At 38.7% G+C, this 1153433-nt stretch overlaps 1 protein-coding gene and 1 long non-coding RNA gene across 9 annotated transcripts; one reads left to right on the forward strand and one right to left on the reverse strand.

Annotated features, from left to right (window-relative positions):
- Positions 1–156356: 156356 nt before the first annotated feature.
- On the reverse strand, positions 156357–219750 carry CPEB2 (cytoplasmic polyadenylation element binding protein 2). 7 transcript variants are annotated; one of them, XM_059923322.1, is made up of 12 exons: positions 217883–219749; positions 214618–214899; positions 213760–213849; positions 205143–205233; positions 189395–189445; positions 181931–181954; positions 172872–173042; positions 171442–171531; positions 166376–166494; positions 165996–166110; positions 163836–164017; positions 156357–159775 (listed from the first exon to the last, which is right to left on the reverse strand). In XM_059923322.1, the coding sequence occupies exons 1-12, from the start codon at positions 219566–219568 to the stop codon at positions 159548–159550; spliced, it is 3129 nt and encodes a 1042-aa protein (XP_059779305.1). In that variant the 5' UTR covers positions 219569–219749; the 3' UTR covers positions 156357–159547. The 7 variants fall into 7 exon arrangements, with proteins under 7 accessions (XP_059779305.1, XP_059779312.1, XP_059779307.1 ...); XM_059923329.1 differs by having other exon boundaries at positions 214609–214899; positions 217883–218066; XM_059923324.1 differs by lacking the exon at positions 213760–213849 and having other exon boundaries at positions 214609–214899; positions 217883–219750.
- LOC132366040 (uncharacterized) lies at positions 217285–662212 on the forward strand. Of its 2 annotated transcripts, none has more exons than XR_009503341.1 (7): positions 217285–217332; positions 226684–226804; positions 231922–231978; positions 362796–362876; positions 542940–543024; positions 661357–661491; positions 661731–662212. It is a non-coding gene; the product is annotated as an uncharacterized LOC132366040 (long non-coding RNA). The 2 variants fall into 2 exon arrangements; XR_009503340.1 differs by lacking the exon at positions 217285–217332 and adding an exon at positions 217888–218025.
- Positions 662213–1153433: the final 491221 nt, after the last annotated feature.

A 1153433-nucleotide genomic window follows, 5' to 3' on the forward strand; every position in this document is an offset into this window, starting at 1 on the left:
TCTCTGTGTTATCCCCCTGAAAACTCTAGAAAAACAGCTTAGATATGCAAGGGAGGGAGTGGTCATCTGGTAGGAGAACACAGTGGTCAGAGACCCTAGAGAGGGGGATATTTCAATCTCCTCCCTTCACGGAGGAGGAATTCAAGTCTTCAAGAGGGGAAGTGGTGTGTCTGATGCCGCCTACCTAGCAGGCAGTGGAGCAGGGACTCAGGTCTGCTCCTTTGTGCTTTTTACACCTTTTATTGAGCATATACTAAATGCCAGATATTTACAGCAGCCCCATGAGAAGGGCTGTATTATGACTCCCATTTTACAGCTGAGGACACTGAGGGTCAGACAGGTAAAGTTACTTGCCCATATTCATTCACCCAGTGCTTGGTAAAGCACCCCTGGTCCATTGGACTCTGAAGACTTTTTTCAACACATTGTTTTCGCCACCAGAAAGAGGCTCTGTGAGTCACCAGTACATTCCATTTCCAGAGGTCAGAACTCCAGCCAGACATCCAGAGACGAACTAGAGGTATAGAATCAGTAAGCCAAGGCTTTTCTGCTCATTTATTTCACACCAGATGCAAAATTCAATCAGTAAGAACATCTCCAGCCAGCATAGTCTTTTTAGACTATGTTTTCCTGATGAGTTGCAAAGGGGCTTCAAGCCCAGATTAGTTTGACAGAATAACAGAGCTAACCAGCTTCGTTCCCACAACACCATTTCCAAGTCTCTATGAGGTAACTTCAGTTCACTGTCCAGTTGAGACTGGAATGGACAAGCTCTGGGGAGTCCTCCACACCCACGGCACAGCCGGCATCTGGATGCCCAGACGGAAGGGTGGCCAGTTAATGCCATATTTTAAAAAGTTTTCTGTGAGCAGTGTGGCAGCAGGGAAAGATCCTGGCAGACGACAGCAAATTAGCGGAGAATAGACAGGGGAGGAATATTGTTTGCAGCCTGGGCAGCTTTGGCATTAACATTGTCTCTTCTTTTCTGCCCAGTTTCAGACCTGTGACTTTTTAACAAAAGGATTCTGGCCCAAATCTGCGACCTAATATTGTGGAAAAACCATGCACAAAAGGAGGGTCAGATGGCACCAGCCCACTGCACCATTCCCAGCCCTTGTTTTCTGTCGGGAAGCAGAGCACAGTAATAAAACACATGGCGGCTTTGCCTCTTCATAGCAGAGGGGACTTGGACAAGGTTCTTACCTTTCTTGACCTCAGTGTCCACATCTATGATAGCGACAACAACTGTACTTATCTCAAAAGTTCTTAAGGGAATTAGATGAGCTATAAGCATGGACCCCTTAGGACAACCCCAAGTCCATGATAAGCGCCATGTGGATACGATGTACCCCTTCTCATTGGTAAGATGGGGATAAAAGTACGTAGGGTTTTTGTGAGGAACAAATGGCTGGATGTTTCTGAAGGACCTAGTACAAAGCAGGTGCTGGCAGGTAAGTACTGGGTCTCATGCAGAGTCTGATCACAGATGCCTCTGAGAGTGCTGGTTTGGGGAACCTGGAAGCAGATGCCCAAGTCTTTTCTCAGCCAATTACCAAATAAATATTATACAGATCAGGTGATTAATGAATGCAGCTTATTTTTCCAGGAGGTGGTATTTAAGGAAAATGAAAAAGTCAGGAAGGCAGCAAGGTAGGCAGAGGTCAGGAGTCCTGGCTTGGACCGATTCAACCACTCAAGATAGATGTAACCTTGGGCAAATCTCTCCTCCACTTGGGCATCAATTCTCTCTTCTGCAAAAGGAGAGTCTAGGTGATGTCCCAAGTTCCTTCAAATGCTAATATCAAATATCATTCCTTTTGGGCATCTCCCCCATCCAAGGCTGGTGGGAATGAAAAATGGAAACAGTTTAGCACTATCTAGTTCAGATGAAGAGGCTCAGACCCACCTCCAAGGCAGCATGTGTTGGTAACTTTATATTTGTTCATTCCACAAATATTTTTTGAGTCCTTTTTATGTTGTCAGTCACTGTTCTAGGAGCTGGGGAGACACTGATGAACAGAGCTAATAAAACTTCAGCTCTTAAGGAGCAGGGTAGACAAAAAATTAAGATAGAATAAGCAAGTGAGTGCTTAAGGGAAGCTGAAGAAGAGGAAGAGTTGTGATTTTAGACGGGGTTGCTGGGGAAGCCCTTCAGAAGGTGGTGTGGAGGTGAGCAATGCCCGGTGCATAGGCAGTAGGTTCTGAGTACAGGATAGATGAACACATGCCTGAATGAGCGGAGCCTGAATCTTGAAAAGACTGATTTGGATGCATATGTGGATAGTCAGTATATTTTTGTCTGAAATGAATTAGCTCTGACAGTTTCCAGAGCAAGACTGAAATGATTACATTACCATTATTTTAAATCTGAGAAGCACGTGGGGAATGAGAACCACATTTTCCTCCCAAACTAGGCCAAAAGGTGAGACCCAGAGCCGTTATTTGCACATTGCTGCCCCCTCGTGGTTGTATAAAATATAGCCACAACTTCACCTTTGTTTACTTCTAGGGTAAAACAGGTCGATGGGCATGCACCACCATCACTGGAGTAGAGAATTTTGAATAGAAGACCATCATTTGTGGAGTTTTGCCAGGGTAAGTTGATTTTAAGAGTTTTTTAACAGGTAAGAAGTGACAGCTGATTCATGACTGCATAGGTTTAGATGGGAACACAAAACCATCATGGTGATGTAAGTACCTGAAGGGGTACAAATAACCAATTATCAAGCAGCTGACAGCGTAGAAATGAACACTTAATAAACAAGAAACTCATGTTTTATACATACTTTTGGCAAGAAAGTTAACAGTGGAAATGAAGATTGAAAATCTAAGCCCTTCAGCATCTCCTTCAAAGTAATAAGAAAATAGGTGGATTTAAAAATATGAGAAAATCAAATGTCATTTCATAATCTTCTCGGCATATTTATCAGGAGAGAAATGGATTAATTCTTAATTTAAGGCACAAAATGAAATTAATAAAAAAACTATCAGTGTGGGGGCCATAGCTTTCAAATCCCAAAGTCTGAACAGAATGACCTAAAGGGGCAAATGGCTAGAATATATGAAATGAGGACTCTTTTAGATAAGTCAGGAAAATGATAAGGCATCTTATTTTCATTGTGATAGAGCAGGTCACAGGTTTTTTGGGTTTTTTTTCTGTTCACTGAAAAATTGTTTATTAAGGTGTTAATATTTTATATAATTGGTTCAGTATTTGTATAATTTAAAATTCTGAGTTGTCCTTGAATAATCCACATATCTACAATACTCACATGTATATAAACTACATATTTCCTGATATTTAACATAGACTTCTCTAACTTCCATTTATCAGACAAAACATTAATCTTTCAAAGCTACACCTTTCAAAGCTACACCGCTCAAATACCACCCTTCACGAGTTTATAGGGATCGTAATGGATCAGAGTTCTTAGGAGTCTAAGATATTTCCCAGTTCCCAAATTCCAGGAATGTTTCCTGGGGAGCCCATGTGTGGACTTCAGGGACTCTTTAAACTTTTGTTTGGGAGCCCTATTCCCAGAACATTTAAGGAAGTGTCAGATCCAAGTAGTTGGGAAACTCTAGGCCAGTTGTCTGAGGCAAGTTCTCCATGAAATGAGAGACTGGTGTCCGCTTATCACTGTGATTCTTCTAGCTGGAACATTCTTTCCTTTATACACACTTTCCTTATTTTACCTCTTATCAAGGTGACCAGTAATCAGGTTATTTCTGTTACTAACTGGACTTGTGACAAGTTTTCTAGCCACTCTGAACCTCTGTTTTCTCATTTAACAAAAGAAGAAAGGATAATCTACTAGATAAGGTTAATCAGAACATGAATAAGGATAGGCATGAGAAAGAAAGTACTAGCGATAGATTAATAAATACTTTTAAAAGCAAGCTCGTTAAGCATTGATATCTATATAAACTTAGAAAGCATTCAAGATTCAAAAGTGATGTGAAGTCTTATCTGATGAATTATTCCTGACGTTAGGTTCCTGGTAAGCTACGAACAATCTATCAGTTAATGAAAATTCTTACTGATGGGCTTTGTCCATTTTTTCTTTTCCAGGTGTTTTTCTGTCAAAGAGTACTTTGAAAGCCATTACAAAGAAAATTCTGCTGTTTTTTTTGTGTTTGAAGATAACACGGCTGACCCCATTTCTGTTCACATTTAGTTCTAATTAAAAATAATATTCTATTATAAAGGCCAATGTTTCCTGTATCGTATACTCAGGAAAACTGCCCTGGGTCTGCATCTTGGGGTCCTTGTTTGCAGAATGGACTGATTTTCTTCTTTTCCTTTAAATGTTTAAAGTTCTTATTTTTATTACTACAACAGTAAAATGTGATTACTGTAAATAAAGTTGAAACAGTACAGAAACATGTGGCCTATAAAGAAAACATTGTCCATAATCCCAACCTTCTCTCATAGGTTCGGCATATTATCGTGTTCATTTTATTTAATGAATAAACTGTGTGTGTGTGTGTGTGTGTGTGTGTGTGTGAGATTTAACAAAAATGGTATCATACTAACATGTTGTTCTGCAATTGGATTCTTTTTTTAACTTTACACATCTTGGATAAGTTCTACATCAATCTGCCTCTTCTCTGTCTCCCTGTCTCTCTGTAATTTTTGTGTATTCCACAGTGAGGTGTACCTGCTGTAAATGAGGTTTCCCTTCCAGGTTGCCTGCTGCCTTTGATCAAGGGAAGATCAAAGATCTCATTCATGCAAAGGTCTCAAAGCCTGGAGAAAAGGAAACAATAAGTGCCCTCATTTGAGACTGCAGAGCAGTGGGCAGTGATGGGTAGCTGAGCCCGTGGAGGATGGAGGATTTGGAGGCATTGTGGACCATGTTTCTTAGCAGCTGAAAGATGAATGGCACTGTATTAATCTCATCTTACCCATACGAATCATAGACTTTATTTATTTTAAAAATTTACACATTAACCATTTCTTTCTGATTTGTACATAGTTTCCTTCCAAGGAGGAGTTAAGGGAGAGGTATGTCAATTATTGGTATGAGATGTAGGTATATAAACTTTGAAGGTAGTTGGCAATTTATTCTCTTAATATTTAAAATATGCCTACCACTCAATACAATAAGATTATAGTAACATTTTTTAATTGATTTACAAGATTATATTAGCTTCAAGTGTACAGTATAATTATTCAGTATTTTTATAGATTATACTCCATTAAAAGTTATTAATTACAAAACAATGACTATAATTTCCTGTGCTGTACCATATATTATTGCTTATCTATTTTGTATATAATAGTTTATATCTTTGAGACCCCTATCTTGCCCCTCCCCTTGTTCCTTCTTCTCACTGGTAACCACTAGTTTGTTCTCCATATCTGTGAGTCTGTTTCAGTTTTGCTGTATATATTCACTTGCTTCATTTTTCAGATTCCACATATGAGTGATATCATAGAGTATTTGTCTTTTTCTGTCTGACTCATTTCACTAAGCATAATATTCCCTAGGTCCGTGTACATTGCTGCAAATGGCAGAATTTCATTCTTTTTTTATGGCTGAGTAATATTTCATTATATAGATATATATATATCTATAGATACATAGATATTGATATTATATATTATATAATAGTACTATTATATAATATTTATATATCTATAGATATCTACAGATATAATATATATATATATATATATATATCACATCTTCTTTATCCAATCGTTTGTTGAGGGACACTTGGGTTGCCTCCATATATTGATATTAGCTATTGTAAATAGTGCTGCTATGCACTTTGGGGTGCATGTATCTTTTCAAATTAGTGTTTTTGTTTTTTTCTGGATATATACCTAGGAGTGGAATTGTTGGGTCATATGGTAGTTCTATTTTCAGTTTTTTGGGAACCTCATACTGTTTTCTGTAGTGGCTGCACCAATTTATATTCCCACCAACAGTGTATGAGGGTTCCCTTTTCTCCAAATCCTTGCCTACATTTGTTATTTGTAGACTCTTTGATGATGGCCATTCTAATAGGTGTGAGGCGATACCTCAGGGCTTGTTTGACTTGCATTTCTCTAATAATTAATGATATTGAGCAATTTTTCATGTACCTGTTAGCCATCTGTATGTCTTCTTTGGAAAAGAGTCTATTCAAGTCTTCTGCCCATTTTTTGATTTTTGGTATTGAGTGGTAAATAGTTGTTTATATATTTTGTATATTAACCCCTTGTTGATCATATCTGTATCTCTCCTTTGATTCTAAATGATAATCTTGCTGGATAGAGTATCCTAGGTTGTAGATTTTTCCCTTTCAGCACTTTGAATATATCATGCCACTCCCTTCTGGCCTGCAAAGTTTCTGTAGAGAAATCAGCTGATAGCCTTGTAGGAATTCCCTTGTATATGACTCTGTTTTTCTCTTGCTGTCTTTAGAATTCTCTCTTTAACTTTTGCAATTTTAATTATGATATGTCTTGGTGTGGGTCTGTTTGGGTTCATCTTGTTTAGGAACCTCTGTGCTTCCTGTACTTGGATATCTGTTTCCTTCTTCAGGTCTGGGAAGTTTTCAGCCATAATTTTCTCAAATACATTTTTAATCCCCTTCTCTCTCTCTTCTCCCTCTGGGACCCCTATTATGCACATATTGGTACACTTAAAATTATCCAAAGCTCTCTTAAGCTGTTTTCATTATTTTAATTTGTTTTTATTTTTGCTGTTCTGATTGGACGATCTCCATTATTCTATCTCCTGGATCACCTATACGTTCTTCTCTATCACTTAGTCTGCTATTCATTCCTCCTAGTTTGTTTTTTATTTCAGTTATTGAATTCATTAACTTCATTTCCGATTTGGTCTTTTTTTATATTTTCTAGCTCCTTGTAAAATTTTCACTGTGTTTATCATTCTTTTTTTTTTTTTTTTTAAACATCTTTATTGAAGTATAATTGCCTTACAATAGTGTGTTAGCTTCTGCTTTATAACAAAGTGAATCAGTTATACATATACAATATGTTCCCATTTCTCTTCCCTCTTGCATCTCCCTCCCTCCCACCCTCCCCATCCCACCCCTCTAGGTGGTCACAAAGCACCGAGCTGATCTCCCTGTGCTATGCGGCTGCTTCCCACTAGCTATCTATTTTACATTTGGTAGTGTATATATGTCCATGACACTCTCTTACCCTGTCACATCTCCCCCCACCCCCTCCCCATATCCTCAAGTCCATTCTCTAGTAGGTCTGTGTCTTTATTCCCGTCTTGCCACTAGGTTCTTCATGGCCTTTTTTTTTTTTTTTTTTTTTCCTTAGATTCCGTATATATGTGTTAGCATACTGTATTTGTTTTTCTCTTTCTGACTTACTTCACTCTGTATGACAGACTCTAACTCCATCCACCTCATTACAAATACCTCCATTTCATTTCTTTTTACGGCTGAGTAATATTCCATTGTATATATGTGCCACATCTTCTTTATCCATTCATCTGTCGATGGACATTTAGGTTGCTTCCATGTCCTGGCTATTGTAAATAGAGCTGCAATGAACATTGTGGTACATGACACTTTTTGACCTATGGTTTTCTCAGGGTATATGCCCAGTAGTGGGATTGCTGGGTCGTATGGTAGTTCTATTTGTAGTTTTTTAAGGAACCTCCATACTGTTCTCCATAGTGGCTGTATCAATTTACATTCCCACCAACAGTGCAAGAGGGTTCCCTTTCCTCCACACCCTCTCCAGCATTTATTGTTTCTAGATTTTTTGATGATGGCCATTCTGACCGGTGTGAGATGATATCTCATTGTAGTTTTGATTTGCATTTCTCTAATGATTAATGATGTTGAGCATTCTTTCATGTGTCTGTAGGCCATCTGTATATCTTCTTTGGAGAAATGTCTATTTAGGTCTTCTGCCCATTTTTGGATTGGGTTGTTCGTTTTTTTGTTATTGAGCTGCATGAGCTGCTTGTAAATCTTGGAGATTAATCCTTTGTCAGTTGCTTCATTTGCAAATATTTTCTCCCATTCTAAGGGTTGTCTTTTGGTCTTGTTTATGGTTTCCTTTGCTGTGCAAAAGCTTTTAAGTTTCATTAGGTCCCATTTGTTTATTTGTGTTCTTATTTCCATTTCTCTGGGAGCTGGGTCAAAAAGAATCTTGCTGTGATGTATGTCATAGAGTGTTCTGCCTATGTTTTCCTCTAAGAGTTTGATAGTGTCTGGCCTTACACTTAGGTCTTTAATCCATTTTGAGTTTATTTTTGTGCATGGTGTCAGGGAGTGTTCTAATTTCATACTTTTACATGTACCTGTCCAATTTTCCCAGCACCACTTATTGAAGAGGCTGTCTTTTCTCCACTGTATATGCTTGCCTCCTTTATCAAAGATAAGGTGACCATATGTGTGTGGGTTTATCTCTGGGCTTTCTATCCTGTTCCATTGATCTATATTTCTGTTTTTGTGCCAGTACCAAACTGTCTTGATTACTGAAGCTTTGTAATATAGTCTGAAGTCAGGGAGCCTGATTCCCCCAGCTCCATTTTTCGTTCTCAAGATTGCTTTGGCTATTCGGGGTCTTTTGTGTTTCCATACAAATTGTGAAATTTTTTGTTCTAGTTCTGTGAAAAATGCCAGTGGTAGTTTGATAGGGATTGCATTGAATCTGTAGATTGCTTTGGGTAGTAGAGTCATTTTCACAATGTTGATTCTTCCAATCCAGGAACATGGTATATCTCTCCATCTATTTGTATCATCTTTAATTTCTTTCATCAGTGTCTTATAATTTTCTGCATACAGGTCTTTTGTCTCCTTAGGTAGGTTTATTCCTAGATATCTTATTCTTTTTGTTGCAATGGTAAACGGGAGTGTTTTCTTAATTTCACTTTCAGATTTTTCGTCATTAGTGTATAGAAATGCAAGCGATTTCTGTGCATTAATTTTGTATCCTGCTACTTTACCAAATTCATTGATTAGCTCTAGGAGTTTTCTGGTAGCCTCTTTAGGATTCTCTATGTATAGTATCATGTCATCTGCAAATAGTGACAGCTTTACTTCTTCTTTTCCGATTTGGATTCCTTTTATTTCTTTCTCTTCTCTGATTGCTGTGGCTAACACTTCCAAAACTATGTTGAATAATAGTGGTGAGAGTGGGCAACCTTGTCTTGTTCCTGATCTTAGTGGAAATGGTTTCAGTTTTTCACCATTGAGGACAATGTTGGCTGTGGGTTTGTCATATATGGCCTTTATTATGTTGAGGAAAGTTCCCTCTATGCCTACTTTCTGCAGGGCTTTTATCATAAATGGGTGTTGAATTTTGTCAAAAGCTTTCTCTGCATCTATTGAGATGATCATATGGTTTTTCTCCTTCAATTTGTTAATATGGTGTATCACATTGATTGATTTGCGTATATTGAAGAATCCTTGCATTCCTGGGATAAACCCCACTTGATCATGGTGTATGATCCTTTTAATGTGCTGTTGGATTCTGTTTGCGAGTATTTTGTTGAGGATTTTTGCATCTATGTTCATCAGTGATATTGGCCTGTAGTTTTCTTTCTTTGTGACATCTTTGTCTGGTTTTGGCATCAGGGTGATGGTGGCCTCGTAGAATGAGTTTGGGAGTGTTCCTCCCTCTGCAATATTTTGGAAGAGTTTGAGAAGGATAGGTGTTAGCTCTTCTCTAAATGTTTGATAGAATTCACCTGTGAAGCCATCTGGTCCTGGGCTTTTGTGTGTTGGAAGGTTTTTAATCACAGTTTCAATTTCAGTGCTTGTGATTGGTCTGTTCATATTTTCTATTTCTTCCTGGTTCAGTCTCGGCAGTTTGTGCATTTCTAAGAATCTGTCCATTTCTTCCAGGTTGTCCATTTTATTGGCATAGAGTTGCTTGTAGTAATCTCTCATGATCTTTTGTATTTCTGCAGTGTCAGTGGTTATTTCTCCTTTTTCATTTCTAATTCTATTGATCTGAGTCTTCTCCCTTTTTCTCTTGATGAGTCTGGCTAATGGATTATCAATTTTGTTTATCTTCTCAAAGAACCAGCTTTTAGTTTCATTGATTTTTGCTATTGTTTCCTTCATTTCTTTTTCATTTATTTCTGACCTGATCTTTATAATTTCTTTCCTTCTGCTGGCTTTGGGGTTTTTTTGTTCTTCTTTCTCTAATTGCTTTAGGTGCAAGGTTAGGTTGTTTATTCGAGATGTTTCCTGTTTCTTGAGGTAGGCTTGTATTGCTATAAACTTCCCTCTTAGCACTGCTTTTGCTGCGTCCCATAGGTTTTGGGTCGTCGTATCTCCATTGTCATTTATTTCTAGGTATTTTTTGATTTCCCCTTTGATTTCTTCAGTAATCACTTCATTATTAAGTAATGTATTGTGTAGCCTCCATGTGTTTGTATTTTTTACACATCTTTTCCTGTAATTGATATCTAGTCTCATAGCGTTGTGGTCGGAAAAGATACTTGATACGATTTCAATTTTCTTAAATTTACCAAGGTTTGATTTGTGACCCAAGATATGATCTATCCTGGAGAATGTTCCATGAGCACTTGAGAAAAATGTGTATTCTGTTGTTTTTGGGTGGAATGTCCTATAAATATCAATTAAGTCCATCTTGTTTAATGTATCATTTAAAGCTTGTGTTTCCTTATTTATTTTCATTTTGGATGATCTGTCCATTGGTGGAAGTGGGGTGTTAAAGTCCCCTACTATGATTGTGTTGCTGTCGATTTCCCCTTTTATGGCTGTTAGTACTTGCCTTATGTATTGAGGTGCTCCTATGTTGGGTGCATAAATATTTACAATTGTTATACCTTCCTCTTGGATCGATCCCTTGATCATTATATAGTGTCCTTCTTTGTCTCTTGTGATAGTCTTTATTTTAAAGTCTATTTTGTCTGATATGAGAATTGCTACTCCAGCTTTCTTTTGATTTCCATTTGCATGGAATATCTTTTTCCATCCCCTCACTTTCAGTCTGTATGTGTCTCTAGGTCTGAAGTGGGTCTCTTGTAGACAGCATATATATGGGTCTTGTTTTTGTATCCATTCAGCCAGCCTGTGTCTTTTGGTGGGAGCATTTAATCCATTTACATTCAAGGTAATTATCGATATGTATGTTCCTATTCCCATTTTCTTAAATGTTTTGGGTTTGTTATTGTAGGTGTTTTCCTTCTCTTGTGTTTCTTGCCTAGAGAAGTTCCTTTAGCATTTGTTGTAAAGCTGGTTTGGTAGTGCTGAACTCTCTCAGCTTTTGCTTGTCTGTAAAGGTTTTAATTTCTCCATCACATTTGAATGAGATCCTTGCTGGGTAGAGTAATCTTGGTTGTAGGTTCTTCTCCTTCATCACTTTAAGTATATCCTGCCACTCCCTTCTGGCTTGCAGAGTTTCTGCTGAAAGATCAGATGTTAACCTTATGGGGATTCCCTTGTGTGTTATTTGTTTTTTTTCCCTTGCTGCCTTTAATATGTTTTCCTTATATTTAATTTTTGACAGTTTGATTAATATGTGTCTTGGCGTGTTTCTCCTTGGGTTTATCCTGTATGGGACTCTCTGTGCTTCCTGGACTTGATTAACTATTTCCTTTCCCATATTAGGGAAGTTTTCAACTATAATCTCTTCAAATATTTTCTCAGTCCCTTTCTTTTTCTCTTCTTCTTCTGGGACCCCTATAATTCGAATGTTGGTGCGTTTAATGCTGTCCCAGAGGTCTCTGAGACTGTCCTCAGTTCTTTTCATTCTTTTTTCTTTATCCTGCTCTGCAGTAGTTATTTCCACCATTTTATCTTCCAGGTCACTTATCCTTTCTTCTGCCTCAGTTATTCTGCTATTGATCCCATCTAGAGTATTTTTAATTTCATTTATTGTGTTTTTCATCATTGCTTGATTCCTCTTTAGTTCTTCTACGTCCTTGTTAAATGCTTCTTGCATTTTGTCTATTCTATTTCCAAGATTTTGGATCATCCTTACTATCATTATTCTGAATTCTTTTTCAGGTAGACTACCTATTTCCTCTTCATTTGTTAAGTCTAGTGTGTTTTGACCCTGCTCCTTCATCTGCTGTGTGTTTTTCTGTCGTCTCATTTTGCTTATCTTACTGTGTTTGGGGTCTCCTTATCACAGATTGCAGGTTTGTAGTTCCCGTTGTTTTTGGTATCTGTCCCCAGTGGCTAAGGTTGGTTCAGTGGGTTGTGTAGGCTTCCTGGTGGAGGGAACTAGTGCCTGAGCTCTGGTGGATGAGGCTGGATCTTGTCTTTCTGGTGGGCACGTCCACGTCTGGTGGTGTATTTTGGGGTGTCTGTGGCCTTATTATGATTTTAGGCAGCCTCTCTGCTAATGGATGAGGCTGTGTTCCTGTCTTGCTAGTTGTTTGGCATAGGGTGTTCAGCACTGTAGCTTGCTGGTCATTGAGTGATGCTGGGTCTTGATGTTGAGATGGAGATCTCTGAGAGATTTTTGCCGTTTGGTATTACGTGGAGCTGGGAGGTCTCTTGTGGACCAGTGTCCTGAAGTTGGCTCTCCCACCTCCGAGGTACGGCCCTGATGCCTGGCTGAAGCACCAAGAGCCTTTCGTCCACACGGCTCAGAGTAAAAGGGAGAAAAAATAGAAAGAAAGAAAGAAAGAAAGGAAGGAAGGAAGGAAGGAAGGAAGGAGGAAGGAAGGAAGGAAGGAAGGAAAGAAAGAAAGAAAGAAAGAAAGAAAAGAAAGAAAGAAGCTATAATATAGTGAAGTAAAATAAAGCTATTGTAAAGCAAAGCTATACAGACAAAATCTCCCCCAGAAGCATATACATATACACTCACAAAAAAAAAAAAAAAAGGAAAAGGGGAAAAATTAATATATCCTGCTCCCAAAGTCCACCTCCTGAATTTGGGATGATTCGTTGTCTATTCAGGTATTCAACAGATGCAGGCACATCAAGTTGTTTGTGGAGTTTTAATCCGCTTCTTCTGAGGCTACTGGGACAGATTTCCCCTCCTCTTCTCTGTTCGCACAGCTCCTGGGGATCAGCTTTGGATTTGGACCCGCCTCTGCGTGTAGGTCGCCTGAGGGCGTCTGTTCCCCGCCCAGACAGGACGGGGTTAAAGGAGCAGCTGCTTCGGGGGCTCTGGCTCACGCAGGCCGCGGGGAGGGAGGGGTACAGAGGAGGCGGGGCGAGCCTGCGGCGTCAGAGGCTGGCGTGACGTTGCAGCAGCCTGAGGTGCACAGTGCGTTCTCCCGGGGGATGTTGTCCCTGGATCACGGGACTCTGGCAGTGGCGGGCTGCACAGGCTCCCGGGAGGGGCGGTGTGGAGAGTGACCTGTGCTCGCACACAGGCTTCTTGGAGGCGGCAGCAGCAGCCCCAGCGTCTCACGCCCGTCTCTGGGGTCCGCGCTGATCGCCGCGGCTCGCGCCAGTTTCTGGAGTTCGTTTAGGCGGCGCTCTGAATCCCCTCTCCTTGCGCGCCGCGAAACAAAGAGGCAAGAAAAAGTCTCTTGCCTCTTCGGCAGCTGCAGACTTTTTCCCGGTCTCCCTCCCAGCCAGCTGTGGTGCGCTAACCCCTTCAGGCTGTGTTCACGCCGCCAACCCCAGTCCTCTCCCTGCGATCCGACCGAAGCCCGAGCCTCCGCTCCCAGCCCCGCCCGCCCCGGCGGGGGAGCAGACAAGCCTCTCGGGCTGGTGAGCGCTGCTCGGCGCCGAGCCTCTGTGCGGGAGTCTCTCCGTTTTTCCCTCTGCGCCCCTGTTGCTATGGGATCCGCGCTGTTAGCTGCGGCTCGCGCCCGTCTCTGGAGTTCGTTTAGGCGGCGCTCTGAATCCCCTCTCCTCGCGCACCAGGAAACAGGGAAGAAAAAGTCTCTTGCCTCTTCGGCAGCTGCAGACTTTTTCCCGGACTCCCTCCCGGCTAGCTGTGGTGCACTAACCCCTTCAGGCTGTGTTCACGTCGCCAACCCCAGTCCTCTCCCTGCGACCGAAGCCCGAGCCTCAGCTCCCAGCCCCGCCCGCCCCGGCGGCTGAGCAGACAAGCCTCTCGGGCTGGTGAGTGCTGGTCAGCGCCGAGCCTCCGTGCGGGAAGTGCGGGAATCTCTCTGCTGTGCCCTCCTCACCCCTGTGGCTGCGCTCTCCTCCGTGGCTCCGAAGCTTCCCCCCTCTGCCACCCGCAGTCTCTGCCCGCGAAGGGGCTTCCTAGTGCCTGGAAACCTTTCCTCCTTCATGGCTCCCTCCCACTGGTGCAGGTGCCGTCCCTATTCTTTTGTCTCTGTTATTTCTTTTTTCTTTTACCCTACCCAACTACGGGGGGAGTTTCTTGCCTTTTGGGAGGTCTGACGTTTTCTGCCAGCGTTCAGTGGGTGTTCTGTAGGAGCAGTTCCACGTGTAGATGTATTTCTACTGTATCTGTGGGAAGGAAGGTGATCTCCGCGTCTTACTCTTCCGCCATCTTCTCTCCTCCTATCATTCTTTATCTTAATTCAGTTAACATTTTTATTACCAATGCCTTGAATACTTTATCTAGTAAATTGTTTATCTGTTTCATTATTTATTTTTTCAGGGGTTTTCTCTTGCTTTTTCAATTGAGAGCAGTTACTCTGCCTTTTCATTTTGCTTAACTTTCTCTGCCTTTATGAATTTAGGTGAAACAATAACCCATCGTGGTGTTGAAAGGGTGTTGTTATGTGGGAGAGTCCCTATACTGGCTACATGTGTCCAGTGCCTTTGGTGAGAGGACTGGATTTGACATGGGCACAGTCACATCTTTCCTCAGGATGTGCTGACAGCTATCACCTTGGTAGGGGGTGGGGCTGGAGATTTAGGGTCTGGAGCTCAAGCGAGTGAAGTGGGACTTCCCCTCTGCTCAATGCCCATCACCACCCTATTGGGGGTGGGGTCTGATCCCAAGTTGCTGGAGCAGAAGCCCTGCGGGTTGAGCCTGAGCTGGCTCTGTTCCCTTTAAATGTGTGTTTTAACCCCTGTCCCAGGATCAGGACCGTTGCCCCAGAGTAGAGGAGTGCTGAAGAAAATGGACCCATGCAGGGCCCATTCCAGGCTACATCATGTCTGAAGAAGATTCCATGTATTTCCTTCTGGTCCAGCTCTTGTTTTGAACCCAAATGTCAGCTGAGCCAGGCTGTCTTTGGGCATCCAAATGAAATGACTCGAATCCCACTCTGTACACAGAGAATTCTTTTCCAATCTCTGAAGGGATTTTAGGGTGGGGTGGGATGGGCTACTTAAAGGCTTTCCCAATCATTTCTAAATCTTCTACTGCTCCTATGCTAGCTTGGTTTATAAATTGCCACAATGCTGGCCACAGACAGGGTTCTGAACTGTCCTCGACACGCTGTCTGTGCAGCACCTGCAATTACTTCCCTCGCTCCGCTCAGGCACAGCATCGCGTGGGAGTCCCCTTTCCTTCACAGCTGGTCACTGGCCCCAGCCTCCACCCCCCCGCCCCCCGCGATGGGGAGCCACACCACGAGGCAGGTAGTGCTGGCGTGGATTCCCGGGGCCTGCGTGGTGGTGGAGTGGCCGCTCTCAGAATTCTGGGCTGCTTCTGATGAACTGGTTGAATAAGCGCCAACAGTGGCCACAGCACCGCCCCCCCCCAGGCCCTGCCCCAGGACTGGGTCTCCTCTGTGTCCCAGAGCTGAGTCTTCTCCGCAGACCTGCCTGCCCCACATCCAGCGCAGCACTGTGACGTGGAGCGAGCGGAGCTGGAGTGTGTGCACGCAGGCGGCCACGGGAAACCCGGCAGCCTCTAGAGAAGACCTCCAACCACGCTTGCCACCCTGCCTGGGGGTAAGCCAGTGAGCGTGGCCCTCATGAGCGGAGTCCGGGCTTCCCACAGCCCTCCTGCTAGTCTCAGCCAGCGGTCCTCCAACCGGCTAAGGAGGCTTGTCACCCTCCTCGTAGGAGACCAGGACTGGGGCATCCGGTCTGTGGCTCTCACCCCTCACTCCCCAAGGTGGGGCTCTGCACGTATATTCTCCCTTTTCCTCTGAGTCCCCTCCCAGGGGCGCAGGTACTGACCTGATCATTTTTCTTTCCTTCTTACCCAATTAGCTGTGGATCTTTCTTACAGCTTTGGTTGCAGGAAAGTCTTCCAGCCATTTTCCAGTTAATTTTCAGTGAGAATTGTTCCACATGTAGATGTATTTTTGATGTGTTCGTGGGGGGGGGGGGGGGAGGTGAACTCCATGCCTCTTACTCTACCATCTTGATAGATTCCCCCAGTAGAAGACCGAGAATCATAGACTTTAGTTGGCAACCCTATGAAGTAAGTGCTATTATTCCCAGTCTACATATTAAAACATCTAAGCCTTGGGAATGTTTTGTGATTCCACCAAGTTCACACAGCTAGAAAACGAAGGAGACAGATTTCAAACCCAGGGCCGTCTGATTCCAAAGTTCATGTTCTTGTTTTAAAGTCATTTTAAATTTGTCAAAACTATGCATACTCATATTTCTACCTTTATGTCTCTAAATAAACTACTTACATTGTCACTTGTTGATCTGTTTTAATCTTCACCCTCTCACTTCCTGTCACTGGGTATAGGTATTTACCTCTCTTCCCAGCTCCTGCCTCTGCTGTTATCACATTTCTCCTAACTCACCATTACAATTCTATCACAATTTGCTTAGAAACCAATATCAATATTCACTGGATATTTTACAATGACTGTGTAAGCTCTGTTGACAGTTAAGCCATGGAGTATATTCTAATGCTGTTGTAAATAATACCTTCTCTTGGATTTCATTTTCTGTTTGTTATTGGTAATCAGACATACAATTGATTCTTGTGATATTGACCATGTACCAAGCAATCTTGCTATATTAACTTATTAATTTCCACAGCTTATGTGTACTTCTCTACATATCTTTGAATACTGGTAGTTTTTCCCTTGCTTTCTAATAGTTACTACTTTTTTCCTTAAAGTAAACTTTCTTGAGGAATAATTCATATACAATAGAATGAATGACTTTTAAGTGCGCAGTTCAATGAACGTTGACAAATGTGTGTAATCAGGAGGTTATTACACCAGACAAGATATAGAACCTTTCTTGTCCCCCTGGCTGGTCAGTAACATCCTACATCTTTAATCTCAGGAAACCATTGATCTTATTACATTTTTCTTTTCTAGAATTTTCTACTTTTATCACCCTTTTCATTTATGATGTTGGTTTTTAACCTTCTCTCTTTTTGTCCTATCATTCATGCTAGGGGTTTATCAGTTGTATTAGTATTTTCAAATAACAAACTTTGGACAATGTTGAGTCTCGCTGTTGCATGTTTCTTTTCTATTTCTTTGATTTCTGATCTTTGTTATTCTCTTCTTTGGATTTAATATACTTTTTTTTTTTAAACTTCTTGAGATTGATGCTAAATCACTGATTTTTAACTTGTTATCTTTTTCTAATAGACTATAAATTACCCTCTAAACACAACTTATCTACATTCTAGAAATTTTGATATATTGTATTTTTATTATTAATTTCAAGATATTTAAAATATTTCATTGTGATTTCTTCTCTGACTTCAGAGTTAATTCAAAAGAATACTTCCTTATTTTCAAATATAAGATTATTTTATAGTTATCTTTTTAAATTAATTTCCAGCTTAATTCTGCTGTAGTTAGACTACATTCTGTGTGATTTCAACCTTTGAAAATTTTTGAGACTTGCTTTATTTTAATGTATTGGTAAATACCCCACATGTATACTTGACAGCTTGTGCATTATGCAGTTATTGCTAGCAGGATTCTATGTGAGTAAATTAGGTTGATTGTGTTTACCATGTTGTCAAATTTTTTATATTTGTATTGTTTTTGTCTACTTGTTCTACTGATTACTGAGAAAGCTGTATTAATATCCACAATTTGACTGTGGATTTGCATATTTTTCTGTTTGAATCTGTTTATTACTACTGCTTTAGATGTCTTGAGGCCATTTATTTCATGTTTGTTTATAGATACTACATCCTCCTGGTAAAAAAAACTATTATCTCCTAAAATGGCCCTCTTCCAATTTAGTAATATTTCTTGCCTTAAGTTCTACTGGGTCATACCAGGTATTTACTTTTTAAATCCAATTTATTGAGGTATAATTTCATACAATAAACTCACCTTTTATAAGTATAAAGTTTAATTAATTAAAAAAAGTTATATAGCTATGTCAGCACTACTGTGATCAAGATATAGAATATTTCCGTCACTCCATAATGTTCCATCTTGCCCCATTGGAGTCAATCCCATCTAAAAACTTGTCCCACCTTATTCCTTTTTATCTTCTTTACTACTTTCTTTCAAAAAATTATTCTAATCTTCCCTTCTATGAGCATGTTATTAAAATTTACTTACTGTATTGTAACTTACTGCACTATACATATTATAATTGTTATACAAACCATACATAATGATTTTTACTAAAGAATGTAATAAATTACTGACATATACTTTTATTGGTAACTCAAGATTTACAATTTTTATTTTTTGGACTTTTTATTTTATTTTTAAAAATTTATTTATTTAATTATTGTTCTGTAATAACTTTATTTACTTTATTTAACATCTCTAATGGGGTAAAATTGCTTTACAATGGTGTGTTAGTTTCTGCTTTATAACAAAGTGAATCAGCTATACATATACATATATTCCCATATCCCCTCCCTCTTGCATCTCCCTCCCACACTCCTTATCCCACCCCCCTAGGTGGTCACAAAGCACTGAGCTGATCTCCCTGTGCTATGTGGCTACTTCCCACTAGCTATATATTTTACATTTGGTAGTGTTTATATGTCCATGACACTCTCTCACTTCGTCCCAGCTTACCCTTCCCCCGCCCCGTGTCCTCAAGTCCATTCTCTACGTCTGCGTCTTTATTCCTGTCCTGCCCCTAGGTTCTACAGAACCTTGCTTTTTTTTTTTTTTTTCAATACCATATATATGTGTAAGCATATGGTATTTGTTTTTCTCTTTCTGACTTACTTCACTCTGTATGACAGTCTCTAGGTCCATCCACCTCATTACAAATAACTCAATTTCGTTTCTTTTTATGGCTGAGTAATATTCCATTGTATATATGTGCCACATCTTCTTTATCCATTCAACTGTCGATGGACACTTCGGTTGCTTCCATGTCCTGGCTATTATAAATAGAGCTGCAATGAACATTGTGGTACATGACTCTTTTTGAATTATGGTTTTCTGAGGGTATATGCCCAGTAGTGGGATTGCTGGGTCATATGGTAGCTATATTTTTAGGTTTTTAAGGAACTTCTATACTGTTCTCCATAGTGGCTGTATCAATTTACATTCCCACCAACAGTGCAAGAGGGTTCCCTTTACTCCACACTCTCTCCAGCAATTATTGTTTGTACATTTTTTGATGATGGCCATTCTGCCTGGCGTGAGGTGATACCTCATTGTAGTTTTGATTTGCGTTTCTCTAACTATTAGTGATGTTAGGCATTGTTTCATGTTTTTGTTGGCAATCTGTATATCTTCTTTGGAGAAATGTCTATTTAGGTCTTCTGCCCATTTTTGGATTGGGTTGTTTGGTTTTTTGATATTGAGCTGCATGAGCTGCTTGTGAATTTTGGAGATTAATCCTTTGTCAGTTACTTCATTTGCAAATATTTTCTCCCATTCTGAGGGTTGTCTTTTGGTCTTGTTTATGGCTTCCTTTGCTGTGCAAAAGCTTTTAAGTTTCATTAGGTCCCATTTGTTTATTTTTGTTTTTATTTCCATTTCTCTAGGAGGTGGGTCAAAAACAGATCTTGCTGTGTTTTTTGTCATAGAGTGTTCTGCCTGTGTTTTCTTCTAGGAGTTTTAGAGTGTCTGGCCTTACATTTAGGGTCTTTAATCCATTTTGAGTTTATTTTTGTATATGGTGTTAGGAAGTATTCTAATTTCATTTTTTTACATGTAGCTGTCCAGTTTTCCCAGCATCACTTATTGAAGAGGCTGTCTTTTCTCCATTGTATATTCTTGCCTTCTTTATCAAAAATAAGGTGACCATATGTGCGTGGGTTTATCTCTGGGCATTCTATCCTGTTCCATTGATCTATATTTCTGTTTTTGTGCCAGCCTACTGTCTTGATTACTGTAGCTTTGTAGTATGGTCTGAAGTCTGGGACTCTGATTCCTCCCGCTCCATTTTTCTTTCTCAAGGTTGCTTTGGCTATTCGGGGTCTTTTGTGTTCCATACAAACTGTGCAAATTTTTGTTCTAGTTCTTAGAAAAATGCCATTGATACTTTGATAGGGATTGCATTGAATCTGTAGATTGCTTTGGGTAGTGTAGTCATTTTCACAATATTAATTCTTCCAATCCAAGAACACGGTAAATCTCTCAATCTGTTTGTATCATCTTTAATTTCTTTCACCGGTGTCTTATAGTTTTCTGTATACAGGTCTTTTGTCTTCCTAGGTAGGTTTATTCCTAGGTATTTTATTCTTTTTGTTGCAATGGTAAATGGAGTGTTTCCTTAATTTCTCTTTCAGAGTTTTCATCATTAGTGTAGAGGAATGCAAGAGATTTCTGTGCATTAATTTTGTATCCTGCTACTTTACCAAATTCATTGATTAGCCCTAGTTTTCTGGTAGCATTTTTAGGATTCTCTATGTATAATATCATGTCATCTGCAAAGAGTGACAGCTTTACCTCTTCTTTTCCAATTTGAATTCCTTTTATTTCTTTTTCTTCTTTGATTGCTGTGGCTAAAACTTCCAAAACTATGTTGAATAATAGCGGTGACAGTGGACAACCTTGTCTTGTTCCTGATCTTAGAGGAAATGCTTTCAGTTTTTCACCATTGAGAAGGATGTTGGCTGTGGGTTTGTCATATATGGCCTGTATTATGTTGAGGTAGGTTTCCTCTATGGCTACTTTCTGGACGGTTTTTATCATAAATGGGTGTTGAATTTTGTCAAAAGCTTTTTCTGCCTCTATTGAGATGATCATATGGTTTTTGTCCTTCAATTTGTTAATATGGTTTATCACATTGATTGATTTGCATATATTGAAGAATCCTTGCATTCCTGGGATAAACCCCACTTGATTGTGGTGTATGATCCTTTTAATGTGCTGTTGGATTCTGTTTGCTAGTATTTTGTTGAGGATTTTTGCATGTATATTCATCAGTGATATTGGTCTGTAATTTTCTTTCTTTGTGACATCTTTGTCTGGTTTTGGTATCAGGGTGATGGTAGCCTCATAGAATGTGTTTGGAAGTGTTCCTCCCTCTGCTATATTTTGGAAGAGTTTGAGAAGGATAGGTGTTAGCCCTTCTCTAAATGTTTAATAGAATTCACCTGTGAAGCCCTCTGGTCCTGGGCTTTTGTTTGTTGGAAGATTTTTAATCAGAGTTTCAGTTTCAGTGCTTGTGATTGGTCTTCTTGGTTCAGTCTCAGAAGGCTGTGCTTTTCTAAGAATTTGTCCATTTCTTCCAGGTTGTCCATTTTATTGTCATATACTTGTTTGTAGTAATCTCTCATGATCCTTTGTATTTCTGCAGTGTCAGTTGTTACTTCTCCTTTTTCATTTCAAATTCTATTGATTTGAGTCTTCTCTCTTTTTTTCTTGATGAGTCTGGCTAATGGTTTATCAATTCTGTTTATCTTCTCAAAGAACAAGCTTTTAGTTTTACTGATCTTTGCTATTGTTTCCTTGATTTCTTTTTCATTTATTTCTGATTGGACCTTTATGATTTCTTTCTGTCTGCTAACTTTGGGGTAGTTTTGTTCTTCTTTCTCTAATTGCTTTAGGTGTAATGTTAGGTTGTTTTTTTGAGATGTTTCTTGTTTCTTGAGGTAGGATTGTATTGCTATAAACTTCCCTCTTAGAACTGCTTTTGCTGCATCCCACAAATTTTGGGTTGTCGTGTTTTCATTGTCATTTATTTCTAGGTATTTTTTCATTTCCTCTTTGATTTCTTCAGTAATCTCTTGGTTATTTAGTAGTGTATTGTTTAGCCTCCATGTGTTTGTATTTTTTACAATTTTTTTTCCTGTAATTGATATCTAGTCTCATAGCGTTGTGGTCGGAAAAGATACTTGGTATGATTTCAGTTATCCTAAATTTACCAAGGCTTGATTTGTGACCCAAGATGTGATCTATCCTGGAGAATGTTCCATGAGCACTTGAGAAGAAAGTGTATTCTGTTGTTTTTGGATGGAATGTCCTATAAATGTCAATTAAGTCCATCTTGTTTAATGTATCATTTAAAGCTTGTGATTCCTTATTTATTTTCACTTTGGATAATCTGTCCACTGGTGAAAGTGGGGTGTTAAAGTCCCCTGCTATTATTGTGTCAGTGTCGATTTCCCCTTTTATGGCTGTTAGCATTTGCCTTATGTATTGAGGTGCTCCTATGTTGGGTGCATAAATATTTACAATTGTTATATCTTCTTCTTGGATTGATCCCTTGAACATTATGTAGTGTCCTTCTTTGTCTCTTGTAATAGTCTTTATTTTAAAGTCTATTTTGTCTGATATGAGAATTGCTACTCCAGCTTTCTTTTGATCTCCATTTGCATGGAATATCTTTTTCCATCCTTTCACTTTCAGTCTGTATGTGTCCCTCGGTCTGAAGTGGGTCTCTTGTAGACAGCATATATCCAGGTCTTGTTTTTTCATCCATTGAGCTAGTCTATGTCTTTTGGTGGGAGAATTTAATCCATTTACATTTAAGGTAATTATCTATATGTATGTTCTTATTACCATTTTCTTAATTGTTTTGGGTTTGTTTTTGTAGGTCTTTTCCTTCTCTTGTGTTTCCTGTCTAAAGAAGTTCCTTTAGCATTTGTTGTAAAGTTGGTTTGGTGGTGCTGAATTCTCGTAGCTTTTGCTTGTCTGTAAAGCTTTTGATTTCTCTGTCAAATCTGAATGACATCCTTGCTGGGTAGAGTAATCTTGGTTGTACGTTTTTCCCTTTCATCACTTTAAATATGTCCTGCCACTCCCTTCTGGCTTGCAGAGTTTCTGCTGAAAGATCAGCTGTTAACTCTATGAGGAGTCCCTTGTATGCTATTTGTTGTTTTTTCCTTGCTGCTTTTAAAATTTTTCTTTGTATTTAATATTTGATAGTTTGATTAATATGTGTCTTGGATTGTTTCTCTTTGGATTTATCCTGTTAGTGTTTTGAAACAACACAAATTTATTACCTTCCAGTTCTGGTTAGAAGTCCAACACATTGGGGTAAAATGTATCTCATTGCGGTAAAATCAAAGTAGGGCTGTGATACTTTCTGGAAGGTCTGGGGAGAATATGTTTCCTGGCTGTCAACTTTCCTTGGCTTATGATCCCACCTCCTCCATCTTTAAAGCCAAAGATGTCAGGTCAATTCCTTCTTTACTTTTCTTTTGTTTTTGTTTTTTTTTAATGCCTCCAACAATCACTTTAATTACTTGTTTATATAACAGATAATAGCCTTGAATCCTTTAAGGTTAGAAGACATGAGCATTCATTCATTCTCTCACTCATTCTACAAATATTTCTTGTGTGCCTACTGTTTGCCAGGCACTGTGGACACAGCAGTTCACAAAACGTACAAGGTCATCTGTAGCCTACAGTGAACCAAGGGATCCAATACGAAGGGACCATCAATGGAAGAACATTCTGTTTAGCAAGTATTCACAAGAATTTTTATGCAAATGTGACTTTCTTATGGTTATAAGGAAAACAAAGCCAGCAGTCAACATTTCAGCTGATATTCTGACCAAGATATAGAAAAGCTGGATTTAAACCACCTATGGTCCTCAGTCAGACCAGAAGTAAAGAAGAATTCATGCACAGTAGACGAGAGTTTATCCCAAACAGAGAGGACTAGACTTGTTCCAAAATATGGGGATTTTAGACATCTCAATTCCAAAAAAGCATAGTGATCCAAACAGGCATTTTAGACATAAGATGTATGTCTGCACAACTGTAATTCACAGCTTTAAAACACTTGCTGTCCCTTAAATATATAATGGCTGTGATTTGACACAGCTCCAGCATTACTAGTGAGAGGCTCTGACGTGACATGCTAACGCAGAACAGAATCTCACTGCCCTATCGCTGTCACCCAGAGGGGTTTCCTTAAAAGGCTGAGTAGCCATCTTCAGTCCTGAAAACAGGAGACTGCAGTATACTGCCCTGCCCTGGCTGCAGCAAATCATCCTTCAATTACCAACAGTGTGTGTTTTAAAATGAGCAATCTCTGAGCAACTTTTAGAAACAAACATCTACTCTGTACGTTAAACGTTCTTACTTCCTATGGCATTTGGTTTTTCTAACAGATGTACAAATGGGTTTGTGAGCGTATTTTCCCAGCTGAGGTCTTCAAACCAACCACATCTTTCTCAGCCTAAAAGTCATGGAACACTTCTCTTTCCACAAGTTTTTCTTTAGAGAAGTAAAGTTTAGGCATTTATCACAGTCTAAAGTGTACTATTCACAAATGAGACTGAATTTTTACAGCTCCCAGAAAAGAAAGGAGAAGAAAGAGTTTGTGTCTCACTCTCCATGAATCCCAACCCATTCCTCCATCCAAACAGGGAGAAAGAGATCAGGAAGACAGCACCTAGCACCTTCTAGGGGAAATGTGAGCAATCAGGTAGTCTGACCATTTCATTCTACAAATGACTAAACTAAGGTTAGAAAGGTTGAATTGTCTGAGCCCATGATACAGGTTAGTGGCAGAGGCTGAATCAGGACTCTATTCCCGGTTTATCACTTGTTACTAAAGAGCTGGGTTACCCAGGCTCTTTGGTAACAGTTCTTTCAGTACCTTGAAAACGATCTGTGTCTTCATTTAATTCTTTTTGTTTTTTAACATCTTTATTGGAGTATAATTGTTTTACATTGTTGTGTTAGCTGCTGCTGTATAATAAAATGAATCAGCTATACGTATACATATATCCCCATATCCCCTCCCTCTTGCCTCTCTCTCCCACCCTCCCTATCCCACCCCTCTAGGTGGTCACAAAGCACCGAGCTGATTTCCCTGTGCTATGCAGTTGCTTTCCACTAGCTATCTATTTTGCATTTGGTAGTGTATATATGTCACTGCCACTATCTCAATAAAAAAGAGTCATGTACCACAATGTTCATTGCAGCACCATTTACAATAGCCAGGCTATGGAAGCAGCCTAAGTGTCCCATCGACAGATGAATGGTTGAAGAAGATGTGGTACATATATACAATGGAATATTACTCAGCCATAAAAAGAAACGAAATTGAGTTATTTGTAGTGAGGTGGATGGACCTAGAGTCTGTCATACAGAGTGAAGTAAGTCAGAAAGAGAAAAACAAATACTGTATGCTAACACATATATATGGAATCTAAAAAAAAATGGTTCTGAAGAACCTAGGGGCAGGACAGGAATAAAGATGCAGACATAGAGAATGGACCTGAGGACAGGGAGAGGGGGAAGGGTAAGCTGGGATGAAGTGAGAGTGTGGCATTGACATATACACACTACCAATTCCTTCTTATGTTGCTATCTCTCTGGGGCTAATTTCTGACAGCCTCTTCCACTTTTGAGGACGCCTGTGATTACATTGGGTCCACTGGACAAGCCAGGGTAGTCTCCCTATGTTAAAGGCCATTGATTAGCACCTTAATTCCATCTGCAAGCTGCATTATCCTTTGTCATTTAATCTAGCATTTTCATAGGTTGTGGGGATTAGGGTGTGCACATCTTTGGGAAGCTATTATTCTGCCTACTACAGAGCTCATCCTTGTTTTACCTGGATTTACATTCTATTAGGAAAATTATATAATTTCCAGTGTAAATCAGGTTTGGGAGCTGTTATGAAATGAATGTTTGTGTGCAAACCACCCCCTTTCCCAACCATCAAATTTATGTGTTGAAACCCTAACCCCCAGTGTGTCTTTATTTGGAGAGAGAGCCTCTAAGGAAGTAATTAAGGTTAAATGAGATCATAAGGGGGGGGGGGGCTTGATCCTAAAGTATTTGTGTCCTTATAAGAAGAGACATCAGAGATCTCTCTCTCTCTCTCTCCTTCCCAGCCCCTCCCTCTCCACATGGCCACAAAGAAGAGGTCATGTGATCACACAGCAAGATGGTGCCACCTACAAGCCATGAGGAGAGACCTCACCAGAAGCTGAATTGCCTTGATCTTGGAACTTCTAACCTCCAAACTGAGAGAAAATAAATTTCTGTTGTTTAAGCCACTCGGTCTATCGTATTTTGTATGACAGCCAGAGCTAAGACAGGAACAAACACCTTGGACCCTTGGTCAGTGTAACACTGAATGATGGGTGGTTTTGACCCAGAAAGGATTAATCCTTACCATGGCCTGCCCTCTGTTTTTGTTATCTGGGTACAGCCCATTTCCGCTATTAAACTGTATATCCTTGAGACACAGCAGGAATTTATGTCTGATAGATTTTTCAGCCAACCCGTGGCACTTACCACGATGCCTGGTACCTAGTTTGTGTTCAGTAAATAGTAACTTATTTTTAAGTTGAACCATTGCTTTTGGGAGTTGAACTGTTGCAGAGTTAATGGTTTAACCAGATTGTTTTAGTTTTAGTCACTTTACTCCCCCAAAGCTAAATATGTTTATAATAACATACTGCTCACAGAGCTTCTTGCCAAGTGGCGGCACTTCATCCGTTAAGAGGAAAAAACCCTAACTCACTTTTTAAAAACTTGTTTTGGAATTTTTAAGAGGTGTTCCAGTGCTCTGTGGTCAGATTGTATTCATGTCTCCAACTGTAGTGCTGCATTATAGCCCCAGAGTTGGCACTGATGCATTGTTGAAAATATTATCAGTGGTAAGGGACCTACTACTGAGAATTTTATTAACACAAATGAGGGCCCCTAGGAGGATCTCTTGGTAAGAAGTTTACTGATTACAAGCCTCTTCTGTCTAGACATTTAAATAGTCTGGCCATTTAGATTCATTAGATTTGTGACTTAAACCACTGAAATACTTTCCTGTTACAACAATGGAAGAGTTTCTGGATTTTGCTTCTCCTGTGACTTCTTGCTGGAGCTGATGGGCACTGTCATGCAATGTGTTTGCAATTACTACATGGTTGGGGGCTTGCTTCGTATGTGTGTGTTTGAGCACTGAGTGGTGACACACCATTTCCTTAGTCTTGGAAGAGCCTCACATTTTTTCTTCTTCAGTGCTGCGAATTCCAGAATAATCGACCAAGAATTAGATGGAAGCTTAGGGGTTATCTCATCCAGCCTCCCACCCACCCACAGTGTGTTTCAAAGATTCTTAAACTGCAAATCATATAACAGATAAACCAAGGATGTTCATATACACATGCACACACACACACACATTTCTGAAAAAAGTTTTCAGGAAACAATACTTACCCTTACCGTATACGATATATACTGATCAATATTATTCTAGTTTCTTCTATTGTATTCTGCTCATATATATATGTGTGTATATATATATCTATATATATGTATATATATATCTATACATGATATAAAATGTATAAGATATAATATACGTCGATGCTGGTTGGGTACCCACTAAATTACTTCCATATCTCACTAACATGTTGCAATCTGCAGTTTGAAAACACTGGACTACAGAATTACTGGCAGATGTTTGGTCAACCCATCTTCATTTGAACAGTTCTATCATTGAGGGGTTTAATACTTTATGAGCAAAATTCACAGGTGTAATACTCATTGAACAATTGGTCTTTAATAGTGTCTACTTAGGTCACCCCCTGGTCTAGGCAGTCTGTGCTTTCAAGAAATGTTCCCTCCAATTAGGTTTGCACCTGGGCATGGCCTGAATCTCATGATGTGTGGCCAGTAAGACTGGCAGGATTCTGCAATACATTTAGGGCTCTTCCTTGTTCTATGTAACTTCAGGATCCTAAGGTGCTACTACTCTCAGTTGAAACTCTGTTTTTCTAATAGAAAGATCCCTTCAACTATGTGACCAATCTAATTAAATATATGTTAGGCATGTCGATGACATGCTCAAGTGTCTACTTATAACATTATTAATTTAGTTACTATATATATTTAGTTATAAATCACATTAACATACGTACAGTATTGTATCGTATGAACAATAGTACATAAAAAGATACATTAGTTAAACATTTTTTCTCCTATCACATTTCGTGAAACAGCTTTATTCAGTTCTCCACTTGCCTCCTTAATGTAGCTTTTTGGTCATCTCTAGACCCACTTTGTGTGTTCTCTGCGGAGGATGTCCAGAGCACACCAACTCCATTGCCACCTAAGTTATTTGGGATTCAAAGCTTTTTGGATCCATGATGCTGTTACTGTAAACTTTATTCCAAGCAATTAATATCCATTTGCATTGTTTTTCTTTCATTCTTCATGTGTAATATTTACAGGGTAACACTAAGTTGTTTTTATAACAACTGTATGGAGACATAATCACAAACCATACGATTAATCCATTTAAAGTGCACAATTCAATGGTCTGAGTATATTAGAAGGGCTGTGAAACCATGAGCTCAATACATTTTATCATTTTCCTCACCCCAAAAAGATACCCCGTACCCATTAGCAGTCATTTCACAATTCTTCCCACCCCGCCCTGGCCCAAGCAAGCACCAGTCTACATACTGTCTTCATGGACTTGTCTATTCTGGATACTTCATATAAATGTCATTATACAATATGTTTCTTTGTGACTGGCTTCTTTCGCTTAGATTATGTTTTCAAAGTTCATCCATGTTACAGCATGTATCAGTATTCCATTTCTTTTCATTTAAATTTGTTTTAAAGTCACCTTTAAATGGTTTACTTAAAGTAATAACCTGTGCTTCAATCTGGAAAATCATACCCCCTCCCCAGAAATAGTGACTAAGTCTCTGTCAAATTCCTTTTCCATCTTTTAAAAATTTCATGCTCTCAGGTGACCTCCATCACTTTGAAAATCAGTGCTAATTGAGTCCATTTCAGGCTAATGTATCTTGAAAAAGAGTTCTGCTTTGTTCCAAATGAAGTCATGAGAAGAACTCCTGTAATACGAGAGACCTTGTAAGCCCTTGAAAATAGGGCTACTTTTGTTCTGAGGAAAATCCCCATATCTTTAGCTATGTGTCTTATATAGTGGAAATCAAAGGGGTTGTATGATCTTGAAGTCAACTCGGTGATGGAAAGTGATATTTCTTGAATGCTAAACAAAAGCCAGGTACTGTGCTTGGCACTCTTTCTATGTTATCTGACTTAATCTTCACGACATCCTATGAAGCAGAAAATACTTTCTTCATTTGGTAAATAAGGAAACTGAGTGTTCGGTTTGAGAAGTGGGTCGGGTGCCTTTGGTTCCTCTCGCCTGACCTTTTCCTGCACATTAACTCTGATCTTCTTCCCACCTGTCTTGCTTCACACAGTGTGCACTCCATCCACCATGAAGTCCAGTCCAGAGTTTCATGTCTCCCTGGGTCCTCACTGAATGAGCAATTACTCTGGGTTTACACTTGCACTATGAAAAGATGTTTTACCTCCCAGGTATGTTAATTTTTCTTCTAATGGGAGAGTTACCCTGTAGCCGGGTCAGTTTGGTGCCTAATGCCAGCACTAGGACATTTTTAGTTCATCATTATTTTTAGTTAACTGTTTTTTTTTTAATTGAAATAGAATAAAACTTATTTTATTTTTTGGTAATTATCTTGATTATTTTTATTATTTTTATTTTATAGTTTCCAACTTTATTGAGATATGATTGATAAATAAAAGTTATATACATTTAAGTTATACACATTTAAGTTATACATGTGATTTTTCTAGGTGTGCAATGTGATGATTTGACATACATATATATTGTGAAATGATTACCACAATCAAGCTAATAAACATACCATCACCTCAAAAAAAAGAGTTTCATGTCTCCAAACATTGTGCCTTATGATGTTCAAGAGCCCTGTGGCAGAGACAGTAGGGCTTGCTGAGTATCCCATGTGCTCTGCTACATTTCCCAACCTTTCTTAGAGTTAGAACAGATTGATATTACTTGTTTTGTCCAAATTGTTGTGAATGAAAGTGTCGTTTCCAGTTGGAAGCAGTAAAAGATGTTACAAGCTCCCAAATACTCCTTTATTGTTGACAGGACCCTGAAGGCACATGCTAAAATGGTATAATCATAACATGATAGTGATTCCAAAAGATTGGGCTCTTGAGAATTTCTGGAGAACAGAGTGTCCCCCACCAAGCTGTACTGGACATGTGGCATGCAAGAAATAAACTAGTGTGTGTAGTGTGTGTGTGTGTGTGTGTGTGTGTAAGGCCATGAATTTCATGGTTAATTTGTTACTAAAGCATGGCCTACCCTACCTTGACTCATACATGTATTAGACTTCATTTCCTTTGAGTTTAACCAACTTTTATTGAGAACCTATTTTGTGGGCTAATCATATTAAAGACTTCATAAGTGCTGTAGTCTTTGAATGAGTACCCAATGGCCTCCATTTCCCCCAGCTGAACTCTGAACCAATTTAGAAATAATTATAAAAGAGTCATTAGTCAGGGGCTAATATAACACTTTGAAAAACTAAACTGATAAAGTGGATATTGAAAATCAGAAATTGGGATCCATAGAACACACCTCTTCACCTCCTGAACTGGAAAGACTGATTCGTCTACTCACAGGAGCACTTTTAGCATAGAGAAACAAACACTAACTGCAGACAGCTCACTCTTATGAGAAAGAAAAGAAGACAGAGCTGAAGTACATATGGCCAATTTTCCCTTCTAACCTCTCCAGCCAGAAAAATCAATTCATTTTTCCTGGAGAGAAGAGGATAGAAGTACTATACTAATAGTCCCCTCCACATGGAAAGAAGCACCAAGAATGAGGAAGAAACATTCTCCCTAACAGTAGCATTCCTCTGAACACTGGGTACAATGTGTGGTACAGAGTAAGCTGTCTGTAAATGTTAAATGTTGCTGTCACAGCTGCTGTTGTTTGCAAGACATTATGCCAGGTGCTGGGACTCTGTGACCAAAAGATGCAGACCCTAATCTTGGGATGCTTACAACCTGGTGAGGGAAAGAGCTACGATATGGACTCAAGGCTTGTGTCCCCACCCCCCCCCTCCCCCCCCCCCCCCGCCAAATTCATGTGTTGAAGTCTTAATTCCCAATGTGATGGTATTTAGAGATGGGGTCTTTGGGATATAATTAAGTTGTGAGGGTGGAGCTCTCATGATGGGGTTAATGCCTTTATAAGAAGAGATATGAAAGAACTTGCTTCTTTTCTCTTTCAGTCATGTAAAGACACAGCAAGATCATGACTGCAAACCAGCAAGAGCGTTCTCACCAGACACTGGACCTGCCAGCACCTTGATCTTGGACTTCCCAGCCTCGAGAAATAAATGTTTCTCGGACTTCCCAAAGGTGAGAAATAAATATTTAGGGCACCCAGTCTGTGGCACTTTGTTACAGCAGCCTGAACCGACTTAGATACATAAAGAGAAACCACAATACAAGTAAATGATAAGGACATGACAAGTGACCAGGGTACCATGGGAGCAGCTAGGAGGGACCTTTGAGTCTGACTAGATGACTAAATAATGCCTGAGTTGTCTTTCTGAATTAGTAGGAGATTGGTAAAGAAGGAAAGAAACTGTATCCCATAAAAAGGGAAACATAAGAAAAACATGCAGGAGGCTTAAAATAGTTCAATTTATGGGGAACCTGCATTGGTCACAGGGCATAGGGTGAGTATTAGGGTTAGAAATGTCAGAAAATGTTGAAAGATGAGGCTTGGGGAGTAAGGAGGGGCCAGATCTTGAAGACCTTTGATATATTTTAAATAAGGGTGTGACATGGTTAAATTTCTCCTTTGTCATACTAAGAGCAAAATATATCCAAGAAGAGACGGCATTTGATAGAAGCTAATGTAGCTATATCAGGAAGAGAAGTTAAATCTTGAGATAGAATTCGGAATTCAAAGTTGTGTAGATTGGATTTAAAGCCATTGGAATTGGTGAGATCGTTGAGGGAGAGTATAGATTGAGAAGGGAAGGGGGCTTTGGAAATGCCCTGGAGCATTTCAAGCCATTGGGAAGGAATCAACAAAGAAAACTGAAAAGGCACAACTAGTTAGATGGTGGGAAGAGAGAACATGAGGACATGGACCCCAGAAGAAGCTGGTGTTATATGACAAGGGAGGGTCACCTCCACTGAATGCTGCTTCGAAGTCAAGTACAACACGGAGAGAGATGTGACCAGTGAACTTAGCAATATAGACATCAATGCTGGCTTTGACAAGGCAGTCTCAGTGATGGTGGAGAAGGAAGTCTCATCGGAATGCATTGAAAAGAAATGATGGCAAGAAGACTCAGCAACTGAAGATATCTCTTTCAAGGAGTTTTTCTGTGAAGAGGAGCAGATAAATGGGCAGTGGTTGGAAGAAGATATGCAGTCCAGAAAGATTATTTTATCTTTATAAATGGTAATAACTGGGGAGACTTGTGTGCTGACAGGGATACTCCCTAGTAGCTCTCCATAGATATTTGTTGAGCAATTGAATTAAAATGGAGTTTTAAAAATTAAATGAGGAGGGCACACATACATACACATGAACACAGCAGGACTGTTCAGGGTAAAATAACAGAGGAAAAAAATCCATTTTGTTTCCCCATCTCAAACTCCACCCCCACTGCAAAACATGACTGTGGATCCCTAAGGCTCTGATATTGAGTAGGGACATACACTGGGGGAAAAATATGATGTACCTAAAGGTGGTGGAGAATAACAGTAATAATGAAGAAGAAGATGATGGTGATGACGTGATGATGGTGGTGATGATGACGACAATACTAACAGATGTTTATTGAGCATGTGCTGAATGCCAAGTCATAGTGTCAGAACTTAAGGTGCCTAATTTCACCGGTTCCTCAAAACAAGGCTTATGAGGTAGGTTCCACTATCACTCCTGTTTACAGGTGAGATTATCGAGGTTTAGCTATGGGAAACAACCTGCTCCAGACTACATAGCTAACAATAACTGTTGGAGCTAGGGTTCCATCATCTTCTGTTTATCTAATTCCAGATCTTCTCACTCCTACTTCATGGGGGAGATATGGTATTAGAAGGAACTAACCAAAGAGGATCTCCCTAAAAGTAGTCATTTTTTCACAAGAAGCTAAAAAGGAGATCCCACTATGTGAGCAAGCAGATCCTTGAGAAGCAACTTTGGTAAATTAAATTCTATCTTCCCAGACCAGCAACCTCTTTTTCTGTTTTTTTTTTTTTTTTTTTTTTTTTAATAGTAAAACAACATATACCACTCAGCATTACTCTTCTTGACAGTAGGAGATTACATGCTGAACTTGACTGGAGTTTTTGTCGAGGAGAATTTATTGCAATTTCGAAGAAGTTTCTTAAGAGAAATGGCTGTTTTGCATTTATTACACAGGACCTAAAAATATGTCAGGTTTGATCTTCTACGAAATCACCTTGTATAAACTTCATGCTTCTCTTCCTCCCCTCCTGACTCCCAGCTTCTTCCTGCCTTTGCACGCAATGGCTGTGGCCAAAGCTCCCCCCGGACAGCCCAGCTTCCAGCGGCCTTGACGCACATTTTGTAGAGCTTTTTGCCGCAAAGTTGAATCTCTACTGTCCTGAAAGCACAACTTGGAACTCTCCTTCTCTACAAATCCTTGTTAAGAGCCTGTCCAGGGACCCCTATATAGCTTTGATGCTATAGCAACCGATCAGTCAGTCACCCTGGGGAAATGAAAGCCAAGATGCACAGATCATAACAATACAACAGTAAAAATGATAAGAGGTCCTGTTTGTTGAGTAGTTATTGCTTATTATGAGCTGGCAAATGGGCTAAGTGTTTGCATATGTTCCCTGTGATTTCAGAACAATACCTCATTTACCTTAATACCCAAATGATGACAGTTTAAGTCCCACGACTTGATTTCTGGGAAGTAGCCCTTCTCAAAGTGTCCCTGACTGTTTCCAAGAGGTCCAAGTTGACTTACAAATGCTCAGGGACATGACCTTGATTTTTTCCACCACATTATTTCCTGTGGTGTCTCCATGCTGATTTCTTTGCTTCTAGTGTCTGGTGGGATGGCCTCTCTCTGAGAAGAGTGGTTGCTGGTAGTTATTACTCTTTCTCCCATTTTGGCCTCAGAGGAGGTTGGCATTGTTCTTCCTTTTGTTACCCGCTCTGAATCACAGGGCAGGGCCATGTACAATACCTGACAAGCAACTGGGATCAGGCAGTGGAACGGGATTGGACTGAAGTTTCAGGGATAGTGAAAGGGCTGTGCAAGGCTGGTTATAACCTGCAATTCCTCCCAACTGGCTTCTTCTCATTTGAGAGTCTCTTCTTAGAACATTTCCTTGACTGGTAGCCCGTCCTCCACATGCCTCACCCTCTAGTTAACTTCCTACCACTACAAACACTCCAGGAATCTTCACACTTCAGTTTCTGAGCCAAACTCATCCTCCCCTAATCTGAGACTTGTGTCTGGTCCTTGTTGCTCTTCTCCGCATCAGTATCTTCTCAGGATTCCTGACAGTGAGGACCTCAGTTCCCTAAAATGAAAACTACTCTCCATAGATGTAGAGTCTGGCCTGATGGCTCAAAAGAGATGATCCCACAAGAGTCTAACATCAGCGTGTCACTGAAAGTTGTAGTTCTTCAGCGGAAAATAACAACACAGTGTTGGGGATGGCACGGCCCCTGTCCTCTGCCTTCATGCTTCTATGTGGAGAAAGCTCCATTATGGTGATGTTACTGCCTCTTGCCCCATTCCCTGTCCAGGGACAGAGGTGTGACCTATCCGATTAGTGTGCCTGGAGAAGTTCAGTCTGTCTGCCTCTGTGACTGCTTGTTTGCAGAAGTGAACATTCAGGAACAAGACTTCACAGGGAGAACCCTGAGGTGGGTCAGCTCAGCCATTGTTTCTGAGGTGGTATGTTTGCTTAATTCAGGGGTGAAATACTAACAATAAAGATCCTATTTTTATTTCTATTCACTATATTCCTAGGATTTTCTACCAATTGGCTTCCAAACTTAAAAGTGGAAAGGGGTATGTTACATACAGCTCCCTAAACCTAAACCTAAACCCACGTGTTGGAGGACAGTAGCCCAAGGTTGGTGGATTCCACTTCAGTTCAATTCCTGTTCAGTCTCATGGGGTCCAGTTGCATCCCTGGTCATGTACCACTACATCAGTCAATATCCGCAGGTGTGGAGAAGAGCTCAGTGTAGTCCTGGGCTCAGAAAATACGGTGCTCAACTTGAGAAGGCCCTCGATGATGTTTCTGTGGTATATAAGCAAAATACGTTGTCTGCATTCCACAGCATGGACCAAGGCTGTGTCCGGGTGACTTTCCTCTCACACACATTGAGTCCTCTGCTTAGAACCCCTCACTGGATCATCATCTTCTACACTGGGGGTCATCAAGGTCTGGGATGTATGGTCTCTGTAGCAACTGCTTAACTGCCACTGTTGTGCACCAACAGCCATAGATGATGCATAAGTGAGTAGATGAGGCTATGTTCCAGTAAAACTTTATTGACAAACCAAGCAGTGGGTCAGATTTGGCTCCTGGCTATCGTTTGCCAACCCCTGTTCTATGTTACTGGTTCCAAGCTCCTCAGCTTAGCATTCAAGGCCCCTCATTTAGCCCCTACTTATCTCTTTAGCTTCATATACTGCCCACTTTCCACCTTCCCGGTCCCTCTGCTTAGAATCCAGAGATACCCAACTGGTTAGAATAACTCTACCTCCCCCACCCCTTACATGCACATACACACATGCGTAAACACACACACACACATGCACAGGCACAGGCACAGAGGAATGCTCTGCTGTTCTGTGATTCTGTGATTTTACACTTGCTGTTCCCTCTGCTTGAAAAGACTTTCTTCCTTCTTCACCTGGTCAAATTCTACTCACCCTTCAGACTGGATTCTAGGATAACTCTGTCCCTTGAAAGCCTTCTTCGAGCCACCCATGGCTGGGTTGGGTATCTCACCTCTTCGTTTCCATATAGTTAATGAATAGATGAGATGTTTTCCATTTCTGAGTCTGTCCTCCCTGGCTATTCAGGGAGCTCCTGGGGCCAGGGACTCAGTTTCATAATTTCCATATCCCTGGGGCATCAGAGAGTATCCAGCATGGATCAGCTGCTGAATTTGTGCAGAACTGAACTGATGAAGCCAGAGTGATCCAGAGAAAAAGGGGCAGGTTTTCCTGCAGATATTATAAATGGGACATTCAGGGGTAAGGTGAACTGACAGGCTTATAAACAAATGGGATAAGATAGAAAAAGCCAGGGTTGAGGACTGTAGCATGGCATGGGAATATTGACACAATAAATAATGGGATCTGAAGAATAGATTGGCAATTTTGACATTCTTTACTTTCTGCCTGAGTCCAAAGGCAAAAAGCATAGCTTCCACATACTAGAAATTCACAATGCAGTTGACAGTGCAATATTAAAGAAAATGAAATAATCAGAAAACCATGAATAAAAAAGCACATTATCAAATGCTGGGTTATATGGGACAGAGTAAATTTGGAAGAGAGGATGATCAACAGAAGCTAGAATAGTTTAAAAAAAAAAAAAAAAGCCTCTGGTGGTGGAATTAGGGAAAGAATACCAAAAATATCATGAAATTTATAACTTTTAATTTTTTTACTTATAAAACTTTTTAACTGGTGTATCATACCCCCCAAATTACAAATAAGTGCACAGCTCAATAAATTTTCACAAACAGAACACATTTCTGTAATTAATACTCAGATTAAGAAACAGAATATCATCAACATCTCAGAAGCCCCCTTGTGTCCCCTTTCAGTCACCACCTACTTCCAAGGGAAACTACTACCCTGATGCCTAATAGCAGAGGTTAGCTTTGCCTATCAGTTAACTTTACATACATAAAATGATACAATGTGTACTCTTTTGTGTCTCTTTTCGTTTGCTCTTCATTATATTTTGAAATTCATCCAAGTTGTTATGTTTGTTAAGAAGTTGTTATGTTTAGAAGTTATGTTGTTATGCTTAGAAGTATTTTGTTCGTCCTCATTACTGTTTAGGATTCCATTGTATAAATACACCACATTTATTTTTTTATTCTTCAATTGATGGAAATCTGGGTGGTTTCCAGTTTTTAGCTGCTTTCTAACACAAGTCTTCTGAGAGACATATGTATGAATATCTGTTAAGTACATACCTAAAGAATGAAATTATTGGGTCATAAATTATATATATGTTCAGCTTTCATAGATAATGCCAAACTATTTTCCAAAATGGTTGGACCATTTTATACTCCCACCTGCAGTGTATAGAACCCCAAACACTCCACATCTTCTTTAATTATTTGCCTCATCAGTTTCTTTCATGTTAGTCATTCTGGTGGGTGTGTAGGGTACCTCTTTGTGGTTTTAATTTGTATTTCCTTGGTGACTAATGAAATTTAGTACCTTTCCACAAATTTATTGACTATTTCTATATCCTTTTTGGTTAAAATATTTAACCCTTTTTGGGGTTGGGGGTTGTCTGCACATTCTTTTGCACATTGGTATATAGGATATATATATAGGAACATATATATTCTTTTTTTAAAAGTTTTATTATTATTATTTATTTATTTATTTTTATAAATTTATTTTATTTATTTTTGGCTGCATTGGATCTTCATTGCTGCTCACGGGCTTTCTTTAGTTGCAGCGAGCGGGGGCTACTCTTTGTTGCAGTGCGTGGGCTTCTCATTGCTGTGGCTTCTCTTGTTGTAGAGCACGAGCTCTAGGCACGTGTGCTTCAGTAGTTGTAGCATGCAGGCTCAGTAGTTGTGGCTCATGGGCTTAGCTGCTCTGTGGCATGTGGGATCTTCCTGGACCAGGGATTGAACCCATGTCCCCTGCATTGGCAGGCAGATTCTCAACCACTGCGCCACCAGGGAAGCCCTATATTCTTTATATATGTTGGGTATATGTCCTTTGTCAGATAGATGAATTACAACCTGTCTTGCCTTTTTATTCTCTCAAAAGTGTTTTTAATGAACAAAATAAACCCTCATAATTTCTAATTCTCCCTTAGATCTTTTGATTCTTGCTGCTTTCTAGTTCATAGACTCAGTGAATGAGGAGAAAGGATTTCTATTAGGTATAGAAAGCTTGAAAACAATAATAGAAGGAAACTTAGAGATCGCCTGATTCAAATCCCTTGGTTTTTCTCTTGGGAATCTACAGGCCAGAGAAGATGGGTAACTTGCTCTGAGTCACTGACTCAGTTAAGAGAATTAGGGCCCGGGGCTCTTGTCTCCTAGTCCAGTGTTCTTACATGGCCACGTTCACTCTTTCATTCGAGCGGTGGGAACAAAGTGAGTGTCTATGGCAAGTGACAGCACGGTTGTTAAGCTGTATCTACATCGGTGAGAGTTTCATCAGCCCCAGGGCCAGAAGACAAAAGGAGCAGACCCTTCTGGACCCAGCCTCCTCTACACCTTTAACAGGAGCTGCACTACATTTAGGAAACTCTTGATATGTATTGCTAAGCCCTGCTAGGCTGTGTGCAGCCTGATAGCTATGTCTCCATTCTAAAAATTAGTTAAGAGTTTTACTTACGTTGGCAAAATGCTTGGGACAATAAAGAGAGATGGCAGGCTTAACTCCACCACAGTTTTACTCTAGTAAGTAATTGTGCTCTAGCCCAAACCCTGATTACCCAGAGTGGTTAGGAAATTATAAGGTCAAAGCAACAATTCATCTCATCTTAAGGAGCCGATGAAACAGCTTGTCAAGGCCACATCCCTCACTGGCCAAAGCCAAGTGTACCTGTTGAGTCAGCACTCTGCCCTTGGGAAGGGACGGGCGGACAGTCTGGCTACTGCTGCAGGTGGAGTCCTACAGAAACAGTGCGTCTCTCTCAAGTGGAGTGGATGTTAGCAGGGACCTCAATGACCATGTGCTCCACTCGTAATCCTGGTACCCTCTGGGGAAATTTGACCCCTCCTTCACCAGTCAGATTAAGCTTAAAACAACAACAACAACAACCTAGCTTGATTAAGATTTCACTCCTAGTTCTCATCAGCATTATTTATTTACATATATACAAGAAGTCAGAAGGATACACCCACGTGTATCTCTGGATGGTGTTGCTATGGATACTTTCTATTTTTTCAATCTGAAATTTCTAATTCTTCTAGTAGGTTGAACCATAGGAAAATATGCTGGCTTTACAGGTCAAAACTGGCTGAATACTAGCAATTTCAAGTGGTTTGACCTTATGTAACAAGCAAGTACTACTGTGGAATTTTAAAAATGAAAAAGGCTTTTATTATTTATTTATTTCTATGTTAGAATAAAAATAATGCTAATATCTACCACTTTTCTTTTTATTGCTAAACTCTCCACTGCACCCCCAGCTTACTCTTTATTCTGCCTAACAATGCTATAAGGGGGGGGGCTATTATGAACCCTATTTTATAGATGAGAAAACTGAGGCTCAGAGAGGCCCAATGAACCAATTACTCCACTAGCAAGGGCAGGGCTGTGAAACAGAGCTCAAAGCCCTTGCTGTTAATCATTGCCCCATCCAGCATGATTCTGTACCCTCTGATTTCAACTGAAACTCTAAGTCAGAAAGTAAAGGCAAACCTCCTAAGGGAGAGACCCAGCGTTTGTGGGCAGGGCTATATCTTATTCATGTGGGACCGTGCTATGTCCCCAGAGTAGATACCCAGAAAGGATTTGCTCAGCAAATACAATAGTTAGGGCTTGAAAAAGCAAAGGGAGAGAAACAAAGGGAGAGAGAGGCACATGTCCCTGTCTTTAGCTTTTCCAGTATGTTCCCTGGCTCATAAGTAACACACGGGCCTCCTAACTCCCCATCTCCCACCTCTGTCCCCATTGCCTTCCCAAGGACCACTCCAACACTCACCGGAATCAAAACAAAGGGTGCGTGTTAACCATGGGCCAGCAGAGGGAGAACCAACACTAGACTCTTCCAAGGTTGAACATACACCTCTTCCCCCTAGAAAACTGAAATCTCTGTTTAAGCTGCCCAGCCTTTTTCTTGAACATTTCCTGGGACTGTGTAAGTTTCTGGAGACAGTGTGTTACTTTCATGATAAAGGCAGCTGTTATTTATTGAGCACTTACTGTGAGCTGGGATCATTGTTAAGATACTTTACAACCAACCAGTATTTAAAATTTGATCTAGCTGACATCAGAGATCAAATATTTTACCTCAGACCTGCACCCACAGTCCTTGGGTTTCAGAGGGGCTGTGAATCCCCTAAAAATTATACCTAATTTGTGTGTGTGTGTGTGTGTGTATGTGTGTGTATGTGTGCATCTGTCTGTGTGCCTGTGTGTATATGTGTGTATATAGGCTTATGTGATTTTATTTTATTTTATTTTTCTGAGGAGAGAGGCCTTAACCTTCATGAGAATCTCAAAGAGGTGAAAGACCCAATAGGATTTAGGGTCCATCTTAGGAAGAGAGGGTTAAGAAAAAGCTGTCTTGCTGACATGAGAGAGATGTGAAACCATTCCTTGTTCTTAAGCCTCTGGCACTACGACTGAATGGGATAGGGTTCAGACAAGCGTGTAACAGTCAAGAGCATTGATCAATGAAGGATGAATTACAAACTCTTAAATCTGTGTTATCTAAGCCATGTTGGAATAGAATGAAACACCCTGTACTGGTGAGATAGTGAAACCAGTTTTAATCAGAGGAAACTCCTAGAACACAGTGTGGGTGGGCATGGGGGAAGGACAGACAAGGCAATGTATGTGTTTATTTCAGAAACAGAACAGAGTAGGGAAGTGGGGAAAAATTTCAAGGTTATTCCAGGAGCATAATCTATTCCTCTTGGATAGCGCTTTACAGTTCCTTTACAGTTTCTTTACAAAGTTCCTTCAAATACATGCATGCCAGAGGTCCTCAAAACTGTTCTGTGGGGTCAGCAAGATGGACTACCAAGCTGTTTCTAATTTGTGACCAAATAAAAGTAACCTTTGGACACCATGTTGGTTTCAAACTCAAGCTTTCAAATGTTGTAGTGCGTTGGAGGGGCATAGCTTAGTGATGAAGAGCTTGGGCTCTGGAATGGACTGCCTGGCCCCATCCCAGCCACCTGGAGAGGCAATGCAGGCATCAGGAAGTACTACCTGCGAGATGGCTAATGCCCCAGGAGTAACCCTCAGGCAGGGGAAGGAGAAGCAGTTGTGAATAACTACTCCAGGTGTCTTGCCCCTTGGTGATGGAATTCTGAGGTGAAATGCATGGTTTCTCAGAAGGTTCTGGGCAGGGCTGAGCCTCCGGTGGCCCACAGTGGTAGCTGTGTCAACACCCCCCATCAGCTTTCCTTCCTTCCCTGTCTCTCCTCCCCAGTCTGTCTGGGATGGCCTCTGAGCTTAAATCTTCCTAGCGAAACAAATGTCCAGACAGGTTCAAATGTGCAATAAACTTCTGGGGAGAGATGCCTCTATTAGCTAAAGAGGAGGAGCAGGAGTGGGCAGGGAGTCTCTGGGTGGAACTGCAGACCTGCCCCTGGGAAGGAGAGGGGAAGGAAGGAGGGCTGACTAGGAAGATTCTGGGTCTGCAGTGCAGCATAAGACAGCTCTGCCCAGGTGGATGGGGAGTCCATGAGCCAAAGTCACTCGGCTGAGAAGTCCCAGGCCACATAGGCAAGGGCCTTTGTAGGATGACACTGTGTTCAACCTCTAGCTGGTGAGAAGTGTGGCCTCACCACTGACGCGGAGGCCGATCCAGAAGGGCAGGGCCTGGGGCTTCCAATCAGTCAAGTGCCCCAGCAGAGGGGATTGGAGTGGTCCTTTTCATATGTATCTTATTTCTGGGTCTTATCCTGTAGACTCACACAGAGACATAGCTCACTAATTCATTGATGCATGGATGAATGAAAATAGAATTTAGGGTCAACATCCACAGAAAGAAAATGAATAACTCCCGTGCAGGGCCCCTTCCAGTAGCTGTGAACTTAGCCTTCCAAAGAGCCAAGACCCTTACCACATCACATGGGAGCCTTGAGGAAAAGACCAAAACCAAGACAGAACCAAGCGGAAAATGGACAGGTTGACTTGGCTGAGTGACTTGTGTCCCTGGGGGCAGTAGCAAGCAGTGGAGAGAGGTCCTTCACAGGAACCGGGAAGGCGGGCTCTGCTGCCAGCTCAGCCAATGATCAGGCCCTTGACCTCCGTGCCGGTGAAATTAGGATTGATTATTTGGCCAGGTTAGGACCACAGAAAGTGAAAGTCCAGCTCCAGTTGAGGGGTGGGACTCTGGCAACCTGCCAGGGAGTGGCAAAACCATGGATCCAATTTTCATGCATGGCCAGTTACAATAAAGTGCCCAGGGAAGGTGAGGTGTGGGGAACTCGTGGAAGCTGCCATAGAACCTGGAATAAAAATTTCCAAGACTGCGTGAGTGGGTGGTTGCTTCTACTGGAAAGGGATAGCTTAAAGAAAGACAAGACAGTCATCCCTAAGTATACAAGGGCGATTGGTACCAAGACCCCCTGGGATACCAAAATCCTAGGATGCTCAACTCCTTTACATAAAATGGTGTAGTATTTGCCTATGACCTCTGGACAGCCTCCTGTATACTTTAAATCATCTCTAGATTACTTACAATACTTAATACAATGTAAATGCTATGTAAATAGTTGTAAATACAATGCAAATAGTACATAAATAGTTGCCAGTGGGTGTGCAGCAAATACAAGCTTTGCTTTTTCTAACTTTCTGGAATTTTTTCATTTTTCCAATTATTTTTGATCTGTGGTTGGTTGAAGTTGGGGATGAAGAACCCAGGATTCAGAGAATCAACTGTATTAAGCACACGGTTCTAAATTCCTGGCTCAACGTAAAGGATTAAAGTCATCAAGACTCTAAAGACTCTGTTATCTTTTGGAGTTGCAGGCCTGAAATAGCCAGAAACCAAGCCCAGGCCTGGTCTTTCTTAATGGTTAAGGTCAGGCCTGTCTTCTCCAGATCTAAAGGTTTTTGATTACATACTTCAAGCAGCACTTCAGTAGGCTGCCAGTTATGTTGACTCTAGGAATCCCATGAATAATTAGCCAAAGGTCTCCGCAATGAAGACCATTTTGACTGGCATAATGGTGCTAAGGGTTGGCATGGTTAGCTAGCTTAAGCTCACACATTGTAAGAAGAGAAGGAGGGTGTCTGTCCCCCATCTTTGCCTGTACTTTCCCAACACACATCTCTTCCAGCATCCAATCCAGTGCTGAAGAAAGTCACTTGATCATGGATGCCGGAGCTGAATACCTTCTTCTGAGTAACAAAAATCTGCTTCCTACACACATTTTCAAAAAGATAGAGCAAAGAAATATCACATTCCAAGAAATATAGTCCAGAAAACAAAGGCATAAAACTAACCTCAGTCTATACTGCATCTCTCAAAGAATATTAAAGAAAATGTCATTTATATGTGACCACAGTATTTTAAATTATTTCCTTCCATTCCTCTTGCTCCTAAAACTGTCTAGAGAGCTCATTTTCATCTCTTCCACCACAATCCACACGTGTCCTCCAAATGGTCTTCTCCTTCCTTCTTCTCCCTCTTTCTTTTTGCTCCTTCTTTCCCCCACCTACAGTAAATCTTGGCTCTTCCTGGAGTAGATAACTCAGTTCTACCTTTCTGCTTCTCCCCACAACTGAACTATAATGTAACTCAAATATAAGATAAAGCTGGAGGGAGGGGGAAAATTCCCCCTGGGCACTGCCATATTTTCCTGAGTGGAGAATGGGATGGCAAGAAGAGAATGATAATTTTGGAACCTTTTACACGTGGCATAAAAAACATCGGTGTTAAACCAAGGGTGAACTTTGTCATGACGCTTAACTTCACTGAGCCTTGTCTCATCATTAAAATGGGGATCCCTAAATTTTCCTTTCATTTAGTTTGAATATTAGGTGAGATAATATGTCTGTCAAGTATTCGGCATAGTACTTGGTATGTGGTCAACAGATGGGAACTGTGATGGAAAGTTGAAAACCTCCTTCTAGCCATACTTCACACAAGTGTTGATCACATGTGTATTCTTTTTCTTCCCAACATTTTATCTAAAGTTTTTTCAAACATTAAGAAAAGTTTTAAAATTACAGTGAATACCTAATGTATCTACCAACATATATTCTACAATTAATATTTCACTATACTTACTTTATCACCCATCTGTCTATCCTTCTGTTCATTCATCAGTTCAGGCTGTTTTTGATACATTTCAAAGTGAGTTGTAGACATCAGAACTCTTCACACCAAATACCTTACCATGAGTGTTTTTAAAGACCTTCTGAGAAAAATATTGTAAAATAACATTTTGTCTTTTGTAGGAGTGCTGATAGGTCACCTTTTCTGCCAAAATGTAAGTCAGACTCTCTCACACTTTCCCTAGCTTCAAAGCAGCATTTAGCAAAGTGTGTTTCATGGAAACCTAGTGCAGAGCTATATGAAAAAACACTAAATATCTGTGGTAAAAAAGTTTGAAAAACTTTGGAGTAAATAAAATTTGCAAAGTTCTCTACTGCAGGACTTCTTAGAGCCTTTGTCAGGCTAATATGATATATTAGGTGTTATATCCAACTTATTTGACCATAAAAGCTCAATTTTCTTCTGAGAAACCTGTAGCAGAATGAGTTCCACAGAATACACTTGGGGAAAGGATACCTCTACCTAAGTTCTACCCTCTTCCCTCTCTTCCCCATAGTTTACGCACATTGCATGGTTTCTAGTTATTGGTCCTATCCACTGTTTTCTGGAAAGTTCCTCCACGTCTCCTAGATCATTTCTGTCTCTAGTTACTATGTTTCTCTCAAATGAGTATGTCTCTGAAACACATTCTCTTTGTTAATAGTGAAATTGCAATTAACTATGGACTACTGCTTGCAATTATAAAAAGGTAAGTTTAGTACAAATGAAAAGAAAAATTAAAGTATATTGGGGAAAACAGCAAATTTTAAAACAGCTTTCCTAGGGTAGATACAAGATGAAAATTTAATAGTTTTAAATGTTTTTATAAGCAAATATAAATAATAGATTATACAGGAATAATAGGATATTCTTGGAATATACCTAAATATCAAGTTTAGAAATATGGAGGTCAGCTTTGCTCTTCGTGAAACCATCCTTTGTTATCAAACGCAGAGGGATGGATCATAAGTTGTGCAATGTCTCACACCTACCAGTTAAAATGTCATTTAATCATGAGGTCTGGTTGGGAGCACTCTTGATCCTCCAAGTTCACCTTCCCCATCAGCTGCTCAGAGGAGATCATAGGTGAATGAGCTCTGAAAATTGTGTAAGTCACAAAAATGTTGCTGTTTTTATTATCATTATCATCAGAGAAGCAGGATAATAGGATCTGAAATGACCTTGAAAATATGTCCCGCCTTAATTCTTCTCTTCTGACAGGGCTATGCAAGGTGGCAATGACCTGGTTTTCTAATTTGTTTTAGGAAGGATATTGTTTTCAAGGCCCCTTAGCCATCTGCCACCGTATCTCACATATAGCATCTTGCTACCCTCAGAAGAGACAAAGTACTTTCTAAATGCTGGCATTCTTTTAGCATTTGATGAAATGTCTTTGATGTGTAAGCTTTAGGAGAAAGGAAGTATAGCCAACCTTCAGAGTCATGTCTATTCTGCGAGAGGGGCCAGAGACCCTCACTTGCAAAACCACCTGACAGACAACTGAGCAAGTAAAGGTCTGATTCTCTGGTGCTGACCCACGTCAGAAGGAGCCCAAATGGTGGTGAGGGGAGTAGAAAGAAAGTACCGTGAAAGAGAAAGCAAAGCGTGGACTTAAATATGTAATCGCATGGATGCTTTTCTCTAAAACGTAAGAAGTGGAAGGGCAGTTTTAGCATGTCTAGTGGACCCATGACATGCAGAGCTCATCCTCCTGGTCTACCTCCAGTTTACTTGCCCAGCTTCACCTTCTGCCACTCTCCAATAACCTAGTGAAGACCCCACACAATCTCTCACTTCTCTGAGCTTTCAAATACACTTTTTCCTTGACTTGACAAGTGACACCACTTCTACTCCACCAAGCTATCTCCTCCTTACCCTTCAGAGGTTTTCCTGGCATTACCATTTCTATGAAGCCTATCCCTAGTGATATAGGAGGCCCCTGTCCGGATCCTATACCTCATACAGAATTTCTATCTTAGCACTTTCTGTGTTATTTTATGACTGCATATTTATTTTTCTTCTGACTATGACACTAACTTTCTTGAAAACAAAACTAGCATCTTGACCCTAAAACCTGGGAGGTATTTAGTAAGTGTTTGGTGAATTCATATATGAGTGAATCCAAGAGGGATCACTCTGTGCATAAATCTGTCAATATTTAATTAGGATTATTCAGGCCTAAAGGCAATGAGCAATGAGCTCAATTTATTTTTGAAATAAATGCATTAAGAAAAGAGCATAGCAGAGGAACGATATTCGATATCCTGAAATAAACTATAATGGAAAAGAATATAAAAAAGAATGTATACATATGTATAACTGAATCACTTTGCTGTACAGCAGAAATTAACACATTGTAAATCAACTATACTTCAATAAAAAAATAAAAAAAGAAAAGAACATGACAGTAGCTTTCACAGCAAAATATTGTAATATTCTGTATTGCAATACCAATATTGTAATGATGTTTACAAATTAATAGTATCTGTAAATGAGCAGGCTCAAAGCTCCTCAAATCCCACCACTTCCTAGATACATTCTTAAAATAATCTCACTTGATTATTACTTTATGTTAGTTTTATTCAATATTTATGGGTGAATAAAAAGAAACGAATTTGAGTTATTTGTAGTGAGGTGGATGGACCTAGAGACTGTCAAACAGAGTGAAGTAAACAGGAAGAGAAAAACAAATACCGTATGCTAACACATATATATGGAATCTAAAAAAAAAAAAAGTTCTGAAGAACCTAGGGGCAGTACAGGAATAAAGACGCAGACATAGAGAATGAACTTGAGGACACAGTGGAGGGGAAGGGTAAGCTGGGATGAAGTGAGAGAGTGGCATGGACATATATACACTACCATATGAAAAATAGGTAGCTGGTGGGAAGCAGTCTCATAGCACAGGGAGACCAGCTTGGTGCTTTGTGACCACCTAGAGCAGTGGGATAGGGAGGGTGGGAGGGAGACGCAAGAGGGAGGAGATATGGGGATATATGTGTATGTATAGCTGATTCGCTTTTTTGTATAGCGGAAACTAGCACACCATTGTAAAACCATTATACTCCAGTAAAGATGTTAAAAAAAATATTTATGGATGAGAGTGACACTGTGTTATTTAGCCCTTATGTGTATATGGCTTGTTTTATCTTCTTGGTCCATTTCTTGAAAACCCTACAATTGGATCGCATATTTGCTTATAGCAACTTAATGGCATGAATTCTCAAGCCAGGACAAACTTGCTTTTATCTCTGTGCTTTACAGCTACATGACCTTGGATATGTTCCTTAAATTAACTAAACTTTGATTTCCTATTCTGCAGAAGTTGGGAGAAGGGATTCCTATATTATTGGGTTGTTTTGATGATTAAATAATGAATAAAAAGCATGTGGTAGATAGAATATGCTAAATAAATGTTAGCTCTATTCTTTTCCCTTCTCTTCTCTACATAAACAAGATGTGGTGTCAATGACTCTTCCCTAAACCAAGGGGCTTGTTGGATAGAAATCTCTACAGAGAAATTAACATGACTTGCTCTTGATAAGGGGTAATATTTTCTCAACCAAGAAGGATCTGATATCAGATTGGTTAATCTTTTTCAGGGAGGGGGAAGGGTAAGCTGGGATGAAGTGAGAGAGTGGCATGGACTTATATATACACTACCAAATGTAAAATAGATAGCTAGTGGGAAGCAACCGCATAGCACAAGGAGATCAGCTGGGTGCTTTGTGACCACCTAGAGGGGTGGGATAGGGAGGGTAGGAGGGAGACGCAAGAGGGAGGAGATATGGGGATATATGTATACGTATAGCTGATTCACTCTGTTATAAAGCAGAAACTAACACACAATTGTAAAGCAATTATACTCCAATAAAGATGTTAAAAAAAATGAAAAAAAAAGTGCTTTGACAAAAAAACCCAAAACAGTATAGTAGTAATAAATGTTCAGATGAATCAGAAAATTCAAATAAGCAGAGAACAAGTTAAAATTATGAATATTCTGAGAGAGAACTCCTGTTAAGATTTGCTGCATGATCTTCTGGAGTGTGTCTATACATATATACATATATGTAATTCTATGTATTTTTTCACAGCCAAAATAGAACTCATGGTATATATACTGTTTGATAACTTGCTTTTTGCAAACACTCACTCTGTGTTATAAACATCTTCCCACCTCCTGCAAACTGTTTATTGCTTGCATATGGATTAGGGGGGATTTTAATATTTGTATGGTGTTGCTTAATTTGATGTTCCAAATTTTCTGTGATATTAATGATGGTTATGATTCTTAATTAAAAAAGAAAAAGTGAAAATTCAAAGTTGTCACTATCTCTTTCCTGCTTGACCCTTCTGTCCATTTGGGGACTCTTACTGGATGAGAATTGTAATGTTCAGAAGAGACCCAGTTTGGTACAAACAGAACCAACAGCTGGATGGCTTTTTTGCTTCTAGCTACAGTGATAAAAAGGCCACTTAAAGCTTGAGATCTATGTGTGAACTATATTTAAAAATAATGAAAGACATACTCAAACAAGCTTTAAAGAGATATGGACCCAGAAAGTGCCTTTCCTAGATTTCAGTTCGAACAAGAACCAGTAAGTCAGGCTGTGAAAAGTATTTAAATTGCTAGCTTTGTTTCAGCTTTTACTTTGCAGGATTTTTTTTTTCTAAGTGACCTGATTTCAAGGCACACTGTTCCCAGTGTGGCCTTCTCTGCCATGACATCCAACACTAACCTTGTTATTTCCATGTATATGTACTTCTAGGCAACAAAAGCTGTCGACATACTTCCCCTGCACAAGGCCTAAATGCAACAGGATTGAAAAGCTCATCAGATCATTTTATCTTCAACCTTGTTCAGAGTCTGGAACCTTGTCAGGGTGTACGGATTCTGGATGATCTGTCTTCCCTCCTCCCTCTCCAACTCCCCCAATAATCTCTGATCTTCTCTGACTACCTAAGTCCTAGGAGACCAGTTATCAGAAATGAAAACTGTCTGTGGTATGAGCTCCAGGGGGGTGTTATAAAACAGCCTTGTAACCCTCATCAAACTCTGAGGGCACAGCCTGTTGCTTATTTTCAAGATTTTTCAGCCAACAGGTATTGGTGACAACCCTTAGCCAAACTCATAAATGATACTCAAAGTCATTAACTGGGCATTTAGGGTCTTTCATCATGAGGCCCTATCCTTCCATTTCTTTTGTTCATGTATGCCATCTCTGTCCCAGTGAACAACTCACTGTGCCAGGCTCTTTTTTTGTTTTCATTGCTTCATTTCCTGATGATTTCATCTCTGCATGCTGCCCATCCTCCCAGTCCAAAGACCCCATTCTCCTCCTCCTGAAATTCATCCCTTATGACAAAATGACACAACGACACAACTTATTTGTCCACTTAATTCCTATGTCCTTTCATATTTATTTTTCTGTAGACATATTTTTGATTTCTATTTTGCATTACACTATTTCTGTCTATATCTCAGTATCCTGTTAGCCTTAAAGCTTCTCAAGGTCCCAAACTGCTTTAATTCATGTTCATGTTGTTTAACACAAACATAGTGCCTCATCCACAGTAGGTACTTCTGGTTCTGCCATTATCAAGCTAGGTATGGATTAGGGGAATACTAGCTGCTTTAGCAAACAGACCCCAAGATATATAATGTATCAAACATAATAGGAGGTTACTTCTTATAATTCACATTCCAAAGCAAGTATTATTTACCAGTGGGTGGCTGTCCTCCATACAGTGATTCAGGGACCCAGGCTCTTTTAGATTTGTAGTTTCATAACCTTCAGTTCATGGCTTTCAGGTCTAGTCATCTCCATCCTCACCAGCTGAAAGGGGAAACAAGTATGGAGGAGACATGTGGTAGGTTTTCATGAACTGGGCCAAGAGTAACAAAGATCCCATCCATTTGCATTCTATCATCTAGAACTCAGTCATGTTCCCAAACCATCTACAAGGGCAGCTGGCAAATGTAGTCAATGTGCCCAGAAAGAAAAAAACCAAAAATATGGACTAAATGATCCCTAGGTTCCTTTTACTGCTAACTAAATGGACATTTGATTCTGCTCATCAGACTGTCCTAAGTTAAGAAAGAGGAACTCGTGCATTTTAGGGAGAAATATACATATACACATATATGTATATATGTACATATATACAGAACATTTTCTCCATTAACTCACTTAATCTGAAAATTTGATTCCCCATGGCATTTGATTAATGGAGTTTCTATTGAACTTTGTGGGTGAGACTTAAACCATTAAGTTAGTAGAATACCTAAGGCATGGGGGAGACAGGAAAAAACATGCAGATTAACATCTGTGACACACTAACACTTGGGTCTCAGTTTCTACCTCTGTAAATGTAAAATGATAGGTTGGATCTGACACCCTCCAAAGTCCCTGTCAGCTATAATATCTTATAAATCTAAATGACAGCATAAAACACTAGTTTGCATAACAATGTACATGCCAAAAAGAAACAACTGCATTCTTGGCCAGGCCCACTCTTAGGAGGATGCTTTTTTGGATGAAATAAACTGTTGATCCAAGGTAAGAAGATGGAATTAGGTGAGTCCCAAAGTGTGTGCAATCTCTTATAGGGTAAACTTTCAATTCAGATTTTGATTATTCTTAGAGAAAACAAAAACATCAACTGAGGTAGATTCCTCCATGCCACTGTCCAGTAGCAGAGGAAAAAATACTTATGGTTAAGGTAACTACTTAATTTAGTTGTACCTAAACCAGTGAGAAACTAAAGTTCTCTTTATATTTGTAACATCGATAATAGTGACAATAACAATCATTTACCAAGGACCTATTATATCTACTTAACACACATTTTTCATTTAATCTTCATAACAGCCAACAAAGAAAGGTATTATTTGCCCTACTTTAAAGATGGGAAAACTGAGGCCCAGAATCCACAAGGTCATTCAGTTAGTAAAGAGTAAATCTAGAATTGAACCTGGTATCCTTGTCTCCAGAGGTAGAGGCTTACCCCCTACAGAAAACTTTGCCTTGTGTGTGGTCAAGGGCATCGGTCAAGTTCTACCTAGCCTTTGAAACTCACCTGTTCTAGGAATCTGGCAGGCAGCCAGCTCTTCAAGCTCTAATCACCTAGACACTGTCTGTGCCACTCACTTGAAATTTATTATATAATACTCTGAATTGCACTGATAGCATCTTTTCACAGAAGGCATTCCCCAAATATTAGTTGATTGACACAAATCTTGCACCAGCTATGTATTAGTCAGTGTTGGCTAACTGCTATAACAAATAATCCCCAAATCTCAGTGGCATAAAGCAATAAAGTTTTATTGCTTGCTCATGTCACAGTCCAATGCAGGCCAGTGGTGGGTCAGGGAGGGTAAGGATGGGGGTTCTCTGCTCTACACAGTCATTTGGGGATCAATGTCCTCCCTTCACAGATGTCTTTGCCTTCTCCAAGAGCCCTGGAGTCCTCCACTCAATCCAGCCAAGTGATGAAGGAAAAGCAAGAGTATAGAGACGGCCCATGCCCTTTAAAGACCTTTTGGTTGGAGACGAAACATTGCTTTGGAAAGGTCAAGTCATCTAGTAAGGAAGAGGAACAGGTGATCCTAGGCTGGATACTCTCAGGTCCATCGACTGGGCTGGCTGGTTGCCTGCTCAGAAGTTGGTCAAATCTTTGCCATGTGGCATAATTTTCAACTTTGAATCATTTACATGGATAGCCAAATTTGAATAAAACTGAACATCATCCAAACAAACCAAAAAAGAGCAAACACTTCATATTTCTGAAAGTCAGTTTCCTCATCTGAAATGGAAATGAACAGAGCAGTTGTAAAAATTAGCACACAGGAGGTGCTTAATCAAAGTTTGTTGAGTTTGATTCTCAGCTTTTCATAAGCAGTAGGAAACCTTCATTCATTTCAGTCACATTGAAAGGACTAATCAAGAGATTTTCAGGAGGTCCTAAGTATGGTTGGAAGAAAAGATAAAAAAATAGGGGAAGAAGAAGGAGAGACAATGAGACAAAAATGATAGAAGATGTAGCTAACAAAGGTGTTGGTGGCACCGACTGTTTTCAGTGTGTCTCTCCCAAAGCCTGATCTTAGGTAAGGTTTTAGAGTGACAAGGACCTGTTTCTCAGAATACCCATCATGGGTCACAAACAAGGTGGAGGCAGCAATCATGTTGGTACTCGTGTCTTCTGCAGGTAATTAGATGAGAGACAAAATTGGGAACATGCATCAGACCTACAGGAAGACAGTCATACTATTCAATTTTTTTTTACAAGAACAATAACACGTAGATCGTCATTAATCCTCACCTTCATCAGAAACTGCTCTGACCTAGTTTCCCACGTGAATCATTCTCTTTGAAGGCAGACCCAACCCACTGCAGACATTCAGGACTTTCTCCCCATCACTCCCAACCTTTCATCTTTCACCACATTTTATCTTCTCGGCATAACGATTCCCTGTTTTGATTCCTTGCAAAGACAAGGTCCTCAAGCCTCCGTCAATTTGAAGACACTGTTCCCTGTGCCTACGAAGGTAAAACATAACAATTATAAGCCACCACACAGTTACCCCTATTCTGCCTACTTTTGGACTTGTTATGTAGTAAAAACAAAACTCTTGATATGTTTAAACCACTGTTTTTGGTTTTGGATTTCTATTACATGCCACCAAATATAATTGCCATTGATACAAAACACTAAACAAATATATAAATTATACATTTATTTTAAGTGAATGAGAATGAAATTACTCAGTGAGAATGCATAATAGTATATGAATGGTGGTTAGGCAAAATCTTCCTGGGTTAGAGGGGGTGTCTCTTTAAAAAAAATTTTTTTTATACAGCAGGTTCTTATTAGTTACCTGTTTTATACATATTAGTGTAAATATGTCAATCCCAATCTCCCAGTTCAACACACACCAACACCCTTCCCCCACCCCCCACTTTCTGCCCTTGTTGTCCATACATTTGTTCTCTAAATCTGTGTCCCTATTTCTGCCTTGCAAACCGGTTCATCTGTACCATTTTTCTAGATTCCATATACATGTGTTAATATACGATCTAGGTTTTTCTCTTTCTGGCTTACCTCACTCTGTATGACAGTCTCTAGGTCTATCCACGTCTCTACAAATGACCCAATTTTGTTCCATTTTATGGCTGAGAAATATTCCATTGCATGTATGTACCACATCTTCTTTATCCATTCATCTGTCGATGGGAATTTAGGTTGCTTCCATGACCAGGTAATTGCAAATAGTGCTGCAATGAACATTGAGGTGCATGTGTCTTTTTGAATTATGGTTTTCTCTGGGCATATGCCCAGTAGCGGGATTTCTGGATCATATGGTAATTCTATTTTTAGTTTTTTAAGGAACTTCCATACTGTTCTCCATAGTGGCAGTATCAATTTACATTCCCACCAACAGTGCAAGAGGGTTCCCTTTTCTCCACACCCTCTCCAGCATTTGTTGTTTCTAGATTTTCTGATGATGCCTATTCAAACCAGTGTGAGGTGATACCTCATTGTACTTTTGACTTGCATTTCTCTAATAATTAGTGATGTTGAGAAGCTTTTCTTGTGCCTCTTGGCCAACTGTATGTCTTCTTTGGAGAAGTGTCTATTTAGGTCTTCTGTCCATTTTTTGATTGGGTTGTTTTTTTAATATTGAGCTGCATGAGCTGTTTATATATTTTGGAGATGAATCCTTTGTCCACTGATTCGTTTGCAAATATTTTCTCCCATTCTGAGGGTTTTCTTTTCGTCTTGTTTATAGTTTCCTTTGCTGTGCAAAAGCTTTTAAGTTTCATCAGGTCCCATTGTTTATTTTTGTTTTTATTTCCGTTACTCTAGGAGGTGGGTCAAAAAAGATCTTGCTGTGATTTATGTCAAAGAGTGTTCATCCTATGCTTTCCTCTAGGAGTTTTATAGTGTCCAGTCTTACATTTAGGTCTTTAATCCATTTTGAGTTTATTTTTGTGTATGGTGTTAGGGAGTGTTCTAATTTCATTCTTTTACATGTAGCTGCCCAGTTTTCCCAGCACCACTTATTGAAGAGACTGTCTTTTCTCCATTGTATATCCTTGCCTCCTTTGTCGTAGATTAGTTGACCATAGGTATGTGGGCTTATCTCTGGGCTTTCTATCCTGTTCCATTGATCTATATTTCTGTTTTTGTGCCAGTACCATATTTTCTTGATTACTGTAGCTTTGTAGTATACTCTGAGGTTAGGGAGTCTGATTGCTCCAGCTCTGTTTTTTTTCCCTCAAGTTTGCTTTGGCTATTCAGGATCTTTTTTGTCTCCATATAAATTTCAAAATTTTTTGTTCTAATTCTGTAAAAAATGCCATTGATAATTTGATAGGGATTGCATTGAATCTGTAGATTGCTTTGGGTGGTACAGTAATTTTCACGATATTGATTCTTCCAGTCCAAGAACATGGTATATCTCTCCATAGGTTTGTGTCATCTTTGATTTCTTTCAACAGTGTCTTATAGTTTTCTGAGTTCAGGTCTTTTACCTCCTTAGATAGGTTTATTCCTAGGTATTTTATTCTTTTTGTTGCAATGGAGAATGGGATTGTTTCCTTAATTTCTCTTTCTGATCTTTCATTGTTAGTGTATAGGAAAGCAAGAATTTCCGTGCATTAATTTTGCATCCTGCAACTTTACCAAATTCACTGATTAGCTCTAGTAGTTTTCTGGTGGCATCTTTAGGATTCTCTATGTATAGTATCATGTCATCTGCAAACAGTGACAGTTTTACTTCTTCTTTCCCAATTTGGATCCCTCTTATTTCTTTTACTTCTCTGATTGCTGTGTCTAGGACTTCCATAACTATGTTGAATAATAGTGGCGAGAGCGGACATCCTTGTCTTGTTCCTGATCTTAGAGGAAATGTTTTCAGTTTTTCACCTTTGAGAATGATGTTTGCGGTCGGTTTGTCATATATGGCCTTTATTATGTTGAGGTAGGTTCCCTCTATGCCAACTTTCTGGAGAGTTTTTATGATAAACTGGTGTTGAATTTTGTCAGAAGCTTTTTCTGCATCTACTAAGATGATCATATGGTTTTTCTCCTTCAATCTGTTAATATGGTGTATCACATTGATTGATTTGCACATATTGAAGAAAGCTTGCACCCCTGGGATAAATCCCACTTGATCATGGTGTATGATCCTTTTAATGTGTTGTTGGATTCTGTTTGCTAGTATTTTGTTGAGGATTTTTGCATCTATATTCATCAGTGATATTGGTCTGTAATTTTCTTTTTTTGTAGTACCTGTCTGGTTTTGGTATCAGGGTGATGGTGGTCTCACAGAATGAGTTTTGGTGTATTACTTCTTCTGCAATTTTTTGGAAGAGTTTGAGAAGAATGGGTGTTAGCTCTTCCCTAAATGTTTGATAGAGTTCACCTGTGAAGCCATCTGGTCCTGGGCTTTTGTTTGTTGGAAGATTTTAAATCACAGTTTCAATTTCATTACTTGTGATTGGTCTGTTCATATTTTCTATTTCTTCCTGGTTCAGTCTTGGAAGGTTATACCTTTCTAAGAATTTGTCCATTTCTTCCAGGTTGTCCATTTTATTGGCATAGAATCGCTTGTAGTAGTCTCTTATGATGCATTGTATTTCTGTGGTGTCCACTGTAACTTATCTTTTTTCATTTTTAATTTTATTGATTTGAGTCCACTCCCTCTTTTTCTTGATGCGTCTGGCTTAAGGTTTATCAATTTTGTTTATCTTCTCAAAGAACAAGCTTTTAGTTTTATTGCTCTTTGCTATTGTTTTCTTTGTTTCTATTTTATTTATTTCTGCTCTGATCTTTATGATATCTTTCCTTTTACTAACTTTGGGTTTTGCTGGTTCTTCTTTCTCTAGTTCCTTTAGGTGTAAGGTTAGTTTGCTTATTTGAGACTTTTCTTGTTTCTTGAGGTAGGATTGTATTGCTATAAAGTTCTCTCTTCAAACTGCTTTTGCTGCATCCCATAGGTTTCGGGTTATCATGTTTTCATTGTCATTTGTCTCTAGGTATTTTTTGATTTCCTCTTTGACTTCTTCAGTGAGCTCTTGGTTATTTAGTAATGTATTGTTTAGCCTCCATGTGTTTGTGTTTTTTATGTTTTATTTTTTCCCTGTAATTTATTTCTAATCTCATAGCGTTGTGGTTGGAAAAGATGCTTGATGTGATTTCAATTTTTTTAAATTTACCAAGGCTTGATTTGTGACCCAAGATGTGATCTATCCTGGAGAATGTTCCTTGTGCACTTGAAAAGAAAGTGTAATCTGCTATTTTTGGATGGAATGTCCTATAAATATTAATTAAATCTATCTGGTCTATTGTGTCATTTAAAGTTTGTGATTCCTTATTAATTTTCTCTCTGGATGATCTGTCCATTGCTGTATGTGAGGTGTTAAAGTCCCCCACTATCTTTGTGTTACTGTTGATTTCCTCTTTTAAATGTTAGCATTTGCCTTAGTATTGAGGTGCTCCTATGTTGGGTGCATATATATTTAGAATTGTTATATCTTCTTCTTGGATTGATCCCTTGATCATTATGTAGTGTCCTTCCTTGTCTCTTGTAACATTCTTTATTTTAAAGTCTATTTTATCTGATATGAGTATTGCTACTCCAGCTTTCTTTTGATTTCCATTTGCATGGAATCTCTTTTTCCATTCCCTAACTTTCAGTCTGTATGTGTTTCTAGGTCTGAAGTGGGTCTCTTGTAGACAGCATATATATTGTTCTTGTTTTTGTATCCATCCAGCGAGCTTGTGTCTTTTGGTTGGATACCTAACTCATTCACCTTTAAGGTAATTATTGATAAGGTATGTTCCTATTACCATTTTATTAATTGTTTTGCATTTGTTTTTGTAGGTCATTTTCTTCTCTTGTGTTTCCCACTTAGAGAAGTTCCTTCAGCATTTGCTGTAGAGCTGGTTTTGTCGTGCTGAATTATCTAAGCTTTTGCTTGTCTGTAAAGCTTTTGTTTTCTGCATCGAATCTGAATGAAATCCTTGCTGGATAGAGTAATTTTGGTTGTAGTTTCTTCCCTTTCATCACTTTAAGTATATCACACCACTCCCTTCTGGCTTGTAGAGTTTCTGCTGAGAAATCAGCTGTTAAACTTATGGGAGTTCCACTGTATTTTATTTGTCATCTTTCCCTTGTTGCTTTTAATAATTTTCCTTTGTCTCTCATTTTTGTCAGTTTGATTACTATGTGTCTCAGCCTTTTTCTCCTTGGGTTTATCCTGTTGGGACTCTCTGCACTTCCTGGACTTGGGTGGCTATTTCCTTTCCCATGTTAGGGAAGTTTTCGACTATAATCTCTTTAAATATTTTCTCGGGTCCTTTCTCTCTCTTCTCCTTCTGGGACCCCTATAATGTGAATTTTGGTGTATTTAATGTTGTCCCAGAATTCTCTTAGGCTGTCTTCATTTCTTTTCATTCTTTTTTCTTTATTCTGTTCCACGGCAGTGAATTCCATCATTATATCTTCCAGGTCACTTATCCATTCTTCTGCCTCAGTTATTCTGCTATTGATTCCTTCTAGTGTATTTTTCATCTCAGTTACTGTATTGTTCATCTCTGTTTGTTCTTTAATTCTTCTAGGTCTTTGTTAAACATTTCTTTCATCTTCTCGATCTTTGCCTCCATTCTTTTTCTGAGGTCCTGTATCATCTTCACTATCATTATTTAAATTCTTTTTCTGGAAGGTTGCCTATCTCCACTTCATTTAGTTGTATTTCTTGGGTTTTTAGCTTGTTCCTTCATCTGTTACATAGTCCTCTGCATTTTCATTTTGTCTATCTTTCTGTGAATGTCGTTTTCATTCCACAGGCTGCAGGATTGTAGTTCTTGCTTCTGTTGTCTGCCCTCTGGTGGATGAGGCTATCTAAGAGGGTTGTGCAAGTTTCCTAATGGGAGGTACTGGTGGTGAGTAGAGCTGGGTGTGGGTCTGGTAGGCAGAGCTCAGTAAAACTTTAATCCACTTGTCTGTTGATGGGTGGGGCTGAGTTCCCTCCCTCTTGGTTGTTTGGCCTGAGGCAACCCAGCACTGGAGCCTACAGGCTCTTTGGTGGGGCTAATGGTGGGCTCTGGGAGGGCTCACACCAAGGAGTACTTCCCAGAACTTCTGCTGCAAGTGACCTTGTCTCCACGGTGAACAACAGCTGCGCCCTGCCTTTGCAGAAGGCCATCCAACATTAGCAGGTAGGTCTGGTTCAGCCTCTTATGGTGTCACTGCTCCTTCCCCTGCATCCTGATGCACACAATACTTTGTGTGTGCCCTCCAAGAGTGGAGTCTCTGTTTCCCCAGACCTGCTGAAGTCCTGCAATCAAATCCTGGTAGTCTTCAATGTCTGATAATCTGGGAATTCCTCCTCCTTTTACCAGACCCCCAGGTAGGGAAGCCTGATATGGCACTCAGAACCTTCACTCCAGTGGGTGGACTTCTGTGGTATAATTGCTTTCCAGTTTGTGATTCACCCACTCAGCGGTTATGGGATTTGATTTTATTGGAATTGTGCCCCCTCCTACCATCTCATTGTGGCTCCTCCTGTGTTTTTTTATGTGGGGTATCTTTTTTGATGAGTTCCAGTGTCTTCCTGGTGATGGTTGTTCAGCAGTTAGTTGTGATTCCTGAAGGAATCACAAGAGGGAGTGAGTGCATGTCCTTCTACTCTGCCATCTTGAACCAATCTCCTGGAGGGGGTGTCCCTTGATGTTGGAAGGAGTTGAGTGCTTTCTAGAACTAAAATAATTCAGTTGCAATTACTTGGAGCAAAGAGGTATGTTGCATGCGGATGAAGTGTAGAAATAGGCAGATCAGCAGAATTTTGGAGGTTGGATGCTTTCATCTGCCCCTAGAGTCCCTCTCCAGTCTTCTTCACCCTGTTCTCTGCCTTGGGAAGCCAATCTATATGAGCTACATCAATGTGGAGAGTTTGCATGAGATCAGATGGAAGAGGTGAAGGACATTGGGGTATTTATTACCCAGTTTCCTCCTGGTGGAGTTTCCCTGGGCTGGCTATATGGATGTGTGTCCCTCTACCAAAGCTCACTGGTCTTTTCAAAGTGGCCTCTCTGCATGACTTTCTCCTTCTGGGTTCCAATCTGTGGAAAGAGTTCAAAAAGTCTGTAAACTTTAATGGAGAAAATAAAATTACACCTTTATATTCACTTATCTCTGACCAAAATTTACCATTTCCTTCAATTATCAATTTAGGCAACACATCATAATGGCATTGGCAATGCCTGTGGCTACTATCAGGAATATTTCCTATCACTTTACAGAAGGTGCAGATATGCCCAAATATTTTTATGCTCATCACTACTTTGAAATTGTAGTGATTCTTAGACTACCGCCAGATCTTTTAAGGTAATGTGCCAATAAAGAAGCATTTATATTAATACATTACAAACTTATTTTATTTAAATATTTTATTCATCATATTTTAATAGAATTGGCTTCTTTTGGAACCCTAAGTATTTTATTGAATTCACTTGAAAACTTTATGTTGAGTTGGGGGTCTTCAGGGTCCAGCAGACAGATAAAAGTTTAGGAGTCTATGCAGTAATCACTTCCCGTCCTTGTTCCATTGGGCCTGGTGGTGGTGACTGCTCCCCTCTCACTAGCGTGGGGGGCCTGCATTTGTCATTTCTCTACTCCCTGAAACACCATTTAAGTAATCCCTTTATTAAACCCTCCTTAAATTATCCTAAGTTTAGCGTGTCATCTCTGTCCTGCTGGGATGCTGACTGATACACCTTGCAAAGGACTTTGGCTTCATAGTCAAGAGTGTAGCTGTGGGAACTTGGGCAGGTCACTTGACTTCTGTGAGCCTCTGTTTTTCTCATTTGTAAAATGGAGGTAATACCTAACCCACTAACATCAAAACATTCAGGTTACTGTCTGGACAAGTCAACGTAATATGTTTGAATATTAGTTGACACACTAAAAATATTGCATAAGCCCTGTCATTTACATCTCAGCTTTCTTTCTCTTCCTTCTCTCTGTTCTGCTTGGCCAGCAGGTTGGCAGGACCAAAATATGCTGCTTCAGCCTGAAGATAGTGGTCATTGCAGAGGACGCTAGCACTTATGTTGCTTCTATTGTTAAGGCTTTGCAGCTGAGTCAGGGGAAGTATTGTATTTAGTCTTTCCCTCTTCAACCAACTCTAGATGAAGTAAGTTCTCATTTAAGAACCCAGACAATATTTCTCAAACAGGGATAATATATAGACATTACTTCCAAGAATATTTTAATACATAGTGATTTCCCTGTGTTGTTCAATTATTTTAATTGCAATATTACTTAAATGTGTACAAATAAATTGGATATATACCCTTATGCTTATAGTTCTTGTACAGGTATTAATCAAAAACAGATTTGCAAATTAAATACAGAAGATGATTAAGATGATAAAGTGAGCATATGCTATAATGCCCTTTTCCTCCTCTAAATATATAGAATAAAATTGCCCATAACAGTGCTGTGAAACAAGAGGGACTATTTTCCACAGACCAGAAATTATAAAGAATTTCTGAAAGGCTTGAGGCAGATGGGATATGAATAATCGATGAAGCTGTAGCCCTAACCCTGACGTGGGGAGCTTGTTCCCAGTTGGGAGTGGCTTCAGATACTCTGTCTAAATGCTGAGGATTGGATACTGGAGCAGGAGGGAGATCTAGGGAGCTCTTTGTGGTCAAAGTGCTTCTACCAGAGTAGGAGAGTTCAGAGGGCTTGCCCCCTCCCCCTCACCACTACCATGCACACCTCACACGTGAGGGCAGCAACCGAAGGGTCTGTTCCTAGGTGGAAGCAGTAAGTGGAGGCATTGGACCTAAGAGGTAGAATAGCCCCCTGGGTGGCTGGTGATACTCAAGGGAAATAAGGAGTCTCTGTGACTAGAAAACTAGCTACTGACCTCCCAGCTAGTAATACATCCACCTTTGGTTTATCATCACTGGCAATAGGCAGTACAATCCAGCTCTCAAATAGTCAAGCAATCAAAGATACAAGCCCAAAGATACAAGCACAAAACCAAGATTCATGCAACATTTAAGTCAATCTAACAATTGAGTCAACAAACTCAACCAACATTAGTTGTGAGAACTAAGGAAATCAAATTAATGTAGCAAATACAGAGAGATGAGAAAGGACATTGCATTCAAATAAAGAGACTCAGCTAGAGATCTAGGTTATAGAAAGTTGTTGGAATAAAAGGAGAGATTAGCAGATGTCCTAAATAGCATAATGTACAGAACTGAGACGAGAACTCATAAGTGGAAGATCATTGAGAAATTTTCTCAGAAGGCAACGTAAAATGGCAAAAAAACCCATCAAAGAACAATTAAAAAATAAGAAGTTCTAAGAGGGGTTCTGGAAGAAAAGACACAGAGAATAGATAGAAAGAGATAGTCAAAAAATAACAAAAGAAACATATTCAATTTCAGGAAGACATGAGTTAAAAAGGACTACTAGGTATTGGGCAGGAGGAATATAAAATGATCCACATCCAGAAATATTGTAGAAAAAATTTAGACCACCAAAAATAAAGAGGAAATTCAAAAACCTTTCCGACAAGGGGGAAAAAGAGCTTCTCTACAAAAGGATAAGAATCATATTGGCATAGTCTTCTAATTCACAACACTGAATGCAAGAAGAAAACATAACAATATCATCAGCATTCTATACTCAGCCAAACTACTGTTCAGTTCAGATGGGAGGACAAAATAGACACATCTCAGTGACTGGAATGTTTTGCCATCCTTAAACGCTAACTGAAACAATTACTAGAAATTGCAGTTGGTAAAATGAATCAAAATAAATCTAAGAAGAAAATAGGGGGTAAAAAAGGAAAAGAGAAAACAAAAAACAGCAAAATATATTACAAAGAATAAAAATGTTTTGATTATTAAAATATCTGATAAATAAATCTCAGATTTGGTACTGAAAGCAGATCAAGGAAATGTGGGAATTTAAAATTTGGTTAGGTTTTGTCCTATTTGGGAAGAAATTATAGACACCAATTAACTCTAGATATTGATTAAAAAAAAAAAAACAAAAAACCCTAAGCATAGTTGGGAACTAAGAACTCCCACGTAGCACAAAGGACTTACCTGAACACTATGCTAAGAGATTTGAGCAAATGTTAGTCTGGTTTCTACCTGCACTAGGCAGTGTCCTTAAGGGTGACCTCTGGGCTGAGTCTTCATTCAAGAAATCACAATTCTACCAAACTGCAGAATGAACATTATCCCAAGCCACACTGACAAACCATTTTCAGTAATTCTCCACTTTCTCCCCTCCTGTAATTTTCCATTTCCCTGTAACCCCCTTTATGTTCTCCTATAGCCCACTTTCGTTCCTTCTCTGTGTTGAAAACCTCGGTCACCTTTGTCTTAATTGCCATTGAGCTCAGTCTGTACTGGAGTCTCTTTCTCCTATGGCAGCCGTCTGAATAAAATCTGCCTTATTGTCTTTAACAAGAGTCCAGTCCTGTTTTTTGGACAGTATTAAAAGTTTTAGATAGCAATTAGAATGGTAAAAGTAAAATGTATAGTTTCTGAGTCTGAGGAGACCTCAAAGAAGGTCTCTTTAAGGAGGAGACAAATTTAAGCCAAGACCTGAGGGACAAAAATGGGGCAGACTTTCCAAAACCTGGGGGAGGTGTATTTTCATACAGAGGCCACAGCAAATGCAAAGCCCTTGAGTTGGAAAAGTGCTTAGCAATTTGGAGCAAGAATAGGAACTAAATGTGACAAAAGTGAAAAGTGGGAAAGTGTGAGGTGAGATTAGGGAAGGAGGTGGGGTGGCTAGTAAGTTACTGGGCTGCTTGATTTTGGGGGCAACCCCATTCCTGCCTAGATCTCTGCAATAATTCTGAATGCTTTATAGTTCAGCTGTGTCCTTGTCTATCTCTCTCCCCAGACAGGGAGCTTGAAGAAGGCAAGGACTGTATCTCATGGTATTTCCCCAGCACTTCACAGTTCCCCAGCCAGTTCACAGTAAGTGCTCAATGAATCGATGGTTGTCAATTCCTGAGCTTTTCTTGTCTCTCCCCCATGAAGTCTATAACTCTGCCAGATTTGAGATTTAAAAGGAGAGAAGAAACTGTCTTATGTTTCTTCACAGAGTCCTGAGACAGTGTAGAAATAAAGGCTACAGCTACAGGCAAGTCCCTGACAAAAGGTCCAGGCTTCGAGGGGGGGGCACTCCCCAACACGTTACTTGACTCTGACCCTTCTTACTGTCCCCACGCCCCCATCACCTTAACACACAGGCAGCTTAGACATGAGAAGCTGAAAAACAGGCTCCTGAGTTTAAAATCCTAAGCATCTTCCTGGGATATGTGCCTACACATTGCTGGTCATCCCACTGGGGCTGTCCTGCAAAACTGGAAGATTGACACATAAAGCTCTACAGCTTTTCATCAGGATACAATTAGGTGTCACTGGATGGGTAATGGGTGGCCCTTCCACCTAAGAGAGGTTTCTCAGAGGATTCCCTGTTCCCTTTGACAAAGCAAGATGAAATGAACTATTGACCAACTCAGTGGGTTTATATTTTCTTGGAAGAAAGAAACACTAGGAGAAGTGACTTGCTCTTTTTCTGGTAGCACTCATATGGTACTGTTGACTGGACTCACCTTACAGGGGGCTGGGGAAATAGCTCTGCCTCCCCTTCCCCACTACCATGGAGCTCATGAACTTATTCTTTGAGAACTGAAGTCTTCCGTGATTTACCTTAGAAATAAACAAAGTTGTTATGACTGACATGGCTTTACATCCTATAAGAGAACATTTTAATTCCGTAGAGAGAAGTCTTCTGTTCCTTGAGAAAATCTAGAGTTATAGACAGGGGTGGTTTAGTCTAATTCTCTCCATATTAGAGACCAAAGTTGTGTAAACATTGATGTCAGTGATTGCCTCAATCCTATTTCACACTGAAGGTGATGCAAGATTATTAGGAAAAAGGCCTCTTGCTTGGGTGTTTTGAAAATTAAAAAGTTTTTCAGATGATTCTGCTATACTCCCATAGTTAAAACCATCACTTTTTAAAAAAGAACAAAATGTATCCAATTTCTCTTGAGTTTGGTATATAAATTTGTGTGTTTATGTGTTTGAGGAGTGAAGGTGTGAAGGTGGGTTCCAACATGTGTTTCTCACTATTTTGGGGAGGTGGTTTTGAGAGGCACTGATTCCTGGAAAAAGTTGAGTTTATAAACTTCCTTACTCATCCTCTTAGAAACTGGTTTAGACATATCCTTCATGAAATCTTTTCTGATTCACCCAAGGAGACTTGATCCTTTTTCTTCTTTGACCCCACTCCACCAGGAACAAACATTTATTCAGGTGCTTACAACCCTGCATAATAATTTATGCTTATCTGTAACCCCCATCCCCAGCCCCAACCATAAAGAACTTCTCCATGGGCTGGGTAGAATTCTTCCTCTCTATAACCCTAGTTGTCTGTAAATGTTTGCTGAATAAATGAGATTGAACAGACAGGGCAACAATTCCCAAATGAGGGACTGTTGATCCTCCAGACTTTTATAAAGGCAATAACTAATATTCACAAGCTATTTTCAATGTTAAATAGTTTATTTTTTAACATCTTTATTGGAGTATAATTGCTTTACAATGTTGTGTTACTTTCTGCTGTAAAACAAAGTGAATCAGCTGTATGTATACAAATATCCCCATATCCCCCCCTCTTGTGCCTCCCTCCCACCCTCCCTATCCCACCCCTTTAGGTGGTCACAAAGCACTGAGCTGATCTCCCTGAGCTCTGCAGCTGCTTCCGACTAGCTATCTATTTTACATTTGGTAGTGTATATATGTCAATGCCACTCTCTCACTTCATCCCAGCTTACCCTTCCCCCTCCCAGTATCCTCAAGTCCATTCTCTATGACTGCATCTTTATTCCTCTCTTGCCCTTAGGTTCATTAGAACCTTTTTTTTTTTTTTTTTTTTTTTTTTTTAGATTCCATATATATGTGTTAGCATACGGTATTGGTTTTTCTCTTTCTGACTTACTTCACTCTGTATGACAGATGCGAGGTCCATCTACCTCACTACAAATAGTTCAATTTCATATCTTTTGATGGCCGAGTAATATGCCATTGTATATGTGTGCCACATCTTCTTTATCCATTCATCTGTCGATGGACACTTAGGTTGTCTCCATGTCCTGGCTATTGTAAATAGTGCTGCAATGAACATTGTGGTACATGAATCTTTTTGAATTATGGTTTTCTTAGGGTATATGCCCAGTAGTGGGAATGCTGGGTCATATGGTAGCTATATTTTTAGGTTTTTAAGGAACTTCCATACTGTTCTCCATAGTGGCTGTATCAATTTACATTCCCACCAACAGTGCAAGAGGGTTCCCTTTTCTCCACACCTTCTCGAGCATTTATTATCTGTAGATTTTTTCATGACGGCCATACATACTGGTGTGAGGTGATACCTCACTGTGGTTTTGATGTGCATTTCTCTAATGATTAGAGATGTTGAGCATCCTTTCATGTGTTTGTTGGCAATCTGTATGTCTTCTTTGGAGAAATGTCTGTTTAGGTCTTCCACCCATTTTTGGATTGTATTGTTTGTTTTATTGATATTAAGCTGCGTGAGTTGCTTGTATATTTTGGAGATTAATCCTTTACCAGTTGCTTCATTTGCAAATTTTTTCTCCCATTCTGTGGGCTGTCTTTTCACCTTGTTTATGGTTTTCTTTGCTGTGCAAAAGCTTTTAAGTTTCATTAAGACCTATTTGTTTATTTTTGTTTTCATTTCCAGTTCTCTAGGAGGTGGATCAAAAAGGATCTTGCCGTGATTTATGTCATAGAGTGTTCTGCCTATGTTTTCCTCTAAGAGTTTTATAGGGTCTGGTCTTATATTTAGGTCTTTAACCATTTTGAGTTTATTTTTGTGTATGGTGTTAAGGAGTGTTCTAATTTCATTCTTTTACATGTAGCTGTCCAGTTTTCCCAGCACCACTTATTGAAGAGGCTGTCTTTTCTCCACTGTATATTCTTGCCTCCTTTATCAAAGATAAGGTGACCATATGTGTGTGGGTTTATCTCTGGGCTTTCTATCCTGTTCCATTGATCTATATTTCTGTTTTTGTGCCAGTACCATACTGTCTTGATTACTGTAGCTTTGTAGTATAGTCTGAAGTCAGGGACCCTGATTCCTCCAGCTCCATTGTTCTTTCCCAAGATTGCTTTGGCTATTAGGAGTCTTTTGTGTTTCCATACAAATTGTGAAATTTTTTGTTCTAGTTCTGTGAAAAATGCCATTGGTAGTTTGATAGGGATTGCATCAAATCTGTAGATTTCTTTGGTTGTATAGTCATTTTCACAATGTTGATTCTTCTAATCCAAGAACATGGTATATCTCTCCATCTGTTTGTATCATCTTTAATTTCTTTCATCAGTGTCTTATAGTTATCTGCATATAGATCTTTTGTCTTCTTAGGTAGGTTTATTCCTAGGTATTTTATTCTTTTTGTTTCAGTGGTAAATGGGAGTGTTTCCTTAATTTCTCTTTCAGATTTGTTATCACTAGTGTATAGGAATGCAAGAGATTTCTGTGCATTAATTTTGTATCCTGCTACTCTACCAAATTCATTGATTAGCTCTAGTAGTTTTCTGGTAGCATCTTTAGGATTCTCTATGTGTAGTATCATGTCATCTGCAAACAGTGACAGTTGTACTTCTTTTTTTCCATTTTGGATTCTTTTTATTTCTTTTTCTTCTCTGATTGCTGTAGCTAAAACTTCCAAAACTATGTTGAATAATAGTGGTGAGAGTGAGAAAACTTGTCTTGTTCCTGATCCTAGAGGAAATGGTTTCAGTTTTTGACCATTGTGAATGATGTTGGCTGTGGGTTTGTCATATATGGCCTTTATTATGTTGAGGTAGGTTCCCTCTATGCCCACTTAATGGAGAGTTTTTATCATAAACTCTTGTGGAATTTTTGTCAAAAGCTTTTTCTGCATCTATTGAGATGATCATAGGTTTTTTCTCCTTCAATTTGTTAATATGGTGTATCACATTGATTCATTTGCACATATTGAAGAATCCTTGCATTCTTGGGGTAAATCCTACTTGATCATGGTGTATGATTCTTTTAATGTGCTGTTGGATTCTGTTGCTAGTATTTTGTTGAGGATTTTTGCATCTATGTTCATCAGTGATATTGGCCTGTAGTTTTCTTTTCTTGTGTCATTTTTGTCTGGTTTTGGTATCAGGGTGATGGTGGCTTCGTAGAATGAGCTTGGGAGTGTTCCACCTTCTGCTATATTTTGGAAGAGTTTGAGAAGGATAAGTGTTTGATAGAAGTCACCTGTGAAGCCATCTGGTCCTGGGCTTTTGTTTGTTAGAAGATTTTTAATCACAGTATCCATTTCAGTGCTTGTGATTGGTCTGTTCATATTTTCTATTTCTTCCTGGTTCAGTCTTGGTAGATTGTGCTTTTCTAAGAATTTGTCCATTTCTTCCAGGTTGTCCATTTTATTGGCATAGAGTTGCTTGTAGTAGTCTCTCATGATCCTTTGTATTTCTGCAGTGTCAGTTGTTACTTCTCCTTTTTTATTTCTAATTCTGTTGATTTGAGTCTTGAGTGCTATTGTTGTCTTTGTTTCTATTTTATTTATTTCTGCTCTGATCTTTATGATTTCTTTCCTTCTACTAACTATTTTTTTTTCCTTCTTTGCCTAATTGCTTTAGGTGTACGGTTAGGTTGTTTATTTGAGAATTTTCTTGTTTTTTGAGGTAGGATTGTATTGCTATAAACTTCCCTCTTAGAACTGCTTTTGCTGCATCCCATAGGTTTTGGGTATTCGTGTTTTCACTGTCATTTTTCTCTAGGCATTTTCTGATTTCCTCTTTGAGTTGTTTAGTGATCTCTTGGTTTTTTGTAGCGTATTTTTTAGCTTCCATGTGTTTGTATTTTTTACAGTTTTTTTTCCCTGCAATTGATATTTAGTCTTATAGTGTTGTGGTCAGAAGCAATACTTGATACGATATCAATTTTATTCAATTTACTGAGGCTTGATTTGTGACCCAAGATATGATCTATCCTGGAGAATGTTCCATGAGCACTTGAGAAGAAAGTGTATTCTGTTGTTTTTGGATGGAATGTCCTATAAATATCAGTTAAGTCCGTCTGGTCTAATGTGTCATTTAAAGTTTGTGTTTCCTTATTTATTTTCATTTTGGATGACCTGTCCATTGGTGAAAGTGAGGTGTTAAAGTCCCCTACTATTATTGTGTCAGTGTCGATTTCCCCTTTTATGGCTGTTAGCATTTGCCTTATGTATTGAAGTGCCCCTATGTTGGGTGCATAAATATTTACAATTGTTATATCTTCTTGGATTGATCCCTTGAACATTATGTAGTGTCCTTCTTTGGCTCTTGTAATAGTCTTTATTTTAAGGTCTATCTTGTCTGATATGAGAATTGCTACTCCAGCTTTCTTTCAATTTCCGTTTGCATGGAATATCTTTTTCCATACCCTCACAGCATATATATGGGTCTTGTTTTTGTATGCATTCTGTCAGTCTGTGTCTTTTGGTTGGAGCATTTAACCCATTTACATTTAAGGTAATTACCAATATGTATGTTCCTGTTACCTTTTTCTGAATTGTTTTGGGTTTGTTTTTGTAGGTTTTCCTTCTCTTGTGTTTCCTACCTAGAGGAGTTCCTTTAGCATTTGTCGAAAAGCTGGTTTGGTGGTGCTGAATTCTCTTAACTTTTGCTTGTCTGTAAATGTTTCAGTTTCCCTATGGAAACTGAATGAGATCCTTGCTGGTAGAGTAATCTTGGTTGTAGGTTTTTCCCCTTCATTACTTTAGATATGTCCTGTCACTCCCTTCTGACTTGTAGAGTTTCTGCTGAAAGATCAGCTGTTAACCTTATGGGGATTCCCTTGTATGTTATTTGTTGCTTTTCCCTTGCTGCTTTTAATATTTTTTCTTTGTGTTTAATTTTTGATAGTTTGATTAATATATGTCTTCACGTGTTTCTCCTTGGATTTATCCTGTATGGGACTCTCTGCACTTCCTGGAATTGATGACTATTTCCTTTCCCATGTTAGGGAAGTTTTCAACTATAGTCTCTTCAAATATTTTCTCAGTCCCTTTCTTTTTCTCTTCTTCTTCTGGGACCCATATAACTTGAATATTGGTGCAATTAAATTTGTTCCAGAGGTCTCTGAGACTGTCCTCAATTCTTTTCATTCTTTTTTCTTTATTCTGCTCTTTGGCAGTTATTTCCACCATTTTATCTTCCAGGTCACTTATCCATTCTTCTGCCTCAGTTATTATGCTATTGATTCCTTCTAGAGTAATTTTAATATCATTTATTGTGTTGTTCATCATTGTTTGGTCTTTAGTTCTTCCAGGTCCTTGTTAAATGTTTCTTGTATTTTCTCCATTTTATTTATGAGATTTTGGATCATCTTTACTATCATTTCTCTGAATTCCTTTTCAGGTAGACTGCCTATTTCCTCTTCATTTGTTTGGTCTGGTGGTTTTTTACCTTGTTCCTTCATCTGCTGCATATTTCTCTGTCTTCTCACTTTGTTTAACTTACTGTGTTTGGGCTCTCCTTTTTGCAGGCTGGAGGTTCTTAGTTCCCATTATTTTTGGTGTCTGCCTCCATTGAGTAAGGTTGGTTCAGTGGCTTGTGAGGCTTCCTGGTGGAGAGGACTGGTGCATGTTCTGGTGGGTGGGGTTGGATCTTGTCCTCTGGTGGGCAGGATCATGTCCAGTGTTGTGTTTTGCGGTGTCTGTGAATTTAGTATGCCTTTAGGCAGCCTCTCTGATAATGGGAGGGGTTGTGTTCATGTCTTGCTAGTTGTTTGGCATGGGGTGTCCAGCACTGGAGCTTGCTGGTCATTGGGTGGAGCTGGGTTTTTGTGTTGAGATGGAGATCTCTGGGAGAGCTCTCTCCGATTGATATTACATGGAGCTGGGAGGTCTCTGGTGGTCCAATGTCCTGGACTCGTCTCTCCCACCTTGTAGGCTCAGGCCCAACACCCAGCCGGAGCACCAAGACCCTGCCAGCCTCATGGCTCAAAGGAAGAAAAAATATTTACAAAGAAAGAACAGATAGAAACCCAAATCAAATGGTTAAAGCAAAACTAAACAGACCAAAATCACACAAGGAAACATACACATACACACTCTTAAAAAGAAAAATAACAAACAACCACAACAATGCAAAAATAAACTTAAAAAAAAGAAAAAAAAAACCGAACAGACAGAACCCTAGGACAAATGGTAAAAGCAGACCTAAACAGACAAACTCACACAAAGAAACATACACATACACACAACAAAAGGAGAAAAAAGGGAAAAAAATTATAAAAAAGGAAGAGAGCAACCAAACCAATAAATAAATCCACCAATGATAACAAGCACTAAAAACTAAACTGAGATAAACATAAAACCAGAAACAAAACAGACATAGAAAACAAACCCCAAGTCTACAGTTGCTCTTAAGTCCACTGCCTCAATTTTGGGAGCATTTGTTGTCTATTCAGGTATTCCACGGATTCAGGGTTTATTAAGTTGAATGTGGGGATTTAATCTGCTGCTCCTGAGGCCGCACAGAGAAATTTCCCTTCCTCTTCTTTGTTCACACAGCTCCTGGGGTTCAGCTTTGGTTTTGGCCCTGCCTCTTTGTGTAAGCTGCCCTCAGGCATCTGTTCCCTGCCCAGACAGGAGGGGGTTAAAGTAGCAGCTGATTAGGGCTCTCTTGCTCAATGAGGCTGGGGAGAGGGAGGGGTGCAGTAGTCATAATTGGAACGCGGGGCAAGCCAGCAGCGGCAGAGACTGGCATGACATTGCAGCAGCCTGAGGCACGCTGTGTGTTCTCTCGGGGAAGTTGTCCCTGGATCACGGGACCCTGGCAGTGGCATGCTGCACAGGCTCCCTGGGGTGTGTGTGACCTGCACTTGCATACAGGATTGTTGGTGGCAGCGGTGGCAGTGGCAGCAGCGTTAACAGTTCATGCCCATCTCTGGGGTCTGAGCTGATAGCCATGGCTCACACCCACCTCTGGAGTTTGCTTAAATGGTGCTCCGCCTTCTGTGGGCACACGGAGCAGGAATCCCCTCTCCTCGCACACCTCCAAACAATGACCTCTTGCCTCTTTAGCAGGTCCAGACATTTTCCTGCACTCCCTCCTACCTAGCTGTGGTGCATTAACCCCCTTCAGGCTGTCTTCATACAGCCAACCCCAGTCCTCTCCCTGGGATCTGACCTCCAAAGCCCGAGCCTCAGCTCCCAGCCCCCACCCTCCCTGGCAGGTGAGCAGACAAGCATCTCAGGTTGGTGAATGCTGATCAGCACCGATCCTCTGGGTGGGAATCTCTCCGCTTTGCCCTCTGCACCCCTGTTGCTGTGCTCTCCTCCATGGCTCTGAAGCTTCCCCACTGTCCACTCCCTGTCCCCACCCATGAGGGGCTCCCTAGTGTGTGGAAATGTTTCCTCCTTCACAGTTCCCTCCCAGAGGTGCAGGTTCTGTCCCTATTCTTTTGTTTCTGTTTTTTCTATTTTCTTTTGCACTACCCAGGTACGTGGGGAGTTTCTTGCCTTTTGGGAAGTCTGAGATCTTCTGCCAGCATTCAGTAGGTGTTCTGTAGGAGTTGTTCCACGTGTAGATGTATTTTTGATGTATTTGTAGGGAGGAAGTTGATCTCCACATCTTCTCCTCCACCATCTTGAAGGTCAAGCCTAAATAGTTTTTAAAAAAATATATTTTACTTATTTATTTGGTTGCATCAGGTCTTAGTTGTGGCACACAGGATCTTTCATTGCTGTGCGCAGCCTCTCTTGTCATGGTGTGTGGGCTCTAGAGCACGTGGGCTTAGTTGTCCCGCAGCATGTGGAATCTTTGTTCCCCCAACCAGGTATCGAACCCGTGTCCCCTGCATTGCAAGGCAGATTCTTAACCACTGGACCACCAGGGAAGTCCATAAATAGTTTTAATGAACACTGAACATCTGCCATTAAGAGTTTAGCTCTGGCTGCATGAAATGCCTCTTTGCTTGGTGGTTACTTTATCAACTCTGCTAAGACTGCTGTCAGATAGGATAACATTTCCTATAAGTGAATCAAAAATGAAATTATTACTTAGTCAATAGGACTTTCCTTCTTGGTTGACAAAATCATTGAAAACATTATGTCTTTGTGGGGAAATTGAAAATAATAAGAAGAAATGGACAACTGGAACTTTGGAACATATTGGCTACCCAAACCTGTAACTGAGGGAGACTTAGAGCTAGGGAGGAATGGTTCCTTTGCTGACTATCTCTGAAGCCAGGCAGAGGAGACTTCTGGGTTACAGAACAATGGAGGCTTCCCAAAGGGAAACACATAGAAACAACCAGGAGAGCAAATAAAACTATGCAAATGAAACTATGCAAATAAAGTTTTATTTGCATAGTTGAAAATAAATAAAAATTTTAAAATGGAAAGAAAAGAGAGGTAGTGGAAAGCATAATAACTCTTTTAGATGTAAAAGGATACCCTCTAAAACTGAGTAAAAGGTTGCCTCTTAAGTAAAGTGTCAGTCCCAATCTCCCAATTCCTCCTCTCTACGTCTGTGTCTCTATTCCTGCTTTGCAAATGGGATCATCTATACCATTTTTCTAGTTTCCAAAAGGGAGGGTATATATGTATATGTGTGGCTGCTTCATTTTGCTGTACAGTAGAAACTAACTCAACACTGTAAAGCAACTATACTCCAATAAAAATTAATTTTAAAAAAGATACCTCTTAAATCAGACATAGATGATAGTGAAGGTTAAGTAAGAAAATAGAAAATTAGTGGAACTATAAAAAGTATTAATACCAAGAGAACCACTAGACTAAAAATGAAAATTTTTCTGAATACTAAAAGAGGAAAAAAGGTAGCACACCAAGTAGAAAAGGAAACACAGTAAGTATAATGTAATATATACATATATCACAATATAAGATAATAAGACAAAATTGACCAAACATTTTAGTCGTATCAATAAATGTGAATGGGTTTAACTCACCTATTAAAGGGAAATTATAAAATCAAGTTGGTTCATAAAGCATAGCCCAATTCCATACAATATACAAGAGATACTCTTTAAATGAGTGATTCAAAAGAACTGCAAATGAAGGGATGGACAAAAATTTACTGGACAAAAGGAAATGGAATGTAGTCAGGCACCTATACTGTGGAGCATCCTCCTCATTCCCTCTCAGACCCCATCGCCTAGTAAGACCCCCTCCTTTATTCTGCTCTAGTCCCGCCATCCTTGCTGCTCCTCAGAAATTCCAAATACCCTCCCATATCTGAGCTTCCTGCCTGGATCACTCCTTCTCCAGATACCCACTTAGTTTGCTTCTCCACTTTTTTTGTATTTCTTCCCTAAAATCTCCTTATCAGAAAGGATACCTAACCTCTACATAAAATAGAAATCCCTATTACTGAAATGTAAGATGGCAATTTCCATAACACTTACCACCACTTGACTAGGGCATGTATGAGTCTGCTTGGGCTGATGTAACAAAATACCACAGACTGGAATGTGGCTTAAGCACAGAATGTATATCTCATATTTCTGAGGGCTAGAAGTTCCAGATCAAGGTCTGGCAGGATTTGATTTCTAGAGAGAGTTATCTTCCTGGCTTGTCGATGGCTGCCTGATCCCATCATTCCTCACATGGCCTTTCCTCTAAGCACATGTGGGGGGAGGGAAGGAGAGAGAGAGAGAGATGTTCCCTTCCTCTTCTTAAGATTCCACCAGTTCTATGGGATTAGGATCCTACTCTCTGATCTTATTTAACCTTAATTACTCCACAAAAGCCCTATCTCCAAGTATAGTCACATTAGGGCTTAGGCCTTCAACATATGAATTTGGAGGGGGACACAATTCACTCCATGGCATGACCTAGTTATCTTTTTATCATATATCTGATGTGGGTTTCATGAGAGCAAGAACCTGTCTATATTCTGTTCACTGCTGTATTCCTAGTGCCTCGAATATGATCTGACATAATCAGAGCTCAACAGAAAACTGAATTAATGAATACATGAAAAAAAAAATAAGTGGATGATCTTTGATGTGCTAATCCTATCTTGCTCTTGTTGATCTTCCCTTTTTCATCTAAAAAATGGGGTTCATAAGTATACCTGCCTCACAGCTTTGTTTTAAACATTGTGTGACATGAAAAGATGCTCAGCATCACTAATTATTAGAGAAATGCAAATCAAAACTACAATGAGGTACCACCTCACGCTAGTCAGAATGGCCATCATTAAAAAGTCTACAAATAACAAATGCTGGAGAGGGTGTGGAAAAAAGGGAACCCTCCTACAATGTTGGTGGGAATGTAAGTTGGTGCAGCCACTGTGGAAAGCAGTATGGAGGTTCCTCATAAAACTAAAAATAGAATTACCATATGATCCTACAATCCCATTCCTGGGCATATATCCAGACAAAACTATAATTCAAAAAGATACATGCACCCCTATGTTCATAGCAGCACTATTTGCAATAGCCAAGACATGGAAACAACCTAAATGTCCACTGACAGATGAATGGATAAAGAAGATGTGGTACATTATATACAATGGAATACTACTCAGCCATAAAAAAGAATGAAATAATGCCATTTGCAGCAACATTGATGTAACTAGAGATTATCATACTAAGTGAAGTAAGTCAGAAAGAGAAAGATAAATTCCATATGCTATCACTTTTATGTGGAATCCAAATATGACACAATGAACCTATCTATGAAACAGAAACAGAATCATGAACATAGAGAACAGACTGGTGGTTGCCAAGCAAGAGGGTGTTGGGGGAGGGATGGAGTGGGAGGTTGGGGTTAGCAGATGTAAGCTTTTTTTTAAATTTTTTTTTATTTGTTTATTTATGACTGTGTTGAGTCTTCGTTTCTGTGCGAGGGCTTTCTCTAGTTGCGGCAAGTGGGGACCACTCTTCATCGCGGTGCGCGGGCCTCTCACCATCGCGGCCTCTCTTGTTGCGGAGCACAGGCTCCAGACGCGCAGGCTCAGTAATTGTGGCTCACGGGCCCAGTTGCTCCGTGGCATGTGGGATCTTCCCAGACCAGGGCTCGAACCCGTGTCCCCTGCATTGGCAGGCAGATTCTCAACCACTGCGCCACCAGGGAAGCCCATGTAAGCTTTTATATATAGAATGGATAAACAACAAGGTCCTACTGTATAGCTCAGAGAACTATATTAAATATTTTATGATAAACCATAATGGAAAATAATATAAAAAAATGTATATATGTATAACTGAATCACTTTGCTGTACAGCAGTAATTAACACAACATTGTAAATCAACTATACGTCCATAAAAAAAATACACATTAAGTGTAACAGTTCATGCACAGTGCTTCATATTGTACCTGGCATATGATAAGAGCACAGTATAGATTAGTTATTGCAGTTGTTATTACTGTTATCACCAATATTATGACTGTGTTGAGGTTAATCCTCAGCAGCATTCCCCAATCCCCCTTGGAATGGGACTGAACGGTGGAGGCAGGGAAAGCCAGTGCCAGCATGCTCTAGAGAGATGGTGGTCACTGATCCCACAAGATGTCACATATGGGTGCTCTTGGTTTTAGTTTGTACTTTGATAAGAAATTTGAGACATTTCCCTGGTTTCAGAAGAAAGAGACTCCTGTCCTTGGTGTTATAGCCTACGTAGGTACTTAATTTCCTGCACCTCCATCCTGTTTCAGGTTTTAAAGTGTTGTTATGATCTGACCTCTTCACAAATTGCCGTTTCCATGGGATGTTGGGGACCCTCATTTGAGATTGAAAGGGAGAAGGAATGTGCCTTTTGGGTCAGCTCTTCATCCAGACCCACCCCAGCTGGAAGACTCTGGTAGTTCATCCCATGACAAGGTCTATAGCCAGGCGCTCCTGGGGGGCACAGAGGAAGGAAAACCAAGCGTTGTGCTTGTCCAACCCTCAGACTCAGCCAGCTGCTTCTCACACTTCTTTTTGTTTTATCTCAGGAAAAAGAAAGCATTACCACGTCTTCTTGTCACCACTGCTCTGTCTGCCAATCCTCACCACCTCACACAAACACTTCACAGAATTCTTGCTCAGAAATCTGCTCTGGGTGGATCTGGATTCTGTGAGCTTTTGCCTTGGGGAAGAACTAGTCATTGTTGAGAAGCAGGTGAGGCTTGCGTTTGTGCTCCATGACCCATCGTACTTGCAGAACGTGGATGCCATCCTGTTATGCCAGAGCTGCGTGGTGGGGTTGTCACCAGCACCAGCTGACAAAATATCTTTCTAGAACATTCAAGTCCACGGTGTTTCTCTATTTCACTCAGCTATTCCCAAGGGCATTACCTCTTTTTCTGCATGGAAGACAGCTATGACTTCTGGACCGATGCCTGGTATACACACAGACAGACGCGAGATGTGCTTCGGCGTCAGATCCCAAAGCTTCCTTGACAGCCACTCACCTGTCCTATTTTTGCTTTTGGGAATAGAAATATTGATAAGGCAATAGTTATCTCCTGATGACAATTGCCTCCAGGAGAGACAAACCTCGAGGAGTACCTTAAAATAGAAACAAAACAAAACAAAAGACATCACAAAAATCAATGTTTGCTCCAGCTATTACTCCACACTGCCAGAAGATGGGGCCGCATCTATTTTTTCTATATGCTTTTGCAAACTACAGCCATTGTAGGGAAAACCTACGTTGGTAGGTTCATTCCACAGTGAATGATTGTAGTCTTGGCTTTATTTTGCTCTCTGCCATCCTCCCTCCCTCCCTCCCTTCCTTCCTTCCTTTGTTTCATTCTCTTTTTTTAAAAATAAAAACTGCTTTATTCTCAGGAAACTATTAAAGAACTCTCTCCCCCCCATTTCTTTAAGTACACATAAAGGCCACTCCTCAAATTTGAAAATGAATAAAATAGGAGTCATGGCCTTTCCACTAGGGTGTCACTTCCGTCAGTTTTCTACTCAGAAAATAGAAGTTCAGTAACATCTGCTATACTTATATGGTAGGGCCTTATTCTAGGCCATTGAAAGCTTCAGAAGAAAGGTGGAACTCTAGTCAACAAAGAGTTGTTATCTGTCCTCAAGAGCCCCGCCTGGGAGACCTCAATCATGCAACTCCTGAGTCAGGAGGTGATAAAACAAAACGTACTGAAGCTAAGGCGACTGTGAGTGTTTTGGGGGAAGGGGGAGATATCTCCAAGGATGAACAGAAGGAGGTGGAAAATGGGCTAGAATTGCAGAGAAATGCCATGGGTTTGTTTTTTTTTTCAGCTTTATAATTTACTGTATTCATCCTCTGAAATACTCTATTGTGTTTTTTTTCTCTGTTAAAGGCCTAATTTCCCTGTTCATTCAACTCCTCTGCCCTAGTTTTTTAAAAAAATTAAAACCCAATTGATTGGCATCAAGTGCAGCCATAATTTCCATAACAATATCAACAGTTTCAAAATCAGGCTCATGACTTCCGAGCGAAATTATATCATGGCTCCTGGAAAATCAGCTTCAGGGAACAGCTTTTGCTAAATACTAATGTGGTTTCCAATCAGGCCACAGCACACAGAGAGCCGTTGTCATCAGAGGGGAAAATGATTTGTTGGGTTTGACTGAGCGGCAGGGCCAGGCCCTCTCATACATCTTGGCAGCACTGGGTACAAGGAACTTACAGATTTTATTGTGTGATTTAGTTCCTGATGAAGGTTCCTAGGCAAATGGTCTGACTGTGGTTAAATCTTGCTTGTCTTGGAATCGATTTCAGTTGGGAACCAGTTCTCTCTGAATAGAATTGCCAGTTTCCTTTGTTCATATTTTCTATTTAAGATTCTCTGGTGTCTCTTAGGGTCAGTAAAGCCTTGGATTTGCTTAGCTATGTATAAGATAGTCACTGGCTAGAAACACCTGCCTTGTATATCTTGGTTTGTGGGTAAGCTTAGGGAAGGCTCTTGTGGGCTCAATTCAATGCCAAGAGTTCTGAGCCATGTTGTGGTTTCCTGGCGAGGTCAGCAGTGTCGCCAGAAATACTTAACCCTCAGAAGGTCAGATCAAGTTAAATCCCTGCAAGCCCAGTTTTCTTCTAGACTTCAAACAACACAGAGAAATAAGAACATACACCATTCATGGATATTACAGACATTCCTATCCAAGCTTTTCATTCCTAGATGAGATGAAGGTTGACCAGCTGACTGACTCACCTTCACCAAACAGCTCTGCAAAGGTCATAAGCCCTGCTTTGTCATTTGGGCTATCTTCTCATCACAAAGCAGGCAAAGTGTGGGCATGCTCCAGTTCCTCACCTTTCTCCCTGGACAAACCACAAAGCCCGTGTAATGGTTAAGTCACAATGCGTTCAGCTCACATCTCGACTTTATTCACCACATGCGGTCTTAATGTAAGCGCTTAACCTCCCTTATAAAATGGGAATAATCAGAGTATCTGCAGTGAGTACAGTGCCTGGCACATAGTAAGGACTCAATACATGCATTACTCTCCTTTATCTTCAGCAACAGACAAAAAAAGGAAAAGCTGGAAGAAACTTTAGAAATAATCTATTCCAGTAATTTTCAAATATTTTAAAGCCATGGAGAATGCTTTGTAGAAATGAAATTGTGGGCAGACATATAAACCTATGAAATAGATTTAAGACGAGGAACTCTGAAGAAAGTGTGAGGACCTGGAAGATGGGGGGCCTATCTGCTTGGCCCTCCTTCCTCTCCGTCTCCCCCAGAACACACTTAAAAAGGTCTCTAGGGCTTCCCTGGTGGCGCAGTGGTTGAGAATCTGCCTGCTAATGCAGGGGACACGGGTTCGAGCCCTGGTCTGGGAAGATCCCACATGTCGCGGAGCAACTAGGCCCGTGAGCCACAACTACTGAGCCTGCACGTCTGGAGCCTGTGCTCCCCAACAAGAGAGGCCGCGATAGTGAGAGGCCCGCGCACCACGATGAAGAGTGGCCCCCGCTTGCCACAACTAGAGAAAGCCCTCGCACAGAAACGAAGACCTAACACAGCCAAAAATAAATAAATAAATAAATAAATTAAAAAAAAAAAAAAAGGTCTCTAGAACTCTAAGAATTGCAATGTTTATACTCTGGCAATCACTCATTTAACCCAATTCCACATTTTAAATAACAGGACAAGAGAAGGAAGGAGACTAATGTATGGTCATATGGCTAAAAAAAGACCTAGTCAGACTTGAGCAGTTTTTATTACATACTTTTGAGTTAGGCACTGGAGATAAAAATGGGATATATGGGTCTTCATCTACTCTATTTTCTGAAGCAAAATCAGGGTTTATGATCTTACAACAAGCACAATATTTTGATTTCATGTTGTCCTGGAAAATTAGAGATGTTTAGTTACAGTCAAGCAAAGATCCACTCTGAGTGTATAAACTAGTAGCTGAGACCAGATAGCCTTATAAAAGATGACTAAGGCATCTTTGGCTTCGAACCAAATGTGTGGTCCCGACACAATTATAAGATTCAGAAGTGGTAATAATCTGGGAAGGTTGGAGTGCATGGGGAATGCTCCATGGAGGGTAATATTCCTATGGTAGCCCTTGAAGATAGGTCAGAGCATTGGCAAGTGGAGAGAGAGATAAAGGCCATTCACTCCAGAGGAACTCTATGGAAAGTGGTGTGGAAAACACAATATATGTTGAAGAAAATTGAAGAAACAACCAGCTTGGTAGGAGATGAAGATTCTACTAGAGAATTTGAGGTAATCACATCGTTGATCCTGGGGAAGGGGATGGACTTTATTAAATGGGGCACCCCTGCAGAGTGTAAGCATGGAGAAGCCAATGTGTGCAAAGTAACATTCTGGGAAAATTAATCACATCATAATAAGTACAGGATGAAGGGAGGAACCAGGAAAACAAATTGGGGAGCAATTACAGTAGTTCAGACATGACATCATGAAGGACTGGGCTTGGGGGTGGCAGTGAGACGCAAAAGGAAAGGGAGGGTATGAAGAGCTACACAAAGAAGGAAACAACAAACTTTAGTGACTCAGTAGATGCTGTGGGTGAGGAGAGAGAGGAGCTCAGACTGAGGGCAAGATATGAAGCTGGGGTGGGCAGCCTGTGTGCTGAAAATGAGAGTCTATAAATAGAGGCACTTAGGAGGCCCTAGTGAGTTTTTGGCTGGTTGAGTATGTAGGGGTGGTCAGATGTTAGGTAGACCTAGAGAGTATTCATAGTGAGGTGGTTAAGAGGTCAACTCCAGGGGTCTATCGGTTCCACCACTCCCAGTGGTGTCCCTTTGGGCAAGTTATTTAAATTCAACTCTCTTAAGCAACAGTTACCTCATTTGATGGTTGTGAGGATGAACTAAGATAAGGCATATCATGTGCATATGACAATGACTGACCCTTGGTAGATGCACGCTCTCTACCTCTGTGTCTGTAGCTGTAGCTCTAGCTCTTGAATTATCCTGGAAGAAAGATGTGAAACACTCAAATTTAGTGAGGAATAAAGATAAAGATATTTAATTCATTTTAGAAGTGATAGTTGAAGATGTTAGTTATCTCTTGAAAAGAAGAGAGAGGGATACCAGGAGAAGTCTCTGGGCACCCAGGGGGTAGTAGAGAGGGTACTCTGGACCAGTCCACACAGTTTATTATTAAGATGCTTGGACTCTCAGTCCCACTGGGGAGTCCCCGCTCTGATGGACCAGGACAGACAACAAGCATGACAACTTGGGAGTCTGGCCCATCTGACGCCAAGTGCAAGGCAGATGAGCAGTCACATGGGCCCTTTTCTCTTGATCCTATCCTCTGATCCTTGCCTCTCCCTGAGGCCTTACCATCCAAATGGTCATAAAAGTCGAGGGAGGACAAACTCAAGAGCAGAGCTTGCGCCAAACACCTAACCCTACAGTGGAAGCCAATGCCATCATTTTTATGACTGATTTTGGAATTAGAGAGAGAAGGGAATTAGGGGAAGAAGAGAGAGAGAGGGAGGGAGAGAGACAGAAGGTCAGGGAGGGCAAACAGAGTAATTTTATAAAATTAAGACTCTAAAATCGGTCTCTTATTTTCTTACAAATGTTCTCCTGTGCCCCAGTGACATTGCGAAATTTTGTCCTTGGTGTGAGCAATTCAGAACAGCCTTCCTGGCAGGGTGAAGTGGTAAAGGTGGAAGAAGTGAGCTTCTCCCAGTGAATCATGTCACAAATGGAGGCCATAAACCACAGAGGAGAGGAAGCCTGCAGTCTGAAGATAAAGAGGCACAAGTCTAGTAAACGATGCTATCGTTTGGGCAAGAAGAGGAAGTGGAGCCCAGTGGTAAGTCTGGAGAGGAGCTGGCAAGTGAGGACCACAGGGTGCCTGAAGCCGAAGGCGAAAGAGGACAAAGAAGAATTTGATGGAGAAGGACGGTTCTTTCAAAGACCCTCCCATCTCTGACCCTCACCTGAATTAGGTCTCATCTGAGGTTAGTGCTGGACACCTTTCTAAAGCCAGTTGGATCCCAGGGGGAGCTCTCAGGACCACGGCCTTATATAAGAACTAGGGCAACCACAGATAAAAGCTGATGATTTGGGCATGAGCAATCAAGACCAGTGTGGGGCAGACACCAGACTCGAATTCCCAGACATGTTCTGAAGTTACCAGCACCGGTGCTCTGGCTCAGGCCCCCCAGTAGCATGGGCCGGGGCTACTCACCACCCATCACTGTGATTAAACAGCAGTTATTTATCTCATGGTGTTCACCATTTTGACATCTGTCAGCTATTTGCTATAAAAAATGACAATAGTTATAACAAATATAACAACAAAAAATAACTGTTACCGTTTGGGACTGATTTAGAAACAAAAGGCTCTTTACAAATGATTTAGCATCTGAATTTTCCTTAGGTTGCCTCAAATATGGCTTTCCAGGTCATAAGATTTTATTAAAAATAGATTCAGGGTACGTCCCTCAGGATAAGAAAGGTTAGCCGAAGATAATTCAGGCGCCTCCAACAACAAAGATGTGATCTTACATGACATGTTCATCACAGGATTCTGTCTCTCACTGTCACAGGAGCTCAGGCCGATGAAACTGCTGCCATCTCCAATGTGCTGGTCACCACGCTTTGAGGGTCTTGCCCTGTAACTGAATGTTCAGCCCAGAAGCGACATACCTCTCTTCCGTTCACAACTTGTTGGCCAGAACTGGCCACATGTCAGTTTCATCCCCCAGTGTCACGGAGCCAGGAAGTGAGTGCATCCTTCCAGGGACCCGGAAGTAGAGGACTGCAAGTCCTTAGCCAGCCACAGGGACTCTCCATTGACCCCTGCAGGGGTGGTACTTTGACTCTTGCAAGCGATGGAGTCACCCATCATTCATTTTGTGTAACGAGGCTTCGTTGAGTACCTGCTGTGTGTCAGGAATGGTGCCCAAGGTGGGAGATGCAAAGTCATAGACAAGTTCTCTGCCCTCAAGCACAGCATTAGACATACACTCTGGAGGGTACATGAGTGGAGTGCTGACTGGAACAGTCGGTCATAGAGAGGCTGGGGAGGAATGTTGCTCCCAGTAAGGACAGCAAGAGCCGAGACAGGGCAGGGCCAGCACCGCGTGTGCGGGCCCTCTAAGCAGAAGTTCTGCTGGAGCATCAACTGTGAGGCAGGATGGCTGAGGGTAGGGAGTTTGGATGAATGGAGGACCAGTTAGGAGGTAGTGACAGCATCCAGGGAAGAGAGATGAGGCCTTTACAGGGCAGGTGAAGCAGGGATGGAGGGAAGTGCTCAGGTTTAGGGAACTGTGAAATGCTGCCTTCAACTCCAAGCTCCCCCAGGAGCCCCAGAGCACAGAGGGAGGGAATAGCCTGCAGCCAGGTCAGAGCTGGCCGCTGTGTCCCCTCGCTTAGAAGCCAGACTTTTTTGGTTTAATCCCAGTTCCCCCGTTTAATGGCTGTGTTATCCTGAGTTAGTTATTTGCCCTCTCTGTGCTTTAGTTTCCCTGTTTTCAAGATGGGAATAATGAAAAAGACAACTCATAGCTATGAGATTAAACCAGTTAATATGCATAAAGAGCTCAAGTCAGAGGCTGCAGGGTGTGGACCATCGCTCCTAGCACCGCAGGGGGGTTCCTGCCTCTCCCAGCCAGGCCTGGCCTGTTCTGCCAGCTGAAATGTCAACACGGGCGGTTCCCATCTGAAGTCCCCATGGACAAAGGACACTTTGGGCCCTGGGACCTGAGCAGTGTCCTTTTCTGTTTGCTTCACAGAGGCCTTCCTTTTCTGGCCTGCAGGGTGGGCGGGCTCTGAGCAGCAGGTCATTTTCTGCTGAGTCACCCTGCCGGCCCCTCCTGGCTGGCATCTGCCCCCAGATTCCTAGCAGGAGGGGCCCGCCCCCCTGAGCAGTTTCTGTTCTGGGGGCACAGCAAATAGCATTTTACTTGGGGGGATCAAAAAGCCTTCCTAAGAAACAATAGAGGTTTTTTTATGGGGCAAGGTGGGCTGTTTGCCAGGGTAGCCTGCCAAATCATGCCAGTAGAGGAGGCCCTGTTGTCACTGGGCTTTGTGCCATGAATTTGCATCCGTCGAACAGAGCAGGAAGCAAGAGCCCAGACGGGCCTGGGTTCCGATCTTATTTTTACCGCTTAAGACAGATGTGCCCTTGGTGGAGGTTTAGAGACTGTTTCACTTCCACAGCTGCCACGCTGGGTAATAATAGTTGCTGACCTTTTATGAGCACTTGCTAAGTGCCAGGCTCCGTACTATGCTTTCAAAGCATCTTCTCAATCAGTCTTTACCAGCTTGTGAACTAGGTCCTCTTCTTATTCCTGTTTAACCCCTGAGGACCCTGACTCTCAGGGAGATCAAGTCGCTTGTATGAGGTCACACAGCAGCCCATTTGAGGCCAGGGCCCATTCTCTCAAGTACACCTGCCAGCAGGCTGCAGAGACTGATGGATGGGGATGTGTGAGTCTCACACAGTGGGTGTGCAAGCGGGTGTGGCCTCAGTTGGTGTTTTTACTCTTATTTATTCCTTTAACATGGTGTGATTATCCCTTTGAAGCAAATGAACAACAGCAAAAACACAATGCAGCAACATCGTTTTCTAGGCTGGCTTTTGTCCTGAAGGAGGCGAGGACCAGTCTTGCCTCTTGGGCCCCTCATCATTATGACACGGAGGGTCTGTGGGCAGAGACCCCAGGGATGAGGAGACCACACCCAAGCCGCATACTCTACCCTGGTTATATTTGCTTCTGAACTGTATTGGGCTGACCTTGTTTTGAAGCAGAGTGACCTTCAGTCTGCATGTCCTCATTCTGTGGTTTAGGACTGAAGTGTGTAGGTTGTAGAAATTGCATGGATTCCAGACAGGCTGACCACACTTAAAATGCCACCGACAGGTGTGTGACGCCTACTCTTTTAACTCCATGTGGGTCAGATACACGTTACTCCTCAGAGCAAGAACATTCTTAAACCAACTTGGAACTGGGCTATTTTGCTTGCTAGCTCATGGCCCAATAACACCAGGCTTTTTTTTTTTTTCTTTTTAAGAGTTTTCAAGAGACGTTTGCTCCTCTCCCAGTGTCCTTTCTGGCGCCCAGAAAGAGTCCTGGTTGCTGAAGCCGAAAGCGCATTCTTCCCTTGGTCACCATCAAAATCAAATTACCGAGCAAGCAGGTGCTGACGAGGCCTGTCCCCACGCAAACTTAATTAACAAAATAGGTAAGTGACCCAGTTTCCTGCGGAGTGACATTTCCTGAGGAGTGACACCTTGTGACAGGGACATGGCTTGGCAAGATGTGCAGCTTGGAGCCTGGGATCTGCCTGCCATTTGGGCTCCTGTCGGAGTCACTGTCGAGACCATTAATCTTCAATTTACGGCTGCACCTTCTCCTCGGGGGGTTGGGTTTTCTTGTTCTGTTTTGTTCGGCATGGCATTCAAGATTCCTTCACAGAAATCTGTGTTGGGGCAGCAAAATGCTATGTGAATTATGTCCTCGTGAAGTCACCATCTGGCCAATATTCATCTTGCTTTGCAAAATACCAAGGATATCCTTCGGCACAGATGCTGGGCCAGATCATCACACACCAGCGAATGCAGTCGTAAACCAACACGCAATCAAGTGTAATTAATGCACCTGGTACCCGCTTCAGAGTTCCCACCCTGCACAATGCTTGGCTTTTTTTTTTTTTTTCTGTATGTGGGGCTTGGTTTTGTTTCCTTCCCTTTTAGGGTGGGGAGAGAGGTTTGCAGTTTGAATCAGCTCTCGCATCTTCAGCAGTAATTAAGTCACCGTCACGGGGCTGGTAAAAATGGGAGTGTTTGTGTGTGTTCAAGAAGCTGCATCACATGCAAACAATACAGCACTGAGCAACTTTCTGTGGCTTGAAGAGGCCATTGTCCTGTGCGCCTGGCATCCATTCTGCTGTTGGCGCTCACTGGCTTTGGGAGGCCGGCCCCAGCCACTGGTCTCCTAGTGGTTTTGTGCCTGATGGAAGAAGGGAGGGATCTCAAGCTTGGAAAAACAAACAATAAAACACCAAGCAGCCCATCGTCTTCCTGTGAGCAGAATTTCACAGCCTCCTTCCTCTCTTGCCATGCTGGGTGCTTTAAAGTGGTGATGGGAAAGGCGGGGAAGCATCCTGCCTCTGTGCAATTGACATTCTTGGAAGCTGTGAACACTGTCTTTGGACAGAGACCAGCGAGGGTTCGCAAGTGGGACACAGAGGGTGGAGGGGAGCGGAAGCTGCAGAATAGCCAACAGTGATGGTGACTGCGGGTGGTGATGGGGTGCGGGGGTCCGAGGGCCCCTTCCATCGCAATAGCCATGTAGGCTGTGGAGTGTGGGAGTCTGGAGGGCCTTGATCTGGGTTCAGGAACATGCAGGACAGAGACCTGGGCTCCTTGGCAGCTTCCCTGCTCTGCACTTAGGTGCTCTCATGGTGACCTTGCTGTGGGCACCTTATTCTGAAGCACCTTGTCCCATTGCCTGAGCGCCATCTCTGAAGCCTTCTAATTGCCAGCTCTCTTCAAATCAATTCCATTCAATAGATGTGCACTGGATTTCTGCTCCAGAGGCAGGCCCTGACAGAAGGAGAGACAGTTAGGTAAATGAATCAGATGTCATAGGCTTCTGCATATAGAAAGCATTTCTTAGTGTCTGAGAAAGGAGGCAATAGTTTGAGCTTCAATCCAAACTCAGGAGCTGAATCATCTTGGGCAAGTTCCTTAAACTCTCCAACCCTCCATTCTGGAGGCTCAGCAGTAAAATGGCGATAATAGTGCAGAGTTGCTCTAAGAATTGAGTGAGATTTTTATCTGTCTATCTATTGATCTCTATATAGTTCACACACATATATACACGCACGCGCACTAAGCCCTCAAGAACCTGTTGTTATTTTCCCTGCAATTCAGATGGAGCCTGAAGCGGTAGTAGTCATCTCTGCCTACAGAAGTCCACAAAGGCTTCGTTGAAGACGAGAGATTGAGCCAGGTGTTTCTTCTTCCAGTAGACCCGAGAGGAAAAGAGCGTTCCAGGGCGGGGAAATATGTGTACAGAGTCAGGGAGGCAGGAAGGAGCCCAGCGTGTTCCAGGAACAGCAAGTACACCTGGAGCCCTGGTTTCCGGGACGGCCTGGGGTCAGATGGTGGCGGATAACCCTAGAGAGGCAGTGGGTGGCCAGGTCGACACCCCCCGAGGCCCCACCTCTCTCAGCCGGGAGCTGCTCCAAGAACACGCCTCCTCCACCTTCTCTGCGTTGTGTGATTGCCCCTCTCTTTCTCAGTACTACTCAGACTCTCCTTTTCCATTCAGCCTTACCTACTTCCAGGTTCAGTGCAGCCCCTAGCACCACTTGGGACTGGTCAGACGTCATCTGTCACCTGTCTGGGCTCAGCTTGTAAAGTCCTCCAGGATGGAGAACTCATAGGAGGCTCCTCTTGTAACCACATTTCAATAGCACTTTGCAAACAGAGGGAGTTTTGTAAAGGCACTTGCTTCACCAGGCAGATTATTTATTTATTTTTATTTTTATTATTTATTTATTTATTTATTTATTTATTTATGGCTTGTTGGGTCTTCATTTCTGTGTGAGGGCTTTCTCTAGTTGCGGCAAGCGGGGGCCACTCTTCATCGCGGTGCGCGGGCCTCTCACTATCACGGCCTCTCGTTGCGGAGCACAGGCTCCAGACGCGCAGGCTCAGTAGTTGTGGCTCACGGGCCCAGCTGCTCCGCGGCATGTGGGATCTTCCCAGACCAGGGCACGAACCCGTGTCCCCTGCATCGGCAGGCAGATTCTCAACCACTGCGCCACCATGGCAGCCCCCACCAGGTAGATTCTTAATTAGCAGATGAGGAGTAGTGCTGGGAGGAGCAGACTCAGTGATGGGAGAGCAGAACCCAGGTAGAGATCTGACAGCTTTTTTCCAGTGACCTCAAATGAGTCATCAGTCTCTTTGAACCTAATTTTCTGTATCACCAAGACAAGGGCCACCTGTTCCTGAGGACATTCTGAGAAGCAGGGAGGAGGCTCAGGGACTTTGGGAGAAGGGTGCAGCCTAAAGGGAGCCTTTGTTTCCCTAACTGTGGCCGGGAAAGAACCTGTCGGGTTCTTATGGGCTTGTTTGCCCACAGGGCTTGGAGTCTCTGAAGCTGCACCTCTTTCCTCTCCTCTCGGGAACAGAGCCCAAGACAGGGCTCTTTCACCAGCCCTGGTGTGTGGGTGTCACACTTCGGCCCCATTTATCAGGAGGTGGTGTGTGCAGTGCTAACTCCACAGCTTTGGTGGTGACCCTCACAAACCCTGGCAGGAGGGAGCCTGGGGTCAGAGGGATTGACACACACCTACATCTCCCTGGCGGTAAGTGAGAGAGCTGAGACTGAGACGGAAGATTTTCTGACACCAACTCCAGGATCTTTTTACCATCCCACTTGGTAAAAATGCCCACTGGCGCATCTTTGGATGCAAAGTGGCACCAGAAGGGAAAGATATGTAGAATCAAGAGCCCCACGGGAACGGATCATAAACCCTGCAAGTTTCAAACTTGACCGACTGTAAGGAGGAGACAGAACAGAGAACAGGGAGAGGAGTGGGGACCCCTTGGTGTGGGTGGGAGAGAACAGCTGGGCGTCGAGTGCAGAATGGGAGGTCTAGCAACAAAATCTAGAGCAGCAGAGAGAGGAAACAGAGGGGCATGGGAGGAGCATGGGCTGGGATCATGGTTGTGAGTGATCAGTCATGGCTGAGTCAATGCTGAGGGAGCAGCTGCTGAGTAGGGCTTCAAAATTCAAATGGAGCCCTGACTTTGCACAAAGCAAAACAGGGTTCCTGGCTTCACAGAGAAGATGCTCTTGCTCTCTCTTTAGTTATGCTTCCTGTGTCAGGAAGGGCGCCTGGGCATGATCAGTATGATTCCAGAATAAACGTCCCTGCTGGTCACACCCACACGGGAAGTCTAGATGGAGATACAAGACATGTCTTCCCTTCCCCATCGCTTAACCTGTCCTTCTCTGCAGAATCCACCTGGAAGGGCAGCTAGGAGTCTCACCCTCTCTTGGAATCTTCGTTTTCTCCTCCTTCACAGCCCTTTTGTCTTTGCATCCCAGAGGGGCTGCCTCAGAACCTCCCTGCCTGATGCCTTTCTGCTGCCTGAAAGCAGTGATGTTGGATCTTCCAAGCTTTAGATCTTTCACAGGAGCATCCACAACACAAAGAGATAACTCCCTTGTTTTCCTCTCTCATTGTATGACTTCACCATGCTACTATACCTGCAGAATTCTATCTAATACTTGGTTATATTAAAGACCTCTGTTATGAATGAAATGCTTCTGTTCCCCCCAAATTCATATGTTGAAGCCATAACCCACAATATGGTGGTATTTGGAGATAGGGCCTTTGGGAGGTAATTAGGGCTAACTGAGGTCATGAGGGTGGGCACCGTGATGCACTTAGTACCATTATAAGAAGAGGAGCTTCTCCTTAGACCAGAGCTCCGTCTCTCTGACATGTGAGGACACAGTGAGAAGGTGACTGACTGTAAGCCAAGAAAAGGGCTCTCACCAGGAACTGGCCCTGCTGACAACTTGACTTCAGACTTCCAGCCTCCAGAACTGTGAGAAACAAATAACTATTATTTAAGCCACCCAGTCTATGGTATTTTGTTATAACATCCTAAGATTATAAGGCAAACTCCTCCCTCTAAAAGTAAGGGAAGAAGGGAAAAAAAGGAGTTTAAAGGTAAGGGATGATCCAGAAATGCTAATTCTTGAGAAAGGTGCCAGACAGGAAGACATCTGACCACCACTTCCATGAAGCCCTCCTTGACCTCCCCGGACTGACCGTGACTACGCTTGCCCACAAGCTCAGGTGCCATGCCTGCAATGTTGAGTGGCATCGATTTATGTGCCTATGTCCCTCTCAATTGACTCTGAGCTCCTTACGACTGGACCTTGCTTGTTTGTTCTCTCTGCACACAGCTGGCACATACTAGGGCCTCCCTAAGTACCTGCTGAGTGGAACATATAGTACAAGGAACTCTAGGTTACGTCTCCCAGGATGTCACTTGCAGATGTAGACACCTCAGATCCAGCACAGCATCACAGTTGAAGTGCTGGCCCTGCAAGAGAATGCCTGGGTTGGAATCCACCTGCTCCCACTTAGCTGCTTGACCCTAAGCAAATTGCTGACTCTTGCTAAGTCTTAGTTTCTAAGACTCTAACACACAGGTAGGAAGGATGCTTACTTCCTAAGGTTGTGGTGCCATCAGGTGAGATTATCCTTGAAAATAGTACTGGGTCCAGAGTCAATACTCAGTAAACCTCATCTATTATTATTTTTCGAGGAGTCAGAGGTGGGTGAGATTGCTTTGTGTGATGACCAGGGATACGGAGGAGGCTGGTCTTGAATTGACCTTAGAAGATGAGGGTGGATGGTACCCCGTACTTGGTACGTGATAACACCTGACATACATTTGCTTATTTAATTCTTGGCACAAGTCTTCAAGGAAGGAATTATTATCTCCTTGGTAAAGATGAACAGACCAAGGCTCAGGGAAGTTGTGAAAACCTGCCCAAGATCACACAGCTAATACATTTCAGAGTGGGGGCTTGAAGTCAAGTTTACCTGCCCCCAGCGTAAGACACTATAGGCACAGGCAAAGTTTCAGGAGCAGGAAGGCCCAAGGTCATTCAGACTGGCTACAAGAGAAGGTGCCTGTAAAGGGAGGAGGACAGATGAGGGACAGAAAAGGCAGGTGGTGCCAGGGGAGCTCTCCAATGCCAGGCAGGTCTTGTTCCATAAATATTAGAATGCCATTTCAAGGGTGGGAACAGGGAAGAAAGAAGAAAGGGGTGGAAAGAGGCCTAGATTGTTGTATAGTCCTTATCACTTATCATCACAGATCTCAGCAGTGTCATATCCACAGGAGCCGGGGTGATCAAGAGAGGGCTTGGTGCTGGCCACTCCTCAACTGTGTGCTCCAGAAATGCCCGTCCTTTGTCTTGTGTCCACTGCTGCTGTTTGTAGAATTTCCAACTCACATTTCAGCATCTGAATGCTCTGCAAACAGCAGCCAGGTCCAGTTAGGAGGGAGAGGATGCCCACAAGGATACAGTTAAAGAAGCTACCACCTCTTCTGAGGATACCCTGAGCTCTGAGAGGGCCTCTGTCCTAACAGGCTATGTCCCGGGATTCAAAGCAACTCTCCCAGCGTTGCCACTACTCAGGAACAAACCTTGCACAAGTGCCTCACTGCCCCCTCCCCCCACCAGAACTTCAGTTCCCTTTTGTAAAATCCAGAGAATAGAGCGCCATCTGCTTGAACCCACCTGCTGTATCAAGCAAGCACGTGTTTGTGAAAAGTGCAAAATCATCATCCAAGCAATAAATTTGCCCCCCTGATACTTTCTTCCTCCTGTCTCCAACTTAAAGTCGACTCGATTAAATGTAATAATTACGTTCAATCTGAAAAACACATATAGGGCACCAAAATAGGCACTGGACATGCAAAAGTGAATGGGAAAAGTTTGTCCTTAAATATCGCTCTCGTTAATAGAGGAATTCCAGACCTGAGCAAATATGGTGGTGGGCAACCTGGATGTCATCAGTCGTCTGAGATTCTTCCCACGTTGCACCCATTACTTGTGATGCCACCACGTGAGCATTTTCTACATGCAAGGCACTGGCTAATTTCCTTAACTTTGTTATTTTATTTAATCTTTAAAGCAATCTTGTCTCAGAGATTCTAAAACCAAAGCTCATCAAAAGATCACCCAGCTATGAAATGGCACAGTCAGAATTCTAACCATGAACACACACCAGAAACCTTTCCTCTGCCAACCAATTTTACAATGAGCAAGTTCCCCTCCTCGCACACCTACTTCCCACTCCCCATCCACATGGCTGCATTATTTCAGGCCCCCATCATTTTTCACAGAGGTGATTTAAATAACCAGTACCCTGGTTTCCCTTGCTACTTTCCAATCCATCTCCCCATGGCTACTAGAGTGAGCCTTCTCAATAGATATAATCATATCACTAGTGTTCAAAACCTTAAATTGCTTTCTTTGTCCCCAAGGTCTAAATTCCTTGACATGTCATGCAAAGCCCTTTCTGATCTTAGTTTTACAAACCCCTTTCAGTGCCCCCTGAATACTCAAGCCAAGCAAACAGGACCATGGGTAAGACCCCACCCATCAACTCTTCTCTGAGTCTCTATGCTGGAATTCCATTGTCCCCTCATCTATCTAGGAAAACCCTACTCTTGACTAAAAATTGAGGGTTTCCTGTTATAGGAAACCTCTCTGAGCCATCACAGGCCCCATTAACCAACCCACCCCTGTACTGTCTACTGTAATAGTTACTTCTATTATGAGGAAGTTGATCTAATGAACAGTGACAGCAGGATGCCCCTGACATGAGATGGGACAAGGGAAGGAGCGTTTATCTATGGATGGTCCTGGTCTTGAGGAATACATCATGGAAGAGGTGGGATTTCAATGGATTTCAAAGAAAGAATTGGATGCACTGAGGTCACCGTGCTCTGAAATCCCAGCTTTCACCGCGGAGAATATCAATATTGAAGGCTGTCAAGTAGGTAGAAGACAAAGTCCCTTAAACAAACTCTGGGCGGAAGGATGGTGGTGTCTTTTGTTCTCCAGGTTGGGCTGCTGGCTGGTGGCTCATCTGGCAACGAGCCAGGTGTCCCTCAGCACGTTGACATTTTAAAAGATCTGGCAGCAGCGGCAAGTGTGGGTGAATTTGATACTTGCTAAGACTCTTTCCCTCCAGAAAGATCAAGTTCCAGCCATCAGGGAGGGGGCTGTGGACATTATCACTTTACTGACTAAGGGCATCGTTTGTTGCCTAGGAAAACAAACACCGACCTTCTCACTTTGCCTCCAGCAGCCCTGGGACTCTCACTGAACAGCGTTACCTGGGGTGTTTTTCTTTGGCCAATCAGAAACAGGTTCCTTGACCCCTGACTTGGCCAGTCAGAGGCAAAGAGAACAAAGAAGCAACCATCATCATCCCCTAGCTCTGTGTCTTCTAGGAGCCTCTGTAAGATTACAGAACCATCTGCTGTTTGGTCCTCTCTAACTTTAAGCCTACCAAATAATTCCTCATTCCCAAGAAGACAATCCTCTGCTTCCACAATTCTTATTTTAATCTTACTGCAACCTGTCTTTCCCCCCCCCCACGTTTTAACTTTCCACTGTATACCTCTCACTACAATCCCTCAGTCTTAGTCCAAATAAACACTTACTTTGTTGGTTGGTTTCAGGAATTTTGAATATGTATAGACTGTAATTGTATCTTCTGCCCCCAAACACATCTTTTTAAGGCTTAGGTTTTTGTTAAGATCAACTCTTCTAGTCTCTCTTTTACAGTCAGTGCTTCTGCCCCTTTTAGAATATGGGTCTTGCTAGAAGGGTTTTTAATTCCCCGCCCCTGAGGGTGGATTAGGCCATCTGTCATGGATCCTCACCTGATAATGATAATGTTAACAACAGCTACCACTGACCATGGGCTGGTACTGGCCAGACGCTGGATACAGCTCCTGTCCTGAATTCATGATTTCATTCATTGCTACAATGAGTCTGAACTCAGTATCACTATTGTCCCCACTGTACAGGTGTGGGAACGAGGCTCAGAGGGGCTACATGACATGTGGAAGGTCAGACAGTTAGAGAATATCAGAATCTACCAGCCTCCGAAGCCAAAGGTCAGTGTCCCACACGATCTTGTATCTTGAGCTTTTGTTGACGGCTGTTTTTATTTCTCCTTCTTAAGAAAACTACAATAAATAAAGACAGAAGACAAGATCTGAGAGACAAAAATATTGGACACCCTGAAATTGTCCTCTCCCCTTCTTCAGGGCCTCCCAGCAGGAGTGAAATTCAATTTCCTTAGCTAAATCCATTTGAATTCATTTTCAGGAGTTAAAATTGGACGAGCGGCTGTAACAGCGCACTCCGGTGAAGTCCGGGACTGCAGCCGCCTGCGTGCCTGCCATGCTCTTATTTTGTTCCTCTCCCGTTTGCCGGGTGTGATTTGTCCTTTAGAAACCAGCCTCATCTGGGAATAGTGGGCATTTGTTAATTACCTTTACAGAGCCAGCAGACGGTGCAGAAAGCACTGTATTGTCTGTGGACCCAAGGCAAAAAAGAGAGAGGGAGAGACAGAGGCAGCTGTTTATTTGTTTAATTTCTTCGCAAGGAAATGGTGGGTATAAAAATAAAACTGGCCGTCACTAGGCATTTCAACATGAGGAACACTTTTGCTGTCGCATACAATGGTTTAAAATAAAATGTTCGTTTAGTCCCCAAAGCCTTGGCAATTCAAAGAAGCATCTGAAACCAGGAACTGGCCGTGTTGGACTCAGTGAGGATCCATTAGCTAGTCTTAGATGCTGGCCACACTTACCTGTCGAGGGAAACAAAACTGCCCCATCGCAGCCCTGATCTTTAGGAAGAGGACCACCCAGCAAAGTGGATCCCACATGAAGTCTCTCACTATGTGCTCCCACCCACTTCTCGACTAGCCAAAGGCCAGGTCCACCCACTTCTCCACTAGCCAAAGGCCAGGTGAGTTTCATATTAACAGAGGATAACGGCCACTCTTTCTACACGTTTGACGGTAGGAGTTCAGAGTATAAATCTGCACCGCTGTCCCTAGAATCAGAGAATAGTCCAGATGGAAGGGCCCTTAAAACAACCCCAGTTGAACCCCCTCTTTTCAGAGATTAGGACACTGAGACTCAGAGCAGGAAAGGGCTTTATTCCAAGTCACCAAGCTTATTAGTGGCAGAGCCAGAATCAGAAGTGAGGTACCCACGTCTCTCAGCTTGGTGCCCTCCTCCCCCAAACTCCGCCAGGTGAGGAGAAGAGGGGGAAGGATGGTCTGAGAAGACTATGTGGGCTACATGAGCAAAGTCTAAGAAACTGCCTGCTTTATATATAGTAGTGTGTATATAAAATAGATAACTAATAAGGATCTACTGTACAGCTCAATACTGAGAGTACTGTACTGGAACTCTACTCAATACTCTATAATGACCTAGGTAGGAAAAGAATCTAAAAAAGAGTGGACATATGTATATGTATAAGTGATTACTTTGCTGTGCAGCAGAAACTAACACAACATTGTAAATCAACTATACTCCAATTAAAAAAAAAAAAAAGAAAGAAAGAAAGAAAGAAACTGCCGGCTGTAGAAGGGCCCTAATGGTCACACACATGGAGGTAGGCAGGCACGTGACTTTGAGAAACTTGAAATGGTATAGAGTGACAAGGGTACTGAGTGTGGGAAATAGGTCAAGAAAGGTTGTTTGGGGCCCGATTGTGAATGGGCCTTGTCATAAAGATGAGGCACCAACAGATGTAAGCAGGGACAGTCATGGTCGGGCCTGTGGCCAATATGGTGATAATATGAGGACAGCCTGATGGGGGACAAGATTGGGGCAGGGGTGTTACTGGGAGAAAACCAAAAAGGGCCTGACTCAGGGCAGTGGCATTGGAGATCAAGAGGTTTTATCTCCCCTCAGTCCACAGGAACTTCTCTGCTCAAGGTCACCAGTGACCTTGAGCTTGCCAAATCCAGTGGTCATTTCTTTGGCCTGACCTTTCTCAGCACAGTTAACCACTACCTTCTTCTTCAGATGCTTTCTTTTCTTAGGTTCCAGGACACTACACTCTACTGCTTTTCCTCCTTCCTTAGGCGCCAGTCGTGGCCCAGCTTCCTCTGCTGTGTCTCTAAAGGTGGTGACCACAGGGCTCCCTCCTGGGTTTCTTCCTCTTCATCCTGACTCTTCCAGAGGCTTTAAACGTCATCTTTGAGCCAACGGCTTCAAATTTTATTTCTCTAGCACTGATCTTTGCCTTCACATACATGCATATATCCAACAGCTTACCACTTAAAAACCAAATGGATCTCTGGAGCACAGAGTTAGATAAATGAAAGTCCTCCATTCACGACACACTGTCACAGTCAATCCATACAATGAACACCCACGAGCCCACAGGGCAACTCCAGAGCTAGATCTTTTTACACTTATTCATGTGCTTTTTACCTGTTTACTCCCTGGTCCTTCTCACCCTGAAGTAACCATTGTTCTATATTTTACATTTGTCATTTCCTTATTTTTCTTTTTTTAAACACAGTTTTATCACATATATATGTATGCCTAAAAGAGGTATCTTTTGTTTTCAGTGGCTACTGAATTGTATTGAAAAGGTGTCATGCCGTATGTGGTTATGTTTCTAAGATCTATCCATCTGGTTCCATGTAGCCTCAACCAATCATTTCCACTGCTATATAATATTCCATTGTCTAAATATACCACCATGTATGTATCCATTTTCCTGTCAATAGGCATTTGGATTGTCTCTAGATTGCTATTAAAATCAGCATCATGTCACATCTGCTGACACACATATGTAAGAGATTAATTTAAGGGTGCACCTAGGATTGAATGGCTCCTTCTCTTGAGATATGAATGTTCAACATTACATCATGATGCCAAACTGTTTTACACAATGATTATACTAGTTCACATTCCCACTAGCACTGTGCATGCATCCTTACTGCTCCACATCCTGATTAATACTTGGTTTTGTTAGACTTTTAAATTTTTGTCGATTATATGAATATAAAATCACATCTCATTAAGATCTTGATTTGCATTTCCCTGATTACCCATGAGGTTGAGCAGCTTTTCACAAGTTTATTACATATTTTTTTTTTTGTTAGTACTATGTCTTTCCATGTCTTTTACTTATTTTTTCTATTGGTTTGTTCATCATATTATTATTGCATTGTAAGAATTCTTTATATGTTTTGATATTTTGTGTCTTTTTATACTAATCCTTTGTCTGGTGTATCTAGTATATATATTCCAGTTTATAATTTGACTTTTCATTTTCTTTAATGTGTCTTTCTTTGATCAACAAAATTTCTTAATTATAACATTCTTAAATTTGTCAGTCTCTTATACTTAGTGCTTTTTTAGCTTTAATTTTTTTCCTGTCCTAAAGTGAGAAAGATAGTCTTCACTATATTACATAAGAGTTTGAAAGTTTAATTCATCTGAAATTCATTTTTGGTATGGTGTCAGGTAGTGATCCAATTTCACCTTTTTCCTCCCACTATGAGTGAACATTTTACCAGCACCCTTTGATAAGTACCATCTCATCTCCCCACTGATCTGCCATACCATCCCCATCCATATATTATATTCTATATCTATGTGTGCCTTAGTTTCTCGGATCTCTATTCTATTCCAATGGGATGAATAAATTTTATTGTTTTGTCCATCCAACACTCCTTTCCTTTCATTCTTGTAATAGATTCTTTCATTTCTTTTTAGAGACTGCCCCTTCCTTACCTACTGGCCTTCCCACAGATGTGGACATATGACCCAGGCTGGCCAGCTAACAGTCTCCATCTTCTGAACAAGGTGATTAGTTTAAAATTGGTCACCTGATTAATTAAGAAGCCAAGATAACAGAAAGCACAGAAGATGAATGAGAACAGAGGTAACTGCTTGATGATAGCTTTGAGCACCTGGATCCAGCCTTGCCTGAAGCAAGTGACCCTTTGCACTTTCCAATTACATAAGCCAATGGATGCTCCTTGTGGTTAAGTATGATTAAGGAGGGTTTTATCTCTTGCAATTAACACACATAGATGGCCACAGCAGCATCTACTTGCAGATGAATCAAGAGAATACCTATGGGCAGAGTCAATATTTTCCTCAATCTATCTCTCTCTGCTCCCACCCAAAGACAAATAAGAGATAGATCAAGTTCTCAAAACTCCAAGAACAGGTGTTTTTGAGTCCTTTTTAATATATAGAACACATTATTTAGGTAAATTCAGTGCTGAAATCTCATAGAGAGAACACATAAAAGTGGCATTGCTGTGGTTGAAGAAGGGCTGAGGACCCACACAAGCCTCCCGTGCTGGCCCAAGAGCAGTTTCCCCTTCCATAGTATATGGATGCTACGATCTTAGCCTGGAGAATTTCCTTAGCAGATCTTACTAGACCATTAAAAAGCCAAGAAAAGGATTTTGATTTTAGAGTGGGTGACTTTAGGCTGGAAATAACAGATAACAGGGCAGTTATCTTTGGAGGCCATTCTTAATCCATGACAGTAAAAGATGTCATCAGCATGGGGGTAATGCTGAGTTTTCTGTTCTCTTGAGCAAAGGGAGAGGAAGCAGAGAGGCTTTTTGCTAGACTGAGAGTAATAGCAGAGCTGGGAACCTGGGAATAGCTGCATCGGGTTTCATTGTCCCTTCACTCTGCCTCCACATTTATGACTTTCTCTCCTGCTGCCTCCATGGCCTCAGCAGTCTCCTAGCAAGAGTGTGCAAATCAGCCAGTCTTTGCAGTTCTGTTTGAAGTCAGATCTTCCCAGGGGAACCCACTTATCATCTGGGATCCCTCTACCCCTTGAAATCTTGGTAACTTGGTTCAAATCCCATAATTCCATGGTCAGTGGGATTCCAAAATCCTCCCCGACATTTATTTATCTTTGAAACACTTAAACTGTGCCAGGCTCCTCTGCCTTGGGAAAAATATGGAAGGCTTATGGGAAAATCTGAAGGTGAAACAAACCTGAGAGGGAATGACAATAGGATAAATGATAGAATCAAAATTTAACATGACCTTGAGAGATAAAAGCCAAGGTGATATCAGCATTATGAGATTGGACAGGGAGAAAGGCAAGATTCTCCATTTCAAGTTTTTTATTTTTATTTAAAGATAGAATGGATGAATGTATATATATATATATATATATATATATATATATATATATATATATATGTAGCTATGCTTAAAAATAAGAAACAGAAATCTCCTTGGATGGAGGAAGACAGTATTGATTATGATGCAGCCCCTCCCTAGTGGGGAGTTCCCACACGGTCAAACCCACAGGGGGCTCCCCCAACCCAGGGCACAGGCTTGGCAAAAGGAAAGTATTTTGGTTCAAAAAATTCAATTGGAAATAAAGCATTTAGGAGACGCAAGACCTAGTTTAGATTATGCTTTTCCGCCATCCACAGGTAAGAGTCAAAATACCCTAGCACAGCATATGAGCCTCTATGTCTTCTTTCTATTTACTTTCCATTATTAACTCCATGATTGCTTCTCATGTGGATAAACCAAGCTTGCAACAAAACAACAAAACTATTTAGAAAGATAACAAAATAGGCAATGATAGCACTAGGAGTGTAATTTCCAGATCAAAGGAAGTTATAGGCCTGCATTACTATGCATTGATTAAACCTTATCTGGAATTTGTTCTGTGTCCAACTCTAGGCCTTATGTTTTCTAAAAACACAATGACAGATGGGGAAATAATCCAGCATGAGGAGCTCACCAACAGATGCAAAAGTGCACCTTGTGAGACCTGGTTACATTTTGCTCAGAGAAATCTTTAAGCTCCCTTGATTGCTATTTTCAAATGTTTGTAAGGAAAATGTAGGTGATGGAGCAGCAGACTTATTTCAGAAGAAAAACTTATGGCCAATGGGTGAACCTTGCAGGAAGTTGGACTTAGCTCTGTGTAAGCACTAACCTTCAAAGGAATTGACTTTTGGGAGCTATGGCAAGCTTTCTATACCTGGGAGTGTCCGTCTACAGAGACGTACTCGGTGCCAGAGGGGTGACCCTATGCATGGAAGAGTTTAACTTACTTGAAATGTAGCCCTCTCTTAATGACTGTCAGCAGGTTCCAGGATTTCTTAGAGGTCCAGAAGTGTTGAAAAGAACTGGAGTTGTCAAGAATAGAGAAATAAGAGAGAGGAGGATATGAGGAAGATGGGGTTAGCATTAGAGTAACTCTGAAATCTGTTAAATGGTCTCTCTAGAACCTCCATTTCCTCTTTCTTGACCAGTGATATACTCTCCCCATCCTCCCTGCTATTGTCTTGTACCACTTTCAAAATACTACTTAATTAAAGGGTTAGTAATAATTCATACTAACAAGCAAGTGACTTAGAGAAATCCACAGTCTTTTCTGCCTAGAGCCATTGCTTACCAGTAAGTGATAAAAGCTAACTAATAGACTCTAAAGTCAAGTTATTAGCCATTAACAGGGGAGAGATGAAGTGTTACGTTTGGGGGTATGTATACCAAAGCTTGATGACAAATAACAGAAATGGCCTCTATCTAACTTCAGCACAAAATGAATCCATTTGAAGAACCCTGGGGAAACTCACCGAAATGAGGATCAGCAACCATGCCTCAGGAAAGACATGAACCAGGGAAGCCCTGGGGGCCTGGGAAGTAAGAACAGGTGAACCTTCTCTACCACGGCCGCTGCCAGGAAACTCAGCTCTAACTGCTGTCCATCGCCACCATATCTGTGTATGTCAACTTAATATTCAAATCCCAAGAGACAGAAGATGATGGTGGATCTTGGGTCCTGTGACTACCTTGGGGGCTAGGAGAGAAGAGTCTGATGCCAGGTGCAGGTAGAAGCGTGAAGGTAAGAGAACCAGATGTAGGAAAAGTCATAAAAGAGGGGCAGAAATTCTTCCCAGCAACCTGAGATCACATCATCACACAAGTGAAGTTTTGAGAGTTGCCTCATGTCCCCAACAAGTCCAATCCCATCACCATTATGCTCACAACCCTTGAGAGCCTCCCAGGTTCCAACAGATGAAGCCCAAATTCCATAGCAGGTATCCAGGACCTACATGCTCTTGCCCTTGACCACTTCACTGGCCAAATGACCACCAAGTGGCCCTTCTGATTGACAGCCCAGCCACAGTGCACCAGTCAGCATTCCTGGTCCTAGCGCCCCTCTCCATGCAGCATGCTTCTGGCTCTTGACGGCTTTGAGAGTTCCTATTTGCCCTCACAGATGACGGGACAAGGTAACTGGCCGCATCCACAAAGTACCTGCTCTGTTTGGTATTTTCACTGACTCTGGTTTTATTTTTGAGGTTTATAGTATTATGGAATGTATTTCCCATGAGCCACCTCATATCTTTGATGGCATGAGGCAGGATGTAAACAGATAGGGCTCTTTGGAGCATCAGAGCTGGGGCAGAAGTCAGGGCGATCTCCCTCTCCTTCCCCACTTCCAGGTCGGAGTAAATGCAGCTTCAAGTTACCTGCCACATAGTAGGTGCTCGATAAATACTTACTTGATAATCTACTGAGAGCAGAGGGCTTTTACTCCTTATGACCAATGACTGGGGCCAGATCCAGGTCTCAGGGGGTCTGAAGCTTACTCAGTTTGCCTGGCCCTCTAAGGAAAAGAATATGAAGATATATTACTTTTGCAGTTTTCACGAAAACAGACGGCGGGAGAAATACCTTATAATAGCCTTGCGTAAGAGAGAGAACTGAGGCAGAAATTTCTTACCTCCTCTGCTCATACCCACCCACATCATTTAACAGAAAAGAACCAGGTAAGGAGAAGGTTTAGCCTTTATGAAGCCTTTGCTGTGTGCCAGCGTCTCATTTCAGCCTCACAACACTGTGAAGGCGAATGTATAATTTTCCTGTGTCTGCCATAACAAATGATCACAAACTTGGTGGCTTAAAGTAACAGAAATTTATCCTTAAACAGAAATCAAGGTGTTGATGGAGACATGCTTTTCTATAGAGGCTCTAGCGGAGAATCTGTTCCAAGCCTCTTCCAGCTGCTGCTGGCTGCTGGCATTCCTTGGTTTGTGGCAACATCCCTCCAATTTCTGTCTTTACATCCACCTTCTCTTCTGTGTGTTTCTTATAGACACTTGTCACTGCATTTAAGGCCCACCCAGATAATCCCAGATGATTTATTAATCTCCAGATCCTAAATTTAATTTTACCTGCAAAGACCCTTTTTTAAAATAAGGTTACATTCACAGGTTCCAGGAATTAGGATATGGACATAACTTTTGAAGGGCTACCATTCAACCTACTACAGAGAGACTGTTGTTATCTTCATTTTGCTAAAGCTCAGAGAGGTTAAGAACAGTTCCCAAGGTCACACAGAAAATGATGGATCCAGGATTCAAACCCAGGCAGACTGCCTCAGTCTGAGGTCTGAACCACTATTTTATACAGCAACTGCAAGTTGTAAACCAATGGATGGAGAGGATATATCAGTCTTCCCTTGAATAAACAGTTTTATAGAATTATAATAGTTAGCTAGATTTAAACATTTCAGGTTATTTTATATAAAATTCTGGATTTTCTGTTATAAAACAACAACACAGGGATACCTCAACCCAGAGACAGAATTTCTTCATGGCAACAATTGGATGGTACTAAGGGGTGGTTGCCCCTTTTAGATGGGACATTAATGCTTTAGTACTCCACACACACCCCCCACCTGCCCTCATGCCCTCTTATTTACCCTTGGTCTCCATTCATTGACTTGACTTGCCAGAACCTTGAAAGTACTTGAGCTGGGCTCTCTGCATACATGGATGGCTGCAGAATTGATTAAAGGCTCTATACAACTTCAAGGCCTCTTTCAGGAGGTCTTGCCCTATTTGTATCCTCTCCAAGACTCATGGAGTTCTCTCCCTCCTCTGCATTTTTCTACCCCTTTATAAGCCATGCCAACCTCCTCAAACTTGACCTTGAGTTATTGGTAATACTGATTATATTCTTGCCCCCAAACTCTAATGGCTTCTAGATTTAGTGTTTACTTTTTTTTTAACTGCAGGTCAGGTTTCTGTGAGTTGTGCTTGAGCTGCACTGAATTTCTTTTGGTTCCACAAATGTCAAAAGTGCTCTCACCTCAGGCCTTGGCACATTCCCCTCCTGTGCTTTGGTGGCATTTCACTTCCCTCTGTCTTTTCATACCTGGCTCTTTCTTACCTTCGAATCTCTGTTTAAATTCCATATCCTTGGCTACTTCATTCAGCCCAACCAACCATCAAAAGACATTGTTGAGAAAATCAGGGGGAAATTTGACCACAGTCTTGGTGTTGGATAATATTAAGGAATACTTATTTATCTTTAAGGTGTATTAATGCTATTGTGAATTTGTTGTTGTTTCTGAGTCCATTTTTATTAGAAATGCTCAAATGTTTATGGGAGGAATGGTACAATTTCTTGGATTTGCTATAAAATACTCCAACAACAACAACCAAAGTATAGGAAGTATAAGTGAAATCAAAGAAATGGGGTTGTCAAAATGTTGATGACTATTGAAGCTGGGTGAAGGTTATGTGGGGATTCATTATATTATTCCTTGACCTCTGTGTGTGCTTAAAAAAATTCATAATAAAAAAGATATGTGTGTGTGTGTATGTATATGTTTGTAAAAACTTCTCTAAGAGGCCTCTGACTGCCTGACATCCTCATTTCATTCTCCCCAGCAAACATCTCTTCCTGATCTGTTATTATTTTTCTACCAGTTTGAGTGTGTGTGTGGTGGGGGAGAAGGGTGTGTGTGTGTGTGTGTTTTGTTGTATCTCCTTGCACCTGTCCTCCAGAATTTAAGAGCTGGTTCCTGCAACTAGAATTTTCACACTCTGAGCAAAGGGACAACTTTTTCTTCTGTTCACTGGCACATCTCTAAATGCCTCCTAAAGCAATAGCTAGCACATGGTAGGTGCTTAGTAACTGCTTTTGACTAATGAACCCAGACTTTAAGCTCCAAGAGACCTTGTCCCCTCCCCTGTGCATCAATGTGGTCCCTATTGTGATGTAAGGCTCTTGATCTGACTATTTAGGAACTGATTGTGAAATAAATGCTCATGTGCTGTGAGCTGCACTTTACAACATGCTTGCCTGTCTCCTGTTTATTCTTGGCTTGTGTGTGATAGCAGCTTGGAGAGTATGGAGGTATAAAGTAGTTTTTAAAAAAATACTTTAAGAATTCCTGGAGTATTTATAAATTATTTTTCTTACACAATTTAAAACTAGTGTTAAACTGTCTATATAACACAACAGACATTTAAATGCCTTACAGATTACATTTTAACCCATTGAAGGCTAAGGCTATCAATGAGTTACTTTGAGTTGCCAGATTATCTAATTTTGGGGAAGGGCCTTATTATAGTAAAGTTTTCCTGATATCTTAATGTGTGTATTTGCATGTTTTTGGAATGATTTGGAAAACCTCTTGTTTTTTGTTTGTTTGTTTCTTTTCTTCCTTTTTTTTTGTTTTTAAATTCAGGCTCAATCAGGTCCTGTCATGTAAAACTGTATATATAGGGACGCTTCTGCAGTACACCTTTGCATGATTAGGTACTGGGCAAGGGAAGTTGAAATGTAGGACCTGGTGTCATGACGACAATCCCAACATAGGCAATTTCTCAGATGACCGTCCATCTTAAAGCCTACTGATGTGAATTGGACATTTAATTTTAAGTTAAAGAATATGGAGTCATAGTTAAATATTAGTAGCAATGCAGTTTTATAATATGTGGACAAGTTTTACTGAAGAATGAGTATGCTGACACCAAAATGAGCTACTTAGGAAATGGCAGTCCTTTGCAGCTATGAATCTATGTAGAAAAGAAGTTTGTTCAATTCTGTGCAACAGAAACAAAATTCAAAAATACATGAAATTCTGAAGCTTACGGAAAACTGTAACTGTTGTCTGTGTCTTCAGCTTTGGTTTTCTTGTGTTAATTAGCAATGACTCATTGTTTTTAAATGTAGGCTCTGAGTTTAAACAAATAGATGATATTTATACCAGAAAGTCACTTTGAGTTTTCAATATAGTTTGCATATTTGCACTCTATGTAAGATTTTATTTGAAAACGAGACTCCACTGCTCAAAAAAAATAAAACAAAAAATGCTGGGTTGGCAGGGAGAATATGGTGTTTAGAGGTAGGTGGTCTTGGGTTCAAGTTCAAGGGATGCCCAGTACAACGTGTCCCAAAACTTGTATTTCATAACTGCTTGCTAGATGCTGTCCTGTCTTTACGAATCCGCTGCCTGCATGCAAAGCCTTAGATCCTTGAGGTTCTTCTGCTTTTCCTTTTCTTTCACAAAACTTCTCATGTGAGGCAGATGCCGTCCTGCATGTCCATATGGTAGCTATGTTCAAAGCCCAAGAAGAACCTAGAAGATAAGGCACATTCGTAAAAAAGTGCTGGCTAATCAGGCCTGCCAGGCTCTGAGCCCAAGTGGGCAGTTCAGTTTTTGAAGAGTTTTGTTTCTCCAAGAGGCCGCCAGGACAATGCAGGCCTTATGCTAAGTCAACTGACCAGACCTTACCTCCTGCCACTGCCCCACCCCCAGCTTTGAGGACCGCCCATAATCTTCTACGGGGGACAAAGTAACAAAGACCAGTCTATTTCCCTCCACCCTGGAGATGCCATCAGGGGAAACAGAGCATGTTTTCTTCAAAGTCCAAAATACTCAGTTTTGGGCTAGAAGGCCAAACTTGTTGAACCGGGAGGGAGTGGGCTCACATGGGAGGCTGGGAGGCGTTGGCAGGTTTTCTAACTTTGGATGGAGCGTGGGCTCCGGGTGAGAGCCGGGGTGGGAGTGGGGCTCCAGGAGGAAGAAGGGGATGTTGCCAGAACTGGCTGGCTCCAATCATGCACATTCTTGGCAAGGAGAGAAAGTCCTTGGATGGGGAAATCTCCAGAAGCTGCAGAGGGTAGCCTTTTCACTGCCTATGTTTTCAAAATCATAAAGGCAAGCACATGCTTTATTAGACTTTAAGCCAGAGTTGACCCTCTGCAAAAACAAAGCCAACAAACAAAACCCAAATGTCTTAAATGGGTCATCAGAAAGATGTCTCCTTGGTGTTGATGATCAAATTTCCTCTTCGTGTTTCACCTGCAGACATGAAGCCTGCCTTGTTGCAGTGCTGCGATAGTCTGCTACACAGTCTCTCTGACCCCAGGATCATTCTCTTTTGTCTGCTCTGCACAGGGCAGGCAGTGGCCACCTTAGTGCCTACACAAATGAAGGTACATTTCACGGCTTTAACTTTCTGTTTCTCCCCATTGTCTATAAAATAAGCTTAGACTCTCATCCTTGCCACTCAAAGCCTTCCACAATCCGTCCCTAAACTATTTGTTCAATCTTAATTTTACTGTAACTATAAACTACTTATCCCCCTATCAATTTCACGTTCTGTTTCCCATTCATGCATCCTGTTCTTCACTCCACGCCTTTCCTCCTACTGTTCAAATGACTCCCAATGCCCTCTCTCTCCCTTCCACCTGTCCATGTTCAAGTTTTACCTACTCTAAAATACCTACCTCAGACATTGCACCTCTACAAAAGCTTCCCAAGAAACAGTCATTAAGAAAATTAAATTTACTCTAGATTTGCCCTTTCATCTCCTAGTGCTGTGGTTTGGGGCTAGAACTGCAACTTCTCTGAAGGTCAGTTTCCTCAGCTGTAAAATGAGGAAAACTTACAGGGAGTGTGACATTTCACCGAGAATAAGAGTTCTTAGCACAAGGCCCAGCACATAGTGAGTGCTTAAAAAGTCCATTTTTTAATTTATTATTATGCTTACCATGTTCTATCTTATTTTACGGTGGGGAGAAATGTATTCCCATTGTTTCAGTCTGCATTTCAAAGAATTCCTGCCAGATGGGAGAAAGCCTATGAAAAAAATTCACATAATCGATAGACAACTTCAGACTTACATTTTTATCACCACTTGCCACTCTGTGCTAATTCACATATGGAATCGTGGTGGTAAGTCTAATTTACCACAGACATTTTCATTAGCCATTATATACTACCTGCTCCCCAAAGGAGCTGTAAAATCAGCATTTACAATACTGTGGAAGTCTTGTTCCCTGCTCAGATTTCCAGAACATGGAGCTATCATCCCATATTTATAGAGTACTTCAGTTTTCAAACGCTGTCTTGTTTGGTCACTGCAACAATCCTGGAAGTTAAGAATACTTAGCACCGCCTTACAAAGGAAGAAAGAGGAACTCATAGTGACCATGTGGGACCACAGGCTAATGTCACGGTCAGTGCAGAAACAATTAAGTCGTGTGGGCACAGGGTAGCTACTCAATAAGAATTTATAAAGTGAATGAATGAATGAATGGATGGATGGATAAATGAGAGAAGTAAGCTGCCTTCTTCTCTGGCTGAGAGATACAATTCATCAGGAGTAACGGGAGGATAATATTCACCCACAAAGTCCTTTAAAAATTGGGGGTACTCTATCTGTTGGATCCTTTCCAACAGTTTTGACAGAGGTCTTACATAATTTGTTTAAGGAAAAGTGAGAATTATTGGCTTCTATAAGTGGGAAGCACAAGGACGAAGGTGCTTTTTTAAAAGTTAGCTCTGGACTCAAATAATGTTACCAGTTCTCTCTCTCTCTCTCACACAGACACAGACACACACGCGCACACACACACACACACACACACACACAAACACATTCTCTACTCTGCAAGACAAACTTCCCCCACTCAGTAGAGAAGATAGCAGTGCCCCAAGCTCCACATCCTTCCTGTTCTGTGGTCAGGATGATAAAAAAATGGGGGTGTGCCAGACATTCAACAACTAGAACAGGGCCCCAGTAACACTATGTGAAAGTGATTTTAGAATTACTTACGGGGTATCTCAGGGGCGGTGTGTATTTCATAGTGATAGGGGCTTCTAATTGCCAGTTCTAGCCATGCCTACACAAAGAAACTATAATAGTTCATTCCTATGAGCACTTATTTATGGGCAGCCCCTGTTCATTGCATATGTGTGTGATCTCTCATTGTGTCCTTTGAGCAACTCTACAATGTAGTTCCATTATTATTGTCCTTTAGAGGTGAGGAAAGTGAGGCACAGACAATTTAAGTAACTTCTCCAAGGTTTTGCAGCTACTGGATAGTATAAATAGATATTCAGGCCTAAATGGTCTATCTCCAGAGACCACAGCCATAACCACCACACAACTGCCTCTCAGTTACTACTTGTGCGACTTGAACATTTCATATGGTTTAGTAAAAATCTCAGTTCCTCATGAGTAATGTTACATAACTGTTGCAAAGAATAGAGATAATGAATGTATTCACGATGCCTAGTAGGGGCTCAATCAACCATAGTTAATGCTCCATTCCATGAAGATGCTTATTTACGGATCCTAGCATAGCCCAGGAAGCTCACAGGTATAGACTGGGACAACAAGGACCAGAACTATTAATGGTTTTGAGATCTTTGTGTTAACAAGCCCAGGCCTCTGATACAAGCTTTATACCTTAGTCTGTCTTAAAGTCGAGATTGTGAGCAATATTTGGTGTTCAAGGGACAGCGATCTATCAAGTTGGCTTAAACCTAAGAGAGGAATGTTTATTATCATAAACGAAATATGGGACTAGAGTCAGTGTTCAAATAATCTTTGTAGAAATTGGTCTTTCCTTATCTCCCAGTTGTACTTTCCTCTATCTTGGTTTATTTTTCCAGTTTGGCAGAGATGGTCACCATACACCATCTCTCCACACTAATATCAGTTTGGAACTTTGACCTCTCCCGCTCCTTCCCCATGTAAAGAGAGCATCTTTTCCTGAAATTTCCATCAAGAGTCCTGGGGAACCTCTCATTGGTCTGGTTTAGGTCACATGCCTACCCCTGAATCAATGACATGGCCATAGGGATACAGTGTTCTGATTGGCCCAAAGCAGCTCATTCTTCTCACAAAGGGAAATCAGGGTGCAGTTACCAAAAGAAGGGGAAAGAGATCCAGGGCAGGCTAAAAGGATTCTTCTCCTACAGAGCGCTGTAAACAAAGGTGGAAAGTTCCAACCAGTCCAGTGAAGAAAGAGTTCTTGAGTTTTACCTGGAGAGGGCAAGCCTCATTTGAATTGGGGAAATTAAAAATTTGTCCCCAACAAGTTTTTATTGTACCTCCCCCATTCATTCAATATTTATTTATTAAGCACCTACTATGCATCAGGCACTGTGAAAAGAGCTGAGGATACAAAGAGGAATAAATACACCTGCCACCCTCTACAGCTCTCAATCTAGTGATGATTGTTGGGGATGGGGGAGACAAGAACTTTAATAGTTATCTTGCAGTTTTATACTCCAAACACAAAAACAATTTTTGAGTTGCATAAATACTCAAGTATTAAGTATTAAACTATTAATCACTAAAAGAAAATATGGTAAGAGATTTATATAATGAGCTGGAAAAAAAATGTATTCACCAAAATATTTTGGAAGACAGCAACATATTTATTTGGCAGAAATGTTTGATAAGATTTTGGGGTACAGGTCAAGACCCTCAAAGAATGCTTACCTATCAAAAGATGATTCATTTATCTCTTTTAATAAAAAAATATTTGGTGCTCACTAGAGAGAGAAATTAAGAGGAGATTTGGCAAAAGAGATAAAGATGGTGGGATGCTTTGCACCTAATGGTGATGTGTCCTTCATCATGAAACCCTCCCTCCCCTCTCTCCCCCAACCGGTACAAAACAATTGGTGTGAGTGGATTTATTGGGGAAACTGGTGAATGGGCTGAGCTTCCTCCATACAGAGCCTGTGGCTGCAGTTGCCACAGCTGGAGTGACTGCAGTGACATCTGGTTTCCATTGATCTAATCACAGGGTGGGGATGGACTGCCAAAGCATGACCCCAAAGGCAGAAACCATAAAAGAAACAGGGGCTAAATATGGCTGCATCACACAGAACAGATTCTGAATGGTTAAAATGCCATAAACAAAGTTAAAATGTCAAAGACAAACTGGAATGTATTTTGTTTGCAGTGTAAATGAGAAAAGTTTATTTTTATAAAAATATTTTTATATCTTTAAAAAAACAAAAGCAAACACCCCAATAGAAAGATAGGCAGAGAATATGAGCTGGTCATTTTCAAAAGGAAAAAAATATAAATGATCAATAAACATATTAAGAAGTTTAATCTCATCAATAATGTAGAAAACACAATAACAAAAACCCATGGTTTGCCTATTAGATTGGGGGGAAAAAAATGAGAATTCCCAGCGTTTGCTAGATTGTGGGGAAATGGGCATCTTCAGATACTGCACAACAGAGAAAAACTTTGCATAGAAAAATCTGGCAGTATATTCGAAATCCTTAAACATGTATATATTTTTAATGAAAAAAATTCATTTCTGGGGATGTATCCTAAAGAAATATTTAGACAAATGTGAAAAGGTATACATACAGGGGTACTCACTGTAGTTTCTTTATAAAGGTGAAATATTTGAAACAACCTAATATTCAGAGGCCACAGATTGGTTACCAAAACTATGCTGTGAAACACCAGGCAGCCACTAAATATTATGGTACAGATGCATATGGAGGAACATGGGAATATAGCTCCAATATAAACATGATGAAGTGAAAAAATCGGGCTGGAAAAGTATATGTATATTGTGAACCTAGTTTTGGTGATAGACACAACCCATAAATTCACACATAGGAAAAAATGCCCAAAGGGCATCCACCAAGTGGTTTCCAGAGGTTATTTGGTGGTGACTAGATTATAGGTGATTTGGGGTTTTTTTTGTTTGTTTAAATTTAATTGGGGTCTCTGTTCTGAGTATCCTAAAAAGAAAGCTAGATTCTGACATCATGAAACAATAAACGGAGATACGGAGCGATGGTGGTAGGCAGTGCTGTGGAGGGGTAAGCGCAGGTGATGTGGGGAGCAGGGGGGAGGCCTGTAACACCCACAGGAAATCTCAGGAGCGCATGCTGAGCCACCTTCCTTTGTGGCATCTCCCTTCCCTCAAGTACCCACTTGCTCTGTTGCTACAGCATAGCGTCCCCACTCCAAATGAGTGTCTCTCCACTCCAAATCTGATTCCTTCTGAACATCGCCAACGATCTGGACTGTCCTTCATTCCCAAGCTCCAGGCGCCCATCACAACTTACCCAGCCACCTGCCCCAGCCCTGGAGCCCTGCTTTTGTGCCTTCTACACAGGCTCTTCTCTCCACCTGAAAAGTCAGCCCTCTACAAAGAATAGAGGGTTAAAGATCTCTCTAGATCGCTTAAAGATCTCTCTCTTTAAGGAGATCTTTAAGCGATCTCCTTAAAGATTGCTCAAATGTCGAATCCTCCATGAATACTTCTCAGACCTACTGAATTGATCTTTCCTTTGAGCTCTTGCCATGCGTCTACTCTAGTATGTTCTAGACCCTCCTCTTTGTTGTTTGGTATGCCAGGATCCTGTCTGCAGGCCTACTCCCCATCCTGCCCTTCAAGATGGGATTCAGGCCTTGTGGTTCTGCAGTCCCATAGGCCAAACCTCAAAGGTGAACTGCTCACCTCAGCTGGGGAAGATTACACAGGACACCTCTCTGTTTCACTGCTTAGTATAAAATCCAACCCCCTTGCCATGACCTTGAGGACCTCTTAGCTCTGACATTGCTTTGTGGGCCTGCTCCCCACCTCTGCTCTTGTTCCCCCACTTCTGGAATGAGGTCACCATGGCAGGACCTGTAGTGATCACCAAAGTGATGGGGCAGTCCCTGGCTCTGAGTATGCTGACCAGGGCTTAGTGACCTTGCACATGCCTGGTAGTCAGGCACAGCCCTGGTGTCCAGGGTCATGCAACTGGCAGCCCAAGGAGGCTCAGCCATCCCTCCATCATTCAGGGCTGCAATTTACTTTCAGTATTTCCAAGCTATGAAATTGGCGGCCACAAACTTTTTGAAACTAGCCTTTGGTGGCATTTCTTAGCCTATTTTCTAAGACTAACTGGAAAGGCATGTAACCTGATGACAAGACTGGGTATCATTCAGGGATATACCTGATGGGATTTTTGTGTTAAGGAGTTCTCTTGGACTGAGTGGAAGTGAGGAGACCGGTCAGGAGACCATTGTCTCCCAGCTGGTCTGGACAAGAGTGACAAGAGTGGACACAGAGAAATGTAGGTCAGTTAGGAGTGTCTTTGGGAGGTGTAATTAACAAGACTGGCTAGGTGTATGATTCGTGGAGGGAGGGATGGAAAGGAAAAATCATGGGAGAGTCTTTGTTTTTGGATTGAGCAACTGTATGGAGGGATGGTGATGTATTTAAGGAGAGGCAGAGGGCTGGGGTTGGGTAGGTAAGCACTTTGGAAGAGTTTATAGGATGTGAGTGGGGGAAGGAGGATGTTCTGTTACCAACGCATTACATTTGAAGTGTCTGAGACATCCAGGTGAAGATGGCAATTATGCAGTTGTTTATGTGAGTCCAGAGCACACGGTCTGGGCTGGAGATAGACATTCTGGAGTCATTGACATAGAGGTGGAATTTAAAATTATGGGAAGGCGTGAGCACAGGTTGAGAAGGAATATTAGAGAGAATGCAAGACCAAGAGTAAAGCTGAGTCACCTTGCATAATCTTTCTGTGCTTCCTTTTACGCATCTGTAATATGGGGTTTTAAAAGTGCCAGGCATGTAGTAGGACTCCGGAAATACAGTTTTAATTGTTAACATTTTTACAGGTCAGTAGAAGGGGGGCTGGTAATGAAAATACAAACGAGACAGTGAGGTCTGAAGGAAACTTGTGCATGCGGTTCCTTCAACAGAGTGTATGTGGGCCTGTGTGGACATGTATATATACATATATATATATATATATATGTATATATACATGTGCATGTGTGGGCGAGGCTGTAGTGGGAATAGAGGGGACCCAGACACTCAAACAAGATGAAAGCCCACCCTATCCTTATCCTCTTAAGAGACCATATTCATTTCCTTTCTATTTATAACCTGATTACATGCAACGATGACTTTTGAGCTTTTTTAAAATTGAAATATAGTTGACTTATAATATTGTGTCAGTCTCAGGTGTACAAAGTGATTCAGTTGAAATATATGTATTTTTTAGCTTATTTCCCATTATGGCTTATTACAGGATATTGAATATAGTTCCCTGTGCTAGATAGTAAATCCTTGTTGTCTATTTTATATACAGTACTGTGTATCTGTTAATCCCCAAATCCTAATTTATCCCTCCCTCCCTCCCTCCCTCCCTCCCTCCCTTTTCCTTTTAGTAAACATAAATTTGTTTTCTATGCTTGTGAGTCTGTTTCTGTTTTGTATATAAATTTATTTGTAGTATTTTTTAGATTCCACATATAAGTGATATCATATAATATTGGCCTTTCTCTGTCTGACTTATTTTACTTCGTATGATAATCTCTAGCTCCATCCATGTTGCTGGAAATGGCAACATTTCATTATTTTTTATGGCTGAGTAATATTTTATATTATATATATATATATATATATATATACACACACACACACACACATATATCCATATATATACCACATCTTCTTAAACCAATTATCTGTTGATGGAAATTGGATTGTTTCCATGTCTTGGCTATTGTTAATAGTGCTGCTATGAATATTGGGGTGCATGACCCCAATGAATTTTTAAGTCATTGTTGGATGATAAGACAACTGCAGCAAAATCTACCACCAAGTTTATGTTTAATATAATTTTAGCAAGTCCTGGATGCGCATGTCTGTCCCAGTCCATAAGTTTCCCTGTTCATGCTGGTGTGATTTGTTCCAGTTGAGAATGGGCTGGTTAATATTACTCATGGGCTTTCCCACACAGTTCTAGGCATGATCACCAGGGGCATAATTTTGAACAGAGCCAGAGGTGGAGGGAGAACAGAAGGAGGAATTCTGGAAATACCATTTTAAAGAATTGATTTGATAATGGGGAAAATGTTATGTCCCATATCTCATTTTATTTACTAATGAAAATTTACTGAGTTCTTAGATCATTTCGGGAGCAGTCTCTTAAAATAATAATGATAAAAATCCACAACCTTAGAAGGACACCCTGAGATTTGCAAAGCACATTTTCCTCATCTCAGCTCATTCTCTGTCAGCCTTGGGTGAGGGAAGACAGAGCAGCCACAGGAACCTGGACTCTGGAATCAAACAGGGGCCTGGTTCTGGCCTCAGTCTCAGGGTTACTTTGCTAGGGATGCAGTTACAAATCACCACAAGTTGGGTAGCTTAAAACAACAGATACTTACTGCCTCCCAGTTCAGGAGACCAGAAGTCCGAAATCAAAGTGTCAGCAGGGTTGGTTGCTTCTGAGGGCTCTGAGGGACTATCTGTTCCAGGCCTCTCTCCTAGCTTCTGGCATTTGCTGGCAATCTTTGGCCTTCTTAGCTTGCAGATGTATCAGTCCAATCTCTGCCTCCATCATCACATGGCATCTTCCTGTGTATCCCTCTGTGTATTTACCTGGCCTTCTTTTAAGGCCCTCAGATTTAGGGCTCATCTTAATCCAGTATGACCTCATCTTAATCATATCTGCAAAGATCCTATTTCCAAATAAGGTCACATTCTGAGGTTCCAGGTGGACATGAATTTTTAGAAGGTACTCTCCAACTTGGTACAATCTCTTACCAGCTGTGTAAGTTTCTTAGAGAGTAAGTTTTTTCACTTGTAATATGTAAGTCTTACACTATTGGGTTGTGAGGGTAAATGAAGTAAAACAGGAGACACATCTAGCACAGTGCTGAGTGTATAGTAAAGACCATAAGAACTGTGTTACCAAGGTCAGATCCTGGCTATGCTGGGAGATCACAGACTTCTCTGAGCCTGTTTCCTATCTTCATTAAAAGCTCCTTAAAGAAAGAGACAATTTATTTTATTTCCATTGCTACATCTCAAGGGCTTTCTACAATACATGGTCAGTAGTGGGAGCTTACTAAAATATCTTGGCATGAGTGCACTCTAACATGGGAATGATACATACCTCACAGAAGTGTTGGTAGGATGAAATGAGACAAAATTGTGTCTGCTTCTTCGTGCTCAGTAAAACATCTATTCTCTCATCTCTCTCTCTCTCTTTTTTATATACAGACTGGCACAGAGTATAGACATTCTGAGAGATGCCAAAGGGGGGTGTACTCATCAGTGAAAAGCTCAAGAAAAAGTCAGGGAAGGGACATCCTGAGCTCAGTTTAAGGTCTGGGTAGAATTTGGAGAATGGGAAGGAAAAAAGTAAGCCAGCTTCACAAACCACCAGCATGATGTCCACTTAGTCTACAAACAGTCAGCTCTGATCCAGGGACCATATACAAGGCTGGGGATGCCAAGATGATCTTCCTGTTCACTTTGGTTCTTAAGTTCAGTAGAGAAAACAGACCTAGACAGGTTAATATAAGGTTCTAAGGCTTCATGGGGACATTTTCCCAGGATAAAAATTTCTATAAATTACTTTAGATATATGTAAATGTTTAAACAATAACAGTGAATATTGTATACCCAAGTAAAAGAATGAAGCATTGTTAATACAGTGGGAACTCTCTGTGTTCTCCTCCCAACTGGCACCTCTCTCTGACAGGTGGAAATGTTGTTCATGAAATAAAGGATAAAGTGAAGAGAAATGACTGGCCCAGGGTGCCACATGTAACATAAACTCAGCTCAGGGTTCACCATCCTTCCATAATGGAAATAGGCAAGTATAGACTTGTGTTGTCTGACGGTGTTTATTTGTTGCTTTCCAAGCAAAGGAAGCAGGCTATTAATCTAAAGCCCTGAGGTGTATGAATGATCTTTTTCTTGATTCCCTGGACCCCATTTCTAAAGTAGTCTTATCCTATTTAATAACAATATCACAGAAATTGGAGGATAAAGAGGCTTCAGTAGCCCACATTCTAAATGAAACCTCCAACATAGGATTAAGCATCATGCCCAAGGATCCCTAAGAGGTGGCAGAATTAGCCTCTGCTCCATCCTTGCCCAAGCATCATACCATAGTGCTCCTCAAGCTGTGAAAATGCAAGCAGGGGACACAGAAGATGAGGAAGATGTGGAAACTGTCCTCTTTGTTTGGGAGGAGACATTTCCCCTCTTTGGAAGCCTAGTGAAAGGGGTGATCTAAGAGAATCATTTTTGGAGGCTGAGGGCATCTTACTTGCCAACTGGATATCACTGAACTGCAGAACTTTGAGGCCTTAACTGGTGCTAAGGCAAGGAGGAGAGCATGGTGTGGTAGGCAGAATTTTAAGGTGGTCCCTGAGATTCTCAGACCCAGGTGTTCACACACCTCCTCCTAGTCTCCAGCCAACACTAATCGAAGTACTGAGTGAAGGGATTTTTCAGATGTAATAAAGGTCTCAAATCAGTTTACCTTAAGATGGGGAAGTTATCTGGACCCTGGCCTAAACATAGCTGAGTTTAAAGGTCAAAGGCAGAGGAAATCGGAGATTCAAAATGTGAGGGAGACTGGGCATACAAGAAGTTCTCTGTTCATGACTTGAAGATGGAGGGAGCACATGGAAAGGCATTCAGTTAGCCTCCAAAAGGTGTGAGTGAATCTGGTTGATAACCAGTAAGAAAATGGGGACCTCAGTCCTACAACCGCAAAGAACTGAAATTCTGCCAGGAACCTGAATTCACTTGGAATCAGATATTCCCCAGAGCCTCCAATGAGAACTCATGCTGGTTAACACCTTGATTTCAGTCTAAGCAAAGAACTTTAGACCTACATAATTGTGAGATAATAAATGGGTATTGTTTTAAGCTAGAATATTGTGATAATTTTTATGTAGCTGGCTGCTGTAACAAAATATCATAGACTGGGTGGCTAAAACAACAGAAATTTATTTCTCACAGTTCTGGAAACTGGGAAGTCCAAGATCAAGATTCTGGCCTATTTGGTTCCTGGTGAGAGCTTTTTTGCAGAAGGCTGCCTTCTTACTTTATCCTTACATGGTTGAGAGAGAGAAAGAGAGAGAGAGCAAGCTCTCTGATCACTTCTTATAAGGGCACTAATTCCATCACAAAGGCTCCACCCTCATCACCTCATCACCTCATCTGAGCCTAATTACCCCCCAAAGGCCCCACCTCCCAATACCATCACCTTGAGGGTTAATGTTTCATCATAAAAATTTGAGGAGGACACCAACATTCAGTTCATAACAGGAGGATTTTCCAGGGTCAGAGACATGTCACCAAATACCATAATCAAAAGCCTTGTGGCCTCTGAACTGAATGCCCTGGGAATGAAAATAAATTGAAATTCTGAATGGGGGCAAGGAGCAAGCAAGCATTTCTGAGGTTGCCACTTTTCATGCCATCTTGATGCCAGAACTGCCTTGAACATCAGGAGTCCCTGGTCAGTAAGCCCAGACCAGACATTCAGGCCCAAATCAGCCCACTCCAAGCCAAGGACATCTTCATCACCCTGGTAACTATTCAGGCTCTGCTGTGGTGGAGGGGGGGGCACATTCCAGAGCCCAGGGAACAGGAGGAGGTGGAGAGTTGGCATACAAAGAGACACGTCTCAGAAAGCAGCCCAGAAGAAAGTCACAAAAGCCACGTTTGCCTCGGTCTAATATTTGCCATTCCAGAATTTCACATCTGCAAACAGCAGGGTTGAGCCTGTGGTCATGGACACAGCCTGGACTGAGTGCTGCTTCTTGCTCTTTATGGCTTTTACAAGAAAGTTGCTGGGTTCTACAGACATGATATGTTTGTCTTTTGAATCTCTCTCTTTTTCTCTCTCTCTCAATCTCTCTTTCCTTCCTTCCTCCTTCTCCCTCTCTCTTCCCACATAACACAAAAACTTGAAAGAAGGCATTAGCAAATTAATATTTATTGAGTGCTGACTGTGTTCTAGACATCATGTTGTGTATACAATGCTATAGTATCTGGTCTTCATGATAATTCCATGAAAATGGGTATATTACCCCCATTGGTAGGCAAGGATAGTTATGTTCAGAGACGTTGATTAAAATGTCCAAAATCACACAGCCTGTAAGGACTGGCACTGGATTGGAACTCCTGCCCAGCTGCCCTCAGATCCCCTCTCCGGATCAGAACTCAATATGAAACTCCTTTCCTTTTACTGCCCACCTAGGACCCAATCCTGGAAGCACAGTGTCCATCTAAAGAACAACTTGGGGGAAGGTAAGTGGGGACAATGTCTTATCTTTCAACACATCTTTAAACAAACATCCTCTGAGGTCCTAAGGATCATCTGTGAAATGAGTGGGGTCAAAAAGAGGAGAGATTCAACTCAATCATTTTTACAAATGTCAACAAACCTCCTGCCACTGTTTCATTGCTAAACATAAGAAGATGAACAGGACCATCTCTACCCTTAAGCTAATATTGGTTTATGCTGTGACCACGCATTTAAAATAATGTACTCCCTTTTTATTTATTTCTCACAAGAATCCTATCAGGAAGTCGTTAGTACAGTATATCCATTTTATAGAAGAGAGTCAGGTGACTATCCAGGGACTCACAGTCAGGATAGACACAGCTGCTGCCAAAGCTTGTAGAAGTTGTACATTGCCTGTGGGTACCAAGTCCATCCTGGCAATGGAAGGGGCTCATCCTGGATCAGGCAATAAAAGGGTCCATTATCCGAAGACAACCTAAAAACCATAGTAAAACTGCTGAGAAGTGGTCTGTTTTTTATCACCACTCAGCCCTGATAATATCATACAATGTCAGTGATCAAATACTCTGTTCTGAAAAAAATCCTTTGCTGCTCAAGGTTGTAAACAATTCTGCAGTTACTATTGTATTTGAATATATATGCAAGTTTCAGATCAGCTCACTTTTATTCCCTATGCTTTAATAAATGATGTATTCTACTTGGAAATTACCCTCAGAGGACGCCCAGGTGTCCAGTTGGTCCCTGACTCCCATGGACTCAGTAATACTCCCTTGTTTCAAGAATAAATTTGTAATGGTTTGAAATTGTTTGAGCTCATTTGGGGCTTGTGTCTCCAACTCAGTACAACTCAGCTACTAGTGATTACTGAGCACCCCCTAGGAGCCAGGCTCTGTGCTGGGCATGGAATGAGACAGGTGAAGTCTCTTCCCTCCCGGGGTGTCCATCTTTAGGAAGAAAGCAGACAGTGACCCAGAAAACAAACTGAAACACAGAAGAATGCTCTGAGGGAGAAAAGAACAAGGTTTTTGGGAGCATCGTGGCATGAGGGGACCATTTTTGATAGGATGGCCAGGAAGCCCTTTCTGAGGAGGAGACATCTTAGCAGAAATATGAAGAATAAGCAGGGGTTAGTCGAGTTATCCCCTCAGGAGGCAGGGTAGGAGGGAAACAGCATGTGCAATACCCTGTGAGAGAAAGTTCTCATCTGAGGACTGGGTGGGGAGGGGGAAGGCCTGCCAGAGCTTAGTGAGGGATGGGAAAATGACAGGAGGAGAATTTGGAGAAGGAAGCGGGAATCAATTACACACTGAGAACTTGGTGTGTAATTGGGGTGGGCGCGTGGGTTTCATTCGAATTTGATTTCACTTGCCACACAAGGATGTTCAGAGGGGAAGAAACTTATCCTAATGTACATTTTCAAAAGATCTCTCTTGCTGCCATATGGGGAAGACAGTGGGAGTAGTCAGGAAAGATGATGGTGGAGTTCCTGCAAATGAGGAGAAGGTGTGAGCCGCAGACATTTTTGGGGGTATAATCTTGTTGATGAAGTTTGTGAGGTCAAGGGAAAGAGAGGAGCGAGAGCAGCTCTTAGCTGTCTGTTCTGTTTTGAGTAGGTGGTAGAGCATTTGCTGAAATGGAGAACTGGGGAGAAACACAGAGAGAGGGAGAGAGAGAGAAAGTGTGTGTGTGTGTGTGTGTGTGTGTGTGTTCAGACAATATAATATAATTATATTTAAGACAATTTGGAAAATAAGAAGGAAGTAAAAACTGTCTCATCACTTAAAGCCAAATACTTTTGTGCTCAGTGCATATATTTCTAGATATTTTTCTTTATATATATATTTTTATTTGAATATACAGGATACTGTTACATGCAAAATAATGTATCATAGTAATTAGGAGTTACATAAACCAGAAGTTCTGACTTCACTTACCTTGCCGTGTGACTTTGGCAACGTATTTATTCTTTCCAAACTTCACTCTTCATCTGTAAAATGGGGATGACACTAATCTACAATTCAATGCATTGCTGTGAGGATGGAATAAATGATGCAGATACTACACTTAGCACAATCCCTGGCAAATAAATACCAGGCACGAGAATTGTTAATCATCATTATTATTATTGTTAATATTTATATGATGATATCTCTAGGATAAATGTTTAGAAGTGAAATTTCTGCCCTAGAGTACTATACAATAACAGAAAAAAGAAAACCCCCAAACAGAGTAAATTTCCACACTCCACAATAACTCCTTTAATATTTTTCTTACCCAAAGAGATTTTGGGGAAAATAGGTAACTAAAGAGTCACATAGTAAAATCAATCTGACCTGAAGCCATATCCACATATTTTTTTGAATATTGAACTAGCAGGGATTAAGCATCAGAATATTTTTCTCAATTATTTTTAAGATGATCCAATATTTCATTTGGGCCTTTTTGGATGGAATTCTTTCCTTGCCACAAATTAGGGTCACCTTACTGCTCTAGGAGGGAACGTTCTACCTGGGCCAGATGAACAAAAGAATGTCTCAAATGGGCTTTGATGCTTGCTGGTGATAGCAAACACCATGGTGACAAGGTAAGTCTGAGCCACCTCAGAGGCAAATTTCATCTGGAGCCACCATCATTGGTTTGCTTTCACTACTGGCAAGTCTGCCCTTTCCTGGTGATTTTGCTTGGCCAGATTCCTATGCCTCAAAAGTTGCTTCTATTTATGCAAAGTCACTTAAAGGGCTAAAGAGGCTCAGTCCGTAGAAAGACTTGAGGCTGGGCAGGAAGCCAGTGAAACCTTCAGACCAGCATAGGAATAACCCAACTATGAACCCAAGAGAGACTAGTGATCAAGTCTGTCCCATTGGTCTGCAGTGGCTTGAAAAACCCTAGGGTCACCAGTGTGTGTAACAATGAATGCAAGCCAAGGAAACATGCAGGTGCAAGGAATCACTTAGAAACCCAGTGAGCACTGATTCATTTCCTTGTCAAGTTAAATTCATTAGCCCAGAAGCCAATTAAATTGGAACATTTGTTAATAAAAATAGCACTGAACAAGGATCCCCCTCTGAGGACGATGGAGATGATTTAGCTACAGAAATGGTATCATGGAAGGGGCCAGAGCTAAAGGAAGAGAGTGGTTCTGATTGAGGTATATTGTCATCATAAAGTCTAGTTTCGTAACAACTTAGACATACTGTTAGGATCACAAAGTGAAATAAAGTGTGTGAAAATGTGTTGTGGCCCATAGGATGCTCAAAAATGTACAGCAGTCTTATGTAGCTGAAACTCACAATTTAAAGAAGTAGAAGTGGCAATGTAAGGGTAAGGGATTAAGAAGTACAAACTATTATGTATAAAATAGGATATAAGGATATATTGTACAACACAGGTAATATAGCCAATATGTTGTAATAACTATAAATTGAGTATAAACTTTAAGAATTGTGAATTACTATACTATACCCCCCCATAACTTATATAATAATGTACATCAACTGTATTTGAATAAAAATAAATGAAGATGTAGAAATGGAAGCTCAGAGAAATTAGATAACCAGATCATGGACACACAGTACATTAGGACTAGAAGCTGCATCCTTCCACGCACGGTTCACTGTTCTCTTTACTATAGCATGATGCCTCTATGAACAAAATGTTAGTAATGCATATAGTAATTCTCATTTACTAGATATCTAGTATTTTTCATGCTAATCTTGGTAAATTCTCACGAGAATCCTGTACAGTCACATGATTGTCCTCGTTGTCCAGGTGGGAGGAGAGGTTGAGAAACTTATTTGTTTCCCAGAGGTGGGAAAAAGTGGACTTGCGAATTGAACACACGTCTCCAATTCTAATATCCACTTTCTCAACCACTGCAGTGCATTGCCTCCCACGGATTGCTTCAATCTAAAACCATCTCTTAATGATGTCAAAAATTCTGTGCTCTTGGTAAGCATTGGAATGTTGCAGGAAACAGGCTAGCTACACCACAAGCCTTAACTCATGTTATCCTACTAATCCAGTAAAGTATGTATTCTTGTTCTTATAAAAGAGACACAAGTCAGCTAACAGAATTCAGGGAACTTGCTGAAGGTCAAAGTGTGCTGGGACCACAGCTCCTTTGCCTGACTCCAAAGAAACGTCCTCTGTACTGTGGCCTCCCTGACAGCAGCCTTGTGAATATTGCAGGTACAGTAACAATCATCATAATGAAACAAAACTGACTGTAGCAGCAGCCATGGTCACTACAAACCCTTTTTGGGGTAGATGGATCAGAAAGGAACCAGAAGTAAAATTTTAAAAAGAATTTAGAGGACTTTCTAGATGACGGAGGAGTAAGATGTGGAGGTCATTTTCCTCCCCACAAATACATCAAAAATACATCTACATGTGTAACAACTCCTACAGAACACCTACTGAATGCTGGCAGGAGACCTCAGACTTCCCAAAAGGCAAGAAACTCCCCACGTACCTGGGTAGGGCAAAAGCAAAAAGAAAAAACAGAGACAAAAGAATAGGGACGGGACCTGCACCTCGGGGACGGAGCTATGAAGGGGGAAAAGTTTCCACACACTAGGAAGCCCCTTCACTGGCAGAGACAGGGGCTGGGCGGGGGTGGGGGAATGGGGGGGAAGCTTCGGAGCCACAGAGGAGAGTGCAGCAACAGGGGTGCAGAGGGTAAAGTGGAGAGATTCCCACACAGAAGATCAGCCGACAAGCAGTCACCAGCCTGCGAGATTTGTCTGCTCACCTGCTGGGGCCGGTGAGGGCTGGGAGCTGAGGTGAGGGCTTCGGAGGTCAGATCCCAGGGTGAGGACTGGGGTTAGCTGCGTGAACACAGCCTGAAGGGGCCTAGTGCACCACAGCTAGCCGGGAGGGAGTCCAGGAAAAAGTCTGGACCTGCCTAAGAGGCAAGAGACCATTGTTTTGGGGTGCACAAGGAGAGGAGATTCAGAACACGACCTAAACAAGCTTCAGAGACGGACTCAAGCCATGGCTATCAGCACAGACACCAGAGACATGCATGAAACACTAACGCTGCTGCTGCAGCCACCAAGAATCCTGTGCGCAGGTACAGGTGACTATCCACACCTCCCCTCCTGGGAGACTGTGCAGTCCGCCACTGCCAGGGTCCCATGATCCAGGGACAACTTCCCTGGGAGAACACATAGTGCGCCCCAGGCTGTTGCAACATCATGCCAGCCTCTGCTGCTGAAGGTTCACCCTACACTCCATACCCCTCCCTCCCCGAGCCTGAATGAGCCAGAGCCCCCTAATCAGCCCCCTCTTAAACCCCCTCCTATCTGGGGAAAGAAAAAATGCCAGAGGGCGACCTACATGCAGAGGCAGAGGCAAATCCAAAGCTGAAACCCAGGAGCTGTGTGAACAAAGAAGATAAAGGGAAATTTCTCCTACAGCCTCAGGAGCAGCAGATTAAATCCCCACAATCAACTTGATGTACCCTGCATCTGAGGAATACCTGAATAGACAAAGAATCAACCCAAAATTGAGGCGGTGGACTTTGGGAAAAACAATAAACTTGGAGTTTGCTCTATGCAACTGACTAGTTTCTGATTTTTATGTTTATCTTAGTTAAGTTTTTAGTGCTTGTTATCATTGGGGGATTTGTTTATTGGTTTGGTTGCTCTCTTCTCTTTTTTTATTATTTTTTATTTTAATAATATTTTTAAAAAAAATTTTTACTTTAATAACTATTTTATTTTTTCTTTCTTTCTTTTTTTTCTCCCTTTTCTTCTGAGCCATGTGGCTGACAGGGTCTTGGTGCTCTAGCTGGGTGTCAGGCCTGAGCCTCTGAGGTGAGAGAGCCGAGTTCAGGATATTGGACAACCAGAGACCACCCAGCCCCACGTAATATCAATAGGCGAGAGCTCTCCCAGAGATCTTTTATCTCAATGCTAAGACCCAGCTCCACTCAATGACCAGCAAGCTACAGTGCTGGACACCCCATGCCAAATAGAAAGACAGGAACACAACCCCAACCATTAGCAGAGAGGCTGCCTAAAATCATAATAAGTTCACAGACAACCTAAAACACACCACCAGACATGGTCCTGCCCACCCGAAAGGCAAGATCCAGCCTCATCTACCAGAACACAGGCACCATTGCCCTCCACAAAGAGACCTACACAACCCACTGAACCAACTTTACCCACTGGGGACAGACACTAAAAACAACGGGAACTACGAATCTACAGCCTGAGAAAAGGAGACCCCAAACAGAGTAAGTTAAGCAAAATGAGAAGACAGAGAAACACACAGCAGATGAAGGAGCAAGGTGAAAACCCACCAGACCTAACAAATGAAGAGGAAATAGGCAGTCTACCTGAAAAAGAATTCAGAATAATGATAATAAAGATGATCGAAAATCCTGGAAATAGAATGGAGAAAATACGAGAAACGTTTAACAAGGAACTAGAAGAACTAAAGACCAAACAAACAATGATGAACAACACAATAAATAAAATCAAAATTCTCTAGAAGGAATCAATAACAGAATAACTGAGGCAGAAGAATGGATAAGTGACCTGGAAGATAAAATAGTGGGAAAAACTACCGCAGAGCAGAATAAAGAAAAAAGAATGAAAAGAATTGAGGACAATCTCAGAGACCTCTGGGACAACATTAAATGCACTAACATTAGAATTATAGGGGTCCCAGAAGAAGAAGAGGAAAAAAAGGGTCTGAGAAAATATTTGAAGAGACTATAGTTGAAAACTTCTGTAATATGAGAAAGGAAAGAGTCAATCAAGTTCAGGAAGCACAGAGAGTCCCATACAGGATAAATCCAAGGAGAAACAAGCCAAGACACATATTAATCAAACTATCAAAAATTAAATACAAAGAAAAAATACTAAAAGCAGCAAGGGAAAAGCAACAGATAACATACAAGGGAATCCCCATAAGGTTAACAGTTGACCTTTCAGCAGAAATTCTGCAAGCCAGAAGGGAGTGACAGGACATAATTAAAGTGATGAAAGGGAAAAACCTGCAATGAAGATTACTCTACCCAGCAAGGATCTCATTCAGATTCGACAGAGAAATTAAAACATTTACAGACAAGCAAAAGCTAAGAGAATTCAGCATCACCAAACCAGCTTTACAACCAACGCTAAAGGAACTTCTCTGGGCAGGAAACACAAGAGAAGGAAAAGACCTACAGTAACAAACCCAAAACAATTAACAAAATGATAATAGGAACATACATATTGATAATTACCTTAAATGTAAATTGATTAAATGCTCCAACCAAAAGACACAGGCTGGCTGAATGGATACAAAAACAAGACCTGTATATATGCTGTCTACAAGAGACCCACTTCAGACCTAGGGACACGTACAGACTGAAAGTGAAAGGATGGAAAAAGATATCCCATGCAAATGGAGATCAAAAGAAAGTGGGAGTAGCAATTGTCATATGAGATAAAAAAGACTTTAAAATAAAGACTATTACAAGAGACAAAGAAGGATACTACATAATGTTCAGGGATCAATCCAAGAAGAAGATATAACAATTGTAAATATTTATGCACCCAACATACGAGCACCTCAATACATAAGGCAAATGCTAACAGCTATAAAAGGGGATATTGACACTGACACAATCATAGTAGGGGACTTTAACACCCCACTTACACCAATGGACAGATCAACCAAAATGAAAATAAAGAAACACAAGGTTTAAATGATACATTAAACAAGATGGACTTAACTGATATTTATAGGACATTCCATCAAAAAACAACAGAATACACTTTCTCCTCAAGTGCTCATGGAACATTCTCCAGGATAGATCATATCTTGGGTCACAAATCAAGCCTGGGTAAATTTAAGAAAATTGAAATCGTATCAAGTATCTTTTCTGATGACAACACTATGAGACTAGCTATCAATTACAGGAAAAAAAAAACTGTAAAAACTACAAACACATGGAGGCTAAACAATATGCTACCAATAACAAATAAATCACTGAAGAAATCAAAGAAGAAATCAAAAAATACCTGGAAACAAATGACAATGAAACCACTATGATCCAAAACCTATGGGATTCAGCAAAAGCAATTTTAGGAGGGAAGTTCATAGCAATACAATCCTACCTCAAGAAACAAGAAAAATCTCAAATAAATAACCTAACCTTACATATAAAGCAATTAGAGAAAGAAGAACAAAAAAACCCCCTAAAGTTAGCAGAAGGAAAGAAATCATAAAGATCAGATCAGAAATAAGTGAAAAAGAAATGAAGGAAACAATAGCAAAGATCAATAAAACTAAAAGCTGGTTCTTTGAGAAGATAAACAAAATTAATAAATCATAAGCCAGACTCATCAAGCAAAATAGGGAGAAGACTCAAATCAACAGAAATAGAAATGAAAAAGGAGAAGTAACAACTGACACTGCAGAAATAAAAAGGATCATGAGAGATTACTACAAGCAATTATATGCCAATAAAATGGACACCTGGAAGAAATGGACAAATTCTTAGAAAAGCACCACCTACCGAGACTGAACCAGGAAGAAATAGAAAATATAAATAGACTAATCACAAGCGCTGAAATTGAAACTGAGATTAAAAATCTTCCAACACACAAAAGTCCAGGACCAGATGGCTTCACAGGCAAATTCTATCAAACACTTAGAGAAGAGTTAACACCTATCCTTCTCAAAATCTTCCAAAATATAACAGAGGGAGGAACACTTCCAAACTCATTCTCCGACACCACCATCACCCTTATACCAAAAGCAGACAAAGATGTAACAAAAAAAGAAAACTACAGGCTAATATCTCTGATGAACATAGATGCAAAAATCCTCAACAAAATACTAGCAAACAGAATCCAGCTATACATTAAAAGGATCATACACCATGAACAAGTGGGATTTATCCCAGGAATGCAAGGATTCTTCAATATACGCAAATCAATCAATGTTATACACCATATTAACAAACTGAAGGACAAAAACCATATGATCATCTCATTAGATGCAGAAAAAGCTTTTGAAAAAATTCAACACCCATTGATGATAAAAATCCTCCAGAAAGTAGGCATAGAGGGAACTTACCTCAACATAATAAAGACCTTATATGACAAACCCACAGCCAACATCCTCCTCAATGGTGAAAAACTGAAACCATTTCCTCTAAGGTCGGGAAAAAGATAAAGTTGCCCACTTTCACCACTATTATTCAACATAGTTGTGGAAGTTTTAGCCACAGCAATCAGACAAAAACATAAATAAACGGAATCCAAATTGGAAAAGAAGAAGTCAAAGTGTCACTGTTTGCAGATGACATGATACTATACTTAGAGAATCCTAAAGATGCTACCAGAAAACTACTAGAGCTAATCAATGAATTTGGTAGAGTAGCAGGATACAAAATTAATGCACAGATATCTCTTGCATTCCTATACATTAATGATGAAAAATCTGAAAGAGAAATTAAGGAAACACGCCATTTACCATTGCAACAAAAAGAATAAAATACCTAGGAATAAACCTACCTAAGGAGACAAAAGACCTGTATGCAGAAAACAATAAGACACTGATGAAATAAATTAAAGATGATACCAACATATGGAGGTATACATCATGTTCTTAGGCTGGAAGAATCAACATTTTGAAAATGACTATAGTACACAAAGCAATCTACAGATTCAATGCAATCCCTATCAAACTACCAGTGGCATTTTTCACAGAACTAGAACAAAATATTTTACAATTTGTATGGAAACACAAAAGACCTCAAATAGCCAAAGCAATCTTGAGAAAGAAAAACGGAGCTGGAGGAATCAGGCTCCTTGACTTCAGACTATACTACAAAGCTACAGTAATCAAGACAGTATGGTACTGGCACAAAAACAGAAATATAGATCAATGGTACAGGAGAGAAAGCCCAGAAATAAACCCACACACATGTGTTCACCTTATCTTTAGTAAAGGGGGCAAGAATATACAATGGTGAAAAGACAGCCTCTTCAGTAAGTGGTGCTGGGAAAACTTGACAGCTACATGTAAAAGAATGAATTTAGAACACTTCCTAACACCATACAAAAAAAATAAACTCAAAATGGATTAAAGACCTAAATGTAAAGCCAGACACTATAAAACGCTTAGAGGAAAACATAGGCAGAACACCCTATGACATAAATCACAGAAAGATCCTTTATGACCCATCTCCTAGAGAAATGGAAATAAAAACAAAAATAAACAAATGGGACCTAATGAAATTTACAAGATTTTGCACAGCAAAGGAAACCATATATAAGATGAAAAGACAACCCTCATAGTGGGAGAAAATATTTGCAAATGAAACAACTGACAAAGGATTAATCTCCAAAATATACAAGCAGCTCATGCAGCTCAATTTCACAAAAAACAAACAACCCAATCCAAAAATGGGCAGAAGACCTAAATAGACATTTCTCTAAAGAAGATATACAGATAGCCAACAAACACATGAAAGAATGCTCAACATCATTAATCATTAGAGAAATGCAAACCAAAACTACAATAAGGTATCACCTCATACCAGTCAGCATGGCGATTTCATTTTTATAAGCTCAGAAATGAGCAAAATTATATAATGCCCTATTTGGGGACACATACACACATGGATAAATTATCCCCCCATAGACAAGAAAGTTATTAACACTAGTTTCAGGGGAATATTTACATTTAAGTGAGGAAGGGGGATATGGGTGGAGGACCTGGATGATGTTTAATTCACCAGCAGGATTCACTGGTGTTTGTTATATTAACATGACTATGATTTTCATAAATATTACATATTTTCTTTTGTACAAATCAGCACTAAATGGAATAAAAAGTTGTGTGATGAAGCAAAAAAAAAAAAGATTGTATTCCAATAAAACTGTATTTACAAAGCAGGTGGTGAATGGGTGGGATATGGTCAATGGGCCATGGATTCCTGACCCTGATGTAATAGGACATTTATTTCCTGACACACAGCTTAGGTGATGTTGCCTTACATTGTATTCACTGACTGTTTACAAAGTGCTAGAGCAGACCATGTAGTTCATCTGGTTTCACCTGCTGTAAGCATCAGAATCTTGAGTCTAATAGTAAGGTAGAGCTCATGCAATAAAGATATCTGTAAAAACTACTGGGGGGCTTCCTTAACTGAGACTCTATAAAAATGATAGAATTGGCTGTTACAGATGATCCCACATTCTAGAAAGATAACTCCAAGACATACCTTTATACAAAAAATACAAAATAGATTCCATTACTAGTTTCCTAAAAATAAATAATATGCAGAAAAGTAATGATGTTAAATATCCATAAATAAAAGTTAACATCTATTAATAATAAAATGCTAAATATGTAAGAACTTGAAGTCTACATCATTAGCATAGCAAAGTATATTCCAAAGCAGCCAACGTTGTGCTTAATGAAAAAGCACCAGAAGTTTTTGCTTTGAAATCAAGAATAAAACCCAGCTCCTATTTAACTTTATTCTTCAGGTTCTGGACTGCCTAATAAGGCCTTAACCAGAGATAAGGGCTGTAAGAATTAGAAAGATACCATTATGTGAGGATGATACAATTTAGTACTTTGAAAAATCCAAATAAATCAACCAAAATGCTATTAGAATTAATAAGAGTTTATGAGTAAAGAGGCCAGAGAGAAGATAAATATGTAAAAATCAGTGACATTCCTCCAAGGCAACAATCAATGAGTTTGAAACATAAGGAAAACATGAATAAAAAGCAGAATGTCAGTTAATTATAATATATCAAGCAATAACTTTGACCAAAAGAAGTGTGTATATTTATACATCTTTACTAGACTATTCATATGATTTGAATAAAAATCTCCCTGGTCCCCATGCAGGAGCAGAAAAGGGATTGGAGCTAAGTACTAACCCAATGGGGACACCCTAGAAGTCTTTCTTCACAGAAGAATAGAAGTCAGAAACTGGGGCTTCCCTGGTGGCGCAGTGGTTAAGAATCCGCCTGCCAATGCAGGGGACACGGGTTCGAGCCCTGGTCTGGGAAGATCCCACATGCCGCAGAGCAACTGGGCCCGTGCGCCACAATTACTGAGCCTGCGTGTCTGGAGCCTGTGCTCCGCAACAGGAGAGGCCGCGATAGTGAGAGGCCCGCGCACCGCGATGAAGAGTGGCCCCCGCTTGCCGCAACTAGAGAAAGCCCTCGCACAGAAACGAAGACCCAACACAGCCATAAATAAAAACAAATAAATAAATAAATAATTAAAAAAAAATATTAAAAAAAATAAATAAATAAATAAAAAAGAAGTCAGAAACTGGACCATTAATCTTAGATAGTAGTCCCATTTGTGCTAAAGAAAGAACATTCTTTGGATATTAACAGACATGAGATGGTGCTGTATAATAAATAATTTGGTCTTTGTCCAGGATTCCTAGCACAGAGCTTCTAAAACCCTTGTAATTTCCCAAGTGATAAAATTATCTGATTTTCATGAATCCCTTGGGCCACACCTGAAAATAAGATAATGAGATGACTCATGCTTGGCCTCTGGATAGTTTCAGGATGAGGACTGGTCACTGGAATGACCAATCACATGGTTAAAGGACTGAGACTTTGAGCTAGCTTGACCTCTGGAGAAGAGAAGGGAGCTGGAGGTTGAGTTAAATCATGTGGACACGGTTAGTGAATCATGCTTGCATAATAAGACTTTAGTAAAAAGCTGGATACTGAAGCTTGTTGGAGCATCCTGAATGGGGAAGACATCAATGTGCTGGGAGAGTGACGTGTTCTGATTCCATGGGAGAAGGCTCAGGAGCTCTGCATTCAGGACTTTCCCAACCCCTGCCATATTTATCTCTTCATCTGGCTGTTCCTGAACTGTATCCTTTATAATAAAACTGTCGTTGTAAGTATTGCTCCTTCTTGAGTTCTGTGAGTCATTCTAGCAAAAACAAACTGTCGAGCCAGAAGAGGTCATGGGAACACCCCCTCAAATATACCACAGATTGAAGAATGGTTGGGTACGTGATGTCAACCTGGCCAATGAGGTGGCCAAAGGAGAAACTACCCCGTGTAGTGCTGGACAGTGGTAGGATAACGTGATGCCTTGATCTGGGGCTGCAGCAGCGTCATGGCTGACTCATTGAGGATGGACCAAATGGAAAAACGCAGAGCTTTTGGAGAAAATCACCACCTCAGGATTTCCTTTTGGCAAGGGGATGAATCACTGCCCATGGTTTAGGCCACTTTACTGATGTGTGTTCTGCGCCTTGGAGCAGAAAGTCTCAGGATGCAGTGGGGAGGCCAGAAAGGGAAACCCTGAGGCTTCCTGGGACTTCCGGAGACGAGATACTCCTAATATATGTAGTCGTGTGACTTAATCCTGGGAGAGAGTTTACTGGGTGTCAATGGGAATACTTCATATTTAAAACAAGTCCTGTCACAATTCCAGAGGGAATTTTTTAAAAGGAATGTAACAAAATGATGCCCTCAATTCATCTAGAAACATAAACAGAAATGACAATTAGAAAAAAAAAAATTGATGTGACCAGTTCTACAAAATGTTAAAACAATTTTTGTGTCCACATGCAAGTATATATGACTGGATAATAACAATGAAGAGCTCAGAATAGACCCCATGACCCAGTAACAATAGAAAAAATGCAAATTGAAATAATATATGCTGCTTTGTTTAAGTATAAAGTTGAAAAATGATTCTAGACCCATAGTGCTGGTCAATGTGTGTAAGATGGATAGGCTCATATTCTGCTTGGGAGAATATAAGTTGAAAAGACCTTTCTAGAAAACTGTTTGGAAGTTTTTAGCAAGAGCCCTAAGTAAATTAGTACACCTTGATGAGATTATTCCAATTTTGACAATATATCCTAAGGAAATAATTCTAAATATGGAAAATGCTTTATGTAGGCAGATGTTTATTACTGTAATAATGAAAAATGGAAACAAATTAAATTTGCAACAAGCAGGGGGAATTTAAGTCAATGATGGCATATATACTCTCCTCTTGTGCAGATATTAAAAATGATGGTTATGAAAACTAAATTAGCAATGAGAAGTGCCTATAATTTAATATGAAAAAATGATGATATAAAATTATATACAGTATAATTACATCTTGAAAAACAACAATTGTATGGGTAGAGAAATGTTGGGAGGAAATATAACAGAACATGAATAATAGTTGGATTTGAATAGTGGGATTATTAAGATTTTTTTTTACCGTTCTAAATTTCTATAAAATACTACTTTTATAATAAATAATTTTTAAGAATCAGAGTAATTGCCTTAAAAAATATAAAAGGTGTTGTGTTAGGGTTCTCCAGAAAAACAGAATCAATAGGAGGTAGACATTATGGGGAGGGAGAGAGAGAGAGATTTATCATAAAGGTTTGCCTTGTGTGATTATGGAGTATGAGAAGATCCATAACTTGCCATGTGTAAACTAGTGGCCCAGGAGAGCCAGTGGTGTAATTCCAGTCCATGTCTGAAGGCCTGAGAACCAGGAGAGGTCATGGTGTAAGTTCCAGTCTGAGTGCAGTAGAAGCTCAATGTCCCAGCTTGAAAATAGGCAGAGAGTGAATTCTCCCTCACCCAGACATTATTCTATCCAGGCCTTAGACAGATTGGATGAGGCCCACCCACATCATGGAGAGCAATCTGCTGTACTCGGTCTACTGATTCAAATGCCAATCTCATCCAGAAACACCCTCACAGACACACCCAGAATAAAGCTCAAGCAAATATCTGGACACTGAATGACTCAGTCAAGATGACCATAAAATTAACCATCACTTGTGTTAAATCTGTGATCACAGTAGCATTATATTAATTATTTCACTCCATCTTTCAATAGATACACACATCTGTATATATCTTAATATATCTTTATACGTATATATCTCTATAACTACATATGTATCTACATGTGTGCATGTATATTTGTATACATGTAAATGTATCTGATTCATATGTGCCAGGCATAATTCTAGGACTTAGAAAAGCCACACGACAAAGTCCATAGCCTTATAGAGCTTATAGTCTAGAGACTGAAACAGATGAAATTGGAAAACAAATAAAGAAAGAAAGAATAGGATTTTAGGCAATGAAACATACTATGAAGAAAAATAAAAGAGAATAATGGGATAGGTGAGGGAGCTATTTTCAATAACATTGTCAGGGAAAACCTCTTTGAGGAGATATTTGAACACAAAGCTTAATGAAGTCAGGGAGTGATCCCAGTGACAAAGCGTGGGACGTTACTTGGGGGTCTTGAGGAGGACTTCTTGTTGATTTTAATGAGGTCAGGGTGTGTCTTATCCCAGATTCCTCACAAAGCAGAATCGGGTTTATGTGCAGGTAGTTTATTTTGGAAGTGATAGTAGGGAGCTGGAGTGAAAGACTAGGGAGAATAAAATAAGGGAGGAGGCAAAGGCAATATAAGGACCTCAGTGTGGGCTGCTGCACTGAACAACTAATCTTTACTCCTGCTAGCTCAGTGATTCTGAGAAGAAAACAGAGTATGCTTCAGCATTTTCTACCAGAAGGGTGCATGGGAGAAGCGATTAACCATTGTCTCCAGTCTTCATTACCTGAGGGTTGCCCCATGGGCTGTTAATTGCCCCCACATTTCTGTGTTTCTCATGGATGAGTGCTGAACAGGCTGTCATGGGCATCAGAGAAGACCTGGAGCAAAAACAAGGGCAGAGCAGTGTGTACATGAGTGGAGGTGCTATCAGCCTGAAGCAGGTCAAAACCTGCACGGAATTGTTCACCAAAACTGTGGCTGGGATTTGAGGTGAGGGCAAGAGTGTGTGATTTGGTGTACCAGAGGTCTCATATACTCATAAATACTGTGTATTTATTCCCCCTGGCTCCCGCCTTGCTTGTTTGTTTCACTCTTTCTAAGGTTACAGTTCCTATTGGGTGGCCCCCAAAAGTGAGATCTGAGCCAATATCTCTATCTCTGAAAGTACCATAAAGTAAGAGACCCAAGGTGCCAATATAAAACCTGGTTCTGGAATGGGGAATCCAATGCCCAAGGGGGCAGCAACTGTAAAACCACCAGTCTCAGAAGGTATCATAAGTGTGGGGAAAAAACATAAGAAACATCTACTCAAGATGAATCTGAAAAAAAAATTATGAAGTATGTGTTCAAAATAATTATCACAGAAGATTGCCTACAAACTCAATGAACAAGGAATTTATTGTTGAGGAATTGTAGGTATTAGAATCATCTTCTAAGAAGGGGTTAAATGATATGGATTAAATCCTCAAAACAATAAAAGAAGACATCATAACCATAAAGAAAAAAACAAGAAATTATGAAGTAAAAACAGGCAGGTATGAACCAAGAACAGAAGGATTTTGAGGGGGGAGATGTCTTTTTTAAATGAACTTTTTTAGAAAAGCTCTAGATTCTATAGAATGATTACAAAGATAGTTTCGCTTATACCACATACCCAGTTTCCTTTATTATTAACATCTTATGATTATGGTACACTTGTCACAATTAATGAACAAACTTAATACATTATTATTAAGTAAAGTTCATACTTATTCATATTTCCTCAGTTTTTCCCTAATGTCCTTTTTTTTTTTCCAGTTCTAGAATCCCATCCAGGCTATCACACCATTATATGTATTAGTCATGCCTCCTTAGTCTCTCCTCTGTTAGGCAACTCAGTGAGGCTATAGGCTGACTCAGAGGATATTTAAAAGGCAGAGAAACAACAGAGAGGAAATGTTGGCTCTTGGGGCACTGAAACAGTGCAGATGGAAGTGGAGCTCTGAACCAGGTAGGTCCAGAAGAAGGCATTACTTTCCACAAGCCAAGAGCCAAGAACCATGCAAGGGAGTCTCAGTAGTTTTTGCTTGTTTTTAATATGCTTAAAATAGAGCTGACTAGTGTCAACCAAACATATGCTAAGATGGACCAGCTTTTGGGCCATAAAACAAACCTTGTCAAATTGAAAAGAACTAAAATTATACAGAATATGTTCTTGAGGCACCACTGAATCAAACTAGAAATCAATAGCAGAAAAATAACAGGACAATCTTCAAACACTTTGGAACTAATCAGTCAAATAATTCACAGAACAAAGAGAAAGTCTCTAGAGAAATTTTTTAAAAATACATTAAACCAAATGAAAATGAAACTACAAAATATGAAAATTTCCAGGACACAGCTAAAGCAGTGCTGAGAGGAAAATTTATGGCACAAAAAACCTACATTAGAAAGGAGGAAAAGGTTTAAATCAATAACTTAAGCTCTCACATCATGAACCTAGAAAAGCAAAATAAACTCAAAACAAACAAAGAAATAATGAATATTAGAACAGAAATCAATTTAATTGAAAACAAAAAAAAATAGAAAAAATCAATGAAGCAAAGAGATCATTCTTTGAAAAGAAAAATGCAATCAACAATCTCTATCAAGGCTGACAAAGTAAAGAAATGAGACACAAATTACCAAAAGGAATAAAACAGAAGATATTACTACACACCCTGAAGACATCAAAAGGAAATAGGTGAATACTATGAACAATTCTGTGGGCATAAATATGACAATTTACACAAAATGGACCACTTCTTTGAAACACAAACAGCTACAACTCACTAATATGAAAAAAATAATTTGAATATCCTTATAACTACTAAAGAAATTGAATTTGTAATTTAAAAACTCCATGCCCAGAAATTCCTATGGCCTCCAAATGTTTAAAGATAATTAACACAATTCTATACAATCTTTTCCAGAAAATAGAAGAGGAGGGAACACTCAACTCATTTTTTGAAGCTACTCTTACCATCATACCAAAACTGGACAAAGACACACAAAAATTCTGGACAGAGTATTACCAAATAGAATTAAGCAATACGTAAAAGGAACAATACGCCATGGCCAAGTGGCCTTCCTCCTACAGATGAAATGTTGGTTCAGTATTGAAAAATCAGTCAGTATAATTCCCTATAATAACAGTCTAAAGAAAATCACATGATAATATAAATTGTTGCAGAGAAGGCATTTGAGAAAATTCAACAGCCATTAATGATAAAAACTCAGAAAAATAGGAATAGAGATCTTCCTCAACTTGAAAAATAGCATTTAGAAAAAAAAATAACATTTTATTTAATGGTGAAAGACTGAATGGTTTTCTTCTAAGTTTGGGAGCAAGTCAAGGGTGGCCACTCTCATCACTCTTTTACAACTTAATGCTGGAAGTTTTAGCCAAGCTTAATGCAATAAGGCAAGAAAATGAAACAAAAGGCATAGAGATTAGAAAGGAAGAAATAAAACTGTCCCTCTTTGCAGATGACATAATGGTGTGTGTAGAAAATCCCACATAAGCTAAAAAAGACAACAACCAACAAGTGAGTTAAGCAAGGTCACAGGAGACACAATGGATACACACAGATCAACTTCATTTCTACATATTAGCAACTGACACCAAAATAAAAAGTATAATACCATTTACAATCATTCATCAAAAAGAAAAATACTTAACTGTAAATCTAACAAAATGTGTGCAGGACTTGAATTCTGAAAACTACAAAATGCTGATGAAAGGAACCAAAGAAGATCTAAATAAATGGAGAAGCATACTGTGATTATAGAGTACAGATTCAACATCATAAAATGTTAGTTCTCCCAGATTTATATACATATATAACACAATTTCTCTCAGAAATCCCAGTAAGATGCTTTATAGATATAGACAAGATTATTTTAAAATTTACATGGGAAAGACAAAGGAACTAGAATTGCTAAAACAATTTAGAAAAAGAAGAATAGAGTGGGAATAATCTCTCTAATTTCAATACTCATTATACAATTATAGTAAACTAGACAGTGTGGTATTGGCAGAGGGATATACACGTAGATCAATGGAACAGAATAGAGAACCCAGAAATAGACCCACATGAATATGTCCAGTGGATTTTTGGCAGACATAAAAGCAATTCAGTGGAGGAAATATAGCCTCTTAATAAATGGCACTAGAGCATTAGGTGTCTGTAAGTAAAAAAAGAAAGTGAACCTTTACTAAGCCCCATACCTTATAGAAAAATTAACTAAAATTCGATGACAGACTTAAATGTAAAACTATAAAACTTTTAGAATAAAAACATAGGAGAAAAATCTTTAGGATCAAGGGCTTGACAAAGATTTCTTAGACTTGACACCAAAGCACAATCTATAAAAGGAAAAAAATGATAAATTTGACTTCATCAAAATTAAAACATTTGTTCCATGAAAGGTCCTGTTAAGAGGATGAACAGACAAGCTACAGAGTGGGAGCATATATTTGCAAACCATGTATCTTATAAAAAACTAGAATGTAGAATATGTAAGCAACTCTCAAACTCAACAGTAGAAAAATAAACCATCCAATTAGGAAATGGGCAAAAGACACAGAGAGACATTTCATCAAAGAGGATAAATGAAAGGAAATAAGAACATGAAAATAAGTTCAAAGTTACTGGCCATTAGGGAAATGTAAATTAAAACCATGATGATGTATCTTTACATATCTATCAAAATGGCCAAAATAAAAATAGTTATAACACGAAATTCTGGCAAAGAAGTGGAGAAACTGGATCATTCACACCTTGCCGGTGGGAAGATAAAATGATATAACTATTCTGGAAAACAGTTTGGCAGTTAAAAAATAAAACTATACATGCAACTACTGTACAACCCAGTAATTATACTCCTGTGCTTTTATTCCAGAGGAAGACGTGTTTATATAAAACCTGTACACAAATGCTTATAGCATCTTTTTTTGTAATAACCCCAAACTGGAAACAACACAGATATATCCCTCAATGGGATATACAACCTGTAGTACATCCATATTAGGTAATACTACTCAGCAATAAAAAGGAGCATACTTTTGAGACAGGTGACAATTTGGATGTAGCTTTTGAGAATTATGCTGAGTGAAAAAAACAATCCTCAAAGGTTATATATTGCATTTTTCTGTTTACATAACATTCTTGAAATGACAAAAGTATAGAAAAGGAGAACAGGGTAGGGGCAAGATGGCGGAAGAGTAAGACGCGGAGATCACCTTCCTTCCCACAGATACAGTAGAAATACATCTACACGTGGAACTGCTCCTACAGAACACCCACTGAACGCTGGCAGAAGACGTCAGACCTCCCAAAAGGCAAGAAAATCCCCACGTACTTGGGTAGGGTAAAAGAAAAAAGAAATAACAGAGACAAAAGAATAGGGACGGGACCTGCGCCAGTGGGAGGGAGCCGTGAAGGAGGAAAGGTTTCCAGGCACTAGGAAGCCCCTTTGCGGGCAGAGACTGCGGGTGGCAGAGGGGGGAAGCTTCGGAGCCGCGGAGGAGAGTGCAGCCACAGGGGTGCGGAGGGCAAAGCGGAGAGACTCCCTCACAGAGGCTCGGCGCCAACCAGCACTCACCAGCCCGAGAGGCTTGTCTGCTCACCCGCCGGGGCAGGCGGGGGCTGGGAGCTGAGGCTCGGGCTTTGGTGCTAGCCGGGAGGGAGTCCGGGAAGAAGTCTGCAGCTGCTGAAGAGGCAAGAGACTTTTTCTTGCCTCTTTGTTTCGTGGCGCGCAAGGAGAGGGGATTCAGAGCGCTGCCTAAACGAAATCCAGAGACGGGTGCGAGCCGCAGCTAACAGCGCGGATCCCATAGCAACAGGGGCGCAGAGGGAAAAACGGAGAGATTCCCGCACAGAGGCTCAGCGCCGAGCAGCGCTCACCAGCCCGAGAGGCTTATATGCTCACCCGCCGGGGCGGGCAGGGCTGGGAGCTGAGGCGCGGGCTTCAGTCGGATCGCAGGGAGAGGACTGGGGTTAGCGGTGTGAACACAGCCTGAAGGGGTTGGAGTGCCGCGGCGAGCCGGGAGGGAGCCGGAGAGGAGGTCTGCAGCCGCCGAAGAGGCAAGAGACTTTTTCTTGCCTCTTTGATTTGCGGCGCGCAAGGAGAGGGGATTCAGAGCGCCGCCTAAACGAACTCCAGAGGCGGGCGCGAGCTGCGGCCATCAGCGCGGACCCCAGAGACGGGCGCGAGCCGCGGCCATCAGCGCGGACCCCAGAGACTGGTAGGAGACGCTAAGGCTGCTGCTGCCGCCACCAAGAAGCCTGTGTGCGAGCACAGGTCACTCTCCACACCGCCCCTCCCGGGAGCCAGTGCAGCTCGCCACTGCCAGGCTCCCGTGGTCCGGGGAAAACTTCCTCGGGAGAACACACGGCGCGCCTCAGGCTGCTGCAACGTCATGACGCCTCTGACGCCGCAGGCTCGCCCCGCCTCCTCCGTACCGCTCCCTCCCCGCGGCCTGAGTGAGCCAGAGCCCCCGAAGCAGCTGCTCCTTTAACCCCGTTCTGTCTGGGCGGGGAACGGATGCCCTCAGGCGACGTACATGCAGAGGCGGGTCCAAATCCAAAGCTGAACACTGGGAGCTGTACGAACAAAGAAGAGAAAGGGAAATCTCTCCCAGCAGCCTCAGAAGCAGCGGATTAAAGCTCCACAAAAAATTTGATGTGCCTGCATCTGTTGAATACCTGAATAGACAACGAATCATTCCAAATTCAAAAGGTGGACTTTAGGAGCAGGATATATTAATTTCCCCTTTTCCTTTTTTGGTGAGTGTATATGTGTATGCTTCTGGGTGAGATTTTGTCTGTATAGCTTTGCTTTCACCATTAGTCCTAGGGTTAGGTCCGTCCATTTTTTTTTTTACTTAAAAAATTTTTTTTTCCTAATATATGCAAAAATCCTCAACAAAATACTTGCAAACAGAATCCAACAGCACATTAAAAGGATCATACACCATGATCAAGTGGGGTTTATCCCAGGAATGCAAGGATTCTTCAATATACGCAAATCAATCAATGTGATACACCATATTAACAAATTGAAGGAGAAAAACCATATGATCATCTCAATAGATGCAGAGAAAGCTTTTGACAAAATTCAACACCCATTTATGATAAAAGCCCTGCAGAAAGTAGGCATAGAGGGAACTTTCCTCAACATAATAAAGGCCATATATGACAAACCCACAGCCAACATTGTCCTCAATGGTGAAAAACTGAAACCATTTCCACTAAGATCAGGAACAAGACAAGGTTGCCCACTCTCACCACTATTATTCAACATAGTTTTGGAAGTGTTAGCCACAGCAATCAGAGAAGACAAAGAAATAAAAGGAATCCAAATCGGAAAAGAAGAAGTAAAGCTGTCACTGTTTGCAGATGACATGATACTATACTTAGAGAATCCTAAAGATGCTACCAGAAAACTACTAGAGCTAATCAATGAATTTGGTAAAGTAGCAGGATACAAAATTAATGCACAGAAATCTCTTGCATTTCTATACACTAATGACGAAAAATCTGAAAGTGAAATTAAGAAAACACTCCCGTTTACCATTGCAACAAAAAGAATAAAATATCTAGGAATAAACCTACCTAAGGAGACAAAAGACCTGTATGCAGAAAATTATAAGACACTGATGAAAGAAATTAAAGATGATACAAATAGATGGAAAGATATACCATGTTCCTGGATTGGAAGAATCAACATTGTGAAAATGACTCTACTACCCAAAGCAATCTACAGATTCAATGCAATCCCTATCAAACTACCACTGGCATTTTTCACAGAACTAGAACAAAAAATTTCACAATTTGTATGGAAACACAAAAGACCCCGAATAGCCAAAGCAATCTTGAGAACGAAAAATGGAGCTGGGGGAATCAGGCTCCCTGACTTCAGACTATATTACAAAGCTACAGTAATCAAGACAGTTTGGTACTGGCACAAAAACAGAAATATAGATCAATGGAACAGGATAGAAAGCCCAGTGATAAACCCACGCACATATGGTCACCTTATCTTTGATAAAGGAGGCAAGCATATACAGTGGAGAAAAGACAGCCTCTTCAGTAAGTGGTGCTGGGAAAATTGGACAAATACATGTAAAAGTATGAAATTAGAACACTCCCTGACACCATGCACAAAAATAAACTCAAAATGGATTAAAGACCTAAGTGTAAGACCAGACACTATCAAACTCTTAGAGGAAAACATAGACAGAACACTCTATGACATACATCACAGTAAGATTCTTTTTGACCCAGCTCCCAGAGAAATGGAAATAAGAACACAAATAAACAAATGGGACCTAATGAAACTTAAAAGCTTTTGCACAGCAAAGGAAACCATAAACAAGACCAAAAGACAACCATCAGAATGGGAGAAAATATTTGCAAATGAAGCAACTGACAAAGGATTAATCTCCAAGATTTACAAGCAGCTCATGCAGCTCAATAACAAAAAAACGAACAACCCAATCCAAAAATGGGCAGAAGACCTAAATAGACATTTCTCCAAAGAAGATATACAGATGGCCTACAGACACATGAAAAAATGCTCAACATCATTAATCATTAGAGAAATGCAAATCAAAACAACAATGAGATATCATCTCACACCGGTCAGAATGGCCATCATCAAAAAATCTAGAAACAATAAATGCTGGAGAGGGTGTGGAGGAAAGGGAACTCTCTTGCACTGTTGGTGGGAATGTAAATTGATACAGCCACTATGGAGAACAGTATGGAGGTTCCTTAAAAAACTACAAATAGAACTACCATACGATCCAGCAATCCCACTACTGGGCATATACCCTGAGAAAACCATAATTCAAAAAGAGTCATGTACCAAAATGTTCATTGCAGCTCTATTTACAATAGCCAGGACATGGAGGCAACCTAAATGTCCATCGACAGATGAATGGATAAAGAAGATGTGGCACATATATACAATGGAATATTACTCAGCCATAAAAAGAAATGAAATGGAGGTATTTGTAATGAGGTGGATGGAGTTAGAGTCTGTCATACAGAGTGAAGTAAGTCAGAAAGAGAAAAACAAATACAGTATGCTAACACATATATACGGAATCTAAGGAAAAAAAAAAAAAGGCCATGAAGTACCTAGTGGCAAGACGGGAATAAAGACACAGACCTACTAGAGAATGGACTTGAGGATATGGGGAGGGGGTGGGGTGAGATGTGACAGGGTGAGAGAGTGTCATGGACATATATACACTACCAAATGTAAAATAGATAGCTAGTGGGAAGCAGCCGCATGGCACAGGGAGATCAGCTCGGTGCTTTGTGACCACCTAGAGGGGTGGGATGGGGAGGGTGGGAGGGAGGGAGATGCAAGAGGGAAGAGATATGGGAACATATTGTATATGTATAACTGATTCACTTTGTTATAAAGCAGAAGCTAACACACCATTGTAAGGCAATTATACTTCAATAAAGATGTTTAAAAAAAAAAAAAAAGAAAGAAAAGGAGAACAGATTAGTGGTTACCAGAATTTAAGGAGGAGGTGGGAACAGGAGGGAAGAGGTTTTGGTGATAAAATGCAGAGTAAAGAATCCTTGTGGTGATGGAACTGTTCTCTATCTTGACTGCATCAATGTCAATCTCCTCTTTGGGATATTGTACTCTAGTTTTGCAAGATGTTCCCATTGATAAAAACTGGGTGCATGAGCTCTCTCTGTATTATTCTTACCACTGCATGTATATCTACAATTATCTCACAATAAAAAGCTTAGTTTAAAAATAAATAAAAATAGACCTGAAAGGGTGTATGCTTGTGCAGCAGTCTAACTAATGGCTTTTTACATTCCTGTTGAAGTGTTTAATTCTACTCCTGCTCTTATTCTTGTCTCTTTGCCTAAGAGAAATTATATATTGACCAACACAACTTATGTTATATTGATATCATTTTCTTATTTAAAGTTGTGTGTGATCAAACTTGAATCTAACTCAAATGTGAGTTTTCAGTAACAGAATGTATTATGTGAAAGTACCAGTGAATGTTTGGTACACAAAAGAAGTTTCCCTATCATTTGCTGAATTAATGTATTAACAAAGGATTGAAGGAAGCTACTTTCAGCCATTAAAATTCTATAGTGAAAATACCCATGACATATTTTCACAGAACTAGAACAAATAATCCTAAAGTTTATATGCCCATATACATATACATAGCCTTTCACCATAAAAGTTATTGTGCAAAGTAACATTTGCTGAATTGTGGTGAGATGAGCCCATATCTAGCCATCGATGCCCCAAACTCATGAAATGAGATCTCAAGCCCAATTTGAAATAAGAAGCACGTCTCCTTAAACACCCTGATCCCTATTTTCAGATGACAGCGAAAATCCAGCGGATTTTCTAATTCGTTGTAGAAGACAAGGAGAGTGTCTTGAAGGGATTTCATGTGGATTGCATTCTGTTCTGCAATAATGTGACTTTTTTTTCTTTGTCACTGGTAGTGTTTTTTTTTTTTTTAACATTTTATTGGAGTATAATTGCTTTACAGTGTTCTGTTAGTTTCTGCTGTAAAACAAAGTGAATCAGCTATGTGCATATGTATATCCCCATATCCCCTCGCTCTTGCATCTCCCTCCCACCCTCCTTATCCCACCCCTCTAGGTGGTCCCAAAGCACCGAGCTGATCTCCCTGTGCCATGCAGCTGCTTCTCACTAGCTATCTATTTTATATTTGGTAGTGTATATATGTCAATGCTACTTTCTCACTTCGTCCCGGCTTACCCTTCCCCCTCCCCGTGTTCTCAAGTCCATTCTCTATGTCTGTGTCTTTATTCTTGTCCTGCCTCTAGGTTCATCAGAACTATTTTTTTTTTTTTTTTAGATTCCATATATATGTGTTAGCATGCAGTATTTGTTTTTCTCTTTCTGACTTACTTCACTCTGTATGACAGACTCTAGGTCCATCCACCTCACTACAAATAACTCAATTTCGTTCTTTTTATGGCTGAGTAACATTCCATTGTATATGTGTGCCATATCTTCTTTATCCATTCATCTGTCGATGGACACTTAGGTTGCTTCCATGTCCTGGCTATTATAAATAGAGCTGCAATGAACACTGTGGTACATGACTCTTTTTGAATTATGGTTTTCTCAGGGTATATGCTCAGTAGTGAGATTGCTGGGTCGTATGGTAGTTCTATTTTTCGTTTTTTAAGGAACCTCCATACTGTTCTCCATAGTGGCTGTACCAATTTACATTCCCACCAACAGTGCAAGAGGGTTCCCTTTACTCCACACCCTCTCCAACATTTATTGTTTGTACATTTTTTGATGATGGCCATTCTGACTGGTGTGAGGTGATATCTCATTGTGGTTTTGATTTCTGTAATGATTAGTGATGTTGAGCATCGTTTCATGTGTTTGTTGGCAATCTGTATATCTTTGTTGGAGAAATGACTATTTAGGTCTTCTGTGCAATTTTGGATTGGGTTGTTTGTTATTTTGATATTGAGCTGCGTGAGCTGCTTGTATATTGTGGAGATTAATCCTTTGTCAGTTGCTTCATTTGCAAATATTTTCTCCCATTCTGAGGGTTGTCTTTTCATCTTGATTACAGTTTCCTTTGCTGTGCAAAAGCTTTTAAGTTTCATTAGGTCCCACTTGTTTATTTTTGTTTTTATTTCCATTTCTCTAGGAGGTGGGTTCAAAAGGATCTTGTTGTGATTTATGTCCTAGAGTGTTCTGCCTATGTTTTCCTCTAAGTGTTGTATAGTGTCCGGCCTTACATTTAGGTCTTTAATCCATTTTGAGTTTATTTTTGTGTATGGTGTTAGGAAGTGTTCTAATTTCATTCCTTTACATGTAGTTGTCCAGTTTTCCCAGCACCACTTATTGAAGAGGCTGTCTTTTCTCCATTGTATATGCTTGCCTCCTTTAACAAACATAAGGTGACCATATATGTGTGGGTTTACCTCTGTCCTTTCTATCCTGTTCCATTGATCTATATTTCTGTTTTTGTGCCAATATCATACTGTCTTGACTACTGTAGCTTTGTAGTATAGTCTGAAGTCAGGGAGCCTGATTCCTCCAGCTCCATTGTTCTTTCTCAAGATTGCTTTGGCTATTCAGGGTCCTTTGTGTTTCCATACAAATTGTAAAATTTTTTGTTCTAGTTCTGTGAAAAATGCCATTGGTAGTTTGTTAGGGATTGCATTGACTCAGTATATTGCTTTGGGTAATATAGTCATTTTCACAATGTTGATTTTTCCTATACAAGAACACAGTATATCTCTCCATCCGTTTGTATCATTTTTAATTTCTTTCATCAGTGTCTTATAGTTTTTTGCATGCAGGTCTTTTGTCTCCTTAGGTAGGTTTATTCCTAGGTATTTTATTCTTTTTGTTGCAATGGTAAGTGGGAGTGTTTCCTTAATTTCTCTTTCAGATTTTTCATCATTGGTGTATAGGAATGCAAGAGATTTCTGTGCATTAATTTTGTATCCTGCTACTCTACCGAATTCATTGATTAGCTCTAATAGTTTTCTGATAGCCTCTTTAGGATTCTCTAAGTATAGTATCATATCATCTGAAAATACTGACAGTTTTACTTCTTTTCCAATTTGGATTGCTCTTATTGCTTTTCTTGTCTGATTGTTGTGGCTAAAACTTCTGAAACTTTGTTGAATAATAGTGGTGAGAATGGGCAACCTTTTCTTGCTCCTGATCTTAGAGGAAATGGTTTCAATGGTTTTCACCATTGGGCACGATGTTGGCTGTGGGTTTGTCATATATGGCCTTTATTATATTGAGGTAGGTGCCCTCTATGCCTACTTTCTGGAGAGATTTTATCATAAATGGGTGTTGAATTTTGTCAAAAGCTTTTTCTGCATCTATTGAGATGATCATATGGTTTTTACCCTTCAATTTGTTAATATGGTGTATCACGCTGATTGATTTGCATATATTGAAGAATCCTTGCATTCCTGGGATAAATCCCACTTGTTCATGGTGTATGATCCTTTTAATGTGTGGCTGGATTCTGTTTGCTAGTATTTTGTTGAGGATTTTTGCATCTATGTTCATCACAGATATTGGCCTGTAGTTTTCTTTTTTTGTTACATCTTTGTCTGGTTTTGGTATAAGGGTGATGGTGGTGTCGGAGAATGAGTTTGGAAGTGTTCCTCCCTCTGCTATATTTTGGAAGATTTTGAGAAGGATAGGTGTTAACTCTTCTCTAAGTGTTTGATAGAATTTGCCTGTGGAGCCATCTGGTCCTGGGCTTTTGTGTGTTGGAAGATTTTTAATCTCAGTTTCAATTTCAGTGCTTGTGATTAGTCTGTTTATATTTTCTATTTCTTCCTGGTTCAGTCTCGGAAGGTTGTGCTTTTCTTAGAATTTGTCCATTTCTTCCAGGTGTCCATTTTATTGGCAAATAATTGCTTGTAGTAATCTCTCATGATCCTTTGTATTTCTGCATTGTCAGTTGTTCCTTCTCCTTTTTCATTTCTATTTCTGTTGATTTGAGTCTTCTCCCTTTTTTGCTTGATGAGTCTGGCTTATGGTTTATTAATTTTGTTTATCTTCTCAAAGAACTAGCTTTTAGTTATATTTATCTTTGCTATCGTTTCCTTCATTTCTTTTTCATTTATTTCTGATCTGATCTTTATGATTTCTTTCCTTCTGCTAACTTTGGGGGTTTTTTTTTGTTCTTCTTTCTCTAATTGCTTTATATGTAAGGTTAGGTTGTTTATTTGAGATTTTTCTTGTTTCTTGAGGTAATATTTTATTGCTATCAACTTCTTCAAACCGATTTTGCTGCATCCCAAAGGGTTTGGCTCCTCGTGTTTTCATTGTCATTTGTTTCTGGGAATTTTTTGATATCCTCTTTGATTTCTTCAGTGATCTCTTGGTTATTGGTAGTCTATTGTTTAACCTCCATGTGTTTGTATTCTTTACAGTTTTTTTCCTGTAACTGATACCTAGTCTCATAGCATTGTGGTCAGAAAAGATACTTAATATGGTTTCAATTTTCTTAAATTTACCCAGTCTTGATTTGTGACCCAAGATGTGATCTATCCTGGAGAATGTTCCATCTGCACTTGAGAGCAAAGTGTATTCTGTCGTTTTTGGATGGAATGTCCTATAAATTTCAATTAAGTCCATCTTGTTTAATGTGTCATTTAAAGCTTGTGTTTCCTTATTTTCATTTTGGATAATCTGTCCCTTGGTGAAAGTGGGGTGTTAAAGTCCCCTACTATTATTGTGTCAGTGTCGATTTCCCCTTTTATGGCTGTTAGCATTTGCCTTATGTATTGAGGTGCTCCTATGTTGGGTGCATAAGTATTTACAATTGTTATATCTTCTTCTTGGATTGATCCCTTGAACATTATGTAGTGTCCTTCTCTGGCTCTTCTAATAGTCTTTCTTTTAAAGTCTATTTTGTCTGATATGAGAATTGCTACTCCAGCTTTCTTTTAATTTCCATTTGCATGGAATATCTTATTCCAACCCAACACTTTCAGTCTGTATGTGTCCCTAGGTCTGAAGTGGGTCTCCTTTAGACAGCATATGTATGGGTCTTGTTTTTGTAGCCATTCAACCAGTCTATGTCTTTTGGTTGGAGCATTTAATCCATTTACACTTAAGGTCATTATTGATATGTATGTTCCTATTACCATTTTCTTAATTGTTTTGGGTTTGTTATTGTAGGTCTTTTCTTTCTCTTGTGTTTCCTGCCTAGAGAAGTTCCTTTAGCATTTGTTGTAAAGCTGGTTTGGTGATGCTGAATTCTCTTAACTTTTGCTTGTCTGTAAAGGTTTTAATTTCTCTGTTGAATCTGAATGAGATACTTGCTGGGTAGAGTAATGTTGCTTGTAGGTTTTTCCCTTTCATCATTTTAAATATATCATGCCACTCCTTTCTGGCTTGCAGAGTTTCTGCTGAAAAATCAGCTGTTAACCTTATGGGGATTCCCTTTTATATTATTTGTTGCTTTTCCCTTGTTGCTTTCAGTATTTTTTCTTTGTATTTAGCTTTTGATTGTTTGATTAATATGTGTCTCAGCATGTTTCTCTTTGGGTTATCCTGTATGCTACTCTCTGTGTTTCCTGGACTTGATTGACTATTTCCTTTCCCGTATTAGGGAAGTTTTTGACTATAATCTCTTCAAATATTTTCTCAGACCCTTTTTTTTTCTCTTCTTCTTCTGAGACCCCTATAATTCAAATGTTGGTGCATTTAATGTTGTCCCAGAGGTCTCTGAGATTGTCCTCAATTCTTTTCATTCTTTTTTATTTATTCTGCTCTGTGGTAGTTTTTCCCACTATTTTATCTTCCAGGTCACGTATCCATTCTTCTGCCTCAGTTATTCTGTTATTGATTCTTTCTAGATTATTTTTAATTTCTGTAATTGTGTTGTTCATCACTTTTTGTTTGCTCTTTTGTTCTTTTAGATTCTTGTTAAATGTTTCTTGTATTTTCTGCATTCTGTTTCCAAGATTTTGGATCATCTTTACTATCATTATTCTGAATTCTTTTTCAGGTAGGTTGCCTATTTCATCCTCATTTATTTGGTCTTGTAGGTTTTTACCTTGCTCTTTCATCTGTAACAAATTTTTTTGTTGTTTCATTTTTTTTTTTTTGATGGGTGGTGCTGTATTCCTGTTTTACTGATTGTTTTGCCTGAGATGTCCAGCACTGGAGTTTGCAGGCAGATGGATAGGCAATTGGTCTTGGTGCTGAGATGAGGACCTCTGGGGGCTCACTCTGTTTGATATTCCCTGTGGTCTCAGGTTCTCTGGTAGTCCAGGTGTTTGGACTCAGAGCTCCCACCACAGGAGATTGGGCCCTACCTCTGACCTGCAAACCAAGATCCCACAATCCGGTTGCTGGGGGATCCTCCCATCCCCTTAGGTGTCCGTGTTCCCCCACCCATGCCTGGTAGGTGCCCTCTGTCAGTTATTTTTAAAGCAACAAGGAAAATTAATTCTAATGTGACATTCTTGATGAACCTCATGTCATCAAAAAGTGCATGATAGAAATAATTACTTCTATATGGAAGGGAAATAATGTACTAAAGTGTTTCAGATGTGCAATAATAAAGTTTTTATAGGAATTTTAAAATAAAATTATTTTTCTAGGTAAGCTAAATATAGCTATAAAACTTAAACATGACTGAACAAATCTGACATTTGATTCTATGCAACTTTTAATAAAAAAAAGTTTTCTTTTTCTTTCACCACCAGCACTTGTTACACATCCTTATTACCTGTATTTATTCACTTAACAATTGTCTATCAAAATTTCTACTACGTGCCAGGCACTGTTGTAAATGTTGAGGCTCTGAGAGTGACCAAGGTAGACAAGAGTTCTGACTTCAGATGCATGGAAGCAATCAGATTAATACAAGAATTATGGATTTCAACTGGGTTATGAAGGAACTAGATAAGACCCTAAGATGAAGGTGGAGAGGATGGACCCACTTCAGAATGTGTGGGCACAGGATGCCTTATGGAAATTGAGGTTTGCACACTGAGAAGAGGTTAGGGGGAAGAGCATTGCAGGCAGAGGAAAGAAGTGATGTGACGGGCCTCAGGAGGGAAGAGCTTGACATTGTCTTGGGAAGCTCAGGGGCACCCAAACAAGACAACTGGACTGCACATGAAACAGCAGTGCTTTAATCATTATGTTCACGATAAAGCATCCAGCTATGCTTTAACCATGATGCAAGCCTAATCCTCTCATTATACCACGTTGTATCTATTTCAGGTTATGAAATGTCATGCTGGAGGGGAAATGATTGCACAATTTTCAGAAGACATCTGTCTTCTCCTGCCCTCTGGCATTGGAGCTCCTGGTTCAGGTCTTGCGGACTCCAGCTTGCTGACAGTGGATTGTGGCATATTTCAGCCTTCATAATCACATGAGCCAATTCCCATAATAAATCTCCTTTTATATCAATATATCTATACATATCCTATTGGTTCTGCCTCTGGAAAACTGACTACTACAGTTGTATTGTTAACAATACCTAATTCAATTGATGGCATTCCTTAGTTGGTGAGTACTCAGTTTAGAGGTAATTGAATGAGCAGATAGGTGAAAGATTCAACTTCACTGTTCAGTAGAAAATACTTTTCACATGTAACTGGAAGCATTATAAAATGTTCAAGGGTATATTTTCTAAAATCTCAGGTGCTTGATTGCTTCTGATTAAAATTTACTTAAAGTTCAAACCAGACAAACAGTTTTATATATTAATAGAAGTCTAACTTTAAGTTTCAATTATTGTTCAAGTTGTATCCATAGTTGTAAAGAATTATAATCTTTTGAATTGTAATGGAGCTTATTCACAGACACAGTCCCCATAACTTATCATATTACTATATATTGATATTAGTACCATATTCTTGCCATTTGGTGTATGATGCCCAGGTGCTAACATAATGCAGTTTCTTCTTCATCTTATACTAGCAGATGAAAGGGGGCCTGAAATAACCAAATAAGAGGGTAGAGCTAGGGTTAGAGCTCATGACTCTTAACTTCTCACACTAATATTTGCCTCCTTCCTCAAACCTGTTCTGATAATTTTCTGGAACACAGTCATGGACGTATATTTATTAAATGGTTGCTTTTCCAACAAATTGCAGTTGTCACTCTGGTGAGCACATCTCATGGTTCTGCTGGATCTAGTCAGTGTCCTGTATGCTGAGGTTACAGCCATTAGTGCCTCCCATGTGAGTTTCGCAGTAGCGATGTAGACAAGGCCATGATGCAGGTGCTAAGAGAATGCAAAGTAGTGAGGGCAAGAAGAGGAGAAATGGTATATCCCAGCTTGAGTGGGTGTGGGGTGGAGAGGAAGCTAATTGAAAGGAGGCTTCCCGGAGGAGTTGACGATGAAGCTGGGTCTTGAAAATCTTCATAATCTGGCACAGTTTGATCTCTGACCTCATTTTCTGTTCTGCCCAGCTTTGCAGTTTGCACCCTAGACATGCACACAGTAGGCTCCTTTAAGCTCTTTGCTCAGGCTTTTCCCTCTCCCTGAAATCCCCATCTCACCTCTTTTCTCATGGTTAAGTCACACATATTCTTCAAGCCTAATCTCAGTTTTTATATCTTCCAGGAGACATTCTTTAAATTATTAGATTGAGCGGTTTACCTTGCTCTGTGCTTTTGTGGCCCATTGTATATATCTCACCCTTGCTTTAATATGCTATTAAAATTATCCGTCTGGGGGTTTCCCTGGTGGCGCAGTGGTTGAGAATCTGCCTGCCAATGCAGGGGACACGGGTTCGAGCCCTGGTCTGGGAAGATCCCACATGCCGCGGAGCAACTAAGCCCGTGAGCCACAACTACTGAGCCTGCGCGTCTGGAGCCTCTGCTCTGCAACAAGAGAGGCCGCGATGAGGCCCGCGCACCGCGATGAAGAGTGGCCCCCGCTCGCCACAAGTAGAGAAAGCCCTCGCACAGAAACGAAGACCCAACACAGCCATAAATAAATAAATTAATTAATTAAATTAAAAAAAAAAATTATCCGTCTGTTCCTAGAATTGATCATAAACATCTTGTCTTATTTATCTTCATATCGCCCATTCTATCTATCTATCTATCTATCTATCTATCTATCATCTATCTAATCTTTATATTCACTACTAAATGCTTGATAAATATTTTTAAGTTGAACTGCAATATAAATTTATGCTAAAGCTCTCCTGAAAATACTGCAGACTTGATGAATGTTGCCTGGAGTGGACCTTAGCTCTAATCCAGAAGTGGTTGGAAAGACTTGCTTTATTAACCCCTGACTATAGTGTTCTGCACAGCTGTTGCTTACTGGAAACTGACAGCAATATGTAGGCATAACGGCTTTTGCTGACATAGCTATTGCTTCAAAGTGTTGTACGGTGTCACTGACATTCAAAGTGTTGAGTCCTTTCCTTCCATGCCTATGGGTGACACATTCTTTTCAGTTATACTGTTCTCTGTTGGGCTTCTGAAAGACCGATGAGACGGAAGTGTCCAGGTAGATTAAGGACCACTATAGCATCTGAAGCAATTAAATGACAAGCAGCTTCAGCAGCTATTCCTTTGTAAAGACAAGCCAAGCAGTAGTCAAGACTATGTGGTATTGATGTGAGGACAGACATATAGATCAATTGTTGAGGTATTGACGTGAGGACAGACATATAGGTCAATGGTTGAGAATGAGAATCCAGAAATAACCCCCCACTTACATGATCAATTTATTTTTGACAAAGATGCCAAGGTAATTCATTTGGAAAAAATAGTCTTTTCAACAAATAGTACTGGACTAACCAGATATCTGTATGAAATAAAAAAAGAGCCTTGAACTTTGCTTCACACCATAAATAAATATTAAATTAAATTGACCATAGACCTAAATGTAAGAGCTCAAACTATGAAACTCTAGAAGATAGAATAGGGTAAAATCTTTGTGACATTGGGTGACAGAAAGATTTCTTGAACAACACACCAAAACCAGAAACTTTAAGAGAAAAAAATGATAAAATAGATTTCATCAAGATTAAAAATTGTTGCTCTCTGAAAGACATAGTTAAGAACAGAAGAAGGCAAACCATAGACTGGGAGAAAATTTTTGCTAAACATATATTCAACAAAGGGTTTATATTCAGAATATAGGAAGAACACTCATGACTCAATTATAAGGCAATCCAGGTTTAAAAAAATACTAGACACAAGACTTGAACAGCAAATTCACAAAAGAAGATATCTTAATGGTTAATAAGCACATGAAAAGATGCTCAACATCACTAGTCATCAACAAAATTGCAAACTAAAACAATGAAGAAAAAGATACTACTTCACATTCACTAGGATGACTACAAAAAAAAAGATCAACACTAATACCAAAGGTTGGTGAGAATGTAGAGCAATTGGAACTCTCATACATTGCTAATGGAATGCAAAATATGGTATAGCCACTTGGAAAAGAATATGGCAACACCTTACAAAGTTACATATATTTATTATATGACTCAGCATTTCCACTTTTAGGTGTTTATCCAAGAGAAACAAAAACATATATTCACATAAAAATGTGTGACCATTCTAGCCAAAAACTGGAAGAAATCCAAATGTCCATCAACTGACGAGTAGGCAAACAAATTGTGTACCATAGAATACTAATCTGCAATAAAGAGAGGATGACATATTAGTACCTGCAACACAGGGATAAATCTCAGAAACATAACTAAGTGAAAAAGTCAAACACAAAATATTATGCATTGTGTGATTTCAATTATAAGAGAATCTAGCAAAACTATAGTCAGAGAAAGTAGAGCAGTGGTTGCTGGAGGCCAGAGGTATGACAGAGGGAGGAGAACAAGTATAATAGAAACAAGGAAGGAACCGTTCTGTATTTTGGTTGTCATGGTGACTATGATTGTATACAATTACCAAAATTCATCAAGCTGTATATTTAAAACTTGTGAATTTTATAAATAGCATTGTGAAAAAGAGAAAAAGAACAAAACAATACAAGCTAATGCTTGCTGGGAAAATTAACATTAAGTTGAGAAATAGCACATGAAAAGGAGAAAATCTAGGCAATGACATAAGAGAATGCAGCAGGATGATCCTGGTTGCTCTACCTTCCTGGGCTGCTTGCAAACCAGATCTGACAGAAGCATGGTTGTTGCATGATCCTGTGTCTGGAAAAGTTGGGAGAACATGTTTCTGAAAGGCCGTATGTAACGAATGGTTCGTCATCCAGTGGAGAGGGTTAAAAATATTAACATGGTCAAGATGAATACTACCAATTATTTACTTGTTTGGTGCATGCACTTTACCATGATTACTTAACAGGAGATGGCATTTAGCTGAATTACCTTGTACATAAATACATATTCCTTTAAAGAATGAGGTCAAAAAAAGACATACACGAGACCAATTCCTATTTGGTCTTTGGAGATGTGTTGTGTGTGAAATTTCTCAAGTTTACCAAAGCTAAATGAGTTTCTCAATACATTTATTGAATGACACATACTACTGGTTATATCAAATATTTCACATGATTGACAATAACAATAAAAGGCCTAAAGGAGATATTTTAATCCTTGAAAATTATGACTGTAGATAATTCTCTGTGGCAGATACCTTTGAATGGGCCAGATATGCTCCTTGATGCTGGTTACAAAATGATGAACAGACATGTTGCCCATGGTCTAGAATAGGAGTTAATGTACAAATATCTGAGTTCTTTTTTTCAACAATTTTCTATTTCTTTTTGAGAGTTTAAAAATTACTCATAGTGTGAATTGATGCTTAATATTTTCTATATGTACTTCACAGTCCACAAGGAGGTTTTTAAAAAATCCTATAGATCTGGGGTGCAGTTACCATGGAAACTCACTTTCTGATTTGGTTTTTGCATTTCTTCCTATGGTACTGTCACTCTTGTCCTACTAAAGCAAGCAGTGTTTTCTTGCCCATTTAAAAACAAACTTTTTAGTGAGGTATAAAACCTACAGAAAAATGCAAGAGTAATAATCATCAGCGTGATGAATTATTCACAAAACAAACAGCCTGGTTTGGGTGTGTGTGTTAGATACATGCATGGGGTGTGTCTGCAAACAAACCACACACAGTCATTTTAGGAAGTCAACAAGGTCTTAAGTTGAAAAAGAAAGAACAATGTAAGTGTGCTACTTAGCTGGAAGGAGGTAAATAACATGATACTGTAAAAGTGTTAACCTAGATGAATATTTAAAATGATAACAAAGGCCTTGTATGGAGTGGAGGAGGATAGATTATAGATGTTGATTAATTTATTGTAAATAATAAATTATTTTTCAAATTGTAATATGTAAGATGCATTGTTTTTAAAAGTCAAATGCATAAATTATGAAAAGAGTAAAATATTGCCCCACTACCTTTTCATCCCCAATTCTCCCTCCTGAGAGGCAAACACCTTTAACTCCCTTAATCACTCTTATCACTTAGGAAATTCCAAGAGTTTTAGTTCTGTGCCAGAAACCAGATGAAGTCCAGATATATATCTCTTATTATTTTTTTTTTCATGATATCACACATCTTCCTGTTTCCTGGATATTTTATTGTTATTCCCTTTTTGGTGGAATAGATCTTCAAGTAATTCTCTCAGAAACGATTTGTGCTAAATTTTGAGTTCTTTAAATTCTTTGCTCATGCAAAAATTCAAGTCAAATGCTAACTCCTATGTGAAATTCTTAATCAAGTAAAATCATTTTAAAGAAATGAAGTCATTTCAGCAGAAAGTCTTTCCCATCACAATTGATACACGTTTACTATATTTTATATTTTACAGTATATTACATTGAGTTTGAGTTAACCTGACTTTCCACCTACAAGGCTATGAAATGGCCTGGCAACCAAGGATCCTACATGGTTAGTGCCCAACCCTTAGTCGGTGTTCAAAGTTTATTCTTTTCTTAAATAACAGAAGGATAGGGGAGAACAGGAAGATAAATGACCTTTATGTCAGCAGCAGGTGAAAGAGTCAAGAGAATGGGAAATTCCTGCTAAGTCTTAAAGATAGGCCAGAATGCAGAGGAGGCTCTTTGTTTTCGTTATGGAAGGGGACTTGTTGGGCAAAGAGAAAATAAGATTCCAAATAGAAAAATGGCAGCATATGCCAAGATACAGACAAGTGAAGATGCACGATTTGCTTGGAGTGCATGGGTGACAGTGGCAGGATGTGAGGGGCTGTCAACATCAAGATTAGCCCATTTAAGGAGTTCCTGTGATGTCTTGTAGAATATGAGGAAATAGTAAGTTTTACCCTCTCTGGGATACCTATGTCCTCATAGGTAAAAGAAAAAATTGGTTATAATCAGTAATTTTTAAAATGTTCTCTAAAAAAGCAATGGGACCTTTCTTCCCCCGGTCCCATGCTAAACACCAATTTTTATGTGAATCTCCAACTTTGTTCAAGTTAAAGGTAGAGCTGTTCTAGCCATAATTAGGCTGAGGAACCTAGATCCCAGGCTACTTATTCTATACCTTTCCTTCCCTTTCTCCCTCTACAATGTGGCCACTGAAGAACTCACAGACTGCAGAAAATAAGCAGAAAAATTTTATGACAAGTGGTTCCCAACTAGATGGTACCTGAGAAAGCATCATGTTAACTGTGCATTTCGCAACATGGTAAACAGTTTTTAATTTTTTAAGTACAGCATCAATTCAGATATAGTAACACTAATTATCTGTGATGATTGTAACACCAAAATTTCTATGGTATGTATGTGGGGCTAAGGGTGAGATGGGGAGGAACACTGATGCAAAGGGTCTTTGAGGCCCAAATACTGAACTAGATGATCTCCAACGTTCCCTTGCAATCCTCACACTAAAATACATAGTGGCCTGGGCTTCTTTATAAAGCCATGTCACTCAGCTCTGTAAAAAATATTTTACTGGTGTCCATGGATATTTTGACAGATTTGGACTAAAGAATAAGATTCCACAACTATGCCAATAACTTAATAGTTTATTAGTCAGTCAACAATATTACAAATATTTAAAAATTACTTAATATAAATAGTTGGCAGCAAACTATTCCATTACAGAGTTAAATTACCAGTACAACAGACAGACTGGAGATTTAGACACCTGGAAGATAACAATAAAATAAACTAAAGTATTTTAACAAAAAAGTTTAAGCTGAAGGCGTTTATCTAGTGTCCATAAAAGCATGGGTTCTCTTTTTATTTAGAAAAAAATAAAAAACGGCTTTAACATCCCATTAGGAATATAAAATAAAATCAACTGAAAATATTAATTTGCATATCAAAGAACCATTTATAATTACAATCCAAACACTCCATAAACCACTTGTGCGATTCTATACAGAAACTGGGAATTAGAAACTAGTTGCTTTAATATTACAAAGATTTCAGCTCCAAAAATAATTCAACATAAAATAAACTTTAGCAATTAGTGTCATAAAATTATATATTTCCACATAAAAATACAAAATAATATTAATGACAAGAATATGAAAAATTATTCCAAGTATTTTACTACTATTAAAATAAAATAAAACCCAAAAAAACAAAATAGAAATATGCATGAAAAAAGTCTTTCCTTTTGTTAGCAAAACACTATCCAAAATAACTACAATCATTTACATCAGTACAAAGATTTCTGGATTTAAAAAATAGTTGCAATGACAAAAGGGGTATCTTTTCTGACAGTAAAAAATGACACTGTGGATAAAATCTGCAAAATATGCAATGAAAAAAATAAATTTGCATTAAAAAGGTTTACACTGTTATTTTTTTTATACAAACATTAGAAACAGTATTGCACATCACAACACAGAATCGAGGTTAGTCAGCCTTCCAAAATGTGTTATATTCAAGTTTTGTAGCATCTTTGAGGAGAGGCTCTGTGCAGCCAGATGCAACAGGGATAAAATATCAAGTGTTTTCCATACACAAATATATAAATGCTAAATGTTTCCTTCTTAACAAAAAGTGTGGATTTTTAAAGTTTTTTTTTTCCTCCACAGTCATACTTTTGGGCAGCAATAAGAACATTTAGGGAACACAAATGAAGAAGCTTTGAAAATACAAAAATACAATCAAAATTAAGAATTTTCTACAAAAATAGTAAAATAAATATGATCTGTAAATTAAAAAAAAATTCCAATACAGTGTTTAACAGTTAGAAAATAAGAATGTAGTAAATAAAAGGAAAAAAAAAAAAAAAGAAAAAACAGAGGTAGGGGGAAGGTGGGGAAGGAATAAAAATTAGACTAATAAGCTTTAATTGTAACAGAAATGAAGGTAAAACAAACCATACATTTCTGTCATTTTTACCCATGGCGAAAAGGGTGTTCTATTACATTTCCCTTCATTTCCAATATTTATTTCTGTTTAAGAAGGGAAAGTGATTTTCAACATCTCCAATTATTTTCATCATATAATTTATTTTAGTGTTCATTATTTAATACATGAAAAGGCTCTTCAATTTTAAACATTAAGCAGAAATTATGAAAATAAAGTTTAAAAATCTGCGAAATTAAATATCTAAATAATTAACATTGCAAAACTACTGATTTCTTTTCTAAATTCCAAAAATTGAGGTATAGCAAAGGAGATGTCATCAGTCAAAAAAAGTGTGCCATAAAATAGCTGACTGTTGGAAAAATCTCTCACAGAGATATAAAAATAGTGCATAACAAATGTCAAATGGATCAAGGTTGGCAGGGTTAAGGTTAGAAAAGAATACTCCAAAAATCTGGAGGATCATGGTTAAGTAACAAATAGGGAACATTGACAAATAAATTAGTAAAAAGCTCTTCTGAAAACAGCATCAACTTTAAACATTAAAAACTTGAACCACAACCACAATAAAACAGCAGAGTTAGACATGAACCACATATTTTTACAGTACAAAAAAGCACACCATAGACAACCAGTATTAAGATCAACACTTTGCTCACGTGAAGGATTGTCCCAAGGGGCTGCAATACGGCAACACCCTTGTAATTTTCTCTCTTTAGAGTCAAGAATCTTATTTCAGCATTTAAAAAAAACATCTACCATTGCTGGGTGCTTTGCTTAGATTGCAGAGTAACTCTTACATTAAAATATAGGGGCTAGTTGCATTAAAAATGCTCTAAAGAGAAAAAATATCACTAATGATATTCTAATAGTGTTCAGTACCAAAAGAAACTCATTAACTATTGCATGTTTCCATGCCACTTTCTCAAAAAAACTGCAAGCAAAGTCATTACCAAAATTCCTTCATCAAAATTTTTTTTAAAAAAAGCAATTCTTAACCATTAAGAACAACAATTTCCATGCAACAGTGACCCCAGTTTAGACAGAAGACCTCAATATACATAGGTCAAACATGTACGCAAGTTTAAGCCAGATTTCACCATTATCTTTAAGGTAAAACTGAATTTTATGCAACTAGCCGTCTGTATATTTCCCCATCTCCATTTTGACTTTACTTAGGTTTACTAAAGTTTTGCATTCTTTGATAAAGTTCCTTTGTTTAAATATGGGCTTCCTGTGGGTCTTACATTTGGTGACCAGTTAGCAGTGTGCTGGCCATCTTTGGTTTATAAAGGATGTCTTAACCATGAACTATCAAAGGGGCTAAAATCAACTTTCTTTAAAATTCTAGTAATTTTCTTTTACTCAGTCTTTTATCTATACTATATCACTGCACATGAATTAGAACCGCACATCACAAAATTGCACAGGGATTACAAATATTACATCCAGTCTGCATAAAATCAAAGTCCACTACCGACCAGATCACAAAATGGCTGCACTCTCTAATCTAAATCTAATTTGCATATTGTACACATGTAGGACATTTTTAACTTGAAGTCACAATAATGCATGCAAGTTTGCTTTTTTTAAACAAATTTTATAATTTGTTCATGCTACCTAGATTCAAGAGAGCTTTTTTGAACATTTGCAATACCTCACCTCTTGTTAGTTAATAATTCTAGTGCATGCATATGGTGTATACAGGTAAGTAAACATGCATTTTTTTTCACATTCTAAAACTATGGCAGTTTAGGCCATATTGTGCTGCCTGCATTTCATCTGCAATGCAGTGTGTCTCTAACGTTTTCAATCCCGTATTAATAGGTGGCATTTACACATAACACCTATATAGCAGCAAAGCTAATACAGCTTGTGATTAAAAATGTTTAAAAATAGCTAATAAATCAGATTATCTTGAGGTATTATTTCTTGCAAGTCAAAATGGAGAGCAAAAAAATCAACCCTAATTTTTAGTTTATGTATACACTGAAAATAGCAACAATAAAAATAAGCATTTGTAGCAGACATATTCCATCTTCACTATTATTTTGCTACCTTTGGTAAATTACTGGGGCAGATCTTGAAGTTAAAAACCCACGTTTAGAAATAAGTGCACGCTTCACCCACTATATAGCAGCAGACTGTTTGCCCCTACGCAAAACATTCTCATATCTAATTTTAACTTTACATATAAAAATAACTTGGAGAAAATACAAAAAAACATTTTATTTTAACATGAAAATATCACAAAAATTAGTAAGCCTGAGATGTAGGGTTTTGGTGAAAAACAAGAGGCTTTAGTGTTTTGGCTGCTGATAAAGATGCATGTATTGATAGCTGGGGTGAAAGCAGAAGAATGCACTTATTTCTTCTGCATGTCAGTATCTTCAGACACAGTAAGCCACATGCACCCTTTCTTTCCTTGTTAAACAGAGGCAGGTTTGCTATTCTTAGTTCCAGCGGAAGTGGATCTGACGTGGGCGATCAGCACCTTCCTTTACCAATGGCTTATGGAACTCACGTCCTGCACGAGAGTGGATATTTGCCCAACAAAACTCACAGTAATACTGCAGGCAAGTGACATTGGCACAAAAAAAGGGAGCAAATTTTCCACCACAGCGTGCGCCCTGGCATTCATCACACATCTGGTCATCTAGCACATATGGCTTTACCTCCACCTAGAAAAAGAGAGAAAACATATCTCATTAAGTCTGCTTCAAAAGTCACTTTAGCAATGCTTTAAAAGGTTCATACAATGTTCTAGAGAAAAGGACCAACATTCAGTGCTGAGATAGCAGGCATCTTCCCCGGGCAATAGCTTCACCATATAGTAGGTTAAAAAAAATTAAATCATTTTGTTCTTGCACTAATCTTTTTTTATGTTTCTTGTTCATAATTGACCATGTGATTAAATGAGCTCTTAGTTTGGTAATTTTATTGTATTTTGATATGTTTTCTTCTGAGAACTATAAACTGAATAGTATTTAAATAACTCTCTTTTCCAAAGACAAAAAATAATTTAAAAAAACTATAGAATCCTAACTGATTCGCAAAACATTCCACCCTCATCTTTCTTAAAGTAACATCTTTAAAACACCTGTGTGTTAATATTTTCAGAGATGGGGGTGACTGTGAGTGAAAAACAGAAGGGTATGGAAGACAAATAGTATTTACACCTTTGTTTTCTCATTCCAGTGCCACTTGTGAGATGGCATAACCCAGCAGCCACTGATCATGGCAACACGTCTCTACTATAGGTAAGAGCGATACCCTGCTTGTAAATAACTGGTACAGACAAACCAGAACTGTGGATAATCTTGTTAAGGGTATGTCTAGGCTTCTGTGAATTTATAAGATATGAAGTCAAAGTCCCACTGTGAAAGCCTGACTCAGTAGAAGACCTCAGACTTAGGTCAGCTCTGAATACTAAACTTTTTAACCTCAGTTTCTGTATCTGTGAGATGAGAAAGGCAATAGAGCCTGCTTTATAGAGCTGTAAGGATTAGATTATGCAAGTAAAAGCACAGAAGATGGTGTGGCACATGGTAAATACTCTGTATATTAGCGTTAGCTACTATTAGCGGCAACAGCCTTGCTTCCTGGCTTGTAATAACTTTATGAATGAAAGGTTACTGCTTTTGTCTGACTGAATAGCGCCAGGCAGCCTAAGATCTCTGCCTTTCCTCAGGAGAGGAGAGAAAATTGAGCGTTTAAAGGGCTTGGTTTGCCCAAGGTAAAAAATAATGACCCAACAATTTCTATTTTGAATGTATTCTACTGAAATACTTGCATGTGTGCAAAAAATGAATATATAAGGGTATTTTTCTTCAGCATTATTTTGAACAAGAACAATAACAGCAAACTAGAAACAACCTAGTTGATTGATGAAAAGAACTGTAAAACAAACATTTGATAGGAGGGTAATGAAATTACATTTTTGTTTGCATTTGTATTTCATGGTTAGGGTTAGGATAAACATATTTTATATATATTGGACATTTTATTGTTCTAAATTGTATCTTTTGCATATTTTTAAATTCTAGATATTATTTTATGAAGCTAATCTACTTAACTCAAAAGCAAAACTTCAAAGATGAGAAACTGGATTTCAAACTTATGATTTTAGAATACAGTCAAAACCTATTTGCAATTAATAATAATCTCTAACAGCTCTTGAATGTGTGAAAGCGAGTTTCATTGATTCTTCACTATTCTTATTTTCCATTATTTTCCCTTTTTCACTTCAGAGGAGCTATCTGTGATACACAATCACCTGGATTCATAACTAATAAAATGATTAATAATTAATTAGCCAACTTGAAGTATATCACAATTCACTTCAGTAACTACCAGAAGTCACAGTGAATTATACTACTCATGGAATAACATTTAAAATTTAAAATGATTTACACATTTGTGGTGATTGTTCTTCATGGCTATCAGGGAGATGAAAGTAAACTTCAAAGTGTTCATGAGCCTAAAAGGTGAGTTGAATAAACAATTTTAATTCCCTCCAAATAAGTATCCTGTGTATCTTTGGATTATCAGCGATAAATTTAAATTTAATCTGTTTTTATGGTTTAATAACTATATTCTTATTAGAGAGATGAAAGGTATAAAGATTAAGGGTTTGATTTTTTTGTATAAGCAAAACTAACGACTAGTAAAGTATTTAAGGCTCAAATTCTTTCAAATAAAGTTCAAAGCATACCTTAGTAGCACATATCTTAAAAAAATAAACTTTTCTCTCAGGTAGTTCAATGCCTTTTTAAGAAGGCAAGTGTTTCTCAATTCACTTGCTTTGTATCAGGGTTTCTCTTTAAGAATCAATACTTTGCCCCAAATAATTGGTTCTCCACTATCATTTTGGAAATAAAGAGGTATGAAGCATGACACTGCAATAATCTTTTCCCTCTGCTTCTGCATATTAAACAACTATAATTATATAATATGTAAATAACTTCCTCTGTGACCCTATCACCTCTCTGCAAAAGTAGGGGGTTAGACTAGATCAGTGGTCTGAAGCAGAGGTCCCCAAACCCCGGTCCGTGGCCCAGTACCAGTCCATGGCCTGTTAGGAACCAGGCCGCACAGCAGGAGGTGAGCGGCGGGCAGGCGGGCGAGCAAGCAAGCGAGCAAGAGCGAGCGAAGCTTCACCTGCTGCTCTCCAGCTCGCATTACCACCTGAACCATCCCCTCCATCGCTCACACTGCCGCCTAAAGCATGCCCCCCGCCCCCCCCATGCCCGTCCGTGGAAAAACTGTCTTCCACGAAACCGGTTCCTGGTGTCAAAAAGGTTGGGGACCGCGGTCTAAAGCATGGCTGGACATCAGAATCACCCTGGGGGCCTTACGAACTACTGCTGCCCATGCTGCATCCCAGACCAACTACAGCAGAATCTCTGGGGGTGGGACCCAGATGTCAAGGTTTCCCTAAGTTCTCAGGTAACTTTAACGTGCAGTGGAGGTTGAAAACTACTGGATGAGAGGAACTCTAAGGTTCAAATCAGTTAAACAAAATTTCATAGCATGTCTGAGTAAAAGCAGAGCCCCTTTTCTTAGATACTTAAATTTTTTCTTTATTGGGGGGCAACATTTTAAGTAACAATGCAAACAAAAATGCCACTTTGCAAGTGTGAACTGAACTTATGCTGTACTTCTTTTCTAAATGGTGTGATTTGATAATCAAATTTTGGGGACTACTTCTAGAGTCTATGGTCTATGGGTATTAGTTAACCAGCTCCCCTGCCCCCAAAACAGTACAGCCTCAGAGAAGAAGCTTCGAGAAACTGTTACACCGGTAAAATAAGAACTCACTCAAGTTATATCTACTATAATGGGTATAAAAAGGTTAATTTACCTCATATTTTTAGTATATCTCATCTGTACTACAAATGTAAACATGATTATTCAGGAACTAGTCACAGATTTTAGCATGAGATAGATTTGTAAAGAAACAATTGAGTTTTGTTCACTCCCTTCTCTTATTTCAGATGGTAATCAGTATTAGAAATTATTCAATAGGGTAGCTTTCACAGTTATCAGCCATAACACCTCCTAAAAGTTCTTATTGTGATGACCTAAGCAATGCTACTAAAGAGTAAATGTTTTAAAGTTTAGGACAATCATCTTATATATTTAGTTTATTTACATATTTATTTTTGCATATATTTAGGAAAATATACAAAATGTGTTTTTATTTTAGATTTTATAAATCAAAAATAAGTAACACTTAAATAACACTTAGTGTCAAGCTCTGTTCTAAGTGCTTCTACATATGTGAATTCACTTACTCCTCAAAATAACTGTGAAAGAGATACTATTATTGTTTTCCACTTTATAAGTGAGGAATAAGAGGCATAAAGAGGGTTCACTTGCCCAGGGTTACAGAGCAAATGGTGGAAATGGGATCCCAGGTAGTCTGACTCCAGAGTACAAGTTCTTAAAACAAGCTCTAGCCTCTATAGGTAAAAGGATATTAAGACCTTATTGGCTGATAAAAATTTTTGAAATGCCTTTAAAATTATATTTATATTTTGTGTATTATACCTAAAATTTAAAGTCTGCTCAAGAATTTTACGTTTCAGGGATATTTTGATATAATACTCTTTAAGAGCTCAAGGAATATAGAAAAATAAACACTCGGTTTTTGAATTACATTATTAACTCTGTAGGGTAGTAAGCTTTGGATCAGCACCTCATGATAGGACTTAAATGATTTCCCAATATGCAACTTACACGTTTATCAATATCACCGTGCTGAAGCTGAACGAACCGAGCACTAATGGCAGCAATATAGCTCTGCTGATTGGAGAAAGCAACTCGACCAGCACCTTTTGGATATTTTAGCTCAGGATCTGTATCAATTCCTGCATAACAAACGCCACCATACAGCCGGTCCATGATCATAGCAAGCTCCACTTGAAAAGGAAAAGAAGTTCACATCAAATGGGAGAGAACACAGTAAATCAACCATTTTTAAGTACTTCTTTTTTTTTTTTAAGTGAAAGTCAATAGGATAATGCTCTTTTCTAAATCTAATCCTTTCTCTTGTATACGAGAGCCCACCTGCTCTCACCACAGAAGAACTGGACAACTCAACTGTCTACTGGACAAGTCATATTGATATTTAACAGACACTGCATCACTCAGTATGTTCTAAATGGCACTCTTGATCTTCCACCATCCAATTAAACCTGCTCGAGTGAGTTTTTGCTGACTCAATGAGCAACGGAAAAGATGAAGTTGCCAACTCAAGACCCTTGGCTTCATCCTTTCTATTTTCTTTTTTCCCCACTGTATACGCAATCCTGTGAACTTGATTTCCAAGACATATCTAGAATCCAATCTCTTTGCCTCCATCACTAACATCCTGTTCCAAGGTATCATTCTTTTTCATCTAGATCATGGCAATAGCCTTATCTCCTTGTTTCTGCCCCCTGCCTCCTCCCCTGCCCCCAGTTTATATTCAGAACAGCAGCAAGATTGATTCTCTTAAAAATATAGCAGATACCAATGGCTTAACTGAAATTTCTCCTTGGGAACTCTGAATGGTGGCACAAACTAGCTTTCAAAACCAATACCACAATCTTCTTCCAACCTGCTCTTTCTCCAGTGTTCTTTATCTTCTCAGTTAGCGGTACCAGTGTCTACCTAGTAGCTTAAGACTGAAAACTGAGATTCAGCCTTTGCATTTATCTTATAAATATCTGTGACATCTGTTCACTTGGCTCTTCCACCACCACCACTACCACTAACCCAAGCCACCACTATTTGTCTCCTGGACTGCAATAATAGGCTCCTAAATTGGTCTACCTATAATTACTCTCAACTTGACTCCCCTCTCCACAAGTCATTAACTAAACTGGTCTCTTAAAAATGAAAATATGATCATGTCTCTCTTTTACTTAAGAACTCTTCATTGGTTTCCCGTTGCTCTGAGGATAAATAACAAGTTAGCTATTAGACTTGTATGATCTGACTCCTATTTACTTTTTCAATGTCTTCTTGTATCTCTCACCTCATTCCTTATACCCTAGGCAGTGACTCCGGACTTCCCTCAGTCTCTCCGATGCACTCTGCTTCCCTCCACTGAAGATCTTGGAATATGTTGCTCCCTTTGTCTGAAACACTCTTCACAACCTCCTACCACCTAACCCTGCTCCTTCTGTTCAATCTTTATATGTCAGCTCAAATACAAGTATCTTTAAAATATCAGACTACATCACATTTCCTTGCTGTATGCTCTTCTGTTCCCTTTAGTCTTTCTTTGTAGTAGCTATGTCTGTAAGTATTTACATGTGTGAATAGTTCTTTAACATGCACCTCCCATACTGGAAGAGGATGTTTGCAGTGATGGAAGGCGCTAACACACTTCACAAGGGTACACAGTATCATAAAACTTGCTTGTATGGCGGGCATTTACGTCTATAATTATGTTCCTATATGACCTCTTCTGGTAGATCTCTGGTTCCTGATTATTGATGAACAGAAGTTTATCATTTACTTATCTAAAGTGCCTTTAAAAAAAATCCCATATTTCTTCTTCAGATATCAGAATCAACCTCCATAAAAAGACCCCAAATTCTCATTATCTTAGAGAGTTACATTTAAGAAGTCATAAATGCAGTATTTGAGTGGATTCTTCTTACAGAGTCTGTTTGGAGTTAGCTATCAATATTGATAGATGAGTGTCCAATTCTCCAGTTCCTTAATGGTCTTAAGAACAATTCTCAGAATTTGTCTCAAAATTCTGTAGCAAGCAACTATTGGAGCAGGAGAATCTGCCCTTCACCCACCCAGTGGTGACATGTACACAATAGTACCAAATGCGTACCGAATCAACTCATATTTAAATGATTTTTTTAAAAAAACAAAATTTGTTAACATTCTACTTACCAGCCCTTAATGGCCTAGGAACACCTCCAACAAAAATTGTTTTTCGAGGATCCAAAGGTTGAGAACCATCCATCACAAAATCACTATCACTTAAGTTCCAAGGACGGATCTGAACCTATGAAGAAAATGACATTACTGTATTAGGTCTCACTCCTTTAATAGCTGATGAGTTTTGTGCCACTGTACTGTTCAAAATTTTGGATAGATGGGTTTGGAAACAAACTGTTAATATTTTATCCAGATAAAATAAATTATATGAATTTTAGAAAATTGAACTCAACATGGTAGTTTATTTATTTATTTTTTCACTAACAATCATTTCAAAACGGTTTTTGGAAAACTTGCATTTGTAACTTAAAGTTTGAGTAGCATTTACTTACAGGTTTGTCCTTGATAGTAGGGCTGGAAACACACAGATAGAGTTTTCCATCTTCTTCAATACAAGCATCAATTAGTGCCTGAACTGAGCTCTCTTCTTGAAAGAGAAGGAATGCATAGCCTGTAATAACCGTAAGAATGAGGCAATATGTCAAGGTAAGTGATTTCATCCCAAATTTCAGTATGGTTTAGAAAATACATGCCTTTGAAAAAGATGAAAAATAACTATAAAATAGGACTACAATCATTATACTTTCTCTAGGAGAACATAATATCCTATGGAATACACACAAAAAGAGATACTCAGTAAAATAACTAGCTACTTTATATAGAGCACTTACTATCCGATACTGTGATAAGAGCTTTACGTGAATTATTTCATTTGATTCTCACAAGTCTATGAAACATTATTCCCAATTTACAGAAAAAACCCTGAGGTGTCAGGTGGTTAAATTACTTGCCCAAAGTCAGTCACATAAGCAAGTAGTTGGCTGATTAATTTCAAACCTAGATCAGCTCTAAGGTCTCCCATGATACTGTCTTCTTAAAGAATGTGGCAGGATTAACCAGTTGAGCATCGCAGGAGTTGAAGTTTCCTTCAAATGTCCTCAGGGTAAGACAAGTTCTAGAGCATACTTTTGGACAGGTGGAAAGAGCACATGTGGAAAGGCCCAGGAATTTCCATAAGTAGAGGGAAAATTCCACAATCATCCTGACAACTTCCAAATAGTACTAAGAAAACTCCCTTAGGGAGGTTGGAATGAAACAGGTTCCAGACTTCCCTGGTGGCGCAGTGGTTAAGAATCCGCCTGCCAATGCAGGGAACATGGGTTCGAGCCCTGGTCCGGGAAGATCCCACATGCCGCGGAGCAGCTAAGCCCATGTGCCACAACTACTGAGCCTGCGCTCTAGAGCCTGCGAGCCACAACTACTGAGCCCATGTGCTGCAACTACTGAAGCCCGTGAGCCTAGAGCCTGAGCTCCGAAACTAGAGAAGCTACTGCAATGAGAAGCCTGCGCACCACAATGAAGAGAAGCTCTCGCTCACCACAACCAGAGAAAGCCCGCGCGCAGCAATGAAGACCCAACAACAAAGACCCAAAGCAGCCAAAAATAAATAAATAAATAAATTCATTTAAAAAGAAACAGGTTCCTTCAGGATGGGTCAGACTTTTATTTTATTTTTTACATCTTTATTGGATTATAATTGCTTTACAATGTAGTGTTAGTTTCTGCTGTACAACAAAGTGAGTCAGCTATATGTATACATATATCCTCTCCCTCTTGAGCCTCCCTCCCATCCTCCCTATCCCACCCCTCTAGGTGGTCACAAAGCAACGAGCTGATCTCCCTGTGCTATAAAGCAACTTCCCACTAGCCATCTAGTTTACACACAGTAGTGCATGTATGCCAGTGCTACTCTCTCAATTCATCCCAGCCTTCCCTTCCCCTCTGTGTCCACAAGTCCGTCTCAAGGTGGATGAGCAGCAGAACACTTTTTTTCAAACAGCCTGGAAACTATGTTTGCACTTTGGATCCAAGTTCCTGCTTAGATTCCTGTACCTTTTGAAAATATGCCCCTCCTTCTTTCCTTGTGACAAGCAATTGTCTATTTTTAATCAAATATGACGTATCTAGCAGGCAGAATAGAGTTCATTATAAAAAGAAGGCATCGAAATTTACATTACAAGTTTACTGTTATGTGATTATTCCCAGCAGCAGATGACTATAAATGACCTAACAATACCCCTTTTCCTTGACAAGATATCTACGCACAAAACCTAGAGCACTGAAATCTAGTCCCAGTGTGAAGATGTCTTCAATCAGGCCAACCATGTCTGTGCCATTAAACAATGGGAAGTAAGAGGTCATCTTTTACTAGGAATTCAAAAAACACAGCTTATTGCCAACAATGGCTTTTAGTGCCATAAAGGTCTGATGTGACACACAGAAAAAGTACTTCATTTTAATAAAATTACAATATCTGATTGCATAAATAAGTCATAAAGCCAACCTACACAAATAGAAACTTCCAAAGGTATGATTATGCAAGATTAAAACCACATCTTAGAACTTTTTAATTGCTAGAAACAATTTAAATAGACCTGAAAAAAAAAAAAAGACTGGTTTTCTTTATGTGAAGGCTTTAATTTTGATACAAGCTAAGGTTTTTTAATTTTTTTTTAATTTTAAATTTATTTTTTTATTTTTTGGCTACACCACATGGCATGTGGGATCTTAGTTCCCCAACCAGGGATCAAACCCATGCCCGCTGCATTGGAAGCGCCGAGTCTTAACCACTGGACCACTAGGCAAGTTCCCAAGCTAAGGTTTTGAGAGCTGTAATTGTTTTGTAATAATTGAGGGGATATAAGACTGATTTACTAAAATAGTATTTTAAAGTCAATATTTTTAATGTTATGTTTTTATGATGTTAATTTCTGATATTAATATTTTAATACTGCTTAAAAATTTTTGTGATTATTATGGAAGAAATGTATCACAAAAATTAATTAAGCAACATGGCAGGTAAATTATGATCTAGCTAAGGCAAGCCACTAAATATTAAAATACCTGTACCAAAAATACCATCTAATAGTTCTTTAGAATTTATTAGCACAAGCTAATGTTTACATAGGGTGAATCTTATTCACTGCAAAGGACAGGTATGTATAAGTGTGGCTCAGTATCCAATGTCTCAAATCATTACCTTAATTACAAGGTAGCTTTGTCAACTGGATGCTTCTACACCAGTGTTTTCCAAACCATGGAAAATGATGAATTACAGCAATGACAAAAATGCTTGAAAGCACAAGGTTTAGGAACATTGGTCTTTGGCAATGAGTACAATTAACTATAATTGTACCAAAATAGTATGATTTGCCACTGCTAATATTTTTTGTTGTTTTTTTCTTGTTTTCAGTTTGAGAAAATAAACTAACAACTACCACAAAAACCACAATAACAATAACAATGCAACAGCAACAAAGACAGCAACTATTCTGTTTCATGAAATTAGTGCCAACCTACCTTTCTTACATTTCTGCCCATGCAGAAAATGTGTATCTGTCTCGACAAAAACTAATTGTAATACCTTTCTAAAATTATATTTCAACTCCTGCCTGGAACTCTATTGAACAACGTTTTAATCTATCTAAATTGTACAGTATCTTTTAGATTTAGTTCAAAATTTCTCAATGAAGCTTTCCCCCACCTACTTCAGGTCAAAGGATAAACTATCCTACAGTATTTATAGTTGTATATATCGTTTATTAGGCAACTATCAATCCATGAATTACTGAGAATACAAAGATGAGTAAAGACACAGTCTGAGAGATTAATGGAAGAATCTGACATTAATAAAATAAAAACATATTTATAAAATTGTAAAACTGTAATATTGCAACTGTGGGGAGTGCTATGAAAGGGCACAGTTCTAGAAGGGCCTACAATAGGAGGATTTGACCTCATTAGGTGGGTCCTTAACAGTTTCCCACCAGCAACTGATATTTAAGCTGAGAAAAGTAGGAGATACACATATGAAGAGGCAGGGGAAGCCTTCAGGTCAAGAGAACAACAAACATAAAATTCCTGAGGCAGGAGAGAGCAAGGCCAGTTTGCAGAGCCAGAAAGGAACAAGAAGCAATACTGGGAGAAGGAACGGGATGGGGAGGGCGGGCAGGGAGAATGCATTTTTGCCTTTATCCTAACAATAAGAGAAACCACTGATGGGTTTTAAGCTGGAAGCAAGGAGTAGCACCATCAGATTGTTTTCACAGATATTACTCTAGCTATGCTGTGGGAGAAAAACTGGAGATAGCCAGAAATGTGGACAGACTAGTCATACACCTGAAACAGTCCAGACAAGGGATGATGGTAATTTAGGCAGGAACATTAGAAACCAACAGGCATTTTTATTGAACACTCAGTAAAATAAACTGTATAAAAGGACAAGATCATAACACTGAACAACAGATTAAAACTAAGCTAAGAAATGAACATCTACATCAATACGGAGCTAATTTTCTCTCTACACCAAGGATTCAGGACCTCCACGTCCAGTACACTCCAAAATCATGTGAAAATTTAGAGTATATGGAGACAGGTCCATAGCTCTAACTAGACTCTCATGGAAGCCTGGGATCTAGAATCTCTGGTTCAAAGGATTCTGTAAGTATAAGATCTAAAGGTATTAAAAAAAAAATCACCACATTTTTCCATTTCTCTAAGGAACTACATAAACCACTAATGGAAGTTCTATAATTCTCAATGACAAAAAGTAGAGATGGCCCATATAATTTATCACCAGAATCCCTTAGCTAGTTTTTGTATGCCAATAACTCTTAACATGTTTCCTTTCCTGGAGCCAAATTCAGATTATTCAATAGATCTACTGGAGTCTTTTTTCCAGGCTTGAAAATCCACTCAGCCATAAGAATAATAGTGTGTTTTTTCATTTCTAAAATTACATTTCAATAATATTCAAAGTAAAGTCTTAGCCTTTCAACCTCCCCCTTTCTTTTATTCACTTCAGAGAATGTGCCATTAGCAATCTGACTGACTGGATTCATGCTCAGTTCTCTCCCCTTGCCTCCCCTCCTCACTCTGCGCGGGTGAGGTGATCCTTCCTGTCCCCACTGACTGTGGCACTGCTTTGCTCAAATGAATGTGCGCTCAATTTGTGATTCTTGTACTCTGGTGACCACTCACAGTAGTATCCTGGCAATATGTAACTAACACAACTAGGCATCCTCTGCACATTTTATCTCTTTCTGTAGTTGAGTTTTTTTCTGACCATTCATTTTCTTCTCTATCTGAATTCACCAACAGAGTATATACTGCTCTCTTGTTATCTGCTATTATCTGGAACACTTATGTATATCTTGCAATACTTAAAATAGTCATAGGTTTATATTTGATTCTCACTTCACACATTTCTTAATTTCACTGATCAGAGACACTTTATTATATGTCTGTACCTAAGTTACTTAGGATGATACTTTAGGCAGAGAAAATTAGCTCTCATATAACTTATTCCCTAGCAAATATTAACAAAAGAATCTCTTACCTTTTGGTGGAAAATAGGACTTGCTTTCTGCTTTATGAGGCCAATCTACCACCAAAGGCCCAAATCTTCTGAAGCTAGCAGTTATTTCATCTTAAAAAAGTACAATAATATGCATTAGGAATCAGTTTTAATGATTCATTCTAAAAAACTCCTATATTTTATATGTTATTTTAAAGATTTAAAAATTTAAAGTACCAAATAGCCTGAGATAAACTAGAATATAAATACTAGAAACATGTCTAATATCCTCACTAAAATGATACATAAATCTTAATAGCTATTTTAATCAAAATAGTTTTTAAGTAGCACATTGGCTAGAATAATCAATTCAGTGTGACTTCTAAAATTTTATATACTAATGTATGGACACTAATGGATTTATAGTATACCAAATCATAAATATCACTGGCTTGAAAAACATGCCAACATTATATCAAGTTAAAGATCCATAAGAGATCCATTACTGCTTGATAAAGTAAAATATTGTAGGAAAAAAAGGGCTGCTGAAACAAGACATGTAAAGCTATAATATTTCTAAAATATACTAGGGTCTGATACGTGCCAGGTAGTTTCACTGAAAGACATACAGGTCACATTCAATGACATGTTCTAGGTTATTTTATCACATGGAAACTTTATTATACTGATTAATACATAGAATAAGTTTGTCGATATTTGAATCACAATTGAAAAAATTCCCAAAATGTAGCAATATATTCTCTATTAGTAAGTTGTGAATGAGAATGGCAGATTTCCCACAGCTTTGCAAATATTAGTTTCAGTATTTTTAATCTTGAATTATTTTTCTTTTGTTATTATTACATATGATAATTTTTACATATGCTTATTAGTCTTTGCATAACCTAAATTTCCTGTTTATGTACTGTTTCCATTACTCGCTTGGGTTTTATAGCCTCTTTTCTTACGTGTTTCTAAAAGCACATTTATCCTTAAAGAAATTGAATTTTTAACTGTCATGCATTACAGGTAAAGTTTTGTGGTTGGTTACCTTTAATTCATTGTGTGTGTGTGTGTGTGTGTGTGCACGCGTGCGTGCATGCGTGTGCGCGTGCATGCATGTTATAGTCATACAAAAATTTTTAAAAAGTTTTAAATAAATACATAAAACAAAAAGTTTAATGTATTCAAATATGTTCTATATTTAAAAACATAAGTAGGATATGAACTAGATGAAAATCTTATTTACAAAAAATGCTCACAATAACAATATGCATAAGATATAAAGTAAAGAAACAAACTTAAAAAAAGTTATTTGTTCAATTATCTTTATATTTCAACAGGTGACAAAATATTTAAACAGAGATGGATATCCATTTTAACTGAAAATCTCTAGAGGTAAAAAAAACTCCATATCCCCATTCACATTATATTTCAGGTTTGTTTTTTTATATGCCAAATCATCATTTTACCTTCATCAATATCTGGAGGAAGACCACCAACAAAAACTTTTCGAGAGAAACGTTCTATTCGCTCTCCATTTTGATGAGCTGAGTAACATGTGGGTGAATTTAAAACACCAACTTGATCATTATGACCATCATCCAGCAAGCCATCATCTATTGGAAAGAGGGAAGAACGACCTAAAATATAAGAACAAATATAACTTGAATCTCAGATCTAAGAAAATGATAAATTAAAGTCAGGCATAAAAAGAGCAACAACAGATTCAAAGGCTTAAAATTGAAGGTGACATAGGCATAAAAAAATTAAGGAAAATTCAGAGAGTTTAAAGGTTTAATTACCTAGATTCAAGAGAGAAGTTGTCTGAGGAATGACTTAGAAATAAGCATGGTCATATGACAACAATTATATCACAAACAAACACTAAATCACTTCAATTTCTTATGGAAAGCAGCAAGAATCTGATGTATGGAGATGGTTAGACTGGATGTGTAACCTTTTAGAAGAAAGGTTTTAGGAGAAACCTTTTAGAAATTGGTGGCAGAAAGAAATGGCACAGACTAAATAGATAAGAAGACAATAAAAAACCACTTGCAGACTACAGTAAGTAAGGACAAAAGCACCAAGTAATACTTGCATATAAGACCTTTTATTAATTTACGGCATGTGTGTCAATTACATAAAAAGGTAGACAGGGCTTCTGCACATATGCAAAACAGAAAAAGGCACCCCCTCTAGGACTTCAGTCCCCGTCTGAGCCCACCCTCGTACGGGCACAGCCTGTATAATCCTCTGCAGCAATCCTGATGCTAGACTCTGTGGGCTGCACAGAATTGGGATTGAGGTGAGAAGGAAGGGGCTACATGTCTGTGAACTATAGCTAGCTAGATGTTAGAAATAAGAATTTTAATTTTATAAGACCAAAAACAGGGAGAAAGATCATATTTGGTATAGGAAACAGAAATTATTCTGCAGATACCCATGTTCACTGAGTAACTCTGGATATTTAGCTTTCCCAATACCTTTCTCATTGCTCAGGAATAAGGACCAATGAGAAGAAAAGTCAATATTCTTTGTGATCAAAGGAAAGAAAGCTCTTCAAAATGAAACTATTTTCCTTAAAATGAACCTCATCAAGAGCCATCAAAAGTAATATTAATTATACGGGGCTTCCCTGGTGGTGCAGTGGTTGAGAATCTGCCTGCCAATGCAGGGGACACGGGTTCGAGCCCTGGTCTGGGAAGATCCCACATGCCGCGGAGCAGCTGGGCCCGTGAGCCACAATTACTGAGCCTGCGCGTCTGGAGCCTGTGCTCCACAACAAGAGAGGCCACGATAGTGAGAGGCCCGCGCACTGCGATGAAGAGTGGTCCCCACTTGCCACAACTAGAGAAAGCCCTCGCACAGAAACGAAGACCCAACACAGCCATAAATAAATAAATAAATATTTAAAAAAAAAAGTAATATTAATTATGAATAACTGGTTCAACTTTCTATGGTTGGACTTTAAGTAAATAATTGTATATTTTAAAAGGAATAAGATGAGGTAGAGAAACAACATGCACATTAACTAGTTTTTGATTAAAATGGCAAATCCAAATTTTATACTTATTTCAGACATGGCAATACTTAAGTAGAAATACTGAATGCAGTTACAAAGAAAATCACTACATAAGCAATGTCACACAACTGACCTAAAATGACTTAAAATTTTTTCTTAACTATAATATTGTAAGAATATTCATTATATATTAAGGAATTATTCTATATTTCTAATTATAATAAATACTAAAGTTAGTAAAATAACTATCAAAATCTATAATCTATATGTCTAAAATCTATTAACCAAAGTTCAGCTGAACGAAGGATGTAATGGAAAGGCTAGGAATATGTCACATACTGGCCATACTAACAAGAATCTTCATTGCTGGAAAATCATGACCACTTTCTTTCTAGAAGCCATAAAAGTTATAGAGTTAAATACCCGTTTAAAAGAGGAGTTAACTAAATATATATCACCAACAAAAATATTATTTTTTACCTTTCCAATTATCCTTCCCTATAACCCAAATCAACATGACAATAAAAGGAGAACCAGTTAATAATTATGTCTTCCATGTACTTTAAACATACTTTCTAAGAATGATCCATGAAAATGACTGGTAGTAAAGGTAAAATTATATGTGTTGAGAAAAGTAGAGTTTGATCATAAAGTGATTTGGACTAAAATATTTACAACAGTTTTCAACCAAAATTAAATTACCTTTCTCCTTTTTTGCTCTGAAACTAGGATATATTTTCAGGTTTTTATACCTCAAAAGAATGAAATTGACTGATAATGAAATCACAATATAAAATCTGTGGGATGTAGCAAGAGCTACTTACTTAGAGGAAAATTTTCATACTTACAGGGAATTTTATAGTTTTAAATGCATATTAGAAAATAAGAAATGCTTAAAATAAATAATCCTAGTTTCTGCCACAAAGAGGTAGAAAAAGAATAAATTAAATACAAAAAGAGTAGCATCAAGGAAATGGAAAAAGTAAAATCAATGACACAGAAAACAAACTAATGTAAAAAAAAGTCAATAAAGGCAAAAGTTGGCTCTTTGAAAACTTAAAAAATCGAAACACTTCTCAGCAAAGTTCATCAAGTTCATGAATAAAAAAGAAAACTAAAATTACCAGGAGAGGAAAAGAAAACATTTGTACAAAATTAGTCAATTTATAGCTTAAAGCTAAGCATGGTTCTTTGATATCAATGTATATCTGTACTTTTATTTACTGATTGTTGTTTTAAAAATAAAAACAAACACAAAACAAACTATTATTATTAAGGATGAATATTCCTCCCATCCTCAAGATCCTAGCAGCCACTCTACTGGGTTAAATAACCCACCAGTGTGATTTTTATTTCATATGCAAGGATTAAAAAAACTATCAAAACAACAGAAGTAGGTCCAGGACTGATCTCTCTCAGGCACCATCTGTTTAATCAGATAGAATCACTATCACACATGTTTCTCCAAAGAACTGAGACAGGAGCTATAAGGTACATTTATTACTTAAAAGTATTTTGCTCCAATAATAGGTCTGTCCTTTTATCACAGAGAATGAATAAGATATTTAATTTAAACAATCAATTAAAACCTAGTACCCTGTATGTCTTTGTAAATTAATGTCTAGACATAATATATTTACTTTAAAATTAAGTTCACTAAAATTTTGTTTCTTTTAAAAATTGGTACGTCTGGGTATAGGTGTAGGGTAGGTAAGTCAGTCTCTTCGAGGAGGAGGGATTAGCAATTTTTTCTGTAAAGGGCCAGATAGTAAATATTTTAGACTTCGTAGGCCATACATTTCTCTGTTGCAACTACTCAACTGTCATCACTGTAGCTCCAAAGCAACCAGACAAAAAGTAACTGAATGGGCATGACTGTGTTGTAATAAAACTTTGTTTAAAAAACCAGAATCCTTGGCTTGTGGGTTATAGTTTGCTGACCCTGTCTTATAGTATTACCCTGGCTTTTTTTTGGTCATGCTTTGAAGATTTCGTCCATTCTCTGACAGTTATCAAAATAATTAACATACAGAAATCTGTTGCATTTCTACACACTAATAATGAACTATCAGAAAAGGGAAAGCAAGAAAACAATCCCACTTACAATCACATCAAAAAGAATAAAATACCTAAATAAACTTAAGTAAGGAGGTGAAAGACCTATATTCTAAAAACTATTAGGCACTGATGAAAGAAACTGAAATGACACAAATAAGTGGAAAAATATACTGTGCTCATAGGAGAATTAATATTGTTAAAATTTCCATACTATTCAAAGAAATCTACAGATTCAATGCAATCTCTATTAAGATACCAACGGCATTTTTCACACAACTAGAACAAATAATCCTAAAATTTGTATAGAACCATAAAAAAAAACAAACAACAAAACCTTGAATAGCCAAAGCAATCTTGAGAAAGAAGAACAAAGCTGGAGGTATCAGGCTCCCTGATTTTAAGCTATACTAAAAAGCTAGAGTAATCAAAACAGTATGGTACTGACATAGAAACAGACACATAGATCAATGGAACAGAACGGAGCCCAGAAATAAATCCTCGCTTATATGGTCAATTAATCTATATGACAAAGAAGGCAAGGATATACAATGGGAAAACATAGTCCCTTCAATAAATGGTGCTGGGAAAACTGAACAGCTACATGCAAAAGAATGAAACTGAACTACTTTCTCACACCATATACAAAAATAAACTCAAAATGGATTAAAGACTTAAATGTAAGACCTAAAACTCCTAGAAGAAAACATAGGCAGTAAGCTCTTTGACACTGGTCTTAGCAATATTTTTTTTTTGAATATGTCTCCTCAGGCAAGGATAACAAAAGCAAAAATAAACAAATGGGACTACATCAAACTGTAAAAAGCTTTGCACAGTGAAGGAAATCATCAACGAAATGAAAAGGCAATCAACTGAATGGGAGACGTATTTGTAAATGATATATTCAGTAAGGGGTTGATATCCAAAATATATAAAGAACTCATTCAACTCAATTATCAACAACAACAACAACAACAACAACAAAAATAAGCAGAGGACTTGAATAGACATTTTTCCAAAGAAGACATACAGATGGCCAACAGATACACAAAAATATACTCGACATCACTAATCATCAGGGAAATGCAAATCAAAACCACAATGAGATACCAACTCACACCTGTCAGAATGGCTGTTATCAAAAAGACAAGAAACAACAAGTGCTGGCGTGGATGTGGAGAAAAGGCAACGCTCATAAAATGTTGGTGGGAACAAAAACTTATTCAGGCACTATGGAAAACAGTATAGAGATTTCCTCAAAAAATTAAAAATAGAGCTGCCATACAATCTAGCAATAATACTTCTGGGTATTATCTGAAGAAAATGAAAACACTAATTCAAAAAGATATATGTACCCCTATGTTTACTGCAGCATTATTTACAATAGACAAGATATGAAAGCAACCTAAGTGTCCATCAATAGATGAATGGATAAAGAAGAGGTGATATATATATGCCATGGAATATTACTCAGCCGAAAAAAAAATTGCAAATCTTGCAATTTGCAATAACATGGATGACCTAGAAGGTATTATGTTAAATGAAGTAAGTCAAAGATAGATACTGTATGACTTCACTTATATGTGTAATCTAAAAAACGACACAAATGAATAAACAGAACAAAACAGAACCAGGTTCATAGATACAGAGAATAAACCGGAGGTTTCCAGAGGGGAGAAAGGTAGGGGAATAAACGAAATAGAAATAGGTATAAGGGATTAAGAGGTATAAACTTCCAGTTGTAAAACAAGTAAGTCACAGAGATGTAATGTACAGCATAGAGAATAAAGTCAATAATACTGTAATAACTTTGTATGGTGACAGATTGTTACTAGACTTATCATGGTGATCATTTTGTAATGCACACAAATACTGAATTACTATGTTGTACATCTGAAACTAGTATAATATTGTATGCAAATTATAATTCAATAAAAAAATGTCAAAAAAGTATTTATCAAAGATGAAAATTTTCAGCCTTTATGTCATCATAAAAGGGTTTGGTAGTGGTGATATTAGGGGGTATACACTTACTCTGGTTACTTCACAAGACTGTTAGAAGAGTCAAATGAGTTTAAATTAAATCTAATCATAGAAAATCCCAGGTCAACTTTTAAGCAATATTTTAAGTATAATGTATTATTAATAATTACTTATTCATTATAGCACATGAATATGAATAGCTACATACACAGTACGAATAAATCCAACCTCTCTAATTAAACCTCCATATTTTCATTCCCTTTAAAAAGTATTTCTCCTACTAACTAAAGCTTTGCTTGTCTGCTAGAAAAGGTTGCTTTGTGGTGTTTAGTACCACTAACTAAAATACTGTAGGTTCTTTATTTCTATTATTTTAAAAAATATTCTATATATTTTTACTCCTTCTGGAGTAGAGCAGCCCTTTAATCCTTTATTAAAGGGAAGACTGCAATAATAGAAATATTTTAGATTGAGAGATAGAGTTTAAGTTCCATTTCACAACTCCCTTCACAACCTCCCACCCTACTCCAAGCTCAGACGAGCATGTTCACTCTCAGAATGGAATAAACATTGAACAGACAATAAACACAAAAGATAGATGTGAGAGTCTTTCTCCTTTCTAATCCTGGCCCCCAGGCAGCACTGAAGTAGAACTCTTTATGGCTTCCACAGTACAGAAATACATAGGAGTTGGGGCAGGACACAAATGAAAAGTAGGGAAAGAAACCTTTGCTTTTTCTTAATTACTTTCAGTATAATTAAATTTTGATTATTCCTAAGGTATATTTCATATATTAATATCTGTGCCCAGTTTGATTTAAAGTTCTTATGTTGACATTATTAAAGATATTAAAATATATAAATTCATTTTGGTAGTAATTTGGTTTTACTGCAGTCAAGCGGGAAATCTTTTAAATGAAAACAGCTACTCTGTGCCTGAGCTTAAAGGTGAGTCAAAGGTGACAAAAGAAGAAAAAATAGTTCTTCCTAAACTAGATTATAAAGTCAAAATGCCTTGAGAAAATAATACTGTCCACCCACCACTGCACTGGTAAAGAACCATGTCTTATTTTTTGGCAAAAATTATATCAACTCAGTGTGACACATCCCCCATCAACAGATCTGATGTGTATGAGATTTCTTTTTAGAAAAGAAAAATGACTAAATAAACGAATAAATGTACTTCCTTTGATGGATCAAATCTAAAACATGGAACCCATAAAAGGGGTCCTTGGTAGTTAAAAGGTTATTGATGTGATACTGATATAACATCTAGCATAGGAAGAGGAAAAAATGAGTAGAAAATAGGAAGAGAGCCAGGCTACTTCTAGTTCTTTCTGAGTCATTCCTTTGGTATGTGGGGTTTTTTTTTTTTAATGTTTTATTACTTACTGTGTTAAACTACTTTCAAACTCAAATAAAATCTCTCAACAGTTATTTCTAATGGGTAAACTTCTTAAAAAATTTTATTGAAGTATAGTTGATTTACAATGTTAATTTCTGCTGTACAGCAAAGTGACTCAGTTATATAAAATATATATATTATATATATATTCTTTTTCATATTATGATTTATCACGGGATATTTTCATCTGACCATCAAATCCAAAATTGTAAAAGCAGACTCCTACTATTCACAGAGGACCAACTAAAAAAATTACTAATGCCATATAATTTGAGAGGAAAATTCAGGTGTTACCCCCCCCCAAACTAAGCCATATAAATGTGACAACTGTCAGTTCTGTCCTATAGAAGGCTTCTACCAAAAGCCTTAAAACCATGTGAGATCTTTCTTCCAATGCTGGGAGGCAGTTCTGAAGTAGAGGAAATCTTTATGGCTCCCAGAGGACAGAGCTATATATGAGTAGTAGCAAGTTCCTATCTAAAAGCAGAAATTTTTGCTTTTTCTTGATATTATAGTCACAGTCTACAATTATTGAACTGAGATAAAAGAAGATAAACAACATGACTTTCTTATACCTTGTTCCTAAGAAATTCCTAGATCATGATATTTACATTGGAGTATACCAAATCAGATTAAATATAAATCACACTAAGGTTAAAAGATGAAAAGTGTATAAAAAGAAAAGAATCCTAAATTGCTCTATAGTTTCAAAAATACCTAAAAAATCACAGATTGGTAAATGGGTTTTTTTCAAGAGAATTAAAGCTCCATATTAAAATAGCATAGTGAAATAAGATAGTGCATAGAACTGAAAATAGGTACCAAAATTCTCAATTCTTCCCCTCTTCTCAGTGGCTAGTAACAATCCTTAGAAAGTTATTCAGCTTCAGTTTTCTAAGTCTTGAGTTTCTATAACCTCTAATTTCTTAGAAAAATAAAGAACCAAGAGATTCAGTGAAGCATTTGAAGAAACCAAATTCTTAAAATGAAGTTAAATTCAGACAATGTGAAATACAAAACTCAAAATACTACTTACAAATATAAAATACTAGTTTCTGTCATCAATGGTGACAAATGGTTTTGCTTGTTTGTTTTCAAAGTAACATACTCCTGACTAGATAAAAAGAAATTGAAGAACTGGCACACATATATAAAATTTATCAAAAGGCACTATTATCACTGTCTATCCTCCATGGCTCAAGGGAGATTTTAGGGGTCAAGGAAGATCCTTTCATTCAGTTTGGCACTTACAACAACTACATAAATAGTATGATTGTTGGTCACTTAGAGGACAACCTAGTGTAAAGTTACTTTTGCTTCTTCTCATCCCATCATCACATCTACCTTTCTCCCCATCAATTTCTGCACATGAAAAAGAAAAGCAAAGTTTAAGCCACGGAAAATGTCAGCTGCTTTCCTAGGAGCTGAATAGTACAGTATCATATAGTCCTGGCCTTTTCCTTAAGATAACAAGAACCCAGAGGGGAAGACTTTTGTGGGAGAGAGAAAGAATGTGTGTGTGTGTATGGTGTTAGAGACAGGGAGAGAGAAACTATTATATTCTTAGAAGACACAGAGAAATATTAGCAACATGATTTCTATATATCAGTGTTAACAGTAATCTGTTTGGTATTTGTCATTTTCAACTGGGTCAAACATAAAACTAATAAACTAGAGTTGTAAATTACATACCATAGATAAGACAATCAGTTACAGATTGAGAGAGCATGTCACCTTCACTAGTATTTATTAAACAAATCTCTTAAAAAAACTAAAATCAGCAGGTTTATTTTAAAAGATACACAAATAACTTTAAAAACAGTTAAAATCTGGACAGCTTAAAATGGAAAAGTTTATTAAATAACCATATTAGTATGAAAATGTACTTTAAAGGTTAAGATATTTAGGATTCAAAACTTTGACAAGTAAGTGCTCAAATCAAAATACAATTTTTTCTGTGAGTTTCCAGACATTGCATAATAAATCTGGGATAATTAATTACAACATTGATCAGTAAAACCCAATTAGAAAGAGTTATACCATAGCAAACAGAAATGAATTACCTCGTCTTCGCCCATAACTCCTTGCTGCATGTAAACAAAGGACAAATTGTAAAATGTCAGAACTAAAAATAAGCCCACATATACAAAAGCTATGTGGGCATCTGGAAATTAGTGCTACTTTGCCTTAAGAGCTACCACAATGTCATCACATAACATCGGCATGGTGTTTTAATATTTACAAAGCACTCATATGTGTATCATCTGAACTGTATAAAAACTGTGAAATTAACAGGAAAAATATAATTTATTCTCATTCATGTTAAAATTCATGAATAAGTATTTGTTTCATCTAATCAGGATAGGAATATGTAACAGTTTATGGTTAAATAGCATCCCAAATAATTTTCCCAATGAATGGAAATAACTTGAATTAAATCCTTGTTTTTCTACTTATTATAAAAGAGTGATATAGCATATACTGTCCAACTAGTAATTCATATCTAAATCACTTTATACCAAGCCCTGCATGGAAAAAGTAAATGGAAGACACAGAAGAATGAAAATATATAACAACATTAAATTCATTCTCTGAAGCCTGTAGAGTTTAGATAGAATGTAAAGAAATAAATCCATGTTCAAACTTGTTTAACTGAAGAAATAATTAATGATATACCATAGCTAATAATGCTTCCAATCTTTTTGGTACAATTTATAACAGCTAACTAAGCGCTTATGTGTCTACATCTGGAGTAAGAGGGATTTAGATACAAATTATTATTAGTATCATCAAAGAATAGTACATGTGTTAAATATTGTAAAACTATAAAGCAGAAAGCATTTCAACCTATGTTATTAGCAGTTTACATAGTTCCTCATGGATAAAAAAATACAGCATTTTTCATAAGAAAGTACCAGCTTGATAAAATTTGCAACTTGTTTTTAAATAACTCCTCCCCCCAAATCTGAGTATACAATGAGTATTTCCACTTTGGAATTAACAGTAAACCAAAAACGACTGTCAAAATCAAGATCTTAATTTATGTTCATGGATTTTTTTAGGCCTGGGAAAAATTTGATATTGAAAAATTTCAAATCAAAATATATATTAAAAGTTGTCAGAAATGTAGTTTCTCCAAAGGTATAAAACTTAAAGATCAAAGGAAAACATTTCATCTCATTACATACATTCTATTATAGAGATTTTACAAAATTAAAAAAAAAAATTATACTAATAAGGCTTTAATATAAAGAAGTGTGCCTACAAGGTGAGGATACAGCAGTAGTTCCCCTATAATAAAAAGGAGGAAAATCAAACTTGAAAACTCTTAATCGTTTACACTTCAAGAAATAAGTCAATAAATATTAGTCTTTTATATGAAGTAACTTCATTGGCACCCCTGCCATTCTACTGTCTTTAGTTATATAATCTGCTGCAGACTTAAACCTGTCCATGAAGTCCAGTTACCTCAAAGCCTGGCAGATTTACCTGACCTGTATACTAGTTTATACATAGCTTACCTCTGTGTGTGTTTCTGTATATATAATCTGTATATATATCGATTACATATAGCTTACCTGACCTATATATTAGTTTAGGATGAGGGTACGGGTGGAACCAGCATTTAGAATTTTGTTGTGTAGGTCTTCTAAAACTTATATAGGCCTTAAGGAAAACAGGGTTTCAAAGAGATGGAAGTCAACTATGGAAAATCAGACAACAGGAATTATAAAAGGAGCTATCAAGAACAGGCTATAGAAGAATGAATTCCCTGAAGTCTTACTAGTTGTATTAAGCATGGAAATGGTCAATAAGCCCCAAAACACTTCACAGCATGTCTTAGGAGCTGGGCTTCCTGCTTATCCTTAGGCCTGGTCTAATGGCATTAATCCAGTATAAATTTGCTTTGGGGAATTTCATTCATAGCTGTAGAGGGTCAAACATTTATAAAGCAAATGAAACTGTTTTAATCAAATTTAAAGTCAAATTATGAATTATGATGAAATAATGTGTAACATAATTCATGATCTATTGAGAAAATTAATGACATCATAACCAGTTTATGCTTCTTAGCTGAGGGTACTCAATATTAAAATAGTGAAAATATGCACAAACACTCACAACATCTTAGGTTTCATCTCAGTCCTAGGCTTGAACACATTATTTAGAAAATTTCTCCAACTATCTCATACCTGAGGCATTTTAGAATCCTGTAAAGAGCTATTGCACTTATTTTTTGGACAACTCTCAGATTCCAAGTCTTTACATTACCAAAAATAGAACTGACTGCAGATGAAGCTAAACCATGTGAAACGTCTCCTCTTCCCTGTCATGGAAATAACCAATCTGCTACCACCACGCTAAACAGTGGTATGTGTACTCACTTTTTCTACCGATATTTCTATGTGAATTTCAGGGATATGTTCCAATGCAACTGAATCAGAATTATCAGAAATCCTCAGTGAGAAAGAAAAATCATTAAATGTCTAGTATTCATTATGTTTTAATTAAAACAGACTTCTTAAAACAATATGTTCCTCCCAAACTCATTTAGAATATGATTTAGAAAAAAAGCAAATAATTTGTTGTATAAAACACTGTATTTATAATATTAAATATCAGTTACATAAATTTATAAAACCTTAGAAAAAGTGAGGAATTGGCTATTTAACATACATGTGTAAATATATATATATTATGCATGTGTGTTAAAATATATATTATACACACACATATATATATTTCTTTGTTTTAAATGAAGGTAATAAGAAAGATGTGAGAAAAGCCTGAAGACTTTTCTTATACAAGGGACTTTACATTTTGGTCCTGTATTACCAATGATCTTACTTAGATTCTAACCCACAGCTACTAAAAAAGAAACAGGATAATTCTAACATTCTCCTTAGGACCTTTGTGCCCTTATATATTGACTCTTAGCTATAGTTTGTGGTACCTGAATTACTGCAGCTGGAGGAAGGGATAGGTAAACATACCAAATCAGCTGGAAATATTTAAAGGTTAAAGTTCTCTTGGTGTGAAACTAATGACATTCTTATTTTTTGCTCTAAAAAAGCCAAAACCAAGGAGAGAAATATGCCTCCCAAATCATAATCCTTTTCAAGATCCAAAATAAATCTGCTGCTATCTACTTCACTTCCATCAGCATAAAAAAAAAGAACTGATTGCATACTCAAGTTTCCTAATTTCATAACTTAATATACTTAAAACAATTTCATTACTGAGTAAATTTTCTTAATTAAAAGATACACATAACTTCCTCCCAAAGTAGAGCAAGCTCTTGATTACAAACATGGCTGTATGTGGCTAATCACGACAAATTTGAATTTCAAACCAGCTTGCTAACGCCACCCCCTCCCCATCCTTCTGCTCTATCTGTTCTCCTTTTGAAAAATCATATGTACTAATAAAAATGTAAGCTATTTTCCTTGGGAGACATGTGAAGGGAGTACAGTAATTCCTACAGTAATAGAAACAAATACTCAAATACATCATTTTGTATTGCTCCTTACTTCTATGGAAAACAGGGTGTTTTTCAAAATTTTGTATTTTGTTTTTTACTATTGATAATTAAAAGTATAAGATTTATACACTTAGAAATAGAAACATTAAAGCCGTCATTCTAACATCAGACAGTAAAACCTTTGGTTTTTAGACAATCTACCCATTCCTATATAATGTGACTTCCCTAAAGTACTTCTGGATGTTAAATTTGGACTCTTCTACAAAATTTGAATTATTCAATAGTGGCAGTGTCCACTAGTCAATTCAGCTGGATTTCTAATTGAATTGAGGAACATGGTCTGTTCAGAAGTAGGAGCCTATTTGCAATTACATTTCTATGGCATTTTTTACTGTTAAAATTTTAAAAAAAATGTATATAACAACTTCATGAGACATACAGGTGTGGGATTATAACTTTTTCTATATCTGAGTAAACAGAGGCTCAGAGTTAAAGGATGTGCCAGGGGTAGTTCATAGATTTACCTATTTTGACCAACTTCCTGACCTTTGTTCCAGTCCCTGTTTATCCCTTATAGGAATATTTACATGTTTAGCCATAATGCTAATTAATTAGAAAGGCAGAATCACAAAATCTTTACAATGTTTGCCTTATCTTCATAACAACTACACTCATATTTATGTATTATTTTTTTAATGGACTCAATCAAGCCTAGCACCACTGTAACATCACAGATTTCTGCCAGTTCTGGATTTTCTAAGGAATGTTCTTAAACTGTAATAGTCATGTGTTTATTTTAATGTGTATTTGTGCACCATCAGAAATCATCTTAGGTACCACAAGGGGTAAGTGTACCACACTTTAGAAAACACTGCTTGAGAAGTCATTTTACTTTTATTGACTCAAATTTTGTCCCTAAATAGCTTCTTCCAAATGGTTCTAGTTTGGCTTTTTGAAATAACACAAAACAAGCCTTCTTTGTCCACTATACATAACATTCTTCAGTTGAAAATATCAGTTATGTCTTCTCTTAATTTTATATTCTCCAAACAGATCCAACTCCATCTATTCACAGGACATGATTTTTACTCTTTCAAAGCCATTTTTGTCACTGTTCATCACTCATTGCCACAACAAACTTTGACTTTCAGGAACTGTTCTACATACTGTACATGAATGAATTCACTCACTTCTCACACGATCCCCCTGAGGCAGGCAGCATGCTGCCTCTCTTTTACACATGAGGACTCTTGAGTCAAAGGGAAGTTAGGTAAGCTGCCCAAGGTCACACAGCTAGAAATAGCAAACCTGGGTGTAAACCCAGATAGCCTGGCTCTAGAGTCTGTGATGCTAACCACCACGAACTACTGCTAAACCACCACACAAAATACTGATGTGTAATTTACTACCAATATTGACTTTCTAAGTCTATAATATTAGCTATGCTTGTTGCTTAAGTAATACAACTTACTTAATCAATTGCCTAATAGTGAGTGAAATCTGTAACAAACTAAAAAGAGCAACAATTTAAAAAGCAGGTCTATGTGCCGAGATGCTATAATTTCTTTAATCAGTCAATAAGATTTAATAATAATTTAGTATAGGCAGAGGTTTGGTATTAACATCACTTAATTCTCACTTCTTTCTTCAATAACGTTGATGTCTACAAAAATTATCTAAATCCTTAATATTCAAATACTTTCTAACCCTATAAATATACCCAATTTTCTGCTCTTGCTTTCCCTCTTAACCAATGATCCCAAATGAGTGAAGTGGTTTTTTTTTTCTCTTTGGATCAAATTATTTCTACTGGCCTAAACACTTTTGATGTCCTAGTTTCATTATAATTTTTCTCCCCTAGTCCCTTACCAGAAGAAGTTCAGAATTTCCAGGATGGCTTACTGTACTGAGCATGTACTGTAGCCCTAAAATGGCATTCTGTGAAAAATGCTCACATAATGAAAAAACAGATTTGTCCACAGATGCAACTCTTGCCTGCCTTAATTTTATATTCTCCAAACAGATCCAATTCCTTCATCTATTCACAGGACATGATTTTTACTCTTTCAAAGTCATTTTGAAAATATGAATTTGAAAATATGACTGAAAATATATATTTAATAAAATATGCTTTTGTCTACTATGTTATGAAATACTTTCAACCTAACATCTAGATTATTTATAAAGGCTTTAGACAACTGATAAAGTCAATTAGTTTAACAATGTTTAGTGCAACCAAAAAGTATAAGCTGTAAAAATAGTGTGGCTACTAAGCTCTGCTCACAGAACCAACACATTCTACTGTGATTACGATATACTTCTAAATCATCCTAGTTTACTATGTATTCAGCAGTCTAAGAACATCTGTGAATGATCTAACAAATTATCTCATACAGTACTTTCCTTCAGATGGATTTTAACAGAATACGTGAAACATATGCAAATTCAAATTTTTCAACTGAATTGGCTTTTTTTAGAAGTTAAAATAGAAATGTGAATGATCTTTATTTACCACATAGACTGTTCCAAAATAAAAGAATTTAAGGAAGTCAGGATCAATATATTAAAAATTTATCGTTACCTAAAGCTATCATTATTTTATAAATCAAGCCCTGAGAGTAATAAAGATTATGATCTATTTTCTGTTTTGTAAACTCAATTTCAACAGTCTAATTTTTAGTCACAGATTTAGAGTTCAGAGACCAGCTACTTAAATGATATGGTTTTTTAATTCCATGGCAGAAAAAAGAAGTCCTGGAATGTAATTTCTAGTGCCTTTCTGGTCAAAGTCTATGGAAACACCAAAATTCCCTAGCTTCATAAATGTGGACTACTAGACCGTTGTAAGGTCTAGCCTGAACATGGCCTCAGCCTAGAGTGCAGTCTGGCCCCATTGTTAATACCTTGACGATTCTACCTCTAACCATCTTTGATGATCCTTACTAATAGTTAATCCAGTGCTTAGACTAGGCTGGCATGTGGTGGGCGACTCAATACAGAAGGGTCAAATGTTGAATGAATCAATTTAGCACCTCACTTAACGCTTCGCGTCTTCAATTTTTCTCTCATTCCAAAATCCTATCTACCCTGACAATCTCCTAGGTAGCCTAGACTTTATTCCTATCTTTTCATCTTTACTTAATATTAGTTTTTACTTAACACTAGAGTTCACATGGTCTAGCTTTACACTGGCTGTTTTTTCAGCCTTTGTTTTTCAATTTCATTGCCATCTTTTTTCAACAAAGCTTTAGCTGAAAAAGAAGTGCCAAGCCATTCTAGTAATTAATTATGTATTTTAAAGGAAGTCCTATGCTATCTTTACCATTCCTTCTTCATCCTACTTACCTCTCCTCAGACCCGCCCTCTGATTTAAAAATACCTTTGTGAAGGATATTTTAATCCTGCATGTCTACTCCCACAGTCATCGATGTGCTAGGTACCGTGACTCTGAATGCAATGTTTGCCCCACAGAAAGAAAACAACTTTAATGAAAGTTTATTTATTCTTTCCCACTAGAATAAAATTCACTGTGTAAACTTTCTAGCTAGAATAAATTAAGTTGGTGTGACTCCCATAATTATAGAATCACCAGTATATTCCTTAGGTGAACATAAACACAAGTACTATAATAAGTAACAAGCTCTATACACTTTGCAAATATTATCTCATTTAATTTTCATAATGAACCTTGAGACTGTTACTCCCATTTCACAGATGGGAAACTAAGGCTCACGGAAGTTACTTGACCAAGTTAATACAATAAACTGGAAAGCCGATATTCAAACTCAGGACTGTCTCCAAAGTCATGATGATTGAATTAAATCATACTGTCACAAATACACTTTAATGACTGCTTTGCCAGTGAGAATACACTCAAACTCCTAATTCTGCTTTCTGTACAGGAAGAGTTGTAGCTTTATTTTTATATTGAATACTTATAAAATGATTAACTTGTGTATATGGGGAAGGTTTAGAGAAACATGTATTCATTCATCTTTATTTATATAAATCAACTGGAAACATAAAATGTTGTTATAAAACTTACCATTTAACATCAACAGATTGTCAGTTCCTGGATGTGGATAGCTCAATCGACCTTTAAAAAGACAGGAAAGGGAAGTTTGAAGATTATGGAACTGTTTGAAAAGCAAAAAAATGGAAGGGGAGTAAGGAGGAGAAATGTATTGAGCACAGTACAGTTCTTAAGGAATAAAAAATTAATGTTTAGCTCAAATTGTATTAACTAAAACTATCTCTGAAAATTGAAAACAAAAAGAAACAGTTAACTTTAGTTCTTAGAATATAAGAGCACAATGTGATTTGGGAGCAATGCTTATAGAATAAAGCCTATTTGTTTTTTTTTAATGTGAAAACGATGTAGGTATCCTAGTCTTTCAAACTTAATATAGGATGTGAAATTTTAAATTTTCAAATCTGCTTGTAATTTTTGCTAAAGATCTCTTTTCCCAAAAATGATATTTGAAGGAAAGAAACTTACATTCTTAAATAAAAAACCAAAATATCATAATAAAAAATAAGCCCCCAAAACTTATCACAACTTACCATTGAATTCAATACGATTTTATCAGTTTCATTTAAATAAAGAAGTTTAATAAAAACATCTTAAATGTTTTATTATAAATGATATTGGAAATTTAACTTGTTCAAAGTTTATAAATGTCATAAAAATAAAAATATAAAAAATGAAAATATTAAAGCTGAAGAGCATAGTACTTCTTTTGAGTCATCCTTCATTAGAAGTTTTGCATTTACTAAAATGCGGAAGGGACAGTATACTGTACTACATACTGCTGTGGAAGAGAAAAAAGGTATGCATGAACAAACTGTGGTTTATCCAGCAGTTTTACATCATAACACTTATTTGATTAAATGCCAATAGTGAGGATGATCGTTGTTTGTAGTCCATTAAAATACAGGATTTTCCTCTAATGCCTGAATCTCTGATAGTCTATTAGAAAGGTACATTAAAATCCATTTAGAAAACTTCTAAAAATTAAATATCTGTGAGATTGCATTTCAGCAACCTTTAGCACAGCCCTTTAAAAAGACAATATGATAGTGTGTAATGCACTGACACCAGAGGGGGGGAACCAATAAATATCTGAATGGATTTGACATGATTAGTAAGGAGTACAGATTAACTGCATCTACCCTTACCACTTCAGCAAGTACTTTATACGCTAAGGGTCCTTTCCAAAATATCCCATGCAAAACAGATATTTTCTATTGGCTTTTAATTATGAAGTTAAAGAATTTGATTATCTCCAGTGCAAGAGCCAAGTGGCAAAGGTAAGCTAATTCTGACATTAAAATAGATAGCTATGTATGTGTATCTGCATATATATATATATATATATATATATACACACACACTTATACATACACACACACTTCATCTGAGCTCTAATTTAACTACACTTTTTGTTTTCAGACTCAACATAGTTAAAGTAAATGTTTCTGTCCTTCAAAGGACAATTTACCACCTCTCATTTACTCCTAAATTTCATGCAGCAAGACATTAGTTAACTAAATGACCTCAAATAAAGCTGTCATACTCTAAAAACATACAAATAAGTTTATTGTTGTGATACTTTAGTATGGAGTAAGAAATAGAAGAGTATGCACAAAAGGCACAAGACAGAAAGAGTTAGGAAGCAGAGCTTTCTTAAACTGGATTTCAACAGCATGGAACAGTACTTTGTCTGAAGGATCATAGTTTATTTTGGAAATATGCTATTTCTAAACATCTTGTTGCAGCTGACCAAATTTACAGAACAACTTAAAGCCATGAAAAAGATCACTGTTATTTCTTACTTGAGATTGAAAATCAAAATCCCTACAAAAGTGGCAACCTGTATTGCTCCGATCAGTGTAACAAGTTCATTAAGTCTTGTATACTGATAGTGCAGGATGCTGAGGATACACATATGAGTGAGATACAGTCTCTGCTTATGATGTGGTAGGAGAGACAGACACAAACATGCAATTTCAATAAACTCTGCCAAGTGTGAAGAGTTAGGTACAGTATGCTATATAAAAAAACACAAAGGAGTATTTAACCAAGCCCAGCGATTCAAGTAAGACTTCCAAGAAAAGTAAATTAAGCAAAGCCTTAAGACTAGTTCCACTACTTTCAACTGCCACATAATTATCTTCTAATAGGTTCACTGTTCACTTTATTTGTCCCAAGACACAGGTAACAAAGATATTTTCATTACTAATAGTTTTTTGACTTCTGGTCTCTGAATGGACTTAAAAGTAAAAGGCACACCTTACGTGGAAAGTTCAAAAGACAGATATCTATTTGCAAATGGATATACATCTGTAAATATGTTCTAAAATACAATTCTCCACAGAAGAAAATCTCTCAATATAACTAATGAAATATTCCAAAATGAAATAAGCAAATTTAGACTGTTTTAAAATTACCTTTCCTCTGCCACAGTGAAATACTAATACATCTTTACAAGTCAACTTTCACAGCTGTATTTTACATGGGATAGTATTAAAATTACTTTAATTAAGAACCTGCCAATTGATAGTAATAACTAACACTGGAGGGCTTATGATGTGCCAGGAGCTCTTCTAAGTTCTTTACAACCAATTATTTAACCCTTATAATAATCCTGTGAGTTAGGTACTATTATCTTCCCACTTGAAGATAAACTTTGCCACAAAAGGTTAAATAGCTTGCCCAAGGTTACCCTACTGGCAGGTGGCACTGGCAGAATTCGAAACAGGCAGATTAGCTCCATACTTAGTCACTATCTTATAATGACTTCCTAGCTAATAAAATAATCTGGAGAAAAGTATGCACGGTTGGTTGTAGGGTAAATTCATCCATTAAAAAAATTCACAGAATGATTATGTAGCATAATAGCTAACTTATACTTTAATATAGAAAAGAAAAATAGGAAAAAGCCACATTGCTATAAAACCAATTTCTCCCTATTATCTAAGGGCCTGTGGCACAGACTGGTAGTTGTAGACTAACACCTGTTTCCGTCGATACTAGGACACCCAAATGGACAGACACAGGGCTGTCCAGAGTAAAAAAGTAAATTTCCCAGGCTTCCTTGTAGTTAAGTATGCCCATGTGTCTAAGATGTGGCCAACAGGATGTAAAACAAAATTGGTAAAGTGAAGTTTCTGGAAGGTATCCTTAAAAGGGAAGATCTTCCCCCTTTCTTTTACCTTTTCTCCTGCTTGTTGGAATGCAGAAGCAACAGCTCAACTCAATCAGCCATCTTAGATCATGAGGCAGAAGCTGGGTGTGAAGGATAGCAGAACAGCAAGACAGAAGGACCCTAGATGCATGAAAATCACAGTACTGCTTCTAGGAGTGTTATGTTTATGTAAAAGAAAAAAAACTTCTATGTTGTTTAAGCTGCTTATGAGTTTTCTGTCATACCAGAAGAAACTAACCTTACAAATAAAGTCCTCTAGTAATGAGTTTGGGCAAATTGAATTTTAGGTAACTGGGTTATTATTTATTATTGTGAAAATATGATAAAGTATAATAATTTAAGGTGGTTTTAACATATCTATAAGTAATGGGTATATACTACCTCTTGGTACTTTTTCTTTTACATTAAAATACTATAAAATTTAAAATAAACAATTTTGAAAAATATACATTTATTCTTAGGTGTCAGTGAATAACTAGAGGACCTACAGTCTCAAAAATTGTCTTATTAGTCTATTATGATTTTAATATGCATAATACATATATAAAAAGACAATTCATGTTAGCCATTTCAGATGCATATTAGAGCATCAAAAAACACTGAGAAATATGACAACTGCATACAACTTACCAATTGTAAAGACAAATTACCAGTTACTAAAATTTTAACAAAGCAGTATTTAAAGACCTGCAATAAGTTAGGCCAATATTAGACTATTCACATATATACATTTATTGATATATATCAACATATGAGTTCTTTCTCTAAACTACTTACTACCAATAAAAAGAACTTACCAAATAGTGATAAAATTATAACATGTCTTATTTCACTTTTTCCTTGGATTTAAACATTCTTTTAAGTTATAGAAATATGAATTGGAAAGGATAAAATGAAGCAATCACTTCCTCAACATCTCTTAATGTTCGTGTATTCTCAAATTTAAAGTCTCTTGTTAACAAGAAGATATCCATCTGATGAAGTATCATCTTATTTCCTTTCCCAGATACCATACTCTCTTGGTTCTCCTCTATCAGCAGCCACTCCTTAAGTCTGCTTTGCTGTATCCTCTTCCTCTTTTCAACCTTTAAATGCTAAAGCCCCGGTGTTCAATCCTTGGACTTCTCTTTCTACACTGCCTCTCTCTGTGATATTATCTACTACCAAAACTTCATATGTCATCTCCAAGCAGATGACTGCAACTGCAACTCTCTACCTCAACTCCATATTTCCCCAGATCAGTATATAGCACTTTTTTCCATTAGTTTGCTCATCCCAAAACCTTGGGTTACCTTTACTCCTCACTCTGTCTAAGCTGTGTATAAATCTGTCAACTGTCCTATTATCAACATACAGATCAACCTGATTGCTCTTCACCAGCTCCTTCACTGTCTCCCTGGCCCAAGCCATCCCCATCTCTTCAGACTGCCAGAATAACCTCACTGTCTAGTCTCCACTCAGCAGTCTGTGTGATCCTTTTAAAACCTAAGTCAGCTCATGTTGTTTTATTGCTTAAAACCCTCCCGTACTTAGAATAAATATCTGGCCCCTCGTGCTCTACCATTCTAACCACATTGGCTTCTGCTATTACGTAAACATACCAGGCATATTCCCATTTCAGGATCCATATTATTTCCTCTCCTTTCTGTTTGAAATGCACTTGCCTAGATATGACAAAAGCTTGCACCTCTCACTTCACTTAGGTCTTTAAGAGATGCCATCACAGACCATCCTGTCTAAAACAGCAGCTTCTTTCTTTCTCTATTCCCTTGACACTATATTTCTTCCTTCATAGCACTGATTCCTGTTGTCTCTATCCTTCATTCAAACAGATGCATAAGGGCAGGACTTTGTCTTTTTTTGTCTTTTTTATTCCCTACTCTAGCATCTAAAACAGAGCTTAGTACATAACAGACTCAAATATGTATTAAATGGATGAATGAAATGGCTCATTCTGTTATGTGAACCATAAGCTCAATCTAAAGTATAGTACCTAAATATATGTTTGTATGTGGGGCATGGAAAGGACATTGTCTCAGTGAATGGAAAAATCACAGAACAAGCTTTTATCAGTTCATTTCTAAACCCCTTAAATATGGGGAGGGGAGGGAAAAAGACAAGTCTTGCTTTTTGCTCTTTGCCAAGATTAATTTTTCCCTTCTCCACAACTGTTTTCTTTTTCTTAATGAGTACATCCAAAAAATGATCTCCAAAGCCCCAATATTCACAGTTAATGATGCCTCATTACTGATGAGAAAATTGCTGAAGAACAATGCCACACATTCTGCCAACTCCTTTTAATAGGAAAAATAAACATTTAAATCACATATGAGAATCATAAAGAGTTTGAGTTAGAACATTAAACCAACTAGTAAGAGAGGCAGTATGGTGTGGTGGTTAACAGCACAAACTCAAGAGCTATTAAATTCCACCACTTACTAACACTGAAGCTTAGACAATTATTGTTAGTAAGCCACCACAGTCATCCAACTGTAAATTAAGGGTAAATATCTACCCTTAGTTGTGAGAATTAAATAAGTTAATACATACATGTAGAGTCCTCAGAACAGTGCTTGGCATATATCAAGTGCTCAATAAATGATATGTTATATATTGTATACATATATTAAACACACACACATACACACACCCTCAAATGAAAAATTCTAATACTTCCTTTTTATATGCTTTAAATAAAGCATTGCTCCCTCTGGTTTGGTACACTCTTTTCATATTTTTTTCATTATCTACATTTCACCTTTACTTTGAAATCTAATTAGAAAAAAAAAAAAATGGTTCATAGGAAGCCTGGTAAAATCCACTCAGAATGTGGTCATTACCAACCTTGAGTAACTCCAATCTCTGCTCAGATCCATGGGTAGGACAGTCATTCCTGACCTCACTCCCAAATCTCAATGCATGCCTCATAAAAGCCTAAGAATAAGATCATACAAATGTAGAAAATACCCTTAGATCCAGATCCCAAGAAAACAACAGAATCATTCCTTACCTACATCTAATAAAAGCCATCAATCTACTTTAGTTTCCAGGAAAATTAATCAAGTTAACTAACTCTTAATTCAGGATCTCATCATAATTTTTTCACCTAATAATTATTCATAACTTTTAAAACTTTTATCCAATTAATGACTAGAAAATATATTAAGAAACACCAAGAGACATAGACTACCAAAAAGTTTATTTCAAGTAAAGCAGAACCACAAAGAAAGACAAAAAAACACAAAAGGCTAAACCAAAGTCATTAATCATCTGGTAAGATAATGTATTATCGTAAAATTACTTCAATAAAACTGGTACTAACTGATATATGCAATTAATGTTAAAATCAAGTTGCACTAATGGTCACAAAACTTTAAACTGTAAAAGGGTTTACTAACAAAAATAATATTAAGAATAACAAATGGGCAATCAAACATCATCAGTGGCAGTATAAACTGGCATAAAACTTAAAATTAAGTTGCAATATACATCTAGAGCCTCAAAAACAAATGTATTAAGTCTATTCTATGGAAATAAACTCAGAAAGAGCTCACTGAGTTTTATTTAAAAATTGAAATACCTAAATGTCCAACTGTAGGGGAATGGTTATACAAACTATTTTACATGTGTGTAAATAATTTTAAAAGTTCTAAACAAATAATGATAAAAAATTATTGTGGAAAAATGTTTAATCATTCAGCCAATAATTTATTGAGCCCCTTCTATTTGCTTGGCACTAAAACAGATGCTGATTAAAAATAAAGCAAAAACAGAAGTGGTCATTGCTCCCATGACACACTATCATGTGAAAAGTTCTATACACTGAAAAAAAACAAAAAAAACCAAAACTGACTGAATCAAAAATAAATGAGAAAGGTGCTCAAATTAAAAACGAATATGGTTCCTTAACAATCTTTACCAAAGTAACCTACTATTGACTATAGTGTTAGGGAGGCTTCACTGAGGAGGTAAGCGGACTAGGGGTTACAGAGACGTCCAGCTGAACACGGAGGACTGAACACAGTGCTCATCTCTGCTGCTTTCTGAAACCACTAAAATGACAGCACATTAGAACAAAGAGAATGGGAACAGATCACAGAAGAATCATATCAACACTTTCAAAAGCTGTGAACATGAATGGGTGAGTGGTAGCTGACTTTGGAGACCAGAAATCATTGAAAGCACTGAAAGCAAAACTGGTGTGTGCCTGGGGAAGACTATCAACAAACAAGCCATTTACTATAGCAGAAACCTGGAAAGGTTCAGAAATAAGAAGCTCTGGTTATTACTGAGAGTAGATATGAGTAGAACTGAAAACAGGAAGGCTGATGATTGCTTGTCAGTTTCTACATGAACCAGAGAGACACGCAGCCCCTTCTTTGGCTCTTCTAAGAAGGCTAGTAGGCAGGCCTACAGCTCCCAGGCAGAAGAATAAAGACATACAACCAGGTTCATTCCACAGACCAAAAGAAAAGACGTGAGTACAGACACTGTGATAGTTCCATGATTGGCTTACAGTAATGCTCACTAGATTATAAGCCCTAACTACATACACAGTTTCCAATCACCATTTTTGTCTTATCTTTAAAAATGAATGGACAGCAAAGGATCATAAGATATTTGACGACAGCCTCCAGCATGAGAAAACAAACAAATAGAAAAGAGGAACTTAAAAGAAGCATAGACAATACAAGGAAATGGAAAAATAATCTTCAAAACTATAATACAGTGTTTAAAGATAAATACTCCAGAGAAATAAGATCAAAGAATAAAAATAGAAAAGTTTTCAAAATTTTTTTAAAGAGGGTCTTAAAAGTTGTTCAGAGAAAAATTTTAAAATAAAAAAATTATTAGAAGGGTTGAAAATAAGAGATGAGGAAACCTTTCCAAAAGCAAAACAACAGATAAAGCAATGGAAATTAGAAAAGCAAATGATGAGTATAGGAGGCTTAATATTTCAAGAACAGGAGTTTCAGAAAGAGGTAACATAAAAAATAGAAGGGAAGAAATTATCAAAGAAATATGGAAAATTTCCAAGAACTGAAGGAAATTAATCTCTTAAATAGGAGGGCTCAATGAATGTGCGGTGCAAGAAATAAAACAATGAAATGGAAGGAAGGAAGGAAGGAAAGATGGAAGAAAGGAAAGAAGACAGGAGAAGAAGACAGATAGGTAAACCCTTCCCCACCACCATACATTGGAAAGACCCGCATTCATCATTACAAAATTTCAGAACCACAGGCATGAAAATATTCTAAAAGCTTCCAGTAAAAAAAAGCAAAAATTAAAAAATAGAAAACGAGACAATCAATCATACAAATGAACAGGTTTTATAATGGTATTATATTTACAGTAGCCCTGGAAGTAATGAAGCATTGCTTTCAATATTCTAAATTACTAATATATAATTCCACATCAGCCTATCATCTTATGTAGGTAGAATAAACATGTTTTCGTACATACAAGTCTCAAAATTTATATCCCATCTGAAGGAAGGTTCTGTAAGACAGGCCCAATAAAACAAAGGCATAAACCATTAAGAAAGCACATGGAGATCAGGACATGAGTTCCAAAGGAAAAAGGAATTCCTGGGATTAGGAAAGTCCCAAAATGACAGTTACGGTGGGCTACAAGGTTACCTACAACAGCAGGAAAAAAAAAAAAATCAATCTAAATGACTATTTGATGTTTTTACATGTATTGAGAGCAGCTTCAGTGTTCTATAAATATATTTTGGGATGAATTAGTGACTAGTACTTAGAAAACTAACCAAACAAACCAAAAGAGACGATGATTAATTCCAGGAAAAAGAAAGTTATATGAAAAAGAAAATGTTATAGTACAGAACATATGAAGTGCACCTATGAATAATATTTGCATTATCATAGTAAATATACCCTCTAATTTAAACAAAAGTGGTCCTAAAATAATTTTGAGAGGACAGAGCAGGGAAAATGTTGGGGTATGGGTAAGTTAAAGTAGATAGTCAAAAGATAATACCTAAAATGTAGGAAATATAAAGCATACACCACTTAATATTTACAAATAATTACATGAAGAATTGGTAAAATAAAGTTGAAAGTGGCTACATCTAGGAAACAGGAATCAGAAGTAAACAGAGAAGAATGAGGGAAAAGACTTCTATTTTTAGCTCTGTAAGTCTTATGGCACTATTTCACTTTTTAATCTATGTATATATATTTTTCTTAACTAATTTTTTAAAAGCTAACCCAGTTGGAGGGAAGGTAAACATTGGACTATCTCAAATATCTTATGCTTACATATTTAAAAAGAAAAGACTAGAAAAATTTTACATCAAAAATATCAAACGTGGTTATTTTAGCTTGTGGAACTATTGATGATTTCAAAACTTTTTTTTCCCGAGTTTTTCCAAATTTCTTTTAATGAATACATACTACTTTTTGTAATAAGAAAAACATTTTCAAAAGGATAAAGTCCTATACTCTGGAGGGAAAAACCTTCATTAGAGATTCTCAGATCCTTTTCAAATACCATAAGCAGCTAAAATTCATAGGCCTAGTTATCCCATATACTTGCTTTTATCACTGCAAATTCTAAATAAAAAGTATTCTTTTTGTTTTTATTTTCAATTTAAAAATAAGAGTTATAAGCCCATGTTTAAAGTTCTAAGAAAGATGCTTTGTGTGAATAACAAGCTTTTAATGAACACATATATGCCCTGAATAAATAAATGTGATTTTTAAGAAAATTCATTGTCATTTCTGTGTGATGGGTTTTAGTTTTTAAAAAAGAAACTGCAGCCTGATGTAACTCAGATCATTTAGTTGAATATTCAAAGATGCTTGGAAGAAATAACAACTCAACTATACTCTGAATTTAATAATATTTTTGCTAATTAAGACACATTTAAAAAGAAATAAAAATTTAAAATCTCTATCCATGATACCATATTTCAAATAAGTCTTCTAAAACAAGAACTTTTACAGCCACACTTTCAAAATTTCCTTTTCAATCTGCAGGCATTACGACAGAAGGTAAACTCTTGTAAATCGTACTTTACTTAAGATGAACTAAATTCTGAGTAGTTGGGGGTAAAGGTATCAGGTATGTCACAACAGTGATCAACTCTTACAAGTCAGAATACATATAATAAAATGTATATGGCTTCTATATAAATATAATTTATTCCAAAGATAATGATTTTTTCTCTTTATCAAAGGCCAGTGATCTACAGGAAAAAGAAAAAAAAAATCAATGAAGTAAAGGGAAAAGAATATGTAAATTCTACTTGCTCCTTTTTAAAATAAAAGGAAACATTTTATTTAAAAACTGAAAGCATACATAGCAATCCATCCTTAATTATCTTTTTTTGAAGACATTCTAATGAAATGATTTCTGTCTACACTTTTTTTGGCACTTGTGAAAATTTTGACTCAGGAACCACAAGTGGCTAAAGAAAAGCAAAACTGGTTCTGAGAAATGCATGTCTCTCTCTGTCAGAGTGAATAAGCTAGGGCAGTTTAAGAGGAGCCATGTAACTACTTTGGCATGGATATTATTGGTATCAGTTTTATTATTCACTCTGCTGTATTTTAATAAATTCCACTAAAATTTTAAAAATTCTTCACAGATCTCCTTGATCTTGTTCTCCTATATGAGAGTTTCTCAAAGTGTACTCGTTACATAGTCTGCAATGCACAATCTCTAGGAGCAGGGCCCTGAAACCTGCCCGTTAAACATGCTCTCCAAGTTTGAGAACCTCTGTCCAGCTTAGAAGTTAAGTTCAAAACGTAAGTTCTCACACCAGACGTTTAGAAATTTATACAAGTTATTTTGTGACTCTGTATTTCAATTTTATATAAGGCAGGCGAAGAGAATCAGAGGGAAAAGAGAAGTGTCTTCTTCGAAGAAATGCAGCAAGAATTTACTTGGTACTACCAGGACCACTTAGCACTTTATAGAAGTCATTCCTTATTTTCTCAGGGGTTATTTTCCTTAAAATAAGCAGAGATTTTTACTTCAGGAGTCTTAGGAGTTTAGCAGTCAAGTAATAAAAATGATGCTAGATATATAAAAACACATAATAAATAAAAACATTTTAAAGGCATCCACTTCTAAAATATGTTGGTATTGTAAAATCACGCTCTAAATCCTTTTTCCTGAATTCCCCTGAATTGTTCAGGGAACATTAGTAAAGGCATTGTGACTTGCTGAGACAGATTCTCCTAAGATTGTTATATAAGCTACATTTCTTCCTACTGTTCTCAAATGATCTTTTATGCGCTTAAATTAAATTTTTTTGTTTGCCCTTATGCTTTGGAGGAGGGGGTAAGCAATTTTTGGTAAAAAATGCTTACACAGTAAGACCTTTTTTGTAAACTGCTGAGAGCAGAGAGGGAAGAGAGATTAACAATAATCACCGTCTTGTTCTTTTGTTTAAAGGGGAATGAACTGACCCACACATACATAAAAAGATCACAGATTATTTAAAATAGGTATGCAAACACAAAACTGCAAAATCACAGAACTGCGCTTGGCAAAGCATGATTTACTTTAACCATTAAAATAATTTATATTTGTCCTTTCTTTGAAAAGGAAAATATTTGTCAAAAATCAAGACAGTCATCAGAAAATAGGATGTTCATGGTGAGAAACCACTGCAGAATAAATAAAACAGATCAGTCAGTGCCACTCGTACTAAGGAAAGTATAAAACAGTGTGTTACTGTTCACAGTACAGAGGAAAAGGCAGCAGCCTCCCCCCAACTCCCCCCAACCCTTGGACTGGCTGAGCGGTGTTATATCCAACCAGCATCAGGCAGCCCTGAACAATCTATGCCAGGACTAGTCTGCTTTCAGTTCCTCAGTTGTGATGAGCTCTTAAATACAACCTGGTCCCTTTGTCTAGTTGACACTTTCCCCCCAACATATTTTCATCTTTGTGCTGCTCAGGTTTCAGGTCTCAGCTTTCTTTACTCCATAGCTACATTAGGTACCTCCACCTATTACCTCCCTGAACACTTTATAACCTCTCTCCACACTACTTCTAACACTTGTAGCTATATCTATACATAATCTGCATGTACTGCATGTATACATCATGTTATATTAGTATATTCTATGTATCTATGTATATTACACATATAAGGTCTCTCTTTCCCCCTTAGGCTGTACATTCTACATTCCACAAGAACAGAGACCACGTCTGTTTCACATAATGCACAGCAGGGTCTTGGACACTGCCTGGTACAAAAGTAGAATAAAAGGAACAAAAGTGTAATAAAATACATTCAGAGCCCCATCTTTGGTTGCCATCACTTCACATCTTTAGAGCCTTGACAAGACCCTTCCACCTGCTATGCCAGACTATAAAGACCTTAACATTAAACAATGACCTACTGACTTGTAAAAACCATCAGGCTTGCATTCTGGGCTTATGTGGGGGTGGGAGGGTCCTTCTGTTAGTATAATTAGTCAGTTATCAGTCATGCCAGTAACCTGCCATAGACTTTCTTTGGATTCCGGAGAGCTGCTTGATCGCTTTTCTGTCTATCAACTCTCACCTGAAGTACTTTCTCTTTTCCTTTAGAGAAGCAGAACCAAATGCAAATTTAGTTTTTGCCTTTCATCTCTGTGGAAGGCAGCCTCCATGACGGCCTCCGCTGATCCCTGCCTCCTAGTAGCCACAGCTCTTGAGTAGCTGACTCCTCCCCAGCTGAGCAGGGCTGGCCTATGTCGCTAGCAATGATGGTGTGAGACTTCTGAAGCTGAATCATTGAAGACACTGGGGCATTCGCCTTGAGCTTTATCATTTGCTCCAGGGGGAATCCAGCACCATGCTCTGAGGACACTCCAGCAGTCCCGTGGAGAGGTCCACGTGATGAACTGAGTTCTCCTGCCAACAGCCTGCACTAACTTGCCAGCCACATAAGTAAGCCATCTTGAAAAAGGATTCTCCAGCCTTAGTCAAGCCTTCAGATGACTGTAGCCTCACTGATATCCTGACTGCTACCTCCTGAGATCCTCACCAGAACCAACCAGCCAAAGTGCTTCTGAATTCTAACCCACAGAAACTGCATGTGACAATAAATGTTTATTGCTGCTTTAAGCTACTAAATTTGGGGGTAATTTGTTATGCAGCAATAGATAATAGATAATATAATCTTTCATCACTCAAGTTCACACAGAAAATTTTCTAGAAACTTTCACCATTAACACAAAGGGAAATAAGAAATTCATTTTTATTTTTGGTTTTTCAAGTTTACCCCACAACTCCCTTCTCCTTGTTCATTAGATCCCATAAAGAAAGACAAAGCAAATGGTTGGTTTTTTTGAAAATATTTTAGAAGGATAAAATAAGATTCATTCTGTTTTTTAGAAAAAAGAAAAGAATTTCCTTATATTAAATAGAGAATAGAATTTTCTGAAAGGGATGAAAAGATAAGAGAGATGGGATAGAGGCTGAAGTGTGACCTAAAGATCAGGAATGGAAGGGAGGAGAAACAAATTCAGGGATTGGTTTCGCCTATTTGTCATAACCTTGCTTTCGCAGATTTTACTGAGGCCCAGCACAAAGAAGATCTGTAATGATCAGAGTGCGGGGAGGAAGATACACAGTATGATATCCCAGAAGGCAGGGAAATTTGTACTAGTAATAAAAGAAAAAACCAAGTGGAAGCACTTGGTATCAAGATAATTTTTAAAAGGTATATGATGGCAATTTGGCAGAAGTACCAGTCTTATTTCTTAATTCTATGTGGAGAAGCATTCTCAAAATGTTTTTTTCTTTTATTTTTTTTCTCTGTTCCCTGTCATAATAAGTGTGGAACATAAAATACTCCAATTAGAAACAGAGATTTGTCACCATGATTCCTAAAGGTGGTGATAAGCATGTTTTTCCCCTTTCCACATCCAAAGATAATTTTTCTAACAAAAGAATTTTGAATTAACTTGAGTTTTTTAATTATTAAATTCCTCTTAGCCTTATGCTGCTTCCATTTTCTTTTTCAAATTCTTCTTTCTAGGTTTCCCTCCACTTTTATTATAAAACAGGCTAGAAAAAAAGAAAAACTGAGATAATTAATAGTGAGATAATTAATGTTTTCTCTTAACATGTTCAAAGGGCTTTTTTAAGGAAGACTGGGAGAAACAACAATGAAAAAGTTTTAATTATTCACTGGTAACAGTTAATACTGACTTTATCTTGTATTACAATTTCTAAGGGTTTTCTATCTACAGAAGGCAAGGAAATAAACAGAGGGAAATTCTTCATAATCACAAGTTGCTTGCCGGTTTCTATTCTTAAACAGTGGATCCAAGACAAATGCCGCTGGAACTGTTGGGATAACAGTGAAAAAAAAACAAGCCCTCAACTACAGATACTCAAAAAACTAGGCTGAATATCAGTTAGAAGCAACCACTCTCAAAAAAACGAAAAACAAAAATCAAAATATAACTATCATTATTAGTTTGTGAGCAGAATTAACATTATCACACATCATTGACAATCACCAATGATCCCTTGAGCTTCTCTAACAATAAAGGAAATAGAAAGACAAACTCCTTCACAAGCAAAATCCAGAATCAGAACAAAAATGTTTAGATATCTGATCAATATTGCCAACTCAGCCAGAGCCCTCATCTTGCTGCCAACTCTGAAGTTCTAGAGTGTTTAGGCTAACTCTTGTAAGGTATTCTTGGCTTTACAGAATTAAAAACGGAAAGATTACAAAGTAACCCGTGGTTTTGATTCAATGAGAGATGCTGAGCCAGAACCAACCAGTTAAGCTGCTCCTGAATTCCCGACACCCAGAAACTGTGTGAGGTAACAAACGTTTAGTGTTGTTTTAAGCTGCTAAGTTTTGGGATTGTTTATTAGGCAGCAACAGACAACTAATATCTCTCATCACAAGATCACATAGTTTGCTAGATTTTCACCATTAATGTAAAAGGCAAGGAGATACTTTTTATGAAGAAATATAAAATAATTACTAACATGTAATGTGCAGACAAATGAAAACAAGTATGTTAACGGAATTTCTTCAGATACAGTTAACTGTAACTGTGATGAGACTGATAGTGTAAGATTAGTGGGGCTGATTCTTTTTCCTAATTTGCTCCAACTTTTACGAATAGCTTCTCTACCTTGAAACACTTTCAAATCCCTATGATATGACACGTAGAAGAAAAACGACAAGGGAAGTTAACCTAGAACAATTTTAGGATGGAATTACTGCAAACCGCGAATGCAAGTATTCCAAGAAAGTTATTATTATTTTTTAAGATTTCTGTATTTGAAAGAATTCTAGAATAGTGACTATAACACCTTTAGATCCATTCTTCATCCTTTGGTGAACAGACGAGCATCTTTAAACAGTGGCTTTTTCTTAAACAACAAGTCAAGAGACGTAAGGTTTACATTTCTCTCTGTATAAATTGACATAAAGCTAAATAAGGAAAAAGTATGACCTTTCATAAAAACAAGGGTTCTTATTAACGAACAGAATTTTATAGATGAGATAGGTGTTACTTAGTGCTCATTTTCATGTGAAAAATGATAAGCAGACAAAATGGTGGATAATATAAGAAAATAAAAATCACTTACCCTTAAGAGGATCATGCTCTGCTCTCATAATATCAATAAGGGAATTTTCCAGAGAGTGCATATTCAAACTGTCATACATTCTACTTCGATCCTAGAAGAGAAGAAAAACAAGAATATAATATATGCAATTTTTTCAGAAAGTGATGATTAAATACTATCTAAATCTTCTTACATAAAATAGGACATCTGACTAATATAATATTACTAGTCAGTTTGCATCCCAAGACAATACCAATACCTAAGGATCTCATGAGCTACAATATCTCTTGTACTGGAGGACAATATATTTCATACATTTATCTCCAAAATCACATATCAAAAGCAATCTTATTTCATTGGCAGTATTAATGCAATATAGTAAAATAATTTCTGTTGTTATCATTCTCAACTTATAAACATTTCTGAAATGTTATACGCACAGAAAGCATTTTTAGTTGTTATTTAACTTTTAAACTTTTCACATATATCTAGGAATTCAGACGCTGGCACTTGAAAAATAAATATTTGAGGTGAAAGGGCTTAATTCCATAGTGCACCATACTTTAAACATCTATCAAACATCATATGTTATTTGATTTAATAGTCAGAATTTCATAATGAATGCATAAACATCTTAAATAGTAAAAAAATCAAAAACATTAAATACCAGTATTGGAACCAAGACTAACATCTAGAATACTTATATTTAAATCTTGCTCTCTGAAATCCTCACATATTGGCCTCTGCATTTCTAAATCTTCCCTCCCCTCTACCCACCCCTGCAAAAAAGGAAGGTGGGGAGAAAAGGGTGAAAGAATTCTCATTGCAGCAAGTTTCCTATATCATCAAGTCTCAGAACGAAGTCTTGTGTGTAGTTGCAAGTTTTCTTTGCTGAATGTTATATCCCTCAACTTGCTTACTAGAAGGAATTTGATTCTTTAATGCTCATGAATATATACTGTATTTTGCTCAATATACACTCAATATACTTGAACAAATACATACACAGGGAACCATTACAGCAAGCCCTGGCCTGTGCTCCTCAAATCACCAAGCAGTCTACTCCCAAAATATGTCAGTGCCAGCCCCCACTCATTTAGGTATGTGCGTGTATGTGTGCTTGTGCAGCGTATGTAAATGAAGGAGAGGCAGCGCAGGCCATTTTTAACTCTCAAAAAATGATTAACATAGAAAAAGGAAAGGGAAGAACCGGAAAAGTGGAAAAAACGTTTCCACAGAAATGAGAGTGAGGCACTTCTTAACCTGGGTCTCTGAGCTTCAAGAAGGACCACGAAATCTGTGAGAGTATATATAATGTTCTGTACATGCATGTACCCATATTTTTTTTCTGAAAAGGTTTATGGCTTTCATTAGTTTTCCAAAGGAGTCCACAATCTGAAGATGATCCAGAACCGGTCTTTTAGAAAGCTGAGGAAAAACATAAGAAGCTTTCCTGAGAATATGTTAATTTTTTATTCTACTTTGATGTTTAAATCAGGGTTGGGAGCTTTTAAAAGCTAGGGGGACAGAATCACTACTGTAGACTAAACAAGTTGCTGTCAAAGAATTTGAAAGTGTGAAAAAAGTAACAGTGAATGGAAAGACTGCTAGACTTGGAGGATCTTACTGGAGTTTTATCACTAATTACCTACATTAGTACCCCTTACTTATTTTTACTTAAAGACTCCTGAGATATAACACACCCATCAGTAATAGGTGTTCACTAGAACAATGATCTTGACTGGTGAGGGAGGCACAGAGAATCACTGAGCTATAACAGTGGTTCCCAAACTTGAGTATGCTTCAGAAACATCTGGAAGGCTTGTTAAACAAACAGGTTGCTGGGACTCATCAACAGTCTGATTCAATAAGTTTGGAGTAGCCCCTGAGCATTTGTATTTCCAGTAAGTACCCAGGTGATACTGAGACTACTGGTCCAAAGACCATACTTTAAGAAGCACTGAGCTTCTTAACCTGAAGCTACTAAACCTTTTTAGGCTCTGTGCCATCTTCTAGAAAATAAAATAATCATGTCGAACTAGCCGATGCCTAAAGTCCACTTTAAGAATAATAGAAATAATAGAAAAGCAAAAGACTCAAAGTGGTATATAATAAATAAAACCGGAATACAGAAGAGCAAAAATGAGCAAATATGTCCACCTTTGTGTTTCTACTGTACTTGTTCATAGCTAATTTGTTGGTTTTCCTGCCTCTGCCACTACACTTCTAAGCTAATTAGGGGTAGGGACCTTCTAATTATGGAATATAGCTAGCTCTCAAATGTTTGTTGAATGAATAGTACTTTATCTTTACCATAAAAACTTTGCAAAAATGTTTAAGTTTAGCTCAGTGAGGGCAAAGACTGCACTTTTTTTTTTTTTTTTTTTTTTGTTCTTTTACAAATAAAGATAGTGAAATTGTGTGGGCATGTGAGTGCTTGTGTAAGAGAAAGAGAGAGATGGAGGGAGGGAAGGACTGCACTTTTAAATGGTAATTATAAAGGACTATAAAGCCTTCTCAGAATCCTCCATGGAATAGGTACTCAAATGTTAAGTTACTAAACTGAGACAAGTATCAGATATTAATGTGACCTTGCTATCAACTTGAATTTCCAACCACACAATGAAAGATCAAGTACTACTATATTCAAAGCTCCAAAATGTACTTAAAATAGAATTTAGGGGCTTCCCTCGTGGTGCCGTGGTTAAGAATCCACCTGCCAATGCAGGGGACACGGGTTTGAGCCCAGGTCCGGGAAGATCCCACATGCCGTGGGGCAACTGAGCCCGTGCGCCACAACTACTGAGCCTGCGCTCTAGAGCCCGCGAGCCACAACTACTGAGCCGGTGCACCACAATTACTGAAGCCCATGCGCCTAGAGCTGGTGCTCTGCAACAAAAGAAACCACCGCAATGAGAAGCCCGCACACCGCAACAAAGAGTATCCCCTGCTCGCTGCAACTAGAGAAAGCCTGCATGCAGCAACGAAGACCCAACGCAGCCAAAAAAAAATAAAAAATATTTTTGAAAAATAGAATTTAAAAAGTAAACTGTCATGACAAAAACTGTTCATGTAATGGAGCAAAAATAATCTCAAAAGGTATGCTGTATCATATAGGTTCTAAGATGGAGTATATTCTAGATACTTTATATTCTATTTAACTTAAAATTCTTACAAAGAAAATGTGTTATGGTTCAGAGCTATCTTCTCAGGCTGATATTTTCTGAAGAGAATCAGACCATGCCCCGTCTTTAGTCAACCTATGAACTCAATTACTGGTGACTATTAATACCACCCAAATGATATTTCCCACACAACTTCTATTTATTTATTTTTTTTTGGCCAGCCACTACTTCCATTCCAAAGAGTATGCTCTTGCTTTAGAGCACAGCAAAATTAATGTAGAATCCTACACAACTGTCAATGCCATGGACAATATTTAAGGTATGAGGAGAAAATATTTAAGCAAGCTATTCAATAAATATCAGTGACCACTATATGTCAACTCTGATAACTCTTATTCAAAAAAAAGCTGCATGTATTTATAGCTTTAGCTTTAATGCATACATTCAGCTGAAATAGTGAGATGCCCACTTATAAGGTCCCTTATTTTCCTTTGCATATCAAGTCTTTCATCATGAAACAAACTCCTACTTCAGCAAAGAAAACAGCAAAGCTATTTTAAAACTGTTAACTAAGTTATACTTTATTAAGTATCAGCTGCATCCCACATGATTTTTAAATCACTAAACACAAAATAGCCTTGAGCAGGCAAAGAGCTCATGACATCTCAAAAGTCACTTTCTGGATAATGAAACCTAGAGGTTCATGTTAAAAACGTACAGATAATTCCATTAAGTAAAGTGTGGGGATTAAAATATGACTTCTGAAAAAAAAACAAATCTGATAAGACAAACACTCATGCATTCTTCTGAAATAGGGATATTAGAAAAAAATTGTGTTCACATAAACTGCCATTGGCTCAAAAACTAAATGGAAATCCTGAAACCATTTTAAAGTAACCATAAATGCACCAACACTGACTACCATTAAAAAAATATGGAAAATCATGGCAATGTAACTTACATTTATTACTACATGGCTATTTGAAAACAGCCAAGATATTTCACAAAAGTAAGAATCTCTATCAGGAAAAGTTTACCCAAATCTATTTTAAGTATGAAAGCTATGTGGCAAAGAATCAAGTAAATGGGCTTTCAGAAACTGAGATTACAGTATCCCACAACAAAAATGAACAGGCAAATATTAGAACACAATGGTGGAAAAACTGTAATTTCTTATATTCTAATATTTTATTATTTTCTTCAACCCAGACATTTGCAAAGACTTATGGAAGCAACAATGAAGTCCTGGAAAGACTGAAAAACATAGAAAGAACAAAGTCATCCTAATTTTAAAAAGGATGACCTGAGAAAGACTATAAATGCTGAAAAATAACTAATGTGTTCAACAATGATATTAAAATACAACAAAAGGAATTTGAACTTAATTAAAAGGGAACTTTTTTACGGGATGCTGTATTTTGCTTTGACATATCCAAAATCCTGTTTTACTTCAAAAGAAGTGATTAAGTAGAAGCTTTTCCTTTTGACAATGATGTATCCTTCCTAAGAAAAAGGAGGTGGATTATAGAAAAAACCTGCATCATCATATTTAAAGTTATACCAATGCTTGGTCATATATTCTTCTGCCTAGGTAGAAAGATCAACTTTTGTTGTGTTTTTGTATTTAATCATCCAATTTTTCCTTTAAAATAAAAAAGCAAATTTGTACTAATATTGTTCTCAATTTTAACACTGATTATACGTTTCTGATTACATTCTGCTATTGCACTATATTGAATTAGCAGATGATGTGTTGCTCTGCCTCACTGTACAATGTGGCTCTCAATCTCATACTCTCTAGTTGTTCCACACAGATATTTCTTACTCATCCAGCTGGACTTTGATCTTCTCAAAGGCAAAGAACACTATTTCCCCCACATATCCTAAGGGTAATTAAAGTACTACCACATATACAATGAATATACATTTCTCGACCTTCCTTCGTTATTCTGATCCTCAACAAAGTACTATAACAGTGATTTTCAAAAAAAATTAAAAAAAAATTTTTAAAGCCCAAAATGGCCAAAGCTAATCTAGTATCCACAATGGTTAAATAAAATGGAAAGGTAAGTAGAAAATATTTGGGGTACGAATGTATCAAGTACAATTAAAGAACTGAACACAGGATAGGAAACATAAAAAGGATCCATTACTTAAGCAGGTATAAGAGAGCCCATTCTGTCTCATTTTCAGTAGGTGTGACAGTTTGATAACAACTAATGTCCCTATAACTAATCTAGTTTAAGAATCACAACTTAAGGAATGTTTTATTAAATGAAAAATTGGACTTGGTCTTGTTTTTTTTTGTATAAGGTGAATCAAGTCTCCAAATAGTATATTTTTCTGAGAGGTCCCCCATATTATCATTTATCATGTTATCATAATAGCATGGATATTAAAGATTAGCAGAAAATATCTTCAATTAATTCAAGATAGTTTATGTGACATGATCAGGAACTGCAAGCAGAACTTCTGTAAGACCAAAAGTCTAGAGCTAAATATATAGATAATCCCCCAACTAGAGAGCAGGCCAACACTCATAGGCTTCACAGGCTATATTACAATTTTGAAGGCATCATGTTGCTTTGTTTACAGAAAACTGATATGCCATATGTAAACTTCTAAGTAATAACCTCAACTACTAGTATATTTACTCTTGATTTAAAATATTCAAGTATTAATGAATAAATATGCTGTAGCCTTATTATCTACCTGAAAAATTCAATTTTAAGGTAACTTAGAATTTATACTTTTGAGTATGACTTCTTGCAAGGGTAACTAGCTAATAGCATTTTAAAGAAAAGTAATTCTTAGCTAGCCTTAAAGAAATTAATAAGACTATCTAACATTCATTTTAAAGTCAGAAGTGTGTACACCAATTTACATTTGTTTTTAAAAAGTTTTAAATTTAAAGCTTTTCCATAAAAAATATAGGCCATTTTAAATAAGGAAATGCCAATCTGAAAAATTTTACATACAACTGAAATAAAAGCTACAAAACTACAAAATCTTTCCCATTTACTAAGTTCAATTACATGTCCAGCTCTTGGTATATTTAAGGCCAGGTACAAGAATTAAGACTTTAGTTCTAGAATTTAGAACATTTTAGGCTTAAATCAATTCGAGACCAAAAGAAATAAAAGAGTTAAATGTTTTTAAACAATGTATTTGTTAACTAAAATTTATTGGTATCAAAATGTTATATATGATGAAAAAATATCAGGAATGAAAATAACCTACCCAGATATTTAAGCATCTAAGTATTTTCTATAATTTTAACTTTGTCAAATAGTGAGGAACTACCCAACTGTTTAAGATACCAAATGCAGTTTGTAGCTTTTGCTGTATTTCTAAGAACCTCAACTTCAAATACCTCAACCTTTTATGGAAAGATAGAAACACAGAACAAATTTTGTATAATAAGTACCCTTAGGGTACTCAAAGGAGACAACAACATTGCTTTTAAGACCAGGTGGGAGGTCATACAGGATACCTCCACTGCTTGGGACCAATGCCCACTGCTTCCTCCCCAATAAACCAAGACCCTTGTATTCTAAAAATAAAGGAGGGGGGAGCAGGAAGCAGGGAGCAAAAGAAATGGCCACAATAGATGAAAGAAATCATAAGAGCTGGCTAAAAAGGCCTTACATGATCTAGTTCAAGGTCTTCCTTTTATAGATAAGGAAACTATGACCCCAAGAGATGAAAGCCCATAGACTGTGTCATCCAGTGTCACAAAGATTGTGAGGAAGAATAAGAAGATTCAGGTTTCAGACCTCCTTTCCTTCTAGTTCAGTTCACTTTCCACTATCTTTTTCCTCACCATTCTCTCCAACTTCATCATCACATCTCTGGATCAAGAGTCCACAGGGAATGCCAATATCTTAGCGGTTTACCAAAAAAAATTAACCTTTAGCATCAAAATCCTTTTTCCTAAAATGAATTTACCTAAAATCCTAGGTTATAAAATAGGTAAGAGCAGAGAGGCTTTGAAGTCTAAGTGGGAGGGCTCACCCTCGTCCTGTGGCCCTCATCCTGTGGCAGCCCCAGGGGCACCTCTGCAGAGCCCAGTTTGAAAATTTCCCTTTCATTTTCACCTCTATCTACTCTAGCATTATTCTACCAACTGAAGCCATCTTAATAACCTAATTTCTCAACATCTGCCCCCTACCCCCATGGATCCTCATGGCAGCTAATCTTCTTTCTCCATAGATATATATCCCTCACACATATCCTCTTGCTTCTTCCTGCACAACCTTTTCAAATAATTATGTCCTTTCCTGTCTAAAAACATGTCCCTTGCCACCTTCAAAATTATTATCATAATTTTCCTCTTCTAACATACCATCTCCTAGGCAGCATTTATGTATTTAATTTGAACACCATAAAAGTGCTGCCATAAAAATATCACTAATATGGCCTAACTGAGGCAGAGTAGAGAAGAGAATAGAAATATATGGATAACATTACAGCATTAACAAGACAATAAATTACAAATTACATGAGACAATTACTTATTTCTAAGTGGAGACCCTGGCAGGACTACTTTGGTAAGTAGGTAGGACTTGTTTACAGCTAGTGCTAATGGTTGATTATTGAAGTTACTGCCAACCTGCCAGGTTAGAATGCTATTTACAAATGTAATATTAATCTATTTATACAGTCCTTACTTGTAAAATGATTTCATGTTGATAAAGTAACTAAGGATAACAGAGCTCCATTCAGTGGACGCCCACAATGTCAAGTCTATGCTCATTCAAACTTGGGCTCTGTAGGAAAGAATCCTCTTATGTAAGGACTGAGTGTTCTATTTGTCCTGTAATAATTCTCATCAGCTGGTACCCAGTATGCATTCAAATTTCATCTGCAGAAGAGAGATAGCATTTTGTAACCACAAAGGACTTGAAGGTAATTTGATTAAGACTGACTCTCAGCTTTTCGACTCAGAGCTTTTCCATAGGAAACTGATTATTTGGAAGAAGACAGTCTATAATAGCAGTAACAAAATTTAGAATAGAGAAATACTATAAAGTTTTTTATAAAGGTAAAAACCTGAACTAAGGGCTTTCTTAGAAATACATCTCAAGACAAATACAGCAGATTTCATGAAAAAAGTTTGCCAAAAAATTTTATAAATCATTTATGAAATGTAAGATTAGATGTTAAGTAAACATATGATTTTATACCTAATAGCAAATGATTCTGAAAAGAGATAAAATGTGCTCAGTTTGACTGATGTTTAAAGTCAGGTGCTCTTGGGTATATGATTCCTTTCTCCAAAAACAAATTTATTATGTTTAGGACATACAAAATGATTATGAATTACTTTTAAATTTAAAAATGAAGCATTTTATATTAAATAGTTTAAGTGACCCTTTAAAAATAAATTGCTTTAATGCTCTCTGACATATGCTTAAATAGGTATAATTGGAAAATAAATAATAAATCCTACTCATAATACAAATACTAAACTCCTAGCCAAAATCCTGAAAAATATACACTGTGCAGCCTACCTGGTCTATTCTGGATGTTCCGGCTGCAGTGCACCAACTATCTTGGAGTGAATCTGAGCCCCAAGCTGGCAACTGCAAACTAGATCTCACCTTCAATAGCATAGAAGTTTTCATCAGAAATAAGCAGTTCTCTTCCCCATACCCACCCACAAAAAAAGAAAAAAAAAGAAGAATGAAAAGAAAAAAACAATCAAAGTTTTTTCTATCTTGTATCCTTGTTCGATCCTCTAACAGTTTAAAGGGAAAAATATCTCCTTTTAAATAATCATAAGGGGACTTTATTAACCTATAATATCAGCAAAATATTAAAAGCCCTGAAAAAAATGTCTAATCATTATAAGTATGAGGCCACATTTAGAAAAAAAATAGTCACTGAACCAGTGAACAAATTTTAATTCGATGTAAAAAGCCCTAATGTTATTTTTTCATGATCGTAGCTGTACTAACTACATTTGAATATACATACAGCTGACCATAATTATATTTATGCACAATTACGAAACATTTTAGTTCAGCTATATTGGAGGAGAAACTCATTTTGGTGGCCTGTTAAAGATTAATGAATTAAGGCATTCTTAAGGAGCTGTCAAGTAAAAGCTTCAAGATGAATTTAAGAAATACAGCAGGGTTTTCTACACTTTATGAAGCTTATTTTCTATTATGTGTTTAGAGATTTTTTTAGTCTCAATTTTTTTGTATAGGTATTTTATCCTTTGATAATCAAATTATATGCTTAAAAATTAGAGCTTTCTCTTTTTTAATCCGTTAATTTTACCATACTATTACTACTGCCACCACCCAATTTCCTATTTTGAAAGATTAACATTAGAAATAAGACCATTTACATACCATTCTTACCTGTAAGGGTAAGAGTGTATTACTATTGTTGTCTGTTCTGAACACATTATCTTCAATCCAAGATTTTGGAGTCAGTGATGGAGTAGAGCGAGTAAATTTCGGCGGTGCTATGACATTACCAGAAAACGGTTTCTTCAATGGAGAGATCTGATTCATAGTTCCTGGAATTCCCACGTTTCCAGTTCTACGATGATCTCTGCCATGCATTGCTCCCCACGACATACTTCCAGTGCCCCAGCCACTGCTTTGATGGTTGCTCCAAGGAGATTGTTTCAGAAGAGGCTGGGGAAAATACATCTATTGAAATTATAGGCATTTAAAGAGTTTATAATTCAAATTCAAATTTAGGCGTGAGCTAAGAATTTATATGATCTTAAAAAAAATGAAATATATAAAGGCAACAGAATATATCATAACTAGTCTATAAAAAGTAATAGGCTTGACATCTTGCTTATGAAAACATACTCATTTAAGGCTAGCTGAGTTTTCATACTCTTGTCTACTATAAATTATAATGAATCAAGCAGATATTTCATGACACTCATTAAAATAGAACCATGCAGTTACTTTTTCTCCCCTTTAGAGAGAACTGTATAAATGACAGATATGAAGAAAAAAATAAATACTTTAAAATTGAAATTAACTTTGAAGATCCTTAAAGATATAACCTACACTATGATCTTAAAGCAACCATGTTTCGCTAAGCACAGAACTAAAAATATGATCTTTATCAATTAAAATATACCAATCATATGAGTGAAATATCTAGACTTTAGGTTTCTAAAACAAACTGTACCACTGCAAAAGTGGATAATACCATTTGGTGTTATTCTACTGCACAGATTAAAAATGCCTTTTGAGATAGGGAAAATATAGCAAATATGTCTTTTTTTTGCACTGCTTATTCAACTTTTAAGATATTTTATTCCAGTTTTAATGTAGTTTCTTTTAAAGTTTTGTAGTTTTTATTTCACTTAATTATCCATGAACTGTTAAATAATTATCTGATAGGTGGATTACCCATAGGTGGATACACTAAGATAAACAACTATATACTTTGATCATTCTAGTAAAGATCTTAGTAATAAAAGTGTCCATTAACTTCATTCATTTTCAAAAGTAAAGTAATATTCCAAACTCGAACCAATAGCAAGAAAAGTTAAGTCATCAAAGAACGAAAAATTCACCAAGAGGATACAACTGTAGATTTTGAAAAGTATTAATTGCTAGCAATTTTATTGTCAATAAGCTTATAATTTAATAATTTTGTGCCAACATTTAGCCAAAGGGAGTATGGGTCATGCACTTAACTATAAGTCAATAGGTTACTTTAAGTCAAGCACTCTTAATATTAAACCTGCTTCTGTTTTTTTTTTTTTTTTGTAAACCTGGTCTATAGTGCCTATTACTTACTAAAAATGGTTTTTTAATGCTAATATAATCATGAATATATACTACCCTTTCCCCCTCTATGTAGTTCAAAAGGATAGCTAAGGGACCACGGACATATTCCATTCTTCAGGACCTTACTTTCGTCACTGATGCAGTGTTCAAAGTTCTCTTCCAGTGACCTAAAATTCCATGTAACAGCTGTGACCTCTTACACTCCATTGCAAGACCCATCTTTTGACAAAAAGCAGATTATAGTTAAATATGGATCTTGGTATACGGTCTTCTGATGATATACCAAGGCCTTAAGAATACAAAAATACCTACAGATAATTTTCTGTGCCAAGTTTCCAGTTAAAAAACGAAGACACTGACACCCAAAAGACAGTTGTTCAAGATTATGTAAGTCATGGAAAAGGGGAATACTATTTCAAAATTACCTATTTTCAACCCTTACAGGCCACATTCTCCTTCCTCAAGAAGAAACCAGTGATTCAACAAAAACTGTTGTTATTCTGGTTAATTTAAATAAACTGTTAACTGTTAACTTTGGTTAATTTAGATAGTATTCACCTTTTTAAAAGGGTAACCCTTAAAAACTTTAACTGGGCAATGGAAAAAGTTATATGAGTACGTAAGTAGTGGTTAAGGTCCAATCTTGCTTCCCTCTCAATCTTTAATCACGAAATTGGCCTTAGACAGAATGATCACTATAACAAATGCTGACTAGATCAAAAAAGAACAACAAAATACTCCGTCAATGTCAATTAACCAACCCAGCGGCCACTCAAACGTTGTTTTGAGAGGATAACAAAACAGACCTTGAATCAGAAAGGACCCGGATGAATAAAAAAACCTGCCTGCTGTGATTTCATAATTATACTACCCACTTAAAATACACACACCCTATCATTCAAGAGAAGGTTAAGGCCACCAAAAAAAAAGAAAAAAAAAGAAAAAAAGTGAAAGTCTTCTCTTCAAGGTAACACACAAATAGCAGACTCGTTTAGTTTCAAAACCTACAGAATAGTACCCAAACATTAAAAAGCACAGAAACTAAAACCGTCTTGGAGCATCTCAGTCAACCATCTGACAGCTCGGGGGACCGACCCACGTCGGGAGGCAGGTGGGCAGGAGGAGCGCGCCCGGGACGCTCCTCGCCGACCCCGGTCCCGGTAGGTTGTGCGGGCGGCCACTGCCTCGCCCGCGACAGCTCTCGCCGGCCAATTAAGAATGAAACAAACTCAAAAGAAAAAAAGCTTTTCCGCCCGTTCCCTCATTGGACGACGGCGAAGGGTCACGGGCTGCCTACACGCACCGTCTCCGGTAATCATTCTCCTCCTTCCCGGGTTCGCTTCCCACGGGCGCTCCCCGCCCCTCCCCGAGGCCGCCGCCCGAGCCCACTGATCCCGCGTCCCCGACCCCAGGTCCTCCGACCCCCGAACTCCGGCCGTCTCGCCGTGTCTCCCGGACTCGAGGAAGCCGGACGGCCGCTCACTAGGCCAGGGGGCGCCGGCCGGGCCCCGGGGTCGCCCCGTACGAGGGACGAGAGGAACGTCGCGCCCGGCCGCCCCCCGCCCCCTGCCCTAGACCCACCGCCACGCCGGGGCTTTCGAGGGGGCGCCCGGCCGGGGCCACTTCCAGCGGGACCCGACTCTGGAGCCCCACAGCCCACGGTGGCCACAGCCCTCCCGCCCCGCCGGGGTCCGGTGTCCCGAGTCCCGTCGCCCTTTTCCGCCCTCCGGGTCCTACTCAGTCGGGCGAGGAGCCCTCGCCGCTGCCCCTTGGGGCCGCGCCGGGCCGAGCCCAGTCTCCGGCCGCCCCCGCCCGCGGTCTCCCCGGCCCCGCGGCGCAGCCGGGCCGTCGCCCGTCGTACCTGGTGGTGGTTGTAGGAGTTCCTCTGCTGCAGGAAGGCGGCCGCGGCCGCCTGATGCTGCTGCTGGAGCTGCGGGCTGACGGGTGACCTCCGGCTCTGAGGCTGCTGCGGCGCCGCGGGCGGCGGGGGCTGCTGCTGCTGAGGTAAATTCATGGCGGGCGGCGGTGGCGGGGGCACGGCGGCCGCCGAGAAGGGGCCCCCGAAGCCGCCGCCGCCGCCGCCCCCGCCGCCGCCGCCCGCCGGCACGCTGAGCCCAGCGCAGCCGTGCGGGGACACGGGCGAGAAGCTCGGGAAGAAGGCCGGGTTCATGGACGACGGCAGCCCGGGGTAGAAGCCGTTCTCCGAATCGGGGCTGGGCGGCGGCATGGCGCTGAGCGAGCCGCCGCCGCCGCCGCCGCCACCCGGGGTGGCGGCCGACGAGCCCGGCTGCGGCTGCGGCGGCTGCTGGGGCGGAGGCGGCGGCTGCTGCTGGGGCGGCGGCGGCTGGGGCTGGGGCTGGGGCGGCGGCGACGCGGTCTGCACCGACCAGGGGGTGCCGAAGCCGGGCAGCGGCGGCGGCGGCGACGCGGAGCCACCTCCCCCTCCGCCGCCGGGGGGCCCCCCGCCCCCGCTGCCGCCGCCGCCGCCGCCCGGGTGCGGAAGGTCCGGGCTCTGCAGGCTGCTGAAGGCGCCCGCGCCGAGAGCCCCGCCAGGCAGGAGGTTACTGGGACTGTTGAGCAGAGGATGGTTGGGGGACTCCATGGAGCCCGGCGCGGGGTTCACCGGCGGCGTCGAGGGGGCCAAGCCCGCATTGGGGGGTTCGGCGGCGCTGCCCTCGCCCACGGCCGGGGTCTTGCGAGGGCTGCCCGCGCCTCCGTGGCGGCGCCGCGGGGCTGCAGGCGGCGAAGGCTGGAGCTGCGGGAGCGGGGGCAGGTCGGCCGGGCGCTGCTGCGGGGCGAAGTCCTGCGGCGGGAGGTGCTGCGGGTGCGGGAGGCTGAACTGCTGCTGTTGTTGCTGCTGTTGCTGCTGGCGCTGGGCGAGCTGCGCCGGCTGGAGGAGCTGGCCGGGCGGCGGCGGCGAGCCGAACCGGCCGGGGCAGTGGAGCGGCGGCGGCGGCTTCGAGTCCGGAGGGTGGGGAAGGCGGGGAGGGCTGAACTCTTTCCTCTTCTGGCTGCTCAGCTGCTGCTGCTGCCGCTTACTGAAGTCCTGCGGGGAGGAGGTGCGGCAGCAGCAGCAGGAGGAGGCGGAGGAGGAGGGGTGGTGCAGACTCGGTTTGAAGTCCTGGGAGGGGAGGAGGTGGGTCACACCCGCGTTCGTGCCGCCGCTGGGGTGGTGGTTGGGGAGTTTCTCCGTGGCCTCCGCCCCCGAGAGTGGCCGCGCCGGCTGCTGTGTCAGCCTCAGCAGCAGTTCATCCTGCATGGTCTGCTGATGCGCCGGGAACGGGGAGGAAGAGGAAGCGGTGGCGGCCGAGCTGTCCGCGCCGCCGCAGCCGAAGGGGATAGAGAAGGGGGAGGCGGCCTCCGAGAAGCCGGTGACAGGCAACGGCGGCGGCGAGATCGGGCCGAAAGGCGTGGCGGAGGGCAGCGGGGCGGCGGCCGCCGCGGCTCCAGCGGCGTAGGGACGGTACGCCCCGCCGCTGAACAGGGACCCGGGACTGCTGCTTCGGAGCCGGGCGGTTTGCAGCACCCCAAACCCTAAGTCCCTCATTTATCAGGCCGGCGGCAGCGGGAGGAGACGCACCCCGTTCGCTGCCCCGCCTAAGAAGCCGCCGGATCTGGGGCGGTGCGGCCTTGGTGGAAGGAGGGGGAGTCAGTGAGAGAGGGACACCGTGACTGAGCCAGGGGCACCGACTTCGGCCCCGCCACCCCTCGCGGCAATGACCGCCACCTCCCGAGACCTGCTCGGGCGCAGCCGCCGCCGCCGCCGCCCTGGCCGCTTAAGAACCCCGGAACGTGCGTCAGCGCCACCTCACAATCGCACCGCCCCCCGCGGTGCGTCCCGGCACGCGCGAGCTCGAGGCCGCGGCGCCCCCGCTGCCCCGCCCCCGTCCCGCCCCTTGTTAATATGCAGGCTCGGCCGGGACCGCGCGAGCACTCTCGGGAGGGCGGGAGAGCGCGGGCGCGAGCGGCGCGTTCCTCGGGCTTCCCCTGCGCCCGGGGAAAGGAGAGGCCGGTTGAGGCGGCGGGCGGCCGAAGCGGCCTGTGCGCCCGGTACGAGCGCACGAGGGCGAGCAGGCGCGGGGGGCGCGGACGGTTACTGGGCAACCGCCCCTCCCGGCGCTAGGTCCTCGCAGAACCTGCAGCAGGTCGCACGCGCTACTTTCCCCCCGTCCAGTCGCCCTTGGGGCCCTGCCTCCTTGTCACCTCCGCTTCGTCCTCGGTCACAGGAGCCTTGGTCACAGGGACAGGGGCTACCCTAGGCGGCGCTGGCCCGCGGGGGAAACTGAGGCCGGTTAGTGGCTTTCAATGTCGGCAGCGCGAGGGAGCGGGGACCCGGCCCCTGCCGCCCTCCGGGCTCGGCGCAGGAGGCCTCTGGCCGACTCGCCTGTGCGGGGCTCCGCCAGCCTTGCCGACTGCGGAGCGCGTCGCCTACACCTCTGGCCCCACCATGGCCCCGACTCGCAGCCCTCCTCGTCGCCCTAGAAAGCGCCTCCTTTTCGCTCCGGTTTCTGTTTTTAGCCTCTCGTGCCGAGTACTGTTATCCACCTTCCCGCAGCCGCGTGAGATTGTTTTCTGTAGGGTAAACACGAAGGCCCGGCCATATACCATACATTTTCACTTAAGTAATGAGGAACAAAGTCCCTGGAACCCACCGCGGCTCCGTGCGGTTATTTACACACAGACATGCATATAATGGGTTCCGAGGCGAGCTCCCTTGGTAACCCTGGGCCCGCTCCAAATCCTCCTGTTTCAGAAAGCGTTTCGTGTGCTGCCGTCGGGACTGCAGTGTGTGGGACTCCTCCCCACCACATTCATTCTGGCATCCCCGCCCTTTTCCCCTAGGGAGACTCTAATTTAAACATTTCCGAAGCTTTATGAATTTCCAAGGGAGAAAGATTTCTCACATCAGGGGGGAAAAGGAGGTTCTGACTCAGCAACAGACTTGTTGAGGCTTGCAAAATGGAAGGGGAGAGAGAGCTTTCCATGGTAGAGCTCTTGTTGGAAGCAACAGAAGAGGAACTAAACCTGTGTATTTCCTAAAGAAACATTTTACATAGAGAAAACATATATATATATGAGGGTCTAGCTAAAGGAATAGCAGAGGGATCCATAGTAGTAAGATATGGATTTCGTGTTCCTGTTTTGCAATTTTAACTTTTCCTTGGTGTTTAGAGAAGTGAAACTATTGAAAGAATCCTGGAATACAGACTAATAATCTCAAAAGCAATTGAAAATGGGTTCAGATTCTATTTGATTTGGATTTAGAACTGAACTAAGATTAATAGTGTTATAAATTAGCACACTTTTACTGATGTAGGCAAGAGTGTACACTTTTATGAGTCCTCATTCTCTATTAGTTAAATTTCATCCCCTTTTTACTTTGCTTTTGTTACTTCAGTGTTTCAAATTTATATAAATCAGAATAAATACAGAAGAAAGAGGAAAACATTGCAAGGGGAAAATACATTCCATGTGTAATGTTTATGTTTAATATCCTGTCTAATAAACTAAGTTTGACATTGCCTTTAAATAAGGAAAAGGTACTTTTTAAAAACAAGTCATAAATGGTTTAGAAATCAGTGGGTACATAGAAAATTGGTTTGAGTTAATAATCTCAACACCATTTTTAACAATCCAGCAAAATATAAAACTGGAGAATTCCTTTTTTCTTCTAAATTACAATGTCTAGAAAATAACCTGAGCTCTTTAGAATTAAAAATATAAATGGCCATTTTCACAGCACCTATTGACATATTACTATTATTCATTAACATATTTTGCACGGAAAATATTCGGCAACTGAGGCATATAAAGTATTGAAATGAAGAATTTTATTTCTAAGTAAAGTTATATTTGATTGGACTCATCTGCAGATCCAAAGACAAATCTTGAAAATGTAGGCACGAAAATTAGCTCAATCATCCATTAAAATTGCAGTTAGTGCAATGTAAGAAGAGAGAGCATACGTTTAAAAGCTAAATGGTGCCATTCTGGGCTGAAGTTTGAATAAAAACAAGATTTCTTAGTGTGCTGAGACTAGTTTTGTTTTAGAGCATTTAGAGCTCTCCAAAACGGAAAAAGCCATCAAGTTTGGTATTATGTAAGAAGGTCAAACTTCATATTTAGTACACTAAATTCTGAAGTTCTACTGCCAGATCCTCTACTCACTGCTTTAACATCTGAGAGAGTGTTGTGAGGGTCCTGCTTTTTATAGCAAAGAAAGTAATATTCTGAAATCTAGAACTTTTAAGCTGGTGAGTGTCCCATCATTGAAAATATTCCAACATAAAGGTTTCCTATAGTGGAGGTAGAGGTGGGTGGGAGGAGAGGGGTTGTGGCCCTCTAGCAGGTCTAAAGCCAAGTTCTTATGAATCTATATTCTAATCATATTTACATGAAAATATGTTAATTGTATGACCAGTAACTCGTTCCCTGAATTTAATTTGACTGTCCCTTGTTCATTTCCTCCCACTGCCCTGGGCCAGTGTGTTTAAAAATATTTTTCTGCAACCCAGGACACACACATACACCTGAAATAAAGCTTTTATTAAGCAATTCTTACTCTTGATACATGCAACAAGCTCTTTTAAATTTTTATTTTTTAAAAGAATTGATCTCAAATCACTAAGTTGATTTTAAGACTCACATTTAGGTGTCATGAGCTGAAATTGAAGAACACTGTCATAGAAGACTATTTCACACTTTCTCTATCTTAAAGGCTCCTCACACCTTCCTCTGTCCTCACTCTCAGCTGCTGAGCTGGCTTTCTATTTCACTGAGAAACTAGAAGCAGTTACAAAGCTTCCCCAGGCCCTCACGGCTCCCTTTTCTAGTCACTGCCTCTGTCCCTGTACACCTCACCTTCCTTCCTGGTACATGGAAGGCCTATCCATACCCCCACTTTCCCATCTAAGGCCAGCCCCTCCACCGGTACACCAGCTCCTCCTCCCGCTTGCTCAGGACACAGCTTTATAGACATCCCAAATTTAACAGGCCCAAAATTGAACTCCCTACCTTGTTAATTCCCATCTGGGTAAACACCACTCCATTGTTCTAGTTGCTTAGGCCAAAAACCTTGGAGTGGATCTTGACTTCTATTTTTGTTACAGGATATCCAAGCCATCATTACATGCTGCTTGTCCTACCTTTAAGTTATATCCAGAATCCAACTACCTCTTACCACTCCCACCTCAAGCAACCTGGCCCAGGTCACCATTTTTTCTCCCCTGGACTGTTGCTCTCAACTCCTAACTAGTTTCCCAGCTTCTGATCTTGTCTACAATCTATTCTCCATGAAGCAGCTGGAATACTCCTTTCAGACAGATCACATCATCTCCTCTGACGAAATACTTATACTTATCAGAATAAAAGTCAAAACATTTTCAATAACCGAAACGTTCTTCATGATTGCCTCCTGCCCCTACTAATCCCCCTGACAACTTCTACCCCACAATAGAATGCTTATTTCTTTAATGTACAAGGCCAAGTCGGCCCCAGGGACTTTGCTCTTGCAGTTCCCATTGTCTGGAATACTTGTCCTCCTCAATACCAACAGGGCTCACTCTATCCGTGTTCTCATCTCTCTCTCTTTCTCACTTCTTTTAGGTCTCTGCTCAAGCTCATTCTTCTCAGTGATATCTTCCCTGCCCGCCATTGTAAAACAGCAGCACCCTCCCTCCATTCCAGCCTCCTTCTCCCCCCCGTAGGTGGTTTGATTTTTCTCCATCTGGTCCACTATGTACTTAAATTGTTTATCTGTCCTCCCTATTAGTTCGCAAGCTGCATAAGGGAAGATACATTGTTTTGTTCACAGTTGCATCCTCAGCACCTAGAACAATCCTGGCACACAGTAGGCACCCAAGAGTTGTCAAATGCATGCACTGAATGAAGGCATCGTGGAATTAACAAATAGCAGTTTTAAGAACTAATAGCTATAAATATACTGTAGTAATATGAGAGTCCGTTTATCAGTTGCTTGTTTGTTGGCAAGAGCTATCCAAACACCACCCAGATCCTCTTAGGAATTATAAGCAAGGCCAGAAAGTTACAGGCATTGACAGGATATGTGAGTGAGACAGACAGGGCAGCTCAGGATTTTAACACAAGGGAATAGATAAACCTGCACTCTAAGAGGCAAGATTTCTGTCTTAGGAACATGGAGAAGGACGTAGCCTCCAGCACAGGGGTTCATTACAGGAACTTGAGCAAAGACAGGGAATCAAGACTCCAGCTCATAGAAACAGTGAACCAGTTTAGGCAGCATGGTAATGAGGCCAATTTGATGCTGAGCCTCCATGATGCTGGTTTCTTATTGCTGCCCAGCCTGTGAATGTGTCTGACCCCACAGGATGGGAAAGGATTAGTCATTAGGTGGGAGCTCATTAGTCTTGGCTTTGGGTTGGAGGAAAAAATAGAACTTAAGGTCTACATTGACCCTGTCCAACTTCAGGGTGCTTTATTGACAAAGTATCCCAGTGTAACACCATCTTCAATTACTTCTGTTTCTTCCTCCACTTTTCTAAACCTTCCTTCATTCTCTCCTCTACCCACCTCTCTCTTTACATATCCCTTTTATGTTGGAGTTCCTTAGCTTATATTCTTGGTCTTCTTCTCTACTTCTACATACTCTTTCTAAGTGACTTTATCCATTATCATGTTTTCAAATATCATCTGTCTCAGACCCATGAATTCAATGTGTCCATACCTGAACTTACTGTCTTCTCCCAAACCCCCTCCTCCTCCTTACTCCCTATCTGGCCGACGGCATCATCACGCAACCAGTTTCTCAAGCTGGAAACTTGTTATCCTCTTCTTCCCTCTCTCACCCTCCAAAAACAATTGCTTACTATACTCTGTCAATTCTGCTGCAGAAATGTTTCTCAAAGGTAGACCCCTTAGCCCTTTCCCCTACCCAAGTCTTAGCTCTGAATTTTTTCTCTGTCCTGCTCTAGTGCACAGCCTCTTAGCTGGCTTCCCTACCAGTTCCTCTTCTGAATCTATTCCCTTTAATAGTCCCCAAAAAACAACTATGATCCTGTTACACTGTCCTGTCAATAATCACTCTCTAGCGTCCACAGTATCAAGTCCAACTTGCTAGTAGACAGGACCCTTCAGAACTTATTTGCAACTTGCCACTTTGCCTTTTTCACCTGTCACTCTCTCCATACTACCAGATTCTCTGAATTAGCCATGTCGTTTCATAATTCTGGGCCTTTGCACATGATGTTTCTAGTTCCTGGAATGCCTCTTTTCATCAGCTAATGCTTCCTTTCCTTTCAAGACCCAGTTCAAATGCCATAGCCTTTCCTGACTCCCCCTGGACAGTGAGCTGAGGCCTGTTCTACACTCTTAACATGGTCATAATAATTTTTTTTACTGTAATAACGTGTCACATGGACATAACAAGGAAACAATTATGTTTCCTTGGCTATCTGCCCTTTTAGACTGTGAGTTGCTATGGGTCATGGTTTTTCTGTATGTATCTCTGCATCTTTCTTGCCTGCCACAGTACCTGGAACATGGTTCCCAATAAATTTTTATTGATTATTAATTGCCCAATTAACGCTGTAGGAAGGATGGAAGGAACGAGAGAAAGAAGAAAGGAAGGCAAAGAAGAGGGAAGAAGGGAGGGAAGGAGGAAAGTGTTTCCAAAGCACACTTAAAAGGAGATGTACCATTTTCTAGAAAACTGTAGCATTATTGAGTTATGGTTGCTGGAGGAACAAAAAATAAACAGACCATAACAAATAACAAAAAAATCTCACTCCCCTTCCCAGCATTTTCTTTGATAATACTAAACTGAAAGCTCCATTCTTTTTTTTTTTTTTTTTCAAATTTATTTATTTATTTTTGTCTGTGTTGGGTCTTCGTTTCTGTGCAAGGGCTTTCTCTAGTTGCGGCGAGCGGGGGCCACTCTTCATCGCGGTGCGCGGGCCTCTCACTATCGCGGCCTCTCTTGTTGCGGAGCACAGGCTCCAGATGCGCAGGCTCAGTAGTTGTGGCTCATGGGCCCAGTTGCTCCGCGGCATGTGGGATCTTCCCAGACCAGGGCTCGAACCCGTGTCCCCTGCATTGGCAGGCAGATTCTCAACCACTGCGCCACCAGGGAAGCCCAAAGCTTCATTCTTGTTATTACAGTCTTCATTCTGCTTACTCTGCCATTCCATTTTGACAAAGGGAAGTATCTAGAATCTTCCCCTGATGATAAAGTGTAGCCCCCAGACAACAATAAAAGGTTTTCCAGATGGTGTTACCCTTTTTGAAGCCTGGGAGATTTATCATTCAACTCCAGTGTTCCCATATAGGGAAGAAGCCTTCAATCTCTCCAGTAATTCCTGCCATGATGCTATTGGGCACTTATGTAGACTGACTTAATTGTTCCATTCTCACCTTTTATCTTTAGGCCTAGTCAACTTGATTAGATTACAAATCTTTGGAGACAGTGGCCTTATATATTTATTTTCCTAGTTCTTCTTGATTCTTTTATGTATCCGTTAACTATCGAGTACCTACTATGTGCCAGACACTGCCAGGCACTGGGGATACAACCATGAACAAAACAGAAGACACATATATTATTCTGTGCAGAGTCAGAGATACTGTAAATAAATGTTTGCTGTTGATACTAGTTATGATAATTCCCAACCCTAATTATCTTGACAGATTCATGAACAGTGAGATTCGAGGCTGAAACCGACCTACTAAATTGGAGTCCTACGTGCTGCAACATCGCCTTGCTAGTCTGGTCATGGGTGGAGCCCTGGGATGCATGTTGGATATAGAGGTAAGGCAAATTCATCAAGAAGGCAGAAGAAACCACACACTGAAACACATTGTAATGCTGGCTTGCAGTGAGATTTTCATTTGTTTTCTCCCATACTTGTCACAGTATATTTTGTGAGTAGATAAAGCAAAAGTAAATAATATTTCTATTTTACAGTTGGAAAACCAAAACCCAGGAACAAAATAATTTGCCACAGGTAGTTTCCATAGCCTGGGCTTAATGCCTCCATCTCCCCATTTCTCAGTCTCCTGCTTCATTACTTGGACATAAGGCTATCACCCGAAATATGCAACGTATTTGAGCAAAACAGAGCAATGCGACAAGCCCTAAAAACATTGGTGGCTAGTCTACCAAAGGATAAAGGATGGAAAGGATAAGCCTTGAAGCGTTCTCAGTAACACCTAACTAAATGAATAACAATTGGCAGTAGTGACTCAGAGTGAAAGCATCTTATTTTCAAAATTCATATCCCATGAAAATTCAGAAATAGTCCTCAAATGTGCTTACTCATTTTTCTCCTATTAGAAGAATGAGGTCTGACAGTATATATTTGATTTACTGCATTTAATTCTTTTCTTTCACATTCTGGAAAGCTAACTCTTTTTATTGATAAATTATTCTATGCAGAGAAAAGTGAAGATGCATTTTGACTAAATACTAAATATTTATCCTTTATATAGATGAAGGGTATTACATCTATCAAATTTGATCTTAGAAAGAAGATTAAAATTAGTAAATGTTTATTTTGGAGACTATGAATGTTCAATAAAAAAGAAAAACAGGAGGTTTACTTGGTAGGAGGCATTGATACCAGCCTTTGTGCAAGGGCTGATTAAGTGTAACGACAGTGGATGGAAAGCATTCTGAAGAAAGGGGGTTGTTTGATTTTAGACCAGATTTGTACATCAACCTGATTGCTATCAATTTACTTTTACTCACGGTCTACTTTGTGTCTACATAGGAGTCTAGGACGTTATGTCACCTTTCATCCAAGTTTCATTTATAAAGTGTACATCGTTGTATTAAGTTTGCAGACCATATTCCATAACAATACGAAGAAAAATAGATGTCAATTTTCAATAGAAAAATTATAGGTAAACTTTTATGAAAAAACCTTTAGAAGATTTTCATAAAGGCATAAATCATTCATATGAAAATGCTTATGTTTTAGGCTGATCCATATTTAACTCACATTAAGGGACATGGAGGAGGGGTATGTTGGACACAGTGGGGCCTATGGAGTCAGAGACCTGACGTTTAGTCCCAAGTCTTTCTGTTACTGTGTAACTTCAGCAGTTAAGCTTTGGGAACCTCAGTTTTCTCATCTTTGAAGTGAAGGAAGCAATGACCATCATCTGTGAAGTGGGAGTTGTTGTGAAGATGATTAGCAATATTTTAAATGGAGAGTCTTCTATGACGTTTGACACAGAATGTATGTTTAAACAAACAAACAAATCTTGACTATCATCTGCCATGCTGCGTAAGGTAAAGAGTAGACTAGAAGGCCAGCTAGAAGAACACACTGGTAGTCCTGCGGGGGGCGGGGGGGTTGATAACAAAAACAAAAACAAAAAAATTACCAAAAACAGGCAAATGGATGGTGATAATGGTAGTAAAATCCCATTAACAGAAATGGAAGGATAAGTCCAAATGAAAAATGGAAAAAGTGAGGAGGCTAAATTCTTCCTACATTTGAAAGGAAGAAAGAAATTCTAAAAGTTAAATATTAAACATCTTCAATGACTATTTAATCTCTAAGGAAAACCAGTGATGTAAACAGGGCAAACTCAGGCTTTACGGGCAGAACTGAATTCCAGTACTAGTTCTGACACCTACAGGGTGGAGTGTGTTAGCCTGGGCAGGTTAACCATTGTCAGTCTGTTTTCTCCTCTGATAAATAACATGAAAAATACCTAACGCCATGAGACCACTGGTCTTGAAACTAGGATCCATCCAGATCATCTCAGTCCAATAGAAATATATTGTGAGCTACAAATGCAAACTACATATGTAATGTGAAATCTCTTAGAAGCCACACTGAAAAAAGGAAAAAGAAGTGGGGGAAGTTAACTTGAGTAATATATTTTTTAACTCAGTATATGCAAAATATTATTTCATTGTGTAATCGATATAGAAGTTATTACTGCATCTGCAGCATCTATTTAGATCGTTGTGGTTTATTCTATTAATATAATGTATTATACTGATTGAGTTTCAGATGTTAAACCAATCATATATATATATGATTACACACCATGACCAAGAGGAATTTCTCCCAGAAATGCAATATTGGTTTAACATCTGAAACTCATATATATATATATATATATATATATATATATATATATATATATATAGCTGGATTTGGATTGCTAGTATTTTGTTGAGGATATTTACATCTGTATTTGTAGGGACTATTGATCTGTAGTTTTCTTTTCTTGTCATGTCTTTGTCTGGTTTTGGTCTTAAGGTAATACTGGTCCCATAGAATGAGTTGGGAAGTGTTCCTTCCTCTTCTAAATCTTCGTAAGAGTGTCTGAAGGATTGACATTAATTCTTTTTTAAACGTGTGGTAGAATTCACTAGTGAAGCCATCTAGGCCTAGACTTTTCTTTGTGTGAAGATTTAAAATTGCTAATGAAATCTCTTTACTTGTTATAAGTCTATTTGGATTTTTAATTTTTTCTTTTTTCAGTTTCAGTTGTTTGTGTTCTTCTGGGAATTTATCCATTTCATCTAGGTTATCTAATTTGATGTCATACGATTATTCATAGTATTCCCTTACAATCCTTTTTAGTTCTGTGAGGTTAGTACTGAGGTCCCCTCTTTTATTCCTGATTTCAGTAATCAGAGTCCTTACTTTTTTTTCTTGGCCAGGCTAGCTAAAGTTTAATTTTGTTGATCTTTTCCAAATCACTAACTTTTGATTTCATTGATGTTCACTATTATTTTTATTCTCTGTTTTATTTATTTGTGATCTAATCTTTATTATTTTCTTCCTTTTGCTTGCTTGTTTTAGCTTATTCTTCTTTTTTTAGTTTCTTAAGGTGGAAGTTCAGGTTATCGATTTGAGATCTTTATTCATCTTATAATTATAAGCATTATAGCTATAAGTTTCCCTCTGATTGCTGTTTGAGCTGCATCTCATGAGTTTTGGTATGTGTGGTTTTATTTTCATTTATCTCAAATTATTTTGTAATTTGCATTGTGATTTCTTCTTTGACTCAATTGTTATTTAGGAGAGTTTTATTTAATTTTCACTTATCTGTGAATTTCTCAAATTTCCTTCTATTATTATGACTTTTCATTTCCTTCCATTGTAGTCAAAGAACACTGTATAATTTAAGTACTTTTAAATTTATTGAGGTTTGTTTTATGGCCTCCTAACATATACTACTAACATATCCTGGAAAATGTTCCATGTGCACTTGAGAAGAATGTATATTCTGCTTGTTGTTGATTGGAGTGTTCTGTAGAAGTCTGTTATATTTAGTTGGTTTACAGTGTTTACGTTTTCTGTTTCCTTGTTGATCTGCCTGGTTGTTCTACCCATTGTTGAAAGTGCGGTATTGAAGTTTTCAAATATTATTGTTGAATTGTCTATGTCACCTTTTAATGTATGTATTTTACGTCATGTTTTGGGGCACTCTCTTGTTGGATGCATTATGCTTATAATTGTTTTGTCTTCATGATGGACTGACCCTTTTATTATTATGTCCTTTTTTGTCACTAGTAACAAAATTTGTCTCTAAGTCTATTTTGCCTTATACTACTGTAGCCACTCCAGCTCTATTTTGGATACTCTTTGTATGGGATATATTTTTCTATCCCTTTATTTTCAACTTATTGTGTCTTTGAATCAATTATGTCTCTTGTGATGGCATGTAGTTGGACCATGTTTGCTTCATTTGACCATTCTCTGCCTTTTGACTGGACAGAGACACACATTCTTATTAGAGGAATGATATTATCATTATGTCATAAACTGTACACTCATTGCTTTATTACAGATTTGATACTGAGAGCTAACATATTGCTTTACCTTCTTTTTATAATTTATGAAAATGGATTAATCATTCATATTAGATCTATATTATTTTAACCTTGACTACTTTTTATAATCTTACAGGATTCATTTTGCAACTTATTTCTCATTGTTTTTATAATGTTTCTTGCAATGCTTATTAACATATGTATTTGAATTGAAATAATAAAAGCAGAATTCTTCTGAAAGTGTAATTCAGCTTATTGTTTGCCGTGGATATTTTTGTAAATTGACCTAAATATACAGCTCCACAGTTTTGATTTAATATATATGTATAAAATCCAGGAAGAAAGTATAGTGGAAATGTGAGTTGAAATAGACAAAGGAAAGGCCTAAAATTCCCAAATATTACAAAATAGTTTTTCATATATTTTTAAATAGCTGGTCTTGAGTATTAAATTATTATATATGTATTAATTTGATACATTTAAAATGATATAGTAATTATATTTAAAGTGACAATATTAAATATATATTGAAAATTACATCCTTTGTGACAATGTCAACTTATGATAAAAATTTTAGATACCTTAAAATGTACAAGACATTTAAAACTGTTCAAAAATACACGATATTGTTTAAATGTTCAAAATGTCTTCGGGTGATTCTCGAGGAAAAATGTTTGAAGACCAGGTCAAAGAACAAAGGCACTCTAAATTCATCATCTCTGGTTGCCTTATTTACTTCTATATTCCCAGTGCCAATCACATCTCCATGACTGAATGAATGAATGAATGTCCTGAATGGTTAACATTACAAATTCCACACTTGCTGCCTAAAGAAAGGATGACCCTGGAGGTGGATTTTTCCCTCTCTAGGTTAGATAATTATTAGTTGGTAGGTAGAGAGAGTGAGGTCCTGATGGAAATGAGGAAAGGATACCTACACTCCTGACTTGATAAGACAGTCTTGGGTGACTAACTTTACCCTTGTCAGACTCCAGCAAAATGAGAGAAAGATTGAGACCTAGACTTAAGGGAACCCAATGAAGTATTATACTGAGATCCATACATAACAATTATCTTGAATTCTATAAGCATTTTTTGAGAATCTACTTTTCCATCACTGCTAGGCACTGGGCATGCATGCAAGGAAGAAGACAGAGTATAAAGAAGTCTACTGAAGCAGGGTAAGTGGTGTAAGAGAAACATACTAATTTATAGGTTGAATTATTTGAAATTACTGTTATTTGGCCATTTTTGATCTACCAAAAATATGGTAAATCATATGGTTCAATCTACACGGTATGTGTAAATCTAGGATAAAGAGCAAGAAATCCTGAGGGATTCTGGTTAATCAGGGAAAGCAATATGCAGTCGTTGGCATTTGAGCTGGACATTGAAGGATGAAAAAGAAGGATGGTGGATGGATAGCTGGCAGATAGGATATCTGAGATAATAGGATCAACAAGAGCAAGAGTAGAGAGAATTGGAAGGTACATGTGTGTCCTGGAAAGGTACATTGGGTATCCTTTTTGTTGAGGCCTGAGAAGTGTGAATAAATGTAGAAAGGAGCCCGAGATTTGAGTTAAGAGTCCTGTAGACCTAAGAAGATGCTATTGAGTCAGCAATGGGAAGCCACTGAAGGCTTACCACAGGGAGTATTGTGAACAGATATAATCTTTAGAAGAACTCAGGTGGCTGAATGGGGAATGAGTGATGGGTAGGGAGGTTGAGACTGGAGGCCCAGAGATGCATAGGAAGCTCCTGCAACAGTCAAGATGAATGCAGTAGATGTGTATATGGGTTGAGAAATAGGGCATGTTTCTCAGACAAATTTATCGTGGTTTGGTCATTGATTAGGTTGAGGGATTAGTTGTAAGAGGTGTAGGTTCAGGAGTGGAGGAAGGGAGTAAGCTACATGGGGATATCCTGCAGTGAGGGTAGAGTTCTGTGCTCTGGGTCTTAGCTCTGAAAGTAGATGCAGTTATCAAGGGAATTTGCCTAGGAAGAGCAGGGAAACAGAGGAAGGCAAAAGGACAGAGCAGGGGATTAGGAACGGATCTGTGCCCTGTGCTTAACTACATTTTATCTTCATCACAACACTTGTTTACCTCAGTGTCTACCCTTCACAAGTCTGTGAGACCTCCAAAGGTGGGAATTAGATCTTGTCTATTCTTCAGCGTTCTCAAAGCTCATACATAGTCAAGGGGTAGCCACTTAAAAAAATCCTTGCTGTTTAGCACAGGGAGCTCTACTCAATATTCTATAATAACCTATATGGGAAAAGAATCTGAAAAAGAATGGTTATATGTATATATATAACTGAATGATTTCGCTGTACACCTGAAACTAACATAACATTGTAAATCAACTATACTTTAATATAAAATACAAATTAAATTAGAAAAAGTCCTTGCTGAATCAAATCTTAACTTTTTATGGAATGTTTTCTAGGTTCTTGTCATTGTTTTAAGTGCCATACAGGTGCCCTTCCATTTCATATTTTACAGATGGGGAAACAGAAGCATGCACTTGTTCAAGGTCACAGTTAGTGAGTGGCAGTCTGGATTTGAACTCAGGCAGTCTGACACCAGAGGCTGCCGGCACAAAACTCCCATGCATGCTCTGGAATGAATAGTCAGAGTGACATCCGTTTGGCACTTTACAGTTTAGGGTTGCTCTCATAGTCAGTTCTAATATCCTCAAAGTACCTTTGTGAGATGGAGGGAGGGGAAAATCTTATTATTGAGTAAATGAAAGTTAAGTGAATTCATGAGGAAACACAGCTAGTAAGTGGCAAAACCAAGCAAAGCCACCATCTTCTGAGTTACAGCCCCGTGTTCCGTTTCAGTCTTGCTTCCTGTGAGTCCAGTTGTCTGTCTTATTGCTCAAGAAGATAGAATGCATCAGCAGGTGGCTGGAGAGGGGGGCTGTGGAAGAAGCAGAAATACCTCTTGACTAGCTGGACATGTTTCCTTGAGGGATTTAGGAACTTCGTTCTGGTAAGACTATAAGGTGTTTGTGGGTCAGACTTACTTGTGAAAGCTAATGTGAATGTGAATACGAATAGTCTCTTTTATTAGTAATCATGAATGCTCAATATTTAGGCACAAGTCACATGTAAACAAATGATTGGTTTGTTGATTTTAGATGTAAATGAAAAGTAATCTATTGACTTATCTTATTCACCCTTGCTGGGGACATAACCTGGAATCTGTCCTTAGGTGTAATGTCAGGGATCCCTCTACAGTCTAACCACCCCAGCCTCCTTAGAGGCCTCTATGGTTCATTTACTAAGGAGGATAAGATTTGCCCTCTTAATAGGAGACTGGAAAAGAGAATGATGGATATTGAATTTCTATAGGCATTTGTTTAACCTAATCCGCTACCACACATAGACTCTTCTTTGATGGCTGGTCTCCTTAGATAGGAGAGACTCATGAAAGATTTCAAAGGAACTGAAAATGAGATTGATAATAAGCTTCATACTTGTGTTCAGCTCATTTCAGTTTAGAAAAAGAAAAGTGTCGGTGCCTCTGACAGATACTACCTTGTTTGAATTTTATGAGTCCTAGGCAAGGTTGGCCTGTCATTTCTCTGCCATTATACAAGATTGGTTTTCTTGCCAAGTTTCACCATTGCTAATATAGACTCTGAAGCAGCAAATACCACAGAGGATTCGTAGGTGAGACATCTCCTGTTCTGTAAGTAGACGTGTTTATTTATACAGAAGGTGAAAGTATATCCTCAGTGTGACCAATATATTTAGTCCCTTAACTTCTGAAATAAGTGCTGTTTTGATAATTATAACAGAAGCACCTACATTTTTCCTGTTTAAAGAAGGGACTAAATTAGTAGTTCTTGTCTATAGTATTAACTAACATATAATATTAACCATTAATTTATAATAAATATAAACGTGTATTTAGGACTCTCTACATGCAATGTGCTATTCTAAATACTTAATCCACTTTACAACTCTATGATAAATACTATTATTGTTTTCATATTAAAGGCAAGTGAACTGAGGCACAGGACTGTTAAGCAGCTGGCTTAAAACTGCAGAGCTAATGATAGAGCCAGAATCCCAGGGGTCCTGATCTTAACTGTGCTAAAATGTTGTGAGTCTAATGACTTTGTCTCCACAAAACTGGAAAAGACTTCTGAGAAGTGTTGGGACATTATAAAGATCTTCTAAAGATGGGAGTAAATTTAGGAAAACGGAGAGCTAGAGAACTTAACAAAGTTTGTAAATGAACGCTCTCTTGTGTAGCTTTGAGGGATTCTTCTTCCACTTCTCTCTGACCTTAGGGTTTCACTGAAATCTTGAGCAGGGTCTCTCGATGTAGCAGAGGCATGATGATGTCTTAGGTTTATGAGAAGCTGATGGCTTTGTGCTAGCATGGTTTTCCTGTTGGTCTTACTGAAACCAGCAACCATAGATTCCAACTGCTTCATTCATGCTCACTGATGACGCCCCTCTTCTCAGTCAAACACCATACAAATGGATACCATTCCTTCGTTGTTCCCTTTCTCCCTTCCTTCCATTCTCTAGGTCAATGAAATTAGTTAAACGAGCCTGATTCTGTGCCAGGGGTTGATGATTAAATAAATACATATGTAAATAAAATAAGACAAGGGTTCCTGACCTTTAAAAAGACTCAAATGTGGCTTTAAAAATGGCCATCTGGGGAATTCCCTGGTGATCCAGTGGTTAGGACTCAGTGCTTTCACTGCCAGGGCCCAGGTTTGATCCCTGGTCAGGGAGCTAAGATCCTGCATGCCACTCAGTGTGGCCAGATAAAAAAAAAAAAAAATTGAAAATGGCCATCTGTTCGTAGTATAAGTAGGTACAAAAGAGGGAATGCTTACCTCCACCTGGGGTGTTGGGAAAGGCTTCATAGAAGAGGTTAGTACTTGAACTGAGTTTTAAAAGATGTGTAGGTTGGGGGTGGGATGGTCAGAGGAAAATGAGAAGAGCATTCCAGGAAGAGGGATCATCAGTAAGAGTAGCAAAGGATTGGAGGAGGAAACAGTAGGACTTGAAGGAAGTGGAAGGAAGATTTCCTGGATGGGGCAGGGATGTGGGGTGAGGCCATTAGAATAAGGCTGGAGAAGTAGGCAAGGGCCAGACCAGGTATGACAAAGAAAGGAAAATCACTGAAAAATCCACCTCCAGGACCTAAACCCAACACAACACCTGTATATGGTGATCTTGTTTTAAAAATTCCCTGCAGTTCATCAGATAATATTTGAACTTCAGGGCTTCAGGGATAGTGGATACTTTCATTAACATATTTTGTGGTATTTTATACACGTCCTGGCGAGATTAATACATCATCTTCTATGAGGAGAGTAGCTAGTGTGAACTTAAGATCAGTTTGATCTTTGATATAAGGTGTAAAGGATTTTTTTTTAACAATCACCCCAGAGCTTTTGTATAACACCTGTTCTCAGTTCTAATTTAATGCAAGATATGTTACCAAGATTCAGTATTAATGCCAGCATTATTTCATTCCAAATATTTCCATCCAAGTACTCTTTTTAAAACCAATACATAGTGCTTACTATATGCCAGGCGTTGTTCTAAGCATTTTACAAATATTAAATCATTCAATGATCTAACAACACAATAAGAGGTAGGTACTGTCATTATTGCTATTTTACAAATGAGGAAACAGTAGTTGAGTAACTTGCCTGAAGTTACAAAGCTGGTAAGTGGTGGAGCTGGGAGTTGAGTGCAGGCATCTTACTTCAGAGATGCTAGACCATGTCTTTGTTTTTAATTATCATTTATCTACTCTTTCAACTTACTTTTTTTCCAAACTAAATTATTATACAGGTTTTGAAGTTCTTTTGGTCACTTGTTTAACTGGCATCACACTATATTTTATAAACATTTCAATACAAAGATTACATTCTCATATATTATATATGACATTTATTTTTAGGTTATAGTTCTTGACTCTCGCTACACATTAGAATTACCTAGGGAGCTTTTTTTTAAAAAAAACATTGTTGGCCTGAGACGTACCTCCAAGAGATTCTGATTTAATTGGTTTGGGTGAAGCCTGGACATAGTATTTTAAAAACTCCCCAGGTGATTCTAATGTCATCCAGGGTTGAGAACCACTGATATAGATGGATCATTTATTGATTACTTTAGGCACTATGCTACGTATTTTACACATCATTTTTAACATTTTTGTCATTTCACTTGACAACCTGATTAGATAGGTATTATAATTATTGGTGTTTTACAGATGAGGAGATTGAGGAACCAGGAGGTAATGTAATTTGTCCAAGATCACACAGCTAGTAAATAGCAGAGACAGGATGTATGAGGTAAAACCACATTTTCTTAATCATAATGTGGTTGAGCATCCCATAGCATAAAAATAATTAATATACTGTATCATAAATTAGTTGATCAGCATTCTGGAATCTATTTATTTTATATGTAGGTGCTAAGATGCTGAAAATTTGAAAACTTCAACTGCCTTTCCATTCAGTTTCTTAAAAATACTTTTCAAACCAAATTATGTGTAGTTATATACTTTTTCTGTTATATACATTTTTATATTATATAATATATTGTTATATATGCCATGCGTTTGTTATATTAGTAGACTTTTTATTCTTTTGTATTTCTGCATATGAATATATAAAACATTCTAAGTAAGTCTCCAAATATATAAATACCTTATTAAGACTACTGGATGTTTTCTATTACTACTGAGAAGAAAGTGATACAAAAGCAGTTTATTCTTAGTAGAAAAGATTTGGGTTATACTGTGTGAAGAATTTTCTAACCGTAAGCAGCAACCTCTAGCTAATATACTTTGAGCATATTTGCTACATGCCAAGTGAAGTGTCTGCTACTTTCCATGCATTATTTCAGTAATACATTTAATGCATTCACTCATCTCAACCCATCTATATATAGAGTCTGTCATACAGCGTGAAGTAAGTCAGAAAGAGAAAAACAAATACCGTATGCTAACACATATATATGGAATCTAAGGAAAAAAAAAAAAAGGTCATGAAGAACCTAGGGGTAAGACGGGAATAAAGACACAGACCTACTAGAGAATGGACTTGAGGATATGGGGAGGGGGAAGGGTAAGCTGTGACAAAGTGAGAGAATGGCATGGACATATATACACTACCAAACGTAAAATAGATAGCTAGTGGGAAGCAGCCGCATAGCACAGGGAGATCAGCTCTGTGCTTTGTGACCACCTAGAGGGGTGGGTTAGGGAGGGTGGGAGGGAGGGAGACGCAAGAGGGAAGAGATATGGGAACATATGTATATGTATAACTGATTCACTTTGTTATAAAGCAGAAACTAACACACCATTGTGGGGCAATTATACTCCAATAAAGATGTTAAAAAAAAAAAAACCTCCCACGCTTATGTATCTAGCTCAGGACTCCTTTCTGAAATATAAATTTATTTATCCAGCTGCCTACTGATAGCTTCACCCAAATGTTTCAGAGATATCTCAAATATAACATGTCCAAAAAGAAACTCTCAATTTTGCTCCATTTTTTTCTTCCCTCAGTCTCTTTTATCTCAGTAAATGGCTCCATCATCTATCCTGTTGCTTCAGGCCAGAAACCTAGAACTCATCCTTGATTCTTTTTGCTGTCCTCCAAAATGGGCTTGATGGTTTCATCTCCAAAATGTGTCTCAAGTCCATCCACTTGTCTACATAGCCACTGCTACCACTATAGTCCATTCATCAGTGTATCTTGAACAGACCATTACGATAGCCTTATAACTGGTCTCCTTGTTTCTTTCCTGTTCTCTTATGATCCATTCTCCACCTTTCACCCTGAAGCCAGTGTTGCAGTCAGGGTCACTATTCACTTGCTAAAAAAATCTTTCAATTCTTTCCTTGCCTTTGCCTACCAGGTCCTGTATGATTTACTGTCAACTCCCATCACTCTCCCCTTCTCTCACTGTGTGCAACCACATTGGTCGTTCAGTTCTTCAGCCACTCCAAAAGTCTTCTTTGGCCCAGCAGACTCTTCCCCCAACTGCATGGCTGGCTCCTCATCTTTCAAGTCTCATCTGAAATGTAATTTCCTCACAGAGACCTTCATGGACCATTTTCTCCAAAATGCCTCCTTTCCCAGACCATTCTTTATTTCCTTATTAGCACTTATCATCACTTATGAGATTTAATTTATTCACTTATTTTATTGTCTATTTATTTCATTGAATGTAAGATCCACGATGGACTCATATCTGCCTTGTTTTGACTTATCTCCAATTGGTTCCTTAGCATATAGCACAGAATATGCTCACAAAAGAATATATTTTAGTTCTATGTTAAATGAATATAAATGTCATGAATCTTTGATGTGTAATAAAAAACATAGTGATTTCTTCCTGAGATCTTAAAAGAAAATGCTAGTCTAGTGGTTCCCAAACTGTGTTTTATGCAGTGATGAATTAAGAAAAGAAAGCAAGAGCCAAATTTCTGTTGCCAAGATTTTGCTGTTACTGTTAAGTCTATATATAAACAACAACAAAAAAGCCACAGTTTCTATGTCCACTGTCATTTTACCAGACCGAATGATGGAGAGTTAAAGGCATTATATGCCAAAGACACTATAAAGGTGTAGAAATGGAAATAGTGTGATAGTTTTGAGCAAATAGTAAAATTATTAGAAGAGAGTGACCAATAAAGAATTTGAAGAATTTGATAGGTTTATATAATGGAGAATTTTATATACTATACAAAAGCATTCGAATTTTATCCTGTAGGAAGTGAGGCACTCTATAGGATAAAAGAGCTTTAAGCAGGAAAATGACATGCTTCAATTTGCATTTAAAAATTTTCTTTTTGTGTCCAATGTAGCCAATGGCTTGGAGGGAGATGAGACACAAATCAGTGAATCCAGCTAGAAGGTTGTTATAATCTATGAGCAAGACGGCAGATCTGGCTTGAAGTAAGCAATGACACTGAGGACAAAGGGGAAGGAACAGGTCTCTCCTATTAGCTTTTCTTGGAATGATTTCTGTGAAGCTCTAACAAAGTCGTGTTTCCAGTTTCAGCTTATATCATCCACCTATGGACTTTAGAATGAATTTCCATATTATTTATCTGTTGGCTTCATAGCTATCTTTTTTGATGACTATACTAAAAAACCCCCACTAAACTATAGAGCCTTCATTGTGAGGATTAAAAGAAGAAATGGATGTGAAAGCACTTTGCAAAGTACTATACAAATGGAAACTATTTTTATTACTACTAAGTCAATTTAGTGTACAAAGAGAAAAATCACTTTCCCACATGTACGCTCTCGTAAGCCAAGTCCCCAGGCAGGATGAATCACTCTTATAACCATAGCACTTTTTTGTACTTCTATCATAACACCTCCATTAATTATAAATTGTTTATGCATTGGTTTTTCCTTGTAGGGTATAAATCCTTTAGAGACGGAGAGATAGTCCTATGAATCTTTGCAACCTGATTTGTGGTAGACAGTAAGAGCTGAGTAAATGTTAATCACATGCATGAATGAACAATTAGTTCCCAGGAAATGATAAAGGCAGATAGTAGGGAGTTGATGGGGACTTTAAAAGTAAAATAAATAATAGAGTAAATGTGTTAAAATGAAATGATTCAGAGTGATTGATGATCATATATTTTCTTTTAGTCAGAAGATGTATATAGATTTACTATATTGCCAGAATACTGTATTAACCTACTCTTAGTAAAATTAAATATTTTGTAACACTGATAATTAAACATCCTTTTACAGTATTGTATTCATTTATCTATTCATTTAGCAAATCTCTTTCCAATGTCTGGTAAGTACAAAGCACTGTACTATTGGTTTTATTTTTTTTAGTTTTAATTTTTTCTGTATCACCCTAAGTGTCCAGCAGCAGATGAATGGATAAAGAAGATGTGACACATATGTACAATGGAATATTACTCAGCCATAAAAAGAAATGTGCTATTGGTTTTAAATAGGCATGTCCCTCTCCTCATGAAGTTCCCTATCTAGTGAGGGGGGGGCAGTGGTGAGGGGAGGAGGGCCTGCTCCATGCCAAACACTATCCTTGGAATTTTACATATTTTATAATAATAATTACCATTTACTGAGTACTCCTATAGTCATAACCACCCTGTAAAGTAAGCATTATTATGCCCATTTTGCAAAAAAGAAACCTAAGCTAAGAAAAAAGTTATTAATTTATCTGAGATCACAGAGCTGGCAAGGGACTAAGGAAGGCTGATTGATAACAAGGAAGAGCATAAGGATTATTTTTTATTTGAGAATCTAGATTCTCTTGCGTCATTCAAGTTAATTCAACAAATATCAATGGAATGCCAACAAGGACAGATGCATAAAATTATAGTGAATTATAATAATAAAGTCCCCACTCTCATGGGATTTTTGATTTGGTAGAAAGAGTTAGAAAAATAAACATAATCATAAGGTAGGATTTTAACTAAAGGTTGACAGGTCTTTGGGGGAAAATGGCTCTCAGGAACTGAGCCTTATCAAAGTGTGATATGAAGAGCATCCTGGGTTTGGGGGTCAGAAGACCATTATTTAAGGCTAATTCTCCTTGTTGTGGGACTGTGGGAAAAACACTTAGGTTTCTGGGCCTCATTGCCCTTATTTGTTAAATATGGACAATAATAGATTATGTGTCTACTTTATTTTAAGAATTAATGGGTGGAGATAAGGGAAAGCATTTTCTAAAATGCAACACAGATTTATGATAAAGAAAGCCAGTTTCCTAGGAATGTCTTTTTGGTATAAGAGTCTTCAAATAAGAGAAAGCATAGAGAAATGACTTATAAGTCTTTTTCCCTAGTATATAATGTGGTGCCTGTCACATAGTAAGTGCTTAGTAAATACTTATCAAGCTTAGTTCCTGAATGGCAGAAGGAGACCAGAGGAAACCAAATCTCTCCTCCAGCTAGTGGGGAAGATATATTGTACTCAACTTCTTGTGACCTTTTCAACACATCAAGTAGTTGTCAATAAATGTATTAGTTATAATCCAAAGTTCCTTTTAAATTGGGTACTTTTATTTGTTTGTTCATTCAGTTGTTTGTCAGAGATGTATATTTGTGACTGTGTGTGTGTATCTGAAAGAACATATTTGGGGATTGTGATGACCTGTTTTCATATCTATTTGTTTCTGTTAGGTATCTGTTCCTTTCTACTGGTGAGTGCTCACAGCATGCAGCACTCTTGGGGTCAAGAATAGAACCATATATTCTCCATGGATGTTTATATTTCAACAGGTATTATAGACATAGGCTTATGGGATAAAGTTTAAGCCTGATAATGCTATGCACTAGCCAGAGAGAGGATTTACTTGAGGAAGTCTGGCTTACTTAATACCATGAAACCATACACCCATAGGCAGTTATCTATCTGCCTACCAAGACTAGACTAGACTTAGCTTGGATCCTTAGCTAGACATGTACATACCTTTGCTACAGATATGACAAATGAACACCACCTGCAAATCTTAATCTTGTGTTTAATTACAATGTTAATATTAGTAAACATTATAAGAAGTCTTTTTTCTAGCTTTAACATTTCATTTAATATCACTCAAAATTGTCTTTATAATAAAATGTTATTAAAAATGAATGTTCAGTACTTCTGCTTCCATGAAGATAGAATAGATGATCTTTCCTATTCTTCCCACCAAGTACTACTAATAAGCCCGGACATTATATATAAAGTAAACATAGACCATCCAAAAGGCCGAGAGAAGACAAACTATCTGGAACCTTGGAACCATAGGAACAATAAGGTCGTGAGATCCTTGGGTGTCCTTTTTGCCTTATCTATCTGAAAATTGGAGCTGGAGAAGCTAGAATCTGCAGATGCCACAGGTGCAGACCAAAAAAAAAAACCCCAACAAAAACTTGCTCTCTGTAGCCAAAGGACCAAGAAAAGGGCAGGCTCGCATCACAGAAAGCTTTTAGACAATAACCAATCTACTAGAGCCAAACACCACAGAAAAAATTGTGACCCCACCTTCACCAATGTCAGCAAAGACCAAGAGGGTAGCCTAGAGTTCCACCCTCGTTAGGCTGTAACAAGGTACCTCTTCACCTCCAGGTAGTGTCAGAGAGGGCTGAGTAGGGAGATGGGACTTTCATCCCTGCTGAGTAGTCATGAAGTTCCTTATTCCATCTACAGTGTCAGGAGGACCATGTGTGAAACCTGGACTTTCACCCATACCTTGCAGTAATGAGGTTCCCCTTTCCCTCCCCACTGGGCTGATGTCAGAGGAGACCTGGTGATGAGTCAAAACTTTACCAGTGGTTTTCACACTCACTACCAGTATCCAGTGGTCATGGGGCCATACAAGCTCTGTGGTGACATAGGAAGACATGTGTGGAGCAGTAATGAAACACTCTTACTCCTCCCAATCAGAGTGGTGTCGGGGAAGGGAGGCCTCATTCCTCCCATTTCCTCCCAGTGGTACTGTGGAGTCCCCTGACCATCTCAGGTGTCAGAAGAGACCAAGTGAAGAACTTGGGCTTCTACCCCCACCTGGCAGCAACGGGGCAACATCCTCTCTTCCCCTGCCACAGCAATATCATGAAACACAGCTAAAACAGAAAGTTGAAATAAAATCTGTAGTTTTTAAACAAAATACCAAAAATGTTCAGGTTCCAGTTGAAAGTGATTCATCATACCAAGTCCAGGAAAATCTCAACATGGGAGAGTAAATACAATAAATGCTAACACAGAGATGACAGAGATATTAGAATTTGGGAAATCTTCAGTCATTATTTTTTTTTCAGCTTTACCCTCTTTCTCCTCTTCTTTCCATATTCTGGTAACACAAATTTTACAACTTTTATTATAGTCATACAGGTCCCTGAGTGTCTGTCTGTCTCTCTCTTTTTTAGTTTATTCTCTCTGTTGTTCAGATTGGGTAATTTTTATTATTCTTTCTTCTAGTCCACTAATTCTTTTATCTATTCCTTCCATTCAGATGTCAGAAATTTAAAACAGCTATCAATAAAGTATTTCAGTGAGCAATTACAAACATGATTGAAACAAATGAAAAACAACAACAACAAAAAAAAAAACACAAAAGTCTCAGCAAAGAAATAGAGGCTATAAAGAAACCTAAACTTTAGAACTTCAAAATACAGTAACTAAAATAAAAAAACTCAATGGTTGGACTAACAGCTGAAAGGAGGGATCAGAGGAAAGAAGCAGTAAACTGAAAGAAAGAACAATAGAAATTACATTTATAGAACACTTCCCCCAACAGCAGTAGAATACACATACTTTTCAAGCACCCATGAGACATGCACCAAGTTAGACCGTATGCTGGACCATAAAACAAACCCAACAAATTTATAAGAATTAAAATTGTCTAGAGTATATTCTCTGACCACATGGAGTCAAACTAGAAATCATTAACAGAAATATAACAGGAAAATCTCCAAACATTTGAAAACTAGACAACACACTTTTAAATAACCCATGAGTCAAAGAGGAATTCTCAAGGGAAACTAAAAAAAAAACACACACAAGCATTGAGCTGAATGAGAATGAAAGTAAAACATATTAACATTTGTGGGATGCAGCTATACTAGTGCTGAGAGCAAAATTTATAGCACTAAATGCTTACATTAGAACACAGAACAAGTTTCAAATTAATAATCTAAGCTTCCACCTCAAAAGATTAAAAGAAGGAAAGCAAAATAAACCCAAAGCAAATAGAAGGAAGGAAATAATAAAGATAAGAGCAGAAGTTAGTAACATTGAAAACAAACAAAAAAAATAGAGAAAATCAATGAAACAAAGAGCTGGTTTTTAGGAAAGATCAACATAATTGGCAAGCCATTAACAAGACTGACAAAGAAAAATGGAGAGGAGCCACAAATTGCCCAATATAAAGAATGAAGCAGAGAATATCATTACAGATCCTGCAGACATTTAAAAGATAAGTGAACAACTCCACACGCAAAAATTTGACAACTCAAATTTTTCCTCAAAAAGCACAAACTATCACAGTTCACTCAATAAAAGACAGATAATTTGAATAGCCCAACAGCTCTTAAAGAAATTGAATTTGTAATTTTAAGACTCCAGGAAAGAAATCTCCTGTCCCAGATGACTTCACTGGATTATTCTACAAAACGTTTGAAAAAGAATTAACACTAATTCTACATAATATCTTCCATAAAATAAAAAGAAGAAGAAAAAAAAGGAGATAGCACTTCCCAATTCATTTTATGAAGCTATTAATACTATGACATGAAAACCCAAAAGACAATTCAGAAAATGAAAACTATACATGACTATCCCTCATGAATATAGACACAAAAATCTTTAACAAAATAACAGCAAATAAAGTTCAGCAATATATAAAAATAATTATACTTCATAACCAAATGGTATTTATTCCAAAAATGCAAGACCTGTTCAATATTGAAAAATCCATCAGTATAACTCACTATATTAGCAGGTAAAGAAGAAAAATCATATGATCTTTTCAATCAATGCAGAAAAAATCATCAGACAAAATTCAGCACCCATTCATGATAAAAAAACTCTCAGAAAAATAGGAATTCAAGAGAACTCCCTCAACTTGTTAAAAGGCATCCACAAAATATCTTAGCATTATATTTAATGGTGAATGAGTGAATGATTTCCACTTAAAATTGGGACCAAGACATAGATTTTAGGTTTCATCATTTTACTCAATATAATAGTGACGTTCTAGCTTATGCAATTAAGGCAAGAAAAGGAAATAAAAGGTATACCGATTAGGAAGGAAAAAATAAAACTGTCACTATTTGCAGATGATGAGTGTCTGCATAGAAAATCTCAAGGAATCTACAAAAAAAAAAACCCCTCCTAGAACTCAAAAGTAAGTTCAGAAAGATGACAGGATACAAGGTAAAGAACAGAAATCAATTGTATTTTTATATACCAGCAATAAACACACAGACATTAAAAAGTATAATACCATTTACAATTGCTTAAAAAATGAAATTCTTAGGAGTAAAGTGTAAATATAACAAATATGTATAGAACTTGCATGCTTACAAGTACAAAACATTAGTGACAGAAATCAAAGATCTAAATAAATGAAGAGGAATGCCATGTTTATGGATTGGAAGAGTCAACATAGTAAAAATGTCAGTTCTTCCCAAACTGATATAAGATTTAATAAAATTCCTATCAAAATCTCAGTAATATTTTTTGGAGATGTAGGAAAGATTATTCTAAAATTTACATGGAAGGATAAGGGAACTAACATAGTGAATACATTTGTGAAAAAGGAAGAATGAAGTGTGAGAAATCACTCTATGCAATCTCAAGACTTACATAGCTATAGTAATCAAGACTGCATATTACTGGTGGGGAGATGGACCCATAGATCAATGGATAAGAATAGAGTGTGAATCTATAAATTGACCACACAAAATTGCCCAACTGATTTTTGACAAAGGTGAAAACCTAAACTTCACACATTATACAAAAGTTAGCTCAAAATTGATCATATAGTTAAATGTAAAACATAAAACCACTGATCTCTTAGACGAGAACATAGGCAAGAATCTTTGTGACCCAGGGTTGGGTGAAGAGTTCTTAGATATGACACTAAAAGTACAATCCATAAAATTTTTAAAAATGGATAAACTGGACTTCATCAAAATTAGAAACTTTTGCTTTGGGAATGGCATTTTTAAGTGGACAAAAAGACAAAATACAGACTGGGAGAAAATATTTGCAAACCACTTATCTGACAAAGGACTAACATCTAGAATATATAAAGAATTCTCAAAACTCAGCATCAAAGAAATGAACAACCTGATTAGAAAATGGGCAGAGGACATGAACAGACATTTCACCAAAGAGGATAGACAGATGGAAAATAAGCATGTGAAAATTTGTTCAACATCATTAGCCATTGGGGAAATGCAAATTAAATCCACAATGAGATAACACTACACAGCTATCAGAATGGATCAAATAAAAAATAGTGACAATACCAAATGCTAATAAGAATATGAAGAAACTGGATCTGTTCATGTGTTTGTGGCTGGTGGGAATGTAAAATGGTATAGCCACTCTTGAAAACAGTTTGGCAAATTCTTTATAACCTAAAATGCAACTACCATATAATCCAGCAATTACACTCTGGGGCATTAATCTCAGGGAAATGGAAATTTATGTTCACACAAAAGCCTGTACATGAATGTTCAAAAAAACTTTATTTGTTCTGGGAAAAACTGGAAATGACCCAGATGTCCTTCAACAGGTGAATGGGTAAACAAACTGGGGTACATCCGTGTATTTATTCAGCATGTGTTTAGTGTCAGGACTCTACTAGGGTGCTTAAATACATTTGTGACTTAAATCTTGGAAGGTAAATATTATTATCACCCTAGTTTTGTGGATTAGAAACTCGAGGCTTAGAGAGATTAAATGGCTTTCTCAAGGTCATTCAGAGCAAAGGCTGGAATTTGCAACCAGGGTTTTTGACATTCCAAAGCCCATTTGCTTTCCACTACAGAGACTGTCATTAAAATTAAGTGAGGGGGCTTCCCTGGTGGCGCAGTGGTTGAGAGTCTGCCTGCCAATGCAGGGGACACGGGTTCGAGCCCTGGTCTGGGAAGATCCCACATGCCGCGGAGCAACTAGGCCCGTGAGCCACAATTACTGAGCCTGCGCGTCTGGAGCCTGTGCTCCGCAACAAGAGAGGCCGCGATAGTGAGAGGCCCGTGCACCGCGATGAAGAGTGGCCCCCGCTTGCCAGAACTAGAGAAAGCCCTTGCACAGAAACGAAGACCCAACACAGCCAGAAATGAATAAATAAATAAATAAATTTATAAAAAAAAAAAAAAAAAATTAAGTGAGGGACTATATGTGTTTGTAATCTGGAAGGATGTAGCTCATCATGCTGTATCCTGTCTAAGGATTGGTTCTGTCAGCAGACCTTCAGTACAAAGCGATTGCCTAAGAGCAGACTTTCCTTTTCTGTAGTAGATATCCATTGCTTTACTTAAGCATCTGCAAAGTCATGTCATAGCATTTGTATAGTCTTCTCCAAGAAAGAGGGTAGACCTGCACACACTCTCCTCTGTTGACTCATTTCATGATGTGAAAGAACTAAATCTTGTTGACACCTTGATTTTAGCTTCTAATGCTCTGACTAGGTTATAGAATCTAGCCACCCTGTGCCTGGGTGCCTGACATGCAGGGCTTTGAGCTAATAAATGAGTGTTGGTTAAGCCATTAAAATAATGGTAGTTTGTTACACGACAATAAAAATCTAATATACCTTCTATGTGTCGGGCACAGTACTTGGTTCAGGGAATATAACATGACTTCTTCACTCATAGAGTTTGTATTCTGGGAAGAGGATAAGGGATGAAGGAGATGCAAAGAAGAAAGACTAATACATAAACACACAGTAAAAGATCAGACTGTGGTCAGTGCTGTGGAGAGTATTATAATGTGGTGATGATCGAGAGTGTGTGGGGGTTCCTTCTGATCAGTTGGTCAGGGAAAGTCTCTTTGACGTAGCTGTATTTGGAAAGGCTTTCATGACAAGAAGATTCCAGCCAAGTTCAGGTCGGCGGACAAAAGCTATCCAGGCAAAGAAGGGACCAAGGCAAAGGGCTTCATGTGAGAAAGAACTTGTGATTGACAGATAGATGGAAGGGCAGAATGGCTGGGACCTAGACGATTAGGGTGCCAGCAGAGGAGATTGGAGAGGTGGCTAGAGGCCAGGTCAGGTAGGATTTTGTGTGTCATGGTAGGCAATTTGAATTTGACTTTAAATGTGTTGGGAGCCATTGGAGGACTTTAAACAAGTTGTCATGATATGATTTACATTTTCAAGATTTTGTACAGTGTAGAGGCAAATAGAAACACTCCAATTAAAATCAGAAATAGAGCAAGACTTTTTTTCATGAAATTAAAATATTTTTCCCAGCTGTTTATGCATAGAATATATTAAAATTTTTAATGCAATCTTTGGTTCAGGGATATTTTCCCTTTTTACTTATTTTGTGGCTATTTATCCTCCCTCCTCTGTGTTTATTTTCTTTTTATCTTGAGAAAATTAGGAAAAAATTACAGAAAACAATATCCAAATGTCCAACCAAGAATTCACATTTTAATATACTTACATGTTCACTTCAAGTTCTTATATTTTTTAATAAAAGAAAGATATACTATGTATAAAAGTAAAGTCCATTTTGTCCTTTTTTCCTATCCTATTTTCTTTCTAAGCAGTTAAATGTATTATAGATTTTGTGTATGTTATTTTAGGTTTTTGTTGAATTTTGATTTTTTAAATACACATGTATATTTTTATTATTTGGTGGAGATTTAATTAAAAACACTATCCTTTACACATTATTTATATGTCATAAAATTTACATAAAGGCTGTAATAAATGTAAAAAAATAAGATTTTATAGGCCAATAGGTAAACAGGCAACCAGTTGGGAGTTGATTGCAGACATTCAGATGAGCAAAGATAGTGGCTTGGACAAGGAGGTGATGGTGGAGGTGGAAAGAAGTGGACAGATTTGAGGTCTGTTTCAGAGGTAGTGTTGATAGGTCTTGCTGACAAATTAGATGTGAGAGAAGAGGGAAAGAGAATACTCAAGATAATTCCTAGATTTTTTTGACTTGAGCAATTGAGTGGCTGACATTGACTAAAATAGGGAAGATTAGGGTTGGATGATGGATGATGGCCAACCAAGTGGTCTATTTTGGCCATATAAAGTTTGAGATACCTGTTAGATGTCAAGTTTGCAGTTGAGTTTATAAGTTTGGAGATCAGAAGGGAGGTTAAGACTAGAGACATAAATGTGGGAATGATCAGCAAAATGAATTATACTTAAAACTTTGAGATTACCTGCAGAGAGCCTGTAGATAGAGAAGAGAAAAAGAATGAGGACCGAACTCTGGTGTACTTCAAAATGTAGAGATCAAAGAGTAGAACTAGCATAGGAGGCTGACCAAGAATAGCCAATACATTAGAAGGAAATAGGACAGTGTGGGGTCCTGGAAGCCAAGAGAAGAGAAAGAAAGGGTCGGGTTGTGAAATCAAGTCAGTGACTTTATGCAGCTCTTTTCCTTTTGATTTCCACCACGACCTTGTGCAGTAGGCAGTGACAGAATCATTATTTTCATTCTGGAAATAAAGAATGGCTTGAGAGATTAAATGACTATTCCCAAATGACCTGGCTAATCAGAGGCGCTTCAGCATGTGTGGTTCCTGAACCCCTACCATTCGAGGAAACCCTGCAGCTGCCCTGTCTTTTTTTGTTGGGTTGTATTATAGTAATGTCCTGGGGCCTATGGTATAGTTAACACTCTGTGCCTCTACAAAAAAACGAATGCTAGGGTTTTATAGGCTTGCGATTAGTTTTTATGGTTTTCCTGCTTCCTCATTTGTTGTGACGATGTCAACTAGCACTCCTCCCTGCTCTAAATGTCCCTGCCTGGAGCAACCCTGGCTTGCCTTTTCTTATTTTAAATTTGTTGTATTCTTTATGATTTATACCTGAATTCCAAATGTATGGCAAGTACCTGAATTCTCCATAGATGATGCTAAGTATAGAGTCCTTTAATTCTTACATCATGTTTGGTCATGTTTAATAATTGTTAACACTGGGTCATATTAAGTGAAACAGAATATTAACCTGGAGTTTTGGTATTCTTGCAAAAGTGTTAGGGCTTGGAATAAATAATAGTACTGAATTTTCTCTATTCTTTCATAGCAAATAAATCTGAACCAAAACCATCTCTCTATTGCTAGTTCTGGAAAAGCACTCTGTTTTAAATTTGGCTTTAATCTTTGGGAAGTCAAAGATCACTAGGATCAAATGACCTCAAACCCATGATTGAGAATGTTCTGGGTTTTTTTTGGGGGGGGGGTCTTCTCTGCTTGGTTTAAGGGGCACTCAGATACTGAGAAGCAATAAAAAAAAATTTAAACAATGAAAATCACATAGAGCAAGGCACTAGAAAAAAACACATTTGCAAGATATGGAGGCTGAGTTTACATGTACAATGAGTTGATTGACTTGGTAGTATATTGAAATTAAAAATATTTGTTCTAAGTGTAAACCTAAGCCAAAATTTATAAGTAAACTAAATGGACTGAGATTGTTTTTAATGAAAAAATTTAAGGTACTAGTTTGGATGTTTAGTTCACAATAATTAATTCTTTCCAAAATAAAATGTGTCATCTTTTTACTTAAACATGTCCTTGATTTTTTTGCCTAATGTAGAAGGCTGCCAAATTATAATATTAAAGGAAAAAGGTACCTTAAAATTGTTAAGTATTTAGAGGCTACTTAATTCTTTTATGGGGAAATATGTATTCCATTATGAGGAGAGCAAGAGAACAAGGAGGGAGACATTTTTGGAGTCTTATTATGTAGTGGGCACCATATGACACGTTTCTATATGCATTACTCTGTTTTTTTATTTAAGTGTATTATATCATTTTTCCTTCAGATGAAGGAACAGAGAGAGGTTAATCGACTGTCCCCAAATCACACAGCTAGTTAACATTGGAGCTGATATTCAGACAAGACGGTCTGTGTGAGTCTGTCAGACACAAGGCCAGAACTCAGGGAGAAGGAAGGCCTCATTCTTGGTGCCTAAAGCACACTGCATTCTCCCAACACAGGATTGGCCTTTATCACCACAACGATGGCAATGTCATCTTTACTGTCCTTGCAAAGGACAAAAGGCTTGATTTTATCAAATGCCTGTTTAGAAGAAACATATGCTCAGAGGGGGGCAGTCATCTGAAGGATCTGAAGATCATTGTATTAGTTGGCTAGGGCTCTGGTAACAAAGTACTATAAATGGAGTGGCTTAAACAACAGAAATTTATCGTCTCACAGTTCTGGAGGCCAGAAGTCTGAGATCAAGGAATCTGCAGGGCTGGTTCCTTCTGGGGGCTGTGAGGGAAGAATCCATTCCAGGCCTCTCTCCTTGGCTCTGTCTTCATATCGTCTTCTTTCTATACTTGTCTCTATGTTCAAATTGTCCTTTTTATAAGGACACCCAGCATATTGGACTAGGGCCCACTCTAATGACATAATTTTAGTTTGATTAACTCTGTAAAGACTCCAATTACGGTCACAGTCTGAGGTACTGGGGGTTAGGACTTCAACATATGAATGGGGAGCACATAACAACCCATAACAATCAGACATCTTTAGTTCATTAACTTATTAATTTATTGGTCCCTTATACCAGATCAGACACTGTGCCAGGAATTAAAGCGTTGAGGCAGTCAGTTCCTTACTCTCTATCAGAGAAGACAGGTAATAAACAAGTACCTGCAATAAGAAGTGGAGAGTGACGTGCTTAGAGAACTACGAGGAGCTATAAGAGATGACTAGGAGTTGATCAGAGGAAGAAATTCAGGGTAATGTGTTTTCAAACCTCTCAGCTGAACAGACCCCAAGGATAGAAGAGTGTGATATCACCCCTCTGGCGGTTTGGATATAAACCCAAGGCTGTCCACACAAGTGGGGCATTCCTTTCATTGAGGTTTCATGCTCTTTCTTTCAAAGAGTGTATGCATCTTATATTCTATTCTGTATATATTCATGTTGGTTTAAATATGTAATTAATGTTTTAAATCCTTTACCACCAAGATAACTACAAGGCCAAAATGGCTTCCTACCTACCTCCAGGAAGAGGTACCATTTCACCTCCTACTGTGTTCCCCAGGGTACTCATTTTACCCCAGTTTGAGAAACATGGCTTTGATCAGTCTAGATTTTATCCCTGGATTAATCCAAGGCGTTTGACAGTTGGTTTGGTTTGGACTAAGTATCTCAGAGTAGCCTAAATTAAAGTTGTGTTGCTGTTGCTAGATGTTTTAAAACTTGCTGTTATGTATACTGTGGGGATGTTACTGATAGTTCCATTTAGTGATATCATTTAGTGATCCTTTTGTGAAGACCCAGGAGAAAAAAATATTTTCTCTGAGGATTCTGGGCCAGAAATAACTTAGCTCTTCCTAAATATACTGTGACTCTTTTAACTGATCATTCTTCCTTCTATGCTTTGGCTGCTAGGAAGCTCAAAACTAAATTACCATTTCTTCTTTAGTATCTAGGGATTTACTGTAGAAGTCTATTTAGTAAATTTCCCATTTTGCCTTTATTATCTCTTCACCTTTATTTCTTAATTTCAAATCTTATAATAATATTATGTATTGTTATATAGTATATATGATTATATATATTATAAAATAATATTATAATACTATTATATTACATCACAGTGTCTATCATTTTTAGAATGCATTCTAAGTTCAGTGGACATTGCTGTTTATATATCCCATATCCAGTCTCTTCATCCTTTGTAAACCATCCCAGTGTTCATTCACTGATGCCACTCCTTACCATCACAGCCCATGGTTTCAGGGAGTCTGGCTCCATCCTCAGTTCAGGAGGTGGATGTGAGCAGCCTAGGGATAATTCCTCCAATGATGGCACAGTGGTTCAGGAATCCAGGCCTAAGACAGTCAGCACCTGGCAGATCCCTGGACTCAAGGGTTGACTCATAAATGGGCATGTGACCCAGATTAGCCCATAGAGACAAGAGGGGAAGTTTCTTGGGTCTCTGAGTTAGATATTTCCTATCTCCAAATAGGAAACCACTGGAAGTTGGAGGGAAGTAAATATACCAAGAAAATGGTGTTCACAAAACTGCAGAGGAACTGAGCTAGCTTCTCTGTGTTAATAAATCCTGAAGTCTAACTGGTCTCTAGGCTTCTCCTTACTAGAAGCAAATACATCCCCTTATTATTTAAGCCAGTCTGGATTTTTGTTATTTTATTTTTGTTGTTGGTGTTGTTACTGTCCATCAAACCACCTCAAATCCCTTTGGGAGCAAGATAGAACAGAAATAAATAAAACCAGACTAAAAAGTGAAGCCCATGTCAACAACAGGAGTAATTCGTGATTGTCTCTTGGTCCACTTCTCCAGCCTTATCTCTTGCTCTGTGTACTTCTTCTACCAGCTCCTTTCCAGAATGACTGGCTAGTCTCTGGATGCATCAAGCCGTGACTGTGTGCCTGCTATTCCATATCACCACAATGTCTTGTTTCCGTCCATTAGCAAGTGTCAATCCAAACATCACTCCTTAAGGAAGACAGACCTGGGTTTGCTTTTTTTTTTAATTCTTCCTTGGCACCTTTGTACTTCATGTCTCCATTACTGCAGCCATGGCATAGCTTTGTAGCTGCTTATGTGCCTCCTCTAGGCAGTAAATTCCTTGAGGACAGGCACCAGGCCTCTTCACCTTGGCATCATTACTGCCTGGTACAGTGCCTGACAAATAGCATGTGCTCAATCCCTTTGTGTGTAGTTTGTTTTCTTTCAAAGTAAGCAACTGGAAATTGAGAAACAAAGATCCATTGGGTTCATTAGTAACAGAAGAGTTTTAATCCCGGAGAATGATCTGTCTTGTGCTATACTATGGAAAAAGCTTAGAAAATCCAGGTTGGATTCTATAATTCAGAGTAATAGAATTGGGAGTGTTCTTAGTTTAACCTTCTCATTTTTCAAATAAGGAAGCTGAGACCCAAAATGATGAGATGACTTGCCCAAGGTTGCATAGCTTATTAGACTCAGGGCCAGGAAGAGAACTCAGGTCTCCTTCCCAAACTGCTGCTGTCCAGCTACTCTTCTGCCTTGCTGTGTGCTCTCAACCCCTTGTGTCACCGTGACTTGAGTAACCTAAACCTCGCTGAGTCCTTGTTTTTCCATTGCAAGAACGGAACTGTTCTCATGGATATTTGGCTAGAACCAAATGATATAAAGTGTGAAAACACTTTGAGAACTATAAATGGGCCTTCAAAATATGAGGTTTCATTATAGGATGCTTCTCGACCCTGGGTACCATGCAGAAAAAGTCACTCATTCCCTTTGGTGACAGGAAACATTGTATAATCCTTCAATTTGGCAAGCCTACAAAGAATAAAATTCAAGACATTACAGAGAGCATCTTTTTTCCATTTGTTTTAACAAGCATTGTTTCATTTTAATAATCTGTGACAGAATGTCTGGCTAATAAGAAAAGTATGGTAAATTCATGAGGTAAAAAGAAATACAGTCAGCATTGTAGAACTTTCCTGAAACACTTTGCTATCAACCCTTTTGTAAAGTGGGAAGTCAATATTGGTAGGTGGGCTCATGTGGGATTTGCCGGCCTTGGAGATTTGTGAGAAGAGGTGGAGTCAAAGTGGGTTGTTTATTTCAGTGCTGCTCAATGTGCCTGGTTTATGCATAAGAAACAAAAAAAAAAATCTGGATATGAAATATTTGGGGGCTTGTCAGGCCATGAGCATGAAATGAAAGGCATGCCAAACCAGCCATTTTCTGTCCCTCCTATCACCTCATGCTTGCTCTTAACAATGCTTATGTAGATCATTTAAACAGTTTGCAGTTCTTATCAAAAACTACTGTGTGAGAGATACTGTGCTAGGTGCTGGGAATATAGAGGAGAATTAAACCAGGTAATGAGATGTATTAAGTATAAGGCCCTATAAGAGAACATATGGGGCACCTCATTATTCCCAGGGATTGTCTGACATATCAGAATGCTCCTCTAAGCCAGTTTTTAAGCCTGACAGTCAATCTCCTTGGTAGTTTAATACCAGCTTCCCACTTCTGAACTTTCAAGGTATCTTCTTTGTCCCTTTCGTATCACATTTAATAATAATAATAGCTACCGCTTAATGCATGCCAATGTGAGAGATTCCTAAGTAGCATTTTATACAAATACTCATGTACAGTTTAATCCTTCAGAATAACTCTAGTTTTTCTCAGGAAACAGAATCCAGTATAAGGCTTTCATAACACCATCACTGACTCTCCATACAATTTTCTTTTCTGCTTATCTAAATTATTTTTGCCAGTCTCTTCAGTCAGATTTTTTCTATTAATGTGTATTTGTGTAGTTAGATGATGATGATGATGATGTTGATGATGATGATAGTCTATGTTTATTTGGTCCTTACTGTTTTGCTAGATATGGTGCCAAACTCTTCACAAATCATCGTCTCATTTAATTGGCTCAATAAAAGTACGGGGTAGGTCTGATTATTCTCCATATTTGACAGATGAGGAAATGGAAATCCAGAGAGGTTAAATTTTCCTGATAGATACACAGCTACTAAGTAAGGGACCTGGGATGAAGTCTGTATCCTTCCAGATCTTGAGCTTGAAAATAGAGTGCTGTGCTGCTTCAGTGTCTTTTCTGGAGCAGGCAAATCTTATCCATAGTTAGTTTATTTTATATGTCTGCTAGAAGCTCATCATGTAGAATTCTGCCTGGACTGCCCTATCTATTCTCTCCACTTGGCTAACTCCACTGTTCCTTTGAAATTGACATTAGGCTTCCAGTTAATCACAGCGATGGTTCACACAGGCTTTTCTCTTCTCCCTCCCCATACTCTTGATATAGTGGCAGAAGCGTAAATATACTGGTCTTCAAGGACAAAAAGGATAGAAGGAAGGGCAATAATGAATGGAATGGTTCAACCACTTTTCTGAAGATAGGAAACAGATGCAAGCGTGGCAAACAACTTAGCAGAGCGGAGAAAGTTCCACTTAAATGCCTTCAGATGACTTGCCCATGGAGCCTCTGAGAGGCTCTGTGAGAAGAGCACCAGGAGCAGTGGAAGGAAGGGGGGGCACAGGCTAAAAACTGGGGGACTGGCAGACAGCTGGCTCCCTCCTTAACCTTTCATAGCCAGAAGGTGATTTCTTCCTTGCCTTTGGAAAATTAAACTGGTGGGACTCTGTTCTCCGGGACACCAAGGTCTGGGAGGAGCAAGGTGGTATGGAATGGGGCTAGAACAGAGGATTGAGAACACTCTATATAACAAACTGTGAGACCATCAGCACCCTTCCTGATTTCTTAGAAGGCCAGCATCCAAGCATATATCCCTTTCCTGAAGCTCTCTAGAAGCAGATTGGAAGATCATTTTGTGGAGAAATGAAGTAGCTCCAAAGAAAAGCTTTCCAGAGACAGACAAATGGAGCTTTCCATCCACCAGGATGGCGTGCCCTTTCATTACCCCAAGTAAAACCTAGCAATTAAGACTCTGTCCATGCTCACAGTGCTTCAGATAAACATTTGGTGTTTTACCCTTAAAAAAAAAAAGAAAGGGCAATCCAGGATAACTATTTGAGGATGGCCTTCCACATGAAAGTGATGAAAATGCACCCCACCCAAACAACCAAACAAAGAAATAAACCAACAGAAAACAACAATGAAAAGGAACTCAGTGAAACAGACAATGCTGGAAGCAGGGGAAAACTTTAAAAAATCTGCAATTTATATCTTCAGAAAGATAATTTGTTATATCTATAAAATATCAATAGGATGCTTGGGAAAAGGAAACAGAACAACAAAGAGCTCTTGGGGGAAAAAGATGATGTTTTTATTTCACAACCCCCAAAAAACTAAAAAGTTCATAAAAATGTTGAAAAGTAACTTTGTTTCCCAACAAAAGGAAAAATGATGGACAAGAAGGAAGAAAATACAGGAAAATTAAAAGCTCAACCCAGGGACTCCCACATTTATACATTGGAGACTCAGAAAGAGAAGATAGAAAAAATGGAAAGGATTAAATTATCAAAGGACTAATGTAGGGATGTCTCCCCTAACTGAAGTGTGTGAACTTCTATATTGAGAAGCTCCTCATTGCTCAGCACCCTGTATGCAAAAGACCCTACACCAAAGCACATTAGTGTGAAATTTTAGAACACTTGGAATAAAGGCAAGAGAGAAAGACAGAGACAGAGACAGAGATAGATAGAGACAAGATTCAGAATTCAAAATGGCTGCAAACTTAACCATAGTGACACTGGATAATAAAACAGTAGAGCAATATTTTCAAATTTGGAGAGATAATTATAGTCACCTAGTATTCTATACACAGCCAAATTATCAATTGAGGATGTAAGGTATTATGTAAACATTTTCTGACATGAAAGGCTCAAACATTTTATCTACTACACATCTTTTCTTAGGAAGCTACTATAGGATGTGCTTTATAAAATGAGTAATCACTTAATAAAGAAATGGAAGTCAAGAAATAGGAAGACATGGGTTTTAAAAACCAGGGCATTTAGTGCCTGGAATTGAGGAGGGTAGAGAAAATAAGGCCCAGTGTGCAAGACTTATAGCAGGCTTGGAGACGAATAGGTCCAGATAGGAACAGAGGACTGAGGTCAATGAGCAAAAGGATGAAGGTTAGGCGGGTGGAAGAGGAGAAGGCAGGAGACAGAAATAAAGTGTTTGAAACTGTGGTTGAGCATTTGTGAAAATTACTGATAGATTTTGAAAAATTTGTTGGGATAGTTGGGAAAAAAGTAGCAATAAGTACATTAAAAAATGAACAAATGAAAAAGAAACAATTAGCAACCCTAAGAAAAACAGTAAGTTCTATTATAAAGGGTATGAAATGCCAGTACATTACTTGGTTTAGTAATAAACAATATTTATATAGTCATAATGATGCAAATATTGATTATTTACTAACTCAATATCAGATATATAATTAAGAAGCTGAAGATGGTGTAAGAAAGCTGAACGCTTAACTTCTATAACAGGAAGTCAGTATATAAGGTCTTAAATTTATAAAGCAATATATAGCAGTTTGAGCATCTAGTTTAGAGAGAGGGAGATAATTACCAGGGAAAGTAGGTAAAACAGTTGAAAGAGATAGGCTCTAGGGAGTAGGACTGGGGATTTGGTGGTGAGTGGGGCAGTAGATTACCATTTTTCAGTATAAACGATTTTATTTGATTTTTAAAAGTCAGTGTTTATTATTTAGATAAAATAAGACAACCTTAGCAATTATTCTTTCTGTGTAGGTTTCCTTGATGTCTCCCATAGAGTCTAAATTAGTTGTCTTCCCCTCTTCTCCCACCCCAAATCTTGTCCTCATGTAGGTTATATGATTTATTACACCAGTTTCATTGATTTTTAATGGTCCTTTTCCCTTTTACACTCTTTGAATGTAGGGACTATGTAAGAAGTTTCCAAAAATCTCCTGGTTCACTTTGCCCTCATTGTCTCAGTAGTTTCTTTATGGACTCTCTACTCTGAAAGAAACACCTAGCAGGTCTGTTTGTTGAGTGATTAGGTCCAAAGAACTTAAGATCATCCTTTATAAATATAAGTGCTTTGGGAAGGAGCACTAAGAGCTTACAGTGTATAATTTTTCATTTTGAAGAGGCCCCAGCTTGTGTCCCTCAAAGTGGTAGGGGGAGCTACCTTCCCCACAACAGGGATTGCTTAAGCAGTTAACCACAACAATAACGGAAATCAAAAATTAAAAAAGAAAAAGACTAACCTAGAATTCTGCCCCTTGAAGAATCACTTGTTTTCCTTTTCCTTTTCCTATCTAGTACCTGTCCATATGCAGACTTGAGATTTTTACAATCAGTGAAGATGTAATGTCACGTTAAGACTTTAGTACACATAGTTTTCCTCGCTGGTACATCGTTTTCATAATGGTTATCCTAAACAGCTGTATATTTCAACACGTTGTATTTATTGAACCATATCCCAATGAATGGATATATTGATTGAATCTTTCTTACTCTACAATTAACATCTTTCTACACATATCTCCATTTTTCTTTTTGATTATTTACATAAAATAATTTCCTGGTAGGGGCTAAAATGGGCATAAATCTCTAGAATTTTTATATCTTAAAACTGGAAGAGAAGTTGCAATATCAGATCTCAAATTGAAGGCAGGGATGCCTTTTAAAGCAGCATGCCTCTTCCTGACTTCTTCCAATAAACCTTACTTCCTCACATGGAGGTTCATCCAATTTGTTTAGAAAACAGAAACTTAAGTCCTGGCTTTTTTGAGCCAAAAGCAGCATCATTTACTGTACTTGTTGGTCCTCATTCTGCCCTCAGGAGCTGCGCAAAACCAGTGTGTTCTCTCCTTCCACGTGGCAGCCCTTCAAATGTTTGAAGATGATGATTATGGACAAGTGACCTTTGCGCAGTCTTTCAACTGAAATATTCCCCGTCCATAACTGAAAATCCTCCTATTCACTCACCTTTGCCATTTTCTGCCCCAATTACCCAAATCTTCTTCTTTCCCTGCCAATAACCCACAGTTGTCCCAGCATCCTTGATGGGCTGCCTTTCCAGGTCTACGCCACTGCAGTCTGTTAATTCAAAGATGCCATCATTTGTAAGATGGACCATCATTTTTATGTATCACTAAGAAACAAACAAAGACCTCTGCCAATTAAACTCTGACATGACATCAATTATAAGGCGCACTTCATTTTCAGAGCTGTTAAAATGTGAAAATAATGTGTGTCTTAGAATCAGTGAAATACAGCAAGGCAGTTGTTTTTTTCTAGGTCAGCTTCAGACTGTAAATATGTGCCATGCAGTGTGGGCCCCTGGACTTGGAAATAGTATTCCCTGGGTGGTTGACTTTCCCTGGCAACGGCAGCTGTTGCTGCCCAGGCCTGTCCCAGACCTGGGGGAGGTTTTGTAGTCATGTGTGATATGGTTTGGTACTCTTTTGTGTGTGCTTGTGTGTGTGTGTGTGTGTGTGTGTGTGCATTGCAAAGGCATGTTTAATTTAATTTAATGATTAAATATTTGTATAGATTGTGAAATGATCACCACAGTACAGCATGTAGACAAATTCATAAACACAGAATCCACAAATAAGGAGGATTGCCTGTATTTCTAATAAAATCTTATTTCACCCTTCTTCCTCTTCTCCCTCCCTATCTAACTACCTACTTGTCCTTGTATCTTTTTTTTTTTTTTTTTAAATATTTATTTATTTATTTATTTATGGCTGTGTTGGGTCTTTGTTTCTGTGCGAGGGCTTTCTCTAGTTGCGGCAAGCGGGGGCCACTCTTCACCGCAGTGCGCGGGCCTCTCACTATCGTGGCCTCTCTTGATGCGGAGCACAGGCTCCAGACGCGCAGGCTCAGTAGTTGTGGCTCACGGGCCCAGTTGCTCCGCGGCATGTGGGATCTTCCCAGACCAGGGCTCGAGCCCGTGTCCCCTGCATTGGCAGGCAGACTCTCAACCACTGTGCCACCAGGGAAGCCCTGTCCTTGTATCTTTCTATCCATTGAGAGATGTCTGGAATTGTACTCAGCAAGAATTTGACAATCACCGTTATTGGATGGTGGAATTTAAAATTTTTGTTTGAAAACAAAAATATCATAGAACACATTTTTACAAATATAATGATGTCATTATTAAAATTGATATTAAAATATAATATTAAATATAAAAATAATAGTAAGAATTTTTGTTTATTTACCACAATGGTATTCATGCTTTTTTTTCACACTGCAATTCAATATTTCATGAGGATGTGAGGAATTAAGCAATAATATACTGTTGGTTTTAGTGTAAACTAGCACAGTTTTTTTTGAAGAAATTTCTCAAAATGCATCAAAAGCTTCAATGGTTTTATCCCCTTTTATCCAGTCATTTCATTTGGAAATTTCACCCATGGAAATAATCACAAAAATTTATTAACAATATTATTATAGTTGTACACATGTAAGTCAACCCAATAAACCATCAATAAGAGTTCAGAAGAAAGAAATGCTTTAAGAATTTGTATGACATTCTTAACATAAAGATAGAGTAAAATATTTTACCATTATATGGTAAAATACCATACAATGCAGATATGTACATTAAAAAGTCTTGAAAAATATACAACCAAAATGTTAGCAGTGGTTATCTCTGGGAGGCAGAATTCTAGGTAACTTTCATTTAAAAAAAACTTTTATGGACAGTCCACAATTTCTACAGTAAGTATATATTTATAATGAGAAGAAGGATAATAAATATTATTTTAAAATAATACTTGGCCTCTCAAGAAAACATAATGATCAATAGCATAATTTACATAAATGCAGATGCCTGCTTTCTTGGTCATTTTTTTTGAGGACCTTGTACTTGCTTGGCATACTCCTAAACATTGTATCATTTAAAGTGATTTGCATTGTAGCCTTGTGAGGCAGGTTTAATTATCTTCAATTTATTGATGACAGTACCTAGATTCAGAGAGATTATACCCATAACCTAAGAGCCCCCAATTAATTGGGGACAGAGTCAGGATTTAAACACAAACTTTTGACATCTACCTACAAAAGCCAACGTGAGAGTTGTGAGGCCCTTGTCCTGCAGTGACCAGCAGAGCAATCTGCCATTTTATTGCAAAAAAAGACATTTTCTATAGTGTATCTCATTTAAACCTCACAACAACCCAATGATTAAATGATAATACTACTAAAGATGGTCCTTTATGTTATTATCAGTAATTTTTTCAATCAGGAATATATGATGTTCAATATAGCATTCATTCATTGAACCAACATATTCCAGGTGCCTATAACATGCCAAGCACTGTTGTAGGCACTGGTGATAACAGCAATTAACAAAGTCCCTGCCCTCATGGAGCTTTCATTCTTTTTTGGAGAGACAGATAATAAAAATATTAACATATGACATAGAAAGTGGTGATAAGTATTGTGAGTAAAAGAGAAAGTGGGAAAGGGCCTCCCCCATTTTATGATCCTTTGGGATTTTGAGCAGAGTGGGTTTCCTTGTCCTGAGGTGGAGAAACTAGGAGTGGAGTGTGTATGGAAAATCAAGATCTTAAATTTGAGATGCCTGTTAGACACCTAATGGAGTTGTCAAGCTAGCAGTCACATAAGTCTGAAGTTTAGGTGAGAGGTCAGGTACGGAGGTATAAATTTGGGAGGCGTTGGCTTATAGATGGTACTTAAAGTCCTAAAATTATATGCAATTATCTAGGGAGACACGCCCTGGAGCACACCAACATTTAAAGGAAGAGAGGAAGATTGGGAGGCACTAAAGGAGACTGAAAAGAAAAGAAAGGTAGAAAAAAAACAGGGGAACGTAGTGTTACAAATCATTTATTGTAGAACCTGGATTAAAATGCAGTCCTTCTGACTCGTGGTGTTGTGCCATTCCCCAGTTATTGAAGATTTTTATGATACTTTTTTCTCTTTTTATGCTTATCATTTTTTGTCCCTAAAAGTGTTATTTAAATAATAATTGAAGTGGTAGATTTGCCAGATGGTAATTGCTAAAATGACTTCCTTTACTCTTTAAGTCTTTTGGGCACCATTCCAGTTTTCTATAGCCTTCAAACATGTGTGTAAATAGTTCAGTGAGTCTGTTATCTAACTCCCTGAACAGCAAAGCTTGATATTATCCAAAAGCCAATTCTCACTCCCATAAAATGGAGCAGTGAACCATTTAGCTTAAAGGACTTTCATGGGAGGGTCTGTATTCTTACATGGTCGTTCAAAATTCTTGCTTTGTTATTTATTTTTATTTTTACATTTTTACCTATATAAAAGTATAACCTTTATATGATCAATTGAACTAATTTTAAGCTCAATGAATTTCTACACCTGTGTTATGTCTATCTCTCCACCATGCAGATCAAAACTTAGAAACTTTCTAGCAGCCAGAAGCCTGCTTCATGGCCTTTCTCAGTCAATACCCACCCCTCTCTTTCCCCATCACTATTCTGTGTTCCGTTATCATTGGTGAGTTTTGCCTGTCCTTGAACACAATAGAAATGAAATTGTACAGTATTTTCTTTGTGCCCGACTTCTTTTATGTAACATAGTGTCTGTGAAAGGCATCCATGTTTTTGCATGTAGTAATTCATTCTTTTTAAAATTTCTCTGTAGTGTTTCATTTTGTGAATATATTCCAGTTGATGTATCCATTCTACCGATGATGGACATTTGAGTTGTTTCCAGTGTCTGGGTATTATGAACAAAACAACTATGGTAGACACACATTTGTTTCTCCTGACTGTTTCTCTGGAAGTAAATTGGTGGGTTACAGTGTGTGTGTGTGTGTGTGTGTGTGTGTGTATATATATATATATATATATATATATATATATATATATATATTCTAGCCTCTAGGAAATGCAAATTAAAATAATGAGATATCATTTATTGCTTATAAAATTAGTAAATATTTCAGTATATTTAGTACAGAAGATCCACCATATTCTGTTCTCACTTTCATACATGACAGGTGGGAGGATAAATTGGTATGTCCATTTTGGAAAGCATTTAGTCAGTATTAATAATAATGGCCTTTAAAATTTTTATACCACTTGGCCCAGGAGTCTTTTTTTTTCTTTTTCTGTTTTGGAGCCTACCCTAAGGATATTTTATTATTGTAAATATTATTTAAGGTTTATATTTAATATAAATATATTAAACATTGTTAAATATTATCATAAATATTACTAAAAGTTTATGAACCAAGATATTTGCTGGAGAACTATTTGTAGTGAAAAAAAAGAAAAAAACAGTGGAAATGACTTATGCCGAACAATAGGGAATACTTGAAGTAAAGTAGGCAACAACCTCTCAATGCAATATATGACGTTTTGCCTATGAAGAATTTATAATGGCATAGAAATATGATTTTCTAGAATGCTAAATTTAAAAGCAGAAAATGTATTTAGAGTTTGAATATAACTTTAGGAAAAATATATAGCACAAAGTGAAAAAAGCCCCAAGAGGAAATATTAACAAAATGTTAATGCTGACCAACTGAATGCTAGGTTACTGGGTGATTTTTTTCCTTTTCTCTATTTTGCAAATTTTCTAAAATGGTTAGTGTTGGTTTATTTAAATATTTTGAAATTTAAGTCTCCACTTGCATTGTCAGTGGCAGGATGGGATGCTGGTTGAGCGTATGATTCTAGAAGTCATATTTCCTGGGTTCAAATCCTAGAGTCCTGGTTTCATTGCTTGCTAGCTGTGTTTCTTTGGTCAAGTCTCAGGTCCATTTAATTCACCAAGTGTTTACTGAGTGTCTAGTATGTGCCAGGCATGGTTCAGCAAACAAACGGGTAAAATTCCCTGTGCTCATGGAGCTTCCAATCTGGTGTGTGCCACCTGCGAAACGGGAAGCAGCAGAGTGTCCAATGGACAGGGTGACAACGAGCCAACGCGGGGGAAGTGTCTGAAACATGTGAGCCCTCAAGAAGTGCTAATGATATCTAGTACTTTTATATAATAATACCTTGTATTTTTATATAAAAACGTCCACTATAGTTATAGAGTTCGCAATTCCCAATTTCACTATCAGTTAAAAAAAAACTCTCTGAAAGAATGCATTTGACATGGTGTATAATTGACCACTTTTGCTGGTCATTTGAGAGAAATACTGATTACCCACCTAATCAGTACTTTTTAATTCTATACTTACCGCAGATCATGGGACCTGGCTGGGACCAAGAGGAACCCAGTTTTCCAAGTGCTTCCTAAGAATTTCTGCTTCCTCATACTCTTCTCAGTGACAAAATGATTTCTTATTATCTTTTGTAGTAGTCTAATATTTTTACCATTTTCAACCAGTGATGCAATTATTAGTTTGGTGCTTTCAAGACCATTAGTGTTTTAGTTTTCTAAGGATGCCATAATAAAGTACCACAAACTGGGTGGCTTAAAACAACAGAAAGTTTACAGGCTAGAAGTCTGGAGTCAGGATATTAGCAGGACTACACTCCCTCCAAAGGCTCTAGGGGAATGTATTTCGTTGATTCTTCCAGCTTCTGGCGGCTTCTGGGATGTGGCAGCATAACTCCAATCTCTGCCTCCATATTTTCTTATAGCCCTTTCCCTGTGTATCTCTCTGTACCCTCCCTCCTTTCATAAGGATACCAGTTATTGGATTTAAGGCCCACCCTAAATCAGGATGATTTCATCTCAGGATCTTTAACTAATTACATTTTCAAAAACCATATTTCCAAATAAGAACACATCGTGAGATTCTAGGTGAACATGAATTCTGGGGTGGGGGGCACACTATTCAACCCATGACAAATAGCAATAATAATATCAACAATATCACTCTTATGATTTTTAAGTTCTTAATATTGATGATAAATAGAATAATGGTTTCTTTAAATGTATGCTGTTCATTGCCTTCTTATAAAAGGTGGATGAGGCCCAGATTTTTCAATAGTGTGATTTTGAGGAGCATGAGCCAGAAAATGTTAAGAAACAGTGTAACCTAAGATGCTTAAGGCTCTGATTTTGTGAAGCTTTGGGAAGACTCATATATCTCCACGAGAACTGAGATATGCAAATGTTAAGGGTTGTGTCTAAGGCAAATTTACTGGAAAAACAGGAAATGAATGAGGTGCCCAAACATTTGGACAGAGATTTTGTTCTTCTTTGCCATTTCTCTTGATGTTGTAGAAATTCTGATAATCTGTTATTCACACTAAGTCGTTCATATGCCAGTCTAGTTGAATGTTGTTCCTTGTGACTCTTCTATTGGTAATGGGAATTGTTTCCCCAGTAATTGAAACCTTTAAATTCCGATACCTCAGTTGAGGCAAATTCCAAAACGCTTACTGTAAACTGAACATACAGGAATTAGTTTCTGGTGGGTGTGCATTTTGCAGTGTTTTATAGTTGTATGAAATAGATGTAATAAGGGAAGACTTTGGACCACAATTGTCTTTGCTCTGCTGTGACCAAGCAGCAACACCAGGATGTAGGACAATGGCAGAGAAAGAAGACTGACGTTCAGTTACCCATTATTCAAAGAAGTATTTATCGAACACCTACTATGCACCATGCTCTAGGCTGTGTGTTGGGAATACCACAGTGACCAAAACAGTGCACCTTCCCTTAGAGTGATCCCAGTCTTTTAGGGTAGATGAACAAGTAAACAGGCATTCAGAGTGTAGGGGAGGAGGTCGGAATGGGGAAGAGTTCTAAGATACAAACAAGCAGAGTACCATAGCAGTTAAGAGAAGGGGCATCTAATTTAACCTATGTGGTTTGGTGGTGATGGTTGGTGTCGTAAAATGTTTTTTGGTGAAAATTCTCAACTAAGCAGAGGTCTGCGGAGCTAGCAGGCTCGATTATAATTACTCAGTAGATCGTTTTTGGAAGGGGAGTGAAAGAATGTGCTCACAGCCTCCCATGCTTTTGAGCAGAGTGTTATTTCTACTTTTCTCACTACAACTACAGTTGGAATCAATAGCGAAATGCATTAGCCTTTGCACAGGGAATCAGAAATTTAGGGAATTATCCAGAATTCACAAGCCAATACAGTGCAAATGAATTGACACTGGGAATATATCCTATAATGTATTGTCTGGAAGAAAGCCTGATACAGTTATCTCCATGTAGTAGTTGTTCAATTAATGCTAGTTAATAGCAATGACAAGAATTTATTAGGGGTAGTCAAAATTCTAGTCATTTGATGAATCTGAAGTTTTATTCTGAAAGTTAAAATAACTGAAACCTCAGGGAGGAAACAGTTTTGTTGTGAAGCTTATGTCTTCTAAGTATTTTTAAAAATTGTTTGTATGTGTGTGTGTTTATAATGCTTTTTTTTTTAAAAAAAAGAAGACGTGGTGAGAAAATCGACCTTCAAAAAATTAACTTTATTTTTTAAAATTATGTGAAACATTTAAAATACAGAAAATGTGAAAAGGAATGATATGACAGTGTCCAAAAGCTTTGTCAAATCTTAACATTTTTGGCATGTTTGCTTCAAAAAATGTTTTTTAGGAAATAAACCATCACAGATAGGATGAACACCCTGTGTGTTCCTCTCCCATACCATTTCCTTTCCTTATTAATCAGAGATTAACAGCTAAATCCCTCTAGAATGTTATTATGAACTGGGTGTTTGTTGTTACCTAGTTGCCTACCTTTATCCAGTCTCCCTTCCTCCCTTAGAACAGATGACTTTTGATTTTTTAATTTTGAAGAGGTATTTTTTTATTGTTGCTTGTTTTGTGACTAGTCTATTTAAATCGTATTTGCTCCTGTTTCTTTTTTTTTTTTAAATGTCTGAAACATTTATTTTAACATATTTCCATACAAATAACCCAAAGAAAGTTTAGTATTAGTTGTTTCTTTTTGTTTGTTTGTTTTTTTATACAGCAGGTTCTTTTTAGTCATCAATTTTACACACATCAGTGTATACATGTCAATCCCAATCACCCAATTCAGCACACCACCATCCCCACCCCACTGCGGTTTTCCCCCCTTGGTGTCCATACGTTTGTTCTCTACATCTGTGTCTCAACTTCTTCCCTGCAAACCGGTTCACCTGTACCATTTTTCTAGGTTCCACATACATGCGTTAATATACGATATTTGTTTTCTCTTTCTGACTTACTTCACTCTGTATGACAGTCTCTAGATCCATCCATGTGCTCCTGTTTCATGGATGCAATATCTTTTACTTCTCTGGGAATGTTTTTTCCCTTTGATTTCTTTTGCTTCCTGCATTTTATCTATTTCTTTGTTTCTTTTTTAAAAAAATAATTGTGTTGGTCTGTTTTATATTATAAGTGATCTTAAAAAAACTGATGATTCTTTTCTGTCCATTTATATTGAAAGTAAGGCACATAAAATCTTATTGAAAGCCCAACACATGATGTCAAGGCTTATTGAGTGGTGAGCTTCACTCTTAGGCAATTTTCTTGCAAAATTTCTAATTGTCCAGCAATCGTAGTCTTTTTACTTGGGCTTACAGTCTCCTGAGGAGTTTCTGTATGCTCCAGTCTCTTGCCCGTGGGTATAAGCCTGGCTGCTGGGCTTCGGGGAGTTGAGGAAAAGAAAGGTTTTGGACTCTCATTTCAGCATTTTTAGCTTTGCACACTTCCCTCGGCTATACCTGGTACCCCTGAATCCAGTGTTCACTGCCCTCAGTGATAAACTTCCAGTCTTCTGTGGCCATGGGGTGAGTGAAGAGGGAAGAGTAATTATGTCATTTTGGCTACAGGAGGTGCCCTAGGAATCTAACTGCTTCTTTCACACATATACACCTTTAATCAGTCCTTCTAGTCTTTGATCCACTATATCTCCAACTTCAAAGATATCTAGCATTTCTAAGTCCTGGTTTCTATTCCATTAGGGTTTGGCCAGGAAATAGAGCTAGGCTTAGGCTTAGGGTTAAATGAGAGAATTTTATTTATTCTCTCTCTCTCTCTCTCCATCTGTATTAATCTCACCTTACCTAATGATTTGACAATTGCCTTCCTTTTGCTCCCAGACCCGTGTATAGATCCCTAGGTCTCACCCTAGCATTTTAGGAATCCTGTTCCACATACAACATTAATGGGAATGTTGTAGATCCAGTCTCTTTGTCAGCATGTTGCTTGATTCCATTCCTACTTGAGAGGTAGTGCCTGTGTCCTCTGGACTCTCTCAGGCCTGAAGCTTGCTCAAATCCGTAGCTCCAGATGGTAGCGGGCAGCAGGCATTTCCTCCCCTTTTTCATAGGTGGGAAAACCCTATGTATCCATCCTTGTCCTGGCTCCCCATCTTGGGTTGTGACTTGTTTTATTTCAGTCACTCTGCAGAAGCTGAATCTTCAGCCCCACTCCAGACTCAGAGCTCAGGAGCCTTATGGCTACAGCCCCCTCTCACTCATTTGTGTCTTTGTTCCACTCCTCATTCAAGAAAGATAATCTTTTTCTCCCTTTATTCCTGGAAATATCTTTTTATGTATATCTATCTATCTATCTACACACATTTATTCTATATATGTATATATTTATTGTATATATATTTATTTATTTTATTTTTTCCCTATCACTTCTATTTGTTTGGAGCAGAGTAACAGAGTATGAATTCAATACACCATCATCACAGAAAGTCTAAATATTGATTCATCAAAAATTAACCAGATGTCAGCAACAAAAACAAAAGCCAACAACCAAAGGAAAACCCATGCCCTTTCACCTGGTAAAAAGTGGTAAGAGTTGATTGAGTCTGATTTGGATCGATTAACCAGGATACTGTATATGACTGTGCTTTGTAATACCGAAAGGCCCTCACAAATCTTAATTATTTATTTTATGTTTAGGTGTCCATGTCACCTCATTAGGAAATTCTATAAGACCTGCCTCACACCGCCCCTATTTTTACTGATGTCCCAAACATAAAAGATGAACTTCTAAAGACCTGGGATTTCTCTCTGTCTCAGACACATTCCCTGAACTTCCAACACAAACAGAAAAGCATTTTCCTGTCTCTGGAGTCCTTGAGCAATGTTTGGCCAAGAGACACACGAGACGAGGGTTAGAAGTGTGTTCTCAGCAGGCTGGGTGAGTAGAATGGCCTCCTTCCTGCACAAGCTCTCCAGCCTGGGCCCACTGCCAAGAGCACAGAAGTTCACCAGAAAGACAAACAGTGAGAAGTTCACCAAACACTTGGACTTTAATTTGCTTCTTGAAATGTCAGGTTATTTTCTTTCTTTCTGGCAGAAATTGTTGTGCCTTCTCTAACCTCACAGTCCTACTCCTGGTAGCAGTTTTCCCAGAACTTCATTAGTTCAATTCAGTAAATATTTACTGAAGTGTGCCAGGCAGTGTTAGGTACTGGGGGTGTGATGATGAATACAGCACAGTTCCTGTGCTTAAGCCCTCACAGTCTGATGTCGGGAGTGGGGGAGGACAAACTGACTGTGAATCAAGAGAATTAGTACAGGTGGCAAACCTTTGTGCTTGGAGCTCTAGCTGTGGCGTCCAGCTGGCCAGGTTCACATCTGCAGGAGCTGTTATTCACTGTGAGGCTGTGAACAGTTAGTCAGCCTCTCTGTGCTTCAGTTCCCTCATCTGTATAAAGGACATGATAACAGTATAATGTAGGGTATATATGTACAGGCATACATATGTACACACATATACATTCAGGATTTATTATGGTACTTATATACATATTGTACATATGTTTTATATACACTCACACTCACAGATATATGTATATGTATATATGCTATATCTATATCTATATATATATTTTATCTATATCTAGCTATATCTATCTACATTTATATGTATATATGTTGCAGTCTGTATATATGTGTGCTGTATATATGTATGTATATTATATTCTGTATGTTCTGTATGTAAATATACTGGTATTATAATATGTTTATATGGTTATATATTACATCAATATATATTAAATGTATATAATTGAGCCTGCCAAACAGGAAGCACTCCATAAATGTAAAACTGGATTATTATAGACATTTTAACTATGGAAAATGAAGGAGAGAGATTGAACTAATAATGGATAGAACATGGACTTTAGAGTCAGACAAGTCTGGGTTTAAAACCTTGCTCAACATCTTATAACCTAGAGTAACCTTGTATGTGAAGTCCTTAGGCCATTTCAAAATCAATGCTCAAAAAGAGCTGCTGTTATTATTATTATCCCTTAATTGGGCTGAAATAAAGTTTCCCCCGCTCAAAAATAATGATTACTATATTCATATTGATATAGAACAATTGTTCTTCTTATTGTTGAAAATAAGAAATATATCATTTCTAGCACAAAGGGGGCCATTATAGGTAATCAATAAATGGTGATCATTTAAAATATGATTATCATCTCCAACTATGTATTTTTGATGTAAAGTGTCTCTTACGGGGCAGAGAAGACTAAGTTTCCACTCAAATTTTCCACTCTTCTTTCTATAGGATAGAGTTATATCTGGGAAAAAGTTGCCAAACCAGGGACTACATCTTCCCTTTTGGGCCAAGTACCTGGTTCTCATAGTAGAATATGAAAATAAGTTATGCATGTCCAGGTAAATGTGATTAGGAAGTATGGCTTTTCTCCCCTCTTTTTCCGTTCTACTAGCTGGAAGCAGAGGACTCTGAGATATTAAGAAGTGACAGAACTGTAATATGCAAAATTCCTGCGTTCCTGAATCACCATGTGGAGGAAAGTTATCTACTGATCAGGAACACCCACACTGGATTCTTACCTGAGAAAGAAATGAACTTTCATTGTGTTAAGCCAATTTGAGGATCTATTTGTTAAAGCATCTAGTATTATCCTAATAAAATGGAATATGCTAAATGCTGAAGGTACCAGGGATGAACTACAGTTAGGTAAATTTTAGAACACTATCAAAATTAGGCCATTATAAAGGTCCACTTAAAATGTTGAGGGAATTTAAAAAGAGAGAGAGGCTCAGCCGCCACACCAGAGGCGAGTGTTGTGCTCCAGGTGCTGCAATCCCAAGGACACAGCTTCTCTGACACTTCTGGCCAGGGGGAATCGGCAACATCCATGGGGGGAGTGGCCATAAACACCTCGGCTCCTCAGGGGACTCAGGTCCTTCCCATCACCTTGCTGAGAGCCTGTCCCAGCCACGGGGACACCTCTTTGGTCATCCCTCTGAGGCTCGCAGGACCAACGGACGGCTGCAGTGACCGAGGACCAGACTGCAGGCAGCGGCAAGAGACCTTCAAGATAGTGGAGGAGTAAGACATGGAGATCACCTTCCTCCCCACAGGTACATGAGAAATACATCTACATGTGGAACAACTCCCACAGAACACCTACTGAATGCTGGCAGAAGACCTCAGACTTCCCAAAAGATATATATATATTTTTCCTTTTTCTCTTTTGGTGAGTGTGTATGTATATGCTTCATTGTGGGATTTTTGTCTGTATAGCTTTGCTTTTACCATTTGTCCTAGGGTTCTGTCTGTCCTTTTTTTTTTTTTTTTTTTTAGTATAGTTTTTAGTGCTTGTTATCATTGGTGGATTTGGTTTTTGGTTTGGTTGCTCTCTTCTTTCTTTCTTTCTTACTTTTTAAGTTTTAAAATTTTTAATATTTTTAATTTTATTTATTTTATTTTATTTTATTATTTTATTTATTTATTTCTTTTTTTCTTCCTTTTCTTCTAAGCCGTGTGGCTGACAGGGTCTTGGTGCTGCGGCCAGGTGTCAGGCCTGTGCCTCTGAGGTGGGAGAGCCAAGTTCAGGACATTGGTCCACCAGAGATCTCCCAGCTCCACATAATATCAAACGGCAAAGGCTCTCCCAGAGATCTCTGTCTCAATGCTGAGATCCAGCAAGCTACACTGCTGGACACCCTATGACAAACAACTAGCAAGACAGGAACACAACCCCACCCATTAGCAGATAGGCTGCCTAAAATCATAATAAGGTCACAGACACCCCAAAACACACCACTGGATGCGATCCTGCCCACCAGAAAGACAAGGTCCAGCCTCATCCACCAGAACACAGGCACCAGTCCCCACCACCAGGAAGCCTACAAAACCCACTGAACCAACCTTAGCCACTGGGGACAGACACCAAAAACAACGGGAACTACGAACCTGCAGCCTGCGTAAAGGAGACCCCAGATACAGTAAGTTAAGCAAACTGAGAAGACAGAGAAACACACAGCACATGAAGGAGCAAGGTAAAAACCCACCAGATTAAACAAATGAAGAGGAAATAGGCAGTCTACCTGAAAAAGAATTCAGAGTAATGACAGTAAAGATGATCCAAAATCTTGGAAATAGAATGGAGAAAATACAAGAAATGTTTAACAAGGACCTAGAAGATCTAAAGAGCAAACAAACAACGATGAACAGCACAATAAATGAAATTAAAAATTCTCTAGAAGGAATCAATAGCAGAATAACTGAGGCAGAAGAACGGATAAGTGACCTGAAAGATAAAATAGTGGAAATAACTACCACAGAGCAGACTAAAGAAAAAAGAATGCAAAGAATTGAGGACAGTCTCAGAGACCTCTGGGACAACATTAAATGCACCAACATTCGAATTATAGGGGTCCCAGAAGAAGAAGAGAAAAAGAAAGGGTCTGAGAAAATATTTGAAGGGATTACAGTTGAAAACTTCCTTAATATGGGAAAGGAAATAGTCAATCAAGTCCAGGAAGTGCAGAGAGTCCCATAAAGGATAAATCAAAGGAGAAACATGGCAAGACACATATTAATCAAACTATCAAAAATTAAATACAAAGAAAAAATATTAAAAGCAGCAAGGGAAAACAACAAATAACATACAAGGGAATCCCCATAAGGTTAACAGCTGATCTTTTAGCAGAAACTCTGCAAGCCAGAAGGAAGTGGCAGTACATATTTAAAGTGATGAAAGGGAAAAACCTACAACCAAGATTACTCTACCTGGCAAGGATCTCATTCAGATCCGATGGAGAAATTAAAACCTTTACAGACAAGCAAAAACTGAGAGAATTCAACACCACCAAACCAGCTTTACAACAAATGCTAAAGGAACTTCTCTAAGCAGGAAACACAAGAGAAGGAAAAGACCTACAATAACAAACCCCAAACAATTAAGAAAATGGTAATACTAACATATATATCAGTAACTACCTTAAATGTAAATGGATTAAATTCTCCAACCAAAAGACATAGACTGGCTGAATACTAGCAAACAGAATCCAACAGAACATTAAAAGGATCATAAACCATGATCAAGTGGGGTTTATCCCAGGAATGCAAGGATTCTTCAATATACACAAATCAATCAATGTGATAAACCATGTTAACAAATTGAAGGAGAAAAGCCATAGGATCATCTCAATAGTTACAGAAAAACTTTTGACAAAATTCAACACCCATTTATGATAAAAACCCTCCAGAAAGTAGGCATAGAGGGAACTTACCTCAACATAGTAAAGGCCATATATGACAAACCCACAGCCAACATCGTTCTCAATGCTGAAAAACTGAAACCATTTCCTCTAAGATCAGGAATAAGACAAGGTTGTCCACTCTCCCCACTATTATTCAACATAGTTCTGGAAGTTTTAGCCACAGCAATCATAGAAGAAAAAGAAATAAAAGGAATCCAAATCAGAAAAGAAGAAAAAAAGCTGTCACTGTTTGCAGATGACATGATACTATACATAGAGAATCCTAAGATGCTACCAGAAAACTACTAGAGCTAATCAATTAATTTGGTAAAGTTGCAGGATACAAAATTAATGCACAGAAATCTCTTGCATTCCTATACAACAATGATGAAAAATCTGAAAGAGAAATTAAGGAAACACTCCCATTTACCATTGCAACAAAAAGAATAAAATACCTAGGAATAAACCTACCTAAGGAGACAAAAGACCTGTATGCAGAAAACTATAAGACACTGATGAAAGAAACTAAAGATGATACAAACCGATGGAGAGATATACCATGTTCTTGGATTGGAAGAATCAACATTGTGAAAATGGCTATACTATGCATAGCAATCTACAGATTCAATGCAATCCCTATCAAACTACCAATGGCATTTTTCACAGAACTAGAACAAAATATTTCAATTTGTATGGAAACACAAAAGACCCCAAATAGCCAAAGCAATCTTGACAAAGAGAAAAGGAGCTGGAGGAATCAGACTCCCAGACTTCAGACAATACTACAAAGCTACAGTAGTCAAGACAGTATGGTACTGGCACAAAAACAGACATATAGATCAATGGAACAGGATAGAAATCCCAGAGATAAACCCATACACATATGGTCACCTTATTTTTGATAAAGGAGACTAGAATATACAATGGAGAAAAGACAGCCTCTTCAATAACTGGTGTTAGGAAAACTGGACAGCTACATGTAAAAGAATGAAATTAGAACACTCCCTAACACCAAACACAAAAATAAACTCAAAATGGATCCAAGACCTAAATTTAAGGCCGGACACTATAAAACTCTTAGAGGAAAACATAGGCAGAACACACTATGGCATAAATCACAGCAAGATCCTTTTTGACCCACCTCCTAAAGAAATGGAAATAAAAACAAAAGTAAACAAATGAGACCTAATGAAACTTAAAAGCTTTTGCACAGCAAAGGAAACCTTAATCAAGATGAAAAGACAACCCTCAGAATGGGAGAAAATATTTGCAAATGAAGCAGCTGACAAAGTATCAATCTCCAAAGTTTACAAGCAGCTCATGCAGCTCAATATCAAAAAACCAAACAACCCAATCCAACAATGGGCAGAAGACCTAAATAGACATTTCTCTAAAGAAGATATACAGATTGCCAACAAACACATGAAAGGATGCTCAACATCACTAATCATCAGAGAAATGCAAATCAAAACTACAATGAGGTATTACCTCACACCAGTCAGAATGGCCATCATCAAAAAATCTACAAACAATAAATGCTGGAGAGGGTGTGGAGAAAAGGGAACCCTCTTGCACTGTTGGTGGGAATGTAAATTGATACAGCCACTATGGAGAACAGTATGGATGTTCCTTAAAAAACTAAAAATAGAAGTACCATATGACCCAGCAATCCCACTACTGGGCATATACCCTGAGAAAACCATAATTCAAAAAAATTCATGTACCACAATGTTCATTGCAGCTCTATTTACAATAGCCAGGACATGGAAGCAACCTAAGTGTCCATTGACAGATGAGTGGATAAAGAAGATGTGGCACATGTATACAATGGAATATTACTCAGCCATAAATAGAAATGAAATTGAGTTATTTATGGTGAGGTGGATGGACCTAGAGTCTGTCATACAGAGTGAAGTAAGTCAGAAAGAGAAAAACAAATACCGTATGCTAACACATATATATAGAATCTAAAAAAACAGGTTCTGATGAACCTAGGGGCAGGACAGGAATAAAGACACAGATGTAGAGAATGGACTTGAGTACGTGGGGAGGGAGAGGGGTAAGTTGGGACGAAATGAGAGAGTGACGTGGACATATATACACTACCAAATGTAAAGTAGCTAGTGGGAAGCAGCCACATAGCATAGGGAGATCAGATCAGTGCTTTGTGACCACCTAGAGTGGTGGGATAGGGAGGGTGGGAGGGAGACGGAAGAGGGAGGAGATATGGGGATATATGTATGTGTATAGCTAATTCACTTTGTTATAAAGCAGATACTAACACACCATTGTAAAGCAATTATACTCCAATAAAGATGTTAAAAAAATAAATAAGAGAGAGAGAACCAGAAGAGATATCATCAAAGATAAGAGCTTTGCCTGGAACTTGAAGAATTTGGACATTTAGCAAATCTGGGTGAGGTATTTACTGGAGGTAGAAGAAGCCAGAGAAATGTAAGGATAGTGTTTTGTAGAGAGTGATTACCTCCTTTAAACTTGCATGCAGAGGGTACAAAGTGGAATCGAGAAAATTAAAGATAGGAAGGTGGATAGAATCCAAATTTTGAGGAGAAATTGGAATGAAAAACAACTGTCTGACTACTTTATTCTACCAGCAATGGAGAATTATTGATAGGTTTTGAGTAAGGGAAGGGATATGATCAGATTTGCACATAGATCACATTTATCTGGAAGTCCTGCAAAAGATGGTCTTGAAGAGAGAGTAACTGAAAACAGGGAAGTTAATTACGTGAGAAATGTAATCATCTACGGGAGAAGTCACCAGGATTTGAGCTAGAAAATGGTGATGGAAATGGAGTAGATGAGATGAAAGCAAAATATATTATGGAGATAAGATAATAGATACTGTCAATTGATTAGATTTGTGGAGCAAAGAGACAACAAATATAGAGTCAGGTTTGTTAACTTGGGTGACTGGGAGGATGATGGTGACATTAATATAAGTGAGGAAGGGAGGATGAGTATGGAGGAGGAAATGGGAGACAGTTAAATTTATTTTGGATGTTAGTAATAGGATATTTGTGTGGGATAGACTGTTGATGTTGACAAACAGGTGGTTCTTGTTTATGGACTAGTGTTGAGGAAAGAGCATCAGTCACATCAGTAATGTTTCTTGTAAGAGGTGGATTTATAAGGACTATTTGAATGGGGATGTCGGAGACTGATTGGTGAGCTAAAGAAACTAGAGACACAGTGTCTTACCTCAGGCTACTGTAACAAAATATCATAGACTGCATAGTTTAAACAACAGACTTTCTTTTTTTTTTCAGTTTTGGAGGTCAGAGTCCATGATCAAGGTGCCAGCCAATTTGGTGTCTGATGAGAGAGGTTTCCTTGGGTTGCAGGCAGCTGCCTGCTCACTATGTCCTGACAAGAGGAAAGAGAGAGCAAGATCTCTGTTATCTCTTCTTAAAAGGGCACTGATCTCATTCATGCAGGCTCCACTCTCATGACCTAATTACATCCAAAGACCTCATCTCCAAATACCATCACACTGCAGGTTAGGACTTCAACATATGATTTTGGGAGGACATAAACACTCAGTCCTTAATGCACAGATATTCAAGTCAAGGAGAAAGTAGCTAAAGTCAGGGTAGAGAAAATTCTTAAAGAAGTTTAATCAGAAAAGGCAAAAGTGATTGAAGCTGAAAATTTTTAGTCATTCCCATAATATTAAGAGAAAGAGAAACATCTAATCTAATTGATCATTGAGGAGAAGCCAGGAATGTGGAAATGCTACTTGTCTAACTTTTGAAAGTATCTGTCATGACAAGATTTGAAATTTGGCTTTGCATTAATATCCCATGAATGAGAAAAAACAACTCTGAGGCTTTCAATACAAATATTAGTTTAGCCGATTTATAAAGTTTATTTGGTATGGTCTCCTTGCTGAAGATGGTTGTTTCTCTTATTCGGTTCACTTTTGATCTGAGTCTATTTAGACTTTGTTTGAACATTGAATCTGTGGATTATAGGAATTATAGACCTAGATGAGCCCCTAGAGATGATTTTAGAGTCCTGTTTTTCAAACTGTGTTCCTAGGAACCCCAGGGATGAAGAGGAGGTGTATCACAGTTTACTTTAGGTGTGAGAGTGGTGAGTGCCTGAGTGGGAATAGACACCTCCCATATTACCCCCACCCCACTCTTCAACCAGCCAGATCCACATAGATTCTGTGTTATATATTGGGTTGGCCAAAAAGTTTGTTCGGGTTTTTCTGTAAGATGGTACAGAAAAACCTGAACAATCTTTTTGGCCAACCCAATATTAGGCTTCTAAGATGCCATTTGAAGAAAGGATTTCATGCCTCTATGTCTACACTAATGTGAAAAGCAGTGTTCGAGATCAAGATCAAGGGTCTGTAAACTTGGTCTGTAAAGGGCCAGATGATAAATATTTAAAAAGTTGAAGTCCATACTGTCTCTGTTACAGCTATTCAACCACTGTAGCAGAAAAGCTATTATAGACAATACAGAAAGAAATGAGCATGGCTGTGTTCCGATAAAACTTTGTTTACAAAAACATGTGTTGGATTTGCTTATAGACCCTGATCTCTAGCAACCCTCCACTCATTTTACGTGTTAAGAAATAAAGGTAGAGTGAGATTAAAAGACTTACTTAAGGTAATATAACAGTAGTTGTTATGAGAATGAAACCTCAGGCTCCTCATTCATTTCAGCCACTCTCTACTCCACCCCATCCATACGCAGTGTTTCTCAAAATTCCTCAACACGATGTTCTGTTCACATTTTCACATTCTGTAAGATTCAGTTAATTATATATCCTTGTTGTGTACTCTCTTCACAAACGGAATGCTTTGCAGGTATTGTCTCTTTTAATGTTTGCAACAACCCTATAATGCAGATATTATTCTCCATTTTGTAAAGAAGAAAATGGAAGTTTAGAGACTTGCCCAGTGTCACAATTTTAATCGACTTCTGAATAATCCTTTTTGGCTCAGGCCACTCACCTTAGAATTATCACTGACTCCTCCCTTCCTCTTGGGCACCACAGTCAATCAATCAGGAATTTGGCTCTGCCTTCAAAATAGGTTCAGAATACAGCCACCTCTCATCACCTCCACGATTACCATCTTGGCCTCATCTACTGTCATCTCTCCCCGGGATAACTGCAATGATCTCCTGGCAGTTCCCCCTGCCTCTAGCTTTGTACATTCAAGGTTTATTCCCACCATGGCAGCTGGAGTGTTCGTGTTGAAACACGAGACAGATAATGGCAATTCTCTGCTGAAACCCTGCCGTGGCTACCCACGTCACTCAGTAAAGCCAGAAATCCTACTGTGGCCATCATGGCCCTGTATAATCTGCCCAGTCTTAACTCTTTTCCTCCTCTCCCCTGTCTCTTGGTACCTAACCTTGTGGGCTTCCTTACTCTTCCTGGACAGATCTGGCTGGGCCCCGCATTAGGGCCTTGTCTGTATCTGTTCCCCTACCGGCATTGCTTCCCCTCCTCCACCCCATATACACATGGTCGCCCACCTACTCACCCTCTTCTGGTTTCTGCTTACATGCCATCTTCTCAATAGGTCTAGCTTGAAAACATTATTTAATACTACATTCTAAACTTCCTTGCCACATATGTTCCAGGCCGATAACCCAGTTCTATGTTTTCTTTTTCCCATAGCGTTTACCAGCTTCTAATATACTGTATGATTTATTTATTATGCTTCTTGTTCATTGTCTTACTCTCTCTCAGTCCCCAACCAATGTCCTTGACTGTAGAGGGATCTATATTTTGTCAATCTTTGTTTCCTAGTGCTTTGAGCAGTGCTGGGCACTTAGTAGGCACTGAATAAATATTTATTGAATGAATGAATGAATGAAACTTTCTTATTTAAGGCCAGATTCTTAATACCTAAATTATATTCTAAAGGAGTGAGAATTAAATGAGGGAATGAATGAACAAAATGAGTGACTCTTCTACTAGTTTGAGAGTTCACTGAGAGACCTTGGGTTGTCTCTTTATTACGTGAGCATGCCTGGCTCAAAGAAGGTACTTAGTGACTGCTTGCAGAAGTAATGTATATCCTGCAGCACCAATTCCGACATTTGGTAGCCCTGTTACCCTGTAAAATACTTCCCTCCTGTTTTGGCCCATCATGACCACAATTACTTCTCTTAGCCAAAAAAGCCCTTTTTCCCTTGGCTGAGATTCAGACCCTGCTGCTATCAGCAAGAATGGGCAACAAAAAGGAGCTTCAGAGGGAAGGACAACAGTCACTTTCTTTCAGCAGGCTTCCTCCCAGGCTGTTTAAGCCTCTCTCCATGTCCTCTGTTTTAAACCTTTCTGCTTTCTTTGCTTTGCAGGATTCTAACTGACAAGCCAAAGAAGTGACTCTGGCTGGAAAGTATAAGAGTGGGAGAGTTCTGGGGAACCCTTTCCTCAGGAAATACTGAAATTTCTTGTATTTTATATTCCAGAGCCCAGATATTGGGGCAAAATCAAAGAAAATAGCAATTTGGTACTTACAAAACAGCATTCTGTAGCAGCAAAATTGTCTATGGCAATTTCAGCCTGAAAACAAAGCCCTGATAACTCCTTCTAATGCTCTTGCACCCCAACCTCCAACCTTAAGGTTTTTCATGTCAACACATGCTGAGTGTCAGAAAATTACAGGTACCAGCTCCGCCACTTAGGAACTATGTCATCTTAGGCAAGTCACTTAGCTTTTCTGAGCTTCATTATATTACCTGTAAAATGGAAATATTAAATCCAGAACATCATGAGAAAAAAACCAAGATACTGTGTTATTTGTGAAATGCTTTCTGATTTTCTTTAACAGTTAATTTCTATATATATGAGAAAATCTCATAGCTCTACACACACACACACACACACACACACACACACACACACACACAGAATATATCTAAAAATTGGTGAAATCTGAGTAAGATCTGTAGTTGAAACTGACCAATGTCAATTTCTCGGTTTTGATGATGAATATAAGATATACGGAAGATGTTACCATAGGGGAAAGCTGGGGGGGAGGATACACAGAATTCTGCATTATTTGACAATGTCTTGCGAGTCTAAAGTTATTTCAAAGTAAGTTTTTTAAAAAGTTAATTTCTGCTGCTTTTTGTTCTCTTGAAACACCTTCCAAATGCTTTTAATAGAACATGTCATACTTAGAACTGCTGGATCTGATTCTCTCAAGGACTCTGCGCTCCTTGAGGGCGCAGTTGCTTTCTTATCTGTTCTTATTCACTAGACTAGCATACTGCTTTGGCACAGGTTGGTGTTCACAAATTTTTATTGATTCTTTCAGCTCAGAATATCAAAATAAGCAACCTCTCTTCTTAGATACTCTGGTGCTGAAAATCTCTGAAAATATTTAAAGAAAATTAGCTTTTGTTGACGGCCAGTCACTTTATATAAAGTTCTTTTAATTAATCCCCATAGCAATCTTATGAGGTATAAACTATAATTCCCATTTTACAGATGAGGAACCTGAGCCTCAAAAAGCTAAATCTACTCGCCAAAGATGGGCAGGATGGAGGTAGATTCAAGCCCTAAGTCTGTCTGGCTCCAAAGTCCATCTTCTTTCATTCATTCATTCATTTATTCAAAAATGTTTATGGATCAACCAGTATTTGTCAGGGGGTCATTCTCAGACCTTAAAATATAGTCACGAACAAACAGAAAGATTGCTCCTATTGTGCGGCTGATATTCAAGTGACAAAATACTGATGATAAAGAGTAAATTAAATTTTAATAAAAAACATGTGGACACAAAGGAGAAAGAACAAGGAAGGGGAATTAAGACAGTGGGGACTGAGGGCAATTTGTAGTAGGAAACAGAATGTTCAGGGTAGGCTTCATTGAGAATACAAGATTTGAGCAATGTTGATACAAGATTTGAACAATGGAGTTAACTAAGCAGATCTTTGGGGAAAGAGCCTTCTAGGTGGAGGAGCAGCCAGTGCAAAGGCCCCCAGACTGTGGACATGGGCCTGGTGTGTGTGTGTGTGGACAGGCAAAGAGGCTGCTTTGATTGGAGCAGAGTAGGCACATGGGGAAGTAGCAGGAGAGGTCAGGGATGGAATGCAGATCATAGTGGACCACAGAGGTCATTGCAAGGACTTGTGAGGAGTTTGGTTTTGCCCTGAGACAGGAACTACTGCAGGGTTTTGAGCAAAGGAGTGACATAAGCTGACTCACACCTTTATGGGCTCTCTCTGGCTGCCATATGGAGCCTAGGCTAGGCTGAAGGAGTCAAGGTCAGAAGCAGGAGACCAGATGAGAGGCTGTTGCAGTATTCCAGGCTAGAGAAATGGCAGTGGCTTCGAAATGGCAGCTGGAGTTGAGGGCTTACCTTTCTCCTAATACTTCTCTCACCAGATGATGGCCTGTCTTTCACTGGTGTTTACAGAACCTCAGACAGTTGGTTCGTCAAGTGCAAGGTGGCCTTTTCTTTCTCCCCCTGTACCATGTAGCTCAGATCCTTGCTCTTTCTCCTCCCAGCTTCCCACACATGCACCCTGAAACTGGCCCTGCACATCCTAACTCCTTCCTCTGCTCTGGCCCACTGTGTGCCCCGGACCTTGCCACAGTGGCCCCCAGACTCTCTCTTGCCTGCCTGTCCCTGTTGGCTATTGTTATTTTCTCAGACACCTGTTTGCCCTGATCTGTTATATGTTGTGAAACAAAAAGGCTTGCGGTCGCTAATGGATGAACTTGGAAACACAGTGGGGCCTCCACCCATCACCCCAATGCTGGGAGGCTGGCAAACTGACTCTCAGTTTCCACTTCTGCCAGCTGGGGATAATCAACACCTGTCTCATGGGAACGTCGAGTGGCCCAATGGGACAACACGTGGGGAGTTGCGTTGTAAGAAGAACATTCCGTAGATAATAGGGAAGAGGAAAGAGACTTTGTTCAATGCACACTGGAGTCAAGCACTTAGGATCCAGTATCTCATGTGATCTTTACAAGGACTCTGTGGGTTGGTGCTAACCTTCCTGCTTCCCAGATGAGAGAGACTCAAGAAAAAAGTAGCCAGCAATGAGTCTGTTGCCAATTCTATTTGGGGGGTGCGGGCAACCTCCAAAGCAGAAAGAAGGTTCACATCTGTAAGAGACAACGAATTCCTTGCTAAAAAAATAAAAATGAAATGATAAAAAGAAAAGCTTGATTTCTCGGGCCCGGGCATGATTGAGTCAATGAGTCAAACCAGCAAATTCTCCAGTGCCTCTGTCAGTGCCAGCCCTCGTGCGGATGTGGACACCAAGTGAGGGTTTCCCACAGCCTGCTGTGCGTGCTTCTCCTTGGCCTACAGAGGGAAGGGGTGTGTGAATGCTTTCCCATGACACCAAAATGCAGCTAAGCAGAAAGGACACATGGCTTGGGGCTGGAAAGACATTTATGACAACCTGGCAATGGAATCCATTTGGCCCAGTCCAGCTAAGAGTGGCAAGTTGGGGCAAGAGTCGCATCTAATGATAAAGAACTCCTTTTCATTGTGTGTAGTTGTCTTCCCCACTCCCCACAAGGTGCAGGGCTCATGGGCATGTGGATTGTGCCTGGGGTGCAGAAATGTACTGAGAAGGTGGTGCCTAGGTAGCCCTGCCCTGCATGTGTTAATCACCCAGTTAGAAGGCCATTTGGGCTGATTTGTACCTTGTCAGCATTTTAAAAACTGGTAATTTTCTCACCCAGAATGTGTTATTTCCCCTTTGCCAGAATCTGGAAAGGAGGTCAAAGGAGTTGACGTCTCCAAAGCCAAGAGCCTTTTATTTCTTCTGCTGCAGGAGTTTTCTGAATGCTGATAGAAGTATGGCTGTGATGGCTAATTGTATGAGTCAACTTGGCGAGGCTATGGTGACTAGTGGCCTTCCAAGCAAAGATTGTGTTTTCCCAAAGAAGGAATTTGGTCTCCAGATTGTAACATAGAAATCTTATTTGAGTTTCCAGCCTTTGGACTCAAGTGGTATTAGAAGGGTGTCTGCTGTTTTACTGCAGACTTGGAAAGGGAGACTCCACACCGTTGCCTACTGGATGTCAAGCTGGTAGGGCTGGGACTAAGCAGCAAGACTGCAGTGTCTTTAGCCACTCAGCCTTTTGCAACAGGCTTTTCATTTTGTAGGAGAGAACTGATTGATTACAAAAGAATACGAGTGTTGGAGTCAAAGGGCCCAGGGGTATGTCCATGGGCAGATTCCAGACATTCTGAGAGCTTCAGTCCTTTGAGAACTTTGAATTAAGTTGGGGTGCCCATACTTTTCTCTGTAGAGCACCTCCCCTTTTATTTACTGTTGCCACATGGAACCCATATCTTGATTTTATACACCAAACATATTGAGTGTATTTACTTTCTATTGGTTTATATTTATTTTATTAATTTATTTTATTTTCATTAAGTGATAGTGTTACATGTATTAATTTATTGTAGCAGGAGATGACCTCATTGTGATGATAAAATCCCAATCATTAGCAAAGAGGCAATTTTATAGTTAAATTAGGTGATGATATTAATATTGCTATAGCTGCTTCTCTTTTTGTCAACTTTTGCCTATCATATAATTTTCCAATATTTTATTTTTTATTTTATTTGATATATTTATTTTAGGAGTGTGTATTATGATACATGAAGTTGTATTAAAAAACCTCAGACTCTGTCCTTTAATAGAGGAATTTAACTTATTTACATTTTTGTGATTACCAGCATATTTGGCCCATGTGAACATAATTTAATCAATGTAAATTACCCATAAGGATAGCCGAACTATCGAAATAGGTTGGGGACTGCAAAACCTCCCTTTCAGTACTCCTGAAGTCCTTTGGGACTCTAAAATTCCACAGTGTTCCTCATTTGTACATATGGATGCTGGAACCTTTATCTGAGTATTCCCTAAAGTGGTACCCAGTCAAGAAGCTGGGTGCAGCTGAATCATGGCCAGGGAGGCTTCCATTTGTGTATTTGCAAGCTGCTTCCCTCTTTGCTTCTGCATCTGTCCTGCTTTGCCTCTGGATTTGTCCTTTCAGATTCCTGGCTAAGGAGATGACTGCCTGAGTGATACTATTTTTGTATTACTTTCTAAGACACAATTATCTCTGTGAAATCCTGCAGTAGCAATTCACTCACTCATCCACACATCCGTGCATTCATGCATGCATGCATGCATGCAACCATCCTTCCATCCATCTGTCCGTCCATCCATCCATCCAACAAATATTTACCAGCATACTTCATCCACCAGCTCTTGTTCTGGGTGCTATTAGGAGAGATCCCTTAAGTGTACAGATAAACTATTTTGGAGGTCTAGAGAAATTCTACCCTTGGGGACCACAGGGGACAGTTCTAATCTCCTTTTCCATGGACAGCCTCAGCTCTGCAGACCATAGCTTTGTGTTTGTTCTGGCCTCTTTCTCTGAGCACTGGCCTGTGATCTGCAGTGCCATGGCTGACCACTCTTCTCTGCCTTGGTTTCATGTCATTCTGCTCCATCGTGACAGTTCAGGGCCTTGGAGTTCCTCTGAGGTCTCCTGCTGGGGGTTTCAGTCACCTCCTCCTCTCACTCCTCCCTGGAATCGTGTTTCTGACAGTGAGGACTGATGTTGGCCCCTCTCCTCTCTTGAGTCTCAGGCCTTTTGATCATGGTTGCATTTCTCCAAGTGGATGATTCCTTTTCTTCAGGAGTGGCCCTTTTAAAGACTGACCCCAGCCTGGAAGCCCATTTGGAGCTGTGGGGGAAGAGCATCCTGTCCTGATGGATGGACATGCCTGCAGTCTCCAGAGTGGCTTTGCCCCTGGACCTCACTGCTCATGCTTCATGCTCGGGCTGAGGCTTTTGCTGCTCACATATCCCCATGACCCCCTGCACGCTGTGGGTGGTGGCACAAGCCAGGCTTCCTTGTCCTTTACTTCTCTCCTCGATGTGATTTCATGTCTCTCCCTTAGGAAAGAGATTGACATGAAAAACAAACTGAGAGTAGTGTAAAGAGTTCCATGAAGAGACGGCTGCAGTGCTCTGAATCACCACCTCCCGAGTCCTAGGTGGTGGGACAGGTGAGGTTCAGCGAAGGCTTTCTAGCAGAGGGTCCTGTAATAGGAGGCCTGAGTGGTCGAAGGGGTTAGTGGTAAACTGGAGGGTGGGCAGGAGAGTTTCAGGTGGAGTGAACACCTTGAGAGGTGATCAAAAACCTGGAATCAGTCCCCTGAGCCAGGAGCACTGGGTGTGAGGGAGAAAGTGACGTGGGAAGGAAGGAAAGGTAATCTGGGGCTACGACAAAGGAGCTGTTTCTCACTCTCACTCCTGGGATAGTCCCACCCCAATGGGAGGGAAACACCCGATCCATAATCCTCTCCTCAAAGAAATGAATCTCCTCCAAGGGGTGCTTTCTGATTGGACCCTTGGCAGGTGAGTGAAGCAGATGGACACACTTCAAGTCACCTTCCCTTGTCCTACTCCACTTCAAGGGACACCAGCCCAGTTCCTGAAAATTCACGTTGCAAAATCATGTGGATACTCTCACTTCAATTCTGTAAAAACAACCATGTGAGAAAAAAAGGCTGGAAAGAACGTACGTAAAAGGAGGTAATTATGTTAGGGTGATGTGTTTGCTGGTGGATATTCTTGCCTCTATATTATGTGGGTTTTCTTTTTTCTTTTTTTTTTTGGTTTTGTTTTACTAACTTTAAAATTATTGTAAAAAGAATTATACTTGAATTACATTCAAAAAGATCTCTGACAGACATCCTGGGTCTGATTTCTAGGTCACGGCCAGAGAAACTCATCTCCCAGGAGGAATTGGTCTTGGTTTGTAAAATATTAGCAGAGGCTCTATTAGGAAATGATAAGGCCACATACTGAAGTCTCTAGAAATATAGATGATTTCTCTGCCGATGGCAAAGAGTGTTATCCTACATCAGCCTAATGAATTTGCTCTTTTCTCATTTATGGGTCCCGTTAGAGTGTCTCTCTTGTGGTGGTTGCTATTTCAGAAAATGGAAGGAAATTCAGCAACACTGTTTGTGATGTGGCTACAGAATTCCCTGCTGGCTGAGGGTCCCAGAGAGCCCAGCATACAATACCCTTTGTTTAAGCATCTGCATCTTTCCCTCAAGCAGGCTGTCAGCTCCAGGGAAGCAATCACCTTCCCTACTCTCACACAAACCAGAAATCGAAGCACAATTTGGCCTCTTTGTCATTTTCAAAAATCAAATCTGCCTAGGGACCAAGTTTCAGCAGCAGATGTTTTTGCTTTATGTTTTATTTAAAGATGTTTAATTTTGAACCTTGTGTATTTCCAATGTGTGTGTGTGTGTGTTTGTAGAACAGACTGTGTACATGTATTAAAAACCACTGATTTATGTGTAACAGTCATTTCATTAACAGTCAGTGCTTTTTAAAAAATTTAAAAGCTGAATTAAAATTAATTAAAGATTAATTAAAATCAGATAAATTAAAATTATTATAGTTATTATTTTTATTATTTTACTTAAAATAATGACTATACACCAAATATACCAAATATTCCATGGCAAGCTTTGCACCAAATGGTTTACATATAATTTCTCTTTAAGCCTTATCAGAATCTTATGAAGTAGACAGAGAAATTGAATATCCATTTTATGAATGAAGTTTCAGAGGGGTAATGACTTGCCCAAATTCTCATGACCAATGAGTAGGAAGCTAAAACTTTAACCCAGGTGTGTTTGATGCTACAGAATATACATGAAATATAATCTATGTGATATTACATGTACATATGTGTATATGTGTGTGTATACCTTTATATCATGTTATCTGTATATGACATCTGAACTTTCAAATCATTTTCTGGCTGTCTCTCTCTTTCTGTCTTCTCTCTCGCTTTTCCTCTTTGCTCCTTCTGATTGTTGACTAAGCCTGTTATTCAGAGACATGACCTGCAGATTCTCTGAGCTTCAGCTTCCTTGTCTCATGTGCTGGTTGGTGCCAACAAGAGCTGGTGGTCTGTGTAACCACCAAGGCTGTTGTGAGGATTAAGTTTGAGGATGGATGTGAAAGCCCTTTATGAGCCACAAAGCGTCGTAGTCACTCTGTCCTGCTCCTTAGGCTGCAAGTCCTCTGGGATGAGGATTTATCTTTCAGGGGAGACAGGAAAGTAAGGAAAACAGGAATCACTGCCGAGCCAGCCTCACAGACAAGCAGGATTTAGAAAAGGTCACATGGGATCCAGCAAAAGTCCAGGAACCAGGATTAGTCACCATCCCAAGGTGGGGGCATCTGTTTTTCCTACTTCAAGATTATGTCATCATAGCAACTTCACTGCTCTCTGCCTCTCTTATGCTGAACCTGCCGTTATTGATTAACTTATTTCTATTCCTGTCTCTCCATCTTATGGCTTTTGCTACCTCGTAGCTCACAGCCATCTCTTCTAAGTTACTCTGCTTTAGGACCACTGTTAAGGACCACTGACTCTTTCTGTAAGTCTCACTCTCAAACAGCCAAGGAAGAAGATTCAGTTTATTAGCATTAGTGTTGTGCTGGTAAATATTTAATAACTTGCTATCTGTAGGAGATTGGGGTGGGAGGAAGTCCTGATTTGTAGAGTTTGTCAATTTCCATTATGCAAATATTCCCACTATGGTTGATTTCAAGCTACCGACACAATGTCACCTGGTTCCTTGAATCCTGAAAACTGAGCAGTTGGATCCTATGAGCTAGTATGACTTAGCTCCTGCCCATCACTTTCATCCCATCTGCCACTGCACAGTTTCTGGTCAGTTTGGGGATTGTCTGGCCTTGAACTGGGTTCCCATCCTGGTCCACTTAACTGTGGCCATGGTACCAGGAACATGTGTTGAACCTTTCTCAGAAAGTCCTTGGGTAAGAGGGGGTTTCCAGTGTGTAATAATCTCTCTAACACAAACATTATTTAACTCTCATTTTATGGATGTCTCCGAGACCTTAATAAAATAAGAGGAAAACTATAAAAATATAAATTAAGAAATGACTAATGCTGCAAAAGGTGTGTAAAAAATATGAAATGGGAATTCAGAGACAAGAAATGTTACTGCCAGGTGGAAGCAAAAAGGAAGGCTTTTCAGATCCTATAACGTTTGAACTGAGCCTTTCAAGGATGGCAAGACTTGGAGATGTAGGAATAGAGGAGAAGGTGTTCAGGACACAAAGAACAAGAGCTGGAACAACACATGGACTAGAGAAAGCATGGGATAGGTATGGAGTCAGCACTTCAGTTAATGGAATAGAAGGTTCCTGAAGGGGAGAAGAAGGTGATTGTATTATCAAGGAAAGTCATAGAGGGCCTTTGGTGTCAAAATGAGGTGGCTGGAATACACTACACTGCTTTTCTCTGTTGTTATTGCCAAATAAAAGTGTAATATAAATTTATTTGGGTATTATCTATACCGTTGCATGGGTCTATTGGAATAGAATATTGAAAGCTTATAACAATAAGACTCCGCTAAGGTTCTTGACCTTCTCCATCCTTTTAAACACCTGACCTTATTATTTATATTAATTTCTTGCACTAAATAGTGTCAAAACCATGAGGCAGATCATTGGTGAGAATAAGACTGGGATGAATCTGGAGACTTGGGTCTTAGTCTCTGCTTTGTCACCAATTCGATGAATGACCTGGGGAAAGTCGTCTCTGCCAACCTTGGCATCCTCACATCTGACATCTTGTAGGATGGTTATCTGATGGTTGCTTTCCTAGACTTTCTGAGTCTATAATCACATACACATGATCTCTCCAACTTTATTTCAGATAAAGTCATTCATTTTTGGGTGCTGGAAAATAGCAAAGAACTCTGTGCCTTTGGCATGTATAACTCTCTTTGGGAGATAGCTAATACTGGAAGCACTGCCAAGGTTCATGTGTGATGGTGGATGAGAACTCTGGTTAATTGAATTTTTTTTGTTGTTGTTAAAATGAAGATTAGCTATAAAAACCTATATAAACCCTTGCTGTTAGCAATATGTTTCAAGTGTACTAGTTAACTTTTTTTGATCTAAGAAACACAGTTTTTTAAAATAAGAAGCCAGGCACATAAGGACTATGTATGTGCCAGCCTCTGAGATAATTACTATAAAACAACATCATATCATCATCGTCATCGTCACCATCATAGCTATCATTTACTGAACAATTTATTTTCTGCCAGGTACTGTTCTGAGAGCTTTGCATGCATAATTTCATTCAGTATTCCCAAGAAACATAAAAGCTAGACAAACATGTGGTGGGTTGAATGGTGGTCCCCCAAAAGATATGTCTATGTCCTAACCCCTGGAACCTATGAATGTGACCTTATTTAGAAAACGGTCCTCATAGATCTAATTGAGTTAAGGGTCTTGAGATGAGGATATCATCTGGATTATCAAGATGGGCCATAAACCAATGAAAAATATCCTTATAAGAGATATGCAGAGGGGAGACAAATAGAGAAGAAGAAAAGATCACATGACATTGGAGGCAGAGGTTGCAGTTGCGTGGCCATGAGTCAGGGAACACCCTGTGCCTCCTTGAGGAGATGACGAACCGATCATTTCCTATAATCTTCAGAGGGAGCACAGCCCTGTTGACACCTTAATATCAGATATCAGACCTTCAGAACTGTAGGAGTATAAATGTCTGTTGTTTTAAGCCACTGAGTTTGTGGTAATGTGTTACAGCAGCCAAAAGAAACTAATACACACTTTTTAACAAAGATGAAATCAAAGCATAAAAAGGTAGATTAAACTTACCTAAGATCCCATAGTTGGTAAATGATATTACACGAGCTTAACCCAGGCAGCTTTAGAATTTGCTTTCAACCTTACTAGAATATTGCATCTCAAAACTCTGTCTTCACAGAGATATATAAACTACCAGTTACATTACACTCTGAAATGTTCTTTGAAAACAAGGGGCAAACATAAAGGGCTATAGGAGCACATGAAGGGCATATAACCCAGCTTTTGGGGAGTGAGTATCAGGGAAATTATCCCAGAGGAGATGATGGATATTCGGCTGCTTTTTAATGATGAACATACTTTTCCAGATTATAAAGTGGGGTAAATTTTCCAAGCAGAGAGATCAACCACAGAGGGTGAGAAAGAGCAAAGCACCTTTAGGGAATTTCAATAGTTAGACATGGCCCAAGGGGTTCTGAAAGAAAGATGAAAGGTGTGATAGAAGATCAAGGTGGAGAATAGCTTATGGTGGGCCTTATGTGCCAGGCCAGAGACTGTAGACGCCTCAGGCCGTTGGAGAGTTTGGATGACTTGGTGCAGGTGATTCCATGATCAGATCCATCTCTTACAGACTCACAGTGGAAAGCACCCTGGAGGATAGAATAGCGTGGGTTGAGAGCAGAGGCAGACTATCCTATAGCAATAAATGGGATGTGTGTTAGAGTACTGGAGATGGTGATGGAGGAAAGAAAGCACATTTAACAGATTATTCGGAGGTGACGTGAGTAGGATTCAGTGACTAATAGGATGTCAAAGGCAAGAGGAAAGAGGATCATGGGCTGCGTTGCAGGTTTCAGGTTTGGGGAACTGCTCATACAAGAAATAAAGGAGGTACACAACTGGGGGTAGAGGCAGGGGTGGAGTTGGAGATAGTGAGTGTGAATAAATATTTCACTGATGGCTGAGGGCCTCTCCATCAGGGTTTTTATCATGAATGTGTGAACATCTACATATGATCATAGCTTTGGAATTACATTGTAGTACACATGGAATTTACAATGTACTCCAAGAGTAGGAAGAAGAAGGGAACTAACATTGACTACCTACTACAGGTTGGGTGTCTAACTTATATTATCTTACATTATCCCAAAATAAGACTTCCATATAAGTGTTATCCATATTTGATAAATGAGGAATCCAATTAAGATATATGGGGATATATGTATGTGTATAGCTGATTCACTTTGTTATAAAGCAGAAACTAACACACCCTTGTAAAGCAATTATACTCCAGTAAAGATGTTAAAAAAAATAAAATAAAAATAAATGTTAAAATTATAAAGTAACTGGACAAATGTCACAGGGTTAGTAAATGTCTGGGGAGCTCTGATTTTAGATCCCATCTTCTTTTTTGCTGCCTTTTGGACATAGAGGCAGAATGCTCTTTGACTCACACCTTCCCCATTTATTAGTCTGACCTTTGGAAATTTGCTTAACCTCTTTATGCCTCAATTTTAGCAGCTTTCAAAAGGGGATAAAAATAAAGGTGCTTGCTCTCCCTAACTCAAGTTAAAGTCTATGAGTGAAATCTCTGCAAATGGTAAAAGCCTAGCAGAATATGAGTAAGTATTTATGTGAGTAGCCTAGACTTTTCCAAAAAAAATTTTTTTGAGGTAATCCCTGACTTCAGCAAGTTTTCTTGTGAATTTCTAATTCTTCCCTAAAAGTCTACTAGCATAAGTTTTTTAGTTAACAGAGTTTTAAAAATCGGGGCTTATTTAAACATTCATATCCAAATCACTTCAAGCAGTTTCTAAATGTGCTTCTCTAAAAATCCTGTAAAAACTCATTCCATTGATAATGGGTTTTTGCTGGCCATGTGAACACCAGACCTATCGCTTTGTCTCATGAAAGGTGTCCAGAGACAGACACACCTTACGTTATACTTGGAGGTGATATTAGAAGAAACTTCCAGCACCTCAACTGAGCAAGACAGGTTTGGTTCCTTTTGGAACGTAAGTGCCTAGTAAGTATGGATTGATTCCCAGTAATTCTGCAAATTCCAGGATCTAGCACAGCCTTGTGTCTTCAACATAGAAACTAGGTGTTTACTATGCAGTTTCCTCAGCTCTACAGCAATAGGGTGGTATTTGTTCATCCCTAACCTCTATCCAATTCTAAGACTGATATATATATATATATTTTTGGCCTGGGAAAACCCAGCATACAAAAAGGAAGAGAAATGTAAAAAACAGCCAAACAGCCAGAGGTAGAAGCTAGTAGCGCTTTTCAAAGGCATGGGTTTATATGTGTGTGTGATGTAAAGTAACATCATCTTCTGTTATATCTTTAAAAACTGGTGTGAAGAGGTAACAGAGCAGAAATGTCAAGAAGACAGTTATATAATTAGCAGAACAAATCTCTTCTCAGAAGAGAGAAAGTGTCTCAGTTGGACAACTCTGCTGAAGTCTCTATGAGGATGACGAAGATAGGGCACAGTGGAAGGAAAATTAGCCTGGGAAATCAGGATACTTATTTTTGTTCTTAAGCTAGTTGGCATTGGGTTTTTATTACATGCAACTGAAAGATCCCTGTGACTGCACCAGTGGCTGTGTAGAGCAGAGGATTGGGAAAAATAGAGTGTATTCACACTCTACTAGAAAAAGGAATCTTAATCCTAATGCCATGGAATGGGTCATCTCAATCTTTTAAGTAATTCTAATTGGATATTTTTGGGCCAGTTGCCCAAATGAGCCGATCATTGAGGCCAGAGTGGTAGAATCCTCACATTAGTTAGGCCTGTGTTATTTGTTCACTCTGGAAGCCAGGGTAAAGGAGTGGTCAGCTCTTATCTATCAGTCTTAGCGTTAAGGACACTGCAATATCCAAGATATTTCTGTGGTTTCTGCCAGGTGCTCCCTCATTCACTGTCTCTCACCTGAAATCCCATCCTATTCACTTCCATGCCAGTGTAGACTCTTTGTCACTGAGGACTCAGTTCCCCTGTCATCTACTCTAAGGCACCTTCCTGGGCAGCTCTTACCCGTAAAGGCTGTTTTCTCTGATACGGCACATGCTTTACAGATCACCAGTTCACCACAGCTCACTGAGCCTGAATCTCATTCAATCCCTTTTCCAGACCATTTGTCTCCCATAACGTATCTTGCGTTTCTTCCTTCTCTTTCTCATCACTACCTTAGTTCAGACATTCATTTCTTTTCACTTGGACGACTGAATATTTTCTTAACTTTCTGCCACCACTCTAATTTCCCTTTCATCTGCCATTTCCTTCAGGGTAATCTTAGCCAAAGCACACAGCTCTGACCATGTCAATATCACCTTTAAAAAAACAATAGGATGAAGTGGAAAGGCAGAGCTGAGTGAGACTGAAACCTGGCGTGTGCTGGAGGTTCCTTTCTCAACTGCTGGCAGTTCACCTGAGATCCAGTCCAGAAGGTTTGACATGAAATAATGAAGCAAAGTTAGAATCAACTGATGTAGCTCTGCTAATGGGGCACAACTGTGGGAAGGTACCAGAACTGGAGTGGGGAATTGAGGTGGGGAACAAGCAAGGATCAAGATGAATGAAGTAAGAGGAATCCTCAAATGGGGATGTTTCAGAGGAAGGGAACACAGGGTTTCATACAAATAGTCATGGTCTGGCAGGTTTGAGTTGTTTTTAAAGAAAGAGGCATGACCCTCCCCACTGGGACTGTGGTGTGCCTTGATTGTGTTTGGGTATCCAGGTAGATTTATTTATTTATTCACCAAGCAAATATTTATTAAGTAGCTAGCATACGCCAAACACTGTGTATCAGAGAAGGTTGCCCAGAGGAGCCTGGGAGGGTGATTATGGTTGACCGACCCAAGTGGACATGGGCAGAAAGAAGAGATATATTTTTGAGCTTCATATTTCCCAGCACATTCAGCTCTGTGCTTTCACAGAGGTATTCAAAAAACTAGGTTTACTGAATTGAAAACCAATTCATGCCACTACAGAGTGATCTATGGACTCAGAGAAGCTAGGGGAGGAGTAATAAGCATCTTTAGTGAACAAACAATATGTTCATGTCCAAAAGATACAACTTTGCTCTGTCTTGCTTATTAACTAGAACCTAAACTCCCTTGATGTGTCTTTTTTTCTCTTTCTGCTTCTTCCTTCATTTTTCTCTCTGAGAAGTTCTCATTAACACATTTTAATGAGTATAAATGAGGACTCCATGTCCCAAGAAAGAGAAAAGCCAAGCAGTGTGTGCAGAGAGAAAGAGAGAGAGGGAGAAAGTAAACAATTATTGCCGTAGGTTTTGTATTTCAGGGCCATCCTTGTATCTCATGCTGCTTGCCAACTCTTCTTTTTTTTTTTTTTTAACATCTTTATTGGAGTATAATTGCTTTACAATGGTGTGTTAGTTTCTGCTTTATAACAAAGTGAATCAGTTATACATATACATATGTTCCCATATCTCTTCCCTCTTGCGTCTCCCTTGCCAACTCTTAATTGCATGAGAAAGATGAGATTGATGATTAAAAGCACAGACGTAAATATAGATATGGTAGAGATGTGGATATCAATATAGATATAAATACGATCTCCCTGCTGTTATCTTCAAGTCTGTGCCATTCATTTGGTTTCCCTTTGTTCTTCTCTTGTGTTTTATTTTGATATATATCTTTTTTTTTTTTAAGTCAGAAACCATAAGAGATTCCTTCAAGCCATTCTTCTGTCACCCACTGTGAGATCCTGGGCTTAGGAAATGTTGACTTTGTGTGTTTTAACCTCTCCCAACAGATCCAGAACTCTAACACATGGGCAGGTCTGGCCTGTCAAACCCTTGATCAGGGGTATGGGAAGAGATATGGCACAGCCCTCCATCCATCACTGTCATACAGACTGCTCTTGTTCCAGACCCTGCCCCTCAGGTCCTGATGGCCTTGATCTCCATTCAGGGCACGGGTGGGTGTGGCCCCTCTGGACCTGTGGTCCACAGTTCTATTTTATTTTCATTCTCACAACAGCCCTGTGTGGTAGGAATAGATTTCCATAGGCTGGTGGTTTACAATCTTTTTGAATCTGTGACCTGCCCCCACCCTTTTAGTGTCAACATTGTCCACTAACTATATTTCTAGTATCCATTCAATGAAAAAGTCACCATGAGCAAAATCTAACCTGAATCGATTAATTTTTATGTTGATGTACATAATAATAGCAAAACATTAAAAATGTCCAAATGCATTTAACACTTACAACATGCCAGGCATGGAGCCAAACATATTATCACTCATGACAGCCCTATGGGGCATATTCTCTGATGGGCTCCATTTAACAGAAGGGAAAACTGAGCCTGTGAGACAGATGAAGTAGTTTGCTCAAAGTCACACATCTAATAAACAGCAGAAAAAGAATTTAATCATACACAGTGAGGCTCCAGAACCAACATTCTTAACCATAATGTGGTTTAGGTGCTCATTTGAAAACAGTAGGAGACACCTACAATCCCTATTGTCAGATCCTAGTTGGAGACCAGAGGATTGTCATGGGATGAATGAGATAACGTGTACAGAAAAATCACACAGTGCCTGGTATGCTCAGCAAATGTTATTCACAAGGATAGTGAATGTCTTTGACTATCACCCTCACTGATGACATTTTTTAAAAGTGATCTTTCTATGATTACTGTAGAGGTTGAGGACCAAGATGCCAATAGCCTTGAAACAGTGGCCTTGGTCACAGGGGTGAACCGGCTGGGGTGAGTGGGATGGTGCTGTGACCCTTGGCGTTGGCATTTATTGGCCCTAAAGTCAGTATCCTCGTCCTTGGGTGGCAGCAGCAAGGGCAGAGGGTCCTTTCATGGACAAGGGGGAGAGAGTGGCCACTTTTGGTATCTTTGGTGACCAGTAATAGCAGCACCGTGATCCAGAGAGGACACGAGAAACAGGTAAAAGTCCAGTAATTCTCAGAGCCCCTGTGATACACCCTCCTAGCACCTGGCAGAACTCTTCTGGGGGCACTTGACAGGGGGGAAATAAGAGGGCTGAAAGTTCGTGTGTGGTCCTCTTTCTCTCAGGCTGGTTTGGCCCAGAGCACAGTTGTTACAATTGCAGTCATCCATGAGGTTTGTATGAATTTCCTCTTCCAGCCATGTGGTGGGCAAGATGGTCTGGAGAAATTTTCTGCTATGGAATATCTATGTGTTGAATAAATTACAAAACAAACAAACAAACCATACACTTTCCAGTGTGTTACTGAACCCACAAGAAAGTATGGAATTTACTAAAGTACGAAACTGCAAACTAACAAACTGAAACCAGAGAGGTGAGTAATCATGAAGGCAGAGTCATCCTGGGTAAAATGACACAACCAGGTACCTGAAGCTTTGAGGACTACTGATCACACAAACTATGAGAAAATGGATCTGGGGCTCATGCAACAAGGTGGGTACTGGACTTAAGATCCCCTCATAAACCATGACTCTATAAGCGCCTATGTAGTCAGTGAAAAGCTGGACGAAAAAAAAACCATCTGCGTGCAACTGACAAGAAAGTGTGTTTGTCTTTGCTGTGACTCTGGATAGAACTGAATTAACCATAACACTTGTCTCCCCTGGAGTTTGTTAACTCCAGACCGGGTCTGTTCTCATGTAGATCTAAGATTATTTTGTACCATTCATAGCATCAGGAAATATAAAGCCAAAAAATTAAAGTGGCCCCAGCTTGAGAGTATTCCCTGGTATCCAGAAACGCCATATGCGAATTGTCTTAAGGGATGAGCATTTTCAACTTGGAGCCTTCAAGATGCCCACAGGTTAACTTCAGCCAAATATAAACTCCTAAAGAAAGATGACTAAATACCCAAATATGCGTGGGAACAGGCCATCATGAGTGATGGTCAGCAGAAACATTGAGATTATCAGATACAATCGTGTTTGAAGAAGTAAAAGATGGAATAAAAATAGCAAGAAAAAAAGTGACTATCAATCATGACCAAACAGATAAGGTAAAAGAATGAAAGGGAACTTCTGGAGATAAAATATAATTATTGAAATTAAAATCCAATGGGTGGATTAAAGAAGAGATGAATCATAATGATGATCGGACAATCGACAGGTATATATTACTCACTACATGTCTGGCACTTTTCTAAGCTCCTTGCAAACACACCTGAAGAAAGAGGGAGTGAATTAGATGTTAGATTTAGACAAATTTCCTTTATAGAGACAAAAAGATAGGAAATATGAATGTGAGTGCTGTGTCTCAAATTTACTACTGTCAGATCTCAGACATTTTATAGAGCCCTCAGTTTCCTCAGCTATAAAACAGAAAGAGAGGAGGCTATTTATCAAGAATGTCTGGGATTTGGTATATTTCATTGTAGGGCTATTTCTGAAGTTTAGGTTTATTAACACTAAAAGAGTAAAATAATAATTAAGAGAGAGACTGACTTGATACAGCTTCAATATTTATAAGGTACATTCTTTTGGGACATTTTATTGGCTTTTTAGATATTCCCTTATTAGGGATATTTAGAAATTGGATGTCTAGTTACACAATTGTAATTCAATGCTTCAAAATAGTTTTAATCTGTCCCAAATCATATAAATGACCGAGAACCCTCATGGCTTGCATGAGGATGCCATCAAGTCATCACACAGCAAGTATTTTCAGTCCATTGGGTCACATTATTCCCACGCATGGTGAGTCATGGCAAACTCATTCATTATTAGAAGATGATTTAATAGGTGGATGATCATTAATAATCCTATTAGTTACAACAACTCTATTGTTTAGGCGCTTCTAACATTTAGAATCCATGAAAAAAAACCAGTTCCATACTGGAATACTGCCCATTTAATAAGATTGTTCTGACAGTTAAAGAGATAATGGAAATACAGTTAATTCTACATAGTAAGTACTTATCCCTCTCAGTGTTCCTTGTTTGCAAACAACAAAAAGAAACTCTGGCTTATTTAAGCAGAAAATGAATTAAATGGAAGGCTGAGTGGGAAGGCTCACAGAATTAATGGGAAACCTTGGAAAATGGACAGGGACCAAAGGAGGCAAGGCCCAGCCACCAACCCATGACAGACCCAGTTGGCTAGGATGCCCACTCTAGCATCTCTGAACTGGTCACTTACTATCGCACCACTGGATTCCTGAATCAACTTCTTTGACAAATAATTTTCATCACCCTTGTGCCTCTAAGTCACTCGTTCAAGGTTCAAAGTCCTAGGGGTTGAGGGCTGTGAGCATCACCTGTGTGCTGGTACCCTCAGTACATAAAAGTGGAGACAGCATCTGTTCTCCTTTGGCTTCTGTCCCTGGAGACGCTGCCCTGATCCCACTCTTCCTGGTATTCCCAGAAAAGGAAAGATGTCTGCATGCTGGGCAGCTACAGGAGTTCAGACACCACCAAAACTCCCAGAATCTTTACTCCCTCAAATCACTAGTTAGTGGGAGTACTGGAGATTAATAAATGTAAAATTTAAAAAGCCTCTAATCTAAATGAATTAAGATCTTGTTTTCTGGCACCAGTGATCTATTAAATTTTTTCCTAAGAATTAGATATTTTTTTATTTGCAAAAATAAGTCATTCACAATAGGAGGGATCCCTGAAGTGATGGAAATGCTCTGCATGTTGACTGCATCAATGTCAATATTCTAGTTGTGATGCTGTACTGTAGTTTTGCAAGAAGTTATCATTGGGGGAAACTGGGTAAAGTGTACATATAGGATCTCTCTTATTATTTCTTATAACTGCATGTGAATTTATAATTATCCCCCCCAAAAGTTTATTTTTAAAGGGCATGCTTGTTGCTAAAAATATATGTCAAACTCTACAGAAAATTCCTTTTCATCAGAGAGCCCCCAAACCAACTCACCTGAAGTAGAACTAACATTTTGATACACACACACACACACACACACACACACACACACACGCCTATAACGTGATTTCCTATAGAAAAAATACATATAAACAAAAAATATTTACTTCAACAGAGTTTTTTGCAACATACTCTTTTCACCCAACAGTATATACAGACAACTCTATATACAGATGACTCTGTATACAGACAACTATGCACAATGACTTCTAATCTTTTTGTGTGAGGCTTCCTGACTTTTCTGGACCTCTCTCTCTGTCTCCCCCTTTAAGCTATGAGCTCCTTGGCAGACAGGACTTTCACCGCTGCATCTTCAGCATGTAGCTACATGCCCCACACATGGTCGGTCCAAAATATGTGTGTAGGATGTCAGGAAAACCTGACATCCTACACACATATATTGTCCACAAAGAAACAAATGGCCCAATGGGAGCATTACAGTGTGTAGTAATATTTCACTGAGGGCAAGCCCTAAGATGCCCAGGAAACAGGGTGTCAATTTGACCTTGGAGGGGGATCTGAAAATCTCACTGCCTTCTCTAGGTGGTATCCTCTATCCATTTCTACACTGGGTCTACCTGACTCATTACTGCTTTGGCCTTCAGGGACATACTCCTTACTTATCCCTCTGGCTCAGTAAATGGCAAACCCCTGTCTATCTTGCATTGGGTTGCATTGCTGCTGGTCCTTGAAGTTTAATTTCAGAAAGTAAGAGGCCAATGCCAAAGGTACCTCTTTATTTCGGTACAATTCCACAAACATTTGCTCAAAAGCCTAGTATGTCACAGTAGTTGCTGGTGACACAGAAGTTAATTCAACCATCGGTAACAAATTACTAAGCATTTTCTGAATACCTACTGCATGCCTAGAAGAGGGCATTCCAAAGCAAGATGTGGTCCCTGGCCCTTCATAGGTTAACATTTCCTGGAGAAGATACAAATAGATTACTACAAACATTGAAATAAAATAGCTTGAGTGTTATAGCAAAGGTACAAACACTATGTTTAGGGAACGCTGAGGTGGTAACAATTTTGATTACCATGGTCCCTGTGCAGAAAAAAATGACTGAAAGCATTACAGAATAATTATGACTTAAGCATTATGGAATATAAATCATATGTATAATGAAGAAGATCAATATATCATTCTATCTATCTATCTATCTATCTATCTATCATCTATCTGTCTCATTGTAGCACAGGGGAAAAGGAGAATAATTTCTCTTGGTTGTTCTGGGAGCAGGAGGAACAACTGGCTTCAGGGTGAAGGTAGTGTTTGCAAAGAATTGTAATCAGCGAATATAATTCACTAGAGAGACTGGGGATGATGAGAGAACAGCCTGTGCAAAAGCTAGTAGGGGGCACAATACAGATGGTATTTGGGAAAGTCAAATATCTAGTGTTATTGGAGCATGGATATGAACTTCAGATTAAATGGCAAACGCCAAAAACATGCTCCCTTGGAAAAATTAATCATTCCTCCATTCCATTTTTATTGAGAGCCTCCTCTAGTCAGAATGGCGAACACTCATGTAGTGTTTAACATTTACCCGGCACTGTCCTAAGTGTTTTCCATATATTAAATAATATTGTCCTCACAACACCCTATGATATACTATTATACTATACTCTTATCATTTTCATTTTACATATGTAGAGACTAAGACACAAAGAGGTTAAATGGTTTGATCACACAGCTGGTAAGCAGTGGAGACTGATCCAGAAAGTCTAGCAGTGATGTCCACTCTTCACCATGACACTATTCTGCCATATACAGAGGTGTGTGCCATGTGTTGGAGATAGGGGCAGCCATGGGCATAGCTTTAACCTGCCCTTGAGAGCTTACATTCTTGGGATAGATATTAAAAAGGCAATAACATGCACAAAATTAAGTGTAAATCAGGGGATTCTGACATGGTCTGGAGTGCAGATGGGGCTGAGGACAGTTGCACCTGAGCAGGTGACAGTAATGCTGTGACCTGTAGGATGAGTGGGGGTTATCCAGGTGAGGAAGATGGAGGATGTAAGGAGAAGTCTGTTCCTAGACTAGGAATCATCCTATGTATAGGCCTTGTGGCAATAGATAAGCAGAAAGAAGGCTGGTGTGACACAAAGACAGTGTTAGGAAGTGTCGCTTAAGTCAAAGATGTGAGAAGTAGGTAGTGGTTTTGCAGAGCCTCTGAAAAAGCCTTGTGATTCTTATCCTAAGTGCAAGGGAATCCTTTGAACAGTTCTAAGCAGGGAGTTGGCATGAGTTTCACTTGAAAAAGCTTCCTTAGGCTGCTATTTGAAGAATTGTGTGTGTGTGTGTGTGTGTGTGTGTGTGTGTGTGTGTGGTGGTGTAGGCAGGAAAGGAGAGCAAGGGGTGGCTTCTGGGAGCTCTTGCAGGAGATTGATGTAGTCATGATGGTGGCTTGGATGGGGGTGGTGACTGTGAGATGGAGAGACAAGCAAACACTCAAGAGATATTTTGGAGATGGAATCCATGAAATATGGTGATTGATTGGATGTGGGGACTGAAGAAGACAGGTTTGTCTGAGATAACTCCCAAATTTCATGACTCTCTGGAGCAATGGTTGGCAAACTTTTTCAGCAAAAGGCTAGATAATAAATTTTCTAGACTTCATGGACCATATGGTCTCTTGCAACTACCCAACACTGCTGTTTTTGTGCAAAAGCAGCCATAGACAACAGTAAAGAAATGGACATGGCTCTGTCCCAGTGAAACCTGATTTAAACACAGGAAGCAGGCCAGATTGGTCTGTAGCTTGCCAACTCCTGGTCTGGAGAGTGTGAAGGTCACTGAGATATGGTACTCTGGAGGAGGATGGGCTAGGCAAATAATTGTTTATGTCATCATTTCCTTTCCTTTTCATGATAGCACCATGAAGTAGCTGTTAGGATTCTTTTTGTTAGAGAGAGCAATCTGCACTATTAATGACTGTTAATGACTGTTAATGACTTTTTCAAGGTCACACACCAAGTAAGTGGCAAAGTCAGTATTTGAACTCAGATCTTCTTTTTACTTTCAAGCCAATGCAAGACCTTCCCGTCACCCCCATGCTATCTCCTATTCCTTTTCCCCTGCAACTACCCTGTTACGGTGGCAAAGCTTTGTTTTGCAAGTTTTTCTCACTTTCCCCCAAGGGTGCTTTTCTTCCTTGAACGATTTTTTAGAAAGCCAGATAAAAAGGGACAGTGAGTCTCTAAATGTACCATCGTTGCTTTTGTTCAGTACAATAGACTTTATATTGCTTTGTCCAGTCCCTACGAAGTGGGACATAGGAGGTTTGTTTCCAAGAAATTAGCATGGTATTTTTCTCCTTTTTTGCTCCTGACATAATTTTAGCTTGGGGATAAACAGTGTTATTTTCATTCCCTCCATTTGAGCCCACATCGAACATTTTCTATTAAAATTTAAATAAGCCACTTCAGAGACAGATGAAGATGTGAGGCTAAAATGAGCTGATTCACTAGAATTTGTTCCTGAGAATATAACTTATTTTCTCTTACAGCTTATGCAACTGTTTCATAATAGAAATTTTAAGTGGGCCAGCATTGTGGCGTTATAGTCATTTCCTTCAACTTTTCCGCTCAGAATAGCCAACTGCAAAGGGGAAATGAGGGACGTAAACTCTCTCATCCCCCACCCCATAGAGACCCAATTATTATTCTAGGAAGTTGCTGGAAGCTGAAATTTTTTTGAAGATACACTGGATTCTCTTTTTGTGATCCTCAATCTGTACACATAGCAACAAAATCTTTGCTGCTGGCTGATTGCCCAAATTTCTCCCTTTTTTCTTTTATTGAAGTTGGAGACAGAGCTTACCAAGGTGGAGATGTATGTGTGGGGTTGGGTGGGAGGTGCTGAGAGAAGATGGGAGTGGGACCAGAGAGCAGGGTGGGTGCTGAGGTGGAACAAAGGCAAGGTTGAAAAATGATTGGTGGACAAAGACCCAAAGTGCCAAGAGGAGATGCTAGATGGCCTCCAAATCAGAGGTCTCAAGTCAGGGCACAGAGGTCAGAATTCAGGACCAAGCAGGTAAGACAAGTATGAGCAAAGTGCTGGAGGAGTGGAGTAGTGTGGGAGTCATTCTGAGTGATTAAGAGAAGAGCATTAACCAAGCTATGTTTCTTATCAATCAGTGTTCTAAGAGAAAATGGTTCTTTTGTTGAGTAATTTTGAAAATATGTAACTTGATTCTTAGAGAGCCATATTAATAGGAATAATAATAAACATAATAATAATGATAAAAATAATGATAGTGATAAAAATGATATATAGATGATTGCTGACCACCATTCACCAATACCCCTTCTTTCTCCACTGCTGGGCATACTGAATGAATGAATCTCCCCTGCTATTGAAGTTAGGCGTGGACACATGACTTGCTTGGGTCAATGAAATGTGAGTGGAAGTGACATGTGTAACTGCTAGCATTCACCTCTTCAGTTTGCTTTTCTCCCTGCTTCTATGACTGGTGGCATTCCCTAAATGATGATGACCCCCACCCAACTCCAACACCAACATGAGATGGACATATAGGATAAACAAGAAGTAACTTTTTGCTGTTCTATGCCACTGAGATTTTGTGTTTGTTCATTATAGAAGTGTAACCTGGCTCATCCCGACTGATAAAATAGCTAACATTTAATGAGAACTTACTATGTGCTGGATACCATTTACAGTATTTTACATGTATTAACACATTAGTATGTTATTAGTGGCTCTGGTATGTCTAGAGGTAAATAAATACAGAAGTAAAGAAACCTGTATAAGGTTCTCCCAATGTATAGAACAATAGAAGCCCCTCATTTCTACTTTCCTTATTTGGGGTACAGAACACCTATTTGATGCCTTGTGGAACACAACCAAAACCCCAGGAAAAGATAAAATTCCTCACCTATTGAATAGGTAGGGGAGCAAATAGACTAAGAGCAAGAATTAAGTTAGTATGATCTTGGAAAAGTGAGGCTTTTGTGGCTAATGCATCCAGGCCAGTACTGCTATATTAGTCATAGTAATATGACTAAAATGGTCATGTGATGGAGAATGTGTCACAAACATGACAGGCATGATGGCTAATTAATAAAATTAATAAAATGTAAGTACCATGGGAACAGAGAGCTTGTAATGCTCAGTAAGGAACTCCCAGTGTCCAGCACAGTATCTAACACCTGATAGAAACTCAATAACATTTCAGAATGATCAACTGAATGAATGAATTATTGAATGAATAACAGGTACAAAAGAAACTAATGGAGCTTATTGCAGTGAAAAATGCATAAAATGGACAGAAAGAAACCCTAGGGTGTTAGCCTTCTACCAACAGCAGTGGACAGAAGTGGGAAAGCACTCAGTCCAAGTCTATAATGTGGACCAGTGCAGGACCACAAGTCAGGGTTGTTGTGTTGCCTGATTACAGAGGATACCCTTCATACCTAACTCCACTAAGGCTGGGTTTGTGGCACCTATTGGGTGCTTCCAGAGCTTCCATAGGTTAACTCTAGCAAAGCATCTACAATTAAGGATGTGATTATTTAACTTACCTACCTCAATAACTAGCCACATGTTCCTAGAAAGCCTATGTCTTGTACATGACAGTGTCCAGCCTGTAGAGAGAATATTTAACAAAAATTTGTAGAATGGATACATGAATGAATAATTTTATAGACAATCCCTTTATCACCTCAACCCAATTGTTGACTCTCACGTTAATACCTACCACCTGAGCTTGAGCCTACCCCAGGACTTTGGGTTCAGAATGGCAAATAGATTTCATCTTGTGTGCCAATTGACTACTATTAATTGCTACTTAAAGGCTTGTAAAGAGAAAGATCTCAAGATTAGCTCTAGTGTCAAATGGATACCATGATTAATTAATAAGGTCTACACCAAGCAAGGGACAGAGGAGTGGCCTGAATTCCATGTATTTTCTAACCCAAACTTGTGGATTCCTCATTAGTGAAGAGTGACTGCACCTGATTCAATCTTACCCAAACACCACTTTGTAGTCAGTATTTCAACCAAATGCATAAATCACACTTTGTGTTTGAGTTTTAAACTCTCCTCCCTGAATTCTTTTCATTATGAAGGGGTATTGAATATTGTAAACCATGAGGACAGCAGCTCTGCAGAAGAAAGTGGCATAGGGAAGAATGAGAGATGGAAAATGAAGAAAGGAGGGGAGAGTGGATGCAAAGGGGGAAGAAGGTAGGGAGGGGAAGTGGAGAAAGAGAACACTTGAATGTTTATAAATTGGAAAAAGCACAACAGATGAGCGGTAGGGCAGGGAGGATAGGTTAAGAGAATGACTAAAGAAAAAGTAGAATGGAAGATTTTTCTTGGGTGATAACTGCACACATGAAAATTTAAAATAGGCCTCATAATGCCTGACCCCTCTGAAATCTGAGGGCCAAATCAGATGCTCACTTGAGATTTCATCAGGTTCATAGGTTAATAAGTCTTTGTGTTAATTTTTCTTTTTCTCACTTCTTTTCTTATGTGTCCTCTCTTATTCTAATCTTTCCTCTTATTTCTTCTCTCCATTCCTTTCCACATCTTTCTTTCCCTCCCTTCCTTCCTTCTTTCCTTCCTTCCTTCTTTCTTCTTCCCTCTCTCTTTGCCTCTCTACCTCCCTTCCATCCTTTTTTCATTCCTCCCTTCCTTCTTTTTAAATTTTCTTCCTTCTGCATTCATCCATAGTATGAGAATACTGTGCTAGTGCTGAAAATAATATAGACAAATGAGAGACCCATTTCTTAACCTCCACTAGTTCTTGATTCCTTTGGGAGGGCAAGATTAGAAGCATTCTATAGCATAAAGCTTAAGTGTCTTTGGGTCTAACAAGACATGGATTGTAATCGAGCTCTGCCACTGGCTGCCTTGTGACTTTACCTCCAAGAGCCTTATAGTTTCTTCATCTATAGACTAGAGATGATAATAGCACCTTCTCTGTGGGATAGTTGCAAGAAATGTATGAGATACTGTTGTAGATAAAATCTTTTTTTTTTTAACATCTTTATTGGAGTATAATTGCTTTACAATGGTGTGTTAGTTTCTGCTTTATAACAAAGTGAGTCAGCTACACATACACATATATCCCCATATCTCCTCCCTCTTGCATCTGCCTCCCACCCTCCCTATCCCACTCCTCTAGGTGGTCACAAAGCACCGAGCTGATCTCCCTGTGCTATGTGGCTGCTTTGTATATAAAATCTTAATGAGTAAATATCAGTTATATTATTAAATATTAGTGTATAATGAAACCTTCTGGCTCTTCATTAATAGAATGAGATGTTTCATCTTCTGTCTCCCCTGAATGCTGAGCTCATCCTCTTTACCTCTGCTACAATTTCACATTTAACCTTGCCTTCTCTTTTCCTGTATTTGCACATGTGTTTGTTATATTCCCCTTAAATGAGATGGTGTTTCATAATCAGGTGTTAATTAGGATATCCTTAGCTATAAAGTAAGATAGTATCCAAATGAAAGTAGCTTAAACATTGATAAAGTTTTATTATCTAACCTAAAGAGGGGTTGGAAGGTAGGAAGTTTCAGGTTATTTAATCGAATGGAGCAAGGTGTCAACAGGGACGAAGATGTTCCCATCACTCCTCTTTGTCATCTGCAGCCTGTTGGCATTCATCCAAGGTGTGTGCCCTCATGATATCAAGATGGCTGCTGTAATGCCAGCTCTTACATTCTCACACAAGTTGTCAAGAAGAAAACAAGTTTCTACTTACCTATCTCTTTTCATCAGGGAGGAAAATCTTTTACAGTAGCCCCCAATGGACTTCCCCTTTGTGCCTCATTGGCCAAGGTTGTATCACATTGTCATGCCTAAATCAAGCTCTGCCAAGAGGAATAGAATTGCGTTTATTGGCTTGGACTGATCAATATTCATTTCTTGGGTCTAACCTGGAGCCATTTTCCTTGAAAACATGGGAAGATTGACATGACAAAAATCAAGGATTTTCCATTAAGGAGGAAGGAAGCAGAGTTAGGGGGTTTGTTATGCAACCAAGAATGTCTTCTGTAATTCACATTTGTATCTCAAATTCCAGAAGACTGCCAATCACTTAGTAGTCTTTTGAAATGGTTGTGTCAAGAAAATCCCATTCTTTCCTGTACTTCCAACTGCCTACTCAATATCTCCACTTGGATTGCCATCAAACCACCAGAAACTAGGAGAAAGGCATGGCGCAGATTCTTCCTCACAACCCTCGGAAAAATCGACCCTGTGGACACCTGGATCTCATACTTCCAGCCTCCACAACTGTGAGGCAATAAATTTCTGTTGTTTAAGCCACTCAGTTTGTGGTACATTGTTGCAGCAGCCCTAGCACACTTCGAGTACAGTTCTCATTGCCTACTAGGTAAAATCCCTGTCCTTTATCATCCAGGATCTGGTTCTGGCCTGTTTTCTAGCTTCTTAGACCGTTCTGTCCCCTAGAAACAGCCTGTATAGGATCTAGGCCCTTCTCAGGGTTCTTGGAACATGACTTGAGTGTTACACATATTCCTTCATTTTCTTGTCAAATCATATTCTTTCTTCCAATTGTCATCTTTTCAGAGTGACCTCTCCAACCCTATCAACCCAGAGGGAGTTCCCTCTCTTCTGTTCTTCCCCCTGCACCTTGTGCAAGACTCCATTGAAGCACATATTCCCCTGGATTACTTTGTCTTTGTTTTATGACCGTGTCTCTCTGTCTGGACTGAGAGAATATTCAGAGTGGAAATAGCTTCCTACTCACTTCTTTCCTTCCAGTATTAAGGCCAGGGAGGTGGCTTATGCCCCCCAACAATCCTTGCTGGGATGTTGCTAAGGAACTGAGTATGGCCCAGTAGAAAGTGGGCTGGAGAACTTGGTTTCTATGTTTACTCTGCCTCTAACTTGCTGGTTCCTTAACCATTCTGGACCTCTGCATTCCTATCTGCAACCTCTAAGGATATCTTAACAGTGTCCCCATGGGAAGCTTCACCCAAGGATATTCTTTTGTCAGATTCTCATGGAAGCCAAACGGAAGTTGTAAATATTGAGTGAAAGAATTTCAGGCAGATTTAAGTCGAAGGGCAATGTTTCCTAAACAAAGACCTAATCAGCTCTCCCACTTGTACCCATGAAGGTAGCTACTTCTTTTGCTTTCTGGCAAGGCTGACTGCAACCCAAAACTGCCAGGCCACAGTGGCTGGGAGTGTAGCCATAGTTTAAGTTTTAAAAATGAATGGCCAGTAAGCAGGATGACGACTATTTCGGGCCAACCCCTCTTTTGCTGGCAAGGATTTCAGGGGCAGTTAGGAGGAGGCTGCATGAGGAAATGAAGCAACTTCCAACAAGATACCTGCAAAACCTGAATGGGAAGGGGCCCCAGGGTAGAAGGTGGAGCTTCCCACTACACTCACGCCTCCTCCTTTCTCAGCACTTGTGTCTCTTCTCAGAGCAATAACAGTCTCTGAGACAGAGGATCTCTCCATTGTGGATGAGCTCCAGGTTGCCCATGGAGTCAGGTTTGAACTGCTAGTGAGCTTGACTGTATGATAGAAAAAGAGTAAAATCTTCACTTCTGCAATGGTGCCAAGTTGTGTTGGTTACTGATAAGTTTTCACATGGGAAATTCTTGGCTGGTTTTGCCCTTAGTGAAAGCTCCCTTCACTTCAACACTATTCTTTGAGAGATCCATATCTTGACAGCCTGGAGCACTCCCAGAAAATGTTCCTGTGACTTGAGTAACTAAACCCAGCTCTATGTGTGAGTATAATATAGATACATTTTTCTTCCCTCCTGGTATATTTTGTTTAATATTTGATTCATAGCTTATTAACTTGTGCAAATCACTTGGCCTCCATGGTTCATAGTGGTCGTGCTGTAAAATGGGTATAAGGATACTTATTACCTCTTACATTGTACTTCCAACAAAGCCATTCATTTATCTCATCTAAAGTCTTTGACTCAGTGAGGTTAGCTCTAGTTTTAAGATCTACAGTTTGTTGAAGTAAAATGTAACTTTAATGTAGTTTTGCAAAACAATACTTACTTAGTTGATTAGTGGGGAGAAAACTCTGTTAAACTGTGCATTGTCATATGTCTGATAGTGACAACCTTTAGTCCTTTGAAGGCTCTGGTTCAAATAATAACTCTAGTAACATTTCTTTCTAGGTTGTACTACACTTTTTTTCCTTTCTATTTGCAATTTTATTTTCCCCCAAAATAACCAGGAAAGTTGATACTATCACTCCCATCTACCAGAGAAGACTAATGATACTTGGGGGAGAATAAACAATGGTCCCAGGTCACGCAGCAGCAAGAAGCAGAGTTAATACCTACAACTAGGTCTTCTGTCTCCACAGCCAATGCTCTTTCCACTACAGAGATGATTACACTAGCCATGTCTTGGAGTTGTTTAATGCTTTATCCCAACATCAGTCAAAAACATATTAAGTGCCTGCTATGAGCCAGGCTCTTTGATAAAAGCATGATAACTCTCAATCCCTGTGCTAAAGAAGCTCACAGTTGAATAGTCAAGATAAGATTCCTGCAGAAATAGCCCCAATACAAAGCAGAATGTAAATAGTTTAGGAATTAGAAAGTCTCCAGATCATGGGGACCACTGAATGTCTAGCTAAGGAGTTTGAAATTTATTGGTAGGCCATGAGGAGCCACTGAAAGTTCTTTGTTGAGTGTCCTGTGTTCAATAAGATCTTCTTAAACAAAAGAAAGCAAAATGAAACATGGGAAGAGTTTAGAGCAAGGGTTTGCGTCTTCACCACTCTCCACTGGAGGAAAACAAGCAAGATGCAGTGGCTATTCAAGTCACAGTGTGTGAGAGAACAGGGACTTGGACCAGCCATCCTTCTCCATGCCCTTTTCTTAATTTCTATTGTGCAGACATGGTAGAGATTGACTGGACAGGAAGACAGGAGCTGGTGGGCCATAGGGGCTGCCCTAGCTTTCATCTCCTTCTTCTCTGGGACATGGCATACAAGTCTGTCGGCTCTTAGAGGCTATTTTAGTCATGTCACTTTTTTGCCTGGACCTTTGAGAGAGGACTTAACCATGTGACTTACTTTGGCCAATAAGAGGTTAGAAGACCTGACACAGTAGTGTTTTGAAATGACCTTGCATTCTGGGCTTTGCTCTCTTATGCCTCTGTCATCACACATGAGCACGTCCAGGCTAGCTCAGAGTGAGACAACACTGCAAACTGCATGCAGAGAGAATGGGGACAGGGTGGGGGGAGAACTGTGGAGAACGCTGTAATTTAACAGCGTCTGTCTATCACCATACCCATGCTACACGTAACACCATGCTGTTTCTCTGCAGTATCTATGCTGGATCCCATTCATGTCATCTAGGTATACGTGTGTGAGTTGAGCAACCCCCTGATCTCAGGGTTACCCCTCCTTTAAGTGCAGCCCAAGTATCATCTCTTTCAGGAAATACTAAACACTTCTAAATCCTACTAATTGTTCTCTTCTCTGGGCACCTAGAGCAAGTAAAAATGAGGACTCTGAATACACTGAATGAATATACTGTCTTTTGATGTACTGTCTTATTTGAATGTCTCCTTCAAGCAAATACGTAGCAGACAGGATTCTAGGGAAGAGGCAGAGAGAGACTGTGTGGGAGGCCCAATTAACCAGAAGGTTGAGAGATACCACCCCAGACATCTGGAGCCTCTCCAAATGTGCTTCCTTTAGAACTCGAGGAAAAGGTCTTATCCAGGCAGGAAACATGGAGTTCAGGCCCCAGACCCTCATCCACAGGGAAGAGGATGAAAGATGCAATTGTGGGTAGGTATTTGGTGTGATAGGGAACTTAAATTTGTGGGCAACCAGGGCAAGATATCATTGTCAAAAACATTAATAATACATAACAGCTCTCCTTTACTGGGCACCTGCTTTGTGCCTTCCAGGTAGATGCTGTAACTCCTATTTAACATATGAAAAAACTGAGACTTAGAAAAAAGAAGTGATTTACCCAAGATCAAACAGCTGGTAAGCAGAAGAAATACAGTTCAAACCCAAGCCTGCTTAACCCAGAGCTAGCACTTTCTGCTCTGCCACTTCCAAGATGTGTTAGTGCCATTGTGATTTTCAGCTGTAAAACTACCTCATCTAAGTAGGTCAGGCCCTCCCCAGTGGGGCCACACCACCAGGTAGGGTTTGGTGGGAAAGGCAGCTGTGAAGTAGGGTCCTTGGAGACTTGCCTGTAATCCCATGGACAGATGTGTACCTTGTTCCTCATGTCCCACCATCTATGAGTCCCACATGTCCCAGCTGGCCATAGCATTGGCTGGTGGAACACAGTGGTACTTGCTGGGGAGGAAGGAGCCACAATTCTAGCTCTGGCTCTGCTGTGTGACTCTAGGCATGTCACAAACCTGCCTTGGTTAGAGTTACTTTAACTATAAAATGAGGGACTTGAGTAATGTTCAATTCAACATTCAACTTTTTGGGTCCCACTAGTGCTAGTAGATGGATCAGAGTGAAGAGAGACACAAAGAGGGGTCAATCCCTGCCTCCAAAGAGCACATGGTCCACTGGGGGCAAGAACACATGCCCAGGTTCCTCTGACAAAGCTCAAACTGTAGTGAGAGTTGGGCAGAGGTGGCCATACTCTGGGGGCAACAAAGAGGGAGAGACCTGTAGGGAGGGCTGAGGGAAGGTTGCACCGGAAGTTGACAGGCAGGAGAAGCTTCAGGAATGAGTGGAGTTTTTAAGAGGTCTTATTTCATCTAAGTATCTTCAGAGTCTGTCAAAATGCTCAGCAAATTGTAGGTCTCAATGTCTGCTTGTTGACTGTAAATGAAGAAATAAGGGAGAATAAATGAATGGCCATTTTAGCCACAGAAATGCTATATTCCATTGTTTATAGGCTCAACAAGGCAGCAGTAAAAATAATTACATTGTGTTTTATATTTTGTAATCTAGCCAAGAGGTCTGACATACATGGGAACACATTGCATTCTTTTTTCTTTTGGGTTTAAGAGTATTTTTTTTTATAAACATTTTGTAATGTGTGGGAAATTATAAAAGTGAGACTAATCTTATCATCGAAAGATGGTCAGTTTTAACACTTTGTTATATATTCTTCCAATCCTTTTCCTGTGCTTACACACACACCCACACCCACACATACTCTAACACTAGTTTTTTACCTTGCATAGAGTGAAAATGTGTTCAGACAAGAAACAAAATGAAAGAGTGTAGTTCCAATAGTCCATTTGACTTTTTATATGAAAATAAAGCCTATGGTAAAATAAAAGAAAGGCAAAATATGGTATCTTAGGCTATAGATGTTTCAAATATGAAAATTATTTCTTTTTTTCCAAATATAACCTTTCTTTTCTCTGCAAAATGATGATATTAATGGTAATGATAATAATTATCGTTCATTAACCCCCCCACCATATACCAGGCAGTGTACAAAGTACTTCACACATATTAACCTTTTTTATCTCACCACGACTTTGCAAGTTGGAAAATGCTGTCTCCATTTAAAAGAGGAGGTTTAGAAATTTGCCAAGTCTACTCAACTGGGAACCCAGGCTTGTCCAACTCAAAGCCAAGTGCTCACTCCAAGGATGTCAGAAGTGGTGTTCCAGATGTCTCCACACAGGACTGAGAACCAGACTTCCAAATGTCATAGGATCATTCCATGACTTTAAAGCGCTTCTGATGATGTGTCTCTGTGCTGTAGAGGTTATAATGGAGCTGACAGTGGGCTGCTCCAGCCAGCCGTTGGCTGCTGTGTCTGTTAAAATCCCTGGACTTACCTCTCTGACAGCACTGACTATCTGAGTTGCAAAGAGTGTCTTAGCCATCCTCATTGATCCCCCTGCCAACAGCCTGCATCACTTGCCAGCCATGTGAGTGAATCAACTTGGACCTGCAACCCAGGCAAGACTTTAGATCGGCACAGGTCAACTGTCAACAGACTGCAACCACATGAAAAGCCCAGTGAGAGAACCAACCAGCTGAGCCCACTCAACCCACTGGACCATGAAAGATCATAGTATTCTTTTATTTGGGGGATGCTTTGTTACACAGCAATAGATAATCATAACAGTGACATTGAGTTGGGTTGAATTTCAGACTTAAAGGATTTTTTCCAGGAAATTTTTCTCCAGTAAGTGGATTTTTGGCTTTAAAATTTAAATTCATATGTGGGAAACATTGTTTTTGACTATTATGCAACTGGTCACCTGCATTAAATGTTGGCAGTGAGGGTTTCTTCTGCGTCTATATTGGCAAAAGGCTCTGTGTAGATAGACATTTCATTAGATTAAGGTTTGGCAAAACCATTAGTGTATTTTAAAAAGGGAAAAACATGGTGTCCAGAGCCAAAAAACTTAAAAAAATTCTTGGAAAAAAAACCATGAAAAAAACATTTAGAAATATTGAGAATAAATTAGGTTACTTAGTAACATGCAATACAGGGTTTTAACAGGCAGATCATATTGGTCTATTGGAATTTTCTTGTACGATAACATTCTGGGCCAGTAGACTGGGAGGAAGTAGACTTGCAGTCCTGAACAAATTTGCACTTGTTCATGATATATTATTCTTTCATATGGGCATGGATTAAGTAGCCTAATATCTTAATTAAGGTTTGTATGGATATTCTTTGCTGAGATTCTGTGAATTCCTTTTATATTTTTTCAGGTTCTGATAATAATTTGCTGATTTTACATATGAAGACATTTGCAGGTTCAAGTTTTGATGATCTGGAATATTTTCAACAATATTGGGGAATTATTTATCTTCAAAGGCTTGTTAGAATCCTTTCTTGAACCTCTTAGACTAGAGCTCTGTGTGTTTATGTGTGTGTGTGTGTGTGTGTGTGCACTTGTGTGTGTGTGTGTGTGTGAGAGAGAGAGAGATTTGGGGGGTGGAGAGTCAATGGTGACTTCTGGAATTCTGAATTGCACAATTGTTTGGATACTAGTGCCATTGCCTAAGATAGGGAGCTCTGGAAGAAGGCCTGGATTGGGTGAAAATCTCATGGATTTCAATTTTGAGAAATGTTGATTTTTCAGGTTTTAGCTGGGGAGGAGGCTAAGGGTGGCAAGGTACTTGACTAGAAGACTTGTGTAGAAGCTGTGTTTAAATACTGTATGAGTTTACTAGACTGCTGTAACAAAGTACCACAAACTGAGTGGTTTAAACAACAGAAGTTTATTATCTCACATTTCTAGAGGGTAGAAGTTTAAAATCAAGGTATTGGCAGGGTTGGTTCGTTCTAAGAGCTCTGAGAGAAAACTTCAGTCCCTTCTCCTAGCTTCTGGTAGCTCTTTGGCTTGTGGTATCATAACTTCAGTCTTCCCACATCATTTTCCCTGTATGTGTGTCTATTTTCAAATTTCCCCTTCTTATGAGGACACCAGTTATATTGGACTAGAGCCCATTCTAATAACCTCATTTTAATTTTATTACCTCTGTGAAGACCCTATCTCCAAATGAACTCAAGAACTGGGGTTTTGAACTCCAACATATGAGTTTGGGGGGAGGATCACAGTTCAACACGTAATAAATATCAAGCGTGCTGTTCTAACTTAGATTTTGTTTATTTGGGGGTAGCTTATAGGGTGGGGCTAATGAAGATTGAGTGAAAAAATGTACTCTCCCCTCGATCATTCCTTGTTGCTGCCACTAATTTGTTACACATATGAGTTTGAGGTGACTTCAAGATATTCAAAAGCATATGTTATGCTAAGTAAAAAAAAGTCAGTTACATAAGATCACATATTGTATGACTCCATTTACATGAAATGATCCAAATGAGGAAATTCATAGAGACAAATTAGGGATTGCCCAGGACTGGGGCTGGGAGTAGGATGTGGATTCTCTGCTAATGGCATAGGTTTTATTTTTGGAGAGGATGAAAATGTCCTAAAATTTGAATATGGTGATTGTTGCACAACTTTGTGAATATTCTAAAAGCCATTGGATTGTAACTTTAAATGGGTAAGTTGTATGGTTTGTGAATCATATCTCAATGAAGCTATTAAAAATAAAAGCAGATGTTAAGTCAGCAGTTGGATATAAGGGTGTTTGAGTGAATTTTAAAGTCCATTCCACTCATGAGATTCTAAGATCTGCATTTTTTTCATCTCTCTGGATTTCTTTTTTTTTTATTTGTGAAATGTGACTAGAGTCTATGTAGTAGATGATCTCCCCTTCGATTCAACTAAAAGCATCACCTGATATCCTTATTTTACCTTACAGAGCAGACTAGCTTAGAGCCTGGGCTTTGAGAGCAGCAGATCTGAATTCGAATCCAGCTCTTCTACCTACTAGCTCTGCAGCTTTGGGCAAATTATTGTACCGCTCTGAAGCTTAATCTCCAAATCAGGATATGGAATGGGAATAATAATAATTCTTTCCTCATGGGGTTATTGAGAGCATTTAATGTGCTACTATTCTAAAGGGCTTAGCAAGCATCTGGCACATGGTAAATCACTGAAAGGCAGTAGCTATTTTTATTGTCAACATTAATTCCTAGGGTCAAGACTAATGACTCTACTTCACCAAAATGAGCCAGATGATTCTTTTTCCACAGGTGTTGAATTGTCCTCTTGCCTTCGATGCTCTATCAGTTCTACATCCTATGCAGTTTTAAATTCTTGAATAATTTGATACAGCCGCACCTGTGTCAGTTCAGCACATATTTTTCCTCACACTCCTCGTGCAGTCTGGTAAGATCTTTGTGTTATCAAATAATCAGTTTGCCTCTGTTTTTAAGAGGCACCAAATGCCATGTAGAATGAGACAAATTCGTGATCATTAATAGCAATCTGATGGATGCAAATACGTCTCTAATACTTATTGAGCACCTACTTTGTTCAAAACAATATGCCAAGCACAGAGAGGAGAGCAAAAAGAGCAATATAAGGATGCTGTTCTCACAAGTCCCATGGTTTAGTGGGGAAGATACTCCCATGTGTCCATTCTGTCATGCATCAAATATTTTCCAAGCTTACGAGGAGGATGGAAATATATGTAATGCAATGCATGATGTCGAGCCCTATAATAAATTTGTGAACGCAGTGCTGAGGACTCTCAGAGAAGGGAGGGATTAATGCAACGTGGAGATGACATGCCTGCCAGATGGTGTAGTGACAGAGGGGCACTCTCGACTAAAACTGGGAAACACATTACTGTTCCGCAAACAGGTCATGCCTTTTCATGACCTGCATTTCTGATTCGGAGACCAGGGCAGGCTTCACGTCTAGGTAAAGCTGCTTCTGAAATGACAAGTAGAATTTGGATATTTAGTGAAGGGACTAGGGAGGGTCATCACAGGGAGGCAAACTGGGGTTGGGTTATGAAAGGCCTAATGCTAACAGAAGACAATAAAAAAACTCTTAAAGGGGAATGACAAGCCCAGAATTATGCACATGAATCAGTGTGTGTGTGTGCACGTGCGTTTGTGCACATGCATGCACTGAAAATATAACACACTGGATGCTTTTTTCCTACTTCTTACATAGTGTTTTCAACCCCAAATTTTATATGTGTTGATCAAGAAATTTTTTTTGTGGGGGGGTAAGTATTTGAGCAAAAACAGACAGCATGTAGTTTAGAAAGCAAGCTTACCGCTGTCTCTCAGCAACTGAGACTTTTCATTGTCAATAAGGTTAATTACATCTATCACTCATTCTAAAATGACCTTTATGATTTTTCCTCCTAATAACATTCTCTCCATATGGGCTCACATTTGGGTGGCTGAAGATCGGTGATGTCAGCCCTGAATTTCACCATCTGACAATCAGAGCTCTGGAACTACAGGTTAGACTCTCAAGCTTTCCTGTGGCCCTGCCTCCCAACTTATGTGCCTGAACTGAATTGGTGAACCATCCTCTGCTATGAGGATGCAGAAAAGCATATTGCCTATTCACCAAACAATTCTTCACTTCAAAAGGTTGGGACAAGATTTATAGAAAAGAGAGTTGGAAGGAGCAAACATTTATTGACATCAGTGAGAGAGCATGGACCTTGGAGTCCAAAGACCCATATTTAAATCCCAGATCTGCTACTTATTTGCTGGGTAACTTGAGCAAATCACTTCCCTGCTCTGGGTCTCAGCTTCCTCCTCCTCTAGAGAATGAGGTTGGTAATATTTACCTTACAGGGTTGCTGGATGGTTGAATGAGGTTCTGTATATAAAGCAGTCAATCCAGACCCTAGCTCAAGGTTGGTGCCTATTCTAGAAGACCCAGGAGAAATGACAGCTGCAGACTATCATCTTCCACAAGTTTTAGAAAGCCAGTGTGTAAAGGGAGACATAAAATAAAATCCACCCTCGAAAATCCCTTAAATCAAAGGTCAGCCTATATGGTTTTATGTAGACGCACAGATTGCTTCTTGTTAGTGGCAAGTGTAAACACAAAACAGGTAAACAAACATATATTTTTACACCAGAATCATATTCATCATAGAACAACATGCGCACCGTATTGGAAGTACATGGAGACAAAGAAGAACTGAAAGAGTAGGAATGGGAAAATCGTATCCAGGGAGGGCTTCCTGTGTAAGTTATGCGCTTGACTCAAAGCTCTGCTGTTACCATCTTGAAAATCTCAATAATTTTTGAACAAGGGGCCTCTCAATTTTATTTTTCTCTCAGACCCACAAATTATATAGTCAGTCCTGGTCATATCTTTAAATTGTTTCCCTCCACTCCTTTTCACCCCCATTTGGTATAGTTGAATTCATACAAGATAAATGTTTTTAAGATATGTCACTGTAGTGGAATAACTATTATACACAGTACTTTAGTGCATTTTCAAGAGATGGATGTAATTGTCCCCATTGGATAGATGTGTAAGTTGCTCAAGGTCACACACTAGTAAGTGTTCAGATCAGGACTGGTATGTCTGTCTACACTTACTACTACATCATGAAGAATGAGGAAAAAAAAAGCATGAAAAGTAATTACACTTCAAAAATAACACAGCAGCAAATGCCTAATAAGAGGATGTTTGAACTGGACTGATGCGCTGGGCCATGCTGGACCCAGCAACACATCATTTATTTATGCTAAATTTCCCCGGTTATGGCTTGCTTCCTGACATGGAATCTGTGGGGTTTTACTCATCCTTCTATTCACAGCCCCTAGCACAGTGTTTGGCATGTAGAAGATGCTCACTGCATATTTACTGAGTGAATAATATTCCAGCCAAGTTCTTCATTCAGCACTGGCCTTCCTTTTTTGCAAATTCATACCTTTGCTACTTCTCTTCTTTGAAGACCTCTCTGACATGAAAATGTTCTTTAGCAACATAATTTCTGATTATATAAACAAAAAGCCACACGATCATAACAAACAAAAACTTTGATGATGACTCTTTTCATGAAAAAACGTTGCTGGTTGATTATGTATTTAAATGCTGTTGGAACATTCCAGTTACTGTTTTACTCTCCACTAACTGGGAGTGCCTTGAAAAAGGCATTAGGAAAAAGAGCTCGTCCCCCAGGTTGCTATACATTTTTTAAAAACCACTTTATTTGGATATAATTGACATACAAAAAGCTGTACATACTTAAATGTATATAATTGAATGAGTCTGGAGGTAAGTGTATATCCATGAAACCATCACTACTGTAATCCATCCTCTCCAAAGTGTTTCCTACTTCCCTTTTATTTATTACTTTTTGCGAAAAAAGGGCTTAACATAAGATCTATCCTCTCAGCAAAATGTTAAGTACTGCACTGGCCAAAAAGTTTGTTCGGGTTTTTCCATAAGATCATACAGAAAATCCCGAACGAACTTTTTGGCCAACCCACTATATACTACAGCATTGTTAACTACAGATGCTACTTTTAACCCAACTTAGCAGTGTTCCGCCACCACAGCTGGGAATCAACATACTCCCTCAGTATCATTGTTCCCTCATCCCTTACTCTGCCCGTAGTCAACGTGTCACTACTATTGATTTTTCCTCCCACATTTCTCAACACCAGCCTTCCTCATCATGACCCACTACTTCTCCAGCTTGGACCTCACTTTTCTCTTTCCTGAATTGACCCGGGGGCCTCCCACCAAGTCCCTTTGCCTCCTTCCAGCTTGTCACCACGCAGCCGCTGGAGAGGTCTCAGCACGCTCTGGTCTCTCACTGCTTGCAGGAAAAACTGCCACCCTTTGGCACGGCACAGAAGGTCCTCACCATCTAGCTCCAAACTCACTTTCTAGTTGGTTTCCCTGTGTAAACCCACTCTTGTAGCCTCACGCAGGCTGACTCTGATACAGAGTTTAGTGCTCTGGGAAGATCAACATCTGTGGGAGGGAGGCAGAGAGAGTAGTTAAGCTGTGATGATGCAGGGCCAACGACGGCCTCTGCCAGCTCCACTGGGAGCACAGGAGCTAACAAGCTGCCGGATCGGTCCCCTGTTTGTCCAAAATAGCCAGCCTTTGTACCCCCATCTCAGCCACTACTCCTGGATCAGGTCACCTTGGGCCAGGTGGCTCTCTGCAGCAGAGGCCACTGCTAAGGAGCTGACAGCTGCAGGTGTCTGTCCTCAGCACAGTCTGCAGCGGGGCAACGAGTCCTTCCCTCCCAGAAGGAGAATCGGGAGCACGTCTCCACGTCTACCACGCTTACCCTCCTTCACCTCCATAGAAGCTTTACTCCTTTTTTGTGGCTTCATGCCTTTGTACTTGTTTCTTCTGTTGGAAATGCCCTTTGCCTACTGCTTTCTCCCTTTGATCTGATACTTTCAGTTTCCCTCTGTGCCTGATGTCAATTGCTGACTCCCCTGGGAGCCCCTGCCCCCTCTCCCAGGCAGTCAGTCACTATTTCACACGCTCAGTCCATGCACCTTGCTCACATGCACTATGTGATAAGCCCGGACTAGATACCGAAGATCAATGAGACACAGTCCCGACCCCCAACCTACTGTGGCGACTCCGCCTCTTCTGAACCCCAGTAGTACTTAGCGCTTTCTTGTATTACAGCATCTACCACGTTGCTTATTTATTCACTCACTCCATCATTCACTTGTTCATTCACTGGGTATAAATCAAGTCCTCGCCTTCCCTGTGCCTAGCACTCTGCGAAGCACTGGGGATACAATGACCAATTGTCCGGTTTGCTGAGGTACAGAAATTAATCAATGGGTCCTATAAAGCCGGCGTAATTCTAGCTTGGACAAAGGCTATGAAGTTCATGGAACTATGAGATTTTACAATAGGGTGTTTGACCCGGTCAGGGAGGTCAGGGGAAGCAACGAGGAGAAGTGATAATTACCATACAACTTGGAGAAGGGAGAGAGGTTAGAAGACTTTCAGGTAGAGATTACAGAATGCCCACAGACTCAGGGGCAGGAGAGCAAATGGAGAATACGAAGATGTGAAAAAGCTTTGATGAGGCTGGAGTTCACAGAGCGAGAGAATAGTAGAGGGTGATGTGATGGCTAATGACCATGTGAAAGTTTACTGCTTGTCTTTGGTCCTCAGCGGGAAGTCATTAAATGCTGTAAGCAAGGGATTGAAATGATCAGATTAGAGATCTGAAAATATGTGATGGCCGCTGTTTGGAGAACAGATTGGAGAAGGGAAAGGACACCATTGGGAGACCGTGAGGAGACCATTTTCAGTTGCCCATGGAGATAAGGGCAGCTTGGAGTAGGGTAGGGGCATGGAGAGAAGGGGCGAGATCGACACCAATTTAGGAAAAAAAAAAAACAAACTGACAAGCTTGGTGATTGGTTCGTATGTGACTGGGGATTAAGGAAAGGAAGCTGTCAAAGCTGCCTTTAGATTTCCATTGATCCCTAATCTCTTTGGATTCCGAATCCAGTGAAAATTATAGGCAAGCCACTGGAGACTCATATATAGACGTGCACATACACACAGCATTTTGCCTATCACTTCAGAGGGGTGCATAGAATGTCTAAAGCCCATTCCTGAGCCCCAGGTGGGAAAAGAGACTATATCTTATTCCTTGTCATACCTCTAAATTCTAGGCTAGAAATCAGTATAGAATCTGGCACACAGACGTGTTTGTTGACGCAGTTACAAAAGGTGAGAAAAAATGGAGGGTACTGAGAGACTCCTGATGGTAAATTCTCTGCCATTTCTGCTGCAATATGGATGTAGGAATTTTAACAGAAGAGCTACAACTTGTGTGTCTATGAACAACTGCTCATTAGCTTGCAAGGCAGCATGAGGTGGAAAAGTCCACAAATGGACTCAGGAGCCTCCAGGTGGTGGAGAGGAATAAATTTTAAAGTATTAAGGCACCAAAGACCCAAGATTTGTCTGCAGCAGATGTCTCTCCATAATGCTTAGTGCGTTGGACTGAAGAATCGAGCCGTCTGGTTTTATTTTACGTGGGGGAGTACATCATTTGGAGATGAAGCCAGTCTGCCTATGGCTGGGTGGATAAGTTAAGTTCATGTCTTGCATCCAGTGGTTCATTTTTTACCTGTGGATGAAGCAGAACTGGTAATTGTGTTCATAGACAGAGATTTAGAACAGAATCATGCCACTGCAGATAAGGCATTTCAGGAGGCCAATAAAGATAAGAGAGAAAAGAAATGCACAGGAGGAAGTTTTAAGAAAGATTTAGTTTCCACATATTAACCTAGGCTGGGTGGGATTGTCCTCTCTGCTTTGAGCAGCTGCGAGGGGGAGGGGAGAGGGAGAACCACCATCTGAACTGTGGACTCTTCAAGCGGGCCTTAGTGATCCATCACCTGGTTCAATCCCCATCTAAGCAGGAATTCCCTCTGCACTGCCCTTTGCAGATGGTCTGTGGCTCCTCCTGAAGCTGCCCTAATGAGGCTCCATTGTTGAATAACTCTGATATAAAGTCAGGTCCAGAATCTTTAGTCTATACCAGGAATGGCAGATCAGCTTAAATTTGCATAACAGTTCCAATTACTTGACAGTGCTTGCCTAGAGCTGAAGGATTCCAAGGCTGAATCTGGATTAAAAAAAAAAAAAAGCAGTAATTGATTATCAATGTCTGTCACAGAGGAAGGAGGATGAGGAGTTGTACTCTCGAAACCAAAAATGTTCTGTACTTGTCATCCCTGAGCTACATTCTTCAGTTAATTAGTTCAACTTCCATTTATTGAGCATCTACTGTGTGCCAGTTGTGGTCCCAGGGCCTGGGGATGTAAATCTAATGGTTAGTTCTCAGTCCTCATTTTACTTGCCCTCTCCGCAAAATTAGACAGAATTGGACATTTTTTCTTCTTAGCTACATCCCAACCCTCACCCTCATCCCTGCTTTGGCTTCCCTGAAACCACACCTCTCTTTACTCCTAACTCACAGACTGTTACTCCTCGATTTTCTCCTCTTCTTCTCTATCTTATAATGTTGCTCATTCCCAAGGTTTGGTCCCGCATCTCCTTTTCTTCTCTGTCTCACTCTAGTATCTGGATAATCACATCCAATCCCATATCTTCAAATGCCATCTATAGGCTAATAAAACTCAAGTTTATGTCTCTAGCCACAAAGGGAAGCCTATATAACCATCTTCTACCTGGTATCTCCACTTAGATATCTAAAATGCACCTCAAACATCACACATTCAAAAAAGAACTCGATTTCCATATTACCTCCATCCCCCCCTCAAAATACAACCTCATTCATTTGCCAGTCTTCCCATCTCAGTAAATGGCACTGCTATGCATTCAGTTGCCCTTGCCAATGAGACAGGGTTTCTTTCCTTCCCTCACCACCTCTCGTCTAAGACATCAGGTAGTCCTGTCAATTCTACCTCCAAAACTTCTCCCAATCTGCCCAAGTTGCCCTGCCACTTGACCACCAGCCGTATCCCAGGCGTCCTCATTCTTTCCTGGAATATGTCAGTAGTTCCTATCTGCTCTCTCTCTTCCATTCTTGCCCCCCTCAGTCCACTGTCTGCATAAGATGGAGAAGTTTAAAAAAAAATGTTAATGAGATCATGTAAACTGATTGTTTAAAATGTCAAAGAAAATCTAAACTTCTTCTCTGGTTTACTGGGTCAACTTCAGTCTTTGTGTACCTCTTAGACTTCACTGCTCTTGCTTTCTTCTGCCACTCACTAGCCCACTTTCTATTCCGTCAACAAGCCATGCGTATTTCCTCCTTGGGGACTTCAGATGTTTTGTTTCTTTCTAGACTATTCTTCTCTTTGATCTTTCTGTTGTTGGTTCCTTCTTGTCTTTTAGGTCTTGGCTTCAACTCTACCTGGCAGGATATCTTTATCATCTCTCATCTGGATGACTGTAATCACCTCCCTGCTGGTCTCTCTGCCTCCCTGTCTCCCACTGCCATCCCCTCCTCCATACTTCACAGACTTCAGCCTGGTCCATTCAGCTGGACACGGTCCAGCCCCTTCCCAGTCCTTCAGCCTCATCCTCACTGGATTCCTTGCCTCAGATGAGATGCTCCTCTCCTTTGCTGTATTGTGGAAAGCCTCTAAGCCTTTCACATGCTATTCCTCCTGCCTAGTATACTTGCTATACTATACTTGTTTCTGGATAACTTCTACTTCTTCTCCAAGACACAGTTTAGGAGAGTGTCACCTTCCCTGGAAATGCTTTTCTGACCCTCCCCTTACCTGAAGTTCATCCTCTGCCTTCTGTACTGGGCTTCTGAAAGCACTTGGGAGCTGTTTTGTTGTTACCTATTTTCTAGTCTCTCTCCTGATGTCCCTCTTGGAAGCAAAGATTATGTACATGTGGGCTTATCTTTATTCCCAGCACCCAGCACAGCCTTTTACATTATAATAAATATTGCCTAAAGTTTTACTTACAGGATTTCCGGAAGGTGGCAGTGGGCTGGCATTCTGCCGGGGTGGATCATAGCCAGTGTGTTCTACCCAACTCCAGAATTCATGAGCTCTGAGTGAAGGCTGACCTCTGGGGATGGAGTGAATGACAAATCCAGAGGAAGAAGTTGCTCAAGTGTGAATTGTGGAGAATCAAGGATGGCGCACTGAATGCTGTTTGGTGATCATGGCACAGCTATGAGTTTTGTATCCTACAACGGCTCAGCTCTTGGTGTTTGACCTGTGGGCCAGGGAAAGTACAGAGTACCAGTAGAAGTTGGAAATACTTGAAAGGACAAGAAAGGTTCAGATCCCCCAGGAATTCTCACGGCGACTAGCCCTGCTGTGGCTACCTCCTTCCCTGGGCACTGCATCTCACATGCAGTGGAGTATAACTGGCCATGTTTCCATTTAGTGATCCTGCCCACCTGGCTACACCTGATTGAGCCAGGAGTAGACATCCAACCCCACCTGGGCCAATGAGATTCTCCCTCTCCTAGAATTTAAGAATTAAAATAGAAAAACACAGAATTCGGAAGGTAGCTAGACTCAAATCATTAGACTCAAGCTAATGGCAACATCCTAGAAAGAAAAGCTACAAACTCTTTCTGTTGAAATATGTCCATTTCCTTTCCCTTCCTGAGTCAAAACTTCTTGATTCTATGACATAGCCCAGTAACCTTGCAAAGAGGAGGAGTGGGGGGAGGTGGGGTTTGGGATGAGAGAGACTCAGATGCTTTCTGGGGACAGGAGTGGACCAGTCTTCCAGGGATGAAAGATATAATGAGAAAAGAGCCAGGAATGGATCTCAAGCTTGCCATTTCAAGCTGAGCAAGTGCTTTTTCCCATTAACAAAGTTGAAGACTTTCAGATAACCAGAGCTGAAAACCTTTTAGTGATGAGGACACTATGACCTCGAGCGGAGTCATGACTTACTGAGGCTCCTGCAATCAGGTAATGGTTAGGTCTGCAATGCAGGCCTCTCAGCTCTCAGCCCAGGGCTCTTCCCACCACCTCAGTTGCCCTCAGTGTAAGCTGGGTTCAGCACATCTGTCAACATGGGTTCACTGTGCTCCCCTTCTGTGTCCAACTTGGTGGCTGCAGGTGATTACCTTGGGGTCCTTGAGCATAGGGATAGCCCAAGCTGTATGGTTACTAAGAAAGTGTGTTTCTGTGTTTATCCAGGGCATCTGCCTACCTAAGTACCCAAGTGACCCATCCCTTAATACTGTGGGTCTGAAAACCATAAAGCAATAATCACATGGCAGGTCACTGACACGAAGGGACACCAGTCATAATAACATGATGTGATGTGAGTGGCATGGGGCGATACTTGTGAGCTGCCTTACTTCCACACACCCTGCCAGCCCCGCAGCATTATAGCATGGCTGCATTCCTGGCCTTACACGTAATCCTTGTTATATTGCTTCCAAATATGGTTGGATGCAATAACTGCACTCTTCTTTTCAGTTAACTCAGTGTCTCCAAAGTGGGAGCATATCTCCTCTCTCTGTGCCATGCAGGTTTCCAGGGAGGCCTTTCAATAGCCAGTGCCCCTATCTAACTTCTATAGTTGGTCTGAAGTCACTGTCTTCAAAGTGTGATCTGAAGTTTGCTTGAATCAGAATCTCTTAGTGTGATTGTGAACACGCAGATTATTGGGCCTCTCACAGACCTACTGAATCATAATCTCTGAATTATTAACAGATTCCCCAGATGATGAAGGCTGCTATTCTCAAAAGTTCATTGGGGTCGGAAAAAGTGATGAGTTTAGGCTGGGGAGACAGTGGTTTCCTGCCCCTGCTGCAGCACTTCCTAGCTGGGTAATTTTGGCATGTAACTCACCTTCTTTGAGCATCACTTGAAGGGAAGGAATATGTCTTGTTTATATTTCTCGATATTCAGTAACTAGAGCACAGGTGGTCCTTAAATAGTGTAAAATGAATGAATGCACGCACGAGTGAAGATATTTCCCCACATTGCACCTACTGAATGAGATAACTCAGGGAAAATACCTGAGCAATGTCCTACACACAGTAGGTGCTCATCAAGGGCAGTTCTCTTCCATTGCCCTTAGGAAGGTGGCTTGTCATCTGTGGGTAACTTGAGTAGGGACACCACAGAAGTGTGGAGAAGGAGATGTTATGTGCTCAGAGACCTTGCTGAGACCCAGAGGTAATAGATGCTTCTAGAATATAAATCGTTTCTTATTTTGCTCTCTGGTGTCCTCTGTCCATTGTCCTGGAAGTGGCCAAACTCACGATGGTCAGCCAAGACCAATCACAGAGGAGAGGGCTATGGTTGCCGTTGTGCTACCCTGGGGCTTAAAAGGCCACCTGATGGACGCTAGGTCAGTGTCAAGAGGCAGAAGAGCGTCATGGCTGTGACCAGCAGCTAAGGGTAGGGGGTCTGTAGAGGATTACACTGGGGATTTGAGGTCCTTGATATGAATAAGTGAATTGTGGTCTTAACCATTGGTTGATACCTAGTGATACCATTGGGAAAAATAGTGATTTCTCCTAGACTCAATGTTTTTATCTGTGAAAGGGCCATAAAGTATCTCCCTTATCTACTCCCAGCATTCTTATGAGAATCAAATGAGGTGATGAGGATATGGCTATTGTCTTTCTATATAAACCATATTGTGATGCTTTCTGCTGAAAGTGTCGTCCCCAGACCAGCAGTGTTGGCTTCATTGAGTAGCTTGTCAGAAATGCAGAATCTCAGGCTCCACCCCAAACTTACTGAATCAGAATCTCATTTTAACATCATCTCCAGGTGATTTCAAATACACGTTAAAGTTTGAGAAGCAAAGACTATACAATTATAAGAAATTTTTAGTTCTCTACTTTTTTTAGAGAGCTCTTTCAGAGAAAGGGAATATGTCTTATCTCCGTTTAGTACCTAGAATATAATTGACCTTTAACTAGAGTTGACTGAATGAATGACTGACTGACTGACTGAATGAATGAATGAATGAAGATCTTGCTTTCCCCCACTGCTTGGAGCTCTTTACCTAATATTTCTTCTGTTCTAATAGCAGGACATGTACGAGGTGACTGCAGCTGCCTCACAGCCAGCTGATGCCAAACACAGATGCAGACATTTAGTATGTGATTAAGGACAGAGTAATCCATTTAATGTGAGTTGTGGGAGATATTTAGCAAGAACTAAGGGACAGAGGTTAGATTTTAAAGAGTTTCCAAAGATAATGTCTTTCCCAATTATCAAGCCCTCAGTAACTTGGGTCACACCCAGACAGAAATAAGCCTTCTTAAGACAGAATTTTCAAAATAGGGCTCTTGTTCACTTTGGCAGCAGAATCTTGACTCAAGGTCTGTTCAGGTGTTTATGTAACATTCCATGGAGGGGCTGTCCAGCTTTGTTGAGCTGAAACTAGCTGAACTTACCATCTATTGGGGAGAAATGCTTTTGTTTACCAGATTTTACTACCCTCTAAACTAATTAAAGAATTAATCTATCCCATCATTCTACAAATACTGCAATGCTTGGCTTGGGGTTACCATAGTGAACACGCTAGCAATCCCTGTTTCTATCAAGTAACTGCCCTGTGTTAGGACAGACTATGAATCAAGCACTCACAGTGAGGTTTCAGGAAGTTCAGACTGAAATGGGAGAGCATGGCAGGCCAACTTAGCCTAGTAAGGGTAGAGGTGATGGAGAGACACTTCCTGCAGGAAGTGACCTTTAGGCTGACACCTGGAGGATGAGTAGGAGTTAAGCAACTGGGACAGGAAGGAGGAAATGAAGCTGGTACACAGAATAGCATGGGGCGAGGCCTAGACGCGAGAGAGAATATGCTCTAGCAAAGGAGGTGAAGCAGTAAATGCTTGGATAGCTGTGGTGACTTTGTGTGAGCTGCTTGGGGGTGTATGTGCAAGGTGTGGAGTGTGATGAGACCTGAGGTTGAAGAAGTAATCAAGGGTGGGACCTCACAGGGTCTTGAGAAGCCTCCTAAGAAATCTGTAGTTTTTCCTCAGGTCAACGGAGGAAGTCTTTGAAAGGGTTAGTCGGTCTGATATAGTTACCAGTTCTCCTCTCTAATGGACCAGTGAGCCCCTTCATCAGTTTGGCACCAGAGAGATTTGTCTCCGGTCTGCATGTCCCATCCTGGCCTTGAGTCTCTTAGTCTGAGCTGGGTGCCTGCTTCTTGTTTTGCATCCGTTTATGCTAACCACAGGAGGGTTCTAAGTATTGCCTTATGCACTTCTTCAAAGAATAGTCTCTACCAAGACGTCATCAATTGAACTCTCCTGGTCACTCTGCTTCTAGTCTGCGTAATGTGAGAGCCTCCACTCTGTGGTCTCGTTTTCTGGGTTCCCCCTGCCTGGAGGGGCAAGTAAAGCGCTGGCAGCTTTGAGCCTGAGCTGCAAGCAGCTGCCCTCCTGGGCCTCACCAGCAGCATCACCCTGCCCACTCCCTGAGCCCCAGTAGGCCAGGTCATTTTTGTGCAATCATTTTATACCCATTAGTGTACCAGTTACATTTACACATGCCCTCATTGCCTAGGCTCTTAACTATGAGCTGTCACTATTGGAAGGTTTTGAGAGGCCAGGTGGCCAGAACACAGGATTGAAGGTCAGAAGACCTGGCCTGAATTGTGTCCCCTTCCTGCCCTCATTCTGTGACCTTGGGAGAGTCACTTGAATCTTGGTTTCTGCAGCTGTAAACAGGGACAAACAAGAGCACCTGCCCTGTCTCTTCTCAGGGCAGCGGTGAGATCAAACAAGATGGTGCATGGGAAAGTGCTTTGTAAAGTTCTATGAAAGAGTGGGCTTTCATTGGCGCTCTGGGCATTGCTGGCTTAGTTCCTGGCCACGCCACCCCTTTCTGGAACAGCTAAAGGTAGATAGGACCCAGAAGTTGTGCATTTCTCACCTTCCACAACTAATCACTGCCTTCCTGTCTGAGGCTTTCAAATTAGGTTTCATTTTATCATGACTCCTGCACTCAGTCATGTAATGGACAACCCAATTAGAAGTTATTTGTCCAGATGTAAACATTATTTTAGTTCATAATTGTTGAGTCCAAGTAATTTTTGGTGACACCACCCACTTTGAAACACTTTCTTTCTGGTGGACCTCTGGCATGCACACCCAGTTTTCTCCCCTGGTATGTAATTATCTCCTCAAGCTTCTTGCTGGAATTTTCTGAAATGTTAATGGAACAACATTAAATTTCAGCTCATTACAGAGTTCCTGTTTTCCTCTAAATTTTTTCCAGGGAATCTTTAAAAGTAAATAGGCTGATAGATATATGAATAAATAGAATAGAAGAGCAAGTGATTGTCCCTCTTCATATAATTGCCTTCCAAAATCCAAAATACTGACATTGCAGCACAAAGGGGAGATTAAAGATTCAAAGCCTAGTGATAAAAATGGAATTTAGAGATAAAAGAAAAAAAAACCTGGTATCTTATCCTTGAAAGGGATCTTCACCATATTCTCTTCTCAGCCATTATACATGGTGGGAATTCCTTTCCTGGAGACATGGGACCATATTAGAATTCCAAACATCCAGGTCAACCGAAAGACAGCATAAATTATCCTTCTTAAAAGATGGAGCCTTCACAGGTCCTGTCCTCCCTAAAACCTTCCTCAAGCATCCCTCCCCATCAGGTGCAGATGATGCTTCTTCCTCTTTGCTTCCAAGTGGTACACATTTCTTTTCCCATCATTTTCCATTTATTATAGTTTCTTAGTTGTCTTACCTGTCTCCCCACAGTAGACCATGAGCTCCCTGAAGTCAGGGGCTGAGTCTGATTACCTTGGCACATTTAATGACTAACTTCTAAACAGAAGGTGTTGTTTGACTAGTCACGTGGGGCCACCAGCTCCGATGCTCTTCTGCCCTCATCCAGGTGGCCACAACAGCCTCCTAACTCATTTTTCTGACTTTGGTTTACTCAGTCTCTACACCATACTTCCCATCAGAGCCAGGAAAGTCTCTAATCAGACCCGTCCTTCCCCAGCTTAAAACTCTTTGATGAGTTCTCTTGTCCTCTGGGTAAGTCCAAACGTGGCTCAGGGGGGCCTTTCATCACCTGGACCTGGCTGAGCTCTCCAGCCTGGTCTCCACTCATTGTGCCCTCACAACCAAAATCTGGCTGCCGGTGAACCATGCTCATTCTTTAATACACCCCACCCTCTCATAGGATGACAGTAACTGATAATTACTGAGCACTTGCTCTGTGAGGTACTTTCCGATCACTCAATCTGCATTTTAATAAACCTTAGAACTACCCATGTGATCATTACTATATCCCCCTTTTACAGATGAGAAAATTGAGACTTGGAAATGAAAGGAAACTTGCTCCAGGCAAGATAGTTAAAGGCAGTTAAAGGGTTATAACCAGGCCTGTGACTCCAGGACCTGAGACTTTGCCCACCATGTTATGCTGAAGAAGATGTGATTCTCATGCTGAGAGAACTTAAGTCCAGCTGAGATGTGACTTTATCCAGGTAGAGACGGATGGCTGTATCATAGAGATATGCTAAAGGCTCCGCCCAAGGTAGATTCCAAGGCTGCTGTGGGAAACAAGAAACAGAACCAGCACTTTCTTTTTTTTTTTGAATTTTTGAATTTTATTTAATTTATTTTTTTATACAGCAGGTTCTTACTAGTTATCCATTTTATACATATTAGTGTATATATGTCGATCCCAATCTCCCAATTTATCACACTTTCAATTGCAAGAGTCCAAGAAGGCTTCACCAGACAGGAGGAGTGCAAACTAAATTACAGAGGGTAAAAGGATGTGCACAAGTAGAGAGAAAGAAAGGCTGTTCTGAGCAGGGTTCTCACCAGCGTAGCACTGGTAGAGGGGAAGGCCCTGGGTAAGTCAGAGGCCAGGAAAAGGATCCCTTTGGCTGAAGCAGAGAATCCGGGGAGAGGAGAGGGGTATTGGGTAAATGTGCAAGGGGCCAGGAGCTGGGGAGGGGCGTCCAGGAGGCTCTTCAATGCTGGGCTGAAAAGCTGGGTGGGGCTGCATCTGGTGGATGGTCTGAGGGAAGCTGATCACCTTCCAGCAAAGAGGTGGTCTGATTACAGTGTTGTTTGGGGAGTTCAGGGTGGGGTTGAACATGGGGAGGGGACATGTCTGGAACGCCCAGTAAGGATGCTTTTGCAATAGTCCTGACAGGAGACAAGAGTCGTGGCTGTGTAATTGCAAAGCAAAGGACCGATCCTACAGGCATTTCAAGCCACCTTGGGCTATAATTTGCTTTTTAATGACACTGCTGATCCTGCTGTTACTGACGTCTGGGGACCTCAGAGGTGCTTTAGAGTCACCCCCTGGGTGGCCTGTGGCCTGTGTGTGGCACTGAAAGAGCCCTCGTTAAGGTCAGGAGCCCCAGGTTTCAGGCCAGGCCCTGCCCCACTGTTGGCAGCGAGTAGCCTTGGGAGGCTCTTGCAGCTCCCTGGGCTTGTTTTCCACGATTGATTCATCTTATTCACTCAGTCAAACAGGTGTTTTAGCATAGAAACCCTCAGGACATTCGGAATGCTTCCTGCATGCAAAGGGCTGTGGGTAACCCTGGGGGCAGAGCCTGTTCCCCACCACCACCCTCCCAGTGAAACACCCAAGCGCGGCCGCCACTAATCACTGCTTCTGCCCGCGTCAAACAGTGTGCATGTGTATTAAAGACTGTGCTTGGAAGCCAGGGGAAGAGACGAGGCATCTGATGAGCACCCTGGCCAATGTGGAGGTGAGTCAGTTTACATAAAGGCACCTGAAGGAGCCCTCTCTGTGCTGCGTCAGGCTCCACCTGCCTTTCAGGTCCTCAACCTGCACCGGGCCGTTGAACCGGTTCAAAACCAGCCAGAGGCCTCCATGGCCTTTAGCTAGGAAGAAAAGGAATTAGAACCTCCCAGGATTCAATCACAGGGGATCTTAGTAAGAGCACAAAGCAAATACACAGGTGAACTTAACTGAATCTGATCAAAATCTGTCTGAGAAAATTCATCTATTTTTTTAACATTCATTCATTCCTTCGCTTACTCATTTGCTCACCATTTTATAAGCACGACACACTATGTATGTTTACTTGGTCGCTGAACAGATTTTCAGCTCCTTGCGGGGAGGGAGTGTGTCTTGTTCATCCACGTATTGCTGGGGCTGCCGCAGATGGTGGTGCCGTAGATGGTGGCTTGCAGCTGAAGGAATGCAACCTCCGCTCGGCTTTGTCGGGGCTGCTTCAGCCTGGAGGAGCAGCCAGGATGAAGCGGGGACTTCTTTCAATAAGCACAAAGGTATGGTCTGTGTGCTAAGCTGTGGCCTGAGGAAACATGTGCTCCCAGAGGAAGCTCCTTTTCTAATGATTCGGCTCAAAGGAGCTGCTTTCTAAATGACACTTTGTGCCTTCAGAGCCCATGTGTGTCATGGTCTAATGTAGTGCTACTCTAGCACTGCTTTGTTTGTTTTTGGAAACATTTATTGGGCATTAACTGTGTACAGGGTGCAGTGTTCAGTTCTGCCCAGTCATGCAAAGCAATAAAATAGGGCAAACTACCGACTTCCATGTCTGTAAATTATTTAGGTAAGTGTATGATAAAGACACATGCACTGAAAGAAGGGGGGGTCTCCTCTACTCTGGGGAGTTATGGAAGGCTTCCAGGAAGTCACTTCTGGTTAAATTTTGAAAGATGAGTAGGTTTGCCCAGGAGGAGAATTGTGGGAACGTGTTCCAGCCCAAGACCAGAGACCTGCATGGACACGATGAAAGAGGGAAAACGTCAAGTTGTGTAGGTGTGATAGGAACCAGAATTTATAACCTTTCAAATGCAGGTTAGATGAGTTCTTATCCAGGAAGTCTTCCAGAATCCCTACAAGAGAGATTCACTATCCCTCTTCTTACAGCCTCTGGACCTGTTATCAGCTTCCATTATTTTAGTTACCCCTTGGCGCTGCAAACATTTGTAATATGCACATCTCAATGATAGACCAGAAGCTTGCTGAGGCCAGAGAGCTTGTATCTTCTTCATTTTTGTTTCCTTAGTGAATAGCATAGGGAATAGAGTAGTTGCTTCATGCACATTTGGTAAAGTATATTCCCACATGGAGAATATGGAGAAGGTGCCTCCCTCCTAGAGTTGGTCTTGAGGGACTAACTATATCTATTACATTTACAGGACCTCTAAAGTCTTGCTTGAATTTTCTTTCTTTTTTTTTTTTTGGCTGTGTCGGATCTTGGTTGTGGCGCACAGGCTTCTCTCTAGTTGTGGCGCGTGGGCTCTGGGGCGTGTGGGCTCTGTAGTTTGCAGCATGCGGGCTCTCTAGTTGAGGCACGTGGGCTCAGTAGTTGTGGCACGTGGGCTTAGTTGCTCCATGGCACGTGGGATCTTAGTTCTCCGACCAGGGATTGAACCCACCTCCACTGCATTGGAAGGTGGATTATTATTATTATTTTTTTTTAAACATCTTTATTGAAGTATAATTGCCCCACAATGGTGTGCTAGTTTCTGCTTTATAACAAAGTGAATCAGTTATACATATACATATGTTCCCATATCTCTTCCCTCTTGCGTCTCCCTCCCGCCCACCCTCCCTAACCCACCCCTCTAGGTGGTCACAAAGCACAGAGCTGATCTCCCTGTGCTATGCGGCTGCTTCCCACTAGCTATCTATTTTACATTTGGTAGTGTATATATGTCCATGACACTCTCTCACCCTGTCACATCTCACCCCTCCCCCTCCCCATATCCTCAAGTCCATTCTCTAGTAGGTCTGTGTCTTTATTCCCGTCTTGCCACTAGGTTCTTCATGGCCTTTTTTTTTTTTTTTTTCCTTAGATTCCATATATATGTGTTAGCATACTGTATTTGTTTTTCTCTTTCTGACTTACTTCACTCTGTATGACAGACTCTAACTCCATCCTGGAAGGCGGATTCTTAACCACTGGACCACCAGGGAAGTCCCTCAAATTTTCTTATATAGACAATTTTACCTAATCATACGAGCAGTTATTTACATGTATATATAGGTGAAATAATTCATATTAAACTTATCTGTGGCTTCTTCTGGGGAGTGGAGAGAGAAGTGGGGGGTGTACTATTTCAGAACGATTGAGTATGGTTGTCCATGTTGTGCACTGCACAGTTCTAGAGACCATTCATTTAGATGTGGATCTGTACTTTATAAATTTAAACAAAGAATAACAAATACAGAGAAATCATGACACTGTTAATAGTTTTTACTTTCTTTTCAGGGTTTTTTTGCACTTATCCAAAATGTCCAAAATGGATGGGCATGGCTTTCATATTAAAAAATTATTAAGACTAATGAGTTGTGGACAATTTGAGAAACATTGGAAGTACAACAGAGAAAATAAATATGACCCACATTTTACCAAACAGAGAAAACTACAATTAACATTTTACTTCATAAAGTTTGTTTTCTAGTTTTTTATTTTAAAATGATATTTGTTCTTTGAATAATGTAGAAATGTGCAAAGAAGAAAATCAAAATCACTTCTAACTCACCACCCGGTGAGGACCCACTGTTAACATTTTGTACATTTTCTTCCAGCCTTTTTCTATGTTAATTACAATCATAATTCTCATTTGCTGAGTGCTTAATTTGAGCCAGGCAATGTGCTAAGCACTTGCCAGACATTATCTCATTTAATTCCCACATAAGCCTGAGGTGGGAATCATCAGCCCCATCTCACAGAAGATACAAACCGAAGGTTAAGAAACTTGGATCAGTTGCAGTTTGAACTTAACATTGCCTGACTCCAAAGCTAACATTCTTTATGATTCTCTATATGCCTTCAAAATCGTGTGTGCAGTTACATGCACACACCTGCTACATACACAGGCTGCAAACACAGATACATAGACACAGACACACACATAGACACACAAGCTGTGATTACATTGTGTCTTGCATTTTTCTGTCTGTTTTATTTTTTATTTAATATTATATGGTGAGCATTTTATGATGTCATGTAAAAACACTTTTAGAAAGTGGTTTGGTAAACTTTGCTTTTTTAAGTTAAATTTTAAGCAAATCAGTCTTGAAGCATTAATCTCCATAGAGGACTGGCCTTTGTCATCAGGCCTCCAGACCTACTACATATCCAGTCCTCAGGATCCCACCTCCTGGCTGCTTCTCCCTGACTGTTTTCTTGTCCATTCTGCTTCCTTAGGCTGGGGTAGGAGAAGCCGGGCAAGCTGTGGTCACTGGCCTCAGGAGCTGTCAGAGGAAACTAACCTCCATAACATATGCATGAAGTGCATAGCCTGCACTTCATGACAGTATCTCCTATGAGCCCTGCTTCACAGCCTCAAAGCATTTCTTGCTTGTGTGTGTGTGTGTGTGTGTGTGTGTGTTTCATGTGAATAATCCTGTATGGCTGAGAAGACATTTTTCAAATCAAGAAATTTATGGACACGTTAAGCAGTCGGGATAATATAACATCTTCAGCAAGGATGGCAACAAAAAATAGGGCATAGAGTACCAAACTTGTAGTTGAATGCAAACTGTTCACATCCAAAGTGGAACAGATCACTGTGGGCTTCCTCAGCTCCAATATGCTAATGATGGGTACTGAGAGTTCCCAGGGGAACTCAGAGTATACAGTGATTTCCAAACTTAATCCACTGAGTACCTGTTAGGGTGGAGGCATCTTTCTTAGCTGACTCTCGTTCTGTAATACACAGTTTGAGAAACACCGTTTTATAGGTTTTCTATATAATGTCGATTCAGTTGTTTAATTTCATTCAATAACTAACCAGTTTCTTGCTACTCAAAGCATGGTCTGAGGACCAATGGCAATCAGCGATCTTCTAGGGACTCCTTTGAAATACAGAATCTGCACCCCACCTGCCCGCCCCCCGCCCCCAGTCCACTGATTTGATATCTGCCCTGTAATAAGATTCCCAGGTCAAACACAGGAGTATTAAAGTTTGAGATCGATGCACTGCTGTTAAGGACATACAAGTTCTTAATGAAATGGAAGTCGCCTTACAGAGTTTATTTAATGTCACAAAGGGGGTTTCATACACGAGTTTGATTTAACGTACACAAATACAGGAAGTGGAAAATGCACTTGAATACTGCCAGCAGTGGAGCATGGACTCTGAAGGCATGTTCTGGTGTCCACTCAACAAGGATCCCAAGCAACCGTGAGCTCCCATGTTTCTCCTGAGTCCTTATTCTTTTCCTTTTTAGGAGCACACGCAGTCCCCTAGCGTGTCCACATTTGGAGCTGGAGTGATATGCAGCCACATCCCATTAGCTAATAGCGAGGCCCCTGGAGAGGGGTTTCAGCTGGGCACACACAGCTAAAGCCCCTTTAATGGCCCAGTCAGCTGTCAGGGCTGTAAACACATTTCTTTCCATTCAGAGCCATTTGCCCCTCTCTGTGACCTCTCGTGGCTCTCGGACCCTGGCCACGTGGCCCAGATGGCATAATCTGTCAGGCCAAAGCAGGTGACAGTGGGGCTTGCTGTTAGGTAATCAGTGACTATAATTAGCTGGGGTGGAAATGATAATGGGACCAACTGCAGAGCTGGGGCCGGGGGAGCCCTTGATGGGTGGAGTAGCAGCCAGAGAAAGCGGCTTGCTTCCTCCTCCTTCCCCTCTCTCCCTTCCCCCTCCAGCATGATGTTTCTAGCATATGGAGTGTATGTGTGCACGTGGGGTTTCATCCTCAGTGAGGAAGGTCAGGGCTGAGCACTGGCAATTTAGTAAGCGAGTTGTTTGGCCGCTGATCAATTTTATTTTGTAGGGTTTCGTTTGATAATTAGTTGGCTGTCAGGAGCTTTTGGGACCAAGTGTGCGGGAGGGTTGTAGAGGATTAGAACTTGATTCTTGGGGGTCAGACACATAGGCATTCAGACCCTGGTTCTGCCACTTAGCAGCCAGGTGGCCGCAGGCTGGTCAACCAGTCTCTCTATATCTCTAACAGCAGAGATCACATCACTCCCCTCGTGGGCCCATTGTTGGGGTTAATGAAATATCGCGGTCAATACTGCTTGAAACACACGTGACATAGAGTAGTTCCCATAATACCGTTTTCTTCTCTTCTCCTTCTCAGTGAGTATGACTTTGTACATGATGCCAATAAAACAGAATCAACCAACCAAAAAATCGTTCATAAAATACTGAATAAGGTCTCTTTGATAATAGGGGAAAGGAAGTTGTTTACCAAAAAGCAGTTGATAAGTGATGTTGGCTTTGCTTGTGACTTGTATCAGGAGGAGAACAGTCCCCACATTTTCTAAATCAAAATAGAAGAGATGGGGGAGGGCAGTCAACTAATAAACATTGAAGCATTGTTTGTTGTTTGTCATTGTGTAGCTGGCAGTTTATGGCTGTTTTCTAACACAGCACATATTGTCAGTTCACCGGAAACATTGTGGAAGCTTGTGCAGTTTGGGTACTTTGAAGGTCTAAAGTAAAACTTCTGCATCATCTACCTTCCCTCCTCCCACCCAACTGTTTTCTTCTTTTCCCTTCCTTTATTAAAAAAGAATAATATATCCCTAGAAAGGCAAAAAAGAAACCAAAACCTACCTACAATCCCAGAAATAACCACTTAACAATTTGGTATATATTCTTCTAGATCCATCTAGATGCAGATATTATTTTTTCATCAAAGTGGGTCAGATTTGGTCACTTGCAACCTGATTTTTCCCCCCACTTAATATGTTGATTTTATTGTATGTCCGTAACTACATTTATATAACATGATTTTCCCCAGATTTTCAATCATAGTTTATTGACTCAATTTACAAAGAAGTCTACTAATCTTTTTCCACTACCTTTTTTTTAATCAAGATAATTCACATACCATAAAATTCACCCTTTTAAAGTATACAGTTCAGTGGTTTTTAGTGTAGTCACAAGATTGGACAACCATAGCTAACTCAAGAACATTTCCATCACCCCCGAAAGAAAGCACATATCTGCTTGCAGTGTTTGCTCCTTCCTCTAGCCCCTGGCTAATAGTAACTATGGTACCATTGAGATGCCATGAATTACCGACACAGTTCCTCACCATTGGACATGTAAATTGCTTACGACTATGTATGATTTTTAAAAATATTGTAATGATCAGTCTGTGAAATTTCGGTCCAATTAAATCATATTTTTGAGCTATGTCAGAGTTAATATACGCATGCTGTTTTAATTTAAAAAGGAGTGTTACATTTTTGGATGATGTGGTTTGGGGAAAATTTAGAATTAAAACAAATCTCTAAATCTGTAGAATTATAAACATTCTTTGGGGATTTCCCGAGTGTGGTCATTGCAAAATTGCTTTTGCAAACACTGCCTGTGGAGTTTGCCAGACGTTAGAAGTTGTGAAATTCTAATATATTACTCTGCAGTTTCGCTATGGAGGTTGATTCCTGAGTCCTCTTCCTAGAGCGACAGTCAAAATTGTGTTTTGTGTCTCTCTGAGCAGCCTTACGATCTGGTAGAAAGAAGGGCAGGAGGAGGGGTGTGGGGTAGAACCAATTCTGTTCATAGTTTCTAGGAGTGATTTTTAAAATTTGACTTAAAGAAATAGACCTTAATCTGATACAAAAGGAATCTGGTAGTTATATTTTAAAAACATTGCATACATAGACCATATTTGAAAATTCACTTCAATAACAATAAATTTTATTATAATAACTCCCACGAGTTAGGAAGTCACGAGGCTATGAGGACCAGCTGCTGCACTAAGTGTTCCTTGTGCCTTAGTTCATTCAACAACTTTGTGAAATCATCGATAAGATTGTTTAAGAAATGGAGTTTGGAAGTATTACACAACCTGAATGATGGTCAAACGACAAGCTATTCTGCAGTCAGTTTGGCAGGTCCATTGATCCTCAGCAATTTACCCCTTCCCAGCGCTTGACTCACCCCCTGAACCTGCCCCACCCTGTCTCAATGACAAAGCCAAGTTCTTCAGATCTTCCCTGAGGTCCGACACCCAAACAACAAGGGGCGCCTCCCTGTGCCTTAGTGGAAAGAGTGTAGTGGTTAGAGTCTTAGTTCTGCCACTTACCATGCCACCTTGGGCAAGTTACTTAACCACTCTGTGGCTCAGTTTCCCCATCTGTGTAATGGGGGTAACAGTATCACCTGTATGCATTTGTGATGAGAGTTAAATCACTATATTAAATGCAACTGATAAGTGCTCAAGCACAGTGTGATCACCCTGGCAGAGTTGGTCCGGCCTCGAGGTGACAACACTGAGCCTGTCCCCTGAGATTGTTACAGAAGAGGTCTGGCCAGCTACTTCTACCGCATCATTTTACATTTGGGAAAACAAAGGGCTGGAGGGTGGAAATGCTCGTGTAAGGCCCACTGCTTGGCAGCAGTAGAATCTTTATAGTGATTCTATAAAGTGATCTGCTTGGTTTCTGTTTGTCTGTCCGAAGCAAAGACTGTGATGGCTTAGGAAGCAAGCATCAGAGGACAACACTCTATTTCTGTTCTCCACGCTCACAGGGTTCCCTCATTTAGTCCTTGGTCTCATCACAGCCAGGAATTACTGGTCTCCTTCGTGGTGTCCGACCCTGGGATTTACTGTGTGTTTACCCCCGCCAGTGCGAGTCAGGCCTTGTGCTCTCACATATTCTAACAATTGTCCTGCGAGGGAGATCTACTCTTACTCATTTTGCAGATGTGGAGACTGAGGCAGAAAAAATAAGCCATATTCAAAGTTACACAGGTATAAAGGGGTAGAATTTCAGAAAATTGCATCGTGATCAAGAGCTCATTTATGGGGCTTCCCTGGTGGCGCAGTGGTTGGGAGTCTGCCTGCCAATGCAGGGGACGTGGGTTTGAGCCCTGGTCTGGGAAGATCCCACATGCCGCGGAGCGACTAGGCCCGTGAGCCACAATTACTGAGCCTGCGCGTCTGGAGCCTGTGCTCCGCAACAAGAGAGGCAGCGACAGTGAGAGGCCCGTGCACCGCGATGAAGAATGGCCCCCGCTCGCCGCAACTAGAGAAAGCCCTAGCACAGAAACGGAGACCCAACACAGCCATAAATTAATTAATTAATTAATTAAAAAAAAAAAAAGAGCTCATTTATGACTGTGGGCAAGTACCTTGACCTCCTATGTTGCCATGCTTTTATCTGTAAAATGGAATAATAATAGTACCCGCCTTAAAAGGATGCAGTGAGGGTTATTAATTCTTGTAAAGTGCTTGGAAGAACTCCTGGCGCGTAGTATGAGCTCAATAAATGTCAGCCTTACACAAAACAAACAAAACAAAACACGATATGGATCTGTCTGCTTCCAAAGCTTGTGTTCCCTCTGTGACTCCCTGCTTCTTCAAAAGGAAGCAGGGAACTGAATTCATACTAAGAAACCTGAGCAAGATTTAGGATTGCAAAGCATTTGAAAGTGTGGCCTAGTTAGAAAGCACACTCGCTCACATACACACACATAGCTACTTTTAATAGCTGGTAAGAGCCAGAGAAAATCCAATTATAGATGAATCAATCGATTAGAAAGAAAGGGGGCAGAAGAAAAGAAAAAAAATGTTGGAGAGACACAGAGCCAAATTACAGCTGGATAATAGAATTAAGGGTCTGTAGAACAAACTGGGAGAAGTAACAAAGGGATAAGGGCTGGAGACTCATTCACAGCTCTGTAAAGATTTGATTCTTTCTCTGCCCCTTGACTCCAAGAGCAGTCACTGGGCCAGTGCCCCAAACAACTGATCACATTGGAAAGAGCTGGCAAATCATATGTTTGGCAAATCATATTTTTGCAGAGAAATGAACCACCTGTGGCCTCTGGAACAAGAGGATTCTGTTTGGGTTTAAACAGATACTCACATTTAAAGATGAAAGCAGAGGGCCCAAATATCACTCTCACGGGAGGGGGAAGGTGAAAGCTATGTTGCTAGTTGGCAAAGATGTAGCTTTTGTTCATAATGTTCTGTTTCCTAAGAAATCCTGTCTTTGCTCTCAAAGAAACATCTCAATATTAAGTAGAATTTCTCTTTCATACAAATGCTTTAAAAAACCCACATGCACTTTAAATTTTATTTTCTATTTTGGGGGGAGGGGGTGATGAGAGGGAGATGGGGCTCTTAATCCAGCAACAATCTCTACAGCTGTGTCTATTATTGGTGGGTTCTAGAATAACATCCGTTTCTATGTATTTATGGAAAGGCGTCCTTAACTAGGCCACAGAAAGAGCCAGCGCATCTATAAATAAATTAAGGAGGCTACGAGGCGCGGGTGGTGGCCCCTCTGGCTGCGGCCCTGCTGCACAGCTGTCGTCTTTGTGCCCGGCCGGGCCTGCTCCATTGTGGATGCGATTACCCGGCGGGCAGGGTGGTGCGTGCGGGGCGGGGCGCACCTTCACCGGCGGGCCTCGGGGATTGACACCAAAGGTGGGCTTCTCGGCCGCTGTGGACTGGCCTCGTTTGGCTGGGAGCTTCCGGCCTCTGTCTCGGGCAGTACAGGTTACCCAGGCAGCAGTCACTTCCTGAGAGCCAGCTGCACCCAGCCCGGGCTCAGGCTGAGCTGAGTTAACAGATGGTGGTGTTGGGATGGCGGGGCTGGGGGCGGCGGGGACAGGGCAAAAAGACAAGAGCAACAAAATAACCCCGAATATGTAAGTTTAAACAGAGCCAGGAGAAGGGGCACAGGCATGAAGGAAGATTTTCCCAGAGTTTGGGAGCCCGGTTGTTTTCTCCCACCCCCTAGGACTGGTGTGCCTGCTATAGGCTGCTCCCTCCAGAACAGGCATCCGGCAAGAAGGATCCAGAGTTCTACTGGCAGGTTTTTTCCTGTGCACTCACTTAAAGATTGAATTAAAAAAAAAAAAAAAAAAAAAAAAAAGGCAGTTCTTTCCTTTAGAGAAATGGGGTAAAAAATGAGCTTCTATTTGTTTGGTAATCATTTCTAGATTTCCTGGGAATCTTGTCTTGGGAAGGACCTCACTACTCAAAGCAGTGGTCCCTGGACCTGCAACATCAGCATGTCTTATTCAAAAAGCAGGGTCTCAGGCCCTCCAGACCCTATGACTCGAATCTGCAGTTATTAAAGATTCCCTCATTCCATTTGGAAAGCTCTAGTTTACTATACTGGTCTTTTTTTTTTTTTTTTTTTAAACATTTTTTTTTTTTAATTTATTTTATTTTTGGCTGTGTTGGGTCTTCGTTTCTGTGCGAGGGCTTTCTCTAGTTGTGGCAAGCGGGGGCCACTATTCATCGCGGTGCGCGGGCCTCTCACTATCGCGGCCTCTCGTTGCGGAGCACAGGCTCCAGACGCGCAGGCTCAGTAATTGTGGCTCACGGGCCTAGTCGCTCCGCGGCATGTGGGATCTTCCCAGACCAGGGCTCGAACCCGTGTCCCCTGCATTAGCAGGCAGATTCTCAACCACTGCGCCACCAGGGAAGCCTACTATACTGGTCTTTAACCCTGACTGCACAGTTGAATCACCTGGCATCATGGGTTGACTTGCGTCCTCCAAAAAGATGTTGATGTAGAAACCCCCAGTACCTGTGATTGAGAACTTGTCTGGCAATAGGGTTTTTGCAGATGATCAAGATCTTAGGATGGGCCCTAATCCGTTATGACTTATGAAAAGGGGAGATTTGGACACAGAGACAGACGCGCACACAGGGGGGCTGCCATGCAGAGATTGGCATGATGCATCTATAAACAAAGGAATGCCAAGGATTGCCAGTAAACCACAGGAAGCTGGGAGAGAGACACAGACAGATTTTCCCTCATACCTTCAGAAGAATCCAAATCTGCTGGTACCTTGATCTTGGACTCCTGGTCTCTAGAACTATGAGATAAATTTCTGTTGTTTAAGCCACCCAGTTTGTGGTAATTTGTTATGACAACCCTAGCAAACTAATACACCCAAATCCTTCTATGAAAAATCCAGGGTTTTGAGCTCTATCTGACATGTTTGTAGTCAGAATACCCAGGGGTGGGGCCAGTGGACTTGCATTTACTAAATGTCTTTTGGGCGATTCTGAAGTAGCTGGTAGTTTGGGAGCCAGTGGTCCTGTCTACCTATTATCTTGTGCTCACCCATACAACATCCTCCTGAAGAGCAGATGCTTGTATGTACCAATCTGCTTGTAAACTTCCAGTGATGGAGAGCTCATTACCTGATGGGGTGGCCCTATATATCATGGAAGGTTCTAATTGTTCAGAGAAACCTTTAAATAGAGCTAAAATCTCCTAACATTTTCTCTATTGTAAATATGAAGAAACTGAGACCCTGGAAGGTTGAGTGACTTGCCTAGGTCCATACAGTCAGTATGGGGCCAGCTACAGATTTGAATCCAGGCAGTTGCCTGAGCCCATCCTCCTGACCACTTAAACTACCCAGATGACCCCTAGTTTACAAAGGGCCATTATAACTGTGCTCAAATCAAGACTCCTGCCAACCTTGGGAGACAGAGAGCCAGTGTCCCTCCCTGATCCTCACACCTGGATGGTGGGATGAGAGGGTGGAATATGAGATCGGGAGAGGGAATTGTGTAGTCCTCTAGGTGCCTGGGCTATGGGATTTGCCACGTGTCCATCCAGAGCGTGGATGAATTGGCTGGAGAGGCCAGGGTGTGGATTTGGTCCTTGTGTCAGGCCTGCTCCTGACCCTCGTCCCTGAGTGTGTCTCTCCTGCTCTCTTGGCCCTCAGTGTTCACACCTGTGAAACAGGGACAATAGACCCTGCCTTTTCTACCTTGTAGCAGCCTTGAGGGGCTCCACCGAGATCAGGAATATGCCTTGTGAAGTGCAAATATGATGATTATATTATAACTTGATGTGAGAAGAGAACTTAGGTACTTCTATGAAAAAACACTTCTCACTAGGGCAACTTTGGTAATTGCTCTTCCTGACCAACCATTTGATTTCTGCTCAGTTTCTACCAAGCCCTTTCCAGGCGTGAGTGGAAGTGGGTATAGGGAGGATGTCGGGGGTGGGGTCTTTCTGAGAGCTATACTCCCCCCTCCATGGACGTACCCCATTATGGACCCAATCTTCAAAATCAAGGACAGTGTACCCCTGTCTTTCCAGTAGGTTGCATCTGAGCTGGATTTTCCTGGGGCAGGGCTGCCTGTCCCTTTTTCCCTAGAAATCAAGATTCTCTCTACCCACTGGACCCATTCGTTAGGGTTCAGAAGTCTGGAAACTGTTATTATTCCCATCCCTAAATTTTCTCATATACTTCTTTATCAATTCATTCTACAAATATTCCCTTAGTGCTTCCTCTGGCCCGGATACCGTGCTGGGCACTGGGAATATGAAATGGATTAAGATGAGTTCTTATGCTCCAGGAATTTACAAGCAATCCAGTCTCAGAGCTGCACATATTTCCACGTTAGTTCCCAAGGCTGTCTCGTCTCTGCTTACAAGCCTCTCAGCAAGCCTTCCTCCTCTTCTCCCACCCCCTTGCAGTGTGGTAGACTAGGAAGAGATGACAGCTGAGGCAGAAAGTATAAGCTCTGCCCTCATTCCTTACTGTGTAACCTTGGGCAAGTCACAGCCTCTCTGAGCCTATTTACTTGTCCATAAAATGAGGTCAACAAGAGAGATCTGTGATAAGATTCAGTGAGTATTTTCTATGAACCAGACACTCTTCTAAGTGTTTTATGTCTTCATTTTACAGAGGAGGCAACTGAGGCAGAGAGTTCATTAACTTACCAGGTCACGAAACTAGTTGTTTGCAGAACCAAGAGTCAAGCCCAAGCTCTAGGGCTCCAGAGCCCAGGTCCTTAACCACTGTCATATCTGGCCTCCCTAAGCTGTCCATTATCACTTGCCCTTAGGGGTCAAGTGAACAGACAAAGTACTCCATGCTATAGTGCTGCTGAAATGGATGCAGGAAGAAGATGGTGATGATGAAGAACAACTTCCTTTGTCAGTAAAGGAGTGAAATTTCTCAGTCTTATTTGTTGATTGATAGATGGATGGAATGATAAAGGGAAGGAGGGAAGGTGAAAGAGAAAGAGAGAGTGTTAGAGTTATATACAGGTGACACAATCATGCACAGCACAGAAGTATTGCTATCCCAATTTTAAAGTTGAGGAATTGGAGGCTCACAGAGTTGATGTGCCTTGTCCCAGGTCAGACAGTGGCAAAGCTTGGATTTTACTCAAGAACTGTCTGATTCTGAAGCCAGTGCTCTTCTTATGTCTCTCTTAGCTCCTGGGCAGATGGGAATCAGCAATTCTTATGTACAGTTGACATTCTGTCTTCTCTCTTGTTCCCTCCTTCGTTTATCAGCAATTTGTGGGACAATTTCTGTACATTATTTATCATGGAGAACTTAACGAGAACAATCCACAATCCCTGCTTTTAGGCAGATACTATATGTAATAGATATTGATAATAATATATATAATATATAAATTATTATATAATTTTGTCTTCTCTAAGAAACAAGACTTACCTAAGGAATCCCCACTTCAAATGAGGAGGACTCTGGATCCAAAGGAGAGGCTTCCTCCCTCTTCCTCCCTCTCATGCTCTCCTGTGTTAGAATCTGCATTTAAATGCTGCTTCCAGTGTCAATGGACCTGATTTGTACAATCTGAAAGTCAGTTTAGCAAAGACAAATGAACTGTCTCTTTCTACCTTCAAGGTCTCACAGTAATAGGTAAATTTACAACAGTGTTATTCCAATGTCTTTGTTGCTTAAACAGATTGACTTTTCACTATGATGTCCTAGGCAAGTTCTAAGATATCACATGTTACAAATCAGAATCAGGATGACGTATGTGACATTCACATTGGTGAAAAAATGCAAATAAAGCAGTACAGTACAAGAATGATCAAAATAAAAGACAGGTATTTTTTTTCCCAAGGGAAACCTGTACAGATTTAACTAAAGTAAACATGTCCAGAGAAAACCTAGGGCTCAAGATAGTTAATCTTCCTTAGAGATTAAAAGGAAAACAGTATCTATTTAGCCCCTATATTGTGCTAGGCAGTGAGACACTCATTTAATCCTCCCAGCAACCCTAAAATGAATATATGATTATAGAATAGAAATGGGAATTATCTGAGATGATGTAAGTAAGATGCTATGTCCATTGCCTGGCACACAGTAATTGTTCAATAGTGGTGGCCATTAATACTATTGCTTAAACCCATTTAATAGATAAGGAAGGTAAGGCTCAGAGAGATTCGACAACTTGCCTGAAAAGTTACGTAGCTAAGGGGTGGCAGAGCAGGAGTCCAACACAGACCAGTCGGGCTCCAGAGATCACACATACACTTCCTGCAGTGCCATGCAGTTACCAAGTTGCATTTTTTGGAAGAAAGACAAAACTTGACTTTTCAGCTAGTGGGAAGCAGCAGCATAGCACAGGGAGATCAGCTCTGTGCTTTGTGACCACCTAGAGGGGTGGGATAGGGAGGGTGGGAGGGAGATGCAAGAGGGAGGAGATATGGGGATATATGTATATGTATAGCTGATTCACTTTGTTATAAAGCAGAAACTAACACACCATTGTCAAGCATGTATACTCCAATAAAGATGTTAAAAAAAAACACACAAAAAAAATGACCTGGAGTTCTGGTTCCCCTAGGTCAGCCCTGTTCCTGGTGTGTTTTTCTTTTTTCTCTAATTATCTAGTCTCATTAATTAGAGGCCACCATGCAGTTCCTTTTGTAACCCCTGATTAGCTCAAAATCGTAAAGGAAACATGGGAGAAAACAGAAGATGCCACTGCCATCTGCTGCAGGTCTTTCTCGAGCCCCATGCTAACAAGTCCTTCTCTCCACTGTGACTCACACCCCATTGCCTGCCCCTCCCCACCAGGCCAAGCTGGGTTATGACTCATTCTGGCTTCTGGCAGGCTCAAAAGAACCATAAATTTAAACCCAGTCCTTCAAGGTCAAGGAGCACCATAGTTCTTTAAGCCTCACCATTGTTGTTGGTGCACGCCTTCTCCTTCAGCCAATGGGAACTCTGTGCCTCTGTGGGGTTTTTCCTTTCAGCTAATTGCTCCCTCCTTGGTCCCACCTTGAGAAGGCTGTCAGTAAAGGAGGCATTCCTGGGTCAGAGGTCAGGTCACAGATGCTCCAGGGCTGAGACCTCAGGTGAATTCTGGGGTTTTGCAAAAGAGAAATTGGGGAAGCCAAGTCCTCTCTTAAGTGAAGCTCATTAGGAATCCCAGCAAAAGCAGGGACCCCTTAGTGCCGTGTCATCATGGGCTACTGGGCCTGTGGCTTCATGGGCAGGTTATAATTAGCAGACAGCTCATCCTGGAGGAAAGCAGAGAATGAGCCTCAGAACTGGTCCTTCTGCCTCCGGCTTGGCTTCCCTCCAGCCTGCCCCATCATCATGTCATTCTCATGCTTAAGATCTTTAATGACTTCCTTTTAACCTCTACTTAACAACAGGAAGAATTTTTATATAGTTTAAATGGAAAGGAATAAAACCCACTTCTCTCCCACTGCCTCCCTGCTTCACCTGCCCAGCTTCTTCTGATCTCTAAGGTTCAGCTCTGCTGTGGACTCTTCTGATTTGCTAGGCTGAGCCAGGTGCCTACTGTGTGCATTTGTTACACATCTTGGACTTCCTTCTAGCTCAGACCTTACTGCACTTCACTGTACTCTGGTTTTCTATTATATATCTTAATCATGCAATGAGCTCTTCAAGGGACAAGACCCTATTAGCACAAGTTACATAGTAGGTGTTAAAAAATAATGGGTGACATAGCAGGATGGTTGAGAAACTTACCTGTGTCTCTTTTTTGTATGACTGCAGATTCACTGGAAATGAAGGAAAGATACCCCTTTCTGTGTAACTGAGATCTGTATTTCCTTTGCTCTTAATAAAGGCAATCAATAGCCTTTTGGGGCTTCAAGGCTGAAAAAAGTAAGTGAGGAACCCACTGAAGTATAGTCTAAAGTGGAGATGGGGCCTCTTCAAGGTTTGAAGCAAGTGGAGGCACAATCAGTGAGATGATTGGGTCAAGGCATGGTTGTGGGGATGTTTAGAGAACCCCTTCAACTGAAAGGTCATTGTAGCTGTCATGGTAGCCTGTGCCTAAGTGCTAAGTGCAGTGGCCTCCGGAGCCCTAACAGAGTTCCTTGTGGCTGAGCTGGTACAGAGGGAGGGGGATTGCTAGCACAACCACCCATTTTCTGGTGGCCCATGACAATTGAACAAGGACTTCTGTACAGCAACAGCAACACTAGGGACTGGAAATGAAAACTGAGGCTGTTGTCTCCTTACCACCCCACTCTCTCTCCACCATTTTCCTGGATCTAATAAGCCTTAGAATTCTTATATGATCCCAGTGAGAAAGAGGGATTGGTGTGGGTATGGCTAAGATTGAATTTGATAAGTAATGGCTTTATGGAAATACTTCTACATAATGAAGATGCCTTGTGAACAAAAAGAAAATAGACCACTAGCCTTGCAAATGAACAGCTGGAATGAGAAAGACTTCAGTCCAATAAGCATGTATGGAGCTTTAGCTATAGGCTTGGGGCGGAGAATATCATGGTGGATAAGTCATGGACCCTCCCCATGATGTTCCTTTGCAATTTGTGAGGTAGACCAGCTGACCACATAATCAGGAATTTCAATATAATTTGTTGTATGTTGAGGTAGAAGGAAGCACTGAAGGGAGGAGAACATAGCCTGGACTGGGGAGGCAGGGAAGATTTTCTAGGATATATTGTACTTGAACTGGTCCTTGGAGGTAAATGAACTAAATTTCTGATAAAAAAGAGAAAGGGTATTCCAAACATCAAGGAGACAGTGACAGAAATTTGTATGAACTGTCCTGCGTGTGGGGACATTTATATGTACTTGGATGTTACGGGAAAATGAAATGTGTGACCTTAATGGTGGAAGATGAGGTTAAAATGTTAAACAGGTCCAGAGCCAGAGAACCCTGGACTAGATCCCAAGGATGATGGGCAGAAATCGGAGGGTTTTAAGCAGGTCAAATTTCAGCTTTAGAAACATAGAGTAATTAATGCAATGCTAGGTCTTATCATAAATAAATCCTGAAACCTCAGTGGTTTTATGCAGTGTCCATAACAAGAATAATGGTAATATGATGATGATGATGATGATAATGACAGCAGGTAACAGACAGTGCCTGGTATGTGCCAAAATTACTCTAAGTGCTTTACAAATATTTCTCTTAATCCTCGTAACAATGTTACAAAGTAGAATTATTATCTCTTGCCATTTGACAAGCAAGAAAATTGAGTCAGAAGAGGCCCCGGATTTAAGATATAACTGATTCTCGATGTACAACACTAGAACTAACTCTAAACACATCCCTGGGAATGAACAACTCTGGGAGATGGAGGATGTGGTGGGTAGGAAAACAACCCCTGACCACTGGGAAGGGTCCTGGAAACAGAGAAAATGGCCTGGAGTGTTGAAGTGTGTGGAAACTTGGGGGAGAGAAATGGTTGACGAGTGCCATTCCTCAATATTTTGTCAAGGAAGGCACAGATACCAAATGGTTCATGCGTTGTTTCAGCCATTATTGAGCACAACTCTGTGGCAGGCCGTGGGATAGGCTCAAGGATGTGCCCCCTCCCTGGCTTCCAGAAGCTTCTGTGTGATTCCAGGAAGGGCAGAGTGACAGGCAGGTAGAAATCTGTAAAAGCTTTCCTTTACTTTTCATCCATCCTATAATAAGTATAGGTCATTTTTTTGCCTGTCCCACATTCATTTTCTTTCTTTTGATTTTCCTTTTAGGAATTACCCCTCAACCATGTTGTGCAACATGTGCAACTCATAGGGTTGGCCTGAGATCCAAACCAGAGTGGCCAGGCATTCTGTCTCTAGAATTTGACTTTTGAATGGAGTGACATAGTAATGAGAAATAGTTGTAGCTGCTTCATCTAGCACTCTGAAGAGGCTTTCCTTTGGTTCCTGGAGCCTAGGGCCCTGGAGGTACACAGCTTCTTTTCTTCATAGTCATGTGTTTTCCCATATCACATATATATATACACACACACACACACACACACACACACACACACACATAATCATATTGTGTATATATATAATCATATTGTGTATAAATGTGTATGTCTATATACGTGTTTGTGTGTGTGTATGCTTTTTTTTTTTGCTTATATTGGCCAATTGTTTTCTGTTGCTTGCAACCAAAGACATTTAACTAACACATATCCTTTTCTGGTATCTTTCTGCCTTGGTTTTTCTACCCGTAAAATGGGAATAGTAAAACTTACTACTTACCCTCAGGAGGTTGTGTAGATTAAAGGTATATGTCAATAAAATGCTTTCAGATGCTTGGATGAAAGTTGCTATAGAACTACAAAGTCTTCTTCTCAATTTTAGCCGTACTTTCAAAGAGGGACTTCCTTTATATACCATAAAACAGCTTTTATCCTGAGAGAATGTGTTCCTCATTTTACTGTCTCTGTAAACAGTTCAAAGATTGCTCCATACTTGCTGTGTTTCCAAAGCTACCATTCGAGATGAAAGCTCAGCTTTATTTAGCGTGAGAAGTAGCTGTGTGATACAGGGAGGTGATGTGGACATTATTGATATTGTGTGTTAGTGATAAGGAAGTTGGCTCAAATTCTCAGGTTGTTACTTTTTTGGCTTTTTAGGGTTAATACTCACATTCTTACCTCAAGTCAAAATAAAATGTAAAAACCCCACTCATTTTAGAGCAAAAAGAGTTGCATCATATAAGAGCATTTGGCAATTATGAAAGTATGTACCATAATAAAAGCTACAACACCTACAGGTTCTAGAATATTTTATGATTTTCAGAACACCTATACTTTTCCTTAGGCCAGTATAGATTCTATAGTATCTGGCAGTTGCCAACTATACATAAGATTCCTGAGTTATTATTTTAAGTGAACCATTTTTATAATATGCAAACATTATGACAGTAATGCACACTCATCAGGGGAAATTTGGAAATGCAGAAGGGTAGAAAGATAAAGAAAATACATCAGTATTTCAACAGACTTGCTGCCTTAAAACAACAATTTATTACATTTTCATATATACCAATTTTCTTTTTCTATGTAATTATTTTATAATTATTTCCTATTAGTTGATACAATTTTATATCCTGTGGGTTTTTTTTTTTTCTTTTCATATTACATTACAGATCTGGCAGTTATCTATTTTCACCCCAAAACTCAGTGGGTTACAGTAAGAACCATTTTGATTGCTAATGAGTCCAAAGGTTTGCTGGTAGTTTCTTCAATTTCTAGTCTCATCTGGGCTTGCTCATGGGTCTGTCATCAAGTGATCCTGGCTGGGCAATCTCACTTGTTTGGGGGTTCACAGCTCTCCTACACTTGGTCTCTCATCCTCCAGGAGGTCAGCCTGGACTTGTATTTGTGATGGTGGCAAAATTCCAAGAGAGAGAAGAAACAGGAGAGGCTTAGGTGCAGACCAGGCCAATCATTATTGCCACCGTGGTTGTTGCCAGTGCAAGTCACACGGCCAACATGGATTCGAGGACTGGGCAAGTAGCCTCCATGGCTCCATGGGAAGGGGCTAGTCATCTGCAATGGTCAGGGATAGAAGGTGGGGTGAAGAATTGTATCTAGAGTTTGGTTTGCAGTTGCTCTCCCAGAATAACATAAGTATACTCTGTATTAATTCATAGACATATATAATGACTTCACAGTATTACACTGAGTGACACCATCACAGACAATTTAAACATTCCCAAATTTTAAGTCATTTAGGATTTTCTGCTTTGTTTGCTGCAGCACAACAAACAGTTTTGTGAGAAGCGAACCTTTCTATTTGGGGTTATTTTAAAAATCCTAATATAGAATCACAGAAGTGAATGTATTGTTTAAAAGTTTATAAATATTTTTATTGTTCTTCCTTCATTCTTCCAAAGCGCTTTGCAAGAGGCTTATACTAATTTAAATCCACATCAGTAGCATATAAGGAGGGCTCATTTCACTGCACTGCCACCTGTATTGAATACTTAAACAAATCTCTGCTGAAACAAATTAGGAACCTCCCCACCCCCAGCATTTCCTTGATGTAACTGGTGCATTTATTTAATTGCTAATAAAGAAAGAGAAGGAGGGATCCAGAGAGAAAAAGAGGTTTATATTGTCAAACAAGATTAGGAAATGCTGTATGTTGCATTCCTATCTTAGTTAATCACAATGGACACGCTCTGAAGAGTCCCACAATAAAGTAATGTGTTCAACGTTATTGCTGAGTCAGTGTTTCCTTAATTAATTTGATCACAGAACACTCATTTTTTGTATAGCATCAATTAACAACCTTAGCACAACTGTTTTGAGTGGGACATTCTTGAGTAAATGCCGCCTGGATAAAACATGGTAGTTTTTCCTCGCGGTGGGAATTTCAGATGCCCTGCAAAGGCAAGAGGGGTACTAGAGACATCTGGGGCTCCTGATCATTACTAAAATCATACTAAACTTTATGAAAAAGAAATTAAACTTGTCAGTGAAAATGTTCAGCTTCTCTTTCTTCCTAATCATTCTCTTTGCAGTGATCACCCCAAGAGCTTTCAGGTTTTGTTTGAAGTGATGCATTCTTCCCTAGAAATAGCATGCTGGCATTTTTCTCTTCTTTACATTTTCACAATAAAACATATCTGACTAGAGGCTCAGAGCTTAAGGGCTGGCCCTTTTCTAGGACTTTGCAGCTCTAGATATAGTCTGCAGACCAGCAGCACCTGCACCATCTGGGAACTTGGTAACAATGCGGGGTCTCAGGCCCCACCGAGACCTCCTGAATCAGAGTCTGCGTGCCTTTTTTGGGAGATGTCTTGGTGATTCAGTGAGTGCATATTAAAGAAATGGAAGACCCATCCAGGGGACACCCAGCTAACCTAAAGGAACTTCCCCTTCCTCCTGACCATTACTTTGTTATTCAGTCACCACCACCAGGCATGGCAGAGTCAGTAGGCATATATTATTTTCTCCCTTAAACTCTGGCCCGTGTGTGGTCACAAGCCCATTCTCCTAATGCTTTTAAGCATAGTTGAACTTACTAGAATGAAAACAAACAGAACGTACCAAATACAGAGGCAAAGCAAAGATAAATTAAAGAAGAAAAAAAAAAAAAATAGGGTTAAACCAAGTCTGGGTTCCAGGTACACAGCCTTGATCCATTCCTAATCCTACCTGTGGAGACTTGCTCTCTAAGTCCCAAACAGCTGGTGCAGCAGCCCAGGCCCCTTCTGTGTCCTGGCCACCTCTTTCGTCCCACCTGTCTAGTCCTGTTCCTTTCTGGAAGGAAACTTCTCACAGTTCACTGGCATACCCCGACCCCTACCCCCTTTGCCCCAAAATAGGGAGATATCTTGATTATTCTGTGGTCAGGTCACTTTCTGATTTCTTGTCTCTTTCCCAGTGATTATTCTGTGGTCAAATCACTTTCTGATTCATATCAAGTATTCCCTCTCCCAACCGCCCCAATCCCACCACTATTTCTCTTTAAAGAAAGTCTGCTTCAACCCAACTTACAAGGCAGTGACTTTATTGTAGCAGGTCCCTCAGTCTAATCATAGCAAATTACTCAGAATTATAAAGCACTAACTAAAGGCTTTTTATAGAGTTCTCTTACTTAGGCACTATTCAGAAGTAGTTAAAAACATGGGTCTAAAGGAGACTTCCTTATTCTGCTACTTGTTAGCTGTGTGACCTTGGACAAGTAACTGAACCTTTCTGTGCCATGATTTACTCATCTGTAAAAGGAGGAAAAGGGTAATGGTAATTCCTGTTTCTTAGAACCAGGACTGGCTGCAGTATTTGCAGGGCCTAATACTGATTGAAAATGTGGGGCACCTTGTTCAAAAGTTATGACCTTTCTGGGGTAGGAATTCAATACATTTCAGTTGTTAATAAAGCTTAGGGAAGTATGTATTATTTATCTTATTTTACAAAAGAAAGAACTGAGGATCTAGAAAATAAAACAAAACAATTTACCCAACAAGGCCGGACAACTGAGCTGCTGAGAGACATGATCGGACCTGGGTCTGCTCCCAAAGTGAATGAACAGAAATTCCCGAGAGAAGGAGCACAGGCAGGAGGAAATGGGCTTATCCTGGACCCACTGGAGGTGAAGAGAGCCAGGGGCCAGGAACCACCCCCCCATCCCTCACTGTCAAAAGAACAGCAAAGAGAGAGCTATGTATCTTATTTCTGTGACACCTGAGGACATTTACTAGGTCAAAAGCAAGACTGAGAGCCTTTGGGCTGTTGGTGAGATCCTAGCAGAACTTTTGTCTTATTTTGATCGGAAACTTAAGCCTGTGTACCATTTCTCAGGCCTATGGTTTCCTAAGACCTTGAATGACTTCATTCTAAGTGGAGAACAAGGTTCCTTCCCCCACCCCACCCATCTGGTTGGAATCTTTCCTTTCTTTGGGCTGCAATATTTCCTGGTCTCCAAAGAATAAAGATCAATCTGAAAAACTTCCTTCGGCCCAGGGTCCCAGAAATCTGCCTTATTAGTCTGGTCAAGAGTAACTGCACGTCTAACCAGGAGCTTAGAGAAGGCGATGTGTGATGAGCCAGCATATGGGGTTAACTTTCACAGTTCTCTCCCACACGGTGAGGGCACAAACACAGGTGCATTGTTTGCTCTGCTTTAGAAAATGAGTTAGGCACTTACCATGAGCAATTTTAATTCTCATGATAGCCCTGAGGGGCAGGCATGACCATTCCCACCTTACAAATGAGGAAACAAGTCACACAAGCTAGAAAGACATGGACTCAGTTTTGAATCCAGGTTACTCTGGTCATACCGTACCATTCCATAACATACCTAAACTTTTAACCACTGTACAGTGAACTTTTACAATTGAGATGTCTAATTTTATGTGTCAACTTGACTGGGCCATGGGGTACCCAGATGTTTGATTAAAAATTAATCTCAGTGTTTATGTGAGCATGTTTTGGGGTGAGATTAACATTTAAATTAGTAGTCTGAGTAAAGCAGATTGCCCTCCCTAATGTGGTTGGGCCATGTCTAAGGGGTTGAAGGCCTGAATAGAACAAAAAGTCTGACCCTCTTCCAAATAAAAGCCATTTTCCCTGCCTTTGGACTTGAACTGAAACATTGTCTCTTCCTGGATCTTGAGCCTGAGAGCCTTTGGACTGGAGCCATTGACCCTCCTGGGTCTCCAACTTGCCAACTCACCTGGGACTTGCCAGCCTCCATAATTGTATAAGCCAGTTCCTCATAATACATGTATCTCCTACAACCTATTGGTTCTGTTTCTCAAATACAGTGATATTCTAGGAATGGTGCTCAGAACTTTGGGAATCCAGGGACACAGCAAAGATAAGAAGACAGTCCCTGTTTTCAAGATGCTTACAGTGCAGAGAAGAAAATTAATAGCACAGCAGATTTACTGCTATTTGAGTTCTGAGAAGGAATTGATGGGATTGAGGAGCTAAGGGATGGGATTTAAGGCAGAAGCACCAGTGAATTTAAAGGCAGCGAGGCATAAGGGAATAATCTGATTGGGGAAATTTGTAAAAAAATCCTGAAAGGGTGAAATTGGCTGAATATTTATCAGGTTCCAGACAAGAAAACAGAAATCACATTAATTATTTTAACAACAAGCATCCACTGTGGAAGACTTGTTAAAGCAGGTATTGGAGGGCTAAGAAAGCAAAACAGAAACACTGAGGTAACAGAGATGGTCAGTGCAGGAAGCAGCAACCACCCTAAGTGCTGGGGGGCACAGGGTATCCATGGGGAATGGTTCCAGGGCCCCATAAGATATCAAGATCCTGGATGCTCAAGTCCCTAATATAAAATGGCATAGTATTTGTGCATAACCTACACATATTCTCCTGTATACTTTAAATCATCTCCAGATTACTTATAATACCTACTACGATGTAAATGCTATGTAAATAGTTGTAAATACAATGTAAATCCTATGTAAATAGTTGCTGGTGCAGCAAATTCAAGTTTTGCTTTTTGGAACTTTCTGGAAATTTTTTTTTTTTTTTTCTGAATGTTTTCCATCTGCAGTTGATTGAATCCTCTGATGTGGAACACACGGATATGGAAGGCCACTGTAATTAGAAATTAGACGGTTAAAGATGTTCCTGAGGAGCTGGGACTCAGACAGTGAAGAAGGGTTTTGCCTGGGTGCTTCTGGGACATCTGAGAGGTTACAGAAAGTCCGGTTCTGCCAGGGGAGGGCTGGAGTTGGGTAGCAGGGGCTTAGGAGAACCAACTGTTAAATTTCCAGGAATTTTTTGAGCCAATTGTTGAGACTTTTGTAGCTTGAGGTCACCCATGATGGAGTATTTATACAACAGAAATAGGCAAATGCTACTGATTTTTCTGGAGAAAATTTTCTGCACACCACTGGTTCTGGAACCGTGGAACAGGGGTGGAGACTGCAACTATGGCTGTTGCTGCTTTGGTGAAATGCTGCTGTTGGGGTGAAGAGCCAGGTCCCTTCCTTCTGGGGCTTCTAGCTTCTTTCTAGTTCCTGTGTTTGGCAGCATCTATAAGCACAGTCATCTGGCAAAGGACAATTGTAGTTTGCAGAATCCCAACCCTCGCATCCCCAAAGAGGAATAGAGAAGGGTCTGTTTGGACCTGAAAAACAATAGCTGAAACACAAGGGGACCAGCTCTCTGATTTCTAGGAAGCACTGTCGCATAGTGGAGATAAGAGTCTGGCCTTAAAATCACTCAAATTTGCCATGGTTCAAATGTTGGCTTTGTCCACTGCTTCAAGATCAGAGTCATATATTTAACCTCTCTGTTTTACCTTCCTCATGTACAAAATGGGGATAATCATAATACCTAGTCATAGAATGGATTAAATGTGATAATGGCTATAAGAATAATAATGGCATCCTTATCTTCTCTATCAAATCTTTGCCAAATGTCACCTTCTCAGTGAGGACTTTTCTGACCACTATTTGAAATTGCACCTCCCTTCACCCCTGCACCCAGCACTGATTATTCCCCTCCCATAACTTATTCTTTTCTAACCTTTACCATCTTATAATTTACTTACTGTCTGTCTTCCTAACTGGAAGGTGAGCTCCATGAGAGCTGAACATTTGTTCTGTTTTGTTGTCTAGCACATAATTGCTCTTAAATAAATGTTAATTGCATAAATGAAAAATCTTGACTAGCAAATAGTATATACAAAGAAATGTTAGCCATCACTAATAAGATAAAAATTATTTTGTTAGTGTTTTGGTCTTCCATAAACACACTGCCATCACAGAACCAAACTCAGTTCCATAAAATGAGATGTTAACCTACTTTGAAAGTCTCTCAATGTTGATTATAAATTATGCTGTATGTATAATAAGTTTTCAGAGAAATTATATCTTTATAAAATAAATTCTTACTATCTTAAAAAATTGTCTCTCAAGAGAACTAACTGAGCTAGATTTACCGGCCCTCAATGATAGCTTGAAATGTTTAGGGTCTTTTTTGACATCTGTTACACATCTCTCAAAACTGGCCAGTGAATTTCCTCTTTCGATATAACTTTGGTGAAACATCCTTCTTGGTCTACTTTCCTTTCAGTTGTAAAATAAAAGAAGCAGAAACAGAGCTTTCATGCCTGGAGCATGCCAGAAAGACACTTGCAACATGCAAGTACCCCCAGAGGAACTTTTTCATTTGCCCTCTTACAGCTACCAGGTAGCAGATTAGACTCTTAGCATTACAGGGAAAAATTTCAGTACCTTATTTCTATGGTACAGGTAAATTTATTTATTTATTTATTATCATTTGGGTTTTTAAATTTTTTAAAGGTTACGCTCCATTTATAGTTATTACCAAATATTGGCTATATTCCCTGTGTTGTACAATATATCCTTGAGCCTATCTTACACTCAGTACTTTGTACCTCCCAGTCCCCTGCCTCATCTTGCACTTCCCCCACTTACTGGTAATCACTAGTTTGTTCTCCGTATCTGTGAGTCTGCTTCTTTTTTGTTATATTTATTAGTTTGTTGTACTTTTTAGATTCCACATATGAGTGATATCATACAGTATATGTCTTTCTCTGTCTGACTTATTTCACTTAGCATAATGCCCTCCAAGTCCATCCATGTTGCTGCAGATGGCAAAATTTCATTCTTTTTTTACAGCTAACTAGTATTCCATTGTATGTGTGTGTGTGTATATATATATATACACACACACACAAATATATGTATGCATGTATATATAGATCACATCTTCTTTATCCATTCATCTGTTGATGAACACTTAGGTTGCTTCCATATCTTGGCAATTGTAAATAATGCTGATATGAGCATTTGGGTGCATGTATCTTTTTCAATTAGTATGTTTGTCTTTTTCTGATATATACCCAGGAGTGGAATTGCTGGGTCATATGATAATTCTATTTTTAGTTTTTTGAGAAACCTCCATGCTGTTTTCCACAGTGGCTGTACCAACTTACATTCCCATCAACAGTGTACAAGGGTTCCCTTTTCTCCATATCCTTGCCAACATTTGTTGTTTGTGTTCTTTTTGAGGATAGCCATTCTGACAGGTGTGAGGTGATATCTCATTGTAGTTTTGATTTATATTTCCCTGATGATTACGGATGTTGAGCATCTTTCCATATGCCTGTTGGCCATCTGCATTTCCTCTTTGGAAAAAATGTCTATTCAGTTCTTCTGCCAATTTTTTAATCAGGTTTTTAAATTTTTTTGATGTTGAGTTGTAAGAGCTGTTTATATATGTTGGATATTAATCCCTTATTGGTTATATCATTTGCACATATTTTCTACCATTCAGTAGGTTGTCTTTTCATTTTGTCAAAGGTTTCCTTTGCTGTGCAAAAGCTTTTAAGTTGAATTTGCTTCAAGTTGTTTATCTTTGCTTTTATTTCCTTTACTTTAGGAGATGAATCCAAAAAAATATTGCTGCAATTTATATCAGAGAGTGTTCAGCCTATGTTTTCCTCTAGGAGTTTTATAGTATCTGATGTTACATTTAGGTCTTTAATACATTTTGAGTTTATTTTTGCATATGGTGTTAGAGAATATTCTAATTTGATTCTTTGACATGTAACTGTCCAGTTTTCCTACCACCACTTATTGAAGAGACTGTCTTTTCTCCATTGTATATTCTTGCCTCCTTCTTCATAGATTAATTCACCATAAGTGTGCAGGTTTATTTCTGGACTCTCTTTCCTATTCCATTGATCTATGTGTCTGTTTTTGTGCCAGTACCATACAATTTTGATCACAGTAGCTTTGTAGTATAGTCTGAAGTCAGGGACTGTGATTCCTCCAGCTCTGGTCTTCTTTTTCAAGACTGTTTTGGCTATTCAGGGTCTTTTGTGTTTCCATACAAATTTTAAAATTATTTGTTCTAGTTTTGTGAAAAATGCCATTGGTATTTTGATAGGGATTGCTTTGAATCTGTAGATTGCCTTGGATAGTATGGTCATTTTAACAATATTGATTCTTCCAACCCAAGAACAGGATGTATCTTTCTGTCTGTTTGTGTCATCTTCAATTTCTTTCATTAGTGTCTTGTGCTTTTTCCAAGTACAGGTCTTTTACATCCTTAGGTAGGTTTATTCCTAGATATTTTATTCTTTTTGATGTGATGGTAAATGGGATTGTTTCCTTAATTTCTCTGTCTGATACTTTGTTTTTAGTGTACAGAAATGCAACAGATTGCTGTATATTAATTTTATATCCTGCAACTTTACTGAATTCATTAATGAGCTCTAGTAGTTTTCTGGTGGTGTCTTTAGGATTTTCTATGTATAGTATCATGTCATCTGTACTAATTGATAGCTCTTTGAAGACCTACCTTAATGAATAAAACTGATTTTTATTTAAAGAGGAAACCAACCATCTCTTGACCTTTTACCGATGTGTGTATTTCTTCTCTGTGTGTCCAGTATGAAAGCATTTTGATACATGTGGGCTGCATGATCAAGATCAAACACACCCTGGTGGTAGGGAACATTTTGACATTCCCAATGTCAACAACCTGGGCTGGGTGGATCCTTAGTCAGGGTCTAAAAAAGGGGTGTGTGGCTTACGTGGACAACAAGTTTGCTCTTGTCTTCTCTTCTTGACCTGTGCTTGAAGCATCCAGGTACCTATGGGGTCATTTTCAAGTAGTGAGGGTTAAAAACAGGCTTTGTCAGTTGGGGGGGAGCAGATGACTGCTAATAGTGATGATGGCTCATGCTGATTTTTTTAAAAATAAATTTATTTATTTTACTTTATTTATTTTTGGCTTTGCTCAGTCTTCATTGCTGCGCACGAGCTTCTCTAGTTGTGGCAAGCGGGGGCTACTCTTCGTTGCAGTGTGCATGCTTCTCATTGTGGTGGCTTCTCTTGTTGCAGAGCACAGGCCCTAGGTGCGTGGGCTTCAGTAGTTGTGGCACACGGGCTTAGCTGCTCCGCAGCATGTGGGATCTTCCCGGACCAGGGATTGAATCTGCATTGGCAGGCAGATTCTTAACCACTGAACAGCCAGGGAAGTCCTAGCTCATGCTGATTTAACACTTACTACATCCAGGCATTCTGGTCAGTGAGTGATCTCATCAACTTTCATAGCAACTCTGAAAGATCAGTAGGTGCTACCGTTGATTTTATGGACAAGAAAGTTGAGGTTTAGAGGAATTAAATGACTTTCCCAAGGTTACACATCTAGTAAGTGAATGTACTGAGATTTGAATCCTGTGATTCCCACCCTAAAGCCATACTCTCAGCTGTTTAAATAAGCCAGGGTTTTTGGAATCTGTATTTCACTGATGTTAACTTTCCTTTGGTAAAGTCTTTTAGGAGGAACATTTGAATCCTGCCTCACGGTGCACACACAGAGGTGAAAGGGCCCTCTGCCCTTCCTTGGGTCACGACATGAAAGGGGAGCAATACCTCTTGAGACTAGTACAGTGGTGGTTGGGTCATTAGTGAGCTCCTCCTGGGGAAAGGCAACACTTGGGCAAGTTACTTAACCTCTCAGTTCCCGTCTTTTGTCATTGGTGAGAATATAGTACCCAACTCATGGGGATATTGTAAAATTTAAATGAAATAATGTACGTAAATAACTTAGCCCAATGCCTGGAACATGGTAAGTCCTTAACAAACTCTCAGATATTAGTAAGGAAGTGATTGGCATCTTCTTTTGCATAAGTGACTTCCCTTTCAATGAGTCTTCAGTCTTCAGGATGTCACAAACACCTTAGACAACCTCCTACAATAACATTTCCCAGGATGTATTCCCTGTACTTTGGAGCCAAAATGCTCTGTTCAAAACAAGTTCTAGGATCAATTATGTTTTGGAAATACACTTATACTTTCTTCCTCTTTGTAAGTTAAATGCTATCAGAGTATTGTAATAAAAACCTTGTTAAATTTGATTTCACACAGCATTTTCTGAATGCTTTAAAAAAAGTTTAATCAAAAAAAACCTTGAGACTTTTTGGGGAGCAGTTTCAGGTTCACAGCAAAATTGTGAGGAAGATACAGAAATTTCTCACATACTCCCTGCTCCTACACGTGCATAGCCTCCCCCATTATCAACATCCCCCACCAGAGTGGTACGTTTTTTACAACTGATGAACCTACACTGACACATCATACTCATTCAAAGTCCATAATTTCCCTTTGGGTTCACTCTAATGTTATACATTCCATGGGTTTAGACAAATGTATAATGGCATGTATCCACCATTATTATATCATACAAGAATATTTTTATTACCCTAAAAATCCTCTGCTTATTCATCCTTATCCTCCACGTCCCTGCAACCCCTGGAAACCACTGATTATTTTTCCCTCTCTCCATAGTTTTTTGCTTTTTCCAGAATGTCATATAGTTGGAATCATACAGTATGTAGCCTTTATGAATTGGCTTCTTTCCCTTAGTAATATACATTTAAGTTTCCTCCATGCCTCCTCATGGTTTATTAGTTCACTTCTCTTTGGTGCAGAATAACATTCCATTGTCTGGAGGTACCACAGTTACTTATCTATTCACTCACTGATGGAATCTCGGTTGCTTTCACATTTTGGCAGTTATGAATAAAGCTGCTATAAAATCTGTGTGTAAATTTTTGTGTGGACACGTTTTCAGCTCCTTTGGGTAAATAATAAGGAGTGTCATTGCAGGATTGTATGGTAAGGGTATGTTTAGTTTTGTAAGAAACTGCTAAGCTGTCTTACAAAGTAAGCTGTACCATTTTGCATTCCCACCAGCAATGAATAAGAGTTCCTGCTGCTCCACATCCTCACCAGCATTTGGTTTGCCAGCGTTCTGGATTTTGGCCATTCTAACAGGTATGTAGTGATATCATGTTGTTGTTTTACTTTGCATTTCACTGATGACATCTGATGTGAAGTAGCTTTTCATATGCTTATTTGCCATCTGTATATCTTTTTTGGTGAAGTGTCTGTTAAGGTCTTTGGCCCATTTTCAATCTGGTTATTTGTTTTCTTATTGTTGAGTTTTAAGCGTTTTTGTTCTTTGTACTTTTTTGCAAGTATTTTTCTCCCAGTCTGTGGCTTGTCTTATTCTTTTGCCATTGTCATTTTTAAAACAGAACCTTTTAGTTATAACGAGGTCCAGCTAATAAATTATTTCTTTCACGGATTGTTCCTTTGTTGTGGTATCTAAAATGTTATCACCATGCCCAATGCCATCTAGGTTTTCTCCTATGTTCTCTTCTAGGAGTTTTATAGTTCTGTGTTTTACATTTAGGTTTATTCATTTTAGATTCATTTTTTACATGTGGATGTCCAATTGTTCTAGCACCATTTGTTGAAAAGACTATCTTTGCTCCGATGTTTTGAATTTGTTCTTTTGTCAGAGATCAGTTGACTGTATTTATAGGGGTCTAATTCAGGGCTCTCTATTCTGTCCCATTGATCTATTTGTCTATTTTTTCACCAATATCATGCTGTCTGATTACTGTAGCTTTATGGTAAATCTTAGAGTTGCGTAGTCTCAGTCCTCCAACTTGGTTCATCTCTTCCAATATTGTGTTGACTACTGAGTCTTTTCCCTCTCCGTATAAACTTTAGAATCAGTTTGTTGATATCCACAATATAGCTTGTTAGAATTTTAATTTCTGAATGCTTTTGAGGTAGAAATTTCTTTTTTTCACTTAGCAGTTACTCTTTGGAACACAATTTGGAAATGACATCTTATGTAATTTGCTCCTTTTTGGTGCATCTTATATAATTTCCTTATATTTTGTGAATGAACTTTTTCACTGAATCTTCAAGGTTTTTTGTATGTCCCTTTATATGCACCATGTCACTGGGCACATAGTAGGTGCTTAGCAAAACAAGTGTTACTCAACCAATTCATTGGGTTCTTTGTTCTACTTCACAGAGAGAGCACTTTAGCCCAGACTCAGGTGAATTGACCCCACCTTCAGGCAGGCAGTGTAATGTCATGGAGGGAACATTGGATCGAAAACCTCTGTAGTTTACTTTCCTCATTTATAACTTTAGGATTTCAAATAAAAGAGCCCCTACATTATTCACTACCTTTAAATTCTTTGTAATCATGAATTGGGGCATTAAAGTTGGTGAAGTTTTATGATATAAATATGCAAAATAAAGGAAGGGGGTATACCCTTGTGGAAATAAGTGAAGGCTAACCAAATGAGAAAAGCAAAGGCTATTTATTCAGAGCTTGCTAGAATAAGGGAGTTGGCCACCATCACTTGTATTTTGGCAGAGAGTCAAAGTCAAGGAGAGGAGTAGGAGAGCTTTATAGAGGAAAATAGGAAAAGCTACCTGTAATCATCTTTGGAAGCCACTGACATGGGGAAACTGTAGGTAGGATAATGAGAAGCAGGGCATCCTATGTAATTGGCTGGGGTGCAATAATTTGGCTTTTTCTGGTTGGTCCTAGGTTGGAAGCAAGGAGAAACATTAGGGACACTATCAGTTATTAATCAAATCCTGGTCATTTTGGGTTGATTTTTATAGGGGTTATTTTTTGGCTTCCTGGGTTGTTACTAGATACAGCAAGTCTGACCTATAGCAGGCTGCCTTCCTGGGCTGATTACTATAGATAAGCGTTTGGTTTCCTGGGCTGGTTGCTGCAGGTTTTGGGTCAGAGTTCTGTCTTTGTATATGGTCTGGCCATTGCCCATTTGTATATTCAGTCTTTCATCCTCGTTAAATATGTGGGTAAAATTCTCAATTCAACTCAATTCAAAAGTTCTCCAAATCAAGGGAGTGTGTTCAGGATCATGGTTTGTGTTTTTGGTAAAGACGGCAATAGATGAAACTACATATCTTTTCAAAATTTTTTTCTTACAGTTCATCAGCGTTACAAACCATTTGTTGATGGCAATAATTAGCCTTTTCTGATTCTGGGAAAGGCATCCTCTTAAACCTTATAATGGTTGTGAGTTCCCAAAGATATATAGAACATTTGATACCTGTGGTCTCAGAACTCTTGGACACTCTCTCTTGTTCCTGTAGAGGAACTGGAGGTGTATCACAGAATGTTTAACTGCCTGTGCCATCTCTCAGGATATCAATTAAGATTGGACAAGGAATATATATATATATATCTGAATTGCTTTGCTGTACACCAGAAACTAACACAACATTGTAAATCAACTATACTTCGATTAAAAAATTGGACAAGGCTCCATGTCATATTTCTTAGCAATTATGGAACAATTCTCAGGATCTCTGTTTATTTTATTTTATTTTATTTTATTCTATTTTATTTTATTTTATTTTATTTTATTTTATTTTATTTTATTTTATTTTATTTTATATTGTAATAAGAAAGGAAAGAAATCCCTGACCAGGGGTCTACACACTCTGGCCTGTGGCTTGTTTTTATACAGCCCCAGCTAAAACTTTTCTTTTCGTTTTAAAATGGTCTTTAAAAAACAAATAAAAGAAAAAGAAGAATATGTGACAGGGGTTGCAAGTGGCCTACGAAGTCTTAAATATTTACTCTCTGGTCCTTTAGAGAAAACAGTTGCCAAGTCCTGTCTTGGTCAATTAACAGAGAGCCTGGGCCAGGTTTTAGAAGTAGGACCCTTGTCATTTTCAGTGTACGGTGGGGGGCTCTTGAGGGAGGGGGCGCTGCCTGACATGTCCATACAGTAGCTGTGACACCTGTCTTAATTGTCAGCCTGGACAAGGGCGGGGAGCATCTGGAGGTGCTCTCAGAGGATCTGACGTTACCTGGCTCCCAGGAACTGTAGACCTGAGTGTTTCGCTTTGTTTTTTTAAACTATTGTGTCTCCTCCCATGTGACTGCTCCCTGGGCTGGTCCTGCTGCTTTTTCCAGTCTAGCCTGTGCCATGGCTGGAGGACAGTCAGTATTTTTAAGACTTCAAGGTCTTAATGATTTGAAGCAAACAAATAGACAAACAACAAAATTTGCATCAAAGCAAGACACTGGAAACACTCCAATGTGTGGCGTGGCAAAATGTGGCAAACTGTGATTGCCACAAGGAATTATAATTCTGGGGTATGTTTTTCTTCTTTAAGTTTTCCTATACTTTCACATTTTTCTACCAGAAGCATGTATGGTTTTAAAATCAGATTAAAAAAGAATAGTTTGACCTAACAGTACTCTGGTATATTCCAGTCAGAAGAAACACATATACATTTGCACTCAAATGTCTTTCTGGGAGCAGATGGAAAGTGAATCCATCTGTCAAGATGTGATTTGGATCAAATTGTCAGAGTTACCAAAAACTGGCAAAAAATGAACAAAAATGATATTAGGTAGCCTTGAATTATTCTGGTAACTGCTTTCATTCTCACTTTACTTTGTAGGCAAAGATATCTTTTTCTTGTTTTAAATGTTTGGATGATGGAGCCACTAAGAACGATAGTTGTCCTAACCCTTAATATATTTATTTCTCAAAACATGAAACTCAAATAGAAATAAAACCTTGAATGTATGTGAAACTCGCTGATGTCTTCGTTTTTCCATAAGACAAATCCATTGCCTTCCATATTTATTTTTATTGCATTATAAATCGATGCGGAACAATATAATCCCAGAAGCCTAAATATCAGGAAGACAAGGAGACTTGGTCACAACTTGTTGGAAACTCTCTGAAATACATGTTTATTCTGAGCCACAAAAGTACAGTACATCAGCATCTTTTTAATAATGGAGAACAGTGTCTTCTCTAATAGGTGGCCTGGGGGTTGGTGATATGGAGAGGCTGCACCTTCTCAGGGCATTGTCACTACTTTATCTTCACAGTTCTTGCTTTTGTTGGTATTTGTTCCTCTTCCCTCCCTGGGCCATTGTTAGAAGTGTGAGTGATCAGAACAGATCAGTCTGCATTTACCATCTATATTTCTGTTCCCAATCTATTTTCCCTTCATCAGGCCTCCCCCAGCATCATGGGCTTCTCTCTGCCAGAGCCACTAGAACTCATCCCTCACTTGCCCGGTTTACTCATTAGACTGTAAGCTCTTTGCGGGCAGGGACCATGCCTTATTCTTCTTGTTCTGAGCAGCCAACGTGGAGCCTAGAATATAGGCTTAGGTAAATTCTCTTAGATGAGTAGGTAAAGCAAAACCAAATTAATTAATAACATAAAATACTCACTCTGTTTTAAGCACTAAGTGCTTTGCCTATATGCAGTCCTCCTAAAAAATAACCTAATAGCTCCATTATTATCTGCACTTACAAGTACATGAGATGGAGGTGCAGTGGTGATCGTAGACCTTCTGGCTTTAGAGCAGAAGCTGTTGAAAACTGTTTCTCCTTACACTTTCCTCCTAGACACACTGGAGTGATGATGCTGAAAATTCCCCATGAATGCCCCTCACCCCAACCAGGGCAAGAGAGGGCAACGTTTGAGCACAGGTGTGAGTCTAGAGAGATCTTCCCGAAATCACCTTGACTGGACTACTCATTTCTTAGCCTAGTTAGTGCATAAGGGTGCCTGGCATCCGTCCAGGCCCTTGGCCATCAAGCCAGGCTGGTCTACCCGCATACCCTGTGATCAGGCCCATACACACAGGCTGCTGGCATTTCGGCCTTCTTTGGTCATTTGTCTTGAACCCTATTACTTCTGCTTTACCTGTGATCTCTCTCTCTCTGCTTTCTTCCAGTGTCTACTTGGCTGCCCTCTGGCCCTCCTGACTTTGTTTTCAGCTCCAGCTGCTCCAGCTCTTTTGATTTTTGCATTGGTCCTTGGCTTCCCGGGCTGAGCCGGACTGCACAGAGCCAGCACTCACCCTGAGTTCTTCTGTCCCTGGCGGCTTCTGGAAAAAAGTCCTGCTTGACCAAACTCCAACCTGCAGTGCTGACGTGGCCCCTAAGGCAGGGACGGAATTCCCCCAATTCTTGGTTCCCCCCAGACTCCCGTTCACCCTTGTCTGAGGGACTTCTCACACCAGAGTCCCACTGCCCAAGGAGACTTCTCACCCTCACCCTCCACCATTCTGACTCCGGCTCATTCTTTGGGCCTCAGTTTGATGTCACTCCCCTTGGGAAGCCCTCACTACTACATCCCCCCAACCCTGGCCTGAATCACGTAGGAGTCTTTTCTCCTTTCTCCTTTGTCACCCAGTATGTGTCCATCACCAGCATAATAGCTGATGTGCTCACCTGTGCAGGCATGGTTTCAAGAACTTTACAAGAATTAACTCAGCTGATCCTCCGCAACAACCCCGAGATGAATACCATTTAAACATTAAAAAAAAAATTCTTTATACACTTTTAAAGGTTATATTCCATTTATAGTTTTTATAAAATATTGGCTCTATTCCCCGTGTTGTACAATACATCCTTGTAGCCGTTCTTACAGCCAATAATTTGGACCTCCCACTCCCCCTCCCCAAGCCCTGCCACTTGTAATCACTAGTTTGTTTTCCATATCTGTGAGTCTGCTTCATTTTTATCTCTGTTTTACAGGTGAGGGAAGTTAAAGAACATGTGTAAGGCTGCACAGATAATTAGGTGTAGTCAGGTTTTGAACCCAGGCTGTTTGGCTCTGGAGCTCCTTGGTGTACCTAGTTTTACCTTCCTCTTGTGTGTGGCATTTCTCACGCCACATCACACTGTCTGGTCACCCCTCTGTTTTATTCATAGCAGCATCCTAGCATGAAGTGCAAATCCTGACAAAAATTAAGCTCAATTAATACTTTTTGTGCAATGCATGCCTGAATTCTAGTTGTAGATATTTTATGTCTCACAAATTCAAATAATACATTCCTGATTCTTGATCTGGTAAGATCAAGTGTGACAGAAAAACAAGGATGGCCAGCCGACTGGTATGTGGTCTTTGGGTCCTTTAACGATTTCTGTGTTAATCAGTCTTATTCGATATGAACAATTGGAGCCAAAAGGAAAGTGATGTCTGTCTCAGGTCCCGCATTTTACACAGTTGGAGATGGGCGCTGGAGCATTTAAGTGACTTGTCCAAGGTCATGCATGGAGCCGGTGACAAACAGGATGCCAGGTCGGCTGATTTCCAGTCCTGTGTCCTTTCTGTACACCTGGTCAAACAGAAACTAGTGTCACATGAAGGCATGCAAGTAAAACAAACACCAAGTGCACAACTGGTTTGATTCTGACTCCAAACAGCACAAAGGGACGCAAGGCTCCAGTGCTCCCTGGGATTGTGATCAGCCCAGAGTAAACACAGGGCATCTGATAGGGAAGCACATTTGGCCCAGAAAGGGTCCAGACGCCACAAAGCTTTAAGAGTGTTTTGCTTACAGCTTGGTCTTTATTGCTGTGTGACCTTGCATACATTCTTTTGCTTCTCTGGTCTCCAGAGTAGTATGATAAGGTGTTATGAACTGAATGTATGTGTCCCCCTCAGATGCAGTGTTGAAGTCCTAACCCAGAATGTGCTGACATTTGGAGTGGGTCTTGGGAGGTAATTAGGTTTATGAGGTCATGAGCGAAGAGCCCCTGTGATGGGATTAGTGTCCTTGTATAAAAAGGAAAAGAGACAAGAGTCCTCGCTCTTTCTCTCTCTCTCTCCCCACTGTGTGGGAACACACTGAGAAGGCAGCCATCTGTAAGCCAGAAGTCGCCTCTCACCAGGAACAGAATCTGGCACCTTGATTTTGGACTTCTAGCCTCTAGAACTGTGAGAAATAATGTCTGTTGCTCAAGACCCTCAGTCTCTGGAATTTTGTTACAGCAGCCTGAGCTGATTAAGATGAAGGGTTTTATGAGCTTGATCTTGAAGGCTCCTTCTGGCTCTGCAGTTCTAGCATTCTTTCTCAAGGTCGCCTCTGTTGCTGGCTGTGTTCCTTCCTGCCACTCTGCTGTCCCCTAAGCCACTCCTCCTCTCTGGTATGTTTTCTCCAACTCCTCGCCATTAATCAAAATCATCTGCCAACTTAAAGGTTGAGCACAAGTCTTAGCTTACAGGTGTGAAGAAAAAGCAGTGCCTTTGGGTCAAATCCAGATACTTCTCTTCAATTTATGTGAACTTTAGCAGTTACCTTCTCTTTGCCTCCACCTTCAAAGTGTAGTTAATAATACTTACAGGATAAGAGTTGTTGTGATGATTAAGTGGAATTAAACATGTAAAATACCCATATAGACTAGTGGTCAGCAACATTTTTCTGTAAAAGGCCATACAGTAAATAATTTACCCTTACAGAGAATGTGGTCTCTCAGCTTTGCCAATTTATGGCGAAAATGGCCATGGGCAATGTGTAAACAAATGAGTGTAGCTGTGTTTCAATAAAACTTTATTTATAAAAACAGGTAGCAAAAAAGTAAAAAAATAAAAAACAAAAAACAGCAGACTGGATTTGCACCCCCTACCTGCAGCTGCCATGCTTTGCTGTTCTATGTAGTGATTATGATTCTTATCACTTTTTTGTTTAAACAAGCTTTAGGTTGTTTTGTACCATCTCTGTCTTTCTCTGGGGCCCTTCTTTCCCTCCCTGCCTTACCCTTCTTTCCCAGATAATGGGTACCTTGACAGCAAGAATAGATGTTCTCATTGGTGTCTCTTCACCCAGATTTCCAAGCACAAGCACTAATAAATGTGCTGTGTTTGTTGAAATGGAATGAAAAGGAGTCCCCCCTTCATTCCAGGCCTGGAATCCAGTGTCTGAGGGCCCCCAAATGCAGCAGTGTGGGCCCGGCGCCACGGGAGAAGAAAGCCTTTCTCAGGACCTAGGGGGCCTGCAGACTGGGCGGGCTTTGCTTTCTAAAGAGATGCTGTGCTTTGACTTCAGTGAGAGGCCTCAGCCGGTGCACTGGGGAGGTGGCCGCGGCGGAGCTGGTGCGGGAGTGCACTGCAGAGGTTTCCTGTCCTGCCGGCCGCGCCTCGGCCTCTGCTGATAGGGGACCCATTGTTCCTTGTCAGTTGTGTGGAGCACAGGGTGTTGGGGACGATGGGCAGGGTGGGGAGCAGCCACTCATTTCACAGAGCTTAGCTCAATGAAAACAGAAAGATAAAGGGCCAGGAGAGGAGGAAGAAAGTGCCCGCCACACTAACGTGCCAGCTCAGAAATTGAAGTGACCTGCCGGGCAAGCATTCTCAGAGCAAGGGTGACATTTGCTGAGAGTCGCTCTGAGCTTGGAATGGGAACTGGGCTCTTAGATGTTGGTAATTGGAACGCACAGAGATTCAGTAACCCATCTGGCAGTTATTCTACTAATCTCAGTATCCTGGCCAGGGGCCAGGCAGGAACAAAATCGCGTTCTTTTCTCTTAATCCCCAGTGCAGTTCCAGCGCACCCGGCAGGTCTCAGCTCTGCAGGATTTGTCAGTGCTACTCTGCTTGGCTCCACGGCTCAGGGAAGCCCCTTGAAATGCCACTGGCTGCCCCAGGGTCTTGGACATAGCCAGACACCAGGAGGGCCCAGGGATAAGTGTGGGTGATGGAAGACTCTGGCTCTCAGAGTCATTTGGGCTGAGGCCGAATCCTGGCTCTACACAGGCAAGAGAAAGAACTTCAACCTCCTTCAGCTGAGAAATGATTTCTAGGGACTGACTTTTTAGATTCACATTTCAACTCTGTCACCAGCTCTGTGATTTGGACACTTTACTTAATGTTCTGGGCTTCAGTTTCCTCCTGTGTAATATGGGAGCAATATGGTGCCTCCTCAAAGTGTTGTTATGAGCATCAAACGAGCCAAAGAGCACACACACACACACACACGAAGAGGGCCTTGCCCATAGTGGGCATTTGTAGGGGGTCATGACTTTGGTTACTATTTCCTCACCCATAAATGGGGATAACGACAACCACTTCTTAGGGTCCTTGTAAGATGAGGTGAGATCCTGAACTTGAAGTCTCATCCCTGGTGCATGGGAGGTCGTCAGTGAACGTTGGTAACTTTGTGGATCCCATCACTGCAGATTCATTGCATAGCATGAGGCTACTCCTCAAGAGTCCAGGACTGTAGACCCAGCTCTGCCACCAATTAGCTGTGTGACCTCAGTCTGGTTACTGCCCCTCTCTGTCCTTGGATGTCCTTAGTCTAAGATGAGGGTGTCAGACTGGATTCGTTCTTTCTGCTCTAATATTGCAGGCTTCACAGAAGGCTGGGGAAACTTACCATGGATGACCATCTTGTAGAGATTTGCCTTTTGCACTAGCTCGATGTAGATGGTAGAGGTCACAGGCAGGACATTCCCGTGTGTGACAACTGGTGAAACATGACAAGGCAGGGGCTCCCTGTGCAACCCACTAAGCTTTCTTCCAAAGAAGAACGCGGCTTCCTCAACCCTTAGCGGCCCCTGGACTCATCATCATCATCATCCATCATCATCATAATAGTAGTAAACATGTATTAACTTCTTCACACATATTAATTCATTTGACCCTCACAGGTACCTATGAGGCAGATGCCATTATTAACCCTGTGCTGCAGATGAGGAAACAGGACACAGAGAAAGTAACACGGCCACAGTCACATGGCCACTAAGTGGAAATGGGCTTTGATCACAATGGTTAGAGTTCTGAGGCTGCCTCTTAGCCACAGGACTTACCTAGCAAGCCACGTAAACGATCGGGCTGCAGGCTGCAAGACCTCCAGTGAAGCAGGGCAAACACTGGTCCAGAGGGCAGACAGGCTGAGTTCATCTGGAGCCCATCCCACACCTGCTGGAGGCCAAGGGCAGATGGCACCTCTTCTCTGGGTCATGGCTGCCCAGCCTGTTTGGAGCTCGGGAGGTTCAAGTGAGAACACTGCCTTCAGCCAGGCCTGGGAGAGGGGGAAGAGGGGTGCCCTGTTGAAAGGGCACACCTGATTGTCACCAGCCTCTTTTCTGGCATTCTCATGCAGGCAATGATATGCGTTATTATTGGCACAGGATGGTATGTGGGTATGAAGAGGCAGGTCATTTCCAAGAAAAGATGTTGAGGCACCTTAAGTGCACGAAGACATGGAACTGAGAATCAGAGACCCCATAGACCTTCCATATTGTTTGGCTCTGTGTCCTAAGAAAAACTACATTTTAGTATGACATGAGCCTTTGGGTGCTTTGGCCACTCAACCTCCTTGGACATGTCTAAGGTAAACCTCCCTGAGGCTCTCTGGAGAAGAAAAGCAAGAGTGCATTTATATGATGTCCAAAGAATACCCAGAATGTGGCCCCATTGCTTCCATGTCTGCTCCAGACCCCTCAGAAGCCCCTATCATGTCATCAAGACAACTCACTGAGCACTTAACCTTTGGCTTAATAGAGTGTTTCCATTTTACAGATGAGGAAGCTGAGGCTCAGACATAAGTCACCTGATCACGGGCACACAGGCTGTGGCAGTTTGAACTCTGACTGCTCTGATCCCAAACCTCTGCCCTTAACTGCTCCTCTCTACTGGCCTATGGAGGAAAGTCTCTACCTTTTGGCTGAACACACGTGTTTCATGTCTTCCCCTGTCACTCATTCTCACTCATGTCACACTGAGGCCACAAGAAATTCTTGCTGCTCCCAGACACTCTGTGTCCTCTATGATCCCTGCCTTGCCTCGGCCATGGCTGTGCATCTGCCAGGATTTCCCTTCACAATTTTCTACTCATCCACTGACATCATGTGTCACTGTCATAGGGAAGTGTTTTAAATTATTTATTCACAGAGTACTGAACAGCTTCCAGTCTACTCTTCCTGAATCCATCTTCATCTATCCAATCTTTTCTTCACACTTCTGCCCCAAAGACCTTTCTAGATTATAAATCTGATCCCACCTTTAGTAGCTCCCTATTGTTGTTGAGATGCCCGGCATATGGGCCAGTTCTGGTTGTCTCTTGCCTACCCCTCTCTTGAATCCTACCCACCAGCCCCCCTCTCACACTTGGTTCAATTCCTTGGTGACTGCTCCCTTTCTCACCTCCTTCCCTTCTGTCTCAGTCAGCTCAGGCTGCTGTAACAAAATGCCATAGACTGGGTGGCTTAAACAACAGACATTTATTTTCTCTCAGTTCTGGAGGTTGGAAGTCCAAGAGCAGGGTGTTAACATGGTTGGATAGTGGTTACAGCTTTATTTCTGGTTTACAGATGGCCACCTTCTGGCTGTGTCCTGACACAGCAGAGAGGCAGGGGGAGGTGGGAGAGAGAGAAAGAAAGAGCTGTAGTCTCTCTTCCTCTCCTTATAAGGGCACTAATCTCACCATGGGGCCCTCACCCTCATGACTTTATCTAAAAACCTAATTACCTCCCAAAGGCCCCACCTCAAAATACCAACACTTTGCAGGTTAGGGTTTCAACATACTAATCTGGTGGGGGGGGGCAGTAGGGTGGAGTGGGGTGGTGGTGATCTAAACATTCAGTCCATAGCACCTTATCACATGCTTCTCTGTCTTCCTGGAAGCCTCTCTACCACTTCTTCATTCTTGCAATCTTGGTTTAAACCATCTCTTTCCCAGGGAGATTTCCCTGTCTCCTAAACCAGGATAGATCTCTGTACGTGCTCCTATAGCTCCCTTCATAAAACCCTCCACTCTATGCTGCTTGTTATGGTCTCTCGTCTCTGAAAGAGAGCTTCACTAGGGCAGGTAGCCTGGCCACTATGTGCAGAGCTCCTGGTACATAGCAGGTGCTCCATGAATACTAGTTTGATGGATGAATGAATGAGTGCAGTGGTTCACCAAGATCATTTCAAGAGTTAAATCTGGGGCCTTGGGATTCTAAATTCCCCATCCCAAACCATTTCTCTGACTCAGCTTGGTCCTGGACTCTGCTGGCAGGCTCATTTCCTAGCCCAGATTACTTTCTCTAGTTACTCTCACCTTTATACCATATTAAAAACAGTATGAAATGGTGCTCTCTATCTTGTTTGCACCTTTCAAATCATAGGCTTTTATACTTGTCATATTTTGTCTAACCAAGTTGTGCATTTTAGTTCATTTAATTTTTATCTCTTAAATAAATCTCTTTATACTTTGGATCCTCTCCAATTTTCATAGGGTTTTTTTTTTTTTCCTTCTCCCATTTCCTTAATACTTAAAAAAAAAAAAAACCCTTAAATTTAAAAGCAGTGCCTTAAAAATACAATTCATTTGAAGTCCATGGACAATTATTAAGCCTGGTAGCTATGATAGAAGGATGAGCAAGGCATGGTCCCAGTCTTCAGGGAGTGTACAGTCTTGTATCTCTGAATTCTGCCTGACTCCAGGCTGTAAAGAAAACATGCTGGGGTATTTCTTGGCACTGGACATCACACAGGATGCTAGCAGCTTGTCTCTAGCCCAGTGTGCTTGGGTAACATCTCTTAGAATCATCCTGTTCACTCCTATCCCTTATGCAGACCTACAATTGCAGGTCTACACTCCTTAGTGGACATTCAGGAGAGCCTGAGATCCCTGGCCTCCTACTTCTCAGAGAGAAAATCAAACCATAATCTTGAGTCAAAAGGCCTGATTTGGGGGTTAAGTAGAAAGTCACTTACTTTGAGTTAGGCTGTCCAGGGTTTGAATCCTGACCATACTTCTTATTAACTTTGTATCCTTGGGTAGGATTTATCAAGCCCCTTGTTCTTCTCATCTGTAAAATGGGGATAATAATAACTACCTCACGGTGTTCTTGTGAGAATAAAGTGATGGGACAAGTAAAATGTTTCTGGCACATGGCAAGGACTCAGCAAATGTTTTTTCCCATCCCAAACCCATGGAGTGACATTTTAGCTGCGACCTGTCTTTCACAGTTTTGCTGTCACTTTGTTAGTGGCCTTGTAAGTGAGCTGTCTTCTAAAGTCTAGGTTATACCATGGCTTCTATGAGGGTTGGACAGGTTAAGTCATTGACTCTTAGACACACAACTAGTATGGGTATAACCAGAAGTGAGGTATATTGGAAACTGTTTTATACCTGACTAAGTGTGAAAGATATATTCAGGTGTGTTCTAACCACTTTAGAAAATGCCTTGGTTATACTGACCAGGATAAAAGCAAAAAGATTTTCAATCGCCATAGATACATCAGGCCCTCCCTCTATCTGTGCACTCAACCATTCAACTAGGCTTTATTGAGCTCCTACTATGTGCCAAACATGGTGCTAGTGAATAATAGATGTAAATCCTGCCCAGTGTGTGTGTGTGAGTATGTATATGTGCTTAATGTGTAGGTGATACACAGTGGCACAGGCTATGATGGAAATAGTGGAGGAGTTATGGGGTGGACGGCAAAGGGAGGGGCAGCTGACACCATTTAGGGGGTTGGGAAGATTGCCTACTGAAGATGATCTGATCTGATAGACACATTCCTATTTACAGTGGTTCTGGATCAATAAGAGTAGGTTCTGATCAAGGACGTGGACCTGGTTCCTGGAGGTTATGGTTAGGCCGTGCATTAACTCTTTTGTTGCTGGCTCCCAGGAGCCTTGGGGGATGAGACTGGGAGTGAGGGAGTTGAGCACAGTCATTTGGGGTAGTAGCTATTTGCCAACTATATAGAGGCTGTCTGTATTTTTCTATCCTGCATTTCCTTTCTGCTATCATCTTGCCATTTGTGAGATTTAGAATAAAGTCACCAGGTTCACAAAAATCCTAAATCCCTCACCGGAGATGCTGACCTGAATCTAACTGGTTATATTTTCCCTCTCTTGCTTTTTAAAAGTAGTGTTTTAAGGTTTTCTTTTCCATCAATTGCACAGCTAGTTCTTTAAAGTTTCTTATTAAATGGAATGCTCCGCCCCCAACATCTTTGAGCATCTTAGTCACTGTATCATCCTGCGTTAGTGGATGTCTTGGGGCTTTTTCTTCCATCCCTCATGGAATCATGTCCCGAGACACCTGTAAAACCCTCATCTTGTCTTTTTACCCTCATTGTACATGATCTCAAAGCACTGTGTATTTTCTTCTTAGCCTCTACGTTTTTTGTGAGTAATGCAGGAAGTGCTTATGCCTTCTGCTAATCTCCATGAAGATTTCTGTGCAGGAGGGAGACAGTCCATTCCGGAAAGTGACCAATGAAGAGAATATACGTTGTGGAGTCAGAAGAAACTGAGTTTAAGCACTAAGCCTTTCCTGGTTGGCTATTTGACAGTGGGCTAGTGAATTTCTCAGTACTTTATCTAAAAGCTAGAGATAGAAATTGTGAGACCTTGAGTGAACCAACCCACGTTGGTCCAGGTCCTTCAAGACTCAGAAACCAAGACAAGATTAAACATGCAAAGATTTTATTGGAGGAAATGCCCATGTGAAAGGAAATAGGGAGGGAGTTTGGAAAGGCTGGGAGAGCTTCAGAGGCCAATCTAAGTCTGGACCTGTGAAGGGGAGAGGGGAAAAGGTTGGTTGGAAGCATCCCAGACCACTGTTTAGTCTAAGGGAGGGTTGGCAAAGCTGCTGGGAAGTCCTTGAGCCTAAGTTGGCTAATAAAGGAGTCCCTGAGTCCTGAGTGTCCCAGGAAGGAGTCAGGCTTAGAGCCCCTGCAGCAGCCAGTCATTTGAGGGGCAGCCTGTGAAGGGCATGGTTTTGGCATCAATGTGGTGGATTTCAGGTGCTGCAGCTGGGGTCGAAGGTCAGTTGTGCTCCCAGTTGTAGTTGTAGGAGGTCAGTGAGTATGTCCTCATGGTGCCACAATGCCTCACATAGTTCCTGGCACACAGAGGTGATTGTCTACCACACGAATGAAGTGATATACTATCCCCTAAACTTGGGAGGCAGGGTCCCTCTACATCAAACAGAAGCAGACAAAGCCTCCACATTGGCAAAGTATGAGATGGTCCTGAGTGCAATGAGTGGCACATGGAAGATACATTGGAAGGGGCTCAAGTGTGACAGAAGGAGTGTGCCTGGCTTCAGATTCTGGTCCTACTATATACCTCTGGGAAAATGTTTAAAAATATTTTCACCTACTACTGAGAGCTGATAAAAGGATAAAACAAGACATCAAGACATCAGTGCCAGACACTGGGTGTGTGACTCCCTGGTCCTCTTTCTGTACCGGCTCCTCTTTACTCCCAGTCATCTTCATTTGCTTAGATAATGAATTTATCAGAGCACCTGTCCTAAGACCCAGACTTAGGGTTTGTGTACTACATACCTAATCTTGGAAGTAGTATTTATTTACCCTTTCAGAGAATGTGACTGCAAGAGGCAAGTTTATTTATGAGGTAGAGATCTTGGGGTTTCAGAAGCTAGGGGTGGTCAGTAGGCAAGGAAGGGGCACCTGGAATGTATCAAATCTTTGTCTTTTCTTCTAACTTGTCACAGGGTCCCTCTTAGATATAGTGCCCCATTTAATAGGGTTCTTTAACTGGGGACCTAGCAGCTTCTTTCTACTTTCCATCCACTCATTTATACAGCACATTTTTGAGTTGAATGTTGAGATGGGGAAGATACTTTAATAGAGTGTCTTAGTTTGGATTCTTCCAAAAGCCAACCACAGCACTTGGACTTGGGAGATAAGCCCAGTAAGCAATGTAAACAAGTGGGGAAGTGAGTCAGGGAAGGAAAGGAGCTCAGTGAAGTGTACTTCATCTTTAGCAGGGCTCAGCAAACTTCTTCTGTAAGGGACCAGAGAGTATTTTAGGGTTTGTGGGCCATATGGCTCTGTTACAATTAGTCAACTCAGCTCCTGTAGCCTGAAGGCAGTCATAGGCAATGTGTAAATAAAAGGACATGGCTGTACTTCAATAAAATGTTATTTATAAAAACAGGTGTCACGTTGAATTGGGGTCATGAGCCATGGTTTGCTGACCCTTGATCTAGAAGGTCCTGCCAACTGGGGCTCAATCACATTAGGGACCCACTGCAAACATACCTCCTCAGATCTGTTCTACTGAGAAGAAAAGAACTGGCATATTTCTCTGTCAAATCCCTTCCCTCAGTGTTTGGAGGGTTGCTTCCTTGTTCCCCCTGGTTAACCCCAAGTCCATGCAGCCCCAGGAGTGCTGGGGATGTTCTGTGGCCAGAAAACACCCTCAGGTGTCAGAGAGGCCTAGGACCCCCTCAGTGTGCACTGAACTGTCTGTAGGTGACCTCAAGGATGGACCAAGGCAACACGCGTGAGGCACAAATAGCACCTATTACACAGAGCAGCTTTCTGCCTGGTGATGGGATAAAGCATGAACCTCTAGGAAGTGAAATCACATTTCATGTGGTCCAGAAGGCCCTGGCTAACTGTTAGAGAAATGCTGCTAGGCACAGAGAAGAATCACCAGGAGACTGTGTAGGAGTTCTCGGATTACACAAGTACAATATTAGCTAATATTTATTAAACACTTACTATGGAACAAGTACTGTGCTAAGCACTTTAGATGTATTAGCTCTTTGAGGTATGTGCTATTTTAGTCTCGTCTTATAGGTAGATAAATTGAGGCCTAGAGAACTTACATGATTTGCTCAAGGTTGCACAGCTAATAAGGGGGGAAGCAGGCTTGTGAACCCCAACATTTTATCTCGAGGACTCATTGTCAAAGATGGATCCAGGAACGCTGTTGAAACACTGGCTATATTGGCTTATTGGGCTGCCACAATCACAGACTGCGTGGCTTAAGACAACAGAAATTTATTCTCTTACAGTTCTGAAGGTTAGACATCAAGGTGTCAGCAGGGCCGTGCTCCCTCCAAAGGCTCTCGGGAAGATTACTTCCTTGCCTTGTCCTAGCTTCTGGTAGTAGCCATCAATTCTTGGTGTTCTTTGGCTTCTAGACAGATCACTCCAATCTCTGCCTCCACCTTCACAAGGTGTGTCTCTGTTTCTCTTCTCTTAAGGACACCAGTTACATCGGATTAAGGCCCACCTAATCCTGTATGACCTCATCTTAACTTAGTTACATCTGCAAAGACCCAATTTCCAAAGGTCACATCCACATGTACCAGGGCTTAGAACTCAAGCATGTATTTTTGAGGGACACAATGCAACCCATAACACTGAGCCAGGCACTGTGCTAGAAGCAGGGATGCAGAGATGAAGGAGTCATAGTTCTGCTTTGGCGCCAATGCAGTCTAAGGGGTTAATGGGATGATTCGGAAAAATGAACAGGTAAAGAGCATATCATGCAATCAGATTTAGAGTAGTTGCATTTGCAAAATGCATCTCCTTCCAGTAATCTGTTTGCTTCCCTTAATTTTCATATTTAACTTTGTTTTATTTTCTTCCATCATTTATTGATTCCTGAGGTTGGTTACACATTAGTGAACTGAAGTTACAATTCAAACTGGTGACAATTGCCACTTCCAGGCAAATACAACTCCTCAGGGCCTCAGTTTCCTCATCTGTGAAAGAATCAGTTGGACACACTATTGGTTCTTAACTCCAGTAACACACCAGAATCACTTGGGGAGAATTCAAAAAACTACTAGTGACAGCTGGGTCCACCCTTAGGGATTCCAGTTCAGTTGTTCTGTACTGGGACCTGAGCGTCAATATCTTTTAAAATCTCCCTAGATTATTCTAATATGCAGCCAGGCCAAAGACTACAGACCTTCAAGGTCATTGGGACCTACCTGCTCTGCCAGTCTTGGGTTTTCATCAGTTATGTGCTTTCCCTCCCAGGTTAAACGTGTGCCAGTGGCTTCTGCCAGAGCTGAGTTCAAGCAGGACACCAGAGAGATTATCTTCCCATCTGTTAGCCCAATGCTGCTCCTTCCAGAACTTTAACACCCAGACTTCATGAAAGCCTCCAAAGAAGTTGTCCACAATAAAATGCTCTGATGGGCGGGAGTTGGGGAGGGACCACCAGCAGGTCCAGAGAACAGATGCTGAGATATCAGCAATTGTGAATTAGGTGTTAATTGTGAACTGGTATTGCTGGCCCTTTGATGGGAGAAGCTTTAGTGACCATACAGATTACTCAGGCCAGCACTCTTCCTCCTTTCCTGGGTTTAGGAATCCAGGTGGTAGAAGAGCTTGGGAGAAAATGACTTGGTTGGTGGTCAGAAACTGGAGTGCTGATTATAGGTGAAAGGCTAGCAAAGGCATGGGAAGTTTAAAAGTTTTTTTAATCTTTTTTTCTTTCTCATATCTGTAAGCCAGCCTATTTCTAAGTAAGTTAAGAATGCCATCTTCATTGTTTGACCCAGATGGGTTTAAATCCCCCTCCAACTTCCTTTAACTATGACCTTGGATAAATTATTTAACCTCTTTGGGTTTTGGTTTCTTCATCTTTTAAGTGGGTGCAACAGGGGGGCTTACATCATTAGATTGTCATGCTACATGTAAGGTTTACATGTGATGATGCATGTAAAGTTCCTAGGGTGGTGCCCAGCACATAGAAACACCTAATTAATGTTTGCTGCTATTGAGTTGTTTATCTAATTATTATCTCATGAGCCTTCTGATGAGAACAGAAACTAAAGGGCATTGATACCAAATATGCACCAGGTACTGGGTTGAACAATTACATATATAGAATTTCACTTAATATTTTTTATCAACATGTGAAGTAGGTATTATTATTTCCACTTTAAAGTTGAGGAAGCTGAGCCCCAGGGAGGTTAAATGTCAGACAAAGGTCACACAGTGGCCTGTGGGTGGAGCTTGGTTTGGTAAGTCAGCCTGACTCCAATCAGACTTCCTCTCTCCACAGCATGGATACCTGGGGGAAACTGGGTTTATAGGAAAAAGGGAAACCTGTAATGAAAGAAAGATTTCATGAAGAAAGAGCTTTGAATGGTGTGTGTGTGGTGGGGGGGGTGTTGATGGCTACTCCCAATCAGAGAGTTTAATGACAAACATCTTCAGTGAGATTTCAGGATCTACAAATGGGTGTTAAAGAGCTGGAAGGAGAACCATCCTCCTGAGGCATCTGATGGGATGTGAGAGACCCTTTGGATATCCAGCAATAAGTCTATGCCCTTCTCTGTGGCAGGCAGGGATCTTCCTAAATCAAATTCAGAAAACCAACAGGAGTTTCTGGGAAGGAGAACCAAAATTGGCCTGGTAGGGCTGGGGACAGACTCTAAAAGAGCCTGGTTGGTCCCTGGAATCTAGTGACTTCTTATTAAAGTTAGTTCCCTTTTCCCATCTACATCGCCCATCCTATGTGCCTTAGACAGCCTTCTCCCTTCCCTGACATTTATTTATTTTTTTTCTCTAGTAAGTTAATCAGGACCATCTCCATGGTGCCTGTCCCCAAACACAGCCTCTCACCTTGCTGGGACAGAGAACCTGGAAATACTTGGTGTGGTCAGCAAAATAATGGCCCCCAAAGAAGTTCATGTCCAAATCCCTAGAAACTGCGAATATGTTAGGTTACATGGCAAAGCACAATTAAGGTTGAAGATGGATTGTTTGTTAATCAGTTGACTTGAGAGAGAGAGAGAGAAAGAGAGAGAGCATACCCTGGATTATCCAGGTGGGCACAGTGTAATCACAAGGGTCCTTAAAAGTGGAAGAGGATGCTGGGAGTGTGGGAAGGACTTGACCTGATGCCACTGACTTTAAAGATGGAAGCAGGGGCCCATGAGGTGAGGAAAGCTGACAGCAAGGAGACAGATTCTTCCCTAGAGCATCCAGAAAGGAGTGTAACCCTGCTGACATCTTGATTTTAGCCCAGTGAGACCTGTGTTGGATTTCTGACATACAGTACCGTAGGATGATAAATTTGTGCTGTTTAAAGCCACTAACTTTGTATGAACTTGTTACAGCTGCAAGAGGAAACTAATATATTTGGCATTACACAGGGATGGAAGGGTAGGAAACTGATCAGAGAATTTGAATTGGGGGAGTGGAGTGTATACAGGTGACCCTGTATGGAGGCCCCATCCAAGCACAGGAGAACACAATTAAAATAGGAAAAGTGGTAACCAATATTTTCCAAAGTGGAGAGTAAAAATTCTACTAGGAGGATTAATTTGGGAAGGTGGAAAAGCATCGGTTTTGGAACCAAGTGATCTGGTTTTAAAATCTAACTCCATTATTTTAGCTCTGTGATCTGGGCAAGTTACTTAATCTCTCTGGGTCTGAGATTCTTCATCCATAAAATACCATATGCAAGCTGCCTGATTAAGATGCTCATCGTCCATTGATTATCTCTAAATTCAGAGATTAGCTGACTACAGAGTTGTTCTGAGGATTCAAAACCAGAGACGTGTCCAGTGGTAGAAGTACTATAAATGGTGACTAATACCTTCTTGAAAGGCTACATGTCACCAAGCCTACTACAGTTCTATTTCTCTGAACTAAGCCACTGAACACACTTTAGAAAGGAATTATATAATTCGTGTTAATGCAGTATCATTTAGTAAAAACTTTAACTTGAGGAAGTGGAGTTTTGATGAGAAGGGAACACGTTGATTGAACCAAGAATCAGGATCAGCCCTAAGAGACGAGATATTCTTTGCAGAAATACACTTTTAGATAAGCCTCTATCCCTTATGAATTTCAAGTTTACTCAGTTGACTAACCAACCAAATCCCCAGTTATTATTTTTACTTTATAAATCTCCAATTATTATTTTTATTTTGACTTTATACCCAGTTATGATCTTGATGTACAAGAATGGATGCTTCAAAGTCAATCACCTATTCACCACTGCCTCCAAATCTGTTCATCTGTGCTTCTTTTATTTATTTATTTATTTATTTAGTTAGTTAGTTTAGTTAGTTAGTTATGGCCTCGTTGGGTCTTCGTTGCTGCGTGCGTGCTTTCTCTAGTTGCAGGGAGCAGGGGCTACTCTTTGTTGCGGTACATGGGCTTCTCATTGCAGTGGCTTCTCTTGTTGTGGAGCACTGGTTCTAGGTGTGCGGGCTTCAGTAGTTGCGATACATGGGCTCAGTAGCTGTGGCTCCTGGGTTCTAGAGCGCAGGCTCAGTAGTCGTGATGCACAGGCTTAGTTGCTTCGTGACATGTGGGATCTTCCTGGACCAAGACTCGAACCCGTGTCCCCTGCATTGGCAGGTGGATTCTTAACCACTGCGCCACCAGGGAAGTCCTCATATGTGCTTCTAATTTTAGTGAGTGGCATCATCTTCTGTCCAATCACCCATGCTGGAAACCTGGGAGTCACCAGTTCCCACCTCCTCATCAACCTTTCTACTCAGCCTCTCCTCTCTGTCACCACGTCATCATCATTTTTTTTTTTTTTTTTTTTACCTAGAAGAAGAAATGGTGCTGCAGTTTCTCTTCCTTCCCAATCTTGTCTCACTCCTGCTCTAATCTAGTTTCAACCCACCTGTCAGTCTGACCTTTCTAAATTAACAGTCTGATTTTTATTTTCTTAAAATCTTTCAGTGGCTCTTTGCTGACCATGGTTTGTATGGATTGGATTGTGTCTCTCTCAAATTCATATGTTGAAACCCTAACCCTCAATGTGACTGTCTTTCAAGATAGGGATCTTAGGAGTTAGTTAAGATAAAATGAGATCATACGGGTGGTGCTCAGATCTGATAGGACTGATGACCTTATAAGAAGAGACACCAGAGAGCTATTTCTCTCTGCCACGTGAAGACACAGGGAGAAGGTGACCATCTGCAAGCCAGGAACAGGGCTCTCACCAGCAACAGACCCGCAGGACCTTGATCGGGGGCTTCTGGCCTCCAGAACTCTGAGAAAATACACTTCTGTTGTTTAAGCCATCCAGTCTGTGGTATTTTATTATAACAGTCTGAGCAGACTAATACAATGAGATAAAGTCTGAACACATCAGAATAGCATGTAAGGCTCTTTTCCTTTTAATTCCTGTTTACCTGACAGGTAATCCACAGCCCTTTACCGACTCATAATGGGGGTTCCCGACCCACCATGCTCTTTGGGGCACATGTCCTTCCCTCTGCTAGGAATAGCCTCGTTGGTTCTCATTCATCCTTCATTGTTTCCTTTAGTGAATGTGGTTCAAAGTCCATTTTGTGTTTTTGTAGTACTTGAGACAAAGTCTGTCTCATCACAGTAAAATGCATTATAATTATCCCTTACCCTATCTACTCCCCACAGTTGACAAATGGAGAGAGAGATAGAGAGAGGGATTCTGTCTTGTTCATCTTTGTAATGTCCGAGAAACAGCACAGATCCTGGCACCTTGTAGATTTTGCAAAAATGTGTGTCGAATGGATAATTCAGTGAATGAATGACACACAAAACAAAGCCTCCATTGCTCTTAGGATAAATCCCAAGGTCCTTCATATGCTCTATATACATTTCTAGCTTTGTTTAATTCCACCTCTTCTTGGCACCAGCCATGGGATCTGCCTGTCATTCCAGGCTGCCTCCTGTCTCAAAACCTTTATACATTAGCTCCCCTCTGCCTGGAAGGTGACCCCAGCTCTAACCAATTTTAAAACAGTGAGTAACTACTCATCCTTCAACTTATAGCTAAATGACCCCTAGGGAAGGTTGTCTTGCCCCCTAGACACAATCACCTCCCCTAACCTTGGTTCACATACCACGATTCTATATTTTTCCTAATACTTAATCCTGTGTGCTTGTGTGATTATTGAATTAGAGTTGGACCTCTTGACTAGCCAATAAGGTCTTTGAGAGCAGGGAGGTTTTGTTTGCTTGCTTGCGTGTTTTGTTTTCAGCTCTCTCTCCCTAGGACTCAGAATGGTGCCTGGCACAGAGCAGGATCTCATAATAATACCATGAGGTGGTAGATAATTGAGTGCTATGTGAGTTGTAAGATACAAATCAGATTCTACTTTTTGCCCTTTTTTCTCGACATCATTTCATTCATTCATAGTTATCTAATCACTGATCAGAACAAATCAGACCTTATCTCTAGCTTCACCTTTGCATCCCTTTGTTTCTGTCCATGCTTGAACAAAGGCTACAGTGTTCAGGCTGCGGATGAGCAGATTTAAATGTGAAGGCCACTCATGGGGATCCAGAGCCCTGCAGAACTAATAGGTGAGGGGGCCCTCAGGAGCTTGTTATCAAGAAGACCTGGAGGAGCTAGAGCTCGTGCCTTGCCTTGAAGGGTGGACAAAGCTGGACTGTAGAGAAGGGAGGTGTTAGGGGAGAGCAATTGTGCATCACTGGTCAATTTTGAACCTGCCATAGCTTGGTGGTTAGGAATCTTGGTTCTGGAATCTGACTTCTTGGGTTCAAATCCTGGTTCTACCGCTTATTGGCAGAGAGCCCCAGGCAAACTCGTTAACCTCGCTGTGCCTCAGTTTTCTCACCTGTTGAAATGGAGGTTAGGGATAGCCCCTATCTAATAGGGTTGTTAGGAGGATTAAATAGGTTAAAAAATGTAATGGGCTTAGAAAAGTGCCTGGCGCATAGGATGCATCCAGGAATGGTTATTGGATACTAGCATTAGCTGCTCTTGGTGTTTTAAATCCATGTAGAGAAAAATCCATTACTATATCACTCCTGACCTCCTCCTCCAAGAGGAGAGGAGTAACTCAACTCATTGGAGAGTTTAGAGGGATAAAACGGCCATGTGTAGAAGCTTCTCTGTCTCTTAGGGGCTTCCTGGGGGGCACGTGTTTGACCCAGTTCCTCCAGAATCAGATTTGCCCTTGCTCAGAGCTATGTGGCTGGTGGGTAATTCTGACCAATTCTGGGACTCAGGGTTAGGAAGTCCAAATGTCTGTGGATATAAACTAAATTCTCTAATATCAGCTTAAGAGTGGTCAAACTTTGACCACATCTGCCTGCCTTCTTTCTTTTATTTCTCCATTGATTTGGAACTTAAACAATAAAGAGGATAGCCATTTATTGGTTCCTCTTAAAGACCCTAGACAGGATCACATTTAAATTGAGTAGAAAAGCACATGACAATGAATGTCAGGGGTTTTAGTAACCCAAGAGCAGAAGATTCAAGCTTAGAACCTGGGAGAACCCAAACAAAAATCAATGTCCTTTGGAATGGCCAGTGGGAACTGTAAACCAGTATAGCCTACACAGTCATGGGTGTGATTTCCTCAGTTTATGAGCACCCAGACAAAGCTAATCCCCAGCCTAGTAGCTGGGGGTACAAATGTTGAAACTCAAAGTGTCATGGCATCTATTTCTATCTATAGAGGACGTGTTATGAACTCAGGCACCCAGGACTGACTCACTTCAATGTGTATAACGTGTGTGGAACCCAAAGGTGTGGCATGAAGCACAAAGAACTCAGAACACAGAGTGCTCAGATCAGAGAGACAGATACAGTCAGTGGGCTGCAAGACCATGCAAACAGAACAGACATTCTCCGGCCAAGGGACAATTACAGGCAGATATTTGTTGAGCACTGAATGGACCAAGCTACTTAATCCAATTGTTTAAGATGACTTGTAAACTAAACTGGGAGCAAACATACAGACAAAAACTTGGAGTATGGGTCTTTAAACCAGGAAAGGACACCACAGGTCACATGGCCACAGCAGTATGAGGTCACAGAAAGGGACCAGCAGAACTCGGTCAATGCAAAATGGAAAAGCAATTTGGTCTGAGTCAAAACAGATACTCTTCTCTCTGTCACACCTGGCTAAATATTTTTCTGAGTGGTAATCAGAAATAAATGTTAGACCACATTGTAGGTAATCAGTAGTTTGGAGTGAATAATATTGCCTAAGCCACTTGTTTAGTGAAATAGATTTATATGTACCTTACTCCACAGTGTAGATTTAGATGATTCTTAAGTAAACCTGTGCTGTTGTTATAATATCTGTGTCAAAGGATCCACACAGATATGTGTGTCTAGAACTGTGTAGACCCCACTTAACTATTTTGATCAGGTAACTGGCAGGCAGTGTGGGCAAAATCATCTGAGCAGACCATGTTTGTGAATATCTTTTCATAGTGCTGTCTTTTAGTCTATGAATCCTATTTCTAAACAGATCAGTTAAGGTTCTTATCACAGAGGTTGTTTTTGATCAAATGTTCAAATATCACTAGAAATAGTAGCAACAGTGAAGCTGATGGGAGGACTGGAAGGAGAGACAAATCCAGTTGTTTAAAATAAATAATCCTGCTTAATTTCCTTCCTTCCTTTTCTATCTTGCTTGTTTTTCCACTTTCTTCTTCCCTTCCTCTATTCCTGCCCACCACTCAAGGCATTGCATGTCAGGTTCCCTGGGAAACCAATTCTGAAAAACAGTTGAACACTCAGGATGTTTATTGAAGCATTGCCTTGGGATGAACACCTGGGGGAGGGAGAGGAAGGAAGCAGGACTGGGTATGGGGAGGAGCTGAGCTGTGATGCAGGACTGACAGCCTCATCCAACCCCATGAGGGCCTCTGGAGCTAGAATGGCTCTTTGGAGTTGTCCTGATTTAGGATAAGATGGCAGGGAGTTTTTGTATTCACATATTGACCCATCATTGGATGTGGGGCTCCCAGGAAGGAGTGTAACCTTGATTGAGGGAACATCTCTGCACCCAGGACAACCCTGAAGGGGCAGATAGCTACAGGTGTCTGTGCCTATCACTCTCAGTCTGGGACAGCAATTGAAGGGGCATCCTGGCAGGATGTGACAGTGTCCACCACATAGGGCCTCCGTAGGATATTTGAAGAAGACTAACCTAAAATTGGTAACTAAAACTGATGTAAGGGAGATAGAGAAAGTACTGGAATCAAGAAGGTTAACCATACATCACTGCAAGAATTTAGGAATGAGGTGGTAAGAATTAGAACAGGAAGGAAGGGAAAGTTAACAGTTGGATGCAAATCCACTGCAAAATGGCAAATAAGACAATCTTTCAGCACAATGAATATAGACAACAAGGTCACCAAAAACCAGACCTCTGACTTGTATCTTCAGTGCACATTTAAATCTAATTTTCTTGATGGGAAAATTCTCCCAGAACCAGCACAAGCAGTAGGCACGATACGCAGACTATATTTCCTTTTAGTCTTCTTTTCCTCAATCAGCTCTTGACGCAGCTTTGTACAGATGTAGAATGGCAAGAATTGAGTTTAAATTTTCTCTCTGATGAGTCTTTTATATTTGATTCTGGTCAATGTTTTTAATCTTTTTGAACCCTGGCTTCCTCATATGTAAAATGGGGACAATGTTATCTACACTTCTCAAGGTTGTTACAAGATTAGGAAGAAGATAACGGACTATTTCTTTTTTTTTTTTTAACATTGTTATTGGAGTATAATTACAATGTTGTGTTAGTTTCTGCTGTATAGCAAAGTGAATCAACTATACGTATACATATATCCCCATATTCACTCCCTCTTGCATCTCCCTCCCACCCTCCCTATCCCACCCTTCTAAGTGGTCACAAAGCACCCAGCTGATCTCCCTGTGCTATGTGGCTGCTTCCCACTAGTTATCTATTTTATATTTGGTAGTATATATATGTCAATGCTACTCTCTCACTTCGTCCCAGCTTATCCTTCCCCTCCCCATGTCCTCAAGTCCATTCTCTACGTCTGCGTCTTTATTACTGTCCTGCCCATAGGTTCATCAGAAATTTTATTTTTTTGTTTTTTTTAGGTTCCATATATATGTGTTAGCATACAGTATTTATTTTTCTCTTTCTGACTTACTTCATTCTGTATGACAGACTGCAGGTCCAACCACCTCGCTACAAATAACTCAATTTCGTTTCTTTTTATGGCTCAGTAGTATTCCATTGTATATATTTGCCACATCTTCTTTATCCATTTATCTGTCGATGGACACTTAGGTAGCTTCCACGTCCTGGTTATTGTATATAGTGCTGCAATGAACACTGTGGTACATGACTGTTTTTGAATTATGGTTTTCTCAGGGTATATGCCCAGTAGTGGGATTGCTGGGTTGTATGGTAGTTCTATTTTTAGTTTTTTAAGTAACCTCCATACTGTCCAGAGTGGTTGTATCAATTCACATTCCCATCAACAGTGCAAGAGGGTTCCCTTTTCTCCACACCCTGTCCAGGATTTATCATTTGTAGATATTTTGATGATGGCCATTCTGACCTGTGTGAGATGACACCTCACTGTAGTTTTGATTTGCATTTCTCTAATAATTAGTGATGTTGAGCATCCTTTCATGTGTTTGTTGGCAATCTGTATATCTTCTTTGAAGAAATGTCTATTTAGGTCTTCTTCCCATTTTTGGATTAGGTTGTTTGTTTTTTGATATTGAGGTGCATGAGCTGCTTGTATATTTTGGATATTAATCCTTTGTCAGTTGTTTCATTTGCAAAGATTTTCTCCCATTGTGAGGGTTGTCTTTTCATCTTGTTTATGGTTTCCTTTGCTGTGCAAAAGCTTTTGTTTCATTAGGTCCCATTTGTTTATTTTTGTTTTCATTTCCATTTCTCTAGGAGGTGGGTCAAAAAGGATCTTGATATAATTTATGTCATAGAGTGTTCTGCCTATGTTTTCCTCTAAGAGTTTTATAGTGTCTGGCCTTACCTTTAGGTCTTTAATCCATTTTAAGTTTATTTTTGTATATAGTGTTAGGGAGTGTTCTAATTTCATTCTTTTACATGTAGCTGTCCAGATTTCCCAGCACCACTTATTGAAGAGGCTGTCTTTTCTCCATTGTATATTCTTGCTTCCTTTATCAAAGATAAGGTGACCATATGTGCCTGGGTTTATCTCTGGGCTTTCTATCCTGTTCCATGATCTATATTTCTGTTTTTGTGCCAGTACCATACTGTCTTGATTACTGTAGCTTTGTAGTATAGTCTGAAGTCAGGGAGCCTGATTCCTCCAGCTCCGTTTTTCTTTCTCAAGATTGCTTTGGCTGTTCGGGGTCTTTTGTGTTTCCATACAAATTGTGAAATTATTTGTTCTAGTTCTATGAAAAATGCCATTGGTAGTATGATAGGGATTGCCTTGAATCTGTAGATTGCTTTGGGTAGTAGAGTCATTTTCACATTGTTGATTCTTCCAATCCAGGAACATGGTGTATCTCTCCATCTGTATGTATCATCTTTAATTTCTTTCATCAGTGTCTTATATATTTTTGCATACAGGTGTTTTGTCTCCATTGGTAGATTTATTCCTAGGTATTTTATTCTTTTTGTTTCGAGGGTAAATGGGAATGTTTCCTTAATTTCACTTTCAGATTTTTCATCATTAGTGTATAGGAATGTAAGAGATTTCTGTGCATTAATTAATGCAACTTTACCAAATTCTTTGATTAGCTCTAGTAGTTTTCTGGTAGCATCTTTAGAATTCCCATGTATAGTATCATGTCATCTGCAAACAGTGACAGCTTTACTTCTTCTTTTCCGATTTGGATTCCTTTTATTTCTTTTTTTTCTCTGATTGCTGTGGCTAAAACTTCCAAAACTATGTTGAATAATGGTGAGAGTGGGCAACCTTGTCTTGTTCTGGATCTCAGTGGAAATGCTTTCAGTTTTTCACCATTGAGAACAATGTTAGCTGTGGATTTGTCATATATCACCTTTATTATGTTGAGGTAAGTTCCCTGTAGGCCTACTTCTGGAGGGTTTTTATCATAAATGTGTGTTGACCTTTGTCAAAAGCTTTTTCTGCATCTACTGAGATTATCACATGGTTTTTATCCTTCAATTTGTTAATATGGGGTACCACATTGATTGATATGTGTATAATGAAGAATCCTTGCATTCCTGGGATTAACCCCACTTGATCATGGTGTATGATCCTCTTAATGTTCTGTTGGATTCTCTGTTTGTTGGTATTTTGTTGAGAATTTTTGCATCTGTGTTCATCAGTGATATTGGCCTCTAGTTTTCTTTCTTTGTGACATCTTTGTCTGGTTTTGGTATCAGGGTGATGGTGGCCTTGTAGAATGAGTTTGGGAGTGTTCCTCCCTCTGCTATATTTTGGAAGAGTTTGAGAAGGATAGGTGTTAGCTCTTCTCTAAATGTTTGATAGAATTCACCTGTGAAGCCATCTGGTCCTGGGCTTTTGTTTGTTGGAAGATTTTTAATCACAGTTTCAATTTCAGTGCCTGTGATTGGTCTGTTTATATTTTCTATTTTTTCCTGGTTCAGTCTCGGAAGGTTGTGCTTGTCTACGAATTTGTCCATTTCTTCCACTTTGGCCACTTTATTGGCATATAGTTGCTTGTAGTAGTCTCTCATGATCCTTTGTATTTCTGCAGTGTCAGTTGTTCTTTTTCATTTCTAATTCTGCTGATTTGAGTCTTCTCCCTTTTTTTTCTTGATGAGTCTGGCCAGTGGTTTATCAATTTTGTTTATCTTCTCATAGAACCAGCTTTTAGTTTTATTGATCTTTGTTAACGTTTCCTTCTTCTTTTTTTTTTCTTTTTCATTTATTTCTGATCTCATCTTTATTATTTCTTTCCTTCTGCTAACCTTGGTTTTTGTTTTTTTGTTTTTCTTCTTTCTCTAATTGCTTTAGGTGTAAGTTTAGGTTGTTTATTTGAACTTTTTCTTGTTTCTTGAGGTAGAATTGTATTGCCATAAACTTCCCTCTTAGAACTGCTTTTGCTGCATCCCATAGGTTTTGGGTCATCATGTTTTCATTGTCATGTTTTTCTAGGTATATTTTGATTTCCTCTTTGATTTCTTCAGTAATCTCTTGGTTATTTAGTAGTAGGTTATTTAGCCTCCATTGTTTGTATTTTTTACCGTTTTTTTCCTGTAATTGATAACTAGTCTCATAACATTGTGTTCGGAAAAGATACTTGATACAATTTCAATTTTCTTAAATACACCAAGGCTTGATTTATGACCACGATATGCTCTATCCTGGAGAATGTTCCATGAGCACTTGAGAAGAAAGTGTATTCTGCTGTTTTTGGATGGAGTGTCCTATAATTATCAATTAAGTCCATCTTGTTTAATTTGTCATTTAAAGCTTGTGTTTCCTTATTTATTTTCATTTTGGGTGATCTGTCCATTGGTGAAAGTGGGGTGTTAAAGTCCCCTACTATGATTGTATTAATGTCGATTTTCCCTTTTATGGCTTTTAGTATTTGCCTTATGTATTGAGGTGCTCCTATGTTGGGTGCATAAATGTTTACAATTGTTATATCTTTTTCTTGGATTGATCCCTTGATCATTTTGTAGTGTCCTTCTTTGTCTTTTGTAATAGTCTTTATTTTAATGTCTATTTTGTCTGATATGAGAATTACTACTCTAGCCTTCTTTTCTTTTTTGCATGGAATATCTTTTTCCATCCCCTCACTTTCAGTCTGTATGTGTCCCTTGGTCTGAAGTGGGTCTCTTGTAGACAGCATACATACGGGTCTTGTTTTTGTATCCATTCAGCCAGTCTATGTCTTTTGGTTGGAGCATTTAATCCATTTACATTTAAGGTAATTATCAATATGTATGTTTCTATTACCATTTTCTTAATTGTTTTGGGTTTATTATCATAGGTCTTTTCCTTCTCTTGTGTTTCCTGTCTAGAGAAGTTCCTTTAGCATTTGTTGTAAAGCTGGTTTGGCAGTGCTGAATTCTCTTATCTTTTGCTTGTCTGAAAAGCTTTTAATTTCTGTGTCGAATCTGAATGAGATCCTTGCTGGGTAGAGTAATCTTCATTGCAGGTTTTTCCCTTTTATCACTTTAAATATGTCCTGCCCCTCCCTTCTGGTTTGCAGTGTTTCTGCTGAAAGATCAGCTGTTAACCTTATGGGGATTCCCTTGTATGTTATTTGTTGTTTTTTCCTTGCTGCTTTTAATATTTTTTCTTTGTTTTTAATATTTGATAGTTTGATTAATATGTGTCTTGGCATGTTTCTCCTTGGATTTATCCTGTATGGGACTCTCTGCACTTCCTGGACTTGATTGACTATTTCCTTTCTCATATTAGGGAAGTTTTCAACTATAATCCGTTCAAATATTTTCTCAGACCCTTTATTTTTCTCTTCTTCTTCTGGTACCCATATAATTCAAATATTGGTGCATTTCATGTTGTCCCAGAAGTCTCTGAGACTGTCCTCAATTCCCTTCAGTCTTTTTTCTTTATTCTGCTCTGTAGTAGTTATTTCCACTATTTTATCTTCCAGGTCACTTACCTGTTCTTCTGCCTCAGTTATTCTGCTATTGATTCCTTCTAGATAATTTTTAATCTCATTTATTGTGTTGTTCATCATTGTTTGTTTGCTCTTTAGTTCTTCTCGTCCATATTAAATGTTTCTTGTATTTTCTCCATTCTAATTTCAAAATTTTGGATCATCTTTACTATCATTACTCTTAATTCTTTTTCATGTAGACTTCCTATTACCTCTTCATTTGTTTGGTCTGGTGAGTTTTTACTTTGCTCCTTCTTCTGCTGCATATTTCTGTGTCTTCTCATTTTGCTTAACTTATTGTGTTTGGGGTCTCCTTTTTGCATGATGCCGGTTCATAGTTCCTGTTGTTTTGGTGTCTGCCCCCAGTGGGTAAGGTTGGTTCAGTGGGTTGTGTAGGCTTCCTCGTGGAGGGGACTGGTGTGTGTGTTCTGGTGGATGAGGCTGGATCTTGTCTTTCTGGTGGGCAGGACAGCGTCTGGTGGTGTGTTTTGGGGTGTCTGTGAACTTAGTATGATTTTAGGCAGCCTGTCTGCTAATGGGTGGGGTTGTGTTCCTGTCTTGCTGGTTGTTTGTCATTGAGTGACCAGCACTGGAGCTTGTTGGTGTTTGAGTGCAGCTGGGTATTAGCGTTGAGAAGGAGATCTCTGGGAGATCTCTTGCCAATTGATATGACATGGGGCCGGGTTGTGTCTGCTGGTCCAATGTCGTGAACTCAGCTCTCCCACCTCAGAGGCTCAGGCCTGACACCCGGCCAGAGCACCAAACTCTGTCAGCCACACGGTTCAGAAGAAAAGAGAGAAAAGAAAGAAAGAAAGAAAAATAAATAAAAATAGTTAAAAAGTTATTAAAATAAAAAAATTAAAATTAAAAAAGTAATTAAAAAAAAGAGAGCAACCAAAGCAATAAACAAATCCACCAATGATAACAAGTGCTAAAAACTATACTAAGATAAACATAAAAATCAGAAGCCAGCCAGTCGCATACAGCAAACCCCAAGTCTACAGTTGCTCCCAAATCCACCACCTCAATTTTGGGATGATTCGTTGTCTATTCAGGTATTTATGTCCACAGATGCAGGGTACATCAAGTTAATTGTGGAGATTTAGTCTGCTGCTCCTGAGGCTGTACGGAGAAATTTTCCTTTCTCTTCTTTGTTTGTACATCTCCTGGGATTCAGCTTTGGATTTTGTCCTGCCTTTTCATGTAGGTCTCCCTCTGGTGTCTGTTCTTTGCCCAGACAGGAGGGGATTAAAGGAGCGGCTGATTAGGGGGCTCTGGCTTACTCAGGCCAGGGGCAGGGAGGGGTATGGAATGCAGGGTGGGCCTGTGGTGCCGGAGTGAAGTTGCAACAGCCTGCGGCGCACCATGTGTTCTCCTGGGAAAGTTGTCCCTGGATCACAGGACCCTTGCAGTGGCGGGCTGCACAGGCTCCTGGGAGGGGAGGTGTGGAGAGTGACCTGTGCTTGCACACAGGCTTCTTGGTGGCTGCAGCAGCAGGCTTAGCATTTCATGCCCATCTCTGGTGTCTGCCCTGATAGCCATGGCTTGCGCCCCTTTCTGGAGCTCGTTGAGGCGGCACTCAGAATCGCCTCTCCTCGCGCCCCCTGAAACAATGGTCTCTTGACTCTTAGGCAGTTCCAGACTTTTTCCTGGACTCCATCCCAATTAGCTGTGGCACACTAGCCCCCTTCAGGCTATGTTCACGCAGCCAACCCCAGTCCTGTCCCTGGGATCTGAACCCCGAAGCTGGAGCCTCAGCTTCTAGCCCCCACCTGCCCCAGGGGGTGAGCAGACAAGCCTCTCAGGCTGGTGAGTGCTGGTCGGCACTGATCCTCTGTAAGGGAGTCTCTCCACTTTGCCCTCTGCACCCCTGTTGCTGGGCTCTCCTCTGTGGCTCCAAAGCTTCCCCCCCACCCATCCCCCGTTTCCACCAGTGAAGGGACTTCCTAGTGTGTGGAAACTTTTCCTCCTTCACAGCTCCCTCCCAGAGGTTCAGGTCCCATCCCTATTCTTTTGTCTCTGTTTTTTCTTTTTTCTTTTGTCCTAGCCAGGTATGTGGGAAGTTTCTTGCCTTTTGGGAAGTCCAAGGTCTTCTGCCAGCGTTCAGTAGGTGTTCTGTAAGAGTTGTTCCATATGTAGATGTATTTCTGATGTATTTGTGGGGAGGAAAGTGATCTCCACGTCTTACTCCTCTGCCATCTTGAAGGTCCTCTCAGACTATTTCTTCAACAAAGTCAGTTTTCTTCTCATGATAAAGGAGACTAGATTGAACACTCTAGACTGCCCATTGGACCCAATTTTGAAAGAGAATCTTGTGGGAGAATTGCCTTTACCCAGCTTTCATGTGCAGAAAAATAATGTTAAAAAAACCTTCTGGTTTTAAAATGAAATAAATACATGAAACATTCATCTTTCAGTTCAGATCTAACATGTTGAAATCTGCCTGGACCAAAATTTTATGGCTGAGCTACAGCCCCAGAAAATAACATTCTAAGTTTGAAGTTCTTCACCAACCTTCACATTGCAGCCCTATTTAAAGGAACATTTTAAGTCTATCATGAAGTGGCGTTTGAGTTGATGAAGTTTTTGCTAAAGGAGAAAAGAAGAAAGCAGGTATCAGGATTTGTGTTGTTTTGTTTTCATAACTTCCCATCTGGTGAAAACTAGAAGTGATCTCTCATAGAGAATGTAATATGAACATGTTGGGGGGATCTCAATTCTGCAATGTCCGAGGCCCCACCCTGTGGAGGCCCCCTGCTCACACAGATGTTGCACCTTTAGCAGGGGTCCTATCCTGAAAGATTGCGTCAGATGAGGAGACCTCCATGAAAATGTACTTTCCTCCAATACACCAAGTGGAAGAGGCGGGTTCTGACCCAATTTATCCATTAGACACCTGAAATAGAGAGTTTGGGGCCTGTGAGTTTTTCATGAGTTTAAATAAAAATGTCTGATGTCTGATATCTGAAAGAAATAGCACCTCCAAAGGGCAAGAAGAAAACTTCAAAATGAATATATGCTAAGTTGAATGTTTATAAAGCTTTACATTATGTCAGCTGGCCTACTCAACATACAGACACATATACACAATACTATATTTATAATATGTATATATATATATATAATATGTGTATATATATGTGAATATATATATGTACACACACACACACATATATATATATATATATATATATATATATAGCTTAAACCACAAGGAAAAAGTCAATAATTTATAACAAAACAAACTCAGAATTAGCTTTATAATCCTTAGCAGTTTCCTAAATGAAGCAATATAACTAGCATGGGGTATGGATACATTTTATTGTGATAAAGTATGCAAAGGTCCTCTGAAAACAAGACTGCCCAGATCCTCCAAAGGTTTAAAAGCTGCCCCTGCTGTATGAGCCCGAAAGGATAATGCCTCCCTCCCCCCAGGGAAAGAGTCCAAAGAAGGTCAGGCTACAATTGTGCATTGCATACAAAATAAGCATGGTGAAATGTCACAAATTTCACAACCAAGGAGAGTTCTGAAACCACATAGTCAAGTTTATCCATGTATCTGGCAATTGGTCAGGGACTTCAGACTTAACAGAATGCAGCTCAATGCTTCATGCCTGTGGAAACTCATGCCAACTCTTAGAGTAATAAGCAGGCCTGGCAAGTGTAAAGTCATTTAATTGCCTTCCAGTTGTTTTGTGATTCTCTTTGGTGGAGTTAATTCCCTCGGACTCAACACAAAGATCAGAGACCAATGGAACACCTGTTAATTTTTAAAATCTTACAATAAAACAGATAAACCCATTACGTTAGATCTTTTTAAAAGACTGATTTAAACAAGCTTGGGAATAAATGAGTGAGTCTTAAGAAGAGATAATGTTGGGAGAGCAAAGGGATGAAGCATGGCTGCCAGTTGATCTGATCGTCTGTGAACAGACATTAGATGACCTTGCCTGAAAGTGATCAGGTACGTGGTCATGGTTTTCAGCATGGATGTGCCTGAGCACAGGACAAGCTTGGGGTGAGACTCAAAGCACACAGTCTCAGAGAGGAGCAGATCCAAAGAGTACTTTTCTAAGCAAGCTACTTCTGATGTTCTCAGTAATTCTGAGGTGTGGAGATACTTCTACCTTTCCTGGTATGTCCCATTATTTCTACATACAACTTTTAAATACATGAATGTAAAACAGAGACTATTTTCTCAACTACCCCATTTTGCATAATGTTAGGCATCAAAATTTAACATTTAAATTTATGTTAAATAACTAGATGTTTTACTCTCACCCTCAATTCCTGAGTCTTCAAGTTTGTGAAAAAAAATAAGATTTCTTTTTCTTTAGCATGTTTACAGATTCTTTGCATTATAACTGAAGGGAAATGACATTTGCCTTTACACTATAACTGAAGGGAAATGGCATTTGTAGGTATTTTCTTTAACTAGCTTTAGTGTGTAGTGGCTAAACATGCATTCAGTGGGTCCAGGTAGACAAGATTCAAATCCCACATCTGCCACTTACTGATGCTGTGATTTTGGGCAAGTAACATAAACTCTGTTCCTCCATTTACTGCTCTGTACAATGAGAAAGATAAAATGAAAATCAGCCTCAAGGGGTTGTTATGAGGATTAAACAAAAAACAGAATAAAATTTGTGAAGTGATTAGAACAGTGTCTAGCACACAATAAGCAATTAGTAAATGTTAGATAATACTATTCATTCCTGAAGCGAGTGCTTATTATGTATCTAGCATTGTGCTAGAAAATGAGATACAAGGGGTAAGGACAGTTTGGGGAATCTATGATTGGATCCATAACTAGTATCCCTCTTCACAGCCTGAGTTTTGAAACAATTGAGAAATAGTAAATGGAGAGCCAAAATGTTAGATTTATTATTGATAAAGTCTATATAAAAGAACCTATCTTAGAGTGAGACTGAAAATGGGCCACTAACTTCCAAACCCCTGTCTTAGCCTTGGCATAGCACACCCTGGTAAAGTTTGAGTCTACAGCCCAGATCTCCTAATTTAGATTACTCCTTTCACTGGTCCAGGTGGGGAAGGGATGAGAGAGACCAAATCCCCAGGGTTTGTTTTGTTTGTAGCTTAGCTCCACCCAATTGACCCATGACTACTGCTATCAAACAGGTAAATGATTATACCTCAGAGAGAAGTAAAGGTAGAGCAAGAGACCAGAGCATGGAGACGAGGTCTTCCTATCTGCTAAATAAAGTGAAACAGTCTCTGTTAAATCATGTGAAATCAAGTAAAGACTGTTTGGCATGTCCCCAGAAAACAATGAGCAATGTCAAATGATACCTCCACTCTATAAAGAATTTTTATGACCATGGCCTCTAGTTTTCTTCACAATGACCCATAAACCAAATGGAAAGAAAGAAACTATCATTAATTGATACCACAATTTCTCAGGCAATGAGAGAATGCTTTATGTGCCTTCTCTTAGGTTGCCTCACCTGCTCAAGGTCAAGGAAGTAGGAATTAGGAATCCCCATCTGACTTTAGGCACAAGAGGGAGAGTAAGTTGTGCATGGCAAAACCCCACCCCACCCCATATGACTCTGAATTTGTGTACATGTGCTCTACAAGATAATTATCATAATTCACATTTGTTCGGTGCTAAAAAAAAAAGTAAAGGGTTTTATACAACTCCTTTAGATACACTAAATTCTTTGATCTTTAAGAGAACCCTTTGAAAGAGACTCAATAGTTCAACATATATTTTTTGAGTGCCTACTCTGTGTGGAGCACAGGGCTTGAGCTCTGGGCTATAATGACAAACAAAAGCAGACATGATCCCTTACCTCTGGAGAACTCTCAGTCTTGATGTGGGAGAGAGATGACATCAAGAGTTGTTCATCACTGTATTAAATGTAAAAGGGCAACTTGTCTGGGTCTATGAGGGTCTGGAGACATGTCTAGGGAACTGTAGGATGAGGGAATAGCTGGGGAGAGTTCTAGGCTGAAGGAGCAGTGTGTACCAAAGCCAGTGGCTAAAATCGTAGGTCATGGTCGAGGAAAGCCAGCAGGGCTGACGAGCAGAGGAAAGAAAGGCAGCAGGTGTGGTTACCATCCACCCCACTTTACAGATGGAAAAGCAACGTCAGAGTAAGGCGTGGGTCACCAATATCACCACAAGGGCATGGAGAAGCTGTACCCAGAAATTTATAGTTAACTCAAACTCTGTCACACTGATGTCTTCCCTCCCTGCTAAACTTGTCTTAGGGAGAAGAAAGAGATGGCAGGGGTGCTATTAGTTAGCTTGTAATTCCAGTGGGTGGGAAGCTCACAGGTGGATTGACTGCTTCATTATATCAACAAAGGCACCAAAAGTGTGTAGCTGGATCCAAACACTCTACCTACCAGCCACTCACAACTAAGGCACAATGGTGCCTTCTGAAATTCATGGTGCTAGTATTTCCCTTTGCAATTTCTTTTTCCATTCTTTTGTCAGGTAACTTCTTAAAACTTTTCAAAAACTGTGAGGAAACTTCACCTAATAGGAAAAACACAGACTGTGTGTGCTGGAAAAGCCAGGACACACACACGCACGCAGTAATCCCTTCATTTATCGCTACTTTGTCCTGTGACTTGGAGACATGCCCTAATTGCTGCCCCCAACCCTTAATCTCACCAAACCAGTGGTACTTAACAGACCTTAGTAGATGGCTGTGAGAATCTGATAAAGCTAAAGCTTTTGTCCCTTTCCTCCTCTCCAACCATGCACACAGGTACATCTCTTTGCTTGCATTGCTCAGGGGCTGTACATTCCATCAACCAGCCCGAGTCCCTCCTCCCTTCTCAGTGTTCTTTTAGATTTTCCCTGCCTCACTCCTTGATTTCTTTTTCAATGTCAGCCCCTCCTTACCTTAGGGGCTTCAAGAGGCAGAGGAACTGCAAAGAGCAGTTGTCTGAAGATATAGATCTTGCCTGTATAGCTTGTCTATGCCACTTATCAGCTCTGTGACCTTGGGTAAATCACCTGTTCTTTCTGAGCATTTGTTTTGTCTTTGGGATATCACCTATTGCTCAGATATTTTGTAAAGATTAAATGTGTTCAAACATTACAGTACGTGATATATGGATGAAATTTGCAATTATTAATGGATATCTCTGAATCTCACATCCACTATCTATAAACCGAAGATGTTAAACCAGATGATCTTTGGTGCTTTCCAGGTCACAAGGTCGCTGATTTTTGGCCACTCCCCATCCCGTGGGCTCTCCATTGACTTATTCCCCCTGTATCTCCATCCCAGCCCCTTCCAAATGCAACAGACTTAGCTTAGGGCATTGCAAGGACCAACTCAGTTTATAGACTTGATGGGTTCTGGTAGTGCTTTCTTAGCAGCAAGACTCTAATGACGCATGCTGGGGAAAGAATATGAATTCTGAAACTGTAAGTGTTAAGTCCCAAAGGGAGAATGTGTCTTTCTGAGTCATAAAGCTGGAGAAAGAGGTAACCTTTCAGGAGTTGGATCATAGGAGAGTAGGCTGAAGGAGGATTTGAAAGTATTGAACACCCCTTTGGGATTTGCTCCCAAATCCCTTCACTGGCCTGCTGGACGATTTTCAGCCTAGGATTTGGGTTTCATCAGCATCACTGAGGGCTCCTTTGGGCCTCCTTATCATTGTGCAAAGAAAGGAGCATCTCATAGGGAGGCAGGGCATTGCAAAGGAAAGTGAATCAGCTTCAGAGCCAGGGGAACGAGGGCTCCGTCCATCCCAGCTCTGCCACTTACCTGCTGTGTGGACTTTGGCAGATGACTCAACCTTTGTAGTCATCATTTTCCTAATTTTTACATTTGAGAATAATATTAGATATTTCTTAGAGTTGCGTTGAAGTTTATGTGATAGACTGGCACCAATATTTGTTCACAAAAATTGTGCAAGATAGGCTTTGTATAACTTGGTATGGTTTTAGCTGCATCCAAAATTAAACAATTAGCAAACAAGAGAAAGCAGTATGATAGAATGGTTACATGAACGGCCATTGCCTACATTCAAATCCGACTTCTACCATTTACTAGCGGTCACCTTGGGCAGGTTTATTAACCTCTCTGTCTTGTTGTTTTCATCTGTGAAATAGATTTAGCAATAACTATAGTTGTGAGAATTAGATGAGTTAATTTATGTAGAACAGTGCCTGACATATGGAAAGTATGGTATGTGATACCCATTTTTCACAGGTCTCATATAGCAAGAAGATGAAAGTAGGCAGATTCAGCATTTGAATTGTCAGCCCCAGCAATATCAAGAGTATGGGTCGGCCTTGTTGAAATTCCTTGTCTTTCTCTTCATGGTTATAAAATAGCTGCTGCTACAGCTTCAAGCTTCAAGGATTCATATAACACAACTCAAAGTGGGAGAAGAAGGGGTGATGGCCCAGGGGCTTTCTCCTGAGTCAGCTGTTTATCTTTATCCCCAGAAATTCTAGACTTCCCCTTATTTCTCATTGACAAGAATTGGGTCCTTGGCAAACATGAATGAGATCTATGCCGTAAACCAATCATGATTTACCCTCTGGGCTTAGGCAAATTACTTCTGAATCAAATGAAAATACTGTTAGCAAGGAAAAGGCTGAATGTTTGTTTGATAGTCAGCTAACAGTATTGTTGCACCTTTATTTTAGAAATAATGACACAAAACTCAGAGAGGTAAAGTGACTTAGCCAAAGCCACATGGCCTGGAGGTGTCAGATTCTAGATGGGGGCATAGATTTTCTGACCCCAAGTTGCTTTTTATTTCTTTGTTAACTAGAAAGACCTATAAATACATAGTGGGGCTCCCAATCTGTGTGTTCAGTGCCCAAGGCTTAAGTAGCCCTCTTGGTTGGGTAGACAAGGAGTGGTCACTGTGGCTTTGTCCTGAGACCAGCGGGGCTCTGTAGGTTGCTTGGCAAATAAGCCTTGGCCCCAGGGGAGCCCTCAGTTCTAATGTAGCTGCCCTGACATCCAGCAAAATATCTTTGCAATGAGCAAAATCTCTTCCAGTTCTCAGATGTTTTAAGACACCAAATGCATTTTGCAAGTGTTCTCCCTTGAATATTTACCATCATGTTTTATTTAAGGGAAATGACTTTCATAAATTTCTGACCCATTTGAGCTTTATATCTTTGTAATATTCTTTAAGAGCCAATTCGTGTCCAATAAGGCTTTTCACCCTGTTTAATGACTTTTAAAAATTCTCTTTTCTTGTCATCAAAACTGTATAAGCCAATTGGAATGTCAAAGGGTTCAAGTTCAGAGTGCTCAAATCATGAATTCTTAGAGAATTTTAAGTTGGTAAAATGAGTTCTGCTCATCTGTATTCAACTCTGAGTCTTAAGCAAGTAGCCCAGTGTAGGCTCACTGTGGGCACCATCTGAGGTTTAAAGAACTGGACTTTTCAATGAATATTTAAAAACAATGTAGGCACATCCTGCCTTATACATACCTAACTTGTCCTAAGCAGAAAACCTGGGCTTTTGCTTCTAATTCTGAGCAACTAAGAAGGAAGAAAGGAAAACTAACTATACTAATTTTTATTATGCTGGATTTCAACTTGAACTCATTTAATATCTGTAACAGATATTAAATGGTGATAGATATTATCTCCATTTTACTAATGAGGATACTCAGTCTCAGAGAGGTTAAGTAAGTTGACTAAAGTCACACAGCTAGGAAATGGCAGAGAAGGTTGTCAGGTCTTCTGAACCCAAGTTTCACGGCCTCCTGAAGTTCATTTCTTTCTGTGTCCTCCTTGATCTGTAAGCTCCAAGTAAGTTATGGCTGAGGGCTCCCTTCTAGGCAGTATGTCAGGAACTTGACATGAGCACATTACCTCACTTAATCTTTGCTTTAACCACCTTTCACAGCTTAAGAAATGAAGTCTCTGAAATGTAAATAACCTTTCCCAAGTTACAGAGCAGAGCCGGGTAGGCTTGGGTTTGAATCCTGGCTTCACTACTATATTAGTTTCCTGAGGCTGCTATAATGAATGAACATAAGCTGGTGGCTTAAAAGATCAGAACTTATTCTCTCAAACTTCTCTGGAGGCCAGAAGTCTGAAATCAAGGAGTCAGCAGGTCTGTACGCCCTCTGGAGCCTCCAGGGGAGAATCCTGTCCTTGCCTCATCCTGCCTCTGGCTGCTGTTGGCATCCCTTGGCTTGTGGCCACTTCTCTTTCTGCTCCATCTTACATTGCCTTCTCCTCTGTGTGTCTTTTATAAGGACACTTATCACTTGGTTCTAGGACCCACCCAGATCGTCCCGGAGATCCCCTCTTCTCAAGGTCCTGGACGTAATCACACCTGCAAACACCCTTTTCCAAACGAGGGCACATTTGCAGGTTCTGTATGTTAGATCATGGACCTTTTTTTTTTTTTTTTGTGGGAACCACTTAATAGCTGATGACTATATAATCTAAATCCTTCAACTACTTCTGTAGAATGATAATGTCACCAGTCTTTATCCCACAACATTGCTGTGATAGATAAACAGCAAATATTAATCTTTCAAGTTTTTTCAGCACCCAGAGTCCATTCGGTTCACAGAATCTTCATTACATATCACATCCAAGGCCACAATAACAGGCTTTTACAGCTCTACAGACACACAGGCAGGTAAAAGCCATCTTTTATTATGCAAATTAAGTGAATTAATACTTTGCAGGTAAAGATTTACTCCCCAACTTTGACCCTGAGAGCACCCCTGTCTTTTATTCTTCCCCAACCCCTCCACCTCCTAGAAGCTCAGTGGTTGCTATTCAGAAGGTGTTTCCCCCCAGAAGCAGTCTTTTGCCCCATGACTTGAAAGAGGACAAAGGCTTTTCAGAACCACTCTGAGGCTAATCCACAAATAAATGTCCCTGACTTACATCACCACCCTAAACCTGCAGATTAGCCTTGCGTGTGTGGGGTAGTATGTGGGTTCAGCCCAAACTACCAGGACATTTTTGCTTTACAAACTTTGGAAACAAAATATTTTTCTAAGAAGGGTGAATCTTAGTGTTGGTGGGTCATTGTGTGTCACCTCTGTAGCCCAGGAAACCCAGCTCCAGAGCCGCACAAATTGCCCCGACCTCTTCAATCCCCTTCCTTCGTTCTCTTTTCTTCCTTCTTTTGCTCCCTGTTTTCTTTATCTTTCATCAGACCCATAGCAACACTCCATCACATTCCAGGACCTGGATTAGGTCCAGGGGCTACATGATATGGGCTCAGAATCTAGAGGAGAGGAAAGGTCACCTTCTGATATTCCATAACAGAGGATGTAGTGTGTTCTGGGGCAATGCACTCTTTTGGAATATTGGTCACATCTGGGGGCAAAGAAGGAGGATTGGGACTGTCTCACAGAGGGTGTGGTGTTTCAGTTTGATCTTGAAAAATCAAGAGTGCAGGCCAGGCAGAGGGAACGGTACATGCAAAGTTTCAAAGGCAAAATGCCCATTTCAAGGACTGGTGTGTCCTTTGATATGATCAGAGTATAAGATCAAGCAGGGACCAGGACCCGGGGGAAAGACCAAGCATGCCACGCTGAAGTCAGAGGTTGTCACTGGAGGGTCTGAAGCCAGAGACTGTCAGGGTCAGATCCAGGTTCTAGAAGGATTTCTCAAGCTTTAATGGAGTGAGTGGATCTGAACTGGCCTAGAATCAAGGACACCAGTGATGATGCTTTGACTAGTTTATGCTCTGACTATATGCCAGGCATCATTCTAAGCACTGTCAATACGTATTCACTACTCTAACCCCTACAACAATCTTAGGAGGAAGGTATTCCTTCATCTTGCAAAGAGAGAATAAGGAGGTCACCCAGCTAATGAATGGCAGAGCTGGGATTTGAACCTGGAGGGCTGGCTGAAGAAAACTAAGATCCAGAGTAGGTCCATGGCAGTGGGAGTGGAAAAGAGGAGGTGGAAATTCTAGGACTTGGAGCCTGATTGGTGTGAAGGGGTGAGGGAGGCAATGGGGGCCTCGATCCCACCCAGGTTTCAGGCTTGGTTGTATAATCTGCTCTTCCCTCACACCCATCCTCCCCTACATTCTGTCACCTAAGTGCTCATACAACCAATGTCCCCAGGCCTGACCTCTTCCAGCAGGCCCCTTAAATTCGAAGGGGTGTCAATGCTGTAGTTTGTGTAATGGTTTAATATCCAGACTGATCTGGATTACTGGATTTGTGTCTCTACTTTCCCCTTTTTAGTTCCCTGCTATTCAGGATGTGATTGATGGACCAGCAGTATCACCTTGTTAGAAATTCAGAATCTCAGGCCCCACTCCTGATTTTCTTAATCAGAATCTGCATTTTACTGGTTGATTCTGACATACACAAGTTGATTCCGAGGTGTATTAATTAACAGTGAGAGGCACTGTTCATCCCATAAAACTTTGAGCAAATTAGGTAACTTGTCTCAATCTCAGTTTCTTCATCTGTAAAATGGGGGTTTAATACTATCTTCCTCATAGGGTTATTTGGAAGAACACATATTAAGAGTTTAGTTCAGGAGCATAGAGCAAACCTCAAAAAATATTACATATTATTATCGTTACTTAGTTCTGATGAGGAGATTGACTTTTGTATGCCAACTTACAGGTTACAAAACACAAAATCATGATTGGAGTTGGTTATTACAACAATCTTGCGAAGCAGATGAGGAAACCAAGGCTCTGAGAAATGGCATGATGGGCCCAGAGCTAGAATTTAAAGTTAAAGCACTAGTGCTCCATAGTGGGGAAGGGAAAATAAAAAGATAAATCTATCAAACTCATGTTTTAAGTCAGAAAACTTCTGAAGGACTTCTATACAGACAGCCTACCAGTATATCAGATCTGAAGACACCCAGGAACCTTTACTGATGTCTTTGCTCCTACAGACCCATCTCCATCCTATCTCTCCTCCTCTGTGCCTCAAAAGGCTGACCTGTATGGACCACATCAATGGGTTCCCCAGCCCTCTAAGTTCTGGGTGAGTGTCTCCAACAGGGAGCCCTGGTAGAAATTGGTGGATGAGAAGTGAGTGATAATGGGGTATTTATTCCCTGAACTCATTTCTTACACAAATTTTGCTGCAACTATTAAGCCACTGTCAAGGGGTCCTCTCTAAACAGTTACTTACCCTTTCTATGGTCTAGTACCTGTCCTTTCAGACCTAGTGTTGGTGACAGCTGTCTACTGTGCAAGACCTGGGTACTCTACCAGCCCCCCTTATGCTTTACCTTCACCCATCCCTCACCTAATAGATCTTTCTACTATGGCCTATTATGAGTCATCTATTTCCTACCCTAACTGATGGGGTGGCAATGGAGGGCACCTTCATTTTACAGAAGAAAAGCTGAGTCTCAGAGAAGGAAGTGATGTGTCCATTATCACATGGCTGGTTAATAATGGAGCCAAGCCTAGAGTCCATGGTCCCAGTTAATATTTTCTTATTGTCTGGTGTTCTCTTTACCTAATTTCCCCCTTCATCTTATTTGTACAGGCCTCTCCCAGGGCTTCATAGTTCATTTGATAATCCTCGATTTGTATTCTGTTCCTCAAAGAGGGTCCCAAATTGCAAAGTCTCAGACCCCACACAACCAGGAACCTTCCCTCTGCCTCAGGAAAGAAGTGTAGGCATACATTTGACTTGACCATGCATCTTAGCCATAAGTTAAAATAGAAGGCTGGGGATTCATTCAGGAGGGTCCAGCACTAGAAAACGCAGTAACCACTCTTTTTTTTTTTTTTTTAATTAATTATTTATTTATTTTTGGCTGTGTTGGGTCTTCGTTTCTGTGCGAGGGCTTTCTCTAGTTGCGGCGAGCAGGGGCCACTCTTCATCGCGGTGAGCAGGGGCCACTCTTCATCGCGGTGCACGGGCCTCTCACTATCGTGGCCTCTTTTGTTACAGAGCACAGGCTCCAGACGCGCAGCCTCAGTAGTTGTGGCTCACGGGCCTAGTTGCTCCGCGGCATGTGGGATCTTCCCAGACCAGGGCTCGAACCCGTGTCCCCTGCATTGGCAGGCAGATTCTCAACCATTGCGCCACCAGGGAAGCCGAGTAGCCACTCTTACTAACTTCTCCCTTGGCTTCTGGGACCAGCCTGCCTGCTCCTCCCCCTCGCTCGTGTCCCATGTGGTACTTTTTCTCTTCCTGGCCACTGTGGATGGTGACATAGCTCCTCCTTCTACTATCACGATGGGACTGTTTAAAAGCATCTACATACTACATAACACTGATCTTTGCTGATGTGCAAGTGGAGTCAGATCTCCTCTTTCCTGGATCCTTTCTTGTATCCCTCACTGATCCATATCTTACATATTCTTCTGGGAATGAACTCTAGAATTAAGTGCCAGGGTTTCCACAGTCTTAGCCATTTAGCTCCCTCTTCTTGTTCAGAAAGATTCCTGGGGCAGGACAATGATGCCCAGGCTAGAGCAGCCACATTGTACCATGACCATAAGCTGACCTTGACAGGAAGGTCACCCACAGTGTGGCCACATAATTGCAAGGATAACTGCCCTTCACCAAAGATTCATAGGGGTTTAGTCTCCTTTTATTCTTTACTCTTCCTCAAACACCACGTTCTGCCCAACTCTGTGTCCCTATATCTTGGGTGCCCTCTACCTAGAGCACCTTCCTCTGCAGTCCCTGACTGCCAAGTAAATAAAAATGCCACTGCTTCCCTGAAGCCTTTAAAGATCAATCCAAGTAGAAATAAATGTTCTCCACTTCTGAGAACTCACTTACATAAAATAACATACCTGGTGCCTTATATAAAAAAACAAAATGTGCATATTGCTTTCACATATATTAAAGCCTTGGATTTTGACTTTAGTAGATAAATATTATTATACTCATTTTATACTCATCTTATAGATGAGGAGACTCAAGGGCCACAAGTATTAGTGATTTTCTCCAAGATCATTCAGCTAGTAAATGGTGTCACTGACAGTAGAATGATACAATCATCCTTAATCATAGACCTTGCTGTAGAGCAATGGAAGGAGAAAGTGAGAAGTTTGGGATGGGGCATTTCTGGAACTCTGCTACACTATTCCACTCATTAATGATGTGATCTATGGTCTTCCCCTAGAGATAATGGACTTTTGCAATATAATTTAGTAGAAAGAACGAGGTATAAAAACTCACACAGTCCTGGGCTCAAATCTGGGTTTGCCGTTTACCAGCTAAGCAAGTGACAACATCTCTGAGCCTATTTCCTTCTCTGTATATTGGGGTTTTAGTATCAATGGCATAGACTGTGAGTTTTCTCCAGTATATATATACACACTCTATATATATATATATATATATATATATATATATATATATATATATATATATATATATATATAGTTTCTGACACATGGTAGACACCAAATGACACTAATAGTAGTTATTAGTACTGTAACACCTAGTTTTGTACATATTACATATTCAGTAAATTATTTAGAATCATATTAAAAAATTCATCTTCCAGGGTAAATTTGGGCTAAAAAGCTTTCTTAGGTTGTCCTTCACAGACAGACTGAAAGATAATCCAGCCTTGGTCAGTATAAGTTCTACCCTGGGTGACCGAGGCTGGGTCTGTGACAGGCCAGCTTCTAGGACTGGTCTGTATTAGAGGTGGTTTTGATTCCTTTCTCCATCCTGATTAGCTAGATATGGGAACAAAAGGCTGGGGTTCAGAACCCCAGCTCATCATGTTCTTCATGGTCATACAGGTAATTCTGGAGAAGCTGATTACTCAGATCAGCCTAGAAGAGAAAAACTGAGGTCACCTAGCCTCGAATGGGGGTGAATGGATTGGAAGGTGGAGACAGCAATTATATGAGTCTGGTTCATAAAAGCCTTAAAGGTGAATCCCTTTTAGTGCATAGATCCTACCACCTCAGAAAGAAGGCATGCAAAATTCATTATTCAAAGATCTCACTCTGATTTGTTCTACTAATATTCAATTATTGCAGGCTGCTGGAGGGATGGAACGTGGACTAAATATTTATGGACAACCCACCTTGTGTCAAGCCCTTTCTATATGGTATTTCTTTAATCTATTCCTCATAGCATCATTGTAAATTTAGTATTATTGTCTCTATATTAGAGATTGGAAGAATGGAAGCCAGGAGTGGTAAGAAATTTGCCCAAGGTCACAGAATCAGCAAATAGTAGAACTGGGATTCACACCAAGTTCTGATTTTAAATTCTAGGCTCTTTAAAAATAAAGTCTCTATAAAGCCTTGCAAATGAGACCAGATTTTAGAAACTATCTTCTTTCCTCCTTGAGTAAGCTGGAATTTCTACCCTTCCTATGACTGAGATGGAAAAGGTTGGTATTCTGATCTTCTCCCATCCCTGAAGGCGAAAAGGTTAGTATTCTGATCTTCTCCCATCCTTGAAGGCCCTGGCTCTACCCATTCTTTTAGCCCCAATAAATTCTAGATCCTTAGCAAAGCTACCCACCCTGAATTGGACGGTCAAATGGGCCTGTGGCAAGGTTGGTTTTCAGGAAGCACATCCTGCCCATTATCCTATCCTAGCTTTAGTAAGAACATCACAACTGCTGCATAAGGACAATCCATAGCATGGCCTCTCACCACCCTCCTGCTCCAGGCAAGGGAAGGTGCCATTAGGTAGTAAAATGTCTTATTGACGGCTTGTGAATAAAGCCAGGTTAGTTCTCCCAAGGACATATGATGCAAACTACCTGTTGAACAAGTTGTTGTTTTTTTTTTTTCAGAAAGAAAACCTTGTAACTGGTAACTTCTGAAAGGCTGAAAGTCTGTTTCTGAACCTATGCCTGAAAACAGAGCATATGAGTTCTCTTGATGAACTCATCCTGAAGTGTCTACTACAATTTATTTGGGGGCAATGTGGTAGATTGCAAAAATGGGCGCAATTTTCTCCTCTCACCATATCCATGTTCTTTGGCTCTTTAAGAGGTACAATCTTTTCCCCCAGCGTTTGGATCTGGGCTGGCTTGGAATGTGCCTTGGACAATGAATGTGGCAGAAGTTATGAAGAGCCAGATCTAGGCTTTTGCTCACTCTCTTTTGAGACCTTGCCTGGTCCTGTGTAAACAAGCTGGGGCTAGCCTGATGGAGGGTGAGAAACTGTGCAGAGCAGAGACCAACCCCTGCAACCGAGGCCGTCCCAGATCAGGAGAACTGCCAGCCTGCAGCTGAACTGGAGACTCATAAACCATATTTAACTGCTATTATTTTAAGCCTGAGCTTAAACATTGATAAAATATTTACAGTGATACAATCACTGTAAAACTAATTAAAGCAATGATAAAATAATCACTGAGCTTTGGGGTGATTGTTTATGAAGCAATAGCTGATACAATGAAAACAGTTTTCAAGTAGATAATCCTTGCCAAGCACACTGTCCAGTGCCAGGAACTGTACCAGGGCCTTGCATACTTTTTCTCCTTTCATCTCCACATCCATAAAAGCTAACATTTTGTTGAATATTTATGTGGTACCAGATACTGTGCTTTATACGTCATAAAAATTTAAACCTTATATCTATCATATGAGATATATCTTATTATATGATCTTTACAGGTAAAGAAACAGATTCTCAGGGAGGTTAGGTGAATCAGCTAAGCCTAAGGTTACCAGCTGAAAAGTGGCAGAGCTGAGATTTGACCTCAGGTCTGATCTGCAACCTATACCAGCATTTTCCACCCCTGGGGCCTCCACTTCCCTAACCAGCTTTCAAGAAAGATAATTTTATGCCTTATTTTTAGAAAAGAGTTTCAGGGAGGTAAATAACTTGTCTAAGAACACCCAATTAATAAACGGAAGAGTCGGCTTTTGCACCTAGGACACACGGACTCCAAACCTGAATTCACTCAGGTTCATTATTAAGAAATATTTCCTAAATGGAGAAGAAAGCACTTATATCTGTGCTAGGACCATGTTCTTTGTTTTAAAACATGTTCTGTTTTGAATGTGTTTTAAAAGTCATGTTTTGCAAGCCTCAAATTGTAACAGAAAGCAGGTTGTAAAGGAACTGGTGAGAATTATTGTCCAGAAAAACCAGCTGGGAAGCATTTCAGTGTCAATCTTATTATTGCTTTTAAATTAGCAGTGACTTCAAAAGCCTTTGAAGTGGCTGGCAGGGAATGCCTGGATTGGGGAAAACAGTCCCTAGAGGGTATTCTCAGCAGGCATGTGCTTTATAAACGTTCATCCTTGTTAGGCCTTGGCACTGAGAATGGTTGGAAAGGGGGTAGAGGGATCTTAGCAGGAAGATTCTAGCTGACATGGATTGCCAGGAAGACCCAATTAGGCTGTCCTTCTCAGTAGCAAGAACCGAAGCAGAGGGAATAAATTATTTGTGGCAGTGACCAAAGCTGCTGACAACTTCAGAGACCACCCATGAGGTCTTTCCATATCAAGCTGACTAGAAAGCCCTGAGAGGCAGTAACCCCAGAGGCCTGATGCATTCCAATGTGAGAGTAGAACAAAGTTAAATTAAAAGGTGGTTCATAACGCCTGAAGAATATATGTTACGTTATCCCTGCCTCCTACTCTGAATCTCTATCTAAAGACTTCCAATGATCATCCTCCAAGACTGGGTTCAGAGTCACCCCTTTGAAACCTCTGATGTGTCCTGGGACTTCTATCCAAATAGAACTCACCCATCTCTCCATATCTCCATCCATCCATCCATCCATCCATCTATCCATCCATCCATCCAGCATTTGGTGACTTCTTACATTGTGCCTGATGTTACCAGATCTTGGGGATACCACTGATCTTAAAGGAGGCAAGGTTCCCCTCATCCTCATGATACTTAAGTCTTGGGAATGGTGTAGAGACTACCTAATGGGTATGTGCCTGGAGCACCAACAAAGAAAGGACACTAAGAAATTGTTTGGAAATAATTTGATTTTACACATACATAACTATGTTATCAACATAGGAGAAGATCACAACTGGTTTGAACTTCCTTACATGTAGTTTAGGAGTGTTTTTATATTGAATTATATTTCAGAAGAAAAGGAACCACGATCTTTCCAAGTCTCAGTATCTCGAAATGTCCTTCATCCGAGTATAAAGGAGAACATAAGTAGTTATGCTATGTGCTCTGATAAGGAATGTTTGTGAGCTGTGAAAGAAATTAGGAGAAGTGTTTAATCAACCTTGAAGCTGGTGTGTGTGTGTGTGTGTATGCTTGTATACATATTGGAAGATGATCCGAGAAGCCCACTGGAGAAAAAGTTAAACATTCCTTCCTGTCTGCTCTCATAGCTCCTGGGTCATGCCTCTATTCTAGCTCCTGCTTTAATTAATCACCTATATGTCCATTTCTAGCAGATGCTGATGGAACCCACTTGTAGCAGCCACTATCCTAGTGCACGAACATAGTGTCCTACTACAGGCACCTGCAACTTTCCACCTGAGCAGTTTTTCTGCATCCACAGGCAACGAAAACCAGAAGTACAAGAGGGTTAAGGGTCCCTGGGAGCAGCCCTCACCTTAACCAGTGATGGATGAGAGTTAGGTGATAAATAACCCACCTTCATCACCCCTTGGCAAGATCTCTAAGGAGACAAGTTCTTCAATACATCCAAGAGTTCTCAGACAGGGCAGAGCCCCAGCATGATAACACAGACTTTATTACTTTCCTTCTCTGTCCAGCCTCACTCCCCCATTCCTCTACCAGTTGTCCTGGGATTGCCTCCAAATAAACTTCTTGCACATCATCCTGTCCTCAGAGTCTGCTTCTAGGAGAATCAAAGCTAATCAGTGATTCTCCTCTCAGTGAAGGGCTGAGTCTAGCACAAAGACTGGTAGACACTTGGAGTTTGTAAATGTTGAACAAATGAATTAGTGAATAAACAAATGAATACCGAAGTGTGAGTGACTGATCACACTTCCACCCTATTTTTTTTTTTAATGAAACACAAATAATTCTCTAAATAATGGCATTTTGGAGGAGAAAATTACAATCTGTTTGGGAAGTAACTAACAGGTGATTTGGCCTCTAGGGCACAGGAGACACCAAGGCTGGTCTTGGAGGGAAAAATGAAGCTTCTCCTTTCCTGCAGTTGGATATCCTCCTCTGTGGTACCTACAAAGACACCAATAACAGTCTGCCTTCTCTTTGCGGCAGTTTTGATCAGATTCAAAGAGTTCTTGGAGAATGTATTCTCACGATAAAGACCCTAAGGAGACCTGACGAATGCTATGTAATTCTCATAAAATTGGTGGCATTAATTGATTCGTTTATTCAATTCATTTGTTTGTAAATTTATTTATTCAATAATTAACTTATTCATTATTTTGTTCTTTCATTAATTGAATCATTCCCTCCCTCCATTGCTGACTCAAAAAAAACTTTTCTTCAGAGGATCTAGTAATTAAACTCATGGTCTCTAGAGATTAAATGCCTAGATTGGCATCCTGGCTGTGTGACCTTGGGCAAGTTACTTACCCTCTCTGTGCTCCAATCTCTTCATGTGTAAAATGAAGATAAATGGTATCCCTTGCTGAGAAGGTTAAGTGATTAGAAAGTGCTTACAACAATGCCCACACGAAGTCTGCGTCACAGCAGTAATCACCATTATCCTGCTTTGTGGATTGTCAGTCTCTGCTGGGTATTGTTCACTCTTCATACTTTTTCTGTTTCACTTTCTTTCTCCTATTTCTAGTTTTCCTCTCTGCAACACAGAGACCACATCAACCGTGGGAGAACTTAGCCTTCCAACTTCCTAATCAGTTCTGAAATTTTGCCTGACACATCTCCCTCCTGACTAAGAATCAAAAACACTGCAAAATGGGCTGTGTGTCTGTGCAACCTTTTCAACCTCCTTTGGGAGCTGCTCTCCCCTGGCCTTCCAGCTGCACTTTAACTGTTCGAGTCTCCTTCCCCTTCTCTGATTTCCAATGGTTTCTGATTCACTTTTGCTCCTTCTGTAAAACTCAGTCCTTTCTGCTGGGCGTGAGGGGAATCAACCAAGCAAAACAGTTGACACAAAGGTGTGAACGAGGCAGCAGCTTCCAAGGAGGAGTTCATCTTGGAGGCTCTACAGTTCAGACTGTGCTTTTCTCCTTTCTTCTCTTACAACAACCCTACCTTGGCCTCCACCCTGACACCTAATTAGATTAGTACCAGTTTAGCTGCCCCTCCCTTGTCTTTTTCTCACTTTGGTTCCGGAATAGCCAAGGGTCAGGTCGGGCTTAGGGTGGGGAGAAGAGAGGGCAGCTCCCTGCAACCAGCTCTGGGTTGATCAAAAGGAGACAGGACCCAGGTTTGCTGGGAATGGAAAATAGAATGTGTGCAGAAGGGAAGGGTATTTTCCACAATAGCAGGAACCGTGGTCCTGCAGTTCATATTTCTTTAACCCCTTACAGTCCAATCAGCAAGTAGAAAGAGCTCCCAACTACAAAGTAACACACTATGATTCATAGAAATTGTAGGGTGATCTACGGGCATGTAGACTGTGTGGACGGTGGTAGCTCAACTTTATTGACAGGCATTCTGGTCCCCAAATGCCTGGGTGGAATCTCTATTCTGTTATTAACTGGTTGAGTGAAGTTGGATAAGTTAATGTGCCTTGGGATTTACATATGTAAAATGAAGACAGTAACAAAGTACACATGCCCTAGGGTTATTGGCCAAATAGATCCATCCGTATATGGCATTAGAGTAGTAACGATGCCTCATAGCTATTAAGCACTTACTGGGTGCCAGACACTTCTCTGAGAACTTCTGTTCACAGGCCTAGATATTAACTAGGTGCTGGTATCAGTTTGGCAAAACGTGACAGTAGAAACCTAAAATACCAGTAGCTTACATAAGGTAGAAGTTTACTTATCTCTTATATAAAAGAAGTCCAGAGGTAAGAAACCCAGGGTGGGTGTGGCTACTCTGTGGTCATCAGAGGCTTAGGCTCCTTCTACTTCATCATTCAAATGCTAGTTTCTATCCTCAAGGTCACCTCATGTTCCTTGGAACTCTAACCATCGTGTCCATATCTCATGCAGTAGGAAGATGAAGAGGCATTTGGGGGTAAAGATGTACCTTCCAGGTGAGTTAGCTCTCCTTCAGGAGTTTTCCCAGAGATCCCACATGCTACTTAACCTCCCATCTTATTGGACAGAACCTGGTCACTTTGTCCACCCAACTGCAAGGAAGTCTGGGGAGTGTATCCTTTTATATGGGTGGGTCACCACCTTGAATAAACTGGGGTCTTCTACTAAGGCAAAAGGGAACAATAGATATGGGTAGGCATCAAACATTCCCTGTCAGTTTATCTTTTTAGCTCCCGACATCCAAACCTGCCTTTTTCCCTATGTAGATCATAACCCCTAGGTAACTTACTGTGTTGGAAGTCTAGGATCTCGGAAGATATGCAGTTCTCTCCACCAGAACTGATGGAGTCTCCTTGAACCCCAGTGACCCATAAACTGGGACAACCTGTCTGCTTCACACTCTTTGCACACCCAATACTTAGTGCTAAAGCCAACAGCACACCTGCAGAGAAAACTCCCATTCAGTAAACGGGAGGATGGGTCAAACACCACAGCCACCAGTCCGTGGAATATGACAGCTCCTGCAAGGCAGGCCCTGTGTAACAACTTAGAAGGTTTCCATTCTACATACTCCTGGGAAGTTCTATGTACGAGTGACCACAGCCAAAAATCTTGTCCAGCTAGAGGTTTTAAACCTGAGGGCTCTTGGAGTTTACTTAGAGATGTCGGTGTTCTGTCTATTCTTCTCCCCCAACCTGATGGCCATCTGAAACTTTGGTCAGGAAGCAATATACTTATTCCCGCTTTACCAGCAAGTTGATTTAATACTGAGAATAGATTCAAGTTAGGTAATAATCTTTCAAGGTCTCCAATTATAGATTCTTAGTCTAGATGATAGTCTGCAGGCAAAGCAAAACTGTATTTCCTATGATTTCTTCTTGTAAATGGAGAGATGTTGTTTGACTTTATTTCTTGTGGAACTTTGCTAAAAGTGTCAATGTTGTCCCATACCAACTGCGGTAGGCAGCCCCTAAGATGGCCCCCAATGATTGCCACCTCCTGGTATTTACTTATATAGTCTACTTCCCTTACATGCAGGTTGGATTTAGTAACTATTGGTTAATAGAATAGCAGAGGTGATGGATGCACTTGCGACATTAGGATTTGGGTGTTCTCTCTCTCTCTTTCTCTCTCGTTCTATCACTTTCTCTCTCTGAGACCAGCTGCCTTCTAGAGAGGCTCATGGCAAGAAATTGAGGAGGGCTTTGACCAATATCCAGTGAGGAACTGAGGCTCTTATTCTAATAGACTTTGCAGAACTAAATCACGGTCAACAACCGTGTCAGTGAACTTGTAAATGTATCTCAGTGGAACATTCAGATGAGACTGAAACTCCAGGTGATACCTTAATTGCAACCCTAAAAGAAACCTTGATAAAGAAGGACCCAGGGATTTCCCTGGTGGTCCAGTGGTTAAGATGCCCCGCTTCCAATGCAAGGAGAGCGGGTTCAAACCCTGGTCAGGGAACTAAGATCCCACATACCGTGTGCCCAGAAAAAGAAAAAAAAAAAAAAAAAAAAAAAGAAGGACCCAGATAAGCTGTGCTTGGCTTTCTAACCCACACACAAAAATTGTGAGATAATAAATATTTGCTGTTTAAAGCTGCTAAGTTTTGGGGATAATTGTTATGCAGTAGAGACCTAATCCACCAATATTCTGGAATTTTCCTCTCTTTTGTCTTAATGTTACAGCCTCAGTGAGTGTGTGAGCTCTGTTCCAACTTTCAGTAGGAACTAGGTTGGCCAAAATTTTGTCATAATATAGCATGGGGCATCCGATTTCTTGCCTGCAATATCCTAGTCCTTAATAGTTGTCTCTAATGCCTTATCTTATAAAGCAATGCCACATTTTAGGTTCTGTTTCTTTAGCACTTCTCTTGTAAGAACTAAATTCTGCATCAGTTAGATTAGCTCCAGCTGCATCTAACAGAAATGGCAAGTTATAGTGGGATACACAAGAAAGAAGTTTATTTCAGTCATGTTCAAGAAGTCTAGCAGTAGATAGCCTAGGACTGCTTTAGTGGTTCTACATTCATCAGTGTTCCAGGCCCCTTTCATTCTATTCTTAGAATTTGGCATTCATCATGAAGATCACCTCATGGTCCAAAATGGCTGCTTTAGCTCTAGTCATCATATCCTCATTCCAAGCCATGGAAGAATGAAGCAGGTGAATAAGTAATCTTACCTGAGTCAGCTCCCTTTAAGCACTCATCCAAGAAGTGTTTTCCATATGTATTTGTGCAATGGACAAAAGGATATTTAAAAAGCAGGAGACCTTGCAAGTCCCTTCCAGTGTTTCCTCAACTTTAGACATTTTCATCCCACCTTCATGATTTTTGCTATATTTGCATGCTATCCATCCAAGTGATTACTTTGTATTGCATGATGCAGTAAAAAACTTATTTCCTTACATTTACATACCATCTCTACTGTTTTTACATAATATGTTTTTAAATCAACTTACTTTTTAAGACTTAAATAAATGTTTTTTAAAAATAAAATCTTCAGTTAGAAAGTAAAGCTTCCCTAAAGGGCATAGAAAATAAATAAAATAAAATGAAACAAATTTATCAATTATACATGGATACCGAGTCAGCCAGAAAAAGCTCTGAGCCATTGACCTGCCCTCTTCTTGTTAAAAATGAAGATTAGCAAGGCCCAGATTGAAGCTCTCTCCTGGATGAACAAGAAGGTTCATAAAAAGAGTAACTTTCTCACTACATTATTCAACATAACTTAAAGCCCCATCTATGTACCATCTAAATAATCTCAATTTCACTAGACGTCTGTGATCTACACTTTGGGACACACTGGTGCATATTTTGACCAATAGGGAAACCAATTTTCCAGAGGTCCTGTGTGATTCTGTTTGCTCCTTGGTTCTCTGTAATGTTTGTAAAGAATTTATTGCCTGATACCAGTCAGCTGTTTGAGTCTGTATCTGCCTTTTAGACTCTGTGCTTAGAAGGCAGAGCCAGATTGATCTTTGATCCCCAGGGGAAGACTGGGGCCTGCCCAGAGTCAGTGCCTTTGGTGGGCTGTTGCAAATGGAATTATCCAAGGACACACAGCTTGTGTGCAAGGGTGCGACTGAGGCCCATACCTTCTGGGTCCTCATTCATGGTGCTTTCTAAGTCAGGTTTCCAGAAAGAGGGATCAGTTTGATTCCAGGGACAGAGATCAAAGAGATTTAAAATCAAGTGCTGCATTTTTATTTTTACAACTCAAGGTTACTCTTGCTTTTTTCATGATAAACTACTGTATGTATAAAAATAGATTAAAACCCAGCGATGATTAAAGTAGAAATCTCAAGGAAAGTTTGTTCAATTATACTGTTGTTGTCGGTGATGACAGTAATAGTAAGAGTAGCTGCTATTTATTGAGCATTTTCTAGGTATCAGGCACAATCCTAAGCACTTCTCATGAGCTAAGTAACTACTATTCCCATTTTCATCAGAGGGAACTGAGGCATAGAGTAGTCTTTAACCAGCACACAAGATACAACAGATGGGAAGTGATGAGAGATTCTGCATTGAACTTATGTTCCTCTTCAGATCCTCTCAGCCTCACCTGGTTTTTGTTCCAGGGGCTGCTATAACAACAAGCTCAGTGTGAGTTCCTGCAGCGTGCCTGTTGCCTCCTGACCTGGGGCTTCTTTGTGAACTCAAATCCACAGCACCCCTAGTTACCTGTGCATACCCAGCCCAGAATAATCAGGGAATTAATGCCCTATAGGGAAAACCTTTGATCAATGGGAGGTGAAATCAGGTAAATTGATTTTTCCCTATTATTCCCCTGGACAGGCTGTGCAGAGATGCATTTTATATATTTCCTGGAAGACAACTCTGTAGGATCAAGCAACCAGTTGTACCTCCTCGTAGCCAGCTTGAGAAAGCATCTTTTATTGGTCCACCCTCCTGTTACCTCCCTTTTCCCCCTCCCTCCTGCTTTCTGCAATAAATAATTTTTAAAAAATCACATAGGCCCTTATCTTTGGCTCTGCTTTCCAGGGAACCCAGTCTATGACAGCACAGATCTGTCCAATTCAAAAGCCTATGCCTAAGATGCTGAGTTATACTGGTTTTATGTATGAATCTTCAGGGTAGGCTGACTTCCTGGTGAGATGCCCATGACCTTTGACATCTTGATGATGTAGCCCTTCCCCCTCCACACTCCCAGCCTCACATGTTGCTCTTCTTCGAGTTCTGTTTACCAACTATGCACAGTTCTATTATTAGCCCTTTGCCCTTGTTTTCTCTTTTGAGAATGCTATTCTTCTCCCTTCTTCTCTATTCCGTTCTGCTTTCTTTCTTGGCTACCTCCTACTCATTTTTCCAAATTCAGTCCCCATGGCCTTTTCTGATCTCCCCTGTACCCACTGTCCTCAGCCTAGATTAGTTCTCTGCTTCCTGTATCTTACTCTGATGTGCCTACCTACATGGCATCATCTGCTCTCCTTGGAGTCCCCAGCCCTTCGAAGGCTGGGTGGTGTCCCATTGACATCTCTGTCCTAAATGTGAACACATGGCCTGCTGCTAAGTCTCAGCTAAGTGAAGGTGATGGCAGAGTAACCAAGCACACAGGCAGTGTTGTCAGATGGCCCCGGGTTCCAGTCCTGCTCTGACACCTACAGCTGTGGACTTCTGAGCACATCACTTAAAAGTCCTGAGCCTTACTTTCCAAATATGTACAAAGGGGAAAACCATAGTAGCTATGATGTAGTATACTCAGAAGGACTAAATGACTTAAAACATACTTTGAACTTAGTAAGAAATAAATGTAAGCTACTATTACCAAAAATATTGTATTATTTCTTCCAAAAAGGTAGGAAAGTAGTTAGAAGAGAAAAGCAACACTAATTGTCACCTAGGTACAAACACAGGTTTAATGAGTGCCCTCAAGATTTTAGGGGCTCCTGGGGTTCTCCCCAGGCCCCCAAAGATTACAGGCTAAGTCAATCTGCATACTTTTACTGGGTAACTCACCATGTACTAGACATTGCATACAGGGCTAGAGCTTTAAAAATGGTAAGTCTCAGTGCCTGTCCTCAGCAAGTTTAAGGTCTAGCAAGGTTATGACATCAAAGTCTGTGATCTGTTATCATGACCACATTCTCCCCATTTTGAGGATAAATGCATTCATTTGTTCAACAAAGTATTTACTGTGCATATATTATGTTCTCAGATCTGTTTAGGTGGTAGGGACACAACGGTGAATTTATACTTTGATCTTTGAAGTTTATCCACGCTGGGAAAGACATTAAAAAGCATACAATGAAGCAAATAACAAAGAGAAAAAAACAAAACAAAACAAAACCTAAGTGTTCAACCAGGGAACAAGAGAGTTCCAGGAAGGAATATCTGATTGTGCAAAGATATGGAAGTATGGAGAGCATGGCATAATCTGAGACCAGGAATCCACTGGTGATATGGCAATACAGATCACTGGGAAGGGAAACAGGCAAGGCTGGAGGAGCAAGTTAGGGACAAAGAGCCAAGGGCTGTCCTGCTAGTCAGGATTCATTTCCATCACAGAAACCCAACTGGAGAAGTGAAATTTGGATGGGCTTGTGTGACAAATCCTGGGTATGGGCAGAAAAGGACTTGGTACCAGAGAAACTCAACAAAATATTACCAAACCAAATCCAACAATACATTAAAAGGATCATACACCGGGGCTTCCCTGGTGGTGCAGTGGTTGAGAGTCCACCTGCCAATGCAGGGGACACGGGTTGGTGCCCTGGTCCGGGAGGATCCCACATGCCGCGGAGCGGCTAGGCCTGTGAGCCATAATCGCTGAGCCTGTGCGTCTGGAGCCTGTGCTCTGCAACGGGAGAGGCCGCGACAGTGAGAGGCCCGCACACCGCGATGAAGAGTGGCCCCCACTGCCGCAACTGGAGAAAGCCCTCACATGGAAACGAAGACCCAACACAGCCAAAATAAATAAATAAAAAAAATTAAAAAAAGTGTCACACACCATGATCAAATGGGATTTATCCCAGGGATGCAAGGATGATTCAATATCCACAAATCAATCAGTGTGATACACCACATTAACCAACTGAAGAATAAAAATCATATGATCATCTCAGTAAAGGCAGAAAAGACTTTTGACAAAATTCAACATGGATTTATGATAAAAACTCTCCAGAAAGTGGTTATAGAGGAAATATACCTCAACATAATAAAAGCCATATATATCAAGCCTACAGGTGACATACTCAATGATGAAAAGCTGAGAGCATTTCCTCTAGATCAGGAACAAGACAAGGATGCCCACTCTCACCACTTTTCTTCAACATAGTATGGAAGTCCTAGTAACAACTAAGACCAAAAAAAAAAAAAAGAAAGAAAAGGAATCCAAATTGAAAAGGAAGAAGCAAAACTGTCACTGTTTGCAGATAACATGATACTATTCATAGAAAATCCTAAAGACACAACAAAAAGCCTATGAGAGCTCATCAATGAATTTGGTAAAGTTGCAGGATACAAAATTAATATATAGAAATCTGTTGCATTACTACTAACTGCAGTCTATTGCAAAGAGAAATTTAGAAAAAATCCCACTTACAATCACATCAAGAATAAAATATCTAGGAATAAATCTAACTAAGGAGGTAAAAGACCTGTACTTGGAAAACTATAAGAGAATGATGAAGGAAATTGAAGACAACACAAGCAGATGGAAAGATATACTGTGTTCTTGGATTGGAAGAATTAATAATGTGAAAATGACCATACTACTCGAAACAATCTATAGATCCAGTGCAATCCCTATCAAAACGCCAATAGCATATTTTCACAGGACTAGAACAAATAATTCAAATATGTGTATGGAAACACAAAAGACATCAAATAACCAGAACAATCTTAAGAAAGAAGAACAAAACAGGAGGTATCATGCTCCCTAATTTCAAATGATACCACAAAGTTACAATCACCAAAACAGTAGGGTACTGGCACAAAAACAGACACATAGATCAATGGAGCCAAATAGCCCAGAAGTGAAACCACACTTATATAGGCAATTTATATACAACAAAGGAAGGAAGACTATACAATGGGGGAAAGACATTCTGTTCAATAAATGGTGTTGGAAAAACTGTGCAGCTGCATGCAAAAGAATCAAACTCTGTGCTACTCTGTCACACCACATACAAAAATAAATTCAAAATGGATTAAAGACAAATGTAAGACCTGAAACCATAAAACTTCTAGAAGAAAACATAGACGGTAAGCTCTTTGATGTCAGTCTAAATAATATTTATTTTTTGGATATGTCTCCTCATGCAAGGGAAACAAAAGCAAAAATAAACAAAAGGGACTACATTAAACTAAAAAGCTTTTACACAGTGAAGGAAACTATTAACAAAATAAAAAGGCTGCCTACTGAATGGGAGAAGATATTGGCAAATGATAAATCTGATAAGGGGTTACTATCCAAAATACACAAAGAACTCATACAACTCAACATCAAATAAGAAACGACCTGATCAAAAAATGGGCAGAGGATTTGAATAGACATTTTTCCAAAGAAGACATACAGATGGCCAACAGGCATATGAAAAAAAAATGCTCAACAGCACTTAATAATCATGGAAATGCAAATCAAAACCATAATGAGATATCACCACACACCTGTCAGAATAGCTATTATCAAAAAGACAACAAATAACAAGTGTTGGTGAGGATGTGGAAAAAAGGGAAACTTCATGCACTGGTGGGAATGTAAATTGGTGCAGCCACTATGGAAGACAGTACGGAGATTCCTCAAAAAATTAAAAATAGAACTACCATATGATCAAGAAATTCCACTCCTGGGTATTTATCCAAAGAAAGCAAAAACACTAATTAGGAAAGATATATGCACCCCTATGTTCACTGCAGCATTATTTACATAATCAAGATATGGAATCAACCTAAGTGCCCATCAATAGATGAATTCATGTATATATATATATATATATATATATATATATATATATATATATATGCAATGGAATATTACTCCATAAAAAAGAACAAACTCTTGCCATCCGCAACAACATGGATGAACCTAGAGGGTATTATGCTAAGTGGAATAAGTCAGACAGGGAAAGGCAAATACTGTATGATTTCACTAATATGTGGAATCTAAAAAGCCAAAACAAATGAATAAACATAACAAAACAGAAGCAGAGCTATAGATACAGAGAACAAACAGGTGGTGGCCAGAGGGAAGGGGAGTAGAAGAAGGAAACAAATAGGTGAGGGAGATAACAAATTTCAAGTTGCAAAATAAATGAGTCACAGGTATGAAATGAACAGTGTGGGGAATACAGTCAATAACTATGTAATATCTTAATATGGTGGTATCTCCTAACTAGGCTTATCATGATGATCCTTTTGAAATGTATAGAAATATTGAATCACTATGTTGTGTAACAGGAACTAACATAGTGTTGTAGGTCAGTTACACTTCAAAAACAAGCAAATTCATAGAAAAAGAGATTTGTGGTTACCAGAGACAGGGGTTGTGGGAAGGAGGAATTAGACAAAGGCAATAAAAAGATACAAACTTCCAGTTATAAAATAAATAAGTACTAGGGATGTAATACAAATCATGATAATTATAATTAACACTGCTGTATGTTATATATGAAAGCTGTTGAGAGCGTAAATCCTAAGAATTCTCATCACAGAAAAAATTGTTTTTCTATTTCTTTATTTTTGAATCTATATGAGTTGATGGGTGTTCACTAAACTTATTGTGGTAACCATTTCATGATGTATGTAAGTCAAATCACTCTGCTGTATACCTTAAACTTACACACTGCTGTATGTCCATTATATCTCAATAAAACTGGAAGACAAAAAATGAAGTCATTCTGGCTTAGCAATTGGCTAGTATCCTAGACCTACTTATACTGAAACTAAACTGGGGCAAGGTACAGAAAACCTGCTTTTCTGATTGGAATGATAATATTTCAATTTAACAAATATTGAACACCTATCATGTGCCACGCCCAAGTCTTTCTGTATTTTTTAAGATGAATAAAACAAGTCTCTGCCAGAACAAAGCAGCATAATCCCACGTTTATTAAAAACACATTGTATTTCAAACCCTTACCTCCTTCAATTTTCACCGCACGCTGGTGGAGAAGCACGGAAGACTCCTGACCTCCATTGCACACTTTCTACTAGAAGTGAACTGACTTTCTCAATCTCTTCCAGAGAATCTTCCTCAGTACTGCCCACTCTAATCTCCTGAAGCCCACACATTTTGGCTCTTTTCTATCCCACATGAACTAAGGGGCTCCCTTAGGCAGCTGTGGGCTGGTAAGTGTCGAACAGCAGCCTCTCTGAGTAGTGTTTGCTGATTGTCATAGTGTGAATACTCCCACCGTGGCTGATATCAGACTATCACTGTGACATCACTGAATGCAGAATTGGAAAGAGTTTTGCATGAGTTCTCTTGAGTCTGAGGGTTTGATGGTCTCATCAGCCAGATTGTAGCCTGGGCCCTGGAGGGGAGAGTGGAAAACCATCTTCTTAGAATTTGGTTCCCATGGTCTATTAAAAGTTGAATTGTGTCCCCCACCAAAGATATACTGAACTCCTAACTCCAAGTCCTCAGAATGTTACCTTGCTTGGAAATGGGGTCATTGTAGTAGTAATTAGTTAAGATGATATTATACAAGAGTAGGATGGGCCTCTAATGCAATATGACTGGAGTCCTTAAAAGAAGACAGCCATGTCAAGAGACAGAGACACAAGGAGAAGGTTATGTGCAGATGGACGCAGAGATTAGAATGATGTATTTACAAGGTGAGGAACTTCTGAGGCTTCTAGAAGCTGGAATAAACATGAATGGATTATCCTCTAGTGGTTTCAATGAGAACATAGCTTTGCCAATGCCTTGATTTTAGACTTCTGGCCTCCAGAACTGTGACACAATACATTCGGTTGTTTTAACTCACTCATTTTGTGTCACTTTGTTATGGCTGTCCCAGGAAACTAATGGTCTCTGTGTTTTCCTGTACCCTGCACCACCTGGTTTGAAATGTGTCTGCCCTTGGGCAAAATCCCATTGGGTTGGTGTTTATTATTCCAGTGGTCTTTCTTTCTCTCCTTCCACATTTGGATTAGACTACAGAAATCTAGTGCAGTGAGCTAAAATATAGGAGAACCCATTGCTGTACAGAGGTAAGAATGTTATCATATCAACTATAATTATTTAAACCCATACTAGGTATCAGGTGCTATACCAGGTGTTTCTTTGTGTCGCCACATTTAATTTAATCTTTGCAACAACCCTATGACTGGGAATAATTATCCTCATCTTACAGCTATGGAAACAGAAGATCCATGATATTAGGTAACTCACCTGATGTCACAGAGCTAGTTAAGGACCGCAGGCTTGTCAACTCAGGTGTGGTAGACTCAGACTCTGCACAACGTCTTAGCACTCCACTCTGTAGACAATTTGTGGGACTCTTAATGAGCTACAGCTGTGCAAACCCCTCAGGGGTTGCCCCATCTGGACCCAGAGATAAGATGGGATCTGAGGACAGAGGAGGAGGATTCAAGATGGTTAGAGAAATCAGGTCAATTGAGTAAATAACTCTGATCCCCTCTGTGAGCTTATCCACGATGAGTGGTTGCCATTTCCCTGTGGTAATAATAGTGATAGGCCCACATTGATATTATAATGCAATGACCTTAATTCCTTTCATGTGTACAACACTGAACAGCTATGATGGATTTTCCCTTTAGTGACTCTCATTAATTCTCAGGCTCTGGAGCCAGACAGAGCTTGGTTCACATTCCAGCCCTGAGATTTGCCAGTGGTCTCACCTTGAGCAAGTTGCTTAATCATTCATAAGTGTCAGTTCACTTGCCTCACTTGTAACCTCTTAGAAGGAATAAATGAGGTGATGTGGTGTGGGGTGGATTCAGTACATAGTAGATGTTAGGGGGAGAAGATTACTTCTCCTGTTCTTATGAGAAAGGAGTTTTCCTCAACACCTCTGGCCTACTGATCCACTGTTATCTTCCCCATAGAGTGCGTTGGTGGGTGACTCGTTTCCTGGTTGAAAGAAGCAAATCCACCAAAAGTTCAAGAATGCGCCTCAGCTATCTCTTTCCCCTGGACCAGTGCTATCCTACTCTGTGTTTTCAATCTTATTCCCCTTTTATAGGTTGAATTGTATTTCCCCAAAAGATATGTTGAATTCCTAACCTCTGGTACCTGTCAGTGTTATCTATTTTGGAAATAGAGTCTTTGCAGATGTAATCAGGTTAAGATGAGGTTATTAGGGTGGGCCTTAATCCAACATGACTGGAGTCCTTATAAGAAGAGGGAAACACCATGTGAAGACAGAGGCACACAGGAGAGAATGCCATGTGACCATGGAGACAGAGATTGAAATGCTGTGACTACAAGCCAAGGAATGTCTGGGGCTGTTGAAGAATAAGGAGGTGGTTTTCTATTATCATCTCTCCATTCTGAGGGGGAAAAGAGTAGACAGGAGACTATGAAAAAGGAAGAGCTAAGACAGAGGAAGGAACCAACATATATTGAGCACCTACTATGTCTGTATCCGTCCACTGAGTGCATTACAAATGTCTCATTTAATCCTCACGGTCTGTAAGATGAGTGTTCTTAGTCTCATTTTCCAGGTAAGAAAATATTATAATAATCTAATATCTGTCTATGGGGTCACCAGAGATAATAGATACCCAGCTCAAGGTCCCACAGTGAGCAAATGACTGAGAAAATTCCAAACAGAGATCTGTTTCCAACACCTGCCTGTGATTTTTCTACTTTATGCAAAGCAATTGAGGCAATAGAAATGAAGTTGTAATAGGTAAAATTTCAAACACATTAGAGGCCATTATCAATTAGAGGCCATTATCAGTGGTCATTATACTTTCTCTGACATGAGGATGGTGGAGAGGCACCCAGCTAAATTACAGAGAGGTAACGTAGTAGAGTGATTAGGTTGATGGCTCTGAAGTCACCCTGCCTGAGTTCTGCTGCCACCCCACCTCCACACTGACTTTCTGGGTGCCTTTGCCTTTGTCATGTGGCTACATCTCTCCATGCCTCAGCTTTCTGGCTTGACATTTGGCAATAGCAAGGATAAGGCTTACAGAGCTGTTGTGAGGATTAAATGAGTGTCACATAAAAACACTTAGAATAGATTCTGTCACATGGTGAGCATGGTATAAGTGCTTGTTGCTGCTATTATTTTTTATTATTCAAAATGGGACCTCTCCCCTCCAAAAAGGCATAATGATACTACCAGGATGACTGTCTCCTACTCATGGTGCATGGCTCCTGGGCTGTATTACTGTTCTACTCTCTGCCGCTGTGACTTCCAAAATCTTGGCTGAGCTGGGATATTATGTTTCTAATTAGACAACTGTCTTCCGTGTTGGCTAACAGGAAGGCTTTTTGGTGATGTGGGGTGACTGCTGTAATGTTTCATGGCCATTAATAAGAACACAATCTGGAAGAAAAGTGCTAACATGTAATTTGCAGTCATGACCTCCAGCTCTAATTCAAAAAATGTCTCTGTGGTCCCTGGTGTGTGTGTCTCTGTCTGCTGGTTCTCTTTGGCTGGAATGCTGCAGCCAAAGCAGGTGCATGGGCCTCTTGCCCCACTGGTAATCATTTCCAGCAGGACTACCTGTGTCTGAGGAACTCCCTAACTCCTGAAATAAGTGTTCTGGAGTGTCCTGTGCAAAGATTGTGAACTGGGAGACTTTTACTTAAACCTGGGAGGCAAGCTGAAGCAGAGAATGAATAACTCGGAAGTGACGTGCTTCTAGGGCATTTCAGGATGCTTCATCTGTTTCTAAATTCTGGTAACCATTTTTCTAGGACCACAGTGACCTGCTCTCACCTGACTAGCCAACTATATTGCCTTCTCACCTGGGATATGCTTACCAGAAAGACAGACCAGACACAATAGATAGTACCAGTCCAACGTTGGGGATTTTGTTCATTGAGTATCAGGCCTGGGGGTGGTGTGAGTATTAGGGCATAAGGATTAGAATTCTCTTTCTCAAAGGAAGCTGCCTTTCTGTCCCTGGGGAAAGACCCAAGCACACCTTTCTGTTTCTGTCTGGCTTTCTCTTATTTAAATGATAAAAAATTCACAAATTATACAAAACTTCCTGGATATAAGGAGATTAAAAGGATATCTCTATTGGATGTGTCATATGCTTGAGAGCTGGATTAAAATGTGAGGATTTGATAAAAATATGGAATAAGAATAAAAAACAATTAGAGGCTCCAGAGAAAGAAAAATAGTCTACAAGGATGTAGTGCTCCAAAAACAAATTACTATGGTAAAAATCTGTAGGTTGCAAGACATGAATTTCACACATAGAAAAGAGAAAAAAAAAAATGAAATAGAAGTTATCACACATATAACCTATGCAAATAGACTAGAATATAGATACTCACACACACACACCCCTGCCTCCACATCTGATACACTCACACAAATGAAAGGGCTCTATAAACACTGGTATGTACCTTCCATTTTTTTAATCTTAATAATATATATTGTGGAAGTTTTCATATTGGTAGCTACCATTCCTTTTATATCATTCTAGGACATTCTTTTTTAATAGTTTCAAGGTATTTCATTTTATAAATGTACCATGATTTATATCCACAATTAGCTATTAATGAACATGTAGATTCTGTCCAGCTTGGAGAATTTTATTTTTTGTACTTCTTTTCCAGCAATACTACAATGAATATCCTCAGCCATATATCTTTGAGAGCATGTGTGGGTATGTCTATAGAAAAAAAAAAAAATCTTTGTAGTGAAATTTCTGTGTTAAAGGGTATTTTAATAGGTATTGACCCTTTGCCAAATTGACCTTCAAAGAGGTTATGCCAATCTCTACTTCCATTACTACCATGTGAATATCCGTTTTCCCCCAGTCTTGCCCAAACCATATTTGTAACCCCTTTTAATCATTGCCAATCTGATAGGTAGAAGTAAAAACAATATCCTGCTGTTTTAGCTCTCATTTTAAATCACCGAGTAAGGTTAGACTTCTGTTCATATAATTCTAAGCAATTTGTATTTGTTTTTCTAAACTGAGTGAATAATAGGTGTACAATAATATTTGTTGAACAATTAAATACACTGCCTTTACAACTGCTCCTTTTATTGTTGATCTAAAAGAACTCTTAGGGAGTGAAAAATTAAGACCCTTTGATATGGTTGTTGCAAGTCTTTACTTCACTGATTGCTCTTTGTCTTTTAATTTTATTTCTGGATTTTTTGTGGGAAGGCATTTAGAAATTTGGTTTTTACTTTTAAATGTAGTCACATTTATTATTTTACAAATAATTTACAGTTTTAAATCATGCTTAAAGTTTCCTCTTATTCCTCTAAATAAGCACATTGCCCTTAATAGGCCTCCTTTCTGCTGCTGAACTTTCCTTGTGTGATTTCCAGATTGTGCTCTCTTTCCATCCTCTGCCCATATAATGGCCAGTACTTGGAGAAGTAGGGGAATTCCTTTTGCTCAAGGAAGCCTTGCCATTGCTGAGGACTTGGTAGACCTGCCTTTGGGCCAGATGCTGTGAGTCTTCTACACACATAGGCCTCAGTCCACCCATGGGAGCTGCTGCTCTCCGCTCAGCATACTGCTTCCTCTCCCTTCTTCTGAAGCACTCCTTCATTTGAAGAGCGCCTCCCTCCCCGTATTATGCTTCACCCAGGAGGGTAGATGAGTCCAGCTAGGTTAGAAATTGGTATCTTGACTAGAGACCACCAGGCACCGAGGGTTCTAGTATCCATCCATTTTAAGGATGCTGTGAGGAGAGCTCTCTCATTGTTTTGTCCCCAACTGTGTCCCTGTTCCTGCCCTCCTGAGGCCTGAGATTGTTCAATCTTCCAGTATTCCCACCGGGTACCCAGCATCCATCCAATAAGCCCTTTCCTCCCTTTGTTTAAATTAGTAAGATTCTGTTGCTTGTGCTTCAAGAACCCTATCAGAAAGAAGAGCCCATAGGTGCTGGTGGATTATGCAGAGGTGCAGGGCCAAAGCCCTGGCTTGGTTCAGGGCAAGAGCCTCAGGGTTGGGGGGGGGTGGTCTCTTTATTGGCTCCTCAAGGCCATGGCAGGCCTTTTATGGATTCTTAATCACAGGGCTAGGAAGACTGGGCCCCCTGACCATATCAGAAAATCGAGTCCCCCGGAGAGTCAGGGACTCGATAGGACTGAAGAGCCCATGCCAATTTTTGACAGTTCTTGTAAGGTAAACCATGGGGATTATACTCAGGTTGACTGTGAGCTGGTGTTCAGGACCCTCACTAGCTAGAGTCAGAGCCAGGAAGCTCTGTCATCTGTTTGTAATTACAAGGCTCAGCACGCCCCACCAAAGGCCCTCTGGCGCCTTTCCTCTTTGGAAACACATTCAGCACATTTTTAGAAACCGCACTGAGAAGCCCTCCCTGAGAAAGTGACTAAACACTGCTTAATATTCTGAAAACATAAACAGCCTCTGAGAAGCCAGTCATAAGCTGTTTAGGAAAAGCTGACTTGGCGCTGGTGGGAGCCAGCTGTTGCTGGCATTCGATTGGCAGGGGCTGTAAAATTCCTTGCAATGTCTGTATTGTCAATGAATATATATTATGTTCTTTCTCCATCTTACATGCTGGAACATTCTGGTTGGATTTGTGTCCTCCTGGACATTTTGGAGAGATAAAGTATGCTAGGATCGATGTTCTCGCTCCATGCATCTCTCCCTGTACCTGTGTATGGGTTGAACTGTACCTCCTCAAAAGACATGTTTAAGTTCTAATCCTCAGTACCTCAGAATGTGACCTTATTTGGAAATAGGGTTGTTGCAGATGTAATTAGTTAAGATATGGTCATACTGGAATAGGATGGGCCCTTCATCCAATATGATTGGTGTGCTTAAAAGAAGAGGAGGGGGAAACATAGCAGGAGAATGCCATGCCATGAGACGATGCAAGCAGAGATTGGAGTGATCCAGCTGCAAAACATGGAATGACAAGGAATGACAACCACCACAAGAAGCTAGGGAGAGACAAGAAAGGATTATCCCTTCTACAGTTTTCAGAGAAAACATGGCCCTGCTGACACCATGATTTTGGACATCTAGCTTCCAGAACTGTGAGACCACCGATTTCTGCTCTTTTAAGTCACCCAGTTTGTACTGCTTTGTTACAGCCCCTAAGAAACTGACATGCTATAGTTTAACCATCTCCCTATCCTATATCAGACTGTATCTCCCATCTCCGTTCTTTCTTTCATTTGCTCACTGAGCATTCATTAAGCATCAATCATGTTCTAAATCCAGCATTGGGTGCTGGATGCAGTGCTCACAAGGCACAGTTCTTACCCTCAAAGAGATCAGAAACTGGGAGTGGGGTAGACATGCACCTGCCAACAGATAAATCCTGCTCTGCCTTAGGTTCTTAGCGTTTACCCTCCTTTACCGAACTGTGTGTGTGTGTGTGTGTGTGTGTGTGTGTGTGTGTGTGTGTGTGTGTATGTGTGTGTTGGCTCTTTAATCACATTGTTGTAAAGTCCTCAAAAACCGTATTTTTTCCTCAACTGTTTTATAATGAAAATGTTTGAATACGCATAAATGTTGAGAAAAAATAGTGCATCGATCACCCATAAACCCATTTCTTAGATTCAACAACTGTTTACATTTTGCCATATTTGGTTTACAAATTTTTTTTTATTTCTTCATATCTAGAGGTTGATTACTGCATTCTATAAGAGTAAGAGCTCTGAAACTAACTTCCCTGAATTCAAATCCTGGCTTTATCGTCTAGTTTTGTGTCCTTAGGCATGTTGCTGCTCTCCTCTGTGCCTTAGCTTCCTCATCTGTAAAATGGGGATAATAATAGTATTCAGATCATGAGGATGTTGTGAGAAATAAATGCATTTATACGTGAATGTTGTTAAAACAATGCCTTTCAAGATGTGAACATTCCATAAGTATTAGCTATTTTAATAATGATTTTCCACAGTTCTCAGAAAACAGTGGGTATCTTATTCTCACAAGTAAGGCTGGGGTGGTTCTTATGCATATGAATCATGGGGAATCTTGCCCTCCTTTGAGCCATTCTCTGGATTATTCTTCTTTTAGGGAATATGCATTTGCCTCTGTTGGGAATATGCCTGTCTTCCCCATGGAATTTAGGCAATCTTTGCTCTGTTTACCACTGTAAGTGCCAGTGCTGTAAGCAGTACTAGATATATAACTTGGTATACAGTAAGCACTCATTAAATAGCTTGCTGAATGAGTACTATCCAACATGCTATTTGTTCATGCATTCATTCACTTACTCATTTGGCAAATGTGCACTGAATGTACTCTTGGTTCTTGGCAATTTACTATGTGCTGAGGCTTCATTGGTGAATGAGACAAAGTCCCTATTATCAAGAAACTTTAAATTTGGTCTTGTTGATATATGATTTTGTATTCATCTTTGGTTTTTCAAGTGCCTCATCTTACCTGCTAGACTGTAAAAGCATAGAGATCAGAGATGTTTCTTTTCTAGAACATGGAAGTCATGGTAAGGTTATAAACATTAAGCAGGCTTTAGAGTCAGGAAAAAATGGAAATAGATTAAAACTCTTCCATTGCATTGCCAATGAATATTTTACTTTACTTATCTTTATCTCAATGTCTTTATTTGTCAAATAGGAATACTATTCACCAGCTATTGCAAGAATTGAATGAAATGATTCACAGCGCATAGTATATTATCTATATTATCTATAGTATAAGGACTGTGAGAAAGAATTCTATGCCTCTCCCCTAGCTTCTTTTTTTTTTTTTAAGATTTATTTTTATTTAGTTATTTATTTATTTTGGCTGTGCTTGGTCTTAGTTGCAGCATGCGGGATTTTTAGTTGCAGCATACAGACTCTTAGTTGTGACATGTGGGATCTAGTTCCCTGATCAGGGATCAAACCTGGGCCGCCTGCATTGGGAGTGCGGAGTCTTACCCACTGGACCACCAGGGAAGTCCCTCCCCTAGCTTCTGAATATTAGCATTTAGTCTTCTTTACTGAACTGTAAGCTAGTGTTATCTATATTCTACTCTCCCTTTCTTTCTAGTGATGTGGTGAATTGGAGGAAAGATGTACAAGAGACTAAGTTGTTCCTTTTGTAATTTTCTGGCATTCTATGTCTGATCCTCAATTGAATGCATATAGCAAAACAGATATAGACTCACAGACACAGAAAACAAACTAGTGGTTACCAGTGGGAAGAAGGAAGTGAGGGAGAGGCCAGATAGGGGTATGGGATTAAGAAATACAAACTACCATGTATAAAATAAATAAGCAAGGAGGATGTATTGTACAGCACAGGGAATTATAGCCATTATTTTGTAATAACCTTTATTGGAATGTAATCTATAAAAATACTGAACCACTCACTATACCATACACCTGAAACTAATATAATATTGTAAAGTCAACTCTACTTCAATAAAAAAAAAAAAGAATTGTTGTGGATTTAATTGGCCTCCTCCGCTCCAAATTCATATGTTGAAGTCCTAACTCCAGTATCTCAAAATGTAACTATGGTTGAATATAAGGTCTTTAAAGATGTGATTAAGTCAAAATGAGTTTTTTAGGGTAGACCCTAATCCAATGTGACTTATAAAAAGAGGAAATTTGGACACACAGAAAGATATGAGACATGTGCATGCAAAGAGAGATCAATATGCAAAGATGCCACAAGAAGGTAATCATTTGTAAGCCAAGAGGAGAAGCCTCAGAAAGAACCAAATCTGCTGACATCTTGATCTCAAACTTCTGGCCTCTGGAACAGTTAAATTTCTGTTGTTTAAGCCACTCATTCTGTGGTGTTTTGCTACGGCAGCCCTAGCAAACTAAAGAAGCAACTGAATGGGTAATGGTGCCATTTATTAAAGGAAAACTGGGACAAAAGCTGGTCTGAGTTTGTGGGGTGGTGGGGTGGCAGTTGTGGCTAGAAATCAAGAGTTCTGTTATGACCTTGTACAGACCAAGAAGCCCATTAGACATTCAATTAGAGACTCTTAGTAGGAAACTGAACACGTAATTGTGGTGCTTGGGAGCACTCAGCAAACAGGTAGTATTTGCAATCATGGGAGTAGAATGAGATCACCAAGGAAACCCATGGAGAGGGAAGAGGCCTGTGGATTGTGCCTTGAGCTACTTCAAGGTAGACTCTGCAAAGGAGACTGAGATGGTGTCACCAATGAGGTAGGAGGAAAATCTAGGAAAGGGTGATACTCTGAAGACCAAGTGAAGGAAGTATTTAAAGAGAGGAAGAAACGAACTGTGTCAAATGCTGTGAATATTTTGAGTAAGGCAAGTCAGAAAATTGGCCATTGAAGTTGGCAAGATGGAGGTTGTTAATGATTTTGAAAACAGTGGTTTCAGTAGCTTGGTTGGAAAATTTCCAATCAAAATGTGTTAAAGGAAAATAGGGAAATAGCTAAATAGAAATGTAGGGTAAGAGGGAACATTTTTAGGATTTTTTTTTATTATGGTATGTTTGAATGATGTCAGGAAAAGTTTAGTAGATGAGAGGATAAAGATTCAGGTGGGAAAAATACATAATTGTAAGAACAAAAATCTTTAATAGGTGAGAGGATGAAGAATCCAGTTTAGAGACTTGACTTCATGTAGGAACAGAGATGTTCACCCACGTTAATTAGATGCAAGTCAAAATATACAGGTATAAATATAGACAGGGTGATAGATTTGAGGTTAGAGACAAGGATGTCCACAGCTGCTTCTGTTTTCTCAGTTTAATGAGAAGCAAGACCATAAGCTGAAAATAGGGGAAAGGGAGAATTAAGATCTTTGAAGAGATCTGAGAAGATATAAAATGGTCATCTCAAAGAATGAACATGCAAATTTATTAAGGACATAAATTAGGGTTGTTAAACAGGGTTGAGTGGCCATCAGATATTTGTGATCATAAGTTTAAAGTTAGACTACTCAGCACACTTGTGATTTTTCACCAGATATATTCAAGTATAGTGACAGAGTAGTGGGGAAATTGAGATTTAATAGGACCAGAGTTTTGTGATAAGGAGTATGACAGGAGAAGGAGGAGAGAGTGAGCTAAATGAACACACAATGGTGTCAGTACCATAATGGATCATGCATGCATCTAAGGTGTCTAAGGAAGGCTGTGGAAACTTGAAGAGCAGCACAGGACAATAGCAACACTGTTGTGAGGTCAATGGAGCAAATCTCCCAGTGAGGCCAAAAAGAAGGAGAAGTAGAGCATTACAGGGTGAGCTAGTGATTACAAGGTGGTAACCAGAGAGTTGGATGCTTGAAATCATCCTTTGAAGGTGAAACAATAGCTGGTGATGACAAGACCCAGGAAATGACCAGAGGACCACGCCTTAAGGATAAGCACCATAGGCAGAGCAGAGGGTAAGTTTCCTTGGATGAAGGTAACATGAAACTGGGAAGTCAGAGTGTTACACACAGCCAAGAAAAGCCATCTAAAACTGGATTCCCAGTTTTACCCCCCAAATTTGTTCCTCTTGCAGTTTTCTCCATCTCAGTTACTGGTTCTCCATACTTCTACTTAACCCATGCACCAAATCTTGGAGCATAAATGAAGTATTTTTTAACTTCATATCCCATATTTAATTACTCAACAAATCCTGGTCGCTATACCTTAAAAATATACACAGACTCCAATCACTATCACCTCAATTATCTGTCTTCCAAATTATTGCATTAACTTGCCAACTGGTCTGTCATCTTCTATTCTCAACATAGAGGCTAGAGTAAATTTTTACAAATATAAGACTGACCACGTTCGTCCTCTGATCAAAACCCAACAGTGACTTGACATCCAATCTAAACTAACTTCCAAATCCTTACCATGCCCTACTGATTGCCTCCTACCTTCATCTCTCTAACCTCATCTTCTGTATCCCTTTTGCTCACTCTGCTCCAGCCACACTGGCCTTCTCACTGTCTCTAGAATATGTTAGGCATGTTCAGGTTCAAGAATTTTGTATTTGTGATTGATTCTGCCTGGAACTCTCTTTCCCCACACGTTTGCATGACCTTTCCTGTCACTGGTCACCTTGCTCAACTGTCACCATCTTGGAATCTTTCTTTAATATCCTATTAAAAATTAAAACAGTTTTACCTCTCACTCCTCATTGAGCTGCCTACCCGCCTTTTCAGCTTTACTTTTCTGAGAAAAGTATAGCATGTATGTATGTGTGTGTATGTATGTATGTATGTGTGTGTGTATATATATGTATCTCCTCAATAGAATGCATGCTAGGATTGTGATCTTTGTCTATTGCTGTATTCCCAGTAGCCAGGGCTGTGCCTGACACAAAATAATTCCTCTGTAAATATTTGTTGAGTGAAGAATATATGGTGAAAAGAATAATGGTAGAGGAGACAAGAGTGCAGGCATTTACACCTTCCATGACATAGGGGAAGTGATCAGGAAGATGTTAGATGAGAGCAGCACGGATGTGTTGAAGAAAGTGGAGTTTGATGGAGTGCACTTCAGGAGGAGCTGGAGTTTCTGAGGGACAAGAAAAGAGCAATGGGAGCAAACAGAATTTTCTACATCCTCTTTTGGTCCTATAGTATGTGCTAAAGGAGGAAGGTAACTGGAACAGAGAGAAGAAGTTGAAGATATGGGGAAGGATTTGGCTGATGGCTGACAAGTCCACTTGGGGAGTTTCATACATAGTAAAATATACTCTAATTTATGCAACCCAACAATCCCACTCCGAGGTATTTATTCAAGAGAAATAAAAACATATGTCCATACAAATGTTTGTCAGTTCATAGTAGCTTTATTTATAATAACTAAAAACTGGACATAACCCAAATGACCATTAACTGGTGAATGGAGAAACAAATTGTGGTATATTTATTCAATGAGATAACACTCAGCAATGAAAAGGAAGATATTAGTGGTATATGCAACAACATAAAATAAATCTCAGAATATTATGCTAAGCAAAAGAAGCTAGACAAAAAAAGATGACACACTGTGTGGTTCTATTTATATTAAATCACAAAAAAGCAAAGCCTTGGGACTTCCCTGGCAGTCCAGTAGTTAACACTCTGTGCTTCCATGGCAGGGGGCGTGAGTTTGATCCCTGGTTGGGGAACTAAGATCCTGCATGCCATGGGGTGTGGCACCCCCAAAAAAAATAGTATACAAAAAAGCAAAAGTCTTAGTGACAAAGAGCTGGTCACTGGTTGCTAGGAGCCATGGGTAGAGTAGGAGACTGACTGGGAAGAGACATTCAGTTGCTTTCTGGAGCAATGGAAATGTTCTAAATCATGAGGGTAGTGGTAGTTACATGACTATATTTATTTGTCAAAACTCATCTAATCTTAAACTTAATATTGGGGCATTTATTATATTTAAGTTATACCTAAAACTGATTAAAATAATTAACCTATTTATGTTTTGCCTTATTGTGTGTCTCCTCCACTAGAACCCATAATGTAACTTCTTGAGGGTAATGTTTAGAACAAGTAGGCTTGGCACATCATAGATTATAAATATTTATTGGAAGAAGATATGTTCCATGTTTCTGATAGCATCTTTGACCTCAAATATTTCTGTGATTGAATCTCATATTCACTATTTACTAGCCATGCCAACTTAGACAACATATATTTAATATCTCTAGCCTTGGTGTTCTCATCTGTAGTGTTGGGATTCTTTCATAAATGAAAATGAAATAATACACTGGAGTAATATGCTTATAGAGCTATCTGGGATGTAGCAAGTGTACAGTAAGTCAAACAAATTTGTTATTATTTTATATCGCTTTGTTTCATCTCAATTGCCTCTGATCATTTATTATTCTTAATGTACTTTTCTTAAGATTGGAGACTTTGCACTGTGTTCTTCTTATTGTCTGAAAGTCCTAGCACACAACACAGATGTTTGTTGAATATTACCTGATCCTATAAGTGTTTGAGAACCATCTTTCGTCATGCCTGGGGATATGTATACATGCCATTGTCCTTTCCTAAGAATGTTACCTGCCTCCTTCATACACATGCATGAGTACATGTGTAGGAAGGAGGCAGTACCCTCATGAATACACACATGAGCATACACACAAATGATGTTTGTACTTATTGCTGAGATTTAAGCAACCGTTTCACAGTAAAAATGTCCCTGACTTCTGAGAAGAGATTAGATTACCTTGTTACATGCTTTCTTAGTACCCGACACTTTTCCTTCATGGCATCATCAAAATTTGCAGTGATATATTTGTACAATTATTTGGGTAGTGTAAGGTGGGTCCACAGCTGGGCCCATTTTATCTCTAACAGTCCATTAACACTTCTTAACAAGGAGAAGGAAGTGGGGGAAGTGGGTAGAGAGGAAGGCAGGAGCCTGGGGTTGTCAGATAAGGAAAGATTTCTCTTTTTGGAGAGGGGTGTTTATTTTATTATATTTTGTTTTTTTAAAATTCTGATTTATTTTATGTTTAAGTACCAGATCTGAGCTGAATTCCAGGTGATACAACAGTAACCAACAGGCGGGATGAGAATATAGGTCAGATTTCCAATAAAGGAAAGAGAAATCACAGAGACATTCCCCACAGAATCATCTACTTCCAAGTTGTGTAAGCAAGCCATCTTAGGCAATGATTGTACTTGCAAGGGGGTGCCTGGCAAGGGCCTGTGAAGTGTGCTTTCCCAATATTATTCTTTTGCTCAGGAATTCAGAGTTCCTCCTCTTTATGCAGTTTACAGCCGAAATTCCTTAGACTGGTGTTTAGAGCCTTTTCTGAGGTAGCCCAAATGTATTTTTCCTGCTTTCACTCATAATATTTTCTATCCTTCTTTCCAAAGAGGACCTTGTTCCATTCCTTTGCTAGCTAGGCTCAAGGCTGGAACTCTTTTTCATATACCTGATCCTTAAGCTTCAACTCTTTTTTGAAACACATATTCTGATTTTCATATGTTGTAACTATAAGATTCCTTCTCATTGTTTATGGAGCTCACCTCTAAAAACAGTTTAGAATCTACTAAGATGTCTGATACATAGCAGGAATTGAAAAAAAATGGCTGAAATAAGTGTACACTCTTGATAAATGTACATATCTTGATTATCTCTTATGGCCCACACGGAGACATACAACTTTTAGTATATTTCTTTCATTTTATCTTTAGTCACAATATTTATGAACACGTGCTAGACAATGTGGATAGTCCTGAAGGGACAATAATGAAAAATACAGTGATTTTCTTTAAAGAGCTATCAGTCCAGTTGAGGATACAACCCAATAAACAGTAGATTAAAACATAGCATGAGATATCACACCACACATGTCAGAATGGCTGTCATCAAAGAGACTAGAAATAACAAGTGTTAATAGGAATGTGGAGAAAAGGGAACCCTTGTGCACTATTGGCGGGAATGTAAATGGGTGCAGCCACTATGGAAAACACTATGGAGGTTCCTCAAAAAATTAAAAATAGAACTACCGTATGATCCAGCAATTCCACTTCTGGGTTTTTATCCAAAGAAAACTAAATTACTAATTTGAAAAGATACATGCATCTCAATTTGAAAAGATACATGCGTCCCAATGTTCATTGCAGCATAGCCAAGATATGGAGGAAACCTGAGTGTCCACTAATAGATGGATGGAAAGGGAATATATATCTATATACACATATACACATTATAATTTAACTTATATGTGGAATCCAAAAATTAAAACAAATGAACAAACATAAAACAGAAACAGGCTTATACAAAGAACAAGGAACAAACTAGTAGTTTCCAGAGGGGAGGGGAGTGAGGGGATGGGCAAAATAGGTGAAGCAGATTAAGAGGTACAAACTTCCAGTTATAAAATAATTAAGTCATGGGGATATAATATACAACATAAGGAATATAGTCAATCATATTACAATAATTTCTATGGTAACTAGATTTACACAGGTGAACACTTTGTAATGAACAAAAATATTGAATCACTATGTTATACACCTGAAAACTAATATAATATTGTAAGTCAGTTATATATTAATAAAAAAACATGACATGAATAGTCCTGCTCTAAGGGAAGCTCAGTGTCCTGAGGCAACACTTCAAAGGACATTTGGAGGACAAATGGAGGGTTGGGGAATGCTTTCCAGAGAGCTGAAGGCACTGTTTATTTTTCCCAATCCCGTTGGCCTTTCCTGAAGGTAAGTTCTTTGTTCCAGTGGAAAATATCAGCAGTTTTTCTATAGGGTACAGAGAATAAGCATTATCAAAGCATTAGCTAAGCCTTATTCAGGGGTTTCCTTCATCACCATAACAGCTCTTTGTAGTAGAGGATATTATTATGCTCATTAGAAAATAGAGACTATGGAGAGATAAACTTTGCTAAGGACACACAGCTGGTAAATGTGGGCCCCATTCTGTCTTGCTCCCAATCCAGTGTTCTTTCCTACTAAAAGCAAAATGAAACAAACAAACCCCAAATTACTGCATATGACAATAAAAACACTATAAAAATTGGCTTCCAATAATCATTCTTTTTTTTTTTAATCCAATAATGTAGTGGTGGTGATGTTAAGAGTAACAGCACTACCTCCTAAACAGGATACTTGCTTTCTATCTTGATGAGAAACTTCCCAGTAACCCCATTCATGCAGCCCATTTTACAGATGAGGAAGAGTTCAGAAATGCTAAGATGCTTATCCAAGATAACAATACCACACAGAAGCAGAGCTAGGTGCAAATGGAAGCCTCTGACTTCTCCTTCAATGTTCATACCTGGCAGGGCCTCTAAAGTTTAGCAGTTGATATTCTAATTACTCTTTATCACTATTTTTCCCATTTGTACAACAGAGATGTATTTTACCTGTGTAGTGAGTGGAGAGAGGTTAACACAGCTAAACATTCATCTTTTCCTCACTTGGCTTAATGGGAACATTATCCAGAAGGACAATGGTTCGGCACACAAGTGATATTTAGAAGCCTTGAAGAGTAGGTGTGGATAACATGTAAGAGCTATTTTTTTCCACATGAACCTGAATTGGTATACAGCAACTGATTAATAACCTTAGGAATGAAAATGTCAAACCTATCACATAAATATTATCCAGCAGACTTCAATTTGTTTTGGATAAGGATCAACAGTCACATATAAGGCAGAAGAGGCACCTCTGACACCAAAAATCCCCTCTAAATATCACAATCTATTTAAACAAGACATTCAGAAACACAAGCAGTTTAATTAACAATCCATTATGGAAGTAACATTTGCTTATTTTAATTACTGGGAACTTCAGTTAGGTCTCTCCCATAGTGAAGAACACAAACCTGTTTCTCAGGTAATGGCTTGTGGTTGACGTTCTTAGAAATCCTAGTACCTGGTGATGACTCAGTGCTCAGGTGTAGGAAGCCAGTGAGGAGAACAGGGCCTGGCATAATACCCACCAACAGTGGAGGGCTATCATCTTTGCAAGCTCTAGTGTGGAAACGAAATCCTGAGATCCAAACTTCATCCTCCTCTGCTTAAAACCTTTCATTCTTTTGCTTTTGCTTTCAGAGGTATTCAGACATATTATCATGAGTCACTAGGTTATTTATGACAGGAAATTTCCTACTTCTTTAGACACATCTGTTGCTACTCCTCCCTTCTGCTTTGGCTGTGAAATTCCCTGGGTCTCAGGATATTTCATGCTCTCACCTGCCTTCAGGATTTTGCCTATGCTGATTCTGTCTGAAATTTTCTTCTTTTCTTGCCTAGAAATTCTACTCACTGTTTAGGGTTGGCTCCAGTATCACCTGCCTGCGAAACCTTCTCAAACCCCTTACTCTCATTTCTGCCATGCCCAACTGTCACTCCTAGGCTGTGTCAGTGGTCTCTCCTCCAAGAAGTCAAAGAACTCAGTGTTTACCACTGTCACCTGTGCCTTGAAGAACAACTAACTCCTCCTGGGGAAAACAACCGTCCTCCCTAGTTTGGACAGATGGATTCTCATACAGCTTTTTTTATGTCCCAAGAGAATAGGAAGACAATCTACCAAAGAAGTACCCTGGATCAAAGAGTGAAAAAAAAACACATTAAAATAGTTTCAAATCTTTTACTGGCCTATTGGCAGTTAAAGGGTAGTCAATGGAGCAGATGATTCTGTATGGAACCTTGTTTCCCATAAAATACTAAGGACCCAGGACATAGTCTGAAGGCAAGTGGCCATTGCTCTCCACAATATTGGAAGATGTTATAACCAATGGGCAATAACAACTATGCAGATATCATTGCTGTTAGGATATTTATCCCCCTTACTTAAGGTGGATTTAGACAGTGCTGTGTTTGAGAATTGATGCTTATCCCTGGAAAATGTGTGTTTGCTTATTTTCTTGATCTAATATCTTTCATTTGATGCACTGGTAGGGCATAGATTCTATGTCCAGACCAACCTTTGTGTGAAAGGGTTAGGAATCAGCACTGAAGGCTTCAAGAGGTGGTATTCTGAACTGTAGATTGGTGAACAGTCTGAGAAATGTAAACAGTTCAACTTTTCTTTAAGTTTCCTTTGTATTATGAGGATATCCATTCATGTACTGAGCCACTGTTGTTTGGCAGGTACTAGATGCTAGAGATACAGAGCCTATAGAAAGCAAGATGCTTTTCCTAATGGTACTTAGAAACCTCGTGGGGCAAGACATACAATAAACACAAAAGCAAAGAAATGTACAAGATGTGTTAATGTCATGATAATAGCTATGCTAGGTATAAAAGTGGGTATTTTGTTAGAGAGCATCTCAAGGGATGCTGGATAAATTGGACAGTCAGTGAAGAGGCGACACTTGAGCTGAGACATGATATAAAGGCATCAGCCATGTGAAGACTTGGAGGTAGTAGATGCCAGATAGAATAAAACCACCAATTCACAGACCCAAAGGTGAAAACAAACTGAACACCTTCTAGGCATAGAAATGGCTTGATTTGGATCTAGATAGTAAGGGGGAGAAAAGTCAGAGAGAGATTGGAGGAGGTCAGCAAGAACAGATCTTGAAGACTATGGTGAAGGTTTTGTATTTTAGCTGCTATGGAAATATTAGAGTGTTCATGCAATACAGATGAGATCTGATATATATTTTTTAAACTTGTTCTGTTTGTTGAGGGAGAATAGATTTTGGGGGTAGGAGGATAAAGAGTAGAATCTGAGAAATAAGTTATGAGCCTATTTCATTCATCAAATTACAAATAACTGTGAGTTGCTGGGATTAAGGTGATCTCACTGGCAATGAGGAGAAGTGGTTGATTTGGGGATGTTTTGGAGGTGGACACGGCAGGATTTGCTGTTTTAGTGCATGACTTTATATTTTTACTTTCCATGGTTGTCACTCTTCAGCGACATTAGACACATGCATATAGCTTTGTGTAGTGGTACTGTGGGGAATGCAGTGTTGGGGCAGAGCCTCACCTGCCTCTCATTCACCCCCACTGCCCGAGCCCATCAACAGTGCAATAAGAGATCCCAGACTACCAGGGGCCTAGAGTCTTAGATGTGACCAAACAATGTGAGAGTTGTGGCACAGATATCAAGTGCAGAAACAGTTGCCAAACTTCCTTGGTACACCTCCAAGGAAGACATGAGACAAACCACCTCTTTCCCAGTTGTTGTAGAGGAAGATGACACTTTAGCAGTTGGATGGACAGAGGGGTGGGATGGAAGAGACCCTATGCACTGAACACTTACCCCTGAATTGTCATCGTGTGCTTGTCAAGTCTTTCACTAAAATATGATCACCGTAAAGGCTGGAGCTAAGTTGTATTCACTTTTATATTCCAGTAAGTGACACAGGATCTGGCACTTAGTGCCCAGTATATGCCTGTCAAAGGAATGAATGGTGGAATTTTTTATCGAAAAGGTATTGGTTTGAGGATTTAGGCTTCTGACTGTTTAAGCAAGTGTAGCAGGGACACAATTTGGAATCAGGCTTCCTGCCTTTTTCCCACTTTTATGTCTTGATACTCACGACGCTGCTTCATATTTATCACTATGAGATGGCTGAACCTTCTCCCACAGAGGCCTCCTTTTGCCCCTGGCCTTGCACGATACAATTTGTACTGGCCAGAGGAAAGGCAAGCATATCGGCATGAAATGTGAATATGCCTATTAACATTTCTCCCAGAGAATGTGGTGAGCCTTAGGAATTAGCTCAGAGGTTCAGCTGGGGCCCCTGGTCAGCACATTCTTCGAGCTCTTGGAAAAGGGCAAGCATAGAATATTTACAGCCATGGAGAAATGGCCTCATAAAAATGCATAAGGGTGTGTGCACAGAGTGATGACTTGGATGAAAAAAGCAGTGTTTACATACTGTTACACTAAAAATATTCACACCTCATCAAATTGTCAGTCTTGTTTGCTGGCAACAATGGGATTTTTCCCTCTGTAAGGCAGTAATAGCTCTCGGCAGAGCGCTGAGCATTTTGTCTCATTAATCCTTCCCAGATCCCAGCGAGGTGGGTGGTGAAGGTTATGTTTCCTGCTGTATCAGAGAATAGATCAGGGTTCATTTCTTCCCTTTCGCTGCCCTCACATGATAGAGGACATTTGCCATCTCCTGTTTGAGATCTCTATTGTGGCTTTTGGGGGTTGGCCCTTCCTAAAGTCATCTGGTCTACTGACCTTGTGTGGATGGGGAAAAAGAGCCCTAGAGGAGAGGAATCAATTAAACAAGACGTCTCTTCTACTCAGTGGAAAATCCAAGCCCAGCTCACTATTTTCCTACCTAGAGAAATGTGGGATGAGTAAGAGCACAAACCTGTGTAAAAGCTAATTAGATATGGAGAATTTTATATGTACTAGCTTTTGTAATCACTATGGTGATCTTGTAAGGTTGGTTTTGTTACTATAATCATTATTACTATTAATTATTACAATTTCCCAGATGAGAACTATAACGATCAAGGTTCATGTAAATTCTGTATTCAAACCTGAAATGTAATTTAGCTCTATAAGACATGAGATGTTATAGTAACCTCCACTTTGTACGCATTGGACACACTGACATGTAGCAGAGGTACCATAGTGTTTCCTTCTTGATATGCTCTTGCAGAGGAAAGATGGCTTTGGAGAGAGACCTGAATTCAAATACAGATCTCTTCCTTGCTAGATGGGTGCCCTAAGGTGAGGCAGAAAGTATGCCTGTGCCTCAGTTTTCTCATCTATAAAAGCAATAAAACAAAATATGCCCATAGCATGATGGATGTAAAAATAAAATGACAGAGCATAAAGAAAGTGACTATCACCTAGAAGTACTACTCCATACTTGTGGATTCACTCTGCTTTTTCCCCCCAACAGCAGGCTTGGTGGTTTTTGCTTGTTCATTTGTTTTTGTTTTGTTTTAATTTTATTTTAATAATCCTATTAGAAAACAAACACATGCATTTCTGTACTGTTTTGTATTCACCCTAAGTACTGACTTTTTTATAGTGTCCAGGATGGGTAACATAAATCCTGTTGATTTTCACTAGTTATTGGCCTTCTACTTGCAGGGGTCATACTCCTAAGCCTCATCTCAGAAGATCACTGAGTTAGATTCTTCAAGATTCTTGGCCGTAGGAACCATGCTGCTAGTCCACTGACTGCTGAATATGTATTGAGCATCTAGATATCTAGATATTGCATGGAATACTGAAAGTTAAGGCTTGGTGAGCTCAAGGGAGCCAACAGGGGCCATTTCAATACCTATGAGGCCTTAGGAATATATTTAACCTCTTTGTGCTTTAGTCTTCTCATCTATATCATGGCCTAAAGATGGAAAGCTTTGAGAAGATTGAGATAATATATATAAAGTACTCACTCAGTGCCTTGCATGTAGTAAAGGTTTAGTCAGTACTACTTATTAACATCATTAGCTAAAATATTTAGTAAAAGGTGACTCAAGTTAGTGATTTCCAATGAAAGAAGATAGTATATAATTTAGTCCTACACACATTCAATGTCTTAATTTTTTTATATTAAATAGTGAATAAAATATTAAATTAAAGTATGCATGCATTATATAAAATAACAATAAAATTAATCTACATACCATCACCCAATACTTTTGAAACTCACCACATGCACCCACATGCCGTCCTTCTTCTTTCAGAGGCAACAAAAACTCTGAATTTTGTGTTGAACCTTCCCTTGCTTTTCTTTATAGTTACAACATTTACTTTTGCATCTTAACAATAGAAGTTTTTAGTTTTGCATGATTTTGACATTTATATAAATGGAGTCTCATTGCTATCAATCCTCTGTTACTTGCTTTGTTTGTTTAACATTGTATTCTGAGATATATCCAACTTGTTCATGTAGCTATGATCTATTCTTGCCAGTACTGTAGAGTATACTTGTGTATGGATATAGCAGAATTCACTTATCCTTTTTTCTCCTAATGGAGATTTTAGTTGCTTCCTTTAAAATTTTTTTCCTATTGCTATCAGTGTTTCTATCCACATATTATATAAACTAATGGTGTGTATGGACAAGATTCTTTGTAGAATAGATATTTGGGAGTGAAACCAGATTTGAGCATGTTCAACATTACTATATAATGCTATTGTATTGTTTTACACAGAAACTATAACCATTTATAACATTGCCTGCGGTATATAAAGTTTATTTATAATTCTACCTTCCATCCTTGCCAGTACTTGATATTCTCAACCTTTAATTTTTGTTAATATGATGAATGAAAAATGGTACCTGCTTGTGGTTTTAGTTTGTATTTTTTTGATTACTAGTGAATTGAAAAATATTTTAAATGTTTATTGGTCATTAGAGCTTCTGCTTTTGTGAAGTGCTTATTAAAGACTTGCCCATTTGTTTTTCCATTGCATTGTTTGTCTTTAATTTATCGATTAACATAAATTCTATGTCCTGTCTTGATACTAATCTTGTCATTACATATTCCCAAATATCTTCTCTCAATTTGTGGTTTTTCATTTCAGTTTTTATATTATGTCTTTGGATGAACAGATGTTCTTAATACTGCTGAGTACTTCGTCATTTCTTTATGATTTGTACTTTCTATCTATTGTTTAGAAACCCTTCCCTATCCAGAAGTCATAACGATATTCTGATGTTCCCCTGTATTAAGTTCTAAGTCTTATAGTTTTACTTTTTTATATTTAAATATTTAATCTACCTGGAATTTATTTTGTATATGGTAGGAAATAGGAGTCAAATTTCATTTTTGTCCATATGAATATAACCGATTTCTTCAAGATCATTTATTGAATAACTTATCTTTTACCACTGAGATGTAATGCTGGCCCTGTCATACATCAAATTTCCATAAATGTGTGGACCTGTTTATGGGCTCTTTTTTCTTCTCATTTACTTATTTGTCTATGTGCACACCAACACCAGCCTGCTTTAATTACTGTCACCTAATAATAATGCTTGGTATTTTGAAAGCCAAATCCCACTATTTTTCTTCCTCAGGAGTGTTTTGGTTATCCTTGGTCATTTGCTTTTTCACATGAAATAAGTCAACTTGTCAAAGTTCTTTAAAAATAACCTGTTGGAATGTTATTAGAATTACATTGACTTTATAGATGAATTTGCAAAGAAACGACATTAATATTGAGTCTTACCATCCGTGAACATGATGTAATTTTTAACTTCTTTAATTTTGCTCTTTTTTAATGTTTTTCAATAAAGTTTTATAAGATTTTTCATAAAACTCCTTCCAAGCTCTGTTAGATTTATGTCTAAGTACTTGATATTTTATGCCATTACAAATTGTTTCTCTTTTAAAATATATTTTCTGATTATTCAATTTTTTGTATTTGTATCAAGAATCTCATAATATATCTATTGAGTTAAATGATAAATCTGTAGATGTGGGCTTTTCTGTGTAGATAATCATGTCATCTATGAATAAACAGAGTTTTGTTATTTTATATTTATAAACTTGTATCATCTGTTTTTTTTGTTTTTTGTTTTTTTGACTTTCTGTTCTACTAGGACTCCCAACAAACATTGAATGAAAGCTATTTTTTTACTTCTGATCTGAAGAATTATTTGAGACCTGATTTGAAGCTGGATTCCCCAGACAGGTTCTGCCAATCTGGGAATACTTTAAACAAATATTCAGCTAGAGGTTTTCAAGCCACCTAGTTACTGAGATTTGGGACCACACATTTGATTGGGGCCAAATTGTAGTAAAGAATTTTCAAAGAACTTTTTTCCTCTTCCCCTAGTTTAGAGGTTTGAGAGAGGGAAACACTCTTTTACTCCCTTTAGGAGTACTTTTTATGTTCACCCTTATATTGTTTGTAGCTTTTGAGGGGTCCAACTCTATATATGTGGAGAATCTCCTATAAGACTCATTACTTTGGGTGAACCTTGTAATTTGTCTCCTTGCTAACCAGGGCCCAAGTACACTGGGGTTCAACAAACACCCCTGAATGAGAGCTTAGTTCAGTGCTCTGCTTGACTTTCTGGAGTTCTCTTATTGCACTTAGATTTTGACCTTTAAGTCTTCTTACATCCTGGTCAACCCGATGCATTTAAGAATAACTTCTATATTGTACCTAAAATTTTCAATGTTTCCAATGTTAGAATGCCTTGTTTATCATATTTCTGGAATCACAAGTCTTAAGCAGGACTTTTTAATATACCTCCTATGTATGTTGCAACTATGCATGATAAGATACCATCCTTGCTTTCATAAAGTACACAGTAGAGTTGGAAGACAGACATGTAAACAGGGCATTACAGTAGAGGATCATATGTGTTATCATGGCATTAGCCATGTGAGGGGCTAGAGCAGGACACTCAGGAAAGAGGGAGGTACACTTGCAGAGGCCCTGGGGTGAAATGACATATCTGGAGTTTTAGGGGAACCCTGTGATTCCTATACGCACAATTTCTTGACCTTCATCCCTACTCTAGAGGGTAAGAGAAGCAGGTTTACCATTAAGAGATAAGAAAATGAGTGTCCAAAAGATCGACTGATTTGCTCGTGGGGCCATGGTTAGCAAACTGAAAATACTGTCTTTTGACTCTGAGTCTAGTTCCCTTCCCACCACTGATACAGTTGGGCCTTGAAAGATGAGACTCTGAATCCCTTCTGATATGTTCCTAGAGCTCCTGATCCAATGATCTATCTACAGAAGATATGTGATCAGTGCTTGCCTATCACCCCAAAGTAGCTATATTTGGAAAATGTAAAGCAATTTTACTGTATTGTTTTCCTCTGTACAAAAATTGGTCAGAGAGGGAGGGTTCTCTGGGAAGACTTGCTCCATAGTAGCTGACAGTGAGCCTCAAGCAGTGCTGCTAATAATAAGTGAGGAGGAGGAGGAGCTGCTGTACTTGCTTCATAGAATTTCTAATCCTCTGTGGGTGCTGAATTCTCCCTCTGCAGTGGTCCAACAAGGTTCCACCAATGCTTGCTCTTTTTGTTCCTATTGTTCTTTCATTCACTGAGTTTTCTTAAGAACTGATTTGTATAACCTGAATATCAGGTATTTAACCAAAGCTTTGAACATTGGCATCTGCCTCTCTGGACATGGTCAGTTGCTTTCTCTGCTTTATTGATACTTTGCATGTTGACTTTCCACGTTTAATTCCTACCTGGAGATGGCTATACATGGAGGTAGCTCTAGAATTTGTCTACATAAGATGCCTAGGAAGAGAAATCTGGTCCAAAGGCAAAGGTAGGGAATGTTTCTTCAATTGCATTTGCATAACAAGCCCACAGTTTGAACTTGGACTATCTGACCCTTCCTTGCAGCACTTTTCTCACATGAAAATGAGATTAACAGTATTACTTAATTCATTAAGGTCTTGTGAGGATGAAATGAATGAATACATGTAAAGAACTTAGAAGAGTTTTTGATGTATGGATACCAAGGGGGAAGGGGTGTGGGATGAATTGGGAGATGGAGATTGGCATATATATACTATTGATACTATGTATAAAATTGATAACTAATGAGAACCCACTGTATAGCACAGGGAACTCTACTCAATGCTCTGTGGTGACCTAAATGGGAAGGAAATTCAAAAAAGAGGTGATATACGTATACATGTATTTGATTCATTTTGCTGTACAGTAGAAACTAACACAACATTGTAAAGCAACTATATTCCAATAAAAATTAATAAAAAAAGTGTTTGATATGGAGAAATTGCTCAACAAATGAAGGGTATAATATTAGCAATAGTAATGCTTATCTTTAAGCTGTTTATTTGGTGTAGTGTGTTTAGGTGATCATGTCAGCATTACTGGAGAGGAGGACTAGACTTCTTCTTTTGACACTTCCATAGGTATATGAGGTTTTCTACATATCTGGCTGACACTAGAGTATAATTTCAGGTGGAGGAAGCTTTTTACATGCCCTAAACCTCTTCTAAACATTCACAGTTCCTAATACTTATCAATATTTGAGAATATTTCTTTTATACATTTAGAGTTTCCTATTTAAATACAGATGCTTTCTAAGGTGGTTGACAAAGCAACAAAACAGGAATTTGTAACCAAAAGACTTAGGATGTTTCCATACAAATAGTAAAATTATTGTTCTAGTTCTGTGAAAAATGCCATTGGTAGTTTGATAGGGATTGCATTGGATCTGTAGATTGCTTTGGGTAGTATAGTCATTTTCACAATGTTGATTCTTCCAATCCAAGAACGTGGTATATCTCTCCATCTGTAGGTATCATCTTTAATTTCTTTCAACAGTGTCTTATAGTTTTCTGCATATGGGTCTTTCATCTCCTTAGGTAGGTTTATTCCTAGGTATTTTATTCTTTTTGTTGCAATGGTAAATGGGAGTGTTTCCTTAATTTCTCTTTCAGATATTTCATCATTAGTGTAGAGGAATGCAAGAGATTTCTGTGCATTAATTTTGTATCCTGCCACTTTACCAAATTCATTGATTAGCTCTAGTAGTTTTCTGGTAGCATATTTAGTATTCTCTATGTATAATACCATTCCATCTGCAAACAGTGACACAAAAGACCCCAAAGAGCTAAAGCAATCTTGAGAAAGAAAAACGGAGCTGGTAGAATCAGGTTCCCTGACTTCAGACTATACTACAAAGCTACAGTAATCAAGACAGTATGGTACTGGCACCACAAAAACAGAAATATAGATTAATGGAACAGGATAGAAAGCCCAGAGATAAACCCACGTGCATATGACCTTATCTTTGACAAAGGAGTCAAGAATATACAATGGAGAAAAGACAACCTCTTCAATAAGTGGTGCTGGGAAAACTGGACAGCTACATGTAAAAGAATGAAATTAGAACACTCCCTAACACCATACACAAAAATAAACTCAAAATGGATTAAAGACCTAAATGTAAGGCCAGGCACTATAAAACTCTTAGAGGAAAACATAGACAGAACACTCTATGACATAAATCACAGCAAGATCCACTTCCTAGAGAAATGGAAATAAAAACAAAAATAAACAAATGGGACCTAATGCAACCTAAAAGCTTTTGCACAGCAGAGGAAACCATAAACAAGAGGAAAAGACAACACTTAGAATGGGAGAAAATATTTGCAAATGAAGCAACTGACAAAGGATTAATTTCCAAAATATACAAGCAGCTCATGCAGCTCAATATCAAAAAAACAAAAAACGCAATCCAAAAATGGGCAGAAGACCTAAATAGACATTTCTCCAAAGAAGATATAGAGATTTCCAACAAACACATGAAAGGATGCTCAACATCGCTATTCATTAGAGAAATGCAAATTAAAACTACAATGAGATATCACCTCACACCAGTCAGAATGGCCATCGTCAAAAAATCTACAAACAATAAATGCTGGAGAGGGTGTGGAGAAAAGGGAACACTCTTGCACCATTGGTGGGGATGTAAATTGATACAGCCACTGTGGAGAACAGTATGGAGGTTCCTTAAAAAACTAAAAATAGAACTACCATATGACCCAGCAATCCCACTACTAGGCATATACCCTGACAAAACCATAATTATAAAAGAGACATGTACCACAATGTTCATTGCAGCACTATTTACAGTAGCCAGGACATGGAAGCAACCTAAGTATCCATCAACAGTTGAATGGATAAAGAAGATGTGGCACATATATACAATGGAATATTACTCAGCCATAAAAAGAAAAGAAGTTGAGTTATTTGTATTGAGGTGGATAGACCAAGAGTCTGTCATACAGAGTGAATAAGTCAGAAAGAGAAAAACAAATACCATATACTAACACATATATATAGAATCTAAAAAAAATAAAAATGGTTCTGATGAACCTAGGGACAGGACAGGAATAAAGACAAGGATGTAAAGAATGAACTTGACACGGGGAGGGGGAAGGGTAAGCTGGGACAAAGCGAGAGAGTAGCATTGACATATATACACTACCAATGTAAAATAGATAGCCAGTGGGAAGCAGCTGCATAGCACAGGGAGATCAGCTCTGTGCTTTGTGACCACCTAGAGGGGTGGGATAAGGAGGGTGGGAGGGAGGCACAGAGGGAGGGGATCTGGGGATATATGTATACATATAGCTGATTCACTTTGTTATACAGCAGAAACTAACACAACATTATAAAACAATTATACTCCAATAAACATGTTAAAAAAAAAAAGACTTAGGATGGGGTCTTTGCTACTTTGTCTTCTCCTTGTGTGTGCTTAGATAAGTTCATGAGGGCTGATTGGTGTCTAGTTCTTCTTTTCTGGTTGACCTCAGTTAAATGGAGACTTGTTCTTGCTCATGGCCTGTGAGTGGAATTGACACAGGCCACTTCTGGACAGAAGCATTTGTCAGTGGGAGATCTTCCACTTCTTCTCTTCTCTTCTCCTGCTGCAATAGTCATCGATGAGGCCTCACTTTAAGATGACAGAGTCAAAGGATGTGTGATGACCTTGGAGTCTCAGTTCAACACATGGAAGAAAGTCAGTCTTGGCGAGTGCCCTGGCCTCAGATCACAAGGATTTTGTGTGAAAAATAAATCTTTGTTGCTTTGAGAATCTGAGATTTGGAAGTTGCTTGTTAATTCAGCCTATCTTTCATTAATAAAATCTCTTAACCTTTCTGAACCTCTGTTTCCTCATACTAGAAGTGGGACCAAAAGACCTACATAACTGTGGGATTTTTGAAGAATAAAATTAACCAAGGTAATATGTACAAAACTTCAAGGTTAATATCTGAACATAAAGTAATTGCTTCAAAATGATAGATGATGATGATGATGTTGACATCCAAGATCCAGTGCATAGTCTCAGGGATCCTAGATAGAGAAAACCATAAAAAGGTCCCTGGGGAGCATGGGGAATGTTGAGAAATTGAAAAGATTTACAGCCCACGCACCGTAACAAAAGATCCCACATGTTGCAACAAAGATCCTGTGTGCTGCAATTAAGACTTGACACAGCCAAAAATAAATAAACAAATACATAAATATTAAAAAAAATTTTTTGTTCTTCTGACCTCCTCCATGGTCACTTAGCAATCAATGGAAAAAAAGGCAATATGCTTGTTTCCTATCCTCCTCAGATGCTAACTGCAAATAAGCTAGCAAATGGCAAAATTTAGTCTTGGTTACCTACTTGCTCTGTCACTTTTTTTTTCCAACGTCCATATTTCTGCTTCTTCTAAGACCATATCCAATTCCTCCACCTGTGCCTACTCTTTGTTTTTTGTAATCAGAAATAAACAAACAAATGGATTGCCCCTTATTGGTTGTTTTTCCTTAGAGTCAGAGAGTTAAGCTGATTCTAGGTTGTTGCCACTGAACTGTATTTCGCTTTTCTGAGCTCCCTTCTCCTCAACCTATTTTGCAGTGTTGTTATCAGAGTTGAGGGCATGCTAGTTTGGTGGAGATTGATTGAATCTTACACATCTGTTGAACATTTTTAACAAGAATTCTTAAGCTGAAAATAAGACATTTTAGAAATTCTGGACTTATACTGCACTTAAACATGTCCTTACACTTGTGAAACTCCAACAAATTAGAATCTTTGATTCTAGGGACGGAAAAGGACATTCTCCACCATGTAAAGGGAATAAGGATCTAACATTTGTTAAGCACACATTAAACTATATACATGTGCTATTTTATGCCATAACCATTTATAAGGTAGCGGAATATGGTTTGAGAAGGTTAATTAAGTTGAGAAAAGTCACAAACTAAATAATTCTTCTACAGTTTTTTCTTCTATTGTCTCCCTTGTTTTGCTCGCTCAAAAAACTGCACTTTGGGTCATACTAATGACATTGTCATTTTTACTAAGCAGGAGACATAGATAATTTATGAAGATAGTGAAAAGCGATTATAAGTAGCAATTTTAAGCAGCATTAAATCCTTTTGCTTAATGAAATAGTAGATGTGTTAGTCAGAGGAGCACCATGATAGTTGAAATGTATTATCTCCATTATGCTTTTAGTAATATTCAAATTAGCCTAAGGCCTTTCTAATACTGTCATCATGAACTCACAGTGTTCATAGAATCTCAAGAGGGTAACTACTGATATGGTGTAATCAACTTACATAATACATTCAACAACAACTGCCACATATAGGTACTGAATTCTTATGTATTGAATTCCATGCTAAACCAGGGAGATCCAGCTGCATCTGTATGGAGCTTGTGTTTTAGTAAGAAGGGCAATTAACAAAATGAATAAGTCAATTATTTAGTGTATTGGAAATGAAAAGTACTATGGGAAATATAAAACAAGAAAGGAAGATAGGGAGTGCTGGTGTGTGTGGGCATGTATGTGTGTGTATTTGCAATTTTAAACAAGCTGAGTAAACTGAACAAGAAAAGTGAAATAACTTGCTAACAGTCATGCAATTAGGAAGTGGCAGATGGGAACCTGCTCTCGGTGCCCTAATTCATGATCTTACGCTCTCAGCTTGATTGGCTTCAGCCCTCTGAAATTTTTAACAAAGCCAAACCCAGGAAAAATCACCAGCATGAAATTGTTCATTGGTGCAATCTTCAGAATTCTTTTCGTTTCAAGAGACAGGTACTTGTCTCAAAATTTCTTAAGCAAAAATAGTTGAGCTTAGTGCAAGGACACCAAGGTGTTTCATGTAATGTAGAAGGACAGGGAAATGATCTGGCTTCTGGAAATGTGAATGCTGCCAAGATCATCTTTCCATTACTCTTCTCTACTCTCAGATCAACCTCCTCCGTATGGCTAGACATTGGACTGATAACAGTATTGTCCTTAGACCCAGGCAAGAGAGGCTCCTGCTTTGTCCTGAGAATCAGGGATAGCTAAACTTTTGGAGCTCTTGCCTCTAGGTCTGGTAGTGATGTCCCTTAGGGAACTCCCTGACTCTTTGAACCTCATTTATGTGGTCAACCAGATACCATGAGGAGCTCCAGGACCTGTGACTGCAGAGCTGTCCTGGGACACTTAGCCTGACAAGTTTCCAAGAGTGAGCTTAGCAAGCAGACTGCTCCTAGTGGCTGGTTCAGTATTTATTTTGCAGGATTGTGTGAGTTTGGGCCACTAAAAAGGTGCTGACACTCTGATTTTAGGTGATTTTTGCTCAGGTCTGAAAGAGGACAAGTTTAGGTGTCTGGACTCTAATAATCCACTGATAACAATGGGCTTGAGTCAGTTGTACGGTCCCTGCATCAAAGGTGCCGCTTTTAGTTTACAGCATCCAATGCGTAGGGATTAAGCGCAGCAGAACCTGGAACTCTGTTGAATGAATCAGGATCAAGATTTTACTCTCTAGCTGTGTGATCCTGAGCATGTTATTCTATCTTTTTAAGCCTCATTTTCCTTATTTGCAATATGGGAAGATGAGAAGTTTTTATAATTATTAAGTGAGATAATGTTTGAAAAGTACTGAGAACAGTGCTTGACACATGGTAAGCATTCAATGTCCCACAGAGAGCTGGGTTCCAAATCAAATGCTCTCAAGACCCTATATTCTTTTGATTATACTGCATTGCATTCTCAGGTTAGAAAGAAGGAGGAGTCCAAGAGTAAAACCAGTATTGCAATGGATCCACTTGATAATTAAGGCTCTTGATCTAGGAACACTCTGGGTTTACCGATGCTGACAGACACGTGTTTCTAAAGTAAAACTCAAGTCCAAAGTGTTTGATAGAAGCAAAACAAGAGAACAATTACAATTTTGTTGAATGTTGCTTTTATTAGGGGAAAAAAACACATAAAGTTAATTTATACTTGAATTGCAAAGTAAATTTAACTCACAAAAAGGAAATTATATCAAAGTCCAAAATGCTGGGGGGAAAGTTATCAGCCCTTACATTGTGCACAATAGTAAATTAAATCAAATAGTTATTCCTGCAGCACTCAAGCTGTGATTTTAATTATCCTCGAATCTAGGAATTCTAAGTTAAAGTTTTCACAGAGACTGTAATTTTTGTCCCATTAACCATTTAACAGAATCAGTTTTATATTACAGAGTTTTCCAAATTATAAATGGTGTGAGGCTGTTGAGTGGGAATGCTAGTGAAAACTGGAGTTAAAAAAGAAAACTACTCTTAGGCTTTTAAATGTTCAGCTGTGAGTTTTTTTAAGGGATTTAAAAAAATCTTCCTCCCTATTGTAATTTGTCCAGTATATCAATTAGCCAAAAAGTATTTATTGGGTATTTATTATGTGTCAATGTCAGTGGTAAGTGATAAGAAGAAAGGAAAGAGTAGAGGCAGAGATGAAGGAGAAAATAATTCATACAAAATCGATACTTTAAGAATATAAGAATTCACAAAAGAATAGAAGAATCAATAATAGAATATGTGTATGTATGTATATGTGTGTGTATTACACACACATGTCCATAGATGAACATGACCATATAAGAACCTGCTTTGATGAGGAAGTGCTAATAAATGAGAATTGGATTTACTATTCATCAAATACGGCAGTTGTGGATAAAGTATATCATTTACAGGGTCAGTGTCAGTGAATGGCCTTTGATGTTGTAAGCAAATAGGTAAAGCCATGAGGGAGATCCAACCTTCAGTTGGCTATAATTTCAATAAGATATAGGCTGTGCATGAGAAGAATGCAGGAGCTCATCAAATTCAAAGGTCTACAGATTAACAGGAAAAGGCATTTTCTTATCTTTCGAGACCCCCAAATGCAAAATACAATCACGAGATTAGTCCGATGACTTAGGTGAGTAGATCAGAGAGTGGTGTTCTTTTGGGGACAAGGGGCTTGAGACTAACCCTTCTTTAAGTTATGAAGCCCCCGTTGCACACACAAGCTTAAAACTTCATGGGAGAAGTACTTGGTAGGGGGCTGCCTTGGCTTTTCCAAATCCCTCGTGTTTTTATACACATACACTCACATACACACTTTAGAGGAAAAATCAAGCAGAAAACCACCCCAGTTCCCTTTGCCTGGTCAGCTAGACCATCTCTCTTGATGTCCACCCTGGGTCCCCCATTTAGGGATAGGCTCCCAAAGATCCCAAAGAAGTAAGCATTTCCCCTAATCTGAAATTTGGGGAAAGGGTCCAAAAGAAGGTAAAAGAATCTGAAACATGAGGGAAAGTGTGGCACCTCCCCTCAAGAGAGCCATGGAAGCTGGGGGCATTGGTCTGGGGAACCATGGAGGCAGAGAAAAGCAATGTTCTTCTCAGTAGCCAACTTCTACCTTTCTGTAGGGCAGTGAAGAGACAGAAGAAAGAACTTGCTCAAAAATCTTTGCCCCCTTCAGCCCTATTGCCCTGGCCATGAACTTTCCTCTAAGAATTTCATTTCTAACTCAGGACCCCCAGCAACACTGTCAGTACTCGTGCCTGCATGACATGAGATACTCAGCAATTATCATCATGCTTTTCCTCTTTGATTTTAAGCCTGATGATTCCTTGGGCAGAGATAACCTATCCCTCTTTCTCCAGCTGGTTATTCTTACTTCCTTTGGAGGTTCAGCTCAGATGTTTTTCTCCTTCTGATCCTCTCAGAAGAGATGGGTTCTTCCCCTGTGAGCCCTCATACAGGCTTTATCACAGCACATTATTGCAATGGGCTGTGGTCACTGAAGTCTTGGTCCATCTCCTCACTCCGTGAAGCCCCTTCAGGGAAGGAAGGACCTGTATCCCTCTCACCTCAGCATCTCCAGTGTCTGCCATGTCATAGCTGCTCACTAACCTTTCATATTTACATGTTATTTTTTATCACTAGAAAATCACTTTGCCATACAAGAAGTGTGTGACCTGACAAAAACCTGAAGAGGTTGGCAGGTAACTAGTAAATCCCTATTTTATTCATGAAGACAGTGAAACTCTGAAAGGCTAAGTGACTTTCCCAGCATCACCCAGTTTGGGATTGCTGGAACGAAGTGCCCTGTATTTCTTCCAAAGACTGGGGTTTTTGATGTGGCTTTTTCTTTCACTAAACTCACCTCTTGTATTGAATTAAACACAGACACATTGGGCCACCGACAAACAGATTTTGAATTGAAGATCTGATCTTAATTAAAAAGAGTGTTTTGACTCCAGAGAAGCCTGCCAAGAAGAAGCACATGAAAAATAATAAGATTTTTAGCGAAAAAAAAGTCCTCAGAGTTTTAAGGCAGGAGTTTGTGAGTGGGTTACATGAGGTCCTTGAATCCCCTGAGGTTTTTGGCAAAATCTTGTATACCTGAGTATTTTTCTGGGAGGATATGAAGCTTTATCACATTCTCAAAAGGGTGAATGTACCTAAGGCCCCATTCACCTCTGTGCAGAGGGACCATTTTGCACTTCCTTGGGGGTCTGTCACCTTGTGGGCCAATTTCTTCCTGCAGGTCCCCTCCGAGGGCCAGGGGATGCCAAGGCCTGTCAGGAGGGGGTCTATGTGGCCCGCTGGCATCCTGTATACTAACACTTCTGCATTGCAGGCGAGCTAATCCCTCTCTTAAGCTGCTTGACTGAGCTCCTTTGCCAGATCTGATAGAAGGATTTAACCTTTCCTTTTTCCCTCTTGGCACACACTCAATGGAATCCAAATAAAGAATTAAAGAGACTTGAAAGGGACTTTCCATTACCAAACAATTCAGTTTAAATTTCTGACCTTTCCTCTACCTTTTTTTTTTTTTTTTTCCATTCCCTCCTTTCTTCTTCTTCAATATTTGGGATTCAAGGCTGGCACAAAAACCCCTGGGGACATGTGGAGAGCCAGAGACCAGGAACGTGAATGGAATTTTCCAAATTAAGGTGGCTTATTGGCCTTAGTTGCCAAGTGAACTGGAGAGGTCTGGCTTTTGGGTTACGCCTGGGAGCAGGATTGCTCTGACATCTGGGAGAGAGTTTTGGCCTTCGTGGCTGGAGTAACACATGCTCCACATACATGGAACTCTCTATTTCTTACAATCCACCCTGTGATTTCCTAGTTCTGAGTCCTTACTCCTGTTGCTCATAGAATGTAAATTCAACATATCTTAACTGAACAGCTATGATGTCTAAAATTGTCTTATGCTCTCAGTGTAATAAAAGTAGCTAGGACTTAATGGGAGCTTATATGTGCAAAGTATTATGTTGGCCTGATAACACTAGGCCCAACTTTTTTCCCCATTTGACAGATGAGAATACTGAGGCACAGAGAGTTAAGTACATCTCCATGTTCTCATAGACAAGATGTAGAAGAACCAGAATACAAAGCCACATAATGGGGCTCAAGAGTCAGGACTCAGAGTGGAAAGGGAACTTAGCACAGGGCCTGGAACTTAAAAAAGAATCAACAAATTTTAACTGTGAAGATGAGGAGGAGAAGGAGTCAGAATAAGAAAACCTATGCAGGTTTTAAATCTTAGTTTAAAAATAACATATTTTTCTTATTACCCTGATAATAAAATAGTAATCCATGTTTATGATAATGACTTTGGAATTGCTCCTACAAAAAGCACCAAGTATAGAAGGTTTTATAAGCTAGTTCTTTCAAATGTCCTAGGGAGAGTTAATTCACATGCTATACAAAGAGATGGAGAGTTTGGATAGAAATACTTAATATTCTTTATAATAACAATAGCTAACACTTGTTGAGTGCTTACCGAATGTCAGTTACCATGCTAAGCTCTTCATTTATGTTAGCGCTTGTTATTCTTCCAATAGCCCTATGAGATGATTATTACTATTATTATTATTCTCCTTTTAGAGACAAGGTAAGGTGGAGTAGCTTGCCTGGGATCATGCACGCTATTGAGTGGCAGAGCCTGATTTCAAATCCATGTGCTCTGGCGGCAGAGCCAATCTTCTTAGTCACACAACTACATGGCCACCTTTACATGCCATGGATTCAAGAGTCCCTACTTTTTTGGTTATTCTTCTCCATGCCTGTTTAGTTGGTCAGTGTAGCCAGGCATGTTAATCTGTGTACAACATCTGAAAATAACAGAATGCTTTTGCTAGGGCACTGCAACAGAAATAAGAAACAACTTACGGCAAAGACTGAGGGCAAGAGATGGGAGATGCATACAACACAAGGGGAAGTGATTGAGAGTTATTCTTGCCAAGTGGAAATCAATTCCTTCCTGACTGTGCCCCCTAATAGGAGGTGCTCTATCGACATTTGTTGAATAAAAGAATGAAAGGTCAGTACAGCTAGCACAAAGAATAGAATATTGTAAAGACCTTGAAATAAGTCGTGTGGGATTTTTGTGTTGTTGTTGGGTCCCAATAGCCTTCTAAGAAAATATATTCGGAGAGCACACTTCAAAGCAAGCGTCCATAATAGAGTGATACAATTATAAACAAAAATCCCAACATGAGGGATTGGTCAATCTGAAAGTCATTGGACAGTAAATGGTGAGGTGCTTCTCTGTTATACTCTCTGGGGCCATCAGTGTTGAGTATTGGGGTTGGAGCATACCTCTATACATCCCAGATGATGGTTACAGCTCTAGGCAAAACCCTTCAGGATAACAAGTCATCATTTGTCTTTTGGAGCTAATTCTTTCTTACCAAATCTTGCTCCCCTTGAAGTTGCAACTACATCGTTGTGACAGAAACAAGTAAATTCTTTTATGGTCAAAAGACATGTCAGGAGCAGCTTAACAGAGCTGAACCATGGGTTTGCATCCTAACTCTTCTGCTTTCCAAGTGTGTAAGATCAGTTGAATCAACTAAACTTCTTTAGAGTTTTCTGTGCTTATTTTTCCTGACGTATCATAGGTACTCAATAAGTTATTTATTGAAAGAATGGATGAGTTAATTTAAAAAGTTCTCTTCTTCTTTTAGCATTAGTATAATGAAAACATGCAAGAATAGGTATGGAAAGTCAGTGTAAATGGAGTCCTCATTCAGTGTTGTAACCAAGGAGAACTCTGGACAGGGCAAAACAGAGACTTCCTTTTGGCTTGTCATTTGGTGCTTCTGTCAAAGTGTCCATTGTTATGCCAACAGCTTCTCTAAGGATGCCTGGAGTCTTAAGGAGAAGCCCCAAACATCAACAGCCTTAGAGAAGCCTTCATTCTGAAGGCATTGTATTTTCACTCATTGAATAATTGCCAGATAAATCCAGCCTCATTCTTTAATAACCCACTAAGCAGGTTATATAATATGTGTTTATGAATTTGTCTCAGGCTGAATTCCACCTAGCTGTTAGAGAGACTCCTAAAAGTATGTGCATATTGTATCATGTCTGTTAAACTGAATGTTTGCTATTGTTATTCAATCTGCCCAAAATTGACATTTAATTTAATAATATGATGAAAACCTAAAAAGAAATAACATGGCTTATTATGTACAGTTTGTTCCCACCCACGTACTCCACAGAATCCCTCTTTGTTGAAGACCTTAATATTTCAGATATAGTTGAATCTTACACACACACATCCTCTCTGAGACCTTGTTACAATACAGCTGAACAGGGCCTCTAGTAGAATTCTGTAATCCTAGACCTTATTCAGGAGAAGTTAACTATGGAAATTCTAAGACGATCTTCTCATTAAGTATATAGAAGGCATGGATCCAATAACTGCACTCAAGTAGTCATTTGTAAAGATATAATATACATAAGTAAAAATCTTTATAAACATTTGTTTATTGATATATGTAGAAAATACAGCTAATATTTTTTGAAGGCTTAGCACGTGCAGGGCTCTGTGTCAAATGCTTTATATGCAAACATGAGTTGTCTTTTGCTGAATATAAAATTAACATAAGTTACTAGCTTAAAGCAGATTCTGTGGTTCAGGAGTTTGAGCTGAGTGCTCTGCTCAGGGACTCATGAGGTTGCAGCCAAGGTACTGACCAGACTGTGGTCTCAACTGGAGGCTCGACTAGGGAGGTATCTGCTTTCAAGCTCACTCAGTTTATTTCCCTGCAACTTTATGACTGAAGACCCTGGCAGTGCTCAGCTCCTAGAGGCTGCCTGCAGACTTGCCCCTCCAGAGGCAAGTCACAACATGGCTGTTTGTTTCTGCAAGGCCAGCAGGGAAATCTCTCTCCTCTGCTAAAATAAAGTCTTATATAATGGAACTTAATTATGGGAGTGACAGCCTATCATCTTTGACATATTCTATTGGTTAGAAGCAAGTCACAAGTCCCATTCACACTCAGGATATCATACAGGGCATAACACCAGGGGACAGAGATCATGGGTGCCATGGTGGAATTCTACCTACCAAAATGCATAATCAATTTTAATTCTCATAATAGCTCTAGAAGGCATATTTCATTACTATTATTAGCACCTAGAGAAAAGGAACCAGGGGCAATTTACAGAGGCAAGATAATGCATACAGATGAAGATGTCAGAACAAGTGTTTGAACTCTTATATTCGGCTGGTAAAACTGGGACTTTAGCCACCTGCATTCATACCATACCCAATTTTTTGGCTTTAAATAACCAAGTGAAGACCTGTTATTTGTTGTATGCAGGACTCTGTTCCAATACAAACATTTTCTCTTTTCATCCTGACATCAAGCCCAATAGGGAGCTGTGACAGTCTCTGTTATACAGAAGAGAAAGCTGATGCTTAGAAAATTATTGCTTTGTGACTTTGGGCAAGTTACTTACCTCTCTGAGATTCATCCTGCTCACCTATAAAAGGGAGAATAATGATAACTACTACATAGGATTGTTGTGACGATTAAATGAGGCAACACAGGCAGAACATTTAGCTGAGTGTCTGACCCAGATTAATAACTCAATGGATGCTAGTTAGTATTGATTTTAAGACTAACGAATTCCACATAAATATCTTTAAAGATGTAAAAATTGACAGTCTGAGAGTAGAACAAGTTAGTTTTAAGAATGTGTGTCTCCTCTGCCTCTTGTTAGTTCTGCTGATATCCAGAAAATTCTGTACGAGCTATTCTGCTCCTGATGGCTTTTTATTTCAGGACTACTCTTCTTATCCTGGTCCCATAAAGTCCTCTCTGAAATTGACCAAAACTTGAGTGTGTTTTATGGACATCATATGTCACAAGGGTTCCTCTGGGGAACATTGGGACTCTCTGTCCCCATCCTCAGCCTCTATGCCTTCCCACTTCCCTTTCCCCTTTTGCCTTCCCTACTGGGGCCCAGGGACTGGACTATAGGTCCTTATATCTGTTTCCTTCTTCCCCCTCCAATAGGGCTTAATGAGTATAGGTTAAATAGGGAACTCAATCCCTCAGTCAGAGATTTTCTAATGGATGGATGCTCTGTTTCCAGTCCTCTGCTAGGCTCTGTGGCTGTAGAGAGTAACAAGAACTAGCCTCTGTCCTCTAAATCTACAGAGGATGAAACTAGAAAACCTTTTTATGCATGGAAAATTCTCCAGGAGGTTTTCTGAGGTTAACAAAGAGATGGAGATCAGGGACTGGTGACAACAGAGGTTTCAAGAAAAGGCATTAGTTTTGGCACCAGGCCAGCCTGGGCTCCATTCTCAGCTCTGCCTCTTGCTAGCTGTATGACCTTGGTCAAGAAATTACTTAATCTATGGGCTTTGGTTTCCTCACCCACAAAAGAAGAATAATAGTAACTTTTTCCTCATATATTATTGTGATACCCAAATCATGAAATCATACAATAAGAGTGCATTATAACCGAAAGATGCTCTGCAAATGGGAATTAAGATACAGGACTGAGATAAGAAACCAAACAATTGGGAAAATCATGACCTTGGAAAAATCCATGATATTTACATTTTATCCCAAAGCAATTATCTCCGCAGCATCTTTTATTTTATTTTCCAAAACAGATCTTTTAAAAATTAAGATCACACTATGTTCAAATGATTTCCAAGCATGGAAAAACTTGCTTTGAAACCACAAACTATCTTATTAGTATTATTTCTTAGATTAGGAAAACATTGTTGTGTGATGGGAAATACTCCCTGTATCTGGAGACGTAATTTACACTTCTCATTTGTAGATTCAGTTGTGGTTATTCATATCTGAGCCAGTGTTAGAAGAGTCATTGGGATTCCAAGAAGACAGAAAACATTTTAAACATCTCCCATTTAAACAATTGCAATAGCCCATGATAGAATGTTCACCCTTGGAAGAAGGACCCTTGTGAGTAGTTAAAATAAGGGAAAATAGTAATGCTATTTATGAGAAGAATCCAGTGTCGCAAATCCTTACTTAATTTTGGAGACAAAATTAAATTAGTTTTGCCTATTGTGTCAACAAATTGAATTTGGGTAAATTCCATACTATTTTCTATGGATCAATGACAAATGAGCCAAACAGATATTGTGTTTTGTTTTGCTTCAGTCCTGTAAAAAAAAAAAATCTAGTAAAAAAAAAATCTGATCAGATTCTATGGTTGCTTCTGGTTTCATAGAGCTTTTCATCACATACTGTCATTGTTTTTTATCAGCAGACTATAATTTTTCTTCCATCTTTGTCACAAATACAAAGATCATTTTGTTCAAATTGTTCATTTCCCCCACTCTTACACCCTTATGTAGAAAATCAAATAATTCATATTCAAGCAGAGAAAATGAAGATTTATAATGCTTATCAGTGAAAAAAACATGGAAGTGCTCACAGTAGCACCTCTCTAAACTGAAGATCAGCTTGGGTTAATGAAAGAAATAACTCAATTCTGTTTTGTTCTAATCTGTGTTTAACTCATGGGTTGTTTGATCAATTAATGGGGTTTAATATGAACTTGATTTGGGGGCAGGAAGAAGTCACTCAGGGAGAACAGGGCATGACTGAACATTTTGGACCAGCTGGGGGTAGGGATGAGGATTTCTTGGGCCTTGTGTGTAAAAGATGGTTCAGAAAGAACCAGATTTCACTCTACTCTCTTTTATGTAGATTGTTGTTTTATATAGATGCATGACTTATGTCATGTAAACATTTCATTTTTCTAAGGTCTGGTATATTACACTTGGGTCTCTTTCTATTGGTTGCCAAAGTCATTCCAAGAATATGAAATTAATTTTTCTTTCCAGGTCTCCCATTTGCATTTTGCTTATTAACTGTTCTTCTGCAGGATCTCAGTGTTATTGAAGAGTATTTTTTTTCTCCCTTATACAATTGCCAGCATCTAAGTTGTTAGGCAGCAAGATACCTAGATTTACCTTTAATTAAGCTATCATCTCTCAACAACTCAGCACTAAATCCATTCTTCTGTAGTCCTTTTAATGTCAGGGTTAGCAACCTGCAAACTATATTTCTGTTTTGCTAGCTGTTAGGATCTACCATTAAAGGGTGCTAGAGCAAGACTTGGGAGCAGAACAGGACAAGGGATTGGCTCTATATAATTTCTTGTCATTCTTTTCAATGTGGCCCCAGCAATGGATCTCAACTGCCCTAGCAGCTGCAGGCAGTGTCCCCAGCCCTATGATGACAGCTGTTGCCTGAAGTTCCTGCCTGTTCAACCCCTATGTTACCTGTTTGCTTTTTCATCTCTAGCACCTATTTAGCTAACTCCTAATGCTAATTTTTATTTCTGTTGAAATACCTAGTGTGGCTTCTGTTTCCCTGATTAGGCCCTGACTGATTCCTCTCTAAGACTCATTTCTCCCATTGTCCTTTTCAGGGTCTGTAATAAATGACAGTATCTTCAGTTTGGAATAATCTTAGAGGGTGTCAAGTCCAAATTCTGACACAGTAGAGAGGGAATTTATGAGGATTAGATGTTTAACATGGATAAGTCTCACTGGAGAAAGTTTCCAGAGCACTGTGTTTTGAAGTGCGAGGTTATATGGGATTTAATGGGGGAGAAGTTTATGTTTACTCAGTGGTAACTTCTGTTGAAGTTGTCAGGCAGAAGCTGTACATTTCAGCCTGAAACACAGATTCCTTCAGTGAACTTAGGAAAATGAATTTTCTCCCATTGTGACATTTGTTGCTGGATCACTTGCACATGTAATAAAATCTTTGAGATTTAATTTATTAACAAATGAGGTGAGGCCAGACATATGTGCCCTCATCCCTACCACAATTCAGAGAGATTTTGATGGGATAGATCCATTCATTTAATTAATTAATTCATGCATCCATTGTTTCATCCATCCATCTTTCCATACAACCACTTATCCATTCATTCTTTCATTTTATTTACTTTATTTATTCAGTTTTTTTCTAAGATTCTCAGCTGTCCTGAGGACTCTGCTAAATTGGGAAGTATATGATGAGAAAAAAATGGACTTCCATTTCTAGGAGCTCTATAGAGGAATGGGGAAGTTTCAGTTGAATTAAGTCAGGAAGCTAAAAGGAGGAAATGTGATAAAATTAAGTAGTTGGGACGTCTTTTGGAAAGAGAAAAGCTGGTGGGAAGATGCAAAGTCACTGATGGATGAAAGAATATGGAATGATCAGAAAACTAAGTGGTTTGCTCAAAACTGGAGAATGTTGGGAACGAGAATGCTAAAATGAAGTAGATTGTGATGGGCCCTTTTTTTTTTTTTTTTTTTTTTTAAAGAAAGTGGGGTGGTTGCTGGAGGCAGTACTGGACTCTAAGAGGATCTTTTTTTTTTTTTTTAATTTATTTTATTTTTTATTTTTGGCTGTGTTGGGTCTTCGTTTCTGTGCGAGGGCTTTCTCCAGCCGCGGCAAGCGGGGGCCACTCCTCATCGCGGTGCGCGGGCCTCTCACTATCGCGGCCTCTTCTGTTGCGGAGCACAGGCTCCAGACGCGCAGGCTCAGTAGCTGTGACTCACGGGCCCAGTTGCCCCGCGGCATGTGGGATCCTCCCAGACCAGGGCTCGAACCCGTGTCCCCTGCATTGGCAGGCAGATTCTCAACCACTGCGCCACCAGGGAAGCCCTGATGGGCCCTTTTGAAGAAAAGAAATATTGCAATATCTTTATGTGTGTGTGCATGTGCATATATGTGTATATGTGTTATTTTAAAGCTTTTTGTTGGCTCCATGTTGAAAATGGAGTTTATTAATATTCAACAATAGTTACTATCTGACAAAGATATTAGAGAGTACGATCCATGTTTAATACTAAATATAAAATATATATAAAATTGCTACTATCCTAGTCAAGAGCCCCTGATCTCCACTCGTTTCCACTAATCATCTCAAATAGTGGCGGCTTAATCAATTGATGAGTATCCATCATTCATTCATTCCACAAATACTTCTTCTGATTTACAATTTGTGGATCCCTCTAACAGGTTTCAGAGTTATAACAGCAAACAAGACCTTTTTCTCTCTGAGCTTACAGCCCAGCAGCAGAAACAAATTATTATATATGGAATTTGAGGGAAGTGATGAGTATTGCAGTGATGAATATTATTTTAGAGTAAGAAAGATGTGCTTTGGGAGCACATAGGAAACAACACTTGAAATAGCCTGGAGGTTCAGGGAAGTCTCCTAGAAAGGGCGACATTATCTTAGACCTAAAGATTTAGTAAGATTTCGTCAAAGAGCAGTGATGGAAGACAGGGTTTCGGCAAAAGTAACAGCATATGTGAGGTTTGGAGTTTGGTGACAGCTTAGTGTTTTGAGGACTTGAATGAAGTATATTTTGACTGGACTATGGATGCTAAAGAAGGGTTGCAGGGTCATGCAGGGGACAAAACTTATAGGGCCTTTTATGCTGAATGAGGCATTGACTTTATCCAATGAGCAATTGGAAGTCCTTGGGTGGTACAAGTTGCAGAGACATGATCAGATTTGTAAACTGGTTGCATTGTAGACAATTAGTCAGAGGAACCATCATGAAAGCACGTGGACTTGTAAGAGGCTGTTGTGGTGGTGACCTAGAGGCATTGCAGCCTCTTTGCCCAAAGAACACTGTATGAGCAGTTGTTACATATTCAGCATAAAGCATATTGTATTATAATTGGTTATAATGTTTCCCCACTTAGTTTATTTCCCCTACTAGAATGAAAGCCTCACTGTCATCTCTCTTAGTTGGTCTCCTTGCTTCTGGTTTACCTGTTACTGTCTATTCCTCACACATGGACCAGAGGGATACTATTAAACTCGAGGTCAGATTATTCCACTCCTCTGTTCAAATGGCCTTTCATCTCATTCAAAGCAAACACCAAAGTACTCACATGGCATGGTGTGCAGTGCCCCACAATGTCTGCTCTTGACCCCATCCCCTCTCTGAACTCATATATCCTAACACCTTCTCCTCACCTGCTCTATTCCTGCCACACTAGGCTCCTGGGTCTTCCTCTAACGCATGAGGCATTCTCCTGCTTCAGAGCCATTGTGTTTGCCTTAACACATTCCTGGAATGCTCTCTTCCACATGGCTTAGTCCCTCACAACCTTAAGTCTTTGCTCCAATGTCACCTCCACACTGAAGGCTTCCCCTGATGACTCAGTTCAGTTGCAACCTTTTCTACCTCCCTATCCTCTTTCCTGTTTCATTTTACTCTTTAGCACTTATCAACCTCTTTCACATCATACGTTTGTTTGATTGATTGATTTAACCAACTCTCCCCCAAGCAGAATGAATGCTTTAAGAGGACAAGAATTTCTGCTGTTTAGTTCACTGCTATAGTCCCAGTCACACAGAGTAGGTGTCAACACACCTTTGTTGAGTGACTAGCTCCGTTGCTTACCTCCAGCTGTAAAGGCCCCCTTGGCTGTTACAACATGTCTTGTTATCCATGCAGGGCCACTGGAAGTGAGGATGGAGGGAACTGATACAAGTTACCTGCTTTCCCTGGGAAGATCAACATTTTTGCCAACAAGATCCAAAACTTGTCTCAGCAGCCTCGGCCCATCTCTTGTTATGGCTTCATCTGTGTCCTTTTCCCAAAGAGGAAAATTACTGTTACGTGTTCTCAGTGGAATAGTATGCTGCTGTTAAAAATGTTTACAAACAATAAGTAATCCATAGAAACAGGATTATGAAGTAGAAAAAAATAAACAGTAGTTAAGAATTCTTATTCTGCACCAGAACAATAGGGTTAGAATCTTTTTTAAGCTGTTTGAATTTAATCATGTTTTTCAACTTCTTTAGGCCTGCAAATACTGATTATAATAGCACATACCTAACAGAGCTGAGTGATAAAAGAGGGAATGCCTGGAAAATACAGAATACACAATTCTCAATGTACAATAATTATAAACTAGTGTTATTATCACTATAATTATGCTAAGTGAAAGAAAGCAGGGCACAAAGTTCTATGTACAGCATGAAATATCTACATAAAGTCCACATTAGCACAAGGACTTTCAGCCTCTGCTTTGGGGCTGGGGGACTCTCACACTCTCACTGCTTTATACCCCACCTCAACTAGCCAGTTTCATGTTTGAGCATCTGCCCCTTGGACATACCAACCAGATGCCAATTCTTTCTTTCAATTGTAAGTGACAGACACTCAAGCTGACTTAATCAAAAGACAATTTATTGGGTCATAAAAACTAGGAAATCTATTGGACAAAGCTAGTTTCAAGCAAATTTAGGCAAAGGCATCCAAATGAAATGTTGCTTTCAGGATTCTCTCTCTCCTTCCTCCTTCCCTCCCTCCCTCCTTCCTTCCCTCCTCTGTCCGCCCCCTCCCCAAGTTCTGTTTGTTTCAACTTGGATTTACCATCAGGCAGACAACTTTTCCCCACATGAAAGTGAGACTCCATGGCCAACCTGATGCAGAGACCTCATGTTTCAGAGTAAGGACACCCTTCCCAACAGTTCTAACAAAATTTCCAGAGAAGATTTCTGTGGGTGGGCTTGGTTCACGTGGCCATGTTTGAACAAATCACAGTGGCCCAGGCAAAGATCACTTGGGCTCATTACGCTCACTTAAAAGTGGGGGGAGTAGGGTGAGGCCCACTGGGCCACAGTGATGTTTATTACTATTATATAAAGGGAGGGGTTGGTTTCTGCAAAGAATTGTTGAGTAGACATAGAGAAGAAAAATGTTGGAAGGAAATTCTCCATAATATTAATAGTGTATTAATAGTGATTAACATGTGTAATTCATGGTAGATGATTTATTTTTACTTTAACTTTAAAAATGTTCCAAATTATGTTTAGTCAGAATCAATTATTCTTAAAATTAAAAAAAAAAAAAGGAAAAAAAGTGGTTGTTGAGAGCTGAGTGTGTTGGTGAGTTCTTCAGATGGCATGTGAATGGATACATGTGACCCAAAGACTCTCCCCAGCTGTACACAGACTCTGGACTTTTCAGCAATCCATCCCTCACCTGCAGCAAGGGCTGTCATCCGTATGCACTATGTCATTTCATTTCTGGTGTTCCAGCTTACAAGGAAACCACCTCTTCATGTTCAAACTTGTAGAGGTTGATGGTCCTGTGGAAACAATCCTAAACCAGCAGCCGGGAGACCTAGGTGTTTTTTCCAGCTCTGTCCCTAACATCTGTGTCAGGTGTCAGACACTTCTGAGCTACAGGTTCTCCATCTATAATCAGAAAGTTTATTTTCAGCTTTAACAATCTGTGATTATTATTTCCGTCTACTGATGGAGTAACTAATTACTTCATTATAAGCTTTCTCAAGACCAGTTACCTCCTGTTTGGTTCAATTAGCAAAACGCCAACATGATTGTCATTGATTTTGACGGTTGGGCTGCCAGGAGAAGAGCCCAATGGGAGAATATTTCAGCATCTTAAACAGATTTTGTATTTATTATTCCAAGGTCATATATATAGAAGCAGAGCTTGTTCTGCATTTTTCTAAAGTCTTGCTTAGGAAATGCTCACTCCCCATCACTCTCTAAGGTGGAAACCCCAGGATTCTCACTTTCCCCCTTTAGTTTAGAGCCAGAGAAGAGAAACAGTGGTCAAGACAGGCTGGAACTAAGCCTTTACTTTTTCCCCTGAGCAAAGAACCATAGAATATCAGACAGAAGGTGACCCTCAAAGATCATTCAATACAGCCCTTTTGGACTTAGAGGAAACTGAGTCTCTCCAGTAAATTCTACTGAAAGAACAAATGCTGCAGAGTCAGATAGAGTGTGGTTTGAATCCTTGTTCTTGCACTTACAAATGTGTGACCTTTGGAGAATTTCTTAATTTTTTTGAGTCATATTTTTGTTATTATGATAGTGTTAACCTTTAAAAATAAATAGTAATAATACCTACCTTGTAGCCTGCGTGGATGTGGTAGGTAGAATAATAATTCCCTCACCCCCCCAAAAGAATCCACATCCTAATCCCCAGAACCTGTGAACATATTGCCTTACATGGTCAAAAAGACTTTGCAGATGAGATTAAGTTAAGGATTTTGAAATGCAGGATTATTGCTAATTATCCAGGTAGACCCAATGTATTCTCAAGGGCCTTTATAAGTGAAAAGGGAGGTGAGGGAGGCAGAGTCAGAAAAGGAGATGTGGCCAAGGAAAGAAAGTTTAGAGTGAGGCTATGGGGGTGGGCTTGTGCAGGAGGCTGCAAGCCAAAGAATGAGGGTGGCCTCTAAAAACTAGAAAGGTAGGGAAGTGGATTCTCCCCTATAGCCCAAGAAGGAACACTGCCCTGTGGACACATTTTTAGACTTCTGACCTTTAGAACAAAAAGATAATTACTTTTGTGTTCTTTTAAGCCACCACCTTTGTGATCATTTGTTACTGCAGCGATGGTAAACAAGTACAGTGGAGATTGTTAACTATGGATGCAAATGACCTGGAACAACAGCACACTGGGTGGGCACACTGAATGCTATTGTTTTTGCTGTGGTTATGGTTATTCTTCTTTCTCTTCTTGTTCTTCATCCTTTTCTTCTTTCCTCCTTCTCCCTCATCCTTCTTTCCCAGTCTCTTCCTTTTCATCCTGCTTTTTCCCTCTTATGTCATGAAAAGTAACAGGAAAGGAAGAAGAGAACCAGCATTCAACAAGCACCACCTATGTCTTAGGCACTGTCCTTGGTGATATCACATGCACAACCTAACTCAGTCTTCTGACAACGCTTCAAGGAAATTTTTAATATTTCCCTTTTACAAAGGAAGAACCCAAGCTCTACTAAAGTCAAGTGAGTTAGTGACAGTCCTGAGTCTGTTGACTATCCTGTGCCTCCCTCATCATTAACAGCCTCATTTCCATTCAAAACAAAGAACTGTTGACCTGCATCCTGTATGTCCTGGATGACCAAAGCTGGACTAAATACAGAACTCCATCACCATGGCAACCATCAGCATTACCGCATTACCTGCCTGGGTTGTGCAGTGGTACCCTGTCAGGCCGGGGTGTCAGGAAGAGATGCTGTGCCCCAGGAAGGTGCTGCCATCTGTCTAAAGACATCCCTCTGCTCATGACAGCAAATAGCTCATTGCACTCCTACCATTTCAAATGAGCCTCATCTTGCTCGGTTCAAGGGAAGATAATAATGACCACCATTTATCAAACACCTATAGGGTGTTAGACATTGTGTAAGCTTTTTTTTCCCCCTCTGATTCATATTATAATTTTGTGAGGTTGATATTTTTCTTCCCATTTATAGGGAGAACACTGAGACATGGAGAGGGGAATGGCCTTGCCCGCCCACCCACCCATGAAGCAGCAAGCAGGAGTGAAGTCAATTGTGCTCAGAGACCAATGGCAGCTGGCCACACTGCTCCCCAAAGATGGTCATGGTGGGGTCCCAAAGGCCTTTAGTCTAATCTGGCACTGTGTTCATTCAGTCATTTCCTTTACCTTCTTGCCCCTTTCCCTGCCTTTCTCTTCCTGGGTCACTGAACCATTTGACAGTTTTTACCTAAGCACTGCCACCAGGGGCTAGAATGGAGAGCCTGGCACATCTTGGTGGAATGAAGAATTGGTAGAGCTGAGGAGGGAGGCTTGAGCAAGTTAGTGCAGATGTCCAGTCCAGGGGGACCATCCTCCCTCTCGACCACAGACCCAGCATGGAACTTGGGACCCTCAGCTGTCATTTTGTGGACTTTTCTGCTTGAAGCCCTGGTAGTGGCTGGGTGGATGGAAGGCAGTGTGGCCAGGAGGGTAGGACGCTGGCTTCAGAACCGGGCAGACCTGGACTTTAGGTTTAAATGCTGCTCAGGAGCTGTGTGGCTTTGGGCAAGTGGCTTCACGTCCCTGAGCCCGTTTCCTCTTTTGTAGAAAGTGTGTAGAGCTGTAAGGACCCAATAGCCAGAAGGGGCCATGGAGGCCAGCTTACTTCACCAGGCATTTAGACCTAAAGAACTGCAGCTCAGAAACAAGGAATCATTAGCCTGAGACAACGTGACCACTAGGAGGTGGGCATCCCAGTCAATATCTAAAATTCCTTCCTCCAAAATACATTACTTCTTGGGATCAAATATGATACCAATAAATGGCTTTGCTGATGCCAAAGTCAGGGTGTGAGGCTTTGAGAGGTGTTTCCTCAACTGCTTCTCTTCCGCTGCCTTCCAAGAGGGCTTTCTGCAGCTGGTTAGCCCAAGACACTGGCAACCCCAGGACTCCATCCTGGATCTCATTTTCCCTCTAAATTTCTAGTTTAAAGCACCTAAAATGACATAAATGCATTTTATGTCAAACATGAATGAAGCACACTGGATTAATTGATAAGCTCATATAATGAGATTCTGAAATGAAACCAATAGAGACTGTGAAAGTTTCCCTAGACTGTGTTTAATGAGCTTATCTGGGGCTGAGGTAGACAAAAAGTTTAAGGTACGTCCTATTTCACAGAGAAAATGGAGCCAGTCAGGTCTGAAATCCCACCTACACCTCCTTACCTTCGGCAGCACCATGAGAGGTTTCCCTTTCCCTGGGTAACTTCACTTTTTTTCCTGGGTTCTTACTTCAACTTCCTCCTAATTTCTCCCAGGTTGGTCCTCCATAGTGATTCCATCTCTCTCTAGTTCCTCACTAGGGATTCTTTAAATAGGCAACCAGTCTATTCATTTTCATGCCAACCATGTGGTAGGCATGTTCGAAACCCTGGTGATACAACTGCAAATGAGTCCTTGTTCTCAGCGAGGCTATATTTAAGAGGGGAGGGACAGACAGCTCTAAACAAGTCGATGATATGTAATACATCATCAAGTAGTGCAAAGCTGGGGACACCAGCAACAGGGGTCTGGTGGTAGTAGTGGTGATGATGTGTGTGTTGGTGGCAATGATGGCGATGGTGGTGAGCATGGTGGTGGGGGGTAGCATTGAGTGTGATGTTGGTGGCAGTGGGTGCAATGGAGGTGGCAACGATCATGGTGGCCAGGGGAAGAGGTGGTGGCTGTGTGGGTGGGAGTAGAGGTGGTGGTGATGGTGGCTGCAGTGGTAGATGTCTATTTTAGGTTTGGTAGTCAATGAGAAAATGATATTTGAGTAGAAGTCTGAATTGTAAGGAGCTAGCCCTGCAGAAATCTAAGAGGAGAGCATACAAAGTAGGGAAAATGAAAAAGCAAAAGCCCTGGGGTTTCATTGCCCATCCCCCATTTTGTACACTCTGGGTGATTTTGGTGGCTTATACCATCTTTATGGCTCCTTGGGGGGCTGAGCCTAAGTGACCCTCTGTGGGAATCTGCCTGACGAACACTTCCTAATAAGTCGTTTCCACACAAATCCTCCTCCCGTAGTCTCCTTCAGTGAACCCTAACCTAAAACAGTGCATATAAATATCTCTTTCAAGGAGTTTTTCTGTAAAGAAAATAAATTGAGGTTAAGATTATTAAAATCCCAAAGGCAATTCAAACTCAAAATTTCCAAAACTAAACCCACTAATATTTTTTCCCCTCAAATTAGCTTCTTGTCCAATGTTGCCCTTCTCAGAGAATGCCTTCATTATTCATCCTGGCACAAAAGCAAAAACCTGGGGTAATTCTCAACACTTTTCCAGTCAGTGTCCAAATCTTGTTATTTCTGACTCCTTTACATGACTCACATGAGGATCGATCAGCAAGAGCTTGACCAAGAATAATTTAGGTGTCATTGGTGAGGGTGGGAACCAGTGAAGCATGTTCAACCTTGTTTACCCAAAATAGAACTTAAAATAAAACCATATCCATTCCTTTGGGTTTTGTTCTTGGCAGTCCTTTACAAACTGTGTACATGTGCATAATGTCAATTTCATGCATATTTTTAGCAAAAATGAAAAGGGGGAGGGGCTCTCTTCCACGTCCTTGAAGATTGTTGCAAAGGGTGAGAAATTACACTTATTATCCTTCCTCCAGGCTCTGAGGAAACAAATATAATCAGTGGGGAAATTCAATAGAAGCTTAACAAAGAGCAAAGGCAATAGGTGAGACTTTGGAGGGGAAATTAATTAAGCCAAACTAAAATTAGTGGTTTTGGAATTGAGATTGGGAGGGAGTCTGGGCTTTGGAGAACTGGAACAGAGGAAGGAAACATACTGGCGGGGAGCCTATTCAGGGTCCAAGATTAATTATCATTCAACATCTAATTATGTAGTCTGAATTACAATCCTGCCAATTGAGTTCCTTTTCTCTAACACAGGAGTTGAGAAAAATATTTGGTTCTGGAAACTGGTGGTCTTCCTTCTAATTTTCACTTAAGACAGATAATAAAAAAGCTCACCTTTGTCCTTTTCTGATTATTATCATTTTTATCTGTTTAAAAGAGCTGCTCCCTTCCAGATTACTTTCTCCTTTATTGCCAAATAACTATTTTGCATTCTTGTCATCTGAATATAAAAATGCCAGATGTATTCCTTCTGGGTATGATTTATATCAGGTGGAATACTGGATACTAACTCCTATTCAGTTTACTTATTTATACTGCCTACTATGTGCAGGACATCTCTTAAGATACTTCACATTTGCTAATGTATGCAATCAAGGGTAAATGTGGTCTGGCTTATGTTCATCTACTCCTCACACTAGTCCCAGGAACTGGGAACTAATTTTAGCTCCATTTAATAGATGTTGAAACTGGGGTTAGAAAGTTTCAGCAACTTTTCCAAAGTCACATGACTAGTAACTTAATGAAACCCAAGATTCAAAACCAAGCTTATGTGTCTCATCCAACCAACCCATCATCTTACACACTGATAAAGTCTGAATCTGCTGTGAAGTCCAGCCATACATTTAGGTTGGTCTAGTGCAAACATTTCAATACCATTTTCATCAAGAATTACAACAAAACAAACAATGAGAAGTTTATCTTCTGGATCTCCTGGCTGCTACTAAAAATTGTTTGTTATACCTGCCTTGGATAAATCTCAAAATAATTCCAGGTATGGAACTTGAACTCACTCATGCTATAAATCCATCTTACTTGTCCTGACTCGCTTGTCTTCACTCAGCCTCAACCCTGACCCTATATTTTATGGCTGAGACAAACTGGACACATATGGAAATGTTGACAATGATGATGATGACCATAAAGAAGTAAACACACCACCTCTGTCCTCAAACAGCTGGTGACATAAATGAAGATACAAGTTAAGCTCATAAAATATCCAGAGATTGTTGGAATGTTCCTTAGAATTCACTGTGATGCAGACTCTAAGAGCCCTGTCAAGTGGCCATGTGCTTGGAAGCTACTTGTAGTGCACATATTATATATCTTGTACTCTGTTGAGCATTCAAGAGTCTGTTGGGACAACACTGACATGTTTTCTCAATTCTACTGATATTAAATGAGAGCCTAATGTCCCAAGGGTGCTCTGAAAAACAAAACAAAACAAAAACAAAAAACAGATGTTACTTGCTATTAGTAAACTTGTACTATTGTGAAGAGTGGGGTGATAGTAAACAAGACAATTTCTGATAGTGACATGTGTAATGAAGAAAATGAACGACAACAGTGGGATAGAATAACTGGGAATGAGGGTGGGGCACTACCTTAGATTGCATGAACAGAGAAGGCCTTTCTGAGGAGATGACATAGGATCTGAGACCTCATGTTGACAAGGAGCCACCCATTCGAAGAGTTATAAAAAAACACCTTTTACCAGAAGAAGCATCCATAGCAAAGGTCCTAAACATTTATGCAAATAATTCCAAATCCAATAGAATATGGAGAAAATATTATGAAGTGCTAGGAGCAGGTTGCAGATTTTAGAAGCATGTCACAATTAAAGACAGGGGTCAGAAACTTTTTCTGTAAATGGCCAAATAGTAAATATTTTAGGTTTTGTGGCCAGATGGTATTTGTCATAATTACTCAACTCTGTTGCTGTAATACGAAAACTGTGATAGGCAATATGTAAATAAATGAGCTGGACTGTGTTCCAATAAAACTTTATTTATAAAAACAGGCAGAGGGCTGGACTGGCCTGCTGGCTGTAGTTTGCCAATCCATGGTTTACAATATTAGCAAAGGACTTGCACATACTGTGGCAGATTGTATGTTCCAAGGTGGTCACACCACTATATCCCATCTCAAATGCTCCTGTTACAATGTTTTGTTGACATTCCTGCATCCACAAATGGAGTACACTCCCTTCCCTTGAATTTGAGTGTTCCTCAGACTACAGCAGATGTGTGGGGTATGACTTCTGAGGCTAAATCAGAAAAAGATGAGGCAGTTTTCACCTGCCTTTCTTGGGACACACAACTTGAAAGTCCTGAGTTTACACGTAAAAAGTTCATCTGCTCTGAAACTGCCATGCTGGAGGGATTACATGAAGACACTGCATAGAGTCCCAGCTCTCACCCACTGGAGTCATCCCAGCCTTGTGCCAGCTGTGTGAATCAGTGACCTTTCAGATGATTCCCGTTCTCAAATTTCTAGCCACTCTGTCTGAAGCCAAATGGAGCAGAGATGGACTATCCCTGTCAGACTTTTGCAAAATTTCAATTCACGAGCAAAGAAAATGTTTTTGTTGTTTGAAGCCACATTAATACCCTTTTAAAAATTGTTGTTTGATAGTATTTCATTCTTTTACTAAATTATCTCTGAGACATTATGAATTATCCTCATTTTAAACCCAAGCTCAGGGAGAGGAATTCATAAAGCTAGAATTCTACAAGGTTGTTATGTTAACAGAATCACAAGATTATTTAAGTAGCTGCATCAAACTCTGGAAGTTTTTAACTCTATGTCAGTTATTTTATTTTTCAGGACTAAAATTTTATTTGATTCTTCTTCATGTCTTCTCTTTCTTTTCAGAAGTTTGCTGTTGCTGTTTCAAGGAATTGCTCATGGGAGCATTTTAATTATAGCTGTGCGTAAATCCTTGTATGGTAATTCCAACCTCTGTGTCATCTTGGTATTGATTGTCTTTTCTCATTCAAGTTAAAATTTTTCTGTTTCTTGGTATAATGAAGATTTTGGACTGTGTCATGGACATTTTGAGTATTGTAAGACCCCTGTTCCTATCTATATCTTCTATTTTAGTAGTGTCTTAATCATCTTGGGCTTCTATAACAAAATGCCATAAATTGGGTTGCTTAAAATTAACAAGAATTTATTTCTCAGAGTTCTGGAGGCTGGAAGTCTGAAATCAGGATGTCAGCATGGCTGGGTTCTGGTAAGAGTCCTCTTCCAAGTTGCAGACTGTCAACTTCAACATGGTGGAGAGCAAAGAGAGGAAGCAAGCTCTCTTTCAACTTTTCTAAGGGCACTAATCCCATTCATGATGGCTCTAAACTCATGACCTCATTTAAGCCTAATTACCTCCCAATGGCCCCACCTCCTAATACCATCACATTGGGGAATAGGGTTTCAACATATGAACTTTGGGCAGACACAAATATTTAGTCCATAACAAGTAGGTAGCCATCCTGTTTAGGTTTAGATTCATGTCCTGGCTCCCTTTTGTGGTTTAAATATCAAATTTAGTGCTTACAGTCTATGAAGTGATATTCTGGTCTGCTTAACTTGTGTGTTACCCAGATGACAGGACTCCACCCTACAGTTCCTTGGCTTTGACTGGGCAGGGGGAAGGTACCATCTAGTTACTGCAGGAGTGGAGTGGAAATCAGAACTGTGCCCAGAGGCTCTACCCAGGAGTGGTGCTTTGTCCTTACTCAAGTCCCAAGGTCCCTAGCCAGTCATCCTTCTTTTCTCCACCTTCCAGAGTTTTCTACTGATGACTTACACATTTTGTCCAGTTTTTCTTTTTTTTTATTAGCAGACAAAGGAAAATGGAATATGTTTACCACACATTCAGAACCAGCAGTCCTGCTTTGCTCTAACGCCTATGCTTTTCCCACTATTTCAAACTGTCTTTGAGGCTGTGATATTTGAAACAGTATGTGTCCTGCCCATTTTTTAATTGTATTCTGAACATTCAGACACATTTCTTCCACTGTTCTTCTCGTCCCCTCAATTTTCCTATTTTCTTCTGTATAACATTATGTCTCAGTTACATCCAGGATATTTTTTCTCTCTTATGTGGCTCTTTCATTGCCCTCCATATCATGCCCTAAAGAGAGGGACATTAATGTCACCAGTCATCTTCAAGTCACTGATTGGCCTAGTTCCCTAGAGAGTGGAATCACAGTGTATCGTGAGGAGGGCACATGGAGGAGACATTCTTTTCTGTACTGTCAAAGCATGAAGGTCCAGAGTACAATCCAGAGAGAAGGTGGTCTCCCCACCTCTACCTACCTTCCTTCCTCCTCTTCAATACATTTGGTCTCACTGATAATTGGTACAGAGACTATAGTGGGAACAGGTCCAGCCATCCTTTTCTCTGCCTCTTTTCTTTCATCTTTTTAATTGTCTTCCATATAATTGAAGTGACGAGAGCTGGGTTTGTTCCCACATGGAAGGAGGTCTTACTATTGTTCTCTTGTTGTTCTTTGCAATCACCCAGAGTGTTTTTAACATTTGGGATTAGGATTTAAGCACTTACGGAGGTAAAATAGAGCTGGAAAACTAATGAAGTATTAAGTTTCCCTGTGGTCCAGTCCAGGGTTCCCTTTAAATGCATTGGGTATTAGGAGTTTAGTTCTAGGTCCACTCTAACCCTTAGCAATGGTCCAACCCTAGCCAGTCTGTGTGTGTGTGTGTGTGTGTGTGTGTGTATTCTCATATCTCCCTCACAGCCATGGGAAGAATGGGTTCAGTCAGCAAGAAAGGGGTAGACAACTGAAAGTGGCTGTACAAGAACATTTGAAACAACAGCATTTTCTAAAGCCCTGAGGCCCTAACTGATTAGAGGTCTCCTATTACTAAGACCAAGGAAAAGAGTCAAATGATGGTGGAAAGAGTTTGTTGTTGTTTATCTGAGGAGTAATAAGTGTGTGTCCTCAGAATCACAGGACTTAAAACTCAGTAGAGTCTCAGACATCATCTGTAAGGGCGAAGAAGACCTCTCTCTATCTTTTTTCTGGGCATCAGGATGCCCAGCTGCACAGTTTGCCTGGATATTGTTCTTTTCTTCACTCCTGCTCTCCTGCATTTCTCCTGATTGTATGCGGGGTCCTCTTAAAACCATCTGAAGATGCAGATATTCTCAGAGAAAGAAAAAGGCTGTTCTTAGTCAGGAAACTGAGTAGCTTAGTTCTACTAATCATTTAACCATTAGAATCATTTCTGCTTGTTGTAGAAGAGATGGCAGATTCAGGGATTCAAGGGAGGGAGAATCTGTCCCTTGCCCACTATGAAAAACTTCCAGCTTTTTTTTTTTTCCTTTTGCAGCTTTCTGGAAGCAGCAAAGAAATTGCTGCTTCATGGATTTGGGTCACCAGAAAGTTGAACTTCTACTTTTTTTACAAAAGGAAGATGGATGCTTCTGAACTTCCCCCGCAATTGAAGTCCAAACTACTGCAGTGGTCTAGGTGTTGTATTAAGCAGTTTAATTAGCCATTTCAATCAGATCAAGGGTCACAGACCCCAGGCCTTATGGTTAAACAAGCCCTGCCCACTATTCACCTTTCTCAATGCATCTTGGGAAAACATAGTTCATTTACTCAACCAAGTTGAGCTTAGCCGAAAAATTGAAAAAAAGAAAAAGCTACTAAAGTTTTGTTTTCCACTTCCTCTTTCCCCAATTCCTCTGCCAGCTTCTTTCTCCAGCTTCTCTTCAAAAGAGCTTGATTTAACAAGAAAACAGTGGGTTCATTTACCCAGCAAGGGAGCGCTTTTCATGTTTGAGCTTTGAAATGAAAATTATCTTTGGGCAGGCTTCTCTGCAGCTCCATCTGTGAGCAGCAGGGCCTGTCATAGTGACTATGGACTTGGGGGAAGGAAGCCAGACCTCAGAAGGCAGCAGGAATGAGCAAAGTTTTTCTCTGGGTAGGATCCTGAGCTAGTGGAGTGCAGAAACCAAAGGCGATAGTGCTCTAATGAGTTTAGGCTGACACCATTTGATTTTACAGACTGTAAGCATTAAATAAATCACCCCTGTGGCTCCCAGTCATATAGACGTTAGATATAAATATGACCACTGATCCCAGCCTCTATGCCAGGAGGATTTAAATCCACATTTTCATGCAACAAATCTATAGACACTCTTAAAGTAAAAAGTAGATCCAGGGACAGACATGTTCCTTCCAGGACAGATTGAATTGGATCAAAAATTTTAACAACATCTATTTCTGAGCTTCTGCTTTTGAACAGGAGGCATATGCAGGTGAATTTATAATTTGATATTAGAGGTAGTCACAGAAATGAATCCTCATGTACATGGTAATCAGTAATAGTCTACTCAAGATGCCAGCACATACTATACAGGATCAGAACCTATGCATTGCAATTGCCCCCTCTCTGAGGTTAATACTAGGTTCTGCCTCTTATTAACTCTGTGACTTAGGGCCAGTTACTTCATCCCTTAGAGACTCAGTTTCCCCATTTGTGAAATGAAAGTGACTATCTCACTTTGTGAAGATGAAATGAAGTTATGCAAATAAGGCAAATGGCATGTGTCTGACCTGTGCAGGAAAAGCTCAAAAATCGATAATTCTGCACTGATAACTTTGTGATTTGTGGGAAAGAGAAAGAATTCTGATTAAGGAGATCTAACAATGTTTTTTTACAGAAGTGGCTCTGGAAGAAGGGTTATTTCACTGGACTGAGTTCATAGGAAAAGGCGTTTTAGACAGAATTTTGCTTGAAGAAGCAGACATGAAAAGTAGAGTACAAGATTCATGGTCGGCTGATGTGCAGTGGGAGATTATTTTGTAAAAATAATATGGGTCCAATAGACAGAAGGTTTTGGGTGCCCATCTGAAGAAAATGCATTTAATTGAACAGACAATGGGATGTCACTGAAAGCTTTTGAGTAGGAAAATGACAGACTGAGAGCTTTTCCTCCTCAGGAAGATCACTCAGTGACCTGTGAGTGGGGTGGTTGGATTGGGGGGGAGGGGAGCTAGAGAAAAACCTCAGGGTCAGCCCTGCAGTGGGGCAGTAGTGAGAGGGGCGTTCAATATCAGAAACGTTACTGGTGTATTTTGCACATATGAAGCACGATTCTGATTTTGTTTTTAGGGGAAAAAGTTAATTCTTGGCAGCAAGGACCAAAAGTAAAAGCTAATAACAGAGCTGAGGATGGGGACGCGGAGGAACCGAAAGTTCTTTCTTGTCTACTTCACACTTGGAGCGCTGCTCCAGTACATCATTTTGCAGAGGCAATCAGCACACCTGTTAGTGAGCTTTGGCATTTAATTGACATTATAGGCCTCTGCACAGAGCAGACAATGGATGTCACTGGTGTGCTAGTGGAACACATTTGCATTTCATAGAAAATTGAGAGGGAGCTAATCACGATTGTCTGCAGCATCCCCAGGGAGGACACATCTGGCTGGGACAAGGAGCTGCTTGCTTCCTAGCATCAAAGGAAGGCACGGACTCTTAGGTAACCAGACCCTTCACTCGGCCCCTGGAGAGCTGAGCCCCAGTAATAAGGAAGGTGGGTAAATTACTAAGCTGACCCTCTTGGGGCTGACAAGTGGAAAGGCATCAGGCTGGGGTCTGGTGGCTTCAGCTCTTGTTCTGCCTTCCTCACTAACTTACTCTATGCTCTTGAACTTGGCCATTTGCCTTTTGTGTGTGTCAGTTAATTTTTCTGGAAAATGGCTCTGAAAGTAAAGAATCTAAGCTGTAGTCATTGTGGGTGACCTCCTCAGCTCTGGTTTGGTCCAGCTGAATGTCAAACATTCATTCTTATTGATAATTTCAATGTTCTAGGCCCAAGATAACCTCTAGACACTGGGGTACAGTTCAGTGAGATATCACTCTGTTTTCAAGGACCTCACAGCACACTGGGATCAACACTTAAACAACTACATTGATTTAAGTGTAGAAAATACTATGATAGAAATGGGCACAAAGTCCAGTAGAAATCTGGCTGGTGAGGGGGTCTTAGCTGGACCTTGGGGCCTGAGAAGTGTTTTCTAACTGGACAGAAGGGGAAGTGGCATTCTAGGTAGAGATAGCAGCAGAGATAAAACCTCAGAGATATTCAAGTGTTTGTCTTGTCAGAAAACAGTGAGCAGTCCAGTATGTTAAAAGATTTGGGGACTAGAATTGTAAGGGATACAGTTTTAAAATGGATTCTTGGTCTAGGTTATTAGAACTCAGAGCTCTCAGGTTAATACCATCAGAAACATCTGAAATTTCTTCAATCAAGATTACATTTTGATTGGAATCAATCAATAATACAGTATCAAGCACTTGCTCTGGTCAAGGCCCTGTGAAGGACAGACAGAAGAGTAAGATGCATTATCTTTACACGGGACTCTGCTGAGGAGCGAAGAGGCTATAGACACAAAAAACTCAAAGCTACCCATTCATTTGTTTATAATATTCATCCAGTCATTTACAAATCCTAGTAAACCCCTATGATGTGCTAGGATTCTGGATGAAATAAGTGAAATAATATCCTTGCCCATAGAACTCACAAACAATGAAATAGATGATTATGCTGTCAGTGTTTCAGGTTGTGGCAAGAATATGAACAAGTGTCTGGGGAGTCCCAAAATCTAGTGGGAGGTTGATCAAGGAGGACTTCCTAGAGGAAGTGGCAGGCAGCAGAGTGACCCTTTTGGCACCAGGGACAGAGAATGGGGTGGGGAGGAGGGAGGAGGATATGGTTCAAGCGGTAAAGCGAGTGATGGGGAGCGGCAGAGGGAGCTTCGCTAGCTCACTGGCCACTCACCTCCTGCTGTGCGGCCTGGTTCTTAACAGACCTCTGACAGGTACAGGTCCATGGCGACCCCTTTCCTAAAGGGTTCAGAGAAGACTGTTTTGGGAAGAAGAAGCATCCTGTGTAGAGGAGGAGGTGAGGAATCCTGTGACTGGAACAAAATGTGTGTGGGTGGACGAAGGTGTGGCTGGGATAAAACTGAGTAGATGGGCTTCACCGCCTAGTACCAGGCATCAGGTAAGGGGCTGTCCATGGTACTGAGAAGCACAGAAGGGCCAGATTCTCAGTACTGAGACGTTGCAAACTTTCAGAGACAGATTTTTCATGGAAATATGCAACCTTTTGGAATGACTTTTAATTTTACTTGAATGTCTAACTGTATAAGGCCCCCAGCTCAGAGAAAGAGAGGGGAGAAGAAAACTATTTTTCACCAAATGTTTCTCCTGCCCCGGCACCCATTCCAGAAGGATGGTTCCTTTAGTTGCTGGGAAATGCCCAGAGAAAATGTACGGGGGACTGTGAGGGGCTGGTGGAAAGACTGAAGCTCCTCCCTTCTGTGAAGGCAAGGCTCCACCCACCCTTTGGTGAAAGGTGAGACAGAAAGCAGCTCTGGGATTGGGCTTCCATGCTCTGGGGGCTGGTTGGAGGTCTGAGGCTGTGCCAGTGGTATAGCTCCAGACACCACAGACATTATTCACCCAGCCGCTAAGAGACCCTGTCCAAGGCTGTTCCAAGGCACTCTTGGAGACTTGCTATGATGAGTTACCAACTTTATTGAGTTCCTACTGAAATGCTTATCAATCGGTATCCCCAAGATCAGTGGCAGAGTGGTATTACTCTGCAGTAATTATTTTGGAGACCCAACAGGAATTCCAATTCTTATTCTTGTCTTTCTCAAACATTTAAAGGATCCCAGTTACTGCGAGGGACCACAAGCAGTTCAAAGCAACTCAAGTCAGACTGCTTGGGTGTAAGAGGGCTTGACCATTTACTGGGCCAATTACTTAAACTCTCTGATCCTTGGTGTCTGTATTAGTTCCCTATGATTGCTAAAACAAATTCCCACAAACTCAGTCACTTAAAACAACTGAAATCTATTCCCTCACAGTTCTGGAGGACAGAAATCTGAAAACACTACCTCTAGACCAAAATCAAGGCGCCAGCAGGGCCAAGTTCCCTCCAGATGCTCTAGGGGATAGTCTTGTTTTTGCCTCCTCTGGCTTCCGGTGGCTGTTGGCATTCCTTGGCTTGCTGCTACATCACCCTAATCTTCAAGGCCAGCATCTACTAATCTCTCTCTGCTCCATCTTCAAATTGCCTTCTCCTCTATGTGCAGTAATATTTCCCTCTGCTCCCTCATGAATATACATGTGTTTGCTTTTAGGGTCCACCTGGATAGTCCCTTCCCTTACCTGGTAATCTTCCCTTCTCAAGATCCTTAATTTAGTCACATCTGTGAATAGCTGGTTTTACCATATTAAATAACCTTCACAGGTTCCAGGGATTCAAATGTGGATATCTTTAGGGTGACTATTTTTCAGCCAACCAGTGTTCTCAAATGTAACATGGATCTGGTGAAGACACCTACCTCACTGGATAAAGATAGTCCCCTCCCCTCATCTCTCGCTCTCTCTCTCTCTCTCCCTCCCTCCATCCCTCCCTCCCTCACACACGCACACACACCAGTGTCTGCCATATGGTAATTTGTCAGTAAATTTTAACAACAGCAGTTATTTTGTAAAAACAACCGTCTCTTTCCTCTTCACCCATTCCTGTGGGCCCCTCTCTCTACCTCCTCTCCAATTCTTCCTGCTCCTGCTATCCAATTTTCCAAATTGCTTCTCTCCTCAGCACTGTACTAACATGGTTCTTTTTCTATAACCACTTTTCTTTTCCCAAGATGGTCTTTCTGCCAGGAATTGACCATTCGTCACTGAGTTAGAGGTGATAGTGTGAGGTGGAAGAGAGGAGAGGACTACAGCAATGAAGGCAGGAGAAAAGGAAGACCATGAATCCACACACATTAATATTTTCTTTTCCTTTAAGAACTCTTCCTGTCTCCTTCTCATTCATAGCCCATAGGATAGGTTAAACCATCTAAAACCACCTGCTCACACGGGCAAGCTGTAAGGCATCCCAGACTCCTTCCCTCCCCTGTGCTGACTCTGACAGCACTCCACCCTTCTCATCAACCCAGACCCAGGAGAATCCACCTCAGATAGGTCTCTCAGTTGGACTTATAGTAAGGTCCTTACGGCCACCACTGCTCATGCTGATGATTAAAATAGCCTCCTAATTGGTTTCCTGCCTCCTAATTGATCCATCTTTTACACCTGCCAGAAGCTCATTTTTATTTGTTTGCTTGCTCGTTTTCATTTTCAAAGGAAGTAGCATGTGTCAAGATAAGAGAATGGTCTCTGGTCTAAGATAGGTGAGGATTCAAGCTCTGACCCTGCTGTTCACTAGCGCAAGGTATTGAATCTTTCTGAGCCTCGGGGATAGTCTAAAAGAGTTGTTGTAACAAAAATTGTTTAGAAGAGTGAATGGCACATTTGCATGGTACCTAGCATATGGCAGGCGCCAAACAAACTGGTTACCTTCTCCATGTTTAATGAAGCAAACAAAAACTCCTCATATCATGTCCCTGTATACATAGCCCCTATTAGGTACCTTGCTTTAACAATTCTTCCCTGCATATGTTACATCCACAATAAGCATTCCTCTCTAATGAATCATTCCAATCAGCATGACATCATGCTGATTTTTCTGTCTTAAAAATAATCACTTGACTCTACTTCTCCTGTGAGTCTTCACCCCATTTCTATGTTCCCCTTTACTGCAAATCTTGAAAGATTTGCCTGTTCTCAATGTTTTCAATCTCTCCTCCTTTTCTTTAAAACCACCCTAAGCAGGGTTTCTCCTCACTGCTCTATGAAAATTGCTCACTTCAAGGTCACCACTGACCTACAGACTGCTAAATCTAGTGGTCAGTTCTCAATCTTCCTCTTACTTGACTTATCGGCAACATTTGACACAGGCAATTTTCTTCTCTTTGATATGTTTTCTTTAGGTTTTTCAGGGCTCTAAAGCCTACTGATTTTCTTTTCTTTCTTTTTTTTTTTTTTTGAATTTTATTTATTTTTTATATAGCAGGTTCTTATTAGTTATCTATTTTATACATATTAGTGTATATATGTCAATCCCAGTCTCCCAATTCATCCCACCACCACTTGCCTCCCCTGCTTTCTCCCCTTGGTGTCCATACATTTGTTCTCTACATCTGTGTCTCTGTTTCTGCCTTGCAAACCGGTTCATCAGTACCATTTTTCTAGATTCCACATATATGCATTAATATACAATATTTGTTTTTCTCTTTCTGACTTACTTCACTCTGTATGAAAGTCTCTATTTTCTTCCTGCTTTTCTGGTGGTTCTTTCTCAGTTTCCTTTGTTGGTGCCTTGTCTTCATGACCTCTTCATCTGGGGCTGCCCCACACTCAGTTCTTGTCCTTTCTTCTCTTTCCTTATACTTTTATGTCCTTGTTGATTTCACCCAATATCAAGGTTTAAACAAAATCTATATGCTGAAGGGTCAAGACCTCTCTCCCAACTCCCAGACCCAATATTCAGCTCTTTGTTTCACATCTCTATTTGGAAGTCTAATAGACCACTCAAACTCAAAATGACAATTATCTCCCCACCTCGCCCACCATTACAACCTGCTCCACTCTGCCACCTTCCCATCACAGAGGATGATAGATCATTGCTTCCATTTGCTAAGTCTAAAAATCTTACTCAGTCCCACAGGATATCTTATTTGGTTTTGGCAAAGATTTTTGGGCTTTCACAATACACTGTATAGACTGTCAAGGTCTATATTTATCACACTCTTTCTAGTTTACATCTTTTTCTGTCTCCTTTTCTTTCCTGCTCATTTGTACTATCAACTCCTTGAAGCTAGGGACCCATTCATTGTGTGTCCTAGGCATCTGGCACAATGCTCAATATAATAAATGTTTGTGGAGAGATTGACATATATACACTAATATGTATAAAGTAGATAACTAATAAGAGCCTGGTGTATAAAAAAATAAATAAAATAAAATTCAAAAGTTCAAAATAAAATAAAATAAAATAAATGTTTGTTTGTGGAATAAATGAATGAAAAATTTAGGGCAGTGGTACCATGATCCATGATTTAAAGAAATCCTTTAAGGATAACGATTATACACATAAAAATAGAATGAAGTAAGAAATTAGGTGAAAGATATACAGAGATTTGTCAGTTTTCAGTCTTGATCTGGTGTTATGGTTGAAGGTTGACATTTTTACCAATGTCTGGTGAAACAGAACAGAAAAGCTGATAGATCATTTTAAACCTCCTCAGTACAAGAATGTAAGGCAGGGTCAGAATGGGGATTGCAATTGTACACAGTAGGAAGATCTGAGTTCTCAATCAGGGAGACACAAAAATTGAATCTCCTCCTCATCATTCGCCAGCTGAGGACTTTGGGCAAGTTATTTAATCTCCCTGAGCTGAAGCTTCCTCATCTGTGAAATGAGCATAATCAATACTCACCTCAAAGAGTTGTTTTGAACATTAAGTGGGAGAAAAGCCTGGTTCATCATCAGTACTAACTAAATGGTAGCTAACATTGTTAGCCCCAAGGAATTGTCTCAGGAATAATCAATGCCTGCCAACTGAGAATTTTCATCTCCAAAGTGTTCTGTTTTTCTATATTTCTCAAAATTCTTATTTAAATGTGTATGTGTGTGTGTGTGTGTGTGTGTGTGTGTGTGTGTGTGGCTATAGGTTGGGGAGAATGGAGAGAAATAAAAATGTTTGATCAACAAGTCTCACCATCTATCTACAGAAACATCTATGGCCACAAAGACTCAGGTTGGCATCTTCAACCTACCCTCCCAACATCTTGCCCCGCATCATCCACTGTCAAGTCTATTGCCTTCTGCTTTGCTCCTTGCCATCCACTGTTGCTGGTGAAGGTTACCTGGATAAAGCCATAACAAAGCTATACTCTTTAACCTCAATTGTGAGCTCTGCCCACAGCTTAACATCCTTGTGCTTTGTCACGATTCATGCTGCTTTGGTGTGACTCCACCTGAGAAACCAAGTTACAGTCTTGAGCAGCCCCAATAGTCCTCATTTGTTTATCCCCAAAGACAACTTTGTGGGGAGCAATTTCATTAACATGCAAAGTATGTTACAATTATTAAATTTCTTTATGAAAGGAGAGCCCTAGCAAGCAAATCTTAACCCTGTAAATGACTGACTTCCTCATTTACAGATACAGAACTCTCTACCTTAATTTTACTGTGTTCATTGCCTACGAGGTCCTAGTCCTGATATTCTGCCAAAGTCTCCAGCCTGGAAGCAACTCAACTGGGCTCATCAAGTCGAATGAGAACTTTCTTAATCACTCCTCCTCCTACAATTCATGATAGCTGAAGCTATCAAAATGTTAATAAATGTTGTGTTGCATGGCAGCCAAAAAAAATAATCATCTGTGTGCTTTGTACCCTAGATTTCCTACAGTCATCTAATGACAAGGTATAATCAATATTTTGAAGCATATCTATCCAACCCTTAGAAATCTAAGTCCAATTATTGGCTTTTTCCTGGTCAGTGGTCAGATGATTCCCATATGATGATCACTAGTGTTTTACGTATTGTTTTCCTTTTGCAGACAGCAAGCTTCTTGAAGGCAGGAGTTGTGTTTAATTAATATTTGAAGAAAAAATTGGAGAAATGAGCCTAGATTTTAATTCTAGTCAGGTGAACTTGTACACATTATTTGCTAACCTGAACTTTACTTTGTTTATGTTTGATTGGAAACATGAATATTCAAGCCACAGAGCTGTTGGGGAAATTTAGTGATTCTTCATATAATGTGAATGGTAGCAAATGGAAGCCCAGTAAATATTCCTCTTCTTCCCTTTTGGATTCTTATTTATAGCTCGCTCTCTCTGTCTCTTTCTCTGTCTCTCCTACCTTTATTTCTCAGCATACTACTTCATTCATGGTAATCATTGATGAATACAGGAGGTCAAGTTAATGAAGAACCAGTACAGATGACGATAAAGCCAACTCCTGCAGCCTGATGTTATAGTCTATTTACCTTTTGACATTTCTTGCCCTGGAATTGCCTTGTGCACTACTTCATATTCTCTTGGTCCCAGCTTTTATGCAGCCACTGCTATAGCGACCAGTTTCATGCAGGTTCGACTAGGTTCATCAGGTAAAATCTGACAACATCTCACCTAAACCTGCACTGAATACCTCTCACTTCCTGTCCTGGAGATTCTCTGACACTGAAGATTGGGATGCACTGTGCACATACCTGGAAGTGTGGAGAAAATATTGACTGGGGGAGCATTCTTTACCAATAGGGCCAGGAACTGATAAATAAATGTTTTACTCACCTATTCCCTGGGAAGACAGTCTTAAGAAATATTTCATGAAGCTCTTTAGAAAATCTCTCAGGATTGATGACCAGTTGGCTTTCCCTCTCTTGTTTCATGTCCTCCGCCCTCCTTCCTCATCCCTGGGATCACATTCTTAAATAAACTCTCTGCATGCAAGTCTTTGCCTCAGTCTCTACTTTCAGGAAACTCAGGCTAAGCCCCCTGACCCACTAAAGCACATTGTAGTACCTGGTATGTAGTGCAATAAATAGTAGGTATAATTGTTTACTTCACACACCGACTGCTTTTCAGTGAGAACAGGTAAAAGATTCACTAGAATTTTCCCTCTGAGACTGGCCTGTTAAACACATTTTTCTTACTTTTCAGTCTCTGCCCTATTCACATGTCCTTATTTTTTGAATGACATAGCCCTGCAATGCTTGGCTGTAGCTCATTGAATGAAGGGTAGATATCTGACTAGACTGAGTTGATTCCTTGGCAAGGCTGAGAAGATCATGTTTGCTCCTTAACATTTGATATCAGTATATTGTGATACTAATTTATTTTGGTTGTATTCTTAACTGGAGGTGCTAAAGCACCAATGAGAAGATACAAGAGAGTAGAGAAAGCCAAACTGTTGATAAAGAAGACTCAACAATATGAGAGATGACAGGACTCAACAAAAATAGGAAGTGAGAAGGTAGAGCTTTCCTACTGCTTTGCCTTGGAGTGTTCCTATGCCTGCTTCTCATCCTTAGTGAAGAACAATTATACTTCCTGCCCTTTGGTTCTATGAGATATATCCTGTCCTTATAATAAATTCCCTAGTGAGCTTAAGGTCATTTCAGTGGCTTTATTTCCCTTGGAATCGGATGCTCTCGAAAACAGTTGAGGTAATGACTATACTTTTACCCACTGGATGGAGATCCTTAAAGGCCAAGGTTGTATTTTGCTCATAACTGTTTCCCCAATGTCTCATTTATAGCTCTACATCCTAGATGTACATATTTGATGCATAACTGACAGAAAGAATAACCTCTTCCTTTATTCCTTTTCTTTCACAATATTTTCCCAGCCAACCTAAACGCCAGTGTATAGAACAACCCTGCATCTTCTGCCATTCTGAGGTTTTTCCTTCCACTTTTGACCTTCTATGTTCTCATCCTCCCAACATGCTGATCCAGGCCATCCACTGCCCAGTCTATTGCTTTTGCTCTGATTCATGCCAGCCATCATTGCTGAAGAAATCCACTTAAGTGTGATGGTTGAGTCCATTTCAAGTTGATTCCATTTAATCTCAATTTGGGTCTGCCCACAGCTTAGCAGCCCTTGACTTCCTTTAAAGGGATCTGATATAATCCCAAAGCAACAGTTTCAAACCTTTTCCATTGTCATCCAAACTCTTTACCTACTCACTCATCACTGGCTCACCTCCTTCCTCACTGGAAAAATTGGTGAGATATGGTAAGAGTTATCTTTGCTGTACTTCGTAGCTATTCTGTATATTCACATACCCTCTCTTCCATTGGTCCTCCTCTACTGTTTGCTCAAATTAATAATTTTACTTCTACAATAGCTCACCATGCACATCTCCTTTTTAAGGAGATCTCTCTACTTACTTTTGCTATGAGCATCTTCAAAATGTCCTATACATAAACTGCCTTAATGTCATTATATCCCAATGGATCCCCTTGTGATCTGAATTCCACTCACACAGCTCTCCTGAATTGGTGAGTTAGCAGCACCCTTACAGTTACCAAGTTTGTTCTGTCCTCATTCTCCTCCAGCACGTCTGATTTTGATGACTACTTCCACTCTTCAGACTTTTGTGAAACTTCTTTCTCTGTCTGGGTCATCCTGTCAACTTGATGGGTGTTTTCCTTTACATGAAAGTCTTCACTAAGGTTCAGTCATCTTTGCTCTCCCTTGAGGATCTCTTCTTCTATGGTATTTCTACAAGATGGATGACATTCTTAACATCAACAAGAGGATTCACTTCTCTTGTATCTTCTGGTGCTGAATTTCTAACTTTCTGCTGGACAGCTCCCTGGGTTTGCTCCTAAACTTTTATATACAAAACTCATCCATTTCTACCAAAAAAGACTGAATCTGTATGACTTTGGGACTGATTCAGAGAGATAATGTTATAGGAGAGGGAAAGACAGAGAAAATTTAGAAAAAATGAGTCTGAAATTTTTAGCTACAGACTTACTAGTGGTAATTAACAGAGATAGAAAAAACCAGGAGGCCTTGGACCATCCCTCTCTCCACTCTCATTGCCATGACAGTTGGGTAGGAGGAGGATGGCTGTTTATTGAATTCCTACTCCGAGTCTGACACTAACATAGGCATTTAAAGTGCAACTATTCATTTAGTTTTCAAAACAACTCTGTTTTATGTATTTTCTATTATTGACCCCATTTTACAGGTAAGGAAATCAGGGCTACATGATATTAAGTGAGATTTCTCAAGATTATATAATAAGCTATAAATCCAAGATTTGGTCCTAAGTTTATTCAACTTCCCAAACTGTTTTTCTCATCATAGCTCATAATAGGATAAAATAAGAAAGTGCATAAAGCCTTGAAGATTAAAGTAAAACTAATGACTGACTTTGAATTCACATTTATGGCTGGAGTCAGGGTTTTTAAATTTATTCTGGTGCCAGCTTACCCTTCCACGTGGACGGAGTGAGAGAGTGACATTGACATATACACACTACCAAATATAGAATAGATAGTTAGTGGGACGCAGCCCCATAGCACAGGGAGATCAGCTCAGTGCTTTGTGACCGCCTAGAGGGGTGGGATAGGGAAGGTGGGAGGGAGATGCAAGAGGGAGGAGATATGGGGATATATGTATATGTATAGCTGATTCACTTTGTTATACAGCAGAAGCTGACACAATAATGTAAAACAATTATACTCCAATTAGATGTTAATAATTAATTAATTAATTAAATTTATGCTGGTGGTCAGTTGTAAGTCCTGATCCTTCTGTTTGGGAAATTCTTTTCTCAGAAATTTACCAGGACAAAGCTTTTATTTTATTCAGGTTCACCTCTTCAATTAGAACTCTAAAACACTCTATTACTTTCCTGTACTCTTCATAGTTTTTTTTTTTTTTTTTTTAATTTTAACATACACGCACACACACACATAAACACACATCCCTAAATCAAAGTTCCTCAACATGCTATTGGCATTTTGGGCTGAATAATTCTTTGTGGTGGGTGAGGCTATCCTATGCATTGTAGCAATATTACCATCATCCCTATCATCTACCCACTAGATGCTGGTACATCCACCCCTAGTATGGCAATCAAACGTATATCTAGATGTTGTCAACTGTCCTTTTAGGGACAAAATCACCTCTGGTTGAGAATAACTGATCTGTATTTATATGCATATCCATATATATATCCAATAAGAATTCTTATGTGGTTCATGGGCGCTGAGATTTATTAGTCTTGCTCACATCTCAGAGTGCTTGGAACAGTGCCTGACACATACTTGGCCCAAAATGCAATAAATATTTATTGAATGAATACATACATGAGAAGGAAGGGAAACAATGTTTATGAAGAATCTACTTTATGCCAGATCCTTCATTAAGAACTTTTTTTCAAAACAACTCTGTGAGATGTATAGTAATTAACTTATTTCCCAGAAGAGAAAACAGAGGCTCAGAGAGAATGGCTTCTCTGATTCACACAGCTAGACAGTGTGAGAGTTAGCATTTCAACCTTATTCTGTCTACACTGAAGTCTACCCTCCTTTCAGGATGCCAAACTGTGATGTAGAATTATGAGAACCAGAATTTACGACTGAATGAATGGATCACATTTGTTTCAGCTTTTTGTAGGAAAAATGATTTACAAATCATGTGCTGACCAAAATAGAATTTTTGAGTTCTGCTCCCTACACTTTCCCACTCTCCTACTATGGGCAACCTTGTTTCTCAAGTAAAATATTTAATAATCTGCCTTGGTTTCTCTCTTTCCCTCACTCTACATCTAATCCATCAGAAGCACATAAACTGAGAGCTAAATTGTTGCCTAGAGTGCACTGCCTGATCTGGCCCCTGATACCGCTTGGACCTCTTCTCACATTGCTATCCTTCTTGCTCCTTAATCTCTGGTCAGCTGACCTTTCTTTCCCTTGAACATGCCACCCACATTAATGCCTTAAGTTTGTTGCACTTGTTATTTCATATCTTTGAAATGCTGTTTGAAATGCTTGTTTTGTAAATAAAGTTTTGTTGCAACATAAACATGTCCATTCATTTACATATTGCCTTTGACTGCTTTCATGCTACAGTAGCAGAGTTGAGTAGTTGTGACAATGGGTGATGAGTGATAAGAGGGAAACAAAATATTTTTTACAAAATTCTTACAACAAATTATTCATTTAATTGTGTTAAGTGCTTTGCTCCCACCATCTTGACTTGGATTAAGATCTTGAGTCTATAAACGACAACCAGATAGATTTAGGGAAAAAAACAAATCAAATAACATCCACTATATTAACCTGGGGGAAAATGGAGTGGTAAAATGCTAGGGAAATGTCCCCTTATCAGTTTCAATCAGTTAAAATTAGTAGAGAAAAGGTTGGCTTTTAGGAATGTTCTTCAAAATGGTACACAATACGGTGCCTACTCATTTCTCTGTTTTTCTCTTTCCAGAGAACATTGGAAAGTTATAAACTTAGTTATGGTCTGAGAGGAACAAGTTTTTCATCTGCCTAGCTGCTCAGTGATGTAGACATGTTCCCAAATTATTTATGACACCTTGGTTGCCCAGATAAGGGCTAGGTGAGCTTGATCAGCTAGGCATAACTGCCACCCTTGCACAGTGGAGAGTTACAATCTGAAAGCCAGCTATCTTCAACAAAATTGTCATTTCCAAGCACTCCAAGATAAATAAGCTCTTCACTTTGTTGTTTAGAAGGGACCTGGAAATAAAATGAACAAAAACATCAGAAAAGATTTTTCTATTGACCTAAACTTCAGACCTTAGAAACATTGCAGTGAGTTCCCAGGCTGCAAAGTTTCTTTGGTTGGGATGTCTGCAGTATAACAGTGGAGTTTCAAGTGTCCATTCTTTTATCTTAAACATGAAATGTTAGTAATAAGATAATAATTCTAATGATGACATTAATAATGATAAGCATTAAATGCTATAACAAAGAAGCCCAGGGTGGCTTAGCAATGGCATTCCTAGTGGGACAGCCCTCCTGGGTACCCAGGCTCCAAAGAATAGGTCAGGAATGCAGGCTTCTTCCAGCTTGGAAAGCCCTTCTACCCATCACTAGGATTCCAGGCTTGATGCAGAAGATGAAGGGAGAACATGGTGAATGTTTATCATATTTAAATTCCTCAGTCTGGAATTGACACAGGTCACTTCTGCTCATATTGGTCAAAAATGAGTAACAAGGTGCCACACAGAGTAAATGAAAAGAGATTTGGAAATATAATCCTTGGCTTGGTAACTACTTCCCATCAACAACTCTGTACCGTAGTAAGGGAACATGAATAGTTAGTAGTCTGAACCTGTTGTATTATTGGTATGTGTTGAGCACTTTCCAAGGTTCATTTACGTAATACCTTTTTACTACAAGTAAAGAACTATAATATCATCTGTTCTTTATTTCTATTTTTTTATAAATTTATTTATTTAGTTAATTTTATTTTTGGTTGTGTTGGGTCTTTGTTGCTGCGCACGGGCTTTCTCCAGTTGAGTGGGTGAGGGCGACTCTTTGTTGCGGTACGCGGGCTTCTCACTGCAGTGGCTTCTCTTATTGCGGAGCTCGGGCTCTAGGTGTGTGGGCTTCAGTAGTTGTGGCACACGGGCTCGGTAGTTGTGGCACACGGGTTTACTTGCTCCGCAGCATGTGGGATCTTCCCGGACCAAGGATCGAACCAGTCAGTGTCCCCTGCATTGGCAGGCAGATTCCTAACCACTGCGCCACCAGGGAAGTCCCTTTATTTCTATTAAATAGGATTGTAGTGAGTTAATTTGGTTAATAGATGTAAAATGCTTAGAATATTGAATGACACCTAGAAAGTGTAACAGTTGATGTCTATTAGTATTTTGGTTATATATTTTGAGAAAATAGGTGTTTAGTTTTATTTTTTAATGGTCATTCAAGGCTCCAACAAGACCCTGTTCTATGTTGGTATTCAATTCAGTCCACTTGGTTCCATAGACATTTATTTTAATGCTTACTGTGCCTGGAGAGTTTGTTTCCCAGGAAGGACTGTGGCTGTCTGTCTTCTTTGACCAATTAGAAGTCCATAAGCTATCTGAAGTTTTACTGAATAAAAGGAATGAAGGAATATTCCACTTTATGTTCAGTAATCAACATGTCCAAATTCATGAGACTAATAAATCCTCAGACCAAAGTGGTTTTTGTGGTGTTGGGGTAACTGTTAACAAAGCTCACCAATTTCTTTCATATCTTTAACTGTATTAATTTCCTACAGCTGCTGTAACAAAGTACTACAAACTTGGTAGCTTAAATGGCAGAAATTTATTGTCTCACAATTCTGGAAGCTAGAAGTCTGAAATCAAAGTGTTGACATGGTTGATTCCATCTAGAGGCTCTGAAGAATGGTCTGTTCCATGCCTTTCTCCCAGCCTCTGGTGGTTGCTGGCAATCCACCCTAATCCAGTATGAGTTCATCTTAACTTGTATACATCTGCAAAGATTCCATTTCCAAATAAGGTTATATTCACAGATACCAGGCATGAGGACACAAAAATATCTTTTTGCCGAACATGATTCAACCCACAGCATTAATCAAATAGATCTTACTGAAATAATAATGATGATGAAGATGATGATGATGTAATAATGGCAAATATTTATTATTGGCTTGTTATATACCAGGCACTGAGTTAGGTATTTTATAGGTTAGATATTGCCTTATTTAATCTAAACACTCCTAAGCCCTGTTATTATTATTACTATTACTGTCATCATCATTATTAACATCATCATGATCACACCATTTTCAAATGTGGAGACTGAGGGACAGAGAGGTGTGATAACTTGCCCTAGGTGAAATGATGAACTGACAGAGCTGGAACTGGAGTAAAGTCAGGGTGAGTCCAGAGCCAATGGTCTCATCCGATATACCGTCCAGTTGACATCTGTTTCCAAATCAGTAAGTGTTCCGGAAATCAGTAGAAATATAGACTCTTCCTCTAGTTCCAACCCAGCAGGTAGGTTTCTTCTCTTGCTGCTACTTATGATTTCCATTTGAACCTTCCTGTCTAAATGGATATGCTTTTCCCAGTTGTCATCTCAGAACTCTCAGAATGGTTGCAGCTCCTCTCTGGCTCAGTTAACCACAGCCAAAGAAGATTAGCTGAACCTTTTCCTGGAGCTGAGCTCTTGCTCAAGGCAAATCTTCAATGCCAGCTTCCTTCCTCAGAAGCTCTGGCTGATGTGCTGCATAATTACAGAACAGATAGAGGCTTTCTAACCTTCCAATTTGGCCTTAATGTGTGTACAGTGCTTTGCTGAGAATTTGCATTGTTATTCTTCCCACCTAGAGGGAAATCAGAAATTACTGTTTTGGTGAGATGAAAACTTAACTTTTGTTCTTTATTTCAGGTTTTGTACTTCATAAAAATTGTCTGTTCAACAAGTATAATTTTTAAAATAATATGTATAAAGGCATGATCCCCTCCACAATGATACCTCCATTTCCATGTTCCTGACGTAGCCAATATTAATTAACTCATGTGTATCCTTCCATTTTCCCCCTTGTCTTATATACATATTATAATGTAAGCATTTACTAGATTTATTTGTCATCAAACAGAAACATACTGTACGTGTTACTTTGAACCCTGTTTTTTTTTTTTAATTTCATGATATATCATGTATATATCATGAATATATAACATAAATTATAGCTATTATCATCCAAGGTTTAGTCTTTGGACTTCGTCTCTAGTCCATTTATTCCCTTGGTGATATCATTCAGTCCCAAGCCATTAAAAATCTCTAGGTTTCTGACTCTCAAATTTATACCTCTGTATTGGACACTTGTCTGAATTTCAGACTTGTACATCCTACTGCCTACTCATCATCACTCTTTGTCTGTGTCATGGGTACTTAAAACTTGACATGTCCAACATGGAAAACCTAATGTTCTCCCCAGAACTGACTCTACCTGTGCTCTGCCCCATCTTAGTTAATGGAAATTCCATCATTCCATTGGCTCAGCTCCCCAAAATCTTGTAGCTGCCTGTGAGTCCTCTCTTTCTTTCTAATGCTGGACCAAATCCTTCAGCAAATCCTTTTGGCTCTCTTTTAGTGTATATTCATAGTCCAACCACTTCTTACCTCCTGAGTCATCTTCATTCTGGTTTAAGCCACCACTACCTCTCACCTGTATTATTGCCCTAGTATCCTCACTGACCTCCCTCCTTCCACCTTTATTCAACTCCTTCAAGTCTTTATTCAAATATCACCTTCTCAGTGAACAGTTTTCCACCCATCCATTTTAAAACTGCAACACTATCTGCACCCATGACATTTTGTACCTGTCTTCTGAGACTTATTTTTCCCCACAGACTTATTAATTTATAATAGTATGATAGTTATAAGTATACTGTATAATAGAATGCTTTCATTATTTTGTCTCTGTCCATGCCACAATGGCTGGACTTTTTGTACCTTTTTTTGTTTTCACTGTCATATTCTCAGAACAAGGTTTGGCACCTAGTAGGTGCTCAATGAAAATTTGTCGATTGATGAATGGATATTCTTCCAAATCAGTGTGTAGGTGTGTGCACACACACTCATAATCTTTTTGTTCTAATTTTTTTCTAGATAAACTGCTATTTTTTCACAAATGGGATTATACCATATGTTATTTTATTGTGTCCTCTTTTCTACCCTTTCTCCTATTTTTATTTTGTATATTTGCTATTTTTCTTGCCGCACAGTTGCCCCTCTCCTCTCCCTCAACCCATCTTAACAACCAGAAATGCATCTTTTTATGCATAGTTTCTCTATGCTTCCACAACCATTTACAAATACATAGATATCTATTCACTTATAAATACGTAAACAAAGGGATTTGGGAGTTCATCGTTTGCTTTAAAAAAATACATAAATGTATATCTTACATACATTTCTCTACATCTTGTTTTTCTTACTTTTCAGTAGTTAATAGAAATCCCATCAAGTTAACTCTTATTGCTCCAATTCATTTTAATGACTACTCAGTATTCCAGAAAGAATGTAGATGAACTAAAATCTATTCAGTCTTATTCTACTGATGGGTTTGTCTTTTGTTTCTAATTTTTTGCCCCTGTGAAACAATGTTGCAAAGAACACCCTTGCACATTGTTCCATTTATTCTGTAAGATAGATTCCTGAGAGTAAGATTCCTGGGTTGAAAGAGATTCCAGGGACAAATGTGAATTTTTATTTTGAAAAAATGTTGCCATGTTTCTCTACAAAATGGCTGTAATAAGTAACTTTTCTAAAAGTGGTGTATGTGAGTACATTCCTCCCATCCTTGCCAATTATCAGTGTTATTTTACTTTTTAACCTTTGTCAGTGGATGGATATGTAAGATAATACTTTGTTGTTCCCTGTCTACTAGTGAACTTGAGCATCTGTTTATATATTTGTTGTCCATTCAAATTTTATCTCTTACAATTTACATATATACTTTGCTATTTTATTTTTGATATTATGTGATAACTTTCTATATTACAGATCCTAGTCCTTTATCTGCAATTTGCATTGCTATTTCTCCTCCATTCTTCCCATTTTATTGACCTTATGATATCTTTCAGCATGTGCAATTTTTTATTTTTATGATGTTATGTCAATATTCTTTTTATTGCTTCTGAATTTACTGGGCTTGTTTATTTATTTATTTTTTGGTGCTTCCCCAACCCCTAGGTTGTGTATGTATATGGTCTCTTGGTATTTTGTTTTGTACATTTAAATAACTTGTCCATTTACTTTTTTTTTCCTTTGCATTTAATGTGAGGTAAATATCCAAATTAACTTTTTTAGAAGGGTAATCACCTGTGTTAGGACTATTTATTAAATAATCTGTCATGTTTCCACTGTCTCAAAATATCACCTTTGCCATATATTAATTTTTTTTTTATACTGAGATTGATTTCTAGAACATTTGTGCAGTTTCTCTGTTTGTCTGTTACTGCCCAATATTATATTGGTATGAGTACAGAGGACTAAGCATTCAGGATACATTCTATACTAGTTAATTTTGTTGCTTAGTGGCTTATAGCAATAATTTTTTTTAATCACTCTCCTATTTTGTGGGTTGTCTGGGCAGCTCTCCTGTCCTGAATCACCTTGCTGATCTCTGCTGGGCCCTCGCAGGGATCTGTGTTCAGCTGGTGGATTGACCAGAAGCTGGATGAGCTAGGTTGGTCACACTTACATGTCTGACACTTTGTAGCGTGGCTCACAATGGTGCCTCAGCCTCCTCCATGGGACTTGTCATCCTCCAGCAGGCTCTTTCTTTCTTTGGCTTTGTTTTCCTATTTATTTTATTTTATTATTTTTAAAAATTTTTATTGGAGTATAGTTGATTTACAATGTTGTGTTAGTTTCTGCTGTACAGCAAAGTGAATCAGTTTTATATATACATATATATGTATTTATAAAACTATTTTTAGATTCTTTTCCCATATAGGTCATTACAGAGTATTGAATAGAGTTCCCTGTGCTATACAGTAAGTCCTTATTAGTTATCTATTTTATATATAGTAGTGTGTATATGTCAATCCCAATCTCCCAATTTATCTCTCCTCCACCTTCCCCCTTGGCAAACATAAGTTTGTTTTCTACATCTGTGACTCTATTTCTAGCAGGCTATTTCAAGCTCAGTTCCATGGTGGTCTTAGAATTATGAATGTGGCACAAGAAAGAAATCTTTAGTGTGCAAGCACTTTTAACCTTTGTTTGCATCATGTTTGCTAATGTCCATTGGTGGGTTAGATTGACATGGTCTCTGTTATGATGATATTTGTGGATAAAAGTGATTCTCGTAAAGTCTTCCCCCATTTCACTCCCTTACCTCCTATAGCCAAGTGTATATTTTAATTTTTGGTGCTCCTACAAGTTTAGCCCATATGTCATTTCTGGAGGGAAGTACACACACACACACACACACACACACACACACACACACACACAGACTTGCTTCCCTATACCACACCAGAGCTTGGGGAAGGATGATAATACAATAGTAAGTAAAAGTCATCTTTGAATCTGAGCTCACACTCAGAATCTACTATCACCCCGATCCCTTAACTTTTCTTCCTCCCCTTTCAGGGTCCTTGAAGGTTCACGTGTTCTCCTTGGAGATTAGTAAAGTGTTCTATTTTCTGCCAGACCTGCTGATTCTGTCTTGGATTTAACTCTCTGGGACCATAGGCACAGGACCCTGACACTCACTGCAGCTCTGAGCTCTGTTTGGGGAGGAGGTCACTTCACTGGGGTTACAACTGTCTATTTAGCTCCTCCATGTAGGAGTGCTACACTTTCAGATTTCTGATGGGCTTTTCTTTTTCTTTTTTTTAGGGTCTTGGGACAAATTAACTTAGATCTGATTCAGAAAAAAATTTAATGGAACCTTCTTTTTTTGAACACTAAAGTATACTATTATTATTAAATTAATATTTAGTATGACTTGCTACATGCCAAAAATATTTCCTCTTTAATTCTTATAGCAACACTAACAGTTGAATCTACCCATTCTACAGATGAAGGATCAAAGACCCAGAGAAGAGAAGAGCCATTCTCAGGGACAAGCAATCCTTGTCCTGTTCCTCAGTCTTATTCCTAGGCTTGATTTTCAGTCCCAGAATATTCTCTCTTATTCCTCCCAGGAGATCTATCAAATTCTAAAGCAAAGAAGCTTGCTGGTGGCTTGTCCTGCACTGTTTTCATTCATTGACATGCTTTTCCCGAGTTGAACTGTCAGGAAGGGACTCTGTCCTCTTCATCTTTAGAGTCTTGAAGCCCAGCTCAGGGCCTGGCACATTGCAGTGAATTAACCTGTTGCATAATTATGAGGATGAGACATGGACTGGACTTTTGCTCTGATCTAAGATGTAGGTCTGACCCCAGTCCCCAGGGAAGTGTTTTGCATAGACCCATATCATAGGACAAATGATCCCCCTCCCCATTCCAAAGCCTCTGATCTTCTAGTGGAACTGCCTTGCCTGATAATGAGTCAGAAATAAAACAGAAATAATAATGGCTACTGCTTATGGTGTTGTGAATGACATGTCCAATCTAATGGCAAGCTAATTACCTTGCTTATCTAATTTAGCCTTCATAACACCAGATATAAAGGACTGATATTTTCCCTATTTTATAGATAAGGACCCTAAAGCACAGAAAAACTAACTCTCTAATGTGACACTCCAAATGGCAGAGCTAGGTTCCAAACCAAGACAACATGACTCCAGTACCTGAGTCTTTAAACGATAGATGATAAACAGTCCCTTCATAACATTTCAGAAAATGTCTTGAACTCCACGTGGGGCTTTGCTTTGTTTGGGCAAGACAGAGCAGTAGAACTGGAGCTGACCCAGGAGTGAGTCAGGAGCCTCAGATTTCTGTCCTGACTCTGACAACTCACATAGGCTTCCTGAGCTACAATCTTTATTTGTAGAATAATAGATAGAGCTAGCTGGTCATGACAAAGCTTTCGTGGGTTTTTTCAGTCAGACAAATACTAAAGTTAATTTCATCACATGCTGTGTGTGCTAGGGTAGGTGACTTGATTATTCTAAACATCTGTTTTCCCCCCTACATCTGGAGTGGGCATATAAAACCTTATAATTATAAAAGCTGTTGGAGGCAGATAAATGTGTTATATAAGGAGAAAAGCTCAGGTGGGGCATATGGCAGGTGCCCAGATCAGCACTCTATGACATGCCGTGTCCTCCTACAGGTGACTCTGGAAGCATGATGTGATTCTTAGAGTCCTGCCTCTCCTTAACACCTTTTTTTCCATTAGGCATCCCAATCCAAGCGACCTTCGTGATCTGTGGCTCTGGGGTTTGTGGTTTGAATGTTTATGGAGTGTGGCTCCTTGGCAGCCACAATCAATGCCAGGATTCTCCCCACAGCTCCTTGTTTTAACAACTCTCTTTTCTTGGTACAACTTTTGCCTGCCCTGGGTATAGAATTTCTATGATCTCTCAATATCCTCTCCCTGAAGGCCTGGAGGGAGTCTGAGTAATCCTACCACTGTTTCTTCCTTTTCACTTCTTGGACTCTTTACTAAGGGAGTGTTTCACTCAAGGGAAAAATGGAAAAAAAGAATAACAACCCTCAACTGGAAGAAAAATTCTTTGTTCATAGTCAAGAATTTAGTACTCACTAATACACAGATCTTGGATAACTTTGAGTTGAAAGTGGTAAAGTAGGGATAAAGTGGTGTGTCTTTCCCCCCCAGATTTAAAGATTGGGACTCATGGGCTAAAGCATGCCTATAGGGGAAGGAACATTTAGGCACCCATTTAGGCACCAGTTTCACTGAATATATTTACTCAACCAAGCACATGGGGTGAGAAGATGGAAGCTAACAATCAGACCAGCCTCCCTAGAGTTCAGGCCCCGCCCAGGAGAGTTTATTGCACCACAAGACAGAAAGAGAAAGCGATGGGGAAACCTGGCTTTCTGCCCTACAAGGCACAAGGGCCTTGCCCTCGAGTAAATGTGGGCCAATGAATACATGGGCTCTGATCAATTAGCTCAACAACACCTCTTTCTGGAAGAAGGATTTAGGAAGGGGTAGAGACAGATAAACCTGGTAGGAAAAGCAGTCTTAAACATTTGAAGGAAAAGTTCTAGATGTCTACTCTCCTATGACTTATTAATCACAAAAGAGTCTTCAATGCATTCCCTTTTCAAACAGCCAGGTAATTCACTTAAGAAAAGAAAAATTCTTGGTTACATTCCCAGATTATCAAGGTGGGACGGATCATTTAAGACATCTAGTCTACCAAGTCATCTTTTGGATGACTAAACTAAGAAACTAACTTTGAGAAAGAAGAAGTGATTTACCTAAAGTAGAAGAATCTCAGGGTTCCAGATTGCTTACCCAGCACTCTTCCCCTATAATATAGCACATAATCTTGAAATGTTGTTATATTGTTTTCTTTATTCCTTTTTTCTCTCATGTTTCTTCCTTCTTGTCCCTTTTTGTCTTTTCTTCCAATTCTAATGTATACCTACTTATAGTCAGAAAGAATCTACTCATATACATAAAAGACTATTAAAAGGAAAATTCATTCCTAGGTATATACCCAATAGTAATAAGCATACATATTCACTAAAATAATTATATATAAATGTACAAATATATCAGCTTTATTTATAATGCTCTTAAACTAGAAATAACTCATATGCTCATCAACAGAAACATGGGTAAAAAATTATGATATATTTATGAAATGAAATGCTACACAGCAATAACAAGGACAAACACTGGTAAATACAACAACATGCATGGATTTCATAAACTTTACATTAAGTAAGAGAAGCCAGACACAGAGGGTAGTGTATTTGATGATTCAACTTGTATGAAGTTTGAGAATGGCCAAAAGTAGTCTCTGTGATAGAAGTCAGAATAATGAGTTGGAGTTGGTAGCTATTGATTGGGAAGGGGCACAAGGTAAGCTTATAGGGACATGATAATATTCTATATGTTGCTATGGGTGTTGGTTACATGGGAGTATACATATGCAAAAATACATTGGCCTGGGCACTTTACAGTATATAAATTGTACCTAAGTTAAAAAAAAAAAAAAATCTTTGAACGAGCAATAGAAAAGTTGGAAGTATGCTAATGCAAGGAAGAATAACATACCCAAAATCTAGGCTACCAGAATTACTGTAATTGAATATCAAATTTAATTTGAGATAGCAGCCAATGAAAAATATCCTAATCATTTGTCCCTCCCATTTTCTTAAATAAAAATTAAAATCATCAGGAGAGAGTTATTTTAGAAGCAATATTCTTTTAAAATTAACTTATGCACGATTTTAAATAAAAGACATTGAATAATATGATAGGCAAAATCTCTGAGAGAACTCATTAGAAATGTTGAGATGTCTTAATATGCCCATTTTTTTTCTACCAGTCTTTTGTAAAGCTGACATTTATCATGAAATATAATGAAGATATTTTCTTAGAGGAAAAGAAGCAAATGAGATCCAGGTGACGATCAGTTAGCTAACTCCTCAGAGATAGAAATTAGACTAACACATCTTAACTGTGACATACACAGGAATCACCTGGGGATCTTGATAAACTGTGATGTGGATTCAGCAGGTCAGGAATGGGGTCAAGATTCTATGTAGCAAATCCCCAGGCAATGCTTTTGGATCAAGGGCCACACTTTGAGTTACAAGGGCTTAAACCACTCTGGAAGTGTTAACTCATCATTTGTACTATTTGTATTTGTATTATTTATTAAAAATCAGATTTCTGGGCTCCTTCTCCACAGGGGGCAGGATGAAGGATGCTGCTTTTTTTCTTCAATAAATCTCAAGAAGATTATGGCATACACTAAATATTTGGAGCTACCGACTTAGAAAAATGAACCTATGGCATGTCCCCTACAATTCTCCAGTAAGTATAGTTTTTGTAGCTCGTTTCACACATTGGTAGAAAGGAAGGGAAAGAATATACTTTCAATGTCTTATATACATCAGACACTTATTGGATATGCAATTATCCTTAGTCCATTTAATTCTAATGGATATCCTATGAGGTAGAAATAGTTAACAATAGTTAATATTTTAGAGTTAAAAATAACAGATGGTCATTATTGAGCACCTACTCAATAGCACCTATGTCTCAGACATCATACTAAATGCATTAAAAGCACCATCTCAAAGAGCAGCCCAGTGTAATAAGCTCTGTTTTTTTCAGTTCAGTTTTCCAGTTGAAGCAATACAGCATTAGTGAAGTTAAGCCAATCTAGAGTCTATCTCACTCTCTAGAGCTCAAGCCTCATCTACAGCATACAGGGCCTCTTTCAACTGACGTCACAGAGGAAGCAGCAAGGCCAGGGTGCAACCCAAGATATATATATATATACAAATTGGTGTGTCTTATTTTCCTTTAATTTTGCTTTTATTACTCCATTTCTCAATTATTTTGCTTTCAGGAATATCAGTAAAAAGACTTAGGGGCTCAGACTATAATTGTCAACATCTGTATAGAATTACTGTAAGTGAATATCAAATTTAATTTACAGATTGTGTACAAAATACTTTGCCTGATTTGATTTCCCAAACCACATATATCCTCATCTTATGAATGAGGAAACCCGGGGCCAGGAAAATGTAATTCATTTATCTGGAATTCACACTCCAAACTTTTTGCTCCAAGTCTGTGAGTTTCCATTAGGCCATTCTGCCAAGGAAAGAGAGAGTAGGAAAATAAAGTGGGAGAGTGAGAAAGGCAATCACTTGGGAACAAGCAGCATTGAGCCTTAGTCCTGGTCCTGCCACTAGCTGGATGCAACCTCAGATAATCTGGTTTCTCTCTTTGTGCCATACGTTTTTAATCTTAAAGTAAGCGTTTAGAATAAACCATTTTTAAAAAATAGTGTTGGTTCATTCTTACCAAAACCCTTCTTTAAAAGAAATCTTATAGTGGACCACTAACTCAGAAAGCAAATCTTACAGCAGATAATTAACAATTGTGGTGCAGGGAACCCACCCCTTTACATTCGAGGGTGGGTCAGGAATCATATCTGTGTTCACTGAGTCCCATCAGTGTCTGCCACATTATTGAATGAATAAGCCTCCGTTACGGATTCCTTAGAGTTCTGTGGGACACAGTACAGAGACCTTTGGATCAAGCTTTCCTGTGGTTCCAAGAGGCCACATTTTTGAGAAACCAAAACTTCTTGTAAGAGTTCAGATCAAAAGCAGTGATTTCTCCAAATGTCCCTTCATATACAGGACCTCATATATTTCCAGAAGTCATTTCCACAAGGACAGAATTCTGCAGCGTGATGGTTTACATCATGCTGTATAATATGCTTAAAGATTGGATGCTTTGTCTTACGTTCTTTCTCAAGAAAATACAAACTGAATAACAAAACAGACAAAAAACTAGATTTACTACATGATTTCTTTTAATTTTTGTTCTTGCTATGAACTCTGTGCACAAATCCCTCTCCCAACTCTTTTGTGAAGTTCCTGGATTCTCTTAAAAACTAGTTTTATTTATATGTTGTCTACATATCTAACTGTGAAACAGTCAAGACTTTATTATTTTATTTTTGGATAATTAAGAAAAACTTTATTATGAAAAATTTCAAAAATACAAAAACAGTAGAAAAAATTACTAGTATAATGTTTATAATTATTTAGAATAATTTAGAATTATGGGTACAGTAAAGCCTCATATAAATCCTACAGTTGCTGGGAGTTTGTCAAATTTACTTTATTTTATTTTTATTTTTTTCTTTCTCTGTGAAGAATTACAAAGCACCATGTCATTTTACCGCTACTTCAGCATACTGTCAAAATTTCATTTTCCTTTATTTTGAGCAGGAAGGAAAATTTATCTTAAACTTTGGGAAGGAGCATAGACATAGCTCACTTTCACTTATATTTTTAAATGGCTCAGTTATTTAAGAGAGTAAGTTGATAAGAATGCTCACATTTATCAAAAGCCATATATGTATACACACACATGAGCACACGCACACCCCCCGAAGATTATGCAAAAGTCACTGTCTATATTCCCTTATTTTATCCTTGTAACTATTTCCTAATGTAGGGACTACAATTCTCTCTATTTTACAAATGAGAGAACTGAGCCTAGAAACAAGTAAACGTGGACTTCATCTCAGAGTTGCTTATTTTGTTCCCCGCCACATGTGCAGCCCACACCTGGTCCTCTGTCCTGCTTACTATAGTAGATTAGGAACCTCAAGTGCTTTAGAATATTGCCATGTAATGCTGGATCATGTGGGATTCACTGATTTGTGATTATGGATACAGTGTGATGGAACCCTTGGTTTACTTCCTGAATTTATGTTTTAAGAGGTACATGGTGAAGATAGGGTTCATCTGGAACAGTGTTTTTCAAATTGCTTGTTGTTACACATTAGCAGGTCATGACCAGCATCTGAAAACAATAGACTAGACTAGAATAAAACAAAACAAAACAAAACATGAGAGTTAGCATTGCAGGTAATAAGTGCTATGTGTGTTTGGGGGGTGTAGGGGTGTGTGTGTATACTGGATCATTATATGAATACATATTTTTGGTGGGTGATGTTATAAGATTTTGAGAACGCTTGTTCGAGAAGACATGACTGAGGAATATAGGATCTTGAAACCATATTACATAACAAAGTGAGAACATTGGCTCTTTCCTCTCAGAATGTAACTGCTTATTCTCATCTCTGTCTCCCTTGTGTCTTGAGCTCTTTCTCTCATCTTCTTATGCAAAAGTCACACACACACACTAACTTATACATGTACATACAGAGTTATGATTAAATATAAACATTAATGTAAAATATATGAGAGCTGACCTTCAGTATATAGTAATATGACATTGTGTGCAAAAGATTTCTTCTAAGTAACTCCAGAAAGCAGAACTGAAAGAGTTAGGACACTAGGGCAAATGTATGAAAATTATAGGATACTAGATTTTGGTGCTCATGACCATATTTATAACTTTGCTGACAACTGGTCTGCCCTACAAAAGAGTGGGGTCTCTGTGTTTGTATTATATAAAAGTAACTCAAGGTGATAATTTGCTAATGTTGATATGTTAGGTTGAAGATATGGGGCTACAGCTAAGATGCCTTCCATTTCTCTGGGGTCTATGATCAAATGTCATTTGTAAAGAGCCAGAGGTAAGAAGGAGTCTGGCACACCCATAATATGATTAAATGTAAGTAGTTCTAGAACAAAGATTGTGAGGGAAAGGAGCTGTCCTTTACCTTTCTTTTTCTCTTATTCTTCTGGGACCCCTATAATTTGAATGTTGGTGCATTTAATGTTGTCCCAGAGGTCTCTGAGACTGTCCTCAATTCTTTTCATTCTTTTTTCTTTATTCTGCTCTGCGGTAGTTATTTCCACTATTTTATCTTCCAGGTCACTTACCCGTTCTTCTGCCTCAGTTATTTTGCTATTGATTCCTTCTAGAGAATTTTTTATTTCATTTATTGTGTTGTTAATCATTGTTTTGTTTGCTCTTTAGTTCTTCTAGGTCCTTAAGGTTTTCTTTTATTTTCTCCATTCTCTTTCCAAGATTTTGGATCACCTTTACTATCGTTACTCTGAATTCTTTTTCAGGTAGACTGCCTATTTCCTCTTCATTTGTTTGGTCTGGTGGGTTTTTACCTTGCTCCTTCATCTGCTGTGTGTTTCTCTGTCTTCACATTTTGCTTAACTTACTGTGTTTGGGATCTCCTTTTCACAGGCTGCAGGTTCTTAGTTCCTGTTGCTTTTGATGTCTGCCCCCAGTGGCTAAGATTGGTTCAGTGGGCTGTGTAGGCTTCCTGATGGAAAGGACTGGTGCCTGTGTTCTGGTGGATGAGGCTGGATCTTGTCTTTCTGGTGGGCATGACCACGTCCGGTGGTGTGTTTTGGGGTGTCTGTGACCTAATTATGATTTTAGGCAGCCTCTCTGTTAATGGGTGGGGTTGTGTTCCTGTCTTGCTGGTTGTTTGGCATAAGGTGTCCAGCACTGTAGTTTGCTGGTCGTTGAGTGGAGCTGGGTCTTAGCGTTGAGATGGAGATCTCTGGGAGAGCTTTCATAGTTTGATATTACATGGAGCTGGGAGGTCTCTGGTGGACCAATGTCCTGAACTTGAGTCTCCCACCTCAGAAGCTCAGGCCTGACACCTGGCTGGAGCGTCAAGACACTGTCAGCCACACGGCTCAGAAGAAAAGGGAGAAAAAAATAAATAAGTAAATAAATAAAATAAAATAAAGTTATTAAAATAAAAAATAAATTATTAAAAGTAAAAATAAAGTAATTTAAAAAAAAAAGAAAGAAAGAAGAGAGCAATCAAACCAAAAAAAAAAAAAATCCACCAATGATAACAAGCACTAAAAACTATACAAAAAAACACAAAAATCAAAACAAAACAAAACGGGACAGACAGAACCCTAGGACAAAAGGTAAAAGCAAAGCTATACAGACAAAATCACACAAAGCAGCATACACATACACACTCATAAAAAGAGAAAAAGGAAAAAGATATATGTATCTATATATAAAAAAAACAAAAAGGAAGAAAGCAACCAAATCAATAACAAATCTGCCAATGATAATAAACTCTAAATACTAAACTAAGATAAACATAAGACCAGAAATAAATTAGAGGCAGAAAGCAAACCCGAAGTCTACAGTTGCTCCCAAAGTCCACCTCCTCAATTTGGGATGATTCGTTGTCGATTCAGGTATTCCACAGATGCAGGGTACATCACGTTGATTGTGGAGATTTAATCTGCTGCTCCGGAGGCTGCTGGAAGAGATTTCCCTTTCTCTTCTTTGTTCGCACAGCTCCTGGGGTTCAGCTTTGGATCTGGCTCTGCCTCTGAGTGTAAGTCGCCTGAGGGCATCTGTTCTTCGCTCAGAGAGGACGGGGTTAAAATAGTAGCTGCTTCGGGGGGTCTGGCTGACTCAGGCTGGGGGGAGGGAGGGGTATGTATGCGGGGCGAGCCTGTGGTGGCAGAGACTGGCATGATATTGCAACAGCCTGAGGCTCACTGTGTATTCTCCTGGGGAAGTTGTCCCTGGATCACGGGCCCTTGGCAGTGGCGGACTGCACAGGCTCCCGGGAGGGGAGGTGTGGGTAGTGACCTGTGCTTGCACACAGGCTTCTTGGTGGCTGCAGCAGCAACCTTAGCATCTCATGCCTGTCTCTGGGGTCTGCGCTGATAGCTGCGGCTCACGCCCATCTCTGGAGCTCGTTTAGGCGGTGCTCTGAATCCCCTCTCCTGGCGCAACCTGAAACAATGTCTCTTGCCTCTTAGGTGGTCCAGACTTTTTCCCAGATTCCCTCCCAGCTAGCTGTGGTGCACTAGCCCCCTTTAGGCTGTGTTCACGCCGCCAACCCCAGTCCTCTCCTGGGATCCGACTGAAGCCCGAGCCTCAGGTCCCAGCCCCCACCCACCCCGGCGGGTGAGGAGACAAGCATCTTGGGCTGGTGAGTGCTGGTCAGCACTGATCCTCTGTGCGGGAATCTCTCCACTTTGCCCTCTGCACCCCTATTGCTGCCCTCTCCTCCGCGGCTCCAAAGCTTCCACCCTACCACCCTCCATTTTTACCAGTGAAGGGGCTTCCTAGTGTGTGGAAACTTTTCCTCCTTCACAGCTCCCTCCCAGATGTGCAGGTCCTGTCCCTATTCTTTTGTCTCTGTTTTTTCTTTTTTCTTTTGCCCTACCCAGATACATGGGGATTTTCTTGCCTTTTGGGAAGTCTGAGGTGTTTTGCCAGCATTCAGTAGGTGTTCTGTAGGAGTTATTCCACATGTAGATGTATTTCTGATGTATTTGTAGGGAGGAAGGTGATCTCCACGTCTTACTCCTCCACCATTTGAAGGTCTCTCCAGATTGGCTTCTTTCATCTGGTAATATACAGTTAAGTTTCCTCCATATCTCTTCATGGCTTGATAACTCATTTCTTTTTAGCACTGAGTAATATTCCATTGTGTGGGTATACTACAGAGTATCCATTCACCTACTGAAGGACGTCTAAGTTGATATGAGCTATTTTTAATATTACAAAATGGAAACTGTATAGAATTTTCTTTCCAGTTTGTGGGCTCAATCATTCTCAGAAAAACCTCCCATCATTTTTATAATGTTTTAAGTTAAAAGATATGGGCATAAGGAGAGAAGTGACCCATAGTGCCTGAAGAGGACAAAATCACATAAGCAGAGTCCTTTAAGAACACTGTCTAAACAAAGTCTGACTGTCTAGGTTTGCTAAACATTATGCAAAAATCAAATACAGAAATCAATTAGGATCTCAGCCATTTGAATGTACTCCACTCTTCGACTTTATTTCTTTCTGTCACACACAGATTTAAATCTTAAATGTTAAGAAAAACTAATTCTAAACTTTTAAAAATGAGGAAGCAAAGCATTATTTTGCTTGCAGTCACAACAAAAACCGTCTGTTGCAAATCCTTCATTTGGAAACAGGATTTTCTCCCCTGTTGTTCTCTAAACCAAAGACCTTAAGCTGGAGCTCTCTGGCATAAATTAGTGAAACAAAATATAGATTCCTGTGTCACCTGTAAATAGGATCCTCCTGTGTAATGTCCTTATCTCCTTTCATGACTGAGAAAACTTTTACTCATTTTCAAGATGCAGCATCAATGTCTCATTTCCTGGATTAGGTAAGTTGTATTTCCTTGTTGATAGACTACTCTATGAACAAAGGCTACAATGAACTTATCAGTGCCTTTAATGTATTATTACTTTATTAATTATAATAATATGTAATTGTTTATGAAAATTTGCAGCTTATTTATATAGGCAAGGCATCTGTTCATTTTACAGGTAGATTCTAGGTATGCATTTATGCCTGGCTGGATCCCTTATGGTGACTCTACAGATAACCCCAGCTCCATCCATGGCCCTGAGTCAGAGAACTGATGTATGTGCTCACTGGCAAAGGGAGAGGATGGGACCCATTCAATTTGCTGCCTGTCTTCTCTGAGCAGATCTTAGCTCATTGCAGTGATATGCATGAGCTAGACCGCATCTTCTCATGAGGAGGAAGGAGGGCTGACTGTACACATTTATTCCCAATTCCCCTTCAGTGACATCACATTGGTAGCTTAAAGTAAGGCACAGTGGAGGTATTTATACTATGGAAATAGGTAAACACTACACATGCACTTTTCTCCCTAGAGAGCTGGTTGTTAAACTTTTACCAGAATGTCACTGCTCATTTGTCACTTTCTGATGTCTAAAATTGATTAAAGCCTCCTATTATGTGCTCTCAAAACCATGCTCCTCTCCTTTGTAGCACTTACCTTAGTGGCAATTTGATGTTCGTTTGCAGTGGGAAGATTAATTGAGATAGTGTATTTTAAGTACCAATTACAGGTCTTGGAACAAAGTGCTTATCTAAATTATTAAGTTTATTTCTTATTATGTAATTATTGATGCATTATTTTCCCCTCCACAAGACTGTAAGTGCCATGAAGTCAGGACAGTTTTTGTTTTCTCTCCTAAGGATCTAGCATAGTCGCAGGCCCATGGTAGATAAGCAACTACATTGTGATAAAGGAAAAAATCAAATCACCGTTTTCTGCTGCTGATAGTAGCTGTCTGATCCACTACACTCCCCCGCCCCATGTGCTTTCTGCTCAGAGTGAGAAAGTGTGGATTTTGCATACTAGCTGTGGAGGGGTGTGGGTGAAGGTCCTACTTTGGCTACTGATGATTCTGTCACATCAGTTGTCAAGCATTTGTGTCTATCTCTGTCTTTCAGTGAATTATTAATATGAGGATAGGTTTCCTGAGAGACCAAATAACCTTTAAAAAATATTTAGAGAATAGGAACAACAAATGTATCTTGGGGATTCATGTCTAGAAAATAGACTTAATTAGGTACTTAACCATTCACTATCATCCTCTCCCCTCCGTGTAATAATCTGGCTTTGATTTGGTTACTATGGTTGTCCCCAAGATGTTGTTGTTTTAAGAAAATGCATTTTTTCCCCCAGTTGTCAGTTCTGAGGATGTTATTAAAAGGTGGTTATGAAGTATTTTGTCTTCATTTTCTCAGTTGGTTCGTTAGTGGGATGCTGCTCAACTCTGGCTTCATTAAGTCTTTTCATTGACGGGAGTACATTCACATACAAACTCAACCTCCCAACACCGACTTTCATCCGTGACAGGCATCCAGCGCTTCCTGCTCACAAGCCTGATCTTGAATCTTTAATAAGAACATCAGAGTTCTTAGCAGCCAGGGCTGCAGAGTTGAAGCAGCACGCATAGAATTAAAGGTCAATCCGGGAAAATGAAATTGTTTTGTTTTTCAGTATTTTGTTTTGCAAGCAGGTGATTTGAAGCATCTCACATCTTACAATACCAGGAATCCAGTGTGCAAGTTTTCATAATGCTGGCAGATACCCATGACATTGTATTCTTAGCATATATTGCTAACATGGGAGGCCCCCTGGGATTCTGGAAAGGACATTTGGCTAGAAGTCAGGAGACTTGGGCCCTCACTCTGTCCCTGCTATTAAAGATAATAAAAATAGTTCACACTCCTTGTGTTCTTACTTTGTACCAGACAATATTTTAAGTGATTTATAAATATGGGGAGGTTGAAGGATTTGAAACTCTTAGCTCACATTGTAATTCAGATATTCAGACAGAATGTAACTCCTTTATTTGTTCTGTGTTTGTTCTACTTTTCCTGCCTAGTCCATGCACTGGTGTCCAGGGGAGAAATTAGATTTATTCCAATCTAAATTTAGTCAAATAAATACTTTTAACCTGCGCTGTCCAATATGGTGGTCATACCCACATATTCCTATTTGAGTATGTGAAATTTGGCTGGTCCAAACTGATATGGGTTGTAAGTGTAAAGTACACATCAGATTTCGATTACATTGTGTGAAAAATAAAGAATGTACATCTATTTAATAATTTTTATATCGATAACATCTTAAAGTATTTTAGATATTTAAAATACATTGTTCAAATTAACTTCATTGCTTCTTTTTACTTTAATGTAGTTACTACAAAGTTTAAAACTAGGTATGTGTCCACTACTTATGTGTTCCTCCAGGTAGAGGAACAGCATGTGTTAAGGCTCTGAGTCCTGAAAGACTTGGTGCTTTTGAGGAAATGGAAGACAACACAGTATCTGGAAGCACAGTGGCAAGGCAGGGAGTGTATAAAAGGCCAGGAGTAGACTAAAACCAGAGAGGAAGTGAGAGGTCAGATCCTGCAGGAACGTGTAGTCTCTAGTAAGGAGTTTGAGTTTTTTCTAAGAATAATAAAAAACTGCTGGAGGGTTTAGACCACAGAGGTGTGATATTAAGTATGTTTTATGTTACCTCGCTAAATCCCAGTTTCCTACCTTTAAAATAGGTATAATAATATTAATGTCTTCAAAAGATCATTAAAAAAGATGATGCATAAGTAGTCACTATGGAAGTTGTAAAATACTATAGAGGTATAAATTAATCTCATCATTATGGCTACTGCTCAAAAATCTTCAATGAGTCCCTGACAGCAATGGCATAAGGTTTTTCATCAATGTGTTTTAAAGTCTTCCATCTGTTGGCCCCATCTGAACAATAGGAACATTTATCTCATTTTCTGCCTCAACATACTATTTCCAGTCTTCTCTCCATTGTAGATACTGCTCCTGCTCCTACACCTTGATTTTGCTCATGATGGACAGTGGTTCATTTTAATGCCTTCATTGTTTTTCTCCATCTATTCTAATCCAATTTCACATTCATACCTGTATTAGTCTGGATTCTTTCAGTTATAAGGAACACAAAAGCCTCAGTCTGGCTTGAACCATAAGAGGAATTTGTGAATAAGTGAAAAGTCCAGGGGGATGTCTAGTTCCTCCAGACATGAACTGACCTAAGAACTCATTATACCATGTCAGGAATTTGTGTCCTGGGTCTCTGTCTATAAAGTTCTCCTATGAGTTGTCAGTTTCATCATCCGTAGCTCCAGACTTCATCCTAACCAGTTTAGCAACTCCAGTGGAAAGAGAATTGCTCTTTCCCAAATGATCTAGTAAAAGTCTTATGTTTCACTCTATTGGCCTAAATTTATTATACACGCTGAACAAATCTATGTATTGGCCAAGCCCCAGACCAGAGCCCACCCCATGGATTGGGGGACTTGATGGGGTTAGTCCCCATCCAAACCAAATGAATGAAGTGGGACTGTGGCAGTTTCCCAAAAGAAAAACAGAATTGGGAGAATGGCACTGGACAGGCAAAAAGGGGAGAAAACAAAAAACCCACCCAGATATCCACCATAATGATATGGCTCATGTCCCACGTCCTCCATGAGCCCTGCCTCTATGACTTCAGGCAAGAATTATCTTTTTCCTTCCTGACTTTTCTTCATACTTGGTCTCTGGAGCATACATTTTTGGCTCTTGATATTCCATTTTGCACTTTATTATAACCATAAAATTTTTATTGCCTGATTAGACCTTGGTGGTAATCTCGTCCTAGAGATGTGAAAGCCCTGAAGGAAAAAATAATAAATTTTAGATTATTTTGAAAATATTTCTTGAGGACTTCTAGGTTATTTCTGGGGGGAAAAAGGTACACAATTTCTTTTTTTTAAACATCTTTATTGGAGTATAATTGTTTTATAATGGTGTGTTAGTTTCTGCTTTATAACAAAGTGAATCAGTTATACATATACATATATCCCCATATCTCCTCTGTCTTGGGTCTCCCTCCCACCCTCCCTATCCCACTCCTCTAGGTGGTCACAAAACACCGAGCTGATCTCCCTGTGCTATGCAGCTGCTTCCCACTAGCTATCTATTTTACATTTGGTAGTGTATATATGTCCATGCCACTCTCGTACTTCATCCCAGCTTACCCTTCCCTCTCCCCGTGTCCCTGTCCTGCCCCTGTGTTCCTCAGAACCATTTTTTTTTTTTTTTTAGATTCCATATATATGTGTTAGCATACGGTATTTGTTTCTCTGACTTACTTCACTCTGTATGAGAGACTCTAGGTCCCTCCACCTCATTACAAATAACTCAATTTCATTTCTTTTTATGGCTGAGTAATATTCCATTGTATATATGTGCCACATCTTCTTTATCCATTCATCTGTCGTTGGACACTTAGGTTGCTTCCATGTCCTGGCTATTGTAAATAGAGCTGCAGTGAACATTGTGGTACATGACTCTTTTTGAATTATGGTTTTCTCAGGGTGTATGCCCAGTAGTGGGATTGCTGGGTCATATGGTAGTTCTATTTTTAGTTTTTAAGGAACATCCATACTGTTCTCCATAGTGACTGTATCAATTTATATTCCCACCAACAGAGCAAGAGGGTTCCCTTTTCTCCACACCCTCTCCAGCATTTATTGTTTGTAGATTTCTTGATGATGGCCATTCTGACTGGTGTGAGGTGATACCTCATGGTAGTTTTGATTTGCATATCTCTAAAGATTAGTGATGTTGAGCATTCTTTCATGTGTTTGTTGGCAACCTGTATATCTTCTTTGGAGAAATATCTGTTTAGGTGTTCTGCCTATTTTTGAATTGGGTTGTTTGTTTTTTTGATACTGAGCTGCATGAATAGCCAAAGCAAACTTGAGAAAGAAAAACGGAGCTGGAAGAATCAGGCTCCCTGACTTCAGACTATACTACAAAGCTACAGTAATCAAGACAGTATGTACTGGCAAAAAAAAAAAAAACAGAATATAGATCAATGGAACAGGATAGAGAGCCCAGAGATAAACCCACGCACATATGGTCACCTTATTTTTGATAAAGGAGGCAAGAATATACAATGGAGAAAAGACAGCCTCTTCAATAAGTCGTGCTGGGAAAACTGGACAGCTACATGTAAAAGAATGAAATTAGAACACTCCCTAACACCATACACAAAAATAAACTCAAAATGGATCAAAGACCTAAATGTAAGGCCAGACACTATAAGACTCTTAGAGGAAAACATAGGCAGAACACTCTATGACATACATCACAGCAAGATCATTTTTGACCCACCTCTTAGAGAAATAGAAACAAAAATAAACAAATGAGACCTACTGAAACTTAAAAGCTTTTGCACAGTAAAGGAAACCATAAACAAGACAAAAAGACAACCCTCAGAATGGGAGAAAATATTTGCAAACGAAGCAACTGACCAAGGATTAATCTCCAAAATTTACAAGCAGCTCATGCAGCTCAATATCAAAAAAAAAAACAACCCAATCCAAAAATGAGTACAAAAATTCTTTTAAAAAACCCTTAACAGTCTTCCCAGAAATTTTCCATTTTTTTAACCCTTAAAAATTCTAAATATGTCAATTATGACAATTTTATAAAAAAACTAAGTAATGCATGGTGTAATTTTAAAGTTCTAACCCAATAGTGTGTCTTTTGATCTGTAAAGGATGAATATACTTCCTCTGTCCCTGAATATATCTATGTACCTATGTATATTCAGGGACAGAGGAATATATATATATATTTCTTTTGTTTTCTTTTGACTTGACTTTAAACTTTTCCAACCTTCTTCTTTTCTTTTTTAAAAAGCTTTTTGGATCTAAATATGCTCAGGTCTGCCTGTCTGTCACTCTTGGTATTTTTTTTTTTCTGGAAAATATAATTCTATGATTTTATTACATATTATGAGAGCTCATTTTAGTCTTTCAACCTTTTACAGTGAAATGTAACAAATACATAGAAAGGAGTACACAATAAAGATGTACAGTAGGTCCCTTACGTATGAATGAGTTCCATTCCGAGAGCTCACTCGTAAGTTCAGTTTGTTCATAAGTCCAACAAAGCTAGCCTAGGTACCCAACTAACACAATTGGCTACGTAATACAGTACTGTAATAGATTTGTAATACTTTTCACACAAATAATACATAAAAAACAAACAAACGTAAAAATAAAGAAAACATTTTTCATCTTACTGTACAGTACTTTGAAAAGTACAGTAGTACAGTCCAACACCTGGCATACAGGGGTGGCATAGAGTGAACAGGCAAGAAGAGTTACTGACTGGAGGTGGGGAGAGGACGTGGGAAATAGTAGAGCTGAAGGATCATCAACAATAGGAGACGGAGGGCAAGCTGCACGTGACAATGTACACCAGACACCTGAACTAACTTACATGATTGGACATGCAAACGCACATTCACGTCTTTGAGAGTTCCCAGCTTGAAAGTTCATATGTACGGGACTTACTGTAAAATGTAGCTCAATGGATGCAAATCACATAAGGTATGTTCTTTGTATGGAAAGCAATTAAGATAGATATTAATAACAAAGTTTAAATTGAAATGCCACATTTTTGGGGAAATTATGAAGTAAGTTCTAAATACCCTAGCTTAAAAATGGTTAGAAAATATTTTTATATTTAATGAAAAACTACATTATCCAAATTTGTGAGGTAAAGCTAAAGCTTTCCTTAGAGAGGAATTTGTATCTTAAAGGGAAATGTATACCATATATCTGAAAAGAAAAAAGACTGAAAGTCAGCAGGCTAAACTTCTATCTCAAAAAAAATAGAAAAATAAAAATTCATCTGAGCCTATAATTTTACAGCAGTATGGATAGTAAAATTTTTTGCCATTATAATGATTGTATATGAAGCTCAATTTGCCAAGTCCCAAATACAAGTTTTCAAAGTTGATTTGAAGAAAAATAATTCCTTATCACTGAAGGCATATGTTCTTGTTTGCATACTACAGTTATCTCTGAGTTGTGAGAGGTGTACCTAAGGGCAACTGAGTATCTGTATTTCTTATGGGTCTATGTGCTGTTGTGTGCCTATATATGTGTCTGACGTGTCTGTTCTTTTTTCCCAGGTTTATTGAGATATAATTGACATATAACATTGTGTGAGTTTAAGGTATACAATGTGATGATTTGATACACATGTATACTGGGAAATGTTTAGCACAATAATGTTAGTTAACACATTCCTCACCTCACTGAGTAGGTAAAAGCTGGGTAGGTAAAGTCTGACAATTATCCAGAGATGGGGTCAAGTCCTAAGGCTAGGATATTCTCAGTTCCTGGTGGGATGCTTTGGTGGGAAGCTTGGGTCTGCTTAAAGGATCTGGTGTGTGATGGATGATTTAATGGCCTTTATGTTATGAGGGACAAACAAATACTCAAATTGTCAAAACCAAAAAGGGGATCAAGTAACTGAAAAGTGCAGAAGAATGACTTCATCTAGATGGCTCAAGCTAGGTCATCAGTGCTTTTTTTTTTTTTTAAGTCTTTGTTGAATTTGTTACAATATTGCTTCTGCTTTATGTTTTGATTTTTTGGCCCTGAGGCGTGTAGGATCTTAGCTCCCTGACCAGGGATTGAACCTGAACCCCCTGCCCTGGAAGGCAAAGTCTTAACCACTGGCCAGAGAAGTCCCATCAGTGCTTTTTAAAATCATATCTTCCTTCTTTTCTATTGGTTTAGTCACCAGCCTGGCTCACCTGATTACAGCAAAATGGCTCTAAGCCTTGTATCTTTTCGCCACCAGGACCAGAAGAGAGGAGAGAACTGCTGTCTTGCAGAAGTCACAGTGGGTCAGAATCTCTAACCTGGTATGAACCCCAGTCTGAGCCAATCATTGTGACCAGAGACATGGGATGTGCTGACTGGTTCAGGCCAATGGGACCTCGTTTCTGGAAGTAGATCTAATCCACCTTAAATGTATTGGCTAAAATTGGGTGGATATGAATTTCCAAAAGTAAAAGAATGGAAAGGACACAGGGGAGGCAACAAAGAAATACCCACCCTAATTCATCAATCTAAATCTTTCTGGGTTTGCAAGAATGCTACTCATAGGCAGGAGTTACCTTATTTCTTTTTTTCCCCTCACTGAAGATGGAAGCAACATGTGTAGCTTCAGGAGAAGTCAAAGCAAAATGCATAGGTAAAACTCAAGTTTAAGACACCAGGAAAACAATACACAAACATCACCTAAGATTGCTCGTGATTGGAAATGCTAGAGACAGAGTTTATTGTAACTTCTTATTGGCTACCCAAAGGTCTGTAATGGCTTCTGGCCTGTACCCAATATCATATTCTATTGTTCCAGATTTATTTTAGCTTCCAGGAAAGAATCATTGGCCTGAATCTTTCATTTTCAACCAACCCCAATAGCAATGATATTTGGCATAATTTTGCATATTGGCTTTGTTTCAAACCATCAGCCTTCCATCAACACATTTTGTGTATGAAGGCAAAATCAGTTTCTGCCCTCTAAATTTTTATGAAGGTTCTCATCTGTAGGGATGTTATATTTAAAGTTACCAGATATGCAAATGTAGCCTCAGGCTGATTTTGTCACCCCATTATAATCGGACTTCCTGTTTTGACAACTCTGCTTATACAAAGAGGAACAGGTAGCACCTTGAAGTGAATTCACTGCAACCATTTGGAATGAAACCTACCAGGTGCAGCTCTTGACAACTCTAACTCAAGAGAGAAATGACAGCATTTGCAGCTTGGATAGTTATCTCACACATCTGCCATCCCACTTTTGGTATACAGATTTTAATTGGGACTCGATTTACTAGAAATTTTCTGAGCTACTGAGAAATTAAGCATGGACTGCAATGCCTCCCATCAGATAATTAATGTCAGAATCACTGGTGATGTAACATAGTGAAAAAAATTATACCTCAAATATAGTGAAAAAAATACCCTATTTAAAATTAAGAGAATTGAGTTTAGTTCATGGATTGCCCCTGAGCAGCTGCGTGACCTTAAGGAAGGTCCTTGTGGGGCCTCATTTTCTTAACTTATGAAAGACTGAAGTTGGAGAGCCTCCAGTTCTAGTAATCTATTTTGTTTCTGCTTCAGTTACCAACAGCCTAAGGGAAAAAAGAGAGCAAAAGGGATGATTCAAACAAATCAGTCCTGCATCTATCTACTCAACACTTACCACCATAAATAAAGTTACACCAAAAAAAGAGGGAAAAAAATAATTATACTTCATTTTGACTCAGTTGCCTAATTTCACTGAGTAACCTCTAATTACATTTACTTAGACCTAACTAGCTAAATTATATGGAAGTTTAATTGCATTTCAGAGGATCTCAATATTTTTCTTCTGCATCAGCACAGCGGTGGGGTAACATGCGCTAAAACTTCCTGTTTCACTCTGAAAGTTCATCTTCGTTGGCCAGACCACTCCATCAGGTTACATCAGAATCTCACGGAGTACGAACGGCACTGGACATAGAGATGTACCACTCAGGACCAGCTACATAATGTATAAGGTCTAGTGCAAAATGAAAATGCAGGGACTCATTTTACAATTATTAAGAATTTCAGGACAGAAATGCAGAGCTTTGAACCAAACATAGGCTCATCTGAGCACAGGGCCTTGAGTGACGGCAGCGATTATACACCCATAAAGCAGACCCTGGGTGATACCCAGGTCTCCCTTTAAGGAATGACTTGTTACCCCAGCTGCAAAAACACTGATGGTGATCAGTCTTCAGTCATCTCTCCCTACAAGGATGGCCTCAGTGGCAGAGAGCCATCTCGCAAAGGATCACAACACTTCCAGGAGCTGACCATATCCAGCTAATGGGCAGAGATAAAAAGGACTGGTCATTTTAGCCCCATGTGAGACAACTTTGATGGGCTATTTCAGGTCCAGACCTTCTTGTGGGTCTAAGAGGCTCTTTGGTCTGCATCACAGTTTACGTACTCACCCCACTCTGTTTGTTCTGCTTTCCCTGCCAGCTCCACAGGGGCTGTTCCTCAGGGTACTCCATTCACTCTAAACTATCTCAGAGCCTGCTTATGGAAACCCTAGATTATTATTTATTTTAGGAATAAGAACTTTGATAACACTGCATTTTTTGATTGAAAATATTCACACCAAAAGAAAATGTACAAAGGGAAAATAAGAATGAAAACACCCAAATGTTCACACCCAGTAAGGGTCAACATTTGTGTTAATTAAACCTTACTTCAAGTTTCACTCTGTGCTTGTGTACAGATGGGAGGATCTGATGTCTTGATAGAGAGATAGATGCTGATAGAGATAAATAGAAGTGGCTTTAATGCGAGGACTAAATTATGTCACATACTGAATCCACACAAGGATTCAAAACGATGCCAAGCACATAAATGATAATTCCCCCAAATTCCTCCCTGTCTGCTCTTTTCCTGTACCTATATTCAGTTTCAATTCTAGTACATCCCCCTCTCCCCATGGCAAATATCATTGGATGTTCATGTATAAATAAAGCACTGGAGAGAAGTTCACAACAGCAAAAGAGAGAGAGAGGAATAAAGGTGCTAAGCTCTCAGGTTGATGCTGCTTAATGATAGTGCCTATACTGTAAGACATCATAGCTCACGTGTATTAATTGTAAAAACAGTTGATCCTTTAAGGTCAAAATTCTCTAGGAGGAAAGCTTTCAAAATGGCAGTCAGTGTAAGTTAAAATGATCTTCAATGCCACTGGCCATTTTGCAAGCTGAGAAACGTTAATCACCAGCAAAATCATAATAGAAATTGAAATATAATTCAGAATATTCTTCCTGGAAGTTTTCTTCACTGAGCTGAATCATAAGAAAGACTATATCAGGTCAGATATTGTGTTGCAGGGATTGATGCTACCCCAATGTTCTAGGTTTCCTTGACAGCCTTAAAACTATAAAGATTGGGAGTCTTGGTCCCTATTAAAGTGAATCCTCCTGCAAAATTTGAGGACTTGACTGAGATGACTAATGTGGACTCAGAGAGTTTGGCATCCTTGCTAACAATTTGTGATCATCGAAAAGACCCAGTGTATAACCAAATGTTACCAGACATCAAGTCTGAATTAGAAAATATTAAACTAGTCAAAGGGAATATAGATTTATCTGGAAAAAGGACACCACTTTGAAACCAAACAAACAAAACATTTCCTCCTGCTCAGATGATGACTTAAGAGAATACTTTGCCAGATTTATGTTTAAAGATGGAAGGAGTGTTCCTAGAGCCCCAACATAAGAATATCCTTGGTAAAAGGATAGGAGAGTTATGGGAATCATCTGTAAACAAAACTTGACAGCTCCTGAGTGAACCCTAGGAAAGTCCCAGACCACTGGGATTTCAGGTCATAGTTGAATCAAAAGTGGGCAGTGTGTTGGCTGATTGAGGCCATGCATTGTGGAGCCAGGTGGAAATGGGTGTGAATCCTGGTCCCACCACATTCCAAAATCTGTAAGAGTTGGCAAGTCACTTCACCTCTCTACACCTCAAATTCCTTATCTCCTAGTAGTAATGAAGACAGCCACACCAAGTGTTATTGTAAGAGTGTCTAGATAATGTATGTAAAGTGCTGTTGCAGAGCTGGCACACAACAGATGATGGCTATTATCCTTCATGGTACCATCTTTCAGAATTCTGCCACTTATGGGAAAGAAGGAGAAAAATATGGAAACACCAAGCCTAAGAAATATGACAGTTGAAGCTTTATAAGTATTGTAAGATCCAAAGCCTAACATGAGACACAAAGTGATCCTGGGGAAAAAGGAGATAAGTAAACCTGGATGTGTAAAAGGCAGAAGAAGGCTTTCCATGCAAATAAAAATATGTATAGAAAAATTATCTGTGAAAGGCATAACATCATACAAATATTACCAAGGATGTTATTTTGGAGTTCAGTTACAAAGAGAGAATGTCAACCACAGAAACAATAGCAACAACAGCTTGGACATTAACAAGTGCTTATTATGTATCAGGTGATGTGCTGAATGCTCACTATGGATATCTTCTTTTATAATAATAAGAACTCTATAAACACTTTAGTATTATTATTATTTACTTTTTTTTGTCTTTCACACTAGGAGAGTCCCAAGACATTGGATTTTTTAACAATGTGATGTTTTTATATATATTATGAAATACTGCAATCAAGAAAATTAACAAATCCATCATCTCACATAGTTACTATGTTTTTGTGTGTGATAAGAACACTTAAGACCTACTCTTTTAGTAAATGTCAACTACAGTTGACCCTTGAGCAACACAGATTTGAACTGCACAGGTCCACTTACATGCAAATTTTTTCGGTAAATACTTACCACAGTAATACACTCTCTGTGGTTGAATCTGCAGATGTGGAACCGCGGATAGGGAGGGATGACTATAAGGTTACATATGGATTTTTGATGGTGGGGGCTTGGCACCCTTAACCCCGACATTATTCAAGGGTCAACTATATATATACAGTATTATTAACCGTAGGCACCATGCTGTACATTAGATTTCCAGGGCTTATTCGTCCTGCAAAACTGAAACTTTCTACCCTTTGACCAGCACCTTCTTCTTCTTCTTTACTTTATTTTACAGATGTGGAAACCAAGACACAAAAAGTTCAGCAACATGCTCAAAGTCTCACAACTAGAAAATGGTGAGGCCAAGATGCCAGTTCAAACAGTTTGATTCCAAAGTCCTAACTTCCCAACTCTTATCCAACAAGTTCTACCACAGCCTGTGGATCACCATGGGCTTCCCAGTTATCAGGAACCTGCTTTGAACCCTAACACTGCTACGTGTTAGCTGTGTGTTCCTGGCAAAAAATATTCAATCTCTCTGAACTGCTGTCTATTTGTTAAATAGGAAAAATAATTGTTCCTTCCTTGCAGTGCTGCTATAAATTGTAACTGTTATTATTCATTTTTTTATTAACGTAGACTATATTTATTTGTTTTGTTGTTGCTTTTCTTGTCTTTTAAGGAAAAAATCATAACATTTTTCAGACACTGGACTCTTCTGGTTCAGCGTTAACCATTTTCTTCCTCATCTCAAGAATTTTACATTTATATATGCTCCTTGTATTATTATTTGTGTTTTTGTTTTTGTTTTCCTTTAACTTGACTAACTGCAACAATTTAATTACCTTCTCTAGTCTCATCCCAGGCAATAATATCTGTGGAACTTCAGAACAGATATTATGTTTTTCTTTTATTCTAATCCATATTAAAATAACCAAAAACTATCATGATTTAAAATTTCAACTCTACCTTGACTAAGACTGGCTTGGGTGCCATTGCTGGTGTGGGCACCACACTTTGGAAAATGCCATTTAATCAACCCTCAGATGAGAATGCTGAGACCCAGTGGTGCAATATTCTCTTGGTCATACAGATAACTCATGGCCGAGCTTGGAACCCACACCTCCTAGTAACTTAGCTTGTGTGAACTTCACTTTTTTCCTTTGAAAAATAAAGATAATAATTCCTGTTCAAAGATAGTTACACAGATGTTATGAGGGTATAAAAAAAATGTATATAAGAAAGTTATTTATCAAAGACACAGCACATAACAATTATACAAGATGGCAACCCTGTTCCTCAAAGCCAAATTTGCAGGCCCGTGAGCTGAGCCTATTTGGAAAGTAAGTTTGGACTGTCACACCAGTCCATGCAAGAGGAGCAGCTGAGTCTCCTATGTTGTGAAATGTGTCTCTGAAACTTTTCCATACAGGATCCACATTTTCATTCCTATTAAAAATCATGTCAGAGTTTCCTCAACCAGACTTTGAACTGTTGGCAGTTCACAATTTGGTCAAGTTCAAATTACATATGCTTTGACACTATCTAGAAGGAAGTATTCTGGAAAATGTTCCTCTCCTAATTGAAGAAGATTTTCAACAATCTCATTCAAATGTTACTGAATTAGAATCCTTTTCTGTACATTGTGTGCAGCAAGAAAGACTCTGTTTTTCTTCTTGATTAAGAATCATAAATAAATACTACTACCACTACTACTATTGCTATTATACGCATCAGGACTATATTCATTCCTGTGAAATGCCCAAATGTGATCCTACTTTCCAGATGCAGATGAACATTTACAGTACTCTTTCCCTCCCCCACTCTGGATATGCTCTTTTAAAGATTTGACAGACCAGTACCTATTGTGATGAAAGAGGTTAAGGTTTGGAACAGGGAAACCAACTCTAACAATTAGTAACCACAGGATCATGGTGATGTACTTAGCTCATGTGAACATCACTTTCTTTCTTGTGACAATGAAGATAATAATAATAATGCTTATTCAACAAAAGTCACACAGATGTTATGAGGGTGAAAAATATATATGTGTAGGAAAGTTATTTATCAAAGGTATAGCGCCGCACACACAAATACTACCAAGAGTGTTATTTTGAAATTCAACTATAAAATTAGTATGCGTTTTGACACACTTTGAAAGTGTGAAAAATATTGGTTAAAAAAAGAGATATGTGCACTTATACTCTCAGTTGTTTTCCTTCTATAACTACAGTATTGGCACCTCCAATTAAAAAAAAAAAAAAGTATTCTGTATTATTTTAACTTACTGAGTTTATCCTGAAGCAGAGATAGAGGTTCCTGTTGAATTGTTTTGTTACTTAGTTTAGAATAATAACACACTACCAAATTCATTCAATTGCATTTTAGACCAGTGAAATATAATTCTGACTGTACTTGAAAAAAATGGAGAGAAACTACTCTTTTGAAATTAAATTTTATTTTTGTCAAGTAATTCATGAGCATAGGGAAAATAATGAAATATTACCAAAAAGGCTAAAGTGAAATATAGCAGAAGCTTTGTCCATCGCTCCCTATCTGCAAATCCTCTTCCCAGATCTACTTTCAGCTCTTATATTCATTGTTTCTTTTATTTACCTCAAAAACTCTAAGTAATATGTTTATACTTCTCTTTCTTTATTAATTGTAAACGTTATCTATTGACTCTGTAGTTGAGCATTTAACTCTTTTATATACAGATCTCTATTATCACCCTATGTTCTCTTAAATAATTGTAGAGATGACTGTAAATTCTGTGATACCCCTTCCATTGACAGGTGAAATCTGTTTTCCTCCTCCTTTAATGTGAGCTAAATTTGATCCTTGGAGTGCAGCAGATATGATGTTATGCCAGTTCTGGATCTAGCCTTTAGGAGGACTGGAAGATTTGTCTTGATCCTCTTGGATTCCTCATAGACTCTCTTTGTTATGTAAGAGGACCCTCAACAATTTTAAAGATGCTGTCCCATTGAAACTTCATAGCCAAACAAAAATAGAGCTATATGGGTGTGAATATTTTCTAATGTAGTGAACCCAAATAATATGCAAGTGCGTTGTGATCAGAGGTAGACTCTAGATGACTAAAGATGGCTGTAGATTTTGTGACACTCCCCTCTTTGAGATGTGGGGTCTGTTTTCTCCTCTTGAACCAGGGCTGGCCTGTGACGGCTTTGATCAGTGGAACATGGGAGAAGTGCTGCTTTGCCAGTCTATGCCTAGCACTTAAAAGGACAGCAGGCTTCTGACTTAGTCCCTGAATATACCCTCTTAGATAGACCACGTGGAGAGGTCCTAAGACTACAGGCATAGAGAGAAGGTTCCAGCTAAGTTCAGCCTTAAAGCCAACCTGGGAAAGTAAAACCATCTCACATCCTCCATTCTGTTGGTATTTGGAAATTAATGACCAGAGGAATTATATAGACATTTTTCCAAAGAAGACATCCAATGGCCAACACGTACATGAAAAGATGCTCAACATCACCAATAATCAGGGAAGTGCTAATCAAAATCACAATGAGACAGCACCTCACACATGTTTTAATGGTTATCATTATGACAACAAGAGATAACAAGTGTTTGTGAGAATGCAGAGATAAGGGAACCCTTGTACACTTGGCGGAAGTGTAAACTGGTTCAGCCATTATGGAAACCAGTATGGTTACTCTTCAAAAAATTAAAAATAGAATTACCATTAATTCAACAATTCCACTTCTGAGTATATACCCAAAGGAAATGAAAACAGGATATTTAAAAGAGATATATATATATATTTATAAGATATATGCACTCTCATGTTCATTGCAGTATTATTCACAATAGCCAAGATATGGGGGGAAAAAAAAACAAGTGTCTGTCAACAAATCAATGGATAAAGTAGATGTAGTGTAGATATGCTGTGAATATTACTCAGCCATGAGAAAGAAGGAAACTCTGACATTTGCAACTCCGTGGATGAAACCTGAGGGCTTTATGCTAAGTGAGATATGCCAGAAAGAGAAGGAAAAGTATTGTATGATATCACTTATATGTAGAATCTAAGAAAGCCCAACTTGTAAAATCAGAGAGTTCATGGAATGGTGGTTACCAGGGACTGGGGCTGGCGGTGGGGTGGGGAAATTGGAGATGTGTTTTTTAAACGTACAAAATTGCAACTAGAAGAGATCTAAGGCACTGTATATTGATTACAGACAACAATACAATATCATAAACTTCAGAGGTGCTAAGAGACTAGATCTTAATTGTTCCAACCACAAAGTGAAATGATAATTATGTGAGGTGACTGAGGTGTTAGCTTAGGCTATAGTAGTAATCATATTGCAATATAAAAATGTATCAAATCAACACATTGTACACCTTAAACTTACACAATGTTATATATCAATTATATCGCAATAAAAATAAATTTAAAAAAAAGTTTGGCACTTGGGTTCTACCCATTCATTCTGCAGGCTTCCATGAAATCCACATTTTTCAGTATCTCACCTTCAACCCCTAAGATACATAGTGATTCTGCACTCAAAACCTCTCTGATTTTCATTTCTCCAAAGAATAAATTCTGGTCTCTTACAAGAGTAGTGAAAATTTTTCCATGGTACATGGTAACACCAATTTTGAACATTTCTGAGATTCTTTGGGTTTAACTGAATTACTTTTCATAATTATTCCCCTGCCAGGTGTTTAGGTTTACATTTATAGTGCTATTTTGGGAAGTAAACAACATAATGAATGTATGCTGTTTATACAGAGACTAGTGTTAAGAATTCATCAATTTTAACTATGCTTACATTGTTGTCTTCATCTCTAAGGTAAAGGGTTAACTTTACTGAAGAGAACAGTTCTGGAACTATAACTGTCTAGGTTTAAATTCTTGTTCTGCTATTTTATAGTTATGAGACCTTGAGCAAGTTAGTTCTTCTCTTTGCATCAGTGACCCTATCTCTAACAATGGGATCAGTTTAACTATCTCATAGCATTGTTGGGAGAACTGTAGATGGTAGTCCACTTAAGTTTCCAAGCCCCTAGTTAATACTGAATGAATATTAGTTCTTCTTATTAATAACATTTCTAAGGTTCTCTCCAACTGGATGATTCTCAAATGAAGTAACTTTATAATGACATTTATTTGATCAAAATAAAGTATTGAATGTGATGGCAGAGTTAGTGTTTATTCATCTCCTTGACAGCTCATTCATCAACTCTGTGGGCTGTCGGATGGCTAGTTTTTGAGGCATCAGCTTTTAGATCTTTTGTTTTCTCTCTCTGAGAGGCTCCTGTGTGTGAAAGAACCATGGACCAGCTACATTTCTAATGTCTTTGTTATCAAGTTAGGATATAGAGTTTCCTCCCAGAGATATGACAATTTTCATGCTGTAATGGTATCATGGGTTTTATAAATCACATGCTGTTTGTAATGGAACAAAACCTGATCATTGCCTTCTTTAGGTAGGAGTTTATTAACAATCAAACATTATCTGAACCACAGAAAGAGTGTTGCCATCGGCAATACCACTACTGGGCATATACCCTGAGAAAACCATAATTCAAAAAGAGTCATGTACCACAATGTTCATTGCAGCACTATTTACAATAGCCAGGACATGGAAGCAACCTAAGTGTCCATTGACAGATGAATGAATAAAGAAGATGTAGCACATATATACAATGGAATATTACTCAGCCATAAAAATAAACGAAATTGAGTTATTTGTATTAAGGTGGATAGACCTAGAGTCTATCATACAGAGTGAAGTAAGTCAGAAAGAGAAAAACAAATACCATATACTAACACATATATATGGAATCTAAAAAAAATAAAAATGGTTCTGATGAACCTAGGGACAGGACAGGAATAAAGACACAGATGTAGAGAATGGACTTGAGGACACAGGGAGGGGAAAGGGTAAGCTGGGACAAAGTGAGAGAGTAGCATTGACATATATACACTACCAAATGTAAAATAGATAGCTAGTGGGAAGCAGCCGCATAGCACAGGGAGATCAGCTCGGTGCTTTGTGTCCACCTAGAGGGGTGGCACAGCGAGGGCAGGAGGGAGACACAAGAGGGAGGAGATATGAGGATATATGTATAGATATAGCCGATTCACTTTTTTATACAGCAGAAACTAACACACCATTGTAAAGCAATTATACTCCAATAAAGATATTAAAAAAAAAAAAAAAGCAGCTGAAACTTGAAAACAGAAAATGACTCAGTCAACCTTTTACAGAAGCATACAGGTGGATCTCACTTTATGCAATGAATGTCTTTCTAAAAATATCAGTCTGAATCCTCCTTTTGACAATACAGGAATGACATCCAATTGACTCTGTAATTATTTTGGTAATTTTCAGTGGACAGTGGGCACTCACTGACAATTAAGGAAACAAAAATATATTACCATCTCCAGAGTGAAGTATGTTTCTAGTCGTAGTATATGACATGAGTAATATGTCATCTGTCTTGCCTGGGAGCCCACAATGTAGTGGTGAAAATGGACATAATAATTACATAATATATAATGGACATAAATAATACTATATTTGCAAGGCATAGAAAGATTATCAAGCATACCTTCTCCTTTAATCTAATTTCTTTTTCATAGTGACCATCCTCATTTATGGTACCTTCTAAGTTCTTACTCAAAAATGATATTCATTCATTCATTCAAAAATGCACTAACATTTATATTAAGTTTATTATTTCCAGACCCAATGTTAAGTGCTAGGGAAACCAAGTGAATAAGTCCACATATTAAGTAAGTAATTCCAATAAAATATGTTTGCTTTATATTTAGTTGTGGGACTATATAATTTGACATTTGTATAGGGTCTGGGAAAGCCCTTTGGAAAAGATAGTAAAGCTGGGGTATATAAGACAAATGGTATTTACTCAAAGCAGAGGAGAAGGAACAGGAGATTGGGAAAAAGAGAAAAGGTGTAAGAGTTCATAGTATATTAGAAAAATGGGATAGAGTTTATTTTACCGGCAGCGAAAATTCAGGATGGGAAGCTGCTGGAGGTAAAGCCAGAGAGACAGGTAAGGACCAAGTCATGGAGAATCATTTAAGCCATATTAAAGAGTTAGACGTTTATACTGAAATCAATGGGACTCTTGAATGGTAACATGCTCCAGTCTATGTTCTGAAGAAACCACACGACAACCACATGCAGAATGAATTGGTATGGGATTATGTTGGACACAGGGAGACCAGTTAAAGTCTATGACATCCAGGCAGAAAATGACTTGGTTTGAGACTGTGATGTGAATGATGTTGCTTGCTATTAAATAAATTTACACTACAAGCACAGTAGGTCAGAGAGCTCCTTTCCATTAGGCAGGTGGCATTTTTGTACTCTTAAGGACACACCAATTCTAAGAAATATTAGGAAAAAGAAACACTTTGCTGTTAAGCAACTACTTTAAAATTGCTGTTTGACTTTGGGCAATTTCCTTAGTTGCTCTGTGCCTTCATTTCCTCATCTGCAAAATAAGCATAATAATAATACTAACACCTTCCTTATAGAGTTGTTACAAAGGTTAAATTAGGCAGTAATTAAAAAACACATAGCAAGGGATCAATATTTATTATCTATTCTCATTGTCATTGCCATCACCATTACCATGAAAGTTTCTCCTTGGAATCCATGTAAACAAATGGGCAGATACTGAGACTAAGGACAGAGATTTTCTAAAGTCTCAGAGAGTTAGAGGAAGTGCGAGGGTATTCTTGAAAATTTTTCTAGCCAATGGATGATGACAACCTGGGAAAGACTCATCCAACTTCAGTATGAAAAATGGATTTGTGTGGATGAGTGTGAAAAGAAGAGAAAGTCAGAAAGAAAGACAGCACATACATTAAAGATATTGTAGAACTAATAAATAAATTAGAAACAGCAAAGAATAAAATAGAATGGTTAAAAATTGAGTGTCAATCATAGAAAACAAATCTTGGGATACTCTCAATAAACACAAAGAAAAAAGATTAAGAGATTAAGCAAATAGAAGGGAGATGATAGATGTGGAAGGCAGAAAACAAAGATAAATGGTGTCCTTATACAGTGAATTCAACAAATGAAACAAAAGCTACTTAAAGATATATGAAAGCACATTACTTATTTTATTTTATTTTATTTATTTTTTTATACAGCAGGTCCTTATTAGTCATCCATTTTATACCCATCAGTGTATACATGTCAATCCTAATCTCCCAATACATCCCACCCCCACCCCCACCCCCAGCGGCTTTCCCCCCTTGGTGTCCATACGTTTGTTCTCTACAACTGTGTCTCAATTTCTGCCCTGCAAACTGGTTCATCTGTACCATTTTTCTAGGTTCCACATATATGCGTTAATATACGATATTTGTTTTTCTCTTTCTGACTTACTTCACTCTGTATGACAGTCTCTAGATCCATCCACGTCTCTACAAATGACCCAATTTCGTTCCTTTTTATGGCTGAGTAATATTCCATTGTATATATGTACCACATCTTCTTTATCCACTCATCTGTCGATGGGCATTTAGGTTGCTTCCATGACCTGGTTATTGCAAATAGTGTTGCAATGAACATTGGGGTGCACGTGTCTTTTTGAATTATGGTTTTCTCTGGGTATATGCCCAGGAGTGGGATTGTTGGATCATATGGAAATTCTATTTTTAGTTTGTTAAGGAACCTCCATACTGTTCTCAGTAGTGGCTGTATCAGTTTACATTCCCACCAACAGTGCAAGAGGGTTCCCTTTTCTCCACACCCTCTCCAGCATTTGTTGTTTGTAGATTTTCTGATGATGCCCACTCTAACTGGTGTAGGGTGACACCTCACTGTAGTTTTGATTTGCATTTCTCTAATAATTAGTGATGTTGAGCAGCTTTTCATGTGCTTCTTGGCCATCTGTATGTCTTCTTTGGAGAAATGTCTATTTAGGTCTTCTGTCCATTTTTTTATTGGGTTGTTTGTTTTTTTAATATTGAGCTGCATGAGCTGTTTATATATTTTTGAGATTAATCCTTTGTCTGTTGATTCGTTTGCAAATATTTTCTCCCATTCTGAGGGTTGTCTTTTCGTCTTGTTTATGGTTTCCTTTGCTGTGCAAAAGCTTTTAAGTTTCACTAGGTCCCATTTGTTTATTTTTGTTTTTATTTCCATTACTCTAGGAGGTGGATCAAAAAAGTTCTTGCTGTGATTTATGTCAAAGAGTGGTCTTCCTTTGTTTTCCTCTAAGAGTTTTATAGTGTCCGGTCTTACATTGAGGTCTCGAATCCATTTTGAGTTTATTTTTGTGTATGGTGTTAGGGAGTGTTCTAATTTCATTCTTTTACTTGTAGCTGTCCAGTTTTCCCAGCACCACTTATTGAAGAGACTGTCTTTTCTCCATTGTATATCCTGGCCTCCTTTGTCATAGATTAGTTGACCATAGGTGCGTGGGTTTATCTCTGGGCTTTCTATCTTGTTCCATTGATCTATGTGTCTGTTTTTGTGCCAGTACCATATTGTCTTGATTACTGTAGCTTTGTAGTATAGTCTGAAGTCAGGGAGTCTGATTCCTCCAGCTCCGTTTTTTTCCCTCAAGACTGCTTTTGTTATTTGGGGTCTTTTGTGTCTCCATAAAAATTTTAAGATTTTTTTTCTTCTAGTTCTGTAAAAAATGCCATTGGTAATTTGATAGTTATTGCCTTGAATCTGTAGATTGCTTTGTGTAGTATAGTCATTTTCACAATATTGATTCTTCCAATCCAAGAACATGGTATATCTCTCCATCTGTTTGTATCATCTTTAATTTCTTTCATCAGTGTCTTATAGTTTTCTGCATACAGGTCTTTTGTGTCCCTAGGTAGGTTTATTCCTAGGTATTTTATTCTTTTTGTTGCAATGGTAAATGGGAGTGTTTCCTTAATTTCTCTTTCAGATATTTCATCATTAGTGTAGAGGAATGCAAGAGATTTCTGTGCATTAATTTTGTATCCTGCAACTTTACCAAATTCATTGATTAGCTCTAGTAGTTTTCTGGTGGCATCTTTAGCATTCTCTATGCATAGTATCATGTCAGCTGCAAACAGTGACAGCTTTACTTCTTCTTTTCCAATTTGTATTCCTTTTATTTCTTTTTCTTCTCTGATTGCCGTGGCTAGGACTTCCAAAACTATATTGAATAAGAGTGGTGAGTTCCCTCTATGCCCACTTTCCGGAGAGTTTTTATCATAAATGTGAGTTGAATTTTGCCAAAAGCTTTTTCTGCATCTATTGAGATGATCATATGGTTTTTATTCTTCAGTTTGTTAGTATGGTTTATCACATTGATTGATTTACGTATATTGAAGAATCCTTGCCTCCCTGGGATAAATCCTACTTGATCATGGTGTATGATCCTTTTAATGTGTCATTGGATTCTGTTTGCTAGTATTTTGTTGAGGATTTTTGCATCTATATTCATCAGTGATATTGGTCTGTAATTTTCTTTTTTTGTAGTATCTTTATCTGGTTTTGGTATCAGAGTGATGGTGCCCTCATATAATGAGTCTGGGAGTGTTCCTTCCTCTGCAAGTTTTTGGAAGAGTTTGAGAAGGATGGGTGTTAGCTCTTCTCTAAATGTTTGATAGAATTCACCTGTGAAGCCATCTGGTCCTGGACTTTTGTTTGTTGGAAGATTTTTAATCACACTTTCAATATCATTACTTGTGATTTGTCTGTTCGTGTTTTCTATTTCTTCCTGGTTCAGTCTTGGAAGGTTATACCTTTCTAAGAATTTGTCCATTTCTTCCAGGTTGTCCATTTTATTGGCATAGAGATGCTTGTAGTAGTCTCTTAGGATGCTTTGTATTTCTGCGGTGTCTGTTGTAACTCTTTTTCATTTCTAATTTTATTGATTTGAGTTCTCTCCCTCTTTTTCTTGATGAGTCTGGCTAATGGTTTATCAATTTTGTTTATCTTCTCAAAGAACCAGCTTTTAGTTTTATTGATCTTTGCTATTGTTTTCTTTGTTTCTATTTCATTTATTTCTGCTCTGATCTTTATGATTTCTTTCTTTCTGCTAACTTTGGGTTTTGTTTGTTCTTCTTCCTCTAGTTCCTTTAGGTGTAAGGTTAGATTGGTTATTTGAGATTTTTCTTGTTTCTTGAGGTAGGCTTGTATAGCTATAAACTTCCCTCTTAGAACTGCTTTTGCTGCATCCCATAAGTTTTGGATCATCGTGTTTTCATTGTCATTTGTCTCTAGGTATTTTTTGATTTCCTGTTTGATTTCTTCAGTGATTTCTTGGTTATTAAGTAGTGTATTGTTTAGCCTCTGTGTGTTTTTTACAGATTTTTTCCTGTAGTTGATATCTAGTCTCATAGCATTGTGGTCGGAAAAGATGCTGGATATGATTTCAATTTTCTTAAATTTATTGTGGCTTGATTTGTGACCCAAGATGTGATGTATCCTGGAGAATGTTCCATGCACACTTGAGAAGAAAGTGTATTCTGTTGTTTTTAGATGGAATGCCCTATAAATATCAATTAAATCTATCTGGTCTATTGTGTCATTTAAAGCTTCTGTTTCCTTATTTATTTTCATTTTGGATGATCTGTCCATTGGTGTAAGTGAAGTGTTTAAGTCCCCCACTATTATTGTGTTACTGTTGATTTCCTCTTTTATATCTGTTAAGAGTTGCCTTATGTATTGAGGTGCTCCTATGCTGGGAGTATATATATTCATAATTGTTATATCTTCTTCTTGGATTTATCTCTTGATCATTATTTAATGTCCTTCTTTGTCTCTTGTAACATTCTTTATTTTAAAGTCTAGTTTTTCTGATATGAGTATAGCTACTCCAGCTTTCTTTTGATTTCCATTTGCATGGAATATCTTTTTCCATCCCCTCACTTTCAGTCTATATGCGTCCCTAGGTCTGAAGTGGGTCTCTTGTAGACAGCGTATAGATGGGTCTTGTTTTTGTATCCATTCAGCAAGCCTGTGTCTTTCAGTTGGAGCATTTAATTCATTCACATTTAAGGTATTTATCGATATGTATGTTCCTATGATCATTTTCTTAATTGTTTTGGGTTTGCTTTTGTAGGTCCTTTTCTTCTTTTGTGTTTCCCACTTAGAGAATTTCCTTTAGCATTTGTTGTAGAGCTGGTTTGGTGGTGCTGAATTCTCTTAGCTTTTGCTTGTCTGTAAAGCTTTTGATTTCTCCATCGAGTTTGAATGAGATCCTTGCCAGGTAGAGTAATCTTGGTTGCAGTTTCTTCCCTTTCATCACTTTAAGTATATCATGCCACTCCCTTCTGGCTTGTAGAGTTTCTGTTGAGAAATCAGCTGTTAACCTTATGGGAGTTCCCTTGTATATTATTTGTCATTTATCCCTTGCTGCTTTCAATTGTTTTTCTATGTCTTTAATTTTTGCCAGTTTGATTACTATGTGTCTCGGCATGTTTCTCTTTGGGTTTATCCTGTATGGGACTCTCTGTGCTTCCTGGACTTGGGTGGCTATTTCTTTTCCCATGTTGGGGAAGTGTTCGACTATAATCTCTTCAAATATTTTCTCGGGTCCTTTCTCTCTCTCTTCTCCTTCTGGGACCCCTATAATGCGAATGTTGTTGCATTTAATGTTGTCCCAGAGGTCTCTTAGGCTGTCTTCATTTCTTTTCATTCTTTTTTCTTTATTCTGTTCCACAGCAGTGAATTCCACCATTCTGTGTTCCAGGTCACTTATCCGTTCTTCTGCCTCAGTTATTCTGCTATTGATTCTTTATAGAGAATTTTTAATTTCATTTATTGTGTTGTTCATCTCTGTTTGTTTGCTCTTTAGTTCTTCTAGGTCCTTGTTAAATGTTTCTTGTATTTTCTCCATTCTGTTTCCAAGATTTTGGATCATCTTTACTATCATTACTCTGAATTCTTTTTCAGGTAGGTTGCTTATTTCATCTTTTTTTATTTGGTCTTGTAGGTTTTTACCTTGCTCCTTTGTCTGTAACATATTTTTTTGTTGTTTCTTTTCTTTTCATTTCTTTTTTTTTTTTTTATGGGTAGGGCTGTATTCTTGTCTTACTGGTTGTTTGGCCTGAGGTGTCTAGCACTGGAGTTTGCAGGCAGTTGGATAGAGCCAGGTCTTGGTGCCTAGATGAGGACCTCTGGGAGGCCTCACTCTGATCAATATTCCTTGGGGTCTGAGGTTCTCTGTTAGTCCAGCAGTTTGGACTCTGTGCTCCCTCCACAGGAGCTTAGGTCCAACCCCTGGTCTGGGGACCAAGATCCCGCAAGCCATGCGGCATGGCAAAAGAAAAGAAAAACATGGGCAGTATAATAACAAAGAATAAAAAATAAAATAAAACTAGAAAGATAAAAAAATATATTAGGAAAAATAAAAAATATAATTGAAACAAGTGCAACAAAGTAAAACAAAACCACAACATAAAAAAGAAAGAAGAAGAAAAAGGAACAAAAGGAGCAGAACAATAACAATGTATAAAGAATAAAATAAAATTAGAAAAATAAAAGATGTATTAGAAAAAATAAAAGTATAAATGAACCAACAACAACAAAGTAAAACAGAACCCCCCCTCCCCAACCTAAAAGAGGAAAAAAAAAAAAAGAAAAACGGCCGGAAAAGGCCTTGGCTATGGGGAGGCAGAGCCTAGGCAAGCAGGTGGAACTTAGGCAGGGGCCAGGTTTAAGGTGGGGCAGGGCCTAGGCTCAGGACCCATGCAGCTGGAAAAGGCCTTGGGGGTGGGGCCTATGCTGGGCGATGTTCAAGTGTCGGGAGGGGCTTGGGCTTAGGACCTACATGGAAGGAGAAAGGCAGCACGTCCAGAGGCAGGCCTCTGGAATGTGGAGTTCTGGATTTTGGAGGTAAGGCCCTGGGTGAGGTTGTTTGGGTGGGGTTTAGGCCCAGTGTATTTGAAGGGGGTCTCAGAGGGGGTCTCTGAGTGCGGCATGTAGAAGTAGGGCACTGGGAGTGGGTCTAGGGATGGGGCTTGGACTCTGCGGAGCAGGATGGAGGCTCTGAGGGCAGAGGATTAGGCCCAGAATCCCAACAAGCTCCCCAGTGCCCAAGTGGGCAGGGAAAGTGCTGGCTGTGCTCCCTCTGTTCCTCCACTCCCCCCACAGGTTCTCCTCTGTTGCAGCTGGATCCCTAACTGTAGGTGGGTCTTGCCAGGTGTAGGAACTCCTCTCCTCCCTCAGACACCCCTTAAGCATGCCAGTCCCATAGGTCTCGCCTTTACTTTTACTCCCCATTCCCTCCCTCCCACTCCCTCAGACCCCTGCAGCTGGAGGGGGCCTTGTTGGGCAGAAGATCAGGCCCAGGATCTCAGCAGGCTCCCAGGGGCCCAAGTGGGCAGGGGAAATACTGGCCATGCATCCTTTGGATCCTCTTCCCTCCCAATGGTTCCCCCCTTTTCCCCTCCAGTTGTGGGATCACTCCCCCTCCCCCAGCTGCTTCTGAGGAATGCCGGTCCTGTCCCACCTCCACTCCTCCTTCCCCCTCACTACCCACCGCATCCTACCCGGTCGCTGGGGGTTCCTCCTGTCCCCTTAGGTGTCCATGGTCCACCACCAGTGCCTAGTAGGTCCCCTAGTTGTGTGGAGATGTGAATTCCACCTTCTCTTAGTCCACCATCTTTACTCTGCCCCCCAGTTATTCTTCAAGACAGTGTGAAACTATAATTCAGTCACTTGCTAGTTGAAAACTTAGTTTTGAGTCAAATTCCCAGGAGGCATCATAGTTGCCTACTATGTGATTAAAGGTCATGAGTACAGCAGCAGAGGTTACCAATGAGAAATGTCCATCAAAGAGCACAATTTTGTCCCTTGACATCATGATGTTGCATAGTGCATCATAAGGCCTCCTGGAGAATTTGGCCATTTGCTTTTGTTGACTCAGTCCCCACCTCTTATATGGCTGGAGCTGCTGCTGCTGCTGCTCTGAGATTTAGCTGCTACCACCACCTGCTGTGTGGCTTGGACAATCTCTGCCTCTGTTCCCTTTCTGTGGTAAGTTTCTTGCAAATGAGTATAATACTATGAGGCATATTGTATATATTACAAATAATATGAGTATATAATTTTACATTATATTATAACAATTATTATATTATCATTATTAAATGAGTCATACTGGTTCTCATGCTTAGCCATCTTCACCCCTGGAACATGGCCCATGGAAACTATTCAGATCTCCTCCATGCCTCTAGGGAGATCCAGAAAAGGATGGTAGAGTCTGCCTCAAGAAATCCTTGTGCTCAGTCAGGTTATGATCCCATGCCCACCATCTTGTCCTTGATATGTGGAGTGGAACCATCATTGGCTGTACCACTATCAATGGCCCCAGGAAGGAAAAGGGAACACCTATCTTTTCAGTTTTAAAATTTCCAATCTGCAAAGGGGGTTTCCTCTTATCCCCATGTACTCAGCACGTTATACTCCTTTCTTCTTCTCTGTCATGTTATTAGTTGCCCAAAAAGGAAGGTGTAAGTACTTTTATTTGCAGTGCCAAATGTTACTTGCTTGATGATATTATTATTTATTGAGCTCTTATGATAAATAAGACTTATAAAACTATATGAAAGGCCTCTAACTCTTCATGATTTCTGAGTTTGTGCATTTTAAAAGTTCAATGGTCCATACCAAATATCAAAATGGTGGGAAAGCCCATGCAAATGTTAACTTGTAAAGAAATTTAATGTCTATGAGACCACATTAAGAAAAATTAATACTATGTGAATTTAGGGGCTTAATTGTGCCTGGATTAGTTAACTAGGTAATTCACATAAGAATATGCTTTTTATAATAGCTCTCTGTATGTTAACAAAGGATCTGTTCATAAGATGATCAAACCATTCATTGGGAAGTGTTAATTAACTTCAGAAATGGAAACTTGCAATTGCTAAAGTACCTTCTCATTTTCTTCTTTATTTATTTTTTTAATAAATTTTATTTATTTATTTATTTGTTTGTTTGTTTGTTTGTTTATTTTTGGCTGTGTTGGGTCTTCATTGCTGCACACAGGCTTTCCCTAGTTGCAGCGAGCAGGACCTACTCTTCGTTACGGTGTGTGGGTTTCTCATTGCAGCGGCTTCTTTTGTTGCGGAGCATGGACTCTAAGCACATGGGCTTCAATAGTTGTGGCACGTGAGCTCAGTAGTTGTGGCAAGCACGTCCTAGAGCACAGGCTCAATACTTGTGGTTCATGGGCTTTGTTGTTCCGCGGCCTGTGGGAACTTCCCAGACCAGTGCTCGAACCTGTGTCCCCTGCATTGGCTGGTGGATTCTTAACCACTGTGCCACCAGGGAAGTCCCCTCATTTTTTCCTTTAGAGAAGTGGCATAATACATCATTTGCTGAACCTTCTTTCACCTTGAAAATTGAATTGTTTTTCAACATTTGTGTTTTAATTTTCACATTCTTTGAAAAGAAAATATAAATATAATTAAATATTTTTTAACACATCTATCATGAAATAATTACACAATTGCCTCCTTGACTTCCTACAAGGAACTCTGGTAATTCTTTGCACCTCTATCTACTTGTAAATCTCACTGAAAAATAATTTAATTCATGGAGCTCATTTGTTATGACCAAGATGCAGCTTCTGATGTGTAGAGTCCCAAAAGTCTAATAGCTTAAATAAATAGATAATTATTCTTTTTTATGTAACAGTGCATCCAGTTTCACTTCTGCTTTCTTCCCTCCTAGGTGGGTTGTTTGTGGTCAGATGCCTGGTGAACCGGTCGTTTCAAACCCAGCTGAATGCAATTGCCTTTTTAAGACAGAATGACAGGTAAAGTCCTTCCTTTATTGTTCTTACTGCTGGAGCAGTAGTTGAGGATTCAAAAAGACCCAATAAACAACATCTGTCTCCTCTATTCAAGCTCTGAACCTATTAAAAATAAAACAAAAAGGAAGAGAGATAAGCAATCAAAATATCACTTTTATCTAATAAAGGTGATATTGGAGATAGTGGCTTATATCTCCAAGTGGGATCATTACACTGAACTCAAAAATTATAGACTAACCTATTCAATTATGCAAAAATTAGGAAATTTAAGAAGTGGGGGAAAAGAGTTTGCTCCCTAACACAGAAAAGTTAAGGAGTTGAGAAGGATTCATATCCTTGGCCAAGAAAGATTAAAAGGGATTAGATGTTTATAAAATGAATCCTTAAAAATAAAAGAGTAACTTTGAAGCACAGGAAGAAATTTCTTTTTTATCATCTCACAAGGATGTCAAATTCTGCAGACCTAGGATTGTGACAAGAAGAAATGTAAAGCTTTTGATGATGCTGACTAGTCTGTCATTTTTGAGCTGTTACTTCTAAGGATTTTCAGAAATTTCTAATTTTTAGGAACTCTGTACATGTCATCTAGATTTTGAATTAGTTGATATAATATTGCATATAATTTTAGGTGAGTTATTTAAAATAATCTTTTAAAATTTCTATGTGGGTGTGTATATATATATACGACCAAGTGTATGGTGTATTTATTAGAGAATGTGATCTGTACAATCTTTTAGATTTGGATATTAAAATTTACATAATTTTTATAATAAATTTGCTTATTTGTGTTAAGTAATTAAAAAAATTGTGTTGGTAATTAGAAACACTTGCCTATCTCAATATTCCTTATTTGGTGTTTCTCTGTGTCTTATTTGATCAGACCTTCTCTCTCTCTCTCTCTCTCTCTTTGACTTTTCAGAAATTCAACTCATGGTATTATTATGTCCTATTTTCTTTTTCAGCTTTTATATTTTTCTATTTTAATAGTTCATGTGTTTATCTTTAGTTTCCATTTTTGTTATTTACTCTCGTATTCATTTACTACGTTGAATTGAATAGTTTAATCATTTATTCTGTCTTTCCAGTTTTCTAATAAATGCCTCTAAGACCATCTCAACAAGTTAGTATTTAGTGTTGTCTTCTTATTTGATGTCGTGTTCTATAATTTCAGTTTGATTTTCTATTAAAAGTAATTTTAGCTTATTATTTGATACCTTGCTAAACTATCGAATCAAAACAGAATTCACAGGCAAGGATTCTGAAAAAAAATTGGGGGGTATCTTTTCTGAAAAGTAGTTTGAAAATAAACTCTCGGAAAACAAGTAATAAAGCAACAAATAGATGCTATGGAATCTCAGAGACAGAGAGCCCAAATTATAGAAGAGTAATAGAAAATCTCAGAATAGCCACTGCTCAGCCTCTCTGGAGGCCAATGATCCAGGGGGGAACAAGCCTATGATGAGAAATGTAGTGTTTATGGCTTGTGCAGAAGTACTGCATAAATCTTGTTACATATATAGGATTGTTTATGCTCTTTTCATGTTCTTTTAATGTTACCACCACATTCAAAAACAACTTTATACTCCTCAAACTGGTCTTGCATGCTCCATTCCTCCGGCATGCCAAGCTGTTTCCAAGCCTCATAATTTCCCCACCAACATGCTGTTACCTCTTCACTATTCTAGGTATAGGAGAGACTGTGATAAACAAAACTTACAAAGTCATTCCTCTCAAGGAGATTATTATATTCTAGAAGGAGAGAAAGCCAAGTTATTAAACATAAAAATGATCAAGATTGTCTCAATTGTTTCAGAGAGTAATGAAACACATTCAAAAAAATTTAGAGGGTGATATGAAAGTAATCAGAACAGGTCCCTCTGGGGAGGTAAAGTGAGACCAGAAGGAAAGAAGAGTCTGATCTTGCAACTTCCTGAGGGCAGACTGTTCCAAGCAGAGGGTTAAGTAGCATAAGAGCAAGTACAAAGTCCCTAAGGCAGAAAACCTCTCTGCCTGTACAGGGAAATGAAAAGGAGCCAGGGTTGCTGAAGTATAACTGGTAATGGGGTAGAGCAGTAGGGGATGAGATTGAAGAGGCAGGCACAGGCAACTGCTGAATATTTGAAACAATCTCATAATAAGGACAATGCAAAAGTAAACAACAATGAGATACCAATTTTCATCCTCAAACTAGCAACAGATTGAAAAAGCTTGATATGTTGAAAAAGAGGATTGCTTATAACTACTTGTTGTGATACAAATTGGTATAACTACTTAGGAGAGTGCATTTCAAAATGTCCATCTTGTATGATCCAGTACTTCTCCTCCTGAATACATACTCCAGAGAAATGATCTCATGTATGCACCAGATTTTTCATAGCATTGCCATTGTGAATAGCAAAATAATACCAACAACAGAATAGAATGGAAACAACTTAAGAGTACATCACTGGGAGGATAAATGATGGACGGACAACTATACAGCAGTGGAAATGAATAAATAAGAGCTATGGTAGTCTCCTGGATAAAACTCACATACAGTGTTGATGGGACAGAAAAGCTACAGAATAATACATACAGTGCAATTCCATTTATGTACATTTTTAGCTTTTCATTAATAAATAATTATAGACTCCCAAGAAGTTTCAAAAAAGTACTCTGAGATCCAAGGTACCCATTACTTGCCTTTTCTCAATGTTATTAAAACTAGAAAATTGACATTGGCCTAATACAACTAGACTGCAAACCTGACTCAGATTTCGCAAGTTTTTATATGCACTCATTTAAAAAATATGTATATGGTTTTATATGTATAAGTTCTATGAATTTTTATCACTTGTATAGATTTGTATAACCACCACCGCAGGTGAGACATAGGATTATTCTTTCACTACATAAGAAATCCCTTATACTACCTCTTAGTAGTCACACCTTTCCTTTAACACTAACACTAATCTATTCTCTATCTCTATAATTTTTTCTTTTTGGAGGTTGTTATATAAATGGAATCATAGTATATTCAACCTTTTGAGGGTGGATATTTTTTTAATACAGCATGATGCTCTTGAGATCTATTCATGCAATAATGTGTTTCTTTTTATTGTTGAGCAGTATTCCCTTGTGTGATATACCAGAGTTTGCTTAACCATTCACCCATTGAAGGACATTTGGATTGTTTCCAGTCTTGGGCTCTTACAAATAGAGCTGCTATGAATATTTGTGTATATGCTATAGTGTGAACATATGTTTTCAATTCTCTTGGATAAGTACCCCAGAGTGGCATTACTTGGTCATGTGGTAAATGTATGTTTAACTTCAAAGGAAAGTACCAAACTGTTTTTCAGAGTAGCTGTACTATTTTCCATTCCCTCTAGCAGTGTATGAGAGATTCAGTTTCTCCACATGGTCTCCAGCTTTTGATATTGTCGTTATTATTTTAGACATTTAAATAGATTTTTAGTGGTATCTCACCAGAGTTTTATTTTGCATTTCTCCAATGACAAGTGATGTTGAGCATCTTTTCACATGCTTACTTACCATTCATATATCTTCTTTTATAAAGTGTCTGTTCAAGCCTTTTTTCCCCATTTTTAATGGATTGCATTTTTTTACTATCAAGTTTAGAGTATATATATATATATATATATATATATATATATAATATATAATATATATATAATATATATACATAATATATATTATATATATTATATATAGAGAGAGTAGAAGTACTTTGTCAGGTATGTGATTCACAAATAGGTTTTCTCATTCACTGACTTGTATTTTTATTCTGTTAACAAGCTTTTTCACAGAGAAAACATTTTAAATTTTGATTAAGTCTAATTTATCCACTTTTATTTTTTACATCTCTCATACATCATTATGTCTAAGAATTCTTTGCCCAACCCTAGGTCACAGAGACTCTCTTTTACATTCTCTTCTAAAAGATTTATAGCTTCACATTTTACTTTTAGATCTGTGATTCCTTTTGAGTTTTTTTTTTGGTAGAAAGTATCAGGTTTAGTTTGAGGTTTCTTTTTCCTTTGATGTCCAATTGTTCCACCACCATTTGTTGAAAAGACTATCTTTCCTCCATTGAGTTGCCTCTGCACTTTTGTCAAAAATCAATGGAGAAGAGTTTTGTGGATCTATTTCTGGGTTCTTTACACTGTTCCATTGTCTATTGTTCACCCCTCTATCAATATCACAGTGTTTTAATTATGACAGTTACATTCTAAGTCTTAAAATTGGATAATGTGACTCCATCCACTTTGCTCTTCCACTTCAAAATGATTTAAGCTATTCTTTGCCTTTCTGTGTAAAATTTAAAATAAGCTTTGCCTACGGTTATAAAACTTTTGGTAGGATTTTGGTAAGGATTGTGTTAAACCTATAGATCAACTTGGTTAGAATTTATATCTTTATGATGTTAACTCTTTCAATCCATTTAGGTTATATGTCTTTCCATTTAGTTAGATCTTTGCTTTTTCTCATCAGGATTTTATAGTTTTTCTAGATATATATCTCATTTGTGTTTTGTTAGACTTATACCTAAGTATATCAGTTTTTTAGAGTGATTATAAATGGTTTCTTGAATTTTGGTTTTTGATAGATTACTGAAAGTATAAGGAAATAATGATTGAGTTTTGTGTGTTTACCTGTATCCTATGACATATTACTGAATAGGATAATATATAGAATTAGTCAATTCTAAAATTAATCTGGAAATATAACTTAAATCAAGACAAAGAAGCAATTGTTTCATTGGATATTAAGACACAATGTACAAAATGGTAGTACTTAACACAATATGATATTAGCATAAGAACTGACAAATAAACCAATGGGCTTATTATCTTCTCTCTATTCTGGATAGAGACTACACAGACTCATGTATATATTCCACAGACTTCATGTTTATATTTCATGTGGGAACCGTAATTTCAAATTACTGATGAATAAATGGACTTGTCAATAAGTAATTTTAGAAATGTTTTAAAATTATCGTTTAAAAATGATTTTAGAAAAGTTGATTTATATTAAAAATTAACTTAGAATGGATCTTCACACAAATAAAAAATAAATGCCAGATTCTGTATCTTAGAGTGGAAAATAAACATAAGAATTAGAACAAAAGTATTAGAAAAAAAAGAAAAATAGAAGGTAACTTTTAAAAATAATTTTGGAATTGGAAACCTTCACAAAGACATAAAACTCAGAAGACATAAAGGAAAGTATTGGTAAGTGTTACCTATTAAAAATTTAGAAACTTCTGTTTTACAAAAGCCAACAAACAGAAAATTAAGAAATAAGTGACATCCTGAGAAAAAAACTATTTAAAATAACATAAAATTAATATACAAAATATGTAAGTTAATACTTATAAACTAAAAAAGGGGAAAAGATATATGAACAACTTACCAAAAATAAATACACAATGACCTATATGAATTTTTATTAGTAATCAATAAAATTATACATTATTTTACTCTTAGTTTATCAAAAAAATTTAGAGAACTGGCATTCCCTAGTAATTATGTTAGGGGGAGGGTAAGGGTATTCTCCAGAACTACTATGGGAATGTACATTACACAGCTCTCATAGAAGAGGCAATATTAAAAAAGGGGGAGGGGGAGAATATGACTCTCTTAACAGAAATCAAGAAAATTAAAGAAAACAAATACAATTAAAATGGCATAAATAAATTTAAAATGTGAGTATAATAAAATTTAATGGGTTAAATGACCATTTTAAAGGACAAAGACTTTTTAAACTATCTTTTAGCTTAAAGAGGGAACATTATTTTCATTAGAACTTTAAGCCCATTGTTGCTGCTTTTCTTTATATACCTAGTGATTTTGAGTTTATGTTTATATTTAAGAAGAAGGTCTAAGTAGCTACTGCGGGTTTTCGTTTCATTTTTTCCTATAAAGTCTCACATGTGAGTAGAAGCTTTGGGTGGAAAGGAGACATCAAGGCAAAACAAATTTTTAGGATCACTGCATAGAAGAAAGGCTTTGGGGTTACTGGGCTCTTAATAAAGGTTGAGGAAGCAATTATTTTTGGCCAATACCCACATAAGAAAACTTAGCTTTTCCCATATGGTTTATCCAATCTCTTCAGACAACAAACCCCGCTACATAACTATGGGAAACCATCAGTCTATCCCCTGTTTTCATCTTCTCTTCTCATTCTTATCTTCCACTGTCCTTGTTGACCTTGAGCCATGGATTTTCTGGGACCCTATGAGAAGATCAGCTCTCAGCTCCACTGTAACCTCCTAACAGCATATCCTGGATTGTAACTATATCTAAATATCCATCCATTAACTCCATCTTTTTTTTTATTTGGTAATTTGCTGAAATCTCTTCACTGTCATCAGTAGTGACCCCTCATAATCCAGTCCCTTGTTTTCTGATATGAATGTATTCCTTTATGTATTTCTTGAGCTTTATTTCAGTGAAGTCTCAGGAGAGATAGAAGGTAAATGTAGGAATTGAGCCCCCTATCTTGAACCAGACAATCCTTGACTATTGACTGAATGAATGAATGCTCAGTTTCTCAAAAGAATGCATTGAGCAAATGAGTAAAACTTAGACAGAACTGGGAAATAAATAAAATATCCCAATAAAGACTTTATTCAATTTAGACAAAATCAGAACAAGCTTTTTCAGGTTATGATAAATTCAATTCAAGAGATGTTTTTCAAAATGTTTGAAGCACTTCGTTCTTTACTTTGAGCAGGCACTCAATCCATGAGGTGGAATGAAACTGAACACATTCTACTTTTGCCATACAGTGTTCCCAGAGTAATTTTTGTCCCAGTGATCAGTAACTACCCCAGTGGATTCCACCAAGAAAAACATTTTTGCAATAATCTGGCGAAATGCCACCTGTTCCTTTCTGATCGAGTCTCTTGCTCACTCTTTATTCATGGGATCTCAAAGGCATTTGGAATAGATGCAGATTCTAGGCTTACATCTTCTGTTCTCTCTTTCACAAGCCCTACAATCTGGCCATGCTTCACCCAATTCTCTATTCTTGAGCTTTCTCACCCCTCCCTGGAATGCATTCCTTTATTCTGATCCATGATCAACACAAACTGACATGGTTGTCCTGCTTACAAAGGTATTTCTAATGACTATGCCCTCCCCATATTGGACACTTTTGACTAATATACTCTGTGTCAGTTGGATTTTCTCTCCTGAGAATTTGAACAGAGGAGCAGAGATGTCTAGTTCCCAAATGCAGCTGAAAACTAGTTATTTCTAGGTTACATCTTAGAAAGAAACGTTATGTGCTTCTGTTGTTGGCATCTCCACACAGGGCCTGGTTCCTGGCTCTCCTCAAGCTTGATATTCAAATTCCTCCTTTGTGCATCTTTCCAACAAATTATCCCTTTTCCTTAAGAGAATCGAATTGTTATTTTCTTTGCTTTCTGGTACATGCAACCAAGCAGTTTTAACCTACCTTAAACTCCATCTCCTTAGGTGTATCCTTGCCTGCCATTTAAGTCTAAGTTCAAAGTCTTTCTCTGCAGTGAAACTTCATGGCCTCACACATTCAGAAGACTTCTCCATACTTAAATCTCACAGTCCTTTGCCTACACCTTTCTTGGGAATAACACCGCGTATGAGATCAGTAGTTCATTTAAGACATGATTTGAGTTTTATTTTTCCCCATAACACCTCATATGATACCTGCACACAGCAAAAGCTCGATAAACAATAGTTTGGCTTATTAACTCTCATTTTAGAAAAGAGCTTCCCCACCTAGGCAAGAGGTACTGAGAGTGACATTTGTTCAGAAGCCGTTTTATCAATAGCAACTACCTTCTTAAGTGTATTCTTGTACTTAAGAAGAATACTATTCTCTTAACCATGATGAAAAGTAGATAATATTGTGCCCACTTTCCAGATAAAAAAAAGAAGGTTCAGAGAGGTGAAATAATTGGTCCAAGGTTTCACACAGATTCAGAAGTGGACCTGAACTTGATCTCAGTTCTGTCTACAAAACTTGTTTTCTGATTTTGACATGGCTCATGAGTTGCCTTACAAGAAGTTGGTTCTGTCCCAACCACAACTGCAATTCCTGGTCATTCAAACGAGGAAGAGGGCTGGGAGCTAGTGAAGGGGGCAATTCCTTGTATGGTCTGCCAGCACTCATTCCCTGAGCTCTGAAACCAAGCAACAAAGTACTCATGAACAGCAATCTATTTCTGATGAAAGAATAGGTACAATCTGTTTTGTTAGCCCTCATTTTTCCACAATGAAGTAAGCCATTATTGCAAAATAGAAGATGTTTTGAAAGGGGTCACTGACAAAATGTCCCAGAGGGATTAAACAAATAATGAAAGAAAATATTTTAAATTATTCAACACTGAGAAATAAGAAGAAGCAGTGTTTATTTTTTAGGCATGGGCCAGTATCAGAATTAGTATGAGCACCCATAGGCATATGTATGTTTGTGGGTCTGTAGACTTGAGATACTGAGTGAATTACATTTTCAAACCATTCATCAGAGGAAAATATTTTTGTCCCCATTTTAGAGATTAAGATACTGAGATTCAGAAAAAAATGCCTTGCCCCTCTTCCTACAGAGAGTGGCTGAGTCAGAATACACACTTAAGTCCTGTTTCATTCTCGGGTGCTTTTTCACTGTGTTGCATTGTGTTGGTAGAAATCATGTGATTAAAGAGTAATATTGGAAGTCACAGTCAAGATGTAGGTCAATACTACACAGAGTCTGCTCATGAACAATTCTTTGCAATCCCCAAGTCAGCCCTCTGCTGGGGTTCCACAGGGCTTTCCTGATCCCATTATGGACGACACTTTTTAAAGGATGTGCACAGAGATGAAGACAAGTGGCTTATGAAAGTTGCTAATAGGACAAAAAGAGGGAGGGATCTTAGTTCATATGATCAACGAAAGAAATGAGGTGAAAGTAATCTCCAGAGGCATGAATGCTCTGAAAAAAATAGTAAAGGTGAAATTGCTCATGAGAAAAGGTTAAAAATTGCATTTCATAACTGCAAGAAGGAGTGCAGAGGCCTGACCAGGCAACTATTCACTGAGAAATGACTGAGGATTTAGCTGAGTGGCAAGCCTTGTGTACACCAGTAGAAGTGGTGGATTGAAAGTGCAAAGTCTGACTGTTACAACCCCTCATTTCTTCACTGTGGACAATCCCAGGTGGAATATTCCATTCTTGTGCTCCTTTTGGAAAAATATGGACAAACCAGACACTTGAGCGATTCTTTGGTTGCTCATTTGCACATTCTGCTCCCTCTGATTGAAATGTATTTTCCCTGGTGCCACCGAATGAAGTCATCTGGCTCTTCAAGTCTCCCTTCAAATATTTCCTCCCCTGTGGCAGTGTCTTCCTTGTCACCTCCAGGCAGAAGCTGCCTCCATGGTGGGTGAGCAGTGAAGAATTCAGAATGGAGGTGGGTGGTGAGAGGGAAAGGGGGCACTAGGTAGGGGACAAGCTCGGCCTCAGAGTGTGGGCTCTGATTAGTTGCTTGAATTCTGGTCTGCCAAGATCCATTGCCAAGTCAGCTGTATTTGGGAGAGAGTAGAGAAGCAGCAGAGTATGGGTAGCAATGGGCTGTTGGTTCAGGGAGCCCACAGCTTCCTTGGGGCCTGGGTCTCAGTGGGTCCAAGGTTGTCAGGCAGCTGGAGCAGGAGTTCAAATGCCATGAGATGCCTATAGTCCAGCCCTGGCTGCTCCAACCCCAGGTCAAGGCCTAGGACGTAGACCTTGCTGTGCTCTTCCAGGGACCTGGATGAGGAGCTAGGGTGCTGGGAGTTTCCTGGGTCCTCTACCTTAAGACACCAAGCTCTGGTTCTAGAAGGGCACTCTCCTAGAGTGGGGAGTCTGGAAGTGGCCAGGTGGGTATGGGTAAAGGCAGTTTCTCTCTGGAAAGGAATTTTCCATGAGTGGAAGATTTCTAGGCTCAGGGTGGGCTGTATGTTAGTCTCGAGAGAATCCCTCACCATTCCCTCTGCCAAGCCCTCAGAGAACTGAGGCAAAGTCATTCCCGGCCACAGACCCCTTCTTGGACATCTTAGCATCTATCTGATTTTTAGCCTCACCCAGGGAGACTTTCTATCTTGAAGTCCCATCCCAACAACTATTGCTGTTTGTCTGCCAGCTGGGTCTAGCGTCAAGGGGAAGGGGGGGTTTATACTCATTGAAGATTACTGATCCTACCGGAAACCAACCTGTTTACTGTACTGGTGTAAATATCATGTACTTTATATCCTGTATATTGGTTTCTTTTAAATAAAGTGAAATGTCTTAGAATTGAAAAAAAAAAAAAAAAAAGAAGAAGGCACCTCCATGGAAGGAATGACCACAGACGGAATTTGTGTGGGTGTGTCTCCCCACTGGGCTGGGAGTCGTGGCTGATGGATTTCCCAATGCAAGTCTCTTGACACGTGACACTATAAGACGCTCCCCAAGCATTACTGGTCATTATCATTATGTAACTTCAGCTCATGCATGAAGCAAAATATTTTCTGAAGATTTAATTAATACCCAGTATGTCAATGAGCCAGCAATGGAGGCTCAAGATTTTGTTTATGCCTTGGGCTTTTAAACCTCTCTTTATCCATGTCATGTAATAAAAGGGAATGTTCTCTTGGTGGGCTACAATATTCCAGTTCAGATCAATGCAATCTGAGCTGTGTCAAAAAGTATATTGTGAAATATTGGATTTCACAGAAAGACAGAAGTTCAATTTATTTTTTCAGCTGGAGTGCTCATCTAATCAGAAGAATAGACCCACCGCAGATTTTTCTTTAGACATGATACCTAAGGAAGATGAAAGTGCAATTACATTCTGCTGTTGTGTGGCAGTTTGAAAGGAGTTATAGCAGGAGTTTGAGACAGAGAACTTGGAGACAATGATGTCTCACAAACAATGAGTTGTGGAACATGGAGCTAGTGAGAGGGATGTGTATTTTTAAAATGATCACAAGCAACAGTAGGCTTGGGAGTCATTTCAAGTATCCGTCAGGCATCAGTCAAACTGTAATTCTCTGTCTGTCTGTTGGGAGCCAGTGAACTTACTGAGAAAACACTTTCAACTCGACTGAACATAATTGCATCCTGAAAATAGATTCTGATGAGTGAATTGAGACTACTCCCTTCTAGCCTTTTAGAGTTTTTTTCTGTCTTGTTTTGTTCTGTTTTGTTTTTAGGATTTACAAACCATTTTCCCACACACTGTCTCAAGCACTGTTCTGAGCACTGTGCCAGGTGCTGGCGATGCCATGTAGAGCAAAAGCAGATGTGATTGATGCCCTGGAGAAGGCGATAGTACAGTGGGACAAATAGACATTAAGCAAATAATCACACACGCAAGCATGACATTGAAATTATTTTTATTACACCAGTATTTTAAAAATTAAGTCCCCTAGAAGTGCTTCCGAAGCACCTGTAGGATTGAAGGGGCTCAAAGGAAAGGTTCTGGTCCCCATTTCTCTTTCAATCAGCAGCACTCAGATTTTGTTTGATGTACTGCTGCTTGTAATAAGCTTTTGCTTGAATAAAATGTTTTGCTGCATACAAAATGTCAAGGACCCCTGAACTCTACATATAGGAGGGTGAGTAATATGCTACATGCTACAAGAACTGTATTTTTCATGGGACGCTGCTGTTTCTAGGCAGAATGCTTTTGTGTTTACCTTCTTGAATGCCACTGTATTGAGCTGGGAGAAGTTTTTGCATCCCCTCAGGGGGTGGAGTCCCTTCTCTCAGACTCCCAGTGTGATTCCAGCTGGGTGTCAGTGTGGGATGGTCACCTGTCTCACTGACGCCAAACAGACCACCTGTCAGGGTCCCTGCAGCCCTCACTTGGCATCAGATGCCATGTGCCATTTCCACTGTGATGAGGTAGCTGATTTTTTTTTTTTTAATTTTTTATTGGAGTATAGTTGCTTTACAATGTTGTATTAGTTTCATGTGTACAGCAAAGTAAGTCAATTATGCGTGTACATATACCTATTCTTTTTTAGATTCTTTTCCCATATAGACCATTACAGAGTATTGAGTAGAGTTCCCTGTGCTACACGGTAGGTCCTTATTAGTTATCTGTTTTATATATAGTAGTGTGTATATGTCAATCGCAGTGTCCCCCAGCCTTCCCCCACAATGACCATAAGTTTTTTTTTCTACATCTGTGACTCTATTTCTGTTTTGCGAATAAGTTCATTTGTACCATTTTTTTAGATTCCACATATAAGCAATATCATACGATATTTGTCTTTTTCTGTATGACTTACTTCACTTCATATGACAATATCTAGGTCCATCCATGTTGCTGCAAATGGCGTTACTTTGTTCATTTTTATGGCTGAGTAGTATTCCACTGTATATATCTACTGCATCTTCCTTATCCATTCCTCTATTGATGGACATTTAGTTTGCTTCCTTGTCTTGGCTATTGTAAATAGTGCTGCAATGAACATTGGGATGCATGACCTTTGCAAGACAAGCCCTCCCTCTTACAAATCTTCATGCAGTCTGATCGCCCTTGCAAATGCCAGCCTTATTGTCTTTGTCTTTGGCTGATCTGACCTTCGGCCTTTACAGGTCTTTCCTGCAGGGTTGGTTGCAGTGGTTAATTACAGAGAAAGGGGGCTAGTCACACTTACTAGGCCCTTGACTTCAGTGTGCCTCCCAGAATTGGCCTGGTCAGTCTGCAGAGAAGGTGCAGTAACTGAAAACAGCAACGTCCTGCACCTTTATCTACTCTCACCCTGATCAGTCCTTGCTACGAGTCCCGCAAACTTCCAAAGCATTCCAAGCAAGAAAATTGAAGACTTGCTAATATGAATCAGTGGCTCTTTGGCACAGGCTTTAACAATAGTAGTCCTCATATATTCAGTGTAATTCATTGAATATATCTTACCTAGACCCTTTGACTATTAGCCTCTTTACCTACAAGATGAGTTATAATCCAGGTTTCACAGTATTGGGAAAATCAGTTAAGGTGATAGATATGGGTTCCCCCTACTTCTCATCATCAACAGCCCTATCCTGGTTATTCTTGCCTTTGACCTCTTTTTACCTCTCCTTGTTACCCTTCTCCTCCTACATCATCACTACATCCCTTCTCTTTGTTTTCAATTGTCCTGAAATCCTTCCATCTTTTTTAAATCTCTAAAAACGTTGCATTTAGAACCTGCATCACATGATTCAATAGTGACTCACAGGCCATTCATTCCTATTGTCACTTAGTTATCATTTATGTATTGAACATCTTCTAAATACAGGGCTTGGGGCCAAGCCTGGGGATACAGCTGGAAGTAACACTGCCTTCAAAGAGTTTACAGTCTTCCAGAAAGGATGGCTTCAAGAATGTAATTTCAATGAATGAAAAATATTTGCTAGGACATTTAGCCAAGGGAATCTACTGCTGTTTATAGGTTGAGATCTGAATGTTTCATTCCACATTAGTTCAGTGCATATAAACTTAGTTCCAGCCGTGTACCAGGGCCTATTCTGGGCACTAGGTAATTCAGCAGAACAAAATTTACTGCTCTCTTAAAGGTTACATTCTATTGCCCACCTGCCTCTGGGGGCATGGTGAATAAGAGTAAGGGTAGAATGAATGAGGCTAGAGTTTGGCCAGAGTTCAGAACATGCTGAGTTCTAGTGACAGTCACCAGATGGTTACAGAGCCATATGACTTCATCCCAGGATTCCTTTCAATTAGTTATGCTTTAAGACTATGCATGATTTCAAAACCATTTCTGCATTTGCTCTGAACTTATCGTGGAGGATGCTGTCTACTGCACAAGTGAGTAGTGCCCGTAGAATAACCACGTGGAAATCCATTTTGAAGTTTGAGGCAGGAAAATTTTGTTTCCTTTCAGCATCTGGGACTTTTCTTCTTAGGCTAATAAAATTTAGTATCTTGGCATGCTTCACTTTTTGCTCTGGCTACCAGAAAGCTCAGGGGCAAATTAGTTACCAGTCTTTATGCTTTAAATATTTGCTTCCCATTTACTTGTTTGTTTTACACTTACATTTTGTTAACATTGCCACATGAATGCTCTTTTTGTGGTAAATTTGTCTTGCCCCCAAATATAGGCTCTACTTAGAAAGCTGTCAAGAATGATGACTCAGAATTTTCCCAGTAATTTTCACATTCTTTTGCTGTATCTCCAATAACATGTAATGTGGTAATAATGCCAGGGGTTAAGAGGGAACGGATCCCTCTTTCCTCTCACATGAAGCCTTGACATCTTTCTTTGTTTATAACTTTACTTTTGTCTCTCTAGCAGCTGAATTTCTTTGTTCATGTTTCCTCCTCTCCCTGATAACTTTGTCTTCCGTATGGCTTTGTCTTCCTATATCCCTCCATCTCTGACTCTTCTTTCTGATGATTCTAGATGGCTTTTACTCATATCACTCACTAATTTGGTCCCTTTGTTTTTTTGTTTTCTTAGATTCCATATATATGTGTGAGCATACAGTATTTGTTTTTCTCTTTCTGACTTACTTCACTCTGTATGACAGACTCTAGGTCCATCCACCTCTCTACAAATAACTCAATTTCATTTCTGTTTATGACTGAGTAATATTCCATTGTATAAATGTGCCACATCTTCTTTATCCATTCATCTGTCATTGGGCACTTAGGTTGCTTCCATGTCCTGGCTATTGTAAATAGAGCTGCAATGAACATTTTGGTACATTAAGTTAATGAATGAGGCATCAGATTGAACTGTCTTTTCATTCCAGTCCATGTGTCATACTTCAGATGTAATGACTATTCTGCCCATGGACCTCATGCCCACTCTGATCTATTGGCTGTGGATAGCTGAGGTCAGGCCACGTGGGACAAAATACAGTAGCTGTTTTTCATCATGTATGAAGAGGGTATCTTTAGAAGGACAAAGGGTGGAGTAGAAACAATGATATCTCCAGTTAAGTGGCTTTCCTGATGCAGACTAGTAACAGGCATATAGAACCTTGATAAACCCACCCAATAGTGTGACGCTCTGGCATGGACTGTGCTCTTTGCCTGGAACTTGGAGTCCTCTTTCTTCCTGTACCTTTTTTTTTCCAGCTTCCTCCCCTGCTGATCTTGTTCTCCTCTGTGTACCAGTCCACTCATCACTGGTCAAGGAAGTTTTCCTTGATGTCGTCCTGTACAGATTCCTTCCACTCTGATCTCAGAGAACCCTGTGCCTTTTTCTATTACAGTCTTTTGCCATTTATTATTAGACTTGTCTTTTTCCTTACTTGGTTTCCCTACTAGGTCTCAACAACACTAACAGAGTTAGCTTCTCATGTCTGTACGTCTAGCCCCTGAAAAAGTGTCTGGCCTGTATTAGGATGCACTGTGAGGTGGGGGCAGGGAACGGAGACTTTCCTTCCTCCATCTCAAGTCAGGAAAAAAACCCTCTTTCTGAAACAGATATTAAATTCATGCTCACATCTCACTCTCCAGAATGAGAATTAAAAGTCCTAGTGCACACATAGAAACCACAACCAACGGTTCCTTTCTATGGATTGGGCTTCCTGGAAATTTCTTCTTTTGCCACTTTTCTCATATCTCATCTAGACCCACATTTTGTGTTAACTTGTCCTACAATTATTACCTTTTTATAGTTCATCATCCTTTCCCTTCTAAGTTTTATGTATAACCCCTATTGACCTCGGTTGAAATCCAGTCCTTGCTCTTTACCTAAAAGTCTCCTGACACAAACTTTGAGGGTATTTGCCTTGGAAGAGTTGGGGACTTAGAATTAGTTGGTATTAGAACCAGCACCACCTCTTTGTAACTAGGTGACAGCAATCATGACACCTAATTTCCTCATCTCTAAAGTAAGAATCACAACCCCTTTTCTGCCCACTTCAAGGACTGCTGAGACTATACAGTGAGATAAGCACAGAAGAGGGTTTTTAAAACTTTGCAAATATTCGTGATGATTATTAGTCAACTTCCTTTTCTCATTCCATTCCATTTCCATTCTTTATGGTTTATTTACAATATCTGACTTCCAGAAAGGATTTGAGGCAATTGTCTCAGCAATATACCTTTTTAAAACTGTGCGAATTCAATTTAATAAATATTGATCTCCTGTTATATTAACTTTATTGAGCACTTGCTATGCTCTGGGAGCTGCACAAATCATATCACTGAAACCACACACAAAGCACTTGAGGGAAATATTTTTATTTACCTTTTCCTGAAGATGTATGTATTGAGGCTTATGGATGTTAAATAACTTGATCCAGGTTGGAAGTTATGAAGTCCAGATTTAACTCAGATCTCGATGACTCTATAGTCTATGCTTTTAGCTGTTATTCTATACCAACCTTCATGTTCTGTGACCCCAAATGAAACACTTTCAATGTCCAACTAATCTTCTTTCACAATCTTTTCCAAATATTATTATGGTAGTCTTTTGAAATTCTTGTCAAAATAGTGGATGGGTTTTTGCTAAGAGGCACATTGCACACAATGAACCTGCCCATGAGTGCTACGTTCCTTGAATAGATGGCTCACTCTCTCTCTGTAATTTTTGTGTCACTTGTCAGTCTATCTAATTGAATTCTAAGCTCCTTAGAAAAGATTAGAAGTGATATCCACATACTGTATCCCCACCTAGTTCATTTTTAGGGCACAGGTTAAAGTAAAAAAGTGACTATGTTATAATATGAAGGTTAGCTTATTATGTCGTACATCGCAATGTTCAGTTTTGTAATTCAGAATCTTTTATTCTTTTTCCTTGGCAGCAGAAACAATTGATTCAGAAAATGGAAACTGGAGCTTCTGGGTTGTGAGAGGATTTAGAAAGTCCCCTAATCCAGACTTTTCATTTTGGAGGTGAGCCGATGGAGGCCCAGATCAGGGAAGTAACTGATGTTGAAGAGCTATGGATTTTAAGTGGTTCAAATTCTCATATTTCACATGTTCCATTATCGTGTATCTAAGAATGGTGACAATTAGGACTGGGGAGAAGGAATACTGGATCCTGCCCTCCCCACCTGCTATTTGATGCTGGGCAAGACACTTCATGCTCTGATGGTCATTCAGCTTTTCTAGAAAATGGAGAGCAATGTCTAGTGTTGAGGTGGCCATAAAGGCTTATCAGGCTGGATGTTCTCTTTATAGAGGTTGGCACTATATTCTACACAATGGAGAACAAACCATAAAAGACTTATTAGTCTTTACTTTTGAGGAGTTTCATGAGGATTTTCGTGTTGAACACACACACACACAACACAAAAACAAACACTTCATGAAGCCAAACACAACACACTAATTTTATGCTGAAAGACATGAAAATGATAACGCATGTTGTATAAATTCAGAGGAGTAAAGATCATTAGAGGTGGCATTATCAGGCCAGTCTTATGATCAAAACAAATCATTGAAATAGTCACTGAAGGACCACACAGGAAGAGTGAGGCCTGTGGTCCAAACAAAAAGACCAGAAGAGGCAAACGTGGAGGAGGGGGAATGAGCACAGGCAGGAAAGGGAGAAGCAGGAGATCACGTGATTGGTGTGAAAACCGATTGTGAGGATGGTGACTAAAATTTTTAGTAAGAAACATTGACTTTGGTGCTTGCATTCAACAAATATTGATGGAGTTCTTACTACGTGCAGGACCCTGTGCTAAGCTGCAAGATACAGAATTGAGCAAAGTCCTTGTCTCTATGGCACTTCCACTCTAGAAGGGGGACCAGTAGTTAAAAACGATTAAAAATTAGATATGATGAGCATTGTGAAGGGAAAGTCCCCAAAACTGGGAGTAAAAATAGAGACCTACTCAAGCTGTTCTCTTTAATATCTTCCACATAAGGCACCCTCTTCTTTGCCTACATGTTCTTTAAGACTCAGTGATGGCCAAGGCCCTGCAGACCTGTATAGCTCTTGAGATACAGCTATTTAATGACATCTTTTTTCTTTTATTATATTGTGAACTCATAGAGACCAGGGATAATACATTACTTATGCTTATACCCCCAACCCCCAATCCAGAGTTTCATATACACTAGGTAGAGTGAGGTAATGAAGTATCATCTTTCCTCCTCCATGAAGGGCACATTACCATCCACAGCTTTTCTCTAAGTGGACTCTGCTGTGATAGTGATAGTTCCACTGCTTTTATGAACTAGCAAAGTAGGATGAATTCATATAAGGGCCATCCTTCTGTGTCCCAATGCTATGTGTACATTGTTGTTTAACAATTCTGTGCAGAAAATATTACTTGATCAAGCAGGCAAACACATGCTCAGTTTGAAAAAAGAGCAATAGTTTGATGCATGCTTAGATGTTTGCAGCTGCCTCATGCAGTAACATCATCAACTGCAAAAAGGTTTAGAGGAGCAGGAGGTACCTAAGAGTTATCAATTATTGTTTTGGAATGTTGCATTGCCATTCCTCCTTTATCTAGCTCAAAGTTAGGTTTTCAGTGAGGAGTGGATGGAATTTCAGAGGAGGATTAAGTAAGTCATATTAAAATGACAAAATGGGTAAATAGAACACAATGTGGAATGAAAAGTAAATTGGATTTAGGCAAACACTTTTATACAGCCTTACCATCCAACCCTATCCAACCGCTTCAGATTCCTATGGTGGCTGCCGTGCACGGTTCGATTACATGTTGCCACTCAAGGGCATTTGATGTTTTCTCTCTCTGGAAATTCATTTGCATTTAAATGATTTGAAATAATCATAAAAGCCAAGTGCTATGAAGTTTGAAATTAGTTACTGTCTATAAATTGCGATGCCATTAAAAGATGATTGTGGAGAGCTTTGCTGTCTCAAATGTAGGCAGATTAAAATCTAACAAAGTACACCTTGTTACAAACCTGTAAAGAATGATGGGATATAGAGTTAAATTGATTTATTCTCCTACCAGTGCCTATAAACTTGATGCACTTGAGTTTATTCTTAAAGTAACAAATTTTTCATCTGGCCTATATCTGTCCTCTTTAAACCTATGAATATTTTATAGAACTTGCTAGATTTCATTCTTATTCTTTATGTAAAAATGAAATGAGGAGAACTGAATTGCATTTTCTTTTTTTTTTTTTTTAACATCTTTATTGGAGTATAATTGCTTTACAATGGTGTGTTAGTTTCTGCTGTATAACAAAGTGAATCAGCTATATGTATACATATACCCCTATACCCCCTCCCTCTTGCATCTCCCTCCCACCCTCCCTATCCCACCCCTCTATGTGGACACAAAGCACCAAAGCACTGAGCTGATCTCCCTGTGCTATGTGGTTGCTTCCCACTAGCTACCTATTTTACCTTTGGTAGTGTATATATGTCCATGACACTCTCTCAGTTCGTCCCAGCTTACCCTTCCCTATCCCCGTGTCTTCAAGTCCATTCGCTATGTCTGTGTCTTTATGCCTGTCCTACCCCTAGGTTCTTCAGAACCACTTTTTTGTTTTGGATTCCATATATATGTGTTAACATATGGTATTTGTTTTTCTCTTTCTGACCTGCTTCACTCTGTATGACAGTCTCTAGGTCCATCCACCTCACTGCATTTTCTTTTTAAACCAGAGGATACGGGTAATATGTTCTGGAAGAGAAGCTTGGAAACATGAAGTTGCATGTTTGAAGGTCTCAGTCAGAGTTATCTCCAATATAGAAACTCCTAGTCTAGTCATCCTGGAAGATCCATGTAGCAGTATCTCAGTGGCTAAAAGTGTAAGCTCAGAAGTCAGATATTTTGGTTTCAAATGGCAATTCTGAGTATCATTGGCTGTGTGGCTCTGGGTAAGTTCCTTGATCTTTCTGCTTCCAAACTGGGAATAATAACAGCAACATCTATATTACAGGATTATGAGGAGAGTAGAAAGAAAAAGCACATAAGCATTTAGTATGGTGCCTAGGACCTGGTAAGTATTTAGTAAGTGTTAGCTGTTATCTTTTACAAAGCATGTTCGAGATGCTCCATTCTTGACTTTGTTTGCCAGTCTCAATGCTTGAGACAGTTTTCACGTCAAATTATTTGATGCTTGTTGCAACAAGAAGGAAGGAGTATGTTCCCTGCCTTTGAATCAGGCCTCTTGATTTTTGACCAGTAGAATACAGAGGAAATGACACCATGCCAGTTTCTGGGTGCAAGCTGGAAGAAACTGGCATTTTCCACTTCCTTGATCTTGGAATGCTCATTCTTGGAAAACAGTCACCATGCTATGAGGAAGCTCATGTCCCCAGGGAGAAGCCCATTTGCAGAGAAATTAATAACTAGCTATGTTAGTATCCTAGGGCTCCCAGGTGGCTTAAACAACAGAAATATATTGTCTGACAGTTCTGTAGGCCAAAAGTCTGAGACCAAGGTGTTGGTCTGACCTTGAGACCAACAAGAAATCAGGGTTGATTCATTCTTAGGTCTATAGGGGAAACATCTGTTTCAGTCCTCTTTTCTTGCTTTGTAGATGTACATTTTCTCCCTGTGTCTTCATAGACTTCCCTCTGTCAAAATTTCCCCTTATAAGGATACTACTCTTATTGGATTAGAGTCTGCCCTTATGACCTTGTTTTAACTTGATTACCTCTGTAAAGATGCTATTTCCAAATAAGATCACCATCTGAGGTACTGAGGGTTAGGATTTCAACATATGAAGTTGGGGAGGAGGACAATTGAACCTATAACACAAGCACTAACTTTGCTAGTCATGTGCATGTGCTATCTTTGAAGTGGATCTTTCAGCTCCCATTATACTACCTAAGCCCCACACAAATTGCTGATTCATGAATAAAATAAGTGATTGTTGTTGTTTTAAGCCACTAAGTTTGGTGTGGGTGGTTCTGTAGCTGTAGATAACCAAAAAGATGTTCTTCCTTGGACTACACAACTGTCATTGATTTTTGTGACACAGTCTAAAGAGTTTGCCTCCAACTGATCCTGTGTTCAGTTGACAAATTTTATTCCTTTGTTTGGTTAACTCATTTTATTCCTGGCTGCCTTAGGTAGGATTTGTAATCCAGTCTGGCTCCCAAGAGCCAAACCCTAGCCCTGTACATATAGGGTTAAACTCCACAAGCTGCATATAGGTTGTGTATAGATAGGAAAACTATACAACCTGACCATATAACCCTTTACTCCAAAGAGTAGAATGCGGACCCCTGGCCATGATCCAAAAGTATCTCTAAAGTTACTTAAGTATATAATGTGGCTTATGACAAGGGAATGGCAATGAGAGAACTCTTGAAGAAGACAGGCTAGAGAATCAAAGAAGAAGTGAGATTCAGACAAATATTGCAAAATAAGTCATTGATTCTTTTGACCTTTGTCCACTAAGTGTCTACTAAAGCCTGTTCACATAACTATTCTGACCAATATACTCCCTCAAAGGTGACCTCCAATGATATCAGCATGGAGTCTCTTCAACTCCATTCTCGACAATTTCTTACCATCTTTCTTGTTTGTTTCTTATCAATTATTTTTCCATTTAAATATTTTCCTTGGGGGAACCAGGCCACGTGTTTTTGTCCCCAAGCAGGAGTAAAGATAGTCTCTCAAACCTAAGGCAACCAGAATTGAGAGCATCAAATGGCAAATCTGGCCACCATCTTTAAAGAGTACCAGGGTGGAAGCTGAGCAGACCCAGATCATATATCAAGTTCAAAAGATAGGACCAGAGTTAAACTGGAAGAAAAAAAGCTAGGGGCTGATTGCTTCTCTACTCTCTCTGGTTTTCACTGTCATCCAATCAATTTTCTTTCCCAGAGTAGATGCTGAAGGAAGATGGGAAAATACAATTATCTTGGAGGACCTGGGCCCAGGGCTTCGTGCAGAGGAAATCCTGGTACTTCCATATACAGACACCTTGATCATTGATCCCTTGTGGCCTCTGAGTTCTGGTTCAGCTGCAGGAGATGTCACAGAGACGCTGTAAGATTGAAGACTACAGACAGGTTTAACACACTTTGTAGAGCAACTCAAAGAACAGTTGCTGATTGGAAGGTGTACCTTTGAAACTTTGAAAATTTTTTTGCAAAAACAAAAGCATGTATTCTTAAACTCAAAGGCTGGAGTCATTGTGGGAACAAAATAATTAAGTGACTCACAAGGTTAGTGCTCTGTATGATGACCAACACCACAGAGAATGCAGTGATTTTCTGGTGGTGCTGGTCACGTTAGGACAACAAACCAGATTGTCCAAATCTAAAACCTCCTCTTTACAATGAGCAAGCTTACTCTATGATGCAAAAATCTTCACTATAACCTTTTCCTAAAATGATATATTCTTAGTTCAAACAACCATTTTTTATACGTTTGCATAGCATTTTTTGCTCAGTGTTTTATTTTATTTAGGTGATCTCCCAATTTAAGATGCAACAATTGCTCCTGTACCTGAAGAGCAAAAAAGTTCTCCATTTTAATTTGATAGCTTTGGGCTTTAAATTTCATTATGAGAACCAGACTCCACGTATTTCCATGTCAGCAGATGGAATGATTATACTCAGTAAAACTACTACACTCCTATAGATTTTCCTTAAACTCAGACTTGCCAACTTGTGTGAGATGGAGTAAGCCTGGGCATAAAACAGAAGTGAATCAGTGATCGTGTACCCTTTCTTTAAGAACTCAACAGAATAAAATGTGTATTTTTGATAATACACAATGCTCATTTCCACTCAACAGAGAGCTAGTGCCATATAAATGTGCAGAGGGACAAAGAGGATAGTTTGAAGATGACCTTGTGGCACTGACCTCAAAGGGAATGAAACAAGAGCTGAAACATCAATTGTCTACTGAGTAGTTAGCCCTTCCTCTATTAAATATTTATTTGTGGTATTTGTAGACCTGTGGTCAGGACCAGAAGATTAAATCATCTGAGTTACAGTCAGGGCTGTGATTATGTATAGGCTATACATGATTGTATAATTTGAATTCCCCACCTCAAAATCAAATCAAATCAAATCAAAGCAATACACAACCCCCAGATAGCTTCACCCTTGTCCTCCACCAGAGGGAAATGTTTATTTACTGGCAAAACAAGACAGACTAGAATAAGTGCTTTAAAAGTGGTATTGAAAAATCCATGAATAAATGAAATCAATGTGAGTAAGCCTTATAAGAGGTAGAGAAATTTACCCACAGCTTGGAAGTAGAGGATTAATTTTGACACTAAGCACCTGGACAATAAACTTCTCCAGAAGATGACACGCTCCTGGGGGCAAGGCTTATGACAACTTTACTTTGGTTTCTAATATATAGCACTGTGTCTGGTTTGTGGTAATTGTTTATATCAGTAATGGTGTTTTTGGCTGCAACTGTCAGAAGACTCAATTTAACTGACTTAAACAGTAGGGCGCATATATTAGCTCATGTCTATGGACAGTGTGGCTCCAAGGATGGTTATTCAATGTCTCAGCAATTTCATCACATACCCAGGTTCTTTCCATCTTTCAATTTTACCATCTTCATTACTTTGACTTTGTCCTTGACTGGAAGCCTGCATGGTCACTTTCAGTGGAAAAATAAGGACTATTTATTCCTACTCTTTATGTCTGAATTATGGAACTTTCATGGAAGACCCTCCAGAAAACCTGTACTCTATAATTCATTGACTAAAATTGGATCATAGACCTCCCTCAAACCAATCATTGTTTATGGGAAAATACTGCTGTGTTTGGGTAAAAATAAATCAGGATTTGCCTCTGAGTCACATTGGGACAGGGTGAAACAAAATCAGATATTCTTGTTGGGTAGGCAACCAACAGTGTTTGACACATTGTTCAACATATATTAAATTGAATTGAGATGGAGTAGAAAAGTCTAGACAGGAAGTTCAACATTAGCAAAGATAAAGGGTACTCCATTGTTATCTTTTCTGAACTCTTTCCATAGCTCCTTCTCTGTCTTCAGTCTCTTCCCCTCCAGAATCTTCCCCAAATACTTCGAGTGATCTTTCTAAAATTCTGAATATGTTGATCTCTTGCTTTCAATAATATAGTTAAATAATGTTAAAGGTTTTGAACTTAAGGTTTTCATTTTTAGTTCAGTGTCCTTTTCTACAAACTGTGATGCTTCCTTTATCTATTTTTATATTTTTATAGGAGAACCATAGCATGATGTCTTATTCTATTCTGGATGCTGTAACAAAAAATCATAAACTGGCTGGCTTATAAACAACATATTTGTTTCTCACAGTTTTGGAGTCTGGGAAGTCCAAGATCAAGGCACTGGCAGATTTAGTGTCTAGTTAAAGCCTGCTTCCTGGTTCATAGATGACCATCTTCTCACTGTGTCCTCACATAGCAGAAGGGGTGGGAGAGCTCGTTGGGATCTATTTTATAAAGGAACAAATTCCATGCATGACCTAATCACCTCCAAAATCCCTACCTCCTAATACTATCACATTGGGTATTAGGTACTCAATATATACATTTTGCAGGACACAAACACTCAGACTGTAGCACATGTAAAACTGCAAGAGGAAACAACATGAGTTTTGGCATCAAGCTGCAGTATAATATACACAAAATTAGACCCGATATAGTTAAACAGTTATAAACTGTACATTACTTCCAAGTGGGCGCATAAATTGTATGACATAGGAAGGTACATACATTGAGAAGATGGTACATTTGTTGTTGGTTTAGAGTCCAAACATAAGGAGACTCAACTCTCCAAAGTGATTTTAAAATCTATCCCATCATCCTATCACAGCGGGAAGAGAATATGGTTACTGGAGGAGAACAGTGCTGATCTCCACAGAGCCAAGACAGACATAGTAAGTTTCAGGAAGAAGATGAGAGCTGTAGGATCGGACATCCAGCCATTCCCAGGGCTAATGAGTCAAGATTAAAAATATATATAATCCCTTTATTTTGAAATAATTACTGATTCACAAAGGTAATACAGAAAAGACCCAGATTTCCCATGGTAACACCATATATAATCATAGCATAATATCAAAACTAATAATCTGATATTAGTGCTACATGTGCATATAGTTTTATGTCATTTATGTTGTTCCATGTATCAACAGTTCTTTCCTTTATAGTACTGAGTAATACTCATGGTGTCTTAGTCTGCTCAGGCTGCTATAATATAATAGTATAAACTGGGTGGCTTAAATAACAGGAATTTATTTCTCACAGTTACGTAAGCTAAGAAGTCCAAAATCAAGGTGTTGGCCTATACGGTGTCTGGTGAGAGTTCTCTTCCTGGTTTGCAGATGGATGCCTCCTTGCTGAATCTTCATAGGGCAGGGAAAAGAAGCAAGTCTCTCATTCTTCTTAAAAGGGAAATAATCCCATCATAAGGGATCTACCTTTGTGACCTAATTACCTCCCTAAGGCTGAATCTTCAAATACCATCACATTGGCGATTAGGGTTTCAACATATGAATCTGGAGGGGATACAAATATTCAGTCCATAGCACATGGTATAGATATACCAGGCTTAACCATTCACCTATTGAAAAAAATTTTGGTTGTTTCCAGTTTGGGGCTATTATAAATAAAGATTCTATGAACAATCATTTACAGGGTCTTTGTTTAGATATGAGTTTTCATTTCTCTAGGATAAATGTCATGTGTGCCATTGCTGGATCATAGGAATGATGTACATTTAGTATTTTTAGAAATTGTAAGCTGTTTTCAAGAGTGACTGTATTATTTTACATTAGCACCAGAAATGTATAAAAGGTCTACTTTCTCTGCCTGCTCACCAGCACTTAGTAGTGTCACTATATTTTTTATTTCAGTTATTCTAGTAGGTGTGTAGTGATATCTCATTATGATCTTAATTTACATTTCCCAAATGACTAGTGATGCTGAACATCTTTATGTGATTATTTTTCTTGTGTCTCTTCTCTGATAAAGATATGTCTTCTGCCCATTTTCTAATTGGATAATTTGTTTTCTTCATTTGAGCTTTGAGAGTTATTTACATATTCTATATATAAGTCCATTGTCAGATATGTGGTTTGCAAATATTTTTTCCAGTCTGTAGCTTGACTTTTTATTCTCTTAACAGAATTTTTACTGAGCAAACATTTCTAATTTTGATGAAGTTCACTTTATAAATGTTTTAAAGTAGATTCTGCTTTTGGTGTCATGTCTAAGAACTTTTCACCAAACACTAGGTCACAGATTTTCCCATATAATATCTTCTAAATTTTTTATTGTTTTATGTTTTACATTTAAATCTGTGGTCCATTTTGAGTTGGCTTTATAAAAGGTATGAGTTATAGTTCAAAAGTATTTATTTATTTATTTTGCTTATGAATGTACAATTGTTCCTTCTGTTAAAAAGTCTATCCTTCCTCCATTGAATTGCTTTTGCATCTTGCATTTGTGATTACTTTTAATATATTTAGGATATTAATAGTCTGTCACACAAAATGAGTATTAAAAGTCATTTGGCTGTACTTGTGAGATGCTATTTCTAGCTTTTTTGTTCTGTTGTATTGATCTAAATGTCAGTCTCTCCATAAATACCACACAATCTTGATTACTATAGTTATATAATGTCTTGAAATCGAGTAGAGTGATTAATCCTATTTTATTTTTTCTTCAGAATTGTTGTAGCTATTCTAGCTCTTTTGCCATTCCACATAAATGTAAAACTAATCTTGTCTGTATCTATAAAAAACCTTGCTGTTGTCTTTATAAGAATTATGTTAAACCTGTGCATCATTTTGAGGAGAACTGACATCTTCACTATGTTGTCTTTTAATCCATGAGCACAATATGCATCTCCATTTATATAAAACTTCATTGATTTTTTTTATCAGCATTTTTTAGTTTTCAGCATACAAGTCCAGCACATAGTTTGCTAGATTTACACACAAGTATTTTATTTTTGATTGTACTTAGCAGAAGAAATAAGAAAAATTACATCTACTCACTCCATCTTCCCAGAAGTGGAAGTCCTCAAATATTACTCTTTGAGAAAACATATAGGGAGCATATCAGACTGAAAAAACAATGTATAAAAGCAATAAATGGACTTCCAGCACGGATGGCACTAAACTGTGTTGGAAAACAGCAGCATGGGGCATTTTAGAGATAATCTCAGCTGTTCAAGCCTGCATAAAATGTGTGTGTGTGTGTGTGTGTGTGTGTGTGTGTGTGTGTATGTGTGTATGTGTGTATATGAAATGAGTCATTTCTTCATTACTTAGTATAATAGTTGAATGCCAAAATGTCTGAAATTGTGTTCTTCTACCTGCAGTTCAACTTTACATCTCCTCCAGCCAAGCCAGGAAAACTTTCTCTTCCTTTTGAATTTTGGCTAGATTGTTTTTACTTGCTTTGACCACTAGAATGTGGCAATAGTGATGTCTTGCTAATTCCAAGCCCAAGCCTAAAGAAATCTTATTTTTGATCTTTCTATTGGACTCCATGACCAGTATGTGAACAAGCCTAGCTGAGGCCATCTTAGTCCAGCCAGCTCCCAGCTAAACCAACAGATGATTGCTTTCCCATGAGCAATACCAGCTGTGTAGGGTGACATAAGGAATTGCTCTAATGAAGATGTACTGTAGAGATACAGAGAGAGGTGGTGGCATGGACAAAGTTAGAGATAGAGAAATTGACGGGAAATAACAGAATACACAGAAACTGATTTTTGTGTGTATGAGAAATTGGTATAGAGTAACAGCAGGCCTTTGAAATCCCTGGGGAAAGAGGGACAATTCAGAAAATGGTAATGAGGCAAATGACTACTCATTTAGAAACCAAAGTCAAATCCATCTATCATGCCATCTTTTAAATAGAATTTCAGATGGATTTAAAGTATGAATCTAAAAAGAGAAAAAAAAATCAAAATCTACATCATGAGGATGTGGATATATATATAAATAACTATATCTATATCTAATCTTCCCAGTCCTGGATGGGGTAAGATTCTTCATAGCAGGGCAGAAATCCAAGGAATCATGAAAGCAGACATCACAAGCTAATGTTGCCTGACTCAAATTCTGCCCACAGATGCATTCAGCTTGGCCAGAAGAATTTCAACATAGAAGGAAAGAAAGAGAGGGAGAGAGGGAGAGATGGAGGAAGGAAGGAGATAAAAGAATTGAAATGGAAGACCCAAAAGCAAGCCGTTTCTCCTTTGTCTCAGTAACAAAATATTAGGTGGTCTTACATATAGTCCTTTTACACATTTCTGTTACTGGCCTGGTTCTGAAGGCATTTAAGTTTATGCAGCCCACTCCCCAAGAACAAAGAAATAGATGAAAATATTTTAGTTCAAACAATGTGTGTATATGTATAAAAATAATATGATAAAGGTAAAAGATAGCACTAAGTAAAATATCTTTAACATGAATGACAAACTGAGTGTTAATATATCTTAAATATATAAAGAGTACTTACAAATACATTTGAAAAAGACAAAAACCTCAGTACAAAAGTGGGCAAAAAACATGAAAAGATAAATGAAATATATACAAGGCAAATAACATAAGCAAATACATTTCCTATCACAAGAAATCTAAGATGTGGGTAAAGTGCGATAATCATTTGCCTATAATTTTAGCAAAGGTTGAAATATTGATGATTTCCAATACTGGCAAGAGCAAAGAAAAACAGGTATCTCCAGATATTGTTGATGGAGTTATATTTGTATAATTCTTCTATATACAATTTGACAATGTATGTTACAATACAAAATATGCATATCCTCTGACTCAAAAATTCCACTTCAAAAATTCTTATTTAATCAACAAATATATATTGAGATTGTGTTATATGCCAGATACTATAGACACTAAAGATAAAAAGATGAACAAGATTTTTAAGGCTCTCTTCTTCACATGGAGTTTCCATTTTAATGGGAACTTATCCTAAGTAGAAGATTAGACAAATATATAGGTATAGGGTATTTTTTCATGTAGTTGATGATAGCTAAAAATTAGAACTCGAATGCCAGAGATATAAATTAGATAAATTAATTATTGCACATTCCAGAAAAGCACACCCTGAAACCATTTAAAAGGTGAGAGCAGGGCTATATGAATTGACATAGAAAATATTCATGATATATTGCTAAGGGAGAATGCAGATTATAGAACTGTACAGCATAACCTATCTATCACTTGAAATGAATTATACATAAATATTATATTAGTGACCTCTAGATGGTATAATTATGGACAGTTTCAATTTCCTCTTTTTCCTTATGTGCAGTCTCTATAATAAAAATAATTACATGTGTTAAATTTCAAAGTGAAAACTTCATTCTACTAAAATTACTCTCCTATAATAAATCATCCACTTCTTTCCTGTAACACAAGGTCTTCCTATTTGAAATATGCCAGGTACTCAGGTGGCAGTGTGCAATGTGGTTGTAACAGAGAGAAGATGTGGTGTGTGCTCCCACCAGGCCCGAGATAGGCTAGAAGTGATGTAAACAGCTGTCAGGGATAGATGACACCTGAGTTAGTTGTAGTAGCTGGCATCAGAGCCTGCAAATTGGAGTAGGGCAAAATTTCAAGGCTGATAGAAAAATCTTTCATGTAGGAGGCAGAGAGCTCTGATCCTCTGAATGACAATGCCAAAAATCAGCAGTCCAGAAGCCCAACAGTTCCAGGAGGGTCTCATAACATTTGAGAATTTTCAGGCTAGAGAGGATTTTGGAAAGGAATAAGCTCAATGATTTGGCTTTAACATTAAAGAACCTTTGACTCAGTGAAAGGGGAGGGTGAAAAAGTCATGGGGATAAACCATGAATTAGTATCATGAACTTTATTTGACTTAGTATAGTTCATGTTCCCCTGAAAATTGTCATGACTTTATTATTTCCCACTACACAGGGGAAAAAAAAAATGACAGTGGGTAGGAGAATTGTTTAAGACCCCAAAAATAGCAAGAGGAGAGAGGAATTGATTTCCAGCCTCTCTACTCCCAAAACTGGTACCCTTTAATCCACTTCACACCACCTCGGTTATTAGGGGCACAGCCAGGAGATGGCCATGTTGACTCCCAATCCAGGGCTCCTCTGAAAACCTACTGCTTTCACTATAGGAGCTTTAGACCCATGCAGTCATCTCTGCTCTCTCATGGGACATTCTATATTTATTAAAATTACCTCTCATTCCAAGTCCCAGGAGCTCCCCGTCTCAGCACTGGATTGGAGGGTCACACTCTCTCTGATACTGGGAATCAGTTGACCCTGTTAGGGGCATGCGTTCTCAAGGGGTGCTACAGCCAGGTTGCTGAGGAAAGGATCTTGTCCTTAGTGTCATCCCCTGTCCCTTTCTCTGGACACCCTGCCTCAGACAGTCAGGGCTCAGCCAGAATTAGAGCTCCAATGGGGTCCTCCAGACATGATTCTGGTTTTGTCAGTTTAGGACAGAGTTTCTCAGACTTGGCACTAATAACATTTGGACTGGATAATTCACTGTTGTAGAGGGTTGCCCTGTGCATTGTAAGGAGTTTAGTAACATCCCTGTCCTCTGCCCATTAGATGCCAGTAGTACCTTCTCCCAAATCATGACCATCGAAAATGTCTCCAGATATTTCCTCTGGAGGCAAGTCTCTCCCAGTTGAGAACCACTGGTTTACGGAAATGTCCTCACTCTTTCTCTTCCCTAAACACCCTCAAGAAAACTAAATGAAAACCTAGGAAGGAGAATCTCCGAGATAGCTTTTAGATTAGACTCATTGCCAGATGTGCATTAGATCTAGATCTGTCTCCAATGTGTGTATGGAGGTCAACAAAAAAAATGAAGATTTTACCTAATTCAGTGAGGTGATTCTTCCTCCTTTCCACTTTTTAGGATGTCTTTACCCATCCTGCCGTTCATCTGCCTCTTGATATTTTCGTTACTGAGTTTTTACATGAAGAATTCCTTTGTTTAGCATTTTAAATTCCTCTAGTTCTTAATTCCTAGATTCCTTTCAATCCTTTTCTTATCCTTTTCTGTTATCCCCTTTCCTCTGTTATCCCAGTCTTTCTTTGTCATGCTTCTTTATAAAGACAAGATGTTGGCTTTGACTCTATGACCCTTTAATTGTTACATGATCTTGAACAATTTGCACACTCTCTCTGAGACTTGCTTATTCATCTGTGAAGTTGGGGGAGTCTTGTCTGCTTCTATTACCTTACTAGATTGTATTAAGGGTTAGATGGTATAATAGATGTGAAAGTGCTTTGCAAAAAAAAAAAGTGACATATTTTATTAATATTATCATTATTATGATGGATTGCTGACATCATTTAAATTACAGACGGGACAGTTGAGCTTCTTATCTTGTGGTCCCAGCCTATCTCTTCAGCCTTACATGGCATAGGGAAGGCACAGTGACTGGGAGTTTGGAGGTCTGCCTTCATGACTGACACTCACCCTGCCTTGGTCACATCACTTCTTTGAACTTTAGGTTTCTCATTTAGCTCAACCAGAGGATTTGACTGGCTGTCCTGATGTCCCCTCTTTCTCCCTTGCAGACTAATTTGTAGGATGAAGTATCACTTTGAGGGCAGATTTTAAAGTAACTGGCCTCTTCAACCTTAGTTCCCATTAAAATACATTGAGATTTTTATGAGATGAGGAAGTAAGGTAAAAGGACCATCCACTTAGCACAAGCTTTCAGGAGTTTCTACAAGATTACCTGGGAAGTATATAGAAGCCCACCTGGAGAGTAGGTAGGAGGTGTGCCCATTATAATTCCACTAAACTCTTAGGATGTAAGAGCAGGAGGTGTGGTACTGGCTGGGCTGAGGTCAAGTTAGTGGTAAGAGTTTAAAACTTAATCCTCTAGCCTAGCACTGTCCAAAAGAACTTTCTGAGATGATAGGAATATTCTAATAGACACTTTCCATTAAAAAAACCCAGCTTTATTGAAGTATAATTGATATATCAAAAAACGTACACTTAATGCATACTATTGGATGAGTTTGGATATATACATATAGTTGTGATACCATCACCACAATCAAGGTATTAAACATGTCCATCACCTCCAAAAATTTCCTGTGTCACATTTTTTTTCTCTCTCTTTTTTTCTTTGCAATAAGAACACAAGATAAGATCTACCCTTTTAAGAAATTTTTAAGTACATGATATCATATTGTTTATTATAGACTCTATATTATGCATCAGATCTCTAGAACTTATTTATCTTGCATAAGTAAAACTTTATACCTATTGAGCAATAGCTCCCAATTTTCCTATCTTCTTGGCATCTGGAAACCCTCATTCTATACTCTGCTTCTATAAGTTTGGCTAGTTTAGGTAACTCATATAAGTGGACTCATGCAGAATTTGTCTTTTTGTCACAGGCTTATTTCACTTAGAATAATATCTTCCATATTCATTCATGTTGCTGCAAATGGTAGGATTCCATTCTTTTTTAAGGCTGAGTAATATTCCATTATAGGTATATATCAAAGTTCCTTTACCCATTCATCTGCTGAAGGGCATTTTCAGGGTTGTTTCACATCTTGGCTATTGCAGCCACTAGACACATGTGATGCTTAGCATTTGAAATGTGACTGGTGTGACTGAAGAACTGGATTTTTTATTGTATTGAATTTTAATTAATTTAAATTTAAATAGTCACACCATGGTGGCTAGTGGCTACTTTATTGGTCCGCACTGCATTCACCTTCTTGGATGCCAGGGACCAAAGGCAGCAGGGATGTAGTACTCAATGAATGGGGAGGATGCTGTCAATGCTGATACTAAAGGTTTGTTGGTACTTGTGTCAGTTAGAGAAAGTGAGGCAATGCCCACTGACAAAGAGCTCCTAAATTTCTCATGGAAAAGAAAATTGCTACAGAAAAGTATACTTCCCTACTGCAGTAACACTTATTTGTATCTCCTTGTATATACTCCCAATGATATATCAAGTCTATAAATGAAAAAAAAAATCAAATCAATCTGATCCATCCCATCAGTCTGAAAGGAAGGAGTAGGGGGGCATTAGGGCATTTGCCCTAATCTGGTTGAGCCAGAAAGAAACCTGGAGCTCAAAGAAGGGAAATGACCAGCAAGTGTAGGTCACAAATTCATGGCTTCAAACTCCCAGGCAGTGAGTTTTCCCTTATTATCCCTAACTTCAAATGTCAAAATCAGAATGTTATATAGACAGATATGCACCATCTTTGGTAGAAGCAGTGTCAGCTCCCGATATTAAATACATTTATCTTCTGGAATTTAAGGCTATGAAAAAAGAGGGGAAAATATAACTCAAAAAATTGTGTGTGGGAGGTAAGAAATTGGATGGAAAAAGCAAAAACTTTGAGATCTCTTTAGGATATGCTCATTCATATTCTCAATAAGATTTGAGGGGATATCAAATCAATACAGAAACAATGATGATCATGAAATGAGATGATTTAAAACCAGAACCTTTTAGAAAGTTGAGAGACATAATTTCTTGAGGAAAAAAGTGATGGAGACAGTGGATAGAATTGGTTTCTGCAGGAAAAGTAAACACATCAGTATTTGAGAAGTTGATTCAAATATATTTTCATTACTCAAGAAAAATAATAAAAATATGACAAAAGAGAAAATCAGTGATAAGTAGAATAAGATGAGAAATGAAAGAAATACTAAAATAAGGCTGAATAATTAATGTTCAAATCAGAAAGTCTCAGCCATCAAATTAATGTTATAAGGCTCATAACTAGAATCCTTAGATATGGCCTTGTGGCAGTCACAGTGAAAAGGATAAAGAAACAAGAATCTGTAATTCAGCCAGGCAAAAAATATAGGACCATACCTACACTGGCAAAAGGTTTCATGTTTCCATTGAATTTCTCTTCCATGGTACTACTGGTGAAATACCTTTCAAATGATTCAAGCATGATACTACCTATTTAAACACCTTCTATTTCTTCCCAACATCATTAGAATAAATTGCAAATGCATTGCATGTTTTCAGAGTAATAAATTCAAAGTCAAAAATCCCCAGGCATTTTTATAGTGAATTTCCAACTCTTAAGAAATCTATAAGTTATGACTTATATAAATTATCTCAAATCAGGGTGTTTTATGAGGCAAACATAGCCTTGTGAAATTGTGAAAGACAGTCCAGAAAATAAAATTCCAGTCCAATTCCACTGATGGACATAGAGATTCAAATTTACCAAAAAAAAAAAAAAAAAACAAACCCAAAGTGGCAAGTAAAATCTATCACAGTATTTTCAGGAATAATGCCTATTATTTACTTGAGGGATAAATTAATATTAAGAAATAAATTGACAAATTTTTCACAATTCTTTGCACATAATAAAGCAAGCTCATATTTAATGAACACTTACTATGTATCAGGTGTTATTCTAAATGTTACTAAATTTTCAGAACATCCTTTAAATGTATGTTTAATTGTCACCATTTTACAGAAAATGAAGACACAGAAAGGTGAAGAAATTTGTCCAGAGTCATACAGATAAGAGAGTCAGAGTCAGGATTTGAGTGCAGGCAGCCCAGTCCTAAAATCTAAATTCTCAGTGCCTGCACAGCAGAAAGGGCACATGGTGAATACTTGTTGACTGAAATTGTACTATTTCTGCTCAGAATATCCATTGCTACATGCCAACTCATCCCAAAAGGTACTTTCTTAAAATAAAATCCATTTATTGTGACTCACAGCTTTCTGTGGGTCGCCTGGGCAACTCCCTCTCGGTATCTGCCTTGCATTTGTAGTGAGATTGAAGCTGAAGGTGTGGCCCAGCTGGATACCCAGTGGCTTCTTTACTCATATGTCTAGGGTCCTGATGCTTCTTGGCCTCTTCACCAGGCTTGGGCTTCTCAAAGCATGGTGGTTGACAGGTAGTTTCACTTTTACATGGGCACCAGCTCCCTGGAAGCAAGAAGTGGAAGCTTCTAGGTCAATTGATGGCAACCAGAACTGACACAGCATCACTTCCAAGACATCCTGTTGGATAAGCAGGGTTTTTCTGAATTCAAGAAGGCATAGAGGACAGAGGAAACAGGCTCCCCTCTAGATGGGGAGTAGCAAGGGCACATTGCAGAAGGGAGTGTGTGACTTGCCACAACTAGTATTCTTATTAAAAATACATTCACCTGATGGAAAAGCAAAGAATGATGTATGAGATGATACTCCATAAAAGAGAAGACTTCTTCCTTCCAATTTTGTCCTCATCCACCTAATTTTCCCCAGTTCTTTCCAACTGGAAACCACTTTTACTAGTTTAAGTGTCCTTCTAGATCCTTTATGAATATATAAGCAAAAGCAAATGTACGTTCTTATTCTCTCTGGTTCTTACACTAAACGGGGGCACTTTATACACTGTTTAGCATCTTATACTTTGGAAAACTACCTATATTAATATATACAAAGAGAGAAAAAGGGACGGAAGGGAGGAAAGGTAGGAGGAAGGTAAGGAAGACAGAGAAAGAAGAGGGGGAAGAAGGAAAGATAGAGATAGAGTATATATTTTAGATACTACATACCAACAAAAACATGGAGAGCACACACTAAATTATTAATAGTGGTTATCTCTCTGTGGAAGGATTAATGCTATTTTTTCTCTTTACTTTTCTCCATTTTCTAAATTTCTTATGATAAACATATACTACACTTGTGATAAAAATGTTTTTAGTACCAAAACCACATGGTTCAGTTTTTATGCTGGTCTATATTTTTTGTTATTGTCTGCTTATTTCTGAGAAATTGACCTCCAACCACGGTATAGATGAACAGAGAAGACCTGGGAAGCTTCCTTTGTGAATTTCTCAAACAACTGTGTCTGCTTACACAAGTGTGCCAGGCCACTTACCTTTCCTTATTTTTCCCTTTGTACATAATACCCTTGGTCAAGCTGCTGTTGTGTCATGTGACCTTCTATTGAATCCATAATCTAATAGATCATAAAATCTTACCTCATTGTTATGAATATAATCATTGAGTTGTACACCTGCCGTGTGTGATGGAAAGCGCTGTGCTGTATGTTAGGTGTATGGAGGATTCACAGACGATGAAGAACACATATACATCCACTGGGTTATAATTTGATAAGTGTCAAATTAGCAGCCTAAAGAGCCGGTTCAGGATCACAAAAGCAAGACCTATGAATGTTGCCTGTGGAACTTCAGAGCACAGTTTGCATAGTGGGTGCTATTTGAACTTGATTATAAAACAACCCATTTTTTAGAAAGATAGGCTAAGGCAGTCTGGGAAGGAGGTGTGGGAATTGCTGAGGACCCCAGAGAAGCAGCTGTATGGGTGAAGTGGTGGAGAGAGGTGCTGGAAATACAGACCGGGATCCAAGGACAGAAAGGGTGGTAGCCAGACTGAGAAGTTAGATGTTCTCCTGTGAGCACTAGAGGGGCTGCCAAGGGGAATGTGACCGTGTGCCAGGCACCAGATATGTCTTTTCTGTATTGTAAATGCCTTTTCTGAAGAACGCAGTTTATTGATATTTGTCCTTGTAACAGGTACTTTCTGACTTCAAGGTAATAAATCTTTATTGAAAAGGTTTTCATTTAATTTGCACTCTCAGTGAACCCAAAAGAAGACATGTGTTCCCTGCGGTTTAAGTGAGGATGAAAGCACAGGGGTTAAGGCTGGGTCTGGACCCCTTAGTGTCTAGGCAGGAGAGAGTGGTCATAATCTTGATACCCTTCTAAGGGCCAATGATGGACATAATGCAACTTGCCCTGCTAAAAATACAAAAATAAATTAAAAATCACCCTGAATTGTAATTCCTTTTTTAATTTAACTTTTATTTTATATTGGACTATAGTTGATTTACAATGTTGTGTTAGTTTCAGCTGTACAGCAAAGTGATTCAGTTACACATAGACAAATATCCATTATTTTTCAGATTCTTTTCCCATATAGACCATTACAGAGTACTGAGTAGAGTTCCCCGCGCTACATAGTAGGTCTTTGTTGATTATCTATTTTTTATATAGTAGTGTGTATATGTTGATCCCAAACTCCTAATTTATCCCTCCCCCCACCTTTCCCCTTTGGTAACCATAAGTTTGTTTTCAAACTCTGTGAGTCTGTTTCTATTTTGTAAATAAGTTCTTGGTATTTTCTCCCTCCACAGCTATGAGCCCTGTGAAGCTAGGAAGGGACTGTTGTTTTGTTCACTGTGGGCACTCAGCCCAGTGATGCTCAGCACAAGTGAATGGGCACGTCCTATGGAAAAGCAAGACTAAAAGGAGCATCCACAAAGGACTAATCACAGGAGGTGATACAGGCCACCCTGAGTTGTTACACTAATTTCCTCCCCCTTTGGTACCCATGGGGCGTGAGCATGGGGGATGCCAGCAACTGGAGCAATAGAGTCATAAACTGTGATACTGGTTCAGCGTTTAGTTAGAGAAGCCAGAATCATCAGGTTCTTACTTTTCTCCCTTCACTGGAAGCTAAATTTTCCCTGACAGCCAGCAGGGAAGGAGAGGAGGCTGCAAAGGGGCAAGAGTCCCAGTGAACATGGGACCATGCAGGACAGCTGCTCTGTGTATGTTTAATTTCTGTCCTTCAGGACCCACTGGAGTGAGAAGGGTGGCAGAAACTGCTTGAGTTCCCCTCAGTGTCTCACTAGCAAGTCGCTTTTCAAACAAGCAGCTGCCCTTAATTCTTCAGCTGGACCTGCACCCTCATTTTTTCTGAATCAGCAAAGCACTTTTTATTTAGGGATCTTAGAAGCAGCATGGAGGGACAGAGAGAACCCTTGTTTTGGACCCTGCTTTTGATATCTTGCTGTGCCATGTGCTTGCTCTGTGACCTTGGGAATATATTTATTTATTTGAGCTCATATTGATTTTATCACTAAAGAAAAGGTACTATCCACTGTGGAATTTTTGTGAGAACTAGCAGAAGCTATATGTAAATGACTGCTTAATTAATCTCATAACAATATGAGATGGCCTCCTATTATTAAGAGTCAGGCAGGGGTAAATTCAAACCCCATCTCTACCACTTAACCTCTGGGTAAGACTTTAGGGTAGTTCCTTAGCTTTTGGATACTTGGATGTCCTCTTTCTGAAAAATGATGTTTATCTTGCTTATTGGTTGTAAGAATTTGTGGAAATCTTGATGTCATACCTAGCACAGTTTCTGGTACCTGCAAGATGCTCAGATATGACTGCTTCTCTTTTAATTTCTCCGTGTTGTTGCCTTGTGCCTCTCCCATTCTTTAGACTGTAAAGACTCCTTGAAGGCTAGAACCATGTTTACTTCTGGGCATCTTCAATACATTTATTTATTGAATAAGTAAACTATAATGATATGCTGAATAATTAGCTCAGCAATACTAGGAAGTTAAGAGAAATAAATCCATGGGTGGCTCCCTATAATATTCAGAATACAATTAAAATTCCCTATGTGGCACAAGACCCTCCTTGCTTGAGCCCTTGCATCTCACCTCCTGCTTGGCCCTTTCCTGCCTGTCTCATCACAGTACAGCCACCCTGGTCTCATGGTGTCCAGAAGTGGCCAACCTCTCAGACTCAGGACATTTGTGTTATTTCTTTTGCCTGGAATATTAATCCCAGGAATCTGTATATGGCTGATTCCTTCTTGTCCTTCAAAATATCCCATCTTATTGAAATTTTACTTCTTCAGGGAGATTTTCCCAGGCTAAGCTCTCTAAGTTAGGCATTTTCTCCAGTTTTCTTTTTCACACTAATTTGCTTCTTTCCTGTTACTTACCAGTATTTCCATTTTAGCAGCACATATTATTGGGTTTTGTTGCCCAGAATTTTCTTGGTTCAGGAGAGTTTCAGTTCAGTTTTTGAGAGCCCATGAGCTTTAGGTGAAGTTGACTTTATCCCAGGGCTCCAGGGATTCAATGATTGTCTTAACCGAGGTCCAGGATTGCATGACCTAGATTAAGACAATCATCGAACCCTACCCCTCTCCTCTCTCTGGCTCGAATCAGGATAGTGTAGCCAAATGAAACTCAATTCTGGGCCATAAAATATTATTGGGCAAGTAGCTTTCTCTGTCTTGTGTACATAAATCAGGAAAGATATAGTGGCTAAAGTAGCCATCTTATAGTGAAGAAAGAGAAAGGGGGGGGGGCTTCCCTGGTGGCGCAGTGGTTGAGAATCTGCCTGCTAATGCAGGGGACACGGGTTCGAGCCCTGGTCTGGGAGGATCCCACATGCCGCGGAGCAACTAGGCCCGTGAGCCACAATTACTGAGCCTGCGCGTCTGGAGCCTGTGCTCCGCAACAAGAGAGGCCGCGATAGTGAGAGGCCCGCGCACCGCGATGAAGAGTGGCCCCCACTTGCCGCAACTGGAGAAAGCCCTCGCACAGAAACGAAGACCCAACACAGCCATAAATAAATAAATAAATAAATAAATTTAAAAAAAAAAAAAAAAAAGAGAAAGGGGAGTGTGTGTGTGTGTGTGTGTGTGTGTGTGTGTGTTCAGGCATGTGTCTTCTTTATAATCATCACATGAGTACCTGGATCAATCTATACCTGAACTGGACCTCTGACAGGGTCTTCAGTTACATAGCCAATATATTTATTTTGCTCATCCAGTTCGAGTTGGGTTTTCTGTGATGTTATAAAAATCATCAAGATAGATACACTTGTTTAGTGTCTATCTTTAATCCTAAACTAAAGCTTTAGGAGGGAAGGAATTAGGTCTTATCCTTAATTATACCATTAGTGCCTAGTCTAGTACTAGTTACCAAATCGATTCTTAATAAATGTTTGTTGAATGCGTAAAGATGATGTAGTGTCAAGCTTCAAGGGGGTTCCAATCTTTTCAGGTGTGATCTCAGTTGCTTAGACTGTTTGGTGTTTCAAAAAGGCCTGGAAGGGGTTGGGTTGTGTCTGACAATGGTGGCAAATGTGGGGCATTCAGAACACCAGTGTTTGCTTGCAGATTTTCACAAAGATTTTTGTACCTGGGAAGATTTAAATGGAGGCTGTGTGTCAAGGCAGTTCCTGAGCTCCCAGACTAAGACAGGAATGTCCAGCTTCACCAGAAGTCCTGCCTTTTCCTGCTGCTAAAATCACCCTGGGACTGCTAACACTGAGTCATAGAATCAGAATTTTCAAATTCAAATAAACCCTAGGGATTCTTTAGCTCTTATTTTACAGAGGCAGAAACGTATGCTCAAATAGTTTAAAAATTGGTCATTCAGTCCACCATACTTCACTCCACACCACAGTCCTTTATTGTCCCCCCCTTTCTTACATCTTTCCTTTCTTCCTTCCCTTCTTTCTTTCACATCAGATACCTTTATATATGACTTTTCTTTCCCTGCCAGCCATATTTGTAATATTGGGACTACACCTATGCTGGCAAATATAACATGATCTTTGTTCTTTAAGCAAAATCTATCAGAAGATGAAAACAAGGCAAAAGACCGCTCTAACTTGTGATAATTATCGAAGACTTTTGAAACCCATTTGTAGGGCACCCTATTCAGTCTCCTGGCTGAGGTGAATGAGTTATGGTGACTGGTGGTCAGAGAGAAGGTTACGGAGGACTTTGAAGAGATAAAACACAAACTGAGTCCCTAACTTTGCCGCAGTTAGAGGTTACCAAAACAATAAGATTAAGGTTAAGGTGACTTCAATAATTCAACAAAGTAGTAGTATGGTTTATCAGATGGGTAGTGTGGAGAAATGAGGCTGTAGAGGCACATGGGGTGTTTGGAAAGAATGGATTTGCTGGTCTTACAGGAACTCCTGACATTTTCCCAAGGATGGGAGGCCTTTTGAGAGATTAGGAGCAGGGAAGAAGCATGGTCAGATGGGCACTATAGAGTGACTGCTCTAACTGCCCAGATTGATGGGTGAGTAGACTGATGACAGGGAGATGAGTTAGGAGGCTGTGTCATTAATCCAAGGTGGGGGCGGGGGGTGGTAAAGGCCTGCAAAGCTGTGAGAACACAGACTGCTAAGACAAGACGCCCTGACACTGAGATGCGTCACTACCCTCCCCCTTCCCTCCTTTCCTCACCTTTAATGATTTCTGGATGTTCTGAGGTAGAACCTGGAAGATGGCATTTTAAGAAAAAAAAAATTACTTCACAGCCCAAGGTTCCAATTTGATTTATATTTTTTCCTACCAGAAGGAGATGAGAATGCAGTACATTCTTAAGAATGAATGATTCAACATGGTGCCTTTACAAAATGAAACTGAAGCGGCGGGAAGCCTCATTTGCAGCCGTAAGAATACAAAAGACACAAGAAGGCTGATTTGTGATTGTTGCTTTTTCTCAATAAAAATTAAACTGATTACAAAGAGCTGACAATGAGACAAAGCCTTGCAGAAGTAATGTTTCTGACATTTCGCTGAGTGTTTACCACAAATATTCAAATTTATCATTCTTGACATTCTTTAGAAAAATGCTGATAAAGTATTATTTTGGTCCTGCAATATTTGCTCTTATGCATTATATGCATGTATAATTGACAGAAAATTAAAAGATTTCTGAGCTCCTCATCATACTCATTTTTAAAATTAAGGGTTCTCATGAAAGATCATGGAATTAAGCCCAAAGAGTTTTACTTTGGATAATAAATGAATTTAAGGAATGAAAATACCTATTTTCTGTAGAAAAAAAAAAGCACCCATCATTAAAATCCTGGGTATTTTTTTGTATTGTTTTGGAATTTTTTTTGGTTAAGTCAAACTTTACAGAAGAATTATTGACAAAATAATACTAGGTAACATTTGTATGGCCCTTAAAACCTTAGAGATATGATCTTATTTAAATATTTTAACAATTATATTGATATTATTAGTGTCTCATTTCACAGTAGGAAGCAAAATTCTGCTCACTGCCTGATCTCAGACAGGTTCCTAACCTCTCTGACCTTTCTTTATCTGTAGATGCACCTGATTGTTCCTGTGTCATGGGGCTAGTGTGAGGATTATGGAATCCACATAAAACACAGCACACCATGAGTTCATAGTGCTGTTGATATTATTATCTGTCACAACCACTATCTTCACACCAAGTCTGGTTTTTTGTTGTTGTTTTTTTTTAACATCTTTATTGGAGTATAATTGCTTTACAATGGTGTGTTAGTTTCGGCTTTTTAACAAAGTGAATCAGTTACACATATACATATGTCCCCATATCTCTTCCCTCTTGCATCTCCTTCCCTCTCACCCTCCCTATTGGTCACAAAGCACCAAACTGATCTCCCTGTGCTATGAGGCTGCTTCCCACTAGCTAACTATTTTACATTTGGTAGTGTATATATGTCCATGCCACTCTCTCACTTTATCCCAGCTTACCCTTCCCCCTCCCCGTATCCTCAACTCCATTCTCTAGTAGGTCTGCATCTTTATTCCCGTCTTTCCCCTAGGTTCTTCTAACCATTTTTTTCTCTCTCTCTTTTTTTTTTTTTAGATTCCATATATATGTGCTAGCATACGGTATTTGTTTTTCTTTTTCTGACTTACTTCACTCTATGTGACAGTCTCTAGGTCCATCCACCTCACTACAAATAACTCAGTTTCGTTCGATTTTATGGCTGAGCAATATTCCATTTTATATATGTGACACATCTTCTTTTATATTCATCTGTTGATGGACACTTAGGTTGCTTCCATGTCCTGGCTATTGTAAAGAGACCTGAAATGAACACTTTGGTACAAGACTCTTTTTGAATTATGGTTTTCTCAGGGTATATGCCCAGTAGTGGGATTGCTGGGTCGTATGGTAGTTTTATTTTTAGTTTTTTAAGGAACTTCCATACTGTTCTCCATAGTGGCTGTTTCAATTTACATTCCCAGCAACAGTGCAAGAGGGTTCCGTTTTCTCCACACTCTCTCCAGCATTTATCGTTTGTAGATTTTTTGATGAAGGACATTCTGACTGGTGTTAGATATCTCATTGTAGTTTTGATTTGTATTTCTCTAATGATTAATGATGTTGAACATTCTTTCATGTGTTTGTTGGCAATCTGTATTTCTTCTTTGGAGAAATGTCTATATAGGTCTTCTGCCCATTTTTAGATTGGGTTTTTTGTTTTCTTGATATTGAGCTGTGTGAGTTGCTTGTATGTTTTGGAGATTAATCCTCTGTCAGTTGCTTCATTTGCAAATATTTTCTCCCATTCTGAGGGTTGTCTTTTCTTCTTGTTTATGGTTTCCTTTGCTGGGCAAAGCTGTTAAGTTTCATTTTGTCCCATTTGTTTATTTTTGTTTTTATTTCCATTTCTCTAGGAGGTGGGTCAAAAAGGACCTTGCTTTGATTTATGTCATAGAGTGTTCTGCCTATGTTTTCCTCTAAGAGTTTGATGGTGTCTGGCCTTACACTTAGGTCTTTAATCCATTTTGAGTTAAATTTTCTGTATGGTGTTAGGGAGTGTTCTAATTTCATTCTTTTACATGTAGCTGTCCAGTTTTCCCAGCACCACTTATTGAAGAAGCAGTCTTTTCTCCACTGTATATTCTTTCCTCCTTTATCAAAGATAAGGCGACCGTATGTGTGTGGGTTTATCTCTGGGCTTTCTATCTTGTTCCATTGATCTACATTTCAGTTTTTGTGCCAGTACCATACTGTCTTGATTACTGTAGCTTTGTAGTATAGTGTGAAGTCAGGGGGCCTGATTCCTCCAGCTCTGTTTTTCTTTCTCAAGATTGCTTTGGTTATTTGGGGTCTTTTGTGTTTCTATACAAATTGTGAAATTTTTTGTTCTAGTTCTGTAAAAAATGCCAGTGGTAGTTTGACAGAGATTGCTTTGAATCTGTACATTGCTTTGGATAGTATAGTCATTTTCACAATGTTGATTCTTCCAATCCAAGAACATGGTATATCTCTCCATCTATTTGTATAATCTTTAATTTCTTTCATCAGTGTCTTACGATTTTCTGCCTACAGGTCTTTTGTTTCCTTAAGTAGGTTTATTCCTAGATATTTTATTCTTTTCTTACAATGGTAAATGGGAGTGTTTTTTAATTTCACTTTCACATTTTTCATCATTAGTGTATAGGATTGCAAGAGATTTCTGTGCATTAATTTTGTATTCTGCTACTTTACCAAATTCATTGATAAGCTCTACTAATTTTCTGGTAGCATCTTTAGGATTCTCTATGTATAGTATCATGTCATCTGCAAAGAGTGACAGCTTTACTTCTTCTTTTCCAATTTGGATTACTTTTATTTCTTTTTCTTCTCTGATTGCTGTGGCTAAAACTTCCAAAACTATGTTGAATAATAGTGGTGAGAGTGGGCAACCTTGTCTTGTTCCTGATCTTAGTGGAAATGGTTTCACTTTTTCACCACTGAGGATGATGTTGGCTGTGGGTTTGTCATATATGGCCTTTATTATGTTGAGGTAAGTTCCCTCTGTGCCTACTTTCTGGAGGGTTTTTATCATAAATGGGTGGTGAATTTTGTCAAAAGCTTTCTCACCATCTATTGAGATGATCATATGGTTTTTCTCCTTCAATTTGTGAATATGGTGTAACACGTTGCTTGATTTGTGTATCTTGAAGAATCCTTGCATTCCTGGGATAAACTCCACTTGCTCATAATGTATGACCCTTTTAATGTGCTGTTGGATTCTGTTTGCTAGTATTTTGTTGTGGATTTTTGCATCTATGTTCATCAGTGATATTGGCCTGTAGTTTTCTTTCTTTGTGACATCTTTGTCTGGTTTTGGCATCAGAGTGATGGTGGCTTCGTAGAATGAGTTTGGGAATGTTCCTCCCTCTGCTATGTTTTGAAGGAGTTTGAGAAGGATAGGTGTTAGTTCTTCTGTAAATGTTCGATAGAATTCGCTTGTGAAGCCATCTGGTCCTGGGCTTTTGTTTGTTGGAAGATATTTAATCACAGTTTCAATTTCAGTGCTTGTGATTGGTCTGTTCATATTTTCTAATTCTTCCTGGTTCAGTCTCAGAAGGTTGTGCATTTCTAAGCAGTTGTCCATTTCTTCCAGGTTGTCCATTTTTTTGGCATATCATTGCTTGTAGTAATCTCTCATGATCCTTTGTATTTCTGCAGTGTCAGTTGTTACTTCTCCTTTTTCATTTCTAATTCTATTGATTTGAGTCTTCTCCCATTTTTCTTGATAAGTCTGGCTAATGGTTTATCAATTTTCTTTAGCTTCTCAGAGATCCAGCTTTTAGTTTTATTGATCTTTGCTATCGTTTCTTTCATTTCTTTTTCATTTCTTTTTGTTCTGATCTTTATGATTTCTTTCCTTCTGCCAACTTTGGGTTTTTTTTGTTTGTTTGCTTTTCTTTCTCTAATTGCTTTAGGTGTAAGGTTAGGTTGTTTATTTGTAATGTTTCTTGTTTCTTAAGGTAGGATTGTATTGCTGTAAACTTCCCTCTTAGAACTGCTTTTGCTGCATCCCATAGGTTTTGGGTCGTTGTGTTTTCATTGTCATTTGTTTCTAGGTTTTTTTTGATTTCCTCTTTGATTTCTTCAGTGATCTTTTGGTTATTAAGTAGTGTGTTGTTTAACCTCCATGTGTTTGTATTTCTTAGGATTTTTTCTGGTAGTTGATATCTAGTCTGTTAGTGTTGTGGTCAGAAAAGATACTTGATATGATTTCAATTTTCTTAAATTTACCAGGGCTTGATTTGTGAACCAAGATATGATCTATCCTGGAGAATGTCCCATGAGCACTTGAGAAGAATGTGTATTCTGTTGTTTTTGGATGGAATGTCCTATAAATATCAATTAAGTCCATCTTGTTTAACGTATCATTTAAAACTTTTGTTTCCTTATTTATTTTCATTTTGGATGATCTGTCCATTGGTGAAAGTGGGGTGTTAAAGTCCCGTACTATGATTGTGTTATTGTCGATTTCCCCTTTTATGGCTGTTAGTATTTTCCTTATGTATTGAGGTGCTCCTATTTTGGGTGCATAAATATTTACAATTGTTATATCTTCTTCTTGGATTGATCCCTTGATCATTATGTAGTGTCCTTCTTTGTCTCTTTTCATAGTCTTTGTTTTAAAACTATTTTGTCTGATATGAGAATTGCTACTCCAGCTTTCTTTCGATTTCCATTTGCATGGAATATCTTTTTCTACCCCCTCACTTTCAGTCTGTATGTGTCCCTAGGTCTGAAATGGGTCTCTTGTTGACAGCATATATATGGGTCTTGTTTTTGTATCCATTCAACCAGTCTATGTCTTTTGGTTGGAGCATTTAATCCATTTACATTTAAGGTAATTATTGATATGTATGTTCCTATTACCATTTTCTTAATTGTTTTGGGTTTATTATTGTAGGTGTTTTCCTTCTCCTGTGTTTCCTGAGTAGAAAATTTCCTTTAGCATTTGTTGTGAAGCTGGTTTGGTGGTGCTGAGTTCTCTTAGCTTTTTCTTATTTGTAAAGTTTTTAATTTCTCCCTCAAATCTGAATGAGATCTTTGCTGGGTTGATTAATCTTGGTTGTAGGTTTTTCTCCTTCTTCACTTTAAATATGTCCTGCCACTCCTTTCTGGCCTGCAGAGTTTCTGCTGAACGATCAGCTGTTAACCTTATGGGGATTCCCTTATGTGTTATTTGTTGTTTTTCCCTTGCTGCTTTTAATATTTGTTCTTTGTATTTAATTTTTGATAGTTTGATTAATATGTGTCTTGGTGTGTTTCTCTGTGGATTTATCCTGAATGGGACTCTCTGCACTTCCTGGACTTAGGTGATTCTTTCCTTACCCATATTAGGGAAGTTTTCAACTATAATCTCTTCATATATTTTCTCAGTCCCTTTCTTTTTCTCTTCTTCTTCTGAGACCCCTATAATTTGAATGTTGGTGTGTTTAATATTGTCCCAGAAGTCTCTGAGACTGTCCTCAATTCTTTTCATTCTTTTTTCTTTATTCTGATCTGCAGTAGTTATTTCCATTATTTTATCTTCCAGGTCACTTATCCGTCCTTCTGCCTCAGTTATTCTGCTATTGATCCCTTGTGGAGAATTTTTAATTTCATTTACTGTGTTGCTCATCACTGTTTGTTTGCTCTTTAGTTCTTCTAGGTCCTTGTTAAACGTTTCTTGTATTTTGTCATTGTATTTCCAAGATTTTGTATCATCTTTACTATCATTATTCTGAATTCTTTTTCAGGTAGACTGCCTATTTCCTCTTCATTTGTTAGGTCTGTTGGGTTTTTGCCTTGCTCCTTCATCTGCTGTGTGTTTCTCTGTGTTCTCATTTTGCTTAACTTACTGTGTTTGGGGTCTGCTTTTTGCAGGCTGCAGGTTTGTAGTTTCTGTTTTTTGGTGTCTGTCCCCAGTGGCTAAGGTTGGTACAGTGGGTTGTGTATTCTTCCTGGTGGAGGGGACTAGTGCCTGTGTTCTGGTGGATGAGGCTGGATCTTGTCTTTCTCGTGGGCAGGTCCATGTCTGGTGGTTTGTTTTGGGTTGTTTGTGGCCTTATTATGATTTTAGGCAGCCTGTGTGCTAATGGATCGGATTGTGTTCCTGTCTTGCTAATTGTTTGGCATAGGATGTCCTGCACTGTATCTTGCTGGTCGTTGAGTGGAGCTGGGTTTTGGTGTTGAGATGGAGGTCTCTGGGAGATTTTCACCATTTGATATTACGTTGAGCTGGGATGTCTCTTGTGGACCAGTGTCCTGAACTTGGCTCTCCCACGTCAGTGGCACAGCCCAGATGCCTGGTTGGAGCACCAAGACACTGTCCTCCACACGGTTCAGCATAAAAGGGAGAAAAGAAAGAAAGAAAGAAAGAAGAAGATAAAATAAAATAAAATAAACTTATTACAATAAAAAATACAATATAATTATTCAGAAAAAAAAATTTTAAGTAATTAAAAAAAAAAAAAACAAAACGGACAGACAGAACCCTAGGACAAATGGTAAAAGCAAAGTTATACAGACACAGTCACACACAGAAGCATACACATACACACTCACAGAAATTGGAAAAGAGAAAAAAATATATATCTTTGCTCCCTAAGTCCACTTCCTCAATTTGGTACGATTCATTATCTATTCAGGTATTCTACAGATGCAGGGTACATCAAGTTGATTGTGGAGATTTAATCCTCGGCTGCTGGGAGAAATTTCCCTTTCTCTTCTTTCTTCGCATAGCTCCCGGGGTTCAGCTTTGGATGTGGCCCCGCCTCTGTGTGTAGGTCGCCTGAGGGCATCTGTTCTTCGCTCAGACAGGACGGGGTTAAAGGAGCAGCTGATTCGCGGGCTCTGGCTCACTCAGGCCGGGGAGAGGGAGGGGTATGGATGTGCGGCGAGCCTGTGGCTACAGAGGCCGGCGTGACGTTGCACCAGCCTGAGGCGCGCCGTGCATTCTCCTAGGGAAGTTGTTCCAGGATCACGGGACCCTGGCAGTGGCAGGCTGCACAGACTCCTGGGAGGGGCGGTGTGGAGAGTGACCTGTGCTCGCACACAGGCTTCTTGGTGGCAGCAGCAGCAGCCTTAACGTCTCATGCCCATTTCTCAGGTCCGCGCTGATAGCCGCGGCTCATACCCATCTCTAGAGCTCCTTTAAGCGGCACTATTAATCCCCTCTCCTCGCACACCAGGAAACAAAGAGGGAAGAAAAAGTCTCTTGCCTCGTCTGCAGCTCTAGACTTTTTCCAGGACTCCCTCCCGGCTAGCCATGGTGCACTAGCTCCCTTCAGGCTGTGTTCTTACAGCCAACCCCATTCCTCTCCCTGGGATCCGACCTCGGAAGCCCGAGCCTCAGCTCCCAGCCCCGGCGGGTGAGCAGACAAGCCTCTCGGGCTGGTGAGTGCTGGTCGGCACCGATCCTCCATGCGGGAATCTCTCCGCTTTGCCCTCTGCACCCCTGTGGCTGCGCTCTCCTCCGTGGCTCCGAAGCTCCCCCTTCTGCCACCCGCAGTCTCCGCCCGCGAAGGGGCTTCCTAGTGTGTAGAAACCTTTCCTCCTTTACAGCTCCCTCCCACTGGTGCAGGTCTCGTCTCTACTGTTTTATCTCTGCTTTTTCTTTTTTTTTTTGCCCTACCCAGGTACGTGGGGAGTTTCTTGCCTTTTGGGAGGTCTGAGGTCTTCTGCCAGTGTTCAGTGGGTGTTCTGTAGGAGTTGTTCCACATGTAGATGTATTTCTGATGTATTTGTGGGGAGGAAGGTGATCTCTGCATCTTACTCTTCTGCCGTCTTGAAGCTCCTCCTCCTACATTAAGCTCCAAGCCTGCTTTTAATTCTGACTTTCTTATTTCTATTTTAATTATCTTGAGTCATCCTAAAACTCATTATTCTGTTGTTCACAGGTTCTCCTTTCACAATACGCTCTACTTGTTTTATTTTTTTTCCCTCCTTTCCATTCCCTCTACAATTTGTATAAATTTTATAAAGTTTTCCTAATTCTGCTTATCTAGGCTTTACTCCATCATCCTTTTCATTTATTTCATTCTCCACAATGACACTATGGGGATCTTCCAAAGCATTATTTAGCTTTGGTTATATTACTTTCCTGATGAATTCTCATTGTCTACAAGATTAAGAACATATCCCATCCCTGACACTCAAGGACTATTGTATCATGTTACCTTCTAATTTCTCCCTAAATGTTTCTAAGGAATGCTAAAACACAAACACCTTTTAGTGAGGCAAGGCTTTATAGTTTACAAAGTGTCTGTGCTAAGCATATATGACATTTAGTATGAAACCATTAACTTTCTCTGTCATAGCTATTAGATGCATGTTTAAATGCTTTACACTGGAGGTGCTATAGCTCTGCCAAGTAAGGAAATGCATTTTATCTCGATTCTTGAAAAAAGTGACTACTTACAGATGGGGTCCTTACAGATTTTTAAATTGCTAAAATTAAAGATAAAATGATAATATCAAGTTCTGTTAAGGATGAGGAGCTAACTGATCTTTCATACATTACTGGTGAGAATGAAAAATGCTACAGCTGTCTTGGAAAACAGGTTGTCAGTGCTTTATTAAGTTAAGAATATGCTTTCTATATGGCCTAGCAATTCCACTCCAGAGTATTAACCACAAAGTAATGAAAAGTTTTGCATGTTAACCTTGTCACAAATGTTCAACTTCATTTATAAAAATTAAAAATAGCAGCTTCATTTGTCACAGCCAAAATCTGTAAATGACCTAAATGTCCTTCAGAGGGTGACTGGTTAAACAAACTCTCATAAATCCATACAATGGAATACTACAAGGCAATAAAAGTGAGCAAATTATTGATTTAAACAACAGCTTAAATGGCTCTTAAGCACAGTAAACTGAATGAAAAATGCCAGTCTCAAAATGTTGCACGCTGTATGATTCTGTTTATTTAGCATTCTCAAAGTGACAAAATTAGAGACATGGGGAACACATGAGTGATTGTCGGAGATTAGATCGAGGGCATAACTGTTAAGGGGAGACATATGAGATTTCCTATGTGGTGATGGAGTTGTTCTGTATCTGGATTGTTCTGGTGGTTATACAAATCTATACAAGTTCTAAAATGTCAGAAACACACACACACTCAAATGAGTGCATGTGAAAACCAGCAAATTCTGTAGATGTTCTGTAGTTTAGTTATTAGTATGGTGCCAATATTACCATGGTTACAGAAGACGTTGTCATTGGGGGAAAATAAATGAAGAGGACACAGGAACTTTCTGTATCATTTTTGCAACTTCTATGTTAGTCTAAAATCATTTCAAAATTAAAAGATTTTTAAAATGTGAGAGAGGTGAAATAGTTCCAATGTCATAACAAAGACTAAAAAGCTGATGATACAGAGAAAACCTAGACACAAACCTGTCTGACTGGCACAGCAGGGAGCTGTAGCATCATCTTCATTTTCATTAAGAGATAGAGCAACAGCCAATATGCTGGAAGGAAAGAAAGCTTTTTGTGGAGACCAACTGATAGAGACTCAGTCGTTAAAGTCTATATTTTGAGCAAACGCTTAAATCTACTCTAAGATCTTTCTAAAGCAGGAAGTAGTTATTTCCACACAAATAGTGTGAGGCAAGTTCAACGTATGACCCAAAATAGAAACCAAGCTGGGCAAAGCCAGAAATGTGGCAAGCCTATGTTCTACCACAAAGGTAATTTTTGAGCTGATTTAAAAGTCTTAGACTAGAAATTGTTTTCAAACTCTTGAAAAAGATCACACTCACACTCTGACACAAAGCAGGTAAGTCCAATAGGCTAAGTAAATCCTGGCCTCTATTGGGGTGATAGATGTCATAGAGAGATTATTTTACAAACTTTTTTACAAAGGAGAAACCAGAGCTACCAAGACTCATTATATCCTCTAGAATTGTTAGTATGTAGCTTGGTATGTTACCTACTTTGTACTATAACCATCTCACTTAACAGAACCTTTCGTATTTATTCATTAATTTATCTGCTTACTTATTGAAGCAATATCAATTGCTTCTTTATTATGTGCCATGAACGATGTGAGTAATTGGGCACAAAAATGAACAAGGCAGCAAGACCTCATGAGGCCATTATAGGGGAGAATCACCCAATAATTAAAACAATAATTAAAATTGTGATGAGTACAGTATTTGAAATGGACATGATGAAAACATATAAAAGGGAAGCTGATCAATTATAAATTTAATAATAGCTCCCTAAAGTCCGTCTCTTTCACCCTACAATTCCATTTCCCCTAATATCAGGTTGTGGTGAAAAGTTTCAATTCAGTGATGTGGACATGGTGCCAAAGGAGTGTCTTAATCACAGTCATGATCCAAGATAACAGGGATCCATGAAGTGGAGTAGAAGAGCAGGAAGGTGAAATCAGGGTAGGTAATTTCACTCGAAAATATTGTTGATTCCTGTGATGTCCTTTTGAGGTAGCAGTTCTAATGCTTTAACTGGTTGTGGGCAGCACTCAATTTCCTAATGAGGAGAGAGAACTGGTGATCCAGCAGAGTTGGTACCTGGAAACACAGCACACGTCAGGGAGCTGAGCAGAAGATAGGTATTTAGTTTCAGGAGTCCAATATCTGAACAGGGAAACTATGGATAGAAGACCAAGTTTCCTATCTACGGCTGAGCTTGAAGCCTATGGGCTAATACCAGCTAGTACACATGCTTTTCCCAACTCTGAGGAATCTTTCAGCCTCCTGCCTAATTTCTTCAACCTTTGCCTCCATTGATCCACCTGTAGTTCTTAACCAATCCTGACTCAAAGCAGGACAAGTTTAATCTGTGTGGGTTGTTTTCACCAGCTTTTGCAGGTCTAGTTGATAAATGACTGCTTCCTTTTAGACCTTAAATGTAAACTGGTTCTTCCAGTGCAATATCCTATCTTCCAAGGAATAAAAACAAGTTCCCTAGATGACATTAAATGGAGACACTCCATAAATCACTTAAAAATGCTGTCGATGATGAATCCTGAACCACTGTCCAAGGACTGATCATTTTGCCTTTCCTTAGCAGCCTATAGTCTGTTCGCCTACTCAGGTTACCAAGAACAAGGTTTGTTAAGGTGGTGCCCAAAACATCTCCATTTTTCCTTTACCAAAGTGCTCATCACATTTTCTCTGCAAAGGCCATGGATGTCCAGATATCTTTGACAGCGCTGATACCTGAGAATTGCCAAGATGGGCATGCAGGTCAGAGTCCCCCAACCCACCATGAACCTTATCATAAAAGATTAACTGAAATTTTAAAGTGATGTATGGAAAGGGAGAATATAAGTTGAAAGTTCCAACAGTCTTAAAGGAGGGAGAAGTTACTTCTAGGTGAGGTGATTAGGGAGAGCTTCAAAGTGGAGGTGGTCATACAGAGAAGGACAAATATCATATGATATCACTTATATGTGGAATCTAAAAAAAATGGTACAAATAAACTTATTTACAAAACAGAAATAGAGTCACAGATGTAGAAAACAAATTTATGGTTACCAAGGGGAAAGCAGGGTGGAGGGATAAATTGGGAGATTGGGATTGACACATACAAACTACTATATATAAAATAGATACTAATAAGGACCTACTGTATAGCACAGGAAACTCTGCTCAATACTCTGTAAACGATCTATACGGGAAAATAATCTTTAAAAGACTGGATATATGTATATGTATAAGTGATTAACTTTGCTGTACAGCAGAAACTAACACAACATTGTTAATCAACTGTACTCCAGTAAAAATTAATTTAAAAAACAACAACAACAATAACAACCAACCAAACAAACAAAAAAAAAGGTGGAGGTGGTAAATGAATGAAGCGTTAAAGATTAGTAGTGCAGATGCCATGGAATTGCACCACTCAGGGCACTCTCCAAGAGAACCTACTGCAAAAAGTGCACTGATTGACCGCTTCCAGCTTCCATACCTTGTCTTTGAATTCACTATAAAGCACACCTGAGGCCATGACTTCCAACCAATGATGGAACATAATGGAGTTACGGGAGAAGGGCTATTTTTTCCCAATACCGGACTCCTCTAATGAGCAATCTTTGCTCACAAATCCCTATTGACCTGGTTGAGACGTTCTCAGAACTTCAATGTAGTCTGAGGCTCTTTATACCCCATCTTCCTCCCTTCCTTCTTTCTTTCATAGATGCAAGACCAACATCATAGTTTGAAGGTTCTTCTCACTTCTGCTTACACTTCCCTTTGTCCTTCAGGTGTTCCTGTGAAGAGATTTATTTCACCAATAAATCTCTTGTACATCTAATGTTGCCTTGGTGTCTGCCTCATAAAGGATCTGATACAGACAAGTTTTTCTGAGTGATTGATTTGATTAATGGATGGATTAATCAACATGATCACAGCTCTGCTTAATTTGATGAAAATGTTCATACTCAAGCATCAGTCATGTGTGGGATTTCCCTTAGTTCCTTAAGAATTGAGGCTGAAAAACATCTAGAAAGTGCAAAGTAGTCAAAAAGCAGCTACACTGATATCATCTTGTGTTCTGTCTGAGCTGTGGCCCTTGAGACCTCGGCCCTGCTGACCCTCAGATTTCCCTCAGATTCTGTCAACCCAAATTCCATCTAACTAAGGAGCAGAATCTGCCTTCTTGCTCTATAGACAGTTACTGCCCTCAGAATTTTTGAGAATATTTTTCCCCCAGGCTTGTTTCTGCGTCAGTTTCTGGAACTCAGAAGACATTATCTTGACCTTTGGTGAACCTGTTTATTTATTCATTCATTCATCCAATAATCCTAAATGGGGGCTTGTAGAAGAGACTGTTAAAGTGCGGTGAATAGAGTAGACTTTGAAACTCGACTGCCTGTGTTCAGATATGAGCCCCACCACTTAGATCAATAAGACTTAAATTCTCTGTGACTCGGTTTCCTCACTTGTATAAAAGAATAGTAAAATACCTATCCTATAAAGGTATTGGGAGGATGGGATGTAAAGCATAATATGTGTAAACATCTAGAGCAGAATACGCTACATAGTAAGTATTCACAAAAACTATTATTAGTCAGTGTTTCTATGTGCCATCACCTGTGCTAGGATTTGGAGATACAATAGTTAATAAAAGACACATAACCCATGCCCTCAGGGAACTTATATTTTAGTGGAAGAGATAAGACTCCCCAAGTAAATAGAAATTAAATACTTTTGCATGATATTAAGTGCTACAAAGGGGAAGGGGAGTGCTGGGCTAATATTATGCTACTTAATTTGGAGGGAAGGGATAGCCTCTCCAGGGAAAAGCATTTCAGGAGGAGACAAAAGCATATACAAACCCCTGTGGAAAGAAGGAGTTTAGGGTGTGGGAAAAATGAAAAAAAAATTAGCAACATGTCTTGATAAATGGATTCATCCTAGGACACACATACTCTAGACCAGCTCCTCAGTGCCACATGCACATTTTGGTCTAGCTTCCTGCTGGGGTTTGATACTGTTAGAACCCACTTGGCCTTTTACATGTTGCAGCCCCAACTTTACCCCCACATTACCCACAGGCATTTTTGCAGTGATCACCCTGATCATGCCCTGTTTATGAGCCAATAGCTACTCTACACTTGTCCCTGTGTTTATCCAATTCGTGACTCTGAGAGGCATCCAACTTAGAAGATAAGAGTGTAAACTCTGCATCCAGTTTCCAAAGTTCCCACCATCACTTGAGCTTGGCATAGCTACTTACTGTCCTGTGCTCCAGATTACTCATCTGTAAAGTGAGATTAAAAGTATTTTCTAATTCATAAGACTGTTGTAAGTGTTCAATGGATTAGCATAAATAAAAGAGTTCTAAACGTGACAGTCTGTAAATGTTAGCTATCAACATCATCATCATCGTCATCATCATCATCACATAGGCTCCTGCTATTACTTTAGGACTCTGTCTTTGGGGATGCTGCTCGTGTTTCACTATCTTAAAGTGCATCTCCTTCCTTTCCTCTCAGGGAAAGTTTCCCACTGACTTTCCCGGCCTGGGTTTTGGACCAAGGGCTAGTCTCTCAAGCAGGAGAGGAAAATTCAGAGTGGCATTAGAAATGCCTCAGTGTTCACATGCACGCATCCAAACACACCTCTACCTTTGTGACTCCTCAGTGCCATCTGAAATGGTACACCCCACTTCACTCTAAGCTCAGTCTCTCACTGTGTTGATAGTCTTCCCTATGTTCCATCATAAATGATAGTGTTAGGGAAAGCAACTGACATTTTAAATAATCATGATCTTCAGTAAAATGGCACTAATTTTAATGCTTTCAACTGCTGCTCCTTTTCAAGGCACAAAGCAGCCAGACTTCCTTTTTACTGAAGAGATTGCTAATGTGATGACATACAAACCATCAGCTGCCTCCCACGCAGATACCGACAGCTGGGGTGCTTTCAGCATTCTCCATAGTTATCGTCCCCTCTCCATTCGCCTCTTTCGCAGATTAGATTGAAATGGCAGCATTTCACTCCATTTGAGACCAGGGGGTTCTGCAGATTGACAGGTATAATTATCACGTTTGCTTCCCAGGATGTGGTATCTAAGTAATAGCCTCCATATTTATCCAACGTTAATCAGGAAAGAGTTCAATCAGTTGGAAAGGGATTTTTCAAATGAGGTCCTGCCTATGGAACTCATCCAATAAAGATGGTCCTCATTTCTGATATGAGGTTAGAGTCTTGCAACTCTGGGAACAACAGTTATCACTCAACTACTCCAGGCCCTTATAGGGGTATTTGGGCCCGTACAGAGGACCTACAAAGAGGCCCAACTCCATTCATTCTGGGGAGATGAAGCAATGCAGGGACTTCCATCATAAGGAGAGTAATCAGAGTAAAATGAGTGCAAGAAAATAAAATAGAATTCACCACAGTTTGGAAGTTTAGTTAGTAAAAGCAGTAACACATTGTTTTGTTGCTTTATTTTATTTTATTTTATTTTATTATTTTATTTTATTTTATTTTTGTTTGTGGCAAAGGAATGAAGATCAGAGCTGTTTGGTGCTCTGATGAAATTTAAAGAAGATCTAGCCTGCCTTCCCTTTTCCCTTTTATAATGGGAAAATATCAGACTTTTCCCACGAGCCTACAGTCATTTGGCTCATTAGGGGGAGATCAGAATTTACATAGCAGAAGGAGCCAAGAAATGAAGCAGATTTATAAAATGGCCCGTGCAGTTGTCACAGTTGTTTCAATTTATATTGCCTTGAGTTGAAGGGATGGAGGGGGACTTTAAACAGATGTGGTCCAACCCCCTTCTTTAATACCCCTGAGAAGGGCTGTCCAGTCTCTCCTTGGATGCCATCCATGAAGTATGAGCATCCAAGTGTCAGAAAGCTAGAAAGCTAAATGACAAAGCTGGGCCAAGCGGAGAGCCCACTTGGGTGCTGCTCCTAATAATGGTAATGGTAATGGTGATAGTAATTGTAATAATGATTCTTGAGAATGGGAACCAATCTCATGTTGAACCGTTGCTCACTCCAGACCAGGCAACATTCAAGGGCTTGACAAGAATCATCTTATTTAAACCTTTCCACAATTCTATGAAGCAGGTGACATTTTCCCCCTCAATTTGGAAATTAAGCTTAAAATATCAAGCAAATCCCTCTGGGTTACCCAGTAGTCAAGTGATGAGCTACAATGGCCTGATTACAGCTTTTTCTTAGCCATAATGCTACACTGCTTTGCATGTACTCCTTGCCTTGCTTGCATCAGAAGTTCAAAGAGAACATGCAGAAGAGAAAGGGAGTAAGCAAAAGGGGAATTTGGGCCTGGTGTTTCTTCAGGAAAAAGTCCATAATAAACAGAGAGAGATAGCATGTGCTCACACAGAAATGAAAGCCTGACCCAGGCAGAAGTTAAAAGTGAATAAACACAGCCAGTTAAGTTTGATTCTCCAATTGCTGTGTGTTTTCTGGAGAGGTTCATCAAACGGCCCACTGCCTCCCTTGTCTGTTTATTTTATTTTGTTTGTATCTCACTGAGCAGAAACCGGTCTCTTCTCTGTGACACTCCCATAAAAGTTAAATAACACTTCTATTAAAAGACACAGGGAAAGCTTATTCCCATTTTCTTCAGAGACCTACTTGTCGCTATCCTGCCTCTAGTGTGACCATCTTAAAAAAGAATACTTTTCCTTAATACCAAGCATGGTTTATATTACATTATAGTCGCTCTGAAAAAAAAAAAAAAAAAAAAATACTTTTATTTTCCCAACAGGTATGGTAAGTCTGTTCAAATAAGTGGGGATTTTTTTTTTTTTTTTTCTAAATGTGAAAAGTGGGCAATCAGAATCACACCAAATCTTTTAGGCATACCTGGGAAGGGAAAAGTGAATGTGGATGTTTCTTAAAACAATTGTTCTTTATGTGCCAAGCATTATACTAAGTACCCACGTTACCTCATTGGATGCTCACAGCAATCTGTTGAAGCAGGCATTGTCATCACCCATGGTTTATAGAGCAGGAAACTGCAGTGCATGAGGGTATGCACTTTGTCAAGTTGATGGAGTCAGTCTGCTTCACAGCCAGGACACCCATGAGTCTCGCTTGAGGGCTACTTATAGGGACTCCAGGGGGAATGACATTTGTGTGTAGTAGTGATCAGGGAAGCCCATCCTGAGGAGAGAAAATCTGAACTGAGACCTGAAGGATGGGGAGAAGATGGAAAACAAGCATTCTGAGCAGAAAGAACAAGTGCAAAGGCTCCAAATGGAAAGAACCAACACTTTCAAGGAAAAGCCAAGATGTCTTGATTGCTTGAGGAGGATGTCTGAATAAGCAGTAGAACTGAGATTCCAATCCATGCAGGGTGGTTTCAAGCCCCACATAAACAACTCTGTTACACAGACTTTCTCAATCCTGTTGAATGCTGCAGTATCTCCCAAGTAAGACTAAGACATAGAACTTGCCCATTGATTTGCATTCTGGAGACTTTAACAAGAGTAACATCCATGGCAGGATGGTTGGCAGAATCCAGATAGGAATTGTGGGAAGTGTAAATGGAAGACTAGGAAGAACAGCCAGCAAGTGTCAAAACTTTTTCAAAAAAAATTTCTTGAGAATGCCAGAGGAGAATGTGGCATCAAGGGAGGGTTTGTGAAAGGAGAAACAAACGTATGAATGCTGATAAGATTGATCCAGGAGAGAGAGGAAGAGTCATGATACATGAGGGAGAAATTGATTATGTCCAGAAACATTAGTGCATGACTTGATTCTTAGCCTTTGGCTAAAAGGGATTTATGGACAGCTAGGAACTGGGGATGTGTGTTTCATCCTGTTTATCATGTTTCCATACTGTGCCCATCCCTCACTTGTGATAAGCCAAATATGATCAATATATAATATACACGTTGCTTTTATTTGCAGTGGTTTTATTTCTTTCCCGAAAGCTAATTGATTGAGCCTCTCCTTTGTGATAATTAAATGAGATAATCAGTCAATTAATTTATTATCTCATTCTCTCAACAAATATGTTTGACTGTCTTCAATATGCCAGACACTATAACAAATTAAGTGATAGAAATATGGATAATACAAGTGCATGATACCTGCTCCCAAGAAGCTCTTGCTCTTATAGAATGAGATGCAATATTCTACAGCATCTATCACAGTCCTTTTCTCAATCAAGTTAAGTTTTCTTGTGTATCTGTGGGACTGGAAAGAGACAGATATATAAATCAATGAGTCCGAGTTTTAAACATTTTTCAGAGCTTTTTTCCTTTATCTACTTTTCCTTAATTTTTGCCTCTTCTCTTCTTGAATGTTCACTTGTATATATTCAATTATATATATTATATTATATATTAAAGTGAATATATAGTATATATTACATCTGATGAAAGACATTATCTAGAATACATAACAAACTTTTACAAATCAATAACAAGACCAATTAACCAATTAAAAATTGGGCAAATGATTCATACAGACATTTCACAAAAGAAGATATATAAATGACCAATGAACACAGAAAAATGTTCTCAGAATCATTAGCCATCAAGCAATACAAATTATAATCACAAAGAGATACTGTTCACATCCTCTAGAATAGCTCAAATTAGAAAGATGAACAAAAAATGTAGATGAGGATGTGTACAGGCTGGAATTCTCATACCTTACCAGGAGGTGGGGGTGGGTGTGTAAAATGTTACAACCAATTTGTAACACTATTGGGCAGTTGAACATATATGTACCTAAAGACCCAGAAATTTCCACACCTGTTTATTTACCCAAAAGAAATGAAAAGTTATCACCACACAAACATTTTTCAAGAATGTTTAGAGTAACTTTATTCGTAATGGCCACAATTAAAATGTCCATCAACACTTCAATCAATAAACAAACTGTGGCACGGTCATATGAAGGAATATTATTCCTTAATAAAGTGGAACAAACGCCTGATGGATATATCATGGGCGAATCTTATAAATATTATGTTGAGAGAAAGAATCCAAATACAAAAGAATACACACTGTTTGATTCCATTTATTTGAAAGCAAAACTAATCTATGGTGATAGAAATTAGAATAGTGTTTGCCTGTGAACTTGGGGATTTACTGGAATGGGCACAAGGGAATTTCTGATGGAAAATGGTCTTAATCCTGATTGGGGTACTGAAACATGGGTATAAAAATGGTCAAAACTCATCAAATTGTACATTTAGTGTGATAAGCATAATTTTAAGAAGGCCCCATGACCTTTGCCATTGGTGTTACTCCCATGATTTTCCTACATATAAGCCAAAAAGGAGATTATTTGGGTGGGGCTAATATAATCATATGAACCCTTTAAAAGCAGAGAGTTTTCTCCTTTTGGTTGCAGAATGAGAAATCAGAGGGCTTTGAAACATGAGAAAGATTCAAGGCACCTTTTCTGGTTTGAAGATGAAGAAAGTCACATGACAGGGAATGAGGGGCCCTCTAGAATTTGAGAGCTGACTGACAGCCAGCAAAGATATTAGGACCTCAGACCTACAGTTGCAAGGACTGCATTCTGCCAATGTCAGTGGATTCTTCTGCATAGCCTCCAAATAAGAGCCCTGCTGGCTGCAATTTTGATTTCTGCCTTGTGAGACCTTACGTAGAAAACCAAGTTGACCTCACCCAGACGTCTAACAAACTGTAAGATAATAAATGGGTACTGCTTCATTTTTTATTTTTATTTTTACTTTTATTTAATTTATTTTTAATTGAAGTATAGGTGATTTATAATATTTCAGGTATGTATCAACGTGATTCATTTATATATATTCTTTTTCAGATTCTTTTCCGTTATAGGTTAAGATATTGAATTTAGTTCGCTGTGCTATATAGTATGTCCTTGCTGTTCTATTTATACATAGTAGTGTGTATATGTTAATCCCGATCTCCCAATTTATCCCTCCTCCCCCCTCTTTCCCCTTTGGTAACCACAAGTTTGTTTTCTATGTCTGTGAGTCTATTTCTGTTTTGTAAATAAGTTCATTTGTAACATTTTTTAGATTCCACATGTAAGTGATATTATTTATTTGTCTTTCTCTGTCTGACTTAGCATTAAATTTGTGGTAATTTGTTATGTGGCAATAGAAAAACTAAGACATTTAATTATTATTTAGGAATTTCACTGTATGTACATATTACCTCTCTTCCTCTGTGTTTGTGTGCGTGAGTGTGTGTGTGCATGCACACACACGTGCATGTGTCTATACCAAGGAATTTAGCTGGATTTAGAGTCACATTGAAGTTTAATAGAAAACACAGATTAGAAGCTGAGTTTATTTCATGGATACAGAGTAAGCAGCTTCTGCTTCCACATCTGGTGAGGTATAAGAAACATATGACAAACACAGGATTCTTAAATAAAGCTCTTTGCATTATTGGAAAAAAAAATGTGTATGTTTAAGGACCCCGCCATTTTTGTTTCTCTAAACATGCTCTTCTCCAGGTTTCCCATAGCGAACATTTATTGAGCTGTTACCATGTACCAGCCATTCTTTTAAGATCTCTCCATGTATTAACTCATATAATCCTCACAATAGCACCATGAGGTAGATAGGTATTTTCATCATCTCCAGTTTACAGATAACTCACTCCAGGATAACAGATAACTTACGCAGTGAGTCAGTCTGCCTCTGGAGCTCCAGCTTTAACTATAATGATGTATCTTGCCCTGTAAAAAGTGGAACCATCCTGTGTCTTTTCCTCACACCTCAAATCCAATCCTATAGAATGTCCTAATGGCTCTATCTTCTAAGCATATTCTTACCCTATTCTGAGTCACCGTGATGTCTCATCTGGACCATTGGAATAACCTCCCCCCCCATTGCTCTCCCTGCTCCTGACCTTTGTCCCCATGCCCCATGGTCCTTGGTCCACAATATTGCCAGATTAGCTCATTTCTCTCCTCTTTTAAAACCCTCTGATGGCCTCAACTACACTTAGAATAAAGATTTTGCAATAGTTCTCAGGGAACTTTTGGCAGTGTCTAGAGGTATTTTTGGTTGTTATGGCTTAGGGGTAAAAGTGTTACTGGCGTCTGTCTGGTGGATTGGGAACAGGGATGCTACTAAACATCCTGCAATGCACAGGATGTCACCCCAAAACAAAGAATCATCCAGCTCACGTTGTCAGTAGGGCTGAGGTGAGAACCCCTGTTCTACGCTGAGCATAGCAACACATTCAAAGATAAGAGCATTATATACTTTCAAACCCTAGTGTTTAAGAGTTCCTGGGTTCCCCTCAAACTGCCATGGGGACACAAAATCCTGCTAGTCAGGGACATAAACTAGGCCTCGCTCTAGCTTGGAGCAGGGAGCTCTCTCTAGGGTGGAGAACTTCGCTCTGAGCTGAGACTGAAATCTTGAGATTCAGTGAGTGGTGAATTGAATTTTGAAGAGTGATGAGTAAGTAGAAGAACATTCTTCACAAACATCATAAAAGAATGGCTGCCACTGCTTTGACCTCAGGAACACCTGCTTTTCTCCTGCTTCCTAGGGTTGCTGATCACTGCTTAGATTAATTTAATGCCCTCATCCATGCTGAAATATTAATGACTAACATGGTAAAGACTTTACATAATGATCAATTTTTAGTAACATTCTTTATCATACAACAATATAAACTTAAAGTAAAAACAATTGGAAGATATTTTTTAAGTTAAAAATCTGAAAGAACAGCGGAAAAGAAAGAAAAAGAAATTATAATTCCGCTACTCAGAAGTAATAACTGATAATACTTTGGTACGTGTGTGTGTGCAGGCAATATTTTATCATGAACATTCTCTCATGTCATTAAATTTTTGAAAACCATTGTGTAATAGTCTATCACATAGCAGTATGTTGACTTTAAGATTCTTCCTAGTTTTCATCATTGAGATTGATCACATCCACTTCACTGATCAGTTGTGAGAATGAAAGAAGAGATCATTTACTCAACGAACATTAATGAGATATTTTCTGTGTGCCAAACATTATACTAAGTGTTATGTGTAAGAGATGAATAAAACAGGATTTCTCTATTCAAGATGAATCAAACAGCATTGGTGAATGTTGTGTGGGCAGAGAGCAGATGAGAAGTTGGTACTAGCTTACAAGGAGGCTCCTGGGAATCACCTGCTTTGGTGGTAAATATAGCAAATGAGACCATCTGTAGTGTCCTCCCTCTAATCCAGAAACGTCTCACTTTCACTGAGCCCTGCTCCTCTGCCCATCCAAAGAGTGTATTGACCTCTAAATCCCTGTACTGAAAACTATCTTATGTGGGTGTTTTATAGTCTTCTAAGGCTGCCATTACAAATTACCATAGACTGGGTGACTTAAACAACAGATTTATTTCTCACAGTTCTGGAAGCTGGGAAGTTAAAGATCAATGTCACAAACAATTTGGTTACTGTCAGATCTTTCTTCCTTGCTTGCAAGTGGCCACCTTCAATACCATCATGAAGGTCCCACCCTCATGACCTCATCTACACTTAATTACTTCCCAAAGGCTCCACCTCCAAAACCATCACATTGGGTGTTAAGGCTTCAACATATAAAATGGTGGTGGGGGGGTCGGACACAATTCAGTCCATAGTAGGTTACCTAGAGTGTATTTCTTTTGTGGTCAGTGAAACTTTAATTTTATCATATACAAAAATGTATTCATGCACAGTGGAAAAAATATGCTATCAATTTAGTGTATATTTTCCTTTTATTATCTCATATATATGGGTCATGTTATACATTTTATACATACTATATTACACTTTAACATTGATTCACGTGTGTATGCCACAGACATTTACAAATTCCTATTCTGTGCTGGTTGCCATGGCTAGTGGTAGAGAGTAAGTAGTACTAATTAGCAAATAGGGATCTGGAATCTGACCTTACAGTGCTGAGAGTCTAATATAAATTGGAGTTGTTTTCTAAGTTCCACTATCATGCAATGCTTCAGTGAATATTATTTACATCTAACTCTGCACCTAACTGGCATCTCTGTTTAAGAAGAATTGTGTGTGTGTGTATCTACAAGCTAGCATGTGCTTTCTAGTTTCTTTCGTACATTGATAGTCTGTTAGCACCTTTGAGACAGTCACTTTCTTGGGCATAGGATCCATGTTCCATAAGTCTTTATATGCCCTGCACTTTTCACAGAGTCTTATGCATAATAGACATTTCATGATGTTGATTGAATGAATGATGCCCTCTCTGATTGTTATAATAAGCATCTGAGGAAGGTGCTGACATTCCTGTCTTGGTGAGCTCAGGCTGCCATAATAAAGTACCATAGACTGGCTGGTCTAAACAGCAGAGATTAATTTTCTCATAGTTATGGAGGATAGGAGTTCTCCATTGGGGTGGCAGCTCGGTGATGTTCTTCTGATGAAGGCCCTTTTTCTGGCTTGCAGTTGGCCATCTTCTCACTGTATCCTCACATGGGAGGGGAGAAGGAGAGAGATGAAGGAAGAGAGAAAGAGCAAGCTCTGGTGTCTCTTCTTATAAAGGCACTAATCCTATTGGATCAAGACCTACAATTATGACCTCTTTTATGACCTTAATTACTTCAGTAAAGGCCCTAACTCCAGATATAATCACATTGAGAGTTAAGCCTTCAACATACAAATTTGGGGCGGAGGGTATACAAACATTCAGTCCATAGCAATTCCCATTTTACAGATAGAAAATCAGGACTGTGACAGAATGACATCTGTGCTTCGTCCCAAATGCTGACTCCATCTGATTGGTAGTGGCTGCCTGGAGCCTGGTAGAGGAAGGATTCTGGAGCCACACCTGGCTCAGAAGAGAGCTGGCTGGCATGGATGGATTAAGCATGTGTTTGTGATTATGGAGCAGGAGCCAGCAGCATGTGCACATGACTGCCATCACTGTGCTTGGCAGTACACAGTATTACCTTAATTTTTAATACTTATAACCTGCAAGGAACACATTTTCTTTCCCATTTTACAATGACTGACTTACAGCTAGAGAAGTTAAATCTTTTACCACAGAGCAGTTAAGGGTAGAGCTTCTATCTGAACCGGATTCAGTGTTTCTTTATGATACAACTGACTTAACTCAAATTCCTCTAATACTGAAGATTCAGTCAGTTTCTCATTTTATAATACATTTCAAAAAAATTAAAAAAAAAAACATTTTCATTGGGCAAATCACAGTGTTAAAGAAAGTAGAAGCACAACTGACCTTTAGAGATTATCCAAATTTAGTGATTTTTAAAAAAGTGAAATTATTTTGTCAATGAGACATTATTAGAACTCCAAGTATATAAAATACATGAAAAGCAGAGTTGATGAGGGCAAAGAGCTCCCTTTGGCACCCCCAAGGGCCCTGGAAATATCTCCAAGAAAACCCAGCGTTCCATGAAACATGATTTCTAAAACACTGATCCATCGCACCCTCCTTATTCAGTTGAGAGAGGCACAAATTACTTGCTAAAGGTCACACAGCTAATTAAAGTCAGGGCCAGGGATGTGGCTCTGGCCTCCTGATTCCTAAACCAATGCTGCTTCTCATGCACAGGTGTTGAGGTATTTAAAAAAAAATCATCTGTGACTTTGAGGCACCAGGCTCCTCTGGAACCATAACTGAATTATGTAGGGCACGTGAGGTTTCCTGAAAATCCCAAAGAAAACAAAGGGAAATTGGAAAAGCACTGTGGGATTGACTGCAAACAATTGAAATTCTTCTCAGTTAAATGTCGAGATGAAAGGCCAAGACAAGCACCGTTCTGCAGAGGAGAAATGAAAAGTCAAGTCAGAAAGCCTTACAGATATCGATATTCTGCTGAGAAGACTTAGTTCCAGAAGGGAAGAAAAGCTATGGTTTCTGAGCACATACCCGCATTTGATTCAAGTATAAATGCCCAGTCTGACTCTGGTTCAACCTGGTGTGAGTTTAATGAATATTTCAAAGGTCCCTATAGATTGGAAGGACTTCAGAGGTCAATAAGGCCTGTCTACCACTTCACACAGGAATTCTCTTCACAGCAACTCACATTCCGTTATGCTACCAAATGTCACACCTAGTGGGGTAGCTCCGAAAACAAGCAAGTCCATATATAGAGAGAGATCTTAAAAAAAAAGAGAAAGGAAAACACTTTCTGTGAAGTTTTATTCACCTCCTTTAAATGTTCCAACAAGCCATTGAGGAAGGTGGGAGAGTCATCATTTTACAGATGAGATAAATGAAGTTCAGAAAATTTACACAATTGGTTGCATGATATCACACTGGTATTTGAACCAAGGTCTGCCTAAAGTCTTTCCACTGAGTTGTAGAGAACACTAGTGAGTACAACTTTTCGTGTTCTCTTTTCATTCCTGGGCAAAGAGCTAGAAGACATTTTCCAGATGCTCTTACTCAGCTCAGGTGAACCCAGGAAACCAATTTATGACCAATGTAAGCAGAAGTGATTGGAGCCATGTCCAGGCCTGTCCCTTAAAAGTATCTGCTCCCTTCCACTAGAGAAAGAAAGAAAGAAAGAAAGAAAGAAAGAAAGAAAGAAAGAAAGAAAGCAAGCAAGCTCTGAGGATTTTGAAGAGGATGGAGCCACAAGATGGAAGGAGTCTGGGTCATTGAATGATTTCATGGAGCTAAGCCCCTTCCCCAAGGCACACTGCATTCTGCCTTCTCACTGAACTCTGCTTCAGATTATTCAGTTATTGTTTCTAGTTGTGACTACAGAGTAAAGGACCCAGGAGATGCTTGGGAATAGCAATTTTAGCTCCTGTAATCAAACACCAGGAAAATGTGGCCATAACCACAGCTCCAGGGCTATTCTAGCCAGCATTGTGGCATTGCCTTTCAGTGTAGAACTTATACCAGATCACCTGATGCATAATCACAGGCTAAAGTATATATCTGGATTCCCCTCACACTTTGCTGTAATAGACTTAGAATTTCAATGGGGGTTGTGCAAAGCTACCAGACCCCTACTCCCATCCAAGACTGAAACACTCATTCTCCTAAAGCAAAAGAAGTGTTAACAGCTCATAGGTTGTCTTTGAGTCTCCCTCAAGAGATGATGATGGATGAAGAAATCCACCTCAAGGTCATAGACTCTTCCTAGCACATCATTTATCAAATGACTGGTCCAATGCTGAGCTACAAAGGACCTGCCTCCTTATCAAAATTCAGGAAAATTTTGTAGGGTTATTCCAGTTCTGGCCTCCTTTTCCATGCCTCCCACCCACCATGGGATTTGGCAGAATCATTTGTTGCCACTGTTTCATATCCCAACCTTTCCCTTTCCTCAATCCCGATGCAAATACCAGGAGCATCCAAGACTTACAATTTTTAAAAAAGAAGGATTTTTAATGATTACATATTTCTAAAAACATGTCTTTAGGATAATTGAGGGACCATTTTCTCTATCAAATGAGGGAGATCATGGCACACTCAAAGCCATGTGCCTCCAGAGAATTTCAGAACTGCTTTAATTTCCTTTGTGATATTCAGCCCACTAACCCTCACTCTGCCTGGTAATGATGTGTTTAAATTTAGTAGGAAGCTGCTGCTCTATCTTTCTGTGTAACCTGTGACCCTACTACTCTTCTTCCTTATCATCAGAATTATCCAATTCCTCTCTGAGACCTTTTCTGCATCTGGTACATGCTTTTGATAATTTTTCACCACATATTATCACCATCTACCAATTTAAACTGTTATTATCTATTTACTTGTCCTTTTCCACTAATCTAGGAATTCCTCAGGTACAAACGAGGAGAGTGGCTTATTCATTTCTGAACTTCCCAGAGCCTAACATTAGGTGTTCCTCAAGAATCATTTCTTCAATATTGACGGAACACATTCACCCCACCCTGCTTGATACATAAAGGCCAGTTGTAATGGCTTTATTTACCACTGTTCATGTGTCTCCTTCTTACAAATAAACACATAAACTGGAAAACTTTATAAAGCCCAACCCAGCCATAAGGTTGGGCAAGATGATATGAATGTGAAAATCCACTGTTTTTCTCAACGAATGGGAGAGGCCTTCCAAAAGAACAGAAGTTAGCCTGGACGAGGAGTTTAGAGAAGGAATTTTCCTTCTAATGTTGTGCTGAATAGGTTTATTTCTCTCCATCTGTGTCACCTTATCCAAGTTGAAGCTATCATAATCTTACCCTTGGTCTGATGCCACTGGTCCACTCACATCTACTTGTGCCTTTCTCCAACCTGCTCTTTGCTATGTAGCCAGAATGCTATTTTCAAAATACCAAAGTGGTCATTTCAGAGTTACCTCTTCCCCTCTTTAGGATGGCATATGCACTGCCTTGTCTGCCCATGACCCACCTCTCAGGACCCATCTCTTACTATATTCCCTCAGCCTCAGTTCCCCAGACTCACTAGCTGTCCTATTCTGTCCATGGGATTTCTGCTTTTGCTAAACCCTTTACCAGGACCCCTCTTCCTTTCAACTCTATTGCAATCTTTGGTACTTATTTAGCAGATCTCAACATACACAAAGAAACTTACCTACTATTTCTGGAAAGGTTTGAACCCTAATACAGCACTATTAACATCTCACACTTTAAGGTTATAGAATCCATCATGCGAAATATGTGGTTTTCTTCCTCATGCAAACACAGGGTCCAGCACATAGCAAGCAGATGATATAAGTGTGTGTTTAAGAAAAGAAAGGGAAAGAGAAAGACAAGAAAGAAGAAAAAAAGAAAGAAGAAAGAAAGGAAGACATTAAAATGAATAAATTGAGGGTTATCTCATAAGTTTCTACTTTTTCATAACAAAGTTGAGACTTTCAACTACACCATACCAGCACTCTGGTAGATTAGATCTTATTTGGAGGTATAATACATATAAAGCAGATAAATTCAATTGAGCTTGGGATCTGGAGGGTCTCACAGAGTCATGCTAGGTCCTTCAGTCTTCCTAGAAACTGTGGCTTTCCCTTGATTCATGGTCTGATTCCCACTCTTAAGCAGTTGGCTCCATAATAGAACTGGAGAAAATATGGATAGTCCTTAAAAAAAGTTGAAAAGAACAAAAAATCCAGATGGTGGGTGTGTGAATCAAAACAACCCTTAAAGAAAGGATACTTTGAATCCAAATAAAATAGAACAGAATCTTCTACAGCTGAGAGAAAAAAAAAAAAAAAAAAGAATATTAGTTAATTTTGAGGGCAGGGACACAATGAAGTGTGAAATCTGGTATCTCATAAAAAGCTTCCAAGGTCAAAGTTGTACAAACAGGCAACCCTATAGAGACTGGAAAATCTCATGACTCGCTGCTTGTGTCATTAATTGCTGAACTCCGAGTTACCCTACTGAAACATTATATAATTTTTGCTCTGGGCATGGATGTGGCAATGCCTTAAAATAAACAAGACAGTCAATTAGAGTTAATCTGTTAAAAAATTGCTCCGCCAAGACAAGCTGTAGAAAGTGAAAACAAAAAGACAATTTGTTGAAGAACAAGGAATACATTTCTGGGTCCAACAGTCGTCACTAATCTCATAATTCAGAAGGTCCATTTGCTAATATGTCCATCCATCCATCTTTCCACTCATTTAGTGTGAATTCCCCTTTTCCTGGAGGTTACTTAGACAGGCTAAGCTACTAGACTGGCTGCTGGATTGGGGCTTGGCTGCAAAGTTCTGAATGAGGAATGGTCAAGATGGTCTAAGCAAGGAAAGCCAACTTTAAAATCCAGAGGCTGAATTAAACATTTATTCCAAAGGAAAGAATACAGAATGACAATGATGAAGTCCCACAGGAAATGCATCCAGATACTGGTGGCTGTCTTCAAACACTCACGAGTGTTTTGGTTTCTCTTTAAGGGCTATCACACGTGTATTATATGGACTCAAGTGGGTTCACCTTAAAAGTCAAGTGTCGAGATGAATCTCTCTATTCTTCAATCATTCTACCATTCATCCACACTTTCATATATCCAACCACCTATTTAGTTCATCAAGTTGGATTAGTCAGATCAGATCAAGACAGGGCAGTGCCTGTTGATCCAGTCCTGTTCACCTATATTCATGCAGCAAGTGCCACCAAAATCTAGGAAAATACCAACCAATATGTACTATGGTATTAGCTCTGTTCTTCTTATCCACTATCTAAGACTGTTTTCTAAAAGTAAGAAGAATTTTCATGGTAATTAGGCAGGCCAGCTGGTGTAATCCAATAAAAGCAATTCTTTGGCTTCCTCTACTATAAAATGGAGTTAATACTAGAACCTACCTCATAGGGCTATTGAAAGGGTTAAATGAATTAATAAATGCAAATAATGCCTGGCATTATTATGTTTTTAAGAATAGTTATAGATAAATAGTAACTTAATTTTAAAGAGTAGTATCATAAATAGTATTTCCTTTGATTCTCCCAAAACACTTTCACATAAAGTGCATTTCTTCTCATTTCATAGATGAGAAAATATCTGACAACCTTTGACTCACTCTAAAATAATTGAGCTGCTGGAAGGCAGGGCTAGGAATTTTCTACGTAGCCTGCCTAGTACACAGTAAATAACCAAAATAAATTGGTTGAGTGATTGAAGTGGCGAAGTCCTCCTGGATCCTTCTCCAATCTGCCCTCTTCTCTACATCTCTCCTGCCACTGCCCTGGTTTAGGTCTTGTCATATCTCCTCTGGATTGTCACCACAGCCACCTAACTGGACTCCTTGATGCCAGGTCCATTTTTCTCTAGTGAGTTTAGAATCACCTTTTCAAAATTAAACTTGGCTATGATTATTCTAAAGTCCTCAATGGCTCACCATCTCAGCAGAATGTAGCCTTAGTTCTCAGTCTTGCTCACAAGGCTCTTTGCAAGGGACAAAGGCCCACTCACTGTTGCATAAGCCCTGTCTGCCAGCCCACCCCAGGGTCTGAGGACATGATCAGGTCACAGGAGAGAAGGATCAAGCCAAGAGGTGAGGGTGCACATCTCCCCTCCTGTCCCTGCTCTCCCACTTGGCATAGAGTATTCCTCTTCCCCACCCAACTCCCACTCTGGAATGCTGCTCTCTGGGGGATCTAGGGGGTAAGCTTGCCTGTGCTGAGCCCTGAGAGCAGAGAGGATGGAAATCTTTCAAGGGAGGAGGGTGCATTCTTCTCATTTTGCTGTCTTTAAAATTTCAATAAATAACATCTGCTTATAAATAGGTAAATAAATAATTAAACAAACAGATTCATAAATAAAAGCTTGCTTTTTTACTGCTAGAACTTTAAGCTCCCTGGACTGAAAAATATTAAGTTCTTCCAATGCTAGGCCTGATGTTTTTGATTGTTTGTTTTCATCTTTTAAACAGGATATACAGGTAGATACAAAATTTTCCACTCCCTGTCCCCAGTGAGTTTTAAGCTTAGGATGGGAAAAAGACTTGTGGCAAACAACTATACTACAATGTAAGAAAAGTCTTAAGAGAAGTACATGTACCATAACACATCATAGGATAACTTGGCTATTTTCTGCATTCCAAACCAACCACTTGGTTCACTGTGGCAGCTATTCCTGGGAAGGATTAATGGCAACAGCTGGGACTACAGTGAGCATTTTTGTTACATTATATAATTTCAGTCCTGCAACAACATGTGAAAGTGGTATATTTAATTTTACAGATTAGAAGACTGACTTTCAAAATATGTTGCGACTGCTAAGGTCAACTAGGATATATGTACAGAGTTGGGATTTAAATTCAAATAGGTCATATTTATAGTGAAACTTAACACTGAATCTCACTAGTGAGGGGCCTCATATTCCTCGTTAGCCCCTCTTTAAATGAATCCCACTCTCCGTTCCTGGGCCAACTTCACCAAATTCTAGTCTACCTGTCAGGGGTAGTACATTTGAATTCCTAGGCATTTTTAGAAAGCTCTCCAGTGGATACTGAAAGATTTCGTCCTAAACCAAACCACTATTCCACATTCTATATATATGGCATCAGGAATTGGTTTAAACAGCTTTCCGGCTTAGTTTAATGGATGTTGGGATGGAAAATTTGAGTGATTATTTTTCAGCATGAAAGACTGTGAGATCTGAGAGGGGCTTCCATAGGTGGACATGGGGAACCAGAGAGATTTGGAAAAGTAGAGGAAAGCACCTAGTGTCAATAAGAGGTGGAAATAATGCCAGAAGGCACCTGGGAAACACAGTTCACATTGAAATGATTGATTTCTTTACTCATCTGCTTTCCCTTTAGACTGTAGGATCCTTGTAGGCAGGGGTCATGTCTTAACTGAACTAGATACATAGCTCCTAGAACAGTGCCTGACACAGAGTGTGTCTATCACACAGCTTGGGACAACTGGTGACTTCTAAGTAGGATGAAGATTCCAAGAGTAGAACCACTGGCTTCATGGGCAATGCCAGTGCATCAAAATAGGGCCTGGGAGGTCCTGTGGGATTCTGCCTCAGCCTCTTTTTCAGCATCATTTCACACCACCTACACCTTCACTCACTGTGCACACTCCCACTTCACTGACCTCCTGTCAGTTTCTGGAATATGCCAAGCTCCTCTCCACCTCAGGGTCTTAAGGTGCTGTTACCTCTTTGTGAGATATCCTCACCACATTCCACTGCATGACAACCACTTCATCTTAGTCTCAGATCATATCCTTCCCTGATGTGATCCTTTTACATAATCTCAGAGGACATTTCATGTTTGTTATAGTACTTACACATTTGTAAGCTAAATACTTATTTAGTGATCCCTTGCTCATTACCTGCTTCTTGCACTAGACTAAAATCTCCATTATGTGGGGACATTGTCTAGTTAGTTGCAGCACTCTTAGTGCTTGTCACAGTGTCAAAGACATAGTAGGTACTTATTAGTTGTTAAATTAATGTTTCATAGGTTATGTGTCAGAAATTATGATGGCCAATGGGATAAATAAATGTCCCTACATTTGTGGTCATCACGATTGAAATAAAGAATAAAAAAAAATACTGTGAATTTTGGTAGCGTAGAAAAAAGAGGGCTTGTAATGACCAGCCACCATAATCAAGGGACTAGGCACTGCTTTCTGTTTAATCAAAAATTTAATATAATCATGTGCCAAGTGCTTTATGTGAGATCTAATATGTGGGTAAATAACATTGCTGAGTTGACAGTATTAGATATCCCTATATACAGCCTTCCATAGCATACAGACTCAAAAAGGGCAGAACAATCTAATTCAGAGAATCTTACAGCTGAAATGATGGATGTGGAGGTTAGAGTTGTTTATTAATAATGAAGTACATGTGCATATTATGTTTTATAATTCACACAACACTTAATCAATCATCAATTCTCCCGATCTTATGGCTGTTAAGATATGATAAGTTACACTGATTCTGTCCTCTTAAAGATGGAGATCTGATATATCATGCTTAGCAATGGGATCCATTTCCATAAAGGTTGGGATTCTGGCAAATGGGGCTGAGAGGACCATTTCACCCTGTATGTTCACAAAAGGTCTTAAATTTCGATTTTTAAAATATTATCTACAAATGGAGATGTCACTGGGTGTGTATTTCTGTGTTTATGTGTGTAGTTTTCATAATCTAGTCTTGAAATTTCTTCATCTTTTAATATCCCAGAATCCTCAAAAATTGGGCAAAGCCTGTGTCATGGAGAGGCCCTATGTCCAGAGTCCCTTACACATAAAATGGAAAAGATAGGTTCAACAAGCACTAGAACCAGTAAGGCCCAAACTTCCCCCTCCTCTGGTCCCCAGACCCTCCCTAGCTGCCATGCTTCTCAGCTTGTGCATGTTGTTGAATCATTACACCTCTCTGGGTCTCAAGTTTCTTCATGTATAAAATGGCAATTGAAATTTAAGTCCACGATCACATTCCACAATTCTGAAATCCAAAAATCACTGAGATCTGAAAGACTTTTTTTTTCAATAGGTTTGGAGCAAAAGCTCTTTTTGGCAGCACAAACTTCGTGAATTGACATGCAGTTATTGAAGTCATCACTTATCACACTTAGTCTCCATATTCACAATGTAAGATGCAGAAATACCAGTGTGATTATGCTGGAGATGTTATATAGTATACAACATTTATATTGTGCTACCTTTGTACAGCCATAAAGTTTTGAATCTCAAAAGCCTGCAGGCCCCAGGAGCTTCATGTGAGGGACTGTGGTCCTTTTCCTGTGTAGTGTGTTGCTAGGTTTGAAGAAGGTAGAATCCCTGGCTCATAGTATGAACTCAGCAAGTGGTAGCCCTCATTTACAAGCTACGCTTTTGTCTCTAACCCACTGAACGCTAGCACCCCTGCCCCTTCCCTGGCTGTCTAGTTGGTAAACATCTGGCTTTGGATCAAGACTCCCATTACCCTTTAATAAATGCTGTCTTAGCTGGAGATTGTCTGAAACCCAGGGAGTTTCTTCTTTGGCTCCAATTATCTCTGTCAGACCAGGGAAATTTCTAGGCCCTAACATCACCAGGACTCTCATCATTGTTTCAGTAAGACTCCTACATCTGCTTGTTTACTTTGCCACGGATGGTATAAGTGGAAGAGAGCAGAGTGGGAAACTACAAAAGAAATATATTCCTTTTCAAAAATGAGTTTATTATCTTTGACGAACACTAGCTTTTTCTTAGGAGGTAGGTAGTTGATTGATTCATTTGCTTATTTAGCAGTCACTCCTCTTTCATTGATTTATTCAATTATTCATTCATTTATTCATTCACTCATTTATCCATTCTTTTGTTCATACAGTAATTTAACAAATGTGACTAATTTTTGCTGGCCTGTATTGATTCTATTTATGAGATGAGCCCCAAGAACTAATCAGAGAAATAGAAAATCAAATTTGTCTGTTTATCAGGTTTTTCTTTTTCCTCTGTATGTGTATTTTTTGGTGAAAGTACATGGGTGAAAGAAGTACTTTGTGTAGGAGCAGAAGCCATTATTTTATAAGTTAGAACATATTATTAGAGACGAGCACGTCTTACAGTAAATGCATTATATGTATTGCCTGTTTGAATTCTCCACACTTTCTGAAAAGTTAAGACTTTCATCTGCAAGGTTTATAAATGTGCCCTGGTTACCAGTCAGTTTCAAACCCAGGTCAGCTTGACTTCACAGTCACCATGGACTTCCAGTTATATTCCACTTCCTCCCAAGAAGGACCCAGAATAGAAAGGGCCAGTGATAAGAGGGATGAACTGTGCTCACTTCACATCTTTGCTGAGGGTCAACTGGAATAGCTTTCAAAATAGAAAGAAGGTAAGCTCTAGGGAGGCAGTAAAAGTGCGTCTAATTCAGAACTATATCCTAAACATCTGGCTTAGCACCTGGTGCAAATAAATCTTTGAATAAATGAGATATGTGATTGAATATAACAGCAATTGATATTATTTAAGAGAGGAAAAAGAAGGGGAAGAGGAAAAGGAAGAGGAAGAAAAAGCAGAGAAAGGAGGAAGAGAAGTGAAGTGGAAAGAAGAAAACAAAACAAAGGAAGGAACAAAAGAAACGAGGATATAAGAATGAAACATGTGTGTTGCCCTAGCAATTGGGTTTCACTAATCATTCCTGTAAAACTGCTCTCTTTAGAGTCTCTGTTGATATCCATGTTGCCAAACTCAATGGCAAAGTGCTTAAGAGGAGTCTCTGAAATCAAACTGCCTTGTTGACACAAAATAGCTGGGTGATTGTGATGGACAGACCTTAAACGACCCCCCAGTGATCTTTGTTTCCTGACGTCTATGCATTTGTACAGTCTACTCCCCTTGGGTGTGGCTGGAACTTGTGGCTTCTTCGACTCAATGAAATGTGGCAAAGATTATGGGTTGTCACTCCCATGATTGCATTACATTATATAAGACTCTGTCTTGCTAGTAGACTCAGTCTAGAGATTCTACTTGCAGGCTTGATGAAGCAAATGGTCCTGTTGAGGAAACTCACATGACAAGGAAATGTGGGTGTCCTCTAAGAATTGCATGAAACCTCCAGCCAACAACCAGCAAAGAACTGAGTGAGCTCGGAAAGCAGAGTCTTCCCCATTTGAGCCTCCAGGTGAGAACACAGCCCAGGAAAGCCTTGATTGCAGCCTTGTGAAACTCTAAGCAAATAGCTCAACTAATCTGTGGCTGGATTCCTGACCCACGAAAACTGTGACATAATAAATATTTGTTTTGTTTGAGCTGCTAAATTGTAGAAATATTGTTATGCAGCACAGAAAACTAATATAGTGACTTTGGGTACTAAGCTCTCCGTATCTTAGCTCCCTGTTCTATAAAATGGAAATGACAGTAGGATCTACCTGGAGCACTGTTGTGAACAATGTGATGATAATATATATATATAACACAGAATAGTACTGATACGTAAAGAGTTACATGAGCTTAGCTATTATAATCACTTATGACATATTATTTTGATATGACTTAACATCTCCTTGAAAGTCTTTTCTTCCTTGGCCTTTCTAATATTTTGTTCTCTTGGGTTTTCTCCTATTTTGCTCATATTTTCCAGTCTCATTCACTAACTTCTCGTTAGTTCTTAATTTGGAATCCTGCCTTTTTGTCTGCTCACCTTCATTGTCTCCCTGAGTGTTCCAGGAAAGAATTCCTTTCTCTTGTCTCATGGTGTACTAAACACTTCTAGTGGATTAACTCCCTTCAGACCCTGTTGGAGTAGGGAGTAGTTTCCGCTGAAAAGGAATGAGAAATTCCCAAAAACAAAAGGATGGAGTCAAGTGAAAATAATATTTTAGGCCCCCAATGTACCCAAGGCATTGTGTCAGGCACATTTATATTTCACAATTAATCTATACAGATGTCCCATGAGGTTAGCATTATTGGCACCAAGAAAAGAAAAAAAGGAGGCTCAAAGAGGTGAGTGGCAGGGTGAGTAATGGAAAGAGTATCATCTTTGGAGACAAACCTGAGTTCAAAATCGGCCCCTGCCTCTTGAGAGCTATGTGACCTTAGACAAGTTGTTTAATCTTTCTGAGCTTCTGTTTCCTTATGACAAAATGAGGATAGTAGTATTCATCTCAGAGAGTTATAAGAATCAAACAATACATGTGCATGGCAGGAACTCAGTACCTAATGGTTCAATTTGTCTCAGGCTGCACTATGAGTGCTGACATTCATGTTTGGGTTTCCCACCTCAAATAGATGATAAGTAGATAGATAGATAGAGAGAGAGAGAGAGAGAGAGAGAGAGAGAGAGAGAGATAACCAAAGATTCAACAAAAGAAAAGTGAGAACTAAGTGTTCATGGAATATATAAGGTGATACTTGATGTTTCTTGATGGCTTTCAGGCAAAATGTCATGACAGAGTTGAGAGAGATTTTAAAGGCTTCCCTGGTTTATGGAGAGGGAAGGAGGGCTTAGGAAAAACACCTGTGTTCCAGAAAGTCTCAGGAGAGTCTGTTGCTGCTTGCTCTGTGCATAAAAAGGTTGAGAGTTAAAGACTCTAAGTGCATTTTGGAAGCCAAACTCTGGTGCTTTAGCCTTTGAACCCTTAAAGTGTGTTCAGATCCAAGTGTCTATCTCAAAACCTGAGAACACCAATGATCTATTTGCCATAGTGTTCAATAGTGCCTTGCCATAAAAATCTATTTATTCTAGGATTCAGGCATCTCTGGGCTTGATGGAGGGTCACTAATAAGAATCTGTATGTATTGAGAGGGTTTAAGAACCCCACAGAAAGAATTTATCCTAAGAGGAAAGGGAGATGGAATGCATAGGTAGGGTCAATGGAAAGAGGTGAATGAACAAAGAAGGATGGGGAGTCCATGATTCTTATCTACTCCCATCTACTTTCTGCTCTCCACCATGCTCACATTCTGGAGACTTTAGATCTGGGAAGAAGAGGTGGTAAAAATGAAATCTTACTAAAATATCTGTAATTCCTAGAGAGGGAAGACATCCTGTCTCACTTCAATGTGAGAGATGAGGGACCCAGGAGTCCCATCTAAGGAAAATGTTTTTGAGTGTATCCTATAAAGACAAAGAACAGAACTGACATAGAAGAAGATCTTAAGCACTACTTGAAGGCATGTTGAAGCAGCTGTGAGGAATGTGAAGGTATCTGTATTACCAGAAATTATTTGAGTAAGAGTAAAGATGGCAAAATTGTGTTTTCTATATATAGAAATTGTATCTGTTTATAACCATTTCTATGTAGTATAGAATTTTTTTGTTTCTATAGCTATTTAAAAAAATGTCGGCTTAGAAACATCTTCAAAACATCCTGACATGTGAACTGTTGAACCATTTGCACATACGAGTGCAATTTTATCAGTAAGTAAGGTAGCAACTATGTAGTGGTGTCTATTCACTTTTGTAAAATAACTAGTTAAGACAAGCTGTTGGTAACTGAGTCATGAGTCAGGGAAACACTCTCCTGAGGGGAAAGTAGGGACTCCAAAAGCAAGCACTGTAAGATACCTCACAAGGCAGCACCTCTGGGAGATGGTATGCTGCTTCTCCAAGAATCTGGGTGCCTGAACTTTTAAGGAAATGTCGTGCCAACAGGAGATCTTTTCCTGAATTAAGTTAGACCATGTCTCAGTGGTGGCTAGACAGGCTCACTGGCTGCTCTAGGCCTGATTCTTACTTTCTTTTCTTTGCCACATTTGAACCTTGACTCTCACCCATGATACCAACTCTGATATCTTCTGCACTGGGTTCTTTGTTCCTTATACCCTGACACCTAGGATCTGATTTGGCTTCAATTCTGCCTCTGACCTTGATTCCTAGACTGTGCTTGATATTTGCCTGCAGCTCAGTTGGAATGGTTACCTCTGGACCACACTTTACTGTTTTGGTTCTCCATTTGGAAGTTTATGGTTTATGGCTTATATACACACATTTACTCCCAAGGTCATCACTGAAACAGAGATAAGAGGCTATCCCAAAGAAGGTGCCCTTCTGTGACTTTGTCCATTGAGGTTAATAACAAATAGTCTGTTAACCTGATTTTACAACACACATGCAAATAGAAGTAGAGGAGCAGTGCTATTTTCTTTGAGAATAAAATCCTGAAAGGTACTTCTACTAGTGAAATGTTATTACTACACCTTCCAAAAGGGGAGGGATCTGATTAGTTTTAAAGGCAGAAGAAACCAAGTGAGTATAGGAGAAACTCAAAAGAATGTGGGAGAACTTGTTGATATGGTCTGAAGTAAACTACTACCTACCTGGTTATCTATTGTAACCAGAGCATTTCACTCCCCGGGATGGTTCACTGATACACAAAAATACATACAGGTACATAAAGCAATGAATGACATTTTGGATGAACAGGTGTAGTTATTGGTCAGTGACCAATTTCAATAGTATCTGAGATCTTCAGTATTCCCATGTGAACAGCAGTAACTGACATTTATATACACATCTAAAAGCCTCAAAACCTCCTAAAGTAGTATTATTAATAGTCGTGGTAAAAAAAGAAGTGGGATTTCCAGTGAATCATAGAGCACTTTAAAGAAGACTAAAGACCAAAGAGAGGTTTCAAGGAACTCATATTTCACTTCCAAGTCTCCAAGGACCACCAATAATCCTCAGTCCATTTCAAGTTATTTCCTCCACTGTTACTTCTCTGCAGTCTATAAAAACACTCTTTCCCCCTTCATCTAATATCCTTACTGGGATTGATTTATATCTCAGCAAATTAGATGGGGTTAGCATCTGGCTCACCTGATTTCATTCTTTTCTTAGGAGAGCTGGAATCATGGGAAACATCTGGCAGACGTCTTTTTAAAGGGTATTTTAAATAGGTAGCTATGGCAACCACGAAGAGCTCTGTAAGAGAAGTTATAAAATCTCCTCTCCTGATCATCACCCCACAGACTGTAAACATCTTTCCATACAAAGCTAACATTTTTTTTTTTTTTTTTTTTAGGTGAAAAGGGGCCAATACAGCATTTCACTGGCAAGGGCACTTTAGAGATTGTGTTGAGGTTCCCCAAAGCAGACAGTCGATTCTTTTGGAGAGAAAGGGAGATGCCATAGAGACTGGTAAAGCTGGAATTAGCTAAGTAAATGCTTTAATTTAATGGATTTCTTGTACTAATGAGGAAACTCAGGCTCAGAGACACAGTCATATGTATACATCATTCATGTTGAAAAAGAGTTTGAAAAAGACATGTATCAGATGCCATAATAGCAATAACAAAATCATTCTTATGTTTTATTTTTTAGATTGATCCTCAGAGTGTTTCATGCTACCTTTTTTACCTCTAGTGGCCTGGCACACCTTATCCACAGATGCACTCTCATACATTACTTACCAAATAAAAGTTTTATTTATAATTTATGTGTTTGCTCAAAATCAGTCCTTAAGACTTGAATTTTTATTTCTGGGGAAGAATTTCTCTTGTTTCAACATGTGCTGTAGTATGTTGTTTGTTTGCTTTTCTGCCAAGTCAAAATGACTTTTTCCACAAGCCCTTCCTCTGGTCCGAAGACCGACCCCCACCACCGCCTTTGTACTGTCTTCCGTGAGAGTCTTCTCTCTGGTGCACTAAACATTCTCTGTTCACGTCAATAGAGAGAGGGGCACGTTAAAATTGTTTTGCTACAAAGACATTTTTCTTGCTTGTATTCCACGATAAAAGTGGATCAATGTCTTTCCTTTCTAAATTAAAAAAAAAATGGGCATTACAATGGTATTTCCAGTATTCATATCATAAACAACCATCTTCATTTCCTCACTGACCCACAACTGTAATTCAAGACGTTTCTGCTTAACCACATCCTGCCTGCTACTATGTAAGTTAGATGGATCAGTTGAACTGGTATTATCCTACCGATTGTACATGACAGGAAAAAGGAGGAAAAAAACTAGTAAACTAGTATTTATTGAGGTTAGTTTATATGTCAGGTGTGTTTTCCCCTGCCACATACAGATATTTAGTTGTTCCAGCACTGTGTGTTGAAAAGACTCCCATTCATTATTGATATTTCTATTTGGTATTTTTGTCAAAAATCAATTTATATATATATATACACACATATATATGTGTGTTTGTGTATATATATATATATATATATATATATATATATATATATATATATCTGTGTGTGTGTGTGACCGTATATACAGATAGCTATCTATCTATCTAACTACCTATCTATCTATCTACATACAAATATGTTATTTCTGGAATCTGTATTTCTGTCCATTTTTTAGGACTTCAATTTTTCTAATTTTTTTCACTACATAGACTTACATATATTTTTTTAGTTTCTTATTTTTTATACTATATTAAATAATACTGCATTTTTATTTTAAATTTGAAGTTTTCATTGCCTGTTTATAAAGACAAAATTAATCATTACTATTAAAGCATTATTAACTATATTAGGTGACATTGCTAAAATCACTTATCATTTCTAGTAACTGTTGCAGATTCCTTTAGATTTTCTACATATATGGTATGTCTTCTTCAAATAATGACTATTTAGCCTTTTCCTTTCCAAATTGTGAGACATTTATTTTCCCCAAATACAATGTTTAAGTAAAATGATGAGAGTGGACATACTGCTTTGCTATTGACCTTGGGTGGGGATAGGATTCAGTATTTCAGTGTTACTTATAATGTTTACTAGAGGTTTTCTGGTAAATGTCATTCATCAGATTAAGGAAGTACCTTTTTATTTCTGATTAAAATTAGCTGATTTTTTTTTTCTTTTCAGTCATATAGGATGTGGAATTTTATCCAATGGTTTTCTTTTGCATCAGCTTAGATGATCATGTTGATTTTCTCCTTTATTCAATTAATATTGTGAATTAAAGTGATTTTTTGAAATGTTAAACCAACCTTGCATTCACAGGATAAACCAAACTTGATTATGTGTTATTATGTTTTTATATGTTGCTGGATTTATTTCCTAATATTTTTGTTATATGTGTTTTGTAACAGCTTTATTGAAGTATAAGTGAGAAATAAAAATTATTTATATATTTGTTATACAACTTGATGTTTGATATACACATAATTGTTGTAAAATGATTACCACAATCAAGCTAATTAACTTATCCATCACCTCACATAGTTATTTTTTTCTTTTCTTTCCTCTTTTTTCTTTTTTTTTGTGATGAGAAAATTTAAGATCTACCATCTTAGCAAATTTCAAGTATACAATACAGCATTGTTAACTATAGTTACCATGCTATGCATTAGATCTCCAGAACTCATTCATTTTGCATAACTGAAACTTTGCATTCTTTGATGAATGTAACTCCATTCCCCCTTCCCCCTGGCCCTTGGCAATCACTATTCTACCCCCTGCTTCTATGAGTTTGACTATTTTAGATTCCACATATAATTGAGATCATGCAGTGATTGTCTTTCTCTGCCTGGCTTATTTCATTCAATATATATAATGTCCTTCAGGTTCATCCATGCTGTGACAAGTATCAGAATCTCTTTCTTTTTTTAAAGACTGAATACTATTCCATTGTACGTATACACCACATTTTCTTTATCCATTCACCTGTCAATGGACATTTAGCTTATTTCCATAGTTTGGTTGTTACAAATAATGCTGCAGTGAACCTTGGGGTGCAGATATCTCTTTGAGGTCCTGATTTTAGTTCCTTTGGATACATGTCCAGAAGTCTGAGTCTAGGTTAATGAGGGGTATAAGACTGTAGTTTTCTTTGATATTATGGTTTTCCAGGTATTGGTACCAAGTTAATTATGGCATCATAAACTGAGTTGGAAAGTATTATTTTTCTTCTATTTTGTGAAAGATTTGTAAAGAATTCACCTGTGAAGCTATCTGGGATTAAAGTTTTCTTTATGGGAAATTTTAATGTTATAAATTCAATATTTTTAATAGTAATAAGGATATTCAGATTTTCTATTTCTTAAATGTTATGGTAATTTGTATCTTTCAAAGAACTTATCACTTCACTAATGCTTAATTAACTGGTATCACTTTCTTCATTATATTCCTTTATTATCATTTTAACGTTGAAGGAACTATAGTGATTTCCCTTTCATTTCTGATATTGATAAATGCCATATATTAGATAGGAAAAAACTTCAAGTGCATATAAAATCATCTTATCTATCATTTTGTTTCATTTTACCAGGAAAAAGTAGCAATTGTTATACTTCAGTAATTCAAATTTTGCTTTCAATACACTCTTGTCAATTAAATCTAAACTATGTCACTTGGGCACCTAGAGGTCATGAAGAAAAATTATATGTAGTGAGGTATCATGACAATATCACAAACTACCAACTCAGGCATATTTCCCCTATTTAATTTTGTAAAATTTAGTGGTGGGCTTGTGTACAATTTACAGCACTTATTAGCTCAGTAATCTTAGGAACATTATTTTTCCTTTTCCGTGCCTTAGTATTTTCTTCTGTAAAATGGTGATAATAATGATACATACCCTATAGGTATATTGTGAAATTATATGTGCAAGTCAGTATAATATACTTACAAGAGATTCTCACACTAAGTGCCGCATACTAAGTACTACATCCATGTTGACTTTATTACTATTATTATTATTATTATTATTATTATTGCTAATCCCTTTACCTGTATTCTGGCATCACTCTTACTTTCTTGGCTTTTTTATCCTTAATCATCATTTGTCTTGATGAAATAAAGACAAACCTCTCCCTTGACCATGCATTTCTCTATTTCCCAGCCTTACTCCTTTCTTCACTATAAAATCATCATTCTTTAACTTCTGTGCTTCTTTTTCCTCACCTCCCATGACCTCACTCCCAGTTATTTACTCTTTAATCCAAAATATTCAGTCCTATCTTCTTGGAATCCAGTGCTATTTTTTGTTTGTTTTTGTTTCCTTATTTAAACGTTTTTCTAATTTCTGAAACAGCCGTGATATGTCAAACCTCTTTCTTCTAGGGGGAGCTGAAGTATGATAATAGTGAAGCACCCAGAGTTATCCTTTATCCATCCCTTTTCAATTTGTCCAGGCTCAGTTCTAGCCCACACTTCACCTTCCAGAAACACATCCTGTGCCCAACTCCATCTTTTTGTCTGTGCTGTTTCCTCTACTAGGAATGTGTTTGCCACCTTGGAGGAATGTCATATCATCCTTGCAGACTTGCTGGATTAGATGTTCCTCTTCTGTGCTTATCATATTTTATTTGTCACATGTAACAATTTTCCAATGATGGCTTTTTATTCATCCTCTAGTGAATGAATTTCTAAGAGCAGAGATTGTGACTTACTCATCTTTGTGTTTTGAGCACTTTGCCTAGTTTCTGGACCTAGTAAGTGTGCAATAAATATTTATTAAATGCATGTATGTATGAACACTTTAATTATTTATATTAAAAGCTTAATGTGTATCCACATTTGTAGGATTTTCACAACTAAAATTATCTAACCCTCAAAATGTCCATAAAAGATGAATACTGCTTTTATGATGAGGCAATCTAGATAATTTTCTTAAAGTATGACCAGTGACCAGAGAGTGAATACAATGTTTAAACCTAACATTTTGCTTGCTCAAAGTTGTGTACAGGGCTATGAAAATGGGTTCTCTGTCTAAGTAAGTTCCCACTGATGTTTTCTATCCTTGCATTCCAGTAAATTCCTTCATAGCAATCAGCCCAAGGATAATGACGTGTTTATTTATGTGTTTGCTTAAACACCTTCTATCCCCAGCCCTAGATTTTAAGCCCATCTTCTCCGTGATTTAAAGAGCACAGCCTTTCTGTTCTGTTCACTGATGCACCACCAGCACCTAGCAGAATACCCAGCACATAGCAAATCCCCAAGAGCAAAGCAAATCCTTTTTATGCCCCCCTCCCTTTTTTTCCTTTTTAAACACAATGCCATTTCTAGGATGGGTACGAACATGATGCAAAGAACCTATAAGCCAAATTGAGCCCAAATAGCTTTTTCACCAATTTCACCAACTACTCTGAAAAAGACATTTAATGTCACATTTTTCTTCTATAAAATGGTCCTAACAAAGCCTAAATGTCAGAGCTAGTATGAAAAACCCATTAAAATAATCAATGTAAAGTGATCAACATGAGTTCCACAAAATTCTTTTTTCCCCATCCCTTCGAGGTTGTTTCATCCAATATTACGTTCAGTGTGGAAAGAGATTTCACTTAAATTGTGAAAACAAAATTGTCATTTAAAAGAACAAACATAGTGCTGATTAAAATCATCTGAAAGAAGTGCTAGCCTTTAAGCTGAATTCATGAAATGAGCATTACTACAGTTCTCTGCTGGTGCTCTTGCTAGAATTAGTAAAAAAAAAAAATGACATTTCAAAAAAGAAAGGAAAATAATTCCAGCTGGCTCAGATGTATCAGTTGAAGGAAATGCATGCCAAGAACATACGGCAATCCATTTAGCAAACATTTATGGGGTATCTATTATGTGCATAGAGCAGTAATATGTACTGGAAGATGAAAAAAATGTAAGTTGTTCCTCATCCGAGGGTGATCGTCATGCCCTGGAAAAAGTCTGCATTTTGCACTCACTTTCTACATGATGTGGGGAAAATATATAGAGCTGAAGCTCTGAGAGCTGAAGTAGCTCTTGACTTCAGGCTCCTGACTTCAGCTTTTACATTTGTAAGACAATAAAAATAATTTCCAGGTCACCTTCACAAAAGCATGGAGAATTCCAAGGGATATCAATCTGAAAGAGGCACTGATCCATCTATACAACAGACATTAACTGAGTGACTTCTGTGTTCTAAGCATTGGCCATACAAGGGTTGACCACGTATTCAAGTGCCTATCCTTACTGATTTTATGTGCTTTACCAGTTGGAAAGTACTTAGCAAATCATGAGTGCTGCACAAAGGCTCAGGTGCTAGAAGAATTTAGCAAGGCTACAACAGTGTAGTAGCAACAAAAGCAGTAGCTATCATTCATTTGCCAGATTTGGTTGAGGGCCTACCCCGGAAGATAATTTTATTAACAAAACACACTCTCCAAGGAAACAAAAAGCTTAGCATTTCGTTTGCACAGTCCAGGCTCCTATGGGCGTGTCTAATGTCTACGATAGTTAGAATGAGCCTTCCCAGACTCAACATTTGCTTCAGAATTATTCAAAACTTGTAGGACTATTAGCACTGACTTGATTTTAACAAAAAACTCAATATTTTGTATTACTCAGAGTCAACAAAGCACAGTTCTCTAAGCTTATGGACTTGGCGTAATGATTGTCTAATGTGCTTCCAGTTTGGCTCTTGAGACTGAACCCAGATTGGGAGTATTTATCAATTAAACTACAGACAGATGTCCTCGACTTAACTTCAGTTAAGTTTGCATTATAACAGGTGGTTTTATGAATCAGCAATCTAATTGTTTAACGATGACCACGCTCATTTACACACTGACATATTTCCATATTTGACCTCCTATGTAGGCAAAATTTAGTCTCTACCATGGGAAGTATAAGGCTGCTGAAAATAGGCCTTTTGTTGAATTTTATATTTACTGCACCCTATGTTCCCACAACAATCTCTGTATAACTCTATCTCAAAAGTTATCCCACTGCATTATAATAATCCCCCGTCAATGTTTGTCATTCAAATCCTATTTCCATGCTTACCATCTGTGCAATCTCCCTCTCTTGTAACATGGTGGTAATAATATGTCTCTCACAGGTTTTGTGACCATGAAGTGGTACATTAAGTGCACAACAGAATTATCACCAGCACCATCTCTTTCTTTTATTGTTGTTGCTGTTTCACATAAAAATGTCTCTAGCTGAATCTTGTTGAATCTGGGGGTAGATCATCTCCTACAGTGGACCGTCACCTCCTCCTCCGGTTAGCTGGGGTTGTTTGAGTGGTTACCTTTTAAACTCAGGGATTCCAAATATAAATGCCAGGAGGAACCAGCAATTTGGAACCACCCCCATCTAAACTGGGAGAGGTCTGGGTCCAGGACTAGGTTTGCTCACATTCAAAACTCAGTTCCAGAATAAGCCTGGCACAGAGTTGAAACTCAGTACATATTTGTTAAGAGGGTGTAGTAAATAATTGTATATGATTATAAGAGAAAACAGATAAAATACAACTCTAATGGCCATTTGACAAATATATCTCAATATATTTGAGAGACCAGGCTATTCTGGTAAGCTGTGCTTGTTGCATGATAACTGACCATTTACCAAACCAATTCATTTTTGATATAAAGTTCACTGTGTAAGATCAAGTTCATGATTTTTTGTCTACTTTTGTAATTTGGAAGCCAATGCATACTCATTATTGTTAAAAATAATAATTTAACACCTAAGTTAGTTTTATTAGCTTAGCAAAAGGAACTCTGTGTTGAGTGCTAGATCTATGTTTGAAATTCACTGATTTGCTAAGTGTTTCCTGATGTGTTATTTGGAAGGAGAGACAGGTTCAGGGGAAATACGGGGTTTGAATTTTAAAAAAAAACAAGAATCAAATATCCCTAAGTCTCAGTTTCCTCATTTATAAATGGCATTAGTGATTCCTGACACATCAGGTTATTAGAAGGACTAAATAAAATAATGCCTTGTAAAATTCAGTACGCACTAAATAATTCATCCCTCTTTCCAAGAAAAATTGTCTACATTTATAAAAGAAAGTTAACATTTCTATCACAGCATTATGGGGATTGAAGTAATGTATCTGAAGTGACTTTAAATAATAAATTGCTATTAAAATATGACATTAATAAAATAAAAATTATTAATAGAGGTGAAACTATTTTATTCCAAATATTTTAGACTTCTTTTAAAGAAACTTAAAAGAGAGGTTTTTGACAAAATTTGATTTATTTTAAAAAATTAAAATGGGACAAGCCTAAAATTAGACTTTTGCACTATTTTTAGAGTCTACAAAATATATGTTCTGACTGACAAGGTATGTGTGCCAGTTCTCTGCCTGATGGAATTTCTCACTTTTAAATCATTTGGGAGAACAAATTTTACTGCTGAGTGAAAATGACACCTAATGTGGTCAATAAGATGCTCTTGAAGGAGCAGAAATCTTTTTTTTATAACTTTTCTTACTACAAGGATATTATTTCATATGCTATTCCTCTAGCGTTCCAATTAGTAGAAGCCTGAAACAATTGCCACTGTCCCCAAAACATGGGATAGCAGGTTAGTTGCTGGTGGCCTCTAGCATTTATTAGTCTAATGCTCATTTATCCAACATCACTAACAGATGTGTTTTTGGATAAAAGACAGTTTTGCAAACAACTGAAAGCTATACTTTCAACACAACAACTAAACTTGTTTAAATATTTGCATGGATACCTTACAAATGAATTTTACATTTCTCTACTTTATGAAATAAAACAATCTCAAATGTTGTGGTCTGTTAAAATTTAGAATGTTTTCATGGGTGTGAAGAGTGAAAGCCTATTTGCCCCTACACTGAATGTCTCCAGATTGCTGTGCTTAGAATTATCATGTCTGGTCCTTTTACTTGTTTGGGCATTTCTCTCTGGTAAGTCAGTTTTCAGCTTGTGCTTTTCAACTTGTCATTTCATCTGCCTCCATCCTTGCTGTATCTCTTGCTGTTACTCTTGAGGTTCACTTAGAATAGAATGACTGATTTTGGTCTGCCCTGGTCTTTCCTGGTTTTAGTACTGAAAGTCCACATCCTGGGAAACTCTTCAGCTTAGGACATCAGATGCAGCTGTCACTATACTTATAAGCTGCTACCTAGTACAACTGAGATTAGAGCATGTTAGAAATCATAGTAAAGGAAAAGTGAATAGAATATGAATAAGAGACCAAGGGCCTCCTTAGCAAATAGTTAATGAGTTCTGTCACATGTATTGTCACTGTAATTTTAAGGCCAGTTTTTCTTTCCATATGTATCCTCAGCTTGTTTCTGGATTGCTGAGGTTATACCAACTATATTACTTTTCCCTTTAGGTGGGGGAGCTGTGGCCCACACTACTTCAACTCACTCCAAATAGTTAGATTCTGCTAGCAATTGCTCAGATGTGCCCAGATGATGTTTACACAGTGACAAACAACTGGTTTAATAAGAGTTCAGAAAAAATCAGCCCTGTTATTTCGACAACATGGATAAACTTGGAGGACATTATGTTAGTGCAGTAAGCCAATCACAGAAGGACAAGTACTGCATGATTCCAATTATATGAGGTACCTAAAACAGTCAAACTCAAATAAGCAGAGAATAGAGCTATGGGGGATGGGGGAAATAGGGAGTTATTCAGTTGGTATAAAGTTTTCATTATGCAAGATGATTTAATTTAAGAGACCTGCTATACAACATAGATCCTACAGTCATCAATTCTGTATTGTGCACTTAAAACTTTCTTAAGAGGGTAGCTCTCATACTGTGTCCTTACAACAATACAAAACAAAGCAAAAAGAAACCAAAGAAGCACAAGGAGACTATTGGGGTTGTCTATTACCTTGATTGTGGTGATGGTTTCACAGATGTATGCGCAAGTCCAAACTCATCACATTGTATACATTAACTATGTGCAGTTTTTAGTACATCAACGTATACCTCAATAAAGCTATTTAAAATAAAGAAAAATAAATTTAAAAAGAAAGAGAAAGAAAAAAATCAGCCCACCCAAGTGATTGCATCTCTGTTTGTTGTCCTGTGTAACTGAGAGCTCGTAAACAATTCAAAAAGGTTGGAGGTACATCTTACAAGCATGACTATGGTTTCCACAAATGTTTCTCTTGGGTAAAATGAGTGAGTGTATGTGTACACATCAGCAGTAATGGAAAAACCTCATGGGTTCTTGCCTCGCCTGGGTATGAATATTGACTCTGGGATTGCTTAACTGAGAAGCCTTAGGAATATTACTTAAAATCTTTTGGCCTTAGCCTTTGAAATCCTCCCAGGTCATAAGGACTAAATGAGGTAACATATGGGAAAAGGCATGGAGGGCTGCTGCCTTGTGCTCCCTTGCACCTATCCCTTTCCTCTCCTACTACTTGTGTCATTAAAGATTCTGTTTTACATGGCTCCAGCCACCCTGGCTTCCTTGTTTTCCTTGAACACATCAAGGACACTAATTCCTTAGAACCTGTTGTTTCTTCAGCTTGGAATGATTTTCCTTCAGAAATCCACATGACTCACTCTCTCACGCATGTCATAAATCTGCTCACAATTCACCTTATTCAGTGGTCTTCCCTAAGCACTCTCTCCATGGTGCTTTTCACATGATATTTTATATGTAGTACACACATACATGTGTGGAGTCATGTATATATTTTTGTCTATTGTTTTTCCCTATTGACTTTTTCTATCTTTTTATCTTTTGTTTTGTTTTGTTTTTTGATTAACGTATTTCAGTGCCTAGAATTTTTCCGTGCACATAAGTAGACACTCATTTAGTCTTTGTTAGATGAATGATGAATGGATGAATACATGAAAGTTTTTAACATAAATTGATGTTGAATTTTGTCAAATGCTTTTTTTCTGCATCTATTGAGATGATGATGTCATTTTAATTTTTCCTTTTGTTTATGTGGTGTATCACATTGATTTAATTATGGGTATTGAGCTACCTTTGCATCTCTGGAATAAATCCTACTTGAACATCATGTATGATTCTTTTTATGTATTGTTGAATTTGGTTTGAAAATATTTTGTTGAGGACTTTTGCATCTATTTTCATCAGAGATATTACCCTGTAATTTTCTTTTTTGTAGTGTCTTTGTCTGGTTTGGTGTCAGAGTAATACTGACCTCATAGAATGAGTTTGGAACTGATCCCTCCTCTTCAGCTTTTCAGAATAGTTTGAGAAGCATAGGTATTAACTCTTCTTTAAGTGTTTGGTAGAATTCCCCTATGAAGCTGTCTGGTCCTGGACTTTTGTTTGTTGGGTGTTTTTGAATGTATGAATAGAGGTTTCAAGATAAATTTACCTATGGAGTAAACCCTATATACTAGTGTAGTTGAGGGAAATCTCCATCCTTGCATTTGCATTTGGAATGTTGAGACAGAAATTACAAGCAAAGATGAGCAAAGAGGCAGGCATGGCATTCAGCAGTGATTCTGCCTTTTTCTACTCATACACCTTTCACAAGTCATATTGCCTGGTCTAAATCTCAGCCTAGCCTGACTGTAGGAACACAAGTGCCTGCTTGGCTTATCTCACAGAACTGCTATGTGGATCAACTAAGACAATAAATGTTAAAATGCCTTGACAACGTAAAGTTCTATTTAAAAAAAGATTGTTCATATATGAAAATTGACAGCTTTATATGTTTAAACCAGAGTCCTCTAAACTGGGGTAGATATGATTGCAATACTAGAATTTCTCTTTCCAGTTAAGTTTTTATTTCATTCTTCTGTAGGCCCTGTTTTTAATGTTTATTTTATGATTTATATTCTATACATATATAAAGTTGTATTTATTTGTAACTTACAGATGAACAAACATAAATGTATTTGTGGTGCATGTTCAGATTTTTTTTCCTGATGAGGTGTGCAAACAAAAAACCTCAGAGAACAAAGTGTTATTTGTTTAATACAGGCACGCCTATACAGAAATCAATATGTACCTGACATTATTCTAAACACTTTACAAATATTGGCTTTTAGAATATGAATGGAAAAACGTAATTTTAAAATAGAATTTCTCCTAGACCAGGCGTTCTCAATGAGGATTGGGATATTGCTCTTAAGGGGGTGAAAATTGGTTCTTGGTGGGAGAGGGAGAAGATCTTGCTCTTTTTATGTGTAAAGCACAAGTATACATTAAGTACAGAAACATATACAGTATATCTGTGATACTGACATATAATGGGGATCAATTAGGAAAATAATGTCTAGAAAATCTCCTTGGGGTTGTTAATGAAAAAATAAAAATAAGAGATTGATAAACACAGTCTTAAAAACTGAAGTGAATCCTATGTAAATTATTAAATATACTAATATAATTATGTGTCTGGGGCCTCTGGGTCCCACAAGTCCATATGGTAAACACTACTGGTTTGCCTACTCTATTTTTAAAAAAAGTTTGACCATGGATTGTAACATTTATATATGTATGTAAAACATGCATGAAAAAATATTTAAAGCATGAGATTAAAAATAAGTAGAAATTCCATTTTTAAAATTTCCATACCATCTTGTGAAGCTCATGTTGGAGACCACTGCATTAGACAAAATTATCCTCCAATATTAAAAAAAAAAAAAAAAAAAAAAACTGACGTGATCTAGGTTACTTTCCAAATGTGGAGCTAATGTTGGAGACCATTGCCTTAAACAAAATTATCCTCTGATTAAAAAAAAAAAAAACTGAAGTGATATAGGTTATTTTCAAAAGGTAATATGGCTCAAGAAAGTTAGGCAGAAGCATTTAAAATGGAGCCAAACTATGTGTAGATGCTTCAAAGTTACCCAATATGTACAACAGAGGAATTCTAGCTTGTGAGTTACTTGGAAGAAGGGAAGGACAAAGATAAGATCTGAAAAATGTTTACTTGTGTGTCAACACATAAAACCACTCCAAAATGGCAAGTGCCACTGACAGGGTTAATGTGCTACATTTATCAGTGATTTTTTAAGGCTTTTGAAATGCTTGTACATACGTAATCTCATTGGATCTCTACAACAACTTTGTGAAGTAGGTTTTATTTCTTTTACAAATGAGGAAAATGTTGCTTTGGAAAGTTAAGTGAGAGAATCCAAATCTCATTCTTTTAGCTTCAAAATGTTGTTGTCCCTCCCAGTAAGAGCAAACATTTAAAATATTTTCTTTCTTGAGCATGTATCATAACACTTTAACATCAATATTTGTGTTATACTCACTGAAAAAATATAATTTGTTCATTATAATTTAGAACATTTACTTCTTTCTGCCATGCATTTTAATATTTCAACACAGTCTTTTTTATACAGTAGCAATAATATTATAATAGAATTATCACTAATTTGAGCACTTTTCCTTGAGGTATGTTAAAATGATCCATAATTTTAATTTAAAAAGTCCACTAAAAATGTGAACTTTTCAACTTAAACCAGACCATTGTTACCATTTCATCTCTGTTTTGTAGACAATGCCTGATCTGGACTCCACTGTGTAGTGTCTGGGGAAGTTGGTCCCCAACAGATAAGTGAAATTGAAATCTCTGCCTCAACACTAAGGCAGTGACAAGGTGGCTTGTTGAATGAATTCTCTGATCAGGTGTTTCTATTTTAACTGAGTTTCTTTAAAAAAGAATTGGGAGATTAATTGAAGAGAATCAAAATACCATTATGTGTTGAGTCATTTAATACTGTACTTGGTCTGTGAATCTGTCATTATCCACCTAAGTAGAGGTCACCATTGTCCAGGAGCCATTACTCAGGTGGCTGTGGTTTCTAGTTTTTCTTCTGTTAATTATTGTTTATAATCCTGAGGCTCAAGTATGTATGGGATTTCTTCCCCTTTTAGAATGGGAATTCCTTGCAGCAAAGACACATATCTTATTTGTCTGACCGTCTCAGTACATATCTATATTCGTTTGCTAGGACTGTCATAACAAAGTATCACAGACTGAAGGTCTTAAAGAACAGAAATGTATTTTTCCAGTTCTGGAGGCTAGAAGTCCAAGATCAAGGTGTCCGCAGTAATAGTTTCTTGTGAGGCTATTCTCTTTGTAATGTAAGTGGACACCTTCTCCCTGTGTCATTACATGGCCTTTCTCTGTGTGTGTCTGTGTCCATTTATATGGATATTAATCATATTGGACTAAGGGCGACCTTAAAAACCTCATTAAATCTTAATTTCCTTCTTCAAGATCCTATCTCCAAATACAGTCACATTCTGTGTTCCCGGTGGTTAGGGCTTCAACATATCAGTTGAATTGTTTCTCAATAATTCAATGTATAGCAGTATCATAGTACCTGGTTTATTGTGCACTCTTCTGTAAGTGGGCATTGATCGAATTACAATCTTATACAAAACACTAAAAAATAGCAGGGGGAGCTATTTTCATTTTTCTTCAATAAGCCTAATTCCTGAAACATAATATATATGCATAAAATGTACATTTTATAAATATTCAGCTTGATCAGTTATGAAAACATAGGCAAACCCATGTAACTACCACCACAAGTCAAAATATAAAATATTACCAGTTCCTTTCTGACTCTGCCAATAAATAATTCTTTCCTCCTCACCACCATCCTGACTTGTGACGGCATAAATTAATTTTACCTGTTTTTGTACTTTATATAAATGAAATCACAAAGTCTATATTCCTTTGCATTGACTTCACACCATAGTATGTTTGTGAGATTCATTCATATTGGTGCATGCAGTAGGAATTTATTCATTTCTATTACTATATAGTATTTTATATTATGAATATACCATAATATGTTTTGTCTATCTACTCATTATAAATAGTAGGGTAGTTTCCAGTTTGAGGCTACTATGAATAATGTCTACTACATACATTACTATATATGACCTTTTTAAAACATATATGCCCACAACATATTCAACATATACCTAAGAGAAAAAATGATGAAACATGGTATTTTTATGCTTAGTCTTGTAGATAACTCTATTTTTAAAAAATTTCCACTAGCAGTATATGAGAGTTCCAGGAGCTTCATATATCCTTAACAGCACTTGGTATTGTCAATGTTTTTACTAGCAGGTATGCAATATCTCATTGTGGCTTTTGTTAGCATTTCTCAGATGAGTGCCTTTTCATATATTTACTAAAATTGAATATCTTTCATGAAGTATCTGTTCAAATCGTTCACCCATTTTTAATGATCTTTTTTCTTAGCAATTTGTAGGGGTTTTGTATATTTGAGATGTTAGTCTTTTATTAACCGTATATCTTGCAAATTTCTTCTCTCACTCTTTGATTAGATTTATTTTAATAGCTTTATTGAGCTATAATGGGCATGCAATAAACTGCACAATTTTAAAGTACACAATTTGAAATATGTATACAATAGTGCAAATATTGCTGCAATCAAGATTCCTCATGTCCCTTGGTAATCCCTCCCTCCTGCTACTTCTTACCCCTCTCAGACTATATATTTTCTTTTATCTTCCAGCTCACTAATCTTTTGTTAAGTGGGTTTAATCTGCTGTTAACCATGGCCCTACTAACATTTTGAACTGAATAATTCTTTGTTTGGGGGGCTGCCCTGTGTAGTAAAGGGTATTCAATAGCATCTCTAGCTGCTACCCACAAGATGCCAGTAGCATCTCCCAGGGGGTACAAGCCAGATTGTCTCCAAACATTGCCATACATCCTCTGGTGTCAAAATCATACCTGGTTGAAAAACACAAAACATCCATTGGGTTCATAATTTTAGTTATTGCATTGTTATATTTTAGAACTTCATGCAATTCCCTCTATTTTTATACTTTCCAATTCTCTACTCAGTCTATTTTTTATCTCTATTTCATTAACATAAAATAAGTTATTATAAAATACATGTCTGAAAACTCTAATATCAAGATCTCCAGTGGTTCTTTTCCTATTTTATCTTTGTTTTTCAGTCAAATCTTAATCTACCTACCTGTCCATTTATCTTTCATTTCTAATTGGAGGCAGATATTCTTAATCCGATTGTACTAAGATAGCTGAAGTTTAGCTTCAGTCATCGGGAGGGCAGGCTTACTTCACCTTCACTCTTCTAGAGAGCAGCCCTTCATGATATTAAGGAAAAACTTCTGGTATTTAACAGGAACCCTTTATTTTGGTGGGTCCTGAACTTCACTCTTTGCCTCCCAGGTCTTTGACACTGGCCCAATCATGCTCAACTTTTCAGCTTCATAGCTTCTGCTTTAAGAATAGTCAATTATCTCATGGAGGAAAGCAGCACCAAACACAGGCTTACCTCTTTTGGCTTTACTTCTCTTCCAGATTTGGGTCTCTCAATTCCTCACTGCCTTGTGAGCTCTGTGTGCCTTCAAACAGATGTTTTAATGTATTTTACAGTTTTTGCTAGTTGTTCCCAGAGGGTTGGTTATTTCAAAACAACCTAGATAGCCATTGCCAGAAACCTACCTTTTATATTTTCTTTGTTAAAAATCTATCTACAGAAAGCTGGAATGCTCTAAGACTTGGATATATATTTTGCTGGATATCCAAGCTGGAGAGTCAGACCAAGTTGAAGGCACAAAGATCTCCCTGTAGGAGCTACATTATAAAATTATGGTATCTATTATTTTTTCCTTCTCTGTACATCTGTCCTAGATGATCAGTTTTAGTTCACGGCGTTACTTTGTTTGTCTTTTATTTTTTTCAAAAGTGTTAAATGATAATGGCAACAAGAAAAAAATTCAAACACAAAATAAGAAAACAGTTTAATAACTTTCCCCCAAATCTTTATCACCTGATTCCCCTGAAATAAACAATATTAATAGGTATAACATTCTAAATTTTCCTTACGTTTATACACACATATACATGTGCTCCCTACACACCACCCACAAGTACAAAGAATTTCTGACTTGCTCATTTTTACAAAGCATAGCTTATATAAGTGTTAGTTTATATTTAAATTTTCTTTTCTCGAATAAAAGTACTTACGTGTCGTGAACAACTTTCCAGACCAGTGCATGAGGGTCTAGTTCCTTGTTTTTAAGAACTGCATAGTGTTATATGGTATAGACATAGCATATATTTTTTCAACTATTTTCATATTGAAGGACAATTAGTTTATGTCCATGTTTCTGTCTGGATGATGCTCTAATGCCCACTTATACACATAAATGTATAGAAAAGACTTACCACAGTAGGATTACTGAGTCAAAGGATCTGAGTATTATATTGGGTTGACCAAAAAGTTTGTTCGGGTTTTTCCATAACATCTTAGGGAAAACCCCGAATGAACTTTTTGGCCACCCCAATAAATGTAATGCATGTTGTTCCAACACTTTGCAAAAAGTCTTCATCAATTAACATTTTCATTAACATTATTTGTGAACCTGCAATTCTCCAAAGTTTCAGTTGTATAGGACATTTTTGTGTTTTTTAAATTTCAGGCAATCTGAGGATTAAAATTGTCTCTTTTGTCTTATTTCACATCTCTCTGACCAATAGAAAACCACTCGGAACTGATTATGCATATATAGCCAAGTTTTTTTAAATCAATACTATGATCCCTGGTAATAATACAAAGTCAAAAATATGTACTCTAAAGTGCCAAGAAAATGGCAGGGTGATTTCAGTATAAATCTATAGAGAGATCATTAGAATGTCAAAATGAAAATTTTAAAAGTCAATACATGCTGAATGTACTGAGACTGGCTTATATTGTCAAGTTGAGGGAGGATGAGAGACTGTCAGGGATGTTTGTGAAGATGAAGCTGGAGTGTCAGGCCAAGTTGAAGGCACAAAGATCTCCCTGTAGGAGCTACATTATAAAATTATGAGATTAAGATGAAATCAAATGTTTCTCTCTATTAGGAATTTATTCAGTGTAATATAATTTTAGAATTTCATCTGTCATTCATCTGAAATGAACAACATTCTCAGACTGAAATTTGAGAAGACTCTAGGGGAATTTTATCCGGTCTTATGCATACTGGACCTCTGAACTTTTTCTTTAATTATCAGGTAGCATCCACCCAAAGTAGCTATCTATTTATAAAATGCCAAGGGAATGGCTTCTGTACTAGACAGGTAGGAATTTTCTTTAGGGCTCATGATATTCTTATCTGACAATTTGGTCTAAGAGAATGTCTGTACTTTGTTTTATGGCCTTTACTTTTTTATCTTTGCTTAAGCATTTCTTTAAACATCAAATTATTGATTACTCCTCTTTCTTAAATATTTTTAAACTTTCCGTATCAACTGGAATCCTAACATCAGCATTCAAACTTTCTCAAGTCTCTCTAACCATGAGCAAAATAAATGAAGAAACTCCCAAATCACATCTGCCTCTAACTCCTGCTCTCTCCCACTCTCCTTCAGCAAATGAACTTAAAGGTGGTCTCTACTTCCACTTCCTCCTCTTCCACTCAGTCCTCAGTCTACTCCAGTCCAGCTTCACCCTCTTCAAAGAGGTGACCCTAAGATCACCACGATCATCCTCCTCAAGCTACTGCTGTCTCTTAGCAGAAGTACAGAAACAAACTCCTGAGTTTCTCACTCCCAGTTCTTCCTCTTTCCCCTCTTATGCAATGTAGCCAGAATAATATTTCTAAAACAAACACCTGATTATGTTATTTTCTTATGAAATATTTTCAAAAGCTTTCCATTGTTCTTAGGGTAAAGACCCAAATCTTCCAACTGTTCTACAAGGCCCAGCACAGTCTGGCTCCGGCCTCCTCTTTGGCCTCATTTATTCCACACTCTTCATACTGGCTGCCCGCATACCATTCTCCCTCTACCAGAGTCTTGGTACATGCTTTCCCTCTGCCTCTAATGCTTTTCCCTCTGGCCTAAGTCTTGTTAATGCCTACTGATTCTTCAGATCTCAATTTGAGCATTCTCTCGTCAAGAACCCTGTCTGATTCCTAGATCTGGTCACATCCCCTTTAGGCACCCTCTTGGCAATGTGGACCTGTCCTTCATGCCATTCATCGCAGTTAGGAATTACACATTACTTGGTGTAATTGTCCTGTGTTTTCTGTATATGTGTTGTAAACATCCTGAGGACAGGATCCATGTCAACTTTTACTCACTAATGTGTCCCTGGTACCTTGTCATACTTGCACATGACAAGAACTGAATTACTACTGAACTATGGAGCTCTCTGTCTAAGCCTTCTTTCCTTTCTATTCCTCTCAGGAATTTATTCAGATATGTATCAAAAATATCTACCATACAGGATTGTAGTAGATGGCATTAAAGCCACCTCCCCCCCTTTTTTTTATGTTTCCCTGTACCTACTTGCAGTTCCATGTGACTTTGTATTTCCTTCCATTAGAAAGCCAGATTAAACGTTCTCCCCCTTAATTTTAGGTTCAGACTTCCTTTGGTTGTTGGGATATTAGCTGACATCATAATCAGAAATCTGGAAAGCCCTATTATAATTGGGCTTACTCTTTTGCATTATCGTCATCACCATGACAAAGGTATGCCCAGAATGGCTGCTAATTTCATGAGGAAAATGAGACGCAGCTTGACAGTCATCTTCAAATGACCCAGCTAGATCAGCCAACCCCCAGAACGCCTACTCAATACTTGTTACATTGCCTCTGAGATTGTTGTGGTTGTTTGTTATTCAGCATTACTGTACCACAGTTAAATGACACAAGGTGTTGGGGAGATTAAATGAGATAATGGATGCAAAACATTTGAAGTAGAGCCTGCTTTTCCCCTGCATTTTCCTCCAGGTAATTTGCATGAAAATGACACCTTCTTTCCAGTTTTGCATTTTTGTAGACAATATTCAGCTGAAACCTCAATAGGTCTTGGTGGTATGAGACAGAAAGCTAGCTCCAGTTGGACGGAGCCAAAGGCAGGGAATTGTGATGGTGTAGGCAGAAGCTGCTATTTACTGAGCACCAGCTCTTCTTGGAATTTCATTGATCATTTTTATGGTGTCTTTACCTGTTCTTTCAGTTCATTTCTTCTGTTATCTTTAATATTTTCTTTTTCTTTCTTTGAGTTTACACTGTTTCTGGTTTTATTACTAACTTCTTGAGTTTAAGAATCCCATTTATAATTTTAATCTTTCTATTTTCTCGTATGAACATTAATGGCTACAGATACCCTCTACCCACTTCTCCACACCTGCCCTCTCAACAAGGATCACTTTTCTCAGAACACATAGCTATTAAGCTGGAGCATCAGGACTGAAACTCGCATTACTACAGTGCCTAGCATTGTGTCTGACAAATACCAGGCGCTCAAATGGTTGATGATTAAATGTCTAAATAAAATGAATGAAATAAGAAGCATTTTCATTCTTTGGCATTGCTATCAATGCCAATTGAAGAGGTGGGAGTAGCAAGGTTCTTTCTTTTTTCACTTTACAGTTGAAGGGCACTCTCAAGAGACAGAGATGTCTTGGACATTTCTGAATTTGAGACTGCTACCAAGACACCCAGAGTAGAAATGATTAACCCTGGATGCTGTCTCAGTCAAGGCAAAACAGTCTGAAATGTGATACTGGCATTATAGGACTGCTCAGCAATTTATCATTCAAGTACCTTGCAAATGCTATAATTTCTTTTCCGAATCATCCCAATCCTTCATCTATCCTGTTGTCACGTTTAGAACAAAGCAAATGTTAACAGAGGAAGAGGCAGCCAGAATTTTAATCCAAATTTAAATATTGGCTGCATCTCAGATGATGTACAAAGAGCTTTGTAGAAAAAATATCTATTACCTGTATTATTTCAAGACAGAGGGGTGAAAAAAAGCTTTCCTTCAGTTACACAAAGTGTTTTAAATTATTCAGTTGAGAAATCAGATTTTGATTTCCAAAACAAATATTTTGTTTAAATCTCTGGTAGAAGTGTGAACATTTATAGTACTATTTGAAATTACTGTTCCACTTCCTAACTTGTCTCGATGGTTTTTATCTCATCCTCATACCATCAGTACATAGCACAGCACCCAGACTGATGCTGTTAAAATATAGCTAAGACTACATCCATCCTCTGCTCAATTCATCCTAGGAGAGTAAGAGCCCAAATTCTAACAATGGCCACAAGGTCCTACAGTATCTGTCCCGTCTTCCTAGCTTGCTGACCTTACTTCCTATGACCACTCCCAAACCCTTGGCTAAAACTACTCCAGCCATACTGGCCTCAGTTTTGTTCCTTGGACATACCTGGTGGGCCTTCCTTTGAGCCCTTAGTTCTAGCTGTTTTCTATGCCTTCAATGCTCTTCCCCTTGAAAGTTTCACAGCTTGCACTCTCTCTCTTCCATCTAGCTTACGTCAAATGTCATCCTCCCAGTGACCTTCCCTGAATAATCAATTTATAATTGAAACCTGTCTTTCCTTCCCTTACCTTGGCACTTTTGATTCCCCTTTCCATTTTCTATTTTTCTCGAGAGCATTTATTACCATCTAATATGCTAAAGAGATACACATACACACACATTTTTTTAAATTATTATTTTATTTATTATCTGAATGTCACCCAACAATGGTAGCTTCATGGGTTTTGTTTTATTTTATTCCTAATGTATCCTCAATTCCTAGAGCATTGCCTGGCACCAGTAGGCAGTTGACAAATACTGGACAATGAATAAGTGAATGAATGAGTAAAAAATACCACTTATCGAATCTTTACCATGCAAGGCACATTTCTGTGCACTTTACATGTTAATTCATTTGGTCTGATGAGTTAGGTCCTCATGTATTCCTCACGTTAAAGTTGAGGAAAAGGAAGAACATAGAAATTACATAACTGTTGCAGGACATATTATGGAATTTTAAAGTAATCTTTCTGTTCAAAATAATTGACAAATTTTCCCATTGCCTCCTGAACAAAGAACTATTATTTCAGCTTTGCATTCAAGCCTCCCTCAAATCTGACCTCTTATCATCTTCCCAGATAATTGACTTATTTTCCCCTTTCCAATTATACTGAAAGTTCCCACAGGGGAGGAAAAAGGATAATTATAATAAGAGGAAGAAGACCTAGTGTAATGATCTTTGAGCTCTTAATGTGTATCAGGTACCACACAAATCTGATATATGTACCATATTATTAAACTTTAACCACAACCCACGTGAGAAGCTAAGGCTTAGAGAAGTTAAGTCATTCTTCTAAGATCACACAGGTAGTCAAGTACCAACTCTGTAATTTGTCCTGGGCTGTCAAAGTTCTGTATGTAGAAGTCTCAACATAGAGGATGAAATACAGCTTGGGTGCTCTGGTCAGGGTATTGAAGGGCTGAAATGAAATAAAGGTATTAGCTGGGCTGTATTCCTTTCTGGAGGCTCCTGAGAAGAATCACTTCTGAGCTCATTCAGGTGGTTGCAAGGATTATTATGATTGTAGGACTGAGGTCTCCAATTTCCTTGCTGATTGTTAGCTGGGGGTCCTGGAATCCTCCATCTTCAAAGCCAGCAATCACACTTAGCAATCACACTTCAAATTCTTCTCATGATTGGAATATCTGATTTCCTCTTTTTCTGACCTCTACATACATATTTAAAAGCCTCGTATGATAAAGTCAGGTTCACTCATATAATTTCCCTATCTTAAGGTCAACTGATTTTAGAGCTTAATTACATCTGCAAAATTATTTTTGCCATATAATGAACCATAAATATTGTAGTGATAGTTCATCATATTCATAGGCCTGGGGATTGTATAGGGGTGGTAATATTGAAAGACATCTTAGAATTTCTGCCTCCCTCCCACTGACACCACATTCCTTTTATTTTGCCTCAAACATCTACCCATTCTCTTGCTAATTACTCTGTCTCTTTCTTGGAAAGAGGCCCGTGTACATATATGAATCCAGCCCACACTCAAAGAAGTTTGTCACTGACCTTGAACCCTCTCTTCCATATTATTCTTCAGGTCCTGAAGGTAAGGCAGAGAGGAAGGCAAGAGCAAAGACAGAAGGTTTTGCTTGTCATGTATGTTGATTTCCTATGGCTGCCATAACAAATTATTACAAATGTAGTGGTTTAGAACAACACAAACATTTATCTTACAGTTCTTTAGATCAGAGGGTTGACATGAGTTTCACTGAGCTAAATGCAAGGTGTCTGAAGGGCTACATTCCTTTCTGAAAGCCTTATGGGAGAATCTGTTTCTTGCCTTTTCCATCTTCTAGATGCTGCCTATATTCCTGAGTTCATTGCCCCATTTCCCCCACCTTCAAAGCCAGCAATGTTGCATCTCTTTGATCCTTCTTCATCATCAGTCTTTCTATAACTACACCTGGGAAAGGTTCTCCACTTGTAAGGACACACTTGCTTAGGTTGGATAATCCAGAATAATATCAATGTCTATACCTGTAATCATATCTGCAAAGTCCCTTTTGCCATGTGAGATAACTTTCACAGGTTCAGTGTTATGATGTGAGTATCTTTGGGGAGGGTGTGCATTATTCTTCATATCACATCAGGTTAAAAAGTTTGGGCTTTCTTCTGAAGGTGAGCAGAGTCCTTGAAGGTGTTGTAGCACAAAGTGGCTAAGACATATTTGCATATTAGAAAGATTCCTCAGCTCTAGGTTTCAAACTATGATAGGGGAATTGTCATGTTAACCAATAACAGCTAACTTTGTGTGGACTACTAACCACATCTCTGGTGCCATTTGAAGTGCTTTGAAACCCTTAATTCATTTAACCCTTATAAATTAGATAATATTATACTAGTAATAACCCCATTTTGTAGATTATAAAATATATGTGTGAGAATTTTAATAACCTTGCCCAGGATTTTATAAGTAGCAAGCACCAGAGCCAGGATTCAGTCCAGCGCCAATGTTCTAACCACTCTGGCTTCCAGCGCCAATGTTCTAACCACTACATGCAACTGCCCTTAACAGTGCAGAGAGTACCTCATCCCAGACTTTGAAAGAAGGAGAAAGCCTGGGCAGGCATAGTGGTCCAGGAATGCTTTATAGATGCAGTGGGCCATTCAAAGAGGACATAAAAAAGAGGGAGGATTTGAGAGTGTAGAGAGGAATGGAGAAAGACTCCTGATAAATACCTTAACTATAGTCAAATCTATGTCCTCCCTTTTCTTTAAAATAGGATCCTTGGCCCCTATAATTGCTTGACTCCTTAAATGTTTGAAAGAGCGAATCAGGGGCACTGCAGAACAATATGTGTTGATGGGTGTAGTCTTTCCCTTTGATTGCTACTTTGCAAGTTTCACAAATAACTAACCACCTGAGAGCTGTCTCCCTCATGCTGAATTCCATTTTGATTTTTTCATCTCTCTTGATTCTCATATCTTCATGCCAAAATTGTATTTTTCAAAAGATGTTTTCAAAAGTGTTTTTGTTCTGACTTAATAGGCTCAGTTTTCAATGTTTGGGCTGAAATTGAGGAGGTGCTTTATGAAAAGTGAATGCATTTGAATGGTGAAGTTTCCTGTGAACAGAAATACAACATTGTTCTACTCTGAACTTCCTAAGAGCCAGCCTCTGTTATTTTATTTCTAGATTTCCTTCCAACTTCTTCTTTAAAACTTTTCAAAATGACATCAAACAGCCTTCCTTTTGCTATGAAATAGAGAAAGCCCTTTCATCTGTAGGTAGGCTGATGGTGTGAGGATTATCAAGCAGGGACAACCAGAGCTATTGTTCTTGATAAATATATTAACTTAAAAAAAAAGGAGGGCTTCCCTGGTGGCGCAGTGGTTGAGAGTCTGCCTGCTAATGCGGGGGACACGGGTTCGAGCCCTGGTTTGGGAGGATCCCACATGCTGCTGAGCGGCTGGGCCCGTGAGCCACGATTACTGAGCCTGCGCATCTGGAGCCTGTGCTCCGCAACGAGAGAGGCCGCGATGGTGAGAGGCCCACGCACCGCGATGAAGAGTGGCCCCCGCTTGCTGCAACTAGAGAAAGCCCTCACACGGAGATGAAGATCCAACACAGCCATAAGTAAAGAAATAAATAAATAAAATTAAAAAAAAAAAAAAAAAAAGGAAACCTTCCTTTCCAGCTACTCACTGTGAAATACTGCTTTTATATCGTTAATCCTTAAAATAAGACATGGTCACAGAAAAAGAAAGTCCATCAAAAACAAGCCAGTGGATCATCATGTACACTTCCTTCAAGAATGGAACAATCACGGCAAAAGAGAGAGAAAAGAAAGAAGCATTTATTGATCACATACTTTGTGCTAAGAAAAGAATTGTTACTTAATGTACCTTAAGTAACTTGGTCTTTTGAAAGTCCTCTGACAAAACTGCTCTTATCATCATTCAACAGATGAAGAAACTGAGAAACAGAGAAGGTAGACAATTTATTCAAAAGTTTTGTGAGTGAGAAGGCCAGAGTTTGAATTCAGGTATTTCTTGCAGTAATAAATCACATCATTTACCTTGTCAACTTAGTATTGTTCTGAGAGATGATTATTTATGACAGTTTCTGTTTCTTATCAGAGATATAAGAGAAATAGAAGTTTAGTAAATTTGTGCAGAGGGAAAAATGATCACTTACTGACATCAAACATGTGTTGAATAATGTACCCCTAGATCTATACTTTAAAGCATAACTTAATAAAATACTATATGGATTCCTTCCTTCAAATAATTTATTTTATTATAGGTTAACAACTACCATTTCATGTCTATAGTGGAGTTAATAAGATAACATTTTATTGGTACTCAATTTTATAGCACAGACAATACTATCTAGTATTTCTTCAGCACTTTTGAATTTGCAAACATTTCCTAATGTGTTATCTTACTGAATTCCCTATCCTTCCATGAGATAGGCATTACTTGAGCTCCTGTACTTTTATTAACCTGAGGTTTAGAAGCAGTTCAGCGCCATGAGTAAGATAATGCAGTTAATAAACTGTGAAGCCAGAACTAGAACATTGTTCTTCAGATACCAAGACATGATTCTTCAGGCCATGTAATCTGACATCCTAATTAATCTATGAATAGAAATAGTGAAGTCTTATAAATACAAAGAGAAGACAATCTCTGTAGGACAGTCTAGGGCAGTCTGACAAATAAGTAGTTTTTCATCCTCCAGCCTTATGAAAATATTTTCTGTATCTTTCTCCATTTATTAGTCTGATCACTTGTGGCTTCAACATCAAACTCATACCCCTTCAGAATTGATGTGTATAAACCCTTTCCATGGTATTTCAGTTCAACTTTCTTCTACAGGTTTCAGTTTGGTTTATACTTCTCCATACCAATATTCCCTACAGGGTTAGAATTTTCTGCCATGAACATGGACACCCAGAGTCCATACCACACATGTCTAGGCCAGTTGTGAATCCCACTGCGTCAACAAGTAGGACCAAAAGCAGTTAATAAAGGTAGAAATCCTAAGGGGAGGCATGGAGAAGAGAAACCAGAGCTGGGTTTTGGAAAATGGGTAACATACAGTGAGATAAGAGGAGGAACATGGTGAGGTTAAAAAAATGGATAGCAATATGAAAGAAATACAGGCTGGGTGAGCACACTGTGTATGAGGAAAAAGATGAGAGGCGAAACATTGTCCATTAAATTCCAAAGTTGCTGCTGCAAACCTATCTCAATGTTAGTTCAGCTCCTGAATTATTTGCAAGTACACACACACACACACACACACACACACACACACACACACACACCACAGATATAGCTATTAGTTAAGGTTCACAGAATCTTCACTTTGCAGTTAGAAACACATGGACACAAAGGGTTTTGGAAGATTTTGTAAAGATATAATTACTCCAAATGTACAATTTTGTCAGTTTGCTTTTAGAATCAAAGCACTGCAAGAATTTCAAAGTAAATACAATCTTTGTTATGTTACAAAGCTCTGAAGTCACTGTCTTAAAAACTAAAGTAGGGACAGCTTCAGCAAACAGTTGTAAATCTCAGAGGCCTAAAGTCCTGATGTATTACCCCTATCAGTAATGTCCCCAAGAAGTCATACCTGATTGAAGTGGTCCATGGTCTGTTTGACACTTTATTATACATAAATATAAAGGGGGAAAAGGAAGAGATCTAGCAGTTATTGACCACCTACTAAGTGACAGGAACTAAGTGTTCTTCTTGATATTTTCTATGTCATTACATTCTCACAACAGTTCTACATTTAAAATATTTTGCACATTTTAATAAGATGACAGAAATGAGAAACAGATTAAATAGCTTTCCCAAGATCAGACACCCAGAATTTTTCAGAAACAGGCTTTAAGTTCAAGTCTGTTAGTTGCCAAAACCATGATATTTACACATTTTCAATTGCATGATATGATTAGCTTATATATAGATCTATATATTGCTTTCACCCTGGAAGATGCATATATAGGTCCAGAAATGGGTATAGCATGACCTCCCTTGATTTATTAATTTGTTCCATTGATGTATTCATGAACTTAGAAGCAAGTGCTAGTTTTCTTTTCATTTTTGTTTAACTTCAGAGATGGAATACACTAGTGTATATACATAATAAGATCTGTCATTTAAATACCATAAAATTCATTCAGAAATTTACAAAAAATAACAACAATAAAAATATTTTGTTCCTACTGTGATCAGAATAGGATTTTTAATGAAAAATCCCAAATGTCAGTGGGTTAACATAATATTGATACAAGCTTATTTTTCTCTTACTTTACAGTCCATATGGATTAGTCAATAACTTTTGTGGGTGGAGAAGGGTTTCTGCCTCATACAGTTTTCTGGGGGAGATCTAGGGTCCTTTCTTCTTGGAATTCCCCCATCTTCAGTACATATGATCCAACAGGAAGAGACCATGTGTAAGGCATGTAGGGCACATTAAAACCTCAACCCAGAGGTGGCACACATCATTTCTGGGAATATTACATGAGCCAGAACTGGTCACATGGTCCCACTTTGATTAAAGGAGATGGGGAATGTGATCCTGACTGGAACCTCTTCCCAATAATAATTCTAAACCATGTAAAAAGCCAATGAATTATTTGGTGGTCTGCAAGCCATCTCTTTCACTATCTGGCCTTCTGATCATCAAATATACAGGCACACCTGTATTAGGTTTCTATTACTATCTAACAAATTACAACAAAGTTAGAGCCATAAACCCACTATCTCAAACTTTCTGTATGTCAGGAGTTCAAGCATGGCTTAGCTGGGTTCCTTGTTCAGATTCTCAAGAGGCTGCACTCAAGCTGAGGATCAGGGCTCAAGTCTCATCTGGAGGCTCAACTCCGGAAGGGTCTACTTCCTACTTGTCTCAGCACATCAGTGAAATTAATTTGTTGTGGCTATAGGATTCATAGCTGCCTCCTTCTTCAAAGCCAGCAAAAGAGGGAGAGAGACTCTGGAATGTGTAACAAGACAGTATAATATAATAATAATGTAATATAATATGATATAACCATGGAAACATCTCACTATTGCCATATAATGTAATATGATTGTGGGAGTGGCATTTTATCACCTCTGCTATTGGTGATTAATGATTGCTGTTGGTCTATTGATTAGAAGAAAGATATAGATCTTGCTCACTCTCCAGGGAAGGAGATTATTAAAGAATGTGAATACCAGGAGATGAGAACCATGGGGACTACCAAACATATTTGTTCGATAACAGAACACATTCAGCTCTACCCTACTGAAGAAAAAGAAAACATCCCATTTAGTCATTATGTCTAGCTTAAAGCACAAGATTTCTGGGTTAGGTATAATTCTTGCCATCTAAACTGAATGTGGCAACTCTGTGTCTAACAACTTAGGAACTAAAAATATGTTATCTTCTCCCACGCATATCACAATAATGCAAGACTGAAATAAGTCCAGAATGACCACAATATTTGTTTCAAAAATTGGAAAACTAAAAGGTCTATAACAGGAACTGGTCAATAGCAGTTATAGGATCCTGCTGGGTGGAGATTATGAAGATTGTCTGTCCTGGGAGGGGGAAAATTATTTGAGTAAGCACTGCTTCTCATCTCTAAGTAGGGGTTAGAATTCCCTAGGCCACCATGCTCTATTGCTCTGGCTCTGCTGGGTTCTTCCTATTCCAGTACATTTTGGACACATTCGAAGTGGTCATGGGCTGTCTTGGGGGATCTCTTTGGTGGTAAGTGGATGTCTAAAGGTTTCTATTGGTCTCAACTACAGAGCTTTGTTTTCAGAAATACTTTTCCTTCAGTAACTTAGTAAGCTGCTTATCCATTGGCTTCCAGGTGGTACCATGTACCAGAAGCTAGACCTAAACTCCTTCCCTAAGCAAAGTTTTTAAACTTGTCTTTACTTTTCCTATTTGTCATCCATAGTACCCTGCCCCTTACATTTCTCTCTCTCTCTCTTAGTTTAATGGTAACTTTAAACTATCAAGATTGAGTAAGAAGACTACACCCATATTGTGTTATATACTTTTTTTTTTTTTTTTTTGCAATACTGGATTCTAACTAGTCTTTGTTACTCAAAGTCTTTCTCAACTTTATTCCCTGATGTTTTAAATTTAGAAGAAGTTGGCTTTTCTTTCAACTCAAGGTATCAAATTCTATTCATTTTGTGTGTGTGTTTGTGAACCAGTTTTTTCCTGAATTAACTTTTCTTTTACATATCTTGGCATATTAATAACTACCATCACATATCACTGATACTCTGTTTTACCAGTTCTTTCGTAGGGCTCCAAGTTGATTTTTCACAATGTAACATGCTCAACATTTTTCCAGCCTATAACATCCATTTCCTTTCCACTCACTAAGCCATCAATGCATTGATATGTATTTTCTTAGGCAACTCCCTATTTCTGGTACCATTTATTCAATCAGTCACAGTTTTATCAAGAAATTAAAAATCATTGTAGGAGTTGTGTACAAAATATTTGATACAGAGATTTAGAGGCTTATAAAACTGTTCATGTAGTTGGGGGTGTTGGAAATTATATATGCATTTACATATTCCTTGGTAAGACTAAATCTTCTTCCAGAAAGTGTTAATGGCACTGAATGGAAAAGACAGAATTGTATGGCACATTATGAGTATCTATTTATTGAGTCACAGAGCCATAGTTCTAGCCCAGAATATTGGGAGTGAACTTAACCATCATGATATCTGCAATTGGACTTAGAATTCTAACCAATGAATATATGCTATGAAAAGAATGATGAGGAATTAAGACAAAACTGTATTTCCACTGATTATTTCACCACAGGTCCTTGGTATTTCTATGGGAGCATGTTTGTATTGGTGTATTTTTGCCAAGGGGGAAAAAAAATTCATGACCTCTTTTTAAACTTCTTCATACTTAATGAGCCAGAGGGAAATTTTCAGTCTTTGTGGCCAAGCAGTGTTACTCAACTAAACAGGAAAAAAAAAAAAAAAGCTGAAAGGTATAAAGGAGCTCCAAGAGCCCATACTGGCAGAGATCACCACTCAGCCAACCTCACAGGGAAGAAAATCACTTTTATGTTCTTTCGTATCTATAGAAATATGATTGTGATTTAGGGTTTGAATAACTCTGCCACTTATGTGCTGTGTGATCTTAGGGAAGCTGCATAAAATTTTGAGCAAGTTATCCTCATCATCAAAGATGGAAAATTCCCATATTTCAAAGGCATAATAGGAATTAGATAAAATTAATTAAATGAGTGTTCAATAAAAGGTAGAAGATTTTACAGTATTGGAGGATGAAATGAAGAGAGGTAGAAAAGAAGAGAGAAATGAAAAGAAAGGGTAACTAGAAAAAAGGAAGAAATAAAAGGAAACTGACAATGTGAGAACAGAAAATCATAAACCTAAAATGTAAAACAAATAGTGTTACTAGCAAGTAGACCAGAGATTGACTTCTGAGCTCCTTACTTGTTGATGGATTCTTATATTGTTTGTGTATTTAGTTGTCTTCTTTGACATTACATTGCTTCAATTCACATCAATATTGAACTTCTGCTGTCCAAGTTCTGTGCACTCTGCCAGGCATTATAAGGTAGGTGGTGCTGAGGGGCTGGAGTTGGGACTTGAGGCAGGGGCTGGAGTTGGGACTTGAGGCAGATGGTGTTGTGGGCAACTCCAAGAATCTCTACCAGGGTAATCAGAGAAAGATACTTGCTTGAACATTGTGAACAGACTTCAGACTCAGAAAAAAATCTTACAACAGGAATGAAGTGTGGAGGGGTTATTTCTTCATCAATCAAGTACACAATCTCAATAAGATTGCCAACATGTGGAAGCTACCATCAAAAGGTCCACTTTTCAGTAGACTGATAAAACATATTCTCTTAACTATAAGCTGCTGAGAACTTTAATTTCTGAATACAAGATACAGCAGACATTGTCAATCACAAGATTTAAAAGTACAAAATTAGAATGCCATTATATTCACTTCAAAAATAGAACCTCAACAGTTCCTAAAGGGTTGACAAAGTATTTCCCAGTGGTTTCAAGGTATGTGTTAAATTACAATAAAAAGTCTTATTTTAATAAAACTCCCCATGGTTCCTCATAAAAATATTTAGGAAAGTTTATTAACACAATGAAAATTATTTGTTTCCAAAACAATTGTTTTGGAAAATGCTTAAATGATCCATGAAGTACTTTCTTTTTGGAGAAAAAATAAGATATAATGAGCAGTATTTCATTTTGAACAGATCTAGCTTCAAATCCTATTTTTTTTCTATTCACTATTTTTGAATCCTCAAATATTTTACTTACACTTCACCTGTAAAATGGGGGAAAAGATGGTGTCGGAAGAATTGAAGATGACAACAAATGCATGGAAAACACCTGTTATCATGTATATGCTCAATAAACAGTAGCTGTTACTACTATTGATCTGAGTCCCAGATTCTAGTGCACACTCTGCAAATCTATCACTATGCTACGTCTACTACAACTTATTTATAAAGAGATCAATAAAGTAGCTAATATCCCTCCTCAGTGTGGCTCTTTCTGTTTGTGTCTTATCTTCTTACTCTGTGTCATACAAAACTCTTTTTCTTTTCTCATCCTTAGCAGACAATAGAAATAAAGCAATCCCAGTCCCCATGGCCTGAGATAATTTGGTTCAAAAGAGAGACCGAGAAAAGTCATGCTGTGCCATATATGAGACCAACCATCCTTATTGGACCATAACAGAAAATGTCAGCAGTAAAACTGAAAATGATTTGTAAAAAATAAGGCAGAGTTTATCTCCGTAAGAAACATGTCTTTTGTGGATTTGTCACACTCCTGGCATCTAATTCTGTTGATGAGCACCAAATCCACTGAATCATAGAGTCTACAAATAGAGCATCAATTTTTCATTATCTTGACTGGGTATAAAGCTTGTCTCTCACTGCACTCTTGAGACAGTTTTTTCAAATGAGATACCAATTTGAGGTTTCTTTGCCCCATTGGATAGAGACTGTCAGAGGTGTCTCAAGCTTTACCAGTTGCCTAGGATAATGATTCCCTAGCTTAACAAGCTCCTTCTGAAACTATCCTTTTCTTTGTCATTCATGATATTATTCTGAAACTATCCTTTTCTTTGTCATTCATGATATTGTTCTCTTCATACATTTAAAATTACTTTCCTTCTCAAACTTTGTGAAATTTGCTTATTTATTTCTCTGTCCTTTCTCATGGTAGACTCCCATATTCATTTGCCTCTGCTATTCTATCTCACTCTCAATATCTATCTCTATCCCAATCTCTCTTTTTCTCTCTCTCTCTTCCTCCCTTCCCACCCACCTGTATCTCTAGCTCTATGTCCATCACTATCTATCTCCCCCTCATCCTCTCTCTCTCCCTCTCCTTCTCCTTCTCCCTTTATTCTCTCATTTGGCTGTCTAATCTACTCACAATGTTTTCATTATTCCTTTTGTACAGATAAAACCAGGATCTACAACTTTAAAATTTCCTTTTTAGTTATAGATTATCATTTCCAGTCAAGTTCTCATTATCTTCACCCGGATTAGATTCTCAATAATTTACTATTTCTTAGACCCCAAAACTCTTTAGTCACTCCCTTATTGTACTGCATATAATAATAGTTGCCTTGTCTTAAAATTATTTGCATAAATGTATTGTTTCTCCTCAATATTCTAACTTTAAGGTAGGAGAATGCTTTATTTACCTTTACATCCCCTATAACAACTGATGACCATAGCTAATCAAAATACTTGATGGATGGATAAAAATGTGTGTGTATATATATATATATATATATATATATATATATATAATGGAATATTATTCACTCATAAAAAATGAAGACTTGACTTTTGCAACAGCATGGATGGACTTTGAGGGCATTATGCTAAGTGGAATAAGTCAAAAAGAGAAAGACAAATACCATATGATTTCACATATATGTGGAGTCTAAAAAAACTCATGTATACAGAAAAGATATTGGTGGTTGCTAGAGGTGGGGGTGGGGGGCGGGCAAAATGGATGAAGTTGGTCAAAAGGTACAAACTTTTAGTTAATAAATAAATAAGTCCTGAGGATATAATGTGCAATTTGGTGACTATAGTTAATAACACTGTTTGTATATTTTAAAGTTGTTAAGAGAATATGTCTTAAAAGTACTTACCATAAGAAAAAAAGTGTAATTATGTGTGGTGCTGAATGTTAACTAGACTTATTGTGTTGCTCATTTTGCAATACATATCTATCATTAAGGTGTACACCTGAAACTAATATAATGCTATAGGTCAATTTTATCTCAATTAAAATAAAAAGAATTATCACTTTAGATGAACTCAAATGGATACATTCAAATGTTTATATGAAAGCTAAGCAGGTGTCCTAGTGCCCCAAAAGACCCTTCTTTAGGTTCTTCCTGACCTACATACATCCCAGGTTTTAAGACTGAGAGATTCTTGGTTCTCTAATTTGCAACAAAGCGCAATTTCTAAGGCCAAGAGAGTTAGAATTCACAAGAGATGGAATTTCCCAGTTCAAGTGCTGGATGTGACCCACACCGATTTTATAGATTGCACTTCTTATTAAACTCCTAGTTCCTCAAAGTCATTTACAGGATATGGAAGTAATGCCTGTTTCCTACCTGTTGGTGTTGCATCAAGATTAAATGGGAAAATGTAAATGATAGTCCTTTATAAACTGTAAAGCATTATATAAATACAGTAATTATTTGTCTCAAGTTATACAATGCCTAAATGTATGGGTGCTAAATATGTTTATTGAACTGATTAACTAATTAATTAGTTAATAACCAAATAAAGAATTAATCTGCTTTGCCTCCAACCCCTCCACCCCCCATCTAGTAAAGCAGTTTCTGTGAAACAGAAAACTAGACTCAGAACAGGTTGAGAGGTCCCTTATGGGTTTTCATTTTTTTAATAACTAGAATTTTAAAATGTTTATTAATTAAAATGTTATTCAGTATAATTAATTATACATTTACAGTGAGAAGAGATCTGGTACTGAATAAAAGATTATTAAGAGCTGTGGCAAGCCTGTTAGTTGCCTATCCAGTATCTATATCACTTCTTATTAAACAACCTCTGGGCTGTGTCAATATGGCCAGCTAAAGGATGACTCTAAAGCCCACTTGCACATAGAGAAGGTCAGTGACATGTAAGTAGAAGTAGAAAGTTCTTTAAAGGCATTGGCTCAACTGGTAAATACTATTTTTGTCCTTCCCTCTTTTTCCTTCTTCCTTCTTAAAGCACAGATGCAAGTCTAGAGCTCCAGTTGCCCATGAAGAAAACTTCAGGTTGAAATTTCAGATGCTAAAAAAAAAAAAAATCAGAGCAGAAAGACAGAAGGAACTCAGGTCTCTGATACCACCATGTCCGCCATGAACGGACAACTTCTGACCTTGATGTTTTGTAAAAGAAAAATAGCTATTATTTGGCTTAAACCACTGTTATTTCAGATCTCTATTACTAGCAACAAAACACAATTCTTAACTCTTATAGAAGCTCATTTTTTTTTCGAAGTTTTGCTTAACATTTAAACAAAGAGGAAAGAAATACCATATTAATCATTTTAATAGTATAATTAATCTATTTCAATAAAATATGAATCTAGGACACATCAGTAAAAGTAAAGAAATATAAATAAAAACTATCACCACTATAATATTTACTAAATATAACACTTCCCAAACTAGAATTTAAACTTTGTTTAAAATATTACTGTGCCTTTAAAATTCTGTTTCTTTCACTGGATTATATAGTCTTAAATACTTTTTTTAAGTAAATGTTTTATGTTACAATCAATACATTTGTTACCTGCTAACTATTCAAGATTACCTCTGCATTAATAGTGCTTTTTTAACCAAAGTGTTAAGCTTATATCCAGAAATCTTTAGGAAAATAAATGCTTGTCAATCTTCATTGAGAGTTACTAAAATATTTGATAGTGATGGTCATCAACACTTTGTGGGATAAACTACCTAACTACTACTACTTTTACTCTAAAGAGGAGAGCTGCCAAAGGACACAGGACTTCTATATTTCTAAATTTTTAAGGGAATTGTTCTTTGGTAACAGGATTCATATACTCAAAAAAAAAAAAAAAACCACTAAATTGAATTTATGTTTGTGGAAATTTATGTTTACTTACACAAGATTAGGCATAATGTTTACCTGATAAAACTTTTTCTTCACAGTGTCTCAAAGTAGATTAGTATTGTGATGTTATGAACTGTATTGCACCTCTGCTTTAAATTCATACTATGAAGCCCTAACTCCCATACAATTGTATTTGGAGGTAGGGACTTTAAGAAGGTAATTAAGTTTAAATGAAATCAGAAGGGTGGGGCCCTAACCAACTTTAAGGATTGGTGTTCTTATAAAAGCAACAGATGCTAGACATCTGTCTCCCTCCACTTAAACACAGAGGAGAGGTGACGTGAGGATACAGCAAGAAGGCAGCCATCTACAATCAAGAAATAAAATGCTCACCAGAAATATAACTTGCTGGTACCTCAACCATGGACTTCTAGCCTCCAGAACTATGATAAAATAAGTGTCTGTTGTTAAAGCCACCCAAGCGGTGGTATTAGGTTTTGACAGTCAGCAGACTAATATATGCAAAATAGCATACAGTGTGCAGGGGAATATCTTCAACTTAAGAGTAAGTGTTACTATTTGAAAACAATAGAAGCATTTTCAAATAACATGAAATATTGAAAATATTATGTTGCAAAGACTCAAAAATATATGGTAAAAATGACCTTATAAATCACTTGAAGATATGCTTCAGTTGGCAGAGCAATAAATCAAAATTTAAAAAGCATAATGGTACACAAACCACCTAAGTGTTGATGGATGAATGGATAAAGAAAATGTGAAATATAATATATATATATAATTCAGCCTTTAAGAAAAGAAGTAAATCCTGTCACTTATGACAATATGGATAAACATAATATGCTAAGTGAAATAAGCCAGACAGAGAAGGACAAATACTATATGTATAGTATCATGTACATGTGGAATCTAAAAAAAAGGAAAAAGAAAAGTTGAACTCATAGGAACAGAGAGTAGAAAATCAGTTGCCAGGGGGCTGAAGAGTTTTAGAAAATAAGGAGAGGTTGGTAAAAGGGTACAAACTTTCAGTTGTAAGATGAATAAGGTCTGAGGATCTAATGTATAACATAGTGACTATGGTTGATAACACTGTACTGTATAATTGAAATTTGCTGAGAGTAGAATTCAAACGTTCTCACCAACGGGGAAAAGAAAAGGACAAAATACGTGAGGTGATGAATGTGTTAATTTATCTGATGGGGGGGAATTCTTTCACAATGTATACGTATATCAAACCATCATATTGTACACTTTAAGTATCTTACAATTTATTTATCGGTTATACCTCAATAATGCTGAAAAGAAAAAAAAGAAACACCATAATGAAAAAAGTGTGGTTTTAAAGAACTTGTGGGTCTCCCCTTACTTCCTATGTACCCCAAGTTCTATAATAATCAAGGTCATATGTTTTCCAGAGTGTCCTTCTCTAGTAGAAAAACTTAGCCCATTTTTGCTTTTATCTTTCAACAGTATCAGCATCTGTGTTCCCTAATAAGCAAGCTTTATCTTGATGTGTTTGATATCATTTAAAACAATTACTGATATTATTATTTTCTATCATTTAACTCAGGCCAAATGCTTGGGACACAGTGTCAGAAAAATTGTCCAATAAATCGTTTTTTTTTCTTTCTTTTTGCTTTTTTATTTTTTTCACCCACACTGCAAGGTATATGGGATCTTAGTTCCCTGACCAGGGATTGAACCCCATGCCCCCTGCAGTGGAAGCATGGATTCTTAACCACTAGACCGCCAGGGAAGTCCCAGTCATGTTTTATTTTTTCTTTTCTTTCTCACTAAAATAGGAAGCATTGAACTACATATGGCCATTTTCATTATCAAGGAAATGGAAAAATAATTTTCTGCAACTATGGAACACATTTGAATTAAGTCATTTTTAAAAATCTGAAGACAAATAAACCATGCAGGGGCAAATTCTCCTACATCATTAATTCTTTCACAGTATGTTTTGAGTGTCTACTAAATGCTAGATATTATTCTAGATGTTAGGACCATATCTGTGAACAAAATATGTATGATGGCTATAGGAGGGACTTTCTAATCTAGTGGGTGATATAAATACATTGACGATTGTAATAAGAGTAAACTGTTAGGGATAAACACATATGTCTTCAGAGCACCAGTCTCCTATGCCTAATCCTGTGTTGATTTTTTTCCTTTGTTAAAATACCAGTATAGGGAGCCAGATTTCTACCATAGAAAATAATGCAGTAAAGAGTTATAAGAAACATTCTAAAAGTTTATTGGTGGTCATCTCTGGGCAGTAAAATTATGATAAATTTTTATTTCTTTTCCTTCTTCTTTTGACTATGTTTTCCAAAATATTCAAATTGAGAATCAGAAAATCATAAAACTATACATACAAACACTTGTCTATCTCATGTTATGAAGATTAAAGAAAGTTAAGTAGTAGGAAGTTCAGAGCTGCCATTTTCCACTAACTCTTTTTATTTTGATGGCATTTTCCAAGTTCCTGAGTTGAGTATATATTACTTTAAAATGAGGGAAAACACTTTATTTATTATAACTTAAAGAAGAACCTATGAGATAAAAACATTAATATTTTGTTTGTAAATTTTTATCTCATTTCTATTGTAAATATATATGCATGTCTAATTTTTATACTTTTAATACTTTCATATAAGGATTTTTCAACTTTAATTACAGACATTAAAATGTTAGTTAACATGTTTTCATCAAATCTCTTTGATTGGATATGCCATTATGTACTTTACTATTCCTCAAAACATATGGCTGTGATAGCATTTTCACTATTACAAATAGCAATCCCATGAGCAGTTAGTACCTAAATATTTTTCTGGATCTCAAAATATTTGTTTATGATGGACTCCAATGGTCTGATGGAATCCAGATCTAGGAATACTGGACTAATGGATGTAAGCTTTTAACCTTTTTGAGATATAGCCAAATAACTCTCTATGAATGTTTTACATCTTTATAACCTTTGGATTTGTGTGCAGGCTCTGCTTCAGACAGAAGATTACTCAACTTCTCTAAACCTCAGTTTCTTCATCCATAAAGTAGGGCTAATACTGCCTCATAGTCTAGAGCAAAGATGAAATGAAATGATGCACTCACAGGATTTCACACAGTGCTCAACACAGAACAGATGACCAGTAATGATTTTTTTCTCACTCCCTCCCCTGGAAGATAACTATGTCTGCTGCAATCTCACTTTTCTACCCCAAACCCCTTCTTCAATTCATTTTTCATCCAGCCATCAGCAACACCCCTCTAGCTCTGTTTTTTGTAGCTCTGTCTTCCTTTTCACATTTCTTATTCCCAGCCACACTGCCTGTGTCCCATCTATATTAGAAGGAGCTTATCTTATTTTGGCACTCTGTAAATAACAGACTGCTGATAAGAATAATAATGGAAAGTCAGATTGCAGCAGAGCAGAATCAGGGAGAAATAAAGGTAACACTGAGTGAACTTCAACAGGAAAGAAAGGATGCATGGTGAGTAAATGATTCTATACCCAGAGGTGATGAATGCTGTCAAGCAATAACTGTCCCAGGAAAACAAAACAAAAAAAAGGTCAGCGTGAATACAGAGGAGTGAAAGGAAATCAAGGAGTAGCCAGAAAGCCAAACGGTACAAAAGAACAGTTCTTGGACTAAGAGAGTAGAAAAAATGGACATGGGCATGGATCGGAAGATAAAGGCAGAGAGGCAGGGGTGAGGGAAGATGGAGTTCATTATGAATGTCTTTCAGGCACAAAAGGAAGACACAGTCCGTGAAAGAGCCAGTGACGCCAGCAGAGAACGGCATTGACAAGATATTGATGTCTGGGTCCAGGGGAAACCAGATAGGATTTTAATCACCTGCAGATGGGCACAAAGAACAAGAGTGAGTATTGAAAATTGATATTTAAAATCAACCACAAACTTGTGTGACATTGGTGACTATGTATAGCACCTGGTCTGATGGGTTGAACCATAAACAAACAATTTTTTAAAATAACTAAATTTTAAAAAATGAGTCCAGCTTTGAGATGTAGCTAATCCTTGAGTGGTCCATGGCCCCTCGTTACCCCTGTGAGGAGTAATTCTAAGCCGTCATGGTTGGCTCTTCCTTCTCTTCCTTAGGCTGGAGTCCTTCAACAAATTTCCAGTACATCCCTCTACCTCCAAAGGTGGCAGCCTGATGGGACTTCTTGAAACATGGCTTGGAGAATGTCAGTCTCTTATTCCAAAGCCTTCAATGTACCTCCTGCAGAGTTGAGTCCAAGTTCTGGCACAAAGTTCTCCACCAGGTAGTACCAACTGACCTTTCCAACTGGACTCCCATATTCCCAGTAAGGTGTCTTAGACTCTGGAGTCTGTAGTCCTTTCACTTTTGTGTAGGCAGATACCATACCCCCTGTCATTTGAATACATTGAGAAGCAGGGCCCAAAGGCCAGGTGAAGGGGTTCTCAAACATTTTGTTCTAGAGAAAAAATGACTCATCATGCTCGCTTCATATGAATGATCTTTTAAGAGCCATGACAATGATCCTCATTATACGGGCATGGTCATACAATCTTTTAAAAAAATTTTTTTATTGAAGTATCATTGATTTACAATATTGTGTTAGTTTCAGGTGTGCGGCAAAGTCATTCAGATATCTTGTAAAATCCTCACAGCAATTTCATGAGGTAGAAACTGGTTTCCTCATTTTACAGATGAGGTAGGAGGAATTATCCTCATTTTACCACAGAGGAGTTAAATAATGTGCCTAAAGCACATGTAATAAATTCCCTGTCAGTCTTTGCAGCCCTCTTGCAAAGTCTATATTTTAGCAATTAAGTATTCTCTTTCTGGTCTCTAACCAATTTGTTCTTGAAATGTTATTCCTGGATTTTTATCCTGGTATTGTGACCATTTTGGTCTGGTTTCCTTCTTGTTGAGTCTTTAAAATTGTTATCTTCAGACTCTGTTTTGCAACATTGAGCTCTGTTTTGGAATAACCCATGCGATTCACCCTGGAGGACCTGGGCACATGTTCTCTCTGCAAAATGGAAGAATTTGGTAATAATATTCCCCATGGACTCTGAAGTCAGACAGACATTAATTTCAATCTCAACTGTGCCACTTTCTAGGCTGTATATACTTAAGTAAGTCATGAAAATTATCTGTGCTTTAGTTTCCTTATCTGTAAGAAGGGAATTCTAATATTATTCCTTTCTACTCCCCAGAGTTATTGGAAAGCTCAGATTATGTGATGAATAAGAAGGTCATTTGTAAGCTATAAAGTGTTGAACAAATGTTCAGAATGATTATGACATCATCTTGGCATAGTCATTTTGTGCCTCTTAATCCAGGCACAGACCAGAACTGTCCGTAATCCTTGATTGGTCCTTTATGGCACTTAGTTATTACCAAAATACCATCAGGTCTGGTAATGATCTTCTTAGAATATTGAAAATCATTCCTGAAATCCTTCAATCCTGGGTTGAATTAAAGCTCAGGGATTTTCTCATCTGATCCAAAGGTCAAATTATTATTCCAGGACTCATATGTTTCTTCATCCTTAGTGTGTCTATCTCTATAAATTTGTGAAAAAGAAGAAAGACAAAACAATGCCACACTAAGTGGTTCACTTCTAGATCCCACAGAGTCATTCTGTAATACAGAAAGAATACATCTTCACTGATTTATTGCTTTGCCAATTAAAAAGTAATTTAGTCAGGTTTCCTTATAACTTCTCCATTATGAAGAAGCCAGAGGAAAAGTTTTAATTTTTCAAAGGCTAATCTTGCTGTATTTCATCTAAGAAAATTGGAAAACACCAGACTTTTCTTTTAAAAATTTTAAGGGAATCTCCAGTCCTCAATCTCTCTCTCTCGTTTTTTCCCCAAAACTCAAGGTGAGGGGGTGGGGAAATTTTACTTTTTTCTAACCTTTTTTTGAAACCTTTTCTTGAGAAGATGTCTAGGTTACCAGGGAGGGAAATGAAAAAATAAATTTATAATCAAATTCTGATGGTAATGATGTTTATTTTTCAGTCCTTTACTCTTTATATGACATAATTTGAATTTATTTTCACAGTAACCCCTATGAGGTAGATGATATTAATCCCATTTATTTAGATGAATAAACTGAGGGTAGGAGAGGTGAAATGGCATGCTGAAAGATCCAGAATTAAACACCCAAAAACCTGAACAAATACTCTAAATGTTAGAGAGTGAAGTTGTGTGATTTGATCTTTTTACACATAGTATCTCATGTCTTCCTGCTAATAGTTTGAGATAGGAACAATGTTTCCCTTTTGAAAATTGAAGACATTGAGGCTTCAAGAATTAGGCAGCTTCCCTTTTGTGATCCAGCCAGTGATGGGAAAAGGCAGGGGATGAATCCAGGCCTTTCTGCCTCTAGAATCTTGTAAGACCCATGGGGCTATGATCATTACCTTCTTGGAAATCAGAATAAAGTCCAAAGAGTTCACAAGGAGAGCTTATCTTTCTTTTTTTTTTTTTTTTTTTTTTTTAGAAAGCTGCGTGTTTTTTTTTTTTTTTATAGCTACTTTATTTCTTTATTTATTTTTATTTATTTATTTTTGGCTGTGTTGGGTCTTCGGTTCGTGCGAGGGCCTTCTCCAGCTGCGGCAAGCGGGGGCCACTCTTCATCGCGGTGCGCGGGCCTTTCACTATCGCGGCCCCTCCCGTTGCGGGGCACAGGCTCCAGACGCGCAGGCTCAGTAGTTGTGGCTCACGGGCCCAGCCACTCCGTGGCATGCGGGATCCTCCCAGACCAGGGCTCGAACCCGTGCCCCCCGCATTAGCAGGCAGAGTCTCAACCACTGCGCCACCAGGGAAGCCCCCAGAGCTTATCTTTCTTGATGAGAGCATGTCACTGTGGTCACAGCAGGATATTGAAGTTTCTTCCTCAGAGCCCAGGGCTTTAGAGGGCGCCCTTGTTGAGGGCAGCACACCTAGAGGTAATTGGACTCCCTGGGGCAGCCTGCTCTGAATGCATTAGATAGAAATGAATTTGAACACAGGAAGTTCATGTGTCAACCCTGCAGAACTCAGAAGAGTCCACACACTTAAGCCCTTGGAGGTTACGTGTACATGTTCTCTCTGCAAAATGAAGAGCCTTTCCACGTGGAGCAAGATATGAGTTTAGCATCCAGGGAGCTGAGCTGGAAGAGACCTTCACAGAAGCTGCTATGGGTCAGAGGACCATCTTGTTTGTTGCAGAGGAGAGACTAATCAAGGATCCGTTCCTTAGTTAGACGTTTAGCCTCAGTTTATCTCTTGTTCTCTGTGCCTACGTCTCCATGGCTTATTTAAGAAATGAACTCACTGCCCCAGGAAGCTCTCCTGCATTGAGTGTGGGGTGCAGCTGGAAACTCAGAGGTCTCCTGATTATTGGTCTGGGGGACATTGGGGCTTCGGGTCTGTCCCATGTGCCAAATAGATTGCAAGAACAATTAAATTCCTTAGGGGGAATCATGGCACAGAACTCAGTCCTGACCCCAAATTACTCAGCCTGGATTTTATTAACTGCTTACAGCTTTCCACTCGCCTCTTGCATTCTGAAAAGGGCCCTAGTAGTCCAAGTAGTAACAACATCTAACATTATCTACATGTGTCCCAAACTCTGTTCTCACCCCTCTTCCCTCCTGAGAGCAAAAGTCCTGAGAACCTTTCAGTAACTGACCTGATTACCAATATTGTGTAATCTTATAAAGACCACACTCCTGCCTGCCTCTCAACCTCTCTGTGTGTCTGTTACTGTCTCCTATTTTCTCTCTTAAACTACAATGTGTGTTGGGCTTAGATTGCCCAAGAACAAATTATTTTTTTTAATTTATATCAATAATATTTGCATATTTTTCTACACAATTTGCACATACTGTGTTAGCTTAATTTCTAGACACTTTATAGTTTGTGTAGCTATTGAAAATGGCATCATTTTTCTAATTGCTTATTTTGGCCTATAGGGCCATTGTTTGCAGTAACATTGGTAAACCCTCCAATAGTATTTAGTAGATGGTCTATACATTATTTTGATTATCTATGTCTATAATCCAATAAACTGTTAATATTAAGATCAGTTACCTGCTCCCCTGACCACTGATTTGGGATCTTTGAAAATTATTTAATTTTTGGGAGACTCAGATTCCCCATTTTTAACATGTGGTTGACATGAATTTCATAGGTGAACTGGGAAGATTCATAGAGCGAATGCAACTGAGGTGCTTGGTTCATTGTGTCTCCTGGCCTGGCCTGGAACTCAGCCATGTGGCCAAAGCCAGCTTTACAGAAGGCCAGGGAGAGTACTTTAGCTATGTGCCAGGAAGTAAAGGAATGTGTTCCAGTCTTTGCCAAAACACTTATATTCCTCCCTCTAATTTGTAGAGATTTGATTTTTACTTTTTTAAGATTTTCATTTGGATCTAATGGCTCCATATTTTCAGTTGTATTTTTTCTTTCAATGACATCTCTGTGGAAGGGGAATTGGTAGGAAACAAAGGAAACTAAATTAAAACAAAAAAGAATTTAAAAATAGATCTTTTAACACTTTAATCTCTCTGTTCCCAGAAAAAAATGTGTGTATATATATATATATATATATATATATATATATATATATATATGCACAGATTTATATATATGGAGGTCAGACAGAACTATAAAGGATTGATAAAAGAATTTCATTATGTCGTGGATTTTTCAGCTCAAGCTTAACTATTTTGGCTCCAGCCTTAGACTGAAAAAGAAAACCAAATGAGTTTACAAGACAAACCAGTAACTAACAGGACATTGAAGATGTATTTACAAGTAGAGTGATATTAAAACTCATCACCCCAGGTGGGTTCAAAATGCAGATCTTCACAAAATGCACGGCTACCTTGCAAATCCACTGATGGCCATGTAATGTGTGGCCCTGTGCAACTTTCAGATGTCCTCAAATACACCGTCTATAAAGTGCCATACACTCTGCAAAATGCACAACGAGCCATATATAACTAAACCCAAGGATTCACAATGCTTCATGCATAACTGTCTGAGAACTGCAAGGCTTCCTGTCAAAAAGCATACATCATTTTCACCAAACACACATCTATTGATATATTCAAAATACAGATCTGTCCATGGAATGCAGTTTTCTTTGAAATTGTCAGCCACTCCCGAAATACACAATGGTAAGAACTGCAGTCTCCTCTGTTTTACCCAAGTCCTGGGAGTGGAGCACATACTGGGTGCCATGCATAGTGTTAGATAATTTGTGAGCAGGTGTTCACTAATCCTCAAACTGTCCAGCATAATTCCCTATTATTGTCTCCAACTTACAGATAAGGAAATGAAGGCTCAGAGAACTTTGGGAGACTTGCCAAAGATCACCCACATTAGTAGGTAGCATATTTGTGAATTAAGCCCAGGTCTGATTGCAGAGGCTGTCTTTTCTTTTCCTCTACCCTACTATGAGTATCTGAGTGAATAAATTCTAGGCATGAAAATTATGAAGACAAAGACCTGAGTCAGGAAAGCAGTAGACGTATTGTAGAATCAGAAAACAGTTCTTCTCTGTGCCAGATCAGCTGGCACATAGGAACCATGAAAAGGAACTAGTGGGGAATAAAACCGAAAAAAATAGGTTGGGGTTTTTGGGGAGTCATAGTAGAAATTCCTTAAGATTAGGAGAATTGCACATTTTTTTTCCCCTGCTCAGGTAGTTAGGGCATAGTAACAGAAAGAGGAATATAGGTTCCAATACCGACTACCTTTCATTCATTCACTGTGTGTTCCCAAATGAATTGCTTCATTTCTCTGCATCTCAATTTCTTTATCTCTAGCATGAGGCTAATTATGGTATCTACTGATGAGAGGATAAGATAATGAAAAATTATTATTACCATTATTAACTAGGGAACAGATTTTAACACAGCAACTTTATATATGGGACAGCACACAGGATCTGGGGTCAAGAAATGTCGAGTAAAATGTTATATCAAATAATTTCTGACTGTGGCGTTATTCACAGATGATTAATCTCTTTGGCCTCCGTTGGCCCACGTGTAAAATGAGGGTGAGTATAAGTCTTACCACATCTACTGTACAGGCTTGTGAAGATCAAATAAAATCTCAAGGAACAAAAAGCACTTCCCAAGATAGAAATTTTCACCCTATGGCATTATTTCTCAAGTAATGTGTTACCTGGGCTTCTTCCTATGGGTGTCAACTCTCCTCATATCCCTGAAACTGAGAGATTTTTCTCTGGACACAGAACTTTTAATGTTAAAATTCTGGGACAGTCCTGAGCAAACTGGGATGATTGGTCACCATATTCTTCCCTGAGGATCAGAGGAAACAAAGGGACATTGAAGAAGGAGTTTGCTGTGGATGGAACCACAGATAAGTTTTCAGTAGAACCTGGAGATGTTGGCTTTACCAAAGCAAATATTTACAACTGTGACTTGTTCAAACGTGCCAGTGGTGTTTTGTTGCTCAGTTCTAGAACCTGCCCATGGTCTGGCTTCACCATCAGCAGAAGCTGGGGTTAGGGTTAAGGTTAGGGAAGTTAGGAGCTCTTAGATTCATATGGTGGATTGACACTGTATGCCCCAACCAGTTTCTTGAGATTTGTTTCTCACTCTTGAGCTCCTTTGATGATACTGAAATTTCTTTTTCCATGACTCATAAATGACCACAGGCCAGTGGAAGTGTTTCCAAGGAAAGAGTGTTCCAAGATTGGCATCACCCCAAAGCCTCATACATTTGATTCAAATTACAAGTATCTTTCATTTCCTGTTCTCTGACTCTTATTTTTGCTTCCTTTGTACCTTCCTACCTCTTACCTGCTCAACAGAAGTGATGGTGTCTTAATACTGCACTCCCTCTTCCCTGATTTTCAGCCAGGAGCTCTGGGAAGCTGTTTAGACCCTCCTATGTTGCCCCCACCACTGGAGCTACCTCCTCCCCATGGAGTCAGAATTATCTCAACTTTCTGAGTTTAATTTTTTCTATAATATTTCCCATGGTAATATATGCACAAGGTTTAAAAATAAAGACAAAAAAAAAGTAAAATAGGGTTTATGGTATGCAACAATTCCCTACAAGAATCATCCTTACTTCCAGGGAAAACTTTCAGAAGTAAAAAGCTAGTCACTGTATTTTCTTTTCTTTTTTTTTTTTATTTTTGATATTACTATCTTTTCATTTAACAATTTTAGATATATTCTGCTGTGACTAATATTGATCTAACTCCTTTAAACCTCTCAAAACTTCTCTCATTCACTTCTTCCAGTTTTCTGCTTGTCCATTGGTTTTCTTTGTCAATTTGGGAACATATTTGCAATTCATTCTTATTCTTCATTTCTTATTCATCAGATAAGTGCATATCTTGACACCCCACTTGTATGATAAGAATATTAAAGCCTCTGCCCATTCTCTCAGCCCTCTTTCTACTTCCACCTTCCAACTTTCATTAGCTTTTTTTTTTAACATCTTTATTGGAGTATAATCACTTTACAATGGTGTGTTAGTTTCTGCTTTATAACAAAGTGAAGCAGCTATACATATACATATATCTCCATATCTCCTCCCTCTTGCATGTCCCTCCCACCCTCCCTATCCCACCCCGCTAGGTGGTCACAAAGCATCGAACTAATCTCCCTCTGTTATGCGGCTGCTTCCCACTAGCTATCTATTTTATATTTCCTAGTATATATAAGTCCATGCCACTCTATCACTTCGTCCCAGCTTACCTTTCCCCCTCCTGGTGTCCTCAAGTCCATTCTCTAAATCTGTGTCTTTATTCTGGTCCTGCCTCTAGGTTCTTCAGAACCATTTTCTTTTTTTTTTTTTTTTGGATTCCAATATGTATGTGTTAGCATATGGTGTTTATTTTTCTCTTTCTGACTTACTTCACTCGGTATGACAATCTCTAGGTCCATCCACATCGCTACAAATAACTCAATTTCATTTCTTTTTATGGCTGAGGATTATTCCATTGTATATATGTGCCACATCTTCTTTATCCATCCATCTGTCGATGGACACTTAGGTTGCTTCCATGTCCTGGCTATTGTAAATAGAGCTGCAATGAACATTGTGGTACATGACTCTTTTTGAATTATGGTTTTCTCAGGGTATATGCCCAGTAGTGGGATTGCTGGGTTGTATGGTAGTTCTATTTTTAGTTTTTTAAGGAACCTCCATACTGTTCTCCATAGTGACTGTATCAATTTATATTCCCACCAACAGTGCAAGAGGGTTCCCTTTTCTCCACACCATCTCCAGCATTTATTGTTTGTAGACTTTTTGATGATGATCATTCTGACTGGTGTGAGGAGATACCTCATTGTAGTTTTGATTTGCATTTCTCTAATGATTAGTGATGTTGAGCATCCTTTCATGTGTTTGTTGGCAAGCTGTATATCTTTGGAGAAATGTCTATTTAGGTTTTCTGCCCATTTTTGGATTGGGTTGTTTGTTTCTTTGATATTGAGCTACATGGGCTGCTTGCTTATTTTGGAGATTAATCCTTGGTAGTTGCTTCATTTGCAAATATTTTCTACGATTTTGAGTGTTGTCTTTTTGTCTTGTTTATGGTTTCCTTTGCCGTGCAAAAGCTTTTAAGTTTCATTAGGTCCCATTTGTTTATTTTTGTTTTTATCTCCATTTCCATAGGAGGTGGGTCAAAAAGGATCTTGGTTTGATTTATGTCATAGACTGTTCTGCCTAGGTTTTCCTTAAGAGTTTTATAGTGTCTGGCCTTACATTTAGGTTTTTAATCCATTTTGAGTTTATTTTTGTGTATGGTGTTAGGGAGTGTTCTAATTTCATTCTTTTACGTATAGCTGTCTAGTTTTCCCAGCACCACTTATTGAAGAGGTTCTCTTTCCTCCATTGTATATTCTTGCCTCCTTTATCAAAAATAAGGTGACCATATGTGCATGGGTTTATCTCTGGGCTTTCTATCCTCTTCCATTAATCTATATTTCTGTTTTTGTGCGAGTACCATACGTCTTGATTACTGTAGCTTTGTAGTATAATCTGAAGTCCGGGAGCCTGATTCTTCCAGCTCCGTTTTTCTTTCTCAAGATTGCTTTGGCTATGTGGGTTCTTTTGTGTTTCCATACAAATTGTGAAATTTTTTGTTCTAGTTCTGTGAAAAATGCCATTGGTAGTTTGATAGGGATTGCATTGAACCTGTAGATTGCTTTGGATAGTATAATCATTTTCACAAGGTTGGTTCTTCCTATCCAAGAACATGGTATATCTCTCCATCTATTTGTATCATCTTCAAATTCTTTCATCAATGTCTTATGGTTTTCTGCATGCAGGTCTTTTGTCTCTTTAGGTAGGTTTATTACTAGGTATTTTATTCTTTTTGTTGCAATGGTAAATGGGAGTGTTTCCTTAATTTCTCTTTCAGATTTTTCATCATTAGTGTATAGGAACACAAGAGATTTCTGTGCATTAATTTTGTATCCTGCTACTTTACCAAATTTATTGATTAGCTCTAGTAGTTTTCTGGTAGCATCTTTAGGATTCTCTATGTATAGTATCATGTCATCTGCAAAGAGTGACAGCTTTACTTCTTCTTTTCCAACTTGAATTACTTTTATTTCTTTTTCTTCTCTGATTGCTGTGGCTAAAACTTCCAAAACTATGTTGAATAATAGTGGTGAGAGTGGGCAACCTTGTCTTGTTCCTGATCTTAGTGGAAATGATTTCACTTTTTCACCACTGAGGATGATGTTGGCTGTGGGTTTGTCATATATGGCCTTTATTATGTTGAGGTAAGCTCCCTCTGTGCCTACTTTCTGGAGGGTTTTTATCATAAATGGGTGGTGAATTTTGTCAAAAGCTTTCTCTCCATCTATTGAGATGATCATATGTTTTTTCTCCTTCAATTTGTTAATATGGTTAATCACATCGATTGATTTGCATATATTGAAGAATCCTTGCATTCCTGGGATAAACCCCACTTGCTCATAGTGTATGAGCCTTTTAACGTGCTGTTGGATTCTGTTTGCTAGTATTTTGTTGAGGATTTTTGCATCTATGTTCATCAGTGATATTGGCCTATAGTTTTATTTCTTTGTGACATCTTTGTCTGGTTTTGATATCAGGGTGATGGTGGTCTCATAGAATGAGTTGGGGAGTGTTCCTCCCTCTGCTATATTTTGGAAAAGTTTGAGAAGGATAGGTGTTATCTCTTCTCTAAATGTTTGATAGAAATCATCTGTGAAGCCATCTGGTCCTGGGTTTTTTGTTGTTGGTGGTGGTGGATTATTAATCACAGTCTCAATTTCAGTGCTTGTGATTCGTCTGTTTATATTTTCTATTTCTTCCTGGTTCAGTCTCGGAAGGTTGTGCTTTCTAAGAATTTGTCCATTTCTTCTTGGTTGTCCATTTTATTGGCATATAGTTGCGTGTAGTAACCTCTCATGATCCTTTATTTTTCTTCAGTGTCATTTGTTACTTCTCCTTTTTCATTTCTAATTCTATTGGTTTGAGTCTGCACCCTTTTTTTTCTTGATGAGTCTGACTAATGGTTTAACATGTTTGTTTATCTTCTTAAAGAACCAGCATTTATTTTTATTGATCTTTGCTACTCTTTCTTTCATTGCTTTATCATTTATTTCTGATCAGATCTTTACCTTTCCTTTCTTTCTGCTAACTTTGGGAGTTTTTGTTCTTCTTTCTCTAATTGCTTTAGGTGTAAAGTTAGGTTGTTTATTTGAGATGTTTCTTGTTTCTTGAGGTAGGATTGTATTGCTATAAACTTACCTCTTAGAACTGCTTTTGCTGCATTCCATAAGTTTTGGGTCATCATGTTTTCATTGTCACTTGTTTCTAGGTATTTTTTGATTCCCTCTTTGATTTCTTCAGTGATCTCTTGGTTATTAAGTAGTGTATTGTTTAGCCTCCATGTGTTTCTATTTTTTACAGATTTTTTCCTGTAGTTGATATCTAGTCTCATAGCATTGTGGTCGGAAAAGATAGTTGATTCAATTCAATTTTCTTAAATTTACCAAGGCTTGATTTGTGACCCAAGATATGATCTATCCTGGAGAGCTTTCCATTAGCACTTGAGAAGAATGTGTATTCTGTTGTTTTTGGATGGAGTGTCCTATAAATATCAATTAAGTCCATCTTGTTTAATGTATCATTTAAAGCTTTTGTTTCCTTATTTATTGTCATTTTGGATGATCTGTCCATTGGTGAAAGTGGGGTGTTACAGTCCCCTACTATGATTGTGTTACTGTTGATTTCCCCTTTTATGGCTGATAGTTTTCTGCATTATGTATTGTGGTGCTCCTATATTGGGTGCATAAATATTTATAATTTTTATATCTTCTTCTTGGATTGATCCCTTGATCATTATGTAGTGTCCTTCTTTGTCTCTTGTAATAGTCTTTGTTTTAAAGTCTATTTTGCCTGATATGAGAATTGCTACTCCAGCTTTCTTTTGATTTCCATTTGCATGGAATATCTTTTTCCATCCCATCACTTTCAGTCTGTATGTGTCCCTCGGTCTGAAGTGGGTTTCTTGTAGACAGCATATATACAGGTCTCGTTTTTGTATCGATTCAGCCAGTCTATGTCTTTTGGTGGGAGCATTTAATCCATTTACCTTTAAGGTTATCATCGATATGTATGTTCCTATTACCATTTTTGTAATTGTTTTGTGTTTGTTATTGTAGGTATTTTCCTTCTCTTGTGTTTCCTGCCTAGAGAAGTTCCTTTAGCATTTGCTGTAAAGCTGGTTTGGTGGTGCCGAATTCTCTTAGCTTTTGCTTGTCTGTAAAGGTTTTAATTTCTCTGTTGAATCTGAATGAGATCCTTGCTGGATAGAGTAATCTTGGTTGCAATTTTTTTCCCTTTCATCACTTTAAATATGTCCTGCCACTCCCTTCTGGCTTGCAGAGTTTCTGCAGAAAGGTCAGCTCTTAACCTTACGGGGATTCCCTTGTATATTATTTGTTGTTTTCTGTTGCTGTTTTTAATATTTTTTCTTTGTATTTAATTTCTGATAGCTTGATTAATATGTCTTGGCATGTTTCTCCTTGGCTTATTCTCTATGGGACTCTCTGTGCTTCCTGGACTTGATTGACTCTTTCCTTTCCCATATTAGGGAAGTTTTCAACTCTAATCTCTTCAAATATTTTCTCAGTCCCTTTCTTTTTCTCTTCTTCTTCTGGCACCCATATAATTCGAATGTTGGTGCATTTAATGTTTTCCCAGAGGTCTCTGAGACTGTTCTCAATTCTCTTCATTCTTTTTTCTTTATTCTTCTCTGTGGTAGTTATTTCCACTATTTTATCTTCCAGGTTTGTTATCTGTTCTTCTGCCTCAATTATTCTGCTATTGATTCCTCCTAGAGAATTTTTAATTTCATTTATTGTGTTATTCATCATTGTTTGTTTTCTCTCTAGTTCTTCTAGGTCCTTGTTAAACGTTTATTGTATTTTCCCCATTCTATTTCCAAGATTTTGGGTCATCTTTACTCTCATTATTCTGAATTCTTTTGCAGGTAGACTGCCTATTTCCTCTTCATTTGTTTGGTCTGGTGAGTTTTTACCTTGCTCCTTCATCTGCTGTGTATTTCTTTGTCTTCTCATTTTGCTTAATTTACTGTGTTTGGGGTCTCCTTTTCACAGGCTGCAGGTTAGTCATTCCTGTTGTTTTTGGTGTCTGCCCCCAGTAGCTAAGGTTGGTTCAGTGTGTTGTGTATGCTTCCTGGTGGAGGGGACTGGTGCATGTGTTCTGGTGGATGAGGCTGTATCTTGTCTTTCTGGTGGGCAGGACCGTGTCTGGTGGTGTGTTTTTGGGTGTCTGTGATCTTATTATGAGTGTAGGCTGCCCCTCTGTTAATGGGTGGTGTTGTGTTCCTCTCTTGCTAGTTGTTTGGCATAGCGTGTCCAGTACTGTAGCTTGCTGGTTGTTGAGTGGAGCTGGGAAGTCGCGGGTGGAACAATGTCCTGAACTCGGCCCTCCCACCTCAGAGGCACAGGCCTGACACCCGGCCAGAGCACCGAGACCTTGTCAGCCATATGGCTCAGAAGAAAAGGGAGAAAAAAAGAAAGAAAGAAGTAAAATTTAAAAAATAAAGTTATTCAAATAAAAAATTATTAAAAATTAACAAGTAATAAAAAAAGAAAGAAAGAAAGAAGAGAACAACCAAACCATAAAACAAATCCCCCAATGATAACAAGCCCTAAATCTATTAAAAAAAACAAAAAACCAAAAAAAACGGACAGACAGAACCCTCAGACAAATGGTAAAATAAAGCTATATGGAAAAGAATCACACAAAGAAGCATACAGATACACACTCACAGAAAGAGGAAAAGGAAAAAATATATATCTATTAAAAAAAAAGAAAGAGAGCAACCAAATCAGTAAATAAATCTACCAATGATAATAAACTCTAAATACTAAACTAAGATAAGCATAAAGCCAAAAACCAGTCAGTCACATACAGCAAAACCCAAGCCTACAGTTGCTCCCAAAGTCTACCACCTCAATTTTGGGATGATCCGTTGTCTCTTCAGGTATTCCAGAGATGCGCAGTACATCAGGTTGACTGTGGGGATTTAATCCACTTCTCCTGAGGCTGCTTGGAGAAATTTCCCTATCTCTTCTTTGTTCGCACAGCTCCTGGGGTTCAGCTTTGGATTGGTCCCGCCTCTGTGTGTAGGTCGCCTGAGGGCATCTGTTCCTGCCCAGACAGGATGGAGTTAAAGGAGCAGCTGATTAGGGGTCTCTGGCTCACTCAGGCTTAGTGGAGGGCAGGGTATGGAATGTGACGCTAGCCTGCCGTGGCAGAGGCCAGCATGACATTGCAACAGCCTGATGTGTGCCGTGTGTTCTCCCCTGGGAAGTTGTCGCTGGATCAAGGGACCCTGACAGTGGCAGGCTGCACAGGCTCCCAGGAGGGGAGGTGTGGATAGTGACCTATGCTTGCACACAGGCTTCTTGGTGGCTGCAGCAGTAGCCTTAACGTCTCATGCCCGTCTCTGGAGTCCACACTGGTAGCCGCGGTTCACGCCTGTCTCTGGAGCTCGTTTAGGTGGTGCTCTGAATCCCCTCTCCTCGTGCACCCTGAAACAATGGTCTCTTACCTCTTAGGCAGTTCCAGACTTTTTCCCGGACTCCCTCCTGCCTAGCTGTGGCACACTAGCCCCCTTCAGGCTGTGTTCACGCAACCAACCTCAGTCGTCTCCCTGGGATCTGACCTCTGAAGCCCGAGCTTCAACTACCAGACCCCACCCATCCCGGTGGGTGAGCAGACGAGCCTTTCAGGCTGGTGAGTGCTGGTCAGCACCTATCCTCTGTGTGGTAATGTCTCTGCTTTGCCCTCTGCACCCCTGTTGCTGTGCTCTCCTTCATGGCTCCGAAGCTCCCCCCTCGCTCATCCCCAGTCTCCACCAGTGAAGGGGTTTCCTAGTGTGTGGAAACTTTTCCTCTTTCACAGTTCCCTTCCCGAGGTGAAGGTCCAGTCCCGTATTCTTTTGTCTCTGTTTATTCTTTTTTCTTTTGCCCTACTCAGGCACATGCGGATTTTCTTGCCTTTTGGGAAGTCTGAGGTCTTCTGCTAGCATTCAGTAGGTGCTCTGTAGGAGTTGTTCCATATGTAGATGTATTTCTGATGTATTTGTGGGGAGGAAGTTGATCTCCATGTCTTCTTCCTCCACCATCTTGAAGGTCTCCTTTTCATTAGCTTTAATGAAAGTTTCAACATCAAAATTGGTACCACTACATCTAATCTGTAAACACCTTCCTTCCTTCATCTATATGTTGTTTCTAAATGTTAACAATAAATAGTTTACATAATTATGATTGAGTAAATATCAAAATACAGAGTTGATAAACTATGGTTTATTTATTTATTTTTTCTTTAGTGTTTACTCTGTGTTGCAACTTGCCTTGGTCTATTTTTTATTTTCCTCTTAAACTTTGACCTTAAACATAGCTCTTTGTTGATTAAATTTTTATTATATCAAGTGTTCTTTTGCAATCTCTCCTTTTTCCAGGGACCTCACTCTCAAGGCTCCCCTCCCTGTTTCTATTTAATGAAGACTACCCTCAAATCTTGTTCCATAGCTGTATTTTTAGGATTGTCTTCCCTAGCTCTCCCAGCTTGGATGAACTTTCGCATATTCCATATTCTTCTTGGTTTTGCTAGAATATATTTTCAGGTATTTTAGCAAGAAGTTGCTTAAAGGAGGTCAACTTTCAGAGTCCTTTCATGTCTGAAAAGCATCTCAATTATTGCTAACTTCAAAAGTAAATGTTAGTTCGGTTGGATAATGAGCTCCCTCATCAAATTCACATTTCACATATAAGTCATCCATCATCCTTCCAGGATGAAACTCCTTAATCCTCTCAATAACAAATATATTAATATAAGTAAGGTTATATTAATATATACTTGACATTAAAAGCAGAAAAATATATGCTGCCGGAAAGCAGAATGATTTTAGAATTCCTCATCTATTCTCAATAATTATTAATAATTAAAAAATGAGTCATTTTAAAACACAGGCGTGTGCTTATAATCTTTGTTCTTATTTTTTCTAGCTCTGTCGTTCTCAAACTTTAGAATGCATAAGAATTACCCTGCATGGCAAATATACTAAACTATGTACAGATCTTTATAAAGGCAATTTAAGGGGTTTTCAGAGATAATTCTTGACTATCAAACTGTATTATTTCTAAGTTACATATTTTCATATTTTAATATCTGAAATCATGCACATCTTATAAAAACAATGGCACTTTACACTTTTATCATTGCTTTTTTGTACTTTTTAGTGGTATAGAGAATAATAAAGCTTCTTAAAGTTAATGCTGTATCAAATTCAATAAAATATGGCTGACTTCATAATAGAATTCAAGAGAATTTTGGAGGCATTGCTTTTTGTGTGTGTTGAAACATCACTCTTGCTCATTGAAAGTTTATTTTAATTGTTTCTTTTTTAGGTAACTTTCAGGATCTTTTTATCCTTGGCGTTTTAAATTTCCTAATGATGCTCCAAATGAGGGTCATTTGTTGTTTTACTTCATTATACTTAGTAATTGTTGGCTTCTTTTAAGTGAAATTCCATGTTGTTCAGCTCTTGTTTATATCCTTCTGTTACTCCTTGAATAATTTCCTCTCCTCTGTTTTTAGTGATTTCTCATCCTAGAACTCCTTTCAGTCATATATTGGATCTTAAGAGTGGTGTTTATGATTTCTTCTTCCTCATTTTGTATTTCTTTTTATTTTTATTATTTGGAGAAGAGGAATTTACTCTTTCTAATTTTCAACTCTTTATTGAATTTTCTGTTTTGACAATTATATTTTTAATTTCTAAAAGTTTTTCTTTCCAGGTTTCTAATTGTCCCTTTATCCACAGCTTTCTCTTTCTTTCTGCTTTTTTGTTTTCAATGCATTTCCTCATATTCTTGAGGATGTTAATCATAGTTTCTTTTTGTTTTTTTTTTTAAGTTCTATCCCCCAAATTATCTGTTTTGGGGGGATCATACTTTTCTGCTTTGCTTATCTTGATTTTTCTCTTTTGTTCTTCTATTAACTACTGCTGCACAACAAACCGCACCAAAACTTAGTGGCTTAAAATAACATTTTATGACTTCTAATGGTTCTGTGTATTGACTGGGCTTAGCTGAGTAATTACTGCTTTGTGTCTCTCATACAACTGTAGTCATATGATAGCTGAGTCATAGAAAGGATTTATTATTCTTGAAGTCCAATGTGGCTTCTCCATTCATATGTTGGGACTTCACCTGGGATGATTGGACTAGCTGGTGATCTCCAGAAATCACTATTTCTGTACACAGACTCCACACATGGCTGACTTAAGTTTCCTCACAGCATGGAAGGATAGATTCTAAGGGCCGTTGGACTTCTTACATGACAAATGGCTTGCCTCAATGTGAGTGCTTCAAGGGTGCCAAGCAGAAACTTCAGGGTTCTTTGCATCTAGCCTTGGAAGTCCCAAAATGTCACTTCGGTAACATTCTATTGGTTAATCAGGTCACTAAAGGCAACCTGGATTAAAGGGGAAGAGAACAAGACTGAACTTCTTGATTAAAGGAATACCACGTTCACACAAAGAAGAAAGTATTAAGAAGTCCTGATTTCAATTCTTTGGGGTATATTCCCAGAAGTGGGATTTCTAGATTATATGATAATTCTATTTTTAATTTTTGAGGGATCTCCATACTGTTTTTCATCATGGCTGCAGCATTTTGCCTTCACACCAACAGTGTACAAGTATTCTAATTGGAATTCTTCTTTACTTTCTATTCTCCATCTACCCTGGCCTTGCTCTGTTTCTCAACTGTATCACAAAGACATATTTTTTTTTCTATCTTATCTCCTTCTCTTTCTTTCCATAGTTGAAGTCAAACTGTTTATACATGTTTAGATCCTATGTATTTATTGTTTCTTGTCATATCATCATGTATTTTCCCATGTCATTAGAATCTATTTTAAAACATTATATTTAATGACTGTTAATTCCTAGTCATATGAATTTCCCTAATATGATAGATTTCTTTCCATTTTCATGCTATTACAAAAACATCATTTTTGAAATAAAATATATGTACAAATATCTTATTTTGTAAATAATTTTTATGATAGAAAAATCAACAGAAATCATTTTATAAAACAATTTCTCCTGTCTTGGTTTAGTAATTTTGTTTCCTGTATTGGTTGTTGAGAGTACTGCTTAAATGATTATTTTTCAAGAGTGGCCCATATTTTCATCCCTTTATATAGGAGGTTGATTTTCTGTGCTTCTTTCATAAAAGACTGCTTGTTAAGATAAATGATTCTTGGGTCATGGCCATTTTCCCTAAAAATTCATCAGGTCTTTCTCTGTTGTTTTCTGTTCTCTTGAACAGAAAATCTGAGATATCAATTTCATTACTCTGGAAGTACCTACAGTTATCTGCCCTGGAGAGTTATGGAATTTTTCTTGAATTTTTAAAATTACTTTTTAATGTAATCAGAAAGTGTCCTATTCATTGTATTTTCTTAGAATGTCATGAGCTTTTTGCTTTCTATTGTCAGATATTCTTTCTTCTAGGAAACTTTAATTTCTTATTGATCTTAAGACAGCTTCTAATGCTCCATATTATATTTTTGTCAGGTTTCTGTTCCCTCTTTTCCAAACTAAATTTTTTACCATATTTTTTTATCCCTTTGTTTTATTATAGGAGATCATTTTCAGTTTTTACTGCACAACATTAATTTGGCTGTTAATTATTATATCCAAGGTAGAATTTAATTTTGTGTTGGGTTTTACTGTCACCTTTATATCTCACACAGATCTTCTTCCACTGTGCTTTATTATCTATTCCTCTTACTCTTTTCTTTCAGTGTCCAGCTTTCTCTAATACTCAAAACACAGAAAGTACCTGAAAAACCACCAAGGTTCCCTCTCTTCTAACCACAGTTCCTGAGGTTGTATTCACAGTAATAACACTGAATCCAAAGGTCAGAGCAATAGAGACTTTAAATATGTGAAAATTTTATGTGGAGCCACCTTGGAGAATAGATTTCTATTATAACTAGTGATATTTGGGAGACATGAATTCAAATTCAGATCAGCTTCTTAATCCACAAGTTCTGTTGTTGAGGAAATTTTGCTAATGATAATGCCTTATATGAGGATCAAATGAATTTTATAGGTTGAGCCAAAGATATGGGAGATTATTCATAAGCATTAGGGAAAAACAAACAGGATTTAGAGTTGGGAAGAAAAAAGGCAGATAAAACAAATAGAAGAAAAGAAACAGTTTTTGTGATGTCACTTTGGTGGGAAAAAAATAAGTAAAATACCTCAGTGCTTTTCTGTCTGCCAACAAGTGGGGAGCTGAGCTTGAATGGGGAGCTGAGCTTGGGTGGGGCTTGAGGAGACATTTGATGGTCAGCAAGGTTCTGGTTTTCTCAGCCATGGAATTATCATGACATTCCCAACCACAGGTACTGAACTATATATACCCTCTTATTTTTTCTTTCAGTGATTTATTGAGTTGTTCAACAAATTTTGGGGACCCAATGATTATTTAGTATAAGAGAAATGTAGTATTGTTCCAGGGAAAATCGTGATTGATCTTTAATCTGAAATATTGGTTTTATGACCCTACTGCCAGGGACTGTCTACATGATTTGATGTACGGATGGTGAATTCAAGTGTGTATGTGATGGAAGTGGAGTTTAATATAGACGGTGATCTAATAAAATCTCTACTGGTTTCAGTCTTTGTCTCTCCAAATATAGTCTATTATTAGTTGTTTTCAAGAAATAAAATGGTGGTACTTTAGAGTCTTCCTCTTACCTAACCTCTCAACATCATTTGACCCTGTAAACTGTGACTTTTTAAATAAAGTCTTCTCAGTTCTTACCCTCTATGTTGTTCTTAGGGGTAAGATACTACTTTTTCTATTCCTTCTCTGCCTTCTTGCTTGTTTTTCTTCCTCTGTTTTACCAATAGGTTCTCAATATTCAGTTTTAAGCATACTCTTATTCACTCTAACTCCTTTAGGAGTGTTATATCCTATCCATCCCCTTGGCTTTAGCTGTACTCAAGCAGTTCACTAATATATGTTTCAAAGCCCATAACTCCCTTTTCAAATCATGAACCTCATATCTAAATGTTTATTTGACATCTCTTCTTGGATTTGTTAAATGCCTCTCAATCCTATGGCCCAAAATGAATTACTTCATTATTCCTCAACAAAATTAAATCTCTTTCACTCTTCTTTATTTCACTATAAAACTAGGCCATCTATTGAGTTAAGAAAGCTGGGAATCCAGGAATTATCCTGATAACAGCCTTCTCTCTCTCTTATGCATAATGCATCCCCAAACGCTGTCAATTTTTCCTCCTAAACATTGCACAAATGATCCCACTAGTCCACCTACCATCTACTTAGCAATAGCCTCCTAACTGGTTTACCACCATCTATCTGAAGCCAAATCCGTCCTCTGTACCCTGACACCCTGACACAGAATTAAATCTCGGAGGCAGAGTTTTGGGTGAAGTAGAGTAACCCTGAGAGAACTGCTCAAAGGAAGTGAGGTGGGGAGCCAGGATATATAGGAGTTTTGCAACAAAAGGCAGGTATTCTGAATGTCAAAAGATTATTGTTAATTACAGAAAACCAGATATCTCAAGTTAAGGAATTTACTGTTTCTCTATGTATGGGAAGACTAAAGAGTCTGGGCTCACTGAAATCATTCCTTTGATATGCACCTCAGCTATCTGGAGCCAGGGTCCTATGTTTTCACACCCTGAGTTTCCTCAGGGCTCACTACTGGGAGTGGGACTACAGTCTGATGCCTGCTAGAAGGCAGGTATTCTTTGCTTCCTGAGTTCCCTCAGGGCTCAACAGCCCACCATGGGCAATAGCTGCAATCCCCGATGACTGTGACATCTTTTGTTTACTGATATGGCAGGCAATATTCCATTTCTCAGCACCAAGCATTCTTCAGTTTCCTCTACCTTCCTTGCTGCCCCCTGACATAAAGCATTTGTGGTTTTTGTTCTCTCTTTCTTCCTTTTTTGTCATATATATATATATATATTTCATATTTTAGCTCAAACTTCACTCTCTTAGGAAGCTTTTCCTAGCCTCCTTTGATGAGGCCAACCTCTCCCACCTCCATAGCATACCACTCCTCCTTTTTATACCACTTTGGCCCAATGAAATTATATGCTTGTTTGTGCAATCATTTCATGTTTTACACCCTGATTCCATGAGGGAAAGGACCGTTTTGGTCATTCAACATCTGTTCTGGCACTTGGCCTATAGCAAGATCTCAAAAATCTTTATTGGAAGAATAATGGATGAATAATAATGCAATTAATTATATTTAATAAATATTGCCTCACAATCATCAATTCACATTCACATCTGATATTGATGCTCACATATTGACCCCAGGAGCATCTCAGAGCAAAGGTAATTACCTTCACTTTCTGAATGGGGAACCTTATTGGTATATTACATTGTCATGGGGACTGGTAAAAATATGCTTGACTCTGCCAGGCCCTGAATCTCTGTAGAAGAAGGAAACCTGCTGAGTGAGTTTCTCTGCACTTCTTGATAAAAAATTAACATTAAAAAAAATGCCTATCAGCTCTTAGGAATGTTGTTAGACACTTTTCTATATATTCTATTATTAAATGCCATTATGATTTTTCCAAATAGGTATTAGAAACAACATTTTATAGATAGATAAATTAAGATTCAGGAACTTTAAGAGACTGACCAAGGTCACGCAGCTCTCTCCAGGTGCTGTGAAATTATTCTCCACTAACTGGAACTTTTGATGTTAAGCTATTAGGACACAGGCTACAACAGGCTCATGTTTATTCTGGGAGATACTATTTGTCAACTTATAATTTATTTTACCTTCACAGATATCAACCCTTAGAGCCAAGTAATAATGCTTTCCCCTAAAGCCAAAGTGATAGCCTTATTTGAGATGGGTTGACAGATTTCTAATTCTAAGAGAGGGGCTCTCCTCCTTCCCTCTGCTTTGTTTTCTGTTCTTTTAGTACAACATGGGAGAAAAATAAATAAATCCCTGGGCATTGATCATGTTATGATTTAATGTATTTCTGATGCTACCTAGTCTACAGAAATAGACAGAAAGCTCAATTGGCATCATCTATTAAACAAGTTCTTAAAAACTGTTGCTTCAGCCCTAAAAAAAAGACAGCACAGAAAACATAACAATTGCTTCACCAGAGGAACATGAATGTCACAGAGCTTTACTGTAATAATGGGGCACACATTGGGTGTTCATAGAGCTGAATTCTTCCAAGACTTGTGATGGTGACCATGTAGTTATTTTATTACCTCATGAATTGAGAACAGCTCTCCTCAAATATTAAAATAACTGGTACCCAATATTAAAATAACTGGTACCCTGATCATATTTGTAGGAAGATGAAACTTTATCACATATGTTTGCTAGTAATGTAGAATCAGAAACTTAGAGCATATTAACAAAATCCTTTAGCAACTGAACTTTTTATTTGGGGAAGAGGAACTATGCAGTGGAATGAGGTTAGGCTTTATAATCAGATTGAGCTTGTTTTGCCTCTACGACTTATCATGGACAAAGTGTGTGACATTATACAATCATTGGAAATCAAGAGATAATAATTTCCAATTTTTCAGGGATTGGAGAGGTGGTTATCCTGAGTATAAAGGGTCTAGCTCCCTATCTTGATGTGCAGTGGCAGTCTGTAGAGTCTTAGACAATGATAATAATATTACTGTCATATTGATATTGACACATTGCTAATAACAGTCGTTCTAATATGTTCTGGGCTGTGCTTTATCTCATTTAATTCTCAACACAGCTACGAGACTGATAGCATGTGAGATGAGGAAACTGAAGATGACGAAATTGAAGTTGGCATAGGAAAGTGACTTGACCAGGGTCTCATAGCCACTAGGTGTCAAAGCTGGGACTCACACTCTATCTGATTACAGATGTGAAACTCTCAGTTTTCACATCTTCAAAAAGAGTATACATTAGATAATTTATGCTTAGGCATTTAAAATACTTTTAATATGGGTGAAATAGACAATTACTCTGCCCCAGACCTATACAGAGCTCTCTGTGGGATGTTTATTTGTTCTGGGGAGGGACACTGCTCTCCCAAATCTTTATTGCACACTCTTCCCTGGGACCTTCTGTGTGAGGTAGTGAATTAAGCATCCCCCTAGAACATGTGTAGCCAGGAGCTGAGAAAAGGCGAACCTTCCTTACTGCTTATCAAGAAATGGGCAAACTTCTCCGCAGCGGTATCACTGTCCCCACTTGGGGTTTGTTTTGAGGTACTACTCTCATAGCTCCTCCACCTCTCACCCTCAGCATTTATCAGATATTTATTTCATTAAGCTCAGTTGCTGCTGAGAAGCTAGGAAGAGGAAAAGAAGTTCCCTTCAAGAATCTGGCATTTTTTAGGAAAGTTTTCATGTGCCTAATGATGCTAGATTGTGCAGGATAAACAGCACATTATAATCTCCTTTCCTTTCTCTCATTTTCCTGTCATTCTATCAGATTTCCATTGAAACACTCTAGAATTCGAGTAACTTGAACTTCTCAACTCAAGTGAATTTTAGCTTCAACTTCCTTTCCAAGAGTCACTCCTATGATTACACCTCAAACTATGTCAAGACCCAGAGCTGTTCCACTTCTGAAGTCTTGAACTCTATTATTAAAAACTTTGCTCAGTCTCCACGACTTACAACTTTCTTAAACCCACCACTTCTGTTCCTTGACTCAAATAGTCCTTTGGACCTTTTACGCCTCTACTTTGTTCAGACAAAGTAAAGTTTAAAGTGTTCCCTGACCAAGCTGGATATCATTTTTGATCATCTAAATTGCTCTTTTTAAAAAATTTTTAACAACTTCAATTCCATGACATCCCTGTCTTCTGTCTCACCTACCCAGCATCATTCCAAGTCTGCATTTTCCCCATAATGTTTCTTCTTAAATTTTGGTGATTGAAAAAATACTCAGAGCATCAGAGAGCATGATGGAGAAAAAATGACAATGGTCATTGTACTCCATCCCAGCAGTGTCGTTTGTCATCATTTTGCTTAATTATTTTTAATCATTTTGCTTGTTCATGATCTCATTATACTCCCAGCAATCTTCAACATCATCATCATTTTCTTGAATCATGACTCAGTAAAATAGACCCATGTAAAATAGTCCCCCTCCCAGTTCATTGAGATTATAAAGCTTTCAAATATAAATTACCTCATTCTCATACTCCCTAGCTCCCCACACACCTAAGTATACAATCACCTGCCTTTCTAGACATCTTTACTCCCCCCCACTCTGGCTCAAGCATGGATGTCCCTTCTGCTGTGCATCACTGACCCCTCCACATGGGTTTCCATCCCATTCACTCTTTTCTCCTCCAAGACCCTCCTTCAACACTGGTGCTAACAGCTAGGATTTTTGTATCATCTATAGATTACTTCTAAGATGATCTAAGAAATCCTCTCAATTAGAATCTTAATCTCCTACACCTTTTTAAAAAAATTTACACTCCTCCTAGGCTGGTGCTTTTATTGCCCGCAGAACATAGTTTCCTAACCTAGTTTCCACACTTCACCCCCCACACTACTGGGACATGTGTCAGACTTCCTCCAAAATATGTCCACGGTACTCTTTTCAACCAGCAAAACCTTACTTGGCTGCTGGGTTTCTTCAGCTCTGCTTGTGTCCAACCAACCAAGGAGTAAGTTGTCAGTATCTCTTTCTTCCAAAAACATGTGTTATCAGTTAGCTACTGCCATGTAACAAACAACCTCAATATTTAGTGTCTTAATTAAATATTTAACTCATAACTCTTCAGGCAGGCAATTTCAAATAGATTCAGCTAGGTGGTCTTCTGGTATTGTCTGAGCTCCCTCATACATCTGCAGACAGTTATGTGTAGGCAAAAAGCTTCTGCTGATTTGTATGGGATTTCCTACATGTTTCACTGGGGCACGTGGGCTGACTCAGCTCTGTTCTATGTGTCTTATTCTCTAGAAAACTAGGTCTAGGTAATTCACGTGGTGTCTGGGAGGGATTCTGAGTGAAAACAGGGAAGACTTTTGAGACCTGGCACAATGTCATTCCATCTGATTCTATTGGTCGAACTAATCTCAAGCTTAGCTCAGATTCACAGGCTGTGGGATAGATTTCATCTTTTTAAAAAAAAATTTATTTATTTATTTATTTATTTATTAAGTATAATTGATTTACAATGTTGTGTTAGTTTCAGGTACACAGTAAAGTGATTCAGTTTTATATATATTCTTTTTCGGATTCTTTTCCCTTATAGGTAATTCAAAAATATTGAGCTGAGTTCCCCGTGTTATACAGTAAATCTTGTTGGTTATCTATTTTTTATATAGTAGTCTGTATATATTAATTCCAAACTGCTAATTTATCCCTCCCCCCACTCTTTCCACTTTGGTAACCATAGATTTCTTTTCTATGTCTGTGGGTCTATTTTTGTTTTGTAAATAAATTCATTTGTATCAATATTTTTAGATTCCACATATTAAGTAATATCATATGATATACGTCTTTCTCTGACTTACTTCACTTGAATAAGATAATCTCTAGGTCCATCCATGTTACTGCAAATGGCATTATGTCATTCTTTTTTATGACTAATATTTCATTTTACATATATATATATATATATATATATATATATATATATATATATATACATGCCACATCTTCCTTATCCATTCATCTATTGATGGACATTTAGGTTACTTCCATGTCTTCGTTATCATAAATAGTTCTGCAATGAACATTGGGGGCACCTCTTACAGGCAGCTTCTAAGTCACTTTGCAAATGATGAAAGGGCATGTATTCAAGGAGCAGGGAGATAAATTGGGCCATTTTTGCAATAACTTAACTACATCCCCCAATTTCTACTAGCAGTTTCATCGAAAAATTCTGTGGGGTAAACACAGTAAGAGGAGGAAAAATGTCACATTGTTCTCCCCAAGGAACAGCTCCTTGGTCTAATGCAGTCTCCTTGCATCCCTAGTGTTCTGTTTAGATAAGCTGAAGGGGAGTTGGATGATCTTAACAAGATGATTCTGCACCTTTTTGTAACTTTTCCAGCTTTAGAGTTGTTTTCAGCTTTGTATTCCACAAATATGCTCTGAATAGCTATCATGTGCCTGATGTTCTTCTAGGTATTTAGGTTACATAAATGAATAAAATATATCAACCCTCAGAGATTACATTCTGGGGTGGGGGAGAAAGACAGTGAACAATACTCATGTTAAATAAGTAAATTATAATTTGTTTAAATATGATATATGTTATGGAAAAAGGGAAAAAAAAGGAGCAGTAAGCAGTAAGTAAGGGGCATTGGGGCAGTAAGATGAGAAATTGCTAGATTAGGTTTCACTGAGAGAGTTAAAATTTGTCCAAGATTGAAGTGAGGGAGTTAATCATGTAGATACCTGGGTATCTGAAATATTCTTTGGAGAGGGAAGGCTAGGGGCAAGAGATTGCATGTCATGTGTGGGGAACAGCAAGAAGGCTGGTGTAGTTGGAGTACAGTGATCAAGAGAAAGAGTGTAAGATATAAGGTCAGGAAGAGAAATGAGTAAACGAGGATTATATCCTATAGGATAAGGATCAGCAAACTATGGCACCATGGGCCAAATCTGGACTACCACCTGTCTGTGTAAATAAAGTTTAACAGAAACACAGACACATTGCAATGGTAGAATTGAGTAGTTGTGATAGAGACCATATGGTCCACAAGGTCTAAATTATTTACTTTCTGGCCCTTTACAGAGAGTTTGCCAACCCTGATATAGGGGCTTCTAAGACACTGAAGAACTTTCTACTCTGATAAAACAGAGTCTAGCCATTGCAAAGGAATTACATAATCTGACCTTGACTTTTCTAAAATAAAAGATCACCTGGTTTCTGGTAAGAATGGGCTGTAAGGAAGTCAGGCTAAAAAGAGAGAGAACAGTTAAGAACTACTGACAATACAGGCAAATCATGGTGGTTTGGATCCAGGTGACAGCAATGAGATAATGAAATGGAGTCAGATCCTGCATATATTTGGAAGATATAACAGTCTATAGTTTCTTTAACTACAGAAAGAGCCCCACTCAATAAAATGTTACGAAAGCGAGAAGAATACCAGAACAAAACCGTACCTTTTGAGCTGGACACTGGGACAGACACTGACCCATGTGAAGAGACTCCTCCAAGCTCACTTGGAGCAAAAGTGGAGCAGTCTTGTGATGTTCAGCCCAGTTATCTATCTGTGTAACAGATCAAGGGGGTTCTCCTAACTCTTTCAACTATCCCCACGCCTCCTTTATCATCTAGTACAGGAGACCCCTAGCTGTCCTTCCTGGAGGGTCTTTTTGCTCATTTGCATCAAGTTAAACTCTTTCTTCCATTAATGTGTTGCTTTGCTTTCCACCTACAGAACTTTACTATCTGGAGCAAACTATACATTTACAGTCAGGAGACCTGGCCACTGCTCCCAGTTCTATGACCTCAGCTAAGCTATTTAAACTCTGCACCTCAATTTTCTAACCAATAAATTAGGGACCTAACTGTATCTATTCCACTCTGTTGTTTTGATAATAAATATGATCTTTTCTATTTAGAGATGTCACAGCAATCAGTAACTGGCACATAGTAGGCTTTGAACCAATGTGAATTCATGGATAATTTCCCCTTCATTATTGTTCTTTTCCAGGGGAGGTATTGTCTGATCTGTATGGGGAGGATGTTTTACTGTTCTCTACAGTCAATCCCAGCATCAGGGATGTCCTCAGTTCACCCTGGCTGGAGGATTATTGCCTGCAAATTTGAAACTTTTGCAGACTTGCTGTGAGGAAGGATCAAGTAATATCACGGACCTGGCCAGGGAGACTGCAGGGAGGACAACCTGACCCGGATTATTCGTGAGGTGCCGCATAATCAGGGTCTGCAGACAGAGATACCAAGCTCTGGGAGCCGGTTCAATTAAAGAGCCCCATAAAAAGAAACGAAATGGAGTTATTTGTAGTGAGGTGGATGGAGTTAGAGTCTGTCATACAGAGTGAAGTCAGAAAGAGAAAAACAAATACAGTATGCTAACACATATATATGGAATCTAAGGAAAAAAAAAAAAAAAGGTCATGAAGAACCTAGTGGCAAGAAAGGAATAAAGACACAGACCTACTAGAGAATGGACTTGAGGATATGGGGAGGGGGAAGGGTAAGATGTGACAAAGTGAGAGAGTGGCATGGACATATATACACTACCAAACCTAAAATAGATAGCCAGTGGGAAGCAACCACATAGCACAGGGAGATCAGCTCTGTGCTTTGTGACCACCTAGAGGGGTGGGATAGGGAGGGTGGGAGGGAGGGAGACGCAAGAGCGAAGAGATATGGGAACATATGTATATGTATAACTGATTCACTTTGTTATAAAGCAGAAACTAACACACCATTGTACAGCAATTATACTCCAATAAAGATGTTAAAAAAAAAGAACCCCCCCAAAACATAAAATAAAAATAAACAGCCCGTGCTTTTTTTTGGATTCCACATATATGCGTTAATATACGATATTTGTTTTTCTCCTTCTGACTGACTTCACTCTGTATGACAGTCTCTAGGTCCATCCACGTCTGGTAAAACAACTATACCTCAATTAAAAAAAGAAAACAACAACAACAGCAAATGTAAAGAGCCCGTGCAGTGAGACGGGAGGGCTGGAGGAGATGGTCAGGTTCTGAAAGTGGGATTGTTGAGAGGGGTGGAGTCACTGTGGGGGAGTTGGATAAGCAGTTACTTGGAGTGGGGGAGGCACTGGGGAAAGGGGTAGCAGGCGCGGGACGTTTTTAATGAGCGGGAAAATGACTTCTGAGTTCTCTACATTTGAAAAAGAAATCTTTCCCAAGCTTTCGAATGGCACAACCTAGGTAGTAAAACCAAACCCTAGTGTGAACCAAACTACACGTCCGTGTTTCTTCCTTGTCTCCTTTGAGAAGCTCCGGAGGTGTGAAAGTGTCAATAGAGTGCGACTTTAATTTTATAACTTTAACATAATATTCTTTTCTTGTTTTCAAGGCAGTGCATGCTCAAAGAAAATTCAGAATCATAAAAGTAAAAGGAGATTCTCTCTCTCTCTGCTGACCCATATATCACCCTTGTTAACATTTTAGTGTTTTTATTGTAGTTTATTTAAAATACATAATTGGTAGACACCAAGTTTGTGAAGAAAGTTTCCTGGGGTTTTTCACAATCACATTTCTGCCAAAAGTCACATATTTCATTCTCCTCATAACAAACCTAGGCACCTGCATAAGTTTCATTAAATATTTGCATCCCTCTCACTGAGTGATGATTTTTTTTCAAAGAAATAAAGTCATTACTTTTCAAAAGTTGCTGCCTTGCACAATAAGTAGACAATAGCCAAAATTTGTGATGTGAGATGAGAAATGTCCGCTAGGTTTGACAAGCTTTGCAAAACATATGGTTCTAAATCATTCTTCAGCAACATTGAGTATTAATATGTGATGTGATCTTGGGGTTCATATATCTACAAATATCTACCATCATTTATACATATTTTTAAACACACACAGGTATACATAATTAGAATTGGTAGCATATATGAAGTTTTGTATCATTTTCCCCCTTTGCTACCATAGCAGGACACTTTTCTTGATAAAAATATTCTAAAGCTAAAGTTTTTAAAACTGCATAATGGTCATTGTGTCATTAAGCCATTACTCATTTACACAATCTTCCATTGCTAGATATTTTGAATGCTTCAGATTTTGGCCACTGTAAATAGTGTTGGAATTTACATTATTGTGAACATATATTCATGGCATCTTTAGTATTTCTCTGGGATAGATTCCCATCTATGAAATTAATGGCTCAAAAGTTATAACCCTCTTAAAACTCTCTGTCCATATATGTGTGTATATATACATATATATGTCAAATTACTTTCCAGAACTATTGCACAAAAGTATTCCCCCATTCCCTGAGCCCACTTTGGACGTGTTCTTGGTCACTTCTCCATTAATATTAGTATAAGAGAATAAACTTTTAAACAACTATGACAATTTGACACAGCAATTTGTTTCCTTGTTTCTTCAGTTTTCATTTGTGTTACACTAGTAAGGTTGAATATTATCCTTATATTTATTAGCTATTTTTTCTTCTTCTGTAATATTCTATTTCAGTTCTTCAGCCATTGATCTTCTTGAGGTTAAGTGCTTTTCTAATTGATTTGTATGAACTATCTGGACACTATTAATATTTCTTTTTGCACTTTTATGGCAACTACTTTATGAGGTTGTTTCTTGTTCATTTTGCACATGGCATTTTGACATTTAAAAAATATGCATTTAACGAAATCCTTTCACATCTCCTTTGTGATTTTCCCTAGGGTTCTTAAGACTCTCTCATCCCCAGATCACTTAAGTTCTTACCCGTATGTAAAAATACTTTCGTGCTGCATTTTTGTCTATGCTGTTGAGTCGAGTTAAGGTGAGAGAGGCTGAAGAGATAGGAAGGAGCCTACACATAAGGAGATATTGAACACTTATGGAAGAAGTACAAATGGCCAAGACACTTTTCCTTCTCTGAGTCATTAGTAGGAGGTTTTGCCCATTGTTTTGTTGGTTTGCTTTAAATAACAATCATTGCTTTAAACTAGTTTCTATCATCTCACTCCTAGATAATTGCAATCACTTCCCAATTTTGTCTCCTCACATCCAGTTTTTTCCACTCCCAACCCCTTCTTCACATTAGAGACAAGGTAGCCTTTCTAAAATAAAATTTTAAAAATCTGATCTTTTCACTTTCCAATTAAAATCCTCCCCATCAGCCTTAATGCACACCTCCTTCAACCCTTAGCACAGCATCCTGGACCCTGATATCTGGTCTCTGTCTCCCATTCTGGTCTCCCCTTCTGCCTCTCATACTTTACATGATCATGTTATTTTACACTTGGTGCCTTTCTTCCCGGTTTTCCTCCTTCTTGAAATCTTTTTTTACTCTCTTACACTGAAGCCAGCAGTGTCTCTGACAGAAAGCACTCTACTATGTATGTCCTTCTCTTCTTTCTGTTTGTGGCACTCTAGCCTGGACTATATCTTAAAACAACTATTATGTTGAAATAACACTATACACATGTATCTCCCACTAGATCACAAATATCTCAACATCAGGGGCTCTCCTTTTCTTTTATTGTATTTCCAGGGCCTAATGTATCCCCGTATATTGTACTTTAGGTGCTCAATATTATACAATTTTCAAAAATTGCCATCCACTTAATGCCTATCAGAAGCCACATCAAGACCCAGAATAGTCATCTTCTTATTTAACACCAATTCAATGCTGCATCTTGTTTTGTGAAATGAGAATATAAACCCCTGCTACACATTCCACCCTGGACAAAAGTGAAACTGAAGGCAGTAATGCATGTGAATAATTTTGCAAATTGTGAGAAATTTTGTTTGTGTGGTTATGTGTGTGCATTTGTATGTGGAATTATTTTTACTGTTATAATTATTCTTATAGAAATATGACATTATATTACAGAATTGCAAAGTTTTAGAATGTTAGATGTACATGTGACCTTGACATAATGTAGACCACTGGCTTGCAAACTGTGTTCCCAGGTGCCCTTAGGTTCTTTAAAGGTGCTTTAAGGGCCATTTCTGAATGGTGTTGGGAAGGGGAAAGCAGATCTGGCAGGATTTCCAGACCCCATCTCAGCATCTACCAGAACAATACCAGTTTTAACTGTTTCATATGTTGGATTTCATATATGGTTTTGTCTAAATAAAAATTTGAAAACTGCCGATTGTTCTAATGCTTTATTGCACATAAAGAAACTAGAGCCCAGAGAGGTCATCAGACTTGCCCGAGGTCACACAGACTGTCAGTGTCACACCCAGGACAATGTTCTTTCCATCACACACACTTCCTTAGGAAGCTCCTTCCTCCCTGGTCCCAGGACATTTTCCATGCATGCTTTTCCCCACGGAAAAGGTTTTCAACCCCAGAACATGCTTCTAGCATCTTAAAGTAGTGTGGGTTCTGCTCAGTTCTCATCTATACATTTATCTTTCAAAACAGCACTGAGCACATTCCTAATGCTTGTCCTTCCATCATCTACCCTTTCAAAGACTCTATCTCACTTAGATATTCCAGGCACATGTCTTCTAGGCCACCAGGCTATAAAATCCACTCCTCAACAAGAGTTTTGCCAATAGCAATCTCTTCCAGTTTGGTGGCTTGTTAATCAGCACATTTTCATGAATTGCTCCATAATAGCTTGAGTCTAAAAGATGATCAAATTACCATCTACAGTGCTCTGTAATTGCTAGAGATTGGTTTCCTGGATGAATGGGAAACCTGCCACTATTTGGAAATCAGAGCAATGAATCAACACACAGTCTGAGCACCTCTGATATGTTACACCTCTTCTAGGGGTAGGACCACAAAGGGTATTTGATATTGTTACTGCCCACAAGGATCTCACATCCTAGTAGGAGGAAGACACACATGTAAACACAAACAATTCAGGGAAAACATGAAATTAAAAAGGAACGTACAAAATGAGAATATGAGCCATTCTCTCTGGGTATTGTCATGAGAACTTGGCCATGAAGATGAAGGCGGGGCAGATTTTTAAACACTAACACTTATTTTAGAGGGCACAAGATAGAAAGGCATTTTGCGTACGGAAATGACTTTCTAAAGATTTTCAAATTGTTTAGTCAGTGATTGTTTTTTTTTTTTCTTTCTTTACTTCTTACTATGTATCAGGAACTGGGTTTGCAACCAGAAACAAAAATCAGTTCTTACCATCATAGCAGTGAGGGAAACAAGTCAATTAAAATTCTGTATTATACTATGGAAAGGGGAAGAAAAACAATTGAAGTATTTTTTTTTTTTCTAACATAAGAGTATTGGAAGACCATGAACAGTCATAACAGGTGAGGCAGTTAGAGAGGTGGGCCGTGGCCAGAGGATGGAAGAAACCTTGCATCCCACAATGAGGAGTGTGGACTCCATCCTGATGACAAGGGAGGCCTGCTTGTTGAAAACTTCTGAGTAGGGGAATGCTACACCTTTTTCTTATAGAGAATAGATCTAAAATAGCAAAGACTATAGACAAAGAACAATCAAATCCAGAGGTAATGACAGTCATGGCAGACTGAAGTTTCAGGGAGGTTGATCTGGAAATGATGTATCTTGAAAGATGTGTAGAACACCAGATAAGAGAGATGGTGTGCTTGTAGATTAAACACGTAAGTTGTGTTCCTGAGCCAGGCAGTCATTAAAGAAAGCAGGTAAGAGTGAGATTTCAGGTCAGTGATTTGTTCACTCAACAACTATTTGTTGAGTGTGAAATATACACAAAGTACCCTTTTTGGCTCAAAAGGGTAGAAGAGTGAAAATGCTGTCTCCATTCTGGAGGAACTTCTGGTTAGCTGAGAAGATGAACAAGAGCTCAGCTAACAGTGATGATTCAGTAAGCGCTTACTACATATGGTGTTTTATGGTGAATTTCCATTAGTTCTCACAACATCCCCATGAAGCTAGTGTTTTTATTACTCTCTGACCTCTCATGCTTCCACACTAGTAAAGGATAGGTAATAGTAGGACCAACTTCATAGGGATGTTGTGATCCTCGTGAAGTAAGAATGGCTCTACTTGCTACCAAATCCCAAACTTTCACCCATTGCCCAAGACTGCTTCCCAGGTAATTATGGTGCCAGGTGATGGAAGTGTCAATGAGTTGCATAAATAAAGTGCACTGGGAACTTGAAGAAAAAGGGGGAAAAATACATCCAGAACCTTAAAAGTTGGGTTTTGGAGGAACTCTAAAGAAGGTAGAGTGCTATCTGAGCCTGAAAAAGAAACTGACCTGGCACAAAATATCAATGCATAGCAAACATCACCTCCTCAAACCAGAGTTTTCACCTTTTACAAATCCTTAAAGAACAGGATGAAAGAAAGTTGTTGGAAGTTTTCGAGGAAATCACACTGGATAATTAGAAGGCAGTCACACTTAGACCTTCAATTGTGAGGCAAAGCAGAAAGTAAATTAAAGTCTTTGATTTAAAAAAATAAGGAAAAAATTAACAACACCACCAAAACAAAAACAAAAACTAATTAAAAAAAAAATATATATATATGTGTGTGTGTGTGTGTGTGTGTGTGTATATATATATATATATATATATATATATACACACACACACACACACACACACACATATATATATATACAGGTGCTTAAAGGCACCAGGCATCAAACTGCAAGTCTATAAACTTCACACAGTGGAACTTTCTGGTAATGAATTCTATAAACTCTTACCTTGGTGGGGCTTCTCCCTTCTCTTCTCCTCCCACCTTATTAAACACAAGTCTGGAGTTTTACAGGCTTTGCAGTAAATGTGAGTACTCATGGCACTCATGGTATTTGCAGAAAAGTTTCAGTCATCATTATCTCCAGTTAATAGTTGAAGGTGGGCAGGAGAGGAAGAGAGAGGGAAAGATTTGATGTACAGTTGTCCTTGTTCCAAAGTGTCCTTGACAGTCTTTTTAAGAATGCTCCTCAAATTCGCCACCGAATCATCTGCCAAACACTCTGCTTCAGGGCAACAACTCAGTTGGTTTTATGTGCTGCTGGATCAATGGCCTATTTCTCAAGATGGTAAAGTGGGTTCAGAGTTTGCTGGAAACTTAAGAAAGGAAAAATAAGAAGCTCATTTGATGGCTGGTTGCATAAAACTCAACACCTGCTACTTAGATTTTTTTTTTTTTTTAACATCTGGTTAAGGGAAAATGTCAAGGGCTTTTCAAATTTGCATCAATTTGAATAAAACCATTGTTATACAGCTTGCAAAAAGTCAAAACACTTTGGAGGAAATTAGAACAGATTTTTTTTTTTTTCTTGCCGAGATTGACATAAAAGCAAAACCTCAGAGATCTTAATCTGAAGTAATCTTGCGAGACTTGCCCAGACCCATATTTGCCAATTAAACTTCTGTTCCAGAAGATAAGGTATTTGCTAAATTAGAGTATATAATTTGATGGATAAGGGAATCTTTTCCCTTCATAAATATTTCATCAGGAAGTGAAAACATGTAAGCTTATACTCCTGATAAAGCTATGAATATCAAGGAAAGGAGATCTTCTAACTTGTGGTTTCAAGGGAAATAATTTTGATTGAAAATCCAAGTTCCATAACATGTTTTTCCAGCAAATAAAATGCTATATATCTGCAAACAAAAACAAAATTTAAAAAAATGAACAAAATATTTGCTAATGCATTTTATGTGAAAATTTAATTAGAAAATAGATGCAACATGTATTTTTTCCTCTAAAAGATAAATTGAACCTGGGGGAAAAAAAGCTCAAGTATCTCTAATTGCCATTAGCTTGATAATTAGTTCTCAAGTAGATTTATGTGGTCTTGTATACTCAGAGATGAGCATCATGGTGTTCCATAAGTAGACGTTGCACTCCTAACTGTTATGAAGTGTTGGATAGTGTGGCCAGCGTTAAAATTGGAACTTACTTTGATAAGGGTGATTAGTAAGGAGTAATGAGATTTTTTCCAAGATGTACATGAGTCATTTTGGTGATACATAGCTGAATAAAACCTAAATTTTAACTTTCTCATCTTGGGTCATTAAATTTGCATACTAATCAGTCTTACTAATTAATATCAGACTTGTTACTATGAATGAGTTGATTCAAATTAAGTTACTCTTCAAAATGAGTAAGAGACCAAAAAGATTTTCCAAATATTTTGGTGGGCTACTTGGCTATCCATCCCTAAGAAGATAAGGATTTAATGAAATCCTCTGAAACCCCATTTGAGCTAAGGTATGAGGCTGTGGAGCTTCTACTTGTAAGATTACAGAGGCTAAATGCTCAGTCTTAGGATCAGAGAGACTTTTTTGGAAATAAGTTGGTAGGAATAGAAGAAGTTATTTCATTTTTCTCATCTTACTTTTCTCTTATAATAATAATTCTCTTAGAATCAATAACCCAGACCTGGGACTCTTTCTCACCCTTGGAATAACATAACCAAGGAAAGTTCTAAGAAAGGATGATCAGCAGCCTGGGACCACTCTGTTCTGGGCCCTACAGAGAGCCCCTTTCCATCCTGAACTACTATATCTTCTAGAACTAAAAAATTATTGAGTTTTTGCTGTGTAACAGGTACTCTGCTAAAGGCTGTGGATTGATTACCTTCTTCATGATCACAGGAATCCTATGAAGTAGGCACCATCACTATCTCCATTAAAAATGAGGAAAGTGAGGCACAGAGTAGTTAAGCAATTTTTCCTGGTATGTGAAAGAGCTAGGGTTTTAGGCAGCATAACTTCACAGACTTCACTTTTAATCACTACATCTCACTGACTTTCCAATTTACATTATGATGAACAAACTGATGTTTGGAAGAGTACCTGTAAAGGCCAGAGCCAAGAATGGCTTATTACATTTTTTTTTTCTGTTTTCTTGACTCAAAAACTTTAATATCTTTTCCTTATAGGCAGAATTCACAATTATGTGGAATTAGATTAACCAGAACCCACAGTATCTAATCTGTCTTCCATGACAACAATTACTGAGTATCAAAAAGAGCCATCACTATTCATCTTTAGCTTTAGTTCTGGTCCTAAAGCAGTCACTTATATCAGACCTTGTTTCTCTGCTCATCTGCAGTGTGAGTCCTCACTGTGTCCCTGGCTCCTCCATCATCCCCTGTTATACTTTCTATTAGTTTGTCTATCCTTCACCTTGGCCTTAGGAGGCTGAAACCACATCTTATTACTCTCTTCATCTATCCTCAGCAACCGATACACACCTGGCCCAATGAATTTTGACTGAATTAAAGGATGGAGAAGCCTCCATTTTGACCTCTGTTTATGGGAATGATAATATTTACATTAACTATCTTGGAAGGACCTTATGAAACTTGGGTGAGATAATGCCTAGGAAAGTGTACAGAAATAAAACATAATACAAAACAAGAGATTCTTTCTTTAAGATTTTCTGTAATTATTCTCATCAATAGATAAATGACTTTTCTGACGGAATCACACCCAGAAAAAGTGATTATTGGGAAAATTTTCCAAAGCCATTTCAAAAGCTGGATCATTCCATCCTTCATTTCAGTAAATCCTGGTCCTGTCTGTGAAAAAAAGAAATAAGAGATTTTTGGTTTCAGAGGTCCTGAATGAGACAATATTTATAGAACCAGAAGACATAAACACTTCAAAGTTGTAATTTTGAAGCAAGACACCAGCTACAGCCCAGAGTGGGGAAAATGGAGCACCTACTATGTATTTGGCTCCATGATAGGCACATTTATGTAAATTTCCACTGAATCCCCATAATCATTATATGAGGAAAAATATCCCAATATTACATAAAGAAAATTGAGGCTTAGAGAGGTTAACAATTCACCCAAGGCTCTACCTTAGATGTAAGATTGAATCCATGTCCATAAGACTCAAAAAGCTTATCAAACACCAAAATCAAGGATGATGAAAGCAAAAATAAATAAGTCTACATCAAACTGAAAAGTTCTGCACAGTAAAGAAAACCATCAACAAAATGAAAAGGCAACCTACGTTACAGAATGGGAGAAAATATTTGTATATCATATATCTATTAAGGGGTTAATATCCAAATTATATAAGGAACCCATACAACTCAATAGCAAAAAAACCCCAAACAATCCAATTAAAAAATGCACAGAGGAATTGAGTAGACTTTTTTTTTTTTCTTCTCAAAATAGGCACTCAAATGGCCAACAGGTGCATGGAAAGGCCCTTAACTTCCAGTTACAAGATAAATTCTGGTCATGTAAGGTGCAGCATGGTAACCACAGTTAACAATACTGTATTGTATACTTGAAAGCTGCTAAGAGAGTAGAATGTAAAAGGTCTCATCACAAGAAAAATATGTTACTATGTGAAATGATGGATGTTAGCTAAACTTATTTTGGTGACTGTTTCACAATACATACATATATAAAATCATTATGTTTTACACCTGAAACTTGTACAATGTTATATGCCCATTATATCTCAATAAAACTGGGGAAAAATCAAAAGCTTAGTACTTTCACCCTCCACACCACCTTCATCTCCTGGTTCTTCTTTGACAAAGCCCGAAGTTGTTGTCTGCAGGTTCAGGAAGGAAACATTACTGTATTTATGCATTAATTAGGGTTATTATACCTGTAAGTGATCAAAACCCAACTCAAATTACCTTATGAATAGAAGGGAAATTATTCATGGATATTTGGGTACACTGTAAAATAGCTAAGGCATCAAAAGGAGAAAGAAGCAGGTAGACCTGAAGAACATCCAGAATCGAGAGCTTAAATACTATTAGAGCTGCTTCTCCATCTCCTAGGCCTGCTTCTTATTCTCTCTGTGCTAGCTTCATTCTCCCTCACTACAGACAGGACCATAGACAGCTCCCAAGCATTAAGAGCTTCATTATCCTATGGGAGAACAGTGGATAATATTTCTGTGATTCTGTGACTCTGAATCTAAGCCTCAGATTAGAGGCTGAAGCAATTTGGCTAACTAGGGCCCCATGTCTCCCCTGCATCATCAAACTGAGACCAAGGAAATAAGGCAGAAAAGACCATTCCACAGTGCAGGAGGAGGACTAACATAGATCAATAGATACACGTCTCCCTTCCTCACCACCAGTACCCCACTATGTTGGGACTGAATCAGGTTAGACAAGAATAGGAGGCATATTTGGGGGGAAATGGTTCCTAAATGCAGAACATGTTGAAGTCCCATATGTCTCAAGACTCATTTCTTTTTCTCTATATTTTTTCTACCAAAAATTTTTAGCTCTTGATAACCTGGATTCACTAGCATTTTTGATTAGCAAGTAATGAAAGGTGAGAGATGTATTTCTACTTTATGTTCATAAAATTATCATTTAATCAACCTAGTTTGGGGACATCCAGGAAAAGTTAAATGTGCAGATCCAGGGTAAGACACAAGGTAGATTTGTCAGAATCATTAAGTTGTCATGTCATGAAAACAGGAGGTTTCTGGATTTATGACATCTCATTTTGCCATAGAAAAATAATTCTGCATAAAAGACACCCCTAGAGATATCTCAAAATGGTATTTTTCAACATGTATTCTTTCTAATTCCTATGTTAGTCACACCAGCTTACTTGTTAAAGATGTCAATTTCAGACCTACTGGAACAGGATATTTATGAGTGGTGTCTGGAACCTGGAGTTTAACAAGCTGTTCATATGATTTTTACAAAGTTTAGCATCCTTGGTCTCATGCAGTAACTGCTGCAAATATGTGCTTGGGACATACAACCTTTCCAGGTGATGGTATACATTGGTACAATCTTTCTTGCAAGCAACTTTACTATACGTGCCAAGATTCTTAAAATGTTCCTCACCTTTGTTCTTTATAATGTTACTTCTGGGAATTTTTCCTGAGAAAATACTGTGAAATATACAAAGAAAAAAACAAACAAAAAAACACTAAGTAGAGAGAATAGTCATCACTTCATATTATGAGGAGTGAAAACAGAGACCATAGGATGAGAATAGTTATATCAATTTTGGTTAATCTACCTCAGTGTAATATTTTTCAGACTTTAAAATATATGTGTGTGATGCGTATACAAAACTTTCACAAATCTCTTAAATTATGATGTGAAATGAGAAAAAAGAACATAGGAGTATAATTATACTTATGCATACCGAAGTTACACAATAACATTGGCTCTGAGAAGACTAGAAAGAAATATATTGACTGATAATAGTGGTTCATTGGATTATGAACAATTTTCTTCTTCTCTCTGCTTTTCTTTGTTTTCAACATGTTACTATGATAAACAGATGTTACTCTGTCACTCTGATATTTATTATCATGTAATAAAAATTAAATAAAATATTATTTTTATTTTATTTTACTAATATTCTTTTATTTTTATAAAATATTTATTTTTATAAATGTATTATTTTATTATTTTTATTTTATAATAAAATATTATTATTAAGTTAGATAAAATTCTTACCAGTCAGAAAGAAATATGAAAACAATTTCCACTTCTTGCCTACTTCTGGATATACAGATGTTATGAAACCACAACGTCATAACTGGATCCTATGGTAAGCCTTTCCTTACCTTCTACTTCATGTTTTTGTGCCTGGGTGCCTGGATACCCCTGTCTGGATAGCTTTTCTTGCTCTTACTCTTCTTCCTCAAGGCTGCAATCCTGCCTCAGCATCCCGAGGGATAAAGCTGTGACTTCTCAATACCTTCTCCCAAGTTACTCACAGTGACCTCCTTCATGCTTTTATCTGCCCATGCAGTTCATAACCTTCTCTTACACCCTAGTATTGCAGATCTGTTTAGAACAATATAAACATCCATGTAGTTCATTCCAATGTAGAAAATCACTGGAGAATTAAGAAAACTTGGAAAGAGTGTTTTAATTGTATTTCTTTTTATACATTCCTCTAGTTATAATTCTTTTTTTAATTGAAGTATAGTTGATTTACAAAGTTGCATGGGTTTTTGGTGTGCAGCAAAGTCATTCAGTTATATGTGTATATATATATATATATATATATATATTTATATATATATATATATACATTTATATATATTCTTTATCATATTCTTTTCCATTATGCTTTATTATAGGATATTGAATATAGTTCCCTGTGCTATACGGTAAGACCTTGTTGTTTATTTTACATATCGTAGTGTGTGTATGTTAATCCCAAACTCCTAGTTTGTCCCTTCCCCTCCCCTTTTCCCCTTTGGTAACCATAAGTTTGTTTTCTATGTCTGTGAGTCTGTTTCTGTTTCATAAATAAGTTCATTAGTGTTATATTTTAGATTTCACATATAAGTGATATCATATGGTATTTGTCTTTCTCTTTCTGACTTACTTCACTTAGTATGATAGTCTCTAGGTCCATCCATGTTGCTGCAAATGACATTATTTCATTCTTTTTTTATGACTGTGTAGTATTCCATTGTGTATATATACCACATCTTCTTTTTCCATTCATTTGTCGATGGACATTTAGGTTGCTTTCATGTCTTGGCTATCATAAATAGTGCTGCCATGAACATTGGAGTGCATGTATCCTTTCAAATTAATATTTTCTCCATGAGTGTGATTGCTAGATCATATGGTAATTCTATTTTTAGTTTTTTAAGGAAACTCCATATTGTTTTCCATAATGGCTGCACCAATTTATATTCAGCGAACAGTGTAGGAGGGTTCCCTTTTCTCCAAAGCCTCTCCAGCATTCCTTATTCGTAGACTTTTTGATGATGGCCATTCTGACTGGTGTGAGGTGATACCTCATTACCTCATTATAGTTTGATTTGCACTTCTCTGATAATTAGCAACATTGAGCATCTTTTCATATACCTACCTATTTGCTCTCTACTTATCTTTTTTGGAAAAAAATTGTCTATTTAGGTCTTCTGCCCAATTTTTTGATTGAGTTGTATGTTTTTTTGTTATTGAGTTGTATGAGCTGTTTGTATATTTTGGTTATTTGGAAATTAAGTCCTATTCGGTCGTGTCATTTGCAAATATTTCCTCCCAGTCTGTAGGTTGCCTTTTCATCTTGTTTATGGTTTCCTTTGCTGTGCAAAAGCTTATAAGTTTGATTAGGTCCCATTTGTTTATTTTTGCTTTTATTTCTATTGCCTTGGGAAGTTGACTTTAGAAAACATTGATAAAATTTATGTCAGAGAATGCTTTGCCTATGTTCCCTTCTAGGAATTTTATGGTAAGTGTTTAAGCCATTTTGAGGTTTTTGTGTATGGTGTGAGGGCATATTCTAACTTTACTGATTTACATGTGGCTGTCCAGCTTTCCCAACATCCACTTGCTGAAGAGACTGTCTTTTCTCCATTGTGTATTCTTGTCTCCTTTGTCGAAGACTAATTGACCATAGATGTGTGGGTTTATTTCTGGGCTATCTAGTCTGTTCTAGGTATAATCTTTGAGGTTATTTTTACTCTTCATTTCTTCTTCATAGCCCATATCATATTTCCTGTTTAATATAGTAGATTTTTTTCTTTGCAGCCCATGATCCAGTGAGTTTTCATCATAGTCCTTCTTATGTCCTACAAATTTGTATGATTTTTAATCTCATGTTGCATTAGGTTGAGTCTTTCATAGTCCTCAGTTTATCATTGATTCCTGCAAAGGACCTGTCTAGTTGAATGCATTTATGCATGTATGTATGTATGTATGTATTATATTGCATCCTTATCCCCTATTCTTATTTCCTTCCTTTTCCAAAAACAACTATTCTAGTGTTTTTGACATCTGTCCTTTTACCTGTAAATAATTTTATAGAATATGGATTCTTTTGTTGTGAATATTTAACTTACATTATATGGTATTGTGCTATAGAATTTATGTTATCTTCTTTTCACACTCAACATTAAATAGTGAAGGTGTAGCTGTGTTTCTGGCCTATAGCTGCTAATTGGCATACAGTTTTCTATGGTACACAGCCTACACATTTTAATTACCATTCCTCTAATCATTAACACTTACACCGACTCTAATCCCAATGTGTATTTGTTTTAAAAATACCTGTGATAAGATATCTGTGATGCAATTATTTTCTTTAACTTTAGTAGGAATAGAAGCTAAAAAAATTTTCACCTAAAAATGACAAGCAGTTTCTGTCCTCTAATTGGAGATAAATCAGTTGAACTTCGGAACAAATATTTTCTTTTTTCTGGGAGAAAAGAAAAGGGACTTTTTCCTTTTGGTTATGAAAAAGTTGAAAAAATTCTTACTCTTTGGTTCAGGGAGCTGGAGGAGAAATACTGAGCTCAAAATAAACATGGTCATCCCAGAATCAGAAGGTGTGTCCTTACTAGTTATATAAATTGTATATCTTTTTCAGCAGAATGTGGACTTTGGAGACCATGTTGTTTCTTTGGACCAAAAGGTTACTTTTTTCTGTGTGATTTTAGATTAACCAAGATTATATATGTTTTTCCTTATGAACAATATTTGTTCTTTTTCTTTGAGTGATTGTTTTTTTCTTTGAGGGGTGAGATTATGAAGATGGCTGAAGGACTTATAGGCATGGATTTCATTCATTCATTCAACATAAACTTACTGAGATTTACTAGGTTCCTTGTACTAGCATAAGGAATGTGTTATGGCAAGTAATAAAACAAAGCTCCAGCTTTTGTGAATCCTGTAGTTTTCATCTTATCCTGGAAGAATGAGTAGGAAAAAATAGTGCCTTCTCTTGGTGTTCCTTAAGTATACTTAGCCATTGATTTTCCATATCTGGTATTACTATTCATGAAGCCATTAATTATAAATATGCTAATATCTTGGGTGGGAAAAATATCACATTCCATAAATACATCAATAGGAATAACATATTTGGGGAAAAATGTCTTAAAACAAAGAAATTATATGTAAGAATAAATAGCAGTTTATATAATTAGAATTTTGTATCCACTTCCTCTCTGGAAACCCATCAAAATAATTTTAGAAAGAGTAAAAAAATAAAAATATAATACCATCTTCAAAAACACAAGGGGAGTGGAAGCCATATAACCAATTACAAAATATAAAGAATGTCTGAAATTAAATATTTAAAAATTAGGACAGTAAGAGCCTATTCAAATTTATGGATAGATGTACAGCTCTCTAAAATAATTGTCACAGTGTTGAAAGACCCATCCGGTGATCCTTTAATGATGAAGGTATATAAGAGAGTTGTACAGGTAGAAGAGAATGTATCCTCACAGTGACCACAAACCAGCTTGGGAGATAGAGCAGAAGGAAGAACCATGAAGACAGGCTAACTTCATTAGTGGTGATACTAGCAAAGCAGCCACCTAGGGGCAATCTGGAAGGGGAGAAAAGCAGTTAACAACACAGAGAAAATGAGATTTCCAGAACTTTACTGTGAACCTTAAAACTTCTTGAATACTCAAACTAGATGCATACATGCCCTTGGGCCAGAGGACATTGATTGAAGAACGATTGAGACCATTAATCAAAATGTAAGGTGTTGACCTTCTGTGTCCTTTGCTTTCTGTTAGCCTTCCCACTTGCTGGGAGTCAATAAATGACTCAGAAGAAACTGTTCTTTCCAAGATTCAAACACATGTAACAGAAAAGAAGTGGCTCAGGACTTATGCAGACTCTGAATTTAAAATAATAATAACATTGATGAAAGCAAAGTAAAACAGCTAAACTTAGAATTATTCTAGAAAATGGCAAAGAATCAGACACCAGAATCAACTGAAAACACAGTTTCTCTGAAAAAAGGAAAAGCTCAAAGGATAAATCTTAAGAGATCAAAAGGAAAATAAACTGATAATGCTACAGAAGAAGGTTAAAAAGTGAGACTAGATCAGAAAAAGAATAATAATGGAAGAGGAAAATAAAACCACTGTGGAAATGAAATTCATATTTGAAATAATGACTGCAACACCAACAAAATTAAACATGACTCAAAACATGGCCAGGAATAGGAGGATAATCATGAACAAGTCACCCGTAGAAAATAGGAAAAATAATGTAAAATTTATATCTCTTGGAATATAAAATAAAATTTGAAGCATGTTTCACATTGACAATGTCTTTCAATTAAAGAATAATTCTGAATGACCTATTAAGCTTTACTATGATTGCATCTTCAGGGTCAAGGACAAAACCCATGAAGATGGATGGAATTTTCATGAAGGAAATGGACGTTTATCCTGGGACATTGTATATCCTGAATCAAGAAATCAAAACTAGAGAAGATGACCTTAGAATAACATGAGAAAGTATTATTTCCTTTACGCTCCTTTATGCTCTGTGACCTTGTAGAATGTGACCTGGTCAGAATCAAATTTCCATTGGAACCAACATGCTAGAGGATGCTTTTGCCTGGGAAAGATAAGACAGCAGTGGACTGCCAGGATTGTGTAGAGTCAGCCTTTAAGGACCAGTAACAGCAACCTGCAGTTTTAAATCATTTTCTATATTTCCTTTCTTTATCTATCTCTTATTTCCAATCTCAACTTTCCTTGACTTATTGTAAAGTCATCTCTGGAGTTTCACAGTAGGAACTTAAGAGAAAAGGGAACTGTTCACTTAAGGGAAGAGTACCATAACTGTTATGGACTAAACTGTACCCCACCCACTAAATTCATATATTGAAGTAATAACTCCCAGGACTTTAGAATGTGACTCTATCTGGAGATCAGGCCTTTAAAGAGGTAATTAAGTTAAAATGAGGCCAAAAGTGTGGACCCTAATCCAATATGCCTGGTGTTCTTATAAGAAGAGGAGATTAGGACACAGACAAGCACAGAGGGAAGACCATGCCATGTGAGGACACAAGGAGAAGATGGCCATCTATAAGGAGAGAGACCTCAGAAAAAAACCAACCCTGATAATAATTTTATCTTAGACATCTATCTTCCAGAACTGTGAGCAAAAAAAAAAAAAAAATTCTGTTGCATAAGCCACCCAATCTGTGGTTTTTATTATGGCAGCCCTAGCAAACTAATACAATAACCAAAAAATTGCTTCAGCAGTCATAGTAATGGTTCTAGCAGAAACATTTACAGAGCATTTACTACATCCTAAATAATGTCCTAAACACTTACATCTATTAATTCACTTAGTCTTTACCTCAACCCTAAGAGTATTAAATGAGTAAACATTTGCAAAAACTTGGAAAAGTACCTGCATAAAATGAGTGCTTAGAAAATGTTACCTATTGATATTTTCTGTATTTTAGAGGTGAGGAGGCAAAGGCCCAGGGCGATTACATAAGTTCTGTACATTTTTGTAAATGCAGATGTTAGTACTCTTAACCACTCTCCCAGGGCCAGGTTGGGATAAAGCCCTGACCACCAGGGCAGGACTGCTGTGTTCAGCAGGACAGAAGTCCCCATGATGGACATCAGTAGTGACACTGCAGGGTGAGAAGATGATGCTGGTACCTTTACAGAAAACTGTGAGGGGTCATCCAGTGTTAGGGGAGGATATAGAAGGATGCTAAAGTATGCACATTAAACACATCTGTACAAACCCACACCACTTCCCAGCTGAGCCCAAAGTTTTGAGTAACCTACTTACCTTCTTTAATGTCTCAATAAACAGATGGATCATTTCTTTCCACATTAAATTAATAGTAACATTGGCCCAGAATCCATGATCTAGTAACACTTTTTGGAGGTTATCCTTCACCCTTTTAGAAGTTAGAAGCTATCCTTCCAAGGAGAGAAGTAGATGAAGGATTCCAAACTGCCAGTGTGTGTGTGTGTGTGTGTTAATTTCAATCAAGAGCATGACCATCCCCTGAAGTCAAGGGTCTTCCAGCCTTGCTTTCAGTGGAACTAACTTCTTTGGCTTTCCTGAGCTTCCCAGGCTATTAACTTTAGGAAATTTCATAGCATCTGACATTTCTTTCACTATCTCAGAAATATGTGTTACACAGAAGAGACCAGCTCATCTCTTCTCTCTCATACTGGGATACTCATAATACAGGAACATACAGGAACAGAGAAAGGTTCAATTAACAGAGACAACACATGACTAACCTGTCAAGGCCAACACCACATTCAACCCGTTCCTTTTAGGATTGAGTGTAGTATTCTAATCTCACACACTCTGAAAGTAGAAGCCTGAGTGTGTTTGGGGGGATGCTTCCTAATTCCAGGAGCATCTTCATTGCCGCTGTGAGGCACCACATGTTCCTAGCAGATGCCACCATCATTAATCTGTCAACACTTGCCAACTTATTCTTTACACATTCAGCACTCCTAGCTGGAAGACAATATGGTTTCTCGTGTGGCTACTTTTTTTTGCTGCCTGATGCAACTGCCATTTTGAATTTTTCCTTGAACTACCAATTTGTAGTTCCCCCTCCCCTCACTGCTTGGGTAGTTAGTTACCTATATCTCAACAGCAGGGCTGCCTGTTGGGTAGGAGAGATGGTGTGGAGTGGGACAGAGTTTATTCTAGTATCTTCAGGAATAAACATGGATCTGTGTGGGTGTATAAGCATGTGTACGTGTGTGGAGGAGAATAGCCTGGACAAAGGCACAGAAATGAAGCATGTTGCCTGGTCCCTTAACAGACAGAGGATATGCAGAAAAAATCTGAAGGGGCCGTTTAGACCTTATGATTCTCAGAGATAAGCTGTGTCACCCCAGAGCCCAGGTAACAAAGACTGACATAAAATATGAAGGAAGGACCTTCTTTGCCACATAGTGGTCATGAGAGGATGCAGTGTCATTTGGCTCCTCAACAGCTTTGCAGCTTTGAGTCCAAGTATCCTAGGAAGGCATAAGTTTTCCAATGAGGTGGCAGCAGTGAGGATACAAGTGACTTGGGGAGAACCCGGCATGAGAGCTGCAAAGGAGGAACATGAGCATGTTTGCTCTTGAGTGTATGTAAGGCTCCTGGCTACTCAAAGAACGATCTAGTTTTGATTGAGTGCAGAGGGCTGGGGCAGAGGAAAGGATTACTTTCTATAGTCAGACTATAATATCAACATGCAGGTATTAGTGATTATGCAATCTCATTTATACCGCATTGACTGGGAGACCGCTGAGTATCCAGGTTGCGCATAATGACTTGTGCTGTCTTTGTTGACAGTAGGTTTTTGTTTGTATGTTTGTTTTATTTTTGGTGTGTGTATGTGTACATTTTGCATGCACAGAATAGAACAATTATGGCCTCAAGTTCAAACTTAAGCTCATGGCAATTTATATACCTACCCACCAAAACTGCCCATCCCACCAGTGAAAAGACTGAGTGGTTATTTCATACATTTTTGTATGTGTTCTGAAAATAGCTTTGAGCACTTAAAACATGCACCACTTGGACTAGAGGCATTTCTGAAATAATGGGCCCTGTATTGCTTTAGTCTCCTAGTTAGAAGAAGGAGGATTGGTAAAGAGATTTTTAAAAAATCAGTAAGATTTACTTATTGCTTTATACATGCCAAAAACTTAGAAACGTACTTGACATGTAATGACTCATTTAAAACCCACCATAAACGAGTAAGAAGATCATTGTGATTGTAATTCCTACCTTACAAACGAGTAAACAAAAACAGAGAAGGTACAAAGCTAGTGGAGCTCAAATTTGAACCAAAGCCATGTTGCTATAAAATCTTCGTTCTCAACTACTAGCCAGTGCTTCCCTCCCTTTTTCTTGGCACGCGCATAAAATAGGATAAACATTTGGAAGGCGCACTAAGGAAAATGAAGGAGTTTGCTTGTGGATGGAGGCAATTATCCTGGGACTTGTCCAGTGGCCTTGATGTTTGGAATATTCAGTGTTTCTGCTTACCTCTAACCCATTTTGGGTGCAAGGATTGGAAAATTGCACAAATCTTTATTACTCCTCTGAGAAGAATATCACACATCACTTCCCTTGAGTCTACACCTAGCATCCTGCTCATCCACTATTCCTGGTGCTTCTGCATGCAAAGATTCTTAGCAGAATGCTGTAGCAGATGTTTAAACAGCTGAACGCAGCAACTCCAAAATGTTAAGTTATATACTAAGAACACGATGATTGCAAAGCCCAGAGGTATCATGGTGGACCACACAAGATTCATTCCTCTCTCTCCCTGCTGTGTAGCCACAGTATGTAGTATTAGGAATTGACTCTAGACCTGAGGAAGCAGGGGAGGGTGTTTCTGATTAGCCCAAGCTATTCTGTTCATCACGTCATTCTTATTTATTATTGATTAGCAAAAGGACATGTGGCCAAACTTTCACCAATGAGTCGTCAGGAGGAGTTGCCAGAAGATTTTAATACTTTGCTTTTCTTATAAGAGAGAACAATGGAATAAGTGTTTCTCTGTGTCCTGCTAGGTGAAAATAAAGACAATGCAAATAGCTCGATTGCTCCTGCAGCCAGGTCATGGTCATGAGGGAACCATCCTGTCTCCAAGCTGACACTGTGGATGGCAGAGTGGAGAAGCCTATAGAACCAGGGCCACCCATGTCTTTTGTGATCTATTGAACTAACCTAGCTCAAAGCCGTCTTACCTCTGCATTTAAAGTTGTTTGACATAATATGTACACTTGTTGTTAAATCAAAGTCCAATTTTCTGTTTCTTGAAACCAAAAGCCTCTGGACTCTTCAGTTCTGCCTCTGGAAGCCCCTGTTAACCTCTCTCCAAGTCTCCTGTAGACACTGAAGGAGGGGTTCTTCACCTTTTTATGTCATGGTTCCCTTGTGAACTATGGTTTATTTTTTGGACTCTTTCCAAGAATAATATTTTTTACTGCATGAAATATAATACAAAGAATTACAAATGAAATCAATTATTGGATTCCAGTTATCAAAACACACAAAAAAATGAAACTGTGACATAGTAATATATGTCTTTATTAATATATTAAATAACACAATCTAGTAGTAGATTTAATAATTCCTGTAATAAAACAGTAGTGGTATTTTAAAATTTTAATTTTGAAACAACTATAATGTGATGAAAAGATCTGTGATTTCGTTGGTGACCAAGCCGCAGCTTCTCATATTCTATTGTGGTTTGTGCCCTTTGGAGTTTCTTGGACCTCAGGTTAAGGCCCCTGAGTTAAGGGAAAGATAGAAATGTTTAAGTCCATGGGCTCCCAAGGCTGTTGGAGCCAATCTCTGCTTCACAAATTCTTGGCCTTGAATCCTCCTCCAAGGCTACTCCAGAGACTCTTCTTATCTCATCTGCTTATTTTTTATTTTATTTTTTTGCCCTGAATCTTCCTGCAGATGGACATTCTCTCCCTTATCCCTGAGGCCTGCTGTGATTCCTTACTGTTTTCCCTTGAATTCCCAGAAAGAAATCACACACACACACACACACACACACACACACACACACACATATTCTCCATCTTCCAGTGTTGCCAAGCTCTCTTTTTGTCCCAGCCTCTGTCTGGGCCACTAAGCTTGTACCTGGTGAAGTGATTATTTAGGCACTTGAGCTGGAAGCCTTGGAGCCCTGTTTCTGTTTGTTTGAAAACACTTTGAGGAGGGAGGATATACATTTCTCCACTTTGGAGTTTCCTCCTTTAATATTCAGATCAAAGACTGAGACATAAGTATCAGTTGTGCTTCACTAAAAATCATGTGTTATGTGTTCACCCACTTCCCTCCTCTGACTTCACTCTCCCTTATCCTCTTTTAGCTGATTTCCAGGCTATTCAACTTGAAAACCAAGCCCGATCAAATCAAAACATGCAGAGATTATGCAAGGAAATACACAACACTGTTAACAGGATGAGATGTGTAGAGTGGAATAAAGGGTGGCTTTTGTTTCCTTCTGAACATTTTTCTTGTGTTTTTAAATGCAATACTACAAGGATGCATTGCTTTTATAACATGAATAATAAAATTTTTAAAACAGCATATATAAGATACCAAAAATATGTAACTCAGATAGGAGGGGGTCGGCTATACTTACAACCCAGGAAAATTCCCTCAGCACTATTACTTCCCTTTTTGGGTATCTTCACGTGGATAATGAGAAGCCATGTAGGGGCCCTCATAATTTACAAAGTATGGTCACAACCGTTGCCTCGTTTGGCATTCAACAATTCAATAAGATTGATAGGACTGGCAGTTTTATTTCATTCCCCATTTACAGAAGAGAAACTGAGACTCAGGGTGGTTTAAATGACTTAATTGTTGTTGAAGATCAAAATATGGAGTGGAGAGGGCAAAACAGAGTGTTACAGGAATGTCCATGAAACACGAGATGGAACACTGCAGGTGGGGAGGGCAGGAAACTTCCCCTTCCTCTTGGATACCTCTGATGCACTGGCTGCTCCCACAGACTGTTCCCAAAACTGCCCCATGCAGATATGCTGTCATCCCATTTTCTATTTTTTTTCCTTTTTTGCACACTATTATATATAAAATAGATAACTAATAAGAACCTACTATATAGCACAGGGAATTCTACTCAATATTCTATAATGACCTATATGGGAATAGAATCTAAAAGAGTTATCTATATATGTATATATATATAACTGATTCATTTTACTGTACACCTGAAGCTAACACAACGTTGTAAAGCAATTATACTCCAATAAAGATGTTTAAAAAATAAATAAATAAAAATTAATTGATACATATTTTTGCTGTTCCCTGACATATAACATTGTGCAAATGTAAGGTGTACAACACATTGATTTGACACATTTATGTAGTGTGATATGATTGCTATTGCAGCTATAGTTAGCACCTCTATCACACCACATAATTATCATTTCCTAGGGGCCAGCAGTGGAGGAATAGATGTTGTTCAAGGCTATTCTCCCATTTTGAAATGAAGAATTGGAAGCTCAGAGAGTTGAAATCACTTGCCCATACTCAGAAGCTAGAGATGGGATTCAAATACGAGTATGCCTGTCTAAACCATTTCACCCACTGCCTTCCTGAGAAAGTGTTCACAGAGTAAGACCAGGATGTGTTGCAACCCTGTGTTTCCTCAGACTTCCCTGCTGGGCTATGGGAGACTCAGAATAGTGGATGTAGTCTCATTAGTTTCAGGCCCTCAGTGCCAGTAAAGTGACTGATTCAGAGCAGGAATTTAACTTGTGAAAGAGCCAAAAGAAAAAGGATTTCCTGCTTTGGAGAGGCTGGAGAGCCAGCAGCTGAATCCTTTGGGCCCACAGCATGAAGGAAGACATAGGGTGGGCTATTCATGCTCCACTTTCTTGCATTTGCTGTAATGTGAGCTGCAGCACTGCCACTTTTAATCAGGCATTTTTTGTCCAGTAAACCCAGGTCCAAGACACCAGATGCAGCATTTGAGGGGATTGGCAGGGCGGAAGGGAGTCTGGTATAGGGAATTCCTGTAATGAATTCCACCTCTGCCTCCCCCCATCACCACCAGCCCCAGGCAGGGTGCAGGAGCTGGGGGACTGCCTTAGCAAAACCAAAAGGTTAAAATCCGTGTTGCGGCAATGGGCTTTGTGCTAGTCTATGGATTACGCTGTTCGTTGACCTTTATGGGACAGAGCATTCTTCACAGCTGTCATTGCGTCAGCGCACAAGCCCAGAAACATCATTAGGGGAAGTGTCTTGGTTGGGAATCTGGGCCAAACCTGGGGAAGGGGTCTGTACTGAGGAAGTATGACCAAAAATTCAATAAATGGAGCCACAGACAAACATGGATGCTGATCCAGACAGAGAGATGAGGCCAGATGCAGGGCTGCTCACCTTTCTTCTGGCCCTTACTGCTTTGCATTTCAATAATCCATTTCCATGTCTGTCACCCTCACTGTTCTGCAAATTCCTCCAGGTCAGGAGCCTGTCATATTCCCCTATCCCCCAGCATATTGCCTGGCACATGGTAGCAGTTCTGTAAACTTTTGCATAAGTGAAAGGAATCAGTTGATCAAAAAATCAGCTCACCAGTCTTCATTCAAGATCTCCCTAAAGCAGAGTCTGAGACAATGATTTGGATGCAAGTTGTTGATTTAGGACATGTATTATCTCAGTTGTCCAGAGAAACAGAACTAATAGGAGATTAGATGGATAGATAGATAGATAGATAGATAGATAGATCGATAAACAGATAGATAGATATTTACTGTAAGGGAATCCGGCTTGGCTTACGTGATTATGGAAGCTGAAAAATCCAAGATCTGCAGTCAGCAAGCTGGAGAACAAGGACAGCTGATGGTATAAGTTCCAGTTTGATTCCAAGTCCAAATGTGGGAGAGCACCAATGTACCTGCTTGAAGACAATCAGGCAGAGAGAGATTTTTTTTCTTACTCAGCATTTCTTTTTACTCAAGGCTTCAGCAGATTGGGTAAGGCCCACCCACATCAGGACACCAGCTTCACTCAATCTACTGATTCAAATATTAATCACATTCAGAAACCCTCACAGACACATCCAGAAATAATCTTTAGCCAAATATCTGGGTACCCTGTGTCCCAGTCAAGTTGACACATAAAATTAACCATCACAGCGGGGATACTATGAAGCAAAGATGGGGGAGAGGAAGTAAGATAGTGAAAGAACAGTCAATAAAGTCTGGGCTGTTGAGCTAGACACTGAGGTGAGTAGCTGGGGCTGAACCCTGTAGGAGCCATCTGAGGACTCTTGTAGAATGTGCCTCAGAATTGTTCCTCTGAAGCATAGGAAGCTGGGGCATTTATACCTCTACTTCTGTCCACTACAGCTGTGGGAAGTGACTACTCCTGTATTCCCAGGCTGCATCTGTTCCTGGGATAAGAAGCCCTACAGACCTGAGAGGTAACTTAGAAGAAAAAAAAAAAAGAAAAAGCAGGGTGCAGCTGGCACACTTGAGATGCCCACCAGAGCTTTGCTTAAATTATGTGAGCCAAGAGAATGGTTTGAGGGTTGAGCGGGGAGCACAGAATATGTCTTCAGCACTTCTCATCTAATCTTCACAGTGTCCTGGACTTTGGACCATTACAGTTCATACAAGGCTTCAAAACTTGCAAAGCACTCTTTCATTCATTACCCCACTTGCTCTCCTCAACAACCTTAGGCATTGGGAAAGGACAGCATCTCTTTCTGACTCCTAGAGAAGAAGTCAACCTCAGAGGGGCTGAGTGCTTGCCCAAGGCCCTTCAGGTGACTGAAGAACTGGGCTAGAACTCCAATCTCTGGGCTCTCCATTCAGTTCTCCTTTAGCTTCACCAGCGTTGGAATCTTTCTGTCTATTCTCCTCTACCTTAGGATTCTTAGAATGAGAAAAATGAACCACTAAAGGAAACATAGAATTAAAATAGACCCAGATTAGATTTGCAGGAAATCAGCTAGGGTTTGTACATGTCAGAGGTGAGAGGCAGGTGGGCAAGGAAGAGCCCTGGACTGAGAATCTAAACAGCTAGACCACTAACCAGCCATGCAAACTATTTTTCCATTCTAAGCATTTCATTTTATCCTTCGGTCAAATGAGAACATCTCAATAAATAAGCAGTATTTTGTTTGCTTATCTCTTATTTTTGTCTTTTTTTTAAAATGATGGTGTCAACTGGGTAGCAAAACCATCAATTATTATAGAGGCACTAGTCTGTTGAAAGAACGTTGGCTTTGAAGTCAGGGAGACCTGGCACCATCTTGGTTTCACTAGAGTAGTGTGATCTTGGGCAAGTGACCTGACTTTTCAGAGATTTGATTTACTTATATCTTAAGTGAGCCTAATATTCATCCTGCAGCATGAGTGAGAGATTAGAGAAAATATATGTGCAGTTACTATATCATTGCCTTACACGTAGAACACACTAAAGATAACTGCTGTTGTTACAGTCAGTCATATTTTTATTAGAATTGTGTCCAATAAGCTAACTTTCTTAACTTTATTTTGACAAGCTTGCTCACTAACCAATAGATTAACTCACTTGACATGTCTTTGTAGTATAAGAGTAAAATTTATCACTCTATCGTCTCTGTTAAAAGCATTAAGAAGTTGTAAATATTCCTTTCTTTTTTTACTATTTTCCACAGATAGATCCAGAAGTCTATACTTGGCATTATAACTAATAAAGACATGAGTGCCAACATCTCTTATACACTACACACTCAAAAAAGAAAATATTAGCTTGGATGATTGATAATTACCCTTTCATTCTATTTAATTTTGTATTAATTTTTTCTAAATACATGAATATAAAACATAATTAATAACTCTAGGAAGAGTCCAAGTTGTTTTAAATCAGTTGTCACCTTGAAATACCCGGTAAAATAAGCACGCCATCTGGACCAGAGGCCATTTAGAAGTCACATCAATTTCACTTAGGGTTATAGGAATGGGTGTTTACACCTGTACCTCCATCTTATGATGTATAGATTAGTGACTGAGAGCTAGAGCCACAGGTTAGAAGATTTTTTTTTAAATGCAGAATTAGAGAGTATTGGATATAGCCCCCTTTTTTGCTTGTGATTTAGGATCTTAATTTCTCCTGCTATAAAAGGGAGACAAATTCATGAGGGGAAGACATGGCAATCTGTGCAAAAGCCCGTTGAGTTCTTTACAAGCCCTTATCTTTCCCAAAGGATCCCTAGGGCACTTAGAGGATTATCTTCTAATCTTGGGCTACTGTGTACAGGAAATTCTTGTTTAGTCTTGTATTCTCTAGGAGTCATCAACAATTCTGTTTGCTTGAATTTATTTAGTTGGTTGGTTAAAATAATATACTCTCCATCCATTTTCAATATACATCCATAAGGGATGACTCAGCTCCCAGCAGAATAACATGCATAATTTTCAAAGGTTTTGAGCTTCATCAAAGTCCTGAAAGCCTCACAACCTACACCGCTAAGAGTAATGACTGCTGTAGAAAACAAAGAGAACAGAGAAATGAACAAACAGGAGAAAAGTAGGCAGGAAAGTGTGTTAGAACACGGCAGGTCTGAGAGGTCATCAAGTCGGAGACCTTGCCTTAATGCATCTTTGTACTGTGGAACCAGCCTAAGTGATTTTAAAAAATTACTAAGGCTCTAAAACACTTGAACATTTCTATCTACAAATGAACAAAGTGAAAGCAGTACTGGCTTTAGAGTCGAATACTTGAGAACTTGAATGTCACTTCTATGACAGGCTAGCTGAATGACCTTGAGCAAATCTAATCAGTTCTCTAGATCTTAGTTTCTTCATCTGTAGATGGTGAGTTAGAGAGAAAAATGAAGATCTACTCTGAATAGAATGTTGCCAGCTACTTGATTATTGCTTGAAGAACTGGAATATATCCTTATAGTCTCTTTAATTTTTTCCCTGGTCTGTACATTTCCTAAGAGCTACGTTCTCCATCTGATGTCTCCATGTTGTGTAACTTACAGGAAAAGAACAGCTGTCAACCACATGTCAATTGGTGAATGAAAGCTTTGGCTCTAGTGTCTAGCAGACCTGGGTTGGGTTGCTCCATGAGACACTAATCTCATGACCTTGAGCAAATGTTACCTCTCTAAGCCTCAGCCCCAATACCCATAAGAAGGATATAATAATAATTCAAATGGTTTTATGAGCATTAAATGAGAAACCACATCCCAAGCACTTAGCACAAGTACTCAGTGTACATTAGCTATTATTAACATGCACAATTTTAGACTAGGTAAACTGAGAACTCCAGGAAACCACACATTTATATTTATGCAAAAGTGAATATTTGTAAGGATGCAACATCAATGATTTAGTTTATTAATCAAACACAGATGAAAATAAAAAATATTGAACTTAGCAAAGCCCAAAGATAGAAAGATGTTCACTACAAATGATACTTAGGGAGGTAGTATAACTATCACTAAAGGGAAAATTAAGGTTTGGGGAAGCTACTGCAATAGCTTCCTTACAGTTTTCCCCATGTTCAGTATTATACCCTCCAATCCATGTTCCACAGAGCACATAAAATAGTCTTCCTAGAATTCAAATTGATCAACTTACTCTCCGACTTAAATCCTTCAGAGAATTCCCTTGCCTTATGATGAAGTCCAAATTCTCTGACATGACTAATAAGATATCCTCAGTCTGCCTAGCTCTGTAAGCTTTCCTCTTTCTACTCTTCAACTCCTATTCTAAGTCTTGGTTATACTTACCCTCTTTTCAGAACGTGGGACAGAAAACACTCCCTCTTGCTTATGGTCTTTGCACCTGCTTTCTTCTACCTGGAAGAATCTGTCTTCTCCTTGACTGTCCCCAATGCCAACCTCCCCTCCCTCTTTTGTGTATCTAACTCCAATTATCCTTCAAGTCTTAGTTCAAATAGTTTGGTCCCCCTCTTCAGAACTTTGTGTTTCCCCATCTTAATAGTCAATAGCACTTTTGTTATTAAAATTATCCCTAATTACCCAAATTTAATTTGTTCCTGAAATTGTTTTGGATGATATATTTTGGGACAACCTGAGCCCACATTTTATTTTCTTTAAATTAAGAGAAGACTCATGTCTTCCCAGCTCATGGCAGATGCTGTTGGCATCTAGACCATCACTTATCATCACAGGTGTAGTAAAGATTAATACTATATGAATCAGATACAAACTACATTTTCCTCCTTTATCACAACCAATGCATACTATGATGAAAACAAACCATAAACTAGGTTAAAATGTATGATGAATGAAAGTGGAGCTTAGAAAATTAAGACCAGTAAAAAACACAATTAGAAAATTGTTACCTATCCAATGAAGAGCTGTCTGAGTGAAGTTTGGTAATGAGAAATGGTAGATGGAGGCAGTAGTCACTGTGGCTGCTAGATGATGGTAAAAACGAGGGGAGGAAGCTGGTGAAAGAATGAGTAAAATAGTAAGTGCATCAGATTTGCTCATATCCAAATTTGAGGAGCTGACAAAGTTTTTTTTCTTAGAGTTTGTGATTCAAGAAATAGATGCCTATAAATCAACGTCCAAAGTCATAGACCAAGCAATGAGAATGATAAGGAAAACTAAATATAATCTTCTATTTTTTTCTTTGCTTACAGTTATACAGCTAACAATAACAAGATATTGAACTTATAATTGCATTTTTAATATGGTACCTCTGCCTATGTCACAGTGATACTTATTTACAACAATCATTTTGTCTGAATGATCCATAATTTCTTTTAAAGCTTTGGCATTGAGTATTTCATTGTGCTTTTTCCTCTTCTAGCTTCTTAGAAAATACTTTCACTTAATAATATTGGGAAGATTGTAGCAATAATACATGAGCACTGAATTATATCCTTATAAGAGAACACTTGAGGTATAACTGCAGTGTGATCCACATTCTATTGCCAGGATTTCCATATAACTTAAATGTTTTCACTAGCAAAAACATACAAGTTTTGCTTGTTGTTTTATATCAAATGGTAAAATTCACATAAAATGTCTTCAAGTTGTCATGGCAAATATTTGGATAGTGAGAGTATGAGAATTTAGTTAGGGATGGCTCTACATTTCATGATCTGTTTAATTACCTGCATAGTCCATCAGGTTCTAAGGTGTTCTCTATGAAATCTATGACTTTGTCTCCATTGTGGTGCCATATTTTTTACTAACAACTCTGAACCACTTGTGGCCATTTCTACACTCTCTCTTGTACCATCAGGGCTAGAAGACTGGAAGCCACTCTTCCCAGGCTCTCTTGCCATCATGGTTCTCTTTTGGTACTGCGAGGGGTAAGGCAAGGACATATTATTAGAAGATAGAAGGGAGGCACAGGGTGTTCTGTTTAGGGAAGAACAGTGACTGCAGACTTGTGCATGCCAGTTTCTGTAGCAACAGTAGTGGTTGTGTGGGGGTAGCACCAGAAAATCGCCAGCATCTGCAGCAGGTATGCAACTCTGTGGCCTCTTGCAGCAGCAGAAGCAAATTAGGGGCAGCACCCTGGGCTGTGATAACAGCTTCCTGCAGTTCTAGAGTTTTGGGCAAGAATACCACACCTCCCTTTTTTTAATCTTTCAGACTTTCCAACAATATTGTTATCTAACTCTTGGTATTAAATTCCTCTTGCTTGGAATACCTACAGTCATTTCCATTTTCCTAGCCAAAGCCTGACTCATACAATCATTCAATGCAAGGTCCCTGAGAACTTGGACACAAAATGATGCTCAATTAGTTATTTAAAAAATCAATATAGGAGGGCTTCCCTGGTGGCGCAGTGGTTGAGAGTCTGCCTGCTAATGCAGGGGACACGGGTTCGAGCCCTGGTCTGGGAGGATCCCACATGCCGCGGAGCGGCTGGACCCGTGGGCCACAGCTACTGAGCCTGCGCGTCTGGAGCCTGTGCTCCGCAACACGAGAGGCCGCGATAGTGAGAGGTCCGCGCACCGCGATGAAGAGTGGCCCCTGCTTGCCGCAACTAGAGAAAGCCCTCACACAGAAACGGGGACTCAACACAGCCAAAAATAAATATTAAAAAATAAATAAATAAATAAAATATTAAAAAAAAAATCAATATAGGAAAGAAGAAATGCTCCACAGTTAATGAGTGATCTAGCTAAGACTTCAACTGAAGTCTTGTACAATTCCATGCTTCCACATTGATTTTCAAGATGAATGAGTGTTTGAAGAAGGAGGCCAACAGAAAGTTTCACACCCAGAAATGGGGTTAGCTCTACAGATTTACATTTACATATTGAATTGAATTGTAGACCTGTTCATGCAAATGGTAATCTATTTTACTGAAGTATATTTTCTTTAGTTCTACTATCTAACCATCTAATTGCAGAAAATTGTGAACTCATATATTTTATATATAATTTGACAAACCTTCAAAATAGTAGTCCTCTTTCAGGTTGGGTGATATGTATTTTGGTTAAATAGCAATGGGGTAACCTCATCCCAAGTGAGGTCAGAAAGTAGAGTGGAGTATAGAGATGAAGATTTGTGGGAAAGAAATGTATTTAATTTAACCAACTTAAATTGTCCGTGGTACAGGAATAGGATGTAAACACACACATATGTACATACTAGGTTGGCCAAAAAGTTCTTTTGGGTTGGAACTTTTAGCCAACCCAATATATAAAACTATATTCAATTCCATGTCATTTTATACTATTTATGTTTATTTTTTATTTTTATTGGAGTGTAGTTGCTTTACGATATTGTGTTAGTTTCTGCTGTACAGAAAAGTGAATCAGTTATACATATACATATATCCCCTCTTTTTCAGATTTCCTTCCCATTTAGGTCACTACAGAGCATTGAGTAGAGTTCCCTGTGCTATACAGTAGGTTCTCATTAGTTATCTATTTTATACATAGTAGTGTATATATGTCAATCCCAATCTCCCAATTCATCCTGCCCCCTCTTCCCCCCTTGGTATCCAGAAGTTTGTTGTCTACATCTGTGTCTCTATTTCTTCTTTGCAAATAAGTTCATCTGTATCATTTTTCTAGATTCCAATTATAAGTGATATTATATGATATATGTTTTTCTCTTTCTGAGTTACTTCACTCTGTATGACAGTCTCTAGGTCCATCTATGTTGCTGCAAATGGCACTATTTCATTCTTTTTTATGGCTGAGTAATATTCCATTGCATATATGTACCACATCTTCTTTATCCATTCCTCTGTTGATAGACATTTAAGTTGCTTCCATGTCCTGGCTATTTGTAAATAGTGCTGCAATGAACCTTGGAGTGCATGTATATTTTTGAATTATGATTTTCTCCAGATATATGCCCAGGAGTGGGATTGCTGGGTCATATGGTAGTTTTATTTTTAGTTTTTTGAATTAACACAGATTTATTGGGAAATCCATATTGATGGTAATATACTAGGACTAGATTGAGAGGAAGAATGCTTCTTATGCTTTGAGGAGAGTTTTCAGGAGGGAAAACAGAGAGCCAGAAGCAGTGTCCCCATGAGAGCATTTAGAGGTATCAGATGGATCATAGGCTGCGAGAGTGATTGGAGGAGTCCATTCCCCAGCCTGAACCTTCAACTCAATTGAGCCCAACAAATGCACACATTATGAGCCCAGTGACTGATACAGGCAATACCTGGGTGCCTCAAAGATGTTTGATGTAATCATGCTAACTCACTCCTTGTAGTCTCTGTATGCACTTATTTGGGTTCATTTCATCCCCAGCTTCTGTTTCAAATCTTTCTTGTATTTACATATCTCTTTTTAAGCCTTTGGTCTTGGGATTTGCTCTGGTCTCTTCAGCTACTGACTTGGCTCCCACTCAGAACTGGTTTGGATTGTCTTTGGTTTAAAGGCCATGCCAGCAAGCACTGTAATTTCTAATGGTGAGCCCATTTCTGTCTGGCTTGCCTCCTCTTTCAATATTGAGGGAGAAGTAGAAAGGGGGTTTAGACAGGTGGAAAAATAGAGTGGAATGTTTCAAAATTATGCAGGACTTTATGAATAATTGACTAAGGAACATAGCAGTACAAGATTTCAGAAATTGTTCATTCATTTTTCTTTGGAGGATGCAACATCCTTTGTAAGGAAGGGACAACTGGTGTCCTGCCTTCTACTTGCTGGCCACCCTTCACCAGCCCCCACCAATGATTTCCAGCATGCATAATTATCTTCAATGGAAAAAAAAAAATAAGGCTTGAAGGCTTATGTAGAAAGACTTAAATTCTTAACTCTCCCATTATAAGTGGCCACAATTCTACTTCACAATGCATGTGAGCAGAGGTAATACAAGACTACCCCACAAAATATTCAAAGTTTAATAACTTGACAAAAAGAACATTCCTGTTTTCAATTCAGCTACAGAATAATTTCAGAAATGCAAAGTCTTACTAAATCATCTCTTAATTTAAATTTAAGTTAACTATACAGGCTCTTAACCCACACTCCATAAAAAATGGTGCCCAAGGGAAAGAAATGAGGGCAGTGGTGTAAGAGAGAAGCAAGTTTATGGAATGAAAGGAAAAACTCCTAGGAGAAATAAAAATGTATATATGCTGTATGAATACCACAAACATTTATTAATAGGTGGGCCCATGCATAAGATAAATGATTTAACCCAGACTAGGTAGGAGAATAAAACCCATTACAGAAGACATACATTCATGCATCAATCAACAAACATGCACTGAGGGCCTAATGCACAGCACAAAAGTTGTTCATTAGAGACTATTACCTGTAGAGTAGCGAAAACAATCTTTAAAAAAAAATATTTAAATGGGATTATGCTATTCCTTTCCATGGGTTGCAATTGAATAAAGTCTAAATCCCTTGCCCTGGCCTACAAGACCCTATAGGAGCCAACCTATCCATCTTTTCAGCTTCATCTCCTGCCTCTTGTTCTCTCTTTCACTATGCTCCTGCCAGGCTGATTTTTTCTTAGTTCCAGTCCTTAGAAAACAGTCAGGCCAAATCTTATGCAAAAATATTTTATTTGACTGTGCCATCCCAGGGAAGCAAGAGTGAGAAAAACATGGGACATGAAGTAGGGAAAGAGGGAGACCAATTCAAAGTGGTACATGACCAAGCTGGTGATGGAGCCACAAGAAAGGGTTCTTCCCTCTCAGGCTCCTGGACAACTTATAGAGACCATAGGCAAAACACAAACTATTTTAGAGTTTGTCAGGGAAGGAAGGATAAAGGATTTATCAGCTGCTTCCATCCTGTCCTCTGTCTCTAATTGGCCAAAGTCTTCCCTGAAGAGTATTGACTTCTGTTAACTTTTGCACTATTGAAACCAGATGCCCTGGACAGCTAACAGAAAAACCTGAGCCTCTGTGGGCCCATCTGGTTGCAGACCTGTGTGCTGGAGCTGCTACAGTTCTGTCTCAGCTGGCTCAGAGGAGACTCCACCCTGGGAGGCACAACAACTTGTGGTGTAAAGAAAGTAGTTGTGCCAGCAGTGGTTTAAAATCATAGGACTTCGTGACTTTGAAGACCACAGGAGCTGTTAGGGGGGCTGAGAAGCAAGCCGGCAGCTGGTATGAATTGGAGTTCTATAGAGAAACAGAAGCACTAGGAGGAGATTTAATATAAGTGGTATAAGCTCACACTATTATGAAGGCTGAGAAGTTCCACAATCTGCCATCTGAATCTGGAGACCCAGAAGCTGGTGGTACAGTTCAAAGGCCTGAGAGCCAGAGAGATGATGGTGGAGATCTCAGTCTGGACCTAAAGTCCTGGGAACCAGGAGTGTCAAAGGCAGGAGAAGATTGAGATCCCAGCTGAAGCATTTGGGCAGAGAGCAAATTCAACTTTCCTCACCTTTTCATTCTTTTCAGACCCATGATGGATTGGGTGATGCCCATCCACATTGGGGAAGGTCATCTGCTTTACTCAGTCCACCTATTTAAATGCTAACCTCTTCTGGAAACTTCCTCACAAACACACCTGGACATAATGTTTAATCAAATATCTGAGCATACTGTGGCACAGGGAAGTTGATGTACACAATTAACCATCACAACTGGGGACAAATGAAGCTCAACAGATCTGGGGTATCTCATAACCTGGGTCCAGTACACTGGCTTTCTGCTCTTGGCAAAGGCCTAGCTCATTCCCAGATTAGGACTTCTATACTGTGCCCTACACATGAGACACTAGTTCTGTCCTCTTGTGAGAAAACTTTTCCCCCAGCTTTTCTCATCCTTGGGTCTTGGCTCAAATGTCATATCCTCAGAGAAGCCCTCCCTCACCACCCTGCCTATAGTAGTACCCACTCCCCTAGACTCTCTTTATCCTTTTTCCCTGTATTTTTCATTTTCATAAAACTTATTACTACCTAAAATTATTTTATTTGTTAAATGATTTACATGACTAGCATCTCCCACAAATTATAAGCTCCATAAGGCAGGGAATTTATCTGTCTTGTTCATTATCCTATTCCCAGTTTCTAAAATAAAATTGAGATAGAGGACATGATCGATAATTATTTATTGTATTTGAGGATGAATAGAGGGAAAAGATAATAAAAGATACATGGTCTTCACCAAGATATTGTGGGGAGACAGATACGCAATATCAAAATAGTGTGACTAATGCTATTTGCAATGAAGTCAGGGTGACAACGATCCCAGAAGAGACATCATTTCAGACTGAATATGTAGGTCTCACTGAGTGATTGGTGCTTGAGCAAAGTCTCAAAAGCCCAGAGGGAGTAAACAATCTGTCCAAGAATCTTGCATTTACTGGTTCAATGCCAAGGTAAAGCTTAAGATCCTCAACTCTACCTGAGTTTGAATCCTGCTGTTCTAGCACTAGCTCTGTGGTCTCAGATTAACCAGATAAATACTCTTTGCCTCTGTCTCCTCATTAAAAATAATAATAATAATAATAAGTGTAATATTAGCAGTCATCATAGGCTTGGTGTGAGGAATAAATGAGAACATGCATACACAGTGCTTAGCTCAGAACCTGGACCATTGTAAATGTTCAAAGCATGTTAACGTAGTATTAGGGCTAATACTTGTTACTTTGTGGATTACCTAAGAAGTACCAGGCATTAAAATATTTTGGGTGTAGGATGACAAGCAAAGCAGACCAAGTACCTTCTTCATAGAGATGTCATAAGTTGGTGATAAACAAACAGATAATTTAAAAGTCTTTTTACAATGCAAGTGCGGTGTGTGAGGCAATAAAGCAGGAATGAAGAATACCCAAGAGGACAGTCAACTAAGGCTCACTGAGGGGATGACTTTTAAGCTGAGATCTGAAGGATGAGCAGGAGATAGTCACACAGAGAGACAGAGCAGAGCATTCTAGGACTAGGGAGCAGTGAAAACAAAGGCTGTGAGTTTTGAAGGTTGAAAGAGAGTTGTGTCTGAAGCTCTGAAAGAATGATCCATGTCTGGAGTGTAGAGATAAGTGTGGGGAGGTCTGAGATGAGGCTGGAGAGAGGAACAGAGATGGATCTTGAAAGCCAGCTTAAAGGATTAAAGCACAATGGAAGTTCATCATATGGCTTCAAGCAAATGAATAACAAAACCTAGTCAGATTTTTAAAAGACCCCTCTGGCCCCTATGTGGAGAGTGGTTTGAGGTGGCCAAAAGTGGGAACAAGGAGCCCAGTTAGTGGGTAGTAAATAGCAGACCCTAGAGCTGGAGGTTGACTACACAAGACATTTGTCATTCAGATGGTTTCTTTGGAGCCACTGGAGATTTGCATCTCCTTTCTGGTGGCTGCTTCCTGCAGTGCGTGAGGAGCAGGTGATGGACGACTGTATTCCAGAACCGTGGGGGCAGTCCATATTCAGAGCTAAGTGAGTCTTCTTTGGGACATTCACAGACACCAATTTTTATGACCTTCCTGACTTTTCATCATAATTTGCTAAGTCAATGTTCTGTGGTCACGGTGGTCAACTGCTTTGGTGGTCAAAGTAATTAATCTGTTTAATTATCAGGTGACACTTGTTAGATTTTATTGCAACCCTCTGAGCCACCCCCTCCCATAAAACTTCACCTGGGTCTAATGACAGAGAAGACCTGGTTAAAAATCATAAGCTATTCATCAATTGTAGTACTTCTTTGGGGAGAAGCTAATGGCTTAGTGTCAAGAATATCAAACATCAGTTGAAGTAAATTGAAAGCACATTATCTCCTGTGATATTATAGATTTTATTTATTGAAAATATGTTTTTTAAAAAATCCTTGCCAATTGCCAAAATATGTTAACTGCTAAAACATCATTATCCAAAGATTAAGTTAAAATAACATCATTGTTATTACCATCATTATCGCCATCATCATCATCACCATCATCATCATCATCATCATCATCATCATCATCATCATCATCATCACCATCATTATAGCACAACAACAAAAATAATAATTAGCACACACTGAGATTTCATCATATGCCCTAGACTACACTAAACATTTTGCCTAGTGATGTCTTTTAATCCTCACAACACCACTGTTAAGTAGATCCTGTTATTCTCCATTTTCTTTTATAAGTGAGAAGACTAAGGTTCAGCAAGGTCATAAAATATCTGCAGTATACCCCAACTAGGACATGGAGTTGGTGCTCAGACTCAGGTAAAGACTCCAAAGGCCATCATTAACTACTGTCCAGATGATTTCCCTGCACCCTGTTTCAGGTGTAAAGAACAGCATCACAATTGGGAGAGGAGTTCAGGAGACCTTGACTTAGGAAATATCTCCAAGTGAAATTACCTTTTTGATCTCCATTTTCCTCCATTGTGTAAAAAGGGGGTTGAATGAGATCTCAAGTGTTCCAGTGCTGTGTTGGACTGAAATTTCTCCTCTTTTCCTCCTCACCCGTGGAGGTCCCATCATCCACAACACTTTGGGGAAATGCACTTTGCAAAACATTTTCTTTAATAGTGTAGCAGAAGTCATTATAACATCCCTAGACCTTCCTCACTAAAACACCAGAAGAGTAAGGATGTGCTTCCATCTAGTCATGTGTCTGTGAATGACTGCAAATCAGCTGTTAGTCTCTGGGCATGGTCATCAGAGTAGCTCATCTGATAACTTAGAAAATAATGAAAATTGTTCACCAGGTCTTCATAGCTCACCAGGTTCTGAGCAGCATCAAATTACTTTGTTACTACCAAATCTGAAAGAGTATATTTCCAAACTTTGTCTTTATGTTTCTTTTCTCAAAAGTAATGTTTCTTCAAAAGAATTAAATTCTTCAAAATAATTAAATCAAGATCTACTAGCAATATCTGTGCCTCATGTTCACTGCAGCGTTATTTATCATAGCTAAAACATGGAAACAATGTCCACTGATGGATGAATAGATAAAGAAAATGTAGTATTTGTACACAACAGAATATTTTTCAGCCTTAAAAGAGAAGAAAATCTTGTCATCTGTGGCAACATGGATGAACCTAGAGGACATCATGTTAAGTGAAATAAGATAGTCACAGAAGAACAAATACTGCATGATTCCACTTATGAGGTACCTAAAAGAGTCAAACACAGGGAAACAGAGAATAGAATGGCAGTTGCCAGGGAGTGGAGAGAGGGAGAAATGGGGAACTGTTACTTTATGAGTATAACGTTTCATATATACAAGGTGAATAAGTTCTAAAGATGTGCTGTGCAATGTAGTACTTATAGTTAACACAGTATTGTGCATTTTAAAATATGTTAAGAGACTTCGCTGGCGGTCCAGTGGTAAAGACTCAGTGCTTCCACTGCAGGGGGTGCAGGTTTGATCCCTGGTTGGGGAACTAAGATCCCGCATGTTGTGCAGTGACGCCAAAAATATATATATATATGTCAAGAGAATAGATACCATTTTAAGTATTTTCAACACAACATATACAGAGACACACACACACACACACACACACGACACAAAAGAACACGAGGAAATTTTTGGAAGTGATAGATACTTTTAGAAACTTGATATGGTGATGGTTTCATGGGTGTATGAATATGTCCAAATTCACCAAGATGTATACACAAATGTGTGCAAAAAAAAGGTTAACATAAGGAGTCATTGCCCAGAAACAGGCTCACATCTGAGAGCATCATTATGAAGCAGACACTTCTTACTTCATCTCTTGTTTGTTCATCTTTGCTGGTCTAAGATACTGACTAGAGTTGGGGAAAGCTCTTTCAGATCTGTTGCCAAACCCTTGGTCTTCATCTGCTAACGTTGTCCATGTGCATTCTGCTTTCAAGTCATTTTCAATTCTTTCATAATTCTTATAATTGCTTATGTTCTTCATTGTTCTTCACTTGTCTGAGCCAAGCCTTTTTTCTCCTTTCTTACCTTCCATTCTCAGCTATACCTTCTCCTATGCATTCCTCAAAACTCAGTTCTCTCTCCAGAAAACAGTGTCTTCAGTTTCTCTTTGTTCTTCTAAATCTCTTCTCCTCCTTCTCTCTGACCATTTATTCAATAGTCATGCATTAGACCAGGTATTTTTTTCTAGGTGAAAGGGGTTTAGAGAGATTGTTATGCTGAAAACCATTGGTATACATTGTTGTGCTGGTAGATGTGTAACAACTGCCTTTCAAAAAAAAAAAAAAAAGCCCTGGTTTGTAGAATTCTCATATTTTAATGGTGAAATCCTTCCACTATGGCCAACTTCAAGCTACCGACTTAACTTCACCTAGCATGGAATTGGGAAGAAAAGTACACAACGGGCTTTTGCCAGAGAAGGCAGGCTTCAGCCCAGTACTTTTAACATGCAAGTTCTGACATTCCATTTAAACCCAAGTATATTTAAAACAGTGTTAATGATGTGTAAGTATGAAAATCACAGTTCCCTTAAGTTCACATGTCAGATTAATATGTTAATACTGCACGTGTGTGACTACAGTCGGGCAGTTGTGCTTAACTTCTAACTCCTCCTCACCCAGGCATTGGGGACATCAACCAGGAGTCTCAGGGAGTCTTGTCTGAGACCTTCTCTCCTTTCCTCAGACAGGTTCTAAGTCATGCTATAAATCAGAGTTCTTGGTGTCCCTGTGTAGCACTTCACAGATGTCTCTCTTTGAAGTACAGAGTCTTATTAACTTTATTGCACAAATATAAGCATCTGTTGTTTTATTTGTATCCCTCACAGTTGCCACAGAAACCTGTGCAAAATAGGGAGGTTTAGGAGGTAGGTAATTAGATGGGTAGGTAATTAGGTAATCTCCTAATCTAAATCTCCTCCCCGTGTTTCCTAACCTGGATGATTAGTGTGACACTAAACTCCTTTTTTGTTATATGCAGACTGAAGTTATATTCAGGGAGAAGGCTGCTGGGCAGTTTCTACCTTTTTATTCAGGAGGTAAAATATCTGTTTTCTGTCTTCTTACTAAAACACCTCCTTGGCCCAGCATCTGAAGTTAAAAGGTGAGGTCACCTGTTAGCTTGACGAGTATTTTCATGCCAACAATTGTCTCTATGATCCTTAAATAACATGACCTTCACTTTTCCTGTATCCAAGCTCTTCTGCCTCATGAGGTTATTGTGCATATGTAGTTGATCTTGAGAAAATTCATCTAAGGATAATCTGGAATTCTCAAAGAGAAAATTCTCCTCAACACACTAATGGGATGCATTTCATCTTCAGAATAATAAATAGTTTTAGTCAAAAGTAAGAAAAAAATGATACTCTTTACAACCAGGTTGAAAATCTGAGTTCACAATCCATCATTGTTCTTTTCCATTTACAGGTTTATTGAATGTATGCACCTAATTTTCAGCCTTGCAGGCCATTACCTTAGGAAGAACCTACTCAAGTCCCAGGAACACCTAACACTCACAGAGAGTTTCTCATACTTATAATTATATACTGTCTGTGCTCACACACCTGTTTTGTCTGACTTTGTCGCCATGGTGGAGCAGAGATGCTTGCTCTACTCTATGCCCTACCTCAGTCCCCAAACAAACCTCACCTCTCCACATCCTCTGTCCATACTTGAGATAGGTCTTCATTATTCCCCTGACTCCCATACCATCCCCACTGCAGCTCATGACCCTGCCAGCTGACAAAATGATCTCACACAGTTCAAATCTGATCGATCTCCTCCTGGAAATGTCTGCCTTCCATCACTTACAGGTACAACACACCATGACCACGTGTGAGGCACATTCACAGCAAGTCTATCATGAAGCAGGGTTCGGGGAGAAGGAAACACAAAAAAAGGAAAAGGAAAAGAAGGGACAAGCTTTTAGAAGAGTGGCAAGAAGAGAAATGTGCACATTTCCTTCAGCATTTCACCAAGACAAAGAAAGAAAAAGGGTGGCAGGTAACAGAGTGCTTGAGAGCTGGTTCACATGTGTGAGAATATGTGAGACTGTGTTCATACAGAAGCAGGAATGAGCAGTGCAGAGAGAGAAACACAGAGACAGAGACAGATAGATAAGGGGAGGGAGAGAAAGAACAAATGCATGTGTGTCATGCATGTGTTTGTGTGTGCATGCTTGGTGAAAAGTTGGATGAAATTACTTCAGCTGAACTGCAGAAGGAGAAAAGGGAAGAAGAATGAGTTTGTGCAATTCTCTCTGTCAGAAGAAACTGGAGGGCTCAGCTAATCATTTCATCCTATTAACCAGGGACATCTTGGTGACTGCTTTTTGGCCTTCATTTTTTTCTCAGAGTGATGGTAATGAGAGAACAGGGGTATAGTTGAGAGCGTGGAGCTCAAGTTTTCTGGCCAGGAGGAAAGGCCATGTGAAACTTGCTATTATATATGGAATGCTTATCCACGTTCAGTTCCAACGTGAGTAGTGAACATAAATGTAATTGCATCAATTACTGCAGGGCTGCTTATAAACATAGAATTTTACCTTGAACAGAATCCCATTTTGTGTATGGAAAGCCTGAGTTACAAGGAAGGCAAGTAAATTAGCTGCTAGCAGAATATTATAGAACCACACAATAAGTGCTGCCCTTGTGAGACCCACAGGTGGGCTGCCTGGCTCAGCTCTCCTGATGGAGAGAGATGGAAAGGTCATCCCTGGCAACAGGAAGAGAGGACTGAAGGGACAAGTAGCTCCGTGCAAAAGCAAGGAGGATGAGGGGGTAGAAAATCTTAAAGGTGCAGGAGAGCCTATTTCAGGGAAATTGTGATGTTTTAGGTGTGGGTGAGGGTCCTATCACTTTCAGAGTACAGTTGAGCTGTTCTGCAAAGAAACTTTAGAAAAAGCGTTTTGTTTGTTCATTTTTTCCAAGTGAGCCTAAATGTGATTTCCTCATCTCCGCTTTCCTTCCCTTTTATCCTTCAAGTCCTTTACTTGTGTGCTTATTTTTGCTTCTCCTCTTTCTTCTCCTTCTTTCTTCTCCTATCCTTCAATAGCATAGAAATATTTTAAAATATGATCAAGTGTGATTTTTAGACTTAGTGAGTCTCACTCTTCCTCATCCACTGAAACGGAGTGGTTACTATTTCAGAGAAGCAGAACACCAAGATGAGAAAGAGGGAAAGTTATTTTATGTTTTGCTTTTAGAAATAGGCTCTTGAAACTCATTCAAGGACCAACATTGTACAAGCAAAGGCTTTTGCTTGGAAGAGTCAGACTCTTCTGAGAGATAGCAGTTGACTAAAATTCAAAAGCTTTCTTTTAAATTTCAGGAATCATGGGCTGGTTAGTTAAGATCACAGAGTCTTACTATTAACCATAAAATAGGAAAGATGGAAGATATAACCTAAGGCAATTCCCTTTACACAGAAGAGTAACACCATTTCTGGACTTGGTGGGCATGTTTGGAGCATGTCAGAGGGCACACAGCCAGAGGGAAAATGATGCCTGACTCCATGAGATGTTGCCTGACTCTACTGCTAAATTTTGAGCCTTGTCCGAGGTGTCAGGAAAACTTACTTTGAGAAAGAGCCTGAAAGGAGAGGGTAATTCTGCCTTCTCCCCTTCAGAGATGCTCAGGAGGACACTTTGCAGGGTGTCCTATACTTAGGAAAGTTGAAATGGTACAATGGCTTGTTTAGACAAAAAGAGGGCTGAGAATCCTCTTCTGGTTTCCCATGGCTTATGTAATATGTCCTCAAATATCCAAGATTTCCTGCTTGTACCAATGAGTAGATATGGAGATGACAGTGGTCTCACTGGGCTAAAATTAAGATGTCAACAGGACCACACTTCTTGCTCTTTTCAGCTTCTAGAAGCCTCCCACATTCTTTGCTTAGTGGCCCCTTCTTCCGTCTTAAAAGCCAGCACCATGGCATCACTTTTACCATTCTTCCATAATCATATCTCCCCCAGATTCTCCTCTTCTGCACACTTCTTACTTCGTGATCATATTAGACCCACCCAAATAATTCAAGATAATCTCCACATCTCAAGGTCAGATAATTAACAGCCTAAATTCCATCTGCAACCTTAAATCCTTTTGCCATGTAAAGTAACACAGTCACAGGTTCTAAGGATTAGGAGGTAGACATCTTTGAGGGGTCATTGTTCTCTCTACCACAGAGAACTTCAGGCTGGAGGCAGTTACTAGGACACGGGAGACCACTTATATCATCAGCAAAACGAGCAGGTGCCAGAAACAAAGATTCGGCTTAGAGACCTGCATCCATTTTGCCATGTAAACTTCCTACTGGGCCCAGATAATACTCTGGGAGAAGGGAAAGGAGAGGAGAAAAGTAGAAAAATTCGTGAATAGACAGAATGAAACTGAAAACAGTCTATGATTTAAACTGGAAGAGACAGATAACATTAAAATAAGATTAATTTTTTTTGCTGACATCAGTGGAACTAGAGAGCTTGTTAGCAAGTAACTTGAGTTACAGAAAATACAGAAAATTACAAGCATGCATAGGATAAGAGCAGTATATAAATTTCAATGCTACTACATTTTCTTATTTTTATATCTCCTTTCTTACTCAATTTTTTCTCCTCTATCTTTTCTCAATTTTCTTTTTTCTGCTCAGCCTCTCCAAACCCATTTAATTCTTTTCTTATTCTTTCACCATCCCCTTTCTTTTCCTCTCCTTATAATTGTATAACTTCTCTTCTTATCCTTTTCATTCTTTTCTTTCTGTTTTCTTGCATCCAACCTGGTTACAAGAAGACAGATGAAAGGTGAGACCATGTCTTATTCATATTTTTGTCCCTAAGACTTAGCATGGGTCCTGAATGATAGCAGATGCTCAATAACCATTTATTGAATAAATAAGTTGAATCCTCAGTCATGCAGTAAGGAAGGGATGCTGCAAAATGTCAAAGAACACTTCTAGTGTTCTGAAAACACAGAGAATAGCTAGATTGCATTAAAAATAATTTTATTTCTCCCTTTAATGATCCCAGTTTCTCCAGCTGTCAAGTGAATAATCACCTTTTAAACATGCCAGCTTAAAAAAAAAAATCTTTAAATTATAACCAGAAGATGGCAAAGAAGTCAGGGTAACTGGAATTAAATTTATACAGAGGAGTTTTCCTTTTTACTGTTGTTTAAATAGGTTCAAGTAAATTGAAAAAGCAAGAAACTTCCAAGTGGAAAAACAACAGAATGTGATTGCATCTCCCAAAACTAAGGGCTGGAGGTGAAATGATCAGGAAAGAATTATTCTCAAAAACAGCAAGCCAGAGTGCTCTTAAATTGTGAGGATAAACAGGTTTCTCCCTCTGAAAAGGGCCTGCTGTGAAAATAGTTCACCATTCCCTGAAGGGCAGGCAATTGTTCCAAATTATAGGAGGGTCCAAAGTATTGGCTGAACACCTCCTGGTAATCATATTCCTAAAAATGTCACTTAAAAAAAAAAAAAAAAGGCATGTCTGATTTCATGAAGTGTTTGCAGGAAAAAGGCTGTCCAAATGAGACTCTAGACTTGAGAAAGCAAGATGGGACTAAAGAGGAAAGGAAACAACCAGAGTGGGTGGAGAGCCAGAATAACAAGGCGAAGCCCTTGCCTTGCAGTTGAGATAAGTATCTGGTGTTACCTGGCCACAGGTGAGTAGGTAGAAGCACTGAAGCAGGTGGGCAAGAGGATACAAGTGAGATTCTTTTTTTCAGTTTTTAGAGAGGGTGATATATTGCATGCATTGTTTTATATAATCTTTTTCTATAACTTACCAACATTTATAGTATGATGCTCATTTTTCAGAGAAGGAAACAAAAAATTGATAAATTTTCAGTAACTTGACCACGTAATACAACTTAATGGTGGACCTGGGATTTGAACTTGAATCTGTGTTACTAAGCCTGTGTACTTAATCACTATGCTATATGAGGAAACAGTGCCATCCCTCTGTACAGTTTTTTTTTGGGGGGGCGGGGAAGTGTTATTTGTTTGTTGTTACCTTTGTCTATACAGATAACATATTGGCCCATGTAAAATTTACATACGTTCACTGGAACCATAAGTTAAAGCACAGATCACCCTAGTCACAAAGCAGGGGTCAGAAAACTAGGGTCAGTCATCACCATGACCATCATTACAATTGCCTTTTACACCCAGCAGGCTGGTCATGGTCATCAGATTGTGGAATCTAACTACTGCCTCTTGTAAATTATTCTTGGTAACTCCAAAGAAGGATATTGAAACCACGGATATTTCAGGAGGAGGAGAAATGTCCCCAGAAAGCCTAGAGCAGCACAAAAATAGTCTTCAACTTACTTCTGCCTTCCAAATGTTAGGCGTGTGCATGTGATCAATAAAGCTCTAATTTGCCTTCCAAATGTTAGTGTGTACATGTGATTGGTAAGGCTATAACTTGCATTTAAAATCCTAGCTGTGAGGGAATCTTGGAAAGGTAGCTTTTACTTTTCAGTTTATAGAATTAAAAAATGACATAACAGAAGGAGGTGAGAATGGATGCTGGATGCCGGTTTTATACATCCAACCTATGCAGGAAATTAAGAATTTTGTTTTCTAGCCTATACTGTAGAGGAAGGCAAAGATTAAAGGATGAGAAGGTGGGCTGATGCTGAGTAGAGTGTCTTTCTTAGAACACAATGTATGTTATCTAAAGAAAATTAGTATCAGGTTCTTCTCAGAAGCAACCTGAGAAAAGTTTTACCATTTCCTACTGGGGCTGAACTTAGAAGCTCATAGCTCTAAGTGCTCTTGGCAGCCATCTTGCAACCTCAAGAAGAAATAAAGCTAAGAAATAGAGAAAAAGTACACATCCAGAATTATATTAGTTAAGTCCCTTTATCCAACCACACTTGAGGCCACATCTTTCCTTCAACTATTTGTAAGCTAATAAATGCCATTTAAAAATTTTCAGCCTTGTTACCTGTCACCGTCAACCAAAAGTATTTTAACTGAGTCCTTCCACAATGTTGAAGGCAAAAGAGACCTCAGTTCTTCAGATATTCAGTTATAATACAGAGCAACAATAGTATTAGGGTCAGGGATAACAGAATTATTCCAATAATTTAATCTCAAAAATAAGCATGATAAACAGAAGCAAATCTAATTAGTAAGAAAGGTAGATAGCTAGATTGGTACACAGAGCAAGGCTCTGTTTCCAGGGCTTCTACCCTGAGAAGAGAGAGAAACCATGACTAAAAAGGAAGCCAGTAGGTAGCGGAATGGTCCCAACTGGAGCACTCAGTCCAATTAAAGCCCTAGTCTCTAAGGAACTAATGGACTTGAACTCTAACAGGATCGAGGAACATTATCTTTACCCAGAGAAAACTGAGACACTGCCTTAACCAAATAACATATTTCTAGCTTCATAGGAAAGTAGCAATAAAATATTATTTTTGTTTGTTATGTTTTGGAAATTTTGGAGGGTGAACATTACTGATAAATATTCACCAACATTTATGTTTTTCCTTCTAAGCACACAGAAGGTGGTACTTCTCAGCCACTCTGTGGCTGGTTAGAACATGAGAACTGTCCTAGTCAATAAAATATGATCATAAATGACACATGTCACTTCTGAGCAAAGACCTAGCAAAGCACATGCATCATTCTCTAGTCTCTTTCCCTGACTGAGGAATGCCATGGATTCTACATGAGGCAATTACAAGATGGTGAAGCTTTTGTGATTCTTTGACTCAGAACTCATTACCAACCCATGTGAATCATGTGATGTGAGCAAAAGATCAACTTTTGTAGTGTTAAGGCACAGAGATTATGGGGGAAGGTTTAAAATTTTACTGTTGTGTTTATCCAGCCTATACTGGCTAATACTGAGGTACTAATATGAAATGAGACAATCTCTCACCCTATTACATTTTGAGCAGGAGCAATAATTCCAAGACAGAGTTAGATCAGGCATAGCCATTTGTGCTTACCATGGAACAAGTTTCAAGGTTGATAAGACTAAATCAGACATAGTAGTATCTTAGAAAGTTCTTCAACCAATGAGGAAGAGTCATGGTGGTAAAATGAACAATAGACAAGCATCAGAGCAAGATCAACTCTAGTTTCAAATACCAGCTTTCCTACTTATTAACCGAGGGTTAGCCTATCAAATATTAAGTATTTCTTAGCCTCAGTTTACTTATCTATAAGGCAGAAATAAAACTGCCATTCTTGTAAGAATACTGTGAATACTTGTTTAGAACACATGAAAAACACTACAGGCATTCAATAAATTCCCTTTTGCAGGTAAAGAAATCAGTGTTCTCAAAAAGTGAAATTAATTAACCAAGATCAAACAGTGATTTACTGAAGTCAGAAAATAGAACCCAGTTCCCCTTATTCCCAACCCCAGAACAGTTACCTTCCTCTCTACAAACTGCCTCTTCATATAACTATAGAGTCCATACAATTAAGGATGTGAACCGTTCATTCCCCTTTATGTATCATTAGCATCCAATGCAGTCAATCAAGGTGTGTTGAAAAACTGACCAAACATGAATATGTGGAAATTGGTGTCCTCTCATGACCACCCTCCTGCTTCAGGGTTAATTTGCCCCATATTCAGCTCAACTTTAGCTTCTTGAATATGTTGGGAAAAGGGAGCACTTATAGTCTTCCTTTTGCTTTTATAAAAAAAAAGAAGTAACGTGTATTTAATGTGGCTGATGTGAGTTGACAAATACTCTTTAGACTTAAGTGTTCTCCAAGACGAATAAAATGTCTCCAAGAGGAATAAAATGCCCCCAGGCTAATAGGATAGAGAACTCTTCACCTGTAGTTCTCTGGTTCAAATCCTCCCTGATGAGGTCAGTAATGAGTCACCCTATCTGATGGCTGTTCACTGACCTATGTAAAATGAGTTGGAGGTCTTATTTCCATGAATAGAGGACACTGTCTTAAATGAAAAACAACACTGACCAGCATCACAGCAAAGTTTGGTGTCATATGACAAACCAAATGGGAAGAGAAGTGTTAATGATCTATTTGGAGGAGAGAAGCAAGTAGACCAAACATTGTTTTCTGGCCATCAGAGTTGGGTCACGTCAGGGAGAGAGGAAGTTGACATTGAAGTTCTGTTTCTTTTTAGCCTAGGGAGAAATTGTCCTCCTAATTCCTTAAAATGTATATTTATTGTACACATAATAATAAAACTTTTAAAAATAATCTTACTTACCTTAGTGAAATGATATATTAATTATCCCCAACTTATCACATTTCCTGGTGTCCACACCTTGCGCAATTCCCTCTCACATTGACCCAGTGCTTAGCCACATGATTTGCTTTAATCCATGTGGAAAACAACAGATGTGACACAAATAGGGGCTTGATAAATGCTTGCACATTGGGATTTGCCTTTTTGAATGCAGTTGCCATGTAAAGAAGTTTTATTTTGTTGGGTAGGTTACATAGATACCCTCCAGCTGATAGCCTCAGCCAGGTAAGGACACCCAGGAGAAAAAAAACTCTCAAGAAACCTCACATCTGATGACAAATTCATGAATAATCCCAACAAAAACCATATGAGCTGAAATAAACTGTCTCAGCTAAGCCATGCCTAATTTGCCATCCCACAGAATTGTGAACAAATAATTAGCTGTTGTTTTAAACCACCACCAAGTTTTAGAGTGTTTTGTTGTACAGCAAATACTAACTGATACAGAAATCAACATTCTGACTCCACTGAGGATGAAGGTTTACAGGAATCCCTTCACAATAACAATTCACTTGTTCGTTTATTCATTCAGCAAATATTTATTGAGCATCTTGTATGTTCTACTCACTATGATACTTGCAGTGATGCAGCAGTAAAAATTATACAAACAAAGCATCAGATGAGACACTTTTCCTCATGGAGCTTCAACAGAGGTCCCAAACCAGTGGTCCATAGTGCAAGTGTGGCCTACAAATATGTAATTTTTGGCTCACAATGTGCTTTTTTAAATATTGATTTAAAAACTGGAAGCTTTTACATTACATTTGGAAGATAGAGATTCGTTTTTAACACTCAGAAGAAACGGAATCACTGGGTCTGCACTTCCATATGGTACAAATGGCTGAACTGAGTAGTGGCTGCTCTTCTCCTCCTAGGATGGGGCATGAACTCTCCAGATTCACAATTTCTGTCATTGCCTGTGTTCTCCATGAATGTCAAGACTAGGGTTATTTATCTTTATTATTTTTTTTATTTTTGTAGGATTATTTCATTTTGTTTTGTTTTATTTTTTGCCTGTGTGGTATCTGTAGGCATCTAAGTCTAAGACTTCCCACATACAAGATCTAGTGGAGTACAAAGACATGGTCATACAGAAAAATGCAAAATGTAAATATAAAATAACATTAGACACTGAGTTTAACAATGAATAAATTGACAGCTAATTCAGCTTTTCCAAGATCCAGTAACCTATTCCTTTAACTTTGTATCATAGAGATTTAGGACACTCAACGTAGCATTCTAAGAATTAGGTATAGCAGGTTACAGGACCATGTTTTAGGAAATAATATTAATATCTTTATGTGCCCGTAGATACCATATGTCACAAAACACTTATGATCTAGGAAAGTTCCTCAGAAAATCACGAGCCTGCACTGCAGGTTTTTCAAACCTGAGCCTACAGAGCTTAGGTAATGTGAAAAGGAGAAGAAATACCATGATCCTTCAGGTCATCAAACTCCATGAGGAACTCAACTGGAAAAGATTTCACACTGACCTTATGTTGCTGATGTATTCAGTGTATTTTCCTTGTGACCCATAATCTGGACCTATTTTAAGATTAGAAACTGAAGAAAACAAATGTCGACTTTATTAAAATTGATTTATAGAGAGCTCCTATTCTATAAAAAATAACTTTTGAATAGCCCCTCAAAATCTGGATCTCCAAGTTCCTCAGAAGGCATTGTCAGCTTTCCATGGTAGCTGGCAACCCTCCTGCAATCATGTCACTTTTAGATAATACTTTGGCTCTATCTTCAAATCTTATGGAAAATAATTTAGAAAGAGAAATACTGGAGAGATGGTGGATATGAAATAATGTCATCATTATCCTATTATTTATAGTGCTGCTCAGCCCAAAATATCCATTATCAGCAATGCCTTTGACTCTCAGCTTATAACTCTCTAGATTTTATATATAAAAGTCATATTTTAAAGGGGTAATTGTCATCAGTTGACATTGGGAAAGGTTTGTTGTTTTTGTTTCCTCCTGTTAGGATTTTGTTATTGTTGTTGTTACAATTAGAAAAAATATGTCTCTTGGCATTTGCGTGGAAACTACTACATGATAGACTATTTCAGGAATTGGAAAATGTCAATCTGAGGGCCAGATCAAGCCCTATACATGTTTTGTATATAAAGCATTATTGGAATGCAGCCATGCCCATTCATTTCTAAATTATCTATAGCCACTTTTGTGATACAGATGCTGAGTTGAGAAGTTGCAACAGAGGCCCTATGGCTCACAAAGTCTAATAAATTTACTGTCTATCTGGTGCTTTACAAAATATGTTAACTCACTTCTGGACTAGGTATTTTTTTGACTAAGATGGAGAAAGGGCAGATCATTTTTATAAGATCAAGAAAAGCTATGAATAAAAGTAAAAGGTTTCATAATCCTATAAATGATTTAAACAAGACAATTATTAGAGCAAGAAAAAATAATATCAGACCATCTCATACAATTCCCTCAATTACAGATGATGAAACTGTAGTAACTTCTCTCCACAGAGGACCTTCCAGTGGTTTATGCCTCTTAGTAGTCACACCCTTATGTGGCCCTCTCCTCTGGAATCCAGCTAGCCTTGTTACTAGTTTTTGAGCAGTAGAATGCAGGCCACACATCAATGTAGCCATGTGTGACTGCCAAGGCTAGGTCTGAGGAAACCTTGCTAACAGTTGTGACACAAAATGATGTATTTTAGAAGAAGCATGTAAAGTACAGTGGGATCTTGGTCATCTGTCCGAAAAGTCAGGGAAGGCTTTGCAGAAGAAGTGACCATTAAATTAATTCTTAAAGGGGAAGTAGCACTTTGACAGACAAACTGATGAGAGATGGGTAGTTTGAGAAAAGAGGATGACCATGAGCTTTCTAGACAAGCAGAAAAAAGTTATGGAGAAATGGCAAAGTTTTTTTTCATGCAGTCAACATCACATTTTCTGTAGCTTCTATTCATTAGTCCTGGTTCCACTCGTTAAAATCCATCAGACAAAGTCTACTACACACTTCATTACTTTTAGAGGGCAAAGAACACTCATTCAAATCTATATAAATGTATGCATGTGTGTAATGTGTGTATATATATATATATATATATATTATATATATATATATACATATATATTTGAATGGAATTTGAATTTTCAAGTGTAATTTGAATTTCAAATCCCAAATACTACAGTTGGTGAAATACATATGACATATAAATAAATAAATATATATGTGTGTATACAGATACATTTATATATTTGAATTAAATATAAATATATATTTATATATGTAAAATGTATGTGTATATATTTCACCAACCACAGAGATTTAAAATATTTCTTGAGTGCAGACTAACATAAATAACCCCTTTTCCAAAGAACAGCACTTTGGTCATTTAAAGGCCATTACCATGTTCTCTCTGAATCTTCTACCAAAGACAATTTTCTTGAGGAGCTTCAAGATGGCGGAAGAGCAAAACGCGGAGATCTCCTGCTTCCCCACAAATACATCAGAAATACATCTACAGGTGGAACAACTCCTACAGAACACCTACTGAACGTTGGCAGAAGACCTCACACCTCTCAAAAGGCAAGAAACTTCCCCACATACCTGGGTAGGGTAAAAGAAAAAAACAGAGACAAATAAGAGGGACGGGACCTGCATCAGTGGGAGGGAGCCATGAAGGAGGAAAGGTTTCCACACACTAGGAACCCCTTCACGGGTGGAGACTGCGGGGGGAAGAGGGGGTAAGCTTCAGAGCCACGGAGGAGAGCGCAGCCACAGGGGTGCGGAGGGCAAAGCAGAGAGATTCCCGCAGGGACGATCAGTGCCGACCAGCACTCACCAGCCCGAGAGGCTTGTCTGCTCAACTGCGGGGGCGGGTGGGTGCTGGGAGCTGAGGCTCGGGCTTCGGAGGTCGGATAACAGGGAGAGGACTGGGGTTGGCTGCGTGAACACAGCCTGAAGGGATTAGTGCACCACAGCTAGCCAGGAGGGAGTCCGGGAAAAAGTCTGGAGCTGCCGAAGTGACAAGAGACTTTTTCTTGACTCTTTGTTTCCTGGTGCACAAGGAGAGGGGATTAAGAGAGCTGCTTAAAGGAGCTCCAGAGAAGGGCGCGAGCCACGGCTATCAGCGTGGACCCCAGAGATGGTCATGAGACGCTAAGGCTGCTGCTGTCACCACCAAGAAGCCTGTGTGCGAGCACAGGTCACTCTCCACACCGCCCCTCCCGGGAGCCTGTGCAGCCCGCCACTGCCAGCGTCCCGTGATCCAGGGACAACTTCCCCGGGGGAATGCACGGCGCGCCTCAGGCTGGTGCAACTTCATGTTGGCCTCTGCTGCTGCAGGCTCGCCCCGCATCCGTACCACTCCCTCCCCCGGCCTGAGTGAGCCAGAGCCCCCACATCAGCTGCTCCTTTAACCCCGTCCTGTCTGAGCAAAGAACAGATGCCCTCAGACAACCTACACTCAGAGGCGTGTCCAAATCCAAAGCTGAACCCCGGGAGCTGTGCAAACAAAGAAGAGAAAGGGAAATGTCTCCCAGCAGCCTCAGGAGCAGTGGATTAAATCTCCACAATCGGGGCTTCCCTGGTGGCGCAGTGGTTGAGAATCTGCCTGCTAATGCAGGGGACACGGGTTCGAGCCCTGGTCTGGGAAGATCCCACATGCCGCGGAGCAGCTAGGCCCGTGAGCCACAACTACTGAGCCTGCGCCTCTGGAGCCTGTGCTCCGCAACAAGAGAGGCTGCAATAGTGAGAGGCCGGCGCACCGCGATGAAGAGTGGCCCCCGCTTGCCGCAACTAGAGAAAGCCCTTGCACAGAAACGAAGACCCAACACAGTTATAAATAAATAAATAAATAAATAAATAAATAATTTAAAAAAAAAAAAAAAATCTCCACAATCAACTTGATGTACCCTGCATCTGTGGAATACCTGAATAGACAACGTATCATCCCAAATTGAGGAGGTGGACTTTGGGAGCAATGAAATATATGTTTTTTTCCCTTTTTCTTTTTTGTGAGTGTGTATGTGTATGCTTCTGTCTGTGATTTTGTCTGTATAGCTTTGCTTTTACCATTTGTCCTATGGTTCTGTCTGTCAATTATTTTTTTTTTATTAAAAAAATTTTTTTCTTAATTATTATATTTTATTTTTTATTTTAATAACGTTATTTTATTTTATTTTATTTTATTTTATGTTATTTTATTTTATCTTCTTCCCTCTGTCTTTCTTTTTTTTCTCCCTTTTATTCTGAGCCATGTGGAGGACTGGCTTTTGGTGCTACAGCCAGGAGTCAGGGCTGTGCCACTGAGGTAGGAGAGCCAAGTTCAGGACACTGGTCCACAAGAGACCTCCCAGCTCCACGTAATATCAAATGGTGAAAATCTCCCAGAGATCTCCATCTAAACGCCAAGACCCAGCTCCATCCAATGACCAGCAAACTACAGTGCAGGACACCCTATGCCAAACAACTAGGAAGACAGGAACACAGCCCCATCCTTTAGCAGAGAGGCTGCCTAAAATCATGATAAGGCCACAGACACCCCAAAACACACCACCAGACGTGGACCTGCCCACGAGAAAGACAAGATCCAGCCTCATCCACCAGAACACAGGCACTAGTCCCCTCCACCAGGAAGCCTACACAACCCACTGAAACAACCATAGCCACTGGGAACAGACATCAAAAACAATGGAAACTACAAACCTGCAGCCTGTGAAAAGGAGAACCCAAACACAGTAAGTTAAGCAAAATGAGAAGACACGGAAACACACAGCAGATGAAGGAGCAAGGCAAAATCCCATGAGACCTAACAAATGAAGAGGAAATAGGCAGTCTACCTGAAAAAGAATTCAGAATAATGATAGGAAAGATGATCCAAAATCTTGGAAATAGAATGGAGAAAATACAAGAAACTTTTAACAAGAACCTAGAAGAAATGAACAGCAAACAAACAGAGAGGAACAACAAAATAAATTAAAAATTCTCTACAGGGGATCAATAGCAGAATAACTGAGGCAGAAGAACAGATAAGTGACCTGGAGGATAAAATAGTGTAAATAACTACTGCAGAGCAGAATAAAGAAAAAAGAATGAAAAGAATTGAGGACAGTCTCAGAGACCTCTGGGACAACATTAAACACACCAACATTTGAATTCTAGGGGTCCCAGAAGAAGAAGAGAAAAAGGGACTGAGAAAATATTTGAAGAGATTATAGTTGAAAACTTCCCTAATATGGGAAAGGAAATAGTTAATCAAGTCCAGGAAGCACAGAAAGTCCCATACAGGATAAATGCAAGGAGAAACACTCCAAGAAACATATTAATCAAACTGTCAAAAATTAAATACAAAGAACAAATATTAAAAGCAGCAAGGGAAAAACAACACGTAACACATAAGGGAATCCCCATAAGCTTAACAGCTGATCTTTGAGCAGAAACTCTGCAAGCCAGAAGGGAGTGGCAGGACATATTTAAAGTGATGAAAGAGAAAAACCTACAAACAAGATTACCCAGCAAGGATCTCATTCAGATTTGATGGAGAAATTAAAAGCTTTACAGACAAGCAAAAGTTAAGAGAATTAAGCACCACCAAACCAGCTTTACAACAAATGCTAAAGGAACTGCTCTAGGCAGGAAACACAAGAGAAGGAAAATGCCTACAATAATAAACCTAAAACAATTAAGAAAATGGTAATAGGAAAATACATATTGATAATTACCTTAAATGTAAATGGATTAAATGCTCCAACCAAAGGACATAGACTGGCTCAATGGATACTAAAACAAGACCCGTATATATGCTATGTACAAGAGACCCACTTCAGACCTAGGGACACATACACACTGTAAGTAAGGGGATGGACAAAGATATTCCATGCAAATGGAAATCAAAAGAAAGCTGGAGGAGCAATTCTCATATCAGACAAAATAGACTTTAAAACAAAGACTATTACAAGAGACAAAGAAGGACACTACATAATGATCAAGGGATCAATCCAAGAAGAAGATATAAAAATTATAAATATTTATGCACCCAACATACGAGCACCACAATATGTAAGGCAAATACTAACAGCCATGAAAGGGGAAATCGATAGTAACACAATCATAGTAGGGGACTTTAACACCCCACTTTCACCGATGGACAGAACATCCAAAATGAATATAAATAAGGAAACACAAGGTTAAAATGATACATTAAACAAGACGGACTTAATTGATATTTATAGGACAATCCATCCAAAAACAACAGAATACACATTCTTCTCAAGTGCTCATGGAACATTCTCCAGGATAGATCCTATCTTGGGTCACAAAACAAGCCTTGGTAAATTTAAGAAAATTGAAATCATATCCAGTATCTTTTCCTAACACAACGCTATGAGACTAGCTATCAATTACAGGAAAAATCTGTAAGAAATACAAACACATGGAGGATAAACAACACACTACTTAATAACCAAGACATCACTGAAGAAATCAAAGGGGAAATCAAAAAATAACTAGAAACAAATGACAATGAAAACACAACCACCCAAAACCTATGGGATGCAGCAAAAGCAGTTCTAAGAGGGAGTTTATAGCTATACAAGCCTACCTTAAGAAACAAGAAACATCTCAAATAAACAACCTAACCTTACACCTAAAGCAATTAGAGAAAGAAGAACAAAAAAACCCCAAAGTTAGTGGAAGGAAACAAATCATAAAGATCAGATCAGAAATAAATTAAAAAGAAATGAAGGAAAAAATAGCAAAGATCAATAAAACTAAAAGCTGCTTCTTTGAGAAGATAAACAAAATAGATAAACCATTATCCAGACTTATCAAGAAAAAAAGGGAGATGACTCAAATCAATAGAATTAGAAATGAAGAAGGAGAAGTAACAACTGACTCTGCAGAAATACAAAGGATCATGAGAGATTACTACAAGCAACTATATACCAATAAAATGGACAACCTGGAAGAAACAGACAAATTCTTAGAAATGCACAACCTTCCGAGACTGAACCAGAAAGAAATAGAAAATATGAACAGACTGATCACAAGCACTGATATTGAAACTGTGATTAAAAATCTTCCAACAAATAAAAGCCCAGGACCAGATGGCTTCACAGGCGAATTCTATCAAAGATTTAGAGAAGAGCTAACACCTATCCCTCTCAAACTCTTCCAAAATATAGCAGAGGGAGGAACACTCCTAAACTCATTCTACGAGGCCACCATCACTCTGATGCCAAAACCAGACAAAGATGTCACAGAGAAAGAAAACTACAGGCCAATATCACTGATGAACATAGATGTAATAATTTTCAACAAAATACTAGCAAAGAGAATCCAACAGCACATTAAAAGGGTCATACATTATGATCAAGTGGGGTTTATCCCAGGAATGGAAGGATTCTTCAATATATGCAAATCAATCAACGTGGTACACCATATTAACAAATTGAAGGAGAGAAACCATATGATCTTCTCAATCGATGCAGAGAAAGCTTTCGACAAAATTCAACACTCATTTATGATAAAAACACTCCAGAAAGTAGGAATAGAGGGAACTTTCCTCAACATAATAAAGGCCATATATGGCAAACCCACAGCCAACATTGTCCTCAATGGTGAAAAACTGAAACCATTTCCACCAAGATCAGGAACAAGCAAGGTTGCCCACTCTCACTACTATTATTCAACATAGTTTCGGAAGTTTCAGCCACAGCAATCAGAGAAGAAAAAGAAATAAAAGGAATCCAAATTGGAAAAGAAGAAATAAAGCTGTCACTGTTTGCAGATGACATGATACTATACATAGAGAATCCTAAAGATGCTACCAGAAATCTACTAGAGCTAATCAAAGAATTTGGTAAAGTAGCAGGATACAAACTTAATGCACAGAAATCTCTTGCATTCTTATACACTAATGATGAAAAATCTGAAAATGAAATTAAGAAAATTCTCCCATTTATCATTGCAACAAAAAGAATAAAATACCTAGGAATAAACCTACCTAAGGAGACAAAAGACCTGTATGCAGAAAATTATAAGACACTGATGAAAGAAATTAAAGATGATACAAATAGAATGAGAGATATACCATGTTCTTGGATCAGAAGAATCAACACTGTGAAAATGACTATACTGCCAAAAGCAATGTACAGATTCAATGTGATCCCTATCAAACTAGCAGTGGCATTTTTTCACAGAACCAGAACAAAAAAATTCACAATTTGTATGGAAACACAAAAGACCCCTAATAGCCAAAGCAATCTTGAGAAAGAAAAACAGAGCCTGAGGAATCAGGCTCCCTGACTTCAGACTATACTACAAAGCTACAGTAATCAAGACAGTATGGCATTGGCACAAAAACAGAAATATAGATCAATGGAACAGGATAGAAAGCTCAGAGATAAACCCACGCACATACAGTTGCCTTATCTTTGATAAAGGAGGCAAGAATATACAGTGGAGTAAAGACAGCCTCTTCAATAAGTGATGCTGGGAAAACTGGACAGCTACATGTAAAAGAATGAAATTAGAACACCCCATAGCACCACACACAAAAATAAACTCAAAATGGATTAAAGACCTAAATGTAAGGCCAGACACCATCAAACTCTTAGAGGAAAACATAGGCAGAACACTCTATGACATAAATCACGGCAAGATCCTTTTTGACCCAGCTCCTAGTGAAATGGAAATACAAACAATAATAAACAAATGGGACCTAATCAAACTTAAAAGCTTTTGCACAGCAAAGGAAACCATAAACAAGACCAAAAGACAACCCTCAGAATGAGAGAAAATATTTGCAAATGAAGCAACTGACAAAGGATTAATCTCCAAAACATACAAGCAGCTCATGCAGCTCAATATCAAAAAAACAAACAACCCAATCCAAAAATGGGCGGAAAACCTAAATAGACATTTCTCCAAAGAAGATATACAGATTATCAACAAACACATGAAAGAATGCTCAACATCATTAATCATTAGAGAAATGCAAATCAAAACTACAATGTTATATCATCTCACACCCATCAGAATGGCCATTATCAAAAAATCTACAAACAATAAATGCTGGAGAGGGTGTGGAGATAACAGAACCGTCTTGCACTCTTAGTGGGAATGTAAATTGATACAGCCACTATGGAGAACAGTATGGAGGTTCCTTAAAAAAAACTAAAAATAGAACTACCATACAACCCAGCAATTCCACTACTGGGCATATACCCTGAGAAAACCATAATTCAAAAATAGCCATGTACCACAATGTTCATTGCAGCTCTATTTACCATAACCAGGACATGGAAGAAACCTAAGTGTCCATCAAAAGATGAATGGATAAAGAAGATGTGGCACATATATACAATGGAATATTACTCAGTCATAAAACGGAACGAAACTGAGTTTTTAGTAGTGAGGTGGATGGACCTAGAGACTGTCATACAGAGTGAAGTAAGTCAGAAAGAGAAAAACAAATACCGTATGGTTACACATATATATGGAACCTAAGGAAAAAAAAAAAAAAAAGGAAAAAAAAAGTCAGAAGAACCTAGGGGCAAGATGGGAATAAAGATGCAGACCAACTAGAGAATGCACTTGAGGATATGGGGAGGGGGAAGGGTAAGCTGGGACAAAGTGAGAGAGTGACATGGACATATATACCCTACCAAATGTAAAATAGATAGCTAGTGAGAAGCAGCCTCATAGCACAGGGGGATCAGCTCGGTGCTTTGTGACCACCTAGAGGGGTGGGATAGGGAGGGTGGGGTGGGGGGGTGATGCAAGAGGGAAGAGATATGGGGATATTTGTATATGTAAAGCTGTTTCACTTTGTTATAAGGCAGAAACTAACACACCATTGTTAAGCAATTATACTCCAATAAAGATGTTAAAAAACAAGCAAACAAACAAACAAAAAACAATGACAATTTTCTTAACACATTTGATTCCTCCCACATAAAAAGACTTCAAGTGCCTTTCATTTACTGGCTTTTATCTATTGTGTGCCTGCTATGTGTTGGACAATGTGATAGATACGAGGGACACAACACTGAACCAGACAGACAGAGCCCCTGAATTCAGATCTCTTTGAAATCCCACTTGATTTTCTCTGAACCAACTCTAATTTGCCTGTATCTCACATAAGTAGAGTTGTACAACTGAAGGCTGGACTCCAGGCCTCATCCAAATTAATTTGCTTATCACATCATTCACTAGATAAATTATCATCCAGTTTGGGGGTTTGGGCATTGATGTTGCCCCTTACCTCCATTTATTGTAAACTCATGCACATTCTGTCCCAGGTCTATACAAATTGAGTATGAGAAATATCCTTACTACCAATGACATTAATGAGTACATTTAATTTAATTTCTACACTTAATAAAAGAAATTGTCCAAAAGAGATATTTTTATGACATGAATGAGAACTCATTACAAGGAGGTTGGATTGTGAAACGACAATAAGAAGTTGCTTTCTGTGACAACTTAACCCTTTTCTCTGGGAGAGAGAGGATGTGGTTATTACTTAATTGAAGGGTCCTCTGTTGTATTCTTCTTTTCCCTTATGGACATCAAAAGAGTGGATATTAATTGCTTGTTCTTGGCAAGAATTATGTTGAAGAAACTGGGAATATGTAGCCTTGATAAGTCGAGATGTTAGATGATGTAGTAGTTTTGTTTGTTTTGTTTTCAAAATCTGATAGATAGACATATGGGAAGGTACCTGTTGTGTCAGGGCCAAAGAAAAAAATCGAGGCCAATATATTTAAATGACAAGGAAAAAGGTTTCAACAAGTTTTAAGGAGGAATGAAAGTTCAGAGCTACTAAAGTTTCACTGAAAGAGACAGAGTCCTATGCTTCCCAGGGTACAGAGGTTTCTAAGCAAATTCAAGTATTGCTTAAGTAATATTGAACTAGATGACTTTAAATCCTTTTATATTTTAATATTCTAAGCTCATACCCATTAGATATCTAAACATGTTTACATATGCATGTATATTCATATATTATATAGAGATGTATTTACTGAAATCGGAAGAAATGTATGAAGAACTAAAAAATGAACACACACACATTCACACATACAATTATGAAAATTTAGATCCTAAAATATCACTCTATAAGAAATTATTTTTCACCTTTCCATTTACTCTTATTTGGTCATAAAATAAGAGTACCTACTCTTTTGGAAATATTAGTAAAATAATGACTACTCTTCTTTCCACTCCCAGATGAGTTATCTGTTTGGTGAAATTGGGAAGATGGAGTTTCCTGAGACTTGATGAATTTACTTCTGGTTCTGCACCATGTTCCAGGGTAGGAACCGGGACCCCCTTCCCTACACTTATTGCTATCTGAGATCAGTTGTGTGAGACTGCAATTCTTACAGCTGGCAGAGACCATGCTTAAGTGGGATGTCCCAAATAAATTTTGGGTAAAGAATTAGAAAATGTGATTCTGTCCACGAATTAAATCACATGATCACACACAAGTGCCCTAGAAATGATAATAATATTTTGATCATAATTTTTCTGTGGTTATTTCCCAATGGATTAATAATTTCAATCTCATCAATAAACAATAGTGAGCCTAGAATGCAGACCAGCAAGATGTGAGAGAATTTTAAAAATTGTTTGCTGATTTTTAGATTTCTGTGAATGAACATAGACTATAAAGCTAAGAAATTCATATACTGCATGGTATTACTTATACATAAGACCTAATAAATCCAACTCATAGAAATAGAGTAAAAAAGTTGTTGCCAGGGGCTGAAGGTGGGGGATCTAGCAAGAGGTTGGTAAAAGGGTATAAACTTTCATCTTTAAAATGAATAAGATCTGAGAATCTAATATGAAACAAGGTGAATGCAGTTGATAACACTGTACTGTATATTTGAAATTTGCCAAGAGAGTAAAACTTAGAATGTTCTCACCTCCCCCCAATATAAAATAAAAATGTGATGTGATGGATGTGTTAATTAACTAGATGTGGTGGGAGGATCCTTTCACAATGTATATGTATATCAAATCACCACAATGTACATTTTAAATATCTTACAATTTTGCATGTCAATTATACCTCAATAAACCTGAGTTTAAAAAGAAATATATAGAAAATATAAATTTTAAAATGTTCTATGTTTCTATACTTCTTATGTCTATAACATTTTCTATGGTGATTAGTATGGAAGAACTAGGTGCTAGGGACAGGAAAAAGAGACTTCCCCTCTCCTGCACTATTCTCAATGGTTTAGCCTCTTATCTTTTAATACTATTCACATCATACACTGGGCTGACCATGACCAAGAATGCAGGGCAGAGCAATGTGGGTGGAGGCGAACCACCTCCTAGCACAGAAATACAAGCTGCCTAAGACCATTCTCTTACCTTAGCGTCTCAACTTCCTCCATAGACTGGAATCATCCAGATGGGGATGGAGGACAGTATTGTGTAAAGGGAAGAACATTCATCTTAGGACCAGAGATTAGTACTCTAAAACCATTGTGTTTTTTTGTTTGCTTGTTTGTTTGTTTGGTTAGTTTTCTTTGTTTTTCTTCTTTTTTTTTTCTCCAAAAAAAAGAAAGAACTTACAATTACTGAGCACTTTTCTATTGGATTGGGCTCCCCATTAATGTTCTAATCTTGTCCTGCAATTCTTTTCCTCATTAACCACAGTGACTTTTTGCTGTTTCTGGAATCCAGTCAACTGATTTTTCTCTGTCTTTGCCCCCTCCCCCAAGAGCTACATGGATGTCTCTCTACCACCCTTCAGGACCAAGCTGAAATGTAGCCTTCTCAGTGAGCTGCTGACACCTTGGCATTCTGAAGGAAATAATTGCCTCATCCATGTTACAATCTTTGGGGACTCTATTTCCCCCTCATCTGTACACTGGGGAAAATAATAGTACCAATGTTAGAGAGATATCAGACTGTATCATGATGATACACCTCAGTGTCACCATTTAACTGGCACATATTATACCCAGAAAACATGTTTGTTTTGTTTGTTTGTTCGTTTGCTTGCTTGCTTGTTTTCTATCTCTGAATCAGAATATGTTTCATGAAAGCAGGGATTTTTGTCTCTTTTGTTTCCTGCTGTACTTACAGTGCCTATGACAGCACCTGGCATGTAACAGGATTCTGATAAACCTTTATTGAAGGAAGGAAGAAAGGAAGGAAGGAAGAAAGGAAGGAAGGAAGGAAGGAAGGGAAGAAGGAAGGAAAAAAGGAAGGAAGGAAGGAAGGAAGGAAGGAAGGAAGGAAGGAAGGAAGGAAGGAAGGAAAGAAGGAAGGAAGGAAGGACAAACCTAGAATTGTATGCCAAGTTTTTCTAGCTCCAAACTAACACATTTCTACCCCAATATAATATACTAGCCTGCCTGTATTCTAGTTAGATAAGAGCCATTTTCTGCACCACTTGTTTTAAATATCTGATGTGAACCCCGTTAACAAAGTGTTTTAGTGTGAAAGTGTTCACTACTTATTATGTGGGGAGCTCAGAAGTTCTCCAAAAAAGGATAAAAAATAGATTTAAGGTCATACTTGTGATCTGGACACATAAATGTACATTCTATTAAAAAATGAATCCCAGGAAATGAGCCCAGACAAAACCCAAAGCAGCAGACAAAACAGAAACACAGATCCAGCCATGCATTAGAGGCAAAGGAATAATGAAGGTGGAGATAATTTTGAAATACAAAGCACATTTATTTTCAGCATGGAAGAACATTATCTTCTTTTTACCATTGCAGGATCAAGTAGGAGGGAAAGATTCAGAATGCCATCTTTACTGGATATTAGAAATTTTACAGAATCAGCTGGGGAGGTGCGGCTTTCTCTGTGGATGTTCACAGAAGTTCAGTTAAAAACAATAAGACCTTGAGATGGATTTTCTCATCCTTAATAGCTAACACTGATGCCAGTTTCTTCACTCAAAATGTTTTCCTAATGATCTGTTGTTCGTAGGGATAAAACATGGAGAAAACATTGGTTTTTGAATGAAGCAAACCAAGGATTGAAACAGACCTGTACCACTCTAGCCAACACAGGAGAAGTATTTAACCTCACTGATTTTACTTCCCTTCTTTCTGAAATGTTATAATGGTACTCAAGTAGCTTACCTCAAGAGTACCTAATCTTAATGACCATGCTAGGGGCACACTAGTCCTTTTGCCCAGAGGGTACTCCACTTTCTCCCTTTTACTTATAATTTATATCACTCAAATGCCACTTCTTCTCCAGGAAACCTTTCCTGACCCCTTGGCCTAGGTCACGGCTGTATTACCTACCCTCATGACATTGGATGCCTTTCCTTGCAGCAGCTTCTATGTTTTATAATTTTTTCTTCTACATTCTGTAATTTATCTGCCTTCCCTAATAGACTATAGACTTTGTGAAGGCAGGACTTCTGTGGGTCTTTGCTGAGGATCATAGACTCCGTATTCAGCACAGTGCCTGGATGAGAGCAAGTTCTAAGCAAATGTGTGTTGAATAAATAAACGTGTATACACATGTGAAAATATGAAAGTGATCCAATTACTAACTTAGAAGTAATTCTTCTGTGACCTCTTTTAAGTTCCCTTCATTCTCTGTTTCTTCCTGGACCCAGGACGGTAACTGATTCCAACCTGTGCTTCTGAGTCATGCTCACAAGTAAACCATCTGTCAGCGCCCACCATGTCCACTCTCAGAGTCACTGCATGGGCAGAGACAATTAGTATGGCCAGTGTGTGGGAACTTCAGCCTTAGGAAGTGTTTCAGTGCTGAGCTAACAATCATTGTAGTTTCACTTACAAGGGGACCTGGAATTACTTTCTTATTTTTATACTTTCTCCCCATTTCCCAGGTCCCCCACATTAGAGCAAAAAAGCAGAACCCTACCCTGTAGCCCTGAAATTCTCCTATCGCAAATCTCAAAAAGATTATAGGCCTTAAACAAATCTCCTTACGGCTGCAGGAGTTAATTTATAACCTAAACTCCGTTACAGCTTATGAGGTTGCATAATTCACTTCACAACAGTGAATGTAGGGAGTAATCAATCATGAGTGTTATGTTTTTACTGAACTTCTCCAAATGCAAAAAGAGCTGTATTTTCTTCCTTTCTTTAGATGGAGAATGGGCATCCTTCTATCTGAGCTGTCTGAGTGCTCAAGAAATGATATAATCTATTGTCCCCAAAACTTACTCGGAGTGTTCTAAAATAACAGTGCAAGAGAAGTTTCATTCTTTTCTTTCCTTTCTGCTTTTCTCTCCAACTGCATGACTTGAGGACTGGAACCATTTTTTTGTTTGTTTGTCTGTTTGTTTGTTTGCTTGTTTTATGAGACTTGGTTTAAGCCCAACAGTATTATTTAGAGGCAAAAATCGATATATTCATAGTGGAAAGAGAATTTAGTAGAAGGGCCAAGACCAGGGTTAGGGACGGCACTCATCTTGGACACAAAATGTAAAGAGATACTAAAACTCAGTAGTCAAGATAAATAATGTTTTAATGCAATACTTGAAAAAAATCAAAATTAAGCCCAAGCAAGCATCCATGGTGAACAAAATGTCAACAATTAAAATAAAGACAACATCAGCATTGCTGATTTTCTTCTTTTGCTTCAGGCTACAGTATTGCTCAGTGTAACAGGCCTTTGTTTAAATTTTTGATGTTTTGCTCATCATGAAACATTTTACACAACTTTTTACTTTTAAAAAGTACTGCATATGATATTATTTATCTTGATTAATGAGTTATTTTGGTGTTCCTTTAAATTTTGTGCCTGAGATGAGTGCTTTATTATCCTTATCCTAGACTAGTCCTTGCTCTGCTTAGTGGAAAGAGAATTTAGAAAACAGAAATGGTCCCAGGTGCACCTCATGCAAGCAGGGACCTTAGGAAAGTCACAAAACCTCGGAATTACCTTAACTTCCTTTCAGCAACATTCACAGGTGTTTGTCACCTACAAATGCAGCTAGCATCCGATTCAATCTTCATCAAACCTGAGGAACCTTAGACTGACTCATCAGTAGATGGGATCTAAAATAATATTAATAATGGCTGCTATTTATTTACCACAGTTTTATGCCAGGCAATTTTATATGGACAATAATGATAATCCTTGAAAAAAATCAAACTAATGCATTTTAATTGTTTTTCTCCAGCCCTAAAATTTTATTTTCCCCAGAAAGGAGAGGGATGAGACAACCAATGGATGTAGTCCATTGGAGTTAGCCTTCCATCTCCAAACAGTGTCTTTGAGATGCCTTGATTGAGCATATATGCCCATCAGCCACAAACATTTTCCCACAAGACCCGGATCTCTGCCATTTCCCCCCTAGGTTTCTGCTTTGCCTTCCCATATACATCCAAGTATCCTTGCTGGGCTGCTTCCATCTTGAACCAAGTTTACTTCTGCCATTCCCCTGATCTGATGGCTAATTTTGGCCAAGACTCTCTCGATACCTTCAGTAATGGACTGTATCCTGAACCAGACACAACAAGCCATTCAGAATCTTTACCTCAGCAGTTACAGTCATCCCTTGATATCTACAAGGGATTGGCTTCAGAACACACATGGATACAAAATCCGCAAATGCTCAAGTCTCTTGTATAAAATGGCATAGTACATATCTTTTTCAAGCTTTATTTATTTTAAAGAAAAATTTTGATGCCACATTTCACCCACCACAACCACCCTACTTCGTGGGCCTTTTGGTGCTAGGATAATGGATAAACTATATCAGAAGAGGCAAGAGTCAATAGAATACAACTTATAAAACACCCATCATGAAAATCTAGTGATACACAATCACGTTGTAGAATTTGAGAATGAACTGTGTCATACCCTTACCAAGTCACAAAGGTAAACTGTGAACACTGGTATTTATAGAACTTACCCAAGAATCTCCTTCCTTGGGCTCAGTCTTCACTCCATCCAATTCCTTCCTTTATTCAAAATTTTGATTTTGTACACATTTTATTTGTAACACACTGTTCTCAAAATGTGTTTCAAAGAATCTTTAATCCATGAAGTGCTCTGGGGTGAGGTGGTCAAATAATTTTGGACAATGTTACCTATTGTACCCTTTCTTGGAGATTCAAAATGCTCATTAGCATATTAAATGGCTCTGAGAAGTACTGCAGTAGAGAAGGTATTTAACTTTGTTGAACTCAGCAATTTCCAAATTTTTTTGCTCACAGAATCTTTTTTTTTTTTTTTTTCATAAAACCTATTTGTATCCTCTCATGCCAATATTTCATTTTTGGGGGGCCACTAGCATAGCCAGTTCTCATCATGCTTACACACTTGTGTGCTTTCTTGGGAGGAAATGTGCTCATACTCCTTCCTTGTGGAACCCAACAGTAACCCAGACCATGCAAGCAGTCCACCTCTCCCACCTCTGCCATCCCAATAGCATCCTCACACTCCCTTCAGGAAGTTCTTTGCCCTATTACCTGCCACAATAACACCTCTATGACATGCGTGTGCTGTTAATCCTTTGGTGGAAACATTCTGTCCTTCACTGGGGGGGACACCTCAAACCCCCTTCTTTTGTGGACCCCTATAGCACTTCCTGTCTAGCACAGCTTTAGCCATCTCTACACTCCCTACTTCCAACTATAGTTCAGAAAGTTGCTCCTTCTTAAGCTTTTGAAGTCTAAGAGTGATTGGCAGAGTCATCATGATTCTCATACATCAGATGGCCTCAGAATCCCCTGAAGGGCTTATTAAAACACCAATTTGGGGGGCCTACCCTAGAGTTTCTGATTCAGCAAATCTGGAGTGGAGGCCAAGAATTTGGATTTCTAACAAATTCCCAGGTGATGCTAATTCCAGGAGCATATTTTGAGATCAACTGAAATATAGAAACAGTTAAGTGTACAGAATAGCCTTGCTTTCAAGAGGGTTGCAGTTACCCTAGGTTGATTAAGACCAATACATATAATCTGTAGAAACAAACAAACAAAAAACTCCACACAACTGTCTGGTTTTCAAGACAAGTAATCAGAGTTCTACTAGAATGCCAGCACCCTAATGAAGTAGTAAACTGAGGCACAGGAAGAAAAAAAAATAGAATTTCTGTTATATTTTTAATTTAAAAGGTAGAAAAGAAATCTGTGTGAATATTATTGACATGTTTAACAAAGTATCCTTTGGGGTGGGGGGAAACTGAGACATACACAACACAAGGGGGCTGATAGTCACCCATACTATTCACTTTTTATTCACTTTTAGTATATTTTATTAGTTGGGATACTGGTTTTCTTGCACTAGCAAAGACTAAAATATCAATGACTTTTAAAAAGTTCATTTCTAACTGCCCTAACAGTGTGGGCCTGACCTTTCCAGCGCTGAAGTAGCAGCCCCATGGTGTGGGACACCCATGACCCTACAATAGTGTTGCTCTGCCATTCTGAGCACGAGGTTTCCCTATTGTGAACCAGGATGGCTGCTTCAGCTTTTGCAGAAAGTAGGACAGAAAGAGAAGGAGAGAGCATATTCCTTTTTTATTTAAGTTGTACTCATCAATTTGTTTGCATCCCATTAAACAGAACGTAGTCAAATGGTCAAATTAGCTGCAAGGGACACCAGGATACATAATCTTCCCATCCAGCTAATACGTCTATTTTTGTATAGAGCACAGTTACCAAGGGGGGTGGGCAACCAACAGTCTCTACAGCATGTATTATAATGCACTGGGGTTTATGTACTCCTCGTTAATTATATTTACAGGTTGTGTGATCTCATGTCAACTTTGCTAACACTCAGAGAGTAAGCAAGTGGTTTGGCAGGCTTTCTACAAGAAATGACTGGTTGAAGAAAATTCCAGTAACACAAGCAAAGCACTTGTAAACAAGAAAATGGCAGGACTGACGGTTCTTCTTCTCCAAGGTCTTTACTGGTCATATTAATGAATAAAAATAATGCCAACCTAGACAATTCGGACACACAGAAAGACAAAAAACAAGCAAACAAACAAAACAGAATAAACCCTGGAAAATCACTATAAACAGGTTCATAGCCACCGTCATCAGCATCAGCATTGCGGGTAAAATGCAAGGTTAATAATAGTGGGTTGTACACCTTATCATACACATATCATTCTATATATTGTGTTATAAAATTCTATTGCATGGGTTATAGATACCCCATAAGTTACTTACATATCCTATAAAATAAATATATACAGTTACTACATATTATAATCCCACTTTAGTAATGAGAAGCAAAAAAGTTATATAAGATGTCTGAGTTTTATATGGTTGCTATAATGTCGCCACAATTAGAAAGGCATTTAACATATTAGGTCACCTATATCATCTCCTTTCAATGTATATTAGAACATATGCACAATTTCCAAATAAATAAGCATGCATATATTGGGGATATATGCTCAAAACATTTACTCAAGATGTTTAATTCTCAAAATATTGCAGGAATGGATCAATGCATTTAACAAAACTATAAAAGAAAGGAAACCTTGACCAGGGAGCAAAGTGGGTGCTTTTTTTGACATCCTCACTCCATCTCTAAATTCCTCTATTTCAGGATGCCACAGAAGATTACAGTCTGACATTTAGGGCTTCACATTATAGGTCTTCCGATGTGTCCTCTGAAAATCCAAATCGGTGAAGATGAACAGTTAATACCACTGAACCTCACCACAGAAAATATTGAACAGGTCTGAGAAAGCCCATATCCATATAAAGGGGGATGCAGGTGAAGAGTTGGAGCCATAAGAAGAGGGGTCCTTGCAAAGAGATCTGTAAAGATAGCAAAGAGGACAAGTGAGTGTGTCTAAATGCATCCCTTGCTCTAAGGAGCTGAGGCCTGAGAAATAAGGAACTTTGATTTATAAAGACTTGGCTCTGTGTTTAGAGCTGAACCTTAGTGTTTTATCACTCTGCAAAGTCCCTTATCTTCTCTGGGCTCAACATCCCCATTTATCTTCTGTGAGGAGGAGGCAATGCCTCTGTCATCTACCTCACTGTGTGGGTACAGATCAAATAGCACCACGTATACGAAAACCACTTTGCGAACTACAAACGCCTGTGTGCCTGGACTTTTATAGAAGGATGATAGGACTTGGATAGTGAGCGATTATGGGAAAAGTTATTTCGGGTGGAATTGAAGAACTAATATGTGAGAACATTTGCTTATAGTAAGAGACCTAGTGTTTTTTTTACACCACAATCCATAGGACACTTTGCATTCAGTATCTCATGTAAACATCACCTCAACTCCGCAGGTACCACTCTTAATTCCTATTCTATAGATGAAGACAGTGAGGCTTACTGAGATTTCCTAATCTCTCCAGGGTTACATGGTTAGGATGTAGCAGAGCATAGTCAAACCATGACCTGTCTAACTGCTCAAATCTGGTAGGTAGCATGGCCCTGGTGAAGCTACAAACCTATCTCACTGAGTGCATCTGTTCCAGAAAACACTTCAGAACTGGATAGAAGGGATGAGATAATGGGTCTCAAACTAGGATAAAGGACTTTCACCTGATATTTGGGAAATCAACATTTTGTGTAGGGTTCTTAGCAGGGTGCACCCATCTGTGTGGATAGGATAGGGTAATCTGCTGGAGATAGTTTTGACAGCCTGAAGTGGAAGGGATTCAGATTGGCAGAGAGCAGTCTTCTGCAAGTCAGTAGGAACTCACCTTGAATGTTGATGTCTGCTTCAGCCAGTGTTGGATCATTTGGCTTTGGGCACAGGGAGAATGTGTCTCAGTGCATCCATTCTAAAATAGCTGCTTGGCAGGTAAGTTTCCCAGAGACTGAAGGTGATGTAGGCATAGAAGCACACTCAGCTTAATTGTCTAAAGTACTGAGGTCATGGACTTATGTTGAGATATTTACAGAACACCATCTACATAGAAGGTGCTATTCCAGATTCTGAAGATTAAAACAAGTAATAGACACAACTTTGGTCATTAAATGGCTAGTGGGGGAGACTGATAATAAAATGACAAATTCAGTGCACTCTGACATAGCCCAGAACATTATGAGAACAAATCAGAGTATATCTTCTCTTTTCCCAGTGTTAACATCCAAGGGGTGTTGGGAACATTGTTTGGACTGCTTGAAACCCCCAGCTCACTGTGGGAAGACAGGTCAGCACTATTCCCATACATGTCTGAGATTGGGATGATTCCCACACATGAGCTGTGGTGTGCATGTACTAACATGCACAGAGTAATTGTCCTTTATAATTGAAAATGTGGCCACTGACAGTTTTATGTTCCTGACAGTCAACCAATGTCAACAGGATTTTATGGTGAATTTATGGTGGTAGGCTCTGGGTGCTGGGTTAATAGGCCTTCTCCCTCTGTAATAAGGGCCCATTAAAAAAAAAGGAGGAGGGAAGGCTTTCTAAACACAGCCTGATGTTTGAGCTCAGCTGATGAGAGCTCTGGGGTTTAAATGGTTTCTTGACTCAGGAGTCTCGAAACAGATGATATTTCCTTATAGAGCCGTGGTAATCTCATCTTCCTAAGTTTTCTGGCCCAGAACCTGCAACTATGAATCATTATACCAGGAGCAGAACACTCATAGGTCTTTGGGGAAGATTCTTCAGTGATGCTTGATGTTTGGCAAAATATTGAAAAATAAACCAGCAGCTCTTAGAAGAGCTGAGAAGTTCGAAAATCAAGGCCGTCAAATTTCCAGCCACTGTGAGTAACTTAATGAGCAAGAGATGAAAATAGACTTCATTGGGGAGGGTCAAGATTGCCACAAACAGCTTGCGTCAGCAAAACTTCACAGTAAACATTATATCAACATGTGCATTCTATTAAAACAATGTCTATTTTTGCAGGTAGTTAAAATGCCAGACACTGTGCTAAGACTCATTTATTCTATTTAATCCTTATGAGAGATATATTGCTACTGCCATTTAAAAGCTAATGCTGAATTTTTCTTTGCCCAAGAACAAAGAGCAGACAGAACGAGATTTTGAAACCAAATTTGACGTCAAAGTCTGGGCTCTTCAATTGCTGTTATGTGTCCTTCTTTAAACCCCTGTTTTGTGTTTGTTTGTGTTTCTTAGCTCTAGAATCTATTTCATACTTTCTCTTGCCCAACTGCCCTGGAGATAGTTGTAGTCACATAGAGCTACTAAAAAATCATCTTTCAAACAACCAATTTGAAGAGATAGTCAAGCATCCTTCTCTCCCATCTCTTCCCTTAGGGAAGAAGAATAGTCTTTGGCTACTGAGCACATAGCATTCACTGAATAAGCCCCTGTTTAATGTCACAGTCACAAACAGTTTTAATAAATAAAGATTAAAACCTGACCACATGTGCCTCATAGCCGGGAGAAAGAAAGAGATGGTGTATCTATGAATGCAATAGGTGCCCACAATCCCTTATCTGAAACTAGAAGAGCCAAATATGCATAAAGGTTTTCCAGATTTTATGATTCCCTAATATTAGGCAGCTGTCCTAGGGGACCCAGGGGCAGCACCACATGAACAAACATGTTAATATTTATGCAGTGAAACTCATGAAAATTCACACTACATATCAGACCTAGGGGCTGTAAACTAACTCCCTTTAGGTTCAGGTCAGGTCAGAGGTGCTACTTAATAAGTTAAGAAAAGTACAATTTTTTTTCAAAGTTTTTATTTTCACTCCAAGATATCATCCTGGTAAATTCTCAAAAACACTCTCTGGTGGAAAGTAACTCATTCTTTCTAATGAGGACCTGATGTCCTTTTGGCATCAGAAGATAAAATCTCTTGCCCAACCCTTCTTATCTCTAATTTGTGTTAGGATTAGGCCTAGAATCCAGAGGGTGTGCCTCCTATTCTGGAGAGCATTTCTGCACAGCAAAGGCCAGAGCAGAAAATCAGAGTCACACAGACCTGGGTTCTCTTTCCCTTCTTGACAACCTGGAATGACCAAGCCCAGTCTTCACACCAGCTCCCACATCTCAAGATGCACAATCTCAGACTTGGAGATGGTGGTATTGCAGGGTCCTTTGGGGGACTCTTTTGGGTGCTTTCATTGCTCCTACCTCACCTCTCTCTCAGTGCTGCCCTGCCTCCCTTCTCTGTGAATTCTCCAACTTTGCAAATGACTGAGTGCCAAATTCTGCCAAGATAATCTGAGTAAGCCCTTTAATGGTTACACAATTTCCTCTTCTTTCTCTTGTCCTAGCTCCTGGAAGTGGAAAGAATCAGAAACATTTACCTATTGATCCATCAGGAACCTAGGGTCTGTCTTTTGTTCCCATCATTGTCCAGAATGTGATCTCAAAAACCCACTGGATGCAGCAGTCATCTGGTTTACCAGGTGTGGGTGTTATGGGCTTTCCTTCCCTTTCAAGGAGACAACACGTCTCAAAGCATGAGATCAAAACATAAGAGCTTCCATTGAAATATGACATGTTCTCCACTTATTTACTCATTAATAAATGTTCGTCTTCTGCATGGACATTTCTCTGCAGGGGCCTATAAAATTATTATACTGAACTTTATTTTTATATTATGGATGTAATATAATATTACAGAAAATCTTGAGTGTAGACCAAAAAAAAAAGCATGAATACACTACTATTCCCACTCCTGTTTATTTTTGATGTATTCTTTCTACTTTTTCCTATGCATGTTTTTAACCAATTCTTTAATCAGGGAGGATATATAATTCTGTGACTTTTTCCACTTTTTTAAAAAAAATTTTCCATGTGTGCTGTGGTGTATTTTTAATGAATGAGCACAGTTGTTAAGAGTGTGCACTCTGAAGACAGACTGCTATGCTCTGAGTGTTTGTGTCCCCCCACAAATGCATATGTTGAAGCCTTAACCCCCCGTATGACCTGTATTTGGAGTTGGGACCTTTGGGAGGTAACTGGCTGAGGTGGTGAGGGTAGGGCCTCATAAAGAGATTAATGTCCTTATAAGAAGAGGAAGAGAGACCAGAGCTATTTCTCTCTTTCTGCCCTATGAGGATACAGTGAGAAAACAGCTGTCTGCAAGCCAAGAAGAGGGCTCTCACCAGGAACCAATTGTCTGGCACCTTGATCTTGGGCTTTCCAGCCTTTGGAACTGTGAGAAATAAATGTCTGTTGTTTAAGCCATTCAGTCTGTGGTATTTTGTTATGGAATCCTGAGCAAAGACACAGACTACCAACCTTTTCGTTGGGTAAACTTGGCTAAGTTACATAGCTTTTCTGTGCTTCGTTATCCTCAGCTATAAAATGGAAATCATAATAGCAGCTATCTCAGAGTTATTATGAAGATGAAATGAGATATTACACATAAAGTGCTTAGAAAGTATTTGACAAATCATAAGCTCTCAAATAATAATAGCCATTGACTGCTGATGGTCATTTCCCTATCTTTTAATCTGAATAATCACACCAATCTCATGAGCTTTTTGTAAGGATAAAGGCCATATGTGTGAGAACCTAGGGCAGTGCCTGGTAGAAAGTAGGTTTGGAATTATGAAAAACATAAACCAAAATCTTTAAAAAAAGAATATTTTAAAACTGTTCAAACTGAGGCATTTATTTGAAAATGCCTTTGAAATGCTCAAAGCAACTCAGAAATTTAGTGTCAAATCTGGAGGTCAACAAATGACCTTTGATTACTTTGGCCCACGTCAGTTTTCCACTTTTCAATCCAACTTTTCCAAAGAGGTCCTTTAGACCACATGATGAGAAAGGTGGTGTTACTGTTACTTCCTTCTGTGTAACAAATTACTCCAAAACTTAGCTGCTATGGCATCATTTTAATATGTTCTCTGATTCCATGGGTCAGGAATATGGACAAGGCATAGAAGGAGTGACTGACCTCTTCTCAGTAATAACTTAGGCCCCAGCTGGAAGATATAGCCTCTGGAGGTGACTCAGCGGCTGGGGTTGGAACCATCTGAAGGTGTTTTTATTCATGTGTCTTGTGTTGGCTGGGACCCCAGGTGGGGCTAAAGACAGAAACATGACATAGCCTCTCCATATGGCCTGGGCTTTCTCACAGCATGGTGACCTCAGAGTAATGACATTTCTTACCTTGTGGCTTTGGGAGTCAAAAGCAATGTCTGTGTAATACAGACTGAGCTGTATTACATTTTATGATCTAACCTTGGACATTACATAATGTCACTTCTGCTGCATTCTTTTGGCTACAAGTCAGTCACTGAAGTTGGCCCAGATGAAAAGGGAAGAACACACAGTCTTCTCTTTTATAGGAGGCATATCAATGACATGTTTAAAACTGCCACAGGAGTTTAGTCCTGAGTATTGCAGGGAACAGTTTATTGAACCAATGAAATTACAGGTCTTCTCTTGCTCAAAGGTTCAGTTGGTTTACAAACAGTTCCTTAAGATGAAGGACTTTTCTTAGTTATGCCTGCATCCCTTATTCTACCCAGGCCAGAGTCCTTGCAGAGATGATAATTGAATGTTTTCTGATTTACACGGAGCGCAATTGACTTTATTATTTCCTAATTGTGCTCCAGATTTTCATTACAATAAAGCCCATTGCACATATTATATTAAACCTACCTATGTTTGCTGAATTTTATACTTCCCTTAGTTGATATACCCCCAAAATCATGTAATTTTATTTTTATAACTTGGTAAAATTTTTCTTATATAAAATTTTGTATTTAACAACAACAATAGTTATGATAATAATGATAAATCTCAGTCAAACAAATGAGCATGCTGATTCTATGAATCTACATAACATTCTGCCTTTGATTGGACCAACTCACTGTATTAGTCAGGATTCTCTAGAGAAACAGAAACAATAGGCTGTGTATATATATAAAATAGATTTATCTTAAGACTTGACTCACATGATTATAGTGGCTGACAATTCTAAAATATGTAGGGTGGACCAACACTGTAGAGACTCAGAAAGAGCTACTGTTGCAGTTTAAGTCTGAAGGTCTCTGCTGGCAGAATTCCCTCTTGTTCTGGCGAGGTAAGTCTTTTTGTTCTGCTCCCTTCAACTAATTAGATGGGGTCTACCCAAATTATGGAGAACAATCTGCTTTGCTCAAAGTGCACGGATTTATATGTTAATCTAACTCAAAAACATCCTCACAGAAAATCCATATTAATGTTTGACCACACATCTGAGCACCATGACCCAGCCAATCTGACCCATAAAACTAACCATCACACCCACTATCAAAATAGAAACTAATAGTAAACATCAATCACAAATTATGAATAGGAAAAAAGGTTATTTTAGAGGAAAATGTAGAAATGGATGGTGAATATATGTTCTAATTGATTTTCTCTGTCACTGTATTAAATGCTGGAAAGAATAAAAGAACACATTCAGCAGAAAAGAATAACACCAAAGGAAATCATTCCTTGGTGCAAATGTAAAACCATTTATAACCTTAACTGATTTGGTGACTTTTGTTAACAAAAAGGTGGTAGCAGGTGTGGAAGAGTAGCAGCAGGGGTGGGTCTCTCTTATTGTTGTGAATTCAGAGTGCCTCAGTACAACAGAGTAGTGTCTGGACCCATCAGCTCAGACAGGGAGAGGGCCTACATGCACTTGACACCACAGGAGTATCTAGGCACGTAGAAGGCCGTCTCCAGGATTTGCAGCCAAGGCTAGGAATCACTGAACCTTTGGAAAGTTCAAAGCCCAGCAAAATCATAGCCATGAGTTTCCTGATGGTTTCTATGGAAATCCAATACTGGTCACCAAGCTTCAAAATAGGTCTTCTTGGGCTCTAATATTCATGAGTAGACTTGGTGGTTATTTACTTTGGTAGCTTGCCTGGGAGTCATCCAATCAATAGCATGAACAGCAGAACCCAGATGGTATGAAAAGGGGGATCATGAGGTACCTAAAACAAATTATTTTTGGGTAACAGGAGACAGGACTTCTCCGAAGAGCACTTTAACAATATAAGTATTTTATTTTTTAATCTTCTATAATCCGATACATTTTGGGATGTGTATAGTATGAAGAAATCCCCATGTACTTTGTAAGGTTACTATTTTCAGCCAAATACACTGTAGAAGATGGTGAAGTATTGGATGCATCTGTCTTTGGGGGAAAATTGACTCACTTCTGTGAGGTGGGAAAGGATGCAGAGAGTTGAAAAAATTGAGTATGACTTCATAAATTCAGGGTAGTACATGTGAAAAGAGTATTCTCAATATAACCAAATGAGCTACAGGAACCTGAAACCTCAGATTTGCCAGAAGCTTTGGGGCATTCTACTCTGGACTTGCCTAGAATATTAAAATTCCCTTCAGGTGTCCTACCTGTAATTCAAACACTCCGTTGAAACCCTGCAGAAATTTCAATATTTGGGCAACTAAATTATAGTTTCTATAATCTCTCCCCCCAACCAGATAGGAAAAAAGGATGATCAGAAGCACTTGGTAAATACAACTTCATCTAATCATTCCAACATTATGTGACATAGGAGTTATCACTCCCAAGTCATATGAATATATAAGCCACAGTTTTAGATGGTCTACCTAAAGGTCCTTAGGTCATATTACAAGTAAAATGAAGAGGTAGTGGGGGACTTCCCTGGTAGCCCACTGGTTAAGGCCCTGTGCTTCAACTGCAGTGGGGGAGAAGTTTGATCCCTGGTGGGGGAACTGAGATACCGCATCCCATGCGGTGTGACCAATAAATAAATAAATAAATAAAATAGAAGAGGTACTATTCATATTCAGAAGTATTTTTCAGTGGATAAATAGATAGTTGGATGGATGGTTGGGTGTTAATGAGTTCTCGGTTATTTGCTTTATTTGGGTCCTTCAGTGTGCTGACACTGTCTTTGACCCTACTGAGAAGGGGATAAAAGAACAGTAAAGGTGTGTTCAAAACAAATCTTGGAAACCCATGTAATCTTTAGAAATGCATTGACTGTCAAATTTATAGCTACACTGGCCAGATATATGAAGGAGAGAGTGTGAAAATATAGATATTAGAATGAAACTATTTATTTCTGTGAGTTGCAAGTGACCATATACCTCACAAGTAATGCTGAAGTCTGTATATTCCAGGAGATTCATGTTGTGTTGTATTGTATCATGGAGAATTGTTCATAATTCATTTGCTGGGCTTCCTTTGTTATGCTTAGCCTGAACATTTCAGCATAAATTTTTTTTTCTCTTTGCAGAAATGGAAATGCAACTGTGATTTTTTGGCAGCAGATCTGTCTGTGTTGGAATAACAGCATTCATGAAGTGTTTGAATATTCGACCCTGTGTGACAAATGTCAATAGTGACAGGCAGGCAGTAGGGACACCTACACTGACATTACTCCATTACTCCACAATAATGCTCTTCCTGTATATTCAAAGGCACCCCATCATGTGGCCATTTTACACCAGAATCCAATGGTCACCCAGTACATCAGTGCCCCCAAAACTACACTGAAAATAACATACCTTGACACTTCCCAAAATTCAGAAGTAAATCATTATTATAGAAAGACTAAGTAACATAGAGTAACCAAAAGAAAAGAAAACTAAAATAAAATCTTTTCAAAGCCCACTGCCAAAAGGAATTATTTTAAATAATTTGATCAATAATCTGTGTATCTATGCATACTGCATAAACTGTTCTAGCTCTGTATCCACAAGTTTGCTCAATTCAGGGCTCTCTGCACCTGGCCCACGTGGTCAAGGACGATCGTGGGAGCTTGCTCACCACACCAGGCATAAGGCTCCTGCTGAGCTGACAGATGTTCTGGTGCAGTAAGGTAAGGAGTCCACATGGGACAGTCAACCAGGACTGAGCATGATCTACTGACACTGCTGGCCATAGCTCCTGCTTGGCCATGAGCTAAAGCAGCTTGGAGGAAGACCACAATAATGCTCTTCCTATATATCCAAAGGCACTCCATCTTATAAATATGTCATAATTTATTTTGATAATATAATTTTTGGTTCTTTTAACCTATATTTTTTTACTGTCAGATAAATTTTACATTTGAAACTCACCTAGTCTCTGCTGGAGTGACCCAACCTATGGGATCTTAAAAGAATGACTGGCCTCAGGAACACCATTTCATGACATATGGAAAGTCCATTTTCCCTCCCTCCACAACTAATGTCTGTGAATTTGTAGGGCACTGAACTTCTCTGGTTTTATACTCTTCCTGACAGCTTTCATTTGTGTGTCTTCTCACCATCTTGCATGTGCTAAAACAACAACGTGGACCATTTCCAGTTTCATACAAATATTTCTAATTATGCAGGTAGGCATATAAACTTTATAATCATGAAAGAATGATTTACAAAAAGGTTCAAAAAGTTACAATTTCCTCTCTGTCGTGTCTTCTCTCGGATGGCCCTGACTTTCTTTGGAGATGATCAGTGACACCCTTTTGGATTCCTATTTTCCTTCTCTGTCTCTCAGAGTAGAGTTCCTTTCACCTGTCTCCTTTATTTTTAAACCTTATAATCTCCCTTAAAAGTTCCTTCGAACTGAACCCCAGACAACCAGACAGAATAATAGGTATCCCTCATCTCAGAGTGTGCAGAATTTTGCAGTGAAAAGGAAATGGATTAAAATCATAGTAAAAGTTACTATGTAAAAGTAAGCATTTATCAGAATGCTTAACCACAATTACCTTTTTTTCTCATCCATAAAATGAAGCTAGTCAAATGGTATAATAATGATCATATAAATTAAAGAACATATAGTATTTTGATATTTAGATAATCTTAATAAATCAGCATTGTAGAAGAAGAAATACCTGGCTTCCTTATAGCCTTGCTTTGAATTATGTGACCTTGAGCAAATTACGTAACTTCTCTTAAGTCTCAGCTTTCTCACCCTTCAAGTGGCAATAAGACTAATCATATTCATGAATATGCAAAGACATCAGGTGAAGTGTCCAATCCTTAACTATTCAGCTGAAATTTGCTTGAAATCCATGTCATGCACTATGAGACACCCATCTGTGCAAGATTCAACCACGCTGGGACTTTCATGGGATGCAGTGAGGGTGAGTAAGGAAAGGCTTCCCTGGTCACCTTTATTCCTCCATTAGATGAGTTCTGCCCACCCATGATCTCATTGTCCCTTTCATGTTAACACATTCTACCCTGTAAAGCCCAGTCCTTTTTCTTAGACCTAATCCCTGATAAATCCTAACTTAACAAGGTTTGTGGGTACATGGCTGACTTTATTGAGCTTTCTGAGAAGCATAGGAGGGATTACTCAGAACCTTGGTGTTCTGTTTGCTGTCTGTTAAAGGCACTTGGCCTCCCACTTTCAGTGTCTGTCTCCTCCACTGCCTATGGCCTCCAGGAAACTTAATTCTTCCTCTCCTTATTGTGCTTAGGATGTGATAGGCCACCTTGCCCTGGGCTTACCTTTCAGAGGCACAGTCGATCTGGCAAGGATTCCATGCTTCCCTCCCTTTTTTCTGTTCCTCCTGTCTCTACCAAGGGACAAGTTGGTAAGATTTGTGTCCCCGTTATTTTGCCACCTCCCTGCAGGGCAGAAGTCACTACTTCTAGTTTTGTTTTGAAATATCGTTTCCTTCCTAGCCCTCCTTTCCCTCATGTAAAGCATCTTAAACTTCGTAGGTTCTTAATGAGGGTTGGAGGCGAGGGATGAGATTGAAGATGGGTTGATGTGGATGGAGAGTGTGATCATGTCAGAAGGAAAAAGAATGACATTGAAGAAAAAGCATAGAAGTGATGAGACAAAAGATAGGTTCCGAGGCCAAGCGATCATATTTCTAAACACTCCTAATACCTAATGCCAAAGTACTCATAATACTGTGAGTATGAAAAGCATAAAAACCTCTACTCTCTAAGTCTGGGTAACTTCCCCCTATGGCCTTCACTGTGGATACATAACCCTTCCTGGGTCCCCTTCCACCCCAGGACCTGTGAGTCAGGAGGCCATCTCTCATTCCTAGGCAGAAACACAGATGTGGGAAGGCAATGATTTCAGAGGGTTTATTTTAGAAACAGAAAACGGCTTCCTAATGACAGGCTGGTTGGAGGGGGCTGCATCTCATTGGTTTTGCTGGCAGATCACCCTCTGCTGAACTGTTTTGTCATTTTGTTGTCTGTTGAGGTGACAACAAAATGTTGGTGAGCAGCTGGTGGCAAAATTATGTTTTATGCAGAAACTGTGGGAGAAAATTCTGGCCCAGTGCTATAATTGCCTGATTGGATGGGGGCGGGAGAAGGAGCTGTGCCTTTATCTGAATTAAATGTGTTTTCTCCCCCCTGGTTCAGCATGTCCAACTACAGTTGGTGAGAATCAGTGAGTGGCATCCTTTACGCATTTCAGATGGGATTCTGTAAAAAAAAAATACTGCTCTGAGCTCTGTGGAAAGTCAGAATCAGCCTGGAGTCTAGAATGACTGTGGTGAAGGATGTCTTGGTTTACCAGCAAGGAGTTAGGGCTCCCCAGAGAAGTGGGTCAAGACAGTGGGCATATTAATAGAGAAGAGGCACATGAAAAACCAGGGAGGATGTCCAGCAACAGGGCTTAGGAGGACATACAGGTGAACAAAACCCAGCACAGTAGAAACTTTAAACCCAGGTCTTGATTCCCTTTGTAAAACCTGATATCTAATAGTCATGGAACAAAAATTTCTTGCCGCAATTAGACAACTGTTGGAGGGAGCAAAAAGGGATAAGATGGGATAGGAGTGTGGAAGGAGATGAGAGCCATGTGAACAGGCTGTAATGGGGTCAGCTGTCACCAGGAAACAAGGTCAAAGTCTCAAGCAGATTTTGGGCTATGACTTCAGCCCGTGTGAGATGGGAGACTGGCTAGAGAAAGTCATGCTTAGTTCTAAGGATCTGGGGAGATGGGATGGTGAATTAGCAGTCAGGCTTAGGGACAGAGAATAAAATAAGGGTCTGTACAAGTACAGAGGAGGGTGGTCCAGGAGAAATATTATGACCTCATAGCCCAACAGAGCTGCCACAATGTGCCCCTGCCATGACAATTATTCTTTCTGATCCTCCATTTCCTCATCTATAAAGTGTGGTTAATCATACTTCTCTCATAGGACAACTGAAACGCTTACATTTATGATATATTCAGAACACCTAATATACATTAGCTTTTATTAGTTGCATAGTAAGTTTCTTTTTTCCTTTATTTCATTCATTCATTCAAAAATATTTACTGAGCATCTCCTTACTCTCATGACACTTACTTTCCAGTTGAGAGACAGATACTAACTAAATCAGAATATAATACAATTCAGTGATATGTGCTATGAAACGAACAGCAAAGGAATGAAAAATCTTCATGATCTTATGAAGAAAAGTGTGTATGATGTAGGGTATTAATCTACACACTCAATTTTTATTCTAAATGAAAAGAAAATGATGCCATGGCAATGTAGCTATTGCTGTAATTATTGATGATTCCTCAGCTGCCTGCAGCTTGAAACAGGGATGACTCATGGCCAGTAAGCTTCAGAGTGTCTTTAATTTTTAATTTTTAATGAAAACAGCTTTATTGTTTTTGTTCTAAGTGTTATATATTCTTGTTGTAGAAAACTCAAAACAATGTAGTAAATTATGAATAAAATGGGAAAAAAGAAAAAGTAAAAATCATCCCAAATCCCAACATCCAAACATAGCAATTGTTAACTTTTTTTAGCCGAGTTTTCTGTTTGTTTTGGTGAGCTTTCTTAAACACATCTCTCAATATATGTTAATTCCTTTATTAATGGTGATACATACACACAATACATACATCTCATGTATATATACATGGCATGTACGTGCGAGAGATATATCCAGGGTGTAGGGAAAGGAAAGTGAGGCAGGAAACAAATACCAGCTTGCCCCACTCCAAGAAAAAACACAGCCAGTGCTCAGCACGAGGAACACTTCCAGACAGGCATGCAGGAACCCTGTGCGTCTCACATGCATGTGAACCAGGAATCAAACAGGAGTTAATCTGCCAGCTAGCTTCTGTTTCCTGACCCCCACTGGTAAATTCTGCCTCTCAGAGAATTCAGCCCTGACTCCCATTAGTACTTATGTGTTGCATCTTCTGACACCTTTGGGCAGCTTCAGGGATGCCAGATTCTCTGCCCTGTCCTGAGACATGCTCTGTTTGAGGCAAGATGCAGTGTGAGGAGCCACTGGCCATGGTCTCCAGTGGGAGCACTATGAGCCCTCCCAGAGTTGGTCAAGATGGCAGTAGAGAAAGTGATAAGACTCTGAAGACAGGTATAGGTCCAGATAACGTGGGTGGCACTCAAGAGATGACCAATGCAAGAAAGGTACACAGCATTTGTGAAATCGTTTACAGTGGATAAAATCTCTCATATGCGTTCTCTCCTTTGATCCTTAGGAATTTCCATGGAGTAATCCTAGAGGAACACCCCAGGATGCCTCTGAGGCATTTCCTGAACTCCTAGAGCTTCATTTGAAACACCCCTGGTTGTTTACATGTCTTTGAAAGTCAGTGTGAAGGAAGGATGTCTACCAAGTCCAACGAGGGAGATTGAATTTGGCCACACACTATCACTCAAAATCAATCAGAAGGGGATGCACACCCCACTTAAAAGACTCAGAGGGCAAAACATACAATGAACAGGTGACTCCAACTATATGATCTGTAAAAGATCATTTCTTTAAAAAATACCTGAAGCAAATATGACCACATTAATATTTGTCAGTCAAATACAAACCTCACAAGAGCAGGAATATTTGTCTCTTTAGTTTTCAGCCATATCCCCAGTTGCCAACTTGTTCACAATTGATACTTGTTTGAGTCAATTAATGTGTTAAATCTGGATGCTGAGAATATAGGGGTTTGTTGTATTTTATTTTCCTTTTCTGTATGCTTTAAACATTTTATTATTATATTTGTTGCTGTGGTTGTTTTAAAAATGAAATCCATTAGCATAAAGGAGATGGTCAACATGGAAGCTTAGCAAAATGGAGAAATATAAGAAGATAAAATTTGACAGATTTATCAGTCATTCCACAATGAAGATAGACATTTTCCCCCTATTAACTCTATTTACATTTAAGAAACGTGACTCAACATGATTGTGATACTTGTAAAAGTCAAACAGTGAAAATTCGTTCTGGAACTCAAACTCAGCATCTGTAGGTGGTAAAAACTTAAACTTTGGAGCCAAATGGACATAAGGTTGAATTATGACCTCAAGTATTCTCATGTGTGTCAGAAAGAGAGGTTGAAGGAGATCAAAGGATTTAATAATATTCATGCAACTAAAAAATAAGTGCCTCCAATATTACTCAACATAGTTTTGGAAGTTTCAGTCACAGCAGAGAAGAAAAAGAAATAAAAGGGATCCAAATAGGAAAAGAAGTAAAACTGTCACTGTTTGCAGATGACATGATACTATACATAGAGAATCCTAAAGATGCTACCAGAAAACTACTTGTTGAGTCAATGAATCTGGTAAAGTAGCAGGATAAAAAATTAATGCACAGGGGCTTCCCTGGTGGCGCAGTGGTTGAGAGTCTGCCTGCCAATGCAGGGGACACGGGTTCGAGCCCTGGTCTGGGAAGATCCCACGTGCCACGAAGCGACTGGGCCTGTGAGCCACAATTACTGAGCCTGCGCGTCTGGAGCCTGTGCTCCGCAATTGGAGAGGCCGCGATAGTGAGAGGCCCGCGCACCGCGATGAAGAGTGGCCCCCACTTGCCGCAGCTGGAGAAAGCCCTCGCACAGAAATGAAGACCCAACACAGCCATAAATAAATTTAAAAAAAAATTAATGCACAGAAATATCATGCATTCCTATACACTAATGATGAAAAATCTGAAAGAGAAATTAAGGAAACACTCCCATTTACCATTGCAAGAAAAGAAGAAAATACCTAGGAATAAACTTACCTAAAGAAAAAAGATCTGTAGGCAGAAAACTATGACACTGATAAAAGAAATTAAAGATGATACCAACAGATGGAGAGGTATGCCATGTACTTGGATTGGAAGAATCAACATTGTGAAAATGAGTATACTACCCAAAGCAATCTACAGATTCAGTGCAATCCCTATCAAACTACCAATGGCATTTTTCACTGAACTGGAACAAAAAATTTTACAATTTGTATGGAAACACAAAAGACCCCAAATAGCCAAAGCAATCTTGAGAAAGAAAAACAGAGCTGAAGGAATCAGGCTCCCTGACTTCAGATTATACTGCAAAGCTACAGTAATCAAGACAGTATTGTACTGGCACAAAAACAGAAATATAGATCAGTAGAACAAGATAGACAGAGATAAACCCACACACGTAGGGTCACCTTATCTTTGATAAAGGAGGCAAGAATATACAATGGAGAAAAGACAGTCTCTTCAATAAGTGGTGCTGGGAAAACTGGACAGCTACATGTAAAAGAATGAAATTAAAACACCCCATAGCACCATACACAAAAATAAACTCAGAATGGATTAAAGACCTAAATGTAAGGTCAGACACTATAAAACTCTTAGAGGAAAACAAAGGCAAAACACACTATGACATAAATCACAGCAAGATCCTTTTTGACTCACCTCCTAGAGAAATGGAAATAAAAGCAAAAATAAACAAATGGGACCTAATGAAACTTAAAAGCTTTTGCAGAGCAAAGGAAACCATAAACAAAATGAAAGACAACCCTCAGAATGGGAGAAAATATTTGCAAATGAAGCATCTGACAAAGGATTAATCTCCAAAATATACAAGCAGCTCATGCAGCTCAATATCAAAAAACAAACAACCCAATCCAAAAATGGGCAGAAGACCTAAATAGACATTTCTCCAAAGAAGATATACAGATTGCCAACAAACACATGAAAGAATGCTCAACATCATTAATCATTAGAGAAATGCAAATCAAATCTACAATGAGATATCATCTCACACCAGTCAGAATGGCCATCAACAAGAAATCTACAAACAATAAATGCTGGAGAGGGTGTGGAGAAAACGGAACCCTCTTGCACTGTTGGTGGGAATGTAAACTGATAGAGCCACTATGGAGAACAGTATGGAGGTTCCTTATAAAACTAAAAGTAGAACTACCATACGACCCAGCAATCCCTCTACTGGGCATATACCCTGAGAAAACCATAATTCAAAAAGAGTCATGTACCACAATGTTCATTGCAGCTCTATTTACAATAGCCAGGACATGGAAGCAACCTAAATGTCCATTGACAGATGAATGGATAAAGAAGATGTGGCACATATATACAGTGGAATATTACTCAGCCATAGAAAGAAACGAAATTGAGTTATTTGTAGTGAGGTGGATGGACCTAGAGACTGTCATACAGAGTGAAGTATGTCAGAAAGAGAAAAAACAAATACCATCTGCTAACACATATATATGGAATTCAAAAAAAAAAAAAAAAAAAAGCAAATGGTTCTGAAGAACCTAGGGGCAGGACGGGAATAAAGTCACAGACTTACTAAAGAATGGACTTGAGAACACGGGGAGGGGAAAGGGTAAGCTAGGACAAAGTGAGAGAGTGGCATGGACATATATATACTACCAAATGTAAAACCGATAGCTAGTGGGAAGCAGCCGCATAGCACAGGGAGATCAGCTCGGTGCTTTGTGATCACCTAGAAGGGTGGGATATGGAGGGTGGGAGGGAGACACAAGAGGGAGGGGATATGGGGATATATGTATACATATAGCTGATTCACTTTGTTATACAGCAGAAACTAACACAGCATTGTAAAGCAATTAAACTCCAATAAAGATGTTAAAGAAAAGTGCCTATGCAAGATATAACTATTTATTACTATGTGCCAAAGGCTGTATTAAACATTTTTTTAATCCTCACATAGATTCTCTGAGATTAACAGATTTAAAAAATAGTACCTCAGTGATGTTCTGTAACTTGACCAAGATCACACAGCAAATGCATCACTAACCAGGGATTCCAAGTATGGTGGTTTGTGGAAAAGCTCACGATTCCAAAGCTTTTTTTGGTTTGTTCCAAAAACTCACGATGCCAAAGCTCACGATGCCAATAACCACTCTTCCACCCACAACCAAACATGGAGAAGACATATTGTCTTGGGTACAAACCCATGTCTGTCTCACTCCTTTTGTTCTTTCTCTCTCTTTTTCCCTTGCTCTCTCAGTATGGCTCTCTCTTTTACTGTAGGACCTGGACTGTTGATCTGAAGTCTTTATCATTGTCTCATCACCTTTCCATCTTAGAATTTATATTGAAGTAAAAGTTTCTACAATGTGCACCAATGTTCACTCTCTTTTATTATGCCCTGAAAGCTGTACACACTAGCTTACTGTATGTTTGATAGGTCAAATTCAGAAACTCTTAAGAATCCCAAAAGAGGTTTTCCTAATGGTGTGCAAATAATCACATTTTGGACATCAAACAACCCTTCTCCAACGTTCTTTATTTTTGCTTTTGTTATATTAAGTATAAAACCCAGATAGTTATATATCAGTTCTTAAAGACTTCTAGAAAAAGCATGGTTATAAGCATGTGGATAATAGTATTAGATTTACAGAGGAGTGGTTTTGGAGTTTTTGTTTGGTTTGTTTTTTGGTTTTGTTTTTCTGTGGAGTCTTTTACCTCCAAAAGGTGGTGGAAGAGTAGCCTCAGGAAAGAGTTGAATCCAGCCTTAAATATTTAATTCCATCTTCAAATCTCAGATGTCAGGAGAGGTTTGGGGTGGCCCCATGCATGAGTTCAGCAACCAAAGAAGTCCCAAACCTTGTCCTTCTTTTCTGTCTTACATGTCACGGGACTTTCACTTGCTATTTATCTCTCAAATCTGACTCTCTCTACAGGAACTAAAACCCCATTTTTCTTAAACAGTCTGGTTTGATGTCACTACCACAGTGAAGTCATTATGATTCTCCAGGGCAATTTTCTTCCTGTACTAATAACACTCCATTAGCATCTTTCAAAACCAGAAAATCTGTTCTAGGAAAAGGGAGAGAGGTAGCTAAAAGTGAAAAGCAGAATATAATGTGTCCCACTGGCTTTATGTAATCCTTTGCTGACACAGGATTTCTCAATTAGCCCTAGCCTCCCTATTTACCGCTGGTGAAGGATGGAGGCTTCTGTCAAACTGAGGGACAGGTTCATTCCTTTTGTTGGCTCTCTGTCAGCAAACACACAGAAATGACCCTCAGGGCTTTCCAACCCATGAACAACCCAGATATGATGGAGAGAGTTGATAAAACTATACGCAGTTTCAACAAATTGGGAGTTCACTCTGGTTACATAATACTAAATATCATAAAACCTTGGCTTTTTTTAAACATTTGTGACAAATAATCTATCTTTTTAACTTCTTACAAGTGAAACTAATTCTAAATTGTATGTGTATATGCATTTGCATTTACCTATATATAAATCACACACACATATATAATGTATATATATACGTATATGTGTGTGTACACACACATGCACACATATATACATATCAGAGCTAAATATTTCCTTGCATTTTCACAACTCTACCATCTCTTGCTCTTGATTTATTTCTACTTTGCTGATTCTTCAGCAGCTGCTGTGTTGATGAAGATGCTGGGTAGAGAAAACAAAGGGATAAGATAAATTCATACTATTAAGGGCTAGGGAATACTAGCTGAAGAAGCAGAATATTTCTTGGAAAGTATGAAGAGAGGGTTAGAAAGAGGAAAGCTCTAGCCATCTATGTTTTTAAGGTTTTAGAGACTTTTGGAGACTGTGAATGCAAGCCCACGGTAGTAATGACTAACATCACTATTTAATTATTTCTGGAATTTGGACTCGAATGTCTTCTGATTGCTGCATCCTGCAGAGAGGATAATTAAGCAGCAACCCAGCTTTATGGGAGTACACATATATTAATAAATAGATGCGTAAGTATACCCAGGTTATAGACCTAATTTAAGAGTGATAGCTACTAATGCTGGCAAGTTAGTAATCTGTGTAATGGTACTATTTTCTTCAACAGAACTTATTTGAATAAATAATATATTCATTGTCTTTAGAAACGATGCAGTAAATAAAAATGATATTGTATCTCATGGAATAGTCTCATGAGTTGATGTCAAGTAAGACAGCATCAATGAGCTGGAGAAATAAATTCTTCTAACCAAGTCAATACTTTGCCATATAATATGGTTAAGACTGCAGGTTTTGGTGTCAGACTGCCTGCTTTCTAATATTACTTTATCACTTACTATTTATATAACCTTGGACAAGTGAATGAGTGTCTCTGTATCTCAGTTTCCTCATCTGTAAAATGAGGATAACAATATTTATGTTGTATGGTTGATAAAAGCATTAAATGAAATAATATATCTCAAGCATTTAGAACAGGGACCAGGATATAGTAAGTGTGGAATAAATGTTAGTTGCCATCTAACCCAGAACTGGACCCAGTCCTGCTATCCATCCAGTAAAAATGATCTTACAGGGACTTCCCTCATGGTTCAATGGTTAAGACTCTGTGCATCCAATGCAGGGCGCACAGGTTCTATGATATGATCCCTGGTTGGGGAACTAAGATCCCACGTACCAAATGGAGTAGCCAAAAAAAAAAAAAAAAAAGAAAGTGATCTTACATCCTGCACAAAGTGGTTGCAATTATTAGAGAGCATATAATTGTAAAGTTCCTAGCACAGTGTTTGCCATATAATAGATACTCTGTCCACAAGGGTGCTTTTCTATTGCTTGTTGATGTAAATTATGTGTGTAATAACTGTGTGTATACAGCACCTTACAAGTTACAAACAAGTTAACATGTTACCTTATTTAATCCTTTTACATGTCTTGACATGTACACATTTTCAGTCCTGCTTTAAAGGTAAGACTCAACCTGTTTAAGTGACCTTCCTGAAGTTGTGCAACAATAAATTAAAATTAGAAATGAAATAGTTTGTTTGAGCACCACTTTTTACCAATAACTTCATTTGGCATTTAATCTTTATGATGCTATTTAATCTTTCAAGGATCCCAAAATTTAGGGATTGTTATCCACTGGTGTGCAGAAAGCAAAGACCAACATCCACAACTAGGGAAGTGTCAGAGTCGGGCTTTGCATCCAGGTCTGTCTGTAGATTCAGGGAGTTGATTCTTTCCACTAAACTACATATCACCTTTCTTTCATATGAGCATTTTGTTTTTCTGATTCTCCATGTTAAAATAAAGGAGAAAATAGTATCTCTTAGCTTCCCGCCACATGCACTTGAAATGATAACTACATCTGTAAGGTTTGAATCAACACATTTTTCCATCTGCCATTTCCTTCTCCTGCCCCAAATTCACCTGAGTTTTACTGAGGACATTTTAAAGGAAGGAAGGAAGGAAAGGAAGGAAGGAAGGAAGGAAAAAAGGAAGGAAGGAAGGAAGGAAGGAAGGAAGGAAGGAAGGAAGGGAGGAAGGAAAAGAAAAAAGGAAAAGAATGGCAGCAGCAATGAAAACTGCTGGGTGAGTGTAGGCGGCCTGCCATGTCTGGGGTCCTGATCAGAGACTGTCCCTTTTATCTTCCAGTGCCTTAAGCTACTGTGATCTGTTCTGCCTTCTGTGGCTACATATGTCTCCAAGCAGAGCGATGGTTCCTAACAGCAGGAACTCTGCATTATCCTCCCGTCTTTTGAATCGCTCTAAATTAAGCAGTGTGTCTGTGTGCATCGCCAGGAGGAAAGACTGCTCTCGCACTGTCGAACTAGCCCGAAGTTTATGGTGTTTAAAGATCTTCCCAACAAAAAAAAAAAAAAAAAAAAGAAAGAAAAGAAAGAAAAGAAGAAATCTAGCTCTCTTCTTTAAAAATCGCATAAATAATTCTGTTTTCTTCACACAAGCTTTAGTACCAGGAGATTAGCGCTCACAAGAAATAAGTAAAATTATTTGTTTCAACACTACCCTGTTAGATGTGTTGCCAATAGAAGGAGAGATGTGAAATTATCTATAGGACAAGAAGGAGTTCAGCTGGGCTCTTGTGTTTAGACACAAAAGTAAATATAATATGCAAAAGTAAGAGCTAGCAGAGAAAGAAGAAAAAACAAAGAAATGAAAGGTATTTGCTGGGAATTATTCATAGATTGTCCCCAGTGAAAGGTGATCATCATCGAGCACCAGTTTTCTTGACATTATGCTGACATTAGCACTGTCCTGGGTAAACTGCACGACCTTGCAGGAGCTCTTCTCACTAGGTCGGTGGCAGTAGTGATCATACAGCACAGAGGCAACCGGAGCCGGATCAGAGTTCCAGCATTCTGACCTACGTGTCAACTAAGGTAGACAGCTTCCCAGGACACCTGGGAAATGTCCCTGAAACCTAAGTCAGGTCACATGGTGACCTGCTGCTCTAAACTCTTCTGCTGGTGGCTTGGGGAGGGGGGGAGCAGTCTTGTGACAGTTACTTTACTCACTTGAAAGAAAGAAGTTTGTTGTTTAACAGTCTTTAGCACGTCCTATGTGCAAAAGTGCTCTGCTTGGCATGCAAAGAGAGAAAGGAAGGGACAAGATGGCCAGAATGTGGACTCACCCTCCAACAGCTTAGCACAGAGTGTGGGAGGGAGACTTGCTCAAATAGGATGAATGGGCAAAGGAGAGCTGAGGTAGGAAGCTGGAGTGGTGGCCAGTCCCCATCACTGTTACACACAGTGCAATTAGCATCAGGGCACCATCTTCTAAATCCTGACTCAGGCACAAGGTAAAGGGTCTTAATGGGGTCTGAGATTGACCTCCTAATTTCTCCCCTTGCCTCCAATTCCTTGCAGCATCACTATGTTTGTTTGATGCCTGCCTTTCCCCCAACACATATAATCTATACCCCATAGAGCTGTTAACATTATCCTAATGCAAAAATCTACCATGTTACTCTCCCTGTGTAAAGCCTTTTAGCTACACATCTTCCATGCTTTTCTCTTCAAGATAAACCACAAACATTTCTAACAGGCTATATAAGAACTTTCATGATTTGGTCCCTGCTTTGTCTTCTACCTCACCTCCTCCCTGCCAGCTCTCCCTATATAGAACTAGTTGAAATTTCCCAGATGAGCCATACACACTTTCGATGTCCTAAGTGTCGATGGACACTTAGGTTGCTTCCATGTCCTGGCTATTGTAAATAGAGCTGCAATGAACGTTTTGGTACATGACTCTTTTTGAATTATGGTTTTCTCAGGGTGTATGCCCAGTGGTGGGATTGATGGGTCGTATGGTAGTTCTACTTTTAGTTTTTTAAGGAACCTCCATACTGTTCTCCATAGTGACTTTAGCAATTTACATTCGGACCAAGAGTGCAAGAGGGTTCCCTTTTCTCCACACCCTCTCCAGCATTTATTCTTTGTAGATATTTTGATAATGGCCATTCTGACCGATGTGAGATGATATCTCCTCGTAATTTTGATTTGTATTTCTCTAATGATTAATGATATTGAGCATCCCTTCATGTGTCTGTTGGCAATCTGTATATCTTCTTTGGAGAAATGTCTATTTATGTCTTCTGCCCATTTTTGGATTGGGTTGTTTTTTTGATATTCAGCTGCATGAGTTGCTTGTATGTTTTGGAGATTAATCTTTTGTCCATTCTTCATTTGCAAATATTTTCTCCCATTCTGATGGTTGTCTTTTCATCTTGTTTATGGTTTCCTTTGCTGTGCAAAAGCTTTTACTTTCATTAGGTCCCATTTGTTTATTTTTGTTTTTATTTCCATTTCTCTAGGAGGTGGGTCGAATAGGATCTTGCTGTAATTTATGTCATAGAGTGTTCTGCCTATGTTTTCCTCTAAGAGTTTGATGGTGTCTGGCCTTACATTTAGGTCTTTAATCCATTTTGAGATTACTTTTGTGTACGGTGTTAGGGAGTGTTCTAATTTCATTCTTTTACATGTAGCTGTCCAGTTTTCCCAGAACCACTTATTGAAGATGCTGTCTTTTCTCCACTGTATATTCTTGTTTCCTTTATCAAAGATAAGGTGACCATATGTGCGTGGGTTTATCTCTGGGCTTTCTATCCTGTTCCATTTATCTATATTTCTGTTTTTGTGCCAGTACCATACTGTCTTGATTACTGTAGCTTTGTAGTATAGTCTGAAGTCAGGGAGCCTGATTCCTCCAGCTCCGTTTTTCTTTCTGAAGATTTATTTGGCTCTTCAGGGTCTTTTGTGTTTCCATACAAATTGTGAGATTTTTTGGTCTAGTTCTGTGAAAAATGCCAGTGGTAGTTTGATAGGGATGGCAATGAATCTGTAGATTGCTTTGGGTAGTATAGTCATTTTCACAATGTTGATTCTGCCAATCCATGAACATGGTATATATCTCCATCTATTTGTATCGTCTTTAAATTCTTTCATCACTGTCATAATTATCTGCATACAGGTCTTTTGTCTCCTTAGGTAAGTTTATTCCTAGGTATTTTATTCTTTTTGCTGCAATGGTAAATTGGAGTGTTTTCTTAATTTCACTTTCAGATATTTCATCATTAGGGTATAGGAATGCACGAGATTTCTGTTCATTAATTTTGTATCCTGCTACTTTACCACATTCATTGATAAGCTCTAGTAGTTTTCTTGTAGCATATTTAGGATTCCCTATGTATAGTATCATGTCATCTGCAAACACTGACAGATTTACTTCTTCTTTTCCAATTTGGATTCCTTTTATTTCTATTTCTTCTCTGATGGCTGTGGCTGAAACTTCCAAAACTATGTTGAATAATAGTGGTGAGAGTGGGCAACCTTGTCTTGCTCCTGATCTTAGTGGAAATGGTTTCAGTTTTTCACCATTGAGGACAATGTTGGCTGTGGGTTTGTCATATATGGCCTTTATTATGTTGAGGAAAGTTCCCTCTATTCTTACTTTCTGGACGGTTTTTATCATAAATGGTGTTGAATTTTGTTGAAAGCTTTGTCTGCATCAATTGAGATGATCAAATGGTTTTTCTCCTTCAATTTGTCAATATGGTGTATCACGTTTATTGATTTGCATATATTGAAGAATCCTTGCATTCCTCGGATAAACACCACTTGAAAATAGTGTATGATCCTTTTAATGTGCTGTTGGATTCTGTTTGCTAGTATTTTGTTGAGGATTTTTGCATCTATGTTCATCAGTGATATTGGCCTGTAGTTTTCTTTCTTTGTGACATCTTTCTCTGGTTTTGGTATCAGAGTGATGGTGGCCTCGTAGAATGAGTTTGGGAGTGTTCCTCCCTCTACTATAATTTGGAAGAGTTTAAGAAGGATAGGTGTTAGCTCTTTTCTAAATGTTTGATAGAATTCGCCTGTGAAGCCATCTGGTCCTGGGCTTTTCTTTGCTGGAAGATTTTAAATCACTGTTTCAATTTCAGTGCTTGTGATTGGTCTGTTCATATTTTCTATTTCTTCCTGGTTCAGTCTCGGCAGTTGTGCATTTCTAAGAATTTGTCCATTTCTTACAGGTTGTCCATTTTATTGGTATATAGTTGCCTGTAGTAATCTCTCATGATCCCTTGTATTTCTGCAGTGTCAGTTGTTACTGCTCCCTTTGCATTTTTATTTGTATTGATTTGAGTCTTCCCGCCTTTTTTTCTTGATAAGTCTGGCTAATGGTTTATCAATTGTGTTTATCTTCTCAAAGAACCAGCTTTTAGTTTTATTGATATTTGCTATCGTTTCCTTCATTGCTTTTTCATTTATTTCTGGCTTGATCTTTATTTCTTTCCTTCTGTTAACTTTGGGTTTCTTTGTTCTTCTTTCTCTAATTGCTTTATGTGTAAGGTTAAGTTGTTTATTTGAGATGTTTCTTATTTCTTAAGGTAGGATTGTATTGCTATAAACTTCCCTCTTAGAACTACTTTTGCTGCATCCCATAGGTTTTGCATAATTGTGTTTTTATTGTCATTTGTTTCTATGTATTTTTTGATTTCCTCTTTGATTTCTTCAGTGATCTCTTGGTTATTAACTGATGTGTTGTTTAGCCTCCATGTGTTTGTATTTATTACAGATTTTTTTCCTGTAATTGATATCTAGTCTCATAGCGTTGTGGTCAGAAAAGGTACTTGATATGATTTCAATTTTCTTAAATTTACCAAGGCTTGTTTTGTGACCTAAGATATGAGTTATCCTGGAGAATGTTCCATGAGCACTTGAGAAGAATGTGTATTCTGTTGTTTTTGGATGGAATGTCCTATAAATATCAATTAAGTCCATCTTGTTAATGTATCATTTAAAGCTTGTGTTTCCTTATTTATTTTCATTTTGGATGATCTGTCCATTGGTGAAAATGGGGTGTTAAAGTCCCCTACTATGATTGTGTTACAGTTGATTTCCCCTTTTATGGCTATTAGTATTTTCCTTATGTATTGAGGTGCTCCTATGTTGGGTGCATAAATAGTTAAAATTGTTATATCTTCTTCTTGGATTGATCCCTTGATCATTATGTAATGTCCTTCTTTGTCTCTTTTAATAGTCTTTGTTTTAAAGTCTATTTTGTCTGATATGAGAATCGCTACTCCAGCTTTCTTTTGATTTCCATTTGCATGGAATATATTTTTCCATCCCCTTACTTCCAGTCTGTATGTGTCCCTAGGTCTGAAGTGGGTCTCTTGTAGACAGCATATATACAGGTCTTGTTTTTGTATCCATTCAGCCAGCCTATGTCTTTTGGTTGGAGCATTTAATCCATTTACTTTTAAGGTAATTATCGATATGTATGTTCCTATTCCCATTTTCTTAATTGTTTTGTGTTTATTATTGTAGGTCTTTTCCTTCTCTTGTGTTTCCTGACTAGAGAAGTTCCTTTAGCATTTGTTGTAAAGCTGGTTTCATGGTGCTGAATTCTCTTAATTGTGCTTGTCTGTAAATCTTTTAATTTCTCCATCAAATCTGAATGAGATCCTTGCTGGGTAGAGTAATCTTGGTTGTAGGTTTTTCTCTCTCATCACTTTATTTATGTCCTGCTACTCCCTTCTGGCTTGCAGAGTTTCTGATGAAAGATCAGCTGTTAACCTTATGGGGATTCCCTTATGTGTTACTTGTTGTTTTTCCCTTGTTGCTTTTAAATTTTGTTCTTTGTATTTAATTTTTGATAGTTTAATTAACATGTTTCTTGCCATGTTTCTCCTTGGATTTGTACTGTATGGGACTCTCTGTGCTTCCTGGACTTGATTAACTATTTCCTTTCCCATATTAGGTAAGTTTTCAACTATAAACTCTTCAAATATTTTCTCAGTCCATTTCTTTTTCTCTTCTTCCTCTGGGACCCCTAGAATTCGAATGTTGGTGCATTTAATGTTGTCCCAGAGGTCTCTGAGACTCTCCTCAATTCTTTTCATTCTTTTTTCTTTATTCTGCTCTTCAGTAGTTATTTCCACTATTTTATCTTCCTGGTCACTTATCCATTCTTCTGCCTCAGTTATTCGGCTATTGATCCCTTCTAGAGAATCTTTAATTTCATTTATTGTATTGTTCATCACTGTTTGTTTGCTCTTTGGCTCTTCTATGTCCTTGTTAAAGGTTTCTTGTATTTTCTCCATTCTATTTCCAAGATTTTGGATCATCTTTACTATCATTATTCTGAATTATTTTTCAGGTTGACTGCCTATTTCCTCTTCGGTTGTTAGGTCTGGTGGGTTTTTACCTTGCTTCTTCATCTGCTGTGTGTTTCTGTGTCTTCTCATTGTGCTTAACTTACTGTGTTTGGGGTCTCCTTTTCGCAGGCTGCAGGTTCGTAGTTCCCGCTGTTTTTGGTGTGTGCCCCAAGTGTCTAAGGTTGGTTCAGTGGGTTGTGTAGGCTTCCTGGTGGAGGGGAGTAGTGCCTGTGTTCTGGTGGATGAGGCTGCATCCTGTCTTTCTGACATGCAGGTCCATGTCTGGTGGTGTGTTTTGGGGTGTTTGTGGCCTTATTATGATTTTAGGCAGCCTCTCTGCTAATGGATGGGGTTGTGTTCCTGTCTTGCTAGTTGTTTGGCATAGGGTGTCCTGCACTGTAGCTTGCTGGTTGTTGAGTGGAGCTGGGTCTTGGCATTGAGATGGAGACCTCTGGGAGATTTTCACTGTTTGATATTACGTGTAACTGGGAGGTCTTTTGTGGACCAGCGTCCTGAAGTTGGCTCTCCCACCTCAGTGGCACAGCCCTGATGCGTGGCTGGAGCACCAAGAGCCTGTCCTCCACGTGGCTCAGAATAAAAGGGAGAAGGAAAAGAAAGAAAGAAAGAAGAAGATGAAATAAAATAAAGTAAAGTAAAATAAAATAAATTTTTAAAATAAAAAATAATTATTAAGAAAAAATAATTGTTTTAAGTAATTAAAAACAAAAAACAAAAAAACAAAAAAAGGACAGACAGGACCCTAAGACAAATGGTAAAAGCAAAGCTATACAGACAAAATCACACACAGAAGCATACACATACACACTCACAAAAAGAGAAAAGGGGAAAAATATATATATATCATTGCTCCTAAAGCCCACCTTCTCAATTTGTGATGATTTGTTGTCTATTCAGGGATTCCACAGATGCAGGGTACATCAAGTTGATTGTGGAGATTTAATCCACTGCTGCTGAGGCTGCTGGGAGAAATTTTCCTTCCTTTCCTGGGGCTGAGCTCTGGATTTGGACCCGCCTCTGCGCGTAGGTCGCCTGAGGGCATCTGTTCTTCACTCAGACAGGACGGTGTTAAAGGAGCAGCTGCTTCGGGGACTCTGGCTCACTCAGGTCGGGGGGAGGGATAGGTACAGGCGCCGGGCGAGCCTGCGGCGGCAGAGGCCAGCGTGACGTTGCAGCAGCGTGAGGCGCGCCATGCGTTCTCCCGGGGAAGTTGTCCCTGGATCAGAGGACCCTGGCAGTGGCGGGCTGCACAGGCTCCCGGGAGGGGCGGTGTGGAGAGTGACCTGTGCTCGCACACAGGCTTTTTGGTGGCGGCAGCAGCAGCCTTAGCGTCTCATGCCCGTCTCTGTGGTTCACGCTGATAGCCACGGCTCGCGCCTGTCTCTGGAGCTCCTTTAAGCGGCACTCTTAATCCCCTCTCCTCGCGCAGCAGGAAACAAAGAGGCAAGAAAAAGTCTCTTGTCTCTTCAGCAGCTCCAGACTTTCTCCAGGGCTCCCTCCTGGCTAGCTGTGGCGCATTAGCCCCCTTCAGGCTGTGTTCACGCCGCCAACCCCAGTCCTCTCCCTGGGATCCAACTGAAGCTCGAGCCTCAGCTCCCAGCCCCCGCCCGCCCCGGCCGGTGAGCAAACAGCCTCTCGGGTTGGTGAGTGCTGGTCGGCACTGATCCTCTGTGTGAGAATCTCTCCACTTTGCCCTCCGCACCCCTGTGGCTGCACTCTCCTCCGTGGCTCCAAAGCTTTCCCCCTCCACCACCTGTAGTCTCGGCCCACAAATGGGCTTCCTAGTGTGTGGAAACCTTTCCTCCTTCACAGCTCCCTCCCACTGGTGCAGGTCCCGTTCCTATTCTTTTGTCTCTGGGTTTTTTTTTGCCCTATCCAGGTACCTGGGGAGTTTCTTGCCTTTTGGGAGGTCTGAGGTCTTCTGCCAGTGTTCAGTAGGTTTACTGTAGGAGTTGTTCCGCATGTAGATGTATTTCTGATGTATTTGTGGGCAGGCAGTTGATCTCTGCGTCTTACTCTTCCGCCATCGTGAAGCTCCTCCCCCCATGGGTTATTTTAAATGAAATTGTGCTGTTACTGACATGGGATTAGAATTTTTTTCCATATAACTACAATTAGAAGAGGATGAATATCTGGAGGTTGCCAGTTGAGTCTTTATTAAGCTGCATGTCATTGGGCAGACAAATAATCCTGACCAGTCCTAAGTTTCCTCATCTATAAATAGAGAAGTTTGGGTAAAATTATCCTTCAGATCCCATCCCCTTCCAGCAATTTATAAGTTGTCCAGTTTTCCAGGCTCTGGATTCTCAAAGACTGATGCTAATAGAAAGAGGAAGTAGTAGGATAATTGAACTTCACAGATAATCCCTCAAGTTGTCTCTAAAACCTTGACCACCATGCATTCATCCTTTTATTTCAAGTGCTGACAAGTAGATGTAATTGACTGATTTGAGCTAGATCTTCCTTCTGATCTTATTTATCCTCAGGAGGAAAGGACTAATGAGAAGAAAAACTGCCAAACTGGAGGAGACATGAAAACAAAGGCATTGGTGATTTGTAAGTTGGTTCTTTCTTGAGCTACTGAAAGTGTCTTCAGTTTTTCCTCATGCTTTGAAAAGGTGTGTTGCTGAAGGACACTTTGCAAACCAATTTTCTGAAAACAAAGTGACATGTTCCATGCAGTGGTGAGTCGATGAGGTGAATTAAAACAAAATAAAACAAACAAAAATCCCTGCTTCCCTCCAATCTTTCTGTTGTTTTGTAAAGTCACATGGACATCATTTTCCTTTTCCATCAAATGGAAGAGCATCGATAGTAGAGGGAGGGTAAACAGATGCAGGCAGAACTCAATTCAGAATTCATTAAAATTTGATGTTTTTACCTTTGAGGATTCAGTTTGAAATCTATATATTTGGGGAAGGATAGATAAAAAATATGTGGCTTCCTTAAAATGGGGGAAGCTGTTCTAAGTATGAAAGTTGGAATATATTATAGAAAGAATAAGATATCATTTAGTATACAGAGAGGAGATGATAAAATGTTTCCCTAAGTAGAAAGAAAACAAAACATTTCCAGATTATACTTTCAGCAAAATACAACAAATGCAGATTATTTAAGTCATAACTGCAGTTTGCTAAACTGGTTATGCAGGTACTATTTTAAGCCTTGCAAGTGAAGCTATATAGCATACTGTTTAAGGATACCAAATCCAGGTTTGGTACCAAATTCCAGAATTGGTCCTTAGTAGCTCTGAGGCTTTGGGGAAATAATATAATCTCCCTGTGCCTCAGTTTCCTCATTTGTAGAATAGATATAAGAAAATAACTACCTTAGAGGGTATTTCCGTGAGGAAGTAAACAACTTAATATATATAAACCCTTAGAACTGTGTCTCCAAATATTTTGTATTAAACAGTATTATTCATGAGATGATATCTAAACATATGACATATGCATATCTTATTTCTGTACATTATCATCTCTTAAACTTCAAGAATTGCTATGAAATAGAAACTATTACACATGCCACAAATAAGGAGCCCATGTCTTGCAACTAAAGGAGCCAGCGAGCTGCAACTAAAGAGCTAGGGAACAACAATTAAGGAGCAGGCCTGATGCAACTAAGACCCGGTGAAATGAAATTAATTAATTAATTAATTAGTTAATTAATTAAGTTAATTAAAATTTAAGAGGGAAGTTTATAGCAATACAATCATACCTTAGGAAACAAGAAACATCTCAAGTAAAGAACCTAACCTTACACCTAAAGCAATTAGAGAAAGAAGAACAAAAAACCCCAAAGTTAGCAGAGGGAAAGGAATCATAAAGATCAGATCAGAAATAAATGAAAAAGAAATGAAGGAAACGATAGCAAAAATCAATAAAACTAAAAGCTAGTTCTTTGAGAAGATAAACAAAATTGATAAACCATTATCCAGACCCATCAAGAAAAAAAGGGAGAAGATTCAAATTAATAGAATTAGAAATGAAAAAGGAGAAGTAACAATTGACACTGCAGAAATACAAAGGATCATGAGAGATTACTACAAGCAACTCTATGCCAATAAAATGGACACCCTGGAAGAAATGGAAAAATTCTTAGAAATACACAACATTCTGAGACTGAACCAGGAAGAAATAGAAAATATGAACAGTCCAATCACAAGCACTGAAATTGAAACTGTGCTTAAAAATATTCCAATAAACAAAAGCCCAGGACCAGATGGCTTCACAGGCGAACTCTATCAAACATTTAGAGAAGAGCTAACACCTATCCTTCTCAAACTCTTCCAAACTATAGCAGAGGGAGGAACACTCCCAAATTCATTCTATGAGGCCACCATCACCCTGATACCAAAACCAGAGAAAGGTGTCACAAAGAAAGAAAACTACAGGCCAATATCACTGATGAACATAGATGCAAAAATCCTCAAAAAATACTAGCAAACAGAATCCAACAGCACATTAAAAGGGTCATACACCATGATCAAGTGGGATTTATCCCAGGTATGCAAGAATTCTTCAATATACGCAAATCAATCAATGTGATAAACCATATTAACAAATTGAAGGAGAAAAGATATATGATCATCTCAATAGATGCAGAGAAAGCTTTTGACAAAATTCAACACCCATTAATGATAAAAACCGTCCAGAAAGTAAGAATAGAGGGAACTTTCCTCAACATAATAAAGGCCATATATGACAAACCCACAGCCAACATCTTCCTCAATGGTGAAAAACTGAAACCATTTTCACTAAGATCAGGAACAAGTCAAGGTTGCCAACTCTCGCCACTATTATTCAACATAGTTTTGGAAGTTTTAGCCACAGCAATCAGAGAAGAGAAAGAAATAAAAGGAATCCAAATTGGAAAAGAAGAAGTAAAGCTGTCAGTGTTTGCAGATGACATGATACTATACATAGAGAATCCTAAAGTTGCTACCAGAAAACTACTAGAGCTTATCAATGAATTTGGTAAAGTAGCAGGATACAAATTTAATGCACAGATATCTCTTGTATTCCCATATACTAATGATGAAAAATTTGAAAGAGAAATTAAGGAAACAATCCCATTTACCATTGCAGCATAAAGAATAAAATATCTAGGAATAAACTTATGTAAGGAGACAAAACACCTGTATGCAGAAAATTATGACACTGATGAAAGAAATTAAAGATGATACAAATAGATGGAGAGATATACCATGTTCTTGGATTGGAAAAATCAACATTGTGAAATGACTATACTACCCAAAGCAATCTACAAATTCAATGCAATCCCTATCAATCTACCACTGGCATTTTTCACAGAACTAGAACAAAAAAAATCAAAATTTGTATGGAAACACAAAAGACCCGAATAGCCAAAGCAATCTTGAGAAAGGGAAATGGAGCTGGAGGAATCAGGCTCTCTGACTTCAGACTATACTACAAAGCTATAGTGATTAAGACAGTATGGTACTGGCACAAAAATAGAAATATAGATAAATGGAACAGGATAGAAAGCCCAGAGATAAACCCACACACATATGGTCACCTTATCTTTGATAAAGGAAGCAAGAATATACAGTGGAGAAAAGACACCCTCTTCAAAAAGTGGTGCTGGGAAAACTGGACAGCTACATTTAAAAGAATGAAATTAGAACACTCCCTAACACCATACACCAAAATAAACAGAAAATGGATTAAAGACCCTAATGTAAGCCCAGACACTATCAAACTCTTAGAGGAAAACATAGGCAGAACACTCTAGGACATGAATCACAGCAAGATCCTTTTTGACGCCCCTCTAGAGAAATGGAAATAAAAACAAAAATAAACAAATGGACCTAATGAAACTTAAAAGCTTTTGCACAGCAAAGGAAACCATAAACAAGACGAAAAGACAACCATCAGAATGGGAAGGAATATTTGCAAATGAAGCAACTGGCAAAGGATTAATCTCCAAAATGTACAAGCAGCTCGTGCATCTCATTATCAAAAAAACAAACAACCCAATCCAAAAATGGGCAGAAGACCTATATAGAAGTTTCTCCAAAGAAGATGTACAGATTGCCAACAAACACATGAAAAGATGCTCAACATCATTAATCATTAGAGAAATGCAGATCAAAACTACAATGAGATATCATTTCACACCAGTGAGAATGGCCATCATTAAAAAAGCTATAAACAATAAATGTTGGGGAGAGTGTGGAGAAAACGGAACGCCCTTGCACTGTTGGTGGGAATGTAAACTGATACAGCCACTATGGAGAATAGTATGGACATTCCTTAAAAAACTGAAAATAGAACTACCATACGACCCAGCAATCCCACTACTGGGCATATACCCTGAGAAAACCATAATTCAAAAATAGTCATGTACCACAATGTTCATTGCAGTTCTATTTACAATAGTCAAGACATGGAAGCAGCCCAATTGTCCATCAACAGATGAATGGATAATGAAGATGTGGCACATATATACAATGAAATATTACTCAGCCATAAAAAAAATGAAATTGAGTTATTTGTAGTGAGGTGGATGGACCTAGAGTCTGTCATACAGAGTGAAGTAAGTCAGAAAGAGAAAAACAAATACCATATGCTAACACATATATATGGAATCTAAAAAAAAAAAATGTTTGTGAAGAACCTAGGGGCAAGACAGGAATAAAGACACAGACCTACTAGAGAATGGACTTGAGGATATGGGGAGGGGGAAGAGTAAGCTAGGACAAAGTGAGAGAGTGGTAGTGTATATATGGACATATATACACTGCCAAATGTAAATTAGATAGCTAGTGGGAAGCAGTTGCACAGCACAGGGAGATCAGCTCAGTGCTTTGTGAATAGCTAGAAGGGTGGGATAGGGAGGGAGGGAGGGAGGGAGATGCAAGAGGGAAGAGATATGGGGATATATGTGTATGTATAACTGATTCACTTTGTTATAAAGCAGAAACTAACACACCATTGTAAAGCAATTATACTCCAATGAATATGTTTTTTTTTTTTAAATAAAGGTTTATAAAAACAATTTTGACAATAGCAGAGAGTACCCTTTTCATCTCTGAGCAAAAATGCATTTCATTATACATACTTTCTCCTAAAATGAATAAACTGGTCACTTAAGCATGCTCTGTTTATTTCCTCTATTATACTAAAACATTCTCCATGTCTTAGGAAAAAAAATATTGTGTGGGATTTTTGGGATAAGCAGGTGTGTGGATGGAACAACACAATAATTAATTATCTTAATGTTTGTGTCAGTGACTCGTATAAAAATGTACTGAAATCCCATTTGACATGGTAATTGAGATGTACAATTCAGAAGATAAGAAATGAGTGCTTCACAAATGTATGGAAAACCTTGTAAAAAATAAATAAATTCAAATTTTAAAAAAATTTATAAAAAAGAAACTATTATTATTTCCCATTGAGAGGGAAATGGGTCCCCAATTCAGGTCTTTCTGACTGAAAATACTCTGTTCATTCCATCGTGTCTACATCTTCACTCAGGCCAAGGTGGAAGTCACAAGTGACAAGCCTGGCTTGGGTCCCAGCCCTCAGAGGATGAGTCTTGCCTCAGCTTTTGTTTTAATGTCCCCAACAACTGATTATAAATGTTGCTGTGATTCTTGCAAGGCTTTGGATGTGTTTTGAAACCAGTTCTCCAGGCTTGTTTGAAACTCATATTTATTTTATTGCATTTTTAACAAACTAAGGAACAAACAAATGTTTGGACAACAAACTAAGGCTTATATATTATTCAGTACAATAGGGAAGGATTCCCTACCTCATCTGGTGGAGAAGGAATAATTTTTTAAAAAGACTCTTTTCAGGATCATGGGAAGCTTCTACTCTTCTAATGTAACCAATTCACAGTCTAGCCAGTAAAACAAGACTGTTTCTTCTCATCCTCTCAAATTCTGGGTTATATTGTTTAACATTTGAAAGCCCATGGACTAAGCAGTTTCTTTTTGTGCGTATAAAATAGGTCGACTACCTTTTTATATGTTTATTTATGATTTGCTTTTCATCTTCTGAGAACTGCTTTTTTAAATATATTATCCATGTTTTTAATAGATGATTTGTGTACTTCTTATTGGTCTTGATGTACTATTTTCAGATTAAGAGTAACATCTCTTAAAAAAAAAAGAGTGTATGTGTATATGTATAACTGGTTCACTTTGCTGTATACCTGAAACTAACATTATAAATCAACTATACTCCAATAAAAATTTAAAACAAAATAAAATAAAATTACCCTGTAAAAAAAAAGAATAAGAACTATTTGTCCTTTATTTTAAAATATGCTTTCTAGCCTGTTATGATATCTTTAGCCTTTTACAAATCATAAATTCAATACAGTCAAATTTGTTTTTGATGTATCCTGAATTTTTTAAATTGCTTAAGACCTTTCTTTCACTGACAGATTTATAAATATTATCTAAGTTTTTCTTCTAACACTTTAGATTTTTTAAATATTTAAACATTAACCTATTTGGAATGTTTTATACATTCTTAATTGTGTTTCCTTCCAAATGAATAAGTAATTATTCTTGCACTATTAATTAATAAAATATTATCTTTCATTGGAATTGAAATACTAGTTTTACTATATACTAAATATGGGGTTTCATTAATTTCTAGACTTTATATATTCCTTTTCTTTGATTTGGTTATTTTGGGGTGAAATCTATATGGTTTTAATTACATGGTTTTATACCAAGTTCTAATACCTGGGAAAAGTAAAAACATACCCCTTCATTAATCTATTTTATCTTTCTTTATTATTATTATTTTTTTTTTTTGCTTAAGGATATTTATCGCTATATTAATTTTTAAAAGTTATAGTCAAGTTAAAACAGCATTATAATGAAAATTGCATAGAGTCATTAATTTTTGGAATGATTGATATTTATCTGAGATTAGTTATTCCTATTCAGGAACAAATAGTTTCTTTTCATTAGTTCAGGTCTTATTTTATGTCTAACAAAAATATTTTGATTGCTTTCATATAGATTTTGTATTCTTCTCTTTAAATGTATTCTTTTGTGTTTCTAGATTATGTCTATTGTAAATTGTATTTTTTCATTTTTTTTCTAACTGGTTATTACTAGTATAAGGGAAAACATTAATTTTGTATATTTATATTGAATTCAGGCACCTTATCAACTTATTTTATTAATTCTAGTACTTGATTTTTTTTCCTAGGACTTTTCTTATTTTTCTCCCTGCTTTCCTTCCTTCCTTCTTTGCTCTTTTAATTCCTTTCTAAAGCCTTTAATCATACTATATTCAAATAAATGTTATTTTATTTTCTAACATTTATATTGATATTCTTTATCTACTCTTGTCACGTTATCTAATACCTCCAAAATAGTAGCTGACATCTCTGCTTTATGATTAACTTTAGTGAATGTAACTTTGAGCATATCTTCATTTAATTTGATGTTTGCTATTAGAAAATAGTGTTCCTTGTATTAAATGGTTTTCTTCTATTTCTATTTTATGTTAAGATTTTTTTTTTACCAATGGTAGTTGCCTTACTGATAAAGTTACATAATTTTTCTCCTTTGACAATTTTTGTCATGATGAATTATTAGCATAGATTTCCTGATACTGTATCATTCTGTAATCTTGGTAATGGGTATATTGTTCTTTTCATATTTTGGGGGATTTTGGATTTTCTTAGCTATCTTTTCAAGTTTTAACATCTATATTTATAGGTAAAATTTACATGTTTCAATTTCTCAGTATTATCATTGTAAAGTTTTGATATCAAGCTTAAGCTTTATTCCTAAAACAAGCTGGGAAGCTACCCTATACCATTTAGAACTCTGAACAAATCTTGGAAGTATCTTCAATTCATAGGTTATTTAGAAATTTAGCAAGGGATTAGAGCATGTTTCTCTTTTAATTGGAATAATTTTATCTACCTTTATGAACTGTTCATATTTTCAACCTTTTTGAATCAATATTAGTCTATATTTTGATAGAAAACAGCAAAATACATATTACTTATTCTACATATTTAAATCCATTCCCATGCAATTGCACATCTGCATTCATACATACTATCTCATTTCTGATAGTCAAATTTTAAATTTTTTTCTAATTTTACTTATCCTTATTCGTCATTGATGTATATATGCTTTATTATTATTTTTTATCTCTATTAACTTCTTCTGGAGTACTTTCTAAGTTTTCCCTAATTTCTTAAAAAAAAAAAAACAACTTTAATTCTCTCTCAACATTTTATTAGAATATATTATAAATCAAGTCATCTATTCACAAAATAATTATAGAATTGTAAGAAACTGATACAAATAAACCTCATAATAGATTTTACATCCTGCTATTTTGAGAAGAAAAGGATCAATGAGACCAGAAGTACACAAAGAAGCCGGTCATGAGAGATGTAGCTTAGGGGTTGAAAGGGGAAAGAGAATGAGCAAGATTCCCAAAACTATATGAGCTAATCAGTATTTCCACAAAGAGATTTCCCAGTTAGTTCATTATGGAATCATCATTTGTGTTAAAGAGAATTGAACTGTTCCTGAAATAGAGAAGTCATCTTGGGAACTAATTCAAACTGAAGGATTGTTTCTGTGTCCAGACCCTGGCTTATGTTAAAGTTTCACTTTTCTCACTGGATCCAATAAAATCCAGGCTCTCAAACAGAATAAGAAGAAATGCCTGTTCGTTGCAAGGTCACAAATGCAGCTTTGCCATTTTGACAATAACTCTAACACCAAACCCACAAATATGGTGACAATGTGATGCAGTTCTGCTTGAGGTGGAGAGAGACTTCATATGGGCTTGAAGGAGGATCATACACATCAATAGCCTGTAGACAAAAAAAATTCAACTCAATGAAAATGTTCAGAATAAATGCCCCTATTTTGAGATGAAAGAGGAAAAAGGGAGGGATCAATTTCCTTCAGATATTTCTCTTTGAAAATGATAGTATATTAAGAGAATGTAAAAGTAGAATATTTAGTGTTTTCAAGACCAGATTTGATCTATATAAGCATCAATGGACTTCCCATGTTCACAAAATAACAGAACAACTACCTCTGACCCCAGTCTTTATTTGTAAGACATGTAGCCTCAAATAATGGGATAAATGGTTTTCATTCAGGAGAGAGAAACCAAAGGAAGCATTTTTGTCTTTAAAGAGCCTTTTGCCTTAATTCAGAGGTAAAAAGAAAATGCAAAATGAAAGGACCCTTCTATGTCATGTCAGCAGATATGTGATATTTCCAATTTTATTTTCACAATCTCTCATAAAAACATAGTCTCAAAAGTGCAGTTCAACTCAAAAAAGAAATTGCCCAACAATTATAGATTCATTCTATACAAGGTGTGTGGTTTCTGGAAAATGCTGCAACAACAAAATATTCCACACTTTGCTACCATTTTAGTGAATCATAAAGAATTTCTTGAAGGCCTAGTGCTTGGTAATAAAAAGTAATCTTTGCCAATATATTCATTAGACATAAGGCATTGTATACATTAGACCAAAATATTTCTTGTTCAAACTTTTGTAATTCCAGAGACTTCCTGCAAGTTTTACCTATGTGAAGGAATTTGCTTACAAGTCATTACAAACAACTTGGTTTTTTTTTCTTCATGAGGAGTGTAAAGGGACTAGTACTGAAATGTTGTAAGATAAATGTAATGCAAAAGAAGAAGTTGAAATTGTTGACTATTTTACTTATAAATACTGAAATGAGAAAATTGAGAAGGCTGAATTTTTCTGCCACAGAATTTTTTAAATGCTCACAGTGATTTATTGAAACACAATTTACTTGCAATAAAATGCATAATCATAATTGTATATCTTAATGCATTTTACCAAATGCATACACCAGTGTACCCATCACCTGGTTAATGTATGGAACGTTCTACTTGAAAAAGTTCTTGTCTGCCCTTTTCATTTAACTCCCCTAAAAAGCAATCATTATTCTGATTTCCAGATCATTGATTAGTTTTGCTTGTTCTTGACCTTTATATTGATATAAATATGTCTATCTTCTTTCACTCATGTTTTTGAAAATCATCCATGTTGTTGCATGTATTAGTGGTTTGTTCTTTTTTATTGGTGTTCCACTGTATGATATTCTACAAGTGCATTTATCCAACCTCCTATTGATGGGTATTTGGGTTGTTTCCAGTTTTCAGCTGTTATGACTAGCATACCTTGAATAATTTGATACAATCCTTTTTGTGAATATATTAATTTATTTATCTTGGCTATATGGTTAGGGATGGACTTGCTGAGTCATATGACATGGTGGCATTATCTCATTTTTATCTCAAAATTAAAGTTTCAGTTACAGTACTAATGAATTTTCCCCTAGCCCATCACTTACTTGATGTCCACCACTCTCAAATACTTTAGTGGTGTTTCCATGTACAAGAATATTCTCTTAAATAATCATTAACTAATGAAAATAAAATCAATATTTTACCACCATCCAAAGTTCAGATCCTATTCAAGATTTTCAATTATCCCAATAACGTATTTTACAGAAAAACAGTCATGTCCAGAGTCATGAGTCGTATTTCGTTTATATGTATCTTTATTTTAACTTTTATCTGGAGCCTTTTGTAAGTCTTTCTTTTACTTGCATGATCTTGATACCTTTACACTACAAGCCAGTTATTTTGTAGAACATCCTTCAATTTAGATTTGATTAGATTCAGGCTATGCAGCTTTGGCAGGAATATCACTGATGTAATGCTTCCTATCCGGTCCATGTGTTTTTGACTTGTCCCATATGAGATGATGCTCACTTTGATCATCAGATTGAGGTGGTGTCTGCCAGGCTTCCCACCATAACATTACTCTATTCCCTTTTCTATTTAACAAGGATTTTATGGGGAGGTATTTTGAATCTACATAAATATATTATTTCTCATTCAACTTTTAATTTATTATTTACATATTTATAAAAAGATGGCGTCATGTGTTCCTATTATTTAATGGGTTATAATTCAATTCATTCATTATTTTGATGCTGAAATTATCCTAAATTTGGACAGTGTAAGTGCTTCCAGCTGGCTTCTGCATCCTTTTGATAAGCCCCCTCATTCTTTGAGCACTTTCTTATTTTCAAATACAAGATGTTCCGGTCTCATCTTGTACTTTCCCTGCCCTGGCTGGAATCAACCAATTTTCCATGGTTCCTAGGTTCTTTTTGGTGGATCACAGTATTTAGAAGCTAAGATCTGCTTCCTGGGTGTGCTTTTCTACTCCCAGACCCGTTCACTGGGATGGACAAATGCATATGAATGTTCACACATATACATATGCACACACATTTACATCTATATTTTGTTTTTTATAGATGCTTTTTCATATGTTTTCAATACCTCTGATGCTAATCCAACAACACAGGCTCAATTCTAGTTTTCTCTATATCAATATTTGTAAGCTCTTTCTCTGACAGTAATAAATCTGGTTTCCATTACCCTTAATATTTAGTTATTTGATCAATTCTTCTGTATATAACCAATATTTCATGGTCACCACTACTGCCACTATATAGATGCTCACTTGACTCCACTCAGGCTCCAGCAGTGCACTCTGGGCTGTCACTGCTGTCCCCATGTTTGGATACCCTCTTCACCACACCAAACTCCAACCACTTAAGCTGGCTACCCCCGTATGGGAGCTTCCTTACCCTAACTGGTTTCTGATACCTGGAGATGGACCACCTCTTTAATCTATTTGGGCTCTAACACCGTACACTTTTCCATCTCTCGGAATGGGCAATCTCAACACCCTGCTTGGGCCCTGACACTACATGCCAGGCCATCTCCTCCAAAGGGACACCTTCTTTATCCAGCTTAGGTTTCAACAGCCTACTCTAGGCCACCAAGACCTCACAGTCACCTACCATGGACACCAACTTTGCTTGACCCCACCTAGTATCTGTAGGACTTAATTCTTCAGCAAAGGAAGGAAAGAGAAGAAGAAGAGATGAATGATGACTTTTAATACTAATACACATTAACTGTTTTAGCAATTGATTCTCACAAAATTTGTCAATTTTTGCCAAACTCTGGTATCCATGAACAGCTTATGGTTACAGTTCAAACATGTTTGACAAATGTAGTTGCAGATAAATCCATTAACAGTTTTGCCAATAAATTTATTGAGTCTGATATGTGACCTTCTGTTAAATTATTTCTCACCTTTGTACAAATCATATCCAATAAACTGAAACTTTGACCCAGCACTTAAGTCAAGCCCGGATTTGCACTATTTACTGATTATTATGGTGTAAATATTCCCAATAAAGGCCAATTTTAAGGTACCAACATGATGTGAGTGAACATGATTGATAAGAAATGAGCAGTAGTATTTCTATCATAAAGGTACAAGAGACATATATACCCTCAACAGCAAACATAATAGTAAAATGCTATGAAATAATTAGGAAGTAATAAATTCTGAATATTTATTACATTTTTAATAAAATTTATTTATTTGTAAGTATATATGATTTTATTTTTATTAGTGACTGTGTTTAATCACTGATTTGCAGCGGAAGTTTAACAATTGAATCTCATACGCCAGTGTAGGACAACTCCAGCATATCAATGAGTGTTTTTCAAATTATTTGACTCCAGGATATTTGTCTTAATATAGATCTAATTAATATTAATGGAAATACACTCTGATAAATTCTGAAAATTAGGTAATAATAAAAGCAGTGGTCTTTTGGAAAAATAAACTGGATATCACATAAACAATCACACTTTATTAAATGTTTGCTCTCATAAGAAACTTAACTTTTCTGAGACTACATTTTTTATGTGTAATCTGAGGACCTTGGACTACATCTCAGTAATTCCTATACAGATGTTTATATCTAGACTATTCATTAATGGAGACAAAATCTTACTTGTTTAATAGAAAATTATTGAGCTCTGGCTGTGTGCCTGAGTTTGTGCTAATACCTGAGTTTATAGAGAAGATTATCACATAGATTGTACTTTGAAGGAGCCTCAAGTCTAATGAGATAGATATGTCAGAAAAGGCTATCATATAAAGTGGTAGCTATACTACAATTGATCTTGATAAGGTTGTTGTGTAGGAACAAGGAAGGAAACAGACCCGATGAGACAAAGAACATGCTAGAAACAGAGGTTTGGGTTTTGGGTTTTTTTGTTTGTTTGTTTTGTTTTTTCTGGTGCCTTTTATGTTGGAGATATCACTGGGTTGGCCTGATTCTCTTACATCTCCAGACAATTGTGAACATTTTATACTTTCAGATAAATCATCAGTGCTGTTTAAAACAATGCCCCTAAAGTTACAATCCTGAAACTTACCCTCTTTGATCAAGGAATTATAAATTGTTCAGAGCCTACACTCTAGGATAGAACATCTTCAGATTCATTTTTTACTATTTTAGTTCTCAACTCTACAGAAATAGACCCTTAATTCTATTTCAGAGCCTTCAAATGATTAAATAGTTGTGTCATTATTGTTGTTCTTGTTCATTTTTTACTGAGGTATAGTTGACTTACAATATTATATTGATTTCAGGTGTACGACATAGTAATTTGGTATTTTTATAGATTATACTCCAAACAAAGTTGTAAAATATTGGCTATATTCCTTGTGCTGTACAATACAACCTAGTAACTTATTTATTTTATACCTAGTGATTTGAACCTCTTAATTCCCTTCACCTATTTTGTCCTCCCCCACATCTGTCAGAATGGCTATCATCTAAAAAACAAGAAATAACAAATTTTGGTGAAGATGTGGAGAAAAAGGAATCTTCATGCACTGTTGGTAGGAATGTAAATGGGTACAGCCACTATGGAAGACAGTATGGAGGTTCCTCAAAGAATTAAAAATAGAACCACCATACAGTGCAGCAATTCCACTCCTGGGTGTTTATACAAAGAAAACAAAAACACTAATTCAAAAAGATATGTGGATTCCAATGTTCACAGCATCATTATTTACTATATCAAAGATATAGAAGCAACCCAAGTGTCCATCAACAGATGAACAGATAAAGAGATGTGGTATATACAGTGTTCACTGCAGCTCTATTTACAATGACCAGGACATGGAAGCAACCTAAGTGTCCATCGACAGATGAATGGATAAAGAAGATGTGGCACATATATACAATGGAATAGTACTCAGCCATAAAAAAAAAAGAAATTGAGTTATTTGTAGTGAGGTGGATGGACCTAGAGACTGTCATACAGAATGAAGTAAGTCAGAAAAATAAATACTGTATGCTAACACATATATATGGAACCTAAAAAAAATAATAATAATAAGGTTCTGAAGAACCCAGGGGCAGGACAGGAATAAAGACATAGACGTAGAGAATGGACTTGAGGACACAGGGAGGGGGAAGGGTAAGCTGGGACAAAGTGAGAGAGTGGCATGGACTTATATATACTACCAAATGTAAAATAGATAGTTAGTAGGAAGAAGCTGCATAGCACAGGGAGATCAGCTTGGTGCTCTGTGACCACATAGAGGGGTGGAATATGGACGGTGGGAGGGAGATGCAAGAGGGAGAAGATATGGGGATATATATATATGTATAGCTGATTCACTTTGTTATAAAGCAGAAACTAACACACCATTGTAAAGCAATTATACTCCAATAAAGATGTTAAAAAAAAAGAGAGATGTGGTATATATACACAATGGAATATTACTCAGCCATAAAAAAGAATGAAAGTTTGCTGTTCATGACAACATGGATGAACCTAAAGAGTATTATGCTTAGTGAAATAAGTCAGAAAGAGAAAGACAAATACTGAATGTTGTCACTTATATGTGGAACCAAAAAAAAATCAAACAAACAAATATAACAAAATAGAAACAGACTCACAGATATGAAGGACAAACTAGTGGCTACTAGAGGGGAGAGGGACATAGCTGCTGTTTTTAATGAAAGTTAATGCCTCTTTAGGCTGAATCTATTCTGACTCAAAGGTAAACAGCAAGGCCTAAACCTTATCAGCCCTGAGGACACCATGTTTCTTTCCTCCTTCAACAGGTGGCAAAATGACTGCTGTGAAGGCAATGTAAGAGGGTTACTTATGAAGAGAGCAGAAAAGTGAAAAGAAACTAAACTGCTATAACCCGAATTGTGCAAGACCCAGTAAGGGATACAAAACACATAGATGACATTACATGGCATTTTAGGAACTGAAGATATGGTCAGCAATGGTTAGGTGTCTCACTTAAGATGGACGGTATTACAAGATAGAATTTGGTTAAGAGTGAATGCAGAAAACAAAGTGAGAGGTCCAGTGCTCTGGGAGGTCAGCAAAGGAAGAAATTAAACCAGCTAGGGTAAGGAGAGAGTAGATCAAGGGAAATCTTTTTGAAAATAGAGCATTTGAAATGAGTTTTAAAAATATATATAGAAAAGACCAGAGTAAAAACACGAGAGCAAGGAGAAGCACTTCTGGCAAAATGAGCACATTCAATAAATGCTTGCATATACTAAAGGCATGTATAAGTAGGGTAAATGGTTCTTAGTCAGTTATGAGCCATCCCACATGGAAACATACGAAGCAGATGAAGAATCACAAGTGACTTGGTAATGAAGATGGCTTCTGCCCTAAAGGGAAGGGGTTAAATGAGATTTTCCTTTTATTTTCTCATATTCTGTATTTTCTAACTCTTTTGCAACTTTAATTCTAAATGTACAACTATACACAATGAGGAAGGATTGAATATTTTTAAGCAAAATAACAGACTAATCATGCTGTAGGGAGCTTAATCTGATAGCAGTATGAAGAATGGACTTTAGAACAAGTCTGGAAGTTCAGGAGCATTTGGATGGTTATTGCAACAGTGCAGGTGAGAATGAAGGTGTTGGTAGGTGGTAGTGGGGAAAGGGAGGTGGAACTTGCAAGCATGGTGAAATAGTGTAAGCAACACAGCAGTGCAGGAAGTTGGGGACCTCCAAATCCTAGAGACTGGATCACTGGGATGATGTTGAAATCTTTAACCATAATACCCACATCAAAAATACAGACCAGAGGAAGAAGAATGGCTTCTAGATCGGTTTTGAATAAACTGAGTTGGAGCATCTAATAGGATTACCAGGTGGCCTTGCCCAGCAAGAAGGAAGGGAAGGGAAAAGGGAAGTCAAAGCCAGTGCTACACATATGACTTCTCCTCCTCCCACAGAACGTGAGTTATAGCTTGGGAGTCCCAGAAGGAGAATACAGGGCTAAAGTCTCAACAATCTAGAAAGGTTTTTGTTGGAAGGAAGTGGGGATCAAATAAAAACTAGAGGTTACCTCATTTTCAAGGTTGTTTTAAGTTCCTTCTTAAATTAGATTAGATTTCTGCATGAATGTCAGGCCTCCTGACAGAGCCAGTTTCTCTTGGCCCATCAAAGACATTCCTGGTCCTGGACATTTAGGGTCCCAAGATATTTAATTTGTTTTATGGACGATGAATGAATGAGGGTAGATGTCAACAGTCTCAGGGGTATGGTGCCCTGTTGTTGATTAATCCAATTGATAAGAGCCTATAGAATATAATATCCGCTAGTCTGTGGCAATATATCAGATACCTCTAATTTCACTTTTTATAGTTTTGTGATGGACTAATTCTAGATGTCTGCCTTCCTATAGCTCTATTGTGATACCTTTTTCTATCTGTATTCTCTTTGTGCTGTAGTCTTCATGTCTATATATATCAGTCTTTTACACTCCAGTACACACAATAAGGATAGACACACGTGCTTCAAAATGTCAAAAAATTAACTTTGAAATTCTCTTAAGATTTTTCCTATAAATGTGAGTGTGTTTATATGTGTGTGTAGGTCTCTCTATCTATAAATATAGATAGAGAAATATATATATATATAGTACATGCGTGTACAACTCTGTTTCTTCCTGTGGTGGATTTTCATCTCAATGAACAGACTGAGCATTTATAGTGGGATGTTTTTTAAGGATATAAGACCTTGCCTAATATTTCTGTAATTAAGGGTATTGTGGATGTTCCAGGAGATTTTTTTTTTTTTTGGTAACTACAAAAACATTGAATGCACTACTATTACTAAAGCAAAATGCACCTAGACATGGACCCTAACAAACATAGCTATTTCATTAACATATTTTCTTTAGCAACATCCTGAAAACAGCAAGTTATCGTAAACTCTCATGGCTTCAGATGACCAGCAATAGTTCCTTCCAAACATCACACTGGTAATTTATCAGCTGTTTCTCAGATTCAAGCCCTTACCTTACAGTGTCCTATAGTGCATGGAACTTCATTTTCAAGGACCCCTGTCCTCTGGCTTCCAGGTAATTCTGTCCAATGGACAATAACATCACCATCTGGACAGAGCATGGAGGATGAGGAGGAGGGTGTCTCTTCCTATCATTCTCCACTTTGGGTAGCATTTATAGCAGCAGCTGCCTCATTTTGGTGGATCCAGGTCCGCTTGGCCAGGTCTTCCCCATCATATACTCATTATGATTCCAATTTCTGCTAAGTGGTCCCAAATTCTGGGCTCTGGTAAGAATAGGTTATCCCTTTGTCTGTCCAGACTGAGTAACAGTTTCATGTGGTGCTAACCACCAAGTTGCTTCACAGGTCTCAGTTGGTATTTTCTGCTCTTCCATCACCCATATAATCAATTCTTTGCATTAGATTCTTTCAATATGAAATACCAAGAGCAGTTTCTGTATTTTGACTGGACTCTGACAGAGACAAATATCTTCTTTAGAATTTCTCTTTTGCTCAGTCATCTGAGAGGTAGAAAGGGTTGAAATGAGAAAGTCTATCCAAAGCAGTTAATCCAGGGTGCAAAAACATTTGACTTGGATTAGAAATCTGGATTAAGATATTTTTTCTATACATCTTTTTATTTTGATGATATATACATCATTTTAATTTTGCAACTGCAGAAAAAATACATAGTTATTGTTTAATTCAAAAATAATAGAAAAAGTCACAAATAAACCACAGCTAACATTATTGTATGTATCTTTCTAGGTGTTTTTCTATATAGGTGCAGTAGTATTTATAGACATGCATATATAAATATATATATATGGAGAAAGAGAAAGACACATATATATAATATATTGCATAATGAATTGTTATCCAAGAAAGGATGTAGTGATGTAATTACACATTCACCTTGGCCGTTTGTTCATTTAACAATCCATTGTGAACAACTTTTCATCTCAGTGAATTTAGATTCTCCTCATTCTTCTTATTGACTGTATTAATTCATTCACTTATTCCACAGATATTTGTCATGTTCCTAGCAAGCACTATCCCAGGAGCTTCAGATGAAACAGTAATCTATGTAGCAAAATTCTCTCTCAAGGAAGGTGCATTTTAGTGGAGGTAAATAATAAATGTGTAAACAAGTGAATATACAGTTAATGCTGCAATTAATTTCTTGTTAAACATACTTATGGGCACAAGTCAAATGTTTCTATAAGCTAAATCCCCGGAAATGGAATTGCTGGATTAAAATATACACATTTTACATTTTGAGAAATATTGACAAATTGAGATATTCTTTCAAAACTGCTGAAATCAGATACTTCATGTAATAGGCAAAAAAAGAAAGAAAGAAAGAAAATGGTAACACAAAGATATCCATGTCCCAATCCCCAGAATCTGTCAATATGCTACTTTACATAGCAAATGGGACTTTTCAGATGTCATTCAGATGTTAAAAATCTTGAGATGGAGAAAGTATCCTGGATTATCTGTGTGGGCCTACTATAACCACTACGTGAAAGAAAAATGCAGGAGAGTTAGTGTCAGAGTGATGCATATGACAAAGACTCTACTGGCCATTGCTGGCTTTGAATGTGGAAAGGGGACATCACCCAAGGGTTGAGGGCAGACTGGAGAAGCTGGAAACAGCAAGAAAATAGATTCTTCCCTAGAGCCTCCAGAAAAAAATTAAACCCTGCTGACACCTTGATTTTAGCCCAGTGAGACCCATTTCAGAGTTCTGACCTCCAGAACTGTAAGGTAATAATTTGTGTTGTTTTAAAGCCACTGAGATGATGATAATTTGTTACAGCAGTAATGGGAAACTAATATGCTGGGCAAAGCCTTCCGATCTCAAAGCAGTGTGAAGTATGCATTCTGAAGCTGGGTTTTCTGAGTTTAAATTCTTGCCCTTCCACTTATCAATTATAAGAGCTTTGAGCAGGTTTAACATCTCTATGTCTGAATTTCTTCTTTTTTAAACTGGGTCTGATTTTAATAACATCTACCTCATAGATTTGTTTGTGTTTCTGTTATTGTTTTTAGGATAAAATGAATTAACATATGAAAAAATGCTTAGAACAACATCTGTTATACATAACCCCCTATGTAATAGTTAGCTATTTTTATTGCAATTATACAACTATTGCATTTTCCTCTATTATAAAGCAGAACAAATGACAAGCTTTTCAATATATTGCTAATAATAATTTTTCTTATACTACTATGTCACATAGTAAATATAAATATGTGTGCACCTCATATAACCCTAATTCTTCCTCTTTTTCTTTCCACATATGTGTGTGTATAGGTGTATGTGCACACACAAACACACACACAGTATATGTATTGTACAAATATGGATATAGATATTGACACAAGAAAGCACTAGGCACATAATGAAAAATGAAAGTGCTCAATAAATGTTATTTTGAGCCAGCTTAAGGTTGAGATAGGATTCATTCTGAGTCCAGTCCACTGAAGGCCAAGAATATCTGATTCTTTTTCCTCTGAATTTCATCCAGGAAAAAAAAAGCAGAATATACAACCAGGAAAAGCAGTAAAACTTAGTCATACCTGAGGGCTCATCCATTTCACAAAAATAGCATCCTTTCCACTTGTTTTACTTTCATTTCTTTGGAAGTGGGCATTTCCCTAAATAATGGTCCCCTTTCCTTGAGCCATGGAGGCTCTCGAAAGACCCTCCCCAAGAATTCCCACCCAGCCTATGTTTCCATTCCCTTTGTGTCTTCCAAGGAGCTAGCAGTTAAGATGTAACCATATCACCTAATCCTAATGAGTTACTGGTTTCATTAAGGATAGAAAATTGTGGCAGCTCTTCGGTCTGGATTACAATAGTTTTAATGTGGATAAAAGAGGCATGGGGATTGTTAGTCATTTTTTCAAGTTTCCTCAATGGAGAATGCCAGCTGCTATCTTCCTCATGAATCCAGGCCTAGAGATTGTGTTCTTGAACCATCTGCTGAGAGGCAGGACAAAATCCTGATGAACACAGGGTGTTGAAAGCAGCCAGTTGTTGAGGAAAGAGAAACAGAGGAGGATCCCAAGTAACGCTGCTCTAGCCCAGATTGGGCTACTTATAGACTTTATGACATTGCATAGGCAGTGACACTGTGGACAGCTCTGCAGTTAAAACTGGTGAACACATGCTGTGCCCTCCTGAAAAGGCTGCTGGGAGGATATGATGAAATGGCCATGTTTAGCTCATTGTACTACAGGTAGCTCTTTCTTCTCCACTGGAGTCTGAACTTCATGAAGCCAATCACCTGGCCTTTGTGTCCCAGGGTAGGGCATGGTGTCAGGTGCATAATAAGAATGCAATAATTTATCGATGATTGAGTAAATGAACTGCATGGACTTATGTTTCGAGTCATAAGACAATGAACAAACATAACATGGTATTATGTTTTTTATGATGTCTCTAAAATCTGATCAGATTATCAGAAACACCAAGAGTGTTAGTGAGAAAGTGTATTAAAGGGTTTCTTTTCTGTAGACACATTGGCAGAGTCACCCAACACCTCTCTGAATGCCAGACACAGGACACTCCCCACATCCCAAATAATGCCTTGTCTCAGAGGTCCCTTCCAGAAGAAATTGTCCGGTGCCTGCACTTGAAGTAGGACAGGGTGTTATAGACCAGGTGTGTATAGTTTCTGTATCTGTGCATAACATATGAAAATATTTAACAGGTGTTATTGTGCATTGGTATTTTTTTTTAATTCCACAGCTTTTCTAGTTTATAGTTTAATTAGAAGCTATTAGAAGTGATAATGAATTTGCTATTTCTCTGCATAACTGATAAGGATTTTACAAGGAAGGGAATCTGGTTCTCCAAGGGTTAGTAGGTTATTTCTTAGAGATAATCCTTTCCAGGGCCTTATCTATCCTGATGAAGCTTTCTTGGCTATTTACTTTCATGTGCAAAATAAACTCAGCTATTCCTTTGGGTACATTGTCTATACACCTAAAAATAAAACCTTATGCAGATTGAATTCTTCTCTAAAAGATTTTTAAAAATTAAATTTCTAAGGTTTTTACTTTTCTGATCATCTATCCAGGAGTTTGAAAATTATCTCTTGGGCATTTTATAAGGCTTTTACCTTTTATTCCTAACTCCATTTCTCTTTCCCTGTCAAATCTTTTTTTCAGCTCCAATACAAGACACTCTTTTTTACTTATTTATTTTTATTGAGATATAATTGGCAAATAGCATTATTTGAGTTTCAGGTATAGAACTCAATGATTTGATATATGTATATATAGAAAAATGATCACAATAAGTCTAGTTAACATCCATCATTACACACAGTCACAAATGTTTTTTCTTAGGATGAGGACTTTTAAGATCTACTCTTTTAGAAACTTTCAAATATTTGTATAAAGTATACTTTATACAACCAGGATTGTTTCTCTCACTTGTCTTAAAAACCATCTTTTAGACCTTAAATTCTGAGAAAGATCTTCCCTAACTTTTCCACTCTACAGTACATAGAAAATGATACTCTCAGTTTGACACTCAGGGATAAACGGATAAATTTTCTTGTGGTCAGAGGAGAGTGTTAACATTTTGGCACACCAGGTAGGAAATCTTGGACTCAAGAGTGCACCAGTCCTTGAGTGTGGCATCCAACTTCTTTTCCAACAACCACACTGTTATTCTAAGACCTCCAATTCTGCTTCTGCTTCACCTTGTTTGTTTTGCATTTTTCAGGGATCACTGTCTTCTCTTACCTCATGTCCAGTGTCTTTAAAACCATTATTTCATATACTTTGTCCTTTGATTTTTGTTTGTTTGCTTGTTTGTTTCAGTCAAGTAGGTAAAGCCTGACTCTGTGTAGGGGGTGTGGCACTAGTGCCTTTAATCCTCTTCCCTGTAATCTTCTTTCCTTGACCTCAGATAGTTAAATTGCATCCCAGAACAAAGCCCAATAATATTAATAAGAACTCAAAAATACGCATTACCCAATAGGATAAAATTTACAATGTCTGGTACCCAGTTGAAAATTACTAGGAATTCAAAGAAACAAGAAGTTATGACCCATAATGAAGAAAAAAGACCAATGAGTCTAAACTGACCCAGAAGTATTACAGATGTTGACAGAAAAAAAGAAAAAAAAGACACTAAAGAGAAGGAAACTAAATTAGTTAAGTAGAGACGTGGAAAAAAAAATCAAAATCTATTTTCTAGAGATGAAAAGTAATTATCTGTGAAATTAAAAATATAAAATCAAGGAATGGGATCAGTGGCAGATTAAACATTTCAGAAGAAAAGATTAGAAAACAGGAAAGCATAGAAGTAGAAAGTATCCAAAATGAAACAGAGAAAAAAAGAGGATCAAACAGAAAAATAAACAGCATCATTAAGCAATATGTAAATGAAAGGTTGTGGCTGTATTTCAATAAAACTTTATTTATAAAAACAGATGGTCTGTCCATAGGCCATAGTTCACAGACCAACACCCCCACTTTAGACAAAAGCAGAGATAAACTTATATGTTCAGTCTTCCTTGTTGAACTGAAAGTCCACTGTGCCCCTACTAAAATATATTCGTTTATTGTTATGATTCCAGGTACAGCAGGGGCTGAATGAATTAGTATCTATTTAAAGAATGAATGAGCACACCACAAAATTTTGTTGCATGACTGAAATAATGAATCAATCTAGTTGGATAAATCCTCAGAAAACATAAACCCTACAATTTCTTCCACTGATAAAATTGTTTGAATCTGCCACTTCCTTTCCCTCGAAGGGTAGAACCTGGGATGAAATGTGTACATCGAGTTTAATGTTTTTATGGGACAAGAAAATAGTTTGGGAGCATATTCTGCAGTCAATTTATGGAAATGGAGAGAGAACTTTCTTTCCATTTAACTTGAATGAGGTAAATGTCCTTCATTTGAAATTCATCAATGTTGTGAAAGCCATTCCTGGGGAAAACGCAGGTGCTGTTTTTACATAAATTATTTGGGTCTCTGCGGAGCCCAAGCAAAACAGAAACGGCAGGGAGTTTACAAAATTGTTTTCTATATTTGAAAATGCCACCTAAATGGAAAATGAGGAGAGCATCTGGCCAAGTACAAGTTTTTGTGGAGAGAGAAAGAGGGAAGAGGCAGAGCTCAGTAGGATTTTATCTCAAATCAAAACACTTCTCTTCCCACAGGAACATTTTGAATTATTTGGTAAGATAAAAAACATCATACTATGGAATCATAAAACTGAAAATTCACATGAATTAATGTGAATTTGTTATTTCTTAGGGATAATCCTTTAAAGACCATCTCCTCTGGTCCAAAATTCATTCAATGTTTGAATCCTCTACACCATATACTGCCAAATTGTTATTGCTTTAGTGTTTGAGCACCTTAGGGACAAAGTGGTTCCCATATCTGAGATGTTGTTTTATATTTATATAGCTTGCTTGTTCTTTTTAATATATGCAAATCCATTTTTTTTTTTCCTGTCACACATGCAAGAAATGGAAGGTATTGATTAAGGAAAGCCTTCAGAGGCAATCACAATTAAAGGTGGACATAGAAGAAAGAACCAGGAATGCCAGCTTGTTTGAACATAGAACATTTTTTTTGTTTTTTGAAAGTTGAACGTGGCAGTCTCCGATTCTTTTTTGTTTTTTTAAGATTTAGCTTCTTCACCTATAAAAGGGTAGTGGTAAGTTAAATTAATGCATCAAACGCAATTGTATGTCTCAGGGTGAATCAGAATCACCTAGAGACATTTTTAAAGTACAGATTGTTAGACCCCCACACTCAGAGCTTCTTTTTTTTTTTTTTAATTTTTATTTATTTATTTATTTATTTTTAAATTTATGGCTATGTTGGGTCTTAGTTTCTGTGCGAGGGCTTTCTCTAGTTGTGGCAAGTGGGGGCCATTCTTCATCGCTGTGCGCGGGCCTCTCACTATCGCGGCCTCTCTTGTTGCGGAGCACAGGCTCCAGACACGCAGGCTCAGTAATTGTGGCTCACGGGCCCAGCCGCTCCGCGGCATGTGGGATCCTCCCAGACCAGGGCTCGAACCCGTGTTCCCCGCATTAGCAGGCAGATTCTCAACCACTGCGCCACCAGGGAAGCCCCATCAGAGCTTCTTATTCAGAAAAATGAGCTGGGCCCTAGAATTTGCATTTCTAACTATTTCCCAGGTGATCCTGAGGCTGATGTATGAACAACTTAGTCATACAATCCTAAAGGCAGCTCTTCAGCACACATCTAAAAACCACATGTTTGGTAAGATGTTATCCAGGTCAGAGAACATGGTTAAATAGACTTTGGAAACTGTTGATATTGCATCTACCTCTCAGAAGTTCATATTTCATATTTTCATGATATAGGTTCTGAGAAAGTCTCATAATTAAAACTGAAGCCAAAAACTATTTGACTTCATTTTAACTAGTATTCACATTTTTTATTGTATTTGACATACATGCCTGTACTTTCTAATGATTGATCTATGAATACCATTACTACTTTAGAGAACAGTGAATTAGTCTGAATTTCCTCTAGATTTTAAGTTTGTTAAGTTCTATGGGCTCTGCAGAAAATATCTGTAATTTATAGAATAAAAATGTGGAAAGGTGAATTTTCAACTCAGAGTTGTCCTGAGTTTGTTACTATATAGTCAGGATCCAATCAGGAGATAAAAATCTCACAGTGACTTAAACAGGGTAAAGTTTAGTATAAAGAATTTCACTATAAAAGGGGGTTGGAATAATATGGATGGATTGGTAATAATGGATTGGTAATAAGTAGAGAGAATGCTAACAAATACAGGAATTGCAGATATAAAGACCAACGATTGTCCCTAGGGCTGAGACAAAGGACCCTCAGGGTTAATACTCAGACCTTCTCAGAGAGGGCACACTAATGACTCACTGGATGACAGAGACATCTCTGTACTACCATGCTAGAGGAAATTTCTGAAAATCCCTCTTCTAAAACTTGCTAGAAATTCTCCCTTTAAGGTCCTGAAAAAAATGGTTCACAGGTAGGTATCTCATTAGAGGCACTCTAGTATAGACCTGCACAAGATTCCTTTTATTTCTTTTTCTTCTCTGATTGTCATGGTTAGGACTTCCAAAACTATGTTGAATAAAAGTGGAGAGAGTGGACATCCTTGTCCTGTTCCTGATCTTAGAGGAAATGCTTTCAGTTTTTCACTGTTGAGAATGATGTTTGCTGTGGGTTTCTCGTATATGGTCTTTATTATGTTGCGGTATATTCCCTCTATGCCCACTTTCCAGAAAGTTTTTATCATAAATGGGTGCTGAATTTTGTCAAAAGATTTTTCTGCATCTATTGAGATGGTCATATGGTTTTTATTCTTCAGTTTGTTAATGTAGCTTATCACATTGATTGATTTACATATGTTGAAGAATCATTGCATCCCTGGGATAAATCCCACTTGATCATGGTGTATGATGAAGAGCAGATGCTGGGGGAAGCTGCTGGCCACTGGGTGTTGTTGACCACCATGCGCTGCAGGAGCAGGGTACTGGAGAAGTTGTATGTACTGTAGGAGACAAACACTGGGAAAATTGCACTGCTGCAGGAACAAGGTGCTGGGTAAGTCAGGTGCACTACAGGATCCTGCCAAGTGAGCACACCAGTACCAGCAAGCAAAGCCACCTAAGTTTTTTCAGTAAATTTCTCCACCCATGTAGTCCCAGCCTTATACTATTTTCTGACTCATCTCTCCTTTGATCTCCTATTTTCCTTTCCTTTCCACCCCTCCCAAAATTAGGCCCAGGAAAGTCCCACTTTTTCTAGGTATTTTAGACTGGGCCAGTTGAGCTATCTCCAGCCCCAATTCATCCATTTGCCGCTAAGATTTGAATTTTGAAAACAATATGAGTGGTCGTCAGATAAAAAGAATCATTCATGAAACAGAAGTCACTTGTCTACCTGTCACAGGTTCGGTTCCTTGAGAAACAGACTCAGAGTTTATCAAGCAGAATATTTATTACAGAAGCGCTTGTGACCAACACCTGTAGAAATGCGGAAAAGGAAGCAGGATCAGGTAGAGGGAGAAATAGAGCTGAGATACAGTCTTGATAAACTCAACTCAGCCCACAGGGAGCTCTGGGTATACAGTGTCCTGTTAGAACTGTCCCAAGTTGGACTGAAATAGCTGAACCTTTATACCTCCATCTCAATCAGCAATTAAAATAGGCTTTCCTGGGAAAAGCATGCCTTTGAGCAAAATGGATCTGGTAAAGCAAGACCTGAAGTTTCAGACACTGAAAGCTATCTACTTACAGCATGTCCAGAAGCTAAGGCAGTAAGTCCTTTGAAGAGAGATCTGGATAGTGCATCAGTGTCTCCTAAAGTACATTCATATTCACTGCTGTGTGTGTGGGGAGGTAACTCCTCATGGATGCCTGAGAGGGAACTTAAAAGAGGGATGTTAGTGAGGAAAACCTACAACTCTTGCCTAGGCAGTTAGCCTTGGGGCCACAATTGATACTTATCTCCATCCTCCATTCTCCCATCTACATCCCCTTTGCCTTCAGCTACCATCTCTGCTGGTTTTGGAGGCTTACCTTAGAGTAAGTCACAGACCCTTTTCTGTGGGGTGTGTGCCATGGTTACTATGCTCTTCCTGGGCCAGAGTTTCTGCTATTGTCAATTTACTGTTACCATTGAGTAATGGATCACCTGGACATCAAACCTATTTCTACTTAAACTCCATTGTGTAAAAGAAGCCCTACCTCCTCCTCATGACCAGCGTTAATCATCTCTGTGAAGACAGTCACTTCTCTTGTCTGCTGTCCCTAGATACAAGAAACCTGAAGTGCCCAGGCACAAACTGTAACTCAATATACAACTCTTGTTTTGTCCCCTTGTGGAAATGCCCCCCACTTTGGGAATTAAGATCCATAACCCTGCAGAGTCTAGAGTTTCAGGAAAAGGACACTCATTCTCCAAGTGGATCACTGGGAGTGATAGTTAAAGTGCCATGCCTGCTTCCACTCCTTGATTCCTAGATCCATGTCTTAATTTTACTGAGGAATATAAAGATTTGCTGATTCTAGGTGTGTACCTGGAAACCTTCAAAACATATTTAAAAGACCTTCACTGTCTCTTCATTTCACTAAGGATACAATCCAGAATATTTACAATGTTCTCAGTTTAGCTCTTTGTTCTCTCTCTGACCTCACCTCCTTCTCCTTTTTCCTTTTAGATATTCCTGTTCCAACTACACTGGTTTTCTGATGTTATTGGAATATTCCAGATGTGTTCCCATCTCAGAGACTTAGCACTTGCTATTTGTCCTGTCTGGAATACCATTTCCATGCTACCTTCTAGTTCATTTCTTCAGCTATTTCAAGTATTTGCTCCAATGTCATCTTCCCAGTGAGGCTTTCCTTGGTCACACTATTTAAAAGTTCTTACATTCCCTGGACCTGCAGGACTTCATATTTCTTTCCTGTTTTACTTTCATACCTTTTTCATAGTACTAATCACCATCTGACATCCTATGCATTTATTTATTTATTGTCTGTCTCCCCCCACCAGTATGTAAACTCCATGAAGGCAGGTGGGTTTTTGTTTAGATGTTAGTTTTGTTTTGTTTTAGCCTGTTTTGGTTATTACTGTTTCCTCAGTGCTTTGAACAGGATGTGGTACATTGTAGGTGCACAGGAAATATTTGTTTAATTAATACACAAAAATGAAAAGTGTCTCTATCATTACTCATTTACTAGTTTTGGTATAAGAAGATATAATTTGGAGTGTAAATACACACTACAAAAAGAATCAACTGGACAGGAATATGGGGCACAAGATTGGGACAGATGTGAAGGAAGTACACTGCTTTGGCCTTATCTTCTCAAGACTTTCTTTATTAAATTCCTTGTTGAGGGATCAAGACAAAAATATGAAACTAAGACTAATGTTGAATTTTCAGTAGCTTTTGCCTGACTTTGGCTTAGAGTTATAGCTTCTTAAAGCCTGAGGAAACTTGTAGAAGGACAAAATGATTTATGGAAGAATAACATCTATTTTTATTAAGGTGCCTTTCCACTAAAAGAAAGGACAGCTATTTAACTTGGTTTGATACTGAAAAATTTAAGAAGTTCCAAGTGTTACAGATTTTAGTCAAGTGAAGGAAGTCAGATGTCCCAGCATGAGTGATATTGTGGCTTATTTTATTCTTTGTATTGCTACCAAATCAACATGAAGCATATGGGATCCATTTACTCAATAAATTTTTTCAAACCTACTATGTTAGCCTTTAAAATGTACACAGTACTATCAACACCACAAACAGATGTGACAAAGTACAAACCATTAAAGAACTCAGACTCTAGAGGTAGCAACAGATAATCAGTGGCCCAACAATGGGATTAGTGTTAATGCAAGTTGTAGGAGGGTGGTGTATCTGGGGCTATAGGAGAACAACAACAACAAAAAAAAGATGAGTTAAAGAAGGCATTGCATAGATGATAATTTAATAGCTGGATCCTGATGGATAAGTGTTACTTTGCATGATTAGAATAAAAGAGATTTTCTTTTTTGGCAGAGGGGTATATATGTGTATATATAATTGATTCCTTATAGAGTATGCTATGTCTATAAGTAGAAAGTAATGATCGTAATAGCAGCAAACTATTTTATAGTGTCAAATAGATGGTAAAAAACTGTTTAAGTGCTTTATATCCATATATTTGATACTCATAGTATTTTTAAAAAAGAGTAGACACTCTTGTTACATCTATTTTACAGATGAAGTGGATTAGACTTGATTCTCTAAGAAGCAGATATCAAGACAAAATTAAATATGCAAGACATTCATTTCGGGAAATATCTGTGAGGGACAATGGAAATGGATCAGCAGAGATCAGGGGAGCTGTGCAGACCACAGTGCAGGTTTAACCTTTGTGAAGAATAAAAGGAAGGAAGAAATGTTGAATGAAATAGTTGAAAACTGTAGTGAATCTGAGGAAGTTCCACAAAGCCAATGGGAAGTCGTCAGACCAAAGACCGCTATCAGAGGAGTCCTATGTACTCCAGAAAGATGTCTGCTTCTGTAGCCCTTCTGTTTTCAGTCACTTCTTGGTAAAGCCTGTGGGAAGCATGGCCTCAGCATGAATGTACTTGTATATTTGAGAGTGCAACATCTGGGGCTGTCAGTCCATCTGATGCTCCATGCAGTTGGAGACACATACTCATGGCCACCCCATGAAGAAACTAAGGAACTGAGATAATTCCACTGAGGTAACAGAGATAAAGTGGCAGACTTTACCTCAGGCAGTTTGATTCCAAACTCATGCTTATAGCATAGTACACCTAAAGTAGGAAAAAGTTATATTAAGTTTTGATTTGAGAATGCAGTAGCCACTCTGATAGCCAGATGATGGATGGAACAACACAATGAAAAGAAATTCAAATGGGAAAGACAAGAGTCTGATGCAGTCATCCAGAAAAGAAGTTTTGAAGATCTAATAAAAAGGGGTAGCAGCAAAGAGTAGAAGGATTTCAAAGATGCTAAGTCAGTAGAATCAAAAGGATTTGGTGACTGACAGTATATGGGGAAGGAGAAGGAAGAGTGGAAAATGTCATAAATGTTTCTAGTGTTAGGAGATTGAGACTATTTACTGAAACTGAGAATAGTGGCATGGCAAGAAAAGTGAATTCTTGCATTGGATTTATGGAGTTTGAGAAGTTACTATATATCCAAGACTTTGCCAGGCACAGTGGGACCCTCTAAAGTAATATAAAGTTTATTTTTGTCTTTTGATAGATTTTTTTATTATTTACCATTTTTTTTTTATAATTTAAGAAATAACACTGGAAGGTAGGTATGTTTATAAGAGTAAACATTTTATTTGTGTTGAGATTGACACTCAGTAACATTGGTCATCTCTTCCAAGGTCATATAGCTTATGAAACACAGCATCCACTGTAATAGATCATTATAAATAATACTGTAAAGGATACTTTCCAGTGTTCTGTCCTCTGCTCAAAGCTTTTTCCTTTGAATGTAAGAAGATAGAAAGTTGAAGATAGGGATAGGAACCTAATTGAAGCTTCAAACAACACCTTGGGGGGTTGACTTTCATGCTATAAGAAGACTACAACTTATGTTGAATAGTTTGAGTTTACAAGCCCTTTAACATATTTCCAAAGTGTATCTTCACAATAAACCTGTAGGATAGTCAGAGAATGTGCCCATTTTACAGATATGCACACTAAATTCAGTGATGCAAGTGACATACCCAAGGTCACATGGATCCTGGATGAGAAGCCAAGATACAATGTCCAGTCCTCAGGTTCCATGTTCAGTGGGTGAGTTATGGAAAATTCTTGAGTTCAGAAGTGGGAAAATCATAGTTGTGCCCCAGGAGGACTTATTTGGTGTCAGAGGATAGGAAGGACTAGAAGGCAGGAAGGCCAAAGTCACAGACAGGTAGGTGAGTCGTGTGAAGTTTGACATTTCTTTATAATATACACACAATTTTACAAATACAATATTACTGCCATCCTTACCTGGGGTAGCATGAAACCAAAGGACAGACCTGTCCCAGACTGATATGTTAAACCTGGTAGGTGAGTCACATTGGCTTGACAGCACTGCAGTTCACAAGGCAGTTGTGTAACTTTTATAAGCCTATTTTTATACTGGCTTGATAAACTATGAGGCCTGAAGTTCAATCACAGGCATCGAAGCTCAGCTTTGTGGATAGAAGAGTAGGATAAAAAGAAACACAATCTCAAGGCAGTTATCAAAGGGCAGTTTTCCCCAAGCAATGTATTCATGCATTTATATCTAATTTAAAAATCATGGCAAATGAAGAAGGAAGAAGGTGAAGACAGTGAGAAGAGAGGTAAGAAGAAACAAACCCACAGTAGTCAAGGTTTGATTGGATTCCTCTCAGGGGGAAAAAACTCTCTTATATAAGAGTTCACCTTAATTGGAATGTTTGGGGACACATCAAAATATGCTAGAGTAACATAAAGAGATGAATAAACCACCTTGTGCCAGAGCTGCATAAGAATTCTTGAGTGTAAGAGAAGGAAGATGCAGTTGTGGAGAGAGAAATAAAGATGAAACTTTAAAGCCAGGAGAAAGAAAGAAGAAGAAAGAAAGAAAGAAAGAAAGAAAGAAAGAAAGAAAGAAAGAAAGAAAGAAAGAAAGAAAGAGAGAGAGAGAGAAAGAAAGAAAGAAAGAAAGAAAGAAAAGAAAGAAAGAAAAGAAAGAGAGAAAGAAAGAAAGAAGGAAAGAAAGAGAGAGGGAGAGGGAGGGAGGGAGGGAGGAAGGAGGGAAGAATTGAGAACTACCTGTGGCAGGTGTGAATGAGAAAGCTTTTAAATATCAGGACTATTTAATATTTGACATTCAGTATGGGTTCTGCTCTCCTCTGTTCCTCATGTCTATTGTAGCACCCAAGTCTCCTGTAAAATTCTCCTCCACGTGAATTCCTTCTGTAAATGGTGCTTTGGGAAAATCTAAGCAAAGTAGCAGTGTTCCATGAATGAGGCCAACTGGAACAAACAAAGAAAATAGCCACGAGAGAAGATACACATATAAAAATAGGGAATCAGACTCATAGAAACAGAGAGTATAAGGGTGGTTTCCAGGCGCTGGCAGCAGGAGGAAAAAGGGAGATGTTGATCAGAGGGTACGAAAATTCGGTTAAGCAAGATAAATAAGTCCCAGAGACCTACGTACAGCACAGTGGCTATAGTTAACAATACTTAAAATATAGTTAAAATATAATACTTTATACTTAAAATTTTGCAGAGAGTGTAAATTTTTGCAGTGTTCTTATCATAAACATTAACAAAGAGAATGGGAAAAAATATTTGAAGGTGTTAGGTATGTTTATGGCACACATTGTGGTGATGATTTCATGGGTGTGTATTTATCTTCAAACTCGTCAAGTTATGTACATTAAATACATACAGCTTTTTGTATGTCAAAAGTACTTTCTAAAAATTTAAAAAGAATAGAGAATCAGTTGAGAGGTGGCAATGAGCCATGGGCAAATGGCCCTGGGACTTGCCAAAATCTTGGGAATTGCATTAGGCTTCCAGAGAAAAAAGAATGACATTTGAGCCAAGCCTGTTTTCTCTTGAAGGACAGGGAGCCAGCTGACGTCTGCTTGACAAGAGATTTTTGTGACTTTGTGGTAAGTCAGTGGTGGTTATTAGGGTAAAAATAACCACCTGTTTCATTAAAACCTCCTGTAAACAGACTGACTATAACCACTTATTACATGTGTGACCTTGGGCAACTACTTAACATCATTAAGCCTCATTTTTTTCTCACTTGTAAAATAGACATAATAATATGTAATAATATTTATGCAAAAATGCTGATTATTATTATCACTCTGCTCTCATTGATCTCTGGGTTATCTATGAACTTACTACTCTTTGAATACACTTCCCCAGATATGTTAAACACATACAGAAGTTAGCCCTGATACTCTAAGAACCATCCTTGAATTCCTTTCTTTTCCTTCATCCCATCTGCTATCATGCTATCAGAATCTAGCTGAAAACTTTATCCAAATGCAGTTTACTGCATTCTATCTGGCCCTTCTAGTCTGAAGTCACCGTCTTCGCTCACCTGGGCTATGACGTTTTCTCTTCTATCATTGTTAGAATAAAATTTAAATTCCCTGCTATGACCTATCAGGCTCTACTTAATCTGGTCGCTTACCTAATCTCACTCACCCTTTCTCACGCTGTTCTAGCCACCCTGGCCTTTTGCTTCTCTCTTCCTCTGCTGACTCTTTGTCCTTCTCTTCCTCCTTCTCTTTCTTTATTTTTCCCCTGTAACCAGTGCAGCTTGATCCTGCCTTAGAGTCTTTACACCTTCTATTCCCTCTTTCTGGAAGGCTTTCCCTCCACAAGTTCTCAGAGCTGGCTTGTTTGTGACATCCTGAACTCAGATTCTGAACTCACATATCTCCTCTTCCTAGGGCCATTCTTGATCATTCAGTCTAGAAAGTTTCTCCTCCCATAACTCTATAACATACCTATTTTATTTTCTTTAGATCACTTATCCCCACTTGATAGTGACTTATTCATGTATTTGTTTGCTATTTTTTTTCTATTTCCCTCCTAAAATGTAGCATAGAGAAATGACTGTAACTATTTGGTTCAAATAATCAATATATTAGTTTTCAATATCTAATTAAACTATTTGCTCTCAATTTTGGGGGATCACAGTCTTCTTTGGGAATCTGTCATAAGTAACATATTCTTGCTACAGATAATTGCATACACTCATGTAATTTTGCATGAAATTTTAGAGGATGCTTGGATCCTAGATAAATATTTCATGAATAGTTGGTAAACTTCTGAAGGCAGGGATTACAGAATATACAGGTTTCCCCCATATCCAAAAGTAGAGTGTTCATATGAAAACTTTCCTAAACCAATGTTGCATAAATTGAAGAAGCAATTACCATAGGACACATCTTACTAATGGATATACAAAATAAATCAAGATAAAGCACAGATGCTCACAGACACAGTTCAAAGCTGTGGAGCTTGGTGTTGAGATGCTAAGTATATTTCCCAGTTAGGAGCTTGGTGGTCCCACTCAATAATCAGGGTGTTTGCTGCCTATAAAACGGCTCCTGCAAAACATACGCTGAAAGCTATTTTCACTTTTTGTATTTTTTATAAAAGTGAAAATCCTCTTTGGATTTCTTTCCCTTATTGAAACAGGTGCATACTAATGCGTGCCTTTTGTAAAAGTGAAGTGGCATAAAGCGAACTTTTGAAAAGCAGGGAATACCTGTAACACTACTTATGGAGCTGTTGTGTGTTGGTCTCAGCCTATCAATGACCAATGTTGTGGCTGGACCAGCCCTTGTGGTTTTTATTATGATTGCAAGACACCCTGCGGCAATAACCATCAGGAAATTTGGAAAAATAAAGGTTTATTACTTACAGAACCTTGAAATTTCATAGCACACCTGAGTCCACACAGTGAGATCACAGGTAGAGAGAGACAGAGAGAGAGAGCACACACACACGGGTCTGGGATTCTGCTTTTATTGGGGTCGAGGGTGGGGATGTAGGGTTTTTTGCCTCACTCTTTATTGGCAAATTTAAAACATAAGAGCTGGAATTTAAAGCTGAGTGAGAGAAAAAAAAAAAAAATTGGAGCCCAAGTGATCAGTTATTGAAACCAACAAAAATCTCTAGAATAAAGGAGAATGCAGACACACAGTGTGACTGGCAGTGTGTTTATTTGAGATGGCCTTCTTTGAAGAATATGCCTTGGCAATTAAAGCCTAAGTCAGGCACTTGTTTTACGAAAAAAAAAAAGTCAACTGCCAGGGCTTAAACTGTGGGAGCCTAGACCAGGTCTTGGCATAGAGAAGTATACAGTATATGTCCTTAGAGTCACAGAATGGCAGCATAGTAAAGGCCATTAAGAATAACTAAAGCAATATATCGGTTTTACATATAAGGCAACTGAGGTCCAGAAAGGGAAAGCAACTTATCAAATGTCATGCAGATAATAAACTGCAAGGTTAAGAGTAGAACCCACTTCTCCCATCTCATGATCCAGTGCTCATTCTCAGAACTTGTGATGTTTTCTGTTTCCTTTCTCGCAAACTCAATGAGTTGAAATAAGGCCTCTAATATCTCTTAGAGGGATTGCCAAGTCAAAGCTATTTTTGAGGAATCAAAAGCCAATTAAAAATTGTACTTTTAAAACTAGATGATGTGTCTATAAACTTGACAGTATCTTTGTTTCTCAAGTCTTAGATCTAAAATCAAGTAAGAAAAACAAGAACAAGATGGTCAAATGAGGTAAGGCATTAATTCTCAATATGTCATTCAAGTTGAGATTTAAAGCAGTTCAAGGCCTAGGAAATTTCCAGCCTTCTTTTATCAGATATGTACAGAGAAATGGAATTTGTCTCTGTTTGGAAGGCTTATGATTTCTCCTGAGGAAAGCTGAAATAAAGATACAGGATTTCTTAACATGACACAGAAAAGCTGGAGAGAGGCAGACTTGGGAATTTTCTCTGCTCAATTCCTCATTCTACTCAAAGCTGGTATTTTCAGTTGCTGAGGGAGAAAAAAGAAAAAGGTGCAAACGATCTATCCTCTGTGCGAATGATTCATTAAATTCAATGAGTTAACTGAACTTCTGTGAAGAATCCAAGAAACACAATTCTTATCTCTTAGTTATTTAGGTTTTATTATAAACATTTTACTGTATGATTGTGACATGCCATTTAAAACCTGTTTATTCTATGCAGCCCCATTCCCCCTCCAATTGGAAAGTGTAAAGTCTCTGCATTATCACGGGTTGCACGTACAGATATTTATGTTATGGGTCTTTAATGTGGAAAGGCAGACCATTTAAAGGTGTCCATGTTGTTTCAGAACAAGTTTCCTATTCCGTTCTCTGTACCACAATTATCTGTTCATCTAGGATCATCCAGTGAGATTATGAGACTGAATGACTAGCGTTTCTACTTATTTATCTTCCATTACTTTGTTCCAACTACATCTTCCTTTAAAAATGTGAAATCACGGAGTTTTCCCAAGCCATCCAAATGTCGTAACATCACATATAACACTGTTAGGGCCCAATTTACTAACTTCATATTACCGTCCCCAGCAACACCAGTCCCTTACCCAAGTCATGATCCTTCTGCTTAGTCCACACTTAGAAACTTACATTTCCACTCAAATATACCATTAAATTATGTGTCTGTGCCTTTGCACATGCTAGACCTGCCTGGGATTCCTTCCTTCCATTTCTACATTTATTCATCTAAATAAAGGACTTTCACCTCTATGAAGCCTTCTTTGATGTTTAAAAACAGTTCTAATAGCTGCTTCCTTTGTACTATCCCATTATTTAGTGAGGTTCCGTATTTCTGCATTTATAGGATTCTGTATGCTCACATCTGCCTACTCTCCTTCCCTGCACACACACTCATACAGTGTCCTCACTGAGGTCAAGTTTCCTTTCCTATTGGTCTCTGTCACTTCATTGTATAGTATGTTGTCTGGAGCAGAGTAGGGTGAAAGTATAAAATATATATGGACCACCCTTTGTAAAAAGTCAAGAGTTAGAATGATTCTGTGTATTAGGATGGGGGAGATTGTAGGGGGAGAAAGATAGCATTGTAAAGCACCAAAGGGATATTTAAAGGGAAACCTGGAAAAGAGGAAAGACGATCAAAAGAGAAATGATATAATGATAGGACTGAGCCCAGCTCCCCAAATGAACTGTATCAAAGAAGATAATAGAGAGAGGGGATGCCAGGGAGATGGCAGTGACCTGGAGAAAATGACGGCTGCAAAAGTTTCAGTAGGTGCACTCTTAAAGGGCAAGTGTTCTGAGCCCCAGCAGAGCAGCTAATAAACAACTCCTTAATATCAGGTCTATTGAGTTGCAGCCTCAATCCCTGATAATTCCTCATAATCCACCAGCTATGAAGGTGGGAAAATATGAGGAGAGTTGGAGGAAGAAGGAGTGTAGAAGAAGGGAAGGCAGAACAAAAGAAGGCAGAAGAAAGAACAAGAAAAGGAAGAAGGAAGAAATGAAGAAAAAAAAGAAAAGATGGAGAGAAGAAACCCTCATCAATACATAAATCTGACTTTGATGAAGATTTCTCTGCTTGAACAGGTTTTATTTTTATTTAATTGATAGTATTCACATATTCCAGTATTCAAAAGAGATGGTCACATTGAGGCAATCAATGATACCGAATTTCTTATGTATCTTTATCCTTTCTGAGATATTTTATAAATATATAAAAATGTCTGTATTTTCTTTATTATTTTTATATAAATGTTAGTAGATTATACATACACATTATGCATACTTTTCTGCTTTGCATTCTTTTCACTTAAATACATTTTCAAGTTTATAATCACTGCATAAACAGCCTCCTTAATTTAAATGACTACCTTGAATTCTATTGAACATTTTTATACTGTTATTTAATTAGTATCTCACTGATGGACACTTAGGTAATTTCAATCTTCTGAAATCTAACAGTGTGTTTGTGTATATAAATACACACACAGTTTTTAACATATGGTGGTATATTTGTTGAATAATAGAATTGCTGCCTCACATATATATGGGCTTTGTGATTTTGGTGAATAGACCAAATCACCACCATAGATGAAGTACCACCATTTTACATTTCCATGATTGCTATGATGTGTGTGACTCTTTTCCTATAGACACATCAAAATAGTATGCTACCCAACTCTCAGTTCTTTGCCTGTCCTGCAAGTGAAGAACAGTCTCTATGTTTAGTTAATATTTTTAGATATCAGGTTCACATAACTGAGTGATTATTTTTAGTTCATAATGCACTAATATTATTGGGCCATGTATGGCTCTCCTTGACAATATTTTATTTGCTTTACCAGTTAATTAATTAATTAGTGTAATACATGCATGATCCTCACCACACAACACCAAACTTAAAACATTAGCTGGAAATACATATAGTCATACCTCGGAGATATTTCAGGTTTGGTTCCAGACCACTGAAATAAAGTAAATATCACAATAAAGTGAGTCAAACAAGTTTTTTAGTTCCCAGTGCATAAAAAGGTTATGTTTACACTATACTGCAATCTGTTAAGTGTGCAATAGAATTTCATCTAACAAATAATGTACATACCTTAATTTAAAAATACTTTATTACTAAAAAACGCTAACCATCATCTGAGCTTTCAACAAGTCATAATATTTTTGCTGGTGGAAGGTCTTGCCTCAAGTTGATGGCTGCTAACTGATCAGGGTGTTAGTTGCTGAAGGTTGGGGTGGCTGTGGTGATTTCTTAAAATAAGACAACAATTCTTTCTTTCACAAAAAAATTTCTCTGTAGCATGCAACGCTGTTTGATAGCATTTTATCCACAGCATAACTTCTTTCAAAATTGGAGTCAATTCTCTCAAAACCTGCTGCTGTTTTATCAACTAAGTTTATGTAATATTCGAATCCTTTGTTGTCATTTCAATAATCTGCACAGCATTTTAACCAGGAGTAGATTCCATCTCCAGAAACCACTTTCTTGGCTCATCCATAAGATGAAACTCCTCATCTGTTAAGGCTTTATCATGAGATTGTAGCGATTCTTTTACATCTTCAGGCCCCACTTCTGATTTGGTTCTCTTGCTGTTTCCACCACATCTACAGACACTTCCTCTACTGAAGTCTTGAACTGATCAAAGCCATCATGGGGGGTTGGAATCAACTTCTTCCAAACCCTCTTAGTATTGATATTTTGACCTCTTACCATGAATCATGAATGTTCTTCATGACATCTAGAGTGGTGAATCCTTTCCAGGAGATTTTCGATTTATTTTGCCCAGAATCAACAGAAGAATCACTATCTATGGCAACTATTGCCTTACAATTATATATTTCTTCAATAATAAGACTTGAAATTTGAAATGACTCATTGATCCATGTTATGTGGATGCTCACAACATTGTGATCCACAATAAATGTTGTGTTAGCAAGCATAAAAACAACATTAATCTTAGTCTACATCTACATCAGAGTTCTTGGGTGACCAGATACATTTTCAGTGAGCAGTCATATTTTGAAAGAAAGATGTATTTTTTTCCGAGCAGTAGATCTCAACATTGGGCTTAAAATATTCAGTAAACCATGTTGTAAACAGAAGTGCTCTCATGCAGGCTTTGTTGTTCCATTTACAGAGCACAGGCAGGGTAGATTTAGCATAATTCTTAAGGGTCCTAGAATTTTCTGAATGGTAAATGAGCATTGGCTTCAACTTAAAGTCACCAGCTCCATTAGCCCCTAACAAGAGAGCCAGCCTGTCCTTTGAAGATTTAAAGCCAGATATTGACTTCTCCTCTTTAACTCTGAAAGTCCTAGATGGCATCTTTTTCTAATATGAAGCTGTTTTGTCCACATTGAAAATCTGTTGTTTAGTATAGCCACTTTCATTAATTATCTTAGGTAGATCTTCTGGATAACTTGCTGCAGCTTCTCTACGAGTACTTGCTGCTTCACCTTGCACTTTTATGTTATGGCTTCTTTCCTTAAACCTCATGATTCAACCTTTGCTAACCTCTGCTAGCTTCAAACTTTTCTTCTACAGCTTCCTCACCTCTCTCAGCCTTCATAGAATTGAAAAGAGTTAGAAACTTGCTCTGGATTAAGCTTTGGCTAAGGGAATGTTGTGGCTTGTTTGATCTTCTATCCAGACCACTAATACTTTCTCCATATTATCAGTAAGGCTGTTTCACTTTCTAATCATTTGTAGGGTCACTGGAGTAGCACTTTTAATTTCCTTTGCATTCACAACTTGGCTAACTGTTTGGCACAAGAGGCCTAGCTTTTGGCCAATCTTATCTTTCAACATGTTTTCCTCATTAAGCTTAATCATTTCTAGCTTTTGATTTAAAGTGAGAGACATGTGACTCTTCACTTGACCACTTAGAGGGCATTGTAGAGTTATTAACTGGCCTACTTTCAATATTGTGTTTCTCAGGGAATAGGGAGGCCCAACAAGAGGGAGAGAGACAGGGAATGGCCAGTTGGTGATCAGTCAGAACACACACATGTATCCATTTAGTTTGCTGTTTTATATGGGTGCAGTTCATGGCACCCCTGAAAAATTACAATAGTAACATCAGAGATCACTGATCACTCTAACAAATATAATAATGGTGAAATATTTGAAATATTTCAGGAATTATCAAAATGTGACACAGAGACAAGAAGTTAGCAAATGCTGTTGGACTCTCCATGCAGGGTTGCCACAAACATTTAATTTGTAAAAACAAATAACACAGTATCTGCAAAGTGCAGTTAAGTAAAGTGCAATGAAATTAGGTATGCCTGTGTAAGTAAACAGACATATTTCGGACTTCATTGGGTTTCCTTTGCCACATTTTCAGGAACTATCATTCTCTATTCTAAGGGAGAATACAAGTTAAATCTTACCTCCTGTATCGCATTTGTGCTCTGCAGAACTGTTTGACAGAATTCATGGCACCTCTATCCTGCCCCTGATGTCTCACCCACCCCCCCATACTTGTTGCCATCAGCTTTATTCACCCTAATTCACTCTCTTGATAACCTCCCTGAAGTTTCTGTTGCTAAGGTAAAGGACTAGAATTCGGGGACAGGGGATATTGAATTTGCTGCCATGGTGATGAGACAGGTACCACCATCCTGATGACAATGCTCAAAGGTATTTCCTACTTCCTGACATATATCTACATACATCTAATGAGATCAAAACTCCCTTCCTTGTCTCACTCACATCAATGCTCTCTCTATGGAGAGAGACAGAGGATTTACTAACACATGATGGAGAGAGAGGACCATGGAAGAGGATGTAACTTCCTGTTCATTGAAGACTTTGGCAAACGGTTCATAACATTTCATCTCCCCTCATCCTCTGACATAAAACTAAAGGACATCGAAGAATATCTACATGAATCTCCCTTTATACATCTCTGTCTTGCCTTCCCTTGTATCTCATCTCAGACATCACACCCCAGGAGCATCCTGCAGCATGTCAACTCAGAAACTGTTATGCCTCTGAACTCACTAATGCAGACCCCACACCTTATAATCTACTAACCTCACAGTATGCCTACTAATCTATCTATCTATCATCTATCTATTTATCTATCTATTTTTTTACCTCATTAGACTATCTAGTGTCTTGAAACCCACAGGAACCTGTTGTGTCTACCATGCTCTCCCTCTAGATGATACTTTAAAGACCATCTCTTTATACTCAGGTCCACACTAAATTTTATGTGTATGTTTTTGCCATTTTGTCCATTCATTATATATCTTTTTGAAATATTCTAAAGTTGGACAGATTCCAGTTCTTCACTTTTATGTGATCTATGAAGTCCCCAACCAGAAGAGTTTTACTACTAGAAATTCACTGAGCTTAATCTCAGTTATAATTTAAAACCTGCCCCCAAATATCTTAATATGAATTTCTAGTCATTCTGATCTTTCATTGTTGTAAAGTCAGACCCCTCTTTTTCTCCCCTCACTCTTAATAGATATCACTTTCTTCTACTTTACATTAGAAACCACAAAACTGAAAATATTTGACATTTCCATTATTAATACACAACCCCCCTTAATAAATATTTCCGGCAACATTAGCAGGAGCAATTTCAGTAGAGCAGCCGACATGAAAGAGCCAAAGTTGAAATGAGTTTAGGAGTGTTTCTAGAACAACATTTTCACCCAAAATATTTTAGGATGAATCAACAGATGAACAACGAAGCTATGGAATGTAGAAAATAAGTAGAAAAAGTAACTGTTTCTTCCCTCTTACAGGCAGGAAGGAAAATGGGTGGAGAGTAAGGTGGGTTTGTGAGCTTGTTTCAGTCCCCAACCTACTTGACCTTTTGGCAGCATTAGACAGTGGTGGTGTCTTCCATCTTCAAACACTGTTTTTCTCTGGCTTCTTATTTTGTTCCTAGCTCTCTAGCTTCCTCTTCCCAGCCATTAAATGTTAGAGATTTCCAGGGATCACTCGAAGAATCCTCTGGTCTCACAACACTTATTCAGTAGGCAATTATATTTATTTTCTGAGATTAAGTAATAATCTATTTGCCAGTGATTCTCAAATATATATACCCTATGTGGTCCTCTCTTCAGATGTCCAGACCGAGTTGTTGACTAGACATCTTTACTTGGATTTCTGCAGATGCTCAAATTCCCTAGAGTCTTCTTATTGTCATTAGAATATTGTCTAAGTTTTAGCTTACATGATCTGGTCTCTGCCCTGCCATTCCTTCTCATCTAGTACCATTCACATTTATTGTCCAGTCCCTGGCCACATTCCAGCTCTCCAAAGGTGCCACAAGCTTTCTTGTGCATTTCCCATTGCCTGGAACACTCTTCTCATCTCATCAGCCAGCAATTTGTCTTGTTCCTTCTCATCTGTAGGCTTCTCTTCATGCATCATTTCTTCTTCTTCTTCTTTTTTTTTTTTAATAGCATCTTGAATTTATCCAGCAAATTAATTTTGTAATTTATTATTTATTTTTTATTGGAGTATAGTTGCTTTACATTGTTGTGTTAGTTTCTACTGTACAGCAAAGTAAATCAGCTATAGGTATACATACATCCTCTCTTTTTTTGGATTTCCTTCCCATTTAGGTCACCACAGAGCATCACTTCTTAAGAGAAGCTTCTTTGACTCCCCGGAGGAAACTTCTCTGCTTTACATTCCTTAGCATGTCCTATTTCTGCATTACACACTTACACATTTCTAACTATGTTTCAAGCTCTATCTTCTTTACCAAATTATAAACTCCACAAAAGTGGTGCTCATAGGTGATTCACTGCCAAGTCCCCAGTCCCTTGTGGTAGTGGATACTGGAACCCTCACACTCCTCATGTTGCTCTGAGGCAGGACCTGCATCAGTAACATTCTGGCCTCTCTCTTTCCCCTTCCCCATCTTACTCCCACACTTACTCTTTCCCAGGGGCAGAGAAGGAACTCAGCTGATTGACAAATTTGAGAGAAGGATTGGGGGAAATGCTGCTCTCCCCCTTTGGGAACTTGACAGACTAAATACAGCATCTTCCAACAGCTGTATCAGAATATTCTTATCTTCAACTCTCATTTTCTTTAGTCTATCTCTCAACTAATTTCAAGCTCAGGCAGAGAAAGAGAACTTTATTCATTGAACCCTCCAAAACAGCAAAATAACCCAGTGCCTGGCCCATTGTAGGTATATACTTGAATAAATTTATAAAAGAATTTGCTAATGAATTAAATTTGAGGTTATGAAATAATGGGAGAATCAAAGAGGGCTTTGGAATAAAATAAGAATAGAAACAAGGATGATATAGAGGAAGCAGAGAAGGCCGACTTTTAAAAGGATTAGAAAAGAAGGGAAATTATGCTAGAATATTTAATGAAGATCATGTTATTAATTCTCAAAACAACCCTGGGTAGAAAATAGAGAAAAAAAGATGTAATTAAAATACTGGTCAACATGAAAATTTTTTAAAAGTTGGAGAAATTATTTATTTTTAATCCTTTTAAAAGTCGGCCTTCTCTGCTTCCTCTATATCATCCTTGTTTCTATTCTTCTTTTATTCCAAAGCCCTCTTTGATTCTCAAAGCCATTTTGGTCTCCCACATTGACTCCTTTAAAATGTGAGGAACCTAAGGGAAGGTCAAGAAGAATGATATACTGGGAGACTGGGAAAATCAGATGAATGATGGAAAATGTAGCATGGGATGAGAAAAGTGAATTAAGAAAACAAAAGGACTCATTTCTAATTCATAGATGTTTTACTTTATTCAACATTTGGTATCTGTGATTTAATGGTGGTTTGGCACATAGAACAGAAAAGCAAAAAATAATGAAAATATAATGCTGGCAAGATCATCCATCAATCTGAAATATAGAGTCCTGGCAGGTCTACACTCAGGATCAAAAGTCTTCATTTGGAACAGCCCAGTATGCTCGACCAAATACCAATATTTCATAGTTCTTTCATCTAAATTAGAAAAAGAAATTTCATCTGTCTATAACATGCACCCTATTGTGGTCTGTCTTCCAAAGAAAAACAAAGCAGCCAAAAGTTAAAGGGACCAGCATGTTATTTGGGGTGAATGTTGTTGCTCTTTTTCTATTTTCCAAAAGAAGTAGTAGAGTGGGAAGTAAGTGGTAGCGATGTTTATTTGAAAGTCAAAACCTACTTCATCATTCACAGTCTTTAGTGCATTTATTTGTCCACATTGTCAGATAACAGCAAGTATGGAGCCATTAAAATAGGGCAGAACTTATATTTTTCTAGGTTTAATTGGATTATATCACAGATATAGTGTATTAAAGACTTATAATGTACCACGCATGGTCTTTGGCTTTGTGAGAATATGGTCCTTGTTATCAAGTAGCATATAGTGTTTGAGGAAGGCAAAGAACCTGCACACAGGAGCATGCAATACTATGTCATACGGAGCTTATTGAAATAAGCATAGAGCCAGTAAGAGAAAACTGGTTAATAAGAATAAACTTTTCTCTGAGCTGTTGATATTTGCCAGATATTGTTCTAAATTTTTACATAGATTTCTTCATTTAATCCTCATTACAATCTTTTCAGGATTGCTTTTCAGGAGTGAGAATTCTGGGGCAGAGAAAGGGTAAATAAATTTCCCCATTTTCCAGGGCTATGGAGATACTGATTACATTCCAAGAGCTTCATAAACATGACTTTGAATTTACTTGATACTCTGTAATGACCTATATGGGAAAATAATCTAAAAAAGAGTGGATATATGTATATGTATAACTGATTCACTTTGCTGTACAGCAGAAAGTAACACAACATTGTAAATCAACTATAGTCCAATAAAAAATTAAAAAATAAATAAACAAACATGACTTTGTTTATACAGAAGTCATGCAAAAGAAATCATAAGTTTTATCGTACCTAAAATACAGATATACTACATGTGCCTTAGTTACTTGGCTTCTGAGGGCTCATGTAAACCATCAGAAATATCTGGGGACTAATGTATGTACTATTCCCTAAACCATCCACACACAACAAAGAGAAATCTCATGATGGAGCTGATATTGAATTTAGCCCATGAATTTTGAAAAGACAGTTAATAAAGAGTGGAAGGAGGATGTTCTAGGCCAGGGGGAAAGTTAGTGGCAATTCAAAGATAATGGGAAAGCAGGGGCATCTGGGAGGAATAGGCAGGCCAGTGTGGCTCCAGTGGGGTGAGAGATGAGCTTGACAAAGTGGGCAGGAACCCATCAGAAAAAGTCTTGAATGTGAGGCTCAGGAGAGGGGAACAATTACAGAGTTCTGAAGGCTCCAATGTCCTAGATTGATGACTGGGTAGTTCTAAATTGAACCCAGGCTTCCCATTGTTCAGAATAGACCTACTCTTGGCAAAGCTTCAATCCAAGAACCTTTTAGAAGTTCATTAAAAATCTCAAAAGCTTTTTCAAACACCAAAAGGCCTCAGCACTCCATTTAAATGTAAATACATTTGAGAGTTTAAATTCTAAGATTTAAGAATGAATGGGGGAAAGTGCTTGGAAATAAATGTTGTTTGGGAAAAAGAAATGGAAAAGTGATGAACAGTGTGGGACTCAGGAAAGACCTGAATGCATCCAATGTTTCAGGTTTTGGAAATCATTTGAGCCATTATTGCAGTTCTCTCTAATTCTGATCATAAGTCAGGGAATTCAGAAGTTGACATCAGAGAGAGGAGCGCTGGACATCAAAATACAAGAGAATAAAAACCACAGAGTTAAAGCTCAGCTGTGTTTGGGCAGAGTTATGCTTCCAGGTGTCCGTGTGTATTAGAAATCCTTCAGGTCTGGATCTTTGATGAAGAGGTGACTGAACGGACTTTGGTCTACAGAGAAGCCCTGGTCCCATCCAGATGGTGCTCATGCTTACTTGGTGATGATCATAATCTTTCTTCCGCTTCTCAGTAACATCCATTTCAGTGCACTCTTCAACAGGAAATTAGTTTTATAGAATATTGTCTTGGAGACAAAGGAGATAATGGATACTGAGTTTTTTTGTTTTGTTTTAATACTGTCATTTTGAAAACAGAGTGCAGAGAAACTAAAAGGGCAAGGCTAAAATGTAAACTTGTTATTGTTTATAATGAAGAAATATGCACAGTGGCTATTTCTAATGCTTACCCCTTCTTTAATCTCTAAAGCAATTTATGAGACAAAATTTTTATTTTATTAAATTCTATATTGTTTATAGAAAATATAAGCAATATAAAATTTTCTGATTTTTATAAAAAGCATATATTATATTAAACACCCATATAGTTTATATGATTCTATAAAATACCTAGCTTTTTATCACAGAATATATAATTATTAACTACTTTTAGAAAACACAAAATGAGCAATAAATAAAAATTTGTATATAAAATCAGCATAAAAAATAATATCTCTTAATATGTTCATTCAACTTTTTCTAGTTTTATGTCATAAACATGCTCATTTACAAACAAAGTTCTTCATAAAATTGGAATCATGCCATATGTAAATTATGTTTAAAGATCTATATTGTTTATATGATTCTATAAAACAATGTAGAGTTTTGTAACATAATATACTATTTTCATTTTAAAAAATAGAAAAAAAAATTAAACTCAGAGCTGGATTAGTCATTAGTCATCTAAGAGGTCATTCATCTTGTCCCCCAATATTGTTATAAAGGGCTGTTAGAATATTAACGATGATGTTTGTATCTTTCTGAGAGTCTTGAAATGACCCTGAGAATTTATTGAGAATTGCCTGCATAGTTTGGAACTAAATTAAAGGTTTATTTTCTTACCTCATAGGATCTTTTGGGTTTAATTGAGCTAATCAACAACATTACAAATAGCAATGGTGCAATTGAGGTAATTTTCCAATATAAAACAGAGGTGTTTTTTGTTTGCTTTAAAATTCTTTTAAACAGCCAAATCTATGTATTAATTAAGTACGGGTGAGTATAATATTGTATTTTAAATAAAAATCCCAAGTCAATGTGATATAGACTTTAGGCGTTAAAGTAAATTCTTGGAGAATGCTATATCCTTCACTTTGAAAGATTCATACTCCTGTTTGTGATGGCCATGAACCCTGATGGTCTAGGAGCTGTTTCCCAGATGATGCTTAACCTAATCCCAGCTATATTATGTTCCCCAACCCTTAACTATCCCCAAATTTTATACCAATATGCTTCATCCCCAACAGTTCCCAGTGCTGGGAGTTAGAAATAGGTTACATTCAGATTAGATGAGGCTCTGACAGAGGATGAGGACAGCTGCCATCTTTATAAAATGGAAAGTTTAATAGCCAGGTGTTTTATGTTGAGTCAAAATGTCCCTGCAAATAACATGGTTTCATGTAGGTAGCGTCCAGCCTTGGGAAACAACATTGTATAGTGGATGCAGCATGATGTGGGAGAAAGCCTGAACTTTGGCATAAAAATCCCTGGGCTTTAAGTGCAGGTCACTTAATATCTTTGATCTGAATTTCACAACCTTATTTTACATATTTCAGAAATCCAAAAACAAACACACAAAAAACTTTGTGAACAAGTATTAATGTTTCCAATAATTCTACAATGCAGAGAGAACCACATTCTGAATGTTGATGTGTTTACGTATAACTAAATATACAAAACTGGAATAATATAAAAGCTGTCTTATTTCCGTCTTTTAAAGATTATTCTGTCTTTATCCTCTTTTTAAAAAACATGAATAGTATTTGTCATATCTATATAATATCATTTGTTGAATCATTCCTCTATTGTGAAATGCATAGGTTTGTTACCATCATTTATTATTATAAAAAATATTCTGGTGAATATAACTTAGGTACATCTTTGTCTGAATTCCAAACTAATCCACGATGGAATCCAAGAGTCCTTACAGACTTAAAAAATAACCATTAGTAAAGGTACTGATACTGATACTGATACTGCCAAATTGTTTTTTTTAGTATTACACAATTTTACATTCTCACCAGTCCTGAGTGAGGACTGTCTCAATACACACCTTCAGTGTGACTGTTAGTTTTCTTCAAACTGTCACTTTGACTAAAAATATGACACTTTCTGATTATTAAAGTCACATCTATTTGATTTCTGGTAATATTGAAGATTTTTTTTCCTATGTCTATTGGACATTTGTGTCTCTTCTGCTACAAACTTTTTATTTATATACTTTGCCCATTTATCAACTGGGTGTTAGAATTTTTAATATAAATTTACAATGTATGATTATAAAGGTACTGTGAATAATTTATCCAATAATAATTGAGTAATTAAATAATTTTAGAAAATATTTAAAAAATCAGCAATAAAACTTTTATAGATAAACTCATCACATGACAATGACAGCTATTTATATGTTGGTTCATATTTTTCCAGTCATAGGCCATAAAGACACTCACTCACAGGAAACTTGACAAAGCTAAAATCATGCCGTACATAAAAATGTGTCTCCATCCATTTACTTTTGATCTCTGTGCACCTTTATAGTGGGTTTCTTATAGACAACATATTGTTGGGTCCTGTTGTTTGATCCACTCTGACAATCTCTGTCTTTTAATTGGTGCATTTAGACCACTGATGTTTGAAGTGATTATTTATATGGTTGGATTAATATCTGTCATACTTGTTACTATTTTCTTTTCATTGACCTTGTTCTTTGTTCTTATTTTTGTCTTTCATTCTTTTCCTGCCTTTTGTGGTTTTACTTGACCATTTTAATTCCATTTCTCTCTTTTCTGAGCTTATCAGTTATACTTCTTTTTTAAGTGGTTGCCTTAAAGTTTGCAGTATACATGTATGTCAATGAAAATGTAATCAGTCGATATAAGAAAGAAATAGAAATTTTTATTCAAGCCAAATTGAGGATTATAACCCAGGAACAACCTCTTAGAAAGCTCTGAGAGCTATTCTGCCCATTAGAGGTCAAAGAACAGTTATATAAGTTGTTGAGACAGAGAGCTGTATATTAAAGGACGTACTATTGACAGTTTACACAATCCAGATCTACACATACAAATCGAGTAGTGGGTCATGGGTCATCATGGCCCCTTACAAGATTAAGAAGGAAGTTTATCTCTTAAGGAGTTATTTTGTTGATGTTAGAAAAATGTTGCTCTTTATGGGTGAGCAGGTATTTCTGCCAGTGGGGAGTTTTGATCAATGCAGAATGCATATACACCATGCAGAGTAAAAGGGACACAGGAGGCCAAAGGGTAGGGAGAATTTTTTATGTTTAAATTTCCCTGACTTGCCTTAGAATATTAATTTTTGTTTTATCATGTACAATTAATCCAAGTCCACTTTCAAACAACACTATGCTACTTCATGGGTAGTATATACTCACTTATACACTAACACTCCCTAATTATATCTAATACTAATACTCACTATTATATCTTATAATAATGGTGATACTAATACTCACTATTATAGCTTATAATAACAAAATAATACAAATTCTTCCTCGCTCCTGTCCCTTGTGTCATTGTTGTCATTCATTTTGCTTATATACTGGATAAGCATACACACATGTACATATATTTATAAGCACATGTATGTACATGCATATGTACATCTGCATGCATGTGTATACATATGTGTATATATATACATACATATATACATACATAAGCATACATAATCAACTACAGTGTTGCTATTATTATTTTAACAAACCGTATCTGTCAGATAAATGAAGAATAAGAGAAATAACAGTTTTTATTTTACCTTCACTTACTCCTTCTTTGATGTTCTTCCTTTTCTTGTATAGATCCAATTTTCTGACATATCATTTTCCTTCTCTCTAAAGAACTTCTTTTAACATTTCTTGCAAGACAATCTATAGACAACAAATTCTCTCAATTTTTGTTTGTCTAAGAAAGTCATTTTTCTCCACTTTTGAAGGATAATTTCACAAGTCATAGAATTCTAGATAGGAGTTTTTTTGTTCTTGTTTTCTCTCAACACTAATATTTCACTCCATTCTCTTCTTGCTTGAATGGTTTCTGAGAAGTCAGATGTAACTCCTATCTTTTGGGAAACCGGGTAGGAAAACCTGAACTGTAATTGAAAAATAGCTGAAGACTAAGTGTGTGCAAGTCAGAGAGTAAAAACTCAGGGGGATCCAGACATGGGGAGGTCCCACAGTTTTGTGAGTTTTACCTCCAGGTAAACATTTCACTCCATTCTAATATTTCACTCCATTCTCTTCTTGTTTGAATGGTTTCTGAGAAGTCAGATGTAACTCCTATCTTTTTTCCTCTACAGATAAGGTGTTTTTCCTTCTAGCTTCTTTCAGGATTTTTTCTTTATCTTTGATTTTCTGTAATTTGAAGGTGATGTACCTAGTTAGTTGTTTGTTTGTTTGTTTGTTTTAAGCATTTATCTTGTATGGTATTCTCTGAACTTCCTGGATCTGTGGTTTGGTGTTTGGCATTAATTTGGGAGACCTTCTTTCTTAGTCATTATTGTTTCAAATATTTCTTCTGTTCCTTTCTCTAATTCTTCTTGTATCCCATTACATGTATGTTACACCTTTCACAATTTTCCCTCAGTACTTGGAGGATCTGCTCTGTTTTTTTCAGTCTTTATTCTCTTGGTTTTTCAGCTTTAGAGGTTTCTACTGATACACCCTCAAGCTCAGAGATTCTTTCCTCAGCCATCTCCAATTGACTAATAAGCCCATCAAACTCATTCTTCATTTCTGTTATAGTGTTTTTGATTTCTAGTATTCCTGTTTGATTATTTCTTAGGATTTCCATCCCTTTGCTTACATTGCCCACCTGTTCTTGTATGCTGTCTACTTTATCTATTAGAATCCTTTACATATTAATCAGAGTTGTTTTAAATTTCCTATCTGATCATTTCAACATCCCTGCCATGTCTGGTACTAATGCTTGCTCTATCTCTTCGTGTTTTGGATTTGGGTTTTTTGTTTTGTTTTACATTTCAAACTGCTGTAAAATAGGCCTTGACTAATGTGATGATAAGCTAGGGGAGTCGGAGAGCGTTCTATAGTCTTATGATTAGGTTTCAATCTTTTAGTGAAACTTTGCCTCTGGATAGTGAACTTCACAAGTGTTTCTCAGTTTTTTCTCCCAACTTATGTGGGACAGGATGGCTAGAGCAAAGTTGAGTATTTCCATTCCCTCAGTTCAATTAGGCTCTTATAATACCCCAGCAGATTAGGCTCTGATTAACTAGTTTCTCCTGAGGGCAGCTTTTCTTAAGAACAGAATGCTCTGGTACATTTCAAACTGATTCCTTTTTCAAGAAGCATGAGAGAATTTTTCTCCGATATTTATTATGAGAACCTGATTGAGTTCCTGGAGGTAAAACTCACAAAACTGTGGGACCTCCCCATGTCTGGGTCCCCGTGAGTTTTTACTCTCAGACTCGCACACACTTAGTCTTCAGCTATTTTTCAATTACAGTTCAGGTTTTCCTACCCTGTTTCCCATGTCAATTTCCACTTGTGAGTCTCTGCTCTGGGAATCCAAGGCTGTCTGTATTCACCAGTCTGTCTATCTAACCTTAGAGGCATGGCTTGCCTTATGTCCTCACCTCTCTTGTGGATCCAAAAAGAGAGCTGATTTTTCAGGCTTCATCTTTTTATTTGTTGTTAAATGGAGTGGTAACTTCCAAGCTTCTTATATGTGGAAGCAGAAACCAGAAATTAATAAAATTCGATCTCATTTTTCCCACTTACCATTAATTTTTGAGCATTTCTTCCATTATTAAATATTTTGTTAAAGTACAATATTAAATATTGCATACTATTTCTTCATATGGGTGTGTCATTACATATTTAATCAAATATATTTGTACTTTGGTATTTTCTGCCCTTTCACAGACATGAATATCCTTGTACATAGATGTTTAAGTATAAAGAAGTATAAGACAGGAGGAGCTTCAAGATGGCAGAAGAGTAAGACACAGAGATCACCTTCCTCCCCACAAGTACATCAGAAATACATCTACATGTGGAACAACTCCTACAGAATACCTATTGAACGCTGGCAGAAGACCTCAGACCTCCCAAAAGGCAAGAAACTCCCCACGTACCTGGGTAGGGCAAAAAAGAAAAAGAAAAAATGGAGACAAAGAATAGGGACGGGACCTGCACCAGTGGGAGAGAGCTGTGAAGGAAGAAAGGTTTCCACACACTAGGAAGCCCCTTCGACGGTGCAGACTGTGGGTGGTGGAGAGGGGAAGCTTCACAGACACAGAGGAGAGTGCAGCAACAGGGGTGCGGAGGGCAAAGTGGAGAGATTCCCACACAGAGGATCGGTGCTGACCAGCACTGACCAGCCCGAGAGGCTTGTCTGCTCACTCGCCGGGGCGGGTGGGGGCTGGGAGCTGAGGCTGGGGCTTCGGTCGGATCCCAGGGAGAGGACTGGGGTTGGCGGCGTGAACACAGCCTGAAGGGGGCTAGTGCGCCACAGGTAGCTGGGAAGGAGTCCGGGAAAAAGTCTGGACCTGCCTAAGATGCAAGAGACTTTTTCTTGCCACTTGTTTCCTGGTGCGCGAGGAGAGGGGATTAAGAGTGCCCCTTAAAGGAGCTCCAGAGAGGGGCGCAAGCTGCAGCTATCAGCACAGACCCCAAAGATGAGCATGGGACTCTAAGACTGCTGCTGCTGCCACCAAGAAGCCTGCGTGCAAGCACACATTATTTTTTCGTAATAATCATTTTTTATTTTTTATTTTAATTATTTTATTTTATTTTACTTGATTTTATTGTATCTTCTTCTTTCTTTCTTTCTTTCTTTTTCTCCCTTTTATTCCGAGCCATGTGGAGGACAGGCTTTTGGTGCTCCAGCCAGGCATCAGGGCTGTGCCACTGAGATGGGAGAGCCAAGTTCAGGACATGGGTCCACAAGAGACCTCCCAGCTCCACATAATTTCAAATGATGAAAATCTCCCAGAGATCTTCATCTCAATGCCAAGGCCCAGCTCCACTCAATGTCCAGCAAGCTACAGTGCAAGACACCCTATGCCAAACAACTAACAAGACAGGAACACAACCCCATCCATTAGCACAGAGGCTGCCTAAAATCACAATAAGGCCACAGACACCCAAAACACACCAATAGACGTGGACCTGCCAATGAGAAAGACAAGATCCAGCCTCATCCACCAGAACACAGGCACTAGTCCCCTCCACCAGGAAGCCTACACAACACACTGAACCAACCTTAGCCACTGGGGACAGACACCAAAAACAACGGAAACCTATGAACCTGCAGCCTGTGAAAAGGAGACCCCAAACACAGTAAGTTAAGCAAAATGAGAAGACAGAGAAACACACAGCAGATGAAGGAGCAAGGCAAAAACCCACCAGCCCTAACAAATGAAGAGGAAATAGGCAGTCTACTTGAAAAAGAATTCACAATAATGATAGTAAAAATGATCCAAAATCTTGGAAATAGAATGGAGAAAATACAAGAAACCTTTAACAAGGAAATAGAAGAACTAAAGAGAAAACAAACAGAGATGAACACACAATAAATGAAATTAAAAATTCTCTAGAAGGGATCAATAGCAGAATAACTGAGGCAGAAGAATGGATAAGTGACCAAGAAGATAAAATAGTGGAAATAACTACTGCAGAGTGGAATAAATAAAAAAGAATGAAAAGAATTGAGGAGAGTCTCAGAGACCTCTGGGACAACATTAAATACACCAACATTTGAATTATAGGGGTCCCAGAAGAAGAAGAGAAAAAGAAATGGACTGAGAAAATATTTGAAGAGATTATAATTGAAAACTTCCCTAATATGGGAAAGGAAATAGATAATCAAGTCCAGGAAACACAGAGAGTCCCATACAGGATAAATCCAAGGAGAAACACACCAAGACACATATTAATCAAACTATCAAAAATTAAATACAAGGAACAAATATTAAAAGCAGCAAGGGGAAAACAACAAGTAACACATAAGGGAATCCCCATAAGGTTAACAGCTGATCTTTCAGCAGAAACTCTGCAAGCCAGAAGGGAGGGGCAGGACATATTTAAAGTGATGAAAGAGAAAAACCTACAACCAAGATTACTCTATCCAGCAAGGATCTCATTCAGATTTGATGGAGAAATTAAAAGCTTTATAGACAAGCAAAAGCTAAGAGAGTTCAGCACCACCAAACCAGCTCTACAACAAATGCTAAAGGAACTTCTCTAGGCAGGAAACACAGAGAAGGAAAAGGCCTACAATAATAAACACAAAACAATTAAGAAAATGATAATAAGAACATACCTATCAATAATTACCTTAAATGTAAATGGATTAAATGCTCCAACCAAAAGACATAGACTGGATGAATGGATACAAAAACAAGACCCATATATATGCTGTCTACAAGAGACCCATTTCAGACCTAGGGACACATACACACTGAAAGTGAGGGGATGGAAAAAGATATTCTATGCAAATGGAAATCAAAAGAAATCTGGAGTAGCAATTCTCATATCAGACAAAGTAGACTTTAAAACAAAGACTATTACAAGAGACAAAGAAGGACATTACATAATGATCAAGGGATCAATCCAAGAAGAAGATATAACAATTGTAAATATGTATGCACCCAACAAAGGAGCACCTCAATACATAAGGCAAATACTAACAGCCATAAAAGGGGAAATCGACAGTAACACAATCATAGTAGGGGACTTTAAGAACCCACTTTCACCAATGGACAGATCATCCAAAATGAAAATAAAAAAGGAAACACAAGGTCTAAATGATACATTAAAGAAGAGGGACTTAATTGATATTTATAGGACATTCCATCCAAAAACAAGAGAATACACATTCTTCTCAAGTGCTCATGGGACATTCTCCAGGATAGATCATATCTTGGGTCACAAATGAAGCCTTTATAAATTTAAGAAAATTGAAATTGTATCAAGTATCTCTTCTGACCACAACGCTATGAGACTAGATATCACTTACAGGAAAAAATCTCTAAGAAATACAAACACATGGAGGCTAAACAACACACTACTTAATAACCAAGGGATCACTGAAGAAATCTAAGAGGAAATCAAAAAATACATAGAAACAAATGACAATGAAAACACAATGACCCAAAACCCATGGGATGCAGCAAAAGCAGTGCTAAGAGGGAAGTTTATAGCTATAAAAGCCTACCTTAAGAAACAAGAAAAATTTCAAATAAACAACTTAACTTTACACCTAAAGCAATTAGAGAAAGAAGGACAAAAAAAACCCCCCAAAGTTAGTAGAAGGAAAGTAATCAGATCAGAAATAAATGAAAAAGAAATGACGGAAACAAGAACTAAGATCAATAAAACTAAAAGCTGGCTCTTTGAGAAGATAAACAAAATTGATAAACCATTAGCCAGACTTATCAAGAAAAAAAAGGGAGAAGACTCAAATCAATAGAATTAGAAATGGAAAAGGAGAAGTAACAACTGACACGGTAGGAATATAAAGGACCATGAGAGATTACTACAAGCAACTATATGCCAATAAAATGGACAACCTGGAAGAAACGGACAAATTCTTAGCAATGCACAACCTTCTGAGACTGAACCAGGAAGAAATAGAAAATATGAACAGACCAATCACAAGCACTGAAATTGAAACTGTGATTAAAAATCTTCCAACAAACAAAAGCCCAGGACCAGATGGCTTCACAGGCGAATTCTATCAAAAATTTAGAGAAGAGCTAACATCTATCCTTCTCAAACTCTTCCAAAATATAACAGAGGCAAGAACACTCCAAATCTCATTATACGAGGCCACAATCACTCTGATACCAAAGACAGACAAAGATGTCACAAAGAAAGAAAACAACAGGCCAATATCACTGATGAACATTGATGCAAAAATCCTCAACAAAATACTAGCAAACATAATCCAACAGCACATTAAAAGGTTGATACATTATGATCAAGTGTGGTTTATCCCAGGAAAGCAAGGATTCTTCAATATATGCAAATCAATCAACGTGATACACCATATTAACAAATTGAAGGAGAAAAACCATATGATCATCTCAATAGATGCAGAGAAAGCTTTCGACAAAATTCAACACCCATTTATGATAAACACCTTCTAGAAAGTAGGCATAGAGGGAACGTTCCTCAACATGATAAAAGACACATATGGCAAACCCACAACCAATATCATCCTCAATGGTGAAAAACTGAAACCATTTCCACTAAGATCAGGAACAAGACAAGGTTGTCCACTCTCACCACTATTATTCAACATAGTTTTGGAAGTTTTAGCCACAGCAATCAGAGAAGACAAAGAAATAAAAGGAATCCAAATCAGAAAAGAAGAAATAAAGCTGTCACTGTTTGCAGATGACATGATACTATACATAGAGAATCCTAAAGATGCTACCAGAAAACTCCTAGAGCTAATCAATGAATTTGGTAAAGTAGCAGGATACAAAATTAATGCACAGAAATCTCTTGCATTGCTACACACTAATGATAAAAATCTGAAAGTGAAATTTAAAAAACACTCCCATTTACCATTGCAACAAAAAGAATAAAGTATCTAGGAATAAACCTACCTAAGGAAACAAAGGACCTGTAGGCAGAAAATTGTAAGACACTGATGAAAGAAATTAAAGATTATACAAATAGATGGAGAGATATACCATGTTCTTGGATTGGAAGAATCAACACTGTGAAAATGACTATACTCCCCAAAGTAATCTACAGATTCAATTCAATCCCTATCAAACTACCACTGGCATTTTTCACAGAACTAGAACAAAAATTTCACAATGTGTATGGAAGCACAAAAGACCCCAAATAGCTAAAGGAATCTTGAGAAAGAAAAACGGAGGTGGAGGAATCAGGCTCCCTGACTTCAGACTATACTACAAAGCTACAGTAATCAAGACAGTATTGTACTGGCAGAAAAACAGAAATATAGATCAATGGAACAGGATAGAAAGTCCAGAGATAAACCCACGCACATATGGTCACCTTATCTTTGATAAAGGAGGCAAGCATATACAGTGGAGAAAAGACAGCCTCTTCAATAAGTGGTGCTGGGAAAACTGGATGGCTACATGTAAAAGAATGAAATTAGAACACTCTCTAACACCATACACAAATATAAACTCAAATGGATTAAAGATTTAAATGTAAGTCCAGACACCATCAGACTCTTAGAGGAAAACATAGGCAGAACACTCTATGACATAAATCACAGCAAGATCCTTTTTGACCCACCTCCTAGAGAAATGGAAATAAAAACAAAAATAAACAAATGGGACCTAATGAAACTTAAAATATTTGCACAGCAAAGGAAACCATAAGCCAGATGAAAAGACAACCCTCAGAGTGGAAGAAAATATTTGCAAATGAAGCAACTGACAAAGGATTAATATCCACAACATACAAGCAACTCATGTAGCTCAATACCAAAAAAAAAAAAAAAAAAAACAACCCAATCCAAAAATGGACAGAAGACCTAAAGAGACATTTCTCCAAAGAAGATATACAGATTGCCAACAAACACATGAAAGAATGCTCAACATCATTAATCATTAGAGAAATGAAAATCAAATCTACAATGAGATATCATCTCACACTGGTCGGAATGGACATCATCAATAAATCTACAAACAATAAATGCTGGAGAGGGTGTGGAAAAAAGGGAACCCTCTTGCTCTGTTGGTGGGAATGTAAATTATACCACCACTATGGAGAACAGTATGGAGGTTCCTTAAAAGAACTAAAAATAGAACTACCATATGACCCAGCAATCCCACTACTGGGCATATACCCTGAGAAAACCATAATTCAAAAAGAGTTATGTACCAAAATGTTCATTGCAGCTCTATTTACAATATCCAGGACATGGAAGCAACCTAAGTGTCCATCAACAGATGAATGGGTGAAGAAGATGTGGCACATATATACAGTGGAATATTACTCAGCCATAAAAGCGAACGAAACTGAGTTATTTGTAGTGAGGTGGATGGACCTAGAGACTGTCCTACAGAGTGAAGTAAGTCAGAAAGAGAAAAACAAATACCGTATGGTAACACATATATATGGAATCTAAAAAAAAAAAAAGAAAAGAAAAAAAAAGAAAACGGTCAGAAGAACCTAGAGGCAAGATGGGAATAAAGATGCAGACCGACTACAGAATGGACTTGAAGATACGGGGAGGGGGAAGGGTAAGCTGGGACAAAGTGAGAGAGTGGCATGGACATACATACACTATGAAACATAAAATAGATAGCTAGTGGGAAGCAGCCGCATAGCACAGGGAGATCAGCTCTGTGCTTTGTGACCACCTAGAGGGCTGGGATAGGGAGTGTGGGAGGGAGGGAGATGCAAGAGGGAAGAGATATGGGGACATATATATATGAATAACTGATTCACTTTGTTATAAAGCAGAAACTGACACACCATTGTAAAGCAATTATACTCTAATAAGGATGTTAAAAGAAAAAAAAAAAAAAAAAGTATAAGACATAGTTCTTCCTCTCCCTGAGTCAACTAGCTAGTTTAATAACATTCACATTTTAAATAACATTTAGAGACAATAATGAAAGAGGTATTATAAAGTGATGTCTCCCGATGTGTTTGGAGAGTTTGAAGGACAGGAGAAGCTCTGATTCTCTGTATGGTCTCTGTGGTATTATACCAGAGGCATTCCTCTCTGTTCCCATTTTTGTCACTTTAGAATATTCCACCCCTCTTCTCACTCACTGTCTCTCTGCCTCAGGATTCTCTCCATGACAAAATGTTTCCTTCATCATGAGAGATCTGACCTTGAATACATTCTGCTTTTATCAAACTATATTTGTCTAACATTCATTAAATCTTGGACAATCTCCATTTATAAAATACTCCCTACATCTCATCCTTCCTCATTCGTTATCCATGTTTTATTCCTTTTCATAGAACTGATTACCACCTGACATTACATCATATGCTTATTTGTTTACTCCTATATCATATGTTTATATTCTACTAAATATTAGCTCCCAGAGGGCAGAGGACTAGTTTGCTGTATTCATCATAGAATCTCTGAAACCTAAAACTGTCCCTAACACAGTGCAGGTTGTGAAAAATATTTTTAAATAAATAACTAACTAAATGAATGTAAAACACGTTGAGTACGTAATAAAGCACTTTCTTATGGAAATAGCAAATTTCATTTCATCCTTCCAATACCTTTATGGTATGAGTCACTGATTCCCAATTCTGTGTCACATTCAGGCTCTGCTAGGAGCACTTTTGATGGATCTGGCACATTCCCTAATGTGCCACACTATCAGAGGTACTAAGGACTCCATTGGTACCAGCAGTGCTGGTCTTCATCATCTTCAGATGCCCCTTCTACTCATTATTTGGCCCCTCACCCTCCAGTCCTTTCTCTGACTTCTCAGCTTTCCCTGTCCTTTGGCTACAGTCATTATGGTTTTCCATACCCACAGACATTTCCTGCACGGGCACCTTCCTCCTAAGTATCTCTTGAGTGTGTTTTAGTGTTGGCCTCATAGGTCATAGTCACCCACACTTTCTGCCATGCTTTTCTTACTTTCTCAGAGGTGGCCATCAAGACACTCAGTCCTCTCTTTCTGGCCCATTTCAACTTGTGTGAGAGCCTCACTCTATCTTCCATCATCTTCTGATGTCCCACATGATCAGGACCAGGTAGAAATAGCCAATTGTAACTCAACATATGTTTTCTAAGTTACTGAAACATAAAGTTAATAATTAAATTAATTAATTAATGAAAAAATAAATGTATTTTCACAGAAAATAAATCTTTTGTCTTAAGGAATTCTTCAATACTTTTATCAATTTTCATTAAATTTCAGGATCCAGGGATTATTTGGGGGGGGGTTTAATGGTATGAAATTATTATTTATTTTTTCATTTTATCTACATTTTTGTAAGTAATTTTGTACATTACTGTGCTAAAAGGAGACCTTGAACATTTTGTAACTATATTTCTGGTCCTAGATTAAATTTTCAATGTTATCCTCTAAAGGTCTTTGTAAAACATACAGAGTAACCTAAGGAAGTGTGAATTTCTGATAATAATATCTAGCATTTGTTGATCATGGGGTATGCAACAGGCATTGCATAAACATTTAATTCTCCCAAAAATCTTGTATTGTCGAACATTGATTAGGGTAGGCTGTACTAAACTATGGTAACTAACTCAAAATCTCAGGGGATTAAGACACAAAGTTTTATTTCTCATTCATGCTGCGTGTTTAATGAAGATAGGCAGGGGCTCTGAACCACAGTTCCTCAAGGACCCAAGTTTATAGAGGTTCTGCCATATTATATCTATCCATCTAGAAAACGTGCTTCCACAGTCACCTTAGCAAGAAAGGAGAGAATATGTACACTTTTCTCAGAATCATCCACATTTATCAAACTTGAGTTAATGCCATCTTTGTCATAGAAGAAGGATGGGTGCAAGTTCAACCAAAGGGCCATTTTAAAGCCCACCTGCTGTGTATTTACACTGACTTTTGCCTTCCATCTTTGATGTAATATACAGAGAAAATTTAATTAGTGGATTTTTTGATGGTTATATACACCACAAAAAATTTATAGTGAATTATTTATATAACTCTTTGGAAATTACTACACTTCTCAAACTCCACCACTTTGATTTTTAAATCAGCAGTGGTGTATTCTGCTTATCACCTCTTTTTGGAATATCTGAGCTTGAACTCTACTTCAACTATTCAAAAATCGTATGGTGTTTACACAATATTTCTTTTTCTGAATGAACCTCCTTTTCCACATAGGTAATATATGAAAATAACTATTTTTGGACTGTGGCTAGAATTATATGTTTAAAAATGTATATACCATATGTACATAGAATTATATGTAAAAATGTAATATCTAGCATACATCTGACACATAGTTTATGCTCAGTTATGTTACCTATTATCATAGAGCCAAATATTTATAGATTTAAGATAGAGTAACTTGAGAATTGTATTAATAAAATATAGATGGACAGTACTATGGAAATTCCAAAGAATAGGTTCCTTTTTAAAGAACTCATAGGCCAAGGGGAAAATTGTATTTAAGGTAAACACTGTATAAATTGATGCTAAAATACACATTTATAATCTCTGTTTTTAGAAATTTAAAGTTGAAGTAAGAATTAGAGAGAGTTTCTGTTGATCTAGATAAAGTCTGCTGTGAGATTTTCAAACACTTTTTGAGATATTAAGAAAGGCTAAGAAATCTAATGTTGCATAATGCCAGAAAACGAGTATCCCATTCTAAAACCAGTGTTTTGAGTTTCACAATTCTAGCTTGTTCAATACGTCTTGATAGTATAGTTTGGAGGACACATTGGTAAGTTCACTTTTTGAATGTCTATCCAATTACAAATGTAATTATACTTCTAGAATGTATGCAATTTATATATGCACAGTTTCAAGATGATATTACAAGGTAATTTTTGTATTATGTTTTAAAGTAAAATAGAAATAATAGAAATGTCTATTTTTAGACAAAATATCTATTTTATCTTCATCTGTGGTTTTCAGAAGTTTGACTATAATGTACCCAGGACTCATTTTCTTTATCCTGCTTAGCGTTTGCTGAGCTACTGGAAACTGTGTGTTAATATATTAATAAGTATTTTAATATAAATTCTAGGCCATTGTCCTTTTAAATACTGGTTCTAACCCATTCTCTTCTCTCCATCTAGGACTCCCTTTATACACATGTAAGATATTCTGGTTGTCTCCCATGTGTTCCTTGCACTCTGTTTTGTTTTCCATTTCTTTTTCTTTTTGTGCTTCAGTCTGGGTACATTCCCTATTGGTTGTTTTTGAGGTCATCCGTTCTAACTTCCTTGGTGTCCTGTCTGCTGCTAAATCATCCAGTGATTTCTTAATGCTAGCTATATATGTATTTGGTCAGTTCTAGGGTATCTATTTGAGTTTTATAAAGATTTATTCACCTATTGAAATTCACTGTCTTGTTATCTATTTGTCTATGTTTGCTTCTATTTTCTTAAATATTATAATTTCAGTTTTTAAATATATTCTAGTTTTTTCTACTCATTTTTAAATTAAGATTTTATTTTTTAGATCAGTTTTAGGTTTGCAGCAAAATTGAGTGGAAAGTAGAGAGATTTCCCATATATGTCCTCCCCTACACATACATAACCTCCCACATTATCAACATCTCCCACCAAATTGGTACCTGTGTTATAACTGATGAACCTATCAACACATCATAATCACCCAAAGTCCATTACCATTCACCCTTGTGTTGTATATTATATGTGTTTGAAAAATGACAAGTATCCATCATTACGGTATCATACAGAATATTTTCACTGCCCTAAGAATTATCTGTGCTTCACCTATTCATCCTTTCCCCTTACACCCAACACCTGACAACCACTGATCATTTCACCAGTTTTCCCTTTTCCAGAATGTCACATTGTTAGAATTACATAGTATGTAGCATTTATGTTTCCTCTGTGTCTTGTCATAGCTTAATAGCTCATTTCTTTTTAGTGCTGAATAATACTCCATTGTCTGCATGGACCACAGCTTATTGATTCATTCACCTAAGGACATCTTATTTATTTCCAAGTTTTGGAAATTATGAGAAAAACTTCTACAAACAAACTTGTGCAGATTTTGTGTGGATGTAAATGCTCTTTATTCTACAGAATTGTATTTCATCTTGACTTTATTACTTTCACAGGTTTCTACTACCTTAAAAATATATTTTTGTAATTTTTTTCTATTTTTTCAATGAGAACATTGACATATAGTAAAATGTTTTGTATTTTCTGGTAGCAAAAGCCTGAGACACAATTTTGGTTCATCAAATTGTTAAGAAAATCTACATTTTGATTACACATTCTGTTGACAAAGTTGTGAAGAAATATATATGTTAATAAATTGCTGGTGCAAGGCACATGGAGAATGATTTGTCTATAGCTGTCAATGTTACAAATTTTTTTTTCTTTAATTTATCAGTTACACTTCTAGGAACTTATATTCTACTTATATACATTAAAATGACATATTACAGCAGTATTTGTTGCAACATCATGTCTAATAGCAAAAGATTAGCAATAATCCAAATGTCCATGAATAGGATAATAGTGTAAAATGGAGCACTAACTTAACTAATTATGGATTTCTAATTATGGATTTCTTTGTCAAGCAGCATGGAAAGATATCCAAGATATATTGTAAAGTGAAAAGATCAATGTGTAGATAAAGGGTGTAAAGATGTTAACATTTGAAAAAGTTGGGAATTCTAGGAAATATAATCTTTTGCTTACTTTTGTAACAAATAGCTGGAAATACACAAGAGAATAATAATATTGAACATCTATTGAAGAATGGGAGAGTAGATACTGAGTGGATGGAGAAAGGAATGTAGGGAGGAAACTTTTTACTGTATATTTTTATAAATAGATACAGATATACCATGTGAATTTATAACCAATTCATAAAACAAGACACATCTAAAAAGTAATAAAATCGATAACACTTTTAAGAGAAAGAATAAGTAGTGTCACATATAACATTTAACACAAGATAAACTTATTACTCCAAAATTGTACAGTATTTTTTGCCCAAAGCTGACCAAAATTTGGGGAAAATGTAGAGAATGAGCCATGAGCCCAAGAACTGAAGATTAACCATACACAGTGGTATTTGTCTTCTCTCATATTCCTAGAAAACTTAACTTCCAAAACTTCTTAGATAATGGTAACCACACACATTGAAGAGAGGGGAAAATCTTTTCTTACCCCAAGAAATAAACACTTAATAACCTAAGTCTCAGTGAATCCCACGCACATAACCAATTGTATTCTTCAGCATTGGTAAGAATAAGCAAAATATCCTTGAAGATAAAGATATTTCAGGATAAATTAGGAACTACTCTTTATCAAATTAACAGAAAGAACTTGCTGGAAACTTAATGGAAGCTCTATGTGTTAAGTCAACTCATTGAGAAAAAAGAAAAGATTGCATGCCCGAGAAGTTTGTGTCTTAGAAGAAAAGTTGACAAAACCAGTCTCTAGCTTGATATTTCTCAGCAGAAAAGCAAGATGTCTTGGCTGTTGTTAAATGAAGAACTTGCAACTATTCATTCTTAATATTTGATGGCATCTCAGAATCCAATTACATGTCCTTTGGAGTCTTAGCATCCTCCAAGTATTCTGTTTTAGTGGATAGAGAAATGGTTTGAAAATCAGGAGACATAGATTCCAATCTCAGCTGTACCATTAGCTGACCTTGGGGCAATCCATTTCTCCTCTCCATGCATTCATTTCTTCCTCTGAAAAATAAGGTCTTGGATCTAGATAATCTCTATAATGCCTTTGAGCTTCTATATATTAAAAGAAATAAATGTCCTTAAGAATGAGAGATTCAAGTAACTCCATTCTTTATATTGAACTACAGAGAGTATGTCAGATAGATTATCTGGTTTATACAGAAGCAGCTGGCTTAGGAGTCTAGCTGAGTCACTTTCCCTCTAAGTCTCAGGGACCTCCATTGTAGAACAAAGGAATTGGACTAAATAAACTCAGTATATTTTAAATGAGATGGTGGTTCATGACCTCAAGATAATGATGCTGAATAACTTGGTGTTGGAGAGCTCCTTGGCCTTGTCAGTTTATAATCTATTCGTATATTAAATAAACACTATCCTTACCCAAAGTACTTGGCCCAAACGTTTAAGGCACTTTTCCTCTGCCTCTTTCTCCCTTCTAGTTCAGACAGTCTTAACCATTCCAATATCTACAAGGTAAGAGAACAGAAAATTAAAGAAAAAGAGAGCTGAGGACTCCAGCATTTCTCAGCATGCATCTAAGCATAAGCAGTAATAGGGGTTATAATATCTTCAGGGTAATCTCCTGTCACCAGCCAATAACCTCTCAAGAGTTAACACAAACACGTCTTCTGATTAGTCACTATTATGTCAAAAAATCATCTCTCCTAATGCTCTCTTCCTTTTTATTTTAGCTACTATTTATAGGACACTTATTAGCTGCTGCATATTATAAAAGCCCTTTCTGTATACCATCCCATCTAATCCACACGACAATCCTGAGATATCATTATTACAACTCCATTTTACAATAGAGAAAATTAAGACTTAGAGTGGCTTACCTGCTAGCTGAGGTCACACATGTAGTCCCAGGCATCTAGTTGTAAAACCAAACTTCAAAGTCAGATTTATAAATTCTAGATTATATTGCCACTACATTGTTTTGCCTTCACTCCACGTAAACATTTTTTTCAAGTATGAAACATTATTTATTATTATTTTCATTTGTTTTGCATGTCTCCCTCACTATCTGAGACTTCACTATCCAAATAGTTTCTGTAGCAATTTGCAAAAATATTTTATTAAAATCATCCAAATTGAATACCCGCTCTAACAAATTTTTCATGCCTGCACATATGTACATTGTTTGCAAATCTAGGCCAGAGGAAGCAGAATGTGCTGAAGCCTTATCCCAGATACTTTTCCCATAGGACCATATCAAGGGCTTATATTGCTTAAATGTGCCATGCTTTACTAATATCGTCTTCCCCACATTATCAAGTGAAAATGATTGAAAGAAAGTACAAAAGACAATGAATAAAATAAGAAAAATAACAGAAAATTAATTAATTATTTAAAGAGCCTAGAAAAGCCAGTGATATAGGAGAAAAGTTGGAAGTAATTAAGTGAATTGAGGAAAATGAAAGCCATCATTCTCTTCTAAACATATCCCAATGAGACCTCCACCCTTTCCACCAATGTGACAATGGTAATCAATGTCACCAGTGACTCCACATTGCCAAAATGAACAGTTAATGTTCAACCACTATTTTACTCAGCTCCTCATCAAGATTGGACACAATTGTTTGGTCCCTTTTTATTGAAATAATCTCTTCACTTAGCATGTTCTCCTGGTTCTCTTCTTATTTAAATGACTGCCACTTCTCATCTTTTCAACTTCTGAACTCTGGAGGGACCCAGATGTTGGTTTCTGAACTTTATTTCTTCTCTGTGTTTCTTCCCAAGGTAACCTCATCCAATTTAAATACTATCTGTAGACAGATGACTGTTAAATCTCAATCTTCAGTCTGACACCCTGTTGTACTTCACTGCAGCTCTCTGTACCTTGTATTCTTACCTGCTCTGTAGAAAAACAAACAAACAAACAAAAATTGATTTGTAGCATTTAGTGATTTTTATGGTGCAAATGCTGCTAATACATGACAAATGTTAAACCACCATTGTGACATTGGCTGCCTTGAACCAGTAGTATTTGGTTCCACACAACCACTGAATATATCTAACTGTGTACTTGGAACCTCTCCTTGGATGTCAAGTAGGCTTTTCAAACATATGATCAAAACACAATTCTTAAGTTCTCCCTTTCCTAAACCTACTCTTCCACTAATTTTCTTTTTCATCTTAAATGACACCATCATTTACCCAATTTCTCATTTAATATTCTTGGGGGAAAGTCTCCCACTTTTTCTGTTAACCTACAGTTTAAGAGGTTGTGGAAGGGGTTTTCCAAACTGCTAGAAACCTAGAGGTAGAATTATTCTGGGATGGTGGTTACTGACCCAGTTATCTCCCCTGAATAAATATGTAAACTTGCAGACTCAGAGCTTGGTTCTAGAAAGAGGACTGCTCAACATTAGAGAACATCTCTTAAAAAGAAACACATGCAGTGTTACTGGAAGTATTTCTAGAAGCATGATGTAAGGTCATGTATAGAAAGAGCAATGATAATGTGAAAATTGAACTTTACACTTCAAGTAATACTCATCCTTGCAAGAGTGGCACAGACAACTTTGAGACCCCAATAGGGGTTCTGAAAACCAAGGAAAACCATGCTGAATTAGTACTACATCTGTTCCTGCCAAGTTTGGCTACATCATTGCTAATAAGATTTTGTATTTTTGACTAACTAGAATGGATATCTAATCTAATCATTCTCTTGTTTGCACATGAGTTTGTGTGAGCATGTGTTTTCTTCAATTCACAGCTCACCAGAAAACCTGTTCCCCTTACACAAGCAGAATCAGAAACTGGAAATAAATCTGGATTGTTCATATTTTTATTATTAAAAAATCCAAACATAGAGAGAATTTTACAAGGTAATATAATAATGTACCCAATAAGGAGATCTAACATATGATAACAAATTGGAGATGTTTATTTTGTATCTTTTTATCAGCATGCTTATACTTAGTTGCAGCTGTTTTTGAGCCCTTCCTTGAACCCATTTCTCCCTCTTTACTCCAGGTATAACCATTACTATGAAGGTAATACGTATTCCTGGAAGACCTATTCTGAGAATACTTGATAGTCATGTCATGTGCAAAGTATGCAGGACTTGGTGCTACTACATTCTGATGGAAATATATGCCTTTCTGCATCCCTTCAACAGCTATTGTTGCATCATTCTTACTGCCAACAATAACTCCAGCCTGGCTCTAGCATGCATCTCCAAGAATAATCTTTCCATTATTTCCATAACTGCCAGAAATCTCCTCCCCTCTTTGGGAGGATTTCTTTAGAAAATCAAAAGTCTGTGCTTAAGCATTAAAAATAACCAATGCACTGCCCTCTCTCCTTTCTCCTATCTCACTTACAAACTCACAGGAATTAAAATATTCTGGGTACACTTTCAAACTAGTCTTTCAAAGTGCACTGCCCTTTGCATTTCTCTTCTGCCCCAGAGTTCTCTTACATAATCATAGCTATGTTTCAGAATAACTTTGTTCTAAGCACAGAGTGTTCAATATGTTTTTGGTGCAGATTTGCCTCTGTAAGGAGTCTTGGATATCCTCACTAGCATCCTACATGGAACAAATAGAAAAAATCACAGCTATATGATCACATATGCAAAAATGTAAATAAATAAAATTTTAAATACTTTACATTCTATATTAATATATTTGACATTAACATTATATGGTCATGATATATTTGTACATTTATTTAAAATACAAATATGAATATATATTTTTAAAGCACATATTTTGTTACACACTTATAAAACTGTGTTCCTATAACATTCTTTGTTTCTCTCATTTCTGCCTTTATGCTGAATATCTGTCTCAGGTGTATGTATACATTATATTATTGATTAGAATGTGGCCTCCTTAGAAGTGAGAGCTATGTCGATTCAACATATGATTTCTATGCTCTGCTTTGCATTGATTCTTAGAAGAAAGAAAAAATTATGTACACAAGATTTATGGAATTATAAATTTTTATCCCAGAAGGCAAGGTGAACAATGGAAATATCATAGAAAGAATAGATGCCAAAAGGAAAATAGATCTTCAGAAAATCTGACTGTCTTTACTCTGCTTTGGGAATAGCTGAGGCATGTAACAACCAAAGGTCTAAATTAAGGGACCTGCTAGCCACCATGTGGGCAAGGGAATAAAACCTGGTAGATTGAATGGAGAAAAGTCAAATTTTATGGTGAAAATCAAATCAAATGTGAGTGGCCAGCAGTTTCAGCTCATAGATAGATAGCTAGAATGAGCATCTCTCCCACCCTTACAACAAGAAAACCTGCTGGGTACAGTTTTTTAAAAATTTATCAGAGAACTAAGGCCACGAGGACAAATAATTAACCTAAAATATGGAGAGAGACAGACATCAGTAATTAAAAGCAGGACTTAAGCATTTACTTACGTGGCACATTGCCACTGAATGCCATATAAAGTGGTAGGAAGAGTCAACTAGTAAATTTTAATAAATAGCTAAAGGTTGAGTATGGATTAGTGAGAGAGCGTGATGCTAATATGGGCCACAGACATGGAGATGTTCATGCACTGTCCCAGGCTTTCCCACCAGGTGCTCACAAGGAACACATGGGAGAATCCCAAGAAAACTTTCTCCATGGTACTGGCTAGGGGAGACTAGTAGGAGTTACTGCTGACACGGTGCCCAGCCCCAAATCCACTGTCTCCCCTTGAAAAAAAACACTTGATCTGCATAAGGAAAAGCAACCAAAATTAACTCTGAAGGCATTGGTTAAAACCCACTGAAGCTGGGGGAGGGAAGTAGTGAAATAAAACCCCATCCTTGGGAAATTAGGAAGAATAGATGCAAGACACAGTATTACATGTGAAGGAGGTAAAGTCCATATCCCCAAGGTGAAGGTTCACAGTGCCTAAGACTAAGGCTTAATTAAAACATCATAGAATGCCCCCAGAAGCCCCTACTACACACTAACAAGCACTGAATAGATATAACATTGGAATACAGAAAGGATTGTTGTAAGAAACAGATTTTCTCTGGGGAGTAGAGTGAATAGAAGACTTCAGGGCATGTGGGCAGATCCAAAACCAAATGGTGAGGAAACTTCAAACCAAGTTTAATTACTGAGTAGATTAGCACAAATCACCACATTAAAGAAATGGGTTGGGAAGAAAAGAATGATTATCTCCAAGCACAAATATTACTGATATCAGTAACTGCTACCCTATACAATATGCCAGACTTTTAACTATATATATATATATATATATATATATATATATATATATATATATATATATATGGCATACACAGAAGCTGAATAAACAAGGTCTGAAAACAGGCATCAGAACCAGACTCATATATTCACAGATATTGAAATTAGCAGAAAAAATATTGTAAACAATTATGATTAACATGGTAAAGCTTCTGTTGGAATAAATTAGAGGGCAAAATACAAGATCAGACAAGCAATGTCATCAGAGAAAAAGCCATAAGAAAAAAAACAAAATTGTGATTTAAAAATAAAAGCAGGGCTTCCCTGGTGGCGCAGTGGTTGAGAATCTGCCTGCCAATGCAGGGGACACAGGTTCGAGCCCTGGTCTGGGAAGATCCCACATGCCGCGGAGCGACTAAGCCCGTGAGCCACAATTGCTGAGCCTGCGCGTCTGGAGCCTGTGCTCCGCAACGGGAGAGGCCACGATAGTGAGAGGCCCGCGCACCGCGATGAAGAGTGGCCCCCACTTGCCGCAACTAGAGAAAGCCCTCACACAGAAACAAAGACCCAACACAGCCATAAATAAATAAAAATAAATAAAATGTCCCTTCTTTAAAAATAAATAAATAAATAAATAAATAAAAGCAAAAATACTGTACCAAATATGGAGTATACCTTTAATGGGCTTACCAGTAGACTCAGCACAATCAAGAAAAGAGTCAGTGATCTTAAAATAGATTAATAGAAATTACGCAAACTTAAATGCAAAGAGAAAAAAAGAGTGAGAAAGAAAAGAAAAGAGCATCAGAGAGATGAGGGAAAATATCAAATGATCTAACATGTATTGAATTGAAATAAATGACAGAGAAGAAATACTTGAAAAAATAATACTAAGTATTTTCCAAGGAGACCTTCAAGACGGTGGAGGAGTAAGACATGGAGATCACCTTCTTCCCCACAAATACATCAGGAATACACCTACATGTGGAACAACTACAGAACACCTACCGAACGCTGGCAGAAGACCTCAGACTTCCCATAAGGCAAAAAACTCCCCACGTACCTGGGTAGGGCAAAAGAAAAAAGAAAACACAGAGACAGAAGAATAGGGACAGGATCTGCACTTCTGAGAGGGAGCCATGAAAGAGGAAAAGTTTCCACACACTAGGAAGCCCCTTCACTGGTAGAGACAGGGGGTGGGCGGGGTGGGAAGTTTCAGAGCCAGGGAGGAGAGCACAGCAACAGGGGTGCAGAGGGCAAAGTGGAGAGATTCCTGCACAGAGGATCAGTGCCAACCAGCACTCACCAGCCTGAGAGGCTTGTCTGCTCACCCGCCGGGACAGGTGTGGGCTGGGACCTGAGGCTCGGGCTTTGGAGGTCAGATCCCAGGGAGAGGACTGGGGTTGGCTATGTGAACACAGCCTGAAGGGGGCTAGTGTGCCACAGCTAGCTGGGAGGGAGTCTGGGAAAAGTCTGCAACTACCTAAGAGGCAAGAGACCATTGTTACGGGGTGTGCTAGGAGAGGCGATTCAGAGCACCACCTAAATGATCTCCAGAGACAGGCGTGAGGTGTGGCTACCAGCATGGACACCACAGATGGGCATAAAATGCTAAGGCGGCTACTGCACCCACAAAGAAGACTGTGTGCAAGCACTGGTCACAATCCACACTTCCCCTCTCCAATTACCAGAGATGGTTCCAACTCAGAGGTGGTCCCTCTGGGCCCCATTCGTACCATGGGCATGTGTGTCGAGTTTTTTAATTTTGCTTTTTGCCTAACCAAGCCAAATTCCATTCCTGAATGCCCTTCCTCTCTGACTCTCAGGAAGACCTGATCGAGTGCCCACCTCCCAAGCAAGCTACAGTGCTGAACACGCTATTACAAACAATGAGCAAGAAAGGAACACAACCCTACCCATTAGCAGAGAGGCTGCCTAAAATCACAATAAGGTCACAGACACCCCAAAACACACCACTAGACGTGGTCCTGCCCACGAAAAAGACAAGATCAAGCCTCATCCTCCAGAATACAGGCACTAGTCCCCTCCACCAGGAAGCCTACAAACAACTCACTGAACCAACTTTAGCCACTGGGGACAGACACCAAAAACAACGGGAAGTATGAACATGCAGCCTGCGAAAAAGAGACAACAAACACAGAAAGTTAAGCAAAATGAGAAGACAGAGAAACACACAGCAGATGAAGGAGCAAGGTAAAAACACACCAGACCAAACAAATGAAGAGGAAATAGGTGGTCTACCTGAAAAGAAATTCAGAATAATGAAAACAAAGATGATCCAAAATCTTGGAAATAGAATGGAGAAAATACAACAAACGTTTAACAAGAACCTAGAAGAACTAAAGAGCAAACAAACAATGATGAACAACAGAATAACTGAAATTAAAAATTCTCTAGAAGGAATCATTAGCAGAATAACTGAGGTACAAGAACAGATAAGTGATCTGGAAGATAAAATAGTGGAAATAACTACTGCACAGCAAAATAAAGAAAAAAGAATGAAAAGAATTGAGGACAAACTCAGAGGCCTCTGGGACAACATTAAACACACCAACACTCGAATTATAGGGGTGCCAAAAGAAGAAGAGAAAAAGAAAGGTACCGAGAAAATATTTGAAGAGATTATAGTTGAAAACTTCCCTAATATGGGAAAGGAAATAGTCAATCAAGTCGAGGAAGTGCAGAGAGTCCCATGCAGGATAAATCCAAGGAGAAACACGCCAACACGTATTAATCAAATTATCAAAAATTAAATACAAAGAAAAAATATAAAAAGCAGCAAGGGAAAAACAACAAATAACATACAAGGGAATCCCCATAAGGTTAACAGCTAATCTTTCAGCAGAAACTCTGCAAGCCAGAAGGGAGTGGCAGGACGTATATAAACTGATGAAAGGGAAAAACCTCCAGGCAAGATTACTCTACCCAGCAAGGATCTCATTCAGATTCGACAGAGAAATTAAAACCTTTACAGACAAGCAAAAGCTAAGAGAATTCAGCACCACCAAACCAGCTTTACAACAAATGCTAAAGGAACTTCTCTAGGCAGGAAACTGAAGAGAAGGAAAAGACCAACTATAGCAAACCCAAAACAATTAAGAAAACGGTAATAGGCACATACATATCGATAACTACCTTAAATGTAAATGGATTAAATGCTCCAACCAAAAGACATAGACTGGCTGAATGGATACAAAAACAAGACACAGATATATGATGTGTACGAGAGACCCACTTCAGAAGTAGGAATACATACACACTGAAAAGGAGGGAATGGAAAAGATATTCCATACAAATGGAAATCAAAAGAAAGCTGGAGTAGCAGTTCTTATATCAGACAAAATAGACTTTAAAATAAAGAATATTACAAGAGATAAAGAAGGACACTACATAATGATCAAGGGATCAATCCAAGAAGAAGATATAACAATTGTAAATATTTATGCACCCAACATAGCAGCACCTCAATACATAAGGCAAATGTTAACAGCCATAAAAGGGGAAATTGACAGTAACACAATCATAGTAGGGGACTTTAAGACCCCACTTTCACCAATGGACAGAACATCCAAAATGAAAACAAATAAGGAAACACAAGTTTTAAATGAAACATTGAAGAAGATGGACTTAATTGATATTTATAGGACGTTCCATCCAAAAACAACAGAATACACATTCTTCTCAAGTGCTCATGGAATATTCTCCACGATAGATCATATCTTGGGTCACAAATGAAGCCTTGGTAAATTTAAGAAAATTGAAATAGTATCAAGTATCTTCTCTGACCACAACTCTATGAGACTAGATATCAATTACAGGAAAAATCTGTAAGAAATACAAACACATGGAGGCTAAACAACACACTACTTAATAACCAAGAAACCACTGAAGAAATCAAAGAGGAAATCAAAAAATACCTAGAAACAAATGACAATGAAAACACACCGACCCAAAACCTATGGGATGCAGCAAAAGCAGTTCTAAGAGGGAAGTTTATAGCAATACAAGCCTACCTTAAGAAACAAGAAACATCTCAAATAAACAACCTAACCTTACACCTAAAGCAATTAGAGAAAGAAGAACAAAAAAACACCAAAGTTAGCAGAAGGCAAGAAATCATAAAGATCAGAGCAGAAATAAATGAAAAAGAAATGAAGGGAACAATAGCAAAGATCAATAAAACTAAAAGCTGGATCTTTGAGAAGCTAAACAAAATTGATAAGCAATTAGCCAGACTTATCAAGAAAAAAAGGGAGAAGACTCAAATCAATAGAACTGGAAATGAAAAAGGAGAAGTAACAACTGGCACTGCAGAAATACAAAAGATCATGAGAGGGCTTCCCTGGTGGCGCAGTGGTTGAGAATCTGCCTGCTAATGCAGGGGACACGAGTTCGAGCCCTGGTCTGGGAAGACCCCATATGCCGCGGAGCAGCTGGGCCCATGAGCCACAATTACTGAGCCTGCGTGTCTGGAGCCTGTGCTCCGCAACAAGAGAGGCCGCGATAGTGAGAGGCCCGCGCACAGCGATGAAGAGTGGCTCCCACTTGCCACAACTAGAGAAAGCCCTCGCACAGAAACGAAGACCCAACATAGCCATAAATTAAAAATAAATAAATAAATAAATAAATAAAAATTAAAAAAAAAAGGAAAGCATTAAAAAAAAAAAAAAAAGATCATGAGAGATTACTACAAGCAACGATATGCCAATAAAATGGAAAACCTGTAAGAAATGGACAAATTCTTAGAAATGCACAACCTTCTGAGACTGAACCAGGAAGAAAGAGAAAATATGAACAGACCAATCACAAGCACTGAAATTGAAACTGTGATTAAAAATCTTCCAACAAACAAAAACCCTGGACCAGATGGCTTCACAGGCGAATTCTATCAAACATTTAGAGAAGAGCTAACACCTATCCTTCTCAAACTCTCCCAAAATATAGCAGAGGGAGGAACACTCCCAAACTCATTCTATGAGGCCACCATCACTCTGATACCAAAACCAGACAAAGATGTCACAAAGAAAGAAAACTACAGGCCAATATCACTGATGAACATTGATGCAAAAATCCTCAACAGAATACTAGCAAACAGAATCCAACAGCACATTAAAAGGATCATACACTATGATCAAGTGGGGTTTATCCCAGGAATGCAAGGATTCTTCAATATATGCAAATCAATCATGTGATAAACCATATTAACATATTGAAGGAGAAAAATCATATGATCATCTCAATAGATGCAGAGAAAGCTTTCGACAAAATTCAACACCCATTTATGAAAAAAAACCTCCAGAAAGTAGGCATAGAGGGAACTTTCCTCAACATAAGAAAGGCCATATATATCAAACCCATAGCCAACATCATCCTCAGTGGTGAAAAACTGAAAACCATTTCCTCTAAGATCTAGAACAAGACAAGGTTGCCCACTCTCACCACTATTATTCACCATAGTTTTGGAAGTGTTAGCCACAGCAATCAGAGAAGAAAAAGAAATAAAAGGAATCCAAATTGGAAAAGAAGAAGTAAAGCTGTCACTGTTTACAGATGACATGATACTATACATAGAGTATCCTAAAGATGCTACCAGAAAACTACTAGAGCTTATCAATGAATTTGGTAAAGTAGCAGGATACAAAATTAATGCACAGAAATCTCTTACATTCCTATCCACTAATGATGAAAAATCTGAAAGAGAAATTAAGGAAACATTCCCATTTACCATTGCAACAAAAAGAATAAAATACCTAGGAATTAACCTACCTAAGGAGACAAAAGACCTGTAGGCAGAAAATTATAAGACACTGATGAAAAAGTTAAAGATGATACAAACAGATGGAGAGATATACCATGTTCTTGGATCGGAAGAATCAACATTGTGAAAATGACTATACTACCCAAAGCAATCTACAAATTCAATCCAATGCCTATCAAACAACCACTGATATTTTTTCACAGAACTAGAACAAAAATTTCACAATTTGTATGGAAACACAAAAGACCCGAACAGCCAAAGCAATCTTGAGAAAGAAAAATGGAGCTGGAGGAATCCGGCTCTCTGATTTCAGACTATACTACAAAGCTACAGTAACCAAGACAGTATGGAACTGGCACAGAAACAGAAACATAGATCAATGGAACAGGATAGAACACCCAAAGATAAACCCACACACATATGGTCACCTTATTTTTGATAAAGTAGTCAAGAATATACAATGGAGAAAATACAAAAAACAAAAAAGAAAATCTTGAAGGCAGCCAGAAAAAAAAAAAAAAAGACAAATTACAGAAAGAGAAATATTTATAAGAATTACAGTAGACTTCTCTTTAGAAATCATATAACCAGGTAGCTAATGGAGTGACATAGTTAAAATACTGAAAGAAAGAAGAAAAAAAAAAAAACCTTAATTCTATATTCAGTGCAAATATCCTTGAAAAAATATGGAAAGAACCTCTGGTTTCAGCTCAAACATGTAAAGAGCTTTGGAAATTCTCACTTCCATCGTTGTAACAAGGAAAATCTGAACAAACTGAATTTCACTGACTTTTCTTGAACGCATCATTGAACTGAGATCACAGAACATACTACTACCCCCAAATCTGGAGCAACAGACAAATCCAGAGATTTATGGCTGAGATCTGCTTACCTGGAGCAAAAGCCACTGGAACCATAAGCTGGTGAGGGAACTTAAGTTGTGATTTTGACTGATTGCCGGGGTCTGAATTATTGATTAACATCAGAGAGAAACTCTAGGGGGAGCACAGATTTAGGAAGAAAGCCACAATTTCCCTCAGGGTTTTACCTCTAGGAGTCGCAATAGGTTTTAACTGTGACTATTAGAGCCTGCCATGTGGATCTGAAAGCAGAAGGGAGAGAGTTATCATTGTGAATTATGTGCAGAGTGTTCTCTATAACAAAGACCTACTCTCCAGGGGTAAAGACTATGCAGTAATATTTAGTAATTTTTAGTCCTCAAAGTACATTTCAGGAAAGGCCTGTTAGAAATGATGTATGTAATTCATCTGGCACAGAGACATTCCTTATTCCTGTTAACTACTCTTGTAATCATTGGCATGATATCTCTTTTTCTCAACTCCCTGGTTCATAACCTTTGAGCTCACACTTATTTGTGTATATTGTCCCATAATTATGTAATTTAACATATATTCTTAAGGCAAAAACAAACCTCAACATCCTTCTAGGAAGAGCTAGTGTGGTAAACACTATGATATCAGGAGATCTGGGATCAGCTTCTGACTTCCCCGACAAAGTACCTTTCCCAAAATACCCTTGGTGCCAAAGTCAAATGAAAACATCTTTAAGAGAAGAAAAAAAAAAAAAAATAGCAAGCTCACTGATATCCTTCTTTTCATATAAGACCCCAATTTTCTAGGAAGAAAGGGGTTGAAATTGGCTTCTAGGTACATAGATGGTGGAACAATGAGTGGTAGAAAGCTGAAGGCTCTAATGATGTGTCTTATGAAATTCACTATTTTTTGTAAGCTCATGGATTTCTACTGTGCCTTATTTAAACTATCAGTGATTTTTGAACAGGAAAAATGATCCAACTCCTCAAACCTAGGACCTGTGGGAACAATATCTGAAGCAATGTTTCTGCTTCTTTGAATAGTGCTCTTATTTATCAAGAACATGCACTCCCTGGGTCAAAAAACTGAGATACAGGATTAACAGGGGGATCTGGGAATATTTCTTCTCTTTTTTCTAGATCTCTCCAGCTAGACCACAGTAGAGGACGCTGGTTTTTTCAGCCATATTTATTTTGCCTCTTTGATATCAAGCTGTGCTTTTGATAAAAGGACCATGGGATGAATTAGGCCCTTGGTAATTTGCATAAATACTTGAAAATGCCAATGACACCTCGCCCCAGTTCTATAAGTGTTTCTGAATTCATTTTATTCTCCACAGCAGTCGCTTGTGCTGGAAAAACAAACAGCCCTGTGAATCAGACTCATATTTGTTTACACCCCATGGAGAGCTGGGGGGGGGATAAATAGATTAAGTCAAAGGCTGACTCTGCACAGAAAGGATGGGGGAAAAGGAAAAGCTTCTCAGGATCACTATCATGGTTACATTTTGTGGTTCTCCATGAGACGTGTGGTACAGTTTTCTTGTTTGGCGTGCTTATTATTGACAGAAGTACCATCCATCAATCCCCAAAATTCAGCCATATCTACTATGACTCATGACCAGAGTCATGGATCCTCTCTTTTAGGATATCTCCACTGATTCGTTTTTCAGTCTGTTATACTGATTCTTCTTCCAGGTATAATGCAAATGAAGAAGTTGGTTCCTGACAGGGCACACTGACTTCACTCTGTCCAGTGGTCCAAATTTGATCTTATTGAGGTTTCAGGCATAAACACTCTGCTACACTCATTGGTGTTCAGCATACACTAAATATATGGCTATTTAGTGGTATCCATGTCTGTAGCTCTGGCCTCTTAACTGGTGGCAAGAATGAAATCTGCAGAGAGGGATAACCATCCTCATGCTCCATTTGTAGCTTCATGTATTGTCCTTTTCTCTCCCACATGTTCTTATAATTTTTTGGCCTTTCAAACATCCAAATTCTTTCACAAGCACCAACTCATTGAAGCTGCATAATTGCTTTGCAAGGTAGTTACTCAGCATTGTCATTGTCACACGAAACTATGGTTTGATAAGATAAAACACCTTGCTGAAGCATGCTCTGCTGGAAGATGGTGAAGCTAACTCTTTCAAAGACGTATAAATCCCATCCCACATTCCTTTCACTAGCACAAGTTTGCTCTGTCTAATTCTATTAAAACCAAGTTAATTTAATGTTTTACATAGAATGGATAAGGGAAAGTCACTAAAAAATATCAGATTAATTTGTGAAAATACTACTTTAAAAGTGGAAAAAATAGTATTAATGTAGAAAGAATCAATTCATATTATCTCACTAATATCTTTAAATCTTATCCCACTTTAAGGAAAATGAAACTGGAAGTCTTAAAGAATTCTTTCGGAATGAGGTTTACACTGCAAATACAGTATGGAAATTCAATCAGAAACCTGTATTTAAATCAAAGATTTTGCCTTTACATCAAAACATTGCTGAATTAATGCATACTATTCTAAGTTAAAATGAAATATTTAAGGTAGGCACATATCATGTCTTATGATTCTTCAATTTAACTGACCTTCCTGATTATCCAGCCAATGACAGGTCTCAATGGCATCAAATAAAAGGATTGCTCCTGCAATGTAAAATAACTAAAAAAATAAAAGTTTCCAAAATTGATGTAAAAGGCAGGAGCGGGGTGGTCAAATCCACAATGAGGATAGATATACACTGTTACATTTGTGTCATGGCTTCACTTGCTGTGTCCTTCCACTTGGTGGTCTCTTTCCAGCGGCTCTCTCATTCCAAGGACTCCAACATGCCACCCAAGTCAGCCGAGCAGAGGGATCTTACCTTCTGAGAGCTGCTTCAGAGAATGGATACTCCTTGTGCTTTGTCTCTGGGATATATCACAATTCCAGTGTAGGTAGTGTATTGGGAGGGTCCATTGGACAGCAGCAAGAGTGGATGGAATGCCCACAGTGAGTTTGGCACCTGCATCTCAGCCTGGGCTCAGATGCCCAGATCAAATTCTCATTCATCATCCAGGGTCAGTGAAGCTTGAAAGTGAGAGCCAAATCCACAGACACCATCTGGGGATGTGGAAAGAACCTGTGAAGCAGGAGTCAGAAAAAATGGCTTTCAGGCTTGGTTGTGACTCTTTCCAATAGGAATATTCTAGGCAAGTAGTAAAATTGCTCTGCATCTTCAACTATAAAATGAAGGTAATAATTTCTACCTTGCTTTCCTTAGCAGTTTCTTGTAAATATAGGGAACAGAGACTTTTCCTGCATCTCTTCTGGAGGGAACTTTCTGCCCTTCTCCCCATGCTTTTGCCTCTCTGCACTCTTCCCATTAGCAGCTTTTTCAAAGTGAGGTAAAGGTGCTAATTTGTAAATGTAGGACATTTACTGGAGCATGTTTTACTAGTGGACCTTGACCATCAAAATCTACATGTGGTCTTCATTCTTACTTGTAGTAAATTGAATTGGGTGAGATTTTCCTCCTAGTGAAGGCAAACTTTCTCTATGGCCCAATTTGGAGCCCAAGAATTTCTATCAATTGAGGAGTAGGTATAAGGGAATAGATTCTACTTCCAAACCTCATTCTTGCATTTCATTACACATAGAGTCTTGAATCATGAAATAAAATTCCTGCTATCAGTTCTATGTATTTTATCATCTGACTATTCATGGTTTGTATAACAGCTTTGGTCAGGAACTCAGAGGAGAATAGGAGTTAAATGGTGAGACAACAAAAAAAACTACAAATTCCTAACTGTGAAGGTCAGACAATATATGTTTTATGAAATAATGTATGCAATACAAAACAGAATAAAAAGGTACAAGTGATGAATATAATCACTTCAGTGTCATAAATTGTTGCAAAGGGTAAAGGAGGAGACATCAATTTCCCATAGAAATGCAGAACTGTAATATTGACCCTGTTTTCTTGACTCTTGCAGAGTTGTACCTACTAGCCAGTGCTGCTCACTTCCAAAAATGCAACATGTCTTAGATGAATGACCACTAAGCTTTCTTTTGAGTGAATATGAGGTGTTTTTGTTTTGTTTTGGTTTTGGTTTGGTTTGGTTTGGTTTGCTATTCAGTTCAAGCAAGAGGTCTCAGACAATGTAATCAATTGTCTTATGCCTCAGTTTCTCTATCTGCAAAATGGACTTCATTGAAATAATTATTTTTGTTTCAGCAGACAGTTTAGGCGATCAAGTGAGATAGTATCTAGAAAAGTTCTTTGTAAAATACAAAACACAAATACACATAGACAGGCAAATATATATATATATATATATATATATATTTGATTATCATTTTCGAGACAGGATATGTGCCTCTCTTCCTTTCTTTAGGAATGCTTTTTGAGCACCTGTCATGGGCTAAGCATAGTGCTAAGCTTTTGTAGCATGTGTTCTTTCACTGGAAACACACACCAACTCTTTTGAGATGGAAATTATTCCCATCTCTTCACAGATACACAAAATACGGCTTAAAGGGCTGCTCCCCACTGACCATGAGGCCAGATGCACAGTCTTTCAGAGCTTCTGACTGAGTTGGAGGGAGTAATGCTGGATGAATCGTTAATCCTTAAACCTCCTACTGCCTGCTTGAACCACATTACCTTGAGTGAGATGTGGTGAAGATAGATGTAGATCAAGAGAGAGAAATCAAAAAGAGGTCTACTGTTTTATTATACTCACCATTTCCTGGAGAGAACACAGCACAATGCAGGGCCACATGGGGAAGCACCAGGGTCAGTCACAAGGCAGAAAGAGAGAGACACTGTGAGCAAGCACTTTTGTTGTGGTTCTTGCAGGAATAAATGGGTAAGGCAGGGCAAGTAGGCTTAGGATTAGCTAATGTAATTAATTTCAGCAGGCTCTGGGGCATAGGGGCTGTCCTTGGTTGCCTGGTACCTGGACCAGGAATATTAAGGCAGATGTATCATGGTCTGAAGTATGATATCTTGCTAAAGGAAGAGAATGCAGATCTTAATTGGATGTTCAATAAAGAGAACTGACCTGCCTGTAGTCTAGACCTCCAAACTGGGTCAAGACAGCACACACAAAAACTATATTACACCACTTAACATTTGGAGTATACATTGACAATTTATTAAAATCTTTTTCTTCTTTGAAAATAATAATTGAGAATATAGTACATAGGGTGGCAATATGAAAAGGCATTTAGAGACTCCATCTAGGGTCAAATCTCAGCTTTACTACTTACTAGATATACAAACTTGGACAAAATATTTAATCTCTTTATGTCTCTGTTTCTATATACATTATACTAGAACTTGATTAGATAGTGCCTTATAGTTAGTTCTCTCTATATATCAGCTTTTAAAAAAATTTTTATTAAATACTTTTATTAAAGAATGATATACAGCATGTTTGTATTTCTTCAAAATTATTACATAAAGTTTTATGTATCTCTTTTATGTAAATAGACCTCAGAGGGAGGTGGTTTCAAAAGGACAGAATAAGGAAAGAGTATTGTCAAGAAGTTGTCATGAAAATAATTACATCCTTATGAATTAATAATAAGTTATTTCTAGATGTTACAGATTTCTTATTTTTATTACAGGAAATATGAAGAAATAAAGCATAACAATAGAAGAAACTCTGTAATACCTTGGAACCTTAAATCACCATGATTTCTAATGGCATCTTTCAGAAATTGTAATAATAAAAACACATAGTTATAGAGAAGAGGAGAAAACAGTGAACAAACTAGTAAACTTGAAAGTATTAAACTACCTCTTATGTCAAGGAAAATTAGAACATTTGTTGATGATGTTTTTACTTTTACTATTACAATTTATTATAAAAAGTAAAGACAGGGAAGTTTTTAAAAATTAAGAAATATATTTTGTTGACTTAGTGATGTTATCAAATTCTCTCAATAAATAGCTAAAATTTCAGAAACTTGTTATTGCCATGGACAGGTTCTGTGTGAACTGGCATATGCTCTTATCCATTTTGTTAAGATATCTAAAATAGAAAGCACAAGTTTAAGCAACTCTGGGGGTGGCACTGCCACAGTATCTTCTTGTCTTTTTAACATATGCATTTAAAACTCTAAACTTACTTGTAAGTGCCATTTGAGCTGATTACAAAACCTCTTGATGTGTATGTATTCTGATAGTCATTCAGTTCTAAAGATTTCATATTTTCTCTTAGTATTGCCTTCTTAACTCTTGGGTTATTTGGGAGTGTGTATATTTTTGATATATTGGTTTTGCCATCTTTTATTGTTGATGTATAATTTAATTACATTGTTGTTAGAGAACTTTGTGTGACGAAATTTGAGAATTGTTATGAATCCTTATGTTTCATATGAATTTGAGAAGAATGTATAGTGTCTTCTTTAAATATTCCTTTTTCATTTTAAAACAAATGAAAAAAAGTAAATCAACTATACTTCAATTAAAAAAAACAAATGAATGACGCATATTTTAAAGGGAGCGTATATACTAGCTTTTTAAAAATTCATTACCTAAATAAATTTACATAAGGCTGCATTTGTTCCTTCAGAACAATTTATGAAATTTTGCTACCTTATCCTAATTAAATGATAGCACTTAAGTGAGAAATTTTAACGACTAATTAAAGAATCTAAGATCAAGTTTGTTAGAGTGAGTGGAAATAAAATGGAGTTATAACATTTAAAAATCTTGAAATCTCTTAAAATAATAATAAAAATTCCTCTGAGAAATAATGAGTGTTTGTTTTACTATATCAATCTCAATAATGGAGTCACTAAAAATTAGTGAAGGTGTATCATATATCCAAGATATCTTCAATATATTCTATTCATCCATTCTCTCATTACTAATGTGAAATGATTTACAAAGAAAAAAATGTTAGACTAGTGTAGAACCTTGGAGCCATCTGGTTTAGCAGCATTATTTTAGAAATGGACTCTTAATGGTGAGAGAGGAGTCCCATATGTAAATATCCTTGAAGAAACTGAGTCCTCGAGATCACTGGAGCAGAGCCGATTCAAGTCCGTTTCCCTTAGCTGGGCTTTAGGTGTTCCAGAAGGCCAACCATCAGATATACATTGAGAAGAGTCAGAAACAGCCTCATTAGAGGAGGGGGTGGGAGATAGATGAACTTGGAGTTTGGGGTTAGTAGATGCAAACTATTACATATAGAATGGATAAACAACAAGGTCCTACTGTATAGCTCAGGGAACTATATTCAATATCCTGTGATAAACCATAACAGAAAAGAATATGAAAAAGAATGTATATATATATATATACATATATATATATATGTATAACTGAGTCTCTTTGCTGTACAGTAGTAATTAACATAACACCGTAATTCAGTTATACTTCAATAAAAAATTTTTTTTGAAAAGAAATAGCCTCATTAAAGCAGAAGCCTGTAACTTCTACTTCACTGTACATGCTCTGTGGGACTCCATTTGTCTGTGTTCTTCCTCGATACAGAGAACTAGAAAAGAATACTGGATGAGGGTCATGGCAGTGATATGGGTTTACAGAAGTCACTCCTTACTAAATCCTCATTATTAAAATGAGCTGTATAATGATACTCACCTCCCAAGAATGTTGTTAAAATTTACCTCATGTGGCCAACATGTTGACTAGCACATAGTAGGTCCAATATAAGTCCTTAGTTGGTCTTGGTAGGTTTCCTCTAAATGTTTAATGTAATTTGTCTTTTTTTATACTCTTAAGCATTATAACCTCTTTCAAAGTTTAAATAGGTTGTTCAATTATAGTTCCAAAGCCCTTCACCTATTCCTCAAAATGAACAGATGTAGTAAATATGGAAGCCTCTATTTAGCATCCATCAAACATGTACAATGAGAGTGTCTACTGTGTTCTGTGTTTCATGGAATAGTCTCTTAGATCTATTTCCTCAATCATTCATCACTTTATTCATTTATTAATAACTGAGCACTTGATACTAATTATTTTGGGAAGAACAGAGACATTTCAAGCATTGAGAGAAACACTGTGCATCACTAAAAGCATCTTTGAGGACAAACTTCCTTGAATGACAGGGATGATGATACCATTCCTTCTTGTCAAACTCCTAGGATTAGGGTAGACAAACCCAGCACTTGTCCCAAGCCAAGCTGTGCAGAGATCAATGTTTACACTGTGTGGGAGCACATATAAAATAAGCGACGTGAGAAGAAGGTTCACCATCTATTTTAAAATGCTACCTTCTATTTTAGATTGAACATGTACCATTTCTGTTTAGCAATTTCAGCTAATTGTTGGATTAACATTTTGGGGAACAGATTGCAAACTTCAAAATGGAAAAGATCATTTTAGGGAGGGAAGCTAGGCAGCTGTCAGTGAGTCAGAATTAACATACATTTGCATAACAGATGTACAGTAAGGTGTCTATGACAGACAATCACTGAATATTAATGCTATAGACCACGACATCATTTGCGTAAATGCTGTCTGCTGGGTATTGAGGTTGGTGTGCTCTTTGCAGAAGACAAAGGGCCAGAGAATGGAACAGATGCACCAGATTCGCCGATGCATCTTAATTTATGACATCCTCATGAAAGACCTTGTGGTGTGATTTCAGATTTTATTACAAATAATTTGGAGATAAAGGAACTAAGTAATTATCTTTTCCCCTACAGTTAGTCGCTCTCAAAGGAAGAGGGTTCATTTGTGGACTGCCATTGTGATGTTCTCAGGAGAGTGGCATTCTTTTTCTGAAGTGGGGGTGGGGCAAGGGAGAAAAAGAAAGCTTTCCTGGAAGTCAACATTGTGTCTTAAATAGATTTGGCTATTAGCATGTTTTCAGACACCTGTCACAGAGCAACTCACCCCCTACTTGAATGAAGCAGCAGGTGATTCCATGGTAGGTTTCAAATAGTATTTTTTAAAAAGAGAATTAATGTTGAAGTATAAAACCCATTTTGTTAAGTCAATGTTATGAACATATGTTGAGCTTGTACTATGTGCAAAGCACTGAGCTTCCTTTCTTTGGTATCTTAATCAATAATTTGCTGTCTTCCAGTCTGTCTCTATTGAACACCCTCCCAAGTAATTACACGTCACAAAATTGCTTGCCTTCTTAGCCTCTCAATGCATAACAGGTTCTTGGCGGGCTAATTTAAAATGTCACGTATTTGATCAATATGTATTGTAGCACATAACATGTGCCAGACCTTGTATTAGGTTCTGAGTGTGGAAAGACATAGTTTCCCTCCTAAAGGTTCACTGTCTAGTGGAGATGACAGTCAGTTGACAAATATTTATTGAGCAGTTACTATGCACTAGGCATTGTCAAGGTGCTAGAGGTACAGCAATAAATAAAACTGGAAATCACTGCCCTGAAGGCACTTTATTTTTGGTGAGAGGGAGACAATAAGTTGGTAACCAAATAAATAAGATGATATCAGGAACAAGTAAAATAAGGTAAGGTGAGAGAGAGTGGTTAAGAGTGACTGAGAGTGACTGGCATGGGACAGGTCTGCTTTATTTTAAGTTACAAAAGACCTTTCTATAAAAGTAACGATTGACCTGATACCTGAATGGTGAGAAGGAGGCAGCCATATGGAGCATTTGGAGTAATCTCATTCAAGTAGAAGAAATTGCAAGTACAAATTTTCTGAGACAAAGTGCATAAGCATGCAAATAATTTGTTCACAAGGAGATAAGTTCTAAGCACTACACAATTTGTACATGTACATGGGAACAGAGGAGAGAGCTCCTGATCCAGATGCATTGAAGTGAAGGTCAAGGGAGTTGGCAGAAAGAATTATTTTCTGCATTGTGCCTTTCCTGAATTGAAGCCCAAAGCACAGGGAGAGATTAAGTCTTCCAAAAAGAGAACATACCACATGCAGAGACCTTAGAAAGATACAAGAAAGCAAAGCAGTTCCTGAGAACTGCATTTTGTGTGTATTTGTCTAGATCATAAATTGTGTGGAGAAAGTGTCAGAATATAAAGATGTAAGGGCAGAGTTAGGATTAGATTGAGAAGAATCTGTGTGCTAAATTATCGATGCAAGGGAATAAACAGACTTCTGATTTAGAAATCTCATCTGAAGACAATCATCTGGTTGCGAGGACAATGCAACATGCTAAAACATCTAACCCCTGTTTTTTGGGAAACCTCTCACCTATGTGATAAAGGGTATCACTTTAATAACTCACATTCCTTTGATTCTCACCACAGTGGCTTAAACAGGATTTTTAACTATCCCAAAATCCACCAGGGAGTTAAGAGAGCTGCCCACTAATCTGCATCCTTCTCTACTCCCCCTTATCAGTGTTATTTTCCTAAAAATAGTTCAGAGTGCTCATCCCCACCATTGTGTGCTGGGCTCTCTGAGAGAACCCCAAAATCTATCTTAGGGCAGGGGTTTCTCCTGGAACCTCTAACAATGCCTCCCCCTGTGATACCAGAATCAAGCTACATTTCTTGAATTAGGGTTTAAAGATCCTCATCCCACACATTGTCACACTTTAGTACCAAAGCAGTAACCACCCATGCCTCTATCTCTTAGGGACTTTCTTAGGAACCATTTCTTTGGTTTGTGCTTGATGTTTCTCTCTCCATAATCCCTAATACTATTTGCTAATATGCATTTTGCACATACTATGTTGCAAACTCTGTGCTACATTCTAAACATGTTTAAGCCTCACAACGCCCCTCTGATATATTTTCTGCATTTAATGGATAAGGAACCGAATTCAGATAGGGTAAGCCACTTGCCCACGGTTTCCAGCAAATGACTGAACTCAGTTAGGTACACAGGAACACTGAATATAGAGACCCCATTTATAAACACTGTACTATACTACCTTTCCCGAGACCTCAGGGGTGAGTACATGGGGTTGGGGTAAGGCAAAGGCACCAGCCATGCTTGTTGTTCTCTCTGCCTTCAGGTGCTTACTAAAATCTCTTCCTTCAAATACAAATATCTCCTAAGAGTTCATCCCTTACCATGAGTTACCATGACATACCCAAACACTCTTAAATCGGTTTATCTAGGCTCAGAGGAATTTCTCATGCATCATTCTTCAGCAGCATTCTGCTTGTTAGTTATTTCTGTTTAAAGTGGTTGCAGACTTCCAGAATACACAGATTACAGAATAAAAGGAATTTTGTATCACTAGTTCACCTAAACTGGCTTTAAATTTATTGTGCCTAGTCTGTTTTTTTGAGCTCTTCCATTGTAATTTCCCTGCCAAAACCTATTATAGGAGATATTTACAAGGGGAAGGGACAACTCATTAAAACCCTTACCTGATGGGGAACAGTATGATGTGGTGAAAAAATCGAACTCTGCTTCACCTTTGCACTGCCTTGATTATCATGGAAATGACACAAGAGATGAACAAATAGCTCAGCTGGATATAATAGTCAAGGATGTATTGGTCTGCTGGTCCCTTCTCTTTGTTGGCCATCTAAATTTCCTTTTCCCTATGCCAACGGATATTACCAGTGGTGATATAAGTAGCCAAAGCCAGATTTTTTTATTTTATTTTATTTATTTATTTATGGTTGTGTTGGGTCTTCGTTTCTCTGCGAGGGCTTTCTCTAGTCGTGGCAAGCGGGGGCCACTCTTCATCGCGGTGTGCGGGCCTCTCACTATCGCGGCCTCTCTTGTTGCGGAGCACAGGCTCCAGACGCGCAGGCTCAGTAATTGTGGCTCACGGGCTTAGTTGCTCCGCGGCATGTGGGATCTTCCCAGACCAGGGCTCGAACCCGTGTCCCCTGCATTGGCAGGCAGATTCTCAACCACTGTGCCACCAGGGAAGCCCCAAAGCCAGATTTTTAACCTCCTGCCTGAAACCCAGCCAGTAGTGAGCATAATTACTTTCTCTTTTCTAGCTAGAATTTGAAGTCTCCATGTTCAAATTGTCCAGTAAGTGACCAGGTGTCATTTTGAGTGAGAAACTTCCTATTCTGTCAATGTTATAAAATTTCCTCAGAGAAAATTTCCTCTGATAGGAGTTGCCAGGGTTAAGGATATCAGCATGTCACCTCACTGCCAGAGCACAAGACTCTGAGTTCCTTCTTGTGTTTGATTTCAGGGAAGAAATACCTGACCTCATGAACTGTGCATCAGTGGAATAAAGGGAAAAATACAAATTGAGATGCTTCCTCCACAAGTAGGGATCTAGTATTACTGAGTCTTATGATATTCCTACTGAAACAAGTATCTTTTGTGTTAAGAGTGGTCTTATCTTAGAAGTGAGCAGAGCTTAGAAAATTAGAGGTAGCCTGTGATAGAGGGACATAAAGATGTTTGGAAGCCTAGAAGTTAGAATACATGTAGGAGAAAGACAGGGGATGGAGCTATCATGAAATAGAGGATAGATTTCAGAGTGCCATTTAAGACTAGTCAACAAGTTTGAATCGTACAATAAGGCAATAGGAAGCCATTCAAGTAGTTTACGGAGAGAATAACATACTCAACTTTATTTTTAAAAAAGCACTCTAAAAACAATGTGGAAAATGGACGGGAAGAGAGCAAGTGAGAATAAAGAAAACCAAAATGTTGATACATGATTAACATAGTCAAGATGAGGAATGATAACGGTAGTCTAGACTAAGGTTGAAACTGAGGTTGAAAAGAGATTCTTAAAAGAATGTTTAAGAGATAGAATCAAGAAAATTCAATGAATAATTGACTGTAGATATAAGAAAGAAAGTAAAAGCCAAGATCTTTCCTGAACTTCAAGCTTGGGAAACTGGGTGGGAAGTGAGACTATTTTCTGATGGCTCAAAAGATGGGTTTCCTTTTAGACATTTGAACATTAAGAAATGTCCACTAATAATTTGATTTATGGACCCAGAACTCAGTAGGGATTGGAATGGATCCAGTTGTAAAAATGTTGACATGGAAAGCTTGGAATGGTAATTGAAGCCTCAAGAATAAGACAAATGGGATAAAAAGGAAAAAATTAAAGTGTGTAGGATAGAGTCGCATTCAACATCAGCACTTAGATGGAAGATTGAACCAAGACTTCTCCCTGACCTGATAATAGATATAGCTAGGTACACAGAATCTCACAGAGGAGGTTAAGGAGGGACAGCCAGCAAGGCAAAAGTAAAAGAAGAGTATGTGGGATCACAGAGGGGGAAGTTTCCTAGAAGAGAAGGTAGTAAATAGGATAAACTCCTCTGGGTGTTCATTTAGAAATAGCACCAAAAATGCCCTTTGGGCTAAGAATGCACTTGTGTTTGGTAGCTTTAGTAAGGACAGTATAATAGAAGGGTGGCATTAAATCCAAACTGCATTGGGTTGAAGAATGAGTGTGAAAAGAGGATATAAAGGCAGCCAGTTTGGGTGATGCATTTGAGAAGATTAATGTGAAGGTGAGAATAAGTAGAGTGGTAGTTGGAGAGAGACGGGTAATTGAGAGGAAGTTTTGAGGTGTGTGTGTGTATGTGTGATACAAATGAGAGAGACTTGAGCAGGTTCAAGTCTGGTGGAATGTGTCTACAAAGGGGGAAATGTTGAAGATACAGACTAGAGGATGTCAAGTCAACACAGTGAGTTCCTGAGAAAGCAGAGGGATTACTTTTATGGAGAAAGGGAGTGGTAAGCATCAACATTTTAAGAGGAAGGAAGAAGGAAAGACTAGGAGGGTGGGTTTGTAAGTTTAGTGACAGATACTGGAAGAATGTCTAGTAGCTTCAAGGGCTTCTAATTTCTCTTTAATGTAGAGAAAACAGCAACGAAGAAAACTCCATTAAGTGTGATGGAGTGAGATGACAAAGCTCTAAAGTTTGGGAAGAATCAGCGAGGTTTGAAATAGCTCTTATAAAGAAAGAACCGAGCATGGAAACCTGGAAGTGTCAGGCAGAGCTGAATTTTCTGACTCTGGTGCCTGAACTCTTGTGAAAAAAATGTGCTTCCCAGTGCCCTCTGGCAGAGCCATGATGGAAGCTGCACCCTCCAAGTTAAGAGGAAACAGTATTTTTATTATAAAGCAAAATGCGCTGGTTCTCATATTTGATCAACTGTACAATTATTTTTCCAGGCTTAACCTCCTTCTCTGCCCACTCCCTCACTCTCTATTCAAATCAGCCTGTGACTGTTTTCTGCCAATTGTGTTAGTCATAACAGGAACACATTCATGTGAGTGAGTGATTTCTGCTCTGGCAAAATGTCCTAGTATCAGCACCTACCATCAGCATAAATTTCCCGGATTGGCCTGCCAGTGGATCTGACAGCTCCCCAACTCATCACCTCTTTCCCATTGTATCCTTCCAGCACCCACAATATGGGACGGGATTATACATGCCTTTGATCACTGGACTGTGACTTTGTTGTGCTGAGGAGACACTGTTTTAGTTGTTTCATCTGATCTCATCCATTTATCCCATGACACTTGGGATCAAGTTGTAGTTTAATACGGAATAAGGAAGTACTTTATAAAAATAACACAGGTGACACTGTGAGGTCACAAGCCACCAGACACTGATGTACTATTTGGGAAGAGCTTGGAAGATTGCCTATGGGAAAATAAAGAGAATATTCCCGAGTCAGAGAGAAAGAAATCTAACAAAGCTACTTCACAGGTGTTTTCTTAGATTTGATGGTTATAGACTCAGGGAAGTCTATTGAAAATAAAATGCAAAATTGTTGCACATGAGGGAACTGAAGTATACAAAAATGATAAGGCTCTCAGAGGCAACAAGATGAAGAGAAGAGAGGATGGCCAAGGAATGTGATGCATGTCCCAGCTCACTGCTTTGCTGGCTGAATGACCCTAAACAATTTACCGAACATTTATGACACCATTTCCTATTTTATAAAAGGAAGGTGATGTCTGTTTTGATGGTCGTTCTAAGGCTGTGTTGGCGAATATGGTACCTGCTAACCACATGTGGCTATTGAAATTTAAATTATTTAAAATTAAATGACATTAAAATCAATTCCTCGGTTGAGCTAGCCACATGTGAAGTACTCAATAGCCACGTGTGCTAGTGGCTATTCTGTGGGATCGTACAGATATAGAACATTTCCATCATCACGATAGTTCTATTTGACAACATCCTTTAAAAGATTAGAGATAATGTAAAAAAGAAAAATGCCCAGCTCACATTAGGTACTCTTATATGATAAGTAACTTTTTGTTCATCATAACTTATCTTTCAGACTATGTGCCAAAATCTGTACAAAGCGTGTTGCATATGTTATTTAATATAATTTCCACTCCCACTGGGGATAAGAATGGGAATACTCTTATTCTATAGATGAGGAAATGAGGCTTGAAGAGGTTAAATAATTTTCCAAGTTTACAAAGATTACAAGCTCTTACTTTTAGGAATATCTTCAAATCACTAAGAAGAAAATGTAATCAGAAATGGGTTTCAAGCACTCATTTGCCCAACCACAACCTGTGCTGTTATAAGCCTGGCAACGTGCTTTTATATATACTGAGAATAGTGAAAAAGCTCCAGCTGTGGTCAGAGGAAGACTAGAGAGTCTTGAGGGTTTCATTCAGGAAAGAGAAGAAAAGTGTCGGAAAAACCCTTATATGTAAAGAAATATGGGCTAAAGTAGATGTCCCTTAAGTTCTATAATTTTGGACTCTAAGATTCTGAAAGGCTTCATATTACATGTTCTGTTCTGTCAGAGGTAATTGGAAGGTAGTTATTTATTGCAAGAAATATAAGTATTTTCTCTTTTTGTCTTTGCCAATCAATACCTGCCTCTTTGAGGAGACCTATGTTCTGAGGAACATGTAGAGAGGAGCAATTTGATCTTGAAAGCAAAAAAAATATAGGTTGGGAAATGGGTCCAAGGAGTTGAGTGTCAGATCTTATGAATAGGACAAATTGTGCTTTTAAGAAGCACTGTCTTTGTCTGCCTAAATCTTATGCTTCAGACCTTTATCCATTGTCTTCTAAAAGAAATGTCAGGACACTCAAGTAATAAGCACAACAGTGCCTTGTTAAACATATTCCTGATAGAAAAACAGCAGAATCAACAACTACACAGCAAATAATAATAATCACACAACAATAATAATAATAATTGTTGGATTACTATATTATGAATAAATTAATGCAACATCTTAACAGTGATTATATTTAGTCAGGGTAAGCTAGATTATATGACAATAACAAATACACCAAGACATTTCAGTGATTTAAGCCAAAAAAGAATTGCTTTCTCATTTACATCACAGCTAAACTGAATAATTGTAGCTTTCCTTGGTGGCTCTCTTCTAGATGGTGACTCTGAGACTCAGCATCTGGAAGTTGTGCTTTCCAAGGACTAGAGAGTCATGTAGGATATTTAAGGGTAAAGCCTGAAAGTATTTTACAGTATTTCTGTTCACCTTACATTCACCATAATTTAATCACATGGTCTACAACTCAACTATAAGAGGTACTGGCATGTGTCACTTTGATTTTGGCCCAAGTATGATGACCAACTGGCCTGTCTCTGAATCAGAGGCCATCAAACATGTTCAGGCTCAACCTATATGCATCTGCAAGTTCCTTGCTTATTTTAACAGACAAAAAGCCCCTTTCCTTTTAAATAGCTTCTCACTTGTATTTTTCCCCCAAACTCTTGTTCTACTTAAATGCCACCTTCCCCACCCTTATCGACTCCTAATTCATTAAGAATATCACCCCCACCAGACAAAATTTCCACCTTCCTTTGTAACTGGTCATGCTCATTTTCAGAGGAGCATGTCTCCTTCTCTTATATTAAGCCAAATCCTCTATATGAAACATTGAGCTCCTTTACTTCTTCCAGACCTTGATCTATTAATTATTACCTCTCTTTCCAGTATCTTTACTTCTGTGTATGCTTTTTTGTTTGTTTGTTTCTTTGGTCTATAAACTTGTTGAAATATTTTTCATCATAATAACCCTTCCTTGACACTTAGATTGCACTCCCCCTATAAGTACAGTTCAATCTCTATGTTTACCCTTCATTACATAGTCTTGGAAGAATAATATATATTTGCTTCCAATTTATTTCTAAATATTTGTCTTCATAATACTTATCAAATATTTCATTATATACCATTATACGTTGTGTTTATTGCCTGCATCCCCCACTAGACTTCAAGATTGGGAAGGACCTGACTATATCTTTTTTATTCACCCTGATTCCCAGTGTTAAGCCCAGGGCCTGATACATGGTAGCTGCTTTATAAATATTTAATGATTTAATCCACTGCAACTGACGCAAACTAAAATAATCAATTACATCATCATTATTAAATCTAACGAATACATTTCTGCCTTTACTTTCTAGAATTATTCCACTGCATTTTACACCATTGGGTACCGCATGTTCGCTAAACAAGATAATCCCTTGATGTCCTTGACCCGTCAAACTCTTGGCTGTTTTCCTACCTCTATGATGGGTTCTTTTCAGTCCACTTAATTTTCTACTGCATATTCTGCTGTGCACTGCTCAGGTTTTATCCTTGAAAAGGATGATTTATCTACTTTTAAGATTTCTGCTGCCACCTGTATGTTGATGCTTTCCAAAACATATATTAATCCTGGACTTCTTCCTTGAGTTACAAAATTTGGGGTCAAGCTGCCCGTTTGATATTATCATCAAAATGTCTTATTGACATCTCAAACTCGACTGGTCCAAACTGGAATTCATTATTCCCCAGGGTTGCTCATCCTTTCTCACGCTGTATCTCAGGGCCATTATCCATACAGTTATCAAACTAAAAGCCAAAGAGCCCTGTCTTCTCCCTTTCCCTTCCAGACTCTATTCTATCAGTCCCTAAGTATCTCCTGCATTTGTACTTGCAAATATATCTTTTCTACTTTCTCTCCTCTCCATCCTTACCAGTTTTCTTACTCATTTCTCCACCCTAGATTACAAAAAGCCTCCTGTCAATCTCCTTGCCACCAGATCCTTCCAGCTAAACCATTTTCCACACTGCACCCAAGCCAACATTTTTAGAAGCAACAATCTGACCATTTCACATTTTGATTTAAACCCCTTCAAAGGCGGTTAATATATATAATGTATAGAAGGACAGATCTAAACACTTTATGATGACTTGGACTTTCCAAAATTTGACCTCTTCTTAGTCTAATCTCTTGCTTCTTTATATCTCTAATTTATGATTAGCAATATTAGTGTTCTGCACACACCCTGTTCATTGTTGCTTTGGTACTTTGCTTCAAGAAAGTTAAGCAAATCCTAGCTATCCCTTCTTATCTTTGCATCTTATCTCAGACCTCACCTCCTCCAGAAACTCTCTATCCCTGTCTACTCTGGGATAGGCACCACTCTTCTGTGCTCATATGATATCCTAATTCTGTGACTTTGAACTTCATGGAGTAGAGTCCCTTGCAAAACTTGTTGGACATACCATTTGAATGAGAAATAATTATTTTGTGAAATCAAGTCATTGAGATTTGAGGGTTAATTTGTGACCTCAGCATCATCTATCTAATTCTGAATAAACTATGGTTAGCATGTGATAAATAAAGAATGAGGCACAGAAAAGTGAGGTCTCCACTGTGTTCATACAGACAAAGCACAGTTCCCTTATCCTCTCCATCTCTAACATTCACTGGAGCTATTTTACTAGGAAATGTTCAAAGACAGCCAATTTGACTCAAGAAGGAAATGAAGAAATTTATGAAAAACTACTTTCTCTAAGTATGGCAAACATTTGTAGAATAAATGAGTTTGCAGTTTATAATCTGTTTTCCACTCTAGCAAAGCCAGTACTGTTCCATCTGAGCTGAGAAACTACTGGAGCTTGAATTATCCATGAAGGCTCTGCCTGTTTGTCATGCAGCCTGGCCCACAAAGGACAAGTTTACACATTGAAATGCAAGGATGTCAAATTGAGACCCAGCAAACACTGTTACATTTTGGTGGCTGGAATGTCATGTGCCTGCCCATGTTCAGGAGTCATTTCAATGTCCCTTGGGGAATAACGTCAAGGAAATGGGCCTTGTAGCACACATTTAGGGCTTTGCTCGGTATTCACAGAATGTCCTGTCTCTCACTGTGCCTGCCCCAGATGTAGCCAAGGGAGGGAGAAGGAGTGAGATAGTGAAGCTCAGTTTGTGGAGTGTTACTTCAAGATGAAAAGATTTCCAAATATCTCTTGAGGAAAGGAATAAATATACCACATCACAACAAATGTTTAGTTCTTCAACAGATGAGAGGGATCAGTAACTGGCTCCATTCCATTGTGGATATTTTTGATTATTACCATATTTTATCTCTTGATTAGTACATATTAGTTGTTTTGGGGCTTTCTGGAATATAAACCCCTTTCTTATGCTTAGTGAATTCTCAACCCTATGGTCCTGGTGAAAAGCAGAGCCTGCTTCCCAAAACTTAGAAGCCAAAATACCAGATTACACTTTTCTAGCCTCTCTTGAACCTTAGGACTTGGCATATATCAGTTAACCAAATGCATACAACACTAACTCTGCACTGGGGAAAAGGAACAAAAAGAAGCAAGGGCCTCAGAGACTGCATTCTGGGGGCAGTGGCAGTGATCGTATCAATTTCCATGTACTAGGGTAGCAGTACCTAAGATGACCACAAGAGGGACATAAACTGGGAAGTCCAGCATTCTTGGGCAACTGCCAGCACGGCCTGGTCAAACTCATATGGGACTCTCAACAATTTTGGCTGGGTTTCTGATGGCCTCGTCTTCCTTGATCTGGGCCCTGATTCTCTAACCTTCCTGACAACTGTGTAATTCCCTGACAGACACTTAATAAAGTCTTCTCCTTCTTAGGTTACTCAAAGAAAGTTTCTGTTGTCACTATTACAATTCTTTGCTGATAAACTCCCTTGCCCACATGGCAAGATCAGGAACATTCCTAAAACTATTATCATAAAAATTGTTTTTAATGAAATCTGTTAATAAAATAGGTGAAGTGAAATGGTCTCATTCATGGTTACATTCAAAATCAATATAACTTGTAATGTTCTTGGTTTAATTTGTCATCTTATATACATCAGAGGTTCTCAGCCAGGAGCAATTTTGTCCCCCAGAGGATATTTAACTAAGTTTGCTATTGTCATCTAGTGGGTAGAAGCCAGAGATGCTGCTTAACATCCTACAATACACAGGACAACCTGACAACAGTGAATTATATGGACCAAAATGTAAGTAATGCAAAAGCTGAGGAAACTTTTCTTAGATTATTTGAGCTGAAACTAATTACATCGTTCCCTCAGATTCTAAGAGGTTCTTTAAACTTGTAGAGAAGATGCTCAAACTACTTCCCATGTTTTATGAAGATTTTTTTTATGTTTAAGTCTTTCTCCATCCAATAAACAGTTCTTGTCAGCTCTATATCAGGTATCATGCTAGGTTAAATAGGTTGAAAAACTAACATGATGCTACCTTTCAGGATTTTCACACAAATTGGGAAGATAGACAACATATAAATCCATAGCTACAGCGGTTATAAAGATAATAAAAGGGAAAATATCTGGACTAAGCGATAGAAATTAGCAAGAGAAAATCAACTCAGAGAACGTGATCACAGAGACTTCCCTGAGAAGGAAGCATTTACAGCAAAGCTGGAGGAAGAGCATTATAAACAAAGAAGACTATGTGAATGAAGTCTTGGGACAGGAAAGGCATGATGACTGAAGAACTGAAAGGCAGCCAGTGTTATTATAGAACAATGGGTGAGGGGAGAGTAGCAGCGGATAAGGCAGGAGGTACAAAGAGGACATTGCATTGGTCTCACTATTGATACTGATAATATGGCTAGGAATGCATAAGGCATTCACCTAGGCCATATTGCTGGTAGGAGTCCCCACAGATTATTTCCCCCATGAAGGCCAAAGTTGTTGCTGAACATGGCCTTGTGGTTCTTATTATGATCACAGGATGCATTTCAGCAAAAACCATCAGAGAACTTTGAGAAACAAGATATATTACTCACAGGTCCTGGAGGACAAATTACACACCCAAGGGCCACATGGCAAGGCTGCTGAGGAGAGAGAGAGAGATAAACAGAGAGGGGGAGAGAGAGAACCGGAGCTCTGCCTTTAGAGTCCAGGCTGGGTCATCTAAGGGTTTCACAAGTTTATTCTTTCTTGGCTGATTTAAAACATAAGAGTGGGAATTAGGGCATAAGAAAGGAGAAATGGGGTCACTCAAGTGGTCAGTTACCTAGGTTACCCAGGGCTTTCTGAAAGAGGGAGCTTCATGGGTGGTGGTAGCATAATTCCTTATCTGTTATTTTGCTAGTAGCTGTGTCATACAGCTGGCAATATGCTTGCTTGAGATGGATGTCTTTTGAAATGGATACCTTAGCAATCAAAAGCTTAATGTCAGGCACTTAGACTACAAGACCATGTCCTCTAGAGCTCTGTAGGCTGTGAGGAAGAGGATTCTTTCTGCAAAAGAATTCTTTGGTTTACACACACTATGTCTTCTTGGATTCTGCGGTGTTCTAAACATGGAGATGCTTTGCATTTGCCCAGAATGATTAGAAAAGCAATTTGATAACATAGGTTACTTCACTATGACCAGAAGTCCAAATTGACAGTTTTATTTATGCCTGATTAATTAAAATGTAGATTCAATTAAGTGTGTATTAGTCAGTATTACATATTTTAAAGAGAGAACATTGAAATCCCCCCAAAAAGTCCAACTACTTTATCTTATGCCAGATGAAACTGAAACACACAGAACAAATATGATTTGTTTAAGGTCACACAATTTAGAGAACCAAGTTTAAGAACTAGTTGTCTATATACCTATTTTGATGCTCTTTCCACCAAATCACCTGTCTAGATGTAATACATGTAGAAGTTAAGCTAATTAAAGGATAGAATCTGCTTTTCTCCCTTTGACCAAAGATTTCTCTTGAATTCTGAACTCACTTGAATGTGTGGCATTTTCCCCATTTCTCAGCATAAGTTGAAATTTACTTCAAGAATTACCCTTTTCTTGTGCATCATGAATAATCATTGCCATCAGATTAGAGGCCAGCTTAATATTGTCTATATACTTGATCCAAATGACTGCCTAGGGGTTTTTTGGGTAAATGAACTATGCAGTCAGTAATCATTAATTTCCATTCTACTGCCCATGCATGGAAGCCTATGCCAGTGTTCAAACTGCTTTTCCTTTAGCTGACAAATACATTGTTCCCACCTTGATGCCTCTGAACTGAATTTATAACTGATGTGAATTAATATCATGTGTTTTTTTCTACTTAATGAACACCAGATAAATAAAAATCCCAAGGAGACCAATACGAGCAGGGACTCACAAGGGGAGACCTCTAAATTCCCATTATCTAACAGAGACAAGTAGGCCCTTGCATGGCATTACTTGTGCTACCCTGATTGAATTCTAGAAAGGGACTGTTTGCATAGTGTTGGAGAAGAAGTCCTCTGATGGATCTGAGATTAAATTCTAATGTTTCTATTTCCTATGTGTAAGACCTTAAAACATTTTAAATGCTCTAAATTTCTGTTTCCTCATTTACAATGGAAAGATGATAATATTTATAGCTAACATTTATTAATCCCTTACTACGACATCCCTGACACTTCTTTATATACTCATTAGGAATCAATACAAGGTATGTATTAACGTCTTGATCATAAAGGTAAAGAAAAAGAAATTCTTTGAATAATTTGCCGAGGATCATACAACTGCAAAACAACAAAACAATCATATTCCAAAGCTTTGTTCTTTTACATGCATAAACCCTATGAAGTTTTAGTCCAGCTATTATGTTTTTTTCTGAAAAATGAGTAAACACTGGATTCCAGAGAGATAAAAATGGCAAGGCTATTCCATGACCTTGCTAGGCATACAGCCTCAGCATCATTCTTTAACCCAAGGCATTTTTATGAGAATTACGCTGCCTCAAGAGAAAAATTTTTTATTGTTCTGTTATTTTATTTTAGTTATTTTATCTTTATTTGCTTTTTAAACTATTAGAGATTAACTGAGCTTCATGAGAATTTTCCCAGAAGTGTGTATGTTCCAGAAAGCTTTGAATAGACCCTGAGTTCTGCAGCATTTCTTTGGGTTGTGGAACTGAAGCCATAGTACCTTTTTTTTTTTTTTTTAACATCTTTATCGGAGTATAGTTGCTTTACAATGTTGTATTAGTTTCTGCTATATAACAAAGTGAGTCAGCTATATGTATACATATAACCCCATATCCCCTCCCTCTTGCGTCTCCCTCCCACCCTCCCTATCCCATCCCTCTAGGTGGTCACAAAGCACTGAGCTGATCTCCCTGTGCTATGCAGCTGCTTCCCACTAGCTATTTATTTTACACTTGGTAGTGTATATATGTCAATGCTTTTGTACCCACAAGGTAGCTGTCTCCCCTGGCTCACTCTTAGCCCTCTCCTTGAACTCCTATTGTGCTTTCAGGAGCAATGCCCTTGCAGCACTGTGCAAGGTGCAGTCCACTGTACCACATAATCCCTGAACAAGACTGGCACATAGGATTTTTTCATTTATTGCATTCTTTTGGCACAGTAGCAGACCCAGACCAGTGCAAGGAATGTAAAAGCACCCTCCAAACAAGCAAGATTGGATAGGGAACTTATAATTTTCTGTCCTGTCCATTGAGGACATAAAAGGGAAGGAATCCAGTAAAACAACTTAAAATAGCCTACTGGGGTGCTGAAAATAGTAAGTGGACATATAAAAGGGCCTATCATAATCCATCCAGATCTCAGATGTCAGTGGCCTCAAGAGGCAAAACCAAGACTTGCCAAGGAGATTCCCTAAAGTTAGTGCTAGTCACTTGTTTGCTTATGCTGATTACCTCAGTTCTAACTTTATCTCTGGTTTTGAATTTTCCGAGATGTTCTTACAGTTACAAAGCAACAGAAATGAGATTCAAACCAGTCTCTTAAATTTTGGTACTGTATTCATAGTTCTGTATTAAGTTCCAATCCCAATTTTATTTTTTTGCATTTTTCTCTTCTACTTCCTTACACTTTATATGCTTTATATATCCTGGTCTTCACTTTATGGCTGTTAGTAAACATCTCTGAGATTTCAATCTGCCAACTGGTCATCTTTACTTGGATGTCATAATCCGCTTGAACCTCCTTCTTCTCTGTTTCTCATCACAGGGAATGTGTTCTCTGTGTTTGTCAATTACTAAAGACGGACATCGGTCATTACCCTTATCTCTTTCTTTGCCCCTTTATCCTCACATCCAATCAATTACCAAGCCACATTGAAACTATTACCTTCCAAACCACTCAGAATTCAATCCACTCCTTTCTTCATTGCCGCCACCATGTTGGTACCATTACCTCTCACACAAGTGGCTTTTAAATCCTAACTGTCTTTTATCTCTCCTGTCTTTCTCCCTTTCAAGGTATTCAGTGTATTCTCTACACTGTAGCCAGGATGTCATTTCTGAAGTTTGTGTGTGATCATGGCTGACTAAAGCCATTGAATGGTTTCTAATTGCTCTTAGATCAAGTTGAAACATATTCTACAGCTGTCTGCATCTTCTGGCCCTTACTTGTTTCTCCAGCCTTACTTCTTCCCTCCCAACCACACCTCCCCCCTCAATGCCTGCCTTTCACACAGACTCAGAAACATAACTGGGTTCTAACATCAGTAAGAGAGAGCCTATAAAAACTACAAATTTTGATTACTTTCTTTACTTGTTTCAATATATGAAAAATAACTACTCTTTGAGAAAGTGTTCATTCCTGCTACTGTCCCAGGTATAACACCACACAGATCATTCTCTCTTTGGAAAACATGACTTCCCAGCCCCTACACACATCCCAACACTTCTTTCCCTGTTAATTCTGTAGTGTATCAGTCAAGACTCTTTAGTTTGTAAGTGATAGGAATCCCTCTAAAAGTGTGGTATAAAAATAAAAGTCATTGCTATCTATTGGAGTTATATCTTACCCCTCTTCTCACGTAGTTGCCTACCAGCCATCCCTCTACCACATGGATGGGCTCATGGAGCTGGGTTTTCTACATATGATGTCCTCCATTTGCCCCGGGCCATAGTAGATTAATCCAAGGTGAACATCTAACCCAATGAACCAAGAACTACCTCTTCCTCTCAGAAAATTGGAATCAGAGCCAAAATGCCTCTCCATTTGGCTGGACCCAAAGATATATTATCTCCTATGGTGAGAAGGCTACATCTTCCAGCATGCGTACCAGGAGTAGAGAAAGACAATCTAGAGAAATAGAAAAAAGAAGAAATTAGACATACTGAAAAAGATAAAAACAACAGTAATAAGAAACAGTAGAGATTCCTATATTCTCCTAGTCCAACTTTCCCATCTTTATTGAGAACTGGAAGCATTTTTTACTTGAGTTCCACAAGATATCCATATTCCTCCTTCCCTGCTTAAGTTTGCTCAATTAGATTTCTATTACATAAAAGCAAGAGTCCATAATAATATATTGTTTGCCTTCTATGTAACAGGTAATACATATATATGTATATATGTGCATATGCAATATATGCATTACATATATGTGCAGGTGCATACAGCATCTCATATAATTATAATCATAACTCTGAAGTCTTAATGTTATGATTTTTATCTTACCAATGAAAAATACGTGACTTCTTAGAGAAGTTTTATAATATATACAAAATCCCACAGATAAAAATTATGGAACCAATTTTGAAATCAAAATACTTTTTATTCTCAAGTGCATGTTTTTCTTATTTTTCTGTTTCCTGATCTCATCGTTTGGATTTTTTTTTTTTAACATCTTCATTGGAGTATATTTACTTTACAATGTTGTGTTAGTTTCTGCTGTATAAAAAGTGAATCAGCTATATGTATACATATATCCCCATATGCCCTCCCTCTTGCATCTCCCTCCCATCCTCCCTATCCCACCTCTCTAGGTGGTCACAAAGTACCGAGCTGAACTCCCCGTGTGATGCAGCTGCTTACCACTAGTGGTCTATGTTACATTTGGTAGTGTATATATGTCAATGCCACTCTCTCACTTCGTCCCAGCTTACCCTTCCCCTCATTGTGTCCTCAAGTCCATTCTCTAGGTCTGCACTTTTATTCCTGTCCTGCCCTTAAAATCTTTTTTTTTTTTTTAGATTCCATATATATGTATTAGCATATAGTATTTGTTTTTCTCTTTCTGACTTACTTCACTCTGTATGACAGACTTTATGTCCATCCACCTCAGTATGAATAACTCAATTTCGATTCCTTTTATGGCTGAGTAATACTCCATTGTATATATGGGCCACATCTTCTTTATCCATTCATCTGTCAATGGACACTTAGGTTGCTTGTATGTCCTAGCTATAGCAAATACTGCTGCAATGAACATTGTGGTACATGACTCTTTTTGAATTATGGTTTCCGCAGGTATATGCCCAGTAGTGGGATTGCTGGGTCATATGGTAGCTCTGTTTTTAGTTTTTTAAGGAACGTCCATACTGTTCTCCATAGTGGCTGTATATTTACATTCCACAAACAGTGCAAGAGAGTTACTTTTTCTCCACACTCTCTCTAGAATTTAATGTTTGTAGATTTTTGGATGATGGCCATTCTGGCCGTTGTGAGGCAATACCTCATTGTAGTTTTGATTTGAATTTCGCTAATGATTAGTGATGATGAGCAACCTTTCATGTGTTTGGTGGCAATCTGTATATCTTCTATGAAGAAATGTCTATATAGGTCTTCTGCCTATTTTTGGATTGGGTTGTTTGTTTTTTGATATTGGCTGCATAAGCTGCTTGTATATTTTGGAGATTAATCCTTTGTCAGTTGCTTCATTTGCAAATATTTTCTCCCATTCGGAGGGTTGTCTTTTCATCTTGTTTAGGGTTTCCTTTGCTGTACAAAAGCTTTTAAGTTTCATTAAGTCCCATTTGTTTATTTTTCTTTTTATATCCATTTCTCTAAGAGGAGGGTCAAAAAGTATCTTGCTGTGATTTATGTCAAAGACTGTTCTTCCTATGTTTTCCCCTAAGAGTTTGATAGTGTCTGGCCTTACATTAGGATCTTTCATTCATTTTGAGTCTTTTTGTGTTATGGTGTTAGGGAGTGTTCTATTTTCATTCTTTTACATGTAGCTGTCCAGTTTTCCCAGCACCACTTATTGAAGAGGCTGTCTTTTCTCCACTGTATATTCTTGCCTCCTTTATCAAAGATAAGGTGACCATATGTGCGTGAGTTTATCTCTGGGCTTTCTATCCTGTTCCATTGATCTATATTTCTGTTTTTGTTCCAGTACCATACTGTCTTGATTACTGTAGCTTTATAGTATAGCTTGAAGTCAGGGAGCCTGATTCCTCCAGCTCTGTTTTCCTTTCTCAAGATTACTTTGGCTATTTGGCATCTTCTGTGTTTCCATAAAAATTGTGAAATTTTTTGCTCTAATTCTGTGAAAAATGCCAGTGGTTGTTTGAAAGGGGTTGCATTGAATCTGTAGACTGCTTTGGAGAGTATAGTCATTTTCAAAATGTTGATTCTTCCAATCCAAGAACATGGTATATCTCTCTAACTCTTTGTATCATCTTTATTCTCTTTCATCATTGTCTTAGAGTTTTCTGCATACAGGTCTTTTGTCTCCTTAGGTAGGTTTATTCCTAGGTATTTTTTTTTTTTTTTTTTTTGGCAGTGGTAAATGGGAGTTTCCTTAATTTTTCTTTCACATTTTTCAACATTATGTATAGGAATGCAAGAGATTTCTGTCCAATAATTTTGTATCCTGCTACTTTACCAAATTCATTGATTAGCTCTACTAGTTTTCTGGTAGCATCTTTAGGATTCTCTTTGTATAGTATCATGTCATCTGCCAACAATGACTGTGTTACTACTTCTTTTCCGATACGGATTCCTTTTAATTCTTTTTCATCTTTGATTGCTGTGGCTAAAACTTCCAAAACTATGTTGAATAATAGTGGTGAGAGTGGACAGCCTTGTCTTGTTCCTGATCTTATTGGAAATGGTTTCAATTTTTCAGCATTGAGAATGATGTTTGCTGTGGGTTTGTCATATATGCCCTTTATTATGTTGAGATAAGTTCCCTCTATGCTTACTTTCTTGAGGGTTTTTGTCATAAATGGTATTGAATTTTGTCAAAAGCTTTTTCTGCATCTACTGAGATTATCATATTTTTTTTTTTCTTCAGTTTGTTAATATGGTGTATCACATTGTTTGGTTTCTGTATATTGAAGAATCCTTGTACTCCTGGGATAAACCCCACTTGATCATGGTGTATGATCCTTTAATGTACTGTTAGATTCTATTTGCTAGTATTTTGTTAACGATTTTTGCATCTATGTTCATCAGTTACATTGGGCTGTAGTTTTCTTTTTTTGTTACATCTTTTTTTGCTTTCTGTATCAGGGTGATAGGGGCCTCATAAAATGAGTTTGGGAGCGTTCCTTGCTCTGCTATATTTTAGAAGAGTTTGAGAAGGATAGGTGTTAGCTTTTCTCTAAAGGTTTGGATAGAATTTGTCTGTGAAATCATCTGGTCCTGGGCTTTTGTTTGTTGGAAGATTTTTAATCACAGTCTCAAATCAGTTCTTGTGATTCGTCTATTTACATTTTCTGTTTCTTCCTGGTTCAGTCTCAGAAAGTTGTGCTTTTCTAAGAATTTGTCCATTTCTTCCAGGTAGTCCATTTTATTGGCACATAGTTGCTTGTAGTAATCTCTCCTGATTCTTTGTATTTCTACCATGTCAGTGGTTACTTCTCCTTTTTCATTTCTAATTCTGCTGATTTAATTCTTCTCCCTTTTTTTCTTGATGAGTCTGGCTAGTGGTTTATCAATTTTGTTTATCTTCTCAAAGAACCAACTCTTAGTTTTATTGATCTTTGCTACTGTTTCCGTCATTTCTTTTTCATTTATTTCTGATCTGATCTTTATGATTTCTTTCCTTCTGCTAACACTGGGTTTTTTTTGTTCTTCTTTCTCTAATTGCTTTATATGTAAGGTTATGTTGTATATTTGTGATTTTTCTTGTTTCTTGTGGTAGAATTTTATTACTATAAACTTCCCTCTTACAAGCTCTTTTGCCACATCCCATAGGTTTTGGGTCATGATGCTTTCATTGTCATTTGTTTCTAGGTATTCTTTGATTTCCTCTTTGATTTCTTCAGTGACCTCTTGGTTACTTAGTAGCATACTGTTTAGCCTCCATGTGTGTTTTTTTTTACAGTTTTATTTTTCCTGTAGTTGATATCTAGTCTTATATCCTTGTGGTCAGAAAAGAGAGTTGATATGGCTTTAATTTTCTTAAATTTACCAAGGCTTGATTTGTGACCCAAGATATGATCTATCCTGAAGACTGTTTCATGAGCACTTGAGAAGAAACTGTATTTTGTTGTTTTTGGATGGAATATCCTATAAATATCAATTAAGCCCATCTTCTTTAATGTATCATTTAAAGCTTGTGTTTCCTTATTTATTTTCATTTTGGAAAATCTGTCCATTGGTGAAAGTGGGGTGTTAAAATCCCCTACTATGATTGTGTTACTGTCAATTTCCTCTTTTATGGCTGTTAGCATTTGCCTTATGCATTGAGGAGCTACTATGTTGGGTGCATAAATATTTACAATTGTTATTTCTTCTTCTTGGATTGATCCCTTGATCATTATGTAGTGTCCTTCTTTGTCTCTTGTCATAGTCTTTGTTTTAAAGTCTATTTTGTCTGTTTTGAGAATTGCTACTCCAGCTTTCTTTTGATTTCCATTTGCATGGAATATCTTTTTCCATTCCCTCACTTTCAGTCTGTATGTGTCCCAGGTCTGAAGTAGGTCTCTTGTAGACAGCATATATACATGTCTTGTTTTTGTATCCATTCAGCCAGTCTACGTCTTTTGGTGGGAACATTTAATCCATTTAAATTTAAGGTAATTATCGACATGTGTGTTCCTATTACCATTTTCTTAATTGTTTTGGGTTTATTATTGTAGGTCTTTTCCTTCTCTTTTGTTTCCTGCCTAGAGAACTTCCTTTAGCATTTGTTGTAAAGCTGGCTTGGTGTTGCTGAATTCTCTTTGCTTTTGCTTCTCTGTGAAGTTTTTAATTTCTCCATCGAATCTGAATGAGATCCTTGCTGGGCAGAGTAATCTTGGTTGTAGAATTTTCCCTTTCATCCCTTTAAATATGTCTTGCCACTCCCTTCTGGGAGATTTTCTGCTGAAAGATCAGCTGTTAACCTTATGGGGATTCCCTTGTATATTATTTGTTGTTTTGCAGAGATTCTGCTGAAAGATCAGCTGTTAACCTTACAGGGATTCCCTTGTATATTATTTGTTGTTTTTCCCTTTCTGATTTTAATATTTTTTCTTTTTATTTAATTTTTGATAATTTGGTTAATATGTCTCTTGGTGTGTTTCTACTTGGATTTTTCTTGTATGGGACTCTCTGTGCTTCCTGGAATTACTGACTATTTTCTTTCCCATATTAGGGAAGTTTTCAACTATAATCTCTTCAAATATTTTTTCAGTCCCTTTCTTTTTCTCTTCTTCTGGGACCCATATAATTTGAATGTTGGTGCATTTAATGTTGTCCTAGAGATCTCTGAGACTGTCCTCAATTCTTTTCATTCTTCTTTCTTTATTCTGCTCTTCAGTAGTTGTTTCCACTATTTTATCTTCCAGGTTACTTATTCGTTCTTCTGCCTCTGTTATTCTGCAATTGATTCCTTCAAGAGAATTTTTAATTTCATTTATTGTGTTGTTCATCATTGTTTGTTTTGCTCTTTCATTCTTCTAGGTCCTTGTTAAACGTTTCTTGTAATTTCTCTATTCTATTTCCAAGTTTTTGCATCATCTTTACTATCATTACTCTGATTTCTTTTACAGGTAGACTGCCTATTTCCTCTTCATTTGTTTGGTCTGCTGATATTTCAAGCTTGCTCCTTCATCTGCTGTGTTTTTCTCTTTCTTCTCATTTTGCTTAACTTACTGTGTTTTGGGTCTCCTTTTCACAGGCTACATGTTTGTAGTTCCCATTGTTTTAGTGTCTGCCCCTAGTGGGTAAGGTTGATTCAGTGGGTTATGTAGGTTTCCTGGTGGAGGAGACTAGTGCCTGTGTTCTCAGGGATGAGGCTGGATCTTCTTTCTGGTGGGCTGGACTGTGTCTGGTGGTGTGTTTTGAGTATCTGTGACCTTATTATGATTTTAGGCAGCCTCTCTGCTAATGGATGGGGTTGTGTTCCTGTCTTGCTAGTTGTTTGGCCTAGGGTGTCCAGCACTGTAGCTTGCTGGTTGTTGAGTGGAGCTGGGTCTTAGCTTTGAGATGGAGATCTCTGGGAGAACTTTTGTCTTTTGATATTACAGGGAGCTGGGAGGTCTCTGTTGGACCAATGTCCTGAACTCAGCTTTCCCACTTCATAGGCACAGGCCTGACAACCGGCCAGAGTACCAAGACCCTGTCAGCCACACGGCTCAGAAGAAAAGTGAGAGAAAATAAAGAAAGAAAAAATATAAAATGAAAAGAAATAATGTTATTAAAATAAAAAATAAATATTAAAAATAAAAAAATTTTAAAGTCATTTTAAAAAAAGAAAAAAGAAGGAAAGAAAGAAGAAAGCAACCAAATCAAAAAACAAATCCACCAATGATAACAAGCTCTAAAAACTATACTAAAAACAAAAACAAACAAACAAAAAATAAACGGGCAGACTGAACCCTAGGACAAATGGTAAAAGTAAAGCTATACAGACAACATCACGCAAAGAAGCATACACCTACACACTCACAAAAAGAGAAAAAGGAAAAAAAAAAATATATATATATATATATATATTAAAAAAAGGAACATTGCAACCAAACCAATAAATCTACAAATGATAATATACTCTAAATACTAAACTAAGATAAACGTAAAATCAGAAGCCAATTAGACACAGAAAGCAAACCCCAAGTCTACAGTTCCTCCCAAAGTCCACCGACTCAATTTTGGGATGATTCATTCTCTATTCAGGTATTCCACAGATGCAGGTTACATCAAGTTGATTGTGGACGTTTAATCCCATGTTCATGAGGCTGCTGGGAGAAATTTGCCTTTCTCTTCTTTGTTCACACAGCTCCTGGGGTTCAGCTTTGAATTGGCCCTGCCTCTGCATGTAGGTCACCTGAGGACGTCTGATCCCGTCCAGACAGGACAGGGTTAAAGGAGCAGCTGATTAGAAGGCTCTGGCTCACTCAGGCCGGGGGGAGGGAAGGGTACGGAATGCAGGGCGAGCCTGCGTCAGCAGAGGCCAGCATGATGTTGCAACAGCATGAGGTGCACTGTGTGTTATCCCAGGGAAGTTGTCCCTGGATCACGGGACCCTGGCAGTGGTGGGCTGCACAGGCTCCTGGGAGAGGAGGTGTGGAGAGTGACCTGTGCTTGCACACAGGATTCTTGCTGGCTGCAGCAGCAGCCTTAGCATCTCATGCCCATCTCTGGTGTCCATGCTGATAGCCACGGCTCACGCCTGTCTCTGGAGTTCGTTTAGGTGGTGCTCTGAATCTCCTCTCCTCGTACACCCCAAAACAATGGTCTCTTGCCTCTTTAGCAGGTCCAGACTTTTTCCCAGACTCTCTCCCAGCTAGCCGTGATGCACTAGTCCCCTTCAGGCTGTGTTCACGTAGCCAAACCCAGTCCTCTCCCTGGAATCTGACCTCCGAAGCCCGAGCCTCAGCTCCCAGCCCCCGCCCGTCCCAGCATGTGAGTAGACAAGCCTCTCAGGCTGGTGAGTGCTGGTCAGCACGGATCCTCTGTGAGGGAATCTCTCCACTTTGCCCTCTGCACCCCTGTTGCTGCCCTTTCCTCTGTGGCTCCGAAGCTTCCCCCCACCCCACCCCCACCATACCCTCTCTGCCAGTGAAGGATATTCCTAATGTGTGGAAACTTTTCCTCCTTCACAGCTCCCTCCCCAAGGTGCAGGTCCCATCCCTATTCTTTTGTCTCTGTTTTTTCTTTTTTCTTTTGCCCTATCCATGCTCGTGTGGAGTTTCTTGCCTTTTGGGAAGTCTGAGGTCTTCTGCCAGCGTTCAGTAGGTGTTCTGTAGGAGTTGTTCCACATGTAGATGTATTTCTGATGTATTTGTCGAGAGGAAGGTGATCTCCATGTCTTACTCCTTTGCCATCTTGAAGGTCTCCCTCTCATAACATTTTTTTGATTTTTTGATACTACTGTTGGCAGACAATTCTCTATGGAGCTCTTACATTTCCCCATGTCTTGTGTCAGCCACTCTTCTGGATTAGCTTTTTAAGGAAGTTTGTATAGCAGCAACCTCAGAAGATAATGGTAGTGGCTTCCTCCAGAGCAGGTTTGTTTCCTGGCCAATATGATAAAGATAATGTCTCCCAATGGGGCAAATATTGGGTATATTTTCTAGCAGTCTCATTTAAAAAACTGGGGTTTTCTAACCTTGGAGTTCCTCAGCTGTGATACAGGCTCATTCAATGCATAGCATCTATGTGGTCCTCTCGGTATCACCCCATGGACTTTGGGGACAAGGTAAACCAATGTGAACATGAATCTCACATTGCCTACTATGCCATGAATAATAAAAGCCTTTACCTTTGATCCAGAAGTCCTTTGTCTCCCACTAGCATCTATGTGTCTCAAATTCACTTGTTATCGTGAAAATGAAAAAATCTCAGATTCTTCACTGTTCTTGACTAATAAAATCATTATGAGCTGAAAATTATGGAAAATACAACTTCATCAATGTTTACATGAACTTATAAGTTTTAGAGTCAATATTTGATCCCAGAACTCCCTGACTTCCAAACCATCAAAGAAAGTATAAAGGAGTTAAAGGAGAGGCACAGAATTTTAATTATTAAAACAGACCTCTCCTATCTGTCAGTTGTATGCCGCTATACAGTAGGTGCATGATAAGAATGGCTGGCATTGTAAAATATCTCAGAGACTGGCACAGGGATTGGAGAGTAGCAAGTAATGTAGACAAATGATCTTAGAAGTTAACAGAATTTGGAGTCAGAGAGCCCTAGGTTCAAATCTGACACTCTGCGTGACACTGAACAATTTATTTAACCTGTTTGAGAAGTAATTTAATTATCTCTATAGCAAGAATAATAGATCCTATCTCACAAGAATGTTGTAAGCATTAAACGAGGTGATGTATAGAGCATTTAGCATGGAGCTGCACACACAGAAAGTACTCATTAAATGATAGATATTAGTGTTCCTAATAAGTCCTCAATAAAATTTGCATGACTGATTGATTTATCTACATCAGTTTGCCTGCACCTTAACTATCAGATCATTTACTGCTAGTATCTCTCTAATAGTTAGCAACACAATCGAGTTTATAAATAAAGAGCACTACTTGAACCATTGAGGCTTTAAGATCTAAAATGACCCCTTATTTTAAGTGTGGTGGATACTAATATTTCCTTTCTTGTAACAAAAATATCTTCAGGCTGCAATTTTGAGATAGCATTAAGGCTGAGCACTCTCTTTATGCTTTTCTACAATGGTATGAGAAATTACAAGGCTGGGGGTTTTCCTGGTTATCCATTTGTCTCCTTCCCATCTTGCAAGTGGAACAAGTACTGCTGTTGCCAAGCAACTGTGTAGTAGTGGGAATGATGGTGCATGTGAAATGTGGCACTCTGGGAGTGAGGAGCTTAGTTCTAGAGCTGATCCAAGAGCGCTGAAATGGAACACTGAAGAGTGTACTTTTTCTTGACAGCTGGACAGTCATATCATTAATGCAAATCCTCCAATAATTAAGAGTTGCTTCCACTGAGCAATTCCATCACCAGCTTTCTGTGAACTGTGGAAAATCCTAAGAAGCACAGGGCATAGTAGCTCTTGAAAGTCACCATTTGCCATCTTAGTACCTTGGCCAAAACATACACCATAAATACAGCAACCTCCTTTGGCAAATAATCAGAACTCAGGATAGAGGGGTTGGGAATCTCTATCCCAAGCATGTAACCATACTGTGAAATTAAGAATAGAATGGTTCTTTTATTAAAGTAATAAAGAGAAGACCTTGAATAAGGGAGTGAGAAGTACAAGGGAAGAATAAGCGAGAACACACAATTTGGTAACTGGTAAACATCTGTTTTGTGCCATTAAAGAGAAGAAAAAAACGAAGGTTGAGAATGCCTCTGTTACATTAGTAACTGAGGCCTCCCTAATTAGCTGTAGTCAAATGTCACTCATATGGGATAATGTGTTCAAACTTTTGCAGTGTGCTAAGCAATATTTTGTAGCAGTTAAACACAGGGTCAGGAACCAGACTGCCTTGGTTTTGATCCCGACTCTCCAGCTTACTGACTGAGTGAATTTTGGAAAGTCACTTAACCTCTCTGTGCTCTACATTTTTGTGTATAAAATGTGTATAATTATAATACCTATCTCATAGAACTGTGAATATTGAGTTAATACACATGAACAATTAAAACTGAAGTGAGAATGTAGTAAATATTAAATAAATGCCAGCAATTATTAATAGTATTGTCACACATTTTTATTAAGAAAAGAGACTCATTTTATTTCTCTTTCTATTTTTTTTTATCAAAAACTTTATCCAGCCATTAGTTGGTGCATGATAAATTTTTGTTGAATAAGTGAATAAGAGGGCTTTATAAAAATTCAATTACTTCATTTTAATTCAATACATTCTTAAAGCTGGCTAAAGAAAACACAGTTCAAAATCAGAATAGAAATAATATCAGGAGTTTACAGAGTAGCTTCACATACCTTTTCCCTTGCCTAATCCCTCGACTTAAAATACATTTTTAAGGAATGTTAAATTCAATATTGGAAGCTAATATTGACACCTCTCCCACATTTTATCCTTCACAGGTGGATATTTCTGTCCCCTGGAGGCAGCAAGAGTGTTCTGGAGCTCAGTTTGAAGTTTTCAAATGTTGTGCCCTTGTCTTGAATTGAGCTTTAATGGAGAAGTCGTCTAGCCTCAATGGGAAGTGAGAAATAGCTTTGATAAGCTATGGCAACCCTGTGCCCTAGGAAAAGACTAGGACCCCATTTGAGTTCTACCCTGGTTTCTAACTTGAACAAACAGCTTTATCTCTTGATGAACTGGTTTCTTCATCTTTAAAATGTAGGTCATAATTTCAACTCTTCATATTTCATCAAATGAGATCATGCATATCAAAATGTAATCTTACTTGAGAGGTCCTTGAGAAAATTTTAGTCCTAGAAAATGTCTCATTTTGAAACCCACTTTTAAAAATCAAGCAAGTTATAGGGTTCCAGATTAGTTAGTGACATAAATGCTTTTCCCTCTTTCTTCTGGTATCTCTGAGATTGCTTTTCATTTTGCATATAAGGAGTGAAGTTCTTTCGGCAACAAGCACAGCAGAAATAGCTGTTGTTCCAGCAATCAGAAAAGCAAACATATGATAAAAATAAGATGAATGTTCAGAGAAACAGAGGTACAATCAACTTGATTATTCAAGACTTTAACAACTTTTTAGAAAATAAAAGTCATGACGGAGTCCCCAAAACATATGTAATTATATTAATAAAATCAAAATGATTCAATAAGTATTTCCTATTTTGAGCCAAGTATGCAAGGTTCTGAGACAAGGCAAATACACATAAAGTTCTTAAAAACACACCTTCTATATTTCAGCAGATTGCAAAAATATCCCCAATTCTTTACCCATTGCTATCTATATTCATGCTTTTGGCCATGCAAATTTGTAATACCCTCTCACTCTGACTTAAGTTTAGGAATAAGAGATATATCACATATATACAGAGAAGACTCTAATTCAAAAAGGTACATGCACCCCAATGTTCATAGCAACACTATTTACAATAGCAAAGACATGGAAGCAACCTAAGTGTGTCCATCAACAGATGAATGGTTTATATATATATATATATATATATATATATATATATATATATAAAATATATATATATTATATATATATAATATACATGTATATCTGAATCACTTTACTCTACACCTGAAACTAACACAACATTGTAAATCAATTATATTTCAATAAAACTTGTTTTAAAAAAGAGATAAGTAGTTAATAGTATCTGGTTTCTTGTAGATAACATATCTATAATGTACCCGTATATTAACTATAATGTGGTATTAATTTTCTGTAACTGCATAACAAATTACCACAGATTTGGTGACTTAAGACAATACCCGCTTATTAGTACACAGTTCTGTAAGTCAGAAGTTCCTCATAACATGGCTGGGTTCTCCACTCAAGGTATTACCGGGATGAAATCAGAGTCAGGCTGAGTTCTCATCTGAAGTCTCTTGGGGAAAATCGACTCCCAAGTTCATTCTTGTTGTTGGCAGAATTCAGAATCTTCCAGGTGACCTGAAGTCCCTGTATCTAGGCTGTCTGTCAGGTAGGTGCCACCCTTAACTTCTAGGCTGCTCTCCGGTCTTTGCTATATCAACTTTTCCATCTCTTCAGTGGAGAATGTCACCTATATTCAACTCCTTTCATGCTTCGAACCTCTGCAACTTTCTCTTCTGTGAGCAGCCAGAGAAAACCTTCCATTTTTAAAGGTTTTTAAAGGACTAAGTCAGACCCACCCAGATAATATATTAAGGTCAACAGTGTTATATAATTTAACCTAATATCAGAAGTAAAATCCATCATATTCACAGTCCTGTGGATTATGCAGGGCATGTTATGGCTGGATCATAAAATCTTGGGGAATATCTTCTAATTATGCCTACCAGAAGTACCAAGTGGATGTTATCAAATTTATTGCACAGAAAGTTCTTTAGAGAAATAAAGTGGAAGAAAAAAGAACCCAGTGAAAGCTTAAAATTAATCTGACAATACATGATATTAACAGGCATCCCAAGGCAAATTTCCTCCTTTTCTCCTTTTCTGGAAGGCTAAGGCTTTCAAGAATTGAGTGAAAGGGTCACAAAATAACTTTCTGGAGTGCTGGAAATATTCTAGATCTTGACCTGGATGTTGGTTGCATGAATGTATTTGTCAAAACTCACTGAATTGCATGCTTAATATCTGTATACTTTACTGTATAAAAATTATAATTTAACAGAGAAAAAAGTACCTCTTAGCTTTGAAAAAAAGCCAAGCACACATTGAAAGATGTGTGGTGATAGAATAGCTCTGAATCATAAAAATCAGGGAAATGAGACACAAAATTGGGTCCCAGGGGGAGCAACCAAAGATACTCTCTCCTTTCATCACTTTGAAGGTGCTGTACACCTTCAATATTCACTCTGGGGAATCTACAACTTTGATTTCCAATTAAATACAGACCATATGTAATTTTATGTCATTTCCAATGACTTATTCAATGTCTCTTGTGATAACTCTTCTATAAGGGTGCCTCTCTCATATTTCAGATACTCCCAAAGGAGTTTAGGAGTTGTACAAAAGAGAGGGGACCTTCAATTTCCTTATCCATTATTCCACACACTTAATACCTGGCTAACAGTATTACCTCAGCAATGGCAAGAATGTTAAAAGAAACCAGCAACATTTTGGTAAGAAATCACTCTGACAAAATTGTACTGACTCACTATTATTTAATATTGCTACTAAAATCACCCTACCCATGGATAAACCCCAAACGTGGAAATGGAGTTATGGTGAGATGTTAGCACCTACATGATCATTTTTGTTCCATAAGAGACTTCTAGAGAGATTAAAACAATAAATCCTTTTAAAGAAGTAAAATATCTGTGTTCCCGTGATCAGGTGGGGAGATTTCCAGGTCTTCTCAGGTATTTAAGAAAAAGGCCGATCTCACAAGAAGAATCTTGAAACCAGTGAAGTTTTAGTACACATAAAGGAAACATAGGAAAGACTTCTGACTATTGCCTTGGTCCTTAAGGACATGAAATTTCTGCCCCATTGCTCATTTTAAAAGAATCAACATCATTTAGTTCTGAATGAGAGGCAACCACCCCTAAATTGCCAAGCATGCATGAAGAAGCTCAGGAGAGGAAAGAAGGCTTAGAGAGGGTAAGTTTTACAACAGCTACTGTGGGTAAAGGGAAAGGGGCTCCAATTAAAAGGAGTAGGTGGGAGAACTATGCTTCCAGTTTAAAATGGAAATGATTGATAAAACCTGCCTTTCCCTAAGCCTTGCCTGCTTCCTAATCCCAAAGAGCATTGATATGATTAACAAAATGGACCCAAGCATTAATATGGATCCAAGCATCCCAGTTCCATTTACACAGACAACAGGGTTCTCACATCTTTCCCTGGAGAAAATTTTCCTCCAGTTTACTTCTTACCTTCTCCCTCTTTGATCACTTCTGATTCTTCTACAGTGGGGTCCCTGGTTATTGTGTTAATATTTTCTTAATACTACTGTAGAACAAAAATCGGGCACACATGGTTAATGCCAGTGTGATCATAGATTTGAAAATGTGTCTGATAGTGCAAATACTGTCAGGTCAGAATCAAATAAGTAAAAAAAATAAGCAGAAAACCCATCCAGGGGCCTGTCTTAAGTTCAAGATTAACTTTATCCCTTTAGTATGCCATTTATCTTCAAAATAGCTTTAAGGTTTGAAACTGTTAAAAGACTTGATTTTATCTTTCTCTATTTCTTTTTTCTCTATTTTTTTTCATTTTCCATCATCTTGCCCTTTAAGAACTTAAGAGGAATGGTGAAAAGACAAGAAGCAGTGACTTATAGGACATAAATCTTTTCTTCAGTGCAAGCACCAGAATGCTGAAAAATAAGATGCTGCTAATGAACTGGATGAAATTGAGATTCTTAAATCACCTATTGAACCAAGAATTTAATTTAGGTTTTTTTAACCACCTTAGCCCAGAAATGCAGAAAAGTACCACTTTTATAGCTAAAAGCATATGGCATCTATGTTTTGACAGAGCTGGGTGGAAATCCTGACCCCAATACTATCTGTAGGTATTATACTGGATAAATTAGTTAACCTCACTGAGCTTCAGTTCCTCATCTCCAAGTTAAGAATAATAGTATGTACTTCACAAGGGCTTGTGAGTTGTAAAAGTATATAAGATTTTGGAACAGCTGTATTTTTCCACTATAGAAAGTTGTGATCACATAAGTTGCAAGGATAAGGCAAGACTGTGTTTAAATAAGCTTCCCTAAAACTTCCCTAAATATCTAACTGTTGTGGAAAACTGGGTTCAGTTCTCCCCTGGGCCATCACTTGAAACACACTTTAGAACTGCCTCACCAGAAGGTGGAAAGTCTGTAGCATTTACCCACTGGCTCCCATTGCCGTTATTTGAAGGTTGTTCCTGGGGCATTCCTGTGGCTATGCACTTCTGGGTTGTGCCTTCTTTCCCACAGAAGAAAACTATCAGGCAGAGAAGAGAGAAAAAAAAAAAAAAATGAAGGCTTGAGGTGGGAAGCTGAGAGCAGGCTGGAAACTATCTTTGATGTGTAAACTCAGTTGAGCCAAGGGTATATAGGGCAGACAATCAACAGCATTTAACGTGGTGGTAAGGTGGCAATTAAGCTAGGTTGGAAAGCAGAAAACTGGGGACAAATCTCAACATTGTACTTAACTAAATATGAGTTATTTATTAATTCATTCAGTCATTCATTTAACAGACAGTAATTGAGCACCTACTAATTTCCAGGTAATATTCTAGGCAATGAGGACAGAGTAATGAACAAAACAAATAAAATTTCTGCCTTTACGTTTCCTTGAGTGTTTTGAATGCTCAAGTCCTATACATACTAATTTGAAAAAAAAGGGGTGGTTTAAGTTAGAATAGGGGTTACCTGTCTAGTGTCTAGTGTATATATATATATATATATATATATATATATATATATATATACACACACACACACATAGCCATGCACTGTAGTACATGTATATGCTAGATATATATACATATTTCTTTTCTTTCTGTATGGTTTTCCACCACTGTATATATAGTTGCATTTATCTAATGTGTTTTATTTTAAATTATTAGGAATTGATTAATTAAATATCACTTCATTATGTAACTATATAAAATATTACTTAGCTTCAAGATCAAAGCTATTTAGAAGAAGCCTAACTCCTCATAGAGTGTCCTCCACCCTATTCCTCTCTCTCCCATGTAATCCTAGACATTCTAATATCCCTTGCTTCTTGTAATGACAAGATGCTTTATCAAAAATGTGGGTAAACTTTTTTCAATTTACAGTTTATCCTTCCATTTCTCCATTGTTTTAAAAAAACTGTTATAAAGTGACTTTAAAATACACTTTTCTAAAATGAAAGTTAGTGTCTGTGTGCATCTTTTTCCAGTTCATACTTTTTCTTAAATAATATATCCTAGAGATCATAATAGGAAGGATAATTTAACATAACACAGTTAAATCAATGACTAGAAATATATAATGCCTTTTTATGATTGTATATAACTGCTATGGGCTGACTTGAGTCCTCCAAAAATTAAAGGATCGCAGCCCTAACTCCCAGTGTAGATTTGGAGATAGGACTTTCGGGGATAATTGGGTTTAAATGAGGTCAGGAGGGTGCGGTCCTCATGATGGGATTAATGCCCTCATAAGAAGAGATTCTGAGCACTCTCTCTCTCCTTGCCATATGAGGACCCAGAAAGAAGGTAGCAATCTCCAAGCTAGAAAGAGAGTTCTCATAGAAACCAGCTATGCTGGCACCTTGGTCTTAGACTTCTAGCCTCTAGAACTGAGTCCACGGTATTTTGATATGATAGCCCAAGCTGACTAAGACAATAATTGAGTAGAATCCTCAATAACCCCCTTACACTTGTAGCAAGAACTCTGAGTAGTAATTTCAAGCATTGCCATAGCTCTAACTCTAGAACCTCCTCCTAGCATGCCTCTTTCCTGCCCAAAAATGTTCCTTAAATATCATCTGCCCACTGAATTAAATGCAAACTATTCCTCTCCAGTTGTCCTAATATGGCCCCAACCTGTCTCTTCAGCCTTATTCATATTGTCCTCTTTACATGTTCCACACTCTACTTGCCTCCTCTCAATCCATACTTCCCAATCTCCATGTGTATTACTTTGCTAAGGCTATCATTAAAAACTAGCACAGACTGGGTGGCTTAAACTACAGAAATGTACTGTCTCAGTTCTGAAGGCTAGAAGTCCATAATCAAGGTGTCAGCAGGGTTGGTTTCTTCTGAGGGCTGTGAGGGAATCATGTGTTACAGTCCTCTATACATGGCTTGTAGATGGCCATCTTCTCCTTGTGTCTCTTCACATTGTCTTTCCTCTGTGCATTGTCTCTTTGCTCAAACTTCCCCTTTTTATAAGGACACAAGTCATATTTGACTTCCACACAAGTGGCCTCACTTTAACTTGATTACCTTTGTAAAGACCCCATCTCCAAATAAGGACACATTCTGAGGTCCTGGGTGTTAAAGGATTGAACATTTGTATTAGGGGAAGGAGGGACACAGGTCAACGCATAACATTATGTTTTTATTTGTGTCCTCTTCACTGTTCTAAAAACTTCTCCAGTTTTCTTTCATGACTTTGAAATCACATCATTTGTAATGCAACTTTCTTCATAGAGCCTTTTTTCTCTTGATATTCCCTGCTTCCTAAAAATATATACTATCTTCTTTCAAATATCCTCTATACTTAGTTTTTATTTTTCTCATGGTCCTTACCTCCTACCTCATATCGTATGCTGTACGTCCTTTCCTTTCTCCCCTTAATAGACAGTGGATGATCTTCTAGATTGTCTAACGTGATCCCACATAGTATCAAACGCAGGTTTTAGTATTTAGGAATTGAAATAGGGGGATGTTTGTGTGCACAGCTATTCATTTTGAACAAAAATTGGAGCAACTCATCTGGATTGCAATGATTTTAACTCATTTGTGTCTATGTCTTTAGTACTGGGCACAGTGTCTGGCACAGAAGCATGACTTATAAAAGTGAATGAATGATTCTTCTAAAATGGTATGTGCCAGGGAAGGGAGGGAAACAGGTGATAAGAAAAGTCGACAGAGCTAAATGCTCACTACATAAGTCCTGCCAGCACCTCATTGCCGTGACCCTCAAGACTGCTGAATTGGATTGTCAGTCTTGGATTAAATGAGCTCCTCTCAGAAGAGGCATACATAGGGACCACTGTAGCTGGCAGAACATTGCAAGAAATGAGAACTTTGCCTCTATAGCAGGTTCTTTTAAGTTTCACATTGACACATATAAAGTCACAGAATAAAATGACCAGAAGAACATGATTTTATAGCAGGATATATTGGCCTGTCTATGAGACACCCGTTGGAAATAATAGTATGTATGAATAAAAAGAAAGGTAAAGAGAAATAGATTCCATTAGCCACAGTGATTTTGGCAAGTTGGGAGGGAAAAGGCAAGGAAGACACAACTCCTCCATTCTCTGGGCCTACTGTGGGTCCTTGCTTCTGCCCAGTACTGTACATTCACTTTGTGGTTTCAAACTGGGCTTATGGTGGTTTTGTGATGGTGGATGCAGAGAGGCAGGGGGACTAAGCAGTGTTTTAATATAGGTTTTATTATTATTCAGGTATGTTAAGGTCAACAGATTGGGAGATGAATATCATCAAAAAGAGTTTTTCAGTATGGAGGTTCCTTAAAAAACTAAAAATAGAGCTACCATATGATCCAGCAATCTATCCCTGGGCGTATACCTAGAGAAAACCATAATTTGAAAAGACACATGCACCCCATTGTTCACTGCAGCACTATTTACAATAGCCAGGACATGTAAGCAACCTAAATGTCCATCGACAGAGGAATGAATAAAGAAGATGTAGTACATATATACAATAGAATATTACTCAGCCATAAAAAGGAACGAAATAATGCCATTTTCAGTGACATGGATGGACCTAGAGATTGTCATACAGGGTGAAGTAAGTCAGAAAGAGAAAGACAAACATTGTATAATATCGCTTATATGTGGAATCTAGAAAAATGGTACAGAAGAAATTATTTGCAAAGTAGAAATAGAGTCACAGATGTAGAAAACAAACCTATGGTTACCAAGGACAGGGAGAGGGGGTGGGATGAATTGGGAGATTGAGACTGACATATATACACTACTATATATAAAATAGATAACTAATGAAAACCTACTCTATAGCACAAGGAACTCTACTCAGTGCTCTGTGGTGACCTAGATGGGAAGGGAATCTAAAAAAGAGGGGATATATGTATATGTATAAGTGATTCATTTTGTGGTACAGCAGAAACTAACACAATATTGTAAATCAACTATACTCCAATATCAATTAATATAAAAAGGATAACAGTAACAACCAAAACAAACAAACAAAAAAACCACAGAGTTTTTATACTCACAAATCCCAAGAAGAAAGGGGCATGCCGTGCCAGGGAGGGGGGCCCATAGAGAAGCGCTGAGTTTGGTCAAGAATCAGCAGAGAGGGAAAAACTGTGGACAAGAGCCTTTACTGTTATCCCTTAGCAAGGAATGGGTGAGTCAAGGCAGACAAGTTTAGAACTGACCAGTTTGGATAATTTCAGCAGGCTCTGGAGCATAGGGGCTGTGCCTCCTCTGGTGCCTGACCAGTTGTCTGGTACCTGGAGTGATTAAAGCAGGTGATTAGTGACCCAAAGTATGAGAGCCCAATAAAGGAGATGGTTGGTGGGTGGACTCTAGATTGGTTGGTTTGCATTTGAAAAGTGCACTTGTGCGGCCAGTTGTTAACTATCTCTAGGAATTGACTAGCCCTGGGAGAGACAGTCTTTCCAGAGTCAGCAAAGCCCCAGATGTCAAAGCATCAGAATACAGAAAATAAAAGAAATGGTTAATACAAGCGGTCAGGCCACCTCCACCTCTTTCAAATGCAGCATCTAAAATAGGAATCTTATTTACTTGCATTGTTTCCCTAAATCCACATAGTTACCTTTCAACACAGGTCTTTCATATTCCCATTTTACAAATGAGAAATGCAAAGCTTACAGAGACCAAATGATTTTCCCAAGTTCACACAGCCAAAATGGTAGGTAAGTTACTTCACTTTTTCAAGTCTAAGGATAATTTTGTTTTCCATTTTATACTATTATAGTCACTGTTTGCTTACACTTCCCCAGGGGCTTTTAATATCAAACCTGTGTGAAACATATGGAACAAAGTTTTGGGAACCATGACTTGACATCTAATGGCTACCTTAAGATCTCTATGTTATCCTTAGCAGTGTTAAAGGGACTGAGGCTTCTGGAACCTGGGTCAGTAGTTCTATGTCTTATTGTTTGTTTTTGATTTTGGGTTTTTTTTGTTCTATTTTGTTTGTTTGTTTTTTAATTTATTTTTTATTGAAGTATAGTTGAATTACAATGTTGTGTTAATTACTGCTGTACAGCAAAGTGACTCAGTTATACGTATATATACATTCTTTTTCATATTCTTTTCCATTATGGTTTACCACAGGATATTGAATATAATTCTCTGTGCTATACAGTAGGAACTTGTTGTTTATCCATTCTATAAATACCAGTTTATGTCTGCTAATCCCAAACTCCACTCCTACTCTCTCCCACCCCCCGCCCTTTGGCAACGACCAGTCTGTTCTCTATGTCCCTGATTTTGTTTCTGTTTCATAGATAGGTTCATTTGTGTCATATTTTAGATTCCACATATAAGTGATATGATATGGTATCTGTCTGTTTGGTTTGGTTTTTAATTCCACCCTCAAAGACCTTAAATAAGGACCTTTTAATGATCTTGAACATAACTGATACCCCTTTCTTTTCTACCATCCGTTGGTCACTGAATCAGCAGTTACATTCAGACAAGCAGCTTTCATAGCTTCACTAACATTTGCTTTTACTTCCATCAGTAATAATTATGAAGGTGAGTTTCAGCAATCTTGCAAATGAGGTCAGTTTTCTCCCCACCCTAACCTCCTACAAGTATAAAATACAGACAAGGTGAGGCAAAGGAAACAATGAAAGTCTCTGAATGGCCCTTGGATAACCCATAATGAAATTACACATATCTGAGTGTATACATTTTTTTCTTTAACCACCATTTCCAGGGGGACACAGAGACTTTCAAACAAACTGCAAAAACATGGTAGGATGAATTTCTGTGTTCAGCAGCCCAAGCCATTGCCTTTCTAAAATTGATCCCTATCGCTATTTATAAGGTCTGACTAAAAAGTGTCATAAACACAGAAAAGAAGCAAGGCAGGATGACAAATGGAAGGACTTCTAGATGCCTCCACATACAACATTTTCACACTGTTATAAAATTTTAATTTCTTTAAGGGAGGACCACCATGTTTCAAATTTGTGCAGGTGTTACACAGCCACAGGACACTTAACTTAACAAGAGATCAAAGGCAAGGGGACTGTAGATATTGTTGGCAAAGAGCAAAGTCTTTAGTGTCAAAGAGTCTTAGGTTCCAGTTCAAACTCTTACACCTTCTAGCCATGTGACCTCAAGCACGCATTATCAGTGAATGTCAGTTGACTCAGCTGTCAAATAGGGATCAGAGTTGGTTTGAGAATTTAATGAATGTATGGATGTAAGAAGTTTAGTTCAGTTCTTATCAAACTCTCAATAAAATATAGTTGTTAATAATGATGTCTATAGGGCTTTCTATCGGGGATCAGTAAGAATGATTTTTGTTTATCTATTTTTTATATTCCGTTTCATTTTTAAAAAACCCCAGTGTTGTTCAGGATTATCATGAATTTCAGAGCTGGAAGAATCTTCACTACCCTTTGGTTCAATCTCTTCATACTGCACAAATACAAACTAGGGTGCATGATCCAAAGGTCATTTAGTCACCAAGAAAGTACAGCTAAGACAATGATGTAAATATTGATTTGGTAGACACAAATTCTGAAATACAGCATACAATCTGAAAGCTGATCATTCCTGAAGCCAATACCTTAGAGCAGAGAGATACAGTTACTTAAAAACTCTGAATAGTGTCATAACCATATACTGCACATTTTACTTACAGAAATGCTCTTCTATTAATTAAGACAGTATTATGATTTGAACATGCTTTTACAGTATGTGGGACATATATGGTAACACCATTATTATTGCCATTTCCAGAAAAAAATTGTTTTGTTCATTCACACTGTGGCTCTTCTGGGTCTGCAAAGTTGTGGCTGAAACATACTTTTTCAGGGGAAAGGATCCTTTGTTGGCTCTGCAATTGGCAAAACATGAAAGAGAAATTTCTTCATTGTTGGTTAACCAAGCTCTTCCATACTAACCCTTTCGAATGCTGAAACTTGAACTATGCAAACTATTTCTTACGGGTAAAGCCCACACTGGTCCCTTTCTATACTCTCTAGTCAAACTCTACAATAAATAAAACTCCAGTTTTCCATAGCCTAAGAAAATATTCAATAGTGTTACATAGGAAGGAAAATGAAATCCCTGTTTCAACATGGACCTCAATGAGGATATGACTGTTTCCCAAAATGGACTTAAAACTTCCACACCTTCACAGGATCAAGGAAGAGACCAGAGAGCCAGAGCGGTGAACAATCAAGAGAGACACCATTTTCAGAAGAGTAAATAAAATAAGAAACTCATATTTACTGGGAGCAATTGGGAAAGGAATGGTTGGAGAGAACATTTCAGTAATAGAACAATTGGAATATTCTGCACAAAAATTCTAAAGATTAAGTGTCCTTATACAAAAATGCATAGGAAAAAAAAATTGAACCCTTTTTCCCTCCTCCCAAGGAGAAGTAGAACATGACATCATAAAGAAAACATCTTAGTAAAGGGTTTTCAGCTGTTTCTAATGATCTGGAAATGAAATGTTTCTATTGGTTAACACTTATGATTATATATTGATTACATATTGATTATTAACTAATCAAATACCAAAAGTTATAACAATTTTTTCCAGAGTACCTACTTTTTAAATAAAAACCTTTATATTTGGGTTTCATAAGTCCCAAGGTAAAGAGCTCAAGATTTCCTTATCGACAGTTATCTAAAGTGAGTAACTCTTTAAGATAATCTTTAATATTCAAACCAGAATAAAGGTGTATAAATATCCCATCCAGGGCTCCCCTGGTGGCGCAGTGGTTGAGAATCTGCCTGCCAGTGCAGGGGACACGGGTTCGAGCCCTGGTCTGGGAAGATCCCACATGCCGCGGAACAACTAGGCCCGTGAGCCACAACTACTGAGCGTGCGCGTCTGGAGCCTGTGCTCCGTAACAAGAGAGGCCGCGACAGTGAGAGGCCCATGCACCGCGATGAAGAGTGGCCCCCACTTGCTGCAACTAGAGAAAGCCCTCGCACAGAAACGAAGACCCAACACAGCCAAAAATAAATAAATAAATAAATAAATTTATAAAGAAAAAAAAAATATCCCATCCAGCCACAATTTCTTTTTAAATGTTTTATTTCTGCTGAATAGTATTTCAACAAAAATTAACCCTGAATAGTTGCTGACATAAGCACGCCAAGAATATGGGGTTTTTTTGCATAGAAGTTCTCATTTAAAATCTGGATAGGGGCAAGTCTTGATGGAGTATTTGTGATTTAGTGGGGCTGAGACCAGATGCTGACAATGAACTCACACTGAGCAAGGAGAGACCCGGTCATGTCACTGGCCAATCTGCTCCAATATGGTCTTCAGGTTAACTTTGTTTTTCCCTAACACTTTCAGCAAGACAATTTGCATGACTCCGGTGAGTTGCAAGGGAGGTAGCTGAAACAAGGCTTTTATCCAAAATAGTCCTAAACCCATGTGTTCTGTGTCTGCGTAGCTGGTGTGATAAATTAAGGATATGCAAATTATGATCTCCTGAATGAACAGGCACAAGCCACCCCAGTAGGGTTGGCAGAGAGCTCCCTCAGGATCCAAGTTCCTATTTTGGGGAAATGAAAACCCTGGGGCCACTTGGATAAAAGGTACAGTTTCAATACACTCATGTACAGGAAGTAAAGTCACAAGAGTTATTACTTCCAGGTACCAGAAATGGGGAGTGGAGGGGTACAGTGAGCCAGAGGAAGGGCAGTCCTCCGCCCCAGGTCAAGAGCAAGCAAGCAGCAGATAGAAAGCAGGGTAGAAAGTATCTATTACTTACAGGGTGGTTGGGGCAAAGGTCACTAACTTTTCACAGGCTCAAGTCTAAGTGGTTATTTTAAAAGGTGCCCTGGGAATCCCAAAACAGGAACTTTGGGCAGGAATACTAAGCTTAGGTCCTTATCTAAATGCCACACTCTGGGTGTGAGCAGGGTTGTCATACATTTAAATGCCGAGGCAGCAATTCAAAATTGCTGTTTTCTCATCACAACCAGTAGAGGCTGACAAATCAATGACCAGCAATTATATCATCTGTTGATCTTTATGGTAAAAATAGGAAGTTGTAGAGAAATACCTAAAGAAATACAGAAAACAGAAGTCTTGAGTGATGGAGATGCTGATAAATAACATACTAGGAAGAAGTAGCAGGTAACAAGTAGCAGAAATGGGGTAACTAAGTTATGTTTATTAGACTATTAGAACCTCAGTTGTATTCTGAATAGTCATGCCCAGTTCTCTGTGGCACTTGTACAGTTGCTGAAACTAAATTCTTGTCTCTCTTAATTCCTTGTGCAGTCTTATCAAAACAAACCACCAAAATAGGAACCACTATAATTTTATGGAGTCCCAATGTTTCCTTCTGTCAAAATCTCCAGCCTCACTTACTCCCATTCCATCCCAGACACACCTGCTCTGGCCCAGACCACACATAGTGTTTCCTTCTACCTTATTCTTATTCCTGATCATCCTTCATATTTCAATTCATTTCCTCCAGGAGGCCTTCTATGATCTGTTGAACTATAATGCATGTTCATCGGTATTAGGCAGGCTTCAACCAGAGAAGCAGAATTGAATATATATAATATGTATACACACATGTATGCATGCACATAGACATATACATGTGCATATATATACATATGTGTATTGTACATGTCATATACATAATCATATATATGGGAGTTGTGCATATATGCATACATGCACACACATAAACACACACACACACACACACACACAGAATTGGTTTCCATCATTGTAGGGACAGGCTAAGCAAGCCTAAGCAGGCAGTTAAGAAAGGAAGATAAGCCCACATGATGCGTGGAGTATCTGATTATCAAGAAGACCCCAGTCTCTTTTTAAAAGGCTTCTACCTGAGGAAGTCACACCCACCCACAATAATCTCTATTTTGATTAACTAAAAATCATCAACTAATTCAGAACTTTAGATTACATTGATAAAATCCTTACACAGAAGCAATAAGATTAGTATTTGATTGAATAGCTGGGAAAAGCTACAAAATGGCTACAGCCTCCCTTTCTACTCTCTCATTCTCCTGAGAGTGTATTCATTATAGCCCAACCTAACTGGAAATACACAACAAAAGAGGAATTCTGGGGAATGTAGTACAGCCTAGCCAAGCTGATATATCACAAAGCCATCACATTATAGCTCTCAGTACTTTGCCTTCATTGTACTTCTCAGAGGATCCAGTTACTCATGTAATTGTGTCAGCCTTCCCCAGGAAACCATGTACTCTGAAGGCAAGTGCCATGTGTGCTTCATATATCAAAATATTCCCCATCACTGGCACAGTACCTGCATAGATATTATGAAGAATGAATGAATAAACAGATGAATGGATAAATGCTTGTTATGTGAGTGTAGCTTGCTCCTATTTTGCTAAACCAATGAGAACCTAACAAATCTAACAACCACCACAGGGGCCTTGGAGGTCATCCATGTGGTGAGGGAACTAATCTCCAATGTGACGAGTGGGTGCATCAGTGCAAAGCTATATCTATTTTAGTTTGTTCCTTTGTCATCTCGTCTTCCATACCAGCAAGTTTCTTTCCAGCTGGCAAAAGACAAGAGTTTCGGAGGAGAAATGGTTTCAACAACTTTAATTAATTCAAATAATATTTACAGAGCCTCCAGTTCATGCCACAACTGTGTGAGGCACCTGAGAAACAAAGATGGTATAGAGCAAGATCCCTGGCTCACAGCACAGTAAAGAACAGCAAGCAGGCCAGATTGCACATTACAGGGATACAGGAACATGCTGGATATCTAGTCAGGGTATCATGGAGGGGAGATGGAGTTATAAACTTTCTGTGCTGAGGAGTCAGAGAAAATGATACAGGTGACATCGTAAAAATGCTTCACTCCTATTTGGTGGACAAGAGTGGCAGAATGTACTTCAGATAGAGAGAGTAGCATGAATCCATAGCTCATTAAGAGAATTGGGGAGGGATTTCATTATGGCTTCATATAGGGTGTATAGGAGCAGTTGAGATAGGGTCTGAATAAACAAGAGCTGTAGCCAAGTCATAGAAGCTTCCCAGGAGTTCTCCCATATCACAATGACCATAAGAATCTCTGATCCTAACTGTCCTTTTGTCATGTCCGCTTACAGCTTTCCCAAAACTTCACAGAATCTCCTTTAACTCCAGGCTAGGTCTTCATTTTTCCCTTCAAATAATTCAAAGATATCATGCTCAATCTCCCTCCTAATTTCAGGTGCCCCGCAGATCACTCTTTTGCCTGCTACAGGATCAGTTTCCTGAAAGCCCAGGGCAGAGTCAGGAGAATGTGCTCAATTTTTATTAAATAGGTAAGTATTGAATCAATGAATAAATATCAACTATGCGTTGAAGCAATTAAAGTAGCTCTTGATGTTAAAATGTCCCCTGTCGTCCTAAACTGATGCCTTTAGCTAATCCAAGGGTTTTTAACCTCTACTTCATTAACATTTTGGGTCAAATGATTCTTTATTGTGGATACTTCCCTGTATATTGTAGGGTGTTTATCAGCATATCTGGCTTCTACCCACTAAGTCACTAACATCCCACTAACCAAATTGTGAAAACCAAAACTGTCTCCTTACTTTGCTGAATATTCCCTCTGGAACAAAATTGTCTGTGGTTGAAAACTATAGACCCAATTCCACATTTTGACTAGCACATTTTGTATATACCAATGTATACCAGAGACTTTTCTTACAAATGCAATAGGTTTTCATGGAGCTTCTAACATTTTCACAGTTGTAGATGGTATTAATTAAATGCAATTTGCCAGGTAACTGGTGAAGGCGTTGCTGCTATAAAGCACCATTTTACACACAAGAAATTTAGGCTCATAGAGTTTAAGTAGTTTTCCTAAGGGATAGAACCAGTTTGGAGTGGATTCAGAATTTGTATCCAAGCTGTCTGATTCCAAAGACAGTATCTTAGCCACCCTGAAACACTACCTCCCAGGCAAAGAAAAGGCTAGACTCCTAGAAGATAGTTTTGTGTGGATGCTGGAGAATCCATTAAAGCCTAGTCTAACCAATTCAGTTTAGGAAACAGAATCCCCAAGATATTCAATGTTTTGCCTATTTGACTACTGAGTGTTGAAATAAAAATAGTGGAGATCAACCCAGAGACACATATGCTGAAATGACTTATTTGACAGCCAAGCCAAGCCAGGCTGAGTTGTGCCCATTCTTTCTAGAGGGCTCTGCACATCCCTCATCCTAAGACATCACACAATATATTACCAATGTATCCTGCCTTACATATCCATTCTATTAGACTGGGAGTTCTTCAGAGCAGAAACATTTTTACTTTTTTTTTTTTTTTTTTTTTTTGCCAAGAGCAAGCATTTTTTTCATGCACATAGAACTCAATCAAAGCTGACTGACTGACTGAATGGATGGATGAATGGATGGATGGATGAACAAATTAATCCTGGATAAATAAAGAATTGTAAACCTACAGGATGAGAGTTTTAAGTGGCTCTTGGCAGCCCAGGTACAAATGAAAACCTGCCAAGCTAACCACTTACAGAAAGTGTTTTTCTATTATCCGGACAGGAAGCCACTGGGAGCAAAGTACACAGATTTAAAGCAGCAAATAAAATAAGACAACATTGGACAGGAATCAATAAAAATTGTCCATCTTTTCTTTTCAGTTTTATAATACAGGCCGTGGCTGCCCCAAACCACCCAACTCAATTCCACTACCCGCCTCAATTAGGACTATTACCTGCCTTGTTAAATATTCAGGGGCAATGCCCCTCCGGAAATGATGCAAACACCTTTAGCACCACAAATCGATCCACAGTGCCTCTATATGAGCATCCTGTTGAAAGAGATTGCAAAACACAGCTCTGGGTTTGACAAGTTTCCCAGACTTGGAGATCAGCAGCTGGAGGCAATCAGGCAGCCTTCTCTGTCCCCACAGCCCACAGCTCTGGACGTGGAGAATTACCACTTTATTCCCCAGATGAATTACCCTCTTGGAAGATTTTCTGATGCATCCTTCTCTTTGCAATTTCCATTTTGCCTTAGATGATGATTTTTATTGGGTCCAGAGTCACACTCAGTCTTGAGGTGGCAGCTAAAGTTCAAGAGGGAAATGACTTACCCAAGATCCTTGGGAGAGATAGTTGAAGACCTGAGATTGAGCTTAGAAAATGTTGATGGACTAAATGCATTGGTTGAGCTGAGAAGCCAATGGGTTGGATCTTGCACCAGACCCAAAGGAAGGTTCCTGATAGACATTGATCCAACAGACTGGAACCAAGTTGGAGAATCCATTAACTAACAGTGGTGGTTATTCAGGGGGGCTGGAATTAGATTCATTCATTTATTTGTGCATCCACCAAATATTACTGTGCTAGATAATATGCAAGTTTCTAGGGATAAATGATGAAGCAGGCAGACAAAAAAAGGAATAGGCTAACAAAAAATAAAGGTAATATATATTATTATATAACACATCATGTATAACTATGTTATATGTGATATTATATAACACATATTTTCTTAGTCTGCTTGATCTGCCACAACAAAATAATGTAGACTGGGTGGCTTAAACAACAGAAACTCATTTTCTCACAGTTCTGGAGGCTGAAAGTCCAAGACTGGGTGCCAGCATGGTTGGGTCTGGTTAGGGATCTCTTCCCGGTTTGCAGGTGGCTGTCTTCTCACTGCATCCTCACATGGTAAAGAGAGAGCAAGCACTCTAGTGTGTCTCCTCATAATGCCACTAATCCCATCATGGGAGTACCATTTCATGGACTTACCTAAATCTAATTATCTCTCAGAGACTGCATCTCCAAATGCCATCGTGTTGGGGGTTAAGGCTTCCAAATGTGAATTTGGAGCAACATAGTTCAGTCTATAGCACATATAACTGGATATGATATAATGTATGATATATGATAAACGATATGATATGATATAATATAGAAAACACAGAATAAGAACTGAAGGAGAAAGAAAAAGGCAAGAGAAAAGTCCTTGCAGGAAGTAACATCTAAAGCCAAGTGTGTTCTCAAGTTCAAAGGACGAACACAAAGCCAAAGATTAAAAAGCAAAGATGCAAAAGGTCCTGAGTAAACATAAGAATGATAAGAAGGGAGAAAGGCAGGGAAGTCCAGTTGTTGGTCTCATAGCCTATGGAGTCAGGCAAACCTCATGCACTGGCCAGATATGACCATGAACAAAACCATCTGAATTCTCTAAATCTTGATTTCCACAATTGTAGATTGTAGAGAATAATAGTAGCTAATTTATAAAGTAGCTGTGCAAGTTGTTTGAGGTTATTTACATAAAGAGCTTAGACCTGAAGCTAGCATACTGTGTTTGATAAATGGGAGCTGTGATGATGGAACTATTGAAAATATTCCATCAGGATGTCCATACCTTAACCCCTGATAACTGCTAAGTAAGTGGTCCCTATTAATATCATCTCTTGTCTGGATTATTGTGGTAGCAGCCTCTTACTTGCTCTCTCTGCTTCTACTCCTGCTCCTTGGGGCTCTTTGTGTAGCGACAAGAGTGACTCATTCAATAAATAAATCATGTCACCTTCCAATGAATTACGTCTCACTCAGAGCAAAAGTCTTCACATTGACTTCGACCCCTTACCTCTCAGACCTTAGTCCCCACTACCCCCATCTTACTTACACCGCTTCTGCCACCCTGTCCTCCATGCTTGTCTTTTGATATGTTAGATACCCTAGTACATAGTGTCTTTTTACTAGCAGTTCCTCTGCCCAAAATGTGTTTGCCCCAGGTATATTCATGACCTATTCATTCAACTCCACTCGGGTTAAGTATAACATTAGCAGAAAGACCTTCCCTGCAAAACTGACCTAAATAGCAAATGCCACCAAGCATATCCCATTACCCTGGCCCTTAGTTATTTTCATTATTATCTGGCATAGTGTAGATTTATATTGATAATTGTCCATTGTCAACTATCTCAGTAGAATGTAAGTTCCATGAGGGCAGGGATTTGGTTTGTTCACCTGCAACAAGAAATGTGCTAGGCACATGGAAAGAGTTTCATAAATATTTTTTCAGTGAGAGATGAATAAAAGAGTCCTGGTCAGGGTGTCCTCTCTGATTGACTATTGATTGTATGGGACAGGGTGGCACCTCTGGCTGGAAGGCGCACAGACTGTAGGCCTGAATGAGACTCATGACCCAGAGCCCCTGATTGCCAGACTAGTGTCTTTTCTAGGAGCAGCCTGGAAAATCTGACTGAATAGTTCTCAGTGGCAGAAAGCAAGTAATCTTCATTGTTTAGCAATTCCAAGCAGTACCATAATGACCTGGAAAATCATCCTAATAATTTGAAGGTCTCTAAAATACAGTGATCTGAGACACTGATGACTCAAGCAGCCTCCAAGGGGATGTTGTTAGTGATGGGTTTGGAATGGGTTCTTTGCAGGTACTTTAATGTTCTGTGTAGATTAGGGTACAAGGGAATAAGGGATAGTTCTTCTGCCTTTTATGCAGCAGAATCCAACTGATTCACAAGCAAGGTAGGGATGTAAATCCTGCAGAGTGTGTGTGTGTGTGTGTGTGTGTGTGTGTGTGTGTGTGTGTTTGGGTAAGGTAGCTTCTCTGGCATTATTTTAACCAGAAACCACAGTTAGGTGGAGTCATGAAGATATTTTGATATTCATATCAAATATTACTGAGGCCACTTCTCATAAACAGGTTGGCTTTCCACAGTTTTTCTTCCTTCTTTCCTTCTCGGCTGCACTCAGGATGAAATTGAAGATGAACACTTGCTTCATCTTGAGTATAGTCACTATCCAACCTGTACCTGTGTAGCAGTACCCTTAGATGTAGACAACTAGGGCTCTCTCCTGGGCCCCATGCTTAGAAGGTGTTACATATTACACACACATTAGAAAGTGCATTTATTAAAAAATAAAACATCACCGTCACCTCTGCTTCTAGACATCCAGCTCTCGGCTCTGACACACCATGATCCCTCACCCTGAACCTCCACTCCTGGGAACATTCAAGTCCCTGGAAAATGCTTCTCCACATCTTTTGTCCTGGGTCATCAAAACAAAAGATAAGTGCATCTGAATACAATGAAGATGTGCAGGTGTGCTACTGCCAACTCAGAGACAGATGCTGCAGAATTTGAGCAGCAAGAGCAACCTAAGCAAGAGAACAGAAAAATTGATTAACTTGTGAAATCTTTCCTTGCAGAAAGTACAAATGTTATAGATTTGAGCATGACAAAGTAGTAGAAAGCATCCATTTTCTTGTCTTGTGCTCATATTCGATCTCATGGTTCCAGAGGTAGACATGAGTTGGTGAGGTAGTCACATCAGTTCTTCAAGACAGTTAAGAAACATTTTCCTATATTAAGAAATTTATTTTGCTCTGAAAGTTTTACATGTTTGTACTGTAGATGTAACAGGCATGAAGCATGATACTGATTCTTTACATTGGTAACTAGATGGACATTACATACTAGAAGAGTAAATAGCATTATCGCTAAAAAGGAAAAAAAGAGTAAGATTTATTTAAACTGACAGTCAAAATATTTGTTTTATTTAAATAATTTAAATTTAGTTTTTGATATTTTGATATACAATATAATTTGAAATTTTATTTTACTTTTAATAACAATAATTTTAATAGCATTTGAGTATTTTAGGAGAAAACTTTGAAAAATAAAAATAATGTTCATCTTTTGATTTTTTACATTTATTTTAATAACATTTTTGATGAAAATTTATTAAAATTTTATAGACATTGAATTCAATTGTGTTCTACTTTTCATCCCTTTAAACTGTTTTGAATGAGTACAAATTGAGATTGTAATACAATCCAAAAGGATGAAAATATAACTCAGAGAAGAAAACAGCTGAAAAGTAAAATTTTTCAAAAAGATAGTCTGCTTAGAACTAGAAATAATAAAAATGAATAAACTTCATTTGATAGGAATCACATAAAATTAATGACTATTGCATTCCAAATTCTTGAGGTAAAGAAGATTTAATTTTTAAACCAAACAATGAAAATGAGCAAGGAAATTACTGACATCAAATCTACAACTGAACAAGTCAGATGAAATCAATGCAACATTGGGATGTTTACTAAATTAAGACATAATTATTGATCAAAAAGAGAAGGCATAGGCCTCCATTTTTACCTTTGCTTTGGACCCTGGGAGTCAACCTCCCCCCAAAAGGCACTGTAAAACAGGGTGCTGCATCCTCAACTTTCACTGCCTAACTGTTCCTAAATACAAGTCCATCAAAACTTCCTTTTCATAGTAATCATTACAGTGAAAAGGACAGAATACTATGAGAATGGCAAATATGGGGGAGCCACAAGTGGTCAGACCAAGTTCCTACTTGCCATGGTCAGTTCTTATCCTGTGAATAAAATTTACTTTGGGCTTCTCCCTTCCATTTTATTCATTTTTTTTAAGTCAGACATGCACTGAATGCATGCAACATACAAGGTCTTTGCCAAGAGCCTTATATGCTCTACCTTATTTGATGTTCAAACAACCTTATAGAAGAGTTAATTTTACTTTCTTCAGTCACAGATAAGGAAACAGGGTAGTTAGTGCCTTACCCCTCGTGATCCATATAGCTAGAATGCTGCTGGAATTTGAACCCAGGTAGTCTTGTTCAAGACCCCACAGATAACCTAAGCCATCTCCCATTAAATTAAACGAACTTTGTGCTGAAGGCGGGGGAGTGTGCCCATACTTAGGCCATGTTTACTCCTCAAAGATCTACTTTTACTATAATAAACATCAGTGTCTATTCCCTTCCCATAGTGTGTGAGCTTCTTGAAGCATGGGCTACATCTCATTCATCTTTGCACCCCCTGTGCCTAAATCAGAGTTTGTGTATTTCAGGGATTGATTTAGTATTTGATAAATGAATGAAGACAGTGCAATGAGTGACACTTATCTCAAGTGAATGAAAATTTCTAAGGATCTCCAGGGCACGTGATATCTGATTGGGAAACTCATCTCCCTCTGTGTTCCTTCCATACTGCAGGTAGAGGCATGGGTCCCCTTATAAGTATCAGGTAGAATGATCCTCCCTTCTTTCCACCTCTCACTCAGTCCTCTCTGTAGGAGGAAGAATTATGTATCTTACTGCCAAGATTGGGATGGAGGATGCCTGTTGCGGCCCCTACGGGGCTCTCTTTTTGCCTAGTGAACTTGCAGAACAGAGGCTTTCTTTTCTCTAGCTCTTCATCCACATGGGATGTACACCTGATTAAGGGCCCAGGTATACCTTCTAAAGGCAGATCAGGAAGCTCACTTCTGTGCCCATTTTCAGCCTTTCTGGGTTCACAGAGGTGAGCAGATCATGACCTCCATATAGCAAGCTGGGCAAACATGTGATCTGCAAGCTCTACATGTGGGACCCAAAGCTGAAACTTAGGGTAAAGTAGCTGAAAGCCTGATTTGAACTGCAGGTCAAAGCCACATACTCTAATCGACCTTAACTGACAATGAAGCTGATATTTTCCTCCCTATGTACATGTCTCAGTTGATTCTGAACTTCCAAGAGGAAAGAGGTTGTGCAAAATTCATTTCTTTAGAATGTTCTTCTAAGTAAAAATTATTCATTTTGGTAAAGTCTTACAATTTTAGCCATAAAGATTGATTGCAGTAGATCTCCATTCTCACTTTATCTGGCCCACTTCTCAGAGAGGCTTTCTTTATTCCTGTGTTAGCTTGGCCTCCGACTTCTCACCCGTAACCTCTAGAATAATACTCACCACAGTGAGTGTCATTATGAATATCACTTGTTTTTTGTAAACTTCACAACCCTCTAACTCAAAGCTCCTTAAAAGTAGGAATATGAAGATTTTATCTGTCTTACTCTTCCCTGTATTCCCTGTTGCTAGCTTCAAGCCTAACATTTAGAGAGCACTTAACAAATAAATGTAAACAAATATTAATAAATGAGAAAATTATAAGCTAATTTAATAGGTAGTTCTAGTGCCCTCGAATTTAAACTATCTTTAAATGTTTAGAAAAATTATTTTAAAATGCATCAAGAGTTTAATCTGATATTTTAAAAGGTTGCTGAATCAAGCAAGCTAGTGAGACGCTGAGTGCCAGAGAGGGAAGTGGCTTAATCTGGGAGTGTGAGGGCTCAGATGCTAGTGCCAGCTCTGTCTCCAGCTTGTAGTGTAAACTTGAGAACACGAGCTCTCTGGATGCATGATTCTGAGACTACATCTTGCGTTTTAATAGCATCCTTGGATTTTCATAAAAGCATGTGATACTTGATTAGAAGAGAAAGTACAGAGAATGTACGAGGCTCTCCTTCCACTGAATGAGGAAGCTGAAACTGAAGAGATGGAGTGGGATGTCTAACCACACAAGAGTAGAACTGGGACCAGCAAATGGGAGTCCTTTTCTACCAGGTCTGTGTGTCTCTCTGTGTTTCCCAAGAAGCTATCTACTCATGTGCCAGGATATAATAAGTACTAAAGATTGACTAGAAATCTGAAAGTCTGCTGTCTAGTGAAGGGGAAGATTAATCAAGCAACAATTACAAATAAAATTGAAAAATTTGATGATGGTGTGTGCTCAGGACCCAGAAGTTAGGAAACCACGCAGAAGAATCTTCTAAATTCACCTAGGGAGGAAGGATTTCAGACTATTTATTCTAGGTTTCTATACTTGGGGAAGGATGATGGATAAGTAATGGGGGTAGGTGATAGTGGTTGGGGGGAAGATCATTACAAGGAAGAAGATCATGTGGAAAAAAATCCCTTCACTCCACTTCCCACTTCACTTTCTACTCTCCACTTTTTCTACTTACTACAGCCTACTTTCTGCTTCCCTGCAGCCTCTTGCCTGTACACATGCTCATTCCTCAGTTACCTCACCAAACTTGTGTCCCCTTGCCTGTGCTCAGTAAAGCCAATCTACTGACACTGGGTTTTGATGAAGGAAACTGCAGTGTTTATTGAAGGGCATCAAGTAAAGAGTCCAGGTAGCTAGTGCTTAAAAGACCCAAACTCCCCAAAGGTTTTCAGGGAAAGGTTTTTAAAGACAGGGTGGGGAGGGGGGTTGTGAGGTATGTGATCAGCTCATGGACATTCTTCTGATTGGTTGGTGGTGAGGTAATCGGGCATCAACATCATCAACCTTCTGGTTCCAACTGGTCTGAGGTCTACGTGCTTGTGGGCAGCATACAGTTAACTTCTTCCACCTGGTGGGGGTTTCAGTATCTGCAAAACAGCTCAAAGGACATGGCTCAGAATATTATGTATAGCCCTTGAGGAGGAAATGTAAGTCCTTGACTTTGTTTTATGGCTAAACTATTATTATTTTGTCTTGCTTGACTGTTTTCCTTTCTTTCTACATTTCTCCCTTCTCTGATTAAATTTACTCTTTGGAAATAGGGAAAGGCCTAGGAGGCTAAAGGTTTTCTACAGACAAGAGTCAAGTGGAGAATGGGGGAAGGTTATCTTCCAGGAAAGCCCCTTAGAATCCTGCTCAGTTATACCTCCACCTAAAATGTTTCTATCCTTACTGTCACATAGCTGCTTCCTCATTCTCCACAGTTGACCTTAAATGTAATTTACATAAGGAGACTTTCTCTCCCTGTCCCTAGTCTAAACTAGCATGCCCCATTATCTCTCCCATAGCCTAATACATTTTCATTAACCTATTAACACAATTTTGAATAATGGATTAACTTGTGGGTTTAAGTTTTCATGTCCATCTCTGCCATTGGACTGTAAGCTCTTGAAAGCATATAGCATCTCTGTCTTCTTCTCCACTGTACACCCAGTGCCTTATGTAGTATTTGCACTTAATCAACCCTCACTAAAATCTTTTGCATGAATGAATTTATCATTGGATTAGCCATTTTTATCATCACCCATCCTGCACGTGTAATGTGAATGAATGAATTCAGCATCAATTGACATTTACTAAATACCTGCTATGTGCTAGTCACTGTTGTAAGGATTTTACAGTTTACCTCATTTATTCCTCTTAGTCTACTTAGGAGCTTCCTAAGGTAACTTGCTCAAGTTTGCATAAGTGGCAGGGCTGAAATTAAAATCAGGTGGACTGACTGGAAGTCAGTGCTCTTAGCTTAGATGTCACGCTACTTCTCGTGAATGTATGAGTGAATCAATGAATGAATGAAGTGTAAACAGCCGTTCAAGGAGCTGTCAGATGTTTAGTATGACTGAAGTGCAGTGTGAGTGATAAGGCACAGCCTGTGTGGTTAGGGAGATGGCTGGAGACAGTGAGATGGGGGAGGGGGTTCAAAGCATGGAGGACCTTGGGTACTAAGTACAGCATCCTCACCATGTTTCCAGGTGCATGGAAGGCTCTGCAGATGGACTGATAAAACAAGATTTCATTTAAGAGAGATCACTGGCTTTCCTTTCAAAATGATGATTTAATCTCAGATCTGAGTCAAGAATGCTAATTTCAACCCCATCTGTATCTCCATCCCATTCCTTCATACCAACTGCTTCTTCCATGCTGAACTGCTCAGATTAGCCACATTGGTGGACTGCCTATTTGTTCTGAGAAAGCCTTGCCACCTCCTAATGTTTCTCCATTCTTCTTTGGCCCTTTGCTTTGCAATCAATTGAGTACCCCTATAATTAGAGAGCCTCTATATCTCATCCTAGTGTCTCAGGCCCAAATCCTCCTGAAACATTTTAGGGTTCCTGGATATTATATGCAAGGTTATTGGCATAGGACTTACTTAGTAGACTGTGAGGTAGGGAGTTGAGTTGATCCATAGATAATAGTATACATGAGGCTAAGAAGGGAGAAGGATCTGGAATGAGGAGACTAGTACTAGTTGTAAGGTTATTGCAATAATTCAAGTTGAGTTTAAAATGATCTATATTCTGTTAGTATTTATGGTACAGAAAAAAGTTGAGAGATGCAAAATTGGATGTAGTATAACTTGGAGAATGATAATAGAAAGACAAGACAGTTCAAGAAATCAGAGAAGCCTTTGAAGTTTTGAGTCTAAGAGTCTAAAAATATTTCAGGACCATATAAGGAAATAAGAAAGAAAAAGAAATAGAAAGAATGGTGAGATTCCTTTGGACATATTGAGTTTGAGACAGTGACTGAGTATCCAGGGATATATATCTAGCCTGAAGCTGGCGATGAGGTCTATGGATTGGGGAAGAACTTGGAAATTAAGACACAACTCCAAGAGCCATTCTTGTTGATGTGATAATTGAAATTGCAGCTTGAAAGTGAAGTCACCAAGAGAGAGCAAGTAGAAGTAGAAGAAAGCCAAGGAAAAGTGCCATAGTGATAGCCAGCACACATGAATACCACATTAAGTGCGGGAGGTGGGAGCCACAGAGATAAACCTCAACTTGGTTTGAATCTGGGCTGCAACACTTTCTGGTTGTGTCACTTTGGCAAGTTACTTAACTTCTCACAGTCTCAGCTTTCTTTTTAGTAAAATCAAGACAGTAATGTCCATCTCCTAGGGTCTTGGTGAGTAGTTATTGAACAAACACAGCAAGGACCTGACACAGTGGACAGCCCATAGTGGATCTCAGAAAGGAATAGCACCCTTGCCTCACTTAATACAGAGCAGGTATGGCTACTATTATTGGTGCTTGAAAATCATCACACTCGCCTGCTACATGTATTTTCTCTTTAAATCATTAATACAATAAAGTATGTAGGATTTATGTGGTTGCTTCCATCATTTATTTGAGGAAATGTAGGTTCAGAAGGAAGTAATTTGTCAAAGGAAGCTCAAAGTAATTAATTAGTAGGTGTAACAAACAACCCTCAAATCTCAGCAGCTTAACACAGCAAAAAAGTATTCCTTGTACAACTTATTACCAACCTTGGTTGAGCAGCGACTCTGGACGACTGTTTTCCAGGAAGAGACTCAGGGATTCAGGCTACTCCTATCATGTGTTCCATGTTTTTTTTTTTAATTTTTATTTTTTATTATTATTTTTTTACCATGTTTATTGGAGTATAATTGCTTTACAATGGTGTGTTAGTTTCTGCTTTATAACAAAGTGAATCAGTTATACATATACATATATCCCCATATCTCTTCCCTCTTGTGTCTTGCTCCCTCCCACCCTCCCTATCCCACCCCTCTAGGTAGACACAAAGCACCGAGCTGATCTCCCTGTGCTATGAGGCTGCTTCCCACTGGCTATCTATTTTACATTTGGTAGTGTATATATGTCCATGATACTCTCTCACTTTGTCCCAGGTTACTGTTCCCCCTCCCCATGTCCTCATGTACATTCTCTAGTAGATCTGTGTCTTTATTCCCGTCTTGCCCCTAGGTTCTTCATAACCAATTTTTCTTTATTTTTCCATATATATGTGTTAGCATACATATATTTGTTTTTGTTTTTCTCTTTCTGAATTACTTCACTCTGTATGACAGATTCTAGGTCCATCCACCTCACTACAAAAAACTCAGTTTCATTTCTTTTTATGGCTGAGTAATATTCCACTGTATATATGTGCCACATCTTTTTTATCCATTTATCTGTCGATGGACACTTATGTTACTTCCATGTCCTGGCTATTGTAAATAGAGCTGCAATGAACAGTGTGGTACATGACTCTTTTAGAATTATGGTTTTCTCAGGGTATATGCCCAGTAGTGGGATTGTTGGGTCATATGGTAGTTCTATTTTTAGTGCTTTAAGGAACCTCCATACTGTTCTCCATAGTGGCTGTATCAATTTACATTCCCACCAACAGGGAAAGAGGGTACCCTTTTCTCCACACCCTCTCCAGCATTTATTGTTTGTAGATTTTTTGATGATGGCCATTCTGACCGGTGTGAGATGATATCTCATTGTAGATTTGATTTGCATTTCTCTAATGATTAATGATGTTGAGTGTTCTTTCATGTGTTTGCTGGCAATCTGTAAATCTTCTGTGGAGAAATGTCTATTTAGGTCTTCTGCACATTTTTGGATTGGGTTGTTTGTTTTTTTGATATTGAGCTGCATGAGCTCCTTGTAAATTTTGGAGATTAATCCTTTGTCAGTTGCTTCATTTGCAAATATTTTCTCCCACTCTGAGGGTTGTCTTTTTGTCTTGCATAAGGTTTCCTTTGCTGTGCAAAAGCTTTTAAGTTTCATTAGGTCCCATTTGTTTATTTTTGTTTTTATTTCCATTTCTCTAGGAGGTGGGTCAAAAAGGATCTTGCTGTAATTTACTTCATAGAGTGTTCTGCCTATATTTTTCTCTAAGAGTTTTACAGTGTCTGGGCTTACATTTAGGTCTTTAATCCATTTTGAGTTTATTTTTGTGTATGGTGTTAGGGAGTGTTCTAATTTCATTCTTTTACATGTAGCTGTCCAGTTTTCCCAGCACCACTTATTGAAGAGGCTGTCTTTTCTCCATTGTATATTCTTGTCTCCTTTATCAAAGATAAGGTCACCATATGTGCGTGGGTTTATCTCTGGGCTTTCTATCCTGTTCCATTGATCTATATTTCCGTTTTTCTGCCAGTACCAGACTGTCTTGATTACTGTCACTTTGTTGTATAGTCTGAAGTCAGGGAGCATGATTCCTCCAGCTCCATTTTTCTTTCTCAAGATTGCTTTGGCTCTTAGGGTCTTTCATGTATCCATACAAATTGTGAAATTTTTTGTTCTAGTTCTGTGAAAAATGCCAGTGGTAGTTTGATAGGGATTGCATTGAATCTGTAGATTGCTTTGGGTAGTATAATCATTTTCATAATGTTGATTCTTCCAATCCAAGAACATGGTATATCTCTCCATCTATTTGTATCATCTTTAATTTCTTTCATCAGTGTCTTATAATTTTCTGCATACAGGTGTTTTGTCTCCTTAGGTAGGTTTATTCCTAGGTATTTTATTCTTTTTGTTGCAATGGTAAATGTGAGTGTTTTCTTAATTTCACATTCATATTTCTCATCATTAGTGTATAGGAATACAAGAGATTTCTGTGCATTAATTTTGTATCCTGCTACTTTACCACATTCATTAATAAGCTCTAGTAGTTTTCCAGTAGCATCTTCAGGATTCTCTACGTATAGTATCATGTCATCTGCAAACAGTGACATCTTTACTTCTTTTCTGAATTGGATTATTTTTATTTCTTTTTCTTCTCTGATTGCTGTGGCTAAAACTTCCAAAACTATGTTGAATAATAGTGGTGAGAGTGGGGAACCTTGTCTTGTTTCTGATATTAGTGGAAATGGTTTTAGTTTTTCACCATTGAGGACAATGTTGGCTGTGGGTTTGTCATATATGGCCTTTATTATGTTGAGGTACGTTCCCTCTATGCCTACTTTCTGGAGGGTTTTTATCATAAATGGGTGTTGAATTTTGTCAAAAGCTTTCTCTGCATCTATTGAGATGATCATATGGTTTTTCTTCAATTTGTTAATATGCTGTATCACGTTGATTGATTTGCATATATTGAAGAATTCTTGCTTTCCTGGAATAAACCCCACTTGATCATAGTGTATGATCATTTTAATGTGCTGTTGGATTCTGTTTGCTACTATCTCCTTCATTTCTTTTTCATTTATTTCTGATCTGATCTTTATGATTTCTTTACTTCTACTATCTTTGGGGTTTTTTTGTTCTTTTTTCTCTAATTGCCTTAGGTGTAAGGTTAGGTTGTTTATTTGAGATGTTTCTTGTTTCCTAAGGTAGGCTTGTATAGCTATAAACTTCCCTCTTAGAACCGCTTTTCCTCTATCCCATAGGTTTGGGTTCATCGTGTTTTCATTGTCATTTGTTTCTAGGTATTTTTTGATTTCCTCTTTGATTTCTTCAGTGATCTCTTTGTTATTAAGTAGTGTATTATTTAGCCTCCATATGTTTGTAATTTTTACTGATTTTTTTCCTGTAGTTGATATCTAGTCTCATAGCGTTGTTGTCAGAAAAGATACTTGATACGATTTAAATTTTCTTAAATTTACCAAGGCTTGATTTGTGACCCAAGATATGACTTATCCTGGAGAATATTCCATGAGCACTTGAGAAGAAAGTGTATCCTGTTGTTTTTGGTTGGAATATCCTATAAATATCAATTAAGTCCATCTTGTTAAATGTTTCATTTAAAGCTTGTGTTTCCTTATTTATTTTCATTTTGGATGATCTGTCCGTTGGTGAAAGTGGGGTGTTAAAGTCCCTTACTATGATTGTGTTACTGTTGATTTCCTCTTTTATGGCTTTTAGTATTTGCCTTATGTATTGAGGTGCTCCTATGTTGGGTACATAAATACTTACAATTGGTATATCTTCTTCTTGGATTGATCCCTTGATCATTAGGTAGTGTCCTTCCTTGTCTCTTGTAAGAGTCTTTGTTTTAAAGTCTATTTTGTCTTATATGAGAATTTGTACTCCAGCTTCCTTTTCATTTCCATTTGCATGCAAATATCTTTTTCCATCCCCTCAGTTTCTGTCTGTATGTGTCCCTAGGTCTGAAGTAGGTCTCTTGTAGACAGCATATATACAGGTCTTGTTTTTCTATACATTCAGCCAGTCTATGTCTTTTGGTTGGAGTATTTAATCCATTTACATTTAAGGTAATTATCGATATGTATGCTCCTATTACCATTTTCTTAATTGTTTTGGGTTTGTTATTGTAGGTCTTTTCCTTCTCTTGTTTTTTTTGCCTAGAGAAGTTCCTTTAGCATTTGTGTAAAGCTGGTTTGGTGGTGTTGAATTCTCTTAGCTTCTGCTTGTCTGTAAAGGTTTTAATTTCTCCATCAAATCTGAATGAGATCCTTGTTGGGTTGAGTAATTTTGGTTGTAGGTTTTTCACTTTCATCACTTTAAATATGTCCTGCCACTCCCTTCTGGCTTGCAGAGTTTCTGCTGAAATATCAGCTGTTAACCATATGGGGATTCCCTTTTATGTTATTTGTTGTTTTTCCCTTGCTGCTTGTAATATTTTTTTCTTTGTATTTAATTTTTGATAGTTTGACTAATATGTCTCTTCGCATGTTTCTTCTTGGATTTATACTGTACGGGACTCTGCACTTCCTGGTCTTGATTATTTCCTTTCTCTTATTAGGGAATTTTTCAACTATAATCTCTTCAAATATTTTCTCAGTCTTTTTTTTTTTTTTCTCTTCTTCTTCTGGCACCCCTATAATTCACGTGTTTTTGCGTTCAGTGTTGTACCAGAGGTCTCTGAGACTGTCCTCAATTCTTTTCATTTTTTTTTCTTTATTCTGCTCTGCAGTAGTTATTTCCACTCTTTTATCTTCCAGGTCACTTATCCGTTCTTCTGCCTCTGTTATTCTGGTATTGATCCCTTCTAGAGAATTTTTAATTTCATTTATTGTGTTGTTCATCATTGTTTGTTTGCTCTTTAGTTCTTCTAGATCCTTGTTAAACGTTTCTTGTATTTTCTCCATTCTATTTCTAAGATTTTGGATCATCTTTACTATCATTATTCTGAATTCTTTTTCAGGTAGACTGCCTATTTCCTCTTCATTTGTTAGGTCTGGTGTGTTTTTAACTTGCTCCATCATCGGCTGTGTGTTTCTCTGACTTCTCATTTTGCTTAACTTACTGTGTTTGGGGTCTCCTTTTCACAGGCTGCAGGTTCGTAATTCCCGTTGATTTTGATGTCTGCCACCAGTGGCTAAGGTTGGTTCAGTGGGTTGTGTAGGCTTCCTGGTGACAGGGACTAGTGCCTGTGTTCTGATGGATGAGTCCGGATCTTGTCTTTCTGGTGGGCAGGTCCACGTTTGGTGGTGTGTTTTTGGGTGTCTGTGACCTTAATATGATTTTAGGCAGCCTCTGTGCTAATGGGTGGGGTTGTGTTCCCGTCTTGCTAGTTGTTTGGCTTAGTGTGTCCAGCACTGTACCTTGCTGGTTGCTGAGTGGAGCTGAGTCTTGGTGTTGAGATGGAGATCTCTGGGAGATCTTCACTGTTTGATATTACATGGAGCTGGGAGTTCTCTGGTGGACCAATGTCCTGAACTTGGCTCTTCCACCTCAGAGGCACAGCCCTGATGCCTGGGTAGAGCACCAAGAACCTGTCATCCACATGGCTCAGAATAAAAGGGAGAGAGAAAGAAAGAAAGAAAAAATGAAAAAGATAAAATAAAATTAAATACAATATAATGAAATAAAATAATATAAAGTTATTAAAATAAAAAATAAGTATTAAAAAAATTTCAAAAGTAATAAAAAAAAGAAAGGAAGAAGAGAGCAACCAAACCAAAAAACAAATCCACCAATGATAAGAAGCACTAAAAACTATACAAGAAAAAGAGAAAAAAAAAAAAAGAGAGAGAGAACCCTAGGACAAATGATAAAAGCAAATCTATATAGACAAAATCACACACAGAAGCATACATCTACACACTCACAAAAAGAGAAAAAGGCAAAAATATATATATATCGTTGCTCCTAAAGTCCACGTCCTCAATTTGGGATGATTTGTTGTCTATTCAGGTATTCCACAGATGCAGGGTACATCAGGTTGATTGTGGAGATTTAATCTGCTGCTCCTGAGGCTGCTAGGAGAGATTTCCCTTTCTCTTCTTTGTTCGCACAGCTCTTGGGGTTCAGCTTTGGATTTGGCCCCACCTCTGCATGTAGGTCTCCTGAGGGTGTCTGTTTTTGCTCAGACAGGACGGGGTTAAAGGAGTAGCTTATTAAGGGACTCTGGCTCACTCAGACTGGGGGGAGGGAAGGGTATGGAATGTGGGGCAAGCCTGCAGGCAGCAGAGGCCAGCATGACATTGCACTAGCCTGAGGCATGCCTTGTGTTCTCCCGGGGAAGTTGTCCCTGGATCACGGGACCCTGGCAGTGGCGGGCTGCACAGGCTTGTGGGAGGGGAGTTGTGGATAGTGACCTGTGCTTGCACACAGGCTTCTTGGTGGCTGCAGCAGCAGCCTTAGTGTCTCATGCCCGTCTCTGGGGTCCACGCTTAGAGCCGCGGCCCACACCCGTCTCTGGAGCTCGTTTAGGCAGTGCTCTGAATCCCCTCTCTTTTCATACCACAAAACAAAGAGACAAGAAAAAGTCTCTTGCCTCTTCGGCACTTCCAGACTTTTCCCAGGACTCCCTCCAGGCTAGCCGTGGTGCACTAGCCCCCTTCAGGCTGTGTTCATGCAGCCAACCCCAGTCCTCTCCCTGGGATCCAACTGAAGCTGGAGCCTCAACTACCAGCCCCCACCCCCGGTGGGTGAGTAGACAAGCCTGTCGGGCTGGTGAGTGCTGGTCAGCACCAATTCTCTGTGCAGGAACCTCTCCACTTTGCCCTCCACACCCCTGTTGCTGTGCTGTCCTCCGTGGCTCCGAAGCTTCCCCCCTCTGCCACCCACAGTCTCTGCCCGCGAAGGGGCTTCCTAGTGTGTGGAAACCTTTCCTCCTTCACAGCTCCCTGTCACTGGTGCAGGCTCTGTCCTTATTCTTTTGTCTCTGTTTTTTCTTTTTTTCTTTTGCCCTACCCAGGTACATGGGGAGTTTCTTGCCATTTGGGAGGTCTGAGGTCTTCTGCCAGTGTTCAGTAGGTGTTCTGTATGAGTTGTTCTACATGTACATGTATTTCTGATGTATTTGTGGGGAGGAAGGTGATCTCCACGTCTTACTCTTCCACCGTCTTGAAGCTCCTCCCATGTGTTCCATCTTTAACACCTGTCTTATATGTTCATTCATGGAAGAGGAAGAGAGAGCAAGGAAGTTGCTCAAGTCAGGAGATTGTAGCTAGGACTGAAAGGAGCCTACATAAATTTCGCACACAGTTTATTGGCCAGAACCTAGTCATATGTCAATCCTCAAGCTAATTTCAATTAAAGCTTGCAAATACAGTCTCCTTGTCCAGGATAAAAAAAAAAAAAAAAAAAAAAATTGGATTGGCAATCAAGACTTTGCTATCTCTTGTAACTTGTAAAGGTGGGACTTGAAAGAAGTCATAACTATGGAGGTCGGAAGGAGAAATAAAGACAGAAAAGGAAAGTTCTGAAAAGTAAGAATAGACCTAATATAGTTTTCATGTTCTGAAAGCCAAAGGAAGAGAGAGTCTCTCTACTTATTAAATCTCTACTGTGTGCCATGCACCGTGCTGGTTCAATGTTAACTCATAGAGAGGCAATAATAATGATGAGGATTTGGAAAAGTCCACTGGTTTCAGCATTTGGATATACAAGGGATTTTTTTTTCGGAGAGATGGGTAAGGAGCAGGGAAGGAGGAGAAAGATTTATATCAAGTTTTGTCATGCCAGAGTCATGAAACATAATCCTATCTCTCGAAAAGATTATTGTTTACTTGGCTTTCACTGTCTTTGAGGAAGAACTCTATGAGACACTGAAGTCTCCTCAGAGAACATCAATGATATATTCCCAGGGTAAAGAAACATGACAGAACTAAAATGTAGGTTATGGGGGAATCTGTGGTATAGCAGGGAGCTCAGCTCGGTGCTCTGTGATGACCTAGATGGGCAGGATGGGGGAAAGGGAGAGAGGTCCAAGAGGCAGGGGATATATGTATACATATAGCTTATTCACTTCATTGTACAGCAGAAACTAACACAACATTGTAAAGCAATTATACTTCAATAATTTTCTTTTTTTAAAAAAGGTAGGTTATAGGGTAGGAAAGGCAAAGAAATTATTAAGTGCATATTTTATCTCTTTATACATTTATGTTTCTTCTCCCAGTTGGTGAGTAGCCTTTGAAGAAAAACAAAAACCATAAAAACAAAACAAAGATTAAAAACAAACAAACAAACATAAGCCAAAGATGTGGAGCTTATGGAATCTCTGATTGGAATTGCCTTGAAACTAAAAAGCAGAGAGAACCCAGGTAGCCTTCAGATCTTGCCAGAGCCTCAAAGATACCTCCCCTGCTACCCACAAGACTTCAGGATCCCTAAAATAAACTGACGTAGTTAATCCCTCAGTCTCGTGACTGAATCTTTCCCATTGATCAGTTTCAAACTGTTATCCCCTGATGGCATTCCCAGTGTCTACCTCACTGTTTTGTTTTCTTTTTTTTTTTTTCATTTTTTTAACTTTTTATTTTACATTGGAGTATAGTTGATTAATAATGTTGTGTTAGTTTCAGTTTTACAACAAAATGATTCAGTTATACATATACATGTATCTATTCTTTTTTCAAATTCTTTTCCCATTTAGGTTGTTACATAATACTGAGCAGAGTTCCCTGTGTTATACAGTAGGTCTTTGTTGGTTATCTATTTTAAATACAGCAATGTGTACATGTCAATCCCAAACTCCCTAACCATCCCTCCTCCACCTACCTCCTGGTAACCATAAGTTCATTCTCTAAGTCTGTGAGTCTGTTCTACCTCATTGCTTTTTTAACCTCACTCTCCTTTTTTAACTCATGTGAGTTAATTATTCCTTTAGATTGTCTGCCTGACTTCTGAGTCAGCATGTCTCTAACATGCCACCTCTCAGAATACCTCCACAGTCTGATAAAAAGTAATGGGCTGCACCCATGCCAAATCCAGAGTCTAAGATACTTAATTCTATATGTAACCCAGGACTCTTTTCCTAACCCACCCCACCTGATGGGAGAAGCTCAAGCAGATATATCCCAGGAGAGACAGCAAGAGGAGGTTCTAGCTCAATATACCTGGCTCTGCTCTGGGCTTCAAGAAAAATAAAGGAAGCCTTAGAGCTCCCAGACTGTTTAGCCAACCTCCCTTATAAGGAAGTATATTAACTGGTTCATTCAGAGAACACACATGTATGTACCAGGAACTTCACAGACAGTACACCAGTGAAGAAAACAGATCACATACCTGCTTCTCAGGAGCTCACAGTATAATGGAGCAGATGCATAACTTCATGAGTAATTACAGCACATTTGCAACACTGGGGACAATAGTGGGTGATGAGGCAGCTCAAAGTAATGACCCAGCTTACAGTGAGGGAATGTGCTCAGGGAACATTTCCAAGGAGGTGAGGCTAAAAATCATGAGGCAAAAGCTGAAAAATGGAATCACCTCAGACATAACTCTTAAATCTGGGGGAAAAACAGGCAAGCAAAGAAACAAAACAAAATGAAACAATAAAAAACAGTGGCAAGGGACTGGGTAACAAGCAAGGAAGAAGAAATCCTAATAGCTAAAAATGAAACTAAAGGAAGATATAATGACTTCAGAAGCAGGAAATAGAGCCCGTGGAAGATTTTATTTAAGTAAAAATGAAACAACCTATATGTGAGATAAAGGTAAGTTCTCAATAAACAGAGAGATGTTGAGGGTGCCACAGTGAGGGGTCAGGAATGATGACCCCCAAATCTGCCAATTGGATTGTTAGACAATTTCTTCTATGCAGAGCACTTGTCAGAAAGTGAGAGGTGAAGTGGAAGCATGGATTGTAATTCTAAGGCCTAGAGGATAATGAACATGCATACTCTTTGCTATCACTTTAGTGAAATGGAAGGGACATTATGTTCAGAGTCACATTGATTCCATGAATTTGAGAATTCTCTGAGTTTCTCTATCTTCTTTTGCAAAATGAGGGAATTGAAAGGAAGGAAGAATTCTATGGTTCACTTTTAGTGTGCCAACATGTATAGTCCGTTTTCCCCCATAGATTTGCAATTCTCTCCCTAGGAAGCAATTCTTCTTTACAAGCTCACATATAGAAACTATTGATTTTTGATAACCTGTGAGACTTGAAAAAACATGCATTTTAATCCAAGTTGCATGCCTAATCCAATATCATCCCATCAGGCATTCCATCAGGCTTAGGTTGGATCGGAAAGAAATTCTTGATCCTAAAACTCCCCAGTCTATTAAAAAAGCAAATTGCTTTTTGTTCATTCTATTGTAGTGATCATTTTCTTCCTAATTAAAAAAGAAAATCCACCACAGAGTTTTAGAAAAACTCATTTTGGTGCTCGAGGGACTGAGTGAACCTGGCATTTTGTTCTGTTGGTTGTTGAAAGTGAAGTCTGTTGACTAGGAAAATGTTGACTTTGTTGCTCTGAGGGAAGGTGTGTGTATGTGTGTGTGTGCTCCCAGTTTGGTAGGTAAAAGTTTAAAACTGAAAATGATTACATTCTACAAGATATGGCATTTCACATTGAGCTCTATTTTACAACATTTTCAGGTGGAATTTCATTACTGTGAACAATTGACTATTGATTCATGTTTCTCAGAACTTAGCAAGCCACAGAGAAAAGTCTCAGCCAATTGCAAATATTTGGAAAAGGTTCTCAGACAATATGGCTTACAACCAAAAGTACTGGGAGTTTAAGCAAAATCTTAACAGTTCTCTCCTACTTTCTATCAATGAAATAACTTACTCCTACAAGCTGAGCCTCTCTGGGTCAAGTATACTCACTCTTCCTACTTTAAATGGCACAACAATATAAAATCTGTTCAGTGTGACCCTGGCATTTTCAATAATAAAGTACAGGCTAAAAAAAAAAAAAAAAAAAAAAAAAAAAGACACTGCCTTATAATAGGTGTAAAATGATGTGTGATTTGATAATAAGGGTCACCATCTCCCTTCCAGTTTTCATATATTTACTGGATATGTGTTCTTCTTCTGTGAAATACATCTTTGTGTCTCTTGAATATTTTTCTCTTGGATTATTAGTGTTCTTATTGTATAATATTGATATTAATCTTTTGTTATTGTAAAAAATATTCCTGTTTTCTCTGTGTGTAATTTGGATATTCAATTTATTCTACAAGTCTTTTGACAAAAACCTTAATTTTCTTACTTTTAACAATATTCAACTCACTGAGTGGTTTCCCTCTCCTGATTGGACCCAAACAGATATGTAAGCATGCTAATGTAAAGGAAGACCTATTATCGTAAAGTAAATTAAATACAAATTGATCTACACAATCAAAAATTTCAAACAAAAAGTAACAACATGAAGAGGGAACTGAGATAGGGTGCTTATAATATCAATACTGATTGTAAAGCTTCCAATTAAGGGAGCATATTGTATTGATGCAGGTGGAGTACAGAATGGAATAGACTTGGGCTCCAGAAACAGATCCTTATTCATATTAAATTTAGTATATGACAGGAGTGGTATGCCACATTAGTGCTGAATAAAAGGACTGTTGAATAGTTGGAGTTGGGGGAAAATGTGTATCCATTAAAAAAAAATCGTGACATATCATATGCTAAAATTCCATTTGTTTATACACATATCACTTCACCAAAACCCCTTATTTCCAATCTTATATTCTTATCCCTTTTAGTCCCCTGTCTCACCAACTAAGTTATATTTAATATTATGAATCAATATACATATATAAGCCATAATAACCTTCACTGCACAGGATAAAGAACCAATATAAAGCCTTTATTAGCTGTTATATATATAATTCTTACTTATAAACTAGAAAACCAGGGATGTAACCACAGGCTAGGTCTTCAGATGCTTTAGACACAATAGGAAATGTACTTGGGTCAAACTCCATTTTTCCTCGGCTTCTATAAGCTCCCAGTTTAACCAGAGAACCATGAGGACACTTCCAGGTTGTGTGAGCACAAGTATCATGAAAACTTTGTATCCAACAGTCTTAAAAATCTGAATATTTCCGGAGCACAGTTTCCCTGGAAGTTAAAAGAACTTTTATGAAATTATGAGAGGGGCATTTATTATATATTTGTGATGGAATTACAGGGTTTTGCTTAAAGGATTCTGGCTCTGCTTTTAATCAGTTGACTTCGGGTCTGGGAACCCACTTCAACCTGGAAATTCTACTAGTCAGCAAAATTATGAGCAACACAACTATTTTCCCCCCACAATTTTTCTGTTAAGAAAGATGCTGTGATGAGTCTACACTGTCTTATGGATAGTAGCTAATTGGTTGGCTAGCTACTTTCAGGTAATGGAAAAAAACAAAACTGGAAGATGGGTGACAAGATGGTCTGGGAAAGAAATATGTGGATAGATCTTTTGGCTTGCCTTTATGTAGTAAGTATTCTGTACTATATAAATGCAATAGGGGGCATCCACTGTGGAGGAGTTTTCAGTAAGAGAAGATAATCCATATTGTGGATGGTAGTCCCTTTCCCAAGCTGTAGTGATGCTTTTTTCATTGTACAGAGTATCCTTAGCCGTAAGGAGTTATGCATGAATACCAAGACAAGAGTTTAGCTTCACCAAGACTGATTAGATACTTAAACAGCTTAATGCCTAGCTCAGTGACAAGAATGGATGCCAATACTGAAGACTAGATATTAACATCACCTAGTGGTCTAATGGCTAGTTGATTACATTGGATCCCCTCCATCATGGAGAGGGTAGTAATTTGTATTTGGGGGAAATAGATATTTGAGAATCTTATTCTGGATAGGGACTTAATGCCTACCATGCTCTGTCAGCACCATCTCTTGTGGACTTACAGAATGCCATGCTCATCACCTTGGTGCCCCATATAACATATTTTCCAACTAAGAGACTATGGCAAATTAAATGAAACAAAGTTTTGCTTATGCAATTTATCTTATCATGTAATCCTTCATCCATAAACATCTAACCTAATAGAGTTTTAGTGCTCATGCCTAGCTTCCTCCCCTACTGCCAACGTTACTATTTAAAGCTTACTTATAGCATTAGCTGGAAGGGAACACAGGTATGAATGTTGTCTTACATGATGTAATAATGTGACTTAAACAGATAACCATCCTATGGTGTTATTTTCCTCAAAGTCAGGTAGAAACCTAGTAGTGAAAGCAGAAGAAACCATTCTCCCTATTATACCCTATAACTCACTTAGAGGACTTTTGAATCCTAATGATTGTATTCCTTAAGAAAATAATGTTTCCCTTAAAGAGAATAGCCAAGTTTCTATTAGTTAAAAGCCAAAAATATACCCTGGTCTTTTGTGTTCCCCATACTACTGAACTGACTGACAGAGAAGGTGATTGTTACAAGGGGCTTGATTATGTTTACTAAGAAGAAATTAAGATGCTTCTACCCAATGGGAAAAGGAGGAATCTGATTGGAACCCAATGAGTCATTAGGGTTCCTTTAACACTCTTCTTGCCAATAGTCTTCGTCAATAAAATTGTGACAGCCCAACAAAGATAAAATATTTAGAAATAAATATTTGGGCCAACTTACAAGGAAGAAACTTTATCCAAGGGATTGACAGAAGATAGGGAGAACCTGGACTCAGTGGTGGGAAAAGGAAGTTGTGATTATCAATAAGTCAATCAATGCATAACTTAAGTTGTATTATTTTTTCTACACTCCTATTATACTACCTTTTTTGAAAACAGAGGCTGATGATTTATATACATTTGTGTTCCAGGTGGCAATGTTACAGAATTGGCATTGCTGCCACCAAAGCTAGGACTAGCGTGAAACAAGTGAGGACTGAACACAAAACCAAGAAGTTACTCACTCTCAGAGTCGTATAAATACAGGGTGCCACCTGTGCTGAATTATAGCTCCTGCTGTGTCTTTTCTAATTCACACTCTGTGCTTACTTCTATAGGAGTAGATTGATAACATTCTTTGTCTCTTCGTATTTATTTGAGCTCTTAAAGTTGAGGAACTCTGTTTTGTTCAACCCAGTATTCTTAGTGCTTATCACAGTGTCTTGCATATTATAGACACCAATTAAAATTTGTTTAATGAACTTATGTGGTCTTGGAAAGGTAAATACTTTTTGCTTTTTGTTTTATGTTTTTATACAGGTTATATTACACAAGTGCTCACAAACCAAGACAAATACTATTTTCCTTTTCTTGGAAAGGAAGTGGGGGCATTGTTGATAAAAAAGTGATAAGCAAAAAACTTGAAGCTAAAATATGAATAAAACATCATAGAAGGAATACATAATAAAAAATAGGCTTATAATGGAAAGTATTGATAGTAAGACTTAGGTTTGAGGACAAAATTTCTTATTTTCTAGTTCTGAGAACTGAGACAAGTCATTTGATCTCACTGAGTGTCAGTTTCTTCTTATTTATAAAATAATGTATGTTACCTATGTTACCTAGGATATTGATCTCACAGAGCTGTTATAAAAATTTTTAATTAAGGTTGAAGTATATGTAAAGATAATTGCAAGTTTTAAAAAATAAATAATAAATAAATAATATACAACTGTAAAGGATTCATATTTAGCAAATTCATTGCTTTTTTTAAACATAGTACTAATCACAGACTATCCAATGTGATAGAAAATTTTGCATATGTCAATCTTCTCTTTACAGTAAGCGTTCCTGTTCTCAGTGGAAATTGTATCTTTTATTTCTCTTCACATCTCTCTCCTTCCCTCCCTCCTCCTCCTCCCCTTCTTCTCCTACTCTTCCCCCCTCCCTCTTTCTCCTCTTCTCCTCCCGCCCTTCTCCTCCTCCAATCTGATTGGAACCCAATGAGTCATTAGGTTTCCTTTAACACTCTTCTTGCCAATAGTCCTGGTCAATAAAATTGTGACAACCCAATGAAGATAAAATATTTAGAAATAAATATTTGTTTTATGTTTTTATGCAGGTTATATTACACAAGTGCTCACAAACCAAGACCAGTACTGTTTTCCCATTCTTCTCCTCCTCCTCCCCTTTCTCCTTCTCCTCCTTCTTCTTCCTCTCCTTCTCCTTCAACTCCTCCTCCTCTTCCTCCTCCTTCTTCTTCTTCTTCTCCTTCTTCTTCTTCTCCTTCTCCTTCTTCTTCTTCTCCTTCTTCTCCTTCTTCTTCTTCTTCTTCTTCTTCTTCTTCTTCTTCTTCTTCTTCTTCTTCTTCTTCTTCTTCTTCTTCTTCTTCTCTCTCTCCCTCTCTTTCTCATTCTCTCATTCACTCTCTCTCTGTCTTGCTAGCATCTTTCCTTAGAACTTCCCATGTTAAACAATTAATAATGTCTATTTTTTGAATTAACCTTTGTCAATGCCCACTTATTTAGCGTTTTCCTGCTAAGAATTGTACATATTTTTTATCTGACATGGCACAGCAAAATAAGTGTCTAAAATTATAGAATATAAACAACAACAAAAAAACCTAAACAAGAACAATTACGTTGGTAAGACATGGTATTAAACTATATTCTCTGGGGTCTCAATGAGGCAAGCTTGAGGGAGTACACACTTACAATCTGTGTTAGAGTAAAATAAGATTGAGTAAAGAGAAAAGAAGAATGGGACAAGTGAGGTTAGTTGGTCTAACACAAATAAAGGTTATGGTAGTAATGCAGTCATTGGTGCTGTCCATGGTACTGACAATTTTTTAACCTTGGAAAACAAGTAACTATTGTCCAGTTTTTCCTAGGATTTCTTAACCAGATAAGAGAAAAGATCATACATAGCAGACAAGAGAGGGACAAATCATAGATAAAAATGGATAGAGGCTTTGGTGATGCAAGATACGTATCATTTTATTAATTAGAAAAATTTAAGCAATTTAAAAAAAAAATAAAGATCATTATTTGAGCATCAGCATTCAGAAATCCAAAGTTATTGAGAAAAGAACCACAATATACCATTATCAGATTATCAAAGCAACTATAGGATTAGAAATATGTGAGCCAAGGAAATATAATCTGTCTTAATGTTGATATAACTAACTTGCCAGGATGCCAAGCCAGAAGCTCTATTATCAATGGTAATAGTTTTTCTTTATTTTCTATCTTGATAAAAGCTGAATTTTTCTATCTTGTTGCAGAATGAATTAAATTGTGATGTATTTTGTAACATGTGTCACTGGTTTTGTACTTGTTTGATGGTTTTATCACATATTCTTGATTATTACAATTATTTTCAAATCTATAATTTCTTTATGTTTGAGTAGGGGTATGTCAGAAATCCTGGTTTTTCTTCCTCTACTTCCTGCCTGATGTTTGTGTGAGAGTAGTTAGCAATAAATGTTCTCTCAGCTTCATGTGCCTGTGCAAATCAAGTCAAAAGTATGGTCATTCTCCAAGACCCAGTCAAAATATCATCTTAAAATATACCAGGGATAACGATTCCTTTTTTTTATTTTATAATGCCACTGCACTACTATAGTTCTTGGATACCTTAGAGAATTACAGCATGCAATTATGAAATGTTATACAAGAAAGCATGGACCATAGAATTAAAAATATTTATGTTTAGAGTCAATATTCATTCACTAAGCAAATATTTGCTGAAGTCCTATTAGGACTAGGCAGTTTTCTAAGCATTGGAATAGTGAACAAAGTAGAAAAACGTCTTTGCTTTCATGGAGCCAAATTTCTAGTCTGTAGACAATAGTCATATACATGAAAAATAAAATAAAATAAAATACTTTCAGACAGTAAAAAAATATTACATAGAAAATCCTATATATGTTACCAGAAAACTACTGCTCATCAATGAATTTGGTAAAGTTTCAGGAAACAAAATTAAAACACAAAAGTCTCTTGATTCCTATACACTAACAATGAAAGATCAGAAAGAGAGATTAAGGAAACAACCCCATTTATCATCACATAAAAGAGAATGAAATACCGAGGAATAAACTTACCTTGGGAGGTAAAAGACCTCTACTCAGAAAATTATAAGATACTGATGAAAGAAATCAAAGATGACACAAACAGGTGGAGAGATATACCATGTTCTTGGGTTGGAAGAATCAATATTGTGAAAATGACCATACTACCCAAAGTAATCTACAGATTCAATGCAATCTCTATGAAACTACCAATGGCATTTTTCACAGAATTAGAACAAAAAATTTTACAATTTGTGTGGAAACACAAAATACCCTGAATAGCCAAAGCAATCTTGAGAAAGAAAAACAGATGAATCAGGTTACCTGACTTCAAACTATACTACAAAGCTACAGTAATCAAGACCGTATAGTACTGGTGAAAAAATAGAACTATAGATCAATGGTAGAGGATAGAAAGCCCAGAGATAAACCCACACACATATGGTCACCTAATTTATGACAAAGGAGGCAAGAACATACAGTAGAGAAAAGACATCCTCTTCAATAAGTGGTGTTGGGAAAACTGGACAGCTACACGCAAAAGAATGAAATTAGAACACTACCTAACACCATACAGAAAAAAAAAAACCTCAAAATGCATTAAAGACCTAAATGTAAGACCGGACACTATGAAACTCTTAGAGGAAAACATAGGAAGAACACTCTTTGACATAAACAACAGCAAGATCTTTTTTGATCCACCTCCTAGAGTAATGAAAATAAAAACAAAAATAAACAAATGGGACCTAATAAAACTTAAAACCTTTTGCACAGCAAAGGAAATCATAAACAAGACAGAAAAACAACCCTCAGAATGGGAGAAAATATTTGCAAATGAAGCAACTGACAAAGGATTAATCTCCAAAATATACAAACAGTTCATACAGCTCAATATCAAAAAAACAAACAACCAAATTAAAAAATGGGCGGAAGACCTAAATAGACATTTCACCAAAGAAGACATGCAGATGGTCAAGAGACACAGGAAAAGATGCTCAACATCACTAATTATTAGAGAAATGCAAATCAAAACTACAATGAGGTATCACCTCACACCAGTCAGAATGGCCATCATCAAAAATCTACAAACAATAAAGTCTGGAGAGGGTGTGTAGAAAAGGGAATATTTTTGCACTGTTGGTGGGAATGTAAATTGATATAGCCACTATGGAGAACAGTATGGAGGTTCCTTGGAAAACTAAAAATAGAACTGCCATATGACCCAGCAATCCCACTACTATATATTCTGAGAAAACTATAATTCAAAAAGAGACATGTTCCACAAATGTTCATTGCAGCTCTATTTACAATAGTCAGGACATGGAAGCAACCTAAGTGTCCATCGACAGATGAACGAATGAAGAAGATGTGGCACATATATACAATGAGATATTACTCAGCCATAAAAAGAACAAAACTGGGTCTTTTATATAGAAGTGGATGGACTTGAAGTCTGTCATACAGAGTGAAGTAAGCCAGAAAGAGAAAAACAAATATTGTATATTAACACATATATGTGGAGTCTAGAAATATGGTACAGATGAACCTATTTGTAGGGCAGGAATAGAGACGTAGACGTAGAGAATGGACATGTGAACAAAGAGGGGGATGGGGAGGGTGGGACGAATTGGGAGATTAGGTTTGACATAAGTACACTACCATGTGTAAAATAGATAGCTAGTGGGAACCTGCTGTATAGCACAGGGAGCTCAGTTTGGTGCTCTGTGACGACCTAGATGGGTGGGATGGGGGGGTTGGGAGGGAAGTCCAAGAAGGAGAGGATATAGGTATAAATATAGCTCTGACTCACTTCATTGTACAGCAGAAATTAACACAACATTGTAAAGCAATTTTACTACAATTAAAAAAATCCCTGATACAAATTGTTAAATAGATAAATAAATAAATAATTTAAGGCTGAATATACATGTAAATATATTTTTTAAATTGTGCCTGTGTGCATTTTATGTACAAAAAGACCTTGATTTCATGTATACAAAAATAGAATTGAACAGGAAAGCCAAACATTAAATAAAAAGTTAGAATGAAGAAATTTACAATAATGGATATATGTCTTTAAGTAATAAATAAAAATTTAAAACAAGGAATAATACATATAAAAATAAAGTCAAGTCAGGAAGGATTAGAGTGTGTGTGTGTTTGTGTGTGTGTGTAAACAGCTATTTATATATGTGATTGTGCATTCCAAGGAATTATCTATCTGAAATTGTCTGCAACTAAATGGTGCTGAAGAGATAACCTTAGCAGGTTACCTATATATATTTTAGTTTTCTCTCAGTCTTGAATATTGCTTTCCTAGATCTAAGAAAATTTATTTTCAAGTCATGAAGTTTTTAAAAAATTGCTTCTCCTGTGAGTCATTACCCTAGGATATCATTTCTCAGACGGGTCCTCTGCTTCGTTTTTCAATTCCTCGTTGCTATTACCTCTGTTTGTCAACAGCTAAGTGGTTAGTGCACAGATATATATTTTTGAGATTTCCTTGCATAAACTTTGAAGTTGTTGAAGACAAAGATTTTTTTTCCCTTTGTTTCTGAGATACATGTGATAAGAACGCAAGGTTTTCTCATTTGTTTCTTGATTTATTTTTGAAGTTGAACTACTTGAAGATTATTTTTTGTTTTCTATAACTTTTCTTCTCAATTTTGAACCGTTGGTTTAAAATCATATAAAACTATCATTTGGTAGTCTTTCATGTCAAAAGGTGACTATAAGGTCAGTACATTATGCTTTATTATGCTTCCCAGGATGGCAAAATCCAGACTCAGCAAAGTTCCTCAATAATATCTGAAAGTCAGGATTATGTAGTGATTCCACCGACTGAAGTGGCTTTTGGCCCATGTGATTCCATCAGAGGTAAAATTCTTAACTTACCATGTGTCACTAGTGTGCTTCCCACACACATTTGGAACACAAATTTTATCTTCATCCACAATCAAAATCAAATATCCACAAATAACACCTTCAAATTTGTTACTCTATTTCTGACTCCATTATGTTAGAAATAGGCATAGAGATGATCTTAAGGAAAATAAAAGGGTACTCTTCAGCTGTAAGGATTGTTATTTTAGAGTTTAAGAAGCACTCTTACAAGAATGCACAAGAAAGGTTGATAATAAAGAGGATTGTGGGAAAGAATACCAACATTTGTACTGAGTGTATCCCGTGACTATTCCCATATCAGTCACGCTAGACTAAGATAGGTAGCAAGTAGAAATGACCCCCAAATCTCAATACTGAAAATAAAAAACATGCACTTCTTTCTTACTCATGCTGCCTGTTCACTGCAGGTCAGTAGGGAGAGTCAGTGCAGGTTCACTGCAGGCCAGTAGGGTGCATTTCTATTAGAATCACTCAGAAACCTGGCCTGGTGAAGCAGTCACCATCTCAATCATTACAAGTGAACATACCAGATAGAATGAAAGAACAGGAGGGTCTCACATTAGTAATTGAACACTTGTCCTTTATCATCATGCTCACAATCCACTGGCAAGAATATTCATATAGCTCCACCTCACTTCAAAAGCATCAGAAGTTCTATCCTTCCATGTGCCCATAAAAAGAGAGCCAGAAATATCCAGAAAACAGAAACAGAGACTATCATCACTTCCATGCTTCACTTTAGTGTGCAATCCATTTTTACCTATAAATAAACTCTCCTTTGATTTGTATTAAAGCTTCTGCGTGGCAAGCACTGATTCCTCAAATGAAAGGAAGTGTTTTTTTCTTTGTTAATATTTATATTTAGCAACAGAATAGAAGACATCTTTTCTAAGACACTTGTCTTTATTTTCTATTTTAGCCAGAGTCTGATCCAATTGTCAGTGATATTAGCAGAAACAAACAAACAAAAAATAACCAAAGCTTTCATAATTATATAAAGCTAATCCCTTGATTTCACTGCTGCCCGCTATCAATCTGAACAATGACATGCATTTAGAAAGAAAAGAGGAATTCAGTCTTTGTCCTAAGAGCTGATACTGCAGTATTCCCTGAGCCCCAGAAAAACCTCCTCTTCCTCTGAATGCCGTTCCCTGGGACTGGTTGTGTGATGTGGTAGGATAAACCCAGATCTGAGTGTTAAAGGGGTCTGAATTTCATTCTTGGATGTATCATTTACTATCTATGAAATCTTGAGCAAAATGGTTTATTTCTCTATAACTTTTCCTTCTCTCTGCATGATTGGAATAAATAAAATGCTTCATACATAGAAGACCTGCAGTAAAATTTTATATTGTTCCTTCAGCCCTTACTCCCTTAGCTTTCCTCCAACTCCCATAGCACTTTAACTACACTTCTTTTCTTTATTTTTAATTTTATGATAGTAATTTTTGCACATGGATACATGAAATTATATTGGACCAGAGTAAAGTCTTCTACTTATGATAGCACTTACAATACTGTATCAGATACTATATCAAATGGGACTCCATTTCACAAATGAGGCAACTGGGACCCCAAAGTAGGTGAATAATACCTGCTCTTGTCTACATTACCAAGTGGCTGGAATGACAAAATTCAAATATATACGCTATATTTTGCCATATTTTTGCATATATATTTTTGCCATAGCACTCCTAAATGGTAATATGCCATTTCCTTACAAATTATAAATTAAACTGCTTGCAGACAGGATCTATATCTGTTTTATGTTTTCCTTTGCAATATCAAGTCCAATGCCTGGCAATGGCAGGAGTTCAAGAAAGGGTTGTTACCAACCAGCCTCTGAGAGTCTTTCCTTAGGCTCAGGAAGACCTATGAGATGAAGCAACATATAACATTTTTTACTGTCTGCACACTGACAGGGATTATAGACAGCTGGTGTGGTCAGGGAAAATCACAGTCTCTAGTCACATACACACCAGTGATCAAATTCTTGTTCTGCCTCTAAAATCTAAGAGTTCTTGAGTAACTTCAATCTGATTTCAGGTGTAGAAGAGTCAATAAAATGGTACATATAAAATGCTTTGCACAACCCTTGGTGCATAGCAGGACCTCAGTAATGGTAGAATTTCTCCTCTATACCATTATTTTTAAGTGCTTAATATATGTGAAAGGTATAAGTCTAAGGCATTAAAACAAGCCTTTCATAAATGATGACAGAGTTGCAATTACACAATGTATTACAATCAGTGGCTATTTCCCATCTTCCTAACCCAGGATATCTGTACTTTTGCATTTGCTGTGTAAGTATTGATAGTTCTTATATAGTTAGCTCAGATGGTTGAGGAGAAAAGATTTATATAGTTGTCATAACTGAAATGCATTCATAGAGATTAAGGAAACTACTTCTAAAGCCACTTGAATTCCATCAACCAAGAAAACCTCAAACAGGAAAGTAAAATCCTCACTTTTGGGGCATCCACTTTGTACAGTAATGACTGTACACAGTAATGGACCTATTTCTGTGGAAACCAATTCTATAAAGAGAAATTCTGTATTAAACTGTTTCAGATCTTTCTAAAAGTCTATATCACCTAAATTTGTCCTTGGGTTTTTTTTCCACTTCATTGAGTCCTCTCCCTCTCTAAAGGAGACACAGAGTGGGATAGACGTGCTAAAGATTTATCAGTTCATGTTTCTGCCTGTGGGTGGCTGTTGCACTGAAATCACTTATCCGAAATTTAAATTATCTAGGCTGATTATAAATGAAGTTATTTCCAGTTAGCTTTATTTCTGTGTTTGTTGATTTTGTTGGCTGACAATGAAAAGCAGTAAGTATTAAGATGAGATGTCTCAAGCATTAGATCAGGACAACTGATGAGTAGGTGACCTTGCCATGCAGAATTTCAGTGCGGGGACTGGAGAGCCCAGAGCAAATTTCCCTGGAGCAGTCCCTCCATTTGTGTCCAGGTGAGAGGAGGTTGTAATAAAGACCCAAGATTCAAATGTCCTAGGGGCAAGCACAAAGATTCTGGAGTCAGCGGGTACCAAGTAAGTGTCAATCCTGATTTTACCCATTGCCACATCTGTGACTTTGGAAAAGTCACCTAATCTCTGTGAGTAGTTAGGTATAACCTTGTTAAGGGAAGTGACCTTGTCTAACTTGTTTATTACTGACTCCCCCTAACCTCACACCTTTGCTGTTATATAATGATGCTGATTAGCTACTTTTTGATGTCGTAAATCAATGAATAAGTGAACGTTATTTTTCCACCCTGTAATGTGGATCAATAGGCATCCCTTTCTTATAGGAAATAAGAGAGGAGAAGTATGCTGTGTGAGGCACCCTTAACAAAGGAAAAGAAAGAATGGCACAGCAATGTGCCTGATGAGGAGTATGCAACGTGAAGAAGGATAGCTCATGCAATTTGCTTTGGTGGTGAGATGCTACACAAACTTGCTTGACCAACTGATGGTTTGGGCAGACAGTTGCACTATAAAAAGTATGCTTAGTGTTCTTCCACCTACTAATTAAACTTTAATTTTATCTTCTTTCAAGTGGAGATGATAATGGCATCCTTCTTACAAGTTTGTTAGGATAATATTTTTTAAAAAAATTTAGGTGAAGTAACTTGAATAGAAATTACATATTCATGTAGTAAGTTTTCAATAAATATGAGTTATTATTATCATTATTATCATCCTAAGCTTCAAGAACTGTCCTGGCAGACAGCCTCACCCATCAGTACCCAATAGGAATTGCCTCTGCTAAAAAAAGGCTCCTGCCCAAGCTCACATGACCTTCCTGGGACTATCTGCACCCATGAGTATTCAATGTGAGGGTATAAACTAATCTTGGGTCCCTCACTCTCAACACTGGATGACTGAAGAGTCATCCCAGTCTCAGAAGCTAGACTGAGGCTTCTGATAAGACTGTGTTGCAAACTGACTTCTCCCTCTGCCAAATCCTGCTTCCTTCCTTTCCCTGCCACAGGAGTGGACCTTAAGAGCATTGCCTGCTAGTCTCCACTTCAGTATGTTTCCCATGGAACCCAATCTAAGACATCATAATAATTCCATCACCTCCTGTAAGGTCTCTATCACCTCTACACAAGCCCCCAGAAGAAACCAGATTCAGAAAATGTAAGCTTCATCCAGGGCCTATGGAATAAGCCATTTATCCTAACTTTCCAATTTCTGGTCTATTTCCTGTATCTCTGGATGTTAAACATTCTCTTCCCTCTTGCTTCCAAACTATAATGTCACCCTTAAGACACAACTCTTGACCAAAGATGTTATAGTTTATTCAATTCTTCCTGTTCCCACAGTTACACAGCTTCTAGGAAAGCAAAAGCCAAAATAATAGAAAAAATGTTCATGAATGAAGTTAGTCACTAGAGATCTCCCTTTTAACATTAACACTCATTCTGATCTATTGTATCAATGTCTTTTGAATTAGACTCTCAAAGATTGTCAAGTGTTATAAATGCATTTGTTCTTTTGATATGGTATTCCCAACTTGAGGAATACAATACAAAGTAATTGCAAAGGAACTGCAAAATTTACAAACAATTTTATTAAATTTGTGAAAGTGATGAGTGATTTTGAAGAAGGTCCCATTTCTCCTATAAAACCCCTGATAGATGAGAAAGTGGCAGAGTTAAAACAATTAACAATTGAGGACAAACTGCAAAGATAACCTTAAAGTATTTCAAGAGAAAATAATTTGATTACCAAAAGATTAAAAAAAGATCTTAGTACGATGAGTAAAGTATAAATATTGTTTTTAAAAAAACAGTACTCTCTTTAAGGTCAAAGTACGAAAGGCAGGTGGGAACTGAAGACTATTTTATCCTGATCTCATATACTTGTGGTAAAAGTCATGCACCCCCCTCCAAAACAATGAAATCCACTTGATCCTTTCTTTATTCATTCTAAGAATTAGATCAAGATTGCATTTCTAAACATAAGATGAACTTATTTTCATAGTTGTTAGTTTCATTTATCATAATTATCTCAGTCAAACTTGCTTTTATTTTCTCCAGAATCTGTGTTCCCATTTTTATGGACAAATTTTAAGTGGCTTTGTCTCATTATGAGATAATGAGAGGCACTCTGCTCCGGCTCCCCTGGGACTGACCCCTGATCTCCCTTGTATATCTCTAGTTCTACTGCACCTCTGACCCCTACAGTCAACCCTTGGTATCCACAGGGGATTAGTCTCTCCCCCATACTAAAATCCATGGATGCTCAAGTCCCTAATGTAAAATGGCATATATTTGCAAATAACCTAAGCACATCCTCCCACGTGCTTTAAATCATCTCTAGATTTGTTTTTCTGAATATCTTCCATCCACCATAGGTTGAATCAATGGATGCAGAGCCCACTGATATGGAGGGCCAACTATACATTACATTGATTATGGACTCTTTGCACAAATGCCTTTCCATCCAAGCACACAGTGTCCTAACAACCCCAGACCTTTACTGCTGGTGCTCCTCTCTGCATTTGAAACTGGGCACCAGGATCTAGATCTCTCCTTTTTTTCATAAATAAAAGACATCATTACTTTCATGAGTGTGAATAAAAAGTAATTGCAGATGCATAGCATAGAAATATATACACATATATAGGTATGTACATGTATATGCATATATGTATGTACATATTTATACATATTTATATATTAAGCATTGAAAAATCATTGGTATTTTTAGCCATTTAAGAATCCATGATAATATGCATTTTTATGGGTATGTGAAAATGTTAAGGATTATGAGTTTAATGTATATAATCAAAATGGTTTTAATTCTCTAAAATCTTAGGCCTTACATAGCAAGACTAAATGATTAGAGTAACTGTGGGAACTTGGGGAGTTACCAGAGTTGGCTAAAAAATGTTCTGCCAGCAAGATCTTGCTTCCATGACAAACAACCAGAACATTCATTAAATTAAAATCATGTTTGAAGCAAAATCCTATTTGCATGACAAACAGCAGAGCATCAGTCAGAACAAACACCAGTGTTGAGGACTTGGTAAAAATTCTGCAGGAAGAAAAAGCATCAAAGGGAAATGGGTACCAAATTAAGGATGAAAAAGGGGAGGCCAGAGGCATAGGACTTTTGCATAGAATGAATCCTGTCACAAGTTTCAGCCAAAAAATGTTCAAAAGAGGTTTTGGTTTGGTTTTTATCTCTGTAAAATGAGAACAAAATCCAACTGAAAAGAAAGAGAGAAGGGAAGGAGAGAAGGAGAGAGGAAGAAAGGGGTTGGGAGGGGAGAGAGGGGTATTGAAAGAGAGAGACTGAGAGAGAGAGAGAGAGAGAAAAAGAGAGGGAGAGAGAGAGAGAGAGAGAGAGAGAGAAGGGATTCTTTCTTCCATGAGAAAGGAATGCAGGCATGGAGTCTGAAGGGAGATAATCATCCAGCCCAGGAGCCAGCAGCTAAAGGGTTTGGCAGGCTGCAGGAAGCAGGTGTGCTTGGCTGTAAAACAAGCATTGCCCGCCAGGCCCTGGCATTGTCCCAGACTCGTGTGTAACACACCGGCATGTGGAGCTGGTGATAAAGAGGGAAGGATGGGAGATGCAAGACTAGAATCATAGTAATAAACAGAACCCAACCATCTCACACATCCTCAAGCCCCATCAGCATCTTTCCTACTCAGAGTTTTGGAAAGGAATCTTCCACCTGTTCCTCAGTCCAGCTTTAGGGACTGAGTTTGTTGTCATGGTGAGAATGTGAGCTCTGGATTCAGAAGTGACCTCATCTAAAAATGGAGACAAGGGTAGATTTCTGTGCAAATTAAAAGATAATAGGTGTGAGTATGCTGGGTACACAGCACGTGCTGATTAAATGGTCAGCCACTTCCCTCGGACATAAGCAGAGCCCATTTTCTCTCTCAGTCTAGTAACATCATGGTTACCAAATCTAGGTCTCATCTAATCTTGTGAAGAAGATCTTTGATACGCATTCCCTTCTTCTTTAATTATGAAGTAGCTTTTGTTATTGGGAGGCAGCATGAGAGCATGAAGTGAAGAATAATACAGGAGGTGCCCTGCACTGGGAGCCAAGAGAGCTGGAAATTACCCTGTTTTCTCCCCTAGGTACTAGCATGACCTTGGGAAGATCCCATTTCTATATTTCAGTATCCTCAACTTAGGACTTAGGGTTCTCCAGAGAAACTGAACCAGTAGAAGATAGATAGATATATAGATAGATGATGGATAGATAGATAGATGATAGATAGATGATAAGTAAATAGATATAGATAGATACATACATATTTATATTTATATATATTTATATATATATATCTAAAATAAGGAGTCAGCTCATGCAATTATGGATGTTGGGCAGTCCCAAGATTTGCCTTCATCAAGCTGGACACTGGTGACCCATGAGAGGCAATGCTTCAGTCCTAGTCTGAAGGCCTGAGAACCAGGAGAGTCAGTGGTGTACATTCCAGTCCAAAAGCCAGTAGGTTCAAGAACCAAGAAGAACGATGTTTCAGTTCAAGTCTAAAGGAAGAAAAAGCTGATGTCCCAACTCAAAGCAGTCTGGCAGCAGGCGTGCCCTCTTATTCTGGGAGAAGTCAGGTTTTTGTTCTATTCAGGTTTTCAGCTGATTTCATAGGGCCCACTCACATTAGGGAGGACAATCTACTTTACTCAGACTACCTATTCAAATGTTAATCTCATCCAGAAACATTCTCACAGACATACTCAGAATAATATTTGAACAAATGTCCAGGCGCCATGTGGCCCAGTCAAGTTGACACATAAAAGTAACAATCACATCAACCATACTATGTGGAAGGAAAAAGGGAGGTGAAGGATGAGTAGAGCCCAGAAATGTAGAATTTAAGACCCAAGAAATGCACTGATATTTTAGCATCCTCCAGAAAACAAGATGAAACATTTAGATTCTATAGAATACTTAGAAGGAGGCACAGAGGAAGCTGACATCTTATTGCATTATGAAAAAAACTGGATGTGGATTTCTTAGGAAACAAATTCTTAATGGTGAATAAGAATAGTAATATCATTACTATTTAGTGTGTGCCCACCATGACCCATGCATTTTACATGTGGCATCTTAGTTACTCCTCACTGTAACTGTTAGACCTGAGCTCCATTAGGTACATATTGAGGAAGAGGCAGAGGCTCAGAGGGGTTGAGTAACATGCCCAAGGTCACTTAACTAGTTAGTGACAATGCTGAGATTTGCCTACCACCAAAGCTTCTTCTCCTTTTAAATTGTGGTTTTGTTCCCTGTAGCATGTATTATGTCCTGATGCCTAAGACATTGCCTGGCAAATGGCAGACACTCAACAAATATTTGTTGAATGAATAGTGAGTGACACCCAGATAATCTTTTTTCTTCTGCCTTTGTTTTCACCAGGTCTCTCTCACTGGAACATCATCGACCCTACCCACCTGTCCAGGTTTGCCCTGTTCCTGAGTCAGTCAATCCTGAATAGAGAAAGAAGATGATCCTTAACCTCAACCCCATCAGCTGATGAGGTCTCAAATGTATTGAGTTTCCCCTATGATAGAAATGGACCCTGGAAACCCATAGAACCCCCAAATTTTAATGCTTCAAATCTATCTCCCCGTAGGACACTAGAAACAACATTCATGCTTGCTCTCTGATTTTCCTTTCCAAAGAAGCATACTGTACACTTTTAGGTACTCTGATACATGATACACAATAAAAATTCACCATCAACCAAATATGAGTTTACATTCTGATCCTCCACTTTGGACTTATGAATTGGGGCAAAAAAATTAAACTTTTAGAGTCTTTCCCTATCTATAAATGTTGTATGCTTTTCCCTGGCACTTAAGGCTATTTTGGGGACTTAAGCACAGTGCCTGGTATATAGGACAGGAGGATGAAGGATGACCTACTAGCTATTGTCATTGCCCAGTCTCAACCTCCAGTTTCATCCTACAGGAAATGTTTCGTTCCTCCGGAGAGAAATTTCCGGTGTTAACATTATTCAAAATGCTACCTGAATCGAATATACTTTTTGGACTCTGCATTAGAATAACTGTCCTTGCCAGGGTCTGTTTTGCTAGTTGAGTTGGTTCTCCCTACCTCACACCCCTCTTCTTGGCTTCTTAACATATTGGCTCAACAAAATACTCAGCTCTTGTGATTTCCCCACCCCCACTGCCTACACAGTCCACCAGCCTTCTGGAGTGGTCTTTACATAGGCATGTGTCACTTTCTCTATTAAAAAGTTCCCCTTTGTTTGAATTAACAGCCTAATCGTCCCAGTTCACCACTTCCAAAGTGACTCCAGTAAATAGAAACCAGAACGTTTGGAAATCGCCTCCAGTCCTCTCCGTGCAAGTCTCACATAGAAATCTCTGGCAGCTGCATGCTTTCCTAATGACCTTCAATTGCTCAGAGAATGTATAATTCATTCTCCACCTATCTTCACTAATCCCACTTTCCTAAAGTAAATATTAACTGAAATTATCTGCTAAAACAAGCACCAATCAAGTCTCTTATCAAATGAACTCAGAGGCAGAACAGAAAGCTGAGAATCTGGTCCAGAGGAAATTGTATTTATTGGGAAGGCAGATCTAAAACTCCCTTTGGTGTGCAATTGCATTCAATCCAGTTCAACAAACCTTTATTTAACACTCTATATGCAGGTGGCAACAAGGCTAGAAAGGATAGAAAACTGGATTAGAGTTAGAACACCTCATACTAGAAGAATTGGATTTGAATTCCACCTTTACACTTGACCAGTTATGAACTTTGGGAAAATTACTGCTAGGCTCATTTGAGGTGGGATAATACATTATTACAATTACCAGAAACCCTCAACACCTCTCCCCCACCTCCCTGACACACACAACTGTCAGTAAGGCTCCCGGGATTTTGCAGAGATACGACAGTGAGTATTTTGTAGAACATTAGAAAAAAAAAAAAAAGTTGACATCTTGGTGCACGGATCATGGAAGTAAAAGTTGCAATGTCTCTAGCTCAATTCAAAGGAGAAAGTTATTCTTTTATTTTACAAAAACTTATCAATCTCAATGCCCATTAAAATATCTTTGCCAATCCAATTCTATTTTAGTCCATTCCAGTCCCAATATCCTCACAGCACGTTTGCTTGCTGCTATCATGGGCGATTACAAGAGTAAATCTAGAAATGTGACTTATACCTTAAATTCAGAGGCATTTGTTCCCGAAGGAATGATCTGATGATCTCACCTTTTTGTTTGAGGTTTTGGATGGTACCATCTTGGGAAGCCTCCCTCCTTCTGGATTAGGCCACCTACATCATCATCACACCAGGGATGTTATGTTGAGCATGAATACCTGACCCATCATCCAGTATCAATAAGTAAGGAGTATCAAGATTACATAGATGACACATAGGAAATAGTTCCAGCTTTTTCTTGCTAAACACACAGCTGCAAAAAGCAATTTTAAAAACTTCTATGAGAAAAGGTTATTGTCTAACTAGATAATGGATCCTTTCTGATAAACAAAAGAGGAAAGGAAAGCAAATCACAAAGTTGAAAAAAGTTTAAGACAGTGCTGATGGACTTTTACCTCCAAACTTACTTTTGTTCCATATACTTGGGTCTCCCCTTCTACCAGTCTCCCCAGTAAAACCCTCTCCTGCCTCCTTCCCAGGGATTTGATGATGGACTGAGAAAATGTTTGTAAAAGAGTCAGGTAGATTGTCAAGTCCTAAATTTGGCAGAGATTGTCACCACGATTAGCCACTGGAATAGGTGCTATAAGCAGTAAACAGATGAAAATCTCATGACCCCCAAGTATACATGAGTGCAGAGCCCAGTGAGAGCTGATTATAGGCTCTCCAACAAGAAAAATCCACTAAGAGTTATGTGAGAGGAATGATGATAGACCGAAAATAAAAATGTTTAGGAAAAGACCCGTGCTATTGAAAGAAAGTCAAAACCAAATGGGGCAATTATAGAGAATAGGTTACAAATGCCTTAGAAACTTTCAAGGAAAACAATTTTTGCCCTCTGCAGGGACCTTCCAATGCACCCTCAGTAAAGCATCATTAAACCTGCATGGGCCTAATGAGGTAACTCAACATCATCCAGTTATTAAACAAACAAAAGGTCTGCTCTAATTTGCCAGAGAGTTCTCCAACCCACACACCTTCCCTGAATTCAAATTAAGGAATTAAATATTCTGACTTTTTTGCACCAGCCTGTATTCATATCTTTAATTTACAGATTTAGGGACAGAAAAGGCAAGACAAGGGTACGTTAATGAGTTATTTCTCTCGTCAGCATCTACCCACCAGTACTTCCTTTCTAAAGGAAAATATGAACTAGCAACACATTTCATTGCTCTAAATACCTTGGGGATAAGAGATATAGTAGAAAAATAATAGGAAAAAAAGACTAGAAAGAAAAAGACAAAAGTACATGGGCGCCTCTCAGATTATATGTGTTTTTTTTTTCTCCATCATTCAATTTTTTCCTACATATTTTGATAACATGGAAATATATTATTTTTAATATACCCCCCAAAAGTTTTCAGTGGGCAACCAAACCATACATACTTGGCCATTTGGATCCTAAACTGATGACGCTAATATGTGAAGAATTATTCCTGGCATCTCTGTAATGAAAAAGAAATAAAAGACAAGGACACACAGAGTTTTTTATCCAAGACTATTTTCCTCAGGTCGGGAGTTTTTATAATGTCCAAGTCTCATGATGTAACTTCAGTGGAATTAAATGTGAGAACTTGTAGATACAGTGAATCCAGCCACAGTCCCTGTCTTCCTCCACTCCCCTGCTCCTATCTCAAGGTACAGAAACTATTTCCCCTTAAGCCCTTGTCAGGATTGCAGATGGCTAACAGGGCTGGAAGTCTTCTGTCTATTAGCACAACACAGATAACCATAGCTGCTACCCTGTCTGTCCACATGGATGAAATCAAAGTCTCCTCCAAATAACCAAAGAGCAGAAGCTACCAATTTAGATTCTACCCACATGAGTCGTTTATTTCGGTCACTTTTTCCCTATTAATTTATTTTGTTTTTGTTATTCTAAATCTTTGTTGGACCACACTTGTCCCACACGTTTCAAGTTGGCTCTCTGCTGCCTGAGTACACCATTCCTGTACGTAGTACACCATTCCTGTACTATGGATGGAAAGCCACAAAAATGGAAACTATTACCTTGAGACAAGGAGGCACTTGAAAAGCCCTTCACTTGAAACTTTTACTTCTGCCCAAACATTTAGTCAAGGCAGACATGCTGAGAAGATGGCTTCCAGAAAACATGACTTATGGAGACTAAAGCCACACTGGTGAGCTGCAGCTGGCTCACACTGGCTAGCAAGAGCCAATTGTATGCAGCTCTTCCCAATCCTCTAGTCAATGGCTTCTTGATGGTAGTTTAAAATTAGCGGTGGAAGGGGAGCTGGATATTTACACCACTGAAATCAGCAAATGCTACAAATCCCCTCATATAGATATCCCCATATCTCTCCCCTCTTGCATCTCTCTCCCTCCCACCCTCCCTATCCCACTCCTCTAGGTCTCTGGCTCTTAAAGGCCTTAAGAGAAAGGCTTCTTCTTTCTGTGATTTCTCAAGGAAGTGCCAGCAAGAAAGGGAGATCCATCCCTGGGACAGTTTTTCTTTCTGTGCTTTAAAACAAACAAAACCAGAGTTCTGGCAAATTACCTCCTCTCCGCCCTTTGTGTAGTATAATCTTCAAAATCCTTCAATTACTTAAGCTACATAACATTTTACACCTTTACTGTGTTAGAACCCAGCCCGTCTAGTTCTGGAACGATGCTGTGAATGCATCAGCTTAAATGTCTCTCTTCTGCTGCTTTACCCTCAGGCTGTAACTTTCATTTCTTTCCAAACAAAGTTTCCCTAAGTGGTTTTCTCTCCTGCCTCCACTTTCTCATCTTCCATCACTTCTCACTCACTCCCTGTCACCTGCCTGCTGCCCCCTCAGTCCAAAGTGCTTTAGTTCCAGTCAGCAGTGGCTACCTCTCCCCCAGGCTCCTGGCTGTTCCACGTCTCTCTCTCTCTCCCTTTCTCTGTCTGTGGAGTATGTGCCCCTGTCAGCCGAGTCATATCCTTAAAACTCCTCCCCTTTGCTGTCACAGCTATTCCAAATTGTGGTTCTCAGCCTCTATTTCTAATTAGTCTTCTCTCTCTTCTTGCTTGGATGGTTTCCCTACCCCTTTCCCCAAATTCAGGGTTTCTCCAGGAGTCTGGGGTGGGCACCTGTCACTGGGTCCACACAGCTTTTGGAACATTTGTTACAGCCACTGATACTTTATATTACTGTGGTGTATGCAAATATGGTATTTGCTCCAGTAGACTATAGATGCCTTAATTGCAAAGAGCAGGCCTTATTGAGCTCTGGATTCTTTACATATCCTTTTCAAATAATAAGTTGTATGAAGAAGATAGACTTCTTCTTCCCCAGCTGGACCTTCCCAATGCCCTGAGTTCTCCATATAACATAAAACAGTGGTTCTCAAGCAAAGGTGATTTGCCCTTCAGGGAACATTGGACAAAGTCTGAAGACATTTTTTTATTTTTACAACTAGGGAGGGCCTTATACTGGTTACTGGTGGTTAGAGGCCATGGATACCACTAAATACCCCACAATGTACAGAAAAATCCCCACAAATAAAAGAATTATCTGGCTCAAAATGTCAAGAGTACTGAGGTTGAGAAACCATGACTTATCTCCCACAATAAGTGCAATAACTGCAATCTCCCACAGCAGTTCTCTAGATGATGGGAATAAGAGTTGAGTCCTGGCTAAGTGGTACTTAAAGAAACACTTGCTCTTAAGATATATAAGCACAGTTGTCTTTTATCAATTTCTAGTTAATACTTGCTTAACCACCCACTGATCGAAGGTCATAAGATTTGTTGTACCCATCTGCTCATCTCAACCTAGCAACAGGAGAGTCCCCTGTTGGCTTCCTATAAGGTCTTTGTTCTGACCTAAGTCTTTACTGAGGCCACATCAAAGCCCCTCACTTTCAATCCTTGGATGTGTCTCTAATGTACAATAAACAAGCCATAGCATCAAAGCTCTCTGTGTGTGTGGGTTTCAGGCAACTGCATCTTTAACAAGCATGTCAAATATTCAAAAGCATGACATACTCACGTTTGACCATCATTAGTTTGGGGAAAGTTTAAGTTAGTGGCTAGAAGTTAAGAGACACTAGGTTGAATGACAGTGATGCTCCTGACAACTTGAGTGATTCTGAGTCTTTGCTAATTCTCACTCAGTTTTCTAGTCTGTAAAATGGGGATGCTAATAAAACACACCTCATGGAGTCATGAAAACTAAATAAAATAATGCAAGGGAAGTATTTAGCAGTTAATAATCACTTGGCAAATATGAGGTGGTATTAGTAAAACAACTTTAGATTCTTCATGGTTCAGAAAAAGAGATAGAAACAAGGAGGCTCTTTTAATATTAGGAGATTAGGGATTGTCATCAAACTAGTAACCTACTTTCTAAGTACCTCATCAATCTTTCTTGTGCTGAATTTAAATGAATTGATTTCAGTAGAGTATACCTTTATCCCATCATTTGTAACTGGGCAAAAATTCAAATAGAATAATACAGTATTTGAAAGGAATAATTCATGGGGCTTTAAAGCAGTGAAGAAAGGAAATACAGGAGAATACAGTATATAGAATACAAGATGTATTGCTGAAGGCCATGTCTTGGGTATCTTCTATTTCTACATTAGCCTGTGTCTCAGGAGTCCAAAGCATCTTACTAATATGATGACTCTCCACAACATCCAGGTATTATCATTTCAATTTTTTTGAAACCTGGGCAAACTGAACTGCAGAGAAATTGAGTGAATTGCTCAAGATCACACAGAAGTCAAGCCCAGAATAGAACTGATGTCTGATGGTTTCCCGTTCAGCCATGACCCTTCCCAGTACACTTTATTTGAAACAGTCTGGTGAGAGTGGCTAATGGATTTGATATTCTTGAACCATTAATATTTTTTCTCAGTAATACTCTTGCCAAACTTGCTTATTTTCCAGAGTGAGAGATACTTCTGAAAATAGAGTCTGTACACAAAGTTGATTATCAGTCTAAAAGGACAGTCAGTCTGAAAGCAGTGAAGGAATTTTAACCTAAAAAAGTGGGTTTGGGGACTGTAATCAAAAGAACATTTTATATCAATATCAAGATCTTGAAAGATGGAAAGATTAAATAAAAAATATTGAATATCAAGGCAAGAGTTTTGCAAAGCCTAGAAAACCTGGATTCTGAATAAGAGCAGACATTTAGCAATGAGCTTGAACTCCTGCCAAGTAATGCAGTGCACCTTGGCATCCTTCCCTGGCCTCACAATCCTGGGCTTTGGCTTATATCTCAGGCTGCAGCCAACTCATTTCCTCCAGCCAAACGATTGCTTTCTAATAGCTGAGCATCCTGCTCTGAATCACTTGCAAACCACTAAGATACACTTTCACTGTTTATTTTTTGACTTGAGACAGAGAAGAGCAAGGTCAGTTGATTCTTTCAATGATTGCTCTTAAAATAAAAACTTTCACCACAGTCTCTTGAACTTTTGAAAACTAATATCCTATAACATAGCCATTTTAACAAATTCAGTTGCTCATGATTTCATAGTTTTTCTAAAACTTTATTATCTATACCTATATGTCTATATCATATGTATAAATGCATCAGAATTATTTAAAGGGGATGTGCTTTTATATCTGCCAAATACAGTGTCTTACGTTTCATAGGCACACAATTAACATTGGAAAAGAAAAATTAAAAATATATAAAGGTAGTAAACGGTCCCTTTATAATTAGGGGCTTACTTTTCATGCCAGGTAGAACCCTCTTATTGTAAGAATAAGCATATATTGATCATGTGATGGCAAGGAGAAAAGTTTCACTTGTGGGAAAGGTGCGTGTCCAGGAACTGTAGAAGACAATATTGAATGGGTTTGTAAATCAGGCAGAGAACATAGTCTTGATGTTATAAGATAGAGTATAGTATAGTATGGTTATACTATAGGATAGTATGAGCAAAAGAAAGGGGAGAGGTCCAGCCACAAGATGAGAGTTCTAGTGTGAAATTATTGTAGGCAATACAGAGTGATGTAAGTCAGAAAGAGAAAAACAAATACCGTATACTAACACATATAGAAGGAATCTGAAGGAAAAAAAAAAAAAAAACGTGGTCATGAGGAACCTAGGGGCAGAACAGGAATAAAGACACAGACGTACTAGAGAATGGACTTGAGGACACGGGGTGGGGGAAGGGTAAGCTGGGACAAAGTGAGAGAGTGGCATGGACATATATACACTACCAAATGTAAAACCGATAGCTAGTGGGAAGCAGCCGCATAGCGCAGGGAGATCAGCTCGGTGCTTTGTGTCTACCTAGAGGGGTGGGATGGGGAGGGTGGGAGGGAAGGAGACGCGAGAGGGAGGAGATATGGGGATATATGTGTATGTATAGCTGATTCACTTTGTTATAAAGCAGAAACTAACACACCATTGTAAAGCAATTATACTCCAATAAAGATGTTAAAAAAAAATTCTCTACCCACATTCTCCTTGGTGGCCAACATTCTCATAAGCAGTTTCATCATCACCGCCACCACCACCATCACCACCATTATCATCATCATCGTTATCATCATCTTATGCTTGAGGTTCAAAGAGAAGAAAACCCATCAAACTCAGGAAACTGGAGCATAAATATTGATATGCTCTACAAGCTCTTCTGGTGTTTATTTGAGATCATTTTACACCAATGAGATAAGATTACTTACTTTCTCAGGATTTGAAACATCGTAAAGTATGTGGTAAAGAATTTACTTTTGGTGGTCCACATCCAGATTCACTTAGTCATCATATACCTTATTTGAACATGGCAAATCCACAGGCCTGGGGTTAGAATAAACTTTGCTGACCAGCTATCAAGGAAGTGGAAAAGTATGTGGTAAAACCAGTTTATCTATTTTAAAGCCTGTGTTATCTTTACCATCATTCTGTTTGAAATGGAAGATGCTTTTCCAAGATGCTGGTCCCTTTGGAAAAGTGACCAGAATATACCAAGATTTTTTTTTCTCAGACTCCAAATTCTATTTCAGATGGTGGTTGCCAGTTGCTAAGGGAACCTTTATAAGGCCAATTATCATTAAAATCGCCTCTGAAACTGGATATCTGATGGAGGAGGACTTGTTCTCTCGCGGCAGATGCTTGGGTTAATACTTTATCTGATGAGAAAAGCCCATTCATGCTCAGGCTCCTTTTCCTTTTCTCCCCACTTTTTGTGAAAATAGTGCAGGGCAGAAATTGCATAATAAGTCATGAATAAAAGAAGACTATGTATGGATGAATCTTGAAGTCAGATTGAACCCACAGACTCAAGACAGCTGTGATATAAGGAAATTGCATTTAAACTTGGAAAATGGTTTTTTTCTTCTATCTTTAAAAAAATAGGAATATAATCTATATACAGTAAAACACAGATTTTATGTACATTTTGTTGAGTTCTGACAAATGTATACATTTGTGCAAACACCACCGTAATAATGATACATAATATTTTCATCATCCCAGAAAGTTCCCTCTTAGTACCACATTCCTGTCAATTCTCACCCCGAGACAATTGCTGCTCTGACATCTGTCACCGTAATTTAGTTTCTACTATTCTAGAACTTCATATAAATAAAATAATATAATACATAGTCTAAGAATTCCCTAGCTATCCAGTGGTTAAGATTCTGCACTTTCATTGCTGAGGGACCAGGTTCAATCCCCGGTCAGGGAAGTAAGTTCCCACAAGCCACATGCCCCGCCCCCCAATTTATTTTTTAAATATATAATTTATTTTCTGTCTATTTTTGATAAAAAGTAAGGTTTTTGAGATTCATCCATGTTATTGTATTTATCAGCAGTTTGTTACTTTTTGTGACTGAGGAGTATTCCTCTAAATGAAGATGCTACACTTTTGTATCCATTAAGCTGTTGGAGAATAATTGTTTTTTACTACTATGAATAAAGCTGTTATGAATGTGGTTTTAATTATCTGCTGTGAACATGTATTTTAATTTTAATTCAAGGATTGCTAGTAACAGGTTTGACTTGATGACTCTCTTTAGAAGAGGCTGCAGTGAGAGAGCAGATTTTTTTGAGCAGAAGGTCTTTTATTCACATATGTTCCTTTGGTTGTCTCAGCCCAGGGTTTTGAACCATCCATCCCCAAACCCCAGTACCTGTAGAAGGTATACCTCATATTCCATATCTCCTAGGATATCACAGCCAAACAGTGTAATCATCAATGCCCCTTCCTCATTCCCACTCTCATTTAAATAAGTAGGTCCTCCTTTTAACACTTCAACAGTTTGTAGCTAATAAGGTGGTACACAGTAGCTTCTTTTTAGATTGAATGTCTCTTCTTAGATTGAAAAGAAGCCTAGCATTTTCAGAATATAGGCATACCTCAATTTATTGTACTTTGCTTTATTGTGCTTTGCAGATGTTGTACTTTTTACAAATTGAAGGTTTGTGGTAACCCTGAATCAAGAGTCTAACAGCATTTGCTCACTTCATATCTCTGTGCACATTTTGGTAATGCTTACAATATTTCAAACTTTTTCATCATTATTATATTTGCTATGGTGTATCGTGATAAGTGATCTTTGATATTATTACTATAAATGTTTTGGCGTACCACAAACCAATCCCGTACAGTGAACTTAATCTATAAATATTGTGTGTGTTCTGACTGCTCCACTAACTGGTCATTCCCCCATCTCCTCTCATTGAGCCTCCCTATTCCCTGAGACACAACAATACTAAAATTAGGCCAATTAATAACCCTACATTTCTTTTAAGTGTTTACAATATGGAATAGTCACACATCTTTCACTTTAAATTAAAAGCAGCTAGAAATGATTAAGCTTAGTAAGGAAGACATGTGGAAAGCTGAGCCAAAAGCTAGGCCACTTGCAGCAAGCAGCCAAGTTGTGAATGCATAGGAAAAGTTCTTGAAATAAGCAGTGCTACAAACAAATAATAAGAAAGTGAAACAGCCTATTGCTGATATGAAGAAAATTTTAGTGGTCTGCATAGAAGATCAAACCAGCCACAGCATTCCCTTCAGCTAAAGCCTAATCCAGAGCAAGGCACTAACTCTCTTCAGTTTACGAAGGCTGAGAGAGGTGAGGAAGCTGCAGAAGAAAACTTTGATATTGCCCATCCATAAAAAGGAACAAAGTTGGGTCATCTGTAGAGATGTAGATGGACCTAGAGACTGTCATACAGAGTGAAGTAAGGCAGAAGGAGAAAAACAAATATCGTATATTAATGTATGTATGTGGAATCTAGAAAACTGGTACAGATGAACCTGTTCTTAAGGCAGAAATAGGGACACAGATGTAGAAAACAAACATATGGACACCAAGGAGGAAAAGCGGGGTGGGATGAATTGGGAGATTGGGATTGACATATATACACTAATATGTATAAAATAGATAACTAATGAGAACCTGCTATATAGCACAGGGAACTGCACTTCGCTGTACAGTAGAAACTAACACAACATTGTAAAACAACTATACCCCAATAAAAATAAAAATTAAAAAAAAAAAATTTTGAGGCTAGCAGAGGTTGGTTCATGAGGTCTAAGGGAAGAAGGCATCACCATAACATAAAAGTACAAAGTGAAGCAGCAAGTGTTGATGTAGAACCTGCAGCAAGTTATCCAGAAGATCTAATTAAGATAATTCATGAAGGTGGACACGCTAAGAGTCAGATTTTCAATGTAGACAAAACAGCCTTATATTGGAGAAAGATGCCATCTAGAAATGTCTTAGGTAGAGAGGAGAAGTCAATGTCTGGTCTCAAAGCTTCAAAGGACAGGGTGATTCTCTTGTTGGGGACTAATGCAGCTGATGATTTTAACTTGAAGCCAGTGATCATTTACCATTCCAAAATTCTTAGGGCTCTTAAGAATGATGCTAAATCTATTCTGTTTGTACTCTATAAATGGAACAACAAAACCTGGATGACAGCATATTTGTTTACTACATGGTTTACTGAATATTTTAAGCCCACTGTGAAGACTTACTGCTCAGAAAATATTCTTTTCAAAATATGACTGCTCACTGACAATGTCCCTGGTCACTCAAGAGCTCTGATAGAGATGTTCAATGAGATTAATGCTGTTTTCATGCCTGCTAATACAACATCCATTCTGCAGTCCATGGATCATGTTTTATTATTTAAGAAATACATTTTATGAGACTATAGCTCCCATGGATAGTGATCCCTCTGTTGGATCTGGGCAAAGTAAATTGAAAACCTCTGGAAAGTATTCACCATTCTTATTGCCATGAAGAACATTCATGATTTATGGGAAAAGGTCAAAATATCAACATTAACACAATTTTGGAAGAAGTTGATTCCAACCCTCATGGGTGACTTTGAGGGGTTCAAGACTCCAGTGGAGGAAGTCACTGCCGTTGTGGTGGAAATAGCAAGAGAACTAGAATTCGAAGTGAAAACTGAAGATGTGACTGAATTGCTGCCATTTCAGGATAAAGCGTTAACAGATGAGGAGTTGCTTCTTGTGGATGAGCAAAGAAGGTGGCTTCTTGAGTTGGAATCTACTCCTGTTGAAGATGCTGTGAAGATTGTTGAGAAGACCACAAAGGATTTAGAATATTACATAAACTTAGTTGATGAAGCAATGACAGGGTTGAATCCAATTTTGAAATCCATTCTACTGTGTGTAGAATGCTATCAAACAGCATTGTGAAATTGTTTGTGTAGGAAGAGTCAATCAATGTGGCAAACTTCATTGCTGTTTAATTTTAAGAAAGCACCACAACCACCCCAGCCTTCAGCAACCACCAGCCTGATCAGTCAGCAACCATCAACTTGAAGAAAGGCTCTCCACCAGCAAAAAGACTATGACTTGTTGAAGGCTCAGATGATGGGTAGAATTTTTTAACGATAAAGTATTTTTTATTAAGGTATGTGTATTATTTTTTACACGTAATGCTGTTGTATACATAATAGACCACAGTATAGTATAAGTTTTACATGCACTGGAAACCAAAAAATTTGTATGACTCACTTTATTTTGATATTTGCTTTATTTTGGTGGTCTGGAGCTAAACCCACAATATCTCTGAGGTAATTACTTCAGAAACTCACTTAGCTTTCCCAGAAGTCCCCCTGGGTAGTGGTTTTGAATCCCTTAGGTTACCACTTTGCATATATTTTGCATGCATAGTGAAAGAAATCCAGGTTTTAACATTTCACATTCTAGGAGGATTCTGAGTGCATCCCTGCATTTTCTGAGCTGTAGAAAGTGTTATGTTAATGAGACCATATTTAAAATTCACCCCAGTGGTGCATCAAGATCCTTGCTGGGAAAGACGTACTGAGATGTTTGCTATAATCCACACTAAGACCTTTCTAAATATTTAAAGACTTTGTTACAGTGAAGGATGCTTTATTTGAGGAAGATGATCTGGCTGTGGGATCACTAGAGAATTTGTTTTGGTCTGGGGGGTAGTAAAGTTGTCAGAGCTTTGATGCTGGCATGCACAGCTATGCCTGAAGCTCTCACACATTTCTTGTGCTTCTGGGGGTGCCATATCTCTAGCTGATTTAATTCTATCAGCTGATTCATTTTGTTTTTCTCTCTGAGATGAACTGGTGTGCAGAGGACACCATTTAAACACACTTATTGTTTCATCTCCGGTTTTTTGTTTTAGATGCTAATGTTACATGTTTTCCCAACCACTTTATGAACTTTGTTAACCAAATAGAAAAGGCACACTCTACCCATTTTATAGATGGTAAGAATTAAGCTGATTAAGTGGCTTGTCATGTTGCATTATAAATGATGCCACTTTAAGCATTACCAGTTTCAACTTGTCTCTGTTCTGAAAGAAATCACTAGAGTAATTCTAATTTCTTAAGTGAGAGACAGGTGGATGGTCATTTTAGGGGAGGGACTTGACAAGGTAGCCCCTCCAAATTCCCCTTGATATATGCAGCTGACATTGAGAGAGGGATCAGTAAATTTGCAAAAGAGAGAAGAAACGTCCTGAGAAGAAAAAGATCTAGATTCTGACCCCTTTCTCTTTTAAGGGCCACTATCTGAGAGTGTCACTGATGGATTAAGAAGGTCAGAAGTAAAATTTGCTAGTGGTAAAGAGCACCAAAGAGGAAATCATCATGGAGAAAAGTAGTTTGACAAATAATCTGAAAACACCACAGACTAAACTAGTAATACTCAATAGAAATATACTGCAAATCACAAATGTAATTTTAATTTTCTAGTTGCCACATTAGTAGGAAAAGAAGTGCCTAATTTTAGTACATTTTATTTAACCTAATACACCAAAAATATTATCATCCCAAAATAATTAATATAAAAATTGTTGAGATATTTTTATATTTTTTTATTTGTTAAGTCTTTTAAGTAAAATATGTATTTTCTTTTCTATTGAAATATAGTTGATTTACAATATTGTGTTAGTTTCAGGTGTACAACAGTGATTGTTATATTTATGTATATGTATATTTTTTTCAGATTGTTTTCTAAGTTACTACAAGATATTGAATATAGTTCCCTGTGCTCTACAATAAATCCTTGTTGCTTATTTATTTTGTATATAGTAGTTTGTATCTGTTAATCTCATATTCCTAATTTATCCCTCCCCCACTCCCTTTCCCCTTTGGTAATCATAAATTTGTTTTCTATGTCTGTGAGTCTGTTTCTGTTTCACATACAGATTCATTTGTATTATTTTTTAGATTCCACATATGTTATATCATATAATATTTGTTTTTCTCTGTTGACCTACTTCACTTAGTATGATATTCTCTAGGTCCATGTTGCTGCAAATGGCAATATTTCATTCTTTTTTATGGCTGAGTAATATCCCATTGTATCTATCTATCTATACATATATATATATATATATTTTTTTTTTTCTCTCTTAAACCAGTCTTCTGTTGATGGACACTTGGGTTGTTTCCATGTCTTATCTATTGTAATTAATGCTATTATGAACATTGGGGTGCATGTATCTTTTATAATTAGATCTTTCATCTTTTCGGAATATATGCCCAAAAGTGGGATTGATGGATCATATGGGAACTCTAGTCTTAGTTTTTAAGGAACCACTATATTGTTTTCCATAGTGGCTGCACCAATTTACATTCCCACCAACTGTGTAGAAGGGTTCCCTTTTCCCCACACGGAGTGTATTTTCTGTAAGTACACCTTTATTTGAACTAGTCACATTTCAGGTGCTCTAGTCACTGAGTGGCCACCATGTTGGCCAATTCATAAGAGAAAGGTAAGAAATACCCTCTTAACAGCTACTCTCACAAAGCTGTCATGCTTTAGAACCATAGAGTATAAGCCAGAGAGCTGTAACTATGAAATGTTGCTGGTTCTACCTCAGGGACACAAAGGGTAGTGAGGATGACACCAGAGAGCAGTAAAGAACCACAACACCACGTGGTGGACCACAAGTGGACTGCTAATTTTGCTTTGTTCTCTCTCTGTTGTATGGTGATAGAGTTAATCCCATAATTCTTGACAAGTTGCTGTAGGGGGAAGAAGAAGAACTCAGGAGATAATTTGATCTTATGGCAAATCAAAGCAAAGAGACTTCAGCTAAGAATCTGAAGAACCAGAGAAATATAACAATTTTGTTCTGGAAGCCTGTGAAATGGGTCAAATCAGTCACAATTATTTAGTTGTGTGTCAGCCTTTCCTTCCCAATATGTCATGAGCCCCTTGAGGGGAGAAATTAGGATTTACTCTTTTATGACAGATCCTGGTCCTTATGCAACACCACAATTGTGTTAAGCAGGATAAGTGTGGTCTTCTTCAACCTCTTTCCAGCATCTGAAGAGCACTCAGCACAGAGTCTTATAGGTAAAAAAAAATTGTCAAAAGACTGAGCAGAAAAACCTGAGCTTCCTCCTTCTCCAATGGCAGCTTCCTCCTTACAAAATGCATGTAACCAGGAGGCTTACTCTGCGCATGTCTCAAGTAAGTCTCTGTAGGTGTTACTATCTTTACCTACCTCACTAAGTCAGTGGGAAGAAAAATACAAGAAAAACAATAGGAATAAAAAAGGTTACATTTGCATAGTGTTTTAGAGTGTATCAACAACTTTCACATGCAAATCTCATTTAAATCTACATATTTTACTAATTCAGAAAGGGTAGGACACTAGGTCCAGTCAAGTCACTAAGAAGTCATTCAGCTGGAAATTGAACCTAAGGCGTCTGACTTCAAATCCAACTCATTTTCTATCTTCCTGCCACTGCACCACAGCTGCATCCAGATGCAGAACCACATTGTGTTGACAATAAAATACTCTAGGTAAATGTGTGATATTTCCATCATGTTGTTATCAGGAGGGGCCCAGTATGCCCAGACTAAAACGTCATCATTATTTGAAACTGCTTTTGACCTATCTTTACATATATTAAATACAACTATTGACCCATCAGAAAACCCAGAGTGGATCCAAATAAAGATTTTCATTTTCCAGTTGTACCATGATAGTTTGTCTTCCAGAATAAAATGACTTCTTTGGAAGCAAGGGAGAATTGATTTCTTAAATCTGACCCAGACGTCAGATTGGTGTGCTTTATTGTGTGAATCTAACTGAAAGTTTTCTTAGCAGGAACTCCTGTTACTAAAGCAAGTAGATTTTACACAATTTGGTTTTCAAAGCTATGGGGGAAAATAGGCCAGACCACACAGCTGGCTTGGAAAACAATGTAAATACATTTTTGTTCAGTAAACAATTAAAAAGAGAAAATAATTTCCTCCTAAGCCAACAGAAAGTGGGAAAGGACAAACATTTGTTCTTGCCAAATTCAGTCTGAATTATTTATTACCTGCTACAGATTTTGGTATGGTAATAATATTGTAAGAGGCAGAAAAATTCTGATACTGTCTCAAGAAATAGCTTGTAAATATCAGTAAATTATCACACATCAGCCATTGCAAGGGGTGGGTCATGGACTTATGTGACTATCCTAGATTCTGCATTTGGGGGAAAAAATCTTAATACTTCTCAACATGCTGTTGAGAAAGAAGAGTGGACTTGAAACCCAAAGATCTGGCATCATCTTTTGCAAATCACTGTAACTTACTGAGTTTCCCCTCCCCGTTGTTAAGCAGGCTAATATCTACTTCAGAGGGTTGCAATGAGAATTAAGTGAGCTAATAGAAGTCAATTATCCAGGTACAATACTCTATTGTAGAGACACCCAGAGGTAATTGATCCCTAGGGAAAACATACATTCATAAATATCATTTTTTAATTTAAATATGATTGAGAAATAGATATTTAATGTCTGGTAATGTGATACCATAGCTGTTTCAACACTGGACTTGAAATGATTTAAAGTAATACATCAGTTCATTTGTATCATTTTTTTTTAGATTCTGCATATAAGCGATATCATACAATATTTCTCTTTCTCTGTCTGACTTACTTCACTCAGAATGACAATCTCTAGGTCCACTCACAGACTTAGAGAATGAACTAATGGTTACCAAGGTGGGGGAGGGTGCAGGGGGTATAGTTAGGGAGTTTGAGATTGACATGTACACACTGCTATATTTAAGATGGATAACCAACAAGGACCTACTGCATAGCACAGGGAACTCTGCTCAATATTATGTAACAGCCTAAATGGGAAAATAATTTGAAAAAGAATAGATACATGTATATGTATAACTGAATCACTTTGTTGTACACCTGAAACTAACACAACATTGTTAATCAACTATACGCCAGTATAAAATAAATAGTTTAAAATTTTTTTTAAATAAAAAAAAATTAAAATAAGCAAATAAAAATAAAGTAATACATCATTCATTCGTTTATTCTTTCACACTCATGGTCATTAAAGGAAGTTTTAGTTTATTGCCTACTGTGTGTAAGTCACTTTACTAGACCCTGAATATGTACTATTTAACAAGGCAGAAAATAAATCTATCCACCATAGTCTACAACCAATAGGCTACTGTTTTGGGGTGGGGGTGAGGGTGGTAAAAGTTGTTAGACAAGAAGGGCCTTGGCTTCCTAATATAAGAATGATGATTTTAACATTCACTATGAATGGCGAATGATGTTCTGCAAAAAGATGTTTAAGACAACCATCCCCAACACTCCAGCTTGCAATCACAGGGTACCAGGCTGCCATGTCTGACAGAATTCCTTTCCAACAAACCCAGTAGGCAACCAGCTTGCATGGCATGTTAAGGAGAAACTAGAGTTTATTGGCAATAAAATTATAAAAACCCCATATTAAACTAGTATTCATTGAGCAAAAACAAAAGAAAAGTCTAGGATCTTAACTTTTATTTTTTTTATAAATTTTAATTTAATTAATTAATTTATTTGGCTGCATTGGGTCTTTGTTGCTGTGCATAGACTTTCTCTAGTTATGGTGAATGGGGACTACTCTTCGTTGTGGTGCGCGGGCTTCTCATTGTGGTGACTTCTCTTGTCATGGAGCTAGGATCTTACTTTTATTAATAATAAAGGCTCTACAGCAGAAAGCAGATGCCCCAGAACACAGTAATCAAGATAAACTCCAGGCAAAGATGGATTTTTAATAAATTGTTCTGGGACAATTTGGTAACCATTTGGAAAAAAGGTAAAATTAGATTCATATCTCACACCATACACAAGAATAGAGTCTAAATGGATTATAAATCTAAATATAAAAAATGAAATCAACATGTACTATATGGGTGAATTCCTCTTTAAATTCAGAGTAGGATAGAATTTCTAATTATGACTTAAAATCTAGAGGCAATAAAAAGATTGATAAAGCTGACTACAGAAAAAAAATTGTAAAAATTCATAGCACAAAACACCATAAAAAATCAAAAGACAAACTGAAAAACAGTGAGAAAATATTTGTAATGTGTACCGTCTACAAAAGTCTGATTAATAGTACAAAAGGACTTCTTAAAAATAGAAAGAAAAGAGACAAAAAATGATGGAAAATAGAAAAAAAATATATGGACAGACAACTCACTATATATATATATATATATATATATATATATATATATATATATATAATATATAAATTGCCTTCAAACATATAAAAATGTAATAATAAAAGAAATGTAAGTTATAACAACACTGAGGTATCTTTTCTCATGTCCCAGATTGACAAAGACTAAAGAGTAGGAAAACAAAAGTTGCTGGAACAACTGGACATCCACAAGCAAAATACGAATCTAGACAAAAACAGTATGTTCTTCACAAAAATTAATTCAAGACGGATCATAAACATAAATGTAAAAAGCAAGACTGGGAAGCTCCTAGAAGGTAACATAGGAGATAATATGTGACTTTCAATATGTTGATGACTTTTTGGATAAAACATCAAAGACATGATCCATGAAAGAAATAATCGATGAGCTGAACTTTATTAAATTAAAAATGTCTGCTCTATGAAAGACACTGTAAAGAGAAAGAAAAGAGAAACCACACTGGGAGAAAATATTTGAAAAAGATATATCTGATAAAGGACTGTTATTCCTTTATACAAAGAATTACACAGAGAGAGACCTTCAAGATGGCTGAGAAGTAAAACGTGGAGATCACCTTCCTCCCCACAAATACATCAGAAATGCATCTACATGTGGAAAACTCCTACAGAACACATACTGAATGCTGGCAGAAGACCTCAGACTTCCTAAAATGCAAGAAACTCCCCACGTACCTGGGTAGGGCAAAAGAAAAAAGCAAAACACAGAGACAAAAGAATAGTGACAGGACCTGTACCTCTGGGAGGGATCTGTGAAAGAGGAAAAGTTTCCACACACTAGGAAGCCCCTTCACTGGTAGAGACTGGGGGTGGTGGGAGGAAAGCTTCAGAGCCACAAAGGAGAGCGCAGCAACAGGGGTGCAGAGGGCAAAGCGGATAGATCCCCTCACAGAGAATTGGTGCCAACCAGCACTCACCAGCCTGAGAGGCTTGTCTGCTCACTTGCCAGGGCGGGTGGAGGCTGGGAGCTGAGGCTCAGATTTCAGAGCTCAGACCCCAGGGAGAGGACTGGGGCTGGCTGCATGAACACAAACTGAAGGGGGCTAGTGAACCACAGCTAGCTGGGAGGGAGTCCAGGAAAAAGTCTGGGACTAACTAAGAGGCAAGAGACCATTGTTTCAGGGTGCACGAGGAGAGGGGATTCAGAGCACAGCCAAAATGAGCTCCAGAGACAGACAAGAGCTGCGGCTATCAGCACGGACCCCAGAGATGGGCATGAGACTCTAAGGTTGCTGCTGAAGCCAGCAAGAAGCCTGTGTGCAAGCACAGGTCACTATCCGCTCCTGCAAGCCTGTGCAGCCCAGCCAGCCACTGCCAGGGTCCTGTGATCCAGGGACAACTTCCCCGGGAGAACACAAGGCATGTCTCAGGCTATTGCAACATCACACAAGCCTCTGACACCACAGGCTAGCCCAGCATTCCATACCCCTCCCCCCTCCCCCCCCCCACCTCCTGGCCTGAGTGAGCCAGAGTCCCCTAATCAGCTGCTACTTTAACACCATCCTGTCTGAAGGAAAACAGATGCCCTTAGGCGACCTACACGCAGAGGTAGGGACAAATCCAAAGCTGAACACCAGGAGCTGTGAGAACAAAGAAAAGAAAGGGAAATTTCTCCCAGCAGCCTCAGGAGCAGCAGATTAAATCTCCACAGTCAACCTGATGTACCGATCATCTGTGGAATACCTGAATAGACAATGAATCATCCCAAAACTGAGGCGGTGGACTTTGGGAACAACTGTAGACTTGGGGTTTGCTTTCTGTATGTAATTGGTTTCTGGTTTTATGTTTATCTTAGTTTAGTATTTAGAGTTTATTATCATTGGTAGATTTGTTTATTGATTTGGTTGCTCTTCTCCTTTTTTTAATATATAGATATATATAATTTTTCCTTTTTCTATTTTGTGAAGTGTGTATGTGTATGCTTGTTTGCGTGATATTGTCCTTATAGCTTTGCTTTTACCATTTCTCCTAGGGTTCTATCTGTCCGTTTTTTCTTTTTTTTTTTTTCTTTTTGTACAGTTTTTACCTCTTGTTATCATTGTTGGATTTGTTTTTTAGTTTGGCTGCTCTCTTCTTTCTTCCTTTTTTTATTTTTATATTACTTTGTAATTTTTAAAATTTTATTTATAATAATTTATTTTAATAACCTTTTAATTTAATTTTATTTTTTCTTCTTTGTTTCTTTCTCATTTTTCTTCTTAGTCATGTGGCTGACAGGGTCTCTGTGCTCTGGCCAGGTGTCAGGCATGTGCCTATGATGTGGGAGAGCCGAGTTCAGGACATTGGTCCACCAGAGACCTTCTGGCTTCACACAATATCAAACAGCGAAAGCTCTCCCAGAGATCTCCATCTCAACACTAAGACCCAGCTCCACTCAACAACCAGCAAGATACAGTGCTGGACACCCTATGCCAAACAACTAGCAAGACAGGAACACAACCCCACGCATTAGCAGAGAGGCTGCCTAAAATCATAATAAGGTCACAGACACCCTAAAACACACCACTGGACATGGTTCTACCCACCAGAAAGACAAGAACCAGACTCATCCACCAGAACACAAGCACCAGTCCCCTCCACCAGGAAGCCTACACACAACCCACTGAACCAACCTTACCCACTGGGGACAGACACCAAAAACAATGGGAACTACGAACCAGCAGCCTGTAAAAAGGAGATGACAAATACACTAAGTTAAGCAAAATGAGAAGACAGAGAAACACACAGCAGATGAAGGAGCAAGGTAAAAACACATCAGACCAAACAAATGAAGAGGAAATAGGAAGTCTACCTGAAACAGAATTCAGAATAATGAGAGTAAAGATGATCCAAAATCCTGGAAATAGAATGGAGAAAATACAAGAAACGTGTAACAAGGACCTAGAAGAACTTAAGAATAAATAAACAATGATGAACAACACAATAAATGAAAATAAAAATTCTCTAAAAGGAATCAATAGCAGAATAACTGAGGCAGAACAGATAAGTGACCTGGAAGATAAAAGAGTGAAAATAACTACTGAAGAGCAGAATAAAGAAAAAAATGAAAAGAATTGAGAACACTCTCAGAGACCTCTGGGACAACATTAAATGGACCAACAATCGAATTATAGAGGTCCCAGAAGAAGAAGAGAAAAAGAAATGACCGAGAAAATTTTTGAAGAGTTAATAGTTGAAAATTTACCTAATATGGGAAAGGAAATAGTCAATCAAATCCAGGAAGGACAGAGAGTCCCATGCAAGATAAATCCAAGGAGAAACACTGCAAGACACATATTACTCAAACTATAAAAATTAAATACATAGAAAAAATATGAAAAGCAGCAAGGAAAATAAAAACAAATAACATACAAGGGAATTCCCATAAGGTTAAGAGACGGTCTTTCAGCAGAAACTCTGCAAGCCAGAAGGCAGTGGCAGGACATATTTACAGTGATGAAAGGGAAAAAACTACAACCAAGATTACTCTACCCAGCAAGGATCTCATTCAGATTAAACAGAGAAATTAAAACCTTTACAGAAAAGCAAAAGCTAAGGGAATTCACACACCAAACCAGCTTTAAAACAAATGCTGAAGGAACTGCTCTAGGCAGGAAAAACAAGAGAAAGAAAAGACCTACAATAACAAACCCAAAACAATTAAGAAAATGGTAATAGGAACATACATATCGATGACTACAATAAATGTAAATGGATTAAATGCTAAAACAAAAGACATAGACTGGCTGAATGGATACAAAAACAGGACCCATATATATGCTGTCTACAAGAGACCCACTTTGGACCTAGGGATACATACCAACTGAAAGTGAGGGGATGGAAAAAGATATTCCATGCTAATGGAAATCAAAAGAAAGCTGAAGTTGCAATTCTCATATGAGAAAATAGACTTTAAAATAAAAACTATTACAAGAGACAAAGAAGTACACTACATAATGATCAAGGGATCAATCCAAGAAGAAGATATAACAATTGTAAATATGTATGCACCCAACATAGCAGCACCTCAATACATAAGGCAAATGCTAACAGCCATAAAAGTGGAAATTGACAGTAACACAATCATAGTTGGGGACTTTAACACCACACATTCACCAATGGACAGATCATATAAAATGAAAATAAATAAAGAAACACGTAAATAGATAAGGAAACATGAGCTTTAAATGATATATTAAACAAGAGGGACTTAATTGATATTTAGAGGACATTCCATCCAAAAATATCAGAATAAACTTTCTTCTGAAGTGATCATGGAATATTCTCCAAGATAGAACATACCTTTGGTCACAAATCAAGCCTTGGTAAAATTAAGAAAATTGAAATCATATCAAGTATCTTTTCTGACAACAATGCTATGAGACTAGATATCAACTACAGGAAAAAATCTGTAAAAAATACAAACACATGGAGGCCAAACAATACACTACTAAATAATCAAGAGATCACTGAAGAAATCAAAGAGGAAATGAAGAAATACCTAGAAACCAATGAAAATGAAAACACGATGACCTAAAACCTATGGGATGTAGCAAAAGCAGTTCTTAGAGGGAAGTTTATAGCAATACAATCCTACCAAAAGAAGCAAGAAATATCTCAAACAAACAACTTAAACTTACAACTTAAGGAATTAGAGACAGAAGAACAAAAAACCCCAAACATAGAAGAAGGAAAGAAATCATAAATATCAGATCAGAAATAAATGAAAAAGAAATAAAGGAAACAATCACAAACATCAATAAACCTAAAAGTTGGTTCTTTGAGAAGATAAACAAAATTAATAAACCAAATTCATCAAGAAAAACAGGGAGAAGACTCAAATCAATAGAAATAGAAATGAAAAAGGAGAAGTAAAAACTGAGACTGCAGAAATACAAAGGATCATGAGAGATAACTAAAAGCAACTTTTTGACAATAAACTGGACAACCTGGAAGAAATGGACAAATTCTTAGAAAAGCACAACCTTCTGAGACTGAACCAGGAAGAAACAGAAAATATAAACAGACCAATCACAAGCACTGAAATTGAGATTTTGATTAAAAATCTTCCAACAAACAAAATCCCAGGACCAGATGGCTTCTCAGGTGAATTCTACCAAACATTTAGAGAAGAGTTAATACCTATCCTTCTGAAACACTTCCAAAATATAACAGAGGGTGGAACACTCCCCAACTCATTCTACAAGGCCACCATCACCCTGATACCAAAACCAGACAAAGATGTCACAAAGAAAGAAAACTACAGGCTAATATCACTGATGACGTAGATGCAAAAATCCTCAACAAAACACTAGTAAACAGAATCCAACTGCACATTAAAAGGATCATACACCATAATCAAGTGGGGTATATCCCAGGAATGAAAGGATTCTTCGATATACGCAAATCAATCAATGTGATAAACCATATTAACAAATTGAAGGAGAAAAGCATATGATCGTCTCAATAGATGCAGAAAGCTTTCGACAAAATTCAACACCCATTTATGATAAAAACCCTCCAGAAAGTAGGCATAGAACAAACTTACATAATAAAAGCCATATACAAAAAACCCACAGCCAACATCATTCTCCATGGTGAAAAACTAAAACCATTTCCTCTAAGATCAAGAACACGACAAGGTTGTCCATTCTCACTGCTATTATTCAACAAAGATTTGGAAGTTTTAGCCACAGCAATCAGAGAAGAAAAAGAAATAAAAGGAATCCAAATCAGAAAAGAAGAATTAAAGCTGTCACTGTTTGCAGATGACATGATACTACACATGGAGAATCCTAAAGATGCTACCAGAAAACTTCTAGAGCTAATCAGTGAATTTAGTAAAGTAACAGGATACAAATTAATGCACAGAAATCTCTTGAATTCCTATACACTACTGATGAAAAATCTGAAAGAGAAATTAAGGAAACACTCCCATTTACCATTGCAACGAAAATAATAAAATACCTTGGAATCAACCTACTTAAGAGACGAAAGATGTGTATGCAGAAAACTGTAAGACACTGATGAAAGAAATTAAAGATAATACAAACAGATGGAGAGATGTACCATGTTCTTGGATTGGAAGAATCAATATTGTGAAAATGAGTCTGCTACCCAAAGCAATCTACAGATTCAATGCAATCCCTATCAAACTACCACTGGCATTTTTCACAGAACTAGAACAAAAAATTTCACAATTTGTATGGAAACACAAAAGACCCCGAATAGCCAAAGCAATCATGAGAAACCAAAACTGAGCTGGAGGAATCAGGCTCCTGGACCTCAGACTATACTACAAAGCTACAGCAATCAATACAGTATGGCACTGGCACAAAAACAGAAATATAGAACAACGGAACAGGATAGAAAGCCCAGAGATAAACCCACGCACATATGGTCACCTTATTTTTTTATTTTTTGGTCACCTTATTTTTGATAAAGGAGGCAAAGAATATACAACGGAGAAAAGAAAGCCTCTTCAATAAGTGATGCTGGGAAAAGTGGACAACTGCATGTAAAAGAATGAAATTAGAACACTCCCTAACACCATACACAAAAATAAACTCAAAATGGATTAAAGACCTAAATGTAAGCCCAGACACTATAAAACTCTTAGAGGAAAACATAGGCAGAACACTCTATGACATAAATCACAGCAAGATCCTTTTTGATCCACCTCCTAGAGAAATGGAAATAAAAACAAAAGTAAACAAATGGGACCTAATGAAACTTAAAAGCTTTTGCACAGCAAAGGAAACCATAAACAAGACAAAAAGGCAACCCTCAGAATGGGAGAAAATATTTGCAAATGAAGCAACTGACAAAGGATTAATCTCCAAAATTTACAAGGAGCTCATGCAGCTCAATATCAAAAAAACAAACAACCCAATCCAAAAATGTGCAGAAGACCTAAATAGACAGTTCTCCAAAGAAGATATACAAGGACTTCCCTTGTGCCGCAGTTGTTAAGCATCCGCCTGCCATTGCAGGGGACATGGGTTCAAGCCCTGGTCCAGCAAGATCCCACATGCCGTGGCTCAAATAAGCCCATGAACCACAACTACAGAGCCTGCACTCTAGAGCCCATGTGCCACAACTACTGAGCCCGATTGCCACAACTACTGAAGCCCGCATGCCTAGAGCCTGTGCTCCACAACAAAAGAAGCCACTGCAATGAGAATCATGCATCACAACAAAGAGCAGCCCCCGCTCGCCACAAATACAGAAAGCCTGTGCAGAGCAACGAAGACACACACAGTCGAAAATTAAAAAAATAAATAAACTTAAGAAAAAAACAAAAAACCAAGAAGATATATAGATTGCCAACAAACACGTGAAAGGATTCTCAGCATCACTAATCATTAGAGAAATGTGAATCAAAACTACAGTGAGGTATCACCTCACACCAGTCAGAATGGCCATCATCAAAAAATCTACAAACAGTTAATGTTGGAGAGAGTGTGGAGAAAAGAGAACCTGCTTGTACTGTTGGTGGAATGTAAATTGATACAGTCAGTATGGAAAACAGTATGGAGTTTCCTTTAAAAAACTAAAAATAGAAATACCATACGACTCAGCAATCCCAGTACTGGTCATATACCCTGAGAAAACCATAATGCAAAAAGAATCATGCAACACAATGTTCATTGCACCTCTATTTACAATAGCCAAGAAATGCAGGCAACCTAAGTATCCATTGACAGATGAATGGATAAAGAAGATGTGGGACATATATAGAATGGAATATTACTCAGCCATAAAAAAATGAAATTGAGTTATTTTTAGTCAGGTGGATGGACCTAGAGTCTGTCATACAGAGTGAAGTTAAGTCAGAAAGAGAAAAACAAATACCATTGCCAACACATATATATGGAATCTAAAAAAAAAAAAAAAAATGGTTCTGAAGAACCTACGGGCATGACAGGAATAAAGACCCAGGTATAGAGAATGGACTTGTGGACACTGAGAGGGGGAAAGGTAAGCTGGGATGAAGCAAGAGAGTTGCCTGGAAATATATACACTGCCAAATGTAAAATAGATAGCTAGTGGGGAGCAGCTACATAGCACAGGGAGATCAGCTCGGTGCTTTGTGACCATCTAGAGGGGTGGGATAGGGAGGGTGGGAGGGAGATGCAAGAAGGAGGAGATATTGGGATATATGTATATGTATAGCTGATTCACCTCGTTATACAGCAGAAACTAACACATCATTGTAAATCAATTATACTCCAATAAAGATGTTTAAGAAAAAAAAGTATTACACAAATAACTCTTAAATAAGAAAACAAAAAGCCCAATGTAAAAATTGGGCAAAAGACCTGGACAGACACCTCTCCATAGAAGATATACAGATGGCACATAATCATATGAAAAGATATTCAACGTCATATATTATTAAAGAATTGCAAACTACAACAATGAAATACCACTATACACTATTAAAATGTCCAAGAATCGGAACCAAGATGGCGGAGTAGAAGGACGTGTTCTCACTCCCTCTTGCAAGAACACCAGAATCACAACTAGCTGCTGGACAATCATCGACAGGAAGACACTGGAACTCACCAAAAATGATACCCCACATCCATAGACAAAGGAGAAGCCACAATGAGATGATAGGAGGGGTGCAACCACAGTAAAATCAAATCCCATAACTTTTAGGTGGGTGACACACAGACTGGAGAACACTTATATCACAGAAGTCCACCGACTGGATTGAAGGTTCTGAGCCCCATGTCAGGCTTCCCAACCTGGGGGTCCAGCAACAGGAGGAGGAATTCCTAGAGAATCAGACTTTGAAGGATAGTGGGATTTGTTTGCAGGACTTCGACAGGACTGGGGGAAACAGAGACTTCACTCTTGGAGGGCACACACAAAGTAGTGTGTGCATTCAGACCCAGGGGATGGAGAAGTGACCCCAGGGGAGACTGAAACAGACCTACCTGCTAGTGTTGGAAGGTCTCCTGCAGAGGCGGGGGTAACTGTGGCTCACCGTGGGGACAAGGACACTGGCAACAGAAGTTCTGGGAAGTACTCCTTGGTGTGAGACCTCCCAGAGTCTGCCATTAGCTCCACCAAAAAGCCCAGGTAGGCTCCAATGTTGGGTTGCCTCAGGCCAAACAGCCAACAGGGAGGGTACCCAGCCCCACCAATTAGCAGTCAAATGGATGAAAGTTTTACTGACCTCTGCCCACCAGAGCAACAGTCAGCTCTACCCACCACCAGTCCCTCCCATTAGGAAACTTGAACAAGCCTCTTAGACAGCCTCATCCACCAGAGGGCAGATAGCAGAAGAAAGAAGAACTGCAATCCTGCAGCCTGTGGAACAAAACCCACATTCACAGAAAGATAGACAAGATGAAAAGGCAGAGGGCTATGTATCAGATGAAGGAAAAAGATAAAACCCCAGAAAAAAAAAAACAAAAAAAAAAAACTAAATGAAGTGGAGATAGGCAACCTTCCAGAAATGAATTCTGAATAATGATAGTGATGATGATTCAGGACCTCGGAAAAAGAATGGAGGCAAAGACTGAGAAGATGCAAGAAATGTTTAACAAAGACTTAGAAGATTATAGAACAAACAAACAGAGATGAACAATACAATAGCTGAAATGAAAGCTACACTAGAAGGAATCAATAGCAGAATAACTGAGGCAGAAAAACGTATAAGTGACCTGGAAGACAGAATGGTGGAATTCACTGCTGTGGAATAGAATAAAGAAAAAAGAATGAAAAGAAATGAAGACAGGCTAAGAGACCTCTGGGACAACATTAAACGTAACAACATTCACGTTATAGGGGTCGCAGAAGGAAAAGAGAAAGAGAAAGGACCAGAGAAAATATTTGAAGAGATTATAATTGAAAACTTCCCTAACATGGGAAAGGAAATAGCCACCCAAGTCCAGGAAGTGCAGAGAGTTCCATATAGGATAAACCCAAGGAAAAACATGCCGAGACACATAGTAATCAAACTGGCAAAAATTAAAGACAAAGAAAAAATATTGAAAGCAGCAAGGGAAAAATGACAGATAACATACAAGGGAACTCCCATAAGGTTAACAGCAGATTTCTCGCAGAAACTCTACAAGCCAGAAGGGAGTGGCATGATATACTTAAAGTGATAAAAGGGAAGAACCTACAACCAAGATTACTCTACCCGGCAAGGATCTCATTCAGATTCAATGGAGAAATCAAAAGGTTTACAGACAAGCAAAAACTAAGAGAATTCAGCACCACCAAACCAGGTCTACAACAAAGGCTAAAGGAACTTCTCTAAGTGGGAAACTCAAGAGAAGAAAAAGACCTACCAAAAAAACCCCAAAACAATGAAGAAAATGGTCATAGGTACATACATACCGATAATTACCTTAAACGTGAATGGATTAAATGCTCCAACCAAAAGAAACAGGCTTGCTGAATGGATACAAAAACAAGACCCATCTATATGCTGTCTACAAGAGACCCACTTCAGACCTAGGGACACATACAGACTGAAAGTGAAGGGATGGAAAAAGATATTCCATGCAAATGGATATCAAAAGAAAGCTGGAGCAGCAATACTCATATCAGATAAAATACACTTTAAAATAAAGAATGTTACAAGAGACAAGGAAGGACACTACATAATGATCAAGGGATCAATCCAAGAAGAAGGTATAAAAATTATAAATATATATGCACCCAACATAGGAGCACCTCAATACATAAGGCAACTGCTAACAGCTATAAAAGAGGAAATTGACAGTAACACAATAATAGTGGGGGACTTTAACACCTCACTTACACCAATGGACAGATCATCCAAAATGAAAATAAATAAGGAAACAGAAGCTTTAAATAACACAATAGACCAGATAGATTTAATTGATATTTATAGGACATTCCATCCGAAAACAGCAGATTACACTTTCTTCTCAAGTGTGCACAGAACATTCTCCAAGATAGATCACATCTTGGGTCACAAATCAAACCTCAGTAAATTTAAGAAAATTGAAATCATATCAAGCATCTTTTCTGACCACAAGGTTATGAGATTAGAAATGAATTACAGGGAAAAAATGTAAAAAACACAAATACATGGAGGCTAAAGAATACGTTACTGAATAACCAAGAGATCACTGAAGAAATCAAAGAGGAAATCAAGAAATACCTAGAGACAAATGACAATGAAAACACGACGATCCAAAACCTATGTGATGCAGCAAAAGCAGTTCTAAGAAGGAAGTTTATAGCTATACAAGCCTACATCAGGAAACAAGAAAAATCACAAATAAACAATCTAACCTTACACCTAAAGGAACTAGAGAAAGAAGAAGAAACAAAACCCAAAGTTAGCGGAACGAAAGAAATCATAAAGATCGGAGCAGAAATAAACGAAATAGAATCAAAGAAAACAATAGCAAAGATCAATAAAACTAAAAGCTGATTCTTTGAGAAGATAAACAAAATTGATAAACCATTAGCCAGACTCAACAAGAAAAATAGGGAGAGGACTCAAATCAATAAAATTAAAAGTGAAATAGGAGAAGTTACAACAGACACCACAGGAATACAAAGCATCCTAAGAGGCTACTACAAGCAACTGTATACCAATAAAATGGACAACCCGGAAGAAATGAACAAATTCTTAGAAAGGTATAACCTTCAAGACTGAACCAGGAAGAAATAGAAAATATGAACAGACCAATCACAAGTAATGAAATTAAAACTGTGATTAAGAATCTTCCAACAGGGCTTCCCTGGTGGCGCAGTGGTTGGGAGTCTGCCTGCCAATGCAGGGGACACGGGTTCGAGCCCTGGTCTGGGAGGATCCTACATGCCGCGGAGCAGCTGGACCCTTGAGCCACAACTGCTGAGCCTGCGTGTCTGGAGCCTGTGCCCCACAATGGGTGAGGCCGCGATAGTGAGAGGCCCGCACACCGCGATGAGGAGTGGCCCCCGCTTGCCGCAACTAGAGGAAGCCCTTGAACGAAACGAAGACCCAACACAGCCAAAAATAAAAAAATAAATAATCCTTCCCTCTAAAAAAAAAAAAAAAAAAAGAATCTTCCAACAAACAAAAGTCCAGGACCAGATGGCTTCACATGTGAATTCTATCAAACATTTAGAGAAGAGCTAACAACCATCCTTCTCAAACTCTTCCAAAAAACTGAGGAGGAAGGAACACTCCCAAACTCATTCCCTGAGGCCACCATCAACCTGATACCAAAAGCAGACAAAGATACTACAAAAAAAGAAAATTACAGACCAATATCACTGATGAATATAGATGCGAAAATCCTCAAAAATATACTAGCAAATAGAATCCAACAACACATTAAAAGGATCATACACCATGATCAAGTGGGATTTTTCCCAGGGATGCAAGGATTCTTCAATATATGCAAATCAATCAATGTGATACACCATATTAACTAATTGAAGAATAAAAACCATATGATCATCACAATAGATGCAGAAAAAGCTTTTGACAAAATTCAACACCCATTTATGATAAAAACTCTCCAGAGAGTGGGCATAGAGGGAACCTACCTCAACGTAATAAAGGCCATAAATGACAAACCCACAGCAAACATCATTCTCAATGGTGAAAAACTGAAAGCATTTCCTCTAAGATCAGGAACAAGACAAGGATGTCCACTCTCACCACTATTATTCAACATAGTTTTGGAAGTCCTAGCCACAGCAGTCAGAGAAGAAAAAGAAATAAAAGGAATACAAACTGGAAAAGACGAAGTAAAACTGTCACTGTTTGCAGATGAGATGATTCCATACATAGAGAACCCTAAAGATGCCAGCAGAAAACTTCTAGAGCTAATCAATGAATTTGGTAAAGTTGCAGGATACAAAATTAATGCACAGAAATCTCTTGCATTCTTATACACTAATGATGAAAGATCTGAAAGAGAAATTAAGGAAACACTCCCATTTACCATTGCAACAAAAAGAATAAAATACCTAGGAATAAACCTACATAGGGAGACAAAAGACCTGTATGCAGAAAACTATAAGGCAGTGATGAAGGAAATTAAAGATGATACCAACAGGTGGAGAGATATACCATGTTCTTGGATTGGAAGAATCAATATTGTGAAAATAACAATACTACCAAAAGCAATCTACAGATTCAATGCAATCTCTATCAAATTACCAATGGCATTTTTTACAGAACTAGAACAAAAAATCTTAAAATATGTTTGGAGACACAAAAGACCCCGAAAAGCCAAAGCAGTCTTGAGGGAAAAAAACAGAGCTGGAGGAATCACACTCCCTGACTTCAGACTATACTACAAAGCTACAGTAATCAAGACAATATGGTACTGGCACAAAAACAGAAATACAGATCAATGGAACAGGATAGAAACCCAGAGATAAACCCACGTACTTATGGTCAACTAATCTATGACAAAGGAATGCAAAGACATACAATGGAGAAAAGACAGTCTCTTCAATAAGTGCTGCTGGGAAAACTGGACAGCTACATGTAAAAGAGTGAAATTAGAACACTCCCTAACATCATACACAATAATAAACTCAAAATGGATTAGAGACCTAAATGTAAGACCGGACACTATAAAACTCTTAGAGGAAAACATAGAAAGAACACTCTTTGACATAAATCACAGCAAGACCTTTTTTGATCCACCTCTTAGAGTAATGGAAATAAAAACAAAAATAAACAAATGGGACCTAATGAAACTTCAAAGTTTTTGCACTGCAAAGGAAACAATAAACAAGACGAAAAGACAACCCTCAGAATGGGAGAAAATATTTGCAAACGAATCAACAGACAAAGGATTAATATCAAAAATATATAAACAGCTCATGCAACTCAATATTAAAAAAACAAAAACCCAATCCAAAAATGGACAGAAGGCCTAAATAGACATTTCTCCAAAGAAGACATACAGATGGCCAAGAAGCACGTGAAAAGCTGGTCAACATCACTAATTATTAGAGAAATGCAAATCAAAACCACAATGAGGTATCACCTCACACCAGTTAGAATGGGCATCATCAGAAAATCTACAAACAACAAATGCTAGAGAGTGTGTGGAGAAAAGGGAACCCTCTTGCACTGTTGGTGGGAATGTAAATTGATACTGCCACTATGGAGAACAGTATGGAAGTTCCTTAAAAAACTAAAAATAGAATTACCATATGATCCAGCAATCCCACTACTGGGCATATACCCAGAGAAAACCATAATTCAAAAAGACACATGCACCCCAATGTTCATTGCAGCACAGTTTACAATAGCCAGGTCATGGAAGCAACCTAAATGCCCGTTGACAGACGAATGGATAAAGAAGTTGTGGTACATATATACAATGGAATATTACTCAGCCATAAAAAGGAACGATATTGGGTCATTTGTTGAGATGTGGATGGATATAGAGACTGTCATACAGAGTGAAGTAAGTCAGAAAGAGAAAAACAAATATCGTATATTAATGCATATATTTCGAACCTAGAAAAATGGTACAGATGAACCGGTTTGCAGGGCAGAAATTGAGACACAGATGTAGAGAACAAATGTATGGACACCAAGGGGGGAAAGCAGCAGGGGGATCGGGGTGGTGGTGTGATGAATTGGGCGATTGGGATTGACATGTATACACTGATGTGTATAAAATTGATCACTGATAAGAATCTGCTGTATAAAAAATAAATAAAATAAAATTTAAAAATTAAAAAAATAATAAAAATAAATAAATAGATAGATAAATAAATAGATAAATAAAAAATAAAATGTACAAAATCCAAAACACTGCCAATATCAAATTTTTGCAAAGGAGGATGTGGAGGAATAGGAACTCACATTCATTGTTGGTGAGAATACAAAATAGTACAATCACACTGAAAGACAGTTTGGCAGTTTTTTACAAAACTAATCATGCTCTTACCATATGATCCAGCAATCACACACTTTGGTATTTATCAAAAGGAGTTGAAAACTTACATCCACACAACAACCTAGACACACATGCTTATAGCAGCTTCATTCATAATTGCCAAAACTTGGAAGCAACCAAGATGTCCTTCAGTAGGTGAATGGATAAACTGTAGTAGATCCAGACAATGGAATATTATTCAGTGCTTAAAAAGAAGTGAACTATTAAGAAATGAAAAGATATGGAGCAACATTAAATGCATATTGCTAAGTGAATGAAGCCAATCTTAAAAGGCTGCATACTGTATGATTTCAACAATATGACATTCTGGAAAAGGCAAAATTATGGAGACAGTAAAATATCAGTGGTGTCCAGGGTTTAGGGAAGAGGGAGGAATGAATAGGCAGAGCATGGAGAATTTATGGGGCTGTGAAACTATTCTATATAATATTATTATGGTGGGTACAGGTTATTATATATTTGTCAAACCCATATAACACACAATACCAAGGGTGAACCCCAATGAAAACTATAGACTTTGGTTGATGATGACGTGTCAATGTAGGTTTATCAATTGTAACAAGTGTACCACTGTGGTGGGGGATGTTGAATGTGAGGGAGGCTGTGCATTGTGTAGGGCAAGGAGTATATGGGAACTATCTACTTTCCACTCATTTTTTCTGTGAACCTAAAACTACTTTAAAAAGCAAAGCCCGTTTACAAAAAAAAAAAAAATGTAGGATAACCCATCCTGTTAGCAAACCAGTGAGATAACACACTCTCTTCAAACATTACTGGCCAACATGCAAACCAATACAACCCTTCTGGCGGGGAGTTTAGCAAGACCCAACAAAACTACCTATGAACTTATATTTTGAACCCACAATTCCACTCCTAGGAATTTACAGCATGAAATACATATATGCACAAAGTTATTTGTTGTAGCACTGTTTACTATTACAAAATATTAGAAATGATCTAGATACTTCTACAAAAATTATTGAAAAAATTATGGTACATCTACACAATGGAATAATAGGTAGTTATAACAAAAATAGTGGAAGACCTTTTTAACTAATGTGATTTTCAGAACATACTGTTATGTGAAAAATGCAAAGTGCAAAAGTTTTACCTATAGTAAGCTACACTTCATGTAATAAAGAAAAGAATATAAGAAAATGTACACACACGATTTTGCAAAAGATATACAGGAAGGATAAACCAAAAAATAAGGAGGTTGGTTACATGCAGACGTTAGGTAAGAAAGGGCTGGAAAGTAGCATGGAACAAGAACAGGTAGTAGGGTTAAGAAGGAAAGGATACCTCTTGGTATAGCTCTAACTCTTAGAATCACAGGAATATGTCACAAACCCCCACCATAAATAATAAATAATTAAAGTCAACCAGAATGCAAGGGAATCCAAAGTGAAATAGAAACAATACCAAATGAACTTAATTTCATTAAAAAAAAAAAATTGAAGAAGAAAAATAACACTAAAGGGGTTGGGAAAGTAAAGAACCAGCCTAAACAATCTTTGAAAACCTAGAATTTGGATGAAATACTTAGTAAAGTGAAAGACGATAACTGTACACGAATGCTGTAGTTTAGTTAATAAATGTGCTTCTCATAAGGAGTAGGTTAGCAGTTCTGGAAAACAGAGATATCGTTAATAATTCAGAAAGAAATTTGATTGTTGAGGGAATGAAACAAAGTTGACAACCAGATGTATGCAAACAGGCTATCTCTGCCAATGAAATTCCAGCCCTATTGTTCAAAATGTCATTTCTCTGTTGATAGATGTTCTTTCCACATAAGTCAAATAGTAATTGTAAATAACACAGAAACACAAAAGAAAGTCTACAGTATACCTTTATTTACATAGAACTGATTTTTGTTTTCTAAAAGTAAAGTTCTAAGATGATCTTAAATATCAATTTCTAAAATTAAATAGGAAAATAAAAGGCTATTCTTTCATTGAATTCTTCAAGTTGGAGATCTTGGTTATTCTTAGAAGGTAGGAACAAAGAATTTGGGGAATAAGATAATTTTTTCTAGCAGCTTCAAAACTCTAGTTTTTTCTTTAGAAATGGTTGAGACTATTATCATTACAGGATAAACATCCGATATAAAAGTGTCATTTAAAAAAAACAGCAATTATTAATGTGTAAAGAAAAATCTATTTTATAAAAACTAAAATGAGTAGAGAATTTTCTGAAAAAGTTACTTTGCTTTCAGGTTCCATTTATTAATATGTGTATTCAACAAAGACACTTTAAGCATTTGCTCTGGACTGGCCCCACTCTCATTCTGGTTCTGAGCACACATCAATGAATGAGACCAAAAGAGCTTGAACTGTAAGAAATTCTTACAGATCCAGCCCCAGGAATTTAGAAAACAGACACATCTTTCTTCCGTATTGAAGGAGAGGTTATGGTGAATGTGAAGAGTCTTCACCCTCCTTTATGCAGCATGTAGAGAGAAAGGGTACTAACACTGGCTAAAAACCCAAGCACTTGACTGATAGCACTTTGTCATAATCATGACCTTTCTCTATGGCTCTTACTTTCTCTGTTTTACAGGCCTGGACACTATGGTTCAGAAGCTCAAGTAACTAATCAAGATTAGATGAAAGTAGAGATAGAGACATTTAAAGAATTATGAGAAGTTTCTGGCTTGAGCAGGAGGTCCTTCACTCTCATGATCATGTTCAAGAAAAAAAATGAATGAATGAATGAATCAATCGATCAATCAGTCAATGAAAAGACATAGGTATCCCATTCTACAGCTATTCATTGCCCATGTATGTGTGAGTTTCATGTTCTACTTTAGAGAATAAATGGTTGTCCCTTTAGTTCTGGGAAGAGAACTTCTATGGAGGTATTAAGAAGTTAGAAAAAAAAAGATAAGATTTTTGCACAGGTCTGATGAAGTGTCAAGGAGGCACACAACATGGGCACTGTCTCTATCTTATTTCCAATTACTACCTCTTGGTTGAAGAGTTAACATCTTGAACTTCAAAGCCTCATCTGTAAAATAAAAATAATGAAACAGGTCTTGTAATACAGTTGTGTGTGAGAGAGAGAGAGGGAAAAAAAAAAAAAAACATATTGAAAGCAAATTGTCTGGGGGAAAGTTAGCATGTGGTTACCAGTACTTCCCTTCACGGGTCCTGAGCAGAGGTCAAAGCAGAACCAGCAGAGACACTGACTTGGCTGCAGGCTGCTTGACCTGGAACAAGTCCCTGTGGGAGAGGGCTATGGAGGAAAGAAGCTGAGAGAATAAGATCTGGGTGAGCAGAGTCTACATGGCAACATTTTTGGACAAAGCCACAGATGTCATGATTGAATTTTTGAGTCATCCTCTGCAGGTCTTCAAAGTCAAGCTGACTCTAATCCAATGAGCTTTCACCCAGAAAGAACAGATGGTCTTGATGTTTTTTAAGGCCCCTTCTAACCCTCAGGCTCTGTGATAGAATCATCTTTAAAAGAGCCAGTCTTTAATTTTTTTTTTCCAGTGCTTTCTTTTGTAAAGTTGGAGAGTGCAACTGACTGCTTACCTTCCATTGCCTCTCAGTGGGGTTTATTATAGAATAACCACATGACAGCCAGAAATACCTTCAGATCAGGAAGGACACCGACCATCTGTTCTTTGGATAACATGCTTCGAGTGACTTCTCCAGGATTCTGGTACTTAACAAAATGTTGCCACAGCATCATCCAATCTGTGTATTTATAGGAAGAAGAATGTGTGTACGTTACATATTTGGACTTGTTTCTTTCAGCAGAAGAAATATAGCCTCTGCCATATGTTTGCCATATACATAATTACCTTCCCACTCCATACATCCAATTTTAAATATTTCACTATTCATATAGCAGCAGGTTAGAATCTTCCCCTTGAGCCCAGATACTCTTAAACTCATCATCTTGGAAAAGAAACCTTTGTGCGATGATCATCAATCATATAATTACTAACTTTCAAGCTGATTCTCTAAATAAACATTCCCTATCTTGAGATACCTCTTGGAGCTAGGAGAGAAGGCCATGGTTCCCATGTTGTTTCTAAGGCATGTGCTTTCACAATCTCCCTGGTTTCCCCCAAGCCCTACTGCTCCTTTTGTGTAAATAAAAGAGTTGTTGATAGTAATGAAAATCATAACTTTGCTGACTGAGCTTGTCCCTTATGCCATGCTGTGCTACACATATTATGTGCATTATCTGATTTTACTTATCACAACAGCTTTGGGGGGTGGGATTCAGTATTCCCATCCTACAGATGAGAAAACTGAGGCTTAGAGGGGGTAAGCGGCTCATAAAGAACAGGGCTGGCATTCAAGCCATCTGTCTTTCTAAGGGGATTTAATTTTGTTGAATACTTTCGACATTCATTGATTCAACCAATATTTACTGAAAGCACCAAACATTGCTTTAGTCTCTGGGAATACAGTGTTCCATAATGAAGGCAGAGTCCCCTCTCTCATGGGATTAGTAATTCTGGTAGAAAAGGACGGACAAGAAATGAAGAAGAAAACAGCAGGTAGTCATAAAAGTTGTTGTCCAGTAAAATAGGAACACCAGCATAGAAAGCATTTTTTTTTAATTGAATCATCCTTTTCCCTTTATTTATTTATTTATTATTTATGGCTGTGTTGGGTCTTCGTTTCTGTGCGAGGGCTTTCTTTAGTTGCGGCAAGTGGGGGCCACTCTTCATCGCGGTGCACGGGCCTCTCACTATCGCGGCCTCTCTTGTTGCGGAGCACAGGCTCCAGACACGCAGGCTCAGTAGTTGTGGCTCACAGGCCTAGTTGCTCCGCGGCATGTGGGATCTTCCCAGACCAGGGCTCGAAGCCGTGTCCCCTGCATTAGCAGGCAGATTCTCAACCACTGCGCCACCAGGGAAGCCCAGAAAGCATTTTTCTTTCATAGCACTAACAGCTAAAAAGCATACATCATATAATATTTTGACCTTGAAGTGAGTAATCACGGAAGTTCCAAGATTATATCCACTAAGTTAGCCTGAGTATTCATCTATAAAAATATTTTTTTTAAAAAAACATGTAAACGAAAGTTATTGAACCAATGGGACTACATCAGTACCAGCAGAAGACAGTGATACAAGACTGCACATGTGAGACTAGGTATTGATTTTCACATGTACTTTTTAGGTAAAGGAAATCTCTATAAGTTGATTCCTGCAGCCAACACTAGCTGTGATAGTAGGATTTTCAGAAATCTTGAGATGGGCAGTTAGCTTGAGTTAAACCCTAGATAAGTACTCCCAGTCTAAAACCCCATTAAGGCTGCAGGACTGAAATAGCTTTACTGGTCATCTGTCTGCTTGGATTTAGTACATTCATTTAGTACAATGTTTGATAGAACATTACTGACCAGAAAACATGATGTCATATCTCTAGAAAGAAAAACCATAGTAGTTCAATTCCCAATGTGTACCTTAGTTTTGTTTTTATTTTTATTTTAAAATAAGAATCTCTAAAAATAATCATAAAGTTTGTGATGGAAGCAATACAGGACAATTCCCAGAGACAGTCCTGTGGCTTCTTCAATTTTTGTTTTGATGGAGTGAGCTGAGACCAGAATGAGAAGAGGTCAGGTAAGTGAAGCTCCTGGGGAAGAACATTCCAGACAGAGGGATCAGCTCATGGTTGGGGTAGGAACAAACCCATCCTCTTACAGGTTCAGATGGAAGCATGGTGGAACCAGAGCCTCTGTGTGGGAGGGGATTCAGTATGGAAAAGCATCCCAGCAGCAAGTAGTCATGCAGATACTTGTAGATCAGGGTAGGGAGATTGAATTTTATTAAGGTGTTTAAGTGGCCACTCGTGGGGCAAGAGGTGTTTACACGGAGGATTTTTATAATCTGATTTACATTTTCAGAATTTGGAATGGATTGTAAGGTGGGGTGGAGTTGGTGAGAACAGAAGCAGGAAGAACCATTAAGATGCTATCACAATGTTACTGAGTCCAAGCTAGTACTGCTTGTCACATGACAGGCCAATAAATTAAGAGATGAGTCCTTGTGGCAAGAAATAGCAATTTTATTCGGAAAGCCAGCAGACTGAGAAGATGGTGGACTAGTGTCGCAAAGAACCATCTTACTTGAGTTAGATTTCAGGCTTCCTTTATACTAAAGGTTGTGTGGCTGGTTGTTGCAAACTTCTGATGCTGGAATCCTTTTTTCTTGCAACTGTCCACGTAGGTCTGGTCACAATGTTCCTATAAACCTCCAACAAGACAGATGTTATCCTCTGTTTGTGTTTATATGAATGGAAAAGTGTTATACCTTTAAAGGTCAGAGCCTTGAGAATGGGCTATTCTGTATATTTCAGGCTGTAGGCAATTCCTTTACAAAAGGTGCAGAGCCAGCGTGACTAAGCACAGGCAACAGAGCACAAGGGTTAGAGCTGAAGGAATAGATCCAACATGGAGTCAGGTTTGTTCTTCTTTGTTACAATAGCAACACCAGGTCAATGGGAGGAGTGTTACTTCTGCCTGAGTGGGGAGTGCTCAGGCAGGGGACAGAGCATGCTTCTCTTTGAGTTCTATCTAGAAAGATAAACAAGATATCATCAGGCAGGGAAAGGAGGAAGGATATTCCAGTTAGAGGGAACAAAGATTGCAAGTGTACAGAGGTTTCTAAGCACAGAGTATGTTCAGGAAACAGTGAATGGTTATCTCCAGGCTACGGTGGGACATAAAATTTTGGAAACAGAACATGAGGGCCTTGAGCAAGTGCATCCTTATCTCATGTGGTGCTCTTCACTGTGTGAATGAGCAAAATCAGAATCTGCATTTCAGCAAGACTCCCAGGTGAGTTGCATGAACATTTGATTCTGAGAAACACTGGTTTAGATAAACATGTTATTGCTCACAATACATCATGTCTAAGAAAGCCAGAGAGGACCTGGAACTGGGCAGAAACCCACAGTGTGACAGCAACTGGGGCCTGAGGTGGGCAGTGCTGTGTCAGGGGCACAGGTGGGCACTGTATCTTCTGATTCCTCCTTCCAGCTGTGCTTCTGACACAGAGTTGTAGCCTGAGGAGTGTTCTCAGGGTCTTTCTTTGCCTGTGTTTACCTGTGAATGTATTTCTTTAAATGGATGCAAAGACAAGCTTGGAAGGCTCAACTAATAAATAAATGACCTTTCTTGAAGAAACACACAAACATTTCCCTTGACTGTCATCAGAAGAACTTAAATTACACTGGAAAAAAGGAGAGATATTTTTTTAAGTGAGAAACTGTCTAAATCACTTTATGGATGCAAGAAATGTCCCATGAAGTTATCTATCTGTATGGAGTTTCAGTCTTTCTTTTGTGCATTTGAGTCTGCTCTTTTATTATATTATGTTATTGCTATACAAATGGAAGTCCCTTTTTCTTATACTATGTTGTTCATAATACTTCTCTTTTAACATACTATATTATTTTTTAATTATAGTACTGTTTGGGTCTGAATATTTAGAGTGTGATCTCGGTCCAAGGTGGACTCCAGTTTGAGGTGCTGGGTCAGCAGGAGGAAAGTTGAAAAAAACCCTAAAATGTTAAATTACTGCTCAGTATATGTGAAATGTGTCTTTGAAGCTCATGCAACTTTTTTTATTTCAGTGCTGGATGATATGTCAGTCTGTCTTAAATCTCTGCAAGAAAAAAATCAATTAGCATCGTAGAGCTGGTAATTCTACACTATATTCTGCAACAAGGGGAATGACAGAGAAAGAGCAATTTAGGCTGATAGCTACATCAACTGCAGTACAGTTGATTAAAAATTTAACAGTTTTTCTGATGAATGTCCTAGCTCAGATTTGGAAAACACTGACGGATTTAATTTTCCACTGACTAAATAATCATTTTATAATCCATGTATAATTCATGTAATGGCAATGTTATGGGCTTGTTAAAAATGACTGCTGCTAAACAGTTAACACTCTCTAGTAAGCAGAGACTTACAATGGATTATTATTGGAATTAGTTGGCACCCGTTAATGAGAATGGGGTTTTGTCTTCTGAATCTTTAAAATAAAATGAGTTTAACCTATTAGCATAAGTAACACCCCATCCCACCCCTTGGCCACAACCCCAAAACACATGTTTGGGAAAAATGGAATCTGTTTGATTCTAATGCTATTTGTCAGCCAAATAACATTGGAAAAGATCTTCAGCTTTCCTAAGTTCAGTTTTCTTACCAGGAAAATGGTAACAGTGGTGCTTACTAAACAGGGTTTGGGGGAAGAAAGTGAAGTGATGCATTTTTTTTTTTTTCCTTTTTAAAAACACTTTAGTTGTATTTTTTACAGAAATAGGAAAAAAAAAAAAAAACCTAAACTTCATATGGAACCACAAAAAACCTCAGATAGCTAAAGGAATTTTGAACAAGAACGAAGTGGAAAGAATCATGATTTCAAAATGTATAACAAAGCTACAGTAATCCAAATAGTATGATGCTGGCATAAAATGGACACATACACCAATGGAACAGAATAGAGACCCCAGAAATAAACACACACATAAACGCTCAACTGATCTTTAACAAGGGTGTCAAGAATATACAATGCATAAAACCATAATTCAAAAAGAGTCATGTACCAAAATGTTCATTGCAGCTCTATTTACAATAGCCAGGACATGGAAGCAACCTAAGTGTCCATCATTGGATTAATGGATAAAGAAGATGTGGCACATATATAAAATGGAATATTACTCAGCCATAAAAAGAAACGAAATTAAGTTATTTGTAGTGAGGTGGATGGAGTTAGAGTCTGTCATACAGAGTGAAGTAAGTCAGAAAGAGAAAAACAAATACAGTATGCTAACACATATGTATGGAATCTAAGAAAAAAAAAAAAAAGGTCATGAAGAACCTAGTGGTAAGACAGGAATAAAGACACAGACCTACTAGAGAATGGACTTGAGGATATGGGGAGGGGGAAGGGTAAGCTGTGACAAAGTGAGAGAGTGGCATGGACATATATACACTACCAAACATAAAATAGATAGCTAGTGGGAAGCAGCCGCATAGCACAGGGAGATCAGCTTGGTGCTTTGTGACCGCCTAGAGGGGTGGGATAGGGAGGGTGGGAGGGAGGGAGATGCAAGAGGGAAGAGATATGGGAACATATGTATATGTATAACCAATTCACTTTGTTATAAAGCAGAAACTAACACACTATTGTAAAGCAATTATACTCCAATAAAGATGTTAAAAAACCCAAAAAACAACAAAAAAAACCCCACAATACACAATTTACTTTGTAAAATATATCAATCAGTACATCTGTAAGACTTTAAGGGAGCTACATTTTTATCTTAAAGTGTAAGATTTCTCTTTCCTATCTGGTGAAAAATATGGGTTCTAGTTTAGCTGGATCCATAAAACTGATGCAACTAGACAATTCAAGTTTGTGACAAAAAATCAGTTATCTTAGAGGGTCCCCTATTCTTCTTCCACACACTGGGGTATAAAGAAAAAGGCACTCAGTCAACTCATGGCATGTAAGATAATACAACTGAATTGCTCAGTTGGAGTTTTCATCTATCACATCATCATTTGGTATCATATGATTTGTTCCTTTGCCTTTTTCTTTTCTTGCTTGCTCACTTCATTTTTTCTTCCTTATTTCCCCCCTTTCTTCCTTCTTTCCTCCCTCCCTGCCTCTCTCCCTCCCTTCCTTCTTTCCTCCCTCTTTCCCTTCTTTCTTTCTCTTTTGTTCTGTGTACCAAGCCAGGGCTTGGGATTCAAAGTTGAATAACACATGAGCTTCAAGGAGCTCTCAGTCAGGTGGGGGAAATATACATTTCAAACACTCACAATTCAATGAGGTAAGTGCTGCAAGAGCACAGAGGAGAAAGCGATATCCTCTTTCTTTTACGTTCAAGGAAGTCTTCCCAGAAGAAGTGACTTTCAGTTAGGCATTCCAAAATGAATAAGGGTTCTGCACGTACAAAGAATGGATAATTGTATCTTGTGCAAAGAGAGCAATGCACAGGGTCAATGAATGAGAAGTATCAGGTTGCTGCATGAAGAGACAATACTTATTGAAAGTGTGAATACTTACTGAAACGTGCCTTATTATTGCATATTGAAGTAGCACTACTAAGTATCAGGAACTATTCCAGGGGAACAAAAGGAAAAACTCAGACCTGATCCCTCTCCTGGAGTTCATGGTTGAAATAGATAGAAAATCACACCTGCACCTATAGTATAGAATAAAAAGTGCAATTCCAAAGGTGTGCATGAGTTGCCATGGAAACATGGAGACACTGAGTGATTAACTCTGCCTGGAGAACTGAGAGAAAACTATGCAGAGAGAATGACCCTTGAACTATGAGTTCATCAGGCAGGGAAGAATTAGGCCGTGGCATTCCAAGCAGTTGGAGCATCTTGTGGTATCAAGCTTGGAGTTAGGGCAGTCCATGACTTCATAAGGAATTGTTCAAAAATTATTAAGAATGTCAAATGGTGACAGCAGAGCATTAAACCGAGGTCAGAGCTCTTCTAAGTGTGGGGACTTTTGTGATTGCATAGGCTCAACAAAATTGCCCTGCCTGGGGAGGAATGTTCGTGAAATTTACCACTGCTGTTTTCACCTTAGAATTCTTCAAATCCATCCTAAGGTCATTGGAAGTGACTCCAGAGTTGTTACTTTTCTGCATAATGAAACTTTGATGTTGGAAAACATTCAACCAAACAACTCTTTTTTTTTTTTAAATTAATTTATTTATTTATTTATGATTGTGTTGGGTCTTCGTTTCTGTGCGAGGGCTTTCTCTAGTTGCGGCAAATGGGGGCCACTCTTCATCGCGGTGCGCTGGCCTCTCATTATCGTGGCCTCTCTTGTTGCGGAGCACAGGCTCCAGACGCGCAGGCTCAGTAATTGTGGCTCACGTGCCTCGTTGCTCCGCGGCATGTGGGATCTTCACAGACCAGGGCTCGAACCCGTGTCCGCCGCATTGGCAGGCATATTCTCAACCACTGCGCGACCAGGGAAGCCCCCCCAAACAACTCTTTATTGCTATAAAACCAATCTAGGTAAGCCCCATTGAAACTCACTGAAGTAAACAATGGAGAAACACAAAAGGAAGTGAGAGCAACCACAGAGAATTCAAAAGAAACCAAGAGGGTAAAAACCCAACTAGAGCAACTCCTGTCATGCAGAGCAATTGTTGAAGATCAGAGGAGTTAAATGACTCCTCCAGTCCCAGATTCACTCATGATAATTGAAAAACAGTTCAGACTTTCCTGAAATCATTGCATTTCCCCTCCAAACATGGCTTGGAAGTAGAATGCAAGATAAACAGAAATACCATGAAAAATAGTCTAAGGATTAGAAATGTAAAACATTTTATGTTTCAGAAATAAAGGCCATAAAATGAAATATTTATATTTAACTCTTCCTGTGGATGGTAGTGAGATATTTTTAGAAGAGAAAAAGCTTATATGGCATATATGCACTCCCTTTTTTACATCAGATTAGATTACAATATAATGACTAATCACTTTAGGTTTTACGATTAAACAAATCTTATTTATGTCTGTTCTCCTTATTGCTGTGCAGAATTTCTGCTTCATAGCATTGAATATGGACTGAGCACTTGTCTAAGATTTAGGAAGGCCTGATCATTTTTTTTAAGGAATAAAGTGTATCAATTAAAATAAATTGGCAAGGCAAAGCAGTCTTGGGGTTATCAGAAGAGATTTCAGTCTTCTCATTCCACTGCCTGGGAGATGTGCTCCTGAGCTAAGCCACAGAACATCTGCCCAGGCCTCAGTTTCTCCTTGGTCCTATGCAGTTCTCTACTTCCCAGGCTCCTCTTAAACTGTCTACAAGTGGGATCCACCTTAATATCCCCAGACCTACCCCAACTCCTATGCAAGTTCTTGGGAACAAGGCAGCAACCTGAGTTCTCTATTCAGTGGTGCTTAAAATAGGAAGCAGGAGTTGACAAGGCGGTAGATATGTTATTATAGCAATGATGAATAATAGTCATCATTTACTGAACATTCACATGTGCCTGCAACAGGTTTTAGCATTTCACATGGATTACACATTTTGTATTTCATTTACTCATCACAACAATGCTATGATGTAAGTACTATTATTAGCCCCATTTTTAAAAAAGTAAACTGAGGTTCAGAAAACCCTTTCCCAAGGTAACTTAACTTGTTTTTGTCTGAACCAGGATTAAAACCCAACCAGTTAAATTATAAAGCTTTTATTATCAGCTACTGGGTCAGTGGTACCCAAACTCTGATCACTTTTGTGACACTACTAAAGTTGGTGGTCTTTAAACTTTAAAAATGTATTCATCTATTCATCCAAGTTCCATCTTTCTTAACATTAAAGTAAACATTAATTTATTAAAATACAAATTGTTGATCCACATACCCCAAGGTCATCTCACCTGGATTCATTTGAAAAGCATTTATTAGGTCTTTGCTGGTGGGCCAGGCAGGGCACATAGCAGGGAATTCAGGAAGGCAATAACCTTTGGAGAAAGAGATGACTGTCAAAGAACAGAAGACTCTGCAGACATCCCATAAGAGCCCAAGGAGACAGTCACTCTTGGGAGAGCCCTGCTGGGTGAGGGTGCAGACAGATTTGGAAACAGACAGATTTGCAAACAGATGGAAACTAGGGAAATGCTATATTAGTCTGTTTTATGAGTGGTTGGGGGCTTTCAGGACAGGGCATCGGAAACCAATAGCAGGACTCAGTGCTAGTGTAAGTAGCCCCCAGCTGGGAGGAGGTAGGGTCCTGTGCTCAATGCACCAGTGGACATAGGAATCTGGACTCCCCCTCAACTGTCCCTTCTGGTAGCTGGATGGGTAGCAAGGACCAGGATGAAACTCAGCTTTTCTGAAAAATAGCAAAAGGAAATAAATGTGTAAAAAGGCTTAGGATCCTCACACCTTAGAGAGGAGGAAAATAAAACCCATTCTCCAACATCCAGTAACTCCACAATAGGCAGGAAGCACAGAGGTGAACATTAGTAACTACTCAAATGAGTTCCACTAGGATAAAAGTTTTCTGAGGGCAGGGAATTCTGTCTACTATATCTCAATTCTTGGAATAGACCATTGCATCAAAGTATAGATGCTCAATAACTATTTGCTGAATTAATGGATAAATTAGAACAGATGCCTGCCTTCCTTTGAGACAAGGAGTTGGAGAGGTAGACGAGGGATATGGGTGGAAATTCATTGACATACTGTAAAGCCTTAACATCATGCTAAAAAGTTCAGATTTTTCCTGTAGACCCTGAAGAGCTATATGTATCCTAAAAATGTGACATCCAATCTGGTTTTCTGCTGGTGTAAATTATTATACTTTCCCAGAATGCCTCATCCACCAAAGTCCCTCTCCCATCAAAATAACTGAAATTTACTTGGGGTTTGCTGGTCTGAGTGAGTCACATATATTATATGATTATTTTAGTGTTTAGACTAGGACTTTTGTAAACTTTAAAAAGTCCTAGCTTAAACTAGGACTTTTTTACAACAACCCATGAAGTAGGTGCCATATTATCTCAATTTTACAGAAGAGAAATTTAGATAATTTTAAAAAAATGTTTTCAAAACACACAGCTAGTGATTGGCAGACACAAAAGATTCAAACACAGGCAGGCTATGCTCTTAACCACTGTGATTTATTGCCCTTTCAATTCTATGGAAGACAAGCCCATAGCAAAATTGCAAGGTTGGCATCACTTACATTTTGGGAACTCTTCCTCTCTTCTCTGTTACCTTTCATCCCTTTCAGCCCTTTTGTCCTTTATCGCCCTCAGGGCTTTGTCTAGAAACAGCCCCACCAACCTACTTTTATTTATAAACAGAGAGGTATTTGTTTTATCAAGAATGCATTTCTCTGGGTCATGATTCTCCAGGTTTACTGCCAGGTATCAGCTGATGAGTAGGAAGAAAATTGATTTTTTTTTTAAATTAACAATTTCTATCCCCTCTTCCTCCTCTTATCCTGAGCACTGCAACACTAAGATAGAAACAGCATGGGTGAACTAAACTAGGACTGCAGTTAGACCCAGTCACATGGGGTCAAGTTCATGTCCACCAGATCTCATGTTGATCAATTCCTCTTGTGCTCCTCTGTGATGTTTCTTATTCAGACTTGATACTCAGTTCCAGCCTCATTCATCCTGTTACTTGGAGACCATCCTAGAGGCCTGTTTACCTCCCTGGGTTTGTCAACTAAGAAAATGGCTCTCCTTTCTGGTTCTGATGTCTGCTTCTGACACCTGTTAGTTGAACAATTTTGTATAAGTCCCTCAGTCTCTCTAGGAGCTGATACATGGGGACTCCACTACCTGATTCCCTTCATGAGCCAACCAGCTTTCCAAGGTTATGACTAATTAGAAGAGACCATGTCTAATGCCTTCTTCCTCGCTCAGGTTCCATGAGTCTATCTACTAAGGGACACCTTTTAGAAATGTTACCAATTTGTCACTTCATTATCTTGATAACCAGAAGCAGCAATGAGTCAATGAAAAGGTCACTGAGATTGAAATCAAAAGAACTAAATTTGAATCTATGCTTAATTACATCAAGTCCCTTAGATGCAGTCATCTCATCAATGTAAATGATAATAAAGCCAGATTCACTAATATTTTAAGCCTTCAGTAAGATAATATACGTGAAAGTGTGTGTTAAGTATTACAAGCTACAAAAATGTCAAATATGTTTTCATTATTTTCTGCTTCATTCTGTGTTGATAATATTTTTCCAGACACCATTTGAACTACAAGAGCAGATCGATTCAAATAAACACACATTTCTTGGTCACCCACTTCTATGCGGGGCATTGTGTTTGGTGCTGTGTACAAAGGTAAGTGGGCATACCTGGAGCATACAATTTGTTCAGCACTGCAGAAATGGCAAATATCCTGAATTAAGCTTTGGAACATACCAAACTATGCCTAAAGGTTGTTGAAGATTCATTTCATCTGGAAAAGCGAGTTAGGCATGTGATTCTCCAAATAAAAACCTTTTAAATCTGTGTGAACCACATTTAAAGAAAAGTGCTTCCCCCTCTGATGACTGGTATCACTTCATGAACTAGATCTGGTTTATAGGGAGCCCTCTAGAGGTCAGCTGACATTATTGCCTGCATTTTCTGGAAGGAGTCCTTAGGTCTTGCTTTAGTTGATATCTAAATTCCAGATGTGGACTGCTGAATCTCAGACAATGTAGCATTCACTGTCCACTTTAAAAATATTAATATATATTAAAATTGTGAATTTTTAAAATTAATTATGTGATTTTCATTTATATTTTCAGAAAAAAAAAATTGAAGCAGAATTTAAAGTACAACTCTTACGTCCTCTAGTACTTTTATCCCTAACTTGAAGCTGTTTCGTTCCTTGCTTTATTTCTTTATTTTATCCCTTTACTACTTAGAAATGTATTTTCATGGATTTTGAAGTTTATGAGACAACACTATTTTTTAGATATTTGTTCATGTTCTTGATTGACTCATACATAAATTTTCTTTCACCTTTCACGAAAAGCCCTAAATTAACTATTTACAGTTTAGAAAATAATGGGAACTTTTATGGGTCTTTTTAATACGCTATATATTCCTGTGTTCCTATTCATGCTTATTTTGCAACAGGTAAAATTTTTGCACAAGGAGGAAGAATTTTTGTTTGTTTGCTTTTGTTTTTTTTGTTTTTAAGTTTCTTCTTCTATCCTTATATATTAGTCATATAACTCATCTGGCAGTTGATCCTGGGCCATCCTGTAATGGTCTTATCTTGTGCTCTTAAATGTCTTTTAAAAAATTTGTGTATCAATCAAACTTAATTTTACTCTATTTTATATAAAATGTCTTACATATGGTAGGAACTCAATGAATATCTGTTGACTTAGTTGACATAATTCTAGTTTCCTAACCACTTTCCTCATTATAAACATTAGAAAAAAGAAAAGGGTTTTAGTGATTCTCATATCCATGGGATGGATTCCCAGTGATGACCAAACATCTCTCATCCCAAAGGTCTTGAAACTATTTAGTCATAATAGCTACATTAGGATAATGGATATTTAATTTGGAAATGATAGACTTGATATCTTTGCTAGTTTTTGTTATAATTTTTAAATATCTCTTGTCTCAGGAAGAGAGCAAGGATATTGAGACAATAGGACAGAAACCCAAAGGCAAGATAGGAAAGAAAGCAGTTGCTGGAATAGAGTGGGATGGGGGGAATGGGTGGGAGGTGTAGAGGCTTGTCATTCATGCTTATGTCAAAGGAATAACCAGATCAGAACTTGGTTTCATCTTATTTTTTTTTCTGGCAGATTTTCTGTTTCCTTCCTCTTTCTTCCATTTCTTTCTTTATATACCTGTTAGGGAAGAATTTCCATGCCCCCATAAGCGTGGGTTTCTATATGAAGGGACTTGTACTAGAAAAAGAGTGTTGGTCTCTCTTCTGACTTCCACTGTTCTCAGGATCTGACTTCCACTGTTCTCAGGATCTGAATTCCACTGTTCTCAGGAGATGGTGGGTGATTCATCTGAATGGTGAACAAATTAGAAGAAATTGAGAGAGCCCTGCTCAGCCCCTTCCAGAGGGTGCCCACCTATGACAATGACTGGGTTGACGAGTCTGTGTAATGTCGAAATGAAATAGAAGCAAGACTATCTGACTGTAAACCTAAAGTCATATTCTACCCCAGACTTTCTCCTACATCTTACTCTCAATAGTTCTAAACTTAGAATGGGAAATAGAGTATTATCTGTGACCACCTGAAATCCAAACAATTCCCTTCCTTTTCCTTTTGAGTTGAGGTGGATTTCAAAATTATATACAAAACAACAAGATAAAATACTAGTAAGTAGGGAAACAGAAGAGAAGAATAAAATAGTTAGAAAAAATAGAATAAAGCCAGATTTTTTTCTATTTATTCATTCAACATATGTTTATTGAGAATCCACAGTGCCAGGCTCTGTTCTAGATGGAGATGTGTAATGATGAACGGGACAGGCATGGTTCCTGCTTCATCAGATTTACAGAACACATAAACTTCACACCATATGGTCTTACATTTTTCTCTAGAGGTGGGGGCAAAGTGTGCATTCATCTTATCAAAAGTCAAAGAAGAGGGGAAATCACCTTCAATTACATGATGAACAGGAGTTTGTCAACCCAAAGGATTGCTTCTCGCCCCAGGTTTCTGGGGGATACTATTGTTTATCACAAGATTACCACTGAAACCGGCATTTTCTTTACTAGAATACCTAACTTTTGGCTCTAATGATTCATCCAGTGTTAGGTATCTAACCTACACCAGGTCAATCAGAGCCTTGACTCAATATTTTTAACCTTTTGTTACAGGGAATCCAAGTAATCTCCTGAAGCAGATGAAACTCAAGAGTTGTCAACAGCCATGGTTTTGGATCAGCAGCAAAAGGGGAGAAGTTACTGAGAGACAAGAGCCCTGCCTTGTTCTAGCTGTGCCTGATAGTGTACCAGTGGCTTGCCAGTTGAACTACTCTGTGAAGCATGTCTGCATTCTTCCAATAAAAACACTGAGTTTTAAAACAGTTTGATTGCAGTCATAGATAGCTAGAACATAGCTGTTTGTTTTCAAGCGCTGTCATGTTGAGTTTCATGTGACATTTTCTACATATATACCTGTCTCATGCCCCTCCCCCATAAAAAAAATCTTTCAGCTGTACTAAAATCTGTGACAATTTTGCCACAGTGAGCTGCAAAACCCTAAAATAATTATTGAATCCACCTTTGGATGTTTTTAATATTTATCAGAATGAAACTCTTGCTTCTCTTTTCTTTCTTTTCCTGTCCTGTCTTGTGTTAATTTAAAAAGGGATTTCCATCTATTTATTCCTCAATCATCCAACCTGGACTCTCTTAAAAAGGCACCAACTGAAGCAAGGCAGTTATTTAACTTTACAGAACACATCAGGGACTTAGAATTTCATCTCTCTGTGTCTAATTTCTGACTGTCATTAGTGTTGATTCTGAATGATCACTACTTACCCCCAACAATCTTAAGCATTTGGAATAAAAACTATATCTTGCTTGTGTAATTTAAACCTCACTGGAGGCCAGAGATGAAATGAGATCTTTGGCTTCCACAACTTAGAAAGAGAGGAAGACGTTTAGATTAGATAGGATGTTATAGCTCACCCTGTTGTTGCCATTGTCAAAATGATGTTCCTGATGAAAGAATGAAGCAGCCTGTGAAATCCGGGTTGTTCTTCCACTCAGGGATGCCACATTTCCTTGGCAACACTTGGCCATATTTCACAGTAACTACCTAAGATTCTGATGATGGACTCTGAATGGTTTTTGTTTTGACCTTTCTCAGGTTATTAGGAAACCAAATAAATTTTGTCAGATCTATGATTAAGGAAACTGAAACTAAAATAGAGGAGAAAGATTTTCCTCAGATTAAAAGCAAACAACCACAGAAAGAAAGAAAAAAAAACAAAAAAACATATTCAGTGCTCAGAGCTCAGAAGGAAGTGGTAAAGCCTAGAACGCAGCTCTGTTGTAGCATCTACATACCCAGAAAGCTCAAGAGAAAACTTAGATAAAGAGCAGTCAGCACTGTAAATTCCTTATCAGTGATGGTCAGAAGTCTTGGCAATTCAACAAAATCTTAGGGATTTACCACAAATCTACATTCTTTTCTTTTCTCAGTTGTAGCTTTCTTAAGCAAAAATCCTCATGGAATTTTCATCAATTGCAATGGAAAGTATTAAGCTATTAGCTATATAAATGAATGGATTTGTAACAGCAATACAAAAACAGTCTAAATAAACCCAATCAATTTTACTCTTAAAAGGGTGTGCTGCTTTAGGTCTAGTGATAGTCATTGACCAATTTTGATCAAGTCAATCAAGATGTAACTGTTGAAAGTGGAATATTTTGTAAGACACCAGCTCCAGGCTAACTCCAAGCCTGTATCCTATTGAAGGTGACTCAATGTCTCAGTTTCAGTCATTTTATGAAAGGGAATACATAGCCTAATACAGCAGTCCCCAACCTTTTTGGCACCAGGGACTGGTTTCATGGAAGAAAATTTTTCCACGGACAGGGGTTGGGGGGTGGTTCAGGCGGTAATATGAGCGATGGGGAGAGATGGGGAGTGGCAGATGAAGTTTTGCTTGCTCGCCCGTGGCTCACCTCCTGCTGTGTGGCCTGGTTCCTAACGGGCCATGGACCAGTACCCAGGGGTTGGGGACCCCTGTCCTAACGGACCCAAAATCTGTTCACACAATTACAAATTGTTGGATATCTCTGAGATTTTTTATATCTATCTCCCAAATTTTTGTGCTATGCCATCTCCTTGACAAACATATTTTGTTTTGGGTCCAGTGAAATTTTCTGGAAGCTCAACCTCAAAGATGAGGCAGATGCTAAATGACTGAGATACATCCTAAGAGTTGGAATCTAAAGGCAGACACAGAAACATAAGACATGATTTGTGCCCATCAAACCTATGAGTTGTTTCTGAAATTAGGTTTTCATTTCCACTAAATAGCTCTACAATTCTTTGACAGCTGTGACTCCATTGACTTCAGGGTAGTTTAGCAATGGGAATTAGATGCCATCTCAAGTCCCCCTCTGCTCAATCCACATGTCCAGTTTTCTTCTGAGTGCTTGTACTTCCCTTTACAAATGTCTTCCTCCAGGGACACCTCCTTGTTTCTGTAGCCTCTTCTCATTAACACTCACTAGCGTCGGTTTTTACCTCCTTTTGAGTTTGCATACGTGCAATCTATGGCCTGTGTTAATATTTGGAACTCACTAGTGATCCGATTCCTCACCCTACTTTCTCTACTTGTTTTGGTCACTGTATGTATATTGTGCATTACTGAATTGCTTAAAATATCCTTGTGACAGAAAGTGGACTGTACCCATTTGGAACTTTGCTGTTTCTAGGTATGTGTGGTTACCCCAACGGTCTACCTCTTTACTATGGAGGAGCTATGATAATCACCATAGCATCACAGTGGAGAACATGAGCTGGAACGGGAGTCGAACACAGGTGAGATTCAAGATCTGTCCACTGCCTGCTAAAGAAAAACAGGTTTGTTTGCTTGCTTGCTTGTTTATGAACTTTTATTTTATTTTACTACTGTCTAGATGGTCACAGTGAAACAAACACTCTGAAATTAAATTCTTTTTTCCATCTGATGATAACCTAAACACATTGCCTTATACTCTCTTAAATACACCATTTTAAACAAGAGAAGGAGGTGACAAACAGGGCTTTGGAGTCAGAGTGCTCTGGCCCATACCTGCAGTTCCTTCTCCAACTTCTTTAAAGAATTCATGAGTGCTTGAGCTAGTTCCTAAGCCCACACTGTGCCAGTGTTCTCAGCTGTATAATGGATATAAAAGCCATACCTACCTCATCATAAAGTGTTATGAGCATTAAATGTGAAACCACATTTAAGCATCAAGCCTGGGATAATTATGATGATAGCAACTTAAGGCATTCCTTGCAGAGTTACTGCTTACCAGGCTCTATTCTCTAGCACTTTACATAGACTTGCTTATTAAGTCTTGCATGTGCTATTTTGATCTTCGCTTAATAGATAAAGAGACTGATGTTCAGGGAGGTTAATATAAATTTTCCAATATCACAAAGCCAGAAAGTGAAGGGTTTGATATTTGAAACCAGATCTGTTTGGTTTTATGGGTTATGCTCTAAGGATAGTGCTATCTTTCTATTAGATGGTGAACCAAAGCCAGACCACTGGTGAGAAATTGTGTTAGGAAACTGATTTTCAGGTTAGTGGGCTTTACAGTATACCAGGAAGGGAGTTTAAAAAATAACTGTAAGCTAACTGAATTCTCAAAAGTAATTCTTGATATCCCAGTAGCCTTTAGGCTATGTGTAGTTTCATGCAATTGTGTAACATTTATCAAATGTGTACTTGGTGCCAGGTAGTATAGGATACCAAGGTTATAAATAGGAATAATTGTGACCTCTACCCTCATTTTTGCTGACCCCATTCCCTGAACCACATCTTTTTCTTTTTCTTTTCTTTTTTTTTTCTTTTTTTGAAGTATAGTTGATTTACAGTATTGTGTTAGTTTCTGGTGTACAGAAGAACATTGTATATAGTTCCCTGTGCTATTCAGTAGGACCTTGTTTTTTATCTATTTTATGTACAGTAATTTGTATCTTCTAATCCTACAGTCCTAATTTATCCCTGCTCTACCCACCTTTCTCCTTTGGTAACCATAAGTTTGTTTTCTATGTCTGGGAGTCTGTTTCTGTTTCATAAATGAGTACATTTTTGTTATATTTTAGATTCCACATATAAGTGATATCATATGGTATTTGCCTTTCTCTTTCTGACTTGCTTCACTTAGTATGATAAACTTTAGGTCCATCCATGTTGCTGCAAATGGCATTATTTCATTCTTTTTTATGGCTGAGTAGTATTACATTATATATATGTATATATATACATATACATATATATGTGTGTGTATATATATATATATATGTGTGTAATATATATATATATATATATATATATATATATATATATATGTATATCTATATATCACTTCTTTTTTATATCCATTCATCTGTTGATGGACATTTAAGTTGTTTCCATGTCTTGGCTATTGTAAATAGTGCTGCTATAAACATCAGTGTGCCTGTATCTTTTTGAATTATAGTTTTGTCTGGATGTATGCCCAGGAGTGGGATTGCTGGGTCATATGGCAACTCTACTTTTAGTTTCTTGAGGAACCTCCATACTGTTTTCTATAGAGGCTGCACCAATTTACATTCCTGCCAACAGTGTAGGAGGATGAACCACATCCTTTATCATGGCCTCTCAGTGGTTAGAAAGAAGTTTCCCAGGATGAAAAAGTGGGAAGAAATTGATTTGGATTTGGGGCTGGGATCAACTCACACCAGTAAAATCTGATTTTGAAAATCCTAAGCCTTGGGTGTGAGAAAGCAGTGATCATCATATCTGCTAACTTTGCTGTTATGACTTGAATTGTGTCCCCCCCAAAAAAGGTGTGTTGAAGTCTTAAACCCAGCACCTGTAAAGATGACCTTATTTGTAAATAGGGTTTTTGTATATTTAATCAAGTTAGTGTGGTCATTAGGGTGAGCCTAATCAAATATGACTGATGACCTTATACAAAGAGGGAAATTTGGACATAGACACACAGGAAGAACACCAGGTGAAGACACAGAGACACACAGATGGAAAACAACCGTATAAGGGATGGAAGCAGACATTGGAGTCATAAAACCACAAGCCAATTAATGCTAAGGATTGCCCTTAGCCACTAGAGGTTAGGAGAGAGGCATGGAGCATATTATTCCTCAGATCCTCCAAAAGGAGCCAACCTTGCCAACACCTTGACTTAAGACTTTTAGTTGCCAGAACTGTGAGACAGTAAGTTCCTGTTGTTTTAAGCCACCAGGTTTGTGGCATTTTTATGGCAGCCCTAGGAAACTAGTGCATCTGCCAAATGACAAAATTGGGAAATAATTCTCCAGGGAGTCTAACATTCCAGAAGCAGGTAGAGAGAACTCACTTTTAGGTGGGTTTTTATGTCAAATAATAGAATTCAAGTCACGGTACATTGAAATCTAGGCTCTAATGATGACAAACAGATTATACATAGCCACCATTCTCCCCTAATTAATACTTTCCTAAAGGAATATAACTCTCAAACCCACCAGTCCACTGGTCCCACTTTCTCCAACATGCACAGATGTCTTCACTTCCCTACCTTTTTGCTTATAGTTTTCTTTTTACCTTTTCAGTCTACCTGTGTCCTCAACCAAATTTTGTCTTCTACTGCCCCGTGTCACTTTAACTTGAGCACATATGGGCTACTATTGTAGTCAAGAATTCACTTTATTATTTTCTATTTGTCCTTCCAAACAACATGTCCAGGATCCCACCATCTCTCGTATTTCACTCACTCCTTGAAATGCCTGTTTTAACACTTTTCTAAATAAAAGGAATCAATCCCTGAAAGTGTCTTTCTTTGTTGAAAAAAAAAAGCTAAGAAAAAGAGGAAATGGAAGCTTCTTTCCATATTGCCTAAAGAGTGAGCTTTGATGGGTCCAAGATTCCTTAATTAAAATAACATTAGTGAGATTTAGACAACGTAGTTTTGAATCCCTGCTCTGTCACTGACTAGCTCAGTACCTCTGGATGTATTACATACTTTACATGCGCCCCAGCTGCCAAACTGTAAGATGGGGTAACAGTGCTGCTTAACTTAAAGAACTGTTGTGAAGGTAAATTAAGTAATCATGCATATGTACTTCATGCCTGATACTTAGTAAGGACCCAGTATACATTAGCTCTTCCTATTAGTTGTCTATATTTTTGGTAAATATTTTATTTTTACAATAATGTGTTCACCAAGTTCTGTCTATTCCTCGTTTAACTGGGACTTTTGCATAAATTTTTTTATGCAATCTCTTAATAAGAAATTGAAGTGATAAAATTGAAGAGTAAATATAATAAAAAATAAAATAAAGTACAATCAATGCCAATAAATATTCCTTGGTGGAGTTTTTTTGTTTTTGTTTTTTTAACTTGGCTTGCTGCAATTGATTTTACACCTGCATTTTATGAAGCATATTCCATTCTTTTAAGTATTCAATTACACTGAATAGATGTACTAGTACAGGCTGATAGCTATGCCATAACTAGAAATAGCAGTAAATCCACATTTAGGAAAGCTTCCAAAGCTACTGTCGAAGCATTTCCTTTATGTCTGAGATTCTTCATCTTGGGAAGAAAAGAAAAGAAAACTTTGAGGAGTACACTGGAAGTCAGCTGTATTCACTGGTGAGGCCGAATCTGCCCTCTGTACTCTGACACCGAATTAAATCTCGGAGACAGAGTTTTGGGTGAAGTAGAAAAGAATTGCTTTGCCAGGCAAAGGGAGCCACAGTGGGCTAATGCCCTCAAAACTGTGTGTCCCCACCTGGATGGCATAATGAGAAGTTTTATAGTAATGGTTCAGAGAAAGCGTGAGCAGTTCTTGGACATTCTTCTGATTGGTTGGTGGTGAGGTAAGTGGGTAAGTCAGCACCATCAATCTTCTGGTTCCAACAGGTCTGGGGTCTCCGTGTTTGAGAGCACCATAATGTTAATTTCTCCCACTTGGTTGGGGGTCTCAGTATCTGCAAAACAATTCAAAGATATTGTTATGTATATCCCTGAGGGAGAACAAGGACCCTACCACAAGGCTGCACTACTGTTTCTTTTGGCTTTCCCTTGTCTCTGCACCCCCTCTCTTTAATAGCATCTATTTGAACCTGCTTGCTGGAACTCAGGGAGGGTCCTGGAGGCTGAATGAAGCCTATTTCCTGTAATCAAGAAATGGGGGACACAGAAAGGCTTTTGTTCCCAGGAGCCCCACAGGGTCCTGCTCAGTATCATTGGCATGAAATGTAGGATATGAGAATGCAAGGAATGCAGTCCAATGTGCCAAGGCAATTTTGGGCTGTTGTCACTATAAAAGCTCAACATATAGTATAGATATACGTTTATTGAGTTAGTAGTTGGCCCCTACTAAGACACAGAAAACATAAATGGGGCAATATACTTTCAAGAAGATAAGTCTTCATCTTAATTTCAATATATTAAGTCCAAAGGGATTTTATTTGTATTGTTTTTTGGGTTTATATTTTTCTTCCTTTATTTTCTTTCTTTGGAGGGGACCCTATTACATATGATTTAGCACTTAAATGATTTAAACTGATTAATGATTAGAAGAATGGGTAGATGGCTGGATATATGGATAGCAGTATGGACAGCAGTATGAATAGTAGGATGTATGGATGTATGATAGGATGGGAGGTAGAGGGATGGATATATTCATAAAAGTCAGGTTTCTCCAAATACTCTAAAAGGCAATTACCAGATGTCTGGAACATAGAAGGCACTCAAAACATCTTTCCTAACTCAATTTTATAGGTACCTATTCTCCCAGACGTATAGTAAATTCTGCACCAAATGGGCATCAAAGTTGGCTGCTTATTGACTTCCATTTGGCATATATCTAATTGTCTTCTACAAACATAAGATGACAGGAGCCAGTGTAGGGGTGGACAGATTCTGCTCATCAAGGTCTACTCCCAAGAAGAGGTGAAAATACAGGACATAGAAGTACCAAAGGAAAGAGGACACACTTCTTTCCCCACCAAAAGACACTTAAATGGAGTGAGACAAGCATGAGATTTAAAATAAGAAGACATGAGTTAGTGTCCTCATATATTGCCTGCTTGCAGTATGATATTGGGCAGGTCCCTAAGCTATCTTGAGTATCATTTTTCTCAAATGTAAATTGGGAAATATGCCTTCTTAGAGAATTCAATTAAAGAAAGCTCATGAGCTTGTGTGTTAAATTTTAGAGTGCTCCACAGATTTAGTCAATATCCCTATCAGATGCAATAGGGAAGGTCAACTTCCTAAACTGTAAAAGTATAAAAGGTGAGAGACCTTCCACAGGCCGCTGAGGTCTAGAGACATGTGACTTCCCAGGACTATAGTGTTCTGTTAAATACATTTTTCAATATTTTGTTCTTGAAGCAGTTTGTATCAAATACAGTTAAACAGCAAAGCTTGGGAGCAAAAGGAATAACAAAGGCATATTTCAACATACCTAACCTCTTGCAAATCATTCCTATAATTCCAAATTGTATTTTTACTAAGTAACGGGGGAGGTGCTTTTTTCCTGGAAAAACCCCACCAACCACAATCTGGACTGTGCCTGGAATCTCAGATGCTGTGTAGGACATAAATACATTATAAAACATGAGCTTGCCTCCAGTCGGTGCAGCTTTATTGCATATTTATGCCTGTGGCTCCACTGTGCTTCTGAAACAGGAGATATCTTTGTTTACTGTTTGGACTGACTCCATTGCCACTCACCTGTGCTGAGCTTAATGTGGCAGCCCCCTTCTGAGCTCAGTAAAGCATTTTTTTTTTTTTTTTTTTTTTTTTTGAGCCAGAAGGAGGCTGGAGAGTCTACATAAATTCAAAGAGTCCACATCAAGTATTGGCAGGAAGAACATACTGAGCTCTGAGGCCTTTCCAGCGCTTGCAGGATCAAAATTGCCAGGGCAATATCACAGGTGCACGGTGTCACAAAAGTTGGCCGCCAAATCACACATGCTAATCAGAATGCCTGGAGGTTGGCAGAGTTCAGGCAGCAATTTCTCTCCCACCCATCTCCACTCGACTTTTCTGGGGAACCAACAGGGAGATGTTGGATCTGATTGCTAATGAATCAGGATACACTTTATTGGTCCTAAAGCACATTTGTCATGGCAATTTACATGAGTTAGCACCAGGCTACCAAAGCTTGCTGCAGAATCTAGCAAGCATTCATTTTAATGAGCTAACACACGCAGAACGACATATACTTTTTTATGGTATTTATTACATATTGTCATACACACTATTAAATTAAATTATGGGACCATTTGCAAACTGAAAAAAAAAATAAAGTGCTCCTCATTAGAGCAAAAAGGAATCTTAAGAGACACCCACTCCAGCAGCTTTTACTCTGTTGGATATAGAAGAAATTCTGGTGGTATTCTATGCTTCATCCTAACTAAAAGGAGACCCAGAGACTTGCACCTAAGGCGGGGTCCTGGAAGTCTGGGATGGGAAGGACAGGCCCTTGGATTATACAAGGCAGAGTCCAAGAGAAAAATCAACTTTGACAAATAGGTAACCAAGTTATCAATTCTTAGGAACTAGAAAGAAAAATCCAAATCTTGGGCAGGTTGGGGGATAATGCACCAGAACAAAAGGATTCAACATGAGGAGTGGGTAGAAGATACTGGAGAGACTCCTTGAGTAGGTGAAACACTGCACTCAACACATTTCGTATTAGATCGAGGTGGCAGGAAGCTCCGACAACTTAGACTTTTTCTTTTCATAAAAATTATTAATAATATCCTGGCTCTCAATGTACACACCCACTTGCAGTTGGAATAAATTGGTTTGATGTGATTTCTCTCTCTAGGACTTTCTGGAATGCTGCTATTTGCCCTCCTCCACATTTTCACTAATTGCCCATACTCTAAGCTCCTGCCTTTCTGAGAATCAGTGTAGAGTGATGATTTAAGAACATAGACTCTTGGTTCAAATCAGACCTACACCTACTGGCTATTTTCCCTTGGAAGACTTACTTAACCTCTGTATCCTGCACACTTATAAAATGGGAGCAATGATAATAACTATCTTTAGAGTTAGTGTGAGGATTGAGTTAAAATATGACAGGCCCTTAAAACAGTGCCTGATAATTAATGAATGCTATTTAGGTGTCTCTAATACTTATTGATATTCATTATGTATCTTCTTCTCCTCTATTGTCTAAGGCTAGCCACATGGAGGAAGGCAAGAATAACAGGCTGAGATTAAAAAAAAAAAAAGTTAACATAACTTTCAGTTGAATATTGTTGGTTTTTTTAATGCGGCATTTTGAAATAGGGATAATTAGGCACATTGGTATAAATAAGTAGAATGCTTTTGAATGCAGACTGACACAAGTGTGTTAAATTGGAGACTCAAATCATATGAACAATATCACCGTCATTAATGTGATTTTTCAAAATGGTGATCAGTTATATAACTCAGAGTAAAGTTCTGAAAAAAGAAAAGTACAATTGCTTATTGATTTGCACATTCATTGCATTCTTGGACATCCAAGGTATAATAAAAATAAACAAAAAGTTCTTTGGGATTTTATGAAAAACAGACATATTTTCTGGGTCCACACAATTATAATCAGGTTTTTTACTCACATGAATGGCAGAATGGCAAAGTCATACAAAGCACAGAACAATTCTGTATTGTGCGGGAGGGACCATGCAATGCTTTGCAGGATGCTAGCCTCCCTGGGCCCTGCCTTCTAAATACCAGTAGCTCTCTTCTCCCCATTCATCATGATAATAAAAAATATCCCCCCAAATTTTCAAAATGCCTCATAAGGTAAAGCATTGACCTAAAGACTGTCCAGGACCAGGAGGAAGTTTATTGATAGAGAGAAAGCCACAAGCATTTGCCCAGGGAGTTCATACAGAGTAATAAAGGACCAGGAACAAAATCCAGTGAATTTACAAACATTTGATGGCCAAGAAAGGGTGAGAAGCAGCCTGCGAAGACTGGGGACACACAGATGGAGGACCAGGACCAAGGTCAAAGGAGAAGAGGGAAAGACAGTTTTCTAAAGAAGAGAATAGACAACGGTATTGAATGGAGTAGGTCAATTAGGTTAAATGAGGGCTGTTGTAATTCCACTGAATCTAAAAATTGAGGTCATTTCTGAACTGTCCCAAGGCTGTCAGTGCTGCCTTTGTGGGTAGAGAATATATTGTAGCCCATTTAAAACTGGACATCAAGAACTGGAGACAGTTTGCTGTCAACTCTTTCTGAAAGCCTAAATGAGAGGGGAGCGGGATGGGGAATAATAATTGATATGGCTCATTGGTTCAAACCACCTGAGTCTTAACTCACATTCTTTCACATTTCTTTCACGAAATACCTTACCTTTCCATGCATGTAAAATACGGAGCAATGTTTGACTTCAAGCAAAGCTGCAGGTGCATTTTTATTTGTTTTAAAACCAAAGACGTTTCAGATTTAAACAAGAGACACTTTTTCTTGAATACGTTCTACAAAGGGAAAGTGAACGTATATAGACCTTATCCTCTTCTTGAAGTCCCTGTCAATATTTTTAGGTATGTTCTGGATATAACCACAGGTCATGTAAACAATAGCACATTCCTTTCTATTTCCCCACCATTTGCCAATCTGGCACATTTTCTGTTTCTTTCTAGGAGAAAGAGGCCAATATTGCTGTGTCTGAAACCATTACAGCTTCTCCCAATAACTGTGCATAGCCTTAGAAATGTCAACAATTTCTGGCTGTGGAGAATCTGATTGCCAACATTTGTCTTCAGTCTTGCAGTTGAAGTGGCAAAGAAGAGCATCCTCAGAATATTATCTTAAGGATGGAAGAGAGTTGAGTATGTTTATACACTGAAGAGGGCAAGGTAGAGAGACTGATAGAATGGAAGTTAAAGTGGTTAATTGTTGAAATAAGAACTTCAACAAGGCTGAAGGGAAGGAATCCAAAACATCCATCTTAGATAGAGGGAGAGACCCCTTTCTCATTTCATAGGAGGAAAAAAAAAAGTATAGTCATGGCTATGGTGAGTGGAGGATGGGAGGGATGAGACTTTTCAGAAGCTCATGTACAGGCCTATATCACTTAGGATGCTTTAATAGATGTCCCAAGGATGCTTTAATAGATGTCCCAAGAAAATTTGAGTTAAACAATAAAGATATTTATTATCTAGTTTAAGAAGTAAAAAAAAAAATCCAGACTTAGATAATATTAATAATGTGAAGAAATTAATAGAGTTATCTGAAAAATGACCCTAAAATCTCACTCTTAGTTGCTAGGAAAACAGGTCAGCTGAGGCAATGGAGGAAGGTTGCTACCTTCTCCAAGAGGGAGCAGTACCCAAGCTAATTTCTATGCTGGGGGACCATTGGTTCCCTTCCCCTAGCACTCCTAGGCAGTTTCTGTAAACCAGTGGTTTTCAATAAATAATCCATGGTCCATAGACCAGCAGCAGCAGCAGCAACATCACCTGGGAACATGTTAAAAACATAAATTCTCGAACCCCATCTCAGACTACTGAATTAGAAACCCTCAGGGTTTAGTAATCTGTATTCTAACAAGCTAATGTTTGAGATCCACTGCTGTAAACAGCTGATACCCCAAATCCAGATGCAAAGACCAGATTACTGAGGATTTCAAAGTCAGTTATAAAGACTTTATAGAGACAAACAGGAGAATAGCTCTGTGTGATACCCACGTCATGTTGCTAGTAGCCATCTTCCTGGAGCCATTTCAAATGAATCCTCCAATTTAATTAGGAAAAGTGAAGGTTGCTGGTTTTTAGCAAATGTAACACAAATTTGATCAATCACAAGGGTATTCACAAGAGCACTGCAGAGACAATGTCCTAAAGGTCATGTTGATTCAGTTTTACCTGAAAATTTGTCTCAACATTCTAAAGCTCAGACATTCATTATGGTATGAGAACATGAGACAGACCTAAACTGCCAGGCCAACTCTGCCTTAGACTAGCTGTGAGGTCTGGTGTATCTTAGCCACTCTGAACATAACTTTCCTCATAAAGCTCATACATACTGAACTCTTAAAGTTATTGTGAAAAAAACAAACAGGATAATGTATATTATACTTAGCGCAGTGTTTGAGGTGTCATAATAACTCAATAAGTGATAACCAAATTGCTCATTGCAGTGTGGTTTTTGTTGAGATTTTTGTGGTTGATGGCACCTGATCTGGGTGTCATGCTGAAGCTACAAAGAAAAACGATAGTAGATAAAGGGGGAGTATACAAAACCAGTAAGGAATGCAGTCTGGGAGAGAAGCGTCACAGAAAAGGCTTCCAAGAGCATGATACTTGAGATACACCTTGATGGTTGAGTAAGAGAGAGAAAAGGCATGAGGAAAGGTGACTCAGAGCTGAGGGTGCAGCTTGGAGATAGGCACGAAGGCTGAAGACAGTTCTGCCATTTTGAGAATGTTCACAGAGTGCAGCTCCAACAAGGAGTAGGATTCACGCCAAAAGAGGATGAGATGAGACTGAAAACTAAGCCGGGGACCTTGTCATGAAGATGCTACTTGGCCAAACGAAGATATCAGCCACCTTTGAAGAAAATGGGAATAGATCGGTGGACTTTCAGCAGGGGAATGAGATCTGCTTTAAAAACGCTACCCAGGCTAAAGGGAGGAGAATATACTGAAATGGAAAAGAACGTTGGAGTCAAGGGATTTGTTTGGAGCTTGTTAGCATAAATCAGGACTTTAGTTAATAACATTGGTTAATCAGTTGTGATAAATGTACCACACGAATGTCAATAATAGAAGAAACTGTGAGGGAATGGGGGGTAGTTGGAGGAGCAGAGGGGTATTTAGGAACGCTGTAGTTTCTGCTTAACTTTTCTGTAAACCTAAAACTGTTCTAAAAAATAAAGTCAATTAATATAACAACAACAAAGAAAAAGAGAGCAAGGATGAGGGCTTGGGTAAGGCCATGGGAGGAGAGTGAGAGACAGTTTTAAGAGATTGTGATGAAAAATAATGTTTTGATAGATAATAGGAACCTCGTGATCAAGACTTCCCACATTAAGAAAAAATAATATATACTGTAGACTCTTTGAGCACATCTTATATGACTAGCAATGTGCCAGGAACAATGGGACTTGGTTCCTGAGTTTAAGACCACGCGGCATCACTAGGAGAAAAAGATACATGTTCTGGACACTATTTGAGCATGCTGAGGACAGCAGGTGCTAAAAGCTAGAGCAGATGGAAGAGACCTAAGTAAAAAAAGATCTTGAAAAAACTATTCTTGACCCAAAACCCAGAGTCCCAGGATATAGTCCTAACTGTCATTGTCTTGAGGGGTAGTGACATTGAGCAAGTCACTAACCCTTTCTGGCCTTAGTTTCCTCCTCTATATAAATGATGAAATTGGAATTGAAGTTATAGGGAAATGACCCAAGGCCATGCCCCTCCAAACACAGTTTACACCTGCAAGCTGGCACACTGAAAGTTATGGGGTAAGCAAAGTGCATTTTCTTAGAAAAGCTATTTTTTTTCTGATAATAAGTAATTCAAGACATTACCCTTCTATTAAAATAAACACAGACATACTCTAGCATAAAATACAAATATGCATACATTTTAAAGATAAAACACAAAGCTTCAAAGACGTTATTTAGCTTGCAAGGTGTGATAGGTAAACTTCTAAGATGGTCTCAGTGATCTCCACCTCCTGGTATTTGCATCCCTGTGTAATCTCCTCCCCTTGAAGATATGCTAGATGTAGTAACTTTCCTCTAAAGAATAGAATGCAACAAAAGTTATGGGCTAACTTTTCTGAGATTAGGTTATAAGATACTGTGACTTTCCTTCTCTGTCTGCCTATCTCTCTCTCTCTTCACTTAATCACTCTGATAAAGCCAGTTGCCACGCTGTCAGCTGCCCTACTGAGATGTCCACATGGCAAGGAAGGGCCAGCAAAGACCTAAAGCCCTTAGTCAAACCACAAGGAACAGAACCCTGTTGATAACTGTGTGGCTGGGCTTGGTAGTATATCCTTCCACATTTGAGTCTTGACATGAATGAAACCCTGGTTGACCCATTGATGGTGAGACACATGATAACCCCAGCTAAGCTCTTCGTGGATCCCAGCCCCACAGGAACAATGAGATAATACAGGTTTGTTTCTGGTGTAATTTGTTATAAAGCAATGGGTAACTAATAGAAGAGGGATCACTTGAGGCCGTGGCCAGAGATACCCATTAAAGTAATGTCTCCTTTGTCTCTGCCCTTAGTAATACTTGGTGGAAATGTCTATGAAACACCCTTAAGAAGAGCAACCTTTAAAGGAGTGGGGCAGGCAGAGAGGTGTTTCATTGTAAGCGTAAATTCCCAGGTTTCAGATCTCTAGAATGCAAACTTCTCTGGGTCTAAGGAATGTAATGGAAACTAAACTATTTGCCCAAGATTTCCTGGCTGACTAATGATGAGCTGGAACTAAATGCAGGTCTTCTGATACTCATGTAGTCTTCTACCAAATGACTCTGAGCCCTGGTATATGTGAGTTTATCTGAATATACGTGATTACACTAATGATTAATGTTATACATGATATATGCATAAAATTATAGTCATTATCCTTACTGAATCCACAAATCCTTTTCTAGACATTTGCTGGTTCATTTATTGGTTTGAAGCATCTGAATGCAAGGTTGTTTCTTTCTTTTTTTTTTTTTTTTTTTCCTGTTTGTATTCAGTGACTCCTAAAGGACACTATCAAGACTCTTTGGATGATGATCACACAATGTTGAATTGAAAACATTTCCCAAAGCCCCAAGACATATTTCAACACTCACCTCCAGATACCATTATTGCATGGCTGCCCAAGATAAGGCTGGCCCTACTTTATAATTCGACTCTACTTCAGGCCAGAGGGAGTGAAGCAGAACATCATAAACCCAGCCGATGGAATGTTCTTCCACCCTAAGGACAAGCTGTAGAGAAATGATACGGTAAATGTGGATAGACAGTCCCTGCTTTTAAAGAACAGCAAGTTCTTGGAAAAGCCAATGTAACCCTCAGAGCAACTATAATTGTCATGGATACCCAGAGAGCAGGGGACAAAGCTACTGTTGTTTTTGCTTCTACTTGGCTGCTGCAGCTATTCTTGTTGTTATGTTACTGTTTTTGTTGCTGTCCTTTTAATGTCCCCCTGCCCTTGGCATGTGTCCCTCAACCACCTTGGAATGTCTTAATAATGTGGAACCCGATGCTATTTACCTATGTGTTGTGCTTGTTAGGATGATCTAGATTATGCTGCAGTAACAAACAATCCCATATTTCTGATTCATACTAAATGCTTACCATGGATTAGCTGCAGGCTTCTCTGGGTCCTTCTCACTCCAGAGCTCAGGCTGTCAGAGCAGCCGTCTCTAAACCATTGCCGATTATGGTAGCACAGGGAAAGGCAATGTAGCAATTGTGAACTTGTTCTAAAGTGCTCTCCCAGAAGTGATACACCGACATTTCATTGGCCAAAGCAAGTCACACAGCCGTGCCTAACTGCAAGGAGAGAGAAAAATACAATACTAGCATATGCCCAGGGGGAAGAGAGTTATAATACTTGGAGGAGTCTGAATATCTACGAGACACATACCCTCAAGTTAAGGTTATATTAGAGGCTTATGAGCAGAAAGTATATAAATATACACATCGACATTAAATCTGCAAATTTTATAACAAGGCTAAATGGTTTGCAAAGTCCCATTCTTTTTGGTCAAATGACATTCTCCCCAGTTTCAATCATACTTAGTGGAGAGAATACAGGTAAACAAGTAAGACATTGTTTCATGGACAATCTCTTCTTTACTCTCAGCTCATGTTCTCAGCCTCATCTCCCATCTCGATCAGGGATTTTGTTTCATCAATTTTTTTCTTCCTTCTGTGTCTCTAAACACATTCTGTATCTGGCATCCCCCATCCCTGTCGTCACTCTTTCTTCCTATCTTTTCATAGCCAAGAATCTTAAGAGTAGTCAGTGTCAATTCTCCTCACTCTCTAACCTCACATTCTTCATACTTAGAGATTCTACCCATACTCAATGGGGAGGAGACTAAACAAGGGTGAGGGCATCAGGGTCATCTTAGAATTCTGCCTGCCACAACTAACAAAGAGCCAAAGATCAAGAAAGTTCAACTACAGGTGGGAGCTGCATCTCACTTGCTTAAAATCTCTAACCAATAGGATAGTTCCTGTTGAATGAAAGAATGAACAAATCACTGAGGACTCTGGGTCATCTCTACATGGGTACCTCTACCCCTAACAGACACTAACATCACTGATGTCTTGATTATCTGGAAATCCTGGCATCTCAACAGGAATGCTTCTCTGTTTCCTGCCCTCAGTATAGTATAATGCATGGGCACAAAATCTCTGGAATCTAATGGCCCAGGTTCAAATTCCACCTTTATCTTTTAATGCCTTGTCATGCTACTAGAAGTCACATGTAACCTCACTCAGGCTAAGCCTTTTTCTAAGGATAATAATAATAACTGTCTCAGAGGATTTCACAAGGATTAACTAGGATGTTGTGAAGCACACACCTAGGCACACACTAAGCGTTCAACAAATGTTAGTTATTATTATTATCACTTCCACCTATACCTTTATGCCATCAGTATCTTGTCTTTCACCTCTTTTCTCTTTTTTCTCTTTCTATTTTTCTCCTTTTATAGAGGCAGCCAGAAGCATGTTACATTTGCCCAAGTGCTGATAATAACTAAACCAAAAAAACCTGTTGGCTGACATACTCTCTCAAGAGGTGATATGATTAGCCAGTGTTCCCTCCCTGCCATGCCCCGCCTGAACCCGGACCTGGACCACAGGACAGAAAGTTGAGAGTTTAAAACAAGGGGTCTGAGTATCCTTTTTTTTTTTCTTTGTTTAAATACAGTGATGTGGAAAGAAAAGTCCTAAGGAGAGGCTAAAGTCTAGAAAAGAAAAACACAGATGGTTTAATAGAAATGGCTTTTCCATTAACCATCTGTGTGACCTTGGGCCTGTTACATTTCACTACTGCAAACCTGCGTGCCCTCCCCTGTAAAAAGAAGAGCTTGGCCCTTGAGATCTGACTTCCCACACTGACTTTCCGACATTTCTGATCTGACAACAGCACCGGAATTAGCCAGAGCCTCCTGTGCAGGAATCAAGGACACATTGTGCTGATGGCTGAAGCAGGCTAAGCTCATGCGTTTGACCAGCAGAGGAAAATGTTGCCTCCACGAGATAAGGCTGAAAGTCATAGACCAGAAAGGCAGCAGAAATGGAAACTCATGCTAAAACTCTTTAGTTCTGTATATTGGATTTTTCAACCATCTTCCATGTATATTGTTAATATGGATTTCACAAGCAATGCCATGGTTAGGTAGCATGGTCATTATCTACATTTAGTAAGACACAAGTTCAGGTTCTCCCCCAAGATGAGAGAACAAGGATGAACACCAGATATAGCATTGTAAACAAGTTTAAAAGATTTCTGGTCTACAGTCCTAGATTTATGTCTATTGTCTTTCTGCTAGTTGACCTTGGAACATGACCAATAAGAAATTCTCTACTCTGAACCTTATAGTTTCTTGACTTGTAAAAGGGGAATAATAATACTAATAATGATTTAAATGTCAGAGAGTGGTTTGCAAGGCCCACATCAGATCATGCATATGATTTTACTTTACAAACTCTAAAATGTGTGTGTAGTAAGCTGTTTTGAGTTGTCCTGACACCTGGACCACATTCTAGCCACTCTTCCAGGCATGATCACTCAGAGATGGGCAAAATAATCAATATAACCTGTCTGGTAGATACACATTCCTGGGGCTATTCCTTCATCTGTCCTTTTCTGTGTGTCACACCACCTACTCACATACTGCCTTCGCTCTTCTTCCCAAAGGTATGTCCATTTCTTAAAAGCAGTCATAAACTTCAACCTCACCAAGGACCCTTATGGTGATTAGACCCTCCCAATTCAGCCACTGGCCCCTGCTCTAGGCTCATAACTGGCTGGTCCCCTGTCAATCTGGCCAGTTGGACAATGTAACACCACCTATCTTGTCTACCTTGTCTTTGTCAGGTCACAAGTGGCAAACAAAACACAGAATTTGGGAGGATTAATTTGAAATCCAAGCCCTGCTACTAATAAGCCAGGTGATTTAGAGGAAATCGTTGAATCCACTAGAAGCAAAATTTCCTTGTCTACAAAGTTAAGAAAATAATCCCTGTCCTTCAACCCCATAGATTTCTGAACATCTAGAGAGGAGAAGTTGTAAAAGTGTCTTATTACCCATATAATGCTGGTCAGATAGTCCTTGCTCTTTTGTTATTTAAATATCATAATTTTATTTAATTTTTTTATTAAAGTCATATGAAAACTCCCATCTGAAAATAATCTCTGACTCCATGAACTTTCACAGTACTTTTTTAAGACAAATGAAAGACAGATTTTCTGGATACCTAATGAAAGCCAGGTGATGTGTTTTAAATTTATTTTCATTGCTTATCTCCTTTTATTCCTGCAACAACCCTCCAAGGAGAATATTACCCTCCCCTAAGAGAAGGTAAGGAATTCTCTCTGGTTTCTGGCCAGGTGGTGGTATGTACAATGGTGCCAGTGACAGACATAAGAGGAAGGGGAGAGGTAGGCTCTGAGCAGATCCTGTCGGAGGTACTTGCTGGTACATGTGAGTGGCACTGTCTGGGAGGAGGCAGAACTTCAGGTCTGCACCAGAAGGGGTCTTGGCTGTGCTTAGACACTTGTGGCTCATCCATGAGGAGACAATTGAGGTTGATTGTGTAAATGTGATCAGCCAGGGAAAATGAATAGACTAGTATGTAGAGACCACGATGGAATACTGGGAACTAATGTTTTAAAAATGGGCTGAAGAAAAGGGTGAGATGGAGAAGACTAAGGAGCAGCTGGGGAAGCAGGGGGAATATCATGATAATATGCTGTTGCAGAATTCAGAAGAGGAGAGAATTTCAAAGAGGAGGAAATGTTCAACAATGCAATTGTTTAATTTTTGTAAGACAAGGATTGATGTGCCCAATAAATTTGGCAGTTGATTCTTGTTAACCACAGGGAGCCCATTTTAATGGCATCATGTTGGTGAGGGAGGTATATGTCCCTACAGTTTAAGGGATGAGTGGGAATTGAGGAGGATGCAGAGAGAGTGAGAGATGACAACTCCATGTGAAAGTGAAGACCCATGAGTGATAACTGGGAGAGGATGATGGCTCCAGGGAGAGGTTCAGGCATGGGGAATAGCTGATAAATTAACAGAAAGCTAGCCGTTATTTACCGAGGAATGGTAAATTCATTCCTTAACTCAGGAGTTCTGCCATCTTCTTCACTGCTCAGGGATATCTGGAGAAAGGAGGTCCCATCAAGCCCCCAAAGTTGAAGGGAAACAAAGATAAACTATAGAGCAAACCCTGCACAAGAGATTAACATGAGAAAGGGATTCCACAATCCTGATGATACACATGTACCCACAGAGCACACACTACAACACACATAAAACTCACATGTGTACACTTATACAACACACATAACATGGACATCATATACAACATACATAAAATATGTGACATGCATAAAACTCAATGCATATCCAACACTTGCAACACACTACAGACAACACGCATGACACACATGGGTGCATGCATATATCACACGTTCACACACAAAACACATACACACACAACATACTTAAAGCACACAAAGCACACACATACACAGCACACATAATCACCCACCACATGTACATACATATGATACACATGTGCATATACATTATGCATGCACCATCCACAGATACATGCATGCACATGTACCAAATGTATAACACACTCACATAACACACATGCACACACACACACCCTACAGTAGAGTTGCCTAGCAATGCAAAGTTATACACACCACGCACCCTGTGAATAGCATGGGAGGGAGGAAAGAGAAGCATGTGTGCTGGTCCTCAAAAGTCTATAAGACCAAACATTTAACCAAGTAAAGAGGAGAAGGGAAGGCAACCAAGGGAAAAGGACCTGAGAACAAGATGCGGCTACCTCTACTCTCTGCATATGCAAAGCACTGTGCTCCTGAGGGAAACGGAGCTGTAATCCTCTGACCTCACCCTTGGATGTCCAGCCCCTGAGTCAGAGACCGGCACAGCTGCTTTCAAGGGTAGAAACCTCCCCCCACCCTTTTTCTTTTGACTGGCCATGAATGAGGGGCCTCTCTCTTTGAAACTCTCACAGGTCTGCTTCACAGTTGCTGTTTGAAATACTGAAGGCACAGACAGGCGATCACAGGGACTATAGGCTTTTAGTTCTGTTGTTAGAAAAGAAAAGCTTGGAGAAAGGACCAAACCTGCACTAGAAAGACTGAGGTTTTCCGTCATCAGTGGACACCTTCATTTTACACTGAGATGATCCCCCCATGACCAGACTCTGAAAACTTTTTTTTTGGTTTTTCTGACTGACTCTTTTACATAAGAAGAATCCTAGCTAAAAATGAACATTCACTCGTTTCTTTTTTACCTTCAGTGAAAATGGGTGAAAATGGGGAGAGAAAGTTACCCTCCTTTGAAGTTTTTTCTTATCTCCCTCTTTACCTCTGGGGTAGAAAATTCCAGTATGTACCTCCAGGCCCTCAGCAATGATATTTGGTCCCATTTCTTACTGCACACCCTTTCTCTCCCAGGTCTCTTCTGACAGCGCCAAGTTGCCTGCCGGGCTGTCATAGAATGTTCTGAAGTCGTGCAAAAGGAACTGGCACAAAAATAAAATAAAATTTTTCTCCTACACTGCTTAAACTAGTCATTGTCTCCAGCAGGGATATTCATCCCCTCTCACTTTCCTTGACTTGCTTCCTTTTCTTCTTCTTCTTTTTTTTTTTTTTTATTCTGATGTGAGCTCAGTATAGACATCCACCCCTGAAGGCTCCAGGATGCCAAGAAAGATCTCCACCAACAGGTCCTTTTATTATGCTCCTCCTGAGTTGGAGAGGAGGTTTTGTCACTCTCTAGATGGCTATGGAGCGACTATTCTCACACACATCTATCTTTGCATTTCTGCACAGTCACAACCCAATAATGTACAGTGATAAGGTGTCCCAACTGGCACAAAATTAAAGAGTCAAAATACCCTCAGTTGTCAACTGCTAGCCAGCTAGCTTGGCAACTGTTGTTTTTTATTTTTAACATCTTTATTAGAATATAATTGCTTTACAATGGTGTGTCAGTTTCTGCTTTATAACAAAGTGAATCAGTTATACATATACATATGTTCCCATGTCTCTTCCCTCTTGCCTCTCCCTCCCTCCCACCCTCCCTATCCCACCCCTCTAGGTGGTCACAAAGCACCGCACCGAGCTGATCTCCCTGTGCTATGTGGCTGCTTCCCACTAGCTATCTATTTTACATTTGGTAGTGTTTTAAGGTTTGCCTTGAGCTCAAATAACTGGCCCAAGTTTCAGTCATTCTTTGAAAATACATTGACTGATCAACACTTTTTCATTTTGAAGTCCCAGTTTAGGTTAATTTTCCAGGCATAATTATTAATAGCACCCATTTCACTCTCAAGAGTGTCTCCATTTGCACAGGAAGTTATGCAGTCATTCTACTGCGACAGGACTCACTAGGCATTGCAGACACAAAGAGGCAAATGGCAGAGTAGTGCCTTAGAGGAACTCAGTCTCTTTTGAAAAATGGGCAATGGACCATTATAATACGACATTCAAGCTAAGAAAAAGGTGCTCAGAGCTTCATGCATCTTTGTGCCACTGGGTCTGTGGCCTCTGTGTCCAGCATAATGCCTAGAAAAAAGAGGTGTGTGACACTCTTTGTTTTCACGGTTTTTATTTCAACCAGTCACAGCGTTCTGTAGATAGGAGGTTCCACTTAATGATTTACCCTTCCTTCTGTCTCATCTTCTTTCCTGCCTCCTTTCCTCCCCTCCATAATTCTTGAGTGTGCTGGACACATAAGCTTGGGGAGAGGGTTGGGGGAATGGGGGACAATCACAAGGGTAACAAACATACATTCCACTCCGAGTCCTTCCTCAACCCCTGCAGCAAAATCACTGGGACTGTTGCTGTGACCCCTTCCCACCTGTTCTCTGCCTTCCTCTATTAGACGTTGGATCCTCTTTTTGATGGTCTTATTGGTTTCCTGCTGCAGCTCTGAGTGCCAAGGACCATCCCTTCCTGATTCTCCCAGTTGGCAGCTCTTTTTCTTCCTGTTTCTATTCCTGCAGGCTTGGGTATTGCTAACGTAGGCAGGTCTTACTAACAAGTGATCAAGACCAGTACTGATGGTTTGTCCAAACAAGGTCGAGTTGGTGCTGGGATTTGACCTAATGGCTCCTGTTACCTCCAGCGAAGGCATGATTCCCACCAATGTCACTGACAATGGACTCTCCCCTCTGCGATCACTCATAGGGGAAGTGAAAGGGAAGGCTCTCCCTAACCTCATCCACAACTCCTCTTTTTCTCTGAAAAGAACAACTTCACTCATCATTTTCTTATAAGATTCTCTTCTCAAGCCGCTCTTGTGTATGACTCCCAAAAATGAATCATACAAGCTGGAAGTTCCATCTGAGTAAAAATGAGCCTCTATTCTACAAATTTTAAAGGTTCCCAGGCTTATTATATATGTTTGATTTTTATAGACTAATTAAAATGTCATCACAAATTTAAGAGAGAAGGAAGGGACAGGGTAGGGTGAGAGGGGCATGTTAGAACATATCAGGTGGTAAGATGTTCCTTCATTTCTTTATCCTCAAAGTGTTTGGAATTTTTGACATTTCTGTATTTTTAGCAGCTTCAAATCCTGAAGTTCATGGGTTGAAAAATTCTGAAGTTTATAGGTGAAGCACTGACTTGCCAAGTGACAAGGATATGAAAACAAATGATAAATTGTTAAGTGAACAACAGCAATTCTTTGAGATAAAAGCTGGAGCTGGGGTGAGAGGATGGGTCTCAGAGGGCACTGAAGACAGTGTCTAAATGGGGAACAGAGGGAGGAAAGAGCACAGGACTTCATTATCTCTCTTAGTTTTTCTGTGGTTGGAGACAACATTGTCTCCTAAGACATCTTGTCTCTTAAGATTGGGGCTTCTTCCAGGCGAAGGACAATGTTTTATTTCTCTGCTGCATTTCTCCATATTCCACAGCACAGTGTATAGCACACAATGGGAGGAAATGAGATAATCTAGAAAAGTCCTAGACTAGCAGACTCTTGCCCCCAAAGCTGCAAGTAAATTTTCACATGACCTTGAAGAATCATTTACCTCTCTGTTTCTTCAGCTGTGAAATAAGTATGACCAGATAATCACCAAGCTGCAAACTAGCTTTGAAACTTCGTGAGTCTATAATTATCATTATTGGATCAAGTTAGGGGAGAAACTCTAGGTCTTGATGACTTGTAGGCAGAAGTTGTTTCAAGGGGTAAATTTGGGTTTCAGTTTCTCTATCTGTAAATCAGGGACACTAGAATAGATGATCTTTTTCATTCTATTTTACTCTAAAAATGCAAGAAATATCTGAATTAAAATGCTGAGCCTTCATTCTCAAAGATCAAACCCTAAATGGCACTGTATCAGCCCTAAGTATAAGGAGGAGGAATAGGACTTATTCACATATAATTCACCAGCCTGTTGATAAGAAACCTGTATTTTCAATGAGCTCATTTTTACATCAGCCATAAAATCTCAATCTTGTCTCAAACATGATATTCTCCCTTTCAATATAAGAGGCAACTTATTTTATTGTTACTTGAAACTAAGGGAATCCAATAAGCCGGTTTGGAGCCAACGAAGATCATAATGACAAAATGATTGATCTTTTTATGATACATTGCATTGCTATTCTCAAATTGGAGAAATGCAATATAGAAGATATTCATTTGTACCACGGACCGGTATTCATCTCTGTAACAGAATATAACACTCTTTTGTATTTATTAAGTACCTGTTACCACTAGAAATACAAAGTAAAAGTGCTTCCCTGATAATTTCTGGGCATTATCAAATACTAGTGAAAGATCCATATGGGACCTTGAGGCAGAAATACCAGCTCTACTGCATTGTGGGAAATAATAAGTGTTGTATCCAGGATCCATTGGTAGAAGTGTAAGTTAAGTAAACACATACTATTCAACAAGACAAAAAAAAAAAAATTTTTATAGGAATAAGAGCTGTTTAACAATTGGGTCTGGTGAAAGGGCACTAACCCCAGGGTCTGGTTCTGGGATGGGGGCATTACATACCATCTTGCTAAATCCTCAAAGCACCCTTCTGAGACATATCTAATTACTCCATCGCACAGATGAAAAAGCAGAGGTTTGATAAAGTCAAGTTCTTTTCCTGGGGCCGTTGAGCTAGTGCAGGCATACTTTGTTCTGCTGAGCTTCATTTTATTGCAGATATTGTATTTTTCACAAATTAAAGGTTTGTGGCAACCTGGCATCAAGCAAGTCTATCAGCACCATTTTTCCAATGGCATTTGCTCACTTCTTGACTTTGTGTCCATTTTGGTAATTTTTGCAATATTTCAAACCGTTTCATTATTATTATATTTCTTATGGTGATCTGTGATCAGTGATCTTTGGTGTTACTTATTGTAATTGTTCTGGCTTTTTTCAGCAATGAAGTATTTATAATTAATAATTAATTAATTAAGTATTTTAAATTAAGTAAGGTATGTACATTGGTGTTTTTAGACATAATCCTATTGCAGACTCAACAGACTACAGTGTAGTGTAAACATAACCTTTATATGCACTGAGAAACAAAAAAAAAATTGTGTGACTTGTTTTATTGAAATATTCACTTTATTGCAGTGGTCTGGAACTGAACCCACAATACCTCTGTGATATGTGTTTGAGTGAAGACTTGAAATGCATTTTGACTGATTCCAAAGCCCATGCTTTTTCATTATATCACAGTGTCTCTTTATGAAGTAGTCATGTTCCATCACCTGATGACCAAAGAAAGGCTAGCTGATAACAGGAATATTCAATAATGAATATTTACTAACTTCTTAACGTCTGCCACCCTTGGTCAAGAATAGTCTTGAATAAAGTTGGATTTGGACAGTGTGAGGTCTTCAGGAACACATCCCTCCTGACCCTCCTGAGTATTCTATACTAACCCAATGGAATAGGTGTAATAATTGAGAATTGTCACAAGGTTTTATAAAGCCTGAGAATGAGTAGGATCATCATGGGAGGCTGCCTAGAGGAATAGGAAGGCAGAGGATGGTCAAGTTCCTGTACCATGAGTTGGCCGCTATTCCAAACCTCTACTCAGATGCACTAAGATTCTATGATTTTCAAATCCCTCCCAGCCACCTACTGAGATGATGTTAGGGAAACTTTCCTGGTTTTCCTACAAGTGGTGATGTTTTCCCTGAATCCTCACAGTGAGAAAGGACTCAACACTTCCCCAAAACTGTGCTCACTAAATTTTATTCAATGACCTGCTGACCTGTTTCATCTTTGTACAGCTCTAATGCTTAGAAAAATTTTCCATACATTCAGCTGAATTTTCTCTTCTATAAATTCCCTTCTTTGACCCTTTTTGTCATTTAGAGTCAAGTAGAACAAATTCACACAAACCTTTAAAGTATTTAAGAAAAAGAAAAATCTCCCCAAGTGTGTGAAGGTAAAGATGATGAACATGTCACCCAGAAGTTACAAGTTTACTTAGTTTTGCTCCTCACTTGTTCTACAAGCACTTGACCATAGGTGGATCCCCGACCCCTCCACCCCAAATTTCAGATTTCTCCTCTGAAAAATTAGTGATTGAATGTGATAAATTTCTAAAGTTTAGCCTAACTTGGATTTTAGGTGACTCTATGATCCTTTAGGAAAAAAGCAGCTAGATCTCTATACCCTTCTTCAGCTGGTTTCTCAGGATTTCACTGGGGAGTAGAGTTCAGTTCTGGTACTCTTTTCTGCACAGAACCCAAGGATATTTTCATGAACCCACTCCCATTTTGCTCTCATTGTCTGATCTCAAGGATTCAAGGCAATAAAAACTATCTCCTCTCTTCCCACAAAGACACAGTGTTTCCAGCTGTACTGAACCCTAACCACACACCATCCCCACCAACACTGCCACCTACATCACCAACACCACCACCATCACCAGTCAGGGCCCACAACTTGTACTAATAATTCCAAATATTTTTCTATCAGATTCCCTTTCAAAAATATCAGATTCATATTTTGAAGACTTTCTTATCACACAAAATGTGTATTTTAGGTAATGATACTTAATTTTTTGATTACTATTTATATCAATTAATGGTACATGTCACTAACCCTCAGGAATTTCATTCTTCTGGAAGGCTACCCATACCTGGAAGTTGCTGCAATTCCAACTATAAGCTGAGGCAACCATTATGTCCATTGACAATTTTGACTTTGATGCTGGCTAGTATCTGATTTCTGTAGGACTTCTTGATGCATTTAGTGGTTAACAAACTTCCATGGATACCTTTACTGATGCTCAGGAGAAAGAGGACCCTACAGGGGGAGCTTCTACTCAAAGCCCACCATGGCCCTTCTTGAGTTCCAAACTTATAACAACCTTGTCTTATGAAGACTCAGGTTTAAGCCACTAAGGCAAATCACAGGTGTGTCTGGGAGAGGGCGGGAAGGGTGTACTATTTGAGGCAATCACTTATCTTTGATAGAGACAGAGAAGGACAAAACACTCAGTGTAGTGGTTTTTTTTTTTTTTTTTCTGTCAGTGGGGTGACTCTTTGATGAGAAATCAGGCAAAGATTGCATTTGTTCTGATTGCTCACAAATGCAGAAAGTGGATTTAACTCCCAGGAAACACCAAGATTGAGGAGTCTACAGTTGGCAGAGGGAACTTGTTTTCCCATGTCCTGTACTGACCAACTTCTGGAGACAGTCACAAAAGCCTGATTCTCCTTGTTCAAGACTCTGTGAGGTGAAGTTTGGTTTCCCAAAATCCAGATGTCAGAGGCTGCAACCCTCATAGAAATGTGTTCCTTAGAGCTGCAGACTTCTTATACTTCCTTTTGCCTTTCATATTTATTTGAAACAGAATTCAGCTTCCACTCACAATTGTGATTAATTTTTTAAAATTTACTTTTCTATTGTGTGATGAAAGAGATTTTTTTTTTTCTTTCCAACCATTTTATGACTGCTGGAATGTTCCTGGGATTTGCTCTGGTAAATATGTCCCATTTTAACTAATAAATCACCCAAGATTTTGGTGACAGTGAGAAGCTGAGAAACACACTTTGAATTGTTCCAAACCTTCCAAATGTTAAATTTCAAATTTAATATTTTAGTCTGACCACCACCCCCTTACTTATTCTGGTGACTGATCTTCTTTCCCTTCCCCCTTCAATGTCCAAATGAGCACATGACCCAAGATGGAGTAATGATAGTACCCCACTTCTGGGTAAAAAGAATTCATCCATGGAGTAGCCACAAGTCAGGCCAATCACAGTCCTTCCATGGTAGGGAAGGGGCTCTTTCCACTCAAGTGCAGAATATGTAAGAAACTTCTAGAAGTTTTGAGTCCAGCCTTATGGAGAAAGGCAGTCTGCAAGAAGAAAGATTGAAGCCAGATGCAGAGAGAAGCAAAGGTGAAAAGAGAGAGAGCTCTTATTGTAGTCTTCTACACCCACAACCCTGCCCTTCCCACCACAGAGGTCAATAAATGGCCTTATTTGTTTCAGCTAATTCAAGTCTGGTTTCTCTCTCTTGCTACTAAAGAGTGTCCTGAGTAGAATAGTTCATGGATGAGAAGTACTTTTGATATAAACAAAGAGGACAACTGTTGCTGACAGAGGATTGGAAAGTCTACCAGTCTGAATTCCACGTTTTTTCCCTCTTTCTCACTATCTGAACCTCTTCAAGCCAATTAACTTCTAGGAACCACATTTTCCTTGAGAGAAAAATATGAATGATCACTTCTCTGTATTAATTATGTCTTTTTACTGTCTATATTTTTGATGCTTTGACATCTTGGGGCCTTGCTGACACTGGAGGGTCCATCCCTCCCAGGATAGTCAATTCCTAGAGATAGTAAAGAGCTTGTGTGGGACTGTTCCTTTCATATAAGCAAACCTATCAATCCAGAGTTCATATTCCCCAACTACCTCCTCTATCATGATCTTACACTCCAGGTCACTCTTTCCCTGCCCTAATAACCCCAGATAGCAAAGGGCAGCCTCATGCCCCCAGAGTGCCCTGAAATTATTCAAATTAGCTAATCCTAAACCTGCTTGCCCTGCCTTACCCAATCCTTCCCACAGAAACCACAAGAAAAGTTCTTGTCCACATTTCTCCTCAGTCCCTCTGCCTCCTGACTGACCCTGATGCTGCCACATGTGGCCCCCCCATCCTAGTTTAGATGCTTCTGAAAAATAGAAGTCTATGGCCACTGGAAGTCGCCTTTCTCCTTCACATGCTATATTTTTGAGGATGTTACACGTCACTCTTACCCTACCAAAAATCAAGTTCACGCAATGTATGGGAAGCACCTCACAGTTCAGGGTCTCTCCAGCTGTGATGGGTGACGAATGAAATCAGCCTTATGCAGATGCATAGGACTCAGAAGTTGGTCCTGAACCAGCTTGACTCCAGGGAGGTGAACTCTCAAAATCCAGGTCCCTGCTGCTGCTGTCTCGTGAATATTAAGGTCCTGGAAGATGAGAAATTCTCACTATGAAAGTCAGATTCCTTTACAAATTAAGGGATCATGGTGAAAATAAGAAACTTTCTGCTAGAAGCAGCACCCTTTTGAAAAACCAGGCAGAGTGGCAACCTGAAAGGAAATATTACCTGACTCCATGTAGCCAGCACTTCACAGGCTGCTCGGTCTGAAAGCAGCTCAGAATTACACCACCAACCTGCAAGTGAGGAGACCTGAATACTATCAACCAAACACTTGACACTATGAGACAACCCCCCAACCCTGATCTGTGTCCTGTGTGCCCAAGGTTGATTCTGGCTGCTTTAATCTTGCGTCATAAGAGTGATTTATGGCTAAAAGATAGATAGAAACTCAAAATCTTCCAGCAGAACAGGTCCCAAGGGATCACAGTTAGAGGAAACTCCTGATGTCATTCGGAACAAGAAAACCAGGACTTTGGAAAATCCTGATAACTGACAAATTTTCACACAGGGAAACTTCGCACACATAAAGTTCATAAATTATTTTGGGATAAAAGTGTTGATATTGAGCCACTTAAGCAATACCTGATGGTACCATGCTTGATTGAAAAATAAAATATGGTGCCCCCTGTGGACAATGCTGTGCTGACTTCACAAAATTGCTGCACCTGGAAGCCCAGGGAGGCTTGCTGCTCAGTGATGGGTGAATCTCCTGAGGTTTTGAGTTCAAGTTCAGTTCAGGTAATGGTTTAGCTGCTTTCATGCTTTCAGAAGCTTAACTGAGTCTGTGGGAGGAAAAGAGGTTTGGTAAAAGGGAACTGCTTTGAGCACCTGACTGCAAATGCACAGGTCAGAAACCCAAGAAGGACAGCAGGGGAGGCATGATCTTAGCTCAGGGTTGGCAAGTGGGGGGTGGCAAGAGGACCAGTCCTTAACAGCAGCAAGTGACAATGGGAAAGAAAAGGTATCTGCTCTCTTGTTTATTATTCTAAGGTCTTGAGTCAAATTAAAAAGATGAAGGTTATGTGTGTTGTTTCCTTTGATCCACTCCACATAATCAGCACAGTGCTTAGCTGATTTCTCTAGAACAGCATTGACTTATAGTGCTGTATCATTCATCCCCTCAACAAGCATATGTTTAAGACCCACCCTGTGCCATGCAGTATTCTAGGAGCTGGTCTTAGAGCCAGACTGTTCAGGCTCTAATCCTGGCTTCATCACTTATTTCCTGACTATGCTTGTGGTTAGTGATATTTCCCGTGACCTTGGGCAGGATGTTTAAACCCTCATCAGTAAAACAGAGATAATAACTGTACCTACCTACTGGGGTTATTGAGAGGATTAAATGAGTTAATATGTGTAAAGTGCTTAGAATAGTGCCAGGCATGTAATCAGGGCTACATTAGTGGGAAAAACAGATCCTGATTAAATAATCACCAAGAAAATGAATAATTATATAACCTGTGATTTATATTATGAAAGAAACACATGTAAGTCTACGAGACTTGGATTAGTCTACAAGAGGAAGAAACAAAGAAGGCTACTCAAAAGTGATAATTGTGGAAGTGAGAAATCAAGTTGAGTGAGAGTTTAGTGAAAAGAAAGCAAAGATTTGTGAGAGTATTCCAAGCTGTTCCACAATGATGTACCTTCCACTAGGTCAGTTGTTGGTAAACTTTTTTCTGTAAAGGTCTAGATCATATGACCATGAAGTCTCCGTTGTTGCTGGAAAGCAGCTGCTCAGCACAGCTCTTTTTACCAGCAGCCCCCCTCCCCTTGCATCTTAGGCACTTGGACTAATTCTCACCAATGAAATGCAAACAGGAGTGATATGTGTCACTTCCAGGACAAGGATATGGAGACGTGTTATGCCTTCCCTACGCTTTTTCTCTATTTTCCAATTATGTGGCGAAGAGGATGGTGAAGCCACAGGATGGGAGGACCCCAGTGCTTCTAGTCACTACACAGGAAGCTACACATTGGCCTGGGATAGCCACACTAGATTGATCTGTGAGTCAGAAGTAAACTTTATCATGTTCAATCACTATTACCTGTTTTGTTGTCATTGTTATAGCAGCTAGTATTACCTTAACGAATACATCATTTACTGGAATTTGAAATCCAGGTTAAAATTCTAGGCAGATCTTCTGCCCACTTTTTGATTGGGTTGTTTGGTTTTTTTGATATTGAGCTGCATGGTGGGAATGCAAACTGGTACAGCTGCTATGGAGAACAATTGGAGGTTCCTTAAAAAAACTAAAAATAGAGCTACCATATGATCCAGCAATCCCACTACTGGGTATATATCCAGAGAAAACCATAATTCAAAAGGACACATACACCCCAATGTTCATTGTAGCACTATTTACAATAGCCAGGACATGGAAGCAACCTAAATGTCTATCAACAGAGGAATGGATAAAGAAGATGTGGTGCATATATACAATGGAATATTACTCAGCCGTAAAAAAGAACAAAATAATGCCATTTTCAACAACATGGATGGACCTAGAGATTGTCATACTGAGTGAAGTAAGTCAGACAGAGAAAGACAAATATTGTATGATATTATCATTTATATATGAAATCTTACAAAAGGCTACAAATGAACTTATCTACAAAACAGAAGTACAGTTATAGATGTAGAAAATACACTTATGGTTACCGGGGGTTGGGGGGTAGGGGTAAATTGGAAGATTGGGACTGACACATACACACTATTATAAAAAAATTTAAAAATATAATTCAAGGCAGATTCTCAGCTCCTTAAGGCCAGAGTCTGTGTCTTTTGTCTTTGAAGCACCCCTTATCCTGGGGCCTGGCACCAAGCAATTCTCAGGATATGGTTTTTGGAAGAAGGAATTGATGTGGAACTGAATGCAAAGGGTATTCACTTATCTCTCCTGGAATGGACAGCACACTGGTCCAGTTGGTGGGTGCGCCCAATTGTGGATTCTATCCATCCTTGACATTCTGTACCACCTCTTGGTAGTTTTTCCTGGGAAGCAGCCATAGGCCCCCTCCTGCTGTCTGTAAGCCTCTCTGTAGAAGTTCCTACAGGCCTAACCTCTCAGAAGGTTCTGCAGTAGGAGGGTCTTTTGAGTATGCCTTTTCTGTGGTTCTGCTCTCCTTTTGGAAAAAAAAAAAAAAAATCACTTCTTCCAGGGACCAGCCAGTTCATCTAGTTATCTCAGCAATATCACGGCAAGAGAACAGCCCTTTGGAACCTTTTAAGTAACTCACACAGAGGGTTTTAGAGTTGCTTTAGAGAATCAAGCTTTTTATCTTTTTTCCTCAGTTCCCTTTTCCTATATCTTGGAGCAGAAAATAACTCCTCCAATTCTCTTTTAGCTCAAGATGAGCTGATGTTACTCCAGAAATATCTGCCAGTGTGTTGTTTCTTTTTCCTCCATTCTTGTGACCTCTGACTCTCTTTAAGACCTTCAGGTCTCAGTGAATTTCAACTGATCTCCTTGTCTACAGTCTCTCCCCTTCCAACCCATCAAACAGAATAATGTTTGTAACTCGAATCTTTCCACATCATTCCCAAGCTTAATGATGCTCACTTCCCCACGTTACTGGAGGAGGTGAGGACAATTACTCCTCACTGTGTCCTCAACTTCTCCCCTCTCCTGCCTTGCATCCCTGCCCTCCCATAGCATGAAACTCCTTAGAATTATTGCATTCACCCTATGGTTTCTTACCTCTGTGTCTGTGCTTCCTTTGCTCCCTCTGCCTGTAAGGCTTTTACCTACCTCCTTATCATCCTCTAGACTCAGTTTGGCATCTTTTCTCAGGGAGGACTTCCCTGGTCCCTCCCACACTGGGTTAGGTCCCCTCTCTGGCCATAATTCCCTATGCAGGTCTCTATCACTGAAGTCACTAGATTGCATGGTATTTCCATACTGTGTGTTCATCCTTCCCACAAGATCATGAGCTTCTCCAGAACAGAAGCAGTGTGAGTCACCCTTAAAGCTCTTGTGCTCAGGAGAGTCCCTTAAACAAAGTAGAAGCTCAGTCAATGCTGAATTGAGCTCTTAATTCCCACGTCCCAACCTTAATATCCCAACAGCTCCAAAATACAAGGCGTAATGGCTTCAAACCAAGATTCACAAGGAACTTGACAGTAGTTTCAAATCCTTCTTCATTTGTCATATCTGATGGCTCAGGGGCACAAATACAAATCAGATCTCAAGAACAACTCAAGGGAGTTTATCATTCCCCAAGGTAAGCGTATAAATTAAACACAAATTATATCTCTGGACTTTGCCAACCATGGAATTATGTTAAAAAGACAGAAGAGGACATATAACTCTCTCTCTGCCTGCATTTTGCTTCACTAACAGTTAATATGGATTCTAGAGAAGCTCCATGCCTCAGTCTGTCTGTCAACTAAATATCATCCTTGGCTTGGTTTCACCTGAGAAACAAAATGGAAATTGGTCACCCAAATGTAACTTGCACAGAGACCTTGTTCTCTTCCTCTTTGTGAAACTGTAAGCTGTAAGAAGGGAAGTGTCTATTTTAGATATAAATTTACTGTGAAAATTTGCCTCTGTTGATTGTGTCCAAAACATGACTGTAAAAGCATGATACATCCCTTTTTCAGCCAGTGCAACCCAGTGGTCCCAGGTGCTGATAGGTTAGCTTTCCATTGCCTCCTTGGGAAGGTCACTTTCTTATACAGGAAATATGGACTTTGAAACTAGAAAGGGAAAGCATTTTGCTTCTCAAGCATCCTGTGCAAATGAGGTTTGCTTCTCTGGGAAGAAGAAAAGTCCCCAAATACCTGCAACAAAGGTATTTCCAAAGAAGTTTCTTCCTATTGACTATGCTGAGTATCTGTGTCCTTCAAAATTCATATGTTGAAATCCTAACCCACAATATGATGGTGTCAGGAGATGGGGACTTTGGTAGGTGTTTAGCACATGAGAGCAAAGCCCTCATGAATGGGATCAGCATCCTTATAAAAGAGACCACTAGAGAACTCTCTCTGCTCTCTACCACATGAGGATACAAAGAGAAGTCAGTAGTCTGCAACACAGAAGAGGGCTCTCTCCAGGGCCTGAATGTCCTGACACCCTGATCTCAGACTTCCAGCCTCCAGAACTGTAAGAAATAAATATCTGTTGTTTATAAGTCACCCAGTCTAAGTTTTTTTGTCAGAGCAGCCCAAGCTAAGATTGCTTTGGGTCCAGAGGTCCTCTGAGCTGTCTAGAGGCTGAGGGAAAGCCCTGATACCTCAGATATCTGCGTGTATGTAGAGGGGCAAAATCACCTCATCACAGAAGGCACCAGCTCTCTGACTTACAAGCAGTATTGCACTTTAATAGTAGCAATCTTAGTCTTGGAACCAGGAGCTAGATCTGCTTTCAGAGCACAGCTATGGCATCAGCTTAGGCTGTGGTCTTGGGAAAGTCACTTTCTTCCTCTGGGCTTCATCTTCCTCACCTCTAAACAAGAAGAAATATACTCAGTGCCAGTCAACATTTTTATCAAAGGGAGGTTGAGGTGGGGAGAAGTACAGTATCACAGAACTGTTTGAGAATCCAGAGAAGACTGTAGAGTCTAGAAAAGTGCACATTTTGCATGTAATGTCACTGGGGAACAGATTTCATAAAGCCCGTATATCAATCCCACAGCTACCCATGGAATCCAGGTACAGAATCGCTGGGATAGATCCCCATCTAGCAGTAATATTCTATGACTCCAAGGGAAAAAAAATTGCAGTATTAGGCAATAATAACAACAAAATCCTGGGAAGCTTGAAACTCAATCCTATTTTTCAAAAGGCTTTGATTTCTGAGCAGGATGACTGGCCTTAATTTACATTCAATTTCCAAGTATGTTTCAGAGTATAAATTCTGGGTGATTTGATGGATAGAAATCTCCCCAGTGTCTGCATGTCCTTCTCCATATCTCACCGTAATATTTTGCATGTTCTTCAGCTCTGGATGTTATAGTACACAGAGGGTCCCCAAGCAGACCTGCCCCATTTCTTTCTGAAAGCTCTCCAGACCTCACCCTCACCCATCTTCCCTTCTCCCCATTACGACTCAAAGTCTGCTAAGCAGATGTAGTCCCACTTTTTAATTTATACATTTTATTCATTTCTTACTTCTTTCTGAAATATATTGGGAGTGACTTAAAAATTGAGAAAATCCTAAATATATTCTAAACACAGAAAAACAAACTCAAGACTAAAGAAAGATGGAGAAGGAAAACATTTGAACCACAAGTGTTAATAACGTTGCCTTAATTATGTGTCAGATTTGGCTTTGCAATTCCCTGCAGATAGGACACAGAAGAAAATCTAACATAGTTCTCTTTATAGGAAAAATAGAGATAGACAAATTCCTCTTAGGACAAAATTACATTTTTTTATCCTGCTACTAAATTCTGAAAAATATTTCTCATGTGAGCCCTTATGAAAATAACAACATGGTATAATAAGCAGTATTGTTGGAATATTAACAATTATATGCACACACGTTTCCTGGGTGTGTATTGAGAGCCTGGCAAGCTACTATTTTCTGGGGATTCAAAGTGAAAACAAGGGGTTTAAAACTTCCAAGGGATTCATGAATGGGACTGATTGTAAACTGATCAATTCCAGAACAGTAAGTGCAGAGGAGCAAAGTTGAGGAAGATACCACAGAGGATGGTGCACTTCATTCATTCATTCATTCATTCATTCACAGAATAGATGTTGACCTCGCAGTAAGAGACAAGCATTGCTTGAAGCCCTTAGGATATGTCAGTAAACAAGATGGACAAAATCCTTGCCCTCTGGGAGCTTACCTTACAGGAGAGGGGACAGAAGTAAAGAAGTTAATGCGTATGTGTGTCTATAAGGTCAATGATGAAAACAATCAAGAAAAAAACAAAGCAAGAGAGAGAGAGAAAGAAAGGAAAAAGAGACCAGAATTGCTATTTTAACAATGATCAGCCAGTTTCCTCTGATGAAGCATATCTGAGCAGACGTGAGAATAAAATGAGGGGCAAGGCATATAAATATATGAGGAATGAATGTCCCAAGCAAAAGAATCATAAATTACAATGACCTTGCTATGGCTTGAGTTGTATCATCCAAAATTTTGCATGTTGAAGTCCTAATCCCCAGTATGTTAGAATGTGACTGCATCTGAAGATAAGGTCTTTAAAAAGATAAATAAGCTAAAACAAAGTCATTAGAGTGAGCCTTAATCCAATAGGACCATTGTCCCTATAAGAAAAGGAGATTAGGACATAGATATAGATATATACAAAGGGAAGGCCATGTGAAGACACAGGGAGAAGACCCCATCTGCAACCCAAGGAGAGAAGCCTCAGAAGAAACCAACCCTATTGACACCTTGATCTCAGGCTCTTAGAATCCAGAACTGTGAAAGGATACATTTCTGTTGTTGAACACATCCTTCCCCCCAGTCTGTTGTACTTTGTTAGGGCAGCCCTAGCAAACAAAGACAGACCTGATGTGGGGATTTATTTGGCAATTTTGATGAAGAGCCTGTTGCCAGAGAAGAGTGAATAAGGGGCAGGCTCTGTGTAGAAAGAGGTGAGGGCCGAGTGAAAGTCCTTATAGGTCAGGAGGACACTGGGGTTTCCCTGCCTCTCATGCCTTTGTGCCAACTGTGTTCACCTGCAACTACAGGTAAAGTCATCATCCATGCTGGTTTCACCTCACCCTGAAAGCCTGCTTCTCTTTGCTAGACTGCCTGAGGGCTTTGTCTTACACCATGAAACATGCTTGAGCCACATCCAGCTTTCATGTGCCAGAGGCTTAATGCACCCAGGAGCAACCCTTGACCAACAAGGAATGGACATGGTCAACAAACACCCAGATTCACCAACCCTAGGTGGGACAGTTCTGAGGCATATTACACAAGTTTCTTCAAAGTGCAAGAATGATTAAACTCCAGTTGCCCACAGTGATAATCTATTCATCAAGACACTCTTTTGTGGCTTTCTCCCTTCCCTGTCTCACGTTCATCCCAATAAACTATTTGAATTCACACCTTTGTCTTAGAATCTGCTTTGAAAATATCCCAAATGAAAATACGAGTGTTTTGGAGGATTTTGAGCAAAGGACACATAACATGATCACATTTGTCATTATTGATGACAGCTCTTGGGGATACTGGCAGCTTAGGCTGGAGCTTGAAAGATGAGTAACATTTGTAGGGATATAGGGGTTTTCCTAGTCATAAGAATGTAGCATATGAAAAAGTTCCTTGTGAGTCAAAGTTGGGTACGTCTGGAGGAGGATCAGAGTTAGCTCCTGAGTCTGCCTGAGAAAATGACAACTGAGTGTGGGTGACATTGTCATTTTCCCCACTAACCAATGCCTTTCCTTGTCTCCTAAAAGGATGTTTAGACCTTGTATCAACTCTCAGTCCTCTTGCAATGCTGCCTGGGGCTAACTCTGCTGCTCTAAGTGGACTTTCCAGATTGTTAGAAGACTAAAAGCAGACAGAAATTCCAAAACCACACACTTGTACAAACTTCTGGCTCTAGATTTGAAACTGGCATCCTGCCCCCAGCTTTGCCCATAACTTGCTCTATGATTTGGGAAAGTCTCATCTTCTTCCTAAACCTCCATTTCTCCATCTTTAAAATGGAGACTGAATCATTCCATCACTAAGATTCTTTTTACTTGTAACAACCACAGAAGACGTGTGCGCTAACACTGGCCTTGTAAGAGCAGATGTTCATTTGGTGTTTACTACACCATGCCCCATACTTGATGTGCTTAAACTTATTTAGTCCTCACAGCAGCCCTGTGAGACAGGCCCTCTTATCATCCCTATTTCACAGAAGGGAACAGAAGCACAGAGAGTTTAAATGACTGGCTTAGGATCACAAGAAAGTAAAGTTTTCCAAATTCAAAACCAGGTAATCTGGCTCCAGAGCTCAGAGCTTCTTTTGCATAAATGTTCTCTTTGAGATAGATGTTTATCTAGCCCCATTTTAAGGATGAGGAAACTGAGTCTCAGACATTCTCCTAGGGTCTCAAATAAGTGGCAGACCCATGACATTTACCTAAGACTTTCTGCTACCAACACCTGCTCTCTTGAACATTATGGGAGAAGACTTCCTTGCCAGGAAGTCTTCCTCAGCTGACATTCCAGTTTCTTCTTGGAGACTGGCCTCTGATCTCGTGGCTTACATGGGGCCAGGCTGAGGTTTGTCTTGTGTTTACAGTGTTCTCTCCTACCTTACTCCTGAGCTGGCTGAGGGGGAGGGAGTCTGTCAGGAAACCGGCAGATTCCTCCATTTTAGATTTATGAGATTCTGGATCAAGTCCCCAAAGAAGCAGATTAATCACAAGAAGTTATTTTCCTTTTAATTAAAAAATATTATCTACGGTGGCTCTGTCCCTGCTGATTCTCAGAGCAGACGATAAGGGTGAGCATAGCAAGCAAGCAATATTAATTTTCCCAACTAATTTAAAGATAATATCCCTCATATGTGCCAACGGCTAACAAGTTTGTTTGTGCACCAGGTCATCTGTTACCTCTGGGCTCTGTTTGAGTTTCCTCTGCCTTTTTATTGACTTTGGCGGCATCCCCAAGGAAGAAGATGGCAGAATACTTGGCAAGGGACATGATTAGATGCAAGTGTTCTTTTTAGGAACAACAGTCATCTGGGAAGCAGAAGAGAAGCAATTTTTAGCTAAAAGCCAAGAGGCTACATGTTTCATGGAGAAAAGCCTGAACTTCCAGATTCACCTCTGATTATATGACCATAGTTTTGTGGGGTGAATTGTGATCACCCACACCAAATGCATATGATAAAATCACAATCTCCCATTATCTCAGAAGTGATTGTATTTGGAGATATGGCCTTTAGAGAGGTGATTCATTAAAATGAGGTACTTAGGGTGGCCTTAATCCAATCTGACGGTGTCCTTATAAAAAGAGGTGATTAAGACATAGACAAGCACAGAGGAAAGACTGTGAAGACATAGCAAAAAGGTAACCATCTACAAGCCATGGAGAGACCCCAAAAGAAACTAAACCTCCTGAGACTTTGATCTTGGGCTTTCAGCCTCCAGAACTGTGAGAAAACACATGTCTGTTGTTTAAGCTCCCCAGTCTATGGTATTTTGTTGTGGCAGGCCTGACAGACTAATACACAGGGGCAAGACTATCTCATTCCCAGTCTTCAAATCTATGAGAATTGATCTCCAGGATCCCTACTGGTTCTGATTTTCTTAACTGGTATATCAGCGTGGCCACATAGCTTGCCTGATTGTTCCCTGACACCTAACCAGGAATAAGAGATAAAGATCTTGAATATTTTGTACACTTCTCTGGAGGACCACTTTGGTAAAGGAACAGTCATTCCCTTCTGTCCTCCATGCAGGCTCAAGCCATCCATCTTCAGAATCCACATCTAAGTGAAGCTTTTCCTGATCCCTCCTTATGCTATTTCCATTCTCCATGCCCTTCGGATGCCTCGTGTTCATAAAATATCCTTTCTCTGTACCCCATAACTCAACACACTTCCCACACAGCATTGACACAGATGGATTGTATAGTGGCCAAAAATAATGGTCATTTTTTATCCCTGTCCTTTGCAGTGTGACTTTGCACCTTCTCCCAACAAAACTTGAGTCTACTTCCTGACCTTTTGAATCTTGGCTGGCCTTGTGACTTGCTTTGCCCCAAAGAATGCAACAGAAGTGACTTTGTGTCAGTTCCAAGTCTATGCCTGAAAAGACTCACACACCCTCTATTGTTCTCTTGGATTTCTTTTTCTGTTATGAAAACAAGTGAAGAATATCCTTCTGCTGAATGAGAGATCACATGGTGGAGAACCATGATGTTCCAGCCAGGGTTATTGTAGAATAGCCTACAGCTAGCCAATCCCCAAACAAGTGAGAAAGCCTAGCCAAGATCACCAAGTCATCTGCCTGATCAAAACTGGCCAGTAACTCATGAGTAAGCATGACTGAAACTAGATGGGCATCTAACCAGAGCCCAGCCTAAATTACCAACTCACAGAACCATGAGCCAAAGGAACAATTGTTTTTAAGCCACCAAATTTTGAAGAGTTTTGTTACAAAGCACAACCCGGGTGATAAACCACTTTTTTCATTTCTCCGGCTAGAATGTTGCCCCTTGAAAGCAGGGAGTATGCCTTGATCACTTGTATGATGTACACTTTATCATAAAGCTATGTGAAGAAAATTTATTTAATGAAGGAGGAAAGGTATTTTTCTCTTCATATCTTCAACTGGTCCTATATGGTTTGTGATTATATTTTCCAAATTGGCTATAGCAGTAATTCCCATCCCACATGTTCTTCTGCAAGGTTACTTTGCCTTCCCCCATCAAAAGGTAGAGTCTATTTCTCCAACCCCTTGATCTGAATGAGCCCTACAACTGCTTTGACCAATAGAATACAACAGAAGTAACATTGTGCCAGATCTGAACATACTTATTGAGAGCCAACTGCAATAGAAGAAGAGATACTACCATACTCTGTTAAGCCCAAGTCAAGTGGAGAATCCATGGGATATGAGATGACACAGAGAGAGAGAGAGGCACCAAGGAGCACCAAGGCACACGGTCATTTTAAGCCACTAAATTGTGTGATTGTCTCTTACATAACAATAATGTCTTAGTTCATTCAGTGTGCTCTAACAGAATACCATAAATTGGGTGGCATATATGAAACAAAAATGCATTTCCCATAGTTCTGGAGGTTGGAAATACAAGATCAAAGTGCTGGCAGATTTGGTTCATTGATAGCCACTTCCTTCCTGATTCATAGATGGCTATCTTCTTGCTGTTACTCACATGGAAGAAGGTGTGAGCTTCCTGACGTCTCATTGATAAGGGCACTAACCACCTCCCAAAGTTCCCACCTCCAAATATCATCACACTGGGGGTTAGGCTTCAGCATATGAAATCGAGGGAGACATATTCAGTCCATAGCAAATAAATAAGCAAAACATGAATAGCATGTTGCAGCTGAAAATCTAACTCTAAAACCTTTACTATGGATTTATATCCTGTTTTTACTTTTTACAACTGTGTGAAGATGAGGAGCTCACTTAAATTTTCTGATTCTCAGTGTCCTTGTCTATATGATAGATTTGCATTCACTCATTTAATAAACTCTATTGAGAACATGGAGGTAACATGATGAATAAGCCACAATCTCTGCCTCAAGGTGTTCACAGTTTGTTTGAGAAAACAAGGCAAAATGCCAGAAAATCATAGTGCAGGGCTGTCAGTTCTCTTATTTCACTAAGTACAGCAATCCCTGGAACCCATGGGATGGGTGGGAGGAGTACTAGGTTCACTGCTAAGGCTGGTAGGGGAAGTGATGGAAGAATTAGAGTATAAACTGGGACCAACAATGCAGGGAAGTTAGCCAAGTGATGGAGATAGGATGGATCATAATGAAGATGTTTAAGACAAGGGAGCAGCATGTATTTAGAGTTCAGAGCTAAGAGAAAGTACAGGGCCTTAGGGAAGAAATAGCCAGCTGGATTGGGAGTAGGTGTGAGAGCACAGGGTGTTTATATCCATTTTAAGTCCATTATTACAGAGTTGACCAATCTAAGAGACCTAAAATGAACTTCTCAGAAATGAATTATGCAGTCAATTTTAACCTTTAGGGAGGACACAACTTGATGAATGTGCTGTGAAAAAGGGTTATTTTAAGCATTCCTGGGAGGAAAAAAAAAAAGACTTGATTCTAGAAGAGAAGATGGTCTTACAATTCAGAGATGTGTTCGGGGAAGCAGTGGAGAATACATAAGTCAATTAAGAAATGCAAACTTTTTTGTTTTGCTTTAAATAGAAAAAGTCCAACTCAAATAGTGCTCAAAAGAAAGGATTCCATTTGAGTTGGAAAGTGTAACTCCCTGAAACAATTATCAGTGAGAATAAACATTATTTGATGCTGTTTCAAGCCCTGTGAAAATTATATCAGCTTCTGGATTACACCCATTTAATACAGGGACAGAGGATAGAACACTGAAACATTAATTGAATCAAGGGTCAGTAGGTTACAATAAGACTTTCCAAGAACAATAAGTATGATGCAAAAACCAAAGGGGGGAGATGAATGTTTCATTCAAGTGGTGGAGGATTGAGTTTCAGGGAAGCAGAGTCCTCAACCCAAGGAAAGTAGAGTCGGGGGGAAACCTGCCTTTACTTTGGAGCCTTAGGTCAGGCTATCAGCATATCATTCATTAAAGCAATGCTGGGGAGTTGCCTGGGCCCCTGCCTTGGCCCAACTATAAACCTCTCAGGAGGATAAAATATCAGGAAAATGAACATTGCTAGTAAATGACCTTAAGGAAATCAGTGTTCCTATACTAGGCATGTGGGTTCCCTGCCTGCATGTTCCCTTCTACATCACATTCCTTGTTCTGGGAACCCGGAATTCTGTTCCCAAAGTATCCCAAGCCTGTTTCCAGGGCTTGTACAGTCTTTTTTGCTTAGGTCTGTCCTAATAAAAATTACTCAGAGATGAACTAAAAATGCTTCACACACAATGTTGTTTTAACCTCAGATCCTCTGGAAGTGCATTATCTATTCTGGTACAAGCCATGGACTAAGAAGTAGAAAATGCAGGAAATTTCCCCTAATCTCTGTATACTTCAAATATGGACTGGTCCCAGAATAATTTAGTAAGTGTTATGATCCTACGTATTAAGTAAGGGAAGTTGCTTAGTGTGAAAGAACCAATGCAAAAAATAATTAAATCTCTCCAGGAGGGAGAAGCATAGAACAAATAAGTATTGAATACCTTTGTTTAAGTTTACCTTTCCATGAATGTGTGATGAGTACAGCAGCAAATATATACAAAGTACATTAGGCACATAAACACACAGACAATTAGAACTAGTGTACCCTGTACAATGCAGAAAAATTGTGACACCTTCTAAATGTTTAGATCACTCTTTGAGGATTAAATTCGGGAAACTGCCATGGATGAGGCCATCTCTAGAAGTAAGTCACTATTGACAGCCAGGTTCCCCAAGAGTTTTAGGGAGTCTCAGATGGAGATCTGAAGAAGCATAACAGGAACATGATTGTCCCTGAGAAAATTTGAACCTCACCAGGTGAAAAATTCTGGTTTTGAGTTAACAGATGAGCCAACAGAGAAGGGATGTCCAGTACAAAGGTGAGAAATGGACAAATGAGATGGAGAATTGACACCAATAAGTCACCTACCCTGGACGTTCAGAGGAAAGGACATTGGAATGAGAACATTTGGCAGTAAGGTATCTGTGACAGGTACATGGAGAAGAGTGCTTGAAACTTCATAGCTTGAAGACATTGGCCATTATCATCATTTCTCTACCATTTCTTGGATTCCATGATTACTCATCAAGTAAAGATTTGAGTATCATTTGGATTCCCATGTAAGCTAGCCAGTAGGGAAATGACTGGCTGCTTGTGAAAGTGACATAACAGATGCACCCAAAGATGAACCCAATGAGTCATGGCCTTGCATATTGCCTACCCTTGAGTTTGACTTATAATCAATACCTTTGTTTTGCTTCTTACCAATGAACTATGGCAAAGATGATGGATGTCACTCTTGTGATTGTTTCATTATCTAAGACACTGCCTTAGCAGACTGGACCTAGAAAGATTCCCCTGCTGGCCTTGGAGAAGCAAACAGTCATGTTGTGAACTGGCTCTGAAGAAGGCCACATGGCAGAGAACCATGGGCAGCCTTTAGGAACTCAGAGTGGGCTCCAGCCTCCAGCCAGTAAGAAGTGAGGCCTTTAGTCAGACAGTCGCAAGGAAATGAATTCTGCCATCAACCTGAGTGGGATCAGAAGCAGATTCTTCCCCAGTCAAGTCTCCAGATGAAAACCCAGACTGGGCTGACATCTTGATTGCAGGCTAAGGAGGCCACGGGGTAGAGGACCCTCAGCTGTTCCCAGACTCCTGACCCACAGAAAATGATATAATAAATATGTGTTGTGTTAAGCTGCTAAGTGTTTGGTGACTTGTTATGCAGGAATATAAGACAAATACGCTGAGTTTCAAGTCTACTTCTTATAACAAAGAGCAGGTAGGATGTGCTGTGTGTACCCATAACAGCAACTGGCAAGTGTAATGTATCTGTGTGTGTGCGCATGCACGTATGTGCCAACAAGCTTTGTACACAAACACAGATTAAATGAAGACCTAGTACTTAGAGAAACCAATAGGCTGGGGATGCTTCTTATTGGATAAGGCAAATGAAGAGGAGCACTTGGCATTCATAAATCTAAGATGCTTCCCACCCTGATATTGTATGGATTTGAGATCAATGGTTAAGACCATGGATTTGGGTGTCAAAAGACCAGGTTTCAAATATTTTTCTACTGTGCAATTTTAGAACAATTACTTAAATTCTATAGCTCAGTTTTCTCATCCATAAAATGAGAATGATAGTAGTTAGTACATACCACATAGAGTTGACAAGTACATTACATGAGCTAATATACATTAAGTGCTTAGAATCAGGGCTGGCATAAACTGAACCGTACGTAAACATTTGTTATTGTGAATCCACAGTTAAAAAGCAAAGGTGTCAATTATGAACCCAGGAATTAGGATGTGTGATCTCCATATTCAACCTCTTTGTCCAGTGCCCTCAAGAAGACCCAGGAAGAGGCCCAACAAGCTTCAACATTATGCGTGGAAAAAAATGGGTCCTTTGACTTTGCACAATCCTAGACATACAACCACACATCTATCACCACTGAGATTGTTTCCTAACTTGTCTACTGTGTACCTGATGACAGCAAATAAAAACAAAAAATAATATAAGTGAAACAACTCTGTCTTCCTGTGCATAACGGATGTTCATAAATCATTCATCAGCAGAAAAACAAGCGAGTGATCATGCATCTCAGCAAATAAATCACCCATCAGCAATGTTTCTGGAAACTGAAACAAGAAACTTCTGCAGGGAACTGAGCAAGCCTACTGAGATGGATAAGTCAGGCACACCATTAGTCTGAATTAGAGTCTTGACTTTAAAGGAAAGTCCATCTCCTAACTGACAACTACAACCTCAGGTGTTACTATATAATTCGACCTTGTCCTACTGAAATCAGAGTCCTAAACAGTCTGTTTCCTGGCATGTAAGAGAAATTTATAACTGGTATGTAAAAGCAAGCTTCCTGGACATCAGCTGGGAAACTGACATTTCAGAAGTCATCCAGACCAGAGATGTGCTTCTGACACATTTTGGATACAAGTTGAAACTCAGAAAGGTGATTCTGACAAACCAAATACATAATTTTAATAATGAAATATTTTATCCTAAGGAAATATTTTAAAAATTGCCTATCAAAAAAGTCATAAAATCTTGAAGCTGAAAGGGACCTTAGAAATTAATGAGCTCAATGTTAGTGCGGTAAGATTAAAGTGTTTTTTCCCAATATCACAAAGCTAGTGAGGGTCAAAACTGGGAATGGGACCTAAGTCCCTCATTTCTCAGCCCAGGCTAAGATAGAAAAATAAGGAAACTGAGGCTCAGAATTGTTAAGTAACTTACCCAAAGTCAAACTGTGAATAGGAGAAAGATTTATGGCTGGAACTTGTCTTTCTAATCCTAATATTTGTGCTTTTTATATCTTCATTATAGTACCTCCATTGTGAGGATAAGATATTATGTTCTGTTCCCAGGACGTGGCTTATAGCATGACATACATTCAGTAAATTTTATCTAATATTAAAATGATAAAAATGAGAAAGTAGGATCATTATGTTAAATTGTCATGTTTCAGCACTACTTAAAATATGGAATGCTTGAGTCATAGACATATAATCCCATACAACATAGCATCTAACCAGGATATTTTGCCTCTTTATGATGAAAGAGACATAGGAGTGGGTCCAGGACCATGGTGTCTACTGATTAAATCACCTGGTTATTGACGGCCTGGTAGAGTGATGTTGGAATAGTGTGTTAAAGGCACGACTGATGCACTAACTTGGAGACAACACCTTGTAAGGATAGGAGGCTATGCTCCTGTATTCAGTACATACATTAAATAAGAGACCTTTAATATGGCCCTGTGTCCCCAGTAGGAAGAATACATGAATCCAGACAACAAAAGGTGGAGGTAGGTGTGGTCCTTTTTATTATCATCCCTAGTGATGCACAGTGGGGGTGTCATACTTCCTTGATCCCCAGCTCTTGGATATACAACATTAGAAGTCCTCTCCTCCAAAGAGGTTCAAGGATCACAATGAACTCCAAACTACCACTGGCTCTTGCGCACTTCGGGTTTCTTGCGTGCAGGACTCATCAGGCAAAAGTGAATCACCTCTTGTCACAGGTAATTGACTCCGATCAGCAGGAGGCAGTAGGACTCCTGTTACAGGACAGACGCAAAGAGGAATACGTGTCAATCTTGGGTAATGCATGCGGGCACCTCTTGGTACTCTCTTGCCAAATGTGACTGTGATTGGACGAGTGGAGCAATCTTGGCTCAAGAAGGGAATGGTTATCAGGATCTGAGACCCATGAAGAATGAAGGTTTGGGTTGTACACAGGTAACCCACCAAACCCAGTAGAGGTGATTACTGAAGGTGAGAGATTTAGAATGGATAGTGGAAGAAAGATAGGACAAACACCAGCTCTGTTCCCACAACCAACTGCAGCAAAATAGTCTGCAATTCATCCCGCTAACCTCCCTATTATAAGTTTCCCCTCAGACAGAGAGGGCCACCTTCATAAAATCAAAGAGTTGAATGGTTACCAGGGGCTGGGGAGAGGGGGAAAAAGGGGAACTACTAGGCAACAATAATAAAGTTTCAGTTCAGCAAGATGAGTAAGCTCCAGAGATCTGTACAACATTGACCTATAGTTGGTAACATTGTACTGTACACTTAAAAACTTGAAGGAGTCAAAACTCAACATTCATATAAGGCACACTTCTAATTAAATATATGCATGAGCTACAGAATATATATATATTTATATGCTCACATATATGAGACTACTACAGACATAGAACATTTAGCCAATCATTTCCATCGTAAAATGCCCCAAATAAAGTGGGTGAAGGGCTCGTTCCAAATGGACAATTATTTTATGAGAACCTAATATGACATTTCATATCATCTCATTGGCCATTGGGAAAACAATGATAAGACAGAGCCCTTGACCTTAGACAGCTTCAGGCCAGGAGAGAGAAGCACGCTAACAGATTATTTTGGTTTCCTAAACAGCTTATTTTTGATTTGGAGCTATCAGGCAGTGGGGAAATTCCAATTTATTTTCACCCACATTTTTTTTAGTTTCATATTCCAGTTATGCCTGTACAAATGGAAGAGCTAGAAAAATCTGAATGCTAAATGTGAAATAAACTTTGCTGTCAGGCATAATTTAGTGACCCATGTTTTGTCATCCTCATTGGTCAGATATTTTAGTTGTCACTAACTCCCACTTGTTTTAGCCCAGTCAGCTCCCAAGAGAGAACCCTCTTCTCAGAATTATTTGTTTCTAGGCAGCAAAAATTACTGATATCTGAGATGATTAAACTTGATAGCTCACCAAAGCAAGGTGGAATGGAAATGGCCTAAGTTCAAATTCTTGATTAAAAAAAAAAAAAAAAAAAATTGGTCTGAAACATAAGAACTGGGACCAGAAGGGCTAAAAATATATTCTTGTGCCATGAGGGGCAGTGCTCTAAAGGGTTATTTTGTACCATAAACAACAGGCTCCTCTGAGCCAGCATCATTCTCTGCTGCAGGAGTTGCATGTATATCATTAAGCTCTTAGTCAGCTGACTTCCAGTCACATGGGTCCTGCTTGAGTCTGGGCCCTCTTTGATTTTTATGAGGCAGGGAACTTGCCTCTGAATGGTGAGTTATTGGAACTCTGTTGCTCCCAATTTTCACATTTGTGTGATCTTACAGGGGTTTTGTTATTAGACTTGTTCTATGAAATGCAAAGTGAAGCCCTTTAGCAACAGGCATCTTTTTTTGATAGAGTCAAACAAATAGTTTCCTAGTCTCTTTCTTCTCTCACCTTTGTAAATGGAGCACAGTTGTCTGGGCGAAGCTTATATCATTACTCCTACATTCCCCTCACTGCAGTTTTTCAAAAAGAGGAAATGGGGGTAGAGTAGGAGATGGGAGGGAAGGGGTAAGGAGGCAAGGAGAGAGGAATGGAAAGAAGAGGAGGAGAGGAGAGGAGAGGAGGGGAGAGGAGAGGAGGGGAGAGGAGAGGAGAGACATATATGATGACTTTACTCCAGCTATGCCCCAAGGACATACCCACCTTACAGTGGGTTCTTGAAGGTAATTATACAAAGTAGGTTTTCCACTTATTAGGTATGTGAGTTTCATTATTACCATTAGGGGTCAAGTACATTTTTAAAGAATCTTTTTTGAAAAACAATATTCAGAATAATGCAATAAGAAATTTTGCAATTTTTCAATACTCGGAGAACAAATAGGCAATCTATTAATTGTCCATTCCAGTGGAATTCCTAGGAAGTCTTCACAAATAAACACTTCTTGAACTTCCAAGAAAATGTTACATCATGCATAAAAATACATATATTTTTTTAAAAAAAGCAATGTCATCACTGTCTTTTTAAAAAGTATACTTGAAAATTTTAACGTAAAAGCAACTCTCTTTCCCAGTGACTAGGTTGAAATAGGACTGAATAACTTTTGGGACAATAAACATGGGAAAGGGGAAATGTTTATCAGATAGTAATTTATTCTATTCCCTTACAAGCCAAAATAGATTCTAACCAGAATAGCTTAGTTTCAGATTGGCTCATCCTACAGTATTTATGAATATAATTTTTAAATTTTTCTAACCAGAAGGAAAAGTAGATTATTTTCCAATAGCTATGTGGTCCATGGGCAGGTATAGTTTTCTGAACCAATTTTCTGGTAAGTGTCAGAGATCCCAAGAAGAATTTCTCCAAGTCCATACTTTATCCACTCTCCTGCTTCTAGCATCTCCTCAGTAAAGACTAGAAGAGAAAGAAAATATCTCTGATCTTTTCAAAAAACAAGATGTCGAAAAGATGAAACACAGATCAGGTTGTGAACTTTATATGTGAGAAAGGTAAAATTAGAGTGGGAAAAAAAAAAAAAAGGAAATTCTCATAACGTGAACATCAACTATGTGCCAGACACTATTATAGGGGTGATTGCTTTGTGGAAATAAATGAACACCATCCAAATGAGAACAAAAAGGGCTATTTACTGAGAGATGGCTATAGCAAGGGAGTCAGCCACTGTCACTTACATTTTGGCAGAGATTCAAAAACAGGCAGAGGAGTGGGAAAGCTTTATAGTAGAAAAAAGAAAGTCTTTAAATATGCTCTGATTGCAGGCTGTGGGCACAGGGAAGTTGTAGGTGGGATAACTAGAAGGACCTTCTATGTGATTCGTTGGGGTGCATATGTGGCTTTTTCTGGTTGGTCCTGAGTTGGAAACAGAAATAAAAATTAGGGAAGCTGGCAGTTATTAATCAAGTCTTGCTCATTTGGGATCAATTGTTACAGAGGTTATTGTTTGACTTGTATTTTTACTAGAGACAGCAGTCTGACTTCCTGGAAATCTGACTTCTAGAAGCCTGTCTTCCTGGGCTGTTTCTTGTATAAGGGATTAGTTTCCTGGGCTGGTTGCTGCAGGTTATGGGTCTGAATGAAATTTTATATGGTCTGGCCATTCATTGTCCACTGGTATATTCAGGCTCTCAACAGATATTTTCTTCTCATTTCAGTTTTACCTCCATTCTGTGAATTAAAGACTATCTTCCCATTTTATGAAAAAGTAAACCAAACCTCAGAAAGATGTCAAAATCTTGTCTATAATGACTCAGTTGGCAAGTTACTGAGAAACAGATTTAACCCAAGTTTGTCAACATATTACTCTTTGTGGAAACAGAACACTTCTGGTTGGTCCACTGTTTAAAATCTTGGATTGTCAGGAAACACAAGCTTTCTTACTGATAAGAGTACTTAGGAGAATGTTTCCATGGGTGTTCCTCAGGGTCAGCAGTTCTACATTCCATACCCTAACTGCTTCCAAAGAAGCCTGTAGATCCAAGAAAGATCTAACGGATCTAGAGTTGCTCCTTTTCATCGATGTGCACATGTTCTCTGTCCATCATTGTTTTCCTCTGCTCATCAGTTTAATATGACGAACACTAATTGAGAACTTAAGTGCTAGAGGATATCAAAATGAATTAATGCACAGTTGTAGCCTATGATTAATTCTTATTATCGTGGGTGGGAAAGATATTTAAATACATGATATAATCAGCTAAGGATCATGTGAGAGATAGGCCAGGCCGTTGCAGGAGCTCACCATCAAGGCACATTGCCTCTGGGAGATCATGAGTTCAGGATCAAGAAAAGCTGAGTCACAAGGGCAGCAGCATCCAGCTGGAGGAAAGTCACGTGCCTTTGTCCTGAGCTATTTACTACCTGTTGCTTGGGCAACACACCCTCTCCGGAAGCTAAGCTATTTCTTATAAATTTTGGTATCTTCCTTTGCCAGTATCTGTTTCCAGGACTGCCCTGATATTTCTGCAAGATCTTGTGTCATTTGCCATCATTGGTGATAGGCAGCATTTGGAGTCAAATTCCAGAGCCTCAATTCCATCAATTTTCCCTGACACAGGACGTATGAGCTCAAGTTCATAGTGGCAAACAAAATACACTTTTTCTCAGAAACGGGCAAGTATTCAATGATTACAACTTACTGCAGGGCTCCTGGAGTAGGTGGAAACCGAAAATCAAGCTTTGCTAAGGCTACCATAACAAATTATCACCGACTGGGTGGCTTTAAAACAACAGAAATCTATTTCCTCACAGTTCTGGAGTCTGGAAGTTCAAGATCAAGGTGTTGGCAGGGTTGGTTTCTTCTGAGGACCCCGGTCTCCTTGGCTCGCAGATGGGCCCCTTCTTCCTTTGTCTTCACACGGTCTTTACTCCCTGCATGCCTGTATACTAATCTCCTCTTCTTATAAGAACACTAGTCAGATTAAATTTGGACCCACCCTAGTGACCTGATTTTACCTTAATGACATCTTTAAGAGCCCCACGTCTACATACAGTTATATCTGAGGTACTTGGGGTCAAGACCTCAACATAGAAATTTGGCAGAACACAATTCAGCCCGTAACACGAGGCCTAAGCTTGGGCATCAAGGTGGGTCTTTCAGAAGCTTCATCCTTGCATCTCAATGTTTGGATCGAACTCTAATTCCTCTTCTATAAACCACAGCCAAGGAACCAGGAGCTGGAAGTGGGAAATCTGGATGCTTGCTTCCACCCACAGGACAAGTCATGCCTGACCTGGAGGCTAGAAGTTAATATCTTGCCCAGTTCAAATATGCCCGGGAAGTAGAAATGGGAAGCAAAACAAGGTCAAGTGTCTTTTAAAAGATAACATCCTGCCCATTAGTAAAGGGAAGTTGGATACATCTCAAGTTCTGCACAATCTGGTGAGCAATTCTGCCCCTGTAAAGGAAGCATTGGAGGATAAAGGTGGGCTGGGGAAAAATGAAGAAACTTAACTATAAGATCTCTCTACTACAGTCAGAGGTTAAATTAATGTGGGAAACAGGGCAGGAATTGCCTTCTTGCTCTGTCTGCTCTTTGGTTCCTGGCCATAACCCACATGCTCAAGACCATCCACATTCTCCTCCTGCCTCCACCTTGGCTTCCCAGCCTTAGTGCTTACCAGAGCCTGGCTTCTCTTGCTCACCACCCAGCACGATGTTCTCTGTCTGTTTCATAATTTAGGAGCAAAGCATCCTTATCAACTCAAGATCCAAGCTCTGCCAGGAACACGGTCTACATGAAATGTATAGATCAAAATCCCAAAGAGTTTGACATTTATATTTTTAATATTTCTTTTTTCCTTTTTAAAACACCCACAGGCTGTGACTGAAGTGGAAATGTTTGCTTTTAATTGCAGCGTGTACTCCATTGGCTCTGAGGCTGCGAGTCCTCCCTCTCCTCAGAAGCATAACGTTTGTATCAAACAGAGCTGGGAATGCAGAGAGGAACAAAAGGTCTGAAATGCCATGTGATAAGAAAACTTCTTTTAAAATTCTTCAATAACAGGCATCTGGAGAAAGTTTAATTCACAGAGGAAAAAGATTTAGCATACAAGGCTACTCTAAACCCTTTAATAATTATTTTTTTCAACCCCAAGCCCTTGTTTGGAAACATTGCATTTCTCTGCATCTGAAACATAAATACTGGCAAGTCTGTAGCAGCATCTTTATGTAACAATCACTTGTTGAGCGTCTCCTAGGTTCTGTGGGGTACACAAAGATGAAAGAGGCATGGCGTTAGCTTCAAGTGGCTTAGAAACTGGCATATCCAAACTGGTTCTCTGTACAGCTTACATGCCCAGGGAGACAGACGAGAAAACTTCCATCTGGGTCCAGGCAGCCTTGTGACCAAAGTTCCCCTAAAGGTTTTGCTTCCAAAATGTTCAAGCACCCTGTTCACACATCTGAATCTAATATGTTCCACTATGTTATGAGTCAGGTTTAGTTACAAACATTAAGAATCCTGCTTTCTTGAATAAGAGGATTATAAGCCTTCTTTAGCGGTCTCAGAATTCAATTACTAACATCTCTGCATAACAATGACTATTTTTTCACCAGAAATATTTTCATTATGATGAGCAATGCTGGGTTGAAGGCTGCTCAGGAGATACCACAGATTTCTAGTCCCAACTGCCTGCATCTAAACAGAGTCTGAGCAGCACTTTTGAAAGGACTTCCTGTAAAGGAGCCAAGTGCATGCAAGAGACCACCCTTATCTCCTCTGCCTCGTCCCAGTTTCTGACCTTGGTGTTCCTTCACCCCCTCCTCCCTGATACCAATAATAAACTCAGGCATCTTTATGCCAGAGAAGATAGCATATATTTGGTTGCCCCCACCTTGCATTCAGACTAACTAAACTCTAATCTAAAATAACACAACTATCTCAGATGGGTAAGAGTCAGCACCTATTTTCAAGCAAGGCATGTTGATTTGGCACCTCATATGCACTCTACCCTGTACTGATCCTGCTCGAATACAAGTTGTGGAAAACAAGTTCTCTCTCCTCTCAACAGCACCCTTGAACTACTGTCACACAGTGCACCTTGTCACACAGAGACATCTGTTTTCTGGTGCAGCTGGTTCTCTCCTTCTCATATCCCAACATTTATCTGTGCCCTTCCACTCCACTCACCATTCCCACCCCACCCACCTAGTCCACCTGTGCCAGCAGATGTGCTTTGCTAACACTGTCAGATCACGCGTGTAAAAATATTGTTTCCATTTTAGAGATAAGAAAACTGAGGCTCAGAGAATATGTGACTTACATGGATGCATACTGGTTGTGAGTGGTTGAAAAAAATTCAGTTATTCTAACCCCAGAATTCATGGTCTTTTTGCTATATGAAGAATTCATAGTGTAATAATATCTTGCATTTTAGAGCTTTGTGGGAGGGATATATTTTTAGGAATATTATTTCATGTTGCTGTCATGGCCACAGCTATTTGGGAAAGGTAGTATGGTTCTGCACATAGGAGATATCCATGCATGGACACTGGAATCCAACATTCATGGATTCTGATCTGGACTGTATCCCTGACTAGCTGAGAAAACTTGGGAAATCCCTATGACACTTGAGACTCACTTTCCTTATCTAGAAAAATTGAGAGGTGGGGACATAGTAATAACCCTCCCTTGAAATTCTGACATATGGAGTAAGTTAGAAGGAAAGTTGAACACGTTACCTGGCACTGTGTAGTGGTCCAGTTGAGTTCAACTCTTTTCTCCTGTCTTAATTCCATACTAGGCTAGATTGAATTACATCATCTGTAAAGGTTTCTTTCCAGGTTTAAAATTTTATTAAAACACCCTTAGCCATTTTTTATCCCCTTCCTTCTTTTAGCTACGTGACTATGTTTTGTTCCCAGAGTTCTTCAGGGAATTTGATCAAGATTGATAGGCTGGGGTTTTAATCCAAGCATATGGATGTGGCTTACAATTGTGCTGATTCTAGATGTGTCTAAGTGACATCGAGGGAACTTTATCTCCTCCTCCACCTCCACTTCCCAGGCTAATATTATTAACATAAGCCAGAGGCAAGAAAGTGATAGGTACAAGCAACAGACATGGCAAATGAATTATCTCAAGGTACTTATTCCTTGGCAGTGAGACTAGCAACCTAGCAATTCATCTGCAATAAAACTCCAAGTTTTCCAGAATGAGTTGGCATAGTGCTCCCACTGGCTTACATTTTCAGCCTAATTTGTAAAGAAAAATTAGGGACATTCTGTTCACATTTTCTTTTTCCTTTCTTCTTTCTTCTCATTAAAAACAAATAAGTACTTATTAATTCTAGAGGTCAATTAAAGAGTAGACAGGAAGATTGATAGTCAGGAATAGAGAAAAGGTGAGGTTAAAAACAAGGTCTGCACTAGACCTGCTTTTACATATTGATGCCAAAGTTACCCAAGCTTATTTGAAGTTGATAGTTGATGATGGAGCCACTCAGCTTCCCCCATGATGGAGATTAATGCTCCTCCTTTGCAAAGAACTCCACCATTTAGTCAGGGCTTCACTCTACTGGGCTTGTTTTCTCTCTTTTCATTTAATCTAATTTGATAAAGCAAATTCTTTGCACCAAACCACCTCCATCACCCACCTTCCCAACCCCACACAAAAGAAAAACAACAATAGTTGAAAATGTATTCAATACACCGAAACAAATGTATTTCGAATTAAAGATTATAAATACAGGTCACCCTTTAGAACAAGCAAACACAAGTCAAACATTATTCTTCTTGATTTGTTCTAGGTCATTGTTCTCCTCTGCCTGGTTGCAGGACACTAATGGATCATCTTGATAAAAATTCATTTTTCCATCCGTCTGTTATATTGTACTCTTAATGTCAATTTCTCCTAATGTATCTTGATTTTGCTCCAGCCCCAGCTGCAAACACACCACATTTTATTAAAATACAGTCTCATGTCTCCTATCCTCTAAATAAGGGAAGTAGCTGCAAGATCATTTTCTCCCCTTGTATTTGCAGTTTTAAATTTCAGCATATGTTCGCATAATGATTTCATTCAATATCGTTTCCAAAGACAGAGGCCCTTCTGAATCAATTTCTTGACTCAGAACGAGGTCAAAGCAAATAAGCAGTTTATACACATAAGAAAGGGAAATCTGATAGCAACAAATGTCAAAAGCAATAGAGAAGAGAATATTTCATTTGGGAAACAATTCTTAAAGCATAGGAAGTTTTGTTCTATCCTAATCAAAATGGAAAATGCAAGGGGCAAAGAACCCTCTAATTCTTCCACAGCCATCTGACAAAACTAGGACGATGAAAGTTTTTAAAGTATGAAATGTGCACACAGTTTACTTCCCAAGTTCAAAAATGAATTATAAAATTATTTACTAGAAAGGTGAAGGTGGCTCTGAGCAAACCCAAACCTAACATTCCTGCTCCAGCTGTTAGAAGCCAGACCGAGGCAACTTGGCAAAGAATCAGAGGAAGATGTGACTGAAAAATCAAGGACACACAGTCATGTAAGAGGAAAGGCAAGGCAGATAAAGCCAGACACAGCTTGCAGATGAGGAAACCAAAAAACGGAGAATTTAAATGAATCGGTGGAGATTGACATCAGCAGCAACAACAACAACAAATCACATTGTTGGAGCTGGGTCATAACTTGTAGACTTTGGGACATACTGAAAGGATTTTAAGGGAGTACACAATGGGGACTGTAAAAAGCAGTGTTTTAGGAAATGAGTGAATGTATTAATTAAGGTTCTACAAAGAAACAGAACTAATAGGTGATATCTATCATCTATCTGTCTATCTATCTAACTATCTATCTATCTGTCTATCTATCTATCTATCTATCTATCTATCTAGATATATAAACAGTCAGGCAGAGGGTGAATTCTCCCTTACTTCATTTTTTGTCCTATTCAGGCCTTCAATGGATTGGATGAGGTCCACCCACACTGGGGAGAGCCATCTGCTTACCTAATCTACTGATTCAAATGTCAATCTTATCTAGAAACACTGCACAGACACACCCAGAATAATGTTTAATCCAATGTCTGGGTACTCCATACCCCAGTCAAGGAACACACTCAATGAACCCTCTCGGTGAGTACAGCCCATCTGTTCTTCAATGCACTAAGTCATATTTCTTAGGGACTTAGGAGAATAGTCTATCAATTTCTATTCTTTCTGGGGATTGGTGGTCCCAAAGGTGATTATAAATCTAAAAATAATTCCATTTTCCTTTTTCTTTCTGAAATACAGTCTCCATTCCTCCTCATGGTCTATAAAACCTATGAGACTTTGGTACCTCACCTCCCTCTCCACACTGCCCACCCCTTCCTCCATGTTACTCCACCAACACTGGCCTTTTTCCCACCACAGGAAAGTACCTTATGTAAAGTATTCTTCTCCAACACTCTTTACCTGGTAGTAATTCTTTGCATTGGGCTTAATGCTATCTGATATATTCTTTTTTTTTTTTTAAACATCTTTATTGGAGTATAATTGCTTTACAATGGTGTGTTAGTTTCTGCTTTATAACAAAGTGAATCAGTTATACATGGGAACTGATATGTTCTTATTTATCTACTCCACACAAAAACACACCTGTAGAGGAAAACCTTGGAGATATTGCACGTTCGGTTCCAGACCACTGCACTAGAGTGAATACCACAATAGAGTCACACAAATTTTTCAACTTCCCAGTGCATATAAAAGTTATATTACAATGTACCATAGTCTATTAAGTGTGCAATAGCATTCTATCTAAAAACATAATGCACATACCTTAATTTAAAAATCCTATTACTCAGCCATAAAAAGGAATGAAATAGTGACATTTGCAGAGATGTGGATGGACCTAGAGACTGTCATACAGAGTGAAGTAAATCAGAAAGAGAAAAACAAATATCATATAATATCACCTATATGTGGAATCTAGAAAAATGGTACAGATGAACTTATTTGCAAAGCAGAAATAGAGACACATATGTAGAGAATAAACTTATGGATACCAAGGGAGGAAGAGGGGGTGGGATGAATTGAGAGATTGGAATTGACATATATACACTACTATGTATAAAATCGATAAATAATGAGAACCTACTGTGTAGCAAAGGGAACTCTACTCAAGGCTCTGTGGTGACCTAAATGGGAAGGAAATCAGAAAAAGAGGGGATATATGTATACGTATAACTGATTCACTTTGCTCTACAGCAGAACCGAACACAACACTGTAAAGCAACTATACTCCAATAAAAATTAATTTTAAAAATCATTTATTCCCATCAACAGTGTACAAGGGTTCCTTTTTCTCCACACCCTCTCCAGCATTTATTATTTGTAGATTTTTTGATGATGGCCATTCTGACTGGTGTGAGGTGATACCTCATTGGAGTTTTGATTTGCATTTCTCTAATAATTACTGATATTGAGCATCTTTTCAAGTGCCTGTTGGCCATCTGTATGTCTTCTTTGGAGAAATGTCTATTTAGTCTTCTGCCCATTTTTTGATTGGGTTGTTTGTTTTTTTGATATTAAGCTGTATGAACTGTTTGTATATTTTGGAAATTTGTCCCTTGTTAGTAGCATCGTTTGCAAATACTTTCTCCCAGTCTGTAGGTTGTATTTTCATTTTGTTTATGGTTTCCTTTGTTCTGCAAAAGCTTTTAAATTTAATTAGGTCTATTTTTGTTTTTATTTCCATTACTCTAGGAGACGGATGCAAAACAATATTGCTGCAATTTATCTCAAAGAGAGTTCTGTCTATGTTTTCCTCTAGGAGCTTCATAGAATCCAGTCTTGGTGCAATCACTATGCAGAACAGTATGAAGGTTCCTTAAAAAACTATGTATAGCATTACCATACGATCCAACAATCCCACTCCTGGGCATATATCTGGAGAAAACTACAATTCAGAAAGATACATGCATCCTGATGTTCATAGCAGCACTATTTACAATAGCCAAGACATGGAAACAACGTAAATGTCCATCAACAGAGGAATGGATAAAGGAGACGTGGTGTGTATATATATATATAAATGATACAAATGAACTTATTCACAAAACAGAAATAGACTCACCGACATAGAAAACAAATTTATGGTTACCAAAGCGAATTGGGGGTGGGGGGGGGGAATAAATTAGGAGTTTGGGATTAACATATACACACTCCTATATATAAAACTGGTAAACAACAAGGACCTACAGTATAACACAGGGAACTATACTCAATATCTTATAATAACCTACAATGAAAAAGAATCTGAAAAAGAAAATATATATATATATATATACACACACATATGTGTGTGTATAACTGAATCACTTTGCTGTACACTTGAAACTAACACAACATTGTAAATTAACTATACCTCAATTTATTTTTTTTTAATTTTTAAAAATGCAGATAATAACCCCCTACTCCATGGGGTTCTTCTGACCATTAAATGAGACCACAAATGTGAAAGTTCTTAGCACAGTCATTTTGAGAAGAACAGTGACTCAGAAACTGTTTATTGTTTAACTCTGAATGGTTTTGAATACTGGTATTTACAGAGTCAATTAAGAGGATGCTATATAGTAAATATCTATATCACTGCAAAAAAAAAAATTCTTTACTGCTAAAATATGCTAACCGTCATCTGAAAATACAGGGTTCCCACAAACCTTCAATTTGTAAGAAACACAATGTCTGCAAAGCACAATGAAGCAAAGTGCCTATACTGCAGCTTCTACAGGTATGCCTGTACTACAGCCTCCTAGAGCAGAAAACCTATCACTGATACCTGACACATACTAGAATCTTTGTAAATGTTTTCTGAATGAATGAATGAACTTGTTAAGGGGCGTATCAGGTGAACACCTGAATAGGTGTAGCACAACCACAGACAAACTGATTGGAAGACAAAATGCCACTTCAGTGTTGGTGCACATTCTGATTTGAAAGAAAAGGGATTAAAAAACATTTCTTCTTTTCTAGTATCTTACTACAATTCCCCGCTTCCATTAGCGCCCATTCCCCTAAAGTGGTCAGTATTCATCTTTTTGTTTGCATGTGTCCTTACAAAACAGTAGATTTTTTATACATTTAAATGTGTCTAAATGACATTGTGCTATATGTCACATTCTATTTCTTACTTTTTTCATTCAGTGCTATTTTGTTAAGGTATGACCATTTTTTAATTGTATGGTAATTCATAGCATGCATCCACAATATCTTACATTTCCATTCCCTTGTGCTGGGTAATTCCTTTCTGCTATAGAAACACTGTGACAAACTCCCTTATATGTGTTCTGTTATGGGCCTGAGAGAGGATTTCTCTAGGACATTGATAGAGGAGTACGATTTTTGAGTCATAAGGCATCTGTATGCTTAATATGACTGAGTGGTACATAAACACTGGGTTTCTGAATATCAACTTGCCTAGTGTACCTGGAATTATTGCACTTTTATAAGTTTTGTGAATCTGATAATTGTAAGTAATATATCTTTGCTGCATTAATTTTAAATTTCTATTTACTAATAAGTTTAAGCTTTTCATTATATGCTTTATATATTTCACCTTTACATTTTTAGTTCTATTTTTTTTGTGTGTTCCTATTCTTGATTTTTTCAAGCTAATGATCAAATCACCTAACTAAATGATACTCTCTTCTCTTATGATTTTTACTCCTCTGATTTATTTTCTTATAATGGGTGGCAAAACTTCCAGTCTATGCAAAGAGTCATTGTGATTACTTGTTTTTAATCTTAGAAGGAACACATCTAATTTCTAACCTCTTTAGTTTTAAAGAGTTTTGTTGTTAATCTTTCTTGTTTTCTATAAGTGTATTCAAGGTTATAATACTGTAAAAATTATTTATATGTTCCAGCTGTGTCCCACAACCTTTGCCAGTTATTTCCAAATATTTTATAATTTTTATAATTTTCTTTATAATATAAAATTATTTAGTAGTATGCTATTTATTTTGTACACTTATAGGATGTTCAAGCTATATTTACACTATTGATTTCTAATTTTACTGCACTGTGGCCATAGAATATATTCTATATAATACTGAGATTTAATTAGTGGCTTAATACTCTCTCTGTTTTAGTTAGACTAGGACATGCTTGCTGTGGTAACAAATTAACTTGACAGCTCATTGATTTAACAGAACAGAAATTTACTTCTTGTTTAGGTCAACAGAAGCTCTCCTGCATCTGCTAACTCGGGAATCCAGGCTTCCTCTGTGTCATGGCTCTGCCATCAACATGACCTTATTGTCCACTCTAGTTCTTAAAATCTACATATATTTTGACTCTGAATCATTTTTGTAATCACCAAGCAATACATACAGCTCCTGTTCAAAACCAGCTGTACAGGGCAATGTCTTTAGTTTGGATTCAAGGCAACCATACGGCTTTAGGATGGCTCCCCCATGATAAGATTGTGTCTGGGATAATTCTGTACGTTGTATAAAACATTTTCTCTATTCCTCATTATACCTTCTTTTGGATCTCTTAATTCCCCCAAACATTCTGATTCTCACAAATGGTCCAGCTTGTGTTTGATTCAACTAGCCTCAGGCTCTGATCCACTACGGACCTTCTGTTTTGTTGGCCATCTAGGCTCTCCCTCCCACTCTTGTCATGGTTGCCATTTAAGTCTTGACTTTTATCTACTTCCTGTTTCTATCATAGTTTTGGGACAGGAAATTCTGTGAGAAAAATCTGTTAATATGCTTAATATACATTACCTAGGAAGGAGGAATTCTTATGTATTACAATTTTTTTCAAATCCCCGGAGAGTAGAAACCCTGGTTATGATCACATGACCTAATTACTCCAGCCATCTCCCCATTATTGATGTGATATGGAAATGGTAACATTGTATAACTTGTGATGGATTTAGCAAAAATATGTGATAATACAGATAAATATCAATGTGATTAAATAATTTGTTCAACAACATTCATTAAGTCTGCTCTGTTCCTGGCCTTGGTAGTGGGAATTCAGGAGGAATAAGATCCAATTTGAAGGAGCTCTCAATCTAGAAAGGAAAAATCCATTAACAGACACTAATTTTTAAAATATGTAAGTTCAATGATAGATATATGCACAAAGAACCAGACAAAGACACCTACTACATAAAGCCAATGGTAACCAAGATGGATCTTGAAGGTGGCTTTGTTAGGGGACCCCACTTCAGAAAGAGGAAAGAGCATGAGCAAAGACATAAAGATGAGAAATAGTATGATGTAGGGAGGGATATCCGGCATTAGATAGTGTGGAGGACAAGCATGAAAGAAGGAGTGATGGAAAATGATTCTGGAGATGTTAGGCAGGCCCGCAGGAAACCTGGGTGCCATAAAAGAATCCTGGACTTAACCAATAGGGACGGTAGAGCCCATAAAAAGAATTAAGCAGAAAACAGACAAGGAGTGACATAGATAAAACCTTTGCCCTTCATTTCCCTTACTACATGTGTGCAGTTTATTTTCAGAAACAGTGCTTTTCAGAAATCACTTCCTCAGTACCCCTCTGTGTTATACATCATCTGTTTACCTTCATCAGCCAAACCAAAGAGGAGTTTCAGTCTGAGTGAACAAGCAACTGTGCCACTTGACCATAAAAAGACTGTCTAGAGCATCCTTCTTATACCTGTAGCACACCAGTCAGGCCAAATCACATGAACAGAATGAGAGCAAAACTCCTCCCCATCAGACTGCATATGGTGAATTCAGCTGAGAATTTGGTGCAAATTTATCAAATCTTCCCCTAGAAAAGTCAGACACTTGTATATACGCCAAGTTTCTACTTTTAAATATGTTCTGAGTTTCATTAATTCCACAAGCATTTGCTAAGCCCCTCTGTGCCTGGGAAAACCAAGATGAATAAAAGAATGTTGATCATTGTCAGATTCTCCAGGAGGAGACCCTGAGACAGGATTCCTGTGCATATGATTCTTAAGGAAATGTTCCTAGGAAAAAACACTAAAGTCAGTAGAAGAAACAGAAAAGGGAAGGAAGGAAGTCAAGCAAGGATGTGATTTCAGGCAAAGTCCCACAGAAGATTGCTACACCCTGATCCTGAAGAGCCCTGGAATATAATTTAAGTTCCAGAGCTGGTCCCAATTCAGGGCAAGGGAGCTGGTGTTGCATACTCTTCAACAAGTCAGTCATTGACAAGGGACTGTATACTCCCAGTGACTTCAGGCTCTCTGTGCTGCATACAAACCAGCTCCAATAACCTAGGGTCTCAGTGTAGGTCCTTAGAAGCAAAGACAAGTAAGCTGGGGCAGAGAAACAGAGAAAGTAAAAATGGTCCGAGCAGATCTGGGCAGAGTAGCAACAGGGTCTTCTAGCGCCATCAAAGAACTTGTAGTCTAGACAGACATGATAGGAGAGGTGTAATTATGAGTTTTGGAAACTGTGAATAAAAATGAGTTTCCTATACAACTTGAGCAAAGACTGAAGTGATCAGTTTTCCTTGGGGGTTTGAGGAACCATTCATTGTGGTGGAGACGTTTGTTTGCTCTGTGTTCCACTATGTTTTATCTTTCCATGTTTCTAGTCTATGAAACTTGATTACTTTATTAACTACTTCTTCTAGTTTACAATCACTCATACTACATAGGAACTCCTGGCATTTGGGTGATCTGTGATGAATGTCACTAGCAGGTATTAGTTATTTGACTCCTTTCTTCACGTGGTAGAGCCTTCCTGTCACCAAAAACCTTCAGATGCTGCAAATAGCAATTGGTCATAAGCATCCAAGTCTATCTACAAAGCTACTTTGAGTAGTGCAACTACAAATAAAAAATTCATAATTTACAGTAGGACCAGGGTCTATTCTTTATCTTTGTTTCATATGGTTATCGATGCCAAATTCAATTTATTGATCAGAACTAAAATAAATCCTTATCGACTCCCACCAGTTTATGGGTCTGCTTTCAGCCTATCTAGAATTTCTTACCATCACAGTATAGCACATGGCTAAGAATAAAACACTAGCTTACATGTGTAGTAAGAACAACAGTGATGCTATTTTCTTCCCAATCAATTGATTATATCCCAAATGGAACAAGAGGAGATTAAATAACTCTCCCTAAAATGGTACCTATTGTAATTGTCCATTTTTTGACTTAAAAATCGTCTCATCCTTGAAAGACATAAAATTGTATCAAATTTACTCATCGCATATCTAAGAACACAGGAAATTGCAGTCCTTTAGAATCTTTAGAAAATTTGAGTGAAAAATTTAGACTAATATTTGTTCCAATGGATATTTAATGTATCTTCAGAAAATATTATTCCTTCACATGATGACTTCTCACGGGCCAAAATAAACATTAGTTTTGTGCTTATCTTTATTCCCACAAATCTCCAGAACTGTTTTTTGGCAACTTATAAGATAGTTTAAGAGTTAACAGGATTGCAAACATTAAAGGTAGAGATAAAGAAAGTTGACAAACAAGGGCAGGGACAAAGTGAAGCTGGTAAAAGCACAGCATAGCATATTATAATGTCCTACATATCTATTGGGGTAAAACTAACCGTAAACCATATTAGTTTGTGTGAGTTAGAATAATTTTTCAGGAAAAAGCAGACTGATCAGAGGAAAACACGCTTTCTGCAAAAGCAATAAAAGAAAAAAAATGGTGTCTATAAGAGAAAATTAACATCTGATTGTATAATTTTTATCACACAAGTATAGTATTACTTGCACACACTGGAAGAAAATCAAATTCTATTAAAGTCAATGCTGAGTAAGGATTAACTGACAACTCCAAAGTACTTATCTTAAAAAGACATGGAATTTTTTTTTTTTTTTAAGGCTGAAATAGGCAGTTTTGTGGAACCCTGCGAAGGTGGCATAAACCACCCCAAGGAAAGCTGAGAAGAGCTAAAAGAGGGACCAAAAAAAAAAGACTTGTTTGGTATTGGAAACTAATACACTTATTTTAGCATGAGTGATTGAAATCTTTGGTGGCACTGTCCTGCTTGTCTCATGGCCCCTAGGTAGGTCAGAGTGTCAAAGAATCACATTATTGTAAATACCCACACAAGGATGGGCTTTATAATGAGTAAACTTTGTTGATGGGAAAAGATGGAGCCTCATGCTCCTGAAACCTTGGAAGAATTCGCTCCATAAGTAAAACCTACTGAGGATGAATTAGAAATTTAGCTTGAAGCTTTTTGGCAAGCAACACAAAAATAGAAAACTTATCTAGACAAGATTCGAAGTATTCATGAAATAAAAATAAGTCAGTGGCTCAGGAGAATTGCAACTTTTCTTGATACAAAGCTCCTATAGGAATTTCTCCTAGGGGTTCTTTAAAAAAAAAAGAAAGGAAAAAAAATCTTGTGATATGATGAATACAGTGACCTGTACAACTTCCTTACTATATATCCCACTAAGGTTTCAGAAGGTTATTTCTTATAATAACAAAATAGGCTGAACAGATGTTGTAGCAAGATCAAGTTCAGTTAAAAGAAAAATTATCCTTCTAGGCAACGTCTTGGAAAAAGTTCTTCAATTATTCTATGTGATCCAGGTATATATTTAAGGATAGCTGAAAGAGAGGACAGACTAGTGTATCTCAAAGATTCCTCCCTGGATACCATTCTTCTCGGCTCATCTTTGTGCAAATATGGAGTAACAATCAGCTTGGTACAGTTTCTTCCTGTGAGATGCCTTGAATTCAACTTGCCCATGTTTTCTGTAGCATACAGAACCGTGTGCCTGAAAGACCAGCAGATCAAAGGAAGGGAAATAAGCACTTATGAGGATTGAGGAGACATATTAGAACAAGTGTCTGAATGCAAGCTCGCCCCATTTCCAACCAGAAGAGAGGTGAGGAAGAACTAGCCTGGAGGCAGCATTCTCACTGAAGATTATTTCCAGTCTGCTCACGAAGACCACGTGACTAGCTAAGTAAGGCCCTGCATTGCTGAAAAAAGACGGCCTAAGTAGATACCCACCTAGCACAAAAACAAACACATTTTTTAAATTTTATTTTTTTATATTATTTATTTATTTATTTATTTTTGGCCGTGTTGGGTCTTCATCACTGCACGTGGGCTTTCTCTAGTTGCAGCGAGCCGGGGCTACCGTTCCTTGTGGTGCGTGGGCTTCTCATTGCGGTGAGAAGAGCACGCGCTCTAGGCACACGGGCTTCAGTAGTTGCAGCACACGGTCTCAGTAGCTGTGGCTCATGGGCTTAGTTGCTCCGTGACATGTGGGATCTTCCCGGACCAGGGCTCGAGCCTGTGTCCCTTGCAGTGGCAGGTGGATTCTTAACCACTGCGCCACCAGCGAATCCCCTAAATTGTATTTTTATACAATTTTTAAAGCTTACTTTCCCTTAAAGTTATTACAAAATATTGAGTATATTTCTCATGTTATACAATACATCCTTGAGCCTATCTTACACCCAATAGTTTGTACCTCCCGCTCCCTCACCCCTATATTACCCCCTCCTCCCAGTGGCAACCACTAGTGTGTTCTCTATATCTGTGATTCTGTTTCTTTTATGTTATATTCACTAGTTTGTTGTCTTTTTGCATTCCACATATAAACAATATCATACTGTATTTATCTTTCTCCATCTGACTTACTTCATTTAGCATAACGTCTATCCATGTTGCTGCAAAAGGCAAAATTTTGTTCTTTTTTATGGCTGAGTAATATTCCATTGTATTTATATACCACATCTTCTTTATCCTTTCATCTGTTGATGGACTCAGATTATTTCCATATCTTGGAAATCAAACAAACAAATTTTTAAAACACTTTAAGCACAAGTCAGGTATATTTGGGCTATCTTACTTTCTAAAGGACTGTCCAAAATAGACTGTTTAGGAGATATACAAACAGGTAACTCCATAAAGCCATTTGTTGAAGGGAATTACAATGTATAAGCAATGTAAAATGACTATCCTGCATCTCCACACTAATTTACATTCCCACCAGCAGTGAGTGATAGTGTCTAATTAGTCCACACCCTTGCCAATACTTCTAGGATAATTGTGCCATATCTTCTGAAAATAAAATGGATTTTTCTGTTTACTCAATAATGCCATTTCTAGGAATTTACATATATACATGCAAACGTGATGAATGTACCAACTGAAATATCTGCTTCTGCAGAAAGGTGAAAATAATTCTGTCCACTGAAGACTGATTAAAGTTTATTCATACAGTGAATTCTACACTACTATCAGAGGGGATACATTTATATGGACTGATGGGGAAATATGTATTAGATAAGGTGCACAAGTGTGAATGGTATAACTATTGGTTGTATATGTACGTGTCTGTGTGTGTATGTGTTGAAAACCTACCACAGCAAACTACAAATAGAGAGAGAGAGAGTATGGGTAAATGAAAAACCAGACTCAGCCCACCAGGCCTCTCACCACTAATATCTGTGCTCTTTCGACCACATGAGAGAGTAGATATGTTTGGCTTCCATTTTCAAACCACTCAGCTAGTAAATGGTACACGGACACTTGTCAAATGGCAAACCCCATGGTCTTTTTTCCCCACACATTGTTTCCTACAATCATTGCTGTATCTTAGAGATTTGTTTTTTTTTTTTTTTAATTGCCGTAGAATCAAATCTCCTAAGGGGTAGGATCTTCATTTCAAAGAGACATCGTCCCAACCTCTTTTGTCATGCTTTTCTGACAAAGAGCCTCATTTGTTGTTAGTACTGCCTTAGTTCAAGATTTATCACCACACTCAGGGAAAGCACAACTGTTCAGTAAGAGTGCCCTCCCGTTGGATGGATGGTCTGGCCGTTGATCTTAACTTGACCATCCCACTGCTGCCTTGGTCCATATTCAGCAACTCCCCCATTTTCTCACAGCATCATTCGCAAACCCAGACAAATGTTCTCACAAACACCCAATGAGCCTGATTATTCACATTGAGTTTGCATTCAATAAGGCTTTCACTCACTGATATCAAGCTTGTCCATCTTGTAGCACTGCCTTATGTGGCTATTAACTTATCATATAATACTTGTGTTTTTATAGAGATTATGTACTAAAATCACTGAATAAGAAAGTTCCTTAAAAAACTAAAAATAGAACTACCATATGATCTAGCAATCCCACTCCTGGGCATATACCCTGAGAAAACCATAAATCAAAAATACACATGTACCCCAGTGTTCACTGCAACACTATTTACAATAGCCAGGACATGGAAGCAACTTAAATGTCCAGTGACAGATAAATGGATAAAGAAGATGTGGTACATATACACAGTGGATATTACTCTGCCATGAAAGGAACGAAATTGGGTCATTTGTAGAAACGTGGATGGGCCTAGAGACTGTCATACAGAGTGAAGTCAGAAAGAGAAAAACAAATATCATGTATTAACTCATAGATGTGGAATCTAGAAAAATGGTACAGATGAACCTACTTGCAGGCAGGGATAGAGACACAGTTCCAGAGAATGAACTGGTGGACACAGGGGAAGAAGGGGAGGGTGGGATGAATTGGGAGATTAGGATTAACATATATACACTACCATGTGTAAAATAGGTAGCTAGTGGGAACTTGCTGTATAGCACAGGGAGCTCAGCTTGGTGTTCTGTGATAACCTAGATGGGTGGGATGGGGGGCAGGTGGGAGGGAGGTCCAAGAGGGAGGGGATATACGTATACATATAGCTGATTCACTTCATTGTACAGCAGAAACTAACACAACTTTGTACAGTAATTTTACTCCAATAAAGGAAAAAGAAGAAAATCAAAGATGGTTCCAATGACCCTGAACAAGTACCCAAGCACAAGGTAAGGTAGTAGCCAACTTTAAGGTATGTTTTTACAAAATGATAATAAGAAGAATATCTTAGAATTATACTTATTATAGTGAATTGGTCACACTGTAAGAGGAATGACGGAAACTACTGACTGAAGGATGAGCAAATTCTCTTAGGTGGATTTTCAATTGTTCTTCAAAAGCCCAAACATTTCTAAAATTCAATTGAGCAGCAAAGAGCAACATTCTTTGCACTTTGATGCTGAAGTCTCTTTTATACTCAACATCCACTTGTCCCCAAAACAAGGCTGTAGTCTATTTACTCTAAATGTAATATTTATTTTTTATATAAATTTTAACAATCAGAGCTTCTATTTGATTAGTAGATGTCTGTGTCAGACTGACTGAAATAACAAAGTACAATAAAATGGGTAGCTTACGAACAACAGAAATTTATTCTTCACAGTTCTGGAGGCTGGAAGTTCCAGATCAGAGTGCCAGCACCAGGTCAAGTTCTGGACAGGGCCCTCTTCTGGGTTTCAGATGGCCATTTTCTCACTGTATCTTCCCATGGTGGAATGAAGCTGAGACAGCTCTCTGAGGTCCCTTTTATAAGGACACTAATCCCTTTCATGATGGTTCTACCATCATGAATTAATCACCTCCCAAAGACCCCATTTCCTAGTAACATCACATTTAGGATGTTTCAACATGTGAATTTTGGGAAGACGCAACATTACATCCATTGCAGTAGAATACTTAAACTTGTTTGGATGCAATTATGATTATATGTGCCCAATGACAGTTCTATACTTATAGTCACTCCATAGATTTCTTTTTTCTTTTTTTCTTCTTCCAGTTTTATTGAAATATAATTGTCATACAGCACTGAATAAGCTTAAGGTGTACAGCATAATGATTTGACTTACATACATCATGAAATGATTATCATGATTATCTTTTAGTGAATATCCATCATCTCATATAGATACAAAATTAAAGAGATTTAAAAAATTTTTTTCTTGTGATGAGAACTCAGGATTTACTCTCTTAACAACTTTCATACATAACATACAGCAGAGTTCATTATATTTATCATGTTGCACGTTACATCTTTAGTGTTTATTTATCTTATAACTGGAAGTTTGTTTTGACTTTTGACTGCCTTCATCCAATTTCCCATCTCCCTACCCTCATCTCTGATAACCACAAATCTGATCTCTTTTTCTTTGAGCTTTGTTTGATTGTTTTTTTGTTTTTGATAACTAATTGACCAGCAACATTACGTTAGTTCCTGTTACACAACATCATGATTCAATACTTCTATACATTTCAAAATTATCACCGTGATAAGTCTAGTTATGGTATGTCACCATACAAAGATATTACTTAGTTATTGACTATATACTCCCCATACTGTACATTACATACCCGTGACTCATTTATTTTGCAACTGAAAGTTTGTACCTCTTAATCTCCCCCTCACTTATTTCTCTTTCCCCCCACAATCCTCTCTTCTGGCAACCACCTGTTTGTTCTCTGTATCTATGACTCCGTTTCTGTTTTGTTATATTTGTTCATTTATTTTGTTTTTAGATTCTGCATATAAGTGAAATCGTACAATATTCGTCTTTCTCTGTCTGACTTATTTCACTAAGCATAATACCCTCTAGATCCATCCATGCTGTCGCAAATGGCAAGATTTCATCTTTTTTTATGGCTGATCCATACAGAAATTTCTTAATCCACCAAGAATATCACATACGCATGATGATATGTTTCATCAATATTTATATTCATATTATCACCACAAATATAGATTTTCTTTTAACTGTATTTTCAGTAGCACTTATAGTAATGTCAGATGTGTCATCTTTGACAGAATGAAATTCCCAAAGCTTCACCCTTACTTACTGAATAAAAAAACAATTGACCAATTTTGGGGATGATCTTAATTGACTTTTGGTTTACTTGAAAGATCAGATGATATCATTTAACTGTTGGCAAAGATTTTTTTTTTTCTTCTAATGTAGCCAACATATTAACAGCTATGCTATTTTTGATACATACAAAAAAAAATTAAAATCATAAACAAAGAAAATAAATTTAGAACAATACTCAGTTGATCTAAACAAAAAGCCATGTGTCACACCATCTGTGGTTGGAAGTGTTAATTTGTCACATCTATGCAGAATCTGCAGTCAGTGATATCACTATGTCCTTCTTGGTGGATGGTTAAATATCAACAAATATTTTGAGCAGGTTCCACAATTATTATTAGCTTTCCAAAGAAATTTAAACGTACTGCTTAATTTCTCATCAAACATGTACTTTTGCTTTTTGAGGTCATTGCTGGCAAAAAATAAAAAAGTGTATTGCAAAACAAGCAAAAAGAAAATATCAAACAATAAAATAAATAAGGTTAAAGATTTACACCACAAAACACATGACAAAGCCACTGTAACAAGGGAGTGAAACTACTCTCTATGTGTTCTGCCTTTGTGCTGTTCAGTAGCTACAACCTGAAAGTATTGAAGGAACACATAGCCTATAATTTCCCATGTTCCCCACTGATGACTGCTGGCTGGAAAACCAAGTGGCGGCAGGAAAGCAACAAATAACTTCTCCCACCTCCACTGGAGAGCACAACAAATTAGCTGTTTTTACTAGTATTCACATACAAACACTTAATTTCATTATAAAGTGCCCTGCATGCTCTCCTTGAAAAGCAGGTGTTATTTTGAAACTGGAGATGATCTGGAGAAGGGAGACAGGTTATCACTTGTTGTCCTTCAAATTTAACCACATGTTAAGGAGAGAACTCTGTTTACTGCACGTAGTATTAGACATCATGGCAGAAAATGTAACTTTTTACATAAACCCAGCATAATTAGCTGGAGGCTCACAGAGTGCCTGGTATACTGACATATGACCATTTTTTGGACCAAGAAACCCCTCTTTAATGGGATGTATCTGTGGGCACAAGATCCTTTGGTCCTTTCACAGAAGATGCTAACCTGATGGAATGATGGTATAGCTTCTTAAAGATGGAGCTAATGTACCAGCTTAGAGATGATACCCTGAAAAGATGTATCATATACCTTAAATCAACAGTATATGATGTAATGTTCTCCAATAGGTAGAATATACAGGTCTAGGAACCTAGGTGTGGAAGGAGTGGTCTTATTATCAGCATTCCCCGTGACACATTTGGGAAATTTATGCTTCCTCTCCTCATGAATCTTGGCTCTATGAGTGTAGTGTTTTTTGTCCCAGAAGGCGGAAGACTTTCAAGGGACACACAGGAAATATCCCACCCAATTTAAAGTTTCTTGTTACCTTGGGTTCCTCATGCCTGTACATAGCAGGCAAAGAGAGGAATTTCCATTCTGGTAAATGTAATGGACCCTGATCATCCTAGGTAGGTAGAATTGCTGCTACATAGAAGAATAAGGAGAAAAAATTAGGTGACCCACTGGTACCCCCATGCCCAGTTTTATTATAATTGGGCAAATAGACAACCAGGACTAAAAACTCAGAGCAAGGGCAGGGAAGGAATGAATAATTGTGAACTAAAAATACCATTTATCACAGCAAGTTAAACCAAAAATAATTTTGATTTGATCTGGATTGGAGCGAATTTCCTCCAGGTTCTACTTTGGGCTATTAATGACTTTCCATTATCATTAATAGTTGCCTTAGCAGAAGCATTAATTTCCCATTTATCCTCTTATAATACTAGGACAATGCCACATAACGCTGCCCAGTCTCAACATAACATTGTGGAAGGAGATTAGAATGCTGCATAGATTATTATTTTTTACAGAATTACTTTCAAGACAAATTGAATTTCATTGCCTAAGATGAATTTTTATGATTTTGCAGAGAAGGGACAAATAGGTGTCAGCCGTTACAAAGTACATGGTAATGACATAATTGAAAGAAATCAAACAGATTTTTATACATGAGATTTAATGCTATCTTTGAATGAGCCTAAGGAGGTTTCTGTCAAGTTCCAAACACATGATTCATCACTGCAGAATACAAGTGACAAAATTAAGATTACTGTGTTTCAATGGAGAGATAAAGAGGCTAATTCTCATCATCACAGCTATTTTTCAAACTCAAATACCAAGACAGCCTTGGAATGAAGGGAATTGAGACTTCTCCAACAATTATTCCTCCCTGAAATCTATATGGTTCCAACAATTTTTTATTGCCAATATTAAACAGAGTTTCATTTAAAAATGCAACAGGATTGATGAAGAAATACGTCATAGAACATAGGAGGTGTCTTTTCACTATGAAGGCTGAACAAGTCCTATTATGCTGGATTATTCCTCTCTGGGATGTAACCTTCTACAACCTGAGGGCCACCAAGAATAGTTGGATGCTTCTCATTAGGACAATCTGACTCTCTCAGTGTTGAATTGGAGGAGGATTCATTGTGGATGATGAAGAAAAAAGAATTGAGAATTTCTCCCAGGTTTTTGGCTTGAGCTACTGAATGGATATGATGCCATTTGCTGAGATAAAAGGGGCTAGGGAAGAAAAGAAACCATAAATCCATTGTAAATATACCTTCCTGCTTCTTAAGCTATTGAGAGCTAGAAGTTTTCCTTTATTCATGAGGTTTTGATGATGGACTGTTTGAAAGGGAATTACTTGTCTTTCTCTTCTGCAATTCCTTTGATGGGACTCTCCATCTGAAACACTCCAGACAATGATTCTGAAGCTTGTTCTCTCTCTTCTCTGCACTCACCAGTATCACTCAGACTATTTTTGTGGGGTTTTAATTCTTCTTTTTTTCCTTCGAAGAAGCTTGTAGTGATATTGTTGTCTCATTTAATTTCAACTACTTCCTCAAGCTGAAATGTGTGCATAAATTTGCAAGATGGTATTTCAAAGGCCAGATTTACTGATGGAAAACAGAACAAAACAGAAGGTTTCTTTTTATACAAGAGAAGTTATATGACTAGAGATAACATATTTAGACATATCTAGGATCAGATGTAGCCTTATTTATGGTCAAGAAAAGATAATGTAATTTGAAAAAAATTACAACATCTGATTTCTGGAGTTTTTTTTAAATTTTTTTGTTGAAGTATAGTTTATTTACAATGTGTTAGTTTCAAATGTACAGAGACAAATATCATGTGACATTGCTTACATGTGGAATCTAAAAACAAATTTTAAATGATACAAATGAACTTACATACAAAACAGCAGTAGACCCACAGACGTAGAAAACAAACTTATAGTTACCAAAGGGGAAATGGGGGGAGGGATAAATTAAGAGTTTGGGATTAACACAACATCTGATTTTTGTTCCCAAATATCAATTCTATTGCCTGCCCTTCATTCATTTCAGTTTTTTTCTTTCTTTTTTTTTTTCTTTAGATCTTGATAGTTGCTCTTCAGTTAATAGTATTTTCCCTTGCTTGGTAACCTCTAATCTCTTCAAAGACTATGGTCCAGGAGACTAAATGTACTGTCTTTGAGCATAAAGTCAGACCAGAGTTAGGATCTAACATTTCCTTCTTATTATCTAAAACAGTGCCAGGAAATTGAACCACTCAGGGTGAAGGCAAGAAGCAAGATCAAGCAAACAAGTGCTGTGACCTGACCATGAAGATATTATTGAAATTGGTCTTAAGAGATTTCACTCTTCTCAGGAATTGGCAGCCCTTCATATTCTTCTAAGGACTGGCAGTGCTTCAAGAATAAAAAAGAGAGAAGAAAGAAATATTACAATATTCTAACAATGCAACTGAAGGCTACTGTGGTTCATGAATTTCTTTATATATGTTAACTTGTTTAAACTTGGCAACAACCCTTTGAGTAAGGTGTTTAGGAGAGTTAGAGGAGATTGCAGAGGCTATAAAAGTTACACACTTAGTAGTCAGGTAGGTAAGATTAAGACCCAGATCTGTATATCATGTTCCTATCACTCTCTCAAGAGGAGAGATGAATGAGCTGTAGATCTTGGTCTTAAAGGTTTTAAAGAGTATTGAACTACAACTATTTTCAGAGGAGGAGGTAAATTTACCACAAATTTGAGAACTACCAAAAAAGTTGAGAGTGTATTAATCAGGATTTTCCAAGTAAATAGAACCAATAGGAGATGATAGATAGATAGATAGATAGATAGATAGATAGATAGATAGATAGATAGATAGATAATGATGATAGATAGATGATAGATAGATACATTGATTTATGATAAGAAATTAGCTGACAGTATTATGGAGACTAGCAAGTCCAAAATCTACAGTGGGGGCCAGGCTCAATACCCAGGAGATCCAGTGGTACAGATGAAGTCTGAAAGCCCTCTGTTGGAGAATTCTATCTTGCTCAGGGAGGTTGTATTTTTGTTGTTGTTGCCATTGTTCTTCTATTCATGCCTTCAACTGATTGGATAAGGCCCACCCACATTATGGAAGGCAGTCTGCTTTACTCAAGTCCACTGATTTAAATTTTAATTTCATCCAAAAATACTCTCATAGAAATGCCCAGAATAATAACTGGCCAACTATCTGTGAATCCTGGAAAAGTAGTAGTAGTCCAGGAAAGTTGGCATATAGAATTAGCCATCACAGGTGATTACAATAAAAACTGGCTCAATAAAAACTAGCTAAGGGAACCCTCTTGCACTGTTGGTGGGAATGTAAATTGATACAGCCACTATGGAGAACAGTATGGACATTCCTTAAAAACTAAACATAGAACTACCATAAGACTCAGCAATCCCACTACATGGCTTATACTCTGAGAAAACCATAATTCAAAAAGAGTCATGTATGACAATGTTCATTGCAGCTCTATTTACAATAGCCAGGACATGGAAGCAACCTAAGTGTCCATCGAAAGATGAATGGATAAAGAAGATGTGGCACATATATACAACGGAATATTACTCAGCCGTAAAAAGAAATGAAATTGAGTTATTTGTAGTGAGGTGGATGGACCTCAAGTCTGTCATACAGAGTGAAGTAAATCAGAAAGAGAAACACAGATACCTAACACATATATATAGAATCTAAAAAACAAACAAACAAAAATGGTCATGAAGAACCTAGGGGCAGGATGGGAATAAAGACACAGACATACTAGAGAATGGACTTGAGGACACGGGGAGGGGGAAGGGTAAGCTGGGACAAAGTGAGAGCGTGGCATGGACATATATACACTTCCAAATGTAAAACTGATAGCTAGTGGGAAACAGCCGCATAGCACAGGGAGATCAGCTCGGTGCTTTGTGACCACCTAAAGGGGTGGGATAGGGAGGATGAGAGGGAGGGAGACGCAAGAGGGAAGAGATATGGGGATATAGGTATATGTATAGCTGATTCCCTTTGTTATAAAGCAGAAACTAATACACCATTGTAAAGCAATAATACTCCAATAAAGATGTTAAAAAACAACAAAAAAAACAACAAAAAAACCAGTGTGCTACTAGTATAAAGACAGACATATAGACCAATGGAATAGACTACAGTATCCAGAAATAAAACCTTGAATATATGGTCAAATGATTTTCAACAAGGGAGGCCAAGACTGTTCAATGGGGAAAAGACAGGCTTTTCAACAAATGATGCTGGGAAAACTGGATATCTGCATAAAAAAGAATGAGTTTGGACCCTTTTCTAATACCATGTCCAAAAACTACTCCAAAATTGACCCATGACCTAAATATAAGACTTGAAATTATAGTACTTTTAGAAGAAAACACATCAAAATCTTCATGACATTGGATTTGATTTTTTGAACATGGCAACAAAATACAAGCAACAACATTAAAAAATAGACAAATTGGAATTCATGAAAATTAAAAGATTTTGTTCATCAGAAGATACTATAAACAGAGTATAAAGGCAACCCATAGAATGGGAGAAGATATTTGTAAATCATATATCTGATAAGAAATTAATATCTGGAAGATACAGAGAACTCCTAAAACTAAAAAACAAATTAACAAACAACCTGATTTTAAAATGGACAAATAATTTGAAGAGACATTTTTCCAAGGAAGATATACAAATGTCCAATAAGCATATGAAATGAAGTTCAGCATCACTAATCATTAGGTAAATGCAGATCAAAATTATAGAGAAATACCACCTCGCATCCACTAGGGTGGCTACTATCCAAAAAAGAAAATAACAAGTGTTGGTGAGGAGTGGAGAAATTGAATCCCTTGTGCACTGTTGATGGGAATGTAGAAAGGTATAGCCAATGTGGGAAATAGTATGGAAGTTCCTCAAACAATTAAAAATAGAATTACCATATGACAGTAATTCTACTTCTGGGTATATACTCAAGAGAATTGAAAGCAGGGACTCAAAAAATATTTGCACACCCATATTCATAGCAGCCTTTTTCACAATAACTAAAATGTGGAAGCAACCCAAGTGTCCATTGACAGATAAATTAATAAAAATTATATATTTGTATATATATATATGTGTACATATATATACACACGTAGGTATATTCACACACACACACGATGGAATATTATTTATAATATTCCTTATAAAGGAAGAAATGTCTGATACATGCTACAACATGGATAAACCTTGAGGACATTATGTTAAATGAAACAGCCAGTCATCAAAAGACAAATACTGTATGATTCCACTTTTATGAGGTACTTAGAGTCCTCAGAATCAAGAAAGAAAGTAGAAGGGTGGTAACCAAGGGCTGAGGGAGGAGAAGAATGAGGTGCTATTATATATTGGATATAGAATTTCAGTTTTCCAAAATGAAAAGAGTTTTGGATGTGAATGATGATGATGGTTGCACAAAATTGTGAATCCACCCTATATTGCTGAACTATGCACTTAAAAACATTCTTTAAAAAACAAAATTTAATAGTGTATATATATCAATCCCAATGTCCCAATTTACACACTACTTTATATAAAATAGATAACTAATAAGGACCTACTGTATGGCACAAGGAACTCTACTCAATACTCTGGAATGACCTATATGAAAAAAAATCTAAAAAAGAGTGGATATATGTATATATATAACTGATTCACTTTGTTATACAGCAGAAACTAACACAACACTGCAAATCAACTATACTCCAATAAAAATTAATTTAATTTTCTTTTTAAAAAGCACTGAAGTTTGCATACCTGAGACCTGTTATGAATAGCTAAAGTAACTTTCCCAGTTGAATCATACAAAATGACTCTTATTCAGTTGTTCATAAAATACTTATTGAGGTTCTGCAACAACACTGGAGACGCAAAGAAGAGATACCTTCAAGGGTCTCATGGCCCTGTGGGTAAACCCAGAAATCACAGAGTAAAGAAAACAAAAATAGAAGTGTGTACAGAGTACAAACAGAGCAAGACATGAGGGAAAATTCTGATTTAAAGATGAGTAAAGGGGCTCAAGAAAGCCCTCATGGAAGACTGTAATAGCTGGAGCTGGGCTAAAATGAACCTAGGGACTTATCTGTTGGTCCAGTGGCAAAGAATCCTCCTTCCTATGCAGGGGACCTGGGTTCAATCCCTGGTCGGGGAACTAAAATCCCACATGCTGCAGGACAACTAAGCCCGTGTGCCACAGCTACTGAGATCGTGCTCCTCAACAAGAGAGCCCGAGTGCCACAAACTACAGAGCCCACGCACTCTGGAGTCTGCACACCACAACTAGAGAAAGAAAACCCACACACCACAACTAGAGAGAAGCCCTCCGCAATGAAGACCGACACAGCAAAAAAAAAAAAAAAAAAAGAAAAGAAATTAAAAAAAAAATAAAATGAACCTAGAACTTAATGAAGAGGAATAAGTAAAAGGAGCACTCCAGGCAGCGAGAAGTTCAAGGCTAAGGACTAAAACATCAAAGGACAATTTTAGCTATGCACCACATAGAGAGAAGTCTAGTGCGGGAAAAACCCAAGTAATTCCACCTTGAGTGTTGACTGTGTATTGTAGGGTGAGCCACTCAATCTTTCTAAAATTCACCCTCCCCATCAGTAAAATAAGGATAACAGTGCCTACCTTATAAGGATATTGTGATAATTAAATGTTCTTAGGGGTGTTTATAGTGAGGTACAGATGCTGTCACGTGGGAAATGCCCACTCAATTATAGCTTATGACTGTATATTATTCCTCAGAGAATACATGCCAGACAAGCCTCCTGATTGAGCCTCACAACCTGTCCATTTGGACCTTAGGACTACAGCTGACATGTAAAATGCTGAAATGTCCTGTGAAAGAAGCTGATCCCTGAGCTTTCCAGGTGAAAGTTTAGTGAAGGCTGCAGAAGGCCAGCAAGCTGTGAAGGAGAGACTCACTCTCTGAGCAGACTTCATCACAGCTATAAATCAACTCCCTCAGAGCTATAAATCAACTCCCTCCACTCCAGCCTTGATAACTTTATGTTTAGGAGCCTGGAGGCTGCTTTTCTTTCTCCAAACCAGGACATGGCAATAAGTTACTGATTCCAACTGGTGCAGGGCCAGGTCAGATGACCTTTCACACAGCATAGGGCACTGACCTAGAGGAGAATGTGTATCCATGTGAGAAATTCTTAAACATGGCGCAGGAAGTGAGCTTAAAAAAACAAAACCAAAAACAAGATCTCCAGAGTCCATGTTTCTCCTTCGGGATGGAAATTCCTCCCAATACCAGCAACATTAGCCTAGTCTTGGTCTAAACCTTGTAATCTTCCTGACCCCATCCCCTACTTCTCTCACACCAACCTTTTGAAACTACTTCCAGGTCCTCATATATTAACTTCTATTTCAATTCTCCGAACATTTGCAGGGGAGAATCCCTTGGCCTGAAGCACTTCTCCACTCTCTTTCAGCTAGTTAATTTCTATGTACTCTTCCAAAAACACTCAGCTCAAGCTTAATCTCTCCTCTAAGAAGTTTTCTTGGTCATTCCCTTCCCACTCAGATTCTGAGGTCCCCCCTCTGAGCTGCATCACCCATCAACTGACAATCCCGACATTTTCATGGTATTCTGTGCATGTTAACTGTCAAATAATATCATGCTGTTTTATAATAATTTATTTCCCTGCCTTTCCTATTTGAAGGAGTTTTCCTTAATGACAGGCATCAATTTCCATTCATCTCAATTTCCTCAGTGCCTAGTATAATGCATCCAATATGTATATGTTTTCCTTCAAGTTTTATTGATATTTAATTGACATACATCTCTGTATAAGTTTAAGGTGTACAGCATAATGATATGACTTACATGCATCATTAAATGATTATCACAATAAGTTTAGTGAACATTTATCACCTCATATAGATATAAAAAACTAAAACGAAAGAAATAGAAAACAATTTTTGTGATGATAATTCTTAGGATTTACTCTTAACAACTTTCATCTATACATACAGCAGTGTTCATTATATTTGTTATGTGTACCTTACAACCCTAGTAAGTACTTATCTATCTTATAACTGATAGTTTTTACCTTTTGATTGCTTTTATCCAATCCCCCCCAAAAGACACACACCTCTGGTAACCACAGATCTGATCTCTTTTTCTATGAGTTTGCTTGTATGTTTGCTTGTTTGTTTTTGAAGTATAATTAACCTACAACACATGTTAGTTCCTGTTACACAACATAGTGATTTTTTCCTATACATTTCAAAATGATCACCATGATTAGTCTAGTTATAATATGTCACCATGCAAAGATACTACTTTCAAAGCAAACAAAAACACTAATTAGAAAAGATATATGCACCCCTATGTTCATTGCAGCATTACTTACAATAAGTGCCCAGCAACAGATGAATGGATAAAGAAGATGTGGTATACATATACAATGGAATACTACTTAGCCATAAAAAGAATGAAATCTTGCCATTTGTGAAAATGTGGATGGACCTTGAGGGTATTATGCTAAGTGAAATAAGTCAGAGAAAGACAAATACTGTATTTCACTTACATGTGGAATCTAAAAAACTAATGAACATACATTAAAAAAAAAAAGAGAGAGAGTTATAGATACAGAGGACAACCAAGTGGTTACCAGAGGAGAGGAGGATGGAGGGAAAGAAATAGGTAAGGAAGATAAAGAGGTACAAACTTCCAGTTGCAAAATAAATGAGTCATGGGTAACAAATGAACAGTGTGTGGAATATAGTCAATAACTAAGTAATATCTCTGTATGGTGGTACATTGCATTCAATATATTTTTAATGCATGGATGAAGGGATAGACAAATAGAAGGAGGGAGGAACAAAAAGAGGAAAGAAGGTAAAGAGGAAGCATGAGTTTCTCAAATCTCCCCTCCTTCCCGCTACCTACCACCACAGTGGACAGACCTATGTTCCCAGCCAGTTTCTTCTTATTGAAGTGATCTACACCTTGCTTATTGGTGCCATTCCACTGAAAGTTTTCTCAAGCCTATAATTTGCTCTAAACAATCACCTCTTTGGACATCTTTAGATATGATATTGCAGAAAAAGCATGTGTTTTGGACTCCTCTAGACATCTGTTTAATCCCTCTCTGCTACTTAAAATCTCTCTGATGTTAGGAAAGTTATTTCACATTTTTGCCTCATTTTCGTCATCTGTAAAAACATTATTTATTATACCCACCTTGAAAATAAGAGTAAAAGGACATGAGGAATGTTTGAGTTGTAGGGAATTTTATTAGGACCTAAAGCAATCAGCAGGGGATCTCTCAGCCCTTAGAGTTATTATGAGGTTTTTCTGTTTCATTCACTTTTTGAAACCCCAAGGAAGTTTTGTAAGTAAACATTGTAAAAATGTCTTCTGCTTCTTGCAATCACACACCTAGCGAACTAATAAAATTAGACCTCCTCTTGGCTCAACTTATGACTCCCTTAGCTTAAATATTTCCTGCTAAATGGATCTTTTAAAAGTCCTTGGGAAAAATATCTGCATTAAATATGCCAAGAAAATAAATACATACCAACATAAAATTCAAATTAGTGAGAAAAAAATCAAGTTCACAATACATAAATAGGCATTGCATATGCATACCTGCTAGAGGCAAGTAATCGGCAGTGAGGTCCAACAGAGCAAAGTTCCAAATTTGGTTCCATCATCACATACTCTGACTTACACAAAGTTACTTAATTTCTCTCAGCCTCAGTTTCCCCATCCATAAAATAGAATCAAAACAATATCTTTGTAAGAAAGGTAAGGTGAAGATTAAATGAAAATTCCCTCATATTCAAAGATAGGTAAATTTAAATATTAATGAGATGCAATTTATACCTACTATATTAACAAAATTTTTTAAAGTGGCAATACCCACTGCTGGCAGTGTAGTTGGGAAACTGATCTGTTTGTACTTTTCTGGAAGCAAGGCAAATGATTTCAGTGCCTTAGAAAAATACACAGGGGAGAGTCGTATAGCGATTTCAAGAAATATTTACAGATTTTCACCCAAAATTCTATCCTTGGTTATTTATTCTAAAATAGGAATTTTCAGCTGTTTTGAAGAACCCTGGGACTACCTCTCAGAGGTAGGGTAGGGTGGCAAGTAAGCTTTATTTTTGCTTATTATATATATTGCAAGTCTGCAATATTTGATAGAGGGGAAACAAATTTTTACTTAAAAAATTTTATCTTTTGGAAACAGTTGTTCAAAGGCAATAATCCAAAAGGTAAAACGTTATAAACACAATAAATTTTAATTAAGCAATAACTTATATAAGATTGAAAATAATGTGAGTTGACTAAATATCCGAGTGTAAATTATTTTTTTAAATGATTGTTCACTTGATAAAATGCTTTGAAATTTAAAAAAGTAATCACTATGAAGAATATATTCTAACACAATAATAGAAATAGATGCAGGAGGAGGAGTGGAAGGAAAGCTAACGTTTTAACTTTTATTGCTGATTATATGTCAGACACGGAACTAAGCACATGTACAGAATGTGGGGAAAGCCTGTGGTATCCATTATATGAAAACAACAGAATTCAGTACACTATATATCCATCATCATTATAACTTAACCAAGTATTTACTTTAAGTTCTCTTATAGTTCCCGACCTCTATGCTCATGGTTGGGAACTATAAGAGAAATTAAAATAAATACTTGATTTTCTAAGACGGAGAGGTGAATTGTTTTCTTTCTTCTGTTTCCTTTCTGTTTGTTTAATATTGGTTTTGTAATAAAAGAAAATTATACTCTAATCTAAGAAGAAATTTATAACGAAAAGCCATAATTTCCAGTTTGAAAGAGAACAACTGAAAGGTTTTCCAGTTTTCCAAAAATGCCTGATAAACAGACTGTTGAAAATAAACCCTTTATAATAGAAAATATTTTGTCATTGTTATTTTTTTTAATTAATAGAGGCACACCAATTCCGAGACTCCAAATAGAAACTGAGAATTACAATAGCCTCCCAGCTTCCATGTCTGTCCTCCTCCACTCAATTCCACTTAGCAACCAGAGTGATCTTTTTAAAATCAGATTGTACCATTCCCCTGATAAAAATTTCCAAAGGCTTCCCCTTGCACTTATAGAATAATCTGAGCTCCTTACCATGACCCATGGGGCCCTACCTGACTTAGTCCTCATCTCTCTCTTTAGATTTCTCTTTCCCATCCTCCTTTGGGTTCTCCATATTGTAGCCACATTGATCCTCATTCTTCTTTCTCAAGATGAATCTACCTCAGGGCCTTTGCACTTGCTCTTCCATTGTCTTGAACATTTTTCCTCCTAAGATTTTCTCCAAATGGGACCCTTTTCATTTTTTAGATCTCCTATCAATAATCACTGAACTGTTGGACTCTTACAATGTACCAGGCTCTGTATTCAGTGCTAGTGGTCAGCAGCTCACAGGGCCAGACCCAGCACTTAAGGAGATCAGGACTTTGTGGAGCACTCAGGAGGTAATCTTGCAAGCACAATTCACTGTGATATGTGCAGTGGGTGCTGAGAAAACAGAGGAAACATGGCAGGGAAGTTGGAGTTGCAGAACCAAGGCTTGAAGGATCAGGAAAACAAATTCCAAAAGAAGTTATATCTAAGCTGAAAGATGAGCAAGAGAAAGCAAGAGAAGTGGTAAACAAATTGTCCCAGCTACAGGGACCAAAGGAAAAGATGTCTCATTCAGGAACTGTGAGTACTTTGCTCGAGACTCTAGAGCCTAGTGGGTTCACCCAGAACTCTGCATACACAGGTAGAGGAGTTCTTAGTCATCTTATTTAAGAGGTAAGAATTCTTGGATCTCAACCAATTCACCCAAGGGTCAATTGCCAAAAAAAGAAATGATGTGCTGCTGTCCTCATAGCTCTACAAATACGCAGTGCTGACCTGACTTTCCTCCCATTCAGGTTTCTCAGGAGAGTGGTGGTGGATCCTAAATTTTCTGTATGGGATCCTAACAGCCTCCCTTCTCCTTCTAGATTAATCAAGGGTATCTGGGTCAGTCCACTCACCCAAACTGCCTCAGAGATAAGAAAGCCCAGAAGCCCCAAGGAGATTAGAGTTTATGCGTAACACCCAGGACCCCACGGGAAAAGAGGACAAAGGCTTGACCATGGACTTTGAAAGGCACTTCATCCCACCATGCTCAGCTGCATCTTCTGAGCTGTGTGCAGATGGGGACTATAAAGAAGGACTGAATGTGTTTTTCTTGTTTTCTCACCAGTATAGGCTAATACTAAAATAAGGGTCAGATTGGGGTGAAGTGGAGAACAGAAATAACCCACATCCCAACAATAAACGACCCTTGGAAAGAGTCTGAAATGCCAATAACCTGGTTCCTACCCTTCTATTATATCTGAAACTGCTATAACAAAATACCATAGACTGGGAGGCTTAAACAACAGACATTTGTTTCTCACAGTTTTGGAGGCTGGAAAGTCTGTGATCAGGGTGCCAGCATGGTCAGACCCTGATGAGAGCTCTCTTCTTAGGTCGCAGACAGATGCCTTCTTGCTTTATCTTCACATGACTTAGAGAGGGGCAGTAAACTCTTTGGTCTCTTCTTTTAGGGCACTAATCCCATCCTATGGACACCACCCTCATGATCTCATCTAAACCTGTGTATCTCCTAATGGTCCCATCTCAAAATACATCACCTTGGGGGATTAGACCTGCAACATATGAATTTTGGGGACACACAATTCAGTCCATAGCACCTGCTGACTCTCACTTTTTTGGGCGTTCTCTGTTTCTTCCCTTTTCTGTTCTTTCCATCCCCTTCCCCTGTCAAATAAACAGTACAACACCAACAACAGCTACTTATAGTTATAAAATACAGTATGCCAGATACTGTTCTAGAAGCTTGATGTGTATTAACTCTTTTAATCCATGCATAAGCCAAAGAGGCCGGAACCACTACTATCCTAGTTTTACAGATTGTAAAACTGAGAGAGAGGTTAAGAAACTCCAACAAGGTCAACCAAACAACACTTCCACAGAAGGAATCCTAAAGATGTAAGGGACAGCTGGATTTGAGAGATCCAGACTGAAATGAGGAGGGTGTTGCAGGCAGGGGGAGAGGTGGTGAGAGGGGGTGTGGCCATAGGGAGTCACAAAGCAGGTTCAGAGGAGCATGAGAATGCACTAAGCACTCTGGACCGCACCTCCTCTGACTGTGCATCCCTTCACAGTGCTTTGCATGGGCTCAGCCCACAGCACTCAAATGATTAGGTCATCCGTTATGGAATCCAAACTCTACATTTTCAGAGCTCCTTCAGGAGGTCCATGTTTCCGTGTCCTGAAAATAATTTTTGACTCCTCTAATTTTTAAAGTATCTGAAAAGAGAAACCTATTAATAAAATGGATAAGGAGGAAGACAGGTCAACTTGAAGCTAATGTCTAAGGAAGTTTATTCATTCAGCTTTCGGAGAGGGTGTATCCATATTTGTGGAAAGGAAATTTGATGGCAGCAGTCCTGGGAATTGTTTTCTAAAACATAATTGGCAAAGGAGCGTTTTGTGAATGCTGCTCTAAGCAGAATTGTCAGGGGAGGAGCCCCTGCAATTATGGCCACTGTAGATGAAGGATCTATATTCAAAGGCGTCATTGTGAAGATGCAGCCGAAGGGGTAGAATTAGTGAAATAATAGAAGTTAATTTCTATTTTCCTCTATCTGAGTGAATGAGGCATATAATTAAGTCAAATCACCTTCACCCACTTACACGTATGCTGAGCACGTGTGCACATGCACACACACTCACACAGAGCCTCTTCTGTGTCTATATTCACAGTCACTCACACCAGAGGAGCATCAACACAAAAATAATCAGTTTTCTCTAAAAAGAGCCACACCTTTTTTTCATACCACACTCACCGCCATTTTGTGGCTTGACCTGTCCCTTTATTAGTAACCCATTCATTGTTACCTTGTGGTAACAATGATGATTGTTAAATCACTCCTGATGATTTAGATAGCAGATGTAGATTTCAGTCCTGACTACATCAAAAGGAACTGTATAAGCTTATCCTGGTCCTCAATTCCCTCACCATACACCTGCAATGATAATATGGAAAGGGGCAGTGTGTTTTTTTTAACCTAAAGGATGCAGATTTTCCTGATAAAGAACCTGAGAGCTAATGTAAATGAAGACACCATATTTCCTTGCTGCAGAATTGCCTAGACTAAAACACCTTTCCCATGGGAAAAATTTCCTTCTTCTCTACACATTTGTTCAGCTGGACGTTCAGTCCCTGCACATTCCTGAACCAAAACATCTGGCGAAGCTACCAGATACTGAGCCCCAAGGGGTTGATGAATATCATGAACTCTGCCAAGGGCAACTCATGTTCCTGTCCTTCTCAGGTCTGGCACTAGGGTGAGGCAAGTGAGGCACATTGGGGGGCAACATTTAAGGAGATGCCTGCCTACTGTCAGGTCATCCAAGTGCCAGGTCCTTGCATTTTATACCCCAGGTACCTCACTTACCTTACCCTTGTCTCAGTCCTGGTCTTTCTCCAGGTTTTGAAACTCCCAAGCCTTGAATCATACTTCTCACTGTGACATCCCTAGTGCTTTGGGAGAACATGCTACTAGTCCACAATTTCCCCCTACAATGTCCCTCATCCTTCCCAAAATGTTTGGCTAACTTCCAGCAATTTAACCCACATCTTAGGCAGGTCCTTCTTCTTCTCTTAAAAGACACTGTTGGATATAAGCACCTTCCTTTCTCTTTTTTGCTGACCTCACAGCTTTCTGGAGAAAGAACCAAACTGCACACTTGTGGTCCCTGGAGGATACACATCTTACTCAAGATTAGTATTAAGACAGTGTCTATCAGCCTTTTAAAATTATTACCATCATCTTCTGGGCCAGCTCCCTAACACACACATTCTCAATAGGGGCAATACAACTTCCCCCAGGAGCTTTTTAGACATTTTTTTTTGTCCTGCTTGATCCTCCCCTCATAGAATTTTAATAGTACAGGTATACTAAATACCTGTTTATATTGTCAGGTAGAGTTCAGCTTTGGAGGGCAACAAACTGTTGTGTTACTTAAGATTTTTTCACCCTCATCACCCTAAGGGTGGCTCTTAGAGGTGTTATTGTCCCCATTGAGAGTGAAAGTATTCAGGAGCTGGCCCAGGAAGATGGTAGCCAGATTCTCCTTATGTGCTGTTCATCTCTTACAAGGGATCACAGTGTAACCCTTATTCTCACAGTGTAATCCCTGGTTGATTACAGACTTAGTGGTTAAGCTCCTTAGGTTAAGAGAACTAAATTTTCAGGAAAGTTTTAGGCAGTGGGGGCCTTCACTTTTCCATATTTTCTCCCAATCTTGTGGTTTCATGTGGGTGTTTCCCTGGTTTTTCTCCCCAGCTGGTAGAGGAGATCAGGAGGGTTTAGTAGTCACTGGTCCACATTTCTTTCTTGGTGTAGCTAATCTATTAAGAATCTACAAGTCTTGGGGGTTCATTCTCCCATTTCCTTTCTACCCAGATCTGGCATAAGGTGATGATCCTGCATAGCTGTGTCTGTCTGGTGGACCTAAACTTTCCTTCGAGAAATCGTCCTAAAGTCTAGACTTGAGGCAGAGTAAATGAGCATGCTCATTCGGCCACAGTTCTAAAGCCACGTTCTCCAATTATTCACCGGTAGTAAAACTAATCATTTGACCTCCATCTTTTCCATGCCTTATTGTCTTAATGCTCATTAGGTTCTAAATTCAGGAAGGGAAAAAAAGAGGTGTAATTTGTATGTTTCCTAACACTCTAACACATAACTTCCTCATGTAGGTTGTAGGCTTTCAAGAGTACAAATCATGAGTTATATTCCATCCACTGTCATGGAGTCTAATATAATATATTGAAGATAGTATGTTTCATTAAATATGTTTGGATAATTGACTGATGAATAAATTATTTCTTTGAACTTTGAACTGGTGCTCAGAAATATTTATTTCAGCCTTGATTCTGAGATAAATAGGCTGTGTGCTCCTGAATAAGTCACGTTTGTGGTCCTCAGTTTCTCCACGTGAGAAATGAAGATCGGTGCTCTATGTATCTGAAGGTCCTTTCAGCTCTGCTTTTCTAGGCTGCTGTGGCACAAACGCATAGATATGATGTAAACTAAAAATTTAAGGGGATGGCATATCAGGCAAGGAAAGAAATCCCATGGGATGTCCATAGTCCTAAACTATAATTGTTTAGTAGGACAATATTGCTTCTTCGCAATTTCTTAGGACCTGGATAAGAGCTACTCAACCTTTCCCAGGAATCCTGGAGCAACTAGGAAAGGAGAACAAGGTGGGAGGAAAGGGATGAATGAGAGAGGGAAGGAAGGAGAGAGAATGAGGGAGAGACCAGAGAGATGGTCAGAGAGACAGAGGCAGAGGGGGAACCACAGAGAGGCAGAGAGAAAGAAACCTAGAGGGAAATGGAGACAGAAGCAGAGAGTGAGATAGAGGAAGAGAGAGAATCAGAGAATCTGAGAGATAAAGACTGATAAACAAAGACACATACAGAAACAAGCAAGGGAGAGAAAAAATAGAGAGGGAGACCAAAAGACAGACTCAGACAGAGATAGAAGCACAGAGAGAGTCACAGAAAGAATCAGGGAAAGAGACAGAGAGGAAGAGATTGAGATGGAGACAGAAAGAGAGAGCAAGCTCAGGACCTGCTGGTGAGACATAGCCACTGAGATTTCCAGGGACGAAAAGGAGAAAAAGAAAAAAGGCATTTTATAACCTTTTCAAATGATCACCGTTACTAAGATTTTTCCTTGCAGGTACCCTGGGAGTGGGTGGGAGCCTTGGCTCTCTCCTCCTCCAATGCTCTGCTTATGCACAAAAGACAAAGTTACTTGAGTCCTGGGTGCTGTTAAATGCTCTCTTGCCTTTATTTACAATGTGCTAGAACATGATGTTCCTCAGGAGATCTCGTGTAGGAGAAAAGTCCCCGTAGCCAAGAATATCAGGGGCCTCCAGCCTTCCTCCCTAACCACGGCACCACCAAGAGCAGGAGCGTGTTCACACTTCAACTTCATGAGTTTGCAACCTCAGTTTAATAGGCCCAGCAGTGCCAACACCAAACAAATCCCTCCCTGGCCCAAAAGCAACCCCACCCCCAGGCTGAGCGCCTAAGAAAGCACTTGCTTAAAGTGGGAAGCTGCAATTCTGGTAAGGAGTCCACTTGCTGCAGGGACTTGTTGATTCGCGTGTTCCCTCCAAGGAGCCTGTGAGTTCTTGATTCATCTCTGCTTTTCTGGACTTCAGGGGCTGTCAACTTGAATGGTACCTTCAGTCATTTGTCTCAATTTGTGTTCAAGCATCAATAGCAGTCCACACATGACTCTGCTTTTCTGTTTGCCTTTTTAGCCCCATCCTACTTCTCAATCTTTCCTTTCTCTTCTGGATCCATTCTGCTGATTAGTGGAGATTAGGAAAAACCAAAAACAAACTGAAAAATCACCCTCCGTGCATTGACTTTTATCATGTGCCCTCATGAACACAGATTGTATTATTCTGCAGGGGCTGTCACATTTCTACTTAAGTGATACTATGCTATACATTGTGCTCATTGCATGTCTGTAGTAAAAGAACCTAGCATGGTGCCTGCCACTTAGTAGACACTCCACAAATATTTTGAATAAAGTAATGAGCTTTGATCTACATTTTATCATTCTTCCTTACAATAACTCATGGCCAATGAGTGAGGTTCACACTGAAGCAGGGCTTCAGTGGGCTTCCTACAGGAGGTAGGAGGGTTTTAATTCCCTTCTGACTTCTTGGATGTGCCAAAGAGGAGTTGAATCATCTGGAACCACCAGGGTACAATGTAAAGACCATGGGAATTGGAATATGGAGAGGTGGGATATCCTCCTGGTGCTACACATTTGTTACTTGATGGATATCAATTCCATTATTTCTAAAATATGGGTAACAAAACCTACCTTGCTTACCTCTCATGAGGGTCTAATGAGTTAAACATGAAAAGGTTTGTGTAAATGGTAAGAACTTAATCTCCTGCCCTTGTTTTAGGTTGTCTCCAGTGTCATTTACTCAAGGCCAATAAAAATGATTTCATTTTAAGTTCCATGGAGAATAGTGCCTGGTTACATAGGAGGCACTTAATCAATATGTATTGAATAAGGGAATGTTCTTAGTCCCCTCCCTCAACTCTCTTTTAGTCTGTCCATTCTATACCTACCTGACTTCTGGATGTACGGCTTTCTCTTCCTTTTCAATCCAGACCCTTGTGTCCTTGACTAAAGGATAAAAGAATTCCCTCACTTCTCGTGATGGTCAGTGTTCCACTGGACGTGGACAGTATTTAACCTCTGATCTCATCAACACCACTATCTCTAGAACTCATGTTCTTTGGAGGATTTTGACCACATTATCTTCCTCACTTCAAACTCACATTTCATATCAAATCAATAGCCAATAAAAATAACCTCTCTCTGTGTGAAACAGGCCATGAGAGAGGAAGGAATTTCTAACCCACATTGGTATCAGAGATTTAAAGGGAAACACTCTGCCCCTGGGGTCTTAGAGAAGTGGGAGGAAGGAGTTAGAGGGCCTGCCCCAAAAGGAAGGGGTAGAATTGAAGTCACTTGATCAATCACCCATTCTACCTCGTAGTGTCCCTCTCAGTCCTTTTAAACTCAAACCTGGGTCTCAGAGGTCAGTCTCTTATACTCTCCAAGGAGTCCAGCAATGCCCCACCTGTGAGGATGAAGAGGCTTTCTAAATATCTGGAAAATTTCTAAGGAGAAACAGCACTGCTTTTGTGCTCTCTGACCACTTCCCCAGTCATAGCCCGCTAATAAAAACAGCCTCAAAATTCAGGCTACATCTGAGTCCAAATTTTCAAGCCTTCACTGTTAATCCTTTTTTAATTGACATGGAATGTATCCCCAACTATTAATGGAAAGTGTACTTTCTGGAGTCTAATTAAATGCTCTAATCACATTTCTACCATTAAAAATGGTTTTAGGTTTTGTTGGGTTTTTTTTTTTTTTTTTTTTTTCTAATGAGCTGTTTACTCTGCTGATAACTACAGTGTGGATGAAAGGGGAAGATTCAAAAACAGCTCCAAAAACTCAAAAAGAAATAGCTTTGCTATTGATAAAAATAATAACGTCCTGGAAAGCAGGGGGTGGTAAGAAATCCTAAATTTATTGCTGCTGTATTGAATGCACAAATGTCACTTCCTTAAAGAGAGAAAATTAGTTTTTAAGCCTGGTTCAACAGCCAGAATCTCGGGCTGTCTGCATAATATTGGATTTTCCAAGGCTTCTATGATGCCCCGATGTGGGGTGTTTTGCATGCAAATTGCAAATTATATAATGCTAAAGATGTTATATAAGGAAAAAATGAAGACTGTGTTTTCATTCCTTTTTTTTTTTTCCAGTCTCCTCTTCAACCTTTCTGGTCCTTTGACTCCAGCTGACATTTATTGAGCACTTACTGTGTCTTAGGTGCTCTTATATCATTTAAAATTTGTGACGATTATTTGAAAGAGTTAGATTTATTCCTCTTTGGTGGATGAAAAAACTGAGGCTCAGAGAGATTAAGCCATCCCCTAAGGAAGAGGTATTGCTCATTCTCTACACTAGAGCTTTTCAAATTTAGGCATGTATGAAAATCCTCCGAAACACAGTTTCCTGGGCACCCCCCCTTGAGCTTATGATTCAGTAAGTCTGGGGTGGAGCCCAAAATGTGCATTTCCAACAAGTTCCCAGGTGATGCTGATGCTTCTGGTCTGGGGACCCACTTTGAAAAGCACTGCTCTCCAGCATGCTACCTCTTCCTCAGGTGCATTGACCTTGCAGCAAGAAGGGATTCCAAGAGGTCATTCAATCCATATCTCTGCTTTAGATAGGTAAAATATTAATTAGACCTATTTTATAAATGCGTCATTAGAGAATTGTTGAGAGCAGAAAAGAATGTCCTATGCAGAGTCAGCCAGTTAGTAAGAACCAAGTTACTAACATTTATCATTAGGTTAACATTTAGCAGATAGGACATTTTTAAAGTAGGCAGTCATCTAATAAACTAATTCCCCATTCTACCCCCTATCCTGTGAGCCAAACCCCAGTGAGAAGTCAGTCAGCTGGTTAGAACCAGTTCCTTCCAGACACCATGATCCAAGCCTGTCACCCATGATGGGGGTGTGGGGAGTGAATGAGGCTAGGGGTGGTAGGCAAGAAGGGTCCCTTAGTCCAGGCCTGGACCTCAACTTCTCTAAGGCCTTCATCCATTCCAGAAGGGGCTGTTCAGGTTCCTCACACAGTCCCAGTGAGAGACTGGGAGGTTGAAGGAAAACATTCATCATTTTATCATAAACTTGTATATGCCCCCTGTAATACACTATGAACTAGTTTTTTAGTAATGTCTTAAGCTATTTTCTCTTAAGCTAATTGTATTCTTGCCCTTGCAAAAAGTTTAATTGAAGAAAAGGCTTAAATATTTCAATATAAACATTTAAATAAGGTACAATTTTTGTAACCCTATTATATTTCTTCAAAAAAGAGTGAGCTGGGCCTCTCTCTCATTGTTGAAGAGATTCTAATCACGGTACCTGTGGGTGTGCAGCAATCACACTTCACAAAGCAGCATTTATCAATGTCTAAAGGAGAGAAGAATTGCAGAAAAATCCTGGATATGTGTGCAAGCCCACACCTCTCAGGACAGCCCCCGCCTGCCCTGGTGAAGTAGGAGGAGCATGGCCTCGTACATTGCCTGGCTATGAGATCAGGGAAATCTCTGTCTGCAGAGCCTCCAATCACTCTCCCCCCATCCTCCCGAAACCTATGCTCCACACTGCACCAGGGTTGCTGCAGTAAAAATCAGGTCTGAGGATTGCATTCCCCTTTGGCACCCTCCATGGGGACACTGGTGTAGGGCAAAGCCCTCATCCCTGAGCACAGGTTTCTCCTCTAATCGTCAGTGATTGAGAGTGCCAGCTTTGTTTGCAAGCCATCTCAAGGTTTTCATGAAAATAATTAGTGTATAAAGTCACAATCAAGAATAACATATATTACCATTTAGGATTTCACTTCTGTTTGGATATGACTGAAATGAAGAAGGGAAAGTTCAAATTTAATCACTATGTAAACATAAATACCTTTGCCTCTCCATACCCCTGGGTTCCACATTTGCGGATTCAACTAGCAGTGGATCAAAAATATTTGAAATAAAAATTCTAGAAAGTTCCCAAAAGGAAAACTTGGATTTGCCCCATATTTATATAACATTGGCATATTACTAGGTATTATATGCATTTTAGAGATGATTTAAAGTACATGGAGGTTGTGTGTAGGTTATATGCAAATATACACCATTTTCTTTCCTTTTTTTTTTAAACATTTTATTGGAGTATAATTGCTTTACAATGGTGTGTTAGTTTCTGCTTTATAGCAAAGTGAATCAGTTATACATATATATATATATCCCTATATCTCTTCCCTCTTGCATCTCCCTCCCTCCCACCCTCCCTATCCCACTCCTCTAGGTGGTCACAAAGCACCGAGCTGATCTCCCTGTGCTATGCGGCTGCTTCCCACTAGCTATCTATTTTACATTTGATAGTGTATATATGTCCATGACACTCTCTCACTTTGTGCCAGCTTACCCTTCCCCCTCCCCGTATCATCAAGTCCATTCTCTAACAGCCACTGTGGAGAACAGTATGGAGGTTCCTTAAAAAACTAAAAATAGAACTACCATACGACCCAGCAATCCCACTACTGAGCATATACCCTGAGAAAACCATAATTCAAAGAGTCATGTACCACAATGTTCATTGCAGCTCTATTTACAATAGCCAGGACATGGAAGCAACCTAAGTGTCCATCGAAAGATGAATGGATAAAGAAGATGCGGCACATATATACAATGGAATATTACTCAGCCATAAAAAGAAATGAAATTGAGTTATTTGTAGTGAGGTGGATGGACCTAGAGTCTGTCATACAGAGTGAAGTAAGTCAGAAAGAGAAAAACAAATACCATATGCTAACACATATATATGGAATCTAAAAAACAAACAAACAAGAAATGGTCATGAAGAACCCAGGGGCAAGACGAGAATAAAGACGCAGACCTACTAGAGAATAGACCTGAGCACACCATTTTCTATAAAGGACTTGAGCATCCATCGATTTGGGTATGGAAGGGTTGGTCCTGGAACAAAGTCCCCATGGATACTGAGTAATGACTATAATTTTTTCTTCATCTTACTTTTTCAATAAAGTCCCAGTACTCCTCCCTTTGTGTTCATTGAATTTGAACTTGTACCTTTAAATGCCAGTATATCTCTAAGATTGTTAATGCTGAATCCAGAAATGTGAGTGATCCAGAAAACGGGGGAGTAGAGGCACTTACCAGAAGACATTCATGTGGGAAGGTACAGAATTGAGACCTGCCCCCATCCCTTTCATTTCAGCTTGTGCTCTTGATTCCCATGCCACATGTCTGCACCAGGTGGGACAAGGGGAAATTATATCAAGGCAGATCCTGGGACAAGGCCCCCGCCATTCACAAGTCCAGTGTGCTAAACTCACTGAACAAACCTGGTCGATCTCTTTGTCCATTTTGGGGCCTCAAACTCCTTATCCCTTAGTTTCTTTCCAGCTCTGAAATTCTGAATCAATAAAAACCATTTGTCTTTCTTCATCCTTACAGATTTCATAGTCAAGAGGTAAAGAAAATGAACCTTTTTTAAAATTCTTGCAGATCTAAAATACAACTTAATTTCTTTAATGTCATAGCTGTTCCCTCCCATTCTCTTTTTCTGTCCTTTCTTATTTTTCTTTTCTCCATTCTTGTCCCCTCTGCTTTCCATTTTCTCCCCTTTGCCTTCTGTGGGTGGCTAGCATCTTCCACCCCTCATTGTCCCTCAGACTGCAAAGTGGACAAAACTACTTGGTCAAATCTCACAAGTTTGCTGGGTGATCTAGGACAAGCTATGTACCTTTCTGGGAATCCTCATCTATAAACTGGGAGGTTTGGACCAAATAATCTTTTTGATTCTTTTGTCTATACAATAATTTTAGAATATTTCCCCCTCCACATGAGGACAGAAGAATTGTTGATGGCGCTCTTGTGCTCCTTCCTACCTCTTCCAATGTCACTATCTCTTTTACCTTCCATCTTGCTCTGTAGATGTGAGATTTCCCAGGACTGCTGAGTGCCCCAACTCTACCTGAGAGGAGAGTACATGAAGGCCTCAGACACTTCTTGGCAAGTGAGCAGAGCAGCTAAATGGTGCCACCGGTCACTGATGAGCAAGTTGCAATTCAGCAACCAGAGGAGTTTAAGGACACCTCAGTAGATCTCAGACAACGGACTCAAGAGCAATGAACAGTATGAATCTGTTAACGACAAACCATGTCATGGAAAATGGATGAACCTTGGGATGAGCTTTATAAATGAGGGCATGAAAGGGACAGAGTGGCTTTGATGTTGCATAACTGAGGGACACTTCTGGCCAAGACTAATGAAATCATGGGATTGGCAGGCAACAGCTTAAAGGAGAACACAGTTCAGATGAAGACATAGTTGTGCAAAGAATAAAAATTAACCATAAGCTCAGAAGCACTGCATGTTATAGTCTATATTACTGCTTTAATATTGAATGATTTTTGGTAACCATGTTCCCTATCCTCAGAGTCTTGGTAAGTTCTTTGCTCAACAACAACTCCATTCATGGTGGAAAGAGTAGGCAGTGGTTGTTCTGATTCAACCTGGTTGTGATATGAAATGCAAAGCCTCAGATCACAACATGAACCCCTCTTTGTCTGGTCTTTACATTCTCCTCAGACCTAATCTCTATACGGGACAAATATTAAGCAGATATGCACTGATTCATACACTCCAGTTGGCAGAAAATTGAAATGTTTCATACTATTTGCTAAATAGTCATGGCCTGAGCTCCCAGAATGTCCGTACCACTTGCCTGGTCTTCCCCTTAGTAGTCCCCAGAATTTTCCAAGCTCCATTAACTAGAGTGATTGCCTGATTCTGCTATGCATCTCCTGTTCCTGTGTTATGTCTGCCCTCTGCTCCAGTTGGTTGGAGTTTGTGGCAGACAGAGATGGACGGCCCAAATCCTCTTTCACTGAAGCACTTACTATTTCTTTGCAAGAAATCTCTCCAGGACTTGCTTTGGCTGCCGAGAACAGGGGCCATGCTCTTCCATATCAAATAAATAAGCAAGATGTGGTTTAAGGGCCTGGCCATTTCAGCTCAGTGGGGACCCTTCTGATACACAACATTTTCTCTAGACTTCCCTGTGGGATTGGCCAAATTTTTGTTGGACATGGATCTTGGTGCAGCATCTCTCCCTGCCCAATCTCCCTTCCTCCTTCTTCCTGTCACAATGAACACATAATAAACATTTGGCACAACTAATTTTGTTTCAGTATCTGCTTCCAGAGAACCCAGTCAAACACAACATAGGGTTTTATGGGTTTTTGAATATTTTTACTACCAGCCCTGTTAACGTAAACTAAGTTGTTTTCAGTTCCTAAGCCACTTCATAGTCTCTCTAGCTTCTAAACCTTAGCATTTGCTATTCCTTCATTTTAATATATCCTCCCTGTCATCATTCTTCACCTGGATTATTCTACTCATTCTTTCAGAACTCATTCTCATAGTCGGAAAGTATTAGTCCTGGGAAGACTCTCAAGACCGCATTAGAGTTCACTTGCTCTGTAACAAACTATTACACACGTAGCAGCTTAAATGAATAAATTGACTGTATGAGTTGCTTATGGGCAGGAGTTAGTTGGATAGTCTGCTCATAATCTCACAGAGCTGAAATCAAGGTGCTGACCATGACTGAAATCTCATCCAAGGCTTAGGGTTCTCTTCTAAGCTCATTCAAGTTTTGTGGTAGAATTCAGCTCCTTATGATTAAGTGATCAATGTCTTCATTAGCTGTTTGCTTTCTTTCAGGTCAGCAAGGAAGTGCCTCTCTAAGGCTTTACCTTCTTTGAAAGAGCTCACCTGATTAGGCCAGGCCCATTCAGGATAAACTCTCTTTTGATTAACTCAAAGTAGACTGATTAGTAATGTAATCAAAGGAGTCATATCCTATTATATTCACAGGTTTTATTCACACTCAAGGGGAGCAAACTATCTCCAGAACAGCCAGCCACTGTGGCAGAGGAAATATATAAAGCTTTGTACTAATAATGAAATGTTCTCACATGGAGTGATACAAGCACCTTTTTTCACAACTCATTGGCCAGAACTAGCCACATGACTCACCCAACCACACAGCAGCAAGGAAATGCCCAGAAGGGGGACAACTGGAAATGTTTTAACAGTCACTAAAAACTATCACAGAGGGTAAAGATGTTGTCTTCTATTTCTGGATCCCTAGTACTTACCCAGTGAATGAAACATGCCAGCAAATATGGATGTCAAGACAGAACTTTACTAAGATATCTTTATGGACCTTCTTTCCTTCCCTTCTTCTACCATCTTGAAACTAGAAAATGACAATTCATTCAACTGTGTTTTCAAGACTGTTTTGTATTTATTATTGACTTGATAAAAGTTTTGCTATTGAAATTAAGACAAACAAAATCCATATTTTAGACATAGAAGGACATAAAAACACTTCAAAGTTATTATTTTTAGTGAAATATGGATCTTTAATAAGTATAAGATCCTTATCGAATTTTGGTCCTTAGGAGTCTTCAAGGGACTGCCTCCTTGCCCATGTATCAAGGGTAGCTATTCCCTCTACAATCCCGAAAAACAGATGTTAAAATATGGTTAGAAATTAGGTGTGGTGTGAGTTAAATATTCATAGCCAACATTTTCGTTATCCTTATAAGAAAATGTCCTTGAAGAAGCAAATTCAGAACATTCCCTACATTGTGGTATTTTTTGATCTTGTTATCAGTATGATACAGATAAACCGCAGAGCAGTGATGCACAAAGGTTCATTCATGGAGCCAGGGCATTGGAATGATGCATTTGGAAGGAACAATGAGCAGACTGAGGCTCTATCAGCCTTCCCCCAAATGACTGGTTTAAAATAGAACATTGCAGTTAGTACAACGTTTTGTCTGCATAAAATATGTCTAAAGAATCATCATCAGTGACTTCACTTTGATTCTTCTTGTACATTTGAAGATTTTAGACATAATTATCAAGTTAATGCATTTTAACATCCTGTACAATGGACAAAGTAGAGTAGCAGATAAGTAGATATGGAAAAGGTGGTGCTTCTAATACGAATATCCAACAGTCCCAGTCTGTCAACACACAAGTCCAATTCTTGTCCTGTAAAAGGAATACCAGTCATGGGGATGAGGGCAAGAGTTAGGAGGTCTGTCAAAAAACCTGTCTGCCTAGTGCCCATCCCTTGGTATTGAGCAACAGAAAGAAATGTTATTACCCAAAGTTCCAGTCACGGGAGTAAAAGATCCTTAAGTATTCAGATTCTAAAAGTTAGAGATCTCAGATCCAGGCTTAGGAGGGCAGGGAGAGATGAGTCAAGCCAGTCAGCACAGAATGTCTGAGTGAATAACACAAACCCAGGCTTGTAGGAGCTACACTCCATGTAGCAAGACCAAACCATGTGCAGGCAGGCTAAGGCAACAGATCTGGACAGATGTGGGCAAATAAAACAGACCATAGGGACAAGAATACAGCAGTTTGGGGCCAGGGCTCAGTGACTATTCCAGGAAAGAGAAGCTTATCAAAACTTAAGTGGAAAGAAGAGAAAAGAGAAAGAAGAGAAATAGAAATGGTGCAAAAGACACAGGATTAATGCTAAAAGGAATGATAAACAGGTATGCCAGGTATGCCATAGGACCTAGAATTCAGGTGGAAATCATATCAGTTTCCTGCAAAAGCACATTTTTCTCTGGTTTCCTTTTTGAAGATTCAGGGATTCTTTGCCCTTTTCTTGCCTTAAAGCTAACATCATTTCCAAAATTTATGCAGGAAGCAATGAACAGGTATAATAACCACCATAGAGTCTGAGGTTAGACCACTGTAGTTACATGGGAACAAGAGAGCATGGTGTCAATAATAACAAGTTGGAAGAGCGAGGACACCTGTGTAGGGCAGGCCCTCCTTGCATGCCGTTAACAATATTTTTGAGCATCACTTTTGGGTCATGCTCTGTGTGATGTGACAAAAATAGATTCAAGACAAACAGCAAGCAGGTGCTCAATGAATACTTTTTGAATGAAAACAAAGCCTATCTTTGCCCTCAAGGAGCTCACAAGCCAATAGAACAGAAAATTGAGCATAACTGTGTAGCATTTCATTGGTGTTCTCTCAGCTTCCTTGGTGAGTGGCAGTAGCTTCTTGACAATTGTCCACAAGATCTGTAACCCTGTTGTAATGATGGGAAGATTTCTGACAGAAGTATAGAAGTTTCTATGTATTGTCGGTGTGACACTGAGGAAGCTTTAGGGAGGTACCTGAGATTGCACATCGTAAAGAGTCCCACCGCATCCGCAGCCCCAATAAATTTCACAAGGGGAAACCCCCCAGAGCAGTAGAAACCACCTGATTCAACAGGATGATGGAGGCACTGTGGTCCACCCAGCAAAAATTTGAGCAAATAGTCACATGGGCTGTACATATCTGGTGGGCTGTTTGACAGATGCTTATTTTAAGAAAAGGAGATTCTTGAACTTGAGAAGAAAGGCCCTCCTTCCACTCTTCTTCCTTTGAAAAGAAATCCAGTTGTTACTCCAAACAGGCTACATAAGGCTTCCTTTGTCCCCAGTTTTCAAACGACCCAAGGGGCTTTATGGGGACTTGTTAATCATCAACACTGACAGAAGATTTCACAGCTTCATCTGATACTGTCTATTTGATCCCAAATTCAAGTCACCTTCACTTTGTTGATTGTTAATATAGAAACAAAAACCAACAATTACCAAAGACCCCCTGAAGTCAAGACTCTATTCTTGGGGCCCCAGACCATATAACATGACCTGTGGGTCATGCTGGGAGCTCTGGAATAAGATGAAGAGGGAATAAGATGAAATCCAGGATGAGAGAATCTGGGTGGTAGGAAAGTCAATCATTCAAATCATCAGGTCCTAGAGAGGTAAAGCAGCCTCAGATCCCATCTGAACCAGGGTTTGGTACCTTAGGGCAATTATCTGAGTGAGGTCTGGGGTGAAGGAGAATTATTTTTCATAATAGTGGCTCTCAACATTAAGATGAGGGTGGAGGACCAGACACCATGCAGTGGTCAGTAAACAGCCAAACTCATTACTCCAAGAGTTGATGCAAGTGGAAAACACAGAAGCTCAAGGAGTTAGGAAAACAACAGTGTTGTCTTTAATTCCCATAATAGGCTGTTTGCAGTTAAAATCTGGAACAGTAAAAGACCTTTCCCAAAGCTGGTACTATAGGTAAGTAGAAAAGCAATGTTGGCTATAATCCCTTTATAGTCTGATTCTTCTCTAAGGAGACCAAATCTAAGGAATATTGGGCTACAGGTGTCCCTTGTATGGTGATGCGCTTGACCTATATTTCTTGCCTCTTCCCCAGGCACTCTGTACCTGACTTAGGCTTTGGCCAAAAGGAACTTACTTGATGAATAAACCATTCTCTGGCTCCCAGGTTCCTTTGCTTATGCTGCCCTTGATTTTTTTGAATGCCTCTACCTGGATTACTCCTGATTATCCTTCAAAATACAGCCTGAAAGTTTTCTCCTCTATTTATACTTCCCCAATCCTCCAAAATGTTAGCATATCCCTTCTCTGTTTTCCAGAGTGTCTTGGGCTTACTCTGCATACATTTTTATTCCTTTGTTATTGATATATACTTGTCTGTGCCACTAAGCTGTGAGCTCCTCAAGTCTGGACTGTGACCTCTATCTTCAAGCCACAGTATTAGGATTAATGACTGAAATATTAGTAGTTGCTGAATAAATATTTGTTGTGTGTATAAATAAAAGAATAAATGAAAAATTACAGGGGCTGAGATCTTTGAAACATTAAGAAATTTTTTTAACATCTTTATTGGAGTATAATTGCTTTACAATGTTTGTTAGTTTCTGCTGTATAACAAACTGAATCAGCTATATATATACATATATCCCCATAACTCCTCCTTCTTGCATCTCCCTCACACCCTTCCTATCCCACTGCTCTAGGTGGTCACAAAGCACCGAACTGATCTCCCTGTGCTATGCAGCTGATTCCACTAGCTATCTATTTTACATTTGGTAGTATATATAGGTCCATGCCACTCTTCCACTTCGTCCCAGCTTACTCTTCCCCCTCTCCGTGTCCTCAAGTCCATTCTCTACGTCTGTGTCTTTATTCCTGTCCTGCCCTTAGGTTCTTCAGAACCATTTTTATTTATTTATTTATTTAGATTCCATGTATATGTATTAGCATAAGGTATTTGTTTTACTCTTTCTGACTTACTTCACTCTGTATGACCGTCTCTAACTCCATCTACCTCACTACAAATAACTCAATTTCGCTTGTTTTTAGGGCTGAGTAATATTCCATTGTATATATGTGCCACATCTTCTTTATCCATTCATCTTTCGATGGACACTTAAGTTGCTTCCATGTCCTGGCTATTGTAAATAGAGCTGCAATGAACATTTTGGTACATGACTCCTTTTGAATTATGGTTTTCTCAGGGTATACGCCCAGTAGTGGGATTGCTGGGTCATATGGCAGTTCTATTTTTAGTTTTTTAAGGAACCTCCATACTGTTCTCCATAGTGGCTGTATCAATTTACATTCCCACCTCAGTGCAAGAGGGTTCCCTTTTCTCCACACCCTCTCCAGCATTTATTTTTGTAGATTTTTGATGATGGCATTCTGACCAGGGTGAGGTGATACCTCACTGTAGTTTTGATTTGCATTTCTCTAGTGATTAGTGATGGTGAGCATCCTTTCATGTGTTTGTTGGCAATCTGTATATCTTCTTTGTAGAAATGTCTATTGAGGCCTTCTACACATTTTTGGATTGGGTTGTGTGTTTTTTTGATATTTAGCTGCATGAGCTGCTTGTAAATTTTGGACATTAATCCTTTATCAGTTGCTTCGTTTGCAAATATTTTCTCCCATTCTGAGGATTGTCTCTTTCATCCTGTTTAAGGTTTCGTTTGCTGTGCAAAAGCTTTTAAGTTTCATTAGGTCCCATATGTTTATTTTTGTTTTTATTTCTATTTCTCTAAGAGGTGGGTCAAAAAGGATCTGGCTGTGATTTATGTCATAGAGTGTTCTGCCTATGTTTTCCTCTAAGAGTTTTATAGTGTCTGGCCTTACATTTAGGTCTTTAATCCATTTTGAGTTTATTTTTTTGTATGGGATTAGGGAGTGTTCTAATTTCATTCTTTTACATGTAGCTGTCCAGTTTTCCCAGCACCACTTACTGAAGAGGCTGTCTTTTCTCTATTGTATATTCTTGCCTCATATCAAAAATAATGTGACAATATGTGTGTTGGTTTATCTCTGGGCTTTCTATCCTGTTCCATTGATCTATATTTCTGTTTTTGTGCCAATACCATGCTGTCTTGATTACTGTAGCTTTGTAGTATAATCTGAAGACAGAGAGCCTGATTCCTCCAGCTCCATTTTTCTTTCTCAAGATTGCTTTTGCTATTTGGGGTCTTTTGTGTTTCCATACAAATTGTGAAGTTTTTTGTTCTAGTTCTGTGGAAAATGCCATTGGTAGTTTGATAGGGATTGCATTGAATCTGTAGTTTGCTATATGTAGTATAATCATTTTCACAATGTTGATTCTTCCAATCCAAGAACATGGTATATCTCTCCATCTGTTTGTATCATCTTTAATTTCTCTCATCAGCGTCATATAGTTTACTGCATACAGGTCTTTTGTCTCCTTAGGTAGGTTTATTCCTGGGTATTTTATTCTTTTTGTTGCAGTGGTAAATGGGAGGGTTTCCTTAATTTTCCTTTCAGATTTTTCATCATTAATGTATAGGAATGCAAGACATTTCTGTGCATTAATTTTGTATCCTGCTACTTTACCAAATTAACTGATTAGCTCATACTAATTCGTTGATTAGTAGTTTTTTGGTAGCATCTTTAGGGTTCTCTATGTATAGCATCATGTCATCTGCAGAGTGACAGTTTTACTTCTTGTTTTCGGATTTGAATTCGTTTTATTTCTTTTTCTTCTCTTATTGCTGTGGCTAAAACTTCCAAAACAATGTTGAATAATAGTGGTGAAAGTGGACAACCTTGTCTTGTTCCTGATCTTAGAGGAAATGGTTTCAGTTTTTCGCCAATGAGAACAATGTTGGCTGTGAGTTTTTCGTATATGGCCTTTATTATGTTGAGGTAGGTTCCCACTATACCTATTTTCTGGAGGGTTTTTATCATAAATTGGTGTTAAATTTTGTTGAAAGTTTTTCTGCATCTATTGAGATGGTCATATGACTTTTCTCCTTCAATTTGTTATTATGGTTTTTCATATTGACTGATTTGCATATATTGAAGAATCCTTGCACTCCTGGGATAAGCCCCACTTGATCATGGTGTACAATCCTTTTAATATGCTGTTGGATTCTATTTATTAGTATCTTGTTGAGGATTTTTGCATCTCTGTTCATCAGTGATATTGACCTGAAGTTTCCTTTTTTGTGACATCTTTGATGTTGGTATCAGGGTGATGGTGGCCTCATAGAATGAGTTTGGGAGTGTTCCTCCCTCTGCTATATTTTGGAAGAGTTTGAGAAGGATACATGTTAGCTCTTCTGTAAATGTTTGATAGAATTTGCCTGTGAATCCATCTGGTCCTGGGCTTTTGTGTGTTTGAATATTTTTAATCACAGTTTCAATTCCGGTGCTTATGATTGCTCTGTTTATATATTTTGTTTCTTCCTGGTTCAGTCTCAGAAGGTTGTGCTTTTCTAAGTTTGTCCATTTCCTCCAGGTTGTCCATTTTACTGGCATATAGTTGCCTGTAGTAAACTCTCATGATCCTTTGTTTTTCTGCAGTGTCAGTTGTTACTTCTCCCTTTTCATTTCTAATTCTATTGATTCGAGTCTTCTCCCTTTTTTTCTTGTTGAGGCTGGCTAATGGTTTATCAATTTTGTTTATCTTCTCAATGAACCGGCTTTTAGTTTTATTGATCTTTGCTTTTGTTTCCTCCATTTATTTCTGATCTTATCTTTATGATTTCTTTCCTTCTGCTAACTTTGAGGGTTTTTTGTTTTTCTTTCTCTACTTGCTTTAGGTGTATGTTTAGGTTGTTTATTTGAGATGTTTCTTGTTTCTTAAGGTAGGATTGTATTGTTATAAACTTCCCTCTTAGAACTGCTTTTGCTGCATCCCATAGGTTTTGGGACATTGTGTTTTCAGTGTCATTTGTTTCTAGGTATTTTTTGATTTCCTCATTGATTTCTTCATTGATGTCTTGGTTATTTAGCAGTGTATTGTTTAGCCTCCATGGGTTTTTTATTACTTACAGATTTGTTTCCTGTAAATGATATCTAGTCTCATAGTGTTGTAGTTGGAAAAGATACTTGATACAATTTCAATTTACTTAAATTTACCAAGACTTGATTTGTGACCCAAGATATGATCTATCCTGGAGAATGTTCCATGAGCACTTGAGAAGAAAGTGTATTCTGTGTTTTAGATGGACTGTCCTATGGTCAATTAAGTCCATCTTGTTTTATGTATCATTTAAAGCTTGTGTTTCCTTATTTAATTTCATTTTGGATGATCTGTCCATTGGTCAAAGTAGGGTGTTAAAGTCCCTTACTATGATTGTGTTACTGTCAATCTCCCCTTTTATGGCTGTTAGCATTTGCCTTATGTATTGATGTGCTCCTAGGTTGGGTGCATCAATATTAACAATTGTTATATCTTCTTCTTGGTTTCATCCCTTGATCATTATGTAGTGTCCTTCTTTGTCTCTTGTAATAGTCTTTTCTTTTAAGTGTATTTTGTCTGATATGAGAATTGCTACTTCAGCTTTCTTTTGATATCTATTTGCATGGAATATCTTTTTTCATCTCCTCACTTTCAGTCTGTATGTGTCCCTAGGTCTGAAGTGGGTCTCCTGTAGACAGCATATATACAGGTCTTGTTTTTGTATCCATTCAGCCAGTCTATGTCTTTTGGTTGGAGCATTTAATCCATTTACATTTAAGGTAATTATCGATATGTATGTTCCTATTACCATTTTCTTAATTATTTTGGGTTTGCTATTGTATTTGTATTTGTTATTTGTTATTTTTCTCTTGTTTTTCCTGCCTAGAGAAGTTCCTTTTGTATTTGTTGTAAAGCTGGTTTGTGGTGCCGAATTCTCTTAGCTTTTGCTTGTCTGTAAAGGTTTTAATTTCTCCATTGAATCTGAATGAGATCCTTGCTGGGTAGAGTAATCTTGGTTGTAGATTTTTCCCTTTCATCACTTTAAATATGTCCTGCCACTCCCTTCTGGCTTGCAGAGTTTCTGCTGAAAGATCAGATGTTAACCTCATGGGGATTCCCTTGTACGTTATTTGTTTTTTATCCCTTGCTGCTTTTAATATTTTTCTTTGTATTTAATTTTTGATAGTTTGATTAATATGTGTCTTGGCATGTTTCTCCTTGGATTTATCCTGTATTGGGACTCTCTGCACTTCCTGGACTTGATTGACTATTTCCTTTCCCATATTAGGGAAGTTTTCAACTATAATCTCTTCAAATATTTTCTCAGTCTTTTTTTATTCTCTTCTTCTTCTGGCACCCCTATAATTCGCAAGTTTTTGCATTAAATGTTGTACCAGAAGTCTCTGAGACTGTCCTCAATTCTTTTCATCCTTTTTTCTTTACTCAGCTCTGCAGTAGTTATTTCCACTATTTTATCTTCCAGGTCATTTATTCATTCTTCTGCCTCAGTTATTCTGCTATTGCTTCCTTCTAGAGAATTTTTAATTTCATTTATTGTGTTGTTCATCATTGTTTTTTTGCTCTTATATCTTCTAGGTCCTTGTTAATCATATCTTGTATTTTCTCCATTCTATTTCCAAGATTTTGGATCATCTTTACTATCATTACTCTGAATTCTTTCTCAGGTAGACTGCCTATTTCCTCTTCTTTTGTTTGGTCTGGTGGGTTTTTACCTTGCTCCTTCATCTGCTGTGTATTTCTTTGTCTTCTCATCTTGCTTAACTTACTCTGTTTGGGGTCTCCTTTTTGCAGGCTGTGGGTTCATAGTTGCCTTTGTTTTTGGTGTCCGCCCCCAGTTGGTAAATTTTGTTCAGTTGGTTGTGTAGGCTTCCTGGTGGAGGGGACTGGTACCTGTGTTCTGGTGGATGAGGCTAGATCTTGTCTTTCTGGTGGGCAAGACCACATCCAGTGGTGTGTTTTGGGGTGTCTGTGAACTTTTTATGATTTTAAGCAGCCTGTTTGCTAATGTGTGGGGTTGTGTTCCTGTCTTGCTAGTTGTTTGGCATAGAGTGTCCAGCACTGTACCTTGCCAGTCATTGAGTGGAGCTGAGTCTTATCGTTGAGATGGAGATCTCTGGGAGAGCTACTGCCGTTTGATATTACATGCAGCCGGGAGGTCTCTGGTTGACCAATGTCCTGAACTTGGCTCTTCTGCCTCTGAGGCTCTGGCCTGGCATCCTGCCAGAACACCAAACCCTGTCAGCCACATTGCTCAGAAGAAAAGGGAGGGGAAAAAAAAGAAAGAAAGAAAAAATTAAATTAAATTAAAAACTATAAATAAATTTATTAAAATAAAAAATATATTAATAAAAATTAAAAATTTAAAAGTAATAAAAATTTAAAGAAAGAAAGAAAGAAGAGAGCAACGAAACCAATAAACAAATCCACCAATGATAACAAGGGCTAAAAAGTATACAAAAATTTTTAAAAAAGAAACAAAAAAAACCGGACAGACAGAACTCTTGTTCAAATGGTAAAAGCAAAGCTATACAGACAAAATCACACAAAGAAGCATATACAAATACACTCACAAAAAGAGAAAAAGGAAATATATATATATATATATATGTATATAAAAGGAAGAGAGCAACCAAATCAATAAAGAAATCTACCAGTGATAATAAGCTCTAAATACTAAACTAAGATAAACGTAAAACCAGAAACAAATTAGATGCAGAAAGCAAACCTCAAGTCTACAGTTGCTCCCAATGCCCACAACCTTAATTTTGGGATGATTCATTGTCTTTTCAGGTATTCCACAGATACAGAGTACATCAAGTTGACTGTAGAGATTTAATCCACTGCTCCTGAGGCTGCTGGGAGAAATTTCCCTTTCTCTTCTTTGTTCACACAGCTCCTTGGGTTCAGCTTTGGGTTTTGCCCCACCTCTGCATGTAGGTCTCCTGAGGGCTTCTCTTCCCCACCCAGTCAGGATGGGGTTAAAGTAGTAGCTGATTAGGGGGCTCTGGCTCACTCAGGCCAGACACATTATGAAATTTTGAATCTAGAAAAGATTTTTTAAATTCTTCATTTTACAGCTGTGGGACAAGTTTTTGATAATCTTCAGAATTTTTTTTATAATCCGTGTATTTCAGATGTGAATGCAGTTCATCCAAGTTGTTTTCACTGATGTAAGACCTGTTTCTCAGCAGCAATCATTTGGAAAACTACATTGATTTGGATGCTATGTTTCCTGAAACCAGGTTCATTATTTAGACACTTTCTTCTCTGTGAGTTTGTTTAGTTTCAACTACTATACAAGTAGTGAATAAACTGTGAGATCTCCAAAATTATATAACCACAGGTCTATTGGTGGTTTGGTTGGACCCTGATAAGAAGAGGAAGGGACTTCCTTTCCTACAACCAAGGATATAGACCTAAGAGATAGATCTATCTCATCATTATTTTTGTGTTGTTATATACTTTGAACTTTCTAAAGTGATGTATAAGCAACATAGAGGAGGAAAAATGGTGTGGATACCATGCTCTATATAACTTCTGTAAATCTCTTTCAACCATTTCCTCATCAAAGAGTCCATTACATTTTGGGTCTAGCCAATCTTGCAGACTCCCCAGGAGACCTAAGTTTCATCATGGAAAGGGTCAGCAATATGTCCCAAGGTTCAGAACCTCAATTTTTACCCAAGGTCCCAGGAACAATTTTTTATGACTCCCATGACTTCCATTTACTTGTGACTTGGGAATCAGAGAACCAAGTTCAAGCTCTTTCTAAATTTATCCTGTCAGAATATTTTCCTGACAGATCCAGATCTGAAGTCCAAAATCTTTCTTTAAAATAATTTATTCCTTCTAAAGTTAAATTTCAAAACTTGAAAAACTATTTCCTAATTAGCCATGTTATTAGAAAGATACAATTAAGAAAATAATATAAAAGAGCGGAAAACTCCAAAACAACTTTATTTTTCTTCATCCCTAGCAACCAATCTTCATGTTTTTGTCTGACTAACACTTATAAGAGAGTGAGCTTGTATTTAGTGACTGCATGGTACCCTGGGGCAGGAGAGTAGGAAAGAGATTCTAAAATATATTCATAAAGATAATGATGATGCAGTATGTTTAAGTAGGTTTCAGAATTCATAACATGTTTTCATTTTCTTTAACTTTCACAACTGCCCTGTAAGGGTTGGCTAGGTGGATAAGCAAGATTATTTTCCTGCTTATAAAAGTATAAAATTAGAAAACCTAGCCTCCAATTCCAGCAGTACCATTCATTAGCTTTGTGATCTTCATCTGGTGGCTTGTTCTATCCCAGCATATTTCTTTATAGCTAAGATAATGATACCAATCTCACATCTACATCATTCACTCAAATAAGCACTTACTGAATGTCTATCATGTTCCAGGTGTCTGTATAAGTTTGGGGATGCAATGATGAAAGGTTACATTCATAAAAATTTTTAAAGAGGAGTAAATTAACTAACCAACATGAAGTGCCTTGCATATGACAGATGCTTGTTAAATATGGTGTTCCCCTACAATTCTATTTTATAGGTAAAGATATTATTAAGTTAAGAATAGTTATATGATTTGTCCTTGGTCATACACCTAGTAAGTGACCAAAAGCAGCTCTTAAGACAACATATCATTCAAGGTTCTGGCAGGAAACCAAACCTTCAACTGGAATTTTGGAAGAGATATTATAAGGATGTAACTATTCACAGAATTTTTGGTCAGGTAAGGTCCCAAAAGCAACGTTGAGCCACCCAGAGACTAATATCAGCTGGAGGTCCTTAATAGCCCCTAGTCCTAAATGGGAAGGGGGGAGGGGTGTAAAACAGAATGTCCACCTGTAGAGCTGTAGCTATGGAAGAACACTGCCACCACCAAAACCACTGTGAAGCAGGGAGGGAACAGAAAGAATAAAGCCTTAGTCTTGCTCACCTCCTGCTCTCTGGTCTCATAGTGGCACCTCCCACTGGCCAAACTTAAGGAAAATCAGAGGACAAAGAATCCCTTGTGCTGCTGCCTGCAGAGCTCAGCCTTGTGATGCACAGAGAAGTACAGACAAAGGAAGCATTTGCCCTTTTGCCCCACTGATTCACACCCCCTGACATACAAACTACACCTATCCTCTCTCAAGAAATGCCTCCCCCCCCAAATCCCATCAGTCCATGATCTCATGCTCTGTCTCAAGTACTGATGCGGATGAGGATACTTGGGGCCAGATCCTTGTGTGAAGGTCCTCTTGAACTAGAGACCGATAAACTAAAATAGCAAGTTACCTTTTCCCCAAACACCCAACATGCAAAAAAGAGACAGTGTCTTAGTCCATTTGGGCTTCTATAACCAAAATATTGGGTTGGCCAAAAAGTTTGTTTGGGTTTTTCCTTAAGATGTTACAGAAAAAACCCTAATGAACGTTTTAACCAACCCAATATTATAAACTGAGTGGCTTACTAACAACATCAATTTATTTCTCACAGTTCTGAAAGCTGTAAAGTCCAAGATCAAGGCAGTAGCAGATTCAGTGTCTGGTGATAGCCCACTTTCTAGATGTCTGTTTTTTTGCTGTAACCTAACATGATGGAATGGACAAAGAATCTCTCCAGGGTCTCTTATATAAGGGTGCTAATGCCATTTATGAGGACTCTGCCCTCATGATCTAATCTCTTCCCAAAAGTTCCACCTCAAAATAACCTTCACATTGAGGATTAGGTTACAATGTATAAATTTTGGGTTAAACACAAATATTCAGTCTACAGCAAATAAGAACAAAATAATAGCAATATACAGATTAAAAAGGAAGGAACAGGAGATTCATAGCAATTTTTGGTCCATAGCAATTCTGAAATCCAGCTAGGAACATGTCAAGTCCTCTGTTCTAAGGCCAGGGAATTTTCTTTAATTAGAAAATCAGCTTTGGAACCTGAGAGTGATTCCCTAGGCCACTGTTCTTTTCAACTCTTGGCTCCACCCTTTTCAATAAATGAAAATGAGAGTGGTTTATCTCACTATAACTTTCAAAGAGCCACTAAAATTTGTGTCCTCCTGTACCACCATCTTGAGCTCAGCTGGTCTTAGTTCTCTATGGATAATGCTTCTATCGGGGAATACAACTATAATACCATTACACAAGAAGCAGAAAAACTACTGCCTGGCCATTTGGGGTTCCTCATACCATTGAAACTATAGGCAAAAGGGAAAGAATACTGAACAGACTGAGGTTACTGATTCTAACTATCAAAGAGGTAATAGTTCACAGTAACCCAGGAGTCAGGGAAGAGTATGTCTGGAATACAGGAACTCCTCTGGGGTACTTTTTGTATTCTTGTGTGTTGTGATAAAAGTTAATGGAAAACTACAACAACCCAATATAGACAGAACAGCAAATAGTACAGGTCCTCCTGAATGAAGGTTTGAAGAAAGAACACAAGGAATCATGATCACTTGAGGTGATTACTGAGAGCAAAAGGAATGAGAAGTGAGTAATGGAAAAAGTTGTAAATACCAAGTATGATCATGTCACCATTTGCAGATCTGAGGACTGTGCAGTTTCTTCCTTGCTTTGGTATATTTATTAATATTTTTTGTATAATAAGTAATTATTTTGCTCTTTTTCTTTTCCCCTATCGTTACCCTACTATCTGATAAAAAGTGTTTTTATAGTAGTTAACTTTATATCTCATTATTTAACATACTAGAGACTAAAGGGAGAGTGTGATTCAGCTAGGAGAAGAATGAGCACCACAAAAAGGAGAATAAAGTGACATAGAAGACTTTTGCATCTTATTTGGGGGCTAGACAACATATTTTTAGTTATAAAAGGGATAGATGTTACTACGTAAAATTGAAATATGATTTTGCTATTACTTAATTTAAAAGTTCAATATTACCAAAAAAAGAAAAGAAAAAGAGGGTTGTATGCACTATTTCATAGTTTACATGTAGTCGTGCCAAAAGGCAGAAGGATGATATGACATTTAGAGACATCTTTTCTGAGCTATGAGCTATGTCTAGTCTTCGTACAAGTTTCTCATATGTGTGCTAAGTAGCATACACTAGTTAAGGTTTGTTAAAGCAACTAATTTGATAAACCACACATGTAACACTGGCAGAATAATACATTGTTAAAATAGCAAGTGTGATTTTTTGACTTTCTAAATGATTTAGGACAGCTTGCTATACATGTATAAACAAATTTGACTGTACATTGTGATCATTTGCTTCATATGCTATGTTTTAATAAAAATCGGGAATTTTTTTTTAAAAAAGAAAGAAAAAAGAAAAGAAAAGAAAAGAAAAAGAGAGTTGTATGGATGCCGCATGGGCAAGGGGTGGACTCTACTACATTTTGCTGCTCCATCAGCTAAGCTAGGAAATGTATTTCCTCAAATCACCTTCCCGGTGTGGTACTATGTTAGAATTGGCCAAAAGAGGAGCTTGTATGGGATTTGGGAGGCCTCTGATTTGTAAATTCTTTGTGACCAGACACAGTGACAAACAAATGCAGAGAAGGTTGGTGGATTCCATGTTGTCCTCACCCTCTGCTCCTCCACATCTCGCTCCTCTTCCTGCCTGTTGGCCTAAGTAAGAGTCAACACTAACTGCCAGATATCCAAGGCCATCGTAGATCATCCAGCACAAATCAAGCATCCAGATGACTGCTACCTCATGAGGGGCCCCATATGAGACCAGCAGAAGAACCACCCATATAAGCCCAAACAAAATTGCAGACCCACCAGGTCTGTAAGTAAATAAAATGTTTGTTTTTGTTTTCATGTTTAAACCACTAAGCTTTGGGGGGTGGTTTGTTGTATAGCAATAGATAAATAATACATTTGGTATTGATAATGGCAGATGTCATTAAATAGATATTTTAAACAGATAAAAGAAATGTTTAAATACAGATTTGAAATGTGCTTCTGAGCCAGTGACGTAAGTAACTAAATTTATTAATGGACACTATAAACCCCAAAGGATCTTTTTTCCACCAGCTCAGTGAAAATGTTCTTTACATGACGCTTCAAATGTTTATTTCTCTTCTTTCCTTTTCCCTTTCCCAGAGGTTTGAGACTTCACCAAAGCAGAGACTTGCATGTTGCTGAAGAGAAAGTGGGGCTCTCGCCAAAGCATCCATCTCTAGGGCAAATGGCTAGTTTAAATACTTGGCCTGTGCCTCAGTGTGTTCATCTGCAAAGGGAGGATTCTAGAAGACCTAGAGCATCAGATGGTTCTGGATGAATTTGATTGGGAGGAACACCACAGAACTAGAGATGCAGCAGAATAATGCAGAAACCGAGCTCTGGTCACATCACTCCTCTGTTCCAAACTCCTCAGGGTCCCCTCATTGGGGAAGGGCAGAGGACAAATTCTTTAAAGCCTGCCTTCTAATGACTTCTGCAATCTAGAAAAGACACATGGTCAGCCCAAGTTCGTCCCAAACACTACATTCTTCCTCAGTACCAGAATACCTGCTATTTTCTCAGTGTGTTCTGGACTTCCAATTTTTCAGGTCTTAGTGAAATGTCTTACTTTACTCCTGAAGACTTTTCCCTGAGATTTTTCTCCTGTGGGAAATCTCCTATTGAAGTCTTCATGATACCCCAGTTAAAAGGTTGTGAGTCCCTCCTATTTACTCCCATTATACCTAGTTTGTGCCACCATATTAATACTAATTAAATTTTATCAGGGATTAAAATGCAAGGGAAGCTTCTCCTCTACTTGCCCATTTATTTTTTGAGAGAGGGGTGATATCTTACTCATTTTTTTTTTTCTTACTCATTTTTGACATTCCTTATTGCAGTTAGTGTTATTGCCTTGCACATATTATATGTTAAATAAATATTTCTCTATGAAAAGATAAATAAATCAATGGGTTTGAAGAGAGATCTCACATATAAGGAATAATTGTGTTTGGGAAGAAAAATGTTAAGTCATAAGCAATTTCAAAACTTGCTTTAAAAGAGTTAAAGTCTAGAACTTAATCCAGTTACAAAAAAATGGATGCAATAGAAAATGATAAATGATTAAACAAGGGCTTTAATTTTGTTTTCAGATTGTCTGGTTACAACTTGACCATTATGGACGAATAAACAATTACTGTCAGGCTTGGTAAATTGTAAATGCTAACTAAACATAGCAATTTGAATGTGATTGCACTATGTAAATAGTATTGATTTTTTTGTGTGTTTGTATTAGAGTAAATCACTGTTAGAAAATAGCCTTCCTAGTCGATCATTCTAATTTAAACCTAATTATTTTAAGTATTCCCCAGAGCAATCACATTATATTCTATCCACATATTCCAGGAGAGTATACTGAGCATATGTACATATACACACACACTAGAATCCAGACAGTTTGCAACTCATCCTCTCTCATTGTATAAACTCTTCTTAGGTCAAACCCCACCCCTTCTTTAAAACCCCACTGTTCATGCCCACTCAAGTTCTCTTTTAGAACACTTCCTGTCACTACCACAGGTTGGACCCAGTATCTGTATTTGCATCATCATTTGATTCCTGTGAACTAATTCCTCGTTCAAGTAAAGGTGAGAAAATGTGATAGTGATGGGCCTGGAAAACTTGTTCTATGTACTGGGGTGGGGGGTTCCAACTTGAGGACAGAATGCATATATATATGTATATATACATATATATATATATGTATATATACACGTATATATGCAGAAGGGACTGCACACATATATGTGGATGGATAGATATATATGTATATGTGTGTGTGTGTGTGTGTGTGTGTGTATATACACACACACAAAAGGGTGGGGCAACAAAAAGCAACCCTTATGAACAAAACTAGGAAAATATTTTTGCATATGCATTTGGGGGGTGGTTCAGGAACAGGAGGGAATGCTCTTTGCAGTTATTCAGCCACCAGCCCCATGGACTTGTGGCAGCCCTGAAGAGAGAGGCTGTTTTCACTTAGCCTTGAGATACAGGGACACAGCATCACTGGTTCAGTGTTTAGGGGAAATGATATTGGGGAGTGAGGCTTCCACAAGGGGCTCAAAGTGCTCTGATGTTCTGTGGTGGGAGCAAATGCCCCATGGACCCCACAATGCTGACAGCTTCTGGAGAAGCAGCAGCCTTGGCAGAGACTTCAGTGTTCTGTACCCAGCTGTGGCAGAAGAAAGTGTAGCCCTCAGTGGTTGGATACTGTGGATACTGACAAAGGAGAAGTAGAGCAGATGAATGACCAAAGGAAGAACTGGAGAACTCATGTGACACAAAATATGTTTTTAATTTTTTTTTATAGAAGTATAGTTGATTTACAAAGTTGTGTTAGTTCCAAGTGTATGGCAAAGTGACTCAGTTATATATATATATATATATCACATATATATATTCTTTTTCAGATTCTTTTCCATTATAGGTTATTGCAAGTTATTGAATATAGTCCCTTGTGCTATACAGTAAGTAGGTCCTTGTTTTTTATCTATTTTATATATAACAGTGTGTATCTGTTAATCCCAAACTCCTAATTTATCCCTCCCTGTTCCTTCCCCCTTGGTAACCATAGGATTGTTTTCTATGTCTGTGAGTCTATTTCTATTTTGTAAATAAGTTCATTTGTATCTTTTTGTTTTAGATTCCACATATAAGTGATGTTGTATGATATTTGTCTTTGTCTGGCTTACTATACTTAGTAAGATAATCTCTAGGTCCATCCATGTTGCTGCAAATGGCATTATTTCATTATTTTTTATGGCTGAGTAGTATTCCATTGTGTATATATACCACATCTTCTTTATCCATTCATCTGTCAATGGACACTTAGGTTGCCTCTATACTTGGTTATTGTAAATAGTGCTGCTATGAACATTGGGGTGCATCAATCCTTTCTAATTAGAGTTTTCATCTAATTTTGTCAAAAATTCTTAAGGTCTCCAAGAATGCAGGCATAGGGTTAAACTAGAGAAACTGTCATTACATGGCTGTATTTGGACAGGCCAAATGATAAATCCTGGAGAAATTCTTCACATAAGAAACAGTTGAAAGAACCATTAACCTGGGGAAAAGAAGGATTTTATTACTTTACTTATTTTATTATCTTTTATTATCTTAAAGACCATTTACAGAAGGGGAATTGGAATTTTAAGCAATTCTAGGGAAGTCACTGGTGCAAGTTCAATGAAAGGCCAGTCAGTTTGGCTTCAGCATTGACCAACATCAGCATTGACCAACAATCAGAAAAACTGCCTCAGGAAGTAGTGAGCTCACTCCCATTGGAAGTAAGTAAGCAAGGAGACAAATCCCATGAACAATGTAGAGCTAATTCTTTTTTTTTTAACATCTTTATTGGAGTATAATTGCTTTATAATGGTGTGTTAGTTTCTGCTTTATAACAAAGTGAATCAGCTATACATATACATATATCCCCATATCTCCTCCCTCTTGCGTGTCCCTCCCACCCTCCCTATCCCATCCCTCTAGGTGTTCACAAAACACTGAGCTGATCTCCCTGTGCTATGCAGCTGCTTCCCACTAGCTACTTATTTTATATTTGGTAGTATATATAAGTCCATGCCACTCTTCCACTTCATCCCAGCTTACCCTTCCCCCTCCCCGTGTCCTCAAGTCCATTCTTGTAGAGCTAATTCTTGAACCATGTGGAAGAGTAGCTGTCATATGGAAGTAAAAGAGACTCATTCAGCATGATTCGAGAGAGGAGGAAAAGGGCTAGTCAGTTGAAGCTACAAGGAAATAGATTTTAGCTCATTAGCAAGAGCTTATTACCAACAAACAGGCGGCCTTACAAGTTGGTGCAATAGCTCTTTATCACCAGGCATGTTAAAGCAGAGTTTAGCTGACTACATAACAAGGTTGCTTTGTTCTGGATAAAATTAGAAAAATACCAGAGTATCTTTGTAAAGTATTTTCTTAACAGCTAACCCCTCTCATCAGATGAAGTGATGTGTAGATGATGATGTGATGTAGACATTATTAATAATAACAGAAAAAACTTCATAGCCCTTACCGTATGCTTTCCACCATTCTAAGCACTTTAAATGTACTCACTCATTCAATTCTCACACAATTCTATGAAGTAAGCATTTTTTTATTATTATTACTTCTGCCTTACAGATGAGTAATTGGGGCACACAGAGGTTAAGTAATTTGCTCTAGGTCTCATTGCTAATAACCAGGATCACACCTAGCAAACCCAGCTCTACTATCCACCCTCTTAACTAACATGCTATGTTAGCTAAAGTGGGATTGGGAGACTAAGAGACCCACCCATCAGCCTCAGCAACCTTGAGGTACCTTCAATAATCTAGTTCACCTTAGAACACAATTTGGACAATCACTGAACTAAAAAGACTATTAGTGCTCTTCTGACTCTAGTTTCTATATGAAAGGATTCACAAATGCAAAGCTCAGAAGACTTGGACTCTGTAGAGCAAAATGGATTTTTTCCTTCTTTACCTGGACCGTGTTCCCCAGAAGGGGTCACCCCTCAGCAGAGAGAAGACTCTGAGCCAGCTACAGAGAAAACCACATTGCCTGTGGCCTCTGTGTTTTCCAAGTTTCCAGTAGATAGAACATGTCTCATAGAAAAATCTCTCTTCATCTTGGGGTCACAGGTTAGCAAAAAGGAGAGGGAAGGAAGGAGGGAAGGAAGGAAGGAAGGAAGGAAGGAAGGAAGGAAGGAAGGAAGGAAGGAAGGAAAGAAGGGAGGGAGGAAAGGAGGGATGGAGGAAGGGAGGGAAGGAAAGAAGGGAGGGAGTGATGGAGGGAAGGAGGGAGGACACAAAGGAGGAAGGCTCAAGAAAGATACAATGACAGACAGATACAAAGAACAGGAAGTGAAGCATGATTCTGAATGCTAAATGTCAACCTCCTCAGAGGGTGGAGAAAAGCAGACTTCACTTATGTAATACCCCTAACTAGAATAGTCCCCTAATTCTACTCTCTCTTGTGTTATTTGCTAGAACTGGGAAGGCACATGAGCCAAGGAACTTAACAAGAATCCACACTTTATTTCAAAGCTACCATATGCTAGGCTTGAAACCAAACTCTCTAGCATATGTGCCCAAGAGCAACTGAATGCGAACAATTACACTGAAACATCAAGCACAGAATGGCTTTATGCATTTGTCTTCAGGAATTCCCAGAGACTTTCTGAGCATTGTAAATCCTGTCAGCTTACTTTGGTCCTCTTTGGGGCACTACTCAATTCATAGACCCTGGGGCTGTAAATGCTTTAAACTCTCTAGGAATTCCTCATAAATTAATACAACCCACCAGCTTTACCAACATTAAACAAACACACAAGAGAGAATAGGGTAAGATATGAGAGCTGAAAGGGAGGAATTTAAGAGACCATTAAATATAACTACCATTTTTCAGATGAGCCTTAAGGATAAAAAGACACTAGGGCAGAAACTTGAATTTCTGGCCTCTATTCCAGCATTTACGGTTGAGTTTATTTCCCCTGTCATTATTCCACATGATAGATGTCTTTCCAGAGCATTGCATGCCTCCTTTTTCTTTAATCCTTCTCTAATCTAAGGCTCACAGAGGATATTCAGTCAATGTTGCTTATCAGCCCTACGTTCCATCTATTTTGAAATAAGACAAAATCTACAAGAGTTCTATTTGGCCAGAGATAAATTTCATCACAGAGGAATCCTCAATTCTTGCTCATTTTTTGTATGTTATAAGTTTGCTGAAGGTCTAAGAATGATCTCTCAGGATAATAGGTATTGACTCCAGAATAGCATAGATGGTCTCTGATGCCTACCTCTATTCAGTAAGCAGTTCTAGACAAAGCTGACCCTGTTCTCTCTCCTTCCTAGTTGCATGTGGCCTCTTAATACTCTCATTCTGTCTCTCTTCCTCCCTCCCAACCTCCCTCCTTCATGTTCTTATCCTCTGTGCTTTATCTCAGTATCCACAAGCAGACCTGAATATGCTGATACAAGTATTTTGATATAGTGGAGGACAAGACTCAGCTTAGACCTTGAGCTTAAATTGTTCCTGCAGTCATCTTTTCCCATTCTCTTTCTAATGCAGTCAGGGCAACTGTGAAGAGAGTGCTGCTTATACAGATAAATAATGATATTATTGGATTTTAACCCATAGAAATGTACAAGTATCCATGAATTTTACTGGTATAATAACGTCAAATCTTAAATAAACACATAGATAAATAAATGCATACATACATACATAAATGGATAGCTCTTTCTCACCGTAGAATTCCAATTAATAAGTGTAGAAGGGAAGGTGGAAATCTAGAATCACCAGTAAGCAAGCAGTAAAAAGTATTACAGATAAGATCCACGAGTTAGAGGGTGAGAGTTTGAGGAGAAATAGGATTTGCATAATCTCAAAATATCTCACCCAAGATGTTTTTCAACAACAAAAGAAAAGATAATAATTTTACAGTGGGAAAACTTGGCAGATGCTAAGTTAACCAAGTGATCGAGGTAATCATCACCCATGATGAGATATATCGACAACATGAACCCCTCGATATGGTGCATGGAGGACACCGCAACATTTTTGTGGCATTCTTGGTAAAAATACATAACCATTCCAATGTCAAGAAAACATTGCACAAATTCACAGTGAGGGACATTCTACAAAATAATTCATCAGTACTCTTTAGAAGTGCCAAGGTCATGAAAGACAATGAAAGAATGAGGAACTGCTACATTGGAGGGGGCTAAGGAGACACAACAACTAATTGCAATGTGATCTTGAATTGGATCTTAGAAGGGAAGAATGATATTGGAAAATTTGGTGAATTTTGAAAAAACTCTGTAATTTAGTTAATAATATTGTACCAGTGTTAACTCCCTGGTTTTCATAATTGCCCTATAGTTATATAAGATGTTAACATTGTTAACATTTGGGGAAGCCTGCCTGGTAAGGCATATAAGGAAACTCTTTGTTTTTTATTTTTGCAACTTTCCTCTAAGTCTAAAATTAGTTCAAATTAAAACGTTAAAAAAAGAAAAAAAAGAGCATGCTACTTTGATTTTCATTCTGCTCTTGTACCTTGCATGTGTCTTCCAGAAGTATGACTGTCCCTGGTCATGATACTAACAAAATAGCAACCAATCCCAACATTGATTCCTTGTAGAGTTCATAAGAAAATTGATGGGAAGGTTTGATTCTAATTCTTCAACCCAAACTACTATTTATAGATGCCATGAAGGAAGATGAAACAAGTAATGGGATTTATACTTGCCTCCCTAAGCCTCAGTTTTTTATGACTGTGATAACAGCAATGTTTACAAAAGGAAGAGAAAGAATTTAATCTTGACAAATCAGTTGTGATTTGGAGTTAGATGTCCTCTATAACATTTATTTGCTTTTAAAATACATGTAATGTTATTTTATTGTTTATCCCTTTAAACCCATAGTTTTTGTTATATCTTGATTTCACTAGCAACAATCTTTACCAACAATAACATTTTCCAGGAATGTAATCCCTATGGTTGGCAAGAGTTATTATTTCTAGAAAGATGGACTAACACGTGCAGATGAGTTGTTTCTACAATAAGCTACATTTAGGATCATATTGTAAAAAAGAGGTTTTACACATGCATCATGGGAACTCAACTGCCATTTCTTAGAAAAAAATCCAAGAATGTCCGACAAGGACAGACAAACTTATGATAACTACTGTTCATTGAGTGTCTTCTGGATCCCAGGGACATGCTTGATACTTGACCTATATTATCATAGTTAATCTCATATTGGACCTTCAAGATAGCTATTATTATACCCATTTTAAAAAATGAGAAAATTTCACCAAGGGGGGAAAGCAGGGGAGGGGGGAGGTGGTGTGATGAATTGGGAGATTGGGATGGACATATATACACCAATATGTATAAAATAGATAACTAATGAGAACCTGCTGTATAAAAAAATAATGAAATAAAATTCAAAAAATAAAAAATGAGAAAATTGAGATTCAGTTTTCACACAGCTAATAGGTAGTGGGAACCAACAGCCAAATCCTGATTCCTCTGCCTCCAAACCACACAAGTCTCTTCCTCATAACAGGAAGTCCAAGACATCAAAAGTCTATCATCTTTAGCAATAGGGTCAAGAGGATTTAGCCAAGGAATGCCTTAAAAATATACAGCGGCTTTTTGTCTGAGAGCATTGATGACACTGTTTGTGCTGGCTGTGTCAGAATTATCTGAGCACTTGCTGTTCCCTAGCTGATGTCACAGGGAACAGTTCTGCTTCCTGTCCAAGAAATCCTGAGGGCATCAAGAAGGGAAACTTAACCAGTGCTCCATTGGCACCTTCCAGAGGAGGTGACATTTAAGCTTAGTCTTGAGAAATGAGTCATACAGCCAGAAAAGTGTGGGAACTGGATTCCAAGCAGAGAAAACCACACTCACAAATGTACAAAAGCATAAACTGGGAAGAACTGCACGTAGACAAGTATAGATAGAGTAGAGGGACTTCACATGGTGCCTATGTGCATGTAAGAAACACAGAGAGAGTTCAATCACTATTGGTACCTTTATAAAACTTGCAATCTCGCCAGGGAAACCCAACTTCTACACAGGAAGCTGGTGAATTTTCAAATAAGCAGTAAAAACTCATCTCTTAATACCCTGCAAAATGCCTCTCAAACATCTGACCTTCTCCTCACTCTTTTCTACCTCTACCTGTACAGTACAATGTAATTTGAAAAACAAAAAGCTGTATACTTCTCAACACTTATTAGGTCGAAAACTTAATGGTATACTTTTTTTTTTTTTTAGTGAAGATAGCATATAAAGCTGTTATTCTTGCCAATCAACTTCCTTGATATAGGAGTCTGATTCAGGTGAATAGATTTGCCAATTTTACTCTGAAAACACTACTAGGACACCTTACTCATGTGTTATGCCACCTTAAGCAATGACAGAACAAATACCAAGCAGTGGGAAACAGGATTGCTATTTATCATCAGCTACTGTGTCTTAAGCACTGAGCATAGTCAGTGAACATTTATTGAATGCTCACTCTGTGTCAGATTTACTGCTTCACAGGGATCTTCTTGTTTAATCTTCACAATCAATCCAAGAGGAAGGTTCTAGATTTATTGTCTTCAGTTTAGAAAAAGAAAGTGAGGCAAAAAATGGTTAAGAAAACTGTCCAAGAGCACCAATAAGTAGGTAGCAGAACCAAGAATTTACGTGAACTATACCTGACAACATAGAGCCTCATGTGATCTATCTGAAAGCAGTACAATTTACTGAATGATTATCCTGGGGCACAGGTGTGACCCTGGACTCCCCAGACCTCACTAGTTATAGGCAAAGCTGAGGATGACTGTTATAAATCTACTATGCTCTAGCCCCCATCCAATTTTTATTATGGGTACTCTAACTTCCTCTGTGAAGAAATGTGATCAGTAAGCAGCAGCCATGGGTACTTGGAGCTTTCATAAAAAGAGAACTAGGTGTGCTAATGGCACATCTTCCCAACATAAAGAGGCCATCTGGCTGGTGGCACAAATCCTCTAGGACTCAGGCATCTCTACATGCTGGGAAAGAAAGCTAGATCTCATGTCTCTCAAGGATATCACAGGAGGAACACTGTGTTCCTCACAGGAGGAACAAACTGAATGTAGGGCAAAGGAAACATTTCAAGTGAAATGCCTTAATTCTATTTGTCTTCTACTGAGTGTCCAACTTTATACTCCTGCACTCCAGTGGTGCTAAGATTTAAAGAGTTTGAATAATTTGCCCAAGATACACATAGTTGATAAGTGGCAGAACAAATGCTCCAAAAAGCCTTCTGTTCCCTTGTCTGTTGTTCTAATGTCAGAATTGTGCTGCTTTTCATTTGATGCTTGCAACCTTACGAGAAAAATGAGAGGGATGGTCAGAAGCCATCCTGCCGTGAGAAAGTTCTATCGTGCTCCAAACCTCATTTTCTCTCCTCTCTTCCCTCTCATAATAGGGGCATAATCTCTCCTTCTAAAGGGTTTGAGGAGATTAAATGAGGTGATATATGTATTAGCATGATAAACAACACAGGGCAAGTTCATGGCAAAAGAGGCTCAAACTGATGTTTAGATTCTAATAGAGACTCATTTGTCTTCATCTTGGAAAAAGGACAAGAGTGGTAATAAAAAGATAAGGAAGAAGAAGAGGATAGAAGGTAAGGAAAATAATAAGGAAAGAAGGAAAGAGAAAAAGTAAGTGCATTGACCAAGGAACTTCCAACCAGCTGAAGCTCTCCCAAGACCTGTGATTCTCCTTCATATCATTACACCCTCTTCTCCTCTCTGAGGTGAATCTAAAACCAGTTCTCTAGAGAGTTTCAAGAGCCATCTTTACTAATTGCATGAAATAGTTAAATAAAGCATTGTTGAGATAATGGTTTAGCAAAAGTTTGGAAAGTATGGGTTATACTTTGACAATCTATTGTTTTTAAAAAGGAGAATGGGCCAGAACTAAAGTTACTTGAAGCCAGACTATGTAGTAGCACTGTGAAGCTACTTGCACATGACGCTGGTGAAATACTATATTGATCAGAGTTCTCAGGTACAAAGAGCAGAACCCGACTCTGGCCGCTTAAAGTAGAAAATGAACTTATTAAAAAGCTATTGGGGGAGATCAGCTTGGTGCTTTGTGACCACCTAGAGGGGTGCAATAGGGAGGGTGGGAGGGAGGGAGACGCAAGAGGGAAGTGATATGGGGATATATGTATATGTATAGCTGATTCACTTTGTTATAAAGCAGAAACTAACACACCATTGTAAAGCAATTATACTCCAATAAAGATGATAAATAAATAAATAAATAAATAAATAATTGGAAAGATCACAGACTCGTCAGGAGTCTGGACAACCAAAGTTTGAAAATGAACAAGAATAATAGATTGTAACTCTCATCACTGCCATCAGAAGTCTTGTGAGTGAGAATCTTGCTGCCTAAGAAGCCAAGTGGGCTTGGCAAGAAATTTAAAGATCAGCAAAAGCAGAATATCAAGTTCAGACCATTCTCATCTTCTTTGGCACAGGTTGGAACCAAAAATGGCAGCTCCCACTAGTGTGACCTCTTTTATGTTCTAAAGGACAGATCACAAAGCTCCAGCTGTGGAATCAGAAACCCTAAGTTTCAGCTGCATCGTGGTCACTAACCAGATGGGTGGTGACCTTTGGAATCACATAACCTTCCTCCAGTCCAAGTTCTGCATTTTCCAGGTGGGGATAGTAACCCCCAACTTGTTCCTGCACAGGGCTGCTGTGAGAAGTAAATGGGAAGGGAGATATAAATGGTCTTGAAAACTCTTAAGTCCCTGCAAAATGCTAAGAATCTTCCTCATGATCATTAACTTTTAATTATTACTAGAAGGTGATATAGCACATGTCAAAAGCAGTCCCCAGGGACAGTCACCCCAGGGTCAAACTCTGGCTCCACCTCTTACCACCTTAGTGGCCTTAGAAAAGTCTAGTTGACTTTCTGAGTCTCAGTTTCCTCATTTAGAAATGGGAATAAGATTGACTATTTCACAGGATTAGTGTAAAGATCAAAAGAGATATTACATGTGATGCAGAGTGCCTGAGACTTAAAAAAAGTGGTAGGTAGTAATCATCAAAATATGCATTAGTAATAGTAATAAGAATAGATCAAGCCTCATCTTCCCCTGGTTGCTACTAACCCTCTCATTACCTATAACAATTAATCATGTATGATTTTATAGCATCTTTGAATTACTGTTTGGAACTAATAAATAAATTTTTATTTATATTTTGTTGCTGTTGTTGTCACTAACTTTCCATCTATTAGAGGTCTGTTTGATTAGACTGATTTTCACCCCAACCAAGAAAGATAAAAAGCCTTCAAGAATCCCTGCATTTCTTCTGTATCAATCACAGCAAGTAAGGGGTTACTGGGGATTTGGAGCACTTGCTAAAGCATAAGGCATCTGACCTTGTCAGGAACCCTCGGGCTTTTGCCAGTACTTCTGCTCTTCTCTGCACACAGCCCTCTGTGGAAAAGTACTGCCAGACTCTGTGAATTATTAATCTCATCATGACATCAAATACCCACTAGATAAAAGGAACCAGTGGCCTCCACAATGAGAATCTCAGAGGAAACCAAGAGTCAGTGATACCCTTTTGACCACAATCAAGATTTTTTCTGCTCCCCTCTGGGGTGGAGGACACCTCACTTATTCTCAGCTCCTTCATACACATAAGTTGAGGGCCATCAGGTGTTATAAAATACAACTGATTCCTTTTGGGGGCTGATCTGTAGGAAAAGTCTTTAAGTGACCCTCCCTTCAGTTGATGATGCCACACCAACTTTAAATGTTTCAGTTTTGAGTTCATGAGAACTGGAGCATAAGTAGGGACTTGACGTCTTTTCAATTGTCTGTTTTCCCTTCAAGGACCAGTCTGGATCTAACCAGATCAAAATCACCAGAGAATAGAAAATTATTGACACATGGAAAATTCCAGTAGTAAAAGGTAATACATCTGTCATATTCCACATTACTTGACAAGGCTTTGAGCCAAGTTCTTAGTACGGCTAACCTTTGAAAGAATGCATTTATTTTTAAGTCAGAGAGAAAATGTCAGGACAGAAAGATCACGGCTCAAGAGATTTGGACTCTGTAGCTTTGAACTTTCTTTCAAACACATTTACTGAGCACAGGTACTCTGGAGTATACAGACATGCCCATCAGTGAAAACTATCTACCACTTATGCAACACCAAGTGTATATCAGACTCCACCAGGTGGTTTACTCATAGCATCTAATTTACCCTCACAACAACCAAAGGATATAGGGTTTGTGACCCTTTTGCTTTAGAAGAAATTGATGCTTAATAAGACATGCACTGACTAGGGTCAGCTGAAATTTAAGCCTAGATTCATCTGGATCTAGAACTCCTTAATAAACATAATTTAGCAGGAGAGCCTGATGAGTAAACAGCTAGTGCCAGAGCAATACACAATTAGCAAGATAGAATTAAACCTGTAAAAGCTAGAGAGGGTCGAAAGCTGTAGGGAGGTGGTAGAATGAACAACTGCCCTGGTTTGTCCAGGACTGAGGGGTTTCACAGGGTGCAAACTTTCAGTGCTAAAGCTGGGACCATCTTGGATAAACTAAGACAATTAATCACCCCAGAGGTAGGAGGCCAGGTACTAAAGGACAATTTGTACCCAGGTGAAGAGTTTGACCTTTGTCCTATAAAGAACAAGATGACTGATACGGGTACATGACTGTTTTAAAAGAGGAGGGGACAGAGAGAACTCTGGCTGCTGGGTGTATAATGAATTAGAGATGGTGAGGCTTGTAGGGCTTGAATAAAGAGGGAAGACTGGGAGAGCGGCATAAGGAGGAAGGAAGTGAAATAAATGACATATTTCCTTTTTGCTTGAACACTGCAATTCTAAGATTAGATTTCTCAAATGATGAAATCTAATCTAATCAAAACAGAAATCTATATGATATACTGACTAAATAGACTAAAATATTTTTAGCATATAATTCTCTACTTATTGTTATGGGTTGTATTGTGTTCTCCACCATCCCCCCCCCCAATAGAAATATATATTGAAGTCCTAACCCCTAGTACCTCAGTATGTGACCTTATTTGGAAATAGGATCAATTCATTGCACATATAATTAGTTAAGATAAGGTCATATAGGCATAGAGTGGACCCCTAATCCAATATGACTAGGGTCTTTATAATAAGACTGCTTTGCGAGGACAGAGAGACACAGGGAAAGTGTCATGTGATGACAAAGTAAACATTGGAATTATGCAGCTGAAAGCCAAGGAAAGCCAAAGACTGTCAGCAAACCACCAAAAGCTAAGAAGAGGCAAGGAAGGATTCCGCTACAGGTTCCAAAGGGAACATGGCCCTGCTGACACCTTGATTTAGAACTTCTGGCCTCTAGAACTGTAAGACAATAAATTTATGTTCTTTTAAGGCACGCATTTTGTGGTAATTTGATATGGCTGCCCTAGGAAGCTAATACACTAGCCCAAATATGTACAAACTTTGTTTTACCAAAAAGGGATAGAATGGAGATAGGGCAGAATATCAATAATCTGCTAAGAAACGTCTAGGAAGCAGGCACCAAGCTGAATGCTTTCTTGGGACTTTTTCAGTGAATCATGTCAACAGTCCTATAAAAATCCAGGCACAGGTGGGAAACTCAGAAAGAGGTTGCAGCTCATCCACAAGTACATAGCTAGGAAGCGGCAGACCCAGGGTTTGAACTCATTATCTATCTGACTTCAAATTCCTCCCTTGAATTTCCTAAAAGGAGTGACAGGGAAGCCAAGGCAGTGAGCCAGATGGCTCTGAGAATCTGGCAGAGCTCTAAGCAATTTACAAAACATGAGAAAACACAGTTTTGAGGGTACTGGGATTGGGGTTGGGGAAGGGCAAGCAGAAGTAGGACTTCTTGCCCCACAGCTCCGGAACACCAACACATGGTGACATCCTTATCATCAGGACTTGCCTTTCATCTTCCCTTTGGGCTCTGGAACACAGAGGGAGGTAAAGACAAAGCATGTTAAGAGAGAGCTGAGAATAAAGAAGTCTTTTTAGAAGCCCTGGGCCTTATAAGGAAGACACTTTCTTAATTACTTTCTGGATGAACATCTGATTAGAAATATCATTTGCAAGCCCCACCTGCCGTGATGTCTCCTGTTTTTAAAGTTGATGTTCAGAGAAGGTTAAAATGCTAATATATAACTTCATTTCCCATGGAAAACAGAACAGTGATTATTTTTGGCCTTGGGAAGTTAGGATCCAGTCACGGAATTCATCATTACCCTTATATAATCTAGGAGAGCAGTGAACAGAGCCGATGAGAAATCTCAAAGGAAAACATGCCGCCTGCAGAATTAGCCTGAGTCATTTCTCGAAGTAAGAAGCTGTGTTTAAATCAGGAATTATTTTTAAATTTCAACCAATGACCCCTTCACCCTGACAATGAGGCTGTCATCTTTGGAAATGAGCCAGTATATTTTTGTCTGTGTGTTAAAGATGTTCTTGCTACAATATTCATAATATAGAGGAAAGGCCCAGGGCCCAAGGCCAGGAAACTGAATTCCAGTCTGCACTGTGCAACTTAGTACATCATGTTCCTCTCTGTGTCTCAGCTTCCTCATCTATAAAATTTTTGATTCCAACATGTTTCTTTCTCTCCTGGCTCCACTTCCCTGTCACGCCCTCCTTCATCTCATCTCCTTTCCTTCTCAACCTACACTTTACCCTTGCCATGATGAAGAGAGAATGTAAGTTGAGGGTTTAGTGACAAGACACAGGAAGGGCCCATATAATGAATTCATTAATTCATTTATTTCACTGAGCACCCACTACATGTCTCAGTCAAGTACTAGGCTTGGGACTAAGAGAACAGAACATCATCCCTGGCCACTAGGATCCTACAGTCCTGGTGAGAAGAGAGAGAGATAGATAAATAGTTAATTATAAATGAGTGATATAGGTAAGAAAACACTCAAATGCAATGGAAGCAGGTATTACAGGGCTTTAGCCAGACCATTTGGGACGTGGAAAGCTTTCCAGAGGAAGCAAATCTGGGAGAGAGAGTGAGAAAGAGAATATTCTAGAAATAAGGAGCACTGAGAATAAGAAAAAATTCAGGAAGTTCAGTATATCTGCAGTTTTACAGCACGTGGCTAAAGCAGAGAATGAAGGGTCAAATGACAAAATGCCTTATGGGTCTTGTTAAGGAAAACAATTGACACCCATCATGGTCCACATAATCACTTTGCTGGTGCTGGCATTTCCAGCAGTGAGTCCAGAACTATCAGATCCCTGAGCATGAAGGACATCGCTTAGAAGAGTGATAAGAACTATTGTGTGGGGGCTTCCCTGGTGGCGCAGTGGTTGAGAATCTGCCTGCCAATGCAGGGGACACGGGTTCGAGCCCTGGTCTGGGAAGATCCCACATGCCGCGGAGCAACTAGGCCCGTGAGCCACAACTACTGAGCCTGCGCGTCTGGAGCCTGTGCTCCACAACAAGAGAGGCTGCGATAGTGAGAGGCCCGCGCACCGCGATGAAGAGTGGCCCCCGCTCGCCGCAACTGGAGAAAGCCCTCGCACAGAAACGAAGACCCAACACAGCCAAAAATAAATAAATAAATAAATAAATATTAAAAAAAAGAAAAAATTAAAAAAAAAAAAAGAACTATTGTGCGATGTTCCAAAGGACTAGAATTGAAGAATAGAAACTACAGAAAAGCAGGAATTTTAAGCAATCAATGCTATTACATTGTAAGAGGATGCCCAGCACAGCGATAAATTCTCCATCAATGACTGGTCTATCACTAGGTAGAAATGTATCGTAGTTGGACAACATAAGCTTTAAAATCTCTTCCAAACCAGTGAAGCTTATTTTGTGTCCATTTTTCCTCGCAGTGGACATCCACTGAATCATTTATAAAAGAGAACACAGACCAAATTGGTGATATTTCTGAGAGTTTTCACCAACAAATGTTTAAATAAATTCTTTCTTCCTCACTTACCCAATTTGGCCCCAATCTTCAGAAGCTTTCTATCTATTAGACCAATTGTATTTATCAAGCAGTTAATTAACCTTATGTTTCAGTAGTACAAACCCAACAACAGTATTGTGATTTAACTAGAGATTTCTGAATATTGAAACTAGCTTGAAGTCTAACCAACTGGGGACTCAAGATTGGAAAACTCCAAAGAATATAATCTCCAAGATCCCCTCCAGCAATGACAGTATATGACTCTAGGGATTAGAGTGAGAGAGGAGTGAGAAATTGGATCCCCTCAAGATTTTGAAGACATGCTCTGAGAAGAGAAAGGAAAAGTGAGTATGTATGTACCTCAGTGAGGAGGGAAAGCTATTGGTAGGGAACATGTCAAGAACAGTCTAGAGTAGCAGGGAATCATGGAATACTGTGGATAGAGCATGGGGTGCATGGATTTGCAGATCTGGCTATGGGTTGGCTACTTATTGACTCATTAGAGGCAAGTATTTCACCACTCTGAGTGTCATTTCCTCTTTTGTATATCGGGCCAATGATTCTTAGCTTGACAGTGTCATTGTAAAGATTAAACAAAATACTGTGTGTAAAACAACTAACTATCCTCAGCACACAGTAGGTTTTCAAAGGACAGTAGTCATCATAAGACAGTGATGCTTTAATCAAGAAGTTTAGACACCAAGGAGCAGCTTAATTTGTTTACTGTGCAGAAAGATGAGAATCTTTATTGCTCTAATGACAGTTAGATGCCTTTAGAAGCTGCCTAGGGATACTGTGCAGTTGTCATTCTGATAATAAAAGCAGAAATGAGAGGAGAATTAATGAGGAAACCAGACAAATCCAAAATGCTGGGCCATCATCTGTCTGGATCGCATCAATGCAGGGGAGGGAAGGGATGACGTAAGTGTTTATTTCTAACTCTCCCTCTCTGAGAATGTTGAGTGTTTTCAGTCTGGCTTCTGCATTTAGAGCTCCCAACACACCTTGACTCCAAACTGCATTCCTTTTTAAATCTTTTGCTGCTGTTCTTGTTGGCCTGGATCCCTAAAGCACCTGTGTGCATGATTATATTCCTGGTATGTAGGTAGGAAGGTAATAAAGATATACTCCCCAAGAACTAGGAAATATGGCAAAGAGATTGTCCTCCTAAGAGTTAAACCAAAAGGTCAGTACTGTTAAAATGAGATATGCAAAGTCACCTCCCAAAGACGAGCCAGCAGGATGGGGACTAAGCTCGATGAATATATTAAGGTATCTACAGAAAAATTATTTGGTCAGAAGGAAACTGACTAGCATGGAAACAGAGAACCACAGAAGCAATGGGTGCAGTGTGGTCCTCGCCCTGTCCGAGGTCGTGCCACTTACCAAATGCATTGGAATCTCATGGACGCCAATCACCTTGAGGACAAACCCCCAAATTCCTTACTTGGCTCATGAGACCCTACATCATTTAGCCCCAACACGTCTCCCCCATCTCACTTCTCTTCACTCAGTTCACTCTCTCCCTGGCCTTCTTGTTGCTTATGCAACGTCTGTTCTCTTGCCTGGGGATTCTTTTTTTCCCAAACTTTGCATGGCTTCTCCGACCCCTCACTTCATTGCTCAAATTTAACTCCACCTATCCTTCCTGACCACCTATCTAAAATCTAGCCCACAAAGAGCCAGGGTCCCACAACATGTCTGTAGCTTGTGAAATGGCCAGACATTGTCCTGAGACCTATGAAAGCAGTGCAAAAAGAAAAAATTCAAGTGCAAAAGCCAACAAATATCATGCCAGGAAGAGCTGGTTTAAAAGCTGAAAGAGAGGTTCACTCTGCACAACAGAAAGCTGGTGAAATATTCAGTCTCACAGATTGTGAAACTGCAGCAATATTTCCTGAACAGGGAAGAAAGTCATCCAGAAGAAGCTTATTTATTGGAGCAGGGTTTCATAGTCATGAATCTGGCTCGCTAAAGCAAGTGAATGTCTTCTAGAATACTTACCCACTGTGTCATTTAAATATATTTAGTAAATTTTTTAAATTACTTTTCCCCAATCCCTCATTTTCTGAGACTTTAATTTTACCAAATGAGGTCTGTGAAATCATGGGTCTTTAAGAAAGGGAAAGTGATAACTCGGTTTCATTCCAATTTGGCAAAAGAATCCCAAATGGAAGTTGGAGCTATCAGACGATCCTATGTCTTTCAAATCCAATAAATGCCCTTTGTTCTGATTGCATTCTCACTAAGAAATGTTCTGATTATGACTTGGCTGTTCCCATGGCTCTGCTAGGGAAAGAAAGATCTAGTAATTTGGACCTGAACTTTCTGTCTTCCTATGTCAATTGTGTTTCTCACGGTTAATCAATATATATCCCAAATGCCCTACTGAGTAGTTAACTTGTGCTTTTGTATTTGTTTGTTTGTGTCTGTAATATTGTAGCAAGAAGTTTACTTGAGCGCTCTGATGGGGATGAAAAGGATAAGCCTGTGGACCTTTACATCAGGGAAAAGTTGAAGGAGAGGGGAGGATAAGGACTTTTTGGTTACCAGCTTCTGGGCGCCTCCTAATTACCATCTAGTTCTATGTGGACCATCTGGGGAAACATAAAGAATGTGGGATGTGTGTGTGTGTGTGTGTGCATGTGTGTGTGTGTGTGCGTGTGTTACTGTTCCAAAATATTATTTGGGAAGGCAGAGGTGGGAGGAAACTATGGTTGGAATTCTGGTGGATCCCATTAGACTTAGAGAAGAAAAAGAGCAATCCATATTCCAGTATGGTTCCTCTGAGGAACTGAGGTTTGGAGAAGAATGGTTCTGAGAACCAGACTCCTGGGATCCAAAGTCCAAGGCACCCATGGTCAAGCTTGGTACAGGGGGAATAAAGCCATCCTCCTCTAAAGGACACTGAGAGACTGAACAGGAACCTGGACAAGTGAATCAATCCAGTAGGAGAAGCTTGAGTCAATTCTAATAATTCAAAGATCACAAATGAATGGTGATGTGAACATCTGAGAATCTAAAGATCTTTACATTTGTTACAAATGAATTGGCATCTCACATACCCTTCTCTGCTCTCACTCAGCATGCAGACCAATGAGGATTCTGACTTTGCACAGTGAGTGTCACGTAATGCTACTTTCCCTTGCCAAAAAACACAGTGACCTGGGAAAATTATAATGGTGGAATCATTTTTGTTTCTTCAGTATTAGGACCCTGCCCTCCTTTCTTTCAACCCATATTTATTGAGCATGTACTGTATGCAAGGATATTTCAGGAATTTTATAGAAGTAAAAATAAGAGACCCCTGCTGTAAAGTGAATTCACATAAGTAGAAGGAATGCATCATGACTGGATGATGATAAGAATTCAGTCCATGTTCAAAGGTAATTTCCTAACAGAACTATAATGTTATGCACCCCCAACCCTCCCAGTTGTGGTGTGCACACGTGTGCACACACACACACACACATACTTTCCCCTTCCTTTACAGATCAGGAAAGAGTATAAAGATACAGAGATGAGAATTTTGTCGGCTGATAGATAGATGGAAGATGCTGTCTCTAAAAATGACCTTCAGGGAAGCAGAAGAAAAAAGATCCAGACTGATATTTGTAAGGAGGATACATTTGCATAATAGCAAAATGGTGTAGACACCTTCCTAATCTTACGGAATGCAATATCCTGGGTGTATGGCTATCTTGCCTTTCAGCATGTTTTGGTTTGGCAGAGGCCATGGGCTTCAGAACATACTAGTAAGCTTGTTAAAATGCAGGTCCCTGGGCCCCAGACCAGACCTCCACTGAATCAGAACAGCTACAGTGCCCAGGAATCTTTCATTTCATCCAGCCTTCCCAGGGGATTCTCATCCAGGTCATAGTTTGAGAACCACTATTGGAACTTTTGTTTTGGTAGATTGGTCAGAGCTAATAACATACCAGGAAGTTTGTTCTGATTCTCTGTTGATGGTTAAGAGTGTTTATTTTACTGAAATAAAATGAATTATTAAAAAAAAGATAAAAGAATTCAGTTCATGTTTAATTCTATATGGAAGAGTTTTATAAGGGGGGAAAAGCATAAGGGCAAGTTTCAGGAGGAAGAGGTAAGAGAAGATGATGTACAACTTCAGGAATAAAAACAGAATGTCGAGTCCTTGGGACTTCTGGCAACATCCCAGAATAAGTACAGGATCTAAAGTCAACAACCAAACTCTAAGAAATCTAAAATTCTCAAACTTCAGTTGCTTCTCTAATGTTGGGGGTCTCATTATTTCCATCAGTTTCCTTGTAGGAAGTGAAATTAAAATCCTTAATTCAAAAGAGATCCTGTGGGCTCATCCTTGGCAGCACAAAAAACGGGAGCTGAATAGATTTTTTTAACTGATTCAGAGAACAAACTGGTACATGGCAGTGAACATTCTGAAGAAGATCAGAAAGAAACTGAGTCTCTTGGACCTGTGATAAGAAACCAACATGAGCACAGGAAGTAGCTCTGGCTTGAGAGGAAGCCCTGGGGATGAACAGTGGATAAGCCCAGGGGCTCCTGGATAAATAAAAATAACTCCTACTAAGTCCACCCCTAGGGCCGCTATAGAGCTCCAAAGAAATACTAGGAGTGAAATCACTACCCCTGTGTTCTGATGATGTTCTCTGCTAGGCTCTGGACCAGGCACTTGGGAATCCTGCCATGAAACCCCTACCTCTGAATGTTCATGCTTTGTTTTCTCCAACATTTTTAAAGACTTTCATCTGTATTTCTGGACTCAACTTATTGCTGTAGCAGAGCCTTGTTGGCTGTTTAATGACAGTCTAATGAGGTCTCCGAGTGTCCTAAAGGAATGATTCTGGCCTGCAGCTTTCCCTTTAAGGAGGGGCCTTTGAATCTAGGTCTGCATTAAGTATGAATGAAGCTTTCTGTCTGTGTCTGGTGCACACATGAGTGAAATCCACCTCCATATCACTTGTTCCTGGAGGGGATTTTCTCTCTGCATTACACCTGCAGAATGCTATCCTCTTTTCTCTGGCAAGCTTGGATACATGATTAATATTTTAAGCCTCCCAGGTCCCACTTTCCCTAGTTTCAAAAGTACCTGAATGTTGGACTTTTAAAAAATGTATTTATCTCCTTATCCAGACTGTTGAGGAGGAATTGCAAGGAGAAGGCACAGCCAAGGGGGCCAAAGCAAATCCGGGCAAATCTTTAAATTGCTTCTGCAGTCATCTGGGTTTTCTTTCATTACCATCGCAGATGCTACTTCTCTCCCCTGCTGACCTTCATTTTGCAAAGGAAGAGAGAACAGTTTTAAGAAGGCATTAGATCTTTTCCTTCTAAACAGACTTGAAATATATGGTGAGTGTTGTCAGTTCAGAGAGAACTCTGTCTGGCTTCCCCTCCTGACCTGGGCACCACCATCCTCCCCAGCTCAGCTCCCAGGAGATTCCTCTAATTTATCCCTCCTTCTCTCCAGGAAGCACTGCTGAAGTTTCCCCCACAAGGCTTCTTGCATTCACCTCACGGATGGCTGCAGGCACCTGGTTATCTCCCAATCCACAGTCTCCTTACAGCATGGCTCTTTTTGCTCAAGAAGCAGAAAAAAACCTTAGATACAGAGGCAGGAAGGGCTGGCCACACACCCCAGAATCCAGGATATGAGTGTTTTTGTTCAGATTCAGCTCTGACCCTTACTCCTAAACTGGGGCACATAGGCTGATCACATTACGCTTCAATTTATTTACCTGTAAAACTGAAGGTGGCAATAAAGGAAATAAATAATAAAGAGTAAATAAATAATAAATGACGATACAGGAAAGACTCAAATATTACAAAATTTGTACAATCTACTACACAGATCCATTGTTTGCATCTGCAGTACAGGTGAATGGAGCTTGGGAAACTGTGGTCTGGAAAGATGCTTGCTAAATTCCCCTCCCTCTCTAAATTTGTAAGGGTTGACGCACATAATAGATAACTATTTATTGAGGTACCATGTCTGTGTTGGATAGTAGAGACACAAAGAAAAATGAGGGACAGTGTTTGCTTTTGTGGTGTTCATAGTCTAGTGAGTCAGACAAAGCTACACACAGCTACAGGAGAAGCTCTGGCCGCTGCCCTCCACTTAGCCAAGTAGCTGGGACAATGGAAGGTGTCCCTTCACTGGGCAAAGTATACTGACTCATTCCCAGAACATGCTGAATGTTTGCAAACAATAGAGTCCTCTCTATTACACAGTTACACTGTGTGCTTCTGCCCCCACCAGCTTTTGAATGAACACCACTTGTCCTGATTGCACCGAATCAAAGATCTCTATGTATTGGCAATATATTATGATAAGCTGAAATGAAAACAGGTGCAAAGTAGCAGAGGCACCTGCCTTCAAAGAGCAGTGCTGCAGAGCAAGGCAATGACAGGACTTGAAGCCAAGGACACAGCACCAGCTGTGGCTCTCCCTGGTACTGTGACTTTGGGCAATGCACTTGACCATTTGAGCCTGTGTCCCCACTTGTAAGATGGAGATGCATCTACCTGCCTGTCAACAGTGTTGTGAGAAATAAATGAGGTAATACATGTGAAAGTGTTTTTTAGATTGTCAACCTTCTTACAGTGTTATTTTCAGAGCCTGGCATAAAGAAGAAGCTAAAGAAAATTCATGGATGGAATAATGGAAAGACATGAGGGAGGAAGGGAAGGAGGAAAGAGATAAGATACACAGATGGCATTTTTAAAAACTATAAAATAGAGAAACACCTGCCAAGGACTGATAGGTTATAGGAGTTCAGAGCAGGAAGAGATGACAGAAGAGTAATAGGATCATGTTTGCATTTTAGTATTAATTTAAAATTATTTTAGTAACATTAAATACGATAGATTTGTGAGGAGCAATATCAGAGATAAGGAGACCAGTTGAAAAACAACTGGAATAGTCACTAATAATTAACTGAGGCAGTGTCAACTGGGGTGAACTCAATATATTGAAGCCAGTCTAAGGCAGAAGACATTTCAAGATGCAGCGAGGAAGGTGTTAGAAATAATTTCCAGATTTCTCACTGGGGTAGGTGGCTGGATGAATATGTCATTTCACTGGGACAGGGAATATCTGAGAGAAAGAAGGTTTGGGCAGGAAATGGTGAATTCAGTTATAGACATGTTGAATTGAAGTTGCTATAGGACAGCCAACCTAAGACAGCAGATAGCTGGATATAGAGAGCTGAAGCTTAGATTCACAGATGTGGGACTGATGCAAAGAAAATGACTGAGATCATCCCCTGATAACTGTGTAGGGTGAGAATAACAAAAGTGGGCTCAAGAGAGTACCCTGAGAGCTCCATATTCATAAGGTTTAAAAATTTGTTGTCAAGGTTAGACAATTCATATGCAATGGTCAATGATAGTTTAAAAGCACCGAATCTGGAGTCAGTCTAAATGGTCTCCAATCCCAGCTCCATCACTTACTGACCTGGGTAAGTCAGTTCAACTCTCTGAACCTTGGTTTTCCCATCAGTAAAATGGGAATACAAGTGGAATCACCTGTTGGGAGGACTAAACAAGATAATGTGGGTAAAGTGTTTATCCCAGTGCCTAATTCATAAATACATACATACATTTAAAATGTTAGATGTTTTAAGGGACTTTGGAGAAAAGAATTTTATTTGTTTGTGTTTTTAGATTTTTTTCTAGTCTCTGAATGAGACCTGTTTTCCAGGCCACCAGTGTAGGAAAAGACCACTGAAAGATCTGTCATTTTTTTCTCAATTGGCCATTGAGCAGCCTCCAGCATCCCTGATTCCCTTTCCCTCCCCTCGGCAACCTTAAACCCCACCTCAGGCATCAACACTTTTTCTCCTTGCTCTCAGAATGCATGACCTCTGTGCATGCTGGTCTTGAAAGCCCATGGCTGTGCCACTGGGGGCCCCAGGCTGGAGCATCTGCAGCCCACCATGCAGCCCACCGATTGCCGAAACCCCCATCATCACAGACTCCGGTCCCAGAGAGCCATACTCTTCACCCCCCCTGTCCAGGCTACTCTGCCACTTCCTGCTGCTGTTGCTTCATCTCTGCCCCAGATGCTACTTATTGCAAGCAGTGGTCTTGCTACCATTGCCTCTGTCTCCCAACACCCCAGGGATTTTGTGATTCATTCATTCATTCATTCAAGAAATAATTATCGAGTTCCCACTATGATCCAGACACTGAGCTAGGCATTGGAGATACTGAGGTAAATAATACCCGTCCTCTTGGAGTTTATCACTTGGGAAAAATATAATAATCAATCAAACACATAAATCAAACAATAAGATAATTTCAAATAGTGATGAATGTGATAAAGAAAATAAACAGAGAGATATGATAGGAATAGGGTAGGTTTGAGATGGATCTTTGGTAGAGATATTTAATTGAAACCTGGACCCTAAAAATATTGTGAATATGAATGTGAGTGGATGCATGGAGGGGAGAGCTTAGAGACTAGATTTTCTTATTTGAGAAATTATTAAAGCCAGGCACGTTGCTGAATATCTTCTTAAATTTGCATTTCTCATTTGCAACTTTCTTTCTCCTTCTCGAAGCAAGCCCAATGAAAGAAATGCTCTCCACACCCTTTCCAATGAGCTACAGAGAAGAGGATGTTTTGAATTAGGTGGTAGATTTTTCTGTTCCTGCCACTCTAGGTGCCTCCATATTTTAAGGTGTTTGATGAGTGAGAACATGAGGGTCAAAGATGTTACCACATAGAACATGTACTAGAAGAATTTCTTTCCACCAACTAAAATCCACAGGAGATCCAACCAGTTGGAAATAACCACCTCTCAAACCTGTGCAGGGCTTGATAGTTTGCAAAGTACTTTTATAGACTTGATTATATTTAAGATCTACAGCCAGCATGTGAAATAGTATTTTTTCTAATTTACAGATGAGGAAACTGAGGCTTGGAGAAACCATGTGACTCTAAAAATATGCCACTTGTAAGTGTTGAAGCTGAGATTATAAAGCCGTCACCCAACAGTCTTTGGGTATGTTTTCTACCACTGTTATTCCAGGGCTTCTGAAATAGTCTCAGGTCAATTTATGACATTGGGTCTGTCCAATTTGCTACTGTTGGCTTGTATTCAGCCATAACTTATGTTGTCCATGTTTCCTGTGGTTTTGCTGTTGTGAGGGTGAAAATAGACACCACTGTTTTTCTGGCTCATTTAAAGCTCCCACGGACACTTTATTCTTGCTTCCCATACCCAAAAGCTAGCTCCATCTGACTCTTCCCCTGCTGGTCCAAAGAATGCAGCAGCTGGGAGGTGAGGGCACCGCCACCTCTATTGGCACCATCTATCAGACCCTCCCCTCCATGCCCACCTAAGATCCCAAAGCGTCAATGCAAGTTACCCTGGGGTGAATCGGATTCTGCTCCTCCTTACATCACTGCATTTAGGCCTTTCTGCTGCAATCTGGTGTGGTCTTACTCTGAGCGTCTCTCTGTTACAGGTGAGGAAGCCAAAACACAACAAGGTTGAGTCATTTGTTCAAATCCACACGGGTGGTAAGTGGTAGAAGGGGTATTAACCCCTATTCTCCCCTTTCTCCCTAAGAGAAAGCACTCAGCCTCAGAGAGCAGATGCAATCACACAAGCTTTGTCTAGCAACAGTTCCTCTGCCATCTAATAAGGTACATCACTCAGAGTTGTCCCTTATCCGTCCTCATGGACTCAGGTCAAAATGCCTGGGATAAAGATGTTGCAGATTAAAAAATCAAAAGAAACAAGCAAACAGTCCTTGGTCATCAAAATATGATGAATCTATCTTCACACACACACCAATGGGATGTTTGGTGCATTTTACCTGTCTGCCCCACCCTGCCCAATAGTTTGATAGCGTGTCTAAAGAGCCAGCATCTCTCCAGCTCCTAGCTCAGTGCATGGTACATAGTAGTCACTCAAAACTTTTTTTTCAGTGAATGAACAGAACATGGAGTGTCTAGATATTAGTGACTTCTTATTGAAGCTTTTGAACTAATTATTTTTGATCACATATATTTTAATAAAGGAGCAAAGTTACAAAGGCAAGAGCCAAGTTTAGCATAGACCTGGGTTTAATTGTGACCTTTTATAAGCTATTTTGTTTTCTGAATGGCAGCATACCAAGCTGCAGTAAAGGGCTGATAATGTGATGAGGATTATGAATGTATTGATAGCTAAGTCCCTCAGCACTGTGCTCCCTGGGCACAGCGGACACTGGGTAAATGCTTGTTCCCTTCTTTCAACTTCTTTATTGGTAAGTTCAACCCTCAGTGACTGCTTCTAATCTGACCCTTCAAGGTGTGAACAAAGAGAAATGGTCTTAGGAATCAGGATAGCTGATCTTCATTCTGAATCTCTGGAAGTCAAACTATTCAGATCTGCCTCATCTCACATTCCTAATCAAAGAATAGGTATCTTCACATGTATTCGTGAAGAGGAAATTGGACTATACCTTGAAAAGGAGGTACAACAAATCACTTTTATCAACCTCAGCACTATTGACATTTTGGGCTGAACAGTTCTTTGTTTTGGGGGCTGACCTGTGCGTTGCAGGATGTTTAGCAGCAACCCTAGCCTTTACCTACTGGATACCAGTAGCACTTCCCCTCCCAGTTGTGACAACCAAAAATGTCCCTAGACATTGCTACATGTCCCAGGGGGAGGGGTAGCAGACAGGTGGTGGGTGTTATTATTGGTCTTTTTCTGGCATAGAATTAGAATAAGAAGTGTGTGACTGTCAGTGTGGAAATAAGTAAAACTCCCGCTTGGACACGCTTTCTCTTCAAGAGAAAAGCTCACCCCATTACAGGTGGGTTTTAAGACAGGAATGCTTTACTTATTATTTTTCTCTATTTTTTTTTAATTGAAGTATAGTTGATTTAAAATGTTGTGCTAATTTCTGTTGGACACAACTATAATTCAAAAAGATACATACATCCCTATGTTCATAGCAGCAATATTCACAATAGCCAAGACATAGAAACAACCTAAATGTCCATCAACAGACGAATGGTTAAAGAAGATGTGTTACAAATATACAAAGGAACGCCTTACTTCTAATATGTGTGTGATAGACTCTTGTTTTCAGTGAACCATATATGTCTTGGCTCTTCCCCTCTTTGTGTTAAACAAAAGATCGTATATTGATACATCTTTAACCTTACCTTTCACATACAAGCAAATGTACACTCCATTTAGAATAAGAATTAAAAGCAAAGCACACTCCTGGGTACAAATTGAGTCCTCACCACCTTTGATTCCCTTTCCATCTGAGAACAGGCAGGAATCTCCTCCCTCTTACTCTCACACCCACCCAAAGCTCCAGGCTCATTCCATAGCCTCTGGCATCTCTTCAGTGTCATGAGAACCTCATTGCCTTCCATATAACTTTGTTTGTCACAGTTCAAAAGCTCAGTCGTGTCTCTCACCCTCTGGAAAGGCAGCTTTTCAATCCTACCAGCCCCAGAAGACATTCTTACTCTGCAGACCTGTAGATTTCTGATCTCTGACTTCTATTTAATCTCCTTAACAATATCAGGCTTTCCTTTGTCAAAACTAAGAAGCCCTGATCCAGCATTTCCACTTCACGATATATACCCAAAAGAACTGAAAGAAAGGTCTCCAAAAGACATTTGCACACCGATGTTTATAGCAGCATTATTCACAACAGCCAAAAGGTGGAAGCAACCCAAATGCCCATCGTCAGGTAAATTAATAAACAATGGAATGTTATTCAGCCTTAAAAAGGAAGAGAATTCCGACACATGCTATAACATGGATAAACTCTGAGGACATTATGCTAAGCAAAATAAGCCAGTTAGATATAGATATAGATATAGACATAGACATAGATGAGAGAGAGAGAGAGAGAGAGAATGATTCTGCTTATATGAGGTGCCTAGAGTAATCAAATTCAGAGGCAGAAAGTAGAATGGTGGTTGTCAGGATCTGAGGAAAGGGGGGATGGGAATTTAGTATTTTATGGGTACAGAATTTCAGTTTTGCAAGATAAAAAGTTTCTAGAGATTAGCTGCACAACAGTGGGACTATACTGGACACTAGTGAATTCTACACTTAAAAAATGTTTAAGATGGTAAATCGCATGTTTTGTGTACTTTGGGACAATTAAAAATAAAATTAAAACAAGCAAAAAATACTGAGAGACCTATGTCCCCTCCCCATCTCTGCAGCGTGGATTCCATTTCCTCAATAGTTTCATGTGTCTACATCTTTTCTTGCTCTTTGCATGATCCTTCCTTGGCCCTTTAGGAGGGTTCATCCTCTCCACGTCCTTCTATCCAGTTCTCACCAGGAGGCAAGACTTATTTACTAGAGAGTTAAGGCAATGAGTCTCTCCTCCTCTTCTCCCTCTCTTTTCTGACACTTCACTCTCTCTCTACTTTCATCTTCATTGGGGTCACACTTGCTCTATTTCCTACATCCTGCCTCATGGAATATAATTTTTCCAAACCCCACATTGGGTAGTTTAGCTCATTTCAGCCACTGGAGTTAAGCTCCATTGTCCAATTCAAGTTTTACCTGCAATAAATCAGACTTCTTTTTCATCATTATCTGGCTCCTGGGGCTATTTTTCCATTGGTTCAGAGCCCACAGAAGAGGGGCTGTGATTAATTAGTGCCCTCAACTTGATCCAAATGTCCATAGACTCCTAGAGAATTTTTTTTGTTTTGTGTCAACCTTGAACTACATGAAAAGCAATGGACCAAATTTGATCCCCAAATTATATAATATATTCCACTATATAAAGCCCTTATTCAACAATTTTACAGGTGGTTGCCCATTTTCTTAGCATCATTTGAAGTTAGTACCTCACTGAGAACATTGTAGGCCCCCTTCACAGCTCTGAACTCTGTGTCAGGTGCTGAGTAGAGCTCCTGTCTGTTTGCTGATTGGCTGAGTGTTGTTACAACACAAGAGAGAAATGACTCTCTAAACACTGCCCGTTTGGGTCATTCTTGACTTGGACAGATATTATTCTCAGTAGTTTGCAGCATGATAGGGCAAAAGGAATGGGTGACTGAGGATAAAAAATGTCTTATCTTACTGATTTAGATAAAACATACGTCTAAATTTGATGAATTTAGGCAACAAATATCTTGCTCTTCTGAGTCTCCATTCCCTTGTCTATAAAATTAGGGCCTTTTCATTGATTTCTAAGCTCTCTTCTATTTCAAACACACTCTTAACTCTATAATTCAATTGTAGATTTAGCCCAGTATTAACAGATTAAGGCAGAAATGCTCCACCCTTCGCTCCCCACTGACTCTGGCCTGCAGAAGCGTCCAGCAAGCATTTTTTGCCCCCGCGGGCACTGCAGGATCCATCAGGCTGTTGAACCATACTATCAAACTCCAGTCAGATGATCCCCCACTGGGTTTTTAAATCCACATGGAATGGTTCTGGCCCAGTGTGAGGGTGGCTGAAATTGACAATCCAAGGGTGGGTGTGGGAGGTGTCCCAAGGAGCACTCTTGATAATCAAAGCGAACAAAGTTGTTTCTTTCATCAAGATATTAAAAATAAATCTAAACCATAGGTTGTTTTTGTAGGAACACCATCCAACGCTAATCTTATTCATCCCTACATTCAACTGTTCTTCCCACCCTGGCTTGGCAGCTTGCCATAGGGGGGAAGTGAGCTGTTAGACTCTGCATTTAAATATTACTCACCCAGCTCAGTTCAAGGTACAGGTCAGCCCATAGGATTAAGTTAAGTACACTGCGAAAGACATTATCTTTTGGGTCACTGGGATACAATTCAGTGAACAGCAACAGGATTTCCTGGTTGATATATGATTTCACAAGCGGTTATAGCTTGTCTGCCTTATAAATAATAGTAAAAATCCCTTACATTCATATTCCACTCTGGAGTTTGTGAAGGATTTTTTACATCCATTACTGACTAGGACATTCTCAGTGGAGTCAGCCCAGCCCAGGAGAGAGTTAGACACAGTCTCAAGTGCCTGTTTCCCACTTTCCAAGCTGTGTTACCTTGAGTAAGTCACATCATCTCTCAGAGCCTCAATTCTCTTACTATAATTAGGAAATGCCAATCATATCTGCCTTGTAGGGGAATCAAGGAGATCAAATGAGGTGATGTTCGTGCATAACATATGTTTCTTTTAATTATATCACAGAAAAGAACCTGTTAGATATGCTCCTTAGAAGCAAAATTAATAATCATGAAAAGAGGTCTCAATTTACCTTCTAAAGCCTTAAAAACATAAACACAGTAGAGCTAAAATAGTTTTTAAATGGCCTTCTCTATTTTTCTTTTGATTGTCATTCATTCATTGGGTACATTAGCACAATAGTTGTAAAACTCAATCTCTGCCTTCCAGGAACTTGTAAAATTAAGACATATACAGATATAGCTACTGCTATGACTTTAGGTAGAGAACAGAAATGGAGAAGTGAGGTCAGTCTAGCGAAGGCTAGATGTCAATGACTGCAAATGATATGATGCCATTAAAGGATTCCCAAGGAAAGAGATTACACTGGACCATGGTATTGATATAAAAGCATTATCAACTGTCTTATTTTTAAATAAGAAAAATAATTTAAAAATCCATCTTTTATGTGACTAGACATCACAGCATGTGAGTAATTTGGCTTTTTTTTAACCTACAAATGTAAAGTCAATGTGTCAGAAGTAAGATGTCAAATTTAAATTACATATGAAATTTGGATGAACTTTAATAAAAAGGACCTAAAAAATGAGGAAAGTGCTGGTCCTGCTTTTCCCTGTGCTGGTCAGACTTTACTTCAACTTAGTACAACATTTAGTTAAGCATATGCTACATGTCAAACCCTTGGAGTAATGTACACAGATTTTAAAAGAGATCCAGCACACAATATCCTGGAATAGAAACAAGATTATGAATGGGTTTGAAAAATATGCATATAATTGTATGCAACTCTGGTTGAGGCAGAGCCCTCTTCCTGAAAAGGAGAGAAAATTTCCAGCAAATATATTGTAGCTTTTGGAAGAGAAGTCTTTGAGACCAGGGCAACAGAGTGACTTGGGCACAGCTTGTTTTGTCATTAGCTAGAACATCAACTGTGCTGTATCTTTCACAAAAGAACCCCAAGGTACCTTGTCCTTGGAATGGGAAGATTAAAAACTCTTGCCTAATATCTCCACCACTTTCCAAGGAGTGAGTTTTCTTCTAAACTAGAACGAGAAGAGAGAATACAAAGGACGAATGTGGACAAAACACATACTCAAGCCTCTCCATGTGGTCTGGGCTCCCTCACAGCATGGCAGCTCAGTCCGCAGGCAAGAGTCCCAACAGACAGCCAGGTGGAACTACATAGCCTTTTATGATCTAATATCAGAAGACATGGAGGGTCACTGCTTCCGCGTTGTATTCATTGGAATGGAGTCCCTAAGGCCAGCCCATATCCAAGGAGAGAGGAATCAGAATCCACCCCTCAATGAGAAAAATGTCAAAGAATTTGCAGACTGTTGTGAAGAAAAACACCACAGTACAGCCTCTAACTGCAAGTGTTTAAATTCCTCCCATATGAAAATTACCTTCATCCTCTCCTCAGACATCTCCCACTCCAAGCAGTTTCATTTATCATTGCATTAGGCTCAGGCTCCAGGCCTGGGATCTAATCACCAAATTTCTATGTAATGGAAATTATACCTTCTCCAACAACATAACATGACTATACTAAGGATCACATTACAAATATGTGTACAAACACACATGTACACACACACCATTCATACACACACATAAAATCATGATGCTTTTTTTCAAAATAGAAACTTAATTATACAGAAATCACCTCCATTCATGCAAATTTTATGACTTCCTCCAGGTAATTAATTTTATGGAAATTTATAATCCTTGTCCTCCTGCTTGCACTCCTCCCCACACACACAGAACCCCTAGTACTCTTGGGAATATTGGGCAAACACTCTCACTAAGATATTACATTAAGAAGTCAAATTACCATTAAACATTGTATGACTCATGCATCAAACAGGATATTGTTTTAGACACTGAGATTTTCTAGGCAACCTCCAAATGCTAATATGTTTAACCTCAACCATTGATTCCTTGTTCTGAGATGGCACTTAAGACATTGAGATATACCTCCTTCTGAATTCACCCTTCCAGCACTTATGGAATTTCACTGTATTTTGCTGAGTTTGGGCAGTAGCCAGAAAAATGTCTCCTATGAGACAAAGATGGCTTGTTATTTCTCCAGTATCTATTCTGCTCTTCTCCTGAATAATAAGCATTTTAGCTGGGCACATGGCCATCTAGATAAAGAGTTCATTTCCCAATTTCCCTTGAAGGTAGCTATAGCCATGTGACTATATTCTGGTCAACATTATGTGGGTTCAAGTGCTGAGTTGTAACTTCTGGGTCAGGCCCTTAACATACAATGAGCATAGTCTTCCTTTCTCTTTTCTATTCCTGTTGACTGGAATGTAGATGTGATAGCAGAGCTACAGCAGCCATCTTAGACCACAAGGTGAAAGCTACATGTTGAGGTTGGCAGAGGAATAAAAAAGTCCACATCAGCTTAACCTGATATGGCTGACTGCTTATACTCAGACAGGTACCTAAGAGAGAAAGAGCTTTTATCTTGCTTGACAACATTATAGCAGGAAAAGAGAATGTTAACTGGTAGACCCACTCAGACTACAATCATCTTCCAGATATGACCAGCATTGGCCCTACCCCATTCTTTACATTATGATGTCTTATCTTCCTGCCCTCCAGGAAGTCATGGGCCACCCAGTGACTGTTGCCTGCCTGATCTACACTCTACCTGACCCACATTTGCCACTAAAACTCTCTCAGAATCCCCAGAGGGAAGGAGCTTAGAAACTCTGTTGATCAACACTTTGCTTGTAGTCGTCTCATGTGTCTAACAGGTCCTCCAAAGTACTGTTGACAGACATAAGAGTGAAAATACAACTAGAAAGTTGCAGGCAATGAGCAATCAGAATGGACACCACTCACAAGCAATCACTTAGGACACTGTCCTGGGCAGTAGCATGACCATCAAATGCATGCCTGCTGATTTCTGCAAGATGATCTCTCCTGCCTCCAGGCTTGCTCAGTTCTTCAGCATCCATCCCTCTGCATACTACAACACTGTTGTAGAGACTTGTTACAAACAAAAAAAAAGACATTTCAATTAGAAGATAGATGTCATCTGTGATTAAAAATTAAAAGGCGTGTGACCTTAAAATGGGCTACAAGACAGAATATCTCTTCTGGGTTTTTATTTACACCTATGGAGTCCCCAGATAAGTATTAACATTCGCATAAACTCAGACTTGCTCCAGCCCACAAACTATAGCCCTTGTACTCTTGGTTTTAAATTGTTACTGGCATATCAAGAAACAGCACACTGTGACCACAAGCAATCCTGCAATTAGGAAAATATTTCAACATTCAAGTGGGAGTACAGTGTTTGCACAAATGAGGCACATTGATATTCCAAGCAGCAACTGTCACAGCAAAACAAGAGACCAGCATCATAAGGAATGGGTATTTCAGGCTCAATGACATGATAGCTGTTTTCAATACCTCAATTTAATCCAACTAAATATTCACCAAGTGCTTCTCTGTACCAGGCACTGACTCCACCAGGTGTTGGGGAAACAAAGGTGATGAAGACAGGGTCACAACTCTCAAATGAACAAATTGATAAACAAAAAGCGTGTAATTTTCTGTAGGTATCATAGTAGGTAATGTCTAGAAAATGTTATGGGAACACAGATGAGGCAGCAATCACCTCTGCCTGGCATCAGGCTGCCTAGAAATGTTCAGAAAGGTCACACTTGAGTCAGGCTATATGGAGTGAATTGGTACTCAGAAAGACAAAGAAAGAAGAACATATCTGGTAGTGGGAATAACAGAGGCAAATGCTGTGCAGACAGGAAAAGGTACAATGTGACGGGGAGGGCACCAGCAGGATAGGTGATAAAGCTGTGAGATGTAGTTCTCAAATACTGGTGCAATTAGAACCCCAGGAAGCTTATAGGATGCCAGCATGCCAGCACCAATCAAGACTATTAAATCAGAATTTCCATCCCTAGGCATCAGGATTTTGTAAAAGCTCCCCAGGGGATGCAAGCATGCAGTCAAGGTTAAAAACCGTTGCCCTGGTTCTGACCAAGAAGGTCAGAATGTCATCCTGAAGAACGACCTGCCCTCCAGGCTATGGGAATCCTAAGTAGTCCTGTCTACAGCATCTTCAGATTTTAGATGACCTGTATAAGGTTGTGTACTCTCATATCACTAGGTGAGGGGCAGCTGATGGGTGGCCAAGGAATTCATCTCCTGGAGGAAATCCAAGTATCTCAGTTATAGACAGAGTCAAGTTCCCCTAGGAGGGATGAATGCTCCATCCCAGTCCTGTGAAACTGTCCTACTTCTATCAGAGTAGAGTCTACATCCCTTAGATTGACCTAAAACACACATATCTTTCCTGTGTCTTAGTCAATTACTTACCTTCTCCTAAGAAGATGGAGAATTCTTTGTGGAACCATTAAAATAAATAGCTAGCTCTTTGATGGTGTTTACTCTGTGTTGGAAGGAGCTGGAGGAAAAAGTAACTCTAATTCTCATAACCTCAGGAGGTAGATACTAGAGTTAATTCCATATTCTAGATAAGGCATTTGAAATAAAGACAGGTCTGGGACTAGAGTGTCTCACTTACCTCACCTTAGTCCCAGCCCTACCGAGGGAAGGACTGAGAGCAGGAAGGAAGAGGAAGCAAGAGTCAAGCCAGGCAACTGAACTCAGAACTTCCACTCATAACAACCCACCATTAGTCTTTCTTGTGGACCCTCACCCTAGAGTTGCAGAGAGGAACTGTGAGCACCTGGGAGTTCAGAGGGTCCCAAGACCACCCTCAGGTTCAGTAATTCACTGGAAGGATTTACAGAACCCAACAAAGCTGTTGTACACAGGTTATGGTTTATTACAACAGAAGGACAGATTAAAATCAGGAACAGAAAGAAGCACATAGGGCCGGGTCCAGGAGAGTTCCAGACACAAACCTCCAGCTGTCCTCTCCCAGTGGAGTCGCAGCCAGAGCTACTTCTCCTAGCAACAGTATGAGGCAACACACGTGGAGTATTACCAACCAGGGAAGCTCCCCCGAGCCTTAGTGTCTAAGAATTTTACTGGGAGTTTGTCACATAGACATGACTGGCTGCCCACATGGCTGACCTTAGTCTTCAGCCTCTCCAAAAGGTCAAGTTGAAACTGCCTGGCCCAAGACCCCCATGATAAATCACACTGTTAGCATAGACTACTGGGTATGGCCCAAGACCTCAGGTAAACAGAGAGGGTATTCCAAGTGCTTAGAGGTTACATCCCAGGAGCAGTCAAGGGTCAAACTTTTCTATGGGCAAGGTTAATCCTTCACTGCCCAGAACCAGTCCCATCTTGGAGTTCCATAAAGAGGATTTGCATCCAACCGTTATCACTTCCTGGCTGAGTGGCCTGCGGAAGATTCCTCAAGTTCTCTGAGCCTTTTTTGTTTCACTTGTAAAGTGACTATAACATCTCAGGTGACTGTTGAAAGGCTAATATGAGGTTAAGTATAACCAGGATGTTAGAAACTATAAAAGTAATGAAAGTTAATTATATCCTGCCTCAATCTAAAGTGAACCAGAGGTTATTCTTGGGAGAAAGTCCTAGAAGTTGCAATACTTGGGACATGGGCCTCAACTAAGAGACATTCCATTTCTACAGGAACACAATCATCATTTCATTCAACAGGCATTTCTGAGGTATCTATGGGCCAAGTCCTGGAGATGCAAGGGTGAGGAGGCTACATTTCTAAGCAAGCTGCTGTGATTTAGAAAGTAATGAATGGAAGGGAGTTAGTTAGCATGCAGATTAGCTCAGGTCCAAGGAGATAAGAAGCAACACGCCTCCCTGAACTTCTCAAACTCCCACAGTCAGTTCTTCTCACGAGCGCATCATACTGTTGGGCCCAGTGTGCTGGAACAATCTATGAGATATTAATACTTTTTTTCTCCTTAACTATAGCTTTTT

This window comes from Balaenoptera ricei, chromosome 5 (assembly GCF_028023285.1).
Source record: "Balaenoptera ricei isolate mBalRic1 chromosome 5, mBalRic1.hap2, whole genome shotgun sequence".
Lineage (NCBI taxonomy): Eukaryota > Metazoa > Chordata > Mammalia > Artiodactyla > Balaenopteridae > Balaenoptera > Balaenoptera ricei.

Coding starts and splice junctions, on each gene's coding strand:
- CPEB2 (XM_059923322.1), bottom strand. CDS start 219,568: ATGAGGGACTTAGGGTTTGGGGTGCTGCAAACCGCCCGGCTCCGAAGC. Junction 205,234..213,759: donor GAACATCCAGAATAGACCAG/GTAGGCTGCACA, acceptor CTTCTCTTCTAG/GATCGAAGTAGAATGTATGA. Junction 189,446..205,142: donor AGAGCATGATCCTCTTAAGG/GTAAGTGATTTT, acceptor GTCTTTTTAAAG/GTCGATTGAGCTATCCACAT.